This window comes from Sorex fumeus, unplaced genomic scaffold (assembly GCF_029834395.1).
Source record: "Sorex fumeus unplaced genomic scaffold, SorFum_2.1 ptg000073l, whole genome shotgun sequence".
Classification (NCBI taxonomy): Eukaryota; Metazoa; Chordata; class Mammalia; order Eulipotyphla; family Soricidae; genus Sorex; species Sorex fumeus.
Genome location: NW_026606130.1, coordinates 10,382,653 through 11,536,085, shown reverse-complemented (window position 1 = coordinate 11,536,085; position 1,153,433 = coordinate 10,382,653). Strand labels below are relative to the sequence as shown.

Sequence of the window (1,153,433 nt, the reverse complement as noted above, 5' to 3'; positions counted from 1 at the left end):
CTTGGCTGGGCCTCGGTGGTCTTCAGCTGTTGGGCCCTGGTGGAGACAGTCAGGCATAGGGTAGGAGACTCTGTCTTGTTCTCTCCCAGGAGCTGAGTGTGATGATCTCTGGATCCTGGCCGTTGTTGGAGTTACACAGCAGTTGGTGGGTGTAACTGTCTAGTTACTGGCAGGTCCAGTCCCAAACTGTACAGGCTTGGAGATCTCAGCCCCGGGTCCCACACACCTGGGTTCCTCTGTCAGTTCTTTTATGCGTGAGGCTCATCCAAGTGTGTGGAGAGTGCTCTCAGCAAGGCCTTGGCTGGGCCTCGGTGGTCTTCAGCTGTTGGGCCCTGGTGGAGACAGTCAGGCATAGGGTAGGAGACTCATATGGAGTAAAAATAGCCTCTTCAACAAATGCTGAAGGGACAAATGTGTAACTGCATGTAAGAACAGAAAGCTGGATTCATATCTTACACCTCACAGAAAAGTTAATTCAAAGTGGATCTTGAGATCTGACCGAAATCTTTATTAAAGTACACTGAGGAAACTATAGGCAGAGCCTTCTAGACTTGGACCTCAAAGGTGTCTTCTATGATCTGTTACCGCAGGAAAAGGCAACACAAATCAAAGATAAAAAAATGTGACTACATAAAATTAAGGCGCTTCTGCATGGCAGGAGAACCATGGGCTAAAACGAAAAGTCTGCTAACTGAAACGGAAAATCTTCGCATTCAACACATCAGAGAATGGTTTGATATCTACTGTATATGATGTGCTTACAAAGATCAACTAAAAAAATTCGAAAGACCTTATCAAAATTTGGGGAGAGGAAATGAGTAAACACTTCCCAGAGTATGACAGGCAAACAGCCGATAGGCACATGAAAAAATGCTCAGCGTCACTTATCAGAGAAATCTAAATCAAGACACAATGAGATATCATCTCACACCTGTGGTAATGGCACATACCAAAAATACTAGGATCAATCTGTGTTGGCAGAGATGTGGTGAAAAAGGAAATCTCTCATCTGTTGCTGGTGGGAATGTTGTCTGGTAGAATCCCTGTGGAAAACAGTAGGGAAACTTAGAATTGAACTGCGATATGAACCAGCAATTCCCCTTTTGGACATATTTCCCCCAGGGCATAAAAGCACTCTCTCAAGAGGGCATATGCACATCATTATTCATTGCTGCACTTAGCACAATAACTAAGACATGGAATCAACCTAGGTGTCCAAGGACAGAGGAATGAATTTTGAAGGTGTGTTCGATATACACAGTGGAATCTTATGCAGCTGCACGGAACGAAGAACTCATGCAATTTTTTGCAATTCCGTGGTTGGAACTGGAAGATATCATGTTGAGTGAAGTAAGCCAGAAGGAGCAAGACAACACTCAGGATGATCTCATATCTGTGCTATATAGAATACTGGATGGTTAAATGTACTACAGTAAAAAGTGGAATCACCGTTGATCACAGTGCATAGAGAGGAGGACAGAAAAGGAAAGACATCAAGGGGGCAGAAGAGAACTGAAAGTAATGGATTGGTAAACCGATCTCATCGTTTCAGTTATACTGGTGATGTGAGGGAGTGGTATAGCCACACATCCAAGAGACAGACTCAACATAACTGAAAGCATGAGATATAAGCTTTAAAGTTTAAATATATAAAGTTTAGATATAAAGTTTCAGTGATTACTGAAACTTTGTTATGTGTCTGTCAAGTTGACAGGTGAGGGTGAAGTGGGCCCTGATGTGTAGAGAGAATATGGGAACGCTGGTGGACAGAAGTTGAAGGTGGTGGTGGGATTGCCTAAAATGCAGCATCTACATCTCTGTAAATCTCTCTTTTATTTTTATTTTTCTTATGTAGGAGTATTGCTATTTATTCAGCCACTGGTTAGCTGATTGAATTGTGCATGAACTCCACCTTACTTTTTTATTTTTTATAATTTTATTTATTGAATCACTGTGAGAGCAGTTACAAAGCTTTCGGGTCTAAGTCTCGGTCATACAATAAAACACCCATACCTTCACCAGTGCCCATTCTCCACCCCCAACAACCCAAGTATACCCCCATCCCACACCCTCCCCCTACCTGTGGGGCAGATGATTTCCACATTACTCTCTCTCTCTACTTTGATCACATTCAATATTTTGACACCAGACCCACCATTATTATTTGAGATTTTTACCCCAACACTCAGATCTGCTGAAAAGGCAACAGTAGACAATTTGTTTTCTATTGCTGGTTATGAATAACATATGATGTCACATGACTGCAGTAGTGGCCGCGTAAATTTGAAATTCCAAAATTTTAGCACTTAAATCTGGAGGGATTTCGGCCAAAACCTGCTGGGTTCCAAGGTTTGCTCCTGAGTCTCTAGGATCATGGCCCTTAAGCAGCTTGATCAGGAGCCAGAGAGGCCGTTTGTGGACAATGACTTGGGGTCTCATTGGGACGGGGAGGACAGAACTGGCTCCACCCCCATCCCGTGAGGCCCAACAAGTTTTGTCACTGCGGGCCCAAGCCTGACTGTCTAATGGCCTCTGGAGGATGGCACCCACCAAGCCACCAAGGGGAAGCAGGCGACGGACAGCACCCTTTCCCCCCTGGGGTGGCCCGGCGACAGTAACCTAGTAATTCCTGTGCGCAGAGGCACGAGTAACCCCTGAGCATCGCTGGGTGTGACCCAAAAACCAAAAAACAAAACAAAACACAAAAGGATAGATACTCAGTACAATGGGGCAGAATTAACCAGAGTACAATGGGACTGGGTTAACCAGAGTTAAACTCTCACATTCATGCACAGTCGATATATGACAAAGGAGCTGGGTGCAAGAAGTAGAGCAAGCCAAGTCTCTTCAATGAATCTTGTTCATAAAATTCTCCTTCTACAGTTAAAATAAACTGAGACAAGCACATGCCATTCTCAACAGCATAATAGAAGTGAATTAAAGGCATTGAGATTATACTAGAATACATAAAATACATTGAGGAAAACATAGACAGGTCTCTCCAAGATAAGGACCTCACTAATATTTTCAATGATATGAAATACATCTGTAGGAGAGTCTTATATAGAATGATTACAATTTTTGTGACTTATAAATAACTTAGTATGTGACTAATACCAAGGTGCCTATAGACTGCATCAGGAGGACTCGTTCACCCTTGGAGCTTGTCATGAATTCATGAAAGAAAATGTTAAGATGGAGAGGAATAATTATGACAATCATAATTGGAAATGATCATTATAGACAGGATTTGAAAACTGAAAGTAGGTGATGGGGTATACATGATAATATTTCAATACCTGAGTTGCAAACCATAATATCTAGAAGGAGAGATCTAGAGAAAGTGAAATAAGAAAAAATGCCTGCCATTGAGGCAGGCTGCCAGGAGTGGGGGGAGAGAAACTGGGAACATTGGTGGTGGGTCAGGTGTTTTAACATTGTCTGACTGAAACCTAAGTATGAACAGTTTTGTAACTTTGTATCTCACAATGATTCAGTAGAAATAAATAAATGAAAATTTACCTATAAAAGAAAGAAAAAATCTCTTAAAAATGTGTAGCAGAAATAGAGAAAATCCACATGCACTTCAACAAAGCTTGGTTCACATATGTCTTTTCAAGCTTATTAACTATATGTATATAAACAAAAAAATTCAAATGGTTTAATTATCTTGAAACTGCAATGTCTATTGACAAAAATCATATTTTATCTAGAAGATCAGCCCATTGATATTTCTCTTAGGGACATCTTTGTATCGTCTACAGCAATGTCAATTTAACGAAAGCAAGAAGGAACACATCGGGTAACACTGAATTATAAAGATTCTCTATTGCACAGTGCTGTTTATAATGGTGTGACTCTGTTAGGAAACATGAGCAGTTTATACACTAACCATCAGATAAATGGGCCATTGTCCACAAACTTCAGCTACAAAATCCAATAACTCCATTAATAATAGAGAGGGGATTTGACAGATTCATCTCTAGACATTATATATGGTTGGCCCATAAGCATAGGAAAAATTGTCAGTCATTTAATATTAAAGAATTGTAAATCAAAGAAAAGTGATATTATCAACTAGCACCAATGAGAATGGTATATTTCAGGAAGGCTGGAGAAAATCAGTGTTGGCAGGTATTTGTTGTAAATGTTACCTTCATTCAGTATTGATGGAACGTTGTAAGGTTCAGTCTCTATGGAAAGCAGGATGGAGATTCCTCAAAGGTATAATAATAGCTTTCCCATATGACCAGGGCTATCCAATTTTCTACATCTACTCCTAAAATACATGAAAAAAACAACTTGAAAAGATATTAACATACCTGAGCATATTTTGGCAGTTATATGTCCAATAATGAATGCATCATTAGCTAAAAAAGTTGGGACTAGAATGATAGATTGCAATCAACATGGGTTTAATACCCTTAGTCCCTCATGGTCCTCTGAGTCGGCCGTGAGTTTTCCTGACACCAAAAACAATTGGATCTGGGTCAAACTCTCACCCTAAATAAATAGTTATGTTGTATATAAAAATATGGATTATCATGCACTTTAAGAAAAGGCAAATTGGGCCAGAGAGAAAGTATAGAGTTATAAAATAAACAAGATATGTAAATCTTTAACCAGACTCACAAGGAAAGGAAAAATATTCAAATATATTGAATCAGAGAGGAAAAGGGAAAAACTGCAATGATCTTTCAGGAATTCACAATATAATGAGAGGATATTATGAACAACTTTATGCTCTTAAGTGGGAGCAAATAAAAGAAATGAATATATTTTAGAGACATGTAAACTCTCAAGGCTGTATGAGGAGGCCTTAGAAAGACTAAAACAGGTCAGTTACAAGCAAAAAAACTGAAAGAGTAATTACGAATTTCCCCAGGAACAAAAGTTCTGGTATCGATGGGTTCACTGATTAATTCTATCAAACCTTCAAAGATTTACGGCCTATATGCCTTAAGCTCTTCCAATTTTTTTTAAAAACACAGGAATCCACCCTAAGACCTATTATGAAACTAACATAACACTAATACCCATAGTAGACATACAAACTTCCATATATAAAATTTCAGACCAAATCTCCCTGATGAATATCAATGCAAAACTTCTTAACAAAACCTTAGCTAACCTAATTCAATAACACATAAAAAACCATTACATACACCATTATCAAGTGGCTTTCTTTGTTTTTTTTTTAATTTTTATTAGTGGAACACCATGAGGTACAGCTGTAGACTTACAAATTTTTGTGCTTGGGTTTCAATTATACAGTGATCGAGTACCCATTCCTTTACCATTGCCCATTTTCCACCACCACTGACGCCAGTATCCTTCTCACCCCCACCCCCTATCCCACCTCTGCCCTTTTGTTCTCTCTCTCCTTTTGAGTGCTGTGGTTTGCAAAAGAGGCATTGAGTGGCAATCATGTTCGGTCTATAGTCTACTTTCAGCATGCATTTCCCATCCTGGGAGGATCCTCCCAACACCCTTTATTTGGTGCTCCCTTCTCTATCTGAGCTTCCTTTTCCCTTAGAATGTGCAGCTGGCCTCCAAGCCATGGAGTGAACCTCCTGGTACTTATCTCAGCTATTCTTGGGTGGTAGTCTCATATTTTGTTACGATATGTTCCCCAGATGAATGCAATGCAATCGTCCTATGTCTATCCCTCACTTTATGACTCATTTCGCTTAGCATGACGTTTTCCATCTAGTACACTTGTATGTAAATTTCATGACTTCATCTTTTCTATCGGCTACATAGTACTCCATTGTGTAGATATACCAACGTTTCTTTAACCAGTCATCTGTTCTCGGGCACTCAGGTTTTTCCAGATTCTGGCTATTGTAAAGAGTACTGCAATGAACAATCAAGTGCAAATGTCACTTCGACTATACATTTTGCCTCTCTGGGATATATTCCCAGGATTGGTATTGCTGGGTCAAATTGGAGCTCAATTTCTAAGTTTTGGAGAATAGTCCATACTGTTTTCCAAAAGGGCTGAACCAGTCGTCATTCCCACCAGCAGTGAAGGAGGGTCCCTTTCTCGCCACATCTGCTCCAGCACAAGTTGCTTTTGTTCTTTTGGATGTGGGCCAGTATCAAGTGGCTTTCATCCCAAGTATGCAAGATTGTTTCAACCTATGTAAATTAATTAACATAGTACACAGCATAAATAAAAGGAAATTAAAAATCCTATGATAATATCAAATGATGCTAAGAAATCATTTGACAGGATCCAACATCCATTCTTGACTAAAAATAAAAGCCTCCTACAAAACAGTGATGAAAAAACCTCCTCAAGATAATAATGACCATCTATAATAATCTCACAGTCAGCATCATCTTTAATGGTGAATAACTAAAAGATTTCCTTCTGACATCAGGTGATAATCATGAAGGTCCACTTTCCCTTTCTATTCAGCATATCATGTGAAGTCCTGATTATGGCAATCAGGCAAGAAAAAAAATCAAAGGATACAAACTCTAAAAGAAGAAATCAAGTCATGAATATTCACAGATGACACGATGATATTCATAGAAGACCATAATTTTTCCAAAACAACTCCTAGGAACAATCAGACAATATGGAGAAGTCGCCACCTACAAAGTAAAAAAGTCAGTTGTATTCTTATTTTCAGAGAATGAATCATAAGAGAAAGTGATCATGGAGTCTATCACATTTAAATTAGTATCAAAAATATCAAGTGTCTTGGAATTAACTTGACAAAATAAATGGAAGATGTATACTATGATAACTTTAAAATCGATTAAAAAGTTATTGAAATATATCTTAGGAAATGGAAAAATATCTCATGTTCATGGAATGAACATGAGATCATGAGAATCAATATTTTTCAAATGACTATGCTACCTATGCTAATATATAGATTTAATCCAATTACCCTCTACATTTAGGTGTCATTTTTAAAGGATATAGAAAAGTGAATAATAAAGTTTGCATATATTCAAAAAAGACCATATATACCCAAAGCCATATTTAAAAATAATAACCTGGGGGGTTTGGTTCCGCCAGCAGGTCAATCTGTACCTGTGAGGCGAGTTCATCAGCAGCCTAATAGCCCCTTCAGACTTCCAGACCCCAAAATTGCTGCTGTGCCTTTGGCCAGACCCCAAAAACTTGGGGCAAAGTTTACCAAGAAAGTAAACGGCCAAAAGTTAGGTATGTGGGAAACACATCCACAAACCAACTCCTGCTCAGCTATATAATTGGAGACAAGGGCTCTTTGGTTCCTGATTGAACTCCTTAATGGCCATGATCCCAGAGACTCAGAAACAAATCTTGGAACCCAGCGGCTTTAGGTAGAAATTTGTCCGGTCCCTGCAGTAGGCTACCAATGCTGGGCCAACCCAGGTGGGAATAGGTTTTGTGCCTTGGCCTATTCCCCCTGGCAGCCCAGTGGCCGCCATTCTTTAGAGGCCACTGGATAGTCACATTTGGTCCCCCAGTGACGAGACACACAGGGCCTCATGGGATGGGAGTGGAGCCTGGCTTGTCCCCCCCCACCCCAACGAGACCCCAAGTCATCGCCCACGAATGGCCTCTCTGGCTCCTGATCAAGCTGCTTAACGGTCATGATCCCAGAGACTCAGAAACAAATCTCAAAATCCAGTGGCTTTTGGCAAAAATGCGTCCAGAACCCACAGTACGTTACTGTCGCCTGGCCACACCAGGGAGGAAAGGGTTTTGTCCCTCCGCCTGCTCCCTCTTGGTGGCTTGGTGGCCGTCATCCTCCAGAGGCCATTGGACAGTCAGGCTTGGGCCCGCAGTGACGAAACTTGTTGGGCCTCACGGGATGGGGTAGAGCTGGGCCTGTCCTCTCCACCCCAACGAGACCCCAAGTCATCGCCTATGAACGGCCTCTCTGGCTCCTGATCAAGCTGCTTAATGGCCTTGATCCCAGAAACTCAGAAACAAATCTTGAAACCCAGTGGCTTTTGGCAGAAATGTGTCCGGACCCCGCAGTAGGTTACTGTTGCCGGGCCACCCTAGGGGGGAAAGGGTGTTGTCCCTCCACCTGTTTCCTTCTGTGGCCGTCATCCTCCAGAGGACACTGGACAGTCAAGGCTTGGGCCCGCAGTGACGAATCTTGTTGGGCCTCACGGGATGGGGTAGAGCTGGGCCTGTCCTCCCCACCCCAACGAGACCCCAAGTCATCGCCCATGAACAGCTTCCCTGGCTCCTCATCAAGCTGCTCAACAGCCATGAACCCAGAGACTCAGGAGCAGATCTCGAAACCCAGTGGCTTTTGGCAGAAATCCCTCCAGATTTAAGTGTTAAAATTTCAGAATTTCAAAATCCCGTGGCCACTACTGCAGCCACGCGACATCATATGTTATTCATAACCAGCAATAGAACACAAATTGTCTACTGTTGCCTTTTCAGCAGATCTGAGTGTTGGGGTAAAATCACAAATAATAATGGTGGGTCTGGTGTCAAAATATTGAATGTAATCAAAGTAGAGAGAGAGTAATGTGGAAATCTTCTGCCCCGCAGATAGGGGGAGAGTGTGGGATGGGGGTATACTGTCATTTTTGGTGGTGTAGAATGGGCACTGGTGAAGGTACGGGTGTTTCATTGTATGACCGAGACTTAGACCCAAAAGCTTTTTAACTGCTCTCACGGTGATTTAATAAATAAAATTATAAAAAATGAAATAAAAGTAAGGTGGAGTTCATGCACAATTCAATCAGCTAATCAGTGGCTGAATAAAAAGCAGTACTCCTACAAAAATAATATTAATAAGCCGGGAAGTATTTAACTATTTAATCGTAACTGTATTTATAAAGCTACAATGATCAAAACTATATGGCACTGAAGTAAGTATAGGCTCTCTGACTAGTGGGTCAGAATATAATATTCTATGATAAAATCCTTATATATGTACAGTTTATTCTCGATAAGGAAGCTGAGAAGATGAACTGAAGCAAAGCTATCCTATTTAACAATGGTTCTGGGAATGATGCGGACCATGCTGGAGTGGGAGTGGCAAGTCTCTGTGTTCCAGAGTCTCCAATATTTTTGCTAAGATATGGAATCAATTAACCTATAAGAGAAGAATGGTATATGATGATGTTGTATACACACAATAGAATACTATGCAGCTACAAAAATGATGAAATAATACAATTTTCTTCAAAAATGATGGAAATGGAAGATATCAAGCTTAGTGAAGTAAACCAGAAGAAAGAGAAATACAGGATGATCTAGCTTGTTTATGGTATATAAAATACTGAGGGAGAAAATGTACGATAGTAAAAGGGGATGCCTAGATCAACATTGACTACAATGTTTAGCGAAGTAGAACAGGGAAGAAAAGGAAAGAATTATGGGAGGGCAAAGGTAATGGGAAGTGGCCTCTTTCTTTTCATCCCCCAAGCTGACCTGGATTTCTTCCCACCCAGGTCAGTTTATCCACCGCTTCTTGAACCCGGGACTTGGAATTCACCCTGCAAGCCCCACAGGCGTCCTCTCAGATGTTGGGAGACAAAAGAGCTCTGAGCCTCTCTGCCTCTTTCTTCTCGTCCGCCAAGCTGAGATGGTCGTCTCCCCACCCAGGTCAGTTTAACCACCGTTTCTTAAACTCGGGACTTGGATTTCACCCTGCAAGCGCCCCAGGCTTCCTCTCCGACGTTGGGAGACAAAGCAGCTCTGAGCCTCTCTGCCTTTTCGTCCCTCAAGCTGAGCTGGTCTTCTCCCCCTCCCAGTCTTTACTCCTCCCACACATAGAAGGTACACGTGGGGGTGTGGCCGCTTTAGAAGTGGGCGTGGCATATGTAAAGTGTGCATGGCTCAATTTTTGGTGGCAGGTAGTTTACTCATACCAAGAAATCTAGTCCCTACACCTACACACCATCATGAAGAAACAATGCAAATACCCACCGCAGGGAGAGGAAGATGAAAAGAGTCCAGAAGCCTCAGTAGGTGCTATTCACCTAAGGGACCTCTCTGACAAAAAATTCAGATACGAAGTAATGAAGATGTTCAGTGAACTCAATGAAACAGTCAGACAGATAACCAGTAAATTGAAAGAGGACATGAAAGAAACAATGGATCGCACATTGGAGAAAATACAGGAAGATATGAGAGCAGAAATTAGAAAACTACGCACAGAAATGTCACAAATCAAAGATTCCATAGATGAAATAAAAAACTCAGTCTGTTCCCTCAAAAATAGAATGACAACATCTGAGGAAAGAATCAGTGAGCTGGAAGATCAGCTGCACCAAGCCAACAGGCAACAACAAACAGTGGCCAGGGACCTCAAAATAGCTCGAGAGAGAATGAGAGTCCTAGGAGACGATTCCAAGAGAAACAACATTAGAATCATTGGACTACCAGCTGCTCAGGGAAACAATCCCAGTGAAAAAGCCACGGTTAAATAAATCATCACGGAAAAAATCCCAAAGCTCATCAATGCAGCCATTCAGATTCAAGGAGCCCGAAGGGTGCCAGCTAAAAGAGACCCTAACAAAAACATTCCAACACATATCATAGTTAGAATGATCAATACTGCCGACAGAGACACAATACTACAAGCAGCAAGATCAAAGAAGGAAATCACATAAAAAGGAGTGTCCCTTAGATTCACAGCAGATCTATCAGAGGAAACCCTCCAAGTCCGAAGGCAGTGGTGAGATATAGTGAAAAAAACTCACTGAAATGAATGCTTCACCAAGAATACTCAATCCGGCTAAACTCTCACTCAAAATCGAAGGAACGGTACACAATTTTCTAGATAAACAACAGCTCAGGAACTTCATAGACTCAAAACCAAACCTAAAACAAGGGCTAAAGGAGCTACTATAAGAAAAGACAAAGCTTACAACCACAACATACCCTTACAAAAAGATGACACAAAACCCCATAACAGTAATCTCTCTTAATGTCAAAGTCTAAATTCACCATTTAAGAGACACAGAGTAGCAAAATTCATACAGAGACAGAGCCCAACATTCTGCTGCCTACAAGAAATTCATCTCAACTGTCAGAGCAAAAACAGAGTCAAAGTCAAAGGATTGAAAACAATCCTGCAAGCAAACAGCTCCTTAAAAAAAGCTGGAATGGCCATACTACTATCCGACAATATTAATTTCATGTTGAAAAAGATTAGAAGGAACAGTGAAGGCTATTTTCTCTTCATCAAGGCATACGTACAACAAGAAGAAATCACACTCTTAAATGTATACACACCTAATGAGGGAATAGCTAAATATTTAGAGACAACTGCTAACAGATTTTAAGAAGGACATTGCCAGCAAGAAAATAGTAGTTAGAGAATTCAGTATCACCTTATCACCTGTGGATATAGCAACAAGAACAAAACTCAGCAATGAGTCATTGGCTTTGAAATAAGAAATAGAAGAGAAAGGGTTTATAGACCTATACAGGGCTTTACACCCCAAAAAGAAAGAATGCACATTCTTCTCCAGTGCGCACGGAACATTTTCCAAAATAGACCATGTGCTAGGCCACAAAACATACCTCAATAGAATCAGGAATATAGAAATAGTATCAACAATCTTTTCAGACCACGATACACTGAGGATAGAAGTGAATCACACACAGACACGGAGAACCAAATCAAAAACCTGGAAACTAAAGAACTCACAGCTGAACAACAAGTGGGTCAGGAAGGAAGTCAAGAACGGAATCAAAACGTACTGCAAACAAATGAGAATGAAGACACAAGTTACCAGAACTTATGAGATGCAGCGAAAGCTGTATTAAGGGGAAAATTTATAGCTCTGCAAGTATATCTCAGGATGGAAAAAAAGATGCACATAAGCAACTTGACCTCACAGCTCAAGATCATAGAAAAGAATCAACAGAAGGAGCCCAAATCGGGCAGAAGGAAAGATATCATCAAACTTAGAGCAGAAATCAACGACATGGAAAACAAAGAAACAATCCAAAAGATCAATGAAACCAAGTGCTGGTACTTCGAGAAAATAAACAATATAGATAAATCACTAGCAACATTCACAAAGAAACACAGAGAGAGTACCCTAATAAATCGAATCAGAAATTAGAATGGAGATCTCACAACGGAAACCAAAGAAATTCAAAAGATCATCAGAGACTACTTTGAAAGTCTGTATGCCACGAAAAAAGAAATGGATAAATTCCTGGATTCCTATAATCTCCCAGAGCGTAAACAAGATCTAGATTATCTGAATACACCAATTAACATCAAGGAAACTGAAATTGTAATCAAAAGTCTTCCCAGAAACAAAAGCCCAGGTCCAGATGGATTCACTAGCGAATTTTTCCAAATATTTAAAGAGGACCTACTGCCCGTCCTTCTCAAGCTATTCCAGGAAATTGAAAAAACGGAAACTCTTCCAAGCAGTTTCTATGAAGCCCATATCTCTCTAATCTCAAAAGGAAACAAAGACACCACAAGAATGAAAACTACAGGCCGATATCCCTTATGAACTGGGATGCGAAGATTCTGCACAAAATACCAGCAAATAGAACACAACTATTCATCAAAGAGATCATACACCATGACCAAGGTGGATTCATCCCGGGGATGCAAGGATGGGTTAACACTCGGAAATCAATCAACATAATTCATCATATCAACAAAAGAAAAGATAAAATGTCCATGATAATATTAATCGATGCAGAGAAAGAATTTGACAATATCCAGTAAAGGTTTATGATGAAAACCCTCGCCAAAATGGGGATATAGGGGACTTTCCTCAATAGAGTTAAAACCATCTACGACAAGCCTACAGCAAACATCATCCTTAACGAGGAAAAACTGAGAGCCTTCCCTCTAAGATCAGGGATTAGACAAGGATGTCAACTCTCTCTGCCGCTGTTCAATATATTACTGGAAGTACCTGCAATATTTATTAGGCAAGATAAATGTATTAAGGGCATCCAGGTAGGAAAGAAAGAAATCAAGCTCTCACTATTCGTAGATGATATGATACTATACTTAGAGAACCCTAAAACCTCTAACAAGAAACCCTTAGAAACAATACACTTGTATAGTAAAGTGGCAGGCTATAAAATCAATACCCAAAAGTTCATGGCTTTCCCATATGCCAAAAGTGAAAGAGAAGAAAGTGACATGAAGAAAAAATCCCGTTCACGATTGTGACCCAGAAAATCAAGTACCTAGGAATCACCTTAACTAAGGAAGTAAAGGATCTGTACAAAGAAAACTACAAAACTCTACTTCGAGAAAATAAAAAGCACACGAGGAAATGAAAAAATGTTCCCTGTTTATGAATGAGAAGAATTAACATTGTCAAAATAGCAGTACTTCACAAAGCACTGTACAAATTCAATGCGACACCTATTAGGATACCCATAACATTCTTCAAAGAAATGGAGCAAACACTCCTGAAATATATATATGGAACAATAAGCCCTCACGAATAGCTAAAGCAATTCTTGGGAAAAAGAAAATGGGAGGTATCAACCTCCCTAACTTCAAACTCTACTACAAAGCAGTAATAATTAAAACAGCATGGTACTGGAACAAAGGCAGAGCTGTAGACCGATGGAATAGGGTTGAATATACTGTCTACTCCCCCCAAGCATAAGAACATCTAATCTTCAGTAAGGGGGCAACAAAAGTTAAGTGGAGCAAGGAAAGCCTCTTTAACAAATTGTGCTGGCAAAACTGGATGGCTACATGCAAATAAGTGGGCTCAGATCTCTGCCTAACGCCATGTACAAAAGTAAGATCAAAGATGATTAAAGACCTCAATATAAGACCGGAGTCCAAAAGGTAAATTGGAGAAAAAGTTGGCAAAACCCTCCATGACTTTGAAGTTAATGGTATCTTCAAAGTTGTCATGCACTGACTAAGCAAGTGAAAACAGAGATAGACAAATGGGACTATCTTAAACTAAGCACCTCCAAAGAAACAGTGACCAAAATACAAAGACAGTCTACAGAATGGGAAAGGATATTCGCCGAATACACATCCGACAAGAGGTTGATATCAAGGATATATGAAGTACTGGTTGAATTCCATAGCAAGAAACCATCCAAACCCATCAAAAAATGGGGCGATGAAATGAATAGAAACTTTCTTAAAGAAGAAATCTGAATAGCTTAAAGGCACATGAGAAAATTCTCCACATAATTAATCATCAGGGAGATGCAGATCAAAACCACAATGTGATATTATTTCACACCACAGAGACTGGCCCACATCCATAAGAACAAAAGCAACTGGTGCTGGCCCGGATGTGGCGAGAAAGTGACCCTCCTTCACTGCTGGTGGGAATGACGACTGGTTCAGCCCTTTTGGAAAACATTATGGACGATTCTCCAAAAATTAGAAATTGAGCTCTCATTTGACCCAGAAATACCACTCCTGGGAATATATCCCAGAGAGGCAGAAAAGTATAGTAGAAATGACATCTGCACTTGTTTGTTCATTGCAGCACTGTTTACAATAGACAGAATCTGGGAAAACCTGCGTGTCTGAAAACAGATCACTGGTAAAGAAACTTTGGTACCTTTACACAATGGAATACTATGTAGCTGTTAGAAGAGAAAAAGTCATGAAATTTACGTACAAATGGTACTACATGGACACTATCATGCTAAGCAAAATGACTCAGAAAGAAAGGGACAGACATAGAAAGATTGCATTCATCTGAGGAACATAAAGTAACAAAATAGGAGACTAACACCCACAAATGGCCAAGATTAATACCAGGAATTTTACTCCATGGCTTGGAGGCCAGCCACACATTCTAGGGTAAAAGGGAGCTCAGATAGACAAGGGAGCACCAAATAAAGGGTGTTGGGAGGATCCTCCCAGGATGGGAGAAGCATACTGAAAGTAGACTATAGACCAAACATGATTGCAACCCATTGCTTCTTTTGCAAACCATAACACCCAATAGGAGAGGCAGAACAAAAGAGAATGCCCTGCCACTGAGGCAGGGTGGGATGGGGGGATGGGTGGTGGGAGGGATACTGGGATCTGTGCTGATGGGAAATGGGCACGGTGGAGGAATGGGTGTTTTATCATTGTATAATTGAAACCCAAGCACAAAAGTTTGTAAGTCTACAACTATACCTCATTGTGTCTCACTAATAAAAATTTATAAAAAAAAATCACAGATAAAACAATGATGCCAAATATACAGAACACAAACATAAAAAGAGATAATGGCAAATAATGGATAAACAGGCTCAACAAAACTAAAAAATGTTATCTAAGCTGCAACCACTGAAATTTCTTTATGTGCCGATCAAGTTGACAGGTGGGGATAGGGTGGGGGTTGGATTGTTGAGGGAATATGGGAACAATGATGGAGGGTCTTTGACACTGGTGGTGGGGTTGTTGTTGAAATATATGCCCAGACTGGGTTATGGTGCCACCAGCAGATCAATCTCTACCTGTGAGGCGAATGCATCAGAAGCGTCATGGTGCCTTCAGACTTCTAGATACCACAAAATTTCTGCTGTGCCTTTGGCCATACCCAAAAAACTTGGAGCTAAGTTTAACAAGGAAGTAAACAGCCAAAAGTTAGGTATGTGGGAGACACACCCACAAACTACCTCTGGCTCAGCTATAAAATTGGCGGCAAGACCTCTCTGGTTCCTCATCAAACTACTTAACAGCCATGATCCCAGGGACTCAAAAACAAATCTCGGAACCCAGCAGCTTTTGGCAGAAATGTCTCCGATCTCCGCAGTAGGTTACTGGTGCCAGAGCACCCCAGGGGGAAAGGGTGCTGTCCTTCCAACTGCTCCCTCTTGGCGAATTGGTGGCCACATCCTCCAGAGGTCATTGGACATTCAGTTTTGAATCCATAGTGACGAGACACGCATGGCCTCAGGGGATGGGGGTGAAGCTTTCCCTTTCCTCCCCACCCTAATGAGACCATGAGTTGCCACCCAGAAACAGCCTGTCTGGCTTCTGATCAAGCTGCTTAATGGCCATGATCCAAGAGACTCAAAAACAAAACACAAACCCCAGCGTCTGTTGGCAGAAATGCTTCCGGTCCCTGCAGTAGGTTATTGGTGCTGGGCAACCCCAGGGGGGGGAATAGATTTTGTGTCTTGGTCTATTTCCCCTGTCGGCTGAGTGGCCGCCATCCTACATAGGCCATTGGACAGTCAGGTTTGGGCCCGCAGTGATGAGACACGTGGGGCCTCTTGGTATGGAGTGCAGGCGGCCCTTTCCTCCCTGCCCAATGAGACCCTGGGTCCTGCCCACAAACGGCCTCTTTGGCACCTGATCAAGCTACGTAAGGTCCATGATCCCAGAGAATCAAGAACAAATCTTGGAACCCAGCAGGTTTTGACAGAAATACCTCCAGATTTAATTGTTAAAATTTCAGAATCCCAAAATCGCATGGCCACTACTGCGGCTGCACGATATCATGTGTTATTCATAACCAGCAATAGAAAACAAATTGTCTACAATTGCCTTTTTGGAAGATCTTAGTGTTGGGGTAAAATCCCAAATAGTAATGGTGTGTCTGGTGTCAAAATATTGAATGTAATCAAAGTAGAGAGAGAGAAAGTAATGTGGAAATCATCTGCCCCACATGTAGGGGGAGGGTGTGGGATGGGGGGTATACTGGGGTTTTTGGTGGTGGAAAATGGGCACTAGTAAAGGGACGGGTGTTTCATCATTGTATGACCGAGACTTAAACCTGAAAGCTTTGTAACTGCTCTCACAGTGTTTCAATAAATAAATTTATAAAAAAGAATAAAGAAGTAAGGTGGAGTTCATTCCCAATTCAATCAGCCTAATCAATGGACGAAGAACCTCCGGCTCCCGGCACATCTCTTTGATTCCACTGTTCTTCCTGCATTAACATATGCCTCAGAGACCTGGGCCCTATGCAAACAAATGAGAACGCTATTCAGGTCTCCCAAAGAAGAATAGAAAGAGCTATGCTTGGAATATCACGTTTCACTCAAATGAGAGAAAGAATCCGGAGTTCTGACATCCGTCGACGATCAAGGATCAGGGACGCTGTCTCATTTGCCAAGGTGTCGAAAATCAGATGGGCTGGTCACGTAATGAGATTTAAAGACAACCGCTGGACTAGAGCTGTTACTGACTGGATTCCACGGGATGTCAAAAGACCGCGTGGCCGCCCACCTTCCAGATGGTCAGACTTCTTCGTGAAGATCATGAAAGATCGGTTTGAGGTCCTTCATGTTCCCGGAGCGAACAGATGCCATTGGGCTACACTAGCACGCGACAGGGACAAATGGAGACGTTACTGGCGCCCGCTCGAGCAAATTGACGACTAACGGGAAGTTAAGTGATAAGTGTGATAATCAATGGCTGAATAAATAGAATTACTCCTTCATTAAAATAAATTTAAAAAATTTATGAGACACGCGAGACCTCATGGCCAGAACTCAACTATCAATAAACTTTGTGTATCAGAGTTATTTAATTAAAATGGGGAAATGTACATATATACATATATATGTCAACTCCATTCAAGTTGTAGCTAATTACATGGTTTCATCCTTCCTTTTGAACACTTAGCATTCATTGCGTGTATATATAAAACCTTTATCATTCATTCATCTGTCACTGGACGCCTGTGTTGATTGTATATCCTAGCTATTATGTTCATTGTTGCAATAAATAATGCTGTACATATGCCCTTTGGAATTGATATTTTTCTGTCTTAGCACTATATGACAAGAATTTTAATTGCTGGGTTAGTTGGTGGCCCTACTATGAAAATTCTGAGCGATCTTCATGGTTTTGTTCCATAGTAGTGGAGTAAGACTATATTCCCGCCAGCAGTGAGTAAAGGTCCCTTTTTTATCATACCACAGCCAAAACAGTTTTCCGTGTTTGTTCTATTGGCAATTCATTTATCTTCTTCAGAGAAGTTTCTCTTTATTCCCCTCATTATTTTATTAAAGCTTTTAGACTTTAATTGTTTCTCTTTTCTCCCGCATAGCAAAGCCTGGCAAGCTACCCGTGACTTATTCAATATGCCAAACACAGTAACAAGAAGTCTCAAAATGGAAACGTTACTGGGCCCGCTCGATCAAATCAATGAACAACGGAAGGACAGTGACAGCTATTTTGAATGTTTTATAGATTTTTTGACATTAACCACTTATCTGATGGATTGTTTGAACATTTTCCATTCATTTGGTTGTCTATTAGTTTTTGCTCATGCTTCTTTTGATAATGCAGAAACTTTTTAATTTGATGTAGTCCCTTTTGTTTATATTTTTCTTTTGCTTTTTGAATGATATCTTATCATGACAACTTTGAAGTCCAAACATTGAAGTGATATACCTCATAGTTTTTTTATGGATACTGGTCTCATATCAATATCTTTTATTTACTTTGAAAATAGATTTATGACCTCAAGATCAGACCGGAATCCATAATACTTATTGAAGACAAAGTTGGCAAAACTCTCCATGATATTGAAGTTAATGGTATCTTCAAAGATGTCACGCCACTGGCCAAGCAAGTGAAAACAGAGATAGACAAATGGGACTATCTTAAACTACGAAGCTTCTGCACCTCCAAAGAAACAGTGACCAAAATACAAAGACAGCCTACAGAATGGGAAAGAGTATTCACCAAATACACATCCGACAAGGGGTTGATATCAAGGATATACAAGGTACTGGCTAAACTACACAAGAAGAAATCACCCAACCCCATCAAAAAATGGGGCGAGGAAATGAACAGAAACCTTCGCAAAGAAGAAATCCGAATGGCAAAAAGGCACATGAGAAAATGCTCTATATCACTAATCATCAGAGAGATACAGATCAAAACAACAATGAGATATCATTTCACACCACAGAGACTGGCCCACATCCACAAGAACAAAAGCAACAGGTGCTGGCACGGATGTGGCGATAAAGGGACCCTCCTTCACTGCTGGTGGGAATGCAGGCTGGTCCAACCCTTTTGGAAAACAGTATGGACGATTCTCAAAAAATTAGAATTTGATCACCCATTTGGCCCAGCTATAGCACTCCTGGGAATATATCCCATAGAGGCAAAAAGGTATAGTCGAAGTGACATCTGCACTTGTTTGTTCATTGCAGCACTCTTTACAATAGCCAGAATCTGGAAAAAACCTGACTGCCCGAGAAGAGATGACTGGTTAAAGCAACTTTGGTACATTTACACAATGGAGTACTATGCAGCTGTTAGAAAAGATGAAGTTATGAAATTTACATATAAGTGGTACTACATGGAAAGTATCATATTAAGCGAAATGAGTCAGAAAGAGCGGGATAGACACAGAAAGATTGCATTCATCTGGGGAACATAAAGCAACAAAATGGGAGACTAACACCCAGGAATGGCTGAGATTAGTACTAGGAATATTGCTCCATGACTTGAAGGCCAGCCACATGTGCTAGGTGAAAAGGAAGCTCAGATAGAGAAGAGAGCACCAAATAAAGGGTGTTGTGAAGACCCTCCGAGGGTGGGAGAGACGTGCTAAAAGTAGTCTATAGACCAAACATGATTGCCACTCAATGCCTCTCTTGCAAAACACAGTACCCAAAAGAAGAGAGAGAGAACAAGGGGGAATGCCCTGCCACAGCGGCAGGGTGGGACGGGTGGGGGATGGGGGGTGGGAGGGATGCTAGGACCCGTGGTGGGGGAGGATGGGCACTGGTGGAGGAATGGGCACTTGATCATTGTATAACTGAAACCCAAGCACAAAAATTTATAAGTCTATAACTGTACCTCATGGTGTTTCACTAATAAAAAATGATAATAAAAAAAATAAAATAAAATTTGTGTGAGGTCTGAAATATGGTCCCTGAATCATTTTTACATGTGATCAAGTTTTCTTAGAACCATTTGTTGAAGAGGCTAACTTTACTCCATTTAATAAACCAAACTACTTTGTGTATAAGTTATTGAACACATATGTGACATTTGTCTTTTTTATTTTTTTAAAATTTTTATTATTAGTGAAACACCATGAGGTACAGTTGTAGACTTACTAACTTTTGTGCTTGGGTTTCAGTTATACAATGATCAAGTACCCACCCCTCCACCAGTGCCCATTCTCCACCACCAATGAACCCAGTAGCCCTCCCACCCCCTCTATGCCCCCACCCTGCTCCAGCTCTGTGGCAGAACATTACCTTTTGCTCTCTCTTTCTTTCAGGGTGTTGTGGTTTGCAATAGAGGTATTGAGTGGCCATCGTGTTTGGTCTGTAGTCTACTTTCAGCATGCATCTCGCATTCTGAGTGAGTGCTCCAAACACCCTTTACTTGGTGTTCCCTTCTCTATCTGAGCTGCCTTTTCCCTCGGCATGTGCTGCGGCTTCCAAGCCGTGGAGCAGACCTCCTAGTATTTATCTCAAATATTCTTAGGTGTTTGGCTCCCATTCTGTAACTTTATATTCCCCACATGTATGCAGTCTTTCTATGCCTGTCCCTCTCTTTCTGACTCATTTCGCTTAGCATGATACTTTCCATGTAGAACCAATTGTTTGCAAATTTCAGGACTTCATCATTATAACAGCTGCATAGGATTTCATTGTGTAGATGTACCAAAGTTTCTTTAACCAGTCATCTGTTCTCGGGTACTCAGGTTTTTTCCAGATTTTGGCTATTGTGAACAGCAATGAACATACAAGTGCAGATGTCATTAAAATCTATGTTGTCGGATACTATTGTGACATTTGTCTTTGAATACTTGATTCTAACCCATTGATCAGAGGCTCTCCTTATTCTAGCATCATTTTTTAAATAATTTTTATTTATTTGTTGAATCACCGTGAGAACAGTAACAAAGCCTTTCAGTTCAAGTCTTGGTTAGTCATACAATGATCAAACACCTGTCCCTTCACCAGTGCATATTTTCCACCACCAAGAACCCCAGTATACCCTCTCTTCCACCCAGCCCTTACCTGTGTGGCAGATTTCCACTTTACTCTTGCTCTCTACATTGATCACATTCAATATTATGACAAAAGACCCACCACTGTTATTTGGAATTTTCCCCAAAATTCAGACCTGCCACAAAGGTATCATTAGAAAGTGTGTTTTCTAATGTTGATTATGAAAAGCATATAATGTTATGTGATCACAATAGTGGTCACGCGAATTTGGAATTCTAATATTTTAGTAAAAAACTTAGAGGGATTACTGCCAGAAGCCCCTGGGTTCCGAGATTAGTATGTGTGCCTCTGGGTTCATGGTCGTTCAGAAGCCGGAGGAGGCATTTGAAGGTGGCTACCCAGAGCATTGTTCTTGGCAAGTGGCAGGACCGACTCCATCCCCCATCTCATTAAGCCCCACGTGCCTCGTCAATGCATTCACATACGTGGGGGTTCATTAGGCTCTAAAAATGAAAGACACCATGTCGCCGCCACAGAGGGGGACAGGCGGAGGGACAGACACCTTTCCCCCCTCAGGGTGGCATAGCACCATAGTTAAATACACAGTCCTCTAGCATCATTTTTAATATATGACTTTGCAGTATAATTTCAAGATTATAAATAAGATACATCCCTATTTCTTAAATCTCTGTATGGCTTTTGCTATTAAGAATGTTTTATGATTGCATAAAATTTTACTATTCTAAGAAATATGAGAATATCATCTCACTTGTGATGAGAATTACATTGAATCTAAGTAAAAGTTAAAAAGTATGGCCAACTTTATCATTATTAATTCTTTTAATACATAAGCATGGACTATTTTCCCTTTCTTCTGGTGTTCTATTTCATTCCTAAGTGTCTTATAGTTTTCATAGAATAGGTCTTGCAAATATTTTTTGAAGTTCATTCCTATGTAACTATCACTTATCATTTGGGAAATACAAATCGAAACAACAATGAGGTACCATCTGACACTAATGAGAATGGTAGCCCTGCACTGTTGCACAGTCCTTTCGTTGCTCATCGATTTTGCTCAAGCAGGCACCAGTAACATCTCACAAGATATTTTGAGACTTGCTATTCCTGTTTTTGACATATTGACTATGTCACGTGTAGCTTTCTAGGCTTTGCCATGCGGGCAAGATAATCTCAGTAGCTTGCCGGGCTCTCTGAGAGGGGCGGAGGAATCAAACCCAGGTCAGCCACGTGTAAGACAAACACCCTACCCTCTGTGATATCACTCCAGCCCATGAGAAGGGTACACATAAGAGAAATAATGTTGACAGGTTCAGAGCAGCCATGCTCCAGGAAGTTTGGGAACCCTATCTATTCTGTACTATGCAATTAAAACCCTCCCCTGGGCCAGGAATTCATCCTGCCTGATGCTAGTCAACTCTAAACCCCAAATATTGCATATGTGCATAACTACATACATCTATAGTAGTTGGGGAAGGAGAGTATGGATTTTCTTTTTTCCCAGACAGTATAAAGTCATAATCATAATCAATTAATCTTACCCTGTCAAGAGCTGATATTTTTTCAGGCACACTCAAGGAGTAATGCATGTTAAGAAAAATAGCCTGAATATCAGACGAAGTATTAGTAACTCTCTAGTATAAAAAACACAACATTTCGGTTCACAAATTACTAGGAATCTAAGGCCGCACCACTAACATTTAAAAAATTTGATGAAAAATGGGGAGTCTAGGAATTTCAGCAGCTCTTGCAGATAGAAATAGAAACCCAGGCAAGTATGCAAGCCCATAAAAACTTTTGAGCCTGGTCAATGGAGACTTGCACTGTAGCACAGTCTTCCTCTTGTTCATTGATTTGCTCGAGTGGGTACCAATAACATCTCCATTGTGAGACTTGTTTTTACTGTTTTTGGCATATCGAATATGCCAAGGGGCGCTGACCAGGCTCTGCTGTGTGGGCGGGATACTCTTGGTGGCTTGCTGGGCTCTCTGAGAGGGACGGAGGAATCAAACCCGGGTTGGCTGTGTGCAAGGCAAACGTCCTACTGCTGTGCTATCATTCAAGGCGCAATTCATTTCATTTCATTTCATCATCCTGTTATTCGTCGATTGCCTCGAGCAGGTCCCAGTAACGTCTCTTTCATCCTAGCCCTGAGATTATATTCAAGGCTCTTTAGGAGAATGAGACCCATCATTGTTACTGGTATTTGGCATATTTGGTACGCCACGGGGAGTTTGCCAGACTCTGCCCTGTGGGCAGGCTACAATTGATAGCCTGCAAGTTTGTCCAAAGTAGGAATGAGACAATAAGATGTCATAAAAAAAGTTTTGAAAAGATGTCATGCGGCCGCGAATGCGGCCGCAAGGTTCCGGAATCTGGATTTTATAGTCTCTGAGTCTTGGCCGCTGATGAGATTACATGGCGCCAGGGGGCCAGGTGGTGGGTGTGACCCCCGCCTACTGGAATTTGGAGGATCTGGGTGGAAGATGCTCGACTCCAATCTGAGTAGGCTTGGAGGTCTCGGCCCCGGAACCCGCGTGGCTTTGTCCCTCTGCCAGTACCTTCATGTGTGCGGAGAGTAGTCTCAGCATGGTGGTGGCTGGTCCTGGAGGTCTTCGGCTGCCAGAGCCCTGGTCGGGGCGGGGAGGAAAGCTCAACCCGCTCCCCTCCAAGGGGCCCCAGGAAGGAACACCCAGGCGCGGGGGCAGAAGACTGCACTGTTCTCGTCCGGGATCTGGATTTTATAGTCTCTGAGTCTTGGCCGCTGATGGGATTACACGGCGCCAGGGGGCCAGGTGGTGGGTGTGACCCCTGCCTACTGGAATTTGGAGGATCTGGGTGGTAGATGCTCGACTCCAATCCGAGTAGGCTTGGAGGTCTCGGCCCCGGAACCCGTGTGGCTTTGTCCCTCTGCCAGTACCTTCATGTGTGCCCAATGGAGACCTAAAATCAACAATCACTGTACTAGAAAGAGAACTTAAGCAAGCAGTTTCTGTGAAATTAAGCAATCACTAAGTCAGAAATTCAACTAGATCAAAATTGAACTTTTTCAGAGAATGAAAGATTCCATAGAAATAAAATTGAAGGAACTAAAGAACACAGTAGAAAGCTATGTAAGCTATCAAAAGGCAGAAACACAGAGACAAACTTGAAGACAAAATACAGGCCAGCATTGACAAAGAAGTGAAAAAAAGAGAAACAAAATATGGAAGAAAACTTAATGTACTTAATGAACAAAGACAGGAAGAATAATCTCAGAATTTTAGTAATACCAGAATGTGAGGAAAAAGGGAAAGGGGAAGAACTAGTGGTGAGTGAGGTAAAGCTGAGTATTTCACCTCTCTCTAGGGAGGCAGCTGCACAGATTCAAGAGGTCAATAGAGTATCTAACAAAATAGACTCAACAAGAATAACACAAATATGCATAGTAATTAAAATGGCAAGCACCAAAGAGAGATATGGATTTCTAAAAGCATCAAGAGAAGGACACCTTTAATATAAAAGAAGTAACATAACAATAACAGTATATCTTCCATATGAAATCTGCAGGAGAGAAGAGTGTAATTACATATTTAAATTATGAATAAAAGAAACATAGAATCTATTACCCTGCAAAGCTCTCTTTTATGTGGGAGGGATGGATAAAAACATTCTCGAACAAGAGCAGAGGGCATTTTTGATAACTAAACCAGTTCTGAACAAACTACAAAATGACCAGTTAAATAAAACAAACATGCAATTGTAGAAGCAACAACCCTACATATTAAAATGGCAAGCAACCCCTTTGTATCAATAATCTCCCTGAACGTTGATGGACTAAACTATCCTATCAAAATGCATAGAGTGGTAGGATGGATCAGGAAGCAAGCTAAACAGAATGTCAGTTAAAAAGCCAAGCACACATACTTCTCCAGTGTATAAGAAAAATTCTCCAGAATATACAATATATTAGGGAAAAATACAAACCTGTATAAATTCTCAAACACAAAAATCATATCAAGCATTCTATTAGACCACAATACTGTGTAGAGAGAAAAAAATCATTAAAAAAAGATATGGAGAAACTCTAAACCTGTACACAATACACTACAAAACTACAGCTGAATCAAGTTGAATCAAGGAAAAGATTAAATATTCTATGAGATTAATGATAATAAATAAACTATCACTATCACTATCACCCCGTTGTTCATCAGTTAGCTCAAGCGGGCCCAGTAATGTCTCCATTCCTCCCTGTCACTTGCTAGTGTAGCCCGATGACATATTGGGGGCTGCTTCAGGATCAGGGGAATGAGGACCATTCATTGTTACTGTTTTTGACATATCGAGTATGCCATGGTTAGCTTGTCAGGCTCTGCCGTGCGGGCGGGATACTCTCGGTAGCTTGCCGGGCTCTCTGAGAGGGATGGGAGCTTTGGGGGCAGTCCCTAATCACCTTTACAGGTGTTCCTAGTCAGGCGTATAGGCGGGTATGATACTCTCCGTAGCCTGCCAGGTTCTCTGAGAGTGAGAACTAGAGAATAAGAGGTCGTGTGGCCACAAATGCAGCCGCACACTTTCAGGAGCTTGGTTTTAGAGTCTCTGGATCCTGGCCATTGATGGGGTTACACGGCAGTTGGTGGGTGTAACTGTCTACCTATTGGAAGGTGGGGGAGCTGGGTGGAGGAAGCCCAGTCCCGAATTGAGCAGGCTTGGAGATCTCAGCCCCGGGTCCAGCACACCTGGGTTCCTCTGCCGGTTCCTCGTCCAAGTGTATGGAGAGTGGTCTCAGCATGGCTTTGTCTTTTATTTTTTTTTAATAAAATATTTAAAATATTTAATAAAACAAGTTATTTAAAACTATGGTACATAGAAAACATCATTCTTAGAGGAAATCTCAAAGCACTAAAGGCCTACATGGAAGAGCAGAAAAAGATAAAATAAACAAGCTAAATGCACATCTCAAACATCTGGAGACCCAAAAGAAATTAATAAAATGGCCAGCATAAAGAAGTAATAAAAAAACAGAACGGAAATCAATGATATAGAAACCAAGAAAGGAATAAAAAATCAATGATGACAGCTTTAATTTTTTAAAAAATTAATAAGTAAGATATATAAACCTTTGTCTAAACTCATGAGGAATAAAAATGAAAGACTGAATTGAATCTGATGAGAAATGAAAGGGTAGGAAATTATAATAAAGCCCTCAGAAATCCAAGACATCATGAGAGCTTACTATGTACAACTCTACTCTGTTATGTTGGAGAGCCTAGAATAAATGGATAAACTTTTTTACAATACCTGTAACAAATACATCATGAAAAACTTTATAATCAATAGTGCTCAAATAAAATGGAAAATATTTAAAAATAAAGTTGAACTTTACAGATAACATCAGCACCACATTAAAATATGAATAATGGATGAAAAACTTAAAGAACAGGAAGAAGGGCGAACTTTCCATACATTGTATATAAAGAAACAAAGCAAGAAAATAAAGATTACAATGATAACAAGACCTTGGACTTTGTGTAAGGTTTCCAAGAAGTGAGTGTAGGTATTTAGGGGTGGTTAGTGAAAACTAGAAGTGACATATGGACAGTTGTGGAGTGTCTTTGTCACTTTGATGGGGTGCAGCACCTTTATAATTTTAAGCATTAATAATGACATTTTTAGCCATGTTACATTAAATATAATAAATTAAATGGAAAAAATCATACAGTACAAATGAATATGATGTTAGATTTGTAAAGAAAATATGTGAAAAATAAAGTATATCAAGAAAAAAATTTTCAAAAGTACTCACAATTAAAAATAAAAATCCAAAAACCCCATCAAAATTGGGGACAGGAAGTGAACAAGGACTTCTCTAAGGAAGAACAATCGATGGCGGATAGGAACATAGATAAATTCTCATCATCACTTATTATTACGGATATCCAAATCAAGACCACTATAAGATACAATCTTGCACCAGCGAATATGGGACCGAAAACAATGAGACCAAACTGTTGGTAGATGCATTGAAAAAGGTACTCTCTTCCACTGCTGGTTGGAATGTTGTCTGCTTCAGTGGCCTGGAAAACAGTATGGAGGGTTCCAAATAAACTCAAAATTGAGTTGCCAGCTCAGGTAGAGAAGGGACCAGCAAGTAAAGGGTGCTAGGAGGGCCCTCTCTGGGTGGGAGATGCCAGCTGAAAGTAGACTATAGACAGAACATGATTACCACATGATGATCATTGTTTGAATGAAACACAAGCACGAAAGTTTGTTAAGTCTGTAACTGTACCTCAATGTGATTCACTAATAAAACCATTTAAAAAATTGAGCTGTCGGGGGTATGGTTCCTCCAGCAGGTCAATCTGTACCTGTGAGGCTAGTGCATTAGCACCCTGATGGCACTGTCAGACTTTCAGATACCCCAAAATTGCTGCTGTGCCTTTGGCCAGACCCCAAAAACTTGGGGCAAAGTTTACAAAGAAAGTAAACGGCCAAAAGTTAGGTGTGTGGGAGACACACCCACAAACCACCTCCTGCTCAGCTATATAATTGGAGGCATGGCCTCTCTGGTTTCGGATCGAACTGCTTAACAGCCATGATCCCAGAGGCTCAGAAACGATTCTCGGAACCCAAAGGCTTTTGGCAGAAATGCATCCTGTTACTGCAATAGGTTACTGCTGCTGGGCCACTTTAGGTGGGAATAGGTTTCATGCCTTGGCCTGATCCCCTTGGTGGCCCAGTGAACACCTTCCTCCAGAGACCACTGGACAGTCAGGTTTGGGCCTGTGGTGACGAGACACGTGGGGACTCACTAGATGGGGGTGGAACCAGCCCTTTTCTCCCCATCCCAGCGAGTCCCCAAGTTGCTACCTACAAATGGCCTCTCTGGCTCCTGATCAAGCTAATTAACGACCATGACCCCAGAGTTTCAGAAACAAATATCGAAATACAGTGGCTTTTGGCAGAAATGCATCTGGACTGCATACAAGGTGGCTGCCACCTCAGAGCTTATAGGAAAGCCAGGTATGAGCGGGCAGTGACAGGGCAGCTGCAGTCTCATGGGAAGGGGGAGGGGGGTATCGGCTCGTCTTTCACACTCTACGGAGGTCACAAGTTGCCCCCCACAAGTGGCTCTCCAACATGGCCATGGCTCCAGAGGCAAAAGGACTTAATCCAGAGTTCAGCAGCTTGTGGCAGAAAAGTGAATGGACCATTTGTTAACCTCCGGCACCATGCCTCCCCTGGAGGGAAAGGGTGTTGTTCCTTTCTGCCTTTTCTCCTCCCAACAGCAAGGTGGCCGCTGCCTCAGAGCTTATAGGAAAGCCAGGTATGAGCGGGCAGTGACAGGGCAGCTGCAGTCTCATGGGAAGGGGGTCGGTATCGGCTCGTCTTTCACACCCTACGGAGGTCACGAGTTGCCCCCCACAAGCAGCTCTCTGGCAAGGCCATGTCTCCAGAGGCAAAAGGACTTAATCCAGAGCCCGGCAGCTTGAAGCAGAAAAGTGAATGGACCATGTGTTAAACTCAGGTGCCATGCCTCCCCAGGAGGGAAAGGATGTTGCTCCCTTCCACCTTTTTCCCTTATTGAAAAGCCAGGTATGAGCCAGTCGTGACAGGGCAACTGCAGTCTCATGGGAAGGGGGACGGTACCGGTTTGTCCTTCACGCCCTACTGAGGTCACGATTTGCCCACCAAGAGCAGCTCTCCAGCAGAGCCATAACACCAGACACACAGAAACCAATCTTGTAATTATCTGGCTCTTTTCAGAAATCCAAAATTGCGAGGCCACTATTGCGGCCACATGAGATTATATGATTCTCATAACTAGCTATAGAAAACAAAGTATTTCACAATGCCTTTTCAGCAATTCTGATTGTTGGGGGGGGGATTCTAAACAATAATGGTGCATCTTTTGTCGAAATAATGAATATAATCAATGTAGAGAAGAGTTAAATGGAAATCATCTGCCTCACAGGCATTGAGAGGGGTGGGAGGATGTTTTATTGGGGTTCTTGGTGGTGAAAAAAGAGTACTGGTGAAGGTAGAGGTGTTTGATCATTGTAAGGCCGAGACTTAAACCTGAAAGCTTTGTAACTTTTCCCACAGTGATTCAGTAAAGAAATATAAGAAGAAAAAATAAATAAATAAAATTATGAAAAAAATTGAGCTGCCACACCTCCCAACAATTATACTTTTTGGTATTAACCACTAAGACAGAAAAACATTTATTCAATAAAAATTATTCACACAATTATTTATTACATCACTCAATAAAATAGCTAAGATTTGAATACAATCTAGATCTATGACAAAGATGAATTATGAAGACGTGGTGGGCTGGAGTGATAGTACAGCGGGTAGGGCATTTGCCTTGCACGTAGCCAACATGGCCGACCCAAGTTCGATTCCTCCGGTCCGCACGGCAAAGCCTGGCAAGCTACCTGTGACATATTCGATATGCCAAACACTGTAAAAGTGTCACAATGGAGATGTTACTGGGCCCACTCAAGTAAATCGATGAACAACTGGAGGACAGTGACAGTGAAGACATGGTAGATATAGTAGTGTACTATGCAGCAGTAAGGAGTGATGAAATCATGCTATTTGCTGCAACCTGAACGTAACTGTAAGATATCATGTTAATAGAACTAAGTCAGAAAAAGACAAACACAGGACTATATCACTTATATGTAGTATTTAGAGTAACTGGATGAAGAAATGCAATGATTTAAATAGGAGATACCTAGATCACCCTTGGTTTCAAAGTACAGGGAGAAGGAAATAGAGGTTGTGGAGCGGTAGAGACAGATAAGAAGCAATGGGCAAGAAGACCAAAATATATTGATAGTGGTAAGAAGTGCTAGAGCTTATCAAAACTACAGAGTCAACAACAATGAAATTATACAACCCAAACTGTAATAGCCAAACTTTCAATGATGCCCGTAAAGATGGCAGGTTGGGCAGTGAGTAGTGCACAGAATCTGGGAACACTGGAAAAGTGAATATGACACTGGTGGATGTATCAGTGATGGAACATTGTATGTCTAAATCCCAACATCAAATAATATAAAATCACAGTGCTTTAATAACATAGCACTGGGCGGGAAAGGTTTTGACACGAATTTGAATGATGCTGATACTTTTCTAAGCTCACATCGTTGCCTATATTAATGCTACAGCTTTTTGTCTTTATTGCTGGATATTTTGACATATTGGTTTATTATTTTAGGAGCTTTTTTGTGACTGAGATCAATTTAAACTGTTATTTCATTTGTAATTAGTGATGATTTGACTTCTTTTTCTAATTTTTATCCTTTTGATTACATTTTTTTCTGATAGTTTGGACTTCTAATACTACATTAAATATAAACAGACACAGGGATATCTTTACTTTATTACTAATCTAAGCAGGAATGCTTTTAGTTTTTTCACCTTTGAGAATGATACTGGCTGCTGTGTTTCTTATGCATGTCCATTATTTCTTCTTAATTTTTTTATTATATCACTCCGAGATAGGCTTGTACAGTCTTTTCATGATTAGGTTTCAGTCGTACAGTATTCCAATACTGATAACTCCACCAGTGTACATTTTCCAACAGCATTATACCCAGTTTCCCTCCCATCAACCCTATCTTTCAGCTTGCCAATATAGTAGGTAGTTTCTCCCTTTCTCGGTATTGTGGTGTGCAATATAGACATTGAAAGGTTATCATGTACATAACGTTACCTACTTTTAACACTAAGTTCTTGTCCAATGAAGTAAATCCCATATATTATTTCCATGCTGGTCTCTTCTTTATCTTACTCAACCTTAGGTCCAGACATATTTGTGGTTGTTTCCAACCATTGACCAGTCCTCCAAATCCCTGTTTATCCTGGGTATATTATTTTTCTTATGTATATATACGTATATATATAATTATACCACAAATGAATGCAGTCATTATATATCTGCCCCTCTCCTTCTGTCGTTCTGATTCATTTGAATTAGCATGACATGGTCCATGTCCATCCAGTTATAGGCAAATTTCATAACTTTGTTCTTCCTAACAGCTGTGTAGTGTTCCATTGTGTAAATATACCACAATTTCTTTTCTCATTCATCTGTTCTCAGACACTCAAATTGTTTCCAGATTTTGGCTATTGTGAATAGTGCTGTAGTGAACATAGGAGTGCAGATGGTGTTTCTGCTGTGTATTTTTGGGCTCCCAGGGTATATTTTTGGAAGTGGTATTGCTGGGTCAAATGGGACCTCAATTTCTAGTTTTTTTTAGAAACGTCCCTATTGTTTTCCAAAAAGGTTGGACCAGTCAGCATTCCCACCAACAGTGAAGGAGAGTCCCTTTCTCCCCACATCCATGCTAACACTGGTTGCTTTTGTTCTTTTGTATGTTTGTTAGTCTCTGTGAGTGTGAGATGGTACCTCATTGTTGTTTTAATTTGCATTTCCCTGACAATTGGTGATTAAGAGAATTTTATGTGCATTTTGGAGATTCAAATTCCTTCTTTAAGAAAGATTCTGGTTCATTTATTCCCTCCATATTTGGATGGGGTTGGATTTTTTTGTAGTGTTCTACCAGTGCCTTGTATATCTTTAATATTAACCACTTATCAGAAGGGTATTGGGTGAATAACATTTCCTATTCCGTAGGCTCTCTTCGTATTTTGGTCAACATTTCCTTTGAGGTGCAGAAGCTTAATTTAATGTAATACGATTTGTTTTTCTTTGCTTTGCTTTTCTGACTTGCTTGGTTAGCGATGCTTCATCTTTGAAGATACGTTTAGCTTCAATATCATGAAGGGTTTTGTCTACATTTTCTTCATCTACTTTAAGCATTCAACTCTAATGTTGAGGTCTTTAATACATTTTTATCTGACTTTTGTGCATAGCTTTGGATAGAGGTCTGAGTCCTTTTTGTCATGTAGCTGTCCAGTTCCAATGAGAACCTCATTTGCTCCAATTCATATTTCTTGCTCCCTTATAAAATATTAAATGATCATATATTTGAGTGTGTGTCAGGATTTTCACCCCTATTTCACTGGTCTGTTTTTTCCAATACCACACTTTTTAATTACTACCACTTTGTAGCACAATTTGAAGTTGGGGAAGATGATAATTACCATCTTTTTTTCAAAGAATTGCTTTAGCTCCTCTTGGGGGGGGGTTATTACTCCATATGAATTTCAGGAGTGTTTGATATAATTCTTTGCAAAATTTCATAGGTATCCTTATAGGGAATGCATTGTGTCTGTATAATGCTTTGGGGAACATTGCCATTTTGACAATGTTAATTATCCCAATCCATGAGCAGGGGATGTGTGTCCATTTACTTATGTCTTCTACTTCTTGAAGTAGCATTTTGAAGTTTTCTGTGTACAGGTCCTTTAAATTCTTTATTAAGCTGATTCTAAGGTCCTTGATTTTCTGAGGCATGATTGTGAACAGAATTAATCAGTTTCTTCTCTTTTATTATTTGTATATAGGAAAATCATGGACTTTTAGGTATTGATTTTGCAACCTACCACTTTATTATAAAAATATATTATTTCTAGGAGCTTCTTGGTACAGGCTTTAAGGTTTTCTAAGTATAGTATGATGTCATCTTCAAATAGAGAGAGTTTGACTTCTTCCTTTCTTATCTGGAAGCAATTAATATCTTTAATTTTCCAATTACTATGGCAAGTACTTCCAGTACTATATTGAATAGAAATGGTGGGAGTGGGAATCCTTGTCCTTCATATTAGAATGAAGGCTTTTAGTTTTCACCCATTGAGAATAAGGCTTGTGATGGACTTGTGGTAGATGGTCTTGACTATTTTGACGAAAGTTTATTCATCTCACATTTTGTTGAGTTTTTATCGTAAACAGTTTGTGGATCTTGTCAAATGCTTTCTCTGCATTTATTGATATGATCATGATTTTTAATTTATTCTTTTATTGATATGATGAATTATGCTGATTGACTTGCAAATTTTAAACCATCCTTCCATCCTGAGGATGGATCCCACTTGGTCATTGTGTATGAATGATATTTATGATTAGTCAGTGGATTCTATTTGCTAATATTTGGTTTAGGATCTTTGCATCTGTGTTCATCAAGGGTATTGGACTCTAATTTTCTTTTCTGTGATGTTTCCTTTTGGTATCATGGTGATATGTGCCTCATAGAAACTGATTCGGAGTGTTTCTCTTTCTTCGGTTTTCTGGACAATCTTGAAACAGACTGAAAAATAGGTTCTCTTTAAATGTTTGAAATAAATAACTAGTAAATTCATCTGGACCTGGGCTTTTGTTTTGGGGAAGACACTTGATTACCATTTCAATTTTCTTCATAGTGATAGGTCTATTCAGGTTTTAAAAATCTTTTTGGTTCAACATTGGGAGGTTATAGGAATATTGAAAATCATTCATTTCCTCTAGGTTTTTTTGGTGACATATGGCCTCTCAAAGTGATCTCTGATTATCTTTTGAATTTCTGTTCTTTCTGTTGTAACATCCCTCTTTTCATTTCTGATTTGGATTATTAGGGTTCTGTCTCTCTTTCTTTGTGAGTCTTGTTAGTCGTTTATCAATATTGCTTTTTTTCAGAGAATCAGCTCTTGGTTTCATTGAACTATTGTATTGCTTTTTGAAATCCAGCTCATTGACTTCTGCTCTAAATTTTTTTTATTTTTTTATTAGTGAATCACCGTGAGGTACAGTTACAGACTTACAAACATCTGTGCTTGCATTTCAGTCATACAATCATCAAGTACCCATCCCTCTACCAGTGCCCATTCTACACCACCAATGATCCCAATATCCCTCTCCCTACCCCCACCCTATCCCCCTACCCCACCCTTATTCTATGGCAGGACATTTCCTTCTGTTCTCTCTTTCCTTTTGGATGTTGTAGTTTTCACTAGAGGCATTGACTGTCCATTGTGTTCGATCTATAGTCTACATTCAGCTCGCATATCTCAACCCCAGCTGGTCCTCCAAATACCCTTTACTTGGTGTTTCCTTCTCTATCTGTATCTGAGCTGCCTAAGTTTGATTATTTATTTCCTCCTGCCTAGTTTAGGCTCCTGTACTTGGTAATTTTCTAAGATCATAAGCTGAGAAGTCAAGCTCTTTCTTCTTTCCTGATGCAAGTTTGCAGATCTATAAAGTTTCACCTTATCACTCTTTAGCTTTGTCCCAACAGTTCTACTAGCTCGTGTCCTCATCCTCATTTGTTTCAGAAATCTTTTTCTTTCTTCTTTGACTTCCAGTCTAACTCACTGGTTGTTCAGCATTAAGGGGTTTAATTTCCAGGTGTTTGATTTGATTCTCTGTTTGTATGTGTTATTAACGTCTATCTTCAGTGCATAGTGGTCTGTAAAGACAGTTGACACAATTTCTATGTCCTTGATTCTTTTGAAGTATGTTTTGTGCTCTATATTGAAAAATGTTCCATGTGCATTGAAGAAGAATGTGTATTTGGCTTTTGGGGAATGAAAAACCCTGTATATACTTACTAGTATTTTCTCTTCCGTTTTTCCGTTCTGTTCCAGTACTTTCTTGCTGAGTTTCAGCTTCAATGATCTATCAAGAGGGGACAAGTTCGTGTTGAAGTCTCCAACTACTATCCTGATGCTACCAGTGTCCTCCTTGAAGTCTATTAGCAGTTTCTGGCCCCTCATTGGGAGTGGATATGTTTAGGTGTGTAATTTCTTTCTAGTGTACATATCCCTCGATTATTAAAAAGCGGCCTTCACTATTCCTTCTGCCCCCACACCTGACTGTCCTCACCAGGGCCCCTTGGAGGGGGGCGGGTTGAGTTTCCCTCCCTGCTCCGAGAAGAGCCTCAGCACCAAAGACCTCCAGAACCAGCCACAGCCATGCTGAGACCACTCTCCACACATCCGGACAAGCCTCATGCATGAAGGAATCGGCAGAGGAACCCAGGTATGTGGGTCCCGGAGCTGATATCTCCAAGCCTGCTCAGATCGGGACTGGGCCTTCTCCACCCAGATCCCTCATCTTCCAGTAGATAGGAATTACACCCACCATCTGCCGCCGGCGCCAGGTGGTCCAATCAATGGCCAAGACCCAGAGACTATAAAACCCAGCTCCCGGAAGAGAACAGCTCAAAGTCTCCTGCCCCCGCGCCTGGCTGTCTTCACCAGGGCCCCTTGGAGGGAGGCGGGTTGAGTTTCCCTCCCTGCCCCGAGCAGAGCATCAGCAGCTGAATACCTCCAGAACCAGCAACAGCCATTCTGAGACCACTTTCCAGACGTCTAGACAAGCCTCATGCATGAAGGAACCGGCAGAGGAACCCAGGCATGTAAGTCCCAGGGCTGAGATCTCCAAGCCTTCTCAGATCGGGACTGGGCCTTCTCCACCCAGATCCCCCATCTTCCAGTATTTAGGCATTACACCCACCAGATGCCGCCAGCAACATGTGGTCCCATCAATGGTCAAGACCCAGAAACTATAAAACTGAGCTCCCAGAAGTGTGTGGCCGCATTTGCGGCCGCAAGATATCTTATTATCTCGTTTTTGCTTTGGAGAACCCTGCAGGCTACTGAAAGTATCCTGCCGGCATGGCAGAGTCTGGCAAACTTCCCGTGTCTTATTCAATATGCCAAATACCAGTAACCATGATAGGTCTCATTCTCCTAGTCCTGAAAGAGCATTGAATATGGCTCTTTTAAAATCTCAGGGCTAGGAAGAAAGAGATGTTATTGGTGTCTGCTCGAGGCAATTGACAAACAACAGGATTATCGTAATCGTGATTCCTTCTAATATTTTTCAGTTCAAAACCTATGTTGTCGAATACTAGTATGGCCACCCTTGCTTTTCTTGAGGAACCTGTTTGCTTGAAGAATTATTTTCCATCTTTTGACTTTGAGTTTGTGCTTACTCTGACAGTTCAAATGTGTTTTTTGTCCAAGAAAATGTTTGACTTGGTTTTTTGATCCATTTTGCCACTTTGTGTGTCTTAACTGGTGCATTTAGACAATTGACATTGAGAAAGATTATTTTCATGGTGTTTTTTGCCATCTTTCAGTAGAAGTTTGTTGTGTTTTTGTGGGATTTGTCTTGTCTTACAGTAGCCCCTTCAGTTATTTTTTAAAGTTGGTTTTGAGTTTATGAATTTCCTGAGCTGTTGTTTATCTATGAAGTATTGGGTTGTTCTTTCGATTCTGATTGAGAATCTAGTTCGATAAAGTATTTTTGGTGAGGCTTTCATTTCATTGAGTTTTTACACTATTTCCTAGCACTGTCTTTCTGCCCAGAGGGTTTCATTTGATAAGTCTATTGTAAATCTAAAGGATGCTCCATTGTATGTGATTTTCTTCCTTGACCTTGCCGATTAAAGTATTGTGTCTCTCTGGTATTCATCATTCTGATTATGATATGTCTTGGAGTCTTTTTATTAGGATCTCTTTTAGTTGGTACCTTTAAGGCTTTCTGGATCTAAGTGCCTGCATTCTCCAGATATGGAAACTTTTCAGCAATGATGTTTTTACCATCGTTTTATCGGGGTTGCCTCCCTGTGCTTCTGGTACTCTGATGATTCTTATGTTATTTTATTTATCCTATATGTCTCTTACTCACCCTCGAGTTATTTTGACGTCTTTTTCTATCTTCTATTGTTACTTGGATGCTTTCTGTAGTTCATTTTATTTTATTTATATTTTTATTAGTGAAATACCATTACGTACAGTTGTAGATTTACAAATTTTTGTGCTTGAGTTTCAGTTATTCAATGATTGAATACCTATCCCTCCACCAGTGCACATTCTTCACCATCACCGATCCCAGTATCCCTCCCACCCCCATCTCCCCCATCCCACCCTGCCTCTGTGGCAGGGCATTACCCTTTGTTCTCTCTCTCCTTTTGGGTCTATAGATCATTTTAAAGTTCACAAATTCTATATTCCGCTGTTTTTATTCTACTGTTGAGGTCACCCACTGATTTTTTTTCAATTTAGTCTACTGAATTTTTCATTAGTGAAACTTCTGTTTGGAGATTTCTTAGCTCTGCTCCCATTTCTTTCTATATTTTTATTGGATTTCAATTCCACTCTTTCTTTCATATCCTCCTTTATTTCATTGCAGGTCCATTCCATTGTTTCTTTGAGCTGATTAAATATCCTCACCATTTTATCTATGAATTCTTTATCAGAGAGATTTTTATGACTGTATTCCTGTTTAGGCTTCAGGGCTCTTTTTTTTTCATCTACTCTTAATGGTAGGGATCTTCACTGTTTCTCCATGATGCTGTAGTAGTATGACAGTGGTTACTTCCATTTCACTATCAGTGTCCCCGTCTCACTGCCAGAGAGTATTCTGGGTGAGCTCAGTCCATGATGTTCTCCTCTTTCCACTTCGTGTATTATCTTCCTCTTGGGTGCTCCTCTGTGATTTAGGTGATGACTCTAGCACTGATACAGGGGACATGTTCTTTTAGATTGGGTTTGTACAGACTCTTGTTTTTAACCTGATTTTTTTGTGAGTTTGGGGGATATTTTGATTGGGATAGGCTAGTGTTATAGGACTAAAATAGGCCAATATTAGGACTATTGGCCTTAATATAGTTCTGGTAGCTTGGCTTCCCTTGTAATAGTTCTGAGGCTGAAATATGGGCTCAATGCACTATGAAAAGGGAAATTGACTGGCAGCCGTGTGACTGACCACTGCCCCAGAGATTGCACCATCTGCTGGGTGATGTAACTGTGGGGGAAGCAACCCGAATTGGCGCAGATCCTGGGTAACATTTCGACTTCTGGTGTAATTCTAAGACCGTGAGTGTCTCCTCTAGCCTAGGCACTCATTTAAGCTAATTAAGCCATAGATGGGCGTTCCTGTTTGCTGTTGCTGTTTGCTGTTGCTGCTCCACAATGCCCTGGAAGCCATTCCCAGCCATTCTTTCCTAATGAAAATTTCCTAATGAAAATTCTTTCCTAATGAAGGTTTCTCCCAACTCTGTTGTGTTTATATCATGAATGGATATCAGGAATTGCTGTGATTGTGGCCAAATGTTTTCTCTGCATCAACTGAGGTGATATTATGTATTTTATATTTCCTTTAATTGATGTTGTGTACGTTAAGTTATACTTGTTTTCCTGAGATAATTCCCACTTGATTGTGGTACGTGAATCTTTTAGTATGATGTTGCATTTGCTTTGCTAGTATTTGAAATAGAAAAAAAATAAGGAATCATGATCTACAAAGCTATTTATAGTTGAGTTTCAAACATAGAATATTCCAACACCTATCCTACCAGTAGTGTCAACTTCCCTTCAACAGTGTTGTCATGCTTCCTTCTTCACCCTTCTCCTGCCTACAACCTTTTTAGGCACATTTTAATATTTAGTAGCTGTAGTTTAATTCTAATGTTTTTAGTGTTATTGAGTGCATGCTATTGATATATAGCTATACACTCTCCCACATCACCAGTATACCTGAGGCATCTAACCCTGTTCTCCCCAATTTTTCCACTTATCTTATTATCCCCCTTAATTTATTTCCTTCTCTGTCCTTCTTTCATAGCCTGAGGTCAAGCTTGAGCTAGGGAACACACTTTACTGCATTACATTTTATCATATAGTTATTCTATCACCATACATCACTGTCATTCCGTTGTGCATTGATTTCCTCGAGCAGGCACCAGTAACCTCTCCATTCGTCCTAGCCCTGAGATTTTAGCAAGTGCCACATTGGAGGCTCTTTCAGGGTCAGGGGAATGAGAACCATCATTGTTACTGGGTTTTGGGATATCAAATACGCCACTAGGAGCTTGCCAGACTCTGTTGTGTGGACAGGATACTCTCAGTAGCCTTTTGGGTTCTATGAGAGCAAGAAATAGACAATAAGATGTCACAGTGAATGCAGCCTCATGCTTCCGGGAGCTTGGTTTTATAGTTTCTGGATCTTGGCCGTTGATGGGATTACACGGCGCCAGGGGTAATTGGTGGGTGTAACAGTCTACCTACTGGAAGAAGGGGGATCTGCATGCAGGAGGTCCAGTCCTGATCCAAGCAAGCTTTGAGATCTCAGCCCTGGGTCCCAAACACCTGGGCTCCTATGCTGGTTCCATCATGCGTTAGGCTCATGCAAGTATGTGGAGAGTGGTCTTAAGCATGTCTGTGGCTGGGTTCTGGAGGTCTTCAGCTGCCAGGCTCCGCTCAGGGCGGGTCAACCCGCCCCCCTCCAAGGGGCCTCGGTGAGGACAGTCAGGCATGGGACAGGAGATTCTATATAACAGATAATGAGATTACCCTCCATTTTTCCTTTTCTGGCTTACTTCTCTCATCATGATTTCTTTCAGTTTTAACTAGGTTGCAGCACATTATATGATTTTATCATTTCTTGTAGTTGTATAGTATTTCATTGTACATATATATACCACATCTTCATAGTTTATTCATCTGTTCTTGGACACCTAAACTTATATAGATACAAATAAAAATTCATATATATGCATATATATATGATTCTATATCTTAGATATTGCACCAAGTGCTGTAATGAATAATGGTGTGCTTATATCATTTGAATAGATTTTTTCCTTGGGGGGGACAGATGTCCAAAATTTAAATTTCTGGATATGGCAGCTAGATTATAAGTTTACTGAGAACTCTCCATACTGTTGAAAATTTAATTTTAGTAGTGTTTTTATCTGTTGGGGTATTAGTGTAATGCATTCTTCTAAAATATTCCTCAATATTTTGGAAAATATTGAGAAGTAAAGTAGTCTTCAGCTTGATAGAAACTAGGAGTGTACCCATCTGGAACTTTGATTTGGGGAAGATTCTTTCTGTTTAAATTCACTTGATTATAATGGGAATGTTCAAGTTTTCTATTTCCTCTTTGCTCATTTTTGGGAGTTTCCCTGATTCTAAGAATCATACTGTTTCTTTTAAATTTTCCAACTTAGAGGCATAGAGTTATTTGTAGTAAACTGTCATGATATCTTTAATTTCTGAGTGGTCTATTTACATTTCTCCCCATTCATCTCTGATCCAATTTATTTGGAGATTTCCTTTTGTAAAATCTTGAGTCTAGACAAAAGGTTTAACAATATTGTCTATTTCTTTAAATAACCAGCTCCTGGTTTCATTGACTCAATTGCTTTCTTGATTTATATATAATTGATTTCTTCTCTGTTTTCATTAGTTCTTCATTTTTCTATACTGGAGGCTCATTTATCTTTTCTTCTCAAGATATTTAAGAAGCATCTTATCCAGGTAACAGCCCAGTGGCAGGGCTCCCTCCCGTAGCCATACATCTGACTAGACTCCCCAAGGTTTTCATCCTTGATCTGCGAGAAATGGGAATTGAGTCACACCATGTGCACCCAAAGCTGAAACGTTCCAGACACCTCTGCTCATCTCATCCGGTACCCACACGGTGGCAGGACTGCTTCCGGAAGTCACAACCACCGACACAGTCATAAGTTATTCTCCCCCTCCATATCCCATAAGAACAATAAATTATCCTCTTAGTTGGAACATTTATTAGTTTAGCTTAACCACCATAAACACATTAGCCAATAATACATTAAGGCCACCTCAATTAATACTGCATCATAAGCAGAATAGTAACAGTGTGAAGGGCTAAACCACAGAGCTAACAATGCAGATCATGTTCAATCTATAGTCTACTTTCAGCATACATCTCCCATCCTGGCAGGATCCTCCCAACACCCTTTATTTGGTGCTCCCTTCTCTATCTGAGCTACCTTTTCCCCTAGCATGTGCGACTGGCCTCCAAGCGATGGAGCAAATCTCCTGGTATTTATCTCAGCTATTCTTGGGTGACAGTCTCCTATTTTGTTACTTTATGTTACCCAGATGAATGCAATATTTCTATGTCTGTCCCTCTCTTTCTGACTCATTTCGCTTAGCATGATACTTTCCATGCAGTACCACTTGTATGTAAATTTCATGACTTCATCTTCTCTAACAGCTACATAGTACTCCATTGTGTAGATGTACCAAAGTTTCTTTACCAGTAATCTGTTCTCGTGCTCTCAGGTTTTTTCCAGATTCTGGCTTTTGTAAACAGTGCTGCAATAAACAAACAAGTGCAGATGTCACTTTGACTATACTTTTTTGCCTCTCTGAGATATATTCCCAAGAGTGATATTGCTGGGTCAAATGATAGCTCAATTTCTAATTTTTTGAGAATCGTCCATACTTTTTCCAAAAGGGCTGAACTAGTTAGCATTCCCAATAGCAGTGAAGGAGGGTCTCTTTATCGTCACATCCACACCAGCACCTGTTACTTTTGTTCTTTTGGATATGGGCCAGTCTCTGTGGTTTGAGATGATATCTCATTTGAACCCAACATTCTGCTGCAAGCAAGAAACACATCTCAAAATTCAGAGCAAACACAGGCTCAAAGTCAAAGTCTGGAAAACAATCTGATAGGAAAACAACTCCCAAAAATAATCTGGGGTATCCATTGTAGTATCAGACCACATTGATTTCAGACTAAAGAAGGTCATAAGAGACAGTGAAGGTCATTTCTTATTGATCAAGGTATCTGTAAAACAGGAAGAACTTACAATACTAAATGTATATGCATCTAATGAGGGACCAGCAAAGTACTTAAAACAACTACTCATAGACTCAAAGAAATACATCGATAGAAACACAATACTAGTGGAAAACTTCAACACTGCTTTATCACCTCTTGATAGATCAACCACACTCAAACTTAGCTCATCTCATCTAAGGGAATAAATGGAAGAAAAGGACTATATATATAGATATATATATAGTCCTTTTCTATAAAAGTCCTTCCTCAAAAAGCTGAATACACATTGTTCTCAGGTGTGCATGGAACACTCTCAAAGATAGACCACACACTGAGCCAAAAACAAACTTCCATAAAATTATGAAGATAAAGATTGTATCAACGAACTGCTCAACCATGGTGCGCTGAAATTAGAAGTAAATCACAAACACAAACTGAAAACTAAATCAAACATCTGGAATTTAAACAGCTCACTATTGAAAAATGAATGGATTAAAAAGGAAATCAAAGAGAAAATCAAAAGATTCCTGGGAACGAATGAAAATTAGGACACGGTTTACCAAAACTTATGGGACACAGCAAAAGTTGTGCTAAGTAGAAAGTTTATAGCTGTACAAGCATTCCTCATGAAGGAATACCACGCCCACATAAGTAACCTAACCTCATAGCTTAATAGCGTGGAAAATGACCAACAAAACGAGCCCAACCCAAGCAGGAGGAATGAAATAATAAAACTCAGAGCAGAAATAAAAGAGATGAAACTCAAAAACAATTCGAAAGACCAATGAAACCAAGAGCCGAATCTTGAAGAAGAAAATAAACAAGATTGATAAGCCTCTAGCAAGACTCACAATTAAAGGGAGAGAGAAAACCCTAATAAACCAAATTAGAACAGAAAAGGGGGGCATTACAACAGAAAATACAGAAATTCAAAAGATTCTCGGAGATTACTTTCAGAAGCTTTATGCCACTAAACAAGAAAAACTCAAGGAAATGGATAAATTCCTAGATTCCTATAGCCTCACGAGGCTGAACCAAGAAGACCAGAGACCTTTGAATACCTGAGCAGACCTATCACTATCAGGGAAATTGAAACGGTAATAAAAAAAATCTCTCCAAGCACAAAAGTCCTGGCCCAGATAGATTCACTAGTGCATTCTTCCAAATCTTTAAAGAGGAATTACACCCAATCAACTTTAGGTTTTTCTATGAAATTAAAGTATAAAACACTTTCAAATAGTTTTGATGAAGCGAATATCACCCTGATACCAAAAGAGGACAGAGATACCACAAAGAAAGAGAATTATGGGCCAATATCCCTGATGAACACAGACGCAAAGAGCCTCAACAAACTATTAGCAAATAGAATCGAAGGACTCATCAGAAGGACCGTACACCATGACCAAGTAGGATTCATCCCAGGGATAAAAGGACGGTTTAACATTCTGAAATCGATCAACATAATCCATAATATCAACAAAAGAAAAGATAAAAACCATATGATCATATCAATAGATGCAGAGAAAGCATTTGACAAGATCCAGCACCCGTTTATGATGAAAATTCTCAGCAAAATAGGCATTGAAGGAACGTTCTTCAATATACTCAAAGCCATCTACCACAAGCCCACAGCAAATATCATTCTCAATGGGGAAAGACTAAAAGCCTTCCCTCTATGATCGGGAACAAAAGAAAGGTTGCCCACATTTGCCACTCCATTTCAATATAGTGCTGGATGTCCTGATCATTGCAGTTAGGCAAGGGGAAGGTATTAATTGCATACAGATAGAAAAGTAAGCGGTCAAGCTATTATTATTTGGAGATGATGTGAGAGTATACTTGGAAAACCCTAAATACTCCACAGAAAAGTTTCTGGAAACAATAGGCGGGTTTAGTAAAGTTGCAGGCTACAAAATCAACACCCCAAAGCCCATGGTTTTCTTATATTTAATAACAAAAGAAGAAAGATACATTAAAAAAACAATCCGTTCACAATAGTACCTCAGAAAATCAAGTACCTAGGAATCAGCTTAAACAAAGAGGTGAAGGACCTATACAAGGAAAATTAAAGAACACTACTTCAAGAAATAAAAGAAGACACTAGGAAATGAGACACATCCCCTACTCATGGACAGGGAGGGTTAACATTATCAAAACTGCAAAACTGCCTGAAGCACTATACATATTTAATCGGTCCCTATCATGAGACCCCTGATATTTTTAAAGAAATAGACAAAAAACTCCTGAAATTCATATGGAACAATAAACCCCAACGAATAGTAAAGCAATCCTTGGGAAAAAAAAGATTCCTATCACCTTTACCAACCTCAAACTGTACTACAAAACAGTAATAATTAAAACAGCATGACACTGGGCTAGAAATATGCCTGCAGAGCAATGGAACAGAGTAGAATATTCTGTCACATACCCCCAATTATATGACCACTTAATCTTTGACAAAGGAGCAAGAAATGTGAAGTGGAACAAAGAAAGCCTCTTCAACAAGTGGTGCTGTTAAAACTGGATAGCTACCTCCAAAAAACTGAACTCTGAGCTCTCTCTAATGCCAGGCAGAAAAGTCAGATGAGAGTGGATTAACCACCTCAATATCAGGCCTGAATCCATAAGGTGCATAGAGGAAAATATAGGCAGAACTCTCCATGATATTGAAGCTAAAAACATCTTTAAGGATGAAACCCCACTGACCATGCAAGTGGAAGCAAACATAAACAAATGGGACTACATCAGCCCACACAATAGAAACGATTATTTATCCAATACCCTTCTGATAAGGGAACAATATCCAGGATATCCAAGACACTAGTAGAATTGTACAAAATAAAACCCTGCAACCCCATCAAAAAATGGGAGAAGAAATTAACAGAGTTTCCTCAAAAAATAAATACAAATGGCAAAAGGCACATGAAAAAATGCTCCACATCACTAGCGATCAGAGAATTGTAATTGAAAACAGTAATGAGATATCATCTCACACCACAGTGATTGGCACACATTAAAAAGAACAAAAGCAACCAGTGCTGGCGTGGATGTGGGGGAAAAGGGACGATCTTTCACTGTTGGTGGGAATGCCCGCTTGTCCAGCATTTCTGGAAAACAATATGATTAGTTCTTCGTAAAGTAGAATTTGAGCTTCCATATGATGCTGCAATACCACTTCTCGGAATATATCCCAAGGATGCACAAAAGCACGGTAGAAATGACATCTGTACCTATGTGTTCATTGCAGCACTCTTCACAATAGCCAAAATCTGGAAAGAACCCATGTGTCCTAGAACAGAAGACTGGTTAAAGAAACTTTATTATGTCTATACTATGGAATACTATGCAGCTGTTAGGAGAGATGAAATCATGAACTATGCTTATAAATGGGTAGATATGGAGAGTTTAATGCTATGTGAAATGAGTCACAAAGAGAGGAACAGACATAAAGGACTGCACTACTCTGTAGAGTATAAAACAACATAATATGAGACTGACACATAAGGATAGTAGATAAACAGGACAGAAAGATTTCTCCATAGCTGGAAGCCTGCTCATGAGCAAAGGGGAGAAGGCACCTGGAATAGAGAAGAGATCACTAAGAAAATGATGGCTTGAAGAACAGGTCGGGATGAAAGTTGTGTGCTGAAAGTAAATAAAGGACCAAACATAATAACCTCTCAGAATCTGCTTTGCGAACCATAATGCCCAAAATCATAGAGAGAGATTATGGAGAATATTGTCTACCATGGAGGCAGGGGGAGGGTGGGAAAGCGGAGTATACTGGGGTATTGGTGGTGGGGAATGTGCACTGGTGGAGAGACCGGTGTTTGATCATTTTGTGATTGTAACCAAAACATGAAAGATTGTAACTATCTCACGGTGATGCAATAAAATAAAAATTAAAAAAAGATATATAAGATGCATCTTTGAAAACTTTATTTTTTTTTGTCCCCCATAATTTTTTGCTAGTAGTTTCTGGTAGTTTGTTTCTTCAGTCTCATTAGTTTTAAGGAATCCTTTTACTGCATTCTGTTTTTTTTCTTTTTTTTTTTTTGGTTTTATTAGTGAAGCACCATAAGGTACAGTTATAGACTTACAAGTTGTTGTGCGTTGGTTTCAATTTTACAATGATCAAGTACCCATCCCACCACCAGTGCACATTCTCCAACCCCACCAATACCAGTATCTCTCCCACCCCCCATCTCCCATCCCACCCTACCTCTCTGGCAGGGCACTATCTTTTGTTCTATCTCTCCTTTTGGGTGCTGTGGTCTGCAGAAGAGACATTGGGTGGCAATCATGTTCTGTCTATAGATTACTTTCTGCATGCATCTCCCAACCTGGGCGGATCTTCCCAGCACCCTTTATTTGGTGCTCCCTTCTCTATCTGAGCTGCCTTTGCCCGTAGAGTGTGCGGCTGGCCTTTAATCCATGGAGTGAACAACCTGGTATTTGTCACAGCTGTTCTTAGGTGTTAGTCTCTTATTTTGTTACATTATGTTACTCAGACGAATGCAATCTTTCTATGTCTGTCCCTCTCTTTCTGACTCATTTCGCTTAACATGATATTTTCCATGTAGTACCACTTGTATGTAAATTTCATGACTTCATTTTTTCTAACTGCTACATAGTACTCCATTGTGTAGATGTATCAAGGTTTCTTTAACCAGTGATCTGTTCTCGAGCTCTCAGGTTTTTTCCATATTCTAGCTATTTTAAACAGTGCTGCAATGAACAAACAAGTGTAGATCTCACTTCGACTATACTTTTTTGCCTCTCCAGTGTATATTCCCAGGACTGGTATTGCTGGGTGAAAAGGGAGCTCAATTTCTAATTTTTTGAGAATAGTCCATACTGTTTTCCAGAAGGGTTGAACCAGTTGGCATTCCCACCAGCAGTGAGGAAGGGTTCCTTTCTCGCCACATCCTTGCCAACACAGGTTGCTTTTGGTGGTTTTAATGCGGGCCAGTCTCTGTGGTGTGAAATGATATTTCATTGTTGTTTTGATCTTTATTTCCCTGATGATTAAGATGTAGAGCATTTTCTCATGTGCCTTTTGGCATTTGGATATCTTTTTTGAGAAAGTCTCTCTTCATGTCTTTGCTCCACTTATTGATGGGGTTGGATGTTTTCTTCTTGTGGATTTCAGCCAGTACGTTGTATATCCTTAATATCAACCCCTTTTCGGGTGTGTATTTGGAGAATATCCTTTCCCATTCTGTAGACTGTCTTTGTATTTTGGTCACTGTTTCCTTGCAGATGAAGAAGCTTCTTAGTTTAAGATAGTCCCATTTGTCTATCTCTGTTTTCACTTGCTTGGCCAGTGGCGTGACATCTTTGAAGGTACCATTAGCTTCAATGTCATGGAGGGTTTTGCCAACTTTGTCTTCAATGTACCTTATGGATTCCGGCCTGATGTTAAGGTCTTTGATCCATTTTGATCTTACTTTTGTACACAGTGTTAGGCAGAGATCTAAGCCCAGGTGTTTTGCATGTAGTCTTCCAGTTTTGCCAGCACCATTTGTTAAAAGGGCTTTCCTTACTCCACTTCACATTTCCTACTCCTTTATCAAAGATTAGATGATCATATGTTTGAGGGGACATGTCAGTATATTTATCTCTGTTCCATAGGTCTGCAGTTCTGCCTTTGTTCCAGTACCATGCTGTTTTAATTATAACTGCTTTGTAGTAGAGTTTGAGGTTCGAGAGGATAATTTCTTCCATTTTCTTTTTCCCAAGAGTTGTTTTCGCTATTCATGGGGGCTTGTTGTTCCATATAAATTTCAGGAGTGTTTGCTCCATTTCTTTGAAAAATGTCATGGGTATCCTAATAGGGATCACATTGAATTTGCACAGTGCTTTGGGAAGTATTGCCATTTTGACAATATTAATTCTCCCCATCCATGAACAGGGGATATTTTTCCATTTCCTTGCTTTCTATTTTATTTCCAGAAGCAGCGTTTTGTAGTTTTCTTTTTACGGGTCCTTTACTTCCTTAGTTAACCTAATTCATAGGTAGTTGATTTTCTGGCATACAATTGTGAACGGGATTCTTTTCTTCATGTCATTTTCTTTTCTCTCACTATTTGCGTATAGGATAGCCATGGATTTTGGGTATTGATTTTATAGCCTGCAGCTTTACTATACAAGTCTATCGTTTCTAGGAATTTCTTGGTGGAGTTTTAGGGTTCTCTAAGTATAGTATCATATCATCTGGAAATAGTGAGAGCTTGATTTCTTCCTTTCCTATTTGGATGACCTTAATCTCTTTTTCTTGCCCAATCGCTATTGCTAGTATTTCCAGTATTATGTTGAACAGTAGGGGAGACAGTGGGCATCCTTGTCTCTCCCCTGATCTTAGGGGGAAGGCTCTCAGTTTTTCCCCATTGAGGATGATGCTTGCTGTAGGCTTGTGGTAGATGGCTTTAACTATCTTGAGGACAGTCCTCTATCCCCAATTTGGCAAGGGTTTTCATCATAAACGGGTACTGGATCTTGTCAAATGCTTTCTCTGCATTTATTGATATGATCATATGTTTTTTATCTTTTCTTTTGTTGATCTGATGGACTATGTTGATTGATTTCCGAATGTTAAACCATCCTTGCATCCCCAGGATGAATCCCACTTGGTCATGATGTATGATCTTTTTGATGAGTTGTTGAATTCTATTTGCGAGTATTTTGTTCAGAATCTTTGCATCCGTGTTCATCAGGGATATCAGCCTGTAGTTTTCTTTTCTTGTGGTGTTTTTATTTCCTTTTGGTATTAGAGAGATAACGGCTTCATAGAAACTGTGAGAGTTTCTGTTTTTGTCAATTTCCTGGAATAGCTTGAGAAGGACTGGCAGTAGGTCCTCTTTAAATGTTTGGAAAAATTCGCTAGTGAATCCATCTGGACCTGGGCTTTTGTTTTTGGGAAGACTTTTGATTACAGTTTCAACTTCCTTAATGGTAATAGGTCTATTCAGGTATTCTATATCTTCTTCACTCAGCTTTGGGAGATTATAGGAATCCAGGAATTTATCCATTTCTTCTAGGTTCTATTTTTTCGTGGCATACAGACTTTCAAAGTAGTCTCTGATGATCTTTTGAATTTCTTTGGTTTCTGTTCTGATATCTCCATTCTTATTTCTGATTCGGTTTATTAGGGTCCTCTCTCTCTGTTTCTTTATGAGTGTTGTTAGTGGTTTATCTATCTTGTTTATTTTCTCGAAGAACCAGCTCTTGGTTTCATTGATCTTTTGGATTGTTTCTTTGTTTTCCATGTCGTTGATTTCTGCTCTTAGTTTTATGATCTCTTTCCTTCTGCCTGAATTTGGATCCTTTTGTTGATCCTTTTCTAAGATCTTGAGCTGTGAAGTCAAGTTGCTTATGTGCATCCTTATGTGTGTCCCCCGCTGAAGGGTGTGGGGTTCAGCGGGAAAAGGTGCGGGTCTGGGGGGGAGGAGCAGCGGTCCCGGCTCGGGCTCCCCCCGCCCACCTGGAGGGGAGGGGCCGATTAGGTGATGGACAGTCCCACTGAGATTTGGCAGGTGTCCTCCGCTGGAGGGTGTCGGGTTCGGCGGCCTTGATGTTCTCTTTGTATACTTGTTATTTAGTATCATTTTCTTCCCAGCTTCAAGGTTTTGGAATGTTTACTCAACTTATTTTTTGAACAAAATATATTGCATCACTGTGAATTATCAAGCTACAAAATGATTCATAAATAATTTTATGGTGTACTTTGTTTCCAGCTATTGCTGGAGCAATAGCACCAGCGGGTAGGGTGTTTGCCTTGCACGCAGCCAACATGGCTGACTCAAGTTCGATTCCTCTGCCCCTCTGGGAGAGCCCGGCAAGCTACCGAGAGAATTTCGCCCGCACAGAAAAGCCTGGCAAGCTACTCTTGATGTGTTTGATATGCCAAACACAGTAAAACAACAAACTATCACAATGGAGACATTACTAGGCCCACTCGAGAAAATCGATGAACTACGGTAGGACTATCACCGTGATCGTGACTATGTTTCAACACCAATTACTAACCAATTTCTCCAGTTTCCTTCGCATGCCCACAGTCTGCCTCTATCGTCTTCTTTTAATGATTAACTTCTATCTTTATGACATTGTCATCTGAAAGGATTTTTGTAAGATTTTCATTTACATGAAATTATGTGTATTTTACCTACACCTACCTGATCTTAGCTTGGAAAAGATTCCAGGTGCACTAGAGCAGAATGTGCATTCAGCTCTTTTTCTATGTGACGCCTATGATGTTATATATCTCAATTAACTCCAAGTCTTCTAATTTATCACTTATGACTCTTGTATCTTTACTAAGATTCTGTTTAATTGATCTGTCTAAGGGAAAAATAAAGTAACGATGCTTCCCATTACTATTGTGTTCGTATCAATGTGTTTTGTTAGTTCATTGAGCAGAAGCTTTATAAATATTGCTGCCCCTTCATTTCGTGCATTTATAAGAGGTAGTACTCCTTGATCTTCTGTTCCTTAACCAACAAGGGATGTCACTCCCTATTCTTATAACATTTTTGAGATTGAATGCTTTTTGATATTAAATAAGAATAAGAAAGGCTCTCCCTTTTTAAAATTTTTGGTCCAATTAATGACAAATATTTTTGGTGAGGTAAAACATATTTTAATATTGTATTTTTAAAAAATTTTATTGAATCATCGTGAGATAGTTACAAGCTTTCATGTTTAGGTTACAATCACACAATAATCAAACACCCATCCCTCCACCAGTGCACAATCAACACCACCAATATCCCTTATATACGCCCCTTTTACCACCCTCCTCCTGCCTCCATGGCAGACATGATTCCCCATAATCTCTCGGTACTTTTGGGTATTATGGTTTGCAATACAGACGCTGAGAGGTTATCATGTTTGGTCCTTTATCCACTTTCTACACACATCTCCCATCCCGACCGCTTCCTCTGGCCACCTTCTTAGTGATCCATTCTCTATTCCAGGTGCCTTTTCCCCTTTGCTCATGAGGTGGGCTTCCAACTACGGAGCAATCTGTCTGTCCCATGTATCTAATATCCATATGTATATCTAATATCCATAGGTTTCGGCCTCATGTTATGTTGTTTATACTCCACAAAGGAGTGCAGTCCTTCTATGTTTGTCCCTCTCTTTGTGACTCATTACACTTAGCATGATACTCTCCATGTCTATCCATTTATAAGCAAAGTTCATAACTTCATCTCTCCTGAAAGCTGCATAGTATTCCATTGTGTAGATGTACCAAAGTTTCTTTAAGCAGTCATCTGTTCTAGGGCAGACAAATATACTTTTTTAAAATTTTTATTAGTGAAACACCATGAGGTACAGTTGTAGACTTACAAATTTTTGTGCCTGGGTTTCTCTCTCCTTTGGATGCTGGATTTGCAAAAGAGGAACTGAGTGGCAATCATGTTTGGTCTATAGTCTACTTTCAGCATGCATCTCCCATCCTGGGCGGATCTTCCCAACACTATTTATTTGGTGCTTGCGTCTCTATCTGAGCTACCTTTTCCCCTAGCATGTGCGACTGGCCTCCAAGCCATGGAGTAAAGCTCCTGGTACTTATCTCGACTATTGTTGCATGTTAGTCCCTTATTTTGTTACTTTATATTCCGCAGACGAATGCAATCTTTCTATGTCTGTCCCTCTCTTTATGACTCACTTCCCTTAGCATGATACTTTCCAGGTAGTACCAATGTATGTAAATTTCATGACTTCATCTTTCTAACAGCTACAAAGTACTCCATTGTGTAGATGTACCAAAGTTTCTTTAACCAGACATCTGTTATCGGGCAGTCAGGTTTTTTTCCAGATTCTGTCTATTGTAAACAGTGCTGCAATAAACAAACAAGTGCAGATGTCACTTTGAGTATACTTGTTTGCCTCTCTGGGATATATTCCCAAGATTGGTATTGTTGGGTCGTAGTCTGAAAAGATTGTTGTTACTATTTCTATATTCCTTATTCTATTGAGTTATGTTTTGTGTCCTAGCGCATGGACTATTTTGAAAAATGTTCCGTGAGCACTGAAGAAGAATGTTTATTCTTTCTTTTTCGGGTGTACAACCCTGTATAGGTCTATAAGTCCTTTTTCTTCTATTTTTTCTTTCAAAGTCAATGTTTCCTTGCTGAGTTTTGTTCTTGTTGATCTATCCTGAGGTGATAAGGCGATGTTGAAGTCTCGAGCTACTATTGTGTTGCTCGGAATGCCTTCCTTAAAATCTGTTAGCAGTTGTTTTAAATATTTAGCTGTTCCCTCATTAGGTACGTATATATTTAAGAGTGTAATTTCTTCCTGTTGTACGTATCCCTTGATGAAGATAAAATAGCTTTAGCTGTCTCTTCTAATCTTTTTCTACCTAAAAATTATGTTGTCGGATACTAGTACGGCCACCCCAGTTTTTTTGAGGGAGCTGTTTGTTTGCAGGATTTTTTCCATCCTTTAACTTTGAGTCTGTGTTTGCTCTGACTGTTGACATAAGTTTCCTTTAGGCAGTAGAATGTTTAGTTCTGTCTCTGAATCCCTTTTGCCTCTCTGTGTCTCTTATTTGGTGAATTTAGACCATTGACGTTGAGAGAGATTATTGTTATGGAGTTCTGTTTTATCTTTCTGTAAGGGTCTGTTGTGCTTGTTGGTTTTGTCTTGTCTTAGAGTAACTCCTTTATCCCTTCTTTTAGGTTTGGTTTTGAATCTATGAAGTTCCTGAGCTGCTATTTATCTAGAAAATAGTGTACCGTTCCTTCGAGTTTGAGTGGAGTTTAGCCGGATAGAGTATTCTTGATGAAGCATTCATTTCAGTAATTTTTTTTCACTATATCCCACCATTGACTTCGGGCTTGGAAGGTTTCCTCTGATAGGTCTGCTGTGAATCTAAGGGATGCTCCTTTGTATGTGATTTCCTTCTTTGACCTTGCTGCTTACAGTATTGTGTCTCTATCGGCAGCATCTTTCATTGTAACTGTGATATGTCTTGAAGTGTTTTTGTTAGGGTCTCTTTTAGCTGGCACCCTTCGGGCTCGTTGAATCTGAATGGCTGCATTGTCGAGCTCTGGTAATTTTTCAACAATGATTTTTTTAACCATGGCTTTGGCATTGGGATTGTGTCCATTAGCTTCTGGTACTCCAATGATTCTACTATTGTTCCTGTTGGAATCATTTCGTAAGACTGATTCGCTCTCGAGCTATTTTGAAGTCTCTTTCCATTGTTTGTCGTTGCCTGTTGCTTTGGTGCAGCTGATCTTCCAGGTCACTGATTTTGTCTTCAGGTGTGGTCATTCTACTTTGAGGGTACAGACTGACTTTTTTATTTCATCTATGGAATCTGTAATTCATGCCATTTCTGTGCGTAACTTTCAAATTTCTGCTCTCATTTCTTCCTGTATTTTCTTGATTGTCCGATCCATTGTATCTTTCATGTCCTCCTTGAATTTACTGGATATTTGTGTCACTCTTTCATTGAGTTCATTAAACATCTTCATGACTTCATGTCTGAATTCTTTGTCAGAGAGGTCCCTTAGATGAGTAGGACCTACTGAGACTTCTGGACTCTTTTCACCATTCTCCCCACATGATATTTGCATTGTTTCTTCATGTTGGTGTGTGGGTATGGGAACTATGGTGTTAAACTAGATTTATTGGTATGAGTAAACTACCTGCAGCCGCGTGAGCGTTGGCCCGCCTAAAATTAGGCCACTCCCACTTCTACCAAAGCCACGCCCACTTCTGAAGACGCCATGCCCCTTCAGGAACCTGGTGTGGGGGGGGGCGGTAAAGGCTGGGTGGGGAAGAAGATGGGCACAGCTTTGGGGACGAAGAGGAAGAGGTAGAGGCTCAGGGCTGCTTTTGTCCCAGTTTCCAAGAGGATGCCTGGGGCGCTTGCATGGAGTAAGCCAAGTGCCGGGTTCGAATACTAGCAGATAAACTGACCTGGGTGGGGAAGAAGACCAGCACAGCTTTGGCGACGAAGAGGAAGAGGAAGAGGCTCAGGACTGCTTTTGTCCCAGGGTCCTAGAGAACTCCTGGTACCCTTGCATTGAGAAAGCCAAGTCTCGGGTTTGAATGCTGGCTTATAAACTGACCTAGGCGGGGAAGAAGACCAGTATAGCATTGGGAACAAAGAGGAAGAGGGAGAGGCTCATGGATGCTTTTGTCCCAGGATGCTAGAGGATGCCTGGGGTGCTTGCACAGAGAAAGCCAAATCCCAGGTTCGAATACTGGCGAATAAACTGACAAATATTTTTATTCTTCCACTCTTTGCCTGTACTTGTCCAGTGGATTTTGGTATGTTTAATGTAAGAAGAAAATTAGATAACTTTTTAGAGATTTATCTAGTCATTCTCTGCCTTTTTGTTAGGAAATTATTAATCACTTTATTATTTGACATCGTTACACATTGACTTGCTCATGAGGGAGCCAGTAACCTTTCCATTTGTCCCTGTCACATGCTAGTGTAGTCCCATGGCTTCTGCTTGCTCCAGGAACATGAAGAGCCCCAAATAGTTCATTCAGGGTTTTGACGAAGGAGTTTGACCATCTTGTAGTTGGGCTGCCACGTGTTCTTTTGGCATCCTGTGGAATCCAGTTGGTAATGGATCTACTCCAGTGTTCATCTCCAAATCGCATTACTTCTCCAGCCCATCTGATTTTTGACGCCTTGACAAATGAGACAGCATCTCTGATTTCTAGATTGTTGATTGTTGAACTCCGGGTTCCTTCTCTCATTTGAGTGAAGCTGAATACTCCAAGCATAGCTCATTTGATTCCTCTTTGGTAGATCCGAATAGCGTTCTCATCCTACTTTGGTAGGGCCCAGATCTCTGACGTATATGTTAGTGTAAGAAGAATGGTTGAGTCGAAGACATGTGCCCAGATTCGGAGGTTCTTCATCCTTTTAGCTATTTTTTCGACGTTCTTGAAGGCATTCCGTGCCGCTCTCTTTCTCCTGCGCAGCTTAGGTGCCAGGTTGTTCATCATGTTGAATATTCGACCTAGGCACACAAAACTGCTGCATTTGCAGATGTTCGTTCCATTGAGAGCGAATGGAGTGTCAGAAACTAGTCCATTTTTCATGAACATTTGTTTTCATGAGATTTAATTGCAGTCCGACCTTTCCAAACTCACAGTCAAAGTTGGTCAGCATTCGCGACGCTTGCCTAATGTTTGCTGTCATGAGCGTCACGGAGGTGGTGTTTGGTGTTTGGTGTCATCAGCGACATGGAGGCGGTGTCATAGCCGAATGTCTCTCTTCAATCCCTTTCCTTCCCATTCCAGTCGACGCATGACATTCTCAAAGGTGGTACTGAAGAGTTTCGTTGAAATGGTATCACCCTGCCGAACCCCTTTCTTAACATTGATGATCACTTCCTTATAAAATGGTGAGATCCTGGTGGTAAATCCGTGATACTGCCCACAGAGGATCCTGATGTGTTGAGTTTGAATTCCCTGATTGGCTAGTGCTTCGATGACCACTTCAGTCTCAACAGAATCAAAGGCCTTCTTTAAATCAATGAACGTTAAACAGAGCGGCATCTTGAACTTCCGAGAAACTTCAATGAGCTTTGTCACCGTGTGGATATGTTCGAGCGTGCTGAATTCTTTTCAGAACCCAACCTGCTCACATGGTTCTCCTTCATCTAGTGTTCTGCCAATCCTATTCAGGATGACTAGAGTGAACAGCTTGTAGACGATGGACAATATGCATATCGGGCAATAGTTGCCGATGTCGTGACTGTGTCTCTTCTTGTACAGAAGAACGATCCTGCTGGTTTTCCAGTGGGACGGAATCTTGCATTCAGACAGGTAGCGTGTGAAGAGCCGAACCAGTGTATTGATGTGTACTGACGGCAGATTCTTCAGGTTTTGGGGTCTGACCTCTTCTGGGATGTGTGCTGTTAGCATCTTTACTGAAGAAATGGCGTGTCAGATTTCGGGATAACATTAGAAACAACATATTCATCCTGCGGGATTTGGTACTTGGGCAGGTTGACGAGGCTATCAAACAGATATGAATAGAAGTCATGGATAATCTTCTCCATTGCCCTTCTGAATGATGTGTTAGATATATCAGGACATTGGAGGGCAGTCTCCTTGGTCTTTTAGTTGGCAAAGGTCAGGCAGGCATTGCAAATGTTTTTCTCGGCTTCTGCCACACTGACCAGCACTTCTGCTCTTCTCTCTTTGAGGTCTTCCTTTATCGCTTATTTGCACTGCGTTGCGAGCTCTTGTATTAGCTTGTGATTGCCTGAGGCTTGTGCCAAGCCACGTTGGCAAATATGCTCAAGATTTTCCAAAGACAGACATCCATTTGTGGCTTTCTCCCTCTCAGCGTTCCCTGCACAATCATGAAGGTGCTGAATCAGTCGATCATATTCATCATTGATGTTGTCAACGATGGCATCTTCCCATTTTCCCACAAAAGTGCCAAAGAGTTCCCAGTTGGCAGTCGTTCTGGGAGTTTTCTTCTTAAACTTTGCAGCCCTTTCTCCTCGATTTGTAAAGTAGAATTTTGCATGAAGGAAACAGTGGTCCAATCTCGTTTGGAATTTTGGGACAATAGCGACATTGGTAAGTCAAAACCGTTGATTGAATATGATGTGGTCAATTTCGTTGTGTAACAGTTCAAGGGAGATTCCCATGTCCAACGTTCAGATTCGGCCTTCTGGAACTGTGAGTTACCATGCATGGTCTTTGTCAACGTGATGAACTCAGTCTCTCACCTTCTACATTTCATTGTAGGCAATGGATCCCAATGTGGAGTTCAAGCATTTAGTGAAGACCCACGGCAAATTATTAATAGAAATGAGATTTTCATCATTTTTCTATGTAAACTTTTTTATCCTTAGACATTCAGTTTTGGTTTTTGTATCTGTTTTAAAGATGGATAAAGTGTAGCAAATGTTTTTAGTTCATTTTTTGTCTGGGAATGTATTTATTATTTTTTTCTAAATTTATTCTTGGTGTTGGTCAACACCTGGAGCTTCTCAGAGAATACTATTAGGTCCAATCTCATGGATCACTCCTGAGGACTCTGGGTACCATTTAGGTTGCCGAGCATTGAAATAGAGCTAGCCTATCTGTAAGGAGAAAACCTTATCCACTGTACTATGACTCCAGCGCTGTCTGAAAATATTTTTATAACTCCCTCAAATCTGAATGAAAGCCTTATATGCTAGAATACCCTAGGTTAAATAATTTTCTCTCACAATATTTGATTATGTTATTCCATTGTCTTTTTGCTTATATGGTTACATTTGAGAGATCATTTCTGAGTTTAATGTGCCTTCCTTTGATTTTTTATATTTTTATTATCTCCCAAAGCTTTAAATAAACTGTATCTCTCTTGGTTCTTACCATTTTGATTAAAAATATCTTGGTGGTTTTCAATTTGTGTATGTTATATTTATTAGTTTTTGGCCTCTTAAATATGTGCATAGGTCGCCCTCTAAAAACTAAGTTTTCAAGATACCCCAAAATTGCTGCTGTGCCTCAGGCCAGACCCCAACAACTTGGGGACAAATTTACCAAGAAAGTAAAGGCCAAAAGTTAGGTATATGGGAGACACCCACAAACCACCTCCAGCTCAGCTATATAATTGGAGGCAAGGCCTCTCTACTTCCTGATCAAACTCCTTAATGGCCATGATCCCAGAGACTCAGAAACAAATCTAAGAACCTTGCAATTGTGGCAGAAATGCGTCTAGTCCACTAAGTAAGTTACCAGCACTGGGCTACCACAGGTGGGAATAGGTTCTGTGATCTTGTCTGTTCCCCCTGGCGGCTCGGTGGCCGTCATCCTCCAGAGGCTACTGGACAATCACGTTTGGGCCCACTGTGATGAGACACGTGGGGTCTCACAGGATGGAGGTGGAGCTGGCCCTTTCCTCCCTGCCCCAATGAGACTCCGAGTCACTGCCCACAAACGGTCTCTCTTTCTCCTGAGCAATCTGCTTAATGGCCATAATCCAAGAGACTCAGAAACAAATATCGGAAACCCGCAGATTTTGCAGAAATGCATCCAGTGCTGCAGTAGATTACTGGCACTGGGCCACCCCAGGTGGTGATAGGTTTCGTGCCGTGGCCTGTTCCCCTTTGTGGTTCAGTGGCTGCCATCCTCCAGAGGACATTGGACAGTCAGGCTTGGGCCCACAGTGATGAAATACCTGGGGCCTCATGAGGCCCCAGGGCGTGGAGCCAGCCCTTTCCTCCCTGTCCCAATGAGACCCTGGGTCGCTGCCCACGAACAGCCTCTCTGGCTCCTGATCAAACTACTTAACAGCCATGATCCCAGAGACTCAGGAACAAATCTCAAAACCCAGCATGTATTGGCAGAAATCCCTCCAGAAATAATAGTTAAAATTTCAGAATACCAAAATCACATGGCCATTACTGCGGCCACGCAACGTCACATGTTATTTATAACCAGCAATAGAAAACATATTGTGTATGGTTACCTTTGCAGAAGATCTGAGTGTTGGGGTAAAATCTCAAATAATAATGGTGGAATCTGGTTTCAAAATATTAAATGTAATCAAAGTAGAGAGAGAACACAATGTGGAAATCATCTGCCCTAACGGTAAGGGGAGGGTCTTGGATGGGGGGCTCTACTGGGGTTTTTGGTTGTGGAAAATGGGCACTGGTGAAGGGACAGGTGTTTCATCATTGTATGACCAAGATTTAAACCTGCAAGCTTTGTTACTGCTCTCACGGTGTTTCAATATATAGATTTATAAAAAAGAAAAAAATACTAAGTTTTCAGACTTTATACATTCCACTAATCTTACGTTGCTGTTAATCTTTTTCTCTCCATGTATTCCTATGATTCAAAGATTGTTCCTCTTGCTGCTTTACTAACTCTTCAATATATTACTTTACTGACTATTCAACATATTTATCCAATTTTTTAATGTCTTTGCAATTGCATTTTTGTAATGGTTGCTTGTGTTTTGTGTTCAAAATAACTTACAAGTACTATGGTATTCTGAATAATGCTACAATTATTCTATTAAATCTGTTATATATTCTATTATATCTGTTATATATTCTATTATATCTGTTATCTCTCAATTTATTTCAATGTAGTTTAATACTTCACATCAGTTTCTCTTTTAGTTGATAGGATTGCTCTTTAAAATATTCCTTCATTTCTTTTACATTATGAAACTGTTGCTCTGAGGTATCAAAGTTTTGACTTTCTTTAGGATGTTGTTGGACTTCTATTCCCTTGAGACTTAGAAGCAAATGTCCCTTGGATTTTTCATTGTTCTACATTTTGTGGGTCGTAACTATGGAACCACAAGAAAAGAAATGCATTCCGTATGATGATACCCACCCTGGATCCAGGGACACAGTTGCTAGAGACTGGATGCTACGAGACTGGATTTGAGCTGTATAACATTGGGTTGTCCTTGCTCCTCCCGCAGGGATCTTAGATTTATTGAGGTACTCCCACAACAATGCCCCTAAAGCACACACAATTCCATCAAGAACTAATAATATAATATTTATTTTCCCTTTATATCATTTGTATGGTTTAGCAATATCCTTTTTGTATAGACACAGGAAGACAGTAGATGCTATGCTTTTGTAACATGAGAGTTAATTGACTCAAGTAATATTTATTCCTGGGCATCCATCCATATATATTCAACTTAAGCCTCATTTGCCCTTAGTTCCTAGCACTCCAAAAACAGGATCCCGATGAAGGAACTTTATGGACCAAGGTCAAGCTCTAAGCTACCCTGGCATCAAAAGGGGACAAGCTAAGCACCATAAGTATAAGTTAAGAGCATGTTCATGAAACAAACTGTCCTGACCCATAAAGAAGTATCTAAATAAGGACCTTGCTAGGGTTAGAAAAGACTAACCTGAACTGAGGACTATGGTCTGGGATATAGCAAGATGTTCCCAGAAAGATCCCATCTTTAAGCTTAATATATATCTCTTACTGTGTTCATACAAAATGACTAGAAATATTATAAGAAATAAGTTGACTATGATTGTTTAAATGAACTACTAGCTGAGGAAAGGATAAAGCAATACACCCTGGATGAAATCTTGCCCTTCAGCAGATCTCCTAGTAATCTGGAATGTTGAACCGTTAGATGACATTTTGTCCTTGAATTAATCCCCTAGAATTTCCCCTGAAGGAGTAGCTTTATCTCTGTTTGTGGTTATGGTAATATTCAATCCCACCTATGCAGATCCCCACCCTTCACGATTTCTACATAGCTATGCTCTAAGGGGAGAGTGGGGAGTATGATGGAGATAACGAAGTAGAGTACTTTGAGGTCTACAAGGATACTAGGATGATGGAACTATGATAACTGGTATATGACCAAAATTATGACGACTCTTGTGTTGTAAGGTAGAGATTGGACTACATTGGGGACCAAAGAGAAACAGACTGTCCACCAACCAGCCTGGGGCCCAGTTGCCCTGTATTTAGTTCTTTGTCCATCTGTCGCAGTGCCGTGGCCAGGGTTCTCAACCACCGAACGCTCGAGTCCCGCATGTGCATGCTTTCTTTTGAAATCTGAGAGAATAAGAATAAGCAGAGCAAAAGAGAGAGAATGACCAGTATGACCATTGATTCAAAATGGGGTTATCCTTGTGGTTTGCTGAGTATGCAGTGAGTCTTCCTGGTTTTCTAACCAGGGTATAAATATGTGAGGTTAGTGGATTCTTGGATCATAGTTCTAAGGGTTTTTGGTTTTAAACTTTTGTTTGTCCTTGATCCTCATACAGGGAGCTTAGGTGTATTGAGTTCCACCCACATCAGTGCCCCCAAGGCACAACCAATTCCATCAGGCACGCCCATTCCTCTGTGCTTATCTTTAACTTCTCCTCTGTGCTCTTCTTCCCTATTTTTGATCAGTTATACACCAAGTCACACCTTGCAAAGTCAAATTCTTCTGAGATCTCTGGATTTTGTACCAAGGGACAAGGATTGACCCAAGGCAAGACATAAACTAGCAAAATACAAGTAAAGGAAGAGGCTAAGTGCCATAAGAAGTATAATAAATTAAGAGCACAATCATGGAACAAATTCTGACATGACAAAAAAGTAGTGATGAAAATGACACTGTCGGCGTTAGAAAAGACTACCCTGACCTAAAGTCTGTAGTCCAGGATATATAGTGAGATGTCCCCAGGGAGAGACATACTTTCAGGTTAATATATTTCTTACTGTGTCCATATAAAATGACTATAAATATCATTAAGAAGTAAATTTAAGTCCTGCCACGTGGACAGCTCCCTGACAACACCCACCAGAGTATTGCTGCGTGCACACACCCAGCCCCTGCCTTTCCTCTGCACAGGCACTTGGGTCCAGGTCTGCGGACTAGCATCCGGACCGGCTGGTGGTGTGGTCTCCACTGTAGGGAGTATGGCCTCCTCAAAAGTGGGCATGGCCTTTTGTGTGACCAGAGTTTTATTTCCCACTCCCAGCACTCTTGACTCACATTCCAACCTTTATCACCTAATTCTGTGGCAAAGGTCCTGACCACCCCAAGCAAAATATGACAATAATCCACAGCCTACTCCAATTCCAACAAAAGACAGAGTATGCAAGAAGCTGTACAAGCGCAATATAAAAGAGCACCTCCTTTCATGCCTCACTAGATGCCTAACATAAGCCACAGAATAATGTCTGATATGAAGGACATATTCTAGAAGGGGAGAAAGGTGACCACCCTCGACCAAACTTATTCAGAATTATTTTCCTCAATAAGAGGGAACAGTGCTAGTGAACTTGAAGGTTTTAACTCTATACAACCACAACAGCATGAAAAAAACACCGCAAATATCCATTATGAGAAGACAACGAAGAAAAGAGTCCATAATCCTCAACAAGGGTTACCACAAGTACAATCTCTCCGATAAAGAATTCTGAGATGAAAGGCTGAGGATATTCAAGAAACTCAAAGAATCAATGGAACAGACATACAGAAAAGTAAAGGAAGGAATGAAATAAACAATAGAATGGATAGCAGAGAAAATACAGGAATAAATGAGAGCAGAACTAAAAAAGCTACAAAAAGAAGTGTCACAAATAAAGGATTTGGTAGATTAAATTTAAAAACTCAGTGGGTACCCTCAGCAGTAGAATGACTACAGCTGGTGACAGAATTAGTGATCTTGAAGAGGAGCAACAGATATCATACAGGGAACAACAAATAATGGGAAAAGATCTCAAAATAGGTCTAAGGCTAATCAGAGAACTAGGGGATGACTCCAAGAGGAACAACATTAAAATCATCGGAGTAGCAGAAAGACAGGGAGGCAACTCTAATAAAAATATGCACAGTTAATGAAATCATTGCTGAAAAGTTCCCAGAGTTAGAGAATGCAGGCATCCAGATACAGGAGCTAGAAGGGTGCCAGCTAAAAAAGACCCTAATAAAAAGACTCCAAGGCATATCATACTCAGAATGATAGATGCTGTTTATAGAGACAATGTTGCAAGAAGAAAGGTCAAAGAAGGAAATCACATACAAAGAGAGAACCCCTTAGATTTACAGCAGATTTATCAGAGGAAACCCTCCAAGCCTGAAGACAACGGTGGGATATAGTGAAAAAACTCAATGAAATGAAAACCTCACCAAGAATACTTTACCCAGCTAAACTCTCCCTCAAACTCCATGGAATTATACACCATTTTACAGATAAACAACAGCTCAAGAACTTCTTAGACTCAAAACCAAACGTAAAAGAAGGACTAAAAAGGCTCCTGTAATTCCAGAAGTAAAATAGCCATAAGCACAACAAACCCTTACAGAAAGATGCACAAAACACCATGACAATAATCTCTCTCAATGTCAATGATCTAAATGCACAATCAAGAGAGAGTGTGTAGCAAAATGGATCCAGAAAGTGAAGCCAATATTCTGCTGCCAACAAGAAACTCATCTCAACACTCAGAGCAAACACAGAATAAAGTTAAAGGATGGAAAAAAATTCTGCAAGCAAAGAACTCCATCACCAAAGCTGGAGTGGCCATACTAGTATCCGACAACATAGATTTCAGGTAGAAAAAGATTAGAAGGGTCAGATTCCCGCCTGAAGCCCTCAGATTGCTGCATGAAGTCCAGTGGGGAAAGCGAACGTCCAGCTCCGGGGGACTGACCACCAGTCCGTCCGCCCCTCCCCTCCAGGTGGGTCGGGGGCGTCCAGCCAGGAAGTGCTCCTGCCCCCCCCCCCCCAGCCGCACATCAGATTCCCGCCTGAAGCCCAGTGGGGAAAGTGCCCGTCCAGCTCCAGGGGAAAACCACCAGTTTGTCCGCCCTTCCCCTCCAGGTGGGTCGGGGGAGTCCAGCCGGGAAGTGCTCCTGCCCACCCCCCCCAGCCTCGCCTAAGATTCCCGCCTAAAGCCCAGTGGAGAAAGTGTCCGTCCAGCTCCAGGGGAACAACCACCAGTCCATCCGCCCTTCGCGTCCAGGTGGGTCGGAGGCGTCCAGCTGGGAAGTGCTCCAGCCCCCACCAGCCGAGCCTCAGATTCCCGCCTGAAGCCCAGAGGGGAAAGTGCCCGTCCAGCTCCGGGGGAAAACCACCAGTCTGTCCGCCCTTCCCCTCAGGGGGGTCGGGGGAGTTCAGCCGGGAAGTGCTCCTGCCCACCCCCCCAGCCGCGCCTAAGATTCCTCCCTGAAGTTCAGTGGAGAAAGTGCCCATCCAGCTCCAGGGAACCAACCAACAGTCCGGCCGCCCTTCCCCTCCAGGTGGATCGCAGGCGTCCAGCCGGGAAGTGCTCCTGCCCCCCCAGCCGTCCCTCAGATGACCGCCTGAAGCCCAGTGAGGAAAGTGCCCGTCCAGCTCCGGGTGACCGACCACCAGTTCTCTGCCCTTCCCCTCCAGGTGGGTGGGTTGGTGGCATCCAGCACCGAAGTGCTCTTGCCCCACCAGCCGCGCCTCAGACTCCCGCATGAAGCCCAGAGGGGAAAGTGCCCGTCCAGCTCCAGAAGACCTACCACCATATTGTCCGCCCTTCACCTCCAGGTGGGTGGGTCGGGCGCGTCCAGCCAGGAAGTGCTCCTGCCCCCCCTAGCCGCTGCTCTGACTCCAGCCTGAAGCCCAGTGGAGAAAGTGCCCGTCCAGTTCCGGGTGACCAACCACCAGTCCGTCCGCCCTTCCCCTCGAGATCTATGTGTCGGGGGCGTCCAGCCGGGAAGTGCTCCTGCCCCCCAGCCGAGCCTCAGATTCCCGCCTGAAGCCCAGTGGGGAAAGTGCCCGTCCAGCTCCAGTGTACCAACCACAAGTCCGTCCGCCTTTCCCCTCCAGATGGGTCGGGGGAGTCCAGCCGGGAAGTGCTCCTGCCCACCCCCCAGCCACGCCTAAAATTCCCGCCTGAAGCCCAGTGGGGAAAGTGCCCGTCCAACTCCGTGGGACCAACCACCAGTCCATCCGCCCTTCCCCTCCAGGTGTGTCGGGGCATCCAGCCGGGAAGTGCTCCTGCCAACCCAGCCGTCCCTCAGATTACCGCCTGAAGCCTAGTGGGGAAAGTGACCGAACACCTCCGGGGGACCGACCACCAGTCCATCCAACCTTCCCTCCAGGTGGGTGGGGGCCTCCAGCCGGGAAGTGCTCCGGCCCCCAAACAGAACTAAGATTCTTGCCTGAAGCCCTGTGGGGAAAGTGTCCGTTCAGCTCCAGGGGACCAACCACCAGTCCATCCAACCTTCCCTCCAGGTGGGTGGGGGCCTCCAGCCGGGAAGTGCTCCGGCCCCCAAACAGAACTAAGATTCTTGCCTGAAGCCCTGTGGGGAAAGTGTCCGTTCAGCTCCAGGGGACCAACCACCAGTCCATCCAACCTTCCCTCCAGGTGGGTCGGGGGCTTCCAGCCGGGAAGTGCTCCAGCACCCCCCAGCCATGCCTAAGATTCCTGCCTGAAGCCCAGTGGGGAAAGTGCCCGTCCAACTTCTGGGGACCGACCACCAGTCCATCGCCCATCCCCTTCAGGTGGGTCCCGGGCGTCCAGCCTGGAAGTGCTCCTGCCTCCCCAGCCGCGCCTCAGATTCCCGCCTGAAGTCCAGTGGGGAAAGTGCCTGTCCAGCTCCGGGGGAAAACCAACAGTCTGTCTGCCCTTCCCCTCCAGGTGGGTAGGGGGGGGGTCCAGCTGGGAAGTGTTCCTGCCCCCCCCAGCCGCGCCTAAGATTCCCGCCTAAAGCCCAGTGGGGAAAATGCCCATCCAGCTCCGGGGGATGAACCACCTGTCCATCCACATTATCCCTCAAGGTCGTTCGGGGGCGTCCAGCCGGAAAGTGCTCCGGCCCCCCAAACGCACCTAAGATTCTTGCCTGAAGCCCAGTGGTGAAAGTGACCGTCCAGCTCGGGGGGGCCGACCACCAGTACATCCGCCTTTCCCCTCCAGGTAGGTCGGGTCGTCCAGCCGGAAGTGCTCCTGCCCCCCCAGCCGCGCCTCAGATTCCCGCCTGAAGCCCAGTGCGGAAAGTGCCCATCCAGCTCCGGGGGACCAACCACCAATTCGTCCGCCCTTCCCCTCCAGGTGGGTGGGTCCATGGCGTCCAACCAGGAAGTGCTCCTGCCCCCTTAGCTGCGCCTCAGATTCCCGCCTGAAGCCCAATGGGGAATGTGCCCGTCCAGCTCCAGGGGACCAACCACCAGTCCGTCCGCCCTGCCCCTCCAGGTCGGTGTGTCGGGAGCTTCCACCCGGGAATTGCTCCTGCCCCCCAGCCGCGCCTCAGATTCCCTCCTGAAGCCCAGTGGGGAAAGTGCCCGTACAGCTCCGGGGGACCGACCACCAATCCATCCGACCTTCCCCTCCAGGTGGGTTCTGGGCGTCCAGCAGGGAAGTGCTATTGCGCCCCCAGCCGCCCCTAAGTTTCCCGCCTGATATCCAGTGGGGAATGTGCCCATCCAGCTCCGGGGGACCAACCACCTGTCTGTCCGCCCTTCCCCTTCAGGTGGGTCGGAGGCGCCCAGCCAGTAAGTGCACCTGTCCCCAGAGCTGTGCCTCAGATTCCCGCCTGAACCCCAGTGGGGAAAGTGCCCATCCAGCTCCAGGGGAACAACCCCAGTCAGTCCGCCCTTCCCCTCCAGGTTGGTGTGTCAGGGGCTTCCAGCCGTGAAGTGCTCCTGCCCCCCCAGCCACGTCTCAGATTCCCGTCTGAAACCCAGTGGGGAAAGTGTCCGTCCAGTTCCAGGGGACCAACCACAAGTCCGTCTGCCCTTCCCCTCCAAGTGGGTCAGGTGCCTCCAGCCGTGAAGTGCTCCTGACCCCCTAACCACGCCTCAGATTCCCGCCTCAAGCCCAGTGGGGAAAGTGCCCGTCCAGCTCCGTGGGACCAACCACCAGTTCGCCCGCCCTTCCCCTCCAGGTGGGTGGGTCGGTGGCGTCCAGCCGGGAAGTGCTCCTGCCCCCCAAGCTGTGCCTCAGATTCCCGCTTGAAGCCCAGTGGGGAATGTGCCCGTCCAGCTCCGGGGGACCAACCACCAGTCCGTCCGCCCTTCCCCTTCAGGTGGGTCGGGGGCGTCCAGCCGGTAAGTGCTACTGCCCCCACAGCCGTGCCTCAGATTCCCGCCTGAACCCCAGGAGGGAAAGTGCCCGTCCAGCTCCGGGAGACCAACCACCAATCCATCCGCCCTTCCCCTTCAGGTCGGTGTGTCAGGGCGTCCAGCCTTGTAGTGCTCCTGCCCCCCTAGCCGCAACTCAGATTCCCGTCTGAAGCCCAGTGGGGAAAGTGCCCATCCAGCTGCAGGGGACCAACCACAAATCATTTCACCCTTCCCCTCAGGGTGGGTTAGGGGTGTACAAACGGGAAGTACTCTTGCCCCCACAGCCGCGCCTCAGATTCCCGCCTGAAGCCCAGAGGGGAAAGTGCCTGTCCAGCTCCAGGGGAACAACCACCAGTCCGTCCGCCCTTCCCCTCCAGGTCGGTGTGTCGGGTGCGTCCAGCAGGTAAGTGCTCCTGCCCCCGCAGCCGTCTCTCAGATTCCCACCTGAAGCCCAGTGGGAAAAGTGCCCGTCCAGCTCCGGTGGACCGACAAGCAGTCCATCCGCCCTTCCCCTCCAGGTGGGTCCCGGGTGTCCAGCTTGGTAGTGCTCCTGCCCCCCCAGCCGCGCCTCAGATTCCCGCCTGAAGCCTAGTGGGGAAAGTGCCCATCCAGCTCCGGGGGAAAACCACCAGTCTGTCCGCCCTTCCCCTCCTGGTGGGTCGGGGGCATCCAGCTAGGAAGTGCTCCTGCCCCCGCAGCCGTCCCTCAGATTACCGCCTGATGCCTAGTGGGGAAAGTGACCGTCCACCTCCGGGGGACCGACCACCAGTCCATTCTCCCTTCCCTCCAGGTGGGTCGGGGGCTTCCAGCCGGGAAGTGCTCCGGCCCCCCAAACGCAACTAAGACTCTTCCCTGAAGCCCTGTGGGGAAAGTGTCCGTCCAGCTCCGGGGGACCAACCACCAGTCCAGCCGCCCTTCCCTCCAGATGGGTCGGGGGCTTCCAGCCGGGAAGTGCTCCAGCACCCCCCAGCCGTGCCTAAGATTCCCGCCTGAAGTCCAGTGGGGAAAGTGCCCGTCCAACTCCGGGGGACCGACCACCAGTCCATCCGCCCTTCCCCTTCAGGTGGGTCCCGGGCGTCCAGCTGGGAAGTTCTCCTGCCTCTGGAGCCGCGCCTCAGATTCCCGCCTGAAGTCCAGTGGGGAAAGTGCCCGTCCATCTCCGGGGGAAGACCACCAGTCTGTTTGCCCTTCCCCTCCAGGTGGGTAGGGGGATTCAGCCGGGAAGTGTTCCTGCCCGCCACCAGCCGCGCCTAAGATTCCCGCCTGATGCCCAGTGTGGAAAGTGCCTGTACAGCTTTGGGGGACGGACCACCTGTCCATCCGCACTATACCTCCAGGTGGTTCGGGGGCGCCCAGCCGGTAAGTGCTCCTGCCCCCCCAGCCGCGCCTCAGATTCCCGCCTGAAGCCCAGTCGGGAAAGTGCCCATCCAGCTCCGGGGACCAACCACCAGTTCCTCTGCCCTTCCCCTCCTGGTGGGGGGTCGGGGGCGTTCAGCTGGGAAGTGCTACTGCCCCCCCAGCTGCGCCTGAGATTCCCACCTGAAGCCCAGTGGGGAAAGTGCCCATTCAGCTCCGGGTGACCAAATACCTGACCCTCCTCCCTTCCCCTCCAGGTTGGTCTGGGGCATCCAGCCCGGAATTGCTCCAGCCCCACCAGCCGCGCCTCAGATTCCCACCTGAAGCCCAGTGAGGAAAGTGCGCGTACAGCTCCAGGGGACCAACCACCAGCCTGTCCTCCCTTCCCTTCCAGGTCGATGGGTAGGGGGCGTCCAGCCGGGAAGTGCTCCTGCCCCCTAGCCTTGCATCAGATTCCCGCCTGAATCCCAGTGGGGAAAGTGCCCGTACAGCTCTGGGGGACCAACCACAAGTCTGTCCGCCCTTCCCCTCCAGGTGGGTCGGGGACGTCCAGCCGGGTAGTTCTCCTGCCCCCCCCCCCCCCAGACGCAGCTCAGATTACCGCCTGAAGTCCAGTGGGGAAAGTGCCCGTCCAGCTCCGGGGGAACAGCCACCAGACCTTTCACCCTTCCCCTCAAGGTCAATGGGTGGGAAGCGACCAGCCGGGCAGTGCTCCTGCCCCCCAACCGCGCATCAGATTCCCGCCTGAAGCCCAGTGGGGAAAGTGCCCGTACAGCTCCGGGGGACCAACCACCAGTCTGTCCGCCCTTCCCCTCCATGTGGGTCGGGGGTGTCCAGCCGGGAAGTGCTCCTGTCGCCCCCAGCCACGCCTCAGATTCCCGCCTGAAGCCCAGTGGGGAAAGTGCCCATTCAGCTCCGGGTGACCAATTACCAGTCCGTCCGCCCTTCCTTTCCAGGTGGGCTGGGTGGGTCCAGCCGGGAAGTGCTCCTGCCCCCCAGCCGCGCCTCAGATTCCCGCCTGAAGTCCAGTGGGGAAAGTGCCCGTACAGCTCTGGGGGACCAACCACAAGTCTGTCCGCCCTTCCCCTCCAGGTGGGTCGGGGACGTCCAGCCGCGTAGTGCTCCTGCCCCCCCCCCAGACACAGCTCAGATTCCCGCCTGAAGTCCAGTGGGGAAAGTGCCCTTCCAGCTGCGGGGGAACAGCCACCAGACCGTTCACCCTTCCCCTCCAGGTCAATGAGTCGGAAGCAACCAGCCAGGCAGTGCTCCTGCCCCCCAACCGCGAATCAGATTCCCGCCTGAAGCCCAGTGGGGAAAGTGCCCGTACAGCTCCTGGGGACCAACCACCAGTCTGTCCGCCATTCCCCTCCATGTGGGTCAGGGTCGTCCAGCCGGGTAGTGCTCCTGTCGCCCCCAGCCGCACCTCTGATTCCCGCCTGAAGCCCAGTTGGGAAAGTGCTTGTCTATCTCCAGGGGACCAACCACCATTCCGTCCGCCCTTCCCCTCCAGATGGGTCGAGGGCGTCTAGCAAGGAAGTGCTCCTGCCCCCCAGCCGCGTCTCAGATTCCTGAATGAAGCCCAGTGGGGAAAGCGCCCGTCCAGCTCCTGCCTGTCCAGCTCCAGGGGACCGACCACCAGTCCGTCCGCCCTTCCCCTCCAGGTGGGTCAGAGCGTACAGCTGGGAAGTGCTCCTGCCCCCCAGCCGCACCTCAGATTCCCGCCTGAACCCCAGTGGGGAAAGTGCCCATGCAGCTCCAGGGGTCCAACCACGATTATGTCCGCCCTTTCCCTTCAGGTGGGTCGGGGGCGTCCAGCTGGGAAGTGCTCCTGCCCCCCCAGCCTTGACTAAGATTCCTGCCTGAAGCCCAGAGGGGAAAGTACCCGTCCATCTCCGGGGAACCAACCACAAGTCTGTCCGCCCTTTCCCTTCAGGTGGGTCAGGGGCGTCCAGCCGGGAAGTGCTCCTTCCCCACGAGCCGCAACTCAGATTCCCGCCTGAAGCCCAGTGTGGAAAGTGCCCGTCCAGCTCCGGGGCACCAACCACCAGTATGTCCGCCCTTTCCCTTCAGGTGGGTTGGGGGCGTCCAGCCGGGAAGTGCTCCTGCCCCCCCAGCCTTGACTGAGATTACTGCCCGAAGCCGAGAGGGGAAAGTGCACGTCCAGCACTGGGGGACCAACCACCAGTCCAATGGCCCTTCCCCTCCAGGTGGGTCTGGGGCGTTTGGCCCGGTAGGGCTCCTGCCTCCCCTCCCGCGCCTCAGATTCCCGCCTGAAGCCCAGTGGGGAAAGTGCCCGTCCAGCTCCTGGGGACCACCAGTCCGTCCACCCTTCCCCTACAGGTGGGTTGGGGGCATCCAGCCCGGAAATGCTCCTGCCCCACAGCCGCGCCTCAGATTCCTGCCTGAAGCCCAGTCGGGAAAGTGCCCGTCCAGCTCCGGGATCCAACCACCAATTCCTCTGCCCTTCCCCTCCTGGTGGGGGTTGGGGGCGTTCAGCTGGGAAGTGCTCCTGCCCCCCCAGCCGCGCCTCAGATTCCCGCCTGAAGCCCAGTGGGGAAAGTGCCCATTCAGCTCCGGGTGACCAACTACCTGTCAGTCCTCCCTTCCCCTCCAGGTTGGTCGGGGGAATCCATCCTGGAATTGCTCCAGCCCCCCCAGCCGCGCCTCAGATTCCCACCTGAAGCCCAGTTGGGAAAGTGCGCGTACAGCTCCGGGGAACCAACCACCAGTCTGTCCACCCTTACCTTCCAGGTCGGTGGGTCGGGGGCGTCCAGCCCGGAAGTGCTCCTGTCCCCCAAGCCACGCCTCAGATTCCCGCCTGAATCCCAGTGGGGAAAGTCCCCGTCCAGCTCCGGGGGAACAGCCACCAGACAGTCCACCCTTCCCCTCCAGGTCAATGGGTCGGAAGCGACCAGCAGGGCAGTGCTCCTGCCCCCCAGCCGCGGATCAGATTCCCGCCTGAAGTCCAGTGGGGAAAGTGCCTGTACAGCTCCGGGGGATCAACCACCAGATCGTCCGCCCTTCCCTTCCAGGTCAGTGGGTCGGGGGCGTCCAGCCGGGTAGTGCTCCTTTCCCCCCAGCTGCGCCACAGATACCCGCATGAAGCCCATTGGGGAATGTGCCCGTCCAGCTCCGGGGGACGAACCACCAGTCCAACCGCAGTTCCCCTCCATGTGTGTTGGGGGATTCCAGCCCGTTAGTGCTCCTGTCCCCCCAGCTGCGCCTCAGATACCCACATGAAGCCCATTGGGGAATGTGCCCGTCCAGTTCCGGGGGACGAACCAGCAGTATGTCTGCCCTTCCCCTCCAGGTGGGTCAAGGGCCTTGAGCAAGGATGTGCTCCTGCCCCCCAGCCGCGCCTCAGATTCCTGCCTGAAGCCCAGTGGGGAAAGTGCCCATACAGTTCCGGGGGACCAACCATTAGTCGGTACGCACTTCCCCTCCAGGTCCATGGGTCGGGGGCATCGAGGCGGGAAGTGCTCCTGTCCCCCCAGCCGCGCCTGATTCCCGCCTGAAGCCCAGTGAGGAAAGCGCCCGTCCAGCTCCGGGGGACCAACCACCAGTCCGTCCGCCAATCCCCTCCAGGTGGGTCAGCACGTCCAGCCAGGAAGTGCTCTTGCCCCCCAGCCGCACCTCAGATTCCTGCCTGAATTCCAGTGGGGAAAGTGCCCTCCAGCTCCAGGGGACCAACCAAAAAATCCGTCCGCCCTTCCCCTCCAGGTGGGTTCGGGGCGTCCAGCTGGGAAGTGCTCCAGCCCCCCCCCCAGCCGCGCCTCAGATTCCCACCTGAAGCCCAGTGGGGAAAGTGCCCATCCAGCTCCGGGAGACCAACCACCATTTCGTCCGCCCTTCCCCTTCAGGTGGGTGGGTTGGTGGAGTCCAGCCTGGAAGTGCTCCTGCCCCCCCAGCCGCGCCTCAGATTCCCGCCTGAAGCCCAGTGGGGAAAGTGCCCATTCAGCTCTGAGGGACCAACTACCATTCCGTCCGCCCTTTCCCTCCAGGTGGGTTGGGGGCGTCCAGCCAGGAATTGCTCCTGCCCCCCCAGCCTCGCCTCAGATTCCCGCCTGAATCCCAGTGGGGAAAGTGCCCGTAGAGCTCTGGGGGACCAACCACCAGTCTGTCCGCCCTTCCACTCCAGGTGGGTCGGGGGCATCCAGCCGAGTAGTGCTCCTCCTACCCCCCCCCCCCAGACGCAGCTCAGTTTCCCGCCTGAAGTCCAGTGGGGAAAGTGCCCGTCCAGCTCTGGGGGAACAGCCACCAGACCGTTCACTCTTCCCCTCCAGGTCAATGGGTCGGAAGCGACCAGCCGGGCAGTGCTCCTGCCCCCCCAACCGTGCATCAGATTCCCGCCTGAAGCCCAGTGGGAAAAGTGCCCGTACAGCTCCGGGGGACCAACCACCAGTCCGTCCTCCCGTCCCTTCCAGGTCAGTGGGTCGGGGGCGTCCAGCCGGGAAGTGCTCCTGTCCCCCCAGCCGAGCCTCAGATTCCCGCCTGAAACCCAGTTGGGAAAGTGCCCGGACACCACCAGGGGAACAACCACTAGTCATTCTGACATTCCCCTCCAGGTGAGTCGGGGGCGGACAGCCGGGAAGTGCTCCTGACCCCCAACCGCGCCTCAGATTCCTGCCTGAAACCCAGTGGGGAAAGTGCCAGTCCATCTCCGGGGAACCAACCACCAGTCTTTCCGCCCTTCCCCACCAGGTGGGTCAGGGGCATCCAGCCGGGAAGTGCTCCTTCCCCACCAGCCTCAGCTCAGATTCCCGCCTGAAGCCCAGTGTGGAAAGTGCACGTCCAGCTCTGGGGGACCAACCACCAGTCCAATGGCCCTTCCCATCCAGGTGGGTCGGGGGCGTCTTTGAAGATACCATTAGCTTCAATGTCATGGAGGGTTTTGCCAACTTTATCTTCAATGTACCTTATGGTTTCTGGTCTGATGTTGAGGTCTTTAATCCATTTTGATCTTACTTTTGTACATGGTGTTAGGCAGAGTTCTGAGCCTATTTTTTTGCATGTAGGCGTCCCTGTAGGGCTCCTGCCCCCCCTCCCGCGCCTCAGATTCCCGCCTGAAGACCAGTGGGGAAAGTGCCCGTACAGCTCCGGGGGACCAACCACCAGTCCGTCCCCCCTTTCCCTTCAGGTGGGTCGGGGGCGTCCAGCTAAAGACTGCTCCTGCACCCCCAGCCGCGCCTCAGATTCCCGCATGAAGGCCATTGGGGAATGTGCCCGTCCAGCTCCGCGTGACGAACCACAAGTCCGTCTGCCGTTCCCCTCAGGTGGGTCGGGGTCATCCAGCCCAGAAATGCTCCTGCCCCCCAGCCGCGCCTCATATTCCCGCCTGAAACCCAGTGGGGAAAGTGCCCGTCCAGCTCCGGGGGACCAACCACCAGTTCGTCTGCCCTTCCCCTCCAGGTGGGCGGGTCGGGGGCGTCCAGCTGGGAAGTGCTCCTGCCCCCCCAGCCACGCCTCAGATTCCCGCCTGAAGCCCAGTGGGGAAAGTGCCCGTACAGCTCCGGGGGACCAACCACCAGTCCGTCCTCCCGTCCCTTCCAGGTCAGTGGGTCGGGGGCGTCCAGCCGGGTAGTGCTCCTGTCCCCCCCAGCTGCGCCTCAGATTCCCGCCTGAAGCCCAGTGGAGAAAGTGCTTGTCTAGCTCCAGGGGACCAACCACCAGTCTGTCCGCCCTTCCCCTTCAGGTGGGTCGAGGGCGTCTAGCAAGGAAGTGCTCCTGCCCCCCAGCTGTGCCTCAGATTCCTGCCTGAAGCCCAGTGGGAAAGTGCCCATAGAGTTCCGGGGGACCAACCACCAGTGGGTACGCCCTTCCCCTCCAGGTCCATGGGTCGGGGGCGTCGAGGCGGGAAGTGCTCCTGTCCCCCCAGCCACGCCTCAGATTCCCGCCTGAAGCCCAGTGGAGAAAGTGCCCATTCAGCTCCGGGGAACCAACCACCAGTGCGTCCGCCCTTCCTCTTCAGGTGGGTCGGGTCGGTCCAGCCGGGAAGTGTTCCTGCCCCCCCAGCCTCGCCTAAGATTCCCGCCTGAAGTGCGGTGGGGAAAGTGCCCGTCCAGCTCCTGGGGAATAACCACTACACCATCCACGCTTCCCGTCCCGGTCAGTGGGTCGGGAGCGTCCAGCCCGGCAATGCTCCTGCCCCCCAGGCTTGCATCATATTCCCGCCTAAAGCCCAGTGAGGAAAGTGATTGTCTAGCTCCAGGGGACCAACCACCAGTCCGTCCGCCCTTCCCCTCCAGTTGACTCGGGGGCGTACTGCCGGGAAGTGCTCCTGCCCCCCCATCCGCGCCTCAGATTCCCGCCTAAAGCCCAGTGGGGAAAGTGCCCATCTACCTCCGGGGTCCCAACCACCAGTCCGTCCGCCCTTCCCCTCCAGGTGGATTGGTGGCGTCCAGCCGGGAAGTGCTCCTTTCCCTCCAGCCACGCCTCAGATTCTCGCCTGAAGCTCAGTGGGAAAAGTGCCAGTCCAGCTCGGGGGATCAACCACCAGTTCTTCCGACCTTCCCCTCCAGGTGGGCGGGTCGGGGGCGTCCACCCGGGAAGTGCTCCGGACCCCCCCAACCGCGCCTGAGATTCTCGCCTGAAGCCCAGTGGGGAAAGTGCCCATGTAGCTCTGGGAGACCAAACACCATTCCGTCTGCCCTTCCCCTACAGGTGGGTCGGGGGCATCTAGCCGGGAAGTCCTCCTCCCCCCCAAGCCGCGCCTCAGATTCCCGCCTGAAGCCCAGTGGGGAAAGTGCCCGTCCAGCTCTGGTGGAACAACCACCAGTCTGTCTGCCCTTCCCCTCCAGGTAGGTCAGGGTCGTCCAGCCAGGAAGTGCTCCTGCCCCACCAGGCACTCCTCAGATTCCCGCCTGAAGCCCAGTGGGGAAAGTGCCTCTCCAGCTCCAGGGGACCACCCACCAGTCTGTCCGCCCTCCCCTCCAGGTTGGTTGGGGCGTGCTGCCCGGTAGTGCTCCTGCCCCCCCAGCTGTGCCTCAGATTCCCGCCTGAAGCCCAGTGGGGAAAGTGCCCATCCAGCTCCAGGAGACCAACCACCATTTCGTCCGCACTTCCCCTTCAGGTGGGTGGGTCGGTGGCATCCAGCCTGGAAGTGCTCCTGCCCCACCCCCGCCGCGCCTCAGATTACCGCCTGAAACCCAGTGGGGAAAGTGCCCATTCAGCTCCGGGGGACCAACTACCAGTCTGTCCGCCTTTTCCCTCCAGGTGGTTTGGGGGCGTCCAGCCAGGAAGTGCTTCTGCCCCCCCAGCCGCACCTCAGATTCCCGCCTGAAGCCCAGTGGGGAAAGTGCCCGTCCAGGTCCGGGGGACCAACCACAAATCCGTCGGCCCTCCCCCTCTGTGGGTCGGCGATGTCCAGCCGGAAAGTGCTCCTGCCCCCCAGCCCCCCCCCTCAGATTCCCGCATGAAGCCCATTGGGGAATGTGCCCGTCCAGCTCCGGGGGACCAACCACCAATCCATCCGCCCTTCCTCTCCCGGTGGGTCGGGGGTGTCCAGCAGGGAAGTGCTCCTGCCCCCCAGCCGCGCCTCAGATTCCCGCCTAAAGCCCAGTGGGGAAAGTGCCCGGCCACCACCTGGGGAACAACCACCAGTCTTTCCGACCTTCCCCTCCAGGTGAGTTGGGGGCATACAACCGGGAAGTGCTCCTTCCCCCCATCCGCGCCTCAGATTCCCGCCTGAAACCCAGTGGGGAAAGTGCCCAACCAGCTCCAGGAGACCAACCACCATTCCGCCCTTCCCCTTCAGGTGGGTGGGTCGGTGGCATCCAGCCTAGAAGTGCTCCTGCCCCCTTGCCGTGCCTCAGATTCCCGCCTGAAGCCCAGTGGGGAAAGTGCCTATTCAGCTCCGGGGAACCAACTACCAGTCCGTCTGCCCTTTCCCTCCAGGTGGGTTGGGGGCGTCCAGCCAGGAAGTGCTCCTGCCCCCCCCCCAGCCTCGCCTCAGATTCCTGCCTGAAGCCCAGTCGGGAAAGTGCCTGTCCCCGTCCAGGTCCGGGGGACCAACCACCAATCCGTCAGCCCTCCCCCTCCTTGTGGGTCGGCGACGTCCAGCCGGAAAGTGCACCTGCCCCCCAGCCTCGCCTCAGATTCCTGCCTGAAGCCCAGTCGGGAAAGTGCCTGTCCCCGTCCAGGTCCGGGGGACCAACCACCAATCCGTCAGCCCTCCCCCTCCTTGTGGGTCGGCGACGTCCAGCCGGAAAGTGCACCTGCCCCCCAGCCGCGCCTCAGATTCCCGCCTGAAAGCCAGTGGGAAAGTGCCCGTCCAGCTCCGGTGGAACAACCACCAGTTCGTCAGCCCTTCCCTTCCAGGTGGGAGGGTCGGGGGCATCCAGCTGGGAAGTGCTCCCGCCCCCCCAGCTGCGCCTCATATTCCCTCCTGAAGCCCAGTGGGGAAAGTACCCATACAGCTCCAGTGGACCAACCACCAGTCCATCTGCCCTTCCCCTCCAGGTGGGTCTTGGAGGTCAAGCCGTGAAGTGCTCCTGCCCCCACAGCCTCGCCTCAGATTCCCACCTGAAGCCCAGTGGGGAAAGTGCCGGTCCCCGTCCAGGTCCGGGGGACCAACCACCAATCCGTCAGCCCTCCCCCTCCATGTGGGTCAGCGACGTCCAGCCGGAAAGTGCTCCTGCCCCCCAGCCGCGCCTCAGATTCCCGCCTGAAAGCCAGTGGGAAAGTGCCCCTCCAGCTCTGGGGACCAACCAAATATCCCTCCGCCCTTCCCCTCCAGGTGTGTCTGGGGTTACAGCGGGGTAGTGCTCATGCCCGCCCACCCGCGCCTCAGATTCCCGCCTGAAGCCCAGTGGGGAAAGTGCCCGTCCAGCTCCAATGGACCAACCACCAGTTCGTCAGCCCTTCCCCTCTAGGTGGGAGGGTCGGGGACATCCAGCCGGGAAGTGCTCCCGCCCCCCCAGCCACGCCACAGATTCCCGCGGAAGCCCAGTGAGGAAAGTGCCCGTCCAGCTCCCGGGGACCTTCCACCAGTCCGTCCGCCCTTCCCCTACAGGTGGTTCGGGGGCGTCCAGCCGGGAAGTGCTCCTGCCCCTCCAGCCGCGCCTCAGATTCCCGCCTGAAGCCCAGTGGGTAAAGTGCCTGTACATCTCCGGGGGACCAACCATCAGTCTGTCCTTCCTTCCCCTCAAGGTGGGTGGTTCGTTGGCATCCAGCAAGGAAGTGCTCCTGCCCCCTCTGCCGCGCCTCAAATTCCCGCCTGAAGTCCAGTGGGGTAACTGCCCGTCCAGCTCCGGGAGCCCAAGCACCAGTCCGTCAGCCCTTCCCCTCCAGGTGGGTCGGGGGTGTCCAGCCGGGAAGTGCTCCTTTCCCTCCAGCCACGCCTCAGATTCTCGCCTGAAGCTCAGTGGGTAAAGTGCCAGTCCAGCTCGGGGGACCAAACACCAGTTCTTCCGACCTTCCCCTCCAGGTGAGTGGGTCGGGGGCGTCCACCCGGGAAGTGCTCCGGACCCCCCCAACCGCGCCTGAGATTCTCGCCTGAAGCCCAGTGGGGAAAGTGCCCGTGTAGCTCCGGGAGACCAAACACCATTTCGTCTGCCCTTCCCCTACAGGTGGGTCGGGGGCGTCCAGCCGGGAAGTGCTCCTGACCCCCAACCGCGCCTCAGATTCCTGCCTGAAACCCAGTGGGGAAAGTGCCAGTCCATCTCCGGGGAACCAACCACCAGTCTTTCCGCCCTTCCCCACCAGGTGGGTCAGGGGCATCCAGCCGGGAAGTGCTCCTTCCCCACCAGCCTCAGCTCAGATTCCCGCCTGAAGCCCAGTGTGGAAAGTGCACGTCCAGCTCTGGGGGACCAACCACCAGTCCAATGGCCCTTCCCATCCAGGTGGGTCGGGGGCGTCTTTGAAGATACCATTAGCTTCAATGTCATGGAGGGTTTTGCCAACTTTATCTTCAATGTACCTTATGGTTTCTGGTCTGATGTTGAGGTCTTTAATCCATTTTGATCTTACTTTTGTACATGGTGTTAGGCAGAGTTCTGAGCCTATTTTTTTGCATGTAGGCGTCCCTGTAGGGCTCCTGCCCCCCCTCCCGCGCCTCAGATTCCCGCCTGAAGACCAGTGGGGAAAGTGCCCGTACAGCTCCGGGGGACCAACCACCAGTCCGTCCCCCCTTTCCCTTCAGGTGGGTCGGGGGCGTCCAGCTAAAGACTGCTCCTGCACCCCCAGCCGCGCCTCAGATTCCCGCATGAAGGCCATTGGGGAATGTGCCCGTCCAGCTCCGCGTGACGAACCACAAGTCCGTCTGCCGTTCCCCTCAGGTGGGTCGGGGTCATCCAGCCCAGAAATGCTCCTGCCCCCCAGCCGCGCCTCATATTCCCGCCTGAAACCCAGTGGGGAAAGTGCCCGTCCAGCTCCGGGGGACCAACCACCAGTTCGTCTGCCCTTCCCCTCCAGGTGGGCGGGTCGGGGGCGTCCAGCTGGGAAGTGCTCCTGCCCCCCCAGCCACGCCTCAGATTCCCGCCTGAAGCCCAGTGGGGAAAGTGCCCGTACAGCTCCGGGGGACCAACCACCAGTCCGTCCTCCCGTCCCTTCCAGGTCAGTGGGTCGGGGGCGTCCAGCCGGGTAGTGCTCCTGTCCCCCCCAGCTGCGCCTCAGATTCCCGCCTGAAGCCCAGTGGAGAAAGTGCTTGTCTAGCTCCAGGGGACCAACCACCAGTCTGTCCGCCCTTCCCCTTCAGGTGGGTCGAGGGCGTCTAGCAAGGAAGTGCTCCTGCCCCCCAGCTGTGCCTCAGATTCCTGCCTGAAGCCCAGTGGGAAAGTGCCCATAGAGTTCCGGGGGACCAACCACCAGTGGGTACGCCCTTCCCCTCCAGGTCCATGGGTCGGGGGCGTCGAGGCGGGAAGTGCTCCTGTCCCCCCAGCCACGCCTCAGATTCCCGCCTGAAGCCCAGTGGAGAAAGTGCCCATTCAGCTCCGGGGAACCAACCACCAGTGCGTCCGCCCTTCCTCTTCAGGTGGGTCGGGTCGGTCCAGCCGGGAAGTGTTCCTGCCCCCCCAGCCTCGCCTAAGATTCCCGCCTGAAGTGCGGTGGGGAAAGTGCCCGTCCAGCTCCTGGGGAATAACCACTACACCATCCACGCTTCCCGTCCCGGTCAGTGGGTCGGGAGCGTCCAGCCCGGCAATGCTCCTGCCCCCCAGGCTTGCATCATATTCCCGCCTAAAGCCCAGTGAGGAAAGTGATTGTCTAGCTCCAGGGGACCAACCACCAGTCCGTCCGCCCTTCCCCTCCAGTTGACTCGGGGGCGTACTGCCGGGAAGTGCTCCTGCCCCCCCATCCGCGCCTCAGATTCCCGCCTAAAGCCCAGTGGGGAAAGTGCCCATCTACCTCCGGGGTCCCAACCACCAGTCCGTCCGCCCTTCCCCTCCAGGTGGATTGGTGGCGTCCAGCCGGGAAGTGCTCCTTTCCCTCCAGCCACGCCTCAGATTCTCGCCTGAAGCTCAGTGGGAAAAGTGCCAGTCCAGCTCGGGGGATCAACCACCAGTTCTTCCGACCTTCCCCTCCAGGTGGGCGGGTCGGGGGCGTCCACCCGGGAAGTGCTCCGGACCCCCCCAACCGCGCCTGAGATTCTCGCCTGAAGCCCAGTGGGGAAAGTGCCCATGTAGCTCTGGGAGACCAAACACCATTCCGTCTGCCCTTCCCCTACAGGTGGGTCGGGGGCATCTAGCCGGGAAGTCCTCCTCCCCCCCAAGCCGCGCCTCAGATTCCCGCCTGAAGCCCAGTGGGGAAAGTGCCCGTCCAGCTCTGGTGGAACAACCACCAGTCTGTCTGCCCTTCCCCTCCAGGTAGGTCAGGGTCGTCCAGCCAGGAAGTGCTCCTGCCCCACCAGGCACTCCTCAGATTCCCGCCTGAAGCCCAGTGGGGAAAGTGCCTCTCCAGCTCCAGGGGACCACCCACCAGTCTGTCCGCCCTCCCCTCCAGGTTGGTTGGGGCGTGCTGCCCGGTAGTGCTCCTGCCCCCCCAGCTGTGCCTCAGATTCCCGCCTGAAGCCCAGTGGGGAAAGTGCCCATCCAGCTCCAGGAGACCAACCACCATTTCGTCCGCACTTCCCCTTCAGGTGGGTGGGTCGGTGGCATCCAGCCTGGAAGTGCTCCTGCCCCACCCCCGCCGCGCCTCAGATTACCGCCTGAAACCCAGTGGGGAAAGTGCCCATTCAGCTCCGGGGGACCAACTACCAGTCTGTCCGCCTTTTCCCTCCAGGTGGTTTGGGGGCGTCCAGCCAGGAAGTGCTTCTGCCCCCCCAGCCGCACCTCAGATTCCCGCCTGAAGCCCAGTGGGGAAAGTGCCCGTCCAGGTCCGGGGGACCAACCACAAATCCGTCGGCCCTCCCCCTCTGTGGGTCGGCGATGTCCAGCCGGAAAGTGCTCCTGCCCCCCAGCCCCCCCCCTCAGATTCCCGCATGAAGCCCATTGGGGAATGTGCCCGTCCAGCTCCGGGGGACCAACCACCAATCCATCCGCCCTTCCTCTCCCGGTGGGTCGGGGGTGTCCAGCAGGGAAGTGCTCCTGCCCCCCAGCCGCGCCTCAGATTCCCGCCTAAAGCCCAGTGGGGAAAGTGCCCGGCCACCACCTGGGGAACAACCACCAGTCTTTCCGACCTTCCCCTCCAGGTGAGTTGGGGGCATACAACCGGGAAGTGCTCCTTCCCCCCATCCGCGCCTCAGATTCCCGCCTGAAACCCAGTGGGGAAAGTGCCCAACCAGCTCCAGGAGACCAACCACCATTCCGCCCTTCCCCTTCAGGTGGGTGGGTCGGTGGCATCCAGCCTAGAAGTGCTCCTGCCCCCTTGCCGTGCCTCAGATTCCCGCCTGAAGCCCAGTGGGGAAAGTGCCTATTCAGCTCCGGGGAACCAACTACCAGTCCGTCTGCCCTTTCCCTCCAGGTGGGTTGGGGGCGTCCAGCCAGGAAGTGCTCCTGCCCCCCCCCCAGCCTCGCCTCAGATTCCTGCCTGAAGCCCAGTCGGGAAAGTGCCTGTCCCCGTCCAGGTCCGGGGGACCAACCACCAATCCGTCAGCCCTCCCCCTCCTTGTGGGTCGGCGACGTCCAGCCGGAAAGTGCACCTGCCCCCCAGCCTCGCCTCAGATTCCTGCCTGAAGCCCAGTCGGGAAAGTGCCTGTCCCCGTCCAGGTCCGGGGGACCAACCACCAATCCGTCAGCCCTCCCCCTCCTTGTGGGTCGGCGACGTCCAGCCGGAAAGTGCACCTGCCCCCCAGCCGCGCCTCAGATTCCCGCCTGAAAGCCAGTGGGAAAGTGCCCGTCCAGCTCCGGTGGAACAACCACCAGTTCGTCAGCCCTTCCCTTCCAGGTGGGAGGGTCGGGGGCATCCAGCTGGGAAGTGCTCCCGCCCCCCCAGCTGCGCCTCATATTCCCTCCTGAAGCCCAGTGGGGAAAGTACCCATACAGCTCCAGTGGACCAACCACCAGTCCATCTGCCCTTCCCCTCCAGGTGGGTCTTGGAGGTCAAGCCGTGAAGTGCTCCTGCCCCCACAGCCTCGCCTCAGATTCCCACCTGAAGCCCAGTGGGGAAAGTGCCGGTCCCCGTCCAGGTCCGGGGGACCAACCACCAATCCGTCAGCCCTCCCCCTCCATGTGGGTCAGCGACGTCCAGCCGGAAAGTGCTCCTGCCCCCCAGCCGCGCCTCAGATTCCCGCCTGAAAGCCAGTGGGAAAGTGCCCCTCCAGCTCTGGGGACCAACCAAATATCCCTCCGCCCTTCCCCTCCAGGTGTGTCTGGGGTTACAGCGGGGTAGTGCTCATGCCCGCCCACCCGCGCCTCAGATTCCCGCCTGAAGCCCAGTGGGGAAAGTGCCCGTCCAGCTCCAATGGACCAACCACCAGTTCGTCAGCCCTTCCCCTCTAGGTGGGAGGGTCGGGGACATCCAGCCGGGAAGTGCTCCCGCCCCCCCAGCCACGCCACAGATTCCCGCGGAAGCCCAGTGAGGAAAGTGCCCGTCCAGCTCCCGGGGACCTTCCACCAGTCCGTCCGCCCTTCCCCTACAGGTGGTTCGGGGGCGTCCAGCCGGGAAGTGCTCCTGCCCCTCCAGCCGCGCCTCAGATTCCCGCCTGAAGCCCAGTGGGTAAAGTGCCTGTACATCTCCGGGGGACCAACCATCAGTCTGTCCTTCCTTCCCCTCAAGGTGGGTGGTTCGTTGGCATCCAGCAAGGAAGTGCTCCTGCCCCCTCTGCCGCGCCTCAAATTCCCGCCTGAAGTCCAGTGGGGTAACTGCCCGTCCAGCTCCGGGAGCCCAAGCACCAGTCCGTCAGCCCTTCCCCTCCAGGTGGGTCGGGGGTGTCCAGCCGGGAAGTGCTCCTTTCCCTCCAGCCACGCCTCAGATTCTCGCCTGAAGCTCAGTGGGTAAAGTGCCAGTCCAGCTCGGGGGACCAAACACCAGTTCTTCCGACCTTCCCCTCCAGGTGAGTGGGTCGGGGGCGTCCACCCGGGAAGTGCTCCGGACCCCCCCAACCGCGCCTGAGATTCTCGCCTGAAGCCCAGTGGGGAAAGTGCCCGTGTAGCTCCGGGAGACCAAACACCATTTCGTCTGCCCTTCCCCTACAGGTGGGTCGGGGGCGTCCAGCCGGGAAGTGCTCCTGCCCCCCAAGCCGAGCCTCAGATTCCCGCCTGAAGCCCAGTGGGGAAAGTGCCCGTCCAGCTCCGGTGGAACAACCACCAGTCTGTCTGCCCTTCCCCTCCAGGTGGGTCGTGGGCGTCCAGCCGGTAAGTGCTCCTGCCCCCCCAGCCGCGCCTCAGATTCCTGCCTGAAGCCCCGTGGGGAAAGTGCCCTTACATCTCCTGGGGACCAACCACCAGTCCCTCCTACCTTCCTCTCCAGGTGGGTGGGTCTGTGGCGTCCAGCCAGGAAGTTCTCCTGCGCCCTCAGCTGCGCCTCAGATTCCCGCCTTAAGCCCAGTGGGGAAAGTGCCCATCCAGCTCCAGGAGACAAACCACCAGTCCGTCTGCCCTTCCCCTCCTGGTGCGTCGGGGGCGTCCAGCCGTTAAGTGCTCCTGCCCCTCCAGCCGCACCTCAGATTCCTGCCTGAAGCCCTGTGGGGAAAGTGCCCATCCACCTCCGGGGGACCAACCAACAATCCGTCTGCCCTTTCCCTCCATGTGGGTCGGGGGCATCCAGCCGGGAAGTCCTCCTGCCCCCCCCCCAGCCGCGCCTCAGATTCCTGCCTGAAGCCCAGTGGGGAAACTACCCGTCCAGCTCCGGTGGACCAACCACTAGTCCGTTCGCCCTTCCCTGCAGTTGGGTTGGGAGCATCCAGCCGGGAAGTACTCCTGCCCCCCAGCCGCGCTTAAGATTCCTTAATGAGGACCTGAGGCGGCGCCCATCTCATCTTAATTCCAGGTCAGAACAGCTGCCGGCTCGCGACCCTGGGACCTCCATCTTTCCCTGCAGGACCCCAGGTGTCCCCCGTGATGCCTGAAGAGAAGCAGTTTTGAGCGTCTGCCCTGCCCTCTTCACTCCTGACCTGAGGCGGCGCCCATCTCATCTTAATTCCAGGTCAGAACAGCTGCCGGCTCGCGACCCTGGGACCTCCATCTTTCCCTGCAGGACCCCAGGTGTCCCCCGTGATGCCTGAAGAGAAGCAGTTTTGAGCGTCTGCCCTGCCCTCTTCACTCCTGACCTGAGGCGGCGCCCATCTCATCTTAATTCCAGGACCCCAGGTGTCCCCCGTGATGCCTGAAGAGAAGCAGTTTTGAGCGTCTGCCCTGCCCTCTTCACTCCTGACCTGAGGCGGTGCCCATCTCATCTTATTTCCAGGTCAGAACAGCTGCCGGCTCGCGACCCTGGGACCTCCATCTTTCCCTGCAGGACCCCAGGTGTCCCCCGTGATGCCTGAAGAGAAGCAGTTTTGAGCGTCTGCCCTGCCCTCTTCACTCCTGACCTGAGGCGGTGCCCATCTCATCTTATTTCCAGGTCAGAACAGCTGCCGGCTCGCGACCCTGGGACCTCCATCTTTCCCTGCAGGACCCCAGGTGTCCCCCGTGATGCCTGAAGAGAAGCAGTTTTGAGCGTCTGCCCTGCCCTCTTCACTCCTGACCTGAGGCGGCGCCCATCTCATCTTAATTCCAGGTCAGAACAGCTGCCGACTCGTGACCCTGGGACCTCCATCTTTCCCTGCAGGACCCCAGGTGTCCCCCGTGATGCCTGAAGAGAAGCAGTTTTGAGCGTCTGCCCTGCCCTCTTCACTCCTGACCTGACGGCGGCGCCCATCTCATCCCAAACCCAGGGTTCTGTAGAGGCGTGGCCTCCTCAAAGTGGGCGTGGCCTCAAAAGTGGGCATGGCTTAATTTCCAGTGGGCCAACGCTCACGCGGCCGCAGGTTGTTTTCCCACACTAAGGAACCTAGTACCCAAGGAATCTAGTAACCCAACCTACTCAGCAATATGAAGAAACAAAGAAAATCTCCAACACAAGGGGAGAACAACGAAAACAATATAGACCATTCTGTCAATACAGCTCACCTAAGGGACCTCTCTGACATAGAATTCAGGTACGAAGTCATCAAGATGCTCAATCAACTCAATGAAACAGTCAGACAGACAGCCAGTAACGCCACAGAAAAAATCGACAAATTACGAGAAGAAATGAGGGCAGAAATGTCACGATTAAAAGATTCCATAGATGAAATGAGAAATTCAGTTTCTTCTCTTAAAAATAGAATGACCGCAGCTGAAGAGAGAATCAGTGACCTGGAAGATCAGCTGCAACAAGCCAACACGCAACAACAAACACTGGCAAGGGACCTCAAAATGGCTCTACAGAGAATCAGAGTCCTAGCAGATGACTCCAAGAGAAACAATATTAGAATCATGGGACTACCTGAACCTCAGGGAAACAATCCCAAACGAAAAAAACACCGTCAAACAAATCATTGCTGAAAACTTCCCAGAGCTGCACAATGCAGCCATTCAGGTTCAAGGAGCCCGAAGGGTGCCAGCTAAAAGAGACCCCAACAAAAACACTCCAAGACATATCATACTTAGAATGATCGATACTGCCGATAGAGACACAATACTGCAAGCAGCAAGAGCAAAGAAGGAAATCACATATAAAGGAGCATCCCTTAGATTCACAGCAGACCTATCAGAGGAAACCCTACAAGCCCGAAGGCAGTGGCGAGATATAGTCAAAAAACTCATGGAAATGAATGCTTCACCAAGAATACTCTACCCGGCTAAACTCTCCCTCAAAATCGAAGGAACAGTACATTATTTTATAGATAAACAGCAGCTCAGGAACTTCATAGACTCAAAACCAAACCTAAAGCAAGGCCTAAAGGGGCTACTATAAGAAAAGACAAAGCCTACAACCACAACACACCCGCACAGAAACATGACACAAAACCCCATAACCATTCTCTCTCTCAATGTCAACAGTCTAAATTCACCAGTTAAGAGACACAGAGTGGCAAAATGGATACAGAGACAGAACCCAACATTCTGCTGCCTACAAGAAACTCACCTCAACAGCCAGAGCAAACACAGACTCAAAGTCAAAGGATGGAATACAATCCTGCAAGCAAACAACTCCCTCAAAAAAGCTGGGGTGGCCATACTAGTATCTGACAACATTAATTTCACCTTGAAAAAGATTAGAAGGGACAGTGAAGGCTATTTTCTCTTCATCAAGGGATACGTACAACAGGAAGAAATCACACTCTTAAATGTATACGCACCTAATGAGGGAACAGCTAAATATTTAAAACAACTGCTAACAGATTTTAAGGAGGACATCACTACCAACACAATAGTACTTGGAGACTTCAACATCGCCTTATCACCTCTGGATAGATCAACACGAACAAAACCCAGCAAGGAATTATTGGCTTTGAAAGAAGTAATAGAAGAGAAAGGGCTTATGGACTTATACAGGGCTTTACACCCCCAAAAGAAAGAATACACATTCTTCTCCAGCACGCACGGAACATTTTCCAAAATAGACCATGTGCTAGGACACAAAACATACCTCAACAGAATCAAGAAGATAGAAATAGTATCAGCCATCTTTTCAGACCATGATGCACTGAGGATAGAAGTGAATCACACACAGACACGGAGAACCAAATCAAACACCTGGAAATTAAACAACTCGATGCTGAACAATGAGTGGGTCAGGAACGAAGTCAAGGATGAAATCAAAAGATACATGGAAACAAATGAGAATGAAGACACAAACTACCAGAACTTATGGGATGCAGCGAAAGCTGTATTAAGGGGAAAATTTATAGCTCTGCAAGCCTATCTTAAGTCGATAGAAACGATGCACATAAACAATTTGACCTCACAGCTCAAGACCTTAGAAAAGGATCAACAGAAAGAGCCTAAATCAGGCAGAAGGAAAGAGATCATAAAACTTAGAGCAGAAATCAACGACATGGAAAACAAAGAAACAATCCGAAAGATCAATGAAACCAAGAGCTGGTTCTTCGAGAAAATAAATAAGATAGATAAACCACTAGCAACACTCACAAAGAAACAGAGAGAGAGAACCCTAATAAATCGAATCAGAAATAAGAATGGGGATATCACAACAGAAACTAAAGAAATTCAAGAGATCATCAGAGACTACTTTGAAAGTCTCTATGCCACGAAACACGAGAACCTAGAAGAAATGGATAAATTCCTGGATCTCTACCATCTCCCAAAGCTGAATCAAGAAGATATAGAGTACCTGAATAGACCCATTCACATCAAGGAAATTGAAACTGTAATCAAAAGTCTTCCCAAAAACAAAAGCCCAGGCCCAGACGGATTTACTAGCGAATTTTTCCAAACATTTAAAGAGGACCTATTGCCAATTCTTCTCAAGCTTTTCCAGGAAATTGAAAAAACAGAAACTCTCCCAAACAGCTTCTATGAAGCCCATATCTCTCTAATACCAAAAGGAAACAAAGACACCACAAGAAAAGAAAACTACAGGCCAATATCCCTGATGAACACGGATGCGAAGATTCTCAACAAAATACTAGCCAATAGAATACAACAACTCATCAAAAAGATCATACATCATGACCAAGTGGGATTCATCCCAGGGATGCAAGAATGGTTCAACATTCGGAAATCAATCAACATAATCCATCATATCAACAAAAGAAAAGATAAAAATCATATGATCATATCAATAGACGCAGAGAAAGCTTTTGACAAGATCCAGCACCCATTCATGATGAAAACCCTTGCCAAAATGGGGATAGAGGGGACTTTCCTCAATATAGTTAAAGCCATCTACCACAAACCTACAGCAACCATCATCCTCAATGGGGAAAAACTGAGACCCTTCCCCCTAAGGTCAGGGACGAGACAAGGATGACCACTCTCTCCACTACTGTTCAATATAGTACTGGAAGTACTTGCAATAGCGATTAGGCAAGAAAAAGATATTAAGGGCATCCAGATAGGGAAAGAAGAAATTAAGCTCTCACTATTCGCAGATGACATGATACTATACTTAGAGAACCCTAAAACCTCTACCAAGAAACTCCTAGAAACAATAGGCTTGTATAGTAAAGTGGCAGGCTATAAAATCAATACCCAAAAATCCATGGCATTCCTATACGCAAATAGTGAAAGAGAAGCAAGTGACATCAAGAAAACAATCCCATTCACAATTGTGCCCCAGAAAATCAAGTATCTAGGAATCAGCTTAACTAAGGAAGTAAAGGACCTGTACAAGGAAAACTACAAAACGCTACTTCAGGAAATAAAAGAGGACACGAGGAAATGGAAAAATATCCCCTGTTCATGGATGGGGAGAATCAACATCATCAAAATGGAAATACTTCCCAAAGCACTATACAAATTCAATGCAATCCCTATAAGGATACCCATGACATTCTTCAAAGAAATGGAGCAAACACTCCTGAAATTTATATGGAACAATAAGCCCCCACGAATAGCTAAAGCAATTCTTGGGAAAAAGAAAATGGGAGGAATCAACCTCCCTAACTTCAAACTCTACTACAAGGCAGTAATAATTAAAACAGCATGGTACTGGAACAAAAGCAGAGCTGCAGACCAATGGAACAGAGTTGAATATACTGACATTTCCTCCCAAACATATAATCATCTAATTTTTGATAAGGGGGCAAGAAAAGTGAAATGGAGCAGGGAAAGCCTCTTCAACAAACTGTGCTGGCAAAATTGGACGGCTACATGCAAAAAAGTGGGCTCAGATCTCTGCCTAACACCATGCACAAAAGTAAGATCAAAATGGATTTATGACCTCAACATCAGACCAGAATCCATAATGTTTATTGAAGACAAAGTCGGCAAAACTCTCCGTGATATTGAAGCTAATGGTATCTTCAAAGATGTCACGCCACTGGCCGAGCAAGTGAAAACAGAGCTAGACAAATGGGACTATCTTAAACTAAGAAGCTTCTGCACCTCAAAAGAAACAGTGACCAAAATACAAAGACAGCCTACAGAATGGGAAAGGATATTCACCAAGTACACATCTGACAAGGGGTTGATATCAAGGATATACAAGGTACTGGTTAAACTCCACAAGAAGAAATCACCCAACCCCATCAAAAAATGGGGTGAGGAAATGAACAGAAACTTTCGCAAAGAAGAAATTCGAATGGCAAAAAGGCACATGAGAAAATGCTATACATCACTAATCATCAGAGAGATGCAGATCAAAACCACAATGAGATATCATTTCACACCACAGAGACTGGCCCACATCCACAAGAACAAAAGCAACCGGTGCTGGCGCGGATGTGGCGAGAAAGGGACCCTCCTTCACTGCTGGTGGGAATGCCGGCTGGTCCAACCCTTTTGGAAAACAGTATGGACGACTCTCAAAAAATTAGAATTTGATCTGCCATTTGATCCAGCTATAGCACTCCTGGGAATATATCCCAGAGAGGCAAAAAGGTATAGTCGAAGTGACATCTGCAATTGTTTGTTCATTGCAGCACTCTTTACAATAGCCAGAATCTGGAAAAAACCTGAGTGCCCAAGAACAGATGACTGGTTAAAGAAACTTTGGTACATTTACACAATGGAGTACTATGTAGCTGTTAGAAAAGATGAAGTTATGAAATTTACATACAAGTGGTACTACATGGAAAGTATCATATTAAGCGAAATGAGTCAGAAAGAGCGGGATAGACACAGAAAGATTGCATTCATCTGGGGAACATAAAGCAACAAAAAGGGAGAGTGACACACAGGAATGGCTGAGATTAGTACCAGGAATTTTGCTCCATGAATGGAAGGCCAGCCACAGGCTCTAGGTGAAAAGGAAGCTCAGATAGAGAAGAGAGTACCAAATGAAGGGTGTTGTGAGGGCCCTCCCAGGGTGGGAGAAGCATGCTAAAAGTAGTCGATAGACCAAACATGATTGCCACTCAAAGCCTCTCTTGCAAAACACAGTACCCAAAAGAAGAGAGAGAGAACAAGGGGGAATACCCTGCCACAGAGGCAGGATGGGACGGGGGGGGGGGGATGAGGGTGGGGGGGATGCTGGGACCCATGGGGATGGATGACGGGCACTGGTGGAGGTATGGGGACTTGATCATTGTATAACTGAAACCCAAGCACAAAATTTGTAAGCCTATAACTGTACCTCATGGTTTTTCACTAATAAAAAAAAGAAAAAAATGAATAAAAAAATTTAAAAAAAAAGAAGTATCAACGTAAAAAAAAAAAAAAGATTCCTTAATGAAGCCCAGTGGGGAAAATGCCCGTCCAGCTCCGGGTGACCAACCACCAGTCCGTCAGCCCTTTCCCTCCAGGTTGGTCAGGACCGTCCAGCCGGGAAGTGCTCCTGCCCCCCCAGCCATGCCTCATATTCCCTCCTGAAGTCCAGTGGGGAAAGTGCCCTTCCAGCACCGGGGTCCAACCACCAGTCTGTCCGCCCTTCCCTTCTAGGTGGGTCCGTGGCATCCAGCCGGGAAGTGCTCCTGCCCCCCCAGCCGTGCTTCAGATTCCCTCCTGAAGCCCAGTGGGGAAAGTGCCAGTCCAGCTCCGGGGGAACAACCACCAGTCCATCCTCCCTTCCCCTTCAGCCCACTCGCCTTCTCAAGTTTCTACGAAGACCTGTTCGAAAACAGCTTTTTAAGCTCAGTACAAAATAGCACCTCCTCCAAAAGTTTCACTCAATGTTGTTATAAAACAAAGAATAACGCCTGACAGAAAAGAACGTCAAACTCAGAAACGTAGAAGGTTGCCTACTATTGACAAAACCTTATCCATAATCCTTTCCCAGTATAAGAGGGAATAGTATAATCTGTGCAGGACGGGAACCGAGGTCAATTGTTCGGCAACAAAACTGAACGGCTCCTGGCAGTCTCTCTTCGTTCAACCTGTTACAGCCTGCCCCACGTCTTGGGACTCCCCCCAGGGAATGCGCAGCTAGCTAGATCCCCTAGAATTGCCGGTTTTCTCCCTTGACCTGCTCGGGACAGGAACTGAGGCAACATCAGATCCCGCGGCAACAAAGCTGACCGGATCCGGGAACTCTCTCCTCACTCAACCAGAATAGTAACAGTGAACGTGAAGGACTGAAGCACACTGGTCACAATGGTAAAGCAATGCAAAAGCCCACCAAAGTTTCTTATTGAAGAGGCTAGCCCAGAAGACACCAACAGTATTGTAGTATTAGACAACCTCTCTGACAAGGAATTCAGAAGGGAGCTACTTAGGATGCTTAGGGAACTAAAAGAAACAATGGAAAGCAATGCCAACAAAAGACAAGAGGATTTGAAGGCAGAAATGAGAAAAACGCAATCGGAAATGTCGGACCTGAAAACCCTGGTAGGCGAATTGAAAACCTCAGTGGAAGGTCTCAGAAGCAGAGTAAGAGCTGCTGAGAACAGAATCAGTGAGCTCGAAGATGAAGTTCAGAGACTCGCCAGAAAAGAGCAGAAAATGGAAAAGAGACACACAGTTCGGTAACAGATGGCAAGAGAAGATCGTGATGAAGCCAAGAGGGGTAACATAAGAATTATTGGAGTCCCAGAGGGACAGGAAGAAAACCCTGATGAAGAAGAAACTGTCAAAGACATCATTGCTACAACATTTCCAGAGCTGAAGAAAACTTGTGACCACATTCAGGAGGCCCGAAGGGTACCAGCTAGAAGAAATCCGAACAAAAATACCCCAAGACACATCCTGATCAAAATGACCAAAACTTTAGACAGACAAAATTCTGAAAGCAGCAAGATTGAAGAAAGAAATCTCTTACAAAGGAGCATCCTTAAAATTCACAGCTATTTTTTCTGATGAAACCCTCAGGGCCCAAAAACAGTGGTGGGACATAGTGAAAAAACTCAATGAAATAAATGCCTCTCCAAAAATGTTCTACCCAGTGAGACTCCCGTTCATAATAGAAGGAACAACACACAGTTTCACAGACAAACAACAGCTCAGGAACTTCATAGACTCACGACCATGGTTACAAGTACAACTATATGGGCTACTTGAAGACAGGACAGGCCCCTCGAATACACCTAATTTCAACAGAACAATGGGACAAAATCCCATAACAATAATCTCTCTCAAGGTCAATGGGCTAAACGCACCAATTAAAAGACACAGAGTGGCAGGATGGATTAGAAAATTGAACCCAACATTCTGCGGCCTGCAAGAAACACACCATAATAGTCAAAGCAAACACAGACTCAGAGTCAAAGGCTGGAAAACAATCCTACAGGCAAACAGCTCCCAGAAAAAAGCTGGGGTAGCCATCCTAATATCAGACCACATCGATTTCAGAGTGAAGAAGGTCATAAGAGATAGTGAAGGCCATTTCTTAGGGATCAAAGGATCTGTACAACAGGAAGAACTTACAATAATAAATGTATATGCACCTAATGAGAGACCAGCAAAGTACTTAAAACAACTACTCATAGATTTGGAAAAAGACATCAATAGCAACACAATACTAGTGGGAGACTTCAACACCGCTTTGTCACCTCTGGATAGATCAACCAGACTCAAACTTAGCAAGGACATACTTAATCTGAGGGAAACAATGGAAGAAAGGGACTTAGTAGATATATACAGGACTCTTCATCCTCAAAAGGCTGAATACACATTCTTAGCAAGCGTACATGGAACATTCTCCAAGATAGACCACATGTTGAGCAACCAAACATACCTCCATAAAATTAAGAAGATAGAGATTTTATCAACAATCTTCTCAGACCACAATGCACTTAAATTAGAAGTAAATCACACACAAAAACGAAAACTAAATCAAACACCTGGAAATTAAACAGTGCGCTATTGAACAACGAGTGGCTTAGACAGGAAATCAAAAAGGAAATCAAAAGATTCCTAGAAACGAATGAAAATGATGACACAAGATACCAAAACTTATGGGATACAGCAAAAGCTGTCTTAAGAGGAAAGTTTATAGCTCTACAAGCATTCCTCAGAAAGGAGGAGCGAGCCCACATAAATAAACTAACCTGACAGCTTAAGAGCTTGGAGAAGGGCCAACCAAAGGAGCACAACCCGAACAGGAGGAAGGAAATAATAAAACACAGAGCAGAGATTAACGAGATGGAAATCCAAAAAACAATCCGAAAGATCAATGAAACCAAGAGCTGGTTCTTTGAGAAAATTAACAAGATCGATAAGCCTCTAGCAAAACTCACAAAGAAGGGGATAGAGAAAACCCTAATAAACCGAATCAGAAATGAAAAGGGGGTCATCACAACAGAAACTACAGAAATTCAAAGGATCCTCAGGGAGTACTTTGAGAAGCTTTATGCCACGGAACATCAAAACCTCGAGGAAATGGATAAATTCCTAGACTCCTACAGACTCCCAAGGCTGAACCAAGAAGACCTGGAATACCTGAACAGACCTATCACCACCAAGGAAATTGAAATGGTAATAAAAATTCTCCCCAAGCAAAAAATCCCTGGCCCGGATGGATTCACTACTGAATTCTTCCAAATCTTTAAAGAAGACTTACTCCCAATCCTCTTTAAGCTTTTCCACGAAATTGAAATATCAAAAACACTTGCGAATAGTTTCTATGAAGCGAATATCACACTGATACCAAAAGCAGACAGAGATACTACAAAGAAAGAGAATTACAGGCCGATATCCCTGATGAACACAGATGCAAAGATTCTCAACAAACTACTAGCGAATAGAATCCAACTACGCATCAAAAAGATATACACCATGACCAAGTAGGATTCATCCCAGGGATGCAAGGATGGTTTAACATCGGAAATCAATCAACATAATCTACCATATCAATAAAAGAAAAGATAAAAAGCATATGATCATATCAATAGATGCAGAGAAAGCATTTGACAAGATCCAGCACCCCTTTATGATGAAAACCCTAGACAAAATGCATATAGAGGGGACTTTCCTCAACATAGTTAAAGCCATCTACCACAAGCCTACAGCAAGCATCATCCTCAATGGGGAAAAACTGAGAGCCTTCCCTCTAAGATCAGGAACGAGACAAGGATGCCCACTCTCTCCACTGCTGTTCAATATAGTACTGGAAGTACTTGCAATAGCGATTAGGCAAGGAAAAGATATTAAGGGCATTCAGGTAGGAAAGGAAGAAATCAAGCTCTCACTATTCGCAGATGATATGTTACTATACTTAGAGGACCCAATAACCTCCACCAAAAAACTGCTAGAAACAATAGACTCGTATAGTAAAGTTGCAGGCTATAAAATCAATACCCAAAAGTCCATGGCTTTCCTATACGCAAACAGTGAGAGAGAAGAAAGCAACATGAAAAAAAAATCCCGTTCACAATTGTGCCCCAGAAAATCTAGTACCTAGGAATCAGCTTAACTAAGGAAGTAAAGGACCTGTACAAAGAAAACTGCAAACCGCTACTTCAGGAAATAAAAGAGGACATGAGGAAATGGAAAGATATCCCCTGCTCATGGGTCGGCAGACTTAACATTGTCAAAATGGCAATACTACCGAAAGCATTGTATAAATTCAATGCAATGCCTATAAGGATACCCATGACATTCTTCAAAGAAATGGAGCAAACACTCCTGAAATTTATATGGAACAATATGCCCCCACGAATAGCTAAAGAAATTCTTGGGAAAAAGTAAATGGGAGGAATCAACCTCCCTAACTTCAAACTCTACTACAAAGCAGTAATAATTAAAACAGCGTGGTACTGGAACAAAAGCAGAACTGCAGACCAATGGAACAGGGTTGAATACACTGACATCTCCCCTCAATCATATGATCATCTAATCTTTGACAAAGGTGCAAGAAATGTGAAGTGGAGTAAGGAAAGCCTCTTTAACAAATTTTGCTGGCATCACTGGAAGGCTACATGAAAAAAAATGGGCCCAGAACTCTGCCTAACACCATGTACAAAGGTAAGATCAAAATGGATTAAAGACCTCAACATCAGACCAGACACCATAAGGTACATTGAAAACAAAGTTGGCAAAACCCTCCATGACATTGCGGCTAATGGTACTTTCAAAGATGCCACGCCACTGCCCGAGCAAGTAAAAACAGAGATAGATAAATGGGGCTATCTTAAACTAAGAAACTTCTGCACCTCCAAAGAAACAGTGACCAAAATACAAAGACAGTCTACAGAATGGGAAAGGATATTCGCCGAATACACATCTGACAAGGGGTTGCTCTCAAGGATATACAAAATACTGGTTGAACTCCCCAGGAAGAAAACATCCAACCCCATCCAAAAATGGGGCAGTGAAATGAACAGAAACTTTCTCAAAGAAGAAATCTGAATGGCAAAAAAGCACATGAGAAAATGCTCTACATCATTCATCATCAGGGAGATGCAGATCAAAACCACAATGCGATACCATCTCACACCTCAGAGACTGACCCACATTCAAATGAACAAAAGCAACCGATGCTGGTACGGATGTGGCGAGAAAGGGACACTCCTTCACTGTTGGTGGGAATGCCGACTAATTCAGCCCTTTTGGAAAACAGTATGGACGTTTCTCAAAAAATTAGAAATTGAGCTCCCATTTGACCCAGCGATACCACTACTGGGAATATACCCCAGAGAGGCAAACATGTGTAGTCGAAGTGACATCTGCACTTGTTTGTTCATTGCAGCACTCTTTACTATAGCCAGAAACTGGAAGAAACCTGAATGCCCAAGAACAGATGACTGGTTAAAGAAACTTTGGTACATCTACCCAATGGAGTTTTATGTAGCTCTTAGAATAGATGAAGTCATGAAATTTACATACAAGTGGTACAATATGGAAAGTATCATGCTAAGCGAAATGAGTCAGAAAGAGAGAGATAGACATAGAAAGATTGCATTCATCTGGGGGATATAAAGCAACAAAATATGAGATTAATACCTAAGAATAGCTGAGATCAACACCAGGAGGATTACTCCATAGCTTTGAGGCCAGCCGGGTATTCTAGGGGAATGGGCAATTCTGATGGAGAAAGGAGCACCAAATAAAGTGTGTTTGGAGGATCCTCCCAGGAGCGGAAATGCATGTTGAAAGTAGACTATGGACTGATCATGTTTGCCACTCAATGCCTCTTTTGCAGACCACAACACCCAGGAGGAGAGAGAGAACAGAGGGGAATGCCCTGCCACAGAGGCAGGGTGAGAGGGGGAGTGGGGGGATATTATCCATGGTGGTGGAGGGTGAGCACTGGTGGAGGGATGAGTATTTAATCATTGTATGACCGAAATCCAAGCACAAAATTTGTAAATCTAGAACTGTACCTCATGGTGCTTCACTAATAAAAAAAAAGCTTCAAAATAAAATACAAAAAAAAAAGATTAGAAGGGACAGCAAAGGCCATTTTCTATTTATCAAGGTTTATGTAATACAAGAAGAAGTCACACTCAAACAGATATGCACCTAATGAAGTACCAGCTAAAAACTTAAAACAACTGCTAACAGATTTTAAGGAAGACATTGCTCGTAATACAATAGTAGTCGGAGACTTCAACATTGCCTTATCACCTCTGGATAGATCAATAAGAACAAAGCTCAGCAAGGAAATACTGGCTTTGAAGGAAGGAATAGAAGAGAGAGCTAACAGACCTATACAGGGCTTTACACCACCAAAAGAAAGAATACATATTCTTTTCCAGTGCACATGGAATATTTCCAAAAAAAATCACGTGCTAGATCATAAAACATACCTCAATAGAATCAGGAAGATAGAAATTGTATCAACTATCTTTTCAGACCAGGATGTGCTGAAGATAAAAATGAATCACACACAGATGCGTAAAACCAAATCAAACACGTGAAAATTAAACAACTCAATGTTGAACACTGAGTGAGTCAGAAAGGAAGTCAAGGACCAAATCAAAAGATAACTGGAAACAAATGAGAATCAAGACACGAGCTACCAGAATTTAGGGGTAGCTAAAGCCATGTTAAGAAGAATATTTAGAGCTTTGTAAGCATTGTTAAGGAAGGAAGAAAGGGCATAGATAGATAAGTTGACTTCATAGCTCAAGATCTTAGAAAAAGATGAATAAACAGAAGAAAAACCCAGCCTAACGAAAGAAATAACAAACCTTAGAGCAGAAATTAACGACATGGAAACCCGAAAAACAATCGGAAATGTCAATGAAACCGAGAGCTAGTACTTTAAGAAAATAAACAAGATTGATGGATGACTACCAAGACTCACAAAGAAAGAGAGAGAGACAACCTTAATAAACCGAATAAGAAATGAAATAAAGGACACCACAACAGAAACCAATGAAAATCAAAAGGTCATCTGAGACAACTTTGAGAGTCTGTATGCCACGAAACAAGAGAACCTAGAAGAAATAGATAAATTCCTGGATGCCTACAATCTCCCAGGACTGAGCCAAGAAGACTTAGAATACCTGAATAGATCTATTAATATCAAGGAAATCAAAACTGTAATCAAAACTCTTCCCCAAAACAAAAGCCCAGGCCCAGATAGATTCACAAGCGAATTCTTCCAAATATTTATTTATTTATTTTTAAAGCTGAACTTGCCTATTTTATTATATACTTAGCTACAAAGCACACATTTTTAAATTTTTTTAATGTAGGAGTATTGCTATTTACTCAACAATTGATTAGGCTGATTGAGTTGGGCATAAATTCCACCACTTTCAAACTTTTAAAGAAGACCTATTGCCAGTTCTCCTCAAGCTTTTCCAGGAAATTGAAAAACAGGAACTCACCCAAACAGTTTCTATGAAGCACATATCTCTCTAATAGCAAAAAGCAAACAAAGATACCACTAACAAAGAAAAATGCAAGTCAATATCTCTGATGAACATGGATGCAAAGATAGCAAATAGAATCCAACAACTCGTCAAAAAGATCATACACCACGACCAAGTGGGATTCATCCCGGGGATGCAAGGATGGTTTAACATTCGCATATCAATCAACATAATCCATCATATCAACAAAAGAAAAGATAAAACCATATGATCATATCAATAGACGCAGAGAAAGAATTTGACAAGATCCAGGACCCGATAATGATGAAAACTCTGACCAAAATGGTTTTTGAGGGAACTTTCCTCAAGATAGTCAAAGCCATCTACAACAAATATATGGCAATCATTATCCTCAATGTGGAAAAACAAAGGGCCTCCCTCTAAGATCAGGGAGAAGACAAGGATGTCTACTCTCGCCACTTCTATTCAATATAGTACTGGAAGTACTTGCAATAGCAGTTAGGCAATAAAAAGACATTAAACGCATCCAGACAGGACAGGAATAAATCAAGCTATCACTATTTGCAGATGATATGATGCTATATCTAGAGAATCCTAAAGCCTCTACCAAGAAACTCCTAGAAACAATAGACTTGTACAATAAAGTCGCAGGGCATAAAACCAATGCCCCAAAATACATGTCCTTCCTATTCGCAAATAATGAGACAGAACAAAGAGACATTAAAAAAGCAATCCCTTCACAATCATGCCCCAGAAAATCAAGTACTTCGGAAGCAGCCTAAGTAAGGAAGTAAAGGACCTCTACAAAGAATACTGCAAAACCATATTCCACAAAATAAAAGAGAACATGAGTAAATGGAAACATTTCCCTGCTTATGGATAGGAAGAATGTACATTGTCAAAATGGCAATACTCCCCAAGGCACTATACAGATTCAATGCAATCCCTGTAAGGATACCCATGAAATTCTTCAAAGAAATGGATCAAGCACTCCCAAAATTTATTTGAAATAACAAGCGCTCATGAATAGCTAAAGCACTTCTTGGGAAAAAGACGTTGGGAGGCATCACCCTCCTCAACCTTAAACTCTACTACAAAGTGGTAACAATTAAAACAGCATGGTGCTCTGGAAAGAAAGATGGCAGCCTCTTGGGAGCCTTGTGGAAAGCCAGGTATGAGCCAGTGGTGATGGGGCGACTAAAACCTCATGGGAAGTGGGGCATTCCCGGCTCGTCCTTCACGCCCTACCGAGGTCACCAGTTGCCTCCCACGAGCGGCTCTCCAGCACGGCCATGGCTCCAGAAGCACAAGGACTTAATGCAGAGCCCAGCAGCTTGGAGCAGAAAAGTGAACGGACTATGTGTCAATCCAGGCCACCATGTCTGCCCGGAGGGGAAAGGGTGTTGGTCCCTTCCGCCTTCTCCCCTTAGGAAAGAAAGATGGCAGCCGCTTGGGAGCCTTATGGAAAGCCAGGTATGAGCCGGTGGTGACGGGGCGACTAAAACCTCATGGGAAGGGGGGCATTCCCGGCTCGTCCTTCACACCCTACCGAGGTCACCAGTTGCCCCCCACGAGCGGCTCTCCGGCACGGCCATGGTTCTAGAGCACAGAAACCAATCTCTTAATTATCTGAATCTCAGTAGAAATACTTCCAGGGTTAATAAGTAAAACAGCAGAAATCCAAAACTGCATGGCCGCTATTGCGGCTGCGTGACATCATTTAATTCTTGAACCCAGCTTTAGAAAGCAAATCATTTCACAATGCTTTTTCAGCATGTCTGATTTGGGGGGGGGTAAACTCTAAATAATAATGGTGCATCTTTTATCGAAACAATAAATCTAGTCAAAGTAGATAGAGTGTTAACTAGAATTCATCTGCCTCACAGGCATTGGGAGGGGTGAGGAGTGGGGGTTTATTGGGGTTCTTCGTGGTGAAAAATAAGTATTGGTAAAGGGAAATGTGTTTGATATTTGCATGACAGAGACCTAAACCTGAAAGCTTTGTAACTTTTCCCACAGTGATTCAATAAATGAATAAATTCTAATAAATAAATAAATAAAATAAAACAACATGGTACTGGAACAAAGGCAGAACTGTGGACCAATGAAACATGGTGGAATATCTCTACACACAACCCCCAATGTATGATTATCTAATCTTTGATGAGGGAGAAAGAAATGTGAATTGGAGCAAGGAAAGACACTTTAACAAATGATGCTGGCATAACTGGATATGCAAAAAACTGGGCTTAGACCTCTACTTAACACCATGCACAAAAGTCAGATCTAAATGGATTACAGACCTCAACATTAGACCAGTATCCATAAGGTACACTGAAGACAATGTCGGCAAAACCCTCCACAATATTAAGGCTAAGGATATCTTCAAAGATGGCATGCTTCTGACCAACCAAGTGGAAACAGAGACAAAAATGGGACTATATTAAAGTAAGAAGCTTCTGCACCACAAAAGATACAGTGACCAAAATACAAAGACAATCTACGGAATGGGAAATGATATTCACTCAATACCCAATTGATAAGGGCTTAATATCAATGATAAGACAAACGACTAGTTGAACTCCACAAAAAGAAAACATCCAACCCCATCAAAAATGGGGTAATGAAATGAACAGAAACTTTGTCAAAGAAGAAATCCGAATGACTAAAAGGCACATGAGAAAATGCTCTACATCACTTATCATCTGGGAGATGCAGATCAAAACAACAATGAGATACCATTTCACACCACAGAGACTAGCCCACATGCAAAGGAAGAAAAGCAACCGGGGTTGTATCGGATGTGGGGAGAAAGGGACTCTCCTTCACTGCTGGTGGGAATTTGACTGGGTCAGCCCTTTTGGAAAACAGTATGGACTATTCTCAAAAAATTAGAAAATTAGTTCCCATTTTATCCTGCAATACCACTCCTAGAATATATCCTGGAGTGGCAAAAAAGTATAGTCAAAATGACATCTGCACTTGTATTTTCATTGCTGGACTGTTTACAACAGCCAAAATCTGGGAAAAAAAACCCGAGTGCCCAAGAACAGATGACTGGTTAAAGAAACTTTGTATATCTACATATACGGTGGAATACTATGCAGCTGTTAGAAATGAAGAAGTCATGAAATTTGCAAACAGGTGGTTCTGCATGGAAAGTATCATGCTGAGTGAAATGATCCAGAAATAGAGGGACAGACATAGAATGATTGCACTCTTATGGGGAATATAAAGTAACAGAATGGGAGACAAACACCCAAGAATAACTGAGATAAGTACCAGGAGGTCTGCTCCATGGCTCACAAGCCTGAAGCACATGCTGGGGGAAAAGGCAGCTCAGATAGAGAAAGGAACAGCAAGTAAAAGGTGTTTAGAGGACTCGCTTGGGATGCGAGATGCCTGTTGAAAGTAGACTATAGACCGAGCTTGATGGCCACTCAATACCTTTTTGCAAACCACAGCATCCTAAAGGAAAGAGAGAGCAAAAGGGAATGCACTGTCACAGAGGTGGGGTGTGGTGGGGAGTTGGGGTGTGGGAGGGCTACTAGTTTCATTGGTGGAGAAATATCGGCACTGGTGAAGAGGTGGGTACTTGATCATTGTATAACTGAAACCCAAGAACGAAAGTTTGTAAGTCTACAACTGTACCTCATGGTGTTTCACTAATAAAGCAAATAAAATAAAATAAGATAAAATTTCTCTTGCAATATAATAAAAAAGAAGTAAATTTAAGTTCATTGTTTAAATGGATACTGGCTAAGGAAAGGAGATAACAATACACCTTTAGATGGAATTCTGCCCTTCTTTTAGAAAGTATCTAGAGGGCATAGCACTTAGATGAGATTTTTTCCTTGAAGTATCTCCTAGAAGAACTTTACTTCTATGTGAAGAAAGGGCTTTACATCTGTTCATTGTTTATTATAATGTTAAACCACACTTATGTGTTATTATTACCCCAACCCTTCATGATTTCTCAGTAATTAATGCTATGAGATTTGAATAAACATCTATTGATTATCAACCAGACTGGTGGCCCCCATTCCTTCGTTTGTCAATCACCATCAGACTTGTGGGCAGAGGGGACAGTCAGTTATTAGCCGTGAATGCACCAGGATTCCCTCATGTTGCTTCGGGTGGGTCAGGGACCGTTTCAGAACAGTGACATAACACAATACATGTCTCACTGCTTATGAGGCTGCACAGTTCATATGATATTTCGGGGAAGTTTCATTGAGATTAAAATGTTCCCACCCTCTCTGACAGACCAAAAATCATGGACAGGACATGGGCTGAGGAGATACTTTTTCTTCCAGAAGGCAGATATGGACTTACACTTACTTATTAGAGTTGGGGGTAGAGGACAACATTGACCACGGAGGATTTCCAGTCCCTTTGATTGGCTTATATGTTGAGAACGAGAAACACACTGAGCTAAAAATTCATTTTCTAAGAAAGTGGGGAAAATGTGACCAGAGGGACAGTATGCAAGAACATCAGGCAATGCACTTTTCTTGCACAAAACTGACTTAGATTTTATTCCCAGTACCATATATCGTCCCCAAGAACCACCAGAATTTATCCCTGAGCATAGAGCCAGAAGTAAAGCCTGAACATCTCCAAGTGCATTATGAAAAACAAATAAATAGATAAATGGAAAAACCTTAATATTTGCTGTTATAATGAAAGGCACACTTCATTTCTTTATATGGTCAAGTTTCTCTCAAATCTCTATTTACTTGCATACTTCTATCAGAATAACCGTGATCCATAACCGTTCATAAAATCACTTTCAGCTTTGCTTATCTTAGAATGTCATAATTTATCTTTCAAGATTGAATAATAGTTTTGCAGTATGCAGAATTCTTTCTACAATATTATAAGTATCACTTGAAATATTACATGTGTTTGCTTTCTGGACTCCATTTACTTATTCAAGTTCCATTATATCTGAAAAGTTACTAATTCCCTGATGGTTTCAAAATTGCAATGTATCTCTGATTGAATTTCTTTAAATGCACCATTGTGAATTTTATTGAGTTTCCTGCAGTTATAGATTACTGTCTTAAATTAAATTTACAACATTAAGTTTGACTAAAATATTTCATTCTCAATCTTTCTATACCTTTCATTTTATTTCCAGTAGAGCGGCATTCACATTCTGTGTATCTTGTTATATATCATGTTCTCTCAGATTCATAAAGCTCTGTTCATTTACTTCATCTTGTTTTATTTAGGTATATTTAATTGTACAATTTCAGTTTATTTGTATTCAACTTATTTGATTATTCTTTTGCCTAAAATACTATTAACCTGTCAAGTATAGCTTTTGTTGTAGTATTATATTTTTAAATTTCAGAATTTCAATTTTATATCTTTAAATAGTCTCTAATTGGTGAAATAAATGCACTAATCATTTTCCCGTCTGCTCTTATTTCTGTTCACATCATTTTGGTAGCTCTTTGTGTTTATTTAAGATTATAAACTTAAAATAATCCAGTGTTGATACTTCTGTTAGCACTTGGCTTCCTCGCTAACATTTTTCTAATATGGATTGAATAATGAATTCTCATAGAAATTTACACTGTTACCCAGTTGCTTTGTCTCATTTTAACTTCAATATTAAAGGAATTCAATATTTTAATTGTTAACTCTGCCTATACCTCTATCTAAAAGTCTGTTGCCATTTATCTTTTAAGAATTTTTTGTTGCTGCCTTAGTGTTGCTCTTACAGCCCCTCCAGCTTGCTCTTTAGGTGTGTGACTCTTGGACCGGCTCCCTAGCCCTGCGCCTGTGCCCCAGCCAGCCACCCAGACCTGAACTCCACCCAGCATCCTGGAAACAACATCATACCATTAACACCTCTCCTCCACCCCAGCAGGGGGCGTGGCCTCCGTGGCAGGGTGTGTGGCCTCCTTGGGAGATGACTGCTGCTCACGGGGCTGCAGTTATTTTCCCACTTTCCCACCTCTGATCTCACATCTAAATCTACATTACCTAATTCTTTGGAGGACATCCTGGCTATCTCAAACACATTAGGCCAATAGCCCATCAGCCTATTCTAATCTTACTAAAATACCAGCAAACACAAGAACATGTACAATGACAATTTTTTCGAACTGCAGTGGGGCCGCCCCGGCTCCCAGGCAATCTCTGATTCCAGAAGTCACATCCACAACTCGCCCCCCAGCGCTATCTTACAGCATATAGCAACAAAGAAGAAAACTGGCTGGAGGGCCCCACAGCTCCTGGAGAATGCTCCAGGCCCCAAACAGAGCTGATATCACCAGGAGGTCCCAGGTGGGGTAGGTGCTGTCTCCCGGCCTTCTCCAGATGGAATCCCAGTGACCATGAGATTCTACAAGCATGCCTCTGGCATGTGGGTAACAGAACATTTTTTCCAAAGTGCGCGGCTGCTTAAGTGGCTGCACGAAATTTCCTGATATGCAAAGTGGTCAATGGAAAGTAAATCATCCAGCATTTCTCCCTGAAAATCAGGGTTGAATGGTGGTGGGAAAATCTGAGCAAAAGATAATGCCCAACTGAAATGCATCCGGGCTGTGTATTTAATTATGGTGCTATGCCACCCTGGGAGGGGAAGGGTGTCTGTCCCTCCGCCTGTCGCCCTCTCTGTCGGCGACATCGTGGCCTGCATTTTTTAGAGCCTAATGAACAGCCAGGTATGTGACTGCATTGATGAGGCACGTGGAGCTTCATGGGATGGGGAGTGAAATCGGCCCTGCTCCCTGCCATGACAATGCTCTGGGTTGCCACCCTCAAACGCCTCCTCTGGCTTCTGACTGACCATGAACCCAGAGGCACACATACTAATCTCAGAACCCAGGGGCTTCTGGCAGTAATCCCTCTAGGTTTATTACTAAAATATTAGGAATCTAAATTCGCGTGGCCACTATTGTGGCCACACAACAACATGTGCTCTTTATAATCAACATTAGAAAACAAATTTTCTAATGATGTCTTTGTGGTAGGTCTGAATGTTGTGGAAAATTCCAAGTAACAGTGGTGGGTCTTTTGTCATAATATTGGATGTGACCAACAGAGAGAGAGAGAGAGAGAGAGAGAGAGTAAAGTGGAAATCTGCCACACAGGTAGGGGGTGGGTGGGAGAGGGGGTATACTGGGGTTCTTGGTGGTGGAAATTGTGCACTGGTGAAGGGACAGGTGTTTGATCATTGTATGACTGACCGAGACATGAACTGAAAGGCTTTGTTACTGTTCTCACGGTGATTCAACAAAATATATATATATATATATATATATATATATATATATATATATAACCTGTACAAGCCTAATGTAAAAGAACACATTATCTGATGCTACACTAGAGGTCTCATATAAATCACAGAGGACCACCTAAGAGGGAGGCAGTATTCTAGAAGGAAGAAAAGTCGACAACGATCGACCGAGGTCATCCAGAATCCTTCCTTGAAGTGAGAGGGAAATACTGATAGTGAACTGGAAGGTCCCAACTACATACTATCTCAACAACATGAAGAAACAGCGCAAATCCCCACCACGAGTAGAGGATAAAGAAAAACATCCAGCAGCCTCTATAGGGGTTACCCACAAATACGATCTCTCTGATAAATAATTCAGAGATGAAATATTGATGAACTTCAATGAACTCAAAGTAACGGTGGAATAGGTATCCAGTAAACTAAAGGAAGAAAAGAAAGAAACAGTGGAACAGACAGCCAAGAAAATACAGGAAGAAATGAGAGCAGAAATAAGAGAGGTAGAAACAGAAGCGACACTAATAAATGATTCCGTAGATGAAATAAAATAACTTAGTAGGAGCCCTCAAGAGTAAAATGAATACAGCCGAAAACAGAATCAGTGGGCTTGAAGATGAGCTGCAAAAATCTTACAGGCAACAATAAAAAATGGGGAAAAACCTCAAAATAGCCCGTGGGCGATTCAGATACCTATGGGATGACTCCAAGAAGAAGAGCAACATGCAAATCATCCATGTACCAGAAGTACAGGGAGATAACCCCATTGAAAAAGCCATAGTTAAAGATGTAATTGCTGAGACATTCCCAGAGTGGGAGAATGCAGGCATTCAGATCCAAGGAGCCTGAAGGGTACCAGCTAAAAGAGACCCTAATAAAAAGACTCCAAGACATATCATAACCAGAATGATGGATGCCAAGGATAGAGACACACTATTGCAAGCATCAAAGTCAAAAAGAGAGATAACATACAAAGGAGCGACCCTTAGATTTACAACAGACTTATCGGAGGAAACTTTTCAAGCCGGAAGACAATAGTGGGATATAGTGAAAACACTCAATGAAATGAATACATCACCAAGAATACTTTATCTAGCTAAACTCTCACCCAAACTTGAAGAAATGATACACTATTTCATGGATAAACAACAGCTCAGGAACTTGATAGACTCAAAACCAACGTTAACATAAGGACTAAAGGGGCTACTTTAAGACAAGAAAAACTCTTACGAGCACAACAAATCTCTACAGAAAGATGGCACAAAACCCCAGATAATTATCTCTCAGTGTCAATGGCCTAAATGCATCAATTAAGAGACACAGAGGGGAAAAATGGATTCAGAAACTGAACCCAACATTCCACTGCCTACAAGAAACACATCTGAACAGAGAAAACTCAGATTCAAAGTCAAAGGATGAAAAACAATCCTTCAAGCAAACAACTCCATCAAAAAAGCCAGGGTGGCCATACTAGTATCCAAAAACATAGATTTCAGTTGGAAAAAGATTAGAAGGGACAGTGAAGTTCTTTTTTTAATGATCAAGGGATATGTACAACAGGAAGAAATCAGACTCCTAAACATATATGCAATGAGGGACCAGCTAAATACTTCAAACAACTTCTAATAGATCTTAAGGAGGACATTGATAGCAACACAATAGTAGTGGAAGATTTCAACACTGCCTTATCACCTCTAGATAACTCAACAAGATTAAAACAAGACGAAAACTCAGCAAGGAAGTACTGGATTGATAATCTACTAGCAAGACTCCCAAAGAAAGAGAGAGAATGATGCCTAGTAAATCAAATCAAAAATAAAAAGCGTGACATCACAACAGAAGCCAAAGAAATTCAAAAGATAATTAGACACTACTTTGAAAGTCTGTATACCATGAAACAAGAGAACCTAGAAGAAATGAATAAATTCCTGTATTCCTATAACTTCCCAAGACTGAAACAAGAAGACCTGGGATACCTGAATAGAACTATTACTATCAAGGAAATTGAAACTAATCAAAAGTCTTCCCAAAAACAAAAGCCCAGGTCCAGATAGATTCACAAGCGAATTCTTCCACACTTTTAAAGAGGACCTATTGCCAGTCTTTCTGAAGCTTTTCCAAGAAACTGTAGAAACAAAAACTCTCCCAAACAGTTTCTATGAGGCACATATCTCCCTAAAACCAAAAACCAATAAAGACACACACAAAAAGAGAACTACAAGCCGATATTTCTGATGAACACGGATGAGAAGATGCTCAACAAAGTATTATCAAATATAATCCAACAATTCATCAAAAAGCACATACAATATGACCAAGAGTGATCCATCCTTGTGATGCAAGAATGGTTTAACATTCGGAAATCAATCCACATAATTCATCATATCAAAAAAAAAGAAAAGACAAAAACCATATGATCATATCAATAGATGTAGAGAAATCATTTTACAAGATCCAGTACCTGTTTAAGATGAAAGCCATCTACCACAAGCTTATGGAAGCATTATCCTCAACAGGGCAAAACTAAGAGCCTTCCCTCTAAGACAAGGGACAATACAAGGAAGCCCACTCAACTTTTTCAACTTTTTTCAAAGAAGAAATACAAAAGGCCAAAAGGCACATACAAAATGCTCTTCATCATTAATCATCAGGGAGATGCAGATCAAAACAACAATGAGATATCATCTCACACCACAGAACCTAGGCCACATCCAAAAGAACAAAAGCCACCAGTGATGGTGGAATGTGGGGAGAAAGGGACTCTCTTTCACTGCTGGTGGGAATGCCAACTGGTTCAACCCTTTTGGAAAACAGTGTGGACGTTTCTCAAAAAATTAGAAATTGACCTCCCATTTGACCCAGTAATACCACTTCTGGGAATATATTCCAGAGAGAAAAAAAAGTATAGTAGAAATGACATCTGCACTATTATGTTCATTGCACCACTGTTTACAATTGTGTAAACTCACACAAGATAGGGGGCACGGCACCCAATTCAGCGGCGGCTCTATCTCTCCCGCCACCCGCGTTCGGTAGTCTCACCCTTCTACCACACCGGAGAGGTCGATGGCGATGGTCAGGCAGAGGAAGGAACGAGGGCCAGGCTGGTAGGTATTAGTTGTAGTTTATTCTGATTCTCTCCTCATCTGTCTCTCTATCTCTGCCCCCTTTCTTCCTCCCCCAGCTACTTCATTCTCCTTCTCCATTCCCCTTCATCCTCCTTCTCTGGAGTCTGGGTTCTGATCCTCTCTGAACTCTCTTCTTCCTTCTGCTCTTCTATCTCTGCCCCCCTTGCCCAATCTACTGTCTCCTTATATCTCCCTCCAAGAGGAATTGGGGAGAACAATTACATAGGTGTGGTCACAATCAATAGGGGTGGAGATCAACAGGGGTAGAAATCAGCCTCAGGGAAGACCGCTCCTAGGACAGATCCTTCCTCAGCAGGAGGACCCACCCTAGAGCATAATCTCATGGGCGTGCCTCTCCTCTCCTTGTCCGACAAGCATATAAGAATATAATATAAATCATTTTGTATGGATACAGTAAGAAATATCTTAAACTTATAGAATTGCTCTCCTAGGGCCATCTCGATCTCAGACTACGGTGCTCAGGCCAGATAGTCTTTCCCACCCCTAGCAGGATCCTAGTCTTGTCGTTACCTTTGGATCATGACAGCATTTGTCTGTGATCAAACTCTTAACTTATAGTTAAGAATGGTGGCACCTTGGCCTGGCCCATTTCGCTGCCAGGGTAGCTCACTGCTTGCCCTGGGTCCATTCAGTCCCTCGTCGGGACCCTGCTTTTGGGGTGTTAGGAACTAAGGGCAACTGAAGCTTAAGTCGAGAAAGATGCCCGGGAGTGAATAATATTCAAGGCCAATCAAATCCTAAGTTACAAAGCATAATGTTAACGGTCTTCCTGTATCTATACAAAAAGGATATTACTTTAAGGTAAACTATTCATAAGGCATAAGGAGAGGAAAAAGGCAATATTTCACTCATACATATAAAATCATAGATTTCTGGGAAACTGATCTTACAAATTAACAAGGTCTGATTAAGGGGAAAGCTGATTAACTGGGTGGGAAGGAGAGCATAGGGAAGACTGTTTACATGTTTACATGTAAACACAATGGAAGTGGAAGTGCCTCTGGAGCACTGTGATGGGTGTAACCAGATTGATGGGTGTAACCAGATTGATGGGTGTAACCAGATTGATGGGTGTAACCAGATTAATGGGTGTAACCAGATAAAACCTAAGCTTCTTGAAGGACAAAGCAATGTTACCCAACAACAATAGCCAGAATCTGGAAAAAACCCAAGTACCCGATAACAGAAGACTGGTTAAAGAAATTTTGTACATCTACACAATGGAATACTATGCAGCTATTAGAAAAGATGAAGTGACGAATTTGGTATAAGTGGATCAACATGGAGAGTATCATTCTAAGTGAAATGAGTCAGAAAGAGAAGGAAAGACATAGAAGGACTTCTCTCCTTTATGGAATATAAAGTAACAGAATGGGAGACTAACATGCAAGGATAGTAGAGATAAGGACCAGGAGGATTGCTCCATGGCTTTGAAGCAGGCCTCGCACACTGTGGGAAAAGGCAGCTCAGATAGAGAGGAACCACCAAGTAAAGAATGCTTGGAGGGCCCTCTAGGGGTGGGAGATGTGTACTGAAAGTAGACTATAGAACCAACACTAAGGCCACTTAATACCTGCTTTGCAAACCACCACACCCAAAAGCAGAGAGAGAGAGAGTAAAAGGTAATGAGCCTGCCACAGAGGCGTGTGGGGGATGGGATGGGGGGTGGGAGGGATACTGGGAACATTGGTGGTGGAGAATGGGCACTGTTGGAAGGATGGGTACTCAATCATTGTATGACTGAACTGTATGCACAAAAGTTTGTATATCTGTAACCATAGCTCATGGTGATTCATTAAAAAAAAAAAATTTTTGTTGCTAAGGAAGGGTATAATAAATTTTTCCTTTCAGATTGAGTTTGTTTTGTGTATATTGGTTCAAAAAATTCCCATAAACCTTTGGGACCTTGAAATAGTAAATATTATTGTATATAAAGAAGCATGAAAAAAATCATATGATTTTAACCATGTAAGGTGGTTTTGTAGGCAAAACAGGATCTTGAAGGACATGTCAAAAATTGCTATGTGCAATTGTGTATAACTATTTTCTTTCCTTCTTGATTTTCCATTTCTTATAATGCCCATTAATTTCTTTTGTCGTTAGTGAATCACCGTGAGGTACAGTTACATACTTACAAACTTCCGTGTTTGCGTTTCAGTCATACAATGATCAAGTACCTATCCCTCCATCAGAATGCACATTAATTTCTAAAAATAAAACATATTTACTCAGTGTCTGGACTTCCTCAGTCAGATTTTCTTGATCTAATTTTCCACATGAATGTAATGAACTTTGTTCATTGAAATTGAACCTTTATTATAATGTGGTAACAGATAAAGTTGGACATTATTCTTTCCCAAGATTTGTTGCTGCTTACTTTTTGCTGCTTCTCAACATTTGCTGTTTCTCTGATTTTTTTCATAGATTTTTTCCACATATTTATGTGTGAACACTGGGATCACTTTTCCATCAGGTGAGTGTTTTACTTGTGAACTGAAGTACTTTTCTTAAAGACTCGAAGAAAAAAAAAAGCAAAATATAGTATTTGTATCTAGATTCTATTTGTCCTTTAAAATAGGACTAGGCGGTAAAAAAGAAGAGAAAGGGAAGAAAAGGGCAAGTAGGGGTCAGGGACTTCACATCAGTAATGTGGGAATGTGGCATAGATATATAGCCAAATCATGGAGTCAACAGCACTGAAAACATGAGATTCATACTACAACAAACAAATTTTAAAATGCGCCTGTCAGTGACAGGCTGATGGTGGTAGAGTGTGGAAATTAGGGGGAATTTGGGAACAATGTAGAGGGAAATTGACACTGGAGGTGGGGTTGCTGCTAGAACATTATATGTCTAAATTTCAATATCAATAACTTTGTAAATGAGGATTCTTTGATAATTCTTTAAAACATTTTATTATTTTTTCTTTAAATTTTTTAAAAAAAAAACATGGCTTCAGGGGATCACAGAGATATTACTGTAAATGAAGTGCTTGCCTTGCATGCAACTAACCTGAGTTCAAACACCAGCACCCCATATGGTCCCCAAATCAAGAATGATCCCTCATTGCAAAGCAAGGAGTAAGCCTGAACACCCCTGAATGTGTTCCCTCCAAAAGGGCTTCATAATTCCACTTGAGATTTCTTTTCACTTTTTTACAAGATACTGGGAATATAAGAAATATTTATATAAATAAGTATTCGCTGGTAAAAAAAAATCATAAAGAAACATTTGTAGTTAAATTATTCACACTTGGTTATTTGACATTATATGGGGTTGTGAATAACAATTTAAGAAACTGTGTTTTACAACATGCTGTAGTCATTTATCTGCACAGTTTACAATTTCTTCTTCATCTGAACATCCTAAATGTCATCAAGAATAATAATTTACAGATTTCTTAGATTTTTTCTAAGAAAGCATGACTTGCCTGGGCATGAGTACGAATATGTAGTTTCCCAAGAATATATGAACACTTTCGCTTTTTAAAAAATTTATTGAATCACTTGAGATAGTTACAAGATTTCATGTTTGGGTTACAATCACACAATGATCAAACACCCATCCCTCCACTAGTGCACATTCCCTACCAACAATCCCCAATATACCTCTCCCCCATTCCCCACCCTCCCCGGCCTCCATGGCAGACAATATTCCCCATACTCTCTCTCTACTTTTGGGCATTATGGTTTGCTATGCAGATAATGAGAGGTTATCATGTTTGGTCTATTATCTACTTTCAGTACACATCTCCCATTCCGACCGATTCCTACAGCCATCATTTTCTTAGTGATCTTTTCTCTATTCCATCTGTCTTCTCCCATCTGCTCATGAGGCAGGGTTCCAGCTATCGAGCAATACTCGTGGCCCTTGAACCTACTATCCTTGGGTGTCAGTCTCATGTTATGTTACTCTATACTCTACAAATGATTGCAGTCCTTCTATGTTTGTCCCTCTCTCTCTCTGACTCATTTCACTTAGCAGGATACTCTCCATGTCCATACACTTATAAGAAAATTTCATGACTTCATCTCTCAAAAGGAGCTACATAGTATTGCACTGTGTAAATGTACCAAAGTTTCTTTAACCAGTCATCTGTTCTGGGGCACTTGAGTTGTTTCCAAATTTTGGCTATTGTGAACAGTGCTGCAATGAATATATAGGTACAGGTGTCATTTCTACTATGCTTTTTTTCATCCTCGGATATTATTCCCAGAAGTAGTACGACGGGGTCATATAGAAGCTCAATTTCTAATTTTTGAAAGACTGTCCATATTGTTTTCCAGAAAGACTGGACTAGTGGGCATTCCCACCAACAGTGAAAGATTGTCTCTTTCCCCCACATCCAAATCAGCACTGTTTTTTTTTTTGGTTGTTGTTCTTTTGAATGTGTGCCAGCCTCTGTGGTGTGAGATGATATCTCATTGTTGTTTTGATTTGCATCTCCCTGATTTCTAGCCATGTGGAGCATTTTTTCATGTGCCTTATGGCCCTTTGTATTTATTTTTTGAGGAAACTTCTGTTCATTTCTTCTCCCATTTTTTTGATGGGGATAGAGGTCTTTTTCTTGTACAATTCTACTATGTCTTGGATATCCTGGATATTGATTCCTTATCATAAGGGTATTGGGTAAATATTATTTCCCATTCTGCGGGCTCTTTCTGTATTTTGTTCACTGTTTCTTTTGAAGAGCTGAAGCTTCTTAGTTTGATGTAGTCCGATTTGTTAATGTTTGCTTCCACTTGCAATGGTCAGTGGTGTTTCATCCTTAAAGATGCTTTTAGCCTCAATATCATGGAGAATTCTGTCTATAATTTCCTCTGTGTGCTTTATTGATTCAGGCCTGATATTGAGATCTTTAATCCACTTTGATCTGATTTTTGTGCCTGGCATTAGACAGAGGTCAGAGTTCATTTTTTTGCAAGTAGCTATCCAGTTTTACCAGCACCACTTGTTGAAAAGGCTTTCCTTTTTTCCAGTTTACATTTCTTGCTCCTTTGCCAAAGATTAACTGTTCATATATTTGAGGGTCTGTGACAGAATATTCAACTCGGTTCCATTGGTCCTTAGGTCTATTTCTAGCCTAATTCCAGGGTGTTTTAATTACTACTGCTTTGTAGTAGAGTTTGAAGTTGGGGAAGGTAATGCCATCCATCTTCCAAAGAATTACTTTAGCTATTCTTGGGGGTTTATTTTTCTATATGAATTTCAGGAGTGTATTGTCACAGGAACTGCCCTTTATATGGAAACTTTCAAAGTCTATTTTTCCCCTGGCATCTTATTCCCCCTCTGAGAACTTTGTTATGTTTATTCCTTGCTTTGATCAATAGCCTCTATTCCAGGTAGAAGTGTGTAACTAACTATTTATTATTATTATAAGCAAATGTTGTGCTTTCTACCTCAAAAGAGTGTTAACTTATGTGAAATTAAGGCAAGTATTTACAAAAGTACTTTAAGAAAGCACCAAACAATTCAAAACAGGAAACCACACTTATTTAATGATAAGGGTAGATATGTTCAATTTGGTACCAGAAATCAACATCAAAAATATGAGAGGTTATCTTTAATTATTGCCATCAAGGATCTGGACATGTAACTTAGTGGTAGCACATCTGCCTTGTGTATATTAGATATTGAGTTATAATTCCCCCATTCCCCCATATGCCAGAGTGAGATAATAACATTTTTGCCATTCATGATGTTCAGTTCTATAGCAAACTGTGTGATCTTCTGTACACTGAAAACAAGTTTGTAGAAGAGTAGCAACTAAAAATTGATTGTTATTAGCGTGAAGGAAGTGTATGAGGGGGATACTCTTCATTAGAACATTGCAGTTGCGTGGATGAACATTAGACAGCACTCTTGGTACACCCTCAATCCTGACACTCCACTTAGGTCTGCAGCTGCACATTTCTTCACTACTCTATCACTCATTCTAGATATACAAATATATCTCAGCTTAGGCTCTTGACTATTCGAATCACACAATGAAACAATTCTAAACAGCAAAGCTCACAATGATAAAGGAACACAGAAGCCCACTAGGCTTAGTGATTGAAGAAACTACCCTAGATAGCCTAACAAGTAACAACAGGCCATATAACTTCTCTGATAAATAAGGTAGAATGGAAATGTTAAGGATGCATAAGGAACTCAAAGAATCCAACAATTTATCATGTTGGGGCCAGACTAGATGGTCAGGATGAGCCCGTGTAGACTGTCCCGCAAATGGGCAGAAATACAGGAACACAGGAAAATGGGCAGGACATGACTAGTGTGTCCAGACTGGTTTTTTTTAAACCTTTTTAAAAAGTTTTTGCTTTTTGCGTCACACCTAGCGATGCACAGGAGTTACTCCTGGCTCTGCACTCAGGAGTTACTCCTGGCGGTTCTCAGGGGATCATATGGGATGCTGGGAATCGAACCCAGGTTGGCTGCGTGCAAGGCAAATACCCTACCCGCGGTGCTATCTCTCCAGCCCCAGACTGTCTTAAATGAGGGTGAACATCTCTTTCTTTAAGCTACCTTCAGTAAATAACCTAAATATTAGTATAAGGAAATAGTCAGTCTTCCCCTTCTCACAGATCCATCTTGACCACAGACCCAGCTTGACCCCAGGTGCTTGAGGTTGTAATTTACACACGTTTGGCTGTGCATTTCTTTCTGAGGGTTGAAACTGATTGGCTTGTGGACATAATGAAACAATGTATGTCTCAATGCCTCAATGATCCTCTGAGAACTTCACAATTTCTTTGTTTAGAGCAGGTAATAAAAAGAGATCTCAGGATGATCTACATTTGCCACAGGATCTGAATGAATTCCCCCACCCCCGTGAAAAATAATTCCTCTCACGTTCCTTGTCTCAGCTTTCCCGACTGAATGAATATTGGTACAACAATACACTTTTATTTTGTTTTTGTTTGGGGGACTTTATTATCACTCTGGCCCACCAAATTTATTTTTATTGCAATCTTTCACTTATTAATATAGATATTTAAGCAGTATATATAACATGATATTTTCTTATATGATATAAATATTCTCTTTCTTAGAGTAACAGTATAGTTTTATATGTCTATTCATATTTTCCCCTTTAAATTTTAATTCTCTTCACTCATTAAGTTTTACATTTGTAGCCTGTACTTATTTTATGTAAACTATTATCACCTATTCTTTTACTCCTATTCTTATTCCAAAATCTCCTAATAAATAGTCCTAAATTACTTTCCTAATACCTATTACTAAAACTCCCAATACATATTCCTAATACTTATTACTATTCCTAAAACTCCTATTAACTCTAGCCTTTATCTATTCCAGGTAAATTAGCAAAATATCAAGAAAAAGTTTTATTCATATCAGGGAAGACATGATAATTACCATAATGAAATAAAAATCAAAATAAAAATTTAATGCAATATATTTTAGTTGCTGCGGTTGAAAACTTATTTATGTAAATGAGAATTGGCATATTTTATTGTGTTAAATGGATTTTAATTTATTTAAATGGATAAAATCATACAGAAATAACCAATTAATTTTTATTAGTTTATTTTCTGTTAATTCCATTTGCCTCAAATTTTGTTGGGATAAACAAGATGAAGTAATTTGTTATATGTTTGCTAAGAGGGAAAACTGGGGATGGGAGGGAAACTGAAAACACTGGTGAAGATTGGTTGGATTGGTGTAAGTACATTATATGTCTCCTCTACCCAGATCCCCCATCTTCCAGTATGTAGGCTTTACACCCACCAACTTCCCCCGGCTCCGTGTAATCCCATCAACGGCCAAGACCCAGAGACTATAAAACCCAGCTCCTGGAAGAGAACAGCACAGAGTGTCCTGCCTTCGCTCCTGGCTGTCCTCACCGGGGCCCCTTGGAGGAGAGTGGGTTGAGTTTCCCTCCCCACCCAGAGCAGAGCCCCAGCAGCTGAAGACTTCCAGTTCCAGTCACAGCCATGCTTAAGACCACTCTCCACACGTTCGGATGGGCCTCACCCATGAAGGAACCAGCAGAGGAACCCAGGTGTGCGGGATCTGGGGCATAGATCTCCAAGCCTGCTCGGGTTGGGACTGGTCCTCCTCCACCCAGATCCCCCATCTTCCATGTATGTAGGTGTTACAGCCACTAACTGCCCCTGGTGCCATGTAATCACATCAATGGCCAAGACCCAGAGACTATAAAATCCAGCTCCCAGAAGCGCGTGGCCGGGAATCTAGTTCTTACTCTGGAGAACCTGGCAGGCTACCAAAAGTATCCTGCCCACACGCAGAGTCTGGCAAACTCTCCGTGGCGTATTCAATATGCTAAAAACCAATAACAATGGTGGGTATCATTCTCCTGACCCTGAAGGAGCCTTGAATGTGGCACTTTCTAAAATCTCAGGGCTAGGACGAAGGAGACGTTACTGGTGCCTGCTCGAGGAAATCGATGAACAACAGGATGACATTATACAGTGACACATTATATGCCTGAAACAACCGTATTATAAATAACATTGTAAATCAAAGCATTTAACTAAAAATTAAAAAGATTTTTTTAAAAAGTCACTCAAGATTGTTTATTGCTATTTCTTCCATTCCTTTATTGTGCTGTTTGGGCACAAAAATCATATCCTTATGCATTTTATTTCCATGAACAAATATTTATGCTTTCTACTATAAAATGCCTACTATAGCACTGTAGCACTGTCCTCTCATTGTTCATCGATTTGCTCGAGCGGGCACCAGTAACGTCTCCATTGTGAGACTTGTTGTTACTGTGTTTGGCATATCGAATATGTCACAGGAAGCTTGCCAGGCTTTGCCATGTGGGCAGAATACTCTCAGTAGCTTGCTGGGCTCTCCGAGAAGGGTGGAGGAATAATACCCAGGTCAGCTGCATGCAAGGCAAACACCCTACCCTCTATGCTAGTGCTCCGTTCCCATAAAATGCCTACTATGTTATATAAAATAATTATAATGCATTGACCGTAAAATTTACGTTTATCATTATAGTTACCTTTATAATTCTTCTATATATCTCCATATGGATACTATGGATATTATTTAAGCTAAGTTCAGTGTGCCAGACACAGTAACAACAAAATCTCCAATGGAGACGTTACTGGGCCCGCTCGAGCAGTGTGAAATGACTATCTTTACCTTTTTTTGTAGGGCAGATTTTCCATCAATAAATGAATTTTTGGCGATATGCCACAGAGGTGCCTCCGGACACCATAGTCACCTTCCAATTAAATTAACCTCAACTCTATAACCATATTTAAAATTTTAGAACTCCTGGAAGTATCTCATATTCTAAGCCCACAAGGCTCAACCTTTAACAACATGTTAGTAATCTCTTTAACAAGGGCTTACTGGCCCCATGGTGAAGTACAACAATCTTCAGATACAGTCCTCTAGGAAAATTTTTAGATCATTTTTAGCATTTTTATTCATAACCAGCAATACAAAATAAATGTTTAGGTCCTACTTGGGAGGCAGGGTCTGGGGGTCAGGGTGGAAACATTCGAAATATGGTGGTGGGAAGGTGTAATGGTGTGGGAAGGTTTAATGGTGGTAGGACTGATGTTGGAATATTAAATGTAATAAATCATTGTACACTGCACTGCACTGTCCTCCCGTTGTTCATCGATTTTCTCAAGCGGCCCCAGTAATGTCTACATCATGAGACTTGTTGTTACTGTGTTTGGCATATCGAATATGTCACAGGTAGCTTGCCAGGCTTTGCCGTGAGGGCGAGATACTCTCGGTAGCTTGCCAGGCTCTCCAAAAGGGGTGGAGGAATCGAACTCGGATTGGCAAAGATTGGCTGCGTGCAAGGCAAACACCCTATCTACTGTGCTATCGCTCCAGCCCAAATTATTGTAAACTTTAAAAAAATAAAATTTAATTTAAAAATAATTAATTCTCTAAACTTTCATTTATCTAGAAATATTCTATTGTCTCCTTTTATTTCTTTTTTTGGGTCACATCAGGCAATGCACAGGGTTTATTCTTGGCTTTGCACTCAGGAATTACTCCTTGCGGTGCTCAGGGGACCATACAGGATGCTGAGAATCAAACTCGGGTTGGCCGCGTGCAAGGAACATGCCCTACTCACTGTACTATTGCTCCAGTCCCTCTCCCTTGTTTTTGAAATAAATTGTTAGGGAAAATCGAAGGAATCGAGATTGCAGGCCATGGTGGGTATCTGAGAAAGTTTGTTTGTGTGGACCAACAGTTCAGGTTATCTCGGGAACTCTCAGACTCCAACAAAGAGTCCACTCTGCTTTTTATCTTCAGGTGCAGAGGCAAACAATCAAGCGAATTTACACAAACCAATTTGCAGTTAGGCTGCAATGTTACGAAGAACAGAGGATTTTGCACAAAACTGACCAGCTCTTCTGTCTTGACTGTTTCATTCTGGTGGTTCAAGCCTCTGTGCCTGCAATCCAGTACCAATTTCTTTCAAAGCGCCATTCCCATAAATTTCCCCCAGTTTCCCTCATAATAGCTAGGCTAAATAGAAAATTGTTAACTAAAAGTCTTTTTTCACATTGGTATTTCATATATGTTCTAATTGACGATTTCTTTTGTTTCTTTAGTTTTTGAAGTAGAAAACAGGTGTTAGTTGGAAGTTTTGAGGAAAGCAAGGGAGGAAGAGGCAGACAGAAAGAGAGCTCAAATGAGAACATGGGCTTCTTCAGAGTGGAGAGGGAGCCGCAAATACACACCAGAATTAGATACAAAAGTATGAACATACACATTTCAAGAGGAACATGTGGGTGACACATGTACTCAGGCACCAAATGCACAGGGTAGCAACATGTGGGCACAGGCAACACAAAAATTCAGACATCATATCCATGCTCTTTATAGGGTCGACTTTTATAGAGGTTCTCCCAAGCTGCCCCAGGATGTGCTTTCTAAAAAGGAAAGAGTCTGTTGCTAGGGTGGTTGTTAAAGGGCTAGAGTTGGGAGTAGTTGATGGTCTCCTTTGATATTTTCCTTTGATATTCCTTTCATGGCCTTTGTTCCTTCTAGAGCTTCTCTCTGAGGGGGTCTTCCTTGGGTCTATGCTTCTGCTAGGTGAAGATCTTATCAGGGCCTTAATTCCTATGTCCTCACAGTGAATCTAGGTAACCTTACAGATGTGGGGAAGGGTTTGAATGTTGTTCAGGTGGGGAATTCCCTGTCTACCCGTATGCCTCATATCCCCCACTAGAGTTTTCACCGCAGCAAATCTTTAAGGGGAAAATGGTCACTGTTCACCTTCTTGGAGCTTCTTCACACTGGCCAAAGAATTATAGACATTGCCTGCATAAGGGATAAAACATCAGGCGACTTCAGTTTTAATGGGTCCAGACAATACTTCAATTCACTGAGTTTCAGAGTTGTCAGTCTGAAAGTCTGAAAAAGGAAAATATGAGTATAACTGGAGTTAAAAAGCCTTTTTATTCTTTGTACTTGGGAGGGCAGGGAGATTTTCTGGTTTAGAAAGTTCTCTATGAGGTGATAAAACAGAAGTTAAACAACAAAAACCAAAGCAACATGGTGTTATACCCATTGCAATGATTACAACAAAAATTATTATTTCTTAACCATGAGTTTGATAGAAAAGGATTTGTGTCCAGTTTCTCTTATGGACATGGAGACACCAGACCATTTACTTATGTTGGACCTGGTAATAGAGATGCTTAAAGAAAGAAAGAGTTTATTTTTTAATTTATTTATTGAATCACCATGAGAAAAGTTACAAAGGTTTACGTGTTGGTCATACAGTGATCAAACACCCACACCTCACCTCACCAGTAAATATTTTTCACCACCAAAAAACCCAATATATGCCCCCTCCCACCCCTCCCGATGCCTGTGAGGCAGAAAATTTCTACTTAACTCTCTCTCTCTAATTTGAATACATTCATTATTTCAACAAAAGATGCACCATTATTGTTTGGAATTTACCCCAACAATCAAAACTCCTGAAAAGGCATTGTGAAATAATTTGTTTTCTATTGCTGGTTATGAAAACCATATGATGTCGCATGGCCGCTATTGCAGATTTTGGATTTCTGATATTTTATTATTTAAGTCTGGAGGGATTTCTACCAAGAGCCAGATAATTACGAGATTGGTTTCTGTGAGTCTGGTGCCATGGCAGTGGCAGAGAGCCGCTGTGGGGGGCAACTCATGGCCTTGGTTGGGCATGAAGAACAAGCCGGTTCTGCCCCCATTCCCATGAGGCTGCAGTTGTCCTACCATCACTGGCTCATACCTGGCTTTCCAATAAGCTCTGAGGGGGCTGGAGTGATAGCACAGCGGTTAGGGCGTTTGCCTTGCATGCAGCCAACATGGCGACACAGGTTCGATTCCCAGCATCCCATATAGTCCTCCGAGCACCGCCAGGAGTAATTCCTGAGTGCATCAGCCAGGAGTAACCCCTGAGCATCGCCGGGTGTGACCCAAAAAGAAAAAAAAAACAATAAGCTCTGAGGCAGCCGCCACTGTGCTACCAAGGGGGGAAAAGGTGGAAAAGACAGATACCATTTCTCTCCCGGGAGGAATGGTGCCGGAGTTTAACACATAGTCCATTCACATTTCTGCCGCAAGCTGCTGGGCTCTGGATTAGGTTCATGTGCCTCTGCTGCCATGGCCGGGCCGGAGAGCCGCTCGTGGAGGGCAACGCATGGCCTCTTTGGGCTTGAAGTATGAGCCGGTTCTCAAAAGAAAGAGTTTCTTATGAAGATGTATGAGCTCTTGAAGAGCTGAAAACTTATTCCTTGAAATTGGCACACTCACCAGGGCAATTCTCTGTTGCTAGGTAGATGCTTAAGCCCACATACACAGTATGTGCATTTATTTATTTATTTATTTTGCATGCTGCTCTACCCACTGCAGAAATGTGTTAGAAGTCCTTCTGTTGGCTGCATACCAATTATAATTTTATGAGACGTTTTAGATAAATATAAGTGATATTTAGCTTTTCAATAAGGAATATTCCCTAGTTTTTCTTTAAATCTAGTTCTAGATCCTCAATTTTTTCACAAGATTAGGTTGACTTATTCTCTGTCAGGTTCTTGTAACTGCTTGGGTGTGCAGGAACTGATTTTATCCTGTAAAGATGAACCCAACTAGAAATTTCACTAAATTTCAAAGCCATGAGAATGCTCACAATGTCCCTTCCACCTAAGCAATGGGGGATCCAAATTTCCAAGTTCTTAGTAAGTCCCAACTACCAAGATGAATTTTGTTTGGAGATAATTTTTTATTTAGATCAGGCAAAATAGCTTCCCCATATTCCTGACCTGTGTTGGGAGAAAAGCCCCTTTTAGTCTGCTTTGAAAAGTAACACTAATTCCTGGGCTCATGCCCGGGAGGATATGTTTGGAGAAAAGCCCATTTTGGTCTACTTTGAAGTGAAGCCTGTTGCAATGCATACTTATCGTGGATCAATACAACCATGGAATAGGGCATTTATGGTAGATGTGTGATGACAGTTTAACCATTGTAATCACATAGGGGAGGTGCAACCTTATCTATAGGAAACATACGTTTGCTCTGATCACTGTGAGTACGTGACCATCTGCATGTTTCCCTCGTTTTCTCAAGCCTATATAAAGCTATGCTGTTTGCTTAATAAAGTGGAACTGCTTAACAACACCCCCACCATGCTCGTGTGCTTCTCGGTCGAGGAGGCAGCAGCATAGGGATATTCTATTTTCCCCAGACCCTTCTCTTTACAGGAAGGGTAGATCGGCCCAAACCAGGAGGAGAACCCAACAACCTGTTGAAATTAAGATTAATTGCAACAGTAAATAGATAAACGATATACTTGTTTAGTTGCAAACTTATTTTAGTCCAAAAAGTAATCTATGCTCTAAAGATCAATGTACTATAGCAGCGTATAACTACTATTTTATTGAGGGCTTGAACTATCTCCAAGAGTTTTAGAATTTCTACACCATGCTTTCCTGGATGGGCTGGAGCAATAGCACAGCGGTAGGGCATTTGCCTTGCATGTGGCTGGCCCGGCCGAGCCTGGTTCGATTCCTCCACCCCTCTCAGGGAGCCCGGCAAGATACTGAGAGTATCTCGCCTGCATAGCAAAGCCTGGCAAGCTACCATGACATATTCAATATGCCAAACACAGTAACAACAAGTCTTACAATGGAGATTTTACTGGGCCCGCTCGAGCAAATCAATGAACAACGGGAAGACAGTGCTACAGTGCTTCCCTGGATAACTTTAGCTGTTAAAATCCTTGTTCTGTATGGAATTTGAGATGATTATGCCAAGCAAAATAAATCAGGAAGTGAAAGACAAAAAATATAAAGCTATATACATTTTTAAAAGTAAAAACGACTGTATGTATATATATAAAACTAAGAACTCATATTTAGAACCAGTTTAGATGTTTATTTTCATGTCCCTCAGCCGACTAGCAGTCTCAAGAAAGAGAGTATCTGCCTTTTTGACTAAAATTTTCCCTGATAATGCTCCTGCTTCCACTATTCTCCTGAGACTAGTGACAGAATGTGCATCTTTGAGTCCTTTCATGAACCAGGATTCTGTATTCAATAAACATGGTTCCATATGGATTATCCAAGGGGCTACCTTTTAAATCAGGATGACCATAATACATTTGTTCAATCACCTTTGTAGAACCATAATCTGATTTCTACAAAAAGTCAAGTTACAGAAACAGTTTTCTCGCCACATTCACTTAATATTTCCCAGATGACTTAATAAACTTAGCCTGTTCTTCTTCATAAACACAGTAGGTTTAAATACCTTCCCATTTGGAGTAAAATGTTATTTACTGAGAAGTCCTGGATATTGTCTAAGGACAGAGTGGGTATCTTACATTAATAAATGCACTAATATTTTTCAGTTGTCACATCACATATGCCCAGGTTCAGCCAGTGAGAAGACTCAAAGACTAGATCAGCAGAGTGAACTGGAAGTGATCTTCGGTCTCTCATCTTCTGTAGGTGTGTCCTGGCAGGTAGGAGTCCATTGAATCCCTTTCTAGAGTTGGAAGAGATCCTATTCTCCAGGAATTTTCTTGAAGCTGAGAGCAGGTAGCAGACTGTGCTCAGTCAGTGTAGGATAACATTGTTTGTACTTTCTCCTCTGTCGTTTCTCCCTTGCCACTGGAGGCTTAGATTTATTGAGTTACACCATCACAGTGCTCCTGAAGCTCTCCCATTCCTCTGTGTATATCTTTAACCTCTCCTTTCTGCTCTTGAAAGAGAAAGTGTCAGTTTTTCCTTGCAAACAAGAAAGTAGTCCACATTTCTCCCTCACCATCCTTTCCATTTTTCCACATTGGCTGACCACACCACAACCCCAAGGTCTTATCTTTAACATTCCTGGAGTTCCCCAGGACATTATTATTCTGTACCAGAACTAGCAGTCACAATACTAAGATAACAAAAAAATACCCAAGGAAGGTGATTAGAAAGACAAAAACAGCTAGACCACCCTGTAGATTCCCTGCATTCTCTGTAACAGAAAGACCCAGTTTTACTATTAAAATCTCACCAAAAAAGCCATAGTTAACTTGGTCCTATACTAAGTTCTTCCCTAATTGGCAAGTTCATTTTCTTTTCTCTTTTACTTTGTAATAAACTTTTCACTTTCCAACTCTGAGTCTAAGCATCCTTATTATTCAATATTTTCATTCTTCAAAATATTGAAGAGGGCTCTGCATCTCAAAAAGAAATAATACATATTCTTTCCACTGCACATTTAAGATTTTCCAAAATAGACCACATGTTGGGTCACAGAACATATCTCAATAGAATTAGGAGGATAGAAACTGTATCAACTATCTTTTCAGACCATAATTCACTGAAGATAAAAGTTAATCATGCACAGAAACGGAGAACCAAACCAAACAAAATTAGAAATAAAAGGATAGACATGGATAGTATCATGCTAAGTGAAATGAGTCACAAAGAGAGGGACAGACATAGAAGGAATGCACTCATTTGGGGAGTATAAAACAACATAAAATGAGACTGACACCTAAGGATAGTAGATACACAGGACAGATAGATTACTCCATAACTGGAAGCCTGCCTCATGAGCAAGGGGAGAAGGCACCTGGAATAGAGAAGGGATCACTAAGAAAATGATGGCTGGAATAACCTGTCAGGATGGGAGATGTGTGAAGAAAGTAGATAAAAGACCAAACATGATAACCTCTCAGGATCCATATTGAAAATCATAATGCTCAAAAGTAGAGAGAGATTATGAGGAATAATGTCTGCCATGGAGCCAGGGGGACAGTGGGAAAGTGGGGGTATACCGGGGATATTGGTGGGGGGGGAATGTGCACTGGTGGAGGGATGGGTCTTTCATCATTGTGTGATTGTAATCTAAATATGAAAGCTTCTAACTATCTCACAATAAATTTTTTTTAAAATTAAAAAATTAGAAATTATGCTCCCATTTGACACAGAAATACCACTTCTGGGATTATATCCAGGAGATGCAAAAAGACATAGTAGAATTGACATATGCACTTATGTGTTCATCGTAGCACTGTTTACAATAGCTAAAATCTCGGGGGAAAAACGAGATCCCAAGAATTGATGGTTAAAGAAACTTTGGTACTTGTACACAGTGGAGTATTATGCATCGGTTAGAAAAGATGAATTCATGTAATTTGCATATAGGTTGTTCAACATGGAATGTATCATATTAAGTGAAATGAGTCAGAAAGAGAGGGACAGACCTAGAAAGATTACACTCATTTGTGAAATATAAGATAATAGAATGGGAGACTAACACCCAAGAACATTAGAGATAACTACCAGGAGGATTACGCTACAGCCTAGAACCCGGCTTTGCATGCTGGGGGAAAAGGCAGCTCAGGTAGAGATGGGACCACCAAATAAAGGATGCTAGGACAACCCGCTAGGGATGGGAGATGCGGGCTAAAAGTAGACTATAGACCAAACATGATAGCCACTTAATACCTCTATTGCAAACTACAACACCCAAAAGGAGAGAGAGAGAGAGAGAGAGAGAGAGAGAGAGAGGGAGGGAGGGAGAGCGCAAAAGGGAATTCCCTGCCACAGAGGTGTGGTGGGGTGGGAGAGGGTAGGGTGGGGGTGGTGAGAGGGATACGGGGATCATTGGTGGTAAAGAATGGGCACTGGTGGAGGGATAGGTATTCGATCACTGTATAACTGAAACACAATCACGAAAGTTTGTACCTCGTGGTGTTTCACTAATAAAAAAATGCAAAATAATAAAATGGCAAAAAATAAAATAAAAAAAGAAAATATTGAAGAACCTGAGAACACAGAGATTCGCCACTGTCACTACTGCCTTGCCTGAATCATTACTGTGTCCATACAAATGACTAGAAAGATTATTAAGAAGTACAATTAAGATGACTGTTTAAATGGATATGAACTAAGGAAAGGATAAACACACCCCTATGTTGTATTTCGCCATTAGGCATATCTCCTAGCAGGATGAGATCTTTATTTTAGAAGGAGCTTACCCGGAAGGAAGAGTTTTACATATGTTCATTGTGCTGTCTCACTAGTTCTGGTATTTGCTACCCAGAACTCAGGGTCATGGGGTTGATGACTAAGTCTTTGAGACTGGGTTCGGGGAGACTAGCATGGAGGAAATAAGCGAGGCAGAGTGAGCCTGATCCTGATATGGTGACAGAGATTGGAATAAATGACAACTGATCACCAACCAGCGTGGAGACCCATTTCCTTCTTCTTCCATCCATTGGGGTGGAAAGCAGTCTAACCAACTGAACACAGGTAGCGAGCACCCACAAGTTTTGGAATGAATGAAGATGAAGTCAATGAAGATATGGGGGTTCCCTTGTAGATCTGGAGGTTCCTTGTTTCCTATAGCAAAGAAAATTTGTATTATTCATTGAGCCAGCCTGCCTCTAGGCTTTCTTTGAGGTTTGTAGGGGAATTGTAACAGTACCTGTTATTACTGGATAGATTCCTGTACTTTAATCTCATCCCCCTTTAACTCTGTTTTTCCTGGAAGAGGGATTTTGGGTCCTATATCTGGGTTTTTGGATTTCCTGTTTGCATTAGAACAGATCGTACTACAGAGAGGAAATACTTCCTATTTGGATTTATGCAAACCAACATAGTGCCATGATGCATTAAACACAATAAAGGTGCCAAGGAGAGAGGAAAGCAAATATTTTACTTTACTTACAACTAGAGGCAATATATCCTTTCCTGTGAGTTCTAGTCAAAAGAAGCGTTGTTAAAAGCTGTAGAGATAGAACATATAGTTTAGCAATATTCTGTTTAAGTAATTTAGTCACATGTTGAAAACCTTGATTTCCTGAAGCGCTTAAAGTGTACAATTATCTAAGAGCACTGTAACATGTGTTTGGTCCATCTGTCTAATATCTTTTTCCATAGATCTCACCAAAAAGGTATTAAATCAATTCTACAGTTATAATATAAAGATATCGTTATAACAATCCAGTTTGTTAATGTGCTTTCTTTCCTTAAAACACATCTTCAAACACTCTCAAACCCTCTACACATTTCTTTACACTCATTGTGTCCTGTAACTTTTATTCATTCCATTTCAAAACCAATGAGCTTCACTTTAACAGAATTCCTTTATTTCCCCCAATAAATATAACCCTATCCATTATATTTGTTAGTTAAAATATATACATCTGTACAGTCAGTTTATAGTCACATCTTACAGGTTTACTTTCCTTATTTTACTGAACTTAGTACTTGATATCCCAAGAAATTTGGAATCATTGTCTCATTTAGCACGATATAACTGTAATTAGCAGTACTTATACTTAAAGTTTTGTTGCAGACCTCTCAGAATAAAAGCATTGGGTCAGTTCTGTACGTGTCCAAAGGGCTTTAGAATGTTCAAAATTAAAGATTATATAAAACATTCTAAACTTGGAAAACAGTTTGTTTCACATTAAGAATTAACCAAAACATACATCTCTTTAAGAATTTTCTCCTTAGAACATTGGTTTCTAGGAAAAAACTAATATAAAGGAGATAAAAATAACTCACAAATATTACCACGAAACAACAAGGATTTCACACTTGTGGATAAAGTTCTCATAAGACAAAGAATCTGTTTGATACCTGGTGACAAAGCTAACATGAAATAGATATCTTAATAATACCATGCGTTTTAATGTACTGTTTCAACTAAGTAATAATATAGTCTGATAAAAAGCTGACTGTAGGTTTTTTCCATATTTTCATTAAATTTTCCTTTCTTAGAAACCACTTAAGTCAGAGCAGCGTTTTGTAGCAGCGACTGAGATTTTAAATAGCCCATTCTTACCTTCAATCTATTGTCACTACCTGGCTATAATAGACAGACAATTAAATTGCCTGGATTCCACCGAAAGGGAAAGGTGAGAAATGGAGATTGACTGCAATTCATAGGGATATGCACTTATAGAAAAGCAAATATTTTATTTTTATTTTTAAACTAAGTAACTTATAACATCACTTATACAGATGATTACCAATAGCTTACATAAGCATAATACTTAAAAAAGCAGTGAAGATTAGTAGCTAACAAACAAACTTTATCCTTCCCTATATGTAGTTCATATATAACATGAATACACAGTCTACATATCCTATGATAAAATGATTTTTTCAGGACCACAATATATTAATACAATAAATAAAAATTCCTAAAAATTTGGAGCTAAATTTTTAAGTTACAATCCTCAGACAGAGTAACCGTATATATAATGTTATTTTAACTTTTATAATACTTTGATATTTGCCACCACACTTCTCTCTAATAAACTTTTTTCTTAAATTATTTTGTAATTTAGTTTTTCATGTGCCTTTAATTTTATTTCTTTCTTTCTTTAATTAGTGAAACACCATGAGGTGCAGTTGTAGACTTACAAATTTTTGTGCTTGGATTTCAATTATACAATGATCAAATACCCATCCCTCCACCACTTCCCTTTTTTAAGCACCAAGCGTCCCAGTATTCCTCCCACCCCCCATCGCCTCCATCCCACCCAGCCTCTGTGTCAGGGCATTCCCTTTTGTTCTCTCATTCCTTCTGAGTGTTGTGGTTTGCAAAAGAGGCATTGAGTGGCAATAATGTTCGGTATATAGTCTACTTTCAGCATGATTTTCCCATCCTGGGAGGATCCTCCCAACACCCTTTATTTGGTGCTCCCTTCTCTATCTAAGCTACTTTTTCACCCAGCATGTGTTGCTGGCTTTCATGCCATGGACCAAAACTTCTGGTACTAATCTCGACCAGTCTTGGGTGTTAGTCTCCTATTTTGTGACTTTATGTTCCCCAGAGTAAGGCATTCTTTCTATGTCTATTCCTCTATTTCTGATTCATTTTGCTTAACATGATACTTTCCATGGAGGGCTACTTATATGTAAATTTCATGACTTCATCTTTTCTAACCGCTACATAGTACTCCATGTGTATATGTACCAAGTTTCTTTAACCAGTCATCTGTTCTTGAGTACTCAGGATTTTTCCAGATTCTGGTTATTGTAAAGAGTGCTGCAATGAACAAACAAATGGACATGTCATTTGACTATACTTTTTGCCTCTCTGGGATATATTCCCAGGAGTGGTATTGCTGGGTCAAATGGGAGCTCAATTTCTAATCTTTTGAGAATCATCCATACTGTTTTCCAAACAGACTGAACCAGTCGGCATTCCCACCAACAGTGAAGGAGAGTCCCTTTCTCGCCACATACGCCCCAACACAGGTTGCTTTGTTATTTTGGATGTGGACCAGTCACTGTGGTGTGAAATGATATCTCATTGTTTTTTGATCTGGAACTCCATGATGATTAATGATGTAGAACATTTTCTGATACGCCTTTTAGCCATTGGGATTTCTTCTTTGAGAAAGTTTCTGTTCATTTTGTTGCCCCATTTTTTGATGGGGTTGGATGTTTTCTTCTTGTGGAGTTCAACCAGTTGTTTGTATATTCTTGATATTAACCCCTTCTCGGATGTGTATTCGGGAAATATCCTATCCCATTCTGAAGACTATCTTTGTGTTTTGGTCACTGTGTCTTTTGAGCTGCAGAAGTTTCTTAGTTTAAGAGAGTCACATTTATCTAACTCTGTTTTCACTTGCTTGGCCAGTGGCGTGATATCTTTGAAGATATCATTAGCTTCAATATCATGGAGGGCTTTGCCAACTTTGTCTTCAATGAACCTTGTGGATTCCAGTCTCATATTGAGGTCTTTAATACATTTTGAACTTACTTTTATACATGGCGGCAGGCAGAAATCTGAGCCCACTTTTTTGCATGTAGCCGTACAGTTTTGCCAGCACAATTTGTTAAAGAAATGTTCCCTACTCCGTTTCATTTTTCTTTCCCCCTTATTGAAGATTAGAACATTATATGCTTGGGGGAAGATGTCAGTATATTCAACCCGGTTCCATTGGTCTACACCTCTGCCTTTGTTCCAGTACCATGCTGTTTTAATTACTACTGCTGTGTAGTATAGTTTGAAGTTAGGGAGGTTGATTTCTCGCATTTTCTTTTTCCCAAGAATTGCTTTAGCTATTCGTGGTGGCTTATTGTTCCATATAAATTTCAGGAGTGTTGGCTCCATTTCTTTGAAGAATGCCATGGGTATCATAACAGGGATCACATTTAATTTGTACAGTGCTTTAGGATGTATTGCCATTTTGACAATGTTAATTCTCCCGATCCATGAACAGGGGATATTTTCCATTTCCTTGTATCCCCTTTTATTTCCCGAAGTAGTGTTTTGTAGTTTTCTTTGTACAGGTCCTTTACATCCTTAGTTAAGCTGATTCCTAGGTAGGTGAATTTCTGAGGGAAAATTGCGAAGGTGATTGTTTTGTCAATGTCATTTTCCTCTTTTTCACTATTTGCATATAGGAAAGTTATGGACTTTTGGGTATTGATTTTATAACCTGCCACTTTACTATACAAGTGTGTCATTTCTATTATTTTCTTGGTAGAGGCTTTAGGGTTCTCTAAGTATTATATCATATCATCTGAGAATAGTGAGAGCTTGATTTTTTCCTTTCCTACAGGATGCTCTTAATACATTTTTTGCCCAATCGCTATTGCAAGTATTTCCAGTACTATATTGTAGTAGTGGAGAGAGTGGGCATCCTTGTCTCATCCCTGATCTTAGGGGGAAGGTTCTCAGTTTTTCCCCATTGAGGATGATGCTTGCTGTAGGGTTGTGTTAGATGGCTTTAACTATGTTGAGGAAAGTCCCCTCTATCCCCATTTTCGCAAGGGTTTTCATCATAAACGCGTGCTGGATCTTGTCAAATGCTTTCTCTGCATCTATTGATAAAATCATATGATTTTTATCTTTTCTTTTGTTGATATGATTTATTATGCTGATTGATTTCCCAATGTTAAACCATCCTATCATTCCCGGAATGAATCCCACTTGGTCATGGTGTACGATCTCTTTGACGGGTAGTTAAATTCTATTTGCTAGTATTTTGTTGAGAATCTTTGCATCCGTTTCAATAGGGATATCGCCCTATAGTTTTCTTTTTTGTGGTGTCTTTCTTTCCTTTTGGTATTAGAGAGATATGGGCTTCATAGAAACTGTTTTCAAGAGTTTCTGTTTTTATAACTTTTTGAAAAAGCTTCAGATGAACTGGCAATAGGTCCTCTTTGAACGTTTGGAAAAATTGACTAGTGAATCCATCTGGACCTGGGCTTTTGTTTTGGGGAAGAATTTTGATTACCGTTTAAATTTCCTTGATGGTAATCGGTCTATTCAGGTACTCTATTTCTTCTTGATTCAGCTTTGCGAGATGATAGGAATCCAGGAATTTATCCATTTTTTTCTAGGTTCTCTTGTTTCGTGGCATACAGACTTTTGAAGTAGTCTCTGAGGATCCTTTGAATTTCTTTCGTTTCTGTTGTGATATCCCCATTCTCATTTCTGATTCGATTTTTTAGGTTTCTTTCACTCTGTTTCTTTGTGAGTGTGGCTAGTGGTTTATCTATCTTATTTATTTTCTCGAAGAACTAGCTCTTGGTTTCATTGATCTTTAGAATTGTTTCTTTGCTTTCCATGACGTTGATTTCTGGTCTAAGTTTTATGATCTCTTTCCTTCTGCCTTTTTTGGGCTCCTTCTGTTGATCCTTTTCTAAGATCTTGAGTTGTGAATTCAAGTTGTTTATGTGAATCCATTCTTCCATCGTGAGATATGTTTGCAGAGCTTTAAATTTTCACCTTAATAGAGGCTTTAGCTGCATCCCATAAGTTCTGGTAGCTTGTGTCTTCATTCTCATTTGTTTCCAAGGATCTTTTGATTGTGTTCTCTACTTCCTTCCTGATCCACTCGTTGTTCAGCATTGAGTTGTTTAATTTCCAGGTGTTTGAATTGGTTCTCCATGTCTGTGTGTGATTCACTTCTATTCTAGTCCATCATGGGCTTAAAAGACTTGATACTATTTCTATCTTCCTGATTCCATTAAGGTATGTTTTGTGGCCTAGCACATGGTCTATTTTGGAATATGTTCCGTGTGCACTGGAGAAGAATGTGTATTCTTTCCTTTTGAGGTATAAAGCCCTGTATAGGTTTATAAGCCCTTTCTCTTCTATTTCATCTTTCTTTTTTTTTTCTTTTTGGGTCACACCCAGCGATACACAGGAGTTACTCCTGGTTCATATACTTAGGAATTACTTCTGGCGGTGGTCGGGGGGGGAACATATTGGATGCTGGGAATCGAACCTAGGTTGGCTGCGTACAAGACAAATGTCCTACCCGCTGTGCTATTGCTCCAGACCCTCTATTTCATCTTTCAAAGCCAATGTTTCCTTGCTGAGTTTTGTTCTTGTTGATCTATCCAGAGGTGATAAGGCGATGCTAAAGTCTCCAGCTACTATTATCTTGCTCTCAATACCCTCCTTAAAATCTGTTAGTAGTTGTTTTAAATATTTAGCTGTTCCCTCATTAGGTGTGTATACATTTAAGAGTGTGATTTCTCCCTGTTTTACGTATCCCTTGATGAAGAGAAAACAGCCTTCCCTGTCCCTTCTAATCTTTTTCAACCTACAGTTAATGTTATAGGATATTAGTATGGCCATCCCAGCTTTTTTAGGGAGCTGTTTGCTTGCTGGATTGTTTTCCATCCTTTAACTTTGAGTCTGTGTTTGCTCTGACTGTTGACATGAGTTTCTTGTAGGCAGCCGAATGTTGGATTCTGCCTCTGAATCCATTTTGCCACTCTGTCTCTCATTATTGGTGAATTTAGACCATTGAAGTTGAGAGAGATTATTGTTATGGGTTTTTTGTCATCTTTTAAGGGTCTGTTGTGCTTTTTGGTTTTGTCTTGTCTTAGAGTAACCCATTTATCCCTTCTTTTAGGTTTGGTTTTGAGTCTATTAAGTTCTTGAGTTTCTGTTTATCTAGAAAATAGTGTACCGTTCCTTTGAGTTTGAGTGAGGGTTTAGCTGGATAGAGTATTCTTAGTGAAGCATTCATTACAGTGAGTTTTTTCATTATATTCCGCCATTGCCTTCGGGCTTGGAGGGTTTCCTCTAATAGGTCTGCTGTGAATCTAAGGGGTGCTCCTTTGTATGTGATTTCCTTTTTTGACTTTGCTGCTTGCAGTATTGTTTCTCTATTGGCAGCATCGATCATTTTAAGTATTATTTGTCTTAGAGAGTTTTTGTTAGGGTCTCTTTTAGCTGGCACCTTTCAGGCTCCTTGAACCTGAATTGCTGCATTGTCGAGCTCTGGGAATTTTTCAGCAGTGGTTTGTTTAACCGTGTTTTTTTCATTGGGATTGTTTCCCTGAGTTTCTGGTACTCTAATGATTCTAATGTTGCTCCTCTTTGAATCAGCTCCTAGGACTCTGATTCTCTCTAGAGCTATTTTGAGGTCGCTTGCCATTTTTTTGTTGTTGCCTGTTGTCTTGGTGCTGCTTATCTTCCAGCTCACTGATTCTCTCTTCAGCTGCGGTCATTCTATTGTTGAGGGCACAGACTGCGTTTTTTATATCATCTATGGAATCTTTTATTCGTGACATTTCTGCTCTGATTTCTCCCCGTAATTTGTCGATTGTTTTTCTGTCATACTACTGGATATCTGTCTGACTGTGTCATTGAGTTCATTGAACATATTCATGACTTCATATCTGAATTCTTTGTCAGAGAAGTCCCTTAGTTGAGGAGCACCTACAGAGGTTTCTGGACTCTTTGCATCGTCCTTCCAATGTGGTGGGGATTTGCATTGTTTCTTTATGTTGGTGTGTAGGTATGCATACTAGGTTTCTTGGTATGTCTAAACTACTTATGGCCTGGTGAGCATTGGCCCGCCTAAAATTAGGCCACGCCCACTTCTACAGAAACCACGCCCGCTTCGAAAGGGCCACGCCCCCACGGGTACCTGGTGTGTGTGGGAGGAGTAAAGACTGGGTGGGGAAGAAGACCAACATAGCTTGGGGGAGGAAGAGGAAGAGGCAGAGGCTCAGGGCTGCTTTTCTCCCAGGGTCCGAGAGGACGCCTTGGGGGCTTGCAGGGAGAAATCCAAGTCCCGGGTTCGAATGCCGGCGGATAAACTAACCTGGGTGGGGGAGAAGACCAGCCCAGATTGGTGGGGGTGAAGCCCCGCACAGCTTGGGGGTCAAATAGGAAGAGGCAGAGGCTCAGTGCTGCAGCAAATATTTTAAACGAAACTGCCATGGTTTTCCCCAAACACTCTCAAAGGGGAGTGTTTAGGAATTGAGATCTAATTTTTTCATACTTCTGAGTAGCGACTATCTGTGACTGTCACTGTTTCTGTCCTCCCATTGTTCATTTATTTGTTCGAACGGGTACAGTAACATTGTGAGACTTGTTGTTACTGTGTTTGGCATATTGAATACGTCACGGGTAGCTTGCCAGTCTTTTCCGTGCAGGTGAGATACTCTTGGTACCTTGCTGGGCTCTCGGAGAAGGACGGAGGAATTGAACTCGAGTCGGTCGGGTCGGCCATGTGCAAGACAAACACTCTACCCGCTGTGCTATCACTCCAGTCCAGCAACAATCTATGAAAATGAAAAGCTAAAACAGGTGAAAATATTTTTCCTATTTTGTTTGATCATTTCCATACATTTATTATTGATTTACAAAACTATAGAATTTCAGGGGCATACCTTCATACATCTATATATGTTTAAGATGCACCATATCAACTCTCAACGTTTACCATCATACTGTAAACAAGATAATCCCTCTATTATTTCCTCCAAACCCACTTACTCTTTTTCTTTTCAGAAGCTCTTTTAACTCAGAAGTTTTCACTGAGTTTTAAAATAATTTTGTTGACCAGTTTTGGATGTTCCTCGATGTTTCCTTGGAACAACTTTTTTGTCTATTACTCTCTATTGTCCCTAGTTCATTTAATTTACTGATTTATATTCTAGAAGTGAATGGAACAGTCCAGCAATTGTATTTCATTCCTTCATTTTACTTAGTACAAGACCTCAAGTTCTATAGATATTTTCATTTTAATTGTGGAGTTTTTGAGTATATACACCACCATTTCTTTATCTAGTCCTCTCTTGATGAGTATATAGGTTAATTCATTTGTGAAAAATGACAATATTAAATAGGGGTGAAAATATCCTTTGAAGTTGTATTTACATATACTATGAATAAATTTCTAAAATAGCATTGCTGAATCACATAGAGTTTGCTTTAAATTTTTTGTTTATGTAATCTCCCTATTTTTTTTCCATAGTGGTCACATAAATATGTTTCCACCAGCAGTGTATCAGTGATTGTTTTTCTCTACACCCTCACCAAAACTAATTGCTTGTAGTCTTTTCAACAGTGGATAGGGAGTTTGCCTTGTACGTGGCTGACCCTGCCGACCCGAGTTCGATTCCTCCGCTTTTGATTCCTCCTCCCCTCTCCGAGAGCCTGGCAAGCTACCGAGAGCATCTTGCCCACACGGCAAAGCCTGGAAAGCTACCTGTGATGTATTCAATATGTCAAACACGTAACAACAAGTCTCACAATGTTACTGAGCATGCTCAAGCAAATCAATGAACAACAGGAGGACAGGGACAGTGACAGTGACAGTGACCCCATTATCATAGGTGTGAGGTGATATCTTATTGTACTTTCTATTTGCATTTGGTTATAAAAATGTTGAACACTTTTCTGAGTAATCATGTATATGTCTTATTTCTCACAAAATGTCTAATCAAATATTTACCCATAAATTGCTAAATTTCTTGTATTTTCTTGTTTTTGTGTTATTTATTATATGTATGTTATATATGTATATATACGATATTAGATACTAGCTGGATGCATAGTGTTAAAAAATGTCTTGACATCGAGGTTTTCTTTTTTAATGATTGTTTATTGCACTCTGTAAAGGCTTCCTTATTTCATGTATATCTAATTTTTCTTGCATTTATTTGACAATGGAGTTGATCACCAAATATATTTCTGAAGTCAAGGTACCAGAGTAAATTATCATCATTGTCTGCTATGGATTTTATAATTTGGGTCTAATATCTCAATCCTTGTTATGAAATATTTATTATTTTCTTTATTTTTTTATTTCATCTAATTGTCCATTTTTCCAGAACCATTTGTTTAAGAGGCTTTCCTTCCTCCATTGAATGGTGTTCACTCCTCTGTTATTTCCTATCTGTGCATGTTTGTGAGAATTTATTTATGGTGTAATTATTGTTTCATTTTGTGTGGCTATTTTTTCAAATACCATGCTATTTTAATTTAGTTTCTTTGCAATATAGTTAAAAGGCAGGGAGTATGTTGCCTACACTTTCCTGCTTGTTTCTCAAAATATATTTCCATATTAGTTGTATTTTGTAGTTCTTTCATTTCGTAAAAGCACACCCTACTCTGCTCAGGACTTGACTTTTGTTCTTTCCTGGTGAGGCCATGATCATCAAACTCAGGTAGATTACATATAAGGTAATCACTGTAATGGTGTACTATCTTTCTAGCCCTAGTCTGTAGCAATTCTATACAAAAATAGAATATATGCAACTAATATATTTCCTTAAAAGCTACTGCTGGAATTTTATAAACAAGCATTTGTTTATTGTTTTGGGAAAGATTAAAAATTGGCAGCTCTGAGAATTAAACCAAAGTATTCAAACACTTGAGTCATATGTTCTATCCACAATCACTCAGTCACATCCATGGTCAAGCATTAACATGTTATCACAATGTTTATTCTTCCACTACATTAACACATTATCTCTTTTCATTTCTTTTTATCTTCATCTATATCCTTAAGAATTGCTGTAGTTTTCAATGTATAAATTTGTTACTTCTTTCAGTAGGTATACTCTCAGATATTTATCATTTAGGATACAATCATTTCTTTTATATAGTATTATAGTTCAACTAATTACAATGATTTTAAAGTTCAAGGTATCAATGTACAGAATAACTATACTCCGCTGCTGACAACTACATGCAAAAAAATGGCCTTAAACCTCAAGTTAACACCATGCACAAAAGTTAGATCCAAATGGATTAAAGATCTCAACATCAGGCCCAAATCCATAAGGTATATTGAAGACAGGGTCAGAAAAACCCTTGATTTCTTCTTTTCCTATCTGTATACCTTCAATGTCTTTTTCTTGCCTAGTCACTGTTGCAGGTACTTTCAGTACTATACTGAACAGAAGTGCTAATAGTAGGCATCCTTATCTTGCCCTCGATCTTAGAGGGAAGGCCCTTAGTTTTTCCCCATTGAGGATAATGCTAGCCATGGATTTGTCATAGATGGCTTTGAGTATCTTGAGGAAAGTTCCTTCAAAACCCAATTGGGTCAGAGTTTCATCATAAATGGGTGATGGATCTTGCCAAAAGCTTTCTCTGAGTCTATTGGTATGATCATATGGATTTTATCTTTGCTTTTGTTGATATCATGGATTCTGTTGATTAATTTCCAAATGTTAAACTATCCTTGCATCCCTGGGATTAATCCCACTTGATTGTGGTTTATAAACTTTTTGATGAGTAGTTAGATTCTATTTGCTAATATTTTGTTGAGGATCTTCGCATCCATGTTCATCGGGGATATTGGCCAGAGCTTTCTTTGTTGGTGTTGTCTTTGTTTGCTTTTGGTATTAGGGAGATATGTTCCTCATAGAAGCTGTTCGGGCCCTTTAAAAACCACCAGCTGGTTGTTGAGGACCAGAAGTCAACATTGGCAGTCGAAATTAAGCGAGCATTATCCAATGAAATTAAGAAATTCCTAGATGAGAAATTCGACCAATTTAAAGAAGAACTGATACAGAGGATGAAAGATTCCATACACAATTAACTGATGAAATGAAAGTACACAATTTCTGGCCATACTAGCAGAACTTCACAGGTAGAGAAGCATATAGCTGAACCTGAAGACAAAATACTAGCCAGCATTGATAGGGCACCTCTGAAAGAGAAGAGAAGCAGTATAATGAAAGAAAATGTAAGATGCTTAATGAGTAAGCGCAAGAAGAGCAAACACAAAAGAATATAAATACAAGAAGGGATAGTAATACATGTGAAAGGGAAGAACAAGTGGTGGAGAGATCATACCTGAGAACATTGCCCTTTCTCGAAGGAGGTTGATTTAAGAGGCACTAAGAGTGCCAAGCAAAATGAACCCAAATAGAACAAAAAGGAGGTATATAGTAATCAAAAGGGCAAAATCTAGTAGGAGAGACAGACAACTTAAAATTTCTAGCGAAAAGATAAACCTTAAATATTAGGGAAACAACATAAGAGCTTGGGTGACAGTACAAGTCCTTATGTAGACATTTGCTTTGCACAGTCGACCTGGGTTCGATATCCAGCATCCCATATGGTCCCCCCAAGCACTGCTAGGAGTAATTCCTGAGTTCAGAGCTAGGAGAAACTCCTGAGCATCACCAGGTGTGACCCAGGCAAACAAAAATAAGAAAAACAGAAAAACAAAAAAACGTAAGAACCACAACAGATCTCTCACATGAAGTGATACAAAAGAGCAAAGAATGGACTGGCTTATTAAAATGACTCACTGAGAAAAACTTTCAACCTGAGTTCATTATTTTACAAATTTCTAACATTTTCAGGAAAAGAAAAGCTGACAGCATTTGCAATATGTAAACCAGCCCCGGGTGAAATACTGAAAGACCATTTATATAAACCAAAAGGCCAATTGTAGAAACAACAACCCCACACAGTAGAATGGCAACACAGCCAGTTATATCAATAATTTCTCTGAATGTCAATAAACTGAACTCTTCCACCAAAAGACAAGAGTGACAGACTGCATGAAGAAAAAAAAACTCAATCCATTAGCTGCTTACAGTTAACATATCTAATATCACAGAATCTACACAGGATCAGAGTAAAATGATGGAAAACAAATACGAAAGCCAATGGTAAATAGAAAAAAAAACTTGGACAGCCATACTTATGTGGGACCAAACAACATTCAATATAAAGAAAGTTATTAGAAATAGGGATAGACACTACTTATTAAGGGAACAGTAGATTAAGAGGTACTAACTTTAGTTAACATATATGCACCAAATGTAGAATCAGAAAAATTTATAAGGCTTTTTCTCCCAAACCTAAGAATATGGATGGAAACACAATAGTAGTGGTGGATTTCAGCACTCACTGGAGAGATCACTGGACTTCAGCACTCACTGGACAGATCAATGATACTGAATGTCAGTAAAGGCATAAGAGCAATAAAAGATGTAGAAGCTGGGACTACTGGTCCGTAGATCTTCAAAAACCCATTCTTCTACATTATTTTTCTCTAGTGCACACAAAACATTCTCCAGGATATACTGAAAACTAGAATTAATCATAAAAACAAAATGTGTAGGTACTCTCACACCTGAAGGTCGAACAAAATACTACAAAATTAAAACTGGATAGAAGAGTAAATCGAGGAAAACATTTAGAAAGTCCTCGAGACTAAGGATAATAAAGAAACAAGTTATCAAAACCCATGGGACAGAGTAAAAACCATACTTCGAGGGAAACTCACAGCCATACAGGCCAATATAAGGAAAGAAGAAAAAGGTAAAGTAAACACTCAAATTCACATCTCAAACATCTGTAGAACCAACAATAAATGAATCCAAACACCATCCATAAGGAATGAAATAATATAACTGAACAGAAATCAATGATACAGAAACCATGAAAGCAATACAAAAACCTCAATGAAGCCAGAAGCTGGTTCTCTAATAAAATACATAGGATAGACTCAGGAGGGGGGCGAAAGAGAAACTACTCAAATCAATAAAATGAGAAATGAAAATTACAACAGAATTCTCAGAATTCCAAGACATCATGAGTGCTTACTATGAACAACACTGCTCAGTTAAGCTGGAGAACATAAAAGAAATGGACAGATTTCTTAGACACACGTAATTCTCCCAAAACTGAACAAAGAGGAAATAGAAACCCTGAGTAGGCCAATAACAAGCAAGGAAACTGAAACATTAATCAAGAATCTCCCCCCAAAATAAAAGGCCCAGTTCAGATATGTTTACAAGTAAGTTCGATCAAACCTCCAGAGAAGACTTACTGCCATTAATCCTCATGCTATTTCAAAGTACCGAAGAAACAAGAATGTTTCCTAATACCTTCTCCGAAGATAACCTTACACTGATAAACAAAGCAGAGATATTTTCTAGAATAGAAAACTTTAGAGTAATGACCATGATGAATGTCGATGCCAAAATCCTCAAAAAATTCTTGGCATACCGAACCCATCAGCATATTTTAAATATCATACACCATGCTCAAGTGGGATTTATACCTGGGATGTGAGGATGGTTCAATATATGGAAATAAATTAACACCATGAGTAAAAGGAAAGCTAAAAATCATATAATAATATCAATTGATGCACATGTGAACATGCTAACTCCATCCAACATTCATTTACAATAAAAAAAAACTCTCAACAAAATAGGAGTGGAAAGAACCTTCCTCAAGATAGTAAGGCTACCTATAACAAGTCAAAGCAAATATTATTCTATTTTTTAAAATTTTATTGAATCACTGTGAGATAGCTTTCATGTTTGGGTTACAAACACACAATGATCAAACACCCATCCCTCCACCAGTGCACATACCCACCACCAATCTTCCCAGTATACGCCCCTTCCACACCCTCTTCCTGCCTCCGTGGCAGACAGTATTCCCATACTATCTATTTTTGAGTGTTATGGTTTGCAATACACACACTGAGGGGTCAATCACATTTGGTCCATTATCTAATTTCAGCACACATCTCCCATCCCGACCAATTCCTCCAGCCATCGATTTCTTAGTAATCCCTTCTCTATTCCAGCTGCCTTCTCCCCTACGTTCATGAGGCAGGCTTGCAAATAAGGAGCAATCTCCTGGCCCTTGTATCTAGTGTCCTTGGGTGTCAGTTTCATGTTTTGTTCTTTTATACTCCACAAATGAGTGCAGTACTTCTACATCTATCCCTCCTTCTCTTTCTGACTCATTTCACTTAGCATGATACTCTCCATGTCGATCCACTTCTAAGCAAATTTCATGACTTAATCTCTCCTAACAGCTGCATAGTACTCCATTGCACAGATGTACCAAAGTTTCTTTAACCAGTCATCTGTTCTTGGGCACTTGGGTTGTTTCCAGATTTTAGCTATTGTGAACAGTGCTGCAATGAACATATAGGTGCAGATGTCATTTCTACTGTGCTTTTTGCATCCTTGGGATATATTCCCAGAAGTTGTATTGCGGAGTCATGAAAGCTCAATTTCATTTTTTTTAGGGTTGTCCATATTGTTTTCCAGAAAGGCTGGACCAGTCAGCATTCCCACCAGCAGTGAGAGTCCCTTTTCCCTCACATCCATGCCAGAACTGGTTGCTTTTGTTCTTTAGAATGTGTGCTAGTCTCTGTGGTGTGAGATGATCTCATTGTTATTTTGATTTGTATGTCCGTGATGAATAGTGATGTGGAGCATTTTTTTTTCATGCGTCTTTTGGACATTTGTATTTCTTTTATAAGGAATAATCTGTTCATTTCTTCTCCCCATTTTTTGGGGGATTGGGTTTTTTCCTATGTAATTCTATTTGTGTCTTGTCTATCTGGGATATTAATCCCTTATCAGATGGGTATTGGGTAAATATTCTTTCCCATTCTGTGGGCTCTCTCTGTATTTTGTTCACTGTTTCTTCAGAAGTGCAGAAGCTTCTTAGTTTGATGTAGTCCCGTTTCTTTATATTTGTTTCCACTTGCTTGGTCAGTGTTGTTTCATCCTTAAAGATGCTTTTAGCTTCAGTGTCATGGAGGGTTTTGCCTAAATTTTCCTCTATGAACCCTATAGATTCATGCCTGATATTGAGGTTTTTAATCCATTTTGATCTGACTTTTGTGCCTCTCACTAGACAGAGTTCAGAGTTAATTTTTTTTTTCTGTATCTATCCACTTTTCCCAGCACCAATTGTTGAAAAGACTTTCCTTGTTCCACTTCACATTTCTTGCTCCTTTGTTCAAGATTAAGTGGCCATATATTTGGGACTCTGTGACAGAATATTCAATACTGTTCCTTTGGTCTGCGGTTCTGTTTCTAGCGCAATTTCTAAATTTTTAAAAATTACTTATCTTTTTCCTGTTAATTGTTAATTAACAATTAAGAATTAAGTAAACGATAATTATTAATTAACAATTACTCTTAATGATTAAATTTACTGTTAATTGTTTAAATTCTTTTAATTACTGTTTTAACTACTACTGCTTTGTAGTACTGTTTGAAGTTGGGGAAGGTGATGTCACCCATCTTCTTTTTCCTAAGAATTGCTTTTGGCATTTGTTGACATTTATTGTTCAATATGAATTTCAGGAGTGTTTTGTCCATTCTTTGAAAAATGTCGTGGTTATACTGATAGAAACAATGGAAAGCAATGCCAACAAAAGACAAGAGGATTTGAAGGCAGAAATGAGGAAAATGCAATCGGAAATGTCGGACCTGAAAAACCTGGTAGCCGAATTGAAAAGCTCAGTGGAAGGCCTCAGCAGCAGAGTAACAGCGGCTGAGAACAGAATCAGTAAGCTCGAAGATGAAGTTCAGAGGCTCTCCAGGAAAGAGCAGAAAATGGAAAAGAGACTCACAATTCGGGAACAGATGGCAAGAGAAGACCGTGACAAGGCCAAGAGGGGTAACATAAGAATCATTGGAGTCCCAGAGGGACAGGAAGAAAATCTTGATGAAGAAGAAATTGTCAAAGAAATCATTGCTACAACGTTCCAAGAGCTGAAGAAAACTTGTGACCACATCCAGGAGGCCCGAAGGGTACCAGCTGGAAGAAATCCGAATAAAAATACCCCAAGACATATCCTGATCAGAATGACCAAAACTGTAGACAGAGACAAAATTCTGAAAGCAGCAAGATCGAAGAAAGAAATCTCTTACAAAGGAGCATCCTTAAAATTCACAGCTGATTTTTCTGATGAAACCCTCAGGACCTGAAAACAGTGGTGGGATATAGTGAAAAAACTCAACGAAATAAATGCCTCTCCAAAAATGCTTTACCCAGCGAGACTCTCATTCATAATAGAAGGAACAACACAGTTTGACAGACAAACAACATCTCAGGAACTTCATAGACTCAAAACCATGGTTACTAAATGGGCTACTTTAAGGCAAGACAGGCCCCTCAAATACAACAAATTTCAACAGAACAATGGGACAGAATCCCATAACAATAATCTCTCTCAATGTCAATGGGCTAAACGCACCAATTAAAAGACATAGAGTGGCAGGATGGATTAGAAAATTGAACCCAACATTCTGCTGCCTGCAAGAAACACATCTCAATAGTCAAAGCAAACAAAGACTCAGAGTCAAAGGCTGGAAAACAATCCTACAGGCAAACAGCTCCTAGAAAAAAGCTGGGGTAGCCATCCTAATATCAGACCACATCGATTTCAGAGTGAAGAAGGTCATAAGAGACAGTGAAGGCCATTTCCTATTGATCAAAGGATCTGTACAACAGGAATAACTTACAATAATAAATGTATATGCACCTAATTAGAGACCAGCAAAATACTTAAAACAACTACTCATATATTTGGAAAAAGACATCAATAGCAACACAATATTAGTGGGAGAATTCAACACCGCTTTGTCACCTCTTGATAGATCAATCCGACTCAAGCTTAGCAAGGACATACTTCATCTGAGGGAAACAATGGAGGAAAGGGACTTAGTAGATATATACAGGACAATTCATCCACAAAAAGCTGAATACACATTCTTCTCAAGCGTACATGGAACATTCTCCAAGATAGACCACATGCTGAGCCACAAAACATGCCTCCATAAAATTAAGAAGATAGAGATTATATCAACAAACTTCTCAGACCATAATGCGCTGAAATTAGAAGTAAATCACACACAAAAACGGAAAACTAAATCAAATATCTGGAAATTAAACAGTGTGCTACTGAACAACGAGTGGCTTAGACAGGAAATTAAAGAGGAAATCAAAGGATTCCTAGCAACGAATGAAAATGAGGACACGAGTTATCAAAACTTATGGGACACAGCAAAAGCTGTGTTAAAAGGAAAGTTTATAGCTCTACAAGCATTCCTCAGAAAGGAGGAGTGAGCCCACATAAAGAAACTAACCTCACAGCTTAAGAACTTGGAGAACGACCAACAAAAGGAGCACAACCCGAACAGGAGGAAGGAAATAATAAAACTCAGAGCAGAGATTAACGAGATGGAAACCCAGAAAACAATCCGAAAGATCAATGAAACCAAGAGCTGGTTCTTTGAGAAAATTAACAAGATCGATAATCCTCTAGCAAAATTCACAAAGAATGGGAGAGAGAAAACCCTAATAAACCGAATCAGAAATGTAAAGGGGGTCATTACAGCAGAAACTACAGAAATTCAAAGGATCCTCAGAGAATACTTTGAGAAGCTCTATGCCACGGAACATCAAAACCTCGAGGAAATGGATAAATTTCTAGACTCCTACAGACTCCCAAGGCTGAACCAAGAAGACCTGGAATACCTGAACAGACCTATCACCATCAAGGAAATTGAAATGGTAATAAAAATTCTCCCCAAGCACAAAAGCCCTGGCCCGGATGGATTCACTAGTGAATTCTTCCAAATCTTTAAAGAAGACTTCCTCCCAACCCTCTTTAAGCTTTTCCACGAAATTGAAATATCAAATACACTTCCGAACAGTTTCTACGAAGCAAATATCACACTGATACCAAAAGCAAACAGAGATAACACAAAGAAAGAGAACTACAGGCCGATATCCCTGATGAACACAGATGCAAAGATCCTCAACAAACTGCTAGCAAATAGAATCCAACTACTCATCAAAAGGATCATACACCATGACCAAGTAGGATTCATCCCAGGGATGCAAGGATGGTTTAACATTCGGAAATCAATCAACATAATCCACCATATCAACAAAAGAAAAGATAAAAAGCATATGATCATATCAATAGATGCAGAGAAAGCATTTGACAAGATCCAGCACCCCTTTATGATGAAAACCCTAGCCAAAATGGGTATAGAGGTGACTTTCCTCAACATAGTTAAAGCCATCTACCACAAGGCTACAGCAAGCATCATCTTCAGTGGGGAAAAACTGAGAGCCTTCCCTCTAAGATCAGGGACAAGACAAGGATGCCCACTCTCTCCACTGCTGTTCTATATAGTACTGGAAATACTTGCAATAGCAATTAGGCAAGAAAAAGATATTAAGACATTCAGATAGGAAAGGAAGAAATCAAGCTCTCACTATTCGCAGATGATATGATACTATACTTAGACAACCCAATAACCTCCACCAAAAAACTGCTAGAAACAATAGACTTGTATTGTAAAGTTGCAGGCTATAAAATCAATACCCAAAAGTCCATGGCTTTCCTATACGCAAACAGTGAGAGAGAGAAAATCTACATGAAAAAATCAATCCCATTCACAATTGTGCCCCAGAAAATCAAGTACCTAGGAATCAGCTTAACTAAGGAAGTAAAGGACCTGTACAAAGAAAACTACAAATGCTACTTCAGGAAATAAAAGAGGACATGAGGAAATGGAAAGATATCTCCTGCTCATGGGTCGGGAGACTTAACATTGCCAAAATGGCAATACGACCGAAAGCATTGTATAAATTCAATGCAATCCCTATAAGGATACCCATGACATTCTTCAAAGAAATGGAGCAAACACCCCTGAAATTTATATGGAACAATAAGCCCCCACGAGTAGCTAAAGCAATTCTTGGGAAAAAGAAAATGGGAGGAATCAACCTCCCTAACTTCAAACTTTACTACAAAGCAGTAATAATCAAAACAGCGTGGTACTGGAACAAAAGCAGAACTGCAGACCAATGGAACAGAGTTGAATACACGGACATCTCCCCTCAATCATATGATCATCTAATCTTTGACAAAGGTGCAAGAAATGTGAAGTGGAGTAAGGAAAGCCTCTTTAACAAATTGTGCTGGCATCACTGGAAGGCTACATGAAAAAAAATGGGCTCAGAACTCTGCCTAACACCATGTACAAAGGTAAGATGGCCCTCCCGTTGATCGTCGATTTGCTCGAGCGGGCCCAGTAACGTCTCCATTGGAGACTTTGTTGTTACTGTGTCTGGCATATCGAATACTCTCGGTAGCTTGCTGGGCTCTCCGAGAGGGGCGGAGGAATCGAACTCGGGTCGGCCATGTTGGCCGCGTGTAAGGCGAACGCCCTACCCGCTAAAGACCTCAACATCAGACCAGAAACCATAAGGTACATTGAAGACAAAGTTGGCAAATCCCTCCATGACATTGAGGCTAATGGTATTTTCAAAGATACCACGCCACTGGCCGAGCAAGTGAAAACAGAGATAAACAAATGGGACTATCTTAAACTAAGAAGCTTCTGCACCTCCAAAGAAACAGTGACCAAAATACAAAGACAGTCTACAGAATGGGAAAGGATATTCGCCGAATACACATCTGACAAGGGGTTGCTATCAAGGATATACAAAATACTGGTTGAACTCCAGAAGAAGAAAACATCCAACCCCATCAAATATGGGGCAAGGAAATGAACAGAGACTTTCTCAAAGAAGAAATCCAAATGACAAAAAAGTACATGAGAAAATGCTCTACATCATTAATCATCACGGAGATTCAGATGAAAACCACAATGAGATACCATCTCACACCTCAGAGACTGGCCCACATTGAAAAGAACAAAAGCAACCATTGCTGGCGCGGATGTGGCGAGAAAGGGACACTCCTTCACTGTTGGTGGGAATGCCGACTGGTTCAGCCCTTTTGGAAAACAGTATGGATGTTCCTCAAAAAATTAGAAATTGAGCTCCCATTTGACCCAGAAATACCACTCCTGGGAATATATCCCAGAGAGGCAAAAATGTGTAGTCAAAGTGACATCTGCACTTGTTTGTTCATTGCAGCACTCTTTACAGTAGCCAAAAACTGGAAGAAACCTGAATGCCCAAGAACAGATGACTGGTTAAAGAAACTTTGGTACATCTACACAATGGAGTACTATGTAGCTCTTAGAAAAGATGAAGTCATGAAATTTACATACAAGTGGTACAATATGGAAAGTATCATGCTAAGCGAAATGAGTCAGAAAGAGAGGGATAGACATAGAAAGATTGCATTGATCTGGGGATATAAAAATAACAAAATATGAGATTAATACCCAAGAATAGCTGAGATCGACACCAGGAGGATTACTCCATAGCTTAGAGGCCAGCCGGGTATTTTAGGGGAAATGACAGTTCAGATAGAGAAAGGAGCACCAAATGAAGGGTGTTTGGATGATCCTCCCAGGAGGGGAGATGCAGGTTGAAAGTAGACTGGACTGAACATGTTTGCCACTCAATGCCTCTTTTGCTGATCACAACACCCAAAAGGAGAGAGAAAACAAAAGGGAATGCACTGCCACAGTGGCAGGGGGGATGGGGCGAATGGGAGGTGAGGGATATTATCCTTGGTGGTGGAAAATGGGCACTGGTGGAGGGATGTGTATTTGATCATGGTATCACCGAAATCCAAGCACAAAAATTTGTAAATCTACAACTGTATCTTATGGTGTTTCACTAATAAAAAGTATATTCAAAAAAAAAAAAGAAAATGCAGTGATAAGGGAAGTCTTAGGGCTGTAAAAAAAAAAGAAATGTTTGGAAGTGTTTCTGATACTTCAATTTCCTGGAAAAGCTTAAAGAGGATTGGTAGTAAGTCTTCTTTAAAGATTTGGAAGAATTCACTTGTGAATCCATCTGGGCCAGGACTTTTGTGCTTGGGGAGAATTTTGATCGCCATTTTAATTTCTTTGACGGGGATATGTCTGTTCAGGTATTCCAGGTCTTCTTGGTTCAACCTTGTGAGGCTACAGGAATCTAAGAATTTATCAATTTCCTAGAGGTTTTCATGATCTCTGGCATAAAGCTTCTCAAAGTAATCCCTGAGGTTACTTTGAATTTCTGTAGTTTCTGCTTTCCTGCTCCCCTTTTCATTTCTGATTCGGTATATTAGAGTTTTCTCTTTGCCTTTCTTTGTGAGTCTTGCTATAGGCTTATTGATCTTGTTTATTTTCTTCTTCAAGAAACATCTCTTGGTTTCATTGGTCTTTTGGATTGTTTTTCGAGTTTTATCTCTTTTATTTCTGCTCTGAATTTTAAAATTTCCTTCCTCCTGCTTGGGTTGGACTTGTTTTGTTGGTCCTTCTCCAAGCTCTTAAGCTGTGAGGTTAGGTTACTTCTCTTCCTTCCTGAGGAATGCTTGTAGATCTATAAACTTTCCTCTTATCACAGCTATTGCCATAAATCGTGTCCTCATTTGAATTTGTTTCCAGGAATCTTTTGATTACCTCTGTGATTTCCTTTCTAATCCACTCGTTTTTCAATAGTGACATGCTTAATTTCCAGGGGTTTGATTTACTTTTCTGTTTGTGTGTGGTTTACTTCTAATTTTAGCACTTCTCAGACAATGGTCTGAGAAGACCGTTGATACAATCTCTATCTTATTAATTTTATGGAGGTATGTTTTGTGGCTCAGCATGTGGTCAATCTTGGAGAATGGTCCATGCATATATGAGAAGAATGTGTGTTGAGCTTTTGGAGGATGAATTGTCCTGTATGTATCCACTAAGCCCTTTTCTTTCATTTCTTTCCTCAGATGAAGTATGTCCTTGCTAAGCTTAAGCCTGGTTGATCTATCGAGTGGTGATAAAGCGGTGTTGAAGTCTTCCACTAGTGTTGTGTTGCTATCAATGTCTTTCTCCAAGTCTATGAGTAGTTGTTTTAAGTACTTTGCTGGCCCCTCGTTAGGTGCCTATACATTTAGTATTTTAAGTTATTCCTGTTTACAGACCCCTTGTTCAATAAGAAATGACCTTTACTCCCTTTTGTTACCTTCTTCAGTCTGAAATTAAAGTGATCCAACACCAGTGTGGCTACCCCAGTTTTTTATGGGATTTTTTCCCTTTAGGATTGATTTCCAGCCTTTGACTTTGGGTCTGTGTTTGCTTTGACTGTTTAGATCTGTTTCTTGCAGGCAGCTGAATGTTGGGTTCAATTTTTGATCCATTCTGACAATGTGTCTTTTAATTGGTTTGTTTAGCACATTGACGTTGAGAGAGATCATTGTTATGGGTTATGTCCCATTTTTCTACTGAAACTTGGTGTATTTGAGGACCCTGTCTTGTCTTACATTAGCCCATTTACTTGTTCTTGTAAGCATGGTTTTGAGTCTATGAAGGTCCTGAGCTGATGTTTGTCTGTAAAACCGTGTGTTGTTCTTTCTGTTATAAACGAGACTCTAGCTGTGTAAAGTATTTTTGGTGATGCATTTATTTCATTGAGTTTTTTTTTACTATAACCCACCACTCTTTTTGGGCCATGAGGGTTTCAACAGATAATTAGGCTATAAATCTTAATGATGCTCCTTTATAGGCAATTTCTTTCTCTGATCTTGCTGCATTCAGAATTTTGTTTCTATCTAAGTTTTTGGTCTTTTTTATCAGGATGTTTCCTGGGGTATTTTTATTTGGATTTCTTCTACTTGCTACCCCTCGGGCCTCCTGAATGTGGTTGCATGTCTTCTTCAGCTCTGGGAATGTCGTAGCAATGATTTCTGTGATGACTGCTTCTTCATCAGGGTTGTCTTCCTGTCTTTCTGGGACTATAATAATTCTTATGTTACTACTCTTGGCTTCATCATGATCTTCTATTGCCATCTGTTCCTGAATTGTGAGTCTCTTTTCCATTTTCTGCTCTTTCCTGGAGAGTCTCTGAACTTGATCTCCTAGCTCACTGATTCTGTTCTCAGCCACTGTTACTCTGCTGCTGAGGCCTTCCACTGAGTTTTTCAATTCGCCCACCAGGTTTTTCAGGTCTGACATTTCCGTTTGCATTTCCTTCATTTCTGCTGTAGCAATAAAGAGGTCAAATCCTCTTGTCTTTTATTGGCATTGCTTTCCATTGTTTCTTTAAGCTCCCTAAGCATCCTCAGTAGCTCCCTTCTAAATTTCTTGTCAGAGAGGTTGTCTAACACGACAGTACTCTTGGTATCTTCTGGGATAGCCTCTTTAATAAGAAAGTTTGGTGGGCTTTTGCATTGCTTTGCCATTGTGACCAGTTTCGTTTAGACCTTCACGTTCACTGTTACTATTCTGCTTGATATGTAGAATGAATTGAGATAAGCTTAACGAGTTATTGGTTAATGTGTTTCTAGTGGTTGAGCTAACCTTTCCTCCTCATCCCAGCAAGACCTCGAGTTGCCGCCTACAAACACCCTCTCTGACTCCTGTTCAAGCTGATTAATGGCCATGATCCCAGAGACTCAGAAACAAATCTTGAAACTCAGCGGCTTTTGGCAGAAATGCATCTGGACTGCATACTCGGCCACGGCTTCAGAGGCCAAAGGACTTAATCCAGAGCCCAGAAGCTTGCAGCAGAAAAGTGAATAGACCATGCATTAAACTATGGTGCCATGCCTCCCTGGGAGGGAAAATGTGTTGCTCCCTTCTGCCTTTTCTACCCCCTGACAGCAAGGTGGCTGCCGCCTCAGAGCTTATAGGAAAGCCAGGTATGAGGTGTCGGTGACGGGGCAACAGCAGTCTCATGGGAAAGGGGGGCGGTACCGTCTCGTCCTTCACGCCCTACCGAGGTCCTGAGTTAACCCCCACGAGCTGCTCTCTGGCACAGCCATAACACCAGACACACAGAAACCAATCTCGTAACTATCTGGCTCTTTGCAGAAATCCAAAATTTCGTGGTTGCAATAGCGACAGTATATGATTATATTATTCTCATAACCAGCTATAGAAAACAAAGTATTTCACAATGCCCTTTCAGCAATTCTGATTGTTGGGGGGGGATTCTAAACAATAATGGTGCACCTTTTGTCGAAATGATGAATGTAATCAAAGTAGAGAAGATGTAAGTAAAAATCCTCTGCCTCACAGGCATTGGGTGGGATGGGAGGGAGAGTATATTGGGGTACTTGGTGGTGAAAAGTGAGTACTGGTGAAAGGAAAGGTGTTTTAGAATTGTATGAATTTCTCTAAGATAGACAACATGCTGAGCCACAAAACATACCTCCACAAAATTAAGAAGATAGAGATTGTACCAACTATCTTCTCAGACCACGATGTGCTAAAATTAGAAGTAAATCACACACACAAACAGAAAACTAAATCAAACACCTGGAAATTAAACAGGTCAATATTGGACAACGAGTGGCTTAGAAAGGAAATCAAAGAGGAAATCAAAAGATTCCTGGAAACGAAAGGAAATGAGGACACAACTTACCAAATCTTATGGGACACAGCAAAAACTGTGTTAAGAGAAAAGTTTATAGCTCTACAAGCATTGCTCAGGAAGGACGAGCGAGCCTACATAAGTAACCTAACCTCACAGCTTAAGAATGAGGAATGATCAACAAAAGGAGCCCAATAAGAATAGGAGGAAGGAAATAATAAAACTCAGAGCAGAGATTAACGAGATGGAAACAACAATCAGAAAGATCAATGAAACCAAGAGCTGGTTCTTAGAGAAAATACACAAGATCAATAAGCCTCTAACAAAACTCACAAAGAACGTAAGAGTGAAAACCCAAATAAACCGAATCAGAAATGAAAAGGGGGTTATTAAAACAGAACTACAGAAATTCAAAGGATCCTCAGGGAGTACTTTGAGAAGCTTTATGCAACAGAACATGAAAACCTCGAGGAAATGAATAAATTCCTAGATTCCTATAGCCTCCGAAGGCTGCCTGAACAGACCTATCACCATCAAGGAAATTGAAACGGTAAAAAAAGTGTCCCCAAGCACAAAAGGCCTGGCCCAGATGGACTAACTAGTGAATTCTTCCATATTTTCAAAGAGGACTTACTCTCAATCCTCTTCAAGCTTTTCCACGAAATTGAAATAGGAAAAACACTTCCAAATAATTTCTATGAAGCAAATATCACTCTGATATCAAAAGCAGACAGAGATACCACAAAGAAAGAAAATTACAGGCCTATATCCCTGATGAACACAGATGCAAAGATCCTCAACAAACTATTACAAAATAGAATCCAACGACTCATTGAAAAGATCTTAAACCGTGAACAAGTAGGATTCATCCCAGGGATGCAAGGATGTATTAACATTCGGAAATCAATCAACATAATCCATCATATCACAAAAGAAAAGACAAAAAGTCCATGATCATATCAATAGATGCAGAGAAATCATTTGACAAGATCCAACACCCGCTTATGATGAAAACCCTCTCGAAAATGGGTGTAAAGGGGACGTTCTTCAATATAGTTAAAGCCACCTACCACAACCCTACAGCAAGCATCATCCTCAATGGGGAGAAACTGAGAGCCTTCCCTCTAAGATCAGATACGAGACAAGGATGTTCAGTCTCTCCACTGCTGTTCAATATAGTATTGGATACTTGCAATAGTGGTAAGGAGAGAAAAAGATATTAGAGCATTCAGGTAGGAAATAAAGAATCAAGCTCTCTCTATTCGCAGATGATATGATGCTATACTTAGAGAACACTAAAACTCTACCAAGAAAATCCTAGAAACAATAGGCTTGTATAGTAAAGTTGTAGGCTATAAAATCAATACCCAAAAGTCCATAGCTTTTCTATACGCAAATAGTGAGAGAGAAGAAAGTGACAAAATAAATCCTGTTAACAATTGTGCCCCAGAAATCAAGTACCTAGGAATCAGCTTAACTAAGTAAGTAAAGGACTGCACAAAGAAAAGTACAAAACGCTACTTCAGGAAATAAAAGAGGACATGAGAAAATGGAAATATATTCCCTGCTCATGGATTGGGAGAATTGACATTGTCAAAATGGCAATACTTCCCAAAGCACTTTACAAATTCAATGCGATCCCTATATGGATACCCATGACATTATTCAAAGAAATGGAGCAAACACTCCTGAAATTTATATGGAAAAATAAGCCCCCACAAAGAGCTCGAGCAATTGTTGGGAAAAATAAAATGGGAGGAATCAACCTTCAACACATAAAAAATTACTACAAAGCTGCAATAATTAAAACAGCATGGTACTGGAACAACGGCAGAGCTGCAGACCAATGGAACAAGGTTGAATATACTGACATCCCCTCCCAAACATATGACCATGTAATCTTTGATAAGGGAGCAAGAAATGTGAAGTCGAGCAAGGAAAGCCTCTTTAACAAATTGTGCTCTCAAAACTGAATGCCTACATGCAAAAAATGGGCTTAGATCTCTGCCTAACGCCATGTACAAAAGTAAGATCAAAATGCATTAAAGACCTCAACATCAGACCGGAATCCATAAGGTACATTGAAGACAAAGTTGGCAAAACCGCCAATGATATTGAAGCAAATGGTGTCTTCAAAGATGTCACACCACTGGCCAAGCAAGCGAAAATAGAGTTCGACAAATGGGACTATCTTAAACTAAGAAGCATCTGCACTTCCAAAGTAACAGTGACCAAAATACAAAGACGGTCTACAGAATGGGAAAGAATATTCGTCGAATACACATCCTACAATGGGTTGATATCAAGGACATACAAGGCACTGGTTGAATTCTACAAGTAAAAAATATCCAACTCTATCAAAAAATTGGGCGACGAAATGAACAGAAACTTTCTCAAAGAAGAAATCCGAATGGCTAAAAGACACATGAGAAAATGCTCTACATCATTAATCATTAAGGGGATGCAGTTCAAAACAACAGTGAGATATCATGTCACACCACAGAGACTGGCCCACATCCAAAAGAACAAAAGCCACCGGTATTGGCGTGGATATGGCCAGAAAGGGACCCTCCTTCACTGCTGGTGGGAATGCCGACTAGTTCAGCACTTTTGGAAAACAGTATGGACGATTCTCAGAAAATTATATATTAAGCTCCCATTTGACCCAGCAATATCACTCCTGGGAAGAATATATCCCAGAGAGGCAAAAATGTATAACTAAAGTGACATCTGCACTTTTTTGTTCATTGCAGCACTGTTTACAATAGACTGAATCTGGAATATACCTGAGTGTCTGAGAACAGATGACTGGTTAAAGAAACTTTCTTGTATCTACACAATTAAGTACTCGTAGCTGTTAGGAAATATGAAGCCATGAAATTTACATATAAGTGGTACTTCATGGAAAGGATCATGCTAAGCTAAATGAGTCAGAAAGAGAGGGACAGACATAGAAAGATTGCATTCATCTTGGGGACATAAAGTAAAAAAGTAGGAAAATATCACACAAAAATAGCCGAGATAAGTACCAGGATGTTCACTCTATGGTTTAGAGACCAGCCGCACATGCTAGGGGGAAAGGCAGCTCAGATAGAGAAGGCAGCATCCAATAAAGGGTGTTGGGAGGATCCTCCCAGGATGGGAGATGCATGCTGAAAGTAGACTATAGTCTGAACATGATTGCCACCCAATGCTTATTTTGCAAACCACAGCACCCATAAAGAGAGAGAACAAAATGGAATGCCTTGCCACAGAGGCAGGGTGGGATGGGGGGATGGGTTGTGGGAGGAATACTGGAATCAGTGGTGGTGTAAAATGGGCACTGGTGGTGGGAAGTGTACTCGATCATTTTATAATGAAAACCAAGCACAAAAAATTGTAAGTCTACAAATGTACCTCATGCCGTTTCAATAATTTTTTTTAAAAAAAGAAAAATATTCAGGATCCTTTTTGATCACTTGATCACTTCTTCACTTGACATCCCGTTACTCATCGAGTTTCTTGAGTGGGTGCCAGTAACGTCTTGGTTAATATAGGCTAAAGGTGTCTGCTCTCTCCAGTAACACGATTAGCCTCAAACCGATTGATCTCGGTGTTGACGAAGAAGTCTGACTATTTCTTAAATGGGAGAACACGAGATTTTATTTTATTTTTGACAAAAGGCAATTAAATTACATTTGTTTAATTTTCTTAGGTAAAGGTAAAGGCCCTCCCGTTGATCATCGATTTGCTAAAGCGGGCCCAGTAACGTCTCCATTGGAGACTTTGTTGTTACTGTGTTTGGCATATCGAATACGTCACGGGGAGCTTGCCAGGCTCTGCCGTGCGGGCAAGATACTCTCGGTAGCTTGCTGGGCTCTCTGATTGGGGCGGAGGAATCGAAATCGGGTCAGCCATGTTGGCTGCGTGCAAGGCAAACGCCCTACTGCTGTGCTATCGCTCCAGCCCTATTTTTATTTAATTTATTTTTTTAAATATTTTTTATTAGTGAAACACCATGAGGTGGAGTTATAGACTTACAAATTTTTGTGCTTGGGTTTCAGTTATACAATAATCAAGTACCCATCCCTCCACCAGCGCCCATCCTCCACTACCACGGGTCCCAGCATCACTCCCACTCCCCATACCCCCCATCCCACCCTGCCTCTGTGGCAGGGCATTCCCCCTTGTTCTCTCTCTCTTCTTTTGGGTCCTGTGTTTTGCAAGAGAGGAATTGAGTGGCAATCACGTTTGGTCTATAGTCTACTTTCAGCATGCTTCTCCCAACCTGGGAGGATACTCACAACACCATTTATTTGGTGCTATCTAAGCTTCCTTTTCCCCTAGCACTTGTGGCTGGCCTCCAAGTCATGGAGCAAAATTCCTGGTACTAATCACAGCCATTCCTTGGTGTTAGTCTCTCATTTTGTTGCTTTATGTTCCCCAGATGAATGCAATCTTTCTGTGTCTATTCCGCTCTTTCTGACTCATTTCGTTTAATATGATACTTTCTATGTAGTACCACTTGTATGTAAATTTCATGACTTCATCTTTTCTAACAGCTACATAGTACTTCATTGTGTAAATGTACCAAAGTTTTTTTAACCAGTCATCTGTTCTTGGGCACTGAGGTTTTTTCCAGATTCTGGATATTGTAAAGAGTGCTGCAATGAACAAACTGCAGATGCCACTTCGACTATACTTTGTTACCTCTCTGGGGTATATTCGCAGGAGTGGTGTTGCTGGGTCAAATGGGAGATCAAATTCTAATTTTTGAGAATCGTCCATACTGTTTTCCAAACGGGTTGGACCAGTCGGCATTCCCACCAGCAGTGAAGGAGTGTCCCTTTTTCGCCACATCCGTGCCAGCACCGGTTGCTCTTATACTTGTGGCTGTGGGCCAGTCTCTGTGGTGTGAAATGATATCTCATTGTTGTTTTGATCTGCATCTCTCTGATGATTAGTTATGTAGATCATTTTTCATGTGCCTACTAGCCATTGGGAATTCTTATTTGTGAAGTTCTCTGTTCATTTTCTCACCCCATTTTTTAACGGGGTTGGATGTTTTCTTCTTGTGGAGTTCAACCAGTACCTTGTATATCCTTGATATCAACCCCTTGTCGCATGTGTATTTGGCGAATATCCTTTCCCATTCTGTAAACTGTCTTTGTATTTTGGTCACTCTTACTTTGGAGGTGCAGAAGCTTCTTAGTTTAAGATAATTCTATTTGTCTGTTTTCACTTGCTTGGACAGTGGTGTGACAACTTTCAAAATAACATTAGCTTCAATATCATGGGGAAGTTTTGCCAACGTTGTCTTCAATGAAATTTATGGATTCCGGTCTGATATTGAGGTCATAAATCCATTTTGATCTTACTTTTGTGCATGGCTTTAGGCAGAGATCTGAGCCTGTTTTTTGCATGTAGCCATCAAGTTTTGCTGGCACAATTTATTAAAGTGGATTTCCCTGCTCCATTTCAATTTTCTTGCCCCCTTATCGAAAATTAGATGATCATATGTTTGGGAGGAGATTTCAGTATATTCAAATCTGTTCCATTGGTCTGCAGCTCTGCATTTGTTCCAGTACCATGCTGTTTTTATTATTACTGCTTTGTAATAGAGCTTGGAGTTAGGCAGGTTGATTCCTCCCATTTTCTTTTTCCCAAGATTTGTTTTAGCTATTCGTGGGGTCTTATAGTTCCATATAAATTTCAGGAGTGTTTGCCCCATTTCTTGGAAGAATGTCATGGGTATCCTTATAGGGATTGCAATGAATTTGTACAGTGCTTTGGGAAGTATTGCTATTTTAACAATGTTGATTCTCCCCATCCATGAACAGGGGATATTTTTCCATTTTACTTGTCCTCTTTTATTTCCTGAAGTAATGTTGTGTAGTTTTCTTTGTACAGGTCCTTTACTTCCTTAGTTAAGCTGATTCACAGGTACTTGATTTTCTGTGGCAGAATTGTGAATGGGATAGTTTTCTTCATGTCACTTTCTTCTCTTTCACTATTTGCATATAGGAAAGCGGTGGATTTTTGTGTATTGATTTTATTGCCTGCAGCTGTACTATACAATTTTATTGTTTCTAGGAGTTTCTTGGTAGAGGTTTTAGGGTTCTCTAATTATAGTATCATATCATCTGCGAATAGTGAGAGCTTGATTTCTTCCTTCCCTACCTGGATACCCTTAATATATTTTTCTTGCCTAATCGCTATTGCAAGTACTTCCAGTACTATATTGAACAGTTGTGGAGAGAGTGGGCATCCTTGCCTCGTCCCTGATCTTAGGGGGAAGGCTCTCAGTTTTTCCCCATTGAAGATGATGTTTGCTGCAGGTTTGTTGTACATGGTTTATATTTAGGAAGGTCGCCTCTATCCCATTTGGCGAGGGTTATCATAATAAATGGGTGCTGGGTCTTTTCAAATGCTTTCTCTGCATCTATTGATATTATCATATGACTTTTATCTTTTCTTTTGTTGATATTGTGGATTATGTTGATTGATTTCCGAATGTTGAACCACCCTTGCATTTCCGAGATTAGTCCCACTTGGTCATGATGTATGATCTTTTTGATGAGTTGTTGAATTCAATTTGCTAGTATTTTGTTCACAATCATCGCATCCATGTTCATCAGGGATATCTGCCTGTAGTTTTCTTTTCTTGTGGTGTTTTTGTTTCCTTTTGGTATTAGAGAGATAGGGGCTTCATTGAAACTGTTTGGGAGAGTTTCCCTTTTTTCAATTTCCTGGAAAAGCTTTAGACGAACTGGCAATAGGTCCTCTTAAATGTTTGGAAAAATTCGCTAATAAATTAATCTGGACCTAGGCTTTTGTTTTTGGAAAGACTTTTCATTACAGTTTCAATTTCCTTGATGTTAATAGGTCTATTCAATTACTATATATCTTCTTGATTCATCTTTGGGAGATGATAGGAATCCAGGAATTTATCCATTTCTTCTAGGTTCTCTTGTTTCGTGGCATACAGACTTTCAAATTAGTCTCTGATGATCTTTTGACTTTCTTTGGATTCTGTTGTGATATCCCCGTTCTTATTTCTGATTCGGTTTATTAGAGTTCTCTCTCTGGTTCTTTGTGCGTGTTGCTAGTGTTTTATCTATCTTATTTATTTTCTCGAAGAAGCAGCTCTTGATTTCATTGATCTTTAGGATTGCGTCTTTGGTTTCCATGTCGTTGATTTCTGCTCTAAGTTTAATGATTTCTCTCCTTCTGCCATATTTGGGCTCTTTCTGTTGTTCCTTTTCTAAGATCTTGAGCTGTGAAGTCAAGCTGTTTATGTTCATCCTTTCTTCTGTCCTTAGATATGCTTGCAGAGCTATAAATTTTCCCCCTTAAAACGGCTTTCGCTGCATTCCATAAGTTCTAGTAGCTCGTGTCTTCATTCGCATTTGTTTCCAAGTATCTTTTGATTTTGTCCTTGACTTCATTCCTGATCCAGTCGTTGTTAAGCATTGAGTTGTTTAATTTCCAGGTGTTTGATTTGGTTCTTCGTGTCTGTGTGTGATTCACTTCTATTCTCAGTGCATCATGGTCTGAAAATATGTTGATACTATTTCTATCTTCTTGAATCTATTGAGGTATGTTTTGTTGCCTAGGACACAGTCTATTTTGGAAAATGTTCCATGCACACTGGAGAAGAATGTGTTTTCTTTCTTTTTGGGGTGTAGAGCCCTGTATAGATCTATAAGCTCTTTCTCTTCTATTTATTCTTTCAAAGCCAATGTTTCCTTGCTGAGTTTTGTTCTTGTTGATCTATCCAGGGGTGATAAGGCGATGTTAAAATCTCCAGCTACTATTATGTTGTTAGCAATATCCTCCTTAAAATCTGTTAGCAGTTGTTTTAAATATTTAGCTGTTCCCTCAGTAGGGGCGTATACATTTAAGAGTGTGATTTCTTCCTATGTATGTATCCCTTGATGAAGAGAAAATATCCTTCACTGTCCCTTCTAATCTTATTCAACACGAAATTCATGCTGTTGGATACTAGTATGGCCACCCCAGCTTTTTTGAGGGAGCTTTTTTTTGCAGGATTGTTTTCAATCCTTTGATTTTGAGTCTGTGTTTGCACTGACTGTTGAGATGAGTTTCTTCTAGGCAGCAGAATGTTGGGTTCTATCTCTGAATCCATTTTGCCACTCTGTGTCTCTTAATTGGTGAATTTAGACCGTTGACATTGATAGAGATTATTGTTATGGGGTTTAGGAACATGAGATTTTTTTTAAAAAGAATTTTTAGTGAAACACCATGAGTTACAGTTGTAGATTTACAAATTTTTGTGCTTGGGTATCAATTGTACAATGATCAAATACCCATCCTTCCAACATTGCCCATTTTCTACCACCAAGGATCCCAGTATCCCTCCCTTCCCCCATCCCTCCATCCCACCCTGCTTTAGCCCTTCTGGAAAACAGTATGGACACGTGATTTTTTGATGTCCAGTTGAATCCAGTCGCTAACGGCTCCAGTACAGCGGTTGTCTATCGCATTACGTATCCAACCCATCTGATTTTCGGCGCCTTGGCAAACAAGACAGCGTCCCTGATTCTCGACCATTGATGGAGGTTGGAACTCTGGATTCTTTCTCACTCTTGAGTGAAGCGTGATATTCCAGGCATAGCTCTTTTGATTTCTCTTTGGGAGACTCGAATAGTATTCTCATCCTGTTTTCGTAGGGTCCAGGTCTCTGAGGTGTATGTTGATTCAGGAAGAACAGTAGAATCAAAGATATGTGCCTGGAACCAGAGGTTCTTCGTCTTCTTAGCTATTTCTTCGATGCTCTTGAAGGCGTTCCAAGTCGCTCTCTTCTTCCTCTGGAATTCAGGTGCCAGGTCGTTCATCATGTTGATTTCTCTAACTAGGTACACATAGCTGTTGCATTCAGAGATATTCGTTTCATTGAGAGCGAATGGAACATCAGGAATGAGTCTGTTTCTCATAAACATTGTCTTCGTGAGATTCAGCTGTAGTCCTACCTTTTCAGACTCAAGGTCGAAGTTGGCCTGCATTTATGCCGCTTGGCTAAAGTTTATTGTTATTAGAACGATTAGAACAATGTCATCAGCAAAGTTGCCAATGTCTATCTTCACTCCCATTTCTTCCCATTTCATTCGTCTCATGACGTTCTTGAGGGTGGTACTGAAGAGTTTCAGTGAAATAGTATCATCCTGCTAAACCCCTCTCTTTTTATGGATATTCACTTCCTTGTAGAATGGTGAGATCCTGGTGGTGAATCCGTTATACAGCTCACGGAGGATGCTGATATATTGAGTTTGAATGCCCTGTTTGACTAGGGCTTCAATGACTGCTTCAGCCTCAACAGAATCAAAGGCCTTCTTTAAAATGATGAACATTAAACAGAGCGGCATCTTGAACTCTCGAGAAACCTAAGTGATCTTAGTTACAGTGTGGTTATAGTCAATCGTGCTGAATCCTTTTCGGAACTCGGCTTGCTCACATAGTTGTCCTTATCTAGTGTTCTGCCAATCCTATTCAGTATGCCTCGAGTGAACAGTTTGTAGACGATGGATAACAGTCAAAATGGGTGATACTTGACAATGTGGCGGATGTCTCCCTTCTTGTACAGTAGAACAGTCCTGCCGTTTTTTCATTGGGATCGAATCTTGCATTCAGACAGGTAGCGTGTGAAGAGCTGAGTCAGTGTATTGATGAGTACTGATGTCAGGTTCTTCAGGTATCCGGGTCTGACCTTGGCCGGGCCAGATGCTGTTACCTTCTTTATTGACGAAATGCATATCAGGTTTTGAAAGGGAGAACTTTGGGAACGACATATCCATCCTACTTGAATTTGGTATGTGGGCTAGTGGATGTGACTATCGAAGATATCCGAGTAAAAGTTATGGATAATCTTCTCCATTCACCTTCTGGAATATGTGATAGATCCATCAGGACTTTGGAAAGTATTCATCTTGGTCTTGTAGTTGGCGAAGAACAGGCAGGTATTGAAAATTCTTTTCCCCGCTTCTGCCATATCAGCCACCACTGCTGCTCTTCTATATTTGAGGTATTTATCGCTTCTCTGCACTGCTTTGCAAGCTCGGATGTTTCCTTGTGGTTGCCTGAGTCTGGCATCCAGCCAGGTTGGCGAATCAGCTTGAGAGTTTTTGAAGACAGTCATCTTTTTGTGGCTATATCTCTCTCGGCATTCCTTGCACAATCATGGAGGTGCTGAACCAATCAATTGTATCCTTAGTCAATGTTGTCAATGATGGCATCTTCCCATGTTGCCAGAATAGTGCCAAAGAGCTCCCAGTTGGTGGTCGTTCTGGGAGTTCTCTTCTTAAACTTTGCAGCCTTTTCTCCCCGCTCCATGAAGTAGAATTTTGCACAAAGGAGATGGGGGTCCTCTCCCCTTTGGAATTTTTGGACAACAGTGACATTGATCAGACAAAACTGTCAGTTGAATATGATATTGTCAATTTCATAGTGGAACCGTCCACTGGGGGACTCCCATATCCAACGTTTAGATTCGGCCTTCTGGAACTGTGAGTTACCATGGATGGTCTTGGTCAACATGATGAACTCAGACAGTCTGTCACCCTGTTCCTTCCATTTTAGGCCAGGGGTCCCACTGTGAAGTTCTTCAGCTGATCTTCTCGGTCCTATCTTGGCATTAAAATCACCAACAATGATCTTGTGGAAGGTGTGGTCTTCTTTATAAAACTTCTCCAGCTCCATGTAGAAATTCTCAATTTCTTCATCATAATTGGAAATATAAAACTATATGATCATATCATTTGATGCAGCGAAAACCTTTGAAAAATATCAAGCATCTCTCACAAAAAAACACCAATATAAGAGTGGAAGCAATATTCCTCAAGATAGCAGTGGCCATCTAGAGCAAATCCACAGCCACTATTATCCTTAATGGTGAAATACTGAAAGAATTCCTCTGAGATAAGATACAAGACAAGGACGTCCACTCTCCACACTTCTACTCACCATAGTATTGGAAGTCCTAGCTTCAGCAATCAGGAAAGAAAAGCAAATTAAATGGATCCAAATTGGAGAAGACAAACTCACCATATCACTATTTGCAGATGACATGAGGATATACAGAGAACCCCATGAGAATCTACAATCAAATTTTTCAAACACAATAAACCAATAAAACAAAGTGGCTGACTCCAATGTCAATACACAAAACTCGGTTGCATTACTCTATACAAAGAGTGAATTAGAAGGTAATGTGATGAATGAGTCTATCCCACTTTAACTGGTATACAAAATAATAAGCATATAGGAATAAGCTTAACAAAACATGTGAAGAATCTATGTTATGTGAACTTTAAATCACTTAAGAAAGAGATAGAACATGCAGGTTCGTTGGGGATCATGAACAAACAGTACAAAGCTCCACTACGAAGAAAAGACAAAGAAAAGAGTCCCAAATCCTCAACAGGGGTTACCCACAAATATGCTTTCTCCTATAAACAATTTCTGAGATGAAATGCTCAGGATGTTCAAGAAACTACTCAAAGAATCCATGGAGCTGACATCTAGAATATTAAAGGAAAGAATGAAAGGAACAGTGGAACGGATAGCAGAGAAAATACAGGAAGAAATGAGAGCAGAAATAAAAAAGCTACAAAAAAGAAGTGTCACAAAGTCAGTAGATAAAATTAAAAACTCAGTGGGTTCTCTCAGCAGTAGATTGACTACAGCTGAAGAGAGGATCAGTGAGCTTGAAGATGAGCAACAGAAATCCCATAGGGAACAATAAACAATGGAAAAAGACCTCAAAATAGCTCTAAGGAGAATCAGAGACATAGGGGATGATGCCAAGAAGAACAATATTAGAATTATTGGAGTACCAGAAGGACAGGGATGTAACCCCATGAAAAAGCCACAGTCAAAGAAATCATTGCTGAAAAGTTCCCAGAGTTAAAGAATGCAGACATCCAGATCGAAAGAGCTAGAACAGTGCCAGCTAAAAAAAATCCTAATAAAAACACTTCAAGGCATATCATAGTCAGAATTATGAACCCTGTGGATAGACCTTTCAAGCAGAAAGGTCAAAGAAGAAAATCACATACAAAGGAGCACCCTTTAGATTTACAGCAGATCTATCAGAGGAAACCCTCCAAGCCCGAAGACAATGGTGGGATACAGTGAAAAAACTCAATGAATTGAAAGCCTCACCAAGAATACTTTATCCAGTTAAATTATCACTCAAACTCAATGGAACGATACACCATTTTCTATATAAACAACAGCTCAGGAACTTCATAAACTCAGAAGCAAATCTAAAGGAAGGATTAAATGGGCTCCTTTAAGATTAGAAGGAAGACAGAAATAAGTACAACCAACCCCTAGAGAAAGATGGGACAAAACCCATGACAATAATCTCTGTCAATGTCAATGGTCTAAATGCACCAATCAAGTGACACAGAGTGGCAAAATGGATCCAGAAGCTGAAACCAAGATTCTGCTGTCTACAAGAAACTTATCTGAAGAGTCAGATCAGACACAGACTCAAAGATAAAGGATGGAAAACAATCCTGTAAGCAAACAGTCCTCTCATAAATGCTGGGGTGGCCATACTAGTATCTGACCACATAAATTTTAGGTTGAAACAGATTAGAAGGAACAGCCAACGCCATTTTCTATTTATCAAGGGATACAACAGGAAGAAATTACACTCTTTTTTAACTTGAATAGGATAACTTTTATTTCTAGTAATACATTGGTTTTAGCCCTTTTGTGATTGACATAGGCTTTAATATTCTATTTCAGTATCAAGCGAATTATCCCTCCTGGCTCTAACCACAGCCGAATTTCTGGTTTATCAATGTGAGAAACATGTACTGGTCATCCTAAAGAACATGAGTTCTTATATAGAAGCACTTCGAGAGGTAATTTGTGTTTAACAGTTAAAATGGGATTTGTTGAAAAAAGCGGACCTGAGCCTCTTCCTCCTCGTCTGCCCCCAACGCTGCTCCGCCAGTCTCCTCCCCAACGCAGGCTTCACCCTTCACACACACCTGGTTCCCGTGGGGGCGTGGCCTCTTCAGAAGGGGCATGGCTTCCGCAGAAGTGGGGTGTCTTGATTTTAGGCGGGTGGCCGCTTACATGGCCACAGGTACTTTGCTATGCCAAGACATCTAGTGTGACATCACAGTTCCTCTACCTACACACCAACATGAAGAAACAACGCAAATACCCACCTAATGGAGAGGATGATGTACAGTCCAGAAGCCTCAGTAGGTGCTATTCACCTAAAGGACATCTCTGACAAAGAATTCAGATATGAAGACATAAGGATGCTAAATAAACTCAATGAAACAGTCAGACAGATATCCAGTAAATTGAAAGAAGACATGGAAGAAACAATGGATCGCACAATCAAGAAAATACAGGAAGAAATAAGAGCAGAAATTGGAAAGCTATGCACAGAAATGTCACGAATCAAAGATTCCATAGATGAAATAAAAAACTCAGTCTGTGCCATCAAAAGTAGAATGACCGCAGCTGAAGAAAGAACCAGTGAGCTGGAAGATCAGCTGTATCAAGCTAACAGGTAACAACAAACAATGGTAAGAGACCTCAAAATAGCTCAAGAGCGAATCAGAGTCCTAGGAGATGATTCCAAGAGGAACAACATTAGAATGATAGGAGTCCCAGAAGCTCAGGGAAACAATCCCAGTGAAAAAGCCATGGTCAAACAAATCATTGCTGAAAAATTCCAAGAATTCGACAATGCAGCCATTCAGATTCAAGGATCCCAAAGGGTGCCACCTAGAAGAGACCCTAACAAAAACAATCCAAGACATATCACAGTTAGAATAATGGATGCCGCCGATAGAGACACAATACTGCAAGCAGCAAGGTCAAAAAAAGGAAATCACATACAAAGGAGCACCCCTTAGATTCACAGCAGACCTATAAGAGGAAACCCTACAAGCCTGAAAGCAATGGTAGCATATAATGAAAAAACTCACTGAAATGTATGCTTCACCGAGAATACTCTATCCGGCTAAACTCTCGCTCAAACTCGAAGGAATGATACATTATTTTCTAGATAAACAGCAGCTCACGAACTTCATAGACTCAAAACCAAACCTAAAACAAGGCTAAAGGGGCTACTATAAGATAAGACAAACCCTACAAGCACAACAGACCCTTACAGAAAGATGACACAAAACACCATAACAATAATATCTCTCAATGTCAATGGTCTAAATTCACCAATTAAGAGACACAGCGTAGCAAAATGGATTCAGAAACAGAACCCAACATTCTTCTGCCTACAAGAAACTCATCTCAACAGTGAGAGCAAACAAGACTCAAAGTCAAAGGACTTAAAACAATCCAGCAAGCAAACAGCTCCTTCAAAAAAGCTGGGATGGCCATACTAGTATCCAACAACATCAATTTCAGGTTGAAAAAGATTAGAAGGGACAGTGAATGCCATTTTGTATTTATCAAGGGACACGTACAACAGGAATAAATCACATTCTTAAATGTATACGCACTTAATGAGGAGACAGGTAAATATTTAAAACAACTACTAACAAATTTTGAGGAGGACATTGCAAAAAACACAATAGTAGCCGGAGATTTCAACATCGCCTTATCACCTCTGCATAGATCAACAAGAACAAAACTCAGCAAGGAAGCATTGGCTTTGAAAGAAGAAATAGAAGAGAAAGGGCTTATAGACCTATACAGAGCTTTACATGCCAAAAAGAAAGAATATACATTCTTCTCAGTGTGCACGGAACATTTTCCAAAATAGACCATGTGCTAGGCCACAAAACATACCTCAATAGAATCAGGAAGACAGAAATAGTATCGACCATTTTTCAGACCACGATGCACTGAGGATAGAAGTGAATCACACACGGACATGGAGAACCAAATCAAACACCTGGAAATTAAAGAACTCAATGCAGAACAATGAGTGGGTCAGGAACGAAGTCAACGACGAAATCAAAAGATACCTGGAAACGAATGAGAATGAAGACATGAGCTACCAGAACTTATGGGATGCAATGAAGCCGTATTAAGGGGAAAATTTATAGCTCTGCATGCATTTCTCAGGACGGAAGAAAGGAGGCATATAAATAACATTAATTCACAGCTCAAGACCTTAGAAAAGGGTCAACAGAAAGAGCCCAAATCAGGCAGAAGGAAAGATATCATAAAATTTAGAGCAGAAATCAATGACATGGAAACCAAAGAAAAAATCTAAAGATCAATGAAACCAAGAGCTGGTTCTTCGTGGAAATAAACAATATAGATAAACCACTAGCAACACTTACAGAGAAACAGAGAGAGCGAACCCTAATAAACCGAATTAGAAATGAGAAGGGAGATATCACAACAGAAACCAAAGAAATTCAAAAGATCATCAGAGACTACTTTGAAAGTCTTAATGCCATGAAACAAGAGAACCTAGAATAAATGGATAAATTCCTGGATTTCCATAATAACTGGACAGCTACATGTAAAAAAGTGGGCTCAGATCTCTCCCTAACACCAAGTACAAAAGTAAGATCAAAATGGAGTAAAGACTTCAACATCAGACTGGAATCCATAAGGTACATTGAAGACAAAATTGGAAGAACCCTCCATGACATTGAAGCTAATGCTATATTCAAGGATGTCACACAACTGGCCAAGCAAGTGAAAACAGAGATAGATAAATGGGACTATCTTAAACTAAGAAGCTTCTCCACCTCAAAAAAAAACAGTGACAAATATACAAAAACAGTCTACATAATGGGTAAGGATATTCTCCGAATACACATCCAATAAGGGGTTGGTATCAAGGATATACAAAATACTGGTTGAACTCCACAAGAAGAAACAACCAACCCCATGAAAAAAACTAAGCGACAAAATGAAGAAAACTTTCTAAAAGAAGAAATCCGAATGGCTAAAAGGCACATGAGAAAATGCTCTACATCATTAATCATTAGTGAGATGCAGATAAAAACAACAATGAGATATCATTTCACACCACAGAGACTGGCCCACAACCAAAAGACCAAAAGCAACAGGTGCTGGAGCAGGTGTGGCGAGAAAGGGACTCTCCTTCACTGTTGGTGGGAATGCCGACTGGTTCAGCCCTTTTGGAAAACAGTATGGAGGATTCTCAAAAAATCAGAAATTGAGCTCCCATTTGTCCCAGCAATACCACTCCTGGGAATATATCCCAGAGAGGCAAAAAAGTATAGCTGAAGTGATATTTGCACTTGTGTGTTCATTGCAGCAATCTTGACAATAGCTAGAATAGGGAAAAAACCTGAGTGCCTGCGAACAGATGACTGGTTAATGAAACTTTGGTACATTCACACAATGGAGTACTGTGCAGCTGTTACAAAAGATGAAGTCATGAAATTCATATACAAATGGTACTACATGGAAAGTATCATGATAAGCGAAATGAGTCAGAATGAAAGGAACAGACATAGAAGGATTGCATTCATCTGGGGAACATAAAGCAACAAAATAGGAGACTAACACCCAATAATAGCCGAGATAAGTACCAGGAGGATTACTCCATGGCTTTGAGGACAGCCGCACATGCTAGGGAAAAAGGCAGCTCAGAAAGAGAAAGGAACACCAAATAAAGGGTGTTGGGCGGTTCCTCTCAGGATGGGAAATGCGTGATGAGAGTAGACTACAGACCAAACAAGATTGCCACTCAATGTATTTTGCAAGCCACAGCACTCAAAGGAGGGAGATAACAAAAGGGAATGCCCTGCCACAGAGCTAGACTGGGAGAGGAGGATGGGAGGTGGAAGTGATACTGGGACTGGTGGTGGTGGAGATTGGGCACTGGTGGAGGGATGGATACTTGATCATCTACAACTGTACCTCATGATATTGCACTAATAAAAATTTAAGAAAAAAAGGGATTTGTTTTCAATGTTCATACTTGTATTTTCTGTAAGATTTTTTTGTTTTATTTTTTAAAATTTTTTTCAGTGAAAAACCATGAGGTATAGTTGTAGAGTTACAAATTTTTGTGCTTGGGTTTCAGTCATACAATGATCAAGTACTCATCCCTCCACCAATGCCATTTCCCAACACATCGGTTCACAGTATCCCTTCCATCCCGCATCCCCCTAATCCCACCCTGCCGTTGTGGCAGGACATTCCCTTTTGTTCTTTCTCCTCTTTTGGGTGTTGTGGTTTGCCAAAAAGCCATTGAATGGCAATCATGTTTGGTCTATAATCTACTTTAATCATGCTTCTCCCATCCTGGGAGGATCCTCCCAACACCCTTTATTTGGTGCTCCCTTCTCTATATGAGCACCCTTTTCCTGTAGCACGTGTGGCTAGCCTCCAAGCCATGAAGCAAAAATGCTAGTACTAATCTCGGCCATTCTTGAGTGTTAGTCTCCTATTTTGTTACATTATGTTCCCCAGATGAATGCAATCTTTCTATGTCTATCCCTCTCTTTCTGACTCATTTCACTTAACATGATACTTTCCATGTAGTACCACTTGTATGTAAATTTCTTGACTTCATCTCTTCTAACCACTACATAGTACTTCATTGTGTAATGTACCAAAGTTTCTTTAACCAGTCATCTCTTCTCGGGCACTCAATTTTTTCCAGATTCTGGCTATTGTAAAGGGAGCTGCAATGAACAAACAACTGCAGATTTCACTTGGACTATACATTTTTGTCTCTCTGGGATATATTCCCAGGAGTGGTATTGTTGGGTCAAATGGTAGCTCATTTCTAATTTTTTGAGAATCTTCCATACTGTTTTCCAAACGAGTTGAACAAGTTGGCATTACGACCAGCAGTGAATGAGGGTTTCTTTCCCGCCACATCTGCACCAGCACTGGTTGATTTTGTTCTTTTGGATGTGGGCCAGTCTCTGTGGTGTAAAATGATATCTCATTGTGGTTTTGATCTGTATCTCCCTGATGATTAATGATGTAGACCATTTTCTGATGTGTCTTTTAGCCATTAAGATTTTTTTCTTTGACAAAGTTTCTGTTCATTTCTTCACCCCATTTTATGATGGGGTTGGATGTTTTATTCTTGTGGAGTTCAACCAGTACCTTGTATATTCTTGATATCAACCCCTTGTCGGATATTTTTCTGCGAATATCCTTTCCTATTCTGTAGACGGTCTTTGTATTTTGGTCACTCTTTCTTAGGAGGTTCAGAAGCTTCTTAGTTTAAGATAGTCTCATTTGTCTATCTCTGTTTCGCTTGCTTGGTCAGTGGTGTGACATCTTTGAAGATACCGTTAGCTTCAATATCATCGACGGTTTTGCCAAATTTGTCTTCAATGAACCTTGCGGGTTCCGGTCTTATTTTGAGGTATTTAATAAGATTCCAGGAATTTATTCATTTCTTCTAGGTTCTCTTGTTTTCTGTCATGCAGAGTTTCAAAGTAGTCTCTGATTATCTTTTGAATTTCTTTATTTTTTGTTGTGATATTCCCATTCTTAAAGAAATTATACTCTTAAATTTATACTCACCTAATGATGGACCATCTCAATAATTAAAACAACTCCTAACAGATTGTAAGGAGGACATTTATAGTAACACAATAGTAGTCGGTGACTCCAACATCACCTTATCACTTCTGGAAATGTCAACAAGAACAAAACTCAGCAAGGAAACATTGGATATGAAGGAAGAAATAGAAGAGAGTGGGCTAATAGACCTATACAGGGATTTACACCTAAAAGAGTAAGAATGCACACTTTTCTCCGTTGTACACGGAACATTTCCAAAATAGACTAAGTGCTAGGCCACAGAACATGCCTCAATAAACTCAGGAAGATAGAAGTAGTTTCAACAATCTGGTCAGACCATGATGCACTGAAGATTGAAGCGAATCACAAGGACACCGAGAAACAAATCGAAAGTTGGAAATTAAACAACTCAGTGTTGAACAAGGAGTGGGTCAGGGAGGAAGACAAGGACGAAATCAAAAGATACCTGGAAACAAATGGGAATGAAGGCATGATCTACCAGAACCTATGCGATGCAGCTAAAGCCGTTTTAAGAAGAAAATTTATAGCGTTGCACGAATTCCTAAGGAAGAAATAAAGGGCCTACATAGATAACCTAACCATACAGCTCAAGATTTTAAAAAATAGCAACAAAAGTAACTCAAATTTGGCCGAAGGAAAGAAATATTAAAACTTAGAGAAGAAATTAAAGGCATGGAATCCCAAGAAACAATCCAAAAATCAATGAAACCAAGAGCTGGTTCTTTGAGAAAGTAAACAAGATTGATTAACCACTATCAAGACTCATAAAGAGAGAGAGAACACTAATAAACCGAATCAGAAATGAAAAAGGGCACATCACAACAGAAACCAGTGAAATTCAAAAGACCATCAGAGACTACTTTGAGAGTTTGTATGCCATGAAACAAGAGAACCTAGAAGAAATGGATAAATTCCTGGGTACCTATAATCTCCCAAGATTGAACCAAGAAGACTTGGGATACCTGAATAGACCTATTCATGTCAAGGAAATTGAAGCGGTAATCAAAAGTCTTCCCAAATACAAAAGCCCAGGACCAGACGGATTCACTAGTGAATTCTTCCAAACATTTAAAGAAGACCCTTTACCAGTTCTCCTCAGGTTTTACAGGAAATTGAAAACACATAAACTCTGATTCGCCTGGGCTTCTATGTCAGTCTGACATAGCAATTGAGTTCCTTGGTTTCCCCATTGTTCTTGGAATTTTATGTGAGTTAATGTTGGAGGTTTAGATTCCCAGTTACTTAAGACATTGTCATGTTCTCATGTTCTGTTGTTTATACCAGAGGGATACTGATAATATTTCTGTTGTTCAGATTTTTTTCTTTAACATGTAGTGCTATTAGACTATCACGATGGGGATGGAAGCATGTTGAACTAGTTGCTCCATTTAATTGAATGAGGTCAGTGAAATATGTTTGTTGCATCCACTGGCTTCAATATAAAGTGTGTTCGGTTATAATCTTGCATGGACATGTTAGCAGTTGCACAGTTTAGGGTTCGGAGTATTAGAGTTTATATCAGATGTGGAGAATCGCCAATCAACGGGCTGGCTCTGTTGGTATGAAGGTAGCCTTCAGGGTCCCAAGGTCTGAGATTTTTCATCTGGATCCTGACCCAGGTGAGAGAGGAGCAGGTGGGAAGGGTTCCAATGATAGTTCTCTTGTTCAATTGTTTTCATGGTCTTTTCACTCGGATGGGTTCCTTTGCCAAGTCTCTTAACTTTTGAGGGGAGGGTGGTGAATATATGTCTTTCTTCCTAATTTTAATTTATAGTTGAGGCATCAAAATTTTCAATACTGCTAATGATAGTGTTTCAAGCATAACACATCCAGCACCACACTCTTTTCCAATGTTCACTTTAATTTATTTTCTATTTTATTTTATTTTCATAAGGTTATTCACGATGATTTATTACATACAATATTCCAACACCAATTACAGCACCATTACTTCTTCCCGCCATGATTATTTCCAATTTCCCTAAGCACCACTCAAGCCTGCCCCAATAGAAGGTCCTAAATCATTTATTGTTTTTTGCTTGCTAAGATTATTTTGCTGAAAATGGTCAAAACAGATTTCCTTATAAGAAAGTGTGTGAAGATTGTTGTATTTAACCCATTCACCAAGGAACCATTAATTCCTCATATAAGAGATTACTAACATGTTGTTACAGGTAAGTTCTTTTTTTGGTTGTTTGTTTTGTTTTGTTTTGTTTGTTTCTTTGCTCTTTAGGTGACACCCGGCGATGCTCAGGGATTACTCCTGGCTCTGCACTCAGGAATTACTCTTGGCCATGCTTGGGGGAGTATATGGGATGCTGGGGGTCGAAACCGTGTAGGCTGTGTGCAAGGCAAACGCCATACCCACTGTACTGTGGCTCTAGTCCACAGGTTAGTTCTTGTGTGTTAATATTTTCTCAATTTAGACTGGTTGCTTTCTACTTCCCTTTATATCCAATGTGGTGTGCTACTCCTGATATATCATTGGTGTAGAATATGAGATGTTGCTTCAGGAATTCTAAAGTTTTGATGGGGTGATACAGCTGGAGGTAAATTTTTAACTGGATGGTGACTTTTGGGTACAGAAGCATCTCTGCAGCTTGTGGATCTCTTTCAGATTTATTTATGAGTCTCCAGATCATGGCCAGTTAATGAGTTTATTTGGCACCAAAGAGAGTTCATGGGTGTGCCCTGAAGAATGGGGCAGGTGAGAGGGAAGTTGCCTATCTGACTCCATGAAAGCCTGGAGATTTTGGTCACAAAACCCATATACCTGAGCTTTTCAACAGATTATTTTCTAATGAGGCTTGTCCTGAGCAGTGCAGTCCCACAAGGAGCATGGCGGCGATTGTTGACTGTGAAGGCTTTTGACTGCTGCGAATTATGACAAGTTGAAGGAGCAGAAGATGAAGCTAAGAAATTAGTCAATCAAGAAATGACAGTGGCTTATAATAAGAAGGAGTAGTTAGAAATGGCTGCAGGGCATGGGTACATCACACATTTTGTAAGTGAAATAAAAATAATTTACTAATGATTTGAAAGACAAAATGTGAAGAGAAGAAAAATAAGTGTTCCCAACTTGGGGGTCTAGAGATACTATAGCTGGTCGGATGCTTGTTTTGCATGCAGCCCAACCTATGATGTTTGATACCATGTGCCAAGGTACTATCCCCTAAACACCAGGTGTTCTCTCAAAACAAAACACAAACAATTGAAAAAAAAAAACAACTACTCCCTGAAATAACTCTTAGATAGTGAGTCATTTAATGAATTTAGTTGAGGATAGATTTTTACAGGATACTAATGACCAAGAACTTAGTTTGCATTGCATTGATCAAGACATTTGAAGAAAAGTATTTATTACTTATTATTAGGGAAATGCAAATCAAAGGAACAATGCATCTCACACTAGTAAGAATCATCTACATTAAAAAAAAACTGGAAAAAACAGTGCTATCCGACATGTGAAGAAAAAGGAACTCTCATTCACTGCTGCTAGAAATGTCATGTGGCTCTGCATCAATGGAAAACAGCATGGAGAATCCTCATAAAAGTAAAGCGAGTGCCTGATCTGCACGGGACGGGAACTGAGACACATCTCGCGGAAACAAAGCTGAACAGCTCAGGGCACTCTCTCCTCATTCAATCAGGTACAGCCCGGTATCCAGGGCTTGGGACTCTCTCTGGGCATGCACAGATAGCTTGATCCCCTAGAACAGCAGGTTTTCTCCCTTGATCTGCGCGGGACGGGAACTGAGACACATCTTTCGGAAACAAAGCTGAACGGCTCGGGCACTCTCTCCTCATTCAAACAGGTATTGCCCGGCTCCCAGCGCCAGGGAACCTTTCCAGAAAGAAGTATTCTCCCACTACATATCCCATAGGAACCATAAGTTACCCTCTTAGATGGAACCTTCTGTAGGTTAGCTCAACCACTAGAAACACATTAGCCAATAACTCTTTAAGCCTATCTCAATTCATTCTACATATCAAGCAGAATAGTAACAGTGAACGTGAAGGTCTAAACGAAACTGGTCACAATGGCAAAGCAATGCAAAAGCCCACCAAACTTTCTTATTGAAGAAGCAATCCCAGAAGATACCAACAATACTGTAGTGTTAGACAACCTCTCTGACAAGAAATTTAGAAGGGAGCTACTGAGGATGCTTAGGGAGCTTAAAGAAACAATGGAAAGCAATGCCAATAAAAGACAAGAGGATTTGAAGGCAGAAATGAAGGAAATGCAATCGGAAATGTTAGACCTGAAAAACCTGGTAGGCGAATTGAAAAACTCAGTGGAAGGCCTCAGCAGCAGAGTAACAGATGCTGAGAACAGAAACGGTGAGCTTGAAGATGAAGTCCAGAGACTCTCCAGAAAAGAGCAGAAAATGGAAAAAAGATTCACAATTAGGGAATAGAAGGCAAGAGAAGATCGTGATGAAGCCAAGAGGGGTAACATAAGAATTATTGGAGTCCCAGAGGGACAGGAAGAAAACCTTGATGAAGAAGAAACTGTCAAAGACATCATTGCAACAACGTTTCCAGAGCTGAAGAAAACTTGTGACCACATTCAGGAGGACCGAAGGATACCAGCTAGAAGAAATCCGAATAAAAATACCCCAGGACACAACCTGATCAAAATGACCAAAACCTTAGATAGAGACAAAATTCTGAAAGCAGCAATATCGAAGAAAGAAATCTCCTACAAAGGAGCATCCTTAAAATTTATAGCTGATTTGTCTGATGAAACCCTCATGCCCCCAAAACAGTGGTGGGATCTAGTGAAAAAACTCAATGAAATAAATGCCTCACCAAAAATACTTTACCCAGGGAGGCTCTCATTCATAACAGAAGGAACAGCACAAAGTTTCACAGACAAACAACAGCTCAGGAACATCATAGACTCAAAACCATGGTTACAAGAACAACTAAATGGGCTACTTTAAGGCAAGACAGGGCTCTAAAATACACCAAATTTCAACATAACAATGGGGCAAAACCCCATAACAATAATCTCTCTCAATGTCAATGGGCTAAACGCACCAATTAAAAGACACAGAGTGGCAAGATGGATTAGAAAAATTGAACCCAACATTCTGCTGCCTGCAAGAAACACATCTAAATAGTCAAAGCAAACACAGACTCAGAGCGGGGGAGGGTGCGTGTACCCCAGAAATTATGCCCCAAGTGTAAGAACGGGTACCACTGGGCATCAGAGTGCCGGGTTGAAGTTGTCTCTTGCTCGGGAAACTTGTCGCGGGGCCGGCCCCAGGGCCCGTAATGCAGCAGGCAGCTGGGGCACTCCCCTTCCTTCCCCCTCAATCCCTCCCGCCTCCAGCCATTGTTCCGCCTCAGGTTTCTATTCCCTCCTGCATGCCATCCCAGGCAGCTCTAAATTGGACCTCCGTACCACCTCCCCCACAATCCTAACCCAGGCACAGGGACCTCGGCCCATCCCAGTCAATTTCCAGGGGCCCCTGCCTGCTGGAATGGTTGGCCTCATTATCGGGAGGGGGAATCTTATATTGGAGGGATTCCAGGTCCTCCCTGGCACTATAGATGATACTCTCACTGGCCAGCTTAGCGTTATGGCCGTGACTACGTCCTCATTCCTGAGTATAGATCTGGGTGCCTGCATTGCTGAATTGCTCCTTATCCCACCCAGCGCTGCCCCTGGCGCCACCGGCCCCCCGCCACCAGGGGGTGTTCTGGGCTCAGGTTATACAGGAGTGTAAGCCACTCCTGACCCTTACCATCTTAGGCAGATCTTTCACTGGCCTTATAGATACTGGAGCTGATACTACTATCATTATTACCAGGGACTGGCTGCCAGAATGGCCAATCTCCCCCCCTCTTTAACACACCTGCAGGGGACTGGCCATTCAAAAAACCCGATGTTGAGCTCGGCTGAGCTCAAGTGGCGGACCCTCGAAGGAAAGGAAGGCCACGTCCGCCCCTATGTCCTTCCCGACCTGCCTGTTAATCTGTGGGGAAGGGACGTCCTGTCCCAAATGGACCTGATCCTAGTAGATACCAAAGGCCAGGATCTCTTACTTCAGCACGGCTATCTTCCTGGCCAAGGTCTGGGAAGGCACTCCCAGGGCCTCACTGAACCCGTGATGCCTTCCCTCTCTGTGGGACTACTAGGACTGGGAAATTTACCATAATGGCTGTTGACTTGCCTGTACCCCACTCTGATAAGATTATCTGGCCATCAGATGACCCTGTGTGGGTAGATCAATGGCCCCTGTCCTCAGAAAAACTGGCAGCAGCGGAGGCGCTAGTGCAGGAGCAGCTCGCTGCTGGACACATAGAACCGACCAATTCCCCCTGGAACACGCCCATCTTTGTGATCAAGAAGAAATCGGGGAAGTGGCGTCTGCTCCAGGATCTAAGGGCAGTAAACAAGACCATGGTGGTCTTTGGAGCATTACAGCCTGGCTTGCCATCCCCCGTAGCCATTCCCGCCCTATGGCACAAAATCGTAATTGACCTAAAGGACTGTTTTTTCTCAATCCCCCTCCACCCCGCTGATCGCCCTCGATTTGCCTTCAGTGTTCCCGTTACAAATTTCCGAGGTCCAATGAAGCACTTTCAATGGAAGGTGCTGCCTCAGGGAATGGCCAACAGCCCCACCTTGTGTCAGAAGTTTGTTGCGAGTGTTCTGGCCCCGGTCAGGGAACAATGGCCGGATCTTTACATCATCCATTATATGGACGATATCCTGCTTGCAGGCCCGCACTCAGATGAAGTTATGCGTTGCTGCGGACTTATGATTGACACCCTGACCCATGCGGGGTTTTCCATAGCTCAAGATAAGATTCAGATGAGTGACCCCTTCTCCTTCCTAGGCTTTCAGATCGACCAGTCGAGGGTCAGAGTTCAAAAGGCTCAGCTCATGACTTCCAAATTGAGAACTTTAAATGACTTTCAGCAGCTGCTAGGCAATATTAACTGGCTCCGACCCTGCCTTAAACTGACACAGGATGATCTCAAGCCCCTATTTGACACTCTTCGGGGTGACCCTGATCCTAGTTCCCCCCGTACACTCACGGATGACGCCCAACGTGCCCTTGCCCTCGTAGAGCGCGCCATTGATGAACAGTTCATTGTTGCCCTGGACTATGAGCTCCCCTTTTCTCTGATAATCTTTGCGACCCCACACTGTCCTACAGGTCTTGTTTGGCAGACCCATCCCATCTCCTGGTTGTCTCTACCCTTGACTCCCAAACGAGTCCTCACTCCCTATTACTTCCTTGTTTCCTCATTGATTAGACTAGGGAGGGAATATTGCAGAAAATACTTCGGCTTGGAGCCGACCACCATCATTCAGCCCTACGACCGGGACCAGGTAAACTGGCTACTCCAGAATTCCGATGACTGGCCCATAGCCTGTGTCTCCTTCCAGGGACTCATAGATAATCATTACCCTCCAGACAGACTGATTCAATTCTGCAAGATCCACAGATGGATCTTCCCCACTGTCACTAGCAATAACCCCATCCCCGGGACTCCCACTATCTTCACTGACGGATCTTCTAGTGGGATGGCAGAGTACGTGCACCAAGAGAACATTGTCTCCTCTCGCACGGACTATACATCTGCCCAATTGGTGGAGCTGTCGGCCGTTTGTAAAGTTTTTCAAGACTTCTCCCAGACAGCCTTTAATCTATACACAGATAGTGCCTATGTAGCCTTTTCTGTCCCGCTCCTGGAAACTATCAGCTATATTAAGGAATCCTCTCAGGCGACCAGTTTGTTCTTACAGATCCAACAGTGCATCCGCTCCCGCCATCTCCCCTTTTTTATAGGCATCTGAGAGCCCATTCCGGGCTCCCCGGCCCACTATCTGAAGGCAATGACAGGACTGATCAGGCTACTCGGCTGATTGCAGCCTCTATTGCCAGTCCAGACCCCGTATCAGAGGCCACTAAGGCTTATGCACTTCATCACCTTAATGCTAATACTTTAAGAATGATGTTTAAAATCTCTCGAGAGCAGGCCCGACAAATCGTAAAACAGTGCCAGTCTTGTGTAACCTTTCTACCTACACCCCACCTGGGAGTTAATCCCAGGGGGTTGGTTCCTAATGCACTCTGGCAAATGGATGTTACTCATTTCTCTTCTTTTGGACGGTTTAGATATGTCCATGTGTTGATAGATACCTTTAGCGGGTATATATGTGTATCTGCTCAGACAGGCGAGGCCTCTAGGAATGTTATCAATCACGTCCTTTACTGCCTATCTGTCCTGGGGAAGCCGCAGTGCATCAAGACAGACAATGGCCCGGGTTATACAGGGAAGAGGTTCCAGGACTTTTGTAAGAAGCTCCAAATTCAGCATACCACTGGAATTCCTTACAACCCGCAAGGCCAGGGCATTGTGGAAAGAGCCCACTCTACTCTCAAAATGTATATCTTCAAATTGATAAAGGAAAGAGACCTATATGTTGCCTCCAGCTCTCCTAAGATGCTGTTGTCCCATGTACAGTTTGTGCTCAACTTCCTAAGTCTGGACAAGGATGGCCGTAGCGCTGCAGATCGTTTCTGGCATTTTAATTCGAAAAACTCCTATGCTATGGCTAAATGGAAGGATCCACTCATGGCTCAGTGGCATGGCCCGGACCCAGTCCTGATCTGGGGCAGGGGACATGCCTGTGTCTATGACACTCACGAGGGGGCTGCACGTTGGCTCCCAGAGAGGCTGCTCTGGCAAACGGATCTTATAATTCGTTCCAGGGATCCTACAGACCCTGAGAAACATTCTCCCTCTCTTTCAGATGTCAGCCCCAGGGAACATCCTCTTGCCTCTGACCCTGACTCTGCTGACCCCATGGAACCTTCATAAGCCCTACGCCCTGCCTGCTGAACCCCACCGGGCAATTCCTATCTGCTGGCAAGTCTTCGCACGAGAAGCAGATGGAGACCGGAGTGTTCTTTCTCAGTGCGCCTTACAAACCCTCTCCTGGTTTCCTGACTTAGAGGTGGACTTCTGCTCGCTCATTCCCCTGTCATGGCGTCCCTCCTGCCGGGCTAAGTGGGAAACAGAGAACTACGCCTGCCCCGGACATAAGAGGATCTCAGGATGTGGAGATGCCACTGATTTTTTCTGCAAGCGTTGGGGCTGCGAGACCACCGGTACTGCTTCTTGGGTTCGTTCCTCCACCTCCGATTTAATCACTCTTTCTTCAGCACAGAGGTATCCTGGTACTGTCCCATGCCAGCCCCCTGCGGGTGATCGGGTGATCGCTATTGTAAGCTTCTTCGCATTTCCTTTACGTCTAATGGCAGGGCACTAGCCTTCTCGAGATGGGCCGGGGGTGGCCTTCTTTGGGGATTGCGTCTGTATGCTGGAACAGCCCCTGGTCTTCTCTTTGGCATTCGCAGGACCTTTCCCCAGTCTCTGCCTAGAAGCGCTACTCCGACGGAGCAGCCTTCCTTGACTCCCGCTAACTCTGCTGATTATAAGCCACTCCCCATCTGCTGGGAGGTGTACTTTGAACTACAAACATTCGACTCTCCCCTTCATGCAGTTTCCTCACTCATTCAGAAGCGATGCGCTCTCCAAACCCTCTCTTGGTTCCCTAACTTAGAGGTAGACTACTGTCATGTAGCTAATAACTACAGCACCCCAGTGCCCAAGTCGGCTTGTGTTTCCAGCTGGTCCATGCCACATTTCTTGTGCCCTGGACACAAGTCGGATCCTGCGTGCGGGGATGACCGAGTTTACTTCTGTGCCACAAAAGCCTGTGCGTCCTCCAGCACAGCCATCAGGGCTCTCGGCACCCGCCCAAATTACATCTCCTATTCTCACCTCTCTGCTCCCGCTGGTCAATCCAGCTGTCGCCCCCCTGCAGGCGACTCCACTTGTAGGAATTTTCGGCTTTCTTTCACCCTAGCAGGGAGAACCCTTCCCCCTTCCCGGTGGGCCGCTAACGGCCTGGTCTGGGGAGTCACCTTGAGTGGCTCCACCCCAGCAGGGCACCCGATCGGGTGGTTTCTCCATCTTCACCGTACCGTATCCCAAGCCCTCCCTGACGCACAGCCTGGTCCGTCACCTTTGCCTCCTCCCGCACTCCATCCACCTGTCCATGTTACAACTCCAAAGATCAGACCGACACTTCCCACAACATTTCCCCCTTCCTTCCCCTCCTCCCCGCCATTTCTGCCACCTCTCCCATCTGGTTCTCTGGACGCCCTCAGGGCCCTAGTGGCTGCCTCCTTTGCATCCTTGAATGCGACTTCCCCAACACTTACGGAATCCTGCTGGCTTTGCCTTCAGCCGGCCCCCCCGTTTTTTGATGCTATTGGCCAAAATGCTTCCTATGGTATCTCTCTTTCGCCTCCCTCATCTTGGGGACCCCCTTTGGGACCTCGATATCCTCACCTTTCTCTATCCTCGACCTCTGGCTCCGGCCACTGCATCGGCTCCGTTCCTTCAGCCTACGTAAGCCATTGCACCCAGATCACTCCCGACCCGCGTTTTCCCCCCACCTCCTGGGTAACCCCTACCGAGGATGCCTGGTGGCTATGTTCAGTAACAGGCCTGACTCCTCATCTCGCTGCCTCTGTTTTTGACTCCTCTTCAGAATTCTGTATGACTGTTCTGGTGGTCCCCCGTATTTTGTACCACCCAACTTCCACCCTTTATGATTACTGGTCCCCGCGTGATGTTGCCTCACCCCACTGATTCCGCCGTGAGCCTGTCTCTGCCATCACCATCGCCACCCTGTTCACCCTTGGCCTTGCGGGCACCGGCACAGGCATCGCCGCCCTGGCTTCTCAGCACTCCGGTCTAGCTACACTTCGCGCTGCCTTGGATGCCGATTTAGAGCGCCTTGAACAATCCATCTCTCACCTCAAGGATTCTCTGACATCTCTTTCGGAAGTTGCTCTTCAAAACCGCAGAGGACTGGACTTGCTTTTTTAGAAAGAGGGGGGATTGTGTGCTGCCCTAGGGGAAGAATGTTGCTTTTATGTTAACCACAGTGGAGTGATTAAAAACTCCATGCGAGAATTAAGGGAAGGTTTAGAGCGGAGACGTCGGGAACGTGAGTCTTCTAGCTCTGGGTGGGCCCTGCACACTCTACTTCCTTACTTGTTGCCACTCTTGGGTCCCCTGACTGCCCTTTTATTGATTGCTACTGTGGGCCCCTGCATTTTTAACCGAATTACCACTTTTGTTAGACAACAGATAGCTTCTCTATCTGCCAACCCCATACAAGTACATTACCACCGCCTGGCAATGGAAGATACTTCCCTGGACTGTGCAGCCGCAAAATCTACTGCTGCAGAGGACAGCTCACAGGTCGTAGTTGATTGGACCCATCCTTGAGTTGTTCTTGGCCAGCTCCCCCGCCCCTCTCTGATCTGACATTCTGGGTATAAAAGAGTCGGACTTTACCCTATTCCATTTTTTTCAGCCGCTAGGTGTCTGGCAAAGCACTGCAAGGGAGGCCTCATGGCTGCTTCCGACTCCCTGTGGAGTACACTGGGCCTGCATGGAGGTTTCCTCTGCCTAGCGCTGGCCCTTTTCCGTGGCTCCCCTCCACTAGTAGGGTGATCAGGGGAAAACAGGCTTTTTCCACTCTCCTCCCCTCCGCAAAACAGAGGTATTCTGGATATTTTGGAGGGACCCAGTCAATGCTCCCCCTAGCTGGCGTCTTCTATAATAAAGGAAGGGGGAGATGTGGGAAGCTGGCCCTTTAACTGACCAAGGCCTAAGTGCCTTTATGGTCATCCTGACCTACGACCCCAAAGCAGGCACAGCCTGTGCTATGTATGGTCATCTTGACCTACGTGACCCCGCAACAGGCAAAACCAGTGCTATGTATGGTTATCTTGATGTATGGTTATCCTGAGAGAACATCTGTCATGGCTGTCAGTAATAACAAGAAGTAACTATCTCGTGTCTGGTATGTGATGCATGTAAATTTTATAAATCATATGGACATGGCTCTTTGTGTATCTACCTCATGTCTGGTAAATCATATGGATATGGCCCTTTGTGTAATCACCTCGTGTCTGGTACCAGATACACATAAACCTTGTAATGCATGATAGGTGAAAACAAACCTTCCTAACCATATATGGGCACGACCTTTAGTGTAGCTGCCTCACTAATGGATATATACCCTGATTGCCCCCAATAAAGTCTGTCCCTTTTTCTCTCTGTTTCTGAGCTGCATTCTGTCTCTTGGGTCTTGTGTTCATTCGGTCGGTCCTTCCCTGCACCTACGGATCCTAGGGCCACTCCGCAGGCCAGAGAGTGGTTTTGCGGGCCCCCCGCACCTAATGAGAGACCAGCAAAGTACATAAAACAACTACTCATAGACATCAATAGCAACACAATACTAGTGGGAGATTTCAACACCGCTTTATCACCTCTTAATAGATCAACCAGACCCAAGCTTAGCAAGGACATACTTCATCTGAGGGAAACAATGGACGAAAGGAACTTAGTAGATATATACAGGAAACTTCATCCTCAAAAAGCTGAATACACATTCTTCTCAAGCGTGCATGGAACATTCTCCAAGTCTCCAAGATAGACAACATTCTTTTTTTTATATTTATTTTTTTTTCTTTTTTATTAGTGAAACGACATGAGGTACAGTTGTAGATTTACAAATTTTTGTGCTTGGATCTCGGTCATACCCCGATCAAATACCCATCCCTCCACCAGTGCCCATTTTCCACCACCAGGATAATATCCCCCCCCCAACCTCCCATCCCCCCATCCCCCCTGCCACTGTGGCAGGGCATTCCCCCCTGTTCTCTCTCTCCTCCTGGGCGCTGTGATCAGCCAAAGAGGCATTGAGTGGCGAACATGTTCAGTCCAGTCTACTTTCAACCTGCATCTCCCCTCCTGGGAGGATCCTCCAAACACCCTCCACTTGGTGTTCCCCTTTCTATCTGAATTGTCCTTTCCCCTAGAATACCCAGCTGGCCTCTAAGTTATGGAGTAATTCTCCTGGTGTTGCTCTCAGCTATTCTTGGGTATTAATCTCATATTTTATTATTTTATATCCGCCAGATGAATGCTATCTTTCTATGTCTATCCCTCTCTTTCTGACTCATTTCGCTTAGCATGATACTTTCCATATTGTACCACTTGTATGTAAAGTTCATGACTTCATCTTTTCTAAGAGCCAAATAGTACTCCATTGTGTAGATGTACCAAAGTTTCTTTAACCAGTCATCTGTTCTTGGGCACTCAGGTCTCTTCCAGTTTCTGGCTACTGTAAAGAGTGCTGCAATGAACAAACAAGTGCAGATGTCACTTCGGCTACACGTTTTTGCCTCTCTGGGATATATTCCCAGGAGTGGTATCGCTGGGTCAAATGGGAGCTCAATTTCTAATTTTTTGAGGAACGTCCATACTGTTTTCCAGAAGGGCTGAACCAGTGGACATTCCCACCAACAGTGAAGGAGTGTCCCTTTCTCGCCACATCCGCGCCAGCAACGGTTGCTTTTGTTCTTTTGAATGTGGGCCAGTCTCTGAGGTGTGAGATGGTATCTCATTGTGGTTTTGATCTGCATCTCCCTGATGATTAATGATGTAGAGCATTTTCTCATGTGCTTTTTTGCCATTCGGATTTCTTCTTTTAGAAAGTTTCTGTTCATTTCATTGCCCCATTTTTTGATGGGGTTGGATGTTTTCTTCTTGTGGAGTTCAACCAGTATTTTGTATATCCTTGATATCAATCCCTTGTCAGATGTGTATTCGGCGAATATTCTTTCCCATTCTGTAGGCTGTCTTTGTATTTTGGTCACTGTTTCTTTGGAGGTACAGAAGCTTCTTAGTTTAAGATAGTCCCATTTATCTATCTCTGTTTTCACTTGCTCAGCCAGTGGCGTGTCATCTTTGAACATACCATTAGCCTCAATGTCATGGAGGGTTTTGCCAACTTTGTCTTCAATGTATCTTATGGTTTCTGGTCTGATGTTGAGGTCTTTAATCCATTTTGATCTTACCTTTGTACATGGTGTTAGGCAGAGTTCTGGGCCCATTTTTTTGCATGTAGCCGTCCAGTGATGCCAGCACAATTTGTTAAAGAGGCTTTCCTTACTCCACTTCACATTTCTTGCACCTTTATCAAAGATTAGATGATCATATGATTGGGGAGTGATGTCAGTGTATTCAACTCTGTTCCATTGGTCTGCAGTTCTGCCTTTGTTCCAGTACCATGCTGTTTTGATTATTACCGCTTTGTAGTAAAGTTTGAAGTTCGGGAGGTTGATTCCTCCCATTTTCTTTTTCCCCAGAATTGCTTTAGCTATTCGTGGGGGTTTATTGTTCCATATAAATTTCAGGAGTGTTTTCTCCATTTCTTTGAAGAACGTCATGGGTATCCTTATAGGGATTGCATTGAATTTGTACAGTGCTTTCGGTAGTATTGCCATTTTGACAATGTTCAGTCTTCCGACCCATGAGCAGGGGATGTCTTTCCATTTCCTCATGTCCTCTTTTATTTCCTGAAGTAGCGTTTTGTAGTTTTCTTTGTACAGGTCCTTTACTTCCTTAGTTAGGCTGATTCCTAGGTACTTGATTTTCTGGGGCACAATTGTGAACGGGATTGATTTTTTCATGTAGCTTTCCTCTCTCTCACTGTTTGCATATAGGAAAGCCATGGACTTTTGGGTATTGATTTTAAAACCTGCAACTTTACTATACAAGTCTATTGTTTCTAGGAGTTTTTTGGTGGAGGTTATTGGGTTCTCTAAGTATAGTATCATATCATCTGCGAATAGTGAGAGCTTGATTTCTTCCTTTCCTATCTGAATGCCCTTAATGTCTTTTTCTTGCCTAATTGCTATTGCAAGTACTTCCAGTACTATATTGAACAGTAGTGGAGAGAGTGGGCATCCTTGTCTCGTCCCTGATCTTAGAGGGAAGGCTCTCAGTTTTTCCCCATTGAGGATGATGCTTGCTGTAGGCTTGTGGTAGATGGCTTTAACTATGTTGAGGAAAGTCCCCTCTATGCCCATTTTGGCTAGGGTTTTCATCATAAAGGGGTGCTGGATCTTGTCAAATGCTTTCTCTGCATCTATTGATATGATCATATGCTTTTTATCTTTTCTTTTGTTGATATGATGGATTATGTTGATTGATTTCCGAATGTTGAACCATCCTTGCATCCCTGGGATGAATCCTACGTGGTCATGGTGTATGATCTTTTTGATGAGTAGTTGGATTCTATTTGCTAGTAGTTTGTTGAGGATCTTTGCATCTGTGTTCATCAGGGATATCGGCCTGTAGTTCTCTTTCTTTGTGTTATCTCTGTCTGCTTTTGGTATCAGTGTGATATTTGCTTCATAGAAACTGTTCGGAAGTGTGTTTGATATTTCAATTTCATGGAAAAGCTTAAAGAGGATTGGGAGTAAGTCTTCTTTAAAGATTTGGAAGAATTCACTGGTGAATCCATCCGGGCCAGGGCTTTTGTTCTTGGGGAGACTTTTTATTACCATTTCAATTTCCTTGATGGTGATAGGTCTGTTCAGGTATTCCAGGTCTTCTTGATTCAGCCTGGGGAGTCTGTAGGAGTCTAGGAATTTATCCATTTCCTCGAGGTTTTGATGTTCTGTGGCATAAAGCTTTTCAAAGTACTCCCTGAGGATCCTTTGAATTTCTGTAGTTTCTGTTGTAATGACCCCCTTTTCATTTCTGATTCGGTTTATTAGGGTTTTCTCTCTCCCTTTCTTTGTGAGTTTTGCTAGGGGCTTATCGATTTTGTTAATTTTCTCAAAGAACCAGCTCTTGGTTTCATTAATCTTTCGGATTGTTTTCTGGGTTTCCATCTCGTTAATCTCTGCTCTGAGTTTTATTATTTCCTTCCTCCTGTTCGGGTTGTGCTCCTTTTGTTGGTCCTATTCCAAGTTCTTAAGCTGTGAGGTTAGTTTATTTATGTGGGCTCGCTCCTCCTTCCTGAGGAATGCTTGTAGAGCTATAAACTTTCCTCTTAAGACTGCTTTTGCTGTGTCCCATAGGTTTTGGTAACTCGTGTCCTCATTTTCATTCGTTTCTAGGAATCTTTTGATTTCCTCTTTAATTTCCTGTCTAAGCCACTCGTTGTTTAATAGCGCACTGTTTAATTTCCATGTGTTTAATTTAGTTTTCTGTTTTTGTGTGTGATTTACTTCTAATTTCAGCGCATTATGGTCTGAGAAGATTGTTGATATAATCTCTATCTTCTTAATTTTATGGAGGCATGTTTTGTGGCTCAGCATGTGGTCTATCTTGGAGAATGTTCCATGTACGCTTGAGAAGAATGTGTATTGAGCTTTTTGTGGATGAAGTGTCCTGTATATATCTACTAAGCCCCTTTCTTCCATTGTTTCCCTCAGATGAAGTATGTCCTTGCTAAGCTTGAGTCTGGTTGATCTATCAAGAGGTGACAAAGCGGTGTTGAGGTCTCCCACTAGTATTGTGTTGCTATCGATGTCTTTTTCCAAATCTATGAGTAATTGTTTTAAGTACTTTGTTGGTCTCTCATTAGGTGCATATACAATTATTATTGTAAGTTCTTCCTGTTGTACAGATCCTTTGGTCAATAGGAAATGTCCTTCACTGTCTCTTATGACCTTCTTCACTCTGAAGTCGATGTGGTCTGATATTAGGATAGCTACCCCACCTTTTTTCTGGGAGCTTTTTGCCTGTAGGATTGTTTTCCAGCCTTTGACTCTGAGTCTGTGTTTGCTTTGACTATTGAGATGTGTTTCTTGCAGGCAGCAGAATGTTGGGTTCAATTTTCTAATCCATCCTGCCACTCTATGTCTTTTAATTGGTGCGTTTAGCCCATTGACATTGAGAGAGATTATTGTTATGGGATTTTGTCCCATTGTTCTGTTGAAATTTGGTGTATTTGAGAGGTCTGGATAGACAACATTCTGAGCCACAAAACATACCTCCATAAAATTAAGAAGACAGAGATTGTACCAACAATCTTCTCAGACCGTAACGCGCTGAAATTAGAAGTAAATCACACACAAAAACAGAAAACTAAATCAAACACCTGGAAAGTAAACAGTGGGCTATTGAATGAGTGGATTAGAAAGGAAATCAAAGAGGAAATCAAAAGATTCCTAGAAACGAATGAAAATGAGGACAAGAGTTAACAAAACTTATGGGACACAGCAAAAGCTGTGTTAAGAGGAAAGTTTATAGCTCTACAAGCATTCCTCAGGAAGGAGGAGCGAGCACACATAAATAACCTAACCTCACAGCTTAAGAACTTGGAGAAGGACTAACAAAATGAGCACAACCCGAACAGGAGGAAGGAAATAATAAAACTCAGAGCAGAGATTAACGAGATAGAAACCCAAAAAACAATCCGAAAGATCAATGAAACCAAGAGCTGGTTCTTCGAGAAAATTAACAGATCGATAAGCCACTAGCAAAACTCAAAAAGAAAGGGAGAGAGAAAACCCTAATAAACCGAATCAGAAATGAAAAGGGGTCATTACAGCAGAAACTACAGAAATTCAAAGGATTCTGAGGTAGTACTTTGAGAAGCTTTATGCCACGAAACATTATAACCTCGAGGAAATGGATAAATTCCTAGACTCCTACAGACTTCCAAGGCTGAACCAAGAAGACCTGGAATACCTGAACAGACCTATCACCATCAAGGAGATTAAAATGGTTATAAAAAGACTCCCCAAGCACAAAAGTCCAGGCCCGGATGGATTTACTAGTGAATGCTTCCAAATATTTAAAGAGGACTTACTCCCAATCCTCTTTAAGCTTTTCAACAAAATTGAAATATCAAAAACAATTCCAAACAGTTTCTACGATCAAATATTACCCTGATACCAAAAGTATACAGAGATACCACAAAGACAGAGAATTACAGGCCGATATCCCTGATGAACACAGATGTAAAGATCCTCAATAAACTACTAGCAAATAGAATCCAACTACTCATCAAAAAGATCATACACCATTACCAAGTAGAATTCATCCCAGGGATGCAAGGTTGGTTTAACGTTCGAAAATCAATCAACACAATCCATCATATCAACAAAAGAAAAGATAAAAACTATATGATGAAATCAATAGATGCAGAGAAAGCATTTGACAAGACCCAACTCTCATTTATGATGAAAACCTTCGCCAAAATGGGGATAGAGGCGACTTTCCTCAACATAGTTAAAGCCATATACCACAAGCCTACAGCAAGCGTCATCCTCAATGGAGAAAAACTGAGAGCCTTTCCCTCTAATATCAGGGACTAGACAAGATTGCCCACTCTCTCCACTCCTTTTCAATATAGTGCTGGAAGTACTTGTAATAGCGATTAGACAAGAAAAAGATATTAAGGGCATACAGGTAGGAAAGGAAAAAATCAAGCTCTCACTATTCGCAGATGATACGATACTAAGAGAACCCTATAACCTCCACCACAAAACTCCTAAAACCAATAGACGTGTATAGTAAAGTTGCAGGCTATAAAATCAATATCCAAAACTCCATGGCTTTCCTATACGCAAAAAGTGAGAGAGAAGAAAACGACATGAAAAAAAATCCCGTTCACAATTGTGCCGCAGAAAATTAAGTACCTAGAAATCAGCTTAACTAAGGAAGTAAAGGACCTGTACAAAGAAAACTACAAAACACTACTTCAGGAAATGAAAAAAGACATGAGGAAATGGAAATATATCCCCTGCTCATGGGTCGGGAGACTTAACATTGTCAAAATGGCAATACTTTTCAAAGCACTGTACAAATGCAATGCAATCCCTATAAGGATACCCATGACATTCTTCACAGAAATGGAGCAAACACTCCTGAAATTTATATGGAACAATAAGCCCCCACGAATAGGTGAAACAATTCTTGGGAAAAAGAAAATGGGAGGAATCAACTTCCCTAACTTCAAACTCTACTACAAATCAGTAATAAATAAAACAGCATGGTACTGGAACAAAGGCAGAGCTGCAGCCCAATGGAACAGGGTTGAATACACTGACATCTCCCCTCAATCTTATGATCATCTAATCTTTGATAAAGGTACAAGAAATGTGAAGTGGAGTAAGGCAGACCTCTTTAACAAATTGTGCTGGCAAAACTGGATGGCTACATGCAAAAATTGGGCTCAGAACTCTGCCTAACGCCATGTACAAAAGTAATATCAAAGTGGATTAAAGACCTCAACATCGGAGAAGAAACCATAAAGTATATTGAAGACAAAGTTAGCAAAACCCTCCATGACATTGAAGCTAATGTTATCTTCAAAGATGTCACGCTACTGGCCGAGAAAGTGAAAACAGACATAGATAAATGGGTCTATCTTAAACTAAGAAGCTTCTGCACCTCCAAAGAAACAGTGACCAAGACCAAAGTACAAAGACAGTCTACAGAATGGGAAAGGATATTTGCCGAATACTCATCTGACAAGGAGTTGATATCAAGGATATATAAAGTACTGGTTGAACTCCAGAAGAAGAAAACGTCCAACTCCATCAAAAAATGGGGCAATGTAATGAACAGAAACTTTCTCAAAGAAGAAATCCAAATGGCAAATAAGCACGTGAGAAAATGCTGTACATCATTAATTATCAGGGAGATGCAGATCAAAACCACAATGAGATACCATCTCATACCTCAGAGACTGTCCCACAACATCCAAAAGGAGAGAGAGAACAAAAGGGAATGCCCTGCCACAGAGGCAGGGTGGGATGGGGTAGATAGGTTTGGAGGGATACTGGGATCCATGGTGGTGGAAAATAGGCACTGGTGGAGGGATGGGTGTTTTATAATTGTATAATCCAAACTCAAGCACAAAAAATTGTAAATCTACAACTGTACCTCATGGTGTTTCACTAATAAAATTTTTTAAAAAAATAAGTAAAGCGAGTTTCCTTATCATCAAGTGATTCCACTTATTTCCATCTACCTACTCCCAAATAGAAGCGTTAATTAGAAAAGTTATCTGAATTTATTATGTTACAATAAGTAAAGTTATGAAAACAATTGACAGGTCAAGCCATATATGAATAGATAAAGATGGTGTGGCATACATACACAATGGAATACAATGGCACCACAAGAAAAGATGAAAACACGCAGTTTGCTGCAACTTGGATGGAACAGGAGGTCATCATGTTAAGCAAAGTCAGAGGGTGGACAAATAGTGATTATCTTGCTCACTGAGTATACCAAGCAAGAGGGCATGTGTGGTATATAATGATGATGTGGACTAGAGAAAAAGCTGCTGGAGAGTCTCAGACACTTTGGTAGTGGTGAGGTGTGGTAACATAAAAATCATAATTTTAACAATACTGCAAGCATGTAACATAAACTATAATGATTGAATTGTAAAAAGACATGTGCAGTACATTCAGTTTATTGTATTTATTAAGATATTAAATCGGTGTTTCAGTTTTTGAAAAATACTTTAATTATCATTGATACTTAGGTGATACACAGATACAGTGGAATACTTTAGAGTACAGTAGAATACTTTCTACTGTTTATTTTTTATGAGTTCGATTTGCTCGAGCTCGAGCGGGCCCAGTAACGTCTCCATTGGAGACTTTGTTGTTACTGTGTTTGGCATATCGAATATGTCACGGGGAGCTTGCCAGGCTCTGCTGTGCGGGCGAGATACTCTTGGTAGCTTGCCGGGCTCTCCGAGAGGGGCGGAGGAATCGAACTCGGGTCGGCCATGTTGGGTGCGTGCAAGGCAAACGCCCTACCGCTGTGCTATCACTCCAGCCCATGAAAGTAAATTATTTTTTAAATTATGAAGAATCTGTTTCAATGATTCACTGAATAAATAGTTATATTATTCTACATACTAGCCACAGTTTCAGTAGCTTAAAATAAATCAATGAAAGAAGAGTAAAATTTATCTACCTTTATGGAGTAGTAGTACGCTGTAGTACGCTGTGAAAACAAATGAATACTATAAACTGAATCAATTAGTTAACCAATTGAGCGGGTTAAAAGTCTTAAAGAATCTAGAAGAAACATTACATCCTAATATGGTTTAAACACTAAGCATCACTGAGCAAATTAAATATGAGGAATTATTTGTAAAGGGACAAAGAAGAAAAATATAGTTTAACCAAAATGCACAAAGGAAAGAAAGTCGGAGAGAGAGACAAGAGAGACAGAGACAGAGAGACAGAGACAGAAAGTAGAAAATTGCCAGTCAGGCTGGGAGTGGGGGATATGTGGCAGGAGGGAAACTGGGGGAATTGTTGTTGGAAAACGTACACTGGTGAAGGGATGGTGTTGGAACATTGAACAACTGAACCAAAACCATGAACTTTATGTAACTGTATCTCATAGTGATTCCGTACAAAGTCAAAAAAATATTTTAAAATGGAAAGACAAAAACACTCTAATTTGTGTCCTTTAAATGGTGGTACTTAAATTTGTGTCCTTAAAATGGTGCCAAAATTTGGAAAAACCCGAGTGCCCGAGAAAAGATGACTGGTTAAAGAAACTTTGGTACATCTAAATAATGGAATAATATGCAGCTGTTAGAAAAGATAAAGCCATGAAATTTACATTCAAGTGGTTCTACATGGAAAGTATCATGGTAAGTGAAATGAGCCATAAAGAGAGGGACAGACATAGAAAGAGTGCACTCTTCTGGGGAATATAAAGTAAGAGAACGGGAGTCAAACACCCAAGAATATTTGAAATAAGTACCAGGAGGTCTGCTCCATGGATTAGAAGCTGGCAGCACATGCTGGAGGAAAAGGCAGCTCAGATAGAGTAGGAAACACCAAGTAAAGTATGTTTGGAGGACTCACTCGGGATGCGAGATGCATGCTGAAAGTAGAATATAGACCGAACATGATGGCCACTTAATACCTCTATTGCAAACTATAACACCTTAAGGAAAGAGAGAGCAAAAGGGAATGCCCGGCCACAGAGGCAGGGTGGGGTGGGGGGATGGGGTGGGGGGTGGGAGGGCTACTGGGATCACTGATGGTGGAGAATGGGCACTGGTGGAGGGATGGGTACTTGATTATTGTATAACTGAAACCCAAGCACGAAAGTTTGTAAGTCTACAACTGTACCTCATGGTGTTTCACTAATAAAAATAAAATAAAATAAAATAAAATAAATAAATGGGCTGGAGCGATAGCACAGCGGGTAGGGCGTTTGCCTAGCATGCGGCAAACCTGGCCAACCCAGGTTCGAGTCCTCCGCCCGTCTCAGAGAGACTGGCAAGCCACCGAGAGTATCTTGCCCGCATGGCAAAGCCTGGGAAGCATGGCAAATACTGGCATGATGTATTCGATATGCCAAACACAGTAACAATGGAGACGTTACTGGGCCCGCTCGAGCAAATCGATGAACAATGGGAGGACAGTGACAGTGGCAAATAAATAAATAAACAAACAAATAAAATGGTGCTACTGTAGTGAATGTACAAGACCAGCAGTATCAGAGCATAGAACAAGGAGCTTAAGATACTCTCTCATAGGTGATTATCTGAGGTCAGATTTATTCATGTGTGTAACCTTCATTTCAACAGTTGTTTCAGGTTATTCTCTCTGCATTTTGCTCTGTGTAAATGGAGAACAGCTGGTCCTTCTCAAATGTATAAGTAAGCTTCATTTCCTCCATATACTGTGAGATGCAGGAAAAGCTTTCTATATGAGGTAATAAAAGAGAATTTTATTCCCTTTAGCTTTTTATGGCCTAATTTGGACCCTGTAACAGGATCCACCAAGAGTTCTGCTGTGTTTTAAGATTTCTAACAGAAACAATCTCTCTCATTGAAAATGTTTGCTGATCACATGCACCAAAGAGTTACTGCTCATTCTGAAGTGCATGTGAATTTTACACCGCATATTCACTTGAACAGAACGTTCACATACTTTTGAAACATTCATCTTTAATTCTGGAAGGATATCCCCTCCCTAAGGCCTCGCAAGAATATGGTTTGTTTTCATGGCATATATAAAAGAAAAAAGCATTTTAGTATTTAACCCATCTCTGCTCACAAACTTCCTATGCCATGCTGAACATGGAAAATCTTACTGAAGGTGGCAGTTCTTGTATAGTCTATTCTCCCCAAACCCTTTCATTCTACCATCTCCCTGTAATGTTCAGGAGTACCCTCATAAATCAGGATAATTAGCATTGTCAAAATGGAAATACTCTCCATAACATTATACAGATTCAATGCAGTCTATATAAAATCATCCACAACATTTTTAAAAGAAATATATCAAAATATACACCTGAAGCTTTTATGGAAAAACAACATCTCCCCCCTCTCAGAATACTCAAAAATCTCCTCAGGAAAAAGTAAAGAAGATCAGAGGCATCACTTCCCAAACATCAGACTGTATTACAAAATGGTAATAACTAAAACAACACGGCACTAGAATAAATATAGGCCCTCATCTCATTGGAATAGAACTGAAAAACCATATATAGACCATCAGACATATGGTCAGGTAATATTCAACAATAAGAAGTGCAGCAGGGAAATCCTCTTCATCAAGTGGTGTTTGAAAAACTGTCCAGCTCATGGGGAACAAAAAGGAGCTCAAACCCCTTTCAAGCATTATACAAAAATGTCAAATAAAAACTGACTAAAGACATCAATACCATAACTTAATCTCTAAGGTATTTAGATGAAAATGCATATATAACTCTTCGTGACATTGAATGTAAAGGTACTTTTAAGAAATTAAATCCATTATCCTGGTGAACAGAAACAAAGATAAACAAATGGTACTATATTAAATTAAGAAGCTTCTGACCTCAAAGGAAATGATGACCAGAATACAAGACAGCCCACACACTGGGAGAAATTCTTTGTCCACCACTCATCCAATAATAGTTAATATTCAAATTATATAAAGCACTGGTAGAACTTTACACAAAATATTCCAACCTCTTAAAAAAGATGGAGAGTACAGATGAACAAAAACTTCATTAAAAATACAACTGGTCAAAAGACATATGAAATATATACTTCATATAACTGATTGGATATGGAGTAAGAGAACATCCGAGCTGGCAAAACAATGTAGAGAAACCATCAAGGATGACCTCAAAGACAGGAGAACAGCGGGGCTGGTAAATGCAGCAGAAGCCGGGAAAAGCATTCGTAATGCCCGCCTATCCTTCACCAACTACAAGACCAAGATGACTGCCCTCTGACATCCTGATGGATCTACCACATCTTCCAGAAGGGCAATGGAGAAAATTATTCATGACTTCTACTCAGATCTCTTTAATAGCCATGTCCACTTGCCCACATACTACATTCCGAACGATGGATATATCCTTCCCAATGTTCTCCCTTCCGAAATTCAACACGCCATCTCGTCAGTAAAGAAACAAAGATCACCTGGCCCAGACAAGATCAGACCTGAACACCTGAAGAACTTACCATCAGTACTCATCAATACACTGGCTCAGCTCTTCACATGCTACCTGTCTGAATGCAAGGTAACATGCCAAAGGAAAACCAGCAAGACTGTACTACTATACAAGAAGGGAGACATCCACGACATTGGCAACTATCGCCCAATCAGCCCATTGTCTGTTATCTACGAACTGTTCACTTGAGTCATCCTGAATAGGATTAGCAGAACACTAGATGAAGGACAACCATGAGAACAAGCCGGGTTCCGAAAAGAATTCGGTACCATCGACCATATCCACACGATTACTAAGCTCATTGAGGTTTCTCGAGAGTTCAAGATGCCGCTCTGTCTAACGTTCATTGATTTAAAGAAGGCCTTTGATTCTGTTGAGATGGAAGCAGTCATAGAAGCCCTAGCCAATCACGGAGTACAAACTCAATACATCAGGATCCTTCGTGAGCTCTATTACGTTTTCACTGCCAGGATCTCACCATTCTACAAAGAAGTAATCATCCATGTCAAGAGAGGGGTTCGGCAGGGTGATACCATTTCACCAAAACTCTTCAGTGCCACCCTCGAGAACATCATGCGACGACTGGAATGGGAATAAATGGGAGTGATGATAGATGGTTGGCAACTACACCACCTCCACTTTGCTGATGATATCGTGGGTCTTCGTGTGAATGTGGAGGAAAAGGGTCTCCCATGCATTACTGGTCATAATGTTGAAAGATCCAATGTTTTGTGCAGATAAAATGAAAATTCTTCCAAAAAGTAGGAATTGAGCTTTCACATACCCCAGCAACTGCACTATTGAGGATATACATCATGAACACTAAAGTGCAACACAGAAAAGAAATTTGCACTTCTCAAGACAACACTATTCACTGTAACCCAGATGTGGAAACAATCCACGTGCTCAAGGACTGGATAAAGAAATGATGACATCTGTAAGATGAAATACTACTCAATCATAAGAAAAGATGAAGCCATGCAATTTTCTTCTACATGGATGGGTCTGAAGAGTCATTCTGAATGAAATGACCCAGAGTGAGAGGGGAAAACAAGTAAATATGCAAGATATAAAGAAATATAGTATGGAAAACACTAGTGCCCAAAGAGGAAAGAAATGAAGATAAGGAAAACGTCTCTTCAGTAGGAATCTTGAAAATGTGGGGGAGGTCTGGAGGTCTGGATCAGTCAGGAAAGGACAGTTATGACAATAATAGAAGAAAGTGGTCACTCTTAATGAGGACTGTTCATTGGAAGTAGGTAAATTGATATGCATGATACTCTTTCATTAACAGTATAAAAACCAGGAAAAAAGAAAGCAGTTTTGAAAACTAGAAAAAGGAAAAGAGGAAAATTAAAACGTGGCTGCCATAGATGCAGAATGGACGGGGGGAGAGGTGGTGTTAAGAAAATTGGGGATATTATTGGAAGGAAATGGACATTGATAGAGGGATTATGTTTAGAACATTTTATACAACTAAAACCAAATAATGAATAACTTTGTAATTAACAGTGACTAAAATTTAAATAATCCAGCAATTAGCTATCACATCACACAGTGAGACTGGCACACACAAACAACAAAAAGAATCAGTATTGGCATGCACATGAGGACAAAAAGCACCCTTTATCCACTATCAGTATGAGTAGGAATGTTGACTGTTTCAGCTTTCTTAAAAATACTGTGAACAATTCTAAAATAACTGAGATTTGGAGGTGCATAAAGGGCTCAAGTTCCCATCCTGGACCATTACTATGAAGCCATCTGTAACTTCTTCTGAAGTTCCCCAAACTGAGGAAACGTCTTCCAACCCCCTTTCAATCACAGCATGCACTCTGGAACCAGAAAACTGATGCTGGCCTCTTACATCATCCAGGTGCTTCAAAACATCCAGCCACAACACTTCTGTGACTACCACAACGTCTATGACCCCCAAGACTAAGGAAGCCTGTCTGGAACTCCTCTCAAAACTAAAACCATGTGGACACTAATGGATCATTGTTAATGATCCCACGCCATTATTTCCAAGATATTTTTGGTTCTACATATATACAAAACTGTGTCTATTTTAACTCTTATAAACAACAGGAAATAATAGGCACTTGTCCGAATAACCAGTGAGTGAAGTAATATGGTACTGGCACAGACAATGTTAGAATGAAGATTATGAAGAGTATTGGTGCTAAAAAAAAAGAACAAATTAGACCAGATCTCAGATCGATGGGAATCCAAAAATAAAACAGCTGCAACCAATGTATTATTTATGAAGAGTATTGGTGCTAAAATAAAGAGCAAATTAGATCAGATATTAGATCGATGGGAATCCGAAAATAAAACAGCTGCAACCAATAACCTTTAGGAACAATGGTGGGAAAAAAGGAATTCAATGGCTCAGGCAGACAGAAACAGAGGTTCTGACAAATCATTGATCTAAAATAAATACTCAAGCCTTAGCGCTGAGACCTCACATCAGTGTTGCATACAAAGGGCCAGAGAACAAAGGCAATCACTGAAAGAAAAATTCAACAAATTGAAAGTTGAACTAATCTAGGGTATGCAAGAATCCATACAACTGAAGTTGACACAGATTAAAAAAAGCACAATAACAAGGCATAGCATCAGATTTCAACATGGAGAAAACCATATCAGTGATTTTGAAGACAAAATACTTTACACCACCAATGAATAAGAGATAAAAGAAAAAGAGAAGTTAAGGAATGGAAGATAATGTGTGATTCTTGATAACAGCAAGAGAAATAATCTTTGAACCATAGGCATACCAGGAGAGGAAAAAAGTAAAGGTGGAGAAGAGCTGGTCAAAGAAATAATGACACAGAACTTCCCTAGTACCTTGAGAAGTTTCCTGCACAGATTCACGAGGCCCAAAGAGCATAAAACAAAATAGCATCAACCAAAACACACAGTTGTAGGATAAAACTGTTTTGTCCTTCCTCAGGTAACTTAGATTTACCGGGTCACACACATCCCAGTGCTCCTGAGTCACTCCCATTCTTTTGTTTATTTCTAACTACTTCTCTATGCTCTCTTCCCCAAACAATTAATTAGCTTATTCACCTAATCAGATTCTGTTAATTTGTAAGGTCAGATCCTTCTAAGGACACTGAACTTGTAAGTTATGTCTTTTGCATAGTTTGCCTTAAAGCAATGTCCTTTCTGTATGGACACAGGAAGACTGTTAATATTATACTTTGTAACTTCCGAGTTGATTGATTCCAAATAATATTTAATCCTGGGCATCTGCTTTCTTAACTTAGTTGTTCTTAGTTCCTAGCACTCCAAAAACAGGGTCCCAACAAGGGACTGAATGGACCCAGGGAAAACTGTGAGCTACCTTGGCATCAAAATGGGCCAGGCCAAAGCTCCACGATACTCAACTATAAGTTGAGGGCATGATCATGGACAAATGCTGTCATGATCCAAAAGTAAGTAACGACGAGACTAGGACCCTGCTAGGCCTAGGAAGACTAACCTGACCTGAGGACCGTGATATATATATATATATATATATATATATATATATATATATATATGCATATAAAGTGAGATGTCCTCAGGAAGAACCTAACTGTATGCTTATATCTCTTACTGTTGTCATACAGAATGATATTGCTAGAAATATTGGAAGTAGTTTTACTACAACTATTTAAGTAGATTACTATCTGAGGAAAGAACACACCATTTTTGGGATCCCACCCTTGACCAGATCTTCTAGTAATCTGGAATAATCTCTTTAGATGAGATTTTATCCTTGAGTTAATCTCCTCGAGGAGTGGTCTTCCCTCTCTTTGTTGATTTGTTTATGTTCAACCCACCTTTCTGTCACCACCCTACGTGATTGCTATATAAACTAAGACTGTAAGCTCTGAGGGAGCTCAGGCTCCAGAGCGCAGAGTCAGAGGTGAGAGGGGCTAAGGCTTGAGAGAGAGAAGCAAAAGGGGAGTGAAGATTGGAATAAACTACAATTGATATTGATCAGCCTGGCCCTCATTCCGTCCTTTGCCTGCCCATTGCCATCAACCACCCCAGGTGGAGGAAGCGGCCCGAGACCACCAAATACAGGCAGCAAGAGAGATGCATGGTAAGACCAAAAGACAAAGGCAGACTACTTAAAGCAGACAGAGAGAAGAAAACCCTCAAATATATGGGAAAAAACATAACAATAAAAGCAAACTTTCATGCCTGAGATTCAGATACCAATTAGGGAGAGAACAGGTCCACACAGAATGATACAAAAGCAAAGGAACTTTATTGCTAGCTCAAGTTAGGGTCCAAGTCTCATCCAACCCACTGGAGTCCTGACAAGGACCCTGACTCCAAATCACAAGCAGTTTATATGGGGTACAGTTCATAAGTGGTTTATTTACTGGTCTGTTTTTAGCATTGGTGTATTGCAACAGTGGTCAGCAATTAGACAGCAGGTATCAGTAACAGTTTGGGGTTTTTCCAAGAAGGGTGCAGTGACCCCTCATGACTAGCCAGATCCAACTTCACACATTCTTGTCTACGTGAATTACTCAATTGATAGTTTTAAAGAAACTGCAAGTCCTGCTCTGGGGCAACAGAAACTGAGGCCTAGTTGAGACTTAATTTTAGTTGCAGCCTGTCATGGCATCAGTTTCGCCCTCACACAAACCTCCCATATGATATCTTTTAAGCCAGGAAAGAGCAGGCTGACATATTCAAAGTACTTACTTTAAAAAACCTCCAGCCTATAGTCCACAGCCCTGAAAAGACATTGTTTAAACTTGATGGAGGCCTAAGTGTTGGAGTAAAAGGATCTTAGGTTTATCAGGTTGCACCCATCACAGTGCTCCCGAGTCACTCCCATTAATTTGGTTGTCTGTAACTACTTCTTTATGCTCTCTTCCCCAACCAGTTTGTAAGGTTTCATCCTTCTAGGACACTGAACTTGTACTGTAAGTAAATATTGCCTTTTTCCTCTCCTCATGTCTTTTGAATAGTTTAATACAATATCCTTTTGTATAAATACAGGAAGACAATTAATATTATGCTTTATAACTTAGGATTTAATTGGCTTTGAATATTATTCACTCCTGGGCATCCGCTTTCTCAACTTAATCCTCAGTTGCCCTCACTTCCTAGTACTCCAAGGGCAGGGTCCCGACGTGGGATTGGATGAAACCAGGGCAAGCCGGTAAGTTATGTGCTACCCTGGCATCGCGATGGGCCAGGCCAAGGTGCCATGATTTTTAACTATAGGTTAAGAGTTTGATCATAGGCAAACGCTATCATAATCCAAAAGTAACAACTAGACTAGGACCCTGCTGCTAAGAATAGGAAAGATATCTGGCCTGAGCACTGCAGTCTGAGATTGAGATGGCCCTAGGAGAGCAATTCTATAAGCTTAAAGTATTTCTTACTGTATCCATACAAAATGATTTATATTATGTATGCTTATATGTTGGTTGGACAAGGAGAGGAGAAACACACCCAGGGAAATCTGTTCTAGTGTGGGTTGATATGTGAAATGAGAATCTGCCCTAGAAGCAGCCTTCCCATGTGTCCTGACTAGCTTGGATGAGACTGAACATTTCTCCCCTTCATCTGCCTTCAGTAAATAAGAGGCAGCTACCCTTATCTCACAGAGGCCTTGCTGTAGGAGGCAGCTTCCCTTATCTCACAGGAACCTAGCTGGTCTTAGATATGCAGAGCCCAGGTGCTAAGGCAGGCCTGATCTTGGGGATGTAGATGCCTGGCTCCAGGCAGGCTGATCTTTGAGATGTAGATTTCAAGCTCTAGCAGACTGGTCTTTGATTTGCTAATGCAAGTGCTTGTAGCTTGTGAAAGGTAAGGCCAAGATTACTGGCCTGCAGTTGTAAAGAAACGATGTATGGTTTGCCACCTCAATGTTCTTTCTGTAATGCCTTTTGATGACATCACTATGTTGCGCCCTTTAGAGGTACCATGATCTATGTAAGGGAGATTTCAGGGATTTCTGGGGAAACACGTGCCTTAGAGAACCAGGGAAACACCTTAGAGAACCAGGGGAACACGTGCGTCAGAGAACCTGGGAAGATGGGGCTGAGGACAGAAGCTGAGAGAACAAGGGTGCACGTGCTTGCGAACCCCTGAGGCCTCCATGACATACATCTCTTCCATGTAATAAATTGCTACTAAGACCAACCAGCCTGGCCCTCGTTTCGTTCCTTCACCTGGCCATCGCCATCGACCTCTCTGGAGTGGGGAAACGGCCTGAGACTACGGAACGCGGGCGATGGGAGAGATAGGCGGCTGCCATCCCTTAGCCAGTCGTTTTTTGTGTGTTTACACACCTAAGAACCTTTTCAGACAAACAAGAGTAGGCAGCATTTACAGTAACTAAACCAATGTGAAAGGATGACTGAAAGGATACATGTTAGGAAAAAACTTGAAGTAACAACAGGATCACACACATATATACATACAAAAAAAATGCCAAACAGCCCTTTATGTCCATAGTCTTTCTGAACATCATTAGAGTAAACTCCCTGTAAAACAGCATGGAGTAGCTGGATGGATCATGGAAAGAAAAAAAGAAAGAAAGAAAGAAAGAAAGAAAGAAAGAAAGAAAGAAAGAAAGAAAGAAAATCCATCCCTGCCTGTCTTCAGGAAATGTACCTAAACTATCAGGATAGTTTCACAGACAAGAGTGAGAGCATGGAAAACAAACATACAAGTCAATGGAAGGAAAAACTACTAATCTTCCACAGTCGTACTCATGTCACATATCAGACCACATTCCATTGAAATTCATGATTCAGGCATACATAAATTTACGAATATAGAAATCGTACAAAATAAATTCTCAGACCATAGTGCCATGAAAGTAGAAGTCAATCCCAGAAAGAAGACGGGTAAACTTCCAACACTTGGAAGCTGAACAAAACACTGCTAAAAAATCATTGGATCAAAGAGGAAATCAAGGAGGAAATGAAAGGATTCCATGAAAGTAATGAGAATGAAGACACACACTCCACAGATCTATAGGATATCGCAAAATCTGTACTAAGGGGGAAGTCATAGCAATTCCGACATATATTAGGAGAGATGGGATTACATCTCTCCTAATATATGTATTAGGAGTGTAATCCCATCAGCGGCCAAGACTCAGAGACTATAAAATCCAGATCCCGGACGAGAGCAGTGCAGTCTCTGCCCCCGCGCCTCGGTGTTCCTTCCCGGAGTCCCTTGGAGGGGAGCGGGTTGAGCTTTCCTCCCCGCCCCGGCCAGGGCTACGGCAGCCGGAGACCTCCAGGACCAGCCACCACCATGCTGAGACCACTCTCCGCACACCTGAAGGTACTGGCAGAGGGACAAAGCCACGCGGGTTCCGGGGCCGAGACCTCCAAGCCTACTCGAATTGGAGTCGAGCATCTTCCACCCAGATCCTCCAAATTCCAGCAGGCGGGGGTCACACCCACCACCTGGCCCCCTGGCGCCGTGTAATCCCATCAGCGGCCAAGACTCAGAGACTATAAAATCCAGATCCCGGAACCGCGCGGCTGCATTCGCGGCCGCGCGACATCTTATCAGAACTTTTCTTTATGACATCTTATTATCTCATTCCTACTTTGGACAAACTTGCAGGCTTTCGAATGTAGCCTGCCCACAGGGCAGAGTCTGGCAAACTCCCCGTGGCCTACCAAATATGCCAAATACCAGTAACAATGATGGGTCTCATTCTCCTAAAGAGCCGTGAATATAATCTCAGGGCTAGGATGAAAGAGACGTTACTGGGGCCTGCTCGAGGCAATCGACGATTAACAGGATGATGAAATGATGATGATGAAAATTAGGAGAGAAGAAAAAGCCCAAATCAACAACCTAAATACACACCTCACAAAACACAAAACTCTGGAGAAGGCACAACAAGCAAATTTAAAAAGTAGAAAAAAAAGGGAAATAGTAAAAAAATCTAGAGCTGAAATCAAGACCATAGAAACCAAAAAAAGCAATTCAAAGAATCAATGAAACTAGTAGCTGGTTCTTTGAAAAAATAAGCAAGATAGATAAAACTTTAGCAAGACTCACAAGAATAGGAAAAATATTCAAATATATAGAATCAGAGCGATACAGGGAAAAACTGCAATGATCCTTCAGGAATTCACAATATAATGAGAAGTTACTATGAACAACTTTGTGATCTTAGGTGGGAGCACCGAGAAGAAATGAATATATTGTTAGAGACATATAAACTCTGAAGACTGAATGAGGAAGCCATAGACAGTCTAAAATCAGGTCAATTACAAGCAAGAAACTGAAACAGTAATTTCAAGATTCCCCAGGACTAAAAGCCCCGGTCCAGATGTGTTCACTGGTGAGTTTTATCAAACCCTAAAAGATGATTTGCTGCCTATACTCCTTAAGTTCTTCCAAATTATCAAAGACACAGGAATCCATCCTAAAACATTCTATGACGCTAACATTACATTAATCCCCAAAGCAGACACAGACACTTCCAGAAAATAAAATTTCACACAAATATCCCTGATGAAATTCGATGCAAAAATATTTAACAAAGCCTTAACTAATCAAATCCATCAATCAAAACAATCATACACACTAATTAAGGTGTATTTATTCCAGGAGTTCAAGGATGGTACAACATACTCAAATCAATAAAAACAATTAACATGATATGCCACATTTATAAGTGGAAATATAAAACTATATGATAGTATCATTTGATGCAGAGAAAACCTTTGAAAAATATCGATCATCTCTCAAGAAAAAAAAACACTCACGAAATAAGAGTGGAAACAACATTCAAGATAGTAGTGACCATCTAGAGCAAACCTACAAGACAGTATCATCCTTAATGGTGAAAAACTGAAAGAATTCCTCTGAGATCAGGTCCAAGACATGGACGACCACTCTCTCCACTTCTACTCACCATGGTATTGGAAGTCCTAGCTACAGCAATCAGGAAAGAAAAGCGAATTAAATGGATCCAAATTGGGGAAGACAAACTCACCTTATTACTATTTGCAGATGACGTGATGATATACAGAGACCCCCCTTGAGAGTCCACAATCAACTTTCCCAAATACAATAAACCAATAAAAGAAGGTGACAGACTTCAACGTCAATACACAAAACTCGGTTACATTCTGCTATACAAAGAGTGAATTAGTGGTATCCAAAATCCTAAGCATCTAGAAGTCAGCTTAACAAAACATGTGGAGAATCTATACCGTGTGAACTTTAAATCAACTTAAGAAAGAGATAAAACAGAACCTCGGCAAACAGAAAAATAACCCATGTTCATGGATTAGAACAATCAATATCATTTAAATGACTATCCTACGTAAGCAATTTATGTAGAAGTCAATGCAATCCCCCTCCAAATTCAGAGGACAGTCTACTAGAATCTAGGAAAGTCAGAAAAAAAGTCTGTATGCAATCAGAAAAAGCCACAAGCAGGCAAGGACATACTGAAAATCAAGAAACTGGGAGGTATTTCATTACCTAATTAGGAACTGCGTTATAACGCTATAGTGATTAAAACTGCATGGTGCTGGAATACAGATAAACCCTCTAATCAATGGGGCAGAATCAAATACCTTATGACAAAACTTTACATAAGGGGCAGGGCATTTTCCATAAGGGAGCCGAGAACATCATCTGGAGTAAAAATAGCCTCTTCAACAAATGCTGAAGGGACAAATATGTAACTGTATGTAAGAACAGAAAGCTGGATTCATATTTTACACCACACAGAAATGTTAATTCAAAGTGGATCTTGAGATCTGACCGGAATCTTTATTAAAGTACACTGAGGAAACTATAGGCAGAGCCTTCTAGACTTGGACCTCAAAGGTGTCATCAATGATCTATTACCACAGGAAAAAGCAACACAAATCAAAAATAAACAAATGTGACTACATAAAATTAAGGTGCTTCTGCATGGCAGGAGAACCATGGGCTAAAACGAAAAGTCTGCTAACTGAAACGGAAAATCTTCGCATTCAACACATCAGAGAATGGTTTGATATCTACGGTATATGATGTGCTTACAAAGATCAACTAAAAAATTTGAAAGACCTTATCAAAATTTGGGGAGAGGAAATGAGTAAACACTTCCCAGAGTATGACAGGCAAACAGCCGATAGGCACATGAAAAAATGCTCAGCGTCACTTATCATCAGAGAAATCTAAATCAAGACACAATGAGATATCACCTCACACCTGTGGTAATGGCACATATCAAAAATAATAGGAAAAATCTGGGTTGGCAGGAATGTGGTGAAAAAGGAAATCTCTCATCCGCTGCTGGTGGGAATGTTGTCTGGTAGAATCCCAGTGGATAACAGGTGGGAAACTTAGAATTGAACTGCCATATGAACCAGCAATTCCTCTTTTGGACATATTCCCCACACTGCATAAAACACTCTCTCAAGAGGGCATATGCACACCATTATTCGTTGCTGCACTCAGCACAATAACTAAGACATGGAATCAACCTAGGTGTCCAAGGACGAAGGAATGAATTACGAAGGTGTGATCGATATAAACAGTGGAATCCTATGCAGCTGCACGGAATGAAGAAATCGTGCAATTTGTTGCAATTCCGTGGTTGGAACTGGAATATATCATGTTGATTGAAGTAAACCTGAAGGAGCAAAACAACACACAGGATGATCTCAGATATCTGTGCTATTTAGAACACTGGATGATTAAATGTACTACAGTAAAAAGTGGGATTACCGTTGATCACAGAACGTAGAGAGGACAGAAAAGGAAAGACATCAAAGGGGCAGAAGAGAACTGAAAGTAGTGTATTGGTAAATTGACCTCATGGTTTCAGTTATACTGGTGATGTGAGGGAGTGATATAGCCACATATCCAAGAGACAGACACAACATAACTGAAAGCATGAGATCTAAGCTGCAGTCACTGAAACTTTGTTATGTGCCTATCAAGTTGACGGGTGAGGGTGAAGTGGGGCCTGATGTGGAGAGAAAATATGGGAACACTGGTGGACAGAAGTTGAAGGTGGTGGTGGGATTGCCTAAAATGCAGCTATCTACATCTCTGTAAATCGCTGTTTTATTAACTTAAAAGAAAAGGATAGATAGAAAAGGACGGAGCAATCGTACAGCTTGCAGGGCATTTGCCTTGCACGCAACCAACCCGGTTTTAATCCTCTGCATTCCATACGGTCCCCCAAGCACCGCCAGGAGTAATTCCTGAGCGCAGAGGCAGGAGTAACCCCTGAGCATTGCTGGGTGTGACACAAAGATCAAAAAACAAAACAAAACAAAAAAGAATAGATTCTCAGTACAATGGGGCAGAATAGAGACCAGAGTTAAACCCTCACATTCACGGACGGTCAATATATGACAATAGAGCTGGGTGCAAGAAGTAGAGCTAGATCTATCATCTCCCAAAGCTGAATCAAGAAGATATAGAGTACCTGAATAGACCTATTCACATCAAGGAAATTGAAACTGTAATCAAAAGTCTTCCCCCAAAAAAAAAAGCCCAGGTCCAGATGGATTTACTAGCGAATTTTTCCAAACATTTAAAGAGGGCCTATTGACAGTTCTTCTCAAGCTTTTCCAGGAAATTGAAAAAAACAAAAACTCTCCCGAACAGTTTCTATGAAGCCCATATCACTCTAATACCAAAAGGAAAAAAAGATACCACAAGAAAAGAAAATTACAGGCCTATATCTCTGACGAACACGGATGCGAAGATTCTCAACAAAATACTAGCCAATAGAATTCAACAACTCATCAAAAAGATCAAACATCATGACCAAGTGGGATTCATCCCAGGGATGCAAGGATGGTTCAACATTCGAAATCAATTAACATAATCCTTCATATCAACAAAAGAAAAGATAAAAATCATATGATCATATCAATAGATGCAGAGAAAGCATTCGACAAGATCCAGCACCCAGTCATGATGAAAATCTTTGCCAAAATGGGGATAGAGGGGACTTTCCTCAACATAGTTAAAGCCATCTACCACAAACCTACAGCAAACATCATCCTCAATGGGGAAAAACTAAGACCCTTCCGCCTAAGGTCAGGGACGAGACAAGGATGCCCACTCTCTCCAATACTGTTCAATATAGTACTGGAAGTACTTGCAATAGCGATTAGGCAAGAAAAAGATATTAAGGGCATCCAGATAGGGAAAGAAGAAATTAAGCTCTCACTATTCGCAAATGATATGATACTATACTTAGAGAACCCTAAAACCTTTACCAAGAAACTCCTAGAAACAATAGGCTTGTATAGTAAAGTGGCAGGCTATAAAATCAACACCCAAAAATCCATGGATTTCCTATACACAAATAGTGAAAGAGAAGTGACATGAAGAAAACAATCCCATTCACAATTGTGCCCCAGAAAATCAAGTACCTGTGAATCAGCTTAACTAACGAAGTAAAGGATCTGTACAAAGAAAACTACAAAACGCTACTTCAGGAAATAAAAGAGGACACGAGGAAATGGAAAAATATTGCCTGTTCATGGATGTGGAGAATTGACATTGTCAAAATTGCAATACTTCCCAAAGCACTGTACAAATTCAATGCAATCCCTATAAGGATACCCATGGCATTCTTCAAAGACATGGAGCAAACACTCCTGAAATTTATATGGAACAATAAGCCCCCACGAACAGCTAAAGCAATTCTTGGGAAAAAGAAAATGGGAGGAATCAACCTCTCTAACTTCAAGCTCTACTACAAAGCAGTAATAATTACAACATCATGGTACTGGAAAAAAGGCAGAGCTGCAGACCAATGGAACACAGTTGAATATACTGACATCTCCTCCCAAATATATAATCATCTAATCTTCGATAAGGGTGCAAGAAAAGTTAAGTTGTGCAGGGAAAGCCTCTTTAATAAATTGTGCTGGCAAAACTGGACGGCTACATGCAAAAAAGTGGGCTCAGAACTCTGCCTAACACCATGCACAAAAGTAAGATCGAAACGGATTTATGACCTCAACATCAGACCGCAATCCATAATGTTTATTGAAGACAAAGTTGGCAAAACTCTCCATGATATTGAAGCTAATGATATCTTCAAAGATCTCACACCACTGGCCGAGCAAGTGAAAACAGAGATAGACAAATGGGACTGTCTTAAACTAAGAAACTTCTGCACCTCAAAAAAACAGTGACCAAAATACAAAGACAGCCTACAGAACGGGAAAGGATATTCACCAAATACACATCCGACAAGGGGTTGATATTAAGGATATACAAGGTACTGGTTGAACTCCACAAAAAGAAATCACCCAACCCCATCAAAAAATGGGGCGAAGAAATGAACAGAAACTTCCGCAAAGAAGAAATCCGAATGGCAAAAAGACACATGAGAAAAATGCTCTACATCACTAATCATCAGAGAGATGCAGATCAAAACAACAATGAGATATCATTTCACACCACAGAGCCTGGCCCACATCCACAAGAACAAAAGCAACCGGTGCTGGTGCGGATGTGGCGAGAAAGGGACCCTCCTTCACTGCTAGTGGGAATGCAGGCTGGTCCAACCCTTTTGGAAAACAGTATGGAAGATTCTCAAAAATTAGAATTTGATCTCCCATTTGACCCAGCTATAGCACTCCTGGGAATATATCCCAGAGAGGCAAAAAGGTATAGTCGAAGTGACATCTGCACTTGTTTGTTCATTGCAGCACTCTTTACAATAGCCAGAATCTGGACAAAACCTGAGTGCCCGAGAACAAATGACTGGTTAATGCAACTTTGGTACATTTGCACAATGGAGTACTATGCAGCTGTTAGAAAAGATGAAGTTATGAAATTTACATACAAGTGGTACTACATGGAAAGTATCATATTAAGTGAAATGAGTCAGAAAGAGCGGGATAGACACAGAAAGATTGCATTCATCTGGGGAACATAAAGCAACAAAACGGGAAACTAACATCCAGGAATGGCTGAGATTAGTACCAGGAATTTTGCTCCATGACCTGAAGGCCAGCCACATGTGCTAGGTGAAAAGGAAGCTCAGATAGAGAAGAGAGCACCAAATAAAGGGTGTTGTGAGACCCTCCCAGGGTGGGAGAAGCATGCTAAAAGTAGTCTATAGACCAAACATGATTGCCACTCAAGGCCTCTCTTGCAAAACACAGTACCTAAAAGAAGAGAGAGAGAACAAGGGGGAATGCCCTGCCACAGAGGCAGGGTGGGACGGGGGGGATGGGGGGTGGGAGGGATGCTGGCACCCGTGGTGTTGGAGGATGGGCACTGGTGGAGGGATGGGTACTTAACCATTGTATAACTGAAACCCAAGCACAAAAGTTTATAAGTCCATAACTGTACCTCACGGTGTTTCAGTAATAAAAAATTATATATATATATATATATATATAGCCGACCTGAGTTCGATACCTCCGCCCCTCTCGGAGAGCCCGGCAAGCTACCGAGAGTATCTCGCCCGTACGCCAGAGCCTGGCAAGCTCCCTGTGAGGTATTCGATATGCCAAACACAGTAACAACAAAGTCTCCAATGGAGACGTTACTGGGCCCGCTCGAGCAAATCGATGATCAACGGGAGGGCCTTTACATATATATATATATATATATATATATATATATATATATATATATTTAGTAGAGCAAGAAAATTCTCTTCATGGGACTATGGTGCCACCAGCAGTTCTATATGTACCTTTGAGGCAAGTGCATCAGCAGCCTGATGGCGCCTTCAGACTTCCAGTTATACCAAAATTGCTGCGGTGCCTTTGGCCAGACCCCAAAAACTTGGGGCAAAGTTTACCAAAACAGTAAACAGTCAAAAGTTAGGTATGCGGGAGACACACTCAAAAACCACCTCCAGCTCCGTTATAAAATTGCAGGCAAGGCCTCTCTGGTTCCTGATCGAACTTCTTAATGGCCATGATCCCATAGACTTAGAAACAAATCTCGAAACCCAATGACTTTTGGCAGAAATGTGTCTAGTCCCTGCAGTAGGTTACTGGCACCGCGACACCCCACGTGGAAATAAGTTTCATGCCTTGGCCTGTTCCCTCAGCGGCCGGGTGGCCACCATCTTCCAGAGGCCACTGGTCAGTCAGGTCTGGGCCCGCAGTGATGAGACACATGGGGTCTCACGTGATGGGGGTGGAGCCGGCCCTTTCCTCCCTGTCACAATGAGACTTGAGTTGCCACCCACAAATGGCCTCTTTGGCTAGTGACCAAGCTGCTTAACGGCCATGATCCAGAGACTTAGAAACAAATCTCAAAACCCAGTGGCTCTTGGCAGGAAAGCATCCAGACCCCACAGTAGGTTACTTTAGCTGGGTCACCCCAGGGGGGAAAGGGTGCTGTCCCTCCACTGCTCCCCCTTGTTGGCATGGTGGCCACCACCCTCCAGAGGCCATTTCATAGTCAGGTTTCGACCCCCCGGTGATGAGACATGCAGGGCCTCACAGGATGGGGTTGGAGCTGGCCCTTATCTCCCCATCCCAACGAGACCACAAGTTTCCACCCACGAACGGCCTCTCTGTCTCCTGATCAAGCTGTTTAATGGCCATGATCCAAGAGACTCAGGAACAAATCTTAGAACCCAGCAGGTTTTGGCAGAAATACCTCCATATTTAATTGATAACATTTCTGAATTTCAAAATCGTGCGGTCACTACTGCAGCCGTACAAAATCATATATTATTAATAACCAGCAATAGAAAAATTGTCTACTATTGCCTTTTCGGCAGATCTGAATGTTGGGGTCACTTTCACTGTCCTCCCATTGTTCATCGAGTTGCTCGAGCGGGCCCAGTAATATTGTGAGACTTGTTACCAAGTTTGGCATATCGAATGTGTCACGGGTAGCTTGCCAGGCTTTCCCATACGGTCAAAATGCTCTCGGTAGCTTGCCGAGCTTTCCAAGAGGGGCTGAGGAATCGAACTTGGGTCAGCCATGTTGGCTGCATGGAAGGCAAAAGCCCTACCCACTGTGCTATCGCTCCAACCCCAAGTGTTATGGAAAAACTCCCAAATAAAATGGTGTGTCTGGTGTAAAAATACAGAATGTAATCAAAGTATAGAGAGAGTAGTGTGAAAATCATTTGCCCCACAGTAGGGGTAGGGTTGGGATGGGGGTATATCGTGGGTTCTGGTGTTGGAGAATGGGCACTGGTGAAGGTATGGGTGTTTCATTGTATGACTGAAACTTAAACCCGAAAGCTTTGTAGCTGCTCTCATGGTGATTCAATAAATAAAATTATAAAAAATGAAAAAAAGTGAGGTGGATTCCATGCCAAATTCAACCAGCCTAATCAGTGGCTGAATAAATAGAAGCCCTCCTACATAAAAAAAAGTAAAGGTCTCCTAGAAAGCCGGTTTTCAAACCCTGATCTGCGCGAGATGGGCACGGAGGCCCAGCTCTGGGCAACAAAGCTGAACGGCTCCAATTCCAGACAGGTACAGCCCGCCCCCAAGGGCATGGCACCCTCTCTGGGCATGCGCCGATAGATCCAGCTTCTAGAAAGCCGGTTTTCAACCCCTGATCTGCGCAGGACGGGCACGTAGGACAGCTCTGGGCAACAAAGCTGAACGGCTCCAATTCCAAACAGTTACAGCCCGTCCCCAAGGGCCTGGCACCCTCTCTGGGCATGCGCAGCAAGATTCAGCTCCTAGAAAGCTGGTTTTCAACCCCTGATCTGCGCGGGACGGGCACGAGGCCCTGCTCTAGAAAACGAAGCTGAACGGCTCTAATTCAAAACAGGTACAGCCCGCCACGAAGGGCCTGACACCCTCTCTGGGCATGCGCAGCTAGATCCAGCTACTAGAAAGACGGTTTTCAACCCCTGATTTGCGCGGGACGGGCACGGAGGCCCAGCTCTGGGCAACAAACCTGAACGGCTCCAAGGCCAAACACGTACAGCCGGTCCACAAGGGCATGGCACCCTCTCTGCGCATGCGCAGGAAGATCCAGCTCCGAGAAAGCGGGTTTTCAACCCCTGATCTGCGCAGGACGGGCATGGAAGGCCAGCTCTGGGCAACAAACCTAAACGGCTCCAATTCCAAACAGGTACAGCCCGTCCCCACGGGCCTGGCACCCTCTCTGGGCATGCGAAACTAGATCCAGCTCCTAGAAAGCCGGTTTCAACCCCTGATCTGCGCGGGACGGGTAGGGAGGCCCAGCTCTGGGCAACAAAGCTGAACGGCTCCAATTCCAAACAGGTACAGCCCGCCCCCAAGGGCCTGGCACCATCTCTGGGGATGCGCAGCTAAAACCAGCTCCTAGAAAAATGGTTTTCAACCACTGATCTGCGCGGGATGGGCAAAGAGCCCAGCTCTGGGCAACAAAGCTGAATGGATGAAATTCCAAACAGGCACAGCCCGCCCCCTAAGGCCTGGGACCCTCTCTCGGCATGCGTAGCTAGATCTAGTTCCTAGAAAGCCGGTTTTCAAGCACTGATCTGCGTGGGACGGGTACGGAGGCCCAGCTCTGGGCAACAAAGCTGAACAGCTCCAAGGCCAAACACGTACAGCCCGTCCCCAAGGGCATGGCACCCTCTCTGGGCATGCGCAGGAAGATCCAGCTCCGAGAAAGCGGGTTTTCAACCCCTGATCTTCGCGGGACGGGCATGGAAGGCCAGCTCTGGGCAACAAACCTAAACGGCTCCAATTCCAAACAGGTACAGCCCGTCCCCACGGGTCTGGCACCCTCTCTGGGCATGCGAAAATAGATGCAGCTCCTAGAAAGCCGGTTTCAACCCCTGATCTGCGCGGGATGGGTATGGAGGCCCAGCTCTGGGCAACCAAGCTGAACGGCTCCAATTCCAAACAGGTACAGCCCGCCCCCAAGGGCCTGGCACCATCTCTGGGGATGCGTAGCTAAAATCAGCTCCTAGAAAAACGGTTTTCAACCACTGGTCTGCGCGGGATGGGCAAGGAGCCCAGCTCTGGGCAACAAAGCTGAACGGCTGAAATTCCAAACAGGCACAGCCCGCCCCCTAAGGCCTGGGACCCTCTCTCGGCATGCGTAGCTAGATCTAGTTCCTAGAAAGCCGGTTTTCAAGCGCTGATCTGCGTGGGACGGGTACGGAGGCCCAGCTCTGGGCAACAAAGCTGAACGGCTCCAATTCCAAACAGGTACAGTCTGCCCCCAAGGGCCTGGCACCCTCTCTGGGCATGCGCAGCTAGATCCAGCTCCTAGAAAGCAAGTTTTCAACACCTGATCTGCACGGGACGGGCATGGAAGCCAACCTCTGGGCAATAAAGCTGAACGGCTCCAATTCCAAACAGGTACAGCCCACCCCCAAAGGCCTGGGACACTCTCTGGGCATGCACAGCTAGATCCAGCTCTTAGAAAGTCGGTTTTCAACCCCTGGTCTGGGCGGAACGGGCACGGATGCCCAGCTCTGGACAACAAACCTGAACGGCTCCAATTCCAAATAGGTACAGCCCACCACCAGAGTCCTGGGTCCCTCTCTGGGCATGCGCAGCTAGATCCAGCTCTTAGAAAGCCGGTTTCCAACCCCTGATCTGCGCGGAACAGGAACCGAGGCCCACCTCTGGGCAATAAAGATGAACGGCTCCAATTCCAAACAGGTTCAGCCCGCCCCCAAGGGCCTGGCACCCTCTCTGGGCATGCGCAGCTAGAACCAGCTCCTAGAAATCCGGTTTTCAACCACTGATCTGCACGGGATGGGCAAGGAGCTCAGCTCTGGGCAACAAAGCTGAATGGCTCCAATTCTAAACAGGTACAGCGCGTCCCCAAGGGCCTGGCACCCTCTCTGGGCATGCCAAGCTAGATACACCTCCTAGAAAGCCCGTTTTCAATCCCTGATCTGCGCGGGAGTGCAAGGAAGCCCAGCTCTGGACAACAAAGCTGAACGGCTCCAATTCCAAACAGGGACAGCCAGCACCCAAAACCTTGGACCCTCTCTGGGCATGTGAAGCTAGATCCAGCTCTTAGAAAGCCAGTTTTCAACCCTTGATCTGCGCGGGACAGGCACGGAGGCACAGCTCTGGGCAACAAAGCTGAACGGCTCCAATTCCAAACAAGTACAGCCCGCCCCCAATGGCCTGGCACCCTCTCTGTGCATGCGCATCTAGATCCAGCTCCTAGAAAGCCGGTTTTCAATGCCTGATCTGCACCGGACGGGCACGGAGGCACAGCTCTGGGCAACAAAGCTGGACGGCTCCAATTCCAAACAGGTACAGCCCGCTTCCAAGGGCCTGGTACCTCTCTGGGCATGCACAGCTAGATCCAGCTCCTAGAAAGCCAGTTTTCAACCCCTGATGTGCGCGGGACGGGCACGGAGGCCCAGCTCTGGGCAACAAAGCTGAACGCCTCCAATTTCAAACAGGTACAGCCCGCCCCCAAGGCCTGGGACCCTCTCTGGGCATGCGCAGCTATATCTAGCTCTTAGAAAGCAGGTTTTCAACCCCTGATATCCGCAGGACGGGCATGGAAACACAGCTCTGGGCAACAAAGCTGAACGGCTCCAATTCCAAACAGGTACAGCCTGTCCCCAAAGGCCTGGCACCTTCTCTGGGCATGCGCAGCTAGATCCAGCTCCTAGAAAGCCGGTTTTTCAACCCCTGCTCTGCGCGGGATGGGCACGGAGGCCCAGCTCTGGGCAGAAAAGCTGAATGGCTCCAATTCCAAACAGGTATAGCCCGTCACAAAGGGCCTGGAACCGTCTCTGGGCATGTGCAGCTAGATCCAGGTCGTAGAAAGCCGGTTTTCTACCCCTGATGTGCGCGGGATGTGCACCGAGGCACAGATCTGGGCAACAAAGCTGAAGGGCTCCAATTCCAAACAAGTACAGCCCGCCCCCAATGGCCTGGAACCCTCTCTGTGCATGCGCAGCTAGATCCAGCTCCTTCAAAGCCGGTTGTCAACCCCTGATCTGCGCAGACGGGCACGGAGGCACAGCTCTGGGCAACAAAGCTGAACGGCTCCAATTTGAAACAGGTACAGCCCGCCCCCATGGCCTGGGACCCTCCCTGGGCATGCGCAGCTAGGTCCAGCTCCTAGAAAGATGGTTTTCAACCCCTGATGTGAGCGGGACGGGCACGGAGGCCCAGCTCTGGGTAAAAAAGCTGGACGGCTCCAATTCCAAACAGGTACAGTCCGCCCCCAAGGGCCTGGCACCTCTCTGGGCATGCACAGTTAGATCAAGCTCCAAGAAAGCCGGTTTTCAACCCCTGATGTGCGCAGGACGGGCACGGAGGCACAGCTCTGGGCAACAAAGCGGAACGGCTCCAATTTGAAACAGGTACAGCCCGCCCCCATGGCCTGGGACCCTCCCTGGGCATGCGCAGCTAGGTCCAGCTCCTAGAAAGATGGTTTTCAACCCCTGATGTGCGCGGGACGGGCACGGAGGCCCAGCTCTGGGCAACAAAGCTGAACGGCTCCAATTCCAAACAGGTACAGACGGCGCCCAAAGGCCTGGTACTCTCTCTGGGGATGTGCAGCTAGATCCAGCTCCTAGACAGCCGGTTTTCAACCCCTGATCTGCGGGGGACGGGCAGGAGGCCCCGCTCTGGGTGACAAAGCTGAACGGGTCAAATTCCAAACAGGTATAGCCCACTCCCAAAGGCCTGGGACCCTCTTTGGGCATGCGCAGCTAGATCCAGCTCTTAAAAAGCCGGTTTTCAACCGCTGATCCGCGCGGGACGGGCACGGAGGCCCAGCTTTGGGCAACAAAGCTGAACGGCTCCAACTCCAAACAGGTACAGCCCGCCCCCAAAGGCCTGGCACCAACTCTGGGCACGTGCATCTAGATCCAGCTCCTAGGAAGCTGGTTTTCAACCGCTGATCTGCGCGGGACGGGCACGGAGGCCCAGCTCTGGGCAACAAAGCTGAACGGGTCCAATTCCAAACAGGTACAGCCCGCCCCCAAGGGCCTGGAACCGTCTCTGGGCATGCACATCTAGATCCAGCTCCTAGGAAGCCGGTTTCAACCGCTGATTTGCGCGGGACGGGCGTGGACGCACAGCTCTGGGCAACAAACCTGAATGTCTCTAATTCCAAACAGGTACAGCCCGCCCCTAAGGATCTGGGACGCTCTCTGGGCATGCACAGCTAGATCCAGCTCCTAGAAAGACGGTTTTCAACCCCTGATCTTCGAGGGACGGCCAGGGAGGACCAGCTCTGGGCAACAATGCTGAACGGTTCCAATTTCAAACAGGTACAGCCCGCCCCCAATGGCCTGGCACCCTCTCTGGGCATGCAGAGCTAGATCCAGCTCTTAGAAAGCCGGTTTTCAACCCCTGATCTGCGCGGGACGGGCACGGAGGCCCAGCTCTGGGCAACAAAACTGAACGGCTCCAATTCCAAACAGGTACAGCCCACGCCCAAGGGCCTGGCACCCTCTCTGGGTATGCGAAGCTAGATACACCTCCTAGAAAGCCGGTTTTCAACCCCTTATCGGCACGAGACAGGCACGGAGGCCCTGCTCTGGGCAAGAAAGCTGACGGCTTCAAATCCAAACAGGTACAGCCCGCACCCAAAGGCCTTGGACCCTCTCTGGGCATGTGCAGCTAGATCCAGCTCTTTGAAAGCCAGTTTTCAACCCCTGATCTGCGCGGGACAGGCCCGGAGGCCCGGATCTGGGCAACAAAGCTGAACGGCTCCAATTCCAAACAGGTACATCCCGCCCTCAAGGGCCTGGCACTCTCTCTGGGCAAGCGCAGTTAGAACGAACTCCTAGAAATCCGGTTTTCAACCCCTGATCTGCGCGGCACGGGCACGGAGGCACAGCTCTTGGCAACAAAGCTGAAAGGCTCCAATTTCAAAAAGGTACAGCCCGCCCCCAAGGGCCTGGCAACCTATCTGGGCATGCGCCGCTAGATCCAGCTCCTAGAAAGCCGTTTTTCCACCCCGGATCTGCGCGGGATGGGCAAGAGGGCCAGCTCTGGGTAACAAAGCTGAACGGCTCCAATTCCAAGCAGGTACAGCCCACTCCCTAAGGCCTGGGACCCTCTTTGAGCATGCGCAGCGAGATCCAGTCCTTAGAAAGCCAGTTTTCAACTGCTGATCTGCGCGGGACCTGCACGGAGGCCTAGATCTGGGCAACAAAGCTGAACGGCTCCAATTCCAAACAAGTACAGCCCGCCCCCAATGGCCTGGCACCCTCTCTGTGCATGCGCAGCTAGATCCAGCTCCTACAAAGCCGGTTTTCAATCCCTGATCTGCGCGGGACGGGCACGGAGGCACAGCTCTGGGCAACAAAGCTGAACGGCTCCAATTCCAAGCAGATACAGCCCGCCGCCAAGGGCCTGGCACCCGCTCTGGGCATGCGCATCTAGATCCAGCTCCTAGAAAGCCGGTTTTCAACGCCTGATCTACACGGGACGGGCACGGAGGCCCAGCTCTGGGCAACAAAGCTGGACGGCTCCAATTTGAAATAGGTACAGCCCGTCCCCAAAGGCCTGGCACCCTCTCTGGGCATACGCAGCTAGATCCAGCTCCTAGAAACCCGGTTTTCAACCCCTGATCTGCGCGGGACGGGCACGGAGGCCCAGCTCTGGGCAGAAAAGCTGAATGGCTCCAATTCCAAACAGGTATAGCCCGTCACAAAGGGCCTGGAACCCTCTCTGGGCATGTGCAGCTAGATCCAGCTCGTAGAAAGCCGGTTTTCTAACCCTGATGGGCGCGGGACGGGCATCGAGGCACAGCTCTGGGCAACAAAGCTGAACGGCTCCAATTCCAAACAGATACAGCCCGCCGCCAAGGGCCTGGCACCCGCTCTGGGCATGTGCATCTAGATCCAGCTCCTAGAAAGCCAGTTTTCAACGCCTGATCTGCACGGGACGGGCACGGTGGCCCAGCTCTGGGCAACAAAGCTGGACGGCTCCAATTCCAAACAGGTACAGCCCGCTCCCAAGGGCCTGGTACCTCTCTGGGCATGCACAGCTAGATCTAGCTCCTAGAAAGCCGTTTTTCAACCCCTGATCTGCGCGGGACGGGCACGGAGGCACAGCTCTGGGCAACAAAGCTGAACGGCTCCAATTTCAAACAGGTACAGCCCGCCCCCAAGGCCTGGGACCTTCTCTGGGCATGCACAGCTATATTTAGCTCTTAGAAAGCAGGTTTTCAACCCCTGATATCCGCTGAACGGGCAAGGAAACACAGCTCTGGGCAACAAAGCTGAACGGCTCCAATTCCAAACAGGTACAGCCCGTCCCCAGAGGCCTGGCACCTTCTCTGGGCATGCACAGCTAGATCCAGCTCCTAGAAAGACGGTTTTCAACCCCTGATGTGCGCGGGACGGGCACAGAGGCCCAGCTCTGGGTAAAAAAGCTGGACGGCTTCCAATTCCAAATAGGTACAGTCCGCCCCCAAGGGCCTGGCACCTCTCTGGGCATGCACAGCTAGATCCAGCTCCAAGAAAGCCAGTTTTCAACCCCTGATGTGTGCGGGACGGGCACGGAGGCCCAGTTCTGGGCAACAAAGCTGAACGGCTCCAATTCCAAACAGGTACAGCCCGCGCCCAAATGCCAGGCACTCTCTCTGGGCATGTGCAGCTAGATCCAGCTCCTAGACAGCCGGTATTCAACCCCTGATGTGCGCGGGACGGGCACGGAGGCCCAGTTCTGGGCAACAAAGCTGAACGGCTCCAATTCCAAACAGGTACAGCCCGCGCCCAAAGGCCTGGCACTCTCTCTGGGCATGTGCAGCTAGATCCAGCTCCTAGACAGCCGGTATTCAACCCCTGATCTGCGGGGGACGGGCAGGAGGCCCCGGTCTGGGTAACATAGCTGAACGGGTCCAATTCCAAGCAGGTACAACCCACTCCCAAAGGCCTGGGACCCTCTCTGGGCATGCGCAGCTAGATCCAGCTCTTAAAAAGCCGGTTTTTAACCGCTGATCTGCGCGGGATGGGCACGGTGGCCGAGCTTTGGGCAACAAAGCTGAAAGGCTCCAATTCCAAACAGGTACAGCCCGCCCCCAAGGGCCTAGCACCATCTCTGGGCATGTGCATCTAGATCCAACTCCTAGGAAACCGGTTTTCAACCGCTGATCTGCACGGGAAGGGCGCGGACGGACAGCTCTGGGCAACAAACATGAATGTCTCTAATTCCAAACAGGTACAGCCCTCCCCTAAGAATCTGGGACCCTCTCTGTGCATGCGCAGCTAGATCCAGCTCCTAGAAAGACGGTTTTGAACCCCTGATCTTCGAGGGACGGCCAGGGAGGACCAGCTCTGGGCAACAATGCAGAACGGTTCCAATTTCAAACAGGTACAGCCCGCCCCCAAGGGCCTGGCACCCTCTCTGGGCATGCGCAGCTAGATCCAGCTCTTAGAAAGCCGGTTTTCAACCCCTGATCTGCGCGGGACGGGCACAGAGGCCCAGCTCTGGGCAATAAAGCTGAAGGGCTCCAATTCCAAACAGGTACAGCCTGCCCCCAAGTGCCTTAGACCCTCTCTGGGCATGCGCAGCTAGATCCAGCTCCTAGGAAGCCGGTTTTCAACCCCTGATCAGCGCGGGTCGGGCACGGAGGCCCATCCTTGGGCAACAAAACTGAACGGCTCCAATTTCAACCAGGTACAGCCCACCCGCAAGGGACTGGCACCCTGTCTGGGCATGCGCAGCTAGATCCAGCTCCTAGGAAGCCGGTTTTCAGCACCTGATCTGCGCGGGAGTGCAAGGAAGCCCAGCTCTGGGCAACAAAGCTGAACGGCTCCAATTCCAAACAAGTACAGCCCGCCCCCAATGGCCTGGCACCCTCTCTGGGCATGCGCATCTAGATCCAGCTCCTAGATAGCCGGTTTTCAATGCCTGATCTGCACGGGACGGGCACGGAGGCCCAGCTCTGGGCAAAAAAGCTGAACGGCTCCAATTCCATACAGGTATAGCCCATCACAAAGGGCCTGGCACCCTCTCTGGGCATGCGCATCTAGATCCAGCTATTAGAAAGCCGGTTTTCTACCCCTGATCTGCGCGGCACGGGCAGCAACGCACAGCTCTGGGCAACAAAGGAGAACGGCTACAATTCCTAACAAGTACAGCCCGCCCCCAATGGCCTGGCACACTCTCTGTGCATGCGTAGCTAGATCCAGCTCCTATAAAGCCGGTTTTCAATCCCTGATCTGCGTGGGACGGGCACGGAGGCCCAGCTCTGGGCAACAAAGCTGAACGGCTCCAATTCCAAACAGGTTCAGCCCGCCCCCAAGGGCCAGGCACCCTCTCTAGGCATGCGCAGCTAGAACCAGCTCCTAGAAATCCGGTTTTCAACCACTGATCTGCGCGGGATGGGCAAGGAGCTCAGCTCTGGGCAACAAAGCTGAACGGCTCCAATTCTAAACAGATACAGCCCGTCCCCAAGGGCCTGGCACCCACTCTGGGCATGCGAAGCTGGATACACCTCTTAGAAAGCCGGTTTTCTATCCCTGATCTGCGTGGGAGAACATGGAAGCCCAGCTCTGGACAACAAAGCTGAACGGCTCCAATTCCAAACAGGTACAGCCCACCTACAAGGGCCTGGCACCCTCTCTGGGCATGCGAAGCTAGATACACCTCCTAGAAAGCCGGTTTTCACCCCTGATCGGTGCGGGACAGGCACGGAGGCCCTGCTCTGGGCAACAAAGCTGACGGCTTCAAATCCAAACAGGTACAGCCCGCACCCAAAGGCCTTGGACCCTCTCTGGGCATGTGCAGCTAGAACCAGCTCCTAGAAATCCGGTTTTTAACCCCTGATGTGCGCGGGACGGGCACGGAGGCCCAGCTCTGGGCAACAAACCTGAACGTCTCTAATTCCAAACAGGCACAGCCCGCCCCTAAGGACCTTGGACCCTCTCTGGGCATGCGCAGCTAGATCCAGCTCCTAGAAGCCGGTTTTCCACCCCCGATCTGCGCGGGACGGGCACGGAGGCACAGCTCTTGGCAGCAAAGCTGAAGGGCTCCAATTTCAAAAAGGTACAGCCCGCCCCCAAGGGCCTGGCAACCTCTCTGGGCATGCGCCGCTAGATCCAGCTCCTAGAAAGCCGGTTTTCCACCCCTGATCTGCGCGGGATGGGCAAGAGTCCCAGCTCTGGGTAACAAAGCTGAACGGCTCCAATTCCAAGCAGGTACAGCCCACTCCCTAAGGCCTGGGACCTTCTTTCAGCATGCGCAGCGAGATCCAGTCCTTAGAAAGGCGGTTTTCAACTGCTGATCTGCGCGGGACCGGCACGGAGGCCCAGCTCTGGGCAACAAAGCTGAACGGCTCCAATTCCATACAGGTATAGCCCATCACAAAGGGCCTGGCACCCTCTCTGGGCATGCGCATCTAGATCCAGCTCCTAGGAAGCTAGTTTTCAACCGCTGATCTGCGGGGGACAGGCACGGAGGCCCAGCTCTGGGCAAAAAAGCTGAACGGCTCCAATTCCATACAGGTATAGCCCATCACAAAGGGCCTGGCACCCTCTCTGGGCATGCGCATCTAGATCCAGCTATTAGAAAGCCGGTTTTCTACCCCTGATCTGCGCGGCACGGGCACCAAGGCACAGCTCTGGGCAACAAAGGTGAACGGCTACAATTCCTAACAAGTACAGCCCACCCCCAATGGCCTGGCACCCTCTCTGTGCATGCGTAGCTAGATCCAGCTCCCACAAAGCCGGTTTTCAATCCCTGATCTGCGCGGGACGGGCACGGAGGCCCAGCTCTGGGCAACAAAGCTGAACGGCTCCAATTCCAAACATATACAGCCCGCCGCCAAGGGCCTGGCACCCGCTCTGGGCATGCGCATCTAGATCCAGCTCCTAGAAAGCCGGTTTTCAACGCCTGATCTTCACAGGACGGGCACGGAGGCCCAGCTCTGGGCAACAAAGCTGGACGGCTCCAATTCCAAACAGGTACAGCCCGCTCCCAAGGGCCTGGTACCACTCTGGGCATGCACAGCTAGATCCAGCTCCTAGAAAGCCGGTTTTCAACCCCTGATGTGCGCGGGACGGGCACGGAGGCACAGCTCTGGACAACAAAGCTGAACGGCTCCAATTTCAAATAGGTACAGCCCGCACCCAAGGCCTGGGACCCTCTCTGGGCATGCGCAGCTATATTTAGCTCTTAGAAAGCAGGTGTTGAAACCCTGATATCCACTTGATGGGCATGGTAACACAGCTCTAGGCAACAAAGCTGAACGGCTCCAATTCCAAACAGGTACAGCCCGTCCCCAAAGGCCTGGCACCTTCTCTGGGCATGCGCAGCTAGATCCAGCTCCGAGAAAGCCGGTTTTCAAACCCTGATCTGCGCGGGACTGGCATGGAGGCCCACCTCTGGGCAATAAAGATGAACGGCTCCAATTCCAAACAGGTACAGCGCTCCCCCAAGGGCCTGGCACCCTCACTGGGCATGCGCAGCTAGATCCAGCTCCTAGAAAGCCGGTTTTCAAACCCTGTTCTGCGCGGGACGGGCATGGAGGCCCAGCTCTGGGCAACAAAGTTGAACGGCTCCAATTCCAAACAGGTTCAGCCCGCCCCCAAGGGCCAGGCACCCTCTCTAGGCATGCGCAGCTAGAACCAGCTCCTAGAAATCCGGTTTTCAACCACTGATCTGCGCGGGATGGGCAAGGAGCTCAGCTCTGGGCAACAAAGCTGAACGGCTCCAATTCTAAACAGGTACAGCCCGTCCCCAAGGGCCTGGCACCCACTCTGGGCATGCGAAGCTGGATACACCTCCTAGAAAGCCGGTTTTCAATCCCTGATCTGCGTGCGTGAACATGGAAGCCCAGCTCTGGACAACAAAGCTGAACGGCTCCAATTCCAAACAGGTACAGCCCACCTACAAGGGCCTGGCACCCTCTCTGGGCATGCGAAGCTAGATACACCTCCTAGAAAGCCGGTTTTCAACCCCTGATCTGCGCGGGACAGGCACGGAGGCCCTGCTCTGGGCAACGAAGCTGAACGGATCCAATTCCAAACAGGTACAGCCCGCCCCCAAGGGCCTGGCACTCTCTCTGGGCATGCGCAGTTAGAACGAGCTCCTAGAAATCCGGTGTTCAACCCCTGATGTGCGCGGGACGGGCACGGAGGCCCAGCTCTGGGCAACAAACCTGAACGTCTCTAATTCCAAACAGGTACAGCCCGCCCCTAAGGACCTAGGACCCTCTCTGGGCATGCGCAGCTAGATCCAGCTCCTAGAAGCCGGTTTTCAACCCCTGATCTGCGCGGGACGGCCACGGAGGCACAGCTCTTGGCAACAAAACTGAACGGCTCCAATTCCAAACAGGTACAGCCCACGCCCAAGGGCCTGGCACCCTCTCTGGGCATGCGAAGCTAGATACACCTCCTAGAAAGCCGGTTTTCAACCCCTGATCGGAGCGGGACAGGTACGGGGGCCCTGCTCTGGGCAACAAAGCTGACGGCTTCAAATCCAAACAGGTACAGCCCGCACCCAAAGGCCTTGGACCCTCTCTGGGCATGTGCAGCTAGATCCAGCTCTTAGAAAGCCAGTTTTCAACCCCTGATCTGCGCGGGACAGCCACGGAGGCCTGGATCTGGGCAACAAAGCTGAACGGATCAAATTCCAAACAGGTACAGCCCGCCCCCAAGGGCCTGGCTCTCTCTCAGGGCATGCGCAGCTAGAACCAGCTCCTAGAAATCCGGTTTTCAATCCCTGATGTGCGCGGTACGGGCACGGATGCCCAGCTCTGGGCAACAAACCTGAACGTCTCTAATTCCAAACAGGTACAGCCCTCCCCTAAGGACCTGGGACCCTCTCTGGGCATGCGCAGCTAGATCCAGCTCCTAGAAGCCGGTTTTCAACCCCTGATCTGCGCGGGACAGGCACGGAGGCACAGCTCTTGGAAACAAAGCTGAAGGGTTCCAATTTCAAAAAGGTACAGCCCGCCCCCAAGGGCCTGGCAACCTCTCTGGGAATGCGCCGCTAGATCCAGCTCCTAGAAAGCCGGTTTTACACCCCTGATCTGCGCAGGATGGGCAAGAGGCCCAGCTCTGGGTAACAAAGCTTAACAGCTCCAATTCCAAGCAGGTACAGCCCACTCCCTAAGGCCTGGGACCCTCTTTGAGCATGCGCAGCGAGATCCAGTCCTTAGAAAGCCGGTTTTCAACCGCTGATCTGCGCGAGACCTGCACGGAGGCCTAGCTCTGGGCAACAGAGCTGAACGGCTCCAATACCAAACAGGTACAGCCCGCCCCCAAGGGCCTGGCACAATCTCTTGGCATGCGCATCTAGATCCAGCTCCTAGGTAGCTGGTTTTCAACCGCTGATCTGCGGGGGACAGGCATGGAGGCCCAGCTCTGGGCAACAAAGCTGAACGGCTCCAATTCCAAACAGATACAGCCCGCCGCCAAGGGCCTGGCACCCGCTCTGGGCATGCGCATCTAGATCCAGCTCCTAGAAAGCCGGTTTTCAACGCCTGATCTTTACAGGACGGGCACGGAGGCCCAGCTCTGGGCAACAAAGCTGGACGGCTCCAATTCCAAACAGGTACAGCCCGCTCCCAAGGGCCTGGTACCAATCTGGGCATGCACAGCTAGATCCAGCTCCTAGAAAGCCGGTTTTCAACCCCTGATGTGCGCGGGACGGGAACGGAGGCACAGCTCTGGACAACAAAGCTGAACGGCTCCAATTTCAAATAGGTACAGCCCGCCCCCAAGGCCTGGGACCCTCTCTGGGCATGCGCAGCTATATTTAGCTCTTAGAAAGCAGGTTTTCAAACCCTGATATCCGCTTGATGGGCATGGTAACACAGCTCTAGGCAACAAAGCTGAACGGCTCCAATTCCAAACAGGTACAGCCCGTCCCCAAAGGCCTGGCACCTTCTCTGGGCATGCGCAGCTAGATCCAGCTCCGAGAAAGCCGGTTTTCAAACCCTGATCTGCGCGGGACTGGCATGGAGGCCCACCTCTGGGCAATAAAGATGAACGGCTCCAATTCCAAACAGGTACAGCGCTCCCCCAAGGGCCTGGCACCCTCACTGGGCATGCGCAGCTAGATCCAGCTCCTAGAAAGCCGGTTTTCAAACCCTGTTCTGCGCGGGACGGGCATGGAGGCCCAGCTCTGGGCAACAAAGTTGAACGGCTCCAATTCCAAACAGGTTCAGCCCGCCCCCAAAGGCCAGGCACCCTTCTAGGCATGCGCAGCTAGAACCAGCTCCTAGAAATCCGGTTTTCAACCACTGATCTGCGCGGGATGGGCAAGGAGCTCAGCTCTGGGCAACAAAGCTGAACGGCTCCAATTCTAAACAGGTACAGCCCGTCCCCAAGGGCCTGGCACCCACTCTGGGCATGCGAAGCTGGATACACCTCCTAGAAAGCCGGTTTTCAATCCCTGATCTGCGTGCGTGAACATGGAAGCCCAGCTCTGGACAACAAAGCTGAACGGCTCCAATTCCAAACAGGTACAGCCCACCTACAAGGGCCTGGCACCCTCTCTGGGCATGCGAAGCTAGATACACCTCCTAGAAAGCCGGTTTTCAACCCCTGATCTGCGCGGGGCAGGCACGGAGGCCCTGCTCTGGGCAACGAAGCTGAACGGATCCAATTCCAAACAGGTACAGCCCGCCCCCAAGGGCCTGGCACTCTCTCTGGGCATGCGCAGTTAGAACGAGCTCCTAGAAATCCGGTGTTCAACCCCTGATGTGCGCGGGACGGGCACGGAGGCCCAGCTCTGGGCAACAAACCTGAACGTCTCTAATTCCAAACAGGTACAGCCCGCCCCTAAGGACCTAGGACCCTCTCTGGGCATGCGCAGCTAGATCCAGCTCCTAGAAGCCGGTTTTCAACCCCTGATCTGCGCGGGACGGCCACGGAGGCACAGCTCTTGGCAACAAAACTGAACGGCTCCAATTCCAAACAGGTACAGCCCACGCCCAAGGGCCTGGCACCCTCTCTGGGCATGCGAAGCTAGATACACCTCCTAGAAAGCCGGTTTTCAACCCCTGATCGGAGCGGGACAGGTACGGGGGCCCTGCTCTGGGCAACAAAGCTGACGGCTTCAAATCCAAACAGGTACAGCCCGCACCCAAAGGCCTTGGACCCTCTCTGGGCATGTGCAGCTAGATCCAGCTCTTAGAAAGCCAGTTTTCAACCCCTGATCTGCGCGGGACAGCCACGGAGGCCTGGATCTGGGCAACAAAGCTGAACGGATCAAATTCCAAACAGGTACAGCCCGCCCCCAAGGGCCTGGCTCTCTCTCAGGGCATGCGCAGCTAGAACCAGCTCCTAGAAATCCGGTTTTCAATCCCTGATGTGCGCGGTACGGGCACGGATGCCCAGCTCTGGGCAACAAACCTGAACGTCTCTAATTCCAAACAGGTACAGCCCTCCCCTAAGGACCTGGGACCCTCTCTGGGCATGCGCAGCTAGATCCAGCTCCTAGAAGCCGGTTTTCAACCCCTGATCTGCGCGGGACAGGCACGGAGGCACAGCTCTTGGAAACAAAGCTGAAGGGTTCCAATTTCAAAAAGGTACAGCCCGCCCCCAAGGGCCTGGCAACCTCTCTGGGAATGCGCCGCTAGATCCAGCTCCTAGAAAGCCGGTTTTACACCCCTGATCTGCGCAGGATGGGCAAGAGGCCCAGCTCTGGGTAACAAAGCTTAACAGCTCCAATTCCAAGCAGGTACAGCCCACTCCCTAAGGCCTGGGACCCTCTTTGAGCATGCGCAGCGAGATCCAGTCCTTAGAAAGCCGGTTTTCAACCGCTGATCTGCGCGAGACCTGCACGGAGGCCTAGCTCTGGGCAACAGAGCTGAACGGCTCCAATACCAAACAGGTACAGCCCGCCCCCAAGGGCCTGGCACAATCTCTTGGCATGCGCATCTAGATCCAGCTCCTAGGTAGCTGGTTTTCAACCGCTGATCTGCGGGGGACAGGCACGGAGGCCCAGCTCTGGGCAAAAAAGCTGAACGGCTCCAATTCCATACAGGTATAGCCCATCACAAAGGGCCTGGCACCCTCTCTGGGCATGCGCATCTAGATCCAGCTATTAGAAAGCCGGTTTTCTACCCCTGATCTGCGCGGCACGGGCACCAAGGCACAGCTCTGGGCAACAAAGGTGAACGGCTACAATTCCTAACAAGTACAGCCCACCCCCAATGGCCTGGCACCCTCTCTGTGCATGCGTAGCTAGATCCAGCTCCCACAAAGCCGGTTTTCAATCCCTGATCTGCGCGGGACGGGCACGGAGGCCCAGCTCTGGGCAACAAAGCTGAACGGCTCCAATTCCAAACATATACAGCCCGCCGCCAAGGGCCTGGCACCCGCTCTGGGCATGCGCATCTAGATCCAGCTCCTAGAAAGCCGGTTTTCAACGCCTGATCTTCACAGGACGGGCACGGAGGCCCAGCTCTGGGCAACAAAGCTGGACGGCTCCAATTCCAAACAGGTACAGCCCGCTCCCAAGGGCCTGGTACCACTCTGGGCATGCACAGCTAGATCCAGCTCCTAGAAAGCCGGTTTTCAACCCCTGATGTGCGCGGGACGGGCACGGAGGCACAGCTCTGGACAACAAAGCTGAACGGCTCCAATTTCAAATAGGTACAGCCCGCACCCAAGGCCTGGGACCCTCTCTGGGCATGCGCAGCTATATTTAGCTCTTAGAAAGCAGGTGTTGAAACCCTGATATCCACTTGATGGGCATGGTAACACAGCTCTAGGCAACAAAGCTGAACGGCTCCAATTCCAAACAGGTACAGCCCGTCCCCAAAGGCCTGGCACCTTCTCTGGGCATGCGCAGCTAGATCCAGCTCCGAGAAAGCCGGTTTTCAAACCCTGATCTGCGCGGGACTGGCATGGAGGCCCACCTCTGGGCAATAAAGATGAACGGCTCCAATTCCAAACAGGTACAGCGCTCCCCCAAGGGCCTGGCACCCTCACTGGGCATGCGCAGCTAGATCCAGCTCCTAGAAAGCCGGTTTTCAAACCCTGTTCTGCGCGGGACGGGCATGGAGGCCCAGCTCTGGGCAACAAAGTTGAACGGCTCCAATTCCAAACAGGTTCAGCCCGCCCCCAAGGGCCAGGCACCCTCTCTAGGCATGCGCAGCTAGAACCAGCTCCTAGAAATCCGGTTTTCAACCACTGATCTGCGCGGGATGGGCAAGGAGCTCAGCTCTGGGCAACAAAGCTGAACGGCTCCAATTCTAAACAGGTACAGCCCGTCCCCAAGGGCCTGGCACCCACTCTGGGCATGCGAAGCTGGATACACCTCCTAGAAAGCCGGTTTTCAATCCCTGATCTGCGTGCGTGAACATGGAAGCCCAGCTCTGGACAACAAAGCTGAACGGCTCCAATTCCAAACAGGTACAGCCCACCTACAAGGGCCTGGCACCCTCTCTGGGCATGCGAAGCTAGATACACCTCCTAGAAAGCCGGTTTTCAACCCCTGATCTGCGCGGGACAGGCACGGAGGCCCTGCTCTGGGCAACGAAGCTGAACGGATCCAATTCCAAACAGGTACAGCCCGCCCCCAAGGGCCTGGCACTCTCTCTGGGCATGCGCAGTTAGAACGAGCTCCTAGAAATCCGGTGTTCAACCCCTGATGTGCGCGGGACGGGCACGGAGGCCCAGCTCTGGGCAACAAACCTGAACGTCTCTAATTCCAAACAGGTACAGCCCGCCCCTAAGGACCTAGGACCCTCTCTGGGCATGCGCAGCTAGATCCAGCTCCTAGAAGCCGGTTTTCAACCCCTGATCTGCGCGGGACGGCCACGGAGGCACAGCTCTTGGCAACAAAACTGAACGGCTCCAATTCCAAACAGGTACAGCCCACGCCCAAGGGCCTGGCACCCTCTCTGGGCATGCGAAGCTAGATACACCTCCTAGAAAGCCGGTTTTCAACCCCTGATCGGAGCGGGACAGGTACGGGGGCCCTGCTCTGGGCAACAAAGCTGACGGCTTCAAATCCAAACAGGTACAGCCCGCACCCAAAGGCCTTGGACCCTCTCTGGGCATGTGCAGCTAGATCCAGCTCTTAGAAAGCCAGTTTTCAACCCCTGATCTGCGCGGGACAGCCACGGAGGCCTGGATCTGGGCAACAAAGCTGAACGGATCAAATTCCAAACAGGTACAGCCCGCCCCCAAGGGCCTGGCTCTCTCTCAGGGCATGCGCAGCTAGAACCAGCTCCTAGAAATCCGGTTTTCAATCCCTGATGTGCGCGGTACGGGCACGGATGCCCAGCTCTGGGCAACAAACCTGAACGTCTCTAATTCCAAACAGGTACAGCCCTCCCCTAAGGACCTGGGACCCTCTCTGGGCATGCGCAGCTAGATCCAGCTCCTAGAAGCCGGTTTTCAACCCCTGATCTGCGCGGGACAGGCACGGAGGCACAGCTCTTGGAAACAAAGCTGAAGGGTTCCAATTTCAAAAAGGTACAGCCCGCCCCCAAGGGCCTGGCAACCTCTCTGGGAATGCGCCGCTAGATCCAGCTCCTAGAAAGCCGGTTTTACACCCCTGATCTGCGCAGGATGGGCAAGAGGCCCAGCTCTGGGTAACAAAGCTTAACAGCTCCAATTCCAAGCAGGTACAGCCCACTCCCTAAGGCCTGGGACCCTCTTTGAGCATGCGCAGCGAGATCCAGTCCTTAGAAAGCCGGTTTTCAACCGCTGATCTGCGCGAGACCTGCACGGAGGCCTAGCTCTGGGCAACAGAGCTGAACGGCTCCAATACCAAACAGGTACAGCCCGCCCCCAAGGGCCTGGCACAATCTCTTGGCATGCGCATCTAGATCCAGCTCCTAGGTAGCTGGTTTTCAACCGCTGATCTGCGGGGGACAGGCATGGAGGCCCAGCTCTGGGCAACAAAGCTGAACGGCTCCAATTCCAAACAGATACAGCCCGCCGCCAAGGGCCTGGCACCCGCTCTGGGCATGCGCATCTAGATCCAGCTCCTAGAAAGCCGGTTTTCAACGCCTGATCTTTACAGGACGGGCACGGAGGCCCAGCTCTGGGCAACAAAGCTGGACGGCTCCAATTCCAAACAGGTACAGCCCGCTCCCAAGGGCCTGGTACCAATCTGGGCATGCACAGCTAGATCCAGCTCCTAGAAAGCCGGTTTTCAACCCCTGATGTGCGCGGGACGGGAACGGAGGCACAGCTCTGGACAACAAAGCTGAACGGCTCCAATTTCAAATAGGTACAGCCCGCCCCCAGGGCCTGGGACCCTCTCTGGGCATGCGCAGCTATATTTAGCTCTTAGAAAGCAGGTTTTCAAACCCTGATATCCGCTTGATGGGCATGGTAACACAGCTCTAGGCAACAAAGCTGAACGGCTCCAATTCCAAACAGGTACAGCCCGTCCCCAAAGGCCTGGCACCTTCTCTGGGCATGCGCAGCTAGATCCAGCTCCGAGAAAGCCGGTTTTCAAACCCTGATCTGCGCGGGACTGGCATGGAGGCCCACCTCTGGGCAATAAAGATGAACGGCTCCAATTCCAAACAGGTACAGCGCTCCCCCAAGGGCCTGGCACCCTCACTGGGCATGCGCAGCTAGATCCAGCTCCTAGAAAGCCGGTTTTCAAACCCTGTTCTGCGCGGGACGGGCATGGAGGCCCAGCTCTGGGCAACAAAGTTGAACGGCTCCAATTCCAAACAGGTTCAGCCCGCCCCCAAAGGCCAGGCACCCTTCTAGGCATGCGCAGCTAGAACCAGCTCCTAGAAATCCGGTTTTCAACCACTGATCTGCGCGGGATGGGCAAGGAGCTCAGCTCTGGGCAACAAAGCTGAACGGCTCCAATTCTAAACAGGTACAGCCCGTCCCCAAGGGCCTGGCACCCACTCTGGGCATGCGAAGCTGGATACACCTCCTAGAAAGCCGGTTTTCAATCCCTGATCTGCGTGCGTGAACATGGAAGCCCAGCTCTGGACAACAAAGCTGAACGGCTCCAATTCCAAACAGGTACAGCCCACCTACAAGGGCCTGGCACCCTCTCTGGGCATGCGAAGCTAGATACACCTCCTAGAAAGCCGGTTTTCAACCCCTGATCTGCGCGGGGCAGGCACGGAGGCCCTGCTCTGGGCAACGAAGCTGAACGGATCCAATTCCAAACAGGTACAGCCCGCCCCCAAGGGCCTGGCACTCTCTCTGGGCATGCGCAGTTAGAACGAGCTCCTAGAAATCCGGTGTTCAACCCCTGATGTGCGCGGGACGGGCACGGAGGCCCAGCTCTGGGCAACAAACCTGAACGTCTCTAATTCCAAACAGGTACAGCCCGCCCCTAAGGACCTAGGACCCTCTCTGGGCATGCGCAGCTAGATCCAGCTCCTAGAAGCCGGTTTTCAACCCCTGATCTGCGCGGGACGGCCACGGAGGCACAGCTCTTGGCAACAAAACTGAACGGCTCCAATTCCAAACAGGTACAGCCCACGCCCAAGGGCCTGGCACCCTCTCTGGGCATGCGAAGCTAGATACACCTCCTAGAAAGCCGGTTTTCAACCCCTGATCGGAGCGGGACAGGTACGGGGGCCCTGCTCTGGGCAACAAAGCTGACGGCTTCAAATCCAAACAGGTACAGCCCGCACCCAAAGGCCTTGGACCCTCTCTGGGCATGTGCAGCTAGATCCAGCTCTTAGAAAGCCAGTTTTCAACCCCTGATCTGCGCGGGACAGCCACGGAGGCCTGGATCTGGGCAACAAAGCTGAACGGATCAAATTCCAAACAGGTACAGCCCGCCCTCAAGGGCCTGGCTCTCTCTCAGGGCATGCGCAGCTAGAACCAGCTCCTAGAAATCCGGTTTTCAATCCCTGATGTGCGCGGTACGGGCACGGATGCCCAGCTCTGGGCAACAAACCTGAACGTCTCTAATTCCAAACAGGTACAGCCCTCCCCTAAGGACCTGGGACCCTCTCTGGGCATGCGCAGCTAGATCCAGCTCCTAGAAGCCGGTTTTCAACCCCTGATCTGCGCGGGACAGGCACGGAGGCACAGCTCTTGGAAACAAAGCTGAAGGGTTCCAATTTCAAAAAGGTACAGCCCGCCCCCAAGGGCCTGGCAACCTCTCTGGGAATGCGCCGCTAGATCCAGCTCCTAGAAAGCCGGTTTTACACCCCTGATCTGCGCAGGATGGGCAAGAGGCCCAGCTCTGGGTAACAAAGCTTAACAGCTCCAATTCCAAGCAGGTACAGCCCACTCCCTAAGGCCTGGGACCCTCTTTGAGCATGCGCAGCGAGATCCAGTCCTTAGAAAGCCGGTTTTCAACCGCTGATCTGCGCGAGACCTGCACGGAGGGCTAGCTCTGGGCAACAGAGCTGAACGGCTCCAATACCAAACAGGTACAGCCCGCCCCCAAGGGCCTGGCACAATCTCTTGGCATGCGCATCTAGATCCAGCTCCTAGGTAGCTGGTTTTTAACCGCTGATCTGCGGGGGACAGGCACGGAGGCCCAGCTCTGGGCAACAAAGCTGAACGGCTCCAATTCCAAACAGATACAGCCCGCCGCCAAGGGCCTGGCACCCGCTATGGGCATGCGCATCTCGATCCAGCTCCTAGAAAGCCGGTTTTCAACGCCTTATCTGCACGGGACGGGCACGGAGGCCCAGCTCTGGGCAACAAAGCTGGACGGCTCCAATTCCACACAGGTACAGCCCGCTCCCAAGGGCCTGGTACCTCTCTGGGCATGCACAGCTAGATCAAACTCCTAGAAAGCCGGTTTTCAACACCTGATGTGCGCTGGACGGGCACTGAGGCACAGCTCTGGACAACAAAGCTGAACGGCTCCAATTTCAAACAGGTACAGCCGGCCCCCAAGCCCGGGGACCCTCTCTGGGCATGCGCAGCTATATCTAGCTCTTAGAAAGCAGGTTTTCAAACCCTGATATCCGCTGCACGGGCATGGAAACACAGCTCTGGGCAACAAAGCTGAACGGCTCCAATTCCAAACAGGTACAGCCCGTCCCCAGATGCCTGGCACCTTCTCTGGGCATGCGCAGCTAGATCCAGCTCCTAGAAAGCCGGTTTTCAACCCCTGATCAGCGCGGGACGGGCATGGAGGCCCAGCTCTGGGCAATAAAGCTGAACGGCTCCAATTCCAAACAGGTACAGCCCGTCCCCAAGGGCCTGGCACCCTCTCTGGGCATGCGAAGCTAGATACACCTCCTAGAAAGCCGGTTTTCAACCCCTGATCTGCGCGGGACAGGGACTGAGGCCCTGCTCTGGGCAACAAAGCTGACAGCTTCAAATCCAAACAGGTACAGCCCGCACCCAAAGGCCTTGGACCCTCTCTGGGCATGTGCAGCTAGATCCAGCTCTTAGAAAGCCAGTTTTCAACCCCTGATCTGCACGGGACAGGCATGGAGGCCCGGATCTGGGCAACAAAGCTGAACGGATCCAATTCCAAACAGGTACAGCCCGCCCCCAAGGGCCTGGCTCTCTCTCTGGGCATGCGCAGCTAGAACCAGCTCCTAGAAATCCGGTTACAACCACTGATGTGCGCGGGACGGGCACGGAGGCACAGCTCTTGGCAACAAAGCTGAAGGGCTCCAATTTCAAAAAGGTACAGCCCGCCCCCAAGGACCTGACAACCTCTCTGGGCATGGGCTGCTAGATCCAGCTCCTAGAAAGCCATTTTTCCACCCCTGATCTGCGCGGGTTGGGCAAGAGGCCCAGCTCTGGGTAACAAAGCTGAACGGCTCCAATTCCAAGCACGTACAGCCCTCTCCCTAAGGCCTGGGACCCTCTTTGAGCATGCGCAGTGAGATCCAGTCCTTAGAAAGCCAGTTTTCAACCGCTGATCTGCGCGGGACCGGCACGGAGGCCCAGCTCTGGGCAACAAAGCTGAACGGCTCCAATTCCAAACAGGTACAGCCCGCCCCCAAGGGCCTGGCACCATCTCTGGGCATCCGCATCTAGATCCAGCTCCTAGGAAGCCAGTGTTCAACCCCTGTTCTGCGCTGGACGGGCACGGAGGCCCAGCTTTGGGCAACAAAGCTGAACGGCTCCAATTCAAAACAGGTACTTCCCGCCCCCAAGGGCCTGGCACCATCTCTGGGCATGCGCATCTAGATCCAGCTCCTAGGAAGTCGGTTTTCTACCCCTGATCTGCGCGGCACGGGCACCAAGGCCCAGCTCTGGGTAACAAAGCTGAATGGCTCCAATTCCAAACAGGTACCGCCCGTCCACAAGGGCCTGGCACCATCTCTGGGCATAGGCATATAGAGCCAGCTCCTAGGAAGCCGGTTTTCCACACCTGATCTGCGCTGGACGGGCACGGAGGCCCAGCTCTGGGCAACAAAGCTGAACGGCTCCAATTCCATACAGGTATAGCCCGCCACAAAGGGCCTGGTACCCTCTCTGGGCATGCGGTGCTAGATCCAGCTCCTACAAATCCGGTTTTCAACCCCTGATCTGCGCGGGATGGGCACGGAGTCCCAGCTCTGGGCAACAAAGCTGAAAGGCTCCAATTCCAAACAGATAGGGCCCGCCGTCAAGGGTCTGGCACCCGCTCTGGGAATGTGCAGCTAGATCCAGCTCCTAGAAAGCCGGTTTTCAACCCCTGATCTGCACGGGACGGGCTCGGAGACACAGCTCTGGGCAACAAAGCTGAACAGCTCCAATTCCAAACAGGTACATCCCGCCCCCAAGGGCCTGACCCCATCTCTGGGCATGCGCATCTAGATCCAGCTCCTAGGAAGCCAGTTTTCATCCGCTGATCTGCGCGGGACGGGCACAGAGGCCCAGGTCTGGGCAACAAAGCTGAATGGCTCCAATTCCAAACAGATACAGCCCGTCCCCAAGGGCCTGGCACCCTCTCTGGGCATGTGCAGCTAGATCTAGCTCCTAGGAAGCCGGTTTTCAACCCCTGATCTGCGCGGGACGGGCACGGATGCACAGCTCTGGGCAATGAACCTGAACGTCTCTAATACCAAACAGGTACAGCCCGCCCCTCAGTACCTGGGACCCTCTCTGGGCATGCGCAGCTAGATCCAGCTCCTAGAAGCCGGTTTTCAAACCCTGATCTGCGCGGGACGGGCAGGAGGCCCAGCTCTGGGTAACAAAGCTGAACGGCTCCAATTCCAAACAGGTACAGCCCACTCCCAAAGGCCTGGGATCCTCTTTGGACATGCGCAGCTAGATCCAGCTATTAGAAAGCCGGTTTTCAACCGCTGATCTGCGCGGGACGGGCACGGAGGCCCAGCTTAGGGCAACAAAGCTGAACGGATCCAATTCCAAATAGGTACAGCCCACTCCCAAAGGCCTGGGATCCTCTTTGGACATGCGCAGCTAGATCCAGCTCTTAGAAAGCCGGTTTTCAACCGCTGATCTGCCCTGGACGGGCACGGACGCCCAGCTTTGGGCAACAAAGCTGAACGGCTACAATTCAAAACAGGTACTTCCCGCCCCCAAGGGCCTGGCACCATCTCTGGGCATGCGCATCTAGATCCAGCTCCTAGGAAGTCGGTTTTCTACCCCTGATCTGCGCGGCACGGGCACCAAGCCCCAGCTCTGGGTAACAAAGCTGAATGGCTCCAATTCCAAACAGGTACCGCCCGTCCACAAGGGCCTGGCACCATCTCTGGGCATAGGCATATAGAGCCAGCTCCTAGGAAGCCGGTTTTCCACACCTGATCTGCGCTGGACGGGCACGGAGGCCCAGCTCTGGGCAACAAAGCTGAACGGCTCCAATTCCATACAGGTATAGCCCGTCACAAAGGGCCTGGTACCCTCTCTGGGCATGCGCAGCTAGATCCAGCTCCTACAAATCCGGTTTTCAACCCCTGATCTGCGCGGGATGGGCACGGAGTCCCAGCTCTGGGCAACAAAGCTGAACGGCTCCAATTCCAAACAGATACAGCCCGCCGTCAAGGGTCTGGCACCCGCCAGTTTTCAACCCCTGATCTGCATGGGACGGGCAGGAGGCCCAGCTCTGGGTAACAAAGCTGAACGGCTCCAATTCCAAACAGGTACAGCCCACTCCCAAAGGCCTGGGATATTCTTTGGATATGCGCAGCTAGATCCAGCTCTTAGAAAGCCGGTTTTCAACCACTGATCTGCGCAGAACGGGCACGGAGGCCCAGCTTAGGGCAAAAAAGCTGAACGGATCCAATTCCAAACAGGTACATCCCGCCCCCATGGGCCTGACCCAATCTCTGGGCATGCGCATCTAGATCCAGCACCTAGGAAGCCGGTTTTCAACCGCTGATCTGCACGGCACGGGCACAGAGGCCCAGGTCTGGGCAACAAAGCTGAACGGCTCCAATTCCAAACAGGTACAGCCCGCCCCCAAGGGCCTGGCACCATCTCTGGGCATGCGCATCTAGATCCAGCTCCTAGGAAGCCGGTTTTCAAACCCTGATCTGGGCGGGACAGGCACGGAGGCCCAGCTCTGGGCAGAAAAGTTGAATGGCTTCAATTCCAAACATGTACAGCCCGTCCACAAGGGCCTGGCACCCTCTCTGTGCATGCGCAGCTAGATCCAGCTCCTACAAAGCCGATTTTCAACCCCTGATCTGCGCGGGACGGGCACGGTAGCCCAGCTCTGGGCAACAAAGCTTGACGGCTCGAATTCCCAACAGATACAGCCCGCCGCCAAGGGCCTGGCACCCGCTCTGGGCAGGTGCAGCTAGATCCAGCTCCTAGAAAGCCGGTTTTCAAACCCTGATCTGCACGTGAAGGGCACTGAGGCCCAGCTCTGGGCAACAAAGCTGGACGGCTCCAATTTCAAACAGGTACAGCCCGCCCCCAAGGGCCTGGCACCACTCTGGGCATGCACAGCTAGATCCAGCTCCTAGAAAGCCGGTTTTTAAACCCTGATGTGCGCGGGAGGGGCACGGAGGCACAGCTCTGGGCAACAAAGCTGAACGGCTCCAATTTCGAACAGGTACAGCCCGTCCCCAAGGGCCTGGCAACCTCTCTGGGCATGCGCAGCTAGATCCAGATCCTAGAAAGCCAGTTTTCAACCCCTGATCTGCGCGGGACGGGCACGGACGCCCAGCTCTGGGCAACGAAGCTGAACGTCTCTAATTCCAAACAGGCACAGCCCGCCCCTCAGTACCTGGGACCATCTATGGGCATGCGCAGCTAGATCCAGCTCCTAGAAGCCAGTTTTCAATCCCTGATCTGCGCGGGACGGGCAGGAGGCCCAGCTCTGGGTAACAAAGCTGAACGGCTCCAATTCCAAACAGGTACAGCCCGCCCCTAAGGACCTGGCTCACTCTCTGGGCATGCGCAGCTAGATTCAGCTCCTAGAAGCCGGTTATCAACCCCTGATCTGAGCGGGACGGGCACGGAGGCACAGCTCTGGGCAACAAACCTGAACGGCTCCAATTTCAAAAAAAGGTATAGCCCGCCCCCAAGGGCCTGGCACCCTCTCTGGGCATGCGAATCTAGATCCAGCTCTTAGAGAGCCGGTTTTCAACCCCTGATCTGCGCGGGACGGGCACGGAGGCCCAGCTATGGGCAACAAAGCTGAAGGGCTCCTATTCCAAACAGGTACAGCCCGCCCACAAGAGCCTAGGACCCTCTCTGGGCATGCGCAGCTAGATCCAGCTCCTAGGAAGCCGGTTTTCAACCCCTCATCTGCGTGGGTCGGGCACGGAGGCCCAGCCTTGGGCAACAAAGCTGAACGGCTGCAATTTGAAATTGGTACAGCCCGTCCCCAAGGGCCTGGCACCCTCTCTGGGCATGCGCAGCTAGATCCAGTTTCTAGGAAGCCAGCTTATAACACCTGATCTGCGCTGGACGGGCACGGAGGCCCAGCTCTGGGCAACAAAGCTGAACGGCTCCAATTCCATACAGGTATAGCCCGTCACAAAGGGCCTGGTACCCTCTCTGGGCATGCGCAGCTAGATCCAGCTCCTACAAATCCGGTTTTCAACCCCTGATCTGCACGGGATGGGCACGGAGTCCCAGCTCTGGTCAACAAAGCTGAACGGCTCCAATTCCAAACAGATACAGCCCGCCGTCAAGGGTCCGGCACCCGCCAGTTTTCAACCCCTGATCTGCGTGGGACGGGCAGGAGGCCCAGCTCTGGGTAACAAAGCTGAACGGCTCCAATTCCAAACAGGTACAGCCCACTCCCAAAGGCCTGGGATACTCTTTGGATATGCGCAGCTAGATCCAGCTCTTAGAAAGCCGGTTTTCAACCACTGATCTGCGCAGAACGGGCACGGAGGCCCAGCTTAGGGCAACAAAGCTGAACGGATCCAATTCCAAACAGGTACACCCCGCCCCCATGGGCCTGACCCAATCTCTGGGCATGCGCATCTAGATCCAGCACCTAGGAAGCCGGTTTTCAACCGCTGATCTGCACGGCACGGGCACAGAGGCCCAGGTCTGGGCAACAAAGCTGAACGGCTCCAATTCCAAACAGGTACAGCCCGCCCCCAAGGGCCTGGCACCATCTCTGGGCATGCGCATCTAGATCCAGCTCCTAGGAAGCCGGTTTTCAAACCCTGATCTGGGCGGGACAGGCACGGAGGCCCAACTCTGGGCAGAAAAGTTGAATGGCTTCAATTCCAAACATGTACAGCCCGTCCACAAGGGCCTGGCACCCTCTCTGTGCATGCGCAGCTAGATCCAGCTCCTACAAAGCCGGTTTTCAACCCCTGATCTGCGCGGGACGGGCACGGTAGCCCAGCTCTGGGCAACAAAGCTTGACGGCTCGAATTCCCAACAGATACAGCCCGCCGCCAAGGGCCTGGCACCCGCTCTGGGCAGGTGCAGCTAGATCCAGCTCCTAGAAAGCCGGTTTTCAAACCCTGATCTGCACGTGAAGGGCACTGAGGCCCAGCTCTGGGCAACAAAGCTGGACGGCTCCAATTTCAAACAGGTACAGCCCGCCCCCAAGGGCCTGGCACCACTCTGGGCATGCACAGCTAGATCCAGCTCCTAGAAAGCCGGTTTTTAAACCCTGATGTGCGCGGGAGGGGCACGGAGGCACAGCTCTGGGCAACAAAGCTGAACGGCTCCAATTTCAAACAGGTACAGCCCGTCCCCAAGGGCCTGGCAACCTCTCTGGGCATGCGCAGCTAGATCCAGATCCTAGAAAGCCAGTTTTCAACCCCTGATCTGCGCGGGACGGGCATGGACGCCCAGCTCTGGCAACGAACCTGAACGTCTCTAATTCCAAACAGGCACAGCCCGCCCCTCAGTACCTGGGACCATCTATGGGCATGCGCAGCTAGATCCAGCTCCTAGAAGCCGGTTTTCAACCCCTGATCTGCGCGGGACGGGCAGGAGGCCCAGCTCTGGGTAACAAAGCTGAACGGCTCCAATTCCAAACAGGTACAGCCCGCCCCTAAGGACCTGGCTCACCCTCTGGGCATGCGCAGCTAGATTCAGCTCCTAGAAGCCGGTTATCAACACCTGATCTGAGCGGGACGGGCACGGAGGCACAGCTCTGGGCAACAAACCTGAACGGCTCCAATTTCAAAAAAAGGTATAGCCCGCCCCCAAGGGCCTGGCACCCTCTCTGGGCATGCGAATTTAGATCCAGCTCTTAGAGAGCCGGTTTTCAACCCCTGATCTGCGCGGGACGGGCACGGAGGCCCAGCTATGGGCAACAAAGCTGAAGGGCTCCTATTCCAAACAGGTACAGCCCGCCCACAAGAGCCTAGGTCCCTCTCTGGGCATGCGCAGCTAGATCCAGCTCCTAGGAAGCCGGTTTTCAACCCCTCATCTGCGTGGGTCGGGCACGGAGGCCCAGCCTTGGGCAACAAAGCTGAACGGCTGCAATTTCAATTCGGTACAGCCCGTCCCCAAGGGCCTGGCACCCTCTCTGGGCATGCGCAGCTAGATCCAGTTTCTAGGAAGCCAGCTTTCAACACCTGATATGCGCTGGACGGGCACGGAGGCCGAGCTCTGGGCAACAAAGCTGAACGGCTCCAATTCCAAACAGGTGAGCCCGCCACCAAGGGCCTGGCACCCTCTATGGGCATGCACACCTAGATCCAGCTCCTTGAAAGCCGGTTTTCAACACCTGATCTGCGCGGGATGGTCACGGAGGCCCAGCTCTGGGCAACAAAGCTGAACGGCTCCAATTCCAAACAGGTACAGCCCGTCCACAAGGGCCTGGAACACTCTCTGGGAATGCGAAGCTAGATCCAGCTCCTAAAAAGCCGGTTTTCAACCCCTGATCTGTGCGGGACGGGCAGGAGGCCCAGCTCTGGGCAACAAATCTGAACTGCTCCAATTCCAAACAGGTACAGCCCACTCACAAAGGCCTGGGAGCCTCTCTGGGCATGCGCAGCTACATCCAGCTCTTAGAAAGCCGGTTTTCAACCGCTGATCTGCGCGGGACTGGCACGGAGGCCCAGCTCTATGTAACAAAGCTGAACGGCTCCAATTCCAAACAGGTACAACCCGCCCCCAAGGGCCTGGCACCATCTCTGGGCATGCGCATCTAGATCCAGCTCCTAGGAAGCCAGTTTTCAAACCCTGATCTGCGCGGCACGGGCACCGAGGCACACATCTGGGCAACAAAGCTGAACGGCTCCAATTCCAAAGAAGTACAGCCCGCCACAAAGGCCTGCACCAACTCTGTGCTTGCGCAGCAAGATCCAGCTCCTACAAAACCGGTTTTCAACCCCTGATCTGCGCGGGACGGGCACGGAGTCCCAGCTCTGGGCAACAAAGCTGAACGGCTCCAATTCCAAACAGATACAGCCCGCCGTCAAGGGTCTGGCACCTGCTCTGGGCATGTGCAGCTAGATCCAGCTCCTAGGAAGCCGGTTTTCAACCCCTGATCTGCGCGCGTCGGGCACGGAGACCCAGCCTTGGGCAACAAAGCTAAACGGCTCCAATTTCAAATAGGTACAGCCCGTCCCCAAGGGCCTCGCACCCACTCTGGGCATGCTCAGCTATATCCAGCTTCTAGGAAGCCGGTTTTCAACACCTGATCTGCGCGGGAGAGGCACGGAGGCACAGCTCTGGGCAACAAAGCTGAACGGCTCCAATTCCAAACAAATACAACCCGCCCCAAAGGCCTGGCACCCACTCTGTGCATGCGCAGCTAGATCCAGCTCCTACAAAACCGGTTTTCAACCACTGATCTGCGCGGGATGGGCACGGAGTCCCAGCTCTGGGCAACAAAGCTGAACGGCTCCAATTCCAAAAAGATACAGCCCGCCGCCAAGGGTCTGTCACCCGCTCTGGGCATGTGCAGCTACATCCAGCTCCTAGAAAGCCGGTTTTCAACCCCTGATCTGCACGGGACAGGCACGGAGGCGCAGCTCTGGGCAATAAAGCTGAACGGCTCCAATTTCAAACAGGTACAGCCCGCCCTCAAGGTCTGGGACCCTCTCTGGGCATCCGCAGCTAGATCTAGCTCCTAGAAAGCCGGTTTTCAACCCCTGATCTGCACGGGACGGGCACAGAGGCCTAGGTCTGGGCAACAAAGCTGAACGGCTCCAATTCCAAACAGGTACAGCCGACTCCCAAAGGCCTGGGACCCTCTCTGGGCATGCGCAGCTAGATCCAGCTCTTAGAAAGCCGGTTTTCAACCGCTGATCTGCGCGGGACTGGCACAGAGGCCCAGCTCTGTGTAACAAAGCTGAACGGCTCCAATTCCAAACAGGTACAGCCCGCCCCCAAGGGCCTGGCACCATCTCTGGGCATGCGCATCTAGATCCAGCTCCTAGGAAGCCGGTTTTCAAACCCTGATCTGCGCGGGACGGGCACGGAGGCCCAGCTCTGGGCAGAAAAGCTGAATGGCTCCAATTCCAACCAGGTACAGCCCGTCCACAAGGGCCTGGCACCGTCTCTGGGCATGCGGAGCTAGATCCAGCTCCTAGAAAGCCGGATTTCATCCCCTGATCTGCGCGGCACGGGCACCGAGGCACACCTCTGGGCAACAAAGCTGAACACCTCCAATGGAATACAGGTATAGCCCCTCACAAAGGGCCTGGCACCATCTCTGGGCATGCGCAGCTAGATCTAGCATTTAGAATGCCGGTTTTCTACCCCTGATCTGTGCGGCACGGGCACCGAGGCCCAGCTCTGGGCAACAAAGCTGAATGGCTCCAATTCCAAACAAGTACAGCCCGCCCCCAAAGGCCTGGCACCCTCTCTGTGCATGCGCAGCTGGATCCAACTCCTACAAAGCCTTTTTTCAACCCCTGATCTGCGCCGGACGGGCACGGAGGCCTAGCTCTGGGCAACAAAGCTGAACGGCTCGAATACCAAACAGATACAGCACGCCGCCAAGGGCCTGGGACTCGCTCTGGGCATGTGCAGCTAGATCCAGCTCCTAGAAAGCCTGTTTTCAAACCCTGATGTGGGCGGGACGGGCACGGAGGCACAGCTCTGGGCAACAAAGCTGAACGGCTCCAATTTCATACAGGTACAGCCCGCCCCCAAGGCCTCGGTCCCTCTCTGGGCATGCGCAGCAAGATCTAGCTCTTAGAAAGCCGGTTTTCAACCCCTGATCTCAGCGGGAAGGGAAAAGATACAAAGCTCTGGGCAACAAAGCTGAACGGCTCCAATTCGAAACAGTGAAAGCCCGTCCCCAAGGGCCTGTCACTCTCTCTGTGCATACGCAGCTAGATCCAGCTCCTAGAAAGCCGGTTTTCAACCCCTGATCTGCGCGGGACGGGCACCGAGGCCCAGCTCTGGGCAACAAAGCTGGACGGCTCCAATTTCAAACAGGTACAGCCCGCCCCCAAGGGCCTGTCACCTCTCTGGACATGCAGAGCTAGATCCAGCTCCTAGAAAGCCGGTTTTCAACCGCTGATGTGCACGCGACGGGCACGGAGGCCCAGCTCTGGGTAACAATGCTGAACGGCTCCAATTCCAAACAGGTGCAGCCCGCCACCAAGGGCCTGGCACCCTCTCTGGGCATGCGCACCTAGATCCAGCTCCTGGAAAGCTGGTTTTCAACCCCTGATCTGTGCGGGACGGTCATGGAGGCCCAGCTCTGGGCAACAAACCTGAACGTCTCTAATTCCAAACAGGTTCAGCCCGCCCTTAAGGACCTGGGTCACTCTCTGGGCATGCGCAGCTAGATCCAGCTCCTAGAAGCCGGTTTTCAACCCGTGATCTGCGCGGGACGGGCACGGAGGCACAGCTCTGGGCAAGAAAACTGAACGGCTCCAATTTCAAAAAGGTATAGCACGCCCGCAAAAGCCTGGCACCCTCTCGGGGCATGCGCAGCTAGATCCAACTCCTAGAAAGCCGTATTTCATTCCCTTATCTGCGCGGGACGGGCACGGAGGCCCAGCTCTGGGCAACAAAGCTGAATGCTCCAATTCCAAACAGGGACAGCCCACTCCCAAAGGCCTGGTACCCACTTTGGGCATGAGCAGTCAGATCCAGCTCTTAGAAAGACGGTTTTCAACCGCTGATCTGCACGGGACGGGCACAGAGGCTCAGCTCTGGGCAACAAAGCTGAACGGATCCAATTCCAAACAGGGATAGCCCGTCACAAAGGGCCTGGTACCCTCTCTGGGCATGCGCAGCTAGATCCAGCTCCTAGGAAGCCGGTTTTCAACCCCTGATATGCGCGGGACAGGCAGGGAGGCCCAGCTCTGGGAAAAAAAGCTGAATGGCTCAAATTCCAAACAGGTACCGCCCGTCCACAAGGGCCTGGCACCATCTCTGGGCATAGGCATCTAGATCCAGCTCCTAGGAAGCCGGTTTTCAACCCCTGATCTGCGCGGGACGGGCACGGAGGCCCAGCTCTGGGCAACAAAGCTGAACGGCTCCAATTCCAAACAGGGATAGACCGTCACAAAGAGCCTGGTACCCTCTCTGGGCATGCGCAGCTAGATCCAGCTCCTAGGAAGCCAGTTTTCCAACCCTGATCTGCGCGGCACGGGCAACGAGGCACACCTCTGGGCAACAAACCTGAACGGCTCCAATTCCAAACAAGTACAGCCCGCCCCAAAGGCCTGGCATCCACTCTGTGCATGCGCAGCTAGATCCAGCTCCTACCAAACCGGTTTTCAACCCCTGATCTCAACGGGACGGGCAGGAAGGCCCAGCTCTGGGCAATAAAGCTGAACGGCTACAATTTCAAACAGGTACAGCCCGCCCTCAAGGCCTGGGACCCTCTCTGGGCATCCGCAGCTAGATCTAGCTCCTAGAAAGCCGGTTTTCAACTACTGATCTCCGCGGGACGGGCACGGAGACACAGCTCTGGGCAACAAAGCTGAACGGCTCCAATTCCAAACAGGTACATCCCGCCCCCATGGGCCTGACCCCATCTCTGGGCATGCGCATCTAGATCCAGCTCCTAGGAAGCCGGTTTTCAACCGCTGATCTGCACGGGACAGGCACAGAGGCCCAGGTCTAGGCAACAAAGCTGAACGGCTCCAATTCCAAACAGGTACAGCCCGCCCCCAAGGGCCTGGCACCATCTCTGGGCATGCGCATCTAGATCCAGCACCTAGGAAGCCGGTTTTCAACCGCTGATCTGTGCGGGACGGGCGCGGAGGCACCGCTCTGTGCAACAAACCTGAATGTCTCTAATTCCAAACAGGTACAGCCCGCCCCTAAGGACCTGGGAACCTCTCTGGGCATGCGCAGCTAGATCCAGCTCCTAGAAGCCGGTTTTCAACCCCTGATCTGCGCGGGACGGGCACGGAAGCACAGCTCTGGGCAAGAAACCTGAACGGCTCCAATTTCAAAAAGGTATAGCCCGCCACCAAGGGCCTGGCACCCTCTCTGGGCATGCGCAGCTAGATCCAGCACTTAGAAAGCCGGTTTTCTACCCCTGATCTGCGCGGCACGGACACCAAGGCCCTGCTCTGGGTAACAAAGCTGAAGGGCTCCAATTCCAAACAGGTACAGCCCACTCCCAAAGGCCTGGCACCATCTCTGGGCATGCGCAGCTAGATCCAGCTCCTAAAAAGCCGGTTTTCAACCCCTGATCTGCGCGGGACGGGCACGGTGGCCCAGCACTGGGCAACAAAGCTTGACGGCTCCAATTCCAAACAGATAAAGCCCGGCACCCAGGGCCTGGCATCCGCTCTGGGCACGCGCAGCTAGATCCAGCTCCTAGAAAGCCGGTTTTCAAACCCTTATCTGCACGGGAAGGGCACGGAGGCCCAGCTCTGGGCAACAAAGCTGGACGGCTCCAATTCCAAACAGGTACAGCCCGGCCCCAAGGGCCTGGCACCTCTCTGGGCATGCACAGCTAGATCCAGCTTCTAGAAAGCCCGTTTTTAACCCCTGATGTGCGCGGGACGGGCACGGAGGCACAGCTCTGGGCAACAAAGCTGAACGGCTCCAATTTCAAACAGGTACAGCCCACCCCCAAGGCCTGTGACCCTCTCTGGGCATGCGCAGCTAGATCTAGCTCTTAGAAAGCCGCTTTTCAACCCCTGATGTGCGCGGGACCAGCACGGAGGCACAGCTCTGGGCAACAAAGCTGAACAGTTCCAATTTCAAACAGGTACAGCCCGTCCCCAAGGGCCTGGCAACCACTCTGGGCATGCGGAGCTAGAACCAGATCCTAGAAAGCCAGTTTTCAACCCCTGATCTGCGAGAGACGGGCACGGAGGCCCAGCTCTGGGCAAATATCCTGAAAGTCTCTAATTCCAAACAGTTACAGCCCGCCCCTCAGTAACTGGGCATGCGCAACTAGATCCAGCTCCTAGAAGCCGGTTTTCAATCCCTGATCTGCGCGGGATGGGCAGGAGGCCCAGCTCTGGGTAACAAAGCTGAAGGGCTCCAATTCCAAACAGGTACAGCCCGCCCCTAAGGACCTGGCTCACTCTCTGGGCATGCGCACCTAGATCCAGCTCCAAGAAGCCGGTTTTCAACCCCTGATCTGCGCGGGACGGGCACAGAGGCACAGCTCTGGGCAACAAAGCTGAACGGCTCCAATTTCAAAAAAAGGTATAGCCCGCCCCCAAGGGCCTGGCACCCTCTCTGGACATAGGCATATAGATCTGACTCTTAGGAAGCCGGTTTTCAACCCCTGATCTGCGCGGGACGGGCACGGAGCCCCAGCTCTGGGAAAAAAAGCTGAATGGCTCCAATTCCAAACAGGTACTGCCCGTCCACAAGGGCCTGGCACCATCTCTGGGCATAGGCATCTAGATCCAGCTCCTAGGAAGCCGGTTTTCAACCCCTGATCTGCGCTGGAAGGGCACGGAGGCCCAGCTCTGGGCAACAAAGCTGAACGGCTCCAATTCCAAACAGGTATAGCCCGTCACAAAAGGCCTGGTACCCTCTCTGGGCATGCGAGCTAGATCCAGCTCTTAGAAAGCCGTTTTTCTACCCCTGATCTGCGCGGCACGGGCACCGAGGGACACCTCTGGGCAACAAAGCTGAAAGGCTCCAATTCCAAAGAAGTACAGCACGCCCCAAAGGCCTGGCACCCACTCTGTGCATGCGCAGCTAGATCCAGCTCCTATAAAACCGGTTTTCAACCCCTGATCTGCGCGGGACGGGCACGGAGTCCCAACTCTGGGCAACAAAGCTGAACGGCTCCAATTCCAAACAGATAAAGCCCGCCGCCAAGGGTCTGTCTCCCGCTCTGGGCATGTGCAGCTAGATCCAGCACCTAGAAAGACGGTTTTCAACCTCTGATCTGCACGGGACGGGCACGGAGGCCCAGCTCTGGGCAATAAAGCTGAACGGCTCCAATTTCAAACAGGTACAGCCCGCCCTCAAGGTATGGGACCCTCTCTGGGCATCCGCAGCTAGATCTAGCTCCTACAAAGCCGGTTTTCAACCCCTGATCTCCGCGGGACGGGCTCGGAGACACAGCTCTGGGCAACAAAGAACAACGGCTCCAATTCCAAACAGGTACATCCCGCCCCCAAGGGCCTGACCCCATCTCTGGGCATGCGCATCTAGATCCAGCTCCTAGGAAGCCGGTTTTCAACCGCTGATCTGCACGGGACGGGCACAGAGGCCAAGGTCTGGGCAACAAAGCTGAACGGCTCAAATTCCAAACAGGTACAGCCGACTCCCAAAGGCCTGGGACCCTCTCTGGACATGCGCAGCTAGATCCAGCTCTTAGAAAGCCGGTTTTCAACCGCTGATCTGCGCGGGACTGGCACAGAGGCCCAGCTCTGTGTAACAAAGCTGAACGGCTCCAATTCCAAACAGGAACAGCCCGCCCCCAAGGGCCTGGCACCATATCTGGGCATGCGTATCTAGATCCAGCTCCTAAGAAGCCGGTTTTCAAACCCTGATCTGTGCGGGACGGGCACGGAGGCCCAGCTCTGGGCAGAAAAGCTGAATGGCTCCAATTCCAAACAGGTACAGCCCGTCCACAAGGGCCTGGCACCCTCTCTGGGCATGCGGAGCTAGATCCAGCTCCTAGAAAGCCGGATTTCGTCCCCTGATCTGCGTGGCACGGGCACCGAGGCACACCTCTGGGCAACAAAGCTGAACGGCTCCAATGCAAAACAGGTATAGCCCCTCTCCAAGGGCCTGGCACCATCTCTGGGCATGCGCAGCTAGATCTAGCATTTAGAATGCCGGTTTTCTACCCCTGATCTGCGCGGCACGGGCACCAAGGCCCAGCTCTGGGCAACAAAGCTGAAGGGCTCCAATTCCAAACAAGTACAGCCCGCCGCCAAAGGCCTGGCACCCTCTCTGTGCATGCGCAGCTAGATCCAGCTCCTACAAAGCCGGTTTTCAACAACTGATCTGCGCCGGACGGGCAAGGAGGCCCAGCTCTGGGCAACAAAGCTGAACGGCTCCAATTCCAAACAAGTACAGCCCACCCCAAAGGCCTGGCACCCACTCTGTGCATGCGTAGCTAGATCCAGACCCTACAAAACCGGTTTTCAACCCCTGATCTGCGCGGGACGGGCACGGAGTCCCAGCTCTGGGCAACAAAGCTGAACGGCTCCAATTCCAAACAGATACAGCCCGCCGCCAAGGGTCTGTCACCCGCTCTGGGCATGTGCAGCTATATCCAGCTCCTAGAAAGCTGGTTTTCAATCGCTGATCTGCACGGGACGGGCACAGAGGCCCAGGTCTGGGCAACAAAGCTGAACGGCTCCAATTCCAAACAGGTACAGCCCGCCCCCAAGGGCCTGGCACCATCTCTGGGCATGCGCATCTAGATCCAACTCCTAGAAAGCCGGTTTTCAACCGTGATCTGCGCGGGACGGGGGCGGAGGCACAGCTCTGGGCAACAAACCTGAATGTCTCTAATTCCAAACAGGTACAGCCCGCCCCCAAGGGCCTGGCACCCTCTCTGGGCATGCGCAGCTGGATCAAGCTCTTAGAGAGCCGGTTTTCAACCCCTGATTTGCGCGGGACGTGAACGGAGGCCCAGCTATGGGCAACAAAGCTGAAGGGCTCCAATTCCAAACAGGTACAGCCCGCCCCCAAGAGCCTTGAACCCTCTCTGGGCATGCGCAGCTAGATCCAGCTACTAGGAAGCCTGTTTTCAACCCCTGATCTGCGCGGGTCGAGCACGGAGGCCCTGCTCTGGGCAACAAAGCTGAACGGCTCCAATTTCAAACAGGTACAGCCCGCCCCCAAGGGCCTGGCACCCTCTCTGGGCATGCGCAGCTAGATCCAGCTCCTAAAAAGCCGGTTTTCAAGCCCTAATCTGCGCGGGACGGGCAGGAGGCACAGCTCTGGGCAACAAATCTGAACTGTTCCAATTCCAAACAGGTACAGCCCGTCCCCAAGGGCCTGGCACCCTCTCTGGGCATGCGCAGCTAGATCCAGCTCCTAAAAAGCCGGTTTTCAAGCCCTGATCTGCTCGGTACGGGCAAGGATGCACAGCTCTGGGCAACAAAGCTGAACGGCTCCAATTTCAAACAGGTAGAGCCCGCCCCCAAGGGCCTGGCACCCTCTCGGGGCATGCGCAGCTAGATCCAGCTACTAAAAAGCCAGTTCTCAACCCCTGATCTCCGCGGGACAGGCAGGAGGCCCAGCTCTGGGCATCAAAGCTGACCGGCTCCAATTCCAAACAGGTACAGCCCACTCCCAAAGGCCTGGGACCCTCTCTGGGCATGCGCAGCTAGATCCAGCTCTTAGAAAGACGGTTTTCAACCGCTGATCTGCGCGGGACTGGCACGGAGGCCCAGCTCTGGGCAACAAAGCTGAACTGCTCCAATTCCAAACAGGTACAGCCCGCCCCCAAGGACCTGGCGCCATCTCTGGGCATGCGCATCTAGATCCAGCAACTAGGAAGCCGGTTTTCAACCCCTGATCTGCGCGGGACTGGCACGGAGGCCCAGCCTTGGGCAACAAAGCTGAACGGGTCCAATTTCAAACAGGTACAGCCCGCCCCCAAGGGCCTGGCACCCTCTCTGGGTATGCACAGCTAGATCCAGCTCCTAAAAATCCGGTTTTCAAGCCCTGATCTGCGCGGGACGGGCAGGAGGCCCTTCTCTGGGCAACAAATCTGAACGGCTCCAATTACAAACAGGTACAGCCCGTCACCAAGGGCCTGGCACCCTCTCTGGGCATGAGCAGCTAGATCCAGCTCTTAGAAAGCCGCTTTTCAACCCCTGATGTGGGCGGGACCAACACAGAGGCACAGCTCAGGGCAACAAAGCTGAACGGTTCCAATTTCAAACAGGTACAGCCGGTCCCAAGGGCCTGGCAACCTCTCTGGGCATGCGCAGCTAGAACCAGATCCGAGAAAGCCGGTTTTCAACCCCTGATATGCGAGGGACGGGCACGGAGGCCCAGCTCTGGGCAACGAACCTGAACGTCTCTAATTCCAAACAGGTACAGCCCACCCCTCAGTACCTGGGCATGTGCAGCTAGATCCAGCTCCTACAAGCCGGTTTTCAACCCCTGATCTGCGCTGGACGGGCAAGAATGCACAGCTCTGGGCAACAAAGCTGAACAGCTCCAATTTCAAACAGGTACGGCCCGCCCCAAGGGCCAGGCACGCTCTCTGGGCATGCGCAGCTAGATCCAGCTCCTAAAAAGCCGGTTTTCAACCCCTGATTTCCGCGGGACGGGCAGGAGGGCCAGCTCTGGGCAACAAAGCTGAACGGCTCCAATTCCAAACAGGTACAGCCCACTCCCAAGGCCTGGGACCCACTCTGGGCATGCGCAGCTAGATCCAGCTATTAGAATGCCGGTTTTCAACCGCTGATATGCGCGGGACTGGCACGGAGTCCCAGCTCTGGGCAACAAAGCTGAACTGCTCCAATTCCAAACAGGTACAGCCCACACCCAAGTGCCTGGCACCATCTCTGGGCATGCGCATCTAGATCCAGCAACTAGGAAGCCGGTTTTCAACCCCTGATCAGCGCGGGACAGGCACGGAGGCCCAGCTCTGGGCAGAAAAGCTGAATGGCTCAAATTCTAAACAGGTACAGCCCGTCCACAAGGGCCTGGCACCCTCTCTGTGCATGCGCAGCTAGATCCAGCTCCTACAAAGCCGGTTTTCAACCCCTGATCTGCGCGGGACGGGCAAGGTGGCCCAGCTCTGGGCAATAAAGCTTGACGGCTCCAATTCCAAACAGATACAGCCCGCCGCCAAGGGCCTGGCACCAGCTCTGGGCAGGCGCAGCTAGATCCAGCTCCTTGAAAGACGGTTTTCAAACCCTGATCTGCACGGGAAGGGTACGGAGGCCCAGTTCTGGGCAAGAAAGCTGGACGGCTCCAATTCCAAACAGGTACAGCCCGCCCCCAAGGGCCTGGCACCTCTCTGGGCATGCACAGCTAGATCCAGCTCCTAGAAATCCGGTTTTCAACCCCTGATGTGCGCGGGACGGGCACGGAGACCCAGCTCTGGGCAACAAAGCTGAACGGCTCCAATTTCAAACAGGTACAGCCCGCCCCCAAGGCCTGGGACCCTCTCTGGTCATGCGCAGCTTGACCTAGCTCTTAGAAAGCCGCTTTTCAACCCCTGATGTGCGCGGGACCAGCACGGAGGCACAGCTCTGGGTAACAAAGCTGAACGGTTCCAATTTCAAACAGGTACAACCCGTCCCCAAGGGCCTGGCAACCTCTCTGGGCATGCGCAGCTAGAATCAGATCCTAGACAGCCGCTTTTCAACCCCTGATCTGCGCGGGTCGGGCACGGAGGCCCAGCTCTGGCAAAGATCCTGAACGTCTCTAATTCCAAACAAGTACAGCCCGCCCCTCAGTACCTGGGCATGCGCAACTAGATCCAGCTCCTAGAAGCCGGTTTTCAACCCCTGATCTGCGCGGGACGGGCAGGAGGCCAAGCTCTGGGTAACAAAGCTGAACGGCTCCAATTCCAAAGAGGTACAGCCCGCCCCTAAGGACCTGGCTCACTCTCTGGGCATGCGCAGCTAGATCCAGGTCCTAGAAGCCGGTTTTCAACCCCTGATCTGCGCAGGACGGGCACAGAGGCACAGCTCTGGGCAACAAAGCTGAACGGCTCCAATTTCAAAAAAAGGTATAGCCCGCCCCCAAGGGCCTGGAACCCTCTCTGGGCATAGGCATCTAGATCTGGCTCCTAGGAAGCCGGTTTTCAACCCCTGATCTGCGCGGGACCGGCACGCAGGCCCAGCTCTGGGTATAAAAGATGAATGGCTCCAATTCCAAACAGGTACCGCCCGTCCACAAGGGCCTGGCACCATCTCTGGGCATAGTCATCTAGATCCAGCTCCTAGGAAGCCGGTTTTCAACCCCTGATCTGCACCGGAAGGGCACGGAGGCCCAGTTCTGGGCAACAAAGCTGAACGGCTCCAATTCCAAACAGGTAAAGCCCGTCACAAAGGGCCTGGTACCCTCTCTGGGCATGCGCAGCTAGATCCAGCTCTTAGAAAGCCTTTTTTCTACCCCTCATCTGCGCTGCACGGGCACCGAGGGACACCTCTGGGCAACAAAGCTGAACGGCTCCAATTCCAAACAAGTACAGCCCGCCCCAAAGGCCTGGCACCCACTCTGTGCATGCGTAGCTAGATCCAGACCCTACAATACCGGTTTTCAACCCCTGATCTGCGCGGGACGGGCACGGAGTCCCAGCTCTGGGCAACAAAGCTGAACGGCTCCAATTCCAAACAGATACAGCCCGCCGCCAAGGGTCTGTCACCCGCTCTGGGCATGTGCAGCTATATCCAGCTCCTAGAAAACCGGTTTTCAATCGCTGATCTGCACTGGACGGGCACAGAGGCCCAGGTCTGGGCAACAAAGCTGAACGGCTCCAATTCCAAACAGGTACAGCCCGCCCCCAAGGGCCTGGCACCATCTCTGGGCATGCGCATCTAGATCCAACTCCTAGAAAGCCGGTTTTCAACCGTGATCTGCGCGGGACGGGGGCGGAGGCACAGCTCTGGGCAACAAACCTGAATGTCTCTAATTCCAAACAGGTACAGCCCGCCCCCAAGGGCCTGGCACCCTCTCTGGGCATGCGCAGCTAGATCAAGCTCTTAGAGAGCCGGTTTTCAACCCCTGATTTGCGCGGGACGGGAACGGAGGCCCAGCTATGGGCAACAAAGCTGAACGGCTCCAATTCCAAACAGATACAGCCCGCCGCCAAGGGTCTGTCACCCGCTCTGGGCATGTGCAGCTAGATCCAGCTCCTAGAAAGCCGGTTTTCAACCCCTGATCTGCACGGGACGGGCACGGAGGCCCAGCTCTGGGCAATAAAGCTGAACGGCTCCAATTTCAAACAGGTACAGCCCGCCCTCAATGTCTGGGACCCTCTCTGGGCATCCGCAGCTAGATCTAGCTACTAGAAAGTCGGTTTTCAACCCCTGATCTCCGCGGGACGGGCTCGGAGACACAGCTCTGGGCAACAAAGCTGAACGGCTCCAATTCCAAACAGGTACATCCCGCCCCCAAGGACCTGACCCCATCTCTGGGCATGCGCATCTAGATCCAGCTCCTAGGAAGCCGGTTTTCAATCGCTGATCTGAATGGGACGGGCACAGAGGCCCAGGTCTGGGCAACAAAGCTGAACAGCTCCAATTCCAAACAGGTACAGCCCGCCCCCAAGGGCCTGGCACCATCTCTGGGCATGCGCAGCTAGATCAAGCTCTTAGAGAGCCGGTTTTCAACCCCTGATTTGCGCGGGACGGCCACGGACGCCAAGCTGTGGGCAACAAAGCTGAAGGGTTCCAATTCCAAACAGGTACAGCCCGCCCCCAAGAGCCTTGAACCCTCTCTGGGCATACGCAGCTAGATCCAGCTCCTAGGAAGCCTGTTTTCAACCCCTGATCTGCGCGGGTCGGGCACGGAGGCCCAGCCTTGGGCAACAAAGCTGAACGGGTCCAATTTCAAACAGGTACAGCCCGCCCCCAAGGGCCTGGCACCCTCTCTGGGTATGCACAGCTAGATCCAGCTCCTAAAAAGCCGGTTTTCAACCCCTGATCTGCGCGGGACGGGCAGGAGGCTCATCTCTGGGCAACAAATCTGAACGGCTCCAATTCCAAACAGGTACAGCCCACTCCCAAAGGCCTGGGACCCTCTCTGGGCATGCGCAGCTAGATCCAGCTCTTAGAAAGCCGCTTTTCAACCCCTGATGTGGGCGGGACCAACACGGAGGCACAGCTCTGGGCAACAAAGCTGAACGGTTCCAATTTCAAACAGGTACAGCCCGTCCCAAGGGCCTGGCAACCTCTCTGGTCATGCGCAGCTAGAACCAGATCCGAGAAAGCCGGTTTTCAACCCCTGATATGCGAGGGACGGGCACGGAGGCCCAACTCTGGGCATCGAACCTGAACGTCTCTAATAACAAACAGGTACAGCCCGCCCCTCAGTACCTGGGCATGTGCAGCTAGATCCAGCTCCTAGAAGCCGGTTTTCAACCCCTGATCTGCGCTGGACGGGCACGAATGCACAGCTCTGGGCAACAAAGCTGAACAGCTCCAATTTCAAAGAGGTACAGCCCGCCCCAAGGGCCAGGCACGCTCTCTGGGCATGCGCAGCTAGATCCAGCTCCTAAAAAGCCGGTTTTCAACCCCTGATTTCCGCGGGACAGACAGGAGGCCCAGCTCTGGGCAACAAAGCTGAACGGCTCCAATTCCAAACAGGTACAGCCCACTCCCAAAGGCCTGGGACCCACTCTGGACATGCGCAGCTAGATCCAGCTATTAGAATGCCGGTTTTCAACCGCTGATATGCGCGGGACTGGCACGGAGTCCCAGCTCTGGGCAACAAAGCTGAACTGCTCTAATTCCAAACAGGTACAGCCCACACCCAAGTGCCTGGCACCATCTCTGGGCATATGCATCTAGATCCAGCTCCTGGGAAGCCGGTTTTCAACCCCTGATCTGCGCGGGACGGGCACAGAGGCCCAGCTCTGGGCAGAAAAGCTGAATGGCTCAAATTCCAAACAGGTACAGCCCGTCCACAAGGGCCTGGCACCCTCTCTGTGCATGCGCAGCTAGATCCAGCTCCTACAAAGCCGGTTTTCAACCCCTGATCTGCGCGGGACGGGCAAGTTGGCCCAGCTCTGGGCAATAAAGCTTGACGGCTCCATTTCCAAACAGATACAGCCCGCCGCCAAGGGCCTGGCACCCGCACTGGGCAGGCGCAGCTAGATCCAGCTCCTTGAAAGACGGTTTTCAAACCCTGATCTGCACGGGAAGGGTACGGAGGCCCAGTTCTGGGCAAGAAAGCTGGACGGCTCCAATTCCAAACAGGTACAGCCCGCCCCCAAGGGCCTGGCACCTCTCTGGGCATGCACAGCTAGATCCAGCTCCTAGAAATCCGGTTTTCAACCCCTGATGTGCCCGGGACGGGCACGGAGACCCAGCTCTGGGCAACAAAGCTGAACGGCTCCAATTTCAAACAGGTACAGCCCGCCCCCAAGGCATGGGACCCATTCTGGTCATGCGCAGCTAGATCCAACTCCTAGAAAGGCGGATTTCATCCCCTGATCTGCGCGGGACGGGCACGGAAGCACGGCTCTGTGCAACAAACCTGAATGTCCCTAATTCCAAACAGGTACAGCCCGCGCCTAAGGACCTGGGACCCTCTCTGGGCATACGCAGCTAGATCCAGCTCCTAGAAAGACGGATTTCAACCCCTGATCTTCGAGGGACGGCCACGGAGGCCCAGCTCTGGGCAACAATGCTGAACGGCTCCAATTCCAAACAGGTACAGCCCGCACCCAAGGGCCTGGCACCATCTCTGGGCATGCGCATCTAGATCCAGCTCCTAGGAAGACGCTTTTCAACCCCTGATCTGTGCTGGACGGGCACGGAGGCCCAGCTCTGGGCAACAAAGCTGAAAGGCTCCATTTCCAAACAGGTATAGCCCGTCACAAAGGGCCTGGTACCCTCTCTGGGCATGCGCAGCTAGATCCAGCTCTTAGAAAGCTGGTTTTCTACCCCTGAACTGCACGGCACGGGCACCGAGGCACACCTCTGGGCAACAAAGATGAACGGCTCCAATTCCAAACAAGTACAGCCCACCCCAAAGGCCTGGCACCCACTCTGTGCATGCGCAGCTAGATCCAGCTCCTACAAAACCGGTTTTCAACCCCTGATCTGCGCGGGACGGGCACGGAAGCCCAGCTCTGGGCAATAAAGCTGAACGGCTCCAATTTTAAACAGGTAGAGCCCGCCCTCAAGGTCTGGGACCCTCTCTGGGCATCCGCAGCTAGATCTAGCTCCTACAAAGCCGGTTTTCAACCCCTGATCTCCGCGGGACGGGCTCAGAGACACAGCTCTGGGCAACAAAGAACAACGGCTCCAATTCCAAACAGGTACATCCCGCCCCCAAGGGCCTGACCCCATTTCTGGGCATGCGCATCTAGATCCAGCTCCTAGGAAGCCGGTTTTCAACCGCTGATCTGCGCGTGACGGGCACAGAGGCCCAGGTCTGGGCAACAAAGCTGAACGGCTCCAATTCCAAACAGGTACAGCCCGCCCTCAAAGCCCTGGCACCATCTCTGGGCATGCGCATCTAGATCCAGCTCCTAGGAAGCCAGTTTTCAACCGCTGATCTGCGCGGGACGGGCGTGGAGGCGCATCTCTGGGCAACAAACCTGAATGTCTCTAATTCCAAACAGGTACAGCCCGCCCCCAAGGGCCTGGGACCCTCTCTTGGCATGCGCAGCTAGATCCAGCTCCTAGAAAGACGGTTTTCAACCCCTGATCTTCGAGGGACGGCCACGGAGGCCCAGCTCTGGGCAACAATGCTGAACGGTTCCAATTTCAAACAGGTACAGCCCGCCCCCAAGGGCCTGGCACCCTCTCTGAGCATAGTCATCTAGATCCAGCTCCTAGGAAGCCGGTTTTCAACCCCTTATCTACGCGGGATGGGCACGGAGGCCCAGCTCTGGGCAGAAAAGCTGAATGGCTCAAATTCCAAACAGGTACAGCCCGTCCACAAGGGCCTGGCACCCTCTCTGTGCATGCGCAGCTAGATCCAGCTCCTACACAGCCGGTTTTCAACCCCTGATCTGCGCGGGACGGGCAAGGTGGCCCAGCTCTGGGCAATAAAGCTTGACGGCTCCAATTCCAAACAGATACAGCCCGCCGCCAAGGGCCTGGCACCCGCACTGGGCAGGCGCAGCTAGATCCAGCTCCTTGAAAGACGGTTTTCAAACCCTGATCTGCACGGGAAGGGTACGGAGGCCCAGTTCTGGGCAAGAAAGCTGGACGGCTCCAATTCCAAACAGGTACAGCCCGCCCCCAAGGGCCTGGCACCTCTCTGGGCATGCACAGCTAGATCCAGCTCCTAGAAATCCGGTTTTCAACCCCTGATGTGCGCGGGACGGGCACGGAGACCCAGCTCTGGGCAACAAAGCTGAACGGCTCCAATTTCAAACAGGTACAGCCCGCCCCCAAGGCCTGGGACCATCTCTGGTCATGCGCAGCTTGACCTAGCACTTAGAAATCCGGTTTTCAAACCCTGATCTGCGCGGGACCAGCAGGAGGCCCAGCTCTGGGTAACAAAGCTGAACGGCTCCAATTCCAAACAGGTACAGCCAGCCCCTAAGGAACTGGGTCACTATCTGGGCATGCGCAGCTAGATCCAGCTCTTAGAAGCCGGTTATCAACCCCTGATCTTCGCGGGACGGGTACGGAGGCACAGGTCTGGGCAACAAAGCTGTACAGCTCCAATTTCAAAAAAAAGTTTTACCCGCCCACAGGGGCCTGGAACCCTCTCTGGGCATGCGCAGCTAGATCCAACTCCTAGAAAGGCGGATTTCATCCCCTGATCTGCGCGGGACGGGCAGGAGGCCCAGCTCTTGGCAACAAATCTGAACAGCTCCAATTCCAAACAGGTACAGCCCGTCCCCAAGGGCCTGGCACCCTCTCTGGGCATGCGCAGCTAGACCCAGCTCCTAGGAAGCCGGTTTTCAACCCCTGATTTGTGCGGTCCGGGCACGGATGCCCAGCTCTGGGCAACAAAGCTGAACAGCTCCAATTTCAAACAGGTAGAGCCCGCCCCCAAAGGCCTGGTACCCTCTCTGGGCATGCGCAGCTAGATCCAGCTCCTAAAAAGCCGGTTCTCAACCCCTGATCTCCGCGGGACGGGCACGGAGGCACAGCTCTGGGCAACAAAGCTGAACGGCTCCAATTTCAAACAGGTACAGCCCGCCCCCAAGGCTTGGGACCCTCTCTGGGCATGCGCAGCTAGATCCAGCTCTTAGAAAGCCGCTTTTCAACCCCTGATGTGCACGGAACCAGCACGGAGGCACAGCTCTGGGCAATAAAGCTAAACGATTCCAATTTCATACAGGTACAGCCCGTCCCAAGGGCCTGGCAACCTCTCTGGGCATGCGCAGCTAGAACCAGATCCTAGAAAGCCGGTTTTCAACACCTGATCTGCGAGGGACGGGCACGTAGGCCCAGCTCTGGGCAACGAACCTGAACGTCTCTAATTCCAAACAGGTACAGCCCGCCCCTCAGTACCTGGGCATGTGCAGCTAGATCCTGCTCCTAGAAGCCGGTTTTCAACCCCTGATCTGCGCTGGACGGGCACGGATGCACAGCTCTGGGCAACAAAGCTGAACGGCTCCAATTTCTAACAGGTACAGCCCGCCCCCAAGGGCCTGGCACGCTCTCTGGGCATGCGCAGCTAGATCCAGCTCCTAAAAAGCCGGTTTTCAACCCCTGATTTCCGCGGGACGGGCAGTAGGCCCAGCTCTGGGCAACAAAGCTGAACGGCTCCAATTCCAAACAGGTACAGCCCACTCCCAAAGGCCTGGGACCCACTTTGGGCATGCGCAGCTAGATCCAGCTATTAGAATGCCGGATTTCAACCGCAGATATGCGCGGGACTGGCACTGAGTCCCAGCTCTGGGCAACAAAGCTGAACTGCTCCAATTCCAAACAGGTACAGCCCGCACCCAGGAACCTGGCACCATCTCTGGTCATGTGCATCTAGATCCAGCTCCTAGGAAGCTGGTTTTCAACCCCTGATCTGGGCGGGACGGGCACGGAGGCCCAGCTCTGGGCAACAAAGCTGAACGGCTCCAATTGCAAACAGGTACAGCCCGTCCACAAGGGCCTGGCACCCTCTCTGTGCATGCGCAGCTAGATCCAGCTCCTACAAAGCCGGTTTTCAACCCCTGATCTGCGCGGGACGGGCAAGGTGTCCCAGCTCTGGGCAATAAAGCTTGACGGCTAAAAATTCCAAACAGATACAGCCCGCCGCCAAGGGCCTGGCACCCGCTCTGGTCAGGCGCAGCTAGATCCAGCTCCTAGAAAGACGGTTTTCAAACCCTGATCTGCACGGGAAGGGTACGGAGGCCCAGTTCTGGGCAACAAATCTGGACGGCTCCAATTCCAAACAGGTACAGCCCGCCCCCTAGGGCCTGGCACCTCTCTGGGCATGCACAGCTAGATCCAGCTCCTAGAAATCCGGTTTTCAACCCCTGATGTGCGCGGGACGGGCACGGAGACCCAGCTCTGGGCAACAAAGCTGAACGGCTCCAATTTCAAACAGGTACAGCCCGCCCCCAAGGCCTGGGACCCACTCTGGGCTTGCGCAGCTAGATCTAGCTCTTAGAAAGCCGGTTTTCAAACCCTGATCTGCGCGGGACCGGCAGGAGACCCAGCTCTGGTAACAAAGCTGAACGGGTCCTATTCCAAACAGGTACAGCCCGCCCCTAAGGACCTGGGTCACTATCTGGGCATGCGCAGCTAGATCCAGCTCCTAGAAGGCGGTTTTCAACCCCTGATCTTCGCGGGACGGGAACGGAGGCACAGGTCTGGGCAACAAAGCTGAACGGCTCCAATTTCAAAAAAAGGTATAGCCCGCCCACAAGGGCCTGGCACCCTCTCTGGGCATGCGCAGCTAGATCCAACTCCTAGAAAGGCGGATTTCATCCCCTGATCTGCGCGGGACGGCAAGGAAGCACAGCTCTGTGCAACAAACCTAAATGCCCCTAATTCCAAACAGGTACAGCCCACCCCTAAGGACCTGGGACCCTCTCTGGGCATACGCAGCTAGATCCAGCTCCTAGAAAGACGGTTTTCAACCCCTGATCTTCGAGGGACGGCAACGGAGGCCCAGCTCTGGGCAACAATGCTGAATGGCTACAATTCCAAACAGGTACAACCCACCCCCAAGGGCCTGGCACCATCTCTGGGCATGCGCATCTAGATCCAGCTCCTAGGAAGCCGGTTTTCAACCCCAGATCTGCACTGGACGGGCACGGAGGCCCAGCTCTGGACAACAGAGCTGAATGGCTCCAATTCCAAACAGGTATAGCCCGTTACAAAGGGCCTGGTACCCTCTCTGGGCAGGCGCAGCTAGATCCAGCTCTTAGAAAGCCGGTTTTCTACCCCTGATCTGTGCGGCACGGGCACCGAGGCACACCTCTGGGCAACAAAGCTGAACGGCTCCAATTCCAAACAAGTACAGCCCGCCCCAAAGCCCTGGCACCCACACTGTCCATGCGCAGCTAGATCCAGCTCCTACAAAACCGGTTTTCAACCCCTGTTCTGCGCGGGACGGGCACGGAGTCCCAGCTCTGGGCAACAAAGCTGAACGGCTCCAATTCCAAACAGATACAGCCCGCCGCCAAGGGTCTGGCACCCGCTATGGGCATGTGCAGCTAGATCCAGCTCCTAGAAAGCCGGTTTTCAACCCCTGATCTGCACGGGATGGGCACGGAAGCCCAGCTCTGGGCAATAAAGCTGAACGGCTCCAATTTTAAACAGGTAGAGCCCGCCCTCAAGGTCTGGGACCCTCTCTGGGCATCCGCAGCTAGATGTAGCTCCTACAAAGCCGGTTTTCAACGCCTGATCTCCGCGGGATGGGCTCGGAGACACAGCTCTGGGCAACAAAGAACAACGGCTCCAATTCCAAACAGGTACATCCCGCCCCCAAGGCCCTACCCCATTTCTGGGCATGCGCATCTAGATCCTGCTCCTAGGAAGACGGTTTTCAACCGCTGATCTGCGCGTGACGGGCACAGAGGCCCAGGTCTGGGCAACAAAGCTGAACGGCTCCAATTCCAAACAGGTACAGCCCAACCCCAAAGGCCTGGCACCATCTCTGGGCATGCGCATCTAGATCCAGCTCCTAGGAAGCCAGTTTTCAAACGCTGATCTGTGCGGGACTGGCGTAGAGGCGCAACTCTGGGCAACAAACCTGAATGTCTCTAATTCCAAACAGGTACAGCCCGCCCCTAAGGACCTGGGACCCTCTCTGGGCATGCGCAGCTAGATCCAGCAACTAGAAAGACGGTTTTCAACCCCTAATCTTCGAGGGACGGCCATGGAGGCCCAGCTCTGGGCAACAATGCTGAACGGTTCCAATTTCAAACATGTATAGCCCGCCCCCAAGGGCCTAGCCCCCTCTCTGAGCATAGGCATCTAGATCCAGCTCCTAGGAAGCCGGTTTTCAACCCCTGATCTGCGCGGGACGGGCACAGAGGCCCAGCTCTGGGCAACAAAGCTGAACGGCTCCAATTTCAAAAAAAGGTACAGCCCGCCCACAAGGGCCTGGCACCCTCTCTGGGCATGCGCAGCCAGATCCAACTCCTAGAAAGGCGGATTTCATCCCATGATCTGCACGGGACGGGCACGGAGGCCCAGCTCTGGGCAACAAAGCTGAACGGCTCCGATTCCAAACAGATATAGCCCGTCACAAAGGGACTGGTACCCTCTCGGGGCATGAGCAGCTAGATCCAGCACTTTGAAAGCCGGTTTTCTACCCCTGATCTGCGAGGGACGGGCACGGAGGCCCAGCTCTGGGCAACGAACCTGAACGTCTCTAATTCCAAACAGGTACAGCCCGCCCCTCAGTACCTGGGCATGCGCAACTAGATCCAGCACCTAGAAGCTGGTTCTCAACCCCTGATCTGCGCGGTACCAGCAGGAGGCCCAACTCTGGGTAACAAAGCTGAACGACTCCAATTCCAAACAGATACAGCCCGCCCCTAAGGACCTGGGTCATTATCTGCGCATGTGCAGCTAGATCCAGCTCCTAGAAGCCGGTTTTCAACCCCTGATCTGCGCGGGACGGGCACGGAGGCCCAGCTCTGGGCAACAAAGCTGAATGGCTCCAATTCCAAACAGGTATAGCCCGTCACAAAGGGACTGGTACCCTCTCGAGGCATGCGCAGCTAGATCCAGCACTTAGAAAGCCGGTCTTCTACCCCTGAACTGCGCGGCACGGGCACCGAGGCCCAGCTCTGGGTAACAAAGCTGAACGGCTACAATTTCAAACAGGTACAGCCCACTCCCAAAGGCCTGGGACCCTCTTTGGGCATGCGCAGCTAGATCGAGCTCTTAGAAAGCCGGTTTTCTACCCCTGATCTGCGCGGGACGGGCACAGTGGCTCAGCTCTGGGCAACAAAGCTGAACGGCTCCAATTCCAAACAGGTACAGCCCGCCCCCAAGGGCCTGGCACCATCTCTGGGCATGCGCATCTAGATCCAGCTCCTAGGAAGCCGGTTTTCAACCCCTGATCTGCGCTGGACGGGCACGGAGGCCCAGCTCTGGGCAACAAAGCTGAACGGCTCCAATTCTAAACAGGTATAGCCCGTCACAAAGGGCCTGGTACCCTCTCTGGGCATGCGCAGCTAGATCCAGCTCTTAGAAAGCCGGTTTTCTACCCCTGATCTGCGCGGCACGGGCACCGAGGCACACCTCTGTGAAACAAAGATGAACGGCTCCAATTCCAAACAAGTTCAGCCCGCCCCAAAGGCCTGGCACCCACTCTGTGCATGCGCAGCTAGATCCACCTCCTACAAAATCGGTTTTCAACCCCTGCTCTGCGTGGGACGGGCGCGGAGTCCCAGCTCTGGGCAACAAATCTGAACGGCTCCAATTCCAAACAGATACAGCCCGCCGCCAAGGGTCTGGCACCCGCTCTGGGCATGTGCAGCTAGATTCAGCTCCTAGAAAGCCGGTTTTCAACCCCTAATCTGCACGGGACGGGCACGGAGGCCCAGCTCTGGGCAATAATGCTGAACGGCTCCAATTCCAAACAGGTACAGCCCGCCCCCAAAGGCCTGGCACCATCTCTGGGCATGCGCATCTAGATCCAGCTCCTAGGAAGCCAGTTTTCAACCGCTGATCTGCGCGGGACGGGCGCAGAGGCACAGCTCTGGGCAACAATCCTCAATATCTCTAATTCCAAACAGGTACAGCCCGCCCCTAAGGACCTGGGACCCTTTCTGGGCATGCGCAGCTAGATCCAGCTCATAGAAAAACGGTTTTCAACCCTTGATCTTCGAGGGACGGCCACGGAGGCCCAGTTCTGGGCAGAAAAGCTGAATGGTTCCAATTCCAAACAGGTATAGCCCGTCACAAAGGGCCTGGAACCCTCTCTGGGCATGTGCAGCTAGATCCAGCTCTTAGAAACCGGTTTTCTACCCCTGATCTGCGCGGCACGGGCACCGAGGCACACCTCTGGGAAACAAAGATGAACGGCTCCAATTCCAAACAAGTTCAGCCCGCCCCCAAGGGCCTGGCACCCCCTCTGGGCATGCGCAGCTAGATCCAGCTCCTAAAAAGCTGGTTTTCAAACCCTGATCTGTGCGGGACGGGCAGGAGGCCCAGCTCTGGGCAACAAATCTGAACGGCTCCAATTCCAAGCAGGTACACCCCACTCCCAAACGCCTGGGACCCTCTCTGGGCATGCGCAGCTAGATCCAGCTCTTAGAAAGCCGGTTTTCAACCGCTGATCTGCGCGGGATGGTCAGGAGGCCCAGCTCTGGGTAACAAAGCTGAACGGCTCCAATTCTAAACAGGTACAGGTCGCCCCTAAGGACCTGGGTCATTCTCCGGGCATGCGCAGCTAGATACAGCTCCTAGAAGCCGGTTTTCAACCCCTGATCTGCAAGGGACGGGCACGGAGGCACAGCTCTGGGCAACAAAGCTGAACGGCTCCAATTTCAAAAAAAGGTATAGCCCGCCCCCTAGGGCCTGGCACCCTCTCTGGGCATGCGCAGCTATATCCAACTCCTAGAAAGGCGGATTTCATCCCCTGATCTGCGCGGGACGGGCACGGTGGCCCAGCTCTGGGCAACAAAGATGAACGGCTCCAATTCCAAACAGGTATAGCCCATCACAAAGGGCCTGGCTCTCTCTCTGGGCATGCGCAGCTAGATCCAGCACTTAGAAAGCCGGTTTTCTACCCCTGATCTGCGCAGCACGGGCACCGAGGCACACCTCTGGGCAACAAAGCTGAATGGCTCCAATTCCAAACAGGTACAGCCCACTCCCAAAGGCCTGGGACCCTCTTTGGGCATGCGCAGCTAGATCCAGCTCTTAGAAAGACGGTTTTGAACCGCTGATCTGCGCGCGACGGGCACAGAGGCTCAGCTCTGGGCAACAAAGCTGAACGGCTCCAATTCCAAATAGGTACAGCCCGCCCCCAAGGCCTGGCACCATCTCTGCGCATGCGCATCTAGATCCAGCTCCTAGGAAGCCGGTTTTCAACCCCTGATCTGCGCGGGACAGACACGGAGGCCCACCTCTGGGCAAAAAAGCTGAATGGCTCCAATTCCAAACAGGTACAGCCCGCCCCCAAGGGCCTGGCACCCTCTCTGGGAATGCGCAGCTAGATCCAGCTCTTAGAGAGCCGGTTTTCAACCCCTGATCTGTGCCGACGGGCACGGAGGCACAGCTCTGGGCAAAAAAGCTAAAGGGCTCCAGTTCCAAACAGGTACAGCCCGCCCCCAAGAGCCTTGGAACCTCTCTGGGCATGCGCAGCTAAATCCAGTTCCTAGGAAGCCGGTTTTCAACCCCTAATCTGCGCGGGTCGGGCACGGAGGCCCAGCACTGTGTAACAAAGCTGAACGGCTCCAATTCCAAACAGGTACAGCCCGCCCCCAAAGGCCTGGCACCATCTCTGGGCATGCGCATCTAGATCCAGCTCCTAGGAAGCCGGTTTTCAAACCCTGATCTGCGCGGGACGGGCACGGAGGCCCAGCTCTGGGCAGCAAAGCTGAACGGCTCTAATTCCAAACAGATACAGCCCGCCACCAAGGGCCTGGGACCCGCTCTGGGCATGTGCAGCTAGATCCAGCTCCTATAAAGCCGGTTTTCAAACCCTGATGTTGGCGGGACGGGCACGGAGGCACAACTCTGGGCAACAAAGCTGAATGGCTCCAATTTCAAACAGGTACAGCCCGCCCCCCAGGCCTGGGTCCCTCTCTGGGCATGTGCAGCTAGATCTAGCTCTTAGAAAGCCAGTTTACAACCCCTGATCTCAGCGGGACGGGCAAAGAGACACAGCTCTGGGCAACAAAGCTGAATGGCTCCAATTCCAAACAGGTACAGCCCGCCCCCAAGGGCCTGGCACCTCTCTGGGCATGCACAGCTAGATCCAGATCCTAGAAAGCCGGTTTTCAACCCCTGATCTGCGCGGAACGGGCACGGAGGCCCAGCTATGGGCAACGAACCTGAACGTCTCTAATTCCAAACAGGTAAAGCCCGCCCCTCAGTACCTGGGCATGCGCAGCTAGATCCAGCTCCTAGAAGCCGGTTTTCAACCCCTGATCTGCGCGGGACGGTCAGGAGGCCCAGCTCTGGGTAACAAATCTGAACGGCTCCAATTCTAAACAGGTACAGGTCGCCCCTAAGGACCTGGGTCATTCTCTGGGCATGTGCAGCTAGATCCAGCTCCTAGAAGCCGGTTTTCAACCCCTGATCTGCGCGGGACGGGAACGGAGGCACAGCTCTGGGCAACAAAGCTGAACGGCTCCAATTTCAAAAAAAGGAATAGCCCGCCCCCAAGGGCCTGGCACCCTCTCTGCGCATGCACAGCTAGATCCAGAACTTAGAAAGCCGTTTTTCTACCCCTGATCTGCGCGGCACGGGCACCGAGGCACAGCTCTGGGCAACAAAGCTGAATGGCTCCAATTCCAAACAGGTACAGCCCGCCCCCAAGGGCCTGGCACCCTCTCTGGGAATGCGCAGCTAGATCCAGCTCTTAGAGAGCCGGTTTTCAACCCCTGATCTGTGCCGACGGGCACGGAGGCACAGCTCTGGGCAAAAAAGCTAAAGGGCTCCAGTTCCAAACAGGTACAGCCCGCCCCCAAGAGCCTTGGAACCTCTCTGGGCATGCGCAGCTAAATCCAGTTCCTAGGAAGCCGGTTTTCAACCCCTAATCTGCGCGGGTCGGGCACGGAGGCCCAGCACTGTGTAACAAAGCTGAACGGCTCCAATTCCAAACAGGTACAGCCCGCCCCCAAAGGCCTGGCACCATCTCTGGGCATGCGCATCTAGATCCAGCTCCTAGGAAGCCGGTTTTCAAACCCTGATCTGCGCGGGACGGGCACGGAGGCCCAGCTCTGGGCAGCAAAGCTGAACGGCTCTAATTCCAAACAGATACAGCCCGCCACCAAGGGCCTGGGACCCGCTCTGGGCATGTGCAGCTAGATCCAGCTCCTATAAAGCCGGTTTTCAAACCCTGATGTTGGCGGGACGGGCACGGGGGCACAACTCTGGGCAACAAAGCTGAATGGCTCCAATTTCAAACAGGTACAGCCCGCCCCCCAGGCCTGGGTCCCTCTCTGGGCATGTGCAGCTAGATCTAGCTCTTAGAAAGCCAGTTTACAACCCCTGATCTCAGCGGGACGGGCAAAGAGACACAGCTCTGGGCAACAAAGCTGAATGGCTCCAATTCCAAACAGGTACAGCCCGCCCCCAAGGGCCTGGCACCTCTCTGGGCATGCACAGCTAGATCCAGATCCTAGAAAGCCGGTTTTCAACCCCTGATCTGCGCGGAACGGGCACGGAGGCCCAGCTATGGGCAACGAACCTGAACGTCTCTAATTCCAAACAGGTAAAGCCCGCCCCTCAGTACCTGGGCATGCGCAGCTAGATCCAGCTCCTAGAAGCCGGTTTTCAACCCCTGATCTGCGCGGGACGGTCAGGAGGCCCAGCTCTGGGTAACAAATCTGAACGGCTCCAATTCTAAACAGGTACAGGTCGCCCCTAAGGACCTGGGTCATTCTCTGGGCATGTGCAGCTAGATCCAGCTCCTAGAAGCCGGTTTTCAACCCCTGATCTGCGCGGGACGGGAACGGAGGCACAGCTCTGGGCAACAAAGCTGAACGGCTCCAATTTCAAAAAAAGGAATAGCCCGCCCCCAAGGGCCTGGCACCCTCTCTGCGCATGCACAGCTAGATCCAGAACTTAGAAAGCCGTTTTTCTACCCCTGATCTGCGCGGCACGGGCACCGAGGCACAGCTCTGGGCAACAAAGCTGAATGGCTCCAATTCCAAAAAAAGTACAGCCGGTCCACAAGGGCCTGGTACCCTCTCTGTGCATGCGCAGCTAGATCCAGCTCCTACAAAGACGGTTTTCAACCCCTGATCTGCGCGGGACGGGCACGGAGGCCCAGCTCTGGGCAACAAAGCTTGACGGCTCCAATTCCAAACAGATCCAGCCCGCCGCCAAGGGCCTGGCACCCGCTCTGGGCAGGCGCAGCTAGATCCAGCTCCTAGAAAGCCGGTTTTCAAACCCTGATCTGGGCGGGACGGGCACGGAGGCCCAGCTCTGGGCAACAAAGCTGGACGGCTCCAATTCCAAACAGGTACAGCCCGCGCCAAGGGCCTGGCACCTATCCGGGCATGCACAGCCAGATACAGCTCCTAGAAAGCCGGTTTTTAACCCCTGATGTGCGCGTGAAGGGCACGGAGGCACAGCTCTGGGCAACAAAGCTGAACGGTTCCAATTTCAAACAGGTACAGCCCGTCCCCAAGGGCCTGGCAACCTCTCTGGGCATGCGCAGCTAGATCCAGATCCTAGAAAGCCGGTTATCAACCCCTGATCTGCGCGGGACGGTCACGGAGGCCCAGCTCTGTGCAACGAACCTGAACGTCTCTAATTCAAACAGGTACAGCCCGCCCCTCAGTACCTGCGACCCTCTATGGGCATGCGCAGCTAGATCTAGCTCCTAGAAGCTGGATTTCAACCCCTGATCTGCGCAGGACGGGCAGGAGGCCCAGCTCTGGGTAACAAAGCTGAACGGCTCCAATTCCAAACAGGTACAGCCCGCCCCTAAAGACCTGGGTCACTCTCTGGGCATACGCAGCTAGATCCAGCTCCTAGAAGCCGGTTTTCAACCCCTGATCTGCGCAGGACGGGCATGGAGGCACAGCTCTGGGCAACAAAGCTGAATGGCTCCAATTTCAAAAAAAGGTATAGCCCGCCCAAAGGGCCTGGCACCCTCTCTGGGCATGCGCAGCTAGTTCAAACTCCTAGAACGGCGGATTTCATCCCCTGATCTGCGCGGGACGGGCACGGAGGCCCAGCTCTGGGCAACAAAGCTGAACGGCTCCAATTCCAAACAGGTATAGCCCGTCACAAAGGGCCAGGAACCCTCTCTGGGCATGCGCAGCTAGATCCAGCACTTAGAAAGCCGGTTTTCTACCCCTGATCTGCGCGGCACGGGCACCGAGGCCCAGCTCTGGGTAACAAAGCTGAACGGCTCCAATTCCAAACAAGTACAGCCCGTCCCCAAAGGCCTGGCACCCTCTCTGTGCATGCGCAGCTAGATCCAGCTCCTACAAAGCCGGTTTTCAACCCCTGATCTGCGCCGGTCGGGCAAGGAGGCCCAGCTCTAGGCAACAAAGCTGAACGGCTCCAATTCCAAACAGATACAGCACGCCGCCAAGTGCCTGGCACCCGATCTGGGCATGTGCAGCTAGATTCAGCTCCTAGAAAGCCGGTTTTCAACCCCTGATCTCCGCGGGACAGGCTCGGAGACACAGCTCTGGGCAACAAAGCAGAATGGCTCCAATTCCAAACAGGTACATCCCGCCCCCAAGGACCTGACCCCATCTCTGGGTATGCGCAGCTAGATCCAGCATTTAGAATGCCGGTTTACAGCCCGCCGCCAAGGGCCTGGGACCCGCTCTGGGCATGTGCAGCTAGATCCAGCTCCTATAAAGCCTGTTTTCAAACCCTGATGTTGGCGGGACAGGCACGGAGGCACAACTCTGGGCAACAAAGCTGAACGGCTCCAATTTCAAACAGGCACTCCCCGCCCCCAAGGCCTGGGTCCCTCTCTGGGCATGCGCAGCTAGATCTAGCTCTGAGAAAGCCGGTTTTCAACCCCTGATCTCAGCGGGACGGCAAAGAGACACAGCACTGGGCAACAAAGCTCAATGGCTCCAATTCCAAACAGTTAAAGCCCGTCCCCAAGAGCCTGGCACTCTCTCTGGGCATGCCCAGCTATATCCAGCTCCTAGAAAGCCGGTTTTCAACCCCTGATCTGCGCAGGACGGGCACGGAGGCCCAGCTCTGGGCAACAAAGCTGGACAGCTCAAATTCCAAACAGGTACAGCTCGCCCCCAAGGGCCTGGCACCTCTCTGGTCATGCACAGCTAGATTCAGCTCCTAGAAAGCCGGTTTTCAACCCCTGATGTGCACGGGACGGGCACGGAGGCCCAGCTCTGGGCAAGAAAGCTGAACGGCTCCAATTCCAAACAGGTGCAGCCCGCCTCCAAGGGCCTGGCACCCTCTCTGGGCATGCGCACCTTGATCCAGCTCCTTGAAAGCCGGTTTTCAACCCATGATCTGCGCGGGACGGTCACGGAGGCCCAGCTCTGGGCAACAAACCTGAACGTCTCTAATTCCAAACAGGTACAGCCCGGCCCTAAGGACCTGGGTCAATCTCTGGGCAGGCGCAGCTAGATCCAGCTCCTAGAAAGCCGGTTTTCAAACCCTGATCTGAACGGGAAGGGCACGGAGGCCCAGCTCTGGGCAACAAAGCTGGACGGCTCCAATGCCAAACAGGCATAGCCCATCACAAATGGCCTGGCATCATCTCTGGGCATTCGCAGCTAGATCCAGCATTTAGAACGCGGGTTTTCTACCCCTGATCTGCGTGGCACGGGCACTGAGACACAGCTCTGGGCAACAAAGCTGAACGTCACCAATTCCAAACAAGTACAGCCGGTCCACAAGGGCCAGGCACCCTCTCTGTGCATGCGCAGCTAGATCCATCTCCTACAAAGCCGGTTTTCAACCCCTAATCTGCGCGGGACGGGCACGGTGGCCCAGCTCTGGGCAACAAAGCTGGACGGCTCCAATTCCAAACAGGTACAGCCCGCCCCCAAGGGCCTGGCACCTCTCTGGTCATGCACAGCTAGATCCAGCTCCTAGAAAGCCGGTTTTCAACCCCTGATGTGCACGGGACGGGCACGGAGGCCCAGCTCTGGGCATGAAAGCTGAACGGCTACAATTCCAAACAGGTGCAGCCCGCCACCAAGGGCCTGGCACCCTCTCTGTGCATGCGCACCTAGGTCCAGCTCCTTGAAAGCCGGTTTTCAACCCCTGATCTGCGCGGGACGATTACGGAGGCCCAGCTCTGGGCAACAAACCGGAACGTCTCTAATTCCAAACAGGTACAGCCCGCCCTGAAGGACCTGGGTCACACTCTGGGCAGGCGCAGCTAGATCCAGCTCCTAGAAAGCCGGTTTTCAAACCCTGATCTGCACGGGAAGGGCACGGAGGCCCAGATCTGGGCAACAAAGCTGGACGGCTCCAATGCCAAACAGGCATAGCCCGTCACAAATGGCCTGGCATCATCTCTGGGCATGCGCAGCTAGATCCAGCATTTAGAATGCGGGTTTTCTACCCCTGATCTGCGAGGCACGGGCACCGAGACACAGCTCTGGGCAACAAAGCTGAATGGCTCCAATTCCAAACAAGTACAGCCGGTCCACAAGGGCCTGGCACCCTCTCTGTGCATGCGCAGCTAGATCCAGCTCCTAGAAGCCGGTTTTCAACCCCTGATCTGCGCGGGACGGGCACGGAGGCACAGCTCTGAGCAACAAAGCTGAACGGCTCCAATATCAAAAAAAGGTTGAGCCCGCCCCCAAGGGCCTGGCACCCTCTCTGGACATGCGCAGCTAGATCCAGCTCTTAGAGAGCCGGTTTTCAACCCCTGATCTGCGCGGGACGGGCACGGAGGCCCAGCTCTGGGCAACAAAGCTGAACGGCTCCAATTCCAAACAGGTATAGCCCGTCACAAAGGGCCAGGCACCCTCTCTGGGCATGCGCAGCTAGATCCAGCACTTAGAAAGCCGATTTTCTACCCCTGATCTGCGCGGCACGGGCACCGAGGCCCAGCTCTGGGTAACAAAGCTAAACGCCTCCAATTCCAAACAGGTTCAGCCCACTCCCAAAGGCCTGGGACCATCTTTGGGCATGCGCAGCTAGATCCAGCTCTTAGAAAGCCGGTTTTCAACACCTGATCTGCGCGGGACGGGCGCGGAGGCACAGCTCTGGGCAACAAACCTGAATGTCTCTAATTCCAAACAGGTACAGCCCGCCCCTAAGGATCTGGGACCCTCTCTGGGCATGCGCAGCTAGATCCAGCTCCTAGGAAGCCTGTTTTCAACCCCTGATCTGCGCGGTCGGGCACGGAGGCCCAGCCTTAGGCAACAAAGCTGAACGGGTCAAATTTCAAACAGGTACAGCCCGCCCCCAAGGGCCTGGCACCCTCTCTGGGTATGCACAGCTAGATCCAGCTCCTAAAAAGCCGGTTTTCAACCCCTGATCTGCGCGGGACGGGCAGGAGGCCCATCTCTGGGCAACAAATCTGAACGGCTCCAATTCCAAACAGGTACAGCTCGTCCCCAAGGGCCTGGTACCCTCTCTGGGCATGCGCAGCTAGATCCAGCTCCTAGGAAGCCGTTTTTCAACCCCTGATCTGCGCGGCACGGGCACGGATGCCCAGCTGTGGGCAACAAGGCTGAACGGCTCCAATTTCAAACAGGTAGAGCCCGCTCCCAAGGGCCTGGCACCCTCTCTGGGCATGAGAAGCTAGATCCAGCTCCTAAAAAGCCGGTTCTCATACCCTGATCTCCGCGGGACGGGCAGGAGGCCCATCTATGGGCAACAAATCTGAACGACTCCAATTCCAAACAGGTACAGCCCACTCCCAAAGGCCTGGGACCCTCTCTGGGCATGCGCAGCTAGATCCAGCTCTTAGAAAGCCGCTTTTCAACCCCTGATGTGGGCGGGACCAACACGGAGGCACAGCTCTGGGCAACAAAGCTGAACGGTTCCAATTTCAAACAGGTACAGCCCGTCCCAAGGGCCTGGCAACCTCTCTGGGCATGCGCAGCTAGATCCAGCTCCTACAAAACCGGTTATCAACCCGTGATCTGCGCGGGACGGGCACGGAGTCCCAGCTCTGGGCAACAAAGCTGAACGGCTCCAATTCCAAACAGATACAGCCCGCAGCCAAGGGTCTGTCACCCGCTCTGGGCATGTGCAGCTAGATCCAGCTCCTAGAAAGCCGGTTTTCAACCCCTGATCTGCACGGGACGGGCACGGAGGCCCAGCTCTGGGCAATAAAGCTGAACGGCTCCAATTTCAAACAGGTTCAGCCCGCCCTCAATGTCTGGGACCCTCTCTGGGCATCCCCAGCTAGATCTAGCTACTAGAAAGTCGGTTTTCAACCCCTGATCTCCGCGGGACGGGCTCGGAGACACAGCTCTGGGCAACAAAGCTGAACGGCTCCAATTCCAAACAGGTACATCCCGCCCCCAAGGACCTGACCCCATCTCTGGGCATGCGCATCTAGATCCAGCTCCTAGGAAGCCGGTTTTCAATCGCTGATCTGAATGGGACGGGCACAGAGGCCCAGGTCTGGGCAACAAAGCTGAACAGCTCCAATTCCAAACAGGTACAGCCCGCCCCCAAGGGCCTGGCACCATCTCTGGGCATGCGCAGCTAGATCAAGCTCTTAGAGAGCCGGTTTTCAACCCCTGATTTGCGCGGGACGGCCACGGACGCCAAGCTGTGGGCAACAAAGCTGAAGGGTTCCAATTCCAAACAGGTACAGCCCGCCCCCAAGAGCCTTGAACCCTCTCTGGGCATACGCAGCTAGATCCAGCTCCTAGGAAGCCTGTTTTCAACCCCTGATCTGCGCGGGTCGGGCACGGAGGCCCAGCCTTGGGCAACAAAGCTGAACGGGTCCAATTTCAAACAGGTACAGCCCGCCCCCAAGGGCCTGGCACCCTCTCTGGGTATGCACAGCTAGATCCAGCTCCTAAAAAGCCGGTTTTCAACCCCTGATCTGCGCGGGACGGGCAGGAGGCTCATCTCTGGGCAACAAATCTGAACGGCTCCAATTCCAAACAGGTACAGCCCACTCCCAAAGGCCTGGGACCCTCTCTGGGCATGCGCAGCTAGATCCAGCTCTTAGAAAGCCGCTTTTCAACCCCTGATGTGGGCGGGACCAACACGGAGGCACAGCTCTGGGCAACAAAGCTGAACGGTTCCAATTTCAAACAGGTACAGCCCGTCCCAAGGGCCTGGCAACCTCTCTGGTCATGCGCAGCTAGAACCAGATCCGAGAAAGCCGGTTTTCAACCCCTGATATGCGAGGGACGGGCACGGAGGCCCAACTCTGGGCATCGAACCTGAACGTCTCTAATAACAAACAGGTACAGCCCGCCCCTCAGTACCTGGGCATGTGCAGCTAGATCCAGCTCCTAGAAGCCGGTTTTCAACCCCTGATCTGCGCTGGACGGGCACGAATGCACAGCTCTGGGCAACAAAGCTGAACAGCTCCAATTTCAAAGAGGTACAGCCCGCCCCAAGGGCCAGGCACGCTCTCTGGGCATGCGCAGCTAGATCCAGCTCCTAAAAAGCCGGTTTTCAACCCCTGATTTCCGCGGGACAGACAGGAGGCCCAGCTCTGGGCAACAAAGCTGAACGGCTCCAATTCCAAACAGGTACAGCCCACTCCCAAAGGCCTGGGACCCACTCTGGACATGCGCAGCTAGATCCAGCTATTAGAATGCCGGTTTTCAACCGCTGATATGCGCGGGACTGGCACGGAGTCCCAGCTCTGGGCAACAAAGCTGAACTGCTCTAATTCCAAACAGGTACAGCCCACACCCAAGTGCCTGGCACCATCTCTGGGCATATGCATCTAGATCCAGCTCCTGGGAAGCCGGTTTTCAACCCCTGATCTGCGCGGGACGGGCACAGAGGCCCAGCTCTGGGCAGAAAAGCTGAATGGCTCAAATTCCAAACAGGTACAGCCCGTCCACAAGGGCCTGGCACCCTCTCTGTGCATGCGCAGCTAGATCCAGCTCCTACAAAGCCGGTTTTCAACCCCTGATCTGCGCGGGACGGGCAAGTTGGCCCAGCTCTGGGCAATAAAGCTTGACGGCTCCATTTCCAAACAGATACAGCCCGCCGCCAAGGGCCTGGCACCCGCACTGGGCAGGCGCAGCTAGATCCAGCTCCTTGAAAGACGGTTTTCAAACCCTGATCTGCACGGGAAGGGTACGGAGGCCCAGTTCTGGGCAAGAAAGCTGGACGGCTCCAATTCCAAACAGGTACAGCCCGCCCCCAAGGGCCTGGCACCTCTCTGGGCATGCACAGCTAGATCCAGCTCCTAGAAATCCGGTTTTCAACCCCTGATGTGCCCGGGACGGGCACGGAGACCCAGCTCTGGGCAACAAAGCTGAACGGCTCCAATTTCAAACAGGTACAGCCCGCCCCCAAGGCATGGGACCCATTCTGGTCATGCGCAGCTAGATCCAACTCCTAGAAAGGCGGATTTCATCCCCTGATCTGCGCGGGACGGGCACGGAAGCACTGCTCTGTGCAACAAACCTGAATGTCCCTAATTCCAAACAGGTACAGCCCGCGCCTAAGGACCTGGGACCCTCTCTGGGCATACGCAGCTAGATCCAGCTCCTAGAAAGACGGATTTCAACCCCTGATCTTCGAGGGACGGCCACGGAGGCCCAGCTCTGGGCAACAATGCTGAACGGCTCCAATTCCAAACAGGTACAGCCCGCCCCCAAGGGCCTGGCACCATCTCTGGGCATGCGCATCTAGATCCAGCTCCTAGGAAGACGCTTTTCAACCCCTGATCTGTGCTGGACGGGCACGGAGGCCCAGCTCTGGGCAACAAAGCTGAAAGGCTCCATTTCCAAACAGGTATAGCCCGTCACAAAGGGCCTGGTACCCTCTCTGGGCATGCGCAGCTAGATCCAGCTCTTAGAAAGCTGGTTTTCTACCCCTGAACTGCACGGCACGGGCACCGAGGCACACCTCTGGGCAACAAAGATGAACGGCTCCAATTCCAAACAAGTACAGCCCACCCCAAAGGCCTGGCACCCACTCTGTGCATGCGCAGCTAGATCCAGCTCCTACAAAACCGGTTTTCAACCCCTGATCTGCGCGGGACGGGCACGGAAGCCCAGCTCTGGGCAATAAAGCTGAACGGCTCCAATTTTAAACAGGTAGAGCCCGCCCTCAAGGTCTGGGACCCTCTCTGGGCATCCGCAGCTAGATCTAGCTCCTACAAAGCCGGTTTTCAACCCCTGATCTCCGCGGGACGGGCTCAGAGACACAGCTCTGGGCAACAAAGAACAACGGCTCCAATTCCAAACAGGTACATCCCGCCCCCAAGGGCCTGACCCCATTTCTGGGCATGCGCATCTAGATCCAGCTCCTAGGAAGCCGGTTTTCAACCGCTGATCTGCGCGTGACGGGCACAGAGGCCCAGGTCTGGGCAACAAAGCTGAACGGCTCCAATTCCAAACAGGTACAGCCCGCCCTCAAAGCCCTGGCACCATCTCTGGGCATGCGCATCTAGATCCAGCTCCTAGGAAGCCAGTATTCAACCGCTGATCTGCGCGGGACGGGCGTGGAGGCGCATCTCTGGGCAACAAACCTGAATGTCTCTAATTCCAAACAGGTACAGCCCGCCCCCAAGGGCCTGGGACCCTCTCTTGGCATGCGCAGCTAGATCCAGCTCCTAGAAAGACGGTTTTCAACCCCTGATCTTCGAGGGACGGCCACGGAGGCCCAGCTCTGGGCAACAATGCTGAACGGTTCCAATTTCAAACAGGTACAGCCCGCCCCCAAGGGCCTGGCACCCTCTCTGAGCATAGTCATCTAGATCCAGCTCCTAGGAAGCCGGTTTTCAACCCCTTATCTACGCGGGATGGGCACGGAGGCCCAGCTCTGGGCAGAAAAGCTGAATGGCTCAAATTCCAAACAGGTACAGCCCGTCCACAAGGGCCTGGCACCCTCTCTGTGCATGCGCAGCTAGATCCAGCTCCTACACAGCCGGTTTTCAACCCCTGATCTGCGCGGGACGGGCAAGGTGGCCCAGCTCTGGGCAATAAAGCTTGACGGCTCCAATTCCAAACAGATACAGCCCGCCGCCAAGGGCCTGGCACCCGCACTGGGCAGGCGCAGCTAGATCCAGCTCCTTGAAAGACGGTTTTCAAACCCTGATCTGCACGGGAAGGGTACGGAGGCCCAGTTCTGGGCAAGAAAGCTGGACGGCTCCAATTCCAAACAGGTACAGCCCGCCCCCAAGGGCCTGGCACCTCTCTGGGCATGCACAGCTAGATCCAGCTCCTAGAAATCCGGTTTTCAACCCCTGATGTGCGCGGGACGGGCACGGAGACCCAGCTCTGGGCAACAAAGCTGAACAGCTCCAATTTCAAACAGGTACAGCCCGCCCCCAAGGCCTGGGACCATCTCTGGTCATGCGCAGCTTGACCTAGCACTTAGAAATCCGGTTTTCAAACCCTGATCTGCGCGGGACCAGCAGGAGGCCCAGCTCTGGGTAACAAAGCTGAACGGCTCCAATTCCAAACAGGTACAGCCAGCCCCTAAGGAACTGGGTCACTATCTGGGCATGCGCAGCTAGATCCAGCTCTTAGAAGCCGGTTTTCAACCCCTGATCTTCGCGGGACGGGTACAGAGGCACAGGTCTGGGCAACAAAGCTGTACAGCTCCAATTTCAAAAAAAAGTTTTACCCGCCCACAGGGGCCTGGAACCCTCTCTGGGCATGCGCAGCTAGATCCAACTCCTAGAAAGGCGGATTTCATCCCCTGATCTGCGCGGGACGGGCAGGAGGCCCAGCTCTTGGCAACAAATCTGAACAGCTCCAATTCCAAACAGGTACAGCCCGTCCCCAAGGGCCTGGCACCCTCTCTGGGCATGCGCAGCTAGACCCAGCTCCTAGGAAGCCGGTTTTCAACCCCTGATTTGTGCGGTCCAGGCACGGATGCCCAGCTCTGGGCAACAAAGCTGAACAGCTCCAATTTCAAACAGGTAGAGCCCGCCCCCAAAGGCCTGGCACCCTCTCTGGGCATGCGCAGCTAGATCCAGCTCCTAAAAAGCCGGTTCTCAACCCCTGATCTCCGCGGGACGGGCACGGAGGCACAGCTCTGGGCAACAAAGCTGAACGGCTCCAATTTCAAACAGGTACAGCCCGCCCCCAAGGCTTGGGACCCTCTCTGGGCATGCGCAGCTAGATCCAGCTCTTAGAAAGCCGCTTTTCAACCCCTGATGTGCACGGAACCAGCACGGAGGCACAGCTCTGGGCAATAAAGCTAAACGATTCCAATTTCATACAGGTACAGCCCGTCCCAAGGGCCTGGCAACCTCTCTGGGCATGCGCAGCTAGAACCAGATCCTAGAAAGCCGGTTTTCAACCCCTGATCTGCGAGGGACGGGCACGTAGGCCCAGCTCTGGGCAACGAACCTGAACGTCTCTAATTCCAAACAGGTACAGCCCGCCCCTCAGTACCTGGGCATGTGCAGCTAGATCCTGCTCCTAGAAGCCGGTTTTCAACCCCTGATCTGCGCTGGACGGGCACGGATGCACAGCTCTGGGCAACAAAGCTGAACGGCTCCAATTTCTAACAGGTACAGCCCGCCCCCAAGGGCCTGGCACGCTCTCTGGGCATGCGCAGCTAGATCCAGCTCCTAAAAAGCCGGTTTTCAACCCCTGATTTCCGCGGGACGGGCAGTAGGCCCAGCTCTGGGCAACAAAGCTGAACGGCTCCAATTCCAAACAGGTACAGCCCACTCCCAAAGGCCTGGGACCCACTTTGGGCATGCGCAGCTAGATCCAGCTATTAGAATGCCGGATTTCAACCGCAGATATGCGCGGGACTGGCACTGAGTCCCAGCTCTGGGCAACAAAGCTGAACTGCTCCAATTCCAAACAGGTACAGCCCGCACCCAGGAACCTGGCACCATCTCTGGTCATGTGCATCTAGATCCAGCTCCTAGGAAGCTGGTTTTCAACCCCTGATCTGGGCGGGACGGGCACGGAGGCCCAGCTCTGGGCAACAAAGCTGAACGGCTCCAATTGCAAACAGGTACAGCCCGTCCACAAGGGCCTGGCACCCTCTCTGTGCATGCGCAGCTAGATCCAGCTCCTACAAAGCCGGTTTTCAACCCCTGATCTGCGCGGGACGGGCAAGGTGTCCCAGCTCTGGGCAATAAAGCTTGACGGCTAAAAATTCCAAACAGATACAGCCCGCCGCCAAGGGCCTGGCACCCGCTCTGGTCAGGCGCAGCTAGATCCAGCTCCTAGAAAGACGGTTTTCAAACCCTGATCTGCACGGGAAGGGTACGGAGGCCCAGTTCTGGGCAACAAATCTGGACGGCTCCAATTCCAAACAGGTACAGCCCGCCCCCTAGGGCCTGGCACCTCTCTGGGCATGCACAGCTAGATCCAGCTCCTAGAAATCCGGTTTTCAACCCCTGATGTGCGCGGGACGGGCACGGAGACCCAGCTCTGGGCAACAAAGCTGAACGGCTCCAATTTCAAACAGGTACAGCCCGCCCCCAAGGCCTGGGACCCACTCTGGGCTTGCGCAGCTAGATCTAGCTCTTAGAAAGCCGGTTTTCAAACCCTGATCTGCGCGGGACCGGCAGGAGACCCAGCTCTGGTAACAAAGCTGAACGGGTCCTATTCCAAACAGGTACAGCCCGCCCCTAAGGACCTGGGTCACTATCTGGGCATGCGCAGCTAGATCCAGCTCCTAGAAGGCGGTTTTCAACCCCTGATCTTCGCGGGACGGGAACGGAGGCACAGGTCTGGGCAACAAAGCTGAACGGCTCCAATTTCAAAAAAAGGTATAGCCCGCCCACAAGGGCCTGGCACCCTCTCTGGGCATGCGCAGCTAGATCCAACTCCTAGAAAGGCGGATTTCATCCCCTGATCTGCGCGGGACGGCAAGGAAGCACAGCTCTGTGCAACAAACCTAAATGTCCCTAATTCCAAACAGGTACAGCCCACCCCTAAGGACCTGGGACCCTCTCTGGGCATACGCAGCTAGATCCAGCTCCTAGAAAGACGGTTTTCAACCCCTGATCTTCGAGGGACGGCAACGGAGGCCCAGCTCTGGGCAACAATGCTGAATGGCTACAATTCCAAACAGGTACAACCCACCCCCAAGGGCCTGGCACCATCTCTGGGCATGCGCATCTAGATCCAGCTCCTAGGAAGCCGGTTTTCAACCCCAGATCTGCACTGGACGGGCACGGAGGCCCAGCTCTGGACAACAGAGCTGAATGGCTCCAATTCCAAACAGGTATAGCCCGTTACAAAGGGCCTGGTACCCTCTCTGGGCAGGCGCAGCTAGATCCAGCTCTTAGAAAGCCGGTTTTCTACCCCTGATCTGTGCGGCACGGGCACCGAGGCACACCTCTGGGCAACAAAGCTGAACGGCTCCAATTCCAAACAAGTACAGCCCGCCCCAAAGCCCTGGCACCCACACTGTCCATGCGCAGCTAGATCCAGCTCCTACAAAACCGGTTTTCAACCCCTGTTCTGCGCGGGACGGGCACGGAGTCCCAGCTCTGGGCAACAAAGCTGAACGGCTCCAATTCCAAACAGATACAGCCCGCCGCCAAGGGTCTGGCACCCGCTATGGGCATGTGCAGCTAGATCCAGCTCCTAGAAAGCCGGTTTTCAACCCCTGATCTGCACGGGATGGGCACGGAAGCCCAGCTCTGGGCAATAAAGCTGAACGGCTCCAATTTTAAACAGGTAGAGCCCGCCCTCAAGGTCTGGGACCCTCTCTGGGCATCCGCAGCTAGATGTAGCTCCTACAAAGCCGGTTTTCAACGCCTGATCTCCGCGGGATGGGCTCGGAGACACAGCTCTGGGCAACAAAGAACAACGGCTCCAATTCCAAACAGGTACATCCCGCCCCCAAGGCCCTACCCCATTTCTGGGCATGCGCATCTAGATCCTGCTCCTAGGAAGACGGTTTTCAACCGCTGATCTGCGCGTGACGGGCACAGAGGCCCAGGTCTGGGCAACAAAGCTGAACGGCTCCAATTCCAAACAGGTACAGCCCAACCCCAAAGGCCTGGCACCATCTCTGGGCATGCGCATCTAGATCCAGCTCCTAGGAAGCCAGTTTTCAAACGCTGATCTGTGCGGGACTGGCGTAGAGGCGCAACTCTGGGCAACAAACCTGAATGTCTCTAATTCCAAACAGGTACAGCCCGCCCCTAAGGACCTGGGACCCTCTCTGGGCATGCGCAGCTAGATCCAGCAACTAGAAAGACGGTTTTCAACCCCTAATCTTCGAGGGACGGCCATGGAGGCCCAGCTCTGGGCAACAATGCTGAACGGTTCCAATTTCAAACATGTATAGCCCGCCCCCAAGGGCCTAGCCCCCTCTCTGAGCATAGGCATCTAGATCCAGCTCCTAGGAAGCCGGTTTTCAACCCCTGATCTGCGCGGGACGGGCACAGAGGCCCAGCTCTGGGCAACAAAGCTGAACGGCTCCAATTTCAAAAAAAGGTACAGCCCGCCCACAAGGGCCTGGCACCCTCTCTGGGCATGCGCAGCCAGATCCAACTCCTAGAAAGGCGGATTTCATCCCATGATCTGCACGGGACGGGCACGGAGGCCCAGCTCTGGGCAACAAAGCTGAACGGCTCCGATTCCAAACAGATATAGCCCGTCACAAAGGGACTGGTACCCTCTCGGGGCATGAGCAGCTAGATCCAGCACTTTGAAAGCCGGTTTTCTACCCCTGATCTGCGAGGGACGGGCACGGAGGCCCAGCTCTGGGCAACGAACCTGAACGTCTCTAATTCCAAACAGGTACAGCCCGCCCCTCAGTACCTGGGCATGCGCAACTAGATCCAGCACCTAGAAGCTGGTTCTCAACCCCTGATCTGCGCGGTACCAGCAGGAGGCCCAACTCTGGGTAACAAAGCTGAACGACTCCAATTCCAAACAGATACAGCCCGCCCCTAAGGACCTGGGTCATTATCTGCGCATGTGCAGCTAGATCCAGCTCCTAGAAGCCGGTTTTCAACCCCTGATCTGCGCGGGACGGGCACGGAGGCCCAGCTCTGGGCAACAAAGCTGAATGGCTCCAATTCCAAACAGGTATAGCCCGTCACAAAGGGACTGGTACCCTCTCGAGGCATGCGCAGCTAGATCCAGCACTTAGAAAGCCGGTCTTCTACCCCTGAACTGCGCGGCACGGGCACCGAGGCCCAGCTCTGGGTAACAAAGCTGAACGGCTACAATTTCAAACAGGTACAGCCCACTCCCAAAGGCCTGGGACCCTCTTTGGGCATGCGCAGCTAGATCGAGCTCTTAGAAAGCCGGTTTTCTACCCCTGATCTGCGCGGGACGGGCACAGTGGCTCAGCTCTGGGCAACAAAGCTGAACGGCTCCAATTCCAAACAGGTACAGCCCGCCCCCAAGGGCCTGGCACCATCTCTGGGCATGCGCATCTAGATCCAGCTCCTAGGAAGCCGGTTTTCAACCCCTGATCTGCGCTGGACGGGCACGGAGGCCCAGCTCTGGGCAACAAAGCTGAACGGCTCCAATTCTAAACAGGTATAGCCCGTCACAAAGGGCCTGGTACCCTCTCTGGGCATGCGCAGCTAGATCCAGCTCTTAGAAAGCCGGTTTTCTACCCCTGATCTGCGCGGCACGGGCACCGAGGCACACCTCTGTGAAACAAAGATGAACGGCTCCAATTCCAAACAAGTTCAGCCCGCCCCAAAGGCCTGGCACCCACTCTGTGCATGCGCAGCTAGATCCACCTCCTACAAAATCGGTTTTCAACCCCTGCTCTGCGTGGGACGGGCGCGGAGTCCCAGCTCTGGGCAACAAATCTGAACGGCTCCAATTCCAAACAGATACAGCCCGCCGCCAAGGGTCTGGCACCCGCTCTGGGCATGTGCAGCTAGATTCAGCTCCTAGAAAGCCGGTTTTCAACCCCTAATCTGCACGGGACGGGCACGGAGGCCCAGCTCTGGGCAATAATGCTGAACGGCTCCAATTCCAAACAGGTACAGCCCGCCCCCAAAGGCCTGGCACCATCTCTGGGCATGCGCATCTAGATCCAGCTCCTAGGAAGCCAGTTTTCAACCGCTGATCTGCGCGGGACGGGCGCAGAGGCACAGCTCTGGGCAACAATCCTCAATATCTCTAATTCCAAACAGGTACAGCCCGCCCCTAAGGACCTGGGACCCTCTCTGGGCATGCGCAGCTAGATCCAGCTCATAGAAAAACGGTTTTCAACCCTTGATCTTCGAGGGACGGCCACGGAGGCCCAGTTCTGGGCAGAAAAGCTGAATGGTTCCAATTCCAAACAGGTATAGCCCGTCACAAAGGGCCTGGAACCCTCTCTGGGCATGTGCAGCTAGATCCAGCTCTTAGAAACCGGTTTTCTACCCCTGATCTGCGCGGCACGGGCACCGAGGCACACCTCTGGGAAACAAAGATGAACGGCTCCAATTCCAAACAAGTTCAGCCCGCCCCCAAGGGCCTGGCACCCTCTCTGGGCATGCGCAGCTAGATCCAGCTCCTAAAAAGCTGGTTTTCAAACCCTGATCTGTGCGGGACGGGCAGGAGGCCCAGCTCTGGGCAACAAATCTGAACGGCTCCAATTCCAAGCAGGTACACCCCACTCCCAAACGCCTGGGACCCTCTCTGGGCATGCGCAGCTAGATCCAGCTCTTAGAAAGCCGGTTTTCAACCGCTGATCTGCGCGGGTCTGGCACGGAGGCCCAGCACTGTGTAACAAAGCTGAACGGCTCCAATTCCAAACAGGTACAGCCCGCCCCCAAAGGCCTGGCACCATCTCTGGGCATGCGCATCTAGATCCAGCTCTTAGGAAGCCGGTTTTCAAACCCTGATCTGCGCGGGACGGGCACGGAGGCCCAGCTCTGGGCAGCAAAGCTGAACGGATCTAATTTCAAACAGATACAGCCCGCCACCAAGGGCCTGGGACCCGCTCTGGGCATGTGCAGCTAGATCCAGCTCCTATAAAGCCGGTTTTCAAACCCTGATGTTGGCGGGACGGGCACGGAGGCACAACTCTGGGCAACAAAGATGAATGGCTCCAATTTCAAACAGGTACAGCCCGCCCCCCAGGCCTGGGTCCCTCTCTGGGCATGCGCAGCTAGATCTAGCTCTTAGAAAGCCAGTTTACAACCCCTGATCTCAGCGGGACGGGCACGGAGGCCCAGCTATGGGCAACGAACCTGAACGTCTCTAATTCCAAACAGGTACAGCCCGCCCCTCAGTACCTGGGCATGCGCAGCTAGATCCAGCTCCTAGAAGCCGGTTTTCAACCTCTGATCTGCGCGGGATGGTCAGGAGGCCCAGCTCTGGGTAACAAAGCTGAACGGCTCCAATTCTAAACAGGTACAGGTCGCCCCTAAGGACCTGGGTCATTCTCCGGGCATGCGCAGCTAGATACAGCTCCTAGAAGCCGGTTTTCAACCCCTGATCTGCAAGGGACGGGCACGGAGGCACAGCTCTGGGCAACAAAGCTGAACGGCTCCAATTTCAAAAAAAGGTATAGCCCGCCCCCTAGGGCCTGGCACCCTCTCTGGGCATGCGCAGCTATATCCAACTCCTAGAAAGGCGGATTTCATCCCCTGATCTGCGCGGGACGGGCACGGTGGCCCAGCTCTGGGCAACAAAGATGAACGGCTCCAATTCCAAACAGGTATAGCCCATCACAAAGGGCCTGGCTCTCTCTCTGGGCATGCGCAGCTAGATCCAGCACTTAGAAAGCCGGTTTTCTACCCCTGATCTGCGCAGCACGGGCACCGAGGCACACCTCTGGGCAACAAAGCTGAATGGCTCCAATTCCAAACAGGTACAGCCCACTCCCAAAGGCCTGGGACCCTCTTTGGGCATGCGCAGCTAGATCCAGCTCTTAGAAAGACGGTTTTGAACCGCTGATCTGCGCGCGACGGGCACAGAGGCTCAGCTCTGGGCAACAAAGCTGAACGGCTCCAATTCCAAATAGGTACAGCCCGCCCCCAAGGCCTGGACCATCTCTGCGCATGCGCATCTAGATCCAGCTCCTAGGAAGCCGGTTTTCAACCCCTGATCTGCGCGGGACAGACACGGAGGCCCACCTCTGGGCAAAAAAGCTGAATGGCTCCAATTCCAAACAGGTACAGCCCGCCCCCAAGGGCCTGGCACCCTCTCTGGGAATGCACAGCTAGATCCAGCTCTTAGAGAGCCGGTTTTCAACCCCTGATCTGTGCCGACGGGCACGGAGGCACAGCTCTGGGCAAAAAAGCTAAAGGGCTCCAGTTCCAAACAGGTACAGCCCGCCCCCAAGAGCCTTGGAACCTCTCTGGGCATGCGCAGCTAAATCCAGTTCCTAGGAAGCCGGTTTTCAACCCCTAATCTGCGCGGGTCGGGCACGGAGGCCCAGCACTGTGTAACAAAGCTGAACGGCTCCAATTCCAAACAGGTACAGCCCGCCCCCAAAGGCCTGGCACCATCTCTGGGCATGCGCATCTAGATCCAGCTCCTAGGAAGCCGGTTTTCAAACCCTGATCTGCGCGGGACGGGCACGGAGGCCCAGCTCTGGGCAGCAAAGCTGAACGGCTCTAATTCCAAACAGATACAGCCCGCCACCAAGGGCCTGGGACCCGCTCTGGGCATGTGCAGCTAGATCCAGCTCCTATAAAGCCGGTTTTCAAACCCTGATGTTGGCGGGACGGGCACGGAGGCACAACTCTGGGCAACAAAGCTGAATGGCTCCAATTTCAAACAGGTACAGCCCGCCCCCCAGGCCTGGGTCCCTCTCTGGGCATGTGCAGCTAGATCTAGCTCTTAGAAAGCCAGTTTACAACCCCTGATCTCAGCGGGACGGGCAAAGAGACACAGCTCTGGGCAACAAAGCTGAATGGCTCCAATTCCAAACAGGTACAGCCCGCCCCCAAGGGCCTGGCACCTCTCTGGGCATGCACAGCTAGATCCAGATCCTAGAAAGCCGGTTTTCAACCCCTGATCTGCGCGGAACGGGCACGGAGGCCCAGCTATGGGCAACGAACCTGAACGTCTCTAATTCCAAACAGGTAAAGCCCGCCCCTCAGTACCTGGGCATGCGCAGCTAGATCCAGCTCCTAGAAGCCGGTTTTCAACCCCTGATCTGCGCGGGACGGTCAGGAGGCCCAGCTCTGGGTAACAAATCTGAACGGCTCCAATTCTAAACAGGTACAGGTCGCCCCTAAGGACCTGGGTCATTCTCTGGGCATGTGCAGCTAGATCCAGCTCCTAGAAGCCGGTTTTCAACCCCTGATCTGCGCGGGACGGGAACGGAGGCACAGCTCTGGGCAACAAAGCTGAACGGCTCCAATTTCAAAAAAAGGAATAGCCCGCCCCCAAGGGCCTGGCACCCTCTCTGCGCATGCACAGCTAGATCCAGAACTTAGAAAGCCGTTTTTCTACCCCTGATCTGCGCGGCACGGGCACCGAGGCACAGCTCTGGGCAACAAAGCTGAATGGCTCCAATTCCAAACAGGTACAGCCCGCCCCCAAGGGCCTGGCACCCTCTCTGGGAATGCGCAGCTAGATCCAGCTCTTAGAGAGCCGGTTTTCAACCCCTGATCTGTGCCGACGGGCACGGAGGCACAGCTCTGGGCAAAAAAGCTAAAGGGCTCCAGTTCCAAACAGGTACAGCCCGCCCCCAAGAGCCTTGGAACCTCTCTGGGCATGCGCAGCTAAATCCAGTTCCTAGGAAGCCGGTTTTCAACCCCTAATCTGCGCGGGTCGGGCACGGAGGCCCAGCACTGTGTAACAAAGCTGAACGGCTCCAATTCCAAACAGGTACAGCCCGCCCCCAAAGGCCTGGCACCATCTCTGGGCATGCGCATCTAGATCCAGCTCCTAGGAAGCCGGTTTTCAAACCCTGATCTGCGCGGGACGGGCACGGAGGCCCAGCTCTGGGCAGCAAAGCTGAACGGCTCTAATTCCAAACAGATACAGCCCGCCACCAAGGGCCTGGGACCCGCTCTGGGCATGTGCAGCTAGATCCAGCTCCTATAAAGCCGGTTTTCAAACCCTGATGTTGGCGGGACGGGCACGGAGGCACAACTCTGGGCAACAAAGCTGAATGGCTCCAATTTCAAACAGGTACAGCCCGCCCCCCAGGCCTGGGTCCCTCTCTGGGCATGTGCAGCTAGATCTAGCTCTTAGAAAGCCAGTTTACAACCCCTGATCTCAGCGGGACGGGCAAAGAGACACAGCTCTGGGCAACAAAGCTGAATGGCTCCAATTCCAAACAGGTACAGCCCGCCCCCAAGGGCCTGGCACCTCTCTGGGCATGCACAGCTAGATCCAGATCCTAGAAAGCCGGTTTTCAACCCCTGATCTGCGCGGAACGGGCACGGAGGCCCAGCTATGGGCAACGAACCTGAACGTCTCTAATTCCAAACAGGTAAAGCCCGCCCCTCAGTACCTGGGCATGCGCAGCTAGATCCAGCTCCTAGAAGCCGGTTTTCAACCCCTGATCTGCGCGGGACGGTCAGGAGGCCCAGCTCTGGGTAACAAATCTGAACGGCTCCAATTCTAAACAGGTACAGGTCGCCCCTAAGGACCTGGGTCATTCTCTGGGCATGTGCAGCTAGATCCAGCTCCTAGAAGCCGGTTTTCAACCCCTGATCTGCGCGGGACGGGAACGGAGGCACAGCTCTGGGCAACAAAGCTGAACGGCTCCAATTTCAAAAAAAGGAATAGCCCGCCCCCAAGGGCCTGGCACCCTCTCTGCGCATGCACAGCTAGATCCAGAACTTAGAAAGCCGTTTTTCTACCCCTGATCTGCGCGGCACGGGCACCGAGGCACAGCTCTGGGCAACAAAGCTGAATGGCTCCAATTCCAAACAAGTACAGCCGGTCCACAAGGGCCTGGTACCCTCTCTGTGCATGCGCAGCTAGATCCAGCTCCTACAAAGACGGTTTTCAACCCCTGATCTGCGCGGGACGGGCACGGAGGCCCAGCTCTGGGCAACAAAGCTTGACGGCTCCAATTCCAAACAGATCCAGCCCGCCGCCAAGGGCCTGGCACCCGCTCTGGGCAGGCGCAGCTAGATCCAGCTCCTAGAAAGCCGGTTTTCAAACCCTGATCTGGGCGGGACGGGCACGGAGGCCCAGCTCTGGGCAACAAAGCTGGACGGCTCCAATTCCAAACAGGTACAGCCCGCGCCAAGGGCCTGGCACCTATCCGGGCATGCACAGCCAGATACAGCTCCTAGAAAGCCGGTTTTTAACCCCTGATGTGCGCGTGAAGGGCACGGAGGCACAGCTCTGGGCAACAAAGCTGAACGGTTCCAATTTCAAACAGGTACAGCCCGTCCCCAAGGGCCTGGCAACCTCTCTGGGCATGCGCAGCTAGATCCAGATCCTAGAAAGCCGGTTATCAACCCCTGATCTGCGCGGGACGGTCACGGAGGCCCAGCTCTGTGCAACGAACCTGAACGTCTCTAATTCAAACAGGTACAGCCCGCCCCTCAGTACCTGCGACCCTCTATGGGCATGCGCAGCTAGATCTAGCTCCTAGAAGCTGGATTTCAACCCCTGATCTGCGCAGGACGGGCAGGAGGCCCAGCTCTGGGTAACAAAGCTGAACGGCTCCAATTCCAAACAGGTACAGCCCGCCCCTAAAGACCTGGGTCACTCTCTGGGCATACGCAGCTAGATCCAGCTCCTAGAAGCCGGTTTTCAACCCCTGATCTGCGCAGGACGGGCATGGAGGCACAGCTCTGGGCAACAAAGCTGAATGGCTCCAATTTCAAAAAAAGGTATAGCCCGCCCAAAGGGCCTGGCACCCTCTCTGGGCATGCGCAGCTAGTTCAAACTCCTAGAACGGCGGATTTCATCCCCTGATCTGCGCGGGACGGGCACGGAGGCCCAGCTCTGGGCAACAAAGCTGAACGGCTCCAATTCCAAACAGGTATAGCCCGTCACAAAGGGCCAGGAACCCTCTCTGGGCATGCGCAGCTAGATCCAGCACTTAGAAAGCCGGTTTTCTACCCCTGATCTGCGCGGCACGGGCACCGAGGCCCAGCTCTGGGTAACAAAGCTGAACGGCTCCAATTCCAAACAAGTACAGCCCGTCCCCAAAGGCCTGGCACCCTCTCTGTGCATGCGCAGCTAGATCCAGCTCCTACAAAGCCGGTTTTCAACCCCTGATCTGCGCCGGTCGGGCAAGGAGGCCCAGCTCTAGGCAACAAAGCTGAACGGCTCCAATTCCAAACAGATACAGCACGCCGCCAAGTGCCTGGCACCCGATCTGGGCATGTGCAGCTAGATTCAGCTCCTAGAAAGCCGGTTTTCAACCCCTGATCTCCGCGGGACAGGCTCGGAGACACAGCTCTGGGCAACAAAGCAGAATGGCTCCAATTCCAAACAGGTACATCCCGCCCCCAAGGACCTGACCCCATCTCTGGGTATGCGCAGCTAGATCCAGCATTTAGAATGCCGGTTTACAGCCCGCCGCCAAGGGCCTGGGACCCGCTCTGGGCATGTGCAGCTAGATCCAGCTCCTATAAAGCCTGTTTTCAAACCCTGATGTTGGCGGGACAGGCACGGAGGCACAACTCTGGGCAACAAAGCTGAACGGCTCCAATTTCAAACAGGCACTCCCCGCCCCCAAGGCCTGGGTCCCTCTCTGGGCATGCGCAGCTAGATCTAGCTCTTAGAAAGCCGGTTTTCAACCCCTGATCTCAGCGGGACGGCAAAGAGACACAGCACTGGGCAACAAAGCTCAATGGCTCCAATTCCAAACAGTTAAAGCCCGTCCCCAAGAGCCTGGCACTCTCTCTGGGCATGCCCAGCTATATCCAGCTCCTAGAAAGCCGGTTTTCAACCCCTGATCTGCGCAGGACGGGCACGGAGGCCCAGCTCTGGGCAACAAAGCTGGACAGCTCAAATTCCAAACAGGTACAGCTCGCCCCCAAGGGCCTGGCACCTCTCTGGTCATGCACAGCTAGATTCAGCTCCTAGAAAGCCGGTTTTCAACCCCTGATGTGCACGGGACGGGCACGGAGGCCCAGCTCTGGGCAAGAAAGCTGAACGGCTCCAATTCCAAACAGGTGCAGCCCGCCTCCAAGGGCCTGGCACCCTCTCTGGGCATGCGCACCTTGATCCAGCTCCTTGAAAGCCGGTTTTCAACCCATGATCTGCGCGGGACGGTCACGGAGGCCCAGCTCTGGGCAACAAACCTGAACGTCTCTAATTCCAAACAGGTACAGCCCGGCCCTAAGGACCTGGGTCAATCTCTGGGCAGGCGCAGCTAGATCCAGCTCCTAGAAAGCCGGTTTTCAAACCCTGATCTGAACGGGAAGGGCACGGAGGCCCAGCTCTGGGCAACAAAGCTGGACGGCTCCAATGCCAAACAGGCATAGCCCATCACAAATGGCCTGGCATCATCTCTGGGCATTCGCAGCTAGATCCAGCATTTAGAACGCGGGTTTTCTACCCCTGATCTGCGTGGCACGGGCACTGAGACACAGCTCTGGGCAACAAAGCTGAACGTCACCAATTCCAAACAAGTACAGCCGGTCCACAAGGGCCAGGCACCCTCTCTGTGCATGCGCAGCTAGATCCATCTCCTACAAAGCCGGTTTTCAACCCCTAATCTGCGCGGGACGGGCACGGTGGCCCAGCTCTGGGCAACAAAGCTGGACGGCTCCAATTCCAAACAGGTACAGCCCGCCCCCAAGGGCCTGGCACCTCTCTGGTCATGCACAGCTAGATCCAGCTCCTAGAAAGCCGGTTTTCAACCCCTGATGTGCACGGGACGGGCACGGAGGCCCAGCTCTGGGCATGAAAGCTGAACGGCTACAATTCCAAACAGGTGCAGCCCGCCACCAAGGGCCTGGCACCCTCTCTGTGCATGCGCACCTAGGTCCAGCTCCTTGAAAGCCGGTTTTCAACCCCTGATCTGCGCGGGACGATTACGGAGGCCCAGCTCTGGGCAACAAACCGGAACGTCTCTAATTCCAAACAGGTACAGCCCGCCCTGAAGGACCTGGGTCACACTCTGGGCAGGCGCAGCTAGATCCAGCTCCTAGAAAGCCGGTTTTCAAACCCTGATCTGCACGGGAAGGGCACGGAGGCCCAGATCTGGGCAACAAAGCTGGACGGCTCCAATGCCAAACAGGCATAGCCCGTCACAAATGGCCTGGCATCATCTCTGGGCATGCGCAGCTAGATCCAGCATTTAGAATGCGGGTTTTCTACCCCTGATCTGCGAGGCACGGGCACCGAGACACAGCTCTGGGCAACAAAGCTGAATGGCTCCAATTCCAAACAAGTACAGCCGGTCCACAAGGGCCTGGCACCCTCTCTGTGCATGCGCAGCTAGATCCAGCTCCTAGAAGCCGGTTTTCAACCCCTGATCTGCGCGGGACGGGCACGGAGGCACAGCTCTGAGCAACAAAGCTGAACGGCTCCAATATCAAAAAAAGGTTGAGCCCGCCCCCAAGGGCCTGGCACCCTCTCTGGACATGCGCAGCTAGATCCAGCTCTTAGAGAGCCGGTTTTCAAGCCCTGATCTGCGCGGGACGGGCACGGAGGCCCAGCTCTGGGCAACAAAGCTGAACGGCTCCAATTCCAAACAGGTATAGCCCGTCACAAAGGGCCAGGCACCCTCTCTGGGCATGCGCAGCTAGATCCAGCACTTAGAAAGCCGATTTTCTACCCCTGATCTGCGCGGCACGGGCACCGAGGCCCAGCTCTGGGTAACAAAGCTAAACGCCTCCAATTCCAAACAGGTTCAGCCCACTCCCAAAGGCCTGGGACCATCTTTGGGCATGCGCAGCTAGATCCAGCTCTTAGAAAGCCGGTTTTCAACACCTGATCTGCGCGGGACGGGCGCGGAGGCACAGCTCTGGGCAACAAACCTGAATGTCTCTAATTCCAAACAGGTACAGCCCGCCCCTAAGGATCTGGGACCCTCTCTGGGCATGCGCAGCTAGATCCAGCTCCTAGAAAGACGGTTTTCAACCCCTGATCTTCGAGGGACGGCCACGGAGGCCCAGCTCTGGGCAAAAATGCTGAACGGTTCCAATTTCAAACAGGTACAGCCCGCCCCCAAGGGCCTGGCACCCTCTCTGGGGATGCGCAGCTAGATCCAGCTCTTAGAGAGCCGGTTTACAACCCCTGATCTGTGCGGGACGGGCACGGAGGCCCAGCTCTGGGCAACAAAGCTGAACGGCTCCAATTATAAACAGGTACAGCAAACCCCCAAAGGCCTGAGAACCTCTCAGGGAATGCCCAGCTAGATCCAGCTCTTAGAAAGCCGGTTCTCAACCCCTGATCTGGGCGGGACGGGCACGGAGGCCCAGCTCTGGGCAACAAAGGTGAACGGCTCCAATTCGAAACAGGTACAGCCCGCCCCCAAGTGCCTGGCACCCTCTCTGTGCATGCGCAGCTAGATCCAGCTCCTAGAAAGCCGGTTTTCAACCCCTGATCTCCGTGGGACGGACACGGAGGCCCAACTCTGGGCAACAAAGCTGAACGGCTCCAATTCCAAACAGGTGCAGCCCGCCCCCAAGGGCCTGGCACCCTCTCTGGGCATGCACAGCTAGATCCAGCTCTTAGAAAGCCGGTTTTCTACCCCTGATCTGCGTGGGACGGGCACTGAGGCCTAGCTCAGGGCAACAAAGCTGAACGGCTCCAATTCCAAACAGGTACAGCCCGCCCCCTAGGTCCTGGCACCCTCTCTGGGCATGCACAGCTAGATCCAGCTCCTAGAAAGTCTGTTTTCAACCCCTGATATTCGCGGAACTGGCTCGGAGGCCCAGCTCTGGGCAACAAAGCTAAACGGCTCCAATTCGAAACAGGTACAGCAAACCCCCTAAGGCCTGGGAACCTCTCAGGGAATGCCTAGCTAGATCCAGCTCTTAGAAAGCCGGTATTCAACCCCTGATCTGGGCGGGACGGGCACGGAGGCCCAGCTCTGGGCAACAAAGGTGAACGGCTCCAATTCGAAACAGCTACAGCCCGCCCCCATGTGCCTGGCACCCTCTCTGGGCATGCTCAGCTAGATCCAGCTCCTAGGAAGCCAGGTTTTAACCCTTGATCTGCGAGGGACTGGCACGGAAGCCCGCTCTGGGCAACAAAGCTGAAAAGCTCCAATATCAAATAGGTATAGCCCATCCCCAAGCGCGTGGCACCCTCTCTGGGCATGCGTAGCTAGAGGCAGCTCGTAGGAAGCTGGTTTTCAACCCCTGATCTGCGCGAGACCGGCAGGGAGGCCCAGCTCTGGTCAACAAAGCTGAATGGCTCCAATTACACACAGGTACAGCCCGCCCCCATGGGCCTGGCACCATCTCTGGGCATTAAAAGCTAGATCCAGTCCCTAGGAAGCGGGTTTTCAACCACTGATCTGCTTGGAACTGGCAAGGAGGCCCACCTCTTGGCAAAAAAGCTGAACGGCTCCAATTTCAAACAGGTATAGTATGTCCCCAAGGGCATGGAACCCTCTCTGGGCATGCGCAGCTAGATCCAGCTCCTAGAAAGCCGAAATTAATCCCTGATCTGCGCGGGACGGGCACCGAGGCCCAGCTCTGGGCAACAAAGCTGAACGGCTCCAATTCCAAACAGGTACAGCCCGTCCCCAAGGGCCTGGGACACTCTCTGGGCATGTGCAGGTAGATCCAGCTCCTAGAAAGCCGGTTTTCAACCCCTGATCTGCCCGGGACTGGTACGGAGGCCCATCTCTGGGCAACAAAGGTGAATGGCTCCAATTTCAAACAGGTACAGCCCGCCCCCAAAGGCCTGGGACCCTCTCTGTGCATGCGCAGCTAGATCCTGCTAATTGAAGGCCGGTTTTCAACCCCTGATCTGCGCAGCAAGGGCACGGAGGCCTAGCTCTGGGCAACTAAGCTGAACGGCTCCAATTCCAAACAGGTATAGCCAGCCCCCAAGGCCCAGGCACCCTCTCTGGGCATGCGCAGCTAGATCCAGCTCTTAGAAACCGGTTTTCAACCTCTGATCTTCGCGGGACGGGCAAGGAGGCCCAGTTCTGGGCAACAAAGCTGAACGGCTCCAATTTCAAACATGTACAACCCACCCTCAAAGGCCTGGCACCATCTCTGGTTATCCGCATCTAGATCCAGCTCCTAAGAAGCCGGTTTTCAACCACTGATCTGCGCAGGACGGGCAAGGAAGCCCAGCTGTGGGCAACAAAGCTGAATGGCTCCAATACTAAACAGGTACAGCCCGCCAAGAAGGGCCTGGGACCCTCTCTGGGCATGTGCTGCTAGATCTAGCTCCAAGAAAGCCGGTTTTCAACCGATATCTTCGCGTGACGGGCACGGAGGCCCAGCTCTGGGTCACAAAGCTTTACGGCTCCAATTTCAAACAGGTAGAGCCCGCCCCCAGGGCCCTGGCACCCTTTCTGGGCATGCACAGCTAGATCCAGCTCCTAGAATGTCTGTTTTCAACCCCTGATATTCGCGGAACTGGCTCGGAGGCCCAGCTCTGGGCAACAAAGCTAAACGGCTCCAATTCGAAACAGGTACAGCAAACCCCCAAAGGCCTGGGAACCTCTCAGGGAATGCCCAGCTAGATCCAGCTCTTAGAAAGCCGGTTCTCAACCCCTGATCTGGGCGGGACGGGCAGGGAGACCCAGCTCTGGGCAACAAAGGTGAACGGCTCCAATTCGAAACAGGTACAGCCCGCCCCCAAGTGCCTGGCACCCTCTCTGGGCATGCGCAGCTAGATCCAGCTCCTAGAAAGCCGGTTTTCAACCCCCGATCTCCGTGGGACGGACACGGAGGCCCAACTCTGGGCAACAAAGCTGAACGGCTCCAATTCCAAACAGGTACAGCCCGCCCTCAAGGGCCTGGCACCCTCTCTGGGCATGCACAGCTAGATCCAGCTCTTAGAAAGCCGGTTTTCTACCCCTGATCTGCGTGGGACGGGCACCGAGGCCTAGCTCTGGGCAACAAAGCTGAACGGCTCCAATTCCAAACAGGTACAGCCCGCCCCCTAGGTCCTGGCACCCTCTCTGGGCATGCGCAGTTAGATCCAGCTCCTAGAAAGCCGGTTTTCAACCCCTGATCTGTACGGGACCGGCACGGAGGACCAGCTCTGGGCAACAAAGCTGAACGGCTCCAATTCCAAACTGGTACAAACCTCCCCCAAAGGCCTGGCAACCTCTCTGGACATGTGAAGCTAGATCCAGCTCCTAGAAAGCCGGTTTTCAAACACTGAAGTGCACGGGACAGGCACGGAGGCCCAGCTCTATGCAACAAACCTGAACGTCTCTAATTCCAAACAGGTACAGCCCACCACTAAGGGCCTGGGACCCTCTCTGGGCATGAGCAGCTAGATACAGCTCCTAGAAAGACGGTTTTCAAACCCTGATCTGCTCGGGACGGGCATGGAAACCCAGGTCTGGGCACCAAAGCTGATCGGCTCCAATTCCAAACAGGTACAGCCCGCCACCAACTGCCTGGCACCCACTCTGGGCATGCGCAGTTAGATCCAGCTTGTAGAAAGACGATTTTCAACCCCTAATCTACGTGGGACGGGCACGGAGGCCCAGCTCTGGGCAACAAAGCTGAACGGCTCCAATTCCAAACAGGTACAGCCCGCCCCCAAAGGCCTGGGACCATCTCTGGGCATGTGCAGCTAGATCCAGCTCCTAGGAAGTCGGTTTTCAACCGCTGGTCTAAGCGGGACGGGCATGGAGGCCCAGCTCTGGGCAACAAAGCTGAACGGCTCCAATTCCAAACAGGTACAGCCCGCCCCCAAAGGCCTGGGACCCTCTCTGGGCATGTGCAGCTAGATCCAGCTCTTAGAAAGCCGGTTTTCAACCCCTTATCTGTGCGGGACGGGCACGGAGGCCCAGCTCTGGGCAAGAAAAGCTGGACGGCTCCAATTCCAAACAGGTACAGCCCGTCCCCAAGGGCCTGGCATCTCTCTAGACATGCGCAGCTAGATCCATCTCCTATAAAGCCGCTTTTCAACCCCTGATATGAGCAGGACGGCCACGGAGACCCAGCTCTGGGCAAGAAAGCTGAACGGCTCCAATTCCAAACAGGTACAGCCTGCCACGAAGGGCCTGGCACCCTCTCTGGGCATGCGCAGCTAGATCCAGCTCCTAGAAAGCCGGTTTTCAACCCCTGATCTGCCCGGGACGGGTACGGAGGCCCATCTCTGGGCAACAAAGCTGAACGGCTCCAATTTCAAACAGGTACAGCCCGCCCCCAAAGACCTGGGACCCTCTCTGTGCATGCGCAGCTAGATCCTGCTCCTTGAAGGCCGGTTTTCAACCCCTGATCTGCGCGACACGGGCACGGAGGCCTAGCTCTGGGCAACTAAGCTGAACGGCTCCAATTCCAAACAGGTATAGCCCGCCCCCAAGGCCCAGGCACCCTCTCTGGGCATGCGCAGCTAGATCCAGCTCCTACAAAGCCGGTTTTCAACCCCTGATCTTCGCGGGACGGGCAAGGAGGCCCAGTTCTGGGCAACAAAGCTGAACGGCTCCAATTTCAAACATGTACAACCCACCCTCAAAGGCCTGGCACCATCTCTGGTTATCCGCATCTAGATCAAGCTCCTAGGAAGACGGTTTTCAACCACTGATCTGCGCAGGAGGGCAAGGAAGCCCAGCTGTGGGCAACAAAGCTGAATGGCTCCAATACTAAACAGGTACAGCCCGCCAAGAAGGGCCTGGGACCCTCTCTGGGCATGTGCTGCTAGATCTAGCTCCTAGAAAGCCGGTTTTCAACCGATATCTTCGCGTGACGGGCACGGAGGCCCAGCTCTGGGTCACAAAGCTTTACGGCTCCAATTTCAAACAGGTAGAGCCCGCCCCCAGGGGCCTGGCACCCTTTCTGAGCATGCGCAGCTAGATCCAGCTCCTAGAAAGTCTGTTTTCAACCCCTGATATTCGCGGAACTGGCTCGGAGGCCCAGCTCTGGGCAACAAAGTTAAACGGCTCCAATTCGAAACAGGTACAGCAAACCCCCAAAGGCCTGGGAACCTCTCAGGGAATGCCAGGCTAGATCCAGCTCTTAGAAAGCCGGTTTTCAACCCCTGATCTGGGCGGGACGGGCACGGAGGCCCAGCTCTGGGCAACAAAGGTGAACGGCTCAAATTCGAAAAAGGTACAGCCCGCCCCCAAGTGCCTGGCACCCTCTCTGGGCATGCGCAGCTAGATCCAGCTCCTAGAAAGCCGGTTTTCAACCCCTGATCTGTGTGGGACGGGCACCGAGGCCTAGCTCTGGGCAACAAAGCTGAACGGCTCCAATTCCAAACAGGTACAGCCCGCCCCCTAGGTCCTGGCACCCTCTCTGGGCATGCGCAGCTAGATCCAGCTCTTAGAAAGCCGGTTTTCAACCCCTGATCTGTACGGGACCGCCACGGAGGCCCAGCTCTGGGCAACAAAGCTGAACGGCTCCAATTCCAAACTGGCACAAACCTCCCCCAAAGGCCTGGCAACCTCTCTGGACATGTGAAGCTAGATCCAGCTACTAGAAAGCCGGTTTTCAAACACTGAAGTGCGCGTGACGGGCATGGAGGCCCAGCTCTGGGCAACAAAGGTGAACGGCTCCAATTCGAAACAGGTACAGCCCGCCCCCAAGTGCCTGGCACCCTCTCTGGGCATGCTCAGCTAGATCCAGCTCCTAGGAAGCCAGTTTTCAACCCCTGATCTGCGAGGGACTGGCACGGAGTCCCGCTCTGGGCAACAAAGCTGAAAAGCTCCAATATCAAATAGGTGTAGGCCATCCCCAAGCGCGTTGCACCCTCTCTGGGCATGCGTAGCTAGAGGCAGCTCGTAGGAAGCTGGTTTTCCACCCCTGATCTGCGCGGGACCGGCAGGGAAGCCCAGCTCTGGTCAACAAAGCTGAATGGCTCCAATTACAAACAGGTACAGCCAGCCCACATGGGCCTGGCACCATCTCTGGGCATTACCAGCTAGATCCAGTTACTAGGAAGCCGGTTTTCAACCCCTGTTCTGCTTGGGACTGGCAAGGAGGCCCACCTCTTGGCAAAAAAGCTGAACGGCTCCAATTTCAAACAGGTATAGTATGTCCCCAAGGGCCTGCAACCCTCTCTGGGCATGCGCAGCTAGATCCAGCTACTAGAAAGCCGGAATTAATCCCTGATCTGCGTGGGACGGGCACCGAGGCCCAGCTCTGGGCAACAAAGCTGAACGGCTCCAATTCCAAACAGGTACAGCCCGCCCCCAAGTGCCTGGGACACTCTCTGGGCATGTGGAGATAGATCCAGCTCCTAGAAAGCCAATTTTCAAGCCCTGATCTGCACGGGACCGGCATGGAGGCCCAGCTCTGGGCAACAAAGCTGAACGGCTCCAATTCCAAACCGGTACAGCCCGCGCCCAAAGGCCTGAGACCCTCTCTGAGCATGTGCAGCTAGATCCAGCTCTTAGAAAACCGGTTTTCAACCCCTTATCTGTGCGGGACGGGCACGGAGGCCCAGCTCTGGGGCAACAAAGCTGAACGACTCCAATTCCAAACAGGTACACCCCACCCCCTAGGCCCTGGCAACCTGTCTGGGCATGCGCAGCAAGATCCAGCTCCTAGGAAGCCGGTTTTCAACCCCTGATCTGGGCGGGACGGGCACAGAGGCCCAGCTCTGTGCCACAAAGCTGAACGGCTCCAATTCCAAACAGGTATAGGCAGCCCCCAAAGCCCTGGCAACCACTCTGGGCATGCGCAGCTAGATCCAGCTTCTAGAAAGCCGGTTTTCAACCCCTGATCTACGTGGGACGGGCACGGAGGCCCAGCTCTGGGCAACAAAGCTGAACGGCTCCAATTCCAAACAGGTACAGCCCGCCCCCATAGGCGTGGGACACTCTCTGGGCATCTGCAGCTAGATTCAGCTCTTAGAAAGCCGGTTTTCAACCCCTTATCTGTGCAGGACGGGCACGGAGGCCCAGCTCTGGGCAAGAAAAGCTGGACGGCTCCAATTGCAAACAGGTACAGCCGTCCCCCTAGGCCCTGGCACCGTCTCTGGGCATGCGCAGCTAGATCCATCTCCTAGAAAGCCGGTTTTAAACCACTGATGTGCTCGGGACGGGCACGGAAGCCCAGCTCTGAGCAACAAATCTGAACGGCTCCAATTCCAAACAGGTACAGCCAGCCAACAAGGGCCTGGGACCCTCTCTGGGCATGCGCAGCTACATCCAGCTCTTAGAAAGCTGGTTTTCAAACCCTGATCTGTGCGGGACGGGCACGGAGGCCCAGCTCTGGTCAACAAAGCTGAACGGCTCAAATTCCCAACAGGTACAGCCCACCCACAAGGGCCTGGCACCCTCTCCGGGCATGGGCAGCTAGATCCAGCTCCTAGAATGCCGGTTTTCAACCCCTGATCTGCGCAGGACGGGCACGGAGGCACAGCTCTGGGCAATAAAGCTGAACGGCTCCAATTTCCAACAGGTACAGCCCGCCCCCAAGGGCCTGGCACCTCTCTGGGCATGTGTAGCTAGAGCCAGCTCGTAGGAAGCCGGTTTTCAACCCCTGATCTGCGCGGGACGGGCACGGAGGCCCAGCTCTGGGTAACAAAGATGGACGGCTCCAATTTCAAACAGGTACAGCCCGCCCCCAAAGGCCTGGGACCATCTCTGGGCATGTGCAGCAAGATCCAGCTCTTAGAAAGCCAGTTTTCAAACCCTGATCTGCGCGGGATGGGCACGGAGGCCCGGATCTGGGCAACAAATCTGAACAGCTCCAATTCCAAACACGTACAGCCCGCCCCCCAAGGCCTGGGACGCTCTCTGGGCATGCGCAGATAGATCTAGCTCCTAGAAAGCCGGTTGTAAATCCCTGATGTCCGCGGGACGGGCACGGATACACAGCTCTGGGCAACAAAGCTGAAAGCCTCCAACTCCAAACAGGTACAGCCCGCCCCCAAGAGTCTGGCACCTCTCTGGGCATGCACAGCTATATCCATCTCCTAGAAAGCCGTATTTCATCCCCTGATCTGCGCGGGACAGGCAGGGAGGCCCAGCTCTGGGCAACAAAGCAGAACGGCTCCAATTCCAAACAGGTATAGCCCGTCCCAAAGGGCCGGTCACCCTCTCTGTGCATGAGCAGCTAGGTCCAGCTCCTGCAAATCTGGTTTTCAAGCCCTGATTTGCGCGGGACGGGCATGGAAGCCCAGCTCGGGGAAACAATGCTGAACGGCTCCAATTCCAAACAGGTACAGCATGCCCCAAAGTGCCTGGGACCCTCTCTGGGCATGCGCAGCTTGATCCAGCTCCTAGAAAGCCGGTTTTCAACCCCTGATCTGCGCGGGACGGGCACGGAGTCCCAGCTCTGGGCAACATAGCTGAACGGCTCCAATTCCAAACAGGTATAGTCCACACCCAAAAGCCTGGGACCCTCTCTGGGCATGTGCAGATAGATCCAGCTCGTAGAAAGCCAGTTTTAAACCCCTGATATTCGCGGGACAGGCACAGAGGCCCGGCTCTGGGCAACAAAGCTGAACGGTTCCAATTCCCAACAGGTACAGCCTGCCCCCAAGGGCCTGGCACCCTCTCTGTGCATGGGCAGCTAGATCCAGCTCCTAGAAAGCCGGTTTTCAACCCCTGATCTGCGCGGGATGGGAACGGAGGCCCAGCTCTGGGAAACAAAGCTGAACGGCTCCAATTATAAAGAGGTACAGAGCGCCCCAAAGGGCCTGGAAACCTGTCTGGGCATGGGCAGCTAGGTCCAGCTCCTAGAAAGCCGGTTTTCAAACCCTGATCTGCGCGGGACGGGCACCGAGGCCCAGCTCTGGGCAATAAAGCTGAACGACTCCAATTCCAAACAGGTACAGCGCGTCCCCCAGGGCCTGGCACCACTCTGGGCATGCGTAGCTAGAGCCAGCTCGTAGGAACCCGGTTTTCAACCCCTGATCTGCGCGGGACGGGCACGGAGGCCCATCTCTGGGCAGCAAACCTGAACGTCTCTAATTACAAACAGGTACAGACCGCCCCTAAGGGCCTGGGACCCTCTCTGGGCATGCACAGCTTGATCCAGCTCCTAGAAAGCCGGTTTTCAACCTCTGATCTTCGCGGGATGGGCACGGAGTCCCAGCTCTGGGTAACAAAGCTGAACGGCTCCAATTTCAAACAGGTACAGTCTGCCCCTAAGGGCCTGGGACCCTCTCTGGGCATTCACAGCTAGATTCAGCTCCTAAAAAGCATGGTTTCAACCCCTGATCTTCTTAGGACGGTCACGGAAGCCCAGCTCTGGGCAACAAAGCTGAACGGCTCCAATTCCAAACAGGTATAGCCCTTCCCAAAGGGCCTGGCACCTTCTCTGGGCATGCGCAGCTAGATCCAGCTCCTAGGTAGCCGGTTTTAAACCCCTTATCTGCGCGGGACGGGCACAGAGGCCCAGCTCTGGGCAACAAAGCTGAACGGCTCCAATTCCAAACAGGTATAGACCGTCCCCAAGAGCCTGGCACCCTCTCTGGGCATGGGTAGCTAGATCCAGCTCCTAGAAAGCCGGTTTTCAACCCCTGATCTGCGCGGGACTGGCACAGAGGCCCTGCTCTGGGCAACAAAGCTGAACGGCTCCAATTCCAAACAGGAGACGTTCCTAACTCCTCGGCCATTGCCAGGGACTCTTTCCGGAGCCACGGGCGCTAACGCAGCCGCGAATTATTTACCCACTACATATGCCATAGGAACCATAAGCTACCTTTTTAGATGGAAACTTCTCTATTTTAGCTCAGCCACTAGAAACACAGTAGACAATAACTCATAAGCCTATCTTAACTCACACTTCATATCAAGCATAATAGTAACAGTGAACGTGAAGGACTAAACCACACCTCTCACAATGTTAAAGCAACGCAAAAGCCCACCAAAGTTTCATATTGAAGAGTCTAGCCCAGATGACTCCAACAGTACTGTAGTGTTAGACAACCTCTCTGACAAGGAATTCAGAAGGGAGCTATTTAGGATGCTTAGGGAATTAAAAGAAACAATGGAAAGCAATGCCAATAGAAGACATGAGGATCTGAAGGCAGAAATGAGGAAAATGCAGTCAGAAATGTCAGACCTGAAAAATCTCGTAGGCGAATTGAAAAGCTCAGTGGAAGGCCTCAGCAGCAGAGTAAGAGCTGTTGAGAACAAAATCAGTGACCACGAAGATGAAGTTCTGAGACTCTCCAGAAAAGAGCAGAAAATGGAAAAGAGACTCACAATTCGGGAACAGATGGCAAGAGAAGATCGTGATGAAGCCAAGAGGGGTGACATAAGAATTATTGGAGTCCCAGAGGTACAGGAAGAAAACCTTGATGAAGAAGAAACTTTCAAAGACATCATTGCTACAACGTTTCCAGAGCTGAAGAAAACTTGTGATCACACTCAGGAGGCCCGAAGGGTACCAGCTAGAAGAAATCCGAATAAAAATACCCCAAGACACATTCTGATCAAAATGACCAAAACCTTAGACAGAGACAAAATTCTGAAAGCAGCAAGATCGAAGAAAGAAATCTCTTACAAAGGAGCATCGTTAAAATTCACAGCTGATTTTTCTGATGAAACCCACATGGCCCGAAAACAGTGGTGGGACATAGTGAAAAAACTCAATGAAATAAATGCCTCTCCAAAAATGTTCTACCCAGTGAGACTCTCATTCATAATAGAAGGAACAACACACAGTTTCACAGACAAACAACAGCTCAGGAACTTCATAGACTCAAAACCATGGTTACAAGAACAACTAAATGGGCTACTTTAAGGCAAGAAAGGCCCCTCAAATACACCAAATTTTAACAGAACAATGGGACAAAATCCCATGACAATAATCTCTCTCAATATCAATGGGCTAAACGCACCAATTAAAAGACATAGAGTGGCATGATGGATTAGAAAATTGAACCCATCATTCTGCTGCCTGCAAGAAACGCATCTCAATAGTCAAAGCAAACACAGACTCAGAGTCAAAGGCTGAAAAACAATCCTACAGGCAAACAGCTCCCAGAAAAAAGCTGGGGTAGCCATCCTTATATCAGACCACATCGATTTCAGAGTGAGGAAGGTCATAAGCGACAGTGAAGGCCATTTCTAATTGATCAAAGGATCTGTACAACAGAAAGAACTTACAATAATAAATGTATATGCACCTAATGAGAGACCAGCAAAGTACTTAAAACAACTACTCATAGATTTGGAAAAAGACATCAATAGCAACACAATACTAGTGGGAGACTTCAACACTGCTTTGTCACCTCTTGATAGATCAACCAGACTCAAGCTTACCAAGGACATACTTCATCTGAGGGAAACAATGGAAGAAAGGGACTTAGTAGATATATACAGGACACTTCATCCACAAAAAGCTGAATTCACATTCTTAGCAAGCGTACATGGAACATTCTCCAAGATAGACCACATGCTGAGCCACAAAACATGCCTCCATAAAATTAAGAAGATAGAGATTGTATCAAGAATCTTCTCAGACCACAATGCGCTGAAATTAGAAGTAAATCACACACAAAAACAGAAAACTAAATCAAACACCTGGAAATTAAATAGTGCGCTAATGAACAACTAGTGGATTAGACAGGAAATCAAAGAGGAAATCAAAAGATCCCTAGAAATGAATGAAAATAAGAACACGAGTTACCAAAACTTATGGGACACAGCAAATGCTGTGTTAAGAGGAAAGTTTATAGCTCTACAAGCATTCCTCAGGAAGGAGGAGCGAGCACACATAAGTAACCTAACCTCACAGCTTAAGAGCTTGGAGAAGGACCAAAAAAAGGAGCACAACCCGAACAGGAGAAAGGAAATAATAAAACTCAGAGCATAGATTAACGAGATGGAAACCCAAAAAACAATCCGAAAGATCAATGAAACCAAGAGCTGGTTCTTTGAGAAAATTAACAAGATCGATAAGCCTCTAGCAAAACTCACAAAGAAAGGGAGAGAGAAAACCCTAATAAACCGAATCAGAAATGAAAAGGGGGTCATTACAACAGAAACCACAGAAATTCAGAGGATCCTCAGGGAGTACTTTGAGAAGCTTTATACCACGGAACATCAAAACCTCGAGGAAATGGATAAATTCCTAGACTCCTACAGACTGCCAAGGCTGAACCAAGAAGACCTGGAGTACCTGAACAGACCTATCACCATCAAGGAAATTGAAATGGTAATAAAAAATCTCCCTAAGCACAAAAGTCCTGGCCCGGATGGATTCACTAGTGAATTCTTCCAAATCTTTAAAGAGGACTTACTCCCAATGCTCTTTAAGCTTCTCCACGAAATTGAAATATCAAAAACACTTCCGAACAGTTTCTATGAAGCAAATATGACACTGATACCAAAAGCAGACAGAGATACCACAAAGAAAGAGAATTACAGGCCGATATCCCTGATGAACACAGACGCAAAGATCCTCAACAAACTACTAGCAAATAGAATCCAACTACTCATCAAAGATATCATACACCGGGGGCGTTCCGGTCTGTCCTTCACACCCTACCGAGGTCACCAGTTGTCCCCCACGAGCGGCTCTCCAGCACGGCCACAGCCCCAGAAGCACAAGGACTTAATGCAGAACCCAGCAGCTTGGAGCAGAAAAGTGAAAGGACTATGCGTTGATCCAGGCCATCAAGTCTGCCGGAGGGGAAAGGGTGTTGCCCCATTCGCCCTCTCCTCTTAGTAAAGAAAGATGGCGGCCACATGTGAGCCTTGTGGACAGCAGGTACGAGCCGGGAGTGTGGGGTGACTAAAACCTCATGGGAAGCGGGGCGTTTCGGTCCGCCCTTCACGCCCTACCGAGGCCACCGGTTGCCCCCCGCGAGCGGCTCTCCAGCACGGCCACGACTCCAGAACACAGAAACCAATTTCTTAACTATCTGACTTTCAGTAGAAATACTTCCAGGGTCAATAGGTGAAATAGCAGAAATCCAAAACCAACATTTAATTCTTGAACCCAGCTGTAGAAAGCAAATCACTTCACAATGCTTTTTCAGCATGTCTGAGTTGGGGGGAGGGTAAACTCTAAATAATAGTGGTGAATCTTTTATTGAAACAATGAATCTAATCAAAGCAGATAGAGTGTTAACTAGAATTCATCTGCCTCACAGGGACGGGGAGGGGTCGGGGGTGGGGTTTTATTGGGGTTCTTCATGGTAAAAAATAAGTATTGGTAAAGGGGAATGTGTTTGATATTTGCATGACTGAAACATAAACCTGAAAGCTTTGTAACCTTTCCCACAGTGATTCAATAAATAAAAAAAAACAAAAAAACAAAAAAACAACAACAAAAAAAGATATCATACACCATGACCAAGTAGGATTCATCCCAGGGATGCAAGGATGGTTTAACATTCGAAAATCAATCAACATAATCCATCATATCAACAAAAGAAAGAAAAGATAAAAAGCATATGATTATATCAATAGATGCAGAGAAAGCATTTGACAAGATCCAGCACCCCTTTATGATGAAAACCCTAGCCTAAATGGGTATAGAGGGGACCTTCCTCAACATAATTAAAGCCACCTACCACAAGCTTACAGCAAGCATCATCCACCATGGGGAAAAACTGAGAGCCTTCCCTCTAAGATAAGGGACGAGACAGGGATGCCCACTCTCTCCACTGCTGTTCAATATAGTACTGGAAGTACTTGCAATAGCAATTAGGCAAGAAAAAGATATTAAGGGCATTCCGGTAGGAAAGGAAGAAATCAAGCTCTCACTATTCGCAGATGATATGATACTCTACTTAGAGAACCCAATAACCTCCACCAAAAAACTCCTAGAAACAATAGACTCGTATAGTAAAATTGCAGGCTATAAAATCAATACCCAAAAGTCCATGGCTTTCCTATACGCAAACAGTGAGAGAGAAGAAAGCAACATGAAAAAAGCAATCCCCTTCAAAATTGTGCCCCAGAAAATCAAGTACCTAGTAATCAGCTTAACTAAGGAAGTAAAGGACCTGTACAAAGAAAACTGCAAACTGCTACTTCAGGAAATAAAAGAGGACATGAGGAAATGGAAAGATATCCCCTGCTCATGGGTCGGCAGACTTAACATTGTCAAAATGGCAATACTACCGAAAGCATTGTATAAATTCAATGCAATGCCTATAAGGATACCCATGACATTCTTCAAAGAAATGGAGCAAACACTCCTGAAATTTATATGGAACAATAAGCCCCCACGAATAGCTAAAGCAATTCTTGGGAAAAAGAAAATGGGAGGAATCAACCTCCCTAACTTCAAACTGTACTACAAAGCAGTAATAATTAAAACAGCATGGTACTGGAACAAAGGCAGAACTGCAGACCAATGGAACAGGGTTGAATACACTGACATCTCCCCTCAATCATTTGATCATCTAATCTTTGATAAAGGTGCAAGTAATGTGAAGTGGAGTAAGGAAAGCCTCTTTAATAAATTGTGTTGGCATCACTGGACGGCTACATGCAAAAAAATTGGCTCAGAACTCTGCCTAACACCATGTACAAAAGTAAGATCAAAATGGATTAAAGACCTCAACATCAGACCAGAAGCCATAAGTTACATTGAAGATAAAGTTGGCAAAACCCTCCATGACATTGAAGCTAATGGTATCTTCAAAGATGCCACGCCACTGGCCGAGCAAGTGAAAACAGAGATAGATAAATGGGACTATCTTAAACTAAGAAGCTTCTGCACCTCCAAAGAAACAGTGACCAAAATACAAAGACAGTCTACAGAATGGGAAAGGATATTCACCGAATACACATCTGACAAGGGGTTGATATCCAGGATATACAAAATACTGGTTAAACTCCACAAGAAGAAAACATCCAACCCCATCAAAAAATGGGGCAATGAAATGAACAGAAACTTTTTCAAAGAACAAATCCGAATGGCAAAAAAGCACATGAGAAAATGCTCTACATCATTAATCATCAGGGAGATGCAGATCAAAACCACAATGAGATACCATCTCACACCTCAGAGACTGGCCCACATTCAAAAGAACAGAAGCAACTGATGCTGGCTTGGATGTGGCGAGAAAGGGACACTCCTTCACTGTTGGTGGGAATGTCGACTGGTTCAACCCTTCTGGAAAACAATATGGACGATTCTCAAAAAATTAGAAATTGAGCTCCCATTTGACCCAGCAATACCACTCCTGGGAATATATCCCAGAGAGGCAAAAATGTATAGTCGAAGTGACATCTGCACTTGTTTGTTCATTGCAGCACTCTTTACAATAGCCAGAAACTGGAAGAAACCTGAATGCCCAAGAACAGATGACTTGTTAAAGAAACTTTGGTACATCTACACAATGGAGTACTATGTAGCTGTTAGAAAAGATGAAGTCATGAAATTTACATACAAGTGGTACAATATGGAAAGTATCATGCTGAGCGAAATGAGTCAGAAAGAGAGGGATACACATAGAAAGATTGCATTCATCTGGGGGATATAAAGTAACAAAGTATGAGATTAATACCCAAGAATAGCTGAGATCAGCACCAGGAGGATTACTCCATAACTTAGAGGCTAGCCGGGTATCCTAGAGGAAAGGGCAGTTCAGATAGAGAAGGGAGCACCAAATAAAGGGTGTTTGGAGGATTCTCCCAGGAGGGGAGATGCATGTCGAAAGTGGACTATGGACTGAACATGTTTGCCACTCAATGCCTCTTTTGCAGACCACAACACCCAAAAGGAGAGAGAGAACACAAGGGATTGCCCTGCCACAGAGACAGGGGGGATGGGGGGATGGGGGTTGGGGGATATTATCCATGGTGGTGGAAAATGGGCACTGGTGGAGGGATGGGTATCTGATCATTGTACAATCGAAACCCAAGCACAAAAAATTGTAAATCTACAACTGTAAAAAAAAAAAGAAGAATGAAACAAAAAATAAATAAATAAATTTAAAAAAAAGAAAAGGTATATTCAACTAATGTTGTTAGTAAAATTCTCCTTCTACAGGTAAAAGTAAACTGAGATTAGCATATGACATTCGCAGCAGCATAATAAAAGGGAACTAAAGACATTGAGATTAGACTAGAATATATAAAAATACATTGAGGAAAATATAGACAGATCTCTCCAAGATAAGGAACTCACTGCTATTTTCAATTATATGAAATGCATCTGTAGGAGAGTCTTACATAGAATGATTACAATGATTTGTAGCATATAAAAAACATAGTTTGTGACAAATAGAAAGGTGCCTATAAACTACACCAGGAGGACTCGCTTACCCTTGCGAGCTTGCCACAAGTTGCTTGAGAGAAATATGTTAAGATAGAGAGGGATAATTATGACAATCATCATTTGAAATGATCACTCTAGACAGGATTTGAAAACTTTAAGTAGGTAATGGGGTGTATATGGTAATATTTCAATACCTGCCTTGAAAACCATAATTTCCAGAAGCAGAGATCGATAAAAATAGAAATAAAAAAATGCCTGCCATTGAGGCAGGCTGGTCAAGGAGTGGGAGTAGGGAAACTGTGAACATTGGTGGTGGGTAGAGTGTTTTAACATTGTCTGACTGAAACCTAACTATGAACAGTTTTATAACTTCTTATCTCACAGTGATTCAGTAGAAATAAATAATGAAAATTTTCCTATAAAAGAAAAAAGTCTTTTCAAAAATGTATAGCATGAATAGAGGAAATCCACATGCACTTCAAGAAAGCTTGGTTCACCTATGTCTTTTCAATCTGATTAACTATATTTACATAAACAAAAAGTTCAAAGGGCATAAATATTTGAGTATATCTTGAAACTTCAATGTCTAGTGACAAAAGTAAGATTTTATCTAGAAATTCAGCCCTTTGATATATCTCTTAGGGACATCTTTGCATCTTCTACAGCAATGTCAATTTAACAAAAGAAAGAATGATCGAATCAGGTAACACTGAATTAAAAAGATTATCACACAAGAAACTATCAACAAAATAAGGCCACCTAAGAATGTGAGACCCGGCCATAATCATGCCACCGGACTCTACGCCAGACTGTTTTCACTCGGAGCACCTCAGAAAGGGGCAGATGAGATCCCTCCCTGCCATAAAGGACCCAGCACAATCAGCTGACAACCTCCAGAACTCAACCGCCACCCTGCTCATGGCCACTCTCCACATGCTTGGGCGAGCTTCACGCTTGAGTGAAGTCCCATGGAATGCAGGTAATGAGAAACTTTATGACCTTGGGCTCTGATTTCCACAGGAACCGGGAGCATAGACCCTCTGCCTGTTTCCCCCATTCTCCAGCAACCCAGAGGGCACATTCCTAAGCCATCTCCTGCCTGTGCCAGATAATCTCCTCATACAGCTACCCTCCAGAACTCTCTGCTGCTTCTCCCAGAATGGAGCCTAAAATGAGGCCCTCATACCCATACCACTGGACTCAGTGTCAGGCTTTTTTCACTCGGGGCGTCCCAGAGGGGGGGGGGTGAGACCCCTCCTTGCCCCAAGGGACACAGCCTCAGCAGCCAATCTCCACAACCAAACCACACTCTAGTCTGCTTTCTACACGCTTGGGCCAAGCTTCACATATGAGTGAACTTATTCCTGGAGTGTGCAGCTGCTTTTGTGGCCACAAGACACATCATAAGCAACTCTCTACACATTTTCATAATTATTACATCGTATTTGATGGGATTTAGACAGTAGGCAATAAATCGTAGAGGGAAATATATGTAGTATATACGCATATATACATATTGTCCTAGCACAGATCCTCCGCGATGGGGTCCTGCTCTGCCACTGCTCAACAACCTCTGGGCACACTCCATTAACCTCAAGGAGATCATCCTGAAGCTGCAGATGTCCCAGGTGCTTCCCAGAGATGCAGGCAGGTGTGTGTTCGTCAGCGTGCAGATCATTACAACAAGCCAGCTGACCAAAAACCTGTAAAAGCGATTAGAGTTTCGTTCCAAAAGCCTCTGTCCTTCTTGGATTGCCCAGAAAGCTACCGAGAGTATCCTGCTCACATGGCAGAGCCTGGCAAGCTACCCGTGGTGTATTCGATATGCCCCAAACAGTAACAATAATGGGTCTAATTCACCTGACCCTGAAAGAGCCTCCAATACAGCAACGTTGGGAAGGTTGAGTAAGGAGAGGCTGCTAAAATCTCAGGCTGGGACAAATGGAGACGTTACTAGCCCCTGATACATATAGATATAGATATAGATATAGATATCTGTGTATACACATATCTATATCTATATCTATATCTATAACTATATCTATATCTATATCTATATCATCTATATCTATATCTATATTAGAACACAAGGCCCAAACCTTTAACAACATGTTAGTGATCTCCTATAGAAAGGCTTAATGGCCCCTGGGTGAAATATAACAATCTTCACACACATTCCTCTAACAAAACTTTTTTGTAGCATTTTCAGTGGTTTTACATAAAACACAATGCTGCATATATTATTTAGCTTCTTCTTTGGGGCAGGGCTTGGTTTCGTGATGGAAACATCTGAAATATGCTGGTGGGAAGGTTTAATGGTGGTGGTATTGGTGTTTGAGTATTAAATGCAATAAAATACTGTGAACTACTTTATAAAATTTTTAAAAATTTAAAAAAGAATGTGAGACCTTTGCAAATTATACATTTTACTGTTTTGTAGGTATATAGTTAATAGTATGTTTAAGGTCATAATATTCTGAAAAGTAGCATACAGAAGCAAATCAGAGTAAAAAATTTCCCCACTCAAATGTCAGTCATAGACACAGAGACCAATTTTATGGTGAGGAGAAAATTCTACCCATTTTTATGTACCCCATCAAGGTTTTTCCCTTTATTACAACCCCAGGGAATGAGCACCAGTAAGTCTTTGTGACCACTGAATGAATTCAACCACATTATATAAGCATTAAAATATATTAGCATATCAAAAGTTGTGCCCATGTATCAAAATTATGCCCAGGGGGCATTTTAGTTTTACTGTTGCTGTGGCAACCCTTGGAAGTAGCCAAATTGGCCAGGTTCTTAGAATTAAAAGCATCCCACTCTTTTAGGGAGGTGAACAGGAGGGGAGTATGAGATAAATGAGGCCTAATAAGTTGAGAAGAACAGAACAAAGACTGCCTTTTATTTTATAATACCCGCCCCACCAACTAGATGCCTGTTATTTTTCTTAAACTCTTAGCTTTAGCTTCTGCTGGGTGTTTGCATTTCTTTTATTTCCTAGCTATGTACTTAATCCTTCATGCTTCTCGTGAAAATTATTTATAAGGAAAACACAAGAATCAGGGACAAGACTATGTGTACTCCCACCTTTAATTCTAAGGCTGGATGTGTGAGTTCCCCAGTGCTGTGAAGCTGAAACTTGGGAAAGAGAAGAAGGAAATACAACATTTAGATATATTTACTTAAGTCTGTTGTTTTCTGTGCAATGCCAATTGGCCTAGCAATATTGTACAATTCAGACAGTACAGAAGGTTGCCCAGGTTTTCAGACCTTTCCCATCTTCCTCTCACTTATCAAGTTCTCGAAGCTATTTCTCAGGTCTGGACGGATAGCACAGTGGGAAGGGAGTTTGCCTTGTACGTGACTGAACCGGGTTTGATTCCTCCATCCCTCTTTGAGAACGCAGCAAGCTACCGAGAGTATCCTGCCCACAAGGCAGAGCCTGGCAAGCTATCCGTGGTGTATTCAATATTCCAAAAACAGTCACAGGTCTCACAATGGAGACATTACTGGTGCCCGCCGAAGCAAATAGATGAACAATGGGAAGACAGTTCTTGAACATTTTACCCTAGGTCCAGCACTATCTTATTATAATTCTCTTGGTATGCAGTAGCCCCCGAGCCTGGCTGTTCTCGCTGGGGCCCCTTGGAGGGGAGCGGGTTGAGTTTCCCTCCCTGCCCTGACCAGGGCTACGGCAGCCGAAGATCTCCAGAACCAGCCACCACCATGCTGAGACCACTCTCCACACGCACGAAGCTACTGGCAGAGGAACAAAGGCATGCGGGTCCCAGGGCTGAGATCTCCAAGCCTGCTCAGATCAGGACTGAGAATCCTCCACCCAGATCCTCCATATTCCAGTAGGCAGGGGTCACACCCACCAACTGGCCCCCTGGCGCCATGTAATCCCACCAACGGCCAAGACCCAAAGAAAGTAAAACCCAGCTCCCGGAAGTGCGTGGCCGAGACATTTTATTATCTCCTCCCTACTTTGGACAAACTGGCAGGCTACCAAATGTAACCTGCCCACACGGCAGAATCTGGCAAACTCCCCGTGGCATACCGAATATGCCAAATACCAGTAACAATGATGGGTCTCATTCTCCTAAGCCTGAAAGAGCCTTGAATATGGCACTTTTTAAAAATCTCAGGGCTAGGAAGAAGGATACATTACTGGGGCCTGCTCGAGGCAATCCACGAAAAATAGGATGGTCGTGATCGTGATGCAGTAGACAGAGGCTGTCTGCTTTATTCACCAAGCCTATTCAACTTATACTGGTTTCAGAGCCTACTTAAAGGAAGTCAGTATCTTCTTTTCTGAAAATTATTTTCTCATCCTTTTGAATTAGATAACTGGCAAGTGTGGCAATATCTTACATACTTCTTCCAAAGTAAATTTTTAAACACTGTGGTTTACAAATTTTCTCCTAATACAATTGTTTCAGCCTATGTGATCTTCCCTTCACCATTGTCCGTCAGTTTCCCACCCACTGCCAAGCTTTTCTCCTTAGCATGCACAAAATAATTTATTTTATATTGCTTGTTACAGTTAAATGTCTAATGTAATTATCAAAACATACATCAGTAAATGAAAATTTGTGAAAATTGTTGTATTTCATGTCAGGGTCATTAAGTCCTTGTCTGAAGGTTTACTCTGCAGTTTGTTGCTAGCTGAGCCTTCTGTTTTGTTATTTTTGGTTTTTTGAGTTTAGTTATTTTTTATATAATACTTTCTCATATAATTTGATGTGTTTCTTCTGGGTTGTCAATGTTCTGGAATTTGGAGGTGTCATGTGGCTCCATATACATCCACTTGCCCCAGGAAAAAGAGTAACTATAGAACTGGGCCATTTCTTCACCTAACCCCTTCCCAAGGGCGCCCCCACGGTTTTAGCCAGAAGACCCATGTAGCCATGATTTTAGCAGCTTGAGTTCCATCTCTTTCAGGGTTAGAGTCATGAATCTGTATGACTCGGCCAATACGTTTACAAGTTGGTTGCTGTGGCTGTGGGATATGGATTTGACTGCGGGGGGCTCCCAGCAATACGGGGCTTGAAGGGAGGCTTCCCTCCCATATTCCATGAAAACCCTAGAGTTTTCAGCCCCAAACTGCTGTACCTGGAATTTTTGTCAATTTTCCACTTTTGCAGAGATTAGTTATGAAGCAATAAAATTAGCCTGTTGGCATGGTGGCAACTGTAAATGTGAGTGCAGCTTCCAAGGCTTTGACAGTACTGGAACTAGGCCAGCCAGCCTCCCAAGTGTGCCCAATACCTGTGTATCTGTGAGTTTTAAAGGCTTTGCTGCCATCTCTTCTAACATTAGTTGTGAATCTGTGAATATGGGCTGATGAGTTTATATAATGCCATCTGAGTATCCTTCTCCAGTAAAAGCCGTATATCCTTCCCCAGTAAAATTAACATCCTTTTGTTCCTGATTTGGAACTAAAGTGGATGCAGAGAGGGAGATTTTATGCTCTCCCTTGATCACTCTATCTTTCCTGGCCCTCCTTGAGAATTTGAGTGTTTTATTTACTGACAGGAGAAACTCACAGAAATGCTTGGTATTTATGCATACACTACTCCTAATTGTTATTCTCTGCATTATCCTCCTAATTCTAGATGTAAGGTCTGGTAAAGATTTTGAGGAAAAAATCGGATGCTTTTCTGATAAGAGGCTTATTTCTGATCCCATGGGAGTCTTACCTAAGTGACTGCTCAACAGACTCACAGTTTATTTGACTTTAGATGCCTCTATGAAAAGTTTTGTCTCTAATAATTGTCACAAAGTGCAAGTAGACTCTCCTCTGGGATGCAATTTAAAAAAATGGAAAAATTTGGCTGGGAGACTCTTGGGAAGAAATGGTTCATTTTTCGCTGCAAAAATGATCAGGCCAATGTACCAAATTAGTATTTAAGTGGAATGATCAGCATAATGAAATACTTATGGTAATATCTGGGCCAGATCAATAGAGAGGCAAGTAGGGTGCTTGTCTTGTATGTGGCTAACCCGGGTTCAAACCCTGGCACTACATCTCGTTTTCCATGCCAAAGTGTGATCCCTGATTGCAGTTCCAGGGGTGAACCCTGAGAACGACCTGGAATGGTAAAAAAACAAACAAAAATCGTGATAATATCATCTTACTGGTGAACCTTTCCCTTAAGGAAAATGGAAAATGATGTAATACCCCCTATAGTCACATCATTTTTCCTGAGTGAGGAGTCAGACCTTCAGTGTGAGCACAAGGATGATAATCACAACTTTAAATTGAACTAAAACTGTGTTACTCCTGCTAAGGACTCCTCCTTCCATATATCAGAGTCTTGTACCATTTGAACCCATATTCTCATTGTCAATGAAAACTAGAGTTGTAGAAGTCTGTATTCCAGCCGAGAATCAGCAGAATTAGATCAAATCTTTTCTCTCCAAGCTTATGTTCCATTTTCTGATGTAAACTAAAGCTGCAGAAACCTCTATTCCCTCTGAGAACTCCCTCTCTCAGTAGAACAAAATTTTGAATCAAGTACTTCCTTTTCTATTTATGACGTCCACTTCCAAAATATGAACCTCTCCCCACTTACTCTGGACCTCCTAATATTTGAGGGCATCCTCTATTCTCTATGTTGCATTCATGCTGAAGGATTTAAAAGAAAATAATTTTCCTTGGTTGTCTTGTAGAGTACTTATGCAAAGTGAGGGGAAGAGAGAGATGACAGCTTCTGAGAAGGAAGTCTGTTTTCCCTCACTATCAACCTCCGTCACTTGGGAAGCTCCTGGAGAAATCTAGGATTGAAGAAAGACTGTTATGAGCACATGCACACTAGAGACCTCAAGTATTACCACCCCCATGAGACAACTATCAAGCTATGCCTAAAGTTCATTTGTTCTTCACAGCATGGGAAATGATAACTGCCACACAAGTTTTCAGGGAGTCAAGGACTAAGGCTGGAGCAAGGAATTATTCTTCCCAGGAAAGGAAAGTCAGTCTGAAACATTACCCAGAATTTTTTCCTTTCCCTTATAGCAAAGAATTTAAGAGATGAATAGTGTTGGGGGTTGGAGTGATAGTACAGGGGGTAGGGCGTTTGCCTTGCATGCAGGCAACCCGGGTTCCATTCCCAGCATCCCGTATGGTCCGCTGAGCACCACAAGGAGTAATTCCTGAGTGCATGATCCAGGAGTAACCCTGTGTATCGCCAGGTGTGACCCAAAAAGAAAAAAAGAGATGAATAGTGTAGTAAAATATTTTATTCAAAGATAATGAATGGGGTGAAAGAGAGAGTTTGTGGAACGCATTCAAGAGAGGATGCAAGAATCTTCAGAGGCAAAGAAATCTGAGAATACACATCTCAAGTGGAGATGTGGGCCATCACTCAGAATGGGAATGTTCATTTACTGACTTTGCAAAGTTTGTTTTATGGTTTTTCTCCAAAGATCCCCCCATATGTGTAAGAGTTTGTTGCTATGTGTGCTTTCAAAGGGAAGAGCTTGAAATTCGGTGGTCCACCTCCATGTGTTTAAACACTCTTTGTTCCTGCTGGAGATTTTCTCTGGAGGGATGCCCAGGCTTCTGAGTCAACACTGGACCCAGTTAGAGGTTAATCAGACCTCAGTTCATGTGTTTAAAGAGTGCTATAAATGAAACCCAAGTACAAAATATTTGTAAGACTGCAAATGTACCTCACGGTGTTTTACAAATAAAAAAGAAAGAAAAAGAAAAAAGTGGTTCTCAGCGATGTTTTAGCTGTTTTAGAGATAGAGACATATTCTCTTCCTCAAACCCCATCTTGGTTTTATTATGTCTCTAGAACTTACTGTCAGCACCTCCACCTGGCCCATATATACCTTTCTACTTTGGTTGCTTTGTTGGTTGCTTTGCAGAGTATACAAACAAATATACTGGATAATTTCAATATTGCCCAAATATTTGAATGTTTTTTTGAATTTTTATTAATGAAACACCATGAGGTACAGTTGTACACTTAAAATTTTTGTGTTTGGGTTTCAGTTATACAATGATCAAATACCCATCCCTCCACCAGTGCCCATTTTCCATCACCATGGATCCAAGTATCCCTCCCATCCCCATCCCACCCATCCCACACTGCCTCTGTGGCAGGGCATTCCCTTTTGTTCTCTCTCTCCTTTTGGGTGTTGTGGTCTGCAAAAGAGGAATTGAGTGGCAAATATGTTCGGTCAATACTCTACTTTCAACATGCATCACCCATCCTGGGAGGATCCTCCCAAAACCCTTCATTTGGTGCTCTCTTCTCTATCTGAGCTGCCTTTTCCCCAAGCATGCCAAACTGGCCTCTAAGCCATGTAGTAATCTTCCTGGGACTTACCTTGGCCACTCTTGGGTATTAATCTCCTATTTTGTTATTTTATGTTCCCAAAATGAATGCAATATTTCTATGTCTGTCCATCTCTTTCTGACTCATTTCACTATGCAGCTGTTAGAAAAGATGAAGTCATGAAATTTACATACAAGTGGTACTACATGGAAAGAATTATGCTAAGTGAAATGAGTCAGAAAGAGAGGGACAGACATAGAAAGATTGCTTTCATCTGGAGAATATACAGTAACAAAATAGGAGACTAACACTCAATAATAACTGAGTTAAGTACCAGGAGGTTCACTCCGTGGCTTGGAGGCCACCTGCTCATGCTAGGTGAAATGGCAGCTCAGATAGAGAAAGGAGCACCAAGTAAAGGGTGTTGGGAGGATCGTCCCAGGAAGGGAGATGCATGCTGAATGTAGACTACAGACAGAACATGATTTCCACTCAATGCCTCTTTTTCAAATCACAGCACCCAAAAGAAGAGAGAACAAAAGGGAATGCAATGCCACAGAGGCTGAGAGAGATGAGGGCTGGAGGTGGGAGGGATATTGGGATCATTGGTGGTGGAGAATGGGCACTGGTAGAGGGATGGGAACTCGATCATTGTGAAACTGAAACCCACTTAATCACTTAATCACTTAACTTCCCGTTAGTCGTCGATTTGCTCGAGCGAGTGCCAGTAACGTCTCCATTTGTCCCTGTCGCGTGCTAGTGTAGCCCAATGGCATCTGTTCGCTCTGGGAACATGAAGAGCCTCAAACCGATCGTTCATGATCTTGACGAAGAAGTCTGACCATCTGGTAGGTGAAACTGAAACCCAAGCACAAAAATTTGTAAGTCTACAACTGTACCTCATGATGTTTCAGAAATAAAAATTTTTAAAAAATAATAAACAGCTTTTCCTAAGATTTTGAGGAAGGAAAGCAAGAGAGTTGAGAGTACATACCTCAGTTAGATATGTAGGGTACTCCCCAGAAGTTATGCTAGAGGCAAATGACTTGTCTTGGTAAATTTGCTTTTATAGATTTTCTCCTAACCTGTTCTCATGGGGAACTTCTACCTAGATAAAGTCATTTGCTATTGCATTGTCAAGAAGAACATGCAGCCTTGGGTGTCCACCTTTATGTTTTTATCATGACCTTTGTTCTTGATCCAGCTTATCTCCAGAAAGGGCCCAGTCTTTCTGTTCTTGTTCTCATGCCAGTTAAAGTCTAATTACGCCTCATTTCATGTGTCCACACAGTAGGTCTAGCAATAATGCTTTTAGCTATTTTAAACCTAGTGACAGAGTAACTTCTTAAAATCCTGTTCTGGTTTTATTGTATTCCAAGAAATCATTGCTAGGGATCCCCACCGCTACCAAGAACTCATAGCGATGGAGGCTCACCCCTTCTATCTGCTTGTCTCAGTATCATTTTGCTTTTGAATGTGAGGTAGAATGAAGGCTATACTCAGCACCGAAATTAGACTGTCTTCCTTCAGGGCTTTAGAGACTTTCTGTGCATGGTATTTCAAAAGTTTTTGTTACCAGGAGGGCAGAACCTTCACTGAGTACATAAACTGTTAATGTTTTCCCTCCCTTCCTAGATGAGTCAGAAAAGAATACAGAAAGTACACTAAATACTCTGACCTGTAGGTCTCCAAAAAATCCCAATTAAATTCCCAGACTGGGTATTCTACTCAACTCACCCCATGCCCACCCAAGCACGAGAACATTCTCTGGAGCAAGCACAAACAATTCTATCATTTTAACACCACCGTGACATATAAGCAACTCAGAACAATTTTAGGGTTAGTAAGCTGCAGATTGTTAGCTACAGAGACTTCACATGCCCTCTTGAAGGACAGAAATACTTTAATGTGGGATAAACTGGATGAGTAGAACTTCTGTAAGCATAAACAGGCTCTCTTAGGAGCTGTGGCTTTGAATGGGCCTATGTAATATACATATATATCTGGCCTTGCCAGAATCTCTTAACCTTTTGATCTCTTTGTAATTGAAAATAAAAGGGTGGAATTAAGAGTTATGACCAAAATACTGGGACAGAGAAACCTCTGAAAGCTTACCAAAAAGTTGGATTCAGTATGTATGGGCTGGCCAGCTGCTAGAGAGCAGTTGTTGTAGCTGGAAGTATTACTGACAACAACTGAGGTAACTAAAATGACCCTAGAACAACAGAAAATCAAATACCTAGGAATCAGCCTTACTAAGAGGTAAAGGACCTCTACAATGAAAACTACAAAATGTTACTCCATGGAATAAAAGAGGACACGAGGAAATGGAAACATATCCCCTGCTCATGGATAGGAAGAATTAACATCATCAAAATGGCAATACACCTGAAAGCATTATACAGATTCAACGTAATCCCAATAAAGACATCCATGAAATTCTTCAAATAAATAGATCAAGCACTGCTGAAATTCATATGAACAAAAAAACACACACGAATAGCTAAAGCAATTATTAGAAAAAAGACGTGGGAAGGCATTACCCTACCCAACCTCGAGCTCTACTACAAAGCGGCAATAATTAAAACAGCATGGTACTGGAACAAACGCAGGGATGCAGACAAATGAAACAGAATGGAATATCCCTAAACACAACCCAAAATGTATGAACATCGAACCTTTGATAAGGGAGCAAGAAGTGTGAAGTGGAACAAGGAAAGCCTCTTCAACAAATGGTGCTGGCATAACTGAACAACCACATGCAAAAGAATGGACTTAGACCTCGACCTAGCACCATGTACAAAAGTCAGATCAAAATGGATTAAAGATCTCAACATCAGGCCAAAATCCATAAGGTACATTAAAGACAAGGTTGGCAAAACCCTCCACAATATTGAGGATAACGGTATGTTCAAAGACGACAATCCACTGTCCAATCAAGTGGAAACAGAGATAAACAAAGGGGACTATCTTAAATTAAGAAGATTATGCACCTCAAAAGATACAGTGACCAGAATACAAAGACAATCTACAGAATGGGAAAGGATATTCACTCAATACCCATCCGATAAGGTGTTGATATCAAGGATATACAAAGCACTGTTTGAAATCCACAAGAAGAAAACATCCAACTCCATCAAAAAATGGGGTGAGGAAATGTACAGAAAATTTCTCAAAGAAGAAATCTGAATGGCTAAAAGGCACATGAGAAAATACTCTACATTACTAATTATCAGGGAGATGCAGATAAAAAAATGAGATATCATCTCACACCACAGAGACTGGCCCACATCCAAAAGAACTAAAGCAATCTGTATTGGTGCGGATATGGTGAGAAAGCGAGTCTCCTTCGCTGCTGGTGGGAATACCGACTGGATCAGCCCTTTTGGAAAACAGTGTGGACGATTCTCAAAAAATTAGAAATTGAGCTACATTTGACCCAGCAATACCACTCCTGGGAATATATCCCAGAGATGCAAAAAAGTACAGTCTAAATGACATCTGCAGTTCTATGTTCATTGCTGCACTATTCACCATAGCCAAAATCTGGAAAAAACCCGAGTGCCCGAGAACAGATGACTGCTTAAAGAAACTTTGGAAGATTAGATGATTATATGTTTGGGAGGAGATGTCAGTGTATTCAACTCTGTTCCATTTGTCTGAAAATCTGCCTTTGTTCCAGTACCATGCTGTTTTGATTATTACTGCTTTGTAGTAGAGCTTGAAGTTAGGTAGGTTGATTCCTCCCATTTTCTTTTTCCCAAGAATTGCTTTAGCTATTCGTGGGGGCTTATTGTTCCATATAAATTTCAGGAGTGTTTGCTCTATTTCTTTGAAGAATGTCGTGGGTATCCTTATAGGGATTGCATTGAATTTGTACAGTGCCTTGGGAAGTATTGCCATTTTGACAATGTTGATTCTCCCCATCCATGAACAGGGGATATTTTTCCATTTCCTCGTGTCCTCTTTTATTTCCCAAAATAGCGTTTTGTAGTTTTCTTTGTACAGATCCTTTACTTCCTTAGTTTAAGGCGATTCCTAGGTACTTGATTTTCTGGGGCACAATTGTGAATGGAATTGTTTTCTTCATGTCACTTTCTTCTCTTTCACTATTTGCATATAGGAAAGCCATGGATTTTTGGGTATTGATTTTATAGCCTGCCACTTTACTATACAAACCTATTGTTTCTAGGAGTTTCGTGGTAGAGGTTTTCGGGTTCTCTAAGTATAGTATCATATCATCTGCAAATAGTGAGAGTTTGATTTCTTCCTTCCCTACCTGTATGCCCTTAATATCTTTTTCTTGCCTAATCGCTATTGCAAGTAATTCCAGTACGATATTGAACAGCAGTGGAGAGAGTGGGCATCCTTGTCTCGTCCCTGACCTTAGGGGGAAGGCTCTCAGTTTTCTTCGATAAGGGGGCAAGAAAAGTGAAATGGAGCAGGGAAAGCCTTTTTAATAAATTGTGCTGGCAAAACTGGACAGCTACATGCAAAAAAGTGGGCTCAGATCTCTGCCTAACGCCATGCACAAAGTAAGATCGAAATGGATTTATGACCTCAACATCAGACCGGAATCCATAATGTTTATTGAAGACAAAGTTGGCAAAGCTCTCCACGATATTGAAGTTAGTGGTATCTTCAAAGATGTCACGCCACTGGCCGAGCAAGTGAAAACAGAGATAGACAAATGGGACTATCTTAAACTAAGAAGCTTCTGCACCTCCAAAGAAACAGTGACCAAAATACAAAGACAGTCTACAGAATGGGAAAGAATATTCACCAAATACACATCCGACAAGGGGTTGATATCAAGGATATACAAGGTACTGGTTAAACTACACAAGGAGAAATCACCCAACCCCATCAAAAAATGGGGCGAGGAAATGAACAGAAACTTTCGCAAAGAAGAAATCCGAATGGCAAAAAGGCACATGAGAAAATGCTCTACATCACTAATCAACAGAGAGATGCAGATCAAAACAACAATAAGATATCATTTCACACCACAGAGACTGGCCCACATCCACAAGAACAAAAGCAACAGGTTCTGGCGCGGATGTGGCGAGAAAGGGACCCTCCTTCACTGCTGGTGGGAATGCAGGCTGGTCCAACCCTTTTGGAAAACAGTATGGACGATTCTCAAAAAATTAGAATTTGATCTCCCATTTGACCCAGCTATAGCACTCCTGGGAATATATCCCAGAGAGGCCAAAAGGTATAGTCGAAGTGACATCTGCACTTGTTTGTTCATTGCAGCACTCTTTACAATAGCCAGAATCTGGAAAAAACCTGAGTGCCCGAGAACAGATGACTGGTTAAAGAAACTTTGGTACATTTACACAATGGAGTACTATGTAGCTGTTAGAAAAGATGAAGTCATGAAATTTACATACAAGTGGTACTACATGGAAAGTATCATATTAAAAGTGAAATGAGTCAGAAAGAGCGGGATAGACACAGAAAGATTGCATTCATCTGGGGAACATAAAGCAACAAAACGGGAGACTAACCCCCAGGAATGGCTCAGATTAGTACCAGGAATTTTGCTCCATGACTTGAAGGCCAGCCACATGTGCTAAGTGAAAAGGAAGCTCAGATAGAGAAGAGAGCACCAAATAAAGGGTGTTGTGAAGACCCTCCCAGGGTGGGAGAGACATGCTAAAAGTAGTCTATAGACCAAACATGATTGCCATTCAAGGCCTCTCTGGCAAAACACAGTACTCAAAAGAAGAGAGAGAGAACAAGGGGGAATGCCCTGCCACAGCGGCAGGGTGAGACGGGGGGGATGGGGGGTGGGAGGGATGCTAGGACCCGTGATGGGGGAGGATGGGCACTGGTGGAGGGATGGGTACTTGATCATTGTATAACTGAAACCCAAGCACAAAAATTTATAAGTCTATAAATGTACCTCATGGTGTTTCACTAATAAAAAAATGATTAAATTAAAAAAAAAGAAACTTTGGTACATCTACACAATGGAGTACTATGCAGCTGTTAGTAAGGATGAAGTCATAAAATTTACATACAAGTGGTACTACATGGAAAGTATCATGCTAAGTGAAATGAGTTAGAAAGACAGGGACAGACATAGAAACATTGCATTCGTCTGGGGAATATAAAATAACAAAACAGGAGACTAACACCCAAGAATAGCAGAGATAAGTACCAGGATATTCAGTCCATGGCTTAGAGGCTAGCCGCAGATGCTAGGGGAAAAGGTAGCTCAGATAGAGAAGGGAGCACCAAGTAAAGGGTGTTGGGAGGATCCTCCCAGGATGGGAAATGCATGCTGAAAATAGACTACAGACCGAAAATGATTGCCACTCAATGCCTCTTTTTCAAACCACAGCACCCAAAAGGAGAGAGGAAACAAAAGGGAATGCTTAGCCACAGAGATGGGATGGGATGGGGGGATGAGGGAATGGGAACGATTCTGGGAGCATTGAAGGTGGAGAGTGGGCACTGGTGGAGGGATGGGTACTCAATCATTGTATAACTGAAACCCAAGCACAAAAAATTCTAAGTCTACAACTGTACCTCATGTTGTTTCACCAATAAAAATTAAAAAATAAATAAATAAAATGACCCTAGAAATAATTACTACAGTTCACACCCTTAATTAGGTGGACCTATCCTGGATTCAAATGGCAGCCTTTGGTTGACTGATAGTCATTCCCTTACCATGCCCTGTTAATAGATAACTAATTTTTTATATTTTAATTTAAATATATTTTATTATAGTTTATATAACATAGTTAAACAATGTTTGAGTTTATAGTATTTAAATGATAAGTTTCTGCACACTACTATAATGAAACTGCCCATGACTCTCTAACTCTGTCCTTATTGCACCTTATTTCATCTTCTTTCTTCACAATACATCCTCACTATTTGTTAATAAATTTTGCACTCTGAGTCCAAGGAGATGTTAAATTAGATATTACATATTTCCTTGTTTTGTTACAGAGATGAGTAAGATCATTATATTCTCCCTGTGACTTGTTTTGCATAACATGATATCCTCCAGCTCCATAATTTTCCAAAAACTGCACAGTTCAAAGGCTGCATAATTTTCTTTCATACAGAATATGTAATATTCCGCGATATATTTGCATATATAATCACTTAATCACCGTTATTCATCGATTTATTCGAGCGGGTGCCAGTAACGTCTCCATTCATCCCGGTTGCGTGCTAGCGTAGCCCAATGGTATCTGTTCGTTTTAGGAACATGTAGAGCCTCAAACCGATCATTTAGGGTCTTGACGAAGAAGTCTGACCATCTTATAGGTGGGCGTCCACGTGATCTTTTGATGTCTCGTGGAATCCAATCAGTAATGGCTCTAGTCCAGCGGTTGTCTGTAAACCTCATTACGTGTCCAGCCCATCTGATTTTTGATGTCTTGGCAAATGAGACAGCGTCCCTGATTCTTGAGCGTTGACAAAGATCAGAACTCCGGATTCTATCTCTCATTTGAGTGAATCGTGATATTCCAAGCATAGTTCTTTTGATTCCTCTTTGAGAGACCCGAATAGTGTTCTCATCCTGTTTTCGTAGGGTCCAGGTCTCTGAGGCATATGTTAATGCAGGAAGAATAGTGGAATCAAAGAGATGTGCTCGTAGCTGGAGGTTCTTTGTCCTTTTAGTTATTTCTTCAATGTTCTTGAAGGCATTCCAAGCCGCTCTCTTCCTCCTGCGCAACTCAGGTGCCAGGTGATTCATCATGTTGATTTCTCGACCTAGGTATATATAACTGTTGCATTCGGAGATGGTGGTTCCGTTGAGAGCGAATAGAGCGTCAGGAACAAGGCTGTTTCTCATAAACATTGTCTTCGCAAGATTCAGCTGTAGTCCGACCTTTCCACATTCACGGTCAAAGTCGTTCAGCATTTGTGCCGCTTGGTTGATGTTTGGTGTTATTAGAACGATGTCATCAGCAAAGCGGAGGTGGTGTAGTTGCCGACCATCTATCTTCACTCCCATGTTTTCCCATTCCAGCCGTCGCATGATGTTCTCGAGGGTGGCACTGAAGAGTTTTGGTGAAATGGTATCACCCTGCCGAACCCCTCTCTTGATATGGATGATTACTTCTTTGTAGAATGGTGAGATCTTGGTAGTGAATCCGCAATAGAGCTCACGAAGGATCCTGATGTATTGAGTTTGTACGCCCTGATTGGCTAGGGCTTCTATGACCGCTTCCGTCTCAACAGAATCAAAGGCCTTCTTTAAATCAATGAACGTTAGACAGAGTGGCATCTTGAACTCCCGAGATACCTCAATGAGCTTGGTTATTGTGTGGATATGGTCGATGGTACTGAATCCTTTTCGGAATCCAGCTTGTTCACATGGTTGTCCTTCATCTAGTGTTCTGCTAATCCTATTCAGGATGACTCGAGTGAATAGTTTGTAGATGACAGACAATAGGCAGATTGGGCGATAGTTGCCAATATCGTGAATGTCTCCTTTCTTGTATAGTAGTACAGTCTTGCTGGTTTTCCATTGGGATGGAACCTTGCATTCAGACAGGTAGCGTGTGAAGAGTCGAGCCAATGTATTGATGAGTACTGATGGTAAGTTCTTCAGGTGTTCAGGTCTGATCTTGTCTGAGCCAGGTGCTCTTTGTTTCTTTACCGACGAGATGGCATGTTGGATTTTGGAAGGGAGAACATTGGGAACGACATATCCATCATGTGGTATGTGGTATGTGGGCAAGTGGATGTGGCTATTAAAGAGATCTGAGTAGAAGTCATGAATAATCTTCTCCATTGCCCTTCTGGAAGATGTGATAGATCCATCATGATGTCGGAGGGCAGTCATCTTGGTTTTGTAGTTGGTGAAGGACAGGCGGGCATTACGAATGTTTTTCCCAGCTTCTGCTGCATCTACCAGTACTGCTGCTCTCCTGTTTTTGAGGTCATCCTTGATGGCTTCTCTGCACTGTTTTGCCAGTTCGGACGTTTGCTTGTGGTTGCCTGAGGCACGTGCCAAGCCACGTTGGCGAATAAGTTCAAGAGTGTTGCATATATACTTACATATAATTAAATTAAATTATTTATCGATTCACCTGTCATCGAACCATTGTGTTGTTTCTTTATCCTTCTATGTATTGAGTTCTGTGATGAACATAGGTGTGAATATATCTTTTTGAATAAGTGGTTTATGTTTTGGGGGTAAAATGCTAAAAGTTGAATTGCCGGGCCATATGGGAGTTATATGTTTTGCTTTCTTTGAGAAATTCCCACACCATTTTCTGTTTGTCACTGTCTGTCAGTGCCTGGGTCCCATGGTATCTTCAGGGATGGAAAAACAGACACCTTGGTTGAAGAGAAATGGGCTGCAGACCGATTGCCGGACAGTAATCAACAACCTTTATTGACAAGTAAACAGACCTAATATAGAAAAGATGAACTACTGGAGATTGGGGGACAGTGACAGAATGGGAAGCAATGCAGGGAAAATGAAGTACAAAGGAAATGTTTAACACAAGCACGGGGAATTTTAAGTATTGTAAGAATTTGTAAGAATTGTAAGAATCTATGGGGTATCAATGTTTCATAGAAACACTGAAATGAGTGTAACAAAATGGTTGTCAGTTTAATTCAGTTAACATACTCTCTTAGCAAAGAAGAGAAACAGACCTGAGCCTAATCAAACTGCTCCTAAACAAGGAAAGAAGATTAATCACAGCAAATTATTAATAATGTGGGGACAGTACCCCTTCTGGTAATGCCCTTTACTATTTCTAGAGCAATGTCTCCATAGCTCTCTCGTCTAAGGAGAAACCACCCAAATGGCACAGAAGCAGTTCCAGCAGGGGATCCAACAGTTTTTTATCTTGAAGTCTGTGCCACCTTAAATCTCGCTACTATGCTCCCTGTTCCTCAGTCCTTGAAATAAAACACACTGAGGAAATAGAATGCTATGCCTGCATAGAAGTAATGGATTCGACATATGCTATTTTACAAGATTTGAACTAATACTCCATTCAGTAACCCATATTTGTAGTCTTTCATAAATGGAATCTATTTTGTGTCAGAGAAGTGGAAGGGCTAGACATAAGGTTGTAACTGGCCATGATATGCTTGAGAACAACCTTTTGTCTGGGAACTAGTGCTCAATTAGTGAATCAAGTAGAACTCATCTGAGCCTAGAACTCACAGCAGAAAAATAACTAACATCTATCACGATAACGATCATGACCATCCTGTTATTCGTCGATTGCCTTGAGGAGGCCCCAGTAACATCTCCTTCGTCCTAGCCCTGAGATTTTAAAAAAAGTGCCATATTCAAGACTCTTTCAGAGTTAGGAGAATGAGACCCATCATTGTTACTGGTATTTGGCATATTGGGAACGACACGGGGAGTTTGCCAGACTCTGCCGTGTGGGCAGGTTACATTCGGTAGACTGCCAGTGTGTCCAGAGTAGGAATGAGATAATAAGATGTCGAGCTTCCGGGAGCTGGGTTTTATAGTAATCTCTAACATCTATATAGATTCTAAATATGCCTTCCTTGTTCTACAGAATCATGTTGATAACTGGAAGGAAAAGAAGCGTCCTTACTGCTAAATACAGTCCCACAAAACAATATTCTCAAATGTTACACCTCCTTAAGGCTGTCCACCTCCCTTAGGAAGTTACAGTCATACACTGCGAAAGTCAACCAGAAGTGAATATCAAGATATCTCATGAAATTATTTTCAGACCAGGCAGCAAAACAACAACTATCTTCCCAGGATGGGAGAAGCATGATGAAAGTAGACTATAGATCAAACATGATTGCCACTTAATGCCTCTTTTGCAGACCACAACACCCAAAAGGAGAGAGAGCAAAAGGGAATACCCTTCCACAGAGCCAGGGTGGGATGGGGGATAGGGGTTGGGAGGGCTACTGGGACCTGTGGTGGTGGAAAATGGTCACTGGTGGATGGATGGGTGTTTGATCATTGTATAATTGAAACCCAAGCACAAAAATTTGTAAATCTACAACTGTACCTCATGGTGTTTCACTAATAAAAATTTAAAAAAAGAGTGACCATACACCCACTGCTTAATCTGCAAAAACCTTACTACTTAGTGTAAACACATGTCTTCTCAGTATCTTCCTGTATGGTTTTCATATATACAGCTAAGGAATTATTTAGAAATTTGGAGCAAGAGTAAGAAGTAAACCATATGGGTGGATAAGGGATCAAAATAACATTTTATACTTAGCAAGAGCCCAGGGCCATACAATGAAAATGTTATTAAGGGCTTGCATAATTACTAGGGAGAAAAAAATGAACATAATTTGCAAGGAACTTCTTACTGGAAATAATCTGCTTTTAAAACAAATTAAACAAATCGGTAGTAGTTGTGAATTCTATGCTCAAAACAACCCCCTCGGAGCACCCCTCCCACAAACACACACAACACAGGTTCAACTTGTTCAGAGGCAAAGAAATTTTCCTGAAGAAGACTGGCAGAATAATTTTATCCCTAAATATGGAGTATTTAATTATCTGTAGGTCTATATTCACACATTCACAGGATGGGTGAAATTATTTCCCACCAGGACATAAAAGGTGACTGAAGTAGCTAAAGCTCTGCCCTAGGAATTTATCCCTCACTTAGGGCTACACAAAACGGAGTGGCAATGTTTCAGCTTTTGAAGCTGCCGTTGTAGAGCAGGTATCCCAAGGATTTGTGTATGCAGTTCCAACTTCACTGCATGCAAACTCAATGCTCTAGCAGTGTTTTCACTTTGCTAGAGCAAACCAACCACAAAATCCATATTTGAAAAAGATCTTCTAGAAGCATTAAGCTGGAAAACTCTTTTGATCTTGATCCTTTTGAGAAAAGGATGATTTCTACTATGAAAAACTAGGTTGTTTGGGCGTAAAAATTCACTACAAAAAATCTCACATTTCTATAAGCAAGTAATTAATTGGAGATAAAATAGAGATTTTCGTACATAACAATCTCCAACAACATCAAGTAACTAGGAATCAATTTAACAAATAATCTGAAATACCTATAAGATAAAAACTGTGTCCCTTGTGAAATACATTGAAGAGGACCTCAAAAATATTCAAATATTCCATGTTTATGCATTAAAAGAATCAATATTGTTAAAATAATTATGCAACCTAAATTAATATATCAATTCCATGTAATTCCCGTCCAAATTCTGAAGTTATTTTCAATAACTTAGAATGATCACTAATGAAGATTGTATAGGATAACTAAACACCCAAAACAGTCAAAGATTTTCTAAGAAATAAGAAACTAAGAAAAGGCACAGCTTGAGGCAACAGCAAAGACAGAGACCCTTTGCAGCAATAGGTGGCCAGGTGAGAGGGGACATCTTTTGCATTTATAGAAGTCGAAGAACTTCTATATTGGGACACATGGCCTAGAATGGAACGAACAGGGTGAGAGACTCTCTGAGTTTGTCATGTCGACCAAGACCATCCATGGTAACTCACAGTTCCAGAAGGCCAAATCTAAACGTTGGACATGGGGGATCTCCCGGTGGACCGTTCCACAACGTAATTGACCACATCATATTCAATCGACTATTTTGCCTGACCGATGTCACTGTTGTCCCAAAATTCCAAATGGGATTGGACCACCATCTCCTTCATGCAAAATTCTACTTCATAGAGCGGGGAGAAAGGAATGCAAAGTTTAAGAAGAGAACTCCCAGAATGACCACCAACTGGGAGCTGTTTGGCACTGTTGCTGAAACATAGGAAAATGCCGTCTTTGACAACGTTGATGAGGAATACTATCTACTGGTTCAGTACCTCCATAATTGTGCGAGGAACGCCAAGAGACAGATAGCTACAAAAAAAACGCCTGTCTTTGAAAACTCTTGAGCTTATTCGCCAATGTGGTTTGGCGCATGCCTCAGGAAACCGCAAGCAAACGTCCGAGCTCACAAAACAGTGCAGAGATGCGATTAAGGAAGACATCAAAGAGAGAAGAGCAGCAGTGCTGGTAAATGCAGCAGAAGCTAAGAAAGGCATTTGTAACGCCCACCTATCCTTTGCCAACTACAAGACCAAGATGACTGCCCTCCGACATCCTGATGGATCTATCACATCTTTCAGAAGGGCAATGGAGAAGATTATCCATGACTTCTACTCAGATCTCTTTGATATCCACGTCCAACTGCCCACATACCAAATTCTGCAGGATGGATACATCGTTCCCAATGATCTCCTTTCCGAAATCTGACACACCATTTCGTCAGTAAAGAAATGAACAGCACCTGGCCCAGACAAGGTCAGACCTGAACACCTGAAGAACCTGCCGTCAGTACTCATCAATACATTGGCTCGGCTCTTCACGCACTACCTGTCTGAATGCAAGGTTCAGTCCCAATTGAAAATCAGCAGGACTGTACTACTGTACAAGAAGGGAGACATCCACGACACTGGCAACTATCGCCCAATCTGCCTACTGTCTGTCATCTACAGCTGTTCACTCGAGTCATCCTGAATAGGATTGGCAGAACAGTAAATGAAGGACAATCATGTGAGCAATCTGGGTTCCACAAAGGATTCAGCACGATCGACCATATCCACACGATAACCAAGCTCACGATAGCAAAGCGGTAGGGCGTTTGCCTTGCACGCAGCCAACATGGCCGACCCAAGTTCGATTCCTCCGCCCCTCTCGGAGAGCCCAGCAAGCTACCGAGAGTATCTCGCTCGCACGGCAGAGCCTGGCAAGCTCCCCGTGATGTATTCGATATGCCAAACACAGTAGCAACAAAGTCTCCAACGGAGACGTTACTGGGTCCGCTCGAGCAAATCGATGATCAACGGGAGGGCCTTTACCTTTTACCTTTACCTTTTAACCAAGCTCATTGTGGTTTCTCGGGAGTTCAAGATGCTGTTCTGTCTAATGTTCATTGATTTAAAGAAGGCCTTTGATTCTGTTGAGATAGAAGTGGTCATCGAAGCCCTAGGCAATCAGGGCATTCATACTCAATACATCAGGATCCTCCGTGAGCTATATTACGAATTCACTACCAGGATCTCACCATTCTACAAAGAAATGATCATCGATGTCAAGAGAGGGGTTCAGCAGGTTGATACCATTTCACCGAAACTCTTCAGTGCCACCCTCAAGAACATCATGCAACAACTGGAATGGGAAGGAATGGGCATGAATATAGACGGTCAGCAGCTACATCATCTCCGCTTTGCTGCTGACATCGTTCTAATAACTCCAAACATTACCCAAGCTGCACAAATGCTGACCGACTTCGACTGTGAGTGTGGAAAGTTCGGACTCCAGCTGAATCTCACAAAGACAACGTATATGAGAAACAGTCTCATTCCTGATGTTCTATTCACTCTCAACCAAACGATCATCTTCAAATGCAACAGTTATGTGTACCTGCGTCGAGAAGTCAACATGACATATGACCTGGCACCTGCGTTATGCAGGAGGAAGAGAGCAGCTTGGAATGCCTTCAAGAAAGTCGAAGAAATAGCTAAGAGGATGAAGAATCTCCAGCTCCAGGCACATCTCTTCAATTCCACTATTCTTCCTGCATTTACATATGGCTCAGACACCTGGACCCTACAAAAACTGGATGAGAACATTATTCAGGTCTCCTAAAGAGGAATTGAAAAAGCTATGCTTGGAGTATCACATTTCACTTAAATGAGAGAAAGAATCCGGAGTCGATGGTCAAGAATCAGGGACACTGTTTCATTTGCCAAGGCATCGAAAATCAGATGGGCTGGACACGTAACGAGATTTGGAGATGACTGCTGGACTAGAGCCATTACCGACTGGATTTCATGGGACATCAAAAGACCATGTGGCCGCCCACCTACAAGATGGTCAGAATTCTTCGTCAAGACCCTGAACGATCAGTTTGAGTCTCTTCGTGTTCCTAGAACGAACAGAAGCCATTGGGCTACACTAGCACGCGACAGGGACAAATGGACATGTTACTGGCACCTGCTCGAGCAAATCGATGATTAACGGGAAGTCAAGTGATAAAGTGATAGAAGTGCAGAAACTGTCAATGGACTCAAACTCTCACCTCAGTATCTGCATCAACAAGTGCCCAGGTAGAAAAGTGGCAGGGGGTGTGGCTTCCCAGACATCAGCTGCTCATTCAGTTAATCCTCCTTTCCCATTGGACCCATATCGTGGACTCTAATACTGAACTCTCACGAGCGCAGCCTAGCTACCCCAATCACATTAGGCCAATAATCCATTAGCCAATTCCAATCAACATACTTCTCAAATTCACAAAAATAATGTGAACAAAAAAACAATTATAACCCCAACCTTAAAATAATACCAAGGACACTTCCCCTGAATCATCAATAGAGGCCCCACACAGGTCACATATGAGCACCAAAGAGGAAGGTATTATCCTTAAGGGGTAAATAAGTGACCAACATTTATAGAATTCCCCCACAGTCCTCTTTGGAAGTGGGAGAGTGACACTGATAGTGTACTGGAAGGATTCACCTTAAGACTATCTTGGCATCAAGAGAAAACAGGACAAATCCCAAACACGTGTAGATGAAGAAAAGAGCCCTGAAGCCTCAACAAGGAATACCAATGTACATAGTCTCTCTAATAAAGAATTCAGAAATGAAATGAGGATGTTTAATGAACAACAAAAAAACAGTGTAATGGTAATCCAATAAAATACAGGATATGAAAGAAACAGTGGAATGGACCGCAATAAAATACAGGAGAAACTGAGAGTAGAAACAAGAAAACTACAAACAGCAGTGTCATTAATAAAAAATGTGATAGATGAAATGGAAAACTCTGGGTTCCCTTAACAGTAGAGTAACAGCTGAAGACAGAGTAATTGAGCTTGAAGACGAACTGCAGAAAACCTCTAGGCAAAAACAAAAGATAAGAAAAAGATTGCAAGGATGGCCATGAGAACTATGGAATGAATTCAAGAGGAACAACAAAAGAATCATCCGAGTTCCTGAGTGACAGGGAGACAAACCCAATTAGTTAGTAACAGTTAAAGACATCATTGCTGAAAAGTTCCCAGAACTGGATAATGCAGACATGCAGATAAAAGAAGCCCAAAATGTATCAGCTTAAAGAGACCCTAATAAAAAGATTCTAAGACATATTCTAATCAGAACGATGATTCCCATAGATAGAGACACAGTACTGCAAGCAGTAAGATCAATGAAGGAAATTACATAAGAAGGAGCTTCCCTTAGGTTTACAGTATACTTAACAGACAAAACCCTCTGGTCCCAGTGTGGGATAAAGTGAAAAATCTCAATGAAATGAATGTCTCACCTAGCCAGACTCATCATTCATATTTGAATAAACAATACACAGCTTCACAGCTAAACAAAACCTTTAGAAATGCATAGACTTAAAGCCATTGTTACAAGAAGGACTAAATGGGCTACTTTAAGATAAGATAAGCCCCCCAAACACACCAATAATCTTCAGAAAGATGGGACAAAACCCTATAACCCCAATGCAAATGGGCTAAACACAACAATTACAAGACAATAAATGGAGTTATGGATTAGACAATTGAACCCAACACTTTTGTTGCCTGCAAGAAACACATCTGAAGAGTCATAGAAAACAGACTCAAAGACAAATTCTGGAAAACAATTCTACAAGCCAAAAATAATCCTTAAAAATCTGAAAGGGCCTCTTTACTATCAGACCGCATAGTTTTTTGTTGAGTAATATTGATTTGATCTTTCTCACTCAGTGCAGTGAGCTTAGATTTATTGAGTACAACCATCCACAGTGCTCCCGAGTCATTTCCATTCCTCTCTGTTTATCTTTATCTTCTCCTTTGAAATGTGCTTTGCTTAATTATTATATCCCAGAATCAGACCCTATGACTTTTAATGTCAGATTCTTCTGAAGATTTTAGATATTGTATATGCAAGTGAAATATTGTTTTCTCTTTCCTTTATGTTCTTATCTTAATTTACATTAGAGTACTGTTCTTTTTCTATAGATACAGGAAGACAGTTAATGTTATACTTTTGTAACTTGTAAGTTAATTGACTTCAGATAGTATGTAATCCTGGCATCTGTCATATTTACTCGACTTAAACCTCAGTTGCCCTTAGTTCCACAAAAGGAAGGTCCGGACAAGGGACTTGGATTGACCCAATATAAGTTGTAAACTACCCAGGCATTGAAAAGGAACAGACCAAGAACTGTAACATATAAGTTAAGAGCACTTTCATGAACAAATTTTGTGTCTTTTATGACCCAAAAAGAAGTAACTGGATAAGGACCGTGCAGTGGTTGGAAAGACTAACCTGGCCTAAGGACTGTAGTCTGGGTTATATAACAAGATGTCCCCAGGAAAGCCACCCTTTATGCTTAATATATCTCTTACTGTGTCCATACAAAATGACTAGAAATATTATGAAGAAGTAAATTTAAGATGACCATTTAAAGGGATATTGGCTAAGGAAATGGGAAAGTAATACACCTTAGATGGAATTTCCCACTTGGGCGGATCTCCTAGCAAGATAATATTTTGGCCCCAAAGAAGCTTCCCCTGAAGAAATGGCTTTACATCTGTTGTTTGTAATAAATGGAGGAAGGAACTAACAAACAGTAGGTGAGACTGGAATAAATGGTAACTGATTACCAACCAGCCTGGTGGCGCCCATTACCTCCATCACTCCCCCATTTCTGTCTGTTGGACAGGTTGGGAGGCAGCTCATGGCATCACGTACCCACAATTTAAACTCACAGATTTCAGGATGAAGAAGATTATAGCAGACAGTGAAGGTCATTTATTAATGATCAAGCTGTCTGTATATCATGAAAAACTCATACCCCTAAATGTGAAAATACCTAATGAAAGATGAGAAAAATTCTTTTTTTTAGAGTCTTTTTAATTTTTGTTAGTGAAACACCATGAGGTACAGTTTCAAACTTACAAATTTTTGTGCTTGGATTTCAGTTACACAATGATCAAATACACATCCCTCCACCAGTGCCAATTCACCACCACCACTGAACCCAGTATCCCTGCCACCACCCAATTCCCTCCATCCAACTGCCTTTCGGGCAGAGCATTCCCTTTTGTTCTCTCTCTCCTTTCGGACGCTGTTGTTTGCAAAAGAGGCATTGGCAATCATATTCGGTCTGTAGTCTACTCTCAGCATGCATCTCCTATCCAGGGAGGATCTTCCCAACACCCTTTATTTGGTGCTCCCTTCTCTATCTGAGCTGCATTTTCCCCTAGCGTGTGTGACTGGCCTCCAAGACATGGAGTGAACCTCCTGGTAATTATCTCGGCAATAGGTGTTAGTCTCCTATTTTGCCACTCTATGTTGCCCAGATGAATGCAATCTTTCTATATCTGTCCCTATCTTTCTGACTCATTTCGCTTAGCATAATACTTTCCATGTAGCACCAGTTCTGTGTAAATTTTATGACTTCATCTTTTCTAACAACTACATAGTACTGCATTGTGTAGATGTACAAAAGTTTCTTTAACTAATCATCTGTTCTCGTACATTCAGGTTTTTTCCATATTCTAGCTATTGTAAAGAGTGCTGCAAAGAACAAACAAGTGCAGACGTCATTTTGACAATAAAGTTTTGACTCTCAGGGTATATTCCCAGGAGTTCTAATGCTGGGTCAAATGGGAGCTCAATTTCTAATTTTTTGAGAAACGTCCATACTGGTTTCCAAAAGGCTGAACCACTCGACATTCCCACGAGTAGTGAAGGAGGGTCCCATTCTCGCCACATTCACGCCAACACTGGTTGCTTTTGTTCTTTTGGATGTGGGCCAGTCTCTGTGTTGTGAAGTGATATCTCATTGATGTTTTGATTTGCATGCCCCTGTTGATTAATGATTCAGAGCATTTTCTCCTGTGCCTTTAAGCCATTCGGATTTCTTCTTTGAGAAAGTTTCTGTTCATTTCGTTGCCCTATTTTTTGATGGGGTTGAATGTTTTCTTCTAGTGGAGTTCAATCCATACTTTGTATATCCTTGATACCCCTTGTCGGATGTGTACTGGGTGAATATCCTTTCCCATTCTTTAGAATGTCTTTTTTTTGGACACTGTTCCTTTTGAGAAGTAGAAGCTTCTTAGTTTAAGATAGTCCCATATGTCTATCTCTGTTTTCACTTGCTTGGCCAATGGTGTGACATCTTTGAAAATACCATTAGCTTCAATGTCATGGAAGGTTTTGCCTACGTTGTCTTCAATGTACCTTATGGATTCCGGTATGATGTTGAGGTATTTAATCCACTTTGATATTACTTTTGTACATGTCATTAGGCAGAGATCTGAGCCCAGTTCTTTGGACGTAGCCATCCAGTTTTGCCAGCACAATTTCTTAAAGAGGCTTAGCCCGCTCCACTTCACTTTTCTTGCTCCTTATCAAAGATTAGATGATCATATGCTTTGGGGGAGATGTCAGTATATTCAACTCTGTTCCATTGGTCTACAGCTCTGCCTTTGTTCCAGTACCATGCTGTTTTATTTATTACTGCTTTATAGTAGAGTTTAAAGTTAGGGAGGTTGATTCATCCCATTTACTTTTTCGCAAGCATTGCTTTAGCTATTCGTGGGATTTTATTGTTCCATATAAATTTCAGTAGTGTTTGCTCCATTTCTTTGAATTATGTCATGGGTATCCTATTAGGGACTTCATTGAATTTGTACAGTGCTTTGGGAAGTATTGCCATTTTGACAATGTTAATTCTCCCCATCCAGGAGTAGGGAATTTTTTCCAATTCCTTGTGTCCTCTTTTATTTCCTGAAGTAGCGTTTTGTAGTTTTCTTTGTACAGGTCCTTTACTTCCTTAGTTAAGCTGATTCCTAGGTACTTGATTTTCTGGGGCACAATTGTGAATGGGATTGTTTTCTTCATGACACTTTCTTCTCTTTCACTACTTGCTTATAGGAAAGCCACGGATTTTTGGGTATTGATTTTATAGCCTGTCACTTTACTATACAAGTCTATTGTTTCTAGGAGTTTCTTGGTAGAGGTTTTAGGGTTCTCTAAGTATAGTATCATATTATCTGTGAATAGTGAGAGTTTGATTTCTTCCTTCCCTACCTGGATGCCCTTAATATCTTTTTCTTGCCTAATCGCTTTTACAAGTACTTCCAGTACGATATTGAACAGCAGTGGAGAGAATGGGCATCCTTGTCTTCTCAATGATCTTAGGGGTAAGGCTCAGTTTTTCCCCATTAAGGATGATACTTCCTGTAGGCTTGTGTCAGATGGCTTTAATTATATTGAGGAAAGGACCCTGTATAACCATTTTGGTAAGGGCTTTCATCAGAAATGCGTGTTGGATCTTGTCCAATGCTTTCTCGGCATCTATTGATATGATCAGATGGTTTTTATATTTTTTGTTTATATGATGGATTATTTTGATAGATTTCCGAATGTTAAACCATCCTTGCATCCCCAGGAGGATGAAGTCCACTTGGTCATAATTTATTATATTTTTGTTGATTTGTTGAATTCTATTTGCTAGTATTTTGTTGAGAATCTTCACATCTGTGTTCATCAGGAATATCGGCCTGTTGTTTTCATTTCTTGTTGTGTCTTTGTTTCATTTTATTAATAAAGAGATATGGGCTTCATAGAAACTATTTGGGAGAGTTTCTGTTTCTTCAATTTCCTGGAAAAGCTTGAAAAAAGCTGGCAAAAGATCCTCCTAAAATGTTTGGAAAAATTGCCTAGTGAATCCACCTGGGCTTTTATTTTTGGGAAGTCTTTTGATTACAGTTTCAATCTCCTTGATGTAAACAGGTACTCTAGATCTTCGTGATTGAGCCTTGGGAGATTAGAAGAATCCAGGACTTTTTCCATTTCTTCAAGGTCCTCTTGTTTCGTGGCATACAGACTTTCAAAGTACTCTCTGATGATCTTTTGAATTTCTTTTGTTTCTGTTGTGATACACCCCTTCTCATTTCTGATTCGGTATATTAGAGTTCTCTCTCTCTCTATTTCTTTGTGAATGTTGCTAGTGATTTATCTATCTCATTTATTTTTGCAAAAAACAACAGCTCTTGGTTTCGTTGAACTTTCGGACTGTTTTTTTTTTTTTTTTGGTTTTCATGTCGTTGATTTCTGTTCCAAGTTCTATGATCTCTCTCCTTCCTCCCGATTTGTGCTCGTTTTGTTGATCCTTTACTAATATCTTGCTTGTGAATTCAAGTTGTTTATGTGGGCTCTTTCTTCCTTACTGAGGTATGCTTCCAGAGCTATAAATTCTCCTGTTAACACGGTTTTAGCTGCATCCCATAGGTTCTGGTAGCTCGTGTCTTCATTCTCATTTGTTTCCACGTATCTTTTGATTTCGTCCTTGCCTTCCTTCCAGACCCACTCGTTCAACATTGAGTTGTTTAGTTTCCAGGTGTTTGATTTGTTTCTCCGTGTCTGTGTGTGAGTCACTTCTATTCTCAGTCCATCGTGGTCTGAAAAGATTGTTGATACTATTGCTATCTTCCTGATTCTATTGAGGTATGTTTTGTGTTCTAGCACATGGTCTATTTTGGAAAATGTTCCGTGTGTACTGGAGAAGAATGTGTATTCTTTCTTTTGGGGTGCAAAGCCCTTTGTAGGTCTATAAGCCCTCTCACTTCTGTTTCTTCCTTCAAAGGCAATGTTTCCATGCATAGTTTTGTTCTTGTTCATCTATCCAGAAATCATAAGGCGATGTTGAAGTCTCTAACGGCAGCATCGATCATTCTAACTATGATATGTCTTGGAGTGTTTTTGTTATGGTCTCTTTTATCTGGCACCCTTCGGGCTTCTTGAATCTAGATGCCTGCATTGTCCAGCTCTGGGAATTTTTCACCAATGATTTGTTTAACCGTGGCTTTTTCATTGGGTTTTTTTCCCTGAGCTTCTAGTACTCCAATGATTCTAATGTTGTTCCTCTTGTAATCATCTCCTAGGACTCTGATTTGCTTTAGAGCTATTTTGAGGTCTCTTGTCATTGTTTGTTGTTGTCTGTTGGCTTGGTGCAGCTGATCTTCCATCTCACTGATTCTATCTTCAGCTGTGGTCATTCTACTGTTGAGGGCACTGACTGAGTTTTTTATTTCATCTACAGAATCTTTTATTCGTGACATTTCTGCTCTTATTTCTTCCCGTAATTTCTCGATTGTTTCTGTTATGTTACTGGATATCTTTCTGACTGTTTCATTGAGTTCATTGAAAAATTTCATGACTTCATATCTGAATTCTTTCTCAGAGAGGTCCTTTAGGTGAGTAGCACCTACTGAGGCTTCTGGACTCTTTTAATCTTCATCCCCACATGGTGGAGATTTGTGTTGTTTCTTCATGTTGGTGTGTAGGCATAGGAACTGAGATGTTACACTAGATTTCTTTGTATGAGAATACTATCTGCGGCTGTGTGAGCATCTGCCTGCCTTAATGTTAGGCCACACTCAGCTCTACCGATGCCATGCCCACTTCTGAAGAGGCCACACCCCCACGAGTACCTGGTGTGTGTGGTGGGTAAAGGCTGTGTGGGGAAGAAGACCGGCACAGCATTGGGGATGAAGAGGAAGAGACTCTGGGCTGCTTTTGTCCCAAGATCCTAGAGGACGCCTGGGTTTTTGCATGGCAAAAGCCAAGTCCCAGATTCAAATACTGGCGAACAAACTGACCTGTGTGGGGAAGAAGACCTGCACAGTGTTGGGGGCAAAGAGGAAGAGGCTCGGGGCTGCTTTTGTCCCAGGTTCCTAGAGGACGCCTGGGGCTTTGCACAGAGAAAGCCGAGTCCAGGATGAGCAAAATTCTTGAAACACATGCTAGTAGACTTGAAGAAAGACAGTGATAGCAACAAAATAGTCACTTAATCACTTAACTTCCCGTTAGTCGTCGATTTGCTCGAGCGCGCCAGTAACGTCTCCATTTGTCCCTGTCACGTGCTAGTGTAGCCCAATGGCATCTCTTCGCTCCGGGAACATGGAGGGCCTCAAACCGATCGTTCATGATCTTGACAAAGAAGTCTGACCATCTGGTAGGTGGGCGGCCACGCGGTCTCTTGACATCCCGTGGAATCCAATCAGTAACAGCTCTAGTCCAACGGTCGTCTTTAAATCTCATTACGTGACCAGCCCATCTGATTTTCTACACCTTGGCATATGAGACAGCGTCCCTGATCCTTGATCGTCGACGGATGTCAGAACTCCGGATTCGTTCTCTCATTTGAGTGAAACGTGTTATTCCAAGCATAGCTCTTTCTATTCTTCTTTGGGAGACCTGAATGGCGTTCTCATCTTGTTTGCGTAGGGCCCAGGTCTCTGAGGCATATGTTAATGCAGGAAGAACAGTGGAATCAAAGAGATGTGCCCGGAGCCGGAGGTTCTTCGTCCTCTTAGCTATTTCTTCGACGTTCTTGAAGGCGTTCCAAGCCGCTCTCTTCCTCCTGCGCAGCTCGGGTGCCAGGTCATTTCTCATGTTGACCTCTCGACCTAGGTACACATAGCTGTTGCATTCGGAGATGGTCGTTCCATTGAGAGCGAATGGGGCGTCAGGAACAAGGCTGTTTCTCATAAACATTGTCTTCGTAAGATTCAGCTGTAGTCCTACCTTTCCACACTCACGGTCAAAGTCGGCCAGCATTTGTGCCGCTTGGCCAATGTTTGGTGTTATTAAAACAATGTCATCAGCAAAGCGGAGGTGGTGTAGTTGCCGAACATCTATCTTCACTCCCATTCCTTCCCATTCCAGTTGTCGCATGATGTTCTCAAGGGTGGCACTGAAGAGTTTCGGTGAAATGGTATCACCCTGCCGCACCCCTCTCTTGACATCAACGATCACTTCTTTGTAGAATGGTGAGATCCTGGTAGTGAATCCGCAATACAGCTCACGGAGGATCCTGATGTATTGGGCTTGAATGCCCTGATTGGCTAGGGCTTCAATGACCGCTTCCGTCTCAACAGAATCAAAGGCCTTCTTTAAATCAATGAACGTTAAGCAGAGCGGCATCTTGAACTCCCGAGAAACCTCAATGAGCTTGGTTACCGTGTGGATATGGTCGATGGTGCTGAATCCTTTGCGGAACCCTGCTTGCTCGCATGGTTGTCTTTCATCTAGTGTTCTGCCAATCCTATTCAGGATGACTCGAGTGAACAGCTTGTAGATGACAGACAATAGGCAGATCGGGCGATAGTTGCCAATGTCATGGATGTCTCCCTTCTTGAACAGTAGTACGGTCCTGCTGGTTTTCCATTGGGACGGAACCTTGCATTCAGACAGGTAGCGAGTGAAGAGCCGAGCCAGTGTATTGATGAGTACTGACGGCAGGTTCTTCAGGTGTTCAGGTCTGACCTTGTCTGGGCCGGGTGCTGTTTGCTTCTTTACCAACGAAATGGCGTGTCGGATTTCGGAAGGGAGAACGTTAGGAACGACATACCCATCCTGTGGAATTTGGTATGTTGGCAAGTGGACATGGCTATCGAAGAGATTTGAGTAGAAGTCATGGATAATCTTCTCCATTGCCATTCTGGAGGATGTGATGGATCCATCAGGACGTCGGAGGGCAGTCATCTTGCTCTTATAGTTGGCGAAGGACAGGCGGGCCTTACGAATACTTTTCCCGGCTTCTGCCGCATCTACCAGTACTTCTGCTCTTCTCTCTTTGAGGTCTTCCTTGATCGCATCTCTGCACTGCTTTGCAAGCTCAGACGTTAGCTTGCGGTTGCCTGAGGCATGCGCCAAACCACGCTGGCGAATTAGCTCAAGAGTTTTCGAAGATAGGCGACTTTTTGTGGCTACCTCTCTCTTGGCGTTCCTGGCACATTCATGGAGGTGCTGAACCAGTCGATCGTATTCCTCGTCAATGTTGTCAACAATGTCATCTTCCCATGTTGCCGCAATAGTACCAAAGAGTTCCCAGTTGGTGGTCATTCTGGGAGTTCTCTTTTTGAACTTTGCAGCCCTTTCTCCCCGCTCTGTGAAATAGAATTTTGCACGAAGGAGACGGTGGTCCGAACCCGTTCGAAATTTTGGGACAACAGCGACATCAGTCAGGCAAAACCGTCGATTGAATATGATGTGGTCTATTTCGTTGTGGAATCGTCCACCAGGAGACTCCCATGTCCATCGTTTAGATTCTGCCTTCTGGAACTGTGAGTTACCATGGATGGTCTTGGTCGACATGATGAACTCTGACAGTCTCTCACCCTGTTCGTTCCATTCTAGGCCATGGGTCCCGATGTGAAGTTCTTCAGCTGATCTTCTCGGTCCTATCTTGGCATTAAAATCACCCACAATGATCTTGTAGAAGGTGTGGTCTTCTTTATAGAACTTCTCTAGCTCCATGTAGAACTTCTCGATTTCTCTTTCATCATAATGAGATGTTGGTGCGTAGACAACGAAGATAGAAACTGCAGGCAGTGAGCCACATCTATTCAAATGTAAACGTCCGATTCGGGTTGTTAAGCATTCGAATGAATCAATGCTCTTGGCCAAGTTTGTGTTGACAAGGACACCGACGCCTCCAACACCTCTTTTATCGCATGTTCCGAGGAACAATTCTTCTCCGGTGTCAAAAACAGTATGGTGAGATTCGTGCCTTCTTGTCTCGGTCAGACCAATGATGTCGTACTTGATCATTCGCGCTTGTACCATCAGGTCCTCGATGGATGCATCTGATGCTAGCGTACGTGCATTGAAAGTACAGACGATCATTTTTGTCTTCCTTCGTTGTGGCAGCCTAGGTCGGCCTTGAGATTTTGTCGGCCTCTCCTTTCTCATCCTTCTCAGTGCTGCCATGTCGGTGAAGCCTTCAGGGTCAGGTGAATGAGACCAGTTGTAGTTACTGGTTTTGGCATATCGAATACACAGCGGATAGCTTGCCAGGCTCTTCCGTGCGGGCGGAATACTCTCGGTAGCTTGCCAGTCTTTCCGAGAGGTATAGAGGCTTTTGGGGTGGCCTCTAATCACCCTTGTAGGTGTTACCATATTTGAACCCTATCAAATATGGTACGACAATTCCAGAAGATGGGTATTTAGTGCCTTATGATGTGTCGCGCGGCCGCTTGCGGCCACGCGGGTCTGGAAAGCATCCTGGAGTGTGGCGACGGCTGGGTAGTGGAAGTAGTGTCGAGAGTGGAAATCTGCCAGTGGGGTATTTATCTGGGTAGGGTGGGTCTCCTGTGCACAATTCGATCCCTGGGTGGTTGATGGAAGCAGACAGGGCAGGGTAGGGTGGGGCTCCTGATTAGAATCCCTTTGTCACCTGTGGTGGTGGGAGCAAGCAGAGAAGCTCTGTCCCTGGGTCCGCCGAGCCTGGAGTCCAAGGTCTCAGAGAGTTCCACTTACCTTGTTCTGTGGGTCTTCAGTTGTGCGTGGGTCTCGGCCGGAGCTGCCGCGTGGGTCCGGAAAGCGTCCTGGAGTGTGGCGACGGCTGGGTAGTGGAAGTAGTGTCGAGAGTGGAAATCTGCCAGTGGGGTATTTATCTGGGTAGGGTGGGTCTCCTGTGCACAATTCGATCCCTGGGTGGTTGATGGAAGCAGACAGGGCAGGGTAGGGTGGGGCTCCTGATTAGAATCCCTTTGTCACCTGTGGTGGTGGGAGCAAGCAGAGAAGCTCTGTCCCTGGGTCCGCCGAGCCTGGAGTCCAAGGTCTCAGAGAGTTCCACTTACCTTGTTCTGTGGGTCTTCAGTTGTGCGTGGGTCTCGGCCGGAGCTGCCGCGTGGGTCCGGAAAGCGTCCTGGAGTGTGGCGACGGCTGGGTAGTGGAAGTAGTGTCGAGAGTGGAAATCTGCCAGTGGGGTATTTATCTGGGTAGGGTGGGTCTCCTGTGCACAATTCGATCCCTGGGTGGTTGATGGAAGCAGACAGGGCAGGGTAGGGTGGGGCTCCTGATTAGAATCCCTTTGTCACCTGTGGTGGTGGGAGCAAGCAGAGAAGCTCTGTCCCTGGGTCCGCCGAGCCTGGAGTCCAAGGTCTCAGAGAGTTCCACTTACCTTGTTCTGTGGGTCTTCAGTTGTGCGTGGGTCTCGGCCGGAGCTGCCGCGTGGGTCCGGAAAGCGTCCTGGAGTGTGGCAAAATAGTATTTGGAGATTAATGCAGTTCTTTGTCACTGCTCAATAGGTCATCACTAGTAAATTTCAGCAAGGAAATACTTTATTTGAGAGAAGAAATGAAAGAATGTGGGTGAATATATATATATATACACACATATATGTGTATATATATATGATTTTTGTTATATCACTTGATCCCTTGACATCCTGTTACTCATTGATTTGCTTGAGTGGGCACAAACGCCTCCATTCGTCCCTCTCGCATCCTAGTGTAGCCCATGGCGTCTGCTTGCTCCAGGAACACGAATAGGCTTTAACCGTTCATTCAGGGTCTTGATGAAGAAGTCTGACCATCTATGTGGGCCACAAAACAGACCTCTATAATATTATCATGGTCACGTTCCTCCCGTTGTTCATCGATTTGCTCTAGTGGACCCAGTAACGTCTCCATCTTGGGACTTGTTGTTACTGTGTTTGGTATATCGAATATGTCATGGGCAGCTTGCCAGGCTTTGCTGGGCGGCGAGATACTCTCGGTAGGTTGCCAGGTTCTCCGAGAGGGACGGAGGAATCGAACTCAGGTCGGCCATGTTGGCTGTGTGCAAGGCAAATGCCCTACCTGCTGTGCTCTCACTCCAGCCCTCTATAAAATTAAGAGAAAAAAATTGTATCAACTATGTTTTCAGACCATGATACACTGAAAATAGAAGTAAATGACTCACAGAAATAGAGAATAAAATCACACACCTAGAAATTAAACATCTTACTATTGAACAAACAGTGGGTTAGAGAGAAAATCAAAGAAGTAATCAAAATATTCCTGGAAAATAATAATAATGAGGACATGAGTCACCAGAATTTGTGGGACATATCAAAAGCAGTGTTAAAATAAAAGGTTATAGCCCTAAAGCATTCATCAAGAAGGAAGAAAGAGCCCACATAAATAGCTAAACCTCACAGTATAAGATCTTGCAAAATGACCACCAAAGTATCTAAAAACAGGCAGGAGGAAGAGAGTAATAAAACATAGAGCAGAAATAAATGCGCTGGAATCTAAAATACAATATAAAAAATCAACAAAACTAAGAGCTGGTATTTTTAGAAGATAAATAAGGTCCATAAACCACCTACAAGTCTCTCAAAGCAACACAGAAAGAGCCCCCTAATAAACTGAATCAGATATGTAAAGGATGGTATCATAATAGAAACCACAGAAATCCATACGATCATCAGAAATTACTTTTGAGAATCTTTAGGGCAGGAAACAAGATAACCTTAAATAAATGGATATATTCCTGGATTCCTATAATCTCCCAAGACTGAACCAAGAATATTTCAGTATTCTGTACTGCAACTCCTGAACAGACCAATCATCAATGAAGAAATTGAAATGGTAATCGAAAGTCTTCCCCAAAACAAAAGACCTGGAGCAGAACGATTAGCTAGTGAATTCTTTCAAACCTTTAAAGAGGATCTACTGCTAATATTTTCCAAGCATATTTAGGAAATGGAAGAAATAGAAACACTCCCAAAACATTTTTTTCTGAGGCAAATATCATCCTGATATCCAAAGCAGGCAGAGACACCACATTTAAAGAAAACTATAGACTGATATATCCCTGATGAACACAGATGCAAAGGTGCTCAACAAAATACTAGCAAACATAATCTAACACCTCATCAAAGATCATGCACCATAACCAAGAGGGACTCATCTAAGTGATTCAATCAACATAATACACCCTATCAATAAAAGATAAAACCCATATTATCACATCAGTACATGTATAGAAAACATTTGACAAGATTTAGCACCCATTCATGATAAAAACTCTCAAAAAGTGGGAGTTAAAAAAACTTTCCTCAATATAGTTTAAGCCATCTACCACAAGCTTACAGAAAGAAGTATTCTCAATGGGGGAAAAATAAGGGCTTTATCCCGAAGATCAAAAAAAAGACAAAGTTACCCACTCTTTTCACTCCTATTCATTATAGTACTGAAACTAGTTGCATTCCAGCAAGAAATAGATATCCAAGGGAATAGGAAAAGAAGAAGTCAATCATTCACTATTTGCAGATAATTATATGTTATACATGAAAAATTCCAAAGAATCTTCAAAAAGCTCCTAAAAACAATAAATTTGTATAGTATAATGGAAGGTTACAAAATCAGTGCCAAATAGTCCATGGATTTCCTAAATACAAATAGTGAAAGATAAGAGACAGTTTAGAAAAGAAATAATTCAGTTCATAATCATGTCTCAGAAAATCAAATACCTTGAAATCAGTTTAACAAAAGAGGTTAAGAACCTATACAAAGAAAACTACAAAACGTTAATTCAACAAACAAAATAGGACAAGAGAAAATGGAAACACATCTTCTGCTCATAGATTGGGAGACTATTATTGTCAAAATAGCAATACTCCCCAAAGCATTATACAGATTTTATGCTGTCTCGATAAGGATATCCATGACTTTTTCAAAGAAATAGATGAAATGCTCCTGAAATTAATATAATATTTGAATTGATAAACCCCCATGAATAGCTAAAACAATCATTGGGAAAGAAGATGGAACGCATCTCCCTGAGAAAAGCCGGTTTTCACCCTTGGTCTGCGAGGGATGGGAATTGAGGCACACTGTGCAGAAACAAAGATGAAGCGCTCCGGGAACTCTCTCCTCACTCAAACAGTTACCCGCCCAGCATAGGGCCCTTCCCGGGTCTGGGCAGCTAACTAGATCCCCTGAGAATAACCGGTTTTCACCCTTGGTCTGCGGGGGAAAGGAATTGAGGCACACTATCAGAGACAAAGCTGTAAAGCTCTGGGTACTCTCTCTTCGCTCAAACAAGTACCCGCCCAGCATAGGGCACTTCCCTTTTCCTATGTACTTAATTTTCTGGGGCATAATTGTGAACGAGATTGTTTTCTTCATGACACTTTCTTCTCTTTCACTATTTGCGAATAGGAAAGCCATGGACTTTTGGGTATTGATTTTATAGCTTGCAACATTACCATATAAGTGTATTGCTTTTAGGAGTTTCTTGGTAGAGTTTTTAGGGTTTTCTAAGTAGAGTATAATATCATCTGCAAATTGTGAAAGCTCGATTTCTTCCTTTCCTACCCGGATGCCCTTAATATATTTTTCTTGCCTAATCGCTATTGCAAGTACTTCCAGTACTATATTGAACAGTAGTGGAGAGAGTGGGCATCCTTGCCTTGACCCTGATCTTAGGGTGAAAGCTCTCAATTTTTCCCCATTGAGGATGATGTTTTCTGTAAGCTTGAGGTAGATGGCTTTACTTATATTGAGGAAAGTCCCCTCTATCCCCATTTTCGCGAGGATTTTCATCATAAACAGGTGCTGGATCTTGTCAAATGCTTTCTCTACATCTATTATATGATCATATGATTTTTTTATATTTTCTTTTGTTGATATGATGGATTATGTTGATTGATTTCCGAATGTTAAACCATCCTTGCATCCCCGGGATGAATCCTACTTGGTCATAGGGTATTATCGTTTTGATGAGTTTTTAAATTCTATTTGCTAGTATTTTGTTGAAAATCTTCGCATCTGTGTTCATCAGGGATATCGCCCTGTAGTTTTCTTTTCTTGTGGTGTCCTTGGTTGCTTTTGGTATTAGAGAGATATAAGCTTCATAGAAACTGTTTGCAAGAGTTTCTGTTTTTTAAATTTCCTGGAAAAGCTTGAGAAGAACTGGCAATAGGTCCTCTTTATATGTTTGGAAAAATTGGCTAGTGAATCCATCTGGACCTGGGCTTTTGTTTTTGGGAAAACTTTTGATTGCAGTTTCAACTTCCTTGATGTTAATAGATCTATTCAGGTACTCTATATCTTCTTGATTCAGCTTTTGGAGATGATAGGAATGCAGAAATTTATCCATTTCTTCCAGGTTCTCTTGTTTTGTGACATGCAGACTTTCAAAGGAGTCTCTGATGATCCTTAGAATTTCTTTGGTTTCTGTTGTGATATTCCCATTCTTATTTCTGATTCGGTTTATTAGGGTTCTCTCTCTCTGTTTCTTTCTGAGTGTTGCTAGTGGTTTACCTATCTTATTTATTTTCTTGAAGAACCAGCTCTTGGCTTCATTGATCTTTTGGATTGTTTCTTTGGTTTTCTTGTCATTGATTTCTCCTCTAAGCTCTCTTTCCTTCTGCCTGATTTGGGCTCCTTCTGTTGATCCTTTTCTAAGATCTTGAGCTGTGAAGTCAAGTTGTTTGTGTGCATCCTTTCTTCCGTCCTGAGATATGTTTGCAGAGCTATAAATTTTCCCCCTTAATACGGCTTTAGCTGCATCCCATAAGTTCTGGTAGCTTGTGTCTTAATTCTCATGTGTTTCCAAGTATCTTTTGATATCGTCCTTGACTTCCTTCCTGATCCACTCGTTTTTCAGCATTGAATTGTTTAATTTCCAGGTATTTGATTTGGTTCCCTGTGTCAGTGTGTGATTCACTTCTATTCTCAGTCCATCATGGTATGAAAAGATGGTGGATACTATTTCTATCTTCCTGATTCTATTGAGGTATGTTTTGTGGCCTAGCACATGGTCTATTTTGGAAAATGTTCCGTGTGCACTGGAGAAGAATGTATATTCTTTCTTTTTGGGGCGTAAAGCCCTGTAAAAGTCTATAAGTGTGTAAACTCATGAAGGGGCACAGCACACAGCAGCGGTGGCTCTATCTCTCCCACCACCCGCATGCGGTAGTCTCACCTGTTTTTCCCCACCCTAGGGAGGTCGATGGCGATGGGCAGGCAAAGGAAAGAATGAGGGCCAGACTGGTTGGTCTTAGTCACAGTTTATTCCAATCCTCTCTCCATCCACACCAGTCTCTATTCTCTGACTCTGCCTCCCTTTGCCCATTCTACAGTCTCATTATATCCCTCTCCATGAGGAATTGGGGGAACGATTACACATAGGTGCGGTCACAATCAATAGGGGTAGAAATCTTTCCCTCAGGGAAAGCCGCTCCTAGGACAGATCCTCTCTCAGCAGGAGGACCCGCCCTAGAACAGAATCCTTTGGGTGTGCCTCTCTTCTCCTTGTCCGACAAGCATATAAGCATATATAATATAAATCATTTTGTATGGATACAGTAAGAAATATCTTAAACTTATAGAATTGCTCTCCTAGGGCCATCTCGATCTCAGACTACAGTGCTCAGGTCAGATAGTCTTTCCCATCCCTAGCAGGATCCGAGTCTCGTCGTTACTTTGGATCACGACAGCATTTGTCTATGATCAAACTCTTAACTTATAGTTAAGAATCGTGACACCTTGGCCGGGCCAATTTTGATGCCAGGGTAGCTCACCGCTTGCCCTGGGTCCATTCAGTCCCTCGTAGAGACCCTGCTTTTGGGGTGTTAGGAACTAAGGGAAACTGAGGCTTAAGTTGAGAAAGCAGATGCCCGGGAGTGGATAATATTCAAAGCCAATCAAATCCTAAGTTACAAAGCATAATGTTAACGGCCTTCCTCTATCTATACAAAAAGGTTATTGCTTTAAAGTAAACTGTTCATAAGGCATAAGGAGAGGAGAAAGGCAATATTTCACTCATACATATAAAATCATAGATTTCTGAGGAATCTGACCTTACAAATTAACAGGGTCTCATTAGGGGGAAAGCTGATTAACTGGGTGGGGAGGAGAGCATAGGGAAGACTGTTTACAGATAAACACAATGGAATGGAAGTGCCTCAGGAGCACTGTGATGGGTGTAACCAGATAAACCTAAACTTCTTGTGGAAGAAGGACAAAGCAATTTCATCCTATATATAAGCACTTTCTCTCCTATTTCTTCTTTCAAAGCCAGTGTTTCCTTGCTGAGTTTTGTTCTTGTTGATCTATCCAGAGGTGATAAGGCGATGTTGAAATCTCCAGCTACTATACTGGTGCTAGGGCATCCAGGTAGGAAAGGAAGAAATCAAGCTCTCACTATTTGCAGATGACTTGATACTATACTTAGAAAACCCTAAAGCCTCTACCAAGAAGATGCTAGGAACAGTATACTTGTATAGTAAAACTGCAGGCTATTAAATCAATACCCAAAAGTCTATGACTTTCCTATATGCAAGTAATGAGAGAGAAGAACATGATATTAAAAAAAGAACAATCCCGCTCCCACTCCTTCCTGAGAAAACAAATACGTCCTAATAAGCTTAACTAAGGAGGTAAAGGTCCTGTACAAACAAAGCTACAAAACTCTACTTCAAGAAATAAAGGAGGACATGAGGAAATGGAAACATATCAACTGCTCATGGATTGGGAAAATTAACATTGTCAAAATGGCTATTCCCCAAAGAATTTTACATATTCAAAGTGATTCCTATAAGGATACCCATGACATTTTTTTCAAAGAAGTTGATAAAACACTTTTGAAATTTATATGGAACAATAAGGCCCATGAGTAGCTATGGCAATTCTTGGGGGATAAGTGATGGGTGGCATTAACGTCCCCAACTTCAAAGTGTACAGCAAAGCGGGAAAAATTAAAACATCATGGTATTTGAATAAAGATATTTCCACAGATCAATGTAATAGGGTTGACTATATTGACACGCACCCTAAAAAACATGATCATCTAATCTTTGGAAATGGAGCAAGAAATATGAATTGGAGCAAGGAAAGCCACTTTAAAAACTGGTGCTGGCATAACTGGACAGCTACCTGAAAACAAAACCGGGCTCAGAACTCTACCTAACACCATGCTAAAAAGTCAGATCAAAATGCATTAAGGAGGGGCTGGAGAGATAGCACAGTGGGTAGGGCATTTGCCTTGCACGCGGTCAACCCAGGTTCGATTCCCAGCATCCCATATGGTCCCCTGAGCACCGCCAGGAGTAACTCCTGAGTGCAGAGCCAGGAGTAAGCCCTGTGCATCGCCGGGTGTGACCCAAAATGCAAAAAAATGCATTAAGGACCTCAATATCAGACCAGAGTCCATAAAGCTAATGAAGAAAAGGTTGGCAAAACCCCCTGCGATATTGAAACTAAAGGTATCTTCAAAGATGAAATACCACTGATGGATCACGTGGAAGTTTTCAAACCTCAAAAGAATCAGTGACCAGGATACAAAGACAGCCTATAGAATAGGAAAGTATATCCACCGAGTACCCTTCTGATAAGGGACTAATATCAAAGATATAGAAGACACTGATTGAACTTTAGAAGAAAACAATCCAATCCTATAACAAAATGGGACAATGAAATGAACAGAAACTTTCTCAAAGAAGAAATTAAAATGGCCTAAAGGCAAATAAAAATGCTCTTCATCACTAATCATAATGGAGAGGCAGAACAAAACAACAATAAGATGTCAGCTCACACCACAGATACTGGAACATATACCAAAAAACAAAAGCAACCAGTGTTGGCCTAGATGTGGGGAGAAAGGGACTTTCCTTCACTGCTGGTGAAAATTCTGACTGGTCCAGCCTTGGTGGAAAACAAATATGGATGTTTCTCAAAAAATAAAACTAGAAATTGAGCTCGCATTTGATCCAGCAATAAAAAGCTTGGGGCTCAATACACACAGCAAAAACACTATCTGCAATATGACATTCATTGCGACACTATTCACCATAGCTAGAATCAGGAAACAACCTGAGTGCCCAAGAACAGACAAATGGACAAAGAAAGTATGGTACATCTGCACAAGGAATACTATGAAGCTGTCAGGAAAAACGAGGTCATGAAATTTGCCTATAAATGGATGAACATCGAGAGTATCATGCTGAGTGAAATGAGTCAGAAGGAGAGGGATAGATATAGAATGATTGCATCCATTTTGGGCATATAAAATTATATATATATATTGAAATTTTTATTAGTGAGAATGATCAAATATCCATCCCTCCACCAGTGCCCATTTCCCACCACCACGGATCCCAGTATCCCTCCCAACCCCATCCTCCCATCTCACCCTGCCTCTGTGGCAGAGGATTCCCTTTTGTTTTCTCACTCATATTGGGTGTTGTGGTTTTCAAAGGAAGCAATGAGTGGCAATCATGTTTGATCTATAGTCTACTTTCAGCATGCTTCTCCCATCCTGAGAGGAATCTCCCAACACCCTTTATTTGGTGCTCCCTTCTCTATCTGAGCTCACTTTCTCCCTAACATGTGTGGCTGGCCTCCAAGCCATGGAGCAAAATTGCTGGTACTAATCTCAGCCATTCTTGGGTGTTACTCTCTGATTTTGTTACTTTATGTTCCCCCAGATGAATGCAATCTGTCTATGTCTGTCCCTCTCTTTCCGAGTCGTTTCGCTTAACATGATATTTTCCATGTATTACCACATGTATGTAAATTTCATGACTTCGTCTTTTCTAGCAGATACATAGTACTCCATTGTGTAAATGTACCAACAATTTTTTAACCAGTCATCTGTTCTCGGACACTCAGGTTCTTTCCAGATTTTGGCTATGATAAAAGTGGTGCAATGAATAAACAAGTGTAGATGTCAATTTGACTATACTTTTTTGACTCTCTGGGATATATTCTCAGGAGTGGTATTGCTGGGTCAAATGGGAGCTCAATTTCTAATTTTTGGAGAATCGTCCATACTGTTTTCCAAAAGGGTTGAACCAGTTGGCATTCCCACCAGCAGTAAAGGAGGGTCCATTTCTCGCCACATCCACGCAAACAAAGATTGCTTTTGGTCTTTTGGATGTGGGCCAGTATCTGTGGTGTGAAATATATATCATTGTGGTTTTGATCTGCATCTCCCTGAAGACTAATGGTGTGGAGCATTTTCTCATGTGCCTTTTAGCCATTCGAATTTCATCTTTGAGAAAGTTTCTATTCATATTATAGCCCCATTTTTATGGGGTTGGATGTTTTCTTCTTGTGGAGTTCAACCATTATTTTGTACATCCTTGATATCAACCCCTTGTCAGATGTGTATTCAGCGAATATCCTTTCCCATTCTGCAGACTGTTTTTGTATTTTGGTCACTGTTTATTTGGAGGTTCAGAAGCTTCTTAGTTTAAGATAGTCCCATTTGTCTATCTCTATTTTCTCTTGCTTGGCCAGTGGCATGACATCTTTGAAAATACCATTAGCTTCAATGTCATGGAAGGTTTTGCCAACTTTTTCTTCAGTGTACCTTATGGATTCTGGTCTGATATTGAGGTCTTTAATCCACTTTGATCTTACTTTTGTACATGGCGTTAGGAAGAGATCTGAGCCCACTTTTTTGCATGTAGCCGACCAGTTTTGCCAGCACAATTTGTTAAAGAAGCTTTCCTTGCTCCACTTCACATTTATTGCCCCCTCATCAAAGACTAGATAGTTGTATGCTTGAGGGGAGATGTCAGTATATTTAACTCTGTTCCATGGGTCTACATCTCTGCCTTTCTTCCAGCACCATGCTGTTTTAATTATTACTGCATTTTAGTAGAGTTTGAAGTTAGGGAGGTTGATTCCTCCCATTTTCTTTTCCCCAAGAATTGCTTTAGCTATTCGTGGGGGCTGATTGTTCCATATAAATTTCAGGAGTGTTTGCTCCGTTTCTTTGAAGAATGCCATGGGTATCGTAATAGGGATCGCATTGAATTTGTACAGTCCTTTGGGAAGTATTGCCATTTTGACCATGTTAATTCTCACAATTCATGAACAGGGGATATTTTTCCATTTCCTCGTGTCCTCTTTTATTTCATGAAGTACCGTTTTGTAGTTTTCTTTGTACAGTTCCTTTACTTCCTTAGTTAAGCTAATTCCTAGGTACTTGATTTTTTGGGGGCACAATTGTGAACGGGATAGTTTTCTTCATGACACTTTCTTTTCTTTCACTATTTGCATATAGGGAAGTCATGGATTTTGGGGAATTGATTTTATAGCCTGCAACTTTTCTATACAATTGTATTGTTTCTAGGAGTTTCTTGGTAGAGGTTTCGAGTTCTCTAAGTATAGTTTCATATCATCTGCGAATAGTGAGAGCTTGATTTCTTCCTTTCCTACCTGGATGCCCTTAATATCTTTTTCTTGCACAATCTCTATTGCAAGTACTTCCAGTACTATACTGAACAGCAGTGGAGAGAGTGGACATCCTTGTCTCGATCCTGATCTTAGGGGGAAGGCTCTCAGTTTTTCCCTATTGAGGATGATGCTTGCTGTAGGCCTGTGGTAGATGGCTTTAAATATATTGAGGAAAATCCCCTGTGTTCCAATTTTGGCAAGGGTTTTCATCATAAACAGGCGCTGGATCTTGTCAAATGCTTTCTCTGCATCTATTTATATGATCATATGATTTTTATCTTTTCTTTTGTTGATATGATTGATTATGTTGATTGATTTCCGAGTGTTAAACCATCCTTGCATCCCTGGGATGAATCCCACTTGGTCATGGTGTATGATCTTTTTCATGAGTATTTTAAGTCTATTTGCTAGTATTTTGTTGAGAATCTTCGTGTCCGTGTTCATCAGGGATATCTATAGTTTTATTTTCTTGTGATGTCTCTGTTTCCGTTTGGCATTAGAGAGATATGGGCTTCATAGAAACTGTTTGCAAGAGTTTCTGTTTTTTCAATTTCCTGGAAAAGCTTGATAAGTACTGGCAGTAGGTCTTCTTTAAATGTCTGGAAAAATTCGCTAGTGAATCCATCTGAACCTGGGCTTTTGTTTTTGAAGACTTTTGATTACAGTTTCAATTTCCTTGTTGTAAATAAGTCTATTCAGGTACTCTAGATCTTCTTGATTTAGCTTTGGGAGATGATAGGAATCCAGGAATTTATCGATTTCTTATATGTTCTCTTGTTTCGTGGCATACAGACTTTCACAGTAGTCTCTGATGATCTTTTGGATTTCCTTGGTTCACAGATCACAAATCACAGATCATCCTGTTATTCGTCGATTGCCTCGAGCAGGTCCCAGTAACGTCACCTTCATCCTGGCCCTGAGGTAATATTCAAGGCTCTTTAGGAGAATGAGACCCATCATTGTTACTGGTATTTGGCATAATGGGTACGCCACGGGGAGTTTGCCAGACTCTGCCGTGTGGGCAGGCTACATTCGGTAGCCTGCCAGTTTGTCAAAGTAGGAATGAGATGTCATAATAAGATGTAGCGCGGCCACGAATGCGGCCTCCAAGGGGCCTCCAAGGGGCCCCGGCAAGGAATAGCCAGGCACGGGGGCAGGAGACTGCGCTCTTCTCTGGGAGCTGGTTTTTATAGTCTCAGAGTCTTGGCCGCTGATGGGATTACATGGCACCAGGGGGCCAGTTGGTGGGTGTGACCCCTGCGTACTGGAATTTGGAGGATCTGGGTGGAGGATGCTCGACTCCAAACTGAGTAGGCTTGGAGATCTCGGCCCCGGAACCCACGTGGCTTTGTCCCTCTGCTGGTACCTTCAGTTGTGCGGGGAATTGTCTCAGCAGGGTGGTGGCTGGTCCTGGAGGTCTTCGGCTGCTGGGGCCCTTGCCAGGGTGGGGAGGAAAGCTCAACCCGCTCCCCTCCAAGGGACCCTGGCGAGGAATAGCCAGGCGTGGGGGCAGGAGACTTCGCTCTTTTCCTCCGGGAGCTGGTTTTTATAGTCTCAGAGTCTTGGCCGCTGATGGGATTACACGGCGCCAGTGGGCCAGTTGGTGTGTGTAACTGGCCAGTTGGTTACTGTTACAGTTGGTTACTATTGTGATATCCCCTTTTTCATTTCTGATTTGGTTTATTAGGGTTCTCTCTCTCTGTTTCTTTGTGAGTGTTGTTAGTGGTTTATCTATCTTGTTTATTTTCTCAAAGAACCATCTCTTGGTTTCATTGATCTTTCGGATTGTATCTTTGGTTTCCATGTCATTGATTTATGATCTTTTTCCTTCTTCCTGATTTAGGATCTTTCTGTTGATCATTTTCTAAGGTCTTGAGCTGTGAGGTCAAGTTATTTATGTGTATCCTTTCTTCTGTCCTAAGATTTGCTTGCAGAGCTATAAATTTTTCCCTTAGTATGACTTTCACTGCACCCCATAAGTTCTGGTAACTCGTGTCTTCATTCTCATTTGTTTCCAGATATCTTTTGATTTCGTCCTTGACTTCCTTTCTGACCCACTCGTTGTTTAGCATTGAGTTGTTTAATTTCCAGGTGTTTGATTTTGTTCCCCGTGTCTGTGTGTGATTCACTTCTATCCTCAGTGCATCGTGGTCTGAAAAGTTTGTTGATACTATTTCTATCTACCTGATTCTATTGAGGTATGTTTTGTGGCCTAGCACATGTTCTATTTTGGAAAATGTTCCATGCGCACTGGAGAAGAAGGTGTATTCTTTCTTTTTGGGGTGTACAGCTCTGTATGCATCTATAAGCCTTTTCTCTTCTATTTCTTCTTTCAAAGCCAATGTTTCCTTGCTGAGATTTTTTTCTTGTTGATCTATCCAGGGGCAATAAGGCGATGTTGAAATCTCCAGCTACTATTGTGTTTCTAGAATTGTTCTCCTTAAAATCTGTTAGCAGTTGTTTTAAATATTTAGCTGTTCCCTCATTAGGTGCGTATACATTTAAGAGTGTGATTTATTCCTGTTGTACCTATCCCTTGATGAAGGGAAAATAGCCTTCGCTGTCCCTTCTAATCTTTTTCAACGTGAAATTAATGTTGTTGGATACTATTATGGACATCCCAGCTTTTTTGAGGGAGCTGTTTGCTTGCAGGGTTGTTTTCCATCCTTTCACTCTGAGTCTGTGTTTGCTCTGACTGTTGACATGAGTTTCTTGTAGGCAGCAGAATGTTGGATTCTGTCTCTGAATGCATTTTGCCACTCTGTGTCTCTTAAATGGTGAATTTAGACCATTGACTTTGAGAGAGATTACCGTTATGGGGTTTTGTGTCATCTTTGTGGTTATAGGGTTTGTCTTGCCTTATAGTAGTCCCTTTAGTCCTTGTTTTAGGTTTGTTTTTGAGTCTATGAAGTTCCTGAGCTGCTGTTATCTAGAAAATATTGTACCGTTCCTTCTATTTTGAGTGAGAATTTAGCCGGATAGAGTATTCTTGGTCAAGCATTCATTTCAGTGAGTTTTTTTTAACTATATCTCGCCACTGCCTTCGGGTTTGGAGGTTTCCTCTGATAGATCTGCTATGAATCTAAGGGGTGCTCCTTTGTATGTGATTTCCTTCTTTGACCTTGCTGCTTGCAGTATTGTGTCTCTATTGATCATTCTAACTATGATATGTCTTGGAGTGTTTTTGTTAGGGTCTCTTTTAACTGGCCCCCTTCGGGCTCCTTGAATCTGAATGGCTCCATTGTGGAGCTCTGGGAATTTTTCATCGATGATTTGTTTAACCGTGGCTTTTTCATTGGGATTGTTTCCCTCAGCCTCTTGTAATCCAATGATTCTAATGTTGTTTCTCTTGGAATCGTCTCCTAGGACTCTGATTCTCTCTTGAGGTATTTTGAAGTCCCTTGCCGCTGTTTGTTGTTGCCTGTTTGATTGGTGAAGCTGGTCTTCCAGCTCACTGATTCTTTCCTCCGCTGTGGTCATTCTACTGTGGAGGGCACAGACCGAATTTTTTATTTCATCTGTGGAGTCTTTCATTCGTGACATTTCTGTGCATAGCTTTCCAATTTCTGCTCATTTCTTCCTGTATTTTCTCGATTGTGCGATCCATTGTTTCTTTCATGTCCTATTTCAATTTACTGGATATCTGTTTGACTATTTCATTGAGTTGGTTAAACATCTTCATGACTTCATATCTGAATTCTTTGTCAGAGAGGTCCCTTAGGTGAATGGCACCTACTGAGGCTTCTGGACTCTTTTCATAATCCTCTCCCTGTGGTGGGGATTTGCGTTGTTTCTTCATGTTGGTGTGTAGGTGTAGGGACTATATTTCTTGGTATGAGTAAACTACATGAGCGTTGGCCCGCCAAAAATTAAGCCATGCCCACTTCTACTGAAGCCACGCCCACTTCTAAAGCGGCCACACCCCCTCGGGAACCTGGTGTGTTTGCGGGGGAGTAAAGACTGGGTGGGGGAGAAGACCAGCTCGGCTTGGACTATGAAAAGGAAGAGGCAGAGTCTCTGAGCTGCTTTTTCTCCCAAGGTCTGAGAGAACGCCTCGGGGGCTTGCAGGGTGAAATCCAAGTACCGGGTTCGAGAAGCGGCAGATAAACTGACCTGTGTGGCGAGAAGACCAGCTCAGCTGGGTGGTGAGAATAGCAGCTCAGCTGGGTGGGGAGAAGACCAGCTCAGCTGGGTTGGGAGAAGTCCAGCTCAGCTTGAGGGGGCGAAAAGGAAGAGAAAAAATTATATATATTAGAAGACCAATATTCATTCCCAGGGAAATCAGGCGCTAGAAGGACTGGTCAATGGTAGGATCTAAGCACAGTGTGTGTGAGGCTGAATATAGGTTAGATAGAGAAGAGACTACTATGACAATAATATCTGGGAATTACTATGCTGGACAAGAACTGAGTATTAAAATATATAAAGGGAAATTCTTGATAACCCTTCAGTATCAACATTGCAAGTTACAATGCCCAAAATTAGAGTGATGGCAAGAGAGAAAGAAGGAAATGGCCTTCCATAGAGGCAGACGGGGACCTGGGGTGGGGCTGGAAGGTAATGGGAGGGTACTTGGGGACACTGATAATGGGAAATATACACCAGTGGAGGAATAGGATTTGAAATACTATAGGACAGAAATCTAATCATGAACAGTTTTGTAAAAGTATATCTAACCTTGATTCAACAAAAAAGTAAAAAAAGAACATTAATTGTAAACTATATGGCAACCAAAAAACAAAAAAACATATGTTTTTTGAAAGGAGTAAGACAAAGCAAAAGAGTGTGATTACCATGAAATCATAATGCAAGTGAAGAAAATAAGGAAAAACTAAAGAAATAATATCACTTGATCACTGGATCACTTGACATCCGTTACTCATCGATTTGCTCGAGCGGGTGCCAGCAACATCTCCATTCGTCCCTATCACGTGCTAGTATAGCCCAGTGACGTCTGGTTGCTCCAAGAACACGAAGAGTCTCAAACGTCAATTCAGGGTCTTCAAAAAGAAGTCTGACCATCTCATAGGTTGGCGGCCACACCATATTTTGACGTCCCATTAAATCCAGTCAGTAACAGCTCTAGTCCAGTGGTTGTCTCCAAATCGCATTCTGTGTCTAGTCTATGTGATTTTCGATGCCTTGGCAAACGAGACAGCATCCCTGATTCTCGATCATCAACAGAGATCAGAACTCTGGATTGCCTCTCTCACTTAAGTGAAGCATGATACTCCAATTTCGATTCCTCTTTGGGAGACCCGAATAGCGTTCTCATCCTGTTTTTGTAAGGCCCAGGTCTCTGAGGCATATTTTAATGCAGGAAGAATGGTGGAGTCAAAGAAATGTGCCTGGAACCCGCAGTACTTCATCTTCTATTGTTTTAGCAACTATTTTTTATTTAATTTTTATTAATGAAACACCATGAGGAACAGTTGTATACATACAAATTTTTGTACTTGGGTTTCAGTTATACAATGATTGAGTACCCATCCCTCCACCAGTACCCATTCTCCAACTTCAATAATACTAGTACCCCACTCCCCATTCCCCCTACCCTACCCCATCCCTGTGTCAGGGCATGCCCTTTTGTTTTCTCTCCTTTTGTGTGCTGTGGTTTGCAAAAGAGGCAATAAGTAGCAATCATGTTCAGTCTATAGTCCACTTTTAGCATGCTTCTCTCATCCTGGGAGGATCCTCCCAACACACTTTATTTGGTGCTCTCTTCTCTATCTGAGCTGACTTTACCCCCAGCAAGTGCAGTTGGCCTCCAAGCCATGGAGTGAACCTCCTGGTACTTACCTCAGCTATTCTTGGATGTTAGTTTCCTCTTTTGTTACTTTATATACCCCAGATGAATGCAATATTTCTATATCTGTCACTCTCTTTCTGAATCATTTCACTTAGCATGATACTTTCCATGCAGTACTACTTGTAAATAATTGTCATGACTTCAACATTTCAAACAGCTGCATAGTATTCCATTGTGTGTATGTACTAAAGTTTCTTTAACCAGTCATCTGTTTTAGGAAACTCGGGATTTTTCCAGTTTCTAGCTATTGTGAACAGTGCAGCAATGAACATAGATGTGCAGATATCATTTCAACTGTACTTGTTTGCCTCTCTGGGATATATTCCCAGGAGTAGTATTGCTGGGTCAAATGGGAACTCAATTTATAATATTTTGAGAATTGTCCATACCGTTTTTCAAAAGGGCTGAACCAGTTGACATTCCCACCAGCAGTGAAGGAGGGTCCTTTTCTCACCACATCTGCACCAACACCGGTTGCTTTTGTTCTTTTAGATGTGGGCCAGTTTCTGTGGTGTGAGACGATATTCTCATTGTTGTTTTGATCTGCATCTCCCTGATGATTAAAGATGTAGAGCATTTTCTCATGTGCCTTTTAGCCATTTGGATTTCTTCTTTAGAAAAGTTTCTGTTCATTTCATCACCCCATATTTGATGGGGTTAGATATTTTCTAATTGTAGAGTTCAACCAGTGTTTTGTATATCTTTGATATCAACCTCTTATTAGATGGGTATTGGGTAAATATCCTTTCCCATTCTGTAGTCTGTCTCTATATTCTGGTCACTTTATCTATTGAGGTGCAGAAGCTTCTTAATTTAAGGTTGACCCATTTTTTAATCTCTGAATCCACTTGCTTGGTCAGTGGAGTGTCTTCTTTGAAGATAGCGTTAGCCTCAATATCATGGAAGGTTTTGGCTACCTTGTCTTCAATAAAACGTAGGAATTTTGGCCTGATGTTGAGATCTTTAATTCCTTTTGATCTGACTTTTGTGCATGGTGCTAGGTCGAGGTCTAAGTCCATTTTTTGTATATGGTTGTCCAGTTATGCCAGCACCATTTGTTTAAGAGGATTTCCTTGCTCCACTTCACATTTTTTGCTCCCTTATCAAAAATTAGATGTTCATACATTTGGGGTTGTTTGTAGGGATATTCTACCCTGTTCCATTGGTCTACAGCCCTGCCTTTGTTCCAGTACCATGCTGTTTTTTATTACTACTTTGCAATAGTGTTTGAGGTTGGGGAGGGTAATGCCTCCCACATCTTTTTCCAAAGAATTACTTTAGCTATTCAGGGGCGTTGTTGTTCCATATGAATTTCAGGAGTGCTTGATCTATTTCTTTGAAGAATTTCATGTGAATCCTTCTGGGGATCATCTTTAATTGGTATAAAGCTTTCGGGAGTATTGCCATATTGACGATATTAATTCTTCCTATCCATGAGCAGGGGGTATGTTTCCATTTCCTCGTGTCCTCTTTTATTTCATGGAATAGCTTTTTGTACTTTTCATTGTAGAGGTCCTTTACCCCTTTAGTTATGCTTATTCCGAGGTACTTAATTTTCCAGGGCACGATTGTGAACGGGATTAGTTTTTCATATCACTTTCCCCTCTCTCATTATTTGCGTATAGAAAGGCCATGGATTTTGGGGTGTTGATATTATAGCCTGCGACTTTACCGTAAAAGTCTTTTTTCCTAGGTGTTTCTTGATAGAGGATTTAGGATTCTCGAGTTATAGTATCATATCATCTGCGAATAGTGAGAGCTTGATTTCTTCCTTTCCTATGTAGATGCCTTTAATTTATTTTTCTTGCCTAATCGCTATTGCAACTACCTCCAGCACTATGTTAAACACAAGTGGTTATAGTGGGCACCCTTGTCTTGTCGCTGATCATAGAGTAAATGCCCTTAGTTTTTCCTCATTGAGGATAATCCTTGCCATGGGTTTGTCGTAGATGACTTTCACTATCTTGAGGAAAGTTCCTTCAAAACCCATTTTGGTGAGAGTTTTCATCATTACCGGGTCCTGTTTCTTGTTAAAAGCTTTCTATGCATCTCTTGATATGATCATGATATGATCATATGGATTTTATCTTTGCTTTTGTTGATATGATGGATTATATTTTTTGATTTCCGAATGTTAAACCATCCTTGCATCACTGGGATTAATCCCACTTGGTCAAGGTGTATGATCTTTTCGATGAGTTGTTGGATTCTATTTGCTAATATTTTGTTGAGGATCTTCATATCCCTGTTCATCAGGGATATTGGCCTGTAGTTTTCTTTGTTGGTGGTGTCTTTGTGTGCTTTTGGTATTACAGAAATATGTGCCTTAGAGAAGCTGTTTGGAAGAGTTCCTGTTTTTTTTTAGTTTCCTGAAATAGCTTGATGAGAAGTGGCAAAAGGTCTTCTTTAAATGTTTGGAAGAATAAACTAGTGAATCCGTCTGGGTCTGGCTTTTTGTTTTTGGGAAGACTTTTGATTACCGCTTCAATTTTCTTGATATGAATGGGTCTATGCAGGTATCCCAAGTCTTCGTGGTTCAATCTTGGGAGATTATATGAATCCAGGAATTTATCTATTTCTTCTAGGTTCTCTTGTCTCATGGCATGCAGACTTTCAAAGTAGTCTCTGATGATCTTTTGAATTTCATGATTTCTGTTGTCATGTCCCCTTTTTCATTTCTGATTCAGTTTATCAGTGTTATCTCTCTTTCTTTGTGAGTCTTGCTAGTGGATTATTAATCTTATTTATTTTCACAAAGAACCAGCTCTTGGTTTCATTGACCTTTTGGATTGTTTTTTGGTTTCTATGTCATTAATTTCTGCTCTAAGTTTTATTATTTCTTTCGTTCGTCCAGGCTTGGGTTCCTTTTGTTGGTATTTTTCTAAGATCTTGAGCTGTGTGGTTAGGTTATCTATGTAGGCCCTTTCTTCTTTCCTTAAGAATGCATGCAACGCTATAAATTTTCCTGTTAGCCCAGCTTTAGCTGCGTCCCATAGGTTCTGGTAGCTCGTGTCTTCATTCTCATTTGTTTCCGGGTATCTCTTGATTTTGTCTTTGACTTCCTTTCTGACCCACTCATTGTTCAACATTGAGTTGCTTAATTTCCAGGTGTTTGATTTGTTTTTGGATGTCTTTGTGTAATTCGCTTCTATCTTCAGCTCATCATGATCTGAAAAGATTCTTGATACTACTTCTAGCTTCCTGATTATATTGAGGTATGTTTCGTGTCATAGCACGTGGTCTATTTTGGAGAATGTTCCGTGTGCACTGGAGAAGAATGTGTATTCTTCCTTTTTTGGGTGTAAAACCCTGTATAGAGCTATTATCCCTCTCTCTTCTATTTCTTCCTTCAAAGCCAATGTTTTCTTTTTGAGTTTTGTTCTTGTTGACTTGTCCAGTGGTATAAGGTGATGTTGAAATCTCCAACTACTATTGTGTTGCTAGCAATGTCCTCCTTAAAATCTGTTAGCAGTTGTTTTAAGTATTTAGCTGGTCTCTCATTAGGTGAATATAAATTTAAGAGTGTGATTTCTTCCTGTTGTAAGTTTTCCTTGATAAATACAAAATGACCTTGGCTGTCCCTTCTAATCTTTTTCAACCTAAACTTTATGTTGTTGGATACTAGTATGTCTACCCCAGGTTTTTTAGGGAATTGTTTGCTTTCAGGATTGTTTTCCATCTTTTAACTTTGAGTCTATGTTTGCTTTGATTGTTCAGATGTGTTTCTTGTAGGCAGCAGAATGTTGGTTTCAGTTTCTGGATCTATTTCGCCACTCTGTGTCTCTTGATTGGTGCATTTAGGCCATTATCAATGAGAGGGATTATTGTCATGAGGTTTTGTGCCATCTTTCTGTAGGGGTTTGTTGTGCTAATAAGTTTTTTTCTTTCTTATCTTACAGGAGCCACTTTAATCCAACATTTAGATTTGGTTTTGTGTCTATGAAGTTCCTGAGCTGTTGTTTATTTACAAAATGGTTTATAGCTCCATTGAGTTTGAATGAGAGTTTAACTGGATAAAGTATTCTTGGTGAGGCGTTAATTTCATTGATTTTTTCACTATATCCCACCGCTATCTTCAGGCGTGGAGGGTTTCCTCTGATAAGTCTGCTGTAAACCTTAGGGGTGCTGCTTTTTATGTGATTTCCTTCTTTGATCTTGCTGCTTTCAGCATTTTGTCTCTATCTACAGCATCCATCATTCTGACTATGATATGGCTTGCAGTGTTTTTATTAGGGTCTCTTTTAGCTGGCATCCTTCTGACTCCTTTTTTCGTTCTGGATGTCTGCATTCTTTAACTGTGGGAACTTTTCAGCAATGATTTTTTTCGACTGTAGCTTTTTCTTTGGGGTTGCCTCGCTGTCCTTCTGATACTCCGGTGATCCTAATGTTCGTCTTTGCATCATCCCCTAGGTCTCTAATCCTCCTTAGAACTACTTTGACGTCTTTACCCATTGTTTTTTTCCCTATGTGATTTCTATTGCTCATCTTCAAGCTCACTGATCATGTCTTCAGCTGTGTTCATCCTATTGCTGAGGGCACCTACTGAGTTTTTAATTTCGTCTACCAAATCCTTTATTTGTTGCATTTCTTTCTGTAGCTTTTTTATTTCTGCTCTCATTTCTTCCTGTATTTTCTCGACCATCCATTCTACTGTTTCTTTCATTTCTTCCTTTAATTTTCTGAATATCTTCTTCATTGATTCTATGAATAGTTCCTTGACATCCTCTGCATTTTGTCTCGGAATTTTTTATCGGAGAGAGCATAATTGTGGATAATCCCGGTAGAGGATTTGGGACTCTTTTCGTCCTCTCCTTGTAGTGGAGATTTGCGCTGTTTCTTCATGTTTTTTGTTTTTCTAGTGAAAAAACCCTGGAATTCATTAGCATTGTTCCCTCTTATCGTGGGAAAGAATTCTGGATAAGGTCAGTTGATGGTTGTTAACCCCCATTTCTAGGGTTTGACCTTCCTCTCAGTCATTATTCTTTGGTTTATGACGGACGTGTAGTGAAGCTTTGGAGGAGGTGCTCTTTAATATTGAGCTTTGTACAGCTTCTTGTGTACTGGTCTTTTGTTAGAATTGGAGTAGGCCATTGGATTATTGTTGTGTTGTAGTTGAGGTGGCCAGGTATTTTTCCACAGAATTAGATGATGTAGACTGGAATGAAAGTCAAGAGGGCTGGGAGTAGGAAATATAACTGCAGCCGTGTGAACGGCCACCTGCCACCTGCCCCAGAGAAGGCAACGCCCACTTTTGAGGAGGCCACGCCTACTTTTGAAATAGGATACTCCCACTTTGTGGGGGCCACGCCCCCTACAGAAGTGGTCAAGCCCCCAGCCAGTCCAGATGCTAGTTCACAGACCTGTTGGGAGGATGACTAGTTGGGCTGGCGCTCAGAGTGGAAGTGGAGTCAGGTGCCCCAGTCTGGGTCTTGGCAGTGTCTGGCGTTCAAGGTCCTGAGTTTGCGTTAGGAGGGGGCACTAGGAGGGTACACAAACCTGTTGGGGAGAGGCTGTGACTAGTTGGGCTGGCGATCACTGCAGAAGTGGAGGCAGGTGCCCCAGGCCACGGTCCCAGCAGTGGCTGGCTTTAGGGGTCCCAAGTTTGGATGTGGAGGGGGCGCCAGACGGGTACACATACCTGTTGGTGACAGGCAGCGACTCGTTGGGCTGGCTCTTGCTGTGAAAGTTTCTTGTCCTCTTAGCTATTTCTTCAATGCTCTTGAAGATGTTCCATGCCGGTCTCTTCCTCCTGCAGAACTCAGGTTCCAGATCATTCATCATGTTGACTTCTTGACCTAGGTATACATAACTGCTGCATTCGGAGATGCGAATGGAACATCAGGAATGAGTCCATTTCTCATGAACATTGTCTTCAGGAGATTCAGCTGTAGTCCAACCTTTCCACGCTCGTGGTAGTAGTCGGCCAACATTTGTGCTGCTTGGCTAATCTTTGGTGTTATTAGAATGATGTTGTCAGCGAAGCAGAGATGGTGTAGTTGCCGACCGTCTATCTTTACTACCATTTCTTCCCATTCCAGTTGATGCATGACGTTCTCAAGGGTGGCACTGAAGTGTTTTGGTGAAATGGTATCATCCTGTCAAACCCCTCTCTTTATGTTGATGATCACTTCCTTATAGAATGGTGAGATCCTGGTAGTGAATCAATAATACAGCTCATGGAGAATCCTGATGTATTGAGTTTGAATGCCCTGTTTTGCTAGGGCTTCGATGGATGCTTCAGTCTCAACGGAATCAAAAGCCTTTTTTAAATCAATGAACATTAGACACAGTGGCATCTTAAACTCCCGAGAAACCTCAATGAGCTTGTTTACCGTGTGGATATGGTCAATTGTGCTGAATCCTTTTTGGAACCCGGCCTGCTCACATGGTTTTCCTTCATCTAGTGCCCTGCCAATCCTGTTCATGATGACTCAAGTAAACACTTCGTAGACGACAGACAACAGGCAGATCAGGCGATAGTTGCCAATGTCGTGGATGTCTCCCTTCTTTTACAATAGAATGGTCCTGCTGGTTTTCCATTGGATCTCTTTCATAGCCACGTCCACCTGCCCACATAACAAATTCCGCAGGATGGATATGTCGTTTCCAATGTTCTCCCTTCCGAAATCTGACTCACCATTTCTTTGGCAAAGAAGCGAACAGCATCCAGTCCAGACAAGGTCAGACTTGAACACCTGAAGAATCTGTCATCAGTACTCATCAAAGAAATTATATAAAGTTGAAAATAACTCAAATCTACTTAAAATGAAATTGATTTCTTTATGTAAAGCCAGGGATAGAAATAATAATATGATCAAGAATATTTAATTATTATTAAAATATGCAATAGATAAAGATTCAGCAAATAGCAACAGAACTGAGTTCTCAAAAGCAACTACTCTTCATAGATGAAAGGGAATACATTACAATAGACCTTTCAGAACTAAATAAGTGGCTATTGTGAACAACATTGTGCTGTTAAGCTGCAGAAACTGGAAGAAATAGATGAATTCCTAGAAGCCAAAAACTTACCAAAATTGAGTGAAGAATAAGTAGGAAACTTGAGCAAATCAATTACAATCAAATTGTAACAGCAATTTTAAATCTCTACAAGAAAAGCCTATAGTCAGACGTGTTCACTAGTGGTTTCTTGCAAACTGTTGAATAGGTACTATCAATGCTTTTCAGTCTCAGGAATAAATAAATAAAAATACTCCCTGTTTCTATGAGTCCGAAGCAGACAAAGAACACAAAAAACGAAACTACAGACATATAATACTAATGTACATCAGGTCAGGTCACGGTCCTCCTGTTGTTCATCGATTTGCTCGAGCGGGCCCAGTAACATCTCCATCGTGAGACTTCTTGTTACTGTGTTTGGCATATCGAATACGTCACGGGAAGCTTGCCAGGCTGTACATATAGACAAATTTTCTCAACAAAATCTTAGTACACTGAATCTAACAACATATCAAAAGGATCATATGCCATGACCAAGTGGGATTCATCTCAGGGTACCAAGGATGGTTTAACATATGTAAACCAATTAATGTAATACATAGTATCAACAAAATGAAAGATATATTATATGATATCAGTCAGTGAAAATAAATGTTTTGACAGAATCCAACATTCATTTACTATAAAATCTTAACAAAATGGGGATAAAAGGAAACTGTCTCAAGACAGTTTCTTACAAAAAACAGCTACTTACAAAAAACTATAGAAATTATTATATTCGACGGGGAAAAAGCCTTTCTTCTGAGATCATGCTCAAGATAAGTATGTCCATTATACCTCCTTTTATCAAATGTAGTGCTGGAAGACTTAGTACCAAAAATATATAAGAAAAAATAATGAAAGGGATACAGTGGTTAGAAGTCAAAGTGTCACTATATGTAGATGTCGTGATTATGTACACAGAGGAACCAAAGAATTCCACTACAAACATTTAAAAAGCAATTGACCAGTAAAACAAAATCACAGGCTACAAAATCAATACGTAAAAAAATCACTTTTTTTTCTTTTTGGGTCACACCTGGCAATGCTCAGGGGCTACTCCTGGATCTGCACTCAGGAATCACTCATGGTGGTGCTCAAGGGACCACTTGGAATGCTGAGGTTGGAACCTGGGTTGGTCACATGCAAGGCAAACACCCTCCCCGTTGTAATATTGCTCCAGCGCAAAAATCACATTCTTATGTTCTATACATATATATGTATACATGAAAAAGTGATCAAGGAGGCTTCTTCACTCAAATTTACTCATAAAAATATCATTTACATAGGGATTAACTTAACAAAAGAATAGAAAGACCTTTCCCAGAGAATTATAAATTACTTTAAAAAGATATAGAAATGCGGAAATATTTTATATACATGGATTGGAAGAATCAGAATTGTCAACATGTGCATCTAACCTAAATTATTGCATAAGTTCAGTGCAATCCCCATTAAAATTCCCATTAAATCCGCCATTAAAACAATGCCAGAAACACACACAGAAATCTCGAACAAGAGCAACTTGTAGCAGAGATGGCCTGGGACTTTGCAATAGGCCTTCTCTGCTGGGCTTCTCCAGACAGGGACAGCACCATCTCACCACCTGCTCTCTAAGAGTTCCAGTGGTCACCATTTTCTAGAATCCAGCAAGAAGCAGCAGGTACAAGCCACGGTGATGGTAAATCCAAAGTCTTGTGGAACAGGGGAGTAGTGGGAAGTCCCTCCCTCTGCCCCAATGGGATACAAAGATGCCACATCTGCTCACCGTCTACTTAAGCTCCCATGTGGCCACGATCCAGAGACACACACAGAAATCGCGGACCCGAGCAACTTGTGGCAGAGATAGCCCAGGATTTGCAATAGGCCTTTTCTGTTGGGCCACTCCAGACAGGGACAGGGGTCATCCCTCTTAAGGCCCTCTAAGAGCTCCAGCAGTCGCCATTTTCTAGAAACCAGCAAGAAGCACCAGCTCCCACATGGCCACGATCCAGAGACACACAGAATTCTCAGACCCAAGCAACTTGCAGCAGAGATGGCCCAGGACTTTGCAGTAGGCCTTCTCTGCGGGGCCCCTCCAGATGGGGGCAGGCGCCGTCCCACCGCCTGCCTTCTAAGAGCTCCATCTGTCGCCATTTTCTAGAAGTCAGCAAGAAGCACCAGCTCCCAAGTGGCCACAATCCAGAAACACACACATGAATCTCGCACCCAAGGAACCTGCAGAAGCAATTTATTCAGACCCTAGTTATTAAAATCTTAGAATTCCTAGAGTGTGTGGCCACTCTCACAACCACGCAACTTTATATTATATCCATAACAAGCAATACAAAACACCTTGTGTAGCAATTGCATTTTCGGCAGGTATGAGGAAAGGTAGGACTGGTCTCAATATATCAGAGGTCACTAAAGTAGAGAAAGAATACTTTGCAAATTGTCTGCCACACAGGCAGGGGAAGAAATTGAGGGGGGGATACTGGGGATTTTGGTGGTGGAAAATGTGCACAGGTGAAGGGATGGGTGTTTGATGACTGTATGATCAAAGTTCAAACATGAAATTTTTGTTATTGTGTCTCACGATGAATTAATCTAAAATTTAAAATGAGGGGGAAACGATGCCATTCTTCAAGGACTTAGAAAGGTCACATAATTTTTTTATGGAAGCATGCTACATCTCTAAAAGGTAGAGTCATTATGATAAATTATAAATTGGGAAATGCTTCATTTCCTGACTTGAAACTATACTACAAAGCACTAGTAATCAAAACAACGTTGTACTGAAATAAGGGTAGACTGGCAGACCAATGGGTTAGAAGCTAATACCCAATGATGTACCCTCAATTATACAGGCAACGAATTTGTGACAAAGGATTCAGTTACATTAAGTGGAGAAATGATGGCCCCTTCAAAAAATGCTGATTGGAAAACCTTATAGCTACACGCAAAGATAACAAAATTGACCTGTGTCTTGTACCTTACAGGGAAGTCATTTCAAAGTGGATCCAGAGCAATAGTAAAGCAGGTAGGGCACTTACCGTAAACACTGCTAACCCAGCTTCAATCCCCACCACCCCTTATGGTCGCGTGAGCTCTACAAGGAATGGTCCCTGAGCACAGAGCCAGGAGTAAGCCCTGAGCATCACCGGGTGTGACCCCCACAAAACAAAATAAAACAAGAAATGACTCATACTTAATATTTGGATATTAATAGTTCAAATATCATCCTCAACAATAGCCATTGGCAAGATAATAGGAAAAATAAATGGAACTATATAAATTTTTAAGGTTTCTATATGGAAAAAGAAACCTTGACTAGCATTAAAAGACGCCTTAATAGGGGCTGGAGCAATAGCACAGAGGGTAGGGCATTTGCCTTGCACGCGGCCGACCAAGGTTCGATTCCCAGCATCCCATATGGTCCCCTGAGCACCGACAGGAGTAATTCCTGAGTGCAGAGCCAGGAGTAACCCCTTTGCCTAGCCGCGTGTGACCCAAAAAGAAAAATAACAAAAAATTGTAATAAAAGTAAAGATGCCTTACTGATCGAAAGTACTTTCACATTATATCATAAAAGTACTAGTATCTAAACTATTACAGAGCATACACAATGATCAGCATCAATAAGTTAAATAATCACATTAAAATGGGGAAAAGAAATGGACAGAAGGATGGTCAGTAGACATAAAATTTCATAATTGCTTATTATCAGGAATATTAAAATTTAGGTAGCAGTGTTGTATCACCACACATTAGTGAAAATGAATATCAGAAAGAATAGGAACAACCTGCGCTGGCAGGGATTGGAGAAAAAGAAATTCTAATGCACTGCTGGGAGGGGAATATTATATAGTTCAGCTCTTATAAAAATATTATGGGGATTCTTTAAAACTTAAAACTAGTGCTACCATATGATCCAGGAATTCTACCTGTTGCTTGACATCTATGAACAGATGCAAAAATTTTTTGAAAAGATATCTGCACACCTATGTTCATTGTGGTTCTTTGTACAATAGCCAGGCTATGAAAGCAACTTAGATGTCTGAGAGAAGAGTGGAAAATAATGCTGTGGTTTATGGAATATTGCTCAGCTACAAGGAAGGAAGAAATCATGCAATTTAATGCAGCATCATTGGATAATTAGACATAAATTCAGTAAGGAGAAATGAGCTCTAAATAAAATATTAGAAGAACCAGGTGAATAGAACAGACATGTATAGGACTCTCCACCCACCCAAATGTAGAATATGCATGCTGCATGCAGAATATTCTTCAATTTAGATAACATGCTGATAACCTATATAAGACTGACTCTTGAATCTAGAAAATAGTCTCCTCTAAGACCACAATGCTCTGAAGGTACAAATCAACTATAAATGAAAAACCAGGGAAAGTTCTAACATGCGGAAACAAAACAGTATGCTGTTGAATAATAAGTAGATTAAAGAGAAAGACAATAGATGAAATAAAAGGATTCTTTCAAGAAATGATAATTAAGAGGTAAATTATCAGAAAGTTTCGGACACAATGAAAGCTAAAGGGAGGTTTTTCAGGGAAATCAGTTAAAGCAATGAGGAAAGTTCTTAAAAGGTAAAACTAAGAGGGACATTCATAGTGATTCAGATTTACATCAGAAAACAGGAAACAGCTAAAATAAATCATTTTTCATCTAGAGAAACTAAGGGGGAAAGTGAACAAGTAGGATAAAGCAAGTAGGAGAAAGAAAATAATAAAAGCAAAAACCAGTGACATAAACAAAGATTTTAAAAAAAGGATTAAAAAAACATAATCTGGTTTTTCAAAAGACTGAGCAAAACTGACATAATCTATCTAGAACCATGAGAAAAACTCAAAACAGGGCCTTAATAAATAAAATCATAGATGAAACAAGTCCAACTAAAACAGATACCTAAAAAAAAAAAAAAACCTAAACGGTTACTATGAACAATCTTATTGCAACTAAGTTGGGAAACTAAGACTAAATGGGTCAAATTTTAGGAAGGACCATACTACCTCCCAAAACTGAACCAGGAGGAAGTGGAAAATCTGAATAGGAGACTTATGAATAAGGAAATTAAATCTTTTTAAAATTAATTTAAAAAACCACCCTCCCAAAAAAAGTTCATCCAGGTGGGTGAATTCTTACCAAACCTTTAAAGAATTATTACTTATACTCATACTCTCCTTTAAAATAGCTAAGATTCAGTAATCCTTCCCTATAACTTTAATGAAACTAACATTATGATAATTACAAAGATATACAAAGATATTGGACCAGAGTATAGTACTGTGCGTAGGCACTTGCCTTGCACACCGTTGACCTGGCTTTGATACCCAACACCAAATATAGTCCCACAGTTTCTAAAGGAGTGATTCCTGAGTACAGCCGTGTGTGTACCAAAACCAAACACAAAAATGTAACAGATATTATGAAAATATATATATAACTACTGACCAATATCCCTGGTGATCCATATGCAAAGATCTGCAACAAAATTTTATCAAGCCAAATTTAGAAACAAAGATCATATGTCATAGTCAGGTGGAATTTATTACATGTATTCAGTAATTTTTCAATGTATGCAAATCAATGTAATTCACCATAACAAAAATATAAAAATATATGATCAAATCAATAGATGTTGAGAAAGCCGTTGACAAAATTATGCACTCATTCTTTATTAACAAAAATCTTTCAGCAAAATAGGGATAAAATAAATATATTTCAGCATAGTAAAGCTCCTTATAACAAACCCACAGCTAACACCAAACTTAACGGTGAAAATGTGGACACCTTTCCTCTAAGATCAGGTATAAGAAAAGGACACTCACTTTTCCCACTACCATTTAACATAGTATTATAACTTCTAGCCACAGCAACTAGACAAGATAAAGAAATCCAAAGCATTCAAATCAGGAAAGAATCTAAATTTCTATAATTTTCAGGTGATGTAGTATGCATAGAAGATGCTAACGGTTCTATAAAAAATATTAGAAATAAATCTTCTTGATCACTTGATATCCCGTTACTCATCGATTTGCTTCAGTGGGCGCCAGTAACCTCTCCATTCATCCCTGTTGAGTGCTAGCATAGCCCAATGGCATTTGTTTGTTCTAGGAACATGAAGAGCCTCAAACCGATCATTCAGGATCTTGAGGAAGAAGTCTGACCATCTCATAGGTGGGCATCCACGTGATCTTTTGACATCCCATGGAATCCAGTCGGTAATGGCTCTAGTCCAGCGATTGTCTCTTAATCTCATTATGTGTCCAGCCCATCTGATTTTCGACACCTTGGCAAACAAGACAGCGTCCCTGATTCTTGAGCGTTGATGGAGGTCAGAACTCCAGATTCTATCTCTCACTTGAGTGAAGCATGATACTCCAAGCATATCTCTTTTGATTCCTCTTTGAGAGACCCGAATAGCGTTCTCATTCTGTTTTCATAGGGCCCAGGTTTCTGAGACCACTCTCCACATGCTTGGATGAGCCTCACACATAAAGGAACCGGCAGGGGAACCCAGGTGTGTGGGACCCGGGGCTGAGATATCCAAGCCTGCGTGATTCAGGACTGGGCCTTCCAGTATCTAGACAGTTAAACCCACCAACTGCCGTGTAACCCCAACAACGGCCAGGACCCAGAGATTACACATAACAGATGAGATTGGGTGTGTTCAGGATGGTATGGTAGTAATTAAAACAGTATGGCATTATAATAAAGACAGAACCACAAACCAATGGAATAGAATTGAATATACTGACATATACCCACAAATAAATGATTATTTAATCTTTGATAAGGGAGCCAGATATATAAAAGTGGAGTAGTAAGGATAGCCTCTTCAACAAGCAGTGCTGGGTAAACCGGACAACAACATGTAAAACAAAATGAACTCAAGTCTCTATCTAACGGTATGCACAAAAAATAGATCAAAATTAATTAAAGAACTCAACATCAGACCTGAATCCATAAGGTACATGGAAGAAAAGAGGGAGAAAACCCTCCGTGACATTTAAACTAAAGGTATTGAAAGTAGGGATATCATAATAACCTTTCAGGAACTGTATCACAAACCACAAAGCCTAAAAGTGGAGAGAGAGAGAGAAAGAAAGAGAGAGAAAGAGAGAGAGAGATGGTGGGGGAAACGGGCCCTTCATAGAAGCAGACTTGGGATGGGGATTGTGGGAGTGAAACTGAGGATATGGGTGCTGGGAAATGTACACTGGTGGAGGGAAGGGTATTGGAACACTGTGTGAATGAAACCCTATCACAAACAGCTTTTTAGTGGTCATGAAAATTCAAAAAAAAAGATTTAAGAAAGAATACCCATAACATATTCAAAAAATAGATCATAACTCTTGAGTTTCGTTTGGAAATATAACACCCACTCCCCACACACACATATACACACGTACACACCCAAATAACCAAAGCAATTCATGAGGAAAAAGACAGAGACATCACTTTCCCCAACTTTAAATTGTACCGAAAGCAGTAGTAATTAAAACAGCACAGTACTGGAGCAAGGTAAAAACCTTAGATACATTTAATAGATATGAAAATACATAGAAAATCCTGCAGGCATATTCAGCTATTCTTCATTAAATGAGAAAATATTAAGTGAATAAGTAAATTCTCTTTTTTTAAATTAGTGAATCACCGTGAGGTACATTTACAGGCTTACAAACTTTCATGCTTGCGTTTCAGTCATACAATGATAGAGTACCCATACCTCCATCAGTGCCCATATCTCACAACCAATGGTCCCAGCATCCCTCCCACCACCCCCACCCCACCCCCTCCACCCTACGCCGCCTCTATGGTAGGGCATTTACTCTTGGTCTCTCTCTTTTTGGGTGTTGTGGTTTGCAATAGAGGTATTAAGTGGCCATCATGTTTGGTCTATAGTCTACTTTCAGCCCGCATCTCCCACCCTGAGCGGGTCCTCCTTGCAGCCTTTACTTGGTGGTCCCTTCTCTATCTGAGCTGCCTTTTTCTCCAGCATGTGAGACCGGTTTCTAAGCTGTGGCGTGATCCTTCTGGTACCTATCTCTACTGTTCCTGCATGTTAGTCTCCCATTCTGTAACTTTATAATTCCACAAATGAGTGCAATCTTTCTGTCATCTCTCTCTTTCTAACTCATTTCACTTAGCATGATATTTTCCATATAGAACAACTTGTATGCAAATTTCATGACTTCATCTTTTCGAACAGTTGCATAGTATTCCATTGTGTAGATGTACCAAAGTTTCCAGTCATCTGTTCTCGGGCACTCTCGTTTTTTCCAGATTCTGGCTATTGTAAACAGTGCTTCAAAGAACATTTAAGTGCATACGTCGTTTTTACCATACATTTTTGCATATCTGGGATATATTCCCAGAAGTGGTATCAATTGGGTCAATTGGGAGCTCATTTTCTAATTTTTTGAGAAGTGTCCATACTGTTTTGCAAAAGGGCTGAACTAGTCGGCATTCCCACCAGCAGTGAAGGAGAATCCCTTTCTCTCCACATCCGCACCAGTACCAGTTGCTTTTGTTCTTTTGGATGTGGGACAATCTTTGTGATGTGAGATGATATCTCATTGTTACTTTGATCGGCATTTCCCTGATGATTAGTGATGAAGAGCATTTTTTATGTGCTGTTTGGTCATTCGGATTTTTTCTTTGAGAAATTTTCTCTTTATTTTATGGCCCCATTTTCTGATGGGGTTGGATGTTTTCTTCTTGTGGAGTTCAACCAGTGCCTTGTACATCCTTGATATCAACCCCTTATCATTCTCTACTACAAAGCAATAATAATTAAAATTGCATGGTACTGGAACAAAGGCAGAGCTGAAGACCAATGGAATAGGGTAGAATATTCTGACACACACCCTCAAATACGTGATTATCTAATCTTTGAAAAGGGAGCAAGAAATGTGAAGAGGAGCAAGGAAAGCTTCATTAACAAATGGTGCTGGCAAAAGTGGACAGCTGCATGCAAAAAGATGGGCTCAGATCTCTACCTAACACCATGCACAAAAGTCAGATCAAAATGGATTAAAGACCTCAACATCAGACCAGAATCCATTACGTACATTGAAGACAAGATCGGCAAAACCGTCCACAACATTGAAGCTAAAGATATCTGTTTCCGCTTGCTTGACCAATAGTCAAGCAAGTGGAAACAGAGATAAACAAATTGGACTACTTTAAACTGAGAAGCTTCTGCACCTCAAAGATACAGTGACCAGAATACAAACACAGTCTACAGAATAGGAAACTATATTCACCCAAGTAAATCCTCTTAAACATGTGCTATTAGGTAAACTGTTCAGCCGCATGGAAAAAAATGAAGTTGGAATTCTTTCTAACACCATGTAGCACTGCACTCTAGCACTGTCCTCCTTGTTCATCGATTTGCTTGAGCAGGCACCAGTAATGTCTCCATTGTGACTTGTTGTTACTGTTTTTGGCATATCAGAAATGCCACGGGGAGCCTACCAGGCTCTGCTGTTCATGTGGGATACTCTCAGTAGCTTGTCAGACTCTCCGAGAGGGACGGAGGAATTGGACCCTGGTTGGCCACATGCAAGGCAAATGCCCTACCCGCTGTATATCCCTCCAGCCCAATGCCATGTATAAAAATAAAATCAAAATTGATTAAAGGCTTTGACATCAGACTCAAATCCATGTTTACAAAGAAAATATTGGCAGAATTCTCTAAGACATTGAAGCTAAAGAATGAAACACCACTGACCAAACAAGAGGAGAAATGATAAACAAGTGGGACTACATTAACTTAAGAAGCTTTGGCACCTCAAAGGAAATGATGGCCACAATACAAAGACAGCTCACAGACTGGGAAAAACTGTTCTGTGCTTTCACCCGGTAAAGGGTTAATATCCAAAATATACAAAGCAATCTACAAAAAAAAATATTTAAAGTGGGGATGGACAAAAATTTCCTCAAAGAGTTAATACAAGAAGCCAAAAGGAATATGAAAATGCTCTATATCACTAATCATTAACAAAATGTAAATGAAAATCAAGACAAGAACAAGATATTATCTCACCAAGAGAGAATGGTACTCATCAAAAAGACAAACAACAACCAGTGTTGGCAAGGACATGGGGAGAAATAGAGACCCTTATTAACTGTTAGTGGAAAGGTATACTGATTCAGCCTTTTTGAAGTCAACATGGTCATTATACAAAAAACTAACAATTGAAAATCCAGCATATTCCACTCAGCATCCAGCCGATTGTGTGGGGAGCTGCCTGTAGCATGGCTATGGTTCTGTTCTGGAGGTTTTCAGCTGCCGGGGCTGGGTCACTTGGGGCGGGGACAGCTCTCACCAGCCCCCTTCTCGGGTGCCTGGAGTGAAACAGCTTGGCGCGGGGTCCAGTGGCATGGCGATGGCGAGCGTCATCGGGATTGATTTTTTAATATCTATCTATTCTATTTCATTAGTCTTGTATAGGAAAACCATACTACTCAGCAATCTCATCACTTAATCACTTAACTTCCCGTTAGTCGTCGATTTGCTTGAGTGGGCGCCAGTAACGTCTCCATTTGTCCCTGTCGCGTGCTAGTGTAGCCCAATGGCATCTGTTCGCTCTGGGAACATGAAGAGCCTCAAACCGATCATTCATGATCTTCATGAAGAAGTCTGACCATCTGATAGGTGGGCGACCACGCGGTCATTTGACATCCCGTGGAATCCAGTCAGTAACAGCTCTAGTCCAGCGGTCGTCTTTAAATCTCATTACGTGACCAGCCCATCTGATTTTTGACACCTTGGCAAATGAGACAGCATCCCTGATTCTTGATCGTCGACGGATGTCAGAACTCCGGATTCTTTCTCTCATTTGAGTGAAACGTGATATTCCAAGCATAGCTCTTTCTATTCTTCTTTGGGAGACCTGAATAGAGTTTTCATCCTGTTTGTGTAGGGCCCAGGTCTCTGAGGCATATGTTAATGCAGGAAGAACAGTGGAATCAAAGAGATGTGCCCGGAGCCAGAGGTTCTTCGTCCTCTTAGCTATTTCTTCAACATTCTTGAAGGCATTCCAAGCCGCTATCTTCCTCCTGCGCAGCTTGGGTGCCAGGTCATTTGTCATGTTGACTTCTCGACCTAGGTACACATATCTGTTGCATTCAGAGATGGTCGTTCTGTTGAGAGCGAATGGGGCATCAGGAACGAGGCTGTTTCTCATAAACATTGTCTACGTAAGATTCAGCTGTAGTGCTACGTTTCCACACTCACAGTCAAAGTCGACCAGCATTTGTGCCGCTTGGCTGATGTTTGGTGTTATTAAAACAATATCATCAGCAACACGGAGGTGGTGTAATTGCCGAACATCTATCTTCACTCCCATTCCTGCCCATTCCAGTTGTTGCATGATGTTCTCGAGGGTGGCACTGAAGAGTTTCAGTGAAATGGTAACACCCTGCCGAACCCCTCTCTTGACATCAACAATCACTTCTTTGTAGAATGGTGAGATCCTGGTAGTGAATCCACAATACAGCTCATGGAGGATCTTGATGTATTGGGCTTGAATGCCCTGATTGGCTAGGGCTTCAATGACCGCTTCTGTCTCAACAGAATCAAAGGCCTTCTTTAAATCAATGAACGTTAAACAGAGCGGCATCTTGAACTTCCGAGAAACCTCAATGAGATTGGTTATTGTGTGCATATGGTCGATGGTGCTGAATCCTTTGCGGAACCCGGCTTGCTTGCATGGTTGTCTTTCATCTAGTGTTCTGCCAATCCTATTTAGGATGACTCGAGTGAACAACTTGTAGATTACAGACATTAGGCAGATAGGGTGATAGTTGCCAATGTCATAGATGTCTCCCTTCTTGAACACTAGTACGGTCCTGCTGGTTTTCCATTGGGATGGAACCTTGCATTCAGACAGGTAGCGAGTGAAGAGCCGAGCCAGTGTATTGATGAGTACTGATGGCAGGTTCTTCAGGTGTTCAGGTCTGACCTTGTCTGGGCCGGGTGCTGTTTGTTTCTTTACCGTCGAAATGGCGTGTCGGATTTCGGAAGGGAGAAGGTTGGGAACGACATATCCATCCTGTGGAATTTGGTATGTCGGCAAGTGGACATGGCTATCGAAGAGATTTGAGTAGAAGTCATGGATAATCTTCTCCATTGCCGTTCTGGAGGATGTGATGGGTCCATCAGGACGTCGGAGGGCAGTCATCTTGGTCTTGTAGTTGGCAAAGGACAGGCGGGCGTAACGAATACTTTTCCCAGCTTCTGCCACATCTACCAGTACTTCTGCTCTTCTCTCTTTGAGGTCTTCCTTGATCGCATCTCTGCACTGCTTCGTGAGCTCGGACGTTAGCTTGTGGTTGCCTGAAGCATGCGCCGAACCACGTTGGTGAATTAGTTCAAGAGTTTTCGAAGACAGGCTTTTTTGTGGCTATCTCTCTCTTGGCATTCCTCGCACATTCATGGAGGTGCTGAACCAGTCAACTGTATTCCTCGTCAATGTTGTCAACAATGGCATCTTCCCATGTTGCCGCAATAGTGCCAAAGAGTTCCCAGTTGGTGGTCGTTCTGGGAGTTCTCTTTTTGAACTTTGCAGCCCTTTCTCCCCACTCTGTGAAGTAGAATTTTGCACGAAGGAGACGGTGGTCCGATCCCTTTCGAAATTTTGGGACAACAGCAACATCGGTCAGGCAAAACCGTCGATTGAATGTGATGTGGTCTATTTCATTGTGGAATCGTCCACTGGGAGACTCCCATGTCCAACGTTTAGATTCTGCCTTCTGGAACTGTGAGTTACCATGGATGGTCTTGGTGGACATGATGAACTCAGACAGTCTCTCACCCTGTTCGTTCCGTTCTAGGCCATGGGTCCCAATGTGAACTTCTTCAGCTGATCTTCTCTGTCCTATCTTGGCATTAAAATCACCCATGATGATCTTGTAGAAGGTGTGTTCTTCTTTATAGAACTTCTCCAGCTCCATGTAGAACTTCTCGATTTCTCTTTCATCATAATGAGATGTTGGTGCGTAGACAACGAAGATAGAAACTGCAGGCAGTGAGCGACATCTATTCAGATGTAAACATCCGATTCTGGTTGTTAGGCATTCGAATGAATCAATGCTCTTGGCCAAGTTTGTATTGACAAGGACACCGAAGCCTCCGACACCTCTTTTGTTGCATGTTCTGAGGAAAAATTCTTCTCCAGTGTCGAAAACGGCATGGTGAGATTCGTGCCTTCTTGTCTCCGTCAGACCAATGATGTCGTACTTGATCATTCGCGCTTGTACCATCAGGTCCTCGATGGATGTATCTGATGCTAGCATACGTGCATTGAAAGTACAGACGATCATTTTTGTCTTCCTTCGTTGTGGCAGCCTAGGTCGGCCTTGAGATTTTGTCGGCCTCTCTCCTTTCTCATCCTTCTCAGTGCTGCCATGTCGATGAAGCCTTCAGGGTCAGGTGAATGAGACCAGTTGTAGTTACTGGTTTTGGCATATAAAATACACAACGGATAGCTTGCCAGGCTCTTCCGTGTGGGTGGAATACTCTCGGTAGCTTGCCAGTCTTTCCGAGAGGGATAGAGGCTTTTGGGGCGACCTCTAATCACCGTTGTAGGTGTTACCATATTTGAACCCTATCAAATATGGTACGACAATTCCGGAAGATGGGTGTTTAGTGTCTTGTGATGTGTCCCGGGGCCGCGAAGCGGCCACGCGGGTCTGGAAAGCATCCTGGAGTGTGGCGACGGCTGGGTAGTGGAGGTAGTGTTGATAGTGGAAGTCTGCCAGTGGGGTATTTATCTGGGTAGGGTGGGTCTTCTGTGCGCAATCTGATCCCTGGGTGGTTGATGGAAGCAGACAGGGCAGGGTAGGGTGGGCCTCCTGATTAGAATCCCTTTGTCACCTGTGGTTGGTGGGAGCAAGCAGAGAAACTCTGTCCCTGAGTCCGCCGAGCCGGAGTCCAAGGTTTCAGAGAGTTCCACTTATCTTGTTCTGTGGGTCTTCAGTCATGCGTGAGTCTCGGCCGGAGCTGCCACGCGGGTCCGGAAAGCGTCTGGAGTGTGGCAAAGGCTGTGGTTGGTGGGAGCAAGCAGAGAAACTCTGTCTCTGGGTCCGCCGAGCTGGAGTCCAAGGTCTCAGAGAGTTCCTCTTATCTTGTTCTGTGGATCTTCAGTCGTGCTTGAGTCTCGGTGGCTGAGGGGGCGCGAGCAGCTCTGGGCGTCGGTGCCCCCCCCACACCCCGCCCCACACTCCTGCCTCTTCTGACCCACGTCGGGGGTCCCAGAAGGGTCCCCGCCGCTGCCGGGTGCCTGAGGGACTTCGTGGCCGCCGCCGCCACCGCCGCCACGGGTCCCGGTGAAGCTCTACGTGTACGACCTGTCCAAGGGCCTGGCCCGGCGCCTCAGCCCCATCATGCTGGGGAAACAGCTGGAAGGCATCTGGCACACCTCCATAGTCGTGTACAGCAATCTCATACCTCGGTATATACCTCAAGACTCCAAAATCACAATCCAAAAAAGATATCTTGACCCTTATGTTCATTATAGCACTATTCACTATACACAAAATCTGGAAACAACCCATGTCTCCAAGAACAGATGTCTGAATAAAGAGTCTATGTTACCTATACACAATGGTATACTACTTGACAGTAAGAAAAGATAATCATGCAATTTCTGCTATGTAGATGAATCTGGATAGTATCATGTTGAGGGAATTTAGTCAAGGGGAGAGGGATAAACACAGAATGATCTCTTTTGTATGTAGAATCTAAGAAATTTCATAAGGGAGTAACAAAGCCGAAAATGAAATAGAAACAAAGAGAAGGATAACTGTTCTTCAATGGGAAGCTTGACACTGGATTGGAGGTGTTTGTGGGAATAAATTATGGAAGGGAACACTAAGATGATGGGGGAGAGTAAAGTTCCTGCTCTAAAGACAAGCTGGATGTCAAGAGGGAAACTGGTGAAGGCACATGGACAATGGTGAAGTGGTTGGTTATTGAACACTGTATGCCTCGAACTTAATTATAAAATACTGTGTAACTCTAATTCACGGTGACTGAAATTTAAAAAAAATAGTCAAACTATTTATAAAACCACAGAAACATAAATCAAAAAGTACATGAAGAACCTGGGCAGACAGTAAAGCAAGTAGATCATTAGCCTTGTGTGCAGCTGACCCAGGTTCAAACCCTGGTACCCCATAAGTTACCCTGAGCTCCACTGGAATTAAGCCCTGAGAACTGCAAGGTGTGACCTCCCCAAAAGTACAATAAAAAAGCAATGAAATAGACTATATATATATATATATATATATATATATATATATATAATCCTACATCTTCACAAGTTTGGACAAAGAAAATTTGAAACACCTGAACAGATCAATTACTATGAAGAAATCAAAATGAAAATAAAAAATATTCCCCCAAAATTAAAGGAAAGCAGCCACTGGTGAAGTTTGGGGGATATAGCATAACTGAAACTCAATCATAAATAATTTCGTAATTTTGTAATTCATGGTGATGCAAAATTTTTATAAATTTTAAAAATAAATAAATAATGCCTCCAAATCTCCCCCATAAACAAAAGCCAAGGACCTGATGGATTCACAATAAATTCCTTAAAAACTTCAATGAGTAGTTACGGCCAATTTTTTAAGGTTCCTTCGGGAAATCAAAAAAACATAAACCCTCCTAAAGAGTTTTAATGAAGTAAATATTACCCTGATACTCAAAGCAGACAAGCATACCACAAAAAGAAAATTATACACTATGCCACATGAACATAGATACCAAGTTCCTCAACAAAATAACAGCATTCCCAGCAACTATTCAAAAATATCATACTTCAGGGACTGGAGTGATAGCACAGCGGGTAGGGTGTTTGCCTTGCACATGGCCAACCCAGGTTCGGTTCCCAGCATCCCATATGGTCCCCTGAGAACCACCAGGAGTAATTCCTGAGTGCAGAGCCAGGATTAACCACTGTGCATTGCCGGGTGTGACCCCCCCAACAAACAAACAAAAAATCATACTCCATAACTAAGTGGGATATATACCGGAGATGCAAGGATGGTTTAACATACAAAAGTCAATTTGTATAGTATATTACATAAATGCAAGAAATAGTAAAACTCATATTATCCTATCCAATGAGAAAAAAAGCATTTGACAAAATTCATAGCAAATATGAATAAAATGGAAGATAAAAGATGTTCTGTCAATGTAGTCAAGGTCAGTTACCACAGTCAAAGCAAACACATTCAATAGTGAAAAACTTAAAACCTTTCCTCTAAGATCATGAATATGACAAGGACACCCAATCTCACCACTATCATTCAATATAGTTTTGCAAGTCCTCACCCTGGCAATTAGGCATTAAAATAAGTTCATCCAGAAGTAAAAGAAATCAATCTCTCTCTTTTGGATGTGGCATGATATGATACTTAGAAAGTTCTAAAAAGTTCTGCAAAAACAGGATCTTAGAAATAATAGAAATCTTTAGCCTGCCACTTGGCAGGCTACAAAACCAACACAAAAAAATCCATGTCCTTTCTGTCTTCAAATATAGACATAGAAGAAAAGTATAATTTTAAACAATCATTCACAACTGTGCTTCATAACATCATGTACCTAGGATTAAACAAAATAGATGAAAACCGTATCAAAAGAAAACTACAAAACAATACTAAAACAATTTGTAAAGTAAAAGAGGAATTATTGGATCAAATGGTAGCTCAATTTTAAGTTTACTGAGACCCTGAATACTGTTTTCCATAAGAGTTGAACCAGAAAACATTCTTACAAGCAGTGGATGAGTTCCTTTCTCACCACATCCTCTACAACTCCTCTATATTTTTCCTTGAATTTTTGACATATGCTCAAAATGTATATGCATTTTGATATATACAGTCTTACCAGTGTATGATGACCTCGCATTATTGTCATGATTTGGATTTACCTAATTAATGATGGTGAGCATTTTTTCATGTATCTGTAGGCCATCTCTTGGTCTTACTAATGGAAGTACCTGCCCATTTCCTATTCCCATTTTTATGGGATTTCAGGATTTTTGTTCCTGATCTTTGTTTGTATTTTATATATCCTGGATATTGACTCATTATCTGATGGGTAGACCATAAATATTTTTCCATTGTTATCTGTCTTTTAGTCTTAGCAGTTTTTCTTTTGTCATGTAAAACTCTTTCATTTGATATAGCCTCATGTATTTATTTTTTATTATGTCACTTTATTGTTGCTGTTTTTGGCATACCAAATATGTGACAAGTAGCTCGTCAGACTCTGCTGTGCAGGCGGGACATTCTTGATAGCTTGCCAGGCTCTGCGAGAGAGACGGAGGCTTTTAGAGCGACCTCCAATCACACTTAAAGGTGCTCCTATTCTACCAAGTGCAAGTATTTGGTCAACCAGCATGTTGTAACGATCTTCAGTACTTGTTGGTTCACTCTTCGCTAGTTGACATCGTTGCGACCTCCACCATGATGAGATGGTGAACCATATGGTTCGCACCACATTTGAAAGCCATTGATTATGGTGTGATTATTATTGAAAATGGACAGGAAGTTTTTTATGATATATTGTGTGGCTGCTTTGCGGCCACGCAGTCTGAAAAGCAGCCTGGAGAGAGGTGGCTGTTGGATAGTGGAGGTCGGCTGATGAGCAAATTATCTGGCTCTGGCAGGGAGTGTCTTATGGGTGTGAGCCCTGGGTCGCCAGAGAATGGGGGAGGCAGGCAAAGGATCTCTGGTCCCGGGTTCTGTTGAGCCCTGAGTACAAGGTCACAAAGTTCCGCATTACCTGGGCTCCCTGGTACTTCACTCATGCATGAGGCTCGGCCTGAGTGTCTGGAAAGTGGCCTGGAGCAAGGTGGCTGAGTTGGCCATTGGCTAGTGGAGGTTGGCCGATGAGGAGATTATCAGGCGCTGGCAAGGAGTGTCTTATGGGTGTGGTCCCTGGGTCACTGGAGAATGGGGGATGCAGGGACGAACAAACATCTCTGAAAGAACATCTTCAAATGCAGCAGCTATGTGTACCTTGGTCAAGAATTCAACATGACGAATGACCTGGCACCTGAGCTGCATAGGAGGAAGAGAGCAGCGTGGAACACCTTCAAGAGCATCAAGAAATAGCTAAGAGGATGAAGAACCTACAGTTTCAGGCACGTCTCTTTGACTCCACCCTTCTTCCTGCAATAACATTCACCTCAAAGACCTGAGCCCCACAAAAACAGGATGAGAATACTATTCAGGTCTCCCAAAGAGGAATCGAAAGGGCTATGCTTGGAGTATCAAGCTTCACTCAAGTGAGAGAAGCAATCCGGAGTTCTGACCTCCATCGACGATTGAGAATAAGGGACACTGTCTCATTTGCAAAGGCGTCGTAAATCAGATGAACACGTAATGCAATTTGAAGATGACTGCTGGACTACAGCCGTTACCAACTGGATTCCACGGGATGTCAAAAGAAAGCGTGGCCTACCACCTACGAGATGATCAGACTTCATCAAGACACTGAATGAACGGTTTGAGACTTTTCGTGTTCCTGGAGTGAGGAGACGCCATTGGGCTACACTAGCACGTGACAGGGACAAATGGAGATTTTACTGGCTCCCGCTCAAGCAAATCAGTGAATAACGGGATGTCAAGAGAACAAGTGATCAAGTGATTATGTCACTTTGCCAATGGCATCGTATCATTGATATCTTTGAAGTATAGAATTTTTTGTTTTTAATTTTTTTATTTTATAAAGTAGTTCCCAATATTTGATTATCTTTAAAATTCAAACACCAATCCCACCACCATACACCTTCCTACCACCATATTTTGGATGTTTCTATTCCGTACCCAATCCCTGCCCTAAAGCAGAACTGAAATAATACAATATTCCCCTCAAGGTTGGTTGCCTCCTCCTTTTAATCCCATCAAAAGTGGTGCGGTACTCGTGGAGTATGGACAGGGTGTGTCCTATGAAGTGTTGAGAAGTCCAGGAATAGGTTCACTAGTGGTTGAGCTTACCCCGAGCGTGTGGAGAGTGGCCATGAGCAGGGTGGAAGTTGAGTTCTGGAGGTTTCTGGCTGCCGGGACTGGGTCCCTTGGGACGGGGAGGGTTCTCACCCACCCCACTCTGGGGCACCCGAGTGAAACAGCCTGATACAGGGTCCAGCAACATGGTTATGGCGAGTGGCATGTTATGGATTTTGAAGTATTCTGTTTATTTTTCTTCAATATGTTTAATAGATTCTGGTCTGATATCAAGATCATTGATCCACTTTGAATTGACTCTTGTGTAAGAAATGAGCAAGTTTTAAGTTTTTATATGTGGTTATTCAGTTTTTCAAGCATAATTTTTGAAGATGCTGTTTTTACTCTGTGTCATGTTTTCAGCAACTTTGCCAATATGAACTTACCATATATGTGGGGGTTTATCCCTGTTACAACCACCAACTGCCGTGTAACCCCAACAACGGCCAGGATCCAGAGATTATCACACAAAACTCCTGGGAGAGAACAAGGTAGAGTCTCCTACCCTGTGCCTGACTGTCCTCACCAGGGCGCGACAGCTGAAGACCTCTGGGACCCAGCCAAAGTCATGCTGAGACCACTCTCCACATGCTTGGATGAGCCTCATGCATAAAGGAACTGGCAGAGGAACCCAGGTGTGTGGGACCCAGGGCTGAGATATCCAAGCCTGCGCGGTTTGGGACTGGACCTTCCAGTAGCTAGACAGATACACCCACCAACTGCCATGTAACCCCATGAACGGCCAGGATCCAGAGATTATCACAGCAAGCTTCTGGGAGCACGCAGCCGCATTTATGGCCATGCAAGTTTTTATTTCTGTTTATTTATTTTTCAGGTTACCTTGAATATCCCACCCACACTGTAGAGCCTGGAAAGCTATCCGTGGTATATTCGATATGCCAAATGCAGTAAAAAAAGTGGATCTCATTCCCCTGATCCTGAATACAGCAGAGTAGAGAAGGATGTGGAAGGAGAGGCTGATAAAATCTCAAGGCAGAACTAGGTTGCCAAAACGAAGAAAGACAAAATTGATTGTCTGTACTTTCAATGCACTTACACAGGCATCTGATGCATCCATCAAGGACCTGATGGTACAAGCATGAAAGATCAAGTAGGACATCATTGGTCTGACCGAAATGAGAAGACATCAATCACATCACGCCGTTTTAGACACTGGAGAAGAACTGTTCCTTGGAACATGTGATAAAAGAGGCATCGGTGGTGTCGGTATCCTTGTCAACACGAACTTAGCCATGAGCATTGATTCATTCGAATGCCTAACAATCCGAATGGGATGATTACACTTGAATAGGTGTGGCTCACTGCCGGCAGTTTCTATCTTTGTTATCTATGCACCAACATCCAATTATGGTGAAGGAGAAATTGAGAAGTTCTACATGGAGCTGAAAAAGTTCTATAAAGAAGACCACACCTTCTACAAGATCATTGTCAGTGATTTTAATGCCAAGATCAGCCGATGAACTCCACATCGGGACCCATGGCCTAGAATGGAACGAACAAGGTAACAGACTGTCTGCGTTTATCATGTCAACCAAGACCATGCATGGTAACTCACAGTTCCAAAAGGCGGAATCTAAACGTTGGACATCGGAGTCTCCCGGTGGACGGTTCCACAATGAAATAGACCACATCGTATTCAATCGGCAGTTTTGCCTAACCAATGTTGCTGTTGTCCCAAAATTCCAAATGGGATCGGACGACTGTCTCCTTCGTGCAAAATTCTACCTCACAGAACAGGGAGAAAAGAATGCAAAGTTTAAGAAGAGAACTCCCAGAACGACCACCAACTGGGAGCTCTTTGGCTCTGTTGCGGCAACATGGGAAGATGCCCTCATTGGCAACATTGATGAGGGATACGATGGAATGGTTCAGCACCTCCATGATTGTGTGAGGAATGCCAAGAGAGAGATAACCACAAAAAACACCTTTCTTCGAACATGCTTGAACTTATTCGCCAACATGGCTTGGCACATACCTCAGGCAACCGCAAGCAAACGTCCAAGCTTGCAAAACAGTGCAAAAAAGTCATCAAGGATGACCTCAAAGACAGGAGAGCAGCAGTGCTGGTAGATGTGGCAGAAGCCGGGAAAAGCATTTGTAATGCCCGCCTATCCTTCACCAACTACAAGACCAAGATGACTGCCCTCTGACATCCTGATGGATCTATCACATCTTCCAGAAGGGCAATGGAGAATATTATTCATGACTTCTACTCAGATCTCTTTAATAGCCATGTCCACTTGCCCGCATACCAAATTCCGCATGATGGATATGTCGTTCCCAATGTTCTCCCTTCTGAAATCCAACATGCCATCTCTTCGATGAAGAAACAAAGAGCACCTGACCAGACAAGGTCAGACCTGAACACCTGAAGAACTTACCATCAGTACTCATCAATACACTGGCTCTGCTCTTCACATGTTACCTGTCTGAATGCAAGGTTCCAACCCAGTGGAACACCAGCAGGACTGTACTACTATACAAGAAGGGAGACATGCATGGCATTGGCAGGTATTGCCAAATATGCCTATTTCTCTGTCATCTACAAACTGTTCATTCGAGTCATCCTGAATAGAATTGGCAGAACACTAGATGAAGGACAACCATGCGAGCAAGTCGGGTTCCAAAAAGGATTCAGCACCATCGACCATATCCACACGATAACCAAACTCATTGAGGTTTCTCTGGAGTTCAAGATGCCGCTCTGTCTAACGTTCATTTATTTAAAGAAGGCCTTTGATTCTGTTGAGACGGAAGCGGTCATAGAAGCCCTAGCCAATCAGGGCGTACAAACTCAATACATAAGAATCCTCTGTGAGCTCTATTACGGATTCACTACCAGGATCTCACCATTCTATAAAGAAGTAATCATCGATGTCAAGAGAGGTGTTCGGCAGGGTGATACCATTTCACCAAAACTCTTCAGTGCCACCCTCGAGAACATCATGCAATGACTGGAATGGGAAGGAATGGGAGTGAAGATAGATGGTCGGCAACTACACCACCTCTGTTTTGCTGATGACATCGTGCTAATAACACCAAACATCAGCCAAGAGGCACAAATGCTAACAGACTTCGACCATGAGTCTGGAAATGTCGGATTACAACTGAATCTCACAAAGACAATGTTCATGAGAAACAGTCTTGTTCCTGATGTTCCATTCACTCTCAACGGAAACACCATCTCCGAATGCAACAGTTATATATATATCCAGGTCAAGAAATCAACATGATGAATGACCTGGCACCTGAGTTACGCAGGAGGAAGAGAGCGGCTTGGAATGCCTTCAATAGCGTTGAAGAAATAACTAAGAGGACAAAGAACCTCCAGCTCTGAGCACATCTCTTCGATTCCACTGTTCTTCCTGCATTAATATATGCCTCAGAGACCTGGGCCCTACGGAAACAGGATGAGAACGCTATTCGGGTCTCTCAAAGAGGAATCAAAAGAGCTATGCTTGGAGTATCACGTTTCACTCAAATGAGAGATAAAATCCGGAGTTCGATCTCTGTCAATGCTCAAGAATCAGGGATGCTGTCTCATTTGCCAACGCATCAAAAATTAGATGGGCTGGACACATAATGAGGTTTAAAGACAACCGCTGGACTAGAGCCATTACTGACTGGATTCCACAGGACATCAAAAGATCGCGTGGACGCCCACCTACAAGATGGTCAGACTTCTTCGTCAAGACTCTGAATGATCGGTTTGAGGCTCTGCATGTTCTTAGAATGAGCAGATGCCATTGGGCTATGCTAGCACACAACGGGGATAAATGGAGACATTACTGGCACCCCCTCGAGTAAATCGATGAGTAACGGGGTATCTAGTGATCAAGTGATCCCTGTATATTCTATTCTAATCTATTTTTCAGAGGATCTATCCTTATTCCAATACCATGCTGTTTTGATTACTATGGATTTATAGTATAGTTTCAAATTTCATCATGAGATAACCCTCATTTTCCTACTTTTAATATGGCTTAGGATATTTGAGGTATTTTATTTAAGGAGTTTTCTAAGTCCTTAAAGAATGATGTCTGAATTTGGATAGGGGTTACCTATAAGGAATGATGAAATTGTGCACTTTGCTGCAATGTGGATGGAACTGGAAGACATCATGCTAAATGATGTAAGCCAGAAGGACAAACGCAGGATGATATCACTTATATGTGGTATTTAAAATAACTGGATGATGAAATGCAGTGATTTAAAGTGGAGATGCCTAGATAAACCTTAGCACCCAGAGTATGGGGAGGAGAAGGAAAGAAATAAAGGTGAAGTGGAGAAAAGATAAATGACTAGCAACAGGGGCAGATAAAACGATGTCTGTCAAGATGGCAATCTGGAACTGGGGCGAGTGAATTAGAGAGAGAATCTGGGAACACTGGTGGAGTTAATGTGATACTGGTTGCAGGATCAGTGATGAAACATTATATGTGAAAATCCCAACTATGAACTAATCTGTAACTCAAGGTGCTATATAAAATTTGGAAAAAGTTTTTAAAACGACAAAAATTGAAACATAACACTTATTCATCGACAAGTAGTATTATATTGTCAAAATTCCAGTTCTCCCCGAAGTGTTATTCAGCTTCAGTACAGTCCCCATTTTCCGAATAAATGGATCAAACAATTCTGAAATTGCATGAAATAATGAACACCCATAAACATTGCAAAAGCAATCCTCTGGAAAAAGATGTGAGTCATAGCTGTCCCAAATTTTAAATGGTACTGCAAATCTGTAGTAATTAAAACAACGTGGTACCATACGTAAAACTCCAAGGGGCATCCAGGGACAGGCCTCAGCAGCTCTCCCCCTAACCGCCTGCAATTTGGGGTGAACCAGGACATCTTCCGCAGGCAGAGCAGCCTGGGACATGGGGCAGACGGCGGACAAAAGGATGCATGATCTCCCCAACACGTTGGTTATATAGTCCATGAGGGAGGGATGTGATGCCTTTTCTGCTTCCAGTTTCTCCACCACGAACTTGTTCAGCTGAGCAGAGGTGAACAGAACTTCATGACAAGCTTTGTAGATTCCCCCTTTGGTGTTGGTGATCAGAATCTAGTTACTGGCATCATCTCGTTGTGTGGTCTGTATTTTGGTTGTAGTTTTTATCTTCAAGTCTTGCAGTTTCTCTCCTTTTGTCAACGAAAAAGTGATGTTGTTCTTTGGAATAGCAAACAAGGCTGAAACATGGATCTTTAGCATGGCCACAATGTTCTTCTGAGCCTATCTGAGAGTGCCCAGTTTCCCTGAGACCATAAATCAGAGACCCTGATCCTTGGCAAGAAATAACTCCATGTGATTGCAGGTCCTCTATATGATCTCAAGCCAGGCTCATTCCCGTTCTCCAAACTGATTCATGCCCTTGTACTTCCTCTCCTCCAGGGGAAAATGCAATACCTGTGTATAGAAGGAAGCCATGATGGGTCAGATCTTGTTCCCCCAATTACTAGCCGCCTCATGGAAGCTCTAAGGATAGGCAGCTTTCTTCAGGAGAGGTAGTAAGGCATCTTTGTAGGTTGGAGGGTCGTTCTCCTATTCTTAATTCAAAAGGCAACTGATCTGGTGTGAAACCACACCAATTCGGTGTTTGGCAAAGCTCTTTTGGGTTAATACTGCAACAGAAAACTCATGGTTAATCCTAAACCTGCATGTAATCTGGGTAAGCCACAGCAAAATGTTAAGTATCCAGAAAGTCTGTCCAGAGGCTACATCTTTCAGGCACCAAATTTAGCATTCATACTAGCTTAAGGAACCAAGTTCACAATATAGGAAATGTGGCAAAACAGGCAAGCAACTATCTTGGTAAAGAAGAGGCTACACTTGTCCTCACCACCCCCTGCCTCTAGTTATCTCAATTAAAAAAAGTAATTTATACATTCATGATCTTGATGACTGAAAAAATACTTGAGATGGTTTCTATTTTCTTTGACTGATGGCTACTCAAATATGTACCTTTTTATGATTCTTCCTGGAGAATATTCATGGGTTCTGAATAGGAGTGTGTACTGGGATTTTTGGAGATGGAGTGTCCTTGATATGTCTATTAGTCCCAATTCCTCCTCTAATTACTGAATTCTTCATTTAGAGTTAAATTCTTTATTGATGTTCAGTTTACCGATTGATATATCCAGTTTACAACAATATAAAATTAAGGTTTATCACTAATCCCGTTTATCACTAATATTTTATAGCCATTGATGTATTTCATTGGGTTAATGATTAGTTCTTTATATAATTTTCTGCTCTTGATGCCCCAACTGTTTCTCCACAGCTAGTTTTTGGCTGAGAATAATTTTATTCCTCCTTCCGCTCTGAGTAATAAACTGCAAAGAAGAGGAGTCTTTCTTGGAGGCTCTTTTTACTCATTTATTTCAACATATTATAACATTCTTTTCTTGGTTAGAGTTTCATTAAAACACTTTTCTGTGAATCCTGCATTTTCCTCCTTGTGTATGAGGTTTTTCTTCTCTCTTGCTGCTCTATGGACTATGTCTCTATTTTTGGTTCTTGTCATTTTAATCACAATGTATCTTGATATTTTTATGTTTGCATTTCCATTGATCAACACTCTGGGTATCATGGAACTGTGCTCAAATTTCCTTCTTTATATTGGCAGTCTCCTGCCTCCGTGCCTGGCTGTCCTCATCGGGGCACCTTGGAGTTGGGGCGGGTTGAGTTTCCCTCTCCACCCTGAGCAGAGTCCCAGCAGCTAAAGATCTCTGGGACCCAGCCACAGCCATGCTAACTTCACTCTCCACATGCTTGGATGAATCTCACACATGAAGGAACTGGCAGAGGAACCCAGGTGTGTGACACCCGGGGCTGAGATCTCCAAGCCTGCTAGGTTCGGGACTGGGCTTCCTCCACCCATCTTCCAGTATCTAGACAGTTACACCCACCAACTGCTATGTAACTCCATCAACGGCCAAGATCCAGAGTCTATAAAACCAAGCTCCCGGAAGCACATGGCCATATTCACGACCGTGTGACCTCTTATTGTCTAGTTCTCACTCTCAGAGAACCCGGCAGGCTAACGAAAGTATCCTGTCCGCATATATGCCTGACTGGGAACACCTGTAAAGGTGACTAGAGACTGCCCCAAAAGCCTCCATCCCTCTCGGAGAGCCCAGCAAGCTACAGAGAGTATCCTGCCCACACGAGTCTGGCAAGCTACCCATGGCATACTTGATATGCCAAAAACAGTAATAATGATGGTCCTCATTCCCTGACCCTGAAAGAGTCCCCAGTATGCCATCGGGCTACACTAGCACATGACAGGGACAAATGGAGACGTTAATGGCGCCTGCTAGAGCAAATTGATGAACAATGGGATGACAGTGATAGTGATAGTGATAGTGATATTGGGTAAGCCATCACCTATTTTTCTATGAATTTCTTCAAATTTCCCCCTCTCTCACTTTCCTCTATTCTGGAATTCCCAAGACTGTTAGATTATTCATATGCAACATCTATTATATTCTCTTTACTTTTTTTTAATCAAAACCCTTCTTTTTGTCTTTTTTGTCTCTACTGATGAAGCAGATGAACCATATCTTTAAGGTCAGTTATTCAATTTTCAGTTTCATAAATTCTGCTTCTTAGACTTACTACTGTCTTATTTAATTCATTTATTTCTATTCAAATTATTGTCTTTATTTTCCCATAGAGTTCAAGTTTATTGTCTTTCAAATATATTTTAGACCACTAAACATCAATGGAACTGTTTTTTAAAAGCCTTTTTGGCATACTAGAAAGGCCTTAGGTAGTTGGGGATATTTCTGAGCTTTTGTTACTATCTCTTGATATGGCTCAGTTTTCTTATGTTTCAATTGCGCCGGATTGTCCATTTTCTCAAAGATGGGAAGTCTAGCCCAGTTACTACTTCAGGAATTCTCTCACTAGTAGATGTGGTTAAAGTCTCCCCTTGGGGGAAAGGGTGTTGTCCCTCTGTCTGCTCCCCCTTGGCAGCTCAGTGGCCGTCATCCTCCATAGGCCATTGGACAGTCAGGTCTGAGCCCGCAGTGACGAATCATTTTGGGTCTCACGGGATGGGAGTGGAGCCGGGCTTGTACCCCCCACCCCAACGAGACTCCAAGTCATCGCCCACAAATGGCCTCTCTGGCTCCTGATCAAACTGATTAACGGCCTCGATCCCAGAGACTCAGAAACAAATCTCGAAACCCAGCGGCTTTTGTCAGAAATGCGTCCGGACCCAGCAGTAGGTTACTGTCGCCGGGCCACCCCAGGGGGGGAAAGGGTGTTGTCCCTTGGCCTGCTCCCCCTTGATGGCTTGGTGGCCATCATCCTCCAGAGGTCATTGGACAGTCAGGTCTGGGCCCGCAGTGACGAAAGTTGTTGGGACTCACAGGATGTGAGTGGAGCCGGTCTTGGTCTCCCCGTCCCAACAAGACCCCAACTCATCGCCCACAAAGAGCCTACTGGCTCCTGATCAAGCTGCTCAATGGCCATGATTCCAGAGACTCAGGAGCAAATCTCGAAACCCAGTGGCTTTTGGCAGAAATCCCTCCAGATTTAAGTGTTAAAATTTTGGAATTTCAAAATCACATGGCCCTACTGCAGCCACGCGACATCATATGTTATTCATAACCAGCAATAGAACACAAATTGTCTACTGTTGCCTTTTCAGCAGATCTGAGTGTTGGAGTAAAATATCAAATAATAATGGTTGGTGTGGTGTCCAAATATTAAATGTGATCAACGTAGAGAGAGAGAGAGTAATGTGGAAATCATCTGCCTCGCAGGTAGGGGGGGGTGTGGGGTCGGGGTATACTGGGGATTTTGGTGGTGAAGAATGGGCACTGGTGAAGGTACGGGTGTTTCATTGTATGGCTGAGACTTAGACCTGAAAACTTTGTAACTGCTCTCACGGTGATTCAATAAATAAAGTTATAAAAAATGAAAACAAGTAAGGTGGAATTCATACCCAATTCAATCAGCTAATCAGTGGCTGAATAAATAGCAGTTCTTCTACATAAGTCTCCCCTTGGGTCGGTGTATTACCCCTGTGACCTCCATATATTTTCTGAAAAAAATGCAGCTACAGCTTCTGTGTTTCCCATGATGTCTTTCACCAAAACGCAATGTTTACAGTCTCACAATCTCACAGGAGTTGTACTCTTGGTGTCTTTCTGACCTTGGTAAGGATTTAGCACATGGATTTACTTCTGTTAGTGCTCTGCAGGACTGGATCAAGCCAAGGGACTCATCCCAGTACTCAGGCTAGCCTGGTCAGGCATTTGTGGAACTCTCTGTGTTCAAGTAGCTTCTTGGTGTGGTTGTGCTGGAGACAGTAGGAACTTTTCTTGCTTGGGCACTGGTATTGGATGTCTGGGATTGGCTGATTCTCTTCATGGCTGGGACTGAGGCCAAAGGGACTCATATCAGGGCTACTTCTTTGCTCAGCATGATATGTTGGCATGGAGGATAATTTCTGATGATTTCTCATCATGGTTAGGCCTCTTCCTAAAAATTCTGAGATTGCAAATGTAGCATGCATGGGTTGAAGAATTTACTCCCTTTTACTTGCAAAGAAGAATCATCCCTCCTGCCTGAGAGCACTGCTTATGTGAAACTCACAGTAACATGAAGTTTGTGGCCTCATACATCAAGTGAACCTCAAGTGCATTTTTACAGCTGCTTTGTGGGGTTAATTGAACTCTAAAATCTTCATTATGCAGGTGATTATGGCTGACTTTTACTAGACTTACTTGTTCCAGGCACTTTCCCAGGTAAACTAGATGGTTGAACCCTCTCTATGAAGGCCATTACCTCCATGACTCCGCATAACAATCACCAAAACCATTTCCCTTAGTCCCAGAGGATCTCAACTAAATTTTGAGCAGTTTAAACGTATGCATTCTAGAAACATGAATTATGAAAGTTTCCGGATCTTATTATCATGACCTGTGCACTTGTGATCAAATAGAATCCCTTTCACCATTTGTCAAAATGTATTGTTCTGACTACTTGGATGCCTTTTCTGGAATTTAAAGGATCAAATTTGAAGGATGTATAGACTAATTTCCTAAGGCATTTTGTAGTGTCTTACTTTTGGAATAATGAAATTTCTCTTATAACTTCTTTCATTTTTGTTTTTTGGGCCACACCTGACTCTGCTCAAGTGGAACATATATGGTGCCAGTGGTTAAATATGGCTTTACCACATGCAGGGAAAATCCCTTACCCACTGTGCTGTCTCCTGGCCAAATTACTTTGTTTCTTATATCATTAATAAATACATCCTAGATATGCATATGCCCAAGACTTACAATTAAATGCAACATCAGCCATTAATTGTATAATGTTTCACTTTTCTGACTGCTCCAAAACCTATCCATAGGCTCACTTAGTGTATTTGAATAAACACACTAAGCACAATTTAAATGACATTGAGAATATAGAATGTAGGAGGGAGAGGGATTAAGAAAGATAGCTGCTCCCGAGAATAGTATAAAGGTACTTAAGTCATATCACCAGTACATGAATAGAAAGAAAGAAACCATTTTAGACGTCAAGGCAGAGGAATACTCAAGATATGACAATTTACAACTGTAGAGGTTTGCCTGGATTATTAACTTGAAAGTTCTGAGTGAGATAAAGTTAAGGAAATTGCTTAGATTGGTAGTGAGGATCAACGTAACTAATTGCATGGCTAACAGTTCCTTCCTTCCTTCCTTCCTTCCTTCCTTCCTTCCTTCCTTCCTTCATTCCTTCTTTCCTTCCTTTCTTTTTCTTTCTTAGTCAATCACCATGGAAATTGCTTATATGGGTGGTGGTGATGAACATAACTAATTTCAAGGTTAACAGTTTCTTTCTTTCTTTCTTTCTTTCTTTCTCTTTCTTTGTTTCCTTCTTTCTCTTTCTTAGTGAATAATCTCACTTAACATGACACTTTCCATGTAAAACCACTGGTATGCAAATTTTGTGACTTCATCTTTCCCAACAGCTGCATAGTATTCCATTGTGTTGATGTACCAAAGCTTCTTTAACCAGTCATCTGTTCTTGGGCACTTGGGTTTTTTTTTCAGATTTTTGGCTATTGTGAACAGTGCTGCAATGAACATATAAGTGCAGATGTCATTTTTACTATACTTTTTTGAATTTCTGGGATATATTCCTAGGAGTGGTATTGCTGGGTCAAATGGAAGCTCATTTTCTAATTTTTTAGAAGCATCCGTACTGTTTTTCAAAAGTGCTTAACTAGTCGGCATTCCCACCAGCAGTAAAGGAGAGTCCCTTTCTCTCCACATCCGCACCAGCAACGGTTGCTTTTATTTTTTCATTTTTTATAATTTTATTTATTGAATCACCGTGAGAGCAGTTACAAAGCTTTTGGGCTTAAGTCTTGGTCATACAATGAGACACCCTTACCTTCACCAGTGCCCATTCTCCACCACCAAAAACCTGAGTATACCCCCATCCCACACCCTCCCCCTATCTGTGGAACGGATGATTTCCACATTACTCTCTCTCTCTACTTTGATTACATTCAGTATTTTGACAAAAAACCCACCATTATTATTTGGGATTTTACCCCAACACTCAGATCTGCCGAAAAGGCAACAGTAGACAATTTGTTTTCTATTGCTGGTTATGGATAACATATGATGTTGCGTGGCTGCAGTAGTGGCCGCACGATTTTGAAATTCTGAAATTTTAGCACTTAAATCTGAAGGGATTTCTGCTAAAACCTGCTGGGTTCCAAGATTTGTTATTGAGTTTCTGGGAACATGGCCATTAAGCAGTTTGATCAGGAGTCAGAAAGGCCGTTCATGGGTGGTGACTCAGGGTCTCGTTTGGACGTGGAGGAAAGGACCAGCTCCACCACCATCCCGTGAAGCCCTGCGTGACTTGTCTCTGAGGAACAAAACCTGACTGCCCAGTGGCCTCTGGAGGATGGCAGCCACCAAGACAACTAGGGGAGCAGGCAGAGGGACAACACCCTTTTTCCCCTGGGGTGGCCAGGTGACAGTAACCTACTGCGGGTTCCAGACTCATTTCTGCCAAAAGCCACTGGGTTCCAATATTTGTTTCTGAGTCACTAGGATCATGGCCATTAAGCAGCTTGATCAGGAGCCAGAGAGGCTGTTCATAGGTGACGACTCAGGGTCTCATTGCAGTGGGGAGGAAAGGGCTGGCTCTAACCCTATCCCGTGAGGCCCCATGTGTCTCATCACTGCGGGCCCAAACATGAATGTCCAATGGACTCTGGAGGATGGCATCCACTGAGCCACCACTGAGCCACCTAGGGGGAGCAGGCGCGGGGACAGCACCCTTTCCCCCCTCGGGTGGCCTGTCGACAGTAACCTACTGCACGGTCCAGACATATTTCTGTCAAAAGCCGCTGGGTTCCAAGATTTTTTTCTGAGTCTCTGGGATCATGGCCATTAAGCAGCTTGATCAGGAGCCAGAGAAGCCGTTTGTGGGCAGTGACTCGGTGTCTCGTTGGGGTGTGAAGGAAAGGGCTGGCTCCACACACATCCCGTGAAGCCCTGCGTGTCTCGTCACTATGGGCCCAAACCTGATTGTCCAGTGGCCTCTTGAGAATGGTGGCTACTGGGACGCCAGGGGGAACAGGCCAAGGCACGAAGCCTATTTCCACCTGTGTTGGCCCAGTGCTGGTAACCTACTTCAGGGACTAGACGCATTTCTGCCAAAAGCCATTGGGTTTTGGGATTTGTTTCTGAGCCTCTGGGATCATGGCAATTCAACGGCTTAATCAGGAGCCAGAGAAGCCGTTCGTGGGCGGTGACTCAGAGTCTCATTGTAGTGGGGAGGAAAGGGCCGGCTCCACCATCATCCCATGAGGCCCCACGTGTCTCTTCACTGAGGGCCAAAACCTGACTGTCCAGTGGCCTCTGAAGGATGGCAGCCACCGGGCCACCAGGGGGAACAGCCAAGGCACGAAACCCATTCCTACCTGGGGTGGCCCAGCGCTGGTAACGTACTGCAGGGACCGGACACATTTCTGCCAAAAGCTGTTGGGTTTCAAGATTTGTTTCTGAGTGTCTGGGGTCATGGTCATTAAGCAGTTCGATCATGAACCAGAGAGGCCATGCCTCCAATTATATAGCTGAGCTGGAGGTGGTTTCTGGGTGTGTCTCCCACATACCTAACTTTTGGCTGTTTATTTCTTGGTAAACTTTGCTCCAAGTTTTTGGGATCTGGCCAAAGATACAGCAGAAATATTGGGGTATCTGGGCCTTCTCGAGCAAATCGATGAACAATGGGAGGACAGTGACAGTGACAGGAAGTCTGAAGGTGCCATCAGGTTTCTGATGCACTTGCCTCACAGTTACAGATTGACCTGCTGGTGGCACCATATCCCATGCTTTTGTTCTTTTGGATGTGGGCCAATACTTATGGTGTGAGATGATATTTCATTGCTGTTTGGATTTGCATCACCCTGATGATTAGTTATGAAGAGCATTTTTTCATGTGCCATTTGGCCATTCGGATTTCTTCTTTGAGAAAGTTTCTGTACATTTCATCGTCCCATTTTCAGAGTCTCCTGCCCCCGCGCCTGGCTGTCCTCACTGGGGCCCCTTGGAGGGGAGCGGGTTGAGTTTCCCTCCCCACCCCAACAAGGGCTCCGGCAGCCGAAGACCTCCAAAACCAGCCACCACCATGCTGAGACCACTCTTCACATGCATGAAGCTATCGGCAGAGGAACAAAGGCATGCGAGTCCCAGGGCTGAGATCTCCAAGACTGCTTGGATCGGGGCTGAGCATCCTCCACCCAGATCCTCCAAATTCCAGTAGGCAGGGGTCACACCCACCAACTGGCCCCCTAGCGCCGTGTAATCCCATCAACAGCCAAGACTCAGAGACTATAAAACCCAGCTCCTAGAAGAGAACAGCGCAGAGTCTCCTGCCCCCACACCTGGCTGTCCTTACTGGGGCCCCTTGGTGGGGAGCGGGTTGAGTTTCCCTCCCCGCCCCAACCAGGGCTCCGGCAGCCAAAGACCTCCAGAACCAGCCACCACCATGCCGAGACCACTCTTCACACGCATGAAGATACCGGCAGAGGAACAAAGGCATGCAGGTCCCGGGGCTGAGATCTCCAAGCCTGTTCGGATCGGGAATGAGAATCTTCCACCCAGATCCTCCAAATTCCAGTAGGCAGGGGTCACACCCACCAACTGGCCCCCTGGCGCCGTGTAATCTCATCAACGGCCAAGACTCAGAGACTATAAAACCCAGCTCCCGGAACCGCGCAGCCGCTAATGCGGCTGTGCGGCATCTTATCTCATTCTGACTTTGGACAAACTGGCAGGGTACCAAATGTAACCTGCCCACACGGCAGAGTCTGGTAAACTCCCCATGGCGTACCCAATATGCCAAATACCAGTGACAATGATGGGTCTCACTCTCCTAACCCTGAAAGAGCCTTGAATATGGCACTTTTTAAAAAATCTCAGGGCTAGGATGAAGGAGACGTTACTGGGGCCTACTCGAGGCAATCGACGAATAACAGGATGGTTGTGATCGTGATTGTGATTTTCTGATTGGGTTGGATGTTGTCTTCTTGTGGAGTTCAACCACTGCCTTGTAAATCCTTGATATAAACCTCTTATCAGATGAGTATAGGGTGAATATCCTTTCCCATTCTGTAGACTGTCTTTATATTCTGGTCACTGTATCTTTTGAGGAGCAGAAGCTTCTCAGTTTAATGTAGTCCCATTTTTTTATCTCTGTTTCCACGTGATTGGCCAATGGTGTGTCACCTTTAGCTTCAATGTCGTGGAGGGTTTTGCTGATCTTGTCTTCAATGTACCTAATGGATTCTGGTCTGATGTTGCGGTCTTTCATCTATTTTGATCTGACTTTTGTGCACGGTGTTAGATAGAGGTCCCAGCCCATTTTTTTTACAGGTAGTCATCCAGTTTTGCCAGCACCATTTGTTAAAGAGGCTTTTCTTGCTCACTTCACATTTCTTACTCCTGTATCAAAGATTAGATGATCATATATTTGATGGTGTATGTCAGAATATTCAACCCTGTTCCATTGATCTATGGTTCTGCCTTTGTTCCAGTACCATGCTGTTTTAATTATTACAGCTTTGTAGTAGAGTTTGAGTTTGGGAAAGGTGATGTCTCCCATTATTTCCCCCAAGAATAGCTTTATCTATTCTTGGACGTTTGTTGTTCCATATGAAAATCAGAAGTGTTTGATCCATTTCTTTGAAGAATGTCATGGGTATCCTTATAGGCATCATATTGAATTTATACAATGCTTTGGGCAGAGAGTATTGCCATTTTGACAATGTTAATTCTCCTAATCCATGAGCAGGGATATCTTTCCATTTCCTCGTGTCCTCTTTTATTTTGTGTAGTAGCGATTTTTATTTTTCTTTGTACAGGTCTTTTACCTCCTTATTTAAGCTGATTCTAAGGTGTTTGATTTTCTGAGGCATAATTGTTTATGGGATTGCTTCTTTCATGTTGCTTTCTTCACTCCCATTATTTGCGTATAGGAAAGCCATAGACTTTTACGTATTGATTTTATAGCCTTCAGCTTTACTATACAAATCTATTGTTTCAAAGAGTTTCTTGTTAGAGGTTTTAGTGTTCTCTAAATATAGTATCATATCATCTGCGAACAGTGAGAGCTTGATTTCTTCCTTTCCTACCTGAATGCCCTTAATGTCTTTTTCTTACCCAATCATTATTGCAAGCACTTAAACATGGACATTTTAAAACAGGCATATTGTAATGTGTTGAAAAGTTCATGAATTGGGTGTTGAATAACAAATAACAAGATAACTACGAATGGAAAACCACAATATACCAGCTTTTCAAGAGTATGGAGAAACCCCATTCCTGAATAGTAAATGAGTCAGCTGCTACTCGCATTGCTATTGCTGCTGCTAAAATAATGAACATAATTCTTACTACTTGCTACTACTACTACTATTACTACTAACAAATGTATCAATAGTACTAAACTATTACTTATTAATATTAATAAAACCCTTATTAAAGGTCAGTCATATTTATTTCAAAGTAACTTTCGAATGCTTACTGAGTCTTGGATATAGATAATGGTGCATGTGTTCCTTGTTGGGAGAGGGGAAGTTACATGCCAGGGATTCATCAGCAAAGAATAGTAGGGATCAAAAATGAATTCAGTCTCTACTAAGTTCTTCTAGATTTCAGCTCCAGAAAGGTAATACAATCCTCTTTGTATAGGGTTTACACAAACTAATTGGTCATTTTTACTAAACCTTATTTACATATATAAGGTTTAACCAATAAGATTGCAGAAACAGCTAAGAATGGGGATAGGTAATACAGGTTATATAGGTCACCACATAAGAGATATATCATCAAATGGAGCGATAGCACAGCGGTAGGGCATTTGCCTTACAAGCGGCCAACATGGCCGACCCGAGTTCGATTCCTCCGCCCCTCTCGGAGAGCCCGGCAAGCTACCGAGAGTATTCGATATGCCAGACACAGTAACAACAAAGTCTCCAATGGAGACGTTACTGGGCCCGCTCGAGCAAATCGACGATCAACGGGAGGGCCTTTTAATATAGATGATAAGGAGAAGACAACACAGATAATGCAAACCAAGACAGTGTGGAGCAAAGCAGGACAAACAAGGCAGTAGCGGGAAGAAACCTGTGAGTAAGAGAGTAAGAGGAATGGTGATTGAACTGCTGACTAGGATGTCAAGTTTCCTATTTCTGCAGTTGCCAAAGACAAGAGAGCTACACCTACATATTTTTAAAATAAAGATCTGTTAAATTTAAAAAGGTACAACACTGAAAACATCTGATGCTGGCATGGTAACCTGGATGTTTGCTTGTTCAGCTGTAACGTCTTATTGGGTATGACTTCAATGCATCAAATACAGAGAGGTACCAAGATCTTTTCCTCTCTCAGATTTCATGTGTGGAATTCATAAGTCATTTGGGATAGAGATGTACATATTACAAACTTAGTGAAATACAAAAACACATAAAATACCTTTTAAAAAATTGGTTTACTCAAGGACTTAACAATTAACTAAAAAGTATTCATTTCACAATACACAATGAAATATTCCTTTAAAATATTGAAAATGAATATAATGACAGTGAAGAGAAAAAGGTAAAAAGTTCCTTACAATCAAGATTTTGCTCCTCTGAACACTGGATATTTACCTCTTCATTCCCCTCAAATGCTTACCTGTAAATATTTTTGGAATGAGATAGTTAAAGAGTCATGCCAACTCTTGTAATGTGTAACAAAGGGGAAAAAAGCTTGGGTGCAGTCAGAGAGACATGGATTCAAGTCACAGCTACATTTACTTTTGGTATGATCTTGAGCCAGATATTTTATCTTCTTGGGCTATAAATCCTCTAACTGAAAAATAAGTAGAATAATATTTAACCTTCACGATTATTATAATGACTAAATGAAATAACATATTGAAGTACCTAGTAATTATTAGGTCCTTACGAAATTTTATCGTTGCCAGTTCAAGATTTATAGTTCATCCATTGTCAGTTTCCTTGAACTGCTGGCCCAATATATATAAGCAATTTTCTATAGTTGCTACTCTTCCATTACTACTCCTTTTTCATGGCCTTTTCTGAGTTTCTATCTATCAATCAAATCTGGGACAAGAGATTCATCACAACAACTCCTTTTCTTTAAAGGAGAATGTGAAAGGGAAGGTGTTGAAGTTCATTCTTTAGCAGTCTTTGGGATAGATCAGAGCAAGGGGATGTTTAGTGAACCACCACTCCGTAGCTCCAATGAAACCTAAGGTTCTCACTCTCTAGTCTAGCCTTTGATCCTTGTACAAGGAAACACTTAACATAGTCATGGTTATGTATGTGGAAGATCTATTCTACTGGGTTCTCAGTTGCTTTCTCTAATTATCAATAATGTTTCAACATTTGTGTTTTTTGAGGCAGGAAGTGGGGCAAACCCAGTGATGCTCTGGCTTACTCCTGGCTCTGCACCCAGGATTCACTTATGGTGATACTTGGGATTGTATGGGATGCTGGGGATTGAACCCAAATCAGCCGCATGCAAGGCAAGTGCCTGATTCATATATTACCTCTACAGTCTGTAATCTTTAAAAGTTTGTAATGGTAACTGTGCTCAAGAAAATCAGAGCAAAACCACATATCTGTCATCTTCAAATATACTGAGGTTCCACTGACTACTGCTTCTTTGGTCACAATATACACACCTGCCTATTTTATTTATCATTCTAATGAAACAAAGAAGAAAGACCACATTTCTGAAAGGCCATATTCTGAAAAAAATACTAAAAGATTAATCTGTTCTTCAGGGATGAGGCCTCACAAACATTCCCTTTGGCTGTAAACTGCTGGTAAATAACTCCCACTTGGCTCGTTTCATCTTGGTTTGTGGTAACTGAGCCTTTTAGAAAGGATAGAGCTAGTAAGAGTTCAATATGGTCATTGGAGCGTATTTTCAATACAAGCAGAATTATTCTGATTCAGTTATTTCCAAAAACTCTTTTAAGGCAGAGAGTCTTTGATATTCCTCAACATATCAATATCATGTTCAGAGTTTCCTCTTGGAAGTAACTAATGAATTTCAGTGGTACTATTTTAAAGGCATCTCAAAGATGGCTTAGGTATGTGTACAATTTCATATTCTTTCTCTGCATCTGTCTCTATCCCCTCTTCAATCTTCCTCTACTTATCCCCTTGTTCAATCTTCCTACCCTACACATACCTCGATGTTTTTGCTCTCTAAGCATTGAAGTCAGTACACTAGTAGATACTCCCCAGAAAATCAAGCAGGAAAGTACTTTCTCTCACACTGACCACATTTAAGTACACAGACATCAAAGAGATTATGTCAAGGTATTTGTGTTGAAACAGAAGCAATTATAATTTGTCTTGCAGCTTCCTTTCTAGATACATGAATCAGGTATTCTATGACTCACATTCTTGACTCACTTATTACATCAGTTGGGTTCTTTATTTTGAATAAAATAGCAAATTAGAAAACTAGTAGTTATTTCTAGAAGTTTTCTATTTGTTGGTGAATATGATAGGCAATAATACAGGATAAAAGTCTTACTGTTTACCCCTAAAATGAAAACCGCCAGAGCTTCGAATGATAAGTCCTTTGTGAGATCATGTGCTGAAATGCATAGCAGCTTAGAGACCTTAAATTTGTTTAGACATGACTACTTACATGGTCTGTCAGTCTTTCCAATAGTACACTAGGCAATTTTATTCAACAATTTTCATATAAGACCCTTATAATACTTTATGGATTTTTAAAATAATATTTATCCACGGGATTATGGTTTTTAGTATTTATTTGTCACAGACCCACATGAAATTCAGTATAATATTATGGCCCATCTCCCCACACAAGGCATACAGTTGTGAAATTCGGCACATAATTTCAGACAATTCATGAAGCTCCTGAATCATAGACACCAAGTTAAGAACTGATTTCTTTATGAGATAAAGGGCTTTTTTTGCAGAAGGCATACAAGAAGCAAAAAATGAAACTCTTGCACAATAAATATAGTCTGTCTTTTTAAAAGCCTGTTTTAGCTTCTGTAGCTTTCTTGATTGCTTGTACAGGAAGCTATCAAGGAAAAAGGAAGAAAATATTCATATAGACCAAATTGACATGCAAAACATGCTTTGAATATTTGTCCTAATTAATATAGGAAGCTTCTAATCCCACAAATGCACATATTATATTCTATACTTGGGACTACTTGGAGGATTTGAGGAGTGCATCACCCATATTGTCTAGTCCAAAAATACAGGTTCTTGGCAACAAACTCCATTATCAAGTTTCCAACCTGGCACTAAAATTCTTAGTAGAGATATGTTAATATTCACCAATATTCAGCAAACATTTATCTTTCCTTACTTCAAAGTTAATCAATAGATCCAATTTAAGAAGGTTTGACTTCAGGGCAAGATACCTGAGAAGGATCGCTACCCCAAAACATTTTAGAATTTGGTGTAATTTTGAGGATGCATAGAAGAGTTGAAAACTGAATTCTCCTTTTCTACTCAAATCACTGAATAATTTTGTTTAGTCTGGCTAGTTTGAGGAAGTTCAAACATTCACAGTCTTAAAGGAACTCAATATAAATGTTCTGAGGCAATGAATACAGAATACAGAGAGTAAAACTTCTGTGTAAGACTTGTGTTCCTTATATTTTAGCATCCCAGAACCTAAAGGTACAGGAAAAGTAAAGATGTGTGCTCTTTTGCACAATAACTCAACACAAAATATTTGTAGAAGATACTTTCAGAGCCTGTTACTTGAGGCCAGGTCTTTAAAATCCTGAAAGAGAAAGAAGAAAGTCAGGAATTAGCTAGGATTAGCAAAGCACTTAACCAGTGTGTAGTGAGGCTATTGATAAGCAGCTAACTCTAAAACTGGAAGCTAACCTTCCAAGGAACTAGCTAGGAAAGTTGCCTATAATCACAACATAAGAAATAAGGTACTGTAACACAGAGTTACAGTACAGAGCTGGAAATTTCATGCCTTTGGCCTCAAATCTAATGCTCAAAAAGTCTATGTGAAGTAAAATTCTGATAACTCTGAGTTAACCTCTGACTGTCTTTTTTTGGTCACTGTCATTATGGCTATACAATAAATTCATAGCTCCTTTGGCTGGAGGATGACAAAATAATGTCTATCCATGGTATTCTGAGGACTGGCAATACAAAGTAGAAGTTCCAGGTACCTGGATTCCATGTATGTGTATATATTGGTTTATTTCATGTCAACAAACTTACAAAATGCAAGTAATGCCATAGTCATCAGATTTCCTAGGTAGAAAAGGGTATTTACATGACCTCTGGGGCTCCTATTCCCATTCCAAATTATTTATACTCCTGACTGCAATTACTCTATTTGTTGAATAAATGCACATATTATATTCTATACTTGGGGGATTTTATTTGAATCAAATGATATAATAACTGCAAAAGTGCTTTCCATTAGACAATGTTAAAGTATTAAGAATGATATTTGGGTGGATAAGATTGAAATAGTGGTTTTTCCCCATGAAATAATAAAATCCTTTTATAAATACTGACGATTATAAATAGTGAAGGTTAACTCTTCAAACTTAGTACTGAAAGAGAGGTTATTTATATTCTTACAGACACAAGGGATGTCAGAATTATAATAATCCAATCTTCACATTTTGTAAATTTTGATATATAGGTTCAGAAAGGGCTGGAGCGATAGCACAGCGGGTAGGGCGTTCGCCTTGCATGCAGCCAACATGGCCGCCCGAGTTTGATTCCTCCGCCCCTCTTGGTGAGCCCAGCAAGCTACCGAGAGTAACTCGCCCGCACGGCAAAGCCTGACAAGCTACCCGTGACGTATTTGATATGCCAAAAACAGTATCAACAAAGTCTCATAATGGAGATGTTACTGGGCCAGCTCAAGAAAATTGATGAACAATGGAAGGACAGTGACAGTGACAGGATCAGAAAAGGGAATTTACTTGTATAGAGTAATGTAGTCAAGTATTCTAATAAGCTCTACTCAAAGGAAATTTGTAAAACTAAAGTATAGACAGAGAAACTCAGAATTGGAAGGCTTCAGGGTGTGGCAATTATAGGGTGATTAACAGAGGCATGATGCTGAGTTTGTATTTCTGCACCTACATGGTATTGCAGTTCTCAAATATTTAGATTCTATAAAGGCTTATGTGTAATGAGTTTCTGTAGTAACGGATATTCCATACCTGTGCTTTCAACTCTCATCTCCAGGCAATCTTCCTTGAGAACTGTTGGTAAATGAAAAAAAAGAAATTTTACTAAGGCTCTAGAAACCAGAATTGGAAAGTTCAAACAAGGAGATGTGTGACCCTTTTAGGCTAGTGTGAAGGAGACCATGAGAAGAAGGGAGAAATTACTCCGCAAAGTATTTCCTCCAAAAAGGCAACAGCAGTTACTTTAGGATGGTCAGTACTCCCAATGCCTTTTCACCCTGTGCCAGCTGTGAGCACTTACTTTTATGCCAATGTTCACACAGTGTAGCAGCAACTGTTTTGTTAGTGGTGATTCTGGTACCCTCAGTAAATCTGTTCTACATCAGAGTCCTGCCCCCTCCCATGCTAATGATTTCCCAGGACAGTAGCAGCAACCGCCCCAGAGGTGGATGAACCAGGTCCCATCCTAGACCCTCTGAGAGGCTACAAACAGAATGTTGTGCCTGTGCTGAATACTGACCAGAAAAGCAGGAGCCCGGAGGTAGCAAATAAAACTGTAATCACTGCTGATACAAGCACAAGAGTAGTTAATGGATAGCATCCCCACCCTCATACAGTGGAGCACCAAAAACTGAAAAAGTGAAGAAACTAATCAATGTCAATATAGGGTTATAAAAGTCTAGGAAAATATAAGAATCCCAAACTATATCTGATCTTTTAAACCTGTCTGAATAAGACTTTACATCAACAATCATATTGACGCTTGAAATGGATTAAAGACAAATATTAGACAAGAATCCATAAAATATATTGATGTAAACATAGGCAGAAATTCCCAGGAAATATAACTTAGAGGGTTTTTCAGTGATTTAACTCCAGAGGCAAAAATAACAAAATCATAAACAGATTAAATAAAATTAAAAAGCTTTTGCTTAGCAAAAGAAACTTAAGCAAAAAAAGCCTATTGAGTGGGGAATGTATTTTCAGACAATACATCAAAGGGCTAATACTCAAGATTTATAAAGCACTCACAGACGTCAATAACGAAAAATTCCAATAATTCCATTCAAATATGGAAGAGGAGAAACTTCCACAAAAAGACAAACAGATGTCTAGTAGACAAAAAGAAGTGCGAGTAGTCACTTCTGCACAGGAAAAAACAAAAAAACAACATTTAGATATCACCTCAGACTAGTGAGGTTGTCATGTATCAAAAAGATTGGACACAACCAGTATTGGTGGAGATGTTGTGAGAGAGGAAACTTCCATTCACATTGGTGGAAATGTTGCCTATTGTCTGTTTCAACCTCTATTGAAAATCAGTATGGAGATTTCTCAGAAACTTCAGAACAGAACTCCATATAATCCAGAAATTCCATTTTGTGGCATATACCTCACTCAAAACGCAAAAATATTAATTTGAAAGAGACTATGCACACTCATGTTGACTGAAGCAATTAGTACAATAGCTGAATATGAAAACAACCCAAATGTCCAACTACAGATCAATAAGTTGGGGACAGAGTGATAGTAGAGCATGTAAGGTACTTGTCTTGCAAATTTCCTGCCTGGACTCAATCCCTGGAACCTCTGGTGACCTGATGAATAGACCAAGAATGATCCCTGATATTTAGTGCATTCAGATAATAAATGAAGAAGTCTAGCTCTCTCTGTTGCAGATGACATGATACTATACTTAGAAAACCCTAAAAAGTTTTAAAATGCCTCCTAGAAACACTACATTTGTATAAAAAATTGGCAGCCTACAAAATTAATATGAGAAACCCATGGCTTTCCTATATGCAAATAAATAAAGAGATATTTAAAAAATCACAAATGTGCCTCAGAAAAAAAACTGAGCTGGACTTCTTCCTTTATTATCTGATGCACTAAACATCATTTAACTCTTGCCTAGTTTCTATAGTGAGTATTTCCAATACTATACTGATAGAAGTGGTGATAGTGGTCAAACATGTCTTGTGCCTGATATTAGAGAGAAGGCTTTTAGATTTTCTCTATTGAGAATAATGTTTGTTGTAAGCTTCTTGTAAATTGCTTTTACTATATTAAATAAACTTCAATTCCCAGTTTTCTGAGAGTTTTATCATAAATGGGTATTGGATCTTGTCTATTTCTTTCTGCATCTATTGATATGATCATATGGCTTTTATCTTTTATTCATATCATGTTGACTGACTTGTGAATGTTAAACCATCCTTGCATCCTTGGGATGAATCTTACTTAGTAATGGTATAAGATTTTTTTGATGAGTTTTTGGACTCTGTTTTCTTGTGTCTGTTGTGGATCTTTGAATCTGTGTTCATCAGGGATATTGGCCTGTAAATATGTCTCTTCTTGGTGTCTCTATCTGCTTTTGGTATCAGGATGATAAATACTTCATTATAACTGTTCAAATGTGTTTTTGTTTCTTCAATTTCCTGGAAGATGTTGAAGAGTATTGGCATTAGGTCCTTTTTAAAGGTTTGAAAGAATTCACTGGTGACTCCATTTGGGCCTTGGATTTTGTTTGTGGGAAGACATTATATTACCATCTCAATTTCCTCAATCACGATAGGTCTGTTTAGGTATTATAAATAATCTTTGTTCAGCCTTAGAATGTTATAGTTGTCCAGAAATTTGTTCATTTCTTCTAGGTTCTCTTGTTTCATAGAATAAAGATTATCAAAGTAATCTCTGATGATCTTTTGAATTTCTGTGATTTCTATTGTAATATTCCCCCTTTTATTTCTAATTCAGATGATTAATTTTTTCTCTTTCTTTATGAGTCTTGATAGACAGTCTTGCTAGTGATCTTGTTTATTTTCCCAAAGAACCAGCTCTTGGTTTAAATTACCATCGTATTTTTAATGTTTTTTTTTTATTCCAGCTTGTTAATTTAGGTTTTATATTTTATTATTTACTTCTCCTGCCTGCTTTGGACTCTTTTTGTTCATTTTCCAGTTTCTTAAGTCACGCAATCAAGTTACTTATATAGGCTCTTTTTTTTTTCATTCTGATGAATGCTTGCATAGCAATGAACTTTCCTCTTAGCACCGCTTTTGCTGTATCCAACATGTTCTGAAAGGCAGTGTCCTTTTTTTTTTTTTGCTTTCAGGTCACACCCGGCGATACACAGGGGTTACTCCTGGCTCACGCACTCAGGAATTAAGCCTGGCGGTGCTCAGAGGACCATATGGGATGCTGGGAATCAAACCCGGGTCAGCTGCATGCAAGGCAAACACCCTACCCACTGTGCTATCGCTCCAGCCCCTATTTTGTTTCCATGAATCTTTTTTTTTGAAAAGAGTCACTGTAAGATAGACTCTTACAAAAATGTTCATGATTAGGTTTCAGTCATACAGTGTTCACATACCTATCCTTCCACCATTGTACATTTACCAGTATCAGTGTCACCAGTTTCCCTCCTATCACCCCACACCTCACCCCTTGCCTGCCTCTATAGCAGGCACTTATATCTCTCTTTCTCTCTCTGCTTTTGGGCATTGTGGTTTGCAATACAGATACTGAAATGCTGTCTTATACATCTCTTTATCTACTTTTAACATTTAGCTCTTGTCCAACATGAGCATTTCTAACTATTATTGTCATACTGGTCCCTTCTCTATTTTACCTACCCTCCACCCCCTACACACTTGTGGTAGATTCCAAAATAGGAAATTAAATGCAAAAAATAATATAAAATAAAAAATTCCCCTCAGAACTTTTTCTAATACTAGGCACAAAAGTCAGATCAAAATGGATTAAAAGCCTCAATATCAGACGTGAATCCATAATGTACATGAAAGAAATTGTGGGCAAAACCCTCTATGACATCGAAGCTAAAGGCTATCCTATAGATGCAAAACAAATACAGTATGAATGACATCTACACTTGCAGCACTATTTATAATAGCCAGAATCTGGAAAAAAACCCGAGTGCCTGAGAACAGATGACTGATTAAAGAAACTTTGGTACATCTACACAATGGAATACTATGAAGCTGTTAGAAAAGTTGAAGTCATGAAATTTGCATATAAGTGGATCAACATGAAGAGTTTCATGCTATGTGAAATGAGTCAGACAGAGGGACAGACATAGAAGGACTGCACTCATTTGTGGAATATAAATTAACAGAATGGGAGACTAACATCCAAGGATAATAGAGATAAGGTCCAGGAGGATTGCTCCATGGCTTGGAAGCCGGCCTCATATACTGGGGGAAAAGGGAGCTGGGATAGAGAATGGACCAATATGTGAATGATGCTTGGAGGGCTCGCTCAGGATGGGAGATGGATGCTGAAAGTAGACTATAGACTAAACATGATGGCCACTTAACTATCTGTATTGAAAACCATAAAACCCTAAAGGAGAGATAGTAAAAGGGAATTTGCCTTCCACAGAGGCGGGGGCAGTGGAGGTGGCAGGAGGGATATTAGGAACATTGGTGGTGGAGAATGGGCACTGATGGAGGGATGAGTACTTGATCACTGTATGACTGAAATGTAATCATGAAAGTTTGTAAGTCTGTAAATGTATCTCACAGTGATTCATTAAAAATATTTAAAAAAACATTTTTAAAGGGTAAAAATAAAAAAGGAACAAAAATACATGATACATGACACACCAAGCAAGTGGAAGTAAAGGTAACCCAATGGGTTACATTTAACTAAAGTGTCTTCACCTCAAAAGAAAGAGTGACCAAGATACAAAGACAGCCCATAGACTGGAAAAATATATTTAGCCAAAACCCATCTGATAAGGGGTTAATATCCAAAATATACAAAGCACTGGTAGAACTTTACAAGAAAAAAGCCCATCCAACCCCATCAAAAAATGGGGAGAAGAACAGACACTTCCTCAAAGAAGAAATACAAGTGGCAAAAAGGCATATAAAAAACGCTCTTCATCACTAATCATCAGGGAGATGCAAAGCAAAATAATGATCATACACCAGAGACTGGCACACATCACAAAGAACAAGAACAACTAGAGCTGGCTCAGATTTGCGGAGAACGGCACTCTCCTTCACTCTTGGTGGGAATGATGACTGGTCCAACCTTTTAAGAAAACAATATGTGCATCTCTCAAAAAAAAACCTAGAAATTGAGCTTCCATTTGATATATGATCTTTCGATTTCCTCTTTTACTTAATCTCTGACCCACTGTTTGTTCAGTAATGAACTATTTAATTTGCAGGTGTTTGAGGTGTTTCTTTATTTCTGTTTGTGATTAACTTCTACTTTCAGGGCATCATTGTCTGAGAGGACAGTTGATATGATTTCTATGCCATTGAGTTTGTCAAGGTATATTTTCTGTCACAGTATGTGGTGCGGGTAGGGCGTTTCCTTGCACGTAGCAAACATGGCCGACCCGAGTTTGATTCCTCCACCCCTCTTGCAGAGCCTGGCAAGCTGCCGAGAGTATCTCGCCTGCATGGCAGAGCCTGGCACGCTACCTGTGACGTATTCAATATGCCAAACACAGTAACAACAAGTCTCACGAAAGAGACGTTACTGGGCCCGCTTGAGCAAATCGATGAACAATGGGAGGACCGTGACTGAGTATGTGGTGCATCTTAGAGAATGTCTGACGTGTATTGGAGAAAGATGTGTATTTGGCCTTTTGAGGATGAAAGGTCCTATATATATGTGTATATATATATATATATATGTGTGTGTGTGTGTGTGTGTGTGTGTGTATACACATATATATAGCAAGATCAAAGAAGGAAAATACTTAAAAAGAAACTTCCCTAAGATTTACAGCAGACTTATCAGACAAAACCCTCTGGCCCAAAGACAATGATGGGAGATAGTGTAAAACCTCAATGAAATCAACACCTCACCAAGAATACTTTAATCAGCCAGACTGTAATTTGAAGGAATGAGTTCTTGTGTATCACTGAAGTTGTATATTCCTTCAAATCTGAATGAGAGTCTGGCTGATTAAAGTAATCTTGGTGAGATGTTGATTTCATTGAGGTTTTACACTATCTCCCATCATTGTCTTTGTCATTGTCTTTGAGCCAGAGGGTTTTGTATAAGTCTGCTGTAAATCTTAAGGAAGCTCCTTTTTATGTACTTTCCTTCTTTTATCTTGCTGCTTTCCCTGTTCCATCTCTATCTGTGTTTTTTGTCATTCTAATTAGGATGTGTCTTGGAGTATTTTTATATGGATTTCTTTTAGCTGGTACTCTCTTGGCCCCCTGAATCTGGCTGAATGCACTCTTCAGCTTCAGGAACTTCTCAGCAACAATGGATTGGACTGTTGTTCCTTCAACAGGTTTTTCTTTCTGCCTTTTTTACCGTTATGTTCCTCTTGAGTTCACACGAAAGTTCTCTTTTCATCTGTTGATTTATTTTGAGGCTCTTTCCCTCTTCTGCTGTTATCTGGATATTTTCTGCATCTCATCATGGAGCTCACTGATTATGTCCTTAGAAGCTGTTACTCTGCTGCTGAGACCTTTCAGTGAGTTTTTCATTACACCTACCACATTTTAGAGACATGACATTACATTTCTGTTTGTATTTTCGTTTGTGTTTTCCTCATTTCTGCTATCTTATCCTCTTATGTTTTATTTGGTGCATTTTATGGTTTCTTTGAGCTCCTTATGAATTGTCAATAATTCCATTCTAAATTCACTATCACAGATGTTATATAGTTCATTATTACTGGTTGAGTCATTTGGGAAAGATATTCACTCACTAAACCTTGTGAGTTACTGCATTACTTTACACATGTGACCCTTGCAGTTTGGATTTGTTTCCTGTATGTTGTTAGGAATGTACAATTAGGAAGTCTTTCTTTTTATGCTTCTTGTGTATAATGCAGAAGTGAAGAAATGTGAGGCCGTGGAGTGAAGAAGAGCCTGGTGAAATTCCTCTATTTTCTGGGAATGGGATTTGATAGAACTAAGCAAGGGTGGCTCATCAGCCTTCCCTTCTCCTTATCCACTTCATGGGTAGATGCAGTCCTGACCTGAGAAGCAAAGTGGTGCTCCTGAATACAATCCAGAGCCCTGATGTCTGGCCTTCTTTTACCTTTCAGGAAGTGGGGTGGGCAAAGCCAAGCAGATTGACTTGTCATCCCTCCCCTCTTCCTTATCCACTTCGGAGATTGGGTCTTGTACAGTCCTGTTCCGCAGAGCAAAATGGCGCTCTGATTACATTCAATAAAATAACTTTAAAAATGGAAAAAAAAGACTTTGAATAGAGAATAAAAACAAACTTGAAAATGGGCCTAGAGAGATAATAGAGAGATTAAGGTGCGTACCTTGTATGTAGCTGACACATTAAAAATATAAGTTACTTATAAAAATTGGAAGGGTACCAGGAAATCAAAGACATTTCATTTTCACATATTTTAAGAATTAACACTGTTGAATCCCAACCCTAAATATTAGAGTTAATGCAATTCACATAAAAATCTCCATGACATTATTCAAGTACTTAGAATAAATACTTGTAAATATGATATGGAAGCTTAAAACCCCCAAAATAGTCAAAGATATCCTGATAAAATAGAAGTTGACTATGAATAACTTTGTAAATCATTGTGCTTTAATCAATATATATATATATATATATTTAAAACTTGGTAGGTACTGAATAGCTTCACATAGGTAAAACACAGGTAGACAGACCTCAGAGATATCTTCAATAATTTAACTAGAGAAGGAAAGAGAATAAAAGCAAAAATAGGGACTATAAAACAAACTGAAAAGTTTTTGCATGGCAAATGAAACTCATAGTAACAGAAAAAGACACCCAGTGAATGATAAAAATATTTGCATACAATGCATCAGGTAAGGGGCTAATATGCAAGATACAGAAAGAGTCCACGATGCTCAACAATAACAATAAGAAAACAACAACCTAATCAAAAACCGGGCAGAATATATAAAGAGACACTTCTTTGAAGGAGATTATATATGTGTGTGTGTATGTGTGTACATATATATATATATATATAAAAGTGCTCATCACCACTTATTATTTGGATAACAATAAGATATCATCTTATACCAGTGAGAATGGCCCATAAAAATGGGAAACAACTAGTATAGGTAGGTATGTGGCAAAACAGAACTTTTAATGCTAGTGGGATCATTGTCTGATTAACTCCCTCTGGAAACTGGAGATTTCCAAAAATTTTAAGTATAAAACTTCCACATGATCCACTCTCTTGGCATTTTTCCCAGGAATATAAAAACATCATTTCAAAAAACTATATGCATACCTATGTTCATTGTAGGTGTTAGTACATTAGCCACATATGGAAAACCGCTAATGCCTAATAACAAGCGAAGAAGCTGTGGTATGTTTACAAAACATTATGCTATGCAGCCATAATAAAAGATGAAATAATTAAATTCACTGCAAGTTGGATAAGACTGGGGTTATCATGTTCAGTAAACCAAATCAGAGGGAAGACAAATACTGGGTGTTTTCACTTATATGTGTTATAAAGTGTAACAAGACAAGAGAAAATAATGTATAATGATGGCAACTTTCTGGGTCTGGATTACAGAACTGAGAATCCCAAGTATTGGGGAAAGACAGAGGGGTGAATGATGTGAATGATGGAGCATTGATGAAGGTAATATAAGGGTTAGGCTGAGGGCGTTAGCCATTTTTTTATTTAGATTTTTATTAGTGAAACACCATGAGGTACAGTTGTAGATTTACAAATTTTTGTGCTTGGGTTTCAGTTATACAATCATCGATTACCCATCCCTCCACCAATGCCCATTCTCCACCACCACTGATCCCAGTATCCCTCCCACCCTCCGTCCCCCTTATCCCACCCTGCCTCTTTGGCAGGGCATTCCCCATTGTTCTCTCTCTCCTTTTGGGTGCTATGATTTGCAAAAGAGGCATTGAGTGACAATCATGTTCGGTTTAGAGGTAGCTATGTACATTAAAACTATTAGAATCTACAATGTTACAATAATTTGGGGAAAAGTCTAGTAATTAAATAAAATTAATTTTTAAGGAGGTATGGGTGAGTCAGAACTTTGTGAAATTTGTGGAAGGACTCTGACAATTAGTGGTGTATTCAGAATTTGAACATCATATGTCTGAACAGTATTAACAATTTTGCAAATAATGTTGCCTAGATAAAAACTGAAAAAAAAGATGTCCTACAGGAAAATTTTTATTTATAATAAATGTATTATAAACTTTAATAGATAGTTCTTAAAAACCAGTACAAATAAAAATACATGACAGATATCTATTAACAGATGATGAATAATGAAGATGTGGTATGTAAACACTATAAAATTCTATGCAGGTGCAAGGAATGATGAAATCATGCAACTGACAGGAACTTGGAACTGGAGAGGATCACAGTAAGTGAAGTCAGAAAAAGGACAAACAATGAATGATCTCACTTATCTGTGATATATACATACCTGTGATATAAATATATATTTATATATAAATAAATCAGATTTATATATATATATTTATATATAAATAAATCACACCCTGCTGGCACCAGATAATCTCCACATTAGCCACCCTCCAGAACTCACGGATGCTCCTCCCAGACGGGAATATAAAAGAAGGCTCCCAGAACTATGCGCCAGACTCCGTACCAGGCTGTGGACGGGTGAGAGTCCTCCCCACCCCAAGGGACCCGGCCCCGGAAACCAACCTCCACTGCCCAACCACTGTCAAGCTCCAGGCCACTTTTCGAACTGCACGGCTGATAAGACACTTCTACCCATTTATGTCTCTCGGAGATCCTGGCAAGCTACCGAGACTGTCCTGCCTGTGTGGGCAGAGCCTGGTGAGCTCCCCCTGGCGTATTTGATATGCCAAATACAGTAACAACAATAGGTCTCATTCTCCTGACCCTGAAAAAGCCTCCAATTTTTGGGAAAAAAACGAGTACGAAAAGGCTGCTAAAATCTCATAACTGGGAGGAATAGAGATATTATTGGAGCCCAGTTGAGTACTTCGACGACCAATGGGATGACAGTGATACAGTGAAATATATATATATATGGTTATATATAAATAATCTATTTTATTTATATATAAATATATATAAATATTATATATAATATAGCACAGCGGGTAGGGCGTTTGCCTTACAAGCGGCCAACATGGCCGACCCGAGTTTGATTCCTCCGCCCCTCTCGGAGAGCCCGGCAAGCTACCGAGAGTATTCGATATGCCAAACACAGTAACAACACAGTCTCCAATGGAGACGTTACTGGGCCCGCTTGAGCAAATCGACGATCAACAGGAGGGCCTTTACCTTTACCTTTACCTTAATATAATATATGATATATCAGATATATTTTATATGTAATATATATAACAGTAAAAGATTGTATTAGAAAAATGAGTTCAAGTATCAAAGGGGGTTATACTTAGATTCTTTTTAACACTATAGTAAAGAAATGAGAAGAACTGGGAAAGAAAGAAATCGAGGGTAGGAGTAAGAAAAGGTAGATCGAGTAACAGGGTAGAGGTCAGTGGTGTTGGGCATATCATCAGTGTACAGGTGTGATATATGTATATACCTAAACATATAACCAACAACACTATAAGCAGGGGATCCATTCATATAATTCAACTTAAAAATATGCCTGTCAAGGAGGAGGGCTCTGGAGTGGGAGGGAACCTAAGGATATTATTGGAGGGAAGTTGATACTGGCGGTGGGATTGGTATTGGAACATTGTATACCTGAAACTCAACTTTGTAAATTATAGTGCCCTAATAAAATTTAATTTAAATTTTTTCCTATATGATTAATTTCTTTTCTTTCTATTGATAAGAATTATGTTTTCTTGCCAGACATTAATCGTTTATGGTAGATTAAATGATAAGTTATTGTTTAAGGACAATTTGACCAGGTTGGGTTAAGTACATTCTGTTGAATGCCAAGTAGGATTATGGTGGCCTATGTGCATAATTATGTCCTAGTGAATCATGCTCTACAGTTTTGTCTACATGATGCAAAACCTACAACAGCTCCATTGCTGGCAATGGCACCTCATTCTGCTTTTATTTTATTTATTTTATTTTTTATTTTTTTATTAGTGAAACACCATGAGGTACAGTTGTAGACTTACAAATTTTTGTTCTTGGCTTTCAGTTATACAATGATCAAGTACCCATCCCACCACAAGTGCCCATTCTCCACCCCCACTAATCCCGGTATCCCTTCCACCCCCCATTTCCCCATCCCACCCTGCCTCTGTGGCAGGGCACTCCCTTTTGTTCTCTCTCTCCTTTTGGGTGCTGTGGTTTGCAAAAGAGGCATTGGGTGGCAATCATGTTCGGTCTATAGTCTACTTTCAGCATACATCTCCCATCGTGGGCAGATCTTCCTAGCAGCCTTTATTTGGTGTTCCCTTCTCTATCTGAGCTCCCTTTAGCCCTAGAGTGTGCGGCTGGCCTCCAAGCCATGGAATGAACCTCCTGGTATTTATCACAGCTATTCTTGAGTGTTAGTATCTTATTTTGTTACTTTATGTTCCCCAGATGAATGCAATCTTTCTATGTCTGTCCCTCTCTTTCTGGCTCATTTCGCTTAGCATGATATTTTCCATGTAGTACCACTTGTATGTAAATTTCATGACTTCATTTTATTCTAACAGCTACATAGTACTCCATTGTGTAGATGTACCAAAGTTTCTTTAACCAGTCATCTGTTCTCAGGCACTCAGTTTTTTTCCAGATTCTGGCTATTGTAAAGAGTGCTGCAATGAACAAACAAGTGCAGATGTCACTTCAACTATACTTTTTTGCCTCTCCGGGGTATATTCCCAGGAGTGGTATTGCTGGGTCAAATGGTCAAATGGGAGCTCAATTTCTAATTTTTTGAGAATCGGCCATACTCATGTATGGACGATTCTCATTCCGATTTTAACTCTCAAGCTAGTAGAATTACATTCCCGCAATCTGGTAGAAAGCATATTTTAAAACTCACCAATTAACAACATGGAACAAACACACAGAGGAGTCCCATAAGGCCAAGTAACCATTTTTAAACAAGTACTCTGGTTCAAAGTTTCCAATGTAAGACCTTGAAAGATTGCAGTAGCATACCTGAGATTTAAATAAAACAGAGGAAGAAAGCATGGATGAAAGGGAAAAAGGAAGGAGGGAGTGAAGGAAAGGAGGAAGAAGGGGAAAGGGGAAGGAAGGAGGGAAGGAAGGAAGGAAGGAAGGAAGGGAGGGAGGGAGGGAGGGAGGGAAGGAAGGATGAAATGAATGAAAGAAGGAAGGAAAGAAGGAAGAAAGGATGGGTGTAAAGAGGGAAAAAAGGAAGGAAGGGAGGGAAGAATGGAGGAAGAGAGGGAGAGAGGGAAGAATTTAGGGAGGGAGAGAGGAGGGGACGGAGAGATGGAAGGAAATTAAATAAAATCAAAAGCAAATGAAACTCTTCGCCTAAAGGTTAAGGCACATAACTTGCATGTAGTGAAACCTGGTTAGATCCCAATCACTACATGTTTCCATAATCATTGCCTGGGTGTGGCCCCCAATGCCCTAGAATATCCACAGCAGTATGTAACCCTGGGCACGACAGAGCCTGAGCAGTACTCCATCCAATGGCACTTGCATTGGACTTTTTTCCTATCATGAGTGTGGGCCTCTGGGCATCTATAACATCATTTGGGAGACCCTCCTCTCCTCTGGTAGAATAAATCTAGTATCTGGATCTTAGTCCGGGAGATTATGATTTAGTAGGTATTAAGAATAAGAGATCTTTGGGGCAGCTTATTTCCCCGTCAAACTCTCTCAAGTGATTTATATATGCATCAAATGTAATGATTACCTCTGGAAAGAGCTATGTTTATCTTAAGCTAGTTATGCTGAAATATTTTCTTCCAGTACATAATAGTGTCTGAAAAAGTGAATAAGTAAACAAATGAAAAGTATCACATACATCTAGGATTTAGATTTTTCAAAACTTCTTGGCATATAAGTACTTAGTTTTTATTTATTTATATGTGTGTAGGGGGAGAGAGGGAGAAGTAAAATAAAACACAGAACAAGAAATGAAGCAAAGACAAACACAGAGGCATGCACAAAGAAATAAAAATGACACACAGAGAAAGAATAAGTGTGAAAAAGACAAATAGAGAATGACAAAATCAGATATAGAGAATATAGTAGAAATAGTTGGGTTAAAAATAGTAAATAGACAAGAACAGAGTAACAGGGAAACAGTTAAAGAGATTGCAAGACTGCAAATTAGACACTTAGGATATATTTATTTAAAAGTGATTTGCTTTCTATTCTATCATCTGTGTCTCTTACCTTCCTGTTTTCCGGGAAGCTGTTTCAAAGAATTTGGTCCTAGAAGCCACCCTGCAAACAGAAGTCAACCAAGTTGTGTGAACTACTCTGAAATATGTGTAAGAATCACTTGCAAATGAAAAGAACAGGAGAGTTTTAACCATTTAACCATTTAACATTTTAAATTATGTGCCACCATTGCTAGGCCCCGCCTAAGCTTGCAAAGGACATAAGTCTGAGAAAAAATTAAAAAATCCAAATACAAAATGTGACTCCAGAGGTATCTCTAGGGACTGAAGAATATAATTATGTTGTCCATTCAAAATATTTTTTGACATAACTTAAACAATTTCTTGGATTCACATTACAATTTTAACATTTTATAAACATGCTAGTTAACTACTAAATCTGTTTAGGTGTTGTTTTTATTAATTCCCCTATTTAAAAATTATGGAAATAAACACAAGAAAACAAGTACCAAGAAAAAATCTTCTGAAAGGGAGCCCAGGCATTTACTGAGAATCCATGCACGATAGTTGGAGCCAAGCAAAGCTTAAAAGGGGCAATGACCCTACATTAAAATTCCCTCCCTCATTCCTTATCTTGAACACCGGTTTTAGGAAGACTTGTTAAACATCAATTCAGTTCCTATCCTATAAGCAGTTCTCTTGATGACAATTTGTCATTATAGAAGGTCGAAAAATCATATATTTGCTTATGAAAAAAGGTATAAAGTACAAGCATAAGGTTTGGGCTGGAGTGATAGCACAGCGGGTAGGGTGTTTGCCTTGCACACGGCCGACCTAGGTTCCATTCCTCCATTCTCTCTCCAAGAGCCTGGCAAGCTACTGAGAGTATCCCATCTGCACGGCAGAACCTGCAAGCTCCCTGAGGCATATGCCAAAAACGGTAACAAGTCTCACAATGGAGATGTTACTGGTGCTCGCTCGAGCAAATTGATCAACAACAGGAGGACAGCACAGGCAAATTATGTTTAAAGCAAGTATATGGTGACCAGTGAAAACTAAATTTTTGTTGGTAATTACAATGTAACATTTATTATATACAGAATTTTGATGCAATACATATGAACATATATAACTTATAATTTATTAATCAGTGTTAATTTAATAAATATCTAGTTCTTTAAAACTAGTAGAAATAAAAAGAAAATAAGGAAAAAATCTCAAGTCAATAGTGCGTTAAAACAGAAGTGGATATTATCATCGTACTGAGACCAGTGAATCTATGAAAAAATGGGACTTTTATTAGGTAGTTTCAATCTTTAGCTTTAAGAAAACATCCCAGACTTGAGTGTTGGGTATTGAACAGCACTGATCTGTGACATTTCTTTTGTATATGATGTGAATAATGCCTCATGGTTTGTGTACCTCTTTTGCAGCCAGAATAAAAATAAGTAAAAATCCTCATGATGACTTCTAAGGTACCTTTGGTAATGGTTGAGGAACAACCCGACTTACACAGATGATGGTATGTCTCCTGCATTTCCAGTTATAATATCTGGCTTTGACTCTGGTTTGTGGGTGGTTGTGGCTCGGCAGGGAGGATCTGGAGGTCTCACTGGGGGACGTATGATGGTAGGCTTTTCTCCTGGCTGCACTTTACTGAAACTGTCAGAGTCACCTGGAAGTGAACAACATCAAGAGCTTGAATGTATACCTAAATAAAACAATATTAATAATTCAATACAAAGTTATTTTAGCCTGATCCTTGGGTTCCACTTCTTTCCTGGCCAATAAGACCACAGATTTTTTTTTACTTTTGTAACTCATTTAGGGAATCTATGGTAGAAACCCAGCTTTGTAATTTCATATTTGTGAGAATTCGGGTAAGGGGAATTAATTTGCTAAGTCTATTTCCTTGTGTATACACTCAAGATAAGAATGTTACCTAACAAAAATATTAAGAGAATTTAATTAGGCACCAATCTGTTCCAGTAATTTCTGCCAGATTCTAGGGATTCAATGTATGATAGGTAAAGGTAAGGTAAAGGCCCTCCCGTTGATCGTCGATTTGCTCGAGCGGGCCCAGTAACGTCTCCATTGGAGACTTTGTTGTTACTGTGTTTGGCATATCGAATACTCTCGGTAGCTTGCCGGGCTCTCCGAGAGGGGCGGAGGAATCGAACTTGGGTCGGCCATGTTGGCCGCTTGTAAGGCGAATGCCCTACCGCTGTGCTATCGCTCCAATGAATTTTAATTTTTAACTTCATCATCAACAAAAGTCTATTAATTTATACCTTTGCCACAGTAGCTGTCTCCTAGGTTACTTTCCAATGTCTATACCTCTACCTTCTAGGTCAGTTAGTACAAAATAAATACACATAATTTAAAAAAACTTTTCTTGCAGAAGTATGCTGAAATAGATGAGACTGTGAAACACATTGCTGGTGGCACAATGAACTGAGCTCATTTTGTCAAGGTAGCCATCAGGAATTTCAAAACAATACTGTTGAGGTGCATGATAATACTTTTGAGATTTATAGCCATTAATCTAGTTGGTTCATTTTAGGTAACAGAATCAAATGAATCAAACCAAAGGAAATAATTAGAAAAAAATTGACAAAAATCATGCTTCCTAACATCAAAAAAAAAAAACTATTAACATCTAACCACAAATATTGCAAGACTTTTAGCTTATATATATATTATGTATTAATTACAAGGATTAGGGCCAAATAAAAATAAGTGTATAAAATAATATTAAATAAGATTTGGGAACAATGCTTGTGGTCTGACAAATACCATATGGAAAGAGATATATGCAGGTATGCAATTTTAATCTAGAAAAATATGTAAATGTAAAATATTAAAATTATATGATACTGTGATAATTATTTAAGTATTTTTGTACTGTTCTTCATCTAATTATAGATCTTACCTGTTGAGAGAGGGTCAAGATGCCAAATGAATGAGCCACAATCAGTCTCCCCAAAACAAGATCTATATTATGGGAGCAGAAAGGTATTGATCCTCATAAGAGATTTTATGAAAACAGAACTAGTTCTAGATAAGCCACTGGGAATGGAGATTGGGTGGTCAGGCGGTTGTAAAGAATGGGAAACAGCGGAATGCTAAAGAGACTGGTAAGTAGCCTAGACAAATCCCACAGTTGGGAGTCAAGGAAGGACAAAGAGTGTGTGACTGACAGTGTGGCTGCAAGACACCACAGAGATGCAACACATCTGTTGCTACCATTCTGGTAACCAAAAAACAAAAATATATAAGAAAATAGAAAAAAGGGGAGACAATAGAGGTTTACCATTACATAAAAGGCCAGTATCAAAATGCAAGTGAGATAATCCTCAGGGTCCATCTCTGTCCAAAAAGAAGATCTTCTTGGACTCATGGAAACTCAAACCAGAATGCAACTGAGGAACTTTAAGGAGATGACAGGTTTCTGTAGATTCTGGATCTCTAACTATGACTTTTATTGTAAAACCTCTTTATAAGATACTAAAGAGTGCTTATTTTGAGCTCTTAGACTGTAATAAAAACTCTAATTGGCATTTCAAACTCTTAAAGATTATTTTAGTTTCAGCTCCAGTTTCTGCAATACATTATCTAGATTTCTTTAAATAATTAAAGAAGCATAAAGAAGTGTACAGCACCTGGTCCAGACAAGGTCAGATCCGAACATCTGAAGAATCTACCACCGATATCTGTCAATACACTGGCTTGGATCTTCACACGCTACCTGTCTGAATGCAAGTTTCCATCCCAATGGAAAATCAGCAATACCATCCTATTGTACAAGAAGGGAGATATCCACGACATTGGCAACTATTGTCTGACCTGCCTGTTCTCTGTCGTCTACAAGTTGTTCACTCAAGTTATCATGAATAGTATCGGCAGAAGACTAGATGAGGATAACCCAGTGAGCAAGTCAGGTTCTGAAAGGATTCAGCACGATCGACCATATCCACATGGTGACCAAGCTCATTGAGGTTTCACGAGAGTTCAAGATGCGGCTCAGTCTAACTAACGTTCATCGATTTAAAGAAGGTCTTTAATTCTGTTGAGACTGAAGCGGTCATCAAACCCTAGCCAAACAAGGGCATTCAAACTCAGTACATCAGGATCCTCTGTGAGCTGTATTACGGATTCACCACCAGTATCTCACCATTCTACAAGAAAGTGATCATTGACATAAAGAGAGGGGTTCGGCAGGGTGATACCATTTCACTGAAAATCTTCAGTGCCACCCTCAAGAACGTCATACAATGACTAGAATGGGAAGGAATGGGAGTGAAGATAGATGGTCGGCAACTACACCACCTCCGCTTTGCTGATGACATTGTTCTAATAACAACAAACATTAGCCAAGCAGCATGAATGTTGACTGATTTTGACTCTGAGTGTGGAAAGGTCTGATTACAGCTGAATCTCACAAAAACAATGTTGATAAGAAACAGTCTTGTTCCTGATGTTCTATTTGCTCTCAATGGAATGAACATCTCCGAATGCAGCAGTTATGTGTACCTGGGTCGAGAACTCAACACAATGAATGACTTGGTGCCAGAACTGTGCAGGAGGAAGAGAGCAGCATGGAACGCCTTCAAGAGCATTGAAAAAGTTGTTAAGAGGATGAAGAAACTCTGGTGCTGGGTACATATTTTCAACTCCACCATTCTTCCTGCGCTAAAATACACCTCAGAGACCTGGGCCTTATTGAAAAAGGATGAGAATGCTATTCGGGTCTCCCAAAGAGTAATCGAAAGAGCTATGCTTGGAGTATCATGCTTCACTCAAGTGAGAGAAGGAATCCAGAATTCTGACCTCTGTCGATGATCAAGGATCAGGGATGCTCCCTCCTTTGCCAAGGCTTTGAAAATCAGATGGGCTGGACACATAATGTGATTTGGAGATGACCGTGACTAGAGGCATTAACAACTGGATTCCATGGGACATTAAAAGAATGCCTGGCCGCCCACCTATGAGAAGATCGGACTTCTTTGTCAAGAACCCTGAATGAATGGTTTGATGCCCTCCATATTCAAGGAGCGAGCAGATGCCATTGGGATATACTAGCACAGAACAGGGATGAATGGAGTCATTATTGCCACCCGCTTGAGCAAATCGATTAGCAACGGCATGACAAATAATATAACTGATACAAGTGATTATCTAGATAAACATTTTACCTTATAAGTAGATGGAGAGCTTGGAGTTTCTGTTAACTCAAAAACTGGAACAAACTTCTTATACCTGAAACAGTTTGAGTGTGGCATAGGCTTGGAACAGATATCTCCAATCAGAGGCCACAACTGCTCATATTGCAAAGGAGCACACAAAACCTACTCTAGGAAAGCTACTAGAAGTCCAGACTCTTAATTGAGTTCAGAGCATGCTGGGAACAAAAAAATCATCAATGGCTAACAGGAGGGACACTACATACTAAGCCCTACTGTTAGACTCTTCAGGTGCAACTTTTAGAACTTGTCAGAGACTTAATCCAGCAACATTCATTCCCTTTCTTGAGGAAAACTGTAAGGTAATTTAGGAAGAGTTGTGATTAATTGAATGGTTATATTCTAGTGGGTCTGATTTGAAAGATACAAATCTGGATATCAAAAATAAACTTCGAGGAAAAGGGGGACATCACAAAGGAAACTACATAAATCAATAGGTTCATCAGAGATTACTTGAAAAACTTTATGCCACAAAACAAAAGAACCTTAAAGAAATTGATAAATTCCTGAATTCCTATAACCACCCCAGGCTGAAAAAAAGATTTGAATACCTGAAAAGACCTATCAGTATTGAAGAAATTGAAATCAAAATTCTTTCCCCAACAAAAAACTGGTGCCTGATGGATTCACTAGTGAATTCTTTCAAACCTTTAAAGAGAACCTAGTGACAATATTTTCAAGTAGTTCCAGGAAATTGAAGAAACAGGGACACCCCCAAAAAGTTTCTATAAAGTGAATTATCACCCTGATACCCAAAGCAGACAGACATCACAAAAAAAGAAAATTAGAGAAAACTGTCCTGATGAAGACAGATGCAAAGATCCTCAACAAAATACTAGTAAACAGAATCCAACAACTCATCAAAAAGATCATACACCAAGACCAAGTAGGGATAATCTCACAGACGCAAGGATGGTTTACAATTTGCAAATCAATCAACTAATACACCATACTAATCAAAGAAAAAATAAAAACCATATGATCATATCAATAGATGCTGAAAAACCATTTGACAAGATCCAGCACCCATTCATGATAAAAACACCCAAAAATGGTAGTAGAAGAAAATTTTCTCAATGATGCATTAACCAGAAGACCTCAGCAAGCATTATTTTTAATGGGGAAAACTAACTTTTCCCTCTAAGATCAGGCACAAGAAAAAGTTGCCCACTCTGGCCACTCCTATTTTAAAAAGTACTTGCCACAGAAGTTAGGAAAGAAAAAGTTATCAAGGGCATTCAGATAGCAAAGGAAAAATTTAAACTTTCACTATTTGCAGATGACAGGATACTATACTTATAAAATCCCCAAGAATCTATAAAAAAGCTCCTAAAAACAATACACTTGATTAGTAAAGTGGCAAGTTACAAAATCAATACCCAAAAGTTAATGGCTTTTCTCTATAAAACAATACACTTGATTAGTAAAGTGGCAAGTTACAAAATCAATACCCAAAAGTTAATGGCTTTTCTCTATAAAAATAATGAAAGACAGGAGAGAGATCAGAAAAACAATTTTATTCACATTTATGCCTCAGAAAATCAAGTACCTTGGAAACAGTTTAACTAAAGAGGCAAAGGCAAAGGATCCATATAAAGAAAACAACAAAACACTACTTCAAGATATAAAAGAATATATAGTAAATTGAAACATATCCCATGCTCATAGATTGGGAAGATTAACATTGTCAAAATAGCAATACTCCCCAAAGAATTATACAGATCCAATGTAGTCCATAAAATTATATCCATAGCATTTTTCATTGAAATAGATCAAACACTCCTGAAATTCCCAGGTAACAATAAAACCCCATAAATGGCTAAACTTATCCTTTGGAAAAAGAAGATTGGAAGCATCATCTACACCAAATTGAAACTAAAAAGCAGTAGTAAATAAAACAACATGGTCTTAGAACAAAGATGAACCAGAAGATTAATGGAACAGAGTGAAATATCCTAACACCAACTATCAAATACCTGACAGAGACCCTCAATTGTAGAATCACTTAATCTTTGATAAAGGAGAAAGAAATATGAAGCGGAGCAGGGAAAACCTTGTCAACAGGTGGTGCTATGGAAACTGGGGAGCTAAATGCAAAAAAAAGAGCTCAGACTTCATTCTAACACGGGCACAAAAGTCAGATCAAAATGAATTAAAGATCTCAATATCAAACATGAATCCATAATGCACATGGAAGAAAATATGGACAGAACCCCCATGACATTGAAGCTAAAGATATTTTCAAAGATGAAGCACCATCAACCAAGCAAGTGGAAGCAAAGATAAATCAATGAGACTACATTAAACTAAGTAGCTTCTGCACCTAAAAAGAATCACTGACCAAGATACAAAGACAGCCCACAGACCGGGAAAAATATTTATCCCATAATAATGTGATAAGGGGCTAATATCCAATATATATAAAGCACTGGTAGAATATTACAAGAAAAAACATCCACCCCATCAAAAATGGTGAGAAGAAATGAACAGAAACTTCTTCAAATAAGAGATGCAGTTGCCAAAGACACATGAAAAAGTCTCTACATAGCTAACCATCAGGGAGATGCAAATCAAAACAGCAATCAGATATCTTCTCACAATACAGAGACTGGCACACGTCACAAAGAACAAGAGCAACCAGGATGGCATGAATGTGGGGAGAAAGGGACTCTGATTCATTGTTAGTGGGAATGCCAGCTGGTTCAGCTTTTTTGGAGAAAAATATGGACATTCCTCAAAAAGCTAAAAACGGAGCTTCCATATGACCCAGATATACCTCTTCTGGGAATATGATCCAGGGGCCCAAAACCACACAGAAGAAAAGCTACCTGTACTTCTATGTTTATTGCAACACTATTCACAATAGCCAGAATCTGGAAACAACCCAAGTGCCGAGAACAGATAGCTGGTTAAAGAAACTATGTCATATCTACACACTGTAACCACGCAGCTGTCAGGAAAACAAGGTCATGGAATTCACTTATAAATGGATGGACATGGAGAGTGTCATGCTGAGTCATGCTGAGTGAGGTGAGTCAAAAGGAGAGGGACAGACATAGACTGATTGCATTTAATTTATGGGATGTAAAGAATATGATATGAGGCATTTAATATCCAAGGACAGTATAAACAAGGGCCAGGAGGATTGGTCCACTGTTGGAAGCCTGCTTCAAATGCTAGGAGTTAAGGCAATTGGGATAGAGAAGGGACCACTATGACAAAGATATGATGACTCTGTATAAGAACTGCATGCTGAAAATAGGTAAAGGAACAAACGTGATAACCTCTCAGTATCTTTATTGCAAACCATAATGCCCAAAAGGAGAGAGAGGGGAGAAGAGGTAGAGAGAGAGAAGGAATGTGGTTTCTGCCTGTCATAGAGACAGTCTGGGTGGAGGTGGCATGGCAGAAGGGAAATTTGGGCCATTGGTGATGGGAAGTGTACAATGTTGGCGTTATGGGTGTTGGAATATTTTATGACTGAAACCCTATTATTCACTGACTTTTAACTGTGTATCTCACAGTAATTCAATAAAAAGATGAAACTTGTTTACTGATGGAAGTGGTCTAGTTCTTAGGACTCCCAGGAAGTAAAAAGCTGTATATGCTGTTGTGAGTCTGACCAGGATAGTGGAAACTAAAACCTTGTCAGAGTAAACTTCAGCTCAAATGGCAGAAAGAATTGCACTAAACCCAAATATTTATAGTGATTCTTAATTTCTAAAAAATATCCAAAGAATATGATTATAATGTTATCAATCACTTAATCACTTAACTTCCCGTTAGTCGTCGATTTGCTCGAGCGGGTGCCAGTAACGTCTCCATTTGTCCCTGTCGCGTGCTAGTGTAGCCCAATGGCATCTGTACGCTCCGGGAACATAAAGGGCCTCAAACCGATCGTTCATGATCTTGATGAAGAAGTCTGACCATCTGGTAGGTGGGCGGCCACGCGGTCTCTTGACATCCCGTGGAATCCAATCAGTAACAGCTCTAGTCCAACGGTCGTCTTTAAATCTCATTACGTGACCAGCCCATCTGATTTTCGACACCTTGGCAAATGAGACAGCGTCCCTGATCCTTGATCGTCGATGGATGTCAGAACTCCGGATTCGTTCTCTCATTTGAGTGAAACGTGATATTCCAAGCATAGCTCTTTCTATTCTTCTTTGGGAGACCTGAATAGCGTTCTCATCTTGTTTGCGTAGGGCCCAGGTCTCTGAGGCATACGTTAATGCAGGAAGAACAGTGGAATCGAAGAGATGTGCCTGGAGCCGGAGGTTCTTCGTCCTCTTAGCTATTTCTTTGACGTTCTTGAAGGCGTTCCAAGCCGCTCTCTTCCTCCTGCGCAGCTCGGGTGCCAGGTCATTTGTCATGTTGACCTCTCGACCTAGGTACACATAGCTGTTGCATTCGGAGATGGTTGTTCCGTTGAGAGCGAATGGGGCATAAGGAACGAGGCTGTTTCTCATAAACATTGTCTTCGTAAGATTCAGCTGTAGTCCTACCTTTCCACACTCACGGTCAAAGTCGGCCAGCATTTGTGCCGCTTGGCTGATGTTTGGTGTTATTAAAACAATGTCATCAGCAAAGCGGAGGTGGTGTAGTTGCCGACCATCTATCTTCACTCCCATTCCTTCCCATTCCAGTCGTCGCATGATGTTCTCGAGGGTGGCACTGAAGAGTTTCGGTGAAATGGTATCACCCTGCCGCACCCCTCTCTTGGCATCAACGATCACTTCTTTGTAGAATGGTGAGATCCTGGTAGTAAATCCGCAATACAGCTCACGGAGGATTCTGATGTATTGGGCTTGAATGCCCTGATTGGCTAGGGCTTCAATGACCGCTTCCGTCTCAACAGAATCAAAGGCCTTCTTTAAATCAATGAACGTTAAGCAGAGCGGCATCTTGAACTCCCGAGAAACCTCAATGAGCTTGGTTATCGTGTGGATATGGTCGATGGTGCTGAATCCTTTGCGGAACCCTGCTTGCTCGCATGGTTGTCCTTCATCTAGTGTTCTACCAATCCTATTCAGGATGACTCGAGTGAACAACTTGTAGATGACAAGTTGTTATGATGTTATCAATAGCTGAGTTTTAGGCATATAATGTTCTAGCAACAAACCCACTGATAAAGCAGAAGCAGAAGGGTGAAGCAAAAAGTAAACTTAGTCCATCACTTTAAATCTCATCCATGAAACAGGTAGCCAATAAAAATATATAATATGATGACTAGTGGTGGGATATGAAACAGATTAAAAAGGAGCCCCCACTTCCATCTCTCTTGGTATCTGAACTCTTTCCTCTCTTCCCGATCCTCCAGGATCAGGTTGGGTTGCACACCCAGAGAGATGGTACCAGTATAGGCAGGCCACAAGGGCCCAGAGAGAGCCAGAATACAGTCAGGACTCATAATCACAAGACAGCTCAGGTTCAGGTAGGACTTGGGTGCCCAGGAAAGTTAAGATACAGACAGGGCTAGGACACTCAGGTCATGATGAAGTGCTGAGCATGTGGCCTTGGCTGGAGACTAGGAAAGCAGGACCTGGCCAACAGGGACTGTTAGTGTACAGATGGAGGCACAGAGACAGGTACAGAGCATAGTGATCTTACTCATTTTCATGTGATTGTGGCCAGCGACCAAGGCAAGTGTACACAGGATAGAGAGTGATGCAGGGACAGGACCTGGCAATCACTCACAGGATGCGAGTAAATTGCATGGGACAAAACAGGGAGGCCATTCATGGGATGCAGCATGCACAAGGCAAGAATGTACACTGTCTTCATTTATATTTTATATTGTATTAAAAGTCCTAATAATGAGAGAAGAAAAGGAAATTAAAGAGATTCAATCTGGAAAAGAAGTCAAATTATCTCTATTTGCAGATGACATGATGATCCAGGACCAGCCACCACCATGCTGAGACCACTCTCCGCACACATGAAGGTACTGGCAGAGGGACAAAGTCACGTGGGTTTCGGGGCCGAGATCTCCAAGCCTACTCAGATTTGGGCCGAGCATCCTCCACCCAGATCCTCCAAATTCCAGTAGGCGGGGGTCACACCCACCAACTGGCCCCCTGGCGCTGTGTAATTCCATCAACAGCCAAGACTCAGAGACTATAAAAACCAGCTCCCAGAACCTATTGTGACATCCTATTGTGACATCTTATTATCTCATTCCTACTTTGGACAAACTGGCAGGCTACCGAATGTAGCCTGCCCACATGGCTGAGTCTGGAAAACTCCCCATGGTGTACCCAATATGCCAAATACCAGTAACAATGATGGGTCTCATTCTCCTAAAGAGCCTTGAATATAATCTCAGGGCTAGGATGACGGAGACGTTACTGGGGCCTGCTCGAGATAATCGACGATTAACAGGATGATTTGTGATTGTTTGTGATGATGATACACTGAAGACCCTAAAGATTCTACAAGAAAAAAAACCCTTATAGACAATAAACCAGTACAGCACAGTGGCTGCTTAGAAAGTTTATACACAAAAATTATTTGCATTCACATGTACAAATAATGAATCAGAGAAGAGAAAGATTAAAGAGTCTATTCAGAATATTGTTCATAAACATCAAATATCTAGGAGTCAACAAAAGAGGTGATAGACCTATACCATGAAAAACATAAAACACTGAAGAGATAAATTTAAGAAGACCTGAGAAATGGGAAAACATTATATGCTCCTAGATCATAAGAATCAAAATTATAACAATGACCATCCTTCCCAAACTACTATATATGTTCAATTAAATCCTTATTCAAATTCAGACAAACTTCTTCAAGGTCTTAGTCAATATTATCTTTTTGGCTTATCATAAAAGTTTCCAAATAGCCCAAACCATACTGAAAATATATAAATTTGTAGTCATTTCATTACCTAACTTGAAGCTATACTATAAAGCCATAGTGATCAAGACAATATGGTACTGGAATAAGGCAAACTCTCTGCTCATCAATGGGTTGGACTAGATTATCCAAAGACAAACCCCCATATATGTTGTCAGCTATTTTTACAAAGTTGCTGAGAGCATGGAATGGTATAAAGACAGCCCTTTCAACAAATGATGCTGTGAAAATTGGATAAATAATGTGCAAACTATTGAAGGTGGGTCAACACCTAACACAAAAGCCAACTAAAAGTGGATCAAAGCTGAGACCAGAATCTGTAAAGTACTTTACAGTAAATATTTACTTTAAGTAAATATGGCAAAACCTGGCAAGTTACCCGTGACATATTCGGTATGCCAAACACAGTAACAAGTGTCACAATGAAGACGTTACTGGCCCCGCTCGAGCAAATCAATAAACAACGGGAGGACAGTGACAGTGACAGTGAAATATCGGTTGAAAATACAATATCTGTACCTTAAAGGAGTCTTCAATTATATGTAGACAATGGCAAAGGCTATAGAACAAAATGGAAACAATGGGACTACATCAATTTAAAAAGTCTCTGAATGGTAAAAGAACCCCAGTTTAAAACTAAAAGACAGTTAAGAGAATGGGAGAAAATATATTCATTTAATACATCAGATAGAGTGTTGATATCCAAGATATATAAAGTACTCACAAAAACTAATAATAAAATTATTTAAAAATTTTTAAAAATGTGGAGAAGAAATAATTAGGGACTTACCTGAGGTAGATAAATGGATGGCCAAAAATACAAATGCTCATTATCACTATAGGGAACCACCAATCAAAATGGCAATGAGATGCCATGTTACATCAGTAAGAATGGCACATAAAAATAGTAGCAACAATATGTGTTGGTTGGGATACAGTGAAAAAGGAACTCTTGTCCTCTCATGGGGGGGGGGGGGTAAGTTGTATGGTTCAACCTCTGTGGAAAACATTATGGATAGTTTTCAGAAAACATAGAAATGAACTACAAATCGGTGCAGAAATTCCACTTTTGTATATCTACCCTCCAGCAAAGAAAAGACTTTCTTCCAAAAGAACATATGTACACCATTATTCAATGCAACACAAGTAAAAGAGCTAAGATTTTGAATCAAACTAGATGTTCAATAATATAAGTGGATCATGAAGATGTTATGCACTATTGAGTACTATGTAAATGTAGGGAATACTATGTAGATGTAAGATAAAAAGAATAATTAAACCATGCAATTTGCTGAAACATGGACGGAACTGAAGATTTCATGCTAAATGAATTATGCCATAAGAACGACAAACTCAGGATGGTCTTAATTAAATGTGTTATTAAGAATAACTGGATGTAATAATGCAATGATTTAAATAGGGTTGCCTAGAGCATCTTTGACCCTAAGGTATAGAGAAAAGAAACAAATTTAGGGGGGAATTAAATGGGAAGCAATGGGAAAGGGGCTAGGTCAAAGGGACTCAGGCACATTGGAGGTGTAGGGTAGTGGTACAGTCAAATATATAAACCACATAGTTTAGATAACAACACTAAAATAATGAGACATAAACTTTGACAATCAAACTTAAAATAGTGCCTGTCAATATTTATGCTGGGGTGGCAGTGTGGAGAAAGAATCCTAGGAATATTGGCGGGGGGATCTTGACTCTGCTGGTGGAATAGGTCTGGAATATGACATGTATGTAAAAAACTCAACATTAAAATATTTGTAATTCACAGTGCTTTAACAGAAAAAGAATACAAAAAGACCATCAACAATACAATGCCCCCTGCTGAAAGTAGACTATATACCAAACATGATAGTCACCCATTGCCTCTTTTGCAAACCACAACACCCAATATGAAAGACAGAACAAAAGGGAATGCCCTGCCACAGAGGCAGGGTGGGATGGGGGGAATGGGGGGTGGGAGGGATACTGGGATCCGTGGTGGTGGGAAATGGGCACTGGTGGAGGGATGGGTATTTGATCATTGTATAATTGAAACCCAAGCACAAAAATTTGTAAGTCTACAACTGTACCTCATGATGTCTCACTAATAAAAATTAAAAACAATACAATGCCCCCTAAATAATTTTTATGTATGCAGAGAACTCCAGGCAAAGGCCTTTTGGATGAACTGTAAACACTCTCCTGCACAGAAGACTTGTTGGAGGCTCTCTTATTTTTGAACATGGTTTTCTGCCCTTCTCTATTTTTTCTACTCTGGAGAACATAGAATTCTTAAATACTTCTCTCTGTCTCCCTCATATTCCTCTAGCTTTCTTTTAATAAAAAAAGTTGTTTCACAAAAAAAAAACCCAAAGTCAAAAACCAAACTGTAAGTAAGAAAAATGAGAAAAATCTAAAAGAAACTTCAAGCAGAAGGAACAACCAAAAACCTCATAGAAAATTAGCAACAGATTCCTTTGTATCAATAATTTATCTAAATAAGTGAAAGGCACATAGTGGCTGAATGTATATAAGGAAACAAAATAGAAACCTCAGGTACTTACAAAATAGATATCAGAAATTATATGGTCTAGAGGTTCAGTTAGAAATTAAGGCTAATAAGGACATGAAAGAAACAATGGATCACACAATCGAGAAAATACAGAAAGAAATCAGAGCAGAAATTGGAAAGCTATGCACAGAAATGTCACGATTGAAACATTCTGTAGAAGAAATTAAAAAAAAAACTCAGTCTGTGCTCTCCACAGTAGAATGACCACAGCTGAGGACAGAATCAGTGAGCTGGAAGATCAGCTGCATCAAGCCAACAGCAACAACAAACAATGGCAAGAGACCTCAAAATAGCTCTAGAGCAAATCAGACTCCTAGGGAGATGATTCCAAGAGGAACAACATTAGAATCATAGGAGTACTAGAAGCTCAGGGAAACAAACCCAATGAAAAAGCCGTGGTCAAAGAAATCATTGCTGAAAATTTCCCAGAGCTGGACAAGGCAGCCATTCAGATTCAAGGAGCCCGATGGATGCCAGCTAAAAGAGACCCTAAAAAAAACAATTCAAGACATATCATAGTTAGAATGATTGATGCCGTAGGTAGAGACACAATACTGCAAATGATAGATAGATAAGATAGATAAAGAACTACCAACACTCACAAAGAGAGAGAGAGAACCCTAATAAACAGAATCAGAAATGAGAAGGGGGATATCACAACAGAAACCAAAGAAATTCAAAAGATCATCAGAGACTACTTTGAAAGGCTGTATGCCACAAAACAAGAGAATCAAGAATAAATGGATAAATTCCTGAATTCCTATAACCTCACAAGGCTGAATCAAGAAGATATAGAGTAACTGAATAGACCTATTAACATCAAGGAAATTGAAACTTTAATCAAAATCTGCCCAAAAACGAAAGCCCAGGTCCAGATGGATTGACTAGAGAATTTTTCCAAACATTTCAGGAGGAGCTATTGCCAGTTCTTCTCAAGCTTTTCCAGGAAATTGAAGAAATAGAAACTCTCCCAAACAGTTTCTATGATGCTCATATCTCTCGAATACCAAAAGGAAACAAAGACACCACAAGAAATGAAAACTACATGCAGATATTCCTGATGAACATGGATGCGAAGATTCTAAACAAAACAGAGTTCAACAACTCATCAAAAAGATCATACACCATGACCAAGTGAGATTCATCCCGGGAATGCAAGGATGGTTTATCATTCGAAAATCAATCAACATAATCTATCATATCAGCAAAAGAAAAGATAAAAACCATATGATCATATCAATAGATGCAAAGAAAGCATTTGACAAGATCCAGCAGCAGTTTATTATGAAAACCCTCACCAAACTGGGGATAGAGGGGACTTTCCTCAATATACTTAAAGTCATATACCACAAGCCTACAGCAAGCATCATCCTCAATGAGGAAAACCGAGAGCCTTTCCCCTAAGATCAGGGACGAAACAAGGATGCCCACTCTCTCCACTGCTTTCAATAGAGTACTGGAAGTATTTGCAAAAGCGATTAGGCAAGACTAAGATATTAAAGGCATCCAGGTAAGAAAGTAAGAAATCAAGCTCTCACTATTTGCACATGATATGATACTATACTTAGAGAACCCTAATACCTCTACCAAGAAACTCCTAGGAGCAATAGACTTGTATAGTACAGTTGGAGGCTATAAAATTAATACCCAAAATTCCATGGATTTCCTATACACAAATAGTGAGAGAGAAGAAAGTGATATGAAAAAAAATCCCTTTCACAATAGTTCCCCATAAAATCAAGTACCTAGGAATCAGTTTAGCTAAGGAAGTAAAGGACCTGTACAAAGAAAACTACAAAACGCTACTTCAGGAAATAAAAGAGAACACGAGGGAATGGAAAGATATCCCCTGCTCATGGATTGGGAGAATTAACATTGTCGAAATGACAATACTTCCCAAAGCATTGTACAAATTCAATGCGATCCCTATAACGATACCCATAACATTCTTCAAAGAAATGTAGCAAACACTCCTGAAATTCATATGGAACAATACGCACCCACGAATAGCTAAAGCAATTCTTGGGAAAAAGAAAATGGGAGGAATCAACCTCCCTAACATCAAACTCTATTACAAAGCAGGAATAACTAAAACAGCATAGTACTGGAACAAAGGCAGAGCTGCAGACCAATGAAACAGGGTTGAATATACTGACATCTCCCACTAAGCATATGATCATCTAATCTTTGATAAGGGGGCAAGAAATATGAAGTGGATCAAGGAAAGCCTCTTTAACAAATTGTGCTGGCAAAACTGGATGGCTACATGCAAAAACGTGGGCTCAGATCTCTGTCTAACGCAATGTAAAAAAGTAAGATCAAAATGGATTAAAGACCTCAACATCAGACCGTAATCCATAAGGGATATTGAAGGCAAGGTTGGCAAACCCTCCATGACATTGAAGCCAACGGTATCTTCAACGATGTCACGCTACTGGCCAAGCAACTGAAAACAGAGATAGACAAATGGAACTATCTTAAACTAAGAAGCTTCTGCACCTCAAAAGAAACAGTGACCAAAATACAAAGACAGTCTACAGAATGGGAAAGTATATTCACCGAATACACATCCTACAAGGGGTTGATATCAAGGATATACAAATAACTGGTTAGCTCCACAAAAAGAAAACATCCAACCACATAAAAAATGGGGCAATGAAATGAACAGAAACTTTCCCAAAGAAGAAATCCGAATGGCTAAAAGGCACATGAGAAAATGCTCTACATCATTAATCACAAGGGAGATGTAGATCAAAACAACAATGAGATATCATTTCACACCACAGAGACTGGCCCACATCCAAAAGACCAAAAGCAACCTGTGTTGGCGCTGATGTGGCGAGAAAGGGACCCTCCTTCAGTGCTGGTGGGAATGCCGACTGGTTCAACTCTTTTGGAAAACATTATGGATGATTCTCAAAAAATGATAAATTGAGCTCCCATTTGACCCAGCAATACCACTCCTGGGCATATATCCCAGAAAGGCAAAAAAGTATAGTCGAAGTGACATCTGCACTTGTTTGTTCATTACAGCACTGTTTACAATAGCTAGAATCTGGAAAAAACCTGAGTGTCCGAGAACAGATGACTGTTTAAAGAAACTTTGGCACATCTACAGAATGGAGTACTATGCAGCTGCTAGAAAGATGAAGTCATGAAATTTACATACAATTGGTACTGCATGGAAAGTATCATGCTAAGCGAAATGAGTCAGAAAGAGAGGGACAGACATAGAAAGATTGCATTCATTTGGCGAACAAAATAGGAGACTAACACCCAAGAATAGCCGAGATAAGTAGCAGGAGAAGTATTCCATGGTTTTGAGGCCAGCCACACACGCTAGGGGAAAAGACAGCTCAGATAGAGAAGGGAGCACCAAATAAAGGATGTTTGGGATGTTCCTCCCAGGATAGGAGATGCGTGATGAGAGTAGACTATAGACGGAACATGATTGCCACTCAATGTCTCCTTTGCAAACCACAGCAGTCACAAGGAGAGAGATAACAAAAGGAAATGCCCTGCCACAGAGGTAGGGTGGGATGGGTATGGGAGGTGGGAAGGATACTGGGATCAATGGTGGTGGAGAATGAGCACTGGTGGAGGGATGGATATTCGATCATTGTATAACTGAAACCCAAGCACAAATATCTGTAAGTCTACAACTGTACCTCATGATATTTCACTCATATAATTTTTAAAGAAAAGAAATTAAGGCGAATAATAATCTAGAGTGATAGCAAAGCAGGTAGTGCATTTACGCTGCATGCGGTCAACGCAGGTTCAATTCCTCTGTCCCTCTCGGAGAGCCTGGCAAGCTACCAAGAGTATCCTGCTTGCTAAGCAGAGCCTGGCAAGCTCCCCATGGCGTATTCGATATGCCAAAAACAGTAACAAGTATCATAATGGAGACGTTACTGGTGCCCACTCAAGCAAATTGATGAACAACGGGAAGAGAATGTTACAGTGCTAATAATCTAATTATAAATAATCTAAAATAAACTAAAAGATGCAGGGGCAGCTAGTCTTGTAGAAAGCCAAATGAAATTCAAAATTTTTAAAAAATGTAGTCGGACAAAATGATGGGCAATGCATGCTGCTTAAGGGGTCAATAGCTAACGAAGTTTAATTATAATAAATGTGGAGTACTTTCTTGGGCTTCAGGACTGAGAAGACCCGCGCTAAGCCAGTTCCTAACATAGAGCTGTGAGGGATGGGAAACAGGAACAAAGAAGGCCTCAGTAACTGCCCTTTAACCTCCTCTCATCCAGTCAAGGTATCCCCCAGCGCAGGGGGCCTTTTCGTGGCCGCAGGACTGAGAAGACCCCCCCCACCCCGCTAGCTAAACTGGTTCCTAAAATAGAGCTGCGAGGGATGGGAAACGGAATGCAGATGGCCACGGGAACCACCCTTTGTCCTCCTCTCATCCAATCCAGGTATCCCCTGGCACAGGGGGCGTTTCCCAGGCTGTTGGACTGAGAAGACCCACACTAAGCCAGTTCCTAACATAGAGCTGCAAGGGTCAGGAAATGGAAATGGGAACTCAGATGGCACCAGGAACTGCGCATTGTCCTCCTCTCATCCAATCCAGGTATCCCACAACACAGGTGTAAACCACACAGGTCACAATGGTAAAGCAACGCAGACGCCCACCAAGCTTATTTAGTGAAGACTAGCCCAGATAACCCCAACAGTAATGAAATGCTAGAAAACCTCTCTAACAAGGAATTTAGAAGGGAGTTACTGAATGCATAGGAAGCTAAAAGATGCAATGAAATGCACCACCAATAAAATACAAGAGTAAAGATTTTAAAGTAGAAATGTGTAAAATGCGAACAAAACTACAAACGGAAATGACAGATATGAAAAACCTGGTAAGTGAATTGAAAAACTCTGGAACACCTCAGCAGCAGAGCAACAGCTGCTGAGGATAGAATCAGTGAGCTCAAAGACCAAGTGCAGAGACTCTTCAGAAAAGAGCAGAAAATGGAAAAGAGACCAACAATCAGAGAACAGATGTCAAGAGAAGATAGGGATGAAGTTAAGGGGAATAACATAAGAATTATTGGAGTTCCAGAAGGACAAGAAGAAAACCCTGATGAAGAAGAAACTCTCAAAGACATCATTGCAACGATATTCCCAGAGCTGAAGAAGGCATGTGACCACATTCAGGAGGCCCGAAAGGTACCAGATAGAAGAAACCAAAATAAAAATACCCCAATACACATCCTGATAAAAATGACGAAAATCAGGGCTGGAGCAATAGCACAGCGGATAGGGCGTTTGCCTTGCATGCGGCCGACCCGGGTTCGATTCCCAGCATCCCATATGAGCCCCTGAGCACCACCAGGAGTGATTCCTGAGTGCAAAGCCAGGAGTAACCCCTGAGCATCTGTGACCCCCCCAAAAATGATGAAAATCTTAGACAGAGACAAAATTCTGAAAGCAGCAAGATCAAAGAAAGAAATTTCCTATAAAGGAGCATCCTTAAGATTCACAGCCGACTTGTCTGATGAAACCCTCAGGGCATGAAAATAGTGGCGGAATACAGTGAAAATGCTCAAAGAAATAAATGCCTCACCAAAAGCACTTTACTAAGCTAGTCTCTCATTCATATCAGAAGGAATAACACTCCGTTTCCCAGACAAACAACAGCTCAGGGACTTCATAGACTCAAAACCATGGCTACAAGAACAACTAAACGGACTACATTAAGATAAGATAAACCCCTCAAATATACCAAAATTTGGCAGAAAGATGGGGAAAAAACTTATAACAATAATCTCTCTCAACATCAGCGGGCAAAATGCACCAATTAAAAGACACAGAGTGGCAGGATGGAATAGAAAATTGAACCCAACATTCTGCTGCCTGCAAGAAACACATCTGAACAAGCGGAGCAAACACAGACCCAGAGTCAAAGGCTGGAAAACAATTGTTCAGGAAAACAACCCCAATAAAAAAAGCTGGGGTGACTACTTTGGTATCGGACCACACTGATTTCAGACTGAAGAAGGTCACAAGAGACAGTGAAGGACACTTCTTATTGATCAAGGGAACTGTACAGCAGGAAGAACTTATACTCCTAAATATATATGCACCCAATGAGAAACCAGCGAAGTACTTCAAGAAACTACTCAGAAACTTGAAGGAAGACATTGATAGCCACACTGTACTAGTGGGAGATTTCATCACCGTTTATCACCTCTTGATAGATCAACCAGACTCAAACTTAGCAAGGATATACATTATCTGAAAGAAGAAATTAAAGAAAGGGGCTTATTAGACATATACTGGAAACTCCATCCTCAAAAAGCTGAATACACATTCTTTTCAAGTGTGCATGGGACATTCTACAAGATAGAACACATGCTTAGCCACAAAATACACCTCCATAAAATTAAGAAGAAAGAGATTGTATCAGCGATCTTCTCAGACCACGATGCACTGAAAATAGAAATAAATCACACACACAAGCATAAAATCAAATCAAACACCTGGAAATTAAACATCATGCTATTTAACAATGAGTGACTTAGAAAGGAAATTGAAGAGGAAATCAAAAGATTCGTGGAAATGAACGAAAATGAGGACACGAGTTACCAAAACTTATGGGACATGGCAAAAGCTGTGATAAGAGGAATGTTTATAGCTCTACAAGTATTCCTCAGGAAGGATGATCAAGCCCACATAAACAACCTAAACTCACAGCTCAAGAACTTGGAGAAGGTCCAACAAAAGGAGCCCAACTCAGGCAGGAGGAAGGAAATGATAAAACACAGATCAGAAATTAACGAGATGGAAATGCAAAAAACAACCTGAAAGGTCAATGAAAGCAAGAGCTGGTTCTTTGAGAAAATAAACAAGATCGATAAACCTCTAGCAAGACTTACACAAAAAGGGAGAGAGAAAACCATAATAAACCAAATCAGAAATGAAAAGGGGAACATTACAACAGAAACTACAGAAATTCAAAGGATCCTCAGAGATTACTTTGAGAAGCTTTATGCCAGGAAACATGAAAACCTCGAGGAAATGGATAAACTCCTAGATTCCTATTCTTAAGGTTGAACCAAGAAGACCTGGAATACCTGAAAAGACATATCACCATCAAGGAAATTAAAATGGTAATAAAAATTCTCCCCAAACACAAAAGGCCTCTCCCAGATGGATTAACTAGTGAATTCTTCCAAATCTTTAAAGAGGACTTACTCCCAATCCTTTTAAAGCTATTCCACGAAATTGAAGTATCAAAAACTCTTCCCAACAGTTTCTATGAGGCAAATATCACCCTGATACCAAAAGCTGACAGAAATACCACAAAGAAAGAGAATTACAGGCTGATATCCCTGATGAACACAGATGCAAAGATCTTCAACAAAATATTAGCAAGTAGAATCCAACGACTCATCAAAAAGATCATACACCATGACCAGGTAAGATTCATCCCAAGGATGGAAGGATGGTTTAACAATTCAGAAACTGATCAACACAATCCATCATATCAACAAAAGAAAAGAAAAAAACATATGATCATATCATTAGATGCAGAGAAAGCATTTGACAAGATCCAGCACCGAATTATGATGAAAACTCTCAGCAAAATGGGCATTGAAGGAACTTTCCTGTATACAGTCAAAGCCATCTACCACAAGCCCATGGCAAGTATCATTCTCAATAGTGATAAACTAAAAGCCTTCCCTCTAAGATCAGGCATAAGACAAGGTTAACCACTTTCGCAACTCCTATTCAATATAGTACTGGAAGTCCTCGCCATAGCAGTTATGCAAGTAATAGATATCAAGGGCATAAAGATAGAAAAGGAAGAGGTCAAGTTATCATTATTTACAGATGATATGACACTATACTTAGAAAACCCAAAAGACTCTACAGAAAACTCCTAGAAACAATATGTTGATATAGTAAAGTGGCAGGCTACAAAATCAACACCCAAACGTCCATGGCTTTCTTATATACAAATAACGAAAGAGAAGAAAGAGCCATTAAAAAATCCCGTTCATGGGCTGGAGCAATAGCACAGTGGGTAGGGCATTTGCCTTGCATGTGGCCGACCTGGATTCGATTGCCAGCATCCCATATGGTCCCCCGATCTCCGCCAGGAGTGATTCTTGAGGGTAAAGCCAGGAGTAACCCCTGAGCATCACCGGGTGTGACCCAAAAAGAAAAAAAAATCCCGTTCACAATAGTAACACAGAAAATCAAGTACCATGAAATCGGCCTAATGAAAAAGGGGAAGGACCTATACAAGGAAAATTACAAAACACGGTCTGTCCACTGTCCTCCCGTTGTTCATCGATTTGTTCAAGCGGGCCCAGTAACGTCTCCATTGTGAGACTTGTTGTTACTATGTTTGGCATATTGAATATGTTACGGGTAGCTTGCCAGGCTTTGTCATGTGCGCGAGATACTCTCTGGAGCTTGCTGGGCTCTCCGAGAGGGGCAGAGTAATCGAACCTGGCTCAGTCGGGCTGGCTGCGTGCAAGGCAAAAGCCCTACCACTGTGTTATCACTCCAGACCTACTTCAAGAAATAAAAGAGAACACCAGGAAATGGATACACATCCCCTGCACATGGATAGGGAGGATTAATACTGTAAAAATGGAAACACTGCACAAAGCACTATACAAATGTAAAGTGGCCCCAATCAAGATACCCATGACATTTTCAAAGAAATAGACAAAACACCCCTGAAATTCATTCGGAAAATAAACTCTCACAAATAGCTAAAGGAATCCTTGGGAAAAAGAAGATGGGTGGCATCACCTTCCCCAATTTCAAACTCTACTACAAAGCAGTAGTAATTAAAACAGCATGGTATCGGGCTAGAAACAGACCTGCAGACCAACGGAATAGAGTTGAATATTCTGATACAGACCGCCAAATATATGGCCACTCAATCTTTGACAAAGGAGCAAGAAATGTGAAGTGGAACAAGGAAGCCTCTTCAACAAGTGCTGCTGGGAAAACTGGATAGATACTTGCAAAAAAATGAACTCTGACCTCTGTCTAAAGCTAGGCACAAAAATCAGATCAAAGTGGATTAAAGACCTCAATATCATACATGAATCCATAACGTATATAGAGGAAAATGTAGGCAAAACCCTCCATGACATTGAAGATAAAAGCATCTTTAAAGATGAAACAGAAATGACCGTGTAAGTGTAATAAAACATAAACCAATGGGATTACTTCAAACTAAGAAGTTTCTTCACTTCAAAAGAAACAGTGACCAAAATACAGAAAAAGCTCACAGAATGGGAAAGAATATTTACCCAAGACCCATCTGATAAGGGATTAATATCCAGGATATACAAGACACTAGTAGAATCGTACCAGAAAAAAATCTTCCGGCCCTATCAAAAAATGGGGAGAAGAAATGTACAGAAGTTTCCTCAAAAAGGATATACAGGGGAACCTCCTGGAGTTCCGCCGCATGCGCTTACACAGACCCCGCCCTTCCTCTGCACAGGCCCTTTGGCCCAGGTCTGTGGAGTAGATTTCGGCCAGGCAGGGGTCTGAACTCCACTGTAGCGGGCGTGGCCTTCTGTGTGGCCACAGTTATATTTCCCACTCCCATCACTCTCGACACACAGCCAAATCTTTATCAACTAATTCTGTGGAAAAAGTCCTGGCCGCCTCAAACACAATGCAACAATAATCCACCAGCCCACTCTAATTCCAACAAAAGACCACTGTACTCAAGAAGCTGTACAAGCCCGTTATAAAAGAGTACTTGCTCCAACGCCTCACCATATGAGTATCATAAGCCATAGAATAATGTCTGAGAGGAAGGAAATATTCTAGAAGGGGAGAAGGGTGATCATAATTGACCAACTTTATTCAGAATCCTTTCCCACATAAGAGGGAACAGTGCTAGTGAAATCCAAGGTTTTTCCTTTAGACAACCACAACAGCATGAAGAAACAGCGCAAATCTCTACTATGACGAGTGGAAGAATAGAGTCCCAAATCCTCAACAGGGGTTACCCACAAATATGTTCTCTCCTATTAAGAAATCCGAGATGAAAGGCTGAGGATGTTCAAGGAACTACTCAAAGAATCAATGGAGGAGACATCCAGAAAATTAAATGAAGAAATGAAAGAAACAGTGGAAAGGATACTCGAGAAAATACAGGAAGAAATAAAAGCAGAAATAAAAAAGCTACTGAAAGAAGTGTCACAAATAAAGGATTCGGTAGATGAAGTTAAAAGCTCAGTGGTGCCCTCATCAGTAGAATGACTACCGCGGAAGACAGGATCAGTGAGCTTGAAAATGAGCAACAGAAACCGCATAGAGAACAACAAACAATGGGAAAAGACCTCAAAATAGCTGAAAGGCGAATCAGGGACCTAGGGGATGACACCAAGAAGAACAACATTAGAATCATCAGAGTGCCAGAAGGACAGGGAGGTAAACCCAATGAAAAAGTCACAGTCAAAGAAATCATTGCTGAAAAGGTCCCAGAGTTAAAGAATACAGACATTCAGATCCAAGGAGTCAGAAGGGTACCAGCTAAAAGAGACCCTAATAAAAACACCCCAAGGTATATCATAGTCAGAATGATGAATGCTGTGGATAGAGACACAAGACTGCAAACAGCAAAGTCAAAGAAGGAAATCACATACAAAGGAACACCCTTAGACTTACAGCAGACATGTCAGAGGAAACCCTCAAAGTCCGAAGACAGTTGAGGGATACAGTGAAATCACTCAATTAAATGGATGCCTCACCAAGAATACTTTACCCACTTAAACTCTCTCTCAAACTTGATGGAAATATACACCATTTTATAGATAAACAAGTACTCAGGAACTTCATAAACTCAAAACAATACCTAAAAGAGGGACTAAAAGGGCTCCTGTAAGAAATGAAGGAAAACACCAAAAACACAACAAACCCTTACAGAAATATGGCACAAAACTCCCTGACAATAATCTTTGTCAATGTCAATGGTCTAAAAGCACCAACCAAGAGACACAGAGTTGCAAAATGTATCCAGAAGGTGAAACCAACATTCTGCTGCCTAAAAGAAAATTATCTGAACAGTAAGAGTAAACACAGGCACAAAGTCAAATGATGGAAAACAATTCTGCAAGCAAACAGCTCCCTTAAAAAAGCTGCTGTGGCCATACTAGTATCTGAAAACATAGATTTCAGGTTGAATAAAATTATAAGGAACAGCAAAGGCCATTTTTTATTTATCAAAGGATCTGTACAACAGGAAGAAATCACACTCCTAAATGTATTTGCACCTAATAGGGACCGCTAAATAATTAAAAAAAAAAACTGATGACAGATTGTAAGGAGGACATTGCCAGCAATACAATAGTAGTTGGAGACTTCAACATTGCCTTATGACCAATGGATAGATCAATAAGAACAAAACTCAGAAAGGAAACACTGGCTTGAAGGAAGAAATAGAAGAGAGAGGGCTAACAGTCATATACAGGGCTTTACACCTGAAAAAGAAAGAATACACATTTTTTCGAGTGAAAACGGAACATTTTATAAAATAGATCACGTGCTGGGTCACAAAACATACCTCAATAGAATCAGAAAGATACAAATCGTATCAACTACCTCTTCATACTATAATGTACTGAAAATAGAAGCCAGTCAACACAGACGCGGAGAACCAAATCAAAAATCTGGAAATCAAACAACTCAATGTTGAACAATGAGAGGGTCAGGAAGGAAGTGAAGGTAGAAATCAATAGATATCTGGAAACAAATGAAGTCCTGAAGAGATGAGTTACCAAAACCTATGGGACACAGCTAAAGCCTTGTAAAGAGGAAAATTTATAGCTTCGCAAGCATGCCACAGGAAGGAAAATGGGGCCTACATAGACATTTTGACTTCACAGCTCAAGATCTTAAAAACATAACAAAAAAAGTAACCCAAACCCAGCCGAAAAAAAAATAATAAAACTTAACCTGAAATTAACGACATGGAAACCCCCCCCCCCCCAACAAAAATTCCGAAAGTTCAATGAAACCAAGAGCTCATTCTTTGAGAAAATAAACAAGATTGAAAAAACTGCTAGCAAGACTCACAAAGAAAGAGACAAAACTCTTATAAACTGAATCAGAAATGAAAAGGGGGACATCACTACAGAAACCAATGAAATTCAAAAGATCATCAGACTTTGAGAGTTTGTATGCCGTGAAAGAAGAGAACATAGAAGACGGATAATTTTCTGGATTGCTACAATCTCCCAAGACTGAGCCAAGTAGACTTAGAATACCTGAAAAGATCCATTCATATCAAGGAAACAAAAATCGTAATAAAAAGTCTTCCCCAAAACAAAAGTCCAGGCCCAGACGGATTCACTAGTGAATTCTTCCAGACATTTAAAGAAGACCTTTTGCCACTACTCCTAAAGCTTTATTCAGGAAATTGTAAAAACCGGAACTTTCCCAAACAGTTTCTATGAGACACATATCTCGCTAATATCAAAAGCAAACAAAGATAACATTAACAAAAAAATTACAGGTCAGATCTCTGATGAACATGGATGCAAAGATCCTCAATAAAATACTAGCAAATAGAATCCAACAACTCATCAAAAAGATCATACACAACGATCAAGTGGGATTCATCCCGGGGATAGAAGGATGGTTTAACATTCGGAAATCAATCAACATAGTCCATCATATCAACAAAAGTAAAGATAAAAACCATATGATCATATCAATAGATGCAAAGAAAGCATTTGACACGAACCAACATCCGTTTATAATGAAAATTCTCACCAAAATGGGCTTAGAAGGAACTTTCCTCAAGATAGTCAAAGCCATCTATGGCAAGCATTATCCTCAATGTGGAAAAACTAAAGGCCTTCACTCTAAGATCAGGGACAAGACAAGGATGCCCACTCTTGCCACTTCTGTTCAACATAGTACTGGAAGTACTTGCAATAGCAGTTAGGTAAGTAAAGATATTAAGCGCATCCAGATAGGAAAGGAAGAAATTAAGCTCTCACTGTTTGCGGATGATATGGATACTATATCTAGAGAATCCTAAAACTTATACCAAAAAACTCCTAGAAACAATAGATTTGTACAGTAATGTCGCAGGCTATAAAATCAATACCCACTTCCTGTTCATCCCCATTGCTACAGCCGCTTTTCTTCCTCTCCCAGAAACAGCGCAAATCCCACCACAACATGAGAACAATGAAAAGAGTTCAGAAGCTTCAAAAGGCGTTACAAATGTGAACTCTCCAATAAAGAATTCAGAGATGAAGTAAAGAAGATGTTCAATGAACTCAAAGGAACGGTGGGACAGATATACAGTAAATTAAAGGAGGACATGGAAGAAACAATGGATTGGTGAATTGTGAAATTACAGCAAGGAATGAAAGCAGAAATGGAAAAGCTATGCACAGAATTGTAGCGAATAAAGGATTCGGTGGATGAAATAAAACACTCAGTGGGTTTCCTCAACAGTAGAATCACTGCAGCCAAAGACAGAATCAGTGAGCTGGAAGATGACCCGCAGGAAGCCTACATACAACAACAAACTATGGGAAGAGACCTCAAAATAGCTTTAGAGCGAATCAGAGTCCTAGGGGATGATTTCAAGAGGAAAAATATTAGAATCATTGGAGTATCAGAAGGTCAGGGAGCAATCCCAATGAAAAAGCCACAGTTAAAGAAATCATTGCTGAAATGTTCCCAGAGTTGGAGAATGCAGGTATCCAGATTCAAGGAGCCCTAAGGGTGCCAGCTAAAAGGGACCCTAACAAAAACACTCCAAGACATATCATAGTTAGAAAGATTGATTCTGCCAATAGAGACACAAGAATGCAAGCAGGGAGGTCAAAGAAGGAAATCATATACAAAGATGCACCCCTTATATTCATAGCAGACCTATCAAAGGAAAGGCACTGGTGGGGTATAGTGAAAAAACTCAATGAAATGGGCACCTCACCAAGAATACTTTACCCATCTAAACTCTCAATCAAACTCGATGGAAAGATACACCATTTTATAGATGAACAACTACTCAGGAACTTTATAGACCCAAAACAAACCTAAAAGAATGGAAAAGAGGCTACAATAAGACAAGACAAACTCCTACAATCACAACAAACCCTTACAGAAAGATAACACAAATCCCCATGTCAATAATCTCTCTCAACGTCAATGGTCTAACTTCACCAAATAAGTGACACAGAGTTTCAAAATGGATTCAGAGATATAACCCAACATTCTGCTGCCTACAAGAAAAGTATCTGAAAAGTCAGAACAAACACAGTCTCAAAGTTAAAGGATGTAAAACAATCCTGCAAACAAACAGTCACCTCAAAAAAAGCTGGTGTGGCCTTACTATTATCAGACAACATAGATTCCAAGTTGCAAAAGATTAGAAGGTACAGTGAAGGCCATTTTTTATTAATCAACGGATATGTACAGCAAGAAGACATCACACTCCTAAATTTATACGGACCCAATGAGGGACCAGTCAAATACCTACAACATCTGCAAACAGACCTTAAAAAGGACATTGCAGCAAAACGATAGTACTTCAAGACATCAACACCGCCTTGTCACCTCTGGATAGATCAAGAAGATTACAACTCAGAAAGGAAATAATGGCTCTGAAGGAAGAAATAGAAGACAGAGAGCTAATAGATCTATACAGGGCTTTATATCCCAAAAAGAAGAATACGTATTCTTTTCCAGTGCACATGAAACATTTTCTAGAATAGACCATGTGCTGGGCCACAAAGCATATCGCAACAGAATCAGGAAGATAGATATCATATCAACTATCTTTTCAAACCACAATGCACTGAAGATATAAGTTATACATATGCAGATGCAGTAAACCAAATCAAACACTGGGAAATTAAACAGCTCAATGTTGAACAAGGAGTGGGTCCGGAAATAAGTACAGGAAGAAATCAAAAGATACCTGGAAACAAATGATAATGAAGACATGAGCTACTAGAACCTGTGGAACGCAGAAAAGCCATGTTAAGGGGAAAATTTATAATTCTGGAAGCATTTCTCTGGAAATAAGAAAGGGCCCATTAAAACAACTTGACTTCGCAGATAAAGATCTGAGAAAAGTTTGACCAAAAATAGGAGCCCAAACCAGGCAGAAGGAAGGACATAATAAAACTTAGAGCAGAAATCAACGACATGGAAAATCAAAAAACAATCCGAAATATCAATGAAACCAAGAGCTAGCTCTTTGAGAAAATAAACAAAATTGATAAACCACTAGCAAAACTCACAAATAAAAGAGAGAGAGAACTTAATGAACTGAATTAGAAATGAAAGGGGGGATATCACAATAGAAACCAAAGAAATTGAGAATATCATCAGAGGCTATTTTGAAAATCTGTATGTCACAAACGGACTAGAAGAAATAGATAAATTCCTGGATTCCTATAATTTCCCAAAGTTGAAGCAAGAATATCTGAAATACCTGAATAGACCTATTAATATCAAGGAAATTGAAACTGTAATCAAAACTCTTCTCAAAAACAAAAGCCTAGTTCCAGATGGATTCACTAGAGAATTTTTCCCAAATATTTCAGGAGGAGCTATTGCCAGTTGTTCTTCTTAAGCTTTTCCAGGAAATTGAAGAAACATAAACTCTCCCAAACAGTTTCTATGATGCTCATATCTTTCGAATACCAAAAGGAAACAAATACACCACAAGAAATGAAAACTACAGGCAGATATCCCTGATAAACAGGAATGCAAAGATTCTCAAAAAAAATACTAGTAAAGAGAGTTCAACAACACATCAAAAACATCATACACCATCACCAAGTGGGATTCATTCTGTGGATTCAAGGATGGTTCAACATTCAGAAATCAATCAAAATAATCCATTATATCAAAAAACGAAAAGACTAAAACCATATGATCATTTCAATAGATGCAGAGAAAACATTTGACAAGATCCTCCAGCCATTTATGATGAAAACCCTTGCCAAAATGGGTATAGACTTTCATCAATATAGTTAAAGCCATCTACCACAAGCCTACAGCAAGCATCATCCTCAATGTTGAAAAACTAAAAGTCTTCCTTCTAAGATCAGGGACGAGATAAGGATGCCCACTCTCTCCACTGATGTTCAATATAGTACTGGAAGTACTTGCAATAGAAGTTAGGCAAGAAAAAGACATTAAGGGCACTCAGGTAGGAAAGGAAGAAATCAAGCTTTTACTATTCATAGTTTATATGATACTATACTTAGAGAACCCTAAAACCTCTACCAAGGAATTCCTAGAAACAATAGACTTATATAGTAAAGTAGCAGGCTATAAAATCAATACCCAAAAATCCATGGTTTTCCTATATGCAAATAATGAGAGAGAAGAAAGTGATGTGCCTCAGAAAATCAAGTACCTAGGAATCAGCTTAACTAAGGACGTAAAAGACCTGTACAAAGAAACATACAAAATGCTACTTCAGGAACTAAAAGAGGGCACGAGGAAATGGAAATCTATCCCCTCCTCATCGATCGGGAGAAATAACAATGTCAAAATGTCAATACTCCCCAAATTATTGTACAAATTCAATGCAATCCCCATAACGATACCCATGACATTCTTCAAAGAAATGGAGGCAACACTCCTAAAATTCATATGGAACAATAAGCCCCCACGAATAGCAAAAGCAATTCTTGGTAAAAAGAAATTGGAAAGAGTCAACTTCCCCAACCTCAAACTCTACTACAAAGAAGTAATAATTAAAACAGCATGGTACTGGAACAAAGGCAGAGGTGCACACCAATGGAACAGGATTGAATAGACGGTCACCTCTTTCCAAATATATGATCAGCTAATTTTTAATAAGTAACCAAGAAATGTGAAGTGGAGCAAGAAAAGCTTCTTTACAAATTATGCTGGCAGAACTGGACAGCTACTTGAAAAATATGTGCAAAATTTATAAAAGTAAGATCAAAATGCATTAAAGACATCAACATCGGACCAGAATCCATAACGTACATTGAAGACAGGGTTGGCAAAACTATCCACAACATTGAAGATAAGAATATCTTCAATGATGACATGCCACAGACCAAGCAAGTGAAAACAAAATTTGACAAATGGGACTATCTTAAAGTAAGACGGTTTTACACATCAAAAGTAATAGTGAACAAAATAATATGACAATCTACAGAATGGGAAAGGATATTCACCCAATATTCATCCAACAAGGGGTTAATATCAAAGATATACAGAGCACTGGTTGAACTCTGTCAAAAAATGGGGTGAAGAAATGACAAAAAAATTTCTCAAAGAAGAAATCTGATTGGCTAAAAGGCACATGAGAAAATGCTCTACATCACTAATCATGAGGAAGATGCAGATCAAAATAACAATGAGATATCCTCTCACATCACAGAGATTGGCCCACATCCAAAAGAAGAAAAGCAACCAGTGGTGCAACGGATGTGGTGAGAAAGGGACTCCCCTTCACTGCTGGTGGGAATGCCTACTGGTTCAGCCCTTTTGGAAAACAGTATGGACGATTCTCAAAATATCATTAATTGAGCTCCCATTTGACCCAGCAATACCACTCCTGGGAATCCCAGCAATACCACTCCTGGGAATCATCCCAGAGAGGCAAAAAAGTACAGTCAAAATGACATCTGCACTTGTATGTTCATTGCTGCACTGTTCACAATAGCCAAAATTTGGAAAAAACCCTAGTGCTCGAGAACAGATGACTGGTTAATGAAACTTTGATACATCTACACAGTGGAATCTAATGCAGCTATTAGAAAAGATTAAGTCATGAAATTTACATACAAGTGGTTCTACATGGAAAGTATCATGCTAAGTGATATGAGCCAGAAAGCAAAGGACAAACGGAGAAAGACTGCACTCATCGGGGGAATATAAATTAACACAATGAAAGAGGAACACCCAAGAATAGTTGAGATAAGTAACAGGAGGTCTGCTCCACGGCTTGCAAGCCAGCAGCAGATGCCTGGGTAAAAGGAAGCTCAGATAGAGAAGGGAAAACCAAGTAAATGATGTTTGGAGGACTCACTCAGGATGTGAGACGCGAGCTGAAAGTAATCTATAGACCGAACACGATGGCCACTCAATAACTGTATTGTAAACCACAACACCATAAAGGAAAGAGAGAGCAAAAGTGAATGCTCTGCCACAAAGGCGGGGTGGGGGATGGTGTGGGGGGACAGGAGGGATACTGGGATCTTAGTGGTGGAGAATGGGCACTGTTGGTGAGATGGGTACTTGATTATTGAATAACTGAAACCCAAGAACAAGAGTTTGTAAGTCAACAGTACCTCATGGTGTTTCACAATAAAAAAGAAAAGAAAAGAAAAGAAAAAATGCTCTACATCACTAATCATCAGGGAGATGCATATCGAAATATCAATAAGATATCATCTCACACTACAGGGACTGCACACATCAAAAAGAACAAGAACAAGTGCTGGGGCGGATGTGGGGAGAAAGGTAGTCTTATTCATTGTTGGTGGGAATGTTAACTGATTCAGCCTTTTTAGAAAACAGTATTAACAGCCCTCAAAAAACTAAAAATTGAGCTCCTATTTGACCCAGCAATATCACTTCTGGGAATATACCTTGGTGGTCCAAAAACACACAGAAGAAACACCATCTGCACTTATATGTTTATTGCAGCACTATTCACAGTAGCCAGAATCTGGAAACAACCTGAGTGCCCAAGAACAAATGAATGGATAAAAAAACTATGGTAAATCTACAAAATGAAATAATACACAGCTGTTAGGAAAAATGAAGTCATGAAGTTCTCCTTTAAATGGATGGACATGGAGAGTATCATGCTGAGTGAAATGAGTCAAAGGGAAAAGACAGATATAGAATGACTGCATTCATTTGTGGAATATATAAAAAAGTAGTGTGAGTCTAATATTCAAGGTCAGAGAAAACAGGGGCCAAAAGGATGGGTCAATAGTTGGAAATGACCACAAGTGTGTGAGTGATGGAGGGTACTTAAGAGACAGGAGAGTCCAGTATGGCAACAATAGTTGGAAATTATGACTCTGGACAAGAACCGAGTGTTGAAAATAGGTAAAGGGATATACATGATAACATTCCCACATCTGTATTGCAAACCATAATGCTAAAATGAGAGAGAGTGAGAGAGTGAGAGAGAGAGAGAGGAAGGGTGCCTGCCATAGAAGCAGGTTTGCGTGGGGGATAAGGTAGGGGGGCCTGGGGACATTGGTGCTAGGAAATTACACTGGTGGTGGGATGGTCAGTGGGTGGGAACACTGTATGACTAAAACCCACAATCATGAACAGCTTTGTAATATTCATCTTACGATAGTTTAATTAAAAAATAAAAAATACAATAAAATCAATACCCAAAAATCCATGGCCTTCATATATGCAAATAATGAGACAGAGGAAAGACACTTGAAAAAAGTAATCCCATTCACAATCGTGCCCCAGAAAATCAAGTACCTAGGAATCAGCCTAACTAAGGAGGTAAAGGACCTCTACAGAGAAAACTACAAAATGCTACTCCACGAAATAAAAGAGGACATGAGGAAATGGAAACATATCCCCTGCTCATGGATAGGAATTAACATAGTCAAAATGGCAATACTCCCCAAGGCACTATACAGATTCAAATCGATCCCTACAAGGATACCACGAAATTCTTCAAGGAAAAGTATCAAGCACTCCTAAAATTCATTTGGAACAACAAATGCTCACAAATAGCTAAAGCAATTCTTGGGAAAAAGACGATGGGAGGCATCACCCTCCCCAACCTCAAATTCTACTACAAAGCGGTAACAATGAAAGCAGCATGGTATTAGAACAAAGGCAGAGCCGTAGACCAATGGAACAGGGTGGAATATCTCTACACACAAGCCCAAATGTATGAACATCTAATCTTTTATAAGGGAGCAAGAAAGGTGAAGTAGAGCAAGGAAAGCCTCTTTAACAAATGGTGATGGCATAACTGGATAACCACATGCAAAAAATGGGCTTACATCTCAACTTAACAACATGAAAAAAATCAGATCAAAATGGATTAAATACCTCAACATCAGACCAGAATCCATAAGGTACATTGAAGACAAGGTCGGCAAAACCCTCCACGATATTGAAGCTAACGGTATCTTTAAAGATGTGTCAAAGATACTTGATCATTGTATAACTGAAACCCATTCACGAAAGTTTGTTAAGTCTACAACTGTACCTCACTAATAAAAAAAAGGAAATACAAATGGCCAAAAGGCACATGAAAAATGCTCCACATCTCTACCCATCAGGGAGATGAAAATCAAAACAATGATGATATATCATCTCACAGCACAGAAACTGGCATACATTCAAAAGAACAAAACCAACCAGTGCTCGTGTGGATGTGTGGGAAAAGGGACGCTCTTTCACTGTTGGTGGGAATGTCCACTGGTTCAGCCTTTCTGGAAAACAATATAGACAGTCCTTCAAAAACTATAAATTGAGCTTCCATACGACCCCACAATACCACTTCTGGGAATATATCCCGTGGATGCAAAAAAGCACTTTAGAAATGACATCTGTTCCTATATGTTCATTGCAGCACTGTTGACAATTACTAAAATCTGGAAACAACCCAAGTGCCCTACAACAGATGATTGGTTAAAGAAAATTTGGTACATATACACAGTGGAATATTATGCAGCTGTTAGGAGAGATGAGGTCATGAAATTTGCTTATAAGTGGATAGACATGGAGAGTGAGTGTCATGCTAAGTGAAATGAGTCAGAATGAGAGGGACAGGTATAGAAGGACTGCTTTCATTTGTGGAGTATAGAATAACATAACATGAGTTTGACACCCAAGGACAGTAGATACAAGGGCCAGGAGGATTTCCCCATAGCTGGAAGCCTGCTTTTTGAGCAGAGGGGAGAAGGCAAATGAAATAGGAAGGGATCACTAAGAAAATGATAGCTGGAGGAATCAGTCAGGATGGGAGATGTGTGCCGAAAGTAGATAATGGAGCAAACATGATGAACTCTCAGTGTCTGTATTGCAAATATAATGCCCCAAAGTAGAGAGAGATTATGGGGAATTTTGTCTGCCATGGAGGTGGGGGAGGAGGGAGGGGATATACTGGGGAGATTGTTGGTGGGGAATGTGCACTGGTGGAGAGATGGGTATTTGATCATTGTGTGATTGTACCCAAACATGAAAGCTTGTAACTTTCTCACGGTGATTCAATAAAATTTTTAAAAGTATAATAAATGCAACTGATGTAGGAACAAAAAGTTCTTAAAGGAAAAAATAAAAAATTGAAGATTTACTGATGGCAACAAAATAATGTAAGATTTTAACAATCCACTTGCATTATAGGACAGTTCAGCTAAATAGAAAATCAGTAGAAAATGAAAAAAGGTCAAGAACTGGTTCTAATAAGTACATAGAGAACCTTCCACAGACACAAAGAGCAGAAACTTCTTCTGCAGTGCAAACAAGCATCCTCCAAGATATATCACACAATATGAGTGTTTGTAATATCAATAAAATAGAAATTGTTTGTAGTCTCTTCAAAAACCCCAGTGTCATAAAGGTAGAAATCAATCATGAAAAGAAAGATTAAAGTTTACATAAATGAAAAAGCTCAAACAATTTTATAATAAGCAGTATGCTACTTAATCACTAGGGTTTCAAGTAGGAAATAAAAGAAATAAAAAGATCCATCAAGGCTGGAGGGATCACTTAGGATGGGAGATGTGTACTGAAAGTAGACTAAGAACCCAACATGATGCAATACAGATACTGAGATGGCCTCTCAGTATCTGTATTGCAAACCTTGATGCCCAAACAGAGAGAGAGAGAGAGAGAGAGAGAGAGAGAAAGAAGGAAGGTGCCTGCCACAGAGGCAGGGCATGAGATGGGGTAGGGGTTGCAGAAGGGATACTGGAGAAATTGGTGATGGAAAATGCGCACTGGTTAAGGAATAAGTGTTCAATTACGACTGAAACTCAATTACGCAAACTTTGTCAGTGTATCTCCCAGTGATTCAATTAAAAATAAAACAGTCATCAAAATAGGTGAGAATGAAGACACTGTTGTTGGATAGTGAACAATAATTGGGAATGTCATTGCCATACTTAGATACATTAGTAAATAGGCAACAGGACAATATGAGACACTAGAAAAAAAAACAAGTAATCTGAGTTTGCTGGAGAGAATATAGTGGGTAAGGCCTTGTACCCGGCTTTGATCCCTGGCATTCCATATGCTCACCAGAGCCCATCAGAATTACCTGAACATGCTGGGTGTGTGACCCCCCCCCAAAAAAAAAACAAACAAAAAAGCAACCTGAAACAAGTAGAAGAAAATAATTAAATTAACATCAGAAATAAATGACATATAAATAAAAAAATATACAGGGTTAATGAAACCCGGAGCTGGTATTCTTTTAATATGAAATAGAATGTAGCCATTTATTTCTAATTATTTTTTAATTTTATTTTATGCACAACTATTATAATGTTGATAATGGTAGTCTTCCATGCATGAAATATCATAAAACTACATGCTCCACCACAGAGTTAGCATCCCACCATTATCCCAGTGTCCTCCCTCACACACTGTATTTCCTTGCCATCCACAACCCCCAACAGTGATATACTTCCTACTAGACACCAGTTCTCTTTCTATTGACTTTGAGAATTTTTAGTTTCCTTACTATCTTTCTTTATAACCCAGATATGAGGATGGTCATTCTGTATCTGTCCTCTTTCTGAAAAACTTCACTCAGCATAATACTCTCCGTATTCGTTCACATAGAAGTCAATTGCATGATTATTCTTCTTTTCTTATAGTCAAGCAGTATTTCAGGGGGCTTGAGCAATAGCACAGTGGTAGGGCATTTGCCTTGCATGCAGCCGGCTCGGCAGAGCCGGGTTCAATTTCTCTGCCCCTCCCTGAGAGCCCGACTAGCTACCGAGAGTATCTCGCCTGCACAGAAAAGCCTGGCAAGCTACCCATGAAGTATTCGATATGCCAAACACAGTAACAACAAGTCTCACAATGGAGACGTTACTGGGCCCGCTCGAGCAAATCAATGAACGACGGGAGGACAGACCTACAGTGCTACAGTATGTATTATAGTTTCTTTATCCAGTCACCTGTTATTGAAAATTTGTTTTTACCTAGATTTAATTATTGTGAATAGTGCTCCAATGAACATAGAAGTGCAAATATCTCTTCTGAGTATAGTACTTGGGCCCTTGGGGTAAATTTTAAGAAGTGGAATTGTAGGATCACATGGAGCATTGATTCCCAAGTTTTGGGAAAGTTTCCATATTGTTTTCCAGAAAGGCTGAAAGAGTCAGCAGTCTGATAAGCAGTGGATAAACGTTCATTTTCCCTCACATCCCAGCCAACATTTGTTGCTTTTGTTCTTTGTGATGTATGCAATTCTCACTAGTGTGACTTGAGATCTCCTATTGCTGCTTTGATTTGCATTTCCCTAAGTATAAGTGATGAAGTATTTTTTTCATATACCTATTTTCTTCTTTTTGTTATATTTATTTATTGAATCACTGTGGAAAAAGTTAAAACGCTTTCAAGATTAACTCTGGGTCATACAGTGATCAAAATCCTTTCCCTTCACTAGTATTTATTTTTCTCCACCAAGAACCCCAATACACCACCTTCCCACCCTTCCCAATGCCTGTGATGCAGATGATTTCTACTTAACTCTCTCTACTTTGATTACATTCATTATTTCGACAAAAGATGCACCATTATTGTTTGGAATTTCCCCCAACAATCAGAACTTCAGAAAAGGCATTGTGAAATAATTTGTTTTCTATAGCAGGTTATGAGAACGATATGACAATATGATGTTGTGCAGCCGCAATGGCGATTTTGGATTTCTGATATTTTACTAGGTAAATCTGGAGGTATTACTTCCAAGAGCCAGATAATTACGAGATTGGTTTCTGTGCACTAGTGCTATGCCCATGCTGGAGAGCCACTCGTGGGGGGCAACTTGTGACCTCAGTAGGGCGTGAAGGACGAGCCGGTACCATCCCTCTTCACATGAGACTGCAGTTGACCCATCACTGCCAGCTCATACCTGGTTTTCCAATAAGCTCTGAGGTGGCAGCCACCTTGCTGACGGGGGCGGGGGGTGGATGGAGGCAGAAGGGAGGGACACCTTTTCCCTCTCTGGGGAGGCATGGTGCCATAGTTTAATGCATAGTCCATTCACTTTTATGCCACAAGCTGCCGGGCTCTGGATTAAGTCCTTTTGCCTCTGGAGCCATGGCCGTGCCGGAGAGCCGCTCGTGGGGGGAAACTCGTGACCTCAGTAGGGCATGAAGGATGAGCCGGTGTCGCCCCCCTTCCCATGAGACTGTAGTTGCCCCATAACCGCCGGCTCATACCTGGATTTCCAATAAGCTCTGAGGTGGCAGCCACCTTGCTGTGGGGGGTGGGAGGATGGGGGTGAGGGAAGGCAGAAGGGAGTGACACCCTTTCCCTCCCAGGGAAGCATTCATATACCTATTTTCCATCTACATGTTTTCATTGAGGAAATTTCTGTTCAGGGAAAGAGATCTTTCCCCCATTATTTTGATGGGGTTGGTTGCTTTTTCCATGTAAAGTTCTGCTACTACTATATGTATCTTTGATGTTATCTCTTTGTCTAATGAGCAGTGCACAAATATCTTCTCCCAGTCTAAGGGATGTCTCTTTATCCTGGTCATAATATTTTTCATGGTGCAGAAGCTTCTTAGTGTTGTGCTGTCCCATTCGTTTATTTGTGCTGCCATTTTCTTGGCCAATGGCACTGAATCAATGAATATGCCTCTAGATTTAATGTACTGAAGATTTTACCTAAGTTTTCATAAATATATCTAATCTATTTAATCTTTTTAACCTCTCTCTTGAAGTTTTATTTTATTTATTTATTTTTAATTTTTATTAGTGAAACACCATGAGGTACAGTTGTAGACTTACAAATTTTTGTGCTTGGGTTTCAATTATACATTGATCGAGTACCCATCCCTCCACCAGTGCCCGTTTTCCATCACCACTGATCCTAGTATCCCTCTCACCCCCCATCCCCCCATCCCATCAGAACTCTTTGGCAGGGCATTCCCTTTTGTTCTTTCTCTCCTTTTGGGTTCTGTGGTTTGAAAAAGAGGCATTGAGTGGCGATCATGTTCAATCTATAGTCTACTTTCAGCTTGCATCTCTCATCCTGGGAGGATCCTGCAAACAACCTTTATTTGATGCTCCCTTCTCTATCTGAGCTGCCTTTTCCCCTAGCATGTGCGTCTGGCCCCCAAACCATGGAGTGAACCTCCTAGTACTTATCTTGGCTATTCTTCGGTGTTAGTCTCCTATTTTGTAACTTTATGTTCCCCAGATGAATGCAACCTTTCTATGTCTGTCCCCCTCTCTTTCTGACTCATTTCGCTTAGCATGATACTTTCCATGTAGTACCACTTGTATGTAAATTTCATAAATTCATCTTTTCTAACAGCTGCATAGTACTCCATTGTGTAGATGTAACAAAGTTTCTTTAACCAGTCATCTGTTCTCGGGCACTAAGGTTTTTCCAGATTCTGGCTATTGTAAACAGTGCTGCGATGAACATACAAGTGCAGACATCATTTCGACAATAGTTTTGCTTCTCCAGGTATATTCCCAGGAGTGGTATTGCTGGGTCAAATGGGAGCTCAGTTTCTAATTTTTTGAGAATCGTCCATAATGTTTTCCAAAAGGGCTGAACCAGTCAGAATTTCCACCAGTAGTGAAAGAGGGTCCCTTTTTCACCACATCTGCGCCATAATCTATTTAATCTTTAATCTATTTTTATTTTTACTTTTATTCTTGGACTCAGAAAGGGCTCTTAATTAACTTTTATTGCATGTGAGTGATCAGTTTTTCCAGCACCATTGTTGAAAAGGCTTGCCTTCCTGCCCTTCATTCTCTCTGTTTCTTCGTTGAAGACTGTCTATATGTACCTGAGGATCTGTCTCTGAACTCTCAATTCTTATGCCATTGGTCTGGAACTCTGTCATTACTCCACTATTATGCTATCCCACTCTTTGAGTAACTCAGTAAATCACACTGCCTTAATAATTTTAAAACATTGATTGTATTTCTATATGCAAACAGTGAACTAGGAGGAAACTATAAAAATAAATTTTCAAAAATTAAGCAATTACCTAAGCAACAACTTAACAAAGGAGGTGATAGAATTACATATAAAATTGTACTGCTTTTAAAAATGAGATGACTCAAGAAAATGGAGAATATCACATTTTTACAGTTGGCAAGGATGATAGCATTAAGTCATATCCTAGGGCCAACATATTGCAGAGTTTTTGAAAACTGGAGACAAAACTAATGTTCTCGTAAGAAATATGAACAAAATGTCTGAAATACTTTACTCATCAGGGGATTAAAATCATGTTCAAGAATGATATAATACTTTTAAGAAATAATCCACACATGCTACGGGAAAAAAGAGCTCAGATAGAGAATGGAGCACCAAATAAAGGGTGTTGGGAGGATCCTTCCAGGATGGGAGAAGCATGCTGAAAGTAGACTGTAGACCAAACATGATTGCCACTCAATACCTCTTTTGCAAACCACAACACCCAAAAGGAGAGAGAGATCAAAAGGGAATGCCCTGCACAGAGGCATGGTGGGATAGGGGGGATGGGGGGTGGGAGGGATACTGGGACCCGTGGTGGTGGAAAATAGGCACTGGTGGAGGGATGGGTATTTGATCATTGTATAATTGAAACCCAAGCACAAAAATTTGTAAGTCTACAACTGTACCTCATGGTGTTTCACTAATAAAAATAAAAAAATAAAAAATTAAAAAGAAATAAGTGTGAATACTGTAATTAAGTACCACACAATATTCAGTGTAAAAGAAGTGCTAAGTCAGTATTAGACTCAGTGGTGAAAAAGTCAAAGCATAGCCTCTGATATTGGGCACGAGGAAATAATGTCCACTTAATTTATCTGCCATTACTAAATACAGTACTGCAAGTCCTAGCTGGAGCAATTAGGCAAGATAAAGAAATGAAATGGATCTAATTTGCAAAAGAAAGTTATTGAAAGCAAGATGGTGATATAGGTCGCAGTTCCTAAAGATTCCATTAGAAAAAAACTTTTAGAAACTATAAATTGGTATAGCAAAGTACTGGGATACAGAATAATGCACAAGAATCTTTTGAATAACTCTATGTAAAGATAAAAATGATCAAAGGATTATTTTATTGAAAACTGTGTCCAAAACTATCAAATAAATCGGAATCAACTTAAATGAGATAAAAGAACTCTAAGTGGAGAACTTAAAGTAACTTACAGCTGACTGTGAGACATAGGTAGAGGGAAGCGGACACTGATGGATGATATGGCCTTGGAATTTATTTTTTCATGAAACTCTACCATTAACAGTTTTGTAAACCACGAAGTACCAATAATGTTGGGAGGTAATTGGTTATCTGGGCTTACTCCTGTTCTTATGCTTCAGGGATCATTCCCGATGGGCTATGGGACCATATGTGATGCTGGGAATAGGACCCTAATCAACTGAGTGCAAGACAAGTGCCTTACCTGTTGTACTAAATCTCTGGTCCCCTATCAATGACTCGTATTGAACGTGGGGAGGAAATCTGGGGTCATTTGTTGAGGGATGGTGGCACAGTGTGGTGACATTGAAGGTGGAAACATCGTATGCCTGAAGCCCTATTGTAAATTACTGTGTAAATCAAAAAGGGTAAGGCCACCATCAGTTTTCAAGCTTAAGCAACTTTCTTCCATTTATAACGAACAGGAATAAAGAGTTTATTTTTCTTACTCATTCTTCTATTCATCAAAAATTGTGACTTTACATCATACTCCTGCATAATCACCTTAAACTCCCCTTCTATCTCAATTACTTATTGCCTTTGTACATTAGACTCCTGAAAGTTCAGAGAAAAGTCAAAGCAGTAGGTAAATTAAATTACTCTAAAAGATAAAATAGTGAGTCCAAATAAGCCTGTTTCTAACAATTTAATAATGTATACAAATATAGCCCTTTTCCTTTCTTTTTTTAATGAATTACTGTCACCTAAGTTATACATTATTGTTTCAGACGTAGTACAATGTTCCAACACCAATCCCTTCACCAGTGTCCAGTTCGTCCACCAGCGTCTAAGTGTACCTCCCTCCTCCCAGCCTGTCTCTATGACAGGCACTTTCACCTCCAATATTGTCCTAGTTTTTCCTTCCCTAACTTATCCCCTACCCCCAACAGAGTTGCAGGTTTTATACTGAAGACCAGTTCTCCTGCTCTATTCTTCCTGTTGCTTTCAGCCCTTTGTTATTCCTCTATGGTTTTTTTATATTCCACATATGAGAGAAATGATTTTGTGTCTGTCCCTCTCCCTCTGACTAACTTGGAGCATTAATCACCCTAGTAAAGAATAGAAACCCCTGTGGTTGAGCAAGGCCTTCCCTAATCACTAATCATACTTCTTCAAACACAAGAATAGGCAACCAAAATGCAATCTTTTCACTTCAAGAGAAATAAAGAGTTAATAAGGACTCCTAAACTAGTATGTAATAGAATCTCTGTATAGTTTTGTTATTTACTCACCACTTTTATCTGACAGCCTAAGGGAGAGTGAAGAGATGCCTGCCATGACCAGGTTCCTTTTAAAAATATATTTATTTCTCTTTTGTTTAAATTGAATCAACATGAGATATATCACAAAGCCATTCATGATTTGGTTTAAGTCATGTTTTTCAACTCCCATCCTTTCTCAGTGTAGATTTCATAATACCATCAATGTTCCCAGTTTCCCTCCCCATCACCACCCCCTCCAGCCTCTATGGCAGGAACTTTCTTCTCTCTCTTTCTCTCTCTCTCTCTTTCTCCTTTAGTGCATTATGATTATGTTTTGCAATACTGGTTCTAGGAGACCATCATATTTGTTCAGGGCATTCAATATTATTGTCAGGAAGGTACAGCTGGAGTAACTTTTCTTTTGTTAACTGAGTGGTGGCTTTCGGGTGTGGACGTGACAGCTGGGGCTTCTGGAAGCAGAGCGAAATGCGAGTAGGTAGCTCATCCAGACCCCAAGAAAGCCTGGAGATTTCAGTTACAAAACCCACATATACAAGTTTTCAGCAGAATATCTTGATGAGGTCTTTCCTGAGGTGGTGGAGTATGGTTGGGGGCATAGTGTCAATTTTGGATTGTGGGAGCAAGTGGTTTTTGGGAGGCTCTGTTTGGGTGGGCATGAGGATAATCCACCTCCGTCTGATATTCCCCAGTCTGTTTAGCCTTGTGGGGGTCTGATATTAACTGTGGATTTTGATCTATTTCAAGATTTATTTCTGAGTCTCTGAAGCAAGGCCAATAAATGAGATTGTATAGGGGAGCCAGAGGCAGTTTATGGGCATGGATCTCACATACCTTACTTTTGGCCGTGCAATTTCTTGGGAAACTTGGTCCCTAGTTGTTGGAGTCTGACCAGAGGCACAGAGGTAAGTTAGGGGTATCAGGAAGCCTGAAGGCACCATCAGGCTGCTAATACACTCACCCTACTGTTCCCGTTTGACCAGCTAGAGGTTGCACCCTCTGGGCACCTGTGGCAGCAGCAGCAGCCCTCGCAGGAATCAGGACTGAAGCCAGGGTTGCTACTATGGGCATTCTGTGTTGGCTGCAGCTACCAGTTCAGCAGAAACTGACCAGGGGGCAGTCGTGGAGGATTTCCTACATAATATGCTGCAGGTGGCATGGGCTGATCCGGGGAAGAAATGGTTGTTGGACAACCTCACTGGCAGCGAATTGCCGGGGCCCCATAGGGAAAACCTGGGACTCCTCAACTTTGGGACCCGCACTCTGTGGTGGTGCCAGGCTAGACCCAAAGAGTCCTATTCAGAAACGTAAAACTCACCACCTCCCACAGCACCAAGAGCTGCAGCAGCTCTGCCTGTTGGCGGCTGTACCTACATAATTCTCAGAGTCTATCTCCGAGCTGGTACTCTGAGGCAGGTGACCAGTCAGTTTCATTTAATGACATTCTTCCTGAGACAATATTGAAGAGGCAGCCACATTCACTCAAGCAGAAATTTTGTGATCTCATCAGTTCTTCAAAGCACTGAGAGCTACTGTTCCTGTGCCAGCTTTGCTGCTCACCACTGCTCCATGGCCATCTTCTACTTTTATTTAGATTCCCAAACACTGCCCAGCAGGGCCCCTCTTTTGAGATGAATAACCAGCCTTGGCAAGGTTAAGTGCCTTGGAGAGTGACTCTGTACATGCTGCAGCACTCCCGAGAAAAGTTTCTTCATAAAATAGCAGAATAATTAAAAAAATTAAGACACTGAGATTAGCTCACAATGAGATGAGAGTGCTTAATGTATTGAATCCCTGGCATCGCACATCTCTCTCCTGCCCATCACTTACAGCCCCTCGCAGCCTAGAGCTTCTCCTGCAGGAACAAAAGAAGTGCTCTCTTACCCAGTTTCTTACTGAAATTTATTTTCATCTCCACTAGAATATAGATCACTTTGAGACTAAGAGTTATATGTCAAACTCGTCATGAAATTTATGAGGAAATTGAATATGGTTTCATCTTTTTCACTCCCACTGCAAAGAACTATGCCTAAACAAGCAAATTAATTTAGGTATATACTCTACTCCATCCCCAAGAAGAAAGTCCAAAATTCCTTTGTAGAAGCTAAATATGAGAGGCAATAATGTAAAAAATAAAAGGAATTTGTCTTCTATATTTTTGCTTTTACTAAATCAAATACTTCTTAAAAAGTAGAAAAATTAATTTCTTGGTGCAGCTTTACAATACATGACTAATCTCAGAAGAGATGGAAGCCAATCACCTGAAATTCCTGTGTACACCAGTCTCGCAACTGAAATATTGGGTAGTGGATGGGTTGAACCCCTGCCCTGCCTATGCCCTGGCAGCTGCACCCATACTCCACAGTTACTGCCATGCCAACAACCCAACTCTAGTACGTTACAATAAATCTCGGCGAGAAGACAAATTGATGACAATTCTAGATACACCGGTTTTCAGATTAAAATCTCTGGGGTCTTATCAAGTATGACTGGGCAGATTTCTCCCACACTTACAACTGAGTAGGAGCAAACTATATTAGATGGGAAAGTAGTAATAGTCAACTAAGCTCAATGAACAAAAAACAGTAACACAGAAGGTTCAGTTATTAGCAAACAGATTAGCAAACCCATAGATGAGAATTTAATGACCCCATGGTGAGACATAAAAATTTTCATAAATTTTCTTTTACTTGCCTTGCACATGGCCGACCCAGCAGACCCAGGTTCGATTCCTTTGCCCCTCTCGGAGAGCCCGGCAAGCTACTAAGAGTATTTTGCCTGCACGGCAAAGCCTGGAAAGTTCCCGGTGACGTATTCGATATGCCAAACACAGTAACAACTAGTCTCACAGTGAAGATGTAACTGGGCCCGCTCTAGCAAATCAATGAATAACTGGAGGACAGTGCTACAGTGCTTAGTATGTTTTGATAATTTCATTAGCCCTTTAGTTGTAAAAGGCATTAGAAAACCAATTATCAATTATTTAGTGCCTGCTAATTGGGTAGGTTGGGAGGTGGGTGGGAACTGGAGACAAGGGTCGATGGAAGGTCACATGCTGTAGGGATGGGTGTTGGAAGATTGAATGCCTGAAACAACTGTATTATGAAAAAATCTGTAAACAAGGTGTTCAAAGTTTAAAAAAATGAAAGTAGATGAAGGAAGCTGGATAGACCCACATAATAAATAAACATATAAATTATGGAGATGGGCAAGGCAATAATATGGAGAAACTGTGTATACTTACTCAAATGATCACAGAAACGATACAAATAAATCTTATTTAAACTATACAGATACCAACCTGAAACATGACCAAACTTCTCCAGAAGGTGACAAAAATACAACATCCAGGTAGAAATCAGTGAGATAATTTACACATACACACATACACAAAAACACACACACCATAAACCAATAGAAATTCTTCCACTGTAGAGCAACAAAAAGAATTAACAACAAAGTTCAAAAGTGTGAAAGTATGAAATTTTACACACAGAAGAGTGCCACATAGCAGCACGGTAGTCCTATTAAACAATACTTAACTTTCAGCAACGGAATAGAAGGCAAGAAACTATAGGGCATAAAATAGGGTCAGATTTCCCAGCAGGTACAGTCCTGGAAAACATATTGTAACACTGTTTATAACACCACAAGTAGACAGTATACTGGAATCCAATGTTCTTACCTGAAGGTTCTTACCAGACCCCGAAGTAAAACTTCTGAGGAGAGTTAAATTCATGACTAGCAGATAGCTGTTCTGAAGTCAAAAGAGAAGAATCAAGAGTGTTTACCCTTGAAGAAAAATAAACATGACCCCTATGAATCACCACTTGGTTGCTCACAAACAGGGTATAACTTAATCGGAAGCAAACACTATCTGACTTCCTAAAGTATAGTCATACTCCAGCAGGACCCCATTTCCTGCTGTGTTACTTTGATTGAGCCTATTCACAGTTCCGTGATTGCAAAATCCTGGACATCATCCAGGAGCATTTAAAAAGGAATCTTTTTCCTCAATAGGAAATGTGGAACACATGATAAATATAAAACTCACCCATACTAATGGATCAAGACAAAATCTTTGGAAGAACTTTTAATACAACAGAACTGTGCTAACTCTCTGAAGGCAAAATGATGCTCACTGATGCAACATCTAACAATGCTCACAGAAATGAAGATATCAATAGAAGGCAAAGTCAACAAAGTTGGCAAAGGCATAAGAACAAGCATGTTAGAAAAATTAATAAGGGCATAACAGTTAAATAATATAGTAGCTGATCTAAAGCATTCAAGAGAGTGGCTAGGATAAGCCAGAAGTTGAACCTGTAAACTCAAAAATAAAAAGAAACCAACAAAATTATCATCATAAAAAAAGAAAAAGTGAAGAGAACATAAGAGAACATAAGAACTGGAAACCATCAAGAACAATATTCTCATTTTATGTTTTACAGAAGTAAAAAAAGAAAAAAAGTTGGTGCATAACTATTCTTTGAAGAAACAACAGCCAAGAACTTTCTCTACCTGAGGAAGAAGTTAGATACTCAGATACAGATAGCTGAAAGAGTTACAAAAACATACATGTACACAAAAATGCACACACAAACATAAATATGCAAACTAAGACATGTTATAATTAAAATAAGTAAAGTAAAGTAAAGTAAAGTAAAGGCCCTCCCGTTGATCATCGATTTGCTCGAGCGGGCCCAGTAACGTCTCCATTGGAGACTTTGTTGTTACTGTGTCTGGCATATCGAATACTCTCGGTAGCTTGCCGGGCTCTCCAAGAGGGGCGGAAGAATCGAACTCGGGTCGGCCATGTTGGCTGTGTGCAAGGCAGATGCCCTACCCGCTGTGCTAAAGAAAATCATCCTCAAAGTGTGATTTGGGAGATAGTACAGTGGGTAAGAAGCTTTCTTTGCACACAGCAAAAGCGATTCAGTCCCCAGCATCTCATATCTCAGTCCTCTATGCACTGCCAAGTCCTGAGTGAAGAGCCAGGAGTAATCCCTGAGCATCACCAGGTGTGTCCCCCAAAACAAACAAAAGAATGCTAAAAGCATGAAGATAAAATCAAAGAGTGACACATAAGAGAAGTCACATAATCTCCACAGAAGATTTCCCAATGAATCACTATAGGTCAAAGGAAGTGTCATTATATATACAAACTGTTCTAGTAAGGATATCATCATTCAGATTTGAAGATGAACAAGATATAAAAACACACAAGAAACTCTTAAGGAAATTCATCAGTTCTTGAGGGAGTTCTTCAAGCATTTCTTATGAGGCCAGGAGGTTCCACTAGCAAATCTGTCAACCAGGCTAACAGTTCATTGCAAGCACCTGAGATTGTAGTCCTTCTCATGCTCTATGGCATTCAGGAATATATAGGCCAAGGGCTGCACCTGGTGATTCTCAGGGTGCCAGACATTGTGGGTTGGATTTATATGTGGGTTGGCCCTATATGTACCATATTTAAGGTAAATAATTTTTTCATGTCTCTGCATACAGAAATTATTCCTGACAGTGTTTGGGGGACTATATGGGGTATAAGAGACAGAACTTGGATCAATTGCAATCAAGGCAATTGCCCTACCCTCTCTACTGGAAAGTCCTAAGGTAATATATATTTTTTTTGTATTTTGCAAAATTCACTTAATTCTGCTGGGCTGGAGCGATAGCACAGCGGGTAGGGTGTTCGCCTTACAAGCGGCCAACATGGCCGACCCGAGTTCGATTCCTCCGCCCCTCTCGGAGAGCCCGGCAAGCTACCGAGAGTATTCGATATGCCAGACACAGTAACAACAAAGTCTCCAATGGAGACGTTACTGGGCCCGCTCGAGCAAATCGACGATCAACGGGAGGGCCTTTACCTTTACCTTTACCTTACTTAATTCTGCTAGGAATAGGTTAGGACATAAAACATAGGACACATTTCAGATCCATCTAACTATAAAGTCAAAGAGCCAGGACTTGAATCTAAGCCTTTGCTATTATGAAAAGTCCTTTTTTTCTATCTTCACAGGCTTCTTCCTCCCTAAAGCCTCTCTGAACTAGCATCCATTTCCAAAAATGGTATTCATATATAGTTAATTAAAGTTGTAACTCTGAATTGTATATATTTTAAAAGTTCAGTGTTGTTTAAAAGTTTGGCCTTATTTCTATTAAACCTGAGAATGATGAAATAATATTTAAAGCCTACTTTGAAATTATGTGATAGTTTTATTGCATTCTTTGTACCTCAAACTCAGGACACATCCCTATGACTAATAATGCTGATGCTAGCCTCATTCATCATTTAAGTATGTCAAGGTATGTCAATTGTCTTCCTCATACTGCTCCTCCTGTTCTGTGAGTCCTTTCTGGGTCCACTGGTCACCTGCCTCTTGAGCCGAAAACAGTGAAAATGCTAATGTGTCTATGCAACATTTTGCACCCCTTCAGTCACAACGACTCTATGGTGATTGGTTTGTGCCTCAAAGTGCCTTCATAATTACACTCTATACAATGGGGAATGTTGGACACTCACTAGTATGACCACTGAAAGACCATCTTTTTTTTGTTTTTCATTTGTTTGTTTTTTGTTTTCTTGGTCACACCCGGCGATGCACAGGGGTTGCTCCTGGCTCATGTACTAAGGAATTACTCCTGGAGGTGATCGGTGGGCCATATGGGATGCTGGGAATCAAACCCAGGTCGGCCATGTGCAAGGCAAATGCCCTACCCTCCGTACTATTGCTCCAGCCCCCTGAAAGAACATCTGAAAGGGCACAGAAATTGTTAGATTAAACAGTTATTAGGAGAAACATCTTATGGAAAAATAACAAAAGAGTTCATATCTCAGATAATTTGGAATCTGAAGCTCAATTCATAACACCTCAAATCTTTAATAACTATGGAGAAAAAAAGGAATTCACCAGCTCTAGCAGGCATAGAAACTAGACCAGAAAATCATTAGGCTCAAACAAAGCCACAAGCCACGTTGTTGAAGAATTTAAGTTTATAAAATCTATGCAATGGCCATGGAAATAAAGCAGTCACTGGAAGAAAATTTCAAGCGACTCAAACATAAACATGCAGAGTATCAAAGGGTCTATACAAATGGAATTGAAGGATTTAAAAACTATAACAGCAGGTCACAGCAACACAAAGTGGAGGACTGTATGAATGATATTGAATACAAAGTACTAGCCATCACCAATAATGAAGTGAGGAAAGACAAGTAGTAAATGAATGGAAGAGAATGTAAGATTCATGATGAATAATAGCAAGAAGAAAAATCTTTGTATCATAGGACTAAAAGAAGGAGAAGAGAAAGATAAAGGGGGAGAAGGACTAGTGAAAGAAATAATAACAAAAAACTTTCCTGATCTCTGAAAAGAGGCATCTGCACAGATTCTAGAAGCCTTAAAGAGTACCAAAAATAGACTCAAACAAAAAATGTCAAGACACACAGTAATCAAAATATTAAATTCAAAAGACGAATACTGACTACTAAGAGCAGTGAGAGAGAAAAATTAAGTGAGTATAAGGAAAACAATATATAAATAGCAATAGACATCTCATATGATCTTACAAGCTAGGAAAGAGCAGGGTGACTTATTCAAAGTAATTTAAACCAAAATAGAGTCTACTACATTACAAAGCTATCATTTAGAATTGAGGGGATAAACTCTTTCAGACAAAAAAAAAGCTTGCAGCACTTGAGACAACTGAACCAATCTTGCAAGAATGACTGATTGTATAAAATATACTCTTGCAAAAACAAGTTGATGACACACACATACACAGGAATCCCAACACATCTCTTGAATATCATTAATCTCTCTCAATATCGATGTACTAAATAACCCTATTGAACTGTGTAGAGTAGCTGAATGGATCAGGAAAGAAAATCCATCCACCTTCTGCCTACAGGAAACACACCTAAATTCACAGGATAGATTTAGATTTGTAGTGAAGAACGGTAAAAAATCATACAATACAATGAAAAACAAAGTATATGGAAAGTCAAACTTATTTTAGACCAAATGACATCTAACATAAAGTTATTAGAGACACTATGGGTACTAATTATTGCATAAGGGAATTGTAGATCAAGAAATATTGTCATCAACATTTGTATACCAAATGAAAATTAAAAGCAAAGTTCATAAAGCTTCAGCACACAAGCCTAAAGAAACACATTGATGGAAACACAACAGTATTGGGAGACTTCAACACTAAGCTTTCACCATTAAACCAATTAACTAGATAAAATATCAGTAAAGAGACAAGAACCATAAATGATAAGCTAAAATAACTACGACTATTGAAAATATACAGGTTCTTTTTTCCCACCACCCACAGAAAGTATACACATTCTTCTCTATAATACATAGAATGCTGTACAGGATAGATGACATTAGGGAACAAAACATACATACATTTAAATAAGTAGATGGGAGAAGCTGAAAGTAGACTATAGACCAAACATGATTGCCACTCAATGCCTCTTTTGCAAACCACAACACCCCAAAGGAGAGAGAGAACAGAGGGGAATGTCCTGTCACAGAGGCAGGGTGGGATGGGGGAGATGAGGGGGTGGGAGGGATACTGGGATCCGTGGTGGTGGGAAATGGGCACTGGTGGAGGGATGGGTATTTTATCATTGTATAATTGAAACCCAAGCACAAAATCTGTAAGTCTACAACTGTATCTCATGGTGTCTCACTAATAAAAATTTTTTAAAAACACCAAAAAATTGTAAAAAGTAACTTCACATTATAATGCTTTGAAAGTAGAAAATAACCACAGAAAGAAGATGGAAAACACTTCCAACAATTGGAATCTGAACAAAAAGTTTCTAATCAACAACTGGGTCAAACAGGAAAGCAATAAGGAAATAAAAAGATTATCTGAAACAATTTACAATTAAGATAAAATCTGTAAGAACCTATAGAACACAACCAAAGCTGCACTACGGGGGAAATTCACAGGAATGCAGGCCTACTAGAAAGAAGTAAAAGCCCAAACAACAATCTAAATACACATCTTAGAAATCTGGAGAAGGAACAGTAGATGAACATCAAAAGTATAGAAGGAGGGAAATAGTTAAAATGAGGTAAGAAATTAACAACATAAAAACCAGGAAATCTATTTAAAGAATCAACGAAACCAGGTTTGGTTCTTTGAAAGCATAAACAAGATAGATAAATGAATAGATATATTCACGAGGACAAAAAAAAGTGAAAATGTTTAAATAAATAGGAAAAGAGATGAAAGGAAGAAATTGCAATGAATCCTTAGAATACTTAAACTTTAATAAAAAGTTACTAAGAACAATTTTCTGCTCTTAAGCTGGAGAAATCTAGAAGAAATGGATAGATTCTTGGAGTCATGTCATCTCCCCAAAATAAATCACTTAATCACTTAATACCCGTTATTCATCGATTTATTCGAGCGGGTGCCAGTAACGTCTCCATTCATCCCGGTTGCGTGCTAGTGTAGCCCAATGGTATCTGTTTGTTTTAGGAACATGTAGAGCCTCAAACCGATCATTTAGGGTCTTGACGAAGAAGTCTGACCATCTTATAGGTGGGCGTCCACGTGATCTTTTGATGTCTCGTGGAATCCAATCAGTAATGGCTCTAGTCCAGCGGTTGTCTGTAAACCTCATTACGTGTCCAGCCCATCTGATTTTTGATGTCTTGGCAAATGAGACAGCGTCCCTGATTCTTGAGCGTTGACGAAGATCAGAACTCCGGATTCTATCTCTCATTTGAGTGAATCGTGATATTCCAAGCATAGTTCTTTCGATTCCTCTTTGAGAGACCCGAATAGTGTTCTCATCCTGTTTTCGTAGGGTCCAGGTCTCTGAGGCATATGTTAATGCAGGAAGAATAGTGGAATCAAAGAGATGTGCTCGTAGCTGGAGGTTCTTTGTCCTTTTAGTTATTTCTTCAATGTTCTTGAAGGCATTCCAAGCCGCTCTCTTCCTCCTGCACAACTCAGGTGCCAGGTCATTCATCATGTTGATTTCTCGACCTAGGTATATATAACTGTTGCATTCGGAGATGGTGGTTCCGTTGAGAGCGAATGGAGCGTCAGGAACAAGGCTGTTTCTCATAAACATTGTCTTCGTAAGATTCAGCTGTAGTCCGACCTTTCCACATTCACGGTCAAAGTCGTTCAGCATTTGTGCCGCTTGGTTGATGTTTGGTGTTATTAGAACGATGTCATCAGCAAAGCGGAGGTGGTGTAGTTGCCGACCATCTATCTTCACTCCCATTCCTTCCCATTCCAGTCATTGCATGATGTTCTCGAGGGTGGCACTGAAGAGTTTTGGTGAAATGATATCACCCTGCCGAACCCCTCTCTTGATATGGATGATTACTTCTTTGTAGAATGGTGAGATCTTGGTAGTGAATCCGCAATAGAGCTCACGAAGGATCCTGATGTATTGAGTTTGTATGCCCTGATTGGCTAGGGCTTCCATGACCGCTTCCGTCTCAACAGAATCAAAGGCCTTCTTTAAATCAATGAACGTTAGACAGAGCGGCATCTTGAACTCCCGAGATACCTCAATGAGCTTGGTTATTGTGTGGATATGGTCAATGGTACTGAATCCTTTTCGGAATCCAGCTTGTTCACATGGTTGTCCTTCATCTAGTGTTCTGTTAATCCTATTCAGGATGACTCGAGTGAATAGTTTGTAGATGACAGACAATAGGCAGATTGGGCGATAGTTGCCAATGTCGTGGATGTCTCCTTTCTTGTATAGTAGTACAGTCTTGCTGGTTTTCCATTGGGATGGAACCTTGCATTCAGACAGGTAGCGTGTGATGAGTCGAGCCAATGTATTGATGAGTACTGATGGTAAGTTCTTCAGGTGTTCAGGTCTGATCTTGTCTGGGCCAGGTGCTCTTTGTTTCTTTACTGACGAGATGGCTTGTTGGATTTCGGAAGGGAGAACATTGGGAACGACATATCCATCATGTGGTATGTGGGCAAGTGGATGTGGCTATTAAAGAGATCTGAGTAGAAGTCATGAATAATCTTCTCCATTTCCCTTCTGGAAGATGTGATAGATCCATCATGATGTCGGAGGGCAGTCATCTTGGTTTTGTAGTTGGTGAAGGACAGGCGGGCATTACGAATGTTTTTCCCAGCTTCTGCTGCATCTACCAGTACTGCTGCTCTCCTGTTTTTGAGGTCATCCTTGATGGCTTCTCTGCACTGTTTTGCCAGTTCGGACGTTCGCTTGTGGTTGCCTGAGGCATGTGCCAAGCCACATTGGCGAGTAAATTCAAGAGTGTTCGAAGAAAGACGGTTTTTTGTGGTTATCTCTCTCTTGGCATTCCTTGCACAATCATGGAGGTGCTGAATCATTCGATCGTATTCCTCATCAATGTTGTCAATGACGGCATCTTCCCATGTTGCGCAATAGAGCCAAAGAGTTCCCAGTTGGTGGTTGTTCTGGGAGTCCTCTTCTTAAACCTTGCATTCTTTTCTCTTCGTTCTGTGAGGTAGAATTTTGCACGAAGAAGACGGTGGTCTGATCCCGTTTGGAATTTTGGGACAACAGCAACATCGGTTAGGCAAAACCGCCGATTGAATATGATGTGGTCTATTTCATTGTGGAACCGTCCATCAGGAGACTCCCATGTCCAACGTTTAGATTCAGCCTTTTGGAATTGTGAGTTACCATGGAAGGTTTTGGTTGACATGATGAACTCAGACAGTCTGTCACCCTGTTCGTTCCATTCCAGGCCATGGGTTCCGATGTGGAGTTCATCGACTGATCTTCTTGGTCCTATCTTGGCATTAAAATCACCGACAATGATCTTGTAGAAGGTGTGATCTTCTTTATAGAACTTCTCCAGCTCCATGTAGAATTTCTCAGTTTCTCTTTCACCATAACTGGATGTTGGTGTATAGACAACAAAGATAGAAACTGCCGGTAGTGAGCCACATTTATTCAAGTGTAATCGTCCGATTCGGGTTGTTAGGCATTCAAATGAATCAATGTTCGTGACTAAGTTTGTGTTGACAAGGATACCGACACCACCGACGCCTCTTTTATCACATGTTCCAAGGAACAGTTCTTCTCCAGTGTCGAAAACAGCATGATGGGATTGATGTCTTCTTGTTTCGGTCAGACCAATGATGTCGTACTTGATCTTTCGTGCTTGTACCATAAGGTCTTCAATGGATGCAGCAGATGCCAGCATACGAGCATTAAAAGTACAGACAATCATTTTTGTTTTTCTGCGTTTTGGCAGCCTATGTCTGTCTTGGTGTTTTATCAGCCTCTCCTTCCATATCCTTCTCGACTCTGCATATTCAGGGTTAGGGAAATGAGATCCATTTATTACTGGATTTGGCATATCAATTTGGTCTATTTGGCATAGACTACGGATAGCTTGCCAGGCTCTGCCTTGCAAAATAAAAGAGAAGTAGAAAGCCTATAGAGGTATATCACAGGTAAGGAAATTGAAACAGAAAATAAAAATCTCCCCAGGAACCAAAGTTTTGGCCCAGATGAATTCACCCTGACTTCTATAAAACCTTCAGAGATCTGATTCATTTTCTCTTTAAACTCTTGCAAAATATTGATGACACAAGAATCCTTCCCAACACCTATAAAGCTAATATTACACTAATACCCAAAGCAGATAGACACTTGCAGAAAACTTTAGACAAATCTCCCTGATAAATATTAATGTAAAAATGATAACAAAATATTTGAAAATGAATCATGACCACGAATCACGATCATCCAGTTATCCGTCGATTGTCTCGAGCAGGCCCCAGTAACGTCTCCTTTATCCCAGCCCTGAGATTTTTAAGAAAGTGCTATATTAAAGACTCTTTAGGAGAATGAGACCCATCATTGTTACTGGTATTTGCCATATTGGGTACGCCACGGGGAGTTTGCCTGACTCTGCCGTGTGGGCAGGTTACATTTAGTAGCCTGCCAGTTTGTCCAAAGTAGGAATGAGATAATAAGATGTCATAATAAGATGTCCGCCATGTAATCCCATCAATGGTCAAGACTCAGAGACTATAAAACCCAGCTCCCGGAACCACGCGGCCGTGAATGCATGAACATCTTTGAAAATGAATTCAACAAAATATCAAAAAATCATATACCATAATGGGTATATGAACCTGGGCTTCATACCATGGTTTTTAATTATGGTTCACATTATGAAAATCATAACATAATATACTACAATAATAACAGGAGAGATAAAATTATTATATGATCTTATCAATCAATAGAGAAAAATTTTGACAAGATTCAACATCTACTCATGATCAAAACCCCTTTAAAAATAAGAACCTTTCTTAATATAGTAACAGCCATCTATAACTAATGCACAGCTAATATGATTCTTAAAAATGAAAAAAAATTCCTGTGAGATCAGGTACAAGACAAGGATCTTCACTGTCTCACAAAAGATAGTATTAGAAGTCCTAACTATGACACAATGGCAAGAAAAAAAACAAATAAAAAGGATGAAATTTGGAAAAGAAGTAAACTTATTACTATTTGCAGATGAAATGATAATATACACTAAAAACAGAAAAGAGTACACAAACGTTCCTAGAAACAATACACCAATATAGAAAAGTAGCCAGCTACAAACTCAATACTCAAAAGTCAGTTGTATTCTTATATACAATGAATGAATCAGAGGAGAAAATAATCAAGGAGCCAATCACATTTAAAATAGTATTCAAAAATATCACTTACCTAATACGCTAACAAAAGATGTGGGAGATCTATATGATGATAACTATAAATAACATTAGAAAGAGATAATAAAGAAGACCTTAGGAAAAGGAAAAATATTCCAATACTGTAAAAATGACTATCCTACCCAAGCTATCATATAGAATCAATAAAATTCCCATTCAAATTAACACGACATTCTTCAAGGACCTAGAACAGTTAATAATAAAGTTTGTATATAACCAGAGAAGACCACAAATAGCCAAAGACATATTGAAAAATAAGAAATTGGGAAGTATCTTATTACCTTATTTGGTATTAGAAAGCTATAGTGATAAAAACTGCATAGTACTGGAATAAAGACAGGCCCTCTGACTAATGAACATAATTGAATACTTAATGACACAACCCCATATATATGAACAGTTAATACTCGATAAGTGAGCCAAGAACATGAAATGGAGTAAAGCCAGGCTTTTAAACAAATGCTGGAACAACTGGATAATTACCTGTAAAAAATTAAAGCAGAATACATATCTCACACCTTACATAAAAGTTCATTAATGTTACATAAAATATTAACTAATGGACTAATGACCTTGAGATCTGAATGGAAACTATTAAGTACATAGAGGAAAATATAGGCAGAATCTTCCAAGATTTGAACCTCAAAGCAGTTTTTTTTAATTCTTCTACTGAAAGACAAACACATTTATTTATGTATTTGAACAATTATGCTTGTTTCTTGATTGATAGCACAGTAGGTAGGGCATTTGCCTTGCACGTGGCTGACCCGGGTTTGATTCCTCCACCCCTCTTGGATAGCTCAGCAAGCTACCGAGAGTATCCCATCTGCACAGCAGAGCCTGGCAAGCTCCCCATGGTGTATTCTATATGCCAAAAACAGTAACAAGTCTCATAAGGGAGACATTACTAATGATCTGGTACCACTAAGAAAGGCAACAACAACAAAAATAAACAAGTGAAACTACATTAAATTAATGAGTTTCTGCATGGCAAAAGAAACATGGGCTAAAACTAAAAGACAGCTAAAGGAATGGGGGATCTATTTGCATTCACCACATTAAATAAAGTGTTATTATGCAAGATATGTAAAGTACTCACAAAGATCAACAACAAAAAATTTAAATCCTATCCAAATTTGGGTGAAGGAAATGAACAGATAATTCTCAGATGGCCAATAAGAACATGAAAAAGTGCCCAGCATCACTTATCATTAAGGGAATCTAAATCAAGGTGACAATGAGGTATCATCTCACACCAGTGTGAATGGCACATATCAAAAATTAGGAAATATCTGTGCTGTCAAGGATATGGTGAATAAGGCACTCTGATCCACTCCTGGTAGAAATGTTGTCTGTTTCAATTCCTGTGGAAACTAGTAAGGAGAGTCCTCAACAAAGTTAGAATTGAGCTGCCATTTGACCTGGTAATTTCACTTTTGGTCATCTACCTCCAGGGCTTAAAAACTTTCATTCAAAAGGGTGGGGCTGGAGCAATAGCACAGCGGGTATGGCGTTTGCATTGCACATGGCCAACCCGGGTTTCAGTCCCAGCATCCCATATGGCCCCCCGAGCACCTCCAGGAGTAATCCCTGATGGCACAGCCAGGAGTAACTCCTGAGCATCACCGGGTGTGACCTAAAAAGAAAAAAAGGGCATGTGCCTGAAAAAAATGCTCTACATCGCTAATCATCAGTGAGATGCAAATCAAAACAATGACATCATCTCGCACCAGAGAGACTGGCACACATTCAAAGGAACAAAAGTAACCAGTGTTGGCATGTATGTGGGGAGAAAGGGACGCTCTTTCACTGTTAGTGGGAATGCCAACTGGTCCAGTCTTTTTGGAAAACAATATGGACATTCCTTCAAAAACTAGAAATTAAGCTTCCATATGACCCAGCAATACCACTTCTGGGAATATATGCCGAAGGTGCAAAAGGACACAGTGGAAATGACATCTGCATCTTTATGCTCATTGCAGCACTGTTCACAATAGCCAGAATCTTGAAACAACCGTGTGCCAGAACAGATGACTGCTTAAAGAAGTTTTGGCACATCTACACATTGGAATACTTTGCAGTTGTTAGAAAAGATGAAGTCATGAAATCTGGTTATAAGTGGATGGTCATGGAGAGTATCATCCTCAGTGAAGTGAAGTGAGTAAGAAAGAGAGGGACAGACATAGAATGACTGTACTCATTTGTGGAATATAAAATAACATAATAGTATACTGACAGTCAAGGACAGTAGAGACAAGGACCAGGAATATTGCTCCATGGTTTGAAGACTGCCTCATGAGCTGGGGCAGAAGGCAGCTGGAATAGAGAAGGAATCACTAAGTCAATAATGGTTGGAGGGATAGTTCGGGATGGGAGATGTGTGCTGAAATTAGATTAAGGACCAAACATGATAGGTTCTCAGTATCTATATTGCAAACCATAATGCTCAAAAGTAGAGAGAATATGGGGGAAATTGTCTGCCATAGAGGCAGGGGGAGGGCTGGAAAGTGGGCTGTATACTTGGGACATTGGTGGTGGAGAATGTGCACTGGTGGAGGGATGGTTGTTCAATCATTGCATGACTGAAATTAAAACATGAAAGCTTTGTAACTGTATCTCATGGTGATTCAATAAAAATAAATAAAAATTTTAAAAAAGGACATGCACCATCATTATTTTTGTTGCACTTAGTACAGTAGCTAAGATATGGAATCAATCTAGGTGTACAATGACATCTAAATGGATTCTCAAGATGTGGTATATGTACATAATTTAATACTATGCAGCTGAAAGAAATGATGAAGTGCAGTTTGTTGCAACCTGGTTGGAACTAGAAGTTATCACGTTGAGTGAAGTAAGTCAAAAGAAGGAAGACAGACTAACACCCAAGAATGGCCGAGATAAGTACCAGGGGGTTCACTCCATGATTTGGAGGTTAGCTGCACATGCTGAGGGAGAAGGCAGCTCAGATGAAGAGGGGAGCACAAAGTAAATGGTGTTGGGAGGACCCTCCTAGGATGAGAGATGAATGTTGAAAATAGACTATAGACCGAACACGATTGCCACTCATTGCCTCTTTTGCAAACCACAGCACCCAAAAAGAGAGAAAACAAAAGGGAATGCCCTGCCACAGGGGTGGGGTGGGGTGGGGGGGTGAGGAGTGGGAGGGATGCTGGGAGCATTGGAGGTGGGGAATGGGCACTAGTGGAGGGATGGGTACTCAATCATTGTATAACTGAAACCCAAGCACAAAACTCTGCAAGGTCAACAACTGTACCACATGGAGTTTCACTAATAAAAAAAAGAAGGAAGACAGGATGATCTACTTATCTCTGGTATATAGTATAAATGGATGAAGAAATGTAATGTATTAATAGGTGTATGACACAATCATCATTGATCCCAGAGCTTAGGGAGAAGAACTGAGAAGGAAAAAAATAAAGAGTGATTGAAAATGAGAAAGAGAAGTAATGCGGACTTTCAATTATAGTGATGAGGTGGGAGAGTGGTATAGCTGTATAATGAAAGCACATATTCAAAAACACTAAAAACATAAGATTTAAGCTGCAATTATCGAACTTTGTAATGTATTATCAGATGGCAGGCAGAGGGGTGGGCTGGGGGATGGAGTATGAGAATATTAGTGGAGAGAATTTCACATTGGTGGTGGGATTGTTGTTAATATATATCCTAAAACTCAGGTATCAACAACATTGTAGATTACAGTTCGTTGATTAAAAATTATACAAAAAGTAGTAATGTGCCATTTTTTGCCTTACTCGAAGGAAAACTGGATTTTGTGTCTAGCTTCACTAGTAAGATCTAGATCCAAGTTCTGCCATTACTTGTTTAGAACTTTTGGAAATTTACTTATTTATAGAAGCCTCAGGTTTTCATTATTAAAAAAATATAGTGCACTGGTCATGGGTGTAGTTTTTGTAATTATATTCATGAGAAACAATTATTCACAATATTTTAAGATGTTTATCAACTAATTAATTTATTTTTAATTGAATCATTGTGATTTACAAATTCATTCATGATTGAATTTTAGGTATACAATATTCCAACATTAATATCTTTATCAATATCCACGTCTCTCTAATAATGTCCCCATTTCCCTCCTGTCCTCATTTCAGCCTTTTCTATGGTAGGCATATTTATTCTTTTACTTCTTTTCTTTAGTCACTGTCACTTACAATACTGTTAATTTTGGGTATCATGCATATCACTTTACATCCTATTAGCACCCTGTCCTTCTTCAGTTACTATTTCCCTTAACTATTGTCATATTGTTCTCCCCTCCCCATTATGATCAGAAATAGCAATCAGTAGTTTCTACAATGACAGGCATATAACTTGTGCTTACTGGATAGCAACACCAGCAGCAGTAATATTACTGTCACTGTCACTGTCCTCCCGTTGTTCATTGATTTGCTCGAGTGGGCCTAGTAACGTCTCCATTGGAGACTTTGTTGTTACTGTGTATGGCATATCGAATACATCACAGGTAGCTTGCCAGGCTCTGCTGTGCGGGCGAGATACTCTCGGTAGCTTACTGGGCTCTCCGAGAGGGGTGGAGGAATCGAACTTGTGTTGGCCATGTTGGCTGCATGCAAGGCGAACGCCCTACTGCTGTGCTATCACTCCAGCCCAGTAATATTACTATGTAGTACAATTAATTTATTACATAAATAATGAGTGCCAACTATGTGTCATTGTTCTAACAACTTGGTATATAGGAATGTTAAGCAGGCTCCAAACCCCCATTCTCATGCAATTTACACTCCAATGGTTATTACAAACTTTTTAATAATTATTTTCTTTTTTATTGAATCACCATGAGATACAGGTTACAAAGCCTTCATGATTGAGTTTCAGTCATGTTCTTGCTCACCACTCCAATACAAGTGGTAGTAAACTGAAATAGGTATATACCTTCAACCTCAGGGATATCTCAAATGTAAAGTGGTTGGGACCATTTCTGGTTCCAATGGGGTCCCCAATTACTTACCATCTTTGTGGTAAGCAAGAAGCCGAGGAGCTGGTCTCTTTATGTGTAAAGAAGGGACCTTGGTGGGCACAGATCCTGGCACAGGTCCATTAGTGGCTTTTGGTAGGGTCTTGGTCCCTCCATCCTGCAGCTTGAACACTAACTTCCCCACATTCACCTCAGGACAGGGCTCCAACTTGACATCTGGAACAGGCCTACTTGGGGATTTTCTCCCAGCTTCAGGTTCTCCACTTCTCTGAGTTGAGATTTTGGGGTACTGTGGTAACTTGAAGGGATCTATACCACTGCTGATAGTACCATTGGGTGTGTGATGTTGAGTTTGATCTAGGAAAAGTTGGCAAAAAGAGGGAATATTAATCTTAACTTTTCGTTACCTTTTCATATTTATCCATGAAGCCATACTATTGAAAAAGTATATATATATATATATATATCTTGAAAGATGTTATTATTGTAAAACAAAGGAATAATATTTCATAGAGTCAGCATATACCTATTCCAATTCATGTGGAGTTCCAGATCACCTCAAAAGAGAGAATTTAGTTCAGATTTCAGTATGACTTTATGTCATACTTTTTTTTTATTTTTCAGTATGATTCAGTAAAGCAAGCATGATTCATATACCAAGATACTTTATATAAAGCAATTTGTAATTCAAAAGGGACTTGTTCACAAACTGCTAATTATATTATTTTAAAAATAAAAACATCAAGTAATTTGCCCTTCAAAAATAATTTTACCTCTTCCAAAATATTTTTTTAATTTCCACTTAATTTTATCCTGACGTTTTGTGATCACATAACATTCTGAATATATGTTATGTATCCTTGAAATCCCCTTAAATAATCATTTAGAGTATAGGCCAAAAGCAAAATATCTAAAGCAGAGTAAGAAGAGACAGAGGTTTTTGAGATATGATTCCACTAAAAAGAGGTAAAAACAGTAAATTATTCTAAAGCCACATTAAAATTTCTCATGGCACATTCTATGCCTAACCTTTAACTTAGCCTTGCATTTGCAATGCTATCTATCATTTATTTTTTTTAATTGAAACACTATGAGGTACAGTTATAGACTTACAAATCTTTGTGCTTAGGTTTCAGTTATACAATGATCAAGTACCCATCCTCCACCACCACGGGTCCCAGCATCCCTCCCACCCCCCTCCCCCCAATCCCACCCTGCCTCTGTGGCAGGGCATTCCCTTTTGTTCTCTCTCTCTCTCCTTTTGGGTTCTGTGGTTTGCAAGAGAGGCATTGAGTGGCAATCATTCATCTGGGGAACATAAAGTAACAAAATTGGAGACTAACACCCAGGAGTGGCCGAGATTAGTATCAGGAATTTTGCTCCATGACTTGGAGGCCAGCCACACGTGCGGGGGGAAAAGGAAGCTCAGATAGAAAAGGGAGCACCAAATAAAGGGTGTTGGGAGGATCCTCCCAGATGGGAGAAGCATGCTGAAAGTGGACTATAGACCAAAATAATTTTTAAGGTCTCTCAAATTTTATGTTAGTATTCTTAGCAGAATTTGACATCATTCTCCATCCTCACAAAGCATCCTCCAAGTAGCCACTTCATGTTTCCCTTATAGTATTTGTAGTACAAAGTTTCCTTTGAGAATAGTACATGCTTTTCAATGTTTTGATTATGGCTTAAAACTTTGGTAAATTAATGAGAACCTGAAATATTCTTCCTAAAAATGAATGCAATATTTTGAAAACTAATTAAAAATGTTCATGAAGCCACTTGAAACTGTGAATAAGGAATTTCTCTTTCTTATATAGTAGTATAAAATATAAATCATAGTGTAATTGTTAACAGAGGTTTTGGGTTTTTTTTTGTTACTTTGCTGTTGGGAATTTTGGAAGGGGGAGAGATTGATGGTCATGGTGTTGGAATTATGTGAAAGAAAAACCATTATTAACAATACTGAAAATCACAGAATCTTAATCAGTATACTTTTAAAAAATAAGTCAAACTAAAATATGAGTTATAAAAATAACAAGTTGTGTATGTTAAATGAGATCTGGGACACATTGGTCTGTTGTAATATGTGGATCTTATTTGGATTTTTCTTTATTTTCTTTAAATCAAAAAATAACAGAATTTGAACAGATGACCAGATAATGATGCAAAGTAATTGCTGAGTTTTTTTTCTTTTTGGTCACACCCAGTTATGCTCAGGGGTTACTTTTGATTCTGAATGCAGGAGTTATTCCTGGCAGTGTTCGGGGGATCATACATGATATCAGGGATTGAACCTGAGCTGGCCACGTGCCAAGCAAATGCCCTACCTGCTGTACTCTCTCTCCAGCTCCTAACTGCTATTTTTAAACTTCTATTTTTAAATTTTAGTATTGTGATTTTGGCTAAAAATGTCATCTTGGGGTTTGAAAAGATGGTAGAGCAGGCAGGGTGCCTGTCCTGATTGTGGACAATATGGGCTCAATCCCCAGATATGAGATGCCATATGGTACCCTCTGTCTCTCCAAGAACAAACAATTCCCTACTCCCCTAAAAAAAGTCTTATCTTTTAGAGATTCATACAAAAAATATTTATCTACTTATTTATTTATTTAGCCGGCTGGAGTGATAGCACAGCGGTAGGGCGTTTGCCTTACAAGTGGCCAACATGGCCGACCTGAGTTCGATTCCTCCGCCCCTCTCGGAGAGCCTGGCAAGCTACCGGCTACCAAGAGTATCTTGCCCGCAGGGCAGAGCCTGGCAAGCTACCCGTGACATATTCGATATGCCAAACACAGTAACAAGTCTCATGATGGAGACATTACTGGGCACGCTCGAGCAAATCGATGAACAACGGGAGGACCGTGACCGTGACCATGAAATTTATTTAGCCACACCCAGCAATTCTCAGGGCTTACTCCTAGCTCTGCACTTAGGATCACTTCTATTGGGCTGTGTGTTTGTGTGTGTGGGGGGGGAAGGGATGACACACATGGGGTGTCATATATGGAACCTGGGTTGGCTGTGTAACGGCAAGTTTCCTACTTGCTGTACTAATGATCTGTCCTTTTATTTTATTTATTTATTTTGAAGGCAGCCACCTGCTGATGCTCTGGGGTAATCAGCCCTGTACAGGAAATCTGGCAATTCTCTGGACACCAAGCTGGAGACAGAACTTGGACCTCCTGCATGCAAAGCATGTGCTTAGTTAGCTGAGCTATTCTGAAATATTTATGGTTCAAAAAAGTTTTTAAAAGGTTTCGGCACGGAGTAGCAAATGTTACCATTGAGTTTCAGGGATATGAGTAGTACAATTCACCTTTTTTTGCAACATCTCTTTATGATTAAATGATCTATTACAAAATGTGGGCTGGAGCGATAGCACAGCGATAGGGCATTTGCCTTGTGCACACACAGCGCGGCTGAGCCTGGTTCGATTCCTCCTCCCCTCTCGGAGAGCCCGGAAAGCTACCAAGAGTATCTCGCCCACATGGCAAAGCCTGGCAAGCTACCCATGATGTATTCAATATGCCAAACACAGTAATAACAAGTCTCAAAATGGAGACGTTACTGGGCCTGCTCAAGCAACTCGATGAACAACAGGAGGACAGTGACAGTGACAGTTACAAAATGTTAAAGGAGCCAGAGTGATAGCACAGTAGGAGGCTCTTGCCTTGCATATGGCTAACATGAGCTGAATCCCCAGTATTCCATAGGGTACCCCAAGCATTGCCAGGCATGATCCCTGAACTAAGAGGTAGGAGGCAGGAGGCAAGAGGAAGCCCTGAGAATAGCCGCATGTGGCCTCAAACAAACAAACAAAAACAAAATATGTACCCCTAAAATGTTAAAGGAAATTCAATTTTTGGAGTAAAGTGATCAGGTATAAAATTCAGGTCTGCTTTTGACCAAATGTGAGACCCTGAGATATTTCATAATCTCTAAGTATTACAAAATTTTCTTTTCAGAGCTGAAGTGTTAGTTCTTGGGTAGAGTCTTGCATTGGGTAGGGTAGTTCTTGGTAGGGTAGTTCTTGGCTGTGTGTCTTGCACACAGCCAACCCAGGTTTGATCCACTGCACCTATTATGGACCCCGGAGTCCACCAGGAATGATAACTGAGTACCCTGTCTACTGTACTACTCTCTGGCCCGTGAAGGGTAGTTTTGCTGCAAAACCTTTTCTCCCCAGAGAATTATTTAATCTTCATGGGAACCTGTAAAGTATATATTCCCTTCTGGAGAAAGGGAGGAGTAGAATAATAGTAAAAATGAGGACCTTGGAATGAGACTCTTTTACCAAGAAAAATAATTTTCAGATCTGAAATGTGATGATTTATACTGATAAATGGTAATAATAACGATAACAATAATTATAATGATAACAAATACCATCATTTGAGTACATTCTCTGTGCCAGGACATTTGCCAAATGTATTACCAAATAATCTAATAATGATTCTATAAAGTAGCACTGTAGCACTGTCCTCCAGTTGTTCATTGATTTGCTCAAGTGGGCAAGTACTAAACTAATATTAGTTAAATCATATAAATAAGAAATGTAAGGACTGAGAGATAGTATAGAAGATAAGCTTCTTGCCCTGCATGTGGCTGTAATGACCACAACCTTGATTAAAATCCCTGGAACCACATATAGCTCTCTGAGCACCAGCAGGGGAAACTCCTGAGCACAAAGGCTTTATGTAATGCCAGGTGTCAACACCCTTCCCCAAATAAAAAGAAATCTAAAGAACTGAAATGTTTAATGTCACAGAACTGATGTAGCAGAACCAATTTTCAATGCTGTTTCCAGAGTCAAGATTTTTGAAGAGAGTTTACTGATCCTTTCATGAAGTAAATATCACTACTTGGAGTTTAAATATCACCCCCCCTTAGCTTACTATTGATCTGTTTCTATGGGAAAACATATATTCCCATTTTTGAAACTAACGAGAACTGTGAGTATGACTACTAAGACTCTTAAAGTGGAAGTCCTCACGGATAGCTATGTTATTTTGTATAAAGTTATAAGGTCTTATACGAAAGCCTCTCTTCTGTGTATGGATGAGCAGTGAGGAGAAGCATTGAAAAATTACATACCACCCCAATAGGAAAATTTTATCAATGATTTAAATACAGGTAGATTGATGCAAATGAGTTCTATGAGGACAGTGCTATTTCAACCTGGGAGAGTTAAAAGCAATGGAGTGTGGGTTATGCTTTTAAAGTTTTGTTTATCTTAATGGCTGCTGTGGGAAATATTTATAATTAGGAAAGAAAAAAAGAAAGGACACTGATTAGGAAGCTACTGAAACCACCCAGGTAAGAGATGATGAAGGAAATAAGAAAGATAGAAGCAGGAATCAGCTGTATCTAACAAGTAATACACACATAGAGACGAGAGGAATAACTGATAGACTGGATAATTATAATAAGGTAGATTTCACAAATAGTAATTCAGGATGACTGGTTCTGGCAGTTTATTTCACTATTTTTCTTTTTAACTTTTGGGTATAACCTAGAGGTTCCCATGGCTTTCTTCTGGATCTGTGCTCAGAAATCACTCGTGGCAGGACTCACTGTATCATATGGGGTGCTGGAGATTAAACTCATCTTGCTGCATACAAAGCAAGTGTCTTATTTGCTGTACTATCGGTCTGTCCCCCATACTGCCAATTTCTCAGCTGGGAAACTTGTAGGTCAAGGAGAAAATGGAATCAAGAGTTGTGTTTTGTACAGTTTAAGCTGGAGATGACAATGAGTCATTCTAGGAAATCTTTTGAATGGGGAATTTTAGATGAAAATAGAAGGGAGATAACATAAATATAGAAATGTAATAGGGGAGATGAAATATATGTAGATATACAGGAACTAAAAATATTTAAAAAATAACCCTAAGTCATAAAAAGAATATTTAAGTGGTGATCTCATGGTGGGGATTTAAGTTGATTCCATATTTTAGTTATTATAAATAATGCTACTATGAACATAATGGTATAAATTTTCTTTCAAATTACTAAAATGAATAAATTAATACCATCAAAACTTTGGGAATAAAATGGATGGATTTCAAGATGATTATAATAAAGGGCTGGAGTGATAGCACAGCGGGTAGGGCGTTTGCCTTGCACGTGGCCCATGTGACTGACCCAAGTTCGATTCCTCCGCCCCCTCTTGGAGAGCCTGGCAAGCTACTGAGTATCTTGCCCACACGGCAAAGCCTGGCAAGCTACCCGTGACGTATTCAATATGCCAAACACAGTAACAACAAGTCTCACGATGGAGACGTTACTGGGCCCACTCGAGCAAATCGATGAACAACGGGAGGACAGTGCTACAGTGATATAATAAATGAAATAAGTAACAAAGTAAATTACCATGTGTTTTCATCTGTATATGGATTATGATTAACTAAAACAAACTGGCAATACAAAACCAAAAAACAAAATTAACAAGATTAATTCCTAGATAAAGAGAAATCTATGGTGAATACAAAGTTAAGGAGAAGTGGGGTGAGAAAATGGACTAAAGGTTATTTGTTGTTATTGTTGTTGTTTTGGTGGTGGTGAGCAAGCACTTGACTATGGGTATATGCATGGAAATGGGAAGATAAAACCCTGAAATTCCTAATATAATAAACTAATGATAAAATACGAGATATTTAGTGATATGAGACTGAATGACATCACACACGATGCTGTGAGACAGAGGAAAAATACTCTGTGCTTTTCCAATATGAAGTTAGAAATAAAAGGAAAATGATTGTGGACTGAAAGGGAATGACTAGTGTTTGTAATCCTAAAAGTAAAGTAAATAAAATGTTTCGAGGAGTTCATTATCTGTGCCAAATTTTACTCACAAATTGAGTATTTGGTGATCAAGTCTCCATTTGGCTTGACCATGTGGATAGTGTTGCAACTTTGGCAAAAAAAGAAATGGATTCAGTAGAGTAGTGGGGAAAGATGCACAATTAATCTCCATAGTAAGAGATTATTCTACTGAAAGTCATTCCTTTGAACTTCTGCTATACGGCTACACTGACAGTTTATTATCATAGTCAAACACTAATTATTTTAGCATAATCAAGTCAATTAACATATCCATCATATCACATAGCTACTATTTTGAGTGTATGGTGAGAACACTTAAGATCTACTTTCTTCACATTTCAAGTTATAAAGTTGTAAACTACAATCATCATAATGTACCTTATTTCTGCAGAACACATTCATCAATTTTTACCCCATACCTCAATTCCTCACAGCCAACATTCTATTCTGATAGTTTTTAAATGTAAAGATTTGACATGTAAGTGAGATCATAAGCATTTGTTTTCTGTTTCTGGCTTATTTGATTTAGCATTGGTCATCCAGGTTCATCCATGTTGTTACAAAAGATGGATTTCCTCTGTTTTAAAGTTACTACTATTCTGGTGTTTCTGGTATTGTGAAGCGTGGGAGGTATAACATATAACCTGCATTATTTTTAATGATTCATCCATCAAAGAATAATTGGGTATTTCTAGATTATAGCTACTGTGAATGGAGTAAGCACCAGAGTACAATTATCTTTTTGAGATACAGATTTCATATAATATATATATATATATATGACCAGAAGCAGAATTACTTGATTCAGTAGCCAATATTATAATATTTAATTTTTTGAGAAATGTCCTTATCATTTGTTTTGTATCCTTGGTAGAGCAATTTTGACCACAAAAACATACCTTTTTTCTACAATAGTCAGTTTCTTGTTTGTTTGTTTGTTTGTTGTATTTTGGTAACAGTTGTGGGTGACAGGTTAGAGTGATTTTGATGTGAATTTTGTTGACGATTTGTGATATAAGCATTTTTCATGCATTAATTAGTCATTTATGTGTGCTGTTATGAGAAATTTCTGAAAGTTCCTTGACCATTTAAGGATAGGGTTATATCCTTTCTTGTTATGTTGTATTGTTATTCATATATCTTGGATATTATGCCTTTTGTAGGTTCATGCTTAGAGAAACATTTCTCCTATTCTGTATATAATCTCATTCACCCTCCTTATAGTTTTCTTTGTTGTACTGAAGCCTTTTACTTTGAAATGTTTACATTTGTCTATTTTTTGTTGTCTCTGTTTTAGGGATACAATACAAAGTTACTCAAACAAATATCTATGAGATTTTTCCATGCTTTTTGTAATGTTTTATACATATGAAAATCTATTTAAATCTTTATTTTTTGATTTCTCTATACAACGTGATAAAGATGTACCTTTATACTTCTTCATGAAGATATAAAGATTCTCCAGAACCATTTATTGAAGAGATGGCCTTTTTGCCAGTCAGTGTTCTTGGCACTTTTTAAAAGATCAATTGACAATAAATATGTGAATTAATTTGGGGCCTATTGATTTGATTACTTGGGTCACATGTCTGTTTTTATCCCAGTATAAAACTATTTTGATAATTATTATGTTTGAAAATTCGATGTATGATGCTTCTAAACTTGCTTTTTATTAAGAATGCTTTGGTATTTGAGTTCTTTTTATCATAATTCAATGTTGTCACAAAGAAACTGAACTGAATTTCCTATGCTAATTTTACAACATGTCATTTAATACACTTTAAGTATTAGTTCTGTCTTTTAGTGGAGGTGTTAGTTTTCTACATGTAAGATAATATTGTCTACAAACAAGACAGTTCTACTTGTTTCAACATAAGTGGGAAGAGTATATATCCTTCATCCTGAATTTATTTTCTTTTATACAATTACATTTGTCCTATTTAATCTCCTTTTAAATTTTTTTAAAAAATTAAAAAGCATATAAATAACTAAAAAGATTTCAACTTTAAAATTTTTGTTCCATTTTTCAAAATTTTATTTTTAAAAAGAGGTTCACAATATTTGATTACATTCAGCACAGCGGTAGGGCGTTTGCCTTGCACGCAGCCAACATGGCCGACCCGAGTTCGTTCCCTCCGCCCCTCTTGGAGAGCCCGGCAAGCTACCGAGAGTATCTCGCCCACACGGCAGAGCCTGGCAATCTCCCCGTGACGTATTCGATATGCCAGACACAGTAACAACAAAGTCTCCAATGGAGACGTTACTGGGCCCGCTCGAGCAAATCGATGATCAACGGGAGGGCCTTTTACAATATTTGAGGAACAATTCCACCAACCATTACACCTTCCCACCACCATATTTCAGATGTTGACATCCTGAACCCCAACCCCTGCCTCAAAGCAGAACTGAAATAACTTATTTTGTATTGTTTGAACTGCTGAAAATGATTCAAAAATTTTTCCTTAGAGTAAATTGTGTGAAGATCAATGTATTACATGCAGGGGCCATTAAGACTTCTTATAAGAGATTACTACCATGTTAAAGGTTGAGCCTTGTGTTCTTATATCTGTAAAAATGTATTTTCCTCCATGGCTTGGAGGAGACGCACACGTGCTAGGGGAAAAGGGAGCTCAGATAGAGAAGGGAACACCAAATAAAGGGTGTTGGGAGGATCCTCCCAGGATGGGAGATGCATGCTGAAAGAAGACTATAGACTAAACATGATTGCCACTCAATGCCTCTCTTGCAAACCATAACACTCAAAAGGAGAGAGAGAGAACAAAAGGGAATGCCCTACCCAGAGGTAGGGTGGGATGGGGGGATAGGGGTTGGGACAGATACTGGGACCCGCGGTGGTGGAAAATGGGCACTTGTGGAGGGATGGGTACTTGATCATTGTATAACTGAAACCCAAGCACAAAAGTTTGTAAGTCTATAACTGTACCTCATGGTGTTTCACTAAATATATATATATATATATATATATATATATATGTGTGTGTGTGTGATTGGTTGCCTTCTACCAATCACACACACACACACACACACACATATATATATATATATATATATATATATATATATATCAATGATTGGTTGCCTTCTATTTAAACCCCTTAAAATGTGGTGGGCTACTCTTGGAATATAAGTGGTGTGAGGTATGAGATGTCACATGGTTGTGAGCATGGCAGCAGTTGAGTTCTGTGGGTTTTCGGCTGCCGAGGCTGGTCCTAGGGGCAGGAGAGCAACTTACCTCCCCCTCTCCTGGTTGGCTGGAATGAAACAGCCTGGAACCAGGTCTGGTGGCATAGCTATGGCATATCATTTTATCTACTTGATTTTTATATATGATCCTTATTATATTGAGGCACATTCATTTATGATTGTGACCATGAAATAATATTAACTTTTGTCAACAACTGTGTACGTTGTCTGTGATGAATTCAGGTTTTAACTATCAAGGAATTTTATATTTATCACTTGTATTTGACTTACAGTATTTTTTATTTGACTTGCAGTTTTTTTCCTTTTTTCATTACTTTGATGTCAAAATAATGGCAGCATCATAAATGAATTTAAGATAGGTTGTACTGATTCATTAATTTTTTGTAGAATTCTTCACTGAAGACACAGTGAAACTATGTTTTATTTGGAAGTTTTGAAAACTGATTCAGTCTCCTTACTGAAAAGACTTGGCCTGCTGAGATTTTTTTTCTTTTTCATTGTTCACTGCTGTAAGGTGTTGGAAAGTACATGTTTATAGAAATGCATCATTATTTCTTATTAAATTTTTCATTGCATTTTTTCACAAAGGTCTCGTGTTTCTAGGGCAGGAGTAATAGTAGAGTTGGCAGGGCATTTACCTTGCTCATAGTCTACCTGGGTTCAATCCCCAGCATCCCATAAGGTCCCTTGAAGACACTCAGCATAATTTCTGACGCAGATATAGTAGTAATAATAGATTGCTATGGCTTTATAGTATAGATTCAAGTAGGTAGTGAGATACCTCCCACTTTCTTGTTTGTCTACATGGTCTTGGCTATGAAGTATCCTTTATGAGTGTACTCAAACTTTATGATAGATTTTTAAAAAAATTTTAATAGTGAAACACTATGAGGTACAGTTGTAGACTTAAAAATTTTTGTGCTTGTGTTTCAGTTATACGATGATCAAGTACCCATCCCTCCACCAGTGATCATTTTACACCACTACGGGCCCCAGTATTCCTCCCACCCCCTACCCTCCCATCCCACCCTGCCTCTGTGCTTGAAAAATATTGTCTGAATTTAAACAAGGATTTATTGAATCTGTATAGTAGCTTAGGTGAAATGGTTATTATGGTTATTATGGTAACATTGATTATCCAGTACACAAGTACAGAATGTTTTTTTTCTCATTGCCTAAGGTCTTCTTCATTTTTTTCTTAAGTGTTTTGAAGTTTATGGTATAGGTTTCTCATCTGTTTTGTTGATTCCTAAGTACTTGATGTTCCGACCACCATTTTAAATGGCACAGGCACTTTGATCTCTTCTCTCTGATTCACTATTTGTATATAGGTATGCAACCAGTTTTTGTGTATTGACTTTGTAGTCAGTCAACTTGTCGTATTGGTTTATTGTTTCTAGTATCTTTTGTGTGGACTCATTAGGGTCTTCAATGTTCATCATCACACTATCTGTAAACAGAGATAATATGACTTCCATGATACCAATTTTTATCCCTTTGATTTCCTTTTGTTGCCTCATTGCTGTTACAAAGACTTCTAATACAATGTTGAATAAGAGAGGGGGCAGTGTCCTTGTCTTTTGCCTGATCTTATTGGGAATGTTTTGTTGTTGTTGCTTTATACACACATATTATTTATTTATTTTTCACTGTGAAATTCACAGTACAGAGCTGTTCATGGTCTGGTCGTACAATGTTTCAGTCATACAATGTTCAAAACCCGGTCATACAATGTTTCAGTCATACAATGTTCAAAAACCATCCCTCCATAAGCATTCCCCACAACCAGTGTCCCCAGTTTCCATTCTGCTACCTCCCACAGCCTGTCTGTATGGCAGGTACTTTCCTTCTCTCTCTGTCTCTCTCTCCCTCTCTCTCTCTCCTGTTTGGGAAATATGATTAGCAATACAGATAATAAGAGGTTATTGTGTTTATTTGCCTACTTTCAGCATGCAGTTCTTATTCAATGTTATCATTTACAACTGTCTTTGTTATAGTGCCTTCAACTGCCTTCTTCCCCAGCACTTGAGGCAGGCTTCCAATCGTGTAACCAGTTCTCCTGGCCATTGTTTCTACTGTCTTTGGATATTAGTCTCATACTATATTTTTATATCCCAAAAATGAATGTAGTCATTCTATGTCTGTCTCTTTCCTTCTGATCCATTTCACTCTGCATAATACTCTTCATGTCCATACATTTATAAGCAGATTTCATAACTTTATTTTCCCTAACAACTTCATAATATTTCATTGTGTAGATGTACCACAGTTTCATTAACTAGTCATCTGTTTTTTGCCACTCAGATTCTGGCTGTTGTGAATAGTGCTGCAATAAACTTTGAAGTGCAGAGAGGTTCTACTGTGTGCTTTTGGTCCCTTGGGGTATATTCCAAGAATTGGTATATATGGGTCATATAGAAGCTCAATTTCTAGTTTTTTTGAAGAATGCGCATATTAGTTATCAGGAATGTTTTCAGTTTTTCACCATTAAGAATAATTTAGGCTATGGAACTTTTATGGATAGCAGACTTGAAGCGGGTTCCTTTCACCTCTATTTTATTGAGGGTTTTATCACGAATAGATATTGGAGCTTGTCTCAGGCTTTCTCTCCATCAATTTATATAAAAATATAATTTTTATCTTTCCTTATAAGAATGTGTTGTATAATGATATTTGGCACCCATATATATATATATATATATATATATATATATATATATGGTCAGATAATTTTTAACAGAATTGAAATCATGAAATAGAATTAAGATCATTCATTCATTCATTCATCATCCTGTTATTCGTCGATTGCCTCGAGCAGGCCCCAGTAACGTCTCTTTCATCCTAGCCCTGAGATTATATTCAAGGCTCTTTAGGAGAATGAGACCCTTCATTGTTACTGGTATTTGGCATATTTGGTACGCCACGGGGAGTTTGCCAGACTCTGCCCTGTGGGCAGGCTACATTCGATAGCCTGCAAGTTTGTCCAAAGTAGGAATGAGATAATAAGATGTCATAAAAAGATGTCCTGATAAGATGTCACGCGGCCGCAAATGCGGCCACATGGTTCCGGGAGCTGGATTTTATAGTCTCTGAGTCTTGGCCGTTGATGGGATTACACGGCGCCAGGGGGCCAGGTGGTGGGTATGACCCCCGCCTACTGGAATTTGGAGGATCTGGGTGGAGGATGCTCGACTCCAATCCAAGTAGGCTTGGAGATCTCGGCCCTGGAACCCGCATGGCTTTGTCCCTCTGCCAGTACCTTCATGTGTGCGGAGAGTGGTCTCAGCATGGTGGTGACTGGTCCTGGAGGTCTTTGGCTGCCGGAGCCCTGGTCGGGGCGGGGAGGAAAGCTCAACCCGCTCCCCTCCAAGGGGCCCCAGCGAGGAACAGCCAGGCGCGGGGGCAGGAGACTGCACTGTTCTCGTCCGGGAGCTGGATTTTATAGTCTCTGAGTCTTGGCCGTTGATGGGATTACTCTGAGTCTTGGCCGTTGATGGAATTAAGATAACATTTTAAAAACGGTGCTGGGAAAAGTGGATAACCACTTGAAAAATTTCAAAGATGGATCCTAATCTCACACATGACACAAAATTAACTCAAAGTTGATCAAAGAGCTTTAGACTAGACCTTAATCCAGAAAGTTCTCTGGGGAAAATATAGGCAGAACTCTCCAAAACCTACATCTCAAAGTATTCTTCAATAATATGACGCCATTGGCAAAGGCTACAGAATCAAAACTAAACAAATGGTACTACATCAAATTTAAAAGTTTTATTTTGGCCAAAGAAACACAGGCTAAAACTAAACACAATTAATGGATTGGGAGAAAGTATTCACACTCAACACATCAGATAAGGGTTGACATTCAGAATATATAAAATAATCACAAAGATCAACACAAAATCTAAAAGCCCTATCAAAAATGGGGAAGGAAGGAAGCAGAAACTTCTCCGAGAAAGACAAATTGATGACCAAAATGCACATAAAATTGCTCAACATCACTTATTATTAGGCAATTCCAAATCAAGACAATAATGAGATATCATCTTACATCAGTGAGAAGAGTATATATCAAAAATCTGGGAACAATCTCTGTTGGTGGGGATGTGGTGAGAAAGGAACACTCATCCACTGCTAGTGGAATAATTTCAGGTTCAACCCCTATGAAAAATTATATAGACGGTACTGAGTAAACCCAGATTTTAACTCCCATATGGCTCCGCAATTCCATGTTTAAGTATCTTTCCCCGGAACATAAAAAAACAATAATTCAAAAGAACATATGCATTTCATTATTCATTGCAGCACACAGTACAACAGCTAAAATTTGTTATCAACCTACATGCCCAACAACAGGTAAGTTAATCATGAAGATGTGGTATATATACACAATAGAATACTACATAGCTATAAGGAATGATAAAAAATCACACAATTTGCTTCAACATGGATGGAACTGGATGAAATCATGTTAAGTGAAAAAAATGCTGTACATCACTAATAACCAGGGAGATGCAAAGGAATACAACAAGCAGATATCATCTCACACCACAGGGACTGACACATATCAATAAGAATAGCAAACAGTGCTGGTGTAGATGCCTCTCATCTTCTTGTTTTTCTTAAATTGATTTGTAAATTCAGGGAGTTTCATGGTTCCATACAACTTTTAGTAGAATTTACTCTGTGTCTTTGAAAAAAAGTCTTTGAAAAAATTTTAATGGCTATTGTATAAAATATGTATGGTATTTTTGGTAGAATCATCATTTTAACAATATTGACTCTTCCTTTCCATGACAAGGAAATGTCTTTTCATTTCCTGGTGTCTTCTTCTGTATCTCTGAGCAGTGGTTTATATTTTCCAATGTATAAGTCTTTCATGGGTGATCGTATTGCAGACAACCTTGGGTAGGTTTGTCTGATGTCTAGTTAAGTAGATGGATAATCCTACAACATTAGTATCCAGGACTAAGTTTAGAGACTTGCGCATAGTCTGTATGTATCTTAGCTAAGGGGCAGACCTGGAGGCTATATCTATAGGAGACTATAGTAGAGGTTGGGTCCAATAGTGTAGTCTGAAAAATAGGCCACAAGCAATGAAAGGCAGTGTGATGGGCCTCTGTACTTGGACTAGTGGGCAGATAGTCTGCTGATGATGGGGCCTATGTCAGTGTAGAGCTTGGATAGAGAATAATTCTATGATCAGGTTACTTGGCAAGCCTGGCACTAAAGTCCAAATTACTGAAGTTCTATACTAATTATATTTTCCTCCTCCCACATGGAGGGACTCCCTACATGATCTTGGAAGAGTAATGTGTATAATATTAAACTGTGTTTTCCACTCTCTGAAATTCAGTTTTCCTTGCTTTTATTCCTCTCCTAGGTATATCCAATTACAATACATCTTTCTATCTACATTTGAATTCCTTAGCTTTCATCAAGTGGTTTTTCATATATGGGTTGTTCTACAAATTCATGTTACTGTTAAGGCTTTATTCAACTATGATGTCACCAAAATGACAAAACTTATATTGAACACAGTATAAAGTTTTATTCAACCCATCACTCCTCTATGTAAGGTGAAGTTGAATTAAAAATCCTTTAACATTTAGAAAGCACACTGGTCACTCACTTTAATATATTAGAGAACAGAAGTAAAAACACATTTGATCTTCCACATGCCTAAGTAATCACAGCAGCATGCTTTATATATTCATCCCCAAGACAAAAATTTTTCCTTGTATATGACATTTTACATACCTGCTTTTACCTGGCACAAGAACCAGGGAATGTCTATACCTAACTTCAGCTTTTAAATATACGCCTTGCCTCCAATCACTGTTATAAACTAAAGGTGAAACTCATTACTGACCTTCATTTTCATCCATGGCAGACATATAGAAAACTGTCCTTTCTCGTAGAAAACGCTTTGAAATTGTGATGGGTTTGTGCCTTCTTGCTGTTACTCGAGGTGGAGGCACTGGTGGTGCAAGATTTTCCTCAGGTGGACCAGAATAAATCTGTAGTGGGAACATTTCCAAAAGTCATTACAAAATCAGTTTTATCTCCAAAATGATATTGACTAGCTGTTGCCTGTCAGCACTATATCTAAAGTCTGTAACATTAATTTCAGTGTTTCTGAAAGAATCAGGTATATTTTATTAGCTAATGAAACTATCATCAGAAAACCTCTACACTACAGTTGCAGCCATGCTCACAAGTGATTTCCATAAGCTCAAGATGAGTCTCATCCAGAAATTAATCTGTTGGAAAACTAGGGTTTGCGGTTTTGTGACTAAAATCTCCAGGCTAGCATGGAGTCAGGGATGGGCTACCTCCCCTATCACCCTGTTCTTCTGGGAGCTTGGCAGTCATTGTCCATGAACTGATTCTGGCACCATAAATGCTTATTAACTGGCAATAATCCAGAGGCTTATGATTAAATCTCAAAAGAAATAAATAAACTGCAGAGATCCTTCCAGATCCCCAAATCTCCATCTACTTAAAATTTTAACTCCAGCTGTATTAAAAATGTTAGAATTTCTAGTTGTGGAATGCAGACACATGACATCTCAAACTCTATACCACTGATATACTAGGAGTAGCATACCACTTTGGATTGGATGTAAAGTAGAAGGAAACCAATCTAGATTAATAAAATATTAACACACAAGCCTTAATCTGCAACAACATATTAGTAATCTCTTACACAAAGACTTAATGGAGCCAGGGTCAGATACAACCATCTTCACACACTTTCTTCTCAGAAAACTTTCTTTGATCATTTTTAGTGAAATATTCATAACAAGTAGGATAAAATAATAATTTTGCTTATTTATATAAGTAATATATAGGGTCTGCCATTGAGGTAGGCTTGGGTAGTGGTTGGGGAAATTGAAAATAATTGTAGTGGGAAGGTGCAATGGTGGTGGTATTGGTGTTGGAATATTGAATGTAGTAAATAACCATGAACAACTTTATAAAAATGAAAAAGAGGAAAAAAATAAATAAAAGATTAGTACCTAGGAAAAAATAAAATTTTTATACAGAAGATCATACCGTGTACAAGAAACACTATAACAGATTCTTTAAAATACAGTTGATAGGGTAATGGAGACTAGATTTACATCTTCATCATGGAACAACACAAAAAATAAAAAAAAAAACAAATGTAATAATGATTTCCATGGTACTGGATATCTGACAATCAAAAGCAGTGATTTGTTAGATACAGGCATAACAGACAAAGTAAGCCACTTGATTTTCCCAGTTTTCAATACAGAGCCTGAAGATCATAACATAACTGCTTGGTTAGGGGTAAGGGATAGAAAATTCAGAGAAAACCCATCAGAATTTCAAGTTTCAAACATTGATTTGTAAGTGGGGTGTGGGTTGCAAGCAAGTGACTATTTTCAGGAGAAAGTACTACAGATGAGATATCTATACAGTGAGCTCTAGAGATCTGGAAAGGTTCTCTTTTAGACTTTATTGACATGTGTGAAGCAAGAACTACATGACATAACTCAAGGAAACAATGAACTAAGATAGCATAGTAATTAGAAGAGTTCCTGTTTTCAACGGGTGCAGTAGAAAATTAATTAATTTATAGGAACACTGGGGAATGTACATAAAACAAATTTTACTTCATTAGTAAAGAAAATGCAAGAGCATTCTCGCTCTAATAAAATTTAAAAGTACTTGAAAGCATTAAACTACTTAAAATACCTTAAATAAACCCCATAAATATACCCTCAAGAATATAGCTTATAGAAAAGTAAGAATTGGGGACAGGGAGATAATAAAATGGGTAGAGTGCTTGCCTTGCACACAGTCAAATGGAGTTTGATCCCAGGCACCACACATGGTCCCCTGTGACATGTCAGGAGTGATCCCAAATCACAGAGCCAGGACTAAACTCTGAGCACCTCTGTTTGTGATCTGAAAACCAAAATGGTAATGTGAAGTGAGGTCAAATTCACAAAGCCTTGCATCCAATTAAAAATACCGTACTGGACTCAGTAGTGGAGGAAAATGGGCACTGGTGGAGGGATGGGTACTTGATCATTGTATAATTGAAATCCAAGCACAAAAATTTGTAAGTCTACAACTGTACCTCATGGTGTTACACTAATAAAAAAACTATAAAAAATACCGGAAATAACATAAGTATCCAGTTTAATTTTTTTTTTTTTTTGGTTTTCGGGCAATGCACAGAAAAGCTCAGGGATTACTCATGGATCTGAACATTGGAATTACTCTTTGTTGACCTCCAATAACCATATGGGATGCCAGGGATCAAATATGGGTCAGCTGGGTGCAAGACAAGTACCCTACCCACTGTACTATGGTGTCTGCATCTAGTATTTTCTTCTTCTTTTTGTCAAATTTCTCTGGTAAGGATTATAATAATAAGCTGAATAAAATGGTAAGAGTGATCCCGTAGCCAGCCCTTGGGACCCATGGGAGCTAAGTTAGTACATATCCAAATCAAATGTGTCTTAGAAAACTTGAATCCTGCCATTCCTGCCTCCACAAGCCCTTCGGACACATCCCTCACTCTCCAGACATTGTGGACAAGCACTGCTCACCCTTTGACTTGCAGACAGCCTTAGGTACCTGCATGATGTTAGATTGTCTCTACATACAATCAGGTGAGCAAAATGCCCATGCAACTCTACTGCACCCTCCCCAAACACTCTTACGATTGCTGAAAAACTCCAAATTCTTAACTCTGTTTCAGAATACCTCCATAAAAACCCTGGTAATCTAAATGGGATGAACTAGACCTGCACAACCTGTCCGACTGAAATGCCATTACAGGGTCATGGAGAGTAAAAGACCATTAAAACAGATCAGGAAAAACAAAGGACCAGTTCTATTCAATTCCCTATTAAATTCTTGAGCATGTACAAAAATATTTACACTAGGCATGTTCTGAAAAAGTAATTAATAACATACCATTTGAAGATAGAAGAAACAAACCCTAAAGGAATTGGAAACTCACAGTATGTTGTGGGTGCATGTATTCTTACAAGAACAGGGCACGAAAATACCAGGTGGCACAGGGTAAAAAACTACATATTCCTTTAAATATCATTCAAATAATTATAAAAGGGAAGTGATGTGATACCAGGAGAAAGCATACATGTTGGTATAAGTTGCTGACCTTAAAAACTGTCTAAAATATGACTTCAGTCAAACAAACTTTTGCCAAGTTCAAGCTGTTGGATCAGAACATTTTATAATCATTAACTCCTATGCAGTGTTGACTTTGTGTCACATTTCCAAGTGTTTTATACATATTAACTCATTTATTGTTTGTTCACAAATTCCTTTTTCTGAAATTGAAAGGGAATTTGAAGACAACAAACAGTAAACATAAAATAAATACTTTTATATTTTCCTTTCACGGTATTAAAGGAGGAAATTATAATTAGAATAATAGTGAAAATCTGAAAAACCATCACAAAAATTCACAGGGTAGATAAATAGAAGGGGGAAGCAAGAAGAGGTACTTGGTAAATAATATAGGGTCAAGGGTCAGGTACCTTGAACTCATCTAAGGTGTAGAGGCAAGGAATCTGTATATATCTAAACCATTAGAGCCATAACTACAGTAAGTATGGGACTAAATAATTAAAGTTAAATTGTGAAGGAGACAGATTATGCAGTAAGAGTGAACCTGAGTTCATTGGTGGAGGTATGCTTAACACTGGTGGTAGAATTCAAATAGAAACACTGTATATATGAAACTCTTTTGTTAATAACACTGTAAATCATAGTGCCTAAATAAAAACAAAACAAAAACAATATATAAAGAGACAGACAAACAACCCTTAGTCCTTCCCACCTGAAATCTGGCACTAGAGTGTTTCTTCTATAGCTATACAAAGTTAAGCAGGAAACCAAAGTCTATGTAGATTCACTAGGAAGAATAGTAGAGAAGGTATCTAAGGCCAAAATGTTTACCAAAAATAAAGAAGATGCTCTATCCAAAGTTATCATAATAACTGCTGCAGAGTTATGTTCTCAAATCAGATTGTCTGACTACAAAATTTGCTATTTTTCCTCTATCTACCAGAGAAATAAGCATTTTAACTTTAATACACACACATACACTTCCTTGGATAGAAATATGATCACACAAAACTATTATCCCATCCTTCCAAATTCCAGTCTAATTTGGTTTCCTTTGATTGTTTGAAAGCACAAAAGCTTTTATGGTCTTTGATAATGACTTTAGGAAAAAAATACAGAGGGCAGCTAGTCAGAGGCAAATCTGAGTTTATTTGCTTTATGGGCATATAAGGTCCTGGTCTATGAGAACTCAATACAATTTCCCTTTTTTGGCCATTGTTCAGTGTTGTAGTTAACATTCTATTCCTGGAACTGCTTCTTAGAATTTTTAAGAACGAAAATTGTGATAACATTTGTTAGGTCTTAAGGTATGGTGAAAGGAGTTACTGCCTTTACCTGGAAAGGGGTTTACTATTTGACTAACTTTGGTTTCATGAGAAACCCTTACTATTTTTTACTTTTACATATCATTAACTATGAAAGAGAGAGAAAACTTAACCTAAGGCAATAGTTTTTAATTTCCAAAAGCCATGAAATCTAGAATAACTCCAACTCAGAAATTTTGCCATAAATAAGCAACTATCTAGATTTTCCCCAGATGTTACTTTGTGGATGTGTATATCAAAGTGTACAAAACCATCTTGCCTTTCTATAAAGCAACATTATAAAACTTGTCTCTGATGAATCCCAGATTTCCACTGAGTTTCCATTTACACTTTGGCTGAAGCTGTGATGGCTTTCTGGAGTCTGATTATATTAGCAAAAGCCATACTCTAAACTTCATTGAAAACAAAAGTTGTAATGGAGTAAAAAATATAGTGAACACTTAGCATTGGGCAGAGACTATTTTAAACATCAAGCATTTTATGAATTTTTCTCAGAGCCTGCAGACAACGATGAAATTTTCATTTGCATTCCTATCAAGAATCAGAGAGTTGTAATTATGTCTGTATTTTGGTCTCTGCAGCACCTTGTCTTTAACCTCCAGGTGCAATATTTTAGTATGGTATTTATTCTTTTTTAAATTGAATAACTGTGAGAACATTTACAAAGCTTTCAGGTTTAAGTCTCAGTCATACAATGATCAAACACCCTTCCCTTCACCAGTGCACATGTCCCTCCAAGAACCCCGGTATACCCCCCATCCCACCCCTCCCCCTGCCTGTCTGGCATATAATTTTCACTTTACTCTCTCTTTACTTTTATTACATTCAATTTTTCAACAGAAGAACCACTATTATTATTTGGAATTTCCCCCCAACTATCAGACCTACCGAAAAGGCATCATTAGATAATTTGTTTTCTATTGATAATGAAGAGCATATGATGTCACGTGGCCACAACAGATTTTGGATTTCTAGCATTTTAGTAATTAAGATCAGAAGCTGCTGGGTTCCCCAATTGGTTTCTTTGCCTCTGGGATCATGGGCATTTGGGAGCGGAGGAGCCCTTTGTGGGCGGCGACTTGGGGTCTGGTCCGGGTGGCAGGAAGGGCCAGTTCTTGCCTCCATTCCGAGAGGCCCCGCATGCCCAGTCACTGCAAGCCCGTAACCCTCTGTCTGATAGGCTCTGAAAGATGGTGGCCACCATGCTGCCACCACGGGGGAAAGAGCAGAAGGACAAACACCCTTCCCCTCCTGGGGTGGCATGGGGCCATAGCTTGGTTCACAGTCCAGTGGCATTTCTGCCAGTTCCCCAATTGGTTTCTGTGCCTCTGGGATCATGGCTGTTTGGAAGCGGAGGAGCCCTTAGTGGGCAGCGACTCGGGGTCTGGTCCAGGGGGGGAAGGTAGTATGTTATTTATTCTTTTTAAATTTTTTTTAAACTTTAAAATGTGGGCCATATCTGGTGGTGCACAGAGTTTACTCCTGGCTCTATGCTCACTCTTCGCAGGATTAGGGAACCATTCAGGGTACTGGGGATCAATCCTGGGTTGGCCATGAGCAAGGCAATGCCCTGCTTGATGTAGTATCTATAGGATAATATTGGTTTGTTCTTTCTCTCTTGCCACTGGGAGCTTAGGTTTATTGGGTTACACCCATCACATAGCTGGAGTGATAGAATAGCGAGTTTGCCTTGCATGCAAGGTCAATTCCTCGACCCCTTTCAGAGAGTCCAGCAAGCTGCCGAGAGTATCTCGCCTGCACAGCAAAGTCTGGCAAGCTACCCATGATGTATTCGATGTGACAAAAATAGTAACAAGTCTCATAATTTGTTGTGAGACCTTACTGGTGCCCGCTTGAGCAAATCCCTAAACAACGAGAGGACAGTGACAGTGACAGTGTCCCATCATAGTGCTCCCGAGTCACTCCCATTCCTCTGTGCTTATCTGTAATCTCTTCTCTGTGCTCTCCTCCCTCATCAGCTAATCAGCTTTTTCACCTAATCAGATTCTGTTAATTTGTAAGGTCAGATCCTCCTAAGGACACTGAATTTTAAGTTAATATTGCCTTTCTCCTCTTATATCTTTTGAATAGTCTTTTTTTTGTCCTTTTCATACAGAAAAAGGAAGACCATTAATATTATGCTTTTGCAACTTGGGAGTAAATTGTCTCCAAACAGTCTACATTCAAGGGCATCTGCTACCTCCACTTAAGCCTCAGTTGCCCTTAGTTCCTAGAACTCTAAAGCAGGGTCCCGAAGAGTGACTGAATGGACCCAGGGCAAGCTGTGAGCTACTGTGGTATCAAAATGGGCCAGGCCAAAGAGCTACGATACTCAACTATAAGTTGAGAGCATAGTCATGAAAAATTGCTGTCATGAACCAAAAGTAATGATGAGATTAGGATCCTGTTAGGGATAGGAAAGACTAATCTGCCCTGAGTACTGTAGTCTGAGATTGAGATGACCCCAGGAGAGCAATTCTATAAGCTTAATGTATCTCTTACTGTCCAGGTGCAACATATCAAAAGACATTCCATACCCATTTTCCATAATTGCCACACCATACTTGATGGGGTTCTGATAGCAGGCAACAAATCATAGAGGGAAATATATATATATGTGCATATATACATATTTTCAGATGTAAATACCAAAGCTCACATCATCCAAACTTTAACAACATGTTAGTGATATCCTATAGAATGTCTTAATGGCTCTTCCCAAAATAGAACAGTCTTCACACTGTTTTCTATATGAACCCTTTTTTGTAAGCATGTTCAGCAGTTCTTCATAACAGACAATACAAAATATATTGTTTTGGTTGTGTTTTGGGACTGGGATTGGGGTTTGGGATTGGAACATCCCGAATTTGGTGGTGGGAAGGTGTAATGGTGGTAGGATTGGTGTTTGAATATTAAATGTAATCAAATATTGTGAAGTAACTTATCACTTCTTCTTCACTTAATCACTTAATCCCCGTTATTCATCGATTTATTCGAGCGGGTGCCAGTAACGTCTCCATTCATCCCGGTTGCGTGCTAGCGTAGCCCAATGGTATCTGTTCGTTTTAGGAACATGTAGAGCCTCAAACTGATCATTTAGGGTCTTGACGAAGAAGTCTGACCATCTTATAGGTGGGCGTCCACGTGATCTTTTGATGTCTCGTGGAATCCAATCAGTAATGGCTCTAGTCCAGCGGTTGTCTGTAAACCTCATTACATGTCCAGCCCATCTGATTTTTGATGTCTTGGCAAATGAGACAGCATCCCTGATTCTTGAGCGTTGACGAAGATCAGAACTCCGGATTCTATCTCTCATTTGAGTGAATCGTGATATTCCAAGCATAATTCTTTCGATTCCTCTTTGAGAGACCCGAATAGTGTTCTCATCCTGTTTTTGTAGGGTCCAGGTCTCTGAGGCATATGTTAATGCAGGAAGAATAGTGGAATCAAAGAGATGTGCTCGTAGCTGGAGGTTCTTTGTCCTTTTAGTTATTTCTTCAATGCTCTTGAAGGCATTCCAAGCCGCTCTCTTCCTCCTGCGTAATTCAGGTGCCAGGTCATTCATCATGTTGATTTCTCGACCTAAGTATATATAACTGCTGCATTCGGAGATGGTGGTTCCGTTGAGAGCGAATGGAGCGTCAGGAACAAGGCTGTTTCTCATAAACATTGTCTTCGTAAGAATCAGCTGTAGTCCGACCTTTCAACACTCACGGTCAAAGTCCGCAAGCATTTGTGCCGCTTGGCTGATGTTTGGTGTTATTAGAACGATGTCATCAGCAAAGCGGAGGTGGTGTAGTTGCCGACCATCTATCTTCACTCCCATGTTTTCCCATTCTAGTCGTCGCATGATGTTCTCGAGGGTGGCACTGAAGAGTTTTGGTGAAATGGTATAACCCTGCCGAACCCCTCTCTTGATATGGATGATTACTTCTTTGTAGAATGGTGAGATCTTGGTAGTGAATTCGCAATAGAGCTCACGAAGGATCCTGATGTATTGAGTTTGTACGCCCTGATTGGCTAGGGCTTCCATGACCGCTTCCGTCTCAACAGAATCAAAGGCCTTCTTTAAATCAATGAACGTTAGACAGAGCGGCATCTTGAACTCCCTCAATGAGCTTGGTTATTGTGTGGATATGGTCAATGGTACTGAATCCTTTTCGGAATCCAGCTTGTTCACATGGTTGTCCTTCATCTAGTGTTCTGCTAATCCTATTCAGGATGACTCGAGTGAATAGTTTGTAGATGACAGACAATAGGCAGATTGGGCGATAGTTGCCAATGTCGTGGATGTCTCCTTTCTTGTATAGTAGTACAGTCTTGCTGGTTTTCCATTGGGATGGAACCTTGCATTCAGACAGGTAGCGTGTGAAGAGTCGAGCTAATGTATTGATGAGTACTGATGGTAAGTTCTTCAGGTGTTCAGGTCTGATCTTGTCTGGGCCAGGTGCTTTTTGTTTCTTTACCGACGAGATGGCATGTTGGATTTCGGAAGGGAGAACATTGGGAACGACATATCCATCATGTGATATGTGGTATGTGGGCAAGTGGATGTGGCTATTAAAGAGATCTGAGTAGAAGTCATGAATAATCTTCTCCATTTCCCTTCTGGAAGATGTGATAGATCCATCATGATGTCGGAGGGCAGTCATCTTGGTTTTGTAGTTGGTGAAGGACAGGCGGGCATTACGAATGTTTTTCCCAGCTTCTGCTGCATCTACCAGTACTGCTGCTCTCCTGTTTTTGAGGTCATCCTTGATGGCTTTTCTGCACTGTTTTGCTAGTTCGGACATTTGCTTGTGGTTGCCTGAGGCACGTGCCACGCCACGTTGGCGAATAAGTTCAAGAGTGTTCGAAGAAAGACGGTTTTTTGTGGTTATCTCTCTCTTGGCATTCCTTGCACAATCATCGAGGTGCTGAATCATTCGATCATATTCCTCATCAATGTTGTCAATGACGGCATCTTCCCATGTTGCTGCAACAGAGCCAAAGAGTTCCCAGTTGGTGGTTGTTCTGGGAGTCTTCTTCTTAAACCTTGCATTCTTTTCTCCTCGTTCTGTGAGGTAGAATTTTGCACGAAGAAGACGGTGGTCTGATCCCGTTTGGAATTTTGGGACAACAGCTACATCGGTTAGGCAAAACCGCCGATTGAATATGATGTGGTCTATTTCATTGTGGAACCGTCCATTGGGAGACTCCCATGTCCAACGTTTAGATTCAGCCTTTTGGAATTGTGAGTTACCATGGAAGGTTTTGGTTGACATGATGAACTCAGACAGTCTGTCACCCTGTTCGTTCCATTCCAGGCCATGGGTTCCAATGTGGAGTTCATCGACTGATCTTCTTGGTCCTATCTTGGCATTAAAATCACCGACAATGATCTTGTAGAAGGTGTGATCTTCTTTATAGAATTTCTCCAGCTCCATGTAGAATTTCTCAGTTTCTTTTTCACCATAACTGGATGTTGGTGCATAGACAACAAAGATAGAAACTGCCGGTAGTGAGCCACATTTATTCAAGTGTAATCGTCCGATTTGGGTTGTTAGGCATTCAAATGAATCAATGCTTGTGACTAAGTTTGTGTTGACAAGGATACCGACACCACCGACGCCTCTTTTATCACATGTTCCAAGGAACAGTTCTTCTCCAGTGTCGAAAACAGCATGATGGGATTGATGTCTTCTTGTTTCGGTCAGACCAATGATGTCGTACTTGATCTTTCGTGCTTGTACCATAAGGTCTTCAATGGATGCAGCAGATGCCAGTGTACGAGCATTAAAAGTACAGACAAGGTACAGCCCGCCCCCAAGGGCCTGGGTTCCTCTCTGGGCACGCGCAGCTAGAAACAGCCCCGAGACAGCCGGTTTTCAACCCCTGAGCCGCGTGGGACGGGCACAGAGGCCCAGCTCTGGGCAACAAAGCTGAACGGCTCCAATTCCAACAGGTACAGCCCGCCCCCAAGGGCCTGGGTTCCTCTCTGGGCACGCGCAGCTAGAAACAGCGCCGAGACAGCCGGTTTTCAACCCCTGAGCCGCGTGGGACGGGCACAGAGGCCCAGCTCTGGGCAACAAAGCTGAACGGCTCCAATTCCAACAGGTACAGCCCGCCCCCAAGGGCCTGGGTTCCTCTCTGGGCACGCGCAGCTAGAAACAGCCCCGAGACAGCCGGTTTTCAACCCCTGAGCCACGTGGGACGGGCACAGAGGCCCAGCTCTGGGTAACAAAGCTGAACGGCTCCAATTCCAAACACGAGACATTCCCAACTCCTCGCCCAGTGCCAGGGACTCTTTCCAGAGCCGCGGCCGCTAACGCGGCCGCGAAATATTTTCCCACTACATATGCCATAGGAACCATAAGCTAACTTCTTAGATGGAAACTTCTCTATTTTAGCTCAGCCACTAGAAATACAGTTGCCAATAACTCATAAGCCTATCTTAACTCACACTGCATATCAAGCAGAATAGTAACACTGAACGTGAAGGACTAAACCACACCTCTCACAATGGTAAAGCAACGCAAAAGCCCACCAAACATTCATATTGAAGAGTCTAGCCCAGATGACACCAACAGTACTGTAGTGTTAGACAACCTCTCTGACAAGGAATTCAGAAGGGAGCTACTTAGGATGCTTAGGGAATTAAAAGAAACAATGGAAAGCAATGCCAATAGAAGACAAGAGGATCTGAAGGCAGAAATGAGGAAAATGCAATCAGAAATGTCAGACCTGAAAAATCTCGTAGGCGAATTGAAAAGCTCAGTGGAAGGCCTCAGCAGCAGAGTAACAGCGGCTGAGAACAGAATCAGTGAGCTCGAAGATGAAGTTCAGAGACTCTCCCGAAAAGAGCAGAAAATGGAAAAGAGACTCACAATTCGGGAACAGATGGCAAGAGAAGATCGTGATGAAGCCAAGAGGGGTAACATAAGAATTATTGGAGTCCCAGAGGGACAGGAAGAAAACCTCGATGAAGAAGAAACTGTCAAAGACATCATTGCTACAACATTTCCAGAGCTGAAGAAAACTTGTGACCACATTCAGGAGGCCCGAAGGGTACCAGCTAGAAGAAATCCGAATAAAAATACCCCAAGACACATTCTGATCAAAATGACCAAAACCTTAGACAGAGACAAAATTCTGAAAGCAGCAAGATCGAAGAAAGAAATCTCTTACAAAGGAGCATCCTTAAAATTCACAGCTGATTTTTCTGATGAAACCCTCATGGCCCGAAAACAGTGGTGGGACATAGTAAAAAAACTCAATGAAATAAATGCCTCCCCCAAAATACTTTTCCCAGCAAGACTCTCATTCATAATAGAAGGAACAACACACAGTTTCACAGACAAACAACAGCTAAGGAACTTCATAGACTCAAAACCATGGTTACAAGAACAACTAAGTGGGCTACTTTAAGGCAAGAAAGGCCCCTCAAATACACCCAATTTTAACATAACAATGGGACAAAATCCCATAACAATAATCTCTCTCAATGTCAATGGGCTAAACACACCAATTAAAAGACATAGAGTGGCAGGATGGATTAGAAAATTGAACCCAACATTCTGCTGCCTGCAAGAAACGCATCTCAATAGTCAAAGCAAACACAGACTCAGAGTCAAAGGCTGGAAAACAATCCTACAGGCAAACAGCTCCCATAAAAAAGCTGGGGTAGCCATCCTTATATCAGACCACATTGATTTCAGAGTGAGGAAGGTCATAAGAGACAGTGAAGGCCATTACTTATTGATCAGAGGATCTGTACAACAGGAAGAACTTACAATAATAAATGTATATGCACCTAATGAGAGACCAGCAAAGTACTTAAAACAACTACTCATAGATTTGGAAAAAGACATCAATAGCAACACAATACTAGTGGGAGACTTCAACACTGCTTTGTCACCTCTTGATAGATCAACCAGACTCAAGCTTAGCAAGGACATACTTCATTTGAGGGAAACAATGGAAGAAAGGGACTTAGTAGATATATACAGGACACTTCATCCACAAAAAGCTGAATACACATTCTTCTCAAGCGTACATGGAACATTCTCCAAGATAGACCACATGCTGAGCCACAAAACATGCCTCCATAAAATTAAGAAGGTAGAGATTGTATCAACAATCTTCTCAGACCATAATGCGCTGAAATTAGAAGTAAATCACACACAAAAACAGAAAACTAAATCAAACACCTGGAAATTAAACAGTGCACTATTGAACAACAAGTGGATTAGACAGGAAATCAAAGAGGAAATCAAAAGATTCCTAGAAACGAATGAAAATGAGAACACGAGTTACCAAAACTTATGGGACACAGCAAAGGCTGTGTTAAGAGGAAAGTTTATAGCTCTACAAGCATTCCTCAGGAAGGAGGAGCGAGCACACATAAGTAACCTAACCTCACAGCTTAAGAGCTTGGAGAAGGACCAAAAAAAGGAGCACAACCCGAACAGGAGAAAGGAAATAATAAAACTCAGAGCAGAGATTAACGAGATGGAAACCCAAAAAACAATACGAAAGATCAATGAAACCAAGAGCTGGTTCTTTGAGAAAATTAACAAGATCGATAAGCCTCTAGCAAAACTCACAAAGAAAGGGAGAGAGAAAACCCTAATAAACCGAATCAGAAATGAAAAGGGGGTCATCACAACAGAAACCACAGAAATTCAGAGGATCCTCAGGGAGTACTTTGAGAAGCTTTATGCCACGGAACATCAAAACCTCGAGGAAATGGATAAATTCCTAGACTCCTACAGACTCCCAAGGCTGAACCAAGAAGACCTGGAATACCTGAACAGACCTATCACCATCAAGGAAATTGAAATTGTAATAAAAAGTCTCCCCAAGCACAAAAGTCCTGGCCCGGATGGATTCACTAGTGAATTCTTCCAAATCTTTAAAGAGGACTTACTCCCAATACTCTTTAAGCTTTTCCACGAAATTGAAATATCAAAAACACTTCCAAACAGTTTCTACGAAGCAAATATCACACTGATACCAAAAGCAGACAGAGATAGCACAAAGAAAGAGAATTACAGGCCGATATCCCTGATGAACACAGATGCAAAGATCCTCAACAAACTACTAGCAAATAGAATCCAACTACTCATCAAAAAGATCATACACCATGACCAAGTAGGATTCATCCCAGGGATGCAAGGATGGTTCAACATTCGGAAATCAATCAACATAATCCACCATATCAACAAAAGAAAAGATAAAAAGCATATGATCATATCAATAGATGCAGAGAAAGCATTTGATAAGATCCAGCACCCCTTTATGATGAAAACCCTAGCCAAAATGGGTATAGAGGGGACCTTCCTCAACATAATTAAAGCCATCTACCACAAGCCTACAGCAAGCATCATCCTCAATGGGGAAAAACTGAGAGCCTTCCCTCTAAGGTCAGGGACGAGACAGGGATGCCCACTATCTCCACTGCTGTTCAATATAGTACTGGAAGTACTTGCAATAGCGATTAGGCAGGAAAAAGATATTAAGGGCATTCAGGTAGGAAAGGAAGAAATCAAGCTCTCACTATTCGCAGATGATATGATACTCTACTTAGAGAACCCAATAACTTCCACCAAAAAACTCTTAGAAACAATAGAGTCGTATAGTAAAGTTGCAGGTTATAAAATCAATACCCAAAAGTCCATGGCTTTCCTATACGCAAACAGTGAGAGAGAAGAAAGCAACATGAAAAAAACAATCCCATTCACAATTGTGCCCCAGAAAATCAAGTACCTAGGAATCAGCTTAACTAAGGAAGTAAAGGACCTGTACAAAGAAAACTACAAAACGCTACTTCAGGAAATAAAAGAGGACATGAGGAAATGGAAAGATATCCCCTGCTCATGGGTCGGGAGACTTAACATTGTCAAAATGGCAATACTACCGAAAGCATTGTATAAATTCAATGCAATCCCTATAAGGATACCCATGACATTCTTCAAAGAAATGGAGCAAACACTCTTGAAATTTATATGGAACAATAAGCCCCCACGAATAGCTAAAGCAATTCTTGGGAAAAAGAAAATGGGAGGAATCAACCTCCCGAACTTCAAATTGTACTACAAAGCAGTAATATTTAAAACAGCATGGTACTGGAACAAAGGCAGAACTGCAGACCAATGGAACAGGGTTGAATACACTGACATCTCTCCTCAATCATATGCTCATCTAATCTTTGATAAAGGTGCAAGTAATGTGAAGTGGAGTAAGGAAAGCCTCTTTAATAAATTGTGTTGGCATCACTGGACGGCTACATGCAAAAAAATAGGCTCAGAACTCTGCCTAACACCATGTACAAAAGTAAGATCAAAATGGATTAAAGACCTCAACATCAGACCAGAAACCATAAGGTACATTGAAGATAAAGTTGGCAAAACCCTCCATGACATTGAAGCTAATGGTATCTTCAAAGATGCCACGCCACTGGCCGAGCAAGTGAAAACAGAGATAGATAAATGGGACTATCTTAAACTCAGAAGCTTCTGCACCTCCAAAGAAACAGTGACCAAAATACAAAGACAGTCTACAGAATGGGAAAGCATATTCACCGAATACACATCTGACAAGGGGTTGATATCCAGGATATACAAAATACTGGTTAAACTCCACAAGAAGAAACATCCAACCCCATCCAAAAATGGGGCAATGAAATGAACTGAAACTTTCTCAAAGAAGAAATCCGAATGGCAAAAAAGCACATGAGAAAATTCTCTACATCATTAATCATCAGGGAGATGCAGATCAAAACCACAATGAGATACCATCCCACACCTCAGAGACTGGCCCACATTCAAAAGAACAAAAGCAACCGATGCTGGCGTGGATGTGGCGAGAAAGGGACACTCCTTCACTGTTGGTGGGAATGTCCACTGGTTCAGCCCTTCTGGAAAACAGTATGGACGATTCTCAAAAAATTAGAAATTGAGCTCCCATTTGATCCAGCAATACCACTCCTGGGAATATATCCCAGAGAGGCAAAAATGTATAGTCGAAGTGACATCTGCACTTGTTTGTTCATTGCAGCCCTCTTTACAATAGCCAGAAACTGGAAGAAACCTGAATGCCCAAGAACAGATGACTGGTTAAAGAAACTTTGGTACATCTACACAATGGAGTACTATGTAGCTCTTAGAAAAGATGAAGTCATGAAATTTACATACAAGTGGTACAATATGGAAAGTATCATGCTAAGCGAAATGAGTCAGAAAGAGAGGGATAGACATAGAAAGATTGCATTCATCTGGGGGATATAAAGTAACAAAGTATGAGATTAATACCCAAGAATAGCTGAGATCAGCACCAGGAGCATTACTCCATAACTTAGAGGCCAGCCGGGTATCCTAGAGGAAAGGGCTATTCAGATAGAGAAGGGAGCACCAAATAAAGGATGTTTGGAGGATCCTCCCAGGAGGGGAGATGCATGTCGAAAGTAGACTATGGACTGAACATGTTTGCCACTCAATGCCTCTTTTGCAGACCACAACACCCAAAAGGAGAGAGAGAACACAGGGGATTGCCCTGCCACAGAGACGGGGGGATGGGGGGATGGGGGTGGGAGGGATATTATCCATGGTGGTGGAAAATGGGCACTGGTGGAGGGATGGGTATCTGATCATTGTATAATTGAAACCAAAGCACAAAAAATTGTAAATCTACAACTTTAAAAAAAATAAAATAAAATAAAGGGGGAAAAAAAAAAGAAAAAAAAAAGTACAGACAATCATTTTTGTTTTTCTGCGTTTTGGCAGCCCATGTCTGCCTTGGTGTTTTATCAGTTTCTCCTTCCATATCCTTCTCGACTCTGCATAATCAGGGTTAGGGAAATGAGATCCATTTATTACTGGAGTAACTTATAACCAGTGAAGTAACTTATAAAATAAAAATTAATAAAACATAAATAAAATATAAGAGGGCTGGAGTGATAGCACAGTGGGCTGGAGCGATGGCACAGTGGTAGGGCGTTTGCCTTACAAGCGGCCAACATGACTGACACGAGTTTGATTCCTGTGCCCCTCTCGGAGAGCCTGGCAAGCTACTGAGAGTATCTTGCTCACACGGCAGAGCCTGGCAAGCTACCCGTGATGTATTCGATATGCCAAACACAGTAACAACAAAGTCTCACGATGGAGACGTTACTGGGCTCGCTCGAGCAAAATCGATGAACAACAGGAGGACTGTGACCATGACCATGAAAATATAAGAATTTGGTTATGACTTGAAAAAGCAAAATGGTTAATATTATGAATGTTTATATGTTTGTTGGACAAGGAGAGAAGAAACACACTCATGGGATTCCACTCTTGGGTGGCTTGTCTTGCTGAATGAGAATCTCTCCTAGAAAAAGCTTCCCCTGAGGGAAAGACTTTACCTCCGTTGATTGTATGACCATACTTATGTGTAAGCCCCAGCCCCTCATGATTTGGGATTTAAGAGTGGGCTGGGGAATACAGAGCCAGAAGGAGAATGAAGAAGAGTGAGAAGCAGGTTGAACTAGGATCCAGAAGGAGAATGAAGCAGCACGGGAGAGGAAGAAGCAGAGGGAGAATCAGAGGAGAAGGGAGATGACATTGGAATAAACTGAAACTGACAACAACCAGCCTGGGCCTCGTTCCTCTCTTGGCCTACTCATTGCCATTGGCCTCCCGGGGGGTGGGGGAAGTGGCATGAGACTACCAACCACAAGAAGAGAGAGAGAAAGAGAGAAAGAGAGAGAGAGAGATGTCGTGCGAGGCCCTTTCATATTTTATTTTTAGTGAACATACAGTAGCTTTCCATACCAGGATCTTTTCTTTAAAAAAAAAACTTATTAGTGAAACACCATGAGGTACAGTTGTAGACTTATAAAATTTTGTGCTTGGGTTTCAATTATACAGTGATCAAGTACCCATCCCCCCACCAGTGCTCATTTTCCACCACCAGTGATCCCAGTATCCCTCCCACCCTCATCCCCTCCATTCCACCCTGCCACTGTGGCAAGGCATTCTCTTTTGTTCTCTCTCTCCTTTTGGGTGCTGTGGTTTGCATTGAATAGCAGTCATATTCAGTCTATAGTCTACTTTCAGCATGTATCTCCCATCCTGGGAAGATCCTCCCAACACCTTTATTTGGCGCTACTAGGATCTTTTCTAACCCATATATTATATTAATGTCTGAAAGAGAGATTTTACTAAGGTCCCTAAACTACTATTATCTGGAAGAACTGAGACTAAACCCCCAAGAGTCATATCTCCAATCAGGTGGCCTGTCCTTTTAAAACAGCATTGTCTGTATGAAAATTTTATATCCCAATTATTATATTAAATATGTCTTACAGTCAAGCTCTGCCTGTTGAACAATTTCTGAAGACAGTTTCCTTGGGAAGAGAATACTGAAGGAGACCAAAAATAGAGAGCCTACTAAAAATATCTCCATCCAATTGGCATGGGATCTCTGTTTTGTACTAAGAATGGGATAATAGGTTTCAAAGAGTTTTTATATCAGTTCAATTTATGTACTGTGGCAATGGAGAACATTTTATTATTTAATAACCATGAATTAGCAATGATCTGAGGACTCCTGAGAAATGCCAATTTAACAACACTCAGCAGATATGAAGGTTAACGTATTGTAGGGAAAAATTCATTGCTAAAATAAAGTTAATCTATCAACCTAAACTCTTCTCACTTGACATTTATTTCACTGCATACTCACAATAACCAAGAGAAATTTATTATTAGCACCATTTTAGAAATGAAGGAGACAGTTTGCTGAGATAGACTGGTTTAATTGAAACTACCTGACTTGCAAGGTTATATAGCTGGCTTTCAACACTGGAGCAGTCAGGCTCCAAAGCTATTTTTGCCCTTTCCATAATTTTCACACCTCTGGAGATACTTGCAAAGCCTATAGAGAGACTACATAGAAAAATTTAAGGATAATTTCAATATTTAATAATATAAGAAAGCAGCAGTGATCCAATTATCCTTGAAACCCAGAACAAAGAAAAACTCAAATTAAATATTCATTCACTCGGAAATTTTGGTGGCACTATCATCAGACTGAAGAATTTCCGTTAGCCCAAAGTATAGCTGGCAAAATAGTTTTTCAGTTATATGTCACACTAGTTGATGTCTTTCCATTTTCAATCCATTCAAAGGAAAAACTAGCAAAGACAAAAATGTATGAGTTAGAAAGAAAACACTTTCCAATGAGGTGAAATTAATACACAAACTGAAAGATCTGATTAAATTCTCAAAAATTAATCTGTACTTATACTCTCTTCTTTTACACACATAAACACAAACTTGAATCTAAAATACAATAAGAATATATATATATATATATATATATATATATATATATATATATACATATATATATATGGGATATGGTGCCGCCAACAGGTCAACCTATACCTGTGGAGTGAGTGCATCAGTAGCCTGATGGTGTCTCCAGACTTCCCGATACCCCAAAATTGCCGCTGTGCCTTTGGTCAGACACCAAAAATTTGGGACCAAGTTTACCAAGAAATTAAAAGGCCAAAAGTTAGGTATATGGGAGCCATGCCCATAAACCACCTCAGGCTCAGTGATATAAGCTTATTTATTGGCCTTATTTAAGAGACCCAATACATCAGGATCCTCCGTGAGCTGTATTGAGGATTCACTACCAGGATCTCACCATTCTACAAAGAAGTGGTTGTTGATGTCAAGAGAGGGGTGGGGCAGGGTGATACCATTTCACCGAAACTCTTCAGTGCCACCCTTGAGAACATCATGCAACGACTGGAATGGGAAGGATTGGGAGTGAAGATAGATGGTCGGCAACTACACCACCTCCGCTTTGCTGATGACATTGTTTTAATAACACCAAACATCAGCCAAGCGGCACAAATGCTGGCCGACTTTGACCGTGAGTGTGGAAAGGTAGGACTACAGCTGAATCTTACGAAGACAATGTTTATGAGAAACAGCCTCGTTCCTGACGCCCCATTCGCTCTCAACGGAACGACCATCTCCGAATGCAACAGCTATGTGTACCTAGGTCGAGAGGTCAACATGACAAATGACCTAGCACCCGAGCTGCGCAGGAGGAAGAGAGTGGCTTGGAACGCCTTCAAGAACGTCGAAGAAATAGCTAAGAGGACGAAGAACCTCCGGCTCCGGGCACATCTCTTCGATTCCACTGTTCTTCCTGCATTAACATATGCCTCAGAGACCTGGGCCCTACGCAAACAAGATGAGAACGCTATTCAGGTCTCCCAAAGAAGAATAGAAAGAGCTATGCTTGGAATATCACATTTCACTCAAATGAGAGAAAGAATCCGGAGTTCTGACATCCGTCGATGATCAAGAATCAGGGACGCTGTCTCATTTGCCAAGGTGTCGAAAATCAGATGGGCTGGTCACGTAATGAGATTTAAAGATGACCGCTGGACTAGAGCTGTTACCGACTGGATTCCATGGGATGTCAACAGACCGCGTGGCCATCCACCTACCAGATGGTCAGACTTCTTCGTCAAGATCATGAACGATCGGTTTGAGGCCCTTCATGTTCCCGGAGCGAACAGATGCCATTGGGCTACACTAGCACGCGACAGGGACAAATGGAGACGTTACTGGCGCCCGCTCGAGCAAATCGACGACTAACGGGAAGTTAAGTGATTAAGTGAAGTGATTTAAGAGACCCATAGATAGATCATGAAAGAGATCTAAAGTCACAGTTAGTCTCGGACCTGCGCATGGCTGAACAGACTGGTAAATTGGAGTGGGGTATGTTGGCCTGTGTCTGCCCAGGCAGAGCCCCCAGCAGCCGCTTGCTTCTACAATCCAAAATTGCTGCTATACCCTGGTCACACCCATAAGCCACACCCTTCCGGCTCCAGATAATATCCTCATCGGCCACCCTCCAGAACCCATGGCTGCTCCTCCCAGACGGGGGTATAAAATGAGGCCCCCATAGTCATGCAACCAAACTGCGTGCCAGGCTGTTTTTACTTGGGGTACCCAAGAGGGGCGGTTGAGAGCCCTCCCACCCCCAAGGTACCCCTCCCTGGCAGCTGACCTCCACTGCCCAACTGCCACCACACTCCAGGCCACTTTCTGACACATCAGAAGACACTTCCTACCCATTTTCCATAATTACGACACCATGTTTGAAGGGGTTCAGACAGTAGGTAACAAATCATAGACAGATATATATATATATATATATATATATATATATATATATAGTCTCCTGCCCCCGCACCTGGCTGTCCTCACCTGGGCCCCTTGGAGAGGGGAGGGTTGAGTTTCTCTCCCCCCACCCCGCTGCCACAAGCAGAGCCCCAGCAGCTGAGGACCTCCGGAGCGAGCCACAGCCATGCTGGGACCACTCTCCACACGTCCAGACAGGCCTCATGCATGAAAGAACTGGCAGAGGAACCCAGGCATGCGGGTCCTGGGGCTGAGGTCTCCAAGCCTACTCGGATTGGGACTGGGCCTTCTCCACCCAGACCCCCCATCTTCCAGTAGGTAGGCGTCATACCCACCAGCTGCCAACAATACCAGGTTGGTCCCATCAATGGCCAAGATGCAGAGACTATAAAACCCAGCTCCCCGAGAAGAACAGCGCAGTCTCCTGCCCCCACGCCTGGCTGTCCTCACAGGGGCCCCTTGGAGGGGGGAGGGTTGATTTTCTCTCCCTCTCCCCCACCCCGAGCAGAGCCCCAGCAGCTAAAGACCTCCGGAGCCAGCCACAGCCATGCTGGAACCACTCTCCACACATCCGGACAGGACTCATGCATGAAAGAACTGGCAGAGGAACCCAGGCATGTGGGTCCCAGGACTGAGGTCTCCAAGCCTACTCAGATTGGGACTGGGCCTTCTCCACCCAGACCCCCCATCTTCCAGTAGGTAGGCATTACACCCACCAGCTGCCAACAGTGCCAGGTTGGTCCCATCAACGGCCAAGACGCGAAGACTATAAAACCCAACTCCCGGAAGCGCGTAGCCGCATTCGCAGCCGCGCAACATCTTATTACCTTTCCTTTGGAGAACCTGGCAGGCTACAAAAAGTATCCTGACCGCACGGCAGAGTCTGGCAAACTTCCCGTGTCGTACTCAATATGCCAAATACCAGTAACAATGATGGGCCTCATCCTCCGAATCCTGAAAGAGCATTGAAATGGTTCTTTCAAAATCTCAGGGCTAGGTAGAAGGAGACATTACTGGTCCCTGCTCGAGACAATCGACGAACAACAGGATGATCGTGATCGTGATCATGATGCCTCTCAGAGAGTCTGCCAAGCCACCAATCCTTCCCACATGGACAGAGCTTGGAAAGCTCCCCATGGTGTATTCGATATGCCAAAACCAGTAACAATAACAGTTCTCATTCTCCTGACCCTGAAAGAACCTCCAATCGTTGGGAAAGATGAGTAAGTAGGAGCAGCTAAAATCTCAGGGCTGGGATGAGTAGATAATTTACTGGCGCCCAATGAAGAATGGAATGATATTGACAGTGAGTGATACCCCCGGCCTAAATCCACCATGTCAGGACAGACCTCACCAAGGTATAACCTGCTAAAAATTCGGGTATGCAGGTTTTGTGACTGAAATCTCCAGACTTTTATGGAGTTGGAGTGGGCTCTTCACCCCACTTCCCAATACACATGGAAGCACTGGCAGTCACTCCCATGAATCATTTCCAGCACCACTCTGTAAACTCTATTACTGGCCTTGTTTCAGAGATCCATAAATAAATCTTGAAAGAGATCAAAAGTCAGAGACACAGCAGTGAGTCCTGGAAGATACCACAGAGCCAGAGATCTCTCCAGGCCCCATACTAAGCCAATTTCACTGGGGCAACCCAGATAGAGCAGGTGTTGTCTCCCCGCCTACTCCAGATGGAATCCCGGCAATCAAGAGCTTCCACAAGCAAGGCCCAGGTATGCAGATTCCAGGACTGAATCTCCATGCTGCATGGTGGCAGAGGTGCTGGGCTGTCCCTCCCCAGATCCCCACCCGCTCATCAGTCTGGTTGTCAGGTCTATAATGTGCCTCCGGCCACCGTCTTAGCACACCAACAGCCCTGGTCCAGAGACGCCCAACTGAATCGCAAAAATGGATTAGTGCCCTACAGAAATGTCTCTGGAACCAAATCATTTACAATCTAAGATTCCAGAAGCACCCTTGATATTCAAAATGAGTAATGGACAATAAATGATCTAGCATCTGCCCCCGGCAGGCAGACTGAAATGGTGGTGGGAAAATTCAAGCAAAACATAATGCCCAGAAGTAGAGAGATTATTGGGGAAATTACCTGCCATGGAGGCAGGGTGAGGACTGGGATTGGGGGGATATACTGGGGACATTGGTGGAATGTGTGCACTGGTGGAGGGATGGGTGTTTGATCATTATATGACTGAATCTGGAACATGAAAGCTTTGTAACTTTAACTCAATGGTGATTCAAGATATATATATATATATATATTGTGTAGTTCATGCCCAAATCAATCAGCTTAATCAATGGCTGAATAAATAGCAGTACTCCTACATTAAAAAGTAACCTATATAGGGACTGAAGTTATTGTTTAGGGATTCAGTCACTTGCTTTTTTGCTTATCTGACTCTGGTTCAATCTCCGAAACCATAAGCGATTTTCTAAGCAGCACTTTAAGTGGTTTCTAAGCACAGAGCCATGAGTTAGCCCTGAGAATTGTTAGGTGTGACTTCCAAAAGCAAAAACTATAGCCCTTAATTGCAAACAGACAGCAAGAATATGTAAAGGTGCTCATGGTCATTTATTATCAGGAAAATGCAAATAAAAACAAAAGAGATATTATCTCACATAGATAAGAATGGTAAGCATCAAAAAAAGATAGAACTAGCCCATATTGGTGGGGATATGGTGAAAAAGGAACATTCATTTATTGATGATGAGGACATTGTCTGTTTAGTCTCTATGGAAAACAGTACAACGATTTCTCAAAAAAAATTCTCAACAAATCTCCCATGACTCAGTGATCCAACTTCCATGCATCTACCACAAACACAAAAATATTAATTTGAAAAGATATGTACTCACCTTTGTTCACTGCAGCACTTAGTATGGTATTGAAGTATATAAATAACCAACAAAAAGGTCTGATAATTGAATTGCAAATATATATAATTGAATTACATATATACATATATACATACATATTTATATAAAAAGTGGACTACTACATAGCTGTAAAAAGATGAAATCTTGTAGACTGTTACAACATAGATTAAACTGGAAGTTTTTAATGTCAAGTACAATAAGTTAGAGGATGAGGACAAATACTAGATCATCTCACTTATTTGTGAAATACAGATAAGCAAAACAAGAGAATAGATAGCATTAAATGATAACAACCCCATAAATCTTGACTTTATAAATGAGAATGCAAAGTAAAGATTATAATGTGTGTGGGGGAGTGTGGGTGGGCAAGGATAAAGAGGACTGAAAGTGTTACATGGATTTTATTGGAATATATTGTGTCATTATGTGGTAGAGAGATGAGATACTTATGTACATCAAAACCACAAATGTTAACACTATTGTAAACATGGAACCATTTAATAATGATAAAATTTAAATATATATTTCGCTATACCTCAGTTTTCTTATAAATGAGGCAAATGCCTCATCAAAATCCTGATAATTTTGACCAGTGACATGACAGATTAAAGAAGTTGTGGTATATAAACACAAAGGAATATTTTCTATCTATAACAAAAGTGAAAATCTTGCCTTTTGTTACAATATGAATGGAGCTTAAGGATGTCATGTTCAGCAAAATAAGTCAGAGGGGAGACAAGTAATGCACTATTTCATTCATATGTTATACAAATAAACAAAACAAGAGAAGGGATGGTATTAATGATAATAATTCTTGGATGATGACTTCAAAGGTGAGGTCAGCAAGTGATGGGAGGAAAGGGCTTGCGCGTGGAAGAAAGAGAATAGAAGTTACATAAGAACAGTGGTGTAGAGCCTTTGGTGGTGATAGAGGCACAGAAACTTTGTACAGTAAAAGATAACTACACAATTGGATTCCTGCTACTTAAACTACAATTGAAAAATCATAAACACTTTGCATTGAATTGTTGGCAGTGTGTACATCAAACACTCTAAAATGCTAGCTTGTATTTTGTTTCATAATTATTATTTGAGTGCCAATTAGAGAGGAAAAGGAAAGAGTGTTTTCCAACCTCTTGTTGAATCTTGAGGATACTTATTTCGGTGAACAGAAACAAAGGAAAACTCATGGGGAATATTTCAGTTTCCTAAATACTGGGAGAGGTTAAGCCAAAGCTCATGATTGTATCCCTTATTTACTACACAAAAGCTTTAAGCTTGAACATGAATATTCACCTAAAAAGGTCAGACTTTTAAACATCAAATTTAAAGAACCACAATTAAGGAAAATATGTACCTTCATTTGAAAATTTTTATTTTTATTTGAATAACTTTATTTGCAAAGCTAAAAATAGTTGAATTTTAAGCTTATAATATTCTAGCATCTTTCAGCTCTGGGAACTTCTCAGCAATAATAGCTTTAACAGTTTCTTCTTCATTATGGTTTTCTTTTTGCCCCTCTGGTACTCTGATGATTCTTATATTGTTCTTCTTAACTGGACCCTATGTTCTCTTGTCAACTGTTAGTTTATTTTGAGGCTCATTCCCATTTACTCTTGTAGTTTGGAGATTCTCTGAACCTCATCTTGAAGTTCACTGATTCTGTCCTCATCAGCTGTTACACTGCTCCTAAGGCCTTCCAGTGAGTTTTTCATTGAACCAATCAGATTTTTCAGATTTATTATTTCTTCTTGCATTTTAATTTGTTTATATTTCCTTACTTCTGCTCTCATGTTATCCTGTATTTTATTGGTGGTATGATCCATTGTTTCTTTGAGATTCTTATGCAGTTCCATTCTAAATTTCTCTTGGAAGCACTCAAATCCAGAAGTGTTAAAAGGTACCAGCTAAAAGAAATCCAAATAAAAAACCCAAGACATATACTAATCAGAATGATGAAAACCACAGACAGGGATAGAATACTGAAATCAACAAAATCCTAAAAGGAAATTGCTTATCAAGGAGCACTCTTAAGAATCACAGAATACATATCAGATGAAACCCTCTGATTCCAAAAATAGTGGTGGGATATATTGAAAAAACTCAATGAACTGAAGGCCACACAAAGAGTAATTTACCAAGTCACACTCTATTCAGAATTGAAGGAACAATACACAATTCAAAATTAAACAACTCAGAAATTTCAAAGACTCAAAACCATTATTAAAGGAAGTACTAAATGGGCTACATTAAGATAAGACAAGCCCTGCAATTACACCAAATTTCTACATAAAGATGGCACAAATTTCCACACATTAATCTCTCTCAATGTCAATGAATTAAATATACCAATCAAGAGGTTCAAAGTGACAGGATGGATTAGCAAATTGAGCCCAATACTCTGCTGGCTGCAATAAACACATATGAATAATTGAAGTAAACACAGACTCATTCAAAGACTGGAAAACAATTCTCCAAGCAAACAATTTCCTCAAAACAGCTGCAGTGGCCATACTAGTATCAGAACTCATAGAATATATACAGAAGAAAGTTATGAAATACAGTGAAGGTCATTTCTTAATAACCAAAAGACCTATAGATCAGGAAGAACTCACACTTCTAAATGTATATGCACCTAAGGAGGGAAGATCAAGATATGTAAAACAAGTGCTAATAGACCTGACGAAAGACATTGATAGCAACATAGTAATAGTTGGAGATTTCAGCACAGTTTTGTAACCTCTGTGGTTGATATATCAACTAGACTAAATCTCAGCAAGAAAATACATTTTTTGAGGGAACAAATGGAAGAGAGGGAGATAGCAGATATATATAGAACTTTCTATTCCCCAAAGGTTGAATACACATTCTTTTCCAGCGCACATGGGATATTCTGACACATAGACTGCATGTTTTACTGAACAATATACTTCCATAAAAGTAAAAGTACCGAAATTGTATCAAATAGCTTTGCGGACCATGATGCACTGAAAAAAGAAATGAATCACACATAGAAATGAAGAATCAAGTCAAACACCTGGAAATTAAACAGCTTTCTACTGAAAATACAGTGTGTTAAGAAATCAAAGAGGAAATCGAAATATTTCTGGAAACAAAAGAGAATGACTACACAGGCTACTTGAATTATGGGATACAGCAAAAAGTGTTAAGAGGAAAGTTTATAGTCCCCCCAAACATTCATCAGGAAGGAAGAAAGGGCCCATATCAAAAACTTAACCTCACAGCTAAAGATCTGGGAAAATGACCAGCAAAAGGACCCCAAATCAGGGAGGAAGAAGGATATAATAAAACATAGAGGAGAAATCAATGAGTTGGAATCCCCCAAACAATTGAAAAGATGAATTAAACCAAGAGTTGGTTCTTTGAGAAAATATCAAGAATAATAAATCATTAGCAAGACTCACAAAGAAATACAGAAATGAACCCTAAGAAACTGAATCAGAAATCCACAGTAGGACATCAAAACAGAAAATGCAGAAACCCATAGGATCATCAGTGATGACTTAGAAAAACTTTATGCCAGAAAGCAAGAGAACCTGGGAGAAGTGGATAAATTCCTGTATTCCTATAACCCAAAGGCTGAACCAAGAAGATTTGGAACACCTGAACAGACTTATCATCATTGAGGAAATGGAAATGGAAATCGAAAATCTTCCCAAAAACAAAAGTCAAGGCCAACTTGGATTCACTAGTAAATTCCTTCAAATCTTTAAAGAGGACCTGCTGTCAATTGTTTTCAATCTTTTCCAAGAAATTGAAGAAGTTGAAACATTCCCAAACAATATCTTTAAGGCAACTATCACCCTGATATGCAAAGTAGAGAAATACACCATAAAAAAGAAAATTACAGACTGATACCCTTGATGAACATAGTTTGAAAGATCCACAAAAATACAAGCAAATAGAATCTGATATCTCATCAAAAAGATCATACAACACCAACAATTAGGATTCATTCCAGGGATGAAGGAAGGTTTAATATTCACAAGTCAATTACCATAATATACCATATCAAGAAAAAAGAAGATAAAAACCATATGATCATATCAATATCTGCAGAGAAAGCATTTGACAAGATCCCGCACCCGTTTATGATAAACACTCTCAACAAAATGGGAATTGAAAAGTCAAAACATCTACCACAAGCTCAAAGCCAGCATTATTCTCAATGGGGAAAAACTAAAGGTTTTCCCCCTAAGATCAGGCACAAGACAAGGTTGTCCACTTTCACCACTCCTGTTCAATATAGTACTGGACATGTTTGCCATAGCATTTAGGCAAGAAACTGATATTAAGGGCATCTATTTAGAAAAAGAGAAATTGTTCCAGTACAATGCTGTTTTAATTACTACTGCTTTGTAGTAGAGTTTGAAGTTAGGGAGGTTAATTCCTCCCATTTTCTTTTTCCCAAGAATTGCTTTAGCTATTCGTGGGGGCTTATTGTTCCATATGAATTTCAGGAGTGTTTGCTCCATTTCTTTGAAGAATGTCATGGGTATCCTAATAGGGATCGTGTTGAATTTATACAGTGCTTTGGGAAGTATTGCCATTTTGACAATGTTAATTCTCCCGATCCTTGAACAGGGGATATTTTTCCATTTCCTCGTGTCCTCTTTTATTTCCTGAAGTAGTGTTTTGTAGTTTTCTTTGTACAGGTCCTTTATTTCCTTAGTTAAACTAATACCTAAGATCTTGATTTTCTGGGGCACAATTGTGAACGGGATTATTTTCCATTTCACTTTCTTCTCTCTCACTATTTGCATGTAGGAAAGCCATGGACTTTTGGGTATTCATTTTATAGCCTGCAAATTTAATATACAAGTCTATTGTTTCTAGGAGTTTCTTGGTAGAGGTTTTAGGGTTCTCTAAGTATAGTATCATATCATCTGCGAATAGTGAGAGCTTGATTTCTTCCTTTCCCACCTGGATGGCCTTAATATCTTTTTCTTGCCTAATCTCTATTGCAAGTACTTCCAGTACTCTATTGAACAGCAGTAGAGAGAGTGGTCATCCTTGTCTCATCCCTGATCTTAGAGGAAAGGCTCTCAGTTTTTACCTGATGCTTGCTATAGGCTTATGGTAGATGGCTTTAACCATATTGAGGAAAGTACCCTCTATACCCATTTTGGCTAGGGTTTTCATCATAAAGGGGTGCTGGATCTTCTCAAATGCTTTCTGTGCATCTATTGATATGATCTTATGGTTTTATCTTTTCTTTTGTTGATATGACGGATTATGTTGATTGATTTCCAAATGTTAAACAATCCTTGCATCCCTGGGATAAATCCCACTTGGTCACGGTGTATTATCTTTTTGATGAATTGTTTAATTCTATTTGCTAGAATTTTGTTGAGAATCTTTGCATTCGTGTTCATCAGGGATACCGGCCTGTAGTTTTCTTTTCTTGTGTTGTCTCTTTCCTTTTGATATTAGAGAGATATGGGTTTCACAGAAACTGTTTGGGAGAGTTTCTATTTCTTCAGGAAAAGCTTGATAAGAACTGGCAATAGGTCCTCTTTAAATGTTTAGAAAAATTCGCTAGTGAATCCATTGGACTTTGGATTTTAATTCTGGGAAGACTTTTGATTACAGTTTCAATATCCTTGATGTTAATAGGTCTATTCAGGTACTCTAGATCTTCTTGATTCATCTTTTGGTGATTATAGGAATCCGGGAATTTATCCATTTCTTCTAAGTTCTCTTGTTTCATTGCATAACGACTTTCAAAGTAGTCTCTGATGATCTTTTGAATTTCTTTGTTTTCTGTTTTGATATCTGCCTTCTCATTTCTTTTTTTTTAATTTCCCCTGCTCATTTCTGATTCGGTTTATTAGGGTTCACTCTCTCTTTCTTTGTGAGTCTTGCTAGTGGTTTATCTATCTTATTTATTTTCACAAAATACCAGGTCTTTGTTTCACTGATCTTTCGGATTTTTTTTTTTTGGGTTTTCATTTCATTCATTTCTGCTCTAAGTTTTATGATCTCTTTACTTCTGCCTAATTTGGGCTCCTTTTGTTGATCCTTTTGTAAGATCTTGAGCTGTGAAGTCAAGTTGTTTATGTGGGTCCATTCTTCCTGCCTGAGAAATGCTTGCAGAGCTATATATTTTCCCCATAACACAGCTTTAGCTGCATCCCATAGCTTCTGGTAGCTCGTGTCTTCATTCTAATTTGCCTTCAGGTATCTTTTTATTTCGTCCTTAATTCTTGATTTTCTTCCTGACACACTTGTTGTTCAACATTGAGTTGTTTAATTTCCAGGTGTTTGATTTGGTTCTCTGTGTCAGTGTATTATTCACTTCAATTCTCAATACACTGTGGTTTAAAAGGATTATTGATACTATTTCTATCTTCCTGATTCTATTGAGGTATGTTTTGTGTTCTAGAACATGGTCTATTTTGGAAAATGTTCCATGTGCACTGGAGAAGAATATATATTCTTTCTTTCTGGGGTGTAAAGCCCTGTACAGGTCTACAAACCCTGTCTCTTCTATGTCTTCTTTCAAAGCAAATGTTTCCTTGCAGAGTTTTTTTTATCTATCCAGAGGTGATAAGGCAATGTTGAAGTATCTGGCTACTATTGTGTTGCTAGCAATGTCCTCCTTAAAATCTGTTAGAAGATGTTTTAAATATTTAGCTGTTCCCTCATTATGTGTGAATACATTTAAGAGTGTGATTTTTTCCTGTTGTATGCTTCCCTTGATGAAGAGAAACTAGCCTTTGCTGTCCCTTCTAATCTTTTCCAACCTGAAATTTATGTTGTCAAATTCTAGTATGGCAATCCCAGCTTTTTTAAGGGAGCTGTTTGCTTCCAGGATTGTTTTCCAGCTTTTACCTTTGAGTCTGTGTTTACTCTGACTGTTGAGATGAGTTTCTTGTAGGCAGCAGGATGTTGGGTTCTGTCCCTGAATCCCTTTTGCCACTGTGTGGCAAATTATTTGTTATTAAATAATTAATAAATTATTTGTTGAATTATTTGAATTATTTGAATTATTTGTTGAATTATTTGTTAAATTATTTGTTGAATTTAGACCATTGACTTTGAGAGAGATTATTGTTATAGGGTTTTGTGTCATCTTTCTCTAAGGGTCTTTGTGCTTGTAGGGTTTGCCTTCTCTTATAGTAGCCCCTTTGTCCTTCTTCTAGGTTTGGTTTTGAGTCTATGAAGTTCCTGAGCTGCTGTTTACCTAGAAAGTTGTGTAACGTCCCTTCGAGTTTGAGTGAGAGTTTAGCCGGATAGAATAATCTTGGTGAAGCATTCATTTCAGTGAGTTTGTTCAATATATCCTACCATTGCCTTCGGGCTTGGAGGGTTTCCTCTGAGAGGTCTGCTGTGAATCTCAGGGGTGCTCTTTTGGATGTGATTTCCTTCTTTGCTGCTTGCAATATTGTGTCTCTATCTGCGGCATTAATCATTCTAACTATGATATGTCTTGAGTGTTTTTGCTAGGGTCTCTTTTAGCTGGCACCCTCCGGGCTCCTTGAATCTGAATATCTGCATAGTTCAGCTCTGAGAATTTTCTAGCAATGATTTGTTCATCTGTGGCTTTTTCACTGGGATTGTTTCCTAGAGCTTCTGGTACTCCAATGATTCTAATGTTTTTCCTGTTGGAATCATCTTCTGAGGTCTCTTGCTTTTGTTTGTTTTTGCCTGTTGGCTTGGTGCAGCCTATCATCCAGCTCACTGATTCTGTCTTTATTTTGATCTTTCTAGTGTTGAGGGAACAGACTGTGTTTTTTTATTTCATCTGCAGAATCTTTTATTCGTGACATTTCTGTGCATAGTTTTCCAATTTCTGCTCTCATTTCTTCCTGTAAATTCTCGATTTTTTCTCTCATGTTACTGAATATCTGTCTGACTTTTTTATTGACTTCATTGAACATCTTCATTACTTCATATCTGAATTCTTTCTCAGAGAGGTCCTTTAGGTGAGTAGCACCTACAGAAGTTTCTGGACTCTTTTCATCATCCTCCCCACGTGGGACATTGTTTCTTTATGTTGGTTTGGAGGTATGGGGACTGAGACGTTACACTAGATTTCTTGGTATGACTACCTGCAGCCACGTGAGCATTGGCCCACCTAACATTAGTTCACGCCTACTTCTACAGAATCCATGCCGCTTTTGAAAATACCATGTCTCCATGGATACCTGGTGTATGTGGTGTTACTAGCTGGGAGCGGAAGATGACCGGCACAGCATTGGGGATGAACCGGAAGAGGTCAGGGTCCTTGAGGATACCTGGGGCGCTTGAGCGAAGAAAGCCCAGTCCCAGGTTTGAATACTGGCTTGTTAACTGACCTGGAAGGGGAAGAAGACTGGCACCTCAATTTCTAGTTTTAAGTGGACTGTCCATATTGTTTTCCAGAAAGGCTGGACTTGTGGACATTCCCGCTAACTGTGAAAGATGTCTCTTTTTACCCACATCCACGCCAGCACTGGTTGCTTTTGTTCTTTTGAATGTGTGACAGTCTCTGTGGTGTGATATGATATCTCATTGTTGTTTTGATTTGCATCTCCCTGATGGCTAGCGATGTGGAGCATTTTTTCATGTGCCAATTGTACATTTTTCTTTCTTTTTTGAGGAAACTTCTGTTCATTTCTTCTCCCCATTTTTTGATGGTGTTGGAGGTTTTTTCCTTGTATAATTCTACTAGTGTCTTGTATATCCTGGATATTAATCCCTCATCAGATGGGTATTGGATAAATAATTTCTGTATTTTGGTCACTGTTTTCCCAGTTTTTCCAGGTTTTCCAGTTTTCCCAGCACCACTTGTTAAACAGGCTTTCCTTGTTCCACTTTACTTTTCTTGCAAAACACCACTTCTTAAATATTAAAATCACAATGTACTGGTAACGTATATATTTATGATAACAATCTCTTAATGTTTTATTCTCTTACAATATATTGAACATTTTTCTTGTCTTTTGGTAGTAATTTTAATATAAAACCTATTTTGTCTTATATAAATATAGCAATTTATATTCTCTTTTGGCTTCATTGCCATGATCCCACTTTGGAATTGTGTGTGCTCTTAAATCTAAAGTGAGGCTTCTGTAGGTAGAAAATTATTGTGTAGAGTTTGGCAGTCAGTTTTTCTTGTATTTTTATGTTCTTTTTTTTAAGTTCATGACTTGTTTAGTATTCTTAGACATCCTTTTCTTTCTCTCTATATATCCAAAATGGGCTGGAGTGATAGCACAGTGGGTAGGGTGTTCGTATTGCACACAGCCAACATGGTTGAACCGAGTTTGATTCCTCCACTCCTCTTGAAGAGCCCGGCAAGCTACCAAGAGGATCTCGCCCACACGGCAAAGCCTGGCAAGCTACCTGTGACGTATTTGATCTGCCAAACACAGTAACAAGTCTCACAATGTTACTGGGTCCGCTCGAGCAAATCGATGAACAACGGGAGGACAGTGACAGTGATATCAAAAATAAAATATGATTCCATGGTAATGTGAAATTTACATTAAATCATATACATATGTCACCGTCCATTATTTATTAAGAATTTAATTTTGACCTCATGCTTATATTCCACTTTTTCACTCCCACCTCTTTTTGGTTTTGATTATCACCACTGTAACAATTTGTTTTTGTTTTTGTTTTGGGGCCACCTTTGGCAGTTTTCAGAGGTTACTCCTTGCTGCACTCAGGAATTACTCATAGTGGACTCCAGGATGCCAGGAATTGAACAGAGTTGGGTTGCATGTAGGCAACCATCCTGCCCACAGTACCCATTTTCATAATGCTAGAATATGAGACAAGGGACTATGATTGATATAGGTGAGAGAATAATCTACAGAAGATTTTCCAAATTTCTTCAGAGATACAATCTCTCTTGTTAAAAATGGTTAATTCCTGACATGAGCTCTGCCCATACACGTTAATAGTTGAGCAACCTCAGGATTTCACACACAGCAAGCTAGAGCTGAGCAGACTGGGATCTGAGTCACAGTTCACTGGGCCTAGTCAAAGAAATCTTAATCCAGCCAATCAATTCACAGTTCACTGCTAGTAAACAAACCACACTCTTAGTCAAAAAGCACCTGCAGGCCTCCAAAATCATGTAATTAGCAATGGTGCCAACTTGCTGGTTAAGCTCCCATTCAGCTCTGGAAGGCATGTTCTGTGAATGAAAACCCAGCCTTGATCCTTGACTCTTCTACAGTCATAAAGATGCGTATGTAATTACAGCAGAGGAGTTCAATTGGTGGTAGGCACTGAGAACATTAAATCTCTGGTTTAACAGTCATGCCCCCACAATATGGTACACTGGTGCCTTAAGGCACTCAAAACTTTGGAGCTCATGTCTCCTCACATGCTGTAAAAACACTGAGAACAACTGTCTTCAGGTATATACAGGCCTATATTCCTGCTGGTGGTGCTCAGGTGGCTATACGGGATGCCGAGGATCAAACCAGAGTTGAATGCATGCAAAGCAAGCATCTTAACCACTGTAACAATTCTCTGTCCCCTCTGACTATTCTAGTTTTAAGCAATAATTTCCTGAGCCAATCATTATATTGATTCCTGACCCAATCATTATAAGATTCTCAACAAGTTAAAGTCTATTCATTTTTATACCTAGACTGCCTCCATTCCATATCCTGCCACTCAAATTTTCATTATATATCCTAACAGTATCAGATCAGTTTGTATGTTAGGCACTTGTGCATTTGTTGACATTAGGTCATCTCTTTTAAATGTCATTTCATATTTACCCTTATTTCTTCCTTCCTTCACTAATAATAATATAGGCTACATTCCTTCAAACACACCCTATTTTGATAATGCAAAGCACTGTTTATGTACCAAATATCATTCAATAGAAATTATTGGCAACGCAACACTGTACAGAAATTATAAAGTTCACTATTGAGTCAGGCTACTTGGATTTTAATGATAGCTCTGTCAATATCTAAAAGACCTTGGACAAGTGAGTGACACAGAGTGCTTTGCTGTATTGTAATTTCATTAGAAAGACTATCAGAGAAGTTCTTTCAATTAACACAGATATTAGAGGATAGACTACCAGTTCTTGTTCACCCTTCACCTAGCAAGAGAGCTAAAGTTTTAGTTGGAACATGGCTGCTTCAAATAAAATACTGCCTTTACACTTCGTATAGTTAAATGTAACCATGAAATTGAATTCTGATATATGATATGTAAATAAAAGTGATAATTGTGATTTCCAGATTTTCCTGAAAAGCAAATGGTTCTATTCTATACTTCCCTTTCTTTCAGTAGATGACTGGTAATAAAATGAAGCAGCACCTTAAGGATGGCAGAGAAACGCAAGGAGGAAACTGGATTTTTATCCCTGTCAAATCACCATGTTATCACAGAACTACTTCATTAGACTATTCCACAAATGAAGAAATAACATAGCTTGTGTTAGAGCCATTATCTGCTTACATGTAGAGAATTAGTAGCTTAACCTGTGTCCCTCCAATTACAGCTAACAAGTGGCAGATCTTGGATTTGAACTGTGGATATCATCTAACTGTACCATTAGCATTTCCTCTTGCAGAAATTTTTAATAAATTATGATTTTCTAAGATGGCACTACCAGAAATACAGAGAAAAATGAAGGTCATCTGTTATAATTGTACAAGACTGATCAATAAATGTTTTGTTTATTCTCATTATTGGCTTCAATCTCTCTCTTATTTCATTTAATATATACCACATCATATTATATTTCACATAAAATATACCTTCTTAAATTATTTTAGAATGAGAAAAGGTTTAAATATATGTAAGAAGGTACAGGGTTTTGGAATTGACTTGGCCCTTGACAACATGCACTGCATATAGAAGATATGAGTACCAAATGAATGTGGAACTTTGTGACCTTGGACTCTGGGCTCAACGGGACCCAAGAGCAGAGATCCTTTGCCTGTTTCCCCCAGTCTCCAGCGACCCAGGAATCACACCCATAAGCCACCTCCTGCTGGTACCAGATAATCTCCTCATCTGCCACTCTCCAGAACTCACAGCTGCTTCTCCCAGAAGAGAGCATAAAATGAGGCCACCATAACCATGCCACCGAACTCCCCGTCAGGCTGTTTACACTCAGGGAGCCCCAAAGGGGAGTGGGTGAGAGCACTCTCCGCCCCAAGGGACTCAGTTCCAGCAGCCGACCTCCTCCAGGCTGTTCCCAACCACCGCCACACTCGAGACTGCTCCCACATGCTCAGGTCGAGCCTCACATATGAGTGATGTGTCGTGACTGTGTGGCACATCATAAGACACTCCCTACCCATTCTCCATAATTAGCACACCATATTTGATGGGTTTCAGACAATAGGCAACAAATCATAGAGGGAAATACATATGCCTCTCAGAGAGTCTGGCAATTTACCAAGAGTATCCTGTCCACACAGCAGAGCCTGGCAAGCTACCCGTGGTGTATTCAATATGCCAAAAACAGTAAAAATAACAGGTCTTATTCCCATGACCCTGAAAGAGCCTCCAATATGGCAACGTTGGGCTTACCCAACAAGTAAGGAGAGGCTGCTAAAATCCCAGGGCTGGGACAAATGGATATGTTACTGGCACCCACTCGAGTAAATTAATGAACAACTGGATGGCAGTGATACCAAATGAATGCATCTATTAATAACAACATGCGTTGTCTTCTTTACTACTTCATTGTATACATACAACTTTCTTGTTTGCTTGTATCAGGGCCCCACCTGGTGTGATACTCAGGACTGCTGCTGGCTCTACACTCAAGAATTAGTCCTAATAGTGCTTGGGGACCATATGAGATACCAGAATCTAAGTAAGGTCAGTCATGTCCTTGCATACAACTTTCATAAATTTTTGTTTACATGGCTGTCCTCCTATTACTTTGCAAACTCAGTGACTCCTCTTTAATCCTGCATGTGCCATATAATAAAATATTTACATACTCAAGAAAATGCTCTGAAAGAATGTTACAGGTTCAGGAATGTTATCAAATATTCTACCATAATTCTACCATTCTACCATAATAGCATGCCTTTCTGTTATTTATTACCTTGAACCCGGGAGGAATACATGCCCTAAAAGGCCGTATGAGAAAATGTCACAAGATTAGAGCAGTTGTGGTGAGGACGTAAAATATATACCTTAATGAAGTGCTCGATTAGGATTTCTACCACAATATTCTGGAATTTGATGTTCATCATGGCAGCGACAGTATCTTCCTGAGCTCTCATTAGAGTGGGCCCAAATATTACTCCCATGTTGGATGGAGTCATAAGATTCTCTTTGCTGTGCTCACACACACTACAAGAAGAGAAAGAACATGATTAGCAATATCCCAACATTACTTTGTAACTAATACTATGTTCCTAGCTACATGGGAAAAGAGATAAATTTAAAACTAAAGATATAGGAGAGGTCTAATATACATTAAAAGGAAATGGTTATAAGGACTCAACTAGCAAAGAACCTAAGATGTACATAGTGGCCTATTTCTCTCACCTATGATTGGCCCAATACCTAATATTTAGTGAAAATGTAGATGGGGACAGAAAATATTTTGAAAAACAAGAAGGAATTACAAAGAAATCCCTGGCAAGCGGAACAACATGTAAAACATGTAAATACAAAGAATAATAGACCATAGAAACAATGCTTATTAGTTTCAGCAGTTAAGAATCTATCCTCTTGGGAGCTGGAGAGATAGCACAGCGGGTAGGGCATTTGCCTTGCACGCGGCTGACCCAGGTTTGATTCCCGGCATCCCATATGGTCCCCTGAGCACCGCCAGGAGCAACTCCTGAGTGCAGAGCCAGGAGTAACCCCTGTGCATTGCTGGGTGTGGCCCAAAAAGCAAAAAAAAAAAAAAGAATCTATCCTCTTTACTACCTTTAGTTAGAAACAAACACTTAAAACTTCGAAGGAACTTCAGAAGATTAGCTTTTTCTATTTGTCCTCGTGAGACATGAAAAAGAAAACTGATTTTCCTAAAGTCTTCATTAGAAAAATAATCAGATTCCCCAATTTTTGATCCTTAATCACTTTCATTGCTTAAATTCTTAGAGATTTCTTATCACTTACAGTACAGTGTCTACTTTCTTTAGAATAATAAACTTGACTTTTGTAACTTTTCATGTATTACACACCTTTGAAATGCACAGCTTGTTTTCACAAGTTGACCTGGATTTGAATTTCAACACTGTTACTCATTAACTATAAATAAAATATTTCCTGTTAGTAACCTTATATTTCTGGACTTTAGTTTTCTCACTTTCAAAATAGTATTGATAGTGTTGATATCAACTGCCAACTGATGTGTAATCCCACCAAAGGCCAAGATCTAGAGACTATAAAACCAAGCTATGGAAGAGAACAACGCAGTCTTCTGCCGCTATGTCTGGCTGTCCTCACCTGGGCCTCTTGGAGGGGGGCAGGTTGAGTTTCCCTCCCTGCCCCGAGCAGAGCCCTGGAAGCTGAAGACCTCCAGAACCCAGCCACAGCCATGCTAAGACCACTCTCCACTTACTAGACGAGCGTCATGCATGAAGGAACCAGCAGAGGAACCCAGGTGTGTGGGACCCAGGGCTGAAATCTTCAAGCCTGCTCGATTCGGGACTGGGTCTCCTCCGCCAAGATCCCCCATCTTCCAGCAGCTAGACAGTTAGACCCACCAACTGCCGTGTAATACCACCAACAGCCAAGATCCAGAGACTATAAAAGCAAGCTCTTGGAATTGCACGGCTGCATTTGCGGCCACACAACCTCTTATGGTCTAGTTTTCGCTCTCAGCGAACCCATCCGGCAGTATTCTGCCCGCATATAGGACTGACTGGGAACACCAGTAAAGGTGATTAGAGGCTGCCTCCAAAGACTCCATCCCTCTTGGAGAGCCCAGCAAGCTACTGAGAGTATCCCACCCACGCGGCAGAGCCTGGCAAGCTACCCGTGACGTACTCGATATGCCAAAAACAGTAACAATGATGGTCCTTATTCCCTTACCCTGAAAGAGCCCCCAATATGCCATCACGCTACACTATCACATGGCAGGGACAAAAGCAGACATTACTGGCACCCACTTTATCAAATCGATGAACAACAGGATGACAGTGACAGTGACTGTATTGATATATGGTGACTGGGCTGGACCAATAGCATGGACCAATAGCTGGACCAATAGGTAGGGTGCTTGCATTGCACGTAGCTGATTCGGGTTCGATTCCTCCATTCTTCTCAGAGTGCCCGGCTAGCTGTTGAGAGTATCCCACCTGTATGGGAGAGTCTTGCAAGCTCCCCATGATGTGTTCAATATGCTAAAAACAGTAACAACACGCCTCACAATGGAGATGTTACTGGTGCCCACTCGAGAAAATCGATGAACAATGGGAGGAGAGAGCTACAGTGCTATATGGTGACTATTGAACTATCAGAGTTAAAATTGTTTCACATGGTACCTTGGAAATATTCCACTGCAAGTATGTGTTATTATTGTTACCTGTTAGTATCCTCTATCTAGGCTCATATAACCTCTAACACTTTACATATAAAATTGCCTACATTAGGCTTTTAAGTGTGACCTCCATATATTGTTTCAGACCTCTATAACACTGCTCACTCCATTCCTTCTATTTAAACTATTCTCCTCTTCCTAGATCTAAACAATGTCCACTTATTATTTGAGATCACATTAGGTGGCATCTTATTTTGGGATATAACAGTCCATTATGCTCATTTTGCTTAACATCATGGGCAAACAGACCATGTTGCATTTTTTAATTTACATCTTCTACTAGTTGATAAATAACTTAAGGCATGCATGCCTTACAGGTAATTAATAATTATGTGAATGAAACGAGAACCTGTAGTGCTTTTTTGAATATTACTGTAGGCAGTAAAGGCCCTCCCGTTGATCGTCGATTTGCTCGAGCGGGCCCAGTAACGTCTCCATTGGAGACTTTGTTGTTACTGTGTCTGGCATATCGAATACTCTCGGTAGCTTGCCGGGCTCTCCGAGAGGGGCGGAGGAATCGAACTCGGGTCGGCCATGTTGGCCGCGTGTAAGGCGAATGCCCTACCGCTGTGCTATCGCTCCAGCCCAGTGGGTTTGGTTTCAAATCATATAATCACCCAATTGATCCAACCACTTGTTTGGTTTGGTATTTCCCAACTCCTTTTCTGTTTAAAAAATTCATCTAAATAAAGAACTGTTAGTTTCAAGTTGAGTCTTAGGCGTGCAATATTACAATACCAACCCCATCACCAAGTCCACTTCTCTCAACCAGTGTTTCCATGTTCTATCCCATCCCTCCACTCTCACCCCAGTGCCTACCCCCATGGCAGGCACATTTCAAATTTCAGTTGCTTTAGTTTAGATCTTAGGTTTTCAGTTTTGTTTCACAACTTTTTTTTTCTATCAGTAGTCCCCTTCCAATCTTCCTTCCTTCCTGTTGAACAAATATCCTATTAGTTCACCAACTAGTCTAGTATTGTGCCCCCGCCCTTTTCTGGCTATTTTCTTACCACTTTCTGGCTACTGTCTATCTTCTCTCCGTACAAAACCTGGTACTGAAAATTAAAAGAGAATTCCAAAAGTAGAGCCATAGTTCTTCCTATAGGACAAAAAGCTTAAAGCCCCAAATGCTTAAATCCCATGACATGTAGAAGGACAGAAAATTACTCACAAATTATTATTAAACTATACAATTGGAGAGCTTAAATATATTTTGAAATCATTGTTATGAATAAAATCAATGGGTGCAGTTAATGCACTTTAACACAAAATGAAAATTAGTGAAATAAAAAAGAAAAAGAATGAGCAGGAAATTCTTGATCAAAGAGAATGACATTATTAAAAAGTTTGAAGTAGAGATCTTGCATACATAAAACATAAAGAATGAAGTGGAATGTTCCATGAAAAGCAAGGACAGCAGATTTTATCTCACAAAAATTGGCAAAATTGAAGAACATAATGCAGTAATGATATAGAAAAGATGGGAAATAAGACAGAAAAACAACAAAATGTCACTTTGACTCATTTGATAAATCAGTCATATAACTGTAAAATAAAAGGAGAATATAGTCACCATATAAAAATCAAGGAGTATTATACATTATTATGATATATCTGTATTAACATCTTGTTGCACAACATATATAAAAGTTACTAACATAACTAAATCAATACATTTTCATAGTAAGTTTATCTCAGCAAACTGACATCATTAGAAAAGAGATAGTTCAGATAAAATTAATAAAGTAATAACAGACACAAATAATGTTATTGATCAGATGGAATTAATAGACTGATACCAAAAATGAATCCCCCAAACTGTGAGCACAAATTCTTCTGAATTGCACATGGTAGACCCTCAAAGACTGATGCAAAACGTCTCAATAAATATATGATGAGCCTCTTCCTCTTCGTCCCCAAGGCTGTGCTGGTCTTCTTCACCACCCAGGTCTGTTTATCTGCCAGTATTCGAACCCGGGACATGGCTTTCTCTGTGAAAGTACCCCAGGCGTCCTCTAGGACCCTGGGGCAAAAGCAGCCCTGAGCCTCTGCCTCTTCCTCTTCATCCCCAACACTGTGCCCATCTTGTTCCTCACCCAGCCTTTACCTACCCCCCACACACCAGGTTCCTGTGGGAGTGTGGCCTCTTCAGAAGTGGGTGTGGCTTTGGTAGAAGTGGGCGTGGACTTATTTTAGGTGGGCGGACGATCACGCAGTTTACTCATACGAAGAAATCTAGTGTAACATCACAGTTCCCATATCCACACACCAACATGAAGAAACAACGCAAATCCTCACCATGTGAGGAGGGCGATGAAAAGAGTCCAGAAACCTCAGTAGGTACCACTCACCTAAGGGACCTCTCTGACAAAGAATTCAGATATGCAGTCATGAAAATGTTCAATAAACTAAATTAAACAGTCATACAGGTATCCAGTAAATTGAAGGAGGACATGAAAGATACAATGGATAGGAAAATTGAGAAAATCAAGGAAGAAATGAGAGCAGAAATTGGAAAGCTATGCACAGAAATGTCATGAATTAAATATTCCATAGATGAAATAAAAAGTCTTTGCCTTCAAGAGTAGAATGGCCACAGCTGAACACAGAATCAGTGAGCTGGAAGATCAGCAGCACGAAGCCTACAGGCAACAACAAACAATGGCAAGAGACCTAAAAATAGCTCTGGAGTAAATGAGGGTCCTAGGAGATGATTACAAGAGGAACAACATTAGAATCATTGGAGTACCAGAAGGTCAGGGAAACAATCCCATTGAAAAAGCCACGGTTAAAAAATCATTGCTGAAAAATTCCCAGAGCTCGACAATGCAGCCATTCAGATTCAAGGAGCCTGAAGGGTGCCAGCTAAAAGAGACCCTAACAAAAACACTCCAAGACATATCATAGTTAGAATGATCGATGTTGCCGATAGAGACACAATAATGCAAGCAGCAAGGTCAAAGAAGGAAATCACATACAAAGGAGCATGCCTGAGATTCACAGCGGACCTAATCAGAGGAAACCCTCCAAGCCCGAAGGCAATGGTGGGATATAGTGAAAAAAAAATCACTGAAATAAATGCTTCAGCAAGAATACTCTATCTGGCTAAACTCTCACTCAAACTCGAAGGAACAGTACACTATTTTCTAGATAAACAGCAGCTCAGGAACTTCATAGACTCAAAACCAAACCTAAAAGAAGGGCTAAAGAGACTACTATAAGACAAGACAAACCCTACAAGAACTACAGACCCCTAAAAGAGATGACACAAAACCCCATAACAATGATCTCTCTCAATGTCAACGGTCTAAATTTATCAATTAAGAATGGATTCAGAGACAGAACCCAACATAATGCTGCCTACAAGAAACTCATCTCAACAGTCAGACTTAAAGTTAAAGGATGGAAAACAATCCTGCAAGCAAACAGCTGCCTCAAAAAAGCTTGGGTGGCCATACTAGTATCCTACAACATTATTTTCAGGTTGAAAAATATTAGAAGGGACAGAGAAGGATATTTTCTCTTCATCAAGGGATATGTACAACAAGAAGAAATCACACTCTTAAATGTATACACACCTAATGAGGGAACAGCTAAATATTTAAAACAACTGCTAACAGATTTTAAGGAGGACATTACTAGCAACACAACAGTAGCTGGAGACTTCAAGATCATATTATCACCTCTGGATAGATTAACAAGAACAAAACTCAGCAAGGAAACATTGGCTTTGAAAGAAGAAATAGAAGAGAAAGGGCTTATAGACCTATAAAGGGCTTTACACCCCAAAAAGAAAGAAAACATTCTTCTCCAGTGCACACGGAACATTTTCCAAAATAGATCATGTGCTAGGACACAAAACATACCTCAATAGAATCAGGAAGATAGAAATAGTATCAACAATCTTTTCAGACCACAACCCAGCAATATCACTCCTGGGAATTTATCTCAGAGAGGCAAAAATGTATAGTCGAAGTGACATCTGCACTTGTTTGCTCATTGCAGTACTGTTTACAATAGCTAGAATCTGGAAAAAACCTGAGTGCCTGAGAACAGATGACTGATTAAAGAAACTTTGGAACATCTTCACAATGGAGTACTATGTAGCTTTTAGAATAAATGAGGTCATGAAATTTACATACAATTGGTACTACATGGAAAGTATCATGCTAAGTGAAATGAGTCAGAAAGAGAGGGATAGACATAGAAAGATTGCATTCATGTGAGGAACATAAAGTGACAAAATAGGAGACTAACACCCAAGAATAGCCGAGATAAGTACCAGCAGGTTTACTCCATGGATTGGAGGCCAGCCTAACATGCTATGGGTAAAGGCAGCTCAGATAGAGAAGGGAGCACCAAATAAAGGGTGTTGGGAAGATCCGCCCAGGATGGGAGAAGCATGCTGAAAGTAGACTACAGACCGAACATGATTGCCACTCAATTGCTCTTTTGCAAACCAAGCACCCAAAAGGAGAGAGAACAAAATGGAATTCCCTGCCACAGAGGCAGGGTAGGACGGGGGAATGGGTGGTGGTAGGGATAATGGGATTAGTGGTGGTGGAGAATGGGCACTGGTGGAGGGATGGGTACTCGATCATTATATAACTGAAACCCAAACACAAAAATTTGTAAGTCTACAACTGTACCTCGGGTTTTTTCCAGGTTCTGGCTATTGTAAAGAATGCTGCAATGAACAAACAAGTGCAGATGTCATTTTGACTATACATTTTTGCCTCTCTGGGATAGATTCCCAGGAGTGGTATTGCTGGGTCAAATGGGAGCTCAATTTCAAATTTATTGAGAATTGTCCATACTGTTTTCCAGAAGGGGTGAACCAGTCAGCATTCCCACCAGCAGTAAAGGAGGGTCCCTTTCTCGCCATATCCGCGCCAACACTGGTTGCTTTTGTTCTTTTGGATGTGGGCCAGTCTCTGAGGTGTGAGATGGTATATCATTGTGGTTTTGATCTGCATTTCCCTGATGATTAATGATATAGAGCGTTTTCTCATTTGTCTTTTTGCCATTTGGATTTCTTCTTTGAGAAAGTTTCTGTTCATTTCATTGCCCCATTTTTTATGGGGTTGAATGTTTTCTTCTTGTGTAGTTCAACCAGTACTTTATATATCCTTGATATCAACCCCTTGTCAGATGTGTATTTGGCAAATATCCTTTCCCATTCTATAGACTGTCTTTGTATGTTGGTCACTGTTTCTTTTTGTGTCTATGATGTTTTTGTCTTTTATAGAAACTTAAATTTTTATGGTGGTCATGAGTAAGATATTCAAATATTTTTTGTGTGTGTTTGTGGTGTGTTTTTGTGTGTTTATGGAGAGGAACTCTTGGCAGTGTTTAGCACTTTTTCCTGTTTCTGAACTCAGGGATCACTCAGGGTACCATATGGGATGTAGAGAATGAACTTGGGTTGACTGCGTGTAAACACCTACTGCATTATCTTTTTCAGCATCCTCTCCTTTTTAAAGTGCTGTATTTCTGAAACCAGTATAGTATAAACTGTTACCTCAAAATGTTTTCATCCGAGAGCTTTCTTTATCCAGTTTTCATGAATATTTATTTAAAGTGTTATAAGAATATGAAGTAGTTATTGTGTTTGGTCTTCAAGTTGACTTAAAATGTAACCACTCCTGTCTCAGAGTCAGCCTTTTTTGTTTATTTTGTCTGAGGTGTTTTAAACAAAATGAGTTTGTTTAAAACAAAATGATTTTGTTTCTTCTTTGACCTTTGCTTCAGGCTATTCAGAAAAGTCACATACAGAGGAATGCTAAGAGTTATTTTAGTATGCTATGGTTTGTTCTTTTGTTCATGGAAACTTAATTTTAATGAAATAATTAATATTTGTAATTAATAATCATTAATAATATTTGTGTTACATAATGGCTGGCATTATTTACTGTTGTATTTACTGTCACTGTCACTGTCCTCCCATTGTTCATAGATTTGCTCGAGCAGGCACCAGTAATGTCTCCATTATGAGACTTGTTGTTACTGTGTTTGTCATATCGAATATGTCAGGGGTAGCTTGCCAGGCTTTGCTGTCCGTGTGAGGTACTCTCGTTAGCTTGCTAGGCTCTCCAAGAGGGGTGGACAAATAAAACTGGGCTCAGCCTGGCCAGCTGCATGCAAGACAAATGCCCTACAGCTGTGCTATCGCTCCAGCCCATCCTGGTATGCCTTATCTCCTGAGAGTGGGGGCCGGTCTGATCCAGGGTGAGGTGTTGGGGGGTAGTGGCGGCGGTGATGGTGGCAGCCCATGGGTCCACGGCTGAGGAAGGTTTCGAGGGTGGGGAGCCCCCGCAGGCACCTGTGGGGGTTGACCCCAAGCCTCCCCATTGTATTTACAATTTTTGGCATATCGAATATGCCACAGGTAGATTGCCAGGCTCTGCCGTGCAGACGGGATACTCTTGGTAGGTTGTCGGGCTCCCCTAGAGAGATAGAGACTTTTAGGGTGGCCTCTAATCACCCTTGCAAGTGTTTCCATGGTTCAAACCATATTTGAACCCCATCAAATATGGTGCAGTAATACAGTAAACATAGTACAGTAAATACAATGAGCCTCATTCCCCTGACCCTGAAAGAGGCCCCAGTATGGCAGCATTAAGAAGGATGAGCAAGAAGAGGCTGATAAAAATCTCAGGACCGAACTAGGCTGCCAAAACTATGAAGGACTAAAATGATTGTCTATACTTTCAACACACGTACTCTGGCATTGGAACCATCCATTGAGGACCTTATGGTGCAAGCACAGAAGATCAAGTATGGCATCATTGGTCTGAGCTTGTTGAGAAGGCATAGATCACATCACACCATTTTCGACACTGGAGAACTGTTCGTCAGACCATGTGATAATTGAGGCTTTGGTGGTGTCGGTGTCCTTGTCAACAGGAACTTGGCATTGATTCATTTGAATGCCTAACAACCCAAACTGGATGATTATGCTTGAATAGAAGTGGTCACTACCTGTGGTTTCTATCTTCATTGTCGATGCACTAACATCCAATTATGATGAAGAAGAAATTGAGAAGTTCTACATGGAACTGGATAAGTTCTATAAATAAGGCCAAACCTTCTACAAGGTCATTGTCAGTTATTTTAATGCCAAGATAAAACGATAGCACAGCGGGTATGGCGTTTGCCTTGCACGCGGCCAACATGGCTGACCCGAGTTCAATTGCTCCGCCCCTCTCGGAGAGCCCGGCAAGCTACCGAGAGTATTTGATATGCCAGACACAGTAACAACAAAGTCTCCAATGGAGACGTTACTGGGCCCGCTCGAGCAAATCAATGATCAACGGGAGGGCCTTTACCTTTACCTTTACCTAAGATAAAACTGAGAAGATCGGACAAAGAACTTTAACTTGGGACCCATGGCCTAGAACAGGGTGAGAGGCACTCTGAGCTCACCATGTAAAACAAGACCATCCATGGTTATTCACAGTTCCAGAAGGCTAAATCTAAACATTAGACATGGGAGTCTCCTGGTGGACAGTTCCACAATGAAATTGACCACATCATATTCAATTGACGGTTTGCCTGACTGATGTTGCTGCTGTCCCAACATTTCAAACAGGATTGGACGGCTCTCACCTTTGTGCAAAATTCTACTTCACAGAGGAGGGAGAAAGGGCTGCAAACTTTAAGAAGAGAACTTCAAGAACCAACTGGGAGCTCTTTGGCACTATTTCAGCAACATGGGACGATGCCGTGGTTGACAACACTGAGGAAGAATCCATCAACTGGTTCAGCACCTCCATGATTGTGCGAGGAAAGCCGAGAGAAAGCCACAAGAAGACGCCTGTCTTCAAAAACTCTTGAACTCACTCACTAACGTGGCTGGGCGTGAGTCTCAGGCAACCACAAGCTAACGTCTGAGCTCGCAAAGCAGTGCAGAGAAGTGATAAAAGAAGAACTTAAAGAGATAAGAGCAGCAGTACTGGCCAAATACACAGAAGTAGGGAAAAGCATTCACAACACCCGCCTGTCCTTTGCCAACTACAAGACTAAGATGACTACCCTCTGACGTTCTGATGGATCTATCACATCTTCCAGAAGGTCAATGGAGAAGAATATCCATGACTTCTACTCAGATTTCTTCGAGAGCCACGTCCACCTGCCCACATACTAAATTCCACGGGATGGATATGTTGTTCCCAACGTTCTACGTTCTGAAATCTGACACGCCATTTTGTCAGTAACGAAACAAACAGCACTCGGCCCAGACAAGGTCAGACCTGAACACCTGAAGAACCTGCTGTCAGTTCTCATTAATACACTGGCTCGGGTCCTCACACACTACCTGTCTGAATGCAAGGTTCCGTCCCAATTGAAAACCATCACAACCTTTCTACTATACAAGAAGAGAGACATCCATGACATTGGCAACTATCACCCGATCTGCCTGTTGTATGCGTCTACAAGAGGTTTTCTCCAGTCATTCTGAAAAGGATTGGCAGAACACTTGATGAAGGACAACCATGTGAGCAAGCTGGGTTCCGAAAAGGATTCAGCACTGTCGACCATATCCGCATGGTAACCAAGCTTATTGAGGTTTCTCAGGAGATCAAGAGGTCGCTCTGTCTAACATTCATTGATTCTGTTGAAACTGAAGTGGTCATCGAAACTCTAGCCAGAGCATTCAAACTCAACATATCAGGATCTTCCGTGAGTTGTATTATTAATGCACCACCAGTATCTCACCATTCCACAAGGAAGTGATCATCAACCTAAAGAGAGGGGTTCGGCAGGGTGATACTATTTCATCAAAACTCTTCAGAGTCACCCTGAGAACGTCATGTGACAACTAGAATGGGAAGGAATGGGAGTGAAAATAGATGGTCAGCAACTACACCAGCTCGCTTCACTGATGACATCATTCTAAAACACCAAAAATCAGTCAAGTGGCACAAATGCTGACCGACTTCGACCGTGAGTGTGGAAAGGTTGGACTGCAGCTGAATCTCACGAAGACAATGTTCATGAGAAAAGGACTAGTTCCTGACTAGTTCATTCTCTCTCAGAGGAATGAACATCTCCGAATGCAGCAGTTATGTGCATAACAAGGTCAAGAACTCAACATGATGAATGACCTGGCACCTTAGTTGCGCAGGAGGAAGAGAGTGGCTTTCAGTGCCTTTAAGAGTGTTGAAAAAATAGCTAAGAGGACGAAGAGCCCCGGGCACAACTCTTTCACTCTACCATTCTTCCTGCATTAACATTGTCTTAGAGACCTGGACCCTATGAAAACAGGTTGAGAACGCTATTCTCCCAAAAAGTTACCGAAAGAGCTATGCTTGTAATATCACGCCACACTCAAGTGAGAGGAGGAATCTGGAGTTTCGACCTCCATCAATGATCAAGAATCAGGGATGCTGTCTCGTTTGTCAAGGCGTTGAAAATCAGATGGGCTGGACACGTAATGCGATTTGGAGACTGGGCTAGAGCCATTACCAACTGTATTCCACGAAATTTCAAAAGATTGAATGGCTGCGCACCTCCTAGATGGTCAGACTTCTTCGTCAAGACTCTGGACGATCAGTTTGAGGCTCTTTGTGTTCCTGGAGTGAGCAGACGCCATTGTGCTACAATAGCGTGCCACAGGGACAAATGGAGATGTTACTGGTACCCACTTGAGCAAATCGATGAGTAATGGGAGTCAAGTTCTCAAGTGATCAATGTTGGGCATTATGTAATATATATATATATATAAATATATATATAAAACAAAATCATCTGGTGATACAGCATTTTAAAATATCTTCTTTTGCCCCACATCCTAGTCCTAATTCACTATACTTTCTGCCTTTATGGATTTTTTTTTATCCTGTACAATTCACATAAATGAGGTCATATAATATGTGACCTTATAAATCTATTTTTATAGCACAGCGGGTAGGGCGTCTGCCTTGCACGCAGCCAACATGGCCGACCCGAGTTCGATTCCTCCGCCCCTCTCGGAGAGCCCGGCAAGCTACCGAGAGTATTCGATATGCCAGACACAGTAACAACAAAGTCTCCAATGGAGACGTTACTGGGCCCGCTCGAGCAAATCGACGATCAACGGGAGGGCCCTTTTTTACTTAGTATAATGTTTAAGGTAATTTATATACCAGTAATTTATTATTTCTTATAGCTAAAAAGTATTTCATTATAGTTAATACCACATTTTATTTTTTATTTTTATTGATTCATTGTCACTCTGTTTGTTACCCTCTTGAGAAATTATGAATAATGATTCAGAATGTATTATGTGTCAATTTTCATGTGGAACTATGTTTTCATCTACCTTCAGTACACAGCTAAGTGTTTATTGCTAGGCCATGCAGTATTTTTGTAACTTTTGAGTAATGATATTTTTATTTATCTAACTGATTCATTAGACAAAACATGTTTATAGACAAAACATGTTTATATTCTCATTTCCCTCTTTTCTTCACAAATAGTAACACATTGAGGGCTTGATATCCGAAAACACAGCTGTTAGGGCGCTTGCCTTACATACATGGTGAACTCAGGTTTATCCTTGGCATTCCATATGAACCCTTGAGCCTTGCCAGGAGTGCTCACTGAGCACAGAGCGAGAATTAGCCATGACTATCACGAGAAGTGGCCTCAAACCCCCCAAAACATATTATATACCTTGGTTTAGACTTTGTTTGTTATATTCTTTAAATCTTAAAACTTTATAATGCATTGTAGAAATCACAACAAAAAATAATTTTCAAATATTTTATATGACCACACAATAGTGTATTATTTGGAAGTACTATTTACACAGTAAGTCCTCTGATGATATTTAAATTACTTCCCATCTTTTCTGATTAAATGTTGTTTATAATGTTTTTATTGAATCATTGTAAGACAGAACCTTTCAAAGCTATTCATGATTAGATCAGTCATGCAGTGTTCCAACACCCATCCCTCAACAAGTGTACATTTCCCAGCACCAGTGCCCCCAGTTTCCCTTCCATCACCCCCGTCCTCCCAACTTTCAGCCTGCTTCTATGGCAGGGTTTTTTCTTCTCTGTCTCTGTGTGTCTCTATCTCTCTCCTGTTATTTTGTAACAACTAACATTGCACAATTTGTATTTGTGAAGGTCTATTTTGAAAGTACAGGCCTAAAATTAGAAAAATTGAATTAAAGTTAAGAGAATAGGCAGATATATTAGATATTGTCGAATTCCTTTCATCTAAGTTTGTCCTGTATTAACATAGTACATATAAATGAATGTCTTTTGGACCTTTTGGCTTAGGGATACATATATATATATATATATATATATATATATATTTAATTAAATCACCTTGAGAACAGTTACAAAGCTTTCAGGTTTAAGTCTTGGTCATACAATGATCAAACACCCATCCCTTCACCAGTGCATATTTTCCACCACCAAGAACCCTCATATGCCTCCCATGCTACCTCTCCCGGTGCCTGTGAGGCAGATGATTTCCACTAAACTCTCTTTCTACTTTTATTACATTCATTATTTTGACAAAAGATGCACCACTATTATTTGGAATTTTCCCCCAACAATCAAACCTGCTGAAAAGGCATCATGAAATAATTCGTTTACTATTGCCGGTTATGAAGAATATATGATGCCATGTGGCTGCTACTGCGGCAGTGCGATTTTTGATTTCTGATATTTTTCTAATTAAGTTGGGAGGGATTTTTGTCAAAAGCTGAATAGTTTCGAGATTGGTTTGTGTGCTTCTGGGTCCATGGCTGTTCTGGAAAGTCGCTTGTGGGGGGAATTTTGTGGTCTCAGCAGGGCAAGAAGGACGTGCCAGTTCCACCCCCCCCCCCCCCATCTTAGGGAATTTTTTATGTGTGAGATTTTCCAAGTGGTGATTAGAAGGTCCTTCCTCCAAAGGTACCATCTGTAATTTGATTTCTATTTTACTTATTAATTTTGTTTTTGAGTCCAAATGCAGCTGTGATGAAGGCTTACTCCTGGCTCTGTGCTCAGGGTTCACTACTGGAGGTGCTCGGGGAACCATATGTAGTACTAGGGATCAAACCAAGGAAATGTGCAAAAGCTAAGTGCCTTATCCATTGTACTATCTTTCTAGCCTTTGTGAATTGATTCTTGGCCAAGCTGGCAGGAGGTTTAGTGTAAAGGTCTGAAAATGTGATGAATATTACTCAGGCCCTGAAGTATCAGGGATACCTGGGCCATAACTGAAGGTGCTAGGGACCTACAGGGCTGCACCTATCAATTTTTGGGGAAGTATTTTGTGCCAGAAACAGAACCTAGGTCTGGTGCATACTATTCATGTGCTTAATCATTGTGGTATCTCCCATTCCCATTTTAGGGATTTCGAAAATCAACATTTCTGAAGTAAAGCAAATGAAAGTCCGTGGGTAAAGGTAGTTCCTCAATGCTAGCAAAAGGATATTCAATTGACTTTTTTTCCTCCTTTCATATACTGAAACTCTTAAGAAGTAATAAATATAAGAAACCTTCAAAAATTAATTCAATCCTCTTATTTTATAAATAAGCTAACATTGGCATAGAAATTAGAAAAACTTTACTTTAGGTCATGTGGCAAATTAGTGATAGCATTGACTCTTTTCCCAGGGTAATTCCAAATTAGTGTGCCAGTTATCTTAGGTACTGATTTTTTGTCTTTTACTGAGATCATCAGAAACAATATTTTGGGCAGAAATTCTTCTTTGGTTCTCAAATGTCCCAAAGTGAAAAAAGTTGTAATACATATAAAGTCCTTGCTAACTTTTCCTATTTCTATATATGATACTTATTTGTCATAGAAATCTAAACAATAAATAAATATATTTATGTCAAACTAGATCAGATCTTGGAGACATCTCATGATATGACAATGGAACCTGGATTTAAGAGGTTTAATAATGGATGAGAGAAGTGCATACAACTTCAAACTTTACCTTCATTAAGCTCCTCAATTTAGTTATTTAAGATCCTCTCCAAATGTGGTAAATATATATATCATCAGTGAATTTTTGTGAGTGTGTTGACAGCTTCATTTTGTTAAATATGAGATACTTAAGATGCAACACATTTTTATTATATCACTTCTTTACTTTTTAGTGTAACAGGAATTGCCTTGAGAGTGACCTACCCATGACCAAAAAAAAAAAAGTTAGCAGGAAAACTGAAATTAGAGTACAGGGTTGACAGAAAGCTTTCTGCTATACTATACTTTCTGCTTTCTAAGAAACAGCACCAGGTCAAATAATCTCACCTTTATATACAGTATTAAACTCTTTGCCTTTACACATAGAATGGGGCACACATGCCCCTTATACCTTTCTATTTTGGAGCCCAATACCAAACATATCTCTGGAATGCTATTGTCCTTATAGCCTACTACACAAAACATAAATAATGAAAAATAAAAAATAACTATAGTTTTATCAGGATTTCCATTTCATGAGAACCTTCTATGTGTCATGAAATTATCCTGAATTTACTGAAATTCATATAGTATAACATTCCTGTTTGGTTATTAATATTATTCTTATTTTCTATATGAACACAAACTTTATGAGAATATTTCCTAAAATTACATAGCTAAATAAGTTGTAAAGTTGGGATTCAAAAGAAGATTAATATGACAGCAGAGGCTGTGTTTAGTTCACTCTATCTGTTATTATTCCTGTATTGAAATAATCCATCAATTTAATTGCATAAGGACTTTGAGAGGAATTAAAAATGGGTGAAAGCAATATCACTTTTTTCACAGAAGAATCACATTAATCATAGCCTATCCGGGTTAAACAAACTGGAACTGGAATTTACTGAGTAGACAGGCTGCTTCTTGGCAGTCATTCCAGGTAGTCCAGTTTTCCAACCATAAGCTATTACTAAACATTCAGATACTACTTACTTGACCAAGTGTCTTATAAGAAGTTCCAGCATTTCTCGATTCTTTTCTGGTAGCTTATATACCAGGGAATGAATAGCTCCCAGACGGTAATCCAAATTGTCAGACTCTGAGAGAGATAGAGAGAGAAAGAGAGAAAAATAGAGAGGAGGGGGAGAAATAATGTGAGTTTTACCTTCTGGGGGACTGGATTAAGCAAATTCATAAGCACACACGCATATACTGAGAAAAAGGGACATAATAGGAGACAAATAGAATTAAGAAAGCAAAGAGAGCAAGGAAGAAAGACACTAAACTAAAAAGAGGAAACAACCAAAAGGACAAAAGAAAGGTAAAAATCAAAGAGACCTATAATGAAAGAAAACAGAAGAGACTACAGAGCTATGAGACTTCTTGTTTCAGAGGAAGTCACGTTCATTAATCTCCTCAATTTCTAGATAGAGCAGGTTGTGACTAAAGTTCCATATAAAAGCTTTCAAATAGAAACCCTTGTCAACATAATTTCTATAAGGTATTGGGAGATATGCGGTCTTTATTATTCTGTCAAAATTTCTGTGTTAGATAAGAGTAACTATTAAATAAACATTTGCTGAGTAAAGATGCATTTTGAGGACAAAAGCCTTGAATACTTTTCTAGTTTACCACATATGGTATATTATGTAGTGGCTTCAGTTCACAGTTTTTAAAGTAAAATAATTCTATTTGAAAAATTGCAGAGGGAGGGATCGAGAGAAACAGCAAGAGAGAGAGAACACATTGCAAGATATGACACAGGCAGCAAAGGATGTGCCTCAACATTTCTATTTTTTAGCTGTTAAAAATGGTATAGTTTTGGTAATCCTAGATGTCCTCTTCCCATATACTCCTCAACAAACACCCTGTTTTATTATCTAGATAAAATGTTATCATATTGGCAATAGATTAGGAATAATATTTAAAAAACAATTGTAAAACAATTGAAAAGGCAATGGAAAGAAAACCTGAAGACACTAATATAATGGAACCATTTGACAATCTACTGATAAATAAGCCAATGCCCTTGCTCTGATGGAATAAAATTATCAATCAATAAAAAACTTCAAATTGGTTACCTCTTTTCCAATTTTCTCCAGTCTGCACAAATAAAGTGAATTTTATGAGAAATAATATTATAGTGGATTGATATATAAAGTAAGAAAAATCTCATGTGACAAGGCACAATATCTGCATTATTTTTTGTTACCTGCCATTCAAAACAGCTTTCCCTCAATCAGCTTTCTGGGTTTATCATAGCAAAAATGTATTAAGAAGCCAGAGCAGCACAATTAACTAGTAATAAATACTTACTTGCTGCAGAGACCAGCTCTTTGTGAAGTCGATAAGTCATGACAGGTTCAGAAAGATTCCTATAATTAATAAACACTGTAAGTTTCTTTTGTGAGGTGCTAGCCAGGCACTAGATTTTTCAGTTCTGTGGGTATAATTCTGAAATTTTCTGAGTTCCACAACTTTATGTGACAAATCATTTTTCTACATAGTACTATACAGGATAGTTTAAAAAATTAGAATCATAGTTGCTATTAATAAAACAAAAGAACTGCAAAATTATGGGTCCAAACCTTCAACAAATGCTCCAGTTAGAGTTCAGTGAACAGAGGTAGTAATCAGTCCCAAAAACTTCTAATCTGGACCTACTCTTAAAGATCCTATGAAGTCCTTACAGTTTGTGTCTAGTTTCTCAATTTGGAAAGTGAAACTGCTTTTCAGAATTTCTTCCCATTTGATCTTAATAAGGTGAAGCATTAATTTGCATTGCTGTTTAATGGAGGAGGAAAATGATGCACAAATAGATTTTTTATTTAACCCCAAAATTATTAGCTACACTCTATTTACACTTGACATAGTTCCAATTATTTGTTCTCTTTCTAGATGAGTAACACACTTCAAGCAAATAGTCTACTTGAGGTTTTCATAAAAAATTGTAGTGAAACGGGACAAAAGTGGTGGTAAAGTAAAGGCAGGTGCTATATTGCTCAAAGTAATCAACAGCAACAAGAAGAAACTTCACTGTTCTGAGTGATTTATAAACATTTACTCACTTAATCCTTACAGTAACTCTGTAAGGCACATATTATTATTATTGTTCTATTTAACACTTGAAGAAAATGAGATCCAAACTAGTAATTCACCCCTTACCACATAATAACTAAGTAGCTGAATTAGACAGTTTATCTTAAGAACAAACTCCTAAATTATTGCATTACAGTCCTTGCCACTTTTATTGTTGAAGAACTACAGATAAGAGAAAACAAAGGATTAAAGAAAAATGATATCAGAAGCTAGAGGCAAATTTAATAAGGGCTATTTAAAATATATTAAAAACAGAGTTACTTCAATGAATGGGTAGGCTGACAAAGGAGAGAGTAGGTTAGATTCAGATACCAGATAGAATGTAGAGTGGAAATTTATTCAGAATGAATTTGAACGGTTGAGTCAGAGAGCTTCTGAAATAGACAAAGGGACCCCATCCAAAAATTAGTTAAGTACCCTTCTCATACTGAAAATTGGAAATTTAAACTATGAATCTAGGATGGTGCTAACAATTGAACAGGTAATACTTGCAAGGGATGGAAAATTGGCAGCCAATAGCTAAAGGCCATGGAAAATTTCTTATTTGTCCAAATAAGAACCAAAAACGGGTAATTCAATCAGTCACCAGAATATAAAAAATGGATCACACCTGCTGTTCTAAGAGCTAAGCTTAGAGTTTAGAGCTCTGTGCACATGGATTACTGCTGGGATTTGGGGGACCATAAATCCTTCTGTAGATAGAACCTAGGTGGACCCCATTGAAGGAAAGGCAAGCAAATGACATCATGTACTGCTTTTCAGCATAAAATATAAATATTTGATATATTTGGCCTAAAATTTAAAATTTCATGACTGTTTTATTTTTTAAAAATTATTTTAATGGATAAGAGAAAGAACACATGGAGGGTGCGGGATCCCGGAGGAAAAAAAAAAAAAGAAAAAACAGGTTCCAAAAAGAGCCAAGTTCACCCGCAAGTTCCAGATGGAGTAGGCGCCGCATCTCGCCTCCCCCAGATGGAACCCCGGTGACCAGAAGCCTCTACAAACACAGCTCGAGTATGCGGGAACGAGGACTTTTTCTCAAATCTGCCGAACTACACCTCCCAGGTAACCTCTGATTCCGGAAGGCATGCCCACAGCCCGCCCCCCAGCGCCATCTTTGAAGCCTTAAGCATAAGAGAAAGAACACATGGAGGGTGCGGGATCCCGGAGGGAAAAAAAAAAAGAAAAAACAGGTTCCAAAAAGAGCCAAGTTCACCCGCAAGTTCCAGATGGAGTAGGCGCCGCATCTCGCCTCCCCCAGATGGAACCCCGGTGACCAGAAGCCTCTACAAACACAGCTCGAGTATGCGGGAACGAGGACTTTTTCTCAAATCTGCCGAACTACACCTCCCAGGTAACCTCTGATTCCGGAAGGCATGCCCACAGCCCGCCCCCCAGCGCCATCTTTGAAGCCTTAAGCATAAGAGAAAGAACACATGGAGGGTGCGGGATCCCGGAGGGAAAAAAAAAAAGAAAAAACAGGTTCCAAAAAGAGCCAAGTTCACCCGCAAGTTCCAGATGGAGTAGGCGCCGCATCTCGCCTCCCCCAGATGGAACCCCGGTGACCAGAAGCCTCTACAAACACAGCTCGAGTATGCGGGAACGAGGACTTTTTCTCAAATCTGCCGAACTACACCTCCCAGGTAACCTCTGATTCCGGAAGGCATGCCCACAGCCCGCCCCCCAGCGCCATCTTTGAAGCCTTAAGCATAAGAGAAAGAACACATGGAGGGTGCGGGATCCCGGAGGGAAAAAAAAAAAGAAAAAACAGGTTCCAAAAAGAGCCAACTTCACCCGCAAGTTCCAGATGGAGTAGGCGCCGCATCTCGCCTCCCCCAGATGGAACCCCGGTGACCAGAAGCCTCTACAAACACAGCTCGAGTATGCGGGAACGAGGACTTTTTCTCAAATCTGCCGAACTACACCTCCCAGGTAACCTCTGATTCCGGAAGGCATGCCCACAGCCCGCCCCCCAGCGCCATCTTTGAAGCCTTAAGCATAAGAGAAAGAACACATGGAGGGTGCGGGATCCCGGAGGGAAAAAAAAAAAGAAAAAACAGGTTCCAAAAAGAGCCAACTTCACCCGCAAGTTCCAGATGGAGTAGGCGCCGCATCTCGCCTCCCCCAGATGGAACCCCGGTGACCAGAAGCCTCTACAAACACAGCTCGAGTATGCGGGAACGAGGACTTTTTCTCAAATCTGCCGAACTACACCTCCCAGGTAACCTCTGATTCCGGAAGGCATGCCCACAGCCCGCCCCCCAGCGCCATCTTTGAAGCCTTAAGCATAAGAGAAAGAACACATGGAGGGTGCGGGATCCCGGAGGGAAAAAAAAAAAGAAAAAACAGGTTCCAAAAAGAGCCAAGTTCACCCGCAAGTTCCAGATGGAGTAGGCGCCGCATCTCGCCTCCCCCAGATGGAACCCCGGTGACCAGAAGCCTCTACAAACACAGCTCGAGTATGCGGGAACGAGGACTTTTTCTCAAATCTGCCGAACTACACCTCCCAGGTAACCTCTGATTCCGGAAGGCATGCCCACAGCCCGCCCCCCAGCGCCATCTTTGAAGCCTTAAGCATAAGAGAAAGAACACATGGAGGGTGCGGGATCCCGGAGGGAAAAAAAAAAAGAAAAAACAGGTTCCAAAAAGAGCCAACTTCACCCGCAAGTTCCAGATGGAGTAGGCGCCGCATCTCGCCTCCCCCAGATGGAACCCCGGTGACCAGAAGCCTCTACAAACACAGCTCGAGTATGCGGGAACGAGGACTTTTTCTCAAAACCGCGCGGCCGCTTACGCGGCCGCGCGACATCTCTCTATATACAAAGTGATCAATGAGAAGTAAACCACCCAATCTTTCTCCCTGAAAGTCAGAGTTAAGTTTGGAGCACGGCCACAGCCCCAGAAACACAAGGACTTAATGCAGAACCCAGCAGCTTAGAGCAGAAAAGTGAAAGGACTATGCGTTAATCCAGGCCATCAAGTCTGCCGGAGGGGAAAGGGTGTTGCCCCATTCGCCCTCTCTTCTCTGGAAAGAAGGATGGCGGCCGCATGGGAGCCTTGTGGACAGCAGGTATGAGCCGGGGGTGTGGGGGCGACTAAAACCTCATGGGAAGGGGGGCGTTCCGGTCCGTCCTTCACGCCCTACCGAGGTCAACAGTTGCCCCCCACGAGCGGCTCTCCAGCACGGCCACAGCCCCAGAAGCACAAGGGCTTAATGCAGAACCCAGCAGCTTGGAGCAGAAAAGTGAAAGGACTATGCGTTAATCCAGGCAATCATTTCTGCCCAGAGGGGAAAGGGTGTTGCTCCCTTCCGCCCTCCTCCCTCTGGAAAGAAAGATGGCGGCCACATGGGAGCCTTGTGGACAGCAGGTATGAGCCGGGGGTGTGGGGGCGACTAAAACCTCATGGGAAGGGGGGCATTCCGGTCCGTCCTTCACGCCCTACCGAGGTCACCAGTCACCCCCCACGAGCGGCTCTCCAGCACAGCCACGGCCCCAGAAGCACAAGGACTTAATGCAGAACCCAGCAGCTTGGAGCAGAAAAGTGAACGGACTATGCATTGACCCAGGCCATCAAGTCTGCCGGAGGGGAAAGGGTGTTGCCCCATTCGCCCTCTCCTCTCTGGAAAGAAAGATGGCGGCCACATGGGAGCCTTGTGGACAGCAGGTATGAGCCGGGGGTGTGGGGGCGACTAAAACCTCATGGGAAGGGGGGCGTTCCGGTCCGTCCTTCACGCCCTACCGAGGTCACCAGTTGCCCCCCACGAGCGGCTCTCCAGCACGGCCACAGCCCCAGAAGCACAAGGGCTTAATGCAGAACCCAGCAGCTTGGAGCAGAAAAGTGAAAGGACTATGCGTTAATCCAGGCAATCATTTCTGCCCAGAGGGGAAAGGGTGTTGCTCCCTTCCGCCCTCCTCCCTCTGGAAAGAAAGATGGCGGCCACATGGGAGCCTTGTGGACAGCAGGTATGAGCCGGGGGTGTGGGGGCGACTAAAACCTCATGGGAAGGGGGGCGTTCCGGTCCGTCCTTCACGCCCTACCGAGGTCACCAGTTGCCCCCCACGAGCGGCTCTCCAGCACAGCCACGACCCCAGAAGCACAAGGACTTAATGCAGAACCCAGCAGCTTGGAGCAGAAAAGTGAACGGACTATGCATTGATCCAGGCCATCAAGTCTGCCGGAGGGGAAAGGGTGTTGCCCCATTCGCCCTCTCCTCTCTGGAAAGAAAGATGGCGGCCACATGGGAGCCTTGTGGACAGCAGGTATGAGCCGGGGGAGTGGGGGCGACTAAAACCTCATGGGTCGGGGGGCGTTCCGGTCCGTCCTTCATGCCCTACCGAGGTCACCAGTTGCCCCCCACGAGCGGCTCTCCAGCACGGCCATGGCCCCAGAAGCGCAAGGACTTAATGCAGAACCCAGCAGCTTGGAGCAGAAAAGTGAATGGACTATGCGTTGATCCAGCCCATCAAGTCTGCCGGAGGGGAAAGGGTGTTGCCCCATTCGCCCTCTCCTCTCTGGAAAGAAAGATGGCGGCCACATGGGAGCCTTGTGGACAGCAGGTATGAGCCGGGAGTGTGGGGGCGACTAAAACCTCATGGGAAGGGGGGCGTTTCGCTCCGCCCTTCACGCCCTACCGAGGCCACCAGTTGCCCCCCATGAGCGGCTCTCCAGCACGGCCACGACTCCAGAACACAGAAACCAATTTCTTAACTATCTGACTTTCAGTAGAAATACTTCCAGGGTCAATAAGTAAAATAGCAGAAATCCAAAACCAACATTTAATTCTTGAACCCAGCTGGAGAAAGCAAATCACTTCACAATGCTTTTTCAGCATGTCTGATTTGGGGGGGTGGGGTAAACTCTAAATAATAGTGGTGAATCTTTTATTGAAACAATCTAATCAAAGCGGATAGAGTGTTAACTAGAATTCATCTGCCTCACAGGGACGGGGAGGGGTGGGGGGTGGGGTTTTATTGGGGTTCTTCATGGGAAAAAATAAGTATTGGTAAAGGGAAATGTGTTTGATATTTGCATGACTGAGACATAAACCTGAAAGCTTTGTAACCTTTCCCACAGTGATTCAATAAATAAATAAAAAAAAATTTAAAAAAAAAATTATTTTAATGAAGTCAAACTGTTAATACAATTTTAGAGTTGAAATTCATTAGATATCAAAGCTCAAAATTAAAATCAATAGTATAAAATCAATTTTTATGTGAAAATTTTATCTCATAACAGAGGGAAGTCCTTGTCTAATAATTTAACAAGCTTTTTTTTTTAGGTTTCAAGTTCCATATTATTGTTCTTGTTGAGTTTAGTTGGCATTCATGTTACTTTCCCATCTAATGTGGTGTGTCTCTATTGGAATTTCAGTAATGAGGAATTAAAAGGTGTTGTGCGACAACTTATGCAGCTGTACGATCCAAAGACTTCAGAATCTATGAGCTGGTCAGTTAGTTGACATGGTGGGGAAATGGAAGGTGGACTTATCTTAGCTAGAGCTTTGGGAAGTACAGGGATCTTGGGGTAGACTGATCACACCAACTTCAAGAAGACATAAGACTTCTCAGTCCTGGCACTAGGATACCTGAAATTATTTGCGGTTTGGCATCTCTCCAGAGAATATTAGTGAGGAAGTGGAGTTGATGCCTTTGAGTGGCTGCAGCAGTGTGGTTTAGGTGTGGCTGTTAGGTTTTTAGCAGGGTTGATATTCATCACCCAGAGTTTTCAGCCATGGGAACTGGTGTTTGAAAGGATTAAAATATCTGGCTGCATTTACTCATGCATTTATTTGTACAAGTAAATATGCTGTTTCAGACACATGACACAAAATATAACTACACACCAATATTTATAATTAAAATGCATGCACAGACTCCACCTCGCAAGTGTCTGCAGGCGTCCCCCCCGACGCTGGGATGAATAGGGGATCTGCGCCTGTCTGCCTGTCCCTTTCAGCCACCCAGGTTGAGCCACTCCCTTGTCCCCCACCCAGTCTTTACTGCCTAGACAGAAACCAGATATCCATGGGGGTGTGGCCACTTCAAAGGTGAGCATGGCTTTAAAAGTGGGCATGGCCTAAATTTCGGGGGCCACAGGTAGTTCACTCAAATCAAGAAATATTACCCCTTCGGCTCAAGTGTCTGCAGGCGCCCCCCCCCACCCCCAGACGCTGGGAGGAAAAGGGGATCTGGGGATCTGCTTCTCTCTGCCTGTCCCTTTGGTCCCGCCGCCTATCAGAGCTGCTTCCTTGTCCCCCATCCCCCAGGTTGGTCTTTGCGCCTCCCCTCTGACCTGGGACTGGAACCCCACCACGCAAGTGTCTGTAGGCGCCCCCCCCCACGCTGGGAGGAAAAGGGGATCTGCGTCTCTCTGACTGTCCCTTTGGTCCAGCCGCCCATCAGAGCTGCTTCCTTGTCCCCCACCCAGTCTTTACTTCCTGGACAAAAACCAGGTATCCGTGGAGGAGTGGCCAACACAGAGGTGGGCGTGGCTTTAAAAGTGGGCGTGGCCTAATTTTCGGCAGCCGCAGGTAGTTCACTCAAACCAACAAATATTACTCCTCCACATACACAACAACATGAGGAAACAACGCAAATCCCCACCACAGGGAGACCATGAGGAAATACGTCTAGAAGCCTCAGTAGGTGCTAGACACCTTAGGGACATCTCTGACAAGGAATTCAGATATGAAGTCATCAAGATTTTCAATCAACTCGATGAAACAGTCACACACATATCCGCTAAACTGAAAGAGGACATGAAAGAAACAATCGATCGCACAATTGACAAAATACAGCAAGAAATGAGAGCCGAAATTGGAAAGCTCTGCACAGAAATGGCACTCATCACGGATTCCATAGATGAAGTCAAAACCTCACTCAGTGCCCTCAAAAATAGAATGACCACAGCTGAGGAAAGAATCAGTGACTTGGAAGATCAGCTGCACCAAGCCAACAGACAACAGCAAACAATGGCAAGAGACCACAAAATAGCTCAAGATCGAATCAGAGTCCTACGAGATGATTCCAGAAGAAACAACATTAGAATCATTGGACTACCAGAAGCTCAAGGAAACAATCCCAATGAAAAAAACATGCTGAAACAAATTATTGCCGAAAAATTCCCAGAGCTCCATAATACAGCCATCCAGATTCAAGAAGCCTGAAGGGTGCCAACTAAAAGTTAAGACCCCAACAGAAACACCCCAAGACATATTACAGTTAGAATGATCGATGCTGCCGATAGAGACACAATAATGCAAGCAGCAAGGGCAAAAAACGAAATCACATACAAAGGAGTACCCCTGAGATTCACAGCAGACCTCCCAGAGGAAACCCTTCAAGTCCGAAGACAGTGGCGAGATATAGTCAAAAAACTCACTGAAATGAATGCTTCACCAAGAATACTCTATCCGGCTAAACTGTCACTCCAAATAGATGGAAAGCTACGCTATTTTCTAGATAAACAGCAGCTCAGGAACTTCATAGACTCAAAACCAAACCTAAAACAAGGACTAAAGGGGCTACTATAAGACAAGACAAACCCTACAACCACAACACACCTGCACAGAAACATGACACAAAACCCCATAACCATACTCTCTCTCAATGTCAACGGTCTAAATTCACCATTGAAGAGACAGAGTGGCAAAATGGATACAGAAACAGAACCCAACATTCTGCTGCCTACAAGAAACTCATCTCAACACTCAGAGCAAATACAGACTCAAAGACAAAGGATGGAAAACAATCCTGCAAGCAAACAGCTCCTGTAAAAAAGCTGGGGTGGCCATACTAGTATCTGACAACATTAATTTCACCCTGAAAAAGGCTAGAAGGGACAATGAAGGCCATTTTCTATTCATCAAGGGATACATACAACAGGAAGAAATCACACTCTTAAACGTATACGCACCTAATGAGGGAACAGCCAAATATTTAAAACAACTGCTAACAGACTTTAAGGAGGACAGTGCAAGCAGCACAATAGTACTTGTATACTTCAACATTGCTCTCTCACCTCTGGACAGATCAACAAGAACAAAATGCAGCAAGGGATCATTGGCTTTGAAAGAAGAAATAGAAGAGAGAGGGCTTATAGACTTATACAAGGCTTTACACCCAAAAAGAAAGAATACACATTCTTCTCCAGTGCACACGGAATATTTTCCAAAATAGACCATGTGCTAGGACACAAAACATACCTCAACAAAATAAGGAAGATAGAAATAATATCAGCCATCTTTTCAGACCATGATTCACTGAGGATAGAAGTGAATCACACACAGACACGGAGAACCAAATCAAACACCTGGAAATTAAACAACTCGATGCTGAACAATGAATGGGTCAGGAACTAAGTCAAGGGCGAAATCAAAAGATACCGGGAAACAAATGAGAATGAAGACACGAGCTACCAGAACCTATGGGATGCAGCAAAAGCTGTATTAAGGGGAAAATTTATAGCTCTGCAAGCATATCTTAGGTGTAGAAATGGTGCACATAAACAACTTGACCTCACAGCTCAAGTCCTTAGAAAAGGATAAACAGAAAGAACCTAAATCAGGCAAAAGGAAAGAGATCATAAAACTTAGAGCAGAAATCAATGACATGGAAACCAAAAAAACAATCCGAAAGATCAATGAAACCAAGAGCTCGTTCTTCGAGAGAATAAACAAGATAGATAAACCACTCGCAACACTCACAAAGAAACAGAGAGAGAGAACCCTAATAAACCAAATCAGAAATGAGAAGGGGGATATCACAACAGAAACCAAAGAAATCCAAAAGATCATCAGAGACTACTTTGAAAGTCTGTATGCCACGAAACCCTCCATGACTTTGAAGCTAATAGTATCTTCAAAGATGCCATGCCACTGATTGAGCAAGTGAAAACAGAGATAGATTAATGGTACTATCTTAAACTCAGAAGCTTCTGCACCTCCAAAGAAACAGTGACCAAAATACAAAGACAGTCTAAAGAATGGGAAAGGATATTCGCCGAATACACATCTGACAAGGGGTTGATATCCAGGATATACAAAATACTGGTTAAACTCCACAAGAAGAAAACATCCAACCCCATCCAAAAATGGGGCAATGAAATGAACAGAAACTTTCTCAAAGAAGAAATCCGAATGGCAAAAAAGCACATGAGAAAATGCTCTACATCATTAATCATCAGGGAGATGCAGATCAAAACCACAATGAGATACCATCTCACACCCCAGAGACTGGTCCACATTCAAAAGAACAAAAGCAACCGATGCTGGCGTGGATGTGGCGAGAAAGGGACACTCCTTCACTGTTGGTGGGAACGTCGACTGGTTCAGCCCTTCTGGAAAACAGTATGGACGATTCTCAAAAAATTAGAAATTGAGCTCCCATTTGACCCAGCAATACCACTCCTGGGAATATATCCCAGAGAGGCAAAAATGTATAGTCGAAGTGACATCTGCACTTGTTTGTTCATTGCAGCACTCTTTACAATAGCCAGAAACTGGAAGAAACCTGAATGCCCAAGAACAGATGACTGGTTAAAGAAACTTTGGTACATCTACACAATGGAGTACTATGTAGCTGTTAGAAAAGATGAAGTCATGAAATTTACGTACAAGTGGTACAACATGGAAAGTATCATGTTAAGCGAAATGAGTCAGAAAGAGAGGGATAGACATAGAAAGATTGCATTCATCTGGGGGATATAAAGTAACAAAATATGAGATTAATACCCAAGAATAGCTGAGATCAGCACCAGGAGGATTATTCCATAGCTTAGTGGCCAGTCGGGCATTCTAGAGGAAAGGGCAGCTCAGATAGAGAAGGGAACACCAAATAATGGGTGTTTGGAGGATCCTCCCAGGAGGGGCGATGCATGTTGAAAGTAGACCATGAACTGAACATGATTGCCACTCAATGCCTCTTTTGCAGACCACAACACCCAAAAGGAGAGAGAGAACACAAGGGATTGTCCTGACACAGAGGCAGGGGGGGATGGGGGGGATGTGGCTGGGGGGGATATTATCCATGGTGGTGCAAAATGGGCACTGGTGGAGGGTTGGGTATCTGATCATTGTATAATCAAACCCAAGCACAAAAAATTGTAAATCTACAACTGTACCTCATGGTGTTTCACTAATAGAAAAAGAAAAAATAATACTAAAAAAAAAAAAAAGAAAGTCTGTATGCCACGAAACAAGAGAACCTAGAAGAAATGGACAAATTCCTGGACTCCTATAATCTCCCAAGTCTGAATCAAGAAGACCTGGAGAATCTCAATAGACTTATTAACATCAACGAAATAGAAACTGCAATCAAAACCTTCCCAAAAATAAAAGCCCGGGCCCAGATGGATTCACTAGCGAATTTTTCCAAACATTTAAAGAGGACTTGCTGCCATTCCTTCTCAAGCTCTTTCAGGAAATTGAAAAAACGGAAACTCTCCCAAACAGTTTCTATGAAGCCCATATCTCTCTAATACCAAAAGGAAACAGAGATACCACGAGAAAAGAAAACTACAGGCCGATATCCCTGATGAACATGGATGCGAAGATTCTCAACAAAATACTAGTAAATAGAATTCAACTAGTCATCAAAAAGATCATACACCATGACCAAGTAAGATTCATCCTGGGGATGCAAGGCTGGTTTAACACTAGGAAATCAATCAACCTATTCCACCACATCAACATAAGAAAAGATAAAAATCATATGATCATATCAATAGATGGAGAGAAAGCATTTGACAAGATCCAGCAGCGAATTATGATGAAAACCCTAGCCAAAATGGGGATAGAGGGGACATTTCTCAATATAGTTAAAGCCATCTATCACAAGCCTACAGCAAGCATCGTCCTCAATGGCGAAAACCTGAGAGCCTTCCCTCTAAGATCAGGGACAAGACAAGGATGCCCACTCCCTCAACTGCTGTTCAATATAGTATTGGAAGTACTTGCAATAGCAATTAGTCAAGAAAAGGATATTAGGGGCATCCAGGTAGGAAAGGAAGAAATCCAGCTCTCACTATTCGCAGATGATATGATACTATACTTAGAAAACCCTAAAACCTCTATCAAGAAACTTCTAGAAACAATAGGCTTGTATAGTAACGTGGCAGGTTATAAAATCAATGCCCAAAAGTCCATGGCTTTCCAATATGCGAATAGTGAAAGAGAAGAAAAAGACATGAAGAAAACAATCCCATTCACAATTGTGCCCCAGAAAATCAAGTACCTAGGAATCACCTTAACTAAGGAAGAAAAGGACCTGTACAAAGAAAACTACAAAACTCTAGTTCAGGAAATAAAAGAGGATACGAGGAAATGGAAAAATATCCCCTGTTCATGGATAGGGAGAATTAACATTGTCAAAATGGCAATACTTCCCAAAGCACTGTATAAATTCAACGAAATCCCTATTAGGATACCCATGACATTCTTCAAAGAATTAGAGCAAACACTCCTGAAATTCATACGGAACAATCAGCCCCCACGAATAGCTAAAGCAATTCTTGGGAAAAAGAAAATGGGAGGAATCAACCTCCCTAACTTCAAACTCTACTACAAGGCAGTAATAATTAAAACAGCATGGTACTGGAACAAAGGCAGAGCTGTAGACCAATGGAACAGGGTTGAATATACTGACGTACCCCCCAAGTATACGAGCATCTAATCTTCGATAAGGGGGCAAGGAAAGTGAAGTTGCGCAGGGAAAGCCTCTTTACCAAATTATGCTGGCAAAACTGGACGGCTATATGCAAAAAACTGGGCTCAGATCTCTGCCTAACTCCATGTACAAAAGTTAAGATCTAAGTGGATTAAAGACCTCAACATCAGACCGGAATCTATAAGATACATTGAGGAAAATGTTGGCAAAACCTATCATGACATAGAAGCTAATAGTGTCTTCAAAGATGTCACACTGCTGGCCAAGCAAGTGAAAACCGAGATAGAAAAATGGGACTATCTTAAACTAAGAAGCTTCTGTACCTCAACAGAAACAGTGACCAAAATACAAAGACAGTTAACTGAATGGGAAAGGATATTCACCAACTACACATCTGAAAAGGGGTTAATTTCAAAGATATACAAAATACTGTTCAACTCCACAAAAAGAAAACATTCAACCCCATCAAAAATGGGGAGATGAAATGAATAGAAACTTTGACAAAGAAAAAATCCGAATGGCTAAAAGACACATGAGGAAATGTTCCACATCATTAATCATCAGGGAGATGCAGATCAAAACCACAATGAGGTATCACCTCACAGCACAGAGACTGGCCCATATCCACAAGAACAAAAGCAACCGGTGCTGGCGCGGATGTGGTGAGAAAGGGACACTCCTTCACTGTTGGTGGGAATGCCGACTGGTTCAGCCCTTCTGGAAAACAGTATGGATGATTCTCAAAAAACTAGAAATTGAGCTCCCATTTGACCCAGCAATACCACTCCTGGGAAAATATCCCAGAGAGGCAAAAAAAGTATAGCCGAAATGACATCTGCAATTGTCTGTTTATTGCAGCACTCTTTACAATAGCCAGAATCTGGAAAAAACCTGAGTACCCGGGAACAGATGACTGGTTGAAGAAACTCTGGCACATTTACACAATGGAGTACTATGTAGCTGTTCGAAAAGACAAAGTCATGAAGTTTACATACAAGTGGTACTACATGGAAAGTATCATGTTAAGCGAAATAACTTTCATACTCCACACCTCCCACATACTCTAAGGGCTGGTGGAAAGTTACAAGCTGTAAATTCAGTGTAAGAATACACTCAAAAAAAAGCCCTGTTAGTAGAAGGAAGGAACTAGATGTACACCTCTGTCCCACCAAAATCACATTAAATGGTAACTTAAAAAGTGTGAATAACAAAGGCAATAAGCATTAGTCCATCAGTATAAGTAATAAATCTAAGCAGTCTAAGCAGTACACAACTTAACCAGAAATTAAAACTTCATTGTAAGCACCCAAATGACACCAAGAATGAAGTGGAAATGGAATTCAAATGCACTTTCAAAAATGGGTAGAAGTTGAACTCATCAAAATTCTCAAGCCTGGTGTCAAATGAACTCGAATTAACACTGTGCAATGGTGATGGTAATTAAGTGATCACTAGAAGAGAAGTTCAAAGAAGTTGTTCAAAGAATACAAACTCAAAGATAATTTATTCAGGGTATAGAGGGGACTTTCCTCAATATAGTTAAAGCCGCTACCACATGCCTAAAGCAAGCATCATCCTCAATGCGGAAAAAATGAGAGCCTTTCCTCTAAGATTGGGGACAAGAAAAGGATGTCCACAATCTCCACTGCTGTTCAATGTAGTACTGGAAACACTTGCAATAGTGGTTAGTCAAGAAAAATATATTAAGGGAATTCAGGTAGGAAAGGAAGAAATCAAGCTCTCACTATTCGCAGATGATATGATACTATACTTAGAGAACCCTATAACCTCTACCAAGAAACTCCTAGAAATAATAGACTTGTATAGTAAAGTTGCGGGCTATAAAATCAATTCCCAAAAGTCCATGGCTTTCCTTTACACAAATAGTGAGAGAGAAGAAAGTGACATGAAAAAAAATCAATCCCATTCACAATTGTGCCCCAGAAAATCAAGTACCTAGAAATCAGCTTAACTAAGTACATAAAGCACCTTTACAAAGAAAACTACAAAACACTACTTTAGGAAATACAAGAGGACAAGAGAAAATGGAAGGATAACCCTGCTCATGGATTGGAAGAATAAACATTATCAAAATGGCAACACTTCCCAAAGCATTGTACAATGTGATCCCTATTACGATGCCCATGACGTTCTTCAAAGAAATGGAGCAAACACTCCTGAAATTCATATGGAACAATATGCACCCACGAATAGCTTAAGGAATTCTTGGGAAAAATAAAATGGGAGGCATCAACCTCCCTAACTTCAAACTCTACTACAAAGCAGTAATAATTAAAACAGCATGGTACTGGAACAAAGGCAGAACTGCAGATCAATGGAACAGGGTTGAATACACTGACATCTCACCCCAGATATATGATCATCTAGTCTTTGATAAGGGAGGAAGAAATGTTAAGTGGAGCAAGGAAAGCCTCTTTAACAAATTGTGCTGGCAAAACTGGAAAGCTACATGCAAAAAAAAAGGTTCACTATCTGCCTAACACCATGTACAGAAGTAAGAACAACATGTATTAAATACCTCAACATCAGACTGGAATCCATAAGGTACATTAAAGACAAAGTTGGCAAAACCCTCCATGACATTGAAGCTAATGGTATCTTCAAAGATGTCACGCCACTGGCCGAGGAAGTGAAAACAGAGATAGACAAATGAGACTATCTTAAACTAATAAGCTTCTGCACCTCAAAAGAAACTGTCACCAAAATACAAAGACAGTCTACAGAATGGCAAAGGATATTCGCCGAATATACATCTGACAAGGGGTTGATATCAAGGATATACAAAGTATTGGTTGAACTCCACAAGAAGAAAATATCCAACCCCATCAAAAAATGGGGTGATGAAATGAACAGAAACTTTCTCAGAGAAGAGATTCGAAAGGCTAAAAGGCATATGAAAAAATGTTCTACATCATTAATCATCATGGAAATGCAAATCAAAACAGCAATGAGATATCATCTCACACCAAAGAGATTGGACCACATCGAAAAGGACAAAAGCAAATGGTGTTGGCACAGATGTGGTGAGAAAGACACCCTCCTTAACTGCTGGTAGGAATGTCGACTGGTTCAGCCCTTTTGGAAAACAGTATGGACGATTTTCTGAAAATTAGAAATTGAGCTCCCACTTGACCCAGCAATGCCACTCCTGGGAATATATCCCAGTGAGGCAAAAAAGTATAGGCAAAGTGACATCTGCACTTGTTTGTTCATTGCAGCAGTGTTTACAATAGCTAGAATCTGGGGAAAAAAACTGAGTGCCTGAGAACAGATGACTGGTTAAAGAAACTTTGGTACATCTACACAATGGAGTGCTATGTAGCTGTTTGAAAAGATGAAGTAATGAAATTTACATACAAGTGGTACTACATGGAAAGTATCATGGTAAGCTAAATGAGTCAGAAAGAAAGGGACAGACATAGAAAGATTGCATTGAAAGATTGCATTGCATAAAGTAACAAAATAGGAGACTAACAGCCAAGATTAGCGAGATAAGTATCAGGAGGTTCACTCCATGGCTTGGAGCCCAGCTGCACATGCTAGGGGAAAAGGCAGCTCAGATAGAGAAGGGAGCACCAAATAAAGGGTCTTGGGAGGATCCTCCCAGGATGGGAGATGCATGATATAAGTAGACTATAGACTGAACATGATTGCCACTCAATGCCTCTTTTGCAAACCAAAGCACCCAAAAGCAGAGAGAGAACAAAAGGGAATGCCCTGTCACAGAGGCAGGGTGGGATAATGGGGACGAGGGGTAGGAGGGATACTGGGATCAATGGTGGTGGAGAATGGGCACTGGTGGAGGGATGGGTACTCAATCATTGTATAACTGAAACCCAAGCACTGACATTTTTAATTCTACAAATGTACCTCATGGTGTTTCACTAATAAAATTTTTTTAAAAAAGGTTATTTATTATTAGTATAAAAGAATCCATACAATTGGAATTGAAGGAGCTAAAGAACACAATAGCAAGTCACAGTTACAGAACTATGAATGTGGAGAGACATATAAGGGAATCTGAAGATAAAATTCAAATCAACAAAGATAACAATAAATATCACAATGGAGACGTTACCGCTCGAGCAAATCGTGGACAATGGGAGGACAGTGCTACAGTGCTACAGTGTTACAAAAGGAAAACGACTTATCTTTTAGTTCAAAACTCCTTTTGTAAATGAATTGTTTCCTCAAAATACTTATATTTTAAATGTCTTTTCTCCTTTTTAATTATGTTTTAGGTAACATAACAGAGATCCTCTGTCTGCTCCCAGCAGCCCGGCAAACCTCCATTACCTTCACTACCTCCACTACCCAGCTGCAGCCATGCTCCAGGATGCTTTCTGGACACTCGAGCCGAGACTCACGCATAAGTGAAGCTCCACTGAACCAGGGAAGCAGAACTCCGTGACCTTGGACTCCAGGCTCAACGTATCCTGGAAGAGATATCCTCTGCCTGCTTCCAGCACCCTGGCAAAACCTCCATTACCTCCACTACCTCCAAAACTCAGCCACTGCCACGCTCCAGGACACTTTTCGGACTGCGTGACCATAAAGCACATACCATAAAACACTAAATACAAGATTACCGTACCATGTTTGATGGTGTTCAAATACGATTTGAACCATGGGAACACCTGCAAGTGCGATTAGAGGCCGCCTTAAAAGACTCTATCCCTCTCAGAGAGCCTGACAAGCTACGGAGAGTATCTTGCCTGTACGGCAGAGCCTGCCAAGCTATCCGTGGTGTACTTGATATGCCAAAACCTTTAAATACAATGGGTCTCATTCCCCTGACCTGAAAGAGCCACCAATACGGGCAGCATTAAGAAGGATGAGCAAGGAGAGGCTGACAAAATATCAGGACTGATCTAGGCTGCCTAAATGAAGAAGGACAAAAATAACTGTCTGTATTTTTCAATGTACGTACAATGGCATTGGATGCATCCATCGAGGACCTGATGGGGCAAGAGCGAATGATCAAGTATGACATCATTGGTCTGACCTAGACGAGAAGGCATCAATCACATCACACCATTTTCGACACTGGGGAACTGTTTCTCAAGACATGTGACAAAAGAGGCATTGTATTGGTGTCCTTGTCAACACGAACTTGGCCATAAAAATGATTCACTCGAATGCCTAACAACCCAAATCGGATGATTACACTTGAATAGATCTGGCTCACTACCTACAGTTTCTATCTTCAATGTCTATGCACCAACATCTAATTATGATGAAGGAGAAATTGAGAAGTTCTACATGTAGCTGGAGAAGTTTTATAAAGCAGAAACTTTCTACAAGATCATTGTCGGTGATTTTAATGCCAAGGTAGGACCGAAAAGATCAGCCGAAGAACTCCACATTGGGACACATGGCCTAGAATGGAAGGAACAGGGTGAGAGACTGTCTGAGTTCATCATGTTGACCAAGACCATCCATGGTAATTCACAATTCCAGAAGGCCGAATCTAAACGTTGGACATGGGAGTCTCCTGGTTGACGGTTCCACAATGAAATTGACCACAATATATTCAATCAATGGTTTTGCCTGACCTATATCGCTGTTATCCCAAAATTCTAAACAGGACCGGATGACCGCCTCCTTCGTACAAAATTCTAATTCACAGAGCAAGGAGAAAGGGCTCCAAAGTTTAAGAAGAGAACTCCCAGAACAACCATCAACTGAGAGCTCTTTGGAACTATTGAGGCAACGTGGGAAGATGTCATCATTGACAGCATTGATGAGGAATACGATCGACAGGTTCAGCATCTACATGATTGTGCAAAGAATGCCGAGAGAGAGAGAGCCACGAAAAGATGCCAGTCTTCAGAAATTCTCAAGTTCTTTTGCCAACGTGGCTTGGCGCAAGCCTCAGGCAACCACAAATGAATGTCTGAGCTCACAAAGCAGTGCAGAAATGCGATAAAGGAAGACCTCAAAGAGAGAAGAGCAGTAGTGCTGGCAGATGTGGCAGAAGCCAGGAAAAGCATTCACAACACCCGCCTGTCCTTCACCAACTATAAGACCAAGATGTCCTGTTGGATCTATACCATCTTCCAGAAGGGCAATGGAGAAGATTATACATGACTTCTACTCAGATCTCTTCAATAGCCACATCCACCTGCCCACATACCAAATTCTGCAGAATGGATATGTAATTCCCAAAAGTTCTCCCTTCTGAAATCCGACACGCCATTTCGTTTGTAAAGAAGTGAACAGCACCTGGCCCAGACAACATCAGACCCAAACACCTGAAGAACCTGCCATCAGTACTCATCAATACACTGGCTCGGCTCTTCACAAGCTACCTGCCTGAATGCAAGGTTGCATCCAAGTGGAAAACCAGCAGAACTGTAGTAGTGTGCAAGAAGGGAGATGTCCATGACATTGGCAACTATTGCCCAACAGCCTATTGTCTGTCGTCTACAAGCTGTTCATTCGAGTCATTCTGAATAGGATTGGCTGAACACTAGATGAAGGACAACCATGCGAGCAAGCCGGTTTCCAAAAAGGATTCAGCACAATTGACCATATCCACATGATGACCAAGGATAACCAAGCTCATTAAGGTCTCTCGGGAGTTCAAGATGCCACTCTGTGTAACGTTCTTTGATTTAAAGAAGGCCTTTGATTCTGTTGAGACTGATGCGGTCATCAAGGCCCTAGCCAAACAGGGCATTCCAACTCAATACATAAGGATCCTCCGTGAGTTGTATTGTGGATTCACTACCAGGATCTTACCATTCTACAGCGAGGTTATCATTGACGTCAAGAGAGGGGTTTGGCAGGGTGATACCATTTCAGCGAAATTCTTCAGTGCCACCCTCGAGAATGTCATGTGATGACTGGAATGGGAAGGAATGGGAATTAAGATATACGGTCAGCAACTACACCTTCTCTGCTTCGCTGATATCGTTCTAATAACAACCAGCATTAGCCAAGCAGCACAAATGCTGGCCGATTTCAACAGTGAGTGTGCAAAGGTCGGACTACAGCTGAATCTCAAGAAGACAATGTTTATGAGAAACGGTCTTATTCCTGATGCTCCATTCGCTCTCAATGGGATGAACATCTCAGAATGCAACAGTTATATCTACCTAGGTCGAGAATTCAACATGGCAAATGACCTAGCACCTGATTTGCGCAGGATGAAGAGAGCAGCTTGGAACGCTTTCAGGAACATTGAAGAAATAGCTAAGAGGACAAAGAACCTCCAGCTCTGGGCACATCTCTTCGATTCCACTGGTCTTCCTGCATTAACATATGCCTCAGAGAACTAGGCCCTACAAAAACAGTATGAGAAAGCTATTAGGGTCTCCCAAATCCCAAAGAGGAATCAAAAGAGCTATGTTTGGAGTATCATGCTTTATTCAAATGAGAGAAAAAATCCGGAGTTCCGCCCTCCATCGACGATCAAAAATCAGGGATGCTGTCTCATTTGCCAAGGTGTCAAAAATCAGATGGGCTGGATATTTAATGAGATTTGGAGACGATCACTGGACTAGAGCCATTACCGACTGGATTCCATGGGATGTCAAAAGATCGCGTGGCCACCCACCTATGAGATGGTCAGACTTCTTCATAAAGACCCTGAGGCTGTTCGTGTACCTAGAATGAACAGATGCCATTGGGCTACACTTAGCACGTGACAGGCAGGGATGGAGACATTACTGGTGCCCGCATGAACAAATTGATGAGTAATGTGATGTTAAATGATCAAGTGATGAAGTTTCAGGCAACATAGCTTACAATAGCAATTTATGATATTATGATTTTATGATTTATGATATTAATAAATATTGTAGAGTGATTCCATATCCTTGCTATTCTACTAAGTACTGCAAATGTCATATGCTTTATAGTTAGATGCCAAGAAGCAGAAATGCTGCTTCATCTGAAAGGTTTTTTAATTTCATTTAATTTTTAAAATTTTTTTAGTTTATAAAGTAGTTCACGATATTCAATTACATTTAACATTCAAACACCAATCCCACCACCATATTTTGGGTGTTTCCACCCCAAACCCCAACCCTGGCCCAAAGAACTGAAATAATATAATATTTCCTTCTTGGAGTATGGGTAGGGTGTGTGGTATGAAGAGTCCACGAATAGATTCACTCGTGGGTAAGGCTTGGCCCGTGCAAGTGGAGAGTGGCCGTGAGCAGCGTGGTGGTTGATTTCTGGAGGTTTTTAGGCTGCTGGGAAGGGAAGGGTCTCACCTGCTCCCTCCTAGGGCACCCTGAGTGAAACAGCTTGGTGTTGGGTCCAGAGTCATGGTTATGGCGAGCATCGTGTTGCTCCCTTCCAGGAGAGAAGGATATGTAATTTCGATGGTGGTTGATGATGAAATTATCTGGCGCCAGCCAGGGGTGGCTTATGGGTGTGGCTGCTGAGTTACTGGAGACAGGGGATACAGGCAGATGGAATCTATCTTTTTTCTTTTTGAGGAATCTCAACATCCAATATTCTATCTACCACAGATAAAGTGAGATAATCCTGTGATCAATCATTCTTTCTTCTATTGGCTTACTTCACTCAACATATTAACTTCTAGTTTCATTCTCCAGCAAATTGCATGATTTCATTGTTCTTTAAAGTTGCATAGTATTCCATTCTGTATAAGTACCACTTCTTCATAATCCATGCATCTGTTGTTGGATACCCACGTTAATTTCATATCTTAGCTCTTGTACTAAGTGAAAAATAATAATAAATATTGTATGTCTAACTCCTTTTGTGAGAGTGTTTTTATGCCCCAAAGTGGAATTGCTGGGTCATATGTCAGTTCAATCTAAGTTTACTGAGAACTCTTCAGACTGTTTTCCACAGGGAATGTACGAGACAATATTCCCACCAGCCGCGGATGGTGTATGAGAGTTCCTTTATTACAACTTCCCTGCCAACACAGACTGTTCCTACTATTTTCGAATATGTGCAATACTCACTAGTGTGAGATGGTATCTCATTATTGTCTTGATTTAAATTTCTCTGATGATAAGTGATGCTGAGCATTTTTTCATGTAGTTGATTTTTTGGTCTTGATCTGTTTTAGGACACCACTTGCCATTATTATTTCTTTTGTCTTTTATTTAGAGGCTGTATATATCTTTACAGGTCACATGGATCTCTAGTAAACAGCAGGTATGATACATTTGTCTACTCTGTGCTTCTTGATTTCTTGCTTAGATCATTGGTATTTAGTGAATTATTGGAATGCAAGTTTATTACAATATCTTTGGTATGTATTGTGAATATTTGTAAAGTTTATTTTATTTTTTGCTCCTTTGACATTCTTTAATATTTTGACCATACCTTGAAGCCTGACTTCTATGCAATCATCAAGTACCAACTGTCATTTGGCTGTGACCTATGAGTATGTTCGCTCTGAGATTATCATCTAGTTTATCATCTCTGAAATTCTGAGTATATATTCCCTATCACGTTCAAAGGAAGGAAATAAGTTGAACATGACTCTGTTATTTTTCACCTAATTTTTCCCATTTTATTTTTAGTATCTTACAAAACAAAGGAAGAGTTCCTTTATAAAATAACCACTTAGAGCTCTTGTAAACCTGGTTTAATTGACGTAAACCTTTTTTGACTGATCTTTGACTAAAGCTTGGTGTCACTATTTCAAATCTGAATGATAACCTAGCTGGATAAAGTATTTTTTGATGTTTATTTCATAGAATGTGCTTCCTCTGTTGTTCCACTCTCTTCTGCCTTGTAAAGTTTGATTTTATAAACCTGTTATCTTATTTGACTCACTTATATGTAAGTTTGTTCTTTGATCTTCCTGTCCTTACGATTCTCTGATTGGCTTTGCACTTTAAATTATGTGTCTTTGTGCTCTTCATTTGAATTTCGGTCACGGTCACGGTCCTCTCGTTGTTCATCGATTTACTCGAGCAGGCCCAGTAACATCTCCATCATGAGACTTGTTGTTACTGTGTTTGGCATATCGAATATGTCACGGGTAGCTTGCTAGGCTCTGCCGTGCGGGCGAGATACTCTCGGTAGCTTGCCAGGCTCTCTGAGAGGGGCTGAGGAATCGAACTAGGGTCGGCCATGTTGGCCGCTTGTAAGGCAAATGCCCCACCGCTGTGCTATTGCTCCAGTCCATTTGAATTTATTTTGTTTGAAATCAGTTGAGTTTTGATTCTGGTTAAATCATTTATTCTTTTAAAAAATTTTATTTATTGAATCACCGTGAGGACAGTCACAAGGCCTTTCAGTTACGTCTTGGTCGGTCATATAATATTCAAACACCCGTCCCTTCACCAGTGCACATTTTCCACCACCAAAAACCCCAGTATACCCCCCCTCTCACCTACCCCCCACCTGTGTGGCAGATTTCCACTTTACTCTTTCTCTCTATGTTGACCACATTCAATATTACTACAAAAAACCCAACATTGTTATTTGGAATTTTCTCCAACATTCAGACCTGCCAAAATGACATTAGAGAATTTGCTTTCTAATGCTGATTAAGAAGAGCATATGATGTCGTGTGACTGCAATAGTGGCCCCGGAAATTTGGATTTCTGATATTTTAGTAATAAACCTAGAGGTATTACTGTCCAGAGCCCCTGGGTTCTGAGATTGGTTTGTGTGCCTGTGGGATTATGGTCATTCAGGAGCCAGCGGAAGTGTTTGAGGGTGGCAACCTGGGGCACTGTCATGGAGAGGAGCAGAGCTGATTCCACTCCCCATCTCATGAGGCCCCACTTGCCTTGTCAATGCAGTCTCATACCTAGGTGTTAATTAGGCTCTAAATGGTGGAGGCCACCATGCTGCCACCGCAATGGGGAAACAAGTGGAGGGATATACACCCTACCCCTCCCAGGGCGGCATAACACCAAAGTTACAAGCACAGTCCAGATACATTTCTATTGGGCATTATATTTTGCTCAGATTTTCCCATCACCATACATGCCTGTCTTTCAGGGACAAACGCTAGATCATTTACTTTCCATTGATCACTTGGCATATCAGGAAATGTCGTGTGGCCACATAAGTGGCCACGCAGTTTGGAAAATAGTCCTAGTACCCGCATATGGAGCCATGCTTGTAGAAGCTCATGGTCGCCGGGACTCTATCTGGAGAAGGCGGGGAGACATCACTTACCCCGTCTGGGACTTCCCGGTGATATTGGCTCAGTATGGGGCCTGGAGAATTCTCCGAGAATTGTGGGGCCCACTGGCCAGTTTTCTTAAATAATTTATTCTTGAGATAGGAAAATTAATTGAAAATAATTTAGTTGACAATTAATTCCTTCCCATTATTTGTTCTCCTCCTATGACTCATAATTTGTATGCTGTTTCCCTTGAAATTGTCCCATAGGACTCTGATATTTTCTATTTTATTTTATTTGAGGTAATATAGTTATAATACTGTTTATATTAATGTGCTGTTAGTTAAATATATTAAAATAAAATACAGCTTATATAAATGTACTTTAATTAAAACACTGTACTGGAGCATTAGCACAGCGGGTAGGGTGTTTGCCTTGCATCTGGTCGACCTGGGTTCAATTCCTCTGTCCCTCTTGAAGAGCCCCACAAGCTATCTAGAGTATCCAATCTGCATAGCAGAGCCTGGCAAGCTCCCTGTGGCATATTCAATATGCTAAAAACAGTAACAAAAATCCTCACAATGGAGATGTTACTGGTGCCCGCTCGAGCAAATTGATGAACAACTGGGACAGGGGGATAGTGTTGCGACAATATTAAAAATGTTTTTTTATATATAAAGTTACTTGAGCAGCACCAGCACCAAAGTACAAAATATCTTCCATCATAATTCTTACATCATTTCTAATCTGCTCTTCTGTTCTTATCCAATTCCTTCAACCAAATGGTAGCTTCCCTTCTGTAGTCAAAGTGCAAAAGTTTATATCATTAGATACTGTACTATTCCTTGTTTTTATATACAGAAATAAGAGATAATATCTGATATTAGCCATTCTCACTCTGACTTATTTCAATTACAAAAATACCCCTAATATTATTTATGCTTAAGCAAAATAAAATCTTAATTTTTCTTATAGGTAGGCATTATCCCATTATGTATTTCTTCATCCATACATTGTATGAATATTATTCCCCCATATATCCTATTGTAAATAGTGTTGCAATAAGTGTAGTTATGCATTTTTTGTACTAAGTGCTCTTGGAGTCGCTGCCAAAGAGTGAAATAATACGGAAGTTCTAGTTTTACTTTTTTTTGAAGTTTCTATACTGTTTTTCATAGGGCTACACCAAATAATACACCTAAACAACAGTGAATGAGGTTTCCTTTTCCATTGCATTCTAGGCAATATTGGCTGTATTCATTATTTTTTATATAGGATATACTCCATGTGAGGTAATGTATCATTCTCATTTTAATTTACATTTTTAAGTGATAATGACACTTTTCCAGTTGACTATTGACATATTTATTTGCTCGTTTTCATTCCTCTATCCATTTCACAGGATTGTTACTTGATCATAGTTGAACTGTCTTCAGTGATATTTGTATTTCTTGCATATTGAACATTATATATAAATCTTGACATCTTATTATCTCATTCTTACTTTGGACAACCTGGCAGGCTACCAAATGTAACCTGCCCACAAGGCAGAGTCTGGCAAACTCCCCGTAGCATACCCAATATGCCAAATACCAGTAACAATGATGGGCCTCATTCTCCTAACCCTGAAAGAGCCTTGAATATGGCACTTTTTAAAATCTTGGAGCTAGGACGAAGGAGGCATTACTAGTACCTGATCGAAGCAATCAACGAACAACAGGATGATCGTGATCGATTGTGATGTAAATATTATATATATTTCTTCCTTATTATCCCTATGTTAGATGAAGTACAAATATGTTCTCCTATTGTTTGTTTTTTAATTCCACCAATCTTGTCTTTCAAAGTATAAAAAATTATTTTATTTTGTCCAATTCATTTGAGGTTACCTTTGTTTAACTTAGGCAGTGCAATTAATTGAAATAATCAAGAAAGCTTATATCATTGGGCATTCCACCTATGTTTTCCTTGATGTGTATTACAGATTTGGGTATAACTTTGGGGGTATACTTTGAATTAACTCCTGTGCATTGTGTGAGATAGAAGCCTATTTTCATGTTTGTGCACATGCTTAAACAATTTTCTCAGTATCATTTGTTGAATAATTATGCCTTCTTTGAATTAATGCACCTAGTAACTTTGACATTAATAAACAACTGGCACATCTCCATTTTCTAATTTCTTCTCTTTTTTTCCTTTGTTTCTTACTGTTCCTTTCTCCTGTCTCTGTGCTTAAGAACAACTCCTGGAAGCCTCAGGGGACCATACAAGATGTTGAGGGTCGAACACAGGAAAGGCAAGTTCCCTACAAGCTGTAGTATTACTTCAGCCCATTGCAGAATTCTTTTGGCTTGAAATTTTATTATGCCGATTTTAAAGTGAGCTTTTATTCAGTACTGCATTTATTAGATTAGTATAGATTTTTACTATTACTGGACATCAAGGAATGCAATCTATCTATTTTTTCTCAGAATTGCTTCGCCTGTTTAGAGTATGTCATACTTTCATATAAATTTAAGCCACTTTGTTCTAAGTTCTTGAAGAATGTTGTTGAAATCCTAAAAGAAATTGCATTGAATATGGATCAAGCTTTGGGAAGTATAGTTATTCTGATAATGTTTATTCTTATGGTTCATGAACATGTAGTATTTTTCCATTTCCTTGTATCATATTATATGTATTTTAATAATGGATTATAGTTTTCTATGTTTATATCACTTAAATTATTTGCTGTTGATTCATAAATACGCAATGTTGCTGGAGATAAACATTTCTTTCTTTCTTTCTTTTATTTGACATTGAAAGTTTTTTTTTTTAATTTAGAAGGGAAACTCCTCTGTTAGGGAGGAACTTAGTATAGGGCTATGTGTTTAAAATTTTCATTTTTTACGCTTACAATTTCATAGTTTACATATAGAAGTGCAAATGATTTGGGGGTGCTTATTTTGTAATGCTATAATAATTTATGTTTCTAAGTTTTAGTGGATCAGGAGGTTTTATGTTTATTTGTTTTGGGGCCACACTCAGTGCACTCAGGGGTTACTCATGCTCTGCATTCAGGAAATACTCTGATGGTTCTCAGTGGACCATATGCAATTCTAAGAATCAAACCCAGGGAGGCTGCATGCAAGGCAGGCACCTACTTGCTGTATTATTGCTCCAGTCCCTATGCATATTTTTGTCATTTGTGAATGCTTTAGTTTAATTTACACTTGATTGCCTTTGATTTTATTTTCTTTCTCAATTGTATGGCTAGAGATTTCTATGTTATATCAAATAATAGTCATGATACTGGACAACCTTGCCTTGTGAATAAACTTGGAGGGAAGGCATTCAGTTTATCAGCAATAAGTATGTTACCTGTGGGTTTTTTGTGTTTACACTTGAGATAAATTCTTACCAACTTGAGATAAATTCATTATATTACTATTTTGAGAATTTTTATTATGAATGGGTATTGAACACAGTCAAAGGATTTCTTTATATCAATTGATAAAATTATGTGATTTTTATTTTTTCCTTTGTTGATAAGGTGTACCACACTAATTGATTTGCTGACTGATGTAACACTGTTACATCCCTAGAATAAATTCCACTTGGTCATGAGATATGGTCCTTTTATACATTGCTGAATTGGTCTGAACTATTTTTTAAGGATCCTTCCATTTAAGTTCATCAGGTGTGTTAGTACATAATTTTGGGTTTTAGTAGTAGGTGTCTGCTCTTCGTATTATGGCAATATTGGCCTCAAAGATGTTATTAGATGAATTTCTGTTCATTTTATTTACTGGAAATCCTTGAGGAATGTAGTCCCTAAACATTATTTGAAAGCTTGGTAGAACTCACTGTTTAATATAAGCTTTGGGCTTCAGTTTTAGGAATACATATATATATATATATATATATATATATATTCTTAAATTTCATTATTTGTGATTGGTCTGTTTTAATTTTCTAATTTCTCATGCAGTCTTTTTGAGTTCACAGAAAGTCAGTCTTTAGGAAGTGAACTAAAACCTTAAATTCCCACTCCTAAGTGTTCATGTATTCTACATCCATCTTTTTTCTTTTATTTATTTTTTTACAAAGTTGTTCATGATTGGAATAGTCATACAGTATTTTAACACCCATCCCTACACCAGAGTACATTTCCCAGCACCAGTGTCCCCAAGTTCCCTCCCATCACCCCCCAAACCCCCAACCCCTGCCTGCCTCTATGGCAGCTGCTTTCCTTCTCTCTTTCCCTCTCACTTTGATCACTGTGATTTGCAATATTGATACTGAAAGGTTATACTGAATATTTCTTACCTTGTTTTAATCCTCAGCTCTTGTCCAGCGTGATCATTCTCAGCTATTATTTTCATAGTGGTTTCTTCTCTATCTTCTCTATCAGCCCTCCGCACACTTGCGATTAGTTCCAACCATTGGCCAGTTTTGCTAACCCCTGTTTTCCTTGGCCATGGACATTATTCTTCTACTGCATATATTTTATATACCACAAATGAATGCAAGTATTCTATATATGTCCCCTTCCTTCTGACTTATTTCACTCATCATGATACTCTCCATAGCCATCCACATGCAGGCAAATTTCAAGACTTCATTTTTACTGACAGCTGCATAGTATTCCATTGTTTAGATGTGTCATAGTTTCTTTATCCATTCATGTATTCTTGGGCTTTCAGGTTGTTTCCAGATTCTGGCATTCTGGCTATGGTGAATAGCGCTGCAATTAGCACAGGAGTGAAGATGGTGCTTCTCATTCAGTCTTGGCATGTGGTATAATTCCAATTATTAATTTCTCTCGTTTCTTCAGCTGACATAATTATTCATAGAATCATTTTATGGGATTTTGTATTTATAAAATATCTATTTTAACTTCTTGCATTTCACTTTTGATCCATTTATAACAGTTTTCTCTCTTTTTGCCTCATAAGTCTGGGTTATGGCTTATAAGCAATGTGCAAGGCAAGTGGTCTATGCATTATACTATTGCTCTGGCTATGTTTACTTGATTTCTATAATATTAATTTCTGCCATTTTGTTATTTCCTTTTCTAAATACTTTTCATTTGTATTCCCCTCCTCTAATTTCTAAGGTGTAAAATTAGATAATTAATGCAATTTTTCTTGTGTTTATATAAGTGCATAATTCTATGCTCAACCCATTTATTTTAGGTATATATTAAATTCTGACAACTTTTTGTCTTCATTCTCATTCAATTTGAGAAATTTTTAATTTAATCTTTGAATCAAGGAATTTTCAAGAGTATGTAGTTTAGTTTCCAAATGGCTGCATATTTCTTGGCGTTTTTCTTAATGCTAATTTTTTGTAACATTCTAGTGAGAAAAATACTTTCTATGGTTTCTATTTTCATGATGGCATGAACAATGATATTATGAACCAGCACATACTTTTATCCTGGAGAATGTTCAAAATGTGTAATGGAGAAGAATGTTTATTCAATCGTTTGGGAGATGGATAATGTGGTACATGCCTATTAATCCCATTTCTTCTAATCTCTGACTTAAGGTTTTATGATGTTTGGTATGCTTTATTTGTCCAATGACAAGAGTGGGGCGTTAAAATTTCCCAGTAGTAATTCATTTGTCATTAATGTATCTTCTTTATTTTGTTAGTATTTGCTTTGGTGACCTTCATCTGGTACGTGTATTTTAAGAATAGGTATTTCTTTTTAGCCATTGATACTGTCACCAGACATAAAGCATATTCCTTTATCTTATGGCCTTCTATTTGTTATATTTGTATTGATTTTTTTCTATTAGTGAAACGCCTTGGTCAGACTTCTTCATCAAGATCATGAACGATCGGTTTGAGGCTCTTCGTGTTCCTAGAACGAACAGACGCCATTGGGCTACACTAGCACGCAACAGGGACAAATGGAGACATTACTGGTGCCCACTCGAGCAAATCGACAATTAACGGGAAGTCAAGTGATCCAGTGATCAAGTGAAACACCATGAGGTACAGTTGTGGACTCACATATTTTTGTGTTTGGGTTTCAGTTATACAATGATCAAGTACCCATCCCTCCACCAGTGCCCATTCTCCACCACCAATGAACCCAGTAGCTCTCCCATTCCCCCACCCTACCCAAGCCCACATCTACGGCAGGAAATTCCCTTTTGCTCTCTCTTTCCTTTAGGGTGTTGTGGTTTTCAATGGAGGTGTTGAGTGACCATCCTGTTTGGCCTATAGTCTACTTTTAGTGCATGTCTCACATCCTTGGAGTCCTCCAAACACCCTTTACTTGGTGTTCCCTTCTCTATCTGAGCTGTGTTTTACACCAGCATGTGCTGCCAGCTTCCAAGCCATGGAGCAGACCTCCTGGTAACTTATCTCAACTATTCTTGGGTGTTAGGCTCCCATTCTGTTACTTTATATTCCCCAGATGAGTGCAGTCTTTCTATGTCTGTCCCTCTCTTTCTGATTCATTTCACTTAGCATGATAACCTCTCAATGTCTGTATTGCAAACCATAATGCCCAAAAGTAGAGAGAGATTATGGGTAATCATATCTGCCATGGAGGGAGGGGGAAGGTGGGAAGGAGGGGTATACCGGGGATATTGGTGGTGGGGAATGTGCACTGGTGGAGGGATGGGTGTTTGATTATTGTGTGATTGTAACCCAAAAATGAAAGCTTATAACTATCTCATGGTAATTCAATAAAATTAAAAATATAATCTGTTGCCTCTCTTTTTATTTGTGGAATTATGGAATTGTGTAACTTATGTTTAATATCACTTTTGAAAGTTTTACTTTCTTCCATTCTATGGCCAAACCATGCAATTGTATTATTTAACTCCTTCATAACTGATAAGGCCAGAGGAGAGAAATGGGGTGGGGGGGAGCAAGAAGAGGTAGTCTGCAGGTAACATAGGAGTAAGATAACTTTATTCAACTGCTACTGATTCACTCAGCTTTAATATAAGATAGCTTTTTCTGAGTGTTTATACTATTATATGGAATAGAAAATATAATATATGAAGATAGATAAACTGGTTATTGGTATGATTTGAGAATTATACACAAAGGAAATAATCAATAACAATATTATATGTCATAAAACATCAATAAATAAGATAGTGAAAATATATACTATGATACACAGCCGCTGCCAGGACCCTGGTCTGGGGCACCTGCCTCCAATTCCGCAGTGAGCGCCAGCCAAAGTAGTCGCCGCCCCTCCCCAACAGGTCTGTGAACTAGCATCTGGACTGGCTGGAGGCCTGGCCACCACCGAATGGGGCGTGGCCTCCTCAAAAGAAGGTGTGACCTTCTTCAAGGTAGGCAAGACACACACTTCCCATTCCCAGCACTCTAGACCTTCTTCTCAGCCTTTATCAACTAATTCTGTGGAAAAAATCCTGGTCACCTCAACTAAAATACAACAATAATGCACTGACCTACTCCAATTCCAACAAAAGACCAGTACACAAGAAGCTGTACAATCCCAATATTAAAGAGCACCTCCTCCAAAGCTTCAGTAAATGCGTGTCATAAGTCAAACAATAATAACTGAGAGGAAGGCCAAACTCTAGAAAGGGAGAAGGGTAACCACCATGACTGACCTTATCCAGAATCCTTTTCCACGATAAGAGGGTATAGTGCTAGTGAATTCCAGGGTTTTACCACTAGACAACCAAAACGTCATGAAGAAACAGCGTGAATCTCCACTACAAGGAGAGAACAAAGAAAAGAGCCCCGAATCCTCAATCGGGATTATCCACAAATATGCTCTCTCTGATAAAGAATTCTGAGACGAAATGCAGAGGATGTTCAAGGAACTACTAAAAGAATCAATAGAGGAGATATCCAGAAAACTAAAGGAAGAAATGGAAGAAACAGTAGAACTCCAGAAAATATAGAAAGAAATGAGAGCAGAAATAAAAAAAGCTACAAAAAGAAGGGTCACAAATAAAGGATTCGGTAGACAAAATTAAAAACTCAGTAGGTGCCCTTAGCAGTAAGATCAATACAGCTGAAGACAGGATCAGTGATCTTGAAGATGAGCAACAGAAATCACAAAGGGAACAAAAAACAATGGGAACAGACCTCAACATAGCTCTAAGGAGAATTAGAGACCTAGGAAATGACACCAAGAGGAACAACATGAGAATCATCGGAGTACCAGAAGAATAGGGAGGCAACCCCAAAGAAAAAGCCACAGTGAAAGAAATCATTGCTGAAAAGTTCCCAGAGTTAAAGAATGCAGACATTGAGATCCAAGGAGCCAGAAGAGTGCCAGCTAAAAAAGGACCCTGATAAAAACACGCCAAGGTATATCATAGTCAGAACGATGGATGCCATGGACAAAGATGCAATACTGCAAGCAGCAAGGTCAAAGGAGGAAATCACATACAAAGAAGTTCCCCTTAGATCTACAGCAGATCTATCAGAGGAAACCCTTCAAGCCGGAAGACAATGGTGGGATACAGTGAAAAAACTCAATGAAATAAACGCCTCACCAAGAATACTTTATCCAACTAAACTCTCACTCAAATTCGATGGAACTATACACCATTATGTAGATAAACAACAGGTCAGGAACTTCATAGTCTGAAAACCAAATCTAAAAGAAAGATTAAAGGGGCTCCTGTAAGATAAGAAGTAAAACACTTATAAACACAACCAACCCCAACAAAAAGGTGGCACAAAACCCCATGACAATATTCTCTCTCAATGTCAATGGTCTAAAAGACCCAATCAAGAGACACAGAGAGGCAAAATGGATTCAGAGACAGAACCCAACATTCTGCTGCCTACAAGAAATTCATCTGAGCAATCAGAGCAAACACAGACTCAAAGTCAAAGGACGATAAACAATCCTGTAAGCAAACAGCTCCTTCAAAAAATCTGGGGTGGCCATACTAGTATCCGACAACATACATTTCAGGTTGAAAACGATTAGAAGCAACAGTGAAGGCCATTTTCTACAGCGGGTTTCGCCTTACAAGCGGCCAAGATGGCCGACCCGAGTTCGATTCCTCCGCCCCTCTCGGAGAGCCCGGCAAGCTACCGAGAGTATTTGATGTGCCAGACACAATAACAACAAAGTCTCCAATGGAGACGTTACTGGGCCCACTCGAGCAAATCGACGATCAACGGGAGGGCCTTTACCTTTACCTTTACCTTTACGTAAAACAGGAAGAAATCACACTCTTAAATGTATATGCACCTAATGATGGACCAGATAAATACTATAAGCAACTGTAAAAGATTTTAAGGAAGACATTGCTGGTAACACAATAGTAGTTGGAGACTTCAACATCGCCTTATCACCTCTGGATAGATCAACAAGAACAAAACTTAACAAGGAAACATTGGCTTTGAAGGAAGAAACAGAAGAGAGAAGGCTAGTAGAGAGAGAGAGAGGGCTAATAGACCTATACAGGGCTTCTTCTCCAGTGCACACAGAACATTTACCCAAATTGACCATGTGCTAGGCCCCAAAACATACCTCAACTGCTAACAGATTTTAAGGAGGACATTGCTAGCAACACAATAGTAGCCGGAGGCTTCAACATCACCTTATCACCTCTGGATAGATCAACAAGAACAAAACTCAACAAGAAAACATTGGCTTTGAAGGAAGAAATAGAAGAGAAAGGGCTAATAGCCCTATACAGGGTTTTACACCCCACAAAAAAAGAATACACATTCTTCTCCAGTGCACACGGAACATTCTCCAAAATAGACCACGTGCTAGGACACAAAACATACCTCAATAAAATCAGGAAGATAGAAGTAGTATCAACAAACTTTTCAGTCCACGATGCACTGAAGATAGAAGCGAATCACACGAAGACATCGAGAAACAAATCAAACACCTGGAAATTAAATAGCTTAATGTTGAAAAAAGAGTGGGTCAGGAAGGAAGTCAAAGATGAAATCAAAAGATACCTGGAAAGAAATGAGAATGAAGACATGAGCTACCAGAACTTATGGGACACATCTAAAGCCATGCAAAGAGGAAATAGCGTTGCAAGCATTTTTAAAGAAAGAAGAAAGGGCCTACATAGATAACCTGACCACAAAGCTCAAGATCTTAGAAAAAGATCAACGAAAGGAACTGAAAATTGGCCCTAGGAAAGAAATTATAAAACTTAGAGCAGAAATTAACGACATGGAAACTCCCCCCCCAAAAAAAAATCCGAAAGGTCTATGAAACCAAGAGCTGGTTCTTTGAGAAAATAAATAAGATTGATAAAAAAAATAGCAAGACTCCCAAAGAAAGAGAGAGAGAATCCTAATAAACCAAATCAGAAATGAGAAGGGGGATATCACAACAGAAACCCCCAAAATTCAAAAGATCATCATAGTCTACTTTGAGAGTCTGTATGCCATGAAACAAGAGAACCTAGAAAAAATGAATAAATTCCTGGATTCATATAATCTCCCAAAATTGAACCAGGAAGACTTGGGATACCTGAATAGACCCATTCAAATCAAGGAAATTTAAGCGATAATCAAAAGTCTTCCCAAAAACAAAAGCCCAGGCCCAGAGAGATTTACTAGTGAATTCTTCCAAACATTTAAAGAAGAACTTTTGCCACTTTTCCTCAAGTTTTTCCGGAAAATTGAAAAAACAGGAACTCTCCCAACAGCTTCTATGAGTCACATATTTCCCTAACACCAAAAGCAAACAAAGACACCACCAACAAAGAAAACTATAGGCCAATATCCCTGATGGATACGGGTGTGAAGATCCTCAACAAAATATTAGCAAATAGAATCCAACAACTCATCAAAAAGATCATACACCACAGCCAAGTGGGATTCATCTCAGGGATGCAAGATGATTTAACATTCGGAAATCAATGAACATAATCCATCAACAAAAGAAAAGTTAAAAATCGTATGATCATATCAATAGATGCAGAGAAAGCTTTTGACAAGATCCAGCACCCGCATATGATGAAAACTCTCACAAAAATGGGTTTTGAAAGAATTTTCCCCAAATAGTCAAAGCCATCTATGGCAAACCGATGGCAAGCATTATCCTCAACGGCTCAACTAAGAGCCTTTCCTCTAAGATCAGGGACAAGCCAATGATGTGCACTATCACCACTTCTGTTTAATTATACTGGAAGTACTTGCAATACCGATTAGGAAAGAAAAAGACATTACACACATCCAGATAGGAAAGGAAGAAATCAAAGTCTCACTATTCGCAGATGACATGATACTGATACTATATATCAAGAATTCTAAATCCTCTACCAGGAAACTCCTAGAAACAATAGTCTTGTACAGTAAAATCGCAGGCCATAAAAATCAGCACCTAAAAATCCATGGCCTTCCTATACGCAAATATTGAGAGAAAGGAAAGTGACATGAAAAAAAATCCATTCACAATTGTGCCCCAGAAAATCAAATACCTCGGAATCAGTTTCAGTAAAGAGGTAAAGGACCTCTACAATGAAAACTACAAAACTCTACTCTATAGAAGAAAAGAGGACACTGGGAAATGGAAACATATCCCCTGCTCATGGATAGGAAGAATTAACATTGTCAAAATGGCAATACTCCCAAAAGCATTATACAGATTCAATGCGATCCCTATAAGGATACCCATGAAGTTCTTCAAAGAAATGGAACAAGCACTCCATAAATTCATATGTGACAACAATCCCACCATGAATAACTAAATCAATTCCTGGGGAAAAGACAAAGGGAAGCATTACCCTCCCCAATCTCAAACTCTAATCAAAGCAGTAATAATTAAAACAGAGTAGTACTGGAACAAAGGCAGAGCCGCAGACCAATGTAACAGGGTGAAATATCCATACACACAACCTCAAATGTATGAACATTTGATAAGGGAGCAAGAAATAAGAAGTGGAACAAGGAAAGTCTCTTCAACAAATGGTGCTGGCATTACTGGACAACCGCATGCAAAAAAAAATGGACTTAGATCTCGAACTAACACCATGCACAAAAGTTAGATCAAAATGGATTAAAGATCTTAACATCAGGCCAAAATTCATAAGGTATGTTGAAGACAGGTTCGGCAAAACCCTCTATGATACTGAGGATAACGGTATCTTCAAAGACAAAACTCCACTTACCAACCAAGTGGAAACAGAGATAATCAAATGGGACTATCTTAAATTAAGAAGCTTCTGCAAATCAAAAGATACAGTGACCAGAATACAAAGACAATGTACAGAATGGGAAAGGATATTTACCCAATACCCATCTGATAAGGGATTGATATCAAGGATATACAAAGCATCGATTGAACTCTACAAGAAGAAAACATCTAACCCCATCAAAAACATGGGATGATGGAATAAACAGTAAATTTTCCAAAGAATGAGACCAGTTGTAGTTACTGTAGGATCCTCCGTGAGCTCTATTGCGGATTCACTACCAGGATCTCACCATTCTACAAAGAAGTGATCGTTGATGTCAAGAGAGGGCTGCGGCAGGGTGATACCATTTCACCGAAACTCTTCAGTGCCACCCTCGAGAACATAATGCGACGACTGGAATGGGAAGGAATGGGAGTGAAGATAGATGGTCGGCAACTACACCACCTCCGCTTTGCTGATGACATTGTTTTAATAACACCAAACATCAGCCAAGCGGCACAAATGCTGGCCGACTTTGACCGTGAGTGTGGAAAGGTAGGACTACAGCTGAATCTTACGAAGACAATGTTTATGAGAAACAGCCTTGTTCCTGACGCCCCATTCGCTCTCAATGGAACGACCATCTCCGAATGCAAAAGCTATGTGTACCTAGGTCGAGAGGTCAACATGACAAATGACCTGGCACCCGAGCTGCGCAGGAGGAAGAGAGCGGCTTGGAACACCTTCAAGAACGTCGAAGAAATAGCTAAGAGGACGAAGAACCTCCGGCTCCGGGCACATCTCTTTGATTCCACTGTTCTTCCTGCATTAACATATGCCTCAGAGACCTGGGCCCTACGCAAACAAGATGAGAACACCATTCAGGTCTCCCAAAGAAGAATAGAAAGAGCTATGCTTGGAATATCACGTTTCACTCAAATGAGAGAACGAATCCGGAGTTCTGACATCCGTCGACGATCAAGGATCAGGGACGCTGTCTCATATGCCAAGGTGTAGAAAATCAGATGGGCTGGTCACGTAATGAGATTTAAAGACGACCGTTGGACTAGAGCTGTTACTGATTGGATTCCACGGGATGTCAAGAGACCGCGTGGCCGCCCACCTACCAGATGGTCAGACTTCTTTGTCAAGATCATGAACGATCGGTTTGAGGCCCTCCATGTTCCCGGAGCGAAGAGATGCCATTGGGCTACACTAGCACGCGACAGGGACAAATGGAGACGTTACTGGCGCCCGCTCGAGCAAATCGACGACTAACGGGAAGTTAAGTGATTAAGTGAAGTGATTTCCAAAGAAGAAATCTGAATGGCCAAAAACACTTGAGAAAATGCTCTACATCACTAAACATTAGGTAGATGCATATCAAAACAACAATGAGATATCATGTCACACCACTGAGACTGGCGCATATCCAAAAGAACAAAAGCAACCAGTTTTGGCAGGGATGTAGAGATAAAGGGACCCTCCTTGACTGCTGGTGGTAATGTCGACTGGTTCAGTCCTTTTGGAAAATAGTATGGACGATTCTCAAGTAATTAGAAATTGAGCTCCTATTTGAACCAGCAATAACACTGATGGGAATATATCCCAAAGAGGCAAAAAAGTGCACTCGAAATGACATTTGCACTTCTATGTTCATTGCCGCACTATTCACAATAGCCAAAATTTGGAAAAAACCCGAGTGCCCGCTAACAGATGACTGGTTAAAGAAACTTTGGTACATCTACACAAAGGAGTACTATGCAGCTGTTAGAAAAAGATGAGGTCATGACATTTACATACAAGTGGTACTACGGTCATGGTCATGGCCCTCCCGTTGTTCATCGATTTGCTCGAGCGGGCCCAGTAACGTCTCCATTGTGACACTTGTTACTGTGTTTTGGCATATCAAATACGTCACGGGGAGCTTGCCAGGCTTTGCCGTGCAGGCAAGATACTCTCGGTAGCTTGCGGGGCTCTCCGAGAGGGGCGGAGGAATCGAACTCGGGTTGGCCATATTGGCTGCGTGCAAGGCAAACGCTCCACCCGCTGTGCTATCACTCCAGCCCAGTGGTACTACATGGAAAGTATTATGCTAAGTAAAATGAGTCAGAAAGAGAGGGACAGGCATAGAAAGACTGCACTCATCTGGGGAATATAAAGTAACAGAATGGGAGACGAACACCCAAGAATAGCCGAGAGAAGTACCAGGAGGTTCACTCCATGGCTTGGAGGCCAGCCACACATGATGAAAGAGAAGGAAGCTCATATAGAGAGGGGAGCACTAAGTAAAGGTTGTTGAGAGTACACTCCCAGGATGAGAGATGTATGCTGAAAATAGACTATAGATTGAACATGATAGCCACTCAATGGCTCTTTTGCAAACCACATCACCCAAAAGGAGAGAGAGAACTAAAGGGAATGCCCTGCCACAGGGGTGGGGTGGGATTGGGGGTGGAGGTGTGGGAAGGATTCTGGGAGCATTAGAGGTGGGGAATGGGCACTGGTGGAGGTATGGGTCCTCAATCATTATATAACGAAACCCAAGCACAAAAATTTGTAAGTTTACAACTGTACCTCATTATGTTTCACACTATTGAGCACTATGTAGTTGTTAGAAAAGATGAAGTCCTGAAATTTACATACAAATGGTAAAAAGTAAAGTAAAGTAAAGGCCCTCCCGTTGATCATCAATTTGCTCGAGCGGGCCCAGTAATGTCTCCATTGGAGACTTTGTTGTTACTGTGTCAGGCATATCAAATACTCTCGGTAGCTTGCCGGGCTCTCCAAGAGGGGCGGAGGAATCGAACTCGGGTCGGCCATGTTGGCTGCTTGTAAGGCGAACGCCCTACCTGCTGTGCTATTGATACAAGTGGTACAACATGGAAAGTATCATTCTAAGCGAAATGAGTCAGGAAGAGAGGGATAGACATAGAAAGATTGCATTCATCTGGGGAATATAAAGTAACAAAATAGCAGACTAACACCAAAGAATAGCCGAGATAATTACCAGGAGTTTCATTCCATGTCTTGGAGGCCAGCCACACATGCTAGGGGAAAAGGCAGCTCAGATAGTGTGGGAGCACCAAGTAAAGGTTTTAGAAGGATCCTCCCAGGATGAGAGATGCTTGTTGAAAGTAGATTATAGACTTAACATGATTGCCACTCAATGCCTCATTTGAAAACCACAGCACCCAAAAGGAGAGAGAGAACAAAAGGGAATGCCCTGTCACAGGGGTGTGGTGGGATGTGAAGGTTGGAGGGGGGTGGGATATTGGGAGCATCGGAGGTGGAGAATGGGCACTGGTGGAGGGATGGGTACTCAATCATTGTATAACTGAAACCCTAGCACAAAAATTTGTAAGTCTACAACTGTACCTCATGGTGTTTCACTAATAAAAATTAAATAAAGATAGAATGAAAGAAAGAAAAAAAGAAATATATATATATATATATATATATATATATATATATAATGACACAGAGGGCTGAAGTGACAGCACAGTGGTAGGGCATTTGCCTTGCATGCAGCCAACATGGCCGACCCGAGTTCGATTCCTCCACCCCTCTCGGAGAGCCTGGCAAGCTACCAAGAGTATCTCGCCTGCACGGCAGAGCCTGGCAAGCTACCCGTGATGTATTCAATATGCCAAACACAGTAACAACAAAGTCTCCAACGGAGACGTTACTGGGACTGCTTGAGCAAATCGATGAATAACGGGAGGACAGTGACAGTGACAGTGACTATGACACAGAAATATGCATTTTGTTTGCAGTAATGCATTTTAAGTTTTTATAGTCATTATTATCTTCCATTGCTAACAAAATTAGACTGTAAGAATTAATGATTTTACTAGCAAGTCTTTTATAATATCATTTTATGCACACCCAATGGAAAAGTGTATGATTTTTAAAAAGTAGAGACATTTTTCTATAAAATTCTACTATTTTTATTTAGGTGACACATCCAGCTGTGCATGGTCCTCTGTGCTCAGATATAGAGACTAGTGGAGCTTGGGATACCATATGGTGCCAGGGATCAAACCTGGGCTGGGTGCATGCAAGGCAAGTACCTAGCCCACAGTGTTATATTTAGGACCCAGATTCTATTATTTTAATGCTTTCTTCACTAAAATCTTCAGAATAAAATAGTACTGTTGGGGCCAGAGTGATAATATAGTTGATAGGGCATTTGCCTTGTATGTGGCCAACCTTGGTTAGACCCCCGGCATCCCATATGGTCCCTGAAGCACTGCCAAGAGTAATACTTGAGTGCAGAGCCAGAAGCAACCCCTGAGCATCGCTGGTTGTGACCCCAAAAGCAAAATAAATAAATGAATAATATGTTTACTTGTAAAAAATAAAAGTAATAAAAAGTACTCTAACATATATTTTCTTTGACTGAAATATTTTTATTTTTTCATGTATACTAGAGGAATACCCATTTTGTTCCCAGAGTCGTTTCTGATGCTGCTTGGGGGACCATGAATGCTGGGGTTAAAAAAAGTTGACTTCATGTAATAAACCTTAATTTCCTTTCTCATGTTTTTGTTTTGGGGCCACACCCAGCATTGTTCTGGTATTACTCCTGGCTCTACTCACAGTGATCAGTCTTATAGAGATTCAGGTGGACATATAAGGTGCCAGTGATTGAACCCATGTTGGCTGTTTTGAAGACATGCCTAAACGACTGTTACTGTTACTCTACCACCTCTATCTTTATTTTATATTAATGTTATTCAAGCTCCTTTTATCATGGTCATATTAACGTCATCCACCCAGACAAAATTCATCAGTTATGAAAAGGAAAGCATACCTGAGGTAGAATTTTAAGGAGCTGGTGATTGTCTTAAGGTCCCAGTCACTGTTGTGAAAATCAATATCTCCTGGACATTTAGGATCTAGAGAAGAAAGAAATGAATTAAAAGATTTCCCCTTTTACCACTTTCAATGTAAAATAAACTACATTAATTTAAAGAATTAATTCAGTCAGTTTTTTTTTTATTTTTTCAGTCTGTGTCCTACAACCAGTTGTGTCCAGTACTTACTCATGGCTATGGGGTTCAGAAAATCATATGGGGTAACAAGGATCAAAATCAGTCTTATGCAATGTGCCCTTGCCTGCTAGACTATCTCTGAAAAACACATCAGGTTGACACCAGGGCTGATATCAATCAAATTGATATCAGGTTGATATCCAGGATATACTTAAAATACTCCAAAGATCAAGAAAAAAATTCAGAAACCCCATAAAAATTAGAATAGGAAATGAACAGAAATTTCTCTGAGAAAAACCAACAAATGGTTAACAGGCTCAAGTGAAAATTCTCACCATCTCATATTGTTAGGAAAATCCAAATCAAGACAATGATATATACTCTCACACCTGTGAGAATGGCACAAATCAAAAACAATGGGAATATCCCTATTCTGTCCTAACTTGCACTTTTCACCCCTCCCCCTGCCTTATGGCAAGCTTCCAACCATGGAACAGTCTTCCTAACCCTCATTTCTATTGTCTTTGTGTGATATTCTTATGCTGCTTTTTTTTCAATCTTCAGTCCTTTCCTTGAAGAAATGACTGATCTATTCTTCATTTTTTGTTACTCCTCAGCACTATCAGCATGATAATCCTGTTGTTCGTCGATTGCCTCGAGCAGGCACCAGTAAAAACGTCTCCTTCATCCTAGCCCTGATATTTTAAAAAGTGCCATATTCAAGGTTCTTTCAGAGTTAGGAGAATGACACCCATCATTGCTATTGGTATTTGGCATATTGGGTACATCACGGGGAGTTTGCCAGACTCTGCCGTGTGGGCAGGTTACATTCGGTAGCCTGCCAGGTTGTCCAAAGTAAGAATGAGATAATAAGATGTTGCGCGGCCATAAGTGCGGCCACGCGCTTTCAGGAGCCGTGTTTTATAGTCTCTGGGTCTTGGCCGTTGATGGGATTACATGGCGCTGCCTGGAGCTGTTGCTGGGTGTGATCCCTGCCTTCTGAAATATGGAGGATCTGGGTGGAGGATGCTCAGCCCTGATCCGAGCAGGCTTGGAGATCTCAGCCCCCGAATCCGCATGCCTTTGTTTCTTTTTAAAACACAAATAACTCCTAATAAGAATTATGAAATTAAAATTGTTACCAAAAAAGGCATTCAGCAGCTTCTGAACCTGAATATTGCTGCCCACAGTTCGGTACAATCCCTCTGTCTTTATTCCTAGAGAAAAAAATAAGCAAGTAAGTTTATTTAGATAACTAAATGTTTTATCTCTTTCAGAGTAGAACAGGTAGAAACCTAAATAACCATAAAGGTAGGATAACTCCAGGTCAGTCAAATGAAAGTTCTCTTTTCTCTCTCCAAGATATCTAAACCTCTCATGTAACAGGGAATACTGAAGCATCTCTCTAATTTAGCCATGCTTTTGGTCATCCACATGAATATGAATAGATAGGAATGCATTATATATTAACAGAAAAATACATGCTTAGGTATGTAGCAGTAAATCTCTGAGAACTGTGCTGTCATCTTGGAAAGGAACTAGGGATTCATTGAAAAAGAAGGAAATATCAACCTTCATGTTGTCCCTAAGCAATGATATAAATGAAAGAGAATATATTAAGCAAAGAGCTTTGTGTGCATAGAGGAATATTGAAATGTTTCACTGGTAAAATAGAAGTCTGATTCATATACAAGACTCTTCCACATTTCAAATAATATCTGACAAAAAATCCAGACTCTTAGACAATGTAAACTCACTGACTGTATATTTCTCTAAGGCTAACTTTGTAGTTCCCCACCTCCAAATTATGAAATCAGTTATATAATGTGACAGAAACTGAACTATTGTTTCTTTAGGATTGAAATTTCCTATACAGTTGGTCAATGACAGGTAGTATTTAAGAATACTTTATAAGCTGTATGAAATTGTTTTTTTCTTAAAAGAAATTATCCAAATTGTTCTTGGAAACCACTGCTTTGAAATGTATTACAATTTTACAAATTTCACCTGTCACTGTTTCCAAACAATCTTCAATCATAAAATGTGTACCAACAGATGGCAACAATATTACCTTAAATAAATTCCCATGACAAATTTTAGAGTGACCAGATTCAACGACTACTGGGACTATGGTTCATATCTTACCTTTAGTCTCAATGACATTGATGCATTTCCTAACAAACTTGAATCCCACTTCGTTCAGCTCCACTGATTCAAGCAAAGGAAAGTATAGTTAGACTTTACTGAAACAAATTTCCCCTTTAAAAGATTGACTGATCATGCGAATGGATGGCAGGGAAAAAATGGGGGATAAGGGTCACATAAAAATATCACTATTAAGTGGAAATGTGAATGGATGGCAGGGAAAAATGAGGGATTAGGGCCACATAAAAATATCACCATTAAGGATGTTTTTATTCAGGGTAGACTGAGAGTGTTTTGTCTGAAAATACACAATTCTTTTAGTTAACTCTGATGAAAGAGTTAATGAGCAACACCAAATATAAAGTGTTAGAAGTGGAAAACCAAATAAATTCTATAGTTTACTACTGACACCCCTGCCATAAACTAAAATAAAGTGATTTATTAGTCCGATAAACAGATATTATTAAATTTAATTGATGTAATTCCACAAATAATTATTTATAAACACACTTTTAACAAGATAATAAATCATTAATGATACAATTATGATTTTGATCAGGACTGTACATAGCTTATAATGTCAACAGATCAGGAATTTGACTTACTCTCTTCTTGTTTAGTTATGGGGCTGTGGTAGATCTATAAAAGAAACAAAAGAGCCATGATTATTGTGGATTTTGTGAATGACAATAGGTAGGGAAAATAATATGAAATACTACACCACTACACCCCCATTGATAAGTCAGCAAAACCACTAGCAATTCCAATGTTTTAGTAAGGTGGAAAGTGAGCTAAACAAAATTACCTTTGCCTAGATGCTTAGAAAATAGTTAGATTCACATTTGAAGGTTACACTGGATTTCATACAATTCACTGTTGATGAAGCTGTAGCTTACTTTTAGATATTTACTTATTGAAGACTATAACATGCTATGATAGGCCAAGAGAGTAGGGGAGAGAGGAATTGATTCTCTCAAGGATTTCTGGGCAATTATTATTGATGTAAGCTTTAATTGTTTCCAATATCAACCTTCCACAACAAAAATAAATTAATGATGCTTCTCTGTGGAAATAAAATTTTATATCTGAAATAAATTTATGCATCTATGAAGGTTTCTCGGTGTCACCTTGAAGTATCTAATAGGATAGTAATATCGCTCCAGGTAAAGGTAAAGGCCCTCCCGTTGATCGTCGATTTGCTCGAGCAGGCCCAGTAACGTCTCCATTGGAGACTTTGTTGTTACTGTGTCTGGCATATCGAATAAGAGAACAAAAAGGAAATATTTGACTCTTGAAATCTAGTCTGCTGTGCCTCTACCTCATGAAGTCAGGATTGTGTCCTTGTCCATAAATATAGACTGAAAAAATTTACATCTCTAAAATGATTAAGTTAGAGTATATGTTAAGCCCTAATCTCTCTTTGACACATTAAGCAAAGGTATGTGAATTGTAAATATCATTAGTGAATTTTAAGTGTTCAGAAAAGTAGAAATATTACCAAATAGTCTAAAATTAATACGCCCTTCTAAAATATTTTTTTCTGTATATTACTTTCACCTGGATTTAATAACATATTTCTTCGCTGTCCAGCCTTGTTTCCACAACAAAGTAATCAAGCTTTTTATAAATAAGGTATTTTTGAAACGTCAGAAAAAATTAAAACGATAAGATTCTACATTCAGTACATTTATGTAACACTGTTCTCCATAAAAAGGTATCTGCGTCCTTCAATTTTTAAAACATAAAGGGATAGTATGTTCAGGAGAAGGAATTGATATATAAATGGCTTTCTGAACCTCCTAGAATCCTCTTAAAGAAACACCACAGGTATGTGATAGTTAAGCTCCAGGTTTCTAGAGAGGGAGAGAGAACATAGGTACAGGCACTTTGGAGGTCTTTGGAGGGCAGATCGCCTGCTACCTCCTTGGTTGCTATAAAATCAATCTGGAATACGTACAGTCTTCCTTTATTTCCAGGTCATTGATGATACAAAAAAACTTAGATTCACTACCCTCTTAGCAAGTTTTTGGATTGAAGCTAAAGCAGTATATTGGATACCACACCTACCTACTGGTATCCAAATATTATAGAAACTTGGTAGGTTTACATCCAATTTTAGACCAGTTGGAATTATCTAAACATAGCATATTAGAACCTGTCTTTAGCACAGACTAGATTTCATTTGATTTTTCAAAATAATGCTATGAGAGAGGTGGAGTACAGATTAGTGTTTGTTTAGTGAGAAGAAGACTGACCCTCAGAGGGGTGAAGCTATTTTTTCAAGGACAGACAACAATTGAATGGTAGTACTGGAATCCAAATGTAGACTGTTTAGGATTCCAACACTAAGAAACTGACATTACACCAACTGGCACTAGAAGAAATGTACTAGGAATAACCAAAGAGGAAAAAATGCTGTTCAATTATATCTGACTGCTCATATTGTATTTTCCTTTGATAATCATTAAATTTTGCAAGGTATCATATATGTTTGATACACCCATGTTCTAAATGCAATAAGAAGTACACCTTAAGATACACAGATAGCAATTCTCCACTTAAAGAAAATAAACTGGGAAGTGGGGGGGCTCAATATATACCTGTTCAATTAGATACAGTCTATGTGGAGATATGTTAATGTTACAATTTTTTAAATAAAGGCATAAATGCATAATTTAGTTCTTAAATATATCCTGTGGACAAAGCTGTTTAGTCTAAAAATGAAACAAGCTAAAAGACCTGTATTATAGGCATAGCTTTGCTGCATTCTTTGAGCATTATCATGAGGACAAGAGAGACGTCTCTTGGCCTTTCTGGAAATCAAGTTCTTCACTTGTCAAATAAGAGATAACAAATAAATAAAAAATCTAGCTCTAAAATTTTGAGTCAGGGAGCTTTTCGGAAAGCCAGGTATGAGATGGTGGTGACGGGGCAGCTGCAACCTCATGGGAAGTGGGGCATTCCCGGCTTGTCCTTCACACCCTACCGAGGTCACGAGTTGCCCCCCACAAGCGGCTCTCTGGCACGGCCATGGCTCCAGAGGCACAAGAACTTAATGCAGAGCCTGGTAGCTTGCGGCAGAAAAGTAAATGGACTATGCATTAATCCACAGTAACAAGCCTCCCCAGGAGAGAAGGGGTGTCGCTCCCTTCCACCTTTTTCCCCTGGACAGCAAGATGGCGGCTGCCTCGGAGATTTCTGGAAAGCCAGGTATGAGCTGGCTGTGATGGGGCAGCTGCAACCTCATGGGAAGGGGGGCGTTCCTGGCTCGTCCTTCATGCCCTACTGAGGTCACGAGTTGCCCCCCGTGAGCAGCTCTCTGGCACAGCCATGGCTCCAGAGCCACAGAAACCAATCTCGTAATTATCTGGCTCTTGGCAGAAATCCCTCCAGGCTTAATAAGAAAAATATCAGAAATCCAAAATCGTGCGGCCGCGTGACACCATATGGTTCTCATAACCAGCTATAGAAAATAAATTATTTCACAATGCCTTTTCAGCATTGGGTGTAAACTTTAAATAATGATGGTGCATCTTTTGTCGAAATAATGAATGTAATCAAAGTAGATAGATAGTTAAGTAGAATTCATCTGCCTCATAGGCATTGGAAGAGGTGGGAGGGGGGGGTATATTGGAGTTCTTGGTGGTTAAAAATAAGTACTGGTGAAGGGAAAGGTGTTTGATCATTGCATGACCGAGACTTAAACCGGAAAGCTTTGTAACTTTTCCCACAGAGATTCAATAAATAAATATAAAAAATTTAAAAAATATTCGATGGAGCAATAGCACAGCGGGTAGGGCGTTTGCCTTGCAAGTGGCAAACCTGGGTTCTATTCCCAGCATCCCATATGGTCCCCTGAGCACTGCCAGGGGTAATTCCTGAGCACAGAGCTAGGAGTAACCCCTGTGCATTGCCGGGTGTGACCCAAAAAAGCAAAAAAAAATTAAATAAATAAATAAAAAAAGATTCAATTCATTAAAACTAAAGTCAGAAATTGAAATATATTTAGATTATTTATATACATATATGTGTGTATAACATATGTAAAGCCAATCTTGTTTAAAATCTAAAAGTAAAGAATCTATTTCAAAATGGTTTGTTTTGGCATTAATATACTTTACTGATAATCAAATGGGAAGGCTGTTCTAAGCTATTTGCATTTATAAAACAATTTTAAATAAATAAATAAACAAAATTTTGAGTCATCCGGACCCCCTCCACCGGGCAACCAGAGGACACATTGGGGAACATCTGCCTGAGCACTGTGGGACTCCCCATCCACCACTTTGGGCCCCTCCATTCCAGGTTCATAGGGGGAGCCGGGAACACTCCTCTTTTCCGCACCCCGCATGCCTCTTTTTTCCGCTGCCTCGAACCCCTCCAGACCAAGCACCCACCCCCCGCCAGGCAACCAGAGGACACATTGAGGAACACCTGCTGGAGTGCAGCAGGACTCCCCATCCACCTCTTCGGGCCCCTCCATTCCAGGTTCCTGGGTGGAAGTGTCCCTGGGACCAGCTGGTGGCGTGGCCACTACGTAGGGGGCATGGCCTCCCCAAAAGTGGGCATGGCCTCCTCTGGGCCGCAGTAATATTTCCTATTCCCAGCATTCTGGACTTCCATCCCACACTTTATCACCTAATACCGGCAAAAAATTTCTGACCATCTCAACTACAATAGAACAATATTCCCCTCGCCTACTCCAATTCTAACAAAAGACCAGTACACAAGAAGCTGTACAATCCCAATATTAAAGAGTACTTCCTCCAAAGCTTCAGTAAATGCGTGTCATAAGCCAAAGAATAATGCCTGACTGAGAGGAAGGTCAGACTGTAGAAAGGGAGAAGGGTGACTACCACAGACAGACCTTATCCAGAATCCTTTCCCATGATAAGAGAGAACAGTGATAGCGAATACCAAGGTTCTACCTCTAGACAACCAAAAACAACATTAAGAAACAGCGAAAATCTCCACTACAAGGAGAATATGAAGAAGATAGTTACGAATCCTCAACCGAGGTTATCCACAAATGTGCTCTCTCCAATAAAGAATTCCGAGACAAAATGCAGAGGATGTTCAAGGATCTACTCAAAGAATCAATGGAGGAGATATCCAGAAAACTAAAGGAAGAAATGAAAGAAACAGTAGAACAGATAGTCGAGAAAATACAAAAAGAAATGAGAGCAGAAATAAAAATGCCACTACTGCAGCCACAGGACATCATATGTTATTCATAACCAGCAATTGAAAACAAATTGTCTACTGTTGCCTTTTCAGCAGAGGTAAAATCCCAAATAATATGGTGGGTCTGGTGTCAAAATATTGAATGTTATCAATGTAGAGAGAGTAATGTAGAAATCATCTGCCTCACAGGTATGGGGAGGGTGTGGGATGGGGGTATATTGGGATTTTTGGGGGTGGAGAATGGGCACTGGTGAAGGTATGGGTGTTTCATTGTATGACTGAGACTTAAACCCGAAAGTTTTGTAACTGCTCCCACAGTGATCCAATAAATAAAATTATAAAAAATGGAAAAAAGTAAGGTAGATTTCATGCCCAATTCAATCAGCTAATCAATGGCTGAATAAAGAGCAGTACTCCTACATAAAAAAAGAAGTGTCACAAATAAAGGTTTTGGTAGACGAAATTAAAAACTCAGTAAGTGCATTTAGCAGTAGGACAAATACAGCTGAAGACAGGATCAGTGAGCTTGAAGATGAGCAACAGATATCCCACAGGGAACAACAAGCAATGGGAAAAGACCTCAAAATGGCTCTAAGGAGAATCAGAGACCAAGGGGATGATGCCAAGAGGAACATCATTAGAATCACTGGAGTACCAGAAGGACAGGGTGGCAACCCCAATGAAAAAGCAGCAGCCAAAGAAATCATTGCGGAAAAGTTGCCAGAGTTAAAGTATGCAGACATCCAGATACAAGGAGCCAGGAGGGTACCAGATAAAAGAGACTCTAAGGAAAACACTCCAAGGCATATCATAGTCAGAACAATGGATGCCATGGACAGAGACACAATACTACAAGCAGCAAGTTCAAAGAAGGAAATCACATACAAAGGAGCACCCCTTAGATTTACAGCAGACCTATCACCCCAAAGATTTACAGCAGACCTACCAGAGGAAACCCTCCAAGCCCAAAGGAAATGGTGGGATTTAGTGAAAAAACTCAAAGAAATGAAAGCCTCACCAAGAATACTTTATCCAGCTAACCGATCACTCAAACTCAATTGAACGATACACCATTTTGTAGATAAAAAAAAAACAGCTCAGGAACTTCATAGACTCAAAACCAAATCTAAAAGAAGGATTAAAGTGGCTCCTGTAAGATAAGAAGGAAAACACTTATAAACACAACCAACTCCTAAAGAAATATGGCACAAAACCTCATGAAAATAATCTCGGTCAATGTCAATGGTCTAAATGCACCAATCTAGAGACACAGAGTGCCGAAATGGATCAAGAAACTGAAACCAACATTCTGCTGTCTACAAGAAACTCATCTAAACAATCAGAGCAAACACAGACTCAAACTTAAAGGATGGAAAACAATACTACAAGCAAACAACTTTCTCAAAAAAGCTGGGGTGGTCATACTAGTAGCCAACAACATACATTTCAGGTTGAAAAAGATTAGAAGGCACAGCCAAGGACACTTTCTATTTATCAAAGGATAGATACAAAAGGAAGAGATCACACTCTTAAATGAATATGCACCTAATGAGGGACTAGCTAAGAAGTTAAAACAACTGTTAACAGATTTTAAGAAGGACATTGCTAGCAACACAATAGTAGCCGGAGGCTTCAACATCGCCTTATCACCTCTGGATAGATCAACAAGAACAAAACTCAACAAGAAAACATTGGCTTTGAAGGAAAAAATAGAAGAGAGAGGGTTAATAGACCTATGCAGGGCTTTACACCCCAAAAAGAAAGAATACACATTCTTCTCCAGTGCACATAAAACATTCTCCAAAATAGACCACGTGCTAGGACACAAAACATACCTCAATAAAATCAGGAGGATAGAAGTAGTATCAACAAACTTTTCAGACCACGATGCACTCAAGATAGAAGCGAATCATACAAAGACATTGAAAAACAAATCAAACACCTGGAAATTAAATGGCTCAAAGTTGAATAACAAGGTGGTCAGTTGGAAGCATTCCGAAAGAAAGAAGAAAGGGCCTACATAGATAATGTAATCACACAGCTTAAGATTTTAGAAAAAGACCAACAAAAGGAACCAAACATTGGCCAAAGGAGAGAAATAATAAAACTTAGAGCAGAAATTAACGACATGGAAACCAAAGAAACAATCGAAAGGTCAATGAAACCAAGAGCTGGTTCTTTGAGAAAATAAGTAAGATTGATAAACCACTAGCAAGACTCACAAAGAAAGAAAGAGAGAGAACCCTAATAAACCGAATCAGAAATGAAAAAAGGGACATCACAACAGAAACCAATGAATTGCAAAAGATCATCAGAGACTACTTTGAGAGTCTATGTGCCACAAAACAAGAGAACCTAGAAAAAATGGATAAATTCCTGAATTCCTATAATCTCCCAAAATTAAACCAGGAAGACTTGGGATATCTGAATAGACCCATTCAAACCAAGGAAATTTAAGTGGTAATCAAAAGTCTCCCCCAAAACAAAAGGCCAGGCCCAGACGGGTTCACTAATGAATTCTTCCAAACATTCAAAGAAGACCTTTTGCCAGTTCTCCTCAAGGTTTTCCAGGAAATTGAAAAAATAGGAACCCTCCAAAACAGCTTCTATGAGGCACATATCTCCCTAATAACTAGGGCAAACAAAGACACCACCAGCAAAGAAAATTATAAGCCAATATAACCTCATGAACACAGTTGCGAAGATCATAAAACAAAATATTAGCAAATAGAATCCAACAACTCATCAAAAAGATCATACACCACGCCCAAGTATGATTCATCCCAGGGATGCAAGGGCAGTTTAACATTTGGAAATCAATCAACATAATCCATCACATCAACAATAGTAAAGATAAAAACCATATGATCATATCAATAGACGCAGAGAAAGCTTTTCACAAGATACAACACCCATTTATGATGAAAACTCTCACCAAAATGGGTTTTGAAGGAACTTTCCTCAAGATAGTCAAAACCTTCTACGATAAACCCATGGCAAGCATTATCCTCAATGGGGAAAAATTAAGGGCCCTTCCCCTAAGATCAGGGACAAGACAAGTATGCCCACTATCGCCTCTTCTGTATAACATAATACTGGAGGTACTTGCAATAGCTATTAGGCAGAAAAAAGACATTAAAGGTATCCAGATAGGAAAGGAAGAAATCAATCTCTCACTATTCACAGACTATATGATACTATATCTCGAGAATCATAAAGCCTCTATCAAGAAAACAAAAGCTTTGTACAGTAAAGTCGCAGGCTATAAATCAACATCAAAAATCCATGGCCTTTCTATATGCAAATAATGAGAAAAAAGTGACATGAAAAAATAATACCGTTCACAATTGTGCCCAAGAAAATCAGATACCTCAGAATCAGCCAAACTAAATTGGTAAAGGACCTCTACAATGAAAACTACAAAACGCTACTCCATAAAATAAAAGAGGACACGAGGAAATGGAAACACATCCCCTGCTCATGGATAGGAAGAATCAACATCATCAAAAGCAATACTTCCAAAAGCATTATACAGATTCAATGCAATCCCTATAAGGATACCCATGAAATTCTTCAAAGAAATAGATCAAGCACTCCTGAAATTCATATGGTACAACAAACACCTACGAGTAGCTAAAGCAATTCTTGGGGAAAAGATGATGGGAAGCATCACCCTCCCCAACCTCAAACTCTAATCAAAGTGGTAATAATTAAAACAGCATGGTCCTGGAACAAAGCCAGGGGCACAGACCAATGGAACAGGTTGGAATATCCGTTCACACAACCCCAAATGTATGAGCATCTAATCTTTGATAAGGGAGCAAGAAATGTGAAGTGAAACAAGGAATGACTCTTTAACATATGGTGCTGGCATAACTGGACAACCACATAGAAAAAAAATGGGCATAGACCTCCACCTAACAACATGCAAAAAAGTCAGATCAAAATGGATTAAAGATATCAACATCAGGGCAAAATCCATAAGATACATTGAAGACAAGGTCGGCAAAACCTTCCAGGATATTAAGGCTAATGGTATCTTCAAAGACGACAATCCACTGACCATCCAAGTGGAAACAGAGATAACCAAATGGGACTATCTTAAATTAAGAAGCTTCTGCAACTCAAAAGATACAATAAACAGAATACAAAGACAATATACAGAATGGGAAAGTATATTTACCCAAAACCCATCTGATAAAGGGTTGATATCAAGGACATACAAAGCACTGGTTGAACTCTACAAGAAGAAAACACCTAACCCCATCAAAAATGGGATGATGAAATGAACAGAAATTTTCCCAAAGAAGAAATCTAAATGGCTAAAAGGCACATGAGAAAATGCTCTACATCACTAATCACCAGGGAGATACAGATCAAAACAACGAGATATCATGTCACACCACTGAGACTGGCCCACATCCAAAGGAACAAAAGTAACCAGTGTTGGCGGGGATGTAGTGAGAAAGGGACCCTTCTTGAAAGCTGGTGGTCATGTCGACTGGTTCAGCCCTTTTGGAAAATAGTATGGACGATTCTCAAAAAATTAGAAATTGAGCTCCCATTTGACCCAGCAATATCACTACTGAGAATATATCCCGGCAAGGCAAAAAGGTACAGTCCAAATGACATCTGCACTTCTATGTTCATTGTTGCATTATTCACAGTAGCCAAAATCTGGAAAAAACCGAGTGTCAGAGAACAGATAACTGGTCAAAGAAACTTTGGCACATCTACACAATGGAGTACTATGCAGCTGTTAAAAAAGATAAAGTCATGAAATTTACATACAAGTGGTACTACATGGAAAGTATCATGCTAGGTGAAATGAGTCAGAAAGAGAGGGAGAGACATAGAAAGATTGCATTCATCTGAGTAGTATAAAGTAACAAATTGGGAGACACCCAAGAATAGCCGAGGGAAGTACCAGGAGGTTCACTCCATGGTTTGGAGGCCAGCCGCTCATGCTGAGGGAGAAGGGAGCTCAGATAGAGAGGAGAGCACCAAGAAAAGGGTGTTGGGAGGACCCTCCTAGTTTGAGAGATGCATGCTGAAAATAGATTATAGACTGAACATGATAGCCACTCAATGCCTCTTTTGCAAACCACAGTACCCAAAAGGAGAGAGAGAACAAAAGGGAAAGCCCTGCCGCAGGGGTGGGGTGGGATGGGGGGATAAGGGGATGGGAGAGATTCTGGCAGCATTGGAGGTGGGGAATGGGCACCGGTGGAAGTATGGGTACTCAATCATTGTATAATTGAAACCCAGGCACAAAAATTTGGAAGCTCAACAACTATACCACATGGAGGTTCACTAATAAAAAATAAAAATAAAGTAAAATAAAATAAAATTTTGTGTCATAATTTTCAATTATCATCAAATTATCCCACATCCACTGGTATCACTGGTTGTTACTTAATTCGTGAAGCTAACCTAGTGTGTGAGGTTACTTACAGGTTCTTTCCCATCCATGGCCTCCATCCACAGCCTTCTGTTAGCTTCTGAAAGGGCCTGTAGAGTTATAGTTCCTGGCCTGAGGAATAAAATTAAAAGTTCAATGCAGAAAACTCACCTGAAAGAACTGGGTCTTTATTCTAGTCCCTTTCTTCCTGGGACATATACACTAAGTAGGGAGAGTAATATTCCAATTATTCAAAATCCATTTTATTTAGATTAAATAAAATTTACATATTGGTTCCATTGTGCTTAAACCAAGCCGAGAGTCTTTCAAGCCCTCTTTATTGGAAGTCTGTGATTAGATATGCGCTTGGGAATGAGTACATTCATCACGGGGATATTAGTTTAGCAGGAAAACGGCTTTGCTACTTCTACTTGGATAACCAAGGAATATTTCCAGCAATGGGGAACAGAATTTTTGTCTGATTTTAACAAATGTCATTCTGATAATCACAAATAAAATATCTATTACATGACTAGTAAATGCCAGGCTATTGTTTGTTTTTGATTTGGAGCCACACCTGGCCATGCTCAGGTCTTGATGGACCATAGAGGGTTCCAAAGATTAAACATAGGTCAGCCATGTACAAGACAAGCACCCACTGTAATCTCTCTCCATCCTAAAGGTGCTAATTATTTCATATATATTAATTAATTTACTCTATTTAGAAAGTTTATATCTGGTACAAAAGTAATCTATAGTTTACAAAGGGAAATTTGAGACATTATGTGATGACCGTAGGCAACACAAAGTATATAGCCAAAATTACATTTGTTTCAAAGAAAGATTACATATTCATTCTTTAGCCAATATAAATAACCTCTTCTGCAGGGAAAACATGGTAACATCCAATTTTATTCTAATTTTTTAAGGATACCTGATCTAGAGTGATCCTCTCAGTTTAAGACTACAAAAACCATAAAAACATGTTTTTCTAGAACTCTAAAACATAACTTGATGTTGACAATCAACCATTTCATTCAAGAATAAAGTTTGCTTGTACTACAATTGTTTAAAAAAGAAACATTTTCTTAATGCTGCCATGCTACCCTTAATTTTCCAAATACAAGGCTTCTGTCAGACAACTAAAAAAACCTATGAATTGTCTTGTATTAATCTAATCAATAAAATAGTTTTCTTCATATATTTATATAGTACTTATATGGTATTGTCAGCAGAGCCTGGCAAGCTACCCATAGTTTATTTGATATGCCCAAAACAGTAACAATAATGGGCTTCATTAATCTGACCCTGAAAGAGCCCTCAATACGCAGTTGGGCTATGCTAGCAGGATGAATGAAGACGTTACTGGCACCCGCTCAAGCAAATCGATGAACAACGGGATGACAAGTGATACAAGTGATATGGTACTGTAATTCAACCTTAATTTTCCTTTCCAAACAACTGGATGATTCTTTTCTGCACTAGCATCGTCCTCCATTCCATCTACCTCTCCATACATAGAAATAATAGACAAATAAAATTTGAAAACTTTATCATGGTAGCTGGTGCCTCCGTTGTTCTAAATAAGGGTTTTTCATGACAAAAAATTGAAAATATATTTATTTATTAAGTTTGGATCAGCGTCCGAAAATATAGTATGATTTCTTAACAATAACTTTAAATTATTATTTTGTTTTTATTTTGGGGCCACAGCCAATGGTAGTTAGGGCTTACTCTTGGCTCTGCACTTCACATCACTACTGTGCTCAGCATACCACTAGGGGGTGTCAGGGATTGAACCCATACAGGCTGCATTCCCCTACCAGATGTACTAGGGCTCCAGCTCCTTAAAAATTTAAAGACTAAATTCATCTGTGTAAAGTTGTCCGGGTTCAGTAAACAAGAAAAGAACAATGTAGAGAAAGAAATTCAATCAATAAATGAGTTTGAAGGTCTTTGTTTCAATCATAAAAAATTATAACAAATTAATTCTACTTTAAATAAATCTCTGTATAATCAAAAATGCGTGAATCGTATTAGCACCAAGTTGGGGGAAAATTTAACCTAACACAATCCACCCCATCTACCTTTCCATTAATATATTTTCCAATGCAATTATTCTTGTGTCTTACATTAGGTAAACTTTTTAAAAGAATGAATTTTGTTATTTTCTTCTTTTTGCAGGTTCACCAACTGCTGATCGTTTGCATATCTGTTAGAAAATTAAAACCCAACACTAGGAGTAACTTTTTCTGCTGAGTGCAGGCAAGTAAAGTGGACTGTTAGCAAAAATCAAAGTATGGACTAGTTATGACAAGAATTCCTTTGTAAAACTGTCAATAAACTAAGACAAAGATAGCATGAAAAAATTACTTTGTTTTCAATAGTAAGAGGTGACAGAGGGAAATAAAGTAAATACCCTGCCACAGCTCCTGAGAAAGGAGTGTGGAGTGGGAATGGGGCTTGTGGGGCTTCCAATTTACATCAGTGCAGCTTACCTCTCATTAGTTTCTATATCAAAACAGAACCTCTTGTCAATAGACTCTGTCTTCCTTCTCACACAGTACTTCAGAGTTAAATCCAGGGGTCCCTGATATAAGAAAATGATTAATAATGATTTTTAAACAGATTCACAGAAGCATCTTCGGCCAAAGAATCAGATGTAATCTGTAGTCTAAGAAAAAAATTTATCTCCAGGGGCATGGAAGATTAAAAGAAAAAATTATCTCTAAACAAAAGTTTTGGTAAGATGGCTAAAGTTTTCTTCGAGTTCAAGAATAAATACTTGAGGCCTCCACCTTCCTCTCCCAGGAGTGCCAACTTCCCAACCAGTGACCCAGTCCCCACATGTGCACCCCATCCAGGCAGCCAGACCCAAACTCGCCTCAACACCCTGCGGGCTAGCATACTGCCCCCAACCACCACCTTCCAGCTCCTCCACCTTCCTGTCTCAGGTGCACCAATTTCCCTGACCAGTGATCCAGTTCGTGAGAAGAACTTACATTCTCTGAACCACACATTTGAGGCACTAGTTACCCTGGGTCCCACACATACCTATCAATAAGGTATCTACATTCACAAAGATAACCTGATTGTAAGGGTCAAAACATACAATGATATTAGATAAAACCCCAAAACACAAAAACAGAACCTCACCAAGCATAATGATTGAAATTTCTAGCCCAGATGAATCAAACAGTAGCAATGAACTCTATAACCTCTCAGATAAGGAATTTAAAGTAGACCTTTTAGGGAAGTATAAGGAGTTCAAAGAAGAAATGGAACACACTGCTGATAAAATACAAGAGGAAATGAAAGTGGAGGTGGAGGAAATGTAAACAAAAACACAAGTAGAAATGACAGGCCTAAAAACCTTGGGAGGCAAAATGAAAAACTCAGTGGAAGGCCTCAGCAACAGAGTAACAACTGCTGAGGATAGAATCAGTGAGCTTCAAGATGAGGTGCAGAGACTCTCCAAACAACAGCAAAACATGGTAAAGAACCTCAAAATAAATCAACAGATGTCAAGAGAAAATCAGGATGAAGCCAAGAGGAATAACATAAGAATCACTGGAGACTATCTGGCGCCTACAGGGATTGGCTTATAGGTGTGGCCCCTGGGTGCCAGAGACTGGGAGAAGCAGACAGAGGATCTCTGCTCCTGGGTCCCGTTGAGCCCAGAGTCCAAGGTCTCAAAGTTTCACATTGCCTGGGTTCCGGGGACTTCAGTCATGCATGAGGCTCAGCCAGAGTGTCTGGAAAGTGGCCCGGAGTGTGGTGGCAGTTGGGTAGTGGAGGTCAGCTGCTGGGACTCAGTCCTTGGGGTGGGAAGTGCTCTCACAAGACAAGAAAACCCCCTCAAATACACCAAACTTTGGCAGAGAAATGGAACAAAATCCCAAAACAATAATCTTTCTCTATGTCAGTGGGTAAAATGCACGAATTAAAAGACACAGAGTGGCAGGATTGATCCAAAAACTGAACCCAACATTCTGCTGCCTGCAAGAAACACATCTGAACAGGAAAACATAGACTCAAAATGAAAGGATTGAAATCAATCCTACAAGCAAACAGCTCCCTCAGAAAAGTGGAAGTGGTCATATTAATATCAGACCAAATAGACTTCAGACTGAAGGTTACAAGAGAAAATGAAGGTCATTTCTTAATTATCAAAGGATTGGTATATCAGGAATAATTCACTTTACTAAATGTGTATACACCTAATGAGGAAAATACTTAAAATGACTCCTCATAGACTTGAAGGAAGATATTGACAGCAACACAATAATAGTTGGGGACTTCAAAACCACTTTATCACCTCTTGATAGATCAACAAGACTCAAAGTCAGCTAGGATATACTTTATCTGAAGGAAGAAATAAAAGACAGGGGTCTAGTAGACATATATAACACATTTCACCCCCCAAAAGCTGAATACACATTCTTCTCAAGTGCACTTGGGACATTCTCCAAGATAGAACACATACTGGGCCACAAAACATACCTATATATAATTAAGAGGATAAAAACTATCAATTTTTTTTCAAATCTGGATGCACTGAAAATCTAAGTAAATAATACCCAGAGACAGATATTCAAATCAAACACCTGGAAATTAAACAGCTCACTACTAAATAACGAGTGGCTTAAGAAGGAATCAAAGAGTGAATCAAAAAATTATTGGAAATGAATGAGAATGAAGACATGAGCTACCAGAACCTATGGGACACAGCAAAAGCAATGTTAAGAGGAAAGTTTATAATTCTACAATAACTCATCAGGAAAGAAGAGTTAGTCAAAATAACTTACTCACCTCACAGCTTAAGATTTTGGAGAATGACCAACAAAAGGAGTCCAAACCAGACAGGAGGGAAGAAATAATAAAACTTAGAGCAGAAATTAATGACACGGAAACCCAAAAAACAATCCGAAAGACCAGTGAAACCAAGAGCTGGTTCTTTAAGAAAATAAACAAGATTGATAAAACATTAGCAAGACTCACAAGGAATAAGAAAGAGAGACCCTTAATAAACAGAATCAGAAACAAAAAGGGACACATCACAACGGAACCTACAAAATTCAAAGGATAATAAGAGATTACTTTGAAGAGCTTTATGCTACACAACTAGAAAAACTTGAAGACGTGAATAAATTCTTGGACTCCTATAATCTCCCAAAGCTGACCCAAGAATACTTGGAATACCTGAACAAACCTATCACTAACAAGGACATTTAAATAGTAATAAAATTTCTCCTAAAAAACAAAATTCCTGGCCCAGATGGATTCACTTGTGAATTCTTCCAAACCTACAAAGAGGACCTACTTCCATTCCTGTTCAAGCTTTTCCAAGAAACTGAAAAAAGAAAAAAATTCCAAAGAGTTTTGATGAGGCAAATATTACCCTCATACCAAAATCAGACAGAAGAACCACAAAAAAGAGAATTACAGACCAATATCCTTGATGAACACAGATGCAAAGATCCTCAGCAAAATACTAGCAAACAGAATCCAATGGCTCATAAAAAAAACATACATCATGACCAAGTAGGATTCATCCGGGTATGCAAGGATGGTTTAACATTCACAAATCAATCAACATAATACATCATATTAATAAAAGAAAAGATACAAACCATATGATTCTATCAATAGATGCAGAGAAGGCTTTTGACAAGATCCAGCAACCATTTATGATTAAAAACTCTCAGCAAAATGGGAATCGAAGGAACTTTCCTCAATATAGTCAACGCCATCTACCACAATCACACAGCAAGCATTATTCTCAATGGGGGAAATGCTGAGAGCCTTCTCTCTAAGATCGGGTACAAGACAAGGCTGCCCACTCTCACTACTTCTTTTCAACATAGTAGTGGAAGTACTTGTCATATCACGTAGGCTAGAAAATGATACCAAAGGCATCCAATTAGAAAGGAAGAATTTAAGCTATCACTATTGGCAGATTACATGATACTATGCTTTAGAGAACCCTAAAGACTCAACAGAAAAGCTCCTAGAAATAATAAGGATTTTATAGCAGAGGGGCAGTTTACAAAATCAATACCCAAAATTCGTTGGCCTTCCTATGAAAAAATAATCTAAAAGTAGAAAGCGACATTAAAGAAAAAAATCCCATTCACAATAGTACTCCAAAGAAATTTTGTCCCTTGCAGTTAGTCTAACCAAAGAGATAAAGGATATATACAAAGAAAACTACACAACAATACTTCAAGAAATGAAAAAGGGCACTAGGAAATGGAGGCACATCCCCTGCTCATGGACTAGGAGGATTAACATTTCAAAATGGTAATACTCCCCAAAGTATTGTACAGATTCAATGAAGTCCCTATAACAATACTGATGGCACTTTTCAAAGAAATAGACAAAGCACGTCTGAAATTCATATGGAGTAATAAGCCCCCATGAATAGCAAACACAATCCTTGGAATAAAGAAGATGGGTGAAATCACCTTCCTCAATCTCAAACTATACTACAAAGTAGTAGCAATTAAAACAGCATGGTACTGGAACAGAAACAGACCCACAGACCAATGGAACAGAGTTGAATATTCTGACACAGCCTATAAAGCATACAATTACTTAATCTTTGACAAAGGATCAAGAAATGTTAAGTGGAGCAAGGAAAGCCTCTTCAACAAGTGGAGCTGGGAAAACTGGACAGCTACACACAAAATAATGAACTCAAACTTCTGTCTAACATCAAGCACAAAAGTCAGATCAAAGTGGATTAAAGACCCAATATCAGACCTGAATCCATAAGGTACATGAACGAAAATTTAGGCAGAAACCTCCATGACATTGAAGCTAAAGGCATCTTTAAAGATGAAACACCACTAACCAAGCAAGAGGAAACAAATATAAACAAATATTATTACATTAAACTAAGAAGCTTCTGTACCTCAAAAGAAAGAGTAAAATACAGAAACAACCCACTTAATGGGAAAAATATTTACCTAATAACCAACAGATAGGGGCTTAATATTCAATATATACAGGGCACTGGTAGAACATTACAAGAAAAAAACCTCTAACCCTATCAAAAATGGGGTGAAGAAATAAACAGGAACTTGCACCAAAAAATTCGCTAAAAATGGCTAAAAAATGGCTAAAAATGCTCCACTTCCCTAATCATCAGGGAGATGCAAATAAAAACAATAATGAGGTACTATCTTGATGTTGGCAGGTAGATAGGGAAAGGGAATGAAACTTGGATTAACAAAGTTTCATGGAAGAAGAATTATAGGACTGATCCACCTTGTGGATACAGAAAACAAAGACCTGATTAGACCATCCACAGACCCTGAGGATATAGGACCCCTCCCCACCCCATGAAGTTCCTTTTTTTCAAAATCCTAGGACCTCCCTTTTAATCCAATTAACTTTAGTGATTCAGCCCAAAGAAGACCATCACCACTCGCAATATCCCTGGTAACCTCCTTAGCAAAGGGGCTTTTACCTAGGAAGAAGCCCCATGTGAGGGAAGTTTGGAGAAATCCTATAAAGGCCACCTTGAACAAAGGAAGGGAGCGCATATGCTGCCTGAGCCCATGTGGGCTTACGCCCACGTGGCCAAGCACATGTGGTGCCCGAGCACATGTGTCACCTCGCCCACATCTCCCCTCTTGAGATGTGTACTTTCATGCTTTTGTGTATAATGCTAGGATTGTGTAGGGGCTCTCTCTCCGTCCTTAGAGAAGCCTGTGTTCTCTCTTGAGTACGTTACTCTCTCTCTCTCTCTCTCTCTCTCTCTCTCTCTCTCTCTCTCTCTTTCTCCCCCCCCCCTCAACACCTTAAAAATCCTCCAAATAAAATCTATTTGTTTCACTGCTTATCTACTCCTGAAATTCTGTTCTGAGAGACAAGACAAGAGCCCAGTAACCCCGGGTCTGGGGTGGCAGAGGTGGTTGGGGAGAAAATGACCAGTCTTTCTCCTCCCAGCTTCACATCAGCCACCTGTGAGGCCCACCGACATTAATCTTACACCACAGAAACTGGCACACATTAATAAGAACAAGAATAACCAGTGCTGGTGTGGATGTGGGGAGAAAGGGACTCTCATTTATTAGTATCTGTATTTATTGCTGGTGGGAATGCCAATTGGCCCAGCCTTTTTGGAAAACAATAAGGACATTCCTCCAAAAACCTAGAAATTGAGCTTCCATATGACTCAGCAATACCAATCCTGGAAATCTATCCAAGAGATGCAAAAAATAGAATAGAAATGATATCTTCACTTATTTGTTTATTGCAGCACAGTTACAATAGCCAGAATCTGGAAAAAACCCGAGTGCCCAAGAACAGATGAATGGTTGAAGAAAGTTTGATACATCTACACAATGGAATACTATGAAGCTGTTAGAAGAGATGAAATCATGAAATTGCATATAAGTGGACAGACATGGAGAGTATCATGCTAAGTGAAAATAGTCAGAAAGAGAAAGTCAGACATAGAGGAACTGCATTCATCTGTGAAATATAGAGTAGCCTAATATGAGACTAACACCTAAGGACAGTAGAAATAAGGACGAGGAAGATCACACCATGGTTTGGAAGCCAGCTTCATGTCCTGGGGGAAAAGGCAGTTAGGATGAAGAGGGGACCACTAAGTAAATGATGATTGAAGGGATCGCCCAGGTTGGGAGATATGTGCTGAAAGTAGACCAGGGACCAAACACAATGGTCTCTTAGTATCTGTATCTCAAATCACAATGCCTAAAATTAGAGAGAGAGTAAGAAAGACTGTACCTCTCACAGAGGCAGGGAGTGAGGTAGTGTGGGGGTGGAGGATGGGACACTAGGAACGATGGTGGTGAAATGTGCACTGGTGAAGGAATGGGTGCTTGAGCATTGTTTGAATGAAACACCATCATGCAAATTTGTAACTGTACTTCACGGTGATCCAATAAAAATTATTTAAAAAGTCAATATTTGACACTGGGAAAGAATGCTCAAGGTAAACTCATGCTGATTTCCAAGCATGGTAGATTAAATAAGAAATTCACTGAGTATTAACTTAAGTACTGGAGAAATGTTTTTTCCAAGGGGTTCCAAAAACTTAATTACTTTATTGTGCATACAGATTTAAATTTTCATAATCTCTTGTTAGCAAAGAAACCTAGGTAACAAGGTTGTATTGGAGTTGAATGGTCTTTGCAACACTTTCTTATTGAACTGTCCTCCCATTGTTCATCCATCGATTTGCTCGAGCGGGCCCAGTAACATCTCCATTTTTGAGACTTGTTGTTACTGTGTTTGGCATATTGAATACTCTCTGCAGCTTGCCGGGCTCTCCGAGAGGGGCGGAGGAATCGAACCCGGCTGGGCCGGGCTGGCTGCACGCAAGGAAAACACCCTACCACTGTGCTATCGCTCCAGCCATTCTTATTGAAATACTAGATGAAAATTGGTAGATATTTCTTTTCCCAACCACAAGATTCTTGACAATAAGAATAAAATGAATGATATAAGAAATATATATTATCAGTAAAATATGTAACATAGGAAATATAAAGTATAATTTAAGAATAAAAATGGAACGTTTCTTTTCCCAAACACCAAATTATTTTTTCATATTTACCTAAAGTCTCCCAAGTCGGTATACTGCTAATAGTAATACATGAGCAAACTAATACCTGAAGTCTTTTCTCAATTATATTATTCATTAGCTAGAAAACAGATGAGCAGGAAAAAACCTCTTTCATCACTAACTTTATAATCTATTAAATGTGAAAAAACTACCCTTATTGCTGTCTCAAACTCAGAAATATTGATCGAGTGACTCATCTGTATCTAGAATTATGCCATTAACGTGGCAATTGTGACTGATCATCTAATATATCTTCCTAATTTACACTTTCAGCCACCTGACCATTTAGTGCTCATGTAAAATAAAATCTCAGTTCTAACTAAATAATTTGATATGTATTTTCAACATGTTAATATATAATATTTTGATAAAATAATGGTTAATAAAATATATACAAACTTACCTCTTTAAACACTAGTCTCTCAGGTTTAGGACTATATCAAAGCTTAACATCATAGGCACTACCCACCACTCCAGCTTCATTTCCAACCACCCATCTGTTTTCTGTTCTATCAGTGCAATATGTGCCCACTTCAGAGATTTATTATGTTCTTTCATGATGATAACATTACATGTACTATTTACTCAACAGAAATTGACTATTCTTTTCAAGTTAAACTTTTGTTCTATAGACTAAAAACACTTTTGTATACACTATAAACTATAGTTATAAACTACACTTCAACTTTAATCCCTCAAAACTCTTCCCAATTCGAATACATTGCCTTCTATGTTTTCCAATAATATAGCTTCTGGTATTATCCCAAATCTACTGCCATGTATGGATCAGTTTTATAGCCTCATGACTAATATAAGAGATACCAAGTCGTCTACAGAATGGGAAAGAGTATTCACCCAATACCCATCTCATAAGGGGTTGATATCAAGGATATACAAAGCACTGGTTGACCTCAACAATAAGAAAACATACAACCCCATCAAAACTGAACAGAAACTTTCTCAAAGAAGAAATCCGAACGGCAAAAAAGGCACATGAGAAGATGCTCTATATCACTAATCAGGGAGCTGCAGATCAAAACAACAATGAAATATCATCTCAACCACAGAGACTGGCCCACATCCAAAAGAACAAAAGCAACCAGTGTTGGCGTGGATGTAGAGAGAAAGGGACTCTCCTTCACTGCAGGTGGGAATACTGACTGGTTCAGCCCGTTTGGAAAAGAGTATGGACGATTCTCCAAAAATTAGAGATTGAGCTCCCATTTTTTCCAACAATACCGCTCCTGGAAATATATCCAAGAGAGGAAAAAAAGTACAGTTCAAATGACATCTGCACTTCTATGTTCATTGCTGCACTGTTCACAATAGCCAAAATCTGGAAAACAAACCGAGTGCCTGCGAACAGATGACTGGTTAAAGAAACTTTGGTACATCTGTACAACGGAGTACTATGTAGCTGTTAGAAGAGATGAAGTCATGAAATTTATATACAAGTGGTACTACATGGAAAGTATCATGCCAAGTGAAATGAGTCAGTAAGAGAGGGACAGACATAGAAAGATTGCATTCATCTGGGGAATTTAAAGTAACAAAATAGGAGACTAACATCCAAGAATAATCTAGATAAGTACCAGGAGGTTCACTACATGGCTTGAAGGCCAGCCGCACATTCTATGGGAAAGGGCAGCTCAGATAGAGAAGGGAACACCAAGTAAATGGTGTTGTGAATATACTCTCATGATGGGAGATATATGCTGAAAGTAGACTATAGACGGAACATAATTGCCACTCAATGCCTCTTTTGCAAAACTCAGCAACCAATAGAAGAGAGAGAACAAAAGGGAATACCCTGCCACAGAGGTGGGATTGGATAGGGGAGATGGCGGGGAGGGATACTGGGATCATTGGGAGTGGAGAATGGGCACTGGTGGAGGGATGGGCACTCGATCATTGTATAAGTGAAACCCAAGTGCAAAAACTTGTGATGTCCACAACTGTATCACATGGTGTTTCACTAATAAAAATTAACAACAACAACAAAAAGATGCCATGTCAAACCATTGAAACTGACAGGTACACTGGTCTTTGTTCTGAAAACTCTGTGGCTCCATTAGGAGAAGTGCAGTTTGAGTCTCCACCCTACCAAAGCCCCAGCAGCCACACTCACACCTCACGGCCTCCACAATGTAAAGAGCCATGCTTGACTGCTTCATAAATAATCGCAAAAGATGTACAGAGCTGTTGAAAGTCAAAGGTATACCAAGGTACACTGCTTTTCAGGATAAAATCTCTAAGATCTTCTCAGGAGGAGGGCAGGGCAAGAATCATCTCAGTTCTACATATATTGGAACATATAGACATGGCCATGAGACATCTCCAGATTTAACAATACTGACAGCTAAGTAGGAGCACAACAAATTAGAAGGAAAAGTAAAATAGAAGCCAATAATCTCAATAAACTCAAACAATAACAAAAGTCTCAGTTTTCAATGAACATCCCAGTATATCCTCAGACTATGGCTTTAATAACACCATTATAAAGATATAATAATTTTCATAAATTTTCTTTCACTATAATATTGTTGATGGATCCACTTACAATTTTGTTATAACAAGCAATATAAAATAAATTTTTGTGCCCTTCAAGGGGGAAGGCTTGGGTGGTGGGTGGAAAACTTGGGACAAAGGTGGAGGGAAGGTCACACTGGTGGTAGGATTGGTACTGGAGCCTTAAATGCCTGAAATAACTATATTATGAACAACTTTGTAAACCATAGTGTTTAAATAAATATGTAATTGTCCAAAAAATTCCGGTATTCATGCCTAATTTCCCCATTTGATTTATAGCTCATTAAGGACAGTAATATATATATAAGACATGTAAAGTAATATATTACTGTATATAATTATATAATAATGGTTTATGAATTTTTGTGAACTATAATACTATTATTGTCATTATTGTGATGAGGAAACTGGTACACAATAAGAAAGCAATTTTGCCAAAGTAAAGAAAAAATGTGACACACAAATCAACTTCAGCGCCATGTAAGCTCATCTACAGGCCATGCTCCAGAGGCTCATAAATCAATCTTAAAAGGAATCAACTAACTGTCCAGAATTTTTCAGACACCTGCTCATGGTTGAAAACTCTGGGACACTCTGGGGGGCAGGGAAGACCAGGGTCCACCCAGACAGAGCACCAGCATTTGCTCACTCCCACACTCCAAAATTACCACCATACCTCTGTTGGGACTCCATGGTCTTAGAAACAATCCTCAACTATAAATTAACGTGCTGCAAATTCAGGTATGCAGGCCTTTATGACTGAAATCACCAGGTTTTCTCAGATTCAGAACTGTACACCTTCCTCTACCCCCCTATATTTTTGGAAGCCTTGGCAGTCATGTGCACACCCCAAAATTGCTGCCCAGTTAAAAGTTGAATTTGAACTCTATCACCTAAGTATCCATGAGCATTCAAATGCCTAACAACCCAAATCAGAAGATTACACTTGAATAGATGTGGCTCACTGCCAGCAGTTTCTGTCTTCATTGTCTGCGCACCAACATCCAATTATGATGAAGGAGAAATTGAGAAGTTCTACATGGAGCTGGAGAAGTTCTATAAAGAAGACCACACCGTCTACAAGATCATTGTTGGTGATTTTAATGCCAAGATAGTACCGAGAAGATCAGCCAAAGAACTCCACATCGCGACTGATGGCCTAGAACAGAACTAACAGTGTGACAAACTATCTGAGTTCATCATGTCGACCAAGACCATCCATGTTAATTCACAGTTCCTGAAGGCCGAATCTAAACATTGGACACGGAAGTCTCCCGGTGGACAGCTCCACAACGAAATTGATCACATCATATTCAATCGACTGTTTTGACTGACTGATGTTTCTGTCATCTCAAAATTCCAAACAGGATCAGACTACTCTCTCCTTCATGCAAAATTCTACTTCACAGAGCAGAGAGAAAGGAATGCAAAGTTTAAGAAGAGAACTCCCAGAACGGTCATCAACTGGGAGCTCTTTGGCTCTGTTGCGGCAACATGGGAAGATGCCATCATTGACAACATTGACAAGGAATATGATCGACTGGTTCAGCACCTCCATGATTGTGCGAGGAACGCCAAAAGAGAGATAACCCCCCAAAAAAGCCTGTCTTTGAATACTCTTGAGCTTATTCATCAACGTGATTGGCGCATGCCTCAGGCAACCGCAACCAAACATCTGAGATCACAAAACAGTGTAGAGAAGCCATCAAGGAAGACCTCAAAGACAGAAGAGCACCAGTGCTGGTAGATGCGGCAGAAGCCGGGAAAAGCATTCGTAATGCCCTCCTGTCCCTCACCAACTACAAGAGCAAGATGACTGCCCTCCAACGTCCTGATGGATCTATCACATCTTCCAGAAGGGCAATGGAGAAGAATATTCATGACTTCTACTCAGATCTCTTTAATAGCTACGTCCACTTGCCCACATACCAGATTCCACAGGATGGATATGTCGTTCCCAACATTCTCCCTTCCGAAAATCCGACACGCCATCTCATCGGTAAAGAAACAAAGAGCACCTGGCCGAGAAAGGTCAGACCTGAACACCTGAAGAACCTACCGTCAGTACTCATCAATACACTGACTCGGCTCTTCACACACTACCTGTCTGATTGCAAGGTTCCATCCCAATGGAAAACCAGCAGGACTGCACTACTATACAAGAAGCAGACATCCACGATGACAACTATCACCCAACAGCCTGTTGTCTGTTGTCTACAAGCTGTTCACTTCAGTCATTCTGAATAAGATTGGCAGGACACTAGATGAAGGACAACCATGCGAGCAAGCCGGTTTTCAAAAAGGATTCAGTACGATTGACCATATACACACGATAACCAAGCTCATTGAGGTTTCTCGGGACTTCAAGGTGCCGCTCTGTCTAATGTTCATTTATTTAAAGAAGGCCTTTGATTCTGTTGAGATGGAAGCGGCCATAAAAGCCCTAGCCATTCCGAGTGTTCAAACTTAATACATCAGGATCCTCCGTGCACTGTATTATGGATTCACTACCATGATCTCACCATTCTAGAAAAAAGTGATTATCCATGTCAAGAAAGGGGTTTGGCAGGGTGATGCTATTTCACTGAAACTTTTCAGTGCCACCCTTGAGAACATTATGCGACAACTGGAATGGGAAGGAATGGGAGTGAAGATAGATGATCAGCAACTACACCACCTCCGCTTTGCTGATGACATTGTTCTAATCACACCAAACATCAGCCAAGAGGCACAAATGCTGAACGCCTTAGACCAAGAGTGTGGAAAGGTCAGATTGCAGTTGAATCTTGCAAAGACAGTGATCATGAGAACAGTCTTGTTCCTGACATTCCATTCACTGTCAACAGAACGACCATCTCTGAATCAAACAGTTATGTGTACCTAGGTTGAGAAGTCAACATGACAAATGACCTGGCACCTGAGTTGTGCAGGAGAAAGAGAGCAGCTTGTAACGCCTTCAAGAGCATTGAAAAAATAACTAAGAGGACAAAGAACCTCCAGCTCCGAGTACATCTCTTCGATTCCACTGTTCTTCCTGCATTATCATACGCCTCAGAGACCTGGGCCCTACGAAAACAGGATGAGAATGCTATTCAGGTCTCTCAAAGAGGAATCAAAAGAGCTATGCTTGGAGTATCACGCTTCACTCAAATGAAAGATAGAATCCAGAGTTCCGACCTCCATCGATGCTCAAGAATCAGGGGCACTGTCTCGTTTGCCAAGGCATCGAAAATCAGATGGGCTGGACATGTAATGAGATTTATAGATGACCACTGGACTAGAGCCATTACCAACTGGATTTCACTGTACGTCAAAAGATCACGTGGGTGCCCACTTATGAGATAATCAGACTTCTTCATCAAGACCCTCAATCATCGGTTTGAGGCTCTTCATGTTCCTAGAACGAAGAGATTCCGTTGGGCTACGCTAGCACACAACAAGGATAAATTGAGACGTTACTGGCACCCGCTTGAGCAAATTGATGAGTAACGGGATATCAAGGGATCAGGTGATAATCCAAGTAAAATTTCTTGACTTTCAGGAGAGTGCCACCATATTCATACATGCACAACATCTCCAAACTCTACAATATTGATAATAAAGTAGTAGCACACCAGATTGGATATGATGTACCATAGAAGATAACCAATCACAACTAACAAAACAGTAACACAGTAGGATTAACCAGTAATAATGTCTTAATAAGCCCTCTTAAAAGGACCTAAGTCTCCATGGTGAGATACAAAATTTCTAATTGATTTTGATCTATGGAAATATTTTCCAATAGTTTTGTTAAAAATTTGTTAATAAAATAAATTATTGTACTGCTGCTATGGAGGCAGGCTTTAGGGGTGGTAAGGAATATTGAATGACTTTTACAAATCATCATGAACATTTTTGTAAACCACAGTATTTATATAAAGTATAGGGGAAAATTTACATAAGTAGGCCTTACCTACTTCTTGTAAGCTCCAAAATATATTAGAACAGAATTACTTTAAAAGTTTTGATGACAGTTAAGCCATGATTATTACCATAACGAGATCCAAATTTGATAATGAGATAAAATTTAATGAAATATATTTTAGATTCCATAGTTCAAAACTTACTTATGTAAATGAGAATATCGTTTTATTTTATTATATTGAAGAGTTTTATTTTCCTTATTTACATATGGTAAATCATACAATAATCACAAAAAAGAAAAATTATACTAGGCCACAGAGCCAGAATTAAGCATAATTTTTGAGACTCAAAAATAGCACTCTTTCTACAACTGCATGACAGGAAAGGGGTAAGCATCTTATGGAATAGTACTTAGGGTAGTCATATGTAAAGTGAGCAATACAACACAAATGAAACTTGATGCAATGGACTACCAGGGAATGTTGGCATTAATTATAGTCAAAAGGAGGAACACTATAGCCTGAAATTCTGTTGACAAAACCTTTGTAAATCACAATGTTTAAATGATTTGTTAAAGTAAGGCAGAGGCTGAAAGATAGTAAAGCAGTTGGAGCACTTTCCTTGTATGTGATCAACCTGGATCCGATGTTTGGCATCTGATACAGTCCCCTGAACACCACCAGGAATAATTTCCAGGCACAGTGCCAGGAGTTACTGGTTGAGAATCACAGCGGTTTGGTCCAAATACCAAAAAAAAATGATATATTGGAAAAATCTATAACAAAACTAGGATTGATGTACAGAGAAAGTTACGTGAAACTCTGATTAATAAACCTTTCACAGTAAGAGGCAGTTGGAAGAATATCCAGATAGACTGAATTTAGGTTTGCCTTCGGCAAAAAAAGAAACCCCATGGGAGAGCAACAAACTACAACCAGAAGAGACTTCTAAGATATAAAATGTTGTTATAATCTAGATCTTACACTTGAGGAGTAGGATGTATACCTAGCATCCAAATCTTTCATTTCTATGCTTATGACACTGGAATAGGTTGCTGAAAACTAGGGTATAAAAGGGGTTCAGAGTCACTGAAGACATAACAACCTTGCATATAGGATCTCTAGTGGAGACTATATTGGATCTCATTCTACATACTAATCTTATAGGGACAGTGGAGGGAAGGAAAAAGGGCACCATATAACCTAGTCTTCAGCTGTTGCACAGATGTAAACAGGTTGAAAAACATGATCTACTACAGTAGTAAGGTCCGCCCATGGATATGTATGGAGACAGATTGTGTTTCACAGATGTTAAAATGTTCACTCGTTAACCCAATTGTTCATTTTAAATCTGACCTTCGTGGAATAAAATAATTAAGGTGCTTGGAATATATCAGAATACAAATAAGGCATAAATGAGGGCATGACCCCATACCTTTGTTCTGGATGGATGGCAGGAAAAGCAGCAGATCTCACACATACACATGTATCTACAGAGAACAATGGAAAGGCAAGTAGGATAAAGGGCAGAGAGCATCAACAAAAAGAGGCAGATCACAAGATACCAACAACAGACCATCAAATCATCAAGACTATGAATACTATGGGACAAAATGAACATGGAACAGGACATGGCGCAACATTCACCAGAATTACAGACACATGAACTTAAAACACAGAATACTGGGGCCTAGAAATACCATATTTTGATTGATTAAAAAAAACAATGATGTAAAAATAACTGGGAGCCATTTCCTAATTTTATACATGGATTCCCCAAGAAACACTCAGGAGCTTTATGACGTGAGTGTCACCCACACCAAAAAAACAGTTGTACTAGCTCAGGACTGAGAAACACTTAAGATTGATTACACCCACTAGACAGAGACCCTGTATTTCTCAGTATACATCTGGAAAGTTCCTAAAGGTAAAGTTTATCTACAGACCTCTTAAAGCATAGGCAGTTAGCAAGGAGACCACATTTCCTGAGGTGGTCACTGCTAGTCTTAGAAAGAATGATCTAAAAAAAAAAAAAGAAAGAAAGCATGATCTATTACTGAGGATGCAGCCCCCTCTTAATCCCATCTCAGCAGGGTTTTCACAGCCAATACACATGATTAAGTAATCTCCACAGACTAGGTGCAAGACATCTGAATCTCTAAACTCTTGGGTTCCTCTTAGCCTATCCCGAACTTGTTACACAGGTGTCCTTTGACACATCTAATTTTGAAACTCAGGTTTCTGTCCTTGCAAGGTAAATTCAAACTTGTCATATCTCTGGGGGCTTGTGAATGTGAAACGCTGGCTCCATTTGGTCAGCTCAAACTTGATGAACAGGAAACATGGAACACCTATATTGTAACACCACGTCAGTACACATACTTGTAAAAGCATGCTGAAGGGCGACCCCAGAACTTACAAACTAAATCAGCTGGTCACTATCCATGTCTGCTCAAATTTGGCACACAATTGACCCTGGGAAACCATCATCTCGAACCTCTGCTATGCCCTAGTACTACTCAAACGTGGTGTCACAACACTGCCAAACATGATCTCAGTGCATAGGATACTGCACAGGTGTGCTTGACTTTGGGAGCACACTCGCTCCTATGTGCTCACATAACAAATGTAACTCTCAGGCAGACATACAGGTAAGCTTAGTACTACTGTATATTTGGACATTCATGCCAGCAACCACATAGATGCTGCTCAAACTTGCTTCACTTCAATACCAGAGCTGCTGCTGAACCACATCTGAAAACACTGGGTCAGTGTGCCCACACTATCTTAATTGTAGCTTGTGTGGAGCACTAGTGACAGAAAATTCCCACATAAGTTCAGATCCAGGTATACTATAATTAGTGTTCAAGAACCCAACCTTCTTGTAAAGACCTGGTCAAAAGGAATTCTCATATAACATCACACACAATGAAAGTGGAAAATTTCCCCTACACTGATGGATAAACAGGGAAAAAAATTCTCAAGAAGCTCAAACACATAAAAGCTTTCTAAACTCCCTGAGGAAGATTTCAAAGACATCTTAATGGTGCCCATATATAGATAATTGACAACACAAGAAAACTGACAAGAATAGAAGAAGTGAAAGATAATTCCAAATAGAAATGATCAAGAACAAGAAGAAGAACTTTCCTCCCATTGTTCATTGATTTGCTTGAGTGGGCCCAGTAATGTCTCCATTGAGAGACTTGTTACTGTGTTTGGCATATAGAATATGTCACAGGTAGCTTGTCAGGCTTTGCCGTGCGGGCGAGATACTCTCGGTAGCTTGCCAGGCTCTCCGAGAGGGGCGGAGGAATTGAACCTGGGCCGACCAGGTGGGCTGCGTGCAAGGCAAATGCACTACCCACTGTACTATCACTCCAGCCCAACTCCAAATAGAAATGATCAAGCTAATGGATACCTAAATAAAAAATGAAAAATGATCTCAACAATAAAATGTCGCAAGACAAAGAGCAAATCACTGATATACAGTGTAGGATAACATTGGTTTGTCCTTTCTGCCTTGCTACAGGGAGCTTAGGCTTTTTGGGTTACTCCCATCACAGTGCTTCCATTCCCCTGTGTTTATTTGTAAGCTCTTTGTGCTCTGCTTCCCCAACCAGACAATAACGAACACCTGTTCTCTTGACTTACACCTCAATTGACCTTATTTCCTAGCACCCCAAAAGCAGGGTGCCGATAAGAGACTGGATGAACCCAGGGCAAACTGAGCTACTCTGACATAGAAATGGTCCAGGACAAAGTACCATAATACTTAACTATAAGTTAAGAGCATGGTCATGGACAAATTCTGTTATGACCCAAAAAGTAACATATAGATTAGGACCCTGCTAGGTTTTGGAAAGAGAAATCTGACCTGAGCCCTGTATCCTGAGATCTATAGTGAGATGCCCTCAGGAGAGCCACCCTACAAGCTTAATATATCTCTTACTGGGTCCATACAAAATAACTAATATTAAGAAGTAGAGTTAAGATGTTAATTAAGTTACTGAAGTAAGAAAAGGAGAAAAACCCCTAAGTGCATTTTGCCCTTGATCCTGATATTCTGGCTGCAGGCAGATCAGGAAGGGCTTTGCTATGTTGATTGTGCTTCCCCCAAAGCTTAGAGGTTGGTGAGAGATTAAAGAGAGACCAAGGAGACAAATTGATGAGTCAGGGGGATAGGAGGAGATGGTAATGAGGGGCTTAGTGAGATTGGAACAGGTGTGTGGGGAGAATGGAATAGACAGCAACTGATCACTAACCATCATGGCCCTCTTTTCCTCCTTTGTTCACCTTGGCATCGACCATCCTGGGTGGGGAAGGGGCACGAGAACACCAAACGCAGGCAGCAAGAGTACCATGGGTCTTCCTAGATGCTTAGTGATTACACAATAGAGGATAACATAGAAGAAATCATCATAAAAGAACAAAAAAGGGTCCCAGAGAATGAATACAATGAGTAGGGCACTTGCCTTGCATTTGACTGACCTGTGTTTAATCCCTAGCACCCCATAGATTCATACGAGACTTCCAGGTGTGGTCCCTGAGCAAAGAGCCAGGAGAAAGCCCTCAGCACTACACGACGTGGGGAAAAAACAATGAAAATAACATAATAAAATAATTTTTAAATAAGAATAGCATAATGAATTTATGACGTTATATCAGCATGAGAAAGAACAGAATTTGCATCTTCTCATTCTGGAGGGATCCCCCTGAGTAGAGAGAAATGGGCAAAATACTTATTTAAAAATATAGAAGCTGTGAAATTCTCCAAAACAAATAAGGAGACACATGACTAAGATGTACAAACAGCTCAAAATAAAACAAACAGACACAATCTAAAACACACAAATAAAATGTCAAGAGTCCAAAATATGATAGAATATTAAAAGAAGAAGAAATGTATATAAAATTGCATACAAAGGAATCCTCATAAGACTTACATTTCTGAACTAAATCACTTTGAGGCATTAGAGAGTGGCATGATGTCTTGAAAGTGCTGAATGAGAAAAAAAAAAAACAAGAATACTTTATCCAGATCAATTATCACTCAGATTTAAAGGAGGAAAAAAGAACTTTTCAGCCCTAATAAGATATTTTTAAAAATTTTTAAAAATAAAAGACGTGCCACGTCCACAACCCACCCCAGCGCCATCTTACAGCACATGGCAGCCAAGAGAACCGGCTAGCGGGCTCCATAACTTCTGGAGACTTTTCCGGGCTCTATAAAGAGCCAATATCACCAGGAGGTCTAAGATGGGATAGGTGCTGTCTCCCCGCCTTCTCCAGATGGATTCCCGGTGACCATGAACTTCTACAAGCATGGCTCTGTATGCGGGTACCAAGACTATTTTCCGAACCATGCAGCCACTTACGTGACCTCATGCATTTCCTAATAAGCAAAGTGATCAATGGAAATTAAATGATCTAGTGTTTGTTCCTGAAAGTTAGGAATGAATGTTGATGGAAAAATCTGAGCAAAATACGGTGCCCAACCGAAATGCATCTGGATAATACATTTAACTATGGTGCAATGCCGCCCTGGGGGGGGAAGGGTGTCTGTCCCTCCACCTGTCCCCAATTCCGGTGGCAGCATAGTGGCCTGCATCTTTTAGAGACCAATGAAAAGACAGTTATGAGAATGCATTGACGAGGAACATGGGGCCTCTTGGGATGAGGGTGGAATCGGGCCTGCTCCCCACCATGACAAAGCCCTGGGTTGCCACCGTCAAATGCCTCCTCCAGCTTCCGAACGACCATGGTCCTTGAGGCACACAAACAAATCTTAAAACCCATGGGATTTTGGCAGTGATTTCTCTAAGCTTATTACTAAAATATCAGAAATCCAAATTCAGATGGCCGCTATTGCAACCACACGACATCATATGCTCTTCATAATCAGCAATAGAAAACAAATTATCTAATGATGTCATTTTGGCAGATCTGAATGTTAGGGAAAATTCCAAATAATAATGTTGGGTCTTTTCTCATAATATTGAATGTGATCAATGTACAGAGAGAGAGAGAGAGAGAGTAAAGTGGAAATCTGCCACACAGGTGGGGGGTGGGTGAGAAGGGCGTATACCAGGGTTCTTGGTAGTGGAAAATGTACATTGGTGAAGGAACGGGTGTTTGATCATTGTATGACCAACCGAGACTTAAACTGAAAGGCTTTGTGACTGTTCTCATGGTTATTCAATAAATAAAATAAAATTTAAAAAAATAAAAGACGTGCATAGTCACTAAACTGATTCTTCCATAAAAACTTGTTCTTCCATAAAGGAAATTTAAATAATAAATAATAAGAACGCTAAAAAAGTAGTATTTGATAAACAAATGGAATTACATCAAATTTAAAAGCTATTACACAGCAGAAGAAAATTAATTTCTAATAAAATTCAAGCCTGATGTCTGTCCCTCTCTTTCTGACTCGTTTCACTTAGAATAATACTTTCCATTTAGTAACACTTGTATATGAATTTCATGACTTCATCTTTTCTAACAGCTGCATAGTACTTCTTTGTGTAGATGTACCAAAGTTTCTTTAACCAGTCATCTGTTCTCGGTCACTCAGTTTTTTTTTTCCAGATTCTAGCTATTGTAAATAGTGCTGCAATGAGCAAACAAGTGCAGCTGTCGCTTTGACTATACTTTTTTTACCTCTCTGGGATATATTTCCAGGAGTGGTATTTCTGGGTCAAATGAGAGCTCAATTTCTAATTTTTTGAGCATCGTCCATACTGCTTTCCAAAAGGGCTGAACCAGTGGGCGTTTCCACCAGTAGTGAAGGAGAGTCCCTTTCTTGCCACATCCGTGCCAACATCGGTTGCTTTTGTTCTTTTGGATGTGGGCCAGTCTCTGTGGTGTGAAATGGTATCTCATTGTTGTTTTGATCTGCATCTCCCTGATGACTAATGATGTAGAGCATTTTCTCATATACCTTTTCGCCATTCAGATTTCTTCTTTGAGAAAGTTTTGACATAGAAAGATTGCATTCATCTGGGGAACATAAAGTAACAAAATAGGAGACTAACACCCAAGAATAGCCGAGATAGGTACCAGTAGGATTACTCCATGTAATCCTTTGAGGCCAGCCACACACACTAGGGGAAAAGGCAGCTCAGATAGAGAAGGGAGCACCAAATAAAGGGTGTTGGGATGTTCCTCTCAGGATGGGAGATGCGTGATGAGAGTAGACTATAGACCGAATATGATTGCCACTCAATGTCTCTTTTGCAAACCACAGCACTCAAAAGGAGAGAGATAACAAAACGGAAAGCCCTGCCACAGGTAGGATGGGATGGGGGGAATCGGGAGTAGTAAGGATACTGGGATCAGTGGTGGTGGAGAATGGGCACTGGTGGTGGGGTGGGTATTCAATCACTGTATAACTAAAACTCAAGTACAAAAATTTGTAAGTCTACAACTGTACCTCATGGTGTTTCACTAATAAAACTTTAAGGAAAAAAATCAAGCCCTAATAAACTGCATCCAACAACTGAAGCAACCGTCTAGCATTTGACCCATGCAGGTTCTATTGCTGGCAGCACATGGTCCCTCAAGCATTATCAGATGCCTAGAGGCCTCCAAGCACAACTGAATATGACCCAGGGATCCCCCAATACCACCAGGATTGTCTGGGCATATGCAACACACTTAGTATGTGCAGCATAGCATATTCAGATCCCTGAACTGAATCTCTAGCCAAGTTGGCTGAGAATCACAAACAGAGACTCTGTACGTCCTAAGCATTGCTTGGGAGGATCCTTCCCACAAAAAATAGAAAGGCCAAAGAAACAGAGGGAGACCAAACATAACCTGAGTCTAATTTTTGCTAGCTAGATGCTTGGATTTGATATGAAACACTGCTAGGATTGACTCTCATGCACTGAGTCAGCAGTAGTCCCTGATCACTGTTAACAATACTCAAAAACCACAAAAATAGAGGATAGAATGTGAAAATAACAAAGGGAATGAGAAAAACTATAAAAGGAACCAGAATCCATTTAGAAATATCACAATAAATTTTATATTGATAATTCCACCATACATCACCGGCAGAACTCACCAATCAAAAGGGACATAGTAGATAGAAGTATCAGGGGAATAAAACCCAATATTCGACTCTCAACAGAGGACCCACTTGATCTCCAATGATATAGTTTGAAAATAAAAGGGTGTAAATCAATCACAGGGGTAAATAGTATTCTGAATAACACAGGGCAGGGCCAGAGAAATAGTATAGTACTGGTACCCTACATGAGTCTCTGAGCCCCTCCAGGAGTGAATCCTGAGCAAAGAGTTATGAGTAGGCAATATAGAATGCTGTTTCTGACAAAAAAACCTGGGATGTGGCCATTTCTATCTCAAATAAAGCAGAGTGGAATATATACATATATATGTGTATATATATATATGGGTGTGTGTATGTACAGGATTTATAAACAGTCTAAATGACATATAAGCAAATAAATCAAGTTATGAGAAAATTCACAATGAAATAAACCAGTAGACTCTGAGCATAGAAGCAAAGTTACCAAGGGTGGAAATATATAGGAGAAGGTGAGATATTTACAAATGACTGTGCTAGAAGGTTACGAGGCAAATTTTAGTTACACTGAATCCCTAATGTATGTAAAATCATATAATTATTTACAGCCTTATAAACGAATCCTACCCCAATAAAAGTGAATTTATATATACAGGCAACTAAAATGTGACTTTCAAAAGTCTGTCGTCACGTTTTTAGTCCTCTCCAGTACATAGAACAAGTTAGAAAAAAAGCTATGCATATAAAACAATTTCAATGGATAGGAATTGGACCAATGTTTATTAAAATCCCTGCCTACATAAATTGGGTATTTGGGCTCCACTGTCAATACAAGGAAATTAAACCTGAAGTGTCACCAGTAATTTTGAAGACCAGAAATTCTTAAAAACCATGTCTTTCAAATCTACTAGATTATTGTTCAGATTTGAAGGAATGATATAGCACTTCAGGGATAGGCAACAGCTGAGAAAAATTTATACCCCTGAAATCAGTTTTTCAAAAGTGTTAAAAAAGCTTCTTTAAACAGAAAGGACACACTTCCTAGTATGTGGCATTGGTTATGGGACATATTCACATAGTCTACGGTTGCCTTCTACTAGATTTAAGAAAGGTATGTTTACTCGTAGCTTGCTAAGAAATTTTATGTATTTTCAATAACAAATTAACGTTTGATTTGTATTAATGTTATATCTGATAAGCGTGTTTTTTAACTATAGAGATTTTTATTCCATTTTTAATTTACCGAAGGCTGGAGTGATAGCACAGCGGTAGGGCGTTTGCCTTACCAGCGGCCAATATGGCCGACCCGAGTTCGATTCTTCCGCCCCTCTCGGAGAGCCCGGCAAGCTACCAAGAGTATCTCGCCTGCACGGCAGAGCCTGACAAGCTACCCGTGATGTATTCGATATGCCAAACACAGTAACAACAAGTCTCATGATGGAGACATTACTGGGCCTGCTCAAGCAAATCAATGAACAACGGGAGGACCATGATGGCGAATTTACCGATATGTTTAAGCCGTATCTGTAATTTAATATTTTCTAATATATAGAAAATATTTCCTTTCTTTTGATAAAACACATTATTTTATTTTTACTTCTCAACAAGTCTCACAATTTGTTGTGAGATGTTACTGGTGAGCTCTCAAGCAAATCGCTGAACAGTGCTACAGTGCTACAGTGCTACTTGTTTATTTAGATTTTCCCCTCAAAAATTCCTTGTTTACTCTAAGTTTTACATGTATGGTATTTACATAGTCCATGCTGAGCATCCTCCACCCAGATCCTCCATATTCCAGTAGGCAGGGGTCACACCCAACAACTGGACCCCTGGCGCAGTGTAATCCTATCAACAGCCAAGACCCAGAGACTATAAAACCCAGCTCCTGGAATAGAACAGCATAGAGTCTCCTGCCCCCACGCCTGGCTGTCCTCACTGGGGCCCCTTGGAGGGGGGCGGGTTGAATTTCCCTCCCCACCCTGATGAGAGCCCTGGCAGCTGAAGACCTCCAGAACCAGCCACAGCCATGTTTAAGACCATTCTCCACACGTTCGGATGAGCCTCACACATAAAGGAACCGGCAGAGGAACCCAGGTGTGCAGGACCCGGGGCTGAGATCTCCAAGTCTGCTCGGATCAGGACTGGGCCTCCTCCACCCAGATTCCCCATTTTTCAGTAGCTAGGCTTTATACCCACTAACTGCCCGTGCATCATGTTATCCCATCAATGGCCAAGACCCAGGTACTATAAAACCCAGCTCCCGGAATCATCCTATTATTGTCTAGTTCTCACTCTTGGAGAACCCGACAGGCTACCGAGTACATCCTGCCCACATGGCAGAGTCTGGCAAGCTCCCCGTGGTGTATTCAATATGCCAAAACCCAGTAACAATGATGGGTCTCATTCCCCTGACCCTGAAGGAGCCTCCAATGTGGCACTTGCTAAAATCTAGGGCTAGGACGAATGGAGACGTTACTGGTGCCTACTCGAGGAAATCGATGAACAACAGGATGACAGTGATACAGTGATACTGGAAAATGGAATAATATTCAATGTCCATGAATTGGAAGAATCAACATTGTTAAAATGACAATTCTGCAGAAGGCATTACATAGATTTAATGTAATACCTGTAAAAATTTCAGTAACATTCTTCAAGAATTTATAATGAACACTATTAATAATTTATATAATTTATATAACAAGAATTTATATAATTTATAAATAATTTATGTAATTGTACATGAACAATTTATATGATTTTATATAGTTACATATTAATAATTTATATAGGGGATTTAGCTGAACAAACAGCTAAAGCCATTCCCCAAAAATAAGTTGGTAGCTATTGATTTCCTCACTTTAATATTATATTCTAAAGCTATTGTAATCAAAATATCATTGCACTGTAATAAAGATAGGATGTTAGATTAATATATTGAACTAAAAACCCAGTGATAACCCTTCATATATATGGGCAATTAAACTATGGTAAGGTACCTGAGCATGAAGTGAAACAAGAAAAGCCTTTTTAACACATGCTGTTGGGAATAATCACTTATAAAAAAAGTAAATTTGAATCCAAATTCCACGAAAAACTTAATATAAGGAGAAACATACTTTAAAAGTTAACCAGAAAATATATCTAAGAAAGCATAGAAAGAGTTCTCCAGGATATGGACCTCAAAGTTTTTAATGACTTGATTCCACTGGCAAATATAACAAAATCAAAAATAAGAAATTGGTACTATATGATGTCAAAAACGTTTTATATGGTAAAATAAACTCAGGCTAAAATAAAAAGCAACCCTACCAAATGGGAGAAGTTATTTGCACACAATAGATCAAAGACTAATATTTGAAATATATGAGGCATGCCCACAGCTTAGTAACAAAGAAACAAATAACCCAAACAAGAAATGATGAGAGGTAGTAAACAGACACTTCCATGAAGAGAAATGTGGATGATCAATAGGTCAATAATCATATGAAAAAGTGTCTACCTCTTACTATCAGAATAACTTTGTAAACAGTGGTGCTTTAATTAAAAAAAAATAAAGAAAATGTCAATCTCCTGGAGAAATCTACTGATTTTTTTCAATGGACTTGACGGATTCTGTCCTAATTTTAAGATATTTGATCTACTTTGAACTTACTTTTATGAAGACTGTTAGGCACAGTTCAATTTCATTTTTTAAATCACTGTCACTGTCACTGTCCTCCTGTTGTTCATCGATTTTCTCGAGCGGGCGCAGTAATGTCTCCATTGTGAGACTTTGTTGTTACTGTGTTTGGCATATCAGATATGTCATGGGTAGCTTGCCAGGCTTTGCTGTGCGGGCATGATACTCTCAGTAGCTTGCCAGCACGCAGCCAACATTATTTAAATGTCCAGTTTAAAAAAAACATTTGTTACAGAGATTTTCTTTGCTACATTTTAAATATTTAGCTAGTAGATTAGCTGGCCAGAAATCTGGGGGATAAACTCAGGACTCTAAAGTCTGTTCCATAGGTCTGCATTTTCCAGGACCATGCCATTTTTATTATTATAGCTTTGTTTTGAGTTGAGGAATGAAATGTCTCCCTTTTTATTTTGTTTTCATAAGATTGCTTTGGCTATACAGGAGATTTGTGATTCCAAATTTTTTAGCAGAGTTTGTTCCATGCCTTTGAAAGAAGTCACTGGAATTTTAATGACTGTTGCAGTGAATTTATATAGCACTTTGGGTAGGATGGTCCAGAAAATTGAATGCAAAGAAATCTTCTACTGGAAGACCACAATGGAAAAGACATTGAAAACAAAAATATACAGATGTAACTATACAATATTTCTGTTAAAGGGTCGATATATCCGTGAGCTCACTAAAATTAGCCACAACAAAAATCCAACCTTGTCCATAAATGGGGTGAATGGATGAACAGATATTTCTCTGAAGAAGACATACAGATGACCACACACACAAAAAAAGTGATCATCATCACTTAGAATAAGAGAAATGCAAATCTAAACAACAATGAGCTATCATATCATATTTGTAAGAATGTAACATATCAAAAAATCAGAAATAGCTAGTATTGTTGGGGTTGTGATGAAAAAAAGAAATATTATCCACTGTTGGTTTGAATGCCATATAGTTCAATATCCAGAATTCCAATAAAAATGGGTGAGGTTTCTTTTTTCATCACAACCCCAACAATACTACCTATTTCTGATGTTTTGATATGCAGCATTCTTACAAATGTGAGATGATAGCTCACTGTGGAGATTTCTCAAAAAACAAAATCAAGTCTAGACCTCCTAGATGATTCAACAATGTCTCTTCTTGGCATCTGTGAGTTCCCAAGGAAAATATCCAAGGTCGCTCACGGGTCTCGACCCATTCCTTTGGCAAGCCCACAACAATGACACACGAAGAACACGACGAATGGAGAAACTCGGACTGGGCCCCAGGCTGGTCCGTAACCAGTTTATTTCTCTCTCCTCCCCTGCATATTACGATCTCTCCCTTAAAACACAATTCTAGTCATAGTTTTGCTTGTAGACCCAGTCATCATAGTTCCCTCATCCTAGTCTCGTACACCTCAAAGTTCTCTTTCATTATCTCTTCTTCCTCATCTCCTTGTAGTCTCATAGTCCTCTACTTTGAGTTATCATCATCATCTAGTCCTCATTGTAGTTCTTATATTCTTTTCCTCAAAGTCCCAATGTCCAATAGTCTCAGTTCTCATCCTCCTCTCTTTCCCATTACAGCGTACTTATATAGCAATCATGAAGGGTGGGGGTACAAATAGGTGGGGTTGAACATTGTCATAACAACAAACAGAGATAAATCTACTTCTACAGAGGAAGTTCTAGGATATCAACTCAAGGACAAAATCTCACCTGAGGGTTCAGCACTCAAGATTAATATGAGAACCGCTTGAGGGTGGGATTCCATCCAGAGTGTATTGATTTCTCCTTTCCTCAGCTAGTAATCCATTTAAACAAGCATAGTAAATTTACTTCTTAATAATATTTCTAGTGATTTTGTATGAACAAAGTAAGGATATATTAAGCTTAAAGGTTGGCTCTTCCTGGGGACATCTCATCATATATTCCAGACCACAGTTCTCAGGCCACGTTAGTCTTTCTTAACCCCAGCAGGGTCCTTATTCAGTTACATCTTTTTGGGTCATGACATAGTTTGTTCCATGACTGTGCTCTTAACCTATTACACTTATGGTGTTTAGCTTCTCTCCTTTTGTTGCTAGGGTAGCTTACAGCTTGCTCTGGGTCCATCCAGTGTCTTATTGTGACCCTGCTTTGGGGGGTGCTAGGAAGTAAAGGCAAGTGAAGTTTAAGTTATGTAAATATGATGGGTGCCCAAGAGTAGGTATTATTTCGGAGTCAATAAATCTCCATGTTACAAAGGCATGGAATGTCTTCCTGTGTCTATACAAAAAGAACAATTGCTTTAAAAAAACATACAAATGACATAAAGGAAAGAAAACCAATACAGGGTTATTAGTGCTAGATGGAATTGGGTGTGCCTCTGGGGCACTGTTGTGGGAGTATCTCAATAACCTTAAACTCCCTGTGGGAGAACCAAGGACAACCCAATGCTATCTAGAAGGCATCTTTCCCCAAAACACAAAACATTAATTCAAAATGATATATGCATGCCTATGTTTATCACTGCACAATAGGCAAGATATAGAAACCATCCAAAGGCCCAATAACAGATGGCATCTGGCAACTACAGATGAAGAAGCTGTGATATACATACACAACAGAATACTATGCAGCTCCAAGAAATAACAACATCATGCAGTTTGCAGAAAAATGGGCAGAACTAGTGGAATTATGCTGAGTGAAGTCAGAATGAAAGGGACAGATACAGAATAATCTCTCTCTTAGGTATGACTAAAACATACAAGTGAGGCAGCAAGAAAGATCCAAAGGCGATAAAATGGAGGGAACTGAGCTGGAGGGTAGGTGTGAGGCAGGGTGGAAAAGAGGGGGGTACAGTAGGTACAGTGATGATGGGTACAGTGTCAGAATTATGGTTATGAGAAACCATTGTTTAAGAACTTAGAAAAAGCAAACCAAAACAATAGCAAGGTGTCATTTTACTCCAGTGAGAATGGCATATACTAAAAGACTGGATATCATCTATTGGTGGTGAAATGGAAAAAGAGTAGCTCTCATTAACCCTATTGGATAAGTTGTCTGGTGTAACCACTATAAGAAACTAAAAGATTTCCTAGTAGAAGTTAAAAGTAGACCTGCAATATAATCCAGCAATTCCAGCTCTTGGCATTTACCCCACCCAAACCAAAAATACTAATTGGGAAAGATATAGGCTTTCTCATTTTCACTATAGCACTTACTACAATAGCCATGGTATGGAAAAAACTAAACCTCTAATGAAAAATGAGTTGAAAAAAGTTGTGGTTTATATACACAATTAAATACTATATAGCCCTAGGGAAACTGTTTAACTTAATATACAAGTATCAATGAAAGGAAAATAAAATAAATGAGTATATCAGTTGATACAGAAAAGATTTTTTTAACAAAATTTAACATCATTGATGAATAAGATATAAAAATTGGGATAGAAAGAACATTCCTCAAGAAAGTAATGGTCATTTACAATAAACCCAGAGCCAATCTAATACTCAGTAATAAAAATCTAAAAGCCCCACGGGAAAAATAATCGTGGATTTGCTTCAGTTTAGATAACTTGTAATACTGAGCATAGTAAGACAAGCTCAGGATGATTTCCCACATCTGTGGTATATAATGATACAAAATAACGATATAGATAGACAACATCCATTGATAACATATACTGAGTAAAGGATATAAACTAAGAGCAGCAGACTTATAGACAATATAGACAGATGAAAGGTGACTCAAGTACACAGGGTGGTGTTCGGGACTTTCATGGTGGTGAGGTGAGGTAACAGTGTACATCATTATTATGGATATGTAAACACATATCCTAAACTATTTTAATAAAATTTTCCTTTTAAAATTTAAAAATATTTTATTTTAGATATGGTGATTTATAATACCGTTAATAGTAATAATTTTTATGCATAACACATTCCTGCATCGTAACCTTACCTTCCACCGGAGTGTTCATGTCTATTCCTGTGTTTCCCTCACCACCCTTTTCCATTGTATATGTGTATCATAGTTTCTTTATTCAATCACCTGTGGTTGAGTTCATAGGTTGTTTCCAGATTTTTGGCTAATATGCATAGTTCTGAACTAAAAAGCTGAGTACAAATGTCTTTTCTGAAAGATTTTTGGGGCTCCTGGGATATATGTTAATAAATAGAACTGATAGATCACATGGAAGCTATATTACTAGCTTTTTGAGGAGAGAGCATATTGTTTTCTAAATGGGCTGACCAGGGCCTGAGAGATAGTACAGAAGTTAGGGTGTGTTCCAGGACTAATTACTAACTCGAGAGCCAGGATTAACTCTGATCATTGCCTAGTGTAGCCTAAAAACCACAAAAAAAAAATCGGGAAGGGCCAAATTCATCATCATTCTCACCAGCAGTGAATGAGGGTCCTCTTTTCTCAACATACATGCTAGTACTGATTTTTTAAATTTTTTCTTAAAATTCCATTATTTTGTTTATCAAAGCACCATGAGGTACAAAGATAATACAGTTGATCATTTGGCACACAATATTCCATCAGTAATACTGCCACCAGTGTGAACTTCCCTCCACTAGTGTTCCCGGGTTCCCTATCCTACCCACCACTCCTCTGTCCCAGGCCCAGCGTGCCATCTTGATAGGCACCATGGTTATTAAAATTTGGATCTCGTTATTTCTGTGGTTTTTTATCTGGTTTGTATATTTAGCTCAATTATTCCTTAATTCCACAGTTGTATATGCATCCCGTTGATCTATCCTCCATTGCTTCTCATCTATCTCTTCTCTCCTTCCCCTACACTCTATTTCTTTCTTCTTCTTTGTGTGCCAGTCTCACTGGTATAAAACAATATTGCATTGTTGTTTTGGTTTACACTACCCTGAAGATAAATGATACAGTGCATTTTTTCCATGCATTTTAGTCATTTTTTTAAATGTCTTCTTTGAGGGAGTTTCTTGTTTATCTCTTCACCCCCCTTTTTTCTTTGGTTTGGAGGACACACTCGGCAGTGGTCAGGGCTTGTTCCTGGGTCTGAGTTCAGGACCACTACATGTATGCTCAATGGACCAAATGTGATGCTGGGGATCATACCCAGGTAGGTTGCATGCAAGGCAAATGCCCTTTCTGCTTGTATTACCACTCCAGTCTCTTCACCCCATTGTAATAGGACTGGATTTTGCCTATAATGTACTAATAGTGCTCTCTATATAAAAAAAATTATACTTCTCCCCTTCCAATCAACCATATTTTTGGAAAATTTCAAAATGTGATCGGTAACAATTTAACACTTGATCTTAAAGATTACTGGTATTGTGAGAAAACCTGTTACAATTAACAAATTTTTCACTTAGTTGTGTAGTATCTGGTGCAATACAACTTCAAGCCAATGAGAACATATGATGTCTTAGCTTCAGAGGACAATGGTAATCATAACTCTTTGAGACTAAGTCACCACACAAATTGAGATACATCTCAAAACTAGTGGCAAAAAAGAACTAACCTGTTTAGCACCTGGCTTCTGCTCCATAGGCATCATGGTAAGTGTTTTGGTATCTTTCTCAAACTGGCAGTAATATTTAACCCAGGATATTCCCAAAGCCCCTGAAAAACAAGCAGAAATGACACATCAGATTACTTTTCTTTTGCCATATGATCAGTTCATTCTTAAGATAGCTCTTAGTCTATAACAGTACCTCATGTTGTTTCACTAATAAAAAAATAAATAAAATAAAAAAGATAGCTCTGTGGGTTAAGTAGAGTGCCAAATTGTTAGTGCACATAGTTGCATGCTGGAATACAGAGTTCGATCCATGGTATAGCATGGGTTGTCCAACACTAAAAGGAGCGATACTTGACTCTGTGCTGTAACTCCTAAGCATTACTAGGTGTGACTTAAACAAAAAATAAAAATAATGATGATAATCGCAATAATAAGCAAAATAATAGAAGCTTTGTACATCTTTCTCTTTCTAGTGAGGCTCCAGACCTTTCCATCCCTTCCTTGTGCTTCAAACTTGCAATACCACCTGTCTACTTCAAATATGCAAGGTTTACCTTTATCCACTCTTTTCCATACTTATTCTAGCTTATCTAAGCCCTAGCTTCTTAAACTATGGATTGAACACCATAGGGGGTCATAAAATTGAATTTGGGAGTTGTGAAAAATCTTTACAAAAATGTAATGAATTTATGATTTATTATCAATAAATGTTTTAGCTGTATATCTATTTCATATACTTATATACCCAGAATCTTGTAGAAATTATTCAGTCTTTATGCAAAAGGATAGTATAAGGGATAAGGGGCTTTTCTTGTATGCACTGACACCAACTCAATCCTTGGCACTACATATGGTCTCCCAAGCGCTTCTAGAAGTGATCCCAGAGCAAAGAACCAGGACTAAGCCCTGAGTGAAACCAAATATGGCCTATACTGTTTTCACAATGAAAAAAATTATAAGAAAAAATGGAAAAAAGGGACATCTTTTAAGAGTCTAATTGAAACCACTCTCCTTGCTACTTTTTCTGTAAATGGTAATGTAGCATGTCCTATTAAAAGAACTTGAAATTTTCATTGTATATTGCCTGGCATAAAGAATTTTTTGTAAGTATTCAATTTAGATTAATATTATAATTGAGATTAATATCACAGCCACTGAAAATCTAAAAACCTGAGACATCACAAGAGTAGCTGATATTAAATACAATATTCAAAGACATTATCCTGGAACTCTTCTTCTTCAGAAATAAGACAGTAATTCCCAACCAGGGAAACTTTTGCCTCTAAAAAACAACTAGCAAGTATGGACATATATTAAGTTGTCATATCTAGGGAGTTGCATTAGAATAAAATGTATATTTAGATGCTGCTAAACACCCAGCACTACTGCACAAGATGAACCTGAAAGAAAGAATTATCAAGTCTAAAACATCAGTAGTGTTGAGATGAGTAATCCTGCAATATAGAGTTGAAGGAATATATTCAACAAGTGGTGGTACACATTTTTGAAAATGAGTTAATTGTTATTAGTGAAAAGGCAGATAGTAACATCACCGCCAAATGCCACACTTTGAAGATTTTGTTGGCTTTTACAACTCTGGTTTTATAACTTCTCTATACACTAACCATTCCTACTCGTAAGGTAGAATAAATCTGGACAAGACAGAAATCACATGTTTTGTGGGTTATGTGATCAAAGTTCATATAGAAATCAAATACTGTACAAGAGTTTACATAATGTTATGTAGAAACAGAAAAGATTCCCATTTTGTTTGGTTTGTAAGGAACAATACATAGTGTTATGACCAGTGAAATCATAAGGTCATTTAATGTTTTAAAGTGTTATCCCAAAGCAGTAGAAGGTATCAGGTATTAGAGCATGAACACAGATTTACGCATTTAAGGGATCTAAATTTAAAATTAAGCCTTGTTGTTACCAGGCCTAGATCAACTAGTGAGCCTCAGTGGCATCCTGTGGGAAATGGGTATGATAAAGAATTTCAAAGATTAAATGAGACACCATATGTAAAATACTTAGCACCATTTCTGACAAACATGAAATCTAATAAATATTTTTCTATTTTCCATACATTCCATTTTTCCCTTCCACTGCCTCAATGTTTTAGCAAAAGGATTAAATGAATTAAAATCCCACTTTTAAATCTCAAAGAAAGTCATGGGGTTTTGTTATCCTTGAGCCCTTTTGTGGCTAATTTTAACCTATTCTTCCAAATTCTTTTCACTTTGTTTGTATTGATTTATCTTTTCTAGTTTTCAGGTATAAAACCAAGGGACTAATACATGTAAGATACGTGCTCTAACTGATAAAAAAAATATATCTCTGTCCTTTTTATTTTCACTATTTCTAGAATGCTGTATAAAAATTGTAGCTGCCACCCTTTTATATGAGAAGAAAGCTAGACAGTTTTTAAGAGGTCAATTGGCTATAAATGACTACTGAAGCCCCCACACACATTTTTCTTGTGTATAGAGATAGCCTTCAATGGTTGGCTGTCCTGGAAGCTTGCAGGTCAGGGGAGCTTCTTTCATCCTTTTCTTAAGTTCTTCCATCTCTACTCGGGTACTGGAGAAATGATTTCTTGTCTGTGAAAATATTATCATCATAATTATCATAATCACATCACCATAATACACTATTATCAGTCAGAACCCAGTACAGATTTTTCTTGTCTCACATCATGTGCTACCAGATGCATATGTTGAATGGTATAATAACTAGGAAAATAAATAGTTTAATAGTAATAAGAATTAAAAAGGAAAAGAAAAAATAGAATATATGAATAGAATCACATCTGTAGACATTTTTTTCTAGTGGGAATTACATAAAATTCTGATGAGTGAAGGTTTTCAGAATTCTGAGTACTAGGGCTGGAGTGACAGTAGGGAGCTTTCCTTGGAATGACAGTAGGGCACTTTTCTTGCACAGAAACAACCCAACTTCAATTCCATATACCCATTATGGTCATTTGATCCTGCCAGGATTGATCCCAGAGCACAGAGTGAGGAGAACGCACTGAACAATGCCATATGTGTTCCTCAAATAAAGAGACAAAGAACTCTGAGTACTAGATTAACCCTTGTTCACCTTATGATAATATTATCAAGACAATTTCTAAGTTCTGCTTCAAGTTCTTCCTGATTGTAAGTTAAATTATGGCCACTAGGTTAAAATATATGAGGTGGCATGTTCCTTGAAAACAAATGAAAATATTAAAATTTGTTTTAATTCTCATGAGTAAGAAAAGCTAATGTGGGTCTGAAGAGACAGTGCATCAAGTAAGTTGCTTGTTTTGTATGCTGCTAACTCAGGTTTAATCCTGGGCATCATATATAATGCCTGAAAACCACCAGAAATAATCCCTGAGCACAAAACCAGGCATAATCCCTAAACACGGATAGGCATGGTCCAAAAAAACAACAAAAAAAATAGGAAAAAACAAAAAGAAAATGTCATGACAAAACTAATATGTTTAAGTTATACAAGACAATTTGAAGTGTAGGTATGAAAATTACTCAAGAAAGGATCTTTTAGTGTTTCATATCAAGATTGTGAGATTCTAAAATTGTTTTAATGAAAACGTTGATCTTGGATGCTCCACCTAGTTGGGCAACTCTATTAATTATCCTGTAGTGAATTTAATATGTATATATGCATAAACATACACATATATATGTATATGCACATATATATATATACATGCATATGTACAGAGTCTTGTCAAGTTATATTTAGTGAAAAGTTCAAATGATTGTCCTGGTTAGTGGAATATTTGATAAATCATTCAGCAGAAGACAGGGCTCTCATTTTCTGGTGATGAAAAATACCATCGAAGATTCAATGCAGCCTTTATTAAGATACGTATGACATTTTTCAAATATATAGATCCAACACTCCTTAAGTACATCTGGAACAGTAAACCACCATGAATAGCTAAAGCAATCCTTGAGAAAAATAAGATGGGAAGCAACACTTTCCTCAAATTCAAACTACTGAAAAGCAGTAGTAAGTAAAAAAAAAAACATGGTACTGGAATAAAAACAGACCCACAGATCAATGGAATAGAGCTAAATATCTTGACAGAGATCCTCAAATATGTGATCACATAACCTTTGATAAAGGAATAACAAATATGAAATGGAAAAATAAAAGCCTTTTCAACAAATTGTGCTGCAAAAACTGGGCAGCTACATGGAGAAAAAAGAATTAACTCAGATTTCTTTCTAATGTCAGCACAAAAGTCAGATAAAATGGATTAAAGACAGGAATATCAGATTTGAATCCGTAAGGTATATGGAGGAAAACATAGGAAGAATCCTTATGACATTGAAGATAGAGGCTTCTTCAAAGGTGAAACACCACTGACCATGCAAGTTAAAGCAAGGATAAACAAAGGAGACTATAGAAAACTAAGAAGTTTCTGCACTTCAAAAGAAATGACAATCAAGAATACAAAGAGAGCCTCCAGATTGGTAAACATTATCTACCCAATACCCATCACATAAGCGGTTAATATCCAATATATTAACTAGTAAAGGCACTAGTAGACCTTAACAAGAAAAAAATATACAATACCATAAAAATGGGGAGAAGAAATGAATAAAAACTTCCCCAAAGAAAAAATAAAAGTGACCAAAGGGAAAATGGAAAAAAAAATCTCTAAATTGCTAGTCATCAGGGAGAAGCAAATTAAAAAATGAGGTATCTTCTCACACCATACGGACACATTAAAAAGAATAAGAACAAGTGCTATCACAAATGCAGGGAGAAAAATACTCTCATTCATTGTTGGTGGGCATGCCAATGGGTCCAGCCTTCTTGGAAAACAATATGGGCATTTCTCAAAAAACTAGAATTTGAGCTTTTGTATGACCCAGGAATACCATTCATAGGTATATCCCCTGGGGCCCCAGAAAACACTACACAAAAGCCATCTGTACTCTTATGTTTATTGCTGCACCATTCATAGTAGGCAGAATCAGGAAACAGCCCAAGTGCCTGAGAACAGACAACTAAATAAAATATGGTACATCTACAGGTGAATGAGACCAGTTGTAGTTACTGGTTTTGGCATATCGAATACACAATGAATAGCTTGCCGGGCTCTTCCATGCGGGCGGAATACTCTCGGTAGCTTGCCAGTCTTTCCGAGAGGGATAGAGGCTTTTGGGGTGACCTCTAATCGCCCCTGTAGGTGTTACCATATTTGAACCCTATCAAATATGGTACAACAATTCCGGAAGATGGGTATCTGACACGCCATTTCGTCGGTAAAGAAGCAAACAGCACCCGGCCCAGACAAGATCAGACCTGAACACCTGAAGAACCTGCCTTCAGTACTCATCAATACACTGGCTCGGCTCTTCACTCGCTACCTGTCTGAATGCAATGTTCCGTCCCAATGGAAAACCAGCAAGACTGTACTAACTGTTCAAGAAGGGAGACATCCATGACATTGGCAACTATCGCCTGATCTGCCTATTGTCTGTCATCTACAAGTTGTTCACTCGAGTCATCCTAAATAGGATTGGCAGAACACTAGATGAAGGACAACCATGCAAGCAAACCGGGTTCCGCAAAGGATTCAGCTCCATCGACCATATCCACACGATAACCAAGCTCATTGAGGTTTCTCGGGAGTTCAAGATACCGCTCTGTTTAACATTCACTGATTTAAAGAAGGCCTTTGATTCTGTTGAGATGGAAGCAGTCATTGAAGCCCTAGCCAATGAGGGCATTCAAGCCCAATACATCAAGATCCTCCGTGAGCTGTATTGCGGATTCTCTACCAGGATCTCACCATTCTACAAAGAAGTGATCATCGATGTCAAGAGAGGGGTTCGGCAGGATGATACCATTTCACCGAAATTGTTCAGTGCCACCCTCGAGAACATCATGCGATGACTGGAATGGGAAGGAATGGGAGTGAAGATAGATGGTCGGCAATTACACCACCTCTGCTTTGCTGATGGCATTGTTTTAATAACACCAAACATCAGCCAAGTGGCACAAATGCTGGCCGACTTTGACTGTGAGTGTGGAAAGGTAGGACTACAGCTGAATCTTACGAAGACAATGTTTATGAGAAACAGCCTTGTTCCTGACGCCCCATTCGCTCTCAATGGAACGACCATCTCCGAATGCAACAGCTATGTGTACCTAGGTCGAGAGGTCAACATGACAAATGACCTGGCACCCGAGCTGCGTAGGAGGAAGAGAGCGGCTTGGAACACCTTCAAGAACGTCAAAGAAATAGCTAAGAGGACAAAGAACCTCCGGCTCCGGGCACAGCTCTTTGATTCCACTGTTCTTCCTGCATTAACATATGCCTCAGAGAGCTGGGCCCTACGCAAACAGGATGAGAACGCTATTCAGGTCTCCCAAAGAAGAATAGAAAGAGCAATGCTTGAAATATCACGTTTCACTCAAATGAGAGAAAGAATCTGGAGTTCTGACATCCATCGTCGATCAAGAATCGGGGACGCTGTCTCATTTGCCAAGGTGTCAAAAATCAGATGGGCTGGTCACGTAATGAGATTTAAAGTCGACCACTGGACTAGAGCTGTTACCGACTGGATTCCACGGGATGTCAAAAGACCACGTGGCCACCCACCTACCAGATGGTCAGACTTCTTCATCAAGATCACGAAAGATGGGTTTGAGGCTCTTCATGTTCCCAGAGCGAACAGATGCCATTAGGCTACACTAGTACGCGACAGGGACAAATGGAGACGTTACTGGTGCCCGCTCGAGCAAATCGACGACTAATGGGAAGTTAAGTGATTAACTGATTAAGTGACATCTACACAGTGGCATACTACATAGCTACAGGGAAAAAATAAGTAATGAAATTCACTTATAAATGAATGGACATGGAAAGTATCATGCTGAGAGAAATGAGTGAGAAGGAGAGGTACAGGCATGGAATGAGTAAACTCATTTTTTATGGGATAAAATACCAATAGTATGAGACTAAATAAAATACCAATAGTATGAGACTAATACCTAAGGACAGTAAAAACAAGGGCCAGGAGGACTGATCTATGGTTGGAAGCTTGCCACAAGTGGTCAGGGGGAGGGTAGTTAGGACAGAGAAGGGAACACTCTGATAATGATAGTTAGAAATGATCACTCTGGACAAGAACTGAGTGCTGAAAGTAGGTGGTAAAGGGATAAACACAATAACTTTTCAGTACCCGCATTGCAAACCATAATGCCCAAAAGGAAAGAGAAATAGTGATAAAGAAAAACAGTACCCGGATAGGGGCAGGATGTGGGAAAGGCGGTGGTGGTGGGAGGGAAACTGAGGACATTGATGTTTGGAAAGGTACACTCATGAAGGAACAGATGTTGGAACACTCTATGTTGTAACCTAATCATGAACAACTTTGTAAGTGTATCTCTTGGTGATACATTTTTTTAAAAAAAGAGCATTCAGAAACAAACAAATGTAATAATAGCTGTGTCAGTATCCTCCAATTCAACTAGTGATTTGAACTGCCACTTCAGCTTACCAATCTTTCTCACTAATATATATATATATATATATATATATATATCTGTAAATTTCATGCCCAGTATATTAACTAGCCCAAAGTCTCAAGAATTATTTAATTTCACTGGGCAGTTAATGTGCCGTTATCTGTACTCTTTTAGAAAATTTGGTCATAACTCTACTAAAGCATTTATCAAAAAAAATAAAGATTCATCTGTGTTCATATCCCTCTTCCCCAAAAGACTCCGTATTCCTTAAAGCTAGATCAATATGTCTCATTACAGTGTATATAATGTGTAAGAAATGTTTGGAAATGAATATGAATATATGCATGTATATATTCTTTATATAAATTTATTATATTAGCACCATTAATTAAATATGGACTGAAATTATCTTAAAGGAATTTATATTATAAGGATGGAAGTTTAGAACTTTACCCATGTATCATGAGCCACAGTAGGAAAGAAGGTAAAAGAAACCTTTTAATGTATTTGAAATAGCTCTGTCTGTTCATCTACAATGCTGTGCCTGGTCTTCTTCCTCCCCCAGGTAAGTCAGTGCTCAAATCCGGAACTTGGATTTCTCAGCATATACCCCAGGTGTCCCCTAGGACAATGGGACGCTCACAATTCCTGAGCATCTTCCTATTTGTCCCCAACGCTGTGCCTGGTCTTCTTCCTCGCCCAGGTTGTACCTTCTACACACACACAAACACCAGGTAACAGTAGGGGGTGTGGCCTCTTCAGAAGCGGGCGTTGCCTGTGTAGAAGAAGGCGTGGGTGGCCTAATTTTGGGTTGGCGGTTGCTCACTCAGTCAAAGGTAGTTCCCCATACCCAGCAATCTTGCGTAAGATCTCAGTCGCCATACCTCCACACTAATGTTAAGAAACAATGCAAATCCCCACCACCAGGGGAGGGTGATGAAAACATTCCAGAAGCCTCAGTAGGTGCTAGTCACCTAAGGGACCTCTCTGAGAAAGAATTCAGATATAAAGTAATGAAGATGTTCAATGAACTCAATGAAACAGTGAGACAGGTACCCAGTAAATTAAAGGAGGGCATGAAAGAAAAATTCGAGAAATTACGGGAAGAAATGAGAGTAGAAATTGGAAAGCTATGCAGAGAAATGTCACGATCAAGATTCCATAGATGAAATAAAAACTCAGTCTCTGCCCTCAAGAGTAGAATGGCCACAGCTGAACACAGAATCAGTGAGCCGGAAGATCAACTGCACGAAGCCTACAGGTAACAACAAACAACGGCAAGAGACCACAAAATAGCTCTGGAGTAAATCAGGGAGGGTCCTAGGAGATGATTCCAAGAGGAACAACATTAGAATTATTGGAGTACCAGAAGGTCAAGGAAACAATGCCAATGAAAAAGATATGGTTAAATAAATCATTCCTGAAAAGTTCCCAGAGCTCAACAATGCAGCCATTCAGATTCAAGGAGCCCGAAGGGTGCCAGCGAAAAGAGACCCTTACAAAAACACTCCAAGATATATCATAGTTAGAATGATTAATGCTGCTGACAGAGACACAATACTGAAAGCAGCAAGGTCAAAGAAGGAAATCACATACGAGGAGCACCTCTTAGATTCACAGCAGTCCTATCAGAGGAAGCCCTCCAAGCCTGAAAGCACTGATGAGCTATAATGAAAAAACGCACTGAAATGAAGGCTTCACCAAGAATACTCTATCTGACTAAACTCTCACTCAAACTCGAAGGAACAGTACACTATTTTATAGATAAACAGCAGCTCATGAAATTCATAGCATCAAAACCAAACCTCAAAGAAGGGCTAAAGGGGCTATTCTAAGACAAGACAAATCCTATAAGCACAACAGACCAATACAGAAAGATGACACAAAACATAACAATAATCTCTCTCAACATCAATGGTCTAAATTCACCAATTAAGCTACAGAGAGTGACAAAATGGATTCAGAGTGAAAACCTAACATTCTACTGGCTATAAGAAACTCATCTGAAAAGTTAAACACAGACTCAAAGTTAAAGGATGGAAAAAAATCCTGCAAGCAAACAGCTCCCTCAAAAAGGCTGGGATGGCTGTAAGTATCTGACAACATAAATTTCATTTTCAAAAAGAATAGAAGGGACAGCAAAGGCCATTTTTTATTTATCAAGGGATACGTGTAACAGGAAGGAATCACACTCTTAAATGAATATGTACTCAATGAGAGAACAGCTAAATAGTTAAAACAACTGCTAAAAGATGTTAAGGAGGACATTGCTAGCAACACAATAGTAGCTGGATACTTCAACATCGCCTTATCACCCCTGGAGAGTTAAAAAAAATCGGCAAGGAAACATTGGCTTTGAAAGAAGAAATAGAAGAGAGGGGGCTTATAGTCCTATACAGGGCTTTACACCCCAAAAAGAAAGAACACACATTCTTCTCCAGTTCAGATGTAACATTTTCCAAAATAGACCATGTGCTAGGCCACAAAACATACCCCGATGGAATCAGGAAGATAGAAATAGTATAAATAATCTTTTCAGACCACAATGCACTGAAGATAAAAGTGAATCACACATAGACACGGAGAACCAAATCAAACACCTGGAAATTAAACAATTCGATGTTGAAAAAAGAGTGGATCAGGAAGGAAGTCAAAGACAAAATTAAAAGATACCTGGAAACAAATGAGAATGAAGACACGAACTACCAGAACCTATGTTATGCAGCTAAAGCAATGATAAGTGGAAAATTTATATCTCTGTAAGCATTTCTCAGGAAGGAAGAAAAGGCCCACATAAACAACTTGACTTCACAGCTAAAGATCATAGAAAAAAACAACAAAAGTAGCCCAAATCAGGCAGAGGGGAAAAGATCATAAAACGTAGAGCAGAAATCAACAACATGGAAACCCCCCAAAAAATCCAAAGATAAATGAAACCAAGAGCTTGTGTTTCAAGAAAATAAACAAGATAGATAAACCACTGGAAAGACTCACAAAGAAAGAGAGAACCCTAATAAACCGAGTCAGCAATGAGAAGAGGATTATCACAACAGAAACCAAAGAAATTCAAAGGAACATTAAAGACTACTTTGAAAGTCTGTATGCCATTAAACAAGAGAACTTAGAAGAAATACATAAATTTCTGGATTCCTATAATCTCCAAAGGTGGAATCAAGAAGATCTTGAGTACTTGAATAGTTCTATTAACATTAAGGAAATTGAAACTGTAATCAAAATTCTACCCAAAAACAATAGCCCAGGACACTGGGACAAAAGCAGACCTGAGCCTCAGCCTCTTGCTCTTTGTCCCCAATGATGTGCTGGTTTTCTTCCCCACCCAGGTCAGTTTATCTGCCGGTTTTCAAACCTGGGACTTGGCTTTCTCCATGCAAGCGCTCCAGGCATCCTCTCAGACCCCTGGACAAAAGCAGCTCTGAGCCTCTCCCTCTTCCTCTTCGTCCCTAAAGCTGTGCTGGTGTTCTTCCACACCCAGGTCAGTTTATCCTCTGGGATTCGAACCTGGGACTTGGCTTTCTCCATGAAAGCAGCCCAGGCGTCCTCTCAGACCCTGGGACAAAAGCAGCCCTGAACCTCTGTGTCTTCCTCCCCAACGCTAAGTCCATCTTATTCCCCACCCAGCCTTTACCCCCCCCAACCAGGTTCCTGTGGGGGCGTGGCCTCTTAAGGAGTGGGCGTGGCTTTGGTAGAGGTGGGCGTGTCCTATTCTAGGCAGGCCAATGCTCACGCAGCCGCAGGTAGTTTAGTCATACCAAGAAATCTAGTCCCTATACCTACACACAACCATGAGGAAACAATGCAAATCCCAACCACGTGGGGAGGACAATGAAAAGACTCTAGAAGACTCCGTAGGTGCTATTCACCTAAGAGACCTCTCTGACAAAGAATTAAGATATGAAGTCATGAAGATGTTCAATGAACTCAGTGAAACAGTCAGACAGATATCCAGTAAATTGAAGGAGGACATGAAAGAAACAATGGATCAGACAATCGAGAAAATCCAGGAAGAAATGAGAGCAGACATTGGAACACTACACACAGAAATGTCACAAATTAAAGATTCCGTAGATGAAATAAAAAACTCAGTCTGCACCCTCAATAGTAGAATACCTCAGCTGAAGACAGAATCAGTGAGCTTGAATATCAGCTGCAGCAAGCCAACAGGCAACAACAAAAAATGGCAAGGGACCTCAAATAGCTCTAGAATGAATCAGAATCCTAGGAGATTATTCCAAGAGGAACAACATTAGAATCATTGGAATATCAGAATCTCATGGAAACAATCCCAATGAAAAAGCCACTGTTAAACAAATCATTGCTGAAAAATTCCCAGAGCTCAACAATGCAGTCATTCATATTTAAGAAGCTCAAAGTGTGTCAGCTAAAAAAGACCCTAACAAAAACACTCCAAGACACACCATAGTTAGAATGATCAATGCTGCTGATAGAGACAAAATACTTAAGGTAGCTAAGTCAAAGAAGGAAATCACATACAAAGGAGCACCACTTAGATTCACAGCAGACCTATAAGAGGAAACCCTCCAAGACCAAAGGCAATGTCAGGATATAGTAAAAAAAAATCACTGAAATGAATGCTTCACCCAGAATACTCTATCTGGCTAAACTCTAACTCAAACTCGAAGGAACGCTACACTATTTTCTAGATAAACAGCAGCTCAGGAACTTCATAGACTCAAAACCAAACCTCAAAGAAGGGCTAAAGGGGCTACTCTAAGACAACACAAACCGTACAAGCACAAAAGAACCTTACAGAAAGATGACACAAAACACCATAACTATAAACTCTCTCAAGGTCAATGGTCTAAATTCACCAATTAAGAGACACAGAGTGTCAAAATGGATTCAGAGAAAGAACCTAACATTCTACTGCCTACAAGAAACTCATGTCAACAGTCAGAGCAAACACAAACTCAAAGATACAGGATGGAAAACAATCCTGCAAGCAAACAGCTCCCTCAAAATGGCAGGGGAGACCATACTAGCATCTAACAACATAAATTTCAGGTTAAAAATATTAGTAGGGACAGTGAAGGCTATTTTCTATTTATCAAGGGAAGCATACAGCAGGAAGAAATCACATGCTTAAATGTATATGCACCTAATTAGGTAACAGCTAAATGCTTAAACAACTGCAAACAGATTTTAAGGAGGATATTGCTAGCAACACAATAGTACTTGGAGACTTCAACATTGCCTTATCACCTCTGGATAGATCAACAAGAACAAAACTCAGCAAGGAAACATTGGCTTTGAAAGAAGAAATAGAAGAGAAAGGGCTTACAGACCTATACAGGGCTTTATACCCCCAAAAGAAAGAATACACATTCTTCTCCAGTGCACACACAACATTTTCCAAACTAGACCATGTGCTAGGCCACAAAACATATCTCAATAGAATCAGGAAGATAGAAATAGTATCAGCAATTTTTTTCAGACTATGATGCACTGAGAATAGAAATGAATCACACACAGACACGGAGAACCAAATCAAACACCTGGAAATTAAACAACTCAATGCTGAACAACGAGTGGGTGAGGAAGGAAGTCAAAAACGAAATCAAAAGATACCTGGAAAGAAATGAGAATGAAGACACGAGCTACCAGAACCTATTGGATGCAGCTAAAGCCATATTAAGGGGAAAATTACAGCTCTGCAAGCATTCTCAGGATGGAGGAAAGGACCCACATAAACAACTTGACTTCAAAACTCAAGATCGTAGAAAAGGATCAACAGAAGGAGCCCAAATCGGGGATAAGGAAAGAGATCATAAAGCTTAGAGCAGAAATCAACGACATGGAAACCAAATAAACAATCCGAAAGTACAAAGAAACCAAGAGCTGTTTTTTCGAGAAAATAAATAAGATAGATAAACACCTAGGAACACTGACACACAAAGAGAGAGAGAGAACCCTAATAAAACGAATCAGAAATAAGAATGGGGATACCATGACAGAAACCAAAGAAATTCAAAAGATCATCAGAGACTATTTTGAAAGTCTGTATGTGATGAAACAAGAGTACTAGAAGAAATGGACAAATTCCTATAATCTCCCAAAGTTGAATCAAGAATATTTAGAGTACTTGAATAGACCTATTAAAATCAAAGAAATTGAAACTGTAATCAAAAGTCTTCCCAAAAACAAAACCCCAGGTCCAGATGAATTCATCAGCGAATTTTTCCAAACATTTAAAGAGGACCTATTACCAGATCTTCTCAAGCTTTTCCATGAAATTGAAAAACCAGAAACTCTCCCAAGCAGTTTCTATGAAGCCCATATCACTCTCATATCAAAAGGAACGAAAGACACCACAAGGAAAGAAAACTACAGGCCAATATCCCTGATGAACACAGATGCGAAGATTCTCAACAAAATACTAGCAAATAGTATTCAGCAACTCATCAAAAAGATCATACACCACGACCAAGTGGATTCATCCCGGGGATGTAAGGATGGTTTAACATTCGGAAATCAATCAACATAATCCATCATATCAATTAAAGAAAAGATATAAATCATATAATCATATCAATAGATGCAGAGAAAGCACTTGATAATATACAGCACCCGTTTATGATTAAAACCCTCGCCAAAATGGGGATAGAGGGCACTTTCCTCAATATAGTTAAAGCCATCTACCAAAAGCCTACAGCAAGCATCTTTCTCAATGGGGAAAAAATTAGAGTCTTCCCTCTAAGATCAGGAACGAGACAAGGATGCCCACTCTCTCCACTGCTGTTCCATAGAGTACTGGAAGTACTTGCAATAGCGGTAAGGCAAGAAAAAGATATTAATGGCATTCAGGTAGGAAAGGAAGAAATCAAGCTCTCACTATTCTCAGATGATATGATATTATACTTAGAGAACCCTAAAGCTTCTACCAAGAAACTCCTAGAAACAATAGAATTATATAGTAAAGTTGCAGGCTATAAATTCAATACCCAAAAGTCCATGTTTTTCCTATAAGCAAATAGTGAGAGAGAAGAAAGTGACACGAAACAAAAAAAAATCCTGTTCACAAATGTGCCCCAGGAAATCAAGTACCTAGGAATCAGCTTAACTAAGGTAGTAAAGGACCTATACAAAGAAAACTACAAAACGCTACTTCAGGAAATAAAAAAAAGAAATGAGGAAATAGAAAGATATCCCCTGCTCATGGATCATGAGAATTAACACTGTCAAAATGGCAATACTCCTGCAAAGCGTTGTACAAATGCAATGTGATCCCTATAATGATACCAATGACATTCTTCAAAGATGTGGAGCAAACACTCCTGAAATTCATATGGAACAATAAGCACCCACGAATAGCTAAAGCAAATTTTGAGAAAAACAATGGGAGGAATCAATCTCCCAAACTTCAAACTCTACTACAAAGCAGTAATAATTAAAACAGCATGGTACTGAAACAAAGGCAGGGTTGCAGACCATTGGAATGGGGTTGAATATACTGACATCTCCCCCCAAACATATGATCATCTATTCTTTAATAAGGGAGAAAGAAATGTGAAGTGGAGTAAGGAAAGCCTATTTAACATATTGTGCTTAAAAACTGAACAGCGACATGCAAAAAAATCAGCTCAGATCTCAGCCTAACACCATGCAAGATCAAACTGGATTAAAGACCTCAACATCAGACAGGAATCCATAAGGTACATTGAAGACAAGTTTGGTAAAACCCTCCAAAACATTGAATCGGTATCTTCAAATATGACACACGACTGGCAAAGCAAGTGAAATCAGAGATAGACAAATGGGATTACCTTAAACTACAGAATGGGAAAGGATATTCTACCAATAATCATCTGTCAAGGGGTTTATATCAAGGATATACAAAGTATTGGTTGAAATTCAGAAGAAGAAAACATCCAACCCCATCAAAAAATGGGGCGACAAAATGAACAGAAATTTACTAAAAAAAGAAATCCGAAAGTCTAAAAGGCACATGAGAAAATGCTCTACATCACTAATCATCAGGGAGATGCAGATAAAAACAACAATGAGATATCATCTCACACCACTGAGACTGGCCCGCACCCAAAAGAATAAAAGAAACTGGTGTTGGCATGGATGTGGCAAGAAAGGGACCCTCCTTCATTGTTGGTGGGGATGCTGACTGGTTCAGCCCTTTTGGAAAATAGTATGGACAATTCTAAAAAAATTGGAAATTTAGTTTCCATTTGACCCCACAATACTTCTCCTGGGAATATATCCCAGAGAGACAAAAAATTACAGTCAAAATGACATCTGCACTTCTATGTTCATTGCTGCACTATTCACAATAGCCAAAATCTGAGAAAAAAAAAAACAAGTGCCGGAGAACAGGTGACTGTTTACAGAAACTTTGGTACATATACACAATGGAGTACTATGTAGCTGTTAGAAAAGATTAAGTCATGAAATTTACACACAAGCTGTGCAACATGAAAAGTATCATACTAAATGAGTCAGAGAGGGACAGACATAGAAAGATTGTATTCATCTGGGGAATATAAAGTAACAAAATAGGAGACTAACATCCAAGAATAGCCCAGATAAGTACCAGGATGTTCACTCCATGGCTTGGAGGACAGCCGCACATGCTAGGGGAAAAGGCAACTCAGATAGACATAGAGAATGGAGCATCAAGTAAAGGGTGTTGGGCGGATCTCCCAGGAGGGGAGACACATGTTGAAATTAGACTTTAGACCGAATATGATTGCCACTCAATGCCTCTTTTGCAAACTACAGCACCCAAAAGGAGAGAGAGAACAAAAGGGAATGCCCTGCCACGGAGGCTAGGTGGGATGGGGGTAATGGGGAGTTGGAGGGATACTGGGATCATTGGTGGTAGAGAATGGGCACTGGTGGAAGGATGGGTACTTGATAACTGAAATCCAAGCACAAAAATTTGTAAGTATATAATTTTACCCCATGGTGTTTCACTAATAAAATTTTTAACAAAAGAAATAAAATTGTGCATAAAAAAGTTGTATACTAATGAAATAATTCTAAATTCTAATTCATGAGAGGCACCATGATTTACTCTAGATTTTCTAAAATATTCAATATAAATACATATAAATTTTAGTGAAGCAAAAAAGTTTTTTATTGAACAAAATTTAGAAATATGTGAGAGAGAGAAAGAGAGGGTATCATGTTCAGGAATGGATGTGGGCTTCTCCAGTGAGGACCAGAGCAGAAAGAGCAAGTCATGCATTCAAGGGTCAACATGAGCCTGACATAGCAATCCTCAATTGTTATTTTTCACATATATTGATTCACAAAAAATAACATAATACATATCCTTTCAAATTGCCCTTTAATAACTCTTTCATTTTCAGTCTTTAGAGTAAAGCAGAATGTAACACAGGACAATGGGAGAAGTTGAAAACTACCTTTGCATAGAAGGTATAAAATAAAATTAAAGGTATAAAATAAAAATAAATATTTTTTTCTTTAAAAAACTTCTTTTGCTTTCAGTCATAATAGAAAGCAGTTGCTCCCTTTAAAATATATATGTTGGATTGTAAGTGAAATGGGAGCCTCAAACAATGATGCCAAGTGTGAAACCGTCACTTACTAGTGAAGTTCCAAAGAGTTCTGGAGAGGTGCAGGTCATGGAAGAGACTGAGTGAGGACCAGGGTACTCAGAATCACGAAGGGGTGAGGTTCGTCAGAAATTGGGGGCCTGCATCCTGGCACCCTTATGTGGCATTCTGCTGACTTGAAATGTACTTGTAAAGGGTTTCCAATCAAGTTAGTTTTAATAAATATATTAAAGTGTATTTTAATAAATAGCACAGTAGAACTGAAAAAACAAATAAAGTATTTGAGGTAATAATAAATAGTAATAAAGGAAAGAAAGGAAAATTGCAATTTGTGATAATGAAATTCACGATAATAGTGTCTTCAGTGACTATAAATTTCATAGCATGAGACCTGTGGTTATGCAAACCTATACCTGGATTCTACTCTAGAAGAGAGAATGCAAATTAGTAAAAAAAATAAACAGTGAATAGAAGGAGGTTTATCTGTATGTAACTGTAGGTTTGGATATCAATCAGTCACAAAAAAATGGGAGAGTTGCAATTGAAGGGGAATAATAGTCCGACAAACAAAAATATTTGTTATCCACGCCAGTGTGTATTGAAAAATAGTCTCAGATGTAACAACTTAGACATTCAAGACAAAGATCACTAGTGTCAAATGCCAATATGAAAGCAAAGACGGGTGTATATGCACACGTATACAAAAACTCACATTCTGCAAACTTAGCTGGAGTTGCTGTTTGTAAGGGAGGAAATCCTGTGTGAGTTCCACGGTCAAGCTATTGGAAATGAATAGGCTATGAAGAAAAGCCAAGACCTGAAAAAAATGCATGTAAAAATAACTTTATCACCATTATTCAAAAAGAGGAAACAGATGAACAGTAATAAAACACAGTGACTCACCCAGTATAATGTTTAAAGTAGTGACAAGACTACACACAACTATCATCATGATAAGAGCTATATATTTATATATATTTATGTAATAGTTATATAGTTATAATTATTATAAATAATTACTAATTTATTTATTCATATTTCTTTTAGATAGCAGGTGAAGTTATACTTTCACAGTATATGGACTGACAATGCCTTGTCTTTCTGTATCCTCAGGGCAGGTAGAGAGTCACGGTCACATGGTTACGGTCCTCCTGTTATTCATCGATTTGCTCAAGCGGGCCCAGTAACGTCTCCATCGTAAGATTGTTGTTACTGTGTTTGGCATATTGACTATGTCACAGGTAGCTTGCCAGGTTTTGCCATGCGGGCAAGATATTCTCGCTAGCTTTCAGGGCTCTCCAAGAGGGGCGGAGGAATCAAACCCAGCTCCGCCGGGCTGGCTGCGCACAATGCAAACACCCTACTGCTGTGCTATCACTTCAGCACAGGTACAGAGTGATACTCATTAAATATTTAGCTAATGAATGGATAACTAAATAGACAAATGTACAGATGAATGGAGTAAGATTCTATACATTAATCAAGATGATCATTTTGATAAAGAACAAAAAGTCATTTTAAAGTGTACTTTATTTTAAAATAAGTAATATTTCAGGGAGTTCAGAACAATGCATAAAATGATTAATAAAATATATTTTAAATGTTCAGAATATCCCATCTCATTAAGTATTAAAAACATGTAAATAAGAAGAAAACAAAAGATAGGGATATAGCTCACTAGGTCCTTTCATAAGGAACTAGTTAGGCCAGCAATATTTTTCTAGCTTTGACTAGTGCAATAAGTTCAATTAGTTTCCTTTTCTATATTATGGTTTCTTCAAAGTCATTCATGACACATTAAAATCAAGTATGTTATTTTCAGTTTAACACTCATCAGTGGCCTTCTGCCAAATTTGATCTAAAATCCAAACCCCTGACTATGCCTATAGTTCCTATGGTTTGCTATAAAACTTCTTCTTTCATGTACTTAAGTGCATTTATCATCTTATTTTTTGAGCAAACCATTTTTTATAATTTATTTATTTATTGAATCACTGTGGGAAAAGTTACAAAGCTTTCAGGTTTAGGTCTCAGTCATGCAGATATCAAACACATTTCCCTTTACCAATACTTATTTTTTACCATGAAGAACCCCAATAAAACCCCACCTACAATCCCTCTCAATGCATGTGAGGCAGATGAATTCTAGTTAACACTCTATCTACTTTGACTAGATTCATTGTTTCGATAAAAGATGCATCATTATTATTTAGAGTTTACCCCCCACCCAAATCAGACATGATGAAAAAGTGTTGTGAAATGATTGAGCAAACCATTTTTTTAATAAATTAATAGCTATACAAATGTGTGACTCTGTGCCTGAAATGTTCTTTTCCCAGTGTTAATATGATCTCATCTTTTCTATCCTTAGGTCTAAATGTCATTTTTAATGGTTCACCCTGACCACTTGAACTAAAGTTGCTGTCATACTGATTATTAATTTAAAGTCGTTTTTTTCTTTTGGGGGGCGCTTTTTGGGTCACACCCAGCGATGGTCAGGGGTTACTCCTGTCTCTGCACTCAGGAATTACTCCTGGCGGTGCTCGGGGGAAAATATGGGATGCTGGAAATCGAACCCGTGTCAGCCACGTGCAAGGCAGTTACCTTACCCACTGTGCTCCAGCCCCTATTTTAACTCTTATCAGGATTCATAATAATTTAACTTAAATTTGTCCTGTTTTCCCTTCTATTCTCTGAAAATGTTATTTCTATAAAACACAAACTTTGTTCACCTTGTTCAGTATAATAGAAAGAAACTGAGTATATCTTTTGAGTATTGAGTATAACAGAAGCTCAATAAATGTTTATTGGATAAATGGATAAATATGTTTGCACATATACAGATAAAAACAACTATGAACATAGATATAAATGTAAACATACATGTCCATGGGCAATATATACTTTTTTTTTTGCTTTTTGGGTCACACCTAGAGATGCACAGGGGTTACTCCTGACTCTGCACTCAGGAATTACTCCTGGAAGCACTCGTGGGACCATATGGGATGCTGGGAATCAAACCTGGATTGGTCGCATGCAAGGCAAACACCCTACCCTCTGTGCTATCGCTCCAGCACCTACTTTTAAAACACATACATTTACACACACAAATATATTTATACATATGGTCCAGAGAAATAGTTCAATGGGTAGGGGTCTTGCTTGCACATGGCTGACCAGGGTTCAATCCCTTACACCACATATGGTCTCCCAGCCCACTAGGAATAATCCCTGAATTTACAGTTGGGAGTAACTTCTGGGCACTGATGGGTGCAGTCCAAAAATTATATATAAATATACACATACATATATGTATATACATGTATATGTGTATATATATGCATACATGTATGTGTATATGTATATATATGTGTATGCATAGATATACAGAAATATATATACATATGCATACATATATATGTGTTTTTATTTTTACATACACAAACACACACTAAATATATATGATTATGGTTTTATATATATATACACACACAAACACAAACACACCTATATTTACAAGTACACATGAACACATTGAAAGAAAAAAAAAAACCTACACAGAGAATAGAGGATTTGGAAAGAGGACTGCCCTAATATTTACCTATGTATGGGGGATTTGTGCCTTTTCTGTTTCTTCTAATAACATTTCCCTAACTTTTCTACAGCAAAAATACACATCTTTTAATTTTAAAATCAGAAGAAATTTGAGGGGCTGGAGTGATAATACAGGGGTTAAGGTCTTTGCCTTGCATGTAGCCAACCTCAACTCAATAACTGGCAAAACACAGTCTCCAGGAGCAGTCTCCACTGGGTGTGACCAGAACAGAGTCAGGAATAGTTCCCAGCCCCAGAGCGTGTGTCCCCAAACCTCCCAATAAAAAGTTAATAAATCTCAACATACTTTGTTAAATCAAAGTTCATAGACTTTACATTAAATTATAAAATTTAAGTGGGAAATAAATAAGACAGGAATTGATTGAGTGTAAGGTACATAATTTCCTAACAAAGCATGAAATAATGATGGGTATTTTTGAAAACTTTCTCCTGGAACTAAGAGAGTGACTAAAGGGAGAAGAATATTCTAAGGAGAACAGTAATGGAGAAATAAGGGAAGAAAAAATGATAGCCAGAGGAAGAAATTAAAAAGAAACTAAAGATCGAATAGTGAGGTAAAGAAAAAAAAAAACAGGATGTTAGCAAAAAATCAAGTATATGTCAGAACATATAGTTAATTAACTGTATTAACCATAAATACCCTCCCTTTCTTTTGAGATAACAATTTAATGATCAAAGTTGCTCACATTTACCCTAAGATTTAGAAAATATTTTGAGACTATTTATCAATAGACAGAACTTACTGGCTCCACAATATTGAATTTCTTGGACTCTTGAACTTCCTGGATTTGATAAACATAATCAAGAGAAGACTCAAAGAAATTGTGCTTCTCCTTGTCCACCTGAAGATCTGCCTGTAGGAGAAGGGTAACATATCATAAATCTGCAAGTCTGTGTTTAGATATTCAGCAGAATGTTAGAACTAGATAATTTAGCCACCAAATGGTGATTTTTAAATTTGTATTGAAGCAATACTGCTCTAAAACAGTCTAACTATTTTGGGTATACACTGTTTTAAATTAAACTATGTTCACTAAATAAAATTATAGTTTTCGTTCATCATCAAACAGCCCATCCCTTTTATCAGATTTATCTACTCACCTTTTACTTTCTTTTGTTAATCATTATTGTATACTTCAAGTATAAAGGTTTCTTTGTTTTTTACTTAATTCATTTGTATTATTTTTGACAGTCATTATAAGTCATATAAGTCAGTAAAATCATAACCAATATTATTTCCTTTTTTATGGAGAGGAAAATAATAGGAAAGAAAGTGACGAGTTTCTGATCCCAAAAGTAAAATGTTGAGTTACCATATCTGTATTCAATTAAGAAATAAGCTGAACAAGTTTAAAATAAAAAAATCTCCTCTTAAATACAACGAAGAATTAAAGTCGGAGGGAAATGATTCTCTCTCAAAAGCTGGATATACAGTTGAGATAGAGAAGGGTTCACTATGACAAAGAGAGTTAGAAACGATCACTCTGGATAAGAATCGCATACTGAAAACAGGTAAAGAAACAAACATGATAACTTCTCATTATCTGTATTGCAAAACATTATGTCTGAAAAAGGGAGGAGAAAGAGAGGGGGAGGGTGAGAGAGATAAAGAGACAGAGAGAGAGAGAATGAGTCCTTGCCATAGAGATAGGTGTGCTGTGGATGGCATGACGGAAACTAGGGACATTGGTGGTAAGAAATGTATAGTGGTGGAGGGATGTGAGTTGGAACACTGAATGACTGAAGCCAACAATAAAACAGCTTTGTAACTGCACATCTCACCATTATTCAATACAAAACTATAAAAAAATGAACACTGGATAGAGAGATGAAAACAGAGAAAAAGTGAATGCCAGAGGAGAAGCCCAGAAGCAAAAGTCTTTCACTGCAGGCAGTATCAGAACTTAGTTTTAAGAAGTCTCTAAGAAAATCCAAGAAAACAGGGAAGACAAGAACAACTATACCAGTGGAAATTTTAGTCTCTAAGAACAAGAGAATATCAAGTAGACTCATAAATATATATGTATATATTCAAGTAGAATCGTATATATGATACGTGTGTGTGTGTGTGTGTGTGTGTGTGTGTGTAACCTCACAGTGAAAGTTTGTTTACCAGGATTCAGGGGTATAGCTCAGCAGTAGAAAGATTTCCTTGCATATGTGAGGCAATGGATTCATTCCCTGTCATTGCAAAGAAAAGAAATAAATCCCTATTTATCTGTTTCTTTTATCCACAAAATCATGTACAGTTTTTAATAAACTATTATATATCACTCATAAAGGGAAAATAAAAGAATATACATCATCTAAATCTAAAGAATAAGTATCAAATTCTGAGCCAGATGAGGTAATGATAGTTGATAAATGAACCACAAAGAGATTATAGCAAGACCTCTAAAAATGAAGAAAAAAACAGATGAAGAATATAAGTGGAGTTACAGAAACATGAACAAATAATCAAAAGTAAAGGACAGAAAGAAAAAATCAGCAGAAATCAAGACTCTCTTTAATAGATTCAGTGAGATCGATATTGAAACACTGCCTAAAATTAAACTAAGAATAACTTTGTAAATCATGTTTACAATGTTCACATATTTACAATAACTCTGTAAAACAATAAAAAGTTTAAATCACTAGAAATAAAGACTATATTTAATTGATGCATCAACATAATGGATAAGGCTAAGAAAATAATTAGTAAACTTAAAGGTATGTCAATAGAAATATAAAAATATGAAATGATTAAATAGGTTGAGTAGAATATAAGCAAATCGAGCAAATATTTTTCTTAAAATTATTAGATGGTGGACAATTAGAAAAGGTGTACCACACACAGACCTCTAATGCCAGAAGAAAAATAGAATGACTACTGCTTACATTTTCCTGCAATCATGGCAAATCTTCACAAAAGATGGCTATATCTACATGGAAACTGACCTGAAACCTCAATATACAAAATTTCCACAAGGGATACACAGATTAAGGACATAGAGATATTCTAACCAGAAAAATATTATGAAAGTAGGGGGAAAAACCTGAAAATTGGAAGATATTTCTAAGGTACAGAAGTTTACCCTGGAGAGTAGCGGTCCAAATGTCAAACACTTGCAAGCCCAATCTTGAGATCGTATACTGATAGCACTAGTATCAGAGGCAAGAAATCAGGATGCAAATAGATGTCTAAATTGGCAGTAAGAGTCATCCTGAAGACTTATCACAACATTACTTATAACAGTGTTAATGAATGCCATATAGGATTTTATAGTCTGTTCCATAGTAACAGACTCTGAGGACTTATCTGAGGAGCTTTATACCCACATCCAACAAATAGCTGAGTTTCTTTGCAGTTGATGGTTTACTCCTTAGAAACAAACTGACTCAGTACCTACCAGTCCATAATTGAATTCTAGTAAGCAAGCAGCACACCTATAGACAGCACCCTGTGTATCTCTCAAATAAAGTCAATTAGCAAGAGTATTAGTACCCTGCCATCCACTGCAACTATGGCTCCTCCTATCAAATATGTCGTTGCATGGGTTTCTTCAGCACACTCTAGTTTAGCACAACCATAGCAGCCTAAGCAGCCACCATAAACCAGCATCAAAATGCTTAAACATTTTAATTTATTCTCTTCAAAGACCTTCTCAAACTAAGCACCCGCTGCAACTTGGGGCTTCATGACTCTGGTTGCCACCCATCAATATTTAATCTTGGTGTACCATTATCCTTAGGAAATCATTGCCTCCTCAAAGCCCTCTTCACCACCAAAGGACCTTAAGCTCCTGAGCATGGTTGGAGTAACTCTGGGGGCCCTGACAATTTAGGGCACAAGCAGCACTGCCTCTTCAGGTCCTATCACAAAACTGTTACTTGGTAGATAGAAAATTGCTGGGTGATCATTGGGACTCTGAGAACAACTTGGGATGTCTCCAAAATATTAAATTATAAAATATCATATATGGTTGCACAAAAAAATAAATAGTTACAAATCAACTTAAGGCAGGCAGTGAAATATTTTCTTATCAAATGATGTAAACCTTTGTAAAATAAATAGAAGATGTTTAATTCTTTTAATTGACAGAACATTTTTTACCATTTTATACTTCTTTTTTAGGAGTATAGATTCTCACTTCTTCAAAGGCTGCCAACCAGTACCACTGAACTGATATGTTACCCTTTTACAGTAGACATTTCCCTTCCAGAAAGCACTGTGTAATTGTCAAAATAAAAGTGTTTGACTGATTTTGTTTTGCTTGATGCTTTGCTTTGTTACTTTATATTACATATGAGTTAAATCACATGGTATTTGTCTTTCTCTTTCTGATATTTCTCTCTTTATGAGATAAATGACTTTACCTACTGTTAAATAGTAGATCTTAATATGAAGACAAACCTTCCTATCCAAATGTAAGTTGTTTCCTCCCCCAAAGTTTCCCACTCCTATAAGAAAAACACATACATTAAAAGTGCATAACAGTAATTTTATTTTTATTTTATCACACAAAATCTAAGTTGTAAAAGGGCAGAAAGAAATTTTTTTCATTGCCATAGTTTATATATAGTATTTCACATAGCATAGTATTTAACATGGGCTGGAGTGATAGCACAGCAGGTAGTGTGTTTGCCTTGCACATGGCCGACCCGGGTTCAATTTCTCCATCCCTCTTGGAGAGCCCAGTAAGCCACCGAGAGTATCTCAGCCACACGGCAGAGACTGGCAAACTCCCCGTGGCATATTCGATATGCCAAAAACATTAACAACAAGTCTCACAATGGAGACGTGACTGGTGACCGCTCGAGCAAATCGATGAACAACAGGAGGACAGTGCTAGAGTGCTACAGTATTTAACATATTGTAGGTGCTCAGAGGGGGCGGGTTGAGTTTCCCTCCCTTGCCCCAAGCAGAACCCCAGCAGCAGAAAACCTCCAGAATGGAACTGCAGCCGAGCTCAAGGCCACTCTCCACATACTCACACGAGCCCCACCCATGAAAGAACCGGCAGAGGAACCCAGGCATGTGGGACCCGTTGCTGAGATCTCCAAGCCTGCTCAGATCAGGGCTAGGCTTCCTCCACCTAGGTCCCCAGTTTTCCAGTATCTTGGCAGTCACACCCACAAACTGCCCATAGCCCACGTAATCTCATCAATGGCCAAGATCCAGAGATTATAAAAGAAATCTCCCAGAAGAGAGTGACACAGTATTCCCTGGAGTGCAAGGCCGCATTCTCGGCTGCACAACCTCTTATACTCTAGTGCACTGATGTACCTAAAGTAGCACACATTTGTTTGGTTTTAACATACTTGTTTGTATTCTCTTATATATGGGCTTAAATGGCTCCAGAATGAAACACAACAACCTTCACACACTTTCCTCTTACTGTGGTGGAAAGATGCTTGCTGGTTGGGTGGATGTTTGAATATTATCTGCAATGAACTATAGTGAACTACTTTATGAAAATAAAATGTATAAAAATCACAAAAAACATATTTTAGGTGCTTATTTTACATATTGTAGGTGCTTATTTAACATAGTGTAGGTGCTTACCAAAAGTGGCTTATTTGAATTGAACCTACTTCAAGTCCAATTAGATGTACCTAAGTTGTAGTCTGGTTCAGGATTTTTAAAAATCATGGAATATATTAGGAAATCTGTTTCTGATTTACAAACTCGAATGCAACTTTATGCTTTATTTCTGAATTCAGAAACCTAGTACTGAAAAGGCTTCAGGATCTCACGACATAAAACTCCTCTGACAGGAGTTTCCTTTTCTTTCCCCAATCTGAGCTGGTCTCTTCTCCCCACTCAGGTCAGTTTATCTGCCATTTCTGGAATGCGGAACTTGGAATTCAGCCTGCAAGCCCCCCAAGCGTCCTCCGGGCTTTGGGAGACAAAGCAGTTCTGAGCCTCTCTGCCTCCTCTGTTCTTCCCCCAAGCTGAGCTGGTGTCTTCTCCCCACCCAGGTCAATTTATCCACCGCTTCTCGAACCCGGGACTTGGATTTCACCCTGCAAGCCCCCCAGGTGTCCTCCGGACGTTTGGGAGACAAAGCATCTCTGAGTCTCTTCTGCCTCATCCTTTTCATCCCCCAAGCTGAGTTGGTCTCTTCTCAACACCCAGATCAGTTTATCTGCCGCTTCTTGAACCCGGGACTTGGATTTCACCCTGCAAGGCCCCCAGGCGTCCTCCGGACATTGGGAGACAAAGCACCTCTGAGCTTTTCTGCCTCCTCCTTTTCGTCCCCCAAGCTGAGCTGGTCTCTTCTCCCCAACCAGTCTTTACTCCCCACACACACACCAGGTAGCATGGGAGTGTGGTCACTTTAGAAGTGGGCATGATTTCTTTAGAAGTGGGTGTGTCCTAATTTTTACTTACACGGCCATAGGTAGTTTATTCATACCAAGAAAACTACTTTATACAGCTAAACACCAACATGAAGAAACAAAGCAAATCCTCACCGCAGGGAGAGGATGATGAAACGAGTACAGAAGCCTCAGTACATGCTATGCACCTAAGGGACCTCTCTGACAAAGAATTTAGACATGAAGTCATGAAGATGTTCAATCAACTCAATGAAACAGTCACTCAAATATCCAGTAAATTGAAGGAGGACATGAAAGAAACAATGGATCGCAGTCAACAAAATACAGGAAGAAATGAGAGAAGAAATTGGAAAGCTACGCACAGAAATGGAACAAATCAAAGATTCCATAGATGAAATGAAAAACTCAGTCTGTGCCCTCAAAAATAGAATGACCAAAGCTGAGAAAAGAATCAATGAGCTGGAAGATCAACTGCACAAAGCCAACAGCAACAAGAAACAGTGGCAAAGGTACTCAAAATAACTCTACAGAGAAGCAGAGTCCTAGGAGACGATTCCAAAAGAAACAACATTAGAATCATTGGACTACCAGAAGCTCAGGGAAACAATCCCAACGAAAAAGCCACGGTTAAACAAATCATCCCGGAAAAATCCCCAGAGCTTGACAATGTAGCCATTCAGATTCAAGGAGCCCGAAGGGTGTCAGCTAAAAGAGACCCTAACAAAAACACTCCAAGATATATCATAGTTACAATGATTGATGCTGCCGATAGAGACACAATACTGCAAGCAGCAAGGTCAAAGAAGGAAATTATATACAAAGGAGCACCCCTTAGATTCACAGGAGACCTATCAGAGGAAACCCTTCAACCCTGAAGGCAGTGGTGAGATATAGTGAAAAAACTCACTGAAATGAATGCTTCAACAAGAATACTCTATCCAGCAAACACTCACTCAAAGTCGAAGGAACAGTACACTATTTTCTAGATAAACAGCAGCTCAGGAACTTCATAGACTCAAAACCAAAACTATAACAAGGGCATAAGTGGCTCCTATAAGACAAGACAACCCTACAACCACAACAGACCCTTACAGAAAGATAACACAAAAACCCATAACAATAATGTCTCTCAATGTCAATGGTCTAAATTCACCATTTAAGAGACACAGAGTGGTAAAATGTATACAGAGACAGAACCCAACATTCTGCTGCCTACAAGAAACATATCTCAACAGTCAGAGCAAACACAGACTCAAAGTCAAAGGATGGAAAACAATCCTCCAAGCAAACAGCTCCTTGAAAATAGCTGCGGTGGCCATACTAGTATCCGACTACATTAATTTCACCTTGAGAAAGATTAGAAGGGACAGTGAAGACTATTTTATCTCCATCAAGGGATACGTACAACAGGAGGAAATTACACAGTTAAATGTATATGCACCTAATGAGGGAACAGCTAAATATTTAAAACAACTGCTAATAGATTTTAAGGAGGACATTGATAGCAGCACAATAGTACTTGGAGAATTCAACATCGCCTTATCACCTCTGGATAGATCAACAAGAACAAAACCCAGCAAAGAATTATTGGCTTTGAAAGAAAAAAAAATCGAAGAGAAAGGGCTTATAGACCTATGCAGGGCTTTACACCGCCCAAAAGAAAGAGTGCACGTTCTTCTCCAGTGTACACAGAACATTTTCCAAAATAGACCATGTGCTAGGAAACAAAACATACCTCAACAGAATCAGGAAGATAGAAATAGGATCAACCATCTTTTCAGACCACGATGCACTGAGGACTGAAGTGAATCACACACAGGCACGGAGAAATAAATCAAACACCTGGAAATTAAACAACTCAATGCTGAACAGCGAGTGGGTCAGGAACGAAGTCAAGGACGAAATCAAAAGATACATGGAAACCAATAAGAATGAAGACACGAGCTACCAGAACCTATGGGATGCAGCAAAAGCCGTACTAAGGGGAAAAATGATAGCTCTGCAAGCATATCTTAGGACTGTAGAAAGGATGCACATAAACAACTTGACTTCACAGCTCAAGACCTTATAAAAAAGGATCAACAGAAAGAGCCTAAATCAGGGATAAGAAACAGATAATAAAACTTAGAGCAGAAATCAATGACAAGGAAACCAAAGAAACAATCCGAAAGATCAATGAAACAAAGAGCTGGTTCTTCGAGAAAATAAACAAGATAGATAAACCAATAGCAATGCTCACAAAGAAACAGAGAAAGATAATCCTAATAAATCGTATCAGAAATGAGAAGAGGGGCATCCCAACAGTAACCAAAGAAATCCAAAAGATCATCAGAGACTACTTTGAAAGTCTGTATGCCACGAAACAAGAGAACCTAGAAGAATTGGATAAATTTCTGGACTCCTATAATCTCCCAAAACTGAATCAAGAAGATCTAGAGCATCTTAATAGACCTATTAACATCAAGGAAATTGAAGCTGTAATCAAAAGTCTTCCCCAAAACAAAAGCCCATGTCCAGAGAGATTCACTAGCGAATTTTTCCAAACATTGAAAGAGGACCTACTGCCAGTCCTTCTCAAGCTTTTTCAGGAAATTGAAAAAATGGAAACTCTCCAAAACCGTTTTTATGAAGCCCATATTTATCTAATGCCAAAAGGAAACAAAGACACCACGAGAAAAGAAAACTACAGGCCGGTATCCCTGATGAACACTGATGCAAAGATTCTCAACAAAATCCTAGCAAATAGAATTCAACTACTCATCAAAAAGATCATACACCATGACCAAATAGGACTCATCCCGGGGATGCAAGGGTGGTTTAACACCCGGAAATCAATCAACATAATCCACCATATCAACAAAAGAAAAGATAAAAATCATATGATCGTATCAATAGATGCAGAGAAAACATTTGACAAGATCCAGCACCTGTTTATGATGAAAACCTTAGTCAAAACGGGGATAGAGGGGACTTGCCTCAATATAGTTAAAGCCATCTACCAAAAGCCTACGGCATGCATTTTCCTCAATGGGGAAAAACTGAGAGCCTTCCCTCTAAGACCAGGTATGAGACAAGGATGTCCACTCTCTCCACTGCTGTTCAATATAGTACTGGAAGTACTTGCAATAGCGATTAGGCAAGAAAAAGATATTAAGGGCATCCAGGTAGGAAAGGAAGAAACCATGGTCTTAGTATTCGCAGATGATATGATACTATAATTTGAGAACCCTAAAACCTCCAGAAAACTGTTAGAAACAAATTGCTTGTATAGTAAAGTTGCAGGCTATAAAATCAAAACCCAAAAGTCCATGGCTTTCCGATATGTAAATAGTGAAAGAGAAGAAAGTAACATGAAGAAAACAATTCAGTTCACAATCGTGCCCCAGAAAATCAAGTACCCAGGAATAAGTTTAACTAAGGAAGTAAAGGACCTGTACAAAGAAAACTACAAAACGCTACTTCATGAAATAAAAGAGGACACGAGAAAATGGAAAAGTATCCCCTGTTCATGGATCGGGAGAATTAACATTGTCAAAATGGCAATACTTCCCAAAGCACTGTATAAATTCAACACGATCCCTATTAGGATACCCATGACATTCTTCAAAGAATTGGAGCAAACACTTCTGAAATTTATATGGAACAATAAGACCCCTAGAATAGCTAATGCAATTCTTGGGAAAAAGAAAATGGGAGGAATCAACCTCCCTAACTTCAAACTGTACTACAAAGCAGTAATAATTAAAACATCATGGTACTGGAACAAAGGCAGACCTGTACACCAATGGAACAGGGTTGAATATACTGACATCATCCCGCAAGCATATGACCATCTAATCTTCGATAAGGGGACAAGAAAAGTGAAGTGGAGCAAGGAAAGTCTCTTTAACAAATTCTGCCAGCAAAACTGGATGGCTACATGTAAAAAAGTGGGCTCATATTTGCCTAACTCCATGTACAAAAGTAAGATCAACGTGGATTAAAGACCTCAACATCAGACCGGAATCCAAAAGGTACATTGAGGAAAAAGTTGGCAAAATCCTCCATGACATAGAACCTAATGGTATCTTCAAAGATGTCACGCTGCTGATTAAGCAACTGAAAACAGAGATAGACAAATGGGACTATCTTAAACTAAGAAGCTTCTGCACATCAAAACAAACAGTGATCAAAATACAAAGACAGTCTAGAGAATAGAAAAGGATATTCGCCAAATATACATCCGATAAGGGATTGATATCAAGGATATACAAATTACTGGTTGAACTCCACAAGAAAAAAACATCCAACCCCATCAAAAATGGGAGGATGAAATGAATAGAAACTTTCACAACGAAGAAATCCGAATGGCTAAAAGGCCATGAGAAAGTGCTCCACATCATTAGTCATCAGGGAGATGCAGATCAAAACCACAATGAGATACCATTTCACACCACAGAGACTGGCCCACATCCACAAGAACAAAAGTAACCGGTGCTGGCACGGATGTGGCGAGAAAGGGACCCTCCTTCACTGCTGGTGGGAATGCCGACTGGTACAGCCCTTTTGGAAAACAGTATGGACGATTCTCAAAAAATTAGAAATTGAGCTCCCATTTGACCCAGCAATACCACTCCTGGGAATATATTCCAGAGAGCCAAAAAAGTATAGTCGAAGTGGCATCTGCAATTGTTTGTTCATTGCATCACTTTTTACAATAGCCAGAATCTGGAAAAAACCTGAGTGCCCAAGAACAGATGACTGGTTAAAGAAACTTTGGTACATTTACACAATGGAGTACTATGTAGCTGTTAGAAAAGATGAAGTCATGAAATTTACATACAAGTGGTACTACATGGAAAGTATCATGTTAAGCTAAATGACTCAGAAATAAAGGGATAGACATATGAAGATTGCATTCACCTGGGGAACATAATGTAACAAAATAGGAGACTAACACCCAAGAATGGCTGAGATTAGTATCAGGAATTTTACTCCATGGCTTGGAGGCTAGCCACACATGCTAGGGGAAAAGGGAGCTCAGATAGAGAAGAAGGGAATACCAAAGAAATGATGTTGGGAGGATCCTCCTAGGATGGGAGAAGCATGCTGAAAGTAGACTATAGACCAAACATGATTGTCACCCATTGTCTCTTTTGCAAACCACAACACCTAATAAGAGACAGCGAACAAAAGGGAATGCCCTGCCACAGAGACAGGGTAGGATGGGAGAGATGGGGGGTGGGAGGGATACTGGGATCTATGGTGGTGGGAAATGGGCACTGGTGGAGGGATGGGTAATTGATCATTGTATAATTGAAACCCACGCACAAAAAAATTGTAAGTCTACAACTGTACCTCATGATGTCTCACTAATAAAAATTTAAAAAACTCCTCTGACAGGAAACAGACAATATTGTGTGTGGGGGGGGTTTAAAATATTGTATTCTTAAAACAGTATAGTTGGCAATATTACAAAATTGTGAATCATAGTGACTAAACTTTTTTAATTTAAAGAACCTCTTGGTTCTGAAGGAGGATTTCATGTTCCAGGATTACTATCAGAGTTAAAAACCTCAAAATGCACGGCAACTACACTTTATCAACACCAATAAAAATAGTGTAACTGCTCTCTAAGCATAACTGCAGTGGAAGCAAAGGTACCAAGATCTTCCAGACATTTACTAACTCCCATTCAAAACCAAATAATACCACATGCACACATTAGTCCAGTCTAATCCTTGTGAAAATTAAACATAAGATCATAGACAATTAGAAAAAATAAAAACACTAACAATAGAAGACAACAACAATACCATCATACCTCTGTAATTGGCCTGAAAAACTTTCAGAACATCATGTTGAATCAACACATCAACAAAATTAAAGTTAGCTTGATGGAAAAATGAAATAAATTGGATGAATAAAAGTAATGGAACTTAAAATGCAGTAGGAAGCCTCAGAAGCAATATAAAGTAAATAAGTGAATAAGTACACTCGAAGATACTGAAAACAAAACACACCAAGGAAGAAGAGTTTCCTCTTGGTAAAGATATGGAGAAAAACAATGGAGAGAACATAAGGAAAATTACTAACAATGACATGAAAAATCATGAAGAATCCCAGAAGAAGGAAAAGAGAAGACAAGTTGAAGAGAAAACTAGGGATAGTTTTCCCTACCTGAAGAATAAGATGTGACCAAATATCCAAACGGCCTTACCAAAACAGACCAGAGTAAAATGAAACAAAACTACATAATAATGTTCTCTAATCAAATAGTGAGAATCAAAGACAGAGACATATTCCTTAGTCACAATACAGATGCAAAGCCTCACAGACATATGACAGAGTATCAAATCAATGGCATACTTCTCCTACTTTTAACTAGACAATCAAAAGAATGGGATAACATATACAAAGAATTTAGTGAAAACAATTCCCAACCAAAAAGCCTCTACCCAGAAAGACGATCACTAGGAGTATACGTAAAAAGAGATGAAAACATTCTCAAACAACATTTGAGGACATACTTGAATTTTTAAAATGTATTGATTGGCCCTGGTAAGGATATCAAAGCGTCACAAATAAAAAGGTAATACTATTTTAAAATATCCAAACCAGAATACCTAAAAGGAAAAGAGAGAGACACACACATACAGAGAGGGGTGGGGAGAGAGAGGAGAGAGAAATCGAGACAGAGAAGTGTCTGCCATCTGCCATAGATATAAGTATTGGGGGGGGGGGACTGTGAACATTGGTGGCAGGTACATTGATGAAAGGGTAGGTGTTGGAACACTGTATGACTGAAAGTCAATCATGAAAAACTTTATAACTCTTTATCTCACAATGATCAAATTAAATTATTACATCAAAAAGGCAATATTACATATTATAAAAAGGTAATATTACATATTATAAGTAACAAATATCCACATAAAGACACACAAATTTTCACGTCTCTAAATGTGAATGGAATTAATTCCTCCATAAAATGATACAGAGATACTGAATGTATCAGCAAACAAAACCCAATCTTCTGTTACTTACAAAAGACACACTTGAACACCTGTAATCAACACAGGCGGAGACCTGAGTCAGTGGTTCAAAGACAATTATACAGAATAATGGCATTCTAGGACACAATTCAAAAATCATAAAATCACAAAAATAGAAATCATACCAAGTGTCTTACCAATCACATAGTAAAAAAAGTAGAAATCAATTATATAAATAAAGTATCAAAAAGATAAAACACTAGGAGCTAAACAGTATACTGTAAATAACAATGTGAGCAACAAGAAAATCAAAGAAGTAATCAAATGATTCCTATAAACAAACATAAATAAAGACAACAACTACCAAAATGTACAGAACAGAACAATAGCAATACAAAGAGAAAAATTTATACCTATTCACCAACATCAGGAAAAAATAAAGAGATCAGATAAATGACTAATCTCTCAGCCAGAGCAACTAGAAAAAGAACAAATAAATACCAAAGAAAATTGAGGGAAGTAGATAATAAAAGTCATACTCTTCAAGTTCTTCAAAAATATTGAGGAAAAAGGAATTCTCCCTAATAGTTTCTATAAAGCCAATATTACATTCAAATCTAAAACAGTAACTACTAAAAAATTATAGGCTAATATCCCTGATGAACATCAATACAAGTATATTCAAAAATCCTACAGAACCTAATCTAGCGATATATCAAAAGGATTATACACCTAAATCAATGGGGGTTATCCCAAGGATGCAAGGATTCAGTATATGCAAATCAATTAATATAAAATACCATATCAACAAAAAGAAAGGTTAAATATCATCATATCAACTGATGTAGAGAATGCTTTTGATAAGATTCAACACTCATTCCTGATTTTTAAAAAACCTCTAAAAGTAGGAATAGAAAGAGCATAACTTGAAATAGTAGTGGCCATCTACAAAAAAAAGAAAAAAAAACCTCACAGCGAATATCATGCTAACTGGTAAAAATTGTAAGCTTTTAACCTGAAATCAGGATCAAGCAAAGGATGCCCACTGTCACCACTCTTATCAATATAATTTTGGAATCCTTGCCACAGCAAATCAGATGAGAAAATTATACCAAAGGCCTCCAAGTTGGAAATGAATAAGCCAATTAACACTATTTGTATATGACAAACTATACATTAAAAACCCTAAAGATTCCACCAAAACCATTCCTAGAAAAAAATCACAACAGTAAGATAATAGGTTACAAAACTAATACACAAAATCAGTGACATTACTGTATATAAAAATGAACCAGAAAAAACAATTAAGAATGTATCACCTTTGAAAACCAGTGCTACAAACATCAAATACCTAGGAATCAACTTAACAAGGGAGGTGAAAGGCTGTTACAATGATCACTATAAATCACTGCTACAAGAAATGAAAGACACCATGAAATTGAATGACATTCTCTGTTTATAAATTGGAAGAATCAACGTTTCATTTTTCTAATTAAATCACTATGTGATACACAAGTACAAAGTAGTTCATTAGTTTGTTTCTTTACAATTCATTATAATGTTCCAATAATCATCCCTTCAACCAGTGTAAATTTCCTACCACTAATATACCAGTTTCCCTGTCACCCTGCCCCCAACCATCCTGCCTCTAAGGCAGACACTTTTCTCTATATTTTTCCTATTTTAAAAATGACTGATTGTCCTAAGCATTGTCCTAAACAACGTACTATATAGATTCAATGGCTTACCCTTTAAAGTTCTAGCAACATTTTTCAGGAGCTGGAATGATAGCACAGTGTTTAGGGCGCTTGCTCAGGGTCCCCTCAGCAACATCAGGAGTGATTCCTGAGTGCAGAGCCAGGAGTAACCCCTGTGTGTGTGACCCAAGAAACAAAAAGCAAAAAAAAATGCTCACATAAAGTTCTAGTAACTATTTTCAAAGACATGTAACAAACTCTACTAAAATTTACATGGAACCATAAAGCTCCCAAAATAGTCGCAGCAATTCTAAGGAGGGAAAAGAAGATGGGAGGCACTGGATTTCCCAAATTTGAGCTATACCACAAATCCATAACAATCAAAACTGCATGGTACTGCCTACATGGTGTAGAAATATACCTGCAGACAAAATGGGAAAAAAATCAGTCTTGAGTTAAGCCCCCAGCTTTATGGTCAGCTAAACTTATTAAGTGGAACAAAGAAAATCTCTTCAACAAACAGTGCAGGGAAAATTATATCCACATGTAAAAAATTGTAACAATAACTCACAACATTTAAAAAAGTAAATTGAAAACAGACAAAGCAGCAGATCTAGAGATTTGACCAGAATACATAAAGTACATTGAAGAAAACATCAGCGGAACTTTCCAGGAAATGAATCACAGAGGAGTCTTCAATTAGCTGACCACAGTGGCAAAGAAAACAAAAACAAAAATAAACAAATGGGATTAAACAAAATCAAAAGCTTTTATGCTGTGAAAAATATATCAAGCTACAATAAAAGCATCCTACTTAATGGGATAAAATACATGCACACAATATATCAAATAATATACTGATATCTAAAATTAAACATTTTCATAAAGAAAATCCAAGGACCTCATCCAGAATGGGGAGAAGAGATGAACAGATACTTCCTCAAAGAAGACATAGGGATGACTAGCAGGCATGTGAAAAATGTATCTTCACTCATGATTAGGGAAATACAAAACAACATTAAAATGCCATTTCATGCCTGTGAGAGTGACAAAACTGAAAATGTCTAGAAATGGCCAGTGGTAGCAGTGTGTGGTGAGAAAAGATTCCTTACCTACTATTGGTGAGAATTTCATATAAATCAGTATCTATGGAAAGCAATATGGAAATCTATCCAAAAATAGGAGGAGCAGGACAGATAGTAGAGTGGGTAGGAGCTTGTCTTGCAAGCAGTTGAATTGTGTTCAATCCCAGAAATTCCATTAGGTTTCCTGAGCCCTAGCAGAAGTGATTTCTGAGTGCAACAGTTTTTTTGAACATACCTCATGCAACTGGGATTCTTTCTTTTTGGAAGACAGATGTAAATGTCGATCAAGCATGGAATAAAATCTCTCACCATCCTTTTCAAATTTCTTTTTGCGCTCCTACAGTTGTGGGGAAGAAATCAAAAATTAATATTATATATATATATATATTAGGATATATATCTTAAAATGGATGTTTACAGTTTTAATTACTACCAGTATCTGATTGTATGTGAATAATATCTCCAGGTCCTAGGAAAACATATAGAATTTACTTTTGCATAAATTTTAGCAGTTTCAGTTTCCTCATATTTAACTTAGAGTTATTAAGTCTACATAAAGGATAATTACTGTTGTTACAACTAAAGGATCCAGTTGCTGTTATCCAGGAAATGACATTTAAAATGATTCTGTATACTAGTCCCCTTATTTCCAATATTTCTTTTCTTGTTCTAGATTTTGAAAATATCATTTTGACACCATCAATTGGAGTAATGCTAATTATAATTTCATGAACATGAAGTTCCAATACCACACTTTTCATCAGTAAATGCTTCCCCCCACCATAGTCTGTGTCATCCCTGACCCATCTCAGTCCACCTTCTATCCACATCTCTCCAATATAGCAAACTTAGTTCTGTAGATCAGTTCTCAGATTCTGTTGGTGCTGATCAATTGTTATTCTCTAATAACAAATGACTATCCCTCTTTATATTCCACACATGAGAGAGATTATTCAGTATCTATCCACTCCTAAGTTCAGTTATCACGATACTCTCTAGATCCATCCACATAAAATTGAATGACTTTGTATTTTTTTTTAGCAAAGGATTATTACTCTATGTATATATAGTTTCTTCATCTTTAAGGAGGAAAAAGAATCATAATTATTTTTATTTTTATTTATTTATTTTTTTATTTTTTTATTAGTGAAACACCATGAGGTACATTACTACATGGAAAGAATCATAATTATTAACCCAATATATGCCTTTAAAATGTTAACCTATAAATAAATTAGACTAATATATACAAGGTGATAGAAATCTCTCTCTGTAAAAATGGATTTTTATATTGCTACTTCACAACTGCATATTCGAAGATGTTGTTGCTGAAGGGTACAGAGAGATAGCACAATAGGTTGAGGACACACCTTGCATAAATGAGGCCAGAACTTATGAAAGTACACCCTCAAAAGTATATGAAATTTTTAAGATTATGCAAAACATGAGATGAAAATCAAGAATGGTTTGACTAGAAAGCAAGAGTTGAAAAGTTACATGCGTTACAAAAGACTTCTTCAGTATGGAATTAATTATAATTTCTGGTTTCTTCCAGAACAACTGAAAATGACACAGCTGTCAAAGTGCCACAACCAATACTTGTTTAACACAGACTACTTCTGACACTTTGCAGTTTTCTTAGCACCATGGTGGAAATCAATGCTAAAGGCTTATATTAGTTCACAGGAAATTGGATTCATTAAGTACTTACGGCGTGGTATAAACAACAGTACAACACATAAAATGACACAAGACTTAATTTACTGATTATTTTTTTAAAATAGGCTTTTTTTAACTCTGGAGAAGCCCAAGTTGTATATTAAACACATACTCCTCTCTTACTCTCCCCCTTTGCTTCTCTCTATAAATGTATTTCAATGAAAACTATTTTTCTTCACTTAAAATGAACAATTCAGACATGGCTTATTTCTGGAGGCAATATGTAACTAAGAAGAAAATCAAGACAATAATACAAAAACCACCAATGAAATGAGAAAAATTAGTTACCGAACATTCACCTGATAATGGGTTAATATCCACGATACATAAGGCAAAAAAACATAAAACCCCATGAAATGAGAAGAAATGAACAGAAACTTCCTCAAAGAAGAAATGTAAATGGTAAAAAAAGAAAAAGTGGTCTACATCACTTATCATCAGAGGGATACAAATCAAAACAACAATGAGATCTTATCTCAAACCATAGAGATTTGCATACATCAAAAGAACAACTAGTGCTTGCATAGATGAGGTTATAAAGGGACTCTCATTCACTTTGATGAGAATGCCAATTGGTCCAGTGTTTCAAGAAAATGACATGAACAGTACTCGAAAATCTAAAAACTGAGCTTTCATAGGACCCAGAATCAATGTTCATTGGAATATGTACTAGGGACACCAAAACACAATGCAAAATCTGCACTTGTATGTTCATTGCAGCATTGTTCCAAATAGCTGGAATCTGGAAAAAACCCAAGTGCTCAAGAACAGACAAACGCATAAAGAAACTATGGTGCATTTACACAATGGGACATTACATGGCTGTTAGGAAAAATTACGTCATGAAATTTGATTATATGAAGATGGACATGAAGAGTACCATGCTCACTGATATTAGTCAGAAGAGAGAGAGATACAGAATGGTAGCACACATTTGCGGATATAAAAAATACTATGAGAATAATATCTAAACTAAACAGAATCTAACAGAACAACAAAACACATGGTAATCAAAATGGTAAAAAAAAGAGGAAAAGAGAAACTACTAAAAGTATTGAGAGAAAAAAAACTTCAAATACAAAGGAAATAACATAAGAATCACAACAGGGTGTGGGGTGGGGGTGGGAGGGATGCTGGGAGCATTGGAGGTGAGGAATGGGCACTGGAGGGATGGGTACTCAATCATTGTATAATTGAAATCATTTTGTATGAATACAGTAAGAAATACCTTAAGCTTATAGAATTGCTTTCACAGGGCCATCTCGATCTCAGACTATAGTGCTCAGGACAGATAGTCTTATATGTTTGTTGGACAAGGAGAGGAGAAACACACCCAGGGGATTCCGTTCTAGGATGGGTCTTCCTGATGAGAGAGTATCTGTCCTAGAAGCTGCTTTCCCTGAGGGAAAGGACTTTACCCCTATTGACTGTGACCACACCTATGTGTAAGCCCCAACCCCTCATGGTTTGGGGATATAACTAGACAGTAAGAGTGGACTGGAGGATCGGGATCAGAATCCGGACTCCAGAGCAAGAGAAGAAAGGGAATCGGGATCAGGATCCAGACTCCAGAAGGAGAAGGAGAAATGGGATGCAGATTCCAGAGCCAGAAGGAGAATGAAGGGGGATCAAGAAGGAGAATGAAGTAGCATGGGGGAAGAAGAGGAAAGAGACAGGAGTGGATGGAGAGAGGATTGGAATAAACTGCAACTGAAACCAACCATCCTGGCCGTCGCTTCCTTCTTTCGCCTGCCCATCGCCATCGACATCCCCAGGGTGGGGGATCCAGCATAAGACTACGGAATGCGGACGGCAGAAGAGATAGAGCCATTGCTGCTCTCATTTTTTTGAGTTTACACTGGATAAAACAAATACAAAAAATGACTGGCTAAAACATCAACGCAATCTGAGCAACTTGCAGCAAAGATGACCCTGGACTTTTCAAAAGGCCTTCTCCGCTGGGCTACACCAGACAGGGGTGTGTGCTGTCCTTCTGCCTATCCTCTAAGAGTCCAGTGAGTGCTATTTTCTAGAAGCCAGCAAGCACCAAGTATGAGTTTGTGGTGATGGCAAATCCCAAGTTTCGCGGGACACGGGAGGAGTGAGCCCTCCTTCCTCCCGCCCAGATGAGACACTGAGATGATGTTGCATCCGCCCACCCTCTACTTAAGCTCCCACATGGCCACAATCCAGAGATACACAGATGAATCCAGGACCTGAACAACTTGCACTAGAGATGGCCCGACTTTGCAAAAGGCCTTCTCCGTTTGGCTGCTCCAGACAGGAGTGGGTGCTTTCTGTCCCTCCACCTACCCTCGCAGAGCTCCAGAGGTCGCCATTTTCTAGAAGACAGCGAGAAGCACCAGTACGAGTACTTGGTGATGGCAAACCCCAAGTCTCACTGGACAGGGGAGGAGTGGGCTGGACTTTCCCCCACCCCAATGAGATGCCGAGATGATGTCACATCCACCCACAATCTACGTAACCTCCCACGTGTACACGATCTAGAGTCACACAAATGAATTTTGGACCCAAGCAACTGGTGGCAGCGATTTCTTCTGACCATAACTATTAAAATCATAGAATTCCTTGAGTGCACAGCCGCTCCTGCAGCCGCATGACATTATATTATATCCATAACAAGCAAAACAAAACACATTGTCTAACATTGCATTTTCGGCAGGTATGAGGGGTGGTAGGACTGGTCTTGAAATAGCAATGGTAACTAAAGTAAAGAAAAGATATTTTGCAAATTGTCTGCCATAGAGGCAAGGGGAGGTATGGAATGGAGGAGAGGAAGAATCTGGGGATTTTCTTAGTGGAAGGGATGACTGTATGATCAAAGTTCAGACAATGATTATTTTTTTAATGCACCTCATGGTGAATTAGTAGAAAAATGTTAAAAAAAAGTAAAAATAAAAAACAAGCAAAATAAAGCTGGAAAGTTTAAAAAAATAAAACACCAATGCAGAAAAATCTGTGCATATGCATATATAAATAAAAAATTAGAAGAGAAATTGATCAAAATCTGTACTGATCAAAAAAGTTTCAAAAGCATCAAGTACCTAGGGAATCAATATAATAAAAGAGGTAAGAAATCTACACCATGAATATAGTCACTTAAAAAGACAAAAGACCTTTAAAAGTAAAAAATAATAATAATGTTTGTATTTTAGTCATAAAACAACTCAAGTAGCCAACCCTACTAAAATAGGAAAATGGGAGAATGCTCATTAGCTAATTGAAAGTATACTTTAAAACTAAAACAATAAAACAATTGATGATGACAGTGATGTGCCAATTGGCCACATGTTGTTCTTCTTCAGAAGTGTTCATTAAGTCCCTCGACCAATTTTCTTTGATGGCATATAGTTTTCCCTGATCTTAGTGAGTATTTTATAAATTCTGGATATCAACACATTATAAGATGTGGAGTGCAAGTATTTTCTCCCATTGAGTTACCTGTCTTTGAGTACTGGCTCGTGAAGCTTCTTAGGACATACAGAAACTTTTTAGTTTATATATTTCCAGACTAAAACACATTATTTCACATATTGATTCTGCAGCCTTTACCAATGGCACCATATTGTTGAAGACACCTTTGATATCTAGGTCTTGAAGCACTCTGCCTATATTTTCTCAGTGTATCATATAGATTCAGGTCTCACTGAAGGTCTCACTTATTATTAGAGAACCTTAAATAAAGATAGGAATGAGATATCATCTTACAACAGTAAGAATGATGGATATCAAAAATATTGGGAACAACCTGTGTTGACAGGAATATGGTGGGGGAAAAAAAGAAATTCTAATCGACTGCTCATGGGAATTTTATCTGATCCAACCCCTATGAAAAAGAGTATTACGGATTCTCAGTAAACTCAGAATTGAACTGCTATATGATCCAACAATTCTACTTCTGGGTATCTATCCCCAGGACGAAAAACATTCATTCAAATGGATGTATACACAACATTACTCATTACACCACTCAGTACAATGCTAAGATTTAGAATCAGTTTAGATCTCCAACAAGAGAAAAGTGGATCACGAAGATGTGGTCTATATACACAACTGCAAACAATAAAGAAATCACACAATTGACTGAGCTGCAAGAAAAGAAGAAACCATGCAATTCGCTGCAACATAGATGGAACTGGAAGATACAATGTTAAGTGGAGTAAGTCAGAAGAAGGATAAACATAGGATGTTTAATTAACACATTTCACACAAAGCCATAGGTGAACTCAATAGAGAAAAACTAAAACTCCTTTGATGGTATGTGCATTTGAATACAATTAAAAATATAATATTGTTTCAATGCCTGTCATTCAATATAATTTTTAAAAGAAAAAATAACAATAATCAATGCAGCATTACAATTTTAGCACCAGGGAGAGAACTCAAAGAACTGAACTTGATTATTTGAGTGTAAAAATCCTGGATTCTATTCCTGGCACCATTCCCTTAGAAAAATGAGACTGGCTACAAAACAAAACAACAAAGTAACACGATTTATATTTAAGAGTTTTATAACTTCCAGCATGTGTTTTGTTCTGTAAAAACAGAGTCTCTAGAAAATGTATCTTCCACATAAATCAATAGATATATATTCTTATAATGAATTGTATATTAGAAAACCTCTTTTCTAAAGAGCAAGATAGCTAATATTTGTGTCTTCTGAACCACATATAGTCTTAATCATCTAAGCAATGCATCCATTGTAAAATAAAATGGAAATATTTCATGAACAAACATCTCCCTTTTGTAAAGCTTGTATATAAAAATGGTATGAGATATGACTTTATAGGTACTCATTTTCTTTTAGATTCAGGATAAAGTAACAGTCTAATGGTATAAAATGAATTACCATTTCTCAATAGCAAGAGCACTTTGTGTGACTAGTTCAGATTTAAGCTATAGTTTTTTTAAGTGTTCTCCTCTACCAACTGACCTCCAGGGTAACACTGAAGGTAACATCTGTGACACTGAAGTAGATGTCAAATTGCTGTCATCAAAATATGTTTGTTTGATTGACCTTTGGAGCAGAATATGCATTGTTCGGAACCCTAGTATATTTTATGCTTTCACAGGTTTTTGGTGTGTATGTGGTGATAAACTGAGTAAGTTGGATGAGAGAAATGTACAACAAAATAAATGCACTTTTCTTGAAAAAAATAAACGCAGGATGTTGACACTTATATATGGTATTTAGAATAACTTCATGGAGGAATTCAATGCTTTAAAAGAGGGTTTCATAGATAATTCTTCACCCCAAAGTATAAGGAGGATAAGAAAAGAAAAAGAGTTGAGAGGAGGGGTTAAGAGACATGAGCAAAAATGGCAGGTGGAGGGCAAGGGTCAAGGAGATTCAGGTACATTGTTGGTGTACATGAATGGAAGAGATAAAATATATAAAACACAGAATAAACAACAATGAGATCATGAGAGCCAAACTACAAGAACTAAACTTTTAAAAAGTGCCTGTCAAGAGGGCAGGTTAAACAGAAAGGGGTTGTGTATGCGAGGGGGCCTGGGAACACTGTTGCAGCGAAGCTGACATTGGTAGTGTGATCTGTGTTGGAACATTGTATGACTAAAAGTCAACTATAAATAAATTTGTAAATTACAGTGCTTTAATTTTTAAAATGTAGAGAAATCAACATTTCCTTCGCCAACTATAGAGAAATCAATATAGTCCTTCGCCAACTATAAGACCAAGATGACTGCCCTCCGACGTCCTGATGGATCCATCACATCCTCCAGAATGGCAATGGAGAAGATTATCCATGACTTCTACTCAAATCTCTTCGATAGCCATGTCCACTTGCCGACATACCAAATTCCACAGGATGGATATGTCGTTCCCAACGTTCTCTCTTCCGAAATCTGACACGCCATTTTGTCGGTAAAGAAACAAACAGCACCCGGCCCAAACAAGCTCAGACCTGAACACCTGAAGAACCTACTGTCAGTACTCATCAATACACTGGCTCGGCTCTTCACTCGCTACCTGTCTGAATGCAAGGTTCCGTCCCAATGGAAAACCAGCAGGACCGTACTACTGTTCAAGAAGGGAGACATCCATGACATTGGCAACTATCGCCCGATCTGCCTATTGTCTGTCATCTACAAACTGTTCACTCGAGTCATCCTGAATAGGATTGGCAGAACACTAGATGAAGGACAAACATGCGAGCAAGCAGGGTTCCGCAAAGGATTCTGCACCATCGACCATATCCACACGATAACCAAGCTCATTGAGTTTTCTCGGGAGTTCAAGATGCCACTCTGTTTAACGTTCATTGATTTAAAGAAGGCCTTTGATTCTGTTGAGACGGAAGCGGTCATTGAAGCCCTAGCCAATCAGGGCATTCAAGCCCAATACATCAGGATCCTCCGTGAGCTGTATTGCGGATTCACTACCAGGATCTCATCATTCTACAAAGAAGTGATCGCTGATGTCAAGAGAGGGGTGCGGCAGGGTGATACCATTTCACCGAAACTCTTCAGCGCCACCCTCGAGAACATCATGCAACGACTGGAATGGGAAGGAATGGGAATGAAGATAGATGGTCGGCAACTACACCTCCTCCGCTTTGCTGATGACATTGTTTTAATAACACCAAACATCAGCCAAGAGGCACAAATGCTGGCCGACTTTGACCGTGAGTGTGGAAAGGTAGGACTACAACTGAATCTTACGAAGACAATGTTTATGAGAAACAGCCTTGTTCCTGACGTTCCATTCGCTCTCAATGGAACAACCATCTCCGAATGCAACAGCTATGTGTACCTAGGTCGAGAGGTCAACATGACAAATGACCTGGCACCCGAGCTGTGCAGGAGGAAGAGAGTGGCTTGGAATCCCTTCAAGAATGTCGAAGAAATAGCTAAGAGGACGAAGAACCTCCAGCTCTGGGCACATCTCTTTGATTCCACTGTTCTTCCTGCATTAACATATGCCTCAGAGATCTGGGCCCTATGCAAACAAGATGAGAACGCTATTCAGGTCTCCCAAAGAAGAAAAGAAAGAGCTATGCTTGGAATATCACGTTTCACTCAAATGAGAGAACGAATCCGGAGTTCTGACATCCGTCGACGATCAAGGATCAGGGACGCTGTCTCCTTTGCCAAGGTGTCGAAAATCAGATGGGCTGGTCATGTAATGAGATTTAAAGATGACCGTTGGACTAGAGTTGTTACTGATTGGATTCCACGGGATGTCAAAAGACCGCGTGGCCGCCCACCTACCAGATGGTCAGACTTCTTCGTCAAGATCATGAACGATCGGTTTGAGGCCCTTCATGTTCCCGGAGCGAACAGATGCCATTGGGCTACACTAGCACGCGACAGGGACAAATGGAGACGTTACTGGCACCCGCTCGAGCAAATCGACGACTAATGGGAAGTTAAGTGATTAAGTGATTAAGAGAAATCAACAAAATAGAATGGCACTATAATAAGGATAGATCCTCTGAGCAATAAAAATCAACTACCTAGGAATATTATATAGATCTATGGTCAACTAATTTTAAAGAAAGGAGCTAAGTACATGAAATGGAGTAAAGATGGCATTTTAAACAAATGCTGTTTGGAAAGCTGAATAACCATATGTGAAAAAAATGAAGCTGGATTCATATGGCACACCTTACACAAAAGTCAATCTGAAGTCAATCAAAGACCTCAAGATAAGACCATGGCCAGAGAGATAGTACCATGAGTCTGGCACTTACCCAGAAAGCCTCAGATCTGGGATCCATCTCTGTCACTACATATGGTCCCCTGAGTTGGCCAGAAGTAATCCCTGAGTGCAGAGCCAGGAGTAAGCACTAAGGACTGGTGGGAGTGGCCCAGAAAAAAAAGTATCCAGAATTCATAAAATACGTTGTGTAAAATATAGCCAAAATACTCCAACCTTAAAGGTGTTAAAGGTAGACATTAAAGCTGTCTTCAATGGTATAATGACTTTGGCAAAGGTAATAGAAACAAAAATAAACAAAGGAGACAACATACAATTAAAGAGCTTATGCGTGATAAAAGAAATGTTGGCTAAGACTGCAACTAAATGGGGAAGAATATTTGCACTCAAAATATCAAATGAAGTATTCAAGGTATATCAAGTATTAAAAAAGAGCACTCAACAAAATCCAAAAGCACTAACAATTGGTGAGAGGAAATGAAGATACTTCTAAGAAGATAGGCAGATAACCAAAAGGCAGAAGAAGAAAAATGCTTGACTTCTTATCAGGGAAATCAAATCAAGATGACAATGAGATATCATCCCACACTATTGAGAATAGCAAATATCAAGAAGAAGAGGTAACAGTCTGTGTTGGTGGGGATATGGTAAAAATAAAACTCAGATTCCCTGCTGATAGGAATATTTTCTTGTTCAACTCCTATGGAAAAATGTATGGATACTTTTTAGAAAAATAATACAGCTTCCACATGACCCAGCAATTCCACTTCTTTGTATGTACCCCAAGGACTCAAAAACATAATTCAAAGGGAAATATGTACAGCATTATTTATTGCAGCACTTAGCTCTATAGCTATAAGAATGAATCTACCTAGCTGTATAAGGCAAAAGTAGATAATGAAGGTTTGGCTATTAAGCAGCAAGGACATATCCTTCCTGCTTAATAGCCAAATATAAATCATGTGATTCTCAGCAATTTTGATGGAACTGAAAGATATCATACAAGTAAAATGAGTCATAGAAAGAACAAATACTGGATGCTCTCATTGATCTACAGTATATTGTATAACAGGAGAAAGGAAAGAATGATAACAAAATGGGGATATTTATATTACCCTTGGCCCTCTCTTTTAGAAATGAGGACAGGGATTAAATGTAATAAAGCAGGACATAAGAAGAAGTATATAGGATATAAAGGAAGTAGGGGTCAGGGACTTTGTAACAACAATGATATAGAGGTGTAGAATGCATATAGCTAGCCACAGAGACAACACTATATCAGATACAAACTACTATAACCTAGGTTTAAAATGTACCTGTCAAGCAGACAGACTGAACCATGGATTTGGACCTGGGGATATTTTTAAGAGAAGAATGCATTGGTGGTGAGAATGGTGTTGGTACATTATATGCCTGAATCAACAATAAATAACTCTGTAAATAATAGTGCCTTCTTGTATCACTTACATAACTTGTCATCCTATTGTTCATCAATTTGCTTGAGCGGGTGCCAGTAATGTCTTCATCCATCCCTGTTGCGTGCTAGCATAGCCCCATGGCATATTGAGGGCTCTTTCAGGGTGAGGGGAATGAGACCCTTATTGTTACTTTTTTTGGTATATCAAATATGTCATGGTTACCTTGCCGGGCTCTGCTGTGCGGGCAGGATACTCTTGGTAGCTTGCCAGGCTCTCCAAGAGGGAGAAACTGCATTACTTTCTTCTGAGAGCTTTGTATTATAGTCGCTGAATCTTAGCCATTGATGAGATTACATAGTGCCGGGGGCAGTTTGTAGGTGTGACTGCCAAGCTACTGGAAAACGGGGGATCTGGGTGGAGGGGGTCCAGTCCCGATCTGAGCAGGCTTGGAGATCTCAGCCACGGGTCCCGCATACTTATCAGTTTATCAGTTTAATAGTGCCTTAATAAAAGCTATTTTAATAATGTAAATAAAACTTATGAAATCTAGTTCAACAATAGGAGGAAAAATAACCACTCTAACAATTAAAAAAAAGTAACTAAAGAGGTATAACTGGCCCAAAAGAAAGCTATGCCGGCCAAAATGAACAATCCACATCCGGAAACTTTAGCCCCTCTTTTAGAGGAGGAGCTAACAAAAGTAGATAATAGGACAAGAAAATTTGTAGTTTCGGCCGATTTGCAGAAAATCATGCTTGAAGGCCCTTTGCCAAATACATCCCCAAGTATGGGACAAGCAGAATCATTTGCTTTCCCCTTGATACACATGTATAATGTAGAAACACAGAATTAGGAGGGGAATGACGAGCCAATTTCTTTTAAATTCATGCAGACATCATTATTTATCCCTCCACCAGCATTCTGGACTCACAGCTCATCCACCATTATCTAACTTTGAAGAGGAAATCCTGGCTATCCCAATCACATTAGGACAATGGCCCACTAGCCTATTCTGATCAAAATACTCCTCCAAAACAAAATAAAAGTGAAGATTTAGAATACATGAGTAGACCTATTACTGTCAGGGAAATTCAAACTGTCATCAAAAGTCTTCCGAAAAACAAAATCCCAGTCCAAATGCTAGTGAATTCTTCCAAACATTTAATGAGGACTTATTGCCAGTTCTTCTCAAGCTTTTCCAGGAAATTGAAGAAACAAAAACTCTACCAAACATTTTCTACGAGGCACATATCTCACTAATGCCAAAAACAAACAAAGACACCACAAAAAGGAAACTACAGGCCAATATCCCTGATGAACATGGTTGTGAAGATGCTCAACAATATGTTAGCAAATAGAATCCAACAACTCATCAAAAAGATCATACACCAAGACCAAGTGTGATTCATCCCAGGGATTTGCAAGGAAGGTTTAACATTCGGAAATCAATCAACATCCAAAAAAGATAAAAAACATATGATCATATCAATAAATGCAGAGAAAGCATTTGACATGATCCAGCACCTGTTTATGATGAAAACTCAACAAAATGGGTTTTGAAAGAACTTTACTCAATATAGTCAATGCCAACTACCACAACCTTATGGGAAGCATTATCCCCAATGGGGAAAAACTAAGAGGCTTCCCTCTAAGATCAGGGACAAGACAAGGTTGCACACTCTCACCACTTTTGTTCAATATAGTACTGGAAGTACTAGCAATAGCGGTTAGGAAAGAAAAAGATATTAAGAGCATACATATAGGAAACGAAGAAATTAAGCTCTCACTATCCGCAGATAATATGATACTGTATTTAGAGAACCATAAGGCCTCTACCAAGAAACTCTTAGAAACAATAGAATTCTATAGTAAAATCAAAGGATATAAAATCAATACCGAAAAGTTCATGGATTTCCTATACGCAAATAATGAGAGAGAAGAAAGTGACATGCAAAAAGCAATCCCGTTCCTAGCCATGCCTCAGAAAATCAAGGACCTCGGAATAAGCTTAACTAAGGAGGTAGAAGGCCCTACCGTTGATCATCGATTTGCTCGAGTGGGCCCAGTAATGTCTCCATTGGAGACTTTGTTGTTACTGTGTTTGGCATATCGAATACGTCACGGGGAGCTTGCCAAGCTCTGCCGTGCGGGCGAGAAATCTCGGTAGCTTGCCGGGCTCTCTGAGAGGGGCGGAGGAATCGAACTCGGGTCGGCCATGTTGGCTGCGTGCAAGGCAAATGCCCTACCGCTGTGCTATCGCTCCAAGAAGGTAAAGGACATGTACAAAGAAAACTAAAAAATTCTATTTCACGAAATAAGAGAAGACATGAGGAAGTGGAAATATATACCCTGCTCATGGATTGGAAGATTTAACATTGTCAAAATGGCAATTGTCCCCAAAGCATTATACAGAATCAATGTGATCCCTATAAGGATGCTCATGACATTCTTCAGATAAATGGATGCAACACTCCTGACTTTTATATAGAACAACAAACAACAAACCTCCACGAACAGCTAAAGCAGTTCTTGGGATAAGGAAGATGGGAGGCATCACTTTCACCACCCTCAAACTCTACTACAAAGAAGGAATAATTTAAAAAGCATGGTACTGGAACAAATCCAGAGCTGCATACAAATGGAACAGGGTTGAATACCTTTACACAAGCCCTCAAATATATGATCATCTAATTTTTGATAAGGGAGCAAGAAATGTTAGGTTGAGAAAGGAAAGCATTTTTAACAAATGATGCTGGCAAAACTGGGATCTACATGCAAAAAATGGGCACAGATCTCTACCTAACATCATGCTCAAAAGTCAGAACAAAATGGATTAAATATTTCAACATCAGATCAGAATCTATCAGGAACATTTAAGACAAGGTTGGCAAAACCCTCCACAACATTGAAGCTAAAGGTATCATCAAAGATGACATGCTGCTAACCAAACAAGTGGAAACAGAGATAAACAAATGGGACTATCAGAAACTAAGAAGCTTCTGTACTTCAAAAGAAACAGTAACCAAAATGCAAAGACAGTCTACAGAATTGGAAAGGATATTCACCCAATACCCATCTGATAAGAAGTTGATATCAAGAATATACAAGGCACTGGTTGAGCTCTACAAGAAGAAAACATCCAACCCCATCAGAGAATGGGTGATGAAATGAACAGAAACTTTCTCAAAGAAGAAATCCGAGTGGTCAAAAGGCACATGAAAAAATGTTCTTTAATCAGTAATCATCAGGGAGATGTATATCAAAACAATGGTGATGTATCATCTTACAGCACGAAGATTGGCCCACATCCAAAAAAACATAAGCAACCGGTGTTGACATGGATGTGAGGCAAAAGGACTTCCATTCACTGCTGATGGAAAAGCTGACTGGTTCAAACCTTTTGGTTAACAGTATGGACGCTTCAAAATTAGAAATTGAACTCACATTTGACCCAGCAATACCGCTTCTGGGAATATATCCTGGAGATGCAAAAAAGTATAGTAGAAATGACATATGCACTTGTATGTTCATTGCAGTACTGTTTACAAATAGCCAGAATCTGGAAAAAAAACTGAGTGCCTAAGAACAGATAACTGGTTAAAGAAACTGTGGTACATCTACACAATGGAATACTATGCAGCTGTTAGAAAAGATGAAGTCATGAAATTTGCATATAAGTGGATTAACATGGAAAGTATCATGTTAAGTGTAATGATTCAGAAAGAGAGGGGCAGACTGCACTCACTTATGGAATATGAAGTAAGAGAATGGGAGACTAACACCCAAAGATAGTTGAGATAAATACCAGGAGGTTTGCTCCATGGCTTGGAAGCCGGCCTTACATGCTGGGGAAAAAGACAGCTCAGATAGAGAAGGGACCACCAAGTAAAGGGTGTTTCAGGGTCCATTCAGGATTGGAGTTTCATGCCGAAAGTAGACTATAGACTGAACATTGATGGCCATTTAATACTGCATTGCAGACCACAACACCCTAAAGGAGAGAGAGAGAGAGAGAGAGAGAGAGAGAGAGAGAGAGAGAAAGAGAGAGAGAATAAAAGATAATGTGCAGGTCACAGAAGAAGAGGGGGGATGGGCGGGGGGAATGGAAAGGGGGATGTGAGGAATACTGGGAGCACTGGTGGTAGAGAATGGGCACCTGTGGAGGGATGGACACTTGATAATTGTATGACTGAAACATAAGTACAAAAATTTGTAAGTCTGTAACTGCACCCCACTTTGAACAATTAAAAATAAATTAAAATAAATAGATAAAATAAAAATGAATAAAAATTAAAAATTATAGTGAAAGTCCATTTCAGTGACAAGAAAACTACTATGAAATAAGTACATAGTTATCTAAAATATGAAAGTAAAATTATACTTTAATTTGCTTAATATTAAAATCTGAAAAAGTATGTCTCAGATGTTAAAGCATCTTTCTCTTTTGGAGTGAGGGTACATTCACATGTGCTCAGGAATCACTTTTGGGAAGCTCAGGAAATCATGAGGTTCTGGGGAATAAACCTGGTCCAATCACATGTAAGGCAAGCACCCTACCCACTTTGCTATCTCTCCAGCTCCGAAATTCTCAATTGCATTAAAAAGTGGAATAATGAAAGTATTTTAAGTTCTCTGTAATTGTGCGTGTCCAATATAGGGGGAAGAAGTCATTCTTCAACTAGACCTACCAGCTAAGGATCTATAAAAAATTATATGAGATTCCTGGTACTAATCTCGGTCATACTTGGGTGTTAGTCTCCTTATTTTGTTATTTTATGTTACCCAGATGAATGCAATCTTTCTATGTCTATTCCTCTCTTTCTGACTCATTTCGCTTAACATGATACTTTTCATGTAGTACCACTTGTATGTAAATTTCATGACTTCGTCTTTTCTAACAGCTACATAGTACTCCATTGTGTAAATGTACCAAAGCTTCTTTAACCAGTCATCTGCTCTCGGGCACTCAGGTTTTTTCCAGATTCTGGCTATTGTAAAGAGTGCTGCTTGGCTTGGAGGCCAGCCACACATGCTAGGGGAATAGGGAGCTCAGATAGAGAAGGGAGCACCAAATAAAGGGTGTTGGGAGGATCCTCCCAGGATGGGAGAAGTATGCTGAAAGTAGACTATAGACCAAACACAATTGTCACTCATTGCCTGTTTTTCAAACCACAACACCCAAAAGGAGAGAGAGAACAAAAGGGAATTCCCTCCCACAGAGGCAGAGTGGGATGGGGGATATGAGGGGGGTGGGAGGGATTTTGTTATCCATGGTGGTGGGAAATGGGCACTGGTGGAGGGATGAGTATTTGGTCATTGTATAGTTGAAACCTAAGCACAAAAATTTGTAAGTCTACAACTGTACCTTATGGTGTCTCACTAATAAAAAATTTAAAAAAATAAAGTTTAGGAAGAAAAAAATGATACGAGAAAAAATTAGTCAGTGGACAAAAGACAGATTCATAAGGAACTCTCATGACAAAAAGTTAAATGCCAGCAGAGAGCTATGATGCAAACTGTTAAGAAAGTCAAACTTGGGGCCAGAGAGATAGTATATTGGGTAAAATTCTTGCCTTGCACATGGTCAACCCAGATTCTATCCCCAACACCACATATGATCTTCCAAGCTCTTCCAGAAGTGAATCTTAAGTACAGAATCAGGAATAAGTTCTGAGTGCCACCAAATATGACCTCAAAATAAAACGACAACAATTAAAAGAAAGTCAAATAGAGTGTATAGTGATGTACAAAGTTCACTTAATCACTTAATCACTTAACTTCCCGTTAGTTGTCGATTTGCTCGAGCGGGCGCCAGTAACGTCTCCATTTGTCCCTGTCGATATGCCAAAACCAGTAACTACAACTGGTCTCATTCACCTGTACAAAGTTCAGTTCCAAAAAAAAGTGAAATAATGAAAAGGCAAAGGCAATTTCAGAAGTGAAAAGGCAAAGGTAATTTCAGAAGTGAAAATCCAAATGGACCACATACTTTAGAATGCTCAAAATCACTATTGTTCAATGTAGATATAAATCAGAATTTCAAAAAGATATTATGATTCCCATCAGACTGATTAAAATTCAAGAATGGTAATACCTATTCTACTGGAGATAAGACATCAAGGGATCTCTTATTTGTTCTTGTGAGCATGTGAAAATTTTGTCATCTGGTGAAGTTATTTAGCAGCATCTCTAAAAAAATTAACGGGAATATGTTCCTTCAGTGTAGGAACTCCAAACTTGAGAAGAAATCTCTTAGAAACAAAATCATAGTTTTGTGAAAACATATGAAGAATAGCAATGTTTTCAAATCTGAGAAACTGTAAACTCAAAGAATCTCCATAAAAATGAGAAATGACTAAATTGTGGTTCTTCTGTAATGTGATATTATGCAGCCATTTGAGTAAATGGATTATATAAATTTTAAAAAAAGAAGAAAAATATCTGTTTTAAATCCTGGAAGTTTATTGACACTTCAGGAAAACCTTCTGTCTATTTTATAAAGATAAATCAAGTAAGTGCTGAGCCATTTATAAATTTCTTAGCCCTTCTTGGAGATTCTTTAAAAAGAGTGATCCAAGATCAAGGGGTTCGAGATATGCTGTTATACACATTGGCTATAGAGAATGTTAATACTGAGTATAGAAGGGCCATTCAATTGGCCGATACTGCTGGGAGAGATACCATAGATGACTTCATCAGAGCCTTGTAGAGATATAAGATCTCCAACCCATCAAGCCCAAATGATAGCTTCAGCTTTTAAATAAGGAACACAAATAAAATGTTTTAAATGTGGCAAAAATGGATATTTAAAAAGGGACTGCCGCAAAATTAATTATGGAAAAAAAGGGAACCTTCAGGTATGTTCTTTAGATGTGGGAAATGCAGACCTTGGACTAATGAATGTAGATCTAAAAAGGATAAATGTGGGAATCCTCTCCCCAATAATTCGGGAAATGGGAAGTGGAGCCCGAACCTGGGTCCCTACAATGATACAGGAACCAAAAATTAGATAATTCACTTTTACCCCCTTATATCAAACAAGACTTCCCTGATATACAAAAGACAGCCACTTGCTGTCCAGAAGTAGTCAGCACAAAAGCTGATACAAAAAAATTAACTCACAAAGACCTGGTGAGAGCTACAGAAGGCACTGTTGCAGCAGATATACTAGCCATTAAAGATTTCAATTTGGAATCTAAAATTGTACATAAAATACCGACAAATGTATATGGCCCTTTACGAAAAGGCTCAGTTGGAATTTTATTAGGAAGAAGCAGCCTGTCTTGCCAAGGAGTTACTGTGTATATTGGTGTTATAGACAGTGACTATGCAGGAGAAATTCTTATAATGATGTCGGTTGTGGAGACTATTACATTATTCCACTGTCCTCCTGTTGTTCATCGATTTGCTCAAGCGGGCCCAGTAACATCTCCATTGTGAGACTTCTTGTTACTGTGTTTGGCATACTGAATACTCTCAGTAGCTTGCCAGGCTCTCCGAGAGTGGCAGAGGACTCAAACCTGGCACAGCCAGGCTGGCTGCATGCAAGGCAAACACCCTACCGCTATTCTATCACTCCAACCCTATTACATTATTAATGGAAGAAATAATTGCACAACTTACTTTGTTTCCATACATCCCAGAAAAACACCAGAACAAACAGCGAGTAGGCAGTTTCGATAGCACTAATGCAGAAATATACTGGCAGGTATTTATAACAAAAGCTCGACCCTCCTTAACAGTGACATTTGAGGGGAAGGTGAAAATAGAGAAGGTATGATGGATTCTGGAGCAGATGTTTCAACTATTGCCTCACACCATTGGCCACAGGGATGGAAAAAAAAGCTCTGAAAATGATACTTTTTCAGGTTTGGGTGTATTAACTGATGTACAACAAAGTGTTAATGTTTTAACCTGTACTCGACCAGATGACTCTGTGGCTAATTCACAACCATATATTGCAGACATTACTATTACCTTGTGGGGTAGAGATTTACTAGAACAATGGAGAATTAAAATTGTAGAGAACAACCTTTTTGGCAGGGGACAGCGCTTGTAAAAAATCTTTACCCGAGCTACTCTTCCAATTACATGGAAAAATGTAGACCCTGTCTGGGTTGAGCAGTGGCCCTTAAAACAGGAAAAACTGGTTACACTGCATGAATTGGTTAAAGAAAAATTAACACAGAGCCATGCAGTATATAGTTATAGCTCATGGAGTTTCCCAGTTTTTGTAAATAAAAAGAAATGTGGGAAACGTAGAATGTTGATTGATTTACTAACTTAATGAATGTATGGAACCAATGGGCCCTTTACAACCAGCCTCCCTAATATGGCTCTATTAGAACAGATAGTCGAGAAAATACAGGAAGAAATAAGAGCAGAAATAAAAAAGCTACAAAAAGAAGTCTCACAAATAAAGGATTCAGTAGATGAAATTAAAAAGTGAGTAAGTGCCCATAGCAATAGGATAAGTGCAGCTGAAGAGAGGACCAGCGAGCTTGAAGATGAGCAACAGAAATCCCATAGGGAACAACAAGCGATAGGAAAAGACCTCAAAATGGCTCGAAGGAGAATAAGAGACCTAGGGGATGATGCCAAGAGGAACAACATTAGAATCACTGGAGTACCAGAAGGACAGGGAGAAAACCCCAATGAAAGAGCTATAGTCAAAGAAATCATTGCTGAAAAGTTCCCAGAGTTAAGGAAGTCAGATATCCAGATCCAAGGAGACAGAAGGGTACCAGCTAAAAGAGATCCAAGAAAAAACACTCCAAGGCATATCATAGTCAGAACAATGGAAGCTGTGGACAGAGACACAATATTACAAGCAGCAAGGTCAAAGAAGGAAATTACATACAAAGGAGCACCCCGTAGATTCATAGCAGACCTATCAGAGGAAATCCTACAAGACCGAAGGCAATGGTGGGATATAGTGAAAAAACTCAATGAAATGAATGCATCACCAAGAATACTCTATCCAGCTAAACTCTCACTAAATTCAATGGAATGATACACTACTTTGTAGATAAACAACAGCTGAGGAACTTCATAGAATCAAAACCAAATCTAAAAGGGCTAAATGGACTCCTGTATGATAAGAAGGAAAACATGTATAAACACAACCAACTCCTACAGAAAGATGGCACAAAACCCATGACAATAATCAAGATAGATAAACCACTAGCAACACTCACAAAGAAACAGAGAGATAAAACCCTAACAAACCGAAAAGAAATAAGAATGGGGATATCACAACGGAAACCAAAGAAATTCAAAAGATAACCAGAGACTACTTTGAAAGTCTGTATGCCTCGAAACAAGAGAATCTAGAAGAAATGGATAAATTCCTGGATTCCTATCATCTCCCAAAACTGAGTCAAGAAGATATGGAATACTTGAATAGACCTATTCACATCAAGGAAATTGAAACTGTAATCAAAAGACTTCCCAAAAACAAAAGCCCAGGTCCAGATGGATTCACTAGCGAATTCTTCGAAACATTTAAAGAGGACCTACTGCCACTCCTTCTCAAGCTTTTCCAGGAAATTGAAAACACAGAAACTCTCCCAAACAGTTTCGATGAAGCCCATATCTCTCTAATACCAAAAGGAACAAAAGACACCACAAAAAAAGGCCGATATCCCTGATGAACACAGATGCGAAAATTCTCAACAAAATAGCAGCAAATAGAATTCAACAACTCATCAAAAAGATCATACACCATGACCAAGTGGGATTCATCCCGGGGATGCAAGGATGGTTTAACATTCGGAAATCAATCAACATAATCCATCATATCAACAAAAGAAAAGATAAAAAACATGATCCTATCAATAGATGCAGAGAAATCATTTGACAAGATCCAGCACCCCTTTATGATGAAAACCCTAGCCAAAATGGGGATAGCGGGAACTTTCCTCAATATAGTTAAAGCCATCTACCACAAGCCTACAGCAAGCATAATCCTCAATGGGGAAAAGCTGAGAGTCTTCCCTCTAAGATCAGGGACGAGACAAGGATGCCCACTCTCTCCACTAAGATCAGGGAAGAGACAAGTATTCTCACTCTCTCCACTACTGTTCAATATAGTACTGGATTACTTGCAATAGCGATTAGGCAAGAAAAAGTTATTAAGGGCATCCAGGTAGGAAAGGAAGAAATCAAGCTCTCACTATTCTCAGATGATATGATACTATACTTAGAGAACCCTAAAACCTCTACCAAGAAACTCCTAGAAATGATAGACTTGTATAGTAAAGTTGCAGGCTATAAAATCAATACCCAAAAGTCCATGGCTTTCCTATACACAAATAGTTAGAGAGAAGAAAATGATATGAAGAAAACAATCCCATTCACAAATGTACACCAGAAAAGTAACTACCTAGGAATTAGTTTAACTAAGGAAGTAAAGGACCTGTACAAAGAAAACTACAAAACGCTCCTTCTTGAAATAAAAGTGGATGCGAGGAGATGGAAAAAATATCCCCTGATCATGGATGGGGAGAATATTGTCAAAATGGCAATACCATTGTACAAATTAAATGTGATCCCTATTAGTATACCCATGACATTCTTCAAAGAACTGGAGCAAACACTCCTGAAATTTATGTGGAACAATAAGACCCCTAGAATAGCTAAAGCAATTCTTGGGAAAAAGATAATGGGAGAAATTAACGTTCCGAACCTCAAACTCTATTACAAAGAAGTAATAATTAAAACAACATGGTACTGGAACAAAGGCAGCGCTGCAGACCTATGGAACAGGTTTGAATATACTGACATCTCCCGTCAAACATATGATCATCTAATCTTTGATAAAGGGGCAAGAAATGCGAAGTGTTGTAAGGAAAGCCTTTTTAACAAATGGTGCTGGCAAAACTGGATGACTACATGCAAAAGACTGGGCTTAGATCTCTGCCTAACACCATGTACAAAAGTAAGATAAAAATGGATCAAAGACCTCAAGATTAGACCAGAATCTATAAGGCACATTGAAGACAAAGTTGGCAAAACCCTCCATGACACTGACGCTAGTGAAATTTTCAAAGATGTCATGCCACTTGCCAAGCAAGTGAAAAGAGAGATAGACAAATGGGACTATCTTAAACTAAGAAGCTTCTGCACCTCCAAAGAAACAGTGACCAAAATGCAACGACAGAATGGTAAAGGATATTCTCCAAATACACATCCGACAATGGGTTGATATCAAGGATATACAAAGTACTGGTTGTACTCCACAAGAAGGAAACATCCAACCCCATCAAAAGGTGGGGCAACGAAATGAGCAGAGACTTTAGTAAAGAAGAAATCCGAATGGCTAAAAGGCACATGAGAAAATGCTCTACATCATTAATCATCAGGGAGATGCAGATCAAAACAACAATGAGATATCATTTCACACCACAGAGACTGGCCCACATTCAAAAGAACAAAAGCAACCTGTGTTGGGAAGGATGTGGCGAGAAAGGGACCCTCCTTCACTGCTGGTGGGAATGCCGACTCGTTAAACCCTTTTGGAAAACAGTATGGACGACTCTCAAAAAACTAGAAATTGAGCTCCCATTTGACCCAGCAATACCACTCCTGGGAATATACCCCGGAGAGGCCAAAAAATATAGTAGAAGTGACATCTGCACTTGTTTGTTCATTGCAGCACTGTTTACAATAGCTAGAATATGGAAAAACCTGAGTGCCCGAGAACAGATGACTGGTTAAAGAAACTTTGGTACATCTACACAACGGAGTACTATGTAGCAGTTAGAAAAAATGAAGTCATGAAATTTACATAAAAGTGGTACTACATGGAAAATAGTATGCTAAGTGAAATGAGTCAGAAAGAGAGGGACAGACACAGAAAGATCGCATTCATCTGGGTAACATAAAGTAACAAAATAAGAGACTAACACTGAGAACAGCTGTGATAAATACCAGGTTGTTCACTCAACGGCTTAGAGGCCAGCCGCACACTCCAGGGGTAAAGGCAGCTCAGATAGAAAAGGGAGCACCAAATAAAGGCTGCTGGGAAGATCTGCCCAGGATGGGAGATGCCTGCTTAAAGTGGTCTATGGACCGAACATGATTGCCACCCAATGTCTCTTCTACAGACCACGGCACCCAAAAGGAGAGATAGAACAAAAGGGAGTGCCCTGACACAGAGGCAGGGTGGGATGGGGGTTGGGGGGCTGGGAGGGATAGTGGGATTGGTGGGGGTGGAGAATGGGCACCGGTGGTGGGATGGGTACTCGATCATTGCATAACTGAAAATCAAGCACAACAACTTGTAAGTCTACAACTGTACCTCATGGTGTTTCACTAATAAAAAAAAATAAATAAAATAAAATAAAATAAATAAATAATGAAAGTCCTAGTAAAAGATACCACTGGACTATATTGCCTCAAGGAATGCTGAATAGCTCTACAATGTGTCACTGGCCCTTAGAAAAGCCAAGAGAAAAATTTACAGGCACCAAATTCATTCATTCATTATATGGATGACATATTGCTGGCTGCCCCACCAGAAGAGGATATAGAAAGTATGTATAAACATAACTTGAATGAATTGGAATCTTAGGACTTACAAATAACTGTTGAAAAAGTCCAGAAAACATCTCCTTGGGAATACTTAGGACAAAGTATTTGGGAAACTAAAATTATTTTTCAAAAGATACAAATTAGGAGAGATAATTTAAAAACATTAAATGATTTTCAAAAGTTATTAGGAGATATTAATTGGTTTTGACCATCTCTTGGAATTCCAACTTATGACTTTCAAAATCTATTTCACACTTTGGAAGGCTATACTGCCTTGATAAGCCCACATGAACTTAAAAAGTAGGCAGAACAGGAGCTTGGTATAATAGAACACATTGTGCACCAAGCTCTACTTAAAGAGTTGAGTCTTTTACTAAAATCAGTTTATTGGTGTTGCGTGCCTCCCATTCACCTACAGAAATGATATCATAAGATACTCACATAGTTTTCTCCCCAATAAGTCCAATAAAGCTCTTTCAACATATGTTACTAAAATATCTAAAACTGCATCTAAAGACTGGTTGCACTGCAGACAATAAATAGGCCAAGACACTGAAGAAATAACAGTGACACTTACTAATTATCAAATGAAAACATTGTGGGAATTAGATGAGGATTGACAAGTTGCCTAAAATAATTACTTGGGAAAATTCATAAAACGTTTCCGAAGAAAAAAATGTTTCAATTTTTTAAATTTACAAATTGGATATTGCCGAACATAGTTAAAAATGAACCGATTCTTACTGCTCCCGTTTTTTACTGAAGCTAATAATCAATGTAAAGCTATTTATACTAATCATTCTTTAACCTGTAAAACGGATACCCCACATCAATATCTATAAAAATGAACTGTAAGCCGTAATTTGTTTATTACAAGATTTTGAGGAAGCCTTAAACATCGTAACCGATTCACAGTATGCAGCTGGACTGTGAAACATGTTATTACAGCTGCTCTTCCTCTCATATAGAGTGAATTAATAGGATTATTTAAAACATTACAGGATCTTTTGCATGCTAGAATTTGCCCTTTATATATTATCCACATACGTGCACATTACAAGTAGCCGGGACCTATGGGAATGATGTGGCTGAAAAATTAATAGTCATAGTTATTAAAGCAAAAGATTTTCATAAGATGTATCATCAGAATGCCAAACCCTTGAAAATAATTTTTATTATTAAAGCTCAAGCTAGAGAAATTCTGCAACAATGTACTACATGCCAAATCATTAACACCATTTATATACGTCTAGGCACATAATCCCAGAGGACTGGGGCCTAATCAATTATGGCAGGTGGATGTGACCATTGTTTCAACCTTTGGCAAACAGAAATATGTACACCAATCTATAGACACATATTTCCATTACTGATGGGCAATGGTATTGACCTTGGAGCATACAGAGGCAGTAATAACAAACCTTCTGTAGGCTTTTGTGGCCTCCACACAAACGGTATGGCCCAAACAATCAAAACTGATAATTCACCCATTTATGTCTCTTTAAAATTCTAATAATTTTTAAAGGATATAATGTTATTCATTTTACAGGTATCCTATACAGGACAAGCAAAAATTGAATGAGCTAAGAGAAAACAGAAAAATATGCTTTTTTAAATTTAATTTTTATTAGTGAAACATCATGAGGTACAGTTGAAGACTTACAAAACTTTCGTGCTTGGGGTTCAGTTATACAATGATCGAGTACCCATCCCTACACCAGTTCCGATTCTCTACCACAAATAATCCAAGTAACTTTCCCACCCCACCAACCCATCCCCCACGCCGTGCCCCACATATGTGGCAGGGCATTCCTTTTGCTCTCTCCATCCTTTAGGGTTTTGTGGTTTACAATAGAGGTATTGAGTGGCCCTCATGTTTGTCTATAGTCTACTTTCAGAACACATCTCCCATTCCGAATGAATACCTCAAACACCCTTTACTTGGTGTTCCCTTCTCTATCTGAGCTTCCTTTTCCCCCCAGCATGTGCTGCTGGATTCTAAGCCATGGAGCAGACCTCCTAGTACTTAGTTCAAATATTCTTGGGTGTTTGTCTCCCATTCTGTTACTTTATATTCCCCAGATAAGTGCAGTCATTCTATGTCTGTCCCTCTCTTTCTGACTCATATCACTTAGCATTATACTTTCCATGTAAAACCACTTGCATGCAAATTTCATGACTTCATCTTTTCTAACAGCCGCATAGTATTCCATTGTGTAGATGTACGAAAGATTCTTTAACCAGTTACCTGTTCTCGGGCACTCAGGTTTGTTCCAGATTTTGGCCATTGTGAACAGTGCAGCAATGAACATACGAGTAAAGACGTCATTTCTATTGTACTCTTTTGCCTCTCCAGGATATATTCCCAGGAGTGGTATTGGTGGTACAAATGGGAAGCTCAATTTCTAACTTTTGAGAAGTGCCCATACTGTTTTCCAAAAGGGCTGAACCAGTCAACATTCCCACCACCATTGGAGGAGAGTACCTTTCTCCTCACATACACGCCTACACCAGTTGCTTTTGCTCTTTTGGATGTGGGTCTGTCTCTGTAGTGTGAGATGATATCTTGTTGTTTTGATCTGCATCTGCCTGATGATTAGTGATGTAGAGCATTTTCTCATGTGCCTTTTAGTCATATGAATTGCTTCTTTGACAAAGTTTCTGTTCATTTCATCACCCCATTTTAACTTGGGTGATTTCTTCTTGTGGATTTGAACCAGTGCCTTGTATATCCTTGATATCAACCGATATCGGATAGGTATTGGGGGAATATTCTTTCCAATTCTATAGACTGACTTTGTATTTTGGTCACTATTTCTTTTCAGGTGCAGAAGCTTCTTAGTTTAAGATAGCAACATTTGTTTATCTCTGTTTTCACTTGCTTGGCCAGTGGCGTGTCATCTTTGAAGATACATTAGCTTTAATGTCATGGAGGGTTTTGCCAACCTTGTCTTCAATGTACCTAATGGACTCTGGTCTGATATTGTCTTTAATCCATTTGCATCTGACATTTGTGCATGGTGTTAGGTCGAGTTTTAATCCCAGTTTTTTGCAAGTGGTTGTCCGGTTATGTCAGCACCATTTGTTAAAGGGGCTTTCCTTGCTCCACTTCACATTTCTTGCTCCCTTGTCAAAGATTAGATTTTAATGTATTTGGGATTGTGTGTGAGGATTTTCACCCTGTTCCATTGGTCTGTGGCTCTGCCTTTGTTCCTGCACCATGCTGTTTTAATTTTTACTGCTTTGCAGTAGAGTATGAAGTTGGGGAGGTTGATGTCTCCCATAATTTTTCCCAATAATTGTTTTGGCTATTCATGGTAGTTTGTTGTTCCATATGAATTTCAGGAGTGTTTGATTCATTTCTTTGAAGAATGTCATGGGTATCCTTATAGGGATCGCATTGAATCTGTAGAATGTTTTGGGGAGTATTGTCATTTTGACAATGTTAATTCTCCCAATACATGAGCAGGAGATATGTTTGCATTTCCTCGTGTCCTCTCGTATTTCTTGGAGGAGTGTTTTGTAGTTTTCGTTATACATTTCCTTTACCTCCTTAATTAAGCTGATTCCGAGGTACTTGACATTCTGGGGCACAATTGTGAACAGTAAGTGTTGCTTTGTTTCATGTATTTTTCTTCTGTCTCATTATTTGCATATGGGAAAGCCATGGACTTTCGGGTGCTGATTTTCTACCCTGCAACATCATTGTATAAGTCTATTGTTTCTAGTAGTTTCTTGGTATAAGATTTAGGGTTTTCTTGGTATAGTATCATATCTGCGAATAGTGAAAGCTTGATTTCTTCCTTTCCTATCTAGATGCCCTTAATATCTTTTTCTTGCCTAACCGCTATTGCTAGTTCTTTGATACAATTATGTACAGAAGTAGTGATAGTATGGAAACTTGTCTTCTCACTGATCTTAGAGGAAAGCTCTTTAGTTTTTATCCATTGAAAACAATGCTTATGATAGATCTGTGGTAGATGTCCTTGAATATCTTGAGGAAGATTACTTCAAAACCCATTTTCGTGAGAGTTTTCATCATAAACGAGTGCTGGATCTTGTCAAATGCTTTCTCTACATCTATTGATATTCTCATGTGTTTTTTTCTTTTCTTTTTATATGATGGATTCTCTGATTTCTGAATGTTAAACCATACTTGCAACCCTGGGATGAATCCAACTTGGTCGTGAATTATGATCATTTTTATGAGTTGTTGGATTCTATTTGCTAATATTTTGTTGTTGGACATGATCCAGGATGCTTTCCGGACACTCAATCTGAGATTAACGCACGAGTGAAGCACCACAGAGTGAGGGAAGGGGAACTCTATGACCTCGGACACCAGGCTCAACGGACCCGGAAACAGAGATCCTCTGCCTGCTCCCAGCAGCCCAGCAGACCTCCATTAACTCTAGTACCCAGCCACAGACAGGCCTTTTATACAGTTGAGACTCAAGCAGACATAGAGGCCCTAGCCAAACAGGGCGTTCAAAATCAATACATCAGGATCCTCCACGAGCTGTAATTGTGGATTCACTACCAGGATCTCACCATTCTACAGGCAAGTGATCATTAACGTCAAGCGAGGGGTTCGGCAGGGTGATACCATTTCACTGAAACTCTTCAGTGCCACACTCAAGAACATCATGCGATGACTGGAATGAGAAGGAATAGGAGTGAAGATAGATGGTTGGCAACGACACCACCTCTGCTTCGCTGATGACATCGTTTTTATAACACCAAACATTAGCCAAGAGGGACAAATTCTGGCCACCTTCGGCCATGAGTGTGGAAAGGTCAGACTACAGCTTAACCTCACGAAGACAATGTTTATGAGAAACAGTCTCATTCCTGACCTTCCATTCATTCTCAATGGGGCAAACATCTCCGAATGCAACAGTGCACCTAGGTTGAGTAGTCAACATGACAAATGACCTGGCACCTGATTCGCACAGAAGGAAGAGAGCAGCTTGGAAGGCCTTCAAGAACGTTGAAGAAATAGCTAAGAGGATGAAGAACCTCTGGCTCCGGGCACATCCCTTTTATCCCACTGTTCTTCATGCATTAATATATGCGACAGAGTCCTGGGCCCTACGAAAACAGGATGAGAACACTATTAGGGTCTCCCAAAGAGGAATCAAAAGAGCTATTCTTGGAGTATCACGCTTCACTCAAATGAAAGAAAGAATCCAGAGTTCCAATCTCCATTGACGGTCAAGAATCAGGGATGTTGCCTTGTTTGCCAAAGCTTCAAAAATCAAATGGGCTGGACACCTAATGAGATTTTGATACGAATGTTGGACTAGAACCATTACTGACTGGATCCCACGGTATGTCAAAAGACCACGTGGCCGCCCACCTATGAGATGGTCAGACTTCCTTGTCAAGACCCTGAACCATCGGTTTGAGGCTGTTTGTGTTCCTAGAATGAGCAGATGCCATCGGGCTACATTAGCATGTGACAGGGACGAATGGAGACGTTACTTGCGCCCGGTTGAGCAAATCAATGAGTAACGGGATGTCCAGTCAAGTGAAGTGATCAATATTTTGTTGAGGATCTTCACATCCATGTTCATCAAGGATATTGGCCTATAGTGTTGTTTTTGTTTTTATTAGTGGTGTTTTTTTTCTTTTGGTATTAGGGAGATATGTGCCTCATAGAAACTCTTTGGTAGAGTTCCTGTTTCTTCAATTTCCAGGAAAAGCCTAAAAAGAATTGGTTACAGGTCCTCCTTAAAAGTTTGGATAAATTTGCTAGTAAATCCATCTGGCCCTGGGCTTTTGTTTTTGGTAATTCTTTTGATTACAGTTTCAATTTCTTTGATATTAATGGGTCTATTCAGGTATTTCAAGTCTTCTTGGTTCAATCTTGGGAGGTTATAGGACTCCAGAAATTTATCCATTTCTTCCATGTTCTATTGTTTCGTGGCATACAGACTTTCAAAGTAGTCTCTGATGATGTTTTGAATTCCATTGGTTTCTGTTGTGGTGTCCCCCTTTTCATTTCTGATTCGGTTTATTAGGGTTATCTCTCTTTATGAGTCTTGCTAGTGTTTTATTAAACTTGTTTATTTTCTCAAAGAACCAGCTCTTGGTTTCACTAATCTTTCAGATTGTCTTTTGGGTTTCCATGCCATTAATTTCTGCTTTAAGTTTTGTTATTTCTTTCCTTCTGCCTGGTTTGGCTCTTTTTATTGGTCCTTTTCTTAGATCTTGAGCTGTGAAATTAAGTAATTTAAATGGTCCCTTTTCTTCTCCATGAGAAATGTTTGCAGTGGTATAAAATTTCCCCTTAACACGGTTTTAGCTGCATCCCATACATTCTGGTAGCTCATTTCTTCGTTCTCATTTGTTTCCAAGTATCTTATGATGTTTTTCTTTATTTCCTTCCTGAGCCATTCGTTGTTCAACATTGACTTGTTTAGTTTCCAGTTGTTTGATTTGGTTTTCTGTGTCTGTGTGTGATTAACTTCTATCTTCAGTTCATTGTCTGAAAAGAGAGTTGATGCAATTTCTATCTTCCTGATTCTTTTGAGATGTGTTTTGTCACCCAACACGTGGTCTATTTTAGAATATGTTCTGTGTGTACTTGAGAAAAATGTGTATTCTTTCTTTTAGGGTGTAAAGCCCTGTAGAAATCTATTAGTCCTCTCTCATCTATTTCTTCTTTCAAAGCCAGTATTTCTTTGATAAGTTTTATTCTTCTTGATCTGTCAAGAGGTGATAAGTCAGTACTGAAGTTTTGGACTACTATTGTGTTGCTAGAACTGTCCTCCTTGAAATCTGATACCAGTGGTTTTAAGTATTTAGCTGGTCCCTCATTAGGTGCATATACCTTTAGCAGCGTGGTTTCTTCCTGTTATACACATCCATTGATAAATAGAAAATGGCCTTCGCTATCACTTCTAACCTATTTCAATTTGAAATCTATGTTGTTGGATACTAGTATGGCCACCCCAGCTTTTTTGATGGAGTTGTTTGCTTGTGGGATTGTTTTCCATCCTTTGAGTCTGCGTTTGCTCTGACTGTTCTGATGTGTTTCTTGTAGGCAGCAGAATGTTGGTTTCAGTTTCTGAATCCATTTTGTCACTCCTTGTCTCGTATTTGGTGCACTTAGACCATTGACATTGAGACAGATTATTGTCATGGGGTTTTGTTCCATCTTTCTGTAGGGGTTTGTTGTTCTTTTAGGTGTCTTAGTTTCTTACAGGAGCCCCTTTAGTCCTTCTTTTAGGTTTGGTTTTGAGTTTATGAATTACCTGAGCTGTTGCTGATCCAAAAATTGGTGAATTTGAGTTTGAGTGAGAGTTTAGCCAGATAAAGTATTCTTGATGAGGCGTTCATTTCATTGAGTTTTTTCACTATGTCCGGCCATTGTCTTCAGGCTTGGGGGGGGGGGGGTTCTTCTGACAGGTCTGCGATAAATCTCAGGGGTGTTTCTTTGTATGTAGTTTCCTTCTTTGATCTTGCTGCTTGCGGTAGGTGTCTCTATATGCCGCATCCATCATTCTATGATATGCCCTGGCGTGTTTCTAATTAGGGTCTCTTTTAGCTGGCACCCTTCTGACTCCTTGCATCTGGATGTCTACATTTTCCAATTCTGGGAACTTTTCAGCAATGATATCTTTATCTGTGGCTTTTTTCTTTTTGTTTTATGGATTTGTTCTATATTTTATTATTTATTTATTTAAATTTATTTATTGAATCACCGTGAGAAAAGTTACAAACTTTCAGGTGTAAGTCTTGGTCATACAATGATCAAACATCCATCCCTTCACCAGTGCACATTCTTCACCACCCAAAACCCCAGTATACCACCCTTCCCACCCTCTGGATGCCTGTGAGACAGATGATTTCTACTTAACTCTCTCTCTACTTTGATTACATTCATTATTTCAACGAAAGATGCACCATTATTATTTGGAATTTCCTCCCAACAATCAGAAATGCTGAAAAGGCATTGTGAAATAATTTCTTTTCTATTCCTGGTTATGTAGACTACATGATGTCATGTGGCTGATTTCTGATATTTTACTTATTAAGTCTGAAGAGATTTCTGTCAAAAGCCGGATAATAACAAGATTGGTTAGTGTGCCTCTGTGGCCATGGCCGTGCCAGAGAGCTGCTTGTGGGGGGGGGGGGGGGACTCGTGGCTTCAGTAGGGTGTGAAGGACATGCTGGTTCTACCCCACATCCTATGAGGCTGCTAACTGTGGCTTTTTCATTGGGGTTGCCTCCCTGTCCTCTGATGATTCTAATGTTGTTCCTCTTGGCATCATCCCCTAGGCCTCTGACTCACCTTAGTGCTATTTTGCTGTTTTTTTTCCCATTGTTTGCTGTTGCCTATATTATTTCTGAAGTTCATCCTCCAGCTCACTGATTCTGTCTTCAGCTGTAGCCATTCTACTGTTGAGGGCACCCACTGAGTTTTTTATTTCATCTAGCAAAACTTTTATTCGTGACACTTCTGATTGTAGCTTTCTTATTTCTACTCTCATTTCTTCCTATATTTTGTTGGCTGTCTATTCCATTCTTTCTTTAATGTCCTCCCTTGAATTACTGGATGTCTGCTCCATTTTTTCTTTGAGTTCCTTGAACATTCTCAGCATTTCATCTCGAAATTATTTATCAGAGAGATCATATTTGTGGGTTGAGGCTTCTGGACTCTTTTCTTCATCCTCTCCTCATAATGGACATTGTTTCTTCATGTTGTATTGCTTGTATGGAGATGCAACCATTCAGTTCACTAGCACCACTCCCTCTTATTGCCAAAAATGATAGTGGATGGGCTCAGTCAATGGTGGTCACCTTTCTCCCCTTTTAGGATACTTCCTTCCTCTCTCTGTGACTTATGATAAGTATCTGGTGGGGCTTTGGAGGATATGCTTTTTTATGTTGGGCTGGTACAGCTTCTTGTGTGCACTGGTCTTTTGGTGAAATTGGGTTAGGCAAGTGGACTTCTGTCCTTTTGTGTTTGAGGTGGCCAGGACATTTTGCATAGAATTAGGTGATGAAGGTTGGGATGTGAGTCCAGGTTGTTGGGGAGGGGGAATATAAATGTGGCCATAAAGAAGGTCACACCAACTTCTGCGGAGGCCACCCCCACTACAGTGGAGGCCACACCCCCATCCAATCTCAGATACTTGTTCCTGGTACTGTCTTTCTGCCAGGTGGTGGGGGTCGGGGCGCAAGAAGGAGCAGGAGCACAGCGGGGCACTTGGGGCAGGTAAGCACCACGGGACAAACCTGTAGAGAAGAGCAGTGACATTGTGACAAAGTTGTCAGGCACTGGGGTGGAACTCCATCAGGTGTTCCCCAAAGTCTTGTCCAGCTGCCTGGTGGTGGGGGTTGCTGTGCAGGGAGGAGCAGGAGCCCGCTGAGGGACAAACCTGTAGAGAAGAATGGTGGCACTGTGGCGAGGTGGGAGGTACTTGGGCAGAACTCGGGCAGGTGTTCCTGAAAAAATATGCTTTTAAAACAAAAAGGTGAAATATATACTGGTCATCCCCAACAACAAATAGCTAGGGCTTTATTTATCTTATTTTTTTAGATTTAATTGAGAATCAAATAGTGGCTGAATTACATTGGGACAATAACCAAAATCAGGATGGAAATGAAAACTACCAGGAAATTAAGTAAAATCCCCCTAATAATTGCAGAATTGCACAATATAAGCACCCCATAACTCATGAAAGTGTCCCCATATATGATGAAGAGGCTTCGCTTTGTTTCCGCAGATAAAGAGAAATTTAGGTGAGCCTCAAAAAGGCTTACATTAATAAATGTCGACCTCAATGGCACACTTGGAGAAGAGAATATAAAGACTACACCTTGATGAACAGGGCAGAATATCTCGTGGTCCACTCCCTTGAACCCGCGAAGCAAGGTTTCCTACTTGGGGACAATTGAAGGCACAGACATCTCTAGTAGAAGAAATTCTGATATCGACTCGGACCTCAAGAACACCATATCCACTCTTCTGGCTATGTTGTCACTGATTACAGCACAGGTAAGTCCATCAACAATTAACATGACATACCGGGCCTACATTCCTAGCCCTCCTTTATTAAGGACGTTCCTAAACCAGTATATACTAATGAAATGTCCTGGTTGCCTGGCCCACATGATGATAGAAGCCCAATCAAACCTGAAGAAGAAGGCACAATCTTTACTGAATAATTACAGGAGTGGAAAGAATGCCTATCTGCATTGTTAATGGTAGTCATTATTTAAAAATACAAAGTCAATTCTGGTTGGCTAAATATCAAAATTCTACTGAATCTACTGAAAAGCCATTGTTATTGCTCTCAGCAAATGGATTTTCAGACATGGGAGGTGAAAGTAATGATTTTCTACTGTCTCTGCCTATATGTGAACTCCCTAAAGTTACTGAAATAAAAGATTAGATATATTGGAATTGTTATAAAGGAAAAGAAGCTAGAATATATATTAATTCCCCTTATGGGAAAATTATTGATTGGAGTCCTGTAGGGTCAGTCTGGGTAAAAGGTCCTGAGCTAGGAAGTAATAAAAAGTCTCAGCACTTATCGAATTATAATTCGTTCTAACAATGGCCTAATATGGTAAGGAGTTGGCTTTGCACCTTCTGCCCTCTTCCTCCCTGGTCATCAGAAACAAAACCATCTATGGAAAACATGGAATGCTCTTAGATTCATAACTGCCTGGATGAGCTATATCCAGCATAATAACACTGGAGCAAAACATACTTTATATTTTGATTGAAATTTTACTTGCTTTACACAGGCTTGTGTTCCATTGCCATATGTTACACTTAAAGGAAAAATTAACTGGAATGGAGTATAAAGGAAAATATCTTACACTTATTGTTCTATATTTACTTGAATAATAATTTTGTTCATCTAAAAGCAGAGGAAAACATCTATTTCCTTAGGGATTGTGTGGGTATTTGGATGTCCTTGAGAATCGTTTATGGGAAGATAGTTCTTCTACTACCATTCTTTGTCAGCTGGGTGTTCACCTGTCAGGTCGCAGGAAAAGATTTGTGGACCTCCCGATTGCCCTTGTCATGGGACTCATTGCCACCACTGGTACCGCAGCAATGGCAGGTATCACCTTGCAACAGGAGTGCCAGACTGCTGAATTCATCAAGAAATGGCATGAGAACTCTGAAAGACTGTGGACTGCTCAAAGACAAATTGATGCAGAATTACAGGAAAAACTGGCTGATGTTACACAAACTGTTACACTGTTTGGTGACCAGCTATCGACCTTTAAAAAGATGTGATTGAGGGGCTGGAGCAATAGCACAGCGGGTAGGGCGTTTGCCTTGCACGCGGCTGACCTGAGTTCGATTCCCAGCATCCCATATGGTCCCCTGAGCGCCACCAGGAGTAATTCCTGAGTGCAGAGCCAGGAATAACCCCTGTGCATTGCCGGGTGTGACCCAAAAAGACAAAAAAGAAAAATGTGATTGGTCTAAAATGTGATTGGAATTCCACTTCCTTTTGTATAACTCCTGTGACATACAATGAATCTGAATTTCCGTGGGAAAAGGTTAAAAAGCACTTGTTAAGTCATAAAAATGTGACAGATAAAATTATACAATTGCAAAATAACATTCATTCTACACTTCAAAATCACTTGCAAACCTTTGGGCCAGATACCCTATGGGATGGATTGTATAATGGAATTTCTCAATTGAATCCTGTAACTCATATTCAAGATATCCTAGGGGGCTCTATTGGCATGTTTATTTTTATGATGCTGTTGTTGCTTTGGCTTTAAGATCTCTGCAGAAAATTTTGAACACAAAGTGAACTAAATCTAAAACAACATGCTGCACATGTTGTCATTATGGCTAACCTTGCAGCAAAACAAACAGGGGGAGATATTGTAGCCTGACCAGACATGATGAAGTTAGGGGAACTCACTGCCTTGCAAACAAGGCCATGTGAGAGCTGCAAACAGTTAGGAACTCTGAGTGAACTGGGTTAGGGTCAGCACATCCCAATGCAGCCGCCTTCTATTATAGATTAACTGTGCTATGATTGGAAGAAAGTTAAACAAATACATTGTTGGGTTATTGTATAGGCTTGCATAGATGTTGATGTGGAGTATATGGGAAGTGGGATGTAAAGATTTACAAGGTGGTTTGATTTATTTCCTCAAGAACTTTGTGCGTCATGAGGCTACAAAATAATATGTACTTTAAGGTATTTTGATCTTATGTATTTTGATCTTATGTACTCTGATGTATGCAGGATGCTTTGATCGTTAATCCAATAAAAATGAACCTTGAAAGCTACTCAGTGTTAAATGGCCTGAATGACTTTTAGCCCTCCACTTTCAAACATTCCACAAGCCTTGCTAATCTCTGCGCCCCCAACCAACTCGATCAAGAACTAACAAGTTACAAAATAGTACATGTGACATTTTAATTTGTAAAAAGTCCTTCCAATGGGTCACAGTCAAACTTGAACTGCCAAAAGAGATTCTTTGATTAGGCTGCAACTACACCTCTGACAAATGACCGAAACACTATAGATACAAAATCATCAGAGAAGAACATTATATGAAAATAACAAATGAACCCCTCATCATGCTCACACATTACCTTTCCACAGATCACTTGATCACTTGACATCCTGTTACTCATTGATTTGCTTTAGCGGGTGCCAGTAACATCTCCATTTGTCCCTGTCATGTGCTAATGTAGCCCAATGGCGTCTGCTCACTCTAGGAACACAAAGCCTCAAACCGATCGTTCAGGGTCTTGATGAAGAAGTCGACCATCTCATAGGTGGGCAGCCACGCGATCCTTTGATGTCCCATGGAATCCAATCAGTAATGGCTCTAGTCCAGCAGTCGTCTCCAAACCTCATTACGTGTCCAGCCCCATCTGATTTCGATGCCTTGACAAAGGAGACAGCATCCCTGATTCTTAACCATCAACAGAGGTCGGAACTACGGATACTTTCTCTCATTTGAGTGAAACGTGATACTCCAAGAATAGCTCTTTTTATTCCTCTTTGGGAGAAACAAATAGCGTTCTCATCCTGTTTTCATAGGGCCCAAGTCTCTGAGGCATATATTAACACAGGAAGTACAGTGGAATCGAGGAGCCGAAGTTCTTTGAGCCGGAGGTTCTTCGTCCTCTTAGCTATTTCTTTGACGTTCTTGAAGGCGTTCCAAGCTGCTTTCTTCCCCCTGCGCAAATAAGGTGCCAGGTCATTCATCGTGTTGACTTCTCGACCTAGGTACACATAACTGTTACATTTGGAGATGTTCGTCCTGTTGAGAGTGAATGGAATGTCAGGAACGAGACCATTTCTCATAAACATTGTCTTTGTGAGATTCAGCCGTAGTCCGACCTTTCCACACTCATGGTTGAAGTCTGCCGGCATTTTTGCTGCTTGGCTGTTGTTTGGTCTTAAAAGAATGATGACATCAGCAAAGCAGAGGTGGTATTTATCTTCACTTCTGTTCCTTCCCAACCATCTATCTTCACTTCTGTTCCTTCCCATTCCAGTCATCGCATGATGTTCTCTAGGGTGGCACTGAAGAGTTTTGGTGAAATGGTATCATCCTGCTGAACCCATCTCTTGACATGGATGATCACTTCCTTGTAGAATGGTGAGACCTTGATGGTGAATACATAATACAGCTCAGGAGGATCCTGATGTACTGAGTTTGAACGCCCTGTTTGGCCAAGGCTTCGATGACCACTTCATACTCAACAGAATCATAGGCCTTCTTTAAATCAATGAACATTAGACAGAGGGGCATCTTGAACTCCCGAGAAACCTCAATGAGCTTGGTTATCATGTGGATATGGTCGATTGTGCTAAGTCATTTTCAGAACCTCAATGAGCTTGGTTATCGTGTGGATATGGTCGATTGTGCTAAATCCTTTTCGGAAATCGGCTTGCTCTCATGGTTGTCCTTCTTCTAGTGTTCTGCCAATCCTATTCAGGATGACTTGAGTAAACAACTTGTAGACAACAAACAACAGGCAGATCGGGCGATAGTTGCCAATATCGTGGATGCCTCCCTTCTTGTAAAGTAGTAAAGTCCTACCAGTTTTCCATCGGGACAGAATCTTGCATTCAGACAGATAGTGTGTGAAGAGCTAAGCCAGCATATTTATGAGTACTGTCGGCAGGTTCTTCAGGTATTAGGGTGTGACCAGTCTGGGACGGGTGCTGTTCACTTCTTTACCAACGAAATGGCATGCCAGATTTTGGAAGGAAGAACTTTTGGAACGACATATCCAGCCTGTGGAATTTGGTATGTGGGCAGGTAGACATGGCTATCGAAGATATCAGAGTAGAAGTCATGGATAATCTTCTCCATTGCCCTTCTAGAATATGTGATAGATCCATCAGGACTCAGAGGGCATTTTTATTGGTCTTGCAGTTGGCGAAGGACAGGCAGGTGTTGCGAATTATTTTCCTGAGGCTTGCGCCAACCCATGTTGGCGAAGGAGCTCAAGAGTTTTTGAAGACAGGCATTCTTTTGTGGCTCTCTCTATCTCAGCTTTCTTTGCACAATCACGGAGGTGCTGAACCAATCGATTGTATTCCTCGTCAATATTATTAATTACAGCATCTTCCCATGTTCCCGCAATAGTGCCAAAGAGCTCCCAGTCGGTAGTCATTCTGGGACTTCTCTTCTTAAACTTTGCAGCCCTTTCTCCGTGCTTTCTGAAGTAGAATTTTGCACAAAGGAGATGGTGGTCCTATCCCATTTGGAATTTTGGGACAACAGCAACATCGGTCAAGCAAGACTGTCAATTGAATATGATGTGGTCAATTTCGTTGTGGAACTGTCCACCGGGAGACTCCCATGTCCAACGTTAAGATTCTACCTTCTGGAATTGTGAGTTACCATGGATGGTCTTGGTCGACATGATGAACTCAGACAGTCTCACACCCTGTCGGTTTCATTCTAGGCCATGGGTCCCAATGTAGAGTTCTTCAGCTTATCTTCTAGGTCCTATCTTGGCACTAAAATCACCAACAATGATCTTGTAGAAGGTGTGGTCTTCTTTATATAACTTCTCCAGCTCCATTTAGAACGTCTCAATTTCTCCACCATCATAATTGGATGTTCGTGAGTAGACAACAAAGATAGAAACTGTTGGCAGTGAGCCACATCTATTGAAGTGTAATCATCCGATTCTGATTGTTAGGCAATTGAATGAATCAATGTTTATGGCCAAGTCCGTGTGACAAGGACACCTACACCACCGATGCCTCTTTTGTCACATGTTCTGAGGAACGATTCTTTCTGAGTGTCGAAATTGGGGTGATATGATTGATGCCTTTTCGGCTCAGTCAGAGCAGTGATGTCGTACTTGATCTTTTGTGCTTGCACCATCAGGTCCTCCATGGGTGCATCCGATGCCAGCACACGTGCATTGAAAGTACAGACAGTCATTTTTGTCCTTCTTTGTTGTGGCAGCCTAGGTCGGCCCTGAGATTTTATCAGCCTCTCCTTCCTCATCCTTCCTAATGCTGCCATAGTGGTGGCTCTTTCAGGGTCAGGGCAATGAGATGCATTCTATTCACTGGTTTTGGCATATCAAATACACCACAGATAGCTGGTCAGGCTCTGCCATGTCGGCGGAACACTCTCGGTAGCTTGCCAGGCTCTCCGAGAGGGATAGAGGCATTTAGGGCGGCCTCTAATCATCTTTGCACGTGTTCCCATGGTTCAAACCATATTTCAATGCAATCAAATATGATGCGGCAATCTTGTATTAAGTGTTTTATGATGTGCCGTGCAGCCACGACGTGGTCCAGAAAGCACCCTGGAGTGTGTCAGCAGCCGGGTAGTGGAAATAGTGGAGGCAATGGAGGTCTGCCATGCTGCTGGGAGCAGGCAAAGGATCTCTCTTCCCGGGTCCGTTGAGCCTGGAGTCCAAGGTCACAGAGTTCCACTTTACTCGCTCTGTGGGGTTTCACTTGTGCGTGAGTCTTGCGTGAGTGTCCTGGAGTATCCTGGAGTGTATCGGCAGCTGGGTCGTGGAGGTAGTGAGGCAAAGAAGGTCTGTCAGGCTTCTGAAATAGCACTACCAGGTCACCAATTTGAAACAATAGTTGTAACTCAGGAACAGCCAGATGGAAGAGCTTTGCACGGAGAACAAATGGGAACTGGCAGAGAAAGCCAATTCAGCAGTTAGACAATTTCTGGATTTCACTCAAAATTTCTATGACTTAGATGTGTACTGGTTTCAGGGGTTCTAACAGGGTGAGAGAGAAGCACAGGAGCCGTCACTTCAACCCAGTGTATTGCCTATACTCCTCTGAGCATCTACAGAAATAATTTTGAGCATAGAGCCAGGACTACCACCAGGTATAACCTGAAAAATCTATTATTTCTATAAGTTAAAGCACCACTCTAATATAAAAAAGACAAATGATGTTCTTTAACAACACTAATTTATTCAGATTGTGGTTCCTATTAATTCTCAAACTCTTATTTTTCTTTTTAAGTATGTATAACAAAAGATGTACAAAAGAGCCTTCAGAACGAGAGATACAGACCTAGAGATAAAAGGAAATATAATTTATTTAGACAACCATCACAGTCACAGTCACGGTCCTCCCATTGTTCATCAATTTGCTCGAGCGGGCCCAGTATCATCTCCATCGTGAGACTTGTTACTGTGTTTGGCATATCCAATATGTCACGGGGAGCTTGCCAGGCTTTGCTGTGCAGGCGGGCAAGATACTCTCGGTAGCTTGCTGGGCTCTCCGAGAGGGGTGTAAAACTCGAACTCGGGTTGGCTATGTTGGCCGCTTGCAAGGCAAACACCCTACCGCTGTGCTATCACTCCATATCTCAAAGTTATCTAGATATACTTTCTACACACTCATAGTTACTTGGGAAGCATTTATTTTCCAAACCTTTGCTACCTCACTTACTGAATCCTTTATATTTCTGACAGTACATTAGATCCAACATTAATTGGACCAGTGGCGAGATATAGTGAAAAAACTCACTGAAATGAATGCTTCACCAAGAATACTCTATCCAGCTAAACTCGGATAGAGACACGGCAGAGACTGGAAAGATCCCCGTGGGGTATTCAATATGCCAAAACCCAGTAATAACAATGGTTCTCATTCCCATGACCCTGAAAGAGCCTCCAATGTGGTGCTTGCTAAAATCTCAGGGCTAGGACAAATGGCGAGGTTACTGGTGCCTGCTAGAGGAAATCGATGAACAATGGGATGACAGTGATACAGTCATACAGTGTCCCCTAGTGCTGTCTATATTGTTCCTGTACCCAGAAAGCCCAAGAAACAGAAAAAGAACTATAATGTACGACACATTTCTAACTCTAAAACTTCTGGCAGACATTTCATAAAGCAAAATTAAATAACTGGCATTGATTTTGATACTAAATTTACTTCATTCAAAATATCCAACAATTACTATTTGAACATGAATAAATATATTGAGATATTTTTAATTTGCATGGTATTAAAATACAATGCATAAATTGTATTTATAGCATACTAAATTCTAACTAGGGGCTGGAGCAATAGCACTGCGGGTAGGGTGTTTGCCTTGCATGTGGCCAACCCAGGTTTGATTCCCAGCATCCCATATGGTCCCCTGAGCACTGCCAGGGGTGATTCCTGAGTGCAGAGCCAGGACTAAACCTTGTGCATCGCTGGGTGTGACCCAAAAAGCAAAAAAAAAAAAAACCCTAAATTCTAACTAGCCAATTTCTATTACTCAATAGAAACTCATTTAAACTCATTTAATTATTAAATTTCAAACACATTAGATTATAAAATGATGTTTCCATTGGACTTGCATGAAAAACACTGAGGCTAAAGTAAATCAATGTCTCATAAGAAGAAATGAACCTGAAACTTACAACTGGACAAAAACTAAATTCAAATCCAAGCTCTAACACTCCTATATTGATGTCCACAGTTACTACACCACTATAGTCTACTTTACTCATCTACAAAAAAATGAATATCTACTTTAGAAAGTTGTGCTGAGGTTCAAATGAGAACATATATCTTTAATATGTAAGAGCCTAGCAAAATAAGTACTACTATAAATAGTCACAGATTAGTCTAATAGCAACGTTGAGGCTTTCACTATGAACCCAATAAGACATAGAATTAAGAAACTATTAAATCTAAAAATATGTCAAACTGAAAAAAATAGAGAGGTGAATTCTATATAATACTTAAAGGCTGAGTGAATACACCAAAAAACGGACAAGTGTTTTTTTTAATACTATATAATAAAAAGGTAAAGGCCCTCCCGTTGATCGTCGATTTGCTCGAGCGGGCCCAGTAACGTCTCCATTGGAGACTTTGTTGTTACTGTGTTTGGCATATCAAATACTCTCGGTAGCTTGCCGGGCTCTCTGAGAGGGGCGGAGGAATCGAACCTTCATGACCTTGTCTTTTCGAACAGCTACATAGTACTCCATTGTGTAAATGTGCCAGAGTTTCTTCAACCAGTCATCTGTTCTCGGGCACTCAGGTTTTTTCCAGATTCTGGCTATTGTAAAGAGTGCTGCAATAAACAGACAATTGCAGATGTCACTTCGGCTATACTTTTTTGCCTCTCTGGGTTATATTCCCAGGAGTGGTATTGCTGGGTCAAATGAGAGGTCAATTTCTAGTTTTTTAAGAATCATCCATACTGTTTTCCAGAAGGGCTGAACTAGTTGGCATTCCCACCAACAGTGAAGGAGTGTCCCTTTCTCACCACATCCACGCCAGCACCGGTTGCTTTTGTTCTTGTGGATATGGGCCAGTCTCTGTGGTGTGAGGTGATACCTCATTGTGGTTTTGATCTGCATCTCCCTGATGATTAATGATGTGGAACATTTTATCATGAAAAAAAACGGACAAGTTTTGAAGAGGTTCTGATATCACTGTGAGAAGTTTGATTTAAGACAATAAATAGAGAAGTTTGCTAATTTGACCCGATGTTGCTTGGTCACTAACTGAACAGGAAATAACTCTCCATATGGTAGAGATGTGGAACAAGAGACAATCAGTATCTTGTGCAGTATATATCAAAAAACAGTAGGGATTGCAAACGTGCTTCCCAGAGACAATCTGTCTCAATAGGAACACCATAGGACACAAATCAGGTTTTATAGATGCTCACAGAGGAATCCAGGAAAGGCAATTGTGTTATAATTATAACCTTTTAATAATGAAGTGGGGGTACATTTAAGATCTAAAGAAGGACAATGGGGAAGAGCTGGGACACAATGGCCCTCAGAGTGCTGTTTTCTACATAAAGAAACGTATAGAAAATTTACCACACAAGGAGGAGGTAACAAAATCAGTGAAAATCCATGATGTGTAGTCAGATATTAAAAATATATCCTAATTCCTATCTGTTGACAGACTGGAAGAAAGCAAACTCTCTTCCACCTCCAGCATTCCAGAATCACTTTATTCTGAGAAGCTCAACATCTTGCTTATTGTAGAGAAGTTTAGAGGAATTATGTTCACTATTAACAAAAAAGGCAGTTAGGTCTGAATCTAAAACTAGGAGGCATAATGTACAGTATAAAAATGCTGAGTGAAAGCAACATTTTCCATTACTTGGTTTAATACTAGGATGATGTCAGATACTTTTTTTAGCGTGTGTGTGTTTTAATCACCATGAAATTAAGGAATTCGTGATGGGGTTTCGGGCATACGAAGTTTTAACAGTGATCCCTTGAACAGTGTCCACTTCGCTTCATAAATTGCCCCATTTGCAACCAACACACCAGTATATAATACTTATTATAAGGTTATTATTAAAAGTCAATAAGAGTTATTTTATTGGTTATGATGAGCATTTGTTTCATATTTCTTTCAATAAGATTTTATTTACAGTAGGAAATATATATGGTGAAGATGTTTAATGAGCTCAAATAAACAGTGGGGTAGACATTCAATAAAATACAGGAGTATATGAGAGAAACCATGGAAAGGACAGCAAATGAAATACAGGAGGATAGGAAAACAGAAATTAGAAAACTACAAGCAGAAATACTAATAAAAATTTGAAAGTTGATATGAAAATTAAATTGATGGACTCAACAGTAGGGTAAGAGAAGCTGAAGACAGAATCAGTGAACTTGAAGCTATGATGCAGAAAATTTCAAGGCAAAAGCAACACATGGAAAAAGACATTTAAAAAAGTCAAGGGCAAAGTGGACCTGAGCCCCTCCCTCCTCGCCTGCCCCCAATGCTGCTCTGCTGGTCTATGCCCCACCCAGGTGAGTCCGTCCGCCAGCATTCGAATCCAGGACTTGGCTTTTGCCCTGCACAGGCCCAGGCGTCCTCTCAGACTCTGGAACAAAAGCGGACCTGAGCTCCTTCCTATTCGCACCCCCCACAATGCTTCTCCGCCTGTCTCCTCCCCAACCCAGCTTTCACCCCTCACCTACATCTGGTTCCTGTGAGGGCATGGCCTTTTCAGAAGAGGCATGGCTTCAGTAGAAGTGGGCATGGCTTAATTTTAGGCGGGCCAATGTTCACACGGCCTCAGGTATTTTACTATGCCAAGACATCTAGTGTGACAACACAATTCCTATACCTACACACCAACATGAAAAAAACAATGCAAATCCCCACCACATGGAGAGGATGATGTAAAGAGTCCAGAAGCCTCAGTGGGTGATATTCACCTAAGGTACCTCTCTGGAAAAGAATTCACATATGAAGTCATGAGAATGTTCAATGAACTCAATGAAACAGTCAGACAGATATCCAGTAAATTGAAAGAGGACATGAAAGAAACAATGAATCATACAATCGAGAAAATACAGGAAGAAATGAGAGCAAAAATTGGAAAGCTCTGCACAGAAATGTCACGAATCAAAGATTCCATAGATGAAATAAAAAACTCAGTAAGTACCCTCAAAAGCAGAATGACCACACCTGAACACAGAACCAATGAGCTGGAAGATCAGCTTCATCAAGCCAAGAGAAAACAACAAAAAATGGAAAGAGACCTCAAAATAGCTCAAGAGCGAATCAGACTCCTAGGAGATGATTCCAAGAGGAACAACATTAGAATCATAGTAGTCGCAGAAGCTCAGGGAAACAATCCCAATGAAAAAGCCATAGTCAAATCATTCCTGAAAAATATGCAGAATTCGACAATGCAGCCATTCAGATTCAAGGAGCCCGAAGGGTGCCAGATAAAAGACACCCTAACAAAAACACTCCAAGACATATCATAGTTAGAATGATGAATGCCACCGATAGATACACAATACTGCAAGCAGCAAGGTCAAAGAAGGAAATCACATACAAAGGAACACCCCTTAGATTCACAGCAGACCTATCAGAGGAAACCCTCCAAGCCAGAAGGAATGGAGGGATATAGTGAAAAAACTCACTGAAATGAATACTTCACCAAGAATACTCTATGCGGTTAAACTCTCACTCAAATTCAAAAGAATGGTACACTATTTTCTAGATAAACAGCAGCTCAGGAACTTCATAGACTCAAAAACAAAACTAAAACAAGGGCTAAAGGGGCTACTATAAGACAAGACAAACCCTACAACCACAACAGACGCTTAAAGAAAGATGACACAAAACCCCATAACAATAATACCTCTCAATGTCAATGGTCTAAATTCAACAATTAAGAGAAACAGAGTGGCAAAAAGGATTCAGAGAAAGAACCCAACATTCTGCTGCCTACAAGAAAATCATCTCAACAGTGAGAGCGAACACAGACTCAAAGTCAAAGAATGGAAAAATCCTGCAAGCAAAGAAGCTCCCTCAAAAAAGCTGGGGTGATAATGCGCTGAAATTAGAAGTAAATCACACACAAAAACAGAAAACTAAATCAAACACCTGGAAATTAAACAGTGCACTATTGAACAACGAGTGGATTAGACAGGAAATCAAAGAGGAAATCAAAAGATTCCTAGAAACGAATGAAAATGAGAACACGAGTTACCAAAACTTATGGGACACAGCAAAGGCTGTGTTAAGAGGAAAGTTTATAGCTCTACAAGCATTCCTCAGGAAGGAGGAGCGAGCACACATAAGTAACCTAACCTCACAGCTTAAGAGCTTGGAGAAGGACCAAAAAAAGGAGCACAACCCGAACAGGAGAAAGGAAATAATAAAACTCAGAGCAGAGATTAACGAGATGGAAACCCAAAAAACAATCCGAAAGATCAATGAAACCAAAAGCAGGTTCTTTGAGAAAATTAACAAGATCGATAAGCCTCTAGCAAAACTCACAAAGAAAGGGAGAGAGAAAACCCTAATAAACCGAATCAGAAATGAAAAGGGGGTCATTACAACAGAAACCACAGAAATTCAGAGGATCCTCAGGGAGTACTTTGAGAAGCTTTATGCCACGGAACATCAAAACCTCGAGGAAATGGATAAATTCCTAGACTCCGACAGACTCCCAAGGCTGAACCAAGAAGACCTGGAATACCTGAAAAGACCTATCACCATCAAGGAAATTGAAATGGTAATAAAAAGTCTCCCCAAGCACAAAAGTCCTGGCCCGGATGGATTCACTAGTGAATTCTTCCAAATCTTTAAAGAGGACTTACTCCCGATGCTCTTTAAGCTTTTCCACGAAATTGAAATATCAAAAACACTTCCGAACAGTTTCTACGAAGCAAATATCACACTGATACCAAAAGCAGACAGATACCACAAAGAAAGAGAATTACAGGCCGATATCCCTGATGAACACAGATGCAAAGATCCTCAACAAACTACTAGCAAATAGAATTCAACTACTCATCAAAAAGATCATACACCATGACCAAGTAGGATTCATCCCAGGGATGCAAGGATGGTTTAACATTCGGAAATCAATCAACATAATCCACCATATCAACAAAAGAAAAGATAAAAAGCATATGATCATATCAATAGATTCAGAGAAAGCATTTGATAAGATCCAGCACCCCTTTATGATGAAAACCCTAGCCAAAATGGGTATAGAGGGGACCTTCCTCAACATAATTAAAGCCATCTACCACAAGCCTACAGCAAGCATCATCCTCAATGGGGAAAAACTGAGAGCCTTCCCTCTAAGATTAGGGACGAGACAGGGATGCCCACTATCTCCACTGCTGTTCAATATAGTACTGGAAGTACATGCAATAGCGATTAGGCAGGAAAAAGATATTAAGGGCATTCAGGTAGGAAAGGAAGAAATCAAGCTCTCACTATTTGCAGATGATATGATACTCTACTTAGAGAAACCAATAACTTCCACCAAAAAACTCCTAGAAACAATAGACTCGTATAGTAAAGTTGCGGGTTATAAAATCAATACCCAAAAGTCCATGGCTTTCCTATATGCAAACAGTGAGAGAGAAGAAAGCAACATGAAAAAAAACAATCCCGTTCACAATTGTGCCCCAGAAAATAAAGTACCTAGGAATCAGCTTAACTAAGGAAGTAAAGGACCTGTACAAAGAAAACTACAAACCGCTACTTCAGGAAATAAAAGAGGACATGAGGAAATGGAAAGATATCCCCTGCTCATGGGTCGGGAGACTTAACATTGTCAAAATGGCAATACTACCGAAAGCATTGTATAAATTCAATGCAATCCCTATAAGGATACCCATGACATTCTTCAAAGAAATGGAGCAAACACTCCTGAAATTTATATGGAACAATAAGCCCCCACGAATAGCTAAAGCAATTCTTGGGAAAAAGAAAATGGGAGGAATCAACCTCCCGAACTTCAAACTGTACTACAAAACAGTAATAATTAAAACAGCATGGTACTGGAACAAAGGCAGAACTGCAGACCAATGGAACAGGGTTGAATACACTGACATCTCCCCTCAATCATATGCTCATCTAATCTTTGATAAAGGTGCAAGTAATGTGAAGTGGAGTAAGGAAAGCCTCTTTAATAAATTGTGTTGACATCACTGGACGGCTACATGCAAAAAAATAAGCTCAGAACTCTGCCTAACACCATGTACAAAAGTAAGATCAAAATGGATTAAAGACCTCAACATCAGACCAGAAACCATAAGGTACATTGAAGATAAAGTTGGCAAAACCCTCCATGACATTGAAGCTAATGGTATCTTCAAAGATGCCATGCCACTGGCCGAGCAAGTGAAAACAGAGATAGATAAATGGGACTATCTTAAACTAAGAAGCTTCTGCACCTCCAAAGAAACAGTGACCAAAATACAAAGACAGTCTACAGAATGGGAAAGGATATTCTCCGAATACACATCTGACAAGGGGTTGATATCCAGGATATACAAAATACTGGTTAAACTCCACAAGAAGAAAACATCCAACCCCATCCAAAAATGGGGCAATGAAATGAACAGAAACTTTCTCAAAGAAGAAATCCGAATGGCAAAAAAGCACATGAGAAAATGCTCTACATCATTAATCATCAGGGAGACGCAGATCAAAACCACAATGAGATACCATCTCACACCTCAGAGACTGGCCCACATTCAAAAGAACAAAAGCAACCGATGCTGGCGTGGATGTGGCGAGAAAGGGACACTCCTTCACTGTTGGTGGGAATGTCCACTGGTTCAGCCCTTCTGGAAAACAGTATGGACGATTCTCAAAAAATTAGAAATTGAGCTCCCATTTGACCCAGCAATACCACTCCTGGGAATATATCCCAGAGAGGCAAAAATGTATAGTCGAAGTGATAACTGCACTTGTTTGTTCATTGCAGCACTCTTTACAATAGCCAGAACCTGGAAGATACCTGAATGCCCAAGAACAGATGACTGGTTAAAGAAACTTTGGTACATCTACACAATGGAGTACTATGTAGCTGTTAGAAAAGATGAAGTCATGAAATTTACATACAAGTGGTACAATATGGAAAGTATCATGCTAAGCGAAATGAGTCAGAAAGAGAGGGATAGACATAGAAAGATTGCATTCATCTGGGGGATATAAAGTAACAAAGTATGAGATTAATACCCAAGAATAGCTGAGATCAGCACCAGGATGATTACTCCATAACTTAGAGGCCAGCCGGGTATCCTAGAGGAAAGGGCAGTTCAGATAGAGAAGGGAGCACCAAATAAAGGATGTTTGGAGGATCCTCCCAGGAGGGGAGATGCATGTCAAAAGTAGACTATGGATTGAACATGTTTGCCACTCAATGCCTCTTTTGCAGACCACAACACCCAAAAGGAGAGAGAGAACACAGGGGATTGCCCTGCCACAGAGACAGGGGGGATGGGGGGATGGGGGTGGGAGGGATATTATCCATGGTGGTGGAAAATGGGCACTGGTGGAGGGATGGGTAAAAATAAAAAAGCTGGGGTGGCAATACTAGTATCCGACAACATCAATTTCAGGTTGAAAAAAAAATTAGAAGGGAAAGTGAAGGCAATTTTCTATCCATCAAGTGATACGTACAACAGGAAGAAATCAAACTCTTAAATGTATATGCACCTAATGAGAGAACAGCTAACTACTTATAACAACTACTAACAAATTTTAAGGAGGACATTGCAAAAAACACAATAGTAGTTGGAGATTTCAATGTCGCCTTATCACCTGTAGATAGATCAATAATAACGAAACTCAACAAGGAAACATTGGCTTTGAAAGAAAAAAATGAAGAGAAGGGGCTTATAGACCAAAACAGAGCTATACACCCCCAAAAGACAGAATACATACTCTTCTCCGCTGCACGTGGAACATTTTCCAAAATAGACCATGTGCTAGGCCACAAAAAATACCTCAATAGAATCAGTAAGAGAGAAATAGTATCAACAATCTTTTCAAACCATGATGCACTGAGAATAGAAGAGCACCACACACAGACACGGAAAACCAAATCAAACACCTGGTAATTAAACAACTCAATGCTGAACAAAGAGTGGGTCAGGAACGAAGTCAAGGACGAAATCAAAAGATACCTGGAAACAAATGAGAATGAAGACACGAGCTACCAGAACTTATGGGATGCAGAGAAAGCTGTATTAAGGGGAAAATTTATAGCTCTGCAAGCATATCTCAGGACGGAAGTAAGGATTCACATAAAAAACTTGACGTCACAGCTCAAGACCTTAGAAAACGATCAACAGAAAGAACCCAAATCAAATAGAAGGAAAGAGATCATAAAACTTAGAGCAGAAATCAATGACATGGAAACCAAAGAAACAATCTGAAAGATCAATAAAACCAAGAGCTCGTTCTTCGAGTAATTAAACAAGATAGATAAACAACGAGCAACACTCTCAAAGAAACAGAAAGAGAGAAAACTAATAAACCGAATCCGAAATGAGAAGGGGGATATCACAACAGAAATCAAACAAATTCAAAGGATCATCAGAGACTCCTTTGAAGTCTGTATTCCACGAAACAAGAGAACCTAGGAGAAATGGAAAAATCCCTGGATTCCTATCATCTCCCAAAGCTGAATCAAGAAGAACTAGAGTACCTGAATAAACCTATTAACATTAAGGAAATTGAAACTGTAATCAAAAGACTTACCAAAAACAAAAGCCCAGGTCCAGATCAATTCACTAGCAAATTTTTCCAAACATTTAAAGAGGACCTACTGCCAGTCCTTCTCAAGCTTTTCCAGGAAATTGAAAAAAGCAGAAACTCTCGCAAAAAGTTTCTATGAAGCCCATATTTAATACCAAAAGGAAACAAAGACACCAAAAGGAAAGTAAACTACAGGCTTATATCTCTGATGAACACAGATGCGAAGATTCTCAACAAAATACTAGCAAATAGAATTCAATTACTCATCAAAAAGATCATACACCATGACCAAGTGGGATTCATCCCCGGGATGAAAGGATGGTTTAACACTCGGAAATCAATCAACATAATCCATCATATCAACAAAAGAAAAGAAAAATCATATGATCAGATCAATAGATGCAGAGAAAGCATTACAAACGATGCAGCACCCGTTTATGATGAAAACCTTTGACAAAATGGGGATACAGGGTACTTTCCTCAATATAGTTAAAGCCATCTACCACAAGCCTACAGCAAGCATTATCCTCACTGGGGAAAAACTGAGAGGCTTCCCCCTAAGTTTATGGGATGAGACAAGGATGTCCACTCTCTCCACTGCTGTTCAATATAGTACTGGAAGTACATGCAATAGTGATTAGGCAAGAAAAGATATTAGGGGCATCAAGGTAGGAAAATAAGTAATGAAGCTCTCACTATTCGCAAATGAAATACTATTCTTAGAGGACCCTAAAACCTCTACCAAGGAACTCCTAGAAACAATAGACTTGTATAGTAAAGTTGCAGGCTATAAAATCTATACCCAAAAGCCCATGGCTTTCCTATATGTAAATAGTGAAAGAGAAGAAAGTGACATGAAGAAAACAATCCCATTCACAATTGTGCCCCAGAAAATCAAGTACCTAGAAATCAGCTTAACTAAGGAAGTAAAGGACCTGTACAAAGAAAACTACAAAATGCTACTTCAGGAAATAAAAGAGGACACCATGAAAAATATTCCCTGTACATGGATCAGGAGAATTAATATTGTCAAAATGGCAATACTTCCCAAAACAATGTACAGATTCAATGTGATCCCTATTACGATACCAATGACATTCTTCAACGAAATGGAGCAACACTCCTGAAATTCATATGGAATAATAAGCCTCCACGAATAGCTAAAACAATTCTGGGGTAAGAGAAAATGGGAGGAATCAACCTCCCTAACTTCAAATCCTACTACAAAGCAGTAATAATTAAAATATCACAGTACTGGAACAAAGGGAGAGCTGCACACCAATGAAACAGGGTCGAATATACTTACAACTCCCCCCAAGCATATGATAATCTAATCTTCGATAAGGGTGCAAGAAATATGAAGTGGAGCAAGGAAATCCTATTTAACAAATTGTGCTGGCAAAACTGGACAACTACATGCAAAAAAAGTGGGCTCAGATCTGTCCCTAACACCAACTACAAAAGTAAGATCAAAATGGATTAAATATCTCAACATCAGACCGGAATCCATAAGGTACATTGAATACAAATTTGGCAAAACTGTCCATGACATTTAAGCTATGGTATTTTCAAAAATGTCATGCCAATCGCCAAGCAAGTGAAAACAGAGATAGTCAAATGGGACTATTTTAAGCTAAGAAACTTGTGCACCTCAAAAGAAACAGTGACTAAAATACAAAGACAGTCTACAGAATGGGAAAGGATATTCTCCGAATACACATACGACAAGAGGTTGATATCAAGAATATAGAAAATACTGGTTGAACCCCACTAGGAGAAAACAAACAACCCCATCAAAAACTGGGGCAACTAAATGAACAGAAACTTTTTCAAAGAAGAAATCCGAATGGCTAAAAGGCACATGAGAAAATGCTCTACATCATTAATCATCAGGGAGATGCAGATCAAAACAACAAGGAGATATCATTTCACACTACAGGGACTGGCCCACATCTGAAAGACCAAAAGCAACCGGTGTTGGGAAGGATGTGGCGAGAAAGGGACCATCCTTCACTGGTGGTGGGAATGCCCACTGGCTCAGACCTTTTGGAAAACCGTATGGACAATCCTCAAAAAATTAGAAATTGAGCTCCCATTTGACCCCGGAATACCACTCCTGGGAGTAAATTCCAGAGAGGCAAAAAAGTATAGTCAAAGTGACATCTGCACTTGTTTGTTCTTTGCAGCACACTACAATAGCTAGAATCCGGAAAAAAACCTGAGTGCCTGAGAACAAATGACTAATTAAAGAAACTTTGGTACATCTACAGAATGGAGTACTATGCAGCTGTTAGAAAAGATGAAGTCAGGAAATTCATATAAAGTGGTACTATATGGAAAGTATCATGTTAAGAGAATTGAGTCATAAAGAAAAGAACAGACATAGAAAGATTGCATTCATCTGGGGAACATAAAGTAACAGAATAGGAGACTAACACCCAAGAATAGCCGAGATAAGTACCAGGAGGATCACTCCATGGCTTTGAGGACAGCCATACACGCTACGGGAAAAGGCAGCTCAGATAGTGAAGGGAGCACCAAATAAAGGCTGTTGGGAGGTTTCTCTCAGGATGGGAAATGCGTGATGAGAGTAGACTATAGACCGAACAAGACTGCCACTAAATGTCTCTTTTGCAAACCACAGCACTCAAAAGGAGAGAAATAACAAAAGGGAATGCCCTGCCACAGAGGTAGGGTGGGATGGAGGGATGGGGGGTGGGAGGGATACTGGGACTGGTGGTAGTGGAGAATGGGCACTGGTGGAGGGATGGGTATTCGATCATTGTATAACTGATGTTCATTGCAGCACTGTTCACAATGGCCAAAATCTGGAAAAAACCCAAGTGCCCTACAACAGATGACTGGTTAAAGAAACTTTGGTACATCTACCCAATGGACTACTATGTAGCTGTCAAGAGAGATGAAATCATAAACTTTGCTTCTAAATGGATAGACATGATGAGTATCATGCTACGTGAAATGAGTCAGAAAGAGTGGGACAGACATAGAAGGACTGCACGCATTTGTGGATTATAAAACAACATAACATGAGGCTGAAACCTAAGCATAGTAGATACCCGGGACAGGTAGATTGCTCCATAGCTGTAAGCCTGCCGCATAGGACAATGTGAGAAGCAGTTGGAATAGAGAAGAGATCACTAAGGAAATGATGTCTGGAGGGTGGGATGGGAGATGTGTGCAGAAAATAAAGGACCAAACATGATAACCTCTCAGCGTCTGTATTGCAAACCATAATGCCCAAAAGTATAGATAGTATGGGGAATAATCACTGCCATGCAGGCAGGGGGAGAGTAGGAGAAGGGGGTTTTATACCGGGGATATTGGTGGTGTGGATGTGCACTGGTGGATGAATGGCTGTTAGATCATTGTGTGATTGTAACCCATACATGAAAGCCTATAACTATCTCACAGTGATTCAACAAAATTTTCAAAAATAAAAAATATAAAAAACAATGGCAGGCAAGATAACTGTTTGATAAATTCAAGATGAAGAATATAAGAATCATGGAGTCCACAGGGATATGGAAGCAAACCCAGTGAGAAAATCATAGCCAAAGACATAATTGTTGAAAAGTTCCCATAACTTCAGAACACCGGCATTCAGATCCAAGAAGACTAAAGGCTACCAGATAAAATAAACACTACTAAAAATCCTGCAAGTCATATCCTAATCACCATGATGAATATCATAGACATAAAACACTGAAAGCTAAATATCAGAGAAGGAAATTACATACAAACAAGCATCCCTTAGATTGACAGCTGATTTATAAAATGAAACCCTCAGGTCCTAATGTGAACAGTGGAATATATTTTTCAAAAACCTTAATGAAATGAAGTGCTCACCAAGAATCCAATAAGCAGATAGACTCTCGTTCATATTTAAAGGAATGATATAGACTTCGTGGACAAAGAAGTGTTGAGAAACTTCACAGATCCGAAAACAATTATGGAAGAACTTAAGAGACTAAAATAAAGCAAGACAAAGCTCACAAACACAGGACTCTTCTAAAGAAAGATGTCACAAAACCCAATTGCAATATTAAAGTTAATATTTGATAAGGGTGAAAAAATATGAATGCAGCAAGGAAAGCTTCTTTATAAAGTGGTGATGGGAAAACAGACAGCTGTATTTTTAAAAAACAGACTCAAACATCAGACAGGCTGATATCCCTGATGGACAACGTTCGAAGAATCCAAACAAAATATTATCAAATAGAATCCAGTAATTCATCAAAAAGTGGGATTTATCCCAGGGATGCAAAGATGGGTTAACATTCGCAAGTCAGTCAACATAATCCATTAAATCAATAAAAGAAAAGATAAAAACTATATGATCATATCAATAGATTCAGAGAAAGCATTTGACAAGATCCAGCACCTATTTATGATGAAAACTGTCAGCAAAATGAGAATCAAAGGAACTTTCCTTAATATAGTCAAAGCCACCTACCCCAAGCCCATAGCAAGCATTATTCTCAATGGAAAAAAACAGAAAACCTTCCCCCTAAGATCAGGGACAAGACAAGGATATTCACTCTCACCACTTCTACTCAATATAGTACTGGAAGTACTTTCCATAGCAGTGAAGCAAAGAAAAATACATTAAGGATATCTTTATAGGAAAGGAAGAAATCAAGTCCTCACAATTTGCAGATGATATGGTTCTATATTTAGAGAATTCTATAGCCTCTACCAAGAAGCTCCAAGAAACAATAGACTTGTATAGTAAAGTCACAGGCTATAAAATCAATATCCAAAAGTCTAAGACTTTCCTATATGCAAATAATGAGAGAAGAATGTAATATGAAAAAAAGCAATCCCATTCACAATCATGCCTCAGAAAACCAAGCACCTCGGATTCAACATAAATAAGGAGGTAAAGGACTTGTACAAGGAAAACTACAAAACGCTACTTGAAGAAATAAAAGAGAACAAGAGGAAATGAAAACACATACCCTGCTCATGGATCAGGAGAATTAACATTGTCAAAATGGCAATACTCTGCAAAGCATTATACAGATAAAGTGTGTTCCCTAAAAAGGGTGCCCATTACATTCTTTATAGAAATTGATCAAACATTCCTGAAATTCAAGTGGAACAACAAGCCGCCTCGAAAACTAAAGGAATTCTTGGGGGGAAAAGAGAGGAGGCATCACCTTCCCCAACCTCAAACTGTACTACAAAGTGGTAATAATTAAAACAGCATGGTATTAGAACAAAGACAGAGCAGAAGAACAACAAAACAGGGTTGATTATCCTTATACGCACCGTCAAATTGATGGTGATCTAATCTTTGTTAAGGGAGAAAGAAATATAAAGTTGAGCAAGGAAATCCTCTTTAACAAATGGTGCTGGCAAAACTGGAGAGCTACATGCAAAAATGGGGCTCAGAATTCTACCTAACACCATGAACAAAAATCAGATCAAAATGGGTTAAAGACCTCAACATCAGACCAGAATCTGGTTGAAGAAAAGGTCGGCAAAACACTCTATGACAATGAAGCTAAAGGTATCTTCAAAGACGAAATGCCACTGATCAAGCAAGTGGAAACAGAGATAAACAAATGGGACTATATTAAACAAGAAGCTTCTGCATCTCAAAAGAAACAGTGTCCAGAATACAAAGACAGCCTACAGAATGGGAAAGGATTCTCATTCAATAACTTTCTAATAAGGGTTTAATATCAAGGATATACAGGGACATCAACACGGGTTGAAATCTACAAGAAGAAAACATCCAATCCCATAATAAAATGGGGCAATGAAATGAACAGAAATTTTCTGAAAGAAGAAATCTGAGGGGCTGGAGTGATGGCACAGCGGGTAGAGTGTTTGTCTTGGACGCGGCTCATATGGCTTCAATTCCCAGCATCCCCTATGGTCCCCGGAGCACTTCCAGGAAAGATTCCTGAGTGCAGAGCCAAGAGTGATCTCTAAGAATCGTCAGGTGTGACCCAAAAAGCTAAACAAACAAAGAAGAAATCCGAATGACCAAAAGGCACATGACAAAATGTTCTTCATCACTAATCATCAGGGAGAGGCAGATCAAAACAACAATGAGATATTGTCTCACATCACAGGGACTGGCACACATCCAGAAGAACAAAAGCCACCCATAGTAGTGTGGATGTGAAGAGAAGGGACTTCCCTTCATTACTTATGGGAATGCTGACTGGATCAGACCTTTTGGAAAACACTATGGACAATTCCCAAAAAATTAGAAATTGAGCTGCTATTTGTCCCAGCAATTCCGCTTCTAAAAATATATCCCAGAAATGTAAACAATTACAGTAGAAATGATATCTGAACTTATATGTTTATTGCAGCACTATTTACAATAGCCAGAATCTTGATGGGGAATACGATCGAATGATTCAGCACCTACATGATTGTGCGAGGAATGCCAAGAGAGAGATAACCACAAAAAACCGCCTTTCTTCGAACACTCTTGAACTTATTCACCAATGCGGCTTGGCACATGACTCAGGCAACCACAAGCGAACATCCGAACTGGCAAAACAGTGCAGAGAAGCCATCAAGGATGACCTCAAAAACAGGAGAGCAGCAGTACTGGTAGATGTGGCAGAAGCTGGGAAAAGCATTCGTAATGCCCGCCTGTCCTTCACCAACTACAAAACCAAGATGACTGCCCTCCGACATCATGATGGATCTATCACATCTTCCAGAAGGGCAATGGAGAAGATTATTCATGACTTCTACTCAGATCTCTTTAATAGCCACGTCCACTTGCCCACATACCACATACCACATGATGGATATGTCGTTGCCAATGTTCTCCCTTCCAAAATCCAACATGCCATCTCGTTGGTAAAGAAACAAAGAGCACCTGGCCCAGTCAAGATCAGACCTGAACACCTGAAGATCTTACCATCAGTACTCATCAATACATTGGCTCGGCTCTTCACACGCTACCTGTCTGAATGCAAGGTTCCATCCCAATGGAAAACCAGCAGGACTGTTCTACTATACAAGAAGGGAAACATCCATAACATTGCCAACTATGGCCCAATCTGCCTATTGTCTGTCGTCTACAAACTGTTCATTCGAGTCATACTGAATAGGATTAGCAGAACACTAGATGAAGGACAACCATGTGAACAAGCCGGATTCCAAAAAGGATTCAGTACCATCGACCATATCCACATGATTACTAAGCTCATTGAGGTTTCTCAGGAGTTCAAGATGCCGCTCTGTCTAACGTTCATTGATTTAAAGAAGGCCTTTGCTCTGTTGAGACGGGACCGGTCATGGAAGTCCTAGCCAATCAGGGCATACAAACTCAATACATCAGGATCCTTCGTGAGCTCTATTGCAGATTCACTACCAAGATCTCACCATTCTACAAAGAAGTAATCATCCATATCAAGAGAGGGGTTCGGCAGGGTGATACCATTTCACCAAAACTCTTCAGTGCCACCCTCGAGAACATCATGAGATGACTGGAATGGGAAGGAATGGGAGTGAAGATAAATGGTCGGCAACTACACCACCTCCGCTTTGCTGATGACATCGTTCTAATAACACCAAACATCAACCAAGCGGCACAAATGCTGAACGACTTTGACCGTGAATGTGGAAAGGTCGGACTACAGCTGAATCTTACGGAGACAATGTTTATGAGAAACAGCCTTGTTCCTCACGCTCCATTCCCTCTCAACGGAACCACCATCTCCGAATGCAACAGTTATATATACCTAGGTCAAGAAATCAACATGATGAATGACCTGGCACCTGAGTTGCACAGGAGGAAGAGAGTGGCTTGGAATGCCTTCAAGAACGTTGAATATATAACTAAAAGGACAAAGAAAGTCCAGCTACGAGCACATCTCTTTGATTCCACTGTTCTTCCTGCATTAACATATGCCTCACAGACCTGGACCCTACGAAAACAGGATGAGAACGCTATTCGGGTCTCTCAAAGAGGAATCGAAAGAGCTATGCTTGGAATACCACGATTCACTCAAATGAGAGATAGAATCCGGAGTTCTGATCTTCGTCAACGCTCAAGAATCAGGGACGCTGTCTCATTTGCCAAGACATCAAAAATCAGATGGGCTGGACACGTAATGAGGTTTACAGATAACCGCTGGACTAGAGCCATTACTGATTGGATTCCACGGGACATCAAAAGATCACGTGGACGCCCACCTACAAGATGGTCAGACTTCTTTGTCAAGACCCTGAATGATCGGTTTGAGGCTCTGCATGTTCCTAGAACGAACAGATACCATTGGGCTATGCTAGCACGCAACAGGGATGAATGGAGACGTTACTGGCACCCGCTCGAGTATCGATGAATAACAGGGATTTAAGTGATTAAGTGATTAAGTGATTAAGTGATAAGAATCTGGCAATAACCCAATGCCCGAGAACATATGACTGGTTGAAGAAAGTTTGGTACATCTATACAATGGAATATGTTGCAGCTGTTAGAAAAGAAGAAATCATGCAATTTTCATATAAGTCAATCAATACGGTGAGTATCATGTTAAGTGAAATGAGTCAGAGAGAAGGACAGACATAGAATGACTGCATTCATTTGTGGAATATAAAGTAACATAGTAGGACACTAAAACCCAGGATAGTTTAGATAAGGGCCAGGAGAATAGCTCCAGGGCTTCGAAGTCAGCCTCACATACTTGGGGGAAAAACAGCTGGAATTAGAAGGGAGCACTAAGTAAATGATGTTTGGAGGCTCGCTCAGAATGGGAGATATGCGTTGAGAATAGACCATGGACCAAACATGACGGTCACTTAGTACCTGTACTGCAAAACATAACACTCGATAGGAGAGAGAGTGTAATAGGGAATGTGCCTGCCACAGAGGCAGAAGGGATGGGGTGGGGGTGATTGGAGGGTTACTGGTAAAGTTGGTGATGGAGAAGGGACACTGGTGGAGGGTTGGGTACTAGATCACTGTATGGATAAACGTAATCACAAAAGTTTGTAGGTCTGTAACTGCATCTCATGGCAATTTATTAAAAAAAGGAAAAATAAAGTATTCAAAACTCTAAAAACCAAAAAGACTGTGTACAGTCTTCATAAAATTGAATTATTTATAATCTCTCGTTTCTTCCAGAACAACTGAAAATCACACAGACTTTAAAGTGCCTCAACCAATGCTTGTTTATCACACTACGTCTAACCCTTTTCATTTTTCTCAGCATCATGGTAGAAAATTTATGCTAAAGGCTTGTATTCACAAAAAATTGGATTCACTGAGTACCTACAGTGTGGTATAAACATTGAACAATATATAAGATGACACAAGACTTAATTAACTGATTAAATTTTGTAAAAATAGGCTTTTACTTACAATAGGCTCTTTCAGGTCAGGAGAATGAGAACCATTATTGTTACTTGTTTTTGGCATATTGAGTATGCCACAGGGAATTTGCCAGACTCTGCCGTGCGGGCAGTATATTTTTGGTAGCCTGTCGGGTTCTCCAGAGTTTCATTTCATTTTTTTCATTTCATCATCCTGTTAATCGTCGATTGCCTCGAGCAGGCCCCAGTAACGTCTCTTTCATCCTAGCCCTGAGATTATATTCACGGCTCTTTAGGAGAAGGAGACCCATCATTGTTACTGGTATTTGGCATATTTGGTAGGCCACGGGGAGTTTGCCAGACTCTGCCCTGTGGGCAGGCTACATTCGATAGCCTGCAAGTTTGTCCAAAGTAGGAATGAGATAATAAGATGTCATAAAAAGATGTCCTGATAAGACGTTTTGGGAGCTTGATTTTTTAAGAGGTAACATGGCCGCAAATGCATCTGCACACTTCCGGGAGCTGGGTTTTATAGTCTCTGGGTCTTGGCCGTTGATGGGATTACACGGTGCCAGGGGGCAGTGGGTGGATATGACGCCTACCTACTGGAAGATGGGGGATCTGGGTGGAGGAGGCCCAGTTCCAATCCGAGCAGGCTTGGAGATTTCAGCCCCTGGACCCGCATATCTGGGTTTCTCTGCCGGTTCCTTCATGCATGAGGCTTGTCCAAACGTGTGGAGAGTGGTTTCAACACGGCTGTGGCTGTTTTTTTATTTAATTTATTAATGACATTTATTAAATAAATAAATAAAAACCTAAAATTCATCTAGAAAAATGACCCCCCACGAATAGTTAAAACAATCTTAGGGAAAAAGAAGAGTTAGGCATTAACTTCCTCAACTTCAAACTACGGCAAATTGGTAGTAATTAAAACATCATGTCACTGAAATAGACAGACCTGCAGGTCAATGGAATAGAGTTAAATATTCTGTCACAGACCCTCAAATATATGATCCTCTAATCTTTGATAAATGATAAATAATATGAAGTGTAGCAAGGAAGCTTGTTCAACAAGCAGTGCTGGGAAAATTGGGCAGCTACGTGAAAAAAATTCTGACATCTTTCTAACACCAGACAGAAAAGCCAGATCACACTGGATTAAAAACCTCAATTTCAGACCTATATGCATAGGATACATAGAGAAAAACATAGGCAAACCTCTCCACGACACTGAAACTAAAGGTATTTTTAAAGATGAAACACCACTGACCAAGCAAGTAGAAGCAAAGTTAAACAAATCGAACTAGATTAAACTAAGAAGCTTCTGCATCTTGAAAGAAATGGTGACCAGGTTACAAAGTCAGCTTATGGAATGGAAAAAAAGTATTTACCCAACACCATCTGATATACCCTAGGGGGCCAAAAACGCAAAGCACAAAATCCTTCTACACTTCTCTGTTCATTGCAGCATTCTACACAATAGCTAAAATCTGGAAACAGTCAATTGCCCGAAAACAGAAGAATGGATAAAGAAACTATGTTACATCTACACAATAGAATACTTCCTAGCGGTTAGGAAAAAATCTGGTAATGAAATTTGCTTATAATTGGATGATAGTGAAGAGTATCATTCTACATGAAATGAGTCAGCAGGAGAGGAAAAGGCATAGACTGATTATACTCATTTCTGGTATGTATAAAAATATAAGACTAATACCCAAACACAGTAGAAATGAAGGCCAGGAGTACTGACCCACAGCTGAAAGGTTGCCACAAGTGGGAGAGGGGGAGGGCATTTAGAGTAGAAGGGATCACTGTGATGAAGAAAATTGGAAATCATCACTCTGAACAAGATTGGAGTGCTGGAAGGTGGCAAAAGGATATAAAGGACAACCTTTCGGTACCTATATGCAAACTATAATGCCCAAAAGAAAAAAGAAAGTGAGAATAGAAAGAAGAAAAGTGTCTGCAGTAGAGGCAGGATGGCAGGGAGTGGCAGGATAGAAACTGCGAACATTGGTTGTGGGAAAGGTACACTGATGAAGGGACAGGTTTTAGAACATTGTATGACTGAAATACAATCATCAACAACTTGCAGCTGTGCATCTTACAGTGATTCAAAAATAATTAATTAATAATAAAATTTGGTTTGTCATAGAACATTGATTATAGAACTAAAGAGAGGTCAGGAAAGAAATTGAATGGAGGAAAGCTAGAAGAGGCAATTGGAGGATAACAAACTTACAAACATGCCAGTTTAGAGGTTGGAGCGTTAGTACAGTAAACTGGACATTTGCCTTACATGCATCTGACCTGGGTTTGATTCCCGAGCATCTAAGATGATCCCCTAAGCAGCAGTGTTTCCAGAGCTCAGAACCATAGTTGGGTAGGCTCCTTCAAAATGTGTCAGTTTAATTATTTTCATATAAAATTGTGATTTAAAATTTCTGGTTATTTGTTTATATTCTTTGTATTCAATATTAGTGTTACTGAGGCCTAGATGAGCTAAGTAGAATCCAGATTTTCAGAGATATCCAGAAAACTCAATTTGCCAGTCAGTTACTATAAATAATTGTCATGTCAATTTACTGATGATTTCAAACTGATGTATCAGACCTGCTCTTTGTGTTTTTTTTCAGAACTTGATATTTTTGCATCAAAAGAGGAAAACCTGGGCTGGAGTGATAGCACAGTGGGTAGGGCATTTGCCTTGCATGCGGCAAACCTGGGTTCTATTCCCAGCATCCCATATGGTCCCCAGAGCACTGCCAGGAGTAATACCTGAGTGCGTGAACCAGGAGTAACCCCTGTGCATCGCCAGAGTGACCCATAAAGCAAAAAAATAGATAAAATAAAATAAAGTCTTTAAAAAATTAAAAAAGAGGAAACCTATTTCCTTTCTCTAGCTAAGCAGAGTGGCTTCATTTTAATTGTCACCATCCTACACTCTTAATACTGCTGTAATTTCCATGGGCTCTCCTTAGGACCGTGAGTGCATCTCTTAAACACTTTGAGGATGTGTACTGTCCAGTTATGTATAGTAAAGTTACAAACACTAACTTGTGCTTATTTTCACATCCTACCCAACATTGGCAATAACAATCTTTTAAATATTTACTATCTTACATGTGTGAGGTTATATTTCATTGTGATTTAATTTGCATTTTGCTAATAAGAAGTAATTATAAGCTTTTCATATGTCTTTGAACCATCTATATACCTTTGGGTAAGTGTCTATTTAGGTCTGATGATCAACTGTTTAATTGAACTATTTGGATTTTTTTGGTTTTTATTTATTTTACCTTTATGATTGATGCTGAGTTGTATAAGTTCTTTATATATTTTAGACATTAACCTCTTGTTATACACTTGATATATTTTATTTAAATACCTATTGCCTACTATACTGAACAGTACATATCTAGACAATATGAATTAGTCCAATTAGGAAGACTGTGTAAATTAAGACTTAAACCTTGATGCTTGCAATGACTATATAATTTTGGCCAGATCTTATGTAAAGCTTGGTTGCCTATTTAAAAAGATGGAGATATACAACCTCACAACATAGTGCAGAATATCAAGCATCAGCACAAAGCTATTAGTCTTTAAATGATAATGGAGAAATTGAAGCTGGAGAGTGACTTAGAGTTACTTTGCAGTATCATCAGTTTTTTCATTTTTCATTTCATCATCCTGTTAATCATCGATTGCCTCGAGCAGGCCCCAGTAACGTCTCTTTCATCCTAGCCCTGAGATTATATTCACGGCTCTTTAGGAGAATGAGACCCATCATTGTTACTGGTATTTGGAATATTTGGTATGCCACGGGGAGTTTGCCAGACTCTGCCCTGTGGGCAGCCTACATTCAATAGCCTGCAAGTTTGTCCAAAGTAGGAATGAGATAATAAGATGTCATAAAAAAAAGTTCTGATAAGAAGTCGCGTGGCCGCGAATGCGGCCGCGCGGTTCCGGGATCTGGATTTTATAGTCTCTGAGTCTTGGCCGCTGATGGGATTACACGGCGCCAGGGGGCCAGGTGGTGGGTGTGACCCCCGCCTGCTGGAATTTGGAGGATCTGGATGGAAGATGCTCGATTCCAATCCGAGTAGGCTTGGAGGTCTCGGCCCCGGAACCCGCGTGGCTTTGTCCCTCTGCCAGTACCTTCATGTGTGCGGACAGTGGTCTCAGCATGGTGGTGGCTGGTCCTGGAGGTCTTCGGCTGCCGGAGCCCCGGTCGGGGCGGGGAGGAAAGCTCAACCCGCTCCCCTCCACGGGGTCCCGGCGAGGGACACCCAGGCGCGGGGGCAAAAGACTGCAGTGTTCTCGTCCGGGATCTGGATTTTATAGTCTCTGAGTCTTGGTCGCTGATGGGATTACACGGCGCCAGGGGGCCAGGTGGTGGGTGTGACCCCCGCCTGCTGGAATTTGGAGGATCTGGGTGGAAGATGCTCGACTCCAATCCGAGTAGGCTTGGAGGTCTCGGCCCCGGAACCCGCGTGGCTTTGTCCCTCTGCCAGTACCTTCATGTGTGCGGACAGTGGTCTCAGCATGGTGGTGGCTGGTCCTGGAGGTCTTCGGCTGCCGGAGCCCCGGTCGGGGCGGGGAGGAAAGCTCAACCCGCTCCCCTCCAAGGGGTCCCGGCGAGGGACACCCAGGCGCGGGGGCAAAAGACTGCAGTGTTCTCGTCCGTGATCTGGACGGGATTTGGATCAAAATTGTACTCTCTTAACTAGGTAATTTTTTCTCTTTTTTCAAATAAACCTATTTAGGAAGTACGTGGGTGGTGAAAGAGAATCCCCAAATAAAGGAAAGAAAATGACACACGCCAAAGCAAGAGGTGAGAGACTCCAAGTAAAATGTGTAGTTTGATGTTTTCTTATAGAATTATCCTAGAAGAGTAGTTGTCCAAACAACAGTTCCATTGATATTGATATAAAAATATCTTATACATGTAAAGAATGTGTACCTTGGTGAAGCCTATTTGCTCCTTCCGGAAATTTTCCAGGGGTTTGATCAGCAAATCACTAGCATTGTGTACCTAGAGAGAGAAAAATATACAAAAAGTTTAGATTATCAAGTTTCAGATTCTTGAATCCTTACTAGGACAGCCCCTTATATTATTCTGTCCCAGAAAATATTAAGACCTAGTTTCCCTGAAACTTGACATATATTCTGATCTGGATTTTTATCAATGAATATCTAGAGTTTTGTGCTGCAGAAACAGGAATTATTATTTATATGTGGAACATAATTTAGAAAGGAAAAGGGGGAAAAACATGAAAAGGCTAATTGAATTGACTGTGGGTGAGTTAACAGTAATAGCATCAGAATAAGTTCCACTAAAAACTGTTTCCATTCCTAACTTGGTGCTTGAAAAACTATAATATATCCTTCAGAACTTGTGGTACATTATAACATCATGGAGAAATCTGGATTAAGTCTTCAAATGACCTCATCATGGATGTTCAAAGGCTGATAACTGTGAGAAGTTGGACGTCCCTGTCCATGTTTTGATATTGATACTTTGATTTTGATATTGAGCATTGATATTGCTATGCAGATACAAAATATTCATGTCCCATGATCACTGCCAGGAGTGGTCACTCAGCACAGAGCCCGGAGTAAAGCACAGATGGGTTGGCAAAAAAATACAAAAAGGAAAAATGGAAGCCATTTTTAAACTAACCCCACAAAAGTCTATCAAGTTAGGCCACTAACTTGATGACATCCAGGTTTTATGAGCCTCTAGTTCTATGCCTATTTATTATTCAATATACAGCTAAATAAACATTTCATCAAGCTACAATCATAGCTTAGAAATAAAAAGGCACAGTAACTTTCCAGTTCTAGTAAAAATGTTAGAGCATCTTTCTTGTCCAACAGACTCAAAACTTACATAGCAAATGAATCATGTTCTATTAAAATAGTGTACCCATCTGGAAACAAAGTAACTCACCGGAATCCAAGATATACCACTGGGAGTCACTTTTCTTCTTTACTACTATACCTTTCAAAAGATGTTCAAAAATTCTATTATACTTATTAAAAGGTAAGTTTCCAGACACAATTAGTGGAGCTATCTGTCTACTGGAGCTAACATATGAAAGGAAAGACTGCATTGCTGCTTTGAACCAATAAGCATAACAAAAGTAGAAATATGTAATTTCCCAGGATAATTACAAAGCTAATAGTCGAAGACACAGCATCCACCAGGTTCTCTTAGAACACACAAATGCTTAAGCAGAATCCTGAACAACCATGTAAAAATACACTGAGATTACCAAATTAGAAATGTAAAAAGTGATAAGTGAGTGAAGTCCAGATGAGTGATTGAAGTCCCTCATATCAACCAGCCTCCCAAGCGAATAAAGCTATGTGAAGATCACTCTGATGACCCCTTCTGAATTACTAGAACAAAAAATCATTAAATTAAATGTTTTTCATTTAAGCCACTAAGTCTTTTTCAGTTTCACAAAGGTTAACAAAATGGGTGGCCACCTGGGAAACACTGAGGAAGTTTTCTTTTGAATAAAAAGTGAATATTTTCAATACCTATGAAAATACCCATGAAATTTTAAAACAGACCAAACACTGTTGAAATGTATGTAGAATAATAAATTCCCTTCCTTTACCTAAAGAGATCCTAGAAAAAAATAAAGTAGGCACCTTGTCTTTCCTCAATATCAAACAATACTAGCACTGCACTGCATTTTCCTCCCGTTGTTCATCAATTTGCTCGAGCAGGCACCAGTAACATTGTGAGACTTGTTGTTACTGTGTTTGGCATATCGAATACGTCATGGGTAGCTTGCCAGTCTTTGCCGTGAGGTCAAGATACTCTCCGTAGCTTGCCACCCTCTCCAAGAGGGGCGGAGGAATCGAACTCGGGTCGGCCAGGTAGGCTACATACAACGCAAATGCCCTCCCTGCTCAAGCCCATCAAACAATATTAAAAAGCTAAAATAATCAAAACTGTCGCTGTCACATTTCTCCCTTTGTTCATCGATTTGCTTGAGCAGGCACCAGTAATGTCTCACAACAAAATTGTGAGACTTGTTGTTACTGATTTTGGCATATTGAATGTGTCACGGGTAGTTTCCCAGGCTTTGTCGTGCGGGCAAGATACTCTTGGTAGGTTACCGGGCTCTCCAAGAGGGACAGAGGAATTGAACCCAGGTTGGCCGTATTCAAGGCAGAGGCCCCATTCGCTGTGCTATCACTCCAGCCCAATCAAAACAGTATGGTACTTAAATAAGGATAGACTCTTAAATCAACAGAAAAGACTTAAGAATCCAGAGAAAGGTGTTTAGATATATAGATAGTTAATCTTCTATAAAAAGGCAAGGAAGTATAAATTGGAGAAAAGAAAGTCTCTTTAACACGTTGTGCTTTGGAAAAATGGTAAACTACATGAATATAATTCAGACTCCTATATAACACCATGCCCTAAAGTCTAATCAAAATGCTATACAGACTACAATATAAGATTTAAATTCCAAGACTGTATTTCGGAAAACAGGTAGAATACTTCATGACATTGAAGCTAAAGAAATCTTTAAAGATTCAATGCCTTTGACAAGCAAAGGGAAGCAAAGATAAACAAATGGGAATACATCAAACTAAGAGATTCTGCACCACAAAGGAAATAATAACCAAAATATAAAGTCACTTTACAGACTAAGAGACAATATTTACCCACCACATATCTAAAGAAGGTTCATGTTAGATATATCAAACCAAGGTAGAACTTTACTATAAAAATTAACTGGCTTAATGTAGAAATGTGGGAGGAGATGAACAAAACTTTCTCACGAAAAATAGAGGTACAAAGCTATAAGAAAAAAACACTGTGAATTGCTTTATCATAGGGTAAATGTAAGTAAAAGCAACAATGAGATAGTAGTTTACAGAGAATGAGACCAGTGCATATCACAAAGTACAACGATAACCAGTGCTGTTGTTGATTTGGCAAAAATGGACCCTTACCCACTGCTGGTGGAAACGTTGACTGGCCCAGCCATTTTAAATGAATATGAACACTTTCTTTTTTAAAACATAGCAAGTGACCTGTATGACTCAAAAATTCCACTTTCCGCTTCTATATCAAGGACTCAATATGTAGAAGATACATTTGCATAGCACATAAGCACAAGGACTCAGTATATAGAAGATACATTTGCATAGCACATAAGGTAGGGTATCTGCCTTGCACACGGCCGACCTCAGTTCGATTCCTCCACCCCTCTCGAAGAGCCCGGCAAGTTACCGAGAGTATCTCGCATGCACAGCAAAGCCTGGAAAGCTACCCGTGATGTATTTGATATGCCAAACACAGTAATAACAAGTCTCACAATTTGTTGTGAGATGTTACTGGTGCCCGCTCGAGCAAAACGATGAAAGATGGGAGGGCAATGGACAGTGGACAGTGGATATTCACAATAGATAAAAACCTAGACGCAAACCAAGAGTCCAATAACAGAATGACAGGGTATTTTTTTTAAACGGTGGTATATTTATGCAATTGAATACTATTTGACTTTAAGAAAATAAGAAATAATGCTGTTTGCTGTTATGTATATGGATCTGGAGGGTATCATACTGAATGAAGTTAATGAAAAGAACAGGAACAAATACAGAACTAACTTATGTTTGGGATATAAAAATCACAGTAGGGGAGAATAATGAATTCCAAAATGCAACAGAAACTGAAAACGTATCTCCAGTTTGAAGCTTACCAGAGGGGGTGTGAGAGAGACACTGGAACAATAGTAGAGAAAAGTGGACATTCTGGTGAAGTGTGTGGTACTGGCATGATTTATGTATGAACCACTACCTATAAAGACTTTTGTAAACCATGAGAACTAAAATGCTTTTTATAATGTATGTATAACTACTTATCACTTAAGAACAATAAAACCACTAAGAACAATAAAACCCAATAATGGCACTGTTGATTGTTTTTTTCTTCTCTAAGAAGGATCATGTGCATAAACAGTTGTGCCAGCAACTTCTCACACAAGATCCATAAATGAGATGGTGAGCCAACACTCACCAGAGTCGTGGGAATCACTCAGAGTTGTGGGACAAGAGATCACAATGTAGCACTGTAGCACTCCCATTGTTCATTGATTTGATCATGCAGGCCCAGTATCGTCTCCATTGTGAGACTTGTTACTGCATTTGGCATATCGAATACATCACAGGTAGCTTGCTAGGCTTTGCCATGAGGGCAAGATGTTCTCGGTAGCTTGCCAGGCTCTCTGAGAGGGGCGGAGAAATAGAACCTGGCTCGGCCAGGCCAGCAGCTTGCAAGGTAAACGACCTACCGCTGTGCTATCGCTCAATTAAATAAAAATTAACAAATTCTTTTATGTAACCAACAAGAAGTAGGATAAAGAATCTCTAACTTCTATTTTATTATTTTTACTTTTTGAAATTGTGTATACAAAACAGATCAAGAAATAATGAAAATGTCAGGAACGTGGTAGACCACAACTCAGTGGTAGGCCACAACCTGCATTGCATGCGGTACTGGATTCAAACACTAGTACTAAAAAAATTAAAACAAAAAATATACTAACTCTCCATACTTCTCTCAACATAGGCCCTGATAACCATAATGAAAAAATTTTAAAATTATATGCAGATAAATAGAACAACTACAGATGAAGGGAAGTATCATTAATTTTTATAGTGGTATCTGAATTCAATGAAGCCACATGAGATCAACATTGCCTTTTAGATCGACATTGTTAGAAGCCCTATTTTTAATTTTTATCTCCCACCTATTTTCATTAAAGTACCATGATTTGCAATACTATCAAAGACAATCTTATGCACACATTGTTCCAAAATCAGAACCAACACCAGAGTTCCTGATTCCCTCTACCCTTGCCCATCTGTATCTCTGCCATCTATACCCTTGCCCACGCCATGTATGAATCCTATTCGGGTTGTTGGGCATTCAAATGAATCAATGCTCATGGCCAAGTTTGTGTTGACAATGACACCGACACCACTGACGCCTCTATCATAGCATGTTCCAAGGAACAGTTTTTTTCCACTGTCGAAAATGGCATGATGTGATCAATGCCTTCTCTCGTACTTGATCTTCTGTGCTTGCACCATCAGGTCCTCGATGGATGCTTCTGATGCCAGCGTACATGCATTAAAAGTACAGACAGTCATTTTAGTCCTTCTTCGCTTTGGCAGCCTAGTTCGGCCCTGAGATTTTATTTTATTAATTATTTATTGAATCACCGTGAGAAAAGTTACAAAGTTTCAGGTTTAAGTCTCAGTTATACAATGATCAAACACCCCTCCCCTCACCAGTAATTATTTTTCACCACCAAGAGCCCAAATATACCACCCTTCCCACCCCTCCCGAAGCCTGTGAGGCAGATGATTTCTACTTAACTCTCTCTCTACTTTGAATACATTCATTATTTTGACAAAAGAAGCACATTATTGTTTGGTATGTCCCTCCAACAATCAGAACTGCTGAAAAGGCATTGTGAAATAATTTGTTTTCTATTGCTAGATATGAAAACCCTATGATGTCGCACGGCCACTATTGCGGCCATGCAATTTTGGATTTCTGATACTTTATTAATTAAATCTTAAGGGATTTTTGCCAAGAGCTGGATAATTACAAGAATAATTTTTATACATCCGGTGCCATGGCCATGCCAGAGAGCCTCTTGTTGGGGGCAACTCATGGCCTCCGTTGGGCGTGAAGGACGAGCCAGTTCTGCCTCCCTTCACATATGACTGCAGTTGTCCCGTCACCACCGGCTCATACCTGGCCTTCAAATAAGCTCTGAGGTGGCAGCCACCATGCTGCCGGGGAGGGGGAAAAAGGCGGAAGAGACAGACACCCTTTCCCCCAGGGGGCACATGATGCTGGAGTTTAATGCATAGTCCATTCACATTTCTGCCACAAGCTGCTGGGCTCTGGATTAGTTCCATGTGCTTCTATTGCCATGGCCATGCTGGAGAGGCCCTGAGATTTTATCAGCCTCTGCTTGCTAAACTTTCTTAAAGCTGCCATATTGGGGGCTCTTTCAGGGTCAGGGGAATGAGGGCCATTGTTTTTTTCTGTTTCTGCCATATCGAATACGCCATGGGTAGCTTGTCAGACTCTGCCGTGCGAGTTGGATACTCTCAGTAGCTTTCCAGGCTCTCTAAGAGGGATAGAGGCTTTTAGGGCAGCCTCTAATTGCCCTTATAGGTATTATTGTGGTTCACACAATATTTGAACCTCATCAAATATGGTGTGGTAATTATGGAAAATGGCGTGTCGGATTTCGGACTATAGCTGAATCTTACGAAGACAATGTTTATGAGAAACAGCCTCGTTCCTGATGCCCCATTCGCTCTCAATGGAACGACCATCTCCGAATGCAACAGCTATGTGTACCTAGGTCGAGAAGTCAACATGACAAATGACCTGGCACCCGAGCTGCGCAGGAGGAAGAGAGCAGCTTGGAATGCCTTCAAGAGTGTCAAAGAAATAGCTAAGAGGATGAAGAACCTCTGGCTCTGGGCACATCTCTTTGATTCCACTGTTCTTCCTGCATTAACATATGCCTCAGAGACCTGGGCCCTACTCACACAGGATGAGAACGCTATTCGGGTCTCCCAAAGAGGAATTGAAAGAGCTATGCTTGGAATATCACGTTTCACTCAAATGAGAGAAAGAATCCGGAGTTCTGACATCCATCAACAATCAAGAATCAGGGACACTGTCTCATTTGCCAAGGTGTCAAAAATCAGATGGGCTGGTCATGTAATGAGATTTAAAGACGACTGCTGTACTAGAGCTGTTACCGACTGGATTCCATGGGATGTCAAAAGACCGCGTGGCCACCCACCTACCAGATGGTCAGACTTCTTCATCAAGATCATGAACAATCAGTTTGAGGCTCTTCATGTTCCTAGAGCGAACAGACACCATTGGGCCACACTAGCACGTGACAAGGACAGATGGATACGTTATTGGCGCCCGCTTGAGCAAATCGACAATTAAAGGGAAGTTAAGTGATTAAGTGATTAATTATGGAAAATGGATAGGAAGTGTCTTATGATGTGTTTGTAATAGTGTTACTATTTATGAATTGGATATACAATTACCATACTTCACCTTCACTAAAGTGTCCAAAATCCACCACAATGTCCTTATAAAAAAAAAGAGTGGAAACAATGATGTTGGTAGAGCTGTGGCAATAAAGAAACTCTCTTTGACTGTTAGTGGGACTGAGATATAGTTCGATCTCTATAGACAGTAGTATGAAAATTTTTTTTCTAAAAAGTAACAATAGTTTCCATATTAATCCAGGTGCTCCACTTCTTTGCATCTACAATCCCATACAACATTAATTCAAATAGATATATGCAAAACATTTCAACACATAACAATAACAAGAGTATGTAAACAACTCAAATGTCCAACAAAAGGTGTGGGAAGCCAAGAGCCCTCTCATAGACCCTGGCCATGGTTCCCATGTTAGGAACTGCTTGGGACAGACATTGGTGACAGTCTCCCAGGACTTCCTGATCTCAGCAGATACCTGATCTATAGCCACACATCAGGCTGACAGCTTATCTGGCCTTATCTATAGTAACCTCCAGGATGCATCTACTCCCTAAGACCCTTTGATATACAAATGTAAAGCTCAGGATGCACCTACTGCCACAAGACCCTTTGATGTGCAAATGTCTATCTTGAATGTTAGGTAAAGCTCTTGTTGCTGCCCTTACCATATATGGTTATATTGCTTCTGCTCCTGACTGAGCTGCCCAGACCCTATATAAACAGCCTGTATCCCTCAATAAAGCCTGTCCCTTTTTCTCTCTGTTTCTAAACTGTACTCTGTCTCTTGTGTCTCCTGTTCATTTGGTTGGTCCCTCCTTGCACCATCAGATCAATTCTCGGGCCACCTCTGCGGGCTGGAGAGTGGTTACTGGGGCCCCCTGCAAAAAGGTGAATGAGTAAAGAAGCAGTAGCATATAAGCACAATTGAATTAGCAAACATATTAGCTTGGAAAAGAGAACAAAGAGAATAAAGATGAGGAACATAATATTTTAAGTCTTATATTTTTATAAATGACATAGTATACTTGGTTCTTGTCTTTAAAATAAATAATAGTGCAAATCTTTATTTTTTTTATGTAAAGTTACCTCACCTTACCAACAAGCCCCTAATCAGATGTCTCTAAGTTAATTGCAGTCCACCTCATCATTCCAACTAAGCATTGTTCCTTTAGTTGTTATTCTTAGTTCTGTAATGCACAAAATTGTGATATATTTCCTTGTTTTGTTTGCCTTTATAACATAAATGTGAGAGACAATCTAGTCTTTTTCTTTGAGTACTGCCTTATTTCACTTAATGAGAAAAACTTAAGTTCTATTCAAGTTACAGCAAACTTTTTTATCTTTCATGTGACTGCTGCATTTGACATGTACTACAATTTCGCTTTAAATATATTTTAGTAGAAATACAGTTAGATACAGTTATAAAGCTTTCATGATCAAATTTCAGTCATACGATGTTCCAACAACAATCACTCTACCAGTGCACATTTCCCAGCCACGGTGTCCACAGGTCCCTCATATCACCTCCACCCCAACCCTCTGATTGCTTCTATCACATGTGCTTTTCTTCTCTCTCTCTCGCTTTCTCTCTCTCTCACACACACAAACACACTCTCTCTCATTTTGAGCATAACATTTTCCAGTACAGTTGAGAGGCCATCATGTCTGGAACCTTACCCACTTTCAGCACACAACTCCCATCCAGAGTGATCCCTTCCAATCATCATTGCCATAGAGGTGTTCTCTTCTCTATACCAAGTGACCTCTCCCACATCATTGATATGGGAGATGGCAATCTTCCAACCATGGAGCAATCCTCCTGGCCTTTGTTTCTACTGTCCTTGGGTGTTAGTCTCATATCATGTTTTTATATCCCCAAAATGTGTGCAGTCATTCTATGTCTGTCCCTATCCTTCTGACCTACTTCATTTACCATGATACACTTCATTCCCATCAATTTATAAGTGAATTTCATGACTTCACTTTTCTAACAGCTGGATAGTATTCCATTGCGTATATAAACCATAGTTTCTTTAACCACTCATCTGTTCTTAGACACTCGGATTTTTTCAGAGTCTGGAAGTGCTGCAATGTACATTGAACAATCTGAACAGTGCTGAAATAAACATAAAATTGCAGATGCCCTTTATGATGTGGGGTTTTTAACCGCAGGGTATATTCTCAGAATTCGAGTTGCTGGGTCATATGGAAGCTCAATTTCTACTTTTTTTCGAGGAATGTCCATATTGCTTTTCAAAAAGTTTGGATCAGTTGGTATTCATACCAACAATGAATGTTTCTCCCTGCATCCATGCCACCACTGGTTGTTCTGATTCTTTTTTGTTTTGTTTTGTTTTGTTTTTTGGGACACATCTGACAATGCACAGGGGTTACTCCTGGTTCATGCACTCAGAAATTACTCCTGGTGGTGCTTGGGGGACCATATGAGATGCTGAGAATCAAACCCACATAATTCAGGGCAAATGCCCTACCAGCTGTACTATCACTCTAGCCCCTGTTCCTATACTTTTTGATGTGTGCCTGTCTTTGTGGTTGGTGTAACGTGATGACTCATTGTTGTTTTGATTTAAAACTCACTGATGATTACCAATATAGAGCCTTTATTCAATGCCTTTTCACCATATGTTTTTCTCCTTTAAGGAAGTTTCTGTTTATTTCTGATTCCCATTTTTTATGGGGTGGGAGGATTTTTTTCTTGAAAAAAATTCCAGTACTTTCCAGTACTATCTTGATATTAATCTGTTATCTGATGGGTATTAGGTAAATAAATTTTCCATTATGAGGGGTGTCACTGCATCTGGTTAACCAATTCTTTTGAGGTGCAGAAGCTTCTTAGCTTAATATAGTCCGATTTATTTACCTTTGATTCCACTTGCTTTGTCTGTGCTGTTTCATCCTTAAAGATGCCTTTTGTTTCATTGTCTTGGAGGGGTCTTCCTACATTTGCCTCAGTGTACCTAATGGACTCAAGTCTATTATATATGTATTTAATCCATTTTGTTCTGACTTTTGTGCTTCGCATTAGAGGTATGAGTTCATTTTTTTGCATGTATCTGTTAAGTTTTCTTAGCAATACTTGAAGAAGCTTTCCTTGCTCCACTTTACATTTCTTGCTCCTTTGTCAAAGATTAAGTGATTATATATTTGAGGTTCTGTGTCGTATATTCAACTCTATTCCATTGTTCTGTGGATCTGTCTCAATTCCAATGACATGCTGTTTTAATTACTACTGCTTTGTAGTACAGTCTGAAGTTGGTGAAGATGATACCTCCCATCTTTTCCCAAGGATTGTTTTAGCTGCTTCTGTGTGCTTATTGATCCATATAAATTTCATAAGTGATTTGTCTATTTCTTTGTATACTGCTTTGGGGAGTAATGTGATTTTGACAATGCTAACTCTCCAAATCCATGAGCAGAAGTGTTTCCATTTCCTTGTGTCCTCTTTTATTTCTTGAAGTGGAATTTTGTAGTTTTCTTTGTACAGGTATTTCACCTCTTCATTAAATTGATTTTGAGATACCTGATTTTCTGAAGCACAATTCTGAATGGGATTTATATTTTAATAGCTCTTTCTTCTTCTTCAGTATTTGCATATGGGAAAGCCATAGACTTTTGGGTACTGATTTTATAACCTGCCACTTTACCATACAAACCCATTGTTTCTAAGAGCATTTTTGTAGAGTCTTGAGGATTTTGTTAGTATTGGGTCATACGCAAATGTGATAAATTGACTTCTTCCTTTCCTATCTGGAAACCATTGATATCTTTTTCTTGCCTAGCTGCTATGGCAAGTTACTATGTTGAATAGAAGTGGTGAGAGTGGGCAAGAGAAGGCTTTTAGTTTTTCTCAATTGAGAGTAATGCTTGCTCTGGGCTTGTGGGCTTTGACTATACTGAAGAAAGTTCTTTCAACTCCCATTTTGTTGAGTTTATATCATAAATGAGTGCTGGATCTTGTCAAATGCTTTCTCTGCATCTATTGATATGATAGTACAGCATTTATATTTTGTTGAAATGGTGTATTATGCTTATTGATTTGTGAATGTTAATCCATCCTTGCATCAGCTGGATGATTCCTACTTAGTCATAGTGAATATGATAAGTCACCTGATTCTATTTGCCAATATTTTGTCAGAGGATATTTAAAATCTGTATTCATTAGGGATCTGTCACTGTCACTGTCCTCTCATTGTTCATCGATTTGCTCAAGCGGGCCCAGTAATGTCTCTATTTTGAGACTTGTTGTTACTGTATTAGGCATACTGAATAGGTCACGGGTAGCTTGCTAGGTTTTGCCATGCGGGTGATATACTCTCGGTAACTTGCCAGGCTCTCCGATAGGGGAGGAGGAATCAAACCCGGCTCGACCAGGATGGCTGGCACAAGGCAAACATCCTACTGCTGTGCTACCGCTCCAGCACTTCATTAAGGAATTCTCTTTTTTTATTGTGTTTCAATCCGTTTTTATTTTTAGGGTGATACCTGCCTCAGAGAAACTGTTTGGAAGTGTGTTTTCTTCTTCAATTTCCTAGGAAAGCTTGAAAAGTATTCAGAGTAGGTCATGCTTAAAGGTTAGGAAGGATTCACTAGTCAATATATCTGAGCCAGGGCTTTAATTTTTGGGTAGACTTTTGACAACTGTTTTAATTTCCTCACTAATGATAGGTCTGTTCAAGTATTCCAAATCTTCTTGGATCAGCCTTGAAAAGTTATAGGTATCCAGAAATTTATCCATTTCTTGGAGGTGTTCTTGTTTTGTGGGCTGGAGCTATAGCACAGCAGTAGGGTGTTTGCCTAGCGTGCAGCCAGCCTGGCCAAGCCGGGTTTGATTCCTCTGCCCCTCTCAGAGAGCCTGACAAGCAACCAAGAGCATCCCTCCACTCCGCACGGCAAAGCCTGGCAAGCTACCTGTGACGTATTAAATATGCCAAACACAGTAACAAGAAATCTCACAATGGAGATGCTACTGGGCCTGCTCAAGCAAATTGACGAACAACGGGAGGACAGTGTTTGTTTTTTGTTTGTTCTTGTTTCATGGCATAAAGATTCTCAAAGAAACTCTGACAATCCTTTGAATTCTGTGGTTTCTGTTGTGATGTCCCTTTTTCATTTCTGATTCTGCATATTAGGGTTCTTTCCCTCTCTTTCTTTGAGAGCCTTGCTAGTGTGTTATCAATCTTGTTTATTTTCTCAAAGAATGAGTGTTTGATTATATTAATATTTCTGATAGTTTCTTAGAACTCTAGCTCATTAATTTCTGCTCTAAATTGTATTATTTCCTTCAGCTTGTCTAGTTTGGGCTCCTTTTATTGGGCATTTCCCAAGATATTAAGTTGTGAGGTTAAAGTATTTATGTAGACCCTTCCTTCCTGATGAATGTTTCCAGAAAGATAAATTTTCCTCTTAACACTGTTTTTGCCATGTTCCATAAGTTCAGGTAATTTGTATCTTCATTCTCGTTTGTTTCCAGGTATCTTTTGATTAACTCTTTGAATTCCTCTATAAGCAACCTGTTATCAGTAGTCAGCTGTTCAATTCTCAGTGCTCAGTTTCAGCCTCATATTCTGTGATTCACTACAATTTTCAGTGCATTACGGTATGAAAATATCACTGATACAATTTCTATTCACTTAATATTATGGAGTTATGTTTTGTGGCCCTGCATGTGGTCTATTCAGAGAGTGTCTGAGGTGCACTAGGGAAGAATGTGAATTCATGTTTTGGGGACAAAATGACATAATTTTATGAAATATATTTATGTGTGTCATATTTATATATGTCCTAGATTTATGTGACATATTTGTATATGTCATAAAGTAAAGTAAAGGCCCTCCCGTTGATCTTCGATTTGCTCGAGCGGGCCCAGTAACGTCTCCATTGGAGACTTTGTTGTTACTGTGTCTGGCATATCGAATACATCACGGGAAGCTTGCCAGGCCCTGCTCTGCAGGCGAGATACTCTCGGTAGCTTGCCGGGCTCTCCGAGAGGGGCGGAGGAATCGAACTTGAGTCGGCCATGTTGGCTGTGTGCAAGGCAAACGCCCTACCACTGTGCTATCTCTCTAAAAATAAATGTTTGTGACACAAATGACATATATTTATATTACTTAATCACTTGATCACTTGGCATCACAAACTCATTTGCTTGAGCGGGCATCAGTAACAACTCTATCCGTCCCTGTCACGTGCTAGTTTAACCTAATGGCGTCTGCTCATTCTAGGAACATAAAGGGCCTCAAACCGATCATTCAAGGTCTTGACAAAGAAGTCTGACCATCTCCTTGTTGGACGGCCACGCGATGTTTTGACGTCCTGTGGAATCCAGTTCGTAATGGCTCTAGTTCAGTGGTTGTCTACAAATCTCCTGGATGTCCAGCCTATCTGATTTTCGATGCCTTGGCAAACAAGACAGCATCTCTGAGTCTTGATAGCCAACAGAGGTCGGAACTCTGGATTTTTTCTCTCATTTGAGTGAAGCAAGATACTCCACGGATAGCTCTTTCAATTCCTCTTTGGAGAATAGCATTCTCATCCTGTTTTTGTGGGGTCCAGGTCTCTAGAACATATGTTAATTCAGGAAGAACAGTGGAATCGAACAGATGTGCCTGGAGCCGGAGACTCTTTGTCATCTTGGCTATTTTTTCGATGCTCTTGAAAGCATTCCAAGCTGCTCTCTTTCTCCTTTGCAACTCAGGTGCCAGGTCATTCATCATGTTGACTTCTCGACCTAGGTACATATAACTGTTGAATTCGGAGATGTTAATTCCATTGAGAGCGAATAGAACATCAGTAACAAGACCGTTTCTCATAAACATTGTATAAGTGAGATTCACCTATAGTCCAACATTTTACACTCAAGGTCGAAATTGGCCAGCATTTGTGCTGCTTGGCTAATGATTGGTGTTATTAGAACGATGTCATCAGCGAAGCAGAGGTGGTGTAGTTTTCAAATGTCTATCTTTACTCCCATTTCTTCCCATTCCAGTTGTCGCATGACGTTCTCGAGGGTGGCACTGAAGAGTTTCGCTGAAATTATATCACCCTGCCGAACGCCTCTCTTGACATGGATGATCACTTCCTTGTAGAATGGTGAGATCCAGGTACTGAATCTGTAATACAGCTAATGGAGAATCCTGATATATTGATTTTGAATGCCCTGTTTGGCTAGGGCTTCAATGACCACTTCAGTCTCAACAGAACCAAAGGCCTTCTTTAAATCAATGAACGTTAGACAGAGTGACATCTTGAACTCCCAAGAAACCTCAATAAGCTTGGTCATCGAGTGTATATGGATGATTGGGCTGAGTTCTTTTTAGAACCTGGCTTGCTTGCATGGTTGTCCTTCATCTAGTGTTCTGCCAATCCTACTCAGGATGACTCCAGTGAACAGCTTGTAGATGAGAGATAACAGGTAGATTGGGTGATAATTGCCAATGTCATGAATGTCTCCCTTCTTGTACAGTAGTAAAGTCCTGCTGGTTTTTCATTGGGATGGAACCTTGTATTCAAACAGGTAGCATGTGAAGACCCAAGCCAGTGTATTGATGAGTACTAATGGCAGGTTATTCAGGTGTTCGGGTCTGACATTGTCTTGGTCAGGTGCTGTTCACTTCTTTACAGATGAAATGGCGTGTTGGATTTTGGAAGGGAGAACATTGGGAATGACATATCTATCCTGTGGAAATTGGTATGTGAGCAGGTGGACGTGGCTATCGAAGAGATCCGAGTAGAAGTCATGGATAATATTCTCCATTGCCCTTCTGGAATGTGTGATAGATCAATCAGGACGTCGGAGGACAGTCATCTTGGTTGCGAATGCTTTTCTTAGCTTCTGTCGCATCTGTCAGCACTGCTGTTTTTCGTTGAGGTTTTCCTTTATCGCTTCTCTGCAATGCTTTGCGAGCTTGGATGTTCGCTTGCGGTTGCTTGAGGCTTGCGCATAGTTCCATTCTAAACCAGGATGGTGAATGAGCTAGAGAGTTTTCGAAGATAGGGGTCTTTTTAGGCTATCTCTCTCTCGGCGTTCCTCGCACAATCTTGGAGGTGCTAAACCAGTTGATCATATTCCTCGTCAATGTTGTCAATGACGGCATCTTCCCATGTTGCCGCAATTGTGCCAAAGAGCTCCCATTTGGTGGCCATTCTGGGAGTTCTCTTCTTAAACTTTGCAGCCCTTTCTCCCCGCTCTGTGAGGTAGAATTTTGCACAAAGGAGATGGTGGTCTGATCCCATTTGAAATTTTGGGACAACAAAGACACAGAGCAGACAAAACAATAGACTGAATACGATGTGATCAATTTCATTGTGGAAACATCCATTGGGAGACTCCTATGCCCAACGTTTAGAATTGGTCTTCTGGATTTTTTTTTACTTTATTTTATTTTAATTTTTATTAGTGAAACACCATGAGCTACACTTGTAGACTTACAAATTTTTGTGCTCGGTTTTCAGTTATACAATGATCCAGTACCCATCCCTCAACCAGTGCCCATTCTCTATGATTTACATTTTTTAAAAATTTTTGTTAATGAAACACCATGAGGTACAGTTGTATATTTACAATTTTTTGTGCTGGGGTTTCAATTGTACAATGATCAAAGTCCCATTCCTCCACCAGTGCCCATTATCCACCACCACGGGTCCCAGGATCCTTCCAACCCCCAATACCGCTGTCCCACCCTGCCTTGTGGCAGGGAATTCCCTTTTGTTCTCTCTCTCCTTTTGGGTGTTATGGTTTGCAAAAGAGGCATTGAGTGGAAATCATGTTTGGTCTATAGTCTACTTTCAGGATGCATCTCCCATCGTGGGAGGATCCTCCCAACACACTTTATTTGGTGCTCCTTTATCTACCTCAGCTCCCTTTTCCCGTAGAGTGTGTCGCTGGCCTCCAAGTCACAGAGCAAAATTCCTGGTACTAATCTCAGCCAATCTTGGGTGTTAGTTTCCTATTTTGTTACTTTATGTTCCCCAGATGAATGCAATCTTTCTATGTCTATCACTCTCCTTCTGACTCATTTCGCTTAACATTTTCCATGTAGTACCACTTATATGTAAATTTCATGACTTCATCTTTAGTAACAGGTACATAGTACTCCATTGTGTAGATGTACCAAAGTTTCTTTAACCAGTCATCTGTTGTCGGGCACTCAGGTTTTTTCCAGATTTTGGCTATTATAAACAGTGCTGCAATGAGAAAACAAGTTCAGATGTTGCTTTGACTATACTTGTTTGCCTCTCTGGGATATATTCCCAAGAGTGGCATTGCTGGGTCAAATGGAAGCTCGATTTCCAATTTTTTGTGAATCGTCCACACTGCTTTCCATAAGGGCTGAACCAGTCAGCATTACCACCAGCAGTGAAGGCGTGTACCTTTCTTGCCACATCCGTGCCAGCACCAACTGCTTTTGTTCTTTTGAATGTGGGCCAGTCTCTGTGGTGTGAAATGATATCTCATTTTTGTTTTGATCTGCATCTCCCTGATGATTAATGATGTACAGCATTTTCTCTTGTGCCTGTTAGCAATTCGGATTTCTTCTTTGAGAAAGTTTCTGTTCATTATATATATATATATATATATATACATATATATATATATTTTATATATCCTTGATATCAACCCCTTGTAAGACATGAGGAAATGGAAAAATATCCCCTGTTCATGGATGGGGAGAATTAACATTGTCAAAATGGCAATATTTCCCAATGCACTGTACAAATTCAATGTGATCCCTATTACGATACTCATGACATTCTTCAAGGAAATGGAGCAAACACTCCTGAAATTCATATTGAACAATAAGCACCCACGAATAGCTAAAGAGAGACCTTGGGGGAAAAGAAAATGGGAGGAATCAACCTCCCCAACTTCAACCTCTACTACAAATCAGTAATACTTAAAACAGCATGATACTGGAACAAAGGCAGACCTATAGACCAATGGAACAGGGTTGAATATACTGACATCTCCCCCCAAGCATATGATTATCTAATCTTCAATAAGGAGGCAAAAAAAAGTGAAGTGAATCAGGGAAAGCCTCTTTAACAAATTGTGTTGGCAAAACTGGACGGCTATATGCAAAAAAGTGGGCTCAGATCTCTGCCTAACGCCATGTACAAATGTAAGGTCAAAATGGATTAAAGACCTCAACATCAGACCGTAATCCATAAGGTACATTGAAGACAAAGTGGGCAAAACCCTCCATGATATTGAGTCTAATGATATCTTCAAAGATGTCACGCCACTGGCCAAGTAAGTGAAAAGAGAGATAGATAAAAGGGACTATCTTAAACTAAGAAGCTTCTTCACCTCAAAAGAAACAGTGAGCAAAATACAGTCTCCAGAATGGGATAGGATATTCGCCGAATACACGGCCTTCTGGAATTTTGAGTTACCATGTATGGTCTTCATCGACATGATGAACTCAGACAGTCTCTCACCCTATTCGTTCCATTCTAGGCCATGGGTTCCGATGTGCATTTCTTCGGCTGATCTTATTGGTCCTATCTTGGCATTAAAATCACCGACAATGATATTGTAGAAGTTGTGGTCTTCTTTATATTACTTCTCCAGCTCCATGTAGTACTTCTCAATTTCTCCTTCTTCGTAATTGGATACTGGTGTGTAGACAACAAAGATAGGAACTGCCAGAAGTGAGTCACATCTAGTCAAGCGTAATCCTCCAATTTTGGTTGTTAGGCATTCGAATGAATCAATGCTTACGACCAAGTTCGTGTTGACAAGGACACCGACACCACCAACCCCTCTTTTGTCACAAGTTCTAAGGAAAAGTTCTTCTCCAGTGTCAAAAACGACATGATGTAATTTATGCCTTCTTGTCTCGGTCAGACCAATGATGTCGTACTTTATCTTTCGCACTTGTACAATGAGGTTATATATATATATATATATATATATATATATATATATATATATACACCCTTTCTTCCATTTCTTTCCTCAAATAAAGTATATCCTTGCTGAGCTTTAGCCTGTGTGATTTATGGAGAGGTGATAAAGAGGTGTTGAAATATCCAGCTATTACTGTGTTGCTATCATTGTCTTTCTTCAAGTGTTTGAGCATTCTTTTAAGTATTTTGCTGGTCTCTCTTTAGGAGCATATACATTTAGCAATGTGATTTCTTCCTGATGCAATGATACCTTGGTCACTAATAATGACCTTCACTTTCTCTTATATCCGTCTTCAGTTTCAAGACTATGTGGTTGTATACTAGTATGACCACCCTGCTTTTTTCAGGGAGTTGATTCCTTGTAGATTGATTTTAAAGCATTTTACTTTTGTTTTGAGTCTGTGTTTGCTCTGACTATTCATATATGTTCCTTGTAGGCAGAAGAATGTTACAATTAATTTTCTGATCCATCCTGCCACTCAGTGCATCTTATTTGGTGCATTTAGCCCACTAATATTGAGGAGATTATTGTAATGGGAGTTTGTCCCATATTTCTGCAATTGTTTGTTGTATATAAGGGGCTTATATTGTCTTAAACTACCCTATTTAGTTGTTCCTGTAACCATGGTTTTGAATCTATGAAGTTCCTGAGTTGCTTTTTGTCTATGGAGCTGCTTGTCTGTGTTTGTATTGTTCTTTCAAGTAGAAAATGGGATTCTAGTTGGGTGTAGTATTATTGGTGAGGCATTCATTTCATTGAGTTTTTTCGGTTATAGAGAGTTTCATCAGATAAATCTGCTGTAAATCTTATTTTTAATTAAATTTTTATTTTTATAAAGTTGTTCATGATGAATGACTTATTACATTCAATATTCCAGCAGCAATATATTCACCACCATTGGTCCATCCCACCACCATTATTTCCAATTTTCCCATTCAACACCAAGACCTGCCCAATAGCCAGTTTACATAATTTATTTTATATTGCCTGTTAGGAATAATTTGCTAAATGATCAAAAGATATTTCTTTAGACACTCTGTAAATATTGTTGTATCACACTCTGGAGCCATTAAGCTGTTGTATAAGAGATTACTAGCATGTTGTTACAGGTTAAGCCGCTTACGTTAATATTTTCTTAATCAAGATATGATACCTTCTACTTTATATTCCATCCAATTATGTGCAACTTCTAGTATATCAATGGTGTAGCTGCGTGCTCCCCAGGAATTCTAAAAATTTGAATCGGGTGATATAGCTGGAGTTAAACTTTTAACTGTATGGTGACTTTCGGTTCTGGAGACAAGTCTGCAGCTTGTTGAACCCTTTCAAAATTTCTTTATTAGTCTTTGGATCATTGCAGGTTAACGAGATTTTATGGCGCCAGAGGAGGTTCATGGCATGACCACCAAGTTTCCAGTAGCACAGAAAGTTGGGGGGATGGAGTCCATCTCTGACTGCATGAGAGGCTGGAAATTTCAGTCACAAAACCCGCGTACTTTTGTTTTTCAACAGAATCAATCCTGAGTTGAGGTTCCTACTGAGTCTGTGGATTCCACCCTTGAGCTTGGCAGTAATTGAAGTGCAGAGGTTTTCAGCTCCCGGGGCTCTGTTTGGGTGGATGGTGGGCTCACCCCTCCTCGTCCGAGGTGCCCTGGATGAGAATCAGCCTGGTGCAGGGCCTGGAGGTACTTCTGCCTGCTGTAAATCTTAAGGATAATCCGTTATAAGCAAGTTTCTACTTTGATCTTCCTGCTTTCAGCATTCTATCTATAGTTTTCATCATACTGACTAGAATATGTCTCAGTATTTTTATTTGTATTTCTTTTAGCTGGTACCCTTCGGGTCTCCTGAATCTGGTGAATGTGCTCTTCAACTCAGGGAATGTCTCAAAAATGATGGCTTTAACAGCTGCTTCTTCATCAGGGTTTTCTTCCTGTCACTCTAGGAATCCAATGATTCTTATGTTATTCCGCTTCCCTTAATATTTATTTTTTATTGATATCTGTTCATTTATTTTGAGTTTCTTTTCCATCTTCTGCTGCTGTCTAGAGATTCTCTGCAACTCATCTTGGAGCACACTGATTCTGTTTTCAGCAACCGTTGCTCTTCTGGTGAAGCCTTCTGGTGAGTTTTTCACTTCATATACCAACTTTTTCAGACCTGTCCTTTCTGTTATTACTTTTGTTTGTATTTTCCTCATATCCTCTTGTGTTTTATTAGCAGGTTGTTCCGTTTTTGTTTTTGCTTTTGCTTTTGCTTTTTTGAGTTCCTTATGCATCTTTAAGAGCTCTATTCTAAATTCCTTATCTGAGAGGTTATGTAAATTATTACTTTTTAAATAAATTTTACTGGATCACCATAAGATACTGTTATAAACATTCATCATTACATTTCAGTCATACAATACTCAAGCACCCTTCCATCCACCAGTGCATATTTTCCACCTCCATTGTTTCCAGTGTCCCTCCCACCACCACGATCCCATCCCATCTCCTGCCTCTGTGGCAGGTACTTTCCTTCTTACTCTCTCTCTAATTTGGAGCGTTATGATTTACAATACAGATACTAAGAGGCCATCATGTTTGGTCTTTGATCTACTTTCAGCACAAATCTCCCATGTCGAGGAATACCTCCAATCATCATTTACTTAGTAGTGTCTTCTCCATCCCAACTGTTTTTCTCCCAGTATGTGGAGCCAGCTTCCAAACCATGGTGTTTATCTATACTGTCCTTAGGTGTTAGTCTAATACTCTGCTTATGTAGCTCATTATTACTGTTTGGTTCATCTGGGATAGTGACTTCAATTACTAAGTCTGTAGAGTTCTTGCCTTGTTTTACCATTGTGAACTTTGCAGTTTGGATTTGTTTCTTGTGTACTTTTGTGTGTTTAGGATCCTGCAGTTAGGATGTCTTTGTACATTACAGTGAGTTCTGCAGAGGTAAAGAAATGGGAGGCCTGCTCTACCAAGAAACTTCTAGAAACAATAGACATGTACAGTAAAGTAACAGGCTATAAAAACAATACGCAAAAATCCATGACCTTCCTATACGCAAATAACGAGACAGAGATAAGTGACATGAAAAAATCAATCCCATTCACAATCGTGCCACAGAAAATCAAGTACCTTGGAATCAGACTAAGTAAGGAGGTAAAGGACCTCTACAAAGAAAACCACAAAGCACTACTCCACGAAATAAAAGAGGACACGAGGAAATGGAAACATATCCCTTGCTCATGGATAGGAGGAATTAACATTGTAAAAACGACAATACTCCCCAAAGCACTATACAGATTCAATGCGATCTCTATAAGAACACCCACGGAATTTTTCAAAGAAATGGATCAAGTAATCCTGAAATTCATATGGAAGAACAATCGCCCACGAATAGCTAAAGCAGTTCTTGGGGAAAAGTTGATGTCAGGCATCACCCTCCCCAACCTCAAACTCTACTACAAAGTGGTAACAATTAAAACAGCCTGGTACTGAAACAAAGGCAGAGCCGCAGACCAGGGGAACCGGGTGGAATATTCCTACACAAAACCCCAAAAGTATGAACATCTAATCTTTGATAAGGGAGCAAGAATTGTGAAGTGGAGCAAGGAAAGCCTCTTTAACAAATGGTGCTGGCATAACTGGACAACCACGTGTAAAAGAATGGGCTTAGGCCTCGACCTAACACCATACACAAAAGTCAGATCAAAATGGATTAAAGACCTCAATATCAGACCATAATCCATAAGGTACATTGAAGACAAGGTCGGCAAAACTCTCCACAATATTGAAGCTAATGGCATCTTCAAAGATGACACGCCACTGACTAACCAAGTGGAAACAGAGATAAACAAATGGGACTATATTAAACTAAGAAGCTTCTGCAATGCAAATCATACAGTGACCAAAACACAAAGACATTGTACAGAATAGGAAAGGATATTCACACAATACCCATGTGATAAGAGGTTGATATCAAGGATATACAGGCCACTGCTTGAACTCTGCAAGAAGAAAACATCCAACCCATCAGAAAATGGGGCAATGAAATGAACAGACACTTTCTCAAGGAAAAAATATGAATGGCAAAAAGGTATATGAAAAAATGCTCTTCATAATTAATCATCAAGGAGATGCAGATGAAAACAACTATGAGATACCACCTCACACCACAGTGACTGGCATACAACCACAAGAACAAAAGCAACCGGTGTTGGTATTGATGTGGGGAGAAAGGGATTCTCCTACACAGCTGGTCAGAATGCTGACTGGTTCAGCGCTTTTGGAAAACTATATAGACGATCCTCAAAAAATTAGAAATTGAGCTCCCATTTGTCCCAGCAATACCACTCCTAGTAATATATCCTGAAGAGGCAAAAAATATAGTAGAAATGAGATTTGCACTTGTATGTTCATTGCAGCACTGTTTACAATAGCCAGAATCTGGGAAAAACCCAAGTGTTCAAGAACAAAATGACTGGTTAAAAAAACTTTGGTACATCTGCACAGTGGAATACTATGCAGCTGTTAGAAAAGATGAAGTCATGAACTTTGCATATAAGTGGATCAACATGGAAAGTATCATGCTAAGTTAAATGAGTCAAAAAGAGAGAGACGTACATAGAAATATTGCATTCATCTGTGGAATATAAAGTAATATAATATAAAGTAACAGAATGGGAGATTGGCACCCAAGCATATTAGATATGAGTACCAGGAGGTTTGCTCCACGGCTTGAAAGCTGGCCTCACATGCTGGAGGAAAAGGCATCTGAGATAGAGAAGGGAACACAGAGTAAAGTTTGGTTGGAGGACCCGCTTGGAATGGAAGATGTGTGCTGAAAGTGGACTATAGATCGAACATGATGGTCATTCAACACCTCTATTGCAAACCACAACGCCCAAAAGGAGAGAGAGAACAAAAAGGAATGTCCTGCCACAGTGGCGGGGTGGGATGGGGGGGATGGAGGGTGGGAGGGATACTGGGATCATAGGTGGTGGAGAATGGGCACTGGTGGAAGGATAGGTACTTGAGCATTGTATGACTGAAACACAAGCATGAAAGTTTGTAAGTCTGTAACTGTACCTCACGGTGATTCACTAATAAAAATTTCAAAAAAAAAATAAATGAGAGGCCTGGTTTACTGGTACCTCTAATATAGGATATATATGAAGTACTTTTTTGTGTAGACACATATGCACGGTTTGGGTCATAGATTTTAAAGGGATGTCATGAGGAGTAGTTCCAGGCTCTAGGCTTCCCTTTGTGTGGGGGATGAACTTAGGGCTAAGAGAGGGTGGAGAGCTCACTGCAGTCCACACACCTGATTTTAAGACATTAGATCGAAGGGTTGAGGATAGTGCCTGTCAGGGGAGGTTATTCTTGTACTACAATTTCTTTATCCATCTAGCACAGTGGTAGGGCATTTGCCGTGCATGCAGCCAACATGGCCGACCCGAGTTCGATTCCTCCGCCCCTCTGGGAGAGCCCGGCGAGCTACCGAGAGTATCTCACCCGCACGGCAGAGCCTGGCAAGCTACCCATGATGTATTCGATATGCGAAACACAGTAACAACAAAGTCTCCATTAGAGACGTTACTGGGCCCGCTTGAGCAAATCGATGAACAACGGGAGGACAGTGACAGTGACAGTTATCTGTCACTAGACATTTGGGTTGTTTCCATAACCTCGCTAAGCACTGCAATGAAAATACTTATTCAGATCTCTTTTGAAATTAATGGGTGAATTTTGTTTGTTTTGTGGGTAAATGCCAAGAAGTGGAATCACTAGGTAGTACAGAAATTTTATTTGTTTTAAGAAATATGTGCATTGTTTAATCACATAGAAATTAAAACAAACAACATTCCAATCAACAATGAGTATAATTCCTTTTTCATCACATCCACACCAAAAATGCTTGTTTCCACTGTTTTCAATATACACTATTTTTACTGCCATGAATTTCCTAATAAGTAACAAAAACTAATTTTCATATGCTCACTGGATCAGAGTAGTGTCTATCTTTCTTTCTATCTATCCCCATTTCTTGAAGATAGTCTTGGATTTTATTTTGACCCTGATCTTAGTGTGTACTTTACATATTTGAATTGAATTCTGAGAAATTGTGTGTCGATATTTTTCCAATATAGTAGTGTGTCTTTTCTCTTAAGAACACGATATTTTTCTATGCAACCCCATTATTAAAATCCTTTCAAAGGACACATGTACACCATTATCCATTGCTGCACTCAGTACAGTAGCTAAGATATGTAATTAATCTAGGTGTCCAATGAGAAATTAATGGATATGAAAAAGTGGTATATATACAATGGAGTACTGTGCAGCTTTGAGGAACGATAAAACCATGGGACTTGCTGGATTCTAATCGAAACTGATGATATAATTTTGAATAAAGTATTCCAGAAGAAAGATAAATACAAGCTGATCTCACTTATAGTTAGTATATTGAAAAACTGTATGAAGAAATACACTGTAGTAAATGGTGGGTTGCTTATATCATTCTTGATCCCAGAGTTTAGAAAGAAGGACAGATGGAAAGGAAAAGAATGTGTGGAGAGCAAAGAAGAGAAGATAAGTAATGGGTGAACATAGGTCAGGGCTTCAGTTATACTAGTTATGTGAGAGAATGGTATAGCTATATATCCAAAACACAGACTAACCAACACTGAAAACATGAATTCTAAGCTATAACTACTGGAACCTTGCAATATGACTGTCAAGATGACAGGCAGAGGTATGAGGGTGGGGTGGGGTGGGGTAGGGTGAGTGGGACAGAATATGGGAAAACTAGTGCAGGCTGACACTGATGATAGGATTGATGTTGAACTATCACAGACCTAACACTCAACTATCAATAACTTTGTAAACTATGATTCATTGATTAAATTAAATTAACCTTAATTTAATTTATTAAAAGTTATGTTTGTTCCTTTACTTGCTTTCAGTACCCAGCACTCATTTGTGGGATATAAAAAAGAAACAGTATGAGACTAATATTGAAGGTCAGTAAATAAAAAAATACTAAAGACAGAAATGAACAAAACCATCACTAAGAAAACCCATTTGATGTTCAGATTCTCAGTATTTTGCCTATTTTTACCTCATTGTATTTTATGGATTCTAGTCTAGCATTAAGGTTTCAAATGTAATTTTAAAAACAATTTGGCAATTTTTTTTGGTTTTCAGGAGTTTTTCAAATTTATGAAGACAAGAATTCATAAAGCAAAATAAAACAAAATAGAGCCACACAAAACAAAGCAAAATAAAATAGAAGAAGTGTTGGAGAAATCTTGTTATGTCACAGTATTTAAAACATAAATGCATGTGGTTTAAAATCATGCATAATAAATTCAGCCAACTTAACCCCTTCCAGGGAAACATTTATTCAGAGACCGTCTATTGTTTTGCTCATCACTAGAGTAATGATACTTGGAAGTAAAATCAACCTCTCCTCCACAGTGTTCTTCATTGTCCTCAAAAGAGTGTGCATTTAATATGCTATAAAATACACTTACTTGGCCCCCAGCGCCACTCTCCTGCCTGCTGGCCTGCTCTCTCAGGTGTGTGCTCCCCAGTTGCCGCCCAACTCCCACGCCTGTACCCCAGCCTGCCAGCCGGACCTGATCACCTCCTATCATCCTAGACTGGCGGCCTGCCCCCAAAGTTGCCCCTTCAGCACTGACAGCCTGCTCTCTCAGACGTGTGATGTCCCACTCCCACACACCTGCACCCCAACCCATCACCTGGACCCAAACTCCTCCCAGCATCCTAAGGCCAACATCCTACCTCAAGTGCCGCCCCTCCAGCACTGCCAACTTGCTCTCTGAGCACTCCCCAGGCTCCCTAAACCAGGTGTGCAGATCTCCCCAACTGGGGAGCCATTCCCTGTGCACGCCCCAACCTGAAACCAGGTTTGCAATACCTCCCAGCATCACTCAGGAACTAAAGTACTGAAGGGGAAGAGGCCTATGTGGCAAGGGGTGTGGCCTCTGGGGACAGTGGCCACAGTTATTTCCCCATTTTCCATCACTCTGGTCTCACATCTCAAATTCCATTACCTAATTCTGTGGAGAACATCCTGGCATTCACAAAGACAAATAGTCACTCAAAGGCCAATAGTCCACTAGCCTATTCCAATTTCACCAAAATACCAGTGAAAAGTAGAAGCTTTAAAAGCCTAGTATAAAAAGAACACACCCTCTGAAGCATCACGAGAGGCCTCACATAATTCACAGAGCAGCACCTAAGAAGATGGTATTCTAGAAGGGGAAAAAGCTGACCAACAACAACCGAGCTCATCCAGAATCCTTTCTCGCAACAAGAGGGGAATAAAGATAGTGAACAAGAAGGTCCATGTCCATACTACTACAACAACATGAAAAACAGAGCAAATCCCCACCAGAGGAGAGGGTGAAGAAAGGAATCTAGAAGTCTCAACAAGGGCTACCCACAAATATGATCTCTCTGATAAAGAAAACAGAGATGAAATGTTGAAGATGTTAAATACTCAAGGAAACGGTTGAACAGGCATCCAGTAAATTAAAGGAAGACAAAAAGTAACAGTGGAACGCACATACAAGAAAATACAAGAAGAAATGACAGCAGAAATAAGAAAGCAACAAACAGAAGCGTCACTAGTAAAGGATTCAGTACGTGAAATAATAAATCTTAGTGGATTCCCTCAACAGTACAATGACTACAGCCGAAGACAGAAGCAGTGAGCTTGAAGACAACCTGCATTAAGCTTACAGGCAACAACAACCAATGGGGAAAGACCTCAAAATACCTCTAAGGTAAATCAGAGAACGAGGGGATGAATCCAAGAGGAACAACATAAGAATCATCAGAGTACCAGAAGGACAGGGAGGAGAACCCAATGAAAAAGCCACAGTTAAAGATATCATTACTGAGAAATTCCCAGAGCTGGAGAATGCATACATACAGATCCAAGGAGCTTGAGGGGTGCCACCTAAAGAGACCTTAATAAAAAGACTCAAAGACATAGCATAATCAGAATGATAGGATGCCATGGATAGACACATTACTACAAGCAGCAAAGAAAAAGAAGAAAATCACATACAAAGTAGCACCCCTTACATTGACAGCAGACTTACCAGAGGAAAACTTCCAAGCCCAAAGATAATGGTTGGAGATACTGACAAAATTCAATGAAATTACCACCTCACCAAAAATACTTTATCCGGCTAAACTCTCACTCAAACTTGATAATAAATAATGATAATAAATAACTCAAACTTGATGATAAATAATGTGTGGATAAACAACAGCTCAGGATCTTCATAGACTCAAAGCAAATTTAAACAAACAACTAAAGGGGCTACAGTAAGACAAAGAAAACCCCAACAAGCACAACAAACCCATACAGAAAGATGGCCCAAAACCCTATGACAATAATCTCTCTCAGTGTCAATGGCCTAAATGCACCAATTAAGAGAAACAGAGTGGCAAAATGGATTCAGAAACTGAACCCAACATTCTGCTACCAAAAAAAAAACATATCTGACGAGTCAGAACAAACACAGAGTCAAAGTCAAAGGATGGAAAACAATCCAGCAAGCAAATAACTCATTAAAAAAGTCGGGGTAGCCATACTAGTATCTGAAAACATAGATTTAAGGTTGAAAAAGATTAGAAGGGACAGCAAATGCCATTTTTGAATAATCAAAGGATATATAGAGCAGAAACAAATCATGCTCCTAAACATATACACACCCAATGAGGGACTAGCTAAATACTTAAAACACCTGCTAACAAGATTGTCAGGAGGACACTGGTATCAACAGAATAGTATCTGGGAGACTTCAACACAACCTTATGATCTCTGAATAGAGCAGCAAGATTAAAAGTCAGCAAGGAAACACTGGCTTTGAAGGAAGAAATAGAAGAGACAGGGCAAATAGATGTATACAGGGCTTTATATCCCCCAAATAAATGATTCACATTCTTTTTCAGTGCACATGGAACATTTTCCAAAATAGACCACGTGACAGGTCATAAAACATACCTCAACAGAATCAGGAAGATAGAAATTGTATCAACTATATTTTCAGACCACAATGCACTGAAGATAGAAGTGAATCACACACAGACAGAGAGAACCAAATGGAATAATTAAAAAACTCAATGCTGAACAAGTGGGTCAGGGAGGAAATCAAAGAAGAAATCAACAGAGACCTGGAACAAATGAGAATGCAGACATGAGCTACCAGAACCTGTGGGACGCAGATAAAACCATGTTAAAGGGAAATTTTACATCTCTGCAAGCACTTCTCAAGAAGGAAGAAAGGTACTAAATAAAAAACTTGACTTCACAGCTCAAGATATCAGAAAAGTACCAATAAAAAGAGCCCAAAACAGGCAGAAGGAAAGAAATAATAAAACTTGGAGCAGAAGTTAACGACATGGAAACCCAACAAAATAATTTGAAAGATCAATGAAACAAAGAGCTGGTTCTTTGAGAAAATAAACAAGATTGATTAACTACTAGCAAGACTCACAAAGAGATAGAACCCTAAGAAACCGAATCCGAACTAAAAAGGGGAACATCACGACATAGACCAAAAACATTCAAAAGATCATCAAAGACTACTATGAAAGTCTGTATGCCATGAAACAAGAGAATATAGAAGAAATGGATGAATTCCCGGATTCCTATAATCTCCCAAAGCTGAATGAAGAAGACTTGGAATACATGAATAGACTTATTCAAGGAAATTGAAACTGTAATCAAAAGTCTTCCCAAAAACAAAAGTCAAGGTCCAGCTGCATTCACTAGCAAATTCTTCCAAAAGTTTAAAGAACATCTATTGTAAGTTCTCCTCAAGCTTTTCCAGAAAATTGAAGAAACAAACAGTTTCACGAAGCACATATCTTCCTAATACCAAAAGACAGAGACACCACCAAAAAAGAAAATTACAGCCCAATATCCTTGATGAACACAACAAAATATTAGCAAATAGAATTCAACAACTCATCAAAAGGATCATACACCACGACTAACTGGGATTCATCCCAGGGATGCAAGGATGTTTTAACATTCGGAAAATCAATCAACATAATACATCATATCAACAAAAAGAAAAGAAAAAAATATGATCATATCAATATATGCAGAGAAAGCATTTTACAAGATCCAGTACTCGTTTGTAATGAAAACTCTCACCAAAATGGGTTTTGAAGTAACTTTCCAAAATATATACAAAGCCATCTATAACAAGCCTATAGAAAGCATTATCCTCAATACAGAAATACTAAGATCAATTCCTCTAATATCAGGTACAAGACAAGGATGTCCACTCTCACAACTTCTGTTCAATATAGTACTGGAAATACAACAGCGGTTAGGCAAGAAAAAGTTATTAAGAGGTTCCCAACAGGAAAGGAAGAAATTAAGCTCTCACTATTTGCACATAATATGATACTATATTTAGAGAACCCTAAAGACACTACCAAGAAGCTCCTAGAAAGAAAAGACTTGTATAGTAAAGTCGCAGGAAATGAAATCAATACCCAAGACACCAGGGCTTTCCTATACGCAAATTATTAGAGAGAAGAAAGCCACATGAAAAAAGCAATCCCATTCACAATCATGCCTTGGAAAATAAAAAAAAAAAAACTTAGAATCAGCTTAACTAAGGAAGTAAAGGACCTGTACAAAGAAAACTACAAAACGCTACTTCATGAAATAAAAGTGGACACGAGGAAACGAAAATAGCCACTGCTCAGGGATTTGGAGAATTAATATTGTCAAAATGGCAATACACCCAAAGCATTATACAGATTAGGTTTGATGCCAATAAAGATACCCATGATATTCTTTAAAGAAATGGATCAAACACTCCTGAAATTCATATGGAATACAAACCACCACGAATAGCTAAAGCAATTCTTAGGAAAAAGCAGATGGGAGGCATGACCTTCACCAACCTCAAGCTCTACTACAAAGCAGTAATAATTAAAACAGCATGGTATTGGAACAAATGCAGAGCCTCAGACCAATGGAACAGGATTTAATATCCTTACACACACCCTCAAATATACGATCAGCTAATCTTTAATAAGGGAGCAAGAAACGTGAAGGAAAACATCTTTACGAAATGGTGCTGGCAAAACTGGAGAGCTGCATGCAAAAAAAATGGTCTCAGAACTCTACCTAACACCATGCAAAAACTTCAGTTCAAAATGGATCAAAGACCTCAAAATCATATCAGAATCCATCAGGTACGTTGATGAACAGGTCGGAAAAACACTCCATGACTGTCACTGTCACTGTCCTCCCGTTGTTCATTGATTTGCTCGAGCAGGCCCAGTAATGTCTCCATTTTGAGACTTGTTGTTACTGTATTTGGCATATCGAATACATCACTGGAAGCTTACCAGGCTTTGCCATGCAGGCAAGATACTCACGGTAGCTTTCCCGGCTCTCCGAGAGGGGCGGAGGAATCAAACCCGGCTCTGCTGGGCTGGCTGTGCACAAGGCAAACAAACACTCTACCGCTGTGCTATCACCCCAGCGCACTCCAAAGACATTGAAGCTAAGTTATCTTCAAAGAGAACACACTACTAACCAAGAAAGTGGAAACAGAGATAAAAAAAAATGGGACTATCCTTGAACAATAATCTTCTGTACCTCAACAGAAAAAGTAGCCAGAATACAATGACAGTTTACAGAATGGGAAAGGATATCCATCCAATACACATCTAATAAGGAGTTGATATCAAGGATCTACAAGTTACTGGTTGAACTGTACAAGAAAAAAACATCCAATCCTATGAGAAAATGAGACGATAAAAAGAAAAGAAATATTCTCAAAGAAGGAATCCGAATGGAAAAAGGTACATAAAAAATGTTCTTCATCACTAATCATCAGGGAGATGCAGATCAAAACAACAATGAGATATCACCTCACTCCACAGAGACTGGCCCATATCCAAAAGAACAATAGCATCCAGTGTTGGCATGGATGTGGGGAGAAGGGGACTCTCATTTACTGCTGTGGAAATGTCGACTGGTTGAACCCTTTTGGAAAACAGTATGGGCTTTTCTTAAAAAATTAGAAATTGAGCTCCCATTTGACCCAACGATATTACTTCTGGGAATATATCCAGGAGATGCAAAAAAGTAAAGTAGAAATGACATCTGCACTTGTATGTTTATTTTAGCACTGTTCACAATAGCCAGAATATGGAAAAAACCCAAGTGCCCAAAACAGATGACTGGTTAAAGAAACTTCAGTACACCTACACAACCTACACAACAGAATACTATGCAGCTGTTAGAAAAGATTAAGTCATAAAATTTACATATAAGTGGATTAACAAGGAGAGTATCATGTTAAGTGAAATGCGTTAGAAAGAGAGGTACAGACATAGAAGGACTGCACTCATTTCTGGAATATAAAATAACAGAATTGGAGACTAACATCCAAGGATAGTAGAGATAAGGACCAGGAGGATTGCTACACTGCTTGTAAGCCGCCCTGACATACTGGGGGAAAAGGCAGCTGATATAGAGAAGGAATCATCAAGCAAATTATGCTGGGAGGGTCCGCTCGCATTGTGAGTTGTGTGCTGAAGGTAGACTATAGACAGAACATGATGGTCACTTAATATCTGTAATGCAAACCACAACACTCAAAAGGAGAGACAGAATAAAGGGGAATGAGCCTGTCACAGAGGCGCGGGGGGTGGGGAGGTAATGTTGTGGGGGTGGTGGGAGTGATGTTGGGAACATTGGAGAATGGGCACTGGTGGAGGGATGGGTATAAGATTATTGTATGGCTGAAACATAAGCACAAAAGAAAGTCTGTAACTGTACCTCATGGTGATTCATTTTTTAAAAAATAATAAGATACAATAAAATAGAATTACTTGGCACCTTCAGTAAACATATTAACCAAAACGTTTAACATGAACTTGAAAACACATTAGGTTAAAAGATATGTTTCATAATACAAATATTAAGAAAAAATTCAGAGCATAACATTGTGTCTTTCCCTTCCCCTTTTTCCAAGTATTTTATTCTTTTAATTAAAAGTTTTTTGTACTGATTAAGAATCTGTGATTTACAGTAGACCTATCAGAGGAAACCCTACAAGCCAGAAGACAGTGGCGAGATATAGTCAAAAAACTAACTGAAATGAATGCTTCACCAAGAATACTCTATCCGGCTAAGCTCTCACTCAAAATAGACGGAACACTACACTATTTTCTAGATAAACAGCACCTCAGGAACATCATAGACTCAAAACCAAACCTAAAAAAAAGGATTAAAGGGGATACTATAAGACAAGACGAACCCTACAACCACAACACACCCGCACAGAAACATGACACAAAACGCCATAACCATACTCTCTCTCAATGTCAACGGTCTAAATTCACCATTGAAGAGACGCAAAGTGGCAAAATGGATACAGAGACAGAACCCAACATTCTGCTGCCTACAAGAAACTCAAGTCAACACTCAGAGCAAACACAGACTCAAAGTCAAAGGATGAAAAACAATCCTGCAAGCAAACAGCTCCTGTAAAAAAAGCTGGGGTGGCCATACTAGTATCCGACAACATTAATTTCACTTTGGAAAAGACTAGAAGGGACAGTGAAGGCCATTTTCTATTCATCAAGGGATACGTACAATAGGAAGAAATCACATTCTTAAATATATACGCACCTAATGAGGGAACAGCTAAATATTTAAAACAACTGCTAACGGATGTTAAGGAGGTCATTGCAAGCAACACAATAGTACTTGGAGACTTCAACATTGCCCTATCACCTCTGGACAGATCAACAAGAACAAAACCCAGCAAGGAATCATTGGCTTTGAAAGAAGAAATAGAAAAGAGAGGGCTTATAGACCTATACAGCGCTTTACACCACAAAAAGAAAGAATACATTCTTCTCCAGTACACGCAACATTTTCCAAAATAGACCATGTGCTAGGACACAAAACATACCTCAACAGAATAAGGAAGATAGAAATAGTATCAGCCATCTTTTGAGACCATGATGCACTGAGGATAGAAGTGAATCACACACAGACACGGAGAACAAAATCAAACACATGGAAATTAAACAACTCGATGCTGAACAACGAGTGGGTCAGGAACGAAGTCAAGGACGAAATCAAAAGATACTTGGAAACAAATGAGAATGAAGACACGAGCTACCAGAACCTATCGGATGCAGCGAAAGCTGTATTAAGGGGAAAGTTTATAGCTCTGCAAGCATATCTTAGGTCTGTAGAAATGGTGCACATCAACAACTTGACCTCACAGCTCAAGACCTTAGAAAATGATCAACAGAAAGAGCCTAAATCAGGCAGAAGGAAAGAGATCATAAAACTTAGAGCAGAAATCGACATGGAAAACAAAGAAACAATCCGAAAGATCAATGAAACCAAGAGCTGGTTCTTCGAGAAAATAAACAAGATAGATAAACCACTCCAACACTCACAAAGAAACAGAGAGAGAGAAACCTAATAAACCCAGTCAGAAATGAGAAGGGGGATATCACAACAGAAACCAAAGAAATCCAAAAGATCATCAGAGACTACTTTGAAAGTCTGTATGCCACGAAATAAGAGAACCTAGAAGAAATGGACAAATTCCTGGACTCCTAAAATCTCCCAAAGCTGAATCAAGAAGACCTGGAGTATCTGAATAGACCTATTAACATCAACGAAATAGAAACTGCAATCAAAAGTCTTCCCAAAAACAAAAGCCCGGGCGCAGATGGATTCACTAGCGAATTTTTCCAAACATTTAAAGAAGACCTGCTGCCAGTTCTTCTCAAGCTCTTTCAGGAAATTGAAAAAACAAAAACTCTCCCAAACAGTTTCTATGAAGCCCATATCTCTCTAATACCAAAAGGAAACAAAGATACCAGAAGAAAACAAAACTACAGGCCGAAATCCCTGATGAACACAGATGCGAAGATTCTCAACAAAATACTAGCAAATAGAATTCAACTACTCATCAAAAAGATCATACACCATGACCAAGTAGGATTCATCGCGGGAATGCAAGGCTGGTTCAACATTCGGAAATCAATCAACAGAATCCACCATATCAACAAAATAAAAGATAAAAATTATATGACCATATCAATAGATGCAGAGAAAGCATTTGACAAGATCCAGTACCCATTTATGATGAAAACCCTAGCCAAAATGGGGATAGAGGGGGCTTTTCTCAATATAGTTAAAGCCATCTACCACAAGCCTACAGCAAGCATCATCCTCAATGGAGAAAAACTGAAAGTCTTCGCTCTAAGGTCAGGGACAAGACAAGGATGTACACTGCTGTTCAGTATAGTACTGGAAGTACTTGCAATAGCGATTAGACAAGAAAAAGATATTAGGGGAATCCAGGTAGGAAAGGAAGAAATCAAGCTCTCACTATTCGCAGATGATATGATACTATACTTAGAAAACCCTAAAACCTCTATCAAGAAACTTTTAGAAACAATAGCCTTGTATAGTAAAGTGGCAGGCTATAAAATCAATACCCAAAAGTACATGGCTTTCCTATATGCAAATAGCAAATGAGAAGAAAGAGACATGAAGAAAACAATCCCATTCACAATTGTGCCCCAGAAAATCAAGTACCTAGGAATCAGCTTAACTAAGGAAGTAAAGGACCTGTACAAAGAAAACTACAAAACTCTACTTCAGGAAATAAAAGAGGATACGAGGAAATGGGAAAATATCCCCTGTTCATGGATCGGGAGAATTAACATTGTCAAAATGGCAATACTTCCCAAAGCACTGTATAAGTTCGACGCAATCCCTATTAGGATACCCATGACATTCTTCAAAGAAGTGGAGCAAACAATCCTGAAATTTATATGGAACAATAAGCCCCCAGGAATACCTAAAGCAATTCTTGGGAAAAAGAAAATGGGAGGAATCAACCTCCCTAACTTCAAACTCTACTACACGCAGTAATAATTAAAACAGCATGGTACTGGAACAAAGGCAGAGCTGTAGACCAATGGAACAGGGTTGAATATACTGATGTCCCCACCCAAGCATACGAGCATCTAATCTTCGATAAGGTGGCAAGAAAAGTTAAATGGAGCAGGGAAAGCCTCTTTAACAAATTATGCTGGCAAAACTGGATGGCTAAGTGCAAAAAAATGGGCTCAGATCTCTGCCTAACTCCATGTACAAAAGTAAGATCTAAGTGGATTAAAGACCTCAATATCAGACCGGAATCTACAAGATACATTGCGGAAAATGTTGGCAAAACCCTTCATGACATAGAAGCAAATGGTGTCTTCAAAGATGTCACACCACTGGCCAAGCAAGTGAAAACAGAGATAGACAAATGGGACTATCTTAAACTAAGAAGCTTCTGCACCTCAAAAGAAACAGTGACCAAAATAAAAAGACAGTCTACAGAATGGGAAAGGACGTTCGCCAACTACACATCTGATTAGGGGTTAATTTCAAGGATATACAAAGTACTGTTTTAACTCCACAAAAAGAAGACATTCAACACCATCAAAAAATGGGGAGATGAAATGAATAGAAACTTTCACAAAGAAGAAATCCGAATGGCTAAAAGACACATGAGAATATGTTCCACATCTTTAATCATCAGGGAGATGCAGATCAAAACCACAATGAGATATCACTTCACACCACAGAGACTGGCCCATATCCACAAGAACAAAAGCAACAGGTGCTGGCTTCGATTTGGTGAGAAAGGGACACTCCTTTACTGTTGGTGGGAATGCCAACTGGTTCAGCCCTTTTGGAAAACAGTATGGATGATTCTCAAAAAATTAGAAATTGAGCTCCCATTTGACCCAGCAATACCACTCCTGGGAATACATCCCAGAGAGGCAAAAAAGTATAGCCGAAGTGACACCTGCTTTTGTCTGTTTATTGCAGAACTCTTTACAATAGCCAGAATCTGGAAAAAACCTGAGTGCCCGAGAACAGATGACTGGTTAAAGAAACTTTGGTACATTTACACAATGGAGTACTATGTAGCTGTTAGAAAAGATGAAGTCATGAAATTTCCATACAAGTGGTACTACATGGAAAGTATCATGTTAAGCGAAATGACTCAGAAAGAAAGGGATAGACATAGAAAGATTGCATTCATCTGGGGAACATAAAGTAACAAAATAGGAAACTAACACCCAAGAATGGCAGAGAATAGTACCAGGATTTTTACTCAATGACCTGAAGGCCAACCACACATGTTAGGGGAAAAGGGAGCTCAGAAAGAGAAGGGAAGACCAAATAAAGGGTGTTGGGAGGATTCTCCCAGGATGGGAGAAGCCTGCTGAAAGAAGACTATAGACCAAACATGATTGCCACTCAATGCCTCTTTTGCAAACCACAGCACTCAAAAGGAGAGAGAGGGAAATGCCCTGCCACAGAGGCAGTGTGGGATAAGGGCTGGGGGGTGGGAGGGATACTGGGATCCGTGGTGGTGGGAAATGCACACTGGTGGAGGGATGGGTGTTTGATCATTGTATAATTGAAACCCAAGCACAAAAATGTGTAAGTCTGCAACTGTACCTCATGATGTCTCACTATTAAAAACAAATAAATAAATAAATTTTTAAAAATAAAAATAAAAAAAATTAAAAAAAGAATCTGTGGTTTACAATACCTGTTAAATAGTGGTTTCTTATCTACAGAATTCCAACATGACACCTATCATCAGTGTACATTGATGATGTTTCATCTTTCTTTATTATCAACAGTTAGCAAGTTAATGGGAGTTTTTACATTTTTGGTTTGAGAAACTCCTTCAAATGTCTTAAACACAGAATGGAGTAAGCTAAAGTTGTACTCTGAAAATTCTGGTCTAATCTTGTTTTTCACTATAAAACACTTCAGGGAAGATAGTTACATTTGAAGGCATTGATTTATTTGTGTGCTTTCTCTATCTTTATTACCCAAGTTGTGCTAATTTAGTAAAAAAAACATGCTCTGCTCTTTCATTTAAATCTTCTTATTAAATTAACATTATTTTCAAGAATTCTAAAGATAAAAAGCACTCTGGATGTTAAATATCATCCAAAAATATGAAGTGCTTCATAATTGTTGTATTTGTGGGTATGAGAAAAAAGTGAAAATGAAGGCAGTGTGATGGAAGGTGGAGGGTCAACCTGAAAACAGGCTCACATAGGTAGGGCTATATATCTAAGGTATATCGAAAGTATGCCAAAACCAGTAAATACAATGGGTCTCCTCTGAAAGAGCCACCAATACGACAGCGCTAAGAAGGATGAGGAAGGAAAGGCTGATAAAATCTCAGGGCCGAACTAGGCTGCAAAATGAAGAAAGACAAAACTGACTGACTGTCTGTACTTTCAATGCACATACACTTGCATCGGATACATCTACTGAGGACCTGATGGTGCAACCAGGAAAGATCATCAAGACCTTTGTCTTTTATTATCGCCATTAAAATTACAATGTATCTTGGTGTTCTTCTTTATTTTATTTTGATTGTCATTCCTTGGAATCCTGGATTAGTATACAATTCTCCTTGTCAAACTGGAGAAGTTCTCAAGTATTTTATCTTACACTAGCCATTCATACCCTTTCTATATTTTCCTCTTCTTCAGAATTCCTATAATTTGTAAGTTTCTACTCTTGTTATTGTTCATTAATACCATAATTTTAAACTTTTTAACCTTTCTTCTATTTATATTCTTTATTTATAATATTTCAGATTAGATTTTCAACTTCTTCCATTATGCTGTTCAGTTTCTCTATGGTTCATTACCTCAATCAATTGTTTTAATCACTTTTAAAAAAATCCATCAACATCTCTTTTAGTTTATTCAATCTCAAATCCACTATTTTCATCAGTTCCGCAAACACTGAGAAGGCTGTTGCTTTTTTTTAAAATTTATTTATTGAATCACCGTGAGAAAAGTTACAAATCTTTCAGGTTTAAGTCTTGGTCATACAATGATCAAACACCTTTCCCTTCACCAGTAATTATTTTTCACCACCTAGAACCCAAATATACCCCACTTCCACCCCTCAATATGCCTGTGAGGCAGAGGATTTCTACTTAACTCTCTCTCTACTTTTATTACATTCATTATTTTGACAAAAGATGCACCATTATTGTTTGGAATTTCCGCTCAACAATCAGAACGCTGAAAGGGCATTGTGAAATAATTTGTTTTCTATTTCTGGTTATGAAAACCATATGATGTTGCATGGCCGCAATAGTGGTCTAGCGATTTTGGATTTCTGATATTTTACTAATTAAGTATGGAGGAATTTCTGAGAAGAGACAGCTAATTACAAGATTGGTTTCTGTGCATCTGGTTCCATGGCCGTGCCAAAGAGCCACTCGTGGAGGGCAAGTCATGACCTTGGTAGGGCGTGAAGAAGGAGCCGGTTCTGCTCCCCATCCCATGAGGCTGCAGTTGCCCCGTCACCTCCAGCTCATACCTGGCTTTCCAATTAGCTCTGAGGCAGCGACCACCATGCTACGGGGGGGTGGGGGGGGGAGGGAAGCAGAAGAGACAGCCACCCTTTCCCTTTCCCTCTCAGGGATCATGGTGCCATAGTTTAACATATAGTACAATCACTTTTCTGCCGCAAGCTGCCGGGCTCTGAATTAGGTCTGTGTGCCATTGGTGCCATGGCCGTGCCGGAGAGCCGCTCACTGGGGGCAATTCGTGGCCTCAGTAGGGAGTGAAGGATGAGCCGGTCCGCCCCCCCCCCCCCCCCCCCCATCCCATGAGGCTGCAGTTGCCACAGCAATGCTGGCTCATACATGGCTTTCCAATAAGCTCTGAGGTGGTGGTCACTGTGCTGCTGGGGGGTGGGGGGGTCGGGGATGGCGGAAGAGACAGATACCCTTTCCCTCCCGGGGGGCATGGCATCATATTTTAACGCATAGTCCATTCATTTTTCTGCCAGAAGAGGGCGGGCTCTGGATTAGGTCCGTGTGCCTCTGGTCAAGGCTGTTGCCTTTAAGTTATCCTTGGGCAGCATCAAAAGTTCTGATGTAATTGAGCACTAACCTAGATTTCATCTGCCTGCATCTGTCAAAGAGGTTGAATTGCTTCATACATTTTTTTTATTCCTGCAGCTTCATGTGTGGTAGAGATATCAGATATAAATCTAGACAAATAGTCAGTTGATCTTCGACAAATAAACAAATGTGATTCTATAACAAAGGGACAGTATTTTCCATAAATGAGGATGAAATAATCTGACAGCTACAAGCAAAAAATTGATCTAGACACGGGCATCATACTTTTAATTAGTTACTTTATTTGCCTCACGCTACCGAATTCTTGGTCTGGAGCAATAGCACAGCGGGTAGGGTGTTTGCCTTGCATGTGGCCGACCCGGGTTTAAATCCTCAGTCCCTCTCAGAGAGCCCAGCAAGCTACCGAGAGTATTCTGTTCAAACCGCAGAGTCTGGCAAGTTACCAGTGGCATATTTGATATGCAAAAAACAGTAACACGTCTCACAATGGAGATATTACTGGTGTCTGCTTAGGAAATTGATGAACAATGGGAGGACAGTGCTACAGTGCTACCAAATTCTTGGATCATACTTTTAAAAAGAATTAGTTCAAGAAGGATCATGAACATTAATGTAAGAAAGAAAATCATAAAACACCAAGAAGATTATATATAAGATATAGTTGATCTTGGGTTTAAAGATGATTTTTGATACACTTCTACAAACATGACTCATAAAAGAAAAAAGTAGATAAACTGGGTTATATACAATTTTAAAGCTGCTAATCTGTAAGACATTATGAAGAAAATGAAGATAAGTCATAGATTAATTCCTTATAATTTACTCAAGAATTAAAATTTGTATCTTCATAAATATTTTCAAACAAATATTTATAGCTGCTTTATTCAACACTGACAAACTTGTGAGCAACCAAGATATCCTACAATAAGTTCATGACTGGTGTATCCACATAATAAAATACGCATTTTATAATATATGAATGTAGGCCCTCCCGTTGATCGTCGATTTGCTCGAGCGGGCCCAGTAACGTCTCCATTGGAGACTTTGTTGTTACTGTGTCTGGCATATCGAATACTCTCGGTAGCTTGCCGGGCTCTCCGAGAGGGGCGGAGGAATCGAACTCGGGTCGGCCATGTTGGCTGCGTGCAAGGCAGACGCCCTACCCGCTGTGCTATCGCTCCAGCGATATATGAATGTATTATATCAATATGTGTATATGTATAATATATGTATGGATATGGATGATATGTATGTGCTATATTATATGTATTTATAATGCATGAATACTTATAATATATATAATAGGAATATATGTATCTATCTACATAGATACATATATGATAAAAAGAAATAAAATGAAAATATATAGAAGCATGATAAATGTATGGAGGTAACTCAAAGAAGCCAATTTGAAAGGGCTAAATACTATATGGCTTCATATAATGATATTTCAGAAACGGAAACAAAGTAAAATTATTATTTGTGTATTCCAAAAACTGACATGCATGAAAGAAGGTTAGGATGAACTGGTCAAGAATAGATGATTTTGAGGGCTATGGAAAGATACTGCATGATGATATTTTATTTATTTTTATTTTTTATTTATTACTTTTTTATTAGTGAAACACCACGAGGTACAGTTATAGACTTACAAATTTTTGTGCTTGGGTTTCATTTATACAATGATCAAGTACCCATCCCTCCACCAGGGCCCATCCTCGACTACCACGGGTCCCAGCATCCCTCCCACCCCCTATCCCCCCCATCCCACCCTGCCTCTGTGGCAGGTCATTCCCTTTTGTTCTCTCTCTCTCCTTTTGGGTTCTGTGGTTTGCAAGAGAGGCATTGAGTGGCAATCATGTTTAGTCTATAGTCTACTTTCAGCATGCTTCTCCCATCCTGGGAGGATCCTCCCAACACCCTTTATTTGGTGCACCCTTCTCTATCTGAGCTTCCTTTTCCCCTAGCACGTGTAGTTGGCCTCCAAGTCATGGAGCAAAATTCCCGGTGCTAATCTCGGTCACTCCTGGGTGTTAGTCTCCCATTATGTGACTTTATGCTCCCCAGATGAATGCAATCTTTCTGAGTCTATCCCACTCTTTCTGACTCATTTCACTTAACATGATACTTTCCATGTAGTACCACTTGTATGTAAATTTCCTGACTTCATCTTTTCTAACAGCTACGTAGTACTCCATTGTGTAAATGTACCAAAGTTTCTTTAACCAGTCATCTGTTCTTGGGCACTCAGGTTTTTTCCAGATTCTGGCTATTGTAAAGAGTGCTGCAATGAACAAACAAGTGCAGATGTCACTTCGCATGATGATGATGATATTTTAAATGTGAATACATACCAAATATTTGATCAAACCTATATAATGTTCAACTCAAAGAATGAACATCAATATAACATGTGTGCTTTAGCTAATATCGTTGTGTGAACTTATTGATTGCAATGAATATATTGAATGTGAAAGATATCAACAGGGAAACTGTGTGGGAAGGTACAGGGAGAATAAAATATAATAAATCTCTCTTGTACTTTTTTACTCACTTTTTATGAAATAAAACCAATCTAAGTATACCATTCCATTATTTTTTAACAAATAGACTTTCATTGTAATAAATATATTTGATACAAGGGCTGGAGCACAGTGTGTAAGGTGTTTGCTTTGCACACAGCCGACATGGCAGACCCAGGTTCGATTCCTCTGCCCCTCTCAAAGAGGCTGGCGAGCTACCGAGAGTATATCGCTCACATGGAAAAGCCTGGCAAGCTCCCCCGTGATGTATTCAACATGCCAAAAACAGTGACAACAAATCTCACAATTTGTTGTTAGACATTATTGGTGCCCGCTGGAGAAAATCGGGGAGGACAGTGCTACCGTGCTACAAAATAATCATCTCAAAAAACTATAACTATCTCTGTAAGCAGAAGAACAGAAAATTAGGGGAAACTTGTTTAATAAATAAATATTTAAATAAATAACATAAAATAAATAAATAAAACAAATTAAAACATTTCTTTTTCATATACTCTAATATCTAATATTTCAATGAATGGAATAGGGATGAAATTCCCTCCCTAATTCTCTACCCTATTGCTTTAGACAGATTAACCACAGCCTCCTACCTGCTTTCACAGTATCAAACACCTTGAGACAGAAATAAAAATAATAATAAATCCAGCCAATGAAAACAGAAAAAATTTGCATGATCTCAAGTCTAAGTTCAGAAATAGTGACCACCTACCATCATCATCCTTTCATTTTCTACTTCATTAAGCAATTCGGCAAATTCCTTGAAGGATTCAGCTGAAAAGATAAAATAAAATATATACAGCATTAATCACGATACTATATATAAACTGGACAGGAAATACGTGTAAAGGGAAATAAAGTCTAGTGCCACAAGACTGCGAGGGAGGAAACATCAATTCTAAGTATAATCCCCTTATATAGTTACATTTTTCAATGTAATAAGAACTTTAAAAATATACTCAAAACATTCAAGTATATCATACAGCAGTGCTAACTACAAATATGCTGGTTCATTCATCTTATTATTTACATCTTATAAGTGGAAGTCTGTATCTTGTGACCATATGCATGTATTTATACACTCTTCATGGCCAGCTTTTAATATCATTCTATGAATTATTTTTCTTAGAATCATGAACATAAAAGATCATGTAGTACAAGTTTTTCTCAGTCTGATATTTTTCATTTACCACAATGCTCTCATCATCCATCCATGCTATCCCAAGTGACAAGATTTTCCTCTTTTCATGGTTGAATATGATTTTCTTGCATGAGTATGTGTGCATAACATTTTCTGTATTTATTACTTGGTTGATGGACACTTGGATTGTATATCTATGTTTGAGCAGTCAAGTGTCATATTAACATATACATGAAGGTGGGGACATTACATAGTGATCTTATTTATTTCAGATATGTATGCAAATGGGGGACTGCTAAATTATAAGATAATTCTATTTCCAATTTAGTCTAATTAGGAACTTCTGTAATACTTCCCACATTTTCAGTCAGTTTCATCAATTTATATTACCACCACCAATATACAAGAGTTCCCTTTTCTCTAAATTTTGACCAGTATTTAACTCTTCTGTTTTTGATTACAGTCACTTTAACAAGCTAAAAAATAGGTGTTATTTTATCATGGTCTCAGTTTACATTCACATAATAGTTACTTATCTTGAAAATCTTCACATTTACTCATAAATATGCGGTGGACTATCTCCATGGAAAAAATAGTACTTCAGATTATTTGCTTTTTTTTTCTGGACACCAATATGATTTATTTAAATTTACAAAAAAGGAAAATTTCAATAAAATTGAAGAAAAAATTGGGTTTACTGAATCATAAAGGCACATGTGTAATTCAAACAACCAAAGGTCAATACATTTGCAATATAGTTTATTATGAGAATATTAGTGTGAAAATAAGCACAAAATTGGAAAAAGCTTTTTTTGGGATAGTGTTATATCAATGGTCATAGTGGCAAAACATTTTCTAGGGATATGCTATTTCAGGTGTCATAAAGAGTAATATTGCTTAAATATAAACAGCTACATACTCAAATGAAAAATTGTATTAAAATCTGGGAACAGACAGCTTATGTGACTAAAAGTCATGGTTTTCATGGCAGTGAAACAGATTTGATTCCCATGACTGTCCCTAAGAAAGATCTAAACCGAGGTCAGAGCACAAAGCTGGTAGTAGCTCTTGAACAAGGCAGACTGTGACTCAAAATTTAAATGTGTTTATATAATGTATATATGGATATAACTTCAACACTTCACTTTCACCACTAGGGAGACAAAAATAGCTACTAAATAATAAGAAAAAAATAAATGAATTTAGGATAACTGATATACACAGAATCCTCCATCCTCAAAAAAATCTAAACAAACATTCTTCTCTAGTACACTGGGATCATTCTCCAAGACAGAAGACAAACTGGGGCAGAAATAAAACATACATAACTTTAGAAAAAAAGTAATCATAACAAGCAACCCCTAAGACTACCTGAGTAGTCTCAGAAGCCATGAAGCAGTCTTCGAAGGCATTAGGGTACAAATTAGTCATAAAAATATATGGGGTCACGCCCGACCGAGGTCACCAGCTGCCCCCCACGAGTGGCTCTCCGGCACGGCCACGGCCCCGGAGGCACAAGGACTTAGCACAGAGAACCAGCCGCTTGGAGCAGAAAAGCAAATGGACTATGTGTTAAACCGCGCCACCAAGCCTGCCCGGAGGGGAAAGGGTGTTGTCCCGCTCGCCTGCTCCTCTCTGGAAAGAAAGATGGCGGCCGCACGGGAGCCTTGTGGACACCAGGTTTGAGCCGGGGGCGGGGGGCAGCGGGGGCCTCATGGGAAGGGGGGCATTCTGGGCCGTCCTTCACGCCCGACCGAGGTCACCGGCTGCCCCCCACGAGCAGCTCTCCGGCACGGCCATGACTCCAGAGCACAGAAACCAATCTCTTAACTATCTAACTTTTAATAGAAATACTTCCAGGGTTAATAAGTGAAATAGCAGAAATCCAAAACTGCGCGGCCGCTATTGCGGCCACGCGACATCATTTTATTCTTAAACCAAGCTGTAGAAAGCAAATCATTTCACAACACTGTTTCAGCATATCTGATTGGGGGGGGGTCGTAAACTCTACACAATAATTGTGTATCTTCTATCGAAACAATGTATCTAGTCAAAGTAGATAGAGTATTAACTAGAACTCATCTGCCTCACAGGAATTGGGAGGGGTGGGAGGTGGGGTTCTATTGGGGTTCACGGTTAAAAATAAGTATTGGTAAAGGGAAATGTGTTTGATACTTATATGACTGAGACCTAAACCCGAAAGCTCTGTAACTTTTCCCACAGTGATTCAATAAAGAAATAAACTATTAAAAAAATATATATATGGGGAAAATATTCAGCATCAAAAACCTAAACAAAACACTGCTAAAAGACAAGTGAATGCAAAAAGAATCAAGGTAAAAATTAAAATTTCCTGGAAACTAATAAGAATGAAAAACAACCTAGCAGAATCCATGGGAAATATCAGAAGTTAAGGAGGGGAATTCATGACAATAAAGGCTTAACTACCAAAAGAATAAAAAGCTCAAACCAATGACTTAAATACATGCTTTACATACCTGGAGTGGGAACAACAAATAAATCCCAAAATAAATAGGAGAAAAGGTTTTTAAAAAATCAGAGGAGGCACAACACTGAAGTAAACCCAGCAGCAGCTGACTTCCGGGGCCAATTTGATAGTGAGAATGACCATCTTATCTGCTCCCAGGACATGATTATCCCTGAATGAAAAGTGGAAAAGGAAGGGGAATGCACTTGCTAACCCACTTGGCTCCAATGAGCCCTAGTTCAGAGCATTTAGGCAATCCCAAAAGTGGACATTGAGGACCAGTTGGTAATCAGTATTGCAGTATAGCCCACCCAGGTCAAGACTATTCTTTCTATGAAGAGTGTGGCCACAGAGCATAGCATGTCTTTGCTTATTTACCTCTTCATAAAATGTCATAAGTATATGAAGACATCCTAACAAAAGCTACTGAGCCACAAAAATAGCTCACAAGAAACAATTCTAAACAGCAAAAGTTAGAAATAGGAAATCAATGGATAATTCTACCAGACTTAGTAAGTGAAGATAGTAGCCTGGAAGACTAACCAGTAATAATGAGTAACCTCTTGATAAGAAATTTGGAGAAGAACTGTTGTGAAGATATAAGGAGCTCAAAGAAACAATAGAACAGACTGCCAATAAAACAAAAGAGGATATGATAGCAGAAACTATGAAAATACAAACTGAAATGACAGAACTCTAAAACTTGGTAGGTAAAATTAAAAGTTACTAACAGGCCTCGTAACAGAGTAAAAAGTTTTGAGGACAGAATTAGAGGACTCCAAGAAGAGGTGCAGAAAATCTCCAGACAACAGCAGAATATTTTAAAAGAGCCTCATAAATAAGGGGCACATAAATTCATCCCTTTTAAATCTCAAAGTTTACTTGTTCAAGAATTCATATGGCTGGTTGCTATAATAAACAAACCCCAAGCTCTCAGCAGCAACAACCAAAAATGCCTCAAAATAACCAGTGGACAAGGAAACATTGGGATGAATTAAAGAGAAAAAATCCCCTTCACAATATGCCTCACAAAATCAAGTGGCTCGGAAACAGCTTAAATATAGAGGTGAAGGATCTATACAAAGAAAATTACAAAACACTACTTCAAGAAATAAAAGAAGACACGAGGAAATGGATACACATCCCCTGTGCACGGATAGGGAGGATTGTTATTGTCCAAATGACAATCAATAGTACCCAAAGAATTATGCAGACTCAATGTACTCCCTATAAGGATACCCATGACGTTACTCAAAAATTAGATAAAACACTCCTACAATTCATATAGAACAATAAAGACCCACAAATAGCTAAAGCAAACCTTGGGAACAAGAATATGGGTGTCATCACCTTCCCTAACTTCGAAATATACTGCAAAATAGTAGTAAATAAAACGCATGTTATTGGATTAGGAACAGACCCACAGACCAATGAAACAGTTGACTATTCTGTCACAGACTCTCAAATATATGATCACTTAATCTTTGATGAAGGAGCAAGAAATGTGAAGTGGAACAAGGAAAGCCTCTTATGCAGGTGGTGCTAGGAAAACTGAAAGGGGTTATTTGGGGGAAAAAAAGAACTCTGTGTAAAGCCAAACACAAAAGTCATATCCAAGTGAATTAAAGACCTCAATATCAGAACTGAACCCATAACATACATAGAGGAAGATGTAGGCAGAACTCTCCATGACAATGAAGCTAAAGACATCTGTAGGAATGAAATACCAGATCCCTGAGCCTCTTCCTGTTCGTCCCTTACACTGTGCCAGTCCTCTTCCTCCTCCAGGTCAGTTAATCCATCAGCATTCAAACTCCGGACTTAGCTTTCTCTGTGTAAGTGCCCCAGGCATACACTAGGACCATGAGACACCCACCATCCCTGAGCCACTTCCTGTTTATCCCCAACCCTGTGTCAGTCCTCTTGCTCCTCCAGGTCAGTTAATCCATCAGAATTCAAACCTGGGACTCAGCTTTTCCACATGAGCCCCAGCCATACTCTAGGACACGGAGACACCCAGCATCCCCAAGTCTCTTTCTGTTCATCCCCAACGCTGTACTGGACCTGTACTGGACCTCTGCTACACACAACGCTGTACTGGACCTCTGCCTACACACAAACGAGGTACCCATAGTGGACATGGCTTCTTCAGAAGAGGGGGTGGCTTCTGTTGAAGTGGACGTGGCCTAATTTTGTGCCGGCAGATGGTCAAATGGCCACGAGTAATCTACTAATACCCAGCAATCTCAAGTAACATCTTAGTCGCCATACCTCCACAACAACATGAAGAAACAACACAAATCCCTACTATGTGGGGAGGACAAAGAAAAGAGTCCAGGAGCCTCAGTAGGTGCTTATAACCTAAGGGACCTCTCTGAGAAAGAATTCAGATAAAAAGTAATGAAGATGTTCAATGAACTCAATGAAACAGTGAGACAGATATCCAGTAAATTGAAGGAGGACATGAAAGAAACAATGGATAGGACAATTGAGAAAATCCGGTAAGAAATGAGAGCATAAATTGGAAAGCTACGTACAGGATTGTCACGAATAAAAGATTCCATAGATGAAATAAAAAACGCAGTCTGTGACCTCAACAGTAGAATGGCCACAGCTGAACACAGAATCAGTGAGCTGAAAGATCAGCTGCACCAAGCCAACAGGCAACAACAAAAAATGGCAAGAAACCTCAAAATAGCTCTAGAGCGAATCAGAGTCCTAGGAGATGATTCCAAGAGGAACAACATTAGAATCTTTGTAGTAACAGAAGGTCTGGGAAACAATCGCAATGAAAAAGTCACAGTTAAACAAATCATTGCTGAAAATTACCAGAGCTGGACAATGCACCCATAAAGATTCAAGGAGCCCGAAGGGTATCAGTTAAAAGAGACCCAAACAAAAACACTCCAAGACATATCATAGTTAGAATGATCAATGCCACGGATAGAGACACAATACTGCAAGAAGCAATGTGAAAGAAGGAAATCACATACAAAGGAGCACCTCTTAGATTCACAGCAGACCTGACAGAAGAAACCGAAGCCCGAAGGCAATGGTGGGATATAGTGAAAAAAAAAATCACTGAAATCAATGCTTCACCAAGAATTCTCTATCCTGCTAAACTCTCACTCAAACTCAAAAGAACAGTACACTATTTTGTGGATAAACAACAGACCAGAAACTCCATACACTCAAAACCAAACCTGAAAGAAGGGCTAAAGGGGCTACTATAAGACAAGACAAACGCTACAAGCACAACAGACCCTTACAGAAAGATGACACAAAACACCATAACAATAATCTCTCTCAACGTCAATGGTCTAAATTCACCAATTAAGAGACACAGAGTGGCAAAATGGATTTAGAGACAGAACCCAACATTCTGCTACCTACAAGAAACTCATCTCAACAGTCAGAGTAAACACAGATTCAAAGTTAAGGTTGGAAAACATTCCTGCAAGCAAACAGCTCCCTCAAAAAAGCTGGGGTGGCCATACTAGTATCTGACAACATAAATTTCAGATTGAAAAATATTAGAAGGGACAGTGAAGGCAATTTTCTATTTATTAAGGGATACATACAACAGGAAGAAGTCACACTCTTAAATGTATATGCACCTAATGAGGAAACAAATAAATATATAGCACAGCGGGTAGGGCGTTTGCCTTACAAGCGGCCAATATGGCCGACCCGAGTTCGATTCCCCCGCCCCTCTCAGAGAGCCCGGCAAGCTACCGAGAGTATTCGATATGCCAGACACAGTAACAACAAAGTCTCCAATGGAGACATTACTGGGCCCGCTCAAGCAAATCGACGATCAACGGGAGGGCCTTTACCTTTACCTTTACTGCTAACAGATTTTAAGGAGGACATTGCTACCAACATAATAGTAGCCAGAGACTTCAACATCACCTTATCACCTCTGGATAGATCAACAAGAACAAAACTCAGCAAGGAAACACTGGCACTGAAGGAAGAAATAGAAGAGAGAGGGCGTATAGACCTATACAGGGCTCTACACCCCCCAAGAAAAGAATAAACATTCTTCTCCCGTGCACACAGAACATTTTCCAAAATAGATCATGTGCTACACCACAAAACATACCTCAATAGAATCACGAAGATAGAAATAGTATCAACAATCATTTCTTTTTTTTTCCTTTTTTAAATTTTTATTAGTGAAACATCATGTTGTGGACATTACAAGTTTTTGTGCTTGGATTTCTCTTATACAATGATCGAGTACCCATCCCTCCACCAGTGCCCATTCTCTACGACCAATGAACCCAGTATCCCTCACACCCTACCCATCCCCTCCCATCTCACCCTGCCTCTGTGACAGGGCATTCCCTTTTGTTCACTCCTTTTGGTGCTGTGGTTTGCAAAAGCGGCATTGAGTGGCAATCATGTTTGGTCTATAGTCTACTTTCAGCACGCATCTCCCATCCTGGGAGTATCCTCACAACGCCCATTACTTGGCGTTCCATTCTCTATCTGAGCTGCCATTTCCCCTAGTTGTGCGGATGGCCTTCAAGCCATGGAGTGAACCTCCTGGTGCTTATCTCAAGTATTCTTGGATGTTAGTCTCCTATTTTTTACTTTGTATTCCCCAGATGAATGCAATCTTTATGTGTTTGTCCCTCTCTTTCTGACTCATTTCAACTTTTATGTAAATTTCATGACTTTGTCTTTTCTAACAGCTGCACATTACTTCATTGTATAGATGTACCAAAGTTTGTTTAACCAGTCATCTGTTCTAGGGCACTCGGCTTTTTCCCAGATTTTGGCTATTGTGAATAGTGCAGCAATGAACATAGAAGTGTAGATGTCATTTCAGCTAGACTTTTTTGCCTCTCCAGGATATATTCCCAAGTGTGTTATTGCTGGGTGAAATGGGAGCTCAATTTCTAATTTTTTGAGAAGCATCAATACTGTTTTCCAAAAGGGCTGAACCAGTCGGCAATCCCACCAACAGTGAAGGAGATTCTCTTTCTTGCCATATCCCCGCCAACACCAGTTGCCTTTGTTCTTTTAGATGTGGGCTAGTCTCTGTGGTGTGAGATGATATTTCATTGTTGTTTTTATCTGCATCTCCCTGGTGATTAGTGATGTAGAGCATTTTATCATGTCTCTTTTAGCCATTCAGATTTCTCCTTTGAGAAAGTTTCTGTTCATTTCATCACCCCATTTTTTGATGGAGTTGGATGTTTTCTTGTTGTGGATTTCAACCAATGCTTTGTATATCTTTGATATCAACCCGTTATCAGATGGGTATTGGGTGATTACCCTTTCCCATTCTGTAGATTGTCTTTGTATTCTGTTCACTATATATTTTGAGGTGCAGAAGCTTCTTAATTTAAGATAGTCCCATTTGTTTATCTCTGTTTCACTTGGATGGTCACTAGAGTGTCATCTTTGAAGATATCTTTAGCCTCAATATCGTGGAGGGTTTCGCCAACCTTGTGTTTGGTGTATCTTATGGATTTTGTCCTGATGTGGAGGTCTTTAATCCATTTTGATCTGACTTTTGTGTATGGTGTTAGGTCAAAGTCCAAGCCCAATTTTTTGCATGCAGTTGTCAGCACCATTTGTTGAAGAGGCTTTCCTTGCTCCACTTCATATTTCTTGCTCCTTTAACAAAGATTAGATGTTTGTACATTTTGGGTTGTATGTACAGATATTCTACCCTGTTCAATAATCTTTTCAGATGCAGATGCAGTGAAAATACAAATGAATCACACACAAACATGGAGAACCAAATAAAACACCTGGAAATTAAACAACTCATTGTTGAACAAAGAGTGGGTCAGTTCGAAAGCCAGCAGCCGTCGGGACCCCGGCCTGGGAAACCTGCTTCCACTTCTGCAGTGAGCACCAGCCAAACTAGTCGGCATCCCTCCCCAACAGGTCTGTGTACCCGCTTGGCACTCCCTCCACACCCAAACTCAGGACCCCTAAAGCCAGCCGTTGCTGGGACACTGGCCTGGGGCACCTGCATCCTCTTCCTCAGTGAGCACTAACCCAACCAGTCGTTGCCCCAACAGGCCTGTGGACTAGCATCTGGATTGGCTGGGGGCGTGGCCACCATTGTAAGGGGCAGGGCATCCTCAAAGTGGGCGTGGCCTCCTCAAAAGTGGGCATGGCCTCCTCAAAAGTGGGCGCGGCCTTCTCCGATGCCACAGTTACTTTTCCTACTCCCAGTACTCTTTTATTTTATTTTTTTTAGTGAAACACCATGAGGTACAGTTGTAGACTTACAAATTTTTGTGCTTGGGTTTCGATTATACAATGATCAAATACCCATCCCTCCACCAGTGCCCATTTTCCACCACCATGGACAATATCCCTCCCACCCCCATCTCCCCCATCCCACCCTGCCTCTATGGCACGGCATTCCCTTTTGTTCTCTCTCTCCCTTTGGGTGTTCTGGTCTGCAAAAGAGGCATTGGGTGGCAAACATGTTCAGTCCATAGTCTACTCACAACACGCATCTCCCCTCCTGGGATGAGCCTCCAAACACCCTTTTTTGGTGCTCCCTTCTCTATCTGAGCTGCCCTTTCCCTTAGAATACCCGGCTGGTCTCTAAGCTAAGGAGTTCTGGCCTCCCAGCACTCTTGAATTTCACCCCAACCTTCATCACCTAATTCTGTGGAAAAATGCCTAGCCACCTCAACTACAATACAACAATAATCCACAGGCCTACTCCAATTCTAAGAAAAGACCAGTACACAAGAAGCTGTACAAGCCCAATATTAAAGAACATCTCCTCCAAAGCTTCACTAGATGCCCGTCATAAACCAAAAATAATGCCTCAGAGGAAGGTCAAGCCCTAGAAAGGGAGAAGGTTGACCACCATCGACTGACCTTATCCAGAATCCTTTCCCACAGTAAGAGGGAACAGCGCAAATCTCCACTACAAGGAGAGGACAAAGAAAAGAGTCCGAAATCCTCTACCTCAATTATCCACAAATATGCTTTCTCCGATAAACAATTCTGAGATGAAATGCAGAAGATGGTCAAGGAACTACTCAAAGAATCAATGGAGGAAATAATCAGAAAATTAAAGGAAGAAATGAAAGAAACAGTAGAACGAATAGTCGAGAAAATACAGGAAGAAATGAGAGCAGAAATAAAAGCTACAAAGAGAAGTGTCACAAATAAAGGATTCGGTAGACGAAATTAAAAACTCAATTGGTGCCCTTAGCAGTAAGATAAATACAGCTGAAGACAGGATCAGTGAACTTGAAGATGAGCAACAGAAATCCCACAGGGAATAACAAGCAATGTGAAAAGACCTCAGAATGTCTCTAAGGAGAATCAGAGACCTACGGGATGACACAAAGAGGAACAAAATTAGAATCATTGGAGTACCAGAAGGACAGGAAGGCAACCTCAATGAAAAAGCCACAGTCAAAGAAATCATTGCTGAAAAGTTCCAGACTTAAAGAATGCAGACATGCAGATCCAAGGAACCAGAAGAGTGCCAGCTAAAAAGACACACACACACACACACACACACACACACACACACACACACACACACAACCACTCCAAGACATATCATAGTCAGAATGTTGGATACAGTGGATAGAGACACAATACAGCAAGCAGCAAGGTCAAAGAAGGAAATCACATACAAAGGGGCACCCCTTAGACTTACAGCAGACTTATCAGAAGAAACACTCCAAGCTGAAGACAATGGTGGGATATAGTGAAAAAAAAAAACTCAATGAAATGAATGCCTCACCAAGAACACTTTATCCAGTGAAACGCTCACTCAAATTCGATGGAACTGTACACCATATTGTAGATAAACAACAGCTCAAGTATTTCATAGACTCAAAACCAAATCTAAAAGAAGATTTAAAGGGGATCCTGTACAATAAGAAAGAAAACACTTATAAACACAACCGACCCCTAAAGAAAGATGGCACAAAAACCCATGACAATAATCTCTCAATGTCAATGGTCTAAAATCACCAATCAAGAGACACAGAGCGGCAAAATGGATCCAGAAACTGAAACCAACATTCTGCTGTCTATAAGAAACTCATCAAAACAATCAGAGCAAACACAGACTCAAAACTAAAGGATGGAAAACAATCTTACAAGCAAACAGCTCCCTCAAAAAAAACGGGGTGGCCATACTAGTATCCGACAACATAACTTTCAGGTTGAAAAAGATTAGAAAAGATAGCGAAGGCCATTTTCAATTTATCAAAAAATATGTATAATAGGAAGAAACCACACTCTTAAATGTATATGCACCTAAATGAGGGAAGAAATAAATACTTCAAATGCTAACAGATTTTAAGGAGGACATTGATAGCAACAAAATGGTAGTTGGAAACTTCAACATCGCCTTATCACCTCTAGATTGATCAACAAGAAAAAAATCTCAACAAGGACACATGGGCTTTGAAGGAAGTAATAGAAGAGAGAGGGCTAATAGACCTATACAGGGCTTTACACCCCCAAGAGAAAGAATAGACGTTCTTCTTAAGTGCATAAGGAACATTTTCCAAAATAGACCACATGCTAGGCCACAAAACATACCTCAACAGAATCAGGAAGATAGAAGTAATATCAAAAATCTTTTCAGAACACCATGTGCTGAAGACAAAATCGAATCGCACAAAGACACCAAGAAACAGATCAAACACCTGGAAATTAAACAACTCAATGTTGAACAATGAGTAGGTCAGGAAGGAAGTCAAAGATGAAATCAAGATACCTGGAAACAAATGAGTATGAAGACACAAGCTATCAGAACCTATGAGACACAGCTAAAGCCATACGAATAGTCAAATTTATAGAATCGCAAGCATTCCTAAGGAAAGAAAAAAGGGTCTACATAGATAACCTAACTACACAGCTCAGGATATTAGAAAAAGACCAACAAAAGGAACCCAAAATTGGCCGAAGGAAAGAAATAATAAATCTTAGAGCAGAAATTAACGATATAGAAACTCAAAAAACAATCAGAAAATTCAACAAAACCAAGAGCTGGTTCTTTGAAAAAATAAATAAGATTGATTAACCACGAGCATGACTCACAAAGAAAGAAAGAGAGAGAACCCTAATAAACCGAAACAAAAATGAAAACGGGGATATCACAACACCAATGAAATTCAAAAGATCATCAGAGACTACTTTGAGAGTCTCTATACCACAAAACAAGAGAACCTAGAAGAAATGAATAAATTCCTGGATTCCTATAATCTCCCAATATTGAATCAGGAAGACTTGGGATACCTGAATAGACCCATTCATATCTAAGAAATTGAAGTGGTAATCAAAAGTCTTCCCAAAAACAAAAGCCCAGGCCCAGAAAGATTCACTAGTGAATTCTTCCAAACATTTAAAGAACACCTTTTACCACTTCTCCTCAAGCTTTTTCAGGAAAATGGAAAAACAGGAAACCTCCCAAACAGCTTCAAGGAGGCACATTTAATCACTTAATCACTTAACTTCCCTTTAGTAGTCGATTTGCTCGAGCGAGCGCCAGTAACGTCTCCATTTGTCCCTGTTGCGTGCTAGTGTAGCCCAATGGCATCTGTTTGCTCTGGGAATATGAAGAGCCTCAAACCGATCGTTCATGATCTTGATGAAGAAGTCTGACCATCTGGTAGGTGGGCGGCCACGCGGTCTTTTGACATCCCGTGGAATCCAGTCGGTAACAGCTCTAGTCCATCGGTCATCTTTAAAGCTCATTACGTGACCAGCCCATCTGATTTTTGACACCTTGGCAAATGAGAAAGCGTACCTGATTCTTGATCGTCGACGGATGTCGGAACTCCAGATTCTTTCTCTCATATGAGTGAAACGTGATATTCCAAGCATAGCTCTTTCAATTCCTCTTTGAGAGACCTGAATAGCGTTCTCATCCTGTTTGCGTAGGGCCCAGGTCTCTGAGGCATATGTTAATGCAGGAAGAACAGTGGAATCAAAGAGATGTGCCCGGAGCCGGAGGTTCTTTGTGCTCTTAGCTATTTCTTCGACGTTCTTGTAGGCGTTCCAAGCTGCTCTCTTTCTCCTGCGCAGCTCAGGTGCCAGGTCATTTGTAATGTTGACTTTTCGACCTAGGTACACATAGCTGTTGCATTCGGAGATGGTCGTTCCATTGAGAGCGAATGGGGCATCGGAAACGAGGCTGTTTCTCATAGGGTTCAAATATGGTAACACCTACGAGGGCGATTAGAGGTCGCCCTAAAAGCCTCTATCCCTCTCGGAAAGATTGGCAAGCTACCAAGAGTATCCCGCCCGCACGGAAGAGCCTGGCAAGCTATCCGTTGTGTATTTGATATGACAAAACCAGTAACTACAACTGGTCTCATTCACCTGACCCTGAAGGCTTCACCGACATGGCAGCACTGAGAAGGATGAGAAAGGAGAGGCCGATAAAATCTCAAGGCCGAACTAGACTGCCACAACGAAGGAAGACAAAAATGATCGTCTGTACTTTCAATGTACGTACGCTAGCATCAGATGCATCCATCGAGGACCTGATGGTATAAGCGCAAATGATCAAGTACGACATCATTGGTCTGACCGAGACAAGAAGGCACGAATCTCACCATGCCATTTTCGACACTGGAGAAGAATTGTTCCTCGGAACATGCGATAAAAGAGGTGTCGGAGGCGTCGGTGTCCTTGTCAACACAAACTTGGCCATGAGCACCGATTCATTCGAATGCCTAACAACCTGAATTGGACGTTTACACTTGAATAGATGTGGCTCACTGCCTGCAGTTTCTATCTTCGTTGTCTACACACCAACATCTCATTATGATGAAAGACAAATCGAGAAGTTCTACCTGGAGCTGGAGAAGTTCTATAAAGAAGACCACACCTTCTACAAGATCATCGTGGGTGATTTTAATGCCAAGATAGGACAGAGAAGATCAGCTGAAGAACTTCACATCGGGACCCATGGCCTAGAATGGAACGAACAGGGTGAGAGACTGTCTGAGTTCATCATGTCGACCAAGACCATCCATGGTAACTCACAGTTCCAGAAGGCAGAATCTAAACGTTGGACATGGGAGTCTCCCGGTGGACGATTCCACAATGAAATAGACCACATCATATTCAATCGACGGTTTTGCCTGACCGATGTTGCTGTTGTCCCAAAATTCCGAACGGGATCGGACCACCGTCTCCTTCTTGCAAAATTCTACTTCACACAGCGGGGAGAAAGGGCTGCAAAGTTTAAAAAGAGAATTCCCAGAACGACCACCAACTGGGAACTCTTTGGCATTATTGCGGCAACATGGGAAGATGCCATTGTAGGAGGCACATATCTCCCTAATACCAAAAGCAAACAAAGACAAAGGCACCAAAGAAAACTATAGGCCAATATACTTCATGAACATGGATGCGAAGATCCTCAACAAAATCTTAGCAAATAGAATCCAACAACTCATCAAAAAGACCATACACCATGATGAAATGGGATTCATCCCTGGGACACAAGGATGGTTTAACATTCGGAAATCAATCAACATAATTCACCATATAAACAAAGTAAAGAAAAAAACATATGATCATATCAATAGACACAGAGAAAGCTTTTGACAAGGCACAGCACCGTTTATCATGAAAAATCTCACAAAAATGGGTTTTGAAGGAACTTTCCTCAAGATTTTCAAAGCCAACACAACAAACTCATGGCAAGCATTATCCTCAATGGGGAAAAACTAAGGGCTTTTCCTCTAAGATCAGGGACAAGACAAGGATACCCAGTATCACCACTTCTGTTTAAGAGTGTACTGGAGGTACTTGCAATAGTGATTAAGAAATTAAAAGATATTAAAGGCATCCAGATAGAAAAGGAAGAAATTAAGCTCTCACTATTCACAGATTATATAATACTATATTGCAAGAATCCTAAATCCTCTACCAAGACACTCCTAGACACAATAAACTTCGACAGTAAAGTCACAGGCTATAAAATCAGTGCCCAAAAATCCATGGCATTTCTATATGCAAATAATGAGAGAGGAAAGTGACATAAAAAATTTCCCGCTCACAATGGTGCCCCAGAAAATTAAATACCTCAGAATCATTATATCTAAAGAGGTAAAGGACCTCTACAATGAAAACTACAAAACGCTACTCCAAGAAATAAAAGAGGATACGAGGAAATGGAAACATATCCCCTGCTCATGAATAGGAAGAATTAAAATCGTCAAAATAGCAATAATCCCGAAAGCCTTATAAAGATTCAACACGATTCCCATAAGGATACCCATTAAATTCTTCAAAGAAATAGATCAAGCACTCCTGAAATTAACATGGAACAAAAATTCCCATGAAGAGCTAAAGCAATTCTAGGGAAAAAGACATAGGGAGGCATTACCCACCCCAACCTCAAACTCTACTACAAAGCGGTAATAATTAAAACAGCATAGTACTGGAACAAAGGCAGGGCCACAGACCAATGGAACAGGACGGAATATCCGTACACACAACCCCAAATATATGAACATCTAATCTTTGATAAGGAGCAAAAAATGCGAATTGGAACAAGGAAAGCCTTTTAAACAAATGGTGCTGGCAAAACAGGACAACCACATGAAAAAATTGGCTTAGACCTCGACCTAACACCATGCAAAAAAAGTCAGATCAAAATGGGTTAAAGATCTCAACATCAGGCCACAATCATTAAGGTACATTGGAGAAAAGGTCAGCAGAACCCTCCACAGTATTTAGGCTAACAGAATCTTCAAAGACAACACTCCACTGACCATCCAGAGTGGAAACAGAGATAAACAAATGGGACTATCTTAAATTAAGAATCTTTTGCACCTCAAAAGATACAGTGACCAGAATACAAAGAAAAACTACAGAATGGGAAAAGATATTTACCCAACTCCCATCTAATAAGAGGCTGATATCAAGGATATAAAAAGCACTGGTTGAACTCTAGAAGAAGAAAACATCCAACCCCATTAAAATGGGGTGATGAAATGAACAGAAACTTTCCCAAAGAAGAAACAGAAGGGCCAAAAGGCATGTGAGAAAATCATCTACATCAATAATCATCAGGGAGATGCAGCACAAACAACAATGAAACATCATCTCACACCACAGAGAGTGGCCCACAATCAAAAGAACCAAAGTAACCGGTGTTTGGGTGGATGTGGCCAGAAAGGGACCCGGAGAGGCAAAAAGTACAGTTGAAATAACATCTGCACTTCTATGTTCATTGCTTTACTATTCACAATAGCCAAAATCTGGAAAAAACCCAAGTGCCCGAAAACAGATGACTGGTTAAAGAAACATTGGTACATCCACACAATAGAGTACTATTCAGCTGTTAGAAAAGATGAATTCGTGAAATTTACATACAAGTGGTACTACATTGAAAGTATCATGTTAAGTGAAATGAGTCAGAAAGAGAGGGAGAGGCATAGAAAGATTGCATTCATCTGGGTATATAAAGTAACAAAATGGGAGACTAACACCCATGAATAGCCATACCAGGAGGTTCCAGGAGGTTCACTCCATGGATTGGAGGCCAGCCGCACATGCTAGGGGACAAGGCAGCTCAGATAAAGAAGGGAACACCAAACAAAGGGTGTTGGGAGGATCCTTCCAGGATGGGAGATGCATGCTAAAGTAGACTATAGACTGAACATTATTGCGACTCAATGTTTCTTTTGCAAACCACAGCATCCAAAAGGAGAAAGAAAACAAAGGTAATGCCCTGCCACAGTCATGTCGTGGGATTAGTGGGATGATGGATGGTGGGGGGATACTGGGAGCATTGAAAAGTGAAGAATGGGCAGTAGTGGAGGGATGGGTACTCAATCATTGTATAACTGAAACCCAAGCATAAAAATTTGTATGTCTACATTTGTACCTCAGGGTGTTTCACTAATAAAAATTTTAAAAAAAGAGTGGGTCAGGAAGGAAGTCAAGGCCAAAATCAAAATATAACTGGAAAGAAGTGAAAATGAAGACATGAGCTACCAGAACCTATGGGATGCAGCTAAAGTCATGTTAAGGCTGAAAATTTATAGCTCTGCAAATATTTCTCAGGAATGAAGAAAGAGCCCACATAAACAACTTCACTTCATAGCTCAAGATCTTAAAAAAAGGATCAACAAAAGGAGCCCAAATCAGGCAGAAGGAAAGAGATCATAAAACTTAGAGCAGAAATCAACGACATGGAAAGAAAATCCAAAAGATCAATGAAACCAAGAGCTGGTTCTTCCAGAAAATAAACAAGATAGATAAACCACTAGCAAGATTCAAAAAGAAAGAGAAGAGGGAACCCTAATAAACCGAATCAGAAATGAGAAGGGGAATATCATAACAGAAACCAAAGAAATTCAAAAGAGCATCAGAGACTATTTTGAAAGTTTGTATCTCAGGGAGGCAAAAAAGTATAGTCGAAGTGACATCTGCACTTGTTTGTTCATTGCAGCACTATTTACAATAGTCAGAATCTGAAAAAAACCTGAGTGCCTGTTAAGAGATGACTGATTAAAGGAACGTTGGTGCATCTACACATGAAGAATAGCCGAGATAAGTACCAGGAGGTTTACTCCATGGCTTGGAGGCCAGCCGCACATGCTAGGGGAAAAGGCAGCTCAGATACAGAAGGGAGCACTAAATAAAGGGTTTGGGGAGGATTCTCCCAGGATGGGAGTATCATGCTGAAAGTGGACTATAGACCGAACATGATTGCCACTCAATGCCTCTTTTGCCAACCACAGCACCCATAAGCAGTGAGAGAACAAAGGGGAATGCCCTGCCACAGAGGCAGGGTGGGATGGGGGGGGATGGTAGGGTGGGAGGGATGTTTGGATTATTGGTGTTGGAGACTGGGTACTGGTGAAGGGATGGGTACTCGATCATTGTACAAAACCCAAGCACAAAAATGTGTAAGTCTACAACTGTACCTCATGGTGTTTCACTAATAAAAATTAAAAAAAAAGAATGAAATATCATGGACCTGGAGTGATGACACAGCGGTTAGGGCATTTGCCTTGCATGCATCCACTTGGGTTCCATTTCCAGCATCCCATATCGTCCCCCAAGCACTGCGAGGAGTAATTCCTGAGTGCAGAGCCAAGAGTAACACCTGAGCATCACTGGGTGTGCACAAAATTTTGTAAATCTACAACTGTACCTCATGGTGTTTCACTAATAAAAATCTAAATTAAAAAGTTTACTCCATTCAAAATAGTGTCTAAAAACATAAAGTACCTAGAAATCAACAGAGCAAAATAGATGAGAAGTCTACATCAGGAAAACTCTAAATAACATATGAAGGAGATAGAATGAAACTCTAGGAAATGAGAAAAAGGCTATGTTCATGGAAAGAAAGAATCAATACTTTTTCAAAATCACAATTCTTAATATATTATCACATATATTCAGAACAAGTCCTTTTCAAATTCTGGTGACATTCTTCAAAAACTTAAAACAGTTAATAATAAAATTTGAATGGAATTATAAAACAACCCAAGTAGTCAAAGCCATATTGAGAAATCAGAAATTGGGAGGAATCTCAACTTAATGTGCAATTATACTATAAAATAATATCAAAACAGCATGGCATGGCAAAAGGAACATTAAAAAATGCTCTTCTATCGAAAGATTGCATTCATTTGGGGAACATAAAGTAACAAAATAAGAGACTACACCCAAGAATCGGCGAGATAAGTACCAGGAGGATTACTCCATGGCTTTGAGGATAGCCGCACACGCTAGGGGAAAAGGCAGCTCAGATAAAGAAGGGAGCACCAAATAAAGAGTGTTGGGAGGTTCCGCTCAGGATAGGAAATGCGTGATGAGAGTAGACTATAGAACGAACAAGACTGCCACTCAATGTCTCTTTTGCAAACCACAGCACTCAAAAGGAGAGAGAGAACAAAAGGAAATGCCCTGCCACAGAGATAGGGTGGGATGGGGGGATGGGGGGTTGGAGGAATACTGGGACTGGTGGTGGTGGAGAATGGGCACTGGTGGAGGGATGGGTATTCGATCATTGTATAACTGAAACCCAAGCACAAAAATTTGTAAGTCTACAGCTGTACCTCATGGTGTTTCACTAATAAAAATTTAAGGAAAAAAATGCTCTTCATCACTAATAATCAGAGAGATGAAGATCAAAACAACAATGAGATATCATCGCACAACACAGAGACTGACATACATCCAAAAGAACAAAACTAACCAGTGTTGGTGTGGATGTTGGGAGAATGGGACTCTCCTTCATTGTTGGTGGCAATGCCAACTGGTCCAGCCTTTTTGGAAAACAATATGGATGTTTCTCAAAGAACTAGAAATTGAGCTCCCTTTTGACCCAGCAATACCATTTCTGGGAATACATCCTGGTGGCCCAAAAACACACACCAGAAACACCATCTGTACTCCTATGTTCATTGCAGCAGTATTCACCATAGCCAGAATCTGGAAACAACCTTAATGTCCAAGAACAGACAAATGGGTAAAGAGACTAAGGTACATCTATAGAATGCAGCTATCAGGAAAAATGAAATAATGAAATGTGCCTATAAATGGATGGAAATAAGAGTATCATCTGAATAAAATGAGTCAGATGGAAAGGGACAGATATAAAATGATTGCATTCATTTCTGGTATATAAAACATACATATAGTTGAAGAATAATACACATGCTCGGGCTAAATAGAGGTTAGGAGGACTGGTCAATTGTTGGACCTAACCACAAGTGTGCTGGGGGCAGAGAGTAGGTAAGATAAAGAAGAGATGCTATGACAATAATAGCTGGAAATGATCACTCTGGACAGTGAGGGTTAAAAGTAGGTAAGGGATATTCCTGAAAACCTTTCAATGTCAATTTTTCAAACCACAATTCCCAAAAGGGGAGAGAGAGAGATGCAGAGAGAAGAGGCAGGCAGGGGATAGGGGCTGGAGAGTGATGGTGCTGGGAAACGTAGACTGGTGGCGGGGTGGGTGTTGGAATACTACATGACAAAAATCCAATCATTAACAACTTGATAATGCTCTAAAAATCATTTTAAAACATATTTTAAAAACAGCATGGCATGGAATGAGGAAAAAATTTCTGACCAATGGATTAGAATTGAATAGTCAAAGACAAATCATTAAGTATATTGACAGAGGAGCTTAGTTAAAACACAAAAAATAATAGAAGAAAGCACTAATTTTTAGTTACAAAGAGTACAGGGTCATAACATGTGCTCTTACTTTGCTGTATTTGTAGAATATCATGCTGAGTGAAGTTAACCAGAAGAGAGAAAAATACAGAATCATTCCCCTCATGTCTATAATATAAAAATCACAGTAAGAAAATAAATGACAACTGCAACAAAAAACTGAAAACTCATTTTTGAAAAAAAAATCTTAATATGGTAGAGGGAAACAGGTGGCAATAGAGCAGAAAGGAGGAGACCATAAACACTGGTGAAGGGAAGCAGAAATTCTAGTTGAGTATGAAGACACTGTAATTTGGTATGTGGTACTAGATTGCTTTATGGATGAAACCCAGTAATTAACAGTATAATAAACCATTATACCTAAACGGAAATTTTATTACATTTTTAAAAGACAGCCTCTTCAACAAATGGTGTTGGGAAAACTGGAAAACAACATGTAAAAGAAAATGAATATGGGTCTATATCTCACACTTTTTTGTTGTTTTGTTTTATTTTTTAAAAAATTTTATTAGTGAAACACCATGAGGTACAGTTGTGGACTACAAATTTTTATGCTTGGGTTTCAGTTATACAATGATCATGTACCCATCCCTCCACCAGTGCCCATTTTCCACGACCAGGGATCCCAGTATCCCAGTTTCCCTCCAACTCCCCCCCGCTTCCCACCCTGCCTCTGTGGCAGGCCATTCCCTTTTGTTCGTTCTCTCTCTCTCTCTCTCTCTCTCTCTCTCTCTCTCTCTCTCTCTCTCTCTCCTTTTAGGTGCTGTGGTTTGCAAAAGAGGCATTTCAAAAGAGGCACTGAGTGGCAATCATGTTTGGTCTATAGGCTACTTTCAGCATGCTTCTAACCTGGAAGGATCCTCCCAACACCCTTTATTTGGTGCTCCCTTCTCTATCTGAGCTGCCTTTTCCCCTAGCATGTGTGGCTGGCCTCCAAGCCATGGAGTAAACCTCCTGGTATTTATCTCTGCTATTCTTGGCTGTTGGTCTCCTATTTTGTTACTTTATGTTCCCCAGATAAATGCAATTTTTCTACGTCTGTCCCTCTTTCTGGCTCATTTCGCTTAGCATTAAACTTTCCATATAGTACTACTTGTATGTAAATTTCATGACTTCATCTTTAGTAACAGGTACATAGTACTCCATTGTGTAGATGTACCAAAGGTTCCTTAACCAGTAATTTCTCCTCAGGCACTCAGGGTTTTTCCAGAATCTGGCAATTGTAAAGAGTGCTGCAATGAACAAAAAGTGCAGATGTCACTTCAACTATACTTTTTTTGCCTCTCTGGGATATATTCCCAAGAGTGGTATTGCTGGGTCAAATGGGAGCTCAATTTAGAATTTTTTGAGAATCGTCCATACTGTTTTCCAAAAGGGCTGAAGCAGTCGGCATTCCCACCAGCAGTGAAGGAGGGTCCCTTTTTCACAACATCTGCGCCAGCACCGGTTGCTTCTGTATTTTGGATGTGGGCCAGTCTCTGTGGTGTGAGATGATATCTCATTGTTGTTTTGATCTGCATCTCCCTGATAATTAGTGATGTAGAGCATTTTCTGATGTGCATTTTTGCCATTCGGATTTCTTCTTTGAGAAAGTTTCTATTCACTGCGTTGCCCCAATTTTTGATGAGGTTGGATGTTTTCTTCTTGTGTAATTCAACCAGTATTTTGTATATCCTTGATATCAAACCATTGATGTGTATGGGGCAAATATCCTTTCCCATTCTGTAGACTGTCTTTGTATTTTGGTCAATGTTTCTTTGGAGGTGCAGAAGCTTCCTAGTTTAAGCTAGTCCCATTTGTCTATCTCTTTTTTCGCTTGCTTGGCCACTGGCGTGACATCTTCGAAGATACCAAACAACAGCTCAGGAACTTCATGGACTCAAAACAATGGTTACAGGAACAACCCAAGGGGCTGCATTAAGAAAAGACGGGCCCCTCAAATACACCAAATTTCAACAGAAAAATGGGACAAAACCCCATAACAATAATCTCTCTCAACGCAAATGGGGTAAATGAACCAATTAAAAGATACAAAGTGGCAGGATGAATTAGAAAATTGAATCCAACATTCTGCTGCCTGCAAGAAACACATCTCAATAGTCAGAGCAGACAGAGGCCCAGCTCTGGGCAACAAAGCTGAACGGCTCCAATTCCAACAGGTACAGCCCGCCCCCAAGGGCCTGGGTCTCTTTCTGGGCAAGCGCAGCTAGAAACAGCCCCTAGACAGCCGGTTTTCAACCCCTGATCTGGTGGGACAGGCACAGAGGCCCAGCTCTGGGCAACAAAGCTGAACGGCTCCAATTCCAACAGGTACAGCCCTCCCCCAAGGGCCTGGGTCCCTTTCTGGGCACGAGCAGCTAGAAACAGCCCCTAGACAGCCGGTTTTCAACCCCTGATCTGCGTGGGACGGGCACAGAGGCCCAGCTCTGGGCAACAAAGCTGAACGGCTCCAATTCCAACAGGTACAGCCCGCCCCCAAGGGCCTGGGTCCCTCTCTGGGCACGCGCAGCTAGAAACAGCCCCGAGACAGCCGGTTTTCAACCCCTGAGCCGCGTGGGACGGGCACAGAGGCCCAGCTCTGGGCAACAAAGCTGAACGGCTCCAATTCCAAACAGGAGACCTTCCCAACTCCTCGCCCAGTGCCAGGGACTGTTTCTGGAGCCGCGGCCGCTGAGGCGGCCGCGAAATATTTTCCCACTACATATGCCATAGGAACCATAAGCTAACTTCTTAGATGGAAACTTCTCTATTTTAGCTCAGTCACTAGAAACACAGTAGCCAATAACTCATAAGCCTATCTTAACTCGCACTGCATATCAAGCAGAATAGTAACAGTGAACGTGAAGGACTAAACCACACCTCTCACAATGGTAAAGCAACGCAAAAGCCCATCAAACTTTCATATTGAAGAGTCTAGCCCAGATGACACCAACAGTACTGTAGTGTTAGACAACCTCTCTGACAAGGAATTCAGAAGGGAGCTACTTAGGATGCTTAGGGAATTAAAAGAAACAATGGAAAACAATGCCAATAGAAGACAAGAGGATCTGAAGGCAGAAATGAGGAAAATGCAATCAGAAATGTCAGACCTGAAAAATCTCGTAGGCGAATTGAAAAGCTCAGTGGAAGGCCTCAGCAGCAGAGTAAGAGCGGCTGAGAACAGAATCAGTGAGCTCGAAGATGAAGTTCAGAGACTATCCAGAAAAGGGCAGAAAATGGAAAAGAGACTCACAATTCGGGAACAGATGGCAAGAGAAGATCGTGATGAAGCCAAGAGGGGTAACATAAGAATTATTGGAGTCCCAGAGGTACAGGAAGAAAACCTCGATGAAGAAGAAACTGTCAAAGAAATCATTGCTACAACATTTCCAGAGCTGAAGAAAACTTGTGACCACATTCAGGAGGTCCGAAGGGTACCAGCTAGAAGAAATCCGAATAAAAATACCCCAAGACACATTCTGATCAAAATGACCAAAACCTTAGACAGAGACAAAATTCTGAAAGCAGCACGATAGAAGAAAGAAATCTCTTACAAAGGAGCATCCTTAAAATTCACAGCTGATTTTTCTGATGAAACCCTCATGGCCCGAAAACAGTGGTGGGACATAGTAAAAAAAACTCAATGAAATAAATGCCTCCCCAAAAATACTTTTCCCAGCAAGACTCTCATTCATAATAGAAGGAACAACACACAGTTTCACAGACAAACAACAGCTCAGGAACTTCATAGACTCAAAACCATGGTTACAAGAACAACTAAATGGGCTACTTTAAGGCAAGAAAGGCCCCTCAAATACACCAAACCTTAACAGAACAATGGGACAAAATCCCATAACAATAATCTCTCTCAATGTCAATGGGCTAAACGCACCAATTAAAAGACATAGAGTGGCAGGATGGATTAGAAAATTGAACCCAACATTCTGCTGCCTGCAAGAAACGCATCTCAATAGTCAAAGCAAACACAGACTCAGAGTCAAAGGCTGGAAAACAATCCTACAGGCAAACAGCTCCCATAAAAAAGCTGGGGTAGCCATCCTTATATCAGACCACATCGATTTCAGAGTGAGGAAGGTCATAAGAGACAGTGAAGGCCATTTCTTATTGATCAGAGGATCTGTACAACAGGAAGAACTTACAATAATAAATGTATATGCACCTAATGAGAGACCAGCAAAGTACTTAAAACAACTACTCATAGATTTGGAAAAAGACATCAATAGCAACACAATACTAGTGGGAGACTTCAACACTGCTTTGTCACCTCTTGATAGATCAACCAGACTCAAGCTTAGCAAGGACATACTTCAGTTGAGGGAAACAATGGAAGAAAGGGACTTAGTAGATATATACAGGACACTTCATCCACAAAAAGCTGAATACACATTCTTCTCAAGCGTACATGGAACATTCTCCAAGATAGACCACATGCTGAGCCACAAAACATGCCTCCATAAAATTAAGAAGGTAGAGATTGTATCAACAATCTTCTCAGACCATAATGCGCTGAAATTAGAAGTAAATCACACACAAAAACAGAAAACTAAATCAAACACCTGGAAATTAAACAGTGCACTATTGAACAACGAGTGGATTAGACAGGAAATCAAAGAGGAAATCAAAAGATTCCTAGAAATGAATGAAAATGAGAACACGAGTTACCAAAACTTATGGGACACAGCAAAGGCTGTGTTAAGAGGAAAGTTTATAGCTCTACAAGCATTCCTCAGGAAGGAGTAGCGAGCACACATAAGTAACCTAACCTCACAGCTTAAGAGCTTGGAGAAGGACCAAAAAAAGGAGCACAACCCGAACAGGAGAAAGGAAATAATAAAACTCAGAGCAGAGATTAACGAGATGGAAACCCAAAAAACAATCCAAAAGATCAATGAAACCAAAAGCTGGTTCTTCGAGAAAATTAACAAGATCGATAAGCCTCTAGCAAAACTCACAAAGAAAGGGAGAGAGAAAACCCTAATAAACCGAATCAGAAATGAAAAGGGGGTCATTACAACAGAAACCACAGAAATTCAGAGGATCCTCAGGGAGTACTTTGAGAAGCTTTATGCCACGGAACATCAAAACCTCGAGGAAATGGATAAATTCCTAGACTCCTACACACTCCCAAGGCTGACCCAAGAAGACCTGGAATACCTGAACAGACCTATCACCATCAAGGAAATTGAAATGGTAATAAAAAGTCTCCCCAAGCACAAAAGTCCCGGCCCGGATGGATTCACTAGTGAATTCTTCCAAATCTTTAAAGAGGACTTACTCCCGATGCTCTTTAAGCTTTTCCACGAAATTGAAATATCAAAAACACTTCCGAACAGTTTCTACGAAGCAAATATCACACTGATACCAAAAGCAGACAGAGATACCACAAAGAAAGAGAATTACAGACCGATATCCCTGATGAACACAGATGCAAAGATCCTCAACAAACTACTAGCAAATAGAATCCAACTACTCATCAAAAAGATCATACACCATGACCAAGTAGGATTCATCCCAGGGATGCAAGGATGGTTTAACATTCGGAAATCAATCAACATAATCCACCATATCAACAAAAGAAAAGATAAAAAGCATATGATCATATCAATAGATGCAGAGAAAGCATTTGATAAGATCCAGCACCCCTTTATGATGAAAACCCTAGCCAAAATGGGTATAGAGGGGACCTTCCTCAACATAATTAAAGCCATCTACCACAAGCCTACAGCAAGCATCATCCTCAATGGGGAAAAACTGAGAGCCTTCCCTCTAAGATCAGGGACGAGACAGGGATGCCCACTCTCTCCACTGCTGTTCAATATAGTACTGGAAGTACTTGCAATAGCGATTAGGCAGGAAAAAGATATTAAGGGCATTCAGGTAGGAAAGGAAGAAATCAAGCTCTCACTATTCGCAGATGATATGATACTCTACTTAGAGAAACCAATAACTTCCACCAAAAAACTCCTAGAAACAATAGAATCGTATAGTAAAGTTGCAGGTTATAAAATCAATACCCAAAAGTCCATGGCTTTCCTATACGCAAACAGTGAGAGAGAAGAAAGCAACATGAAAAAAACAATCCCATTCACAATTGTGCCCCAGAAAATAAAGTACCTAGGAATCAGCTTAACTAAGGAAGTAAAGGACCTGTACAAAGAAAACTACAAAACGCTACTTCAGGAAATAAAAGAGGACATGAGGAAATGGAAAGATATCCCCTGCTCATGGGTCGGGAGACTTAACATTGTCAAAATGCCAATACTACCGAAAGCATTGTATAAATTCAATGCAATCCCTATAAGGATACCCATGACATTCTTCAAAAAATGGAGCAAACACTCTTGAAATTTATATGGAACAATAAGCCCCCACGAATAGCTAAAGCAATTCTTGGGAAAAAGAAAATGGGAGGAATCAACCTCCCGAACTTCAAACTGTACTACAAAACAGTAATAATTAAAACAGCATGGTACTGGAACAAAGGCAGAACTGCAGACCAATGGAACAGGGTTGAATACACTGACATCTCTCCTCAATCATATGCTCATCTAATCTTTGATAAAGGTGCAAGTAATGTGAAGTGGAGTAAGGAAAGCCTCTTTAATAAATTGTGTTGGCATCACTGGACGGCTACATGCAAAAAAATAGGCTCAGAACTCTGCCTAACACCATGTACAAAAGTAAGATCAAAATGGATTAAAGACCTCAACATCAGACCAGAAACGATAAGGTACATTGAAGATAAAGTTGGCAAAACCCTCCATGACATTGAAGCTAATGGTATCTTCAAAGATGCCACGCCACTGGCCGAACAAGTGAAAACAGAGATAGATAAATGGGACTATCTTAAACTAAGAAGCTTCTGCACCTCCAAAGAAACAGTGACCAAAATACAAAGACAGTCTACAGAATGGGAAAGGATATTCACCGAATACACATCTGACAAGGGGTTGATATCCAGGATATACAGAATACTGGTTAAACTCCACAAGAAGAAAACATCCAACCCCATCCAAAAATGGGGCAATGAAATGAACAGAAACTTTCTCAAAGAAGAAATCCGAAGCACATGAGAAAATGCTCTACATCATTAATCATCAGGGAGATGCAGATCAAAACCACAATGAGATACCATCTCACACCTCAGCGACTGGCCCACATTCAAAAGAACAAAAGCAACCGATGCTGGCGTGGATGTGGTGAGAAAGGGACACTCCTTCACTGTTGGTGGGAATGTCCACTGGTTCAGCCCTTTTGGAAAACAGTATGGACGATTCTCAAAAAATTAGAAATTGAGCTCCCATTTGACCCAGCAATACCACTCCTGGGAATATATCCCAGAGAGGCAAAAATGTATAGTCGAAGTGACATCTGCACTTGTTTGTTCATTGCAGCACTCTTTACAATAGCCAGAAACTGGAAGAAACCTGAATGCCCAAGAACAGATGACTGGTTAAAGAAACTTTGGTACATCTACACAATGGAGTACTATGTAGCTCTTAGAAAAGATGAAGTCATGAAATTTACATACAAGTGGTACAATATGGAAAGTATCATGCTAAGTGAAATGAGTCAGAAAGAGAGGGATAGACATAGAAAGATTGCATTCATCTGGGGGATATAAAGTAACAAAGTATGAGATTAATACCCAAGAATAGCTGAGATCAGCACCAGGAGGATTACTCCATAATTTAGAGGCCAGCCAGGTATCCTAGAGGAAAGGGCAGTTCAGATAGAGAAGGGAGCACCAAATAAAGTATGCTTGGAGGATCCTCCCAGGAGGGGAGATGCATGTCGAAAGTAGACTATGGACTGAACATGTTTGCCACTCAATGCCTCTTTTGCAGACCACAACACCCAAAAGGAAAGAGAGAACACAGGGGATTGCCCTGCCACAGAGACAGGGGTGATGGGGGGATGGGGGTGGGAGGGATATTATCCATGGTGGTGGAAAATGGGCACTGGTGGAGGGATGGGTAATAAAAAAAAATAAAAAAAAATAGTCAGAGCAAACATAGGCTCAAAGTCAAAGGCTAGAAAACAATCCTACAGGCAAAAAGATCTGATAAAAAAGCTGGGGTGGCCATCCTAGTATCAAATCACATTGATTTCAGAGTGAAAAAGGTCACGAGACAGAGAAAGTCATTTCTTATTGATCAAGGGATCTGTACAACAGGAAGAACTTACAATACAAAATGTATATGCACATAGTGAGGGGCCAGAAAAGTACTTAAAACAACTACTAAAAGATTTGGAGAAAGATATCGATAGCAACACAATACTAGTGGGAGACTTCAACACTGCTTTATCACCTTTTGATAGATCAACCAGACTCAAGCTTAGCAAGGACATACTTCATCTAAGGAAAAATAAATGGAAGAAAGGGACTTAGTAGATATATACAGGATACTTCATCCTCAAAAAAATACACATTCTTCTCAAGTGTTCATGGAACATTCTCCAAGATAGACCACATTCTGAATCACAAAACATACCTCCATAAAATTAAGATAGAGATTGTATCAACAATTTTCTCAGAACACAATGCTAAAATTAGAAGTAAATCACACACAGAAACAGAAAACTAAATCAAACACGTGGAAATTAAACAGCTCATTATTGAACAACGAGTGGCTTAGAAAGGAAATCAAAGAGGAAATCAAAAGATTCCTGGAAACGAACAAAAATGAGGACAGTAGTTACAAAAACTTATGGGACACAGAAAAAGCTGTGTTAAGAGGAAATTTTATAGCTCTACAAGCATTCCTCAGGAAGGAGGAACAAGCCTACATAAGTAACATAACCTCACAGCTTAAGAGTTTGAAGAATGACCAACAAAAGGAGCCCAATCCAAAAAAGGAGGAAGGAAATAATAAAACTCAGAGCATAGATTAACGAGGTGGAAACCTAAAAAAAAAAATCCCAAAGATCAGTAGAACCGAGAGCTGTTTTTTCAAGAAAATAAACAAGAAGGATAAGACTCTAGCAAATCTCACAAAGAATGGGAGAGAGAAAACCCTAATAAACCAAATCAGAAATGAAAAGGGGGTCATTACAACAGAAATTACAGAAATTCAAAAGATCTTCAGAGAGTACTTTGAGGAGCTTAATGACATGAAACACGAAAACCTCGAGGAAATGTATAAATTCCTAGACTCCTATAGCCTCCCATGGCTGAACCAAGAAGACCTTTGAATACCAGAGCAGAACTATCATTATCAAGGAAATTGAAATAGTAATAAAAAATCTCTCCAAGCACAAAAGTCCTGGCCCAGATGGATGCACTAGTGAATTTTTCCAAATCTTTAAAGAGGAATTATCCCCAATACCCTTTAAGCTTTTCCACGAAATTGAAGTATCAAAGACACTTCCAAAAAGTTTCTATGAAGCAAATATGACCCTGATACCAAAAGCAGACAGAGATACCACAAATAAAGAGAATTATAGGCCGATATCCCTAATGAACACAGACGCAAAGTGCCTCAACAAACTATTAGCACACAGAATACAAATACTTATCAAAAGGATCATACACCATGGCCAAGTAGGATTCAGTCCAGGGATGCAAGGATGGTTTAACATTCATAAATCAATCAGCATAATCCATCATATGAACAAAAGAAAAGAAAAAAAAACACATGATCATATCAAGAGACGCAGAGAAAGCATTTGACAAGATCCAGCCCCGTTTATGATGAAAACTCTCAGGAAAATAGGCATTGAAAGAACTTTCCTCAATATAGTCAAAGCCATCTATCACAAGCCCACAGCAAGTATCATTCTCAATGGTGAAAAACTAAAAGCCTTCCCTCTAAGATCAGGCACAAGACAAGGTTGACCACTTTCGCCACTCCTATTCAATATAGTACTGGAAGTCCTGGCCATTGCCAGTAGGCAAGAGAACAGGTCAAGGGGATACAGATAGGACAGGAAGAGGTCAAACTATCACTATTTTCAGAAGATATTATACTATACTTAGAAAACCCTAAAGATTCTAGAGGAAAAAATCCTAGAAAAAAATAGTTTAGTAAAGTGGCAGGGTACAAAATCAACACCCAAAAGTACATGACTTTCTTGTATACAAATAATGAAAGAGAACAAAGAGACATTAAAAAAATCCCGTTCACAATAGTACCACAGAAAATCAAGTACCTCAGAATCAGCTTAACCAAAGACGTGAAGGATCTATACAAGGAAAATTACAAAACACTACTTCAAGAAATGAAAGAGGTTGGGGGTATGGTGCCGCCAGCAGGTCAATCTGTACCTGTGAGTCGAGTGCATCAGCAGCCTCATGGTGCCATCAGATTTCTAGATACCCCAAAACTGCTGCTGTGCCTTTGGCCAGAACCCAAAAACTTGGGGCAAAGTTTACCAAGAAACTAAACGACCAAAAGTTAAATATGTGGGAAACACACCCACAAACCAACTCTGGCTCAGCTATATCATTGGAGGCATGGCCTCTCTGTTACCTGATTTAACTGCTTAATGGCCATGATCCCAGAGATTCAGAAACATATCTCGAAACCCAGCAGCTTTTGGCAGAAATGCATCTGGTCCCTGCAGTAGGTTACTGGTGTTGGGCCATCCCAGATGAGAATAGGTTTCGTGCCTTGGCCTGTTCCCCCAGGCGGCCCAGTGGCCGCCATCCTTCAGAGGCCACTGGAAAGTCAGGTTTGAACCCCCAGTGATGAGACACACAGGGCCTCACGGGATAGGGGTGGAGCCGGTCCTGTCCTGCCCACCCCAACGAGACCCCAAGTCATCACTCACCAATGGCCTTTCTGGATCCTGATCAAGCTGCTTAACGGCCATGATCCCAGAGACTCAGAAATAAATATCAAAACCTACTGGCTTTTGGCAGAAATGCATCCGGAACCCACAGTTCGTCACTGTTGCAGGGCCACCCCAGGGAGGAAACGGTGTTGTTCCTCCGCCTGCTACCCTTTGGCTACTCAGTGGCCGTCATCCTCCAGAGGGCACTGGACAGTCAGTTCTGGGCCCACAGTGATGAGACATTTTTGGCCTCACGGGATGGGGTGGAGTCAGGCCTGTTCTCCCCACCCCAATGAGACCCCAAGTCATCACTCACAAACGGCCTCTCTGGCTCCTGATCAAGCTGCTTAACGGCCATGTTCCCAGAGACCCAGAAGTAGTGCTGGAAAAACTGGATAGCTACCTGAAAAAAATGAACTCTGATCTCTGTATAATGCCAGGCACAAAAGTCAGATCAAAGTGGATTAAAGACCTCAATATGAGACATGAATCCATAAGGTACATAGAGGAAAATGTGGGCAGAACTATCCACGACATTGAAGCTTAAAACAACTTTAAGTATGAAACAGCACTGACCATGCATGTGGAAGCAAATATAAACAAATGGTATTACATCAAACTAAGAAGCTTCTGCACTTCAAAAGAAACAATAACCAAAATACAGAAAGAGGTCACAGAATGGGAAAGAATATTTACCCAATACCCATCTGATAAGGAATTAATATCCAGGATATACAAGACACTAGTAGAATTGTACAAGAAAAAATACCTACAACCACATCAAAAAATGGGGAGAAGAAATTAAGAATAGTTTCCTCAGAAAGAAATACAAATGTCCAAAAGGCACTTGAAAAAATGCTCCACAACACTAGCCATCAGGGAGATACAAATGAAAACAACAATGAGATATAATCTCACACCACAGAGACTGGCACACATTCAAAAGAACAAAAGCATCCAGTGCTGGTGTAGATGTGGAGAGAAAGGGACACTCTTTCGTGTTGGTAGGAATGCCCACTAGCCCAGCCTTTCTGGAAAACAATATGGACAATCCTTCAAAAACTAGAAATTGAGCTTCCATATGACACCGCAACACTTCTGGGAATATATCCCAAGAATGCAAAAAAGCACAGTAGAAATGATATCTGTACCTATATGTTCATTGCAGCACTGATCACAATAGCCAAAATCTGGAAACAACCCAAGTGCCCTAGAACAAATGACTGGTTAAAGAAACTTTGGTGCATCTACACAATGGAATATTATGCAGCTGTCAGAAGAGATGAAGTCATGAACTTTGCTTATAAATGGATAGACATGGAGAGTATCATGCTAAGTGAAATGAGTCAGAAAGAGAGGGACAGACATCGAAGTACTGCACTCACTTTTGGAGTATAAAACAACATAACATGAGGCTGACACCTAAGGATAGTAGATACATGGGACAGGAAGAATGCTCCATAGCTGGAATCATACCTCATGGCAAAGGGGAGAAGGCAGGTGGAATATAGAAGGGATCACTAAGAAAAAGATGGCTGTAGGAATCAGTTGGTATGGGAGATGTGTGCAGATAGAAGATAAAGAACCAAACATGATAAATTCTCAGTATCTGTATTGCAAACCATAATGCCTAAAAGTAGAGAGAGATTATGGGGAATCATGCATGACATGGAGGCGAGGGAAGGTAGGAAAGGGGGAGGTGTACAGGGGATATTGGGGGTGGGAAATGTGCACTGCTGGAGGGATCGGTGTTTGATCATTGTGTGTGTGATTGTAACCCAAAAATGAAAGCTTGTAACTATCTCACGGTGATTCAATAAAATTTTTTTAAAAATAGATATACAAGGCACTGGTAGAAAGTTAGAAGAAAAAATTCCAACCGTATCAAAAGATGTGGAGAAGAAATTAACAGAAAGTTATGTGAAAGGAGAAATTAGAAAGGCCAAAGGCACATGAAAAATTCTTTTTATCACTAATCATCAGGGAGATGCAAATCAAAGCATGCATCTCCCTTCATGAGTGAGCACTCCAAGCAACCTTTACTTCATGGTCCCTTCTAAGCTGCCTTGATCTCAAGCATGTAAGGCTGACTTCCAAGCCAAGGAGCAATTCTCCTGGTCCTTATCTCTAGTATCCTTCGGTGTTACTCTCCCACTGTTACTTTATATTCCACAAATGAGTGCAGTCCTTCTATGTCTGCCACTCTCTTTATAACTCATTTCATTTCCCCACTTATTTCACATACTCTCCATGTTGATCCACATATATGTAAATTTCATGACTTCATCTTTTCTAATAGCTGCATAGTATCCCATTGTGTAGATATATCAGAGTTTCTTTAACCAGTCTTCTTTTCTCGGGCACTCGGGCTCTTTTGTATGCTGGCTATTGAAAACAGTGCTGCAATAAACATATAAAGTACAGATGTCATATCTACCATACTTTTTTGCAGATACTGGATAGATTCTCAGAAGTGGTATCGCTGCGTCAAATGGGATCTCAATTTCTAATTTTTTGAGAAATGTCCATACGGTTTCCAAAAGGGCTAAACCAGTTAACATTCCAACCAGCAGTAAAGGAGAGTCACCTTCTCCCCACATCCATGCCAACACTGGTTGCTATTGTTCTTTTGGATGTGGGCCAGTCTTTGTGGAGTGAGACATAAGATGATATCTTATTTTTGTTTTGATATGCATCTCCCTGATGACTGGTAATGAAGAGCATTTTTTGTATGCCTTTTTGCCTTTCAGATTTCTTCTTTGAGAAAGTTTCTGTTCATTACATCACCCCATTTTCTGATGTGTGGGAATCCAAGAGCCCTCACATAGACCCTGGCCATGGTTCCCATGTTAGGAACTGATTGGTACAGACATTGGTGACAGTGTCCCAGGACTTCCTGACCTCAGTGGATGCCTGATCTATAGCCACATACATCAGGCTGACAGTTATCATATCTGGCCTTATCTATAGTGACCTCCAGGATGCATCTGCTGCCATAAGACCCTTTGATATACAAATGTTTACCTTGAGTGCTATGTAAAGCTCAGGATGCATGTGCTGCCATAAGACCCTTTGATATACAAATGTTTACCTTGAATGCTATGTAAAGCTCAGGATGCATCTGCTGCCATAAGATCCTTTGATGTACAGATGTTTACCTTGAATGTTATGTAAAGCTCTTGTTGCTGACCTTACCATGTATGGTTATATTGCTTCTACTCCTGACTGGGCTGCCCCAGACCCTATATAAAGTCTGTCCCGTCATATTCTGTCTGCTGTCCCTTTTTCTCTCTGTTTCTAAACTGCACTCTGTCTCTTGTGTCTTGTGTTCATTCAGTTGGTCCCTCCTTGCACCTATGGATCCTAGGACCACCTCTGCGGGCCAGAGAATTGTCTGGCGGGGTCCCCCGCACTGATGGGATCGGATGTTTTCTTCTTGTAGAAATCAACCAGTGCATTGTAGATCCTTGATATCAACCCCACTATCAGATGGATATTGGGTGAATATCCTTTCCCATTCTTTAGACTGTAATTGTATTCTGATCACTGTTTCTTTTGAGGTACAGAAGGTTCTTAGTTTAAGACAGTCACATTTGTTTATCTCTGTTTCCAATTGCTTGGTCAGTGGTGTGTCATCTTTGAAGATAACTTTAGCTTCAATGTTGTGGAGGGTTTTGCTGACCTTTTCTTCAATGTACCTGATAGATTCTAGTCTAATGTTGAGGTCTTTAATCCATTTTGATCTGACTATTGTGCATAGTGTTAGGTAGAGGTCTGAGTCCATTTTTTACCTGTAGCTGTCCACTTTTGCCAGCATAATTCGTTAAAGATGCTTTCCGTGCTCCACTTCACATTTCTTGCTCCCTTATAAAAGATTAGATGATCATATATTTGATGGTGTAAGACAATCAGTCATGAGATAGAAAGAGAATAAAGAAAGAAGTACTGAATACTGGTTATTTTGCTATGTTGGTGTGCTCTTTAGGTTTTTTTCATTTTTTTCCCATAAGGACATTTTTTAAACATTTAACAAAAACATTACATTCATAACAGTGTGAGGGACAGGCCCAAAATGGTCCACCACCAGAATTAATTTAGCTTAGCTTAATAGGAACCTGCATTACAAAATACTGTTTTTTTCAAGGAACAGGTCTAGATAAGCTTTTTCAGGTCCGCTTTACAGGAGACCGCACTGCAAAATAACTGGTTTTTCTGCCCCTGAGCAAGGAATTCAGATACAGGTACTCGAAGGGTGGGGGTCAGACCAGATAACTGAATGTCTCTCACAAGACCCATGTTGCAAGACCCAGGACTGCCCTAAAAACCTGTTAGTTCCTAAGCACTGATGCAAAATGCTGATCTTTAAACTATAGGCTAAGAACTGATTGGATTGGTCAGGAAAGTATGGGTTATTACAAATCTATTGGTTATAAAATGCACGGGCTCTGCTGTAATAGTTGATGAAGGCCTTCTCCTTTGGAGAAGCTTGGGTATTTACCCAACCTGCCAGACCTACATGTCTGTGTAGGCGGTGGGACCCTGGCTAGCCAGTCTTACAATAAACCCTGCTTGCTGTTTGCAGTCTCTTGAGTCTCACTGTCGTTAAAGGGAGATTTCGATCTCTGCCCTAACATTTGGAGGCACCAGCGAGATCTCCCAACAGCAAACGGGCCCAGAGAATGGGTTTTAAAAAGGCCTTAAAAAAATTCTGGGGCGTCCCCCAGAAGCCGGGAGATAAAGCAGATCTGAGCCTCTCAGCCTCTCCCTTTCCACCGCCCAAGCCAAGCTGGTCTCTCCTCCCCAACCCCAAGGTCAGTTTTCACGCTGTTTCTCAGACCCAGGACTTGGATTCCACCATGCAAGCCCCGAGGTGTCCCCCAGATGCCAGGAGACAAAGCAGATCTGAGCCTCTCTGCCTCTCCCTTTCCGCCGCCCAAGCAGAGCTGGTTTCTCCTCCCCAACCCCACGTGAGTTTTCATGCAGTTTCTCAGACCCAGGACTTGGATTCCACCGTGCAAGCCCTAAGGCATCCCCCGGACGCCAGGAGACAAAGCAGATCTGTGAGTCTCTGCCTCTCCCTTTCCGCCGCCCAAGCCAAGCTGGTCTCTTCTACCCACCGAGTCTTTACTCCCCGGACACACACCAGGTATCCGTGGGGGGGTGGCCAAGTTAGAAGTGGGCGTGGCTTTTAAAAAGTGGGCGTTGCCTGATTTTCAGCAGGATAACGCTCACATGGCCCCAGGTAGTTTATTCAAATCAAGAAATCTGACGCATATACCTACACAACAACATGAAGAAACAACGCAAATCCCTGCCACAGGGAGACAACGAGGAAATAAGTCCAGAAGCCTCAGTAGGTGCTAGCCACCTTAGGGACCTCTCTGACAAGGAATTCAGATATGAAGTCATTAAGATGTTCAATCAACTCAATGAAACAGACAGATATCCGCTAAATTGAAAGAGGACATGAAAGAAACAATCGATCGCACAATAGACAAAATACAGCAAGAAATGAGAGCAGAAATTGGAAAGCTTCGCACAGAAATGACAAAGATCACAGATTCCATAGATGAAATAAAAAACTCACTCTGTGCCCTCAAAAATAGAATGACCACAGCTGAGGAAAGAATCAGTGAGCTGGAAGATCAGCTGCACCAAGCCAACACGCAACAACAAACAGTGGCAAAGGACCTCAAAATAGCTCTACAGAGAATCAGAGTCCTAGGAGATGATTCCAAAAGAAACAACATTAGAATCATTGGGCTACCAGAAGCTCAGGGAAACAATCCCAATGAAAAAAACATGGTTAAACAAATCACCATTCAGATTCAAGAAGCACGAAGGGTGCCAGCTAAAAGAGACCCTAACAGAAACACTCCAAGACATATTATAGTTAGAATGATCGATGCTGCTGAGAGAGACACAATACTGCAAGCAGCAAAGGCAAAAAAAGGAAATCACATACAAAGGAACACCCCTGAGATTCACAGCAGACCTAGCAGGGGAAATGATAAAAGCCCGAAGGCAGTGGTGAGATATAGTGAAAAAACTCACGGAAATGAATGCTACACCAAGAATAGTCTATCCGGCAAAACCTTCACTCAAAATGGAAGTAACGCTACACTACTTTATAGATAAACAGCAGCTCAGGAACTTCAAACACTCAAAACATAACCTAAAACAAGACCTAAGGGGCTACAATAAGACAAGACAAACCCTACAACCACAAAACACCCGCACAGAAAGATGACACAAAACCCCATAATCATACTCTCTCTCAATATCAACGGTCTAAATTCACCAATTAAGAGACACAGAGTGGCAAAATGCATTCAGAGACAGAATCCAACATTCTGCTGCCTACAAGAAACTCATCTCAACACTCAGAGCAAACACAGGCTCAAAGTCACAGGATGTAAAGCAATCCTGCAAGCAAACAGATCCCACAAAAAAGCTGGGGGGGGGGCAAACTAGTATCCGACAACATTAATTTCACCTTGAAAAAGATCACAAGGGACAGTGAAGGCTATTTTCACTACATCAAGGGATACATACAACAAGAAGAAATCACATTCTTAAATGTATATGCACCTAATAAGGGAACAGCTAAATATTTAAAACAACTGCTAACAGATTTTAAGGAAGACATTGCAAGTAACACAATAGTACTTGGAGACTTCAACACCGCCCTATCACCTCTAGACAGATCAACAAGAACAAAACCCAGCAAGGAATCATTGGCTTTGAAAGAAGTAATAGAAGAGAGAGGGCTTATAGACCTATACAGGGCTTTACACCACAAAAAGAAAGAATACATATTCTTCTCCAGTGCGCATGGAACATTTTCCAAAATAGACCATGTGCTAGGACACAAAACATACCTCAAAAGAATCAGGAAGATAGAAATAGTATCAGCCATCTTTTGAGACCATGATGCACTGAGGATAGAAGTGAATCACACACAGACACGGAGAACCAAATCAAACACATGGAAATTAAACAACTCGATGCTGAACAACGAGTGGGTCAGGAATGAAGTCAAGGACAAAATCAAAAGATACTGGGAAACAAATGAGAATGAAGACACGAGCTACCAGAACCTATCGGATGCAGCGAAAGCTGTATTAAGGGGAAAATTTATAGCTCTGCAAGCATATCTTAGGTCTGTAGAAATGGTGCGCATCAACAATTTGACCTCACAGCTCAAGACCTTAGAAAATGATCAACAGAAAGAGCCTAAATCAGGCAGAAGGAAAGAGATCATAAAACATAGAGCAGAAATCAATGACATGGAAAGCAAAGAAACAATCCGAAAGATCAATGAAACCAAGAGCTGGTTCTTCGAGAAAATAAACAAGATAGATAAACCACTAGCAACACTCACAAAGAAACAGAGAGAGAGAACCCTAATAACCCAAATCAGAAATGAGAAGGGGGATAGCACAGCAGAAACTAAAGAAATCCAAAAGATCATCAGAGAGTACTTTGAAAGTCTGTATGCCAGGAAACAAGAGAACCTAGAAAAAATGGACAAATTCCTGGACTCCTATAATCTTCCAAAGCTGAATAAAGAAGATGTGGAGTAACTGAATAGACCTATTAACATCAACGAAATACAAACTACAATCAAAAATCTTCCCAAAAACAAAAGCCCAGGTCCAGATGGATTCAATAGCGAATTTTTCCAAACATTTAAAGATGACCTTCTGCTAGTCCTTCTCAAGCTTTTACAGGAAATTGAAAAAACAGAAACTCTCCCAAACAGTTTCTATGAAGCCCTTATCTCTCTGATACCAAAAGGAAACAAAGACACCACAAAAAAAAAGAAAACTACAGGCCGATATCCCTGATGAACACGGATGCGAAGATTCTCAACAAAATACTAGCAAATTGAATTCAATAACTCATCAAAAATATCATATACCATGAACAAGTACGATTCATCCCGGGGATGCAAGGTTGGTTTAACACCCAGAAATCAATCAACATAATCCATCATATCAACAAAAGAAAATATAAAAATCATATGATCATATCAATAGATGCAGAGAAAGCATTTGACAAAATCTAGCACCCATTTATGATGAATACCCTAGCCAAAATTGGGACAGAGGGGACCTTCCTCAATATAGTTAAAGCCATCTACCACAAGCCTACAGCAAGCATCATCCTAAATGGCAAAAAACTGAGAGCCTTCCCTCTAAGATAAGGGACGAGACAAGGATGTCCACTCACTCCACTGCTGATCAATATAGTAATGGAAGTACTTGCAATAGCGATAAGTCAAGAAAAAGATATTAGGGGCATCCAGGTAGGAAAGGAAGAAATCAAGCTCTCACTATTCATAGCTGATATGATACTATAGTTAGAGATTCCTAAAACCTCTACCAAGAAACTTCTAGAAGCAATAGGCTTGTATAGCAAAGTGGCAGGCTATAAAATCAATACCCAAAAGTCCATGGCTTTCCAATATGCAAATAGTGAAAGAGAAGAAAGTGACATGAAGAAAACAACCCCATTTGCAATTGTGCCCACAGAAAATCAAATACATACAAAATCACCTTAACTATGGAAGTAAAGGACCTGTACAAAGAAAACTATAAAATGCTACTTCAGGAAATAAAAGGGGACACGATGAAATGGAAAAATATCCCGTGTTCATGGATGGGGAGAATTAACATTGTCAAAATGACAATACTTCCCAAAGCACTGTATAATTTCAACGCAATCCCTATTAGGATACCCATGACATTCTTCAAAGAAGTGGAGCAAACACTACTGAAATTTATAAGGAACAATAACCCCCAACGAATAGCTAAAGCAATTCTTGGGAAAGAGAAAATCGGAGGAATCAACCTCCCTATCTTCAAATTCTACTACAAGGCAGTGATAATTAAAACAGCATGGTACTGGAACAAAGGCAGAGCTGCAGACCAATGGAACAGGGTTGAATATACTGATGTCTCCCCCCAAGAATACGAACATCTAATCTTTGAGAAGGGGGCAAGAAAAGTGAAGTGGAGCAGGGAAAGCCTCTTTAACAAATTATGCTGGCAAAACTGGACGACTACATGCAAAAAATATGGGCTCAGATCTCTGCCTAACTCCATGTACAAAAGTAAGATCTAAGTGGATTAAAGACCTCAACATCTATAAGATACATTGAGGAAAAAGTTGGCAAAACCCTCCATGACACAGAAGCTAATGATGTCTTCAAAGATGTCACAACAATGGCCAAGCAAGTGAAAACAGAGATAGACAAATGGGACTATCTTAAACTAAGAAGCTTCTGTACCTGAAAAGCAACAGTGACAAAAATACAAAGACAGTCTACAGAATGGGAAAGGATATTCACCAAATACACACCTGATAAGGGCTTAATTTTAAGGATATACAAAGTAATGGTTGAACTCCACAAAAAGAAAACTTTCAACCCCATCAAAAATGGGGAGAAGAAATGAATAGAAACTTTCACAAAGAAGAAATCTGAATGGCTAAAAGGCACATGAGAAAATGCTCAACATCATTAATCATCAGGGAGATGCAGATCAAAACAACAATTAGATATCACTTCACACCACAGAAACTGGCCCATATCCACAAGAACAAAAGCAACCGGTGCTGGCGCAGATGTGGTGAGAAAGGGACACTCCTTCACTGTTGGTGGGAATGCTGACTCGTTCAGCCCTTTTGGAAAACAGTATGGATGATTCTCAAAAATTAGAAATTGAGCTCCCATTTGATCCAGCAATACCACTCCTGGGAATATATCCCAGAGAGGCAAAAAAGTATAGTCGAAGTGACATCTGGAATTGTCTGTTTATTGCAGCACTCTTTACAATAGTCAGAATCTGGAAAAAACCTGAGTGCCCGAGAACAGATGACTAGTTATAGAAACTTTGGTACATTTACACAATGGAGTACTATGTAGCTGTTAGAAAAGACAAAGTCACGAAATTTACATACAAGTGGTACTACATGGAAAGTATCATGTTAAGCGAAACGACTCAGGAAGAAAGAGATAGACATAGAAAGATTGCATTCATCTGGGGAACATAAAGTAACAAAATAGGAAATTAACACCCAAGAATGGTCGAGATTAGTACCAGGAATTTTACTCTATGACTTGGAGGCCAACCACACATACTAGGGGAAAAGGGAGCTCAGATAAAGAGGGGAACACCAAATAAATGTGTTGGGAGGATCCTCCCAGGATGGGAGAAGCATGCTGATAGTAGACTATAGACTAAACATGATTGTCACCCATTGCATCTTTTGCAAACCACAACACCCAATAAGAGAGAGAGAATAAAAGGGAATGCCCTGCCACAGAGGCAGGGTGGGATGGGGGGGATGGGGCATGGGAGGGATACTGGGATTCGTGGTGGTGGGAAATGAGCACCGGTGGAAGGATGGGTATTTGATCATTGTATAATTGAAACCCAAGCACAAAAATGTTTACGTCTGCAACTGTACCTTATGATGTCTCACTATTAAAAAATTTTTAATAAAAATAAATAAATCAATAAAAATAATTAATTAATTAATTAATTCCATGCTAAAAAAACAAAAAAAAATTCTGGGGAATATTCCATCTGTTTTCTGGGGGGACGGTGTCCCCTTCTGGACCACGCCAGGGAAGTGGCCAACCCTGACTGGGAGGACTTGTGGGACATAGGGTTTCCTCGGGTCCTTGTCTGTTATCCTAGGATCAGGAGGACGTATTTTCTGGGTCTTCATCTGTTCTGGAGGACTCATCTTTTCTGGAAAACCCGGCGCAGGGAGAATACTTGGAAGAACTAAACCCTCCTGAGGTGAAAATCACGTGCACACCCTTTGGGCAAATTCGGGAATCCCAGTGTTTGACTGTGGTGAGTGTGGTGCGCACCAGTGTGAGAGGTGGACCGGTCTGAGTGAGTGAAGGAGTGTGATCTGTGCGTGCGTCCTTAGTGTGTGTATTTGTCTTATTATCTTTCTCTTAGTTCTTTTTATTAATATTGTTTAATATGGGTCAAAATCAATCGACCCCAAAACCTTAATTCTTGGCCACTTCTCAGAGGTTCAAAGGAAGGCCCAGGACATGGGCCTGGAGGTGAAGAAGGGTAAGTTGGATACCTTCTGCTTGGTTGAGTGACCTTCTTTTGGGAATTTGACCATGAAAGGACTGATACAGTGAAGAAATCCATGAGGAAGGAGTTAATTTGTGGAAAATCTGCTGTGAAGATATGCTCCCTTGGAAATCTCTAGCAGGCATGGGGAGGAATGTGATAACCTCTGTGTGAATATGTGTGTGCAAGAGCACCCTGATAGGTCCTCCTGTTGGGCATGATTTTGTAGCTTCACGACCTGGCACTCTTAAAGTCCCTCTAAAGTCACGGAGCTCAAGTGGCTGCCTGCGATTCCACAGAGAACATACGGTCAAGGGTGGCACTGGAATAGCTGCCGATCACAAGTCACAATGCTGAACCACTAAGGCTAAGTTCTCCACTGGTCAGGCAAGCATCTTAATGGTCTCTGCAAAGAGGCACCCCTCCTTTATCTGTTTTGCGTCACCGCCCACTATGGGAGGGAAGGAAGGAAAGCCCACTAGTGAGAAGATTCTGGGAAACAAAGGCAGATCAATTTCCTTTCTCTACCCAGTCTCAGTCTAACCAGAAGATCAGCTAGAGGTCAATTGAAATGGTAATGAAGGCAGTCCAGATATAAGGGAAAAAAAGGGGGGGGGGTAAAAGGTAGGTAAGAGGCCTGAGAAAAGCAGGAAGCCAGCAGAAAGCAGGGAAGAGGTAGTAAGCTAAGAAAGGCAGAACTATTTATAGACCTGGAGAAAAGTTTTGTCAAGGAATCATCCTTTTTCAGATTATTGCTTGCAATTAGGAAATATGGGAAATTCCACATTGATACCTGAAGATTCTTCATTGGGTTTCTTATTAAAACATCTGAGGAGCTTCCAACTAGGTAGTTTAGATAAGAAGTATCTTGTTGATCTCTGTAACCCCATGTGGCCTGAGTATAAGCTAGAATGTGGGGAAAAATAGCCAGTGAATGGCAGTTTGCATTACTAGATCATTTTGCAGTCAGATCTTTGCAGGTAACAAAAGAAATAGGATTACTAAAGCAGAGGAGACAGGGAAATGCAAGATCATATGTTTGACTATTTGATATCAGAAACAAAACCTAACTCCATATCTGACAAGAAGATACTAGCTCCCTGCCTCAGAACTGGTCTTGACCAAAATATGGTAACATCTGATCACCTTAGGTTTCAACAACTTTGTCATAGTTTATTTTGCCCGCTTTTATCAACAAAAGTGCTTTCTTGACCCATTTTAACAAGCAGGAGACTGGCTGGTCAGGCTGGGAAATGGGAAGCAGTGTTCCCAATCGGCTGACAGGACTCCTTGCCCTGGGGACTGTCCCTTCCTTTCTCAGTTCATCAGTGTTCTCCCTGCCATTTTGTAGGGTCAGATCGATCGATCAACTGCAGACGTGTGCACATGTATGTTTGGTGCTTTTAGTCAGTTCATTGTTTGTCTGTCTGTCTATGTGGAACACTCTAGTGTCAGAACCAGGTTGAAGTCAGAAGCAGAAATTCTAGAGAAGTCAGTGATGTGCAACTCAGTGATTTAAGGAATGCAGTGGCTTTTGGAACTTGTTAAACAAGGTTTAAATGAAGATTTCTTATCAGAAGAGTTCTCTACCGAGAAAGCAGAATTCTCAATCTAAATTTCTTGTTAGAAGAACATGAATGGTTAGTAACAGTTGAAGTTCTCTTGAACTTAAGAATCTGTCCTATCTAGAAGAGCTATGGCACTAGAGTCTGAAACTAATGAGAAATAAAGTTCAGAGAATGCAAGGCTTTATCTTACAAGTCTTAGCCAATTGTAATGAGGAATTTAGCTGTTTTACAAACAACAGAGGTACAGAAGGCATCAAAATAAACAAAGTTTTCTTATGTTTCCCTAAACATTGACAGTCCAAGTGTTATTTTCTATGATAATATCAAAGTTTGGTAAAAACCCAAGGGCTTTTTCTGTGTCTGAACACATGTTTGTATTCTTGTGGAATTGTCAAAAGTATCTGGTGTAGAAAGCTCATGATTTTAAATAACTAAGGTACAAGACTATTGAAATTAAGCCAAAGAAGGTTTTATCATGTTTTATATTAATTGGTGGTTCATAGGTTTCATGCTGTTATATCAATGTACATCTTTGTATCTGCATTGGATTAGAATATTTGACCTAGAAAATCTTGTGAGTTAAAATAATTATGATACATGAAAAGAGGTTCAAAAAGTAATGGTTTAGTTTAAACATGAGTTTCCAGAGTTATAAAACTGGTTGCAAAACTTGTCCTACCAGTGCTCTATCTGATCTGAGACTCTTGGTAACTAAAATTTCTAGAACCACTGAGTTATAAAATGGGTAGAATCTCAGATGTCAGCTTGCTGTAATAGTTTCTGAGAATGGATAATTTCATGGAAAATGTGGGAACTTTTACTGACTATTAATCAGCCTGTCCAGTATGTGAAAATGCATGCTATTATTTTGATAACTTTATTTTATGCAAACCCTTGTCACCGGGTATCAACCTAGACCTGTTCTTCAGAAAGCTTTGTACAGAAGTGTGAAATCCTTAATGCTTCCTGATAATCTATGAGTGTTTTAATCTTTTTGTATTTGTGTTTTCCTGGAAATCAGAATTTTAAGATGTCTCCAGGTTAATTTCTAATGTAAAGTGATCTTTTGCCCACTTAATATACCTTGTAAGAGCTTTAATTGTGAGAATTTTTAAGGCTTTTTGAATATCTATAGACCTGATCTAATGCTTTTGAAATAGCACTGCAGAGTACAGTTCTGTCATGTTAAGTGAGATGGTTGGTAACTTGTGTCTAAACTTGGGTGATCATATTGTACTAATATAGATATATGTCATAAGCCAGAAAGATAAGGGATAGATATATCATCAGTGGGGAAAAGGAAAGGAATCCTGTTAAAGTGAAGATGGTTTTGAAACGAGATAAAGGAAAGTTACAAGACAGAATGAATGTTAAGGAATGTAAAGAAGGTTTGAGGTTGTGTTTTAAGAAAAGGAACTGATCAAATTGTTTGCTATAAGAAAATCTTTAAATTACATGCAGAATTGTTCTAGTACCTTTTTTTTGGTAAGATCTATAAAAAAGATATTGGATGGATTATTTGGACTCCTGTTACAGAACTCTTAGATAATTGAATTTTTTTAAAGTTGCAGGAAATTAAGGGTTTTCCGACATGGGATTAAATGAATTAGACATTTTAAACTGTGCACTGGACTCCTGGTACAGTGCTCTTATTGATGGGAAGTCAAGGTTTTCCACATGGGATTGAATGAATTAAACACAATGTTAAACTGTATGCTTTATCTCTAAAGATTTTAGCTTCTTTTGACTAGTACCCACAGCAAGTGGGTATATTACATCTCACTGTAAGGTGAAATGCTTGCTTTTCTCTTTGTACCTTCAGTATGTTTTTTAATGCTCCATGGCACTATGTTGGTTTGCATAAATCCAGATGAGTTTCTCCTCTCTGTAATAGGGTCTACCCCTCATGCATACAGGAAAAACCAGCTATGGGACCTCAAAGCCCTCTTGCAAGGAAAAAGTCAGGGGATCTGTCTAAATGACAGGAGCAGGGATTTAACAGGTACTGTTTCAAGTACCCTACAAACCTCAGGGTGACCCTAGAGGCAGGCCAGCTCAAGGAAAGACTGGAAACTATCACTGCTATGGAGAATAAGGAATCTAGGACTCTGCAATGACTAACTCAGCCTGGGCCTACTCTCAGCGTCAAGGAAAAAACTCTGGAAACCAGGATTTCTCCCAGCCCTGAAGAAGGGATGGGATGAATTCCTTTCTGCCAGGACATCTCTGCGGAAAATGAGGCCCAAAGCCACATCCAGTTCAACCTGAAGGCTCAAGGCCATCCAGTTTGTCGCGGGACATCTTATGGCCAGGCCTGGATAACCCTGATGTGCCAGATAAGATTAATGCTGTTATTGGTGTGTCTCCTGTCTTTAGCCAACCCCCAGGACTTTGCAATAAATAATGGGGTATCCCAAATGGAGAATTCTCTAATCTTGCTGTGTTTGTGCAAAAGAACAAGCCAGGTTTGTTAAGCTATCTGGCAAAGTTTTAAAATGAAGGTGAAGAGAAAACCATGTTTCTGTAACTTGCTTTTTGTAAGGATTAGATTCTAATTCTACAGAGGTGATTGAATAAATTTTAATCTTGATCTAAAAGGTACCCCCTTTGGGAATTTTAGATAAAACTTGGTTTACTGACTATAGAAAAACAGCCTGGTCTATAAAGGAACTCAATGTTGTACATGCTGTCACTAGTCTGATCTTTCCTAGGGGGAACCTCAGCTCAAAGTGCAGAATTAATTGCTTTCCCCCAGTCTGTGAATTAGCCAATGTTGCTTTGGTTTCTGTTGCTTTAACTTTTTCTATAAGACAGCTAACAACTCTATTCCTACTGGGTCAAAAAGGAATTTCTACTCCTCCAGGGTCTAACCATTTAAAGTAATATACCTCAGTCTAATTGAACTTTTCTTCCAGATAACTTTAGGAACTCAATCACTTCATTGCCTGGGGCCCATTATAAACTAATGTAACATGATATTTCCCCCTGGCACAGGCAGGGTCTGCGCCCCTCTGTCAGCATGAAGCAGCTTCAGAAGATGGATCACTGACCATTTTCCCCTTAAAGATTTAAGATGGTGAAATCTCTAGGGGGGAATAGGATGTAGGCAGGTAGACAGGGAAGGTCACCTCCCATGAAAATGATTTATGTGTGGTGTTGAGAGACAAATGCTGCTTCTCTATGCCGATCACACAGGGGTGGTCTGAGACTCCACGGCCAAGCTTAGGGAGGGCCTTGAGCAGCGCTGAAGAGAAAGGGAGGTCTGGGAAAGCTGGTACAAGTTCTGGTTTAACCAGTCTACTTGGCTAGCTACACTCCTGTCAGTGTAAGCGTCCACCTTGGAGAAGATGACCATCAGCTCCCACTGCTCCAGCACGGCTCAGCATCCTCCTCAAATCCGTCCGTGTCCATCCCCAGGAACACCTCCTGATGGAAGTCCTGGTTGAGGTGCCCATCCAGCTCGAGCTTCACCCTGAAAAGGTGGTTGGGGGGCAGGGTCTCGTGCTCATCTCTGCTGGCTCGGTCCTGAGCAGAAGAGTGGTTGGCAGGCCGTGAAAAGGTGCGCATCAGCAGCCCGAGCTCCAGGAGCCAGAGGCAGCGAGGAAGCGGGCTACCAAGTGGGGTCGGTCTGCACGCCATGGTCGGCTGGAGCCGGCAGGAGCTGTGCACCCGCAGTCCCCCAGCAGACGGTGAGTGGCCCAAAGCTGCTGTCCAACAACGCCACCAACACTTCTGGAGAGATGGCTTTGCGGCGACCCAGATGCCCAGCCGGCCCACGCAGGGTGGCATCAAGATATATGAAGCATTTTAATAAACTCTCTTTACAACCACTTTTCTTTATTTTACTGGATTAAGGTCAGTCAGGAGGCTAGCTGGGTTAACTTTTATGACCACTCCTGTTGAAGTAGCATATGCTGTAATTAGATCTGTAGCTTGGGGGTGGAAATCTTTATAAACTATAAACGGCCCCGGAGCGATAGCACAGTGGTAGGGCGTTTGCCTTGCACACAGCCAACATGGCCGACCCAAGTTCGATTCCTCCACCCCTCTCGGAAAGCAAGCTACCGAGAGTACCTCACCTGCACGGCAGAGCCTGGCAAGCTACCTGTGATGTATTCGATATGCCAAACACAGTAACAACAAAGTCTCCAATGGAGACATTACTGGGCCCGCTCGAGCAAAATCGATGAACAACATTAGGACAGTGATCACACACACACACATACATACAGTGCTAGTCAGATGTAGATCAGACTTAGTGTAAACATTGTATGGGAGATGGTTTTTGAAGCAAACCTATCTGAATCAGTTTCAAAAGTAAACAGAAGGTTCAGAGTGAACGTACAGAGTGAAAACACTTGTTTTGTATGCAATGATCCCCGGTAACATATATGGTCCCCGGAACTCACCAAGAGTAATCCCTGAGTAAAAAACAAGGAGTCGGCCCTGAGCATGACCAGATGGAGCCCCCCAAAATAATAAACAGAAATCATTACTTTTTAATAAACACTTTGCAAAAGTATTTTTATGTGATTTGAGTGTGTGAAGGTAGCTTTCAAGCACTGTTCAGGGATCTAAGGGTCATTCCCTGGTTGTGTGGAACCAGAAGGCTCAGTCCTCAGGTCTAGTAAAATAGTACTATTCAAGGCCAGCGATTTGGGGAGGTGCAGGGTGATACCGGGCCTTGGGTAAGTACCTCAAGAGTAACATCTGGGATGCTCCAGGAATCGTTCAGTGGCAGTCATCAGATATGAGACTTCATGTATTAAGTGTGCATTCCAGTCTTTTTAAGTTATATCTCCATTTTTTGTATTTGTAATTCTTTGTAATTGCCTCAGTAGTAATATAAGGATAACATTTTACTACTCTTGTGTGAGAAGGAGATGAGACCATCTTCTGAGTGCCAAGGCACTGAGGATAAAGATACCCAATCCTTTATATCTATGAAACAAAGGATCTCCAGGCTCTTTGTTTGCCCTCAAGAAGCACTTGGTCACATGTGGCTGAAGACTTACCAATGTTAATCTCATCATCAGTCAGAGTATCTCCAATGAAATCAAACTGAAAGGACTGCAATGTTTGGGAAAATTTCTGAACAGCTGATGAATAACCTACAAATAAAGAAGAAAAGGAGAAATAGTAAATACTTCTATCCTTTATGAAATATTTCCATCTTTGTTAGGGCAGCTAGGAGAAAACAAATGCAGTAGGAACTCAGCAATTAACAACTTGAATTTAATTAATTTAAACCAAAGATAAAGATTTTCCATAGGAAAGGTTTAAGCAACTAAGATCACGACTCAAAGATAAAAGAAGGCAAGTTAGGGAAAGTCTCCTTAAATTATGGGACTTTTTATATTCATCTCCTGTCCTCTGACCAAAGAATGTAATATCTAACGCAACTTAACTGCTCTATCATGCGAGTATCCTTTAGCATGTATGGAACAACCATTTGGAGCAATGCAATTGATGATTTTATCTCTAACTAAATAGGTGCAATAATTCTACAAAGAAACAAATTTATAGACATAGAGCTAAGGATCATAGAATTAGTTGGCAAGACTGGAACAGGAGTACTGGTGTTCTATCTGCCTTTCAAGAGCTGTTTGCATGATAGTACACACACTATCCGGACATTTTATACATTGATCAGATGGCAGTCTAGATGAAGATAATATAAAATATTTAATTTTAACACAAAGTATTCATCAAGGCCCATAAGCTAATGACACATGAGTGAACATATCTGAGTAGTATGATCAAACTTCTACTTTCTTCTTTTAATTTTATTGCTATTTTTATTTCACTATTCATTGGTTTACAATATTATTGAATTTCAGGGCTTTCAAAGTCTACATAAGTATTTTTATTACTCCCATCACCAAAGATCAGTGTCACAGACAAATGTTTTCAATAAGCCACCTATTTTTACTTTACTATATAGAACTTCAAAGAAAATATAAGGCTAAATAACTAAATATACATTTGACTAAATGTCCTAATTAAAATTCTCAACAAATGAACTTCAGAAGATCAGTCAAATTGCCACAGAAAGAAGATGGGGAAAACTTCCAACACTTGTAAGCTGAAAAGAAACACAGCTAAAAACAAATTGGATCAAAGAGGAAATCAAGAAAGAAATAAAAATGTTGCTTCAAACTAATAAGAATGAAGACACAAGATACCAGAATCCATGGGATACAGAAACAGGTGTACTAAGGCAGAAATTCATAGCAATGCACGTTTAGATTAAGAAAGAAGAAAAAGCCAAAGTCAACAACCTAGACACACATCTAAACAATCCAAAAAAAAAAGAACAGGAAAGAAATCCAAAAAGTAATAGAAGAAGGGAAATAATGAAAAAAGAGCAAAAATCAACAACATAGAAACCAAGAACACAATTCTAATAATCTGAGAAACCAGTAGATGTTTCTTTCAAATAATAAGATATATAAACCTTTAGCTAGACACAGGAAGAAAAACAGAGAAAATGTTCAAGTAAATTGAATCAGAGATAAAATGGGAGAAATTACAATAGGTCTTTCAGAAATACAAAATATAATGAGTGGGTATTATAAACAACTTTATTCCCCTATGCTGGAGAACCTAGAAGAAATGGATAGAATCATATAATCTCCCAAAGCTGAATGAGGAGAAAGTAGAAAGCCCAAACAGGCCAGTCACAAGTAAGGAAACAATAATTAAGGATCTCCTTTAAAAACAAAAATCAAAACTTCAAATCAGATTGACTTCCTTTACTCCTTAAGCTCTTCCAAAATATTGAAGATTCAGGAATTCTTCCTAACACCTTCTAAGACCTTAACATTATAATAATACCCAAAGCAGACAGAAACAATTCAAGAAAAGAAAATTCCACACTAATCTCTCTGATGAATATTAATTAAAAAATCCTTAGCAAAAATCTCAGCTAACTGAATTCAACAACATCTCCAAATATATCATATGCCCTATTCAAGTGAGATTCATCCCAGCGATACAAAATAGTTCAACATACAGAAATCAATTAACATAATATACTGTATTAATAAAAGGAAAGGAAAACATATGCCCATTTCAATTGATACAGAGAAAGCCTTTGACAAAATCCAACATCAATTCGTGATAACAAAAAAAAAACCTCAGCAAAAAAGGTGGAAGAGACTTTCCTAAGATATAATGGCCATTTATAACTAGTCCATAGTACCATCCTTATTGGTGAAGAAATGAAAAAATTACCTATGGTGTCAGGTAAAATGCAAGGATTTCCACTCTCTTCACTATTATTCAGCATAGTAATAGAAGTCATGGTTACAGAAATCAGGGAAGAAAAACAAATCAGAGGGATCCAAATTTGAAGAGAAGAACTCAAATTATCTCGCTTCGATGATGACATGATGATATACATAAAATACTCTAAAGATTCCACAAAAAAAAAAAACAGCTGCCAGAAACAATAAATGAATTCTGGAAAGAGGCCTGCTACAAAGTTAATACACAAAATGGGTCATATTCTCATGTGAAAAATATCAAGGAAAGCATCTTCAAAATCTGGTGCTGAGAAAACTAGTCAGACACATACAAAAAATAAACACAGACCTCTTTATAGTGCAATGTAGACAAATCAAATAAAATGAATTAATGACTTCACTATCCTACCTAAATGTATAAGGTACATAGAGAACAATGAACACAGAACTCTCTATGACATTGAACCTAAGGGCATCTAAAAGAATGAAACACCACTGTACAAGCAAGTGCAAGCTTAGATAAACAAATAGAACCATCTTACATTAATACGAGACTGCTCAACTAAGATAGACTACTAAATATAGGATACTAAGACTGCAAGAAACTAAGACCAGAATACAAAGACAGCCCATAGAATGGAAAAAAATGTTTACCAAACACTTGTTTGATAAGGAGTTAATATCCCAGATAAAAATGCATTGGTAGTGGGGAATGGAGCAATAGCACAGTGGTAGGGCGCTTACCTTGCACGTGGCCAACCCGGGTTCGATTCCCAGTATCGCATACACCCCAAACACCACCAAGAATAATTCCTGAGTGCAGATCTAGGAGTAACTCCTGTTTATTTCCAAGTATGATCCAAAAAGCAAAAAAAAAAAAAGGAAATTGGTAGAACTTAAAAAAAAAATTCATCCCCAACGAAAAATGTTGAAAAGAGATGATTACCAACTTCCTTAAAGAATAAATACAAATGGGCAGAAGACACATGAAAAAGCACTCTACATCACTAATTGTATAGCATATTAAACTCAAAACAAAAATGAGATATCATCTCATGCTACACAGAGACTGGAAAACATCAAAACATACAACCAGTGCTGGAGTAGTGTGCAAGGAACTCTCATTCAGTACTGGTGTGAATGCTGATTACTCTAGCCTTCCTGGAAGAGAGCATAGACATTTCTCAGAAAACTAGAAATTGAGGATGAAGGCTACCATTCCCCCAATGCCTGAGCCCCAACCATCCCCTCGGACCCTAGCCACCCAACCTCCCCAGCCACTATCCTGTCTGCCCATGTGCCATCGTCCAGCACAGCACCTGGTTTTCTCATTGTTCCAGGTTGGGGCCCCCACACCATGCACCCAACCTACATCATGGTAGGGGGTGTGGCTTCCACAAAGTGGGCGTGGCCAGTTTGGCCACAGTTACTTTCCTCTTTACCAGCACTATGTACTTACATCATAGTCTCCATCACCTAATTTGTGGAGAATATCCTGACAATCTCAAACACATTAGGCCAATAAATCCAGTAGCCCATTCCAATTGCACCATAATATTGGCAGACAATAGAAGCTGTACAAACCTAATATAAAAGAAGTCATCCTTCGAAGGTTAACTAGAGACCTCACGTAAGCCGCAGGGGAGCACCTGAGAGGAAGGTGGAACTCTAGAAGGGAGAAAAGGTGAACTACATCGACTGAACTCAACCAGAATATTTTCTCGCAAATACAGGGGAATAAAAGGCCATACTGATAGTGAACTGGAAGGTCCCACCTTCAAACTACTACCAAAACATGAAGAAACAGTGAAAATCCCCAGCATGAGGAGAGAATGATGAAAAGGGTCCAGACACCTCAACAGGCATTACCCACAAATACAATTTCTCCGATAAAGAATTCAAAGATGAAATGCTGAAGATGTTCAATGAACTCATAGAAATTGTTGAACAGACATCCAGTAAATTAAAGGAGAACATGAAAAAGCAGGACAATGGACAGTCGAGAAAATACAGGAAAAAATGAGAGCAGAAATAAAAAAGCAACAAAAAGTAGTGTCATGAATAAAGGATTCGGTAGATGGAATTAAAAACCCAGTGGGTGCCCTCAACAGAAGAATTTCTAAAGCCGAAGACAAAATCAGTGAGCTTGAAGATGAGCTGCAGAAAGCTTACAGGCAACAAAAATCAATGGGGAAAATAACCCAAATAGCTCTAAGGTAAATCAGAGCCCTAGGGAATGATTTCAAGAGGAAAAATATTAGAATCATTGGTGCACAAGAAGAAGAGAGAGACAACCCAAATGAAAAAGCCACGGTTAAAAATATCATTGCTGAAAAGTTCACAGAGCTGTAGAATTCAGGAATCCAGACCCAAGGAGCCTGAAAAAAGCCAGCTAAAAGAGACTGCAGTAAAGAGACTCCAAGACATATCATAATCAGAATGATGGATGCCAAGGATAGAGACACAATACAGCATGCAGCAAGGTCAAAAAGGAAATCCCATACAAAGGAGCACCCCTTAGATTTACAGCAGACCTATCAGAGGAAACCCTCCAAGCACGAAGACAATGGTGGGATATAGTGAAAAAACTCAATGAAATGAAAACCTCATCAAGAATACTTTATCCGGCTAAACTCTCACTCCAATTCGAAGGAACGATACAATATTTCATGGATAAACAACAGCTCAGGAAGTTCAAAGTCTCAAAACCAAACTTAAAAGAAGGACTAAAGGGGCTACCGAAAGACAAGAAAAAAAAAAACGCTACAAGCACAACAAACCTCTACAGAAAGATGGCACAAAACCACTTGACAATAATCTCTCTCAATGTCAATGGTCTAAACGCACCAGTTAATAGACACAGAGTGGCAAAATGGACTCAGAACCTAAACCCAACATTATGCTGCCTACAAGAAACACATATGAACAGTCAGAGCAAACAGAGACTCAAAGACAGAGGATGGAAAACAAACCTTCAAGCAAACAACTTTCTCAAAAAAGTCGGGGTGGTCATACTAGTATCCAACAACATATATTTCATGTTGAAAAAGATTCAAAGGGACAGCAAAGGACATTTTTTAATAATCAAGGGGTATATTCAGCAGGAAGAAATCACACTCCTAAAAGAACAAGCAGCACAAGACCCCAGGCGTCTTCCTAGATGCCTGGAGAAAAGCAGCTATGAGCGTCTACCTTCCTCTCTTCACTGCTCAAACTGCGCTGATCTCCTTCCAAACCCAGGTTCCGGTGAAGGCATGGCTTCTACACCAGTGGGCGTGGCTTCTATAGACGTGGGTGTGGCCTATTTTCAGGGGGTGGCCACTGACATGGCTGCAGGTACTTTAGTCATACTAAGGAGTCTAGTCCCCAAGGCACCTAGTCCCCAACCTACACAGCAATATGAAAAAACAATGCAAATCCCCACCACATGGGGAGAACAATGAAAAGAATCTAGAATTCACTGTCGATACTGCACACCTACGGGACCTCTCTGACATAGAATTCAGATACGAAGTCATGAAGATATTCAATCAACTCAATGAAACAGTCAGACAGATATCCAGTAACATGACAAAAAAATCGACAAATTACGCGAAGAAATGAGAGCAGATATGACACGATTAAAAGATTCCCTAGAAGAAATGAAAAACTCAGTCTCTTCTCTCAACAATAGAATGACCACAGCCAAAGAGAAAATCAGTGAGATGGAAGATTTACTGCAGCAAGCCAGCAGCGAAAAACAAACAGTGGCAAGGGACCTCAAAATAGCTCAAGAGCGAATCAGAGTCTGGGAGATGATTCCAAGAGGAACATTAGCATCATTGATTAACGGAAGCTCTGGGAAACAATCAAAATGAAAAAAATATGGTGAAACAAATCATTACTGAAAAATTCCCAGAGCTCCACAATGCAGCAATTCAATTTCAAGGAGCCCGAAGGGTACCAGCTGAAAGAGACCCTAACAAAAACACTCCAAGACATATCATAGTTAGAATGATTGATGCTGCCCATAGAGATACAATACTGGAAGCAGCGAGGGCAAAGAAGGAAATCACATACAAAGGAGAACCCCTTAGATTCACAGCAGATCTATCAGAGGAAACCCTCCAAGTCTGATGGCAGTGGTGACATATAGTGAAAAAACTCACTGAAATGAATGCTTCACCAAGAATACTCTATCTGGCTAAACTCTCACTCAAAATCGAAGAAACGGTACACAATTTTCTAGATGAACAACAATTCAAGAACTTCACTGATTAAAAACCAAACCTAAAACAAGGGATAAAGGGGCTACTATAAGACAAGACAAACCCTACAACCACAACATACCCTTACAGAAAGATGACACAAAACCCCATAACAATAATATGTCTCAATGTCAATGGTCTAAATTCACAATTTAAGAGACACAGAGTGGGAAAATGGATACAGAGACAGAAACCAACATTCTGCTGCCTACAAGAAACCCATCTCAACAGCCAGAGCAAACACAGACTCAAAGTCAAAGAATGGAAAACAATCCTGCAAGCAAACAGCTCCCTCAAAAAAGCTGGGGTGGCCATACTAGTATTCGACAGCATTAATTTCACGTTGAAAAAGATTAGAAGGGACAGCGAAGATTATTGTCTCTTCATCAAGGGATACGTACAACAGGAAGGAGTCACAATCTTAAATGTATACGCACCTAATGAGGGAACAGCTAAATATTTAAAACAACTGTTAACAGATATTAAGGAGGACATTGCTAGCAACACAATAGTAGCTGGAGATTTCACCTCATTTCCTCTGGATAGACCAACAAGAGCAAACCTCATCAAGGAAATATTGGCATTGAAAGAAGAAATAGAAGAAAAAGACCTTATAGACCTGAACAGGGCTTTACACCCCCAAAAGAAAGAATACACATTCTTCTCCAGTGCGGACGAACATTTTCCAAAATAGACCATGTCCTAGGGCAAAAGACATATCTCAATAGAACCAGGAAGATAGAAATAGTATCAACAATCTTTTCAAACCATGATGCACTGAGAATAGAAGTGCACCACAAACAGACACGGAGAACCAAATCAAACACCTGGAAATTAAACAACTCAATGCTGAACATCGAGTGGATCAGGAAGGAAATCAAGGATGAAATCAAAACATACTTGGAAACAAATGAGAATGAAGACACGAGCTACCAGAACGATTGGAATGCAGTGAAAGCTGTCTTAAGGGGAAAATTTATAGCCCTGAAAGCATATCTCAGGACAGAAAGAAAAGATGCACATAAACAACTTGACTTCATAGCACAAGATCTTAGAAAAAGATCAACAGAAAGAACCCAAATTAGGAAGAAGGAAAGAGATCATAGAACTTAGAGCAGAAATCAATGACATGGAAACCAAAGAAACAATCCGAAAGATCAATGAAACCAAGAGCTAGTTCTTCGAGAAAATAAGATAGATAAACCACTAGCAACACACACAAAGAAACAAAGACAGAGAACCCTAATAAATCGAATCAGAAACAAGAATGGGGATATCACAACAGAAACCAAAGAAATTCAAACGATCATCAGAGACTACTTTGAAAGTCTGTATGTCATAACAAGAGAACCTAAAAGAAATAGATAAATTCCTGGATCCCTATCATCTGCCAAAGCTGAATCAAGAAGATATAGAGTACCTGAATATACCTATTCACATCAAGGAAATTGAAACTGTAATCAAAAGTCTTCCCAAAAACAAAAACCCGGGTCCAGATGGATTCACTAGCGAATTTTTCCAAACATTTAAAGAGGACCTACTGCCAGTTCTTCTCAAGCTTTTCCATGAAATTGAAAAAACAGAAACTCTCCCAAACAGTTTCTATGAAGCCCATATCTCTCTAATACCAAAAGGAAACAAAGACACCACAAAAAAAGAAAACTACAGGCCGATATCCCTGATGAACACAGATGCGAAGATTCTCAACAAAATACTAGCAAATAGAATTCAGCAACTCATCAAAAAGATCATACGCCATGACCAAGTGGGATTCATCCCGGGGATGCAAGTATGGTTCAACATTCGGAAATCATTGAACATCTTATCAATAGGAGAAAAGATAAAAACCATATGATGATATCAATAGATGCAGAGAAAGCATTTGACAAGATCCAACACCAATTTATGATGAAAATCCTAGCCAAAATGGGGATACAGAGGACTTTCTTCAATATAGTTAAAGCCATCTACCACAAGCCTACAGCAAACGTCATCGTCAATGGGGAAAAATTGAGAGCCTTCCCCCAAAGATTAGGCACGAGACAAGGATGCCCGTTCTCTCCACTACTGTTCAATATAGAACTGGAAGTACTTGCAAAAGCGATTAGGCAAGAAAAAGATATTAAGGGCATCCAGGTAGGGAAGGAAGAAATCAAACTCTCACTATTCGCAGATGATATGATACTATACTTAGAGAACCCTAAAACCTCTACCAAGAAACTCCTAGAAACAATAGACTTATATAGTAAAGTGGCAGGCTATAAAATCAATACCCAAAAATCCGTGGCTTTCCTATAAGCAAATAGTGAAAGAGAAGAAAGTGTCATAAAGAAAACAATCCCATTCACAATTTTGCCCCAGAAAATCAAGTACCTAGGAATCAGCTTAACTAAGGAAGTAAAGGACCTGTACAAAGAAAACTACAAAACGCTACTTTAGGAAATAAAAGAGGACACAAGGAAATGGAAAAAAAATTCCCTGCTCATGGATGGGGAGAATTAACATTGTCAAAATGGCAATACTTCCCAAAGCACTGTAAAAATTCAATGAGATCCCTATTAGGATACCCATGACATAATTCAAAGAAATGGAGCAAACACTACTGAAATTTATATGGAACAATAAGCCCCCATGAATAGCTAAAGAAATTCTTGAGAAAAAGAAAATGGGAGGAATCAATCTCCCTAACTTCAAGCTCTACTACAAAGCAGTAATAATTAAAACAGCATGGTACTTGAACAAAGGCAAAACTGTAGACCAATGGAACAGAGTTGAATATAGTGACATCTCCTCCCAAGCATATGATCATCTAATCTTCGATAAGGGGGCAAGTAAAGTGAAATAGAGCAGGGGAAGCCTCTTTAATAAATTGTTCTGACAAAACTGGATGGCTACATGTAAAAAAGTGGGCTCAGATCTCTACCTAACGCCATGCACAAAAGTAAGATCAAAATGGAGTAAAGACCTCAACATCAGACCAGAATCCATAAATTTCATTGAAGACAAAGTTGGCAAAACCCTCCATGATATTGAAGTTAATGGTATCTTCAAAGATGTCACGCCACTGGCCAAGCAAGTGAAAACAGAAATAGACAAATGAGACTATCTTAAACTAAGAAGCTTCTGCACCTCAAAAGAAACAGTGACCAAAATACAAAGACAATCTACAGAATGGGAAAGGATATTCACCAAATACACATCTGACAAGGGGTTGATAACAAGGATATACAAGATACTAGTTGAACTCCACCAGAAGAAAACACCCAACCCCATCAAAAAATGGGGCGAGGAAATGAACAAAAACTTTTGCAAAAAAGAAATCCGAATGGCTAAAAGACACATGAGAAAATGCTCTACATCACTAATCATCAGGGAGCTGCAGATCAAAACAACAATGAGATATCATTTCACACCGCAGAGACTGGTCCACATCCAAAAGAACTAAAGCAACCAGTACTGCCACGGATGTGGCGAGAAATGGACCCTCCTTCACTGCTGGTGGGAATGCCGACTGGTCCAACCCTTTTGGAAAACAGTATGGACTATTCTCAAAAAATTAGAATTTGATCTCCCATTTGACCCAGCAATACCACTTCTGGGAATATATCCCAGAGAGTCAAAAAAGTATAGTCGAAATGACATCTGCACTTGTTTGTTAATTGCAGCACTCTTTACAATAGTCAGAATCTGGAAAAAACCTGAGTGCCCAAGAACAGATGACTGGTTAAAGAAACTCTGGTACATTTACACAATGGAGTACTACGTAGCTGTTAGAAAAGATGAAGTCATGAAATTTACATACAAGTGGTACTACATGGAAAGTATCATTTTAAGCGAAATGAGTCAGAAAGATCACGATAGACACAGAAACATTGCATTCATCTGGGGAACATAAAGTAACAAAATGGGACGGACACTAACACCCAGGAGTGGCCGAGATTAGTACCAGGAATTTTGCTCCATGACTTGGAGGCCAGCCACACGTGCTATGGGAAAAGGAAGCTCAGATAGAGAAGGGTGCACCAAATAAGGGGTGTTGGGAGGATCCTCCCAGGATGGGAGAAGCATGCTCAAAATAGACTATAGACCAAACATGATTGCAACTCAATGCCTCTCTTGCAAATCACAGGATCCAAAAGGAGAGAGAGAGAGAACAAAAGGGAATGCCCTGCCACAGAGGCAGGGTAGGATGGGGGGACGGGGTTGGGAGGGATGCTGGGACCTGCGGTGTTGGAGGATGGGCACTGGTGGACGGATGGGTACTTAATCGTTGTAAAACTGAAACCCAAGCACAAAAATTTGTAAGTCCATAACTGTACCTCATGATGTTTCACTAATAAAAAAAATAAATAAAGGGAAAAATATCGGATTATATTAGAAAAGAAGAATTAGTCTTCTAGTAGTAGATAAAAATTTAAAATATATGTGTAATTTTTCTAAATATTTGAAAAGGACCCTGCTGATAATATATATAGCAGTTTTAATTGATTAAATTTCATTTTATTGCTGAATAATTTGTTTTATATATTTTTGATAAAATGTGCTTGGTGAATTAAAATAAATAAATAAAATAACGCCCGGCAAGCTACCGAGAGCATCTCGCCCGCACGGCAGAGCCTGGCAAGCTCACCGTGACGTATTCGATATGCCAAACACAGTAACAACAAAGTCTCCAATGGAGACGTTACTGGGCCCGCTCGAGAAAATAACTATAACTGAAAATAAATAAATAAAAGAACAAGCACCTAAGAGGGATCAGCCAAATACTCAACACTGCTAACTGGTTTTAAGGAAAAAATTACAAGCAACACAATAGTTGTTGGCGACTTCAACACTGCCTTATCACCTCTTGATAGATCAATAATACTAAAACTCAGCAAGGTAACACTGGCTTTGAAGAAAGAGATAGAAGACAGAGGGCTAATAAATCTATACAGGGCTTGTCATCCCAAAAAGAAAGCACACAAATTCTTTTCCAGTGCACACAGAACATTTTCCAAAACAGACTAAGTGCTCTTCCAAAACATACCTAAATAGAATCAGGAAGATAGAAATTTTATCAACTATCTTTTCAGACCACCATGCACTGAAGATAGACGTTAATCACATACAGACACAGAGAACCAAATTAAACATCTGGAAATTAAACAAGTTAATGTTGAACAATGAGTGCGTCAGAAAGGAAATGAAGGAAGAAATCAAAAGATACCTGGAAACAAATGAGAATGAAGACACGAATTACCAGAAACTATGGGTCGCAACTAAGGCCATGTTAGGTGGAAAATTTATAGATTTGTAAGCACTACTCAGGAAGGAATAAAGGGCATACATAGATAGCTTGACTTCTCAGCTCAATATATTTGAAAAGGACCAACAAAAAGAGCGCAAACCAGGCAGAAGGCAAAAAGTAACAAAACTTAGTGCAGAAAAAATGACATGGAAACCCAAGAACAATAGGAAGGATCAATGAAAAAAGGAGATGGTTCCTTGAGAAAATAAACAAGAATGGTACACCACTAGCAAGACTCACAAAGAAAGAGAAAGGGAACTCTAATAAACCGAACCAGAAATGAAAAGAGGGACATCAAAACAGAAATCAAAGAAATTCACAAGATCATCAGAGACTACTTTGAAAGTATGTATGCCACGAAACATGAGAACCTAGAAGAAATGGATAAATTCCTGGATTCCTATAATCTCCCAAAGTTGAACCAAGAAGACTTGGAATAAGTGAACAGACCTATTAATATCAAAAAATGGAAAATGTAATCAAAAGTCTTCCCAAAAACAAAAGCCCAGGTCCAGATGGATTCACTAGCAAAATCCTTCCAAAAATTTAAAGAGAACCTGTTGCCAGTTCTTCTCAAGCTTTTCCAGGAAACTAAAGAAACAGAAACTTTCGCAAACAGTTTCTATGAGAAATATATCTCCCTAATTCCAAAAGCAAACAAAGACACCACTAAAAAAAATTGCAGGGCGATATCCATGATGAACACAGATGCAAAGATTCTCAACTAAATATTAGCAAGTAGAATCCAACATCTTATCAAAAAGATCATACACCACAATCAAGTGGGATTCATCCCGGGAATGCAACGATGGTTTAACATTTGGAAATCAATCAACATAATTCATCATATCAACAAAAGAAAAGATAAAAACCATATAATCCTATCAATAGATACAGAGAAAGAATTTCACAAGATTCAACAACCCTGTGTGATGAAAACTCTCACTAAAACGTGTTTTGAAGAAACTTTCCCCAATATAGTCAAAGCCATCTACCACTAACCTATGACAAGCATTATCCTCAATGAGAAAAAAGTAAGAACCTTCCGTCTAAGATCAGGAACAAGTCAAGGAAGCCCACTCTTACCACATCTGCTCAATATAGTACTGGAAGTACTTGTAATAGTGGTTAGGCAAGAAAAGGATATTAAGGGCATCCAGACAGGAAATGAAGAAGTCAACTTCTCACTACTCTCAGATGGTATGATATTATATTTAGAGTACCCCAAAACATCTACCACGAAACTCCTACCCATGAACTTCTTCAAAGAAATGGATCAAACACTCCTGAAATTCACATGGAACAACAAACCCCCAGGAATAATTAAAGCAATTCTGGGGAAATATAAGATATGTGGCATCACCTTTCCCAACCTCATACTCTACTACAAAGCAGTAATAATTAAAACAGCATGGTACTGGAAGAAAGGCAGAGCTGCAGACTAATGGAACAGGGTCGAATATCCTTACACACATCCTAAAATATATAATCATCTGCTCTTTGATAGGGAGCAAGTAATGTGAAGTGAAGCAAGAAAAGCCTCTTTAACAAGTGGTGCTGGCAAAGCTGGACAGATACGTGCAAAAAAATGCACACAGACCTCTACCTAACACCACGAACAAAAGTCAGATCAAAATAGATTATAGACCTCAACATCAGACCAGAATTCATAAGGTACTTTGAAGACAAGGTTGGAAAACACTTCAAAACATTGAAGCTAAAGGTAATTTTAAAGTTGATACTCCATTAGCCAAGCAAGTGGAAACAGTGCTAAAGAATTGGGACTACCTTAAACTAAGAAGCTTTTGCACCTCAAAAGATGTAGTGACCAGAATACAAAGAAAATCTACTGAATGGGAAAGTAAATTCACCATTACCCATCTGATAAGGGGTAGATATCAATTATTTAGAAGGCACTGGTTGAACTCTACAAGAAGAAAAAATCCTACACCATCAGAAAATGGGGCAATGAAAATGAACAGAAATTTTCTCAAGGTAGAAATACAAATGCCCAAAACGCACATAAAAAATGCTCTTCAACAGTAATCTTCAGAGAGATGCAGACCAAAACAACAATGAAATATCATGTCATATCAAAAGTCTGGCCCACACCCAAAAGAACAAAAGCAACCGTTGTTGGCACAAATGTGGGGAGAAAGGGACTCTCTTTCACTACTGGTGGAAATGCCAACTGATTCAGTTCTTTTGGAAAACAGTATGGATGCTTCTCAAAAAATTAGAAATTGAGCTCCCATTTGACCCAGCAGTACCACTTCTGGCAATATATCCTAAAGATTCAAAAAAGTATTGTAGAAATGACATCTGCACTTATATGTTCATTGCAGCACTGTTTACAATAGACAGAATCTGGAAAAAACCTGAGTGCCTTAGAATAGCTGAATGGTTAAAGAAACTGATACATCTACACAATGGAATACTATGCAGCTGTCAGCAAAGATGAAGTCATGCAATTTACATACAGGTGGATCAACATGGAAAGTTTCATGTTAATTAAAACGACTCAGAAAGAGAGGGAGTCCTCATTAATCCAGGTACCTTCCCAGTGGCAAGGCCCCTTCCCAGGCCAGTGCGACTAACTAGATCCCCTTAGAACGGCCAGTTTTCACCCCTGTCTGCGGAGGACGGGAATTTAGGCAAACCACGCAAAAACAAAGCTGAACAGTTCCGGGCCCCATCTCATTAAGCTAGGTACCCGCCTGGCAGCAGGGCCCCTTCCCGGGCCTGTGCGGCTAACTAGATCCACTGAGAATGGCCAGTTTTCACCCTTGGTCTGTGACAGAACGGAATTGTGGCACACCGTGCAAAAACAAAGTCGAGAAGTTCCGGGCACCCACTCTTCATACATCCAGACACTCGTCCAGCGGCAGTGCCCCTTGCTGGACCTGCATGGCTAACTAGATCCCCTGAGAACTGCCGGTTTTCGCTCCTGGTCTGCAGGGGACAGGAATTGAGGCACAATGTATGAAAACAAAGCTGAACAGTTCTGGGCACTCTAACCACATTCATCCAGTTAACTGCCCGCTGGCAGGGGCCCTTCCTGGGCCTGCACGGCTAACTAAATCCCCTGAGAAGGCCCGGTTTTCACCCTTTGTCTGTGGGGGACAGGAATAGAGGCACACTGCATGAAAAGAAAGCTGAACAGTTCTGGAAACCCTCTCCTCATTCATACAAAATAGTAAAAGTAAGCATGAAGGTCTAAGCCACACTGGTCAAAAGATAAAGCAACACAGAAGCCCACTATTCTCACATATTGAAGAGGCTAGCCCAGAAGACACCAACAGTAATGAAGTGCTATAAAACCTATCTGACAAGGAATTTAGAAGGGAGCTACAAAGGATGCTTAGGGAGCTAAAAGAAACAATGAAAAGTAGTGCCAATAAAAGACAAGAGGATTTGAAGGTAAAAATGAGGAAAATGCAAACGAAAATGTCAGACTTGAAAAATCTGGTAAGCAAATTGAAAAACTCACTGGGAGGCCCCAGCAACACATTAATAGCTGCTGAGGATAGAATCAGTGAGCTCGAAGATGAAGTCCAAAGACTCTTCAAAAAAGAGCAGAAAATAGAAAAAAGACTCACAATCCGGGAACAGATGGCAAGAGAAGACCATGAAGAAGCCAAGAGGGGTAACATAAGAATTATTGGAGTCCCAGAGGTACAGGAAGAAAACCCTGATAAAAAAGAAAATGTAAAAGACATCATTGCTATGAGGTTTCCAGAGCTGAAGAAAACATGTGACCACATTCAGGAGGCCCAAAGGGTACCAGCTAGAAGAAATCGGAATAAAAATACACCAAGACACATCCTGATCAAAATGACCAAAACCTAGATAGAGACAAAATTCTGAAAGCCGCAAGATCAAAGAAAGATTTCCTATAAAGAAGCATCCTTAAGATTCACAGCTGATTTGTATGAGGAAACCTCACAGCTGATTTGTATGAGGAAACCCTCATGGCCCAAAAACAGTGGTGGGATATAGTGAAAAAACTCAGTGAAATAAATGCATCACCAAAAATACTTTATCCAGGGAGACTCTCATTCATAACAGAAGGAACAACACACCATTAAAAAAAGACAGGTCAGGAAATTCAAAGACTCAAAACAATGGTTACAAATCAACAAAACGGGCTACTTTAAGACAAGACAGGGCCCTCAAATACAGCAAATTTCAACAGAAAAATGGGACAAAACCCCATAACAATAATCTCTGTCAACGTCAATGGGCTAAACGCACCAATGAAAAGACACAGAGTGGCAAGATGGATTAGAAAATTGAACCCAACATTCTGCTGCCTGCAAGAAACACATCTCAATAGTTAAAGCAAATGCAGGCTCAGAGTCAAAGGCTGGAAAACAATCCTACAGGCAAACAGGTTCCATAAAAAAGCTGGGTTAACTATCCTAGTATCAGACCACATTGATTTCAGAGTGAAGGTCACAAGAGACAGCGAAGGCCATTTCTTATTGATCAAGGGATATGTAAAACAGGAAGAATTTAAAATATTAAATGTATATGCACCTAATGAGGGACCAGCAAAGTACTTAAAACAACTACTCATAGACTTGAAAAAGGACATTGATAGCAACCAATACTAGTGGGAGACATCAACACCGCTTTATCAACTCCTGGTAGATCAAGCAAGACTCAAGCTTAGCAAATACTTCATCTGAGGGGAAAAAGGAAGAAAGGGACTTAGTAGATATATACAGGACACTTCATCCTCAAAAAGCCGAATACACATTTTTTGCAAGTGTGCATGGAACATTCTCAAATATAGAGCACATCCTGAGCCACAAAACATACCTCCATAAAATTAAGAAGATAGAGATCGTATCAACAATCTTCTCAGACCATAATGCGCTGAAATTAGAAGTGAATCACACCCAAAAACAGAAAACTAAATCAAACACCTGGAAAATAAATAGTTCACTATTGAACAACGAGTGGCTTAGAAAGGAAATCAAAGAGGAAATCAAAAGACTCATGGAAACTAATGAAAATGAGGACACGAGATACCAAAACTTATGGAACACAGCAAAAGCTGTGTTAAGAGGAAAGTTTATAGCTCTACAAGAATTCCTCAGGAAGGAGGAGCAAGCCCACATATGTAACCTAACCTCACAGATTAAGAGCTTGGAGAAGGACCAACAAAAGAGCAAACCCGAACAGGAGGAAGGAAATAATAAAACTCAGAGCAGAGATTAACGAGATAGAAACCCAAAAAACACTCTGAAATATCAATGAAACCAAGACCGGGTTCTTCGAAAAAATAAACAGGATCAATAAGCCTCTAACAAAACTCACAAAGAGAGGAAGAGAGAAAACCGTAATAAACAGAATCAGAAATGAAAATGGGTCATTACAACAAAAACTAGAGAAATTCAAAGGATCCTCAGGGAAAACTTTGAGAAGCTTTATGCCACGGAACATGAAAACCTTGAGGAAATGGATAAATTCCTAGATTCCTATAGGCTTCCAAGGCTGAACCAAAAAGAACTGTAATACCTGAACAGACCAAACACCATCAAGGAAATTGAAACGGTAATAAAAAAGTACCCCAACACAAAAGTCCTGGCCCAGGTGGATTTACTAGTGCATTCTTCCAAATCTGTAAAGATGACTTACTCCCAATCCTCTTCAATCTTTTCCAGGAAAGTGAAATATCAAAAACAATACCAAACAGTTTCTACGAAGCAAACATCACCCTGATACCAGAAGCAGACAGAGATACCACAAAGAAAGAGAATTACAGGCCAATATCCCTGATGAACACAGACACAAATATCCTCAACAAGCTATTAGCAAATAGAATCCAACTTTTTATCAAAAAGATCATACACCATGACTAAGTAGGATACATCCCAGGGATGCAAAGATGGTTTAATATTCGAAAATCGATCAGCATAATCCATCATATCAACAAAACAAAAGATTAAAAGCACGTGATCATATCAATAGATTAAGAGAAAGCATTAACAAGATCAGCAACCATTTATGAGGAAAATCCTGGCCAAAATGCGTATAGAGGGGACTTTCCTCGATATAATTAAAGCCATCTACCAGAAGCCTACAGCAAGCATCATCCTCGATGGGGAAAAACTGAAAGCCTTCCTTCTAAGATCAAGGACAAGACAAGGATGCCAACTCTCTCAACTACTGTTCAGTATAGTACTGGAAGTACTTGCAATAGCAATTAGGCAAGAAAAAAGATATTAAGCGCATTCAGGAAGGAAAGGAAGATATCAAGCTCTCACTATTCGCAGATGATATGATACTCTAATTAGAGAACCCAATAACCTCTACCAAGAAACTCCTAGAAACAATAGACTTGTATAGTAAAGCTGTAGGCTATAAATTCAATAGCCAAAAGTCCATGGCTTTCCTATACGCAAACAGTGAGAGAGAAGAAAGTGACATGAAAAAAAACCTGTTCACAATTGTGCCCCAGAAAATCAAGTATCTAGGAATCAGCTTAACTAAGGAAGTAAAGGACCTGTACAAAGAAAACTACAAAATGCTACTTCAGGAAATAAAAGAGGACATGAGGAAATGGAAATGAGAAAATGGAGATATCACCTGCTCATGGATCGGGAGAATTAACATTGTCAAAATGGCAATACACCCCAAAGCATTGTACAAATTCAATGTGATCCCTATAACGATACACATGACATTCTTCAAAGAAATGGAGCAAACACTTCTGAAATTCATATGGAACAATAAGCCCACACTAAGAGCTAAAGCAATTCTTGGGAAAAGAAAATGGGAGGAATCAACCTCGCTAACTTCAAACTCTACTACAAAGCAGTTATAATTAAAACAGCATGGTACTGGAACAAAGGCAGAGCTGCAGACCAATGGAACAGGGTTCAATATACTGACATCTCTCCTCAAACATATGATCATCTAATCTTTGACAAAGGAGCAAGAAATGTGAAGTGGAGTAAGGAAAGCCTCTTTAACAAATTGTGCTGGCAAAATTGGATGGGTACATTAAAAAATGGGCTCAGATCTCTGCCTAATACAATGTAAAAATGTAAGATCAAAATGGATTAAAGACCTACACTTCAGACTGGAATCCATAACGTAAATTGAAGACAAAAGTTGCTCGTTCTTAGTCCAGAGCCTGGAAGCTTGTGTCACAAAGTGAATGGACCATGCATTAAACTTTGGTGCCATGCCTCCCCAGGAAGAAAAGGGTGTTTCTCCCTTCCGCCCCCCCTCCCCCCCGGCAGCAAGGTGGCCATAGCCACAGAGCTTATAGGAAAGCCAGGTATGAGCCGGCGGTGACGGGGCAACTGCAGTCTCATGGGAAGGAGGGTGGTACAGGCTCATCCTTTACGCCCTACCGAGGTCATGAGTTTCCCCCCACAAGGGGCTCTACAGCACGGCCATGGCTCTAGAGGCAAAAGGACTTAATACAGACCCTGGCAGCTTGCGGCAGAAAAGTGAATGTTCCATGCATTAAACTACAGCACCATGCCTCCGCGGGAGGTAAAGGGTGTTGCTCCCTTCCGACTTTCCCTCCCTCCCCCTCCCCAGCAACAAGGTGGCCACCGTCTCAAAGCTTATAGGAAAGCCAGGTATGAGCCTGCGGTGACGGGGCAATTGCAGTCTCATGGGAAGAAGGACAGTACCGGCTCATCCTTCATTCCCTACCAAGGTCATGAGTAGCCCCCCACTAGTGGCTCTCTGGCATAGACATAACACCAGATGCACAGAAACTAATCTCATAATTATCTGGCTCTTTGCAGAAATCCAAAATCACGTGGCCGCAATAGTGGCTGCATGACATTATATTATTTTCATAACCAGCTACAGAAAACAAAGTATTTCACAATGCCTTTTCAGCAATTCTGTTGGGGGGGGGGAATTCTAAACAATAATAGTGTATCTTTTGTCGAAATAATGAATGCAATCAATGTAGAGAAGAGTTAAGTAGAAATCATCTGCCTCACAGGCATTGGGAGGGGTGGGAAGGGGGTATATTGGGGTTCTTGGTGGTGAAAAATGAGTACTGGGGAATGGGAAGGTGTTTGATCTTTGTATGACCGAGACTTAAACCTCTGAAACCTTTGTAACTTTTCCCACAGTGACTCAATAAATAAATATAAGAAGAAAAAAATAAATAAAATTATTAAGAAAAAAATAATTTGGAGTTCACACCCAATTCAATCAGCTAATTAGTGGCTGAATAAATAGCAGTACTACTACATAAAAATTTTAAAAAATTATAAAAAAGATGAAGTTGGCAAAACTCTCCATGACATTACATATAATGGTATCTTCAAAGATATCACACCACTGGCCAAGCAAATGAAAACAGGGATAGACAAATGGGACTATCTTAAACTAAGAAGCTTCTGCACCTCAAGAGGAACAGTGAGCAAAGTTCAAAGACAGTCTACAGAATGGGAAAGGATATTTGCCCAATACACATCTGACAAGTGGTTGATATCAAGAATATATGAAGTACTGGCTAAATTCTACAAGAAGAAAATATCCAAGCCCATCAAAAAATGGGGCGACAAAATGAACAGAAACTTTCTCAAAGAGAAATCCAAATGACAAAAAGGCATGTGAGAATATGCTCTACATCGTTAATCATAAGGGAGATGCAGATAAAAACAGCAATGAGATATCATCTCACACAACAGACACTGGCCCACATCCAAAAGTACAAAAGCAACCGGTGCTGGCGCAGATGTCGTGAAAAAGGGACCCTCCTTCACTGCTAGTGGGAATGCCGACTGGTTCAGTCCTTTTGGAAAACAATATGGACAATTCTCAAAAAATTAGAAATTGAGCTCCCATTTGACGCAGCAATACCACTCCTGGGAATATATCCCAGAGAGGCAAAAAAGTATAGTTGAAGTGACATCTGCACTTGTTTGTTCACTTGTAGCCCTGTTTACAATAGACAGAATCTGAAAAAAAAACTTGAGTGCCCGAGAACAGATAACTGGTTAAAGAAACTTTGGTACATCTACACCATGAAGTACTATGTAGCTGTTAGAAAAGATGAAGTCATGTAATTTACATATAAGTGGTACTACATGGAAAATATTATGCTAAGCGAAATGGGACAGAAAGAGAGGGACAGCCATAGAAAGATTGCATTCATCTGGGAAACATAGAGTAACAAAATAAGAGACTAACACCCAATAATGGCCGAGATAAGTACCAGGAGGTTTACTCCCTATCTTGGAGTCCAGCCACATATGCTAGGGGAAAAGGTAGTTCAGATAGAGAAGGGAGCACCAAATAAAGGGTGTTAGGAGGATCCTCCCAGGATGGAGAAGCATCCTGAAAGTAGAAGATAGGCCGAACATGATTGCCACTCAATGCCTATTTTGCAAACCACATCACCCAAAAGGAGAGAGAGAACAAAAGGTAATGCCCTGCCACAGAGGCAGGTTGGGATGGGGGATATGCAGATTGGGAGGGATACTGGGATTCGTGATGGTGGAAAATGGGCACTGGTGGAGGAATGGGTACTTTATCATTGTATAATTGAAATCCTAGTACAAAAATTTGCAAATCTACAACTGTACGTCATGGTATTTCAGTAATAAAAATTAAAAAAAAGAATGGCAATACTTCCCAAAGAATTATATATATATATATATATACATATATATGTGAAATCAATGTTGTACCTATAAGTATACCTATGACATTTTTTAAAGAAGTATATCATAAAACTTTTAAAATTAAGATGCAACATTAAAGTCCTATGAATAATCAAAGAAATCCTTGGGGGACAAAATAAGATAGAAGGCATCAATCACCTTTTCCACATTCAAATTGTATTACAAAGCATTAGTTATCAAAAAAGCATGGTGTTGGAATAAAGACAGACCTGCAGACCAGTGGAACAGAGATGAATATGAATATCCTGACACAGACCTTCAAATATGTAACTGTTTATACTCTAATAAAGGAGCAAGAAATATGATGTGGAGCAAGGAAAGCCTCTTCAACAAGTGGTAGTTGGAAAATTGAGCAGCTACATGCAATAAATAAACCCTGAACTCATTATACTTCCATACACAAAAGTCAGATCAAAGTGGATTGAAGACACCAATATCAAACCTGAGTCCATAATGTTCACTGAGGAAAATGCAGGCAGAACCCTCCAAGACTTTGAAGCTAAAGACATCTTCAAAGACGAAACATCACTGACCAAGCAAGTGAAAGCAATGATAAATAAATGGGACTATATTAAACTAATAGGCTTATGGACCTCAAAAAATGGTGACTGAGATCAAATATAGCTCATGGAATGGGGACAATTATTTACCCAATACTGATCTGGCAAGGAGTTAATATCAAAAATATAAAAAGTGTGGGGCTGGAGCTATAGTACAGCGGGTAGGGTGTTTGACTTGCACACGGCCAACCCGGGTACAATTCCCAGCATTGATATGGTCCCCCTGAGCACCACCAGGAGTTATTCCTGAGTGAAGAGCCAGAAGTAACCCCTGTGCATCACTATCTGTGACCCAAAAAGCAAATATAATATACATAAAGTGTTATTTGGGCTGGAGTGATAGCACAGCGGGTAGGGCGTCTGCCTTGCACGCAGCCAACATGGCCGAGTGTTATTTAAAGTTATTTAAAGTGTTATTTAAAGGCCCTCCCGTTGATCGTCGATTTGCTCGAGCGGGCCCAGTAACGTCTCCATTGGAGACTTTGTTGTTACTGTGTCTGGCATATCCAATACTCTCGGTAGCTTGCCGGGCTCTCCGAGAGGGGCGGAGGAATCGAACTCGGGTCGGCCATGTTGGCCGCTTGTAAGGCGAACGCCCTACCCGCTATGCTAAAGTGTTATTTAAAGAAAAAAATTCAAACCCATAAAACATGGGGAGATGACATGAACAGAAATACCCTCAAAGAAGAAATACAAATGGCCAAGATTAATATGAAAAATGCTATAAACACTAAACATTGGGGAGATTCAAATCAAGAGAACAAGGAGTCTAGGAATGCTCATTTTTAAAAAAATAATTTAAAGGTGTCAACAACTAAGTTCATGTAAAAACAAAAAAAAAATCTATGTGATCCATCCTGTATTTTGGTTGTTGCTTTAATAAATAGTTTGAACAGGTAAAAAAGGAGAGAACAAGGAGATACGATCTCATGCCACAGAGACCAGCATCATAAAGAACAAGAACAATAAGTACTAGAATAGATGTGGGGAGAAAGTGACTCTCCTTTATTGTTGATGGGTATGCTGACTGGTTCAGCCTTTTTGGAAAACAATATGGGCATTCCTCAAAAAACTAAAAATTGATGGGGCTGGAGTGATAGCATAGCAGGTAGGGCATTTGCCCTGCACATGGGCGACCCAGGTTCAAATTCCAGCATCCCATATGGTTCCAAGCACTGTCAGGAGTGATTCCTGAGGGCAGAGCCAGGAGGAACCCCTGATAATTGCCAGGTGTGACCTGAAAAGAAAAAAAAAACTTAAATATGAGCTTCCATACTACCCAGCAATACCACTTCTGGGAATATACCTTGGGGGCCCCAAAACACACTGCAGAAAATCGATCTGCAATCCTATGTTCATTGCAGCACTATTTACAATAGCCTGTATCTGGAAACAACCGAAGTGCCCAAGAACAGAAGACAGGATAAAGAAACAATGCCACATATACACAATGGAATATTGTGCAGCTGTTAGGAAAAATAAACCAATTAAATTTGCTTAAATGACTGGACATGAAAAGAATCATGCTGACTGAACTGAGTTAGAAGCAGAGTGACAGACGTAGAAACACTGCACTCATTTGTGGAGCATAAAAACATGAGACTATTATGCAAGGACAGTAGAAAGGAGGCCTAGAGAACTGGCTCATAGTTAAAAGCTTGCCACAATGGGGGTGTGAGGAGAGAGAAATTAGAATAGAGAAGGGAACAGTATGACAATGATAGTTGGAAATGATCACTCTGGATAAGAGCTGTGTGCCAAAAGTACGTAAAGGAACAAACATGATAACCTCTCAGTATCTGCATTGCAAACCATAATGTCCAAAAGGAAATAGAAAGGGAGATGGAGGGAGGGAGAAGGGACAGAAAGAGAAAGAAAAAAGTCCCTTCCAGACAAGCAGAGTGGGGGGAGTGAGGGAGACTGGGAATACTGGTGGTGGGAAATGTACACTGGTCAAGGGATGGGATTTGGAACATTGTATAACTGAAACCAAATCATGAGCAACTTGTAACTGTGTATATCATGGTGATTAAACTTAGGAAAATAAATAGGGTAAAGTAATGAGCAAAATCTTCTCAAAGAATAAATACAAATGGCCAAAGACCACATGAAAAAATGTTCTGCAGCACAAGTCATCAGGGAGGCCAGCCTCACACTCTAGGGGTAAAGGCAGCTCAGATAGAGAAGGGAGCACCAAATAAAGGGTATTGGGAAGATACCCTTTATTTGAGGTTAATTTTAGCAATATAATTACAAAGGAAGTGTTTATATGTCAAACCTCTGATGTGTGTTTGTACTATCAAACTATGTGTAGGTACTGTGAATGCTTTTTGCAACTTTGCTCCTTCTCTTTCCCAAAAACTTAGAATGACTCTCTAGAGTTAGCAAAAGTTAAAACAGACTGGCATGGGGCCTTTGGTATGGAGGGCGTAACTGATTAAAACAAAAAGGAAATAGGTACATGGAGATTAAGGGTGTGGTCCTAAGAGAAAGAATTACAAGATTGGAGTGGTGCTTGATGACCTAAACCCTGTCATTTTTAAACAAAAGCTAATCATCTCAGCATCCTTTCCCCTGATTATTAATGAACACACCCATAATCTAAGTCTCCCTAAATTATTTTCATTTTCTTTCCCTTGCCCTAAATAAAGCTTTTACCAAATTTGTCCATTTGTCTCTGGTCGTTTGCTTTCAATTTTGATGAAGGATAAGAACCTGAGTGTCTACATCTGTGTTTCCTGCAACATGACAACTCCCTAAGAAAAGATTCCCCATTGTGTTCTATTATCTCTGATCTGCTCTGAACAGGTCAAGGAATTGTAAGAACATTTTTTCAGTGTATTGCAACCCCAGTTCCCAGGTGGGTAGTACTAGCCATTGAAGGCTAAGCAGGCATACCCATTTTAACCTGTAGTCTCCTGGATCTCCATTGCTCTACTAATCTATACACCCACAATGACGTTTCTCTGAATGAAATGCATATTCTCTGCATATTCATTAATTGTACACACTCACTGCCCTCACTCATAACATGCATTTAAGTTCAATGAAAAGTTACTAGAATGTGCACAATCTATTCCAACACTTCTCCTTCTGCTGGACATAAAATTAAATCCCCTACACCCTCTCTTTGTTTATCATCCTGTGCTGGTTAATAACCTTTTCAATCTAATTGTTTTATTGTCAGTAAAATATTTTTCCATTCAGCTGCTCCCATGCATTCTGCAATACAACAATACAGAAGATTTTTAACTTCAGATTTCCCTGTGCAAAGAAAATAGCAAGTGCTAGTTTCATTTGTGCAAAGAAAACAATTATTTGGAACTCTCTCTTACGTGAAAAAGAGATTAATCTAGGTTTTTCATTATCCAAAAAAGTGGTGAACTTTGATTCTACATTTTCAAGAGAAGCAAAAAAAAAATGAGATCAGTGTGTGAACCAAAATTACTGATTTTGGGATCTCCAATGGAGAGATAACTTTAGAAAGTACATCAGTGATGTTAAGGAATGATAGAGACAAATATACAAACCAGAGAGTCTACAATACTGAAATCATGAGACCCAAACTTAACAACCAAAGTTTAAAAGGTGCCCTTCAAGAGGACAGGCTGGACAGAAAGGGATAGGGTAAATGAGGGAGCCTGAGAACACTGGTGCAGGAAAGTTGACACTGATGGTGGGATTGGTGTTAAAAAATTGTATGTCTAAGACAACTTTGTAAATCACAGTGCATTAATATTTTTAAGGGAGGTATATAAGTGCATCCCTGGTCTCATTTGTAGGATATTTTTAAAAATATGAGATCAAGGAGAATTTGTTCACAGTTGGAAGCCTACCTCAAATGGAGCTTGTTTAAAGAATCTACTGAGTCCCACATACAAGTTTCTGATTCGGTGGGTGTGGCACTGTATTTGAAATTTGTTTTCGAACATTTTGTCAGGTGATAATAAAACTTCTGCTTTAGCTTGGAGCAGAAAAGTGAATGGACTATGCATTAATCCACACCACCATGTCTGCCCGTAGGGGAAAGGTTGTTGCTCCCTTCCGCCCTCTCCCCTCTGGAAAGAAAGATGGCGGCCGCATGGGAGCCCTGTGGAGAGCAGGTATGAGCTGGGGGTGATGGGGCGACTAAAACCTCATGGGAAGGTGGGCGTTCCGGCCCGTCCCTCACGCCCTACCGAGGTCACCAGTTGTCCCCCACGAGCAGCTCTCCGGCACGGCCATGAATCCAGAGCACAGAAACCAATCTCTTAATTATCTGACTCTCAGTAGAAATACTTCCAGGGTTAATAAGTAAAATAGCAGAAATCCAAAACCACACGGCCGCGATAGCGGCCATGCAACATCATTTAATTCTTGAACCCAGCTGTAGATAGCAAATCATTTCACAATGCTTTTTCAGCATGTCTGATTTGGGGGGGGGGGGTAAACTCTAAATAATAATGGTGCATCTTTTATCAAAACAATGAATCTAGTCAAAGTAGCTAGAGTGTTAACTAGAATTCATCTGCCTCACAGGCATTAGGGAGGTGAGGGTGGGGGTTTACTGGGTTTCTTCGTGGTGAAAAATAAGTATTGGTAAAGGGAAATGCATTTGATATTTGCATGACCGAGATCTAAACCTGAAAGCTTTATAACTTTTCCCACAGTGATTCAATAAATAAATAAATTATTAAAAAATAAAATAAAATAAAAACTTCTGCTTTAGTACCACACAATAAGTTATATGCCATATTGATAAATTAGGGAGGTATATTCTAATGTAACAATCTTGATGCATAAAATTTAATATTGCTAAAGTACTACAGAATATCAAGAGAGATCTCAGCTACAGGAAACATTGGCAATAATCTAGTCCAGTGGCTAGTCTCAGGTTTATTCTTAGAAAGACCTTATAGAGAGATTTACTTCAATTATATAGTATATCATCAACCAATTTCTCTAGTAGATTTAGCTTACAAGAAACAATAAAGGATTTCTTTGAGTTAAATCAATAGACAATGATTAAAGTTCACATGAAAAACTGAGATCATGTGTAGACAATACATTCCGAAGCAGGGTGGGTGAGACCCCTCCCCATCCCAAGGGACCCAGGCCCGGCAGCCGAAATCTTCCAGAATTCAACTACCGCCATGCTCACAGCCACATTCAACATGCTAGAGCTGAGCCTCACCTATGATTGAATCCTCCAGAATACTCATGTATGTGGGAATTTGTGACTGAGAACTCTGGGTTTAACAGGATGAGGAAAGGAGATCCTCTACCCATAACCCCCTGTTTCCAGCAACTCAGCAGTTATGTCCATAAACCACCTCTGATTGGTGCCAGATAACCTTGTCATCAGCCACTATCCAGATTTCATGTCCTTCTCTCCCAGAAGGAAGCATAACATGGCACTTGCCAATACTATGCCACTGGACCTCGTGCCATGCTGTTTCACTTGGGGTGCCCCAGAAGGGGTTGATTGAGACCCCTCTCACCACAAAGGACTCATCCCCAACAGCCAAAAGCCTCCAGAACTCGACTGCCGCCATGCTCCCTGCCACTCTCCACACACACACACGCTGATCCTCACCCATGAGTGAACCTATTCCTGAACCGTGTGACACTTCACAGGACATGCCCTATCCATACTCCAAGAGTACCACACCACATTTGATGGTGTTAAAAGTAATAGGCAACCAATCTTAGAGGGAAATAGTTTTTACAGATATATATATATATATATATAAACATATATACACACACATACAGAAGGCTCAACCTTTAACAACATGTTAGTGATCTCTTATAGAAGGATTTAATGGCCCCTGGGTGAAATACAACAATCTTCATACTCTTCCCATTAAGGATAATTTTAGTAGCATATTTAGCGATTTTTCATAACAAAGAATACAAAATATATTATTTCAGTTCTGCTTTTGGGCAGGGATTTTAATTCAGGATAGAAACAGCCGAAATATAGTGGTGGGAAGGTGTAATTGTGGTGGGTTTGGTGTTTGAATATTAAATGTAAGTATTGTGAACTACTTTATAAAGTAAAAAAATATTTTAAAAAAGAATAAGAAAAAAAGACAATACAAAAGCAAGTTTTTCTCTTTTTTCTTAAATGACATAAAAAAAACTGGTGAAACAATAAATGGTGAAACTATATGTCACGGTGACAGTCCTGCCATTGTTCATCGATTTGCTCGAGCGGGCCCAGTAACGTCTCCGTTGGAGACTTTGTTCTTACTGTGTTTGGCATATCGAATACATCACGGGTAGCTTGCCAGGCTCTGCCGTGTGGGCGAGATACTCTCGGTAGCTTGCTGGGCTCTCCGAGAGGGGCGGAGGAATCGAACTCGGGTTGGCCATGTTGGCTGCGTGCAAGGCAAATGCCCTACTGCTGTGCTATTGCTCCAGTCCAAACGATATGTATATAACTGCATTTTGAAGCCCATAAAATAAATAAATAATATTTTGCAATAGAATCACAAAGATGGAATCTGAAACCTATAAAGTAATTAAAAATTAAAGGGCACAAAATGTTACTGTAAATTCACACACCAAAACAAACATAAAAATCTTAACAAACTCTACAAATAAATGACTATTTTTTATTCTTCTCTCAGCCTTCTTAAAACACGTAAGATCTTGAGTGTAAGTTTGTGACTAAGTGGGACAATGCCTAATTTTCATGCATGAAACCACAAGGCATAAGTACAAGATACTGTCCGAATTTACTGAGTGCAATCCTTAGCACTGTCATTTATTATCCCTAGCACTAGAAAATTTCAAACACTGGTGCCACAGTAAACTCTGTGAACGTTTATGAACCTCAATCTGAAAACAAGCATGTGACAATCACAAAAAAATATGTTAATACAGCAACCAAGTGTGTGACCCCTGGTTTGTGGTACTCAAAATGCAACTCCATGTACCACAATAAATATACAAGATTCAACACCATCATAACAATAAGATCAAAAGACATTTAAAATTGACACATATGCTGCGCAAGTCATGTGCTGCCTGTACCCATAAGTTGCTGTCAAACGTATATGGTGCCTCAGCAGAAGTGTCGCCCACATCTTTCCTCTTGAAATGTGTATTTTTATACTTTTATATATAATATAGGAATGTGTACTGGGGCTTCATCTCTACTCTGGAGAAGCCCACATTCTCTCTTGAGCACATTATTCTTTTTCTGACACTCAATAAATCTCCCCCTTCCGCAAAAAATTCCAAGTAAAATCTATTACATTGGGCTGGAGCAATAGCACAGTGGGTAGGGTACTTGCCTTCCATGCGACCAACCCTGGTTTGATTCCCACTATCCCATATGGTCCCCCGAGCACCGCCAGGAGTAATTCCTGAGTGCATAACCAGGAGTAACCCCTGAGCATCACTGGATGTGACCCAAAAAGCAAAAAACACAATCTGTTATAATTTATAATGATCATAACAATGTGATAATAGCTTATACTTTACTATAAAAAGAAAGCAGTCAGTCAATGAGAACTATATAAAGAAAGAGGACATAAAACTAAACAATAAAATAATTGCTGCAATTCCCTCTAGATCAGAGATGGCATTCAATTTGAATTCATTGAATAATCCAATAATAAGCAAGTGACACATTTTTTGAACTGGTGAGTTCTATCAAACATTTGAAAATGTGTTACTTTTATGACTTAAGTTCTTCCAAATATATCTAAGAAACAGGAATCAATGTTAACACCTTCCATAAAGTCAGCATTACACTGGTATCCAAAGTAAGCAGAAACACTACGGCAAAAGAAAACGTCATACCAATTACACTTAAAAAAAATCGACGAAAAAACCCTCAACAAAATATGAGAAAACCCAAACAACATGATATTAAAAATGTCATGCTTCATGACCAAGCTGAATTTATCCCAGGCACGCAAAGATGGTTTAATATATGTAATTAGAAGCTGGACTGATAGCACAGCCAGTAGGGCATTTGCCTTGCACGCTGCCGACCCGGGCACAATTCCTCCACCTATCTCAGAGAGCCTAGCAAGCTACCAAGAGTATCCCACTCGCACGGAAAAAGCTGGCAAGGTACCCGTGACATATTCTATATGCCAAAAACAGCAACAACAAGTCTCACAATGGAGATGTTACTGGTGCCTGCTTGAGCAAATTGATAAATAATAGTAGGACAGTGCTATATATATATATATATATATATATATATATACACACACATACATACATACATATACATATATGTGTGTAATCAAATAGACAGAATATCCCAAATCAGCAAAAGAAAGAAAATCATATAACCATATCAGTCAGTGCAAGAAAAAAAGTTTCAACAAGATCCAACATAATCTATCATTTAAAAAAACCTCATAGACTCCAGATGTAAAGCCTTGAACTAGGGAACCTAGGGGCCCACTATTTGCAAGCCCCAGCCCCTTCATCAGGGAGGTGAATCATCTGACACAAGCTCTACTTCTCTAAACCCTAAACCATGCAGACACATGATTATTAATGAACACACTTTTCACATCGAAGCCAGTATGTACAAATCATACTTCACTGACCTTATACAGCCTTATATATCAGTCAACTAAATGCAGCGACTAGTTCAAATCCCCCTTGTCATAATCTAATGCCACTACTTGGTAAAAGAAATAATCTAAAGAGAGATATTATCAGTAACTTTCTGGCATACTGAGAAAATGAGATCTTTAGTAACTGGGAATCTAAACCTTCAACATTAACCCTCAAAAACTCAAAGAACAATGGGGAAACTAAGAACTGCCGTGTCACACAAAGATAGAAATCCAGGCAAATCCTCGTACCCATTAAAACTCGCCAGCCTTGTCAAAAAGAATCTGAGATCAACACTCACTACATTGGCAACGAAAATTAAACAAGCACTTATCGGTGAAATCAATCACCAGATGATAAATTCGCCCAACTCAAGCAAAAACATTTTTTTCATTCAAGCCATTTTTATTTTTTACTTTTTAAAATTTTATTAAATCACCATGAGATACTTATAAGCTTTCATGTTTGGGTTACAATCACACAATGAACAAACACCCATTCCTCCACCAGTGCACATTCCCCACCACCAATATCCCCGGTATAACCCCCCTTTCCCACCCTCCCTCTGCCTCCATGGCAGATATGATTCCCCATAATCTCTCTCTATTTTGGGGCATTATGGTTTGCAATACAGACACTGAAAGGTTATCATGTTTGGTCCTTTATCTACTTTCTGTACCCATCACCCATCCTGACAAATTCCTCCAGCCATCTTTTTCTTAGTGATCCCTTCTCTATTCCAGCTGCCTTCTCCCCTTTGCTCATGAGGCAGGCTTCCAGCTATAGAGCAATCTATCTGTCCTGTGTATATACTGTCCTGAGGTGTCAGCCTCATGTTATGTTGTCAAACAAAAATTATACAAAGGATTTCATACAAAATGAACTGAAAGAACTACAGAAAACAATAACAAGCCATGGCAGAAATGCACAGGTACTGAACCATACATATGAACTTGAAGACAAAATATAAGCCAACATTGATAGAGAATTGCCAAATGAAAAGCAAACCACTAGAATGAAAGAGAATGTAAAGTACTTAATGGACAATAGCAAGATAAACAATATACAAATTATAGGAATAAAAGAAGGAGAGGGAAACAGGAAACAGGAAAAACAATTGGTGGGAAAGATCATAGCTGAGAACTTCCCCCACTCTCTAGTGTAATCTACTGGTTGCCCAAGGAGTACCAAGCAAAAAAATATATAAATAGAGCAACACCATGTCATATAGTAATAGAAATGGCAAAATGCAAAAAGAAATAGAATTTGTAAAGCTTCTAGAGAGAAATTTAGAAAACTTCTGAAGAGAAACAATGTAAGAACCACAATAGATCTCTCCTAAATTGTCTGAAAATGATACCAAACATTTTTCATAAGAACTCCTTCATTTTTACGCATACATAGCTAATCTCCATCAGTGTTCAAGGCATAAGAGAGAAAAGTAGGTGGATTCAATTATACAAAACTTATTTCAAAATTTGATTTCATAGCAAGTTTTAAAGTTAAGTTAGTAAGGGTGAAGAGTGTAGCTGGAGAGAAACTTTAAAAAAGTGTAGCTGGCAGAACCAAAAGCATTTAATTAAGATACGAGGAAGAAACTAGCAACTGTGAAAGTAAAAGATTCCATCTGGAATCATCTATATATCACATAATTTTCTTCCTTCTTCACAATAGCCTACCCTGGAACTACCTGCGTCATTCTTTAGGATGTAATTTTTTTTTAATTTTCATTAGTGAAACACCATGAGGTACAGTTATGGACTTACAAATATTTGTGCTTGGATTTCAATTATACAATGATCTAATAACCATCCCTCCAGCAGTGCCCATTTTCCACCACCACGGGTCCCATTATCCCTCCCACTCTCCATCTCCCCCCCCCCCCCCCCCCATCCCATCCTGCCACTGTGGCAAGGCATTACCTTTTATTCTCTCTCTCCTTTTGGGTGTTGTTGCTTGCAAAGGAGGCAATCATGTTTGGTCTATAGTCTTCTTTCAGCATGCTTTTCCCATCCTGGGAGGATCCTCCCAACACCCTTTATTGGTGCTCCTGTCTCTATCTGAGCTCCGTTTTCCCCTAGCATGTGTGGCTGGCCTCCAAGCCTTGGAGCAAGCCTCCTGGTACTAATCTCGGCCACTCTTGGGTATTAGTCTCCTATTTTGTTACTTTATGTTCCCCAGATGAATGCAGTCTTTCTATGTCTATCCCTCTTTTTCTTACTCATTTCACTTAACATGATACTATCCATGTAGTACCACGTCCTAGAAACAATAAACTTGTATAGCAAAGTGGCAGGCTATAAAATCAATACCCAAAAGTCCATGGCTTTCCTATGCGAAAATAGTTAAAGAGAAGAAAGTGGCATGAAGAAAACAATCCCGTTCACAATTGTGCCAGAGAAAATCAAGTACCTAGAAATCAGCTTAACTAAGGAAGTAAAGGACCTGTACAAAGAAAACTACAAAACGCTACTTCAGGAAATAAAAGAGGACAAGAGGAAATGGAAAAATATCCACTGTTCATGGATCGGGAGAATTAACATTGTCAAAATGGCAATACTTCCCAAATCACTGTACAAATTCAATGCGATCCTATTACGATACCCATGACATTCTTCAAAGAAATGGAGAAAACACTCCTGAAATTTATATGGAACAATAAGCCCCCATGAATATCTAAAGCAATTCTTGGGAAAAAGAAAATGGGAGTAATCAACCTCCCTAACCTCAAACTCTACTACAAAGCAGTAATAATTAAAACAGCATGGTGCTGTAACAAAGGCAGATCTGTAGACCAATTGAACAGGGTTGAATATGCTGACCTCTCCCCACAAGCATATGATCATCAATCTTCAATAAGGGGGCAAGAAAAGTGAAGTGGAGCAAGAAAAGCCTCTTTAACAAATTGTTCTGGAAAAACTGGACAGCTACATGCAAAAAAGTGGGTTCAGATCACTGCCTAACGCCATGTACAAAAGTAGAATGTAAATTTTTCTTTACTTAGGCGGGGAGTTCCTTCTCTTCTCTTGTACTCCTCTCCTCCTGCCTTTCTCCCTACATTCTGTTTAAAATACTCCCTCAATGAAACTAACTTGTTCGCTTTAAATGGCAAAAAGGAAAAAAATAGAAGATGAAGAGGAGGTGAAAGTGCCTGGGGATCACATCCACATGAAAAGCTATTCAGCAATCTGGTCTTTTTTAGGTATCGGTGTATTATAATTTGCCAGCATCTTGCAATTATATTGCTGAAGTTCAGCAGAACTGGATAATAACCAGTGGTGTGATGCTGCAAGTGTTTGGCAACACCTGTGACACTAAGTTTTAGTTAGTCTGGCTTTTATCGATGTTCAAAATTACACTGCTCTAGTATATGTGAGCACTATGCTTGAGCAATCCTAGACGATAACTTGGGTGTGCAGTTATTCTGTGTTATTTCTCTCAAGTTCAAAAAGATGTACTCTGCTGTTTGGGGGACCAGATTTTGAGTGTGTAGTAGTTACTTTGTGTCAATTTCCAGGATCTGGGTTGTAGTGACCAGAGACTTTGGGACCTTTATTCAACACTGGGGATGCTGGGTATCAGACAGCAGGTGTGCCATATTCCAAGGGAATCTAAATTAAGAAAGCCTCAGTAGAAATTAAAGGCTCTAGTTCTTTAGAGTCTGGTTGTATCCAACTTACCCTGTTGTAATCACACAGGTCTGTAGGTAGATGAATAACCTCAGATGGGTGAAATTAAGATGTACCTAGAGTTTCCATCATATAGGACGCTTGCTAGCAGAAACTGTAGCCTAGGAAGAGCTGAATTAATTTTCCAGGCTAAGGAAGTGTTACTCAAGCAGCAGTTAGTTCTTGCACTAGCTTGCAATTGATGGAATCTGCCTAAAGAGAGGTATCATTCAGTCAGATTACCAGAGTCTATCCAGTTAATGCCTAAAACTGGATTCGAGTCCTGTATCCATTCAATCTCGTCTCCTGTATCTAATTTAAATGTTAGAAAATTAAAATTATATAAACATGAGAATGTGGGGTTCAGTATAATACCATATTTTCTCAGGAATATACTCAACATGTTCGAAGGCTGAAACTGAGGCGAATTGCCCATAGGCTTTTGAGTGTTTGTGTGTCTCCTTTTCCTTCCTTAATGCAGTTTTCTGTCCATGATATGTAACATTTGGACAAGACTCCTCTTTATCTTGAGTGATCTGACCTCATGCAAAATTCTGCAATTAATCTGAGTGTGTAGTATAAATTCTTAGCAATTTCACAGTGGAACACTGACTAAAGATCTGCCTCGTTCACCATCTTGCACCCCAGTCAATGAAATATTTTAACCAAATTATTTTTCAGAAAAACTATACTGTATTGAAACTTAGTGACAAACTAGATGGAAATAGTATTCTGGCCTGCAGAGTTTCATTTAAAAAATATCTGAGCTTTCCCACCAGCAGTGAAGGAGAGTCCCTTTCTCGCCACATCCGCGCCAACACCAGTTGCTTTTGTTCTTTTGGATGTGGGCCATCTCTGTCGTGTGAGATGATATCTCATTGTTGTTTTGATCTGCATCTCCCTGATGATTAATAATGTAGAGCATTTTCTCATGTGCCTTTTAGCCATTTGGATTTCTTCTTTCAGAAAATTTCTATTCATTTCGTCACCCCATTTTTTGATGGGGTTGAATGTTTTCTTCTTGTGGAGTTCAACCGGTACCTTTTATATCCTTGGTATCAACCCCTTGTCGGATGTGTATTCAGCAAATATCCTTTCCCATTCTGTAGACTGCCTTTGTATTCTGGTCACTGTTTGTTTTGAGGTGCAGAAGCTTCATAGTTTAAGATAGTCCCATTTATCTATCTCTGTTTTCATTTGCTTGGCCAGTGGCGTGACATCTTTGAGGACACCATTAGCTTCAATGTCATGGAGGGTTTTACCAACTTTTTCTTCAATGTACCTTATGGATTCCAGTCTGATGTTGAGGTCTTTAATCCATTTTGATCTTACTTTTGTACATAGTGTTAGGCAGAGATGCCGACTGGTTCAGCACTTCTGGAAAACAGTATGGACAATTCTCAAAAAAAATAGAATTTGAGCTCTCATTTGACCCAGCAATACAACTCCTGGGAATATATCCCAGAGAGACAAAAAAGTATAGCCGAAGTGACATCTGCACTTGTTTGTTCATTGTGGCACTGTTTACAATAGCTAGAATCTGGAAAAAAAAAACCTCAGTGCCCAAGAACAGATGACTGGTTAAAGAAACTTTGGTACATCTACACAGTGGAGTACTATGCAGTTGTTCGAAAAGATGAAGTCATGAAATTTACATACAAGTGGTACTGCAGGGAAAGTATCATGCTAAGCAAAATAAGTCAGAGAGGGATAGACATAGAAAGATTGCATTCATCTGGGGAACATAAAGTAACAAAATAGGAAACTAACACCCAAGAATAGCCAAGATAAGTACTTGTTCACTCCAGGGCTTGTAGGCCAGCCGCACATGCTAGGGGAAAAGGGAGCTCAGATAGAAACGGGAGCACCAAATAAAGTGTATTGGGACGATCCTCCCAGGATGGGAGATGCATGCTGAAAGTGGACTGTTGACTGAGCATGATTGTCTCTCGGTGCCTCTTATGCAAACTACAGCACCCAAAAGTAGAGAGAGAACAAAGGGGAATGCCCTGCTACAATGGCAGGGTAGGATGGGGGGGATGGAGGGTTGGAGGGGTACTGGGATCATTGGTGGTGGAGGGTGGGCACTGGTGGAGGGAAGGGTACTCGATCATTGTATAACTGAAACCCAAGCACAAAAATTTGTAAGTCTACAACTGTACCTCAAGGTGTTTCACTAATTAAAAAATTTTTTAAAAATTAAAACATAAAATAAAATAAAAAGAGCAAAATAAATAAATAAATAAAATAACCCAATTTTCTAATTTGAAAAAATATCTGAGTTTTATAAGGATTCCTTTAAATTTGACCCATTGCTTTTCTCATGCCTTAACTGTATATACACCTTTAAGATTATGTCCTTTTTATTTCTCATGCTATACAGATTTCAACTCTATCTTTGACTCTTGTCATCTTAATTACACCGTATCTTCCTGTATGTCTACCTGAGTTTACTTTTGTTTAAACTCTTTGAAATTCCTGGACCAGACTCTCTTTTGAATATGGAGAAGTGCTTAGTGATTATTTATTTAAATAAGTATTCTACACCTTGGGTGAATGGTGCCACCAACAAGTCAACCTGTGCCGGCAGGGTGAGTGCATCAGCATCCTGATGGTGCCTTCAGGCTTCCTGATACCCCAAAATTACCACTGTGCCAGACCACAACAACTTTGGACCAAGTTTAACAAGAAATTCAACGGCCAAAAGTTAAGTATGTGGGAACCATGCTGACAAATCACTTCTGGCTCAGCTATACAAGCTCATTTATTGGTATTATTTCAGAGACCCATAGATAAATCTTGAAGGAGATCAAAAGCCGAGGTTAAGCTCCAACCCACGCGTGGCTGAACAAACTAGGATAAATCGAAGGGGCGGGGGGGTCGGGTTGACCTGGTGACTTGCCCAAGCAGAGACTTCCAGCAGCTGCTTGCTTCCACAAACCAAAATTTCCAGCATAAATCCAGCCTGACTCCACCGTCTCAGGAAGGACCTCACCAAGATATAATTTGCTGAAAATTCTGATATGCATGTTTTGTGAACGAAATCTCTAGGCTTCCTCAGAGTTCGGGTGAGCTACCTCTCCCCACTTCCCAATACACATGTAGGCACTGGCAGTCACCCACACGAATCAACTCCAGCACAACCCTGTAAGCTCTAATACCAGCCTTACATCAAAGACATCTAAATAAATCTCGAAAGAGGCTGCGCAAGCTGACACAGTTCCCGCCTTTCCTGTGCACAGGTGCGTCGTTCTCTATGCCACCATCCCGTGCAGCCTCGCACTCCCTATAACATGCAACCCAGACAGCTCTCTGATGGCACTCACTAGAGTTCTGCCGCAGGTGCCCATACAGCCTCCACTTTTCCTCTGCACGTACTCTTGGGCCCAAGTCTGTGAACTAGCATCAGGACCAGATGGGGGCATGGCCTCCACGGTAGGGGTGTGGACTCCTCAAAAGTGGGCGTGAAATTTGACGAAGCCGCATTTACTTCCTGCTCCCAGCCCTCTAGACTCACATCCCAAACTTTATCACCTAATTCTTTGGAAAAAGTCCTGGCCGTCTCAAAAACAATATGACAATAATCTACCACCACACAAGACCAGTATGCAAGAAGCTGTACAAGCACAATATAAAAGAGCACCTCCTCCAACACTTTACTAGAAGCCTATCATAAGCCACAGATTAATGTCTGAGAGGAAGGACATATTCTAGAAGAGAAGAAGAGTGACCACCATCAACCAACATTATTCAGAATCCTTTCCCACAATAAGAAGGAACAGAGCTAGTGAACTTCAAGGTTTTAACTCTATACAAACTCAACAGCATGAGGAAACAGCGCAAATCTCCACTACGAGGAGAGGACAAAAAAAAGAGTCCTGAACCCTTAACAGGGTAACCCACAAATACAATCTCTCCAATAAAGAATTCCGAGATGAAATGCTGTGGATGTCCAAGGACTCAAAGAATCAATAGAGCAGACATCCAGAAAATTAAAGGAAGAAAGGAAAGAAACAGTGGAATGAATAGCCAAGAAAATACAGGAAGAAATGAGAGCAGAAATAGGAAAGCGACAAAAAGAAGGGTAACAAATAAAGGATACAGTAGATAAAATTAAAAACTCAGTGGGTGCCCTCAGCAGAAGAATGACTACAGCTGAAGAAAGAATTAGTGAGCTTTAAGATGAGCAACATAAATCATACAGGCAACAACAAACAATGGTAAAAGACCAGAGAATCGAAGAATTAGGGATGACTCCAAGAGGAACAACATTAGAATCATCGGAGTAGCAGCACAGGGAGGCAACCCCAATGAAAAAGCCACAGTGAAAGAAATCATTACTGAAAAGTTCCCAGAGTTAACAAATACAGACATCCAGACCCAAGGAGGCAGAAGAGTGCCAGCGAAGAGACCCTAATAAAAACACTCCAAGGCATATTATAGTCAGAATGATGAATGCCATGAATAGAGACACATTATAGCAAGCAGCAAGATCAAAGAAGAAAATCACATACAAAGGAGCACCCCTTAGATTTACAGTAGACCTATCAGAGGAAACACTCCAAATCCGAAGACAATGCTGAGATATACTGAAAAAACTCATTGAAATGAATGCCTCACCAAGAATACTTTATTCAGATAAACTCTAACTCAACCTCAATGGAACAATACACCATTTTATAGATAAACAAGAACTCAGGAACTTCATAGACTCAAAACCAAACCTAAGAGAAGGACTAACAGGGCTCCTGTAATCCAAAAAGGAAACCACCCATAAGCACAAAAAACTCTTACAGAAACATGGCACAAAACCCCATGACAATAATTTCTCTCAATTTCAGTGGTCTAAATGCACCAATCCAGAGAAACAGAGTGGCAAAATTGATCCAGAAATTGAAACCAACATTCTTCTGCCTACAAGAAACTCATCTGAACAGTCAGAGCAAACACAGATTCAAAGTTAAAGAATGGAAAATAATTTTGCAAGCAAACAACTGCCTCAGAAAAGGTTGGAGTGACCACAGTAATATCCAACAACATAAATTTCAGGTTGAAAAAGATTAAAAGGAACAGTGAAGGCCATTTTCTATTGATCAAGGGATATGTACAACAGAAAGAAATCACACTCTTAAATGTATATGCACCCAATGAAGGACCAGGTAAATACTTAAAACAACTGCTAACAGATTTTAAGGAGGACATTGCCAGCAATACAATAATAGTCAGAGTCTTCAACATCGCCTTAAACCTCTGGATAGATCAACAAGAATAAAACTCAGCAAGGAAACAATGGCTTTGAAGCAAGAAATAGAAGAGAGTGTTAACAGACCTATACAGGGTTTTACAGCCCAAAAAAGAAAGAAAACACATCCTTTTCCACTGCAAATAGAACATTCCCTAAAATAAACCATGTGCTGGGTCACAAAACATACCACAATAGATGCAGGAAGATAGAAATTGTATCAACTCTCTTTTCAGACCACAATGCAATGAAGATAGAAGTTAAACATGGACAGATACAGAAAATCAAATCAAACACCTGGAAATTAATCAACTCAATGTTGAACAATGAGTGGGTCAGAAAGAAAGTCAAAAAAAATCAAAATACCTGGAAACAAATGAGAATGAAGACACGAGCTACCAGAACCTGTGGGACGCAGCTAAAGCCGTGTTAAGAAGAAAATTCATAGCTTTGCAAGCATCCCTAAGGAAGGAGGAAAGGGCCTAAATAGATAACTTGACATCATAGGAAAAGACCAACAAAAGGAACCCAAACCCGGCTGAAGGAAAGAAATTATAAAACTTAGAGCTGAAAGTAAAGACATGGAAACCCCCCAAAAAAACCAATTCAAAAGGTCAATAAACCAAGATCTGGTTCTTGAAGATCATAAACAAGACTGATAAACCACTAGCAAGACTCGCAAAGAGAGAGAGAGAGAAATCCATAATAAACTGAACCAGAAATGAAAATGAAGACATCACAACAGAAACCAATGAAATTCAAAAGATCATCAGAGACTGCTTTGAGAGTCTGTATGCCATGAAACAAGAGAACCTAGAAGAAATGGATAAATACCTGGAGTCCTACATCTCCCAAGAATGAGTCAAGAAGACTTGGAATACCTGAATAGACCCATTAATATAAAGGAAATCAAAACCATAATCATAAGTCTTCCCAAAACAAAAGTCCAGGCCAAGAAACAGCTTAACTAAGGAGGTAAAGGACCTGTACAAAGAAAACTATAAAATTCTACTTCACGAATTAAGAGAAGACATGAGGAAGTGGAAATATATCCCCTGCTCATGAATAGGGAGAATCAACATTGTCAGAATGGCAATACTCCCCAAGGTACTATACATAGTCTATGTGATACCTATAAGGATACCCATGAAATTCTTCGAAGAAATGGATCAAGCACTCCTAAAATTCATTTGGAACAAAAAATGCTCACAGATAGCTAAAGCAATTCTTGGGCAAAAGGCGATGGGAGGCATCACCCTCCCCAACCTAAAACTCTACTACAAACCATTAACAATGAAAACAGCATGATAATGGAACAAAGGCAGAGCCACAGACCAATGGAACAGGATGGAATACCCCTAAACACAACCCCAAATGTATGAACATCTAAACTTTGATAAGGAAGCAAGAAATGTGTGGCAGAGCAAGGAAAGCCTCTTTAACAATGGTGCTGCCATAACTGGACAACCACAGGCAAAAAAAAATTGTGCTTAGACCTCGACTTAACACCATGCACAAAAGTCATATCAAAATATGTTAAAACCTCAATATCAGACCAGAATCCATAAGGTACATTGAAGACAAGGTCAGCAAAGCTCTCCACGATATTGAGAGCTTCAAAGATGACATGCCACTGACCAACCAAGTGGAAACAGAGATAAACAAATGGGACTGTATTAAACTAAGAAGCTTCTGCACCGCAAAAGATACAGTGACCAAAATACAAAGACAATCTACAGAATGGAAAAGGATATTCACCCAATACCCATCTGATAAGGGATTGATATCAAGGATATACAGATACTGGTTGAACTCCACAAGAAGAAAGCTTCTAACACGATCAAAACATGGGGTGATGAAATGAACAGAAACTTTCTCAAAGAAGAAATCTGAATGGCTAAAGGGCATATGAGAAAATACTCTACATCACTAATCATCAGAGAGATGCAGATCAAAACAGCAATGAGATATCATCTCACACAACAGAGACTGGCCCACATCCAAAAGAACAAAAGCAACCTGTGTTGGCGCGGATGTGGCGAGAAAGGAACCTTCCTTCACTGCTGGTGGGAATGCCAACTGGTTTGGCCCTTTTGGAAAATAGTATGGATGATTCTCAAAAAATTAGAAATTGAGCTCCCAGCAATACCACTCCCGGGAATTGCCACTCCTGGGGAGGCAAAAAAGTACAGTCGAAATGACATCTGCACTTTTATGTTCATTGCTGCACTGTTCACAATAGCAAAAATCTGCAAAAAGCCTGGGTGCCCGAGAACAGATGACTGGTTAAAGAAACTTTGGTATATGGAATGGAATACTATACATAAATTAGGAAGGATGAAGTCATGTAATTTGCATACAAGTGGTTCTACATGTAAAATATCATGTTAAGTGAAATAAGCCAGAAAGAGAGGGACAGACATAGAAAGACTGCATTCATCTCGGGAATATAAAGCAACAGAATGGGAGATGAACACCCAAAGAATAGTTGAGATAAGTACCAGGAGAAACTTACATGAATAGTTGAAATAAGTACTGCTCCACGACTTGGAAGCTGGCAGCACATGCTGGGGGAAAACACTGCTCAGATTGAGAAGGTAACACCAAGTAAAGGGTGTTTGGAGCACTCACTCAGGATGCGAGACGCGTGCTGAAAGTAGACTATAGACCAAACACAATGGCCACTCAATACCTCTATCGCAAACCACAACACCCTAAAGGAAAGAGAGAGCAAAAGGGAATGCCCTGCCATAGAGGTGAGGCAGGATGGGGGGATGGGTGGGTGGGAGGGCTACTGGGTTCATTGGTGGTTGAGAATGGGCACTGGTGGAGGGATGAGTGTGGGTTACTTGATCATTGTATAACTGAAACCCAAACATAAAAGTTTGTAAGTCTACAACTGTACCTCATGATGTTTCACTAATAAAAAATAATAAAAATAAAAATAAATAAATAAATATATCTTGAAGGAGATCTAAAGCCCCATTTACACACGGGCCCATTCATGGCTGAAAAGACAGAGGTAAACTGGAGGGGGTCAGGTTGGCCTGTGCCCAACCAAGCAGATTCCCTGGAAGTCACTTTCTTCCATCAACCATAATCGCCACCATACTCCAGCCTAACTCCACTGTCTCAGGATATACTTCATCAAGATATAATATTCTGAAAATTTTGTAATATGGATCTTAGCGCACTAACAGCCCTGTCTCAGAGACACAGCAGCAAGACCTGGAAGACACCACAGCACTGGAGATTCCGGGCCCCATACCAAACCAATTTCATCGGGGCACTCCAGATGGAGCAAGCACATTCTCTCTGCCTACTCCAGATGTAATCCCAGTGACCAAAAGCTTCCACAAGGAACCACCACCAGCCCTCCAGTGTGCGGGTTCCAGGACTTAATCTCCAGTCCACATGGCAGCAAAGGACCCAGGCTGTCCCTCCCGGGTCCCACCGGCCCAGCAGACTGTCTGTCATGCTCACAATTTGCCTCTGGGCATCATCTTAGCACACCAACAGCCCTGGCCCAGAGACATATCAGCTAGTCCTGGAAGACACCACAGCTCCAGAGATTGTTCTGGGCTCTATATGCAGCCAATTTCACTGGGACACCCCAGACAGACCAGGTACAGTCTCCCTGCTTACTCCCGATGGAATCCAGCCACCGAGAACTTCCACAAGCAATTCCCCCACCCCGGTATGTGGGTCCTGGGACTGAATCTCTAGGCCGCAAGGTGCCAGAATACCGGGGTTTTCCCTCCCCGGGTCTCCACTCGCCCAGCAGACTGGCTGTCACACCCATAATTTGTCTCCTGATGCCATCTTAGTGCACCAACAGCACTGGCCCAGAGAGTCCCAACTGAATCCCAAAATGGATTAGTGCCATACTGAGATGTCTCTGGAACCCAATCATTTACAATGTAGAAATATTCATTTAAAATTGCAGCCATGAGAGCTCTCATGATATTCAAAATGAGCAATGGAAAGTAAATTATCTAGCATCTGTCTCTGGCAGGTAGATTTGAATGGTGGTGGGAAAATTCGAGCAAAACATAATGCCCCAAATTAGAGGGTAAGCATTGGGGAAATTGCCATAGAAGCAGAGTGAGTACTGGGATGTATAGGGGGGTGGAGATACTGGGGGGATTGGGAGTGGAAAATGTGAACTGGTGGAGGGATGGGTGTTCCATCATTATATAGCTGAATCTCAAACAAAAATACTTTGTAACTCTATCTCACGGTGACACAAATAACAGTACTCCTACATTTTTAAAGCAAATACAAAACAACAACAACAACAACAAAAAGAATTCTACACCGTTATCACATTCTTCTACATTTAGGAAACCTATGATTAAAATTGCAAGAGCCAGAGTTAGAGACAGACACCCCCTAAAGAAAAAAAGACAAAAGCAGATTTTCATAAAAAGGAATCCCCTTAGAATTCACAGCAGATCTACTAACTGAAACCATATAAGAAAGAAGGGAATACCACTCTATAGCCAACACACTGACTTTCACACTGTTGATTCTGGCACAATTCATGTTCCTGTCAGCATCTCGAGGCGTGATCCTTGAGCACAGACCAGGAATAAGCGCTGAGCAGGAGTGGTCCAAAAACAAACAGAAAAACATAAAATATGGAAAACCAGAAGATTACAAATAGATTATCCTCCTTATTAAACATGAGGGTCACTTGTTTTTAACTAAATTAGGGATATAAGCTATAAAACTCAGAGGTAGGTTTCAAGATATACCGTGGCAAACATACTTAGAAGACAAATATGAACAGGCAAATGGAACCAGACAGCTACATAACAGGTAGCAACAACGTAGAAGAAGGCTGGGAAGATAGATTAAAGGTTTAATGTGCATGCATGTCAGAAGCCTGGGTTTGATCCTCAATAGCAAATGATATAGCAGGCACTTTCAGGAAAGACTTATCGAGGAGTAGCATCTGAGGACCAATGGCGATCATCAAAAAGTCAACAAGAGGAAAACAATAAAGGGGTAGAAAAAAATGCCAAAGAAACAATAGAACTTTTTAAATATCCAGATTTCACATAGAAAAAATTCAATAAATCATTTTGCTGCAATAATTTTGCTTAATAACATGGCCGAATCAGACGATTACACTTGAATAGATGTGGCTCACTGCCAGCAGATTCTATCTTGTTGTCTATGCACCAACATCCAATTTTGGTGCAAGAGAAATTGAGTTCTACATGAAGCTGGAGAAGTTCTACAAAGATCACACCTACAAGATCATTGTCGGTGATTTTAATGCCAAGATAGGACCAAGAAGATCAGCCGATGAACTCCACATCGGGACCCATGGCCTAGAATAGAACGAACAGGGTGACAGACTGTCTGAGTTCATCATGTCAACCAAGACCTTCCATGGTAACGCACAGTTCCAAAAGGCTGAATCTAAACGTTGGACATGGGAATCTCCCGGTGGACGGTTCCACAATGAAATAGACCACATCATATTCAATCGGCGGTTTTGCCTAACTGATGTTGCTGTTGTCCCAAAATTCCAAACGGAATCGGACCACCATCTCCTTCGTGCAAAATTCTACCTCACAGAACAGGGAGAAAAGAATGCAAAGTTTAAGAAGAGAACTCCCAGAACGACCACCAACTGGGAGCTCTTTGGCTCTATTGCAGCAACATGGGAAGATGCCGTCATTGACAACATTGATGAGGAATATGATCGAATGATTCAGCACCTCCATGATTGTGCGAAAAATGCCAAGAGAGAGAAAACCACAAAAAACCCGCCCTTCTTCGGACACTCTTGAACTTATTCGCCAACGTGGCTTTGCACATGCTTCAGGCAACCACAAGCGAATGTCCGAGCTGGCAAAACAATGCAGAGAAGCCATCAAGGATGACCTCAATGACAAGAGAACAGCAGTAGATGCGGCAGAAGCTGGGAAAAGCATTCGTAATGCCCGCCTGTCCTTCACCAACTACAAGACCAAGATGACTGCCCTCCGACATCCTGATGGATCTATCACATCTTCCAGAAGGGCAATGGAGAAGATTATCCATGACTTCTACTCAGATCTCTTTAATAGCCACGTCCACTTGCCCACATACCACATTCCGCACGATGGATATATTGTTCCCAATGTTCTCCCTTCCGAAATTCAACATGCCATCTCGTCAGTAAAGAAACAAAGAGTACCTGGCACAGACAAGATCAGACCTGAAACACCTGAAGAACTTACCATCAGTACTCATCAATACACTGGCTCGGCTCTTCACACGCTACCTGTCTGAATGCAAAGTTCCATCCCAATGGAAAACCAGCAAGACTGTACTACTATAAAAGAAGGGACACATCCACGACATTGGCAACTATCGCCCAATCTGCCTATTGTCTGTCATCTACAAACTGTTCACTCGAGTCATACTGAATAGGATTAGCAGAACACTAGATGAAGGACAACCATGTGAACAAGCCAGGTTCCGAAAAGGATTCAGTACCATCGACCATATCCACACAATTACTAAGCTCATTGAGGTTTCTCGGGAGTTCAAGATGCCGCTCTGTCTAACGTTCATTGCTTAAAGAAGGCCTTTGATTCTGTTGAGGTGGAAGCAGTCATAGAAGCCCTAGCCAATCAGGGAGTACAAACTCAATAATCAGGATCCTTCGTGAGCTCTGTTATGGATTCACTATCAGGATCTCACCATTCTACAAAGAAGTAATCATCCATGTCGAGAGAGGGTTCAGCAGGGTGATACCATTTCACCTAAACTCTTCAGTGCCACCCTCGAGAACATCATGAGACGACTGGAATGGGAAGGAACAGGAGTGAAGATAGATGGTCAGCAACTACACCACCTCTGCTTTGCTGATGACATCATTCTAATAACAACAAACATCAGCCAAGTGGCACAAATGCTGACCAACTTTGACCGTGAGTGTGGAAAGGTCGGAATACAGCTGAATCTTACAAAGACAATGTTTATGAGAAACAGCCTCGTTCCTGACATTCCATTTGCTCTCAATGGAACCACCATCTCTGAATGCAACAGTTATATATACCTAGGTCGAGAAATCAACATGATGAATGACCTGGCACCTGAGTTACGCAGGAGGAAGAGAGTGGCTTGGAATGCCTTCAAGAGCGTTGAAGAAATAACTAAGAGGACAAAGAACCTCCAGCTCCGAGCACATCTCTTCGATTCCACCGTTCTTCCTGCATTAACATATGCCTCAGAAACCTGGGCCTTATGCAAACAGGATGAGAACACTATTCGGGTCTTTCAAAGAGGAATCGAAAGAGCTATGCTTGGTGGAATATCATGATTCACTCAAATGAGAGATAGAATCTGGAGTTCTGATCTCCGTCAACGCTCAAGAATCAGGGATTCTGTCTCATTTGCCAAGGCATCAAAAATCAGATGGGCTGGACACGTAATGAGGTTTACAGACAACTGCTGGACTAGAGCCATTACTGACTGGATTCCACAGGATGTCAAAAGATCGCGTGGACGCCCACCTACAAGATAGTCAGACTTCTTTGTCAAGACCCTGAATGATCGGTTTGAGGCTCTGCATGTTCCTAGAAGGAACAGATGACATTGGGCTATGCTTGCACGCAACAGGGATGAATGGAGACGTTACTGGCACCAGCTCAAGTAAATCGATGAATAATGGGGGAACAAGTGATCAAGTGATCATGGCCGAAATTCACCAACTAAAAAGTAGAACAGCCACAAACAACCTTCTGTTTCCCAGAGACACATTTCAACTGCCATAAGCTCAAACTAAAAGACTAGGAAAATTCAATGAAGAAAACTGTACCCTAAAAAGGACAGGGACACCTGATCTAGGACAAAATAGAGCCTCACTGTAAAAAAAATTTAAAAAAACACACAAGACAAATATGGACATCACACAATGATTAAGGGATCACAACATCTTTAACAAATACACTAAAAGCAAAAACATGAAAATATATAATGCAAATAATATCAAATTTGAAGAAATATATTAACACCAAAATAGTAGTGCCATATTATAAGAACACTTTTCAACCAGATAAACAAATCAATAAGAAAATAACAACCTTAAAGAATTGAAGATCTTAGTTTAATAGATATTATAGCACTGTAGCACTGCACTGTCTTCCCTTGTTCATCAATTTGCTCAAGCGGACACCAGTAACATCTCTATTATGAGACTTGTTGTTACTGTTTTTGGCATATCAAATACGCCACAGGTAGCTTGCTAGGCTCTGCCATACGGGTGGGATACTCTCAGTAGCTTGCCGGGCTCACCGAGAATGATGGAGGAATCGAGCCTGGGTCGGTCACATGCAAGGCAAATGCTCTACCCGCTGTGCTATCACTCCAGCCCAATAGATATTATAGGAATCTAAAAATGTAAAACCAAGTATATGAATTTTTCTTCAATACACATAGGAAAACCCAAGTGTAGACACAATATTGCTAAACACAAAATCATGAAGGGAGAAATCATGCAAGTATCTGTATAGACAACAATGAAGATAGAAAAAAACAATAAGTGGAAATGTGGGGGAAAATTTTAGAAAATAAACAATGTACTGCTAAGCATACAGTAAGCTAAGTAAGAAGGTAAAACAGAAATGTAAAATATTCTATAAAAAAATATGAAAATTAGGAAAGGAGCTACTAGAACATCTGGGACACAGAACAAGATCTAAAAGCAATATATTCATAACAATACAGACTTTCAAAGAGAAACAAAATATCTCAAATAAATAACCTAATTTCACATACTGTGAAACTAGAAAAAAATATGAACCTCAAAGAAGTAAAAGAGAAATGATAAAATTGGGGCAGAAATCAACAACACAGAATTACAGAAAATAATACAGAAGATCAATGAAACCAACCGCAGTGTTTTAAAAGAATAAACAAATTAAACAAAACCTTAGCTAGACTCATGAGCAACCATAACAAAAGGGCAGGGATTTAGTACAAAGATTAAAAATGCACTCAATTCAGATTCAGTTCGTAGAACCATATTGTCCTGAGCATTGAGTACAGTGCTGGAGTTCCCAGTGCCAAGCACCACCAAGATGTCCAAGTAATACCTAGCACCAAGTAATCTTTAGATGCAAGTAGCATCACAAACTAGAACACTCACATTGACCTGCACTCCTGATTATAGGAAAATCAAAGGTCAGACTCCTGAGGTTGAAATGATAGTACAGCAGGTAGGGCATTTGCCTTGCAAGCAGCCGACCCAGATTCAATTCTAAGCATCCCATATGGTCCCCTGAGCATCACCAGGAGTAATTACTAAGATATCAGAAATGCCACACGACATCATATGCTCTTCATTATCAGCAACAGAAAATAAATTATCTATTGATGCCTTTTCGGCAGGTCTGTTTGTTGGGAGAAAATTGCAAATAAAATGGTATGTCTTCTGTCGAAAAATTGAATGTAATCAAAGTAAAGAGAGAGTAAAGTGGAAATCATCAGCCACACAGGCAGGGGGAGGGGTCGGATGGCGGGTATACTGTGGTTCTTGGTGGTGGAAAATATGTACTGGTGAAGGAATGGGTGTTTGATCACTGTATGGCTGAGATTTAATCCTGAAAGCTTTGTAACTGTTCTCACAGTGATCCAATGGGAAAAAAGATACCTGGAAACAAATGTGAATGAAGATATGAGCTACCAGAACCTGTGGGACATAGCTAAAGCTGTGTAAAGGGGAAAATTTATAACTCTGCAAGCATTTCTCAGGAAAGAAGAAAGGGCCGACATAAATAAGTTGATTTCACAGCCCAAGGTCTTAGAAAAGGACCAATAAATGTAGCCCAAATAAGGCAGAAGGAAAGGAATAATAAAACTTAGAGCAGAAATTAACGACATGGAAAACAAACAAAACAAACAAAAAAAAGAAAACAATACGAAAGATCAATGAAACTAAGAGTTGTTTCTTTGAGAAAAAAGAACAGATTGATAAGCCATTAGCAAAACTCACGAAGAAAGAGAAAACCCTAATAAAATAAATTAGAAATAAAAAGAAGACATCACAAACAGAAACTAAAGAAATCCAAAAAATCATCAGAGACTACTTTGAAAGTCTGTATGCCAGGAAACAGGAGAAATTAGAAGAAATAGATAAATTCCTGGATTTGTATAATCTCCCAAGGTTGAACAAGAAAATGTGAAGTACTTTAATAGACTTATTACTAAGAAAGAAATTGAAACTGTAATCAAACGTCTTCCCCCAAAAAATGTCCAAAAAAAAAAAGCCCAGGTCGAGATGGATTCAATACCGAATTCTTCCAAACATTTAAAGAGCAACTACTGCCACTTCTACTCAAGCTTTCCCAGAAAATTAAAAAAAAAAAACAGAAATTCTCCTAAACAGTTGCATGAGGCACACATCTCCCTAATATGAAAAGCAAACAGAGACAGCACAAAAAAATGAAAACTACAGGCAGTATCCCTGATGAGCACAGATGCGAAGATCCTCAACAAAATATTAGTGAATAGAATCCAACAACTCATCAAAAAGATCATGTACCACGACCAATTGCTATTCTTCTGGGGATTCAAGGATGCTTCAACGTTCAGAAATCAATCAAAATAATCCATCATATCAAGAAAAGATAAAACCCTATGATCATATCAGTAGGTGCAGCACAAGCATTTCACAAGATCCATTTCTTGTTTATAATTAAAACTTTCACTAAAATGGGTACTAAAGGAACTTTCCTCAATATAGTCATAGCCATCTACCACAAGCCTATGATAAGCATTATCCTCAATGCGGAAAAATTAAGAGCCTTCCCTCTATGATCAGGGACAAGATAAGGATGACCACTCTCACCACTTCTGTTCAATATAGTACTGGAACTACTTGCAGTAGCGGTTAGGAAAGAAAAAGATATTAAGGGCATCCAGATAGGAAAGGAAGAAATCAAGCTCTCATTATTTGCAGATTATATGATACTATATTTAGAGAACCCTAAAGCCTCTCCAAAGAAGCTCCTAAAAATAGACTTGTATAATAAAGTTCCAGGCTATAAAATCAATACCCAAAAGTTCATGGCTTTCCTATATGCAAATAACGAGAGAGAAGAGAATAACATGAAAAAAGCAATCCGTTCACAATCATGCCTCATAACATCAAATACCTCAGAATCAGCTTAACTAAGGAGATAAAGGACCTGTACAAAGAAAACTACAAAGCGCTACTTTACGAAATAAAAGTGGACAGGAGCAAATAGAAACATATCCCTTGTTCAGGGAATGGGAGAATTGACATTGTCAAAATGGCAATAATCCCCAAAGTATTATGACAATAATCCCCAAAGCATTCAATGTGATCCCTAAAAGAATACAAATGACATTGTTTAAAGAAATGAATCAAACACTCCTGAAATTCATGTGGAACAACAAACCCCCATGAATAGATAAAGCAAATCTTAGGAAAAAGAAGATTGGAGGCATCACCTTCCCCAATCCCAAGCTCTACTACAAAGCGGTTATAATTAAAACAACACGGTTTTGAAATAAAGGCAGAGATGCAGATCAGTGGAACAGGGTTAAATATCTAGCACACACCCTCAAATATATGATCAACTAAACTTTGATAAGGGAGCAAGAAATGTGAGTGGAGCAAAGAAAGCCTCTTTAACAAATGGTGCTAGCAAAACTGGACAGCTACATGTAAAAAATGGGCTCAGACCTCTACCTAACACCATACACAAAAGTCAGATCAAAGTGGATTAAAGAACTCAACATCACAGCAGAATCCATAAGGTACATAGAATGACAGGTCGAAAAAATCCTCCACAACACTGACTAAAGGTGTCTTCAAATATGACACACTACTGACCAAACAAGTGGAAAGAGATAATCAAATGGGACTATCTCAAACTAAGAAGCTCCTGCACTTCAAAGAAACATTGACAAGAAGACAGTCTACAGAATGGGAAAGGATATGTAGCCAAAAGCCATCTGATGAGGGGTTGATATCAAGGACATACAAAGCACTGGTTGAACTCCACAGGAAGAAAACATCCAATCCCATCAGAAAACGGGGCAATGAAATCAACAGAAACTTTCTCAAAGAAGAAATATGAATGGCGAAAAGGCACATGAGAAAAAACTCTTCATCACTAATAATCAGGGACATGCAGATAAAAAAATGAGATGTCTCACAGTACAGAAACTGTCCTACATCCAAAAGAACAAAATCAACCGGTGTTGGCATGGATGTAGAGAGAAAGGGACTCTCCCTCACTGCAGGTGGGAATGACGACTGGTTTATCCCTTTTGGAAAACAGTATGGAAGCTTCTAAAAATTAGAAATTGAGCTCCCATTTCACCCAGCAATACTACTTCTGGAAATATACCCCAGAGAGGCAAAAAAGCAAAGTAGAAATGACATCTGCACTTGTATGTTCATTGCTGCACTGTTTACAATATTCAAAATCTGGGAAAAATCCGAGTGCCCAAGAACAGATGACTGATCAAAGAAACTTAGGTACATATACACAATGGAATACTATGTATCTGTTAGAAAAGATGAAGTCATGAACTTTTAAGTGGATCAACATGGAAAGTATCATGTTAAGTGAAATGAGTCAGAAAGAGAGGTAAAGACAGAAAGATTGCACTCCTCTGTGGAATATAAAGGAACACCCAAGAATATTAGAGATTAAGGACCAGGAGGTTTGCCCTATGGCTTGGAAGTCGGCCTCACAAGCTGGAGTAAAAGGTAGCTTAGAGAAGGGAACACCAAGTAAAGGGTGCATGGAGGACCCGCTTCTGTTGGGAGCTGCCGAAAATAGATGATAGACGAAACACAATGGCCACTCGATACCTCTATTGCAAACCACAATACCCAAAAGGACAGAGAGAACAAAAGGGAATGCCCTGCAATAGAGGTGGGATGAGGATGGGGAGAGGGTGGGGGATTGGAGGGATACTGAGATCATTGGTAGTGGAGAATGGGTACTGGTGGAGGGATGGGTAACTGATCATTGTATGACTGAAACACAAACATGAACCTTTGTAAGTATGTAAGAGTACCTCACGGTGATTCACTAATTAAAAAAATGGAAAATATTGAAATAAATAAATAAATAAATAAATAAAATTAGAAATTGAGCTCCCACTTGACCCAGCTGGGAATATATCCTCGAGATGCAAAGAATTATAGTAGAAATGACATTTACACTTGTATTTTCATTGCAGCAATGTTTACAACAGCCAGACTCTGGAAAAAGCCTGAGTGCCCGAGAACAGATGACTGGTTAAAGAAACCTTGGTACATCTACACAATGAAATACTATGAAGCTGTTAGAAAATATGAAGTCACGAAATATGCATAAATGGATCAACATGGAGAGTATCATGCTAAGTGAAATGAGTCAGAAAGAGGGGATAGGGGCTGAAGCAATCACACAGCAGGTAGGGCATTTGCCTTGCATGCAGTCAAACCAGGTTCGATTTTCAGCATCCCATATGGTCCTCCAAGCACAGCCAGGAGTAATTTCTGAGTGCATAAATCAGGAATAACTCCTATTCATCACCGGGTGTGACCACAAAAAAAAAAAAGAGAGAGAGATGGATAAACATAGAAGGACTGCACTCATTTGTGGAATATAAAGTAACAGAATGGAAAACTAACACTCAAGGATAGTAGATATAATGACCAGGAGTAATGCTCCACATCTTGGAAACTGACCTCACAGGCTGGGGGAAAATGCAGCTCAAATAGAGAAGGGACCACCAACTAAAGGATGCTTGGAGGGCCTGCTCAGGATGGGAGATGTGTGCTGAAAGTAGACTATAGAACAAACACTATGGCCACATTATACCTGTATTGCAAACCACAACACCCAAAAGGAGATAGAGAGTAAAAGGCAATGCACCTGCCACAGAGGCGTGGGGGGTCATGAGGTGGGGGTGGAGGGTGGGATACTGGAACATTGCTGGTGGGGAATGGGCACTGATGGAGGGATGGGACACTCGATCATTGTATGACTGAAATACAAGCATGAAAGTTTGTAAGTCTGTAACTGTACCTCAGGGTGATACATTAAATTTAATTAATTAATTAAAAAAGAAATAAAAGAGAAATACCACAATAGATATTACAGAGGTTCAGTGTATCATGAGGGATTACTTTGAAAATCTCTATGCCACCAAACAAGAGAACCTAGAGGAAATGTATTAATATTTTACTTCCTATAATCTCCTCTGGGCAAAACAAGAAGACCACACAGGAACAGACCTATCACTGCTGAGGAAACTGGAATAGTATTCAAAAATCTCCCCTGAACTAAATCTCAGGCACAGATGGATTCACTAGTGAGTTCTTTCAAACCTTCTAAAGGAGAGCTACTGCATATAAGTCCCAAGCTCTTTCAGAAAAAACATAGAAACAGAAACCCTCCCAATGAGTTACTATGAAGCAACATTACTCTGACACTGAAAGCAGACAAAGATAACAAAATACACTAAAAAGGAGAATTATAAACCAATATCCCTGATGAATATAGATATAAAAATCCTCAAAAAATTAGCAAATCAAATCCAACATTTCATTAAAAAGACCATATACCATGATCAAGTGGGATTCATCATGGAAATGGAAGAATGGTTTAAAATATGCAATTCAGTTAACATAATACATCATATCAGTAAATGAAAAAAGAAAAACTCATATAATCATATGAATAGATGCAAGGAAAGCATTCCGTAAGATCCAGTACTCATTCATGATTAAAAAATAACGCTCAAGACGAGAACTGAAGGAACGTTCCTCAACATAGTCAAAGCATTTTAAAACAAGTCCACTGAAAACATTATGCTCCATAGGGAAAAATTAAAAGCCTTCCCTTTAAGGTCAAGCACAAGACCAGGATGCCTTCCCTCACTACTTTTATTCAACATAGTATGAAAGTACACAACAATTAGGCAAGAAAAATATATCAAGAGCATACAGATAGGTAAAGAAATCAAGCTTTAACTATTTGCAGATGACATGATACTATACTTAGAAAATACTAAAGATTTTCTAAAAAAAACTCTCCATAAACAATATAATTTTAAAGTAAAGTCACAAACTACAAAATTAATAACAAAATTCCGTAGCTTTCCTATACATGAATAATGAAATAAAAGAGAGGGAAATTTAAAAAAAAATCCCATTCACAATTGTGCCTCAGAAAATCAAGTACTTAAGAACTGACTTACTTAAAGAGGTGAAAGATCTATACAAATAAAACTACAAAACACTCCCTAAAGAAATAATAGGAGACACAAGGAATGGAAAACCATTCCCTGCTCATGGATTTGGAGAACTAACATTATCAAAATGGTAGTGGTCCTCAAAGCATTATACAGATTTAACACAGTCCCTATAAGTATACCTATGATATTTTTAAAATATTATCAAACACTCCTGAATTTCATGTGTAACAACACCCCCATCACTCCAAATAGCCAAAGTAATCCTTGAGAAAAAGATGGGAGGCATTACATTTAAAACCATACTACAAAGCAGTAGTAATTGTTTCGACTTGGTACTGGAAAAAAAGAGAGGGCCTCATATAAGTGTAATAGAATTGCAAATCCAGAGACAGACCACCATGCATATAGTCAGTTAATCTTTGAAAAAGAAGCAGGAAATAGGAAGTATAGCAAAGAATGCCTCTTCTCCAAGTGCTGTTAGGAAAACTGGTCAGCCATACATAAAAATTGAAGTCAGACCTCTTTTCTAACACCATATACAAAAGTCAAATCAAAATAAATAAAGACCTTAATATCAGAACAGAATACATTAGGCACATAGAGGAAAATATTGTTAGAATTCTCTAAGATATTGGAGATAGAGGTATATATAAGGATGAAATGTCACTTACCAAGCAAGTAAATTCAAAGATAAACAAATGGCACTATATAAAATTATGATGTTTCTGCACCTCAAAAAGAACAATGACCAGAAAACAAAGTCCAGAGACTTGGAAAAATATTTTTGCCCACAACTCACCCAATAAAAGGTTAATATCAAAAATATATAAATTACTGTTAGAACTCTACAAGAAAAATTATCTAAGCACATAAAAAATTGGAGAAAATGATGAACGGAAAATTCCTCAAAGAAGAAATACAAATGGCCAAAATGAAAATGAAAAAATACTCTGTATCACTAATTATCAGGGAAATGCTAATAAAAAAACAGTGAGATGCCATCTCACACCAGAAAGACTGGCATTCATCATTAAGAACAACAAGTGTTGGCGATGATGTGAGCAAGAAGGGACCTTCATTAACTGTGGTGGAAATGTAGACTGATCCAGACATTTTGGAAGTCAATGGGGTTATTATTCAAAATACTAACAATTGAGCCATATGAACCAGAAGTCCCATATCTGAAATATATATCAAGGGTCCAAAAGCACAATCCAGGAAAAAAATCTACATCTCTATGCTCATTACAGCACTATTCACAGTACCACACATCTGGAAACAACCCAAGTTCCCAAGAACAGATGTATGGACAAAGAAACTATGGTATGGAATGTCAATAGAATACAGCTCAGAAATAAGAAAAGATGAATTCATGCAACTTGCTGCTACATGGAGAGTATCATGTTGAGGGAAAACAGGCAGAAGTATTGAGACAGGCACAGGATGATCTCTCTCATAAATGGAATATAAAGAAGCTTCATAAAGTAATATCATAGTTCCAAAGGGAAGATAAATGAGAAGCAAAAGAACTGTTCTTCAGTAGAAAGCTTGTCACTGTATTGGAGGGGGCTGGGGATAAATTAGGGAAGGAAACACTAGAACAGTGGTGTAGGGCGAAAGTACTGCTCAAGGTTTGCTAAGGGACAGGAGGGAAATCAGGAGCATTGGTGGAGGGAAGTGGACAGTCGTGGGATTAGAGATAAAACATTGTATGCCTGAAGCTTAATAATAATTAACTTTGTAGCTCAAATTCATGGTGAATAAAAACGAAAAAAAACATTTAATAGTAAAACCATGATATGACCACAAAATAATTGGATAAACAACTTGTATAGTGCAACAAAAGACAAAGAAATTCTTGGAGAAAGGAAGAAATATGAAGGCAGCATACTCTATTAACTTCAAATTGTATCATTAAGCATTAGCAATTAAAGCACTAAAGTACTGGAACAAAAACAGGTACAAAGACCAGTAGATGGGATGAGGAGGCCAAAAATAATCTCAAAACTAAACACACATCTAAATGCTGTGGGTGAATAGATCAACCAGACGAAAATAAACATAAAAATAATATCTTTAAAAGAGGACGGGGAATGTCTGGGCTTAATAGATATTTCCATGATTCTTCACTTCCTCAAACCTGAAAATAGTTTCTTATCCAACATAAAGGAAACATTCCCTATGACAAACCAAATACAGGAGCATAGAACAAGTGTCAATGAATTAAGTCAATAAAAGTTTATCAACTAACTTTTCTCATCACAACACAATAAAAATAGAAATCAGGCATAAAAAGAAAACTGGTAAGAACTCAAATACCTGGAGTCTAAACAATAGACTCTAGAAAAACCATTGAACTAATGAGAAAATTAGAAAAGAAATAAAATTTCTGAAAACAAAGGAGAAGGGAGACACATTTGGAACACAGCAAAAGCAATACAGAAAGAGAAGTTCATAGCAATATAGACATACATCAGGAAACAAGAAAAGGCTCAAATGAACTTTCTAATACCACATGTTAAGATACAAAAACAATAAGAAAAATACTAACTATAAGGAAAATTTTAAAATAGAAGATAAATTATTAAAACTATAATCAAAAACACAAAAGAGCAATAAAAATAAGAATGGATTCCACAAAATAATAAAATTGACAAGACAAATTCTAATAAAATCAGAAATTGCAGGGAACAGATGACAACATATACCAACTGAAAGGAACATTGAAGATTACTACTATGAAGCACTTTATGTGACTAAACTGGAAAACTTAAAAATAGACGACTGAAGATTTTCAAAATTCAGACAGAAGAGATGCAGGTTAAGGCACACATCCAACCCCAGTTTTATCCAAGCACACTATATGGCCACCAGGATCATCACCAGGAGTTATAGCTGAGAACATGACCAGAAGTAAGCTCTAAAAGCACTGCTGAGTGTATCCCAAACCTCCCATCCCATGTTCTTCCACACTTTGCAAAATAAAAACCCAGATATTTTTAGACTCTTAACAACCAGTCATTATTGAATCCAGACAAAACTTAAATAAGCAAATTATTTATAAGCAAGGAAATTTAAAAAGAAAACAAAAGTTTTACCCAAAGCAAGCAAGATTTACTAATTGAATTCATAAAAACTTCAAAAAGTGGCTAATACCTGTCCATAGGGCTGGAGTGATAGCTACTTCAAGAAATAAAAGAGGACACTATGAAATGGAGATACATCTCCTGCTCTTGGATTGGGAGGATTACCATTGTCAAAATGGCAATACTTCCTAAAACATTGTAGATTTAATGCAGTGCCTATAAGGATACCCATGACATTTTTCAAAGAAATAGACAAACACATCTGAAATTCATATGGAGTTAAAAGCTCCACGAATAGCCAAAGCAATCCTTGGGAACAAGAAGATGGCATCACCTTCCACAACCTCAAATGGTACTACAAAGCGGTAGTAATTAAAACAACATAGTATTGGTATAGAAACAGACCCAAATATCAATGGGTCTCATACTGTACTACAAAGCAATCGTAATTAAAACAGCACAGTATTGGAGTAGAAACAGACCCACCAACCAATGTAACAGAGTTGAGTATTCTGACACAACCTCTCAAGTATACAATCACTTAATCTTTGATAAAGGAACAAGAAATGTGAATGGGAACAAGGAAATCCTCTTCAATAAGTGGTGCTGGGAAAACTGGACAGCTACATGCAAAATAATGAACTCAGACCTCTAACTAATGTCAAGCACAAAAGTCAGATCAAAATGGGTTAAAGACCTAAATATCAGACCTGAATCCATAAGGCATGTGGAGGACAACGTAGGAAGAACCCTTCATGATACTGAAGGTAAAAGCATCTTCAAGGATGAAGCACCACTGACCAAGGAAGTGTAAACAAACATAAACAAATAGGGCTACATTAAACTAAGTCGCTTCTGCACCTCAAAAGAAATAGTGACTAAAATACAGAAAGACTGCATGATATGGGAAAAATGTTTACCCAATACCCATCAGATAGGAGCTTAATATCCAGTATATACAAGACACTGATAGAACTTTACAAGAAAACAACCTCTAACCCTCTAAAAAATGGGAAGAAATGAACAGGAATTTCCTCCAAAGAAAGAAATTCAAATGGCCAAAAGACACATGAAAAAACACTCTACATTGCAAATCATCAAGGAAATGCAAATAAAAACAACAATGAGGTATCATCTTACACCACAGAAACTGGCACACATCAAAAAGAACAAGAATAACCAGTGCTGCAGCAGATGCTGGGAGAATTGGACTCTCATTCATTGTTTGTGGGAATGCCAACTGGTCCAGCCTTTTTGGAAAACAATATGGACAGTCCTCCAAAACTAGAAATTGAACTTTCATATGACCCAGCAATACCACTTCTGGGAATATATCCTGAGGGTGCAAAAAAGCACAGTAGAAATGACATCTGTACCTGTATGTTCATTGCAGCACTATTCACAATAGCCAGAATCTGGAAAAAACCAGAGTGTCCAAGAGCAGATGACTGGTTAAAGAACCTCTGGTACACAATAAAATACTACACAGCTGTTAGAAGAGATGAAATCATGAAATCTGCATGTAACTGGACAGACATGCAGAGTATAATGCTAAGTGAAATGAGTCAGAAAGAGACGTTCGGATATAAAATGACTGCACTCATTTGTGGAATATAAAGTAGCGTAATATGAGACTAGCACCTAAGGACAGTAGAGATAAGGGCTAGGAGAATTACACCACTGTTTGGAAGCCAGCCCCACATGCTGGGGGAAAAAACAGTTAGGATGGAGAAGGAACCACTAAGTAAATGATAATTGGAGTGATGGCCCAGGATGGAAGATGGGTGCTTGAGCATTGTATGACTGAAATGTAATCATGCAAGTTAGCAACTATCTTACAGTGATCCAATAAAACTTATTTAAAAAATGAAATATACAGTGGCATATTCCTGATTAACATAGATGCAAAAATCCTCAACAAATTATTGACCTAAATTTAACAATTAAAGCATCATAAATTTTTAATTTAAAAAGATCATATGCCAGACTGTTTCACTCCAGGCGCCCCGGGGTTGGGGGGGGGTCAGTGAGAGCCCTCCCCGCCCAAGGGACCCAGCTCTGGCAGCCAAAAACCTTCAGAACTCAACCTCCGCCATGCTCAGGGCCAGGAGAATTACACCACTGTTTGGAAGCCGGCTCCACATGCTGCCACATGCTCCGGCCAAGCCTCGCCCAGAGTGAACCTAATTCTGGACTGCATGGCCACATTTGCAGCTGTGCAACATTTCATAGGAAACGCCCTACCCATACTCCAAGAGTACCGCAGCACATTTGGTGGGGTTCAAAGTAGTCGGCAATCAATCTTATAGGGAAATATTTCTTTTTTACATATATACATATATATATACATATAAAAGCACACAAGACTCAACCTTTAACAAGTGAGTGATCTTTTATAGAACATACAACAATATATACTACAATCTTCACACTCTTTCCTCTAAGGATACTTTTTAGTAGCATTTTCAGCTGGTTTTCATAACAAATAATAAAAAATATATTATCTTGGTTCTGCTTTGGGGCAGAGATTGGGGTTCAGGATGGAAACATCCAAAATACAATGGTGGGAAGGTATAACAGTGATGGTATTGGTTCTTGAATATTAAATGTAATAAAATATTGTGAACTACTTATAAAATAAAAAATTATAAAAAAGAGATCATAAAATTTAATCAAATGGTAATTATTTGAGGAATGCATGAATGCTTCAGTGTAAGCAGATCAGTTAGAAAACATAAAACTCATATGATCATATTAATATACTCACCACTATTATTCAACATAATTTTGGAAGTCGTGAACACAAGAACAGAAAGAACAGAAATTTAGGCAAAGAACAGAAATAAAAGGGATTCTGATTGGAAAAGTAAAATTATTACTTGCAGATGGCATAACAATACACAGAAGATCCCCAAATACTCTAAAAAATTATATCAAAAATAATAAACACAGTAAAATAACAGGCTGCAAATATAATAATCTGTTATATTTCTTTATATATAATATATTCTATATATAATATAGAATAATATGAAATATATTTCTTTGTATATATTCTTTATATACTTATATAAAAACTGGCACTGGCACTCCATGATACTGAGAGGAGGCAAGAATATATATTCTTAGAATTTTGCACATTCTTTATTATGTTTGTTCTGGATATTGTTACCTGCATAGCTAGTGTCTTAACTGTGCATCCATACTCTATTATAAATGTCACTAGTGATTCCCTGCGTCATTGTGCCAATAAACATGATTTGAACATATTTTATAAGTGTTCTCACGCCTAAGATTTTTGCTCCAGACCTGCATTTATAGTGAGAACTCTAGTGTAAATCCATCATATTTCAGAGGGAAGACTGAAAACCAGAGACTTCTGTTCTAGGCTATACAACTACTTACAAGAAAAATGAACTGAAATTTAACTCTTCTGAATCTTAGTATATTGTCCTATAATGTATTTTCACGTGCATTTCAGTACTTTTATGCTGGACTATATTGTGCTCAAAGATTTTGACTGGTGGAAAGGTATTACAATGTATATGATTTATCAGAAGGTGGTAAAATCTAAAATTTTGGGTTTAACATGTTATTTAGTATTACCTTTTCTAAAAATATTTTGATTATTTTTATCACTTGTCTACAATAGTATGAAATTGACAGGATTTGTGTTTACACTTTTATATGTGTATAATGCTTATAACTCATAATCAAAGTACCAGCGCCATACCACTGCTTATCTCTTTCACCCTATAATTTCCTCTGGTAGCCACCATAGCTGTCACTGGTAAAAGTCAAACTAGTGACAAAAAACTAGTTTTTTGTTAGTTTTTTTGCCTTAGTCACTATAGTCACAAGAGTGACATGAGTGAGCTATTTCATAATTGTCTTCCACTTCCTCCAAGAAATAACTAGACATGGCAATTTATATATATAATTGTATATATAATTTATATACACATGAATCCCCAAAATACTTTAGTATAGGGTAAAATAATAGATAATATTGTCTTACGATGTCTGGGAAAACAACAGCTATCATTTGATTAGCAAATGAGGAAAAAAATAAAAAAAATTTTATTTCATGCTTTAAAATGTGTAAATTATTAAATCTGTTAAAGAACTCAGTACAGTAATAATATCTAAATTTTATTAATAAACTTTACATCTTTAAGATATATTAATGACAGACACAAGGAACTTATTAACTAGATATTCCTTAAGAAAAAAATGGGGTGACGAAATGAACAGAAACTTTCTCAAAGAAGAAATAGAAATGGCTACAAGGCACATGAGAAAATGCCCTGCCACAGAGGCAGGGTGGGATGGAGGGGATGGGGGGTGGGAGGGCTACTGGGATCAGTGGTGGTGGAGAATGGGTACTGGTGGAGAGATGGGTACTCGATCATTGTATAACTCAAACCCAAGCACAAAAATTTGTAAGTCAACAATTGTACCTCATGGTGTTTCACTAATAAAAACTAAAAATAAAGAATTAAGTCTGGCTCAGATGGCTCAGATGGTATTCTGGCAGAAAATTTTAGGTCTTTCTAAATGTGTTTTCTCCTTAAAGAATACTGCAAGCATAAAAATCAAGGAATTTTTATATGTACCTATAGGTTAGTTATAGGAATAAACCTGATTTTAAAAATAATTTCATTGAAATGCTTGCAGAGAAAAGAGAAATAAATTATAAGTACTTCCGTAAAACATAAAAAAAGAAAATGCTCTACATCACTAGATGATGCAGATCAAAACAACAATGAGATATCATCTCACACCACAGAGACTGGCCCACATCCAAAAGAACAAAAGCAACTAACTGGTGTTGGCACGGATGTGGTGAGAAAGGAACTCTCCTTTACTACTGGTGGCAATGTCAACTGGTTCAGCCCTTTTGGAAAACAGTGGTGGTGATTCTCAAAAAATTAGAAATTGAGCTCCCATTTGACCCAGCAATACCACTCCTGGGAATATATCCCGGAGAGGCAACAAAATATAGTCGAAATGACATCTCCACTTCTATGTTCATTGCTGCACTGTTCACAATAGCCAAAATATGGAAAAAACCCGAGTGCCCAAGAACAGATGACTGGTTAAAGAAACTTTGGTACAACTACACAATGGAATACTATGCAGCAGTTAGAAAGGATGAATTCATGAAATTTGCAAACAAGTGGTTCTACATGGAAAGTATCATGCTAAGTGAAATGAGCCAGAAAGAGAGGGATAGAAAGACTGCACTCATCTGGGGAATATAAAGTAACAGAATGGGAGATGAGCACCCAAGAATAGTTGATATAAGCACCAGGAGGTCTGCTCCACGGCTTGGAAGCCGGCAGCACATGTTGGGGAAAAACGCAGCTCAGATAGAGAAGGGAACACTAAGTAAAGGGTGTTTGGAGGACTCATTCCAGATGCGAGACATGTGCTGAAAGTAGACTACAGACCGAGCATGATGGCCATTCAATAACTCTATTGCAAACCACAAGACCCTAAAGGAAAGAGAGAGCAAAAGGGAATGCCCTGCCAGAGAGGTGGGGCAGGGTGGGTGGGAATGGGGGAGTGAGAGGGCAACTGTGTTCATTGGTGGTGGAGAATGGGCACTGGTGGAGGGATGAGTACTTGATCATTGTATAACTGAAACCCAAATACTAAAGTTTTTAAGTCTAATAAAAATCACTAGTTGAGTGAAAAAGTATTAAATCCCATTAGACACAGTTGAAATTTAGAGAATGGCACATAAGAAAAAACTGAAAAAACATTAATAAAAGAGCAAGATGTTCACTTTACTAGTTTCATGTGTTTCAGGCCAATTAAAAAAAAACAGTTGATTGTTTATCAGCTTCATCTGAGGAACCAAGAGTTGAAGACTTATTAATAAGATTTACTATTTTAAATGCTTGCTCTGAAAATCTTTCCACAAATCTGCATGACCTATTCTGCATTATGAAGTAGAAACAATAAACTCTTTGTGTCTTGCACCTGGCAACTTCAAATCTCATCAACTAGAGTACAAATTCTAATTTCTGGATCTTAGATACAGTTGGAAATTCAAAATAAACCCACTTATACAATAGAAACAACCAGAGAGAACATTAAAGCTTCCACCACCCCAATAGAAGGAGGATAAATTCAACTTTTTTCAAAAGATAGCTTTGAGAAATACAGCTTTTCTGATATTTCTGGGCATGAATTGTAATCACTACGTCCAAGTCCACTTACTGTTTATCAAAGGCTTTGATTTAAAAAAAAAACCTTTCTGAAACCTGCAAAGTAATTACAGTGATTAAGTCCTTTCCTGTTAAAAAACATTTCTCAAAAGGCAGCTATTTTATGTGCCATAAAAGGCAGTTCTCTGTGGCTAGCCCCAACTTGGCAGCAGTCTCCAAGAACATAATCTACAATTGCAGAAATTTTAAAATCCTGAATCTTCACTCACCGTTCTTTCCCAGTATCTTTACTAGGTTAGTATATAAACTATAGAATCTATTGCTTCAAAATAAGGCTAAACCCACTAACACCAATCATACTTAATGTTTAGCAGTATCTTATTTCAAAGAAAACTTTCTACAAGCAAATTATCATATAATCTGGCAGAAACAATATCCATATTTGGTCCTAACAAAGCAGAATGAGAAAAATTTCCCTGCCTCTCACCAGTTGACTTAGATGTTGCCAAACATATTTGGCTACCACCCAGTTCTCAAAAATAAATAAATAAAACACTTAGTACCCCCTTGGAAATCTACCTTCTTTAAGCAAACAAACAGTAAGTGCCCACCAGTTTCTCCTTGACCCTACTACCACCCACAGGATCTATCCATCATCCCCAGAGAGGAGGTAACACCCACTCCTGGAACACTGCTCTGAGCAATTTGGAACTGATTATAACCTTCATATACCTACAGAGAGCTTGTTAAGGGAAGAATGTGTGGGTATGCTTATTTTGTATCCTGAATAAGGAATAGACAAAGAACATTAAAGGTAGGATATAAGAATCATGGTAACTGTCCTCCCATTATTCATCAATTTGCTTGAGCAGGCCCAGTAACGTCTCCATCTCTGAGACTTGTTGTTACTGCGTTTGGCACACTGAATATGTTACGGGCAGCTTGCCAGGCTTTGCCGTGCGGGCAAGATACTCTCGGTAGCTTGCCGGGCTCTCCAAGAGAGGGGTGGAAGAATCAAACCCGGCTGAACCGGGCTGGCTGCATGCAAGGCAAATGCCCTACTGCTGTGCTATTACTCATATCATAGGATATAAGAATAACATAGGTAAACTTATGAAGTAACTGCCTCATTAAAATAAATTTTACCATTAGAATGTTTCCTTCTTTAGTCTCTGCTCTCACAAATCAGAGAACAGCAATCAGGTAAAAAGCTTTTGTTCTTGATAGGCAACTAATAAAAATGTTATACTGACCAATCCAGTGATAATAAACCTTTGCACTTTGAATATAGAACTGTCATTATCAACTGGTTGGGAAAAGGGGACTTGAACATGGAAGGAAGTGGAAGGCTAGAAACAATCTAAAGAAAGTAGTGAAGGACCACTTTTATGGTCACAGAGGTGCAACAACTGTACACCAAAACATTAATAATGACACTATTATAACCACATTAGTTCAAATACAATAAAATTGTTTTAGGCTGACCAAAAATTTATTCATTTCAAATACCAAAGAAAAAAATTATTCATTCCAAATACAGATCCAAACATTCATTATAGCCAAATGAAAATTCTGATATTTTGCCTGTGCCTCTCACTCACTCTGTTCCTCTCTCTTTTTTTCTCTCTCCCTCTCTCTTATCTCTTACGCACACACACATACACACATAACATTCCATTCCGCAATCAGGGTGAAAGGAATTTTTCAGATAATAAACATTTATTTAATGATGAGATTTAAGTAACATGGAGAACTAACCATCATTATGTAACATTTATAGAAAGAACAGGCTAAAACTGAAATCTCAAAGAAAGTTTCAATATTATAAGACATTTAGTTCAATTGAACAGGTACTCATTTTACATGCATTTACTAAATCAAATAAGATAACAATTATAAAGAACCAGGGCTGGTGCGATAGCAAAGGTAGTGGTAGGGCGTTTACCTTGCATGCAGCCGGCCCAGTCAAGCCGGGTTCAATTCCTCCACCCCTCTCAGAGAGCCCAGCAAGCTACCGAGAGTATCTCGCTCGCATGGCAAAGCCTGGCAAGCTACCCATGACGTATTCAGTATGCCAAACACAGTAACAAAAAGTCCATGATGGAGATGTTACCGGGCCTGGTCAAGCAAATCGATAAACAATGGGAGGACAGTGCTACAGTGTTATGTTTTAGAAAGATAACCCATATGCAGAGACCATACAGGTAGTCTTAGAGTAGGATAGTCACAGTGCTCCTGGCAAGTAAGCATTTAACAAAGGGGACCAGGCAGGGGACTCATGTTCTGCTGGTAAGGTGGCTGAGGGTTGCTTTAATTCTGACAGTACAGGCCACCAGGAAATCCTGAGACAAGAAATGTTCAGTCCCCTTTTCGGACCCTTGAACAGCAAGGTGCAGATGATTGGCTGGCCTTCCTCTGAAGGTTTTTGTTTCCTCTCCTTCTAGAATGGAAATATTCTATTAGCTAAAAAAATCGCCATTTCTTCCCAAAAGATGCAAAATAGTGAGGTACTTAAGGAAAGCATGGTCACACACCTAGGAATAATTATTGGCAGAATGAAATGGTTATCAGGGTCAATATATAGTCTGTTCCTAATTTCATTCTGCTTTGATTTGCAAATAAAATGGGGGTATCTGAATGACCAACATTGGGAAATCTATTGTTCATTTTTGTCCCAGAAATCAGATACCCACCTGACCTAATAAGGAACATTCCTGTTCTCTATATCTGTTTAAAATAGTCCTCATCCTGTGCAACCAAATTCTAAATTGCCTGCTTGGGACCATTAAAGCTCTTTCTTAACCTACTGCCAAAACAGGAAACCAGTGAGGTCCTAAATTTAGCCAACAGGATATCTTTGTCATGAGCGGGCTGTCCTCTTTCCCAGCCTTGTATATTATTCCTGATAGGTCACAGTAGAGCTTCAGTAAATTCATCTACTATGTGTGCATGTGTGTGCATGTAAGTGTGTTATATCACATTAAATTGAAAGACTGATGCCTGGGTCTATGGGAAAAATTGAAAAAACAATCTAAATTTCTTCTTGGAAAAATTAAGTGAATTTAAAAGGTAAATAAATAATGTACAAATACTATGGCTAGTCAATATTATTTTTATGGCTAAATAACAGATTTAAGCTAAGGTTATGGTCTTTGTAGTAACATGAATAATTGTATCTAAGGTTTTAGTGCCCACAAGGTACTATCTGTATTTGTTTTAAAGGGCTTTTAAAAAATAGACCTAAAGAAAAAATTAAACGACTTAACTAGAATCTTCAAACTACAGAAATAAATAAATCTTTTCTAACATGTTAAGGAATGACAGAGATAAGTATGCAAACCACAGGGTCAGCAAAATTGAAATCATAAGACCCAAACAGTAATAACCACATTTAAAAGGTGCCTATAAAGATGAAAGGCTAGGGCTGGGGTGGCAGGTAGGAGACAGAATCTGGGAACACTGGTGGAGGGAAGTTGACACTGGTGCTGGGATTGATGATGGAATATCCTATGTCCAAAACCCAATTGTGAATAACTTTGTAATTCATGGTGCTTTAACAAAATATAATTTTGAAGACAAAAAATGAGATCTCTTCTAAAGAGCTGAAGGACTTATCTTATAGTCCAGAAGTCAGCTTCTATAAGGAACTGTGCTTTAAGTCTTACAAATAAAAATATGATTTCAGCAACATTAAGGATAAGCATCTTTAAGCAGAGGTACAGAAATATTGGACTTAAAGAAAATATTTTTGGTTTTAAAAATAAGGGCAGTTCAAATATTTTCTTTTATGTTTCTACCCAAAGTTTTTTTGCTTCTCCATAGAAAATGTAGACTATCTGGCACAAAATTTTTATGGTCTAGAAAATTATGATAAAATAAATCTGGCTCAAAATGTAATGGTTTTATAACACCCAAAAGGAGAAAAAGAGTAAGAAGGAATGTGTCTGCCACAGAGGCAGGGGGTGGGAAGGGGTGGGAATGGCGAGAGGGATACTGGAAACATTGGTGGTAGAGAATGGGCACTGGTGGAGGGATGAGTATTCGAACATTGTTTGATTGAAACATAATCATGAAAGTTTGTAAGTCTATAACTGTATCTCATGGGGATTCATTAAAATAAAAAAAATTAATGAAGACTGTAGAATAAAATTGTTTTGTCCTTCCTGCATAGCCTCAGGTAGTTTAGGTTTATTGGGTTGCTCCCATCAGAGTACTCCCATTCCTCTGTGTTTATTTGTAACTTCTTTCTTAGTGCTCTGTTGACTTGTAAATAACGTTTTTCTCTTCTTAAGTCCTTTACGTAGTTTATTCAGAGCAAAGTCCTTTTTGTATGGACACAAGTAGACAGTAAATGCTATGCTTTTGTAAAGGGAGTTTATTGACTCTCAGTAATATTTTCCTCCTGGGCATCTGTTCTATTGACCTCAGCTGCACTTACTTCAGAGAACTCCCAAAAGCAAGGTCCCTACGAGGGACTGGAAGTTACCAGAGCAAGCGGTAAGCTATGTGCTACCCTGGCATCGAAATGAGCCTGGCCAAAGAGTCATAATGCTTGACTATAAGAGCTTGGTCATAGACAAATGCTGTCATGATCCAAAAATTAATAACTAGATTCAGACCTTGCTAGGGTTAGGAAAGATCAATGTGGCCTGAGCTCTGTAGTCTGAGTCTGTGGCAAGATGTTCCGAGGAGAGCTGCGCTACAAGCCTCAATGTATCTCTTACTGTGTCCATACAAAAATAAGTAGCATTAAGAGTTATTGGACAGAGGAAAGGAGAAAAGCACCTTAGGAGGTATCTTACCCTTGGGCAGTCAGGAAGAGCTTTGGAATAACTCCTAGGTGCTGTTTCAGCCTTTGAGCCTAATGGACAGTCAGAAATGGCTTTCTTATGTTGATTTGGCTACCAGACTGGGTGTGACTCGGCTGGAGTCTAAGGGTGTCTGAAAAAGACTAGAGAGACCAGAGAGGAGAGAGCACAGGGCAACATGATGGAGTGAGGAGAGACTAGCAAGGGAAACAGAGAAGAATGTAGAAGAAAAATACAGGAGCAGGCACGTGGAGAGAGAGCCCACGCTGCAAGATGGAGTGCAGAGAGATCAGCAGGGGAGACAGGAAGAGGCAGGAATGAGGGGCAGTGCGAGACTAGAATGGGGGGCTCAGAGAGACTGGAACAGAAGCATGGGAAGAATGGAATAAATGGCAACTGATCAATCAACTGGCTTGGTCATCACTTCCTCCACCATCTGCCCCATAACCCAGGCCGCCCTGGCTGGGCGAGCATCCCAGGACACCCCAGAACCTAGGCGGTGAAGGGGAGAGCCACCCAGAGTTTATACAGAAGACAAAAATATATAATGGTTTTGTTTAAAACATTCAGGTCTAGAAACAAATCTCACAAAACAGCAGCTTTTAGAAGAAACATGCCCAGATTCCACATTAGGTGAACAGCCCCAGGGCACACCCCAGGTGGGAATAGGTTTCGTGCCTTGGCCTGCTCCCCCTGGTGGCTCAGGGTCCACCATCTTCCAGAGGCCAATGGACAGCCACACAGGGACCCAGACTGAGGAGATATGTGGGGCCTCATGGGATGGGGACAGGGCCTGCCTTTTTTCCTCGCCCCAAGGAGACCCTGAGTCACCGCCCACGAAGGAACCCTCTGGCTACTCAACAAGCAGCTTTAACCATCCCACAGACTCAAACAAATCTCGCAACCCAGAGGCTTTTGGCAAAAATCCCTCCAGATTTAATTATTAAGATTTCAGAATTCCAAAATCAACATTATATACTATTCATTATCAGTAATAAAAAACAAATTGTCTTCTATTGCCTTTTCGGCAGATGTGAGTGTTGGGGTAAAATCTCAAATAATAATGGTGGATCTCGTATCAAAATATTGAATGTAATCAAAGTAGAGAATAATAAGGAAACCATCTGCCACACAGGTAGGGGAGGGTGTGGGATGGGGGGTATATTGGGGGTTTTGGTGGTGGGAAATATGCACTGCTGAAGGGACAGGTGTTTCATCATTGTATGACTGAGACTTAAACCGAAAGCTTTGTAAACTGCTCTCATGGTGACTTAATAAATAAATTTATAAAAAAAAATGCAGGTCTATAGATTCACAAAACTGAACAAAAAAATCCTGATCCTACCTATGTTAATTAAGCAGAATTAGCTAGTGTTTTCTGGCTTTTTGGCAGGGTTCAGACACACACCCTCCCAGGCCCAACAACCATTCCTGCCTCTGAGCTTCAGGTCTATCGTTTAAAAGGCCAAGACCTAATAGGATTCTCTGGGTATATGCAAACCTAAAACACAGGGTAGAGGCCTGTACTTGAGAAGAATAACAAGGTACTTCTTGGAAATAGCCACCTTGCTCTAAATTAACTAAACTAAAGTCACTATAGCACTGCCCTCCCGTTGTTCATCGATTTGCTTGAGCGGGCACCAGTAACATCTCAACTGTGAAAATTGTTGTTACTGATTTTAGCATACTGAATCCATGGATAGCTTGCCAGACTTTGCTGTGGGGTCGGAATACTTTTGGTAGCTTGCTGGGCTCTCTGAGAGGGGCAGAGAAATCGAACCTGGGTTGGCCGCATGCAAGGCAAACACCATACCCGGTATGCTATCGATCTGGCCCAACTAAAGTCAAATATTTAAAAAATCTATGCTATTACATCAGTTCTTACTGTGCCTAATCAAAATGACTCACTACACTTAGTAAAGGTAGACTACTTCCTTACTATAATGGTAACAGTTCATAGAAAACTATTCTTCATTTTATGAAAATTACTTTTTTGTGGAATGCAGATTCTGGTTCTATGGTGGTATAACAAATTACTAGTTAAATTGCAAGATATAATCAGCAACACCTTTGTAAAGTAACTGATAGATTTGGTACTCAGATTTTGGTTAAGGTCTTTTTTTTACAGTAATCTTATATACATTTTACTCACCTTCTTTGAAAGGATAATGATAATTTCCAGTCCCTCTCTTTTTCATCTCCCTCACCCTTCTGTGCCTTCTGAATGGATATCTATGTCTATATCTATATATAGATATATAGATATATAGACATACATATAATGTCCCTCATTCTAAGTCACAAGGTTCAAAAGGATAATTAGAATAATTCCTGGATCTGCACCCACCAACCAATGGAAGAGGACTAGTTCAGAGGTTGGGGTCATCAAATATTGATTTTGGTCTTCCCCTTCCTTACCCATTAGACTTCTATTCCTATTTTAATATTTGTCATGCCTAGGAGGACTACTCCATGGTTGGCATATTGCCACAAGTCAGGGATAGGGAGGTCAGTTAGGACAGAAAAAGATCACTATGACAATGATATCTGGAAATGATTACTCTGGACTGAGCACTGAAAGGAGATAAAGGAATATCCATAATAACCTTTCAACCTGTAGTGAAAACATAATATCTAAAAGGAAAGAGAAAGAATGAGAAATAGAGTAAGGAAAAGTGTCTGCCACAGAGGTAGTCCGGGGATGGGGTGGCAGGAGGGAAACTAGGGACATGGATGGTGGGAAATATACACTGATGAAAGGACAGTTGATAGAACACTGTATGACTGAAAACTAATCATGAACAACTTTGTAACTGTGTAACTCACGCTGATTCAATTTAACTGAAAATGAAAAATATATCCTAGAAACCTTAGGAAAACTTGCCTCCTCTCATTTAGAGTTCTTTAAGTTAGAGATGCTGGTCAAAATGCAGCCTAAAAATGGACATTCTGGCTGATTTCAATAGGGACCCATAGACAGACCCCTATAGAGGGAGTGCCACCTGTGACTTGACTCATGATACATTCTCAGCAGAAAGTAACCAGAAAATTGTTCTGTTTCCCAACAGCTTTCAGAACTCCCTACTAAGTAGGAGTCAAGGAATAATACTATAGGGAATAAATAAGAATATGAAAAATAGGTAGGGTAAAATTAGGAAATTGCTGTGAATGCAGAATGTGAGAATGGAGGGGCTGGAGAGATAGCACAATGGGTAGGGCGTTTGCCTTGCACACGGCCAACCCGGGTTCGATTCCCAGCATCCCATATGGTCCCCTGAGCACCGCCAGGAGTAACTCCTGAGTGCAAGCCAGGAGTAACCCCTGTGCATCGCCAGGTGTGACCCAAAAAGAAAAAAAAAAAGAATGTGAGAATGGAGCACCATGAGACAGAGTCTGATTGATGATGCAAATGAGCAGATCATAGCCATCTGCCTGTCTTTGTCATGATATCATGGTTAGAAGAACCCTGGATTTAGGAAACTAGCTGCATCTAGATTTAATAACATTAAAAAGTATTTGTTACCTCCCTAGTTACAAAGGTGTAAAAGGTCGCTTTTTCTTCCTTTTCTCAGGAGTTTCTATTCATAGGTAAATCTTTTTCTACTAAAAGATCTATCTTGCTTTTATTTTCTATTAAAAACTGTTTTGAAGTATAGTCGAAGTGACATCAGCACTTGTTTGTTCATTGTAGCACTCTTTACAATAGTCAGAATATGGAAAAAACCTGAGTGCCCGAGAACAGGTGACTGGTTAAAGAAACTTTAGTACATCTACACAATGGAGTACTATGTAGCTGTTAGAAAAGATGTAGTCGTGAAATTTACATACAAGTGGTACTACATGAAAAGTATCATGTTAAGCAAAGTGAGTCAGAAAGAGAGGGATAGACATAGAAAGATTGCATTCATCTGGGGAGCATTAAGTAACAAAATAGGAGACTAACACCCAAGAGTGGCCGAGATTGGAATTTTGCTCCATGGCTTGGAGGCCAGCCACACATGCTAGGGGAAAACGGAGCTCATATAGAGAAGGGAGCACCAAATAAAGGGTGTTGGGAGGATCCTCCCAGGATGGGAGAAGCATGCTGAAAGTAGACTATAGACCAAACATGATTGCCACTCAATGCCTCCTTTGCAAACAACAACACCCAAAAGGAGAGAGAGAACAAAAGGGAATGTCCTGCCACAGAGGCAGGGTGGGATGGCGGAAGATGGGGGGTAGGAGGTATACTGGGACCCGTGTTGGTGGAAAATGGGCACTGGTGGAGGGATGGGTACTTGATCATTGCATAACTGAAACCCAAGGACAAAAATTTGTAAGTCTACAACTGTACCTCATGGTGTTTCACTAATAAAAATAAATAAATAATAATAATAATAAAAATTCCAGGAAAAAAAACTGTTTTGGTTCGATCATCTTTTCTATTTTGCTTTCAATCTTCGGTGTCTTCAGAGAAGAGCCTGAATGTGGTAACACTACCAATCCAGCCAGGAGATTTTTTGATTGGGGCCACAGCCAGCAATGCTCAGGGATTACTCCTGGTTCTGTGCTCAGTGATCATTACTGGTAGTATATAGGGGACAACAAGGGATGCTGGGGATTGAACCTCAGTCAGCCTCATGCAAGACAAGAACCCTACCAGCTTCTCTGGAAGCTAGGAGATTTTTTAAATATCACAGATTCCTAGTCCCAGCCCCAACCTATTGAATCTAAATACCTCAAGATGGAAATCAAATAGCCATCCCTGAGAAAATGTGAAGGGAAGATCACTCTCATAGTGGGATTGTTGTTGAAACATTGAAAACCCATAACAACTGTATTATGAATAACTTTGTAAACACTATGGTTTTTAATTTAAAATTTTTTAATTAATAAAATAAACTGTTTATTCTGAAGGGAATACTTAGCCATGAGAAAAAACACTCAACTAATAATTAAGGCTATGAAAATACAAGTTTCACAACTTCCAATATCAATATCACCTATCACCTCCACTAATCCAAACCATCCTGTGCCTAGTGAGGTCCCACTGGTCTATCATGCTCAAGGCTGAGAACCACTGCACTGTACTCATTTCAAAAGCATGTATATTAAAATTGGAATGAAACACATAAAGCATTAGTATGGCTCCTGTGCAAATATGTAAGCAAATTAATGAGTTACTTCATATTTTTAAAAAAACATTAAACTACTAGCTCCACCGCCTAGTCAATTTTCATTGATAATAAAAATTTCCTGGGGCACTTAGGGAGTTTTGTTGTTAGTTTTAAGTAAGAGCTTACCACGCTTCACCCCACTCTCCAGTTAATTTACTGTATCTTAGCTGGGTTTGGGAAACAACAAACCCAGGCAAATTTTATAAGATCATTTCAGGTATCTTTGAGAATTCTAACATATACTAGCAAGCTCCAAAATTCAATGTGCATAGGAAACATCTGAATAAAAATGCAGGATCTGAGCCAGAGAGATATACAAAGGTTAAAGTACTTGCCTTGATTTTAGCCGAAGAGAAGGACTACATGGAGGGCGGGATCCACAGATCCCGAAGGAAAAAAAAAAAAAAACAGGTTCCAAAAAGAGCCGAGATCATCGGGAAGTCCCAGATGGGGTAGGTACCGCATCCCGCCTCCCCCAGATGGAACCCCGGTGACCAGAAACCTCTACAAGCACAGCTCGAGTATGCGGGAACTAGGACTTTTCCTCAAAAATGCCGGGACTACACCTCCCAGGTAACCTCAGATTCCGGAAGTCACGCCCACAGCCCGCCCCCCAGCGCCATCTTGACAGCATTTAGCCGAAGAGAAGGACTACATGGAGGGCGGGATCCACAGATCCCGAAGGAAAAAAAAAAAAAACAGGTTCCAAAAAGAGCCGAGATCATCGGGAAGTCCCAGATGGGGTAGGTACCGCATCCCGCCTCCCCCAGATGGGACCCCGGTGACCAGAAACCTCTACAAGCACAGCTCGAGTATGCGGGAACTAGGACTTTTCCTCAAAACCGCGCGGCCGCTTACGCGGCCACGCAACATCTTTCTATATACAAAGTGATCCATGGGAAGTAAACCACCTAACGTTTCTCTCTGAAAATCATAGTTAAGCTTTGAGCACGGCCACAGCCCCAGAAACACAAGTACTTAATGCATAACCCAGCAGCTTGGAGCAGAAAAGTGAACGGGTTATGTGTTAACCCAGGCCATCAAGTCTGCCAGAGGGGAAAGGGTGTTGGTCCCTTCTGCCCTCCTCCCTCTGGAAAGAAAGGTGGCGGCCACATGGGAGCCTTGTGGACAGCAGGTATGAGCCGGGGGTGTGGGGGCGACTAAAACCTCATGGGAAGGGGGGCGTTCCGGTCCGTCCTTCACGCCCTACCGAGGCCACCAGTTGCCCCCCACGAGCGGCCCTCCAGCACGGCCACAGCCCCAGAAGCACAAGGACTTAATGCAGAACCCAACAGCTTGGAGCAGAAAAGTGAACGGATTATGCGTTAATCCAGGCCATCAAATCTGCTGGAGGGGAAAGGGTGTTGCCCCACTCGCCCTCTCCTCTCTGGAAAGAAAGATGGCGGCCACATGGGAGCCTTGTGGACAGCAGGCATGAGCCGGGGGAGCGGGGGCGACTAAAACCTCATGGGAAGGGGGGCGTTCCGGTCCGTCCTTCACGCCCTACCGAGGCCACCAGTTGCCCCCCATGAGCGGCTCTACAGCACGGCCACAGCCCCAGAAACACAAGGATTTAATGCAGAACCCAACAGCTTGGAGCAGAAAAGTGAACGGACTATGCGTTAATCCAGGCCATCAAATCTGCTGGAGGGGAAAGGGTGTTGCCCCATTCGCCCTCTCCTCTCTGTAAAGAAAGATGGCGGCCACATGGGAGCCTTGTGGACAGCAGGCATGAGCCGGGGGAGCGGGGGCGACTAAAACCTCATGGGAAGGGGGGCGTTCCGGTCCGTCCTTCACGCCCTACCGAGGCCACCAGTTGCCCCCCACGAGCGGCTCTCCAGCACGGCCACAGCCCCAGAAGCACAAGGACTTAATGCAGAACCCAGCAGCTTGGAGCAGAAAAGTGAAAGGACTATGCGTTAATCCAGGCCATCATGTCTGCCCGGAGGGGAAAGGGTGTTGGTCCCTTCCGCCCTCCTCCCTCTGGAAAGAAAGGTGGCGGCCACATGGGAGCCTTGTGGACAGCAGGTATGAGCCGGGGGTGTGGGGGCGACTAAAACCTCATGGGAAGGGGGGCGTTCTGGTCCGTCCTTCACGCCCTACTGAGGTAACCAGTTGCCCCCCGCGAGCGGCTCTCCAGCACGGCCACAGCCCCAGAAGCACAGGGACTTAATGCAGAACCCGGCAGCTTGGAGCAGAAAAGTGAAAGGACTATGCGTTAATCCAGCCCATCATGTCTGTCCGGAGGGGAAAGGGTGTTGCCCCAGTCGCCTTCTCCTCTCTGGAAAGAAAGATGGCGGCCGCATGGGAGCCTTGTGGACAGCAGGTATGAGCCGGGGGAGTGGGGGCGACTAAAACCTCATGGGAAGGGGGCGTTTCGGTCCGCCCTTCACGCCCTACCGAGGCCACCAGTTGCCCCCCACTAGCGGCTCTCCAGCACGGCCACGACTCCAGAGCACAGAAACCAATTTCTTAACTATCTGACTTTCAGTATAAATACTTCCAGGGTCAATAAGTAAAATAGCAGAAATCCAAAACCAACATTTAATTCTTGAACCCAGCTGTAGAAAGCAAATCACGTCACAATGCTTTTTCAGCATGTCTGATTTGGGGGGGGGGGGTAAACTCTAAATAATAGTGGTGAATCTTTTATTGATACAATGAATCTAATCAAAGCAGATAGAGTGTTAACTAGAATTCATCTGCCCCACAGGGACTGGGAGGGGTGGGGGGTGGGGTTTTATTGGGGTTCTTCATGGTAAAAAAAAAAGTATTGGTAAAGGGAAATGTGTTTGATATTTGCATGACTGAGACCTAAACCTGAAAGCTTTGTAACCTTTCCCAAGGTGATTCAATAAATAAAAAAATAAAAATAAAAATAAAAAAAAAAAAGAAAAAAAATAAAGTACTTGCCTTGCATCCTTCTGACCCTGGTTAGAATCTGTAGACCACATACAGTCTGTAGCACTACTGGGATCACTCATAAGCACAGAGCCAGGAATAACCTCTGTGCACCACTGGGTGTGTCACCAAAGAAAATACAGGTTCTGATTAAGTAAGGATGAAGTGAGACTTAATTGTCTACAATTCCAACAAGCTTTATTTGATAAGAGTATAACTGACAGTAATTCAGAGTCTGGTTTTATCTTATAATCACTTGGGGCACTTTGAGAAATTCTCAGTGACCAATTCTTTTCAAAGCATTCCAAAAAGCAGAAAAGGAGGTAAGATTTCCTAACTCATTTTATCAGGGCAACATTAACCTGATACTAAAGTCAGGAAATAATACCACAAGAAATGAAAACTATAGGCCATCATCTTTTATGAATACTCATGTAAAATTTCTCAAAATATTATCAACCTATATTCAAAAGGAGATCAAAACTGCACATTAGAGCATTTTAGGCATATATATATATGCATATATACCATGACCAAACAAAATCTACAGTAACACTTTGTTTCATTATTCTCTGCTTTATTGAACTATTCATATACTATATTCTTTAAAAATTGAAATTTTGTGGCAACTCTGAACTGGACAAGTAATTTAGCACCACTTTTTCCAACAGCATGAACTCACATTATCTCTCTGTGTCACATTTAACAGAGATACCTAAATTGTTTTCTTTTTACATATGCCAGCACACACTGAATAGAATGCAGCTTTGAATAAATGTGATAGAGAACTGACAGGATGTGGTCTTTCTCTAAAGAGTGTCTTCACAAGTTAGCTGACACTCTGCAACAAATCTCAGGATGTGGTCAATACCATCAGAATCCAGATAGCATCCAGAGGAAACTGTGCACTGGTGTTTTTTTACCCTTTGTGCCTCTCATTTCCTCATTATACCCTAATTTTAATGTACTGGCATGATAAATGACACATTTTTCCACACCATGACTATTACAATTGCTGTAGTAACCTCTGGATAGAGCCTTATGAGGAGCTAAAGTGGTGAAACCCTAGTATTTGGAAAAACCCTCCAATTAGAAAAATCATAAACCTCTCTATGCTTTGTATGCAATAAAAATTATCTTAAAAGAACCAATGAAACTCTCCTCAGAGTCAGCTGGAGATCTCTCGCCTTTGTTGCTTCCCCTTTGCACATTTTTGAAAAGACCCTTTCAGTAGAAGTCTCAGTCTTGTACTATGTTGCCTATTTGTGGTTTCTATCCTAAGTATACAAGGACCTTCTAAGGCCCCATAACATAAACATAAATTTTATATGCTTAAGAAAAAACTGTGACTTGGGTTTTTGTGACATCTATTTTATTGTGGGGATATGAAGCCTGCAATATATTTAAGATGTACTTGCATAGAAATAGAACAGCTAAAATCATATTCGGCTTAAAAAAATAAAAAATAAAATCATATTCGGTGAAAGTATATTCCTTTAAGACAAAAGGATCGAATGTGTTTTCATCATCCCATTAAATGTAATATTACAAGGTAAAGCAAAAGGAACTAGGGAATTAAAATATTTAATGCATCCATATTTGAAACAAAAGAAAAAATATTTGTCTACATAGGGCATGAATTTATGATCTAGAAAATAATATGATGTAGGGCGTTTGCCTTGCACACAGCCAACCTAGGTTCGATTCCCAGCATCCCATATGGTCCCCCGAGCACCACCAGGAGTAATTCCTGAGTGCATGAACCAGGAGTAACTCCTGTGCATCGTCGGGTGTGACCCAAAAAACAAAACAAAACAAAAAAAATATGATCTAGAATTTATGATATACAAATCATAAAGATTCCATATAATAAAGTGTTAGTTTTTAAATTTAATCAAAGTTTCAGGATATGTAAAGCACACAAAAATTTCATTTGCATAGTTAATGAACAATATGTAAAAGAAATTAAGAAAGTCAATTCGATTTATAACTGCATTGGAAAGAAAAAAATCAAAGTAAACCTAAACAAGGAGGTTACATATGTGTACAATAAAATCTACAAAACACTGTTGAAAGAAATTACAGATACCAACAAATAGAAAGATATATGTGTTCATAACTGGAAGAAAATTTTGCTAATAGAGCAATACTATCCAAAGCAATCTATGAATTCAGTTTTTTAAAAAGCCTAACTTTTGCAAAGGTTAACAGAAATCCTAAAATTAACAGAGAATTTCAAGGGACTCTTAATGGCCTAAGAAATCTTGAATAAATCTTACAGAGCAAAAGAAGAATCATACTTTCTGATTTCAAAATTTACTATGAAGATACAGTAATAAAAACCATGTGGTCGTGACAAAAAAAAAACAGAAATATAGATCATTATATTGAAATTCCAGAAATAAATCCTTGACTATACAGTTAATTTATTTTAAATAAATATGACGTTATCATTCTATGTGGAAAAAACATGGTTTTCACCATCTGGTACTTGATAAATTGATAGGCATATATAAAAGAGTGAAGATGGTGCCTAATTTTATACATTGTAGAGAATAAATCAAAGACCTAAGGTAAAATCTTATACCATATATTGTGCCTGAGTGATAGTACAGTGGGAAGAGGCGGAGGAATCGAACTAGGGTGGGCCATGTTGGCTGTGTGCAAGGCAAACGCCCTACCCGCTGTGCTATGGCTCCATAAAATGATTATTATAAAAAAATTAACAAGCACTGTTAAGAATGTAGAGAGAATGTCACTCCTGTGCATTGCTGGTGGGAAAATAAAATGTTATGGATTCTATAGAAAACAGCATGGTGGCTCCTTGATTAAACATAAAAGTTTAATTTTTCTAGTGGTTTTTCTAGTGGTTATGCTTCAGAATTAAAAGGAAATTAAAAAGCAGACAGTTCACTATTCACAGGAACAAGAAGGTGGAGACAAACAAATACTAACTGACAAATGAACATACATACAAAATGTGGTACTATATATAATGGATTATTCAACCTTAAAGTGGAATTAGATTATGATATACACTGTAACATGATTACCCTTGAAAATATCTTTAAAGGAATAATCCTAAAACAAAAGAAAAATACTTAATAATGTCATTTTATATTGGATATTTAAAATAGGGAAATTCTTAGAGACATAAAGTTAACTGGTGATTTCCTAGGCTGAGGGAATATCAGATTAAGTATTTAATGGACACAATGTTTTAGATAATGAAAAAGGTCTAGAATAGTATAGCTCTGAAAACATCTGAATGGACTAAATGCAACTGAGTTGTACATTTAACTGACTAAAATAGTAAATATTATTTTACATATATTTACCAAAATGAAGAAAAAATCTCAGTACCAGAGCCCTATTAATGTTTATTATATCAGAATCTCTCATAACCAGTGATCTTAAGCATTTTTATACCTAGAGACCAATAGTAGTCTGTTGATCTGAAGTTAAAAACCACTGGCTTATGCAATAATTGTCCTATGACTCTATTTTTTTAGTGCCAGGGATCAAACCCAGGGTCCCACATATGCTAAAGATTCACTTTACCACCACATACCCATACCTAGCAGGCAACAATATTTTAAGAATGTCAGAGAGTAGGGCCTTGCACATGGCCAACCTGGGTTTTATCTCCGGCATTCCACACTCAAGGACCACCAGGAGTAATTTCTGAGTGCAGAGCTAGGAGTAAACCCTGAGAGTTGCCAGGTATGGCAAAAAGAGCCAAAATAGGAAAGGAAAAATGAATGTCTGGTCAACACAATAGTTAACTTAGATTGACAAGCATAACTCTGGACTTACATCCCCTCTTGTAATTACCATATACCAATACCAAACACCAAATTGTGCTTTTAAAGTAAGGTTATTAGCTCCAGTCATTTTCCAACTTGTCTCTGATAACTAATTTCTTAACTTGAAATAGTAAATTATCAGGATATTTTTGTTATAATTGTATATTATAAAGGATGTGCTTTTTTTATTTTTTTTAAATTTTTGTTTGTTTGTTTGTTTCTTTTTTTTTTACAGTTGTAGATTTACAATTTTTTGTCCTTGGGTTTCAATTATACAATGATCAGATACCCATCCCTCCACCAGTGCCCATTTTCCACCACCATGGATAATATCCCCCCACCCCCATCCCCCCATCCCCCCCTGCCTCTGTGGCAGGGCAATCCCCTGTGTTCTCTCTCTCCTTTTGGGTGTTGTGGTCTGCAAAAGAGGCATTGAGTGGCAAACATGTTCAGTCTATAGTCTACTTTCGACATGCATCTCCCCTCCTGGGAGGATCCTCCTAACACCCTTTATTTGGTGCTCCCTTCTCTATCTGAACTGCCCTTTCCTCTAGGATACCCGGCTGGCCTCTAAGTTATGGAGTAATCCTCCTGGTGCTGATGTCAGCTATTCTTGGGTATTAATCTTATACTTTGTTACTTTATATCCCCCAGATGAATGCAATCTTTCTATGTCTATCCCTCTCTTTCTGACTCATTTCGCTTAGCATGATACTTTCCATATTGTATCACTTGTATGTAAATTTCATGACTTCATCTTTTCTAAGAGCTACATAGTACTCCATTGTGTAGATGTACCAAAGTTTCTTTAACCAGTCATCTGTTCTTGGGCATTCAGGTTTCTTCCAGTTTCTGGCTATTGTAAAGAGTGCTGCAATGAACAAACAAGTGCAGATGTCACTTCGACTATACATTTTTGCCTCTCTGGGATATATTCCCAGGAGTGGTATTGCTGGGTCAAATGGGAGCTCAATTTCTAATTTTTTGAGAATCGTCCATACTGTTTTCCAGAAGGGCTGAACCAGTCGACTTTAATGCTAAAGTATTGACAAATGAAATGATATAATTCTATTTGCTTCAAAGTGAAGTACACCTGGTTGGGCGGGGATAAGGTAGTATGTAAGAAAGTACTAGCACTGCTAGGAGTAATGGAATCAGGAGTAAGCCCTGAGCACTGCCAGGTACAGTGAAACACAGAAAACAAAAATTTCCGTTTTTTGTTTGTTTCTGGGCCATACCAGACAGTTTTAGGGTTAACTCAAGGTGCTGTACTCATGAATCACTCCTGGCAGGCTCAGGGCATCATATGGGGTGCTGGTGATCAAATACGGGTCCGTCACTTGCAAGACAAACACCCTACTCACTATAAAATCACTCCAACCCACAAAAAATTCTTAACTAAAAAGAAATCAACAAACTAACAAACTATTAAAAGTAAAACAAAAATCCCACTTATAATAGTATCAAAATAATAAAATACTGAGGAATAAATTTAACCAAAAAGGTAAAAGTCTATATAATGAAAAGTACAGAATAATGATTAAAAATTGATGGTAAAGGTAAAGGTAAAGGCCCTCCCATTGATAGTTGATTTGCTCGAGCGGGCCCAGTAACGTCTCCATTGGAGACTTTGTTGTTACTGTGTCTGGCATATCGAATACTCTCGGTAGCTTGCCGGGCTCTCCGAGAGGGGCGGAGGAATCAAACTCGGGTCGGCCATGTTGGCCGCGTGTAAGGCAAACGCCCTACCCGCTGTGCTATCGCTCCAGGAGTTGATGAACAATTGATGAAAAATTGATGAACACATGATAAAAATATTCTGTTTTCAAGAACTAGAAGAATCATTGTTGATAAAATGTCCATACTACCCCAAATCATCTAAAAAGTTAAATAAAACTCAATTAAACTTTCAGTGTCATTCTGTTTGTTGCTTTTGGGTCACACCTGGGAGTGCTCAGGATATACTCCTGGTTCTGCACTCAAAGCTAACTAAGGCAAGCTAAAAGGACCATATGTGGTGCTGGGGATCAAACCTGCTGGGTTGACTATATGCAAGGCAAGCACCCTATCCACTGTACTATCGCTCTGACCCCATTCAGTGGCATATTTTTAACAAACCCTAAAAGTTTTACAAAACCACAAAAGACCTCAAACATCCAAAGCAATCCTGAGCAATCAAGGAATAAAAAAGAATTCCTTCTTTCAAACCTTACTGATCAAAACAGTAAAGTGCTGGCACAAAAAGAAACACATTGAACAATGTAATAGAACTGACAACCAGAAATGTACCCATGCATAAGTGTTATCAACTATTACACTGGTAAAAGGATAAGCTCATGGAAATACTGAATATAAAACATGAGAATAAATGAAATTGGGCCTCTATTTTACACCATTCACAAAAATTAACTCAATACTTGCTATAAAAATGTAAAACTATTAAGATCTACCCCTTTGTTTCTGTAGAAAAAGAAGAGGCTTTGGATATGGCTGACCTAGTTCAAATCCCTAGCAACACATACAGTCCTCAGAGGACTGCCAGCGATCATTCTTGAGCACAGACCAAGGAATAGCACTTAAGAATCACTGGGTGTGCCTCCCACCCCCATCCTACCAAAAAAGCTTCCCTGATATTCATGGCAGTGATTTTTAATATGACTAAAAGAACAAGCAACAAAAGTAACAGACAAATGTGAATATATCAAACTAAAAAACTTGCACACAGCAAAAGGAAATATAGTGAAGAGACAATCTACAGATGGAAAAATATGTAAGTCATTAGTTAACACCAAAAATTATGCTATTCAAATGAATAATAGCAAAAAAGGCAAATGGTGTACTTTTAAAAGAGAAAAATTAGAAGCCAGGAGATAGTACAATGTTTAGTACAGACCCAGATTGGATTCCCAGCACCTCACTCATCGTTTTTGAGCACTGTCAGGTGTAGCCGTGCAGGTCTCTGAGCACTGTTGGGATGAATGCATTACAGAACCCAAGCAGTACAGCATCCTCTATATCCTCTACAACTCTAGCATGAAACCACAGACTGGTTGATCAAATGTCAACGGTGGTAACCCCAGACACTTTTAGTACTACTTGAGAGGCCAACCAATATAGATAAACTGAAAGATATTTTTCTAAAGGAAACATAGAAATTCCTAATATGTACGGAGGAACAAATCTAAACTACATTAGGGGAAAACAAATTAAAACTACAATAATATCTATTAAATAACCTCATACCTTTTAAGATAGTTATTATAAAAATAACAAAACACAAGTATTCATTAGGAACTGGAGAAAAACAAACACATGTGCATTATTAGTGGGAATGTAAACTATTTTTATTACAATATACCAGTACTAACTATGTGCCAATGGCCCTCTACCTCTGTCCCTATGTCACATCCAGCATTCCTTTCCTCCCTTTCATGTCCCCAAATCTCTGTCGACTGAAAGGTATGATTTTGGTTCTGAGTTACCTCCCTTAGAATCAACTTTATGCTCCAGACCCTCCACCTACCTATGTTCCAGATTTACTTCTAATCAACCCATTCGTTCCCTTAAGCTCCCAGGCCTAAATATTTCTGCTCTGTACTCCAGTATTCAAGGTTTATTATCAATTGATATTGTCCATACCCTTTATTTATTTCCTTATATAGTACAGAGGAGTAAAATAATACTATATTCATCCTTTTGCTTCTGACTTTTTTTTCACTAAGCATAATGCCCTCCAATTCTATCCAAGTGGTTATGTACTTAATGATTTGTAGCTGCATAATATGTAATTGTGTTATATATGTGTGTATGTGTGTCTGTGTGTGTGTGTGTTGGAGCAATAGCACAGCGGGAAGGGTATTTGCCTTAAGTGCGGCCGACCTGCCCAACCCAGGTTCAATTCCTCTGCCCCTCTCGGAGAGCCCAGCAATTCCTGTGCCACTCTCGGGGAGCCCAGCAAGCTACCAAGAGTATGTTGCCCACACTGCAAAGCCTGGCAAGCTACCCGGGATGTATTCGATATGCCAAACACAGTAACAAGTGTCACAATGGAGATATTACTGGGTCCGCTTGAGCAAATCAATAAACAACAGGAGGACAGTGACAATGATAAATATATATATAAAACCCAGATCTGCGCGGGATGGGAACTGAGGCACATCTCACGGAAACAAAGCTGAACAGCTCCGGTCATTCTCTCCTCATTCAAATAGGTACCGGCCGGCACCCAGAGCCAGGGACTCTTTCGGGGCATGCGCAGCTAGCTTGATTCCCTAGAACAGCCGGTTTTCCCCCTTGAACTGCGTGGGACAGGAACTGAGGCACATCTCCCGGAAACAAAACTGAATGGCTCCAGGCATTCTCTCCTCATTCAAACAGGTACTGCCTGGCGCCCAGGGCCAGGGACTCTTTCGGGGCATGTGCAGCTAGCTTGATCCCCTAGAACAGCCGGTTTTCCCCCTGGATCTGTGAGGGACGGGAACTGAGGCACATCTCGTGGAAACACAGCTGAACGGCTCCGGGCATTCTCTCTCATTCAAACAGGTACCACCCAGCGCCCAGCGCCAGGGACCCTTTCCAGAGCTGCAGCCACTAACGCGGCCACAAATGATTCTCACACTACATATCCCATAGGAACCATAAGTTACCCTCTTAGATGGAACCTGCTTTAGTTTAGCTCAACCACTAGAAACACAGTAGCCAATAACTCGTTAAGCGTATCTCAAGTCATTCTGCATATCAAGCAGAATAGTAACAGTGAACGTGAAGGTCTAAACCACACTGGTCACAATAGTAAAACAATGCAAAAGCCCACCAAACTTTCTTATTGAAGAGGATGACCCAGAAGACACCAACAGTACTGTAGTGTGAGACAACCTCTCTGACAAGGAATTCAGAAGGGAGCTACTTAGGATGCTTAAGAAACTAAAAGAAACAATGGAAAGCAATGCCAAAAAAAGACAAGAGGATTTGAAGGCAGAAATGAGGAAAATGCAAACAGAAATGTCAGACCTGAAATACCTGGTAGGCGAATTGAAAAACTCAGTGGAAGGCCTCAGCAGCAGAGTAACAGCTGCTGAGAACAGAATCAGTGAGCTCGAAGAGGAAGTTCAGAGACTCTCCAGAAAAGAGCAGAAAATGGAAAAGAGACTCACAATTCAGGAACAGATGGCAAGAGAAGATTGTGCTGAAGCCAAGAGGGGTAACATAAGAATTATTGGAGTCCCAGAGGAACAGGAAGAAAACCCTGATGAAGAAGAAACTGTCAAAGACATCATGGCTACAACATTTTCAGAGCTGAAGAAAACTTGTGACCACATTCAGGAGGCCCGAAGGGTACCAGCTAGAAGAAATCCGAATAAAAATACCCCAAGACATATCCTGATCAAAATGACCAAAACCTTAGATATAGACAAAATTCTGAAAGCAGCAAGATTGAAGAAAGAAATTTTCAACAAAGGAGCATCCTTAAAATTCACAGCTGATTTGTCTGATGAAACCCTCATGGTCCGAAAACAGTGGTGAGATATAGTGAAAAAACTCAATGAAATAAATGCCTCACCAAAAATACTTTACCCAGGGAGACTCTCATTCATAACAGAAGGAACAACACACAGTTTCAGAGACAAACAACAGCTCAGGAACTTCATAGACTCAAACCATGGTTACAGGAACAACTAAATGGACTACTTTAAGAGAAGACAGGCCCCTCAAATACACCAAATTTCAACAGAAAAATGGGACAAAAGCCCATAACAATTATCTCTCTCAATGTCAATGGGCTAAACGCAACAATTAAAAGACACAGAGTGGCAGGATGGATTACAAAATTGAACCCAACATTCTGCTGCCTGCAAGAAATACATCTCAATAGTCAAAGCAAACACAGGCTCAGAGTCAAAGGCTCGAAAACAATCCTACAGGCAAACAGCTCCCATAAAAAAGCTGGGGTAGCCATCCTAATATCAGACCACATCGATTTCAGAGTGAAGATCACAAGAGACAGTGGAGGCCATTTCTTATTGATCAAAGTATCCGTACAACAGGAAGAACTTACAATAATAAATGCATATGCACCTAATGAGAGACCAGCAAAGTACTTAAAACAATTACTCATAAATTTGGAGAAAGACATCCATAGCAACACAATACTAGTGGGAGACTTCAACACCGCTTTATCACCTCTTGATAGATCAACCAGACGCAAGCTTAACAAGTACAAACTTCATCTGAGGGAAACAATGGAAGAAAAGGACTTAGTAGATATATACAGGACACTTCATCTTCAAAAAGCTGAATACATATTCTTCTCAAGCGTACCTGGAATATTCTCCAAGATAGACCACATGCTGAGCCACAAAACAAACCTCCATAAAATTAAGAAGACAGAGATTGTATCAACAATCTTCTCAGATTGTTGTTAATGCGCTGAAATTAGAAGTAAATCACACACAAAAACAGAGAACTAAATCAAACACCTGCAAATTAAACAGTGTGCTATTGAACAACGAGTGGCTTAGAAAGGAAATCAAAGAGAAAATCAAAATATTCCTAGAAATGAATGAAAATGAGGACATGAGTTAACAAAACTTATGGGACACAGCAAAAGCTGTGTTAAGAGGAAAGTTTATAGCTGAGGAAGGAGGAATGCTTTACCCATTCATGCTGTAAACACTTGGGTTGCTCTCATATACTGGATATTATGTGAAGAGCTACAAGGAACATGTGGGTATGGTGCCACCAGCAGGTCAATCAGTACCTGTAAGGGGAGTGCATCAGCAGCTCGATGGCACCTTCAGACTTTCAGATACCCCAAAATTGCTGCTGTGCCTTTAGCAAGATCCCAAAAACGTGGGGCAAAGTTTACCAGGAAAGTAAACAGCCAAAAGTTAGGTATGTGGGAGATACACCCACAAACCAACTTGGGCTCAGCTATATAATTGGAGGCATGGCCTCTCTGGTTCCTGATTGAACTGCTTAATGGCCATGATCCAAGAGACTCAGAAACGAATTTCAGAATCCAAAGGCTTTTGGAAGAAATGCATCCTGTTCCTGCAGTTGGTTACTGGTGCTGGGTCACTCCCGGTGAGTATAGGTTTCATGCCTTGGCCTGTTCCCCTTGGCGGCCCAGTGACCACCATCCTCCAGAGGCCACTGGACAGTCAGGTTGGGGCCTGCAGTGACGAGACATGCGAGGCCTCACCAGATTGGGGATGGAACCGGCCTTTCCTCCTCATCCCAGCGAGACCCCAAGTCGCCACCTACAAATGGCCTCTCTGGCTCCTGATCAAGCTAATTAACTGCCATGATCCCAGAGACTCAGAAACAAATCTCAAAACCCAGCAGCTTTTGGCAGAAATGCATCTGGGCCACATACAAAGTGGCCGCCACCTCAGAGCTTATTGGAAAGCCAGGTATGAGCCGGTAGTGACAGGGCAACTGCAGTTTCATGGGAAGTGGAGAGGTACCAGCTCATCCTTCACACCCTACCGAGGTCACAAGTTGCCACCTATGAGTGTCTCTCCATCACGGCCATGGTCCCAGAGGCAAAAGGACTTAATCCAGAGCCCGGCAGCAGAAAAGTGAATGGACCATGCGTTAAACTATGGCACCATGCCTCCACAGGAGGGAAAGGATGTTGCTCCCTTCTGCCTTTCACCCTCCCCGTCAGCAAGGTGGCCAATGCCTCAGAGCTTATTGGAAAGCCAGGTATGAGCCGCCGGTGATGGGGCAATTGCAGTCTCATGGGAAGGGGGATGGTACCGGCTTGTCCTTCATGCCCTACTGAGGTCATGAGTTGCCCCCCACGAGTGGCTCTCCACCACAGCCATGGCTCCAGAGGCAAAAGCACTTAGTCCAGAGCCCGGCAGCTTGCGGAAGAAAAGTGAATGGACCATGCATTAAACTATGGCACCATGCCTCCCCGGGAGGGAAAGGATGTCCCTCCCTTCCGCCTCCCCCCACCCCAGCAGCAAGGTGGCCGCCGCCTCTGAGCTTATAGGAAAGCCAGGTATGAGCCGGCAGTGACTGTGCAACTGCGGTCTCATGGGAAGGGGGGCGGTACCAGCTCGTCCTACACGCCCTGCCGAGGTCAAGTGTTGCCCCCCACGAGCGGTTCTCTGGCACAGTAATAACACCAGGTGCACAGAAACCAATCTCGTAATTATCTGGCTCTCTGCAGAAATCCAAAATCGTGAGGCTGCTATTGTGGTTACGCGAGACAAAGTATTTCACAATGGCTTTTCAGCAATTCTGATTGTTGGGGGGTAATTCTAAACAATAATGGTGCATCTTTTGTCGATATAATGAATGTAATCAATGTAGAAAAGAGTTAAGTGGAAATATCTGACTCACAGGCATTGGGAGGGTTGGGAGGGGGGTATATTGGGAATTTGGTGGTGAAAAATGAGAACTGGTGAAGGGAGAGGTGTTTGATCATTGTATGACTGAGACTTAAACGTGAAAGCTTAGTAACTTTTCCCACAGTGATTCAATAAATAAATATAAGAAGAAAAATAAATAAATAATAAATAAAATTATGAAAAAAAAGTAAGGTGGAGTTCATGCCCAATTCAATCAGCTTATCAGTGGCCGAATAAATAGCAGTACTCCTACATAAAAAAGAGCTACAAAGAACAAGGATGTGTATGTATCTTTTCAAATTTCTTTGTGTCTGGGGATAGAAACCTAGAAGTGGGATAGCTGAGTCAAATGGTAGCACCATTCTTATTTTTTTGAGAAATATCCACACTGTTCTCCAAATAATTATGACAAAACTATAGTGGTAATTTACTCACTCAAGTTATTAATAGTCAATATTAATATTAAGTAGTGTGGAAATGAGCATTTGGAAAATGAGAAGGAGCGATAGCACAGCGGGTAGGGCGTTCGCCTTACAAGCGGCCAACATGGCCGACCCGAGTTCGATTCCTCCGCCCCTCTCGGAGAGCCCGGCAAGCTACCGAGAGTATTCGATATGCCAGACACAGTAACAACAAAGTCTCCAATGGAGACGTTACTGGGCCCGCTCGAGCAAATCAACGATCAACGGGAGGGCCTTTACCTTTACCTTTAATGATCATAGCTGGGTTAGTTAAAACACAGTTAATTTTCTGGCATCAGTAACTGATTGAGGAGATAATGCTATATTGTCTCAGTATGATCAATACAACGACAAAGATTCTTATAGGAAAGTGGTAGAAAAGTCATAATGGAGAAGGTAATGTGACAACAAGAATTCATAAATTAGCATCTAAGAATATAAAGTAACAGAATGGGAGTTGAACACCCAAGAATAGTTGAGATAAGTACCAGGAAGTCTGCTCCAGGCTTTGGAAGCCAACAACATATGCTGGGGGGAAAGGAAGCTCTGATAGAGAAGGGAACACCAAGTAAAGGATGTTTGGAGGACTCACTCAGGATGCGAGATGCATGCTGAAAGTAGACTATAGATCGAACACGCTGGACACTCAATACCTCTACTGCAAACTACAAGACCCTGAAGGAAAGAGTGAGCAAAAGGCAATGCCTTGCCACAGAGGCGGGTTATGGGTGGATGGGATGTGGGGGTGGGAGGGCTACTAGGATCATTGGTGGTGGAGAATGGGCACTGATGGAGGGATGGGTACTCAATTATTGTATAACTGAAACCCAAGCATGAAAGTTTGTAAGTCCACAACTGTACCTCATGGTGTTTCACTAATAAAAAATAGCATCCGAGAGGCACTGTGCCTAAAAATGGAAGAAATGAATTATTTTAGAACTGTAAGAGAATAAATTTGTGTCAATTTGAAGTGCTCAGGGAATCACATTCCATGACTTTAAGCAATCAGTATCAAAACTGTCTCAATAAAAACTGCAATAAAAACAGCAAGTACTGGAAGTAGAATAAGCATTCAGACTTATTCTGCTAAAGGTATCACATTATGTAACTTTAGATTATACTGTAGAGCTATAGCAATCAAAACAGCATGTACTGGCATAAGAATAAGCAATCTATTAGAACTGATGTATCAGTGATAAATTTTCATGTATATGAACAGTTAACTTATGACAAAAAGTTGGGTTCATCAAGTGGATTAAGGAAAGCTTCATCAATAAATGGATATGGGAAAACTGAATAAACAGTTAGTAAAAAAGAAAACCAGTCCCATATCTCATGGCATACACAAAAAATAAATAAATAAAAGCAGATCAAAGAACTGAGGATTAGGCCAAAACCAATAAAATAGATTGAAGAAAACAGAACTTTCCATGATCTAGATACTAAATGGCTCTTCAATGACCTAAATTCACTGTAAAAAGTAAGAAAAATTAAAAAATGGGACTCTAAAAATGGAATTTTTCTGCATTGTCAAAGTTACCATCTATTTAAACTACTACACAGATTCAATGCAATCCCTATCCAAATTCAGAAAACATTCTTCAAGGATTTAGAATAATCATTTAAAAAGTTTACGTGGAACCATTAAAAAAACCCACATAGCCAAAACTGTACTGAGAAACAAGAAACTGGGAGGCATCTCATTACCTAACTTGAATTTATACTATAACGTCATAGTGATCCAAACAGCATAGTAATAGAATAGAGAAAGACAGTCACCAATGGGTGAGAAAAGTATATACGAGGATAACCCCCCATATATTTGGTCAGCTAAATTTTGACAAATTAGCTGAGAGCGTGAAATGGAAAAAGACAGCTTTTTCAGCAAATGGTGTTGAGAGAACTAGATTACCACAAGCAAAAAATTAAAAACTGAATCCGTATCTCATACCTTACATATAAGTCAACTCTAAGTAGATCAAAGATCTTGATATCAGACCTGAATCTATAAAGCACACTGAGGAAAATAAAGGCAGAATGTTCTGAGACCTAGATCCCAAAGGAATATTCAACAATGTGATCCTGTTGGCAAATGCTATAGAAACAAACAAATAAACACTGTCCTCCCGTTGTTCATCGATTTGCTCAAGCGGGCCCAGTAACGTCTCCAATTTGAGACTTGTTGTTACTGTGTTTGGCACATTGAATACGTCACGGGTAGCTTGCCAGGCTTTGTCACGCAGGTAAGATACTCTCGGTAGCTTGCCGGGCTCTCTCAGAGGGGTGGAGGAATTGAACCTGCTCGGCCAGGCTGGCTGCAATGCAAGGCAAACACCCTACCACTGGGCTATCGCTTCTGTACAATCCAAACAAACCAAATGGGACTACATTAAGCTTAAAAGTTTGTAATGCCAAAAGAAAACAGAGCTAAAACTAAATGGCAGTTGAGTGGGGGAGAAAATATTCACACTTAATACATCATATAGAGTGGTGATATTCAGGATCTATAAAGTACTAACAAAGATCAACAAGAAAAAATCTAAAATTCCCACCGAAAAACTGGGGAGAAGAAATGAACAGAGGAACACATAGGATACTTAACAGGTACATGAAAAATATTTATTATTGCTTATTAGGGAAATTCATATCAAGGCGACAATGATATACCATCTCACATCAGTGAGAATGGCACATATATCAAAACTACTGGGAACGAACAGATTTTCCGAGTGGCTAGGAGCACAGGCTAGGTGCAAAAGAAAAGATTTCTTGTGGATATTTCAAAAATCACAATCTGTGATAGATGCTACATAACCCTAATGCTTGTATTTTACTACAGGTCAGAAGACTGTGAGCATGGTTTTCTGAACAGCTAGGATTGTGGACTAGGAGCAAAATACGGGACTCTGCAGGAAAATTTTTCCTGTGGGCCAGCAAGCAGGTAGAGGTTTCAAACACACATTCTGTGATGGACACCACACACCCAATTTTTGGCTCACCCCAGAGGTCAGACCAGAGATCAATGTGGTTATCCAAAGAAAGGAGTTTGGGGTAAAAGCAAAACATGTGACACTGCAGTGAGATGTTTCCCATGATCCTGCAACCTGGCAGCGGTTAACCTAACCCCATCATATCCTATAACATGCAAAACTGGACCTCTTATACCGCCCTCTCACCAGGGCAATCTGGCTACCCCAATCACATAAGGCAAGAGTCCATCATGCCCTACACCAGTCAACATTTAACCAAAACACACAAAAAGTAATGGTGAGGGCAAGAAACAATAGAAGTCTAATAGAAAAGTAAGTTAGTTCAAACCAAAGGAAACATTCTCAGAGTCAGTGCAAAAGGCTCCACATAAATACACAGAAGCATCAATTGGAAGGGAATAACATTGATTTTTCTTTCCTCCCTTGCCCCAAGAAGCTTGGATTACTGAGTAATACCCATCACAATGCTCCAGAAGCACTTCCATTTACTCAGTATTCATCTTTAACTTCCCTGTGCTCTGCTTTCTCTAACTTGTTAATCACACATTTCCCCTAACCAGAACCTGTGACGTCTAAGGTCAGATCCTTCTAAGTATGCTGGTTTTGGGATTTGTAAGTGATATAATATTTTCTGTTTCCATTATGTCCTTTGCATAGTTTACTTCAGAGCAATATGCTTTTGTAACATGGAACTTAATTGACTCCAAATAATATTTACTCCTGGGCATCTGTCACATTTACTCTACTTAAGCCCCAGTTGCCCTTAGTTCCTAGCACCCCAAAAACAAGGTCCCGACAAAGGAACTGGATGGACCCAGAGCAAGTTGTAAGCTACCCTGACATCAAAACGGGAAAGACCAAGAGTCATAAAACAAGTTAAGACCAAGGTTGCGGACAAAATCTGTCATGACCATAAGAAAAGTGACCGGACAAGGACCCTGCAGGGATTAGAAAGAACTAATCTGGCCTGAGGACTATAGTCTGGGATCTATAGCGAGATGTTCCAGGAAAGCCACCCTATAAGCTTAATATAACTCCTACTGTGTCCATACAAAATGACTAGAAAGATTACTAAGAAGTAAATTTAATATTATTGTTTTTGGACTAAGGAAAGGAGAAGTACGTCCTTACATGAAATTCTGCCCTTGAGCAGATCTACTAGCAGGAGGAGCTCTTTGTCTTAGAAGAGCTTCCTGGGAAGGAAGGAAGGAAGGAAGGAAGGAAGGAAGGAAGGAAGGAAGGAAGGGTTTTATATATATTGATTGTATTATCTGACCTATGCATAGTCCTATTGTGAGACTGGGCATGGGGAGACTAGCAAGACGGAAAGTAGGAGTTGGGAATGAGATGTAGTGTGAGACTACAATGGGGAGCTCAATGAGACTAGAACATGCACACATGGAGAACAGAATAAATGATGGGACTGAGACTGTAATAAATAGCAACTTATCACCAACCAGCTTGGCAGCCCTGTTCCATCCCTCATGCATCTGTTGGCAGCAACTTCAGATCAGGGAGAGGAAGTAGCTCATGGCCACCGAAAACACATGGCGAGAGAACCCATGCCACATAATATTGAACACACACATTACCAGGAAAGAAGATAGCACAACCCATTGGGATTCCCCTGAGTTCTCCCTGGTAATGAATGTGGGGGGGGGGGTGCTGATAGAGTATTGGAAAAGAACCACCTCCTGACTACCAAAGGAAGCATGAGGATACAGCATGAGGGGTGTATGAAGACAAGAGCCACGAAGGCTCACCATGAAATACCCACATTCATAATTTCTCAGATAAAGAATTCAGAGATGAGAGGCATCCTCTTGGATCCTGGTCCTCCCACCCTCCCCGAGCACCTTCCCGTTCATCTTCAATGCCAAACCCGATTTCCCCCTCGCCCAGGTCATTGAATAATTGAACCTGGGATGCCACCTCCCTCACACCCACGCCCAAGGCCTCCTCTCGGATCCTGGGCTGCCCATCCTCCTGAGCAATTTCTTCTTCCTCCCAAACACTCCAATACATATCATAGTTAGAATGATGGATACCATGGATAGAGTCACAATACTACAAGCAGCAAGGTCAAAGAAGGAAATCACATACAAAGGAGGACCCCTTAGATTCACAGCAGGCCTATCACAGGAAACACTCCAAGACCAAAGGCAATAGTGGGATATAGTGAAAAAACTCACTGAAATGAACGCTTCATTAAAAATACTTAACCCTGATAAAGTCTCACTCAAACTCAAAGGAACAGTGTACTATTTTGTGGATAAACCACACCTTGGAACAGACTAAAAACCAAACCTAAAACAAGTTGGCCAGCATTTGTGCTGCTTGGCTAATGTTTGATGTTATTAGAACGATGCCATCAGTGTAGCGGAGGTGATGTAGTTGACGACCATCTGTCTTCACTCCTATTCCTTCCCATTTCAGTCGTCACATGACGTTCTCGAGGGTGGTACTGCAGAGTTTCGGTGAAATGGTATTACCCTGCCGAACCACTCTCTTGACATGGATGATCACTTCCTTGTAGAATGGTGAGATCCTGGTAGTGAATACACAATACAGATCACGGAGGATACTGATGTATTGAGTTTGAATGCCCTGTTTGGCTAGGGCTTCGATGACCACTTCAGTCTCAACAAAATCAAAGGCCTTCTTTAAATCGATGAATGTCAAACAGTGCGGCATCTTGAACTGCCATGAAACCTTAATGAGCTCGGTTATCGTGTGGATATGGTCGATCATGCTGAATCCTTTGCAGAACCCGATTTTCTTGCATGGCTGTCCTTCATCTAGTGTTCTGCCAATCCTATTCAGGATGACTCGAGTGAACAGCTTTTAAACGACAGACAACAAGCAGATGGGGCTATAGTTGCCAATGTCGTGCATGTCTCCCTTCTTGTACAGTAGTACAGTCCTGCTGGTTTCCATTGGGATGGAACTTTGCATTCAGACAGGTAACGTGTGAGAGCCAAGCCAGTGTATTGATGAGTACTGACGGCAGGTTTTTCATGTGTTCAGGTCTGACCTTGTCTGGGCCAGGTGCTATTCGCTTCTTTACTGAAGAAATGGCATGTCGGATTTCGGAAGGGAGAACATTGGAAACAACATATCAGTCCTGCGGGTTTGGTATGTGGGCAGGTGGACTTGGCTATCGAAGTGGTCCAAGTAGATGTCATGGATAATCTTCTCCATTGCACTTCTGGAAAATGTGATATATCCATCAGGATGTCGGAGGGCAGGCGTCTTGGTCTGGTAGTTGGTGAAGGACAGGCAAGGGTTGCAAATGCTTTTCCTGGCTTATGCTGTATCTGCCATCACTGCTACTATTCTCTCTTTGAGGCTTTCCTTTATCACTTCTCTGCATTGCCTCCTGAGACTCCTTGAGATCTGTAATGTCATCCCCCAGGGCTCAGGAGACCAGCGCCTCACTGATCTCTCCTCCTCCCTCCTTTACCTTCTGTGCAGGCTCCGGTAATAGGAAGATGGAGGAGAAATCTGGTGAACTCAGAGCAGAGGTGCTGGGCCCTGCAAGTCCCACTGTGTTGCTGAAGGCTGTCTCTGAATGGAGAAAACAGTTCCAGTAGTCAGACGGGAGGATGAAACCCAGATTTCTCTCTCAAAGCAGCAGCAGCAGGATCGGGGAAAGGCCACTAGGGATGGGGATGAGTGCGTTAGACTTGGGAGGTCGCGTGCAATTAGGGTGGCCCCAGGGGTAAGCTCAGGGAGATCAAGTGCTTCTACAGAATAGCGGGCCTCAGTTCATCATTGTACTGGAAAATGGGCAAGTAGGGGCTGGAGTGATAGCACAGTGGGTAGGCATTTACCTTGTACGTGGTCAACCGGGGTTCAATTCCTAGCATCCCATATGGTCCCCTGAGCACCGCCAGGAGTAATTCCTGAGTGCAGAGCCAGGAATAACTCTTGTTTGTTTGTTTGTTTGTTTTTCTTTTTGGGTCACACCTGGCAATGCACATGGGTTACTCCTGCATGCAAGGCAAATACCCTACCCACTGTGTTATCACTCCAGCCCCAGGAATAACCCTTGTGCATCGCTGGGTGTGACCCAAAAAGAAAAACAAACAAACAAACAAACCCTCGGGCATGCAGCATATATTTTAGTATATATGACTTCTCATTCATCAGGTTTTATGTACCAGTAGAAGTCAAATGCATAGAGAGAGCCCATTGTGAAACAGGCTGCAACATGCCATCCTACTCACTGCAGAACAAGAGCAGACTCAGATAGCAGCAAGGACTCTTTGGGTGTAAAATTATTTCTTCATTTCTGTGTAAGATTCTCTGTGAAATGAAATGAGTTGAAATAATTTTATTCATGACTTAGAACCTGCTTGCGAGTGTGAGCAATAGTACAGTAGGTAGGCCACTTTTCTTGCACATGATGGGCCCAGATTCGATTCCTGGCATCCCATAGGGTCCCCTGAGCACTGCCAGGAGTAATTCCTGAGTGCAGAGCCAGGAGTAATCCATGAGCATTGTCAGGTGTGGCACCAAAACAAAAACAAACAAGAAGAATCTGGATGAGAAAGAATGATCTGTTACTAAAAGTGAACCAAGTTGGTCACATCTTAGAACATGCTAAGTTCCATATTTTACTTGTTGCACAGTTTCTTTAAGTTATGATATACAGTTCAAAATGCAGCAGTGCAGATTATCTTCACTAATTTATGTTATCAATAATTGTTAGTATGACACTCAAAGGGCTGGAGCGATAGCACAGCGAGTAGGATGTTTGCCTTGCACGTGGCTGACCCAGGTTCGATTCTTCCCTCCCTCTCAGAGAGCCTGGCAAGCTACAGACAGTACATTGCCTGCACAGCAGAGCCTGGTCAGCTCCCTATGGTGTATTCATTATGCCAAAAACAGTAATAACAAGTCTCACAATGGAGAAGTTACTGGTGCCCACTCGAGCAAAATCAATGAAAAATGGGAGGACAGTGCTACAGTATTATTACACTCAAAATTACTTATTTTAACATCATAACACCCATTCTTGCATATAAACTCTACCCAAGTGTAACTTAACCACATATGACTATTACATAAAAAGTTTCTCAGCGTAGGTCTCAAATTTTATCAGGAAAAGTTGTTTTATATACTTACCACCCCACTTAATGTGGCTGGCTGGTTACAAGAATACCTTTCTTGGAAAAACAAGAAAAAAAAATAAAATTTAGTATCACTACATTAGGAGTTACTGATTTCAGGAGACAGAAAGATAGTTACCGGGCTTTAGACACTTGCCTTGCACAGTGTTGACCTGGTTTCAATCCCAGGTACTGCATGTGGTCCTCTGAGCATCATTCACAGTGATCTCTGAGCACAGAGCCAGGAATAAACTCTAAGTACTGCTGGATGTGATCCAACAACAACAAAAAGTTATTCAATTCAGCTAATGACTGCTGAATGTTTCTATATGGGCCCATCACCATACTAGATGGTAGATGGCATATGATAAACAAAAATAAATCATAAAAATGAGTTTTATCCCCAGGAAGGAATTAAAGATATTTACAAATATGACTAAATAATACTTGGTTGTTAAGTGCAATATAATTAGAATATAAGTAACCATCAAGGAGTAGAAGGGTGGTAATTCTGAGACAGTAGCATTGGGTCAAGTCTAGAGAGATATAAGAAACAAATATACTGAAATAATTGCAGCACTGTAATGTAACACTGTCCTATTGTTCGTTGATTCGATCAAAAGAATTAAAGAAAAAAAAACACCTCTACTCTATATCACAAATATCTTGCAAGGCTCTATCTAGGCTTCGTATTGTTGGGCAATATAAATATTACTTAAAAAGCTCTTTTCTTCTAAGGATAGCACTGAATGTAGCAGCATATATTAGTACATAAATATAATGACATTAATCAAGCACCTCGAGATACAGTATCTCAAGAGACTTTTTTTTGGCTTTTTGGGTCATACCCAGCGATGCACTGGCTTTGCACTCAGAAATTACTCCTGGTGGTGCACAGGGGATCACATGGGATGCTGGGAATCAAACCTGGGTCTGTCAGTCACACTCAAGGCAAACGCCCTACCTACTGTTCTATTGCTCCAGCCCTGAGACTTTAAGTAGGGAAGAAATAACATGTAACTGGAGGAACAGGAAGAAATGTAAGAAGATGAGATTTGAGGTGGTTCTTGTGAGATGCAAAGACTACAACAGATAAAGATGAAGGCAAAGGTATTTCAGGGAAAAATAAATTGGCCTGGAGATAGAACAGGGCTGAGCACAGGTTGGAAGAAATAGCAGTCCAATTTAGCTTGACAGCAAATGATACAAACGGAGATAGTAAAAGAGAACAAAATATGGAAAATCTTGACTGTCAGGCTGAATTTTTTATAGAAAAAAGAGAGAGAGAAAGCTTTTCTTTAGATGTAGGATGCCATGAACTAAAATAAGGAAGTCAACAGGATGTGTGGAAAATATTTAGCAAGGCAAATAAAAGTAAATGATGACTAAATTATTTTTATAAAACCAAGTCTTTAACTCCAGGTATAAATAAAGTCTGCTGCATACCTTTTGTTTACAGGCCTCAAAATCTGTTCTCTATTTGACAGCATCGGAAGACGTATAGATAGTTCTACAATAACAAAAATAAGCCAAAAGAATAAGATCTGACTAATATATTCAGAAGAATATTTATAAGCTCAGATTTGTACATTATACCATATATTTTCATAGTGAAAGAATAGAGTAAGTTTCACGAGGGCCACGTGTTTTAAAGCCAGGAAAACAGAGCACTATGAACTCTTTCCTGAAGAGAAAGTGTACATAAGTTCTCCCTTACACATTAGCACTGTCCACTGTCCTCCCGTTGTTCATCGAACTGCTCAAGAGGGCACCAGTAACGTCTCCATTGTGAGACTTGTTACTGTTTTTGGCATATCAAATACGCCACGGGAAGCTTGCCAGGCTCTGCTGTGGGGGCAGGATACTCTTGATAACTTGCTGGGCACTCGGAGAGGGATGGAGGAATTGAACCCCGGTCAGCCACATACAATGCAAATGCCCTACCTGCTGTGCTATCACTCCAGCCCTCTTACACATTACAATATACAAAATAACAAAACAACCAAACACTATAGTTATACTATAATATATTAAGTAAAGATTAAACATTTTGATAGCATGCTTAGAAATGAGAGTATCCTAACTTCTAGCTTATTAAACTATGGATTGTGACCACATATGGGGTCATGTATCTTTAAATATTTTTTAAATAAATCTATGATTTATCAGTAAGTGCTATGAATAACCATTTTAGGTAACTATATACTGAGGTGTGCACAATAATTAGACAAGGGGTCACAAAAAATATTCACACTCACATCAGATAAAGAACTGGACCTGTCTGATTGGACCTGTCCTCCCGTTGTTCATCGATTTGCTCGAGCAGGCCCAGTAACGTCTCCATTGAAGACTTTGTTGCTACTGTGTTTGGCATATCGAATACATCACAGGTAGCTTGCCAGGCTCTGCCATGTGGGCGAGATACTCTCGGTAGCTTGCCAGGCTCTCCGAGAGGGGCGGAGGAATCGAACTCGGGTCGGCCATGTTGGCTACATGCAAGGCAAACGCCCTACTGCTGTGCTGTCGTGCCAGCCCAGATAAAGAATTAATAGTATATATATATACATGTAATCCGCATTAAGAGCAATAAAGAGAAATCAACAAGCCCTGTCCATAAAAACGGTGAGAAAAAATGAACAGACACTTCTCTGAAGAAAACAGATGGCTAATAGACATGTACAAAATGTTTAGCAATACATATTATCAATGTATAGCAATACAATGTATTTAGCAATACATTGTCATTACAAAATGACAATGAGATATTATTTCACACCAGTAAGAATGGCACATATCTTAAAAACAGAAAACAATCTATAATGCAGGATTATGGTGCAAAAGGAACTCTCATCCATCGCTGGTGGAAATGTTGTATTACTCAATCCCTAAAGAAAATGTTGTGGTTTCTCAGAAAAATAAAACTAGAACCCACCAATTCTACTTATTGGTATCTACCCCCAAGAAACAAAATATTCATTCAAAAGGACATATACACATCACCATGTACTCGGCACAATAGCTGAGACTGTGAAATTAACCTAGGTACCCAACAGCATATAACTGGAAAATGAAAGTATGCTATATATACACAATGTAACACTATACAGATTCTAAGAAGGATGAAATCATGCTATTTGCTGCAACTTAGATTATCATGTTAAGAGATGTGAAGAAGGACAAACACCAGATGATTTCACTTATTTGTTTTTTTTTTATGTAGGAGTGCTGTTATTTATTTAGCCACTGATTAGCTGATTGAATTGGGCATGAACTTCACCTTACTTTTTTTTTCATTTTTATAATTTTATTTATTGAATCACCATGAGAGAGAGCAGTTACAAAGCTTTCGGGTTTAAGTCTCACTCATACAATGAAACACCCATACCTTCACCAGTGCCCATTCTCCACCACCAAAAACCCCAGTATACCCCCAACCCACACCCTTCCCCTACCTGTGGGGCAGATGATTTCCACATTACTCTCTCTATACTTTAATTACATTCAATATTTTGACACCAGACCCACCATTATTATTTGGTATTTTACCCCAACACTCAGATCTGCTGAAAAGGCAACAGTAGACAATTTGTTTTCTATTGCTGGTTAAGAATAACATATGATGTCGTGTGGCTGCAGTAGTGGCCATGCGATTTTGAAATTCTGAAACTTTAACACTTAAATCTGGAGGGATTCCTGCCAAAACCTGCTGGGTTCCGAGATTTGTCCTGAATCTCTGAGATCATGGCCATTAAGCAGATTGAGCAGGAGCCAGAGAGGCCATTCGTGGGTGAGAACTTGGGGTCTCGTTGGGGTGGGAAGGAAAGGGCCAGTTCCACCCCCATCCCGTGAGGCCCCATGTGTCTTGTCACTGAGGGCCCAAACCTGACTGTCCAATGTTCTCTGGAGCATGGCGGCCACCAAGCCACCAGTGGGAACAGGCCGAGGTACAAAACCTATTCCCATCTGGGTTGCCCCATCGTTGGTAACCTACTGCAGGAAACCAGACGCATTTCTGGCAAAAGCCGCTGGATTTTGAAATTTGTTTCTGAATCTCTGGGATCATGGCCATTAAACGGCTTGATCAGGAGCCATAGAGGCTGTTCATGGGCGGCGAATCGAGATCTTGTTGGGATGGGGAGGAAAGGGTCAGCTCCACCCCCATCCCATGAGGCCCCACCTGTCTCATCACAGAAGGCCCAAACCTGACTGTCCAGTGCCTCTGGCGGATAGCGACCACTGAGCTGCCAAGGGGGAGCAGGCTGAGGGACAGCACCCTTTCTCCCCTGGGGTGGCCCGGCAACAGTAACATACTGCGTGGTCCAAACGCATTTCTGCCAAAAGTCGCTGGGTTTCGAGATTTGTTTGAGTCTCTGGGTTCATGGTCATTAAGCAGCTTGATCAGGAGCCAGAAAGGCCGCTCATTGGTGGCAACTCGGGATCTCGTTGGGCAGGGATGAAAGGGCTGGCTCCACCCCCATACCATGAGAACCCGCATGTCTCATCACTGCAGGCCCAATCCTGACTGTCAAATGGCCTCTGGCGGATGGCAGCCACCAAGCCACCAAGGGGGAGCAGGCAGAGGACAGCACCTTTTCCCCACTGGGGTAGCCCAGCGACAGTAACCTACTGCAGGGTCCAGATGCATTTCTGCCAAAAGCGGCTGGGTTTCGAGATTTGTTTCTGAGTCTCTGGGATTATGGCCATTAAGTAGCTTGATCAGGAGCCAGAGAGGACACTTGTGGGCAGCAACTCAGGGTCTTGTTGGGGTGGGGAGTAAAGGACCGGCTCGACCCCCATCCTGTGAGGCACTGCATGTCTCATCACTGCGATCCCAAACATGACTGTCTGGTGTCCTCTGGAGGATGATGGCCACCAGGCCGCCAAGGGGAAGAGGCCAAGGCGCGAAACCTATTCCCACCTTGTTTGACCTAGCGCCGGTAATCTATTGCAAGGACCGGCTGCATTTCTGCCAAAAGCCATTGGATTTCGAGATTTATTTCTGAGTCTCTTGGATCATGGCCGTTAAGCAGTTAGATCAGAAACCAAAGAGGCCATGCCTCCAATTATATAGCTGAGCCTGAGGTGGTTTGTGGGTGTGTCTCCCTCCCACATACCTAACTTTTGTCCATTAACTTTCTTGGTAAACTCTGCCCCACGTTTTGGGGTCTGGCCAAAGGCACAGCAGCAATTTCGGGTATCTGGAAGTCTGAAAGTGCAATCAGGCTGCTGATCCATTCAACTCACAGGTATAGACTTGCTGGTGGCACCATACCCTCTTCACTTATTTGTTTTATATAGAAGTATATCATGAGGAGGGAATAATTGGTTTCAAGAAGGGGATACCCAGATTACCTTTGAACCATGATCATGGAAATGAAAAATGACATCGAAAAAAAGAGACTGAAGGTGGGCAGATGGATGGTAAGTAACAGGGGCCTCTTTCTATCACATTTTTGTAGAAGAGAAACATAGTTATATATCTGTGCATATGTGAGGTGTGTAGAGATATACATATATAAGCAACAGAGACAATAATAGTTCAAGCATGAGATCCAAACTACAACAACCGAACTTTATAAAGTACCTGTCAAGAAGGAAGACTGAGGGGTAAGAGGGAATTTGTATATAATGGTAAAGAGAAATTGCCACTGGTGATGAAACTGGTGCTGGAAAACTGTATTCCAGAAATTCAACTCTGAATAACTATGTAAATCACAGCAACTTAATAATTAAATTCCTTATTTTTTATTTATTGGGCCACACCCATGGATACTCAGGGGGGCACTGCTAACTCTGCACGCAAAAATTACTCCTAGGGGTGTTTGGTGGACCATATGAGCTGGCAGGGATCAAATCCGTGTATGCCGCATGTAAGGACCTACTTACTAGACTATCTCTCCAGCTCCCCCACAAAAAGTTTTAATTTTTTTAAAGTAAAAGGGTCATGAACAGAAAAGCTTTACCCTGTCCTAAATTTTGAGAAAGTCAGCAGTAAATAAAAAGACTATGAGAGTTGGGTAGGTAATGAATAAAACAAAGCTAAAGACAAGTTGTTAAAATACCATCCCGGCTGAATTAAGCGTACTCCTAACTGAACAAGAAGCACAGTTGCCAAACGTTTCAAGCCTGCAGACTCCTGTAGGATCGTTTTCATTAAAGAATCTACACTCAGCACAAGTACAGAACCAGTGTAAAATGTCTTTAACTTTAGCAATAAAGAATACAGATTATCCTTATGGAAGAATAAGAGGACATCAAATAAATTGTAAAGCAAACCTAAAGACTCAAATCACAGACACAAAACTCCCAGAAGGGAGCACTCTAAGAGAGAAGGGCAATGCATATTATAAATTAAATATAAAATTTATATGACTTTTAGGTTGGGATTCAGCTCAGTGATAGATCATACACTTTGCAGATAATATTACACATATTTTGCATGTGACTTTTTATTGATGTTGAGTGACAGAGGGAGGAATACCACTCTTCCCTACACATCAGAAATCCTTTTGTTTCTATGCAGAAGAAGTTTCTTTGGAGAGGTAATAATGTTGACTTCACATCTGCTTTAAATATGTTTAAATTTAAAGAGTATTCAGTGCTTAGCAAGAAAATCAAGAATCAATTGTATATTTCAAATCTAAAAGGAAAATACCCCATCACTACCAAATTACTGTCAAGATTCTGAGAGCAATGCCAGTTGGCTGTTCCCTCATACAATCATGTGTGTGATCCAAAGTTCAATAGAAAAGGGGGGGGGGGGAAGCAGTCACAAATCTCAGTGGAGGCAGCACGCAGAACTCTAAGAAGTAAGGTACTGTTTCAAACACTATACTTAATGGGTAAGCCATTCCTTGAGCAACGAAAACAGAGATTCGGGGGTATGGTGCTGCCAGCAGGACAGTCTGTACCTGTGAGGCAAGTGCATCAACAGCTCGATGGCACCGTCAGACTTTCAGATACCCCAAAATTGCTGCTGTGCCTTTGGCCAGACCCCAAAAACTTGGGGCAAAGTTTACCAAGAACGGCCAGAAGTTAGGTATGTGAAAAACACACCCACAAACCACCTCCAGCTCAGCTATATAATTGGAGGCATGGCCTCTCTGGTTCCTAAATTGAACTGCTTAACAGCCATGATCCCAGAGACTCAGAAATGAACCTCAGAACCCAAAGACTTTTGGCAGAAATGTGTCCTGTTCCTGTAGTAGGTTACTGGGGCTGGGCCAACCCAGGTGGGAACAGGTTTTGTGCCTTGGCCTGTTCCCCTAGGCGGCCCGGTGACCGTCATCCTCCAGAGGCCACTGGACAGACAGGTTTGTGCCTGCAGTGAGGAGACACGTGGGGCTTCACCAGATGAGGGTGGAAAAGGCCCTTTCCTCCCCATTCCAGCGATACCCCGAGTTGCCGCCTACAAACGGCCTCTCTGGCGCCTGATGAAGCTGATTAATGGTCATGATCCCAGAGACTCAGAAACAAATCTTGAAACCCAGCGGCTTTTGGTAGAAATGCATCTGGACCACATACACGGCCATGGCTCCAGAGGCAAAAGAACTTAATCCAGAGCCCTGCAGCTTGCGGCAGAAAAGTGAATGGACCATGTGTTAAACTACGATGCCATGCTTACTCGGGAGGGAAAGGGTGTTGCTCTCTTCCGCCTTTTTCCCCCGGCAGCAAGGTGGCCACCACCTCAGAGCTAATTGGAAAGCCAAGTATGAGCCAGTGGTGACGGGGCAACTGCAGTCTCATGGGAATGGGGGTGGTAACTGCTCGTCCTTCATGCCCTACTGAGGTCATGAGTTGCCCCCAATGAGCAGCTCTCTGGCACAGCCATGGCTCCAGAGGCAAAAGGACTTAGTCCAGAGCCCGGAAGCTTGCGGCAGAAAACTACATTAAACTACAGTACCATGCCTCCCCGAGAGGGAAAGGGTGTTGCTTCTTCCGCCTTCCCTCCCCCCCCCCCCCCCCCACCGGCAGCAAGGTGGCCGCCGCCTCAGAACATATAGGAAAGCCAGGTATGAGCCGGTGGTGACGGGGCAACTGCAAACTGCAGTCTCATGGGAAGGGGGGTATTACCGGCTCGTATTTCACACCCTACCGAGGTCACGAGTTGCCCCCCACGAGCAGCTCTCGGGTACTGCCATGGATCCAGAGGCAAAAGGACTTAATCCAGAGCACGGCAGCTTGCAGTAGAAAAGTGAATGGACCATGTGTTAAACTATGGCGCCATGCCTCCTCAGGAGGGAAAGGGTGTTCCAACCTTCTGCCTTTTTCACCCCAGCAGCAAGGTGGTCACCACCTCAGAACTTTTAGGAAAGCCAGGTATGAGCCGGCGGTGAACGGGCAACTGTAGTCTCATGGGAAGGGAGGTGGTACCAGCTCATCCTTCACGCCCTATTGAGGTCACCAGTTGCCCCCCATGAGCGGCTATCCAGCACAGCCATAACACCATACGTACAGAACCAATTTATTAATTATCTGGTTCTTTGCAGAAATCCAAAATTGACAATATATGATTCTCATAACCAGCTATAGAAATCAAAGTATTTCACAATGCCTTTTCAGCAATTCTGATTGTGTGTGTGTGGGGGGGGCAGGGGATTCTAAATAATAATGATGTGTCTTTTGTCGAAATAATGAATTTATTCAATGTAGAGTAGAGAAGAGTTAAGTGGAAATCATCTACCTCACAGGCATTGGAAGGGGTGGGGGGGGGAATACACTGTGGTTCTTGGTGTTGAAAAATGAGTACTGGTGAAGGGAGAGGTGTTTGATCATTGTATGGCCGAGACTTAAACCTGAAAGCTTAGCAACTTTTCCCACAGTGATTCAATAAATAAATACAAGAAGATAAATAAATAAATAAAACAATGAAAAAAAGAAAACAGAGCTTCAAAGAAAAGCATTAAAAGTATCATAATCTTATATAAGGAGAAATGGAGAGGTGACACAAAAGGAATAATAAGGGAGGAATTGAGATATTAAATGAAAGGTTAGAATATATTGATTCAAGTCTCAATATTATCACTGGATAATTGTATATGCAAATCATTTCATGCTATACCTATATTTATATTTTACCATTGCAGCACCCTACATAATATAAAGAAGCAGCATTATTTTATTTCCTCTTTAGCTTTCCATTGCCACACTCAAATATTATAGCTGAACTCAAAGCTGTGCATGAACTCAAACATTAGATTTACTAGCTGTTAACTGAAGAGATAAAAGGTCCAAATCCCCACCCTTGAAGAACCAAAAGCAGCTGCAATTAAGTGATTTCTGCTTCATCATGTATGGATTAGGTTCCCCAATGGATACACACAATTGTGAGTGAAAAAGGTAACAGTGACCCTGTTCTCATTTTTGTCCTGCATTTTATTTTCATTTCAAATGAATATCATTTATACAGGAGATATTTCTTAAACCTCCAGGACAAGTTAAATAGAGAATAAATATTATATATGAAGAGAAACCACTGCTAAGTCATCCCAGCATCCCAGGTAGACCTAGTCTCTGGGCTGAGATCTCTGAGCCTTCTCTGATTAGGCATGGGTCAAGTCCCTACCCTGCAGAAAGGACCAGCACACTACACATAGTTGACTTCCTCTGGCATATAAATGGCCCAGGTTCATCTTGAAGAAATGACAAGCTGCTGAATCATACCAGTTTCAGGGCTCCTGGTGTGTGTGGCCACATATGCAGCTATGCAACATCTACAAACTTCATAGTACTGATAGCCCAGTAGAAGCACAAAAATAACATGGGAAAATTGTGAAGAAGCCCTCTAAGCAAAATACACAGAACAGTAACACAGAAGACTCACCTAGTACCAAATAGCTAAGAAAATTTTCAGAAAATGACATTAGCAACACCACTGTGTAACAAGCAATATAAGGGAAATTATTTTGTGTCTAAGGGGTCAGGCTTGGGGGTAGTTGAGAAAATGGGTTAGGGTTAGAAAATTGGTAGAGAGAAGGTCACACAGGTGGTGGGTTTGGTGTTGGACCACTGACACTAAAACAACTGTATTATGAAAAACTTTGTAAATAATAGTGTTTAAATAAAGTTTCAAACATTGAAATTAAAGAGTTTTTTTCTTTAATCAATCAGTATTCAGGATTGCCATTTAGAGTCCCAGGTCAGGACACCTTTGAAGGATAATGTGGCTGAATATTTCTTCACTTATAATCCCAAAAGGCCAGAAGACAGTTCCAATAAAAATATTAATAAGTAGTTTCCAGAATTGAAAAGTTCATGCAGTCAGATTCAAGAGGTCAAAAGAGAACCAGCACTCCTCCCCACCCAGACGACACCCCGAGTTGCCACCCATGAACGGCTCCTCCCCTCCTGAATGGCCATGATCCCAAAGGCACAAAAACCAATCTCGGAACCCAGCAGCTTCTGGCAGAAATGCTTCTGGACTATGAAATAAGCTACAGTTCCAAGCCACCCCGGGAGGGGGAGGGAGTTTGTCCCTCCGCCTTTTCCCCCTTGGTGGCAGCATGGTGACTGCCATATTTCAGAGCCTGTTGGACACAGAGGTAAGAGCTTGCAGTGACAGGGCACACCAGGCATCTCGGGATAGGGGGCGGAATCGGTCCTTCTCTCTTCCCGGACGAGACCCCAAGTTGCTGCCCATGAACAGCTCCTCCACTCCTGAATGGCCATGATCTCAGAGACACACCAATCTCAGAACCCAGTGGCTTTTGGCAGAAATCCCTTTGGACTTAATTACTAAAATACCAGAAATCCAAAATTGTGTGGTTGCTGTCGCAGCCACATAGCATCATATGTTCTTCATTATTAGCAATACAAAACAAATTATCTAATGATGTCTTTTCAGCAGGTCTGATTCTTAGGGGAAAATTCCAAATAATAATAGTGGGTCTTCTGTTGAAAAATTGAATATAATCAAAGTAAAGAGAGATTAAAGTGAAAATCATCTGGATACAGGAAGGGGGCAGGATGGGATAGGGGTATACTGGGGTTTTTGCTGGTGGAACATGTGCACTGATGAAGGGATGGGTGTTTGATAATTGTATGACTGAGATTTAAACCTGAAAGCTTTGTAACTGTTCTCACGGTGATTCAATAAAAAAAAGAGAACCAGCTAAAAGTGACCTAAATAAAAAGACTCCAAGATACATCCTAAAAGAATGATGAAATCCACAGGGTTAGAATACTTAAAGCAGCAAGATCAATGACAAAAATCAGATAAAAATGTGAATCCTAAGATTTACAGCAGATTTATGAAACAATACCCTATAGTCCCAAAGATAATGATTGGGTATTAAAAAATTCAATGAAATGAATGTCTCAACAAGAACATATTACCCAGCCAAACTATCATTCAGATTTGAAGGAACAATACACAACATCGTGAATAAAGAGCTCAGGAAATTCATAAACTCAAAAATCAACATTTCAAGAAGAACTGAAGGAGTTACTTTAAGACAAGACAATCAAGACAATCGTCACAAACACACCAAAATTCTACAGTAAGGTGGCATAAAATTCTATGATAAAAATCTCACTCAATGACAATGGCCTAAATACACCTAATTAAGAGACATAGAATGGGTTAGAAAATTGAATCCAACCTTTTGTATATAAGAAACACATGTGAAGATTACAAGGCAAATACAGAATAAAAGTCAGAAGTTGGAAGATAATATGTCAAGCAAATAACACCCAGAAAAAATGCCATGGTATGTCCTGCAGACACCTGGAGAAAAAGCAGTTCTGAGCATCTACCTTCCCCTCTTCACTTCTCAGGATGCGCTTATTTCCTCCCAAACCCAGGTTTCCGTGGGGGCGTGGCCTCTTCACAAGTGGGCGTGGCTTCAGTAGAAGTGGGCGAGACCTATTTTCGGGCCAATGATCACGCGGCCGCAGGTAGTTTAGCCATACTAAGGAACCTAGTCCCCAAGGAACCTAGTACCCAACCTACACAGCAATATAAAGAAACAACGCAAATCTCCACCACAAGGGAGGAACAATGAAAAGAATCCAGAAGACATTGTCGATACAGCTCACCTAAGGGACCTCTCTGACATAGAATAAAGATACAAAGTCATGAAGATGTTCAATCAACTCAATGAAACAGTCAAGCAGACATCCAGTAAAAAGACAGAAAAAAATGGACAAATTACGGGAAGAAATGAGAGCAGAAATGTCACGATTAAAAGATTCCATAAACGGGGGTATAGTGCCACCAGCAGGTCAATCTGTACCTGTGAGGTGAGTGCATCAGCAGCCTGATGGCAACATCAGACTTTCAGATACCCCAAAATTGCTGCTGTGCCTTTGGTCAGACCCCAAAAACTTGGGGCAAAGTTTACCAAGAAAGTAAACTGCCAAAAGTTAGGTATGTGGGAGACACACACACAAACCACCTCCAGCTCAGCTATATAATTGGAGGCATGTCCTCTCTGGTTTCTGATCGAACTGCTTAATGGCCATGATCCCAGAGTCTCAGAAACGAATCTCGGAACCCAAAGGCTTTTGGCAGAAATGCATCCTGTTCCTGCAGTAGGTTACTGGCACTGGACCACTCAAGGGGGGAATAGGTTTTGTGTCTTGGCCTGTTCTCTCTGGCAGCCTGGTGATCACCATCCTCCAGAGGCCACTGCAGGTTTGGGCCTGCAGTGACAAGACACACGGGGACTCACCAAATGGGGGTGGAGCCGACTCTTTCCCCCCATCCCAAGGAGACCCCAAGTGGCCGCCTACAAACGGCCTCTCTGGCTCCTGATCAAGCTGATTAATAGCCATGATACTGGAGACTCAGAAACAAATTTTGAAACCCAGCGGCTTTTGGCAGAAATGCATCTGGACTGCATACAAGGTGGCCACTGGCTCAGAGCTGAAGGGAAAGCCAGGTATGAGCCGGCATTGACGGGAAAACTGCAGTCTCGTGGGAAGGGGGGGTAACGGCTCATCCTTCACACCCTACCAGGTCAAGAGTTGCCCCCCAAAAGTGGCTCTCTGGCACGGCCATGGTTCCAGAGGCAAAGGGACTTAATCCAGAGCCCGGAAGCTTGCAGAAGAAAAGTGAATGAACCATGAGTTAAAGTACGGCGCCATGCCTCCCCAGGAGGGAAAGGGTGTTGCTCCCTTCTCCTTTTTCCCCCCTAGCAGCACGGTAGCCACCACCTCAGAGCTTATTGGAAAGCCAGGTATGATCCGGCGATGATGGGGAAACTGCAGGCTCATGGGAAGGGGAAAGGTACCTACTCGTCCTTCACGCCCTACCAAGGTCATGAGTTGCCCCCCACAAGCGGCTCTCTGGCACGGCCATGGCTCCAGAGGCAAAAGGACTTAGTCCGGAGCCCAGCAGCTTGCAGAAGAAAAGTGAATGGACCAAGCATTAAACTACGGCACCATGCCTCCCCAGGATGGAATGGGTGTCGCTCCCTTCTGCCTTTTTCCCCCTGGCAGCAAGGTGGCCACCGCCTCAGAGCTTATAGGAAAGCCAGGTACAAGCCGGCGGTGACAGGGCAACTGAAATCTCATGGGAAAGAGACAGGTACCAGCACGTCCTTCGTGCCCTACCAAGGTCACGAGTTACCCCCCATGAGTGGCTCTCCAGCACGGCCATAACACCAGATACACAAAAACCAATCTCGTAATTATCTAGCTCTTTGCAGAAATCCAAAATCCTGGCTGCGTGACATTATATGATTCTCATAACCAGCTATAGAAAACAAAATATTTCACAATGACTTTTCAGCAATTCTGATTGTTTGGGGGAAAATTCTAAACAATAATGGTGCATATCTTGTCAAAATAATGGATGCAGACAATGTAGAGAAGTGTTAAGTAGAAATCATCTGACTCACAGGCATTTGGAGGAGTGGGAGGGGGGTATATTGGGGTTCACTGTGGTGAAAAATGAGTACTGGTGAAGGGAAAGGTGTTTGATCATTGTATGACCGAGGCTTAGAACTGAAAGCTTAGTAACTTTTCCCACAGTGATTCAATAAATAAATATAAAAAGAAAAAATAAACAAAAAATTAAGGTGGAGTTCATGCACAATTCAATCAGCTAATCAGTGGCTGAATAAATAGCAGTACTCCTACAAAAAAAAAAAGATTCCGTAGATGAAACGAAAAACTCAGTCTCTTCTTTCAACAATAGAATGACCGCAGCTGAAGAGAGCATCAGTGAGCTGGAAGATCAGCTGCACCAAGCCAACAGGCAACAACAAACAATGGCAAGGGACCTCAAAATAGCTATACAGAGAATCAGAGTCCTAGAAGATGATTCCAAGAGGAACAACATTAGAATCATTGGACTACCAGAAGCTCAGGGAAACAATCCCAATAAAAAAAAAAACGGTGAAACAAATCATTGCTGAAAAATTCAAAGAGATCCACAATGCAGCCATTCAGGTTCAAGGAGCCCGAAGAGTGCCAGCAAAAAGAGACTCTAACAAAAACACTCCAAAACATATCATAGATAGAATGATTGCTGCTGCCGATAGAGATACAATGCTTCAAGCAACAAGGTCAAAGAAGGAAATGACATACAAAGGAGCAACCCTTAGATTCACAGCATACCTATCAGAGGAAACCCTCCAAGCCTGACGGCAATGGCGGGATATAGTGAAAAAACTCACTGAAATGAATGGTTTACCAAGAATACTCTATACGGCTAAACTCTCACTCAAACTTGAAGGAACGGTACACTATTTTCTAGAAAAACAGCAGCTCAGGAAATTCATAGACTCAAAACCAAACCTAAAACAAGGGCTGAAGGGGCTACTATAAGAGAAGACAAACCCTACAACCACAACAGACCCTTACAGAAAGATGACACAAAACCCCATAAAAATGATCTCTCTCAAGGTCAACGGTCTAAATTCACCAATTAAGAGACACAGAGTGGTAAAATGGATTCAGAGACAGAACCCAACATTCTACTGCCTACAAGAAACTCATCTCAACAGTCAGAGCAAACACAGACTCAAAGTTCAAGGATGGGAAACAATCCTGCAAGCAAACTGCTCCCTCAGAAAAGCTGGGGTGGCCATACTAGTATCCGACAGCATTAATTTCGTGTTGAAAGAGATTAGAAGGGACAGCGAAGTCTATTTTCTCTTTATCAAGGGATACATACTGGCACTGTCCTCCCGTTCTTCATCGATTTTCTCGAGCAGGCCCAGTAACGTCTCCATTGTGAGACTTTGTTGTTACTGTGTTTGGCATATCGAATATGGGTAGCTTGCCAGGCTCTGCCATGCAGGCAAGATACTCTCGGTAGCTTGCCAGGCTCTCCAAGAGGGGCAGAGGAGTCGAACTCGAGTCGGCCATGTTGGCTGCGTGCAAGGCAAACGCCCTACCGCTGTGCTATCGCTTCAGGCAAAGGGATACATACAACATGAAGAAATCACACTCTCTAATGTATATGCACCTGATGAGGGAACAGGTAAATATTTAAAACAACTGATAACAGATTTTAAGGAGAATATTGCTAGCAACACAATAGTACTTGGAGATTTCAACATCGCCATATCACCTCTGGATAGATCAACAAGAAAAAAACTCAAGACAGAAACATTGGCTCTGAAAGAATAAATAGAAGAGAACGGGCTTATAGACCTATACAGGGATTTACACCCCCAAAAGAAAGAATACACATTCATCTCCAGTGCGCACGAAATATTTTCCAAAATAGACCATGTGCTAGGCCACAAAACATACCTCAATAGAATCAGGAAGATAAAAATAGTATCAACAATCTTTTCAGACCATGATGCACTGAGAATAGAAGTGAATCGCACACAGACACAGAGAACCAAATCAAACACCAGGAAATTAAACAACTCAATGCTGAACAACGAGTGGGTCGGGAAGGAAGTCAAGGACAAAATCTAAAGATACTTGGAAACAAATGAGAATGAAGACACGAGCTACCAGAACTTATGGGATGCAGCGAAAGCCATTTTAAGGGGAAAATTTATAGCTCTGCAAGCATGTCTCAGGACAGAAGAATGCACATAAACAATTTGACTTCACAGCTAAAGATCTTAGAAAAGGATCAAAAGACAGAGCCCAAATCGGGCAGAAGGAAAGAGATCATAAAATTTAGAGCAGAAATCAATGACATGAAAACCAAAGAAACAATCCAAAAGATCAATGAAACCAAGAGTGGTTCTTCGAGAAAATAAATAAGATAGATAAACCACTAGCAACACTCACAAAGAAACAGAGAGAGAGAACCCTAATAAACCAAATCAGAAATAAGAATGGGGATATCACAACAGAAACCAAAGAAATTCAAAAGATCAAACGAGACTACTTTAAAAGTCTGTATGCCATGAAACAAGAGAACCTAGAAGAAATGGATAAATTCCTGGATTCCTATCATCTCCCAAAGCTGAATCAAGAAGATATGGAGTACCTAATAGACCTATTCACATCAAGGAAATTGAAACTGTAATCAAAAGTCTTCCCCCCCCCCCCCAAAAAAAAGCCCAGGTCCAGATGGATTCACTAGCGAATTTTTCCAAACATTTAAAGAGGACATACTGCCAGTTCTTCTCAAGCTTTTCCAGGAAATTGAAAAAAGCAGAAACTCTCCCAAACAGTTTCTATGAAGCACATATATCTCCAATACCAAAAGGAAACAGAGACACCACAAGAAAAGAAAACTACAAGCACATATCCCTGATGAACAAGGATGCGAAGATTCTCAACAAAATACTAGCAAATAGAATTCAACAACTCATCAAAAAGATCATACACCATGACCAAGTGGGATTCATCCCGGGGATGCAAGGATAGTTTAAATTACGGAAATCAATCAGCATAATCCATCATACCAACAAAAGAAAAGATAAAAACCATAACAATCAATAGATGCAGATAAAGCATTTGACAAGATCCAGCACCCGTTCATGATGAAAACCCTTGCCAAAATGGGGATAGAGGGGACTTTCCTCAATATAGTTAAAGCCATCTACCACAAGCCTACAGCAAGCATCATCCTCGATGGGGAAAAACTGAGAGCCTTCCCTCTAAGATCAGGGAAGAGAAAAGTATGTCCACTCTCTCCACTACTGTTCAATATAGTACTGGAAGTACTTGCAATAGCGATTAGGCAAGAAAAACATATTAAGGACATCCTGGTAGGAAAGGAAGAAATCAAGCTCTCACTATTCACAGATGATATGATATTATATTTAGAGAACCTTAAAACCTCTACCAAGATACTCCTAGAAACAATAGACTTGTATACTAAAGTGGCACGCTATAAAATCAATACCCAAAAGTCCATGGCCTTCCTTTATGTGAATAGTGAAAGAGAAGAAAGTGACATGAAGAAAACAATCCCGTTCACAATTGTACCTCAGAAAATCAAGTACGTGGTAATCAACTTAGCTAAGGAAGTAAAGGACCTGTACAAAGAAAACTACAAAACGCTACTTCAGGAAATAAAAGAGGACAAGAGGAAATGGAAAAATATCCGCTGTTCATGGATCGGGAGAATTAACATTGTCAAAATGGCAATACTTCCCAAAGGACTGTACAAATTCAATGTGATCCATATTAAGATACCCACGACATTCTTCAAAGAAATGGAGCAAGCACCCCTGAAATTTATATGTAAGAATAAGCCCCCACGAATACCTAAAGCAATTCTTGGGGAAAAGAAAATGGGAGGAATCAACCTCCCTAACTTCTAAATCTACTACAAAGCAGGAATAATTAAAACATCATGGTACTGGAACAAAGAAAGAGCTGTAGACCAATGGAACAGGGTTGAATATACTGGCATCTCCCCACATGCATATAATCATCTAATCTTCAATAAGGGGGCAAGAAAAGTGAAGTGGAACAAGGAAAGCCTCTTTACCAAATTTTGCTGGCAAAACTGGACAGATACATGCAAAAAATGGACTCAGATCTCTGCTTAATGCCATGTACAAAAGTACGATCAAAATGGATTAAAGACCTCAACATCAGACTGCAATCCATAAGGTACATTGAAGACAAAGTTGGCAAAACCCTCCATGATATTGAAGCTAATGTATCTTCAAAGATGTCATGCCACTGGCCAAGCAAGTAAAAACAGAGATAGATAAATGGGACTATCTTAAACTAAGAAGCTTCTGCACCTCAAAAGAAACAGTGACCAAAATACAAAGACAGTCTCCAGAATGGGAAAGGATATTTGCCTAATCAAGGATATACAGGGTATTGGTTGAACTCCACAAGAAGAAAACATCAAACCCCATTAAAAATGGGGCGACGAAATGAACAGAAACTTTCTCACAGAAGAAATCAGAATGGCTAAAAGGCACATGAGAAACTGCTCTACATCTCTAATCATCAGGGAGATTCAGATCAAAACAACGATGAGATATCATTTCACATCACAGAGACTGGGCCACATCCAAAAGAACACAAGAAACCTGTGTTGGTGAAGATGTGGCAAGAAAGGGTCTCTCCTAGGCAAAAATGTATAGTCGAAGTGACATCTGCACTTGTTTGTTCATTGCAGCACTCTTTACAATAGCCAGAAACTGGAAGAAACCTGAATGCCCAAGAACAGATGACTGGTTAAAGAAACTTTGGTACATCTACACAATGGAGTACTATGTAGCTCTTAGAAAAGATGAAGTCACGAAATTTACATACAAGTGGTACAACATGGAAAGTATCATGCTAAGCGAAATGAGTCAGAAAGAGAGGGATAGACATAGAAAGATTGCATTCATCTGGGGGATATAAAGTAACAAAGTATGAGATTAATACCCAAGAATAGCCGAGATCAGCACCAGGACGATTACTCCATAACTTAGAGGCCAGCGGGTATCCTAGAGGAAAGGGCAGTTCAGATAGAGAAGGGAGCACTAAATAAAGGATGTTTGGAGGATCCTCCCAGGAGGGGAGATTCATGTCGAAAGTAGACTATGTACTGAACATGTTTGCCACTCAATGCCTCTTTTGCAGACCACAACACCCAAAAGGAGAGAGAGAACACAGGGGATTGCCCTGCCACAGAGACAGGGGGGATGGGGGGATGGGGGTGGGAGGGATATTATCCATGGTGGTGGAAAATGGGCACTGGTGGAGGGATGGGTATCTGATCATTGTATAATCAAAACCCAAGCACAAAAAATTGTAAATCTACAACTGTAAAAAACAATAAAATAAAATAAAGGGAAAAAAAATCAATGAAAAAAAAAAGAAGAAAGGGTCTCTCCTTCACTTTTGGTGGGAATGCCAACTGGTTCAGCCCTTTTGGAAAACAGTATGGACAATTCTCAAAAAATTAGAAATTGAGCTCCCATTTGATCCAGCAATACCACTCTTGGGAATATATCCCAAAAAATTATAGTCGAAGTGACATCTGTACTTATTTGTTCATTGCAGCACTCTTTACAATAGCCAGAATCTGGAAAAAACCTGAGTGCCCAAGAACAGATGACTGGTTAAAGAAACTTTGATACATCTACACAATGGAGTACTATGTAGCTGTTAGAAAAGATGATGTCATGAAATTTACATACAAGTGGTGCTACATGGAAAGTATATTAAGTGAAATGAGTCGGAAAGAGAGGGACAGACATAAAAAGATTCCATTCATCTGGGTAACATAAAGTAACAAAATAGGAGACGAATACCCAAGAGTGGCCGAGATTAGTACCAGGAATTTTGCTTCCTTGCTTGGAGGCCAGCCACACATGCTAGCGGAAAATGGAGCTCAGATAGAGAAGGGAGCACCAAATAAAGGGTTTTGGGAGGATCCTCCCAGGATGGGAGAAGCATGCTGAAATTAGACTATAGACCAAACATAATTGCCACTCAATGCCTCTTCTGCAAACCACAACACCCAAAAGGAGAGAGAGAGAGAGAGAGAGAGAGAGAGAGAGAACAAAAGGGAATGCCCTGCCACAGAGGCAGGGTGGGATGGGGGGGATGGGGGGTGGGAGGAATACTGGGACCCTTGGTGGTGGAAAATGGGCACTGGCGGAGGGATGGGTATTTGATCATTGTATAATTGAAATCCAAGCACAAAAATTTGTATTTCTATAACTGTACCTCGTGGTGTTTCACTTATAAAAATTTAAAAGAATAAAGAATTAGTTAAAAAGATTAACAGGATAGAAACTACTCAAGTCATCTTCTCATTCTGGATATGGTTGGAGTTTTCCTTTGCCTGCTCTCCCAGAACAAAGATGGACTAGGCTTTAAAATTTCTGGCAGAATCAAATTAACTATTTTAGCAATAAAGTGATAGTCCACTTGGTCCAATAATCAGAAACTAAAAAAGCCATGAAACCAAAGCACAAAAAATTGTAAATCTACAACTGTACCTCATGGTGTTTCACTAATAAAAAAAAATCAATAAAAAAAAAGGAAAAAAAAAGCCAAGGGGTGGCAGTGTGACTGAGAAATAGATCATATGCACTGTATATGTAAGACTGTGGTTTATATCCTTGGTGTTTTGTGCCCCCCTGCATCCAAACTTTATTGGATGAAAGTCTCCTAAGGAACATTGTGTGGCCCCAAAGCACAACAAAAATATTACAAACAAATTAGAAAAATAGAAGTATCCATAAAGCTCAATAACCATACCTATAATTTTATAAATAGAAGAACTCAAATTCATAGAACTAAAAATTTACTCAAGGTCATAAAAATAGTGAGGTGCAGGGTTAGAACTAGTAACCAGGTCTTATTTGTCATGTTAAAGATAGTTACACTAAGTATATTCAAAACCAAATGTGCCTCAAGGATGGAATCAATCTATCCTTTCAGAAAGAGGTTACCAGATAGGTACCCCAATTATCAAAGCAAGAACTGACCAGGCACCAAAAAATGTCATCTAATAGAAAAACATAACATTTGTCTTTAAAACTATCAAATATAGTAAGAAAGTGACTATTTTAGAAATATAAGACTAGGGTATAAAAGTTGTATACATTATATTTTTCTACTTCATTTATTAACTTTATGTATACTTATTAACATAAAGTTATAAATTTTATGTACATTTATAGTACTGAGCACATCTATTGCATTCTTTTAAAAATAATTTCAATAGTTAAAATTCTGTAATGTACATGTATATTTATGAGCTCAGTGAAATATTTTATTTGACATCTGTTTATATATATAAATGCATGTGTATGTATACATATATACACAAATGTAAAAATAAAATATCCTAAGTTTTTAAGGACCCGTTCAAGGAAATTGATGAACAATGGGAGGACAGTGCTACACTGCTTTAAAGGCTATTTTAAATTATTAAATTTTTCCATTTAATTACTGTCATACATTTAAATAATGTGAAATTTTACATAGGTATAAAATAAGACCCTCTAATCATTTTAGTCATGCCTTTGCCAAATGATTGAACTACAAAATTCAATGTAGAAAAATCATGGAATGTTAGAGCTGACTGTAAACTTATAGGTCCCTTACCCACCCCCATTTTTGTAGATCTATATATACCTGGGCCCCAGGATATTTCTTAACAGAGTTAAAGACACAATCAGTAGCAGAACCAATACCATACATATAGATCTCATGTCTAGAGTTGTTTTGCAAATTATACTGTCATTCCACTTCTGCTTATTTGATGAATACAGAGAAATCTTTATCTGGAGCTTGTCATATCCAATTACCTAGCCCATTAGATTTAAGACTCATTAAACTGACATAGCTAGATCATCAAACTCAAGGGTTGCAATCTGACATTCTAACCTATGAACATGTTTTGTTCAGGTAGATTAACTGTTTCATATATTTCCACATTTTTCTCAGAATATGTAAATAAAGTCCATCACCCTTTCTTGAATCTTTATCACACCCTCACCCCCTTACTTCATGTAAACAGTCCTGTTGTCAATGTTCACTGATTTTTATTTTGCTTTGTCCATTAGTCAATATATTGCACACATGGGTAAAAATCATCCTGTTCTTATCTTTTCCCCTCTAGTTTATATTTCTGCATATAAAACCCATTCAGTTCTCCCTTTTTTCTTGAAAATGAGAGAATGCGATTTTTTTGGCTTTTGGCTTTTGGGCCACACCTCTTTGTGTTAGTGATCTGAGAATGCTTGTAGGATTCAAACTGGGGTTGGCCACATGCAAGGCAAACACTTTTACTCCTGTAACATCTCTCTGGTCCCAAAATTTCATCTTTTTTATAGCTGTATTATGTTATATTGTATATAAATATAATACCTTCTAAATTTTGTATTTGCTTAGGGAATTCTTAGTTGTTTCCTTATATTATATAATATAAAGTACATTAATAAACATAGAGTAGATAGAAAATTTTCATATTAATATTTACTTTTTCAGATAGTTACTCAGAAGTATAAATCCTAGTTAATATAATTCCTGGTTAGTATAATTCCTGAACACTAATGAAGAGACTGGTATTTGAACACTGTATGCCCTAAACTCAGTCATGAATAAAATGGCGACTTTGTGATTCATGGTTATTCAATTAAAATATAAAAACATTTTTAAAAATCACTGAAATACTTAACAGGTTAATATTGTAACTTTAATTATTTTAATTTTTTAAGTAAGCTCCCTATTGCTTTTCAAATGGCTGAACCAATTTATTTTCCCGCCAATAGTGCACAGGAGTTCCTTGTGCACCCCAACTAACACTTACTGTTAGTGCAGCACAATACTTAAAACTGCAAAAGTATTTTGAATATACTGGTATTTTAACACAATAACTCAATTAGCCAACAACTTCATGTTTTGTTTTCTTCTTGGCCTCTCACAGCATCTGACTGCACACTCCTGAATCCAGAAGAGTATAATTAATAGCATACCAAAATAAAACTAACAAATTAAAATGTGAGATGTCATTCAGTTGTAATTATAGACATATTCATGCTTTACAAGTAAAAATTCATTTAGATTTTTTAAAGTAACTGATTATAACAGAGGTTTGCAAACTATGACAGTCAGACAACCCAGCCTACAACAGTTTAAAACTTCAAAGAATAATATTTCATTATATTATTCATTCTGGCTTCATGTATTATCTATGGCTGCTATATTGTACCAAGTAGCAGAGCTAAGTAGTTTCCACAGACTCTTCATGGCCTTTTAAAGTCTAACATATGGCCCTTTACAAAAGAGGCCAATTGACTCCTGAGGAAATTTTAAATTTAAGTGCTAAAAGTCATAAACATTAGTGTGAGATTGCTAATGTTTACATACCACATAAATGTTTCCAAATTTTACAAATCAGATAAATTTTTATAAAATACAGTTCAAACCATGCATCTCCCTCACTAAAAATGTTGCTAAATCTCCTTGATCTAATATGTGGAATATAAAGAAACACAAATACCCAAATACAACAAAATCGGAGCATGAAAACTGGTTCCCAGTATGAAGCTTATCACTGGTGGTGGGGTGAGGGGTACATTCAGTGAAGAGTATAATACGACATTGTGGGAGGGAAGTGGTCACTCTGTTGAAAGGAATACTGAAAGGAAGTAGAAAGTCTGCCATAGCGGCAGACTTGGGGTGATGTGGGAAGCTGGCCCTTTAACTGACCAAGGGCCTACATGCCTGTGCTAGGTATGGCTATCTTGACCAACGTGACCCTCGGCAGGTAAAGCCTGTGCTATGTATGGTTATGCTGAGAAAACATCTGTCATGGCTGTAACTGACAATGATTAACTTGGTATAAACTTTGTAATGCAAGGTGTGTCAAACTTATAGACTCTGTAACTTTCCTAACCACATATGGGCACTACCCTTTTTGTGTAACTGCATTGTGTTTTTCCTGTACTGATAGGTATTTAAGCCCCTGCTGCTCTGAATAAAGTTCTGTTCTCTCCTATCCTATCCTGTCTGCTGTCCTGTCTGCTCTGTCCTGTTTTCTCTGCATTATGTCTCTTGTGTCTTGTGTTCATTCGGCTGGTTCTTCCCTGCACCTAGGGATCCTAGGGCCATCTCCGCGGGCCGGAGAGTGGTCTGGCGGGGCCCTCCGCATGGTAAATGGTTAACTAGGGACATTGGGAAAGGGAAGTGAACACTAGTGAAGAGACTGGTATTTGAACACTGTATGCTCGAAACTCAGTCATGAATAAAATGGCGACTTTGTAATTCATGGTTATTCAATTAAAATATAAAAACATTTTTAAAAAACACTGAAATACTTAACAGGTCCTATGCTGTCAAGTCCTCAATTTTCCATTCCTACCTCACCTACAAAACATCCTTTCTTATACCTTTTTGCAAGTGACTTGAATCATTTGTTATCCTTTTACATTCCTACTTTATGGAATGCCCTGTGAAATACAGTGCAATTCAGTAAAGCAGGCTCTTTGAAGTCTAGTTTGGATTCTGATTCAGACTCTTTCCCTGTCATTAGAAAGGTACTTATCCTCTCTGAGGTTCAGTCTTCTCTCTATAAAATAATAATTATCCTTACTTCTGAAGGCTGTTAAATGATTTAACCCCTGGCACATGAGAACAGCCAAAGAAATGAGTGTTATTAATTCTTCACAAACATTCCCAATTAATCCTTCCTCCTGTTTTTCCTTGTCTTTCCACCAAAAATTGCCACATACCATGTCCACATTATACCTGTCCCACAGTCATGATCCAGTCTATATCTACTATCTTACATGATAGCAATTTCCACCCGTGTCTTATTTTCCTATACTAACTTAAGAACTTCTTGAGGGCAGGATACATTTGTGACTCACTGTCATGTTTGTGGCATCCTTGAGAACAACGGCTTGAATATAGAATGTGCAAAGATATTTACTGACTTAATGACATGCACTTAGTTACTATATATTACACTTATTAGGCATATCATGTTTCACTGGGATAATAAGCATGGACCATATCACTTGTTCTAACTAAAACCTAGCTCATATTCAAAAATATTTCAAACATCAAAGACCAAAATTGCAAACATAAAGCAAATGAAAAACATAAAAGGGGAAAATACAGGTATCTTTCACATTAGTAAGACCTTTATTTTCCATTAGTTTAGGTTCTAATCATCATCTTGAGTCAACTACTTCCCTAAGGGAGACAAGCTGAAAAGCACTTATAGTATCAATTACCTCTAAACACAAAGGTAAATAAATCTAAATATTCAAACAAGGCCTATATTCATGAAATAATCACCCACACAGTTATAACTGAAATCTTATCCACAAAATCAGACACAAGCAAGATAAATACAGAAGTCAAGTTCTATACATAATGCATACACTACAGTGCCCGAGGTCTAGCAATACTCTGCCCAGCTTTGCAGGTCAGTTGTTTCTGTGATTAAGTCAAGCACTGCAGTACAGTAGTGTTCTTGGCCACCCCAGCAGTGATTAGACTGGGGGCCTTCTAGCACCATACCTTGCAGAGCTTACGGGTCAACCAATGCAGGGATCAAATTCAGGGATTCATGAATGACAGGCATGTACTCCAGTCCTTTGAGCCATCACCATGGACCCTGCAGATGGTTTTTGTAGTGTGATGTACAAAGCATTAATAGTTTTTAGAAATATAATTTAAAATATGGTCAATTTAACAAGTAAAATTATGCCACGCTTTCTTACTGACTTTTTATAACAGACTCCATTGGTAAAAAGAATCCACAAATATAAATATGAAATTAATCACTCAACCATATCAATATAGGAAATGACATTTTCAACAAAAAGACAACAGATATCTATTTCCAACAATCCTGTTTATGCATTTTCCTCAGAGAAATACTAGAAAGTACACATTCACCAGCAAATATAATATTCATCTGATGATCTACTATCAATGACCATCAGTACATAGCTGTTTCATTCACTTTCATAACCCACTAACTACTCTGAGTCTCTCAATAATTCCATGAGATAGGTATAATTACCCCCATTTCATACATGAAGAAAGTGATTTGTGCCAGACCCCAAGACAATAAAGTCAAAATTGTAAACTCTGATTACAGGGTTTCTAACACTGCTTGCAGGGATTTCCTTTGTTTTTCCATTCCACAATGCCTATGCATGGTTTTGTTTTGATTCCACGCCATTTACTCTCAAAAAAGCCCACTCTTACCTAGTTAAAAAGTCCTACACCTGGCAGCTTGGGTCACTGTCCTGTCACTGTCCTCCCGTTGTTCATTGATTTGCTCGAGCGGGCCCAGTAACGTCTCCATTGGAGACTTTGTTGTTACTATGTTTGGCATATCAAATACATCACAGGTAGCTTGCCAGGCTCTGCCGTGCGGGCAAGATACTCTCGGTAGCTTGCCGGGCTCTCCGAGAGGGGCAGAGAAATTGAACTCGGGTAGGCCATGTTGGCTTCATGTTAGGCAAACGCCCTACCGCTGTGCTATCGCTCCAGCCTGGCAGCTTGGGTAAAATCCTTTAAAAACCATTTTCACAGAGGAAGCACACACATATGCTGCCCAAACCCAGGTGTTGCTTATGTCCATGTGGCCAAGCGCACATGGTGCCTGAGCATATGTGTCTCCTGCATCTCCCGTCTTGAGATGCGTACTTTCATGCTTTCATGTCTAATGCTGGGATGTGTGTAGGGGCTCTTTCTGCCTTTGGAAAAGCCCACACTATCTCTTGAGCATGTTACTTACTCTTCCATTCTCTCCCTCCTTTTTCTTTCTCAAAAACCTTCAAATAAAAATTGTTTTACTTCAAAAAAAGTATCCCAACTTGCAGAGCATGAAGAAGAAAGAGTAGGTGTATAAACATTACTGTGGCCAAAACAGTAGGAAACATCTTGACTTTGATCCATTTTCTATAGAAACATCCAACTTAAAGGGGTATGGTAAAAGTGCTAAATTTTATTTCCCTCCTGTCCTATTTCTGGTTCTGTGTTTACTCAGAAACCAAAAGCCCTACCATAATTATCAAGAAACCACATGAACTAAAATACCTCTTGAAGCTATTGCCGCATCCAAAGATTCTAGCCTACATAATTGTTGATTCTTAACATTTTATTCTCAGAAAAGCCCATAGCTTATGAAATTTTGCCCTCTCCAAGCATTTTAATGAACAACCTTTTTCTTAAATTATTTTTAAGATGAGCAAAATAAAGCATGAATTGCAGAGCCTGGCAAGCTCCCCGTGATGTATTCGATATGCCAGACACAGTAACAACAAAGTCTCCAATGGTGACGTTACTGGGCCTGCTCGAGCAAATCGATGATCAACGGGAGGGCCTTTACTTTACTTTTACTGTAGAGTTTACCTTCACATAAGTAGCATGATAAGGCTACCAAATAAATGAGCCAAGTTTACAAAAATATATTCATCTTTCTGATGTACCCTAGCTGATCACTAAAAATGGATTAGTTCTGTTCACCATATACTACACAAATCCACTTCTTACCTGTAGCATTGACAAGCTCCATTTGGCTGTGGATGGATATAGCACCAAACTTAGTATAATAAGTCAAAATAAAGCCACACTTTCACAATTTTTCTTTCGATAAACCCTCACCTGTATACATCTATCGTGTAACTTGCATATCTTTAACCTCTTAATGAATTCTGTTAAATGGTGACACATGCCAAATCCTAATCTATAAGTTTTAAACATCCCAGTATTAAGGTGCTGCTAAGAGTGTATTCAGTTCAGATAACAAAAGGACAAATCACTAAATGATCAAATTCAATCAAATGTCCAGCTGGAACTTGAGACAATTTATATATTCTGACCAAAGTGGACAGACAGCATGTGCCAGAAAAGCATTCATTTTATGGAGTAAATCAGAAAAGCTGCACAACGAATACCAGCTGGTAGCAGTTACCACTGTTACCACTTCTAAGCCCTTCTCTCTCCTTTACAGTTTCCCTGTTCTTGCATCTGCCTTGCACAAGGCCCCAATCTAGACCTATCCATAGTATTTTGAAGATATTCAGAACACACTTATAAGTGCACATAACAAATTTAATTTTTTACTTTGTATCATCTTTCAGCCAAGAAGAGAAAAAAGTGATGATTCCTCATTCTTCTAAGTAGATAATTCAGCACAAAGGGTTGACTTGCCTGAAGGTGTGCATTGCTTTTTTTTTTACTCTAAGACTTCCACCAATTATCTGATGTTAAAACTGCATACAGAGTGGGGAAAGAGATGGGGCAAGGAGTCCAAAAGCTGTTAGTTCTGACAAATGGGAAAGTCAAGCCAGGTGAGGTTCCTTCAGTCCAATGGTTCCTAGTCCTGGCCTTACATTTTGCTCCCGTAGGACTGAGCTCCTTGTAACAGTGATTAGGCAGGTCTCTCATCCAAACGCAGGAACAAGTCAGTGTGAGCATATGAGACCACCCCAAAATTCTGTACATGGACAGATGTTGGCCTATTCCCATTGGGCCTATTCCCCTTTAAAAAATAACATCTGTCACTTTATTTAATTATTTAATTGTTCAATTTATGTATTACAAGTTACGTATTACAATCAAAGTTCAGGACAAAACCATTAGTAAAGTTGTTTTCCTTAATCCCCAATTCATATGAGGTGTTTTATTAAACATATCTGACACTACAGGCAGGATGGCTGTTCAGATAAAACCATCTGCTAAGTAAAGGTAGATGCTGAGTGTCCCTGACATAGCTACAGATTGTCTTACAAGGTTAAGGCCACTAAAAACAGATGTCCAGTGGTTATAGCCACCACTTTTACCAATTCCACTCCCAATTTGTACTTTCATTTGGCTCTGGGACCTGAGTTGGGAATCACTCAATTTACCCTGCCCCCTGCAATGGGGTAAGATGTAAAAAGCCAGTCAAAGGCTCAGGGAAACAATTGTGGGAATCCTTTCACTTACTTCTCATTGCACTGATAAGCGCATTGCCATCTTTGATCACATCTTTGATGAATTTGTTGGTCCTCTCCAGTTCCTGTTCATAACACTTGAGCCTCTCACGGAAATTGGGGCTGTCCAAGTAACAGTCGCTGAACTCCAGGGGAGGGTGCCCCATGGTTCTAATGGCGGGGACTGAAGGGAGAGAGGAAAGACACAAAGACCAATCATATTAGTGGCACAATAGGGTAGAAAGATGAATGAAGTGAGTGAGACCCATTTAGGAAGTTCATAGCCTCCCTCCCTCTGGAGGCCAGGTACCTGTTCTGATGATAATCTTGAGGTGAGCTGGCAGTTTTATACCGGAAATGGGAGACCCGAGATTGCTTCGGGTGACAGGGAGAGCAAACAGTAGGATCCCGGCCTGTGCAATTTAGCAAGCACCATGCCCCCTAGGCATCGCCTCGCCTGACTGCAGCAGAAGTCGCCCGTGGGTCTCGCCTCGCGAGACCCGAAAATCCTTCCAGAGTGATTACAAACTTGACATTCCGACCCGCCCAGGGTGTCGACGTGGGTGAACTACCGGCAGAGGAGCCGCCTCTACGCGCTCCTCGCTCAGGAGGTAGCCGATTTCCTTGGCCGAACAATCCCGATTGCACCGACCCCTCCCGCTTCTTAAAGCCAGCACCTCTCCCGCACACCAGCGGAAGCTCAGCACCCAAGTCAAACACTTGGGCTCTTTCGTTCAGCTGTTTTCCTTTCACTCCAGAGTTTCGTTACCAGCGTCCTTCAGCATCCAAAAGTTCTTCCTAGTCCAAGGCAGTGAGCCTTATATTCTATAAGGAACCTGAAGGGTTAATCTGGGGCTGAGTGAAACCCGAGCGGGAAGAGGAGGGCTAGAACTCGACGCACAATAGCTGTGGTAGCACCGCGTTTCCCTACGGAAACTGGGGAAGTTTCTGCTCCTTGGGACTCCAGCTGGAAAGCGTGGCGGCCTGGGAGATGTAGTCTTTCAGTAGCACGCCCTGTGACTCCTCCCCGCCGGGGCTGTCTCTTTCCCCAAATGGTTTTCCAAACCGTTCCACTCTCAGTAACAGAGAGCAAGGTGAAGGTGTATCACGCCAGAGTGGTGATATTGGCGGAAGGTAGTGGACACTGGTGAAAAGACATTGTTGTTGGAATATTGTATACCTAAAAAATAAAATCATAAATATCTTTGTAACTTTGTAATTCACGGTGATTAATAAATAAACAAAACTGAACAATTAACAGAATTTCTGAACTTAAAGCAAGAAGGCAGAGGTATTCAAATTTTAGAAGCCAAGTCTAAATTCCCACGTCTGTTTATTATCTTTGCCTACCTCTCTATTCAGCCTCCCACTGATAAGCCAAGCTCTTTTCCTTTTCCAGTTCCCTATTACCTATTACTCTAATTCCTATAGGCTTTTTATCTGATGGGATGACCTCTACTCTAAAATTGGGCTTGGAATTACCTGTCCAAAACAGGGTTGTGGTTGTTAGAAGTTCACGTTTTCTCGAAAAGAAACTCAAAGCATAATTTTTGTAACCTAAGTTATTATATAATCCATTAATTAAAGCACATGATTTTTACCTTTGGCAATAGAAAACCTTAAAGGGTGCTATTTTCTTGCAGATTAACCATTGTTGAAAAATAAGGTCTACTCATAAGATAGCTGCCCTAATATTAAATGTAATCAGAGGGGATAAAAGGATAATATAGTGGCTAAGGCACTTACTTGCTCTGTGTGGGGTCAATCTGTACTTAGTCTCCTGTGCCCTACCAGTAGTGTTCACAGAGCACACAGCCAAGAGAAAGACTTCAGCAGAGAGGGGATGCCCCCTCCCGCAAAGAAATAAGTAAATACATGAAAAGAAAAAAATATTAGAGCCTGGAAGATTGAAAATAGCATGCACATGAGCAAAAAGATTGATTAGATTTTGGATAAATGTTTAGATTAATTGACCTCTTGAGGAAAGCCAAGTAAAGCTAGAATGGAAGGGAGTTGTAAATAGAGCAACCCACCAATATAGTGCCATATTACCACTATGATGAATAAACATAAATTTAGTGACTTGAATAACACAATTTTATCACTATAGTCGGGATGTCTGAAATCAGAAATGGGTATAAGTAGTTCATATTCAAAATTTTAAAAGTCCTGCTTGCCTTTTAGAAGCTGTAATGGAAAATCCACTTTCTTGCTTTTTTCAGCTTCTATAAGATTTTTTAATTCCTTCGCTTGTAGTCCCTTACTTCATCTTCAACGACAGCAATGTTTAGTCAGTCTTTTTCCCACTGTGTCATTCTAACACTGGCACTCCTGTCTCACTCTTTCAGTTAGAAAAACCCATCAAATAATTCAGGATAATCTCATCATCTTAAAATTCTTAACCTTAGTCACAACTGCAAAATCTCTTTTGTTATATACAGTAATATTTATAGGTTCCAGGGATTAATATAGGAATATCTTTGTGCGAACATTCTTCTACTTATCACACAATCTATATATTTTATAAATATAGCATGCCTCACTGATCCTCAAAACAATCCTATGAGGTTAATTTTATTCTTATAACCATTTAAAGATAGAATAACTATTTACAGATAGAATAAGTAATATAGAGGTTAAATATGTTTCCCAATATTTATTACCAACAGATAAATGGGAGTGCTTGAATTTGACCCTAGCTTGGTTGATTCTAGATGCACTGATCTTAAACTCTCCAGAATATCTCATTTTGCCGTCTGTATTATGTGAACAAATGAGAAAGCAACTGTGAAGTTTAGATAATATCTAAAGAATTTTATTTCCTATTCATTTTATCTTGATGAGAAAATATACAAAATGGGCTTTAAAACCACTAATTTCAGCACTAAACTAAATGCCCACTAAGATTTTGTTCTAGCAAAATTTTCCAGTATATTCATTGACTCTTTCAACAAGCATTTATTGAACTTTTTGAATAGCCCATAGCTACGATTACTATGTACATTACCATTAACATTATTGGTGTTCAGTAAAATCATGCCCTCCTAACATGTCTAACCCTCACAACAACCTCAAAAGTCATGGTCTTCAAATTTTAATTTATGTAATTTATTGAAGAAATAAAATTTCTAAAAAGACTGTATTCTCTCACACAGTTTTTAGTGAAGCAAGATAAGGGGTTTTTTTGAGATTTTTATTTATTTATTTTTTGACTTTTTGGGTCATACCCAATGTGCTCGGGGATTATACCTGGCTCTGCATTGAGGAATTACTCCTGGCCGTATTCAAGAGACCATATGGGATGCTAGGGATCGAATCCAGGTTAGCCATGTGCAAGGCAAAATCTGCTGTATTATTGCTTCAAGGCCAACAGATTTTAATCAAATCTTCATAGATGTGAGGAAGAGAAAGACAGGAAGTAAGTGTGCAAAAAAAAATATGGGCTTTTCCAGAAAAAGGAAAGAGACACAGAAACAAGCAAGCCAGATATGTGCTCAGGGGAGACACAGGTTTGAACTGGAAACCTACACATTTTAATTTTATTTTTAAATTATTTATTATTAATTTATTTTATACTGAATCACTAACTCATGGCTGCTCCTCCCAGACAGGAGTATAAAATGAGGCCCCATAGACATGCCACAGGACTCCGCACCAGACTGTTTTTACTCAGGGTACCCCAGGGGACCTTGCCCTGGCAGTTGACCTCTACTACCCAGGGCCGCCATACTCCAGGCCACTTTCTGGACCATTCGGCCATGTCATAAGACACTTCCTACCCATTTTCCATAATTACCACACCATGTTTGATGAGGTCCAGTCAGAAGGCAACAAATCATGGAGAGAATGACCTCTCGGAGACCCAGACAAGCTCCTGAGAGTATCCTGCCTGCATGGGCAGAGCCTGGCAAGCTCCCCATGGTGTAATTCGATATGCCAAAACCAGTAACTATAACAGGTCTCATTACCCTGACCCAGGAAGAGCCTCCAATCATTGGGAAAGACGAGAAAGAAGAGGCTGGTAAAATCTCAGGGCTGGGATGAATGGAGAAGTTACTGGCGCCCAAACGAGTAAGCCAACGAACAACAACGGATGACAGTGACAGTGATACAGTGATACTGAATCACTGTGAGGTACAGTTACAGACTTCTAAACTTTTGTGTTTACATTTCAGTCATACAATGATCGAGTACCCGTTCCACCACCAGTGCTCATTCTCCAACAACAATGTTCCCAGTATCACTCCCACAACCCCACACCATCCCCCAATTCCGGCTTCTGTGGTAGGCACATTGCATTTTGCTATCTCTCTACTTTTGGGTGTTGTGGATTTCAATACAGGTATTAAATGGCCATAATGTTCAGTCTATACTCAACTTTCGGCACACATCTCCTATCCCGAGTGGGTCATCCAACCATCTTTTACTTGATAGTCTCTACACTTTCTGAGCTTCCTTTCCCCAGCATGTGAGGCTGGCTTCCAAGCCATGGAGCAATCCTCCTGGGCCTTATCGATACTATCCTTGGGTGTTAGTCTCCCATTCAGTTACTTTGTATTCCACAAATGAGTGCAGTCCTTCTATGTCTGTTCCTCTCTTTCTGACTCATTTTACTTAGCAAGATACTCTCCGTGTTGATCCACTAACATGCAACTGTCATGACTTCATCTTTTCTAACAGCTGCATAGTATCCTATTGTGTAGATGTATCAGAGTTTCTTTAACCAGTCTTCTGTTCTCCAGCACTCGGGTTCTTTCTATATGCTGGCTATTGTAAACAGTGCTGCAATAAACATACAAGTACAGATGTCATTTCTACTATACTTTTATGCAGGTCATGGATATATTCCCAGAAGTAGTATCGCTGAGTCAAATGGGAGCTCAATTTCTAATTATTTGAGAAGTGTCCATACTGTTTTCCGAAAAGGCTGAACCAATCGGCATTCCCACCAGAAGTGGAGAGTCCCTTTCTCCCCACATCCATGCCAACACCGGTTGCATTTGTTCTTTTGGAGGTGGGCCAGTCTCTGTGGTGTGAGATGATATCTCATTGTTGTTTTGATCTGCATCTCCCTGATGATTTCTTCATTTCTTCATTTCTTCATGAAGAATTTCTTCATGAAGAATTTCTTCAGAGCATTTCTTCATGTGCCCTTTGGACTTTCGGATTTCTTCTTTGAGAAAGTTTCTGTTCATTTCATCGCCCCATTTTCTGATGGGGTTGGATGTTTACTAGAGTTCAATTAGTGCCTTGTATATCCTTGATATCAACTCCCTATCAGATGGTTATTGGGTGAATAACCTTCCCCATTCTGTAAACTGTCTTTGTACTCTGGTCCCTTTTTCCACTGAGGTACAGAAGCTTCTTAGTTTAAGATAGTCCCATTTGTTTGTCTCTGTTTCCTATGCTTGGTCAGTGGCATGTAGCTTCAATGTTGTGAAGGGTTTTGCTAACATTTTCTTCAATGTACCCCTGCTCGATTCTGGTCTGATGTTGAGGTATTTAATCCATTTTGAGCTGACTTTTGTGCATGGTGTTAGGTATACGTAGCCCATTTTTTTGCATGAATCTGTCCAGTTTTGGAAGCACCATTTGTTAAAGAGATTTTCCTTGTTCCATTACACATTTCTTGCACCCTTATCAAAGATTAGATGATCATATATTTGAGGGTATGTGTAAGATATTCAATCCTGTTTCACTGATCTGCCTTTGTTCTAGTACCATGTTGTTTTAATTATTACCTCTTTGTAGTAGAGTTTGAGTTGGGGGAGGCTGATGCCTCTCATCTTCTTTTTCCCAAGAATTGATTTAGGTATTTGTGGGGTTTGTTGTTCCGTATGAATTTCAGGATTGTTTGATCCATTTCTTTGAAGAATTCCATGGGTAGCCTCATAGGGATGGCATTGAATCTGTATAATGCTTTGGGGAGTATTACCATTTTGACAATGTTAAATCTCCCAATCCATGAGCAGGGGATATGTTTCTATTTCCTCATGTGTTCTTTTATTTGAAGTAGCGTTTTGTAGTTATAGTTGAATAGAACCTTGCCTCCTTAGTTAAGCTGATTCCCAGGTACTTGATTTTCTGAGGCAGGAATGTGAACGGGACTGCTATTTTTATGTCACCTTCTTCTCTTTCTTTATTTGCATATGGAAAAACCATGGACTGTTGGGTATTGATTTTACAGCCTGTGACTTTAATATACAAGTCTATTGTTTCTAGGATTTTCTTGGTGGAGGCTTTGGGGTTCTTTAAATATAGTATCATATCATCTGTGAATAGTGAGAGCTTGATTTCTTCGTTTCCTATCTGGATATCCTTAATATCTTTTTCTTGCCTAACCGCCATTACAAGTACTTCCAGTACTATATTGAATAGAAGTGGTGAGAGTGGGCATCCTTGTCTTGTTACTGGTCTTAGAGGAAAGGCTCTTAGTTTTCCTCATTGAGGATAATGCTTGCCATAGGCTTGTGGTAGATGGCTTTCACTATATTGAGGAAAGTCCCTTCAATACCCATTTTGGTGAGAGTTTTCATCATAAACCGGTGCTGGATCTTGTCAAATGTTTTCTCTACATCTATTGATAAGATCATATGGTTTTTCTCTTTTTTTGTTGTTGATATGGTGGATGATATTGACTGATTTCTGAATGTTAAACCATCCTTGCTTTCCTGTAATGAATCCCACTTGGTCATGGCGTATGATCTTTTTGATGAGTTGTTGGATTCTATTCGCTAATATTTAGTTGAGGATCTTAGCATCCGTGTTCATCAGGGATATCAGCCTGTAGTTTTCTTTTTATTGTGGTATCTTTGTTTGTTTTTGGTAGTAGGGAGATATGTGCCTCATAGAAACTGTTTGGGAGAGCTTCTGTTTCTTCAATTTCCTGGGAAAGCTTGAGAAGAACTGGCAGTACGTCCTCATTAAATGTTAGGGAGAATTCGTTAGTAAATCCATCTGGATCTGGGCTTTAGGTTTTGGGAAGACTTTTTATTACAGTTTCAATTTCCTTCATAATACTAGTTCTATTCAGTTACTCCAAATCTTCTTGGTTCAGCCTTGAGAGATTATAGAAATCCAGGAATTTGTCCATTTCTTCTAGGTTCTTTTGTTTTCTGGCATACTGACTTTCAAAGTAGTCCCTGACGATCTTCAGAATTTCTTTGGTTTCTCTTGTAATGTCCCCCTTTTCATTTCTGATTGGGTTATTAGGGTCCTCTATTTCTCTTTCTTTGTGAGTCTTGCTAGTGGTTTATCATCTTATTTTCTCAAAGAACCAGCTCTTTGTTTCATTGATCTTTCGGATTGTTTTTTGGGTTTCCGTGACGTTAATTTCTGCTCTAAGTTTTATTATTTCTTTCCTTCTGCCTGGTTTGGGCTCCTTTTGTTGGTCCCTTTATAATATCTTGAGCTGTGAAGTCAAGTTATTTATGTGAGCCCTTTCATCCTTCCTGAGAAATGCTTGCAGAGCTATAATTTTTTTTCTCTTAACATGGCTTTAGCCATGTTCCATAGGTTCTGGTAGCTCGTGTCTTCATTCCCATCTGTTTCCAAGTATCTATTGATTTCTTCCTTGATTTCCTCTCTGACCCACTCATTGTTCAACACTGAGTTATTTAATTTTCATGTATTTCATTTGGTTCTCTGCTCTGTATGATTAACTTTTATCTTCAGTGCATCATGATCTGAAAAGATAGTTGATATAATTTATATCTTCCTGATTCTTTTGAGGAAGGTTTTGTGACCCAGCACGTAGTCTATTTTGGAAAATGTTCTATTTTCACTGGAAAAGAATGTGTATTTTGGGACGATGTACAGCCCTATATAGATTTATTAGCCCTCTCTCTTCTATTACTGCCTTCAAAGCCAGTGTTTCCTTTCTGAGTTTTAATCTTGTTGATCTTTCCAGAAATGATAAGGCAGTGTTGAAGTTTCCAACTACTATTGTGTTGCTAACAATATCCTCCTTAAAATATTTTAGCAGGTGTTTTAAGTATGACGCTGGTTCCTCATTGGGTGCGTATACGTTTATGATTGTGATTTCTTCTGCTGTACATATCTCTTGATTAATAAAAAGTTGCCTTCACTGTCCTTTCCAATCTTTTTTCAACGTGAAATCTTATGTTGTTGGATACTAGTAAAGCCACCCAGGCTTTTTTGAGGGAGTTGTTTGCTTGCAGGATTGTTTCCCATCCTTTGACTTTGAGTCTGTGTTTCCTCTGTTTGTATGTATTTCTTGTAGGCAGCAGAATGTTGGGTTCAGTGTCTGAATCCATTTTGCCACTCTGTTCTCTTAATTGGTGCATTTGGACAGTTAACATTGAGAGAGATTATTGTCATGGGGTTTTGTGCCATCTTTCTGTCGAGGTTTGTTGTGTTTGTATGGGTTTTTCTTGTCTTATAGTAGTCCCTGTAGTCATTCTTTTAAGTTTGGTTTTGAGTCTATGATATTCCTGAGCTGTTGTTTATCCAAAAATAGTATATTATTCCTTCAAGTTTGAATGAGAGTTTGGCCTGGTAAAGTATTCTTGGTGAGGAGTTTATTTTATTGAGATTTTTTCTCTATATCCCACCATTTTCTTCGGGTTTGGAAGGTTTCCTCTAATATGTTTGCTGTAACTCTAAGGATTGCTTCATTTTTTCTGACTTCTTTATTTGACCTGGCTGCTTGCAGTAGTGTGTCTCTATCCGTGGCATCCATCATTCTGATTATGATATGTTTCAGAGTCTTTTTTAGGGTCTCTTTTAGCTGGTACCCCCTTATGCTCCTTGGATCTGGATACCTGCATTCTCCAGCTCTGTGAACTTTTCGGCAATGATTTTTTAACTGTGGCTTTTTCATTGGGGTTGCCTGACTGTCCTTCTGGTACTTCGATGATTCTTATGTTGTTCCTCTTGTAATCATCCCCTAGGTTTCTGATTCTCCCTAGAGCTATTTTGAGATCTTTCCCCATTGTTTGTTGTTCCCATAAGTTTCTGCAGCACGTCTTCAAGCTCCCTGATCCTGTCTTCGACTGTACTCATTCAACTATTGAGGAAACCCACTGAATCTTTTATTTCACCTACTGAATCGTTTATTATGACATTTCTGTTTGCAGCTTTCTTATTTCTGCTCTTATTTCTTCCTGCATTTTCTTGGCTCTCCATTCCACTGTTTCTTTCATGTCCTACTTTAATTTACATGTGCCTGTTTCACCGTTTCTTTGAGTTAACTGAACATCTTCAACATTTCAACTCTGATTTCTTTATCGGAGAGATTCTATTTGTGGGTAGCCTCTTTTGAGGCTTCTTTTCTTCATTCTCTCCTCATGGTGGGGATTTGCACTGTTTCATCATGTTGTTTTGGTAGCAGGGAGGTGGAACCTTCCAGTATTCTATACTCCCTGCAAGAAAGAATTCTTGATGAACTTGGTCGATTGTGGTCCCCCTTTCCCTTTTCTACAATACTACTTTCCTCCTAGGTGCTCTGCCGGGAGATCACACACCTGAGTAACAAACCGGCCTGTTTTAAGTATTTAGCTAGTCTCTCATTGGGTGCATATATGTTTAGGAATGTTATTTCTTCCTGCTGTACATATCCCTTGATTATTAAAAAAATGACATTGTTGTGTCAAAACCTTAATTTGCGTTATCTAAGGTGTTGAGACTGAAGCGGTCATCAAAGCCCTAGCCAAACAAGTTATTCAAACTCAGTACATCAGGATCCTCCATGGGATGTATTGCGGATTCACTATCAGGGTCTCACCATTCTACAAGAAAGTGATCATCCATGTCAAGAGAGGGGTTCGGCAGGGTGATACCATTTCACCAAAACACTTCAGTTCCACCCTCAAGAATGTCATGCAACGACTGTAATGGAAAGGAATGGGAAGAAGATAGATGGTCGGCAACTACACCACCTCCGCTTCGCTGATGACATCATTCTAATAACACCAAATATTAGCCAAGCGGCACGAATGCTGGCCAACTTCGACCGTGAATATGGAAAGGTCGGACGGCAGCTAAATCTCACGAAGACAATGTTCATGAGAAACGGACTCGTTCCTGATGTTCCATTCACTCTCAATGGAATGAGTATCTCTGAACGCAGCAGTTATGTGCATCTAGTTCGAAAACTCAATATGATTAAGGACATGGCACCTGAACTGCACAGGAGGAAGAGAGTGGAATGGGACGCCTTCAAGAATGTCGAAGAAATAGCTAAGAGGATGAAGAACCTCCGGCTCCAGCGCATCTCTTTGACGCCACCATTCTTCCTGCATTAACATATGCCTCAGAGACCTGGACCCTACGAAAACAGGATGATAACACTATTTGGGTCACTCAAAGTGGAATCGAAAGAGCTATGCTTGGGGTATCACGCTTCACTCTAGTGAGAGAAGGAATCTGGAGTTCCAACCTCTGTCAGCGATCGAGGATCAGGGACTCTGTCTTCTATGCCAAGATGTCGAAAATCAGATGGGCTGGACACATAATGCAATTTGGAGACGAATGCTGGACTAGAGCCATTACAGACTGGATTCCACAGGACGTGAAAAGATTGCGTGGCCACCCACATACGAGATGGTCAGACTTCTTCATCAAGACCCTGAACGAAAGGTTTGAGGCTCCTGTGTTCCTGGAGTGAGCATATGAGCATATGATACCATTGGGCTACACTAGCAGATGACAGGGATGAATGGAGACGTTACTGGCACATGCTCAAGCAAATCAAAGGTCAACCAGGTGACAAGTGAAAAATAGAAGCAAAGAAAGTTTTATATAAAATCTGTCATCTATTTATGATTTTAAAATGTCAACAAAATAAGGACATGAAACTTTTTACAAAATAGAAATAGTCAACTACAACGCAGTCAGTATCAATGGAGAAGAAAAGTAAAGAATTGGCCCAGAGGTCAGGAACAACACAAGAGTTTACACTTTCTCCAACCTTACTCAATATAGCATTGGAAGTTCTAACCACAGCAGTTAGGCAAGACAGCGGGATGAGAGTGACAGTACAGGCACTAAGAAAATTGGACAAGAGGTACATATGGGCAGTGGTAGAGTGTCTTGGAAACTTTGGTGTTATTAGGGTGCAATAACTTTGAACATTAATAATATAAACTTAAACACTAATATAAACATATTATCTAAACTGTGACAAAATATTTATAATTAACATTGTAAGAATTTGGAAGAGGAAAGTGGTGGCCAAGAAGGAGGGTGAGGAGGAACGAGAGTTTTAGAAAAAAATCTAAAATATAGAGGAATTTTAGGGAGGTGAAACTATTATATAAAGGCATATACATATATGTGTACATATATTTCATTATAGATTTATCTGAGTTCAAAGAAAGTACAACACCAAGTGTTTTCTACTAAGTGAAAGTGAAAGCAAAAGTGAACTTTCATTTATATCTCAGTGTAGGTTCATCAATGGTAACAAATGTACCAGTATGGCAAAGGATAATGAGAAAAGCTATGCATTTATGGAGCATTGATATATGTGAAATTTATGTCTCCCTAAAATTTTAGAAGATGTTGGAGACACAGCACATCTCCAGGTTTCTGGTTTGTAAAGATAATACCACATCCATATTTTTAACACAGTTGAATGTATATTTCTTAAGAAATCACTGTAATTTAAATGTGGGGCAGAAAAAGAAACTGAGTTTGGAGCAATTCAGACCTATACAGACCTGAAGTCAAACTAACCCCAACTCTCAGAAGCTTCCTAACCTTGAACATGTCACATAATCTCTCCTTGGAAATATTTCTTATTCACAAAATTACAATTATATTACATGAATGTGGCAAGCACATAATAGCAATGCCATTTTATTGGATGCAATCCATTTCATTGTTCTTGTTCTGATGCACAGCAGAGGTAGAAAAAACTCAGATTTCTCATAAATATGTTTCTAGAAAATTATTATTATTATTTGTATAACAACACATCTGAATTCCTATTTGTTGTCATCATAGGAAATTTAAAAGCATAGCCAGAGGAATTTGCATTTCATCTCACATGGAGCTCTAACCTATTTTGCGGTCTGGACACTTTCAGGACACTCACAGAATACTCAGCATAATAACATCGTTAAGACTCCCTTTCAGACTTTAAGAAATTCTGAACTTACATAGCTTATTGGATTGCTCCAAGATGCAGTTTCCACATTGTTGTAAGTCTTGACAAAGTTCAGCTTGAGTATTTCAGTATAGTACCTTATCAGCTCGGTATGCCTGTTTGTCCTTTATGCTGGAATCAGAACTACAAACCTGATGCAGCAGACCAACCTTCTTATAAGTTTCAAATTGCTTCCACTGACTGAAAAGGCACAAAATAGGTAAAGGAGGTGGCTCAGCAGTAGAGTATTTGCCTTGCATGTGTGAAGCACAGAGATGTATTTTTCAAATTGAATCACTGTGAGATAGACCCTTATAAAGCTGTTCATGGTTACATTTCAGTCATACAGTGTTCTAACTTCATCGCTCCACCAGTGCACTTTTCCTAGCACCAGTATCCTAGTTTCCCTCCCATCATCACCCTGCTAATTCCTGGGCACCAAATTATCTCTCCAGCAATGCCAGAAGCAACTCCCAAGCATCAAGCCAAGATTAGCTCCTGAGCGCAAAGGAGTGCGCCCTTCCCACACTTTGAAAAAGAAAATCATAATTTAAAGTAAAATAATAAAATACTATAATAGTTTTTAGAAAAGACAATTTATTTCCATTAGAAAAGGTCCTTAAAATTTGTGTGGGGGTATGGGGCCACCAGCAGGTCAATCTGTACTTGCGAGGTGAGTGCATCAGCAGCCTGATGGCAACGTCAGACTTTCAGATACCCCAAAATTGCTGCTGTGCCTTTGGCCAGACCCAAAAAACTTGGGGCAAAGTTTACCAAGAAAGTAAACGCCAAAAGTTATGTATGTGGGAGACACACCCACAAACCACCTCCAGCTCAGCTATATAATTGGAGGCATGGCCTCTCCGGTTCCTGATTGAACTGCTTAATGGCCATGATTCCGGAGTCTCAGAAACGAATCTCGGAACCCAAAGGCTTTTGGCAGAAATGTGTCCTGTTCATGCAGTAGGTTACTGGCGCTGGGTCACTCCAGGTGGGAATAGGTTTCGTGCCTTGGCCTGTGCCCCCTAGCGGCCTGGTCACCACCATCCTCCAGAGGCCACTGGACAGTCAGGTTTGGGCCTGCAGTGACAAGACACACAGGGCCTCACCACATGGGGGTGGAGCCGACCATTTCTTCCCATCCCAACAAGTCCCCGAGTCGCCGCCTACAAATGGCCTCTCTGGCTCCTGATCAAGCTGATTAATAGCCATGATACTGGAGACTCAGAAACAAATCTTGAAACCCAGCGGCTTTTGGCAGAAATGCATCTGGACTACATACAAGAGGGCCGCCGGCTCAGAGCTTATTGGGAAGCCAGGTATGACCTGGCGGTGATGGGGCAACTGCAGTCTCATGGGAAGGGGGGTGGTACCGGCTCGTCCTTCACGTCCTACTGAGGTCACGAGTTGCCCCTCACAAGTGGCTCTCTGGCACGGGCATGGCTCCAGAGGCAAAAGGACTTAATCCAGAGCCCAGAAGCTTGCAGAAGAAAAGTGAATGGACCAAGCGTTAAACTACAGCGCCATGCCTCCCCAGGAGGAAAAAAGTGTTGCTCCCTTCCGCCTTTTTTCCCCCTGACAGCAACGTGGCCACCACCTTATAGGAAAGCCAGGTACAAGCCGGCGGTGACGGGGCAACCACAGTCTCGTGGGAAGGGGGGCAGTACCAGCATGTCCTTCACGCCCTACCAAGGTCATGAGTTACCCCCCATGAGTGGCTCTCCGGCACGGCCATAACACCACACACACGGAAACCAATCTTGTAATTATCTGGCTCTTTGCAAAAATCCAAAATCGTGGCCACGTGACATTATATGATTCTCATAACCATCTATAGAAAACAAAATATTCACAGTCCCTTTTCAGCAATTCTGATTGTTTGGGGGGAAATTCTAAACAATAATGGTGCATCTTTTGTCAAAATAATGAATGTAACCAATGTAGAGAAGAGTTAAGTAGAAATCATCTGCCTCACAGGCATTTGGAGGAGTGGGAGGGGGGATATACTGGGGTTCTTGGTGGTGAAAAATGAGTACTGGTGAAGGGAAAGGTGTTTGATCATTGTATGACCGAGACTTAAACCAGAAAGCTTAGTAACTTTTCCCACAGTGATTCAATAAATAAATATAAAAAAGAAAATAAATGAATAAAAAAAATAAGGTGGAGTTCATGCCCAATTCAATCAGCTAATCAGTGGCTGAATAAATAGCAGTACTCCTAAAAAGAAAATTTGTGTTTGACTTTTGGATAGCAATGGCTGTTCTCAGGGCTTACTCCAGGCTCATTCCTGATCTCAGAGGTCACACCTGACCATGCTTGGGGGCCCGTATGGAATATTGGTGAACAAACTCAGGTAGGATACATGCAAGGCAAGCATCCTAACCACTACTGCTCTTTCAATTATTAATGATTTTTAATTATTCAATTAAAAAACAACTCCGGGATTCACACATGCAAGGCAAAAAACCCTACAAAAGATCATTTAGAAAACATTCAAGAAAACAATAAATAGTCAAAATAACTTAATATGACATCAGCATTATCTTGCTCATCTAGGAACATAGCTAGCTTAATTAAAATTATTTCTTAGAGATTTAGTTATTTACATTTCTCCACATATGAAATAAAGGGGGTTCTTTAAAAATGATTTGGGATCCTTACAAGGTAATTTTCCAAGCCTTCAGAAATGTTTCACTTTAGTAATTTACAAAATGCATTAAAAAGTTTTATCTTAACATAAAGTAATATTTTATAACAACTGTGATTTTTATAAATAATCAAAAATCCTTTATTATAAAGAATTACAATCCTTCAACTGGAAGATAAAGAAGTTAATTGACTTTTATCAGTGAAAAAAAGAAATTGGAGGGCAATTCTGGTTAAAAGTAGAATGCACTTAACTCTAGAATTTTCATATTTGCACTTTGTAGACAGAGTTTATAACACCTCCTTAGTCCTACAACTTTTCTAGCCTTAGTTTTGGCCAGGCCTAAATCTTGTACTATATCTGGCACCACTCCCAACCCAAATTTTGACTCTACTTTAAAGGGACTTATCCTAGTTTCTTTCCTTGTCTCAAGCCAATATTGAAATAACTCTAAGCGACAAATGGTTGAAGGAAGTTCAAACTGTTTTCCATAGTTCTTTGCACAGCCAACTCTTCAAATACTCTTCTCCTTAAAATATCCATTTATTATATTTCTTATTTTTTGAAAAGGTAATAGGAATAGAGTTTTTTGGGTCCTTGGGATAAATGAAAAGAAGGGTAACTGCTTATTGTACTTATGTTCATTGTAGCACAATTCACAGTAGTCAAATTCTGGAAACAATCCAAGTGCCCAAGAAGTGATTTCTGGATAAAGAAACAATGGCACATATACAGAATAGAATACTACTAGGCCATAAGAAAAGACGAACTCATGCAATTTTCTATGTGAATGAATCTGGAGACTATAATGCTGAGTGAAATTAGAGAGGGTCAGATATGAATAATCTCCTCCTTTTGTAGTACAAAAATAAATATATAATGAAATAATAATTAATAAAAGGCAATGAAATTTCAGAACTGATCTTTAGTCATAAGAATATAGCTGCAAAGGAGATGCAGGGAATAAGACTGGAATAGGGTAGGGCATTTGGGACAACGGTGGAAGAAAGCAAAGACTATTGTGTTGAAATGTTTTATGCTGGAAACACTGCCGTTGTCAATATTGTAAATCGCAGTGCCTAAAATAAAAAGTTTTAAGAAATAAAATTATGCCATTAAGAATATAATCTACGCCCGGCCATCTTGTGGGAAGAGCTGAAGAAGGCACTCTTGGTTCGGCACAGGCCGCTGCAATCCCTGGAGGAATGAGGCGCCAAGCCACCATCATGCCTGGACACTTACAGGAAGACTTCGGCTGCGTGGTCACCAACCCATTCAACCAGTTATTTGACGACTAATCGGACCCCTTGTAGGTGTTGAAGGCAGAGGAGAACAATAAAAAAGAAGGCGGCGGGGGCGGCGTTGGGATCCTGGGTCCAAGAGGGCCGCTCAGGCCACCGCTCAGACCAACTCCAATGAGGTGGGCAAGCAGCTGCTGAAGGAAAGATCGCAAGAACCCGCTGCCTCCCAACGCCGGTGAGGTGTACAAGAAAGAGGAGACGCAGCTGCCCGTGGCTCTCAAGAAAGAAGGAATAAGACATATTGGAAGAAAACCTCATCAACATCTTTAGGGTGAAGGAAAAATAATTGATAGGAGACCAAAAAGGTGATCACCTCATAAACGACGATTTGAAGAACCACTTGAAGAAAAGGGTGAAGGCGGATAATTTTCAGTTGATAGATAATTGACCGGCCCGGCCCATCTTGGTCTTGGAAGAAGTCGAGGAGGCTGTGGAAGTGGAATGGGATGAGGATATGGATTTGATTCTCGTGGCAAGCGTGAATTCAATAAACATAGTGGAAGCGATAGATCTTCTTTCTCACATTACAGTGAAACAGGAAGGACAAGCGAGGTGGTGGTGGATCTCACAACTGGAGGACTGTCAAAGATGAATTAACTGACTTAGATTAATCAAACGTAACTGAGGAAACACCTGAAGGTGAAGAACATCCAGTGGCAGACACTGAAAATACGGAGGACGAAGTTGAAGAAGTAAAGGAAGAGGGTCCAAAAGAGATGACTTTGGATGAATGGAAGGCAATTCAGAATAAGGACTGTGCAAAAGCAGAATTTAATATTCAAAAACCAAATGAAGGTGCTGATGGGCATTGGAAGAAGGGATTTGTTCTTCATACGTCAAAGAGTGAAGAGGCTCGTACTAAATATTCAGTTATAAACTATCATTTCCGGAAGCCAGCAAATGATATGACGTCTCAGCTGGAGATCAGTTTTGGAGACCTTGGCTGCCCAGGACGTGGTGGCAGGGGAGGAAGAGGAGGCCGTGGTCATGGTGGGCGTCCAAATCATGGTAGCAGAAATGACAAGTCAAATACTTCTGCTCCTGATGTAGATGACCCAGAAGCATTCCCAGCTCTGGTTTACCTGGATTGCCATAAAGACAACCCTGGTTCCTTTGTGGACCCTCCTGTCTGAGGTTTTGCTTGCTTAAGGATCCCAAACGACTAAGAAATTTAAAAAAGACTGTCATTCATATCATTCACACCTAAAGACTGAATTTTATCTGTATTGAAAATGAACTTCTCTTACTACACAGAAGTGACAATATAGTAGTCAGTTTTGTATTTAGAGATGTATTGGTAGCAGGGATGTTTTCATAACTGTCAGAGATTATGCATTCTTCATGAATACTTTTGTATTGCTGCTTGCAAATATGCATTTCCAAACTTGAAATATAGATGAGAACAGTGTGTACCAATTTAAAGCTTTCACTTCATTTGTGTTTTTTAATTAAGGATTTAGGTGTTCTCCCAATTACAAATTGGTTTTAAATATTTAAAAAAAGAATATAATCTACTTTGCCTTTGCATCAACTCTCCCTCTCCCAACACAGTGGTCCCAGCAAAAGAGGAGAATAAGAAGAGAAAGATTATCTGCCCAACAGACTTTCTGGCAGAGGATGGAGGTACAGGTGAATGAAGTATCTAAGTACCAATCAGTTGGGCTTATGAAATAGATGACATGAAAGATGTTTCAAATACTTGGCACAGTAATGATGATGATGTGTATAGGTCATCTCCATACATTGACTGAAACTCATTATAAACAACTCTGTAGTGATTCCATAAAAAAGACATACCATTATCATAAGCTTTTCAACAAGACCATATCAATGCTATGTGTTGGCAAGAACTTGGAATTGGGGCTGTAGCCACAGCACAGAGGGTAGGGCATTTGCCTTGCATGTGGCCAACTTGGGTTCGATTCCCAGCATCCCATATGATCCCCTGAGCACCACCAGGAGTGATTCCTGAGTGCAGATCCAGGAGTAATCCATGTGCATCGCCGGGTGTGACCCCAAAAGTAAAAAAAAAAAAAAACCTTTGGAATTGTCTCCTTGAAAAGCTTACGATAATGGTATGTCTTTTTTATGGAATCACTACAGAGTTGTTTATAATGAGTTTCAGTCAATGTATGAACACCCATCCGTTGACGGGTGTAAATTTCCCATCACCAATGTCCCAGTTACTCTCCAACCCCCCACCAGCCTGCCTATATGAAAGATACTTTTCTTCTCTCTGTGTATCTCTCTCTCTCTCTCAATATATATATATATATATATATATATGACTCTTTTTTTTTATTTTTGGGTCAAAACCGGTGATGCACAGGGATTACTCCTGGCTCATGTGCTCAGGAATTACTCCTAGCAGTGCTTGGGGGACCATATGGGATGCTGGGAATCGAACCTAGATTGGCCGCGAGCAAGGAAAACACCCTACCCGCTGTACCATCGTTCCAGCCCCAATTTCTATTGTCTTGACTCTGTGGTTGTATGTTTCGTGTGCAAGCATGTGATTTATCTTGGATAATGACCCATGTCCAGAGATGATAATATATAATACTATATTTATATACTATACATAATATATAATACTATATATACCATAATATATACATGATAAAATATATAACATATATGTTACACAGTACATATAGCATAAATACTATATAATATTATATATAATATATAGTGCTATACATAATATTTATAATAATATATAGATACATACTTACAGATACAGATATAGATATAGACTTATCTCAAATCTCTCTCTTCCATTTCTTCCTTCAAAGAAAGTATTTCCCTACTGAGCTTTAATCTACTTGATCTAACTAAAGGAAGGAGAGTGGTGATGAAATCTTCACCTACTCTTGATTTGATATCAATGTCTTTCTTGAGTCTTGACCGTTGATGGCATTACACAGCGCCAGGGGGCCAGTTGTTGGGTGTGACCACTGCTACTGGAATATGGAGGTCTGGGTGGAGGATGCTCAGCCCTGATCCGAGCAGCATTGGAGATCTCAGCCCTGGGACCCGCATGCCTTTGTTCCTCTGCTGGCACCTTCATGCGTGTGGAGAGTGGTCTCAGCATAGTGGTGGCTGGTTCCGGAGGTCTTCGGCTGCTGGAGTCCTGGTCGGGGTGGGGAGGGAAACTCAACCCGCTCCCCTCCAAGTGGCCCCGGCGAGGACAGCCAGACGAGGGGGCAGGAGACTCAGCGCTGTTCTCTTCTGTGAGCTGGGTTTTGTAGTCCTAGAGACTATAAAGCTATAGAGCTTTATAGACTATAGAGCTCCCGGAAGTACGCGGCTGCATTTGCGGTCACGCGACATCTTATTATCTCATTCTTACTTTGAACAAACTAGCAGGATACTGAATGTAACCTGTCCACACAGCAGAGTCTGGCAAACTCCCCGTGGGTGTACCCAATATGCCAAATACCAGTAACAATGATGGGTCTCATTCTCCTAACCCTGAAAGAACCTTGAATATGGCACTTTTAAAAAAATCTCAGGGCTAGGACGAAGGAGACGTTACTGGGGCCTGCTCGAGGCAATCGACTAACAACAGGATGATCGTGATCGTGATCGTCTTTCTTGAAGTTTATCAACAGCAGTTGTTTTAAATTTTTCTCTCGTTCCTCATTAAGTGCATATACATTTAGGAGTGAGTTATTCCAGATGAACATATCCCTTGATCATTAAGAAATGACCTTTTCTCTATCTTACAACCGTTTTCAGTCTGCTGTCTATGTCATCTGATACTATTATGACCTATGGAGCATGGCAACAGTCTCCAGAGCAGAGAAGATGTGTCCCTGCATAGCAGATAAGACCTGTCCCTGCATAACACCCAGTGTGGAGTGTCTGGGCACATTATGCAAGCACCAGTCATCCGGCCTTGAGTCTCACCTCCTCATCCTCAACCAAGAGTCCTTCCTAACTAGCCCTAATTTGGATTGGACCGGGGCAAAGCAGAGTTGGAAAGGTGATAGGTCAGTAATGCTAAATTTTATATGATTGGACCATCCGCTTAAGCCTAGCCCCCCTATAAAATATGTGTGTATTTGGTAATAAAGTGAGGGGCCATCAGTTGTTTTCCATAGTGATTTCTCCACGCACCCATCAGCCTTCACCCTGCGTCTCCCCGGACCCGGTGCACAACTTGTCTGAGCAAGTTAGGGAAAAACTGTTACCCAACAATGGCCACCCTGGCATTTTTGAGGGGGTTGTTTGCTTGAAGAACTGTCTTTCAATCTTGGACTGTGTTTTCTCTGACTATTAAAATGTGTTTTTTGAAGGCCTCAGGGTTTTGGGTTCAATTTTCTAATCCATATTTCCACTCGGTGTCTCCTAGTTGGTGCATTTAGCCCAATGACATCAAAAACGATTACTGTTATTGAGTTCTATGCCATCTTTCTCCACAAGTTTGGCATGTTTTGGGGACTCATCTTGTCTTAAAACAGACCCTTTCAGTTCTTCTTATAAAGATGGCTTTGAACCTATGAAGTTTCTGATACGTTGGTTTTTTTTTTTTTTTTGTGCAGTTGTTTATTATTCCTTCAAATCTGAATAAGAGTCTAGGTGGGTAAAGTATTCTTGGTGAGGTGTTCATTTCATGAAGCTTTTTCACTATATTCTACCTCTTTTTTAAATTGTATTGAATCACTGTTAGAAAGTTACAAGATTTCATGTTTGGGTTACAATCACACAATGATCAAACACCCATCCCTCCATCAGTGCACATTCCGCAACACCAGTATGCCTGGTATACCGCCCCTTTCCCACCCTCCCCCTGCCTCTATAGCAGACAATATTCCCCGTACTCTCTCTCTCTCTACTTTTGAGATTTACGGCTTGCAGTGCAGATACTGAGAGGTTATCATGTTTGGTCCATTATCTACTTTCAGCACACATCTCCCATCCCGACTGATTCTTTTTTTTTTTTTTTTTTGCTTTTTGGGTCACACCTGGCGATGCACAGGGGTTACTCCTGGCTCTGCACTCAGGAATTACCCCTGGCGGTGCTCAGGGGACCATATGGGATGCTGGGAATCGAACCCGGGTCAGCCGCGTGCAAGGCAAACGGCCTACCCGCTTTGCTATCTCTCCAGCCCCCGACTGATTCTTGCAGCCATCATTTTCTTAGTGATCCCTTCTCTTTTTCATCTTCCTTCTCCCCTCCGCTCATGAGGCAGGCTTTCAGCTATGGGGCAATCCTCCTGGCCCTTGTATCTACTATCCTTGGGTGTCAGCCTCATGTTATGTTATTCTATAGCCCACAAATGAGTGCAGTCCTTCTATGTCCGTCCTTCTCTTTCTTTTATTTTTACTTTGAAAATCCCACTCTTTCTGACTCATTTCACTTGGCATGATACTCTCCATGTCTATCCACTTATAAGCAAATTTTATGACTTCATCTCTCCTAACAGCTACATCGAATTACAATGTGTAGATGTACCAAAGTTTCTTTAACCAGTCATCTGTTGTAGGGCACTTGGGTTGTTTCCAGATTTTGGCTATTGTGAACAGTGCTGCAATGAACATATAGGTGCAGATGTCCTTTCTAATGTGCTTTTTTACACCCTTGGTATATATTCCCAACAGTGGTATTGCGGGGTCATATGGAAGCTCAGTTTCTAGCTTATGAAGGACTGTGCATACTGTTTTCCAAAAAGGCTGGACCAGTCGGCATTCCCAGCAACAGTGAAAGAGCCTCCCTCTCCCCGCCACATCTACGCCATCACTGGTTGCTTTTGTTCTTTTGAATGTGTGCCAGTCTCTGTGGTGTGAGATGATATGTCATTGTTGTTTTGATCTGCATCTCCCTGATATCTAGCGATGGGGAGCATTTTTCATGTGCCTTTTGTGAGGAAACTTCTGTTCATTTCTTCTCACCATTTTTTGATGGGGTTGGAGGTTTTTGTCTTGTATAATTCTACTAGTGTCTTGTATATCCTGGATATTAATCCCTTATCAGATGGATATTGGGTAAATATTCTTTTCCATTCTGTAGGCTCTTTCTGTATTTTGGTCACTGTTTCTTTTGAAGTGCAGAAACATCTTAGTTTGATGTAGTCCCATTTGTTTATGTTTGCTTCCACTTGCATGGTCAGTGCTACTTCATCCTTAAAGATGCTTTTAGCTTCAATGTCATGGAGGGTTCTGCCTACATTTTTCTCTATGTACCTTATGGATTCATGTATGATATTGAGGTCTTTAATCCACTTTGATCTGACTTTTGTGCCTGGCATTATACAGAGGTCAACGTTAATTTTTTTTTTTTTGCAGGTAGCTATGCAGTTTTCCCAACACCACTTGTTGAAGAGGCTTTCCTTGTTCCACTTTACATTTCTTGCTCCTTTGTCAAAAATTAAGTGGCCATATATTTGGGGGTCTGTAACAGAATTTTCAACTCTGTTCCATTGGTCTTCAGGTCTGTTTCTAGCCCAATACCATGCTGTTTTAATTACTACTGCTTTGTATTAGAGTTTGAATTTGGGGATATATTCTACCTCTGTCTTCAGGTCTGAAGGGTTTCATTTTATATATCTTCTGTAAATCTTAAGAATACTCCTTTATATATAATTTCCTTATTTGATATTGCTGTTCTCAATATACTCTCTACCTATGGTTTTCATCATTCTATTTAAGATGTGTCTTTTAGTACTTTTATTTGGATTTCTTTTAGCTGATACACTTCAGGTCTCCTGCATCTAGGTGCATGCACTCTCCACTCTGGGAACCTTTCATCAACGGAATCTTTGACTGTTTCTTCTTCATCAGGGTTGCATTCCTGGACCTCTGGAGACCTGATTATTCTTATGTTTTTTCCTCTGGATTTCATCCCAATATTCTCATCAAATTCTCATTTATTTTAATGCTCTCCCCCACCATCATTTGCTATTGTATGGAGTTTTTCTGCATCTCATTTGGACCTCACTGCTTCTGTGTCCTCAGCAAGTGTTACTTTGCTGCTGAGGTCTTCCAGTGAGTTTTTCATTTCACCTACTAATTTTTTCAGTTCTATCATTTCTGTTTGTCATTTCCTCATTTCTGTTCTCATATCCTCTTTGTTTTATTGGCCTTCTGACACATGGTTTGTTTGAGCTCCGTAAACATCCTCAACACTTCTCCTCTAAATTTCTGATCAGAGAGCTTATATAGTTTGCTATTACTATATGAGTCTTCTGGCCTTCCATTTTAAGACACCACGCCCAGAGTGATTCTGTGTTGCTTTCACGTTGTAACTTACAGTTTGTGGTTGTGTCTTGTGTGTTTTTGTGTATCTAGGAGACTTCAGTTAGGATGATTTTGTATGCTCATAGGAAATCATGAGAGGTGAAGAAATGCATGGTTGCTTTGTGGGCAAGGGTAATCCTGACTTGGGGTGCAAGATAGCGATCCTGAGTAACAAACTGATCCTGGTAATTGCTGCTTTGTTTGCATCTGTTTTATGGCACTAGGGCTGGGCACAGTCTACCCAAAGTTGATAGCAGACTTCCTCTTTCTCACCCACTTCAGGGGTAACTCTGACCTGCGGGGCAAGATGGCAATACTGAGTTTCAAGCCAGCAACCAATGCTGCTATTCTGCTAGCCTGAGTTCCCTGTGTTATTTTTAATATATTTTATGAATTTTGGAGTTATTAATTCACTTTGAATAAACTTTAGTGTGAGATTTGAGATATTAGTTCAGTTTAACTTTTTCTGTATGTAGTTATCCAGTTTTCCCAGAAACATTTGTTGAAGAGAATTTCTTTGATCTAGTTTGTGCACCAGCCTCCTTTGTTAAAAATTAACTGTTAATAAATCTGAGGGTTTGTTTTTGCTTTCTTCTTTCTATTCTAGGGGGTGGTGTAAAGGTTTTATTATCCAGTACAACAATTTTATTGCCATAGCTTTATTATATAATTTGACGTCACAGAATGAAATACCTCCCATTTTCTTTCTTCCCCTTTTTAAAATTGTGAAACAGAAAATTTTTATTAAAATTTATTTATAAAGATATGAACAGGAGAAAAAGAAGTACTTGCTAGTGAACATAGGCTTCTCCAGAGTGTATTCAGGGCATTTTATGATACCATGCAAGTATAGTAGTGTTTGTTCTAAACCTTGAAGAATGTCATTGGAAATTTGTTAGAAATTTCACTCAATCCCTATAATGCTTTGGGTGGGATGGTCATTTTGGCCATTTTAGTTTTTCAATGCATAAACATGGACGATACCTTCTCTAATAAATTCAGTAATGATTTAAATTTTCAGTGTAACAGCTTTTCACATCTTTTGTTGATTCCTATTTTGATATATTTTGATACGATTATCTTTTTTGGCTTTTTGGCCACACTGAGCAGTGCACAGACTCTGATATCAATAGTGAACATTATCAGTGCTATGAGGACTATGTGTGATGTCAATGATTCAAACCAGGGTCAGCCATATGCAAAGCAAACACATTATCTCCTGTACTATCTCTTCCACTCCATGGATGATATTTTATTTTAAACTAAAAATTTTACCTTTATTGATGTATTGTGATTTACAATGCTGTTAATGATCATTTCATGAATACATCACTTCAACATGATATCCATCACCAGAAAAAACCACTTCCCTTCACCAAGTTTCCAAAACCCCTCACCCCTATTTGCCCCCACCCACCCCCATACGCTAAATTCAGATGACTAACTTTGCAATTTGTTGGCTTTGGCCACTTGTTTGTCTCTTATGGTATGCTATTAAGTCCTACATGTGAGAGAGATCATTCTGTATCTAACATTTTCATTATGACTTACTTAACTCAGAATGATATCCACTAGTTCTATCCATGTCTTGGCAAATTGTATGAGTTTTTCATCACTTAACACCACAAAGTATCCCATTGTGTGTGTAGATATATTATTGTATATATAATACACACCACAGCTTCTTGATACATCCATCTGTAATTGTATATTTGGCTTGTTTCCATATCTTGAATATCATGCTAAGTGTTTCAGTGAGCATTGGTATGCATATGTCCTTTTAAATTAATGTTTCTGTCATTTGGGTGTTGATGACATGAAATGGTATTTCTGGGTCATATGGGAGTTCTAGTCCTACTTTTGAGGTTGAAGCAGACAACACTCCCACCGACAGTCATTGAGGACTGCTTCCTCACTACAACACCACCAACATTTTCTGTTTCCAAAATTTTTTATATATGCCATTGTCATCAGTGTAAGGTATTGTTGTTTTGACTTGTATTTTCCTAATGATCATTGTTACTATTTGCATTTCTCCAATCACAGCAGATGATGAGCACTTTTTCACTTGCCTAGTGACCATATATTTTTTGGAGGGGGTAAGTGTTCATCTCTTCTATTTTTGAATATGGTTGCTAATTTTTTAATTGTTGAGCTTTAGCTTTTTGAGTTCTTTATAGACCATTATATATCTTTATCTGATGTACTGTGTGCAACTATTTTCTCATACAATCTCTTATTTTAGCTTGAAATTCTTTTTCTGTAGCAGAAGATTTTTTTATCCATTTGTTATTTTTGCTGCTTTTGACTCTGTGATAATATAATTGAAATTCCTTTGAGATCTATTTCTTGGGGAGATATGCTTATGCTTTCTTCACTGTATTTTATGGATTTGGGTTAAATGTGAAGGTCTTGAGTTCACTTTGAATTACTTTTGTGAATGGAATGAAGTACGATTCCAATTTCAATTTTCACGTGTGGCTATCCACGGGCACTATTTTACATAGGACTATTTTAAAATATTTTCTCTTCCAGTTCATTCTTTACTTACAAAATTCAACATCTTTTTAAAAAATAATTTTTATTGCTCTTCCTTTTCGTCGCCCAAGCTGAGCTGGTCTCTTCTCCCCATCCAGGTCAGTTTATCCGCTGCTTCTTGAACCGGGGACTTGGATTTCACCCTGCAAGCCTCCCAGGCATCCTCCGGACACTGGGAGACAAAGCAGCTCTGAGCCTCTCTACCTCTTCCTTTGCGTCGCCCACCCTGAGCTGGTCTCTTCTCCCCACCTAGTCTTTACTCCCCCAACACACACCAGGCATGCGTGGGAGTGTGGCCACTTTAGAAGTGGGCGTGACTTTTTAGAAGTGGGCGTGGCTTTTTAGAAGTAGGAGTGGCCTAATTTAGCCGGGCCAATGCTTATGCCGCCGCAAGTAGTTTACTCATACCAAGAAATCTACTCCCTACACCTACACACCAACAAGAAGAAACAATGTCAATCCCCGCCGCAGGGAGAGGACGAGGAAACGAGCCCATAAGCCTCAGTAGGTGCTATCCACCTAAGGGACCTCTCTGATAAAGAATTCAGATATGAAGTCATCGAGATGTTCAATCAACCTAATGAAATAGTCAGACAGATATCCACTAAATTGAAAGCGTACATGAAAGAAACAATGGATCGCACAGTCGACAAAATAAAAGAAGAAATGAGAGCAGAAATAGGAAAGCTACGCACAGAAATGGCACGAATCAAATATTCCATAGATGAAATGAAAAACTCAGTCTGTGCCCTCAAAAATAGATTGACCACAGCTGAGGAAAGAATCAGTGAGCTGGAAGATCAGCTGCACCAAGCCAACAGTCAACAACAAACAGTGGCAAAAGACCTCAAAATAGCTCTAGAGAGAAGCAGAGTCCTAGGAGACGATTCCAAAAGAAACAGCATTAGAATCACTAGACTCCCAGAAGCTCAGGGAAACAATCCCAATAAAAAAGCCATGGTTAAACAAATCATCGTGGAAAAATTCCCAGAGCTCCACAATGCAGCCATTCAGATTCAAGAAGCCCGAAGGGTGCCAGCTAAAAGAGACCCTAACCAAAACACTCCAAGACATATCATAGTTAGAATGATTGATGCTGCTGATAGAGACACAATACTGCAAGCAGAAAGTGCAAAGAAGGAAATCACATACAAAGGAGCAACCCTGAGATTCACAGAAGAACTATCAGAGGAAACCCTCCAAGCCCGAAGGCAGTGGCGAGATATAGTGAAAAACCCACTGAAATGAATGCTTCAACAAGAATACTCTATCTGGCTAAACTCTCACTGAAAATCGAAGGAACGGTACACTATTTTATAGATAAACAGCAGCTCAGGAAATTCATAGACTCAAAACCAAACCTATAAAACAAAGGCTAAAGGGGCTACTATAAGACAAGACAAACCCTACAATCACAACATACCCTTACAGAAACATGACACAAAACCCCATAACAATAATCTGTCTCAATGTCAACGGTCTAAATTCACGATTTAAGAGACACAGAGTGGCAAAATGGATACAGAGACAGAAACCAACATTCTGCTGCAAGAAACTCATTTCTTGCTACAAGAAACTCATCTCAACAGTCAGAGCAAACACACACTTAAAGTAAAAGGATGGAAAACAATCCTGCAAGCAAACAGCTCCTTCAAAAAAGCTGGGGTGGCCATACTAGTATCGGACAACATTAATTACAGGTTGAAAAAGATTAGAAGGGACAGTGGAGGCTATTTTCTCTTCATCAAGAGAAACGTACAATAGGAAGAAATCACACTCTTAAATGTATATGCACCTAATAAGGGAACAGGTAAATATTTAAAACAACTGCTAACAGATTTTAAGGAGGACATTGCTAGGAACACAATAGTACTTGGAGACTTCAACATCGCCTTATCACCTCTGGATAGATCAACAAGAACAAAATCCAGCAAGGAATCATTGGCTTTGAAAGAAGAAATAGAAGAGAAAGGGCTTATAGACCTATACAGGGCTTTACAAACCCAAAAGAAAGAATACACATTCTTCTCCAGTGCACACGGAACATTTTCCAAAATAGAGCATATGCTAGGCCACAAAACGTACCTCAATACAATCAGGAAGATAAAAATAGTATCAACAATCTTTTCAGACCATGATGCACTGAGAATAGAAGTGAATCGCACACAGACACGGAGAACCAAATCAAACACCTGGAAATTAAACAACTCAATGCTGAACAACGAGTGGGTCAGGAATGAAGTCAAGGACGAAATCAAAAGATACTGGAAACAAATGAAAAAGAAGACACGAGCAACCAGAACCTATGGGATTCAGCGAAAGCCGTATTAAGGGGAAAATTTATAGCTCTGCAAGCATATCTTAGGTCTGTAGAAAAGAGCATATAAACAACTTGACCTCACAGCTCAAGACCTTAGAAAAGAATCAACAGGAAGAGCCTTAATCAGGCAGAAGGAAAGAGATCATAAAACTTAGAGCAGAAATCAATGACATGGAAAGCAAAGAAACAATCCGAAAGATCAATGAAACCAAGAGCTGGTTCTTCGAGAAAATAAACAAGATACATAAACCACTAGCAACACTCACGAAGAAACAGAGAGAGAGAGAACCCTAATAAACCGAAGCAGAAATGAGAAGGGGGATATCACAACAGAAAACAAAGAAATCCAAAAGATCATCAAAGACTACTTTGAAAGTCTGTATGCCACAAAACAAGAGAACCTAGAAGAAATGGATAAATTCCTGGACTCCTATATTCTCCCAAAGCTGAATCAAGAAGATCTAGAGTATCTGAATAGACCTATTAACATCAAGGAAATTGAAACTGTAATCAAAAGTCTTCCCAAAAACAAAAGCCCAGGTCCAGATGGATTCACTAGCGAATTTTTCCAAATATTAAAAGAGGACCTATTGCCAGTCCTTCTCAAGCTTTCCCAGGAAATTGAAAAAAACGGAAACTCTCCCAAACATTTTCTATGAAGCCCATATATCTCTAATACCAAAAGGAAACAAAGACACCACGAGAAAAGAAAACAACAGGCCGATATCCCCGATGAACACAGATGCCAAGATTCTGAACAAAATACTAGCAAAAAGAATTCAACAACTCATCAAAAAGATCATACACCATGACCAAGTAGGATTCATCCCGGGGATGTAAGTCTGGTTTAACACTCGGAAATCAATCAACATAATCCATCATACCAAAAGAAGAAAAGAAAAATCACATGATCATATCAATAGATGCAGAGAAAGCATTTGGCAAGATCCAGCACCCGTTTATGATGAAAACCCTAGCCAAAATGGGGATATAGGGGACTTTCCTCAATATAGTTAAAGCCATCTACCACAAGCCTACAGCAAGCATCATCCTCAATGGGGAAAAACTGAGAGCCTTCCCTCTAAGATCAGGAAAGAAAGATGGCAGCCGTTTGGGAGCTTTGTAGAAAGCCAGGTATGAGCTGGTCATGATGGGGCGACTAAAGCCTCATGGGAAGGGGGGAGTTCCCGGCTCATCCTTACTGCCCTACCAAGGTCAGAGTTGCCCCCCACGAGCGGCTCTCCGGCACGGCCATGGCTCCAGAGCACAGAAACCAATCTTATAGCTACCTGACTCTCAGCAGAAATATTTCCAGGGTTAATCAGCAAAATACCAGAAATCCAAAATCGCGCGGCCAAGTGGCCGCGCGACATTCTTTGATTCTCGTGACCAGCTATAGAAAACAAATTATTTCACAATGTCTTTTCAGCATGTCTGATTTGGGGGTGTAAACTCTAAATAATAATGGTGCATCTTTTGTCGAAACAATAAATCCAGTCAAAGTAGATAGAGTGTTAACTAGAGTTCATCTGCCTCACAGCCATTGGGAGGGTTGGGAAGGGAGGTTATTGGGGTTCTTCGTGGTGAAAAATAAGTACTGGTAAAGGGAAATGTGTTTGATATTTGCATGACCGAGACTTAAATCTGAAAGCTTTGTAACTTTTCCCACAGTGATTCAATAAATAAATAAATTAAAAAAATAAATCTCATTATGTGACCAGCCCATCTGATTTTTGACACCTTGGCAAACAAGACAGCATCCCTGATTCTTGATTGTCGATGGAGGTTGGAACTCCGGATTCTTTCTCTCATTTGAGTGAAACATGATACTCCAAGCCTAGCTCTTTCAATTCCTCTTTGGGAGACCCGAATAGCGTTCTCATCCAGTTTGCGTAGGGCCCAGGTCTCTGAGGCGTATGTTAATGCAGGAAGAACAGTGGAATCAAAGACATGTGCCCGGAGCCGGAGATTCTTCGTCCTCTTAGCTATTTCTTCGATGCTCTTGAAGGCGTTCCAAGCCGCTCTCTTCCTCCTGTGCAGCTCGGGTGCCAGGTCGTTTGTCATGTTGACTTTTCGACCTAGGTACACATAACTGTTGCATTCGGAGATGGTCGTTCCGTTGAGAGCAAATGGAGTGTCAGGAACAGGGCTGTATCTCATAAACATTGTCTTCGTAAAATTCAGCTGTAGCCCGAGCTTTCCACACTCATGGTGGAAGTCGGCCAGCATGTGTGCCGCTTGGCTTATGTTTGGTGTTATTAATGTCAGTGATGCTGAGCACTTTTTCATGTGCCTTCTGGCCATCGCCATCAGCTTGCTCCCTTTTTTTTTTCTTTTTGGGTCACAACCGGCGATGCTCGAGCTTACTCCTGGCTCATGCACTCAGGAATTACTCCTGGCGGTGCTCGGGGGACCATATGGGATGCTGGGAATCGAACCCGGGTTGGCCATGTTGGCTGCGTGCAAGGCAAACGCCCTACCCGCTGTGCTATCGCTCCAGCCCCAGCTTGCTCCCTTTGAGAAGTGTCTGTTCCTTTGCCCTTCACAATTTAATACAGTTTTTTAATTGTTGATTTTTTAAATAAATAAATAAATAAATAAAATTGTTGATTTTTTTGAGTTTTTAATATACCCTGGGTATTATCCTTCTATATGATGTGCTGTGATTTTTTCCCCATTCATTTAGCTGTTTTTTAGTTTTAGTCCATGTTTCTTTCATTATGTTGAAACTCTTTAATTTGATAGCCTTATTTGTTCATTTTTATTTTGTTACTTTTGCCAATTGCATCTTATCATTGGAGATATATTTGAAGTGCACATCTTGGAGTATTCTGCCTATATATTCCTCAATATATTTTATATATTTGTTCTAATCTCAAGGTTTGATTCACTTCGAATTTACTTGTACATAAAGTGTGAGATACAGATCCAACTTTAATTTATTGCACGTGTTTACCCAGTTTTACCAGTATCATTCTTTTAAATTTAATTTTTTTCTTTATGGGTCATACCCATGGATGCACAGAGGTTACTCCTGGATCTACACTAAGGAATACACTGGTGGTGCTCAGGGGACCATATGGGATGCTGGGAATCGAACCCGGGTCGGCCACGTGCAAGGCAAACACCCTACCCACGTGTTACTGCTCCAGCACCATTCAGCACCATTTATTAAAGTGATTCACTTCACTCCATTCATATTCCATGTACTTCGTTAAAAAATGTTGGCCCGTGTATGTGAGGATTTGTGCTTGGGTATACTATTCTGGCCTATTGTTTAGAGAGCCTATTCCTATTCCAGTATGAGACTATTTTGATCATTATAGCTTTATAGTAAATTTTCTGGTTCACTTGACAGCCCGTTACTCATTGATTTGCTCGAGTGGGCACCAGTGACGTCTCCATTCGTCCCTGTCGCGTACCAGTATAGCCCAATGGCGTCTGCTTGCACTAGGAACACAAAGAGCCTCAAACCAATTGTTCAGGGTCTTGACGAAGAAGTCTGACCATCTGTTAGGTGGGCGGCCACGCAAACTTTTAACACCCCATGGAATCCAATCTGTAATGGCTCTAGTCCAGCGGTCATCTCCAAATAGAATTGTGTGTACAGCCCATCTGGGTTTCGATGCTTTGGCAAACGAGACAGCGTTTCTGATTCTTGATCGTTGATGGAGGTTGGAACTCTGGGTTCTTTCTCTCACTTGAGTGACGCGTGATACTCCAAGCACAGCTCTTTTGATTCCTCTTTGGGAAGTGCAAATAACATTCTCATCCTGTTTTAGTAGGGCCCAGGTCTCTGAAGCATATATTAATGCAGGAAGAATGGTGGAGTCTAAGAGATGTACCCAGAGCCAGAGGTTCTTCATCCTCTTAGCTATTTCTTCAACGCTCTTGAAGGTGTTCCAAGTTGCTCTCTTCCTCCTGCGCAACTCAGGTGCCAGGTCATTAGTCATGTTAAATTCTTGACCTGGGTACACATAACTGCTTCATTCAGAGATGTTCATTCCTTTGAGAGTGAATGGAACATAAGGAATGAGACCATTTCTCATAAACATTGTCTTTGTGAGATTCAGCTGCAGCCCGACCTTTCCACACTCACGGTCAAAGTCCTGAGTGCTGCTTGGCTAATGTTTGGCGTTATTAGAACTATGTCATCAGCAAAGCGGAGGTGGTGTAGTTGCCGACCATCTATCTTCACTCCCATTCCTTCTCATTCCAGTCATCACATGACATTCTCGAGGGTGGCACTGAAGAGTTTCAGTGAAATGGTATCACCCTGCCAAACTCCTCTCTTGCCGTCAATGATCAACTCCCTGTAGAATGGTGAGATCTTGGTAGTGAATCTGCAATATAGTTCACGGAGGATCCTGATGTACTGACCTTAAATGCCCTGTTCAGCTAGGGACTCGATGACCGCATCAGTCTGAACAGAATCAAAGGCCTTCTTTAAATCAATGAACGTTAGACAGAGCTGCATCTTGAACTCCCGAGAAACCTCAATGAGCTTGGTTACCATGTGGATATGGTCGATTGTGCTAAAACTTTTTCTGAAGCTGGCTTGCTTGCATGGTTGTCCTTCATCAAGTGTTCTGCCAATCCTATCCAGGAAGACTCAAGTGAACAACTTGTAGATGACAGACAACAGGCAGATTGGGCGATAGTTGCCAATGTCGTGGATGTCTCCCTTCTTGTATAGTAGTACAGTCCTGCTGGTTTTCCTTTGGGACGGAATCTTGCATTCAGACAGGTAGCGTGTGAAGAGCCGAGCCAGTGTATTGATGAGTACTGTCGGCAGGTTCTTCAGGTGTTCGGGTCTGAACTTGCCTGGGCCGGGTGCTGTTCGCTTCTTTACCAATGAAATGGCGTGTCGGATTTCAAAGGGAGAACCTTGGGAACTACATATCCATCCTGCAGAATTTGGTATGTGGGCAGGTGCACGTGGCTATTGAAGAGATCTGAGTAGGAGTCGTGGATAATCTTCTCCATTGCCCTTCTGGAAAATGTGATAGATCCATCAGGACGTTGGAGGGCAGTCATCTTGGTCTTGTAGTTGGCGAAGGACAGGCAGGCATTGTAAATGCTTTTCCCAGCTTCTGCCGCATCCGCCAGCAATGCTGCTCTTCTCTCTTTGAGGTCTTCCTATATCGCTTCTCTGCACTGCTTTGTGAGCTCAGACATTTGCTTGCGGTTGCCCGAGGCTTGCGCCAGGCCACGTTGGCGAATGAGCTTGAGAGTTTTCAAAGACAGGCGTCTTTCTGTGGCTATCTCTCTCTCGGGGTTCTTTGCACAATCATGGAGGTGCTGAACCAGTCGACCGTATTCCTCATCAAAGTTGTCAACAACGGTATCTTCCCATCTTGCCACAATAGTGCCAAAGAGCTCCCAGTTGGTGGTTGTTCAGGGAGTTCTCTTCTTAAACTTAAACTTTGCAGCCCTTTCTCCCCACTCTGTGCAGTAGAATTTTGCACGAAGGAGACGGTGGTCCAATCCCGTTTGGAATTTTGGGACAACATCGACATCAGTCAGGCAATACCATAGATTGAATATGATGTGGTCAATTTCATTGTTGAACCGTCCACTGGGAGACTCCCATTTCCACCGTTTAGATTCGGCCTTCTGGAATTGTGAGTTACCATGGATGTCTTGCTCGCCATGATGAACTCGGACAAACTCTCTCCCTGTTCTTCCATTCTAGGCCATGGGTCCCGATGTGAAGTTCTTCAGTTGATCTTCTCGGTCCTAGCTTTGCATTAAAATCACCAACAATGATCTTGTAGAAGGTGTTGTCTTCTTTATAGAACTTCTCCAGCTCTGTGTAGAACTTCTCAATTTCTTCTTCTTCATAATTGGATGTTCTTGCGTAGACAACAAAGATAGAAACTGCCGGCAGTGAGCCACGTGTATTCAAGTGTAATCGTCTGACTCGGGTTGTAAGGCATTCAAATGAATCAATATTTATGGCTAAGTTCGTGTTGACAAGGATACCGACACCACCGACTCCTCTTTTGTCACATTTTCCAAGGAAGAGTTCTTCCCCAGGGTCAAAAATGGCCTGATGTGATTGATGCCTTCTCGTCTCGGTCAGACCAGTGATGTCGTACTTGATCTTTTGCACTTGCATTATCAGGTCCTCAATTGATGCCAGTGTACGTGCATTGAAAGTACAGACAGTCATTTTTGTCCTTTTTTTTTTGGCAGCGTAGGTCGGCCCTGAGATTTTATCAACCTCTCCTTTCTCATCCTTTTTAACACTGCCATATTGGTGGCTGTTTCAGGGTCAGGGGAATGAGACCCATTATATTTACTTGTTTTGGTATATTGAATACACCAAGGATAGCTTGCCAGGCTCTGTCGTGTGGGCAGGACACTCTTGGTAGCTTGCCAGGCTCTCCGAGAGGGATTGAGGCTTTTAGGGCAGCCTCTAATTGTCCTTGCAGGTGTTACCATGGTTCAAATCATATTTCAACGCAATTGAATGTGGTGAGGTAATCTTGTATTAAATGTTTTATGATGTGTGTTTTGCGGCCGCACGGTCCGGAAAGCATCCTGGAGCGTGGTGGTGGCTGGATAGTAAAGGTATTGGAGGTAATGGAGCTCTGCCGGGCTGCTGGGAGCAGGCAGAGGATCTCTGTTCCCGGGTCCGTTGAGCTTGGAGTCTGAGGTCACAGAGTTCCACTTCCCTCGCTCTGTGGGCCTTCACTCATGCATGAGTCTTGGCCTGAGTGTCTGGAAAGCGTCCTGGAGCGTGTCGGCAGTTGGATAGTGGAGATAGTGGAGGTAATGGAGGTACTGAATATACACGCCTATATTTTATTGGATGTCCATTCCACTGTTTCTTTTGAGCCCATTAAACATTTTCACTGTTTTGTCTATAAATTCTTTATTGATTTAGGAGGATCCCACTGGTGGCTCACGTGAGTTGGGAGGGCAGAAAGACGGTCACTTTCTCTTGATGCTCCTCTCCCACCTGGGACCCAGGATTACTGGGTTCTTGTCTTGCTTGCAGAAAAGAATTTCAGGAGTAGATAAGCAGTGAAGTAAAACAAATTTTATTTGGAGGGTTTTTGAAGGTGTGGAGGGAGAGAGAGTGAGGGGAAAGAGAGAGAGAGAGAGAGAGAGAGAGAGAGAGAGAGAGAGAGAGAGAGAGAGAGTAGACATTAAAGAGAGAATGCGGGCTTCTCCAAGGGCAGAGTGCCCCTACACACATCTCAGTATTAGATAGGAAAGCAAAAAGGTACAGATCTCAAGAGGGGAGATGTGGGTGACACATGTGCTCAGGTACTGCATGTACTTGGCCATGAGGGCGCAAACAGCACACAGGCATGGGCAGCATACATACAACCTTCCTTTGTTCAAGGTGGCTTTTATAGGCTCTTCTCTGGTTGTCTTTATCTGGAACATTTTTGTAGTCTTCTGGGGCTGAATCACTAAAGTTAATCAGATTAATGTAGAAGTTCAAGGTTTTGAGGAACTTCTTGAGGAGTGTTTCAATCTCCTCAGGGTCAGCTGCTGAAGATCTTATCAGGTCTCTATTTTCTGTATCCATAGGGCGGATCAGTCTTCGAATTTTTGTTGATCTAAGTTTCATTGCCAGGGGCCTTTACCTGTCTATCTGCCTACATCATTTATCAGAGAGGTTATGTATGCGGTATTCTTTTTTTTTTTGAGTCACACCCGGAACTGCACAGGGGTTACTCCTGGCTCTACACTCAGGAACAGGAGTTACCCCTGACGGTGCTCAGGGGACCATATGGGATGCTGGGTATTGAACTCGGGTCGGCCGTGTGCAAGGCAAATGCCCTACCCGCTGTGTTATTGAGGCTTCAAGGCTCTTAACTTCATCCACTATTCATGGTGGAGATCTGCACTGTTTTCCCATGATGATGATGTCTGTGGTAGTCTGGAGGTAGATCTTTCCAGTACACTATCAGGGAGGACTCTAAGGGGAGCTCTGTGGATGGTGGTCTCTTCTTTCCTTTTCAAAGAAACTACTTTCCTCATTGATTCTCCTGGGTGACTTGTGTAGGGCTTCTTACATTGATTCAGAAGAAGTGTTGTTTTGTCTGAACTTACTGTTACTTTTAAGTTAGGGTTGTATTGATTCTTGTGTTCATCATTATTTTTGTGATTTTGAGGGTTATGTTGATTGGTACAGGGGCTAAAAGACTATTGGCCTAATGTGGTTAGGTAGCTTTTCTTCCTTCCTTCCTTCCTTCCTTCCTTCCTTCCTTCCTTCCTTCCTTCCTTCCTTCCTTCTTTCCATCCTCCCTCCCTCCCTTCATTCCTTCCTCACTTCCTTCTTTTATCTCTTTTGTCTTTTTCTCTTTAAGTCCTTATAATTCAGGTAAGATGTTTACAATAGTGCTAATATTTATGGTATTGTTGTACAAAGTTACAGCACCCACCACCACCAAAGTACTTAGACCCTCTACCGCTCTCCCTATGTCACCTCTGATTTGACCTTCATTCCACCTTCCACCTTCACCCTGCTGTTTGTTAATCTTTTTGTAACCCAAGACCAAGGGTTTGTCATTTTTCAATATTATCTCTTCCCATATTTGATCTCTAAATTCTACTGATGAGTGAGATCATCTAGTACAAATGTATTTTTATAAATAAATCACAATATTGAAGTTGTGGACCCTTCTTGTGGGATTAAGACCCTGATCCACAAGGTTTTATTTCCTGAGAATCTAAAGTTGAAAGAGGAAAAGGAAGGAAGCAGTTTCTGGGACATCACTAACTGATGCTTTTTCAGTCATTCCAGTTGAGAATACAGCTGAAAACACCATCAGCATAATCCTTTGTCAATCAAGAGCAAAGTTAGCTCCACCTAAAGAAGGGTCTTTGACCTTACAACTACTGTATGCAAAATCTTATTCCATCTTTCTCTCTCTCTTATTCTCTCTCTCTCTCACACACACACAAAGACACACAAACAACACTCGAAGAGGCAAAGTATTTAAAAGCATTTGTGTTTTCTCAATCACAGATGGCAGTGCTCAGTGGATTCAATATGTACTGCTGGGGATTTTAATCAGGGTGGAAGTAGAAAATGTCTTTTCCTCAGGGGCTAAACCAAGGTGCTCAGGTCTTACTTTACTCCTGGCTCTCCACACTGGGGTCACTCCTGGCAGTACTAAGTGGACCATATTCAGTGCTATTGAGTTGGCTGAGAGGACACTTTGAAACCTGAATATTCAGTTCCACCACAATCCCAGGGATTTTTCTTCTGGTGAAATTCTGGAACTCACAACCAAAGACTACCTACCTGACCTTTATGACCATGATAGCCAGCCCACACCTACCTACCTGACCTTAATAGCCAACCCACACCCCAGGCCTCTTTTACTTCAATATAAAGCCATCTTAAAACACCGGCTGCCTGACCCTCATGAGCTTATCTAGAGGCTTGTGAGAGCAACCCACGAATGCACTTTCCTCAAATAAACCTCATTTCGGCCCAATTCTCCTCTTGGACTCTGTTTCTTCCTTTCTGAAAACCTATCTTAGAACTTTCAAGTGCCAGGGATAGAAGCCTGGTTGCTTGCATGCAAGGAAATCACCTTAACCTCTCGACTGTCTCTCATTCTGCCTTTAAAGACATTTTTGATCAAATGCATATATGCAGAAGACTTAGGTCCTAGTTAGAAAAGTATAAACACAGAACATTTTGGCACCTTTTAAAACACCTTTTAAAAAGAAACAAATAGTGTTAAATCTTATAAAGTTAGAGTGTTGAAACCTAGAATGCCAAATAAGGAGAATAGAGCTCAGAAATGCTAAGAGATCCATTTACACAATTTTTACTAATCCAGCTTTCTTGTGACACTACATTAATTGGGATGATTAGACTAGAGGAGCAAAATTCCTCCTAAAGGTAATGGTGCTACCAAACTCTAATCTAGAGAATCTTAGGGTTGGTGTGCAATCTGTCTCCCATCTTAAAAAATAAGTAACTATGGAATTTATTCAATGACTATACAGGTTCCAAACCGAAGAGAAAAACACCTTCATCCAGCATCCAGTTTTTGTTTTGCAGGCTATTAATGAGTAGAGTACTTCATTAAGCAGATATTCATTACCTTAAGTGAAGATTGAATCTGATGGGAGGGAATTAGGAAAAATTGCTGAAAGGTTTTTTTCCCAATCCCACCTAGTCAGTGTAAATATTTACACTATTCAATAGAATGCTTTTGAAGGAAAAATAAATTCCCTTGTGAGGCATTGCTCACCAAAAAATGGAGGCCAATCTGAAGTCATTGAGAGTTCTTTTATGATTCTCCAAGACTTCCAGTTTGTACACAGATAAATTAAAGTCTAGCAAAAACAGAAGAACTAGGAAATCTATAATAAATGATCTTGTTATGATTATAGAATAAATGGATAATATAAAAAGACACTGAATTCTCATATATTAGTAAATAAATTGTGAAAAATTGGAGAGCCTCTGAAATAGTGTTTCGAAATATGGAAGTCACTCATCATGATATCCTGTTAGCTAGGTCAATGATAGGTATTGAGAATTCTCAGGTTCTGTGGTGCCAAGCAGGGCAAACACTGTGTGCTCAGTGTAACTGTGATCAGACCTAGTTGTTTTGCACGGCTAAACTCAGTGATTCTTGGGAAGCCATGTAGTGTTGTGGATAGAGCCTGGGTAAGAACCATATTAGGCATATCCCCTAACTGCTGTATTATTTTTAATTCACCTGAAAAAAATCAGCAAATTCTAAATAGTAAGTAAGGCGTACAAGCGGCCAACATGGCCGACCCGAGTTTGATTCCTCCGCCCCTCTCGGAGAGCCTGGCAAGCTACCGAGAGTATTCGATATGCCAGACACAGTAACAACAAAGTCTCCAATGGAGACGTTACTGGGCCCGCTCGAGCAAATATTAAGTAAATGAAACAAATGCAAATACAAACACTTGCCCATTCCATGCCACCCAGTGCTGACCATCCCTTACTCCAGGCTCTAAACTAGGAGACTTTATTGCCCAACCCTCTGCACCTGGACCTGCCCCCATGAAACAACAGATTATGATATATGTAAACTCAATTAGTTTTTCTGAGATGCCCCAGAGGTTTTCCTGTTAGCCCTAAATTACAAGGAAACATTTAGTGCCAACATGACAACTCTACTCCTCAAAGACTCACCACCCCTAAGAACTTATTGGTTCTGGTATCTGTCCACAGATATCTCCATAAAGGCCCTTGTATGTAAAAGGGAGTAAATTAAACCCTCACTTAACTTCTGCCTGCTATTCTCCTAACCCATGTGAGGTCTGACATCACTGAGCCTATTCCAGAATGGGAGGAAGAGCCACTCCCTACTAGCTGGGTCCCAGCAGTCTCCATACTTGACATGTGCCGAATTAAGGGTCCAAACCACAGCTCTTGATTTACTCAACAAATTACATGCTGCTCCCAGTTATGCTTCCTTTCATTCTGTAAGGATAGACAGAGAAGAAAGAGTCCACCCCCCAGCCTACAACCTCAGCATATCTTAAGGAACTAACTACAAATACTCACCTCTAGCATGTCAATAACACTAGTAAACCACTGGGGAATAATGTGGAAGCCCTCCAAGTTCAATGAGTGTAAACAATATGGCTGAAGATATAAACTACACCAAAAAACTCAGTAAATCATCATACAATATCTTTAGTGAAACCATGATGGGTATCAGCAATGAGCTCAAAGAAACACAATCAGATAGTAAAGTACAAGAAAGTGTAGAATAAGGTTGGTTTGCCCTTCCTCCCTGGGCACTGGGAGCTTGTGTTTGTTGATTGCCCCACAACCTGTCAATTACCTTTGTCTCCTGATCAGACTCTGACTAGTAAATATTGTCTTTCTCTTCTCCTTAATGTCCTTTGCATGGTTATTATTTCAGAGCAGTTGCTTTTGTATGGATACACTAAGACAATTAAAAAGACAAGCCTGTGGGTTGGGAGTTTATTGACTCCAGACAATAAACACCTTGACATCTGCTCTTTTGACTTAATCCTCAGTTGCCCTGACTTCCCTAAGATCCCGAAACGAAGGGTCCCGACGAGGGACTGGATGGACCCAGGGCAAACGGTGAGCTATGAGCTACCCTCACATCGAAATGGACCTGGCCAAAGTGCACTAATGCTTAAATATAAGTTAAGAGATTGGTCATGGACAAATTCTGTCATTATCCAAAAGTAATAACTAGATTTGGACCCTGCTGGGGTTAGGAATGATTGATAAGGCCTGAGCACTGTAGTCTGAGTCTGTGGTAAGATGTCCCCAGGAGAGTCACCCTACAAGCCCCAAAGAGTCTATTATTACTGTGTCATACAGAATGGTAAATGTTTAGGAAGGAGAATTAAAGATGCTTAATTAAGTTGCAGCTCTAAGGAGAGGAGAAACACATCTTAAGGGCTATTTTGCTTTGTGGGTTGCAGGTTGTCAGGAAGTCTGGAAAATCGTTTTTGATTGCTCTTCCGGTGGGGAGGCGTGGTTGGGGAGGCGTGGTTGGGGAGGCATGGTGAGAGGATAAAAAGAATGGCTACAGGGAAAAGGGAATGGGTTGGTTGTTGGATTGTGGATTGGGTTGGAGAGTTGGATTGTTGGATGGATTGATTGATTATTGGTTGGATGGATGGATTAGTTGACTAAAGGAGAGATGGTTACAGAGATAGCAGAGAGACAGCAGAGAGAGAGGAAATGGATACAGCAAGAAGAAAGAATTGAGTGGATAGAGAGAGATAGACTCACACAGAGAGGGGTTTGGATAGAGATGGGAGAGACGAGAGATTGAATAAACGGCAACTAAGCAGCAAACAAGCTGGCCTTCATTCTTCCTTTCTTCATCCAAGGCAACAGCCTTCCCGGGTGGAGAAGCGGCTCAAGAACACCAAACAAGGGCAGTGAGAGAGAGCTGCCCAGAGAACCCAAGAACATCCTTTCACATGCAATCCCCGCGCGCATGAGGGGCTTACACAGCCCTGCGGTTGGGGATTTTTCACAACTCCTCGTGAGATTGTGGGGATTTTTACAAGAAAGTATGAGAGACACCAATTTTTTTTAATTTTATTGAATCACTGTGAGATCAGTTTCAAAGCTTTTGGGTTTAAGTCTCGGTCATACAATGAAGAAACACATGTCCTTTCACCAGTGCACATTTTTCACCACCAAAACCCCCAATATACCCCATTCCCACACTCTCCCCCAACTTGTGTGGTAATTAATTTCCACATTACTCTCTTTCTACTTTGATTACATTCAATATTTTGTCATCAGACCCACCATTATTAATTGGGATTTTTACCCCAACAATCAGATCTGCCAAAAAGGCAACATTTGAAAATTTGTTTTCTCTTGCTAATTATGAATAGTATATAATGTTGCATGACAGCAGTAGCAGCTGCGTGATTTTGGAATTCTTAAATTTTAATAATTAAATCTGGAGGGATTTATGCCAAAAGTCTCTGGGTTCTGAGATTTGTTTCTGAGTCTCTGGGATCATGGCTTGAGCTGCTTGTTCAGTAGCCAGAGGGCCCGTTCGTGGGTTCAGGGTCTCATTAGGGAGAGGGAGAGAGACACCTATTTTGGTGAGGATATTTATCATGAATGGATATTGGGTCTTGTCAAAGTCTTTCTCTGCATCAATTGAAATGATCATCCGATTTTTATCATTCCTCTTATTAACTAGTGTATTAAGTTAATTGATTTGTGTATGTCGAACCATGCTTGCATCCTGGCATGAATCCCACTTATTTGGGGTTTATGATTTTTCTGATATGTTATTGGATTTGGACAGTTAAACTTTTGTTAAGGACCTTTCTATTGATATTCGTCTAGGAGATTAGTCTAAACTTTTCTTTTATGGAAATGTCTCTGTTTTGGTATTAGTGTAATGTTAGCTTCATATAGGGTTTTAGGAAGGATTACTGTGTATGTGATATTTTGGAAGAGCTTAAAGAGTATAGGCAGGAAATCTTTGAAGACTAGATAGAACTCACCACTGAACTTACCTGGACAGGGACTTTTGTTCTTGGGGGTAGTCTTAATTATTTTTTTCAATAGCTTTACTTGTGTTAACCTGTTAAGTCTTTCTACTTTCTCCTCATTTAGATTTGGGGGATTACCTGACTTTAAGAATCTATCCATTTCTTCTAGGTTCTCCAGCTTAAGAGCATAAAGTTGTTACTAGTAACATTATATTTTGAATTTCTGAAGTATCTATTGTAATTTCTCCCCTTTTTACCCCTGATCTGATTTATTTGAATGCTTTCTCTTTTATTTCCGAGTCTAGCTAAAGGTTTATCTATCCTGTTATTTTTTTCAAAGAATCAGATCCTGGTTTCATTAACTCTTTGAAATGATTTTTTGGTTTCTATGTTGTTCATTTCTGTTCTTTTTTTATTTCCCTCCTTCTACTACTTTCTGAATTTTTTTGTTGTTTCTTCTGCAGATCTTTGAGATATGTGTGTAGGTTGTCAGTTTGGGCTTTTTATTCTTTCTTTTTTAAATTTTTTAAAAATTATTTTTATTTTATAAAGTAGTTCACAATATTTGGTTACATTTAATATTCAAACACCAATCCCACCACCATTACACCTTTCTACCACCATATTTTGGGTGTTTCCATTCTGAATACCAATCCCTGTCCCAAAAAAAGAACCAAAATTATTTATTTTGCATTGTTTTTTATGAAACATCTCTGAAAATGCTACAAAAAAGTATCCTTAGAGGAAAGGGTGTGGAAATTGTTTTATTTCAACAGGGGCCATTAAGACCCTAGGTCTTAGGTAGCATTTTCAGAGATGCACAGAGGGTAGGGCGTCTGCCTTGCAAGCAGCCAACATGGCCGACCCGAGTTTGATTCCTCCGCCCCTCTCGGAATGCCCGGCAAGCTACCGAGAGTATTCGATATGCCAGAGACAGTAACAACAAAGTCTCCAATGGAGACGTTACTGGGCCCGCTCGAGCAAATCAATGATCAATGGGAGGGCCTTTACTTACATATATATATATATATATATCTGTAAAAAATATTTCCCTCTAATATTGGTTGCCTATTATTTTGAAACACATCAAATATGGTGTGGTACTCTTGGAGTATGGGTAGGGTGTGTCCTATGAAGTGCCGCGCAGTCCAGGAATAGTTTGACTCCTGGGTGAGGCTCAGCCTGAGAGTGTGGAGAGCGGCTCTGAACATGGTGGCAGTTGAGTTCTGGAGGTTTTTGGCTGCCGGAGCTGGGTTGCTTGGGGCAGGGGGTGTCTCACCCGGTCCCCTCTGGGGGGCCTCGAGTGAAACAGCCTGGAGTGGGGTTCAGTGGCATGGTTATGGTGAGCGTCAAGTTATGCTCCCTTCCGGGAAAGAAGGGGATGTGATCTCTTTTCTTCTTTCATAAACATAGGCATGCATTTGTATAAACTTCCCCCTTAGTAAAGCTTTTGATGTATTCCATAGATTCTGGCAGGTAGTGTTTTTATTCTCATTAGTTTCAAGGAAACTTTTTTATCTTTGATTTCCTTTATGATCCAATTCTTGTTTAGCAGTGTTTGTCCAGATTCCAAGTGTTGGGAGTTTTCCACATCTTTTTACTGTGGTTAACGTCTACATTCCTGGTATTGTGGTCTGAGAAGGTAGTTTAAAAAATTTTTATATTTATGAATTCATGTGCTTTTGAGTTGTGCCCTAATATGTGATCTATACTGGAAAAATGTTCCATGTGCATTAGAGAACAATATTCTTTTTTGTTTGGGAGGATGGGGAGCTCTGTATATGTCCAATAATCTCAGTTCTTTCAGGTTCTCATTTAGGGATCTTGTATCTTTTGTGATGTTCTGTCTAATTGATGTGTATAGAGGGGAAAGTGGTGTGCTAAAGTTTTCTATTACTACTGTGTTTCCATTATTGTATTTACGGAACACATTATGTTTGTGAGCAGAAGCTTTACAAACTTTGCTGACCCTTCATTTGCTACATAATATTGATGACAGTAGCAGGTAGGGCGTTTGCCTTGCACACGGCCTGCACGCCCAAGCTGGGTTCGATTCCTCCACCCCTGTTGGAGAGCCCGGCAAGCTACCTAGAGTATTTCGCCCACATGGCAAAGCCTGGCAAGTTACCTGTGATGTATTCGATATGCCAAACACAATAACAACAAGTCTCACAATGGAGACATTACTTAAGCAGTGTGCATAATACACTGTAATTACTTTCCTTATGTTGAATGGATTTGGTCTAATATAAGTATGGCTGTATCAGCTTTATTTTTGTCTTCCATTGGCTTGTATGATTGTTTTATATCCTTTTGCACTAAGTCTGTATATTTCCTGAGAGCATAAGTGTGTTTTCTGTAGGCAGCAAATGAATGGGTTTTATTTTCTGATCCATCTAGCTACTCTAAGTCTTTTATAGGGGAGTTTAGTCTATTGAAACTTAGAAAGATTATTAACATAAACTGCTTTGTTGCCATTTATGTTTGTTTGCATGTGTGGTCCAGTTGTTTATGCAAGAATTTTTTCTAGGCAGCTTTTTAGTAATTCTTGCAGATCATTTTTTTGAAAGGTTGCCAGCTGTTGTTTGTATGAAAAAGTTATTATTCTTCCCTCAAGTCTCAATGATAGCTTTGTAGGGTAGTGGACTCTAGACTTGAAGTTTGTTTCAATCACTAATTTGAATATATCATTCCACTCTTTCCAGGCTTGTAAGATGTAGTATGGAAGATTTGGTGGGATTCTTATGTTGTTTCCATTATGTTTCAGTTTTTACTTTTCTCTTCTTGCTTTAAGTAGTCTTCCTTTGTTTTTCTTTTGATTTTATCATTTTTATTAGTATGTACCTTTAGTGGTCTCTTGTTTGAGCCTATTTTTTGGTATTGTTTACTCATCTTGAATCATCTTGAATCTGTTCAGAAGCTTCTCTCAAGATATCAGGAAAGTTCTCAGTTATTATTTCTTTGACCAAAGGGTATTTTCCTTTATCGTTTTCACCAGAAGGTATTCCTGATTTAAAGAAAATTTGCCTTGAAAATTATCTACCAAGAATTTCACATTCTTTTTCGTCTCATTTACTTTCTTTTCTTTTTTCATTTTTATTTTATAAAGTTGTTCACAATATTTGATTAAATTTAATATTCAAACACCAATCCCATCACCATTACACCTTCCTACCACCATATTTTGGGTGTTTCCATCCTGAATCCCAATCCCTGCCTCAAAGCAGAACTAAAAAAATATAAAATTTCCCTCTAAGATTGGTTGCCTCCTACTTTGAATCCCATAAAATGTGGTGTGGTACTCTTAGACTGTGGGTAGAGTGTGTCCTATGAAGTACAGCCATGTGGTCGAGGGAAAGGTTCACTCATAGGTGAGGCTCAGCCCGAGCATGTGGAGAGGGACCATGAGCAGGGCGGCGGTTGGGTTCTGGAGGTTTTTCTCTACCAATTCTGGGTCCCTTGTGGTGAGGAGAGGTCTCACTCACCCACCTCCGGAGCACCCTGAGTGAAACAGCCTGGCGCGGGGTCTGGTGGCATGGTTATGGTGAGCATTATGTATCCTTTTTTCCTTTTGTTATTTTTGATGGATAATATTTTTTCTTCAACATCACTGATCCATTCCTATGCTCATTGAATTTTGCTGCTGTGACTTCCTGTTATATGGCTTGTCTCCTTGGATTAAATTTTTATGAAATTTTGGCTACTCTGGATTAGTTTTACCGTTAGTTTCTTGGATTATTCTTTAAGTGATAGTTTTATTTCCATGGACATTGCATGGAGCATTGGCTTGAGTTCCTCGTTGATGAGTTTGTGCATTTATTTGAGCTCAATGATTTGCCAAGATTTCAGTCTCTGACTGCCAGTGCAGGTGGAAACTTTTTTTACAGTTGTTCTGAAAGATTATTTGGTGCTACGACTTGAGTTTAAGATGCAAGCGATCTGAGGTCTTATCTAATTTGTTATTTTTCAGAAAGCTGTACATATAATAATGTATTTGTCCAACAATATCTGTGCCCTTAGAATGTTACTTCACTGATCATTCAGTTCAGTGTCTAATATATCCATTTATATAGAAAGGTTAAAATAGATATATTATGGGGAAAAAGAAAAGATATAAGAACTCTTTAAATTGGTGGGGATGAAAGGGTAGTTATGCCCAGCATGGAGGTCATGGGATGGGATGGGGGTGATGCCCTTGACACATTTGAATGACAAAGAGGCCAACATCAGTTTTATGGGTCCTTGGTCCATGCCCAGGATTATAGATGCATTTGGTAAGGCTTTTTGGTCAATTGGGACTCATGAAAAGGTCACAGAAAGCAAAGATATAGCTGGCCCGCATGGTGGCTGCACCCTTGACTCATCTAAATTATGAAATAGCCAAGTGTTAATTTTCTTGTTCCTTGGGGGCATTCCATGTGTGCAATAGGGGTTTGGGAGGGGCTTCCTAGGTTCAGGGGACCCAGAAAGAGGTCAAAGACGGTGCAGAGATCATGGGGAGAGATGTGATATGCTACCCTTGATGCACCTGAATGACAAAAGAGGCTAACATCTGTTTTCTGGACACTTGAAAAGTGCCCTTGGTTCAAGAGAAGTTTAGAAGAGCTCAGATTGGGGACCCAGGATGATGTTACAGATGGTGCAGGTGTGTTGGATTGGGATGGAGAGTAGTGCCATTGATGTACCTGAACAAAGAAAGAGTTTAGCATCATTTTTGAATCTTTGGGGTTGTACCCTGTGTTATAGAGGGTTTTGAGAGTGGGTTGTGAGATGGGATGGGGGATTTTGCCCTTGAAGCACCTGAATGATGAATTAGGCCAGCAGTAGTTTTTTTGTAAAGATATTTTTATTGAATCATTGTGAGATAGATCCTTACAAAGCTGTTCATATTTATGGGGGACGGTGCGGAGGGTAGGTAAGACAGAAGGAAGAAATATGACAATAATAATTGGAAATGATCATGCTGGCAAGAACTGAGTTTTAAAAGTAGCTAAAGGTTATACATGATAACCTTTCAGTATCTGTATTTCAAATGAGCATCAGTTATTTGTACCCTTGATGCATGTCCTGAGTTTTATAGAAGTTTGGGAGGGACTTCTTATGTTCAAGGGACCCAGAAAGAGGTCATAGATGACACAGAAGTCATGAGGTGTGGTGGAAGCTGGTGCCATTGACGTGTCTGAATGATTAAAGAAGCATCGCTTTTCTGGGTCTTTGGGGTGCACGTCCTGGATTCGAGAAGGCTTTATAAATGTCTTCCTTAGACCCAGGAAGATGTCACAGAGAGCACAGAAGTCATAGATATGAATGGGGGCTGGCTTACTTAATCTGCCTAAATGGCAAAAGAGTCCAGCTGCAGTTTTCTGGGTTCTTAACTGCGTTCTCTGGGTTCCAGAGAAATTTGATAGGGAATGCCTCTTTCTGGGGGACCCAGAAATAGGTGTTAGAACATGTTGAAAACAACTCTTTTATGAACAATTTTGTAAATAATGTTGTTGTAGTAGTCTTTTTATCAGACCTTCTTGGGGATGTGGATATAGAACACTTGTCTTGCATACCTTAGTGCACTTGCTATATATGCAGTAAAACCAAGGTTCAATCACCAGCATCCCAGATAGTCACCCCAAACAGCACCAGATATAATTACAGAGTGCAGAGTCAGAAGTGCCTCCTGAGAATCACTGGGTGTGATCCAAAAACAAAACAAATGAAATAAAACCCCTAAAATATCAGATCTTTACTTTCCTTACCACTGAGATACCATCTCAAGGACACAGGAGCAATCTCATTTGATTAGTTATTGTTAGAATAACAAATCATAAGCAGTAGTCACTCAGTATAAAATAATCATATCAGTATTCAGAATCTAAAACTGAACTTTAAGCACTAGGAAAACTCCGAGGACAAAGGGATAACATGAATTTATCCACACTCACTGACAGTGACAGAATTTCTGTTAAATCCTTAAGCTCAACAAAAATTCTGAGTCTCGGGGTGGGAGCAATAGCACAGCGGGTAGGGCATTTGCCTTACAAGCGGCCGACCCGGGTTCAATTCCAGGCATCCCATATGGTCCCCCGAGCACTGCCGGGAGTAATTCCTGAGTGCATGAGCCAGGAGTAACCCCTGTGCATCACCGGGTGTGACCCAAAAATAAAAAATATAAATAAACAGTTCTGAGTCTCATCTAGGAGGACCTCAAATAAACACTCCATAAAATGACAATGGAAATAAATCAATCACTAAAAGCTATATCAAACTGAATCAAGAAAGATCTGAACAAAGTATTAGAGGATATGTACAAATGAAATTGAAGGAGTTAAATAAACACAGGAGTGAAGCACAAGCAACAGAATATTGCATGAGGAGAACCATATTAGCAATGGTGAGGACAAAACTCAAATCTTCAATAATAATTAAGTAGCTAAACAATAAAAGCAAAAGAATAGAAGAAAATGCAAGATTCCTGACAGAAAACAGCAGGAGAAAGAAGCATATTATAGTATTAGAAGGAGAGCAAAAATAAAATGCAGAAGAATAATTGGTGTTAAATAATTAAGAATGTTCCTAGTGTCTGAAGAGAGGCTTCTGCACAGATTTAAGAGACTTCAAGAGTACCAAATAAAATTGACTGAACTAACAGACACATAACCGAGTAATCAAAATGGTATTTAAAAAGGGAACCCAAAATAAATACAGAGTACTTAAAGCAGCAAGAGAGAACAAAAACTCGGACACAGATATGGGGGCTAGAGAGATAGTACAACAGGTAGAGTACTGTTTTTGCATATGGACAACATGGTCAACATGGCCAAGAATATCATATGATTCCCCAAGTACCACTAGCCGTACTTCCTGAATGCAGAGCCAGGAGTAACCACTGAGCATCTTTGAGTATGGCCTAAAAACAAGCAAACAAACAAATAAAAATGATAAAAAATATTGCATATAATATAATACATATTGCATATTCAATCGACGGTTTTGCCTGACTGATGTCGCTGTTGTCCCAAAATTTCGAACGGGATCGGACCACCGTCTCCTTCGTGGAAAATTCTACTTCACAGAGCAGGGAGAAAGGGCTGCAAAGTTCAAGAAGAGAACTCCCAGAATGACCACCAACTGGGAACTCTTTGGTACTATTGCGGCAACATGGAAAGATGCCATTGTTGACAACATTGACAAGGAATACGATTGACTGGTTCAGCACCTCCATGAATGTGCGAGGAACGCCAAGAGAGAGATAGCCACAAAAAAAAATCGCCTATCTTCGAAAACTCTTGAGCTAATTCGCCAGCTTGGTTTGGCGCAGGCCTCAGGCAACCTCAAGCTAATGTCCGAGCTCGCAAAGCAGTGCAGAGATGCGATCAAGGAAGACCTCAAAGAGAGAAGAGCAGAAGTACTGGTAGATGCTGCAGAAGCCGGGAAAAGTATGCGTAACGCCCGCCTGTCCTTCGCCAACTACAAGACCAAGATGACTGCCCTCCGACATCCTGATGGATCCATCACATCCTCCAGAACGGCAATGGAGAAGATTATCCATGACGTCTACTCAAATCTCTTCGATAGCCATATCCACTTGCCGACATACCAAATTCCACAGGATGGATATGTCGTTCCCAATGTTCTCCCTTCCGAAATCCGACACACCATTTCGTCGGTAAAGAAACAAACAGCACCTGGCCCAGACAAGGTCAGACCTGAACACCTGAAGAACCTGCTGTCAGTACTAATCAATACACTGGCTCAGCTCTTCACTTGCTACCTGTCTGAATGCAAGGTTCCGTCCCAATGGAAAACCAGCAGGACCGTACTACTGTTCAAGAAGGGAGACATCCATGACATTGGCAACTATCGCCCGATCTGCCTATTGTCTGTCATCTACAAGTTGTTCACTCGAGTCATCCTAAATAGGATTGGCAGAACACTAGATGAAGGACAACCATGCGAGCGAGCAGGGTTCCGCAAAGGATTCAGCACCATCGACCATATCCACACGATAACCTCATTGAGGTTTCTCGGGAGTTCAAGATGCCGCTCTGTTTAAAGTTCATTGATTTAAAGAATGCCTTTGATTCTGTTGAGAAGGAAGCGGTCATTGAAGCCCTAGCCAATCAGGGCATTCAAGCCCAATACATCAGGATCCTCCGTGAGCTGTATTGTGGATTCACTACCAGGATCTCACCATTCTACAAAGAAGTAATCATTGATGTCAAGAGAGGGGTGCGGCAGGGTGATACCATTTCACCGAAACTCTTCAGTGCCACCCTCAAGAACATCATGCGACGACTGGAATGGGAAGGAATGGGAGTGAAGATAGATGGTTGGCAACTACAGCACCTCCGCTTTGCTGATGACATTGTTTTAATAACACCAAACATCAGCCAAGCGGCACAAATGCTGGCTGACTTTGACCGTGAGTGTGGAAAGGTAGGACTACAGCTGAATCTTACGAAGACAATGTTTATGAGAAACAGCCTCGTTCCTGATGCCCCATTCACTCTCAACGAAACGACCATCTCCGAATGCAACAGCTATGTGTACCTAGGTCGAGAGGTCAACATGACAAATGACCTGGCACCCGAGCTGCGCAGCAGGAAGAGAGTGGCTTGGAACGCCTTCAAGAAAGTCGAAGAAATAGCTAAGAGGACGAAGAACCTCCGGCTCTGGGCACATCTCTTTGATTCCACTGTTCTTCCTGCATTAACATATGCCTCAAAGACCTGGGCCCTACGCAAGCAAGATGAGAACGCTATTCAGGTCTCCCAAAGAAGAATAGAAAGAGCTATGCTTGGAATATCACGTTTCACTCAAATGAGAGAAAGAATCTGGAGTTCCGACATCCGTCGACGATCAAGAATCAGGGACGCTGTCTCATTTGCCAAGGTGTCGAAAATCAGATGGGCTGGTCACGTAATGAGATTTAAAGACAACCGCTGGACTAGAGCTGTTACCGACTGGATTCCACGGGATGTCAAAAGACCGCGTGACCACCCATCTACAAGATGGTCAGACTTCTTCGTCAAGATCATGAACGATCGGTTTGAGGCTCTTCATGTTCCCGGAGCGAACAGATGCCATTGGGCTACACTAGCACACGACAGGGACAAATGGAGATGTTACTGGCGCCCGCTCGAGCAAATCGACGACTAACGGGAAGTTAAGTGATTAAGTGATTAAGTGATAATATAATACAAGCAAGTAAAAGATGAAATGACATATTCAAGGTACTCAACAACAACAACAACAACAACAAAAAACTTCCAACCTAGATTTCACCAACCTGCAAAGCTGTCATTTCAATTTGAAGGTGTGTTAAAACCTTTAAGACAAGCAAAAGCTGGCAATATTTGTGACAACTGAACCATTCCTGCAAGAATTTACTTAAAGGCCAATATAAAAAGTGAGTGGGAATTTTCAAAAATAACTTAATCACACACAGCAACACAGTCCTTAATATCAATAATCTATTTTACCCCTGTATTTTGAACCACTCCTGACTGTGATCAGGGCTTACTCCTAGTTCTGTGTTCAGGTGTCACTGTGAGCAGTATTCCTGGGATCATATAGGGTGCCCAGTATTGAACCTGGGTCAGCTGCATATAAGGCAAAAGCCCTACATACTGTATTGTCATTCTAACCCTTAATAATCTCTCTTAATGTCAATGGGCTAAACTCCGATAAAAAAGAATAGAGTTACTGGATGGATCAGGAAAGAAAATCTGTTTCTTTACTCACTGCAGGAAACACACCAAAATTCATAAGATAAACACAGACTCAAAATGTGTTTGTATGATAAGCAATCATACAAACCAATAGTAGACCAAGAAAAGTTATGACAGCCATACTTAGATAAAATAGCATTCAACAGAAGAAAACATTAGAAACAATTATTGACACTACTTGCTGGTAAAAGGAACAAAAGATAAGAAGTACTAAATATGATAAATATTTATGCACCAGATGAAGGGTCAGAAAAGTTCATATAGTTTCTCACAAACCTATAGAAACACATAAAGAGAAACACAGTAACAGTGTGAGACTTCAACACCCCACTTTCACCAACAGAGAGATCTGCCAGATGGAATATATGTGAGAGAGTAAAGGACAAGATCCCCAATTTAGTAGCTAGAAGAACTTGGATTACTGCACTTACACAGGACTCATCATCCCCAAATTCAGTACACATTCCTCTCTAGTGCACATGAAACACTATCCAGGCTAGATAATAGAATAAAACATAACTCAAACATACATAAATATAGATATCATACAAAGTACCATCAGAGACCACAATGCGATGAAAGTAGAACTCAAACACCAAAGAAAATAGGGAAAACTTCCAACACTTACTACCGAACAAAATACTGTTAAACAACAACTATATCAAACAGGTAATATTCCATTAAATAGATGAGAATGAAGATGCAAGCTATCAGAATCTACAGGGTATAGCAAAAGCTGTACTGAAGAGAAAATCTATAGCAACGCATGCCTACACTAAGAAAGAAGTGAAAACGCAAATTAACAAGCTAAACACAAATCTAAAAAATCTGGCAAAGAAACAACTTAACTCAAAAAGTGGTAGTTGGGGGTATGGTGCCGCCAGCAGGTCAATCTGTACCTGTGAGACGAGTGCATCAGCAGCCTGATGGCGCCTTCAGACTTCGAGATACCCCAAAATTGCTGCTGTGCCTTTGGCCAGACCCCCAAAACTTGGGGCAAAGTATACCAAGAAAGTAAACGGCCAAAAGTTAGGTATGTGGGAAATATACCCACAAACCACCTCCAGCTCAGCTATATAATTGGAGGCATGGCCGCTCCAGAGTTCCTGATTGAACTGCTTAACAGCCATGATCCCAGAGACTCAGAAACAAATATCGAAACCCAGCGGCTTTTGGCAGAAATGCGTCCAATCCCTGTAGTAGGTTACCGGTGCTGGGCGAACCCAAGTGGGAAAAGGTTTCGTGCCTTGGCCTGTTCCCCCCAGCGGCACGGTGGCCGCCATCCTCCAGAGGCCACTGGACAGTCAGGTTTGGGCCTGCAGTGACGAGACATTTTGGGCCTCACGGGATGGGGGTGGAGCCAGTCCTGTCCTCCCCACCCCAACAAGACCCCAAGTCATTGCCAACGAATGGCCTCTCTGGCTCCTGATCAAGTTGCTTAACGGCCATGATCCCAGAGACTAAGAAACAAATCTCGAAACCCAGTGGTTTTTGGCAGAAATGCGTCCAGACCCCATATTAGGTTACTGTCACCCGGCCACCCCAGGGGGGAAAGGGTGTTGTCACTCTGCCTGCTCCCCTTTGGCGGCTCATTTGCCGTCATCCTCCAGAGGCCACTGGACAGTCAGGTTTGGGTCTGCAGTGACGAGATATTTTGGGTCTCACGGGATAGGGGTGGAGCCGGTCCTATCCTCCCTGTCCCAACGAGATCCCAAGTCATCGCCCACGAATGGCCTCTCTGGCTCCTGATCAAACTACTTATTGTCCATGATCCCAGAGACTCAGAAACAAATCTCAAAACCCAGCGGCTGTTGGCAGAAATGCGTCTGGTCCCTGCAGTAGGTTATGGGTGCTGGGCCAACCCAGGTGGGAATAGGTTTTGTGCCTTGGCATGTTCCCCCTAGTGGCCCAGTGGTCGCCATCCTCCAGAGGCCACTGGATACTCAGGTTTGGGCCCGCAGTGATGAGACACGGAGGGCCTCACAGGATGGGAGTGGAGCCTATCCTCTCCTCCCCACCCCAACGAGACCCCAAGTCATCGCCCATGAATGGCCTCTCTGGCTCCTGATCAAGCTACTTAACGGCTATGATCCCAGAGACTCAAACAAATCTCAAAATCCAGCTTTTGGCAGAAATACGTCTGGAACCCGCAGTAGTCTACTATCGCTGGTCCAATCCAGGGAGGAAAGGGTGTTGTTTCTCTGCCTGCTTTCCCCAGGCGGCTCAGTGGCCGCCATCCTCCAGAGGCCATTGGGCAGTCCGGGGTGGGCCTGCAGTGATGAGACATTTTGGGTCTCCTGGGATGGGGGTGGAGCCGGTCCTGTCCCCCCAGCCCAACGAGACCCTAAGTCATCACCCACAAATGGCCTTTCTGGCTCCTGATCAATCTGCTTAACGGCCATGATCCCAGAGACTCAGGAACAAATCTCGGAACCCAGCAGGTTTTGGCAGAAATCCCTCCAGATTTAAGTGTTAAAATTTCAGAATTTCAAAATCGCACGGCCACTACTGCAGCCATGCGACATCATATGTTATTCATTACCAGCAATAGAGAGCAAATTGTCTACTGTTGCCTTTTCAGCAGATCTGAGTGTTGGGGTAAAATCTCAAATAATAATGGTGGGTCTGGTGTCAAAATATTGAATGTGATCAAAGTAGAGAGAGAGAGTAATGTGGAAATCATCTGCCCCATAGGTAGGGGGAGGGTGTGGGATGGGGGTATACTGGGTTGTTGGGGGTGGAGAATGGGCACTGTTGAAGGTATGGGTGTTTCATTGTTTGACCGAGACTTAAACCCAAAAGCTTTGTAACTGCTCTCACGATGATTCAATAAATAAAATTATAAGAAATGAAAAAAAAAGTAAGGTGGAGTTCATGCACAATTCAATCAGCTAATCAGTGGCTGAATAAATAGCAGTACTCCTATATTTAAAAAAAAGTGCTAGAGTGGGGAGGATAAAATGATAAAACAATAAAAAACTAGGCCAAAATGAATAATATAGTCACCATGAAAGCACTGAAAACAATCAATGAAAATAGAAGCTGGATCTTTGAAATAATAAACAAGATAGACTAATCTTTAGCTAGACTCATGAGGAGAAAATGATAAAATTTCCTATTTATTGAATCATAGACAAAAGGAAAGAAATTAAAACGTATTCCTCAGAATTAAAAAATATTATGATAAATTAATATAAGCAGTTTTATACTCTCAAATGGGAGAAGCTTGAAAAAATGAATAGATTCTTAGAATTATTTCAAATCCCAAAACTTAAAATGAAAATATTGAAAGCCTAAATAAATCAATCACAAGAAATCAAATCAAGACAGTGAAAAAAATATCTCCAAGAACAAAATTCCTGATTCATATAGGTTAAATATTTAAGTTTTATTAAACCTAAGATGATTTACATCTTAAACACTTCCATTTCATTTAAGAAACAGGAAATCTTCCTAACACTTTTTATTTGTCTAAAACTACACTAATACTCAAAGCCCAGACACTTCTAGATAAAAAAGTTCAAATCAGTATCCCTTATGAACATCAATGCATATACTTAACAAAATCTTAGCAAACCAAATCCAACAGCATGTCAAAAAATATCATATATACCATTAAGAAGGATTCATTTCAGGGGACGGGCACGGAGGCCCAGCTCTGGGCAACCAAGCTGAACGGCTCCTATTCCAACCAGGTACAGCCCGCCCCCAAGGGCGTGGGACCCTCTCTGCGCATGCACAGTTAGCTCCATCTCCTAGAAAGCTGCTTTTCTCCCCTGATCTGCGAGGGACGGGCACGGAGGCCCAGCTCTGGGAAACCAAGCTGAACGGCTCCTCATTCCAAGTGTAGACATTCCCAACTCCTCGCTCAGTGCCAGGGACTCTTTCCGGAGCCGCGGCCGCTAATGCGGCCGCAAAATATTTTCCCACTACATATGCCATAGGAACCATAAGCTACCGTCTTAGATGGAAACTTCTCTAGTTTAGCTCAGTCACTAGAAACACAGTAGCCAATAACTCATAAGCCTATCTTAACTCACACTGCATATCAAGCAGAATAGTAACAGTGAACGTGAAGGACTAAACCACACTTCTCACAATGGTAAAGCAATGCAAAAGCCCACCAAACTTTCTTATTGAAGAGTCTAGCCCAGATGACACCAACAGTACTGTAGTGTTAGACAACCTCTCTGACAAGGAATTCAGAAGGGAGCTACTTAGGATGCTTAGGGAACTAAAAGAAACAATGGAAAGCAATGCCAATAGATGACAAGAGGATTTGAAGGCAGAAATGAGGAAAATGCAATCGGAAATGTCAGACCTGAAAAATCTCGTAGGCGAATTGAAAAACTCAGTGGAAGGCCTCAGCAGCAGAGTAAGAGCTGCTGAGAACAGAATCAGTGAGCTCGAAGAGGAAGTTCAGAGATTCTCCAGAAAAGAGCAGAAAATGGAAAAGAGACTCACAATTCGGGAACAGATGGCAAGAGAAGATCGTGATGAAGCCAAGAGGGGTAACATAAGAATTATTGGAGTCCCAGAGGTACAGGAAGAAAACCTTGATGAAGAAGAAACTGTCAAAGAAATCATTGCTACAACGTTTCCAGAGCTGAAGAAAACTTGTGACCATATTCAGGAGGCCCGAAGGGTACCAGCTAGAAGAAATGCGAATAAAAATACCCCAAGACACATTCTGATCAAAATGACCAAAACCTTGAACAGAGACAAAATTCTGAAAGCAGCAAGATCAAAGAAAGAAATCTCTTACAAAGGAGCATCCTTAAAATTCACAGCTGATTTTTCTGATGAAACCCTCATGGCCCGAAAAAAATTGTGGGACATAGTGAAAAAACTCAATGAAATAAATGCCTCCCCAAAAATACTTTACCCAGCGAGACTCTCATTCATAATAGAAGTAACAATACACAGTTTCTCAGACAAACAACAGCTCAGGAACTTCATAGACACACAACCGTGGTTACAAGAACAACTAAATGGGCTACTTTAAGGCAAGACAGGTCCCTCAAATACACCAAATTTCAACAGAACAATGGGACAAAATCCCATAACAATAATCTCTCTCAATGGCAATGGGCTAATCGAACCAATTAAAAGACATAGAGTGGCAGGATGGATTCGAAAATTGAACCCAACATTCTTCTGCCTGCAAGAAACACACCTTAATAGTCAAAGCAAACACAGACTCAGAGTCAAAGGCTGGAAAACAATCCTACAGGCAAACAGCTCCCAGAAAAAAGCTGGGGTAGCCATCCTAATATCAGACTACATCGATTTCAGAGTGATGAAGGTCATAAGAGACAGTGAAGGCCATTTCGTATTGATCAAAGGATCTGTACAACAGGAAGAATTACAATAATAAATGTATATGCACCTAATGAGAGACCAGCAAAGTATTTAAAACAACTACTCATAGATTTGGAAAAAGACATCAATAGCAACACAATACTAGTGGAAGACTTCAACACTGCTTTGTCACCTCTTGATAGATCAACCAGACTCAAGCTTAGCAAGGACGTACTTCATCGGAGGGAAACAATGGAAGAAAGGGACTTAGAAAATATATACAGGAAACTTCATCCACAAACAGTTGAATACACATTCTTCTCAAGCGTACATGGAACATTCTCCAAGATAGACCACATGCTGAGCCACAAAACATGCCTCCATAAAATTAAGAAGATAGAGATTGTATCAACAATCTTCTCAGACCATAATGCGCTGAAATTAGAAGTAAATAACACACAAAAACAGAAAACTAAAACAACTGGAAATTAAACAGTGCTCTATTGAATAACGAGTGGCTTAGACAGGAAATCAAAAGATTCCTAGAAACGAATGAAAATGAGAACATGATTTACCAAAACTTATGGGACACAGCAAAAGCTGTGTTAAGAGGAAAGTTTATAGCTCTACAAGCATTCCTCAGGAAGGAGGAGCGAGCACACATTAGTAACCTAACCTCACAACTTAAGAGCTTGGAGAAGGACCAAAAAAAGGAGCACAACCCGAACAGGAGAAAGGAAATAATAAAACTCAGAGCAGAAATTAACGAGATGGAAACCCAAAAAACAATCTGAAAGATCAATGAAACCAAGAGCTGGTTCTTCGAGAAAATTAACAAGATCGATAAGCCTCTAGCAAAACTCACAAAGAAAGGGAGAGAGAAAACCCTAATAAACCGAATCAGAAATGAAAAGGGGGTCATTACAACAGAAACTACAGAAATTCAAAGGATCCTCAGGGAGTACTTTGAGAAGCGTTATGCCACGGAACATCAAAACCTCGAGGAAATGGATAAATTCCTAGACTCCTACAGACTCCCAAGGCTGAACCAAGAAGACCTGGAATACCTGAACAGACCTATCTCCATCAAGGAAATTGAAATGGTATTAAAAAGTCTCCCCAAGCACAAAAGTCCTGGCCCAGATGGATTCACTAGTGAATTCTTCCAAATCTTTAAAGAGGACTTACTTCCAATCCTCTTTAAGCTTTTCCACGAATTTGAAATATCAAAAACACTTCCAAACAGTTTCTACGAAGCAAATATCACACTGATACCAAAAGCAGACAGAGATACCACAAAGAAAGAGAATTACAGACCGATATCCCTGATGAACACAGATGCAAAGATCCTCAACAAACTACTAGCAAATAGAATCCAACTACTCATCAAAAAGATCATACACCATGACCAAGTAGGATTCATCCCAGGGATACAAGGATGGTTCAACATTCGGAATTCAATCAACACAATCCATCATATCAACAAAAGAAAAGATAAAAGAATATGAAGAATATGATTATATCAATAGATGCAGAGAAAGCATTTGACAAGATCCAGCACCCCTTTACTATGAAAATCATCGCCAAAATGGGTATAGAGGGGACCTTCCTCAACATAATTAAAGCCATCTACCACAAGCCTACAGCAAGCATCATCCTCAATGGGGAAAAACTGAGAGCCTTCCCTCTAAGATCAGGGACGAGACAAGGATGCCCACTCTCCCCACCTCTGTTCAATATAGTACTGGAAGTACTTGCAATAGCGATTAGGCAAGAAAAAGATATTAAGGGCATTCAGGTAGGAAAGGAAGAAATCAAGCTCTCACTATTCGCAGATGATATGATACTCTACTTAGAGAACCCAATAACCTCCACCAAGAAACTCCTAGAAACAATAGACTCATATAGTAAAGTTGCAGGCTATAAAATCAATACCCAAAAGTCCATGGCTTTCCTATTTGCAAACAGTGAGAGAGAAGAAAGCAACATGAAAAAAACAATCCCGTTCACAATTGTGCCCCGAAAATCAAGTACTTAGGAATTAGTTTAACTAAGGAAGTAAAGGACCTGTACAAAGAAAACTACAAAACGCTACTTCAGAGGACATGAGGAAATGGAAAGATATCCCCTGCTCATGGGTCGGGAGACATAACATTGTCAAAATGGCAATACTACCGAAAGCACTGTATAAATTCAATGCAATCCCTATAAGGAGACCCATGAAATTCTTCAAAGAAATGGAGCAAACACTCCTGAAATTTATATGGAACAATAAGCCCCCACGAATAGCTAAAGCAATTCTTGGGAAAAAGAAAATGGGAGGCATCAACCTCCCGAACTTCAAACTGTACTACAAAGCAGTAATAATTAAAACAGCATGGTACTGGAACAAGGGCAGAACTGCAGACCAACAGGGTTGAATACACTGACATCTCCCCTCAATCATATGATCATCTAATCTTTGATAAAGGTGCGAGTAATGTGAAGTGGAGTAAGGAAAGCCTCTTTAACAAATTGTGCTGGCATCACTGGATGGCTACATGCAAAAAATGGGCTCAGAACTCTGCCTAACACCATGTACAAAAGTAAGATCAAAATGGATTAAAGACCTCAACATCAGACCAGAAACCATAAGGTATATTGAAGACAAAGTTGGCAAAACCCTCCATGACATTGAAGGTAATGGTATCTTCAAAGATGCCACGCCACTGACTGAGCAAGTGAAAACAGAGATAGATAAATGGGACTATCTTAAACTAAGGAGCTTCTGCACCTCCAAAGAAACAGTGACCAAAATACAAAGACAGTCTACAGAATGGGAAAGGATATTCGCCGAATACACATCTGACAAGGGGTTGATATCAAGGATATACAGGATACTGGTTAAACTCCACAAGAAGAAAACATCCAACCCCATCCAAAAATGGGGCAATGAAATGAACAGAAAATTTCTCAAAGAAGAAATCCGAATGGCAAAAAAGCACATGAGAAAATGCTCTACATCATTAATCATCAGGGAAATGCAGATCAAAATCACAATGAGATACCATCTCATACCTCAGAGACTGGCCCACATTCAAAAGAACAAAAGCAATCGATGCTGGCGCGGATATGGCGAGAAAGGGACACTCCTTCACTGTTGGTGGGAATGTCGACTTCTTCAGTCCTTCTGGAAAACAGTATGGACGATTCTCAAAAAATTAGAAATTGAGCTCCCATTTGACCCAGCAATACCACTCCTGGGAATATATCCCAGAGAGGCAAAAATGTATAGTCGAAGTGACATCTGCACTTGTGTGTTCATTGCAGCACTCTTTACAATAGCCAGAAACTGGAAGAAACCTGAATGCCCAAGAACAGATGACTGGTTAAAGAAACTTTGGTACATCTACACAATGGAGTACTATGTAGCTGTTAGAAAAGATGAAGTCATGAAATTTACATACAAGTGGCACAACATGGAAAGTATCATGCTAAGCGAAATGAGTCAGAAAGCGAGGGATAGACATAGAAAGATTGCATTCATCTGGGGGATATAAAGTAACAAAATATGAGATTAATACCCAAGAATAGCTGATATCAGCACCAGGAGGATTACTCCATAGCTTAGTGGCCAGTCGTGCATTCTGGAGAAAAGGGCAGCTCAGATAGAGAAGGGAGCACCAAATAAAGGGTGTTAGGAGGATCCTCCCAGGAGGGGAGATGCATGTCGAAAGTAGACTATGTACTGAACATGTTTGCCACTCAATGCCTCTTTTGCAGACCACAACACCCAAAAGGAGAGAGAGAACACAGGGGATTTCCCTGCCACAGAGGCAGGGGGGATGGGGGGATGGGGGTGGGGGGATATTATCCATAGTGGTGGAAAATGGGCACTGGTGGAGGGATGGGTATCTGATCATTGTATAATCAAAGCCAAGCACAAAAAATTGTAAATCTACAACTGTACCTCATGGTGTTTCACTAATAAAAAAAAATTAAAAAAATAGAAGGATTCATTTCAGTAACCAATGGATGGTTCAACATATGCAAATGAATCAACACAATAAACGACGCCAGTAAAACAAAAAATAAAAGTCATATGGTCATATAAATTGATGAATAAAAAGTATTTGAAATGATTCTTCGTCCATCCATTATAAAAAACCTTAATAAAATAGGGGAAGAAGAAGCATTCCTCAAAATAGTAACTGCCATCTATTATAAACCCACAACCAGTATTATTCTTAATGGTCAGAAGCTGAAATCAAAGCAAGGATATTGCCCAAATCAACAACCTAAACAAACATCTCAAAAATATGGAGAAGGAACAGCAAATGAACCCAAAGTGCACAAGAAAAAGGGAAGCATTGAAAAGCTAGAGGAGAGTTTAACAATATTGCAACCAAGAAAGCAATTAAAAGAATCAGTGAATCCAGGAGCTGGTTCTTTGAAAGAGTAAACAAGACATATATTTTTAGGTAGCCTTACACTGGAAAAATGAGAAATTGTTCAAATAGATTAGATCAGATATGAAAGGAGAAAATTATTCAGAAATTCAAAATATGAGAGGTTATTTTGAAGAATTTTATGCTATAATGCTCAAGAACCTAGGAGAAATAAGATTCTTAGGGTCTTGTAATCTCCAAAAGCTTCATGAGTAGGATGTCAAAAGTCTGAACAGGACAATCACAAGTTTAGAAATTGAAACAATATACTTAAGAGTCTCCCAAGAACAAAAGTCCCAGTCCAGATGGGCTCACTGCTGACTTCCATATAACCTTCAGAGATTTACTGCCTCTATTTCTTAAGGTCATCGAATTTTCCCAGCACCAATGTTAAAGAGATTTTCCTTCTACATTTCATATTATTTGCTCCTTTATTTAACAGAAATCTATACCTGAGAGTCTATCTCTGTATTTTCTATTGGATACCATTACTATGATTTCTGTCTTTATTCCAAGTACTATGCTGTTTTATTACTACTGCCTTTTACTACAGTTTGAAGCTTGTAAAATTGATGCCCACTATCTTCTTTTTTCCCCAAAGAGTGTGTTGTATTTTTAGTGGGCAGTGGAATCTTTCTACATAAATTTGAGGAGTACTTGTTGTATTTCTTTGAAAAAATGTAATGTGTTCCTCATGGAATCTGCATAATGATTTGGGGGGAGAGTATTGCCATCATGTCTACTTTTTAAAGTAGTGTTTTATGCACCTTTTTAAAGCTGCGTTTTGTACATTTCATTGTATAGATATTTTACTTTTTTACTTAAGAATAATACCAGGTACTTTATTTTTCAGGCAAGATTGTTAATGGGGCTCTTTTAAAAATATCTCTCTTCAATTTCATTATTTGCATATAGGAAATCCATGGACCTTTTGCAAGTTAGTTTTGTACCCTGACATTTTACTATTTAATTTTATTGTTTCCAAGAGATTATTTGTAGAGTATATGTTTTCTAAACATAATATGTCATCTGCAAAGAGTGCATGCTTAACTTCTTCCATTCCTATCTGAATGACCTTGATATTTTTTCTTGCCTAATTGCTATGGCAATACTTCCAATATTGTACTGAATAGAAGTGATGAGACTGGGGAACCTTGCTTTGTGCCTGATCTTAGGGAAAAGGTTTAGTTTTTCTTTATTGAGTGTATTTTCTGTGGCCTTATGTAAATGAATTTCACTAAATCTAGGATGGTTCCTTCGATTTTGATATTGTTGAGAGTTTCTATCATGAAGGCATATTGAATTCTGTTGAACGCTTTCTGTGCATTTATTGATATAATCAGGTGTTCTAATTTTTTGTATTTATATTGGATTTTGAGTTTATTGTCTTGCATATGTTAAACCATCCTGTATCTCAAAGATGAATCCTGATTGGTCATAGTGTATAATCTTTTTGATTGGTTGTTGGATTCAATTTTCTAGTATTATGGTGAGGATCTTTGCACTGATATTCATCAGGGCTAATTTGTACTGACCTGTCTGGTTTTGTTAAAATAATTTTTGTTTCATAGAAAAATATTCGGAATGAGATCCATTGTATTTACTGTTTTTGGTATATCGAATATGCCACGGATAGCTTGCCAGGCTCTGCCATGAGGGTGGAATACTCTCAGTAGCTTGCCGGGCTCTCTGAGAGGGATAGAGGCTGTTAAGGTGGCTTCTAATCGCCCTTGCAGGTGTTCCCATGGTTCAAACCATATTTGAACCCCATCAAATATTGTGCGGTAATAATGAAAAATGGGTATTAAGTGTCTTATGAAGCGGCCTGGAGTGTGGCAATGGCTTGGTAGTGGAGGTAGTGGAGGTCAGTCGATGAGGTATTTATCTGGTTCTGGCAAGGTGGATCTTCTGGGTGTGATACTTGGGTCACTGGAGATTGATGGAAGCAGGCAGAGGACGTTTGTTTCCAGGTCCCATTGAGTATGGAGTCCAAGGTCACACAGTTCTGCTTTACCTGGTTCTGTGGGGCTTCATTCATGTGTGAGGCTCAGCCCAAGCAGTCCAGAAAGTGGCCTGGAGCATGGCAGTGGCTGGGTAGTTCTCCCTTCCGAAATCCGACACACCATTTCTTTGGTAAAAAAATCAAACAGCACCCGGCCCAGAGAAGGTCAGACCCGAAAACCTGAAGTATCTGACGTCAGTACTCATCAATACACTGGCTCAGCTCTTCACACACTACCTGTCTGAATGCAAGGTTTCATCTCAATGGAAAACCAGCAGGACCGTTCTACTGTACAAGAAGGGAGATATCCACAACATTGCACATATATATACACATATATGTCCAGTGTCCAAGAATGATATAATTTATCAAATTTTTCTAGGATCTGTCATTTCATCACATAAAGTATTCAACGTAATCGCTGATGAATATTTGAATTACTATGGTATCTGTTGTGACTCTTCCCTTTCATTTCTGATTTAATTAATTAGGGTCTCTCTCTCTTTTTTTTTTTTTTGCTTTTTGGGTCACACGCAGCGATGTACCATGGTTACTCCTGGTTCATGCACTCAGGAATTACTCCTGGCCGTGCTCAGGCGACCATATGGGATGCTGGAAATCAAACCCGGGTCAGGCCGCATGCAAGGCAAATGCTATACGTGCTATGCTATCATTCCAGTCTTCTCTCTCCTTTTTGAAATATATTAAGTCATCTTCTTTTATTTATGTATTCATTCTTTTTTTGGCCACGGACTGGAGCGATAGCACAGCGGGTAGGGTGTTTACCTTGCACGCGCCAAACCGGATTCGTTTCCTCTGCCCCTCTCGCAGAGCCTGGCAACTACCGAGAGTATTCCACCCACACAGCAAGCCTGGCAAACTACCTGTGACGTATTCGATATTCCCAAAACAGTAACAAGTCTCACAATGGAGACGTTACTGGTTCCCGCTTGAGCAAATTGATGAACAATTGGAGGACAGTGCTATAGTGCTACAGTTATTTGGCCACACTAGGCAGTAACTCAGGGGTTACTCCTGTCTTTTCACTCAGGTATCGCTCCTGAAAAGTCCTATATAGAGCTAATAAGCGTCTATATTTCATTTCTTGCCTCAAATCCAATATTCCTTGATTTCATTTTAGTCTAGTTGATCTAAAGTGGTGATAGATAGGTGTTAAAATCTCCAATTATTTTGTATAGCTGTCAATGTCTTCCTTCAAGTCTATTAGCAGTTGTTTTAAGTATTCTGTTGATCCCTTTTTAACCGCATTTAGCTTTAGGAGTGTGAGTTCTTCCTGATAACATATCCCTTGATCATTAAGAAATAACCTTCTCTTGGGGCCAGAGTGATAGTACAGTGGATAGGGCATTTGCCTTGTACGCGGTCGACCTGTGTTCCATCCCTGGCATCCCACATGGTATCCCAAGCATCACTAGAAGTAATTCCTGAGGGAAGGGCCAGAAGTAACCCCTGAGCATACCTGGGTGTGACCGAAAAATTAAAAAAGATAGGAAGAAATCATCTTCTCTGTCCAATATCTTTTAAAATCCTAAATCCTGAATATGATGTTGCCTGTTATCAGCATGGTCACCCTGGCTTTGTGTGATTTTTTTTTGCTTGAAAAATTGTCTTCAAACCTTTGACTTCAAGTCTGTGTCTTCCCTACAAGTATTTTTCTTCTTTAGACAGGAGAAGGTGGGATTAAATTTTCTAATCTATTCATCCACTCTGTGTCTCTTAATTGGTCCATTTAGACTGTAGACATTAAGTGAGATTATTACAATGAAAGTCTTGTGTTATATTTCTGTAGAAGTTCGTCATGCTTGTGAGGATTGTCTTGCGTTAAAGTAGTCCCTTTACTTGTAGAATGGTTTTGAGTCTATGAAATTCCTGAGTTGTTTCTTGTCTGTGAAGTTCTGTATTGTTCCTGCAAATCTTTTCTTTTAAATTTTTATTAGTGAAACACTATGAGGTACAGTTGTAGACTTACAAATTTTTGTGCTTGGGTTTCAGTTATACAATGAACAAGTACCCATCCCTCCACCAGTGCCCATTCTCCACTACCACTGATCCCAGTCTCCCTCCCAACCCCCCATCTTACCCCTCCTCTGTGGCAGGGCATTCCCTTTTATTCTTTCTTTTTTGTGTGCTGTGGTCTGCAAAAGAGGCATTGAGTGGTAATCATGTTCGGTCTATAGTCTACTTTCAGCATGCATCTCCGATCCTGGGAGGATCCTCCCAACACCCTTTATTTGGTGCTCCCTTTTCTATCTGAGCTGCCTTTTCCCCTAGCATGTGTGGCTGGCCTCCAAGGCATGGAGTGAACCTCCTGGAAGTTATCTTAACTGTTCTTGTTTGTTAGTCTCCTATTTTGTTACTTTATATTTCCCAGATGAATGTAATATTTCTGTGTCTGTCCCTCTCTTTCTGACTCATTCCACTTAGCATGATACTTTCCATGTAGAACCACTTGTATGTAAATTTCATGACTTTTCTAACGGCTAGATAGTACTCCATTGTGTAGATGTACCAAAGTTTCTTTAACCAGTCATCTGTTATCGGGCACTTGGGATTTCTCCAGATTTTGGCTATTGTGAACAGTGCAGCAATGAACATACAAGTGCAGATGTCATTTCGATTATACTTTTTTGCCTCTCCGGGATATATTCCCAGGAATGATATTGCTGGTATTGCTGATATCTCATTGTTGTTTTGATCTGCACCTCCCTGATGATTAGTGATGTAGAGCATTTTCTCATGTGCCTTTTTGCCATTCGGATTTCTTCTTTGAGAAAGTTTCTGTTCATTTCATTACCCCATTTTTGATGGGGTTAGATGTTTTCTTCTTGTGGAGATAAAAAACCTCAGAATCAGCCTAACTAAAGAGGTAAATGACCTCTACAATGAAAACTACAAAACGCTACTCCATGACATAAGAGGACACGAGAAAATGGAAACATATCCCCTGTTCATGGATAGGAAAAATTAACATTGTCAAAAAGGCAATACTCTCCAAAGCGTTATACAGATTCAACGTGATCCCTATAAGGATACCCATGAAATTCTTCAAAGAAATATATCAATCACTCTTGAAATTCATATAGAACAACAAATGGCCACGAATAGCTAAAGCAATTCTTGGAAAAAAGACGTGGGAAGGCATTACCCTACCCAACTTCGAAGTCTACTACAAAGCCATAATATTTAAAACAGCATGGTACTGGAACAAAGGCAGTGCCACAGAGCAATGGAACAGGGTAGCATACCCATACACATAACTCCAAATGTATGAATATCTAATCTTTGATAATGCAACAAGAAATGTAAAGTGGAAGAAGAAAGCCTCTTCAACAAATGGTGCTGGCATAACTGGACAACCACATGCAAAAATGGGCTTAGACCTCGACCTAACACCATGCACAAAAGTCTGATCAAAACGGATTAAAGATCTCAACATCAGATCAAAATCCATAAGGTACATTGAAAACGAGGTTGTCAAAACCCTCCACGATATTGAGGCTAATGGTATTTTCAAGGGTAACACTCCTCTGACCAACCAAGTGGAAACAGAGATTTAAAAAAATGGGACAATCTTGGGGCGGGAGTGATAGTACAGTGGGTAGGGCGTTTGCCTTGCACGCGGCCGACCCAGGTTTGATTCCCAGCATCTCATATGGTCCCCTGAGCACTGCCAGGAGTGACTCTGAGTGCAGAGTCAGGAGTAACCCCTGTGCATCACCAGGTGTGACCCAAAAATTAAAAAATGGGGCTATCTTAAATTAAGAAGCTTCTGCACCTCAAAAGATACAGTGACCAGAATGCAAATACAATCTATATAATGGGAAAATATATTCACCTAATACACATCCGGTAAGGTGTTAATATCAAGGATGTTCCTTCAAATCGAAATGCGTTTCCCTGGGTAAAGTATTTTTGGTAAGGTATTTATTTCATTATTTTTTATTTATTTCACCATTGCCTTCAGGTCTGCCAGATCTATTTTGATAAATCTGCTTTAAATCTTAGAATTCCCCTTTGTGTGTAATTTCCTTCATTGATTTTGCTGCTTTCAGTGTTCTATCTCTATTACTTTCATCATTCTGGTTATAAGGTTTCTTGGAGTATTTTATTTTGGTCTTTCTTTTTTTAAATTTTTTTATTTTTAGTGAAACACCATGAGGTACAGTTGTAGATTTACAATTTTTTGTGCTTGTATTTTGGTCTTTCTTAATTGGACCATCAGGCCTATGTTTGTGCATGCTACTTTCAACTCTGAACACTTGACTTGATGATTTATATAACTAATGCATATTCATTGAAATTGCTTTCCTGGGTCTCTGGTACCATAATGATTCTTATGTTGTACAATTATATTTTATCCCAGATTTCTTTTATCTGCTGTTCATTTATTTTGAGGTATTTTTTCAGATCTTCTGCTTTTTCTGGATGATATCTGAATCTCATTTTGGAGTTCTTTGATTTTTTTCCTCAGCTGCTCTGATACTGAGGCAATCTAGTGAGTTTTTAATTTCACCTAACAAATTCTTTATTTCTGTCATTTATTCTTGCAGTTTTCTCATTTCTTCTCTCAAATTGTCTACTGTATTATTGGCTATACATTGCTTCCTTAAGTTCATTAAACATTGCCTAAATTTATACTTTTTTATTATTAGCGAAATACCATGAGATACAATTGTAGACTTACAAACTTTTGTGCTTGGCTTTCAGTTATACAATGATTGAGAACACATCCCTCCACCAGTGCCCATTCTCCACCACCAATGATTCCAGTAGCCCTCATACCCCCCGCCCCATTCCCCCTGCCTCTGTGGCAGGGCATTCCCTTTTGCTCTCTCTTTCCTTTAGGGTGTTGTAGTTTGTAATAGATGTATTGAGTAGCCATCGTGTTTGGACTATAATCTACTTTCAGCACACATCTCGCATCCCGAGCGAGTCCTCCAAATATCCTTTACTTGATGTTCCCTTCTCTATCTGAGCTGCCTTTTCCCCCAGCATGTGCTGCCAGCTTCCAAGCCACAGAGCAGACCTCCTCGTACTTGTCTTAACTATTCTTGGGCGTTCGACTCTCATTCTGTTTCTTTATATTACCCAGATGTGTGCAGTCTTTCTATGTCTGCCTCTCTCTTTATGGCTAATTTCAATTAGCATGATACTATCCATGTAGAACCACTTGTATGCAAATTTCATGGCTTCATATTTTCTAAGAGATGCATAGTATTCCACTGTGCAGATGTACCAAAATTTCTTTAACCAGTCATCTGTTCTCGGACCCTCGGGTTTTTCCCCCCAAATTTTATAAATTTCTACTTTAAAGTTATTATCTGAGATGTTATATATATGGTTAGTACTAGTTGAGTTTACAGGGCTAATAACTTTGCTGACTATGCATGGAGACATTCACAGATGATTCCCCATTGTTTCAGTTGCAACCTGTGTGAGAGTGTCCCCAGTTCACTGCTTGCAACTCTTCACCACTGGCTAGCTCTCTGGGTGGACAAACTGTTTAATTCTCTTTGTTCGCTGTCAAAACTATCCAACATATTTCATTAATAATTTTATTATTTTTCCTGTTCTGGTTCTGGGTTACATTGTGTTATGTATGGGATATGCAACGGGTGTGTGATCACACAATTACAAATGTGACAGCAAAAACAGAGCTTACCGACTCCATCTACTTGTTCTACTGTGATGTTAGTTGAGTTCGCGTCTCTGGGCATGAATTTGCTAGGTAAACAGAATCAGGATCCAAAATTATTTGTTTTTCAGATGACATGATAATATACATAGGAGATGATAAAAAATCCACAAAAGTCCTGGAAACTATCAAACAATATAGCAAAGTGGCTAGTTTCAAACTCAATACGCAGGTCACTTTCTTCTATTTAAATTATAAATCATAGAAGAAGGCAATAGAGTATATCTTATTAAAAGTAGTGTTCAAAATATCATGTAACATGGATTGAATTTAGCCAAGGGCCTGAATGATTTATAACAATAAATCAGTTAAGAAATACAAAGCCTTAGAATATTTTAGAAAAGATATCACATGCTCATGATTTTGAAATATTAATATTATCAAGTTCTATAAAGAAAACCACACCTTCTACAAGATAATTTTCGGTGGTTTTAATGCCAAGCTAAGACTGAGAAGATCAGCTGAAGAACTCCACATCGGGACCCATGGCCTAGAATGGAACAAACAGGGAGAGAGTCTGTCCGAGTTCATCATGTCGAGCAAGAACATCCATGGTAACTCACAATTCCAGAAGGCCGAATCTAAACGGTGGAAATGGGAGTCTCCCAGTGGACGGTTCAACAATGAAATTGACCACATCATATTCAATCTATGGTATTGCCTGACTGATGTCGATGTTGTCCCAAAATTCCAAACGGGATTGGACCACCGTCTCCTTCGTGCAAAATTCTACTGCACAGAGTGGGGAGAAAGGGCTGCAAAGTTTAAGTTTAAGAAGAGAACTCCCTGAACAACCACCAACTGGGAGCTCTTTGGCACTATTGTGGCAAGATGGGAAGATACCGTTGTTGACAACTTTGATGAGGAATACGGTCGACTGGTTCAGCACCTCCATGATTGTGCAAAGAACCCCGAGAGAGAGATAGCCACAGAAAGACGCCTGTCTTTGAAAACTCTCAAGCTCATTCGCCAACGTGGCCTGGCGCAAGCCTCGGGCAACCGCAAGCAAATGTCTGAGCTCACAAAGCAGTGCAGAGAAGCGATATAGGAAGACCTCAAAGAGAGAAGAGCAGCATTGCTGGCGGATGCGGCAGAAGCTGGGAAAAGCATTTACAATGCCTGCCTGTCCTTCGCCAACTACAAGACCAAGATGACTGCCCTCCAACGTCCTGATGGATCTATCACATTTTCCAGAAGGGCAATGGAGAAGATTATCCACGACTCCTACTCAGATCTCTTCAATAGCCACGTGCACCTGCCCACATACCAAATTCTGCAGGATGGATATGTAGTTCCCAAGGTTCTCCCTTTGAAATCCGACACGCCATTTCATTGGTAAAGAAGCGAACAGCACCCGGCCCAGGCAAGTTCAGACCCGAACACCTGAAGAACCTGCCGACAGTACTCATCAATACACTGGCTCGGCTCTTCACACGCTACCTGTCTGAATGCAAGATTCCGTCCCAAAGGAAAACCAGCAGGACTGTACTACTATACAAGAAGGGAGACATCCACGACATTGGCAACTATCGCCCAATCTGCCTGTTGTCTGTCATCTACAAGTTGTTCACTTGAGTCTTCCTGGATAGGATTGGCAGAACACTTGATGAAGGACAACCATGCAAGCAAGCCAGCTTCAGAAAAAGTTTTAGCACAATCGACCATATCCACATGGTAACCAAGCTCATTGAGGTTTCTCGGGAGTTCAAGATGCAGCTCTGTCTAACGTTCATTGATTTAAAGAAGGCCTTTGATTCTGTTCAGACTGATGCGGTCATCGAGTCCCTAGCTGAACAGGGCATTTAAGGTCAGTACATCAGGATCCTCCGTGAACTATATTGCAGATTCACTACCAAGATCTCACCATTCTACAGGGAGTTGATCATTGACGGCAAGAGAGGAGTTTGGCAGGGTGATACCATTTCACTGAAACTCTTCAGTGCCACCCTCGAGAATGTCATGTGATGACTGGAATGAGAAGGAATGGGAGTGAAGATAGATGGTCGGCAACTACACCACCTCCGCTTTGCTGATGACATAGTTCTAATAACGCCAAACATTAGCCAAGCAGCACTCAGGACTTTGACCGTGAGTGTGGAAAGGTCGGGCTGCAGCTGAATCTCACAAAGACAATGTTTATGAGAAATGGTCTCATTCCTTATGTTCCATTCACTCTCAAAGGAATGAACATCTCTGAATGAAGCAGTTATGTGTACCCAGGTCAAGAATTTAACATGACTAATGACCTGGCACCTGAGTTGCGCAGGAGGAAGAGAGCAACTTGGAACACCTTCAAGAGCGTTGAAGAAATAGCTAAGAGGATGAAGAACCTCTGGCTCTGGGTACATCTCTTAGACTCCACCATTCTTCCTGCATTAATATATGCTTCAGAGACCTGGGCCCTACTAAAACAGGATGAGAATGTTATTTGCACTTCCCAAAGAGGAATCAAAAGAGCTGTGCTTGGAGTATCACGCGTCACTCAAGTGAGAGAAAGAACCCAGAGTTCCAACCTCCATCAACGATCAAGAATCAGAAACGCTGTCTCGTTTGCCAAAGCATCGAAACCCAGATGGGCTGTACACACAATTCTATTTGGAGATGACCGCTGGACTAGAGCCATTACAGATTGGATTCCATGGGGTGTTAAAAGTTTGCGTGGCCGCCCACCTAACAGATGGTCAGACTTCTTCGTCAAGACCCTGAACAATTGGTTTGAGGCTCTTTGTGTTCCTAGTGCAAGCAGACGCCATTGGGCTATACTGGTACGCGACAGGGACGAATGGAGACGTCACTGGTGCCCACTCGAGCAAATCAATGAGTAACGGGCTGTCAAGTGAACCAGAAAATTTACTATAAAGCTATAATGATCAAAATAGTCTCATACTGGAATAGGAATAGGCTCTCTAAACAATAGGCCAGAATAGTATACCCAAGCACAAATCCTCACATACACGGGCCAACATTTTTTAACGAAGTACATGGAATATGAATGGAGTGAAGTGAATCACTTTAATAAATGGTGCTGAATGGTGCTGGAGCAGTAACACGTGGGTAGGGTGTTTGCCTTGCACGTGGCCGACCCGGGTTCGATTCCCAGCATCCCATATGGTCCCCTGAGCACCACCAGTGTATTCCTTAGTGTAGATCCAGGAGTAACCTCTGTGCATCCATGGGTATGACCCATAAAGAAAAAAATTAAATTTAAAAGAATGATACTGGTAAAACTGGGTAAACACGTGCAATAAATTAAAGTTGGATCTGTATCTCACACTTTATGTACAAGTAAATTCGAAGTGAATCAAACCTTGAGATTAGAACAAATATATAAAATATATTGAGGAATATATAGGCAGAATACTCCAAGATGTGCACTTCAAATATATCTCCAATGATAAGATGCAATTGGCAAAAGTAACAAAATAAAAATGAACAAATAAGGCTATCAAATTAAAGAGTTTCAACATAATGAAAGAAACATGGACTAAAACTAAAAAACAGCTAAATGAATGGGGAAAAAATCACAGCACATCATATAGAAGGATAATACCCAGGGTATATTAAAAACTCAAAAAAATCAACAATTTTATTTATTTATTTATTTATTTATTTAAAAAATCAACAATTAAAAAACTGTATTAAATTGTGAAGGGCAAAGGAACAGACACTTCTCAAAGGGAGCAAGCTGGGGCTGGAGCGATAGCACAGCGGGTAGGGCGTTTGCCTTGCACGCAGCCAACATGGCCAACCCGGGTTCGATTCCCAGCATCCCATATGGTCCCCCGAGCACCGCCAGGAGTAATTCCTGAGTGCATGAGCCAGGAGTAAGCTCGAGCATCGCCGGTTGTGACCCAAAAAGAAAAAAAAAGGGAGCAAGCTGATGGCGATGGCCAGAAGGCACATGAAAAAGTGCTCAGCATCACTGACATTAATAACACCAAACATAAGCCAAGCGGCACACATGCTGGCCGACTTCCACCATGAGTGTGGAAAGCTCGGGCTACAGCTGAATTTTACGAAGACAATGTTTATGAGATACAGCCCTGTTCCTGACACTCCATTTGCTCTCAACGGAACGACCATCTCCGAATGCAACAGTTATGTGTACCTAGGTCGAAAAGTCAACATGACAAACGACCTGGCACCCGAGCTGCACAGGAGGAAGAGACTGGCTTGGAACGCCTTCAAGAGCATCGAAGAAATAGCTAAGAGGACGAAGAATCTCCGGCTCCGGGCACATGTCTTTGATTCCACTGTTCTTCCTGCATTAACATACGCCTCAGAGACCTGGGCCCTACGCAAACTGGATGAGAACGCTATTCGGGTCTCCCAAAGAGGAATTGAAAGAGCTAGGCTTGGAGTATCATGTTTCACTCAAATGAGAGAAAGAATCCGGAGTTCCAACCTCCATCGACAATCAAGAATCAGGGATGCTGTCTTGTTTGCCAAGGTGTCAAAAATCAGATGGGCTGGTCACATAATGAGATTTATTTTTTTAATTTATTTATTTATTGAATCACTGTGGGAAAAGTTACAAAGCTTTCAGATTTAAGTCTCGGTCATGCAAATATCAAACACATTTCCCTTTACCAGTACTTATTTTTCACCACGAAGAACCCCAATAACCTCCCTTCCCAACCCTCCCAATGGCTGTGAGGCAGATGAACTCTAGTTAACACTCTATCTACTTTGACTGGATTTATTGTTTCGACAAAAGATGCACCATTATTATTTAGAGTTTACACCCCCAAATCAGACATGCTGAAAAGACATTGTGAAATAATTTGTTTTCTATAGCTGGTCACGAGAATCAAAGAATGTCGCGCGGCCACTTGGCCGCGCGATTTTGGATTTCTGGTATTTTGCTGATTAACCCTGGAAATATTTCTGCTGAGAGTCAGGTAGCTATAAGATTGGTTTCTGTGCTCTGGAGCCATGGCCGTGCCGGAGAGCCGCTCGTGGGGGGCAACTCTGACCTTGGTAGGGCAGTAAGGATGAGCCGGGAACTCCCCCCTTCCCATGAGGCTTTAGTCGCCCCATCATGACCAGCTCATACCTGGCTTTCTACAAAGCTCCCAAACGGCTGCCATCTTTCTTTCCTGATCTTAGAGGGAAGGCTCTCAGTTTTTCCCCATTGAGGATGATGCTTGCTGTAGGCTTGTGGTAGATGGCTTTAACTATATTGAGGAAAGTCCCCTATATCCCCATTTTGGCTAGGGTTTTCATCATAAACGGGTGCTGGATCTTGCCAAATGCTTTCTCTGCATCTATTGATATGATCATGTGATTTTTCTTTTCTTCTTTTGGTATGATGGATTATGTTGATTGATTTCCGAGTGTTAAACCAGACTTACATCCCCGGGATGAATCCTACTTGGTCATGGTGTATGATCTTTTTGATGAGTTGTTGAATTCTTTTTGCTAGTATTTTGTTCAGAATCTTGGCATCTGTGTTCATCGGGGATATCGGCCTGTTGTTTTCTTTTCTCGTGGTGTCTTTGTTTCCTTTTGGTATTAGAGATATATGGGCTTCATAGAAAATGTTTGGGAGAGTTTCCGTTTTTTTCAATTTCCTGGGAAAGCTTGAGAAGGACTGGCAATAGGTCCTCTTTTAATATTTGGAAAAATTCGCTAGTGAATCCATCTGGACCTGGGCTTTTGTTTTTGGGAAGACTTTTGATTACAGTTTCAATTTCCTTGATGTTAATAGGTCTATTCAGATACTCTAGATCTTCTTGATTCAGCTTTGGGAGAATATAGGAGTCCAGGAATTTATCCATTTCTTCTAGGTTCTCTTGTTTTGTGGCATACAGACTTTCAAAGTAGTCTTTGATGATCTTTTGGATTTCTTTGTTTTCTGTTGTGATATCCCCCTTCTCATTTCTGCTTCGGTTTATTAGGGTTCTCTCTCTCTCTGTTTCTTCGTGAGTGTTGCTAGTGGTTTATGTATCTTGTTTATTTTCTCGAAGAACCAGCTCTTGGTTTCATTGATCTTTCGGATTGTTTCTTTGCTTTCCATGTCATTGATTTCTGCTCTAAGTTTTATGATCTCTTTCCTTCTGCCTGATTAAGGCTCTTCCTGTTGATTCTTTTCTAAGGTCTTGAGCTGTGAGGTCAAGTTGTTTATATGCTCTTTTCTACAGACCTAAGATATGCTTGCAGAGCTATAAATTTTCCCCTTAATACGGCTTTCGCTGAATCCCATAGGTTCTGGTTGCTCGTGTCTTCTTTTTCATTTGTTTCCAGTATCTTTTGATTTCGTCCTTGACTTCCTTCCTGACCCACTCGTTGTTCAGCATTGAGTTGTTTAATTTCCAGGTGTTTGATTTGGTTCTCCGTGTCTGTGTGCGATTCACTTCTATTCTCAGTGCATCATGGTCTGAAAAGATTGTTGATACTATTTTTATCTTCCTGATTGTATTGAGGTACGTTTTGTGGCCTAGCATATGCTCTATTTTGGAAAATGTTCCGTGTGCACTGGAGAAGAATGTGTATTCTTTCTTTTGGGTTTGTAAAGCCCTGTATAGGTCTATAAGCCCTTTCTCTTCTATTTCTTCTTTCAAAGCCAATGATTCCTTGCTGGGTTTTGTTCTTGTTGATCTATCCAGAGGTGATAAGGCGATGTTGAAGTCTCCAAGTACTATTGTGTTCCTAGCAATGTCCTCCTTAAAATCTGTTAGCAGTTGTTTTAAATATTTACCTGTTCCCTTATTAGGTGCATATACATTTAAGAGTGTGATTTCTTCCTATTGTACGTTTCTCTTGATGAAGAGAAAATAGCCTCCACTGTCCCTTCTAATCTTTTTCAACCTGTAATTAATGTTGTCCGATACTAGTATGGCCACCCCAGCTTTTTTGAAGGAGCTGTTTGCTTGCAGGATTGTTTTCCATCCTTTTACTTTAAGTGTGTGTTTGCTCTGACTGTTGAGATGAGTTTCTTGTAGCAAGAAATGAGTTTCTTGCAGCAGAATGTTGGTTTCTGTCTCTGTATCCATTTTGCCACTCTGTGTCTCTTAAATCGTGAATTTAGACCGTTGACATTGAGACAGATTATTGTTATGGGGTTTTGTGTCATGTTTCTGTAAGGGTATGTTGTGATTGTAGGGTTTGTCTTGTCTTATAGTAGCCCCTTTAGCCTTTGTTTTATAGGTTTGGTTTTGAGTCTATGAATTTCCTGAGCTGCTGTTTATCTATAAAATAGTGTACCGTTCCTTCGATTTTCAGTGAGAGTTTAGCCAGATAGAGTATTCTTGTTGAAGCATTCATTTCAGTGGGTTTTTCACTATATCTCGCCACTGCCTTCGGGCTTGGAGGGTTTCCTCTGATAGTTCTTCTGTGAATCTCAGGGTTGCTCCTTTGTATGTGATTTCCTTCTTTGCACTTTCTGCTTGCAGTATTGTGTCTCTATCAGCAGCATCAATCATTCTAACTATGATATGTCTTGGAGTGTTTTGGTTAGGGTCTCTTTTAGCTGGCACCCTTCGGGCTTCTTGAATCTGAATGGCTGCATTGTGGAGCTCTGGGAATTTTTCCACGATGATTTGTTTAACCATGGCTTTTTTATTGGGATTGTTTCCCTGAGCTTCTGGGAGTCTAGTGATTCTAATGCTGTTTCTTTTGGAATCGTCTCCTAGGACTCTGCTTCTCTCTAGAGCTATTTTGAGGTCTTTTGCCACTGTTTGTTGTTGACTGTTGGCTTGGTGCAGCTGATCTTCCAGCTCACTGATTCTTTCCTCAGCTGTGGTCAATCTATTTTTGAGGGCACAGACTGAGTTTTTCATTTCATCTATGGAATATTTGATTCGTGCCATTTCTGTGCGTAGCTTTCCTATTTCTGCTCTCATTTCTTCTTTTATTTTGTCGACTGTGCGATCCATTGTTTCTTTCATGTACGCTTTCAATTTAGTGGATATCTGTCTGACTATTTCATTAGGTTGATTGAACATCTCGATGACTTCATATCTGAATTCTTTATCAGAGAGGTCCCTTAGGTGGATAGCACCTACTGAGGCTTATGGGCTCGTTTCCTCGTCCTCTCCCTGCGGCGGGGATTGACATTGTTTCTTCTTGTTGGTGTGTAGGTGTAGGGAGTAGATTTCTTGGTATGAGTAAACTACTTGCGGCGGCATAAGCATTGGCCCGGCTAAATTAGGCCACTCCTACTTCTAAAAAGCCACGCCCACTTCTAAAAAGTCACGCCCACTTCTAAAGTGGCCACACTCCCACGCATGCCTGGTGTGTGTTGGGGGAGTAAAGACTAGGTGGGGAGAAGAGACCAGCTCAGGGTGGGCGACGCAAAGGAAGAGGTAGAGAGGCTCAGAGCTGCTTTGTCTCCCAGTGTCCGGAGGATGCCTGGGAGGCTTGCAGGGTGAAATCCAAGTCCCCGGTTCAAGAAGCAGCGGATAAACTGACCTGGATGGGGAGAAGAGACCAGCTCAGCTTGGGCGACGAAAAGGAAGAGCAATAAAAATTATTTTTTAAAAAGATGTTGAATTTTGTAAGTAAAGAATGAACTGGAAGAGAAAATATTTTAAAATAGTCCTATGTAAAATAGTGCCCGTGGATAGCCACACGTGAAAATTGAAATTGGAATCGTACTTCATTCCATTCACAAAAGTAATTCAAAGTGAACTCAAGACCTTCACATTTAACCCAAATCCATAAAATACAGTGAAGAAAGCATAAGCATATCTCCCCAAGAAATAGATCTCAAAGGAATTTCAATTATATTATCACAGAGTCAAAAGCAGCAAAAATAACAAATGGATAAAAAAATCTTCTGCTACAGAAAAAGAATTTCAAGCTAAAATAAGAGATTGTATGAGAAAATAGTTGCACACAGTACATCAGATAAAGATATATAATGGTCTATAAAGAACTCAAAAAGCTAAAGCTCAACAATTAAAAAATTAGCAACCATATTCAAAAATAGAAGAGATGAACACTTACCCCCTCCAAAAAATATATGGTCACTAGGCAAGTGAAAAAGTGCTCATCATCTGCTGTGATTGGAGAAATGCAAATAGTAACAATGATCATTAGGAAAATACAAGTCAAAACAACAATACCTTACACTGATGACAATGGCATATATAAAAAATTTTGGAAACAGAAAATGTTGGTGGTGTTGTAGTGAGGAAGCAGTCCTCAATGACTGTCGGTGGGAGTGTTGTCTGCTTCAACCTCAAAAGTAGGACTAGAACTCCCATATGACCCAGAAATACCATTTCATGTCATCAACACCCAAATGACAGAAACATTAATTTAAAAGGACATATGCATACCAATGCTCACTGAAACACTTAGCATGATATTCAAGATATGGAAACAAGCCAAATATACAATTACAGATGGATGTATCAAGAAGCTGTGGTGTGTATTATATATACAATAATATATCTACACACACAATGGGATACTTTGTGGTGTTAAGTGATGAAAAACTCATACAATTTGCCAAGACATGGATAGAACTAGTGGATATCATTCTGAGTTAAGTAAGTCATAATGAAAATGTTAGATACAGAATGATCTCTCTCACATGTAGGACTTAATAGCATACCATAAGAGACAAACAAGTGGCCAAAGCCAACAAATTGCAAAGTTAGTCATCTGAATTTAGCGTATGGGGGTGGGTGGGGGCAAATAGGGGTGAGGGGTTTTGGAAACTTGGTGAAGGGAAGTGGTTTTTTCTGGTGATGGATATCATGTTGAAGTGATGTATTCATGAAATGATCATTAACAGCATTGTAAATCACAATACATCAATAAAGGTAAAATTTTTAGTTTAAAATAAAATATCATCCATGGAGTGGAAGAGATAGTACAGGAGATAATGTGTTTGCTTTGCATATGGCTGACCCTGGTTTGAATCATTGACATCACACATAGTCCTCATAGCACTGATAATGTTCACTATTGATATCAGAGTCTGTGCACTGCTCAGTGTGGCCAAAAAGCCAAAAAAGATAATCGTATCAAAATATATCAAAATAGGAATCAACAAAAGATGTGAAAAGCTGTTACACTGAAAATTTAAATCATTACTGAATTTATTAGAGAAGGTATCGTCCATGTTTATGCATTGAAAAACTAAAATGGCCAAAATGACCATCCCACCCAAAGCATTATAGGGATTGAGTGAAATTTCTAACAAATTTCCAATGACATTCTTCAAGGTTTAGAACAAACACTACTATACTTGCATGGTATCATAAAATGCCCTGAATACACTCTGGAGAAGCCTATGTTCACTAGCAAGTACTTCTTTTTCTCCTGTTCATATCTTTATAAATAAATTTTAATAAAAATTTTCTGTTTCACAATTTTAAAAAGGGGAAGAAAGAAAATGGGAGGTATTTCATTCTGTGACGTCAAATTATATAATAAAGCTATGGCAATAAAATTGTTGTACTGGATAATAAAACCTTTACACCACCCCCTAGAATAGAAAGAAGAAAGCAAAAACAAACCCTCAGATTTATTAACAGTTAATTTTTAACAAAGGAGGCTGGTGCACAAACTAGATCAAAGAAATTCTCTTCAACAAATGTTTCTGGGAAAACTGGATAACTACATACAGAAAAAGTTAAACTGAACTAATATCTCAAATCTCACACTAAAGTTTATTCAAAGTGAATTAATAACTCCAAAATTCATAAAATATATTAAAAATAACACAGGGAACTCAGGCTAGCAGAATAGCAGCATTGGTTGCTGGCTTGAAACTCAGTATTGCCATCTTGCCCCGCAGGTCAGAGTTACCCCTGAAGTGGGTGAGAAAGAGGAAGTCTGCTATCAACTTTGGGTAGACTGTGCCCAGCCCTAGTGCCATAAAACAGATGCAAACAAAGCAGCAATTACCAGGATCAGTTTGTTACTCAGGATCGCTATCTTGCACCCCAAGTCAGGATTACCCTTGCCCACAAAGCAACCATGCATTTCTTCACCTCTCATGATTTCCTATGAGCATACAAAATCATCCTAACTGAAGTCTCCTAGATACACAAAAACACACAAGACACAACCACAAACTGTAAGTTACAACGTGAAAGCAACACAGAATCACTCTGGGCGTGGTGTCTTAAAATGGAAGGCCAGAAGACTCATATAGTAATAGCAAACTATATAAGCTCTCTGATCAGAAATTTAGAGGAGAAGTGTTGAGGATGTTTACGGAGCTCAAACAAACCATGTGTCAGAAGGCCAATAAAACAAAGAGGATATGAGAACAGAAATGAGGAAATGACAAACAGAAATGATAGAACTGAAAAAATTAGTAGGTGAAATGAAAAACTCACTGGAAGACCTCAGCAGCAAAGTAACACTTGCTGAGGACACAGAAGCAGTGAGGTCCAAATGAGATGCAGAAAAACTCCATACAATAGCAAATGATGGTGGGGGAGAGCATTAAAATAAATGAGAATTTGATGAGAATATTGGGATGAAATCCAGAGGAAAAAACATAAGAATAATCAGGTCTCCAGAGGTCCAGGAATGCAACCCTGATGAAGAAGAAACAGTCAAAGATTCCGTTGATGAAAGGTTCCCAGAGTGGAGAGTGCATGCACCTAGATGCAGGAGACCTGAAGTGTATCAGCTAAAAGAAATCCAAATAAAAGTACTAAAAGACACATCTTAAATAGAATGATGAAAACCATAGGTAGAGAGTATATTGAGAACAGCAATATCAAATAAGGAAATTATATATAAAGGAGTATTCTTAAGATTTACAGAAGATATATAAAATGAAACCCTTCAGACCTGAAGACAGAGGTAGAATATATCCCCAAATTCAAACTCTAATACAAAGCAGTAGTAATTAAAACAGCATGGTATTGGGCTAGAAACAGACCTGAAGACCAATGGAACAGAGTTGAAAATTCTGTTACAGACCCCCAAATATATGGCCACTTAATTTTTGACAAAGGAGCAAGAAATGTAAAGTGGAACAAGGAAAGCCTCTTCAACAAGTGGTGTTGGGAAAACTGCATAGCTACCTGCAAAAAAAAAAAAATTAACGTTGACCTCTGTATAATGCCAGGCACAAAAGTCAGATCAAAGTGGATTAAAGACCTCAATATCATACATGAATCCATAAGGTACATAGAGAAAAATGTAGGCAGAACCCTCCATGACATTGAAGCTAAAAGCATCTTTAAGGATGAAGTAGCACTGACCATGCAAGTGGAAGCAAACATAAACAAATGGGACTACATCAAACTAAGATGTTTCTGCACTTCAAAAGAAACAGTGACCAAAATACAGAAAGAGCCTACAGAATGGAAAAGAATATTTACCCAATATCCATCTGATAAGGGATTAATATCCAGGATATACAAGACACTAGTAGAATTATACAAGACAAAAACCTCCAACCCCATCAAAAAATGGTGAGAAGAAATGAACAGAAGTTTCCTCACAAAAGGCACATGAAAAATGCTCCCCATCGCTAGATATCAGGGAGATGCAGATCAAAACAACAATGACATATCATCTCACACCACAGAGACTGGCACACATTCAAAAGAACAAAAGCAACCAGTGATGGCGTAGATGTGGCGGGGAGAGGGAGGCTCTTTCACTGTTGCTGGGAATGCCGACTGGTCCAGCCTTTTTGGAAAACAGTATGCACAGTCCTTCATAAGCTAGAAACTGAGCTTCCATATGACCCCGCAATACCACTGTTGGGAATATATACCAAGGGTGTAAAAAAGCACATTAGAAAGGACATCTGCACCTATATGTTCATTGCAGCACTGTTCACAATAGCCAAAATCTGGAAACAACCCAAGTGCCCTACAACAGATGACTGGTTAAAGAAACTTTGGTACATCTACACATTGTAATTCGATGTAGCTGTTAGGAGAGATGAAGTCATAAAATTTGCTTATAAGTGGATAGACATGGAGAGTATCATGCCAAGTGAAATGAGTCAGAAAGAGTGGGATTTTCAAAGTAAAAATAAAAGAAAGAGAAGGACGGACATAGAAGGACTGCACTCATTTGTGGGCTATAGAATAACATAACATGAGGCTGACACCCAAGGATAGTAGATACAAGGGCCAGGAGGATTGCCCCATAGCTGAAAGCCTGCCTCATGAGCGGAGGGGAGAAGGAAGATGAAAAAGAGAAGGGATCACTAAGAAAATGATGGCTGCAAGAATCAGTCGGGGGCTGGAGAGATAGCAAAGAGGGTAGGCCGTTTGCCTTGCACGCGGCTGACCCGGGTTCGATTCCCAGCATCCCATATGGTCCCCTGAGCACCGCCAGGGGTAATTCCTGAGTGCAGAGCCAGGAGTAACCCCTGTGCATCGCCAGGTGTGACCCAAAAAGCAAAAAAAAAAAAAAAAAAAGAATCAGTCGGGATGGGAGATGTGTGCTGAAAGTAGATAATGGACCAAACATGATAACCTCTCAGTATCTGCACTGCAAGCCGTAAATCTCAAAAGTAGAGAGAGAGAGAGTACGGGGAATATTGTCTGCTATAGAGGCAGGGGGAGGGTGGGAAAGGGGCGGTATACCAGGCATACTGGTGTTGCGGAATGTGCACTGATGGAGGGATGGGTGTTTGATCATTGTGTGATTGTAACCCAAACATGAAATCTTGTAACTTTCTAACAGTGATTCAATACAATTTAAAAAAGAGGTAGAATATAGTGAAAAAGCTTCATGAAATGAACACCTCACCAAGAATACTTTACCCACCTAGACTCTTATTCAGATTTGAAGGAATAATAAACAACTGCACAAAAAAAAAAAAAAACCAACGTATCAGAAACTTCATAGGTTCAAAGCCATCTTTATAAGAAGAACTGAAAGGGTCTGTTTTAAGACAAGATGAGTCCCCAAAACATGCCAAACTTGTGGAGAAAGATGGCATAGAACTCAATAACAGTAATCGTTTTTGATGTCATTGGGCTAAATGCACCAACTAGGAGACACCGAGTGGAAATATGGATTAGAAAATTGAACCCAAAACCCTGAGGCCTTCAAAAAACACATTTTAATAGTCAGAGAAAACACAGTCCAAGATTGAAAGACAGTTCTTCAAGCAAACAACCCCCTCAAAAATGCCAGGGTGGCCATTGTTGGGTAACAGTTTTTCCCTAACTTGCTCAGACAAGTTGTGCACCGGGTCCGGGGAGACGCAGGGTGAAGGCTGATGGGTGCGTGGAGAAATCACTATGGAAAACAACTGATGGCCCCTCACTTTATTACCAAATACACACATATTTTATAGGGGGGCTAGGCTTAAGCGGATGGTCCAATCATATAAAATTTAGCATTACTGACCTATCACCTTTCCAACTCTGCTTTGCCCCGGTCCAATCCAAATTAGGGCTAGTTAGGAAGGACTCTTGGTTGAGGATGAGGAGGTGAGACTCAAGGCCGGATGACTGGTGCTTGCATAATGTGCCCAGACACTCCACACTGGGTGTTATGCAGGGACAGGTCTTATCTGCTATGCAGGGACACATCTTCTCTGCTCTGGAGACTGTTGCCATGCTCCATAGGTCATAATAGTATCAGATGACATAGACAGCAGACTGAAAACGGTTGTAAGATAGAGAAAAGGTCATTTCTTAATGATCAAGGGATATGTTCATCTGGAATAACTCACTCCTAAATGTATATGCACTTAATGAGGAACGAGAGAAAAATTTAAAACAACTGCTGTTGATAAACTTCAAGAAAGACGATCACGATCACGATCATCCTGTTGTTAGTCGATTGCCTCGAGCAGGCCCCAGTAACGTCTCCTTCGTCCTAGCCCTGAGATTTTTTTAAAAGTGCCATATTCAAGGTTCTTTCAGGGTTAGGAGAATGAGACCCATCATTGTTACTGGTGGAGGCAGGCCCCAGGGACTCCTGGGATGACTCAGAAATCCCTGGAGTGACTCAGAAATCCCTGAAGGAGACGTTCTTTCTTGTGATTTTTCTGAGGGCTAGACATGTAGTTGTGGGCCTGTTCATGCCGGATCCTTCTAAAACCATAGCACCACAACGAGCCGGCATGCAGTTGTGGTCATGTCTGCGCCAGAAACCTCTAGAAGCACAGCACGGCAGTAGTTCATTTCTGACAGCCCGGCATGAAGTTGTGGTCATGTCTGCGAGCTACAACCCTCTAGAACCATAAAGGTTCAGACAGAAGGGAAAAAAGCCACTTGAGACAAACTATTAGGAGGAGAGTCTGCTAACGAATTATCCTACTGAGATCTTTATTTTCCCTTCCTTTCATAGGTCATTGCTGACACTTAGGAGGTATGGGAAATTCTACATCAGTATCTAAATATTCTCCTTTGGGTTGCTCGTTAAAACATCGGAGGATTTCCCAAGTAGGTAGTTTAGATAAGGAGTATCTTGTTGACCTCTGTAACACCACATGGCCTGAGAATAAGCTAGAGTATTGGGAAGGGTATACAGTGAATGGCAGTTTGCATTACCAGATCATTTTGCAGTCAGATATTTGCAGGTAACAAAATAAATCAGATTATCAAAGTAGAGGAGGCAGGAAAAATGCAAGATCCATATGATTAACTGTTTGGCATCAGAACCAAAGCCTATCCCCACGTCTGAGAAGATACTAGCTCCCTGCCTCAGAACTAACCTTGACCAAAATATGGTAACATCTGACCACCTTAGGTTTCAACAGCTTTGTCATAGTTTATTTTGCCGGCTTATACCAACAAAAGCACTTTCTTGACCTATTTTTAACAAAGAGGAGACTGTCTGGTCAGGCTGGGAAACAGGGAGCAGTGTTCCCATTTGGCCGACAGGGCTTTTTTGCCCTGGGGACTGCTCCTTCCTTTCTCAGTCCATCAGTTTTCTCCCTGCCATTTTTGAAGGGTCAGATGGATCAATCAACTGCAGATGTGTGCACATGTACATGTGGCGGTTTTTAGTCGGTTTATTGTCTGTCTGTCTGTCTGTCTGTCTGTCTGTGTGGAACACTCGAGTGTTGGAACCAGGTTGAAATGAGAAGTAGAAATTCTAGAGAAGTCAGTGATATGCAACTCAGTGATTTAAGGAATGCAGTTGTTTTTGGAACTTGCTAGACAAGGTTTAAACGAAGATTTCTTATCAGAAGGTTGAGCCTACAGAGAAAGCAGAATTCTCAATCTAGATTTCTTATTAGAAGAACATTAATGATTAGTAATAGTTGAAATCCTTTTGAACTTAAGAATCTGTACTATCCAGGAAGAGTTGCGGAATTAGAGCCTAAAACTAAAGTGAAATAAGAGTTCAGAGAATGCAAGATCTTATCTTACAAGCCTCAGCTAATTATAATGGAAAATTAGGCTGTTTTTTACAAACAACAGAGGTACAGAAGTCACTAAAATAAAGTTTCCTCATATTCATTAATAGTTTTCTTATGTTTCCATAAACATTGACAATCCAAGTACTTTTTCTATGTTAATATCAAAGTTTGGTAAAAATCCAAAGGTCTTTTCCTGTGTCTGAAAGCATGTTTGTACTCTTGTGAAATTGTTAAAAGTATTTGGTGTAGCCCTCGGAGACTGGCCCACATCCAAAAGAACAAAAGCAACCGATGCTGGCGTGGATGTGGCGAGAAAGGGACACTCCTTCACTGTTGGTGGGAATGTCCACTGGTTCAGCCCTTCTGGAAAACAGTATGGACGATTCTCAAAAAATTAGAAATTGAGCTCCCATTTGACCCAGCAATACCACTCCTGGGAATATATCCCAGAGAGGCAAAAATGTATAGTTCAAGTGACATCTGCACTTGTTTGTTCATTGCGGCGCTCTTTACAATAGCCAGAAACTGGAAGAAACCTGAATGCCCAAGAACAGATGACTGGTTAAAGAAACTTTGGTACATCTACACAATGGAGTACTATGTAGCTCTTAGAAAAGATGAAGTCATGAAATTTACATACAAGTGGTACAATATGGAAAGTATCATGCTAAGTGAAATGAGTCAGAAAGAGAGGGATAGACATAGAAAGATTGCATTCATCTGGGGGATATAAAGTAACAAAGTATGAGATTAATACCCAAGAATAGCTGAGATCAGCACCAGGAGGATTACTCCATAACTTAGAGGCCAGCCAGGTATCCTAGAGGAAAGGGCAGTTCAGATAGAGAAGGGAGCACCAAATAAAGTATGTTTGGAGGATCCTCCCAGGAGGGGAGATGCATGTCGAAAGTAGACTATGGACTGAACATGTTTGCCACTCAATGCCTCTTTTGCAGACCACAACACCCAAAAGGAGAGAGAGAACACAGGGGATTGCCCTGCCACAGAGACAGGGGGGATTGGGGGATGGGGGTGGGAGGGATATTATCCATGGTGGTGGAAAATGGGCACTGGTGGAGGGATGGGTATCTGATCATTGTATAATTGAAACCAAAGCACAAAAAATTGTAAATCTACAACTTTAAAAAAAATAAAATAAAGGGGAAAAAAAAGTATTTGGTGTAGAAAGCTCAGGATTTTAAATAAGGTATAAGAACTATTGAAATTAAGCCAAAGAAGGTTTTGTCATGTTTTATATTAATTGGTGGTTCAAAGGTTTTATGCTGTCATATCAATGTGCATATTTGTATCTGCATTGGATTATTAGAATATTTGACCTAGAAAATCTTGTGAGTTGAAATAATGTGTTACATAAAAACGGGTTCATGTTTATTTGAAAACATGAGTTTCTAGAGTCATAAAGTTGGTTGCAAAACCTATCCTACCAGTGTTTTGATTTCATCTCTGAGACTTTTGGTAACTAAAATTTCTAGAGCTACTTATACTTAGCAAATAATTATGAGTGATCTCAAATGTCATCTTGATAGTCTGAAGCCATAGTATTTTGCCTTGGGAAAAATTTGAGATAAGAATGGAGAATTTCATGGAGATGCGGGAACTTTTACTGAGTATTAATCAGCCAGTCCAGTATGTGAAATGCATGCTATTATTTTGATAACTTTATTTCAAGCAAAGCTTTGTCTCCAGGTATCAATCTAGTCCTGACCTTCAGAGAACTTTGTACACAAGTGTGAAATCCTTTCTCTTTCATGGTAATCTATGAGTGTTTTAATCTTTTTGTATTTGTGTTTTTCTAGAAATCAGAATTCTAAGATGTCTCTTGGTTAATTTCTAATGTGAAGTGAACTTTTGCCCAGTGAATATAATGAGGAATCTAGGACTCTGCAATGACTAACTGCGTCTGGGCTCACTCTCAGCATCAAGGAAAAACCTGGAAACCAGCATTTCTCTCAGCCCTGAAGAAGGGATGGGATGGATTCCTTTCTGCCAGGACATCTCTGTGGAAAATGAGGCCCAAAGCCACATCCAGTTCAATCTGAAGGCTCGATGCCATCCAGTTCATCACGGGACATCTTCTGGCCAGGCCTGGGTAGCTCTGACGTGCCAGATAAGATTAATGCCACTATTGGTGTGACTCCTGTCTTTAGCCGATCCCCAGGGTTTCTCAGTAAATAATGGGGTATCCCAAATGGAGAGTTCTCTAATTTTACTCTGTTTATGCAAAAGAACAAGCCAGGTTTGTTAAGCTATCTTGCAAAGTTTTAAAATGAAGGTGGAGAGAAAACCATGTTTCTGAAACTTGCTTTTTGTAAGAATCAGATTCTAATTCTACAGAGGTGATTGAATAAATGTATTTAATCTTGATCTAAAAGGTACCCCCTCCTTTGGGAAATTTAGATAAAACTTGGTTTACTGGATGTAGGTGAACAGCCTGATCTATAAAGGAACGCAATGTTGTACATGCTGTCACTAGTCTGATCAGAGCATTGGAAGCCAGAGCGTTACTAGAGTGAAGCTCATCTCAAAGTGCAGAATTGCTTTACCCCAGCCTGTGAATTGGCCAAAGTGTTGAGAAGGGCATCTAAACTGGTTAAATTAGAATAGATTAATATCTAGTTCTAAAATACTGTGAATTTTCTTTCTATACTTTATTGCATCTCATTTTCTGTGAACAGTCATTTGGAGAGAACAAGAATATTATCAGCTCTTTTTTTTTGTTGCATCATGGGATTAACACCAGAGAATATTTCCTCTAAGCCAGAATGCTCTGCAGAAGAGGAACTATGGACATTGGAGGCTTCCAAAAGGAAATTGATGGATTTACCCAACAAGGAAAGTTGCTAACTCCTGGACCAATGCAATGGAATGTTATTAAAGGGTTATGTTTTAACACTAGTGAGAACCATCTTCCATGGGAAGGGACTGAACAGGAAGTAAGGCAGATGTAACTCAGAACTGTGCTTTCTGTGCCATTAATGAACCTAGTGGAAATCTTGAGCCTCCTCTCCTAACACCTGTTCAGCATCAAGGAACTTAAGGAGGATCGGCAGCTTGACCTTATGCAAATGATCAATTGTCCATATGTTCAAGGTATAAATATCTGTTGGTTCTTATTGATAGCTTCATTGTATGGGCAGAAGCTTTTCCTATCTGTACTGAGAAAGCCAGAGAATGGCTTGGTGTTTCTGTGTCCAGTAGAAAAATCTGGACACAGGAAGTCATTTTTCTATCAACCAAACCTGTGGGTAGGGTTATTCCTTTCTATTATTTTAATAATAGATATGGGTATGGCATTATGTTGCTTTGGTTTCTGTTGCTTTAACTCTTTTTTTTTAAGACCGCAAACAAATCTGTCTTACTGGGTCATAAAGGACCTTCTACTCCTCCAGGGTCTAACCATTTCAAAGTAATATCCCTCAGTCTAATCTATCTGATCTTTTCTTTCAGATAACTGCAGGGATCCAACCAATTTATTGCCTGGGGCCCATTATAAACTAAGGTAGTATGATATTTCCCCCCTTGCAGAGGCAGGGTCTGCGCCCCTCTGTCAGCATGAAGCAGCTTCAGAAGATGGACCACCGACCATTTTCCCCTTAAAGATTTAATGTGGTGAAATCTCTAGGGGGGTATATGATGTAGGCAGTTAGATAGGGAAAGACTCTTTGCAATGAAACCAAGTTTCATGGAAGAAGAATTCTAGAAATGACCCACCTTCTGGATACAGAAAACAAAGACCTGATAAGACCATCACAGACCCTGAGGATATAGGCCTCCTCCCCATGAAGTTCATCAAACCCTCTGACCTCTCCCTTAATCTGATTAAAATGTAATCCAACCTAAAGAAGACCATAACCACTCCCAACCTCCCTGGTAACCTCCTTAGCAACGGACTTTTACCTGGGAAGAAGCTTCACGTGGGGCAGGCTGGAGAAACCCTTTAAAGGCCACCTTGAACAAAGGAAGGGCGCGCATATGCTGCCCGAGCCCATGTGCTGCTTGTGCCCACGTGGCCAAACACATGTGGGCTGAGCACATGTTTCGCCCGCATCTCCCCTCTTGAGATGTGTACTTTCATGCTTTCATGTCTAATGCTAGGATGTGTGTAGGAGCTCTCTCTGCCCTTGGAGAAGCCCCTGTTCTCTCTTGAGTACGTTACTCTCTCTCTCACTCTTTCCCCCCTCTCTTAAAATTCCTCCAAATAAAAATCTACTTACTTCACTGCTTGTCTACTCCTGAAATTCCTTTCTGCAAGGCGAGACAAGAACCCAGTAACCCTGGGTCCCGGGTGGCAGAGGCCGGTGGGGAGAAAGTGACCATCTTTCTCCTCCCCACTTCACATAAGTCACCTGTGGGGCCCACCACAAGCAGCAAATGGCCTCAGTATCGTATGTGTGCCCTCCCTTTGTTCTAAGTGGTTTTTATAGGATATCTTCTCAGTATGTCTTGGTCTAGAATGTTCTGAAGTCTTCTCTAGGCTGAATCATTAAAGTTAATTGGATTAAAGGTACTTGAGGAATTTCTTTATGGAGATGGGTTCAATGTCCTCTGGGTCCACTGATAAAGGACTTATCTCGGTCTTGTTGGACCTTAGGACTTTTACTTCCCCTGCAATTTCATTGTAAATTCTGATGGCTTTCTTCCCTAGAAGTTTCATTGCCATGGGGTCCTTTCCTGTCTATCTGCTTGCCTACCCCACAAACAAAACAAACTTCTACAAAAGGATGGCACAAAAGCTTATGACAATAAAATCCCTCAATGTCAATGGTCTAAACACACAAAATAAGAAATTCAGAGTAGCAAAATGACTTTAAAAACTGAATCCAACATTGTGGTGCCGCAGGAACACATTTGAAGAGTCATGGTAAACACAGATTCAAAATCAAAGGCTGGAAAACACTTCTTCAAGCAAACAACTCCTTCAAAAAGCCGGGGGTTGCCATACTATTACCTGACAACATAGATTTTTTTTTATTAGTGAATCACCTTGTGGTACAGTTACAGACTTACAAACTTTCGTGCTTGTGTTTCAGTCATACAATGCTTGAGTACCCATCCCTCCACCAGTGCCCATTCTCCACCACCAATGATCTCAGTAACTCTCCCACCCCCATACCCCTCCCCACCTCTGCGGCAGGACATTATCTTTTGCTCTCTCTCTCTCTCCTTTTGGGTGTTGTGATTTACAATAGAGATATTGAGTGGCCATCGTGTTTGATCTATAGTCTACTTTCAGCATAAACGTACCACCCCAAGCGGGTCCTCACTTTACTTGGTGTTCCCTTCTCTATCTGAGCTGCCCTTTCCTCCAGCATGTGAGGCCAGCTTCCAAGCCATGGAGCAAAACTCCTTGTACTTATCTCTATTATTCTTGGGTGCTAGTCTCCCATTCTGTTACTTTATATTCCACAGATTAGTGTAATCTTTCTAGTGACAACATAGATTTAAGGCTGAAAAACATTAGAAGGGGCAGTGAAGGCCATTTCTTAATAGTCAAGGGTTATATAATTCAGTAAGAAATTATACCCCTAAACACATACACACCAAATTAGAGGTCAGCAAAATACTTAAAACAACTGCTAATAGACTTCGAGGAGGACATTGGTAGCAATACAATTGTAGATGGAAATTTAAACTCTGAATTTTCACCTCTTGATAGATCAATGAGACTAAAACTCAGCAAGGAAATACTGGATTCGAAGGAAGAAATGGAAGAGAGAGGGCCGGCAGATATTTATAGGGCTTTCATCCCCAGAGAGCAAATACACATTATTCTCCAGTGCCCATTGAATATTCTCCAAAATAAAAACATGCTAGGCCAAAAAAAAAATCTCCATTAAATTAAAAGAATAAAAATTGCATCAACTATCTTTTTAGACCACAACGTACTGAAAAACAGAAGTTAATCACACATGAAAACGGGTAATCAAATCAAAGACCTGGAAATTAAATAGCTCATTACTGAACAACCTGTGGCTTATAGAGGAAATCAAAGAAGAAATTAAAAGATTCCTGGAAACAAAGGAGAATTAGAATACAAGCTACCAGAACTTGTGAAACATAACAAAAGAAGCTTTAAGAGTAAAGTTTATAACTCTGCGAACATTCACCAGGAAGGAAGAAAGGGCCCACATAAGTAACTTGACTTCACAGCTTAGGATCTTAGAAAATGATCAACAAAAGGAGCCTAACCCAGGCAGGAGGAAGGAAATAATAAAAATTACAGCAGCAATCAACAAGCTGGAATATCAGAAAACAATCCCAAAATATCAATGAAACCAAGAGCCGCTTCTTTGAAAAATAAACAAGATCAATAAACCACTAGCAAGACTCACAAAGAAAGTGACAGAGAGAACCCCAATAAACCAAATCAGAAATGAAAGGGGGTATCATAACAGAAACCATGAAAATTCAAAAGATCATCAGGGATTATTTTGAGAGTGTTTTTGTTACAAAGCAAGAAAACCTAGAAGAAATGGACAAGTTTCTGGAGTCCTACAACATCCCTAGGCTGATCTTAGAAGACTTGGATACCCAAACAGACCTATAACTATTAAGGAAATTGAAACGGTAATCAAAAGTCTTCCCCAAAACAAAAGCCCAGGTCCAGATGGATTCACTAATTAATTCTTCCAAAACTTTAAAGAGGACATACTACCAATAATTTTTAACTTTTCCAGCTTAAAAATCGAAGAAACAGAAACACTCCCAAACAGTTTCTATGAGACAACCATCACCCTCATACCGAAAGCAGACAGAAAACAAAACTAGAGGCTGATAACTCTGATGAACACAGATGCAAAGATTCTCAACAAAATACTCAGAAATAGAATCCAAAGACATATCAAAAAAGATCAGACACCATGACCAAGTATGATTCATCCCTGGGATGCAAGTATGATTTAACATTAGCAAGTCATCTAACATAATACATCATATCAATATAAAGAAAAATAAATACCATGTGATCATATCAATCAATCAGAGAAAGCTTTTGACAAGATCCAGCACTCATTCACAATAAAAACTCTCCTCAACATAATGAGAGTTTAAGGAACTTTCTTCAATATAGTCAAAAACATCTACCACAAGCCCACAGCAATAATTGTTCTCAGTGGGGAAAATTATAAGCCTTCCTTCTAAGATCTGTAACAAGACAAGTTTGTCCACTCTTGCCATTTCTATTGAATATAGTACTGGAAGTACATCCATAGCAGGTATGAAGAAAAAGATATTAAGGGCATCCAGATAGGTAAGGAAGAATGCAAGCTCTCATTATTTGAAGATTACACGATACTAGGAGAATCCAAAAGTCTCTACCAAAAAGCTCCAAGAAACAACACATTTATATAGTAGAGTGGCAGGTTACAAAATCAATACCCAAAAGTCCATGGCTTTTTTCATACGGAAATAATGAAAGAGAAAAAAGTGATATTTTAAAAATAATTCTGTTTACAATTGTGCCACAGAAAATCAAGTACCTAGGAATCCGCTTAACTCTGGAGGTGAAGGACCTTACAAAGAAATATAAAAAGTTACTTCAAGAAATGAGAGGTAGAAATGAAAACACATCCCTTATTCATGGATTGGGATAATTAACATTGGCAAAATAGCAATACTCCTCAAATCATTGTAAAGATTCAATGCGATCCCTATAAGGATACCCAGGATATTTTTCAAAGAAATCGATTTTAAAAAAAACTGAAATTCGTATGGAAAAATAACCCCCCCCCTCAGGTAAAGCAATCCCTGAGAAAAGGAAGATGGAAAGCATCACCTATCCCAATCTCAAACCGCACTACAAAGCGGTAGTAATTAAAAGAACATGGTATTGGAATGAAGACAGAGCTGCAGAACAATGGAATAGAGTTGAATATTCTGGCACAGACCCTCAAATATATGATCACTTAATCTTTGATAAGGGAGCAAGAAATACGAAATGGAGCAAGGAAAGCCTCTTTAACAAGTAGTGATAAGGAACCTGGACAGCTACATATAAAAAATGAACTCTGACCTCTATGTAACACCATGCACAAAAGTCATATCAAAATGATTAAAGATATTCACATCAAACCAGAATCCATAAGGTACATGGAAGGAAACGTGCACAGAATCCTCCATGACATTGAAGCTAAAGGCATCTTCAAAGCTGATCAAGCAAGTAAAAGCAAAGATTAACAAATGGGACTACATTAAACTAAGAAGCTTCTCCACCTCCAAAGAAATAGTGACCAAGATACAAAGGCAGTCCATGGAATGGGAAGACCTATTCACTCATATCCATCTGATAATGGATTAATATCAAAGATATATAGGCACTGGTAGAACTTTACAAGAAATTCCAAATTCCAAAAGGGACATGAAAAAATGCTCTACATCACTAATTGTCAGAGAGATGCAAATCAAAACAACAAAGAGATATCATCTCACACCATAGTATAGCACACATCCAAATGAACAAGAACAACCAGTGCTGGTGCAGATGCAGGGAGAAAGGGACTCTCCTTCATTGTTGGTGGAAATGCCTTTTTTGGAAAATAATATGGGCATTTTTCAAAAAGGAAGAAACTGAGCTTTCATATCATCCAGCAATACCACTTCTAGGAATATACCCTGTGGCCCCACAAACACACTGCAAAAAATCCATCTGGGGACTGGAGTGATAGTAGAGCGGGTAGGGCGTTTGTCTTGCACGCGGCCGACTCGGGTTTGATGCCCAGCATCCCATATGGTCCACTGAACACCGCAAGGAGTAATTCCTGAGTGCAAAGCCAGAAGTATCCCCTGTGCATCGCCGGGTGTGACCCAAAAAGCAAAAACAAAAAAATCCATCTGTACTTGTATGTTCATTACAGCACTATTCACAATAGGCAGAATTTGGAAAAAACCCAAGTGCCTGAGAACTGTTGATTGGGTAAAGATTCTATGGTACAACTACACAGTGGAATACTACACAACTGTTAAGAAAAACGAGGTCATGAAATTTGCCTATAAATTGATGGACATGGAGAGTATCATGCTCAGTGAAATGAATCAGGAGAGGGACAGATATATAATGAAGACATTTGTGGGGTATAAAAAAACAGCAAGAAACTAATATCCAAGACCAGGGAAAATGGGCCAGGAGGACTGGTCAATGGTTGGTAATTACCATATGGGCGTGGGGCATGGAAAGAAGTTAAGATAGAAGAGGGTCCCTTATGACAATACTGGTTGGAAATGATCACTCTGGACAAGAAATAAGTGTTGAAAATAGGTAAAGGAATATACACGATAACCTTTCAGAATCTACTGCAAACCATAATGCCTAAAATGAGAGAGAGAGGAAGAGACAGAGAGAGAAGATAGTTGCCTACCATACAGGCAAGCTGGGGTGTGGGGTGACTTGAAGGGATAAAGAAAAACTGGGTACAATAGTGCTGGGAAATTACGCTGGTGGAGGGATGGTTGTTGGAACATTGTATGACCAAAGCACAATCATGAACAGTTTTGTAATGTACTATCTCACGTTGATTCAATAAACAATAAAATAAAATAAAAGGCAGAAATGTATATTTGATAAGTATAAAAGTATAAATGATTCCGTATGCTTTGGCTTTTCTCCCTTTAATTTATTTTTAAAATAAGTTTATTGTAATGAGAAGAGTTTAAAATGAAAATTCAACTACTTTATCCATTTTTAATAGGATCATTGAATGTTTGTTGAGTTTAGTGACTGCTTCATAGATCTTGGATATCAACATTTTATCTGATAATTATGTACAAATATTTTTCCCATTCAATAGGGTATCTTTATTATAGCTTGAGTTTCTTTTTCTGTGCAGAAGTTTTTAATTTAATATAGTTTCATTTGATGTAGTCCCATTTGTTCTTTTTGAGGGGTGAACACCCAATGATCACTTGATCACTAACATCCCGTTACTCATCGATTTGCTCGAACAGAAGCCAGTAACGTCTCCATTTGTTCCTGCTGCATTCTAGTTTAGCCCAATGGCATCTGCTCGCTCCAGGAACACGAAGAACCTCAAACCATTCATTCAGGGTCTTGACGAAGAAGTCTGACCATCTCATAAATGGGCAGCCACGCGTTCTTTTGACGTCCCATGGGATCCAGTCAGTAACGGCTCTAGTCCAGCAGTCATCTTCAAATTACTTTACGTGTACAGCCCATCTGATTTTCGACGCCTTGGCAAATGAGATAGCGTTCCTAATTCTCAATCGTCAATGGAGGTTGGAACTCTGGATTTTTTCTCTCACTTGAGTGAAGCGTGATACTCCAAGCATAGCTCTTTTGATTCCTCTTTGGGTGAGCCAAATAGCATTCTCATTCTGTTTTCATAGGGCCCAGGTCTCTGAGGCATATGTTAGTGCAGGGAGAACGGTGGGGTAGAAAAGATGTGCCTGGAGCTGGAGGTTCTTCATCTTCTTCACTCTTTCTTTGATGCTCTTGAAGGCATTCCAAGTCACTCTCTACCTTCTGCGCAGCTCAGGTGCCAGGTCTTTCATCATGTTGAGTTCTTGACCTAGGTACACGTAACTGCTGCATTCAGAGACGTTCGTTCCACTGAGAGCAAATGGAACATCAGGAATGAGTTCGTTTTTTCATGAACATTGTCTTCGTGAGATTCAGCTACAGTCTGACCTTTCCACACTCATGGCTGAAGTTGGCCAGTATGTGTGTGCTGCTTGGTTAAAATGTTTGGTGTTATTAAAATAATGTCATCAGTGAAACGGAGGTGGTGTAGTTGCTGACCACCTATCTTCACTCCCATTCCTTCCCATTCCAGTCATCTCGTGAAGTTCTCAAGGGGGGCACTGAAAGTTTTGGTGAGATGGTATCATCCTGCCAAACCCCTCTCTTTACATCAATGATCACTTCCTTGTAGAATGGTAAGATCCTGGTAGTGAATCCGCAGTACAGCTCATGGAGTATCCTGATGTATTGAATTTGAACGCCCTGTTTGGCTAGGGTTTTTATGACCGCTTCAGTCTCAACAGAATCAAAGGCCTTCTTTAAATAGATGAACATTAGACAGAGTGGCATCTTGAACTCCCGAGAGACCTCAGTCAGCTTGGTTACTGTGTGGATATGGTCAATTGTGCTGAATACCTTTCGGAATCTTGCTTGCTCGCATGGTTGTCCTTCATCTAGTGTTCTGGCAATCCTATTCAGGATGACTCGAGTGAACAACTTGTAGACGACGGACAACAGGCATCTCTCTGTGTCCCCTCCACACACACAATTTGTTCACTTTTCTTTTTGTAGTCTTTACCTATGTTGTCAAGACACATCAACAATCAATTTCTTGCACAGTTTGACCAACGTGTTCTTAAATGTACCTTGTGGATTCTAGTATAACCTCAAGGTATTTAATTCACTTTTGGTTTACGTTCTGCACACCTGGAAATGCTCAGGAATTATTCCTGGCTCTATACTTAGGGATTACTCCCGGTGGGGTCTGGGAGACCATATGTGGTGCTGGGAAACAAACCCGGATCTATTGCATGCAAGATGAATGACCACCACCCCACTGTGCTATCACTCTAGCCCTGAATTTACTTTTTTAATTTTCTGAGGTATATTTATAATTTATTTTTCCCAAAACCATTTGTTAAAGACAGTTTATGTACACCACTTCATATACTTAACTCCTTTGTTCATATTATTCATGAATCTGGGAATTTAATTGCGAACTTTTATTTGGTTTCTCTGGACTGTAGATGTATCTTCATTCCAGTAAAGAATAAGACTAGAACTCCCATATGACTCATGAATATGACCCACTTCTTAGCAACTATCTTTAACATGCAAAAACATTAATTTGAAAGAATATATGCACATATATGTTCACTTCAGTATTTAGTACAATATACATACAAGATATGGAAACAACCCAAATGTGTAACTACAGAAGAATACATAACGAAGTTGTGGAATATGATGCAGTTTCAAGAAAGAATAAAATAGATGGATTTCACAGGTGTGGTGACTATGGCAGTGTGGGTCCCAATGACTCTAAGGGAACTTTATTAGGACAGGCAAGCGAACCCTGGTAGAACACCCTTACACAAATGCTGTAAGAGAAAGAGTTTTCCTGCTAAGAAGAGCAAGATGGAAGCCAGGGGATTTGAACGCCTACAGTGACTGAACTCCTCCAATACGCCCAAGGTCAAATCAGCGGTGGGTGTAGTATTCCCAATTGCCTCCAGTTATACCCCCCTCTAAATCCCATAAGATCCATACCTTGGCTTCTTATAACTGAACCCTCACTGGGGCAGCCTGGCTACACCAACCAAATTAGGCCAATAAAGAGTCCAATAAATATTCCAGTATCCCCTACTCCAGTCAGTCTTCCCCAGAAAAACACAAAAATAAGGGGAACACAAAAAAATAATAAAAAATACCAATCAAACAATAACAGTAAGTTCAGCCCAACAAACACATTCTCTGAATCAGCACAAGAGGGTACATACAATTAAGTAAGAATATCAAAGGGGAAGGCAATATCCTTGAAAGGGAAAGAAGAGAATAGCAACCACCAACCTCCCCCAGTGTCCTCCTAGCAATTGGGTAAGGAGAGATGCTGAGACTGTAATGGAAGAAACTACCTTCAAACCACCAAAGGCACCATGGGAATGAGCAAAGAATCCAATAATGAGGAGTGGATGAGCCTTGAGACCTCAACAAGAAATAAACACATATATCATTGTATCACTGTATCACTGTCATCCCATTGATCATCGAATTACTTGAGCAGGTGCCAGTAATATCTCTATTACTCCCAACCCAGCCCTGATATTTTAGCCAGCCTCTTCTTACTCGTCTTTTCCCAACAATTGGAGGCTCTTTCAGGGTCAGGGGAATGAGACCTACTGTCGTTACTGTATTTGGCATATCGAAAACGCTACGGGGAGCTTGCCAGTCTCTGCTTGTGCGGACAGGATACTCTCAGTAGCTTGCCGGGCTCTCCGTGAGGCATGCACACACATACATAATTGTAGTGTGTGTGTACACATTGGCTTGCCCTTCCTCCCTGACCGCAGGGAACTTGGGTTTGTTGATTGCTCCTCCAACCTGTCAATTACTTTTGTCTCCTGATCAAACTCTGCTGACTTGTAAATATTGTTTTTCTGTTCTCCTTAAGTTCCTTTGCATAGTTAATTCAGAGCAATGTCCTTTTTGTATATACACAGGAAGACAGTTAATACTATGATTTTGTAACTTGGGAGTTAATTGATTCCAGATAATAATACCTCCTGGATATCTGCTCTCTCGACTTAAGCCTCAGTTGCCTTTACTTCCTAGATCTCCAAAAGCAGGATCCCAACAAGGGACTAGATGGGTTCAGGGCAAGCTGTGAGCTACCATGGCATAGAAATGGGCCTGGCCAAAGTGCCATAATACTTAACTGTAAGTTACGAGCATGGTCAGGACAAATTCTGTCATGATCCAAAAAGTAATAACTAGATTTGGACACTGCTAGGGTTAGGAATTATTAATCTGACCTGAGCACTGTAGTCTGGGGACACAATTCTGAGATGTCACTAGGAGAGTCTTCCTACAAGCGAAATTGTGTCTATTACTGTGTCCACACAGAATGGCAAATACTAGGAAGTAGAATTAAGATGTTAATTAAGCTATGTGTCTAAATTGAGGAGAAACACACCTTAAGTGCCATTTTACCCTCGCAGATTGAAGGTGGTCAGGAAGGCTTGAAAAACATGTTGTTTGCGCTTCCAAGAGGGAGGCATGGTTTGGGAGGCGTGGTTAGAGAAGAGGTGGTAAAAGTGATGCTGAGTAGAGTAGGGAAACAGAGTGAAAGGAGGTAGAGTGTTGGACAGAAGCAGAGTGGAAGCTATGGGCAGAGCGAGAGACACCCAGAGAGGGTTAGAGAGAGCATTGTGGACCAAGTTAGAGTGATGGTTGGAGAGAGCTGAGAGTTTTGAGAGTTGAGGAGAGCGTTGTGGCCAGAGGTGGAGAGAATTTGGGAGAGTTTGGGAGAGATGAGAATAAAATAAACGCAACCAATCACAAACCAGCTTGGCCCTCGTTCCTCTTTCATTAGCCCAAGGCAATGGCCGACCCAGGTGGGAAAGTGGTTCGAAAGCACCGAACGCGGGCAGCGAGAGAGAGCCACCCCGAGACCTCAGGAACATCCTTTAATGTGTAATCCCTCATAGCTCACCCAGGAAAAAGGAGTTTACACAGCTCCGTATAGAGATGTTTACACACATAATCTCTCTGTTAAAAACTTCAGAGACAAAATGGCGAGAATGTTTAACGAATTCACAGAAACAGTAAATGGACATCCAATCATATACAGGAGAGAAACAGTGGAACAGAAAGCCTATTAAATACAGGAGGAAATGAGAGCAGAAGTAGGAAAAATACAAACAGAAATATCATTAAAATTCGTTAGATGAAATTAAAAAAACTCAATGAAATCCTTCAACAGTAGAATAAGAACCGCTGAAGACAGAAGCAATGCACTTGAAGATTTGATGCAGAAAACCTCTAGACAACAGCAAAAGATGCAATAAGACTTCAAAATAAACCATGGCACACAAAAACTATGGGATGAATTCAAGAGGAACAACATAAGAATCATTAGAATCCCATTGGTATAAGAGGCAACCCCAGCGAGGAAGTCAAAGTCAAAGACATCATTGCTGAAAAGTTCCCAGAGCTAGAGAACACAGACATCCAGATCAAAGAATCCTGAAGGGTACCAGCTAAAAGATATTCTAGGGACTGGAGCAATAGTACAGCAGATAGGGCTTTTGCCTTACGTGGCTGACTCGGGTTCGATTCCCAGCATCCCATATGGTCCCCTGAGCACTGACAGGAGTAATTCCTGAGTGCAAAGCCAGGAGTAACCCATGTGCATCACTGGGTGTGACCCAAAAAGCCAAAAAGATAAAGATATTCTAATAAGAAGACTCGGGACATATTCAAATCAGAATGATGAAAACCATACATAGAGATATAATAATAAAAGCAGCAAGATCGAAGAAGGAAATTACATAAAAAGAAGTGTCCTGGGGCGAAAGCAATAGCACATTGGAAAGGGTGTTTGCCTTGCACAGAGCCAACCTGGGTTCGATTCCTGGCATCCCACATGGTCCCCTGAGCATCACCAGGACTCATTCCTGAGTGCAGAGCCAGGTGTAACCCCTGAGTATTTCCGGGTGTGACCCAAACAGCCCCCCCCCCAAAAGAAGTGTCCCTTAGATTTACAGCAGACAATTAGAATGAAATCTTCTAAGTCCAAGGTCAATTGTGGGGTATATTTTTTAAAAAGCTTAATAATATGAGGGCCTCACCAAGAATACTATACCCATCTAGACTCTCATATTTGAAGGAACAGTACACAACTTCATGGATAAACAATAGCTTTGGAACTTTATAGACTCAAAATCAATTTTAAAAGAAGAACTGAAGGGGCTACTGTAAGGTAAGACAAATCCAACAAACACAACCTCTAAAGATTAATGGCAAAAAATCCCATAACAATAGCCTCTCTCAATATCAATGGTCTAAATGCTCTAAATAAAGAGACAAAATGCAATGGCAAAATGGATTAAAAAATTGAATCCAACATTGTGCTGCCTAAAATAAACGATTTGAATAGCTAAAACAAAAACAGACTCAGAGTCAAATGTTAGAAAAATATTCATCAAGCAAAAATCTCCTTCAAAAAGTCTCGGGTGGCCATGCTAGTATCTGATGACATAGATTCAGACTGAAAAATTTAGAGGAGACAGCAAAGGTCCATAAACAAGGGATATGTACATCAAAAAGGAATTACACTCCTAAACATAAACACACCCTATATGGAGCGGTAGCACAGCGGGTAGGGCGTCTGCCTTGCATGCAGCCAACATGGCCGACCCGAGTTCGATTCCTCCGCCCCTCTCGGAGAGCCCGGCAAGCTACCGAGAGTATTCGATATGCCAGACACAGTAACAACAAAGTCTCCAATGGAGACGTTACTGGGCCCGCTCGAGCAAATCGATGATCAACGGGAGGGCCTTTACTTTTACTTTTTATATGGGGCCAGCAAATTACTTAAAACAACTGTTAATAGATTTCAAGGAAGACATTGGTAGCAACACAATAATAGCTGAAGACTTCAATACAACGGTGTTATCTCGATACAGCAGCAAAACTAAAACTAAGAACGAAATATTGACTTTGAAGGAAGAAATGGAAGAAAGAAAGCTAGTATATAAATACAAGGCTTTTTATCTCTCAAAAGCTGAATACACATTCTTCTCCAGTGAACATGGGAGATTCTCTAATATAAAATACCTGCTGGGCCACAAAACATACCTTGATGAAATGAAGAGGATAGAAATTGCATTTTTAGAATCCAGTATCTGAAAGACCACACAAAAAATAAGCTTTGTAGTATAAAAGTTTTATTCAGCACAAGTAAAGCAAGCATTGAGTTTCAAAAGGAAAGTATTGAGTATAGAAAGCTGACTGGTCAGGGTCATCCCCTCTAGTGGGAGAGCAAACCCCTCCTTTGTCTCACATCCTTTTTATTCCTAATTTCTGCAAATTGCCCCCTTTTTGGTGGTCTAGCTAACTTCCTGGTGACCTTTTATTTGATTGGCTGCCTTCAGCAAGTTTATATTGGACAAGTGCCATATCAAACTCTTATTGGTTGTTACCACCCGAGGGTTCATGTCTCATCTGTCTCCGAGAACTGGCTGACCGCAGGTTTCCACATGCTGTTGTGTTTTAGGATTTCTAGCTAACTCTAATCGTGAGACATGCCTCAAAGCCTCAGTCACGGCCATGCAAAATTTTTATTTTTTTTATTTTATAAGGTAGCTCACAATATTTGATTACATTTAATATTCAAACACCAATCCCACCACCATTACACCTTACCACCACCAAATTTTGGATGTTTCCATCCCAAATGGAAAAAGCTCCAATTCCTGTCCCAAAGCACAACTGAAATAATATTTTGTATTGTCTGTTATGAAGAACCGCTGAAAATTCTTACCAAAGTATTCATATAGGAAACAGTGGAAAGATTGTTCTAGTTTGGCAGGGGCCATTAAGACATTCTTTATGATATCACCAACATGTTGTTAAAGGTTGAGTGATGTGAGCTTTCATATATATATACATATGTGAAAATATGTATATATGCATACATATATATTTTCCTCTATGATTTGTTGCCTACTATCTGAACCCCATCACATGTGGTGTGGTACTTATGGAGAATGGGTAGGGAGTGTCTTATGATGTGTTGCACGGCCATGAATATGTTCACTCATGCATGAGGCTTGGCCTGAGCGTGTGGGGAGCAGCCTTGAGTGTGGTGGCAGTTACGTTCTAGAGGTTTTTGACTGCTGGGGCTGGGTCCCTTGGGGCAGGGAGGGTTCTCACCCCCCTCCGGGGGGCGCCCCGAGTGAAACAACCTGGTGTGGAGTCCAGTGACATGACTATGGCGGGTGTCGTGTAATGCTCGCTTCTGGGAGAAAAATGGCCATACAAATTTTACACTAAGCAAGCTTTGGGTGCAGAATGACTGCCACTTAAAATGGTAGTGCTTATTCTATGCTGAATGATACCTATTTTCTCTGGAATTAGTGGAGAGGGTCCCACAGTACCAACTATCTTTTCAGACTATGATTCATTGAAAATAGAAGTTAATCACACAAAGCAACGAAGAATCAAATCAAACATATAGAAATTAAACAGCTCACTACTGAACAGCAAGTGGGTTAGAGAGAAAATCAAAGAGTAAAGCAAAAGATTCCAGGAAACAGATGAGACTGAGGACAAGAGCTACTAGAACTTTTGGTCGCACTGTCGCATTGTTCTCCCATTGTTCATCAATTTGCTGGAGCAGGCAACAGTAACGTCTCCATTGTGAGACTTGTTGTTACTGTTTTGGGCATACCAAATATGCCATGGGGAGCTTTCCAGGCTCTGCTGTGCGGGTGGGATACTCTCGGTAGCTTACCAGGCTCTGTGAGAGGGATGGATGAAACGAACCCAGGTCGGCCACATGAAAGGCAAATGCCCTACCCGCTGTGCTATCGCTCCAGCCAATTTTTGGTAAACAACACAAGCAGTGTTAAAAGAAAAGTTTATAAATGTGCAAGAAAAGAAGAAAAGCCCACATAAATAACTTGATTCACTCCTTTAAGATCTTGAAAAGTGACCAACAAAAGGAGCCCAAACAAGACAGGAAGAAGGAAATAATAAAACCTAAATCAGAAATTAACAAAGTTGAATAAAAAAATACAAAAGATTAATGAAACCAAGAGCTGGTTCTTTAAAAATATAAACAAGATAGATAAAGCACTAGCAAAACTCACTAAGAAAGAAAGAGAACCCTAGTCAACCAAGTCAGAAATGAAAGGAGAGATACCACGACAGAAACTATAGAAATTCAAAAGATTATAGGAGATTACTTTGAGATTCTATATGTGACAAAACAAAAGAATTTAGAAAAAATGGATTAAATTCCTGGGTTCCAATGGTCTCCCAGCACTGAACCAAGAAGATTTGGATTACCAGAATAGGCCTATAAATATTGAGAAAATTGAAATGGTTATCAAACATCTTCCCCAAAGCCGAAGTCCTGGCACATATCAAATTACAGGTGAATTCTTTCAAACCTATAAAGAGGACCTAGTGCCCATCCTTTTCAAGGTTTTCCTGGAAATTGAAGTAATAGAAACACTTTCAAAAATTTCTATGAGGCAAATATCACCCCGGTACCAAAAGCAGACAGACACCCCCCAAAAGTAAAATTACTGGCCAATATCCCTGATGAACACAGATGCAAAGATATCCTCAACATTATACTAGCAAATAGAATGAAAAAATTCATGGAATAGATCATATACCACATCAAGTATCATTTATCTCATCAATGCAAGGATAGTTTAATATTCATAACTCAATCAAAAGGGAACTGCCCTCCACTGTCAGGCATTGTCCCCAATGTGCTAATCTAACTTCTCAAGCCAGGTGTTAGGACCCAGCATCGCTCCCAGATCAACCCCTCATGGTATACTTTATTTATTTATTTTTACAGCATACTTTAAAAATCTCTAACCACAAAAACAAGTGGATTTATATTATATATGTATCATGGTCACGGTCCTCCCGTTGTTCATCGATTTGCTCGAGCAGGCCCAGTAACGTCTCCATCATGAGACTTGTTACTGTGTTTGGCATATCGAATACGTCACGGGTAGCTTGCCAGGCTCTGCCATGCGGGCGAGATACTCTTGGTAGCTTGCTGGGCTCTCCAAGAGGGGGAGGAATTGAACTTGGGTCGGCCATATTGGCCGCTTGTAAGGCAAACGCCCTACTGCTGTAATATCGCTCCAGCCATATATGTATATATGTGCTGGAGCCATATATGTATATATATAAATATATATATAAATATATATATGTGTGTTTTGAATGCAGACTGGGGGTTGAGAAAGATCCTGGGGGCATTTGGTGGAGAGAAGTTCAAACTGGTCTTGGGATTGATTTTTGGATATTAAAGAAGAAATCCAAAGGGCTACATATAAGGGCAATTCTATGAAATGATCCGATTTCTCAACAAAAGTGGTACAGATCAGAGGAAGTGGCAAGATATATATATATATATATATATATATTATAATCACTGTCATTGTCATGCCGTTAATCATCGATTACTCGATCGGACTCCAGTAGTGTCTCCATTTGTCCAGCCCTGAGACTTTAGCATCATAAACTTTATGTTCTCTCTCTGCGGATGCGGCATGCCAGCTGGATGTCCTTGGGCATAATGGTGATGCGCTTGGCAGGGAATGCTCATAGGTTGGTGTACTCGAAAATCCCTAGCAGGTAGGCCTTGAACGCCTCCTGCAGCACCATGATGGTGGAGCTCCGGGAGCGCAGGTTGGTCTTGAAGTCCTATGCGATCTCATGCACCAGTCACTGGAACTGCAGCTGGCTGATCTCCCATAGTGCCATGGTGTTGGGCCAGTAGCAGTGCAGCTTCTTCACACCATCCATGGCTGGCATGCTCTTGGGGGCTGCCTTGGTGGCCAGCTGCTTAGGGGCACCTTCCCGCCCATTGACTTGCACATCTGCTTAGTACAAGCCCTCTCATTCTTCCCAACTCAGCTGGAGACTCCTTCAGGGTTAGGGAAATGAGATCCATTTTAGCTACTGTTGTTGGCATATTTGGTATGTCACGGATGGCTTGCCAGGCTCTGCCATGTGGACTGGATACCCTCACTAGCTTGCCGGGCTCTCTGAGGGGGAGGATGGAGGTTTAATAATATTATATATAATATTAAAGAATATATATAAAGTATGAATGATAGAGACATTGAACAAAGACTAATGTACACAGGAGACAAAGTGATTGTACATTGGGGAGGGCGCTTAACTTGAACATGGCCAAACCGGTTTGATCCAGGGCATTCTATATGGTCCCCCCAACAATGCCATGAGTAATCCTTGAGTGCAGAGCCAGGAGTAAATCCTGAGCACTGCCATGTGTGAACCTAAAACAAGAAAACAAAATAGAGACTATTCTAATAGATAGTTATTACTCAGACTTGAAGAAGATAAAGAACTTTTCAAGAAAAACAATGGAGTTAGTTCATTGCCATTAAACTGTGCCTCCAAGAAATACTAGAGGAACTGCTATAAATGGAAATGAAACTAAAATGTGGAAGTAGCAGATATATAGAAAAACAAAATGAGTGATAGAGTCATGAGAAAGACTTTATTTGGGGATTACTAATTTTTGGTGGAAAGGGGGAGGGGTTGGGGCGGCACCGGCTGTAATCAAATTGTTCTTCTGGCATGGTGCTCAGATATCTCCTCTCGTGGTGTTTGGGGAACAATATGAGGTGCCAGGGACTGAACTAAGGTCAGCTGAATACAATGCATGCCCATTAACTCCTGAACTATCTCTCCAGTTCAGGTTTTCATTTTTAGTTTTTGTTTTGAGATCACACTCAGCGATTCTCTAGGGTTTACTAAGGAATCACTCATGGCAGTGTTCAGAGATACTGAATAACTATTGAGTGAACAAGAAAATCAAAGATAAAATAAAGAAATTCCTGAAAACAAACGAGAATTTGAAGAATATACTATCAAAACATACAGAACACAGCAAAACTGATTACTAAGAAAAGTTAGTGGCAATAAACAAATATCAGGAAACAAAAATATTGAAAATCAACAATATTATCACAAATCTGAATTAAGTAGGAAAAAAGAGAACAAATAAAACTTAAAATCAATAAAATGGAGAAAATAATAAAAATGAGAACATAAATTAAATTAAATTTGAACTTGGAAGGACAATACTGCAGATTAATTAAACCAAGAACTGGTTCATCTAAAAGATAAAATTAACAAAACTATAGTCTTAGAATCTGTCACTGTCACTGTGCTCCTCTTGTTCATTGAGTTGCTCGATTGGGCCCAGTAATGTCTCCATTGTAAGGCTTCTTGTTACTGTGTTTGGCACATCGAATATGTCATGGGTAGCTTTCCAGGCTTTGCCATTCGGGAGAGATACTCTCAGAGAGCTTGCCAGGCTCTCCGAGAGGGGTGGAGGAATTGAACCCGGGCTGGCTGGAGCGATAGCACAGAGGGTAGGGTGTTTGCCTTTATGTACTATTAATAATATGAATATGTTTATGAATAGTTCCTATTATCCTTTAGAATTTTTTGTCTACACAGTTTAAGCATTATAATCAATAATTTTAGAGTATTCTATTGCCTGAAGGTGTCACAATTTTTTAATTATTCACCTGGATTGAAAGTTTAGATGATTGCTTTTTTCCCTTTTCCATTGTACACTGAAAGTAAGGAAAAATTCAGAAAAACTCTAAGATAGAACAACAGATGTTCCAGAAAAACAAGTATCAAAAGAAAGTGGCAAATAATTTTAAGCCATTAAATTTGAGACCCTGTAAGAAATGGACAAATTCTTACAATCTTCAAATGTTCCAAAACTGAATTAGAGGAAAATAGAAAACATGAATGAACTAGCTACAAGCAAAGAATTTAAAAGAGTAGTAAAAAGTCTCATTACCAAACAAAAATCCAATACCAGATGGTGTAGCAAATGAGTTCAACCAAACTCTGAAAGATGACTTACTACAAGGAATATATTTCAGCATAAGAAAGAATATATACGACAAACCCATTGTGGTTTTTTTTTTTTTTTTAGTGAAACACCATGAAGTACAGTTGTAGGCTTACAAGTTTTTGTGCTTGGGTTTCAGTTACACAATGATCAAGTACCCATCCCACCACCAGTGCCCATTCTCAACGCCCACCAATCCGAGTATCCCTCTCACGCCACCCCCGTCCCCTATCCCACCTTGCCTCTGTGGAAGCGCACTCCCATTTGTTCTCTCTCTCCTTTTGGGTGCTGTGGTTTGCAGGAGAGGCATTGGATGGCAATCATGTTCGGTCTATAGTCTACTTTCAGCATGCATATCCCATCCTGGACGGATCTTCCCAATACACTTTATTTGGTGCTCCCTTCTCTATCTGAGCTGCCTATAAACCTAGAGTGTGCGTCTAGCCTCAAAGCCATGGAGTGAACCTCCTGGCATTTATCACAGCTGTTCTTGGGTTTTAGTCTCTTATTTTGTTACTTTATGCTACCCAGATGAATGCAAACTTTCTATGTCTATCCCTCTCTTACTGGCTCATTTCGCTTAGCATATTTTCCACGTAGTATCACTTGTATGTAAATTTCATGACTTCATTTTTTTCTAACAGCATAGTACTCCATTGTGTAGATGTACCAAAGTTTCTTTAACCAGTCATCTGTTCTCGGGCACTCAGGTTTTTTCCAGATTCTGGCTACTGTAAAGAGTGCTGCAATGAACAAACAAGTGCAGATGTCAATTCGACTATACTTTTTTGCCTCTCCGGGGTATATTCCCAGGAGTGGTATTGCTGGGTCAAATGGGAGCTCAATTTCTAATTTTTTGAGAATCGTCCATACTGTTTTCCAAAAGGGTTGAACCAGTCGGCATTCCCATCAACAGTAAAGGAGGGTCCCTTTCTCGCCACATCCGTGCCAACACAGGTTGCTTTTGTTCTTTTGGATGAGGGCCAGTACCTGTGGTGTGAAATGATATCTCATTGTTGTTTTTATCTGCATCTCCCTGATGATTAATGATGTAGAGCATTTTCTCATGTGCCTTTTGGCCATTCGGGTTTCTTCTTTGAGAAAGTTTCTTTTTATTTCGTCGCCCCACTTTTTGATGGGGTGGGTTGGTTTCTTCTTATGGAGTTCAACCAGTACTTTGTATAATCTTGATATCAACCCCTAGTTGGATGTGTATTCAGCGAATATCCTTTCCCATTCTGTAGACTGTCTTTGTATTTGGGTCACTGTTTCTTTTGAGGTGCAGAAGCTTCTTAGCTTAAGATAGTCCCATTTGTCTATTTCTGTTTTCACTTGCTTGGCCAGTGGCATGACATCTTTGAAGATACCATTAGCTTCAATGTCATGGAGGGTTTTGCCAACTTTTTCTTCAATGTACCTTATGGATTCTGGTCTGATGTTGAGGTCTTTGATGCACTTTGATCTTACTTTTGTACATGGTGTTAGGCAGAGATCTGAGTCCAGTTTTTTGCATGTAGCCGTCCAGTTTTGCCAGCACCATTTGTTAAAAAGGCTTTTCTTACTCCACTTCGCATTTCTTGCTCCTTTATCAAAGATTAGATGATCATATGTTTGAGGGAAGATGTTAGTATATTCAACCCTGTTCCATAGGTCTGCAGCTCTACCTTTGTTCCAGCACCATGCTGTTTTAATAATTACTGCTTTGTAGTAGAGTTTGAAGTTCGGGAGGTTAATTCCTCCCATTTTCTTTTTCCTAAGAATTGTTTTAGCTATTCGTGGGGGCTCATTGTTCCATATAAATTTCAGGAGTGTTTGCTCCATTTCTTTGAAGAATGTCATGGGTATTGTAATAGGGATCGCGTTGAATTTGTACAGTGTTTTGGGAAGTATTGCCATTTTGACAATGTTAATTCTCCCGATCCATGAACAGGGGATATTTTTCCATTTCCTCACATCCTCTTTTATTTCAAGAAGCAGCGTTTTGTAGTTTTCTTTGTATAGGTCCTTTACTTCCTTAGTTAAGCTAATTCCTAGGTAGTTGATTTTCTGGTGTACAACTGTGAATGGGATTGTTTTATTCATATCATTTTCTTCTCTCTCACTATTTGCGTATAGGAAAGCCATGGACTTTTGGGTATTGATTTTATAGCCTGCAACTTTACTATACAAGTCTATCGTTTCTAGGAGTTTCTTGGTAGAGGTTTTAGGGTTCTCTAAGTATAGTATCATATCATCTGCGAATAGGTAGAGCTTGATTTGTTCCTTTCCTATTTGGATGCCCTTAATATCTTTTTTTTGCCTAATCGCTATTGCAAGTACTTCCAGTACTATATTGAACAGTAGTGGAGAGAGTGGGCATCCTTGTCTCGTCCCTGATCTTAGGGGGAAGTTTTTCTCAGTTTTTCCCCATTGAGGATGATGCTTGCTGTAGGCTTATGATAGATGGCTTTAACTATATTGAGGAAAGTCCCCTCTATCCCCAATTTGGTAAGGGTGACAAACCCATTGTTAATATTATCATTTTTTGTATTTTAATCAGCTTTTTAATTATTTTTATTTCTATTTTATTATTTTCTTTTAGTTTTTATTAGTGAAACACCATGAGGTACACTTGCAGACTTTCAAATTTTTGTGCTTGGATTTCAGCTATACAATGATCGAGTACCCATCCCTCCACAAGTGCCCATTTTCCACCACCACTAATCCCAGTATCCCTCCTATCCCCATCCCCCCATCCCACTCTGCCTCTGTGGCAGGGCATTCCCTTTTGTTCTCTCTCTCCTTTTGGGTGCTGTGGTTTGCAAAAGAGGCATTGAGTGGCAATCATGTTTGATCTATAGTCTACTTTCAGCATGCATCTCCTATCCTGGGCGGATCCTTCCAACACTCTTTATTTGGTGCTCTCTTCTCTATCTGAGCTGCCTTTTCCCCTAGAGTGAGAGGCTGGCCTCCAAGCCATGGAGTAAACCTCCTAGTACTTAAGTCAGCTATTCTTGGACGTTAGTCTCCTATTTTGTTACTTTATGTTCCCCAGATGAATACCACTCCTGGGAATATATCCCAGAGAGTCAAAAAAGTATAGTCAAAGTGATATCTGCAATTGTTTGTTCATTGCAGCACTGTTTACAATAGCTAGAACATGGAAAAAAACTGAGTGCCCGAGAACAGATGACTGGTTAAAAAAACTTTGGTACATCTACACAATGGAGTAGTATGTAGCTGTTAGAAAAGATGAAGTCGTGAAATTTACATACAAGTGGTACTACATGGAAAGTAATATGCTAAGCGAAATGAGTCAGAAAGAGAGGGACAGACATAGAAACATTATCCTTTTTGAAAAAAAATGTAAAACTATACCTCTAAAATTAGGTAGCACTGTAGCAGTGTCTTCCAGTTGTTCATTGATTTGCTTGAGTGGGCACCAGTAACATCTTCACTGTGAGTCTTCTTGTTGCTGTTTTTGGCATATTAAATACACCACAGGGAACTTGCCAGGCTCTGTCACTGAAATCAGGTAATACAAAATTAAGTTGTCCACTCATATCACTGTTATTCAGCATTGCATTGGAAATCCTATCCATAGCAGTTACTCAGTAAATGGAAATCAGTGGGAATCACATTTGAAAAAAGTAAAACTATTTACAGCTAACACAAATATTTACAAAAATATTTATAAAGACTGCATTGAAGAATTATTAGAATTAATAAACCATATAGTAATTAATAAACCATATAGCTTGCCGGAGAGCCCGGCAAGCTACCGAGAGTATTCGATATGCCAGACACAGTAACAACAAAGTCTCCAATGGAGACGTTACTGGGCCCGCTCGAGCAAATCGACGATCAACGGGAGGGAAAAAAAAATAGTAAAGTAGAAGGCCGTAAAACAATTGTACAAAAATTTATATCCATTTCTATTTCCAATCAATGAAGAATTTCTATGTCCAAGCAATGAATAAGAAAAGGAAAGTTTTTAAAATCTTACCCACAACCTCATCTAAAACATGGAAATTAATAACAACAGGAAGTAAAAGACCTGTACATCAAAAATGTAAGTCACTATTCAAAGGACCAATATAGAACACTAGGTGAAAATTCCACATTCATGGATTAGTATAATGACATTGCAAAATGACCGCCCTAACCAAAAAATTATATAAAATCAATGTTATCCTTACAGAAATTCCAATTCTGTGATTGGTGAGATAGCTTCAAGTGTTGGAGCATATGTTTTGCATGCTGGAATCCCATTATCTCATAGTACAAAAAGAACCAATGAGAGAGGCCCACAAATTTCGAATTGGGAATTGCCCTTGAGCAGCACTAACCACCCCCCCCCATACCCTCTTCTTCAAGCAAATAGAAAATACACGACACACTTTTGTATTGGATCTCAGATCGCATTTAATAGCCAAATCAATCTTAAGACAAAAGAAAAATTGAAATTTAACTCTCCCTGATTTCAAACTGTACTAAAATTTTTCAGAAACAATAACAGTATTAAATTGGAATTAAAATAAACACAAAAATCAATAGAATAGAACTTAATGCCCAAAGTTAAAACCATACACCTATTACAATTAATTTGTGGTGAGGTATCTAAGAGCAGAAACTATGTAAAGAAAATTATCTTTAGTAAGTTGTGGTGGTAAAACTTGTTGGGGAACAGTTTTCCCCAATGAGCCAAGACACGTTGTGCACCGGGTCCAGGCAGACGCGGGGCGAAGGATAATTAACGGGTGTGCGGAGAAACCACGCTGGGAGAAGCTGATGGCTGCTCACTTTATTGCCAAATACACACATATTATAGGGGGTCTCGGCATAAAAGGATGATCCAATCACATAGAGTTCAGCAATGCTGACCTATCAACTTTCCACCTCTGCTTTGCCCAGGCCCAATCCCAATTAGGGTTAGATGTTGCAGTTAGGTGACAATTCTTATGGGAGTTGGGTAGACTCAAGGACAGATACCTGGTGCTTGTAAAATGTGCCCAGATACTCCCTACTGGGTCACTATGCAGGGACAGATCTTATCTGCTATGGAGGAACAGATCTTATCAGTTCTGGTTCCTGTTAATATGCGCCACAAAAACTGAATAGTCAGTATGAAAAATTGTGAAACTGAACCAAATCACACTCAAAATTTCACTCAAGATGAAATAAAAACTAGACCTTGATCCAAATCCACAAAACATATTAACTAGGCCATTGACAAGACACTCCATAATACTTGTTTCAGTGGCATCTTCATTGAGTAACTCCAATGGCAAGGAAAACAAAAGCAAAAATTAATGGGATTGATTACATAAGACTAAAACGCTTATACACTGTGAAGGAAGCCATCTTTATAATGAAAATACATCGTACTAAACGATAGAAAATATTTTCACACCAAACATCTGACTAAAGACATATAAATACAAAGAAACATCAGCAACAGCAAAACAAGTAATATATAAAATAGGCAGAAGAACTATACAGACAACTTAACCAGAGAAAACTCAATAATGAGCAATACTCTCATCAATGATGTTTATTATCACATATTATCAGGGAAATGCAAACAAAAATAACAATGAGATGTTACCTCACACCTGTGAGAATAACCATACAAAAAAGACTGAAGAAAAGTAAGAAGAGTCAGATAGAAGGTAACGGGTGTAGATGAAAGGGGCGTTAGACACAAAGCACGAGGTTCAAAGTATAACAACCAAACTTAAAATGCGTCTGTCAAGGAGATAGACTAGGGTGTGTAAGGGACACTGGAAACATTGGTAGAGAGATACTGACACTGGTGACAGGATTGTTGATGCATCAACAATTATGCCTGAAACTCAACAATTAAAAAATTGAAAATCACTGTACCTCCATAAAGTGCTTTGAAAATGATGTTCATTATCAAATATTATCAGGTAAATGCATATAACAATAACAATGGGACATTGCATCACACCTTTGAAAATGTTCTACATCAAAAAAGACCAAACCCAATATGTGTTAGAAGGGTATGGAGAAAAAGAACATTTACAAGTTGTTGGTAGGGATTCATATTATTTAGTACCTATGAAAAACAGTATGGAGAACTATCAATACATTAGAAACTTATTTATCATCCAGCAATTCTACTCCTTGATATCTATCCAAATAACATAAAACACTAACTTGAAAAAATAGTCACACTAATGTTCATTAATGTGCTACTTAAAGTAGACAAAATATGGAAACGACCCAAGTGCACACAAAAGATCAGTAAATTAAGAAGTTTTGGTTTACATATATATATATATATGTATATATATACATACATACATACACAGACAAGGAAACACACTCATCCATAGAAAGAGATTGAATATTGCCTTTGACTGTAACATGGATGGAACTAGCAGAATTTCACATTAAGCAAAATAAGCCAGAAGGTGAAATGTAAATATTTAGTGATCTAATTCATATGTGGGTTATGGAGAAGCAGAACAAAGGGAAAGTAAAAATCAAATGTAAATAAATCAGTAAACCCAGACCAGAGACCTGATGCTACCAGGAGTGGAGAAGGAAGTACAAATGTTTGTGTGGAAGGGAAATTGTTCATTTCATGCTGCTTTTATATGGTAACTTATTATTTAAAGGGTGTAAATTTGTACCCTAAAACAGTTACAACTGTATAAATTGTTATCTTAATTTTAAAAATAAATTAAACTAATCATATACAAATAAAGTTATGCATACAACAACAATGTGGAAGCACTAAATCCTAACAAGGAAAAAGAAAGATTTCAATTTGTAGATTATGCCTTCAACGTGAGTAAGTTTAGATAACAATAATAAAAGAGAACTGAATATAAAACTGGCATATGGATAAAATAATATGGGTTGGAAGACAAGTTAATATAATTAAGAAGGAAGTAATAGAGCAATAAATGAAACCAAATTATAGGTTTTTTGTAGGAATGCAATTTTAAGGATTAGAAAGCAATGTCCACTGCTCTAGTTAACATGCTTATGGCTTAAAAGAAAATAGTTTTATTATGCACAATCGTATATGTTGTAGAGAAAATATGTCAAATCTAACCTATGAGTTTGCTAATGTCTTTACTTTTTTAACCTTTAAAGAAACTTTATAGGTTTTGTGAGATTGGGCGCGTTCAGGGTGGTATAGCGATAGCACAGTGGCAGGGAATTCGCCTTACAAGCGGCCAACATGGCCGACCCGAGTTCGATTCCTCTCCCCTCTCGGAGAGCCCGGCAAGGTACCGAGAGTATTCGATATGCCAAACACAGTAACAACAAAGTCTCCAATGGAGACGTTACTGGGCCCACTCGAGCAAATCGACAATCAACGGGAGGGCCTTTACCTTTACCTTTATAGGTTTTGTGAATTCCATATTCAAAAATACTTCATCTTATGCAAATCTCCTGGAAATATGTACAAAACTACCTAGGAAAGGGAGAAAAGACCAGAGCATGGAGTAAGGGCTAGATCAGGCTAGATCAACAATGTTGAAGACTTGGAAGCAAGTAGAGAACTTAGGGAGGGTTTTATTATTAAATCACTGAAAAGAGAAACTATGTTTACATCAGGAAGACATAGTGTTTATACATAGAAGGACTGTACTTTTTAAGAGGAAAAAGTCAGGAAAATAAAAGTGGGGGGAGGGTTCGAGCGATAGCACAGCAGGTAGGGCGTTTGCCTTGCACACAGCCAACCCAGGTTTGATTCCCAGCATCCCTATATGGTTCCCTGAACACTGCCACTGCCAGTAGTAATACCTGAGTGCATGAGCCAGGAGTAACCCCTGTGCATTGCCGGCTCTGACCCAAAAAGAAAAAAAATAAAACAAGTTTTTAAAATATTTTACTGCTTCTCTATGGAAAAATTTGTAAAGTATAGGAATCATCTTCTCATTACAGTCCTAAATGAATACCCAGTAAAACCACTAGGTCCAGTTCTTAGGGTGTGGGAGAGTAAAATAGGTCTTTGACAATATATATTTTTTATTCTGAATGCTAACTTTATTTTATTATTACTTCCCCCCTTTTTTGATTCACCGTAAGATACAGTTAGAAAGCTTTCATGTTTGAGCTTCGGTCATACAATCATCAAACACTCATCCCTTCATCAGTGCACATTTTACACCACTAAAATTCCCAGTATCTCTCCCCCTCACCTTTCAACCCTTCCTCTGCCTGTGTGGCAGAAAATTTCCCCCATACTCTCTCTCTACTTTGGTTATATTCCATATTTCGACACCAGTCTCACCACCACTCAAACCTGCCGAAAAGGCAATGCTAGATGATTTGTTTTGTATTGCTTGTTATGGATAGAATGTAATGTCCAGTAAATTCTGTGTCATTCTTTTACAGGAGCTTTAGTTTGTAGTCTCTGGGTCTTGGCTGTTTATGCGATTACATGGCGCCGGAGGCAGTCTGTGGGTGTGACTACCAAGCAACAGAAAACTGGGGGTCTGGGGGGAGGAGGCCCAGTCCCGATCCAAGCAGTCATGGAAATCTCAGTCACAGATTCATGCATACCTGGGTTTCCCTGCTGGTCCACTCTCTGGAGAGGTTCATCCCGTCTTGGGTGAGTCTTGTCCAGGAGTATGTGGAGAGTGGCCTTTCTCATGACGACTGTTGGGTTCTGGAGGTTTTTGGCTGCTGGAGTTCTGTTTGGAGCAGGGAGTAAAACTCAACCTGCCCCTCTCCTAGGTGCCCCAGTGAAGACAGCCTGGCACAGGGTTAGGACATTCTGTGGTGCTTTATTCTAGGAGCTTTAGTTTATGGTCTCTGGGTCTTGGCTGTTGATGAGATTATGTGATGCTGGGGGCTGGGGGCAGTTTGTGGGTGTGACTCCCAAGCTACTGGAAAACTCAGAACCTGGGGGGAGGAGGCCCAGTCCTGAGCCAAGCAGGCCTGGAGATCTCAGTCAAAGATTCCAACCTACCTCCATGCTAAAGGCCTTAATTGTGTCTTTTGATCTCTTTCAAGATCTATGGGTCTCTAAAATAAGGCCAATAAATGTGCTTATATAGCAGAGCCAGAGGTTGTTTGTTGATGTGGCTCCCACATACCTAACTTTTGGCCATTTAATTTCTTGGTAAACTTGGCCCCAAGTTGTTGGGCTCTGGCCAAAGGCGCTGCTGCAATTTGGGGTTATCTGGAAGTCTGAAGGCATCATTAGGCTGCTGATGCACTTGCCCCACAGGTACAGGTGACGTGCTATTGACACCATACCCCCTTAACAATAGTTTTAAGAAATACAGGTATATAGTAAAAAAATCAAACTGTATGAAAAGTCAGACAACAAATAGTTCCTCTCATTTGTATTTCCTGTGTATCACTTACTCTCTCCAAAGGCAACAACTGTTACCAGTTTCTTGTTTCCCTGAGGACAGCCAGGCACCGGAGCAGGAGACACTGCACTGTTCTCTTCCTGGAGCTGGGTTTCGTAGTCCCTGGGTCTTGGCCGTTGATGGCTGTTGCAGACTCTCCTGCCCCCACGCCTGGCTGTCCTCATGGGGGCCCCTTGGAGGGGGGTGGGTTGAGTTTCCCTCCCTGCCCTGAGCAGAGCCCTGGCAGCTGAAGACCTCTGGAACCAGCCACAGCCATGTTTAAGACCACTCTCCACATGTTCAGACAAGCCTCACGCATGAAGGAACTGACAGAGGAACCCAGGTATGCGGGACCCCACGCTGAGATCTCCAAGCCTGCTTGGATCAGGACTGGGCCTCCTCCACCCAGATCCCCCATCTTCTAGTAGCTAGGTGTTACACCCACCAACTGCCCCTGGTGCCTGTTATCAAATATACAACATTCCACAATTGCTGAATACAATGTTGGAAGATCTCTTGTTTCAGTCTAGCAGCTATGTTGTCTGCAATTTTTGAGAAGTGATTTCTGTCTGCTTTACATGGAGCTGTGTGTGAGTTCCACAAAAAAGGGTGAATCCTGTGGTGAGTACCACAACCAAAAAGATTAGTGAGCAGCACAGCCAGGAAACGTGTTTGCTGGTGAGTATGTGTGAATACTGTAGTGAACTCCGGAAGAGCCCTACAAAAATTACTTGCATACTTCAAGTAGTTTGAGATCCAGTGAGTACAACTAAAAGGAGCACAAAACTTGATGAAGCCATAGGCAATGTGCAAGCAAAGCAACCTTATATGTCATCCCTGGCAAGGGCCACAGCTCAGCATGTGTGCAATGTCTGTCAATCATCATCCACAACCACTACCAAATGAAGGGAAAAGTATAGAGGGAGATTAGAAGCATTTACAATTTTTTAAATTGAATCACCGTGAGATAGACCATTACAAAGCTGTTCATGATTGGGTTTCAGTCATGTAATGTTCCGACAAAATCTGCCATAGAAGCATTTTTAAAAAGAAAAGTTTTACAAAAAGGCTGCAAGAGGGCATGTCTAGAGACCAGATGGTTCTCCAAGCATGTATGATCCGCATTTTATTTTTTAAAAGAGTTGGAGTTAGAAATAATTTTGAGTTTGTCAAGGAAATAGATGAGGTTACCAATAGCCATGAGGAAGTGAGAAGGGATTTGATAATTGGATGTTAAGTAGCAAAGTTAGAGCTAAAGTGAACTGCACATAATATTTTTAAAATTTAAAATGTTTACTTATTGATTAGTCTAAATTTCAATAACATTCCATAGCAAATTTTCTGTTTACTAGTAACATGCGTTCTCTGTACTGCCTATCCAACATTACAAAGCAATATATCATACCCATTATTTTGTTAAAAGTTGAAAACTGGCACTCACATCCCCAAGGACACGTAGTTATCTTGAATACAACACTGTGTTAGCAAAGACTGTATTGCCTGACTTATTAAAGTCTGGGGCCAAGGTAAACGGAAATTAAAAAACAAGCAAACAAACAAAAAACCCCGAAATTCCCAAAATCAGGTAGAGAGGTTTGGACACACAGGTTTTTGTTTCAGGTTATTGATACAACTCATTCTCTTTGAGCACTTAAATATTTTAGTGCCTGCCCCAAATGCCCCAATTTTGGGAGCTGTCACGGAATTAAAATTGTGACCAATGTCTAAAAGCAGCTCTCTAACCCTAAAAAGTGTGTGTGCGTGGTACTTTTAACGTGTTCTTAAAAAAGCGAGGATGAAATTTCTATTGGACGTCCGTGCGGAAGATCAGGTATTAAGTTTATAAAAGTGTAGGTGGGAACCGACTAGGTTGCAAGCTGAGCGGGCAAACAATCACCTGGGCAATGGCTAAGGCAGAGGATGCAGCAGCGGGTTAGGCAAGGCAGGATCTTTTATTCGAACCCACTGGGAGGCCGGAGAGGGGCAGACTTTTTCCAAGTAGTAGCGTTCTCAGGGACTGGGGAGCTTCAAGCCTACACGTGAGAGCGGAAAAGTCGCGCGTCGGGTCAGCGGAGTGGAGAGAGAGAAAAACTGGGCTGAACGTAAAACGAACGCGTCTAGCAGGGTAAACAAGAGAATTCGCTGGGTATTTCCCCCTCGCTGGAAGCGCAAATGACAAGTAGGATCCTTTACTGACGTCGCCCTGCTGCCGGCGCAGCATGATGACGCACTTGTCGGCCGCAGCCTCCACGTCTCCGATTTCACAAAGGCTTGTGGGAGCGAAGCGAGAGAGGACTGGTCAAGATGGCGGCAGCGGCAGAGTCTCCAGGACACACGGAGATAGGATCGCCCAGGCCCCTGGTGAGCTTGGGGTCTTCGATAAAGGGACCGAGGGTGAAGCAGAGCACCCCCTAAGGAAGTCCGGTGACGGGCCCGTAGCCTAAGAGAGCTGGAACCTCTTGTTCCCGTCAGGCCGTTCTTGAACCTTTCGTCAGCACCAGTCCCCAAATCGCACCTGTTCTTTAGGCTGACCGTTTTCCTTCCTGTTATCCTCCTTCCTGTCCTCTTCCATCTTTCCACGTCTTTTTGTGAACCCCCTATTCACTTTCCTTTCCCAGACTCCCAGGACTTGTTCTCGTCCTCTACATTTGATAAACGCGAAGTTTTAGTTGATCTTTAGGACATTCATTTTGTATTTCTTACAACTTAGTTGTTTCTTAAGTGAATCCACTGCACTTTGCCATTCTCTTCATGATATTCTTTTGTGCCTGTCCTTACAGGGGATAGAATTTCCACGTAAACACAAGCCAAAGTCTGGATAAGTATTTAAGAACACAGATTTGAAATAAAAAAATTTCCTGCGCTGTAAATCACCCATTCTTCCACTTGTGTGAACTAGGGCAAGGAACTTCATGAAGTATTTCTTCATCTGTAAAACGGATATTAAAAAATACTTACCTCAAGTTTTTAAGGAAGGTGAAGTAGTTTATGTAAAGTGTGTAATACAATTATTAGTCCTGTGAAACTGGAGTGTAATTAACATTTTGCTCTTAAGTATCCTCTCTTAAACCAGTTCTTAGTCACTACCTAAAGTGTTTAATTGTATAGAAGACCTCAATAAATGATACCGATCCTTTACTTTCTTTGTAAATTGGCAACTTAACGTGTAGAGGACTGAATTGGGAGTCTGGTGAAACTGATTCCAGTTCCGTTTCTACTTACTACTCAATTTGCTCATCTCATTCATTCAGCAAGTATTTAATGATCTTCCTTTATATCCCAATCACTGTTTTAGGCACTGAACATACAGCAACAAAAGAGAGTGAGTGGGTCCATGTTCTCATGGAGCAGTTGTGACCTTGAGGAAACTATTCTGAACCCTTTACTTTAAAAATGCAGATAGTATCTCAACACAGGAAAGTGAGAGAACTAAATAACATATTTTACATTTTGTGCCCAGTGTGACATAAAGATGCTTAACTGACTTATTTCACTAAGTGCAATTTCCCAAGGTCCATACTTATTAAATATGGCAGGGTTTTATCTTTATAAAAAATTGCTAAGTACTGTTTTATGTGTGTGTAACACATGCATAAAGACTCTACATCTTTACCCATTCTGTCGATCAGTTGGGTGATTTAATTTGTTTGTTCTTTCGGTCACACCAGGTAGTTTCCAAGGCTTACTCCTGGCTGTGCTCAGGAGTCACTGCTTGGCAGGTCTGGGAAGACCATATGTTGGGCTGAGTATTCAAATAAGGATTGCTTTGTGCAAGGCAAGCTCCTTGTCTCTTCTATATCTCTCTGATCCCAAGGTGATTTTGAAACTACAGTTTATTTTCAAGTGAGGAGATGCTACATGCAATGCAAGCACCTTACCTCCTCTAAATCTTCTGGCCCCGAGGTGATTTTCAAATTATAGTTTATTTGCAGGTGAGGAAATGAGACTTGAGAAGGTTTGATGGTTTCCTAAGGCACCACATTCAATTAGTGGACAGGCCTGAAATTTGAATCAAAGTCTGTTTCTTAAACTAAGACTATTTCCATTGATGATACCAAGTCTCTTATTTGCAAAAGCCACACAAGTTGCGATTTGCTAATGTATTTGAAGCACAAGGAAACTTTGTAAAATAAAACTTAAAATTTAAGTCTGCTCAGTTTGTGTGCTCTGGGATTAGAAGGATAATATAAGACACTTAATCATTACTATACTATAACATATATGACTGCACGCAGTTGACCTGGGTTTGTTCTGTACCCCAGATAGTCTGCTGAGCCCTTCCAGGAATGGTACTGAGTTCAGATTCCAGAGTAAGCCCTGAACACAGCTGGGTTTAATTCTTTCCCCCATTTATTAATTTTTAATTGAATCATAGTGATATACACATTTACAAAGTTGTTCACGATTGGATTTCAGTCATTCATCAGTGTATTTTTCCCACACCAATGGTCCCATTTTCCCATCCCATCCCACCGCCCACCACCCGCCACTATGGCAGGCACTTCTCTTCTCTCTCTCTCTCTCTCTCTTGCTTGCTTTTGCTCTCTCTCTCCCTCCCCCTCTCTTTCCTTTTGGGCCTTGTGGTTTGCAGTACAGATAATGAAAGGTTATCAGATATGTCCCTTTATCTGTCCTTTTACCCCCCCCCCCACACACACACACATACACACACTCTTGTGAAGAGCTTCAAACCATTGACTTGTCTTCCTGGCCCCCATTTACCCTTACCTTAAATATTAGTCTCATATCCCACAAATGATTGCAATCATTCTGTACCTGTGCCTCTCCTTCTGACTCATTTTACTCAACATGATACTCTCCATGTCAATACATTTATAAGCAAATTTCATGACTTCATTCTTTATAACAGCTGCATAGTATTCCATTGTGTAGATGTACTATAGTTTCTTTACCAGTCATCTGTTCTTGGGTACTTGGGTTGGTTTTAGATTCTGGCTATTGTGAATAGTGTTGCATTGAACATCAAAATGTAGCTGATGTTTCTGCAGTATGTTTTTGGGTCCCCAGGATATATCCCCAGAAGTGGTATTGCTGAGTCAAATGGGAGTCCATATTGTTTTCCAATAAGGCTGGACCAGTTGGCATTACCACCAAAAGAGAAAGAGAGTTCCTTTCTCCTAACATCTGCGCTAGCACTGATTGTTCTTGTTCTTTTGAATGTGTGCCAGTCTCTGAGGTTTAAGGTGATATCTCATTGATGTTTTGAATTACATGTCACAGCTGGGTTTAATTCTAAACTCTGTTACTGACCTCGTCCTGGGTTATTGGGGGGAAATTACCAAAGTGCTCAATTCCCCCACCCATACATCTTAGTAATACTTAGATTGTAAGGTTGTTATTATTTTGGGTTTTGTACCAGAGCTCGCTCTGCTCAGGGCTAATTCCTGACTGTCAGGAAACACTCCTGGCTGGGCTTGAGGGATCATTTGGTGTTCCATGGATCAGACCCAGCTCTGCCATGAGCAAGGCAAGTGCCTTACCTGCTATACTATCTCTGTGGCCCAAGGGTTGTTATTTAAATGAGTTAACCAATGTAAAATACTTGATAGTGTGCCTTTCACATATCTCAAAAGTAATATTTCTTATTGTTTGCAAAACTGGGAGCTTTAACAGGTAATGAGGAGCTAGTATTTTGAGAAGGGTAAGGGTACAAAATTATGAATAATGAAGGGACTGCCATGACAATGATAGTTGTAAATGATCACTCTGGATAAGGAGTACTGAAAGTAGGTAGGAGGATATACATGATAACCTTTCAGTACCTTTATTGCAAACCATAATGACCAGAAGGGGGGAGAGAGAGACAAGACAGAGACAGAAAGAGAAGAAAAGTACTTGCTATAGAGGCAGGCTGGGTGGGGGGTGGTAGGAGGGAAACTGGGGGTATTGGTCATGGGAAATGTATACTGGTGAAGAGGAGGTTGTTGGAACATTGTATGACTGAAACCCAATCATGAGCAACTTTGTAACTATATCTCACTGTGATTGAGTTTTAAAAAAGATAAAACAAAAACAATGAATTTGACAATATAACATAAGAGTTTCCATGGGGTAATGGCCAGAATCCCTGGGCCAGTTACTCTGTTGTAATTGTTCTGGGAAGAAGTGATGGCTGTCAAAATTGCTGCATTAGTGAGAGACATGGAGATTTGAGGGGAAAAGTAGGATACTTGAGTGTTTGGGCTGCTAGGAAGAATATGTGTTAAATTTAGTTTTTTATGACTATATATAACAGGACTGAAGTGATAATACAGGGGGTAAGGTGTATGTCTTGCACGCAGATGACCTGGGTTTGATCCTTGGTACCCCATATGGTCTCCAAAGCCCACCAGGAGTAATCCCTGATTGCAGAACCAGGAGTCCACTAGGAGTGATCCCTGAGCACAGAGACAGAAGTAAACTCTGAGCACCTCTAGTTGTGACCCCAAATACAAAGACAAAACCATATATATAAGACACACACATATATATGTATATATATGTATATATATATATGTAAAGCAGTCATCTGGCAAATCTTGTGAAAGTGTAATTCTGATTCAGTAAATCTGGTAGTAAATCTGTAGTTCTAATCTGCTCCAGAGTGATGTAGCTATGACTCTCAGTACTCATTTTTGAAAAAGAAGAAAGAAGACTTAAGGGCAAATTATGAGGACAGTGATACCCTGAATAGAAATATAGAAGTAAGAAGGCCCTTAAAGTTGATTAACTCATTTTTGTACTTGTTGAATTTGAGATGTTGGAAGACAATTCAATAAATATGCAGCATACAAATTTAAATCCATTCATGTTCCTAAAACCTGGACTTCAGGACTCAGGAGATGTTAGCACTAGAAAAATTTTTTTAGGAATTATCTGTATAGAGTTGGAAGACAAAATATACCTGTGTATATAGGGAACAGAAACACTAATAGTAATGGCTGTGGCCTAGGATCTGTAAGGAAACTGGTTACAGGTGAAGGAATACACTAGAGACCATGTTACTAGCCACTACTACATCCTTCTCTTTCCCAACAAATCATTAGAGCTAGACTCTTGGACTGAACTGGTTTCTTCTTGGTGCTCTCTGCCTTTGTTGACTCATCCACCTCCTCAACCCCTTTACTATATCTTTGACCCTCTTCTCTGATGCAATTGTAAATGAGGTTGCTTTCTTAATTTCCTTTTTCTCCAGCTCATCATTTCTTTATAGAAATACAACACAGTTATGTGTATTGATTTGTGTCATTACAGAACTCCATTTATTGCTTCTCTTATTTTTTGAAATAGTCCTTATGGAAGGGGTAGAGAATGTCAAGTCTGGGAAATCCTGTGGTCTGGTGGTCTGGCCTTTGTACTTGGTGGGACAGACAAGTGCATTCCTGAAGCCCATATGCCTCTACTGTATTGCCTAAAATGAAATGACAAATATCCAAACGGCCCTTGGTAGGAAAAAAGTTTCTCAATCCTGCCTTAGGAGTGCCTTAATGTGTATAATGTGTATTATCCTGTCATCTGCATAGTATTAGTTTAATAGTTTTCAAACTTGGATACTTCTTAATACTTTTACTGTACCTAATTGCTCTGACTGGACTTCAGAAACTATGTTGAAAAGTGGTAAGAGTTAGTTAGTTAGTTAGCCTTGTATAATTTCAGTTAAGATAAGAGTATTTTACCATTTTATATTATGTTAAGTGTTGGTTTGTCACATATGGTCTTTATTATGTTGAGATAATGTTAATTATCACTTAAATCACTTACCTTCCCGTTAGTCATCGATTTGCTCGAGCGGGCGCCAGTAACGTCTCCATTTGTCCCTGTCGCGTGCTAGTGTAGCCCAATGGCATCTGTTCGCTCCGGGAACATGAAGGTCCTCAAACCGATCGTTCATGATCTTGACAAAGAAGTCTGACCATCTAGTAGGTGGGCGGCCACGCGGTCTTTTGACATCCCGTGGAATCCAGTTGGTAACAGCTCTAGTCCAGTGGTCGTCTTTAAATCTCATTACGTGACCAGCCCATCTGATTTTCGACACCTTGGCAAATGAGACAGCGTCCCTGATTCTTGATCGTCGACGGATGTCAGAACTCCGGATTCTTTCTCTCATTTGAGTGAAATGTGATATTCCAAGCATAACTCTTTCTATTCTTCTTTGGGAGACCTGAATAGTGTTCCTGACGCCCCATTCGCTCTCAACGGAACGACCATCTCCAAATGCAACAGCTATGTGTACCTAGGTCGAGAAGTCAACATGACAAATGACCTGGCACCCGAGCTGCGCAGGAGGAAGAGAGCGGCTTGGAACGCCTTCAAGAACGTCGAAGAAATAGCTAAGAGGATGAAGAACCTCCGGCTCCGGGCACATCTCTTTGATTCCACTGTTCTTCCTGCATTAACATATGCCTCAGAGACCTGGGCCCTACGCAAACAAGATGAGAACGCTATTCAGTTCTCCCAGTGTTAATTATATTTCCTAATTATTGGCGATAGCACAGCGGGTAGGGTGTTTGCCTTGCACGCAGCCAACATGGCCGACCCGAGTTCGATTCCTACACCCCTCTTGGAGAGCCCGGCAAGCTACCGAGAGTATCTCGCCCGCATGGCAAAGCCTGGCAAGCTACCCGTGACATATTCAATATGCCAAACACAGTAACACGTCTCACGATGGAGATGTTACTGGGCCCGCTTGAGCAAATTGATGAATAACGGGAGGACCGTAACTGTGACCGTGAGTTTTTATTAATTTTCAAATGGATATTTTTAATCTGGTCAGTTTTTTTCTTGTTTATGGATATGATCGTGTGATTTTTTTTTAAATTTTCTTGATGTGGTGTTGTAATGCATTTCACTCACTGATTTGTATTTATTAATTGCCCTTTTAAAGTTTTGGTATGACTCGGTAATGATTGTTATATTTTGTTGGATTTGATTAGTAAAATTTTTGTTGAGGATGTTTGTGTGTTTTTCAGCAATATCTACCTGTAACTTCTTCCTCTCCTTCTCTACCCTCTCCCTTCTTTTCTAATACTGTCTTTGGGTATGTTCCCTTTGAAAGCTTTGTAGATATCACTGGTGAATCCATCTGGTTTTAGGATTTTGTTCTTTTGACAGATTGTTGATTACTGTTTTTGTACTTGCAATTGGTCTGTCCGAGTTCTCCATTTCTTCCCGGCTCAGTCTTGGAAGATTGTATGATTCTATCAGGCAATTTATTGTCCAGTTTCAGAGCCTGGCAAGCTACCTGTGGTGTATTCGATATGCCAAAAGCAGTAACAATAATAGGTCTCATTCTCTTGGATCCTGAAAGAGCCTCCAATACTGCAGCATTGGGAAAGATGAGTAAGGAGAGCCTGCTAAAATCTCAGGGCTGGGAGGAATGGAGATGTTACTGGCACCTGCTTGAGTAAATCAAAATGAACCACGGGATGGCAGTGATACAGTGATTGTCCAGTTTGTTGATTATAATAGTCTCATCTGATCCCTTGTATTTATGTACATTGGTGATGTATTTTGCCTTTTGCTTCTGATTCTTTTATTAGGGTTTTCTATTTTTTTTTCTTGGGGAGCATAGTAGGTTTTTTAAAAATCAATTTTAAATAATTGAAATGAATTGAACTAAAAATGAAATTCAGAGAACCAGCTATTGGTTTCATTGATCTTTTCTATCCTTTTAATCTGTTTCATTTTTTTCTGCTCTATGATTTTTCATTTTGTTTATGTTTTTCCTTCCTTTCTAGACTCAGAAGTTTCTTGACATTATTTTCATAGTGTCTTTTTTTCGGGTGTGATGAACTTTTTCCACTTCTCCTGATGATTGGAGGTGCCAGGCTGTGTGGAGTTGATAATTATTATTTTTAAGCTCTGCCTAGGACTTATGCCTGGCTCTGTGCTCAGAGATCACCCCTTTGGGCTTGGGGTTATAAATGCTGCTGAGGATCTAACCCAGGTCAGTGGCATGCAAGACAAGTGCCCTACTCACTGTATTGTTGCTTGACCCCAAGATTTCATCTTTTATGATACCTGAGTAGTAGTAGTCTTTATCAGGTTGTTTCTCTTTCACCTATTGAGCACTTAGGTTGTTTCCAGATCTCAGTTGGCTATTGTAAATAGTGTTATAATGACATGTGTTCTAATACCTTTTCAGATTAATGTTTTTGTAGTCTGAGATTTAATACCAAGGAGTAGAATCTCTGAATCATATGGTAATTTTATTTTTAATTTATTAAAGCTCTGTGTCCTACTTACCATAGAGCTTTCCAAGCTGACAGAGTCTACAGGAGTGAATGAGAATTTCTTTTTCTCTTCATCCCTGCCAGCAACGGTTGTTTCTAGACTTTTTGCAGTGACTCATTCTTACTAGTGTGAGGTTATTATTTTATTACCAGTTTGATTTACATTTCCCTGATAATTTCTTCTAAATGTATGTCTTTGGGGTAAATATTTGTTCAGCTTCTCTTCCTATTTTTGGTGAGGTGGTTGTTTTTATAATTGTTGTTGATGAGTTTTGTGCTTCACATCTTTTGGATATTAACCTTTTGTCAGAGAGTGTACAGTGTGTGAATATTTTCTCCCACTCAGTAGATTGTCTTTTTATTTTATGTCATTTTTTGGGGGTGGGGAGTTTTGCCACAGTCAGTTGTGCTCAGGGTTTACTCCTCGCTCTGTTCTCAGGGAATACTCCTGGTTCTGTTTTCAGGGGATTAAATATGGTGCTTGTAATCAAAGTAGGCAGCATGCATGGGAAGCACCTTAACCTCGGTTCTATCTATCTAGCCATAGTCATCATTTCTTTGGCCATGCATAGTGATTATTTTGAAATGGTTCCATTTGTTTATTTTGCTTCTGTTAGCCAAACATATTAAATCGTTGAAGACACCACTGAAGCCAGTGTCATGTAGAGTTCTGTTTATCTGATGTAAATTATGAATTTGATCATAATATCAAGATCTTTGATTTATTTTGAGTTAACTTTGTGTTATTTCTAAGGTGTCCAGATTCACTTTTGCATGTGCTGATTTCCCAGCAAAAATTTATTGAAAAGGCTTCAATTGCTTCACATTTTGCACCTAGCTTCTTTGTTGTAAATGCATCTAAAGTTCTATCTCTAGGATCTCAATTCTGTTCCATTGGTCTGAGTCTGATTTTATTTGAGTATCTTTGTATTTTAAATACATAGCATTGTTGCATAATTAAGATGAAATGAATGAAATTTCCTCCCACCACAGCCTCCATCATCTTTTTTCTTAGAATTGCTTTGGGAGCTTTATGGTGCCATATGAATTTAACAGTATTTGTTCTATGTCCTTGAAGAATGCCATGGTAGATTTGGAATTATATTGCATGTCTAGGGCTTTGGGTAGGACGGTCATTTTAATTGTTAATTCTTCCAAACCATGAACATGGAATATGTTATCACTTTCTTGTGTCTTCTCTATTTATAGTTATATATATAATTTTCATTAGACAATTCTTTTGTCTCCTTTGATTTCTAGAAAGTTGATTTTGTTCTACACAATTTCTTGTATCTTCTCTATAGTTATATAAAATTTTCATTAAACAATTCTATTGTCTCCTTTTTTGATTTCTAGAAAGTTGATTTTGTTCCATACAATTGTAAATGGACTTAACGAAAAATTATTTAAGAATTTTCTGCTTGTTGATTTTTAGTCTTCGAAATTCCTATATTGGTTTATTGTTTCTAGAACTTTTTTTGCACAATCTTTAGGGTTTTGACTTCTTTTCCATCTTGATTTTGGTCTTTGGGCCACACCTGTGGGTGTGCAGGGCTTTTTGCTCTGTGCTTAGGGACCACAACTGGCAGTGATTGGGGGATGATATGTTGTGCTGGGATTTAAACCTGATTTGGCTGCATGTGAGGCAAGTGTCTTATCCCCTATTTTACCTGTCTGGCCCTTCATTTTTGATTTGAATCTTAGAAATCTTTCTTGCCAAGTACTCTTGCAAGGAATTAAAATATTATGTTGAATAATGTGCTAGTGTAGCCCAATGGCATCTCTTCGCTCCGGGAACATGGAGGGCCATTGGGCTACACTAGCACGCGACAGGGACAAATGGAGATGTTACTGGCGCCCGCTCGAGCAAATCGACGACTAACGGGAAGTTAAGTGATTAAGTGATTAAGTGATGTTGAATAATAGTAACTGCAGTGGACATCCTTTTTGTAGTACCTAATATTTAATAAAAGGATTTATGTTTTTTACCATTGATAATATTTTAGCTGTGGTTTTTGACATATAGCCTTAAGTTTGTTCTATGCCTGTTTTATTGAAAGATTTTTATTGCAGTGCTGCAGATTTCAATACTGGCAATAATAGTTTCATGTATGCATTATTTCAACACCAAACTTACCACCAGTCCCAATGGACCCTCTAACCTGCCCTTTTTTCCCCACTCCCAGTGAACTCAGTTCTTTGGACAAAGTCTCCAGTTCTGTCCCTTTAGGGATTTTGTTGCACCCTTACTATGTATGTTTATATATCACATAAGAGAGAGATCATTTTGTATCTATTCCTTTCCATCTGACTGACTTCACTCAGCATGATATCCTATAGTTCCATTTGTTTTGCAGCAAATTGCATGATTTGATCTTTTCTTACTGCCAAATAGTATTCTATTATGTAAATATACCACAACTTTTTTTTTCTGTTTATCTGTTTTTTTCTGTTTTCTGTTTCTGTAGTTGGACATTTTTGGGGTTGTTTCTCTATCTTGACTATTAAGCACTGTAATGCATGGATACACATAAATCTTTTTACATTAATATTGTGCTTTGGGGGTAGATGCCAGAAGTGGTAATGCTGTGTCTTATGGGATTTCTAGTCTTAACTTTTTGGAGAAATCTCCATATTGCTTTCCATCGTGGTTAAAAAATGACATTCCCACCAACAGTGAAAGAGATTTTTTTCTCACCACATTCATACCAACATGGATTATTTCTCAACTTTTGGATATATTTCATCCTCATTTGAGATATCTCATTGTTTTGATTTGCATTTGCTTTATCATAAGTGATGATGAGCAATATTTCATGTGCCTTTTTTCTTAGAGCTTTGGGGTTTCTGGGGAGTTTTTTTGGGGGGGTTGGATTTTGGATTTAGAGCCACACCTGGTGATGCTCCGGGGTTACTTCTGGCTTTGTACTCAGGAATTACTCTTGGTGGTGCACAGGTTACTGTATGGAGTGCGTGGGATTTAACCTGGGTCGGCCACATGAAAGGCAAGCACTTACCTGCTGTACTGTCTCTTCAGCTCATTGGGGGAGATTTTTAATTACTGTTTCTGTTTTCTTACTTGTGATTGGTCTGTTCAGGTTTTCTACTTCCTCTTTGTTCAATCATGGGAGTTTGTATGATTCTAAGAATCCAACCATTCTTTTTGGTTTTCAAGCTTGATGGCATAGTTTTTTGTAGTAAGCTGTTTGGATTGATCTTTTGTGTTTCAGCGGTGTTTGTTGTAATTTCTTCCTTTTCATCTCTGATTCTATTTGTTTGAGTTTCTATTTTTCTTTATGCATATCCAATGGTTTATCAGACTTTTTTATTCTTTCAAAGAACCATCTCCTTATTTTGTTGGCCCTTTGTATTGTTTTGTTTTCTGTATCATTGATAATTACTCTAATTTTTTATTGTCTCCTGCTTTCTACTCATTCTACTCATTTCTACTCATTTGGGAGTCATTTGTACTTTTACTAGTTTTTCAAGCTGTGATGTTACGTGATTGATTCGACCTTCATGTTTTTTCCTGGTTTGAGCCTGGATAGTTATTTTCCTTTAGACCTTTTGTTTGCACCCTTACTGTGTATGTTTATATCTCACATAAGAGAAGGATCATTCTGTATCTGTCCCTTTCAATGTTAGTGCTTCTTTTGTTGTATTCCATAGTTTCTGATTCTGTCTTCACCTCATTTGTTCTTAGGAATTTCTCAATTTCTTAAATTTAATTTTTTATTTATTTATTTTTTATTTTTTAATTTTGATTTACTTATTTTTTTTTAGATTTTTTTTTTAGTGAAACACTGAGGTACAGTTGTAGATTTACAATTTTTTGTGCTTGGGTTTCGATTATACAATGATCAAATACCCATCCCTCCACCAGTGCCCATTTTCCAGCTCCATGGATAATATCCCTCCCACCCCCATCCCTCCCATCTCACCCTGCCTCTGTGGCAGGGCAATCCCTTGTGTTCTCTGTCTCCTTTTGAGTGTTGTGGTCTGCAAAAGAGGCTTTGAGTGGCAAACATGTTCAGTCCATAGTCTACTTTCAACATGCATCTCCCCTCCTAGGAGGATCCTCCAAACACCCGTTATTTGGTGCTCCCTTCTCTGTCTGAGCTGCCATTTCCCCTAGAATGCCTGGCTGGCCTCTGAGCTATGGAGTAATCCTCCTGGTGTTGATCTCAGCTATTCTTGGGTATTAATCTCATATTTTGTTTCTTTATATTCCCCAGATGAATGCAATCTTTCTATGTTTATCCCTCACTTTCTGACTCATTTCGCTTAGCATGATACTTTCCATGCTGCACCACTTGTATATAAATTTCATGACTTAATCTTTTCTAACAGCTACATAGTACTCCATTGTGTAGATGTACCAAAGTTTCTTTAACCAGTCATCTGTTCTTGGGCATTCAGGCATCTTCCAGGTTCTGGCTATTGTAAAGAGTGCTGCAATGAACAAACAAGTGCAGATATCACTTCGACTATACATTTTTGCCTCTCCGGGATATATTCCCAGGAGTGGTATTGCTGGGTCAAATGGGAGCTCAATTTCTAATTTTTTGAGAATTGTCCATACTGTTTTCCAGAAAGTCTGAACCAGTTGACATTCCCACCAACAGTGAAACAGTGTCCCTTTCTCGCCACATCCGCGCCAGCATCGGTTGCTTTTGTACTTTTGGATGTGGGCCAGTCTCTGAGGTGTGAGATGGTATCTCATTGTGGTTTTGATCTGTATCTCCCTGATAATTAATGATGTAGAACATTTTCTCATGTGCTTTTTTTGTCATTTGGATTTCTTCTTTGAGGAAGTTTCTGTTCATTTCATTGCCCCATTTTTTGATGGGGTTGGATGTTCTCTTGTGGAGTTCAACCAGTATTTTGTATATCCTTAATATCAACCCCTTGTCAGATGTGTGTTCGGCGAATATCCTTTCCCATTCTGTAGACTCTCTTTGTATTTTGGTCACTGTTTCTTTTGAGGTGCAGAAGCTTCGTAGTTTAAGATAGTCCCATTTATCTATCTCTGTTTTCACTTGCTCGGCCAGTGGCGTGGCATCTTTGAAGATACCATTAGCTTCAATGTCATGGAGGGTTTTGCCAACTTTGTCTTCGATGTACCTTATGGTTTCTGGTCTGATGTTGAGGTCTTTAATCCATTTTGATCTTACTTTTGTACATGGTGTTAGGCAGAGTTCTGAGCCCACTTTTTTTGCATGTAGCCGTCCAGTGATGCCAGCACAATTTGTTAAAGAGGCTTTCCTTACTCCACTTCACATTTCTTGCACCTTTATCAAAGATTAGATGATCATATGATTGAGGGGAGATGTCAGTGTATTCAACCCTGTTCCATTGGTCTGCAGTTCTGCCTTTGTTCCAGTACCATGCTGTTTTAATTATTACTGCTTTGTAGTAGAGTTTGAAGTTCGGGAGGTTGATTCCTCCCATTTTCTTTTTCCCAAGAATTGCTTTAGCTATTCGTGGGGGCTTATTGTTCCATATAAATTTCAGGAGTGTTTGCTCCATTTCTTTGAAGAATGTCATGGGTATTCTTATAGGGATTGCATTGAATTTATAAAATGCTTTCGGTAGTGTTGCCATTTTGACAATGTTAAGTCTCCCGACCCATGAGCAGGGGATATCTTTCCATTTCCTCATGTCCTCTTTTATTTCCTGAAGTAGCATTTTGTAGTTTTCTTTGTACAGGTCCTTTGCTTCCTTAGTTAAGCTGATTCCTAGGTATTTGATTTTCTGGGGAACAATTGGGAACGGGATCATTTTTTCCATGTAGCTTTCTTCTCTCTCACTGTTTGAGTATAGGAAAGCCATGGACTTTTGGGTATTGATTTTATAGCTTGCAACTTTACTATACGAGTCTATTGTTTCTAGGAGTTTTTTGGTGGAGGTTATTAGGTTCTCTAAGTATAGTATCATATCGTCTGGGAATAGTGAGAGCTTGATTTCTTCCTTTCCTATCTGAATGCCCTTAATATCTTTTTCTTGCCTAATCGCTATTGCAAGTACTTCCAGTACTATATTGAACAGCAGTGGAGAGAGTGGGCATCCTTGTCTCGTTCCTGATCTTAGAGGGAAGGCTCTCAGTTTTTCCCCATTGAGGATGATGCTTGTTGTAGGCTTGTGGTAGATGGCTTTAACTATGTTGAGGAAAGTCCCCTCTATACCCATTTTGGTTAGGGTTTTCATCATAAAGGGGTGCTGGATCTTGTCAAATGCTTTCTCTGCATCTATTGATATGATCATATGCTTTTTATCTTTTCTTTTGTTGATATGATGGATTATGTTGATTGATTTTCGAATGTTAAACCATCCTTGCTTCCCTGGGATGAATCCTACTTGGTCATGGTGTATGATCTTTTTGATGAGTAGTTGGATTCTATTTGCTAGTAGTTTGTTGAGGATCTTTGCATCTGTGTTCATCAGGGATATCGGCCTGTAATTCTCTTTCTTTGTGGTATCTCTGTCTGCTTTTGGCATCAGTGTGATATTTCTTCGTAGAAACTATTCGGAAGTGTTTTTGATATTTCAATTTCATGGAAAATTTTGAAAAGGATTGGGAGTAAGTCCTCTTCAAAGATTTGGAAGAATTCACTAGTGAATCCATCCGGGCCAGGACTTTTGTGCTTGGGGAGACTTTTTATTACCATTTCAATTTCCTTGATGGTGATAGGTCTGTTCAGGTATTCCAGGTCTTCTTGGTTAAGCATTGGGAGTCTGCAGTAGACTAGGAATTTATCCATTTCCTTCAGATTTTGATGTTCCGTGGCATAAAGCTTCTCAAAGTATTCCCTGAGGATCCTTTGAATTTCTGTAGTTTCTGTTGTAATGACCCCCTTTTCATTTCTGATTCGGTTTATTAGGGTTTTCTCTCTCCCTTTCTTTGTGAGTTTTGCTAAAGGCTTATCAATCTTGTTAATTTTCTCGAAGAACCAGCTCTTGGTTTCATTGATCTTTCGGATTGTTTTTTGGGTTTCCATCTCATTAATCTCTGCTCGGAGATTTATTATTTCCTTTTCCTGTTCGGGTTGTGCTCCTTTTTTTGGTCCTATTGCAAGCTCTTAAGCTGTGAGGTTAGGTTACTTATGTGTGCTCGCTCTTCCTTCCTGAGGAATGCTTGTAGAGCTATAAACTTTCCTCTTAACACAGCTTTTGCTGTGTCCCATAAGTTTTGGTAACTCGTGTTCTCATTTTCATTCGTTTCTAGTAATCTTTTGATTTCCTCTTTGATTTCCTTTCTAAGCCACTCGTTGTTCAATAGAGCACTGTTTAATTTCCAGGTGTTTGATTTACTTTTCTGTTTTTGTGTGTGATTTACTTCTAATTTCAGGACATTATGGTCTGAGAAGATTGTTGATACAATCTCTATCTTCTTAATTTTATGGAGGCATGTTTTGTGGCTCAGCATGTGGTCTATCTTGGAGAATGTTCCATGTACTCTTGAGAAGAATGTGTATTCAGCTTTTTGAGGATGAAGTGTCCTGTATATATCTACTAAGTCCCTTTCCTCCATTGTTTCCCTCAGATGAAGTATATCCTTGCTAAGCTTGAGTCTGGTTGATCTATCAAGTGGTGACAAAGCGGTGTTGAAGTCTCCCACTAGTATTGTGTTGCTATTGATGTCTTTTTCCAAATCTATAAGTAGTTGTTTTAAGTACTTTGCTGGTCTCTCATTAGGTGCATATACATTTATTATTGTAAGTTCTTCCTGTTGTACAGATCCTTTGATCAATAAGAAATGTTCTTCACTGTCTCTTATGACCTTCTTCACTCTGAAATCGATGTGGTCTGATATTAGGATGGCTACCCCAGCTTTTTTCTGGGAGCTGTTTGCCTGTAGGATTGTTTTCCAGCCTTTGACTCTGAGCCTGTGTTTGCTTTGACTATTGAGATTTGTTTCTTGCAGGCAACAGAATGTTGGGTTCAATTTTCTAATCCATCCTGCCACTCTATGTCTTTTAATTGGTGCGTTTAGCCCATTGACATTGAGAGAGATTATTGTTATGGGATTTTGCCCCATTGTTTTGTTGAAATTTGGTGTATTTGAGGGGCCTGTCTTGCCTTAACGTAGCCCATTTAGTTGTTCTCGTAACCATGGTTTTGAGTCTATGAAGTTCCTGAGCTGTTGTTTGTCTGTGAAACTGTGTTGTTCCTTCTATTATGAATGAGAGTCTCGCTGGGTAAAGTATTTTTGGAGAGGCATTTATTTCACTGAGTTTTTTTACTATGTCCCACCACTGTTTGCAGGCCATGAGGGTTTCATCAGAAAAATCAGCTCTGAATTTTAAGGATGCTCCTTTGTAAGAGATTTCTTTCTTCAATCTTGCTGCTTTCAGAATTTTGTCTCTGTCTAAGGTTTTGGTCATTTTGATCAGAATGTGTCTTGGGGTATTTTTATTCGGATTTCTTCTAACTGGTACCCTTCGGGCCTCCTGAATGTGGTCACAAGTTTTCTTCATCTCTGGAAACGTTGAAGCAATGATGTTTTTGACAGTTTCTTCTTCATCAAGGTTTTCTTCCTTTCGCTCTGGGACTCCAATAATTCTTATGTTACCCCTCTTGGCTTCGTCACGATCTTCTCTTGCCATCTGTTCCTGAATTGTGAGTCTCTTTTCCATTTTCTGCTCTTTTCTGGAGAGTCTCTGAACTTCCTCTTCGAGCTCACTGATTCTGTTCTCAGCAGCTGTTACTCTGCTGCTGAGGCCTTCCACTGAGTTTTTCAATTCGCCTACCAGGTTTTTTAGGTCTGACATTTCCGATTGCATTTTCCTCATTTCTTCCTTCAAATCCTCTTGTCTTTTATTGGCATTGCTTTCCATTGTTTCTTTTAGTTTCCAAAGCATCCTAAGTAGCTCCCTTCTGAATTCCTTGTCAGAGAGGTTGTCTAACACTACAGTACTGTTGATATCTTCTGTGTTAGCCTCTTCAATAATAAAGTTTGGTGCGCTTTTGCGTTGCTTTACCATTGTGACAAGTGTGGTTTAGTACTTCACGTTTACTGTTACTATTCTGCTTGATATGTAGTGTGAGTTGAGGTAGGCTTATGAGTTATTGGCTACTGTGTTTCTAGTGGCTGAGCTAAAGTAGAGAAGATTCCCTCTAAGAAGGTAGCTTGTGGTTCCTGGGGCATATGTAGTGAGAGAATAGCGGCCGCGGCTCCGGAATGTGTCCCTGCGCTGGTACCTGATTGGAAGGAGGAGAGGGGTCCCCTTCAGCTTTGTTGCTGAGCTGTGGGGCTCAGTTCCCGTCCCGTGCAGATCAGGGGAGAAAACCGGCTGTGCTATGAGATTGAGCTAGCTGCGCATGCCCAGAGAGTCCCAGGTCCTGGAGGCGAGCTGTACCTGATTGGAAGGAGGAGAGGGGTCCCCTTCAGCTTTGTTGCCGAGCCGTGGGGTTCAGTTCTAAATTTGATTTTTGATGCAGTTGTTATTTAACAGAATGTGGTTCAATTTCCAAATATTGGATACTTTCCCAACTTTTTAGTGATTGATTTCTATCTTTTTTCTTCAGAGAAGATACTTTTTCTTCTGAGAAGATTTTATGGATGTTCAAATGGTGTCCCTACCTGTAGTGCTCTATCTTTGAAAATGATCCTTATTCACTGGAGAAGAATGTGTATTTATTTTGCGGGTGTGCTGGGTCCTTAATATGTCTGTTAGGCACTGTTTTTTTAGGTTCATCTTTTACAGCATTTGCTTTATTGATGTTTTGTCTGGTTGAACTGTCCAATGATGAGAGTGGGATATTAAGGCCTTTTAGTATTGTTGTGTTGCCAGTGATGCTTCTCTTTAGATCTATTAGCAGTTGCTTTATAAACTTTGTTGCCCCTTCATTTGGTGCATATATGTTGATGATATATAGATTGATAAGATTCTCTGTCAATTCCTTGACCAGTATATATGTTCATCCTTCATTTTCTTTAGCTTAATTACTATTTGGTCTGAAATCAGTAAGACCGTCCCTGCTTTTTTAATTCTGTTGTTAGCTTGTATGACTGTTTTCCAGCCTTTTACTCCTGAGTCTGTGTTCATCATGAAGTTAAAGTGTGTCTCCTATAAGCACTAGAAGATTGGATTTTGTTTTCTTCTACTAATCTGTGTCATTTTATGGTAGCGTTTATTCCATTGATATTTAAATAAATTATTATTAGAAATTTGTTGTCATGATAATATGAGGTGTTTGGCTGTTTGCTCTTTCCTTTTTATATGTGAACTTTCAGTATCCTTGCTGGAATTGTATTCAGTTGTCAGCTCTGTTTGACTGAGAATGTTTATATACTTCACTCCAATCTGAGTGACAACTTTGCAGGGTAAAGTATTCTTGGTTGGAAGTTTTTTTCATTCAATACTTTATATTTATTCTATTCTTTTCTTACTTGTAGCATTTCATTAGAGAAATCTGCTACTGTAATGCTTTTTATCCATGTATGAGAGGTTTTGCTTTTCTCGTGTAGCTCTAAGATCTCTCTGTCTTTGGGTTTTGCAATTTTGATTATAAAATGCCATATTGTTGTTTTATTTGAGTTTACTCTGGTTGGTAGAATTTGGACCTCTAAAGAGAGTGTTACCAACCTACTCTTCTGGATGGGGAAATTCTCAACAATTATTTCTTCAACTTGTCTTTCTCATTTTCATCTTCTGTAATTCCTATGATTCTGAGATTATTCCTCTTGGTATTGTCAAAATATCCCATATATTCTATTTTCTCTCATTTTTTTTCTGTTTCCTCTTTTTTCTTTTTCATTTATTTTAACTTCGTCTGTACTGCTTCTTTTTCTTACTACTGTATTCTTTAGTTCCTTTAGGTTTATTTGACCAATTTCGTTTTTTCCTTTCTAGCAGGCTTCCTTCAAGTTTGATTCTTTGTTCAGATGTCATTTTTAGGTCATTGACGGTCCATATGATAGTTGTTCTAAAGCCTTCTTCAGGCAGATTTAAGAGATATGCTGTCCAGGGATCCGTCTGGACTTTTGTTTTCTTTTGACATCTTTTCATTTTCTCTAGTATTAAATCATCCCATGACTCTACTGGGAGTGAGTGCCAAAATTTCTCTTACATACTAGAAAGGGTCCAGACCAGGCAAAAGTTCTGGTGCAGATGGGCAGCTTAGTCACACTCTTGATATCCCCAGAGCTGGGGGACCAATATGATGGGAAGAGTGGACTCATAGTTCCTGTTGAGAACTTTTATCATCAGATGGGTGTTGGATATTGTCCCTTGCTTTCTTTGCATCTAATATCATGTGATTTTTTATCTTTCCTATTGATGTGGCATATCACATTCATTGATTTTCATATAATGAAGCATCTCTGCATCCCTGCTATAAATCCCTCTTGGTGCTGGTATATTATTCATTACAAATTGTCAAATTCAGTTTGACAAGATCTTGTTGAGGATGTTCAAATCTATTCTCTTCAGGAATATTAGACTAATTTTCTTTTTATTTATATCCCTGTCTTCTTTTGTTATGTTAATGTTGACCTCATAGAAACTGGTCAGGATCACTCCCATTTATTAGACCTGGAAGAGCTTGAGGAGGATAGTAAATAGTTCCCCTCTGAAGGTTTATAATAACTTATTAATGTGCCTGGCGTGATAACAGATAGTGATATTATGTGTTTATAATAACTTATGTGTGGTGTGATAACAGATAGTGATGATATTACATAGTGCTTAAGGGAGTGTTAGATCAAGGACTTAATATCAATATAGATACACCAAATTAAAGGATAGCAACATATATAAAGGTATTGCTACTATAAATGGCAACACAAAATCAGTGAGAAATTTTTAACACTTTATTTTCATCATTTGATAGATCAACTAGACAGAGTATCAGGAAGGAAACAAGAATCCTCGGACTGAGAAATAAGACGGGCTATCTTGCACTTGACCTATGTGCTTGTCTTGCACTTGACCCACCCATTTTTGACACCTGTTGTCTCATATGATCCTTCAAGCACTGTCAGGAATCACCCCTAAGCACAGAGCCGTGAGTAAGCCCTGAGGATACATAGTTGTGGTCTCAAAACCAAACAATCAAAAAAAAAATGGAAACATGACTCCTAAATGAGGAATTAGAAAATCTTGGATTATTAGACTTACACAGGATCCTCTGCTCCCAAAAAGCTGAATGTGTTTTTCTCTAGTTCAGATTCTTCAGGGTTGACCACATGCTGGTCACAATTTCAGTTTCCACGAAGTGACAAACATAGAAATATCTTCGACCAAAATCCATGAAGGTAGGCATTAATTATAAAAAGAAAGTCAGGAAATACACTAGCCACTCTGTAAATGAAACAATATACTTTTTTCAGCACTCACTTTTTGTCTAGAGTGATTTTCAACTCTCATTTTCAACTCTCATGAAACAGTATACTTTTTAAAAAATTTTTATTTATTTATTTATTTATTTATTTGCTTTTTGGGCCACACCCGGCGATGCTCAGGGGTTAGTCCTGGCTCATGCACTCAGGAATCACTCCTAGCGGTGCTCGGGGGACCATATGGGATGCTGGGAATCGAACCTGTGTCGGCCATGTTGGCTGCGTGCAAGGCAAACGCCCTACCCGCTGTGCCATCTCTCCAGTCCCCGAAACAGTATACTTTTAAATAACCTATGGATCACAGGGGAAATTAAGGAAGCAATAAAAGGATTATTTTGTCTAGCAAACGAGAATGAAGATACAAACCATTATAACCTGTGGGGCACAGAAAAAGTAGTACCATGGGAGATGTTAATAGTAATATAGAAACTTTATGGGAAAAATACCTTAGGGAACAAACCTCAAATTAATAACCTAACTTCAGTTTGACTAGTTAGAAAAGAACATAACTAAAATCCCAACCTAAGTAGAAGGAAGAAAGTAACAAAAATTAGAACAGAGCCAGAAGTTGGGGGTGGAGTGGGGCCAGGGCAGTTAGGATAGAGAAGGGACCACTATGACAATGATAGTTGGAAATGATCACTCTGGACAAGAATTGAGTGCTGAAAGTAGGTAAAGGGATATATTTGGTAGCCTTTGAATACCTTTCTTGCAAACAATAGTGGCCAGAAAAGAGGAGTAAGAAGGGGGGGTTGGTGGTGGGAGGAAGGGGCCTGACATAGAGGCAGACTATGTGGGGGATGGAAGAAGGAGGGAAACTGGGAACATTGGCATTTTGAAATGTACACTATTGCAGAGTTGAGTGCTGGAACATTGTATGACTGAAACCCAGTCATGAACAACTTTGCTACTGTGTATCTCACAGCAATTTAATAAAAATGTAGAGCAGAAATCAGTATTATATAAATCAAGAAATTGATTCAAGGGGTAAATGTTACCAGGGGCTTTTTTGAAAGAATAGCATATATACTATAATTAATACTATACTTATAAGGAACAAAATAGAGAAAACCCAAATAAATTGGATCACAGATGATAGGAGAGCGATTACAACAGAAAGCAGATACTACAAACAATGCTATGTCACAAAGCTGGAGCATCTAGAAGAAATGGTCACATTTTTAGAATCAAACAATCTCCTAAGACTGAATCAGTATGAAGTAGACAACTTGGAGAGAGCAATCATGAGTAAGGAAGCGAAAACAACTGGTAATTTAAAATCTGCTCAAGAACAAAAATTCAGGTCCTGATGGATTCACTAGTAAGTTCTGCCAAAACTTCAAGGAAGACTTATACTCTTTGGGTGAGTATTGGGTGCTATGTTCTATGGACCTTCACAATGTAAGTGGGGGTTTATACGTTGGAGTGCCTGGCATCAGCCATGCTACCAAGCTTTGAGTGGCTCACCCTAGACAGCATCCAGGCATTGAAGATCACAAGTGCCTTACCTGTGTCCCAAGTGAAAGAGGACCTAGGCAATTAAAGATTGTCAGAGTTTGTGGGAGGATGGCTTCCTGCCTACCCACTTTGAATGGGTTTTGCACAAGTAGCAGTTTGCAGGTATGATTTACTGGTGGATGCTGTCTGCCACTAGCCCTGAACTTGTGAGTTCATAGTCCCAGGAGGCAACCATTTTATCATTTTTTTGCTGAAAAGTGATTGTAGTTTTAAGGTCACCAAGGTACATGAGCTACTAAGCTACCGTGGTCACGGAGACTTTGGCTGTGGGTTGGAAACAGACTTAAATTTGAGGTAGACCAAAAGAGGCCTAGTGCCTCAAGCCATAGCTTGTGGCAGTATTCGCTCTCCATACCTGGCAGGGGTAGAGTCTGGCTGGCTCTGAGTCTTAATGCTAACTAGTTATACTCTGGCATGTCTGCAGTATGCTTTTTGTCTGTAGAGATGCATCATGCTTTCTGTCAGTTAAATGTGAAATGACTGGTTCTGGCTTTGCCAGCATTTTTTTAAAAATAATTTTTGATAAAGCACTTTTATTCTCAGCCCTTTGCTAACTGAGCTATTGGCTAGATGCAGGGGGACCTTTTCATGAATTTGTCCTCAGTTGTGTAGAATGAAATCCTATATGGTATCTGCCAGAACTCTCAGCAAGGTTGCAAGAATTTGTCAAGCTGGTACCTGCATGACTTCGTCCTGTTTCTACCTCAGAGTTCCTTTCTTTATATTCTTTCCTTTAAAACAGGATTTTATTCTTAAGTATTAGATGCACAGTTAAAATACCAAATAATACTGAGAGATTCTAATGAAAGAGTAATTGTTCTTTGTCTTCCCTTCTGCTTCTCAGAGGCAACCACTTGTAAGTCATTTTAGTGCTTCTTAAGTATAAAACTGTTTAAAAGTCTAAATAATTTAAATTTTAAATAAATTATATATAATTCAAACTATGCATTTAGAAATAAATCAAGTGTATTCATGTAAAATTATAGTTCTAAATAGAATTAAAATATATTAAATTTAATATAATCAATAGCACTGTAGCACTGTCCTCCCGTTGTTTATCGATTTGCTCGAGCGGGCTCAGTAATGTCTCTATTGTAAGAATTGTTGTTACTGTGTTTGGCATATCAAATACCTCACAGGTAGCTTGCCAGGCTTTGTTGTGCAGGTGAGATACTCTTGGTAGCTTGCTGGGCTGTCCGAGAGGGGCGGAGGAATCAAACTTGGGTCTACCTGGTTGGCCACGTGCAAGGCAAACACTCTACCCGCTGTGCTATGGCTCCAGCCCAATATAGTCAATATAATTATATATTATACTTAGAATAATATATAATTCTTAATAAAATTAATCCAAGGTTTATATTTTTAAAGTACATGTTGAGCTCTAAATATTTATATCTTGATTTGAAAGTTCTATATTGCTTTAAAATTAGGTACTATGGGGTTGGAACTACAGTACAGTGGATAGGACTTTGCCTTGCACACAGCCGACCCTAATTTGATCCCTGGCATCTCATGTGGTCCCCCAAGCCTGCCAGGAGTGATCCCTGAGTACAGAGTCAGGGATAAGCCCTGAGCATGACCGGGTGTGGCGTACACCCCCCAAAAAAACCCCAAAATTAATAAATAAAGATGTTTATATTTTTCTTCCGTTATGTTTTATTGCTTTTAGGATCACACCTAGTGATGCTCAGGGAAAGTCTTCCCATATATCTTAAAATGATTAATAAATTTTTATATACACATAAACTTTATTCTACATTTATTTTTTTATTTCATACCCACAATACAATAGTTTCATTGCTTAATGATGGGAGTTTGTTCTGAGAAATATAGTTAGATTATTTTGAAGTGCTAATGTCATACTATGTAAGCAATTCTAGATTTTTATAATTTACTATCAGCCTAATTAAGGTCTGCTTTTAACCAAACTGTTCAATTCATGACTGTAGTTCTTTAGAGATGTTTTCATTCATTAAGCAGTACAGTATTCCATTGTGCAGATATAATATATTTAACTAGTCATCTTTGATGGGTTACCCTTAGGGTCTTAGTTTTGCAATTTAGTGTTGGATAAAAGAGCTTGTATATATGTCTTTTTTGTGTGTTTTTACCACTTTAGCTTTATACTCCTAAGTGTAACATTGCTCAATCTGACCCATATATAAATTTGCTGTATATAAACAGGTCTATACAGATTTTTTTCAGTAGTCTACTATGTTTTTTCTTTTTAAAATTTTATTTTTATAAAGTTATTCACAATATTTGATTACATTTAATATTCAAATATCAATCCCACCACCATTATACTTCCCACCACCATATTTCCATCCCGAATCCCAAACCCCACCCCCAAAGCTAAAAGGTCACTTTATTTATCGCTATGCAGTCTTGCTAGCTTGTCATGTGAAGATTTCATACTTGAAAGAAACCAAGTATTCAAGGCCCTGAAAGTATCTGTTCTGTCTCTTTAATATAAGTACTGAAAAATTTAGTTAACTATATAAATATCTGATATGCTAATATAGCTTTAAAAACTTTCTAATACAGATAGTATACAAGAATATGAAAAAGTTTTCATTATCACTCATGATTAGGGAAATGAAAATCAAAACAACAATGAGATGCCACCCCATGCCTGTGAGAAAGGAACATGTCCAAAAATCTGGAAACAGCTGGTGTTGGCAGGGTTGGGGTGAGAAAGGAACCCTCATCCATTGATGGTGGGAATGTGCTCTGGTTCAGCCTTTATGGAAAACAATATGGCGATCTGTCCAAAAATAAGAATACAATTCAGTGATACCATTTTTTTTTTTTTTGGGAATCTATTGCCAAACACAAAGACCTTAACTTGAAAGGATACATCTGCATCTTTGTTTACTGCCACACTTTATAAACAGCCAAGAGATAGAAACAAGTCAAATGCCTGATTACAGATGAATGAATCTGTACATAAAAGAAATAGTATGTATACACAGTGGAATACTATGCCCCTCTACGAAAGAACAGAATCATGAAGCAACATGGATAGTACTATAGGATATCATGCTAAGTGAAGTCATTCAGATGGAAAGGGATAGAGAATGCTCTCTCATATATGATACGTAGATACACAGCAAGATAGCAACCAGTTGCCAAAGGCAGTCTAATAAGATAACTGGTCAACAAAGTTGACTTGGGTTTGGGACTTTGGAGGTAGGTGTCTTGGGGTCCTTGGGAGAGGGAGGGAGTACTCGTGAGTTTCCAGGAAAACCATGGGGGCGCACGGGGGATGAGAATGGTTGGTGGCCAAGAACTGTTCCCCCTGGCCCGCCCATGATGATAGCTGGATGAAGGACCAGGAGAATGGAGAAACAGGGCCCAGGCAAGTTGGTAGTCAGTTTATTTCTCTCCTCCCCGAAGCAGTTCGATCTCACCCTTACAGCACAATTGTAGTCATAGATGTGGTCATAGTCCCAGTCATCATATTTCCATTTGATAGTCCCAGTCATCATAGTTCCATCATCCTATTCCCCTCTTTCCCCTTACAGCATAGTTATATAGAAATCATAAAGGGTGGGGGTACACATAGGTGGAGTTGAACATTGTCATAACAATAAACAGATGTAAAGCCATTCTTCAGGGGAAGTTCTAAAAGATTAATGCAAGGACAAGATCTCATCTGAGGGTTCAGCACTCTAGATTACTAGGAGATCCTCTCAAGGGTGGGAATCCATCTAGGGTATATTTCTTTCTCCTTTCCTCAGCTAGTAATCCATTTAAACCATCATAGTAAATTTACTCTTACATTTCTAGTCATTTTGTATGAACACAGTAAGAGATATATTAAGCTTAAAGGTTGGTTCTTCCTGGGGACATCTCGCTGTATATCCTAGATGATAGTCCTCAGGCCAGGTTAGTCTTTTCTAACCCCAGTAGGGTCCTTATTCAGTTACTGCTTTTTGGGTAATGAACAGAGTGTGTTCCATGACCATGCTCTTAATGTATTATACTTATGGTGTTTAGCTTGTCCCGTTTTGATGCCAGGGTAGTTTACGGCTTGCCCTGGGTCCATCCTTGTCCCTTGTTGGGACCCTCCTTTTGGGGGTGTTAAGAAGTAAGGGCAACTGAGGCTTAAGTCGGGTATATATGACAGATGCTCAAGAGTAAATATTATTTGGAGTCAACTAACTCTCATGTTACAAAGCATGGCATCAACTGCCTTCCTATGTCCATACAAAAAGGACATTTCTAAACCATGAAGGTGATGTAAAGGAGAGAGAAAAGCAGTATAGGATTATTAGTGTTTGATGGAATTGGGTGTGCCTCAGGGGCACTGTTGTGGGAGTAACTCAGTAAACCTAAGCTCCCTGAGGGAAGACCAAGGACAACCCATTGGTATTCAACAACTGGTGATAGGTGTGGTTGGTATTGGAATTATGTCTGTGAGAATCCATTATTAGTAGCATTGTAAACCACCGTATCTTAAAGAAATTCAAGAAAATAAAAAAATGAAAATACTGTCTAAAACCCTATGAAAGAATTATTCCTACTCTCCAGGAAATGATAATGTTCTTGAGGTTTCTTATTTATTATAGACTTCAGGTGTTTTTTCTAACTTCAGTTTGCAGGCCTTTCAGATATATCCATCTCACAAGACATCCCGGTGGAAGGAGAAATTACCATTCCCGTGAGATCTCAGAGTCAGGAGTTTGACAGCTCCACGCTAAATGAATCTGTTCAGAATACCATTGTAAGTTATACTTGAGAAAACCACTGTTTTGGGAGTAGGTAATTGTGATTTTATTTGCTTTTTTTTGATTCTCTGGTTTTCGATATGTTTTATTTATTTTGTTTGATATTCATCCATAGAGAATAAATTGGTATAGCCTTTTTGGAAAGCAGTTTGGTTATAATTGGTATTTAGAATCTGAAAATAGAATCTTGGAGACAGCTTAAGTGGTAGAGCACACATGTAACTTGTATGAGGCCCTGAGTTTAATCCCTAGCACCATGTGGCCCCACAGTATCTCTGGATGTGGCTTTGGGGGACCCCGGGATACTGCCAGTTGTGCCCCCCACCCCATCCCAAACTTGAAATTTCCAAATCCTTTTAAGTTCTTAATGGTATTTCTCAGCAGCTAGGGACATTTTTTTAAAATAGTACTTATAAAAATACATAAAACTAGGAGCACTATATATGGTCCCCTGAGCACTGCCAGGAATGGTGATTCCTAAGGAAAGAGTCAAGAATAAACCCTGAATACAACCAGGTGTGACCCTCATAACCAAAAATACTGTCACACTGTCCTCCCATTGTTCATCGATTTGCTCGAGCAGGCCCAGTAACGTCTCCATTTTTTTGAGACTTGCTGTTACTGTGTTTGGCATATCAAATACGTCACGGGTAGCTTGCCAGGCTTTGCCGTGCGGACGAGATACTCTCGGTAGCTTGCCGGGCTCTCTGAGAGGGTTGGAGGAATCGAACCTGGCTCGGCCAGGCTGGCTGTGTGCAAGGCAAATGCCCTACCGCTGTGGTATCGCTCCAGCCCAGCCAAAAATATAGAAATTAAAAATACAGAAAGTTATTGTAGCACTGTCCTCCCATTGTTCATCGATTTGCTCGAGCGGGCACCAGTAACGTCTCTATTGTGAGACTTCTTACTGGTTTTGTCATATAGAGTATGCCACAGGGAGCTTGCCAGGATCTGCCATGTGGGCGGGATACTCTCAGTAACTTGCTGGGCTCTATGAGAGGGATGGAGTAATCTAAACCAGGTCGGCTGCATGCAAGGCAAATGCCCTACCTGCTGAGCTATCATACACAGAAAGTTATTAATATATAAAAATGTTCTTCAGAATAAGAAATAGTGTGTGGGTTAAAGGACTTGTCTTGCATACAGCCAACACCTGTTTGAACCCCAGCACCAAACATGGTTTCCTGTTCAGCACCAGGAGTGGTCCCTGAGTGGAGAGTCAGGAGTTAGCTTTGAGCACTGCTAGGTGGAGTCCAACCCCTGCCCCAGTTCTTCCTTATTGTATCCTTCGTAGTAGAGGTAAGTAGAAGAAGAGAGAAAATAGTAAGTGGTCCATTTGGTAGAATTTTAAGCAATCATTTAAAAAATGTTAGAATAATCATTAACAGACAAGAAATTTATAGGTTAAAACAGAATTATCCTGACTATATTTTGAGAGGCTCTCTCAATATTACTGTACCCTTCTTCAAATGTCTTTAGTGTTTTTTGGGGTTGTTTTTTTTGCTTCTGGGATTAATTTATCAATTAAATTGGGGATGATGAAAATGAATTATTTTGTATATTGTAAAGAATGTAACAAATAGGGAGCAACTTAAATGGTCTGTTATGTATGAGCAAAATGTCAGAGATTATTTTACAGAACAGTTAAATGTAGGCTGTTTTAGTTCCCTTAAATAACTTATTAGGAGATATATATTTCCCTTTTACAGATATTTAAAAATCAAAACAGAACTCATCGATGTGGTTCAGAGTTAGATATTGGCTTATGGAGTTTGAATACCCTACTTCTCTGATTTGTTTGTATAGTGAAGGAGTTAAACTGAAATTATAAATCTAAAATTCAATAAAGGGATCCCAGAAGAGTGAAATAAATGAAAGTTTAGCAATCTTGGTTATCACAATACAAAAAATTATTTATATTTTTCAGATGCGTGACCTCAAAGCTGTTGGGAAAAAATTCATGCATGTTTTGTACCCAAGGAAAAGTAATACTCTTTTGAGAGATTGTGAGTATGTGAGTTTTTATTGAGAATGTGATGCTTCTTTCTGTACCTTATCATAACTGTGTTATAAAGCAAAGTGTAGTAATAAAGCTGATATAATTTTATAATATGAAAATAAATATATAGCTCTGTAAATGAAATTTTGTGAGAAATTAAACATACAGAATGAAATTTCCACACTGGACAATTTTGCTTACTTTATTAATTTCATATACCCCTGCCTGATAGACGCAGCAAAAATTATTTCTGAAACTGCTAACATATAGGGACTTTGTTCAAGAAAGAAACTAACAAGCTGCAAGGGTAGACACAATGTTTGATTGCTAAATTAGACTAATAGCTATATTCATTAAGGATTCATTGATGTTTCAAAGCAATCACTTAGTCTGTGATTGATTCTTTGTTCAAGAGTTCTACCAAAATTATTGTAATGAATTATGTTCTTATTTAGAATTTATTTTTAAAATTGTTAGAACTTTCCCTTTTCTTTTCAAGAATTCTTGGTTTTCTTAGTACCCTTTGTCAGAAAACTTGAATGGGATGTTTTCAATTTAACATTGATGTTATACATGAGTATACCTCTGTTTTGCCAGCATTTCTGCTATAATAAAGGTATGTTAAATATACAGCAAATGTGACATGTTTCAGCATGTAGACTGGATACAGTGTCAGAATCTTTTTAATGTAGTGTGGTTAGAGCTAATATATGATTCACTATTGCTTGTATGGGCAAATATGGGTTTGAATATTGGTTTCATTATTAACTATCTAATCTTGGATAAGACAGTTAACTTTTCTGAGGCTGATGTTTATTCTTCTGTTGATATGGAGATAACATGTACCTACTGGTAAGGATTAGAGAAATGTATCTGCCATTTAGCATGCAACATTTAGTAGGCCTTCCATAAATGGTAGCTATGATTTTAGCCGTTCCCCTCACACATCCTTTTGTTGTTTGGGGCTATATTTAGTGGTACTCAGGGGCTATTCCAGGATCTATGCTCAGGAGTTGTTCTTCACAATACTCATGGAACCATGCAGTTCTGTGGATTGAACCTGGGCCTCCCACATTCAAAGCGTGCACTTAGCCTTTTAAGTTATATCTACAGTCCCTTCTTTTTCAGTTTCTTGTAACAGCTTTGTCAGATATGAGAGTGACTTTTTCTGTTTTGCAGATGCAGAAAATGAGTCTTGGGGATGCTAAGTATTTTATTATGGTCATGTAGGCACAGTTAGAATCAGTTTTAAGTTTAGTGCTTTTTTCTATTCTACCACTGCTGTCTTGAATATGAAGATATCGTTTCAGTTGCTGTTCAGAGCAGTATTGCTTCAGTTATGATGCAGAACTAGGTGTGCTGATGAATGATGAGTATTATATATGTCATATATATTAAAGTCCATTCTGAAACCTTGTGGGGATAGGCATAAAGGTTGAGTAAATCATGGTCAGAAATGTGCATTTCTTCTATCCTCTTTTATAATCCTGGTAGAGTGGCAAGGAAAAAATTAATTTAAAATGCTATCTACCACTTCACAACCATTAAGACTACTATGTTTTAAAAAAACACAGAAAAGTAACAAGTGTTGCCAAGATGTTAGAGAAATTGGAAATCTTGTTCTTTTCTGGTAGAAAAGCTAAATGGTGCCACTACTGCCGAAAACAGCATGGTGACTACTTAAAAAAATAAGCATATGATGTTATAAAAGATGAAGTCATGAAATTTGCATATAGGTGGATCAACATGGAAAGTATCATGTTAAGTGAAATGAGTCAGAGAGGGACAGACATAGAAAGATTGCACTCATTTGTGGAATATAAAGTAACAGAATGGGAGACTTAACACCTAAGAACAGTAGAGATAAGTACCAGGAGGATTACTCCACAGCTTAGCAGCCGGCCTTGCATGCTGGGGGAAAAGGCAGCTCAGATAGAGAAGGGACCACCAAGTAAAGGGTGCTAGGAGGGCCCGCTTGGGATGGGAGATGCAGACTGAAAGTAGACTATAGACCGAACATGATGGCCACTCAATACCTCTACTGCAAACCAAAACACCCAAAAGGAGAGAGGGCAGAAGGGAATGCCCTGCCACATAGGTGGGGTGGGGTGAGGTGGAGGGGACGGGGCAGGAGTGGTGGGAGGGATGCTGGGACCATTGGTGGTGGAAAATGGGCACTAGTGGAGGGGTGGGTACTCGATCATTGTATGGCTGAAACACAAGCACAAAAGTTTGTAAGTCTGTAACTGTACCCCATGGTGATTCATTAGTAAAAAATTGAAAAAAATAAACATATGACCCAGGAATTCCATTCAGGATATATACGAAAAAGAATTGAAAGCAGGGACTCAAGCATTTATACATCTATGTTTATAGTAACTTTATTCACAATAGCCAAAAGGATGGGCTGGAGCGATAGCACAGCGGTAGGGCATTAGCCTTGCACGCAGCCAACATGGCCGACCCTAGTTCTATTCCTCCGCCCCTCTCAGAGAGCCTAGCAAGCTACTGGGAGTATCTCGCCCGCATGGCAGAACTTGGCAAGCTACCCGTGATGTATTTGATATGCCAAACACAGTAACAACAAAGTCGCCAATGGAGACGTTACTGGGCCCGCTTGAGCAAATCGATGAACAACGGGAGGACAGTGACAGTGACAGCCAAAAGGATGAAACAACTCAAATGTTAATTGACTGATAGATGAAAAATATGGTATATGTCATATATGAATTAAATATTATTCAACCTTAAAAAGGAATAGTTTGGGGGCTAGAGATACAGTACAGTGCATAGGGAGTGTGTCTTGAATGCAACTAACCTGGGTTCAATCCCTGGCATCTCATATGGTTCCCCAACACCAAATTCCTGAGCTCAGAGCCAGGTGTACTTTTTGTGCATCACTGTGTGGCCCATAAAGTGAAAATGAAAGAATGGCTTTCTGACATTCTACAAGGACGAATCTTGAAGGCATTATACTGAGGAAAAAAGCCAAACACAAAGGGCATATATTATATGTAGGGACTAGAGTACTTAAGTTGCTTAAAACAAAGTAAAAAAAACTGATGCTTTCAAGGGACAGAGTAAGAGTATGGAGTTACTGCTGAATTGGAGTTTTAGTTGAAAAAATTATGAAAATAGATATGGTGGTGGCTATATAATGAACATACTCAATACCTATACATTGAAAAGGGATTAAGCATGGTAAATTTTGTGTCACAAAGATTTTTAACAATAAGAAAATAGTGTTAAAGTATCATTACGGATATTTTATGAATTACCAAATAAGGGCGTTTGAAAAAGCCAGCATGTTGATGTCAGTTATATTTGATTAGGTAGAAAAATTAAGAACAGCTAAAACTTGATCAAAATGGGAAGATTATGATTTTTACATCTATTCCAAATTTTTTACAGTGATTTACAATTAATTGTAAATTAAAGCATGCAAATACACACCTCATTTGCATAACATTACATATATTACGTATATTACATGTAAAAATATTAACATTACATGAATATGAGTTAAATGCTGGACAGGATTGGAGAGATAGTACAGTGTATAAGCCATTTACCTTGCATGCAGCTGACCTAGGTTTTATCCCCTGCACCCCATATGGTCCCCCGAGCCTGCCAGGAGTAAACTCTGAGTGCAAAGCCAGGAGTGACCAGCACCAGGTATGACCCCAGCACCAAAAGTTATAGAGTATATATATGTGTGTGTGTGTGTGTGTGTATATATATATATGCCTATTTTGTGTTTGCTGAGGAAGGTTGATTATACTCTATGTTGTTACTGAATTATTTCCATATTATTAGTCACCCAACAACTATTAAGAACCAGTGTGCTTAAATGTGATGTTCACAGAAACTTATAATTTTGGAAAAATTTTATGATATACTTGCTTAACTTATAAAAGTGTCAATATTGAACTAATTTATCACCTTAAGAACAGCAGTTTCATGGCAGAAGATAGTTCAAGTGGTAGAGGACATGCATTTTCAAAGTCCAGAATTTTTTTGTTTTGTTTTTTTTTTTCCTAAGGAAAATGTAAAACTTTATATTTTAGTATTATGTAAAAATTCTAAATCTATAATTTTAGTTAGAATTAATATTTCAAGGTGTGTGGTACAAGATCATATACAAGAATTTTATTTCTCATATTTCTACATTCTAGAAATTAGAACGTGAATTTATAAAATAAATGTCATTTATAGTAACAGAAATTTCTGTAGGAGCCACATCCAGCCAAGTTCAGTCCAGCAGTATTGGCAAGGTCCTTAACTTCATCCTTTGAATCACATTTCCCCTTGAGAATCACTGTGTATCGCCCTGGTGTTCCTGTGCTGGCCACTGATTATTGCTAAATGTGCCCCTATTAAAAAAGGAACAACAATTCTATTCTAGTTAAATATAATACTTATAAAAGGAAATTCATCTGCAGAGTAGGAAAAGAAGACCTAGGTTTTGGTCCTACATCTGTAGTCTATGAACTTAAGAATGTAATTCTCTTCTCAGCATCATATTTTCTATTTGGAAAAGACCTTAATTATACTTGTAGCCTCAGATTGATGACTTGATTTAACTGTTATCTTCCTTATGAGGATGCTGGGTGGGGCTCCTAGGTCTTCTAAGTGTCCTTTGACTATTGTGTATGTTCGAAATGACTTAATAGCTAGGCAATGGAATGTTTTGTGGGATATGAAGTTGATATACCTTGAAAGATAGATGAGTAAGCACATTCAGAATTGAGAGCATAAAAGGGAAAGTAGAGGCAGATTGGCTTGGGCAGAGAGTGCTTTTGATTCTGAATCCCAAGAATGAAAGATGCAGATATTGGAATAAAGAGAGAAAATACCTCATGATTGTTTCTTAAAAGTTCTCTGTGTTTTCTTGCCTTCTAGGGGATTTATGGGGCCCTTTGATCCTCTGTGTGACACTCGCATTGTAAGTACTTGTCATTTGATATGGACAAGATTTTTGTCAAATTTCAAAACTGAGGGGGCTTTGACTGAATATTTCACTTAGGACTTCTGTAACATGTTGTATTCCTTTGTATTTAAATAAAATATTCAAGTAAACTTTCAAATCAAAGAGTGTTTGAATTAAAGGTGTGGAAAATACGCTCACGTTATTTACTAAAGATACTGCTTATACTGTTTTTGTCATGTCTTTTCAACATAGGAACCTCCCGATTATCAAACTCAGTAAATTAACTATAGATTCAAGCACTATGTATTCCCAAACATCATTGTTTTAAAATCTTACTAAATCACGAATGGGGCTAAATTAACATAGAAGCAGTACAATTCAAAATGAGATTTTGTTTCAAAGTGTTTGTATTCATCTCATATAAAGAAAGAGAACAGAAGAGCTAGACTTTCTGCTGTTAGCAGTGTAACTATGGGTTACTAATAACCAAAATCTGCATAATGGTTTTTAATGGTTTATAGAAAACTTCCAGAGTCTGAGAAGTTAATTTATTAACTTAATTAAATTAATTTAAATTAATTTCCTTTTTGCTCTGACAAATAATGTCAGATTCAGAAAGTTTGAAGACTGAATCTAGATTATAGTGGTAGAACCGGGGTATTTTCAACCTAAGTTTTCACTGATTGTCCCATTCTCTAACTTCTGTGGTTATTACATATCTTTTCCAACTTAACATTTCTGTGACTTCTTTTACATAGCTATAGTTTGGGATCTATAGTTTATAGGTGGTTTGGGATTCTTTCCAGGTCTGTTTCTTGGGTGCAACACATCTGACAGGTGCTCAAACTTATTCCTGCCTCTGTGCTTAGGAATCACTCCTGGTGGTTCTCTGTCTCCAGCTTTTTGCCAACAGGTATAATTCAGTGTCTTCATGGCTTTATTTTAGAACCTTTGAACCATCTTGGAAAGGTCAGTTTTCGAGGTTATGTACTGTAACCCTGCTTACTTGCAGTGAAGAAATCCAGAGTCTCAAGATATTGATTGAGTGGTTTACTATATTTTATATATCTACTGACAAAATTAGGGTCCAGTATATGAGTCCCCTTTCCAAGGCAGTTAATATTCTTTCCAGCATACCATGCTGAAGGAATTCCAGAAAATTGATGTATTCTGAGATTCCTTGTGTCATATTGCCAGGACTCAGAATGAACTGTGTATAATCTAGAGTACAAAAATCTGTGTAGGTGGACTAATGAGATATTACATGTTGTTAAAGTGCTTGGTTTGCATGTGGCCAACATGGTTCTATCCCTGGCACCACATATGATTCCCGTAGCACTCCCAGGAATCACTACTGAGCGAAAATAGGAATAGTTCATAAGTCTGAGCATTGTGAGGCCTCAAAAAAAAGAGCTCAATTTCTAATTTTTTAAGAATCGTACATACTGTTTTCCAAAAGGGCTGAACCAGTCAGCATTCCCAACAGCAGTAAAGGAGGGTCCCTTTCTCACCACATCCGTGCCAGCACTGGTTGCTTTTATTCTTGTGGATGTGGGCCAGTCTCTGGTGTGAAATGATATCTCATTGTGGTTTTGATCTGTGTCTCCCTGATGATTAATGATGTGGAGCATTTTCTCATGTGCTTTTTAGCCAGCCATACATGCTAGGGGAAAAGGGAGCTCAGATAGAGAAGGGAGCACCAAATAAAGGGTGTTGGAAGGATCCTCCCAGGATGGGAGAAGCATTTCGAAAGTAGACTATAGACCAAACATGATTGTCACCCATTGCCTCTTTTGCAAACCACAACACCCAATAGGAGAGAGAGAAAAAAAAAGGAATGCCCTGCCACAGAGGCTGGGTGGGATGGGAGGGGATGGGTGGTGGGAGGGAGGGATACTGGGATCCGTGGTGGTGGGAAATGGGCACTGGTGGAGGAATGGGTATTTGATCATTGTATATTTGAAACCCAAGCACGAAAATTAAGTCTACAACTGTACCTCATGGTGTCTCACTAATAAAAATTAAAAAAAAAAATAAAGTGCAACCAAAAACCTAGACTAGTAAATGGCATAACAGGATGAATAAGAGTCCTCTCCATTTTATATAATGGGGCAGACTTGTGAAATGATTTTATTTTGTTTGCTTTTCTTTGGGTCCATACTCAGTAGTTTCTGGAGATTCCACCCTGCTTGATGTACAGGGGACCATGTGGTTCTGGGGTTGAAATTGGGACTTCTGCATACAAAATATGTTCTCTAGCTCTCTCAGCATCTCCCATGTCTACTATTTTGTGACAAATAAAATTACCAGTTTCAAATATTGTTAAGTCAAAAAATGAAAAATTATGTCTCTAAGAGTCTTAGAAATTTGTGTCTTTACAACTGCTCAATTTCAATTTCAAAGTAGTTTTTTTAGTAAAAATAATGTTTTTATTTTTAAAAGGTCAATAAATAAGTAGGTTTTTAGATTGTTTCCATTTATCAGACTGAAATTCCTTGTGAAGGAATGTGGTATATCAGTTGCATCTGTGTATTGCCAGATGGGGATATAGGCCCAATGTTAGAAACTTCTGATATTTCTTTACAGTCCAAAATACATGTATTATGTGAAATTTTCCAATTTGTAAACAATTTTCCAATTTGTAAACAATATCATATTCTCCAAAGAACTCATACAAATGGCCCACAGACGTGTGAATAAAATGCTGACCATTAGGACCAGCCTGGCAGATAGTACAGAACATAAAGCCCTTGCCTTGCATGCGGCCAACTTGAGTTCGATACCCTGGGATCATATATGGTCCCTTGAAATCCATCAGGAATGATCTCTGAGTACAGATCTCTGAGTACAGGAATAAGTCTTGAGCACAGCTATGTATGGTCCACAGGGGGAAAAAAAGCTCACTGAAAGTTATTAGGTAAATGAACATTAAAACCAAAATAAGCTATGATCTCACATTTCTGAACATGGTCTATGTCAAAAGACTAGGATCAACATTGGATATTCTACAAGGAGGAACTCAGTGTACTTTGTGGGAATATAAATTGGTATAGAGTCTATGGGAAAGGGTAGAGTCTAAGGGAAAGGATATAGAGATGCCTTTAAAAATATAAATTGCAGGTTAGAGAGTTAGTACAGGGGGTCAGATGCTTCCTTTGCTGACCCAGATTCAAATCTTGGCACCACACACAATCCTCTGAGCATGGCCAGAAGTGACCCTTGAGCACAGAGCCAGGAGTAAGCCCTTAGCACTACAGGGTATGGCCCTGAAAAACAAAAAAAGAATGAAAAAAGCACAAATAAATAACATTTTATCTAGTAATGCCACTCTTAAGCGTTTATCTGAAGGATATGTTTTGTTTTAAGACCACATCTGGCTGTGCTCAGGGATTATTCCTGTCTCTGTACTCAGAGATCACTTCTGATTGTGCTCAGAGGACCATATGTGGTATTGTAGATAAAAATCCAAGTCAGCTCTCTGCAAGGCAGTTATTATCTCCAGCCCCTATCAGAAGAGTACGAACACTCTAATTAAAAAGTATATGTTTGCCTGTCTCATGAGCTGGGGGAGAAGGCAGCTGGAATAGAGAAGGGATCACTAAGACAGTGATGGCTGGAGGAATTGTTCGGGATGGGAGATGTGTGCTCAAAGTAGATAAAGGACCAAATGTGATAACCTCTCAGTATCTCTATTGCAAACCATAATGCCCCATAATGCCCCAAAGTAGAGAGAGAGTATGGGGAAAATAGTCTTCCAAGGTGCAGGGGAAGGGTTGGAAAGGGGAAGTATACTGGCGACATTGGTGGTGGAGAATGTGCATTAATGGAAGGGTGGGTGTTTGATCATTGTATGATTGAAACTCAAACATGAAAGCTTGTAACTGTATCTCACGGTGATTCAATTAAAAAAAAGAAAAAATGTGTATATGTATCCCTGTGTTCATAGTAGCATTAGTTACAATAACCAAAGCATAGAAAATAACCAAAGCATAGAATCAGGATAAATACGCATGATAGATGAGTGCATAAAGAAATAGTGGTATATGCCCAATAGAAATCTATTTAAAAGATGAAATTCTACATTTAGGAAAATATGGAAAATATGGATGAATATATATATATATATATATATATACATATATATATATATATATATATATATATATATATTGCTTTTCGCGTCACACCCAGCGATGCTCAGGGGTTATTCCTGAATCTGCACTCAGAAATTACTACTTGGGGGGACCATATATGATGCTGGGAATCAAACCCGGGTTGGCTGCGTGCAAGGCAAATACCCTACCCGCTGTGCTATCGCTCCAGCCCCAGGATGGATATTTTTAAATTTTGCTTTAGGCACCATGATTTATAAAACCCAGATTTAAATCCTGACAACCCTACAGTAAACATTCCAGCACCACACACTGCACCCGAGTGCCCATTTTCCTCAACCAGTGTCCCACCCCCATCCCTCCCTGTGATGTTACCTAATGAAGACTAGTTCTCAATTGCTATTGCCTTTGAGCACTTTTTAATTTCCCAAATATGATTCCTTATATCTCACATGTGATAGCAATCATTCTGTGGTCTACTATCTTCACTTACCATGATACACCCCAGATCCATCCACATAGCAGTGAATTGCATAATTCCATTTTTTCTTAAACTGAGTAGTATGATTCTTTATCCAGTCATCTGTTATTTGACACTTGGAAATGGATTTTGAGGTAATATTCTAAGTGTAATACGAAAGTAAAGACTATTTGAGGGGAGTTGATGGTCCCACTCAGCTGTGCTCAGGGCTTAATCCTGGTTCAGGGTTCAGGGATCACTCCAGGGGACCATGTAGGATGTCGGGGATTGAACCTGGGTCGGGGTTCAAGGAAAGCGTCCACTGTTATCATCGCTCTGGCCCAAGACCATTTTTGGGTGGTTTCACTTACTGTGGAATATGAAGTATTAAATATGAAATATTAGGCAAATGAACTATAATGAATCATAAAACTGACTCCTGGACTTAGTGAAAACTCAGTTATTAGAGGATATCACTGTATCACTATATCACTATCATCCCATTATTGTTCATCGATTTACTCGAGTGGGTGCCAGTAACGTCTCCATTTGTCCCAGCCCGGAGATTTTAGCAGCCTCTTCTCACTCGTCTTTCCTAACGCTACCGTATTGGAGGCTCTTTCGGGGTCAGAAGAATGAGATGTTATTGTTGCTGTTTTTGGCATATCGGGTAGCTTGCCGGACTCTCCAAGAGGCACACACATATATATATATATATATATATATATATATATATATATACTTCCCTCTATGATTTGTTGCCTACTGTCTGAACCCTACCAAGTGTGGTGTGGTAATTATGGAGAATGGGTAGGGAGTGTCTTATGATGTGTCTTATGTCACAGCCGTGTGGTCCAGGAATATATTCACTCGTGAGGCTCAGCCTGAGCGTGTGGAAAGCTGCCTGGAGTATGGTGGAGGTTGGGTAGTTCAGGCCGGTTGCCAGGGCTGGGTCCCTTGGGGCGGGGCGGGCTCTCACCCACGCCGCTCTGGGGCACTCTGAGTGAAAACAGCCTGGTGCGGAGTTCGGTGGCATAGTTATGGGGGCCTCATTTTATGCTCCCTTCCGGGAGAAGCAGCCCGAGTTCTGGAGCGTGGTCGATGAGATTATCTGGCGCCAGCAAGAGGTGGCTTAAAGGTGTGATCCCTGTGTTGCCAGAGACTGGGAGAAGCAGGCAGGGGATCTCTGCTCCCAGGTCCCATTGTGCGCAGAGTCCAAGGTCACAAAGTTCCACATTATCTTGGTTCCGTGGGACTTCACTCATGTGTGAGGCTCTGCCCAAGCATGTGGAAAGCGGCCTGGAGCATGGCGGTGGTTGGGTGGTAGAGGTTGGCTGCTGGGGCTGGGTCCCTTGGGGCAGGGAGGGCTCTCACCCACTCCCTCTGGTAATCTCATCAGCCACCCTCCAGAACTCACATGCCACCAGACTCTGCGCCAGGCTGTTTTCACTATTAGAGGGTAAAGACATTCAGAACTGATGTGTTTTGGTAGTAGGATGGCACTGGAAGTTTGGTGGTTCCATTGGTAATGATTGTCCATATATAGAATTATAAAGCTAAACCTTGGAATTCCATAATATATAAACCAGTGCTGAGACAATGGAAACATAAAAATATAAAAAAAGTAATAACTAAAAAGTCGTCATCTTTTAGTATCTTTTTAAATGCACTTTATTTAATATGTATTTTTAATGACTGTTTAAGAACTGCTTTCAGAATTCCTGAAAATTTAGCAATTGGCTTTTGCAAACTAGTATAAATTAAGTACAAAACAATGTTGTATTCACTATTTTGCTTCTTTTCTTTTCTAAGATTGAACTCCTGTGATTGAGTTTAAACTGTTCAGCTTTGTAGTGGGGCTTTAGGTATGCAGCTTTGGAGGACGAAGCAGGAGTCAGCTACACAGTGTATTAAAGGATGGAAGCTTTATGGGATGGGTTGATAGGAAGACTACAGGAAATTGGAAGTAAGAGTAATCCTGCTTTATAACAGATGGATCTATCCCTACTGAGAAAGTCATAGAGAAGGTCAATATAGTTCAGTTGTTTTTTTTAAAAATTTTATTAGTGAAACACCATGTGTAAATTTGAATTATTCAAATCTGAAAGTGTTATATATAAAATATTGGTAGCCTCTTTATAAGAACAATATTTAATATTAAAAGTAATGACAAATTCTTGGATTTTGACTACAGAACTAGTGGAACTTTGGTGGGGTGGAAAGAGGCAGACTAGAAGTGACACGGGAATAACCATGTTACCTAAATCTCCCATACATCTCTTTGTCCATTAGTAAATATAAAACTTAGAAGATTAATACAGATAGTAGTACCATGCGTATACACATTTCAGGAATGAAACACTGATAGATTCTACCAAGAACTCTAGTTAACTGAAGGTGAAGGAATAAGGGATAATGGAATAGGAAATATAGGAAGAATTTTTCAAATTACACTAAAATGCTGATGACAAACACAGGGCTTATAATGCTTAATTATATATTTTTATTGTATATTTATGTGCATTAACAAATTTTATTTCTTGCCCTTTTCACAATAGTTATACAATTTTGATTGATGTTTTCTATATGTTATATTATTTATAGAAATATATGTTAATTTTTAACATAATAGGTATAAAATAGACTGTTTTAGAGTTATAGATAACATTTTTATTGAACTAGAAGAGAGAGAAACAGCATTCTAGAGTTGAAAGCAATAAGAAAGTGAAACACCGTGGCCAGAGAGATAGCATGGCACATGTGGCCTTATAGATGACCAATCCTGGTTCAGTCCCAGAACTGGTACCACATGGTCCCTGGGTATACTCCTGGAGACCCCTAGCCCCACTGGGTATGTGACCTGGAGGGCCACCCAACAGTTCTGGGGTCATCCTGTTAGTTCTTAATACAGGTTAGTCCTTGATGCAGGTTTAACTTAGTGGCAGATTAACTTAGTGGCAGCACTGCATCCTTGGACCCTTGCATTGAGTAGCTTATCCAATTAGCTAAGAATTGCCAGAATTAATGTCTGCAATGGTTGGGAGACACCACCTTCCCCCAAAAGTTCAAACACTGCCAAAAGGTACAATAAAAATTTAAATATCATCTTGAATTTGGTTCTATTTATAACATCTGCCTAGTACAGAAAGGGTTTTAGTAATCAAAACATTTCCCACAATGTGAATTGGAGGTGGTGTAAAAGGTAAAGGTAAAGGCTCTCCCGTTGATCGTCGATTTGCTCGAGCGGGCCCAGTAACGTCTCCATTGGAGACTTTGTTGTTACTGTGTCTGGCATATCGAATACTCTCGGTAGCTTGCCGGGCTCTCCGAGAGGGGCGGAGGAATTGAACTCGGGTCGGCCATGTTGGCCGCTTGTAAGGCGAACGCTCTACCCGGTGGTGTAATTTTTGAAATTTGAAATAAAGGGAGCCTTGCTAAATTCTTCTGGTTTTTTCTTTTCACTCAACTTATTTATATATTATAAATCTTCAAATTTGGTAAGTATAAAGCAGCTTTATGGTTCAAAGTTTGAGAAACCTAGCTTTTATTTTGCTGTGTTAATTGAAAGATTTCACAATTCTCATACCATTTTCTTGTCTCAGGATGCTTCAAAGAGGCTCTGTAGATAGTGAAAAAGATGGAGGCCCCCAATTTGCAGAAGTGTTTGTCATTATCTGGTTTGGTGCAGTTATCATTACCCTCAACTCAAAACTCCTTGGAGGAAACATGTGAGTAATACTAAAAAGTACTTTTTTTTCTTGGCCCAGGTTCAAGGAAGTCTGCTTGGATAGATATTTTAAAAATAAATGAAGGACAGAGAACAGTCTTTTAAAAAAATCACTGGGGCTGGAGCAGTAGCACAGCCAGTAAGGTGTTTGCCTTGCACACAGCCGACCTGGGTTTGATTCCCAGCATTCTATATGGTCCCCCGAGCACAGACAGGAGTAATCCCTGACCATCGCTGGTTATGACCCAAAAAGCAAAAAAATAAAAAATAAATAAATCACTAAGTAAAGATAACCCAATGAAATTATTATTATTTTTTTAATTTTCAAGGATTGGTGCAGCAGGTAAGGCATTTGCCTTGCACATAGCTTACCCGGTTCCATCCCTGGTGCCAGATATAATTCCTTGATCACTGTCAGGAGTGATCCTTGAGCACACAGCAGAAGTAAATTCTAAGCACAGCCATGTGTGGCCCCAAAGCAAAAATAAATAATCAAAAGTTCTTGATGAGCTTGATGATCTCCAGTTTTTGAAATCAGTGATAGAATTTTTGTTAGATTATATCCATTTTGGCACGTAAATGATTCATAGTTTTCAATAAATTTGTATATTAAAAAATTAAGGTTTTCTTGGAGAATTGAGGTCTTTGGGAAGTAGAGAAGATCAATTATCTAGATAGAACATCTAGATAAATATCCCATATCAATCATCTTTAATCACCAGTCCACAGACCAGTGATAGGCCACAGGTTTACCACCTTTGTTTTAATTGATAGTTGGTGGATGGTATGTAGGACAGATATAAAAATGTTGAAGAATGCTCTCCTAATGGTTGACTTTTAAAGAGTTTAGCAGAAGGAATAGTATGAGAATAGGAAAATGTAAGTATATGCTTAATACAGAGGTCTGTCTTCATGAAATCACTGTTAAAGTATGGGTATTATGTATTACAGGGAGATAACAATACATAGAAATTTGTGTAATTAACTGTTATGATACAGATCAGCTATATTTTGATATTTACTGGTATATGTTGTCTTCTAGATCTTTTTTTCAGAGCCTCTGTGTATTGGGTTACTGTATACTTCCCTTGACAGTGGCAATGCTGGTTTGCCGGGTTGTACTTTTGGCTGAGCCAGGACCAGTAAACTTCATGGTTCGACTTTTTGTGGTGATTGTTATGTTTTGCTGGTCTATAATAGGTAAGACTGTAATTATCTCTATTATGTAAGAGCAGGCAAAAACATAAATAAGAGATGAAGGAGCAGTATCACTCACATGTGAGTGCTATGATTTCTGCTACCTTCCATAGGACATCATATTCTAAGTTGACATTGATTGGGATGATGTCCATGTTATCTGAGTTTTGATATATATATACGTATAAGATGTAGAAAGTCACATCCTTCTAAAAAATTCTTATGTAAGAATTAGGGTTGGGAAAGGAACTTATACTAGGCTTATCTTGCTTGGTCTTGCTATGTAGGAGGCATTGATGGTTTTTGAAATGATTTGGGCCTTTTCCTAATGAATTACAGTAAATTTAATATCTAGCATTTATACATTGCTTATTATAGTCCAAGCAAATTTTAAGTGATTAATGTACAGTATATCATTTAACGCCTACAACTGTAATGAAAGCTCTTTTTAATTACAAATTTTATATTACAAATTTAAAGTGTAATAATTTGTGTTTGTATATATTGTGAAATTATCAGTTTACTAGCATCTATTACTATATTTATATATGTAAGCTGCTTTTCTTCTAATGAGAACTCTTTAAAAAAATAAAAAACATACTGGTATGAGTATATACTGCAGTCTTTTGGGGGAGACAGGAGTCAAGTCCAGTTGTCTTGTACAAGGCAGGCACTTTACCACTGAGCTATATGCTCCAACCCAAAAATTTTTATAGAGGAGAAATAGACTCACAGGGTTAAGCAACTTGCCCTATAATATGTAACTAGTGAATAAGTAAATCAAGTTTCATACTGTAGCAGATCATACACTAATTTAGAACTAAATTTTACCACTTCTTAGTATAAGTTATTAAGAATCATTATATAATAATTTTCTGCTTCATTAAAAATTATTTAGTCATGTAATTTTCCAGCAGGTAGGACTCTTGCCTGTCTTGTGGCTGACCCAGGTTCAATCCCTGGCATCACACATGGTCCCAAGCCCTGCCAGGAGTGATTCCTGAGTACAGAGCCAGAAATAAGCCCAGAGCACCATGGGGTATAGCCCCAAAACCAAAAATGTAAATTCTTTAAAGAGTAGGAAAAACATATATAATTAAAAATAAATGCTATCAGCTTTTTTTTTAATTATTAAAATTCCATTTTAAATTAGAAAGAAATGTTCACTAGCTTATTTAATGTTAGGCAAATTGTCTGATATTTTAGGAACAATAAATGTTTAGTAACATCTCAGTGCTCTGAAGCACAGGTAAAGCCAAGAAATAATCCAGAAATGACCAGAGAAAGTCATAATTGTTACTTGAAAAACTATATATTAATCTTGCGTACTTTACCTATGGGAGAGCCCCTCATTCTCTCTGATAATTTACCACAAATGTAGTTCTGAATACCTTATTTATCCGTGTCCAGACCCAAGCAGTTCAGAAAATCGAGAGGCTCCTATCAGCTCTCATTCTTTAATTCAGAAAATATGTGATAAAAATGAACCATGCATCAGACATTGTGCTATTCATGATCTCTAACCTCCAAGCACATAATCCAGTAGAATAGCTATACAGTCATGTAAAGGGGTAATATAGTGTCCCAGGTCACTGTCTCTGTCCTCCCGTTGTTCATCGATTTACTCGAGCGGGCCCAGTAACATCTCCATTGTGACACTTTTTACTGTGTTTGGCATATCAAATATGTCACAAGTAGCTTGCCAGGCTTTGCCGAGCGGGTGAGATACTCCCGGTAGCTTGCTGGGCTCTCCGAGATGGGTGGAGGAATCGAACTCGGGTCGGCCATGTTGGATGCATGCAAGGCAAATGCCCTACCCGCTGTGCTATCGCTCCAGCTCAGTGTCCCAGGTAAAAGATGAAAATCTATACAGTGCAATAGAGACAACAACAGGAAGTCAGCAGTTCTACATGGGGTGGCAAAATACCAAATGATTGCTCAATAACTATTTATTTGAAGGGTCATCCCTAATGAGCAAAAAGATGAATAGATTTTTTTATGAGTCGATAAGAGGGATAGTATTTAAGAGAGATGATAACTTAAAATATACTTTTTCGAAAAGCACAGCAGTTTGAGACCACTGGCCATAGGAAAAAGTAATCCAATAGATCTTTGTAAGCATATGTAGAACAAGCCAATTAACTTCTCCATAAAGAGAAAAAAAAACCCTTTTAGAAAGTTTTACATCCAAAATGATGGTAACTTTCAAAGTTTAAGTATTTGAAGCAAGAAGTTCTCAACTGTATGAAAAGTCATACTACAAAATGCCTTTTTCTCCGAGGATCACAAATATATCTTAACTATTAAAAAATTAATTCTAAGTTGTGACATGACATTGTGTTAAATGTTTCTTTCTGTTTTGCTTTTTTTTTAGCTTCTACAGCTTTTCTTGCTGATAGTCAACCTCCAAACCGCAAAGCTCTTGCTGTTTATCCTGTTTTCTTGTTTTATTTTGTCATCAGTTGGATCATTCTCACCTTCACTCCTCAGTAAATCAGGAAATGGAAATGAAAAACTAGTGAATTGAAAATTTATTTAAAAGATAAAATTGATCATGGAATTTTACCTCTAGCCATCTTTCATGTAATTTTGGAGGTATTTGAAAACTGGTCATGTGAGGACGTTATACGGGAGCCATAAAACACAGTTGCTTCTTATGTAAGGAACTGATGTTTGAAGGTTTTTCTTTTTCTCTTCATGATATCATTTCTTTTGAATACATATATATATATATAGTACACAGAGTAAAATTGCTCCTGAAGGTATGCTGGAGTTATCATGGTCCATTTGATCACAGCCAGTACCTGGGAAGCACATGCATGCATCCTGCAAGTTGAATAAAGTTGGTAATGGTATTTTCACTTTTGAGAACACCTGTTCAGGTGCAGCTCTTAAAACACTGCCTTATGACTACTAGAATAAGCCTCTTTTTATAGATAAGAGTGAATAGTCTGTATCTGTTTCCTTTATTTTTTAAGCTTAAAAAGGCTATCACGTAGATTTGGGAGGGTGTGTTAATATATGTTGTAGGGAAAAAAAATCATTAACCAATATACAGATTTTGATCAGAGAAAAGTCTACATTTGTTACTTTAAAAAAAAAATTAAAGGATATGTAAAGAGTCTGTCTTTGATCTTTCTATGCAGTCACCTTTTCTGCTATGCTCAACAGCATCGCAGTGACACTAGTTTTTTCTTACTCCCTAGCTCTGAATATGCTGGCTATAATGTTAGCTTTCACTCTGTAGCTTTCCTTTGATTCCTTTGACTGAATCTCTCAGTATACTGATCTTTTTTTTTCTTTTTTTTTTCTTTTTGGGTCACACCCGGCAATGCACAGGGGTTACTCCTGGCTCTGTGCTCAGGAATTACCCCTGGCTTTGCTCAGGGGACCATATGGGATGCTGGGAATCGAACCCGGGTCGGCCGCATGCAAGGCAAACGCCCTATCCGCTGTGCTATTGCTCCAGCCCCTATACTTATTAACTAATTTAATTAAATAAGTTAATTTTAACTTATTTAATTAAAGGACCTCAGAAACTTAGATTGGTAATTATAATGTAGACATATTTTCTTAAAGGTATAATGAGACAGTTTGGATACAACATAGCTATAAATGATTCTCCATTCTGTGCAATCTCAACTTCGATTTAGTGAAACTAAATCAGAAGACTACAGTTAACCATGTGAACATGGTTATTGCTCTGATAACTGAAACAATTGCGGAACAACCCAGCTTTAGGCCAAGCTAAGTTTCTAACTTTCACTTTTTTTCATAGCTTGCTGCTTTGCTTGTGCTTTTAGAATTAGGGGATAGCAAGTTTTCTTGGTTCTAAACTTCAGTTGTAAAGCTAATTCGCACCTCTTCAGACAAGTATTGTTTTTTGCACATATGGACATACTTGTATTCTCAGCTATCTGTGCAACTAAGTGTGAAGGCTTTCCAGGGAGGAGCGACTAGGACAGGCTGACTGAATTAGAAAGACACCATTTATAAAGTAATATGAGCTGCTGCTAAATTGCTCGTGAAGAACTTTCAGTTGATAAAGTTTAGCGATTAGGCCAAAAACATTCACTGTAAATATGAAGTTACTTATAATGATGGGGATTTTTTTTACTCTTCATTATGGAATTGAAATACTCATTTCTATTTAAAGACATAGATACACTGTTTAAAAAGCATTTCTTCATTATCAGATTAACCAAGTAAACAGCAGTACAACAAATAGAATCAAGAAATTGGTCTCTTTTGTCCTAGCCTTGTCAAAAGTTTTTGGTTGTATATCTGTATTCATTTCATTTTCTCTTTTTAAATTGTTAAACTTCAGTATATAGCCAATGTTTCAGTCTTGAGTTGATAACTATTTTGAAATACATTCCAATTATGAAATTAATCATAAATTATTATCCTTTTCCATTATCTGAAAATTTCCAATTTCCTACTTAAATTTATCTCTTCCCAAGCTGTTTCTTCTTAACTTGTCCCAGTGATTTTAATACAGAAATAAAAGAAATAGCCATGCTTCTTAGTAGAGAATTAAGTTGTCACTGAATTTTACTCAGGCTAAATATTTGGTAAGAAATTAATAGGGCCACAACTTGTGGAGAAGAGTTTGTATGTGTAGATGAGAAGGAATTGTACATATTGAGTGTTCAGCCATCTGTTCTACATAGATTGTGATATTATTAAGAAATGATTTTAATTGATTTAAATGAAGGTTGGTAAGTAGAGATTTAATTTCATTTCTGAAAATGAGTGATCAGTTCGAGTGTATAGATATTTTCTTAACAAATACTAAAAATGCACATCGCTTTCTTTGAAAACCTAAGTATCTGGAAGTTGTAATCCTGAATACAGCTTTCCCTGGTTTGTTGCAAAGGCACATCAGTGGACAGGAAGACGGGAAGAAAGGGGGACTTTACAAATGTAAAGCATATTCTAAAAACTGGAGATTTTTGTGCTTTAGATGAAATTCAAGTGTATGGGCATCATTACCAATGAATATCACTACCATCGTGGCTTATCACTTGCTGTTCCAGTTTCTGAGACTAGAGACACTGCTGTTCAATTCTTCAGCAATAAGGAAACTGAAGACTGGTTTTTAGTCAATGTTCAAATTATAAAAACCAAACTAGAAGGAAACATATTTGAATGTGCATTGTAGTTTTAAGTCATTTACAAGTTGAATTATATATCTACCTTGTGGTGGACTTTTTTTGTTATTGGCAAGCTGACATCACAGAGAATGGAATTAAAACATTTCACTGTTTGCTATTTTTTTTAATAAAGTAACTCACAAAATGTGACAGGCTAGGAAGCTTATATTCGGAGAGTTAATAGTTACTTTATATAGTCTACTATTTATTGTATTTGAACTTCTTGTATATTCCTGGATATTAAAAAAGAAAATCTTATATCATTTCAAATTCTCAGGTAACATCAAGTCATTGGAATTTATAAGGCCTGTCATGACAGAAGTAAATATCCACTGCATTGCAACTGTTATTGCAGAGCAAAACACTGAAATTGTGAATCTTAGAATGTTAATTTCTGATGCTGTTTGTATAGAAATAAATTTTTGAGTATTAATCCTTTTATGTAAATTAGATTACTTTTCTAGGTTCTTTGGGCTTTTATTAAAAATAAGAGACTTCTAGGGATTTACTTTAGCCATAGAATGGCCAAATGATGATAATGACTATTACTGTTACTAACTGCTAATATTTATTGGGCACTTACTGTGTGCCAAGCCCTATGCTATTTTTTAAAGAATTTTTATAACAGCTCAAGTCTCACAATGGAGACGTTACTGGGCCCGCTCGAGTAAATCAACCAATGGGAGGACAGTGCTACAGTGCTTTTATAACAGCTTAATTGATATACTTTACCATAAATTCATCTTTTGAAAGTGCAACTAGTTTTTCAGTGTATTTACTTAATTGTGCAGTTATCACTGTTATATCATTTTAGAACTTTTTTTCAGTCCATAAAGAAATCTCATATCCATCAGTAGTAATTCCTTCCCCTCTGTTCCCCAACCCTTGGCACCTACCAAAGTGCCTTCTGCTTTCTGTATCTTTTGATTTAAACTGATCTCTGTTCATGTATATTCTCTTTATTTTATTTTTTGTTTTTTGGTCACACGCCGTAATACTTAGGGGTTATTCCTGGTTCTGTGTTCAGGAATTATTCCTGGTGGGCTCAGGGGACCATATGGGATGCCGGGTATTGAACCCAGATCAGCCATGTGCAAGACAAACACCCTACCCACTTTACTATCTCTTTATTCCACATGCGTGTCCTCTTTATTCAATGAAAAGTTCCACAACTCACATTTTACATGTAGAAAAATGAAGTACACAATGATTAGAAAAAAAGCTTGATTGCTACATTATTTAAAATACGAAAAACACATGAAAACATAGACACTGTTTTGAATTGCATTGTTTTGTACATGAAATGAAAACACCATTAGCTATTACATGCTATAGTTGACAAGAGATAGATAACCCTGGTTCTTTTCTCAGAGTAATAGAACACTATGTTAGCAGCATCTGGGGAAAATACAAGAAGAGCAGCCATGCATTGAAGAAGTTAGGTTTGCTTTCCCTCACTTTCCTTGAGTCCCTTTTGTCTCCCATTTTCCACAGTCATCAAATACATATACTCCTCCCCTATTTTTTCAAAAATTTAAGACTCAAATTTTGTCTCTTTTATTCTCCCAGAGGAATCATTAATGATTACAGCTAACTTGCCTGTTTAGGTGTTTATAATTATAATTAAGGGAAGCATCTGATTTCTCCTAGTACCAGATACATTCTTAAGACCACAGAGCAGTATATAATAGAATGCTTTTTTAATTGGATTAAACTAGGTAGGGGGAGAAATAACTAGTAAAGGCTTTGCCTCAATGAGCGCAGTGTCCCTGCTGTGCAGGTGAAGGCCTCATGCTGCTCTTGTTTATTCTTCCAGTGTCTATGCTCTGCACCATCACTGTTGGTATTCTCATGTTCTTTCTGTTCCATTTTAGTTCTGATTTTTTCCCATAAATGGTGATTAATCCATTAAAAGAATAAATCTGTAAAAATGACTGAGTGTTAAATATGCAAATAAATGCTGAAAAAGAAGTTCTTGTGCATCTTATGTTGAAAGGCACAGAGATTTGCTGCATTTTGTTTTCAGATAGACATTTTGTGTCTAAAGAGATATTTGGAGAAATGCATCATTAAGCAATTTTGTTGTGTGACCATTGAAGTGTCTATGTTACTGTCTAAACAATAGTTCTCCATTTATTTTGGTATAACAGTTTATTTTTTTGCTTTTTGGGTCAAACCCAGCGATGTATCGGGGTTACTCCTGGCTCATGCACTCAGGAATTACTCCTGGCGGTGCTTGGGGGACCATATGGGATGCTGGGAATCGAACTCGGCTCGGCCGAGTACAAGGCAAAGGCCCTACCCGCCGTGCTATGGCTCCAGCACCCGTATAACAGTTTAAAGTAACATCCTGGAACAGGATCTGAGTTATTTTTTATTTAAAATTTGTGAAGTCTCTGGCACATTTGCCAATAAGGATTTGGGAAGTACCATCATACTTGTGGTCAATCATTGACTAAAACAATCATTATGCTGTACATGACTATAAGAAATTGTCAATAGGTATCGAATATTATATAGATACTGAATACCATGATATTAGATATTTCATACTGTGCACTGGCAGCAAATTAGAAATTTACTGCACAAAGAATATATACAAGATATTTTACTATCTGGGTTATAAATAGTACCTCCTCTAATCACTGTATACTTTTTTGGTATTTAGGAAGTGTATTGAATCACTTAAAGGAAAACTGGGTAGTAAATAGATGTTGTATAATTAGTATAGGGGTGTGGTGAGAGAAAAGAATAAAGTAAAAATATATTTGGATAGAAGAGTGACCATTGATGACACTGGTGTTCCTATGTTTCTCTACTATAGATCCAGACTATTTGCAACATAACTTTGGGGTTTGTCTCACTAAAATCAAATCTATTCCTACCCCCTGTTTCTGGGTTGGATATTATAGCTTATCTTACCTAATAGAATGTGACCAAATTAATGGTTTGCCAGTTTTGATCCTGAAAAAAGGCTTTGTATATTTCTTTTTTTAAATAATGTAGGAGTACTGCTATTTGTTCAGCCATTGGTTAAGCTGATTGAATTGGGCGTGAACTACGCATTACTTTTTTTAATTTTATTGTATCACTGTGAGATAGAGTTACAAAGCTTTCATGTTTGAGATTCAGCCATACAATGATGGAATACCTATCTCTCCACTAGTGCACATTTTACACCACCACTGTCCCAAGTATCCACCCCGCAAACATACACATGCCTCTGACAGAAATTTCCCTAATAGTGTCTCTCTAATTTTGCATATTATGTTTTGCTCAAATTTTCCTACCACTACTCAAGCCTAAGTGCCAGAGACAGGCGCTAGATAATTTATTTGCCATTGCTCATTTTGAATATCATGAGAGCTTGTGTGGCCACGATTGTAAGTATAAATTTCTAGAATGTAAATGGTTGGGTTCCAGAGACATTTCTGTATGGCACTAATCCATTTTGGTATTAAATTGGGAATCTCTGGGCCAGGGCTGTTGGTGTACTAAAATGGTGCCTGGAGGCAAATTGTGGGCATGACAGCCAGTCTTCTGGGTGGGCAGGGACCCAGGGAGGGACAGCCTAGGACCTCTGCTGCCATGTGGCCTGAAGATTTAGTCCTGGAACCCACATAACTAGGCCTTGTTTGTAGAAGCTCTTGGACACTGAGATTCCATCTGGAGTAGGCGGGGAGACTGCACCTGCTACATCTGGGATGCCCCCGTGATATTGGCTCGGTATGGGGCCCAGAGAGATCTCCAGACTGTAGTGTCTTCCGGGACTTGCTGCTGTGCCTCTGGGCCAGGGCTGGTGGTGTGCAAGATGACACCTGGAGGCAAATTGTGGGCATGACAGCCAGTCTTCTGGGTGGCGGGGGACTCGGGGAGAGACAGCCAGTTCCTCTGCCACCATGCAGCCTGGAGATTTAGTCCTAGAACATGAATACTGAGGGCCTCTTTTGTGGAAGCTGTTGGTCACTGGGATTCCATCTGGGGTGTCCTGGTGAAATTGGCTTGGTATGGGGTCCAGAGAGATCTCCGGCACTCTGGTGTCTTCCAGGACTTGCTTCTGTGTCTCTGGGCCAGAACTGTTGGTGCACTACATTATAAAATTTTCAGCAGATTATATCTTGGTGATGTCCATCCTGAGATGGTGGAGTCAGGCTGAGGGTATGGCAGCAATTTTGAATTGTGGAAGCAAGTGGCTGCTTCAGTAGGCACAGGCCAACCTGCCCCCTCCAATTTACTCCAGTCTGTTCAGCCATGCTGTGTGGGTTCAAGTTTAACTGTGACTTTTGATCTCTTTCATTTAGTGGCCTCTGAAACAAGGCCGGTGGTAGAGCTTACAAGGTGGTGCTGGAATTGGTTAGGGTGACTGCCAGTGCTTCCATGTGTATTGGGAAGTAGGGCGAGGTAGCCATCCCAACTCTGAGAATGCCTACAGATTTCCATCACAAAACCCACATACCAGAGTTTTCAGCAGATTCTGTCTTGGTGAGGTCTGTCCTGAGATGGTGGGGTCAAGTTGGGGGGTATGGTGGTGATTTTGGTTTATGGAAGCAAGTAGCTGCTGGGGGCTCTACTTGGGCGGGCTGCCAGGCCAACCCATTAGGGTTAGGCATGATTAATCTGGCCTGAGATCTGTAGTCTGAGTCTGGCAAAATGTTCCCAGGAGAGCTGCCCTACAAGCTTCATTGTATCTCTCACTGTGTCCATACAAAAATACCTAAAGGAGAAAAACACCTTAATAGATATTTTGCCCACGGGCTGTCAGAAAGGGCTTCCTTATGTTGTTTTTGTTTCCAGACTGGGTGGACCATTGGCCTGGAGGGCAAGGTGGATAGAGAAAAGTAGGGGTGGAGAGAAGCAGGGGGTTCAGAATTGAGAGAGGAGAGGGAGAGCCCAGGCTTCGAGATGCAGTGCAGAGAGATGAGCAGGGATCTAGGAATAAGGGACAAGGAAGGAAGAATGTGTGAGATTGGAGAGACGAGAGATTGAATAAACGGTAACTAATCAGCAGCTAGCCTGGTCCTTGTTCTTCCTTCGCCTGCCCATTATCTACAGCTGTCCTGATCCTGTCTATACACAGCAGCTCGAGAGCACTGAACACAGGCGGTGAGAAGAGCCACCCGGAGAGCCCACGAACACACATCCTTCCATGGGTGTACTCTTTACAGTGTCATTTGTTTTTCTTTGCTTCCACTTGCTTGATCAGTGGGGTTTAATCCTTGAAGATGCCTTAAGCTTCAGTATCATGGAAAGTCCTGCCTACCTTTTATTCTATATACTTTATGGATTCAGGTTTGATATCAAAGTCTTCATTCTGATTTTATTTTTGTGCATGAGCATGGTGTTAGAGGTCTGGGTTTATATTTTGTGTGTAGTTGACCTTTTTTTCCCAACACCACTTGTTGAAGATGCATTCCTTGATCAGTTTTATTTCTTTTTCTCCTTTATTGAAGATTAACTGATTATAACCCTGAGCTCATATAATCTCATGTCTCATGGTATTAAAGTCTATTTCATTTATCACTGAGAGTCTATCTTTGTTCCAATAACATGATGTTTTAATTGCTACTGTTTTGTAGTACAGTTTGAAGTTGGAGAAAATGATGCCTCCCATCTTCTTTTTCCCAGGGTCTACATACCTATTTGAGGAGGTTACTTGTTCCATACCAATCTCAGGAGGCTTTCATCTATTTCTTTAAAAATAATATCTAAATCTCTCAGAATAGAACACAGAACGATACGCCATAGCCATGCCTCCAGACCCCATGCCAGGCTGTTGCGTTTGGGGCAGTCTGGAAGGGTTTGTGTGAGGTCCTCTCCCCACCCCAATGGAGCCAGAACCAGCAGCCAAAAACCTCCAGAACTCAACTGCCTCTATGCCCATTTCCGTGCTCCACATGGTCATGCTGAGCCTTACCCATGAGTGAATCCATTCCTGGACATTTCTTACTTTACACCACATTTGATGGGGTTTAAAATAGAAGGCAACCAATCTTAGAGGGAAATATATTTATACATATATATATTTATATATGCCACAAGGCTCAACCTTTAACAACATGTTACTAATCTCTTATAGAAGGGCTTAATGGCTTCTGGGTGAAATATGACAATCTTCATACACTTTCCTCTAAGATCTTTTTGTATCTTTTTTTAGCGGATTATTCATAATAAGCAATAAAAATAAATTATTTCGGTTCTGCTTTGGGGGCAGGGTTTGGGATTCAGGATAGAAACATCTGAAATCTGGTTATGGGAAGGTATAGTGGTAGTGGGATTGGTGTTTGAATATTAAATGTAATCAAATATTGTGAACAACTTTTTAAAAGAAATGGCATGAGTATCTATACTGACTGCAATGAATCTGGACAATGCTTAGAGGAGTATCAATGACCATTTTGATGATATTAATCCTCCCAATCCATGAGTGGGGCGTATGTTTGCATTTCCTCTTGCCCTCTTTTATTACTTGAAATAGTGTTTTGCAATTTTCTTTGTATTGGTGTTTCGCCTCTAAAGTTATGCTTGATTTTGTGAGGCACAGTTGTGATTTGGTTTGGTTTTTTAAGTATCTCTTCTATTTCATTATTTGTATATAGAAAATCCATGAACTTTTGCATATTAATTTTGTAGCCTACTTTATTGTGCAAATTTGTTATTTCTAGGAGGTTTTTTTTCTAATCTTTATGATTTTCTAAGAATAGTATTATGTCATCTGCAAATAGAGCTAAGCTTCTTTTCCTATGCAGATGAACTTGATATCCTTTTCTTACCTAATTGCTATGACAAATACATACATCACTTAATCACTTAATCCCCGTTATTCATCGATTTATTCGAGCGGGTGCCAGTAACGTCTCCATTCATCACGGTTGCGTGCTAGCGTAGCCCAATGGTATCTGTTCGTTTTAGGAACATGTAGAGCCTCAAACCGATCATTTAGGGTCTTGACGAAGAAGTCTGACCATCTTATAGGTGGGCGTCCACGTGATCTTTTGATGTCTCGTGGAATCCAATCAGTAATGGCTCTAGTCCAGCGGTTGTCTGTAAACCTCATTACATGTCCAGCCCATCTGATTTTTGATGTCTTGGCAAATGAGACAGCGTCTCTGATTCTTGAGCGTTGACGAAGATCAGAACTCCGGATTCTATCTCTCATTTGAGTGAATCGTGATATTCCAAGCATAGTTCTTTCGATTCCTCTTTGAGAGACCCGAATAGTGTTCTCATCCTGTTTTCGTAGGGTCCAGGTCTCTGAGGCATATGTTAATGCAGGAAGAATAGTGGAATCAAAGAGATGTGCTCGTAGTTGGAGGTTCTTTGTCCTTTTAGTTATTTCTTCAATGCTCTTGAAGGCATTCCAAGCCGCTCTCTTCCTCCTGCGTAACTCAGGTGCCAGGTCATTCATCATGTTGATTTCTCGACCTAAGTATATATAACTGTTGCATTCGGAGATGGTGGTTCCGTTGAGAGCGAATGGAGCGTCAGGAACAAGGCTGTTTCTCATAAACATTGTCTTCGTAAGATTCAGCTGTAGTCCAACCTTTCCACACTCACGGTCAAAGTCCGCAAGCATTTGTGCCGCTTGGCTGATGTTTGGTGTTATTAGAACGATGTCATCAGCAAAGCGGAGGTGGTGTAGTTGCCGACCATCTATCTTCACTCCCATGTTTTCCCATTCTAGTCGTCGCATGGTGTTCTCGAGGGTGGCACTGAAGAGTTTTGGTGAAATGGTATCACCCTGCCGAACCCCTCTCTTGATATGGATGATTACTTCTTTGTAGAATGGTGAGATCTTGGTAGTGAATCCGCAATAGAGCTCACGAAGGATCCTGATGTATTGAGTTTGTACGCCCTGATTGGCTAGGGCTTCCATGACCGCTTCCGTCTCAACAGAATCAAAGGCCTTCTTTAAATCAATGAACGTTAGACAGAGCGGCATCTTGAACTCCCGAGATACCTCAATGAGCTTGGTTATTGTGTGGATATGGTCGATGGTACTGAATCCTTTTCGGAATCCAGCTTGTTCACATGGTTGTCCTTCATCTAGTGTTCTGCTAATCCTATTCAGGATGACTCTAGTGAATAGTTTGTAGATGACAGACAATAGGCAGATTGGGCGATAGTTGCCAATGTCGTGGATGTCTCCTTTCTTGTATAGTAGTACAGTCTTGCTGGTTTTCCATTGGGATGGAACCTTGCATTCAGACAGGTAGCGTGTGAAGAGTCGAGCTAATGTATTGATGAGTACTGATGGTAAGTTCTTCAGGTGTTCAGGTCTGATCTTGTCTGGGCCAGGTGCTTTATGTTTCTTTACCGACGAGATGGCATGTTGGATTTCGGAAGGGAGAACATTGGGAACGACATATCCATCATGTGGTATGTGGTATGTGGGCAAGTGGATGTGGCTATTAAAGAGATCTGAGTAGAATTCATGAATAATCTTCTCCATTGCCCTTCTGGAAGATGTGATAGATCCATCATGATGTCGGAGGGCAGTCATCTTGGTTTTGTAGTTGGTGAAGGACAGGCGGGCATTACGAATGTTTTTCCCAGCTTCTGCTGCATCTACCAGTACTGCTGCTCTCCTGTTTTTGAGGTCATCCTTGATGGCTTTTCTGCATTGTTTTGCCAGTTCGGACATTTGCTTGTGGTTGCCTGAGGCACGTGTCACGCCACGTTGGCGAATAAGTTCAAGAGTGTTCGAAGAAAGACGGTTTTTTGTGGTTATCTCTCTCTTGGCATTCCTTGCATAATCATGGAGGTGCTGAATCATTCGATCGTATTCCTCATCAATGTTGTCAATGACGGCATCTTCCCATGTTGCTGCAACAGAGCCAAAGAGTTCCCAGTTGGTGGTTGTTCTGGGAGTCTTCTTCTTAAACCTTGCATTCTTTTCTCCTCGTTCTGTGAGGTAGAATTTTGCACGAAGAAGACGGTGGTCTGATCCCGTTTGGAATTTTGGGACAACAGCAACATCGGTTAGGCAAAACCGCCGATTGAATATGATGTGGTCTATTTCATTGTGGAACCGTCCATCGGGAGACTCCCATGTCCAACGTTTAGATTCAGCCTTTTGGAATTGTGAGTTACCATGGAAGGTTTTGGTTGACATGATGAACTCAGACAGTCTGTCACCTTGTTCGTTCCATTCCAGGCCATGGGTTCCGATGTGGAGTTCATCGACTGATCTTCTTGGTCCTATCTTGGCATTAAAATCACCAACAATGATCTTGTAGAAGGTGTGATCTTCTTTATAGAATTTCTCCAGCTCCATGTAGAATTTCTCAGTTTCTTTTTCACCATAACTGGATGTTGGTGCGTAGACAACAAAGATAGAAACTGCCGGTAGTGAGCCACATTTATTCAAGTGTAATCGTCCGATTCGGGTTGTTAGGCATTCAAATGAATCAATGCTTGTGACTAAGTTTGTGTTGACAAGGATACCGACACCACCGACGCCTCTTTTATCACATGTTCCAAGGAACAGTTCTTCTCCAGTGTCGAAAACAGCATGATGGGATTGATGTCTTCTCGTTTCGGTCAGACCAATGATGTCGTACTTGATCTTTCGTGCTTGTACCATAAGGTCTTCAATGGATGCAGCAGATGCCAGCGTACGAGCATTAAAAGTACAGACAATCATTTTTGTTTTTCTGCGTTTTGGCAGCCCATGTCTGCCTTGGTGTTTTATCAGCTTCTCCTTCCATATCCTTCTCGACTCTGCATAATCAGGGCTAGGGGAATGAGATCCATTTATTACTGGATAAATCATACTGGTCCATACATACATTGCTACATTAATTAGGAGTGGCGAGAGTGCGCATTCTTGATTTGTACCTGATCTAAGAGGGAAGGCTTTTAGCATTTCCCCATTGAGTATAATGTTTGCTTTGGCCTTCTGGTAAATTGCTTTGAATAGATTGAGCAAAATTCCTTCAATTTTCAGTTTTTTAGGAGTTTTTAATCATGAATGGGTGCTGGATCTTTGTAAAATCTTATCACACCGAAGGTTGTGTGTTCACGGGCTCACTGGATGGCTCTTTCTCACCGCCTGCGTTCGGTGCTCTTGAGCTCTGTGTGCAGCCTGGATCAGAATGGCTGTTCTTTCTCTCAAGCTTGAGCCCTTCTTGCTGTGACTCTTCATTCCCCGAGCTTACAGTCTTAGTTTATATAGCAATTACGTAAGGTGGTAACATAAAGGTGGGTTGAATATTGACAAATCAACAAAGAGAGGTAAGACCACTCCTCCAGGAGATTAACTCAAGGATAAAAATCTCATCTAAAGAGGTTACTCCAGATTACTAGGAGATCTGCTCAAGGGTGGAGTCCCAACAAGGGTGTGTTCTTCCCTCAGTTAGTATTCTACTTAAATATTTGTAATAAATCTACTAATATTTCTAGCATTGTCATTCTGTATGAGTACAGTAAGAGATATAAACTTAGTTTGGTTCTTCCTTGAGAACATCTCACTATACATTCCGCAGTCCTCAGGCCAGGTTAATCGTCCTAGCTCCAGAAGGGTCCTAGTCTCGTCGTTACTTACTTTTGGATCATGACAGTATTTGTCCATGATCATGCCCTCAACTTATCGTGGCGCTTTGGCCTGGCCCATTTCAATGCCAGGGTAGCTCACAGCTTGCCCTGGGTCCATTCAGTCCCTCGTCGGGACCCTGCTTTGGTGGTGCTAGGAACTAAGGGCAACTGAGTCAAGAAAGCAGATGCCCAGGAGTAAACATTATTCGGAGTCAATAAACTCCCAAGTTACAAAGCATAATATTAACTGTCTTCCTGTGTCCATACAGAAAGGATATTGCTTACAAGTTCAGTGTCCTTAGATGGGTGTGACCCGATAAACCTAAGCTACCTGAGGAAGGACAAAATAGTGTTATCGTACAGATGTTGTCAAATGTTTTCTCTGCATCTAATGATATCATCTGGTTTTTAATTTTTCTTTATTGGTATGGTGCATTATGTTGGTTGACTTGCATATGTTAAACCATTCTTGCATTACAGGGATGAATCACTTAGTTTGGATAATGTTTAATGGATAATGTTTTTGCTGAATTATTGGACTGTATTTGCTAATTTTTTGATGATCTTTGCATCTGTGTTCATCAGGAATATTGGCCTGTAGTTCTGTTTTATGTGGTGTCTCTGTTTTTGGTATCAGGGTTATATTTGCTTCATAGAAACTTTGGGAGTGTTTTTGTTCCTTCAATTAATTTCGTGAAAGAGCCTGAAAAAGATTGCCTGAGATCCTCTATAATGGTTTGAAAGACTTCATAATGAATCCTTTTGGACCTGGGCTTTTGTTTTGTGAAGATGTTTAATTATCATTTAAATTTGTCAATATGGATGGAATGTTCAGGTATTCCAAAATGTCTTGTTTCAGTCTTGGGAAGTTACAGGAATCCAGTAATTTATCCATTTCTTCTACATTATTTCATTTTGTGGCATGAAGTTTCTCAAGCTAATCTCTGATAAACCTTTAAATTTCTTTGGTGTCTATTGTCTATTGTGATGTCCCCACATTTCTTTCTTTTCTATTTTATTTGTTTATTTATTTATTTATTTATTTATTGCTTTTTGAGTCACACCTGGCGATGCACAGGAGTTACTCCTGGTTTATGCACGCAGGAATTACTGCTGGTGGTGCTCGGGGGACCATATGGGATACTGGGAATCGAACCTAGGTCGGCTGCGTGCAAGGCAAACGCCCTACCCGCTATGCTATTGTTCCAGGCCCCCACATTTATTTCTGATTTGGTTTATTAGTATTCTCTTTTTTCTCTCTTTCTTTGTGAGTCTTGCTAGTGGTTTACCTATTTTGTTTATTCAAAGGACCAGTTCTTCGTTTCATTGATCTTTAGGATTGCTTTGGGGGATTCCAATTCATTAATTCCTCTAAGATTTATTATATCTTTCTTCCTGCGTGATTTGGACTCCTTTTGCTGGTCATCTTCCAATTTCTTAAGTTGTGCAGTCACATTACTTATGTGAGCCCTTTCTTCCTTCCTGATGAATACTTGCATAGCAAAGGACTTTCCTCTCAATATCAGTTTTACTGTATTCCACAAGTTCTGATAGGTAGTGTTTTCATTCTTGTTTTTTTTTTCCCCATGAATCTGTTTTTTCACTGTTTCAGCTTTTGTCTTTCATTTCTTTTATTTTTATTGAATCACCAGGAGATACACAGTTGTTAATGATTATGTTTCATTCATACAATGTTCAAACACCTGTCCCTTCACCAGAGTACAATTTCCACCACTAATGTCCCCCTTTTGGACATTAGTGTTGCAATACAACTAATCAAAGCTTATTATGTTTGGACTTCCGCAGTGAGCGCCAGCCCAAAATAGTAGCCGCACCTCCCCAACAGGTCTGTTCCCGCTTGGCGCCCCCCCGCCAAGTGCGGGACCCCGAAAGCCAGCTGCCACCGAGAACCCGGCCTGGGACACCTGCCTCCACTTCTTTAGCGAGTGCCAGCCCACCTAGTTGCCACCCCTCCCCAATAGGTCTGTGAACTAGAATCTGGACTGGCTGGGGCCGTGGCCACCTCAAAAGGGGGTGGGGTCTCCTTCGAGACTTTCCTTGTTCCACTTCACATTTCTTGCTCTCTTGTCAAAAATTAGATGTTCATACATTTGGAGTTGTGTGTACAGATATTCCATCATGTTCCATTGGTCTGCGGCCCTGGCTTTGTTCCAGTACCATGCTGTTTCAATTATTACTGCTTTGTAGTAGAGTTTGAGGTTGGGGAGGGTAATGTCTCCCAACGTCTTTTTTGCAAGAATTGCTTTAGCTATTTGTGGCCGTTTGTGGTTCCATATGAATTTCAGGAGTGCTTGATCTATTTCTTTGAAGAATTTCATGGTTATCCTTATAGGGATCGCACTGAATCTGTATAATGCTTTCAGGAGTATTGCCATTTTGACGATGTTGATTCTTCCTATCCATGAGCAGGGGATATGTTTCCATTTCCTTGTGTCCTCTTTTATTTCATGGAGTAGTGTTTTGTAGTTTTCATTGTAGATAACCTTTACCTCTTTAGTTAGGCTGATTCCGAGGTATTTAATTTTCTGGGGCACAATTGTGAATAGGATTATTTTTTTCATGTCACTTTCCTCTCATTATTTGCATATAGGAAGGCCGTGGATTTTTGGACGTTGATTTTATAGCCTGCGACTTTACTGTACAAAACTATTGTTTCTAGGAGTTTCTTGGTAGAGGATTTAGGATTCTCGAGATATAGTATGATATCATCTGCGAATAGTGAGAGATTGATTTCTTCCTTTCCTATCTGGATAACTATAATGCATTTTTCTTGCCTAATCGTTATTGCAAGTATTTCCAGTACTATATTAAACAGAAGTGCTGATAGTGGGCATCCTTGTCTTGTCCCTATCTTAGAGGAAAGCCCCTTAGTTTTTCCCCATTGAGGATAATGCTTGCCCTGGGTTTTGTCGTGGATGGCTTTGACTATCTTGAGGGAAGTTCCTTCAAAACCCATTTTGGTGAGAATTTTCATCATAAATGGGTGCTGGATATTGCCTAAAGCTTTCTCTGCATCTATTGATATGATAGTATGGTTTTTATCTTTACTTTTCTTGATATGATGGACTATGTTGTTTGATTCCCGAATGTTAAACCATCCTTGCATCCGCGGGATGAATCCCACTTGGTCATGGTGTATAATCTTTTAGATGAGTTGTTGGATTTTATTTGCTAAGATTTTGTTGAGGATCTTCTCATCTATATTCATCAGGGATATTGGCCTATAGTTTTCTTTGTTGGTAGTCTCTTTGTTTGCTTTAGGTATTAGGGAGATATGTGCCTCATAGAAGCTGTTTGGGAAAGTTCCTGTTTTTTCAATTTCCTGGAAAAGCTTGAGGAAAACTTGGAAAAGGTCTTCTTTGAATGTTTGGAAGAATTCACTAGTGAATCCATCTGGGCCTGGGCTTTCATTTTTGGGGGGAGGGGGGAGACTTTGATTACTGCTTCAGTTTCCTTGATATGAATGGGTATATTCAGGCATCCCAAGTCTTCCTGGTTCAATCTTGGGTGATTATAGAAATACAGGAACTTATCCATTTCTTCTAAATTCTCTTGTTTTGTGGAATACAAACTCTCAAAGTAGTCTCTGATAATCTTTTGGATTTCATTGGTTTCTGTTGTCATATCCCCCTTCTCATTTCTGATTCGGTTTATTAGGATTTTCTCTTTTTCTTTCTTTGTGAGTCTTGCTAGTGCTTTATTAATCTTACTTATTTTCTCACAGAACCAGCTCTTGGTTTCATTGACATTTCGGATTGTTTTTTTGGTTTCTATGTCGTTAATTTCTGTTCTGAATTTTATTATTTCTTTCCTTCGGCCGGGGTTGGGTTCCTTTTGTGGATCTTTTTCTAAGATCTTGAGCTGTGTGGTTAGGTTATCTATGTAGGCCCTTTAATCTTTCCTTAGGAATGCTTGCAGCGCTATAAATTTTCCTCTTAGCACGGGTTTAGCTGCATACCGTAGGTTCTGGTAGCTCGTGTCTTCATTCTCATTTGTTTCCAGGTATCTTTTGATTTTGTCCTTGACTTGCTTCCTGACCTCATTGTTCAACATTGAGTTGTTTAATTTCCAGGTGTTTGATTTGTTTTTCTATGTCTTTGTGTGATTCGTGTCTATCTTCAATGTATAATGGTGTGAAAATATTGTTGATACTACTTCTAAGTTCCTGATTCTTTTGAGGTATGTTTTGTGGCCTAGCGCATGGTCTATTTTAAAGAATGTTCTGGATGCACTGGAGAATGTGTATTCTGGGCTTTTTTTTTTGGGGGGGGGTGATGTAAAGCCCTGTATAGGTATATTAGCCCTCTCTTTTCTATTTCTTCCTTCAAAGCCAATGTTTCCTTGCTGAGTTTTGTTCTTGTTGACCTATCCAGAGGTAACAAAGCGATGTTGAAGTCTCCAACTACTATTGTGTTGCTAGCAATGTCCTCCTTAAAATCTGTTAGCAGTTGTTTTAAGTATTTAGCTGGTCCCTCATTAGGTACATACACATTTGAGAGTGTGATTTGTTCTTCTTGTACGTATCCTTGATAAATAGAAAATGGCCTTGGCTGTCCCTTCTAATATTTTTCAACCTAAAATTTATGTTATCGGATACTAGTATGGCCACTCCAGCTTTTTTGAGGGAGTTGTTTGCTTGCAGTTTGTTTTCCATCCTTTCAGTTTGAGTCTGTGTTTGCTCTGACTGTTGAGATGAGTTTCTTGTAGGCAGCATAATGTTGGTTTCAGTTTCTGTTTCCATTTTGCCACTCTGTGTCTCTTGATTGTGCATTTAGACCATTGACATTGAGAGAGATTATTGTCATGGGGTTTTGTGCCATCTTTCTGTAGGGGTTGGTTGTGCTTATAAGTGTTTTCTTTATTATCTTACAGGAGCCCCTTTAATCCTTCTTTTAGGTTTGGTGTTGAGTCTATGAAGTTCTTGAGCTGTTGTTATCTATGAAATGGTGTCTCATTCCACCCAGTTTGAATGAGAGTTTAGCTGGATAAAATATTCTTGGTGAGGCGCTCATTTCATTGAGTTTTTTCACTATGTTCCACCGTTGTCTTCGGCCTGGGAGGGTTTCCTCTGGTAGGTCTGCTGTAAATCTAAGGGTTACTACTTTGCATGTGATTTCCTTCTTTGACCTTGCTGCTTGCAGTATTGTGTCTCTATTTACAGCATCCATCATTCTGACTGTGATATGCCTTGGAGTTTTTTTATTAGGGGCTCTTTTAGCTGGCACCCTTCTAGCTTCTTGGATCTGGATGTCTGCATTCTTTAACTCTGGGAACTTTTCGGCAATGATTTCTTTCACTGTGGTTCTTTCATTGGGGTTGCCTACCTGTCCTTCGGGTATTCTGTTGATTCTAATCTTGTTCCTCTTGGCATCATTCCCTAGATCTCTGATTTTCCTTAGAGCTATTTTGAGGTCTTTTGTCATTTTACTTGTTCCCTATGCGATTTCTGTTGTTCATCTTCAAGCTGACTGATCCTGTCTTCAGCTGTAGTCATTCTACTGCTGTGGGCACCCAGTGAGTTTTTAATTTCATCTACCGAATCCTTTATTTGTGACATTTTTTTGTAGCTTTCTTATTTCTGCTGTCATTTCTTCCTTTATTTTCTCAGCTTTCTGTTCCACTGTTTCTTTCATTTCTTTCTTTAATTTTCTTGATGTCTCCTTTATTGATTCTTTGAATTCCTTGAACATCATCAGCGTTTCATCATGAAATTTTATTGGAGAGCTCATATTTGTAGGTAGCCCCTGTTGAGGATTCGGGACTCTTTTCTTCGTCCTCTCCTTGTAGTGGAGATTTTGCGCTGTTTCTAGATGCTATTGTGGTTGTATAGAGTTAAAACCTTAAAGTTCACTAGCACTGTTCCCTCTAATTTTTGATTCTCAATAAGGTCGGTTGATGGTGGTCACTCTTCTCTTCTAGAATATGTGCTTCCTCTCAGAAATAATTCTGTGTTTTATGATAGGCAATGAGTGAAACGTTGGAGAAGGTGCTCTTTTATATTTGTATTTTTTAAGTTTTATTATAGAAACATCATGAGGTACAGTTGTAGACTTACAAATTTTTGTGCATGGGTTTCAGTTATACAATGATCGAGTCCCCAATCCTCCAACAGTGCCCATTATCCACCACCACTAATCCCAGTATCCCTCCCACCTCCCATTCCCCATCCCACACTGCCTCTGTGGCAGGGCACTCCCGTTTGTTCTCTCTCTCCTTTTGGGTGCTGTGGTTTACAGAATAGGAATTGATTGGCAATCATGTTCGGTCTATAGTCTATTTTCAGCATGCATCTCCCATCCTGGACGGATCTTCCCAATACCCTTTATTTAGTGCTCCCATCTCTATCTGAGCTGCCTTTAACCCTCGAGTGTGTGGCTGGCCTCCAGGCCATGGAGTAAACCTCCTGGTATTTATCTTGGCTATTCTTGTGTGTTAGTCTCCTATTTTGTTACTTTATGTTCCCCAGATGGATGCAAACTTTCTATGTCTGTCCCTCTCTTTCTGAATCATTTCACTTAGCATAATACTTTCCATGTAGTACCACTTGTATGTAAATTTTATGACTTCATCCTTTCTAACAGCTACATAGTACTCCATTGTGTATATGTACCAAAGTTTCTTTAACCAGTCATCTATTCTCAGGCACTCAGGTTTTTTGCAGATTCTAGCTATTGTAAACAAAATCTGGCTATTGTAAAGAGTGCTGCAATGAACAAACTATTGCAGATGTCACTTTGACTATACTCTTTTGCCTCTCTGGTGTATATTCCCAGGAGTGGTATTTCTGGGTCAAATGGGAGCTCAATTTCTAATTTTTTGAGAATCATCCATACTGTTTTCTAAAAGGACTGAACCAGTCCACATTCCCGCCAGCAGTGAAGAGGGTTCCCATTCTCGCCATATCCGTGCCAACACCGGTTGCTTTTGTTCTTTTGGATGTGGGCCAGTCTCTGTGGTGTGAAATGATATCTCATTGTTTTGATCTGCATCTTCCTGATGATTAGTGATGTAGAGCATTTTGTCATATGTCTTTTTGCCATTTGGAATTCTTCTTTGAGAAATTTTCTGTTCATTTTGTCGCCCCATTTTTTGATGGGGCTGGATGTTTTCTTCTTGTGTAGTTCAACCAGAACTTAGTATATCCTGTGTATCAACCCCATGTTGGATGTGTATTCGGCAAAGATCCTTTCCCATTCTGTACACTGTCATTGTATTTTGGTCACTGTTTCTTTGGAGGTGCTGAAGCTTCTTAGTTTAATATAGTCCCATTTGTCTATCTCTGTTTTCACTTGTTTGGCCAGTGGTGTGACATCCTTGAAGATACCATTAGCTTCAATGTCATGGAGGGTTTTGCCAAATATCTCTTCAATGTACTTTATGGATTCCGGTCTGATGTTGAGGTCTTCAATCCATTTTGATCTTACTTTTGTATATGGTGCTAAGCAGATATCTGAGTCCATTTTTTTGCATGTAGCTGTCCAGTTTTGCCAGCACAATTTGTTAAAGAGGCTTTCCTTGCTTCACTTCACTTTTCTTGCCCCCTTATCAAATATTAGATGATAATATGCTTGGGGGGGAGATGTCAATATATTCAACCCTGTTCCATTGATCTGCAGCTAAGCCTTTGTTCCAGTACCATGCTGTTTTAATTATTACTGATTTGTAGTAGAGTTTGAAGTTAGGGAGGTTGATTCCTCCCATTTTCTCTTCCCCAAGAAATGCTTTAGCTATTCGTGGGGGCATATTGTTCCATATGGACTTCAGTATTGTTTGCTTCATTTCTTTGACTAATGTCATGTGTATCGTAATAGGGATCACATTGAATTTGTACAGTGCTTTGGGAAATTGCCATTTTAACAATGTTAATTCTCCCAATCCATGAACAGGGGCTATTTTTCCATTTCCTCGTGTCCTCTTTTATTTCCTGAAGTAGAGTTTTGTAGTTTTCTTTGTACAGGTCCTTTACTTCCTCAGTTAAGCTAATTCCTAGGTAGTTGAGTTTCTGGGGCCCAATTGTGAACGGGATTGTTTTCTTCATGTCACTTTCATCTCTCTCACTATTTGCGTATAGGAAAGCCATGGATTTTTGGGTATTGATTTTTAGCCTGCAACTTTCCTATACATTCTATTGTTTCTCGGAGTTTCTTGGTAGAGGTTTTAGGGTTCTCTAAATATAGTAACATACCATCTGCGAATAGTGAGAGCTTGATTTCTTCCTTTCCTACCTGTATGCCCTTAATAACTTTTTCTTGCCTAACCGCTATGGGAAGTACTTCCAGTACTATATTGAACAGTAGTGGAGAGAGTGGGCATCCTTGTCTCGTCCCTGATCTTAGGGGGAAGGCTTTCAGTTTTTCCCCATTAAGGATGTTGCTTGCTGTAGGCTTGTTGTAGATGGCTTTAACTATATTTAGGAAAGTTCCATCTATCCCCATTTTGGCGGGGATTTTCATCATAAACCGTTGCTGTATCTTGTCAAATGCTTTCTCTGCATTTATTGATGAGATCATATGATTTTTATCTTTTCTTTTGTTGATATGATGGATTATGTTGATTGATTTCCGAATGTTAAACTATCCTTGCATCCCGGGATGAATCCAACTTGGTATTGGTGTATGATCTTTTTGATGAGTTGTTGAATCTATATGCTAGTATTTTGAGAATCTTCGCATTCTTCATCTGAGATATTGGCCTGCAGTTTTCTTTTCTTGTGGTGTCTTTGTTTCCTTTTGGTATTAGAGAGAGATGGGCGTCATAGAAACTCTTTGGGAGAGTTTCTGTTTTTTCAATTTCCTGGAAAAGCTTGAGAAGAACTGGCAATAATTCCTCTTGAAATGCTTGCAGAAATTAGCTAGTGAATCCATCTGGACCTGGGCTTTTGTTTTTGGGAAGACTTTTGATTACCGTTTCAATTTCCTTGATGTTAGTAGGTCTATTCAGGTTCTCCATATCTTCTTGATTCAACTTTGGGAGATGATAGGAATTCAGGAATTTATTCATTTCTTCTAGGTTCTCTTGTTTCATGGCATACAAACTTTCAAAGTAGTCTCTGATGATCTTTTGAATTTCTTTGGTTTCTGTTGTGATATCCCCATTCTTATTTCTGATTCGATTTGTTAGGGTTCTCTCTCTCTCTTTCTTTGTGAGTATTGCTAGTGGTTTATCTATCTTATTCATTTTCTCGAAGAACCAGCTCTTGGTTTCATCGATCTTTTGGATTGTTTCTTAGGTTTCCATGTCATTGATTTCTGCTCTAAGTTTTATGATCTCTTTCCTTCTTCCTGATTTGGACTCCTTCTGTTTGTCCTTTTCTAAGATCTTAGCTATGAAATCAAGTTGTTTATGGGCATCCTTTCTTCAGTCCTGAGATATTCTTGCAGAGCTATAAATTTTCCCCTTAATACGGCTTTACCTGCATCCCATAAGTTCTGGTAGCTTGTGTCTTCATTCTCATTTTTTTCCAGGTATCTTTTGATTTCGTCCTTGACTTCTTTCCTGACCCACTCGTTGTTCATCATTGAGTTGTGTAATTTCCAGGTGTTTGATTTGGTTCTCCGTGTCTGTGTGCGATTCACTTCTATTCTCAGTGCCTCGTGGTCTGAAAAGATTGTTGATACTCTTTCTGTCTTCCTTATTCTATTGAGGTTTGTTTTGTGGCTTAGCCCATGGTCTATCTTGGAAAATTTTCTGTGTGCAGTGGAGAAGAATGTGTATTCTTTCTTTTTGGGATGTAAAGCCCTGTATAGGCCTATAAGCCCTTTCTCTTCTATTTCTTCTTTCAAAGCCAATATTTCCTTGCTGAGTTTTGTTCTTGTTGATCTATCCAGAGGTGATAAGGCGTTATTGAAGTCTCTAGCTATTATTGTGTTGCTATCAATGTCCTCCTTAAAATCTGTTAGCAGTTGTTTAAAATGTATAGCTGTTCCCTCATTAGGTGCATATACATTTAAGAGTGTGATTTCTTCCTGTTGTACGTATCCCTTGATGAATAGAATATAGCCTTTGCTATTCTTTCTAATCTTTTTCAACCTGAAATTGATGTTGTCAGATACTAGTATGTCCACCCCATCTTTTTTGAGGGGGCTATTTGCTTGTCGGATTGTTTTCCATCCTTTAACTTTGAGTCTTGTTTGCTCTGACTGTTGAGATGTGTTTCTTGTAGGCAGCAGAATGTTGGGTTCTGTCTCTGAATCCATTTTGCCATTCTGTGTCTCTTAATTGGTGAATTTATGCGGGGAGGTGGGGCGCCAGACCAATCTCTGGCCCACGCTGATGGCCCTAGGATCTGTAGGTGCAGGGAAGGACCAACCGAATGAACACAAGACACAAGAGACAGAATGCCGCTTAGAAACACAGAGGAAAAGGGACAGACTTTATTGAGGGGTACAGGCTGTTATATAGGGTCCGGGGCCACCCAGTCACATGGTAGTAAGGTCAGCAACAAGAACTTTACATAGCATTCAAGGTAAAACATCTGTACATCAAAGGGTCTTATGGCAGCAGCTGCAATCTGGGGCTATCTATAGATAAGTCCAGATTTACGGAAGTATCTGCCTGCCTGTTCATGGTCACCGGACAAACATCTGTTAGGGTCAGAGGGTCCTGGGAGGCCTCTAAGGAGGAGGCTCGCAGGGTCTGTGTAGGCCCCGCAAATATGGCTCAGTAATTTAAGGTCTCATAGAGCACTCTTGGCTCCAAACATCTCCCCTTCTATTTGTATATGAATGCCACTCTCAGGGGGTATTGACCGGGTCTTTCCTGAAAGATATGTAGCCTCAGTTTTTTGGAGAGGAGGTAGGGAAATCCACCCCTCAGCCCGCCTGAAAAGGAGGGCTGCGGAGGGAAGTGATTTCTGAGGAACCTCCATGCAGGCCCAGTGTGCCCCTCGGAGAGTTGGAACCTGCCATTAGGCCTGCCCGTGCAGTGCTTTGCCTGACAACTGGCGGGTGTGAGGGGGGGAAGCGCTAGGAGCGGGTCTGACGGCCCTGCTCCCGCCAGGGAAGCCCCACTCAATGGACCTTGAGGATTCCCCAACTGACCCTTCAGGTGCTGTCAGTGAATCAGCATCTTCTATAGGTAGGCGATGGTAATGTACTTATATGGGGTTGGAAGATAGAGAAGCTATCTATCTGTTGTCTGACAAAAGCGATAATCCGATTAAAAATGCAGGGGCTCACCATAGCAATCAATAAAAGGGCAGTCAGGGGACCCAAGAGTGGCAACAAGTAAGGGAGTAGAGAGTGCACGGCCCACCCAGTGCTAGAAGACTCACGTTCCTGGCATCTCCGCTCCAATCCTTCCTTTAGTTCTCCCTTGGAGTTTTTAATCACTCCACTGTGGTTAACATAAAAGCAACACTCCTCCCCTAAGGCAGCACACAATCCCCCCTCTTTCATAAAGAGCAAGTCCAGCCCTCGGCGGTTTTGAAGAGCAACCTCAGAAAGAGACGTCAGCGAATCCTCGAGGTGAGAGATGGGTTGTTCAAGGCACTTTAAATCAGCACCCACAGCGGTACGAAGTGTAGCTAGACTGGAGTGCTGAGAAGCCAGGGCGGCGATGCCTGTACCGTAGCCCGCAAGGCCAAGGGTGAACAGGGTGGCGATGGTAATGGCGGAGACAGGCTCACGGCGGAATCAGCGGGGTGAGGCAACATCGCGCGAGGACCAGTAATCAAAAAGGGTGTAAGTTGGGTGGTACAAAATACAGGGACCACCAAATGAGGGAGACGAAAGAGAGACACCATAGGAAGCATTGTGGCCAATGGCATCAAAAAATGGAGGGACTGGCTGAAGGCAAAGCCAGTGACCACTAGGGCCAGAGAGCGTCTGCAGAGCCAGATGGGAGAGGCTGCAGAAATGGCAGGGGGAGGAGGGGAAGGAAGGGGGAAATGTTGTGGGAAGTGCTGACCTTATCTTAATCTCACTTAACAAAAACTACTCTGCAGTGCTTTCATAGATATTCAAAAAGCCTTAAATATGCTCACAATTAAAACTCTTACAAGGTATATTCACTGGGCAAAAGATCACTTTACATTAGAAATTAACCAGAAGACATTTTAAAGTTCTGATTTCCAGGAAAACACATACAAAAGATTAAAGCACTCATAGATTATTATGAAACATTAAGTATTTCACACTTGTGTACAAAGCTTTCTGAAGAACAGGGCCGAGTTGATACTTGGTGACAAGGCTTTGCATGAAATAAGTTATCAAAATAGTAGCATGTACTTTCAAGCACTGGACAGGTTGATTAACAATATAGTTATAACTCTTAGTAGTTCTAGAAATTTTAGTTACCAAGAGTCTCAGAGTTCAGATAGAGCACTAATAGGACAAGTTTTACAACCAATATTATAACTCTAGAAACTAATGTTTAAACTAAACCATTACTTATTGAACCTGTTTTCTTGTGTCATAGTTATTTTAACTCACAAGATTTTCTAGGTCAAATATTCTAATCCAATGCAGATACAAATATATACATTAACATGACAGCATAAGACCTATGAACAATCAATTTTTATAAAACATGATAAAACCTTCTTTGGCTTAATTTCAATAGTTCTTATAACTTAGTTATTTAAAATCATGAGCTTTTTACACCAGATACATTTAACAATTCCACGAAAATACAAACATGTTTTCAGAAACAGAAAAAGCCCTTTGGATTTTTACCAAACTTTGATATTAGCATAAGAAAATATTTAAACCTCTCACAAGCACTTTCATAAGCTACAAACACTTGGGCTTGCATCTCAATGACCAGTCTGCTAGAGCTTGGAACCTACATCCCAAAGACAAGTATCTGAGCTTAGCATACCAAAGACTAGCCTGGCTAGAGCTGAGAATCTACATCCCAAAGATCAGGCCTGGCTAGCACCTGAGATCTGAATATCTAAGACCAGCTATGTTTCTGTGAGAAAAGGGAAACTGCCTCTTACAAATTTTTAATAAAAGTTAGCTGAGGCTTGTAGGATAAGTTCTTGCTTTCTCTGAACTCTTATTTCACTTTAGTTTCAGGCTCTATATTTTCCATAGCTCTTCTAGATAGTACAGATTCTTAAGTTCCAAAGGATTTCAACTGTTAATAATCATATGATCATTAATGTTCTTCTAACAAGAAATTCAGATTGAGAATGCTGCTTTCTCTGTAGGCTCAATCTTCTGATAAGAATGCTTTGTTTAATCCTTGTCTGATAGGTTCCAAAAACAACTGCATTTCTAAAATCACTGGGTTGCATATCACTGACTATAGAATTTCTACTTCTGATTTCAGCCTGGTTCCAACACTCGAATGTTCCACATAGACAGACAGGCAGAAAGACAGACAGACAGACAATGAACTGACTAAAACACCACACATACACGTGCACACATCTGCAGTTGATCGATCAATCTAACCCTTCGAAAAATGACAGAAACTGATGGACTGGGAAAGGAAGGGACAATCCCTAGGGTATAACACTGCTCCCCATTTCCCAGCCTGACCAGCCAGCTTGTTAAAAATGGGTTAGGAAAGCGCTTTTGTTGATATAAGCCACTATGACAAAGATGTTACCATTTTTTAGTCAAGGCTAATTATAAGGCAGGGAGATTCTTATCAGACATGGGGATAGGCACCTTAGTGACACACTTCTTTGTTGCTGATGTCAAACAGTTAATCATAAGATCTTGCATTTTTCTGCCTCCACTGCTTTGATACTCTTATTTCTTTTGTTACCTGCAAAGATCTAACTACAAAATAATCTGGTAATGCAAACTGCCATTCACTGGCTATCTTTCCCCCACTATACTCAGGCCACATGGTGTTACAGAGGTCAACAAGATGCTCTTTATCTAAACTCCCTAGTTGGAAGCTCCTAGGATGTTTTTCTAATTGTAAGCAATTATCTATAAAAAAAGAAAGGATGGTTCCTTGGCAAAACTTTTCTCCAGATCTATCATTTTGGCCTCTCCCAAGGGGATTCTAACCCCCTATAAATTGGCCTTTACTTGCCTTTTACCACTCCCCCCATTTTTTTGCCTTACATCTGAACTGCCTTCATTAGCATTTCAATTGACCTCTAGCTGATCTTCTGGTTAGACTGAGCCTGGGTGGGGAAAAGGATCTTATGCCTGGAAATTGGTCTGCCTTAGTTTCCCAGAGTCTTTCTCACTAGTGGATTTTCCTCCCATCCCTCCCATAGTGGACTGTGAGTTAAACAGACAAAGGAGTGATGCCTCTTTGCAGATACCATTCACACAGAGGTTATCAAATTCTTTTCCCATGCCCCCTAGAGATTTCCAAGGGAGCATACCTTCACATCAGATTTTCCACAGATTACCTCTTTTACTGGAGCCACAAGGTTTGGTGAGAAGGAAACTTGGGGGGGCCAATCCACACCAAAGGAAGGCCATTCTGATGAACAATAAATTCCAAACTTACCTTTCTTGACCCTCAAGCCCAGATCCTGAGCTTTCCTGTGGATCTCAGAGAAGCGATCAAGAATTAAAGCTTTGGGGGTTGATTGATTTTGACCCGTATTAAACAATCTTAATAAGCAGAACTGGGAGAAAGATAATAAGACAATACACACACTAAGGACACACGCACAGATCACACCCCTACACTCTCGGACCAGTCCTTCACTCACATGGGTGCACACAACACTCACCAGTTACACTAAGATTTCTGAATTTGCCCAAAGGGCGTGCATGTGATTTTCACTTCCACAGGGTTCAGTTCTTCCAAGTCTTCTCCTGGCGCCAGGTTTTCCAGATCAAGTTACTAATTAGCAGCGCTTAGCTCGAATTCTGCAGCCAAAGAGGGGTCAATTGTCTCTTGTAAATACATTTTAGGGTTGTAAGGGGGAGGTCAGGAAGAAAAGGTAGGGAGGTGTGGTGTGGGAAGCCAAGAGCCCTCTCATAGACCCTGGCCGTGGTTCCCATGCTAAGAACTGCTTGGGACAGACATTGGTGACAGTCTCCCAGGACTTCCTGATCTCAGTGAATGCCTGATCTATAGCAAGCAACATCAGGCTGACAGTTAGCTTATCTGGCCTTATCTATAGTAACCTCCAGGATACATCTACTCCCTAAGACCCTTTGATATACAAATGTAAAGCTCAGGATACACCTACTGGCATAAGGTCCTTTGATATACAAATGTAAAGCTCAGGATGCACCTTCTGCCACAAGACCCTTTGATGTACAAATGTCTACCTTGAATGTTAGGTAAAGCTCTTGTTGCTGACCTTACCATATATGGTTATACTGCTTCTGCTCCTGACTGAGCTGCCCGGACCCTATATAAACAGCCTGTATCCCTCAATAAAGTGCTGTCCCTTTTTCTCTCTATTTCTAAACTATACTCTGTCTGTTGTGTCTTGTGTTCATTCGGTCGGTCCTTCCCTGCACCTACGGATCCTAGGGCCACCTCCGCGGGTCGGAGAGTGGTTTGCGGGCCCTCCGCAACTGGCGCCCAACGTGGGGCGGTGTCTGGGAGACGACCTCCGAACTCCCCTTCAGGAAGCAGTGGCCACCGGGACGCACGGTAAAGTAAGTGCATGCCTAATCAAAAATCCCCGTCTCGTTCGAGGCCGAGTGGGAAGATTCCTGTCTCGTTCGAGGCCGAGTGGGTATTAGCCCCTGCCTCGTTATAGAGGTCGACGGGGTGGGATAAGGGGAGAATTGAGTGTTCAGTCTCATATGAGGTATATGAGACGGTCACTGGGTTGGGTAAGGCCCCCTCGTGCTCCTTTGTCATGTCCTTTGTGGAATGTGTGTGCGAGTGAATGAGCGGTCAGGGGCGTCCTCACCCCTGATTCGAGTCTGTGGTTCCAAGGCTGGGCACCCTTAAGGTTCCTGAAAAAGCTACGGAATCCGGTTGGGCTGTCTGGTTCCACGGGAAACATCTGCCTTTCTCTTATGGCTAAGTTTCCCACTGGCCAGACAAGCTCCTGAGTGGGCCCCTTTGTTGGGCCTTCCCCCCCGTGTCTTGCGTTTGTTTTTCCCAGGTATTCACACGGGGCTTCAGACTTCCAGTGACCCATCTCCTGTCTCGTCTCTATTCATGTTTTTTCTTTTCTGCCTTCTAGTCCTTCTGTCTGTGTCACAATTGAGTGTTCAGTCTCATATGAGGTATATGAGATGGTCACTGGGTTGGATAAGGCCACCCCCTGCACCCCTTTGTCGTGTCATTTGTGGAATGTGTGTGTGAGTGAATGAGCGGTCAGAGGCGTCCTCGCCTCTGATTCGAGTCTGTGGTTCCACGGCTGGGCACCCTTAAGGTCCCTGAAAAGGCTATGGAATCTGGTTGGGCTGTCTGTGGTTCCACGGGAAACATATGGTCTATGGTGGTGCTGACTTAGACGTTGGCCATAAGTTACCTTTGGCTGATCCACTACGGCTAAGTTTACCACTGGCCAGACAAGCACCTGAGTGGGCCCCTTTGTCGGGCCTCCCCCGTGTCTTGTGTCTGTTTCTCCCAGGTATTCACGCAGGGGACAGCCTTCCAGTGACCCATCTCCTGTCTCGTCTCTTTATGTCTTGTCTGCCTTCTATTTCTTTCATCTGTCTTACTCCTTCTCTCCTTCCTATATTTCTCATTTTCTATATTCATGTGTATCTGTATCTCTGAAATAAGCAAGAAAGAATTGTTCATGGTTTAAAGACCTCCCTTAAGCACCGAGGAATCTAGGTAAAGAAAAAGGACCTTGTCAATTTCTTTCTTCTTGAAAATGCGTATATAAGAAACACAGGGGTGTGACTGTCTTAAATCCCCATCTCGGCCTTTTCCTACTGGCAATGAAACTTAGAGACCTTCTTAAAGGGCTACAGCCCTTCTTTCGGCTCCACAGTCCCCAGCTCTCGGCCTCCCTCTATCCCCTCCCCCTCTATCAGCCCAAACTTGTTTCCGGTGGCCCGGTTAGTGGACCGATCTCTCTCCCTCTCACTCTCTCATTTCCCAGCGTTTCCTCCTTGCGGGCACGGGTCGAGCACTTAAAAGCCACTAGGGCGCTCACCGCTAGAAGTCTCCCGTGACAGGATGAGGGGGTCACAGCCACGATTCTCAGAATAAAATCGCATCCCCCGCAGAAGAAAAACTGTGCGTCGTTAGGTACTCGTCAGTTAAGCACATCCACGTCCCCAGATTTGAAAACGCCGCCTTTCTTTTTCTCTTTCCCTCTCCCTCCGCCCTTCTTTCTTAAGACAATGGGAAATTCGCTTAGCAAAAGGGAACTCTTTGTTGTGGGTCTTAGGGACTCTCTCTCCTGGTTCCAGTTACTAGCACTACAGAGTAGCTTTGTCATGTTAAATGAGAAAAAAAAAAAACTTGGGAGTGCCTGAATGATTTCTATCTGACCCTCGGCCCAGGAGAGGTTCCCGGAGCCTTGTGGATTGTAGGGCATTTTGAATCGGATGTAGAGGATGCTGTGAAAGATTCAGAGGCCTTCTTACGAGAGAAAAATCTCTCGGGCTCCTCTCCCGTGAAGAAGTCCATGTCCCAGTGCCCCTCGGTTACTATCCTCATGTCTGTTTCTGAGGCTAATGTTCCTTGTTTATACCCAGTTCTTAAGGACAATCCCACAGATCCACCCTTTGCTCCCCACCATGACTCCCCTTCTGTCCTATCCCCAGAGGATGAGGCAGACCTCCAGCAGGAGGCTGCCCGATATCAAGAGCCCAAATGGCCCCCACACCTCCCTACCTTTTCTTCCTGACTTCCCCCTTACAACCCTAAAATGTATTTGCAAGAGAAAATTGACCTCTTTTTGGCCGCAGAATTTCAGAGTTATGCACTGCTAATTAGTAACTTGATCTGGAAAACCTGGCGCCAGGAGACGACTTGGAAGAACTGAAACCTCGAAGGTGAAAATCACGTACACGCCCTTTGGGCAAATTCGGATATCTCTGTGTGACTGGTGAGTGTGGTGTGCACCCGTGTAAGTGGAGGACTGGTCCGAGCGAGTGTAGGAGTGTGATCTGTGCGTGTGTTCCTAGTGTGTGTATTGTCTTAATATCTTTCTCCTAGTTCTGTTTATTAAGATTGTTTAACATGGGTCAGAATCGATCGACCCCCAAGGCTTTAATTCTTAATCACTTCTCTGAGATCCACAGGAAAGCTCAGGATCTGGGCTTGAGGGTCAAGAAAGGTAAGTTTAGCATTTATTGTTCATCAGAATGACCTTCCTTTGGTGTGGATTGGCCCCCACAAGATTCCTTCTCAACAAACCATGTGGCTCCAGTAAAAGAGGTAATCTGTAGAAAATCTGCTGTGAATGTATACTCCCCTGGAAATCTCTAGGGGGCATGGGGAAGGAATGTGATAACCTCTGTGAATGGTCTCTGCAAAGAGGCACCCCTCCTTTGTCTGTTTTGCATCACCCTCCTATAGGAGGAAGCCCACTAGTGAGAAAGACTCTGGGAAACTAAGGCAGGCCAATTTCCAGGCATAAGATCCTTTTTCCCACCCAGGTCTAAGATAAAGAGTATCTTGTTGACACCCGTAACACCATGTGGCCTGAGTATAGTGGGGAAAGATAGCCAGTGAATGGCAGTTTGCATTACCAGATCATTTTGCAGTCAGATCTTTGCAGGTAACAAAAGAAATAGGAGAGTATCAAAGCAGAGGAGGCAGGAAAATGCAAGATCTTATGATTAACTGTCATCAGAAACTAAGAAATGTGTCACTAAGGAGCCTATCCCCATGTCTGATAAGAATCTCCCTGCCTCAGAATAAGCCTTGGCTAAAAAATGGTAACTCCTTTGTGATAATTTATTTTGCCAGCTTATACCAACAAGCGCTTTCCTGACCCATTTTTAACAGCAGGAGACTGGCTTTTTAGGCTGGGAAATGGGAAGCAGTGGCCCCAATCGGCTGATAAAAGGTTTCTTTGTCCTGGGGACTGTCCCTTCCTTTCTCAGACCATCAGTTTCTCCCTGTCATATTTTGAAAGGTCAGATTGATCGATCAACTGCAAATGTGTGCATATGTATGTTTGGTGTTTTAATCAGTTCATTGTCTGTCTGTTTGTCTGTCTGTCTGTATGTCTGTCTACGTGGACCACTCGAGTGTTGGAACCAGGCTGAAATCAGTAGTAGAAATTTTAGAGAAGTTAGTGATATGCTACCCAGTGATTTAAGAAATGCAGTTGTTTTTGGAACCTGTCAGACAAGGGTGAATCCTTACCAGAAGGTTGAGCCTATAGAGAAAGCAAAATTCTCAATCTAAATTTCTTGATAGAATAACATTGATGATTATGTGAACCCATCACAGTGCTCCTGAGTCACTTCCATTCCTTTGTTTTTAGTAACCACTTCTATATGCTCTCCTCCCCAACCAGTTAATCAGCTTTCCCCCTAGTCAGAATCTGTTAATTTGTAAGATCAGATCCTTTTAGGACACTGAACTTGTGTTGTAAATTGTGAGTCAATCTGCTAAGTGAGAATCTGTCCTAGAAGAATGTCCTGACTAGTTTGGATGAGGCTAAACAATTTTTCCCTTTCAAACTTCCTTCAGTAAATAATTTCAGTATGCTGCAAGAAGCAGCTTCCCTTATCTCACAGAAACCTTGCTGTTAGAGGCAGCTTCTCTTATCTCACAGAGCAGATCTCAGGTGCTAGCCAGGCCTGATCTTTGGGATGTAGATGCCAGGCTCCAGGAAGGCTGATCTTTGAGATGTAGATTGGTCTTTGATGTGCTAATCCAAGTGCTTATAGCTTATAAAGGTGAGGACAAAATTACTGGCCTGCAGATGTAAAGAAGCAATGTATGTTTTGCTGCCTCAATGTTCTTTCTCCTTTTGATGACATCACTATATTGCCCCTTTAGAGGTACCATGATCTATATGAGGAGATTTCAGGGCTCTCTACTAGGAGGTCTGAGAGAACAGGGGAAAACATGCTTGAGAGAACCTGAGTTTCTTTTATGGGATATAATGAGACTGTAAGAATGGGCTGGGAGAGGCAGAAGAGATACCAGAGTGAATGGAGAGAGGATTGGATTAAACTACTACTAAGATCAAGCAGCCTGGCCATAGGGTTTCCTTCCTTTCCCTGCCCATCGCCATCCACCTCCCTGGAGTTGGGGAAACTACTGCTGGCGGTGGGAAAGATAGATTGCTGCCATCCTTTTTGTGTTCACACAGCAATTCAAATATTTTCTTATGCTAATATCAAAGTTTGGTTAAAAAATTCAAAGGGTTTTTTCTGTGTCTGAAAGCATGTTTGTATTTTTGTGGAATTGTTAAAAATATCTGGTATAGAAAGCTCATGAGTTTAAATAATTAAGGTACAAGAACTATTGAAATTAAGCCAAAGAAGTTTTTATCATGTTTTATAAAAATTGATCATAGGTCTTATGTTGTTATGTTAATGTACATGTTTGTATCTGTCTTGGATTCGAATATTTGATCTAGAAGTAGTTAAAATAACTATGACACATGAAAACAGGTTCAAAAAAATAACGGTTTAGTTTAAACATGAGTTTCTAGAATTATAAAATTGGTTGCAAAATTTGTCTTACCAGTGCTCTATCTGATCTCTGAGACTCTTAGTAACTAAAATTTCTAGAACTTCTAAGAGTTATAAAGTGGAATAATCTCAGATGTCAGCCTTCTGTAATGGTCTCTGTCTGAGTATGGAGAATTTCATGGAAAATGTGGGAAATGTTACTAACTACATTGTTAATAAACCTATCCAGTGCTTGAAAGTACATGCTATTATTTATTTCATGCAAAGCCCTGTCACCAGGTATCAACCTGGCCCTGTGTTTCAGAAAGCTTTGTACACAAGAGTGAAATACTTAATGTTTCATAATAATCTATGAGTGCTTTAATCTTTTGTATTTGTGTTTTCCTGGAAATCAGAATTTTAAGATGTCTTCTGGTTGATTTCTAATGTAAAGTGATCTTTTGCCCAGTGAACATACCTTGTAAGAGCTTTAATTGTGAGTATTTTTAAGGCTTTTTGAATATCTATGGAAGCATTGCAGAGTACAGTTTTTGTTAAGTGAGATTAAGATAAGGTCAGCACCATTTCTGCCTCCTCTCCAGTCTAGCTCTGCAGACACCCTCTGGGCCCTAGTGGTTGCCTCCTTTGACCCGACAGAGGATGCCTGGTGGCTCTGCTCAGTGACAGGCCTGACTCCTCATCTCACTGCCTCTGTTTTCAACTCCTCTTCACAGTTCTGTATGACTGTTCTGGTGGTCCCTGTATTTTGTACCACCCAACTTCCACCCTTTATGATTACTGGTCCCAGCGTGATGTTGCCACACCCCACGGACTCCACCAGGAGCCTGTCACCGCCCTCACCATCGCTGCCCTGTTCACCCTTGGCCTTGCGGGCGCCAGTTCGGGCATCACCACCCTGAACTCACAGCACTCCAGTTTAGCTACACTTCGTGTCGCCATGGATACCGACTTAGAGCGCTTTGAACAATCCATCTCTCACCTCGAGGATTCGCTAACATCGGAGATTGCTCTTCAAAACCACCCAGGACTGGACTTGCTCTTTATGAAAGAGGGGGGATTGTCTGCTGCCTTGGGGGAGGAGTGTTGTTTTTATTTTAACCACAGTGGAGTGATTAAAAACTCCATGTGAGAACTAAGGAAAGGTTTGGAGCGGAAACACTGGCAAAGTGAGTCTTCTAGCTCTGGGTGGGCCCTGCACACTCTACTTCCTTACTTGTTGCCACTCTTGGGTCTCCTGACTGCCCTTTTATTGATTGCTACAGTGGGCCCCTGCAATTTTAACCGGATTATCGCTCTTGTTAGACAACAGATAGCTTCTCTATCTGCCAACCCCATACAGGTGCACTATATTCGCCTGGCTATGGAAGATGCTAGGCTGTCGCAGGCCTCCGCTGGGTCAGTTGAGCTCCCCCGCTGGTCTATCGAATGGACCTTCCCAACACGAGAGTAGTGGCGTCGGACCCGCTCCCTGTGCCCCCCTTTTTTCTTTTTGGAGCCCATCAGTTGCAAGGCAAAGCACTGCAAGGAATGGCCCTGTGGCCAGTTTCCGACTCCCTGAGAGGCATGCTGGGTCTGCATGGACGTTCCTCTGTTCCTGCCTTTTTCCAGAATTCCCTTCTAGCAAGGAGAATTGAGGGATGGGCATCTCATCCTCCCCTCCACAAAACAGAGGTATTTTGCAATCTCGGGGGGACCCAGCCAATACCTCCCTGAACGAGGCTTTTATATAATATCGAAGGGGGAGATGTGGGAAGCCAAGAGCCCTCTCATAGACCCTGGCTGTGGTTCCCATGCTAAGAACTGCTTGGGACAGACATTGGTGACAGTCTCCCAGGACTTCCTGATCTCAGTGAATGCCTGATCTATAGCAAGCAACATCAGGCTGACAGTTAGCTTATCTGGCCTTATCTATAGTAACCTCCAGGATACATCTACTCCCTAAGACCCTTTGATATACAAATGTAAAGCTCAGGATACACCTACTGGCATAAGGTCCTTTGATATACAAATGTAAAGCTCAGGATGCACCTTCTGCCACAAGACCCTTTGATGTACAAATGTCTACCTTGAATGTT

The 1,153,433-nt window shown here is 41.8% G+C and overlaps 2 protein-coding genes and 1 pseudogene across 3 annotated transcripts; 2 read left to right on the top strand and 1 right to left on the bottom strand.

The window, feature by feature from the left end:
• Positions 1–400,174: 400,174 nt before the first annotated feature.
• OPHN1 (oligophrenin 1) lies at positions 400,175–953,294 on the bottom strand. 2 transcript variants are annotated; one of them, XM_056130029.1, is made up of 25 exons: positions 953,209–953,294; positions 952,912–953,082; positions 826,545–826,640; positions 777,983–778,044; positions 735,648–735,719; positions 671,761–671,862; positions 656,192–656,302; positions 652,546–652,650; positions 637,238–637,367; positions 634,765–634,865; positions 604,015–604,106; positions 601,570–601,648; positions 591,537–591,570; positions 590,932–590,994; positions 589,929–590,003; positions 588,606–588,690; positions 548,142–548,200; positions 546,819–546,924; positions 530,566–530,725; positions 493,748–493,895; positions 477,860–478,183; positions 417,333–417,495; positions 415,873–415,923; positions 402,621–402,662; positions 400,175–401,200 (listed from the first exon to the last, which is right to left on the bottom strand). In XM_056130029.1, exons 2-24 carry the CDS (start codon positions 953,063–953,065, stop codon positions 402,629–402,631), a joined length of 2,406 nt encoding a protein of 801 aa, XP_055986004.1. In that variant the 5' UTR covers positions 953,066–953,082; positions 953,209–953,294; the 3' UTR covers positions 400,175–401,200; positions 402,621–402,628. The 2 variants fall into 2 exon arrangements, with proteins under 2 accessions (XP_055986004.1, XP_055986003.1); XM_056130028.1 differs by having other exon boundaries at positions 952,912–953,069; positions 953,209–953,279.
• Positions 953,295–968,880: 15,586 nt separating this feature from the next.
• LOC130038082 (plasminogen activator inhibitor 1 RNA-binding protein-like) lies at positions 968,881–970,107 on the top strand (annotated as a pseudogene).
• A 102,096-nt stretch (positions 970,108–1,072,203) lies between these two features.
• Positions 1,072,204–1,119,731, top strand: YIPF6 (Yip1 domain family member 6). The gene is made up of 7 exons (XM_056130030.1): positions 1,072,204–1,072,305; positions 1,098,638–1,098,766; positions 1,100,698–1,100,776; positions 1,105,672–1,105,714; positions 1,113,874–1,113,999; positions 1,115,041–1,115,198; positions 1,117,570–1,119,731. The coding sequence occupies exons 1-7, from the start codon at positions 1,072,249–1,072,251 to the stop codon at positions 1,117,686–1,117,688; spliced, it is 711 nt and encodes a 236-aa protein (XP_055986005.1). The 5' UTR covers positions 1,072,204–1,072,248; the 3' UTR covers positions 1,117,689–1,119,731.
• The last annotated feature ends 33,702 nt before the right edge of the window (positions 1,119,732–1,153,433 follow it).

Excerpts from the sequence above, each read along its gene's own strand:
- OPHN1 (XM_056130029.1), bottom strand. The coding sequence starts at position 953,065 with ATGGGGCACCCTCCCCTGGAGTTCAGCGACTGTTACTTGGACAGCCCC. Across the intron at positions 417,496-477,859 it reads TCTTGCTTACCACAAAGATG|GTGACTCTGACAGTTTCAGT; the intron begins GTAAGTAATTGG and ends GTTCACTTCCAG. Across the intron at positions 415,924-417,332 it reads GGAGACATACCATCATCTGT|GGTGGCTTCTAGGACCAAAT; the intron begins GTAAGTCGGGTT and ends TTCTGTTTGCAG.
- YIPF6 (XM_056130030.1), top strand. The coding sequence starts at position 1,072,249 with ATGGCGGCAGCGGCAGAGTCTCCAGGACACACGGAGATAGGATCGCCC. Across the intron at positions 1,114,000-1,115,040 it reads AAACTCCTTGGAGGAAACAT|ATCTTTTTTTCAGAGCCTCT; the intron begins GTGAGTAATACT and ends GTTGTCTTCTAG. Across the intron at positions 1,115,199-1,117,569 it reads GTTTTGCTGGTCTATAATAG|CTTCTACAGCTTTTCTTGCT; the intron begins GTAAGACTGTAA and ends CTTTTTTTTTAG.